Source organism: Gopherus flavomarginatus, chromosome 10 (genome assembly GCF_025201925.1).
Source record: "Gopherus flavomarginatus isolate rGopFla2 chromosome 10, rGopFla2.mat.asm, whole genome shotgun sequence".
NCBI lineage: Eukaryota > Metazoa > Chordata > Testudines > Testudinidae > Gopherus > Gopherus flavomarginatus.
This window is the reverse complement of record NC_066626.1, coordinates 64982380-66135812: the sequence shown is the minus strand read 5'-3', so window position 1 is coordinate 66135812 and position 1153433 is coordinate 64982380. Positions and strand designations below refer to the sequence as shown.

The window sequence follows — 1153433 nt, the reverse complement described above, 5'->3', positions numbered from 1 at the left end:
TCTATCACCTGTATCTCAGTCGTTGAGGGCTATTTGGTGGCCAATGTGCGATACGTTTGTGCTCTGACAGGCCACGGATCTAATCCACTACAGCAATTTTGAGATTCCTCTGTATAGCATGACAGTATGTCCCGTTTTGGCCTGGACAGTCCCTTTTTTAAGCCCTGTCCCAGCCATCCCGACTTTTTTGATAACAGTGGGAATTTGTCCCATTTGCTCTTGCCCACTTTTATCAAAACAGTGCGGTGTGGAGGAACGTGCAGGGGGTGAGTGGAGATGCCAGCTCTATGCAGGAGGGAGGCTGGGCTGGAGGGAGTGAGGGGAAGAGGGGAAGGAAGGGTTCCAGTGTCGGGGTGTGGGCAGGCAGGGCTCCAGTGATCAGCACAGCCTCTGGCAGGGGGCTAGCAGGGTTTGAGTGACCAGTGACATCCTCAAGCAGGGAGCCAGCAGGGTTTGAGTGACCAGTGAGAGTCTGGGGGGATTGCCTTGGGCGAGCCCCATGCAGTGTCCCATTTTCTCTTTGGGAAATATGGTTACCCTACCTATGTGTAGTTCATTCATCACAATGAACAGGCTCTGGGCTGGGGGCAGGGGATGAGGGGTTTGGGGTGCATGGTTGGGGCAAGAGATTGGGATGTTGGAGGGAGTCTGGACTCTGGGCTGGGGCAGGGGATGAGGGGTTTGGGGTGCAGAGTTGGGGCAAGAGGTTGGGATGTTGGAGGGGGTCTGGGCTATGGGTGCAGGCTGTGGAGTGGGGCCAAAAATGAGGGGTCCAGGCTGGGGCAAAGGACTGTGGTGTTGGAGGGGGTATAGGCTCTGGGCTGGGGGTGTGGGCTCTGGAGGGGGCATGGATGAGGGGTTTGGGGTGAGGAGTAGGCTCTGGGGTGGGGAACAGGGTTGGGGTGTGGGCTCCGGGTGGCACTTACCTCAGGCGGCTCCCAGGAAGTTGCCAGAATCTCCTTGGCAGAGAGGCCAGGCAGCTCCACATGCTGCCCCTGCCTGCAGTTCCTCTCCCGCAGCTCCCATTGGCTGCGGTTCCCGCCAGCACTGCAGGGGGGGGGCAGCATGCAGAGCCCTGTGCACCCCTAAGCCTAGGAGCCAGAGGGAGATGCCAGCAGTTTTCTAGGGGCTGCACAGAGCCAGGTAGGCATCCTGCCTGCCCCACTGCGGACAACCAACCAGACTTTTAACAGCCCAGCCAGCAGCGCTGACTGAAGCCACCAGGGTCTCTTTTCAACTCAGTGGTCTGGTCAAAAACCAGAAGCCTGGCAATCCTAATTCCAAAGTCTCAGCAGTATGAAATTATGAAATTATATTAAGGAACCAATCCTGTGAGGTGCTAAATGCCTCTGGCAGGGTTGATTTCTAGAGCTGGGCAGAAATCCTCTAACAAAGTGTTTGTGTAGAAAAAATGCAGCTTCATCGAAAGCAAAATATTTCACAAACATGGCAAAAAAGCATTTCAGTAAATTCAATGATGTTTTATTTTATATTATACATTTAACTACTGGGGGGAGGGATAGCTCAGTGGTTTGAGCATTGGCCTGCTAAACCCACGCAGCCCCAACCCACTCTGCTTTCCTTGCCCCTGCCCCTAACCCAGCCGTGTTGCTGGGGGGAAGGAAAGGGGGTAGGGAAAGATTCCCCACACACACTCACCGGCAGCGAGAAGCAGAGCAACCTGGCCCCAGCCTGCTTTGCTTCCCTTGCCCGGGCCCCAGCCATGTCGCTGGGGGGCGGGCAGGCGGGCAGGGAGATTGGGGAAAGGTCCCTCCTCCCCCCACACACACTCACCAGCTGCGGCGGGAGCAGAACAGCCCGGCCCCAGCCTGCTCCACTCTGCCAGCTCCCAGCTGCAGCGCTCCGCTTCCCGCCACAGGTGAGTGCGGGGAGGTTGGGGAAAGGACGCCCTCCTGCACTCACCGGCAGCAGGAAACGGAGTGACGCAGCCCCAACCCGTTCCGCTTCCCTTGCCCCTGTCCCTACCCCAGCCATGTTGCTTGGGGGGGGGGAGTGCTGGGGAAAGGTCCCCCCTCCCCTGCACTCACCGGCGGCAGGAAGCGGAGTTCCGCGGCTGGGGGTTGGGGGCCGGGCTGCTCCACTTCTGCCGCTGCCGGTGAGTGCAGGGGGGATCCCTTCCCCCAAGCCCCGTTCCCGGAGCAACATGGCTGGGGCTGGGGCAAGGGAAGCGGAGCAGGCTGCTCCCCGTCTCCCGCTAATCCTCCAGGCCACTCTGGGCCCTCAAAAGTGCCCCCCACAGCTCCTGCCTCCCAGACCCTCCAGGTCTTCGGCGGCGGGACCTTCAGTGCCGCCAAAGAAACCCGGAATGAGTGAAGGGCCTGCTGCCGAAGACCTGGAGTGCTGCCAGGTTAGTAAAAGCGCTGCAGCAGGTGGCGCCTTTTTTTTTTTTTATTGCTCCCCCTGTTCCCTCCACCTGGCTACACCACTGATTCTACCTCAAAGAACATATATCTATTCATCCCATTTGTACACATATATCATTTTCTACTTGAGGTTAAGAATATGGGCTGTATACTTGCTTGGTTTCTAAGTAAGCTTTGTGAGGCATTTGGTCAGCTTCTTTAGGAAGGAATTTGCAAGGTTAAGTACCCGATCAAGAAGCACTTGGGGACAGTGCATCTTGCAATGCTCCAATCCACATAAGAAGTCTTCCTGGAAACATATAAGATACCTTGTGGATAATGGCTTCTGCTTGTAAAGACAGTGAGTCATGCATGGACCTGTGACTTGCCCAGGTGACTCCAGAACTCCATCTTGGAGCTGGACTTTGCACAGGAGTGAGAAGTGGGTTCTCCACCCACAAGAGAAAGTCTATTTAAACCCCTGGGAGACCCCTCCATTTTGGTCTTCAGCTGGCTAAAGAAGGAGCCTCTCCACCCCCCAGGACACTTGAAGGAAACTAGAACAAAGGACAGTAACTACCGGGGGTTTGAGTGATTGCTGGACCCATGCTAAGAGGAGATTAGTCTGTAAAAGGGAGCGTTCTGGAACTGGTGAGGAACTTATATACATTTAGTCTGATTAGACATAGATTTGCACATTTTATTTTATTTTGCTTGGTGACTTACTTTATTCTGTCTGTTACTACTTGGAACCACTTAAATCGTACTTTCTGTATTTAATAAAATCACTTTTTACTTATTAATTAACTCAGAGTATGTATTAATACCTGAGGGAGCAAACAACTGTGCATATCTCTCTATCAGTGTTATAGAGAGCGAACAATTTATGAGTTTACCCTGCATAAGCTTTATACAGGGTAAAACAGATTTATCTGGGTTTAGACCCCATTGGGAATTGGGCATCTGAGAGCTAAAGACAAGCACACTTCTGTGAGCTGTTTTCACGTAAACCTGCAGCTTTGGGGCAAGTAATTCAGACCCTGGGTCTTTGTTGGAGCAGACAGAAGAGTCTGGCTCAGCAAGACAGAGTGCTGGAGTCCTGAGCTGGCAGGGAAAACAGGAGCAGAGGTAGTCTTGGCACATCAGTTTGCAGCTCCCAGGGGGGTTTCTGTGATCCAACTCATCACAATTTCCTACGCAAAACTCCCATTGGCTTCAATCAGAGTTTTGCCTGAGTAAAGAATTCAGTAGTATCGAAACCAGTGTCTTTAAAATAATTTTGTAACTCATACATAATTTCAAACCATGCGCTCTACTGTGCATATTCTGATCACATTTTTACTTTTATTAACAATACTTTAAACTATGGCATACCTGCAGGCAAAACACATTATTTTTCTGCAACAAAACCCTTCAAACACTGAAATTAGCATGCCCTTCATTTTTTTACCCTAATATAATAAATAAATTAGTAGATTTATTACATTTTTGTATCATGTGTCTGTTACAAAAAGTGTATCATTTTGATTTAATTTACTGAGACGTATTATTCAGTCGGCGGTTTGTCTCAAGTCACTTGTGTATGTAGTTTTCAATAATCAGCCTCCTACATGAGGACAACCACGAGCTGAAACAATACAGAACAAATGCCCAGACAAGAGCTGTAATTCAAATCAGTTATTTATACTGCATAATGACCATTCATACACAAAAATCTTGAAAAAAACTTATCCGGAGAATTTTTGAAACTGGAATAGTGTAGATTTACTGGAAACATTTTTCCATTAGCACTTTTCAAATGTATTTGTAAAATCCATGACAGACCTAAAATTCTAGCAGTAGCCACTTTAGAAAATTCACAAGAGTATTTAATAAGATGTAAATTTCTGCTTAATTAAAAATGTATTATTATAAATTGCAGCCAAAAGATTAAACTCTTTTTCAAGCGTTTTTAAAGGAAGAACAGACTTCTAGTTCAATTTTTTTTTCTTCTGAGCAACTACTGAAATAAGGAGCTACAACGTAAAATATTTACTCCATTAATTTTAGGTAATTGAAATGCACAGTGCTGAGCACTTAATCTATGCTAGCAGGGAAAGCTTCTTGCTGTCAGATTTTATTAAGTCTTTTTACTGCTCTTTGAATAGTCAATAACAAGCGTCTAAACTTAGTAAACGATGTAGAGGTAGCATTCAAAGGTAAGGATATGATAAGGTGATGTTTGCATTCAGGATAATATGTAGTAGTCCAGCATGTACCCAGGAAGACTTTTCTCCATGTCAACTAATTAGCATGTTTATTGGAAGCATTAATTATTCTGACAAGCTTAGTGATTTCTTCCAAGCAGACTCTTATACATGCTGAATATAACAAATAGCATGGAGCAAAATAAAACCATCCATACCAGAGTTGGATTTTGTTACAGAGTCAAAATACAAGTCAGATATATGAATCTTCCATGGCAAACCCGGTTTTATTTTCAAAAGGAACTAGGGACAAATTACAATTTTGACAAAAATCAGCTGATATTTGGCAGCCTTAACTGAGTTTTGCTTTGTGTTTTGGAACATAGTGGTACCTGAAACTCAAAGGGAAATACAGAAGATAGGATTTCATGCAGCTGAAAAACAAAGAAGTTTACATGAACCTCTGCCAATTAGAACAGCCAGGTTTCACACAGAGCTATCTTCATGTCCATATTGGATATTGTTGAGGATACTGGCAGGGCATTATCACTCAAGGGGCCAAATGCGTCTCTGATGCAAATTAAGTTACTTTACAATATACATTGGTAACCATGGATTAATGACTGGATTGAATTTGGCCCAAGGATTTGACTACCATTTTTTCAATTCAACATTGCTTATCAGTATGGTAGCCTCAGAGTGGTGGATTAATAACTACCAGAGTTAAGCTATGAATCTTTGTGATGAATTGCTATTGGCAAAGAGGGAGATGAACAGGGTGACCCTTGGAGGTAAAGAGTAGCAAATGAGAGAAACCTTCCCAAGATGAAGACTTGAAAGATTAAAAAAAATCAAGTTTAGTAACTTAATTTATTTTGTTCCAGTTCTTTTTCTGAATATATGGACTTCAGCAGCCATATTGTTTTCACTTCTCTTGGTTTTGAATTTGGATAGCATTATCCTGTAACTCTCACAATGAACAACCTGCACTTCTACATACTATGGGTGCCATTTTCAAAAATGCCTAACAGACAAGTCTCACTAAAAAATCAATAGCACTTTTACAAATTCCACCCTACAGACACCACTGAATGAAAGTTCTTTTCATTTGAGTCCTGAAGCAACTTTAAATACTGACATTATATTTCAGAACGATCACAGTAGAAAAAAAGAATTAGAACCTCCTATTCTGTTATCACCCCCCACGTAGCCACCTCTTTTATTTGCTTCCATAGGCCAAATAATCCTTTTATGTACGGTTGTGCATGGCACCCAGAGGAGCCATTCAGAAGAGTGTTTTCTAATCTCAGCCATAGTAACCCTTTCTCCCAGAAGTGGCAGAGTAGATTTGTGTTTTATTTTACTCTTATAATGCATAAGTCTATGGCTCCTTTGACAGCACCACTATAAAAATATATTCTTTTTCTCTTTACTCTCCTTTTAGTTCCGATTTCTTCTCTCCCCTTTCCCGCTAGCATTCTTCACCTGATCTCTCTCATCAACATCAACCTTTCTGTTCCCTCCTCTCCATTCCATAAATACTTGGTTGTCCTTTCCTTCCTCCTACTTCTCTCTTCTCTTTCCTTCTCCTGCATTTCTGCTTGTCTCTCTCAACTCCATCTCTCTATTCCCATAACTTTAACTTCAGCCCCAAATTCTGAAGGTTTTCAACATCCATTACACACACACATACACAAACATCTTAGTGGTATGAAACGTATGTGAATATGTCAATAAGTTGTTTGACAAATATAGACTCCAAGGGCCAGATTTTTAAATGTATTTAAGTGCCTAAAGCTGCAGAAAGGCAAGCTTTTGAAAATCCCACTAGGCACCTATCTGCATCTTTAGACACCTAAATATATTTTGAAATCTGCCTGTAAGTCATAAATTTCTGAAAACCACTTTTGGTTGTCTCAGATTTACTAAAAGTTATTCACAAATTATTTCTATGAATCATCTCTGTAGAGCAAGAGGAGCAACCCAATCTTTGAGGACTGACACACTTATTCTCAGAAGAGAAAAAGGCTTGAGAACACTGCCCCATCTCCCCAAAATACTTTCTACATCACTGAACTACCTTACATCTAGCAAAGTTTTATCACATTATGTAACTTTTGCTAAATGAAGCCTAGAGTTTAATATGCACAGACACTAAAATATCTTCCTCCTCTCAGTCCCTTCTTATCATATTTTCCTGGGAAGAAACATGCATTACACAACTGAATTTTGCATTCTTTAAGTTGAGATGCCTCTCACAGTCTTAGTGTAAATAATTTCCAGGAGTTTGTTGAACTACAAGAGTCAAGGAAATTGTACCATTGGAATAAGGCAGTGTTCTATATTACTCATGGTACTAAATATCGCATTAAAAATTTCCCCAGGGATCCTCAATCCACGTTCCTGAGCTGTTGGAGAAGAGATTTAAAGAAGCGTGATTAAGAAGAGACCACTAATAGAGATAAAGAGATGGAAAAATGGAAACAGACAGAGCCAGAATGATAACCGTGGAACAAAGGATCCAAATTCTGTTGTTAGACTCCCTATATTCTGGGATGATCTTCATTTATTCTGTTCCCATGAAATAGGACATGGAGATGAGGTAGAGAAGTTGGCTAGAAGCTGCCTTCTTCAAAGAACCCCTGGGATGGAAAAGGGATCTGAGCCAAGATGCCTGGGGAATATGCTGAAAATATTCATTGCTGAAAATACTTATTTGCAAGAAAGTAAGAATTCTATGGGCTTGTCTTCACTGTCGGGGTAAGTCAGCCTAAGTTACACTACTTTAGTTACATGAATAACATAGCTGGAGTCGATGTAGCTTAGGTCGACTTACCCCACAGTCTTCGCTGTGCTGCATCGATGGGAAGCACTTTTCGGTTGACTTACCTTACTGTTCTTGGGGAGCTGGAGTACTGCGTTCAACCAGAGAGCACTCCGCCGTCGATTTAGCAGGTCTTCACTAGACCTGCTTTGATCTCCCTGGTAGTGAAGACAAGCCCTGAGGGAGAAATCAGGCGAAAAACTTGTTGGCCTGATTTTCAGAATTGCTGAGCACCCACAAGTCACAGAGTAGTTACTGGGAGAGGAAGTTTCCAAGAACCTTTGTATCAGTAGAATGCATTGTAGATAGATAGACTTAAAGAACAGATTGCAGAAGGCTAATGGCGTGAAATAAACAGATCCTATTTGGGTGTTATAAATACAAGTAAAATTTTAAAAGAAAGCTCTCAAGGCTCATGATGCAAACATTTACCAATTTATTTTTGTAAGAGCAGTTTAGTGCCCACATAATTCTTTGCATAGTTTTTTTAAACAACAAACTGCTTCAATGTTCTTTAAGAAAAAAAAGTGACAGCAGCCATTCATTCATAAGCAACCCTACAATAGCAAATCAATATGCGATAGAGAAAAAATTTGGGAAGGATATAGATGTCCAAGGTTTTATTTTATTTTTTTAAAATATATAAGTGAGGAAAAAATCTTCTAAAATCCTAAAAATACGATAGTGTTCTTTTCGGGCTTGTAAAGGGCTCCAAACCCTTATTCTCAATGAATACTATAAACATTCCAAAACTAGAATGCAATACCAAAGATAATTTGCAGTTGTTCTATTCCTTTCAAGTCTGGAATGCTGCTGTTACAGTCTCCATAAAGCAGTTCTTAAAACTTAAGTATTAATTATTGTATTTGCTATACAGGGATATACTTTCAATTAAGTTTGGGAGCTAGTAGGAAAAAAGTTACTGTTATGTAAGTAACTACTCTTGTCTCTATGGCTAAAACAGACTAGCAATCCCTTTTTACGTGTTTAGCTGGCAACAGCTATTTCAAAGTGTGTCTTGGGTTAGCCTTGGAATGTAAGTATTACCAATGATAAGCCATAGTTTTAGCTGCAGGATATGTGGTATGATATTCGCTTGAGTCCAATAATCTCCTTTTCAAGGTTATGAGTAAAAGTCTTCTTATTTATATTATAATTAAGCTGTAGACTCCCCCCTCTCTTTTATTCAAATACGGTATTCAGTGTTTCCCCCCTTTCGTCCCTTTGCTAGAAATCTCTAAACTGATGGACTGTTTTGAGTCCATTTGGAGTCTTAGCTCTTGGATCAGAGGAAGGTTTCTGAACCTCAGACAGTCAATCTTGCATTGGTCAAGTCAGTATGGGACTTAATCAGCTCATTTTACTAGTAGCATTGCTGCTAGCTTAGTTTTTGGTCACCCTTAGCCTATGAGCACTGACAACACTGAGGAGACTGTCAAGTAATTGCTAGTCATTTTAAAGAATTAATATTCCCCAACTGTTTAATATTTTCAATGATGTATCAGTTATGTGCTCCCAAATAGTTAAACGAGGGACTCCTTCAAATCTCCCTCTGTGGGCTTGCTGCAGAACCATGAAGTAGGAGGGCATCTACCTGCATAGAGGAAGAGTACAGGGCTTCCATTTATTTGAGTTTCTTTTTAAAAAGAGATATGGAAAGAGCACTTGAAATCCTGTATTTACACAGTCATATAGATGATCTTAAACTCTGGTCTTTGCAAGAGACTGGAACACAGAATAGTAAATGAACTACTAGTCCTTACTGCTAACATTCCCTCTAAAAACTCCTGTCTCATGTTGAACAGATCCTTGGCTGCAATTGGAATTAGTGGGCAAAAATATGCCCTTGTGCTCAGGGCTACTCTGCATCAGGCTGGTCTTTCTGATACAGATCAGAGCAAGGTGTACTTCAAAGATCTCTTACAAAAGCTAGAGATTGCAGGATTTTAAAGGAACCTCAAATATATTCCCTAAACTAGCAGTAATGAGTAGTGTAGAAGCTGTTATGAGGGTTCTTCACAATCCAAGGTCCTCCTACACTGGAGACGTCCTCTGGGAACTAGCTCAGTTTGGTATACGGCCACTTTGCACTGGTTGAGCAGTACAAAGTTTCAGAGCACAGGCTAGCATCAGAGACATAATGTTCTCAGGCAAACAGAAACTAGTGAAAAATCTGTGTAGGTTATTTTGGAAGGATGCAACAGAAGGCTGGATTATTTGGGGATAACAAGAGCTTTCCCCTGTTTATTGTTTGGAAACACTATTAAAGTTAGAAATTAAGAACTGCAATCACATTTTATGAAATACCCTAAACAGGTTAAAGAAAATTCAGTGACAGGGAGACAATTTACTACTCCTAGGGCTAGCACAAAATAATATGAGGCGGGAAAAATGCATTAAGCCTGTAAAAACCAAGAGAGATGAATACTTTCAGTTTGTTTCATATGCATGCTGAAGTACTATCAAGAAATTAGAACTGGTTGTGGTAAAGCAAAAAGTTCCTGGTAAAGGGTATTATAAATTGTCATATTTGTAGTTAAAGGAAAAAAAAGTGGTGTTCCGTGCAGTAATTTGTCATAGTCACTGAAAAGTATTATACTGGCACATGGCTTGACATGCTCTGAAGAGAGATTTTTAAACCACCTACTAAGAGGGGACAATTTCTCTCTCACAAGGAAAAGCCAACTAGGGCTGTGTGCTTCTACCACCTATACAGGAGAAGTTTGCACCTTTGCTGCACTGTTCCCAGACCCTGTCCCATGCACTGGATCCGCCATGGGTCTAGGCAGGGGTAGGAGGAAAACATATTATCATGCCTGCCATCAGCGGTCAGCGTGCTGAAAGGTTAATGCAGCCTATGCTAACTTTTGTGTGAAGCCCCCCTGACCACAGTGAGGAAGACACCTTTGTTGGGGGCACTTCACATGTCCTCTGGTTGGGCTTGTCAGTCACTTCCAGAGCTGGTGAAAATGGCCTCATTACTGTATTTGATCCCTTAAAGCACTGTGTAAATAGAGGCTGAATTCAATAAGAGGGAAATTTCCATCTCTCCTTCCAGTGGAAACAATTGATGATACTCAGGGATTGTCTACGTGGAGCAATAATGCAGACCACAGAGATGTGATTTCTAAAGTGCACTAGCATGTTGCTGTTTCATATAGCAGTACATTAAAGCATATTAGGGAACTTTTAGTTTTCATCAGCAAGGTCTACACAGATAAATTAATGTGCAACACATTAGTGTGCTTTAGAAATCACACCCTGATAGTTCACGTAGATGAGCCCTCAGCAAGGGAATTGAGTTGGCAACAGTTTTACTAGCCGCAGGCAAGCGTTCTTGAACAAAGCATTAATTAGTCTCTTGTTTAAATGGTCAAAAGTGAACACTGTGAATGACCATTCAGGCTGGGATTTGTGCTTATAAAAGTTACACATCATTAATAAATATGTAAAAATCAAAAAGTAAAATTCATCAGGGAATTTACAAAAAAAATCAACCACCATTACTAAGGATTAAGTATCTGGACAAGATGTGAAAATATTTGAAAAACAGCTGAAAAAGAGTGATCAGGGAAGAGATTTCATGTGAACACTGGACAGGAGTAAGCACAGGCCACACACACTCCAGGTGCTCTATATTATTACAGTTTTTAAATTTTAAAATGCAAGGATTCACCACTAGGCATGTATAAGCAAAACCCAGCACAAGAAAATGAATAAGATCCTAGACCCCATATTTGCTTTTCCCAGCTATCTTTAAGAATTCCAAACTTCCAAGGGAAACTTCCCTTGAATGTCATTTTCTCAAGTCCCTATTTAGATTCAGGACTTCATAGTAACAGAGCTAACTTGCTCTCAGGTTTGAGAAGTTTCAGATGTTATTGTAATACTATTTAAGGTGTTGAGCCAGTTAACCATCTCTGGCACTGCAGTATAAATCCAGAGTCTCTCTACTCATGGCAGTGGAGATACTCTGAGCGAAGCTACACTCACACATCACAATCTTAGACCCATCTTCTGTACATCGAGGTGCATTAGACAGTTTACACTTTTCCAGAATATCTAAATACTTACACCCCAAATCTTCAGGGACAAGCTACAAGAATTGAGTACAATGAAGTTTCTGGGAGAGAATGATTCATAGTGTAGTAGCTCTAAAAACTCTCAGTTTTTTTCCTACAATTCCCTCAAAGCCTCCTCTCTTGGCAGTTACATACACAGTTTACAGGGCTTTGGTTTCCTGACCCCAATTAAAAGGTAAGAATTCCACTTAGCTCCATCACATACTAGCAACTATCTGTTTTCCTGGTAAAATATGTAAGTGTTGTTTTCTTTTGTACTAACAAATCCTATCTCCTGGCTTCAGAATGTGTTTTTACCTCAGCCAAAACCAACAGGGTATATGAGCACTGTGTATTCAAATATGTTTATTATCAGCATTAGGGGGGAGGCTCTCAGATACAATTTTATACATATTAAAGCTAGATATAAATCTTTCCAGGTCTTTAAGATTGAGAATTTGTGGTGTTCTCTCAGGATATGGCTACATTGCACACCACTGATGAGGTTGTAGAGGGTATGTGTAGCTAGAGACTGCAGGAAAAACCAGGCTGCATCCACATTGTAGTAGCTACACACAGGAATGAAAAGTTCTGGCAAGGGGGCAGACAGAGGGGAAAGGCTCCGGCTGTGGGGAGCTACCTGAGTCTTTCCTCCTCTGTCTCCACACCTGCCACAGCTTTTCACTGAAGCAGGAAAAGGGTCCAGCACTGGGACGCTACACTACTAAAAATAGTTCTCTAGATAGGGGAGGCACTTTTACTCCTGGGGGAATTCTGTGCCAAAAAATTAAAAATTCTGCAACAAAAAATTTTAAAATTCTGCAAAATTCTGCATATTTTATTTGTCAAAATAACACAATATAATCACATTGGTTTCAATTGTATTTGATCATTTATTTCAAAATAGCTGTCAGCAAGTATGTCTGTAACAATACAGACAACAACAAAGATTCACGAAATTTTTTTGACAAATCGATGCCTTACTAGCCATATTAACACAGAACTCAGAGTAATTATTCATTTAAACAACAATACAGAACCGTATTTCCCGCACCCCTCAGAAGCAGTGCCAAGACTTGGAGGAGACAGAGGTAACAGAGATGCTGAGGGAGAGGGAAGTTGTCATAACATATTCCCAGATTTGGACCTTAGCGTCCAAAATATGGGTGTTAGCATGAAAACCTCCAAGCTTAGTTACCAGCTTGGACCTGGTAAAGCTGCCACCACCCAAAAAATTAGAGTGTTTTGGGTCACTCTGGTCCCCCCAACAACCTTCCCTGGGGACCCCAAGACCCAAATCCCTTGAGTCTTACAACAAAGGGGAATAAACCATTTCCCTTCCTCCCCCCAGGTGTTCCCTCCCTGGGTTCTTGGAGAGATACACAGAAGCAAGCTCCGTGAATCTAAACAGAGGGACTCCACCCTCCCCATTTCCAGTCCTGGAAAACAGAAGTACCGAGAGCTAATCTCTCTTTCCCCCTCACCCAGAGGAAATGCAAAGTCAGGCTAGTAAATCTAACACACACAGATTTCCCTCTGACTTCTTCCTCCCACCAATTCCCTGGTGAGCACAGACTCAAATCCCTGGAGTTCCCCACTAAAGAAAAACTCCAACAGGTCTTAAAAAGAAAGCTTTATGTAAAAAGAAAGAAAAATACATAAAAATGGTCTCTCTGTATTAAGGTGACAAATACAGGGTCAATTGCTTAAAAGAAATATGAATAAACAGCCTTATTCAAAAGAATACAATTCAAAACACTCCAGCAACTACACACATGTAAATACAAAAGAAAAAAACAATAACCCCTATTGTTTTATGATCTTTGTACTCACAACTTGGAAACAGAAGATTAGAAAGCAGGAGACAGAAAAATCCTTCTCATAGCCGAGAGGGACAGACCCAAGACAAGAACAAAGAACTCAGACACAAACTTCCCTCCACCCAGATTTGAAAAAGTCTTGTTTTCTGATTGGTCCTCTGGTCAGGTGTTTCAGGTTACTCCTTTCCAGGTGAAAGAGACATTAACCCTTAGCTATCTGTTTATGACAGAAGTAAATTGCTGGGAAGGAGCTTGGGTGTGAACTTGGAGGCTTGTTGGGGGAAAAGTATGGAACAGGGTTTTTGGGGGCCGGGGACGGGTTGTTAGGGAGCTTCCCCCATATAGACCCTGGCTGGCCCCTAGCCATTCAGTCAGGCACATCTACCCTGTCCCCATGTGTCCTTGCATCCCCTGTCCACGTATGTCCCTTCACCTCCACTCTTCCCATCCTCATGTAGCCCTGCACCCCTCCCCCATCCCCATGTGGCTCTGTGCCCCCATCCAGCTACTCCCCTGTCTGTCCCTATGCCCCTGAACACCTCCCCCATCCTCATGTAGCCCTGCACTCCTCCCCATGTGGCTCTGTGCCCCATCCAGCTACTCTCCTGTCCCTATGCCCTTACACCCCTCCCCCATCACCATGTGACCCTGCACCTCCCTCCTCCCATGGCCCTGTGCCTCCATTCCTGTTCAGCCCCTGCCTCAGTCTGTCCTCCCCTACTAGCCCTTATGAATCTCTGTCTGACCCCCCATAGCCCCCATCTCCGGACCTGGCCAGACAGATGCTGTAAAGAAGGCAGGCTCTCTCTCCTCCCTCGCTGCCTGGGAGCTGCTGCTGTGTTCTATGGCCAAAGTGCCCTCTAGTGGGCAAAAGGCAGAACTACAGGAGTTATTTTCTGCTGGAAGCGGCTACTGTTCTTGCGCCACAGTGCCCTCTCGTGGGCAAAGGAGGAACTGCAGCAACTTTTTTTGTGCAAAAAATTCAAAATATGTGTGGCTCAATAATTATGCACACAAAGCAGCAAAGAATCCTGTGGCACCTTATAGACTAACAGACGTTTTGGAGCATGAGCTTTCGTGGATGAATACCCACTTCCTCAGATGCAACTGAGGAAGTGGGTGTTCACCCACGAAAGCTCATGCTCCAAAACGTCTGTTAGTCTATAAGGTGCCACAGGATTCTTTGCTGCTTTTACAGATCCAGACTAACACGGCTACCCTCTGATACTATGCACACAAAGTATTGTAAAATTCTCCCATGAAGTAGGGAATGTAGACAGCCATGTAGGGTAGATACCCCAAGGTTCTGGCATGTCTTTTACTCAACTTGCCTAAGCAGTGCCTCACTGTCTACACTGCTATTATACCCATGCTGGTCTACATTCCACCATAATGGTTGAAAAAGGCCTGGCTGGGATGATTTAATTGGTGCTAGTCCTGCTTAGAGCAGGGGGTTGGACTAGATTATCTCCTGAGGTCTCTTACAACCCTAATATTCTATGATTCTATAAGAAGTATGCAGTGTAGACACACACTCAGAGACTTTTCCGCAAAGCTAGTTTACTCTTGTTTGGGTCTCCAGGGTTTGTGTTTCTGAGAGCTGAAGAGCATGGATTAATTCAAGACAGCCAGTGGGACCTGACTGCTTCAGAACAACTATAAACATATTTATTTGTAACATAGCTGAATGCTATCATATCTTGGATCGAGTGAGCAATATTCATAGCTCACTCAATGGGAATTCCTAAGGAACACTATTACCTCTAGGTAACTTTACCAGTGCAAATGGATCATGAGAAACCATTTAAACTTTTTCCCTCTGAGGCAAAGGGGAGACCTCTGAATTCCTCATGAAGTATATATGATATAATACAATATGCTTTCTTCACTATCTTCCCCACCTATTTTTTTTTCCCCTTCAACACATCTCGCTCTGTGGTTACCATCCTAGCAGCCATGGAGGACAGGTTGTAACACCTTTCACTGACTTTCACCCCTATTCCCAGGAGGTGGAAGGGGGTCACTAGCCAGACGAAAGATGGTCAGGCAATGAGACTGGGGCTCAGGAGCTCTGCGTTCAATTCCCAACTGTGCTACAGGCCTCTTGTCCCTTAATTTATTGGTGTTTTAGTTTTCCCTTCTGTAAAATGGGATTGTTAATAAGAATACTGCCTTTATTCCATATCTTTTGTCTATTTAGACAAACGCTCATAGGATCAAAGATTTTGAAAGCAGAGGGGACCATTATGATTATGTAGTCTGACCTCCTGCATAACACACACACTAGAATTTTACTATGTGATTTCTGCATCAACACATAACTTCTGGTTGAGCCAGAGTATCTCATTTTAAAAGACATGCAGTGTCTTTACTCCTGGTGGAATTCTGCACCACTCCACATGCACAGAATTCATGTCCCTCCACAGATTTTTCTCCTTCCCTGCAGAAAATGACAGGGAGTTTTTATTTTTTGGCACAGAATTTTTAATTTTTTGATGCAGAATTCTCTCAGGAGTAAATCTTAGAGAAAAACATCTGATCTTCTTTAGCGAAGGGACTGCCTCTAATGACACTTACATACAATGCCTAGCACAATGGGGCCTTGGATGCTATTGTATTAGCAATTATAAATAATAGCCTCACACATCAAGATTCTCACTCTGGCTTTCTTTGGGGACTTTTCATAGTCATATTATAATTTACCTTTTCAGTCCAACAAGCAACACTTTGCTTTTTTATTTTTATTTTTTTGACTTCAATCTTTCACTCCAAGGTTGTACAAAAGAATTCTCCTAACATGCAGAATGTGTATGTAACATACACTTGCTCAAATGTATGTGAAGAAGCCAACTACAAGAATTCATTATTTTGCATTTACTTCACCATTAGTCAGCTCTTCATTTGCAAATCCAAACGTATGTATAACTAGGTATAAAGAAGCATGCATTTTCTTGCAAAATTTTCGTGATTTGTTTATATTATGTAGAGTGCTTAGCTTGCTTTATTTACATATGTATTTTCCACTACCACTGTATACTATAAACAAGCTGCCAAGCTCCAACACAGTGTAATAAATTTTTCAAGCACTTGATATAGAAATCAGAATAAGGTTTTTTATATTATATACAGATATACATGAGAGAGAGAGAGTTTTTTCAAATACTGTTCAAATATTTAATATTCATAAAATTGCTTTTTTTTTTTACATGACCAACAGGAATTCCAGTGCTCTGAATAGTTCAATTATTTTGTATCATAGCAACTAGCAAGACTAGTCCTTGTTAAAAATTCAGGTCTATGATAATTTCAACTAAAAGGTTCACCATATTCCAAATACAGTGCAAAAGACATCTCTTATGTTGCTGAAGTAAATAATAAAATAATGAATTGCATTTATAAAGCATCTCCACCCGCCAGAACTTTCCCAGAGCATGTGGAAGACTCATCAACAGTTAAACAGAACATAGGATCCAAGTTTCAAAAGCACTTAAGTGATTTAGGAGCTTAAATCCCATTTTTCAAAATGGCTTAGGGTACGTCTACCCAGCAAAAGAAAGACCAGCAGCAGTGTGTCTCAGAGCCTGTGGCAACTGATTCAGGCTCACAGTGCTCAAACTGGGGGACTAAGAATAGCAGTGTAGACTTCTAGGCTCAGGCTGGAACTCAAACTCTGAACTAACAGGGGTTGGATTTCTCAGAGCCCAGGCTCCAGCCCACGCCTGGATGCCTACACTGCTACTTTTAGTCCCGCAGCGTGAGCCACATGAGCCTAGAGTCAGTTGACCCAGGTTCTGAGCCTCTCTGCCAAAGGGTTTTTGTTTGTTTGTTTTGCTGTGTAGTCATACCCTTCGAGACTTAGACTCCTAAAGCTTTTGAAAAATTTACACGTACTTTAAAATAGTATGAAATATACAAAATAAAAAATATATATAATAAGATATAAAAGAGACAAGAAAGTCACATCATTGTAAGAGAGGTAGGAATCATCGAAACAATGAGGCTAATAGTGATTAGAGCCAACACCTTCCTAGAAAAAACATTTAGGGCTTTAAAAAAAAAAGGGGGAAGTTTGGAACGACGAGCTGAGGTTTCTGCTGAGAGAGGAACTAGTTTGACACTCTAGGAGCCATCACAACAAAATGTTAATAGTCTATGAAATAGGATTGCAAGGGTGTAGCCCCCTAGAAACTGGGTTGTGTCAGCATGCCGCGATAAGACTCACAGAGGAGGTCTTGAACATAGTCAAGTCCTTTTCCCATAAGCGTTGTAGGAGCTGCCAAAGTCTATTGGGAAAAAAACTCCATTGCTCAGCACTAAGGGGCCTCAGTTCAGCAAAGCATTTAAGCACATGCTTTCTTTTAAGCACATGTGAAGTCCCATTACATCTACTAATGTGCTGAATAGCTAATATTGTAGCTATGTTATGGCCATCAAGTGTAGGTCATGCCGAAGAGTCTTATTAACAACATTCAATCCAATGAGCAGGTATGTACTGCCGCATTTTGTACAAGCTCTAAGTAATGGAAGCGCATAGCTGAAAGCCTTTCTCACAAGCAATTACAAATAAAAGTGGGCAAAACCAAGGGTGATTCCATTCTCAGTGCTATTTCATGAGCCCTACAGTTCAGGGAAGCATATATTATTGTTGTGAGGCTGTCTCAAACTAAGCCAAGGTTCAGTTGTTCCATTGTGTATAAATAATTTATCAAACATCAGAGCAGGAACTGGAACTTGGGTCTCCTACATTCTAGGTGAGTGTCCTAATCCTAAACACATGACAATGAATAGTCATTGGGTAAGGGAAAAAGAATAACTCTACTCTGGTGGTTAGGACACTCACCCAGGAGGTAAGAGACCAAAGCTCCAGTGACTGCTCCAATGACTAATTTATACCCTATGGAACAGCTTAAACAGAGAGACTGAGAAAGGCCCACGCCAGAACAACCCAGTAGCTAGGGCAGTCCCCTACAATGTGGGAAACCCCTGTTCAAATCCCTTGCTGATATCAGGCCAGGGGCAGGTGAACTGAACCAGGATCTCCCACATCCTAAAAGAGTACCCAAACCACTAGGATCTAGACTGAAGGTTACAAGGGAGGCATTTTGATAGTCTACTTCTCCTTTGCCAGAAATTGAAATGTTTTGTTTCAACCAGATTCAAAATTTGGGGGAGGGGGGAATCATTTTTATTTCACCCAAAATGATTTCCCCCCCGCCCCGAATTGTGAGTGAACCAAAAAAAAAATCTATTATTTGCCCAGCTCTAGACCTGAGTTCTTCTGTTCCTGGCTTCCCTTGTGTTCTCACCCAATTGACACTCTCCTTCCCCCAATGTACTCATTTGCTGTGTTATATGTACAATTTGTGTCAAAACAAAGATCTAAGCTCAAACTCGGAGCCAAAAAATGAGAACAAGCGTACCATGGAGGACTAGTATTGAAGAATGGAAATTGTAAGATAACGTAAAAAGAAGGACCGGCTGCTACTGTATTTGGAAAACTGCAAGATCTGGAAGGCTAAAGATAATTTGATAAAAACAAAACTCAGCATGAGACATTTGTCATGTTGATATTGTTGGATGGATGGGAATGCTGGGGTAGGAGGAATGCCAACGAATAAAAGATTTTGACTACAGAAATGAACTGTCTCTGAAGAATACCGTGAGTTTCAAGACTCCACAAAATAATAAAAAATGGATATAAGAAAACAAGTAGGACAAGAAATAATGCTGTTACAGAAGAGTCAAAAAAGATAACAGACGGTTTGGACACATGTCAAAAATGAACCAAAAAAGATATATATGGTGATACATACCAGAGTACAAGGAACTAGAAACAGAGGAATGCTGAGAATGCATTAGAGAGACATGGTCAGGGCCATTCCTAGGGCCCAGGACATAGGCGCCGAGTTTCTAATCAGCCAGAAGGTGCTCCCCCACCCCCAACTTTGCCCTGGCCTTACCTCACTCCATCCCTCCCCCCAAACTGCCCCACTTCCAAACTGCTTTTTCCTGCCCCACCTCTTCTGCTCCTGCCCCTCCACTTCCCCGCCCAGTTCCACCCCCTACCCTGAGTGCACTGCAACCTCTCTCCTCTCCCTTTCCCCGCCAGCATCTCCTGACGGCATGGGGAAAACACCTGATCCTCAGTAGGTGCTGATCGGAGGGGCCCGCCAGCGGGCAGGATGCACTGGGGGGAGAGGGGTTCTGGTAGGGGTTCCTCTTCACCCTCACCGCCCGCCTGCTGCTCACCTCCCCATTCGCCTCCTCACCCCTGCTCGCTCGCCCTCCTCCCCTCCTCGCCTGCCTCCTGCAGGGCCCCCCAATGCTTGGGGCCCAGGGCAGTTGGCCCGATTCACCATATCCTAGGGACAGCTCTGGACATTGTGAAGAATGACAGAGAAGAAAAACATTTAAAGATGAGCAAAGCCATGAACCTAGACTGAGATAGAAAGTGGTGGAAAAGACGTCACACAGCCACATCATCATGACTGAAGCTGATGGATGGGAGACAGAAGAAGAAAAGATTTTTAGTTCCTAAACATAGTAAAAGAAAGAAGAAATGTCTAAACAAGAATACTATTACTTGAACAGACTTATAGACATAAAAAGTATAGCAATAAAGTTTTCTTGATAATGCCTACTGAACTAAGAAAAATAGTAAATTAAAAAATTATTTTGGGAGTACTCACTGGCAGCATATTTAATCTGCTGTTTTTCTAGCACAGTTTTCAATGATACTGTCAAGGTACTATATATTTCCTAATTTACAAAACAATGTTTTTTCTCCATCTGTTATTTCCAAATAACCTTGGAACCTTGAAACTGAGGTCTGTTTCCTTTTCCTACCAAGATTCCATTGTTTGTGCAGTTTCTTATTGCAGGGTTGCTCTTACGTGTTTTATTCAAGCACTACAAACAGATTTAAGAAGGAAAGTCCAGTTGGGGACCTCCAAAAACTACATTTATCTCAAGTGTATGAAATTAGTTAAATCTGGCTCCAGAACCATCACAGTGTGGTACCAGTTCTAAAATTAATTTCCCCATTTATATAAATCACATTTCTCAACATATTAATTTAGTTCTAGCATGCTCTTTTATGTGTACGTTCCATAAAGCACTAAGGAAAGGTAAAAAGAAGCAACATCACAGCTACTGCTAGGGTTTTCACACACTGTCATGCTAGTTATTACATATTAACTACATTGTACAAAATAGAGGCTTATTTGGAAAGTGACAGGATATGGAAAAAGTTTCCCTTTCATAAGATGCTTTATTTTGATCAAAAGAAAATCTGCAGCTGCATACAGCTCTTCATGCGTTTAGCGTAAAATCTCATCTGCTTTAGTCTCATCAACAAGGTGACACTGTAAAGCAAAGCCAATTCTAACTGTGTTCCACTGTTTTATTTGATTGCTTGAGCTCTATCAGAAGTTGGTGTGTTTTCTTTGAAACAGTCTCACAGAATCTAAAAGCCTCTCCCCTTGGAGGATATTTCTTCATGGTCTTCATTGTACCAACTCTTATGTCAGCTATTTACAAGAATATATGAACTCATAACCACTTTAGGGCTTGGCTGGAGACTTCCAACAGGATATGTCTGACTGATGCACACTGAACTTACATGATCCCTCTCTGATTAACAGAAGTGTGTTTTTTTGGAGAGAGGCGTGTGCTTACTGCAGTACTTTCTGCTGGGCTAGAAATCGTACGGAGAGCACCAACAGGGTCATGCTTCCATTAGAAAGTTGACTGTTCATTGTAAGGATGAAAGGAGACAGATACCTCTCCAGTGTACTGAACCATACAAAATGTAAGTTGAGAGGAAATTGTTGAAAAGATGTATAACCTTGTTTCTGAACTCTGCAATAAAAATTCTGTTGCGAGACTAGCACTTTAGTTAGCTCTGTGCACTTGTCTTTCCATACAAAGGGCTCGCTTTATGTCAACAGGAATTTTGCATGCAGGTGGAAAGAACTAGATCCCCTAGAGATTAAAAAGGCAGGGAAATGGATTAGTGGCTTTTTCAGTGGAAAGATTTTATGAGCTCTTGCTAGAGAATCAATAGCTCTCTCCTCCAGCCACTGTGTAATACATTAAAACTTGGCAGGCCTTTCAAACAGTAATCTGTGGCCAGGCCAAACTCACACAGTTTTGCCAAACCTTCATCCACAAGGGGTCTCCAGGTCATCCAATGCATTCTCCACCAGGGCCAAGTTGAAATGCCAGTGTGGTGTTTACAGCATGTGCTCTAGCATCATCTGGGATTAGGTATGCATTGCTTTGCAGACAGACTATTGCGGCGGTACCTTTAGGAAATCAAGCTATCTTCCTGTGTACTGCGGCACACTGCAGGTTCCTCCCTTCTCTAACAGGAAACCCCTATCCACTAAATTACTCCATAGCTCCAACCCATGTGTGAACATGCCAGTTCTAGTCACACTGCTTACCGGGGGAGAGAGACAGGAGAACGACAGAAGGAGGGTAATGCGGACAGACAGCACTAGCCAATAGTCTTTGCATTTGATGTATTGAGGGATAAATCTTTAATACTTTCAGCAGGACAAAGTATTTCTGTTTCCATGAGCCTTTTTGCTCCCCCCTGTCATCTGTGCAGTCTTTCACTTTGACATAAATACCACTGTAAAATAAAGATACAAAGCATATGGACCCATTTTGCTGCTATGGATCAGCCTCATTAAAGTTGTTTTAGCTTCAGAATATGCTACTGAAGAGCCAAAAGATCCTTTGGAGTCAGCTACCTGCTGCCCCTCTATTTTACACTCATAAACAGCAAAATAAAATGAAAACCACCCAAAAGTTCTTCATTAAATGCTGCAAGCATTTTAACAAGTGAGGACCTGAGCCAACTCATCATCCACCAATTCAGCAGGCTTGCACTGACTTGAGTGGAAACTGAATTTGGTCCTGACTTATGCCAAACTGGTAAAAAAAATAGCAAAATGTACTACTGTTAATATTTCAGTGAATTAATCCCCTATTTATTTTCCTGTCTTGCCAAAAAATTTACTCAACAAAAGCTATGTTCACAAGACAAGATCACTGCCATTATTTGGCTATGGTCCAGCATGGCTGACACCTTGGCCTTACGAGGGAAGCAGCACTGATACTGCAAACAGAAACAAAGTATCACTGGCCAAACCTGTACGAGGAGAGACTACATCATATCTGGCCATGCTAAGTACTCTTCAAGCAGGTACTTTCAGTTGCTCAGACTCATGACATACAATCGACTCTCAAAGGAAGGTATTTGTATAAAGTTTCTTTCAGTCTATATTTGTTTGTTTGTGTGTGTGTGTGTGTGTGTGTGTGCGTGTGTGTGAGAGAGAGAGAGAGAGAGAGAGAGAGGGACTATTAATGGACTTATAAACTCACAAGTCTGAATGTCTTTTATGAGATCAAGGAAGGAAGGTTTTCCTTCAGGGGGAAAAATGCTTTCCAGAGTTCTCCTAGCTAAGGACAGTAATGTTAGCCCTTCCCTCAAACCTAATTCAAACAATTATGTGAACCACTACCTGAGAATTTTCATTTATTAAGTACCTGCAAACTTGCATAACAAAAGACCTGTTCTCCATCAGTAGGATAGCATATGTCACATGTCTAGTCTTTCATCATTTAGGATGAGACAAGACACTTAACTCATCTTAGATCGCATTTTGTGAGCTAAGTTCTGCACTCTTTTTCCAACGTGCAACTGTCAATAACCTAGTCCCAGATTTGGACCTTAGCGTCCAAAATATGGGGGTTAGCATGAAAACCTCCAAGCTTAGTTACCAGCTTGGACCTGGTACTGCTGCCACCGCCCAAAAAATTAGAGTGTTTTGGGGCACTCTGGTCCCCATAAAAACCTTCCCTGGGGACCCCAAGACCCAAATCCCTTGAGTCTCACAACAAAGGGAAATAACTCTTTTCCCTTCCCCCCTCCAGGTGCTCCTGGAGAGATACACAGAAGCAACCTCCATGAATCTAAGCAGAGGGAGTCCACCCTCTCTAATTCCAGTCCTGGAAACAAAAGCACTTCCCTCTTCACCCAGAGGGAATGCAAAGTCAGGCTAGTAAATCTAACACACACAGATTTCCCTCTGACTTCTTCCTCCCACCAATTCCCTGGTGAGTACAGACTCAATTTCCCTGAAGTTCCTCACTAAAGAAAAACTCCAACAGGTCTTAAAAGAAAGCTTTATATAAAAAAGAAAGAAAAATACATACAAATGGTCTCTCTGTATTAAGGTGACAAATACAGGGTCAATTGCTTAAAAGAAATATGAATAAACAGCCTTATTCAAAAAGAATACAATTTAAAGCACTCCAGCAACTATAGACATGTAAATACAAAAGAAAAAAACAATAGTCCTTATTGTTTTTATGATCTCTGTAGTCACAACTTGGAAACAGAAGATTAGAGAGCAGGAAATAGAAATCACTCCTCATAGCTGAGAGATTCAGGCAGAAGACAAAGAACCCAGACACAAACTTCCCTCCACCCAGAGTTGAAAAAAATCCTGTTTCCTGATTGGTCCTCTGGTCAGGTGCTTCAGGTTACTTTTTTTTCAGGTGAAAGAGACATTAACCCTTAGCTATCTGTTTATGACACGCCCCCCAAATTGCAGACAGTGGGGAAGCTCACTAGCGGCGATTTCCTTCTAGAACTTTAAAATAAACAGATTACTACAACACATGTACCTTTACATATACCACTAAGTATATAACTAACAGACTTCTACATTTTAAGAACACTGTTTAACTACCAGATTCTGGGAAACTCTCACGGGAGAGTGCATCAGCTACTTTGTTAGAAGCTCCTGAGATATGCTGAATTTCAAAATCAAAATCTTGGAGAGCTAAACTCCAATGAAGAAGTTTCTTGTTGTTCCCCTTGGCAGTATGAAGCCACTTTAGTGGAGCATGGTCAGTTTGTAGCTGGAACCGCCATTCCCAAATGTATGGCCGTAGCTTTTCCAGGGCGTACACAATGGCGTAGCATTCCTTTTCACTGACTGACCAGTGACTTTCCCTCTCAGACAGTTTCTTGCTGAGAAACACGACAGGATGGAAGTTGTGATCTGTTGCTTCCTGCATGAGCACTGCTCCTATACCACGCTCAGATGCATCCGTGGTTACTAGGAATGGCTTGTCAAAGTCCGGGGCCCTGAGCACAGGGTCAGACATGAGCGTTGCCTTAAGTTGGGTAAAGGCCTTTTGACACTCATCAGTCCACTTAACTGCATTTGGCTGGGTCTTTTTGGTCAGGTCGGTCAGTGGGGCAGCGATTTGGCTGTAGTGTGGTACAAATCGCCTGTAGTACCCGGCCAAGCCTAAGAAGAATTGGACCTGTTTCTTTGACCTTGGGACAGGCCACTTTTGGATAGCATCCACCTTGGCCTGTAGGGGGTTTATGGTTCCTCGACCCACCTGGTGCCCCAGGTAAGTCACTCTGTTTTGGCCTATTTGACACTTTTTGGCCTTAACAGTTAGTCCGGCCTGCCTGATGCGCTCAAAGACCTTTTCCAGGTGTAGTAGGTGTTCGGGCCAGGAGTCCAAAAAAATGGCCACATCATCGAGGTAGGCACCTGCATATTCTTCCAGTCCTGCTAGTAGACCATCTACCAGCCTCTGGAAGGTGGCGGGTGCATTTCGAAGGCCGAAAGGAAGGACATTAAATTCATACACCCCCGCATGGGTGACGAATGCTGACCTCTCCTTGGCAGGTTCATCTAGCGGTACTTGCCAGTACCCCTTGGTTAAGTCTATTGTAGAGATGAACTGGGCCCGTCCCAACTTTTCCAATAGCTCATCGGTGCGTGGCATTGGATAGTTGTCCGGACAAGTTACCGCATTTAGCTTACGGTAGTCCACGCAAAAGCATATTTCCCAATCTGGTTTGGGTACCAGAACCACTGGAGATGCCCATGCACTGGTAGATGAGTGGATTATACCCATCTGTAGCATGTTCTGGATCTCCCGTTCTATAGCAGCTTGGGCATGAGGAGACACCCGGTAGGGTGGGGTTCTAATGGGGTGAGCATTACCTGTGTCAATGGAGTGGTATGCCCATTCAGTCCGTCCTGGGGTGGCTGAGAACAATGGGGCGAAGCTAGTGCACAGCTCCTTGATTTGTCGCCACTGTAGACGTTCCAGGGTGGTTGAGAGGTTCACCTCTTCCACGCCACCGTCTTTTTTCCCGTCGTAGTAGACACCGTCAGGCCACTCAGCATCATCTCCCTGGACTGTAAACTGACAAACATGTAAGTCTCTGGAATAGAAAGGCTTGAGAGAATTAACATGGTAAACTCTGGGCTTTAGTGAGGAATTGGGAAATGCTATGAGGTAGTTCACAGTTCCCAGGCACTCTTGGACCGTGAATGGCCCTTCCCATGATGCTTCCATCTTATGGGCCTGTTGCGCCTTCAAGACCATAACCTGGTCTCCTACCTTGAAGGAACGTTCTCTGGTATGTTTGTCATACCAGGCCTTTTGCTCTTCCTGAGCATCCTTTAGGTTTTCTCTAGCAAGGGCTAAAGAGTGTCGGAGGGTGCTTTGTAGGTTGCTTACAAAGTCCAGAATGTTAGTTCCTGGAGAAGGCGTAAACCCCTCCCATTGCTGCTTCACCAACTGTAATGGCCCCTTAACCTCGTGACCATACACAAGTTCAAATGATGAAAACCCTAAACTGGGATGTGGTACAGCCCTGTAGGCAAACAGCAACTGCTGCAACACTAGGTCCCAATTATTGGAGTATTCGTTGACGAATTTATGTATCATGGCCCCCAAAGTTCCATTAAACCTTTCCACCAGGCCATTGGTTTGATGGTGGTACGAGGTGGCAACCAAGTGATTCACCCCATGAGTTTCCCACAGTTTTTGCATGGTCCCTGCCAGGAAATTAGATCCTGAATCTGTAAGGATGTCGGAGGGCCAACCTACCCTGGCAAAGATGTCTGTTAGGGCCAGGCACACAGTGTTAGCCCTGGTGTTGCCTAGAGCTACTGCTTCCGGCCATCGGGTAGCAAAGTCCACTAAAGTCCGTACGTAGTGCTTTCCTCTGGGTGTCTTTTTTGGAAAAGGACCCAGAATATCCACAGCTACTCGCTGAAATGGGACCTCAATTATGGGGAGTGGCTGGAGAGGGGCCTTGACCTGGTCTTGGGGTTTTCCCACTCTTTGGCATACCTCACAAGACCGGACATAGTTGGCAACGTCCTTGCCCATCCCCTCCCAGTGGAAGGACTTCCCCAACCGGTCCTTGGTTCTGTTCACCCCAGCATGGCCACTGGGATGATCATGGGCTAAGCTTAAGAGCTTCCCCCGGTACTTAGTTGGAACCACCAACTGTTTTTGCGGCTGCCATTCTTCCCGGTGTCCACCAGAAAGAATCTCCTTGTATAAAAGTCTTTGGTCTATAACAAACCGGGATCGATTAGAAGAGCTGAGAGGCAGTGGGGTGCTCCGTGCCGCCGCCCAAGCTTTCTGAAGGCTGTTATCTGCTTCCTGCTCAGTCTGGAACTGTTCCCTTGAGGCTGGGGTCACCAGTTCTTCCTCAGACTGTGGACTTGGGCTTGGTCCCTCTGGAAGCGATGTAGGTGATGGGGTTGTTTCCGTTGCTGGTGAACCGCTCTCTGCTGGTGCACCTGAGGGTGTTTCAGGCTCTGGCTGAGCCTTTTGGGTATGACTGTCTGTTGTTTCTGCCAGTTCTGGCTCGCTGGTGCCCTCTGGCGTTGAGTTTGAAGATGTGATTGCAATTGCTGGTGCTGGTTGCTGTTCCAGTTCCGGGCTTGGGACTGGAGGTGCTGTGGCTGCTTCAGTGGTTGGCATGGAATCCGGGTCCACTACCTCTGTCTGGGTCTCTGGTAACACAGACGAGGCCTCTGTGGACGGCTCAGGAACAGGAATTGGTCTGGAAGCTTGCCTGATTTGGCTACGTGTAACCATTCCCACTCTCTTGGCCCGCTTCACCTGGTTGGCCAAGTCTTCCCCCAGTAGCATGGGGATAGGATAATTGTCATACACTGCAAAAGTCCACATTCCTGACCAGCCTTTGTACTGGACAGGCAGTTCAGCTGTAGGCAAGTCTACAGCTTGTGACATGAAGGGGTAAATTGTCACTTGGGCCTTTGGGTTGATGAATTTGGGGTCTACGAAGGATTGGTGGATAGCTGACACTTGTGCCCCCGTGTCTCTCCACGCAGTAACCTTCTTTCCGCCCACTCTCAAATTTTCCCTTCGTTCCAAGGGTATTTGAGAGGCATCCGGGCCTGGGGACCTTTTGGGTGATGGTGGTGTAATGAATTGCACTCGGATGGCGTTCTTTGGACAGTTGGCCTTGATATGTCCCAGTTCATTACACTTAAAGCATCTTCCATCTGATGGGTCACTGGGCCGAGGTGAGTTACTGGAGACTGGTGAGGTGGAAGATAGGGCGTCTGTGGCTTTACTTGGGTTGTATGTGGGGTCTTTGGCTGTCCTCGGTTGTAGGGTTTATGGTCGGTGTGCCCCCTGGGGTATTCGTTCCCCTTGACCGTAGCTTTCTTGCTTTCTGCCACTTCCATCCATCTGGCTCCAATCTCCCCCGCCTCAGCGAGATTTTTGGGTTTTCCATCTTGTATGTACCGTGTTATGTCCTCAGGAACACCATCCAAGAACTGCTCCATTTGTATGAGGAGGTGCAGTTCTTCCAAGGTTTTAACATTGTGTCCTGATATCCAGGTCTCATAATTTTTCCCAACGTAGTAGGCGTGTTTGGGAAATGACACATCTGGTTTCCACTTTTGGGTTCTGAAATGCCGACAGGCATGATCCGGGGTTATCCCCATTCTGTATCTGGCCTTGGTTTGAAAAAGTTTATAGTCGTTCATTTGCTGGTTAGGCATTTCAGCTGCCACCTCTGCTAAAGGTCCACTGAGCTGTGGCCTCAATTCTACCATGTACTGGTCTTCAGGGATGCTGTACCCAAGACAGGCTCTTTCAAAATTTTCCAAGAAGGCCTCGGTGTCATCACCTGCCTTGTAGGTGGGAAATTTTCTGTGCTGTGGAACAATAATTGGCGAAGGGTTGTTAGGATTGGCTGGCGCATGCAGCCCAGCTTGCACTAAGTCCAGTTCATGTTTTCTCTGTTTTTCCTTCTCCTCACTTTCTTTTTGTTGTTTTTCCATGTCTCGGCGGTGGGCCACCTCTTCTTCTTCTAGTTTTCTGTGGTGGGCTGCATTTTTGGCGTCTTGTTCTCTTTTATGGGCTGCCTGTTTGATCTGTTCTTCTCTTTCTTTCAGCTCCATCTCTTTTTCTCTTTTTTCCAGTTGTCGCCTGTGTTCTGCTTCTTTGCTTTGTACTTCGGCCTCCATTTTTGCCTTAGAAGTCATGGTTCCTATTTTCTTGTGTTGGGGTGCCCTCCGGTGTTTATCTTCTGAACTGCAGGCTCTGTTGCCTCCTGGGGTCTGCCTAGCAACAGTGCCTTTTTCCCTGTCTTCCTAGCTAATTTTTTCAATGTAAAGTAAACCAGAAAAACCACTTTATTTGCATGAGTATAGTGCTGGTATCTGCCTCCTAATGGGAGTGCTATTGTCACAAAAGACCCTTAACAGCCCCTTAATGGTTTCTTGCTTAATATGCAAGCCACAACTGCCAGAGAGAGCAGAAAAAAAAATTCTCTCTGGTTCCCTTTTAAAACCAAACTGTTTCTCTCTGCTAAAAAGCCCCTAGCAGAGAAAAGAAAAATATAATATTCCTACTGGCTTCTGGATTCTATCTTTCCCATGACGCTGCACACCATGTCAATAACCTAGTCCCAGATTTGGACCTTAGCGTCCAAAATATGGGGGTTAGCATGAAAAACCTCCAAGCTTAGTTACCAGCTTGGACCTGGTACTGCTGCCACCACCCACAAAATTAGAGTGTTTTGGGGCACTCTGGTCCCCACAAAAACCTTCCCTGGGGACCCCAAGACCCAAATCCCTTGAGTCTCACAACAAAGGGTGACAGCAGTACCAGGTCCAAGCTGGTAACTAAGCTTGGAGGTTTTTAATGCTAACCCCCATATTTTGGACGTTAAGGTCCAAATCTGGGACTAGGTTATTGACAGCAACCTCACTCAACTCAAGGGGGCTCAAGGAGAGAAGTGAATGCTGAACTCATCCTCAAAAGGTGCTACACAATGGAAGATGCTGATCAAGATATAGGGGCCTGAGCAAAGCTCAGTGAAGGCAATTGGAGTTTATGTCAGTCTTAGAGACAACAAAAATAGGAATACATTTGCTTGACTAAAGAATGCTTCTTATCCTTGATGTAAACCTTTTATAAATGAGACCCTTCAAACAAAGCTCACTTTGTCAGTTCAGTTTATAATTACAATCTTGAGCTTCTGATACTGCCTGTCATCTCCCACCATTTCACCTACGATACCCACATTTGTTGTCCTTGTTGCAAAGCTCAGCTATTTTTCCTAGCTTTCCTTGACTTCCATATGGACATTGGGACAATTTAATTTTGAACTTATCTTTGTGAATTGTTTGTACCTGAGCCTGGAGGTACATTTTTATAGGTTCAAATAAATAAATCACACCCATGGAACCCAGGCTGTGGGCAAGAAAGTGCACTTAGCGGGCGCAGATAGGACAAAGAGGAATGATGTGCCCACCCTTCGGCCTCTGCCAGGGGCCAGGTTCCCTTCTGTCTGCTTATCCTTTTAATCTTACCCTTGCCTTGCTGAGCAACACGGATTCCTCTCTACATTTAATGCTAGGTCTGCCTTAGACCATATTCTTGGGTCCCTTCTTGTTGTTTTTTGTACCTCCCTCTCGTTAATGCATTTGAGTATCATTCACCTTTGCAAAGCTTTACCTCTCTCCTTGCAGCTTCCTTGTGCTCCAGTCTTCCTGCCTTTAGCAATCACCCACTTCCTCTTCCATCTAGGCTTCATCTTGAATTAAGGTTGGCTCACCGTGCAGGTGCAGGCAGGTGACCTAACTGGCCCCAAGCCCACATAAACTCTTTCGTTACCCCATCTAACCACCTTTTAACACTTATTCCCTTCAGTTAGAAACAAAAAAGCAAGTTAGAACTGAAAAACAGAATATCCACACTCTAGTGGTCTTAAACACAAAGGACACATTTTCCTCAAATCACTGCTAAAGCTTCAGATTCTCTCTTATGATGGTGAAATCATCACGAACAACACTTTTGCACTGTTTTATTCTACTACATTTCAGCTTCAAGTAACTTCAGCCTTTTATTAACTGTGCTACTGAGTCCTATTCATCAGTTGGGCAGGTGTATTGCCTGCAATAAGCTTTCTTGGATATACGAGTTGTTTTATTTCTTTTATACCAGTAATCAGTTCCAAGAACATAATAAAACAAAAGGTTTATTTCTTTTTTACTGGTAGCACAGTTGTAAATTATCATCCATCAGCAATAACTATTGCCATTTAATACAAAAATAAGCTCTCTTTAATCCAATAGGGGACATAATAGAAAACATAAACAAAATATTTATTAAAGTTGGTGCCAAAATGAAGGATTGCCACAAGTGAGTGTATGCAGTGACGATATTTGTGTAGATAACACAATATAGTAGCAAAAAACGGACCTAATTTAGATGTAACAAAATAGATATTACACATCATTTTTCTGAAAAAAACCACCATTATAATGTCTCAGCTGGCCGCCTTCTGAGTCTTTCAACTCCTCCAAATTGTAAGTGCTAAGAAAAAAGAAATCTATAAAAGTTATAAAAACAAAACTCATTTTCAGTTCTTTTAGTGCAATATCTAGAGAACAGCTATACGTACTGATCATCCAATGGTCTCCAGTGAATCATTACCCACTTTATTTCCATTTAATTTAGATCAGACCATCAGATTGTGGTCAGATCTCCATTTTTCTAATCTGTTGCTAAGCTATAGGTTGATTTTTAAATCAGCAATGAAAACTCACTTTTCAAGACAATTTGTTTGTTTTCAAGTAGCCCCTACAGGCCCCAGTTAGGTGTGGGACCCAATTGTGCTAATCACCGTATATATACACACAATAAAAAAGACAAGTTACTGCTATGAAGAGCTTAAAAATCTGAACAAAGACTTTAGAATCAAGATTTCAGAATGCTCAGCAAGAGCTGTTGGGTGTAAACCTGGCCTCTAGGATAATAAATTTATTTTGCTTTCTAAATTGTATGGCCAAGGATGAATCTGGATAAACGTGTCCAGCTTCAAGGACTAATCAGCACTAATTGTACTGGAAGATAAAAGGCATTAACCAGCAGTAATATATTGCACTTCCCTACAGTCATGCTGTATATTCCAAGTTCTATCACATGGAGTATATGGCCCCTGAGCTCCACCATGGCTTGAGGACAGGGTAGGGAACTTAATACATTATTTAAGCACTTTCAAGTTTTCATCAGAATGTTCTTAAAATTTCAAAGTAATAATCACCATATTTCTATATTTGTAGTAGATCAGTGCTCCATAAATATTTAATTCTGATATTTTCTCTTGTCATCCCTTTTCACATTAAAAAAATAGCAGTAGTAGTAGTACATGAGCTGTAAAGCTGATCCAAAAACTCCTCTCACAAAGGGCCATGTAAAATGCAATCTCCCGAGCTATTCTCCCCTACACATCAGCATTTATCTCCACTGTAATTCAAGTGGTAGTAGATGGAGTCTTGGTAGTCCATCGATCCGATGATGACAAATCTGTGCAGATCATCAATTGTTGGTTTCATGGTGTGCCCTCTGATGACTGTATAAGCCAATTCTAGAGGTGCACATTTTGCTGCAGATGGTGCATGGGAAGTTTGCGGTCAGTGGATTGTGCACTGCTGATGCTCTGTGAAGTCATTCGCATGCCTCTTGTAGATGCCGGCAGCGGTCATCCTCAAAGGCGATGCAGGTATTTCTAACTGTTGCACGCCACTGTGTTCTGTCGCTGGTGGCTTCCTCAAGGTCCGTAGGTTTGATACTGCTGTACTGCAGATTGGCTTTGATGGTGTCCTTGAAAAGTCTCTGTGGACGACCTATATGCCAGATGCCCTGGGAGAGCTCACCATACAGAAGCTGGCGGGGGATTCTGTTGGCATCCATGCGACTGACATGACCAGTCCAACGTAGCTGTGACTTCATGATCATCATTTCGATGCTTGTCATCTGGGCTCTCTGGAGGACCTCGAGATTGGGCACTTTGTCTTGCCAGCAGATCTTCATGATGTTGTGGAGGCAGCGCATGCGGAATGCTTCAAGCTGCTTGATGTGACACCCATATAGTGTCCATGTTTCCCACCCGTACAAAAGAGATGAGAGAACAATAGCTTTGTACACAAGCAGTTTTGTTGACATCCGGATGTTGTGGTAGTTTAAAACTTTTGACACGCAGACAGCCAAGTGCCTGGCTTGCTTTGGATATTCGTGCGTTGATCTCATTATCCAGTGATCCATCACTGGATATGACACTACCCAGATATTTAAAGAATACATGGAGTTGGTCTGGCAATAAAAACCTCATTGATGCATCAACTCCCAGACATTCCAGTGGGTATCAATGAAAGATTGCTGAAACTACGCTTCCCACTAAATGCCAAATGTCATGCCACCATCATCAGTGCATATGCACCCACTCTAACATGCTCTGACAACTCAAAGGAACAATACTATGAAGATCTCGACAGACTGATCAAGGCCACACCTGTAAAAGACAAACTACTCCTACTTGGAGATTTCAATGCCCGAGTCAGGGCTGACAGCGAGAATTGGAAAGGAGTAACCAGGCCACATAGTATAGGAAAATAAACAGCAATGGACTACTCCTTTTGAGCCTTTGTTCTGAAAATGACCTGACCATTACCAACACTCTGTTCCAACAAGCGGACAAATACAAAACAACATGGATGCACCCTAGGTCCAAACAGTGGCATCTGATAGATTATGCCATTGTCAGAAGGTGAGACATCGGAGACGTAATGATCACCAGAGTAATGCGAGGCGCAGAGTGCTGGACAGATCACAGATTAGTCAGGATGTCTCTTCAGCTTCACATCGGTGGATGGAGCACGGCTCAGCAAATTGGCAAGATCAAGGCCCATCAGCAGGGGCCCCTTCTCCACTGAGTGCTTGAACCAGCAGATTAAATATTCCACCTGCAGTCCTGGTTGAGAGGTCCTTTATCCTCTAGCCTCACAGCAGGGAAACCATGGGAGCTGCGAAAATGATTCTTTGACTCCAAGTGTACAGGACTGGGAACCCCCTGGACTTTTTCCATCCACTCTGTAGAACTGGGGAAGCCATTGGGGTATATTTTCCCCTTCCCTCCATTGTATGGATGAGAACAAGGGATCGGAACAGCAGCTTGTGTGGTGCTCTACCACTAAGACTTAATAAAGACTAAAGAAACAGTGTAGATCCATGAGGGCTCCTATTCTGAAGCTGGTTACTCCTAGTAGCAGTTCAGCCAGCAAAAGCCTGGTATTCCAGAGACACTGTGAAGGTCTGCTACTATGTGCTGTGCTGCTGCTGCTGCTCCTCATCATCATTGTCCTATTACTCCTCTGGTGTTTAGGGCAGTGACGAACTCCTTCACTCCTGTCTGTTTCTGGCAAGTCTTTCAATAGCTCCCCAGCTCTGTCCCAGGTTTTTCAGCTTGGCTTCCACAGCTCTTCACACCATGTTGGTTTTGGGCAGCCTCATTTTCGCTTGCCTTCAGCTGTCCATCTTATTGCTACTCTGGTGATGGAATCAGTTTCGACCCGAAGCATATAACCAACCAATCCATCTCCAACGCCTCCTGGCAATGATGGTGCACATATCCTCTTGGCTGCACTGCATCAATAGATCTTGGTTTGAGATTGATGATGAAAGTGCCCATAATATTACAGTGCTGTATCCTATAAATACTGAAATCCAATACTATCTTTCTAAATATAGATATACATTAATTATTGCTAGATTCATTATGATTTAGCAATAAATTAACAGGAATGCCTTTTTGTTTAAAGTTTAAAAGTGAGAAGTATCTTACCATTATCATTATCTCAGTCATGAATGCATAATCCTTATAAATCATTGACAGTCCATTAGTCTAGTCTGGAAAACTAATTTACACAATGAGACAATAAGAATAATTAGAGTAATTCAAAGCTTTTTTTTCACCATACCAAGCAGACTTGGATGGCAAACCTCAGACAGGAGTCTGTAGAGCTCTAGGAATTCAGGAAAACAGACAGATGTATTCTATGAAGCCTGAGTGATTCATGTGGTAATGCCAACTAGTTAAAAGTGTGTTATGTTTATAGGCACCCTTTACTAGAGGGGCCTCTGAACTTAATTGAGAAGATCCTGTGTGCTGCAATCTAACCTTAGAGACCACAACTCCCATGATGCCTTGGGGAAGGGATGAGAGAATCTCTCTTCTAGCAAGTGTGAGGAGAACAGGCAGTGGGCTTCATTTTGGGGAGAGGAGCAAGATTGCTGATGTAGAGCTCTGTCCATACCAGGAAATGCTGCTGAGAGCCTTTTGGGGCTTTGATCAAGCAGGGAGCCTCAGAGGCTGCTGGTGGCTTCACTGGAGCCAGGGCAGAGACTGTTGCTGTGCCTGGAGCTGATTGAGGTGGGTCTGCAGTGAAGGAACTGTGAGTAACCCCCAGTCTGGTGTGAGCAAATACTTGCAAGGGAAGAGGCACAGCAGAGAGACTGAGTCTGAGGAGAGGCAGAGTGATCCTCCCATCGAACCAGGACTCAGAGCTGCTGACATTTGGTGGGGCCAACTCCAATCGTCAGCGGGGTTGTGCAGCTTGTTGCCTTGGCTGGATTGATCCACAGAACCAACAGAGTGCTGTCTCCAGCTGCAGGGCTCCAAGTGCACTCACACAAACTAGTGTCTGGGACTCTGAAATCCAGAGGAGTGTACACTCCGGGGTGGGGTAAATGGTGGCAGTGTAAATACCAGTTAGATACGTTTCATTTATGACTGTACACTATATTTGTTATTTGATTTTCTTTCAACTCACCCCTGTGGATTTAAATTAGTAGTGACATTTAATCTTAGTCTATTATACCTTGTTTCTCTAAATTGTTAAGTAAAGGTGTGTTAACTCTATCTGATGTATACTATTTATAATTGTTATTTTTGAGTTGGACCCATGGCACAGATTATTATTAGAATGGGTTTATTCCTGGACATTCCCAAGGCACACCATTGAGTGTGTACAGGGGCCAGCCAGGTAGAGGCACCACCAATTTTAAATTCCTTTTGGAGTAATGGGACTGCAGCAAAGGGGTGAATAGAGGATTCCCACCTATCCAACATCACCACTGGGATACTCAGAATCTTCTTCAATGTCAACAACATCAGGTGCCCAGGCACACAGGTGAGTGTTGCCTGCTCATGAGTAACCCAGGCAGAGAGGGGGGTGTTATATGTTGTACCACCTGCCCTCTGCCATCTTAGCAGGTATGTTCTATTGTTCAGTGCATTGCACTGTGATGGAAGGAATTGCCCCATAAAACTCTTCCATCTAAATTTTACCTCTATGGATAACTGCAAGTTTAAAGCCTTTCAAAATTCTGGGACATTCAAAACAGAGATTTAAGTACCGGTAATTGTTTAAAGCAATAAAGAATCATGGGCTTAATTCAACCACAACAGATATTCCTAATTATGATGTTTTTAACCACTTATGAATTTGCTTCTCATAGAAATACTTCTCCCAAGCTATCTTCCAGCCTTTCTGAAACTATAATTTGAAAGAGAGGCTATATTAAAAATAAGGAGTTAAGCAGTTACAAGCAAATAATAAAAGGGATTCTCCATGCTGTAGTCTGAGAGTTGATTTCTGGTCATATTCCGTTGCTGATTTAAGGGCTCACACTGAAAAGCCTGACTGAGTAAAAAGTATGTCAGAAGGACAGGGAACACCTGGAGAGAAAGAAAAGCTAGACATAGATTTGGATAAGAACTTGGCGGATTTCATGCAGGAGCATGATAATGGTTTTTGGAAGTCTGGGAGCTTTATCGATCCCGAAGCATTCCTGTAACTCTGTAAGCATACAGTAACGATGCTAGCAGATAAGCAGATAAAAGTTGAGAAAGAAAGAAATATCCAGACTTAGAGCAGCTGTAACAGAAGAGAAAGAATAGGTTGGAGCAGGAAGTGTCTGGATTGAAATAACAGAAAACAGAGTGAATCTGTTATTACAGCTTTACTAAAGGAATCCCAGGATAAGAGCCAGGCTAATCTCTGGGAACGTAAGAGTCAAAGTTGTGCTCTCAGACCCATGTGGGGAGATCAGAAGGGAATAGTGGTTATGATTCGCGAAAGTCGTAGCCTTAGAAGGGTGGGGTGAGTCAGATGAGTATGTTGACTCGTATCCTTCTCATCATGATGATGAGAGGGGTGATCCCCATGAGCTTCCTTTTCCCTTGGACTCTTCTGGGCAGTCCCCGTATGGTCTCTTGCTTGGAACACTGGAAGAGCTGCAGGCACCCATAGCCCCCATTATAAGCAAGATTAGTCCCCAAGGGGGTAACTCAGGAGGGGAATAATGGGTAAAGGTCTCCACCCCTAACCAGGCTAGAGCTGCAGGAAAACTGGTTGGCCCATTAACCCAGAGCACAGCCTTGGAACGTCTGGCAAAGACAGCTGGCACCCCCGGTCTCACTCTGGCAGATGTGGCAGCAACTCCCACTCTCTTCTCAGAACTAAGATAGGGGGCCAGGGGGCCAGGTTCTCAGATGCTTTGGTCTGCAGAGCCCTACTTCTAGATTTGTTGTTGCTGTCTGTACTTTCCTTGGCTTAGTTTTCCTTTATCCTCAAGTCATTCTTTTTTCACTCCCCATCTCCACTTCTTCTCCCCCTTTCTCTGCTTTTCTTGTCTCCACCTCTTCTCCCTTTCTCTCTCCCCTTCCATTTTTTCTCTTTCAGTGCTCCCCCCACACCCCGCAACTTTCTCCCCCCTTTCTCTATTGAAAGTTTTTACTGTTGAAGATATGGTTGCCAGACAATACTGGTTAGGGCCTGGGAAGCAGTTTTGAGAAAGGCAGTAAATTAGCAAAAGAAGGATCTGGCCCAAAGATTGAAAAGTTTGTGTCTGCATGAAGCAATCTTCTTTAAAGCCATGGCCCCTCCTAAATAAGATTTTAAAGAAGGGCAAAAAGGAAAAAGGGGAAGTGAATGAAAACAGGCCCTTCAACTGGAAGGTAGAAATTTGGAGACAGCTTTTAAGGCTTGTTCATCCTGGAATTTTTGTTGAGGCTGGCTGAGCATGCAGGAAAAATCCTGACTGCAATGCTACCGCAGCCATTTGCCTCCCTGTAGGGAGGCCGATGTCCCCAGCTCCCCCAGCAGCGGCACATTTAGACACTGATGAGTAGGGATGGTTCATGGTTTCTGTGGAGTTTGAAGGAGGGGTGTTCAGACAGAATTTGTTGTTAGATACAGGTGCCACTTACTCCTTGATGAGTACCCAGAATGAGAACCTCTTTGGCCCTCTGGCTGGAGTTAAGACCTTACGGGGATTTAATGAGACAGAGTATTGTTATTGTATTAGGTGTGGAAGAGGAGAAATAAAGAGCAATTTGGCTTAATGAATTTGGGAGGAGAAGGAATTTTGGGAGAATTAAGAGTGTTAGCTGATTTTGTTAACACGGTTCTTCTATGAGTAACACTGTCTCAGACACACACACACACACACATAATTGACTAATACAACCACACTGGTTTTGCTGTTGTTTTAAACAGATTATGAACTTTGTTTCCTATAAAACTAAAAATGCACAAGAACAGTAAGAATTGACCATCTACTTGTTTGGCAGAGCAAAGCAAGGGCCTATACTCAACAAATAACAGTTTTCTGTTTGCCTGACTGTAAAGCAATAACTTGAATACCACATCTATTCAATTCCAAAATGTCAGGGAATGTTCAATAGGGCAGAACCTATCGAAACTAGAACAGCCTGATTTCCCACTGATGTAAGTGAGAGGAAAAGACTGTTCCACACAGAAGGAGGCACAATGGAGGACAGCGTAAAGGTGACATGGAGTGCAATACAAAAGGATGGTAAGCAGGGACAGTTGGGCTGCAGGGACCAGGGGAGAGGAAGCAGGATGAGATGTAGCTCAGAGCGGACCATGATGTGGCCTTGCAAGTGAGAATTCTGACCTTGATGCAGGCGGCACAAGGAGGGCAGTGCAGAGATCTGAAGAAGTGAGTGACCTGAGCACAGGGCCGGCGCTTCCATTGAGGTGAACTAGGCAATCGCCTAGGGCGCCAGGATTTTCAGGGGGCGGCATTTTGCCGGGGGGTGGGAGGCAGAAGGCGGCTCTGGTGGACCTGCCACAGTCGTGCCTGCGGAGGGTCGTTGGTCCGCAGCTCCGGTGGAGCTGCCGCAGTCGTGCCTGCGGACGGTCCGCTGGTCCCGCGCGGCTCCGGTGGACTCTCACAGGCACGGCTGCGGCAGCTCCACCGGAGCCATGGACCAACAGACCCTCCGCAGAAATGGCTGCAGCAGCTCCACCAGAGCCGCGGACCAACGGACCCTCCGCAGAAATGGCTGCGGCAGCTCCACCAGAGCCACGGGACCGGCGTGCGGGGCGGCGAAATGGCCGTGAGCCTAGGGCACGAAAAACTCTAGCGCTGGTCCTGCCTGAGCAGAGTGGCATAGTCTGATACCTGGCCAAGCTGAGACCTGATCACTGCCCTCAGTCTAGAGACTAGCTCAATGCCTTCTCCTTTGATGACCAGAAGGAACCCTACCCACCAAAAGGGAATTAAATCACTTCCCACAGGGCATGAAAGTCTGTTAGCGCGGAAGATGCATAGGGTAGGGCTCAGGAACAACTGGTACACACCCATATGTTGTGCTGGTACCCCTCTGGATCTATTACTTTGTTCTCCAGAATCTCAGCTTTCATTTTAAATAAATATTTAGCTCTTATTGTTACAAAGAAAACCTCAAAAACATGAGCTGTGTGTAAGAGAGGTAGGGGGAAACTGCAGAGAACCTGGAGCAATAGCTCAGAGGTAAGAACTGCCCCATTCAGCTCGTTAAATATTTCATTTCCTATTTCATCCCTCATGTAAGAAAGAGAGAATCACAGTTCTGCACAATTTACTGAGACTGACATCTCCTTTTGCAGCACAAGTTGGTGGTGGTTGGGAGATACCACTAGTGCTGGATGTGAAGTGGTTTTCCCATCCCATAATAGTGTTCAAAAATGTCACCCTCTTGAATTGGGATGAAGAGTTGAAATCTCAAAAGTTTTTGCAAACTGCTAATCTGAACAAAAAATGAATTGAAACATTCCATTTTGATAATTCTAAAACATTTTGTTTGAATTTTGACTTTTTTTTAAAAAAAGAACTATAAATTAACTAAAATTTCCAAAATTCTAAGAAGTTGCTTTGGTCAGGAAAAATTAAACTTTTCATTTTGAAAATGTTAAAACAGGACACTGACAATTCAGAAACTGTTTTTTCAAAAAATGTTTTCAACCAGGAGATTAATCAAAACTGACCCTTTCCTACAAACAGTTTTAGTTTCAACAAATCAACATCTTCCAACAAAAAAAATATTTAACTGGAAAATTCTTGACCATCTTTAACCCACACTTAGCTCCCCACCCCAGTCAAAGAGTATAGCAGAGACCCATAAAGCGGCAGAGCCAAGCTCAAAGAGCCAACTGTTGAAAGTACAATCTCATTTTGGTGGCTCGCCATGGGGAAAACTTGGAATGATATCACAACCTTTCACCTTCCCCTAACTTGACCCTACATGGAGAACAGTATGTGACCCAGGAGTATTTAGTGTGTGCGTTGGTGCAAGGTGGGAGTAAATAAGGTGTGGAGGGCAGGGTTGGAAAAGCAGTGCATGCAGTGAACTAGTTGGCAGTATTTCCACCCAAAAGAGCATAAAAGTTACGAGCCAAAAACATTAGAGAGTGCCTCAATATTCATGAGATTTAAAGGAAGTCCATTTGGGCTGCCTTTTGATTTTGGGAGCTGTGATCATGTTAGGCTTAAAATTCAATCTCAAATGCAAATACAAAAAGCTCAGGTCTCCCCCCAGCTACAAAGAGGGGGATTTCACTCCACCTTCCTGCCTCCTAGAGTGGAGGAGCCATCTGTGATAAAGGTGCAACACACAGAAGTGGTGGTAAGAGATTAATCTTTATTTCCTATCCCCAGTTACCAGACATGGATCATAGTCATTCCTCAGCCAGTACCCACTGATTACGTCTCTATTCCTCTTTCCATCCTACTCTCCCACAAAATTTCCCTCATACTTGCTGCCAGGTCTCTTCTCCCAGTCGTCTGCCCTCCTTACCATTCTCACTGCCTGTTCTAACAATTTTCTGTGCCCCAGTGATAGGAACAGTAAAGTAGCAGGTGTGTGCGCTTCCTCAAGCCACCTTAGACCTTAAATCCTGTACTCAGAAACAAACCACTCCCTGCACATTCCAGCTGGCTGCCAGACTTCTTTGCTCAACATTCTGAATGCCATTAACATAGTGCACCTGAGAAATTGCCTATACTTATCAAAAGCAGAAAGTTCCAGTTCTCATGCTTGCATGTTTGCTTAAATAGCTTAGGGGTTTGTTGCAGGAGTGGGTGGATGAGATTCTGCGGCCTGCGTCATGCAGGAGGTCAGACTAGATGATCATATTGGTCCCTTCTGAATTTAAAGTCTATGACTCTATGATTCTAAACGCAGCTTTTTCAAGGCCCTGCCTGGCTTATACAGACAATAACCCCATCTTTTCTGGATAAAAGTTAAGGAGACACAAAAATACAACGCGTCTGCTTTGATAAACAAGCAACCAACCAACCAGTCAAAAACATGTTCCCACAGCAAAGGCCCCACCTACAATTTGGCACAAGAATTGACAGTCTGTTGTAGAAAAAAACAGGACTCTGAAAGCGGGGAGTGTTTCAGGTGTAATAACAGACACTATTTCCTTAATCTATTAAATTATATAAATTTTTAATAAAAAAAATTAAATATTTAAAATTAATAAATTTTAAAAAGAATTAGCCAAGCTGAGCAGAAATGCTGGTATAGCACTTCTCCACAGTCTTTCTGGCCCCAGGTTCATGCTAACACACTCAAGGAAAATACAGTTGCTCAGTTTGCTTTTAAGATTTTTTTTTGTTTGTTTGGATGATATTTTACGATAAAAACTTTAAATACATGTAAATTAGGGTAAGTAAAAAATAGGACGACTCCAAGCTTCCTTTCAAATGAACATGTTAGACTTAAGTTAATACTATAATATACAAAACCAACTATTCATATTTTAAGATGAAAAATGAATTGCAAAGCTTAGCTAGAACAATGACTTCAGCAACAGAGACAATGTAGTATTATAGGTTTGAGTATTTAGGCATGAAACTTCATACTTCATGAACTCTCTCTCATTACATATCCTAAGAAAATCATTACTTTCTTCCTAAAGACAGAGGAGGAAGATAATTCATTAAGTGGTTTCTGAAAATGATACTCTATGCTTCAAAGATTATCAATATAAAGCTTCTTTCACATTAGCTGTAGAGTCTCCTGTGTTATAATGGCTTTACAGATATACTTGGAATTTGTACAATAAAAAAGCATGAGACAATTAGTTCCTATTCATGAAAAGCTTTGAAACAATTTGCTGAACATACCATCAAACTTACACAATAGATTAGCAGGCTACAAATGATAATCAAGCCCAAAACTTCTAATGATGGTTCTTTTGTACACCAAAGTGATAGCAATATTCCTAGATACAGAAGAATAAAAATACAACAGAACTATCAAAACAGATTTTTTTTTTCCTTTCTGACAACTAAAGCTTTACTTTCTAGTTTAAATTTACATGCAATTCGGTATTTTATGCACAAGTGAAGGAAACAAGCAACATTTAAATGACAGAGTTATCGGTCTTTCTTGTATATTGCAGCTGCTTGGAAAGCCATAGGGCAAAGACATTTATACAGGAAATAAGCTCATTCTGTAGAACAAATTAATGCTGCATTGTGAATTAAATGGCATGTCTTCGGACAGATAATTAGCTTTGTGCAGCTCAATTAAGCTTTGAAAGAACATGCGTTTCTTGATGGAAGAGAAAACATTTCAAGACTGTTTCAATTCTTGATGCGTACTATTTTACGAACAGACTGAGCAGCCCATGAAGAAATAAAGACAAATCTAGCAACATTACTAAAAATATATCAAAATCTAAACTACAAAGGTGCAGTAAGCAACAAAGTGAGGAGAAAAGCCTTCTGGCTTATTTTCATATACTACCAGAAATCTTTTATTTCATGCCAAATGACTTGAAGTGTAAACTAGTATGGAATATCAAGGAACTGTAATTCCCTGTATGTGCAATATTAAACTATAAAAGTATCAGGACAGATCCAAGAATAAGTAACAAAGGATAAAGAGGCCCTATAGTATCTTTCCATGTTCTGTTGCAGTTCTCTTCTATTAACCCAAAATCACATCTAAAACTCAAGCCTAATCTATACTATAAACTCACATCAGTATAACTATGTCATTCAGGGGTGTGGAAAATCCCATAAGTGACACAGTTATACTGACCTAACCCCCGGTGTAGACAGTGGTATGTCAGACAGGAGGGCTTCTCCCATCAACATAGCTGCTACCTCTCCCAGAGCTGGATTAACTATGCTGCTAGGAGAAGCTCATTTTTATCCAAACTATCCAAGTTTCTTGAGACTCAGAAGTTATAGGAAAGCCTTCCATTATCAGGCTTTTCAGAAGATTTCCAGCACTTCCATTTCCTTTTCGCAGCTGAGAATATCATGAAGGCAGCCTGTCTCATGGTATTTTGATGCTTCTGGTCACCGTGTAACTCAAGAGTGCAAAAGCTTGGCAAAACTGGGGCTGGGAATGATAAAAGGGAATAAGATGCTTATTTCAACATTTCCACACCTTGACAAATGATTTGCGTTCAGTTCTTGTGGTGGACAAAGGTGCATTTCATCCCATCCCTACTTAACACAGAAAATAAATGACAATGTGTTCTACTGTTCTTCTACAATCTTGAAATTTGGAATATTTATTTTATGAGCCAATGAACACAGGAAAGCAGATCCCCCATAATCAAACATTGACCTTTTACTTTTCCATTAGAGATCAGATTTTCAACACTTCAAGTATCCTTTTCAGCTACAAACTGGAAGTGAGGTGGATTTATTAAGTATGCATTGATGATTACAGAAAAATGGGCATTTGATATTTCTATCATAAAGGTCAGTCTAACAATTTACAAAAAGTTATATTAATTTCTTCCATTAGTTGGTCACGCTGGATATGAGGCCTCTCATTTGGAGAAATTATGTTCATCTGAAGTCACCAGTTCTATCTGATATATTTTAACCAAGAAAATTGTTGACAGCCATGTCCTCTGAAAGGGAGAGCTGCCACCTGCTAATGTATATGTGCACCTATATATTCTTGATACACTTACAGAATAATGTATTTCCACCAAATCTGCAGGAATTTATTATAGAAACATCATTAAACAGAAACCCAGTTGTTGCTAGATGATTATGTTCCATCTGAATTGGAGTTATGACATTCGTGACCCTTCTGCCCTCAGTCAGGAAAAATCATCCCATAGCCTGCGGAGCTAGCTGGGGAAGTCTTTGAAATGAAAGGTTACATCCACAAGTGGTGGTAATAAGAAAATGGAAGTTGGTGTGGGTGCAAGTGAAAGGTCATTCGCAGCCCATCAAGCTTGGATGGACTGTACAAAAGAACTACTAAGTTTTTCACCTTACCTTTAGCAGCTTTTTTAATCCTTCAATGTGGAGCTTACCTGAGGTTGGTTGGTTGGTCCTTTATTTGAATGTTCTATTAGATCAGTGGTTCCCAAACTGGGGTTCATGAACCCCTGAGGGTTTGCAAAATGTTACAGAGGGTTTTCAGGAAAAAATTCCCTAATGGCAGACAGAGCTATCCCTAGGGACCGCAGGGAGCATGGGGCCAGCAGCCCGGAGCCCCTGGACTTCCAAGAGCTAAGCAGATCAAAGCAAGCATATCTATCACACTGAGGAGATTTAACCTTCAAAACTCCTTATAAGAAATGGAAAGGGAGATGTATATTTTTTGCTGTTTTTTAAATTAAATAGGCAGCTAGTATTGTTTTTAAAATTATTATGAAGAACAAGTTTAAGCTTTGTTGTAATGTGCATTGTTTGCCTGGACTGCTCAAGACCTGAATGCTTGTGTAGGAGGAACTCTTTGAGTTGGCTTCTTAAATACTTCATGCTGTTTCACATCTGATACTCCTTGATGAAACATAGGAGCCTTGTCTTATAACAGGCTTACTCAAAGTGATACAAACTACGAAAGTGAGATCTTGGAAGAGTGTTGCTATTTTCATAATGTAATAAAAATACTGTAATGATAAATAATAATTAATAAATAATAGTGTGCAATAAGTATGTCATAAAAACAAATTTTATATTTTCAAGATCATTGCTTTTTATAATTTATACTCAGGTAAAGGAGAAAATCCCTGGAAATATTATTTTTAGGAGGGAGTGCGTGACACTTGACATTTTAGTGAAAGGGGTTCACAGGTTGTTAAAGTTTGGGAACCACTGTACTAGATCAGGCCTTTAAAATTCAAATTGCACATGCCATTAGAACCTGCCATTGCCTGAATTTTAGTTTATCTCATGCAAATTTCGTGGCATTTTCCAGCACCTTTTCCTCTCTATTACAGGTGCAGGCTAGCCCTGCAGAGGAAACTGTCTGAGGTAATTTAATAGCAGACCAACAAACTCTACTTCAACAAATTTCAAAGGACAAAATGGCTGAATCAGTAGGCAGTGAGCATCTACAACCACATTGACCTTGGGGGGGGGTGGAAACAGGTGAGTATCAAACATAGCCGTGAAGAGTTCCTTTTCTCTAAGTATCCACTCCAAAACAGTAGTGTTTCTGCAAACGGAGATTTAACCTGAGCCCATTAGTACCTGTAGTGGAGCTGGTTCACCCCCTGAAAAATATGATGGTTTTGCAAAATAAAATATAAAAACTAAGAAACATCCTTAACTTGGGGGTGCCTACTATAACAAAGAAGGATATTTTGGGGAGCAACTCTCACTTTGCCACAAGTACAAAACCTATAATCCAACCCCCATCCCAAAATTACAGGCATCAACTATAAAGTCTGTGAAACAAATACCACAATGGCTATATTTTGAACTGTGCATAGTTTCTCGTTTTTTAAAGCCACTTTCATTTGTATTTCTCCTCCTTCCCCTCGCCCCTTCCCTTCCCCCATTGGTATGACAACTCTGAACTGAGCAAACTCTGAGGAAAGACTTCAAGCTCTCCACATGTTCTGAAACTGTATATAAGACAGAAGTGTTTTAGAACATTTCATCTAGATATATTAAAAATAGCTTTTGCCTCATATTATGTTTGTTTGAATTTTATTAAGCATTCTCATAGTGAATTAGACATCCCGTGTCTGATGTGAAGAATCTGGCGCAGCACACCATGAAAGGAAGAGAGTTTTGCTTTGTTCTGAGGCCAAGAAAACATCCCATGTTCACCGCTTTCCAAATTACATGAATATTTCCACAACTCTTTATTAAAAGGTCCTAATACAAAAGGCTTAGGACAATAATCTTTCAGAATGCATGAGTGATAGGAATGCCACTGTTAAATACTGTACTATATTAGTCTTGCAAATACTGTACAACTAATTCTCATATTAGCATTATTAAAATAGGATAGAATGTACTCTACCTCCTCAAGCTTCTCCCGCCGACACAGCTACTGCTGCTCATGGAGGTGGTTTTATTATGCCAACAGGAGAGCTCTCTCCCATCGGCATAGAGCGTCTTCACTGGACGCACTGCAGTAGCTCAGCTACACCACTGCAGCACTGTATGTATAGACAAGCTCTGCTAACTCCACAAGGAATGAAAAGGAAAGTCACACAGAGGAAAAGCGTTGAAAGGAATCAACAAACAAACCCAATGTGGTTTTGGACCATAAGAACATGAATATTTCTGTAATGTATTACTTTCAAGGAGCTATACTGTAGCACTAAGAATGCACGAAATGTTTCTGTTATGAGGATTTATCAATATTGTGTCTTGACTTCTACATGTTTCGTCTCTCTTGTTGTTATATTGCAGTTTTAGAAGCAGATTCTGGTGTGTCTCATGCTTAGAGGACCAGATAGAAAGTGTGAAAAAGCGGGACAGTGGCAGGGAGGGAGGCAAAAGGCACCTCTATAAGAAAAAGCCCCGAATATCAGGACTCTCCCTATAAAATCGGGACATCTGGTCACTCTGTTCTTGTTCACACACATAAACCCTTCCCTGAAGTCACCCAGACCCTTTGCACTGGAGAGGAAATTCATCCAAGTCAAGTTCCTCCTAACACTGTACAAACAAAACAAAACAAAACACTGCATTTCTGTTACAGCAGGATGGTTTTAATTAAAAGGAGATCCATAGAAGCTTTACAGGCAGAGGTTGCTGAGGAATGCACTGGATCAGCAACATTCCCTCAGTGCCCTGCCCGCATGCAGTTGACGACACAGCACCTTTTCAGACTTTGCTGGGTGTGTTCCCTCCGTCCCCTCCTGCCCCTGTCCCCATCTGCAGAGTAGTGTGATGGTTGTGGTGGACATTTCAACATCAGTGCCCCATGCCCAGGTTATCCCCTGCAGAAGCCTGCATAAAGCAGGACTGATTCTAACTCTAGAGTCCTCCCTATTACTTTTATTATTATTATTATAAAAATGATAACAAGCTTGACTTTCTGGAAACCCTGAGTTAGTCTTTCAATTAGCTTAGCATTTGAACTTTTTCCATCAGTAAAATGAAGGATAATGCTAACCCACTGTACCATTTCAGTGGCTCTTTCCACGACATTGGTTTACAAAAAACAAGGATTTTGTGTTCCTTGCCAGTAATGGAGGTGAAGGTAAAGCAGGGAAACAGACAAGCTAGCATTCATGTCATCTTCAAGTCCTATGATTTCCCTATGAAAGCTGAAACAGACACTTTAACTTAAAGGAAATGTTACTATGAATTCCACTTTCTTGAAGCAGTCTTCATAAAATTTATAATAAATCCAATTTTCAAGTTGCTTCATACAGCCTTCCTCTTGCCTAACACAGTTATCCTAACTTAAGGACCTTTTAAACTAATGACCTGGAAGAAGCATGGCATATTTCATTTGAATCCATGCAAAATTTGAAGAACTATCCATAATTTTCTGCATCTCTCAGCATGGTTAGTAGTCCGTGTTCATCCTTGCCTGCTATGGAACCTTACAGGAAAGAACACAGTGACTTATAATGCAGTGCAGGTGATTAGCTAAATATGAAAAGAGAACTATTAATATCAGAGGGGTAGCCGTGCTAGTCTGGATCTGTAAAAGCAGCAAAGGGTCCTGTGGCACCCACTTCGTCGGTATTCACCCACTCATACTCCAATACGTCTATAAGGTGCCACAGGACTCTTTGCTGCTTTTACAAATATTAATATTATTGAACATATCTTAAAGACAAAAACCATGCATAAGTAATGTCTTACCATCTTCACTTAACATTACAAAGATAAAATATAAGGTTTCTTTACTGAAACACCTGGGAACCAGTTGGTTGACTTCAATCCTGGTTTTTCAACTATAGTTATGATTGTTTTTAATCTTTCTTCTAGTATCGGTTTAACAAACGCCACCTCATTTAGTAAGAAAATGTCTACTTTTTTTATAATAAATGAATGGCACTAATATAGAATAAAATTAGATATTCAAAGGTACCCCCAACTCCTAGTGAATTTCAGTTTGAGTACCTGTCTTCACGTTGGTCTTAGACTGTGTGTTTCTACCTAATGTAGAGTGCCCCTCATCAGGCTAAGGCAAATATAAAAATCAATGGGATTTGGCTGTCTACCTCCTTCAGGCCCTTCTGAAAAGCCTGGCCTAGGTAACTTTGTGGGAAATGATCTAACAAAGGGGTATAAATATATAGCTCCTCTACTCCCATAACTATCATCTTTTCCATCTATTTCAGCTTTCCAGGGTTCCATGTTCAGCCACACACATGGAGAACCCAAGCCCTTCAGTGCACACATTTGTTGCGTGAGCTAAATGAGAATCTCCATCAGCTACTGGTGCTTGTGTTGAGCTTGTCTGTACATAGTTTTCAGGCTAGCCAACAGAGGTTAAAATGGTGACAACCACTTAGTCAAGTATGCCTTCTACATAGCAGAGGGCAATGATACGCACACAACACATCAGCCAGTACATTACACCTTGACATGCAGAAATTACACTTGAAAAAAAGATCCTAGAATTACTACAGACAAGCTATTATCAGTTAATGTTTGCAAAATTCAAAAAGGCATTCCATAATACTACTTGTTATAGGTTACATTTACCTCAGCTTAAGGAGGGTTTGCCTGTATTACATAGAACAGGGATTCTAAGACCAATACACAGTCATTCCACCAACAAACATCAATGGCATTTGTAAAAGTGAAGCCTACTTCCTTTAATGCACCCAAATTATTCCTTTCGAACTTCTGCAGGTTTTTTCCTTCCTTATCTGAGCAGAACCTCATGTATTGATTAGTAAGGGAAGGAGAAAAAGAAAATAACTAGCTTTGAAATTATTCTTTTGAAGATTATCTTCCAATACCAAATACCAATCCAATAAATGTGGAAAATACGTACAGCACCATTAGCAGGATTGCAAATAATTCTAAAAATGTGCAAAAGATTATGAAGTATAATCACAATAGGTATCGCAGAGAATTGTGATGACAGAGTACCCCAGTTTTACCAAGATAGTCCAGGATTTTAAAGCAAATTTCACAGATTCAAATTAAAGCACATTTAAAAAAACAACTTCAAACTGACTTCTGTAGCAGTCTCATTCCATTTCCTTATCCTACTGAGTACAGTACAAGTAGCAAAATTCATCCCTGCTGTGACTCCTCTGACGTCCACTTTAGGAAAGTTTTGCAACAGAACAAACTGTCCTAATATCTGGAACTTTTTACCAATGACTAAATGGGAAATCATAAGCATTGCGTATTTCACATCTAATGAGGTGGGGATAGGGTGAAGTGGATATATTTATAGACAGCCCTTTTTTATGTTGCCACATTTAATTTATAGGGTAGACACAGATCACTGCATGGGCATTTGTAGTTGTATTACAGAAATTTGAAGAAACAAAATAAACTTTAAAAAAAGAAGACACATTTACTAAAATCTTCATTCAAAATTACGGCAGCACCTAGAGGCCTCAACAAGACCAGGCCTCCATTGGGCAAGGCCCTGCACAAATACACAGTAAGCGACTGTAAACACTTCAGAGTATGAACTATGTAAAGAGACAAGACAATCACAAGGTTGGAGAAAAAGTATTATACTCATTTTACAGGCGAGAGACTGAGGCATGGAGAGATTAAATGTCTTTTAAGAACTCTGCTCCTGTTGAAATCAATGGTAAAATATCTATCATCTCCAATAACAGCAGAGTTAGGCCAACGGTGATGAGCACTTGTGGAGATCCCACCCATAAAATTGAGAAAGCAATTTTGCATGCATCTTTAATTTGAATGAAACATTATCATACTTGAGCACACCTATTTTCTAGTGTGCTAAATATGCCATCACATAATAAAGTCAACACAGAGTCATTTACATAGTAACGAGAGGGATTAAGACACAGAATACAAAGGTGCATTTTCCTAAATCTAAAACCAGCAGGTTTCACAGCAGGAGTAAAGGGTACGTGGTGCTCTCATCATTTATTTTCCTGCATTCTTTTGGCTGTCAAGGGATTTAAGTCTCCTTACAAGATGGCAACAAAAATCCCACCTTCTCCACAAATTAGGGAATTCAGCCATATGGATGTTCATCCAGGATGTTCCTCCAGGAAGCAGTTATCACTACACTCAGAAATCAAAAGATGTTCGTAAAGCACTTCAGAGATTCTCAAAAGCGCCTAAGTGTGTAACTCTCATTGATTTCTGAGAGAGATTCTCAAAAGCGCCTAAGTGTGTAACTCTTATTGATTTCTGAGAGTTAGGTGCTTAACCAGATTTTTGAAAAGCAAGACAGAATATCATAAAATAGACATATTCTGCAGCACAGAATGTTAAAAAAAAACTGTTTGAATAGATAAGCTAAGTTAACAGCTTTGTTATGGGGCAAACAAATCATCACTCACACAAAGTGGCTTTTTATATAGCTTGATATTCTTGTAGTATTGAGCTGAGTGATGTGATGTGACGTGACATCAGATACTCAGTGCCACTGATGTGTATAGAGCCTAAAAGAGATGACAGCCATACACTGTTAAGTGTCAAGCTTCCCAAGCATGTTTGTGAGCAGCACCAAGTAGAATCGAGTAATATTATGGTGCCTCTTTGCAGAAATACAGCTTAATTCAATAAGTTGACAGCAACAAGGCTTTTACAATGGCATTTTAGTAGCTGCTATTATGGAGAAAGAATAGCAGTGTAAACCATTAGAGAACGACAAATAATTTATACCAAAAAACTAAATTAAATCTCAGAGTTTCTTTTTAATGTATTCATTATTCAAATATATTCTCACAACTTAAGTTTTGTACTCTATGGTGTAGTGCCAAATATTCATCATTTGAACTGTACTGCTTAGCGGGCCACCTGTCAGATAAGTTACATGTTATTGCTGCTGTTAGGATGAATACACCAGAACTTTAGCATGTACACTGGTATGTACACCTCTACCTCGATATAACGCTGTCCTCACGAGCCAAACAATCTTACCGCGTTATAGGTGAAACCGGGTTATATCGAACTTGCTTTGATCCACCGGAGTGCGCAGCCCCAATCCCCTAGAGCGCTGCTTTACCGCATTCTATCCAAATTCGTGTTATATCGGGTCGCATTATATCAAGGTAGAGGTGTATCAATTTAAAATCAGTTTCTGTCAATATTGTTGTGAACCCTGATCCACGGGGCTCTTAGGCGATAGTAGGTTCTAACCTGCCATCCACTGACCTACTGTCAATTGCCAAAACAGAAGCTGAACAGTGACGAAGGACTTCAGTCCTGGACTCTGACTGGCAGAACACTGGGGGTCCTGCTTGGTTCACAGCTGTCATAGAAACCCAGCAAAGGAACAGGAAGTTATCTATGCAACTGGGATTTCCCTGTTTAGGACTGCTTCCTCTGCAATGCCTGCTCCTGATTTCCTGGTAAACTGACTCTTCCTCTGGCTTCTCCTGAACGCTAATCTCCTGGTATCTGACCTGGCCTGACTCCTGCTCTGATCACTAGGTCAGACTGCCTACATCCCAATCATGACAAATATTCACACCTGCAACTTTGAAATTTGCTTTCCAAGAACATTTTGGCATTATAACTCAATTTTCTCAATTGTCATGGAAAACAAATTCAGAAGTCATGCAAACATGGACAAAATGAATGCCTTTAAAATGCAAATGAATGTTTACAGAATTTGTTTGGCATTATTCACCTACTCTAATAATTGGGCTTTCATGACAATATTTGCTTCAGGGGTGGATTTCCTTCAATATTGTCCATCATATCCATGAATGTGTCGCACTACTATTTACCTTGATTTCTGGGAATAATTAATTTATATGTAGTGCCCCCCTCCACCCGGTTACCTTCTTTAATGCCAATCTGCTTACAGGTTTTGATGGACAGACCTGGGTTCTTCTGGATCCTGCCACCCACTCAGCAGGGTGAATCTTCTTTATTTTTTCCTATGAATTTATTTGGCGGTGCCTCCACCCCCTTTGCTCCTTCCTGGCAGGGTCACCAGGGCAGCTTGAGAGGAAAACTCTAACCACAGGATAATCCTCACTTACTTGCCAGATAGTTGGAGACTTCCAAGAAATAACACAAACACACACAATATATTCAATGCTATAATTATATTAAAAAGGAGACAAATATAACAGGGTAAAACACTATTTTTAGGGTCACCGGTGGCCACTCTGATAATATTTGTGACTTTCCCCAGTCACGTGACTTGATGCAGCAAATGTAAGATTAGTGTCCTGTTGGTACATGTACTTTGTTGGGGCCCTTGATGACATATGACCATAAAATTCTTCTCTGTAGTGGTTCAGCAGTGTGGCTGACTGGGTTCAGTACAGCCCCAAGGACGCACAGGTGGGAGGACGTGGTAAATCCCTCCACAGGTTTAATATGCAGCTGGTTATAAAATCCTCAAATCCTCACTCCCTGGCTTGAGGACACAGTTCGGGGAGTAGGGGGTCCCCAAAACAAATTCCCTGACTAACTAAAAGAGGGTGCACTCCCAAACTCCATGAATGATCCTCAGGTTCAGAGATGACTCTAGACTCCTCAGTCACTGCAGAGGGGCTGATCTCTGCTGGCAGGGATCCTCTTCAGGCAGGAATCAGGCTGCTTCGGTCCCAGGATTTCCCTTCACCACGAAGGGGTGGCAGGTTTCAAGGTGCAGATTACACAACTGTACTAAAATCCAAACTGTAGTCTCTTAGCCCAGCGTCCAGACACACAGGCAGCAGCCCTGCACTAGCAGCCAGAGCAGAGCTGACCATGTGGTGACTGGTCTCACCCAGGGAGCTGGGGGGCTAACTCAGCCTGGCTGGGCAAGTTTCCCAGCAAAACTCTACAAACTGGGAGTCATCAGTGGAGAAGGAAAAGCCCAGCTGAAAGATCTTGCTTTCAGGTCTCTAGAGGCCAGTTCTCAGGGGGAACCCTGCATGCAGGCCTGGGATTCACCAGCTCCCCAAACTGCCAGTCCCACCCTTGCCATGGCTGGCTCCAGACTGACTCAAAAAATGGCTTCTCTCCTTCCTGAACTTCCCGGGAAGGTCTCTCACTCCCTACTGGTGGCTGGGCAGACTCTGAGTTTGCCTTAGCTCCCCCTCCCTAACAGGGACAGTGCCTCTCCCTGAGCTGCCAGCAGACAGAGCCTCAGGAATCTAGGTCATCTCCTAGGGGGTTACATATATTTTCCCTTAAGAACATTGGAATTTTAACCCCTCCCACCTACCTAAGAAGCAAGATATTTCACCTCCTTGCAGAGTAGAAGGACAGCCCAGTCTAGTGTACCAGCCTGGGACTTGAGAGACTTGGGTTCAGTTCCCTGCTCTGCTCCAGCTTCCTGTCTGACCTTGCACAAGTCACTTAAGGTGGGATTCAGAAACATATTTAGGTATCCATCTCCAATTATAATCAGTTAGGTGCCTAAAGACTTTAGTTTCTCTGCACCTCACTTCCCTCTTGGTAAAATGTGGATAATTTCACTTCCTTACCTTAATGGGAGATTTGTAAGGATAAATAGATTAAATATTACAAGCTTCTCAGATATTAATATAGTGGCGATCATGTAAGTTCAACAGACAGACAGACAGACAGACAATCTACTGATCTCAAATGAGAGGAATGTCTTAAGAGAGATAGCTACCGGTGAGCTACTGCAGTTTGGAAGGGGGGAATCAAGTTAAGCTTGAAGACATGTTAATCCAAGCCCTATCATCTTGGATTTGTTTGCTCTGGGAAATTCAATGTGCACTCTCCTGAACTCCATGAGGAGAATGGAAATGTATCGTCAGTTTCTTTTAAACTTCTTTTAAACTCCAATTTCTCCCAAAATATTTTTCCTTTCATCTCCCCAGACTTTTGCTGCTCAGTCAGAAGTCTTTTTTTTACATTAATGCAGGGACTGGCTATCCAACTATATCACTTCAGAAACAGATTCATTTAAAATCATTGCAGTCCCTTAGTGTGGTTATACCAGTGGGTGTTTATATCAGTATATCTTTTCTATAAATTACAGATTTTAAAAGCATTCTGTTTGTTGCCCTTACAGAGGAGAGATTATATTGGTTCTATCTACTATTACAAAAGCCAGACAAGAATTCATACTGCAGAGTAACAAGTAATACTTTTTCTGGGGCAATGACCCTTTAAAAAGCCCCAATATCCTCCAGAATGGAGAAATGATAACTGCACCAGGGTAGCTCCCTTCCATCAATCCCAAATCTCCTGTCCTCATCTCCATGGAGCCAAAATTAAAGGGGCTTATGACTCCAGCAGCTCTTCCCTCACTTCCCAGGAGGGCCAAATGGACTAGAATCCTCCATTACATTCCCTACTTGTTGTATCTTGTCTTAAAATAGACTGTTAAGAAATTCAGGGGAGGAACTGTCTCTAACCAAGGATATGCTAGCGCTACAGGGACTACACCAGCTTAGCTATGTCCCTGTATCTATGGCCTGGTCTACACTACGCATTTAAACTGAATTTAGCAGTGTTAAACCGATTTAACCCTGCACCCGTCCACACAATGGGGCCCTTAATATTGATATAAAGGGCTCTTTAAACCGGTTTCTGTACTCCTCCCCGACGAGAGGAGTAGCGCTTAAATCAGTATTGCCATGTCAGATTAGGGTTAGTGTGGCCACAAATTGACGGTATTGGCCTCCAGATGGTATCCCACAGTGCACCATTGTGACCGCTCTGGAAAGCAATCTGAACTCGGATGCACTGGCCAGATAGACAGGAAAAGCCCCGTGAACTTTTGAATTTCATTTCCTGTTTGCCCAGCGTGGAGCTCTGATCAGCACGGGTGGCGATGCAGTCCCAAATCCAAAAAGAGCTCCAACATGGACCATACGGGAGATAATGGATCTGATCGCTGTATGGGGAGACAAATCTGTTCTATCCGAGCTCCGTTACAGAAGACGAAATGACAAAGCATTTGAAAAAATCTCCAGGCTATGATAGACAGAGGCCACAGCAGGGACTCAGCACAGTGCTGCGTGACAAGCGTAATGGAAAGCCAAAGAATGAAATGGACGCTCATGGAGGGAGGGAGGGGGGACTGAAGACTCCAGCTATCCCACAGTCCCTGCAGTCTCCAAAAAGCATTTGCATTCTTGGCTGAGCTCCCAATGCCTGAAGGGTCAAAAACATTGTCGCCAGTAGTTCAGGGAATATGTCATCAATTTACCCCTCCTCCTCCCTCAAAGAAAAGGGAATAAAATCATTTCTCACCACTTTTCAATGTCACTGTATGTCTACTGGATGCTGCTGGTAGACGAAGTGCTGCAGCGCTAAACAGCAGCATCCTCTCCCCTCCCTTCCCCGGTGGTAGACGGTACAGTACAAAATGACTAATAGCCATCCTCGTCATCATCCTGTGAGTGCTCCTGGCTGGCCTCGGTGAGGTCGGCTGGAGGCACCTGGGTAAAAATGGCAATGACTTCCTGTCATTCCTGGCAGACAGTACAAAATGCTAGGTAACCGTCCTCATCATAGCAGCTGGAGCCTGAGCTCCATCAGCCCCCCCTCCTCCTTTTCGTGTCTAAAGAAAAGATTCTGTACTCCCTGGACTATCATAGCAGCGGGAGGCTGCATTCCTCTCCCCACAACTCTTTAATGTCCTGCCTGGACTATCACAGCAGCTGGAGGCTGCCTCCCCCTCATTTTATCTCACTAAAAAGTCAGTGTTTCTTATTCCTGCATTCTTTATTACTTCATCACACATATGGGGGAACACTGCCACGATAGCCCAGGAGGGGTGTGGAAGGAGGGAAGCAACAGGTGGGGTTGTTGCAGGGGCACCCCCTAGAATGGCACGCAGCTCATCATTTCTGCGGGATCTCTGGGGCTCTGGCCCGGAGCAGCTGTGCTCTCTGGCTCTCTAGTAGACTTGCCCCATATTCTAGGCAGGACTGACTCTATTTTTAGACAAAACATAAAGAAGAGAATGAGACGGGGAGTCATTCCCATTTTTGTCCATGCGCCCCCAGCCGACCACAGTGAGGCCAACCAGGAGCACCCATGATAGTAGCAGACGGTACAAAATGCTTGATAACCGTCATCGCCAATTTGCAATTGTAAACGGTACAAAATGATTGAAAACCGTCATCTCATTTCCAATTTACAATGGCAGACAGTGCAATAGGGATGGTAACCATCTCTGCTACCTTGCAAAGGCAAATGAATGCTGTTGTGTAGCGCTGCAGTACCGCCTCTGTCAGCAGCATCCAGTACACATACGGTGACAGTGACAAAAGGCAAAACAGGCTCCATGGTTGCCATGCTATGGCGTTTGCCAGGGCAAACCAGGGAAAAAGGGCGCGAAATGATTGTCTGCCATTGCTTTCACAGAGGAAGGATTGAGTGACGACATTTACCCAGAATCACCTGCGACACTGTTTTTGCACCATCTTGCATTGGGATCTCAACCCAAAATTCCAATGGGCGGAGGAGACTGCAGGAACTATGAGATAGCTATGGGATAGCTACCCACAGTGCAATGCTCCAGAAATCAACACTAGCCTTGGTACATGGACTCACACCGCCAAATTAATGTGCTTAGTGTGGCCGCGTGCACTCGACTTTATACAATCTTTTTTACAAGACCGGTTTATGTAAAATCGGAATAATCCCGTAGTGTAGACATACCCTATGACAGCATAACCCTGCAGCGTAGATGTAGGCTACACTGACAGAAGGGGTTTTTCAATTACTGTGGGAATACCACATCCTGCCGAGTGATGATAGCTGGGTCAACAGAAGCACTCATCTATCAACATAGTTGTGTCTACACCGGGTGTTAGGTCTGCATAACTATGTCAGTCAAGTGTGTGGATTTTTCACACCTCTGACTGCCAGAGCTAGTGTAGACCAGACTTTACAATTTGTACAGAACCTACCACATTATGATCTTTATCCTCAAAGGGGCCTTTGAGCACAACTGTAACAGAAACAAGCCAATATTTTCAAAAGTGACTAGTGAGTTCAAGCGCCCAACTTGAGACACCTTAAACGGCTGGATTTTCAGAAAGGGCTAGGTAGCTTGTTCTCTAATGAGGCCCTTTCAAGTTGGGTATTCCATATTGAAGGCATTAAAAAAAAACACTACTCACTTTTGAAATTTTTCTCCTTAATGCATAATACAAGTACTGCACAGAACATGCAATATCCAACAGTAGTACATAATGAAATACTGTTTTTGGTTTGTTCCTCTTTGTTGTATAAATAAAATTATACACATGCACTACAGAAATCTACCAAGACTATGCAGCTACAGTAATTTCAAACATAGCAAACTGGTTTTAAGATATTAAACAAGCTCCAGTTAGGTTGGGAGCTCCCTGGGCACTTAAAAACAAAAACCAAAACAAAAAGCAAACACACACATATCCATATGTATACAGGATTTATTCTCTTCACTTACACACATAAATTGGACTCTTTGATTCAGCAAAAGAATTTGGAAGTCAGAGAAACATTATTTTTCTCCAAAGTATTTAACGGTTCTGTCAGCACTTAGCCTCTCCGTTTACCCAAGGAGGTTTCTTAATAGTAGTATAAAAATATTATTTTCTTCCCAAATAACACATACTTTCTACCACAGTTATTGCCATTACAACTTTTCAGCAGAGAAAGGTAATTATAATTGTGGAACAGCAGACTCAAAACTTTCTATTTAATATTAATTTTTACTTAGCACTTGAAGAAGAGCTATGCGTAAGCTCAAAAGCTTGTCTCTCTCACCAATGGAGATTGGTCCAATAAAACATATTACCTCACCCACTTTATGTTTCTAATATCCTGGCACCAACACGACTACAACAACACTGCATTTAGCACCTCAATAATTTGCTACTAATATTAGAAGGGGCTCCCACAAAAAAATCACTTCCTCCTCAATTTGGTCTCTGATAAACCACACTGACTAGGGTTTAATGTGCTCAGTCTGAGGAGAGGTGAGGAGCTGGGGAATCTATTTGCTCATTTTCTTACACAGAAATACTTCTGCATAACTATAACCAAGGGGAGACTGCACCACAGGACAAACAGAATTAAACTATGAGTGTATTTGCTGGAAATGGTTATGCTTCATTCCTGAAAAATATACTAAGGATATGGATGGTAAAACAAGTGTATATGTGAAAGGGATGGGGGAGGGGGAAGGGGATGATGACCTTATAAGACAGTGGTCCCCAACCTTTTTGTCTGGCGGGCGCCAGACGAAGGACCGTGGCAGCGGTTGAGCATCCGCCGAAATGCCACCGAATTTCTGCGGCATTTCGGCAGTGACACCGCTCGATGATATCGTTTGTCGGTGGCAAGCGGCGTCATCAAGAGGCATCGCCACAGAAATTCGGCACCATTTCGGCGGATGCTCGACTGCCGGCCAGGACGTGGGCGCATTTAGATGGGCCCGCGGGCACCGCATTGGGGACCCCTGTTATAAGAGAAGTCTATGATACTTCTCTTGGAGAATAGTGGTGTCAATGTAACGTATTAGAAAAGTGGCATCCCAGAGGTGGTAGGAGAGAGAGATGTAGTACTTGGGAGGTACCAAAGTGATGGCCACTGGTGATTGTGCTGAGGAAGATGATGGCTACAGGAGATGGCGTGAGGATATGCATGTGCAGATGTACATTCTGTATTTTTTCTATCTACCTTATTGAGTTGGGGTGTTTGTGACTGTGCTAAATGTATAAATAAATTATATTTGTAAATATAAGTGAGTTCCTATACTGTGAGCGTTACAACTGTACACATCAGGGTTCCCAATTATATGATAATTTAAATAATACTGGGCCTGATCTTGGGACAAGTACCTTTCAACCCTCAAAGTGATAACTGGGATTCTTAACTAATCAGTATAATTAATACATAATCCAAAGAACGGGAAACAGGGAAAAAAGTGATTTGACAGACAAAAATAAGACAAAACCTTTTATACTGAGGGCTTGGCTACACCTGCAGGTGTGCAGCGCTGGGAGTTACAGCTGTCTTCGTACAGCTGTGTAGGGAAAGCGCTGCAGTGTGGCCACATTTGCAGCATTTGCAGTGCTGTTGGGAGTGGTGCATTATGGGCAGCTATCCCAGCGTTCAAGTGGCTGCAACGTGCTTTTCAAAAGAGGGGGGTGGGGTGGAGTGTGACAGGGAGCGTGGGGGAGACAGAGAGAGTGGATTTTTGGAGCTGACACTGTGTCAGCTCCCTGCCTTGCAAGTTCTAAGGAGTGGAAGATACACAGCACCTACCTGCAATCATTTTAAAAGTTTTGACCCCTATCCCCACCCCTCTCTTATTCACTAAATGCAAATAGCCTTCAGACTAGCAGCTGCTCCAAAACGGACTCCCCCCTCACCCCCGCCGTGTTGCTTCTCTCCTCAAGCAAATACTATCAAGCTGTGAACATTCCAAAGAAATCCCCTGCCTGCCTCTGCTCGAGCAAACGAGCTGTGTTTGTTTTTTAGATAAGCAGCTCCGGGAGCCCGGAGATCACAACAAAACAGCAGAGTGGATGAACAGGCATTCTGGGATACCTCTGAATACCTCGGAGACCAATTACAGCGCTTTTGGTGGCCACACTTGTGGAGCAGCACTGCATCACCAGCGCTGCAATCCTTATACCCGAGGCAGAGCAGGAGTACAACCAGCGCTGCAGCCAGGGAGATGCAGCACTGTATGTGCCTTGCAAGTGTGGATGGTGAGTAAGTTGCAGCGCTGGTAGTGGGTTTACAGCGCTGCAACTCTCCAGTGTAGCCAAGCCCTGAGTAAGGTGTTTCTATGTATACACTACGAGCTAGGGGTGGGATTCCCCTGCTCATGTACACATACATGTGCAAGCTGTGATCAAGCTAGCACAAGTATAAGTCGCATAGGGTCACCAGATGGCCAGTTTTCGACCAGAAAGTCTATCTGAAAGGGGATCTGTACAGCGTCTGGTCACATGTACTGACTGGATACCAAAAGTCCAGTTACTATGTGTGCAGAGGGTCAAGGGAGGAGGCGCTGAGGGGGGGGCCTCAGGGCAGGGGGGGGAGCTGCCGTGGCCGGGGGGGGACGCCTCAGGGCGGGGGCTTGGGGACAGGAGAGGGCGCAAGGTGGAAGTTTCACCTAGGGCATGAAACATCCTTGCACCGGCCCTGAGCCCAGGAGCAGAGGGAGCCCAGCTGGTGGGGGGAGGGATCAAGCAAGAAGGGATGGGGAGAGCAGTGAGTGATGGGGACAGGGCCTCAGGAGGAGAGGTTGAGCAGGGGCGGGGCCTCAGGGGAAGAGGTGGGGAGCGGGGGAGATTCCGGCTCTCCTGCTGTAATGTCCGGGTTTTCAGAAATTAGAAAGCTGACAACCCTAAGGGTACGTCTACACTAACCACTGGATCGGCGGGTAGTGATCGATCTATCGGAGATCGATTTATCGCGTGTAGTGAAGATGTGATAAATCAATCCCTGATCGCTCTCCCATTGACTGCTGAACTCCAGCTCGGTGAGAGGCAGAAGCAAAGTCAATGGGGATGCGAAGTAAGTGATTCTAAGGCCTGGTTTACACTGTGGGAGAGGGAGGGTTGATGTAAGATATGCAACTTCAGCTACGGGAATAGTGTAGCTGAAGTCAGCGTATCTTATTTCGACTTACCTCCCATCCTCACGGCGCGGAATTGATGGCCGCGGCTCCCCCCGTCGACTCCGCTACCGCCGCTCGTTCTGGTGGAGTTCCGAGTCGACGGGAGCACGTTCGGCGATCGATATATTGCGTGAAGATGAGATGTGATATATCGATCCTTGATAAATCGATTGCTACCCGCCGATCCAGTGGGTAGTCTGGACGTACCCTAAAGCGATCTAAGATACGTCGACTTCAGCTACGCTATTCTCGTAGCTGAAGTTGCATATTTTAGATCAATCCCCTTCCCCCAGTGTAGACCAGGCCTTAGCAGTATAGCTACACTAGCACCAGGAACAGCAGTGGAGGCCACGTTCAAGTCCATCTGAAACAGGTAGGAATGTACTCAGCTGTGTCTTTGCTGCTGATACGCAGGCTACTGTGGCTATACCACTATTCATATCCATGTGCTCTCACTAGCTCAATGCAAGCTAGCACCAGTATGTGTACACGAGCCAGGGATTCTCATCCCTAGTTCATAAAGTAGAAAACATTGCCTTTAATATTTCAAACACAACGGCAAATCTAAAGATTTTTGAGAAGCACCCACTCTGTATTGTATCCAATATAAAAGCAGCACAAACAGGCTCTAAATCCTCAGGCTTTAAAGTAATTTATTAGCCTGATTGTGGAGCTCTTGATCACACCTGAGAGCATTTATTCATGCAAGTAGTCCCACTGATTTACACCCTGCACTCAAGAAACCATCTCTTGGCCCTAACAATCTGGCCAACTATCGAACCTTTCATATTTAAGAAAATTGAAAAGATTGTGGTGAGACTATTCTCATGGCATCCAGTGGCCTTGGATCTCCCTTGACCTTTGTAATCTGGTTACACCTCTGATGGATGATCCCCTCCTGGCAATGGATGAAGATCACACATCTATAGTGATGCTGTTCGGTCTGCCCCTTCGATCATGTGTACATCCACTTTTGGTCAACAGGGATCACAATCTGGGGTTTTGGTTAGATTCCCAACTGATGTTAGAAGATCAGGCAGTCAGTCTTCGCTGCAGCTGCTATTTCTACCTACAGTTGGCCAGGACCTTGCACATGTTTCTTTAAAAGGAGGACTGTAGTATCTTACAGACTAGCAGATCAGTGTCAAGTTAGTTCCTGTTCATAGTAAAGAGTTTGTGTACAGAAATTAGGTAACTAAACTTTCTACTACCCTGGTTAGCTGCAGTCTTAGACGACCCTGTCCTGGGCTTCTTAGTTTCTGCTCCCTGGAAGGAAGTGTCTCACAAGAAACCAAAGACTGCATCTAGAATGTACAGGAAATGTGGCATATCTACACTTCCTCAAGGACTTACTCTATAGCACAAGCACCTGGCAGCAGGCATCCATCCCATAGACACCTCTCATTAAGACTAGAGGTTGGAGACTTAAATCTAGTCAGAAACTACAGCTGGTGTCAAGTTCAGCAGCATGTTTGTTAAGCCCATATCTTTTCATAAACATTTTAAACCTGTACTCTAAGACCTGCGCTGGTTACCTGTTGTTTCCAGACTGATTTTAAGATGTCAGTTTTGATCTGTAAAGCCCCATGTGGTCTGGCATCTACCTATCTAAGGGTATGTCTACACTACGGGATTATTCCAATTTTACATAAACCGGTTTTGTAAAACAGATTGTATAAAGTCGAGTGCACGCGGCCACACTAAGCACATTAATTCGGTGGTGTGTGTCCATGTACAAAGGCTAGCGTTGATTTCCAGAGCGTTGCACCGTGGGTAGCTATCCCATAGTTCCCGCAGTCTCCCCCATCCACTGGAATTCTGGGTTGAGATCCCACTGCCTGATGAGGCAAAAAACATTGTCGCGGGTGGTTCTGGGTACAGCCTCACCCTTCCCTCCGTGCAAGTAGCAGACAACCATTTCGCACCTTTTTTCCTGGGTGAACTGTGCAGATGCCATAGCACGGCAAGCACGGACCCTGCTCAGCTCAAGACAGCAGTCATGGATGTTGTAAACACCTCGCGCATTCTCATGCAGTCTATGCTGAACCAGGACTTGCAAAACCAGGCGAGGAGGCGGCGGCTACGGCAGCGCAGCGACAAGAGTGATGAGAACACGGACACAGAATTCTCTCAAACCGCAGGCTCCTGTGCTTTGGAGATCATGCTGGTAATGGGGCAGGTTCTAGCCATGGAACGCCAATTTTGGGCCTGGGAAACAAGCACAGACTGGTGGGATCGCATAGTGTTGCAGGTGTGGGACGATTCCCAGTGCCTGCAAAACTTTTGCATGCATAAGGGCACTTTCATGGAACTTTGTGACTTGCTTTCCCCTGCCCTGACATGCCAAAATACCAAGATGAGAGCAGCCCTCACAGTTGAGAAGTGAGTGGCGATAGCCCTCTGGAAGCTTGCAATGCCAGACAGCTACCGGTCAGTTGGGAATCAATTTGGAGTGGGCAACTCTACTATGGGGGCTGCTGTGATGCAAGTAGCCAAAGCAATCATTAAGCTGCTGCTACAAAAGGTAGTGACTCTGGGAAATCTGCAGGTCATAGTGGATGACTTTGCTGCAATGGGATTCCCTAACTGTGGTGGGGCGATAGATGGAACCCATATCCCTATCTTGGCACCGGAGCACCAGGGCACCCAGTACGTAAACCGCAAGGGGTAATTTTCCGTGGTGCTGCAAGCACTGGTGGATCACAAGGGACGTTTCACCAACATCCACGTGGGATGGCCGGGAAGGGTTCATGATGCTTACGTCTTCAGGAACACTACTCTGTTTAAACGGCTGCAGCAAGGGAATTACTTCCCAGACCAGAAGATAACAGTTGGGGATGTTGAAATGCCTATAGTTATCCTGGGGGACCCAGCCTACCCCTTGATGCCATGGCTCATGAAGCCATACACAGGCAGCCTGGACAGTAGTCAGGAGTTGTTCAACTACAGGCTGAGCAAGTGCAGAATGGTGGTAGAATGTGCATTTGGCCGTTTAAAGGCGCGCTGGCGCACATTACTCACTCGCTCAGACCTCAGCCAAACTAAGGTCCCCTTTGTTATTGCTGCTTGCTGTGTGCTCCACAATCTCTGTGAGAGTAAGGAGGAGACCTTTATGGCAGGGTGGGAGGCTGAGGCAAATCACCTGGCCACTGATTACGCGCAGCCAGACACCAGGGCGATTAGAAGAGCAAACCAGGAAGCAGTGCGCATCAGAGAAGCTTTGAAAACCAGTTTCATCAGGGCACGGTGTGACTGTTACGTTTGTTTCTCCTTGATGAACCCCCCCACCCCGATTGACTCATTCCCTGAAAGCCACCCACCCTCCCCCTTCGATTACCACTTGCTTCCTAAGGAAATAAAGTCACTCTCGTTTAAAAATCATGTATTCTTTATTACTTAATTATAAAAAAAGGGAGAGAACTGACAAGGTAGCCTGGGTAGGGTTTGGGAGGAGGGAAGGAAAAGGCCACTAAAAAAATTTCAAAATAATGACAGCTTTTTGGTTGGGTTGTCCACTGGAGTGGAATGAGTGGGTGCACGGAGCCTACCCCTACATGTTCTTAGTTGTCTGGTGGCCCCTCCTGTCCTCACGTTGGTCCCTCCTGTCCTCACTGTCACTGGCATCTTTCCTGTACTTTGATACCACGTCCTTCCACTCATTCAGATGAGCTCTTTCATTGCGAGTCACTTCCATGATTTCTGAGAACATTTCGTCTCACGTCTTTTTTTTTTCCGCTGCCTTATCTGAGATAGCCTTCAGTATGGAAGAGGGAGGCTTGAAAAATTTGCAGCTGCAGGAGGGAAGGAAAAGAGGGAGAGAAGTATTTAAAAAGATACATTTTACAGAACAATGCTTATACTCTTTCACAGTGAACAACACTATTCACCTTACATAGCAAATGTGATCTCACTACAAGGTCGCATTTTGCATCTTAATATTGAGAGCCTGCAGCTTTGGTGGCAGAAATCACAGACGCAGGTCCGGGCATCAGAATTCGACTTGCATGCAGCCATGGTAAGCCATTGTCTTTTGGCTTCTGCAGCCTTCATATATCCAGTACCCTCCTTTCCCAAATAGCAAGCAAAGCCCATTGAGTGCTGCTTCTTTCCTGTTAACGTGCAGCACCAGAACCGCCCCCATCCAATTCTCTGGGATGATCGCTTACCCCTCCCTCCACTGTGTGGCTGGTATCATGAAAGATCGCTGCTAGCCACCCTCCCCCCCACCGCGTGGCTTGTAGCAGGGAAGATCCCAGCTGCCAAATGCGAAAAAGCTCAGCGCCAATCATCCTCCCGCCCCACCCCCGCCCCCACTTGGCTAAATGCAGGGAAGGATTTCTTTTAAGCCACAGGCAAACAGCCCAATCATCTCTGTCCCTCCCCTTAATTAAATTCTTGTATTTCAACCAGGTTACCATGAACGATATCACTCTCCTGAGGATAACACAGCAAGATAAAGAACGGATGTTGCTTGAATGCCAGCAAACACCGGGACCATACGCAGCCAGGCTTTGTCATGCAATGATACCAGATTACTTGCTACATGCATGGCGTGGTCAGGTGTCCTACCATGGAGGACGGAATAAGGCTGCCCTGCCCAGAAACCTTCTGCAAAGGCTTCTGGAGTACCTCCAGGAGAGCTTCATGGAGATGTCCCTGGAGGATTTCCGCTCCACCCCAGACATGTTAACAGACTTTTCCAGTAACTGTACTGGCCGCGAATACATCCCAAGTCCTCAGGGCAAATAAATCATTAAAAAAACGCTTGCTTTTAAACCATGTTTTATATTTACAAAGGTACACTCACCAGAGGTCCCTTCCATGGCTTCATTGTCTGGGATAGTGGCTTGGGAGGGCTGGGAGGGTACTTCTGTCAGACTGAGAAAAAGCTCCTGGCTGTTGGGGAGAATGGAGTGCTGTGCGCTCTCTGCAAGCTCGTCCTCCTCTTCCTCCTCCTAATCTTCCCCGTCCGCAGAATCCTCAGGCACGGCTAAGATTACCCCCACCTTGGAATCCACAGACAATGGAGGGGGGTACTGGTTGTGGACCCCCCTAGAATTGCATGCAGCTCAGCATAGAAGCGGCATGTTTGCTGCTCTGCCCCAGACCTTCCGTTTGCTTCTTTGGTTTTCTGGTAGGCTTGTCTGAGCTCCTTAACTTTCACTCTGCACTGCACTGAGTCCCTGGTGTGGCCTCTCTCCATCATGGCCTTGGAAATTTTTTCAAATGTTTTTTCATTTCATCTTTTGGAACAGAGTTCTATTAGCATGGAATCCTCTCCCTATATAGCGATCAGATCCAGTACCTCCCGTGTGGTCCATGCTGATGCTCTTTTTTGATTCTCAGACTGCATAGTTACCTGTGCTGATGAGCTCTGCGTGGTCAACTGTGCTGATCAGCTCTTCACGCTGGGCAAACAGGAAATGAAATTCAAAAGTTTGCGGGGCTTTTCCTGTCTATTGGGCCAGTGCATCTGACTCCAGATTGCTGTCCAGAGCGGTCACAATGGTGCACTGTGGGATAGCTCCTGGAGGCCAATACCGTCGAATTGCAGCCACACTAACCCTATTCCGAAATGGCAATACCGATTTGAGCGCTACTCCCCTCGTCGGGGAGAAGTATAGATATCGATATTAAGAGCCCTTTATATCTAAAGGGCTTCGTTGTGTGGACGATGCAGAGTTAATTCGGTTTAACGCTGCTAAATTCGGTATAAACGTTTAGTGTAGACCAGGCCTAAGTGACACACTGCCACAGTTGTAGATTGCTGAGGTTCCCGAGCTGAAGCCCCATCTGTATAAGAAAGGGGATGTCTGACCGGGCGCCCTCCTTTATAGTCCTTGGCCTTTGGAACTCAGTTTCTCCCTCTGTCCATAACAACCAGATTTGTTAACCTTGAGGGCACACTTGCATAGCCTAATTGTACTCCCTTGCCTGTAAGGAAGTGGGTGTTAGGTAAGACTGGGCAATGGTGGAGTGGAACTCTAGGGCTTGGAGGAGATGCAAGTGGTATGTGTGTGTGTACATTTTTTTACTCATGTTGTCAGAGTTATTTGATGGCTTTTCAGGGAATTGACAGGACTCTTGTGTATTTGTAAGAGATTGTTAGGGGCACCCAGAGGACTGGATGGGCGCACTTCTATTTTCATTTCTAAATAAATAAGTAAATGTGGGTCTTTCAGGTGAGACCCAAAAGACACAAGATCCCATCTACCCTACAGATACAGCAGAAAAAAAACATAATGCATTCTATAGAACTATGGATTTGCCCCAGGTGTTTTGTCAACGTTCCCCCCAACCTCTGCTATTGTGCAGTAGTTTCCGCATGCCTGCCGACTGTTACTGCACGGAGAGAGGTATGTGATTCATGTATACGAGATAAGATTCTCACCTTGCTCTAGACCCTGTATGCCAGGTAAAAGAGCCAAGTGGCATAAAGGGGCTGTCAAGGTCCTTCCCCACTCTGAACTTTAGGGTACAAATGTGGGGACCTACATGGACACTTCTAATCTTAATTATTAGCTTAGATCTGGTAACTCTGCCACCATCCAGAAATTTCAGTGTCTGGAGCACTTCTTGTCCCCCCTAAAACCTTCCCCGCCCTGGGCAACCTTGAGAGGCTTCACCAATTCCCTGGTGAACACAGATCCAAACCCCTTGGATCTTAAAACAAGTAGAAATTAACCATCCTCCCTCCTTTCCCCCACCAATCCCTGGTGAGTCCAGATCCAATCCTCTTGGATCTTAAAACAAGGAAAAATCAATCAGGTTCTTAAAAAGAAAGCTTTTAATTAAAGAAGAAAGGTAAAAATCATCTTTGTAAAATCAGGATGGAAAATACTTTCCAGGGTAATCAAATTCGTATAGCCCAGAGGAACCCCCTCTAGACTTAGGTTCAAAGTTACAGCAAACAGAAGTAAAATCCTCTCGGCAAAAAAGGATATTTACAAGTTGAGAAAACAAAAATAAAATTAATCCGCCTTGCCTGGCTGTTACTTACAACTTAGAAACATGAGAGACTGGTTTAGAAAGATTTGGAGAGCCTGGATTGACGTCTGGTCCCTCTTAGTCCCAAGAGCGAACAACCCCCAAAACAAAGAGCACAAACAAAGACTTCCCTCCACCAAGATTTGAAAGTGTCTTGTCCCCTTATTGGTTCTCTGGTCAGGTGTCAGCCAGGTTTACTGAGCTTCTTAACCCTTTACAGGTAAAAGAGGCATTAACCCTTAATTATCTGTTTATGACAGGGACTCTAAATTCCCCCAGCACAGGAATTGTAGAGACAGTCACAGGCTGTCCTCTGAGGATCCCTTGTAAGTACTGGTGCAGGAGGGGGTGCCAGAGGCACAGCTGTGGGTGGGAAGGCCATGTCAGGGTTAGGGCTAAAACGCAGTGCTGTGGGGATTCTGGGTAGCATTGCTGCCCATAGATAGGTGTAGGCCGGGCTGCCATAACTTAGTCTTGAGGGACTGTCCAAACTGCACTCCTCAAGAACCATCTGAATCAGGAGTGTGAAAGGGTAGTTTAAAGCCATCTTAATCCCCTTTTCCCTGAACTGCAAACTCTGTGCTGTGCCTCTGAGAGCACAGAATCTCACTCATTGTTTGATAAACACCTTGGGATTCTCTGAGATAAGAGGTTCCATGGAAGTGTAAAATATTATAATTACATTCATAGCATGTCCAGACCACATGCATTTTCTTTTAATAGCTTAAAAAATTCAAAGCTAATATCAGAGACTGGGTATTTTCATTTACACACAGAATGGTAGGAGGACAATATTTGTGAGAATATCATACAGGTTTTATTTAAAATTCCATACAATGTAAATTTAAAACAATACAAAGTACAGCTACACAGCTGCTTTTGTTACTTGATTTTTATATGCCTGTAACAATTTAATGCAAAATTTCTGTTGGGAAAATTGTACATGCCTTTTAAAAAACACAATACTTTTCAAAGAACTGATTGGAATGATATATTAAAGATGCAGGTTGTACTGCCTTCTGGGTATATTGTACGCTTCTCAAAAGGCCTTTGCTCAAATTAGACAGAGTTTGGCAATACCACCATCTGCATTTGGAACCAAGGATTTCATCCATGCGTCATTGCTGTAATCAATTAAATTTCCAGAGATAGAAATGAAGCCCACTGGTTCGTTGTGAGGATAATGGATTTTACTCTACTTGGTAGTGACAGGAGTAAAAATAATCGCCTTGGAGAAACAATCAGCAAACAAAAGTCTCAGCAGCAGTTGGCTATGATATACATTTCAGTGAAATAATGTGAACTGGCCAAATAACTAACCATTACAAACAAACAAGCAGTGGAAGTGAGCACAGTTTCCCAAGCTTCCAATGTTACGCAGCCAGCTTCTATAGAGAGACAGCCTATAATGCAAGAGCATTATAGTCTATGGGTATGTCTACACAACGAAATTAGGTTGCTTTAATAGAAGTCGATTTTTTAGAAATCAATTTGATACAGTCAATTGTGTGCGCCCTACTAAGCCCATAAAGTCAGTGGTGTGCATCCACAGTACCGAGGCTAGCGTTAACATTCAGAGCATTGCACTGTGGTAGCTATCCCACAGTTCCTGCAGTCTCCGCCACCCCTTGGAATTCTGGGTTGAGCTCCCAATGCCTAATGGGGCAAAAACATTGTCGTGGGTGGTTCTGGGTACATGTCATCAGCCAACCCCACCCCCCCTTCCTCCGTGAAAGCAATGGCAAAAAATCATTTCTTGACTTTTTTCCTGGTTTCCCGTGTAGATGACATACCACGGCAAGCATGGAGCCCGCTCAGCTCACCATCACCGTACGTCTCCTGGGTGCTGCTGGCAGACGTGGTACAGCAGTGCTACACAGCAGCATCCCTTTGCCTTGCCTTATGGATGGCAGATGGTGTAATACGACTGCTAGCCATTGTCATCATCCCATGGGTGCTCCTGGCCAGCCTCAGTGAGGTTGGTCGGGGGTCCCTGGACAAAAATGGGAATGACTCCTGGTCATTCTCTTCTTTAAGTTTCGTCTCATGGAGATTCAGTCCTGCCTGGAATATCATGCCAGCTGGAGGCTTCTGCCTCAGGCTGCTCTCCCAGTCGGCAGTACTGTGCAGTTGCACCTACCCCAGCCTACCACTTGCTCCCATGGCTCATGAAGCCTGGACAGTAGTAAGGAGCAGTTCAATTATAAGCTGAGCAAGTGCATAATGGTGGTAGAACATGCCTTTGGACATTTAAAAGATCACTAGCACAGTTTACTGACTCAGTTAGACCTCAGCGAAACCATTATTCCCATTGTTATTACTGCTTGCTGTTTGCTCCATAATATCTGTGAGAGTAAGGGGGAGATGTTTATGGTGGGGTGGGAGGTTGGGGCAAATCATCTGGCTGCTGATTACGTGTAGCCAGACACCAGAGCAGGTAGAAGAGCACATCAGGGCGTGCTGTGGATCAGAGAAGCTATGAAAACCAGTTTCATGACTGGCCAGGTTATGATGTGAAAGTTCTGTTTGTTTCTCCTTGATGAAAACCCACCCCCTAGGTTCACTCTACTTCCCTGTAAGCCAACCGCCTTCCTCTCCTCCCTTTGATCTCCGCTGCAGAGGCAATGAAGTCATTGTTGTTTCAGATTCATGTATTCTTTATTAATTCGTCACACAAATGTGGGGGATAACTGCCAAGGTAGCCTGGGAGGGGTAGAGGAAGGAGGGAAACACGGGGGGAGTAGTTGTAGGGGCACCCCCTAGAATGGGATGCAGCTCATCATAGAAGTGGCATGTCTGGGGCTGTGACCTAGAGTGGCCGTTTGCCTCTCTGGTTCTTTGGTAGGCTTCACACAGCACTACTGTGGATCCCTGTTATAACATCTGTCCTTCATGCCCTTGGAGAGTTTTTCAAATATTCCAGCATTTTGTCTTTTGGAATGGAGTTCTGATAGCACGGATTCATTTCCCCGTACAGCAATCAGATCCAGTACCTCCCGTTCAGTCCTGTAGCTCTTTTGAGATTCAGGGACTCCATGGTCACCTGTGCTGAACAGCTTGCTATGCTGGTATAATAACCTTAGTCCCAGATTTGGACCTTAGCGTCCAAAATATGGGGGTTAGCATGAAAACCTCCAAGCTTAATTACCAGCTTGGACCTGGTACCTGCTGCCACCACCCAAAAAATTAGAGTGTTTTGGGGCACTCTGGTCCCTCTGAAAACCCTTCCCTGGGGACCCCAAGACCCAAATCCCTTGAGTCTCACAACAAAGGGAAATAATCCTTTTTCCCTTCCCCCCTCCAGGTGCTCCTGGAGAGATACACAGACACCAGCTCTGTGAATCCAAACAGAGTGAATCTCCCTCTCTGTTCCCAATCCTGGAAACAAAAAGTACTTTCCTATTCCCCCAGAGGGAATGCAAAGTCAGGCTAGCAATCCAACACACAAATCTCCCCTTGATTTCTTCCTCCCACCAATTCCCTGGTGAGTACAGACTCAATTTCCCTGAAGTAAAGAAAAACTCCAACAGGTCTTAAAAGAAAGCTTTATATAAAAAGAAAGAAAAATAAGTACAAATGTTCTCTCTGTATTAAGATGATACAACACAGGGTCAATTGCTTAAAAGAATATTGAATAAACAGCCTTATTCAAAAAGAATACAAATCAAAGCACTCCAGCACTTATATTCATGCAAATACCAAAGAAAAGAAACCATATAACTTACTATCTGATCTCTTTGTCCTTACACTTGGAAACAGAAGACTAGAAAAAAGAAACTACTTCTCCAAAGCTCAGAGAAAGCAGGCAGCCAGAAAACAAAGACCTTAGACACTCAATTCCCTCCACCCAAAGTTGAAAAAATCCGGTTTCCTGATTGGTCCTCTGGTCAGGTGCTTCAGGTGAAAGAGACATTAACCCTTAGCTATCTGTTTATGACACGCCCCCCAAATTGCAGACAGTGGGGAAGCTCACTGGCGGCGATTTCCTTCTAGAACTTGAAAATAAACAGATTAATACAACACATACACCTTTACATATACTCCTAAGTATATAACTAACAGACTTCTACATTTTAAGAACACTTTTTAACTACTGAATTCTGGGAAACTCTCACGGGAGAGTGCATCAGCAACTTTATTAGAAGCTCCTGTGATGTGTTGAATTTCAAAATCAAAATCTTGGAGAGCTAAACTCCAACGAAGAAGTTTCTTGTTGTTCCCCTTGGCAGTATGAAGCCACTTTAGTGCAGCATGGTCAGTTTGTAGTTGGAACCGCCGTCCCCAAACATATGGGCGTAGCTTTTCCAGGGCGTACACAATGGCATAGCATTCCTTTTCACTGACTGACCAGTGACTTTCCCTCTCAGACAGTTTCTTGCTGAGAAACACGACAGGATGGAAGTTGTGATCTGTTGCTTCCTGCATGAGCACTGCTCCTATACCACGCTCAGATGCATCTGTGGTTACTAGGAATGGCTTGTCAAAATCCGGGGCCCTGAACACAGGGTCCGACATGAGCGTTGCCTTAAGTTGGGTAAAGGCCTTTTGACACTCATCAGTCCACTTAACTGCATTTGGCTGGGTCTTTTTGGTCAGGTCGGTCAGTGGGGCAGCGATTTGGCTGTAGTGGGGTACAAATCGCCTGTAGTATCCGGCCAAGCCTAAGAAGGATTGGACCTGCTTCTTGGACCGTGGGACAGGCCACTTTTGGATAGCATCCACCTTGGCCTGTAGGGGGTTTATGGTTCCTCGACCCACCTGGTTCCCCAGGTAAGTCACTCTGTTTTGGCCTATTTGACACTTTTTGGCCTTAACAGTTAGTCCTGCCTGCCTGATGCGCTCAAAGACCTTTTCCAGGTGTAGTAGGTGTTCGGGCCAGGAGTCTGAAAAAATGGCCACATCATCGAGGTAGGCAACTGCAAATTCTCCCAGTCCAGCTAGTAGACCATCTACCAGCCTCTGGAAGGTGGCGGGTGCATTTCGAAGGCCGAAAGGAAGGACATTGAATTCATACACCCCCGCATGGGTGACGAATGCTGACCTCTCCTTGGCAGGTTCATCTAGCGGTACTTGCCAGTACCCCTTGGTTAAGTTTATTGTAGAGATGAACTGGGCACGTCCCAACTTCTCCAATAGCTCATCAGTGCGTGGCATTGGATAGTTGTCCGGACGAGTTACAGCATTTAGCTTACGGTAGTCCACGCAAAAGCGTATTTCCCCATCTGGTTTGGGTACCAGAACCACTGGAGATGCCCATGCACTGGTAGATGGGCGGATTATACCCATCTGTAGCATGTTCTGGATCTCCCGTTCTATAGCAGCTTGGGCATGAGGAGACACTCGGTAAGGTGGGGTTCTGATTGGGTGAGCATTACCTGTATCAATGGAGTGGTATGCCCGTTCAGTCCGTCCTGGGGTGGCTGAGAACAATGGGGCGAAGCTAGTGCACAGCTCCTTGATTTGTTGCCGCTGCAGACGTTCCAGGGTGGTTGAGAGGTTCACCTCTTCCACGCCACCGTCTTTTTTCCCGTCGTAGTAGACACCGTCAGGCCACTCAGCATCATCTCCCTGGACTGTAAACTGACAAACCTGTAAGTCTCTGGAATAGAAAGGCTTGAGAGAATTAACATGGTACACTTTAGGCTTTAGTGAGGAATTGGGAAATGCTATGAGGTAGTTTACAGCTCCCAGGCGCTCTTGGACCGTGAAGGGCCCTTCCCATGATGCTTCCATCTTATGGGCCTGTTGCGCCTTCAAGACCATAACCTGGTCTCCTACCTTGAAGGACCGATCTCTGGCATGTCTGTCATACCAGGCCTTTTGCTCTTCCTGAGCATCCTTTAGATTCTCTCTAGCAAGGGCTAAAGAGTGTCGGAGGGTGCTTTGTAGGTTGCTTACAAAGTCCAGAATGTTAGTTTCTGGAGAAGGCGTAAACCCCTCCCATTGCTGCTTCACCAACTGTAATGGCCCCTTAACCTCGTGACCATACACAAGTTCAAATGGTGAAAACCCTAAACTGGGATGTGGTACAGCCCTGTAGGCAAACAGCAACTGCTGCAACACTAGGTCCCAATTATTGGAGAATTCGTTGATGAATTTTCGTATCATGGCCCCCAAAGTTCCATTGAACCTTTCCACCAGGCCATTGGTTTGATGGTGGTATGGGGTGGCAACCAAGTGATTCACCCCATGAGTTTCCCACAGTTTTTCCATGGTCCCTGCCAGGAAATTAGACCCTGAATCTGTAAGGATGTCGGAGGGCCAACCTACACTGGCAAAGATGTCTGTTAGGGCCAGGCACACAGTGTTAGCCCTGGTGTTGCCTAGAGCGACTGCTTCTGGCCATCGGGTAGCAAAGTCCACTAAAGTCAGTACGTACTGCTTTCCTCTGGGCGTCTTTTTTGGGAAAGGGCCCAGAATATCCACAGCTACTCGCTGAAATGGGACCTCAATTATGGGGAGTGGCTGGAGAGGGGCCTTGACCTGGTCTTGAGGCTTACCCACTCTTTGGCATACCTCACAAGACCGGACATACTTGGCAACGTCCTTGCCCATCCCCTCCCAGTGGAAGGACTTCCCCAACCGGTCCTTGGTTCTGTTCACCCCAGCATGGCCACTGGGATGATCATGGGCTAAGCTTAAGAGCTTCCCCCGGTACTTAGTTGGAACCACCAACTGTTTTTGCGGCTGCCATTCTTTCCGGTGTCCACCAGAAAGAATTTCCTTGTACAAAAGTCCTTGGTCTATAACAAACCGGGATCGATTAGAAGAGCTGAGAGGCGGTGGGGTGCTCCGTGCCGCTGCCCAAGCTTTCTGAAGGCTGTCATCCGCTTCCTGCTCAGCCTGGAACTGTTCCCTTGAGGCTGGGGTCACCAGTTCTTCCTCAGACTGTGGACTTGGGCTTGGTCCCTCTGGAAGCGATGTAGGTGATGGGGTTGTTTCCGTTGCTGGTGTACCGCTCTCCGCTGGTGCACCTGAGGGTATTTCAGGCTCTGGCTGAGCCTTTTGGGTATGGCTGTCTTGTGCTTCTGCCAGTTCTGGCTCGCTGGCGCCCTCTGGCGTTGAGTTTGAAGATGGGGTTGCACTTGCTGGTGCTGGTTGCTGTTCCAGTTCCGGGCCTGGGACTGGAGATGCTGTGGCTGTTTCAGTGGTAGGCATGGAATCCGGGTCCTCTACCTCTGTCTGGGTCTCTGGTAACACAGACGGGGCCTCTGTGGACGGTTCAGGAACAGGAATGGGTCTGGAAGCTTGCCTGGTTTGGCTACGTGTAACCATTCCCACTCTCTTGGCCCGCCTCACCTGGTTGGCCAAGTCTTCCCCCAGTAGCATGGGGATAGGATAATTGTCATAGACTGCAAAAGTCCACATTCCTGACCAGCCTTTGTACTGGACAGGCAGTTGAGCTGTAGGCAAGTCTACAGCTTGTGACATGAAGGGGTAAATTGTAACTTTGGCCTTTGGGTTGATGAATTTGGGGTCAACGAAGGATTGGTGGATAGCTGACACTTGTGCCCCCGTGTCTCTCCACGCAGTAACCTTCTTTCCGCCCACTCTCAAATTTTCCCTTCGCTCCAAGGGTATTTGAGAGGCATCCGGGCCTGGGGATCTTGGGTGTGATGGTGGTGTAATGAATTGCACTCGCATGGTGTTCTTGGGACACTTGGCCTTGATATGTCCCAGTTCATTACACTTAAAGCATCTTCCATCTGATGGGTCACTGGGCCGAGGTGAGTTACTGGAGACTGGTGAGGTTGAAGGGTAGGGTATCTGTGGCTTTACTTGGGTGGTATGTGGGGTCTTTGGCTGTCCTCGGTTGTAGGGTTTATGGTCTGTGTGCCCCCTGGGGTAATCGTTCCCCTTGACAGTAGCTTTCTTGCTTTCTGCCAGTTCCATCCATTTGGCTCCAATCTCCCCCGCCTCAGCGATATTCTTGGGGTTTCCATCTTGTATGTACCGCGTGATGTCTTCAGGAACACCATCCAAGAACTGCTCCATTTGTATGAGGAGGTTCAGTTCTTCCAAGGTTTGAATGTTGTTTCCTGTTAGCCAGGCCTCATAGTTTTTTGCAATGTAGTAGGCGTGTTTGGGAAATGACACCTCTGGTTTCCACTTTTGGGTTCTGAAGCGCCGACGGGCATGATCTGGGGTTATCCCCATCCTGTATCTGGCCTTGGTTAGAAAAAGTTTATAGTCATTCATTTGGTGCTTAGGCATTTCAGCTGCCACCTCTGCTAAAGGTCCACTGAGCTGTGACCTCAATTCTACCATGTACTGGTCTTCGGGAATCTTGTACCCAAGACAAGCTCTTTCAAAATTTTCCAAGAAGGCCTCGGTGTCATCACCTGCCTTGTAGGTGGGAAATTTCCTGTGCTGTGGAGCAATAATGGGCGCCGGGTTGTTAGGGTTGGCTGGCACATGCAGCCCAGCTTTTGCCAATTCCAGTTCATGTTTTCTCTGTTTTTCCTTCTCTTCATTCTCTTTTTGTTGTTTTTTCCATTTCTTTTTGGTGCTTTTCCATTTCTCGGCGGTGGGCCACCTCTTCTTCTTCTAGTTTTCTTTTGTGTGCTGCCTCTTGGGCCGCCTGTTCTCTTTGGAAGGCTGCCAGTTTGATGCTTTCTTCCTTTTCTTTCATCTCCATCTGTCGCCTGTGTTCAGCTTCTTTGATTTGTCCTTCGGCGTCAATTTTTGCCTTAGAAGTCATGGTTCCTGTTTTCTTGTGTTGGGGTGCCCTCCGGTGTTTATCTTCTGAACTGCAGGTTCTCTGTTGCCTCCTGAAGTCTGCCTAGCAACAGTGCTTTTTTCCCTTTCTCTCTCTAGCTAATGTTCAATGAAGGGAAACCAGAAAAACCACTTTATTTGCATGCCTATAAGTGCTGGTACTTGCCCCCTAATGGGAGGGCTATTGCATGACAAAAGACCCTTAACATGCAAGCCACAAACTGCGAGAGAGAGCAGAAAAAAAAAATTCTCTCTGGTTCCCTTTTAAAACCAACTGTTTCTCTCTGCTAAAAAGCCCTTAGCAGAGAAAAGAAAAATATAATATTTCTACTGGCTTCTGGGTTCTGTCTATCTCCCACCAGCTGCCACTCATATAATAACCTTAGTCCCAGATTTGGACCTTAGCGTCCAAAATATGGGGGTTAGCATGAAAACCTCCAAGCTTAATTACCAGCTTGGACCTGGTACCTGCTGCCACCACCCAAAAAATTAGAGTGTTTTGGGGCACTCTGGTCCCTCTGAAAACCCTTCCCTGGGGACCCCAAGACCCAAATCCCTTGAGTCTCACAACAAAGGGAAATAATCCTTTTTCCCTTCCCCCCTCCAGGTGCTCCTGGAGAGATACACAGACACCAGCTCTGTGAATCCAAACAGAGTGAATCTCCCTCTCTGTTCCCAATCCTGGAAACAAAAAGTACTTTCCTATTCCCCCAGAGGGAATGCAAAGTCAGGCTAGCAATCCAACACACAAATCTCCCCTTGATTTCTTCCTCCCACCAATTCCCTGGTGAGTACAGACTCAATTTCCCTGAAGTAAAGAAAAACTCCAACAGGTCTTAAAAGAAAGCTTTATATAAAAAGAAAGAAAAATAAGTACAAATGTTCTCTCTGTATTAAGATGATACAACACAGGGTCAATTGCTTAAAAGAATATTGAATAAACAGCCTTATTCAAAAAGAATACAAATCAAAGCACTCCAGCACTTATATTCATGCAAATACCAAAGAAAAGAAACCATATAACTTACTATCTGATCTCTTTGTCCTTACACTTGGAAACAGAAGACTAGAAAAAAGAAACTACTTCTCCAAAGCTCAGAGAAAGCAGGCAGCCAGAAAACAAAGACCTTAGACACTCAATTCCCTCCACCCAAAGTTGAAAAAATCCGGTTTCCTGATTGGTCCTCTGGTCAGGTGCTTCAGGTGAAAGAGACATTAACCCTTAGCTATCTGTTTATGACAGCTGGCCAAACAGGAAATGAAATTCAAAGGTTTGCGTGGCTTTTCCTGTCTACCTGGCCAGTGCATCTGAGTTGAGAGAGCTGTCCAAAGCAGTCACAGTGGAGCACTCTGGGATAGCCCCCTGAAGGCCAACACTGTTGAACTGCACCCACACTACCCCAAATTCGACCCAGCAGGGTCGATTTCAGCGCTAATCCCCTCGTCGAGGAGGAGTACAGAAATCGATTTTAAGAGCCCAACAAAAATGGTTTTGTTGTGTGGATGGGTGCAGGGTTAAATCAATCTAACGCTGCTAAATTCGACCTAAACTCATAGTGTAGACTAGGGCTATGTCTAATGAACAGTGAAGAATTTGTTGTCTGGAAAACTGTACACCCTCCCTTATTCAAATAAGAGTTTTTATTATATGTTTATTACAGTAGCACCACTAGGTTTCAATCAACATCAGGGCCCAATTGTGCCAAGTGCTGTATGTACACATATCCAGAGACAGTGTTGACAAGCATATACGCTAAATAGACAAGACCGGCAAAGGCTGGGAGAAAGGAAGTATTACTATCCTCATTCTACTGATGGGAGCTGAGGCACAGAGATAAAGTGACTTGCTAAAAATAGCTCAGGAAGAGCCAAACACATGTCTCCAGCACTGTGCATTTAACCACAAGGCCATCCCCTTCTTCACAATTTTTGTATTTTGAAGATTCAGCTACAAAATGCAGAGTTATTTCATCATTACAAACTATCAATATACCAAAATAATGCAAGTGAGTGAAAGCCATTAACAGTTGCATATATTACACAATACATAACAATAATGAAATCAATGCTCCTAGAGTTCGTGTGTGCTGAAAACAACAACAAATGAAATATCGGCCAATCAACCTCCACACAGATAAATAAGCCACTTCTAGACTAGAATACGCTAACAGACGTATTAAAGAATAATTAAAACCTCTAGCAACATTTCAGAAACACATACCAATTTTAGAGCTACCAGCCCTCTGGTTGTCATTTCCAGATTTAGAGGGCCCACGGGCAGGAAAGTGAGATAGGAAAGGCTACTTTGAAAAGATAATAAAGTCAGACTGAGGCGCATAATACCAAGCAGACAAATCAGAAAGCTCTTAGACAAAATGTGATGGATTCCCATCTTACCATGGTGTAGGGATCTGGGAGGAGGAAAAAAACCAGTGATTTCCAGAACTGTGTTATATCTTTCTTTTGGTTTGCTATGATGCTGTTTTGATATAATACATTTCCAACTCCCTTTTGAACATCGCTTGCTCGCTTTGAGGTTTATCACCACAGTGTCATTGAGAAAATTCAGAAATATTTTATACAAGCCTACTAGTTTCTAAATAGTATTCAAAAGGTATTTGTGTATGTGTACACACATATGTATGACTTGCATATTATATACAATGCTTTCCAGGATTACTACATATTTAACTCACTGAAACAAAGACATTATTTTAAATCAATCAGTCACAAAGGTTTAGTGTGTTCATAACAATGTTCATTGCTTTTAGAAAAAGGGAACACTAATTTACTTTGTGTGATCTCCATAACAATAGACATGTTTATGAAATTTCACCAACTTTAAAAAATATGTTTCCAAAGATTTTAGGCATAACAAAAGATTTTATATCTTACAGAGGTACTGATTTTGCTGGCGGGTTCTCTTAAAACTAGTTCATCAAATAGAAGTAAAGGAAGGGAAAGTCATTTTTCCAGCTATCTGGAAGAAAAAGGGTGTTGTCCCTTTAAAGACTCTCTTCAACAGGGGGGTGAAGGGAGAAAGGGATGGACAGACAGGACAGGAAGACTTTGGAAGCAAGTTTTTTGCACTATAGTAATTAAAATGTATATTTTAGATAAGGGTGGTCTTTTGAAGGATTTATTTAAAAACCTATATATGTCTGAAGATCCAGATATTTAAGGCTAAAGATGAAAACTCAGATTGTGCATCTAAAAAATCTGTACAAGGGTTTTTTAGAGGTGTGATTTTACAATCTTCACCAACACACTAATGAAATATTTTTAAAGCAAATTTTAAACTAAAGTCCTATAGACTCACATGTTCCAAGTAAATATTACAGTCATGCACAACTGTAAATTCAGAAACTGACAGTATATATCTGGAGGTTGGCAAATGCCTGTTAAATGGCTTCATTACCACTTGAATGGCTCTTTTAACAGTTTCAATGTTGTGCTAATAGGTTTGGAAGGCTTTTTCACTTTCAAGTTACTAGATCCCTTCCAGAGGAAGACTCACCAGGCTGCAGCAGCTAGCTGTGGTGGGAGCCTGCAGGAAGAGTCAGAACAGGAGGAAGAGGCAGAAGGGTGGACACTAAGACCTAGGAGTTCCTCAAATTTTCCGGTGCCCTATGCAGCCATGTATGCCTAAAGATGGCTCTGGTGGCAGCTTCCATGTGAAGACTTCAATGCTTTAAATATTAATCACCCCCTTCTCCCAGCATCCATGAGGTAGACAATATTATGTCATTTTGCAGCAGGGGAAATGGAGTCACAGGGAGGCTCAATAACTTGACCAATGTCACTCAGCATATTAGTGAAATTATGAGAAACAAAACCCAGGAGTCACCAGTCTCCATCAAGAACCAGCACTGTCTCCATAACTTGCCAAGAACACAGGTTATATGACTATGCAGAGTAACATTAATTGCCACCCTGCAAAAGTCATGTGGCTCATGTGTTTTTCTCTGTGGCTTTCTCTTCTCTAGTCCTGTGTAATTGGGCAGCGGGCTGCACTTTCAGTCATGGATTTTCTGTAACTTAGACTGCAGTTCCCAGCTGATTACCTATATTTGTGGCTAGTCAGTCTAGATGGGCAGTGGCCAGGCCAGAGGTCTTGTGGCCAGACTGCTTACAAGCTCCTTTCCCCAGCCCACAGGTACAGACAGGTACTTTTCCTGCTACGGGGAATGTGGGAAATTTCTTTATTATTTTTATGAAAAGTCTCTCTCTTTCCCCATTCACTTTTGTATTCCTACTCACTTGGTATAAAAGGACTAATTTCCAGAGACAGAGGAATACACAATAAATTGATTAGGTGGAGACATCCTGGGCTTGTATAAATGGATTATCAAGAACTAACAACACGCGAATGGTACTACACTGGAAGACCAAAGACAAGACCATTAACTTTTAATGACTGCTAGCCAAGGGAATTTTTTTGGATTATGTGTGTAAACTACCTGTCTCCTCACAACCCCCCATGGTGGGGGAGGAACAATATACATGAGAATAGCATTACTGGGACTTAAGACAAAAAACTGAAACAGAGATGTGCTGTGTAATTTCATATGGAATACCTGAGCAAGGGCTGGGAGGTTGCTGCAACCATGCAATCTGCCTACCAGGCCAGGGGAAAGAGAGACTCACCTAACTGAGCACGTAGAAGGTGGCTAATTAGGGGAGAGTTGCATTTAGTCTTTGTTTTACCATTTTAACCCACTGTCCCTAAATAGTGTATTCCAGCTGATTAATTAGTAATGTCTTATTTAGAAAAGGCTGCCCTGTGTCACTGCAAACATGTGCTGGTTGCATTGCTTTCAGTGGGTGAAGTCCTCCCAACAAGGATCCGTGCTCATTTGGACCAGCTACAGGAGCCACAGCAAGAAACAGAAGTGCTGAAGCCAGGGACTCAATCTCAGAACAGCTGAGTCACTTTAGTAAAATGGAGGCCTAGGGCCTGTCACTAAGGGCTTGGCTACACTGGAGAGTTGCAATGCTGTAAACCCACCACCAGCGCTGCAACTTACTCACCGTCCACACTTGCAGGGCACATACAGCGCTGCATCTCCCTGGCTGCAGCACTGGTTGTACTCCTGCTCTGCCTCGGGCATAAGGATTGCAGCGCTGGTGATGCAGCGCTGCTCCGCAAGTGTGGCCACCTAAAGCGCTGTAATTGGCCTCCAGGGTATTAGGAGGTATCCCAGAATGCCTGTTCACAACAAACCGGAAGAGTGGCTGAACTCCGGGCTCCTGGAGCTGCTTATCTAAAAAACAAACACAGCTCTTGTTTGCTCGAGAAGAGGCAGGCAGGGAAATTGCTTTGGAAAGTTCACAGCTGTTTGCTTGAGTAGAGAAGCCACACGGCAGAGGAGGAGGGGGGAGTCTGTGTTGGAGCAGCTGCTTATGTGGTCTGAAAGCTATTTAGGAGTGCATAATTTGCATTTAGTGAATAAGAGAGGGGTGGGGGAAGGGGTCAAAACTTTTAAAATGATTGAAGGTAGGTGCTGTGTATCTTCCAGTCCTTAGAACTTGCAAGGCAGGGAGCTGACACAGTGTCACCTCCAAAAATCCACTCTGTCTCCCCCATGCTCCCTGTCACACTCCACCCCACCCCCCTCTTTTGAAAAGCACGTTGCAGCCACTTGAATGCTGGGATAGCTGCCCATAATGCACCACTCCCAACAGCACTGCAAATGCTGCAAATGTGGCCACACTGCAGCGCTGGTAGCTGTCAGTGTGGCCACACTGCAGCGCTTTCCCTACACAGCTGTACAGCTGTAAGCGTAGCCATGGCCTAAGAAGGGTACACTCCCAGAACTGTATGAAGATCAGAGGTATAGCACACCCTATGGATCTTGCCACCCGCTGACAGGTGTTAAAAACAGGAGCATTTCCTATCAATGAAGTTCTATTGATCCCTGACAGGTAAGCGTGGGTGCTGTAAAAACTGATTCCTGGAGTTTCCGTGTTGCAGAAATTGGACAGAGTATTGAATCTGATTTGTTGTAAGTAGTATAGCTTCAGCATCTTAGGAAGGCCTTTCCTAAGCTGTGTCAACTCTCACTGGATCTTTAGATATACCATATACACTATGTAATTCTATAATGCACTGTACATGAAAAACTCAAAGAAGCATAAAGCCATATTATGCTATTAACTGGTCTTCGATACACTCTAAGTGATCTTCAGTGACCCCACCAGTTTCTGAATATTGAATTTAAGAGACCCATTTTCTCTGTAATATATCTTAAAATTTTAAAGATTAATAGTCTTTTGGCTTTTATTATTTTCTCTAGCTTTTTTCAGCTCAGAAATTTGATGGACAATACATTTCCAGACCTGACATAGCACAAAGTGTTTATGTCTGCCTTGTAATGTATGACACATGTCATGAAACTGACCCAACAACTGACACACTGCTCTTATATATGCCATAGATACAACATGAATTGTGAGACCTTGAAAGAGTAGTAACCGTCAAAGGCTGGTATAAAAATCCTTCAGAGCCAAGTTCTAAACGTTTACTGCTAACTGCAACCTGAAGTCAAATGCACTGTTTATATTACCAAAGTCATATCTAATTTCCTGTTATGAACCCTTGAAATAAAATTATGTGATAATTACATAATCTATGTGAAACCTGACAAATATATTCCCAATACAAATTATTTATGAAGATAGTTTGCTGCTTTAGCGTAATGTTACTTTGTAATGGAAGCAGTAAAGCTGTTTTCTATACTCTGATAACCACATAGTGATTTCTTACACAACTAAGATTAAGCAATAGATAATACAGGCATTTTGGTAAGTATAAATGTTACAGATTTGTTCCAGGCAGCTCAAAAATTATATCCCGCCTATCTAACTAGCCTGTTAGCAACGTATAATCTTAATTTGAGTTGTTTCTCTAGTTTCAACCCAATTTAGTGCCACTGCAATAGATTTATGTTTGGAGTAAGAACTACTTTTGTAAGAATTACTCTTAGTCAGAAACTTAATGACTAGGCTGGTCTGGGGTGAGTCATTAGTAATGCATCTCATTCCCACGCAGCAGACCTGAGGTTAGTAACTGGTGGGGATTCCACTCCCAAGCAAGCCCAAGAGGTTCCCATAAGTGATGAGCTGCTAGCTCAGAAGGAGTCACCTATTCAGAAATCACCTTATGTGACAATGACAAAGGAGTTAGCACAATGACAATACAGTTTGTCTTTCCTCCTCCTCACTGGGTGCAGTCACTGCCTCAGTTTCCCCTTCCAGCAGTGCCTTAACTTCCCTCACTCAGTAGGGTAGGTAATTTAGCTTTTCCGTTAAATCAGATTCCACCCAGTCCAGGGCTGACACAAGTCCAAATAAAACAGAAGTTCAACAAAAAGCCTTCACATAATTCTACCCCAGAGCCACAACTCTCCCTTCAGTGGTCCATAGGAACTTGGGTAATCAATTAGCCTTTCACCCCTTGGCTTCAGGGGTTTACAAAGTCCTTTGTCCCTTGGTTGCAGGGGTCCATCTTTATATAGGGTACCAGCACATCACCTAAAGGTGGCACTAGTGAGGCACAGAGGATCCCAAGTCCCTCGTCTGCAATGGACTCTAGCCCAGAGAACTTAAGTAGTGAAGCAGTCATCCGCTCCACTTTCTCACATTTTCACTTCACTATTCCATCTGGGCTACCTCCCTGCCTGCTTTCCTCCCTCTGTCCTAGGCCTTCTTCCAGGTCCTTCCATACACTTCTTCAACACAGCTTCTCCAGGTCTCTGCCTCTGCTGGGAGACCCACCATAATCTTTGCCCAAATCTCAGGCATTACAGATCCCTATCAGCAGGCTATTGCTCTCTCTCAGTTTCGTCCCACAGTAGAAATGGCTACTTCTTATATCCTCATGTCATAAACAGATAGCTAAGGGTTAATGTCTCTTTCACCTGGAAAGAAGTAACCTGAAACACCTGACCAGAGGACCAATCAGGAAACAAGTCTTTTTAAAATCTGGGTGGAGGGAAGTTTGTGTCGGAGTTCTTTGTCTTCTGCCTGTCTCTCTCTCAGCTATGGGAGGATTTCTGTTTCCTGCTTTCTAATCTTCTGTTTCCAAGTTGTGAGTACAGAGATCATAAAACAATAGGGGTTATTGTTTTTTTCTTTTGTATTTACATGGTATAGTTGCTGGAATGTTTTGAATTGTATTCTTTTTGAATAAGGCTGTTTATTCATATTTCTTTTAAGCAAATGACCCTGTATTTGTCACCTTAATACAGAGAGACCATTTTTATGTATTTTTTCTTTCTTTTTACATAAAACTTTCTTTTAAGACCTGTTGGAATTTTTCTTTAGTGGGGAACTCCAGGGAATTGAGTCTGTGCTCACCAGGGAATTGGTGGGAGGAAGAAGTCAGGGGGAAATCTGTGTGTGTTAGATTTACTAGCCTGACTTTGCATTCCCTCTGGGTGAAGAGGGAAGCACTTCTGTTTCCAGGACTGGAAATAGGGAGGGAACATCTGGAGGGGGGAAGGGAAATGGTTTATTCTCCTTTGTTGTGAGACTCAAGGGATTTGGGACTTGGGGTCCCCAGGGAAGGTTTTTGGGGGGACCAGAGTGCCCCAAAACACTCTAATTTTTGGGTGGTGGCAGCTTTACCAGGTCCAAGCTGGTAACTAAGCTTGGAGGTTTTCATGCTAACCCCCATATTTTGGACGCTAAGGTCCAAATCTGGGACTAGGTTATGACACCTCATTTCCTCCATCCCCTTCTCAAAAGGCATTGCTTCCAGCCAAGAGGAAAACCCCACGAAGTCCTGGACTGAGAAAGTAACAGGGATGGCAGGCATGGAACCTGTCCTTAAAGGGCCGACATGTTCTGTTAAAGGCATTGCCTATCCAGTGGTTCTCAGCCTTTTTAGGCTCAGGACCTATTTGGCCTGTTGCAACCCAATAAATAGCTGCAGCGCAAAAGTCTGGCATATTAAATATTTGTTATCCACAATATATAATATACACATTAACTTAAGCACTAAATGTAGCAAATATCTCAATATAGCATTTAATTAATTCTTGTATAAATCCTAGATTTCACTTAATGAGAAACCTGAGGTTGCTTCTCTTTGATGAGTTTATTAACGTTTGGTGTAAACCAGTGCAGTCCCAAGGTCATGCTCAATATCCATGTTTCTGCTTTTATTTTTCAGTTGACTCATAGCTGAAAATCCTGTTTCACACAAGTATGTCATACTGAATGGCAAAATAACTAATAGCACGGCTAGCAAGAACAGTTTATTCATTTGCAATGCTGCACACAAAACTGGGAAGACTTGTTTCAGTATGCTTTCTCTGTAGACTATGATTGCAAGACAATTCGAGCAGCTAAGATTCTTGCTCCCACGTTTTCCAGCATTATTCCAAGTGGATCACAGATCCACTCTTCATCTTTGAGATACTCATCTGGAAAACAACCACAGAATCTAGTGTGTAATTTAGTTAAGTTATTACAGATAATTTTCTGCTGCTTCCCAGCCTGCAGAATCTTCCTAGTTTTCCATTTCTAGCAACACAGAGTTGCTGCATGGAAACTAGACACTGATATTTGGGCTAAGGAACTTAAGAGGGTTTTGCCTATGGATAGTTTGTAACCATTTCTGTTCAGGGACTAGTATATGTGTAAACAAAAAAGTTGTATTAAGAATATACCCAGATTCCACATCTCAGATTTGTCTTCCAATGGAAGCCCAACCTGCAAGCCCCACCCCCAACATATGCCATCACTTGGCAGAGAGGCAACAAATACAAGAGGAAAATAGATTCCTATAGAAATAAGGGAGAGGAATTTAAGGGGTACACAGCCTGCCTTAGAATGAAAAGGTGGGAAGTAGCTCAGTGGGAGGGAAGAGAATGACTCAATACACATTTTTCTAAACTCTAAGAAGAGCCCTACTAGAAATACTTTTCATTCTTTTCATGCCTCAAACTTCCATTCTATTATTGTTTGACTTAAAACTGCAGAGCATCTTTTCATTTGCTTCAGTACCATTATTAATTAATATGTATGACAAGTGCTCAAATGTTAATTGTTTCTGGAGTGAGTTTAGGTCAGCAGTGCTAAAATGTTAACCATTTAAATGAAACCCCAAATAAGTTTCTGCAATTTTTGGCAGATGAAATAATAATTGCTTTAGTTTTATTCATGCTGGTAAATCCATGCTTCATGAGCACTGATTTAATTAATAAGCAGCTAAACATGACTGTCTTGCTAATGATTTGTTCTTATGTTACCTGTGAAAAATAGTAACGTGGAACAAGAAGCACGTTAGGTGACAGCGTCCGCCACCCCCAAAGTTGTCATAAGCAACAAAAGAATTATAACCGGATATGCCTATAACCACACAAGAAGAAACCAAAAATGTACTGAGGTATCATGCATATTTCTGTGGAAAACATCTCTGATTAAGAAAAAGAAAATGTTTCACTGTATGATGCCCTTCAAACCTTACATAATTAACATGCATGCTTTTTTGTTTGGACTGGGGTCATTGTTTTAAAACCGTGACCTGATGACGACGTATCCTCTTTAAAATATCCTCCCCGCTAAATGATTATTTGAGCAGATAAGGATAGGTCTTAAAAGTAAGAATGTTTAATAACTAGGAGCCACAGTAGAGTGGCCATACGTCAGAGAAAGTGCTGTAACAGAGAGTGTCTGAAAGCAAATTGTCTATATTCAACTACTACAAAAGTGAGACCACGACAAGTTTGATTAAGCCATCCACTGACTTCTCTCTCAATGGATATTCACTTGTACAAGAAGAAAACAACAGCGGTGATGCATATCCACTGGGTTGTCCTCATATAATCTTAAGAATTTTCCCGTCAGATTTCCTTCAGGGCCAGGCTAGTACAAGTCATTTTTCCCCACCAAGCTTGTTGCTAAATTAATTCATAGTGCAAGACAGTAAGAGAATAACATCATTCAGCAATAACATCTCAATTAATGTCTTTCACCACACTAAAGATTATCTCTAATTCTGGCTTCTGCCCAGGCAAAAAAATTACACTTACCCATAAACAATTCCAGGTTCTGAGTGATTAGCCACTTACTTTAATCTCAAATGTTCATGCACTATATAAAGTGCACTGAACTGATATTACTGCATTCATTTGTCATACAATAAGATTAAAATAAAGGTAACTAGTATGATATGGTACTACTTAAACATTTAACATCCTTGCAGAGGAGATTATATAGATGCACACAAAAGACGGAAGGTTTTAGCATTTAAAAATGTAAGTATTTGAGAAAACAAAACGCTCTAGATTACAGATGTATACAAAACAACCTATTTAACATTCATACAGAGATCAATGCATAAGTATTTCACAATAGAATAAGGAATCCTGTCTGGTATTTACATGCTGTTGCTATACGTTCTAGCTAAGAACTTTGCCAATATTATTTCTGACGCTCCTTTTATATATATATATATGTATGTCTAAGGCCCAGAACTTTTAGGTGTCCCAACTGAAAATTCAGGTAGGATATGGGGCCAAATCCTGCTTTGCTTGCTTGAGTAAGCAGGATTTGAGCCAAATATATAGCATTTCTATAGAACCCTTTTTTTCTCCAAAGCATCCTGCAGCGCTTTTCATTCTACATATCTTACGTAAAAATTACTTTACCCACCACAGCAACACAGCCACATTTGAAGATGAAACACACCAGTTGTTTAACAGCACACAGTGATATTTTGTAACAGTTTATGACAGGAAATGGAAGACACTAGATGAAGTTCAAGTTTTAAATAAGTGCAATGTAATTACATGCAGTCACAGTGCAATCTGCTCATTTGAAAAACCTCTTAAAGTCTATAGCCTGTTCCCAAGTCCAACACAGGAATGAGGCAACACAGGAATGAGGAGATGATATTTCTCAAAACTCATGGGAGTTATAGATTAGATTATTCATCTCAGCAAGGAGGCAGGGATTTAAAATAATTTACATCTCTCCAGTAAAGGATCTTAATCAAGGTCCAAAGAGAAGTAATTTGAGTCAGATTTCCTGACATATGATCTTGAAGATGCAAATTATCACACTAAAATAATAAAATAGTAAATACAGAGCATTTTACTAATGCAAATTAGTTTAATGTTATACCTGGCATACTATGATAAAATGAATGTGCAAACAAGGAAATCACTGTTGAGATTAGGTGACTCATAATTTGCCTTCCAATGGAATTCTAGAATAGGATTATAATTTTCTATAAAATTATAAAAGATATGTAGAAAATCCTAAAGAAAAATGTATGGAAAAGTTCTATAGCATTTAATAGAGCATAAGGGGAATAAAATCACTGACATTTTTAGATAGAGTTGTGAAGCTACTATTTTACCAGTGCAGTAATTTCTATCTCAAGACCAGTATTTCATACAGCTGTAGCTAAGAGCAAATTTTATTTCCTTACTTACCTTTTTTCATATTTATTTTCCATAATCAATGTTTAAAATGCAGTGGTCCTGATTCTCTTCTCACTTACATTGGTACAAATAAGAAAATCAGGCCCAATATTCTTTTCCATTGCTAAAAACCCTGAAAGTTACACAAGAGTTTTATTATGAATGTTTCAGCAACACATATAGTTGGCGCCCTGAGAACTTGCTGAGGGTGCAATTCATCCCATCATCCAAATCATTAAATAAAGATGTTAAACATAACTAGTCTCAGGATCGACCCCTGGGGCACTCCGTTTGATACCGGCTGCCAACTAAACATTGAGCCATTGATCACTACTCCCTGAGCCCAACAACCTAGCCAGCTTTCTATCCACCTTATAGTCCATTCATCCAATCCATACTTCTTTAACTTGCTGGCAAGAATACTGTGAGAGACCGTATCAAACGCTTTGCTAAAGTCAAGATATATCACATCTGCTGCTTTTCCCATATCCATAAAGCTAGTTATCTCATAATAGAAGGCAATCAGGTTGGTCAGGCATGACTTGCCCTCGGTGAATCCATGTTGACCGTTCCTTATCACCTTCCTCTTCTCCAAGTGCTATAAAATGGATTCCTTGAGGACCTGCTCCATGATTTTCCAGGGACTGAAGTGAGGCTGACAGGTCTGTGGTTCTCTTTCTTCCCTTTTTTAAAGATGGGCACTATATTAGCCTTTTTCCAGTCGTCTGGGACCACCCCGATCGTCACGAATTTTCAAAGATAATGGCCTAGGGCTTTGCAATCACATCAGCCAATTCCCTCAGCACCACTGGATGCATTAGACCTGGACCCATGGACTTGTGCATGTCCAGCTTTCCTAAATAGTCCTTAACCTGTTCTTTCACCACTGAGGGCTGCTCACCTCCTCCCCATATTGTGTTTCCCAGTGCAGCAGTCCGGGAGCCGACCTTGTCTGCGAAGACCAAGGCAAAAAAAGCATTGAGTACTTCAGCTTTTTCCACATCATGTGTCACTAGGTTGCCTCCCCCATTCAGTAAGGGGCCCACACTTTTCCCTGTACATTTTAAGGCCACAGTGAGGATGCACTCTATGCCTTTGTATGTTTGTTTGGAAGAAAGTGGTCAAATAAATATACATATGTTAAATGAGACACATTGCTTAACTTCAGCAGCTCTGAAAGTAGGACACAGACATAAGTGATACACAACTAAATTCAGTTTGAAAACATGATGCATATTCATTGTGTGACCAAATCTCAATCTCTAGCTATACTACCTCATTTTAGTGTCATGTTAATAATACAGTCTATTATTTACATGGTGCCAAATCAAACACTGTGCATGCACAGAGCAATTTCTAAAATACAATCACAATTACATTGCTTTAATAGTGGCACTAAAATTGAATCTGCAGACTATACATACACTTATAATATTTTCCCATTATCCTGACTGTAAAGTCTCCATTTCTCAGTAATTTGGCACTGTGGTTACCATGTACACCATGGACAGCTATTGGATTTCAACAGAACTTCATTTCATCCTTACATTAAAAAAAAGCATAATCCATTCAGTAATATGACCCCAGAGCTGAAGGTACATGATTGCACTGTTCTTCAGGAGAATGAATCCACATTCTATCATAAATCCATCAGTGAAGTATCAGAGCAAATATTGTCATAGCTATACTTTTTACCTATATATTTCTCACTCCTTTGAAAGCCAAGGCTACTTATGAGACTGTGGTTACTTCTCAATAACTTCTTTAAATTGCTCATTTTGTGCTTGGTCGTAGGCAATATTGATAGCATAAACGTTGGTTGTAAATTCCTTATCAATACCAAGTCTTCACCTCGCTTTTATAGCATGGATTACTGACTAATGTTGCCCTTCGTGTTGAAAGTGAGCAGAGACTGCTGTTAAATGAAGCTGATGTTGAGAAAGGATTGGAAGGTCTGGAAAAGGAACTTAAATTACAATCACTACTATATTCTCTTCATAATGGTGGGGTTAATAAGGTCTCACTTGCAGGATCAAATTCATTGTTTTGCTCTTCTACTTCACTAGTGAAAGTTTTATTCAGTGGAATATCTGATCTTGAGGAATCCAACAATTTTTGATCATGTCTACACTTTTCTTTAGGAGAACTATTTTAATTACTTCAGGCCGCTCAAACACTAGTTTCCTACCAGTTCCTTCATCTTTGGGCATGCCGAGTCAGCTAAATTCATGCACTGAAATCAGCTAATAGCTGAACACCAATGCCATGTAGATCAGCAGCTTTCATATACTACAGCCAGGAGCAACCACCACCTGGTGACTTCAACGCTGAAAAATTTCATAGACAGCTTGATGTAGAATCATGCTGTCACATGCCCTTTGCACTCTCCTAGAAAGCAAGCCACCTTAACTGTTTACAGCTCCACTCATTCCCTCTCAAACACCCAGTGACTCCACCCACTAGCCACGGCTTTCTGTCTAAAATGATCTAAATTAAATCTTTTATGGGAAGAGCAAAGGAATAAGAAAATATATTTGTTTAGCCCTTGCTAAACATACTTTAAATCTATTTTACAGAATTTCAGATAATTATATATAGTAATATGGCAATCCGTGACTGATATTTAATTCATTTATTACAGCGGAACTCATTGGCATTAGTTTAGTATAAATTCCTGCTTTCACTGCAAACTCCTAAAAAATAGGGATTATAATGCTCTGACTCAATTAATTAAAATGTTTCCTTTCTACTTGCTAGTACAAATATTACTTTAAAAGTACATTTAATTAATTATGTCATTTTGGGGCAGTAGGGGGACTGTGAGCAGTTAGTTTTCTCACGTATCACAATTTCAGCACCCTACAATTCCTGTTATAACCCTTGACCAACTGAGGATAACATTGTAATAAAATTTGAAAATGATCCTTAACAAAAAAGAGATGAAAAACGGTGTGCTTTGGTAATTTTCAACTTAAATTTAATTGACATTAAAATTAGTATTAAATGTTAATTGCTTTTCATCTTTAGTGTGACTGATGCCACATGCATGTAATAATAAAATTGTAAGAGTTTTAGTAACATCATACTTTTTCTAAAGACCTATTGCAGATCCACTTTCAGTCAAGGGAAGTTCCTCAGAGCACATGCATGAGAAAGAACAAAAAATCCAATACAATTAGTTATTAAAGTGCCTGCTAATCTTGCCTAAACATAAAGGACCATTTGGACCTCCACACATGTAGACAGACATAGTTCTATTGACTACTGATTTCAATGGACCACCACCTATTTACATTAGCTGAGCATCTGGCCCAATATCTTTGTGGCAAATTGCAAAAGGAATTGTGTATACTTTAGATACAAAAACACAAAACTACAAAACTCTCATACAAATGTATCAGCCTCAGCACAAAACTCTAGCCAAGCACGGTTAACATGATAATGAAATAAATACTTCTGTCAAAAAGTAACTCATGCAAGGGCAAGCAGATTTTTCAAGGCCCGACAGATACACAGTAAGTACATATCTGAATGTGAATATAAGCTTGGCCAAAACTTACCTCTTCCTTACTTTAAAGGCATTGTAACAGAACTGTAAGCTTCATGCAAAAGACGTACCAGGTGTATAACAGCTACACATCAAAATTTCTTGGGAGTCCCCTTTGAATGGTCTGTTAGTCTTAGGGACATGCATGTAACTTCCTTTCAGTTTCCATCCAACCACTAACTACTGAAACAAGTTCTTTGAAAAAACAACACCCACACAGTGCACAGGGTAATCAGCATTATTATTATTATTTACCAAAATGAAGCAATTGTTATCCCAATAAGTAAGGCTGCTGTTTATAATAAAGATGTGTTACTCCTGGCTTTTATTGCCAATGACATGCATAGCAATAACACACTTTTATTTTTCTCCTATTCTAAAATAATTAGAAGACCAACTGCTTCTACATTTCACCCTCCTTTTTTCCCCAGTCTCACTTTAAACCACATTGACTCCTATATATTTACTGCTAAGACTGCCTTATCTACTTGTTTCAGAGTAGCAACCGTGTTAGTCTGTATCCGCAAAAAGAACAGGAGTACGTGTGGCACCTTAGCGAAAGCTCATGCTGAAATAAATTTGTTAGTCTCTAAGGTGCCACTCATCTACTTGTGTACATTCAACCCATGTAATTCTTTGCAAAAGAATAACAGAGCAAGAAGCGTTGGAAGGATTTCGCTGCATAGCGGAAAGGATTAGGCTCTCATTTACTTCATGTTTTGAATTGTTTTGCTTAAATTGATCTGAAATGCAAGGCTCCTCATAAGAAACTAAGCTATAGCAAGGAGAATCTCCTGTAAAGTAGGGTTTTGAGTTTGCTTGGAGAAGTTACTATCACTGTGGGAACTTGCCAAAATTAGTTTCATCTTAAAACATTTACCAATCCCATTTATTATCCATTAAAATTAACAGCCTACCTTAGACATAGGGTTGCCATCTTTCTAATTGCTGTTAACTAGACCCCTGAGGACCCACTCCTGCTCCACCTCTTCCCCCAAGGCCCTGCCCCCGTTGCATGCTCCTCTTCCCCCAGCCCCGTCTCTCGCTGAGCCGTCTCAAGGAGCCGTCTGCAGTTAGGAGGCAGCCCCAGCTGAGCAGGGGCTGGTGTGGGTTATTGACCCGGCACCTCTTCTCACCTCACGGTAACTGGATTTTTGGTTCGGGTACCATTTAGGGTTGCCAGGTCCCTAAAAACTGAGCATCTAGCAATGCTAAATGGCACCCAGTCACAGAAGCTAAAAACCAGAGTGTCCAGGTAAAAACTGTATTGGGGCAACTCTATGTAGACAGAAGAATTGCATAATGGGGAAAATCGGCAGCTCTTTCCATAAAAGATGGGACTACACCCTTAGATTACTTGATACACCAGGGAGGCACCAATTAAAAGAGAACAGCCACAATTTTTAAATTAGGCATAAAATATATGGTCTGGTTTTCACAAGTGCTAAGCAAAGGCAGGTCCCATTATCTCCAATTTACCTCAATACATTTGTATTTAAGAGTTTCAAATATGGATTTAGAATCGTATGCCTTTAGGAAGCCTAGTTTAAAAATTCTAGTTGTTCTCTTTATTCACATATAGCAGGTGAAAACCAAAATATTGACAAATTCAATTTAATGCAAACTGCAAGAACTACTCATAAACAGTGCTAGGTTGTTAATCCACTGGGCACCACTCAATGAAAACCTCTGCTCAAGGTATAGAAGTTATCTGGGATCATAACATCTAATAAAATGGTAGGATCTCTAGAAAATTCATAGAAAATACAAAAAAAATTATAATGCCATTATCTATAACACTGTTACAGTCTTCACTCAGAAGAGAAATTAGTTGGTGCAGAGCACTGTTGCAGGGAAGGGTGAAGCTTAAACTTTTGTTTTTAAATAGGCTTTCAAAAGATACATAGCTATTTAAAAGAAGAGGAAATAAATGTTACCCCTATTTTATAAGCACCCTGGTCCCAACATCAGAACCAGCAGCATATGCCGGGAACACTGCAATACATTTGGGATTACTCAGTTGCTACACCATTAAGGTCTGGTTTCTAACCCCAAGGAGGCAGCACACCTCACTGTTTAGCTCAGCTTTCTAGCTGTATGCTTTGGAGAGCAGTATAAACACTGCATTTGTCAAGGTAGCTGACACTGCAACCTGCACATCTGTAATTACAATCTGGCCTTTACCAGAAGTAGTTCCAAGCTACCATTCAGGAACAATATTTTTCTTTGAGTTTTGTTAAGATCGGGGGGAGGGGTTGGGGGGAAATGTCTGTTCAGATGACTCAGCACCATCTACCACTAAGTTTATGAAAACCAGAATTGTGTGTATTATATAACTGTGTTGTATATTTAGAGAAGGGAGGCATTGACCCCATGAATTGGGAAGAGCTGGCTGGCAGCAGACTGCAATGGTGTTGCATCATACATCATGCCTCAGCTTGAGGAGAATCGCTTTGCTCAAGAGGCTGAGAAATGGCAGAGGAGGAAGGAAAAGGTGCAGCATCCCTGCCAGCAGATGTGCTCTCACTATGCCACCACCTGTGATATATGTGGAAAAATCTATAGAGCATGGATTGGATTCCTCAGCCATCTTAAGTCTCCTCAGTGACTTTTTCCCCAGCAGACATCATCCCCATACCGAGCGATAGCCAACAACAACGATTATATATGTATTGTGATGGGGCAAGACCGGATGGCTACAGTAAAGTACTGAGAAACAGGTATGTTAGCCCCAGGCTAAACAAATCCCTAGGACCCTGGTAACCAAATGGCAGTTGCTCCAGGTTCATCAAGGCACCTGGGGCCAATTAAGATCTTTCTAGAAGGCAGTGGAGATAGCTACTTTAATTAGAACACCTGCAGCCAGTCAAGGCAGGCTAATCAGGGCACCTGGGTTTAAAAAGGAGCTCACTCCAGTCAGTCAGGGAGGAGCCAGAGGAGAAGGAGCGTGTGTGAGGAGCTGGGAGCAAGAGGGCAAGGAGCTGAGAGTGAGAGAGTATACTGCTGGAGAATTGAGGAGGACAAGCATTATCAGACACCAGGAGGAAGGTCCTGTGGTGAGGATAAAGATGGTGTTTGGGGGAGGCCATGGGGAAGCAGCCCAGGGAGTTGTAGCTGTCATGCAGATGTTACAGGAGGCACTATAGACAGCTGAGATCCACAGGGCCCTGGGCTGGAACCCGGAGTAGAGGGCAGGCCCGGGTTCCCCCCAAACCTCCCAAATCCTGATCAGACACAGGAGGAGCTGACCCAGACTGTGGGTTCCACAAGAGGGGAAGATCACTGAGGTGAGCAAATCCACCAATAAGCGCAGGACCCACCAAGGTAGAGGAGGAACTTTGTCACAGTATATACACACGCAACTCTCTCTTTCTCTCACATGCACGCTTGTTTCTTAAGGCTCCTGTTGGATTGGGTAAACAACTACAAATCTTCACCGTGGCACTCTGCCATATTAAAACATTCCCGTTTTGAAATTCTTCGCAAAGGCACTGAGAACAGGTATAATATATATCATTTTTCTGTTACAAAATGAAATGGATGATTGTAAGTATGGCTGCTTACCCTGCAAATGAAATGTTGACTACTTCATCAGCCGGGAACAGTCACAGGGGGTGTCAAACAATAGTTACTCAGGCCATAATTTTCATTCAAAATAAAGAAATAAAAGCATTTACAACTACATTTGTTACCAGTCTCTGACAGTACATCAATGAGACTCTGGTCTCAAGCCTTTTTATCCCCAGGGTTATTTTATGTGACAAACACGCCATTTTCATTTTAGCAAAGAAAAACCTTACAGCAAAAAGCAAGCATTGCCTTTCAATCCCAAGTGCATAGGGTACTGTCTTCACTTAGTTGCAAGGAAACAAAGGAGAAGGAAATTTTGACATGGTCAGCTCAATCATGGGTTATTAACAGGAAATCAATTTCAGACCCTTACGCCCCCAACACAGCACTGAAGCTATACTTAACTATAAGCACGCGCTTAAGTCCGATTGCAATCCATGGGATGTCAGTCCATAGTTGAAGTGCTTTGCTGGTTTGAGCTGCAATGTCAGTCTTTCAAACATTACAGAATTAAAACCTGAGTGCATGTATGTTTACTTTAGGATTCATAAAAAAAAAATTAGTTTTTCACTAAATTTAAGTTGACAGTGTCCTTCCAAACAATCAAGTCTATATTACAAATAGGGGACATCAGGATCACGTGTTTGAAAACTGTTCATTTTATTTAATTTTTTTTCTGAAGAGATGTTATTTTTTTCTTAATCAAATTAAGAGTTTTTGTTTGTCTCATATATTCACTGTACAGTGGCAAGATGTTAACCAAAATTAAAACTTGGAAAGTCAGAGCACTCTTTTAGACAGTGACAGAAACATTTAAGCAGAATTAATCCTTTTAAGAATAAACCTGACGTGCTAAAAGGAAAACAAAATTACAGGTTAGAAAATTGTCACCAATTATGAAGAAAACTTTTACCTTAAAAATGGCATTTTGGGTTTTCTGTTTTCTGCTTTGAAAAGCAAATTGCTGGACCAGCTTGGTTTCTTAGTTACTCAAATTCTGATTAAGTGTACTGACAAAGGAACATTCTGGTGTTGTTTAAGACAGTTATAAAACTCCCATTGACTTCTATGGGGCCAGGATTTCACCCTATGTGTATTAGAGAGACAAGGTGGGTGAGGTATATCTTTTATTGGACCAGCTTCTGTTGGTGAGACCTACTTATGTAAACTGAAAAGCTTGTGTCTCTCACCAACAGAAATAGGTCCAATAAAAGATATAACCTCACCCATCCTCTCTCTCTAATATCCTGGTACTGACAGAGCCACAACACCACTGCATGCTGTATGTGCCATGTGTGAAGGTGATGTCCTTAGTGATTAACTGTAACACGAATTTATCAAATGCCTGTGACCTCTCCACCTATCCAATAACCCAATTTATTCCTACAAAGCCAGTTTTAAGCCATTTCTTAGTGTTTTACTTACTTTTAATTTCTCACTCAAGTCCTACACAATGGAACTCATGGTCACAAAGGGTATATCTACACTACAAAAGAGACCCATGGCAGCAAGTCTCACTTCCTGAGTCAGATGAGACATGCCCCCATCCACCAGGTTTCAGAGCCTGAGGTCCAGCTTGAGCGAGAACATCTACTCTGCTATTTTTAGCCCCATAGAGCAAGACCCATGAGCCTGAGTCAGCTGACCTGGAGTCAGAGACTTGCTGCCATGGGGAGGATTTTTGTTTTGTTTTGTTTTGTTTTTTGTTGTAGGGTAGACTTACCTTAAAGCACCAATTCTGCAAAACACTTATTCTTATTCTGCAAAATGCTTAGCTTAAAGCATCCAAGCAGCCCCATTAAGTTTAATGGGACTACTCTTGTCCCTAAAGTTAATACATGTATAAACGTTTGTAGGATTGGGGCCCAAAGCACCTCGCTTTACTAGCAAAGGCATATTAGATAGATCCAATAAGAGTCTTTAGAATTTACTAAAAACATCCCTATTTTTCCCCCTGTAGCACAAGCAGCATATAACAATACACACACTGGAGCAATGTGTTATAATGGTTATATCAGCATGTTTGGGATGAGCTGCATCACTCATTCATGCCTTCGCTACATGTAAGTTTTACAATAATCCCACAAGTCATGTCAGCTTTATATCACTCATTCCCTACATTTAGTAATTAAATAATTTGTCTAAGTTTGGAGCTAATCAGTAAAGACATGAATACACTTGACAAAATCATTCAAGGATTATTAAAAGAATTTCTGCTTGGTTAGGTTACTGTTTTATTATATATTTGAAAATGGCATACATAATGTAGAATTCTCCAAAACTGAAGTGACTGATTTTATTCAAAAATTACTTTTTTTACAAATGTTACTATTTCCTACATATCAATGCAAATAAATGAATTGCTGAATACTACTGTTGTCTTTCAGTGTTGTCAATATCAATGCCAAGGGAAATATTTATCATTTATTACAGTTGCTACTTTCCTAGAAGTGTATATTGTGGTAAGTTGTTCAAACCTTCACAATTGTTCTACAGCCCATTTTATTTGGTAGCAGATATGCCCTGTTTAATTGTAGCCAATTGCAACATTACACTTAACTACTGTCATGGTCTTTGGTAATTTTTGTTTAACCCGAATAGATAATAATATAACAGAGAAGAGTGGTATCTTGGAAGCTGTATTATCGGTATACCTAGGAAAATAAATCAAGGTCAAAAAATTACTAGAGGACATTTCAGCTAACGAAGTGGTAAAAAAAGTGAGTAAACTCCAAACTTCATGTTCCCCAAACTCACCTGTGTTTAGCCTCTACTACACTACTGATTTCAACTGTATTTTCACTGCAATGATTTCAACTCTACAACTTTTATACTCAATGAAACTTTACAAGTATATTTTTACAGCAAATGTTTTGTTTTTATGTATTATGTGCATCCAATGTTTTATTTGCATTATGGAGAATTATTGTAGCATACAGAACTGTTATAAATTAGGTTTATTTTAAGACAAGTTGAAAAAAACACAAATAGCTGCCAGTCCTGTGACTTAATGTTGGGAGAGTGTATTTCTTTGTTGCAATGCAAAGCCATTTTAAGTGGAGAGAGGGAGAGAAGATTGTTTTTAGATTGCAACATAATTGCAAAACCTCCACCCAAAAAGAGATTTAAATAATGTTTTCCAGTTGCATTCAGATTCATGAAGTAGACTGGTTATTTGTTCTCCATATGGGCACACACATTTGAAGAAAGAAAGAAATGTGGCACTGTGCCTTTTGAAAGCACATTGGGATTCACAAGGGAAGCATTTGGCTCCTTTTAACAGCAGCTGTCTGCTGCTGGGTTTGGTCCACCATCACCATCAATCCAGATGATTCATAAACAAGATTAATCTACAGTCATTACACTTTTGTACTAAGGGACAAGACCCACCACCACAGCCTCATGGGTTTTTTTCCTGTGAGAGACTGTGAATAAGTAACACAAGACCTAATATCCTGACTTTAGTAAGGTTTTTGATACTGTCTCACATGACCTTCTCATAAACAAACTCGTGAAATATAACCTAGGTGCAGCTACTATAAATTGGGTGCATAACTGGTTGGAAAACCATTCCCAGAGAATAGTTATTAATGGTTCACAGTCAAGCTGGAAGGATATATCGAGTGGGGTCCCCAGAGATCAGTTCTGGGTTTGGTTCTGTTCAATTTCTTCATCAATGATTTAGACAATGGCACAGACAGTATACTTATAAAGTTTAGTATCAGAGGGGTAGCCATGTTAGTCTGGATCTGTAAAAAGCGACAGAGAGACAACAGACATATTGGAGCACAAGCTTTCGTGGGTGAATACCCACTTTGTCAGATGCATGTAGTGGAAATTTCCAGAGGCAGGTATATTGCTACTTCCACTACATGCATCTGACGAAGTGGGTATTCACCCACGAAAATGTATGCTCCAATACGACTGTTAGTCTATAAGGTGCCACAGGTCTCTTTGTCTCTTATAAAGTTGGTGGATGATACCAAGCTGGGAGGGGTTGCAAGTGCTCTGGAGGATAAGATTAAAAGTCAAAATGATCTGGATAAACTGGAGAAATGGTCTGAAGAAAAGAGGATCAAATTCATAAAGGACAAATGCAAAGTACTCCAATTAGGAAGGAAGAATCCACTGCACACATACAAAATGGGAAATTACTGCCTAGGAAGGAATACTGCAGAAAGGGATCTGGAGGTCATAGTGGACCACAAGCTAAATCACTGGTGCAAAAAAGCAATCATCATTCTGGGATGTATTAGCAGGAGTGTTGTAAGCAAGACACGAGAAGTAATTCTACTCCGCTCTACTTGGCATGGATTAGGCCTCAGCTGGAGTATTGTGTCCAGTTCTGGGCACCACATTTCAGGGAGGATATGGACAAATTGGAGGAAGTCCAGAGAAGAGCAATAAAAATGATTAAAGGTCTAGAAAATATGGCCTCTGAGGGAAGATTGAAAATAATTGGGTTTGTTTACTCTGGAGAAGAGAAGACTGAGAAGGGACATAAGAGTTTTCATAAAAATTTGTTACAAGGAGGAGGGAGAAAATTGTTCACATTAACCTCTGAGGACAGGACAAGATGGAATGGGCTTAAATTGCAGCAAGGACAGTTTAAGTGGGACTTTCTGTCAGGATGGTTAAACACTGGAATAAATTGCATAGGGAGGTTGTGGAATCTCCATCACTGGAGATTTTTAAGAGCAGGTTAGACAAACACCTGTCAAGGCTAGATAATACTTAGTCCTGCCATGAGTGCAGGGGACTGAACTAGATGACCTCTTAAGGTCCCTTCCAGTCCTACAATTCTATGATCCCTACTTTATTTCAGTTCAGCTTCTGCTAGAGCTAGTAGTCAACCCATTTTTCCTCTTTATCTCTTATTCGTATTATTTCCCCTACACAGTCACACACTATCATGCACAGCATGATTTGTAAAATACACTGCTCTACAGCCAAAATGCTCCTGAAATAAATGTAGTCCAACTTTACTAATGCTGGGTCACTGAGAATGAAAATGATGCTTACAATTGTTGATTGGCTCTAGTTTTCAAGATATGCTATTGGGTCAGTATATACGACCCTTGACTTGGGAATGGCAGAGGATAAGTGAGTTATAAAGGGAAGGGATCTCAATTTAAACCAGAAATGACTAAAATACATCTTTGACTGGATCTATGAATAAATCTATGACTGGGTTTGGACAGTACTTGCTTTTGAGGCAAAACAATAAATGATGCAATCTGAAGCTGGTATTGCGTCATACATGATATGAATTGCATCATGTTATGCCTAGAAGTCATGGATGATGCAATCATAACGAAGCTTACATCACTCTGCTGAACAAATTGCCCTATATCAGCTCTAGAAATCATACTGTGTCATGCTCTCTTATTTGTCAGTGTTTGATTTTGCAAAGGGACACATTTCTGTTTAGCCAAAGTGAGCAGAGATGCCTCGTACTTGTGTGAACAGTGCAGATAACTTCTGCTATGTTTGTGGTGAAGTGACTTTTGCATCACAAAAGCATAGTATAACCACTATGGTTAAGAAAGCCTCTCACCTTTCTTTTGGCTGCAAAATTGGAGATCAGGACAAGAGGTGGGCCCCACACATATGCTGCAACACTTGTGCAACAAATCTTCGCCACTGGTTGAACAGGAAAAGGAAATCTATGCCTTTTGCAGTGCCAATGATTTGGAGAGAGCCAACAGATCATAGCAGCAATTGTTACTTCTGCATGGTGCCTCCAGTTGGGAAAGGTGTGTCAAAGAAGAAAAAGTGGACTGTGCATTATCCAAACATTACATCAGCTATACACCCAGTACCCCACGGAGAAGGACTGCCGGTTCCTGAGGCACCAGAATCATTCTCACTTGAGTCAGACGAGGAAGAGGATGAAACTTCTGGTCCTGAACCATTAATGTCACAGGACCCACATTTTCTCCCATCCTCCTCCTCTGAACCACACCTCATAACACAAGGTGAACTGAATGACCTTGTCAGGGATTTGGAACTACCCAAGAGTAAGGCAGAGCTGTTGGGCTCCAGACTACAGCAGTGGAATCTCCTGGCAGGCTATCAGGGCAAATGGAGCCATCAATGCTTGCAGACTATTGCTGGACAGTGACAAGAGATGCTCCATTTAATGAATACAAGAGACAAGCCAAGAAGCGCCGAGTAGACACGGAATAGGACTAAACTATGTACATAATAGTTTTTTGCCTTTTGTTTCAAAATAAATTTTATTTATATAACCCTTTTGCTGATTTTTAAAGCGTTACATAAACAGGACAGGTGAAATATTATCATGTAAAGCAACCATAAACACATGAAAAGACCTAGGTTTACAATTTATGATTAAAACTCTACTATCTACACAATATACATAGACATAAAATGTAAAAACTTAAATATCTTAGAAACAGTAGCCAATCAGTTGTTTTAATTGTCATATTTGAATTCAGCACATCAAAATACATAATAAATATCACATTTTATCTCTGAAGCAGACGACTTCTCAAAAATTGTAGACCAGTGATATCTGAGCTACATATAGAAAATGTGGTGCTATGAAGAAAAAGCAAAAAACTTGTAAAATAAGAAAATATGACAATTCAAAAACAATCAAATAAAAAGTTTTATGGAGGAATAAACACAAAATTTGTAAGGGATTTGTTTGTGTGTGTCTAGAAAACAGATGTCTTAGGCTGAAATGGTGCAGGTCTGATTACAGACATCCATCAGCTGGATTATTTCCAAACTTCACTTCTCCTGTGTGTACATCTTTGCCTCCACCAGAAACACATTGCTGAGGCCATCCGCCTTTAAAATACAGTATACCAAGTAAACCAATAGATCTACAGTCATGCCACATTATGCATATATGAAATGGAGCAGGGTCAGACCAGATCAGTTCTTAATTGGCAGACCCCTGAAGAATACATAGGTACTTGTGTTTCAGCACGTAGCAGTCAAATGCCCAATTCATTGGTAGGTAGTATTGTGCTATTAGATAAGCAGTCTTTGAGATCATGAGCGGGCAGGTCCAAGCCTTGACCACTTGTAATCATTAGATTCTATGGGTTTTTTTTAATTATTATTTCATTCCTACAAGCAGAAGCATTAACCCTTTCTTCTAGCACAAATTTCAGCTCAACTAATTTACATTCTTCCCAAGTTCTCCTTTAATATCAGTTGGATGGGATATTCTTTTTCACTTCCTGCTCTAAACTATTGCCTGGTGTTGCACTGTTTGCTGTACAATGCTCAAAGGCTGCTGTATTTCACCACAGAGGCTGTTGTACTTCCATGGTAGGTAAAGCTATCCTTGCAGATAGTTTGCAAGGTGTCTCCAGAGGAAAGGTAAGATAAATGCAAGATGTTATTAAACACAGGTTTTCCCTAAAGCACATTAACAAGTAATGATTTACAAACCAAAATGTAATGACAAATCCCAGTGAAATTAAGGCATGGCTTTTTTCCATTGTACTGCTCTCCAAGCAATAGATCCGTTTTCTTATTCATTTCATGACTGTCTTCCTGGGGTGTTTGCGTAGTTAAAACCACATCAGACATTCGCTGTCAGTACTGCAATCACATGTATTAGCATAATTGTGTGGGACGCTTTTGTATATAAGCCAAAAGCTATTGATACATTGGAAAACAATACACTGTGTAAGTGCAAATTATTTAGAGTTAAACACAGTTTCTTATTAAAGCAAACATGTTGTTTACCTAAAACCCAATTGCTGGTTTAACAAATTGGCATTTCCCAATGGCTTATACGTGTTATGTTACAGTATCAACAAATACAGAACATATCTACTAATAAAAACGGTATTTAAATATGCCTAACACTGCTCTTTTTAATGGGCTGAACCTGACTCCATTAAATATTTGATGTAAAGGAAGAATTCTCATGCAACAGCCATATAGCCAGAAATCAGATAATACCAGATATCATGGTGCCCATGAAAGCTGGCCAGGAACATACTATAGAGGATCTGAAAATTCTTCTTGAATATTAATCCAACAAGATGACGGAGCCAAAAAATTCAGTCCTTTCCAAAGAGTTCATTACTGGTTTCTGCTCCCTTCAGTGCGTTCTTCTCTCTGGCTTAATGTAGCTGTTTATTCATTGAATCAATGTTCCAGAACAAAAAGGGTTTTCCAGCGTATCATACCTAGAGAAAAGAGGCAGAATCGCCCTCATCTCTGAAATCTTTCTGCACATGGTATGCTGCTTAGTTTATTTGCCACATTGGTGAGTTGAATCCCTTTTGAAAATGATCTTTAGGCTCCTAAATCAGCTAAGTATTGCAAGACTAGGTGCAGCACTGCCTAAATGCCTTTTAAAAGCTCAGCCAAAGTGCTTTCCTGAACCAGAGACAAAGTGAGGGAATAACTATGCTTTAAGGTCCTAAACGTAATGGGCCTACCAGAGCTGCCTGTAAAATCTTTGTTGGACCAGTATAAATACAGTGGTTGCCATAAAAAGTAAGCATTTTCCAGTAGTGACATCTGAGAGGTATCGGAGATTATCAGTTTCCCCCTATATTCAGAAGATATCTGTGCTGACTCTTTTAATGGTTTGGACTTGATTTTCAGGGCTACTGGTCTGGACCCAAATACTTTATGGACCAGTAACCTGAAAAGAAACGCTTAGCTCTCTGACACAGGGTCCAAACAGGGCAGGCTACCAACAGGGAGAAAGGAGTTACAAGGTTAATACAAAAAGCTACTTCATTTCATTAAAATACATCACTGAAATGACACAGAGCCCCAAAGGCAGGAAAGAACTCAGCTACAAAGCTGGTTTCTTCCCTAGCTGTACGCTTACCTTAACGAAGTATCTCTGTGGCTGTGCTGAGTTGTCTCTAGACCCAGGTGAGCTCAGCACCATTGTTAATAGATGCCACTTTAGGTTAGGAGAGGGGGAGCGCCGCTATTTATACCCTCACGCAGCGCCACCTGGTGCTATACATGCAGTACTGCAGCTTAACCTTGAGAAATGGGGATATGGCCATATATTTGTTAAGTGGATGTTTATTTTAATTTCTGTGTGCTCTGATTTGCATAAATGGTGGCTGGTGGTGCCCCACTTATTTACTTCTGGTCAGAGAAAACTAAAGTGAAAAATTGTTAAGTTTTAAAACATATATGTAAAGGGGAGATGGATAGATTGTGGAAAGGGCTGACTAGGTGAAGCAAAAGGGAGATGAAGCAAAGGAAAGCTACTCAACAGGCACTATAGGAGTCAGTTGTCATTAGTCAGTCCTCAGTTTAGGCTGGATTTCTAGTAGAAGTGCTTTACACTTAAAAGTGGGCTTTAAGAAATGATGGCTACATTGTTACTGGAACTCTGTAGGCTGAATTTTATTCCCTTTCCCTTCCTAACTCTGTCCAGCTCTGCTTACTTGCCTCAACAACCTGTTCTGAGTTGTGACTTTTCTCAGAAAAAAGCTCTTTAAAGCAGGGATTTTCATTTATGATATGTTTGTATAGAACCTAACACAATGGAGCCCTGGGGAATATTCTTAGAATCATAGAATATCAGGGTTGGAAGGGACCTCAGGAGGTCATCTAGTCCAACCCCCTGCTCAAAGCAGGACCAATCCCAACTAAATCGTCCCAGCAAGGGCTTTGTCATGCCTGACCTAAAAAACCCTAAGGATGGAGATTCCACCACCTTCCTAGGTAACCCATTCCAGTGCTTCACCACCCTCCTTGTGAAAAAGCTTTTCCTAATATTCAACCTAAACTTCCCCCACTGCAGCTTGAGACCATTACTTTTTGTTCTGTCATCTGGTACCACTGAGAACAGTCTAGATCCATCCTCTTTGGGACCTCCTTTCAGGTAGTTGAAAGCAGCTATCAAATCCCTCCTCATTCTTCTCTTCCGCAGACTAAACAAGCCTAGTTCCCTCAGCCTCTTCTCATAAGTCATGTGCTCCAGCACCCTAAGGTCCCTCTTGGTCCCTAGGTGCTACTGTAATATGAATGCTAAATGATAATATATTAATTTACCTGTCATGGAATTCTAATTTAAAATGTGGGGTTTATAAATGCCAATGGACTCTGGATTTCTTTCTGCTCTTCTGTTCATAGATTCATAGAGTTTAAAGTCAAAAGTAGCCATTAGATCATCTAATGATGATCATAGGCCATTAAATTTCATGCAGTTACCCCTGAATTGAGCCCCAACAACGTGTGTTTGATTAAAATAGAACTTGTGTTTGGCTAAAGCATAGCTCCCAGAAAGACATCCAGAAGAGATGGAGAATCTACCACTTCCTTTTGTAATTTATTCAGATGGTTAATCATGCTCACTGGTAACTTCAAATAAGAAATTTGGCACAAATTTTCATCTAGCTTTAGCTTCTAGCCACTGGTTCTTATTATGCCTTTCTCCTTAAGATTAAAGCACTTTTTAGTATCCAGTATTTTCTCAATTAGTCATTGTCATTCATAGGGGCACTTCATAGAGAGGGAAAATAATGAATAGTTATTATGAATAGTCACTGGGCCAGAGACAGAGCAAGGATACTGCTATAACCGGGTGATTAAGATAATCACCTAGGATGTAGAAGACACAAGTTTAACTCCTGGCTTCACCAACTATTTGATTATTTATACAAAGTGAAACAGCTTCAACAGGAGATACTGAGAACCCCACATCAGAATATCCCACAGCCCAGTGGTTTAAGCACACTCCCACAAAGTCAGAGACAAGTTCATATCCCTTTTCCAGCCCAGGCAGAGTGGGGAACTGAACCTGGGTCTCCTACTTCCCAAGTGAATGCCCTAATCACTAAACATTAAGGGAACTAACTAACTATCTCTCTTCCTCTAGCTGTATAGTAACCCTTTAAAGGGAACCAAAAAACATGCATTTTGGGGTTGAAATATGTTTTGGATCCTGTTCAACTTGAAACAATTTTCTTGACACTGCCTGTGAACCTAAAAATCAGTTTTTCACCAATCTCTCCTCCACAGAGATCTGCCTTCACTAGAGCCTGATTTTCTGATTCCAGGATCCACACCTCCCATGCTGCAGCTGTACTATAACATTCCTTTTGTTGCAATATGTCTATAGATAAATATATTACATCATAGTTCATTAAATCTTACATACCTGCATTTTTGAATGCATTTTCTATATGCAAAACAAGCATATTGTACAACTCCAACAAACATATGCAATGCAGTTTTTCCATTGATATAATCAGAGTTCATATTGTTAAATATTAATATCACTTTGATCCTATTTGATCTGATCTAAGAAGGGCTTTCATATAGGCTTATCCCCATTTCAGCTGTCTAGTGTTTTAAATATTGATTTCTCAAATGCTGCTACATCTGTCATTGCTTTTAATCATACTACTTCTACAGGTGGGTTATCATTCTTCCAATTCCTTTAATTTCAAAATGTCCATTCCTTTAATTAAAAAACAGAACAGAACACAAGCACAACTGCTGTAGTGGATATTTACAATCTAGCTAAAAAACCCTCAGAGTAGTGCTTCTAAAGGAAAATTTATAGCACTGGAAAATGAAGTGCAGGTATAGCACAGCTCATGGTAGTCAAAGTACTCTGTTTTCTGCTGTATTACAATATTGCCTGGCATATCCCTCATTGCTCTCAAAAACCTTTCATGCAAGCATCTGTCACAGCAGTTTCTATGACTCCAATGACTAGAGTGGTTATTAATCCTATGTTCAATGAACGTACAGTGGTGGGATACATTTAAAGTGAGGGATAAGTGGAAACCATACAAGGCAATGGAGCCTTGATCCTGAGTGGGGCCTTTGGACACTACCATAATATAGATGATTAATATTCAGTATAGAAAGTGTTGGATTGCCTAAATTGCCTGTAAATGCCTCTTATTTCCCTGTTACAAGAGATTCTCTTTTATGGACTCTTTCTTTGAGGCAGAAATGAGTCATCTGGCTTGTACTGTCTAGCTTTAACATTTTTGACACTAGTTATATCTGCAGATAGGTGCTTAAATTAGAACTCAAAACAACAATATAAAAATAAGAGTCCCCAAGGAAGTGCCAGAAAGACACAGATTCAGTTTTGAGAAGAGGCTGCCTGCTGTAGAAGGGAATGATAGAGAGGCTTTGGAAACCACCAGGGAAATAATAGGCTAGATTCTTTCCAGCACCAATATCCACATGAGGAGAGGAGTCATCAGGGAACTGTTCACAGCTCCCTGATTTTCAAGTTGCTCTGGCCCCACTCTAAATAAAATCAGCCTGATATTTAGGGGCTGCACCAACTCACAGCAGCTGACTGTGGTTGCCAGGGGCCATATAGAGTAGAAGGGTGGGTAGGATTTCCCCCACAGAGATAATAAAGTACTTATACATAACCAGAGATATACACAAACAACTATGTAAATCTGCCTTGGTGCTGTGCATAGTTTTAGAATGCAAGGTCTGAAATACTGTATGGCATTTATGTATTTTAAATCACTTCCTTCTTGTCCCATCCCCCACCTTCTGTAATATTTTTACTCTTTTATTTGCTAATGGAGTCAGAAAGACCCAGAGCAGTCGCTTTAATGCTCTATAAAGCATAACTCCCCCAAACTGCTGACTATGTGAAACAGCATAGTAGAGCATCTGAAGCTCAGGTCATTTTCCCTGTAAGGCCGTTTAGTGAACTTGACATACGCCCTAGTAACATTAGTGCTGACAGGCAATATGTATTGCTTTTCCTTATCACCTTACATTAAAGTGCTGAACATTTTTATTCTTTCCAATACCAATGAGACTTACTTTTGACAGTTTGGAAACTTTTAAAGCTCTTTCTTCTTTTTATTATTCTTTTCCTGCATGAGGACTCTCTCTACCACTCTCTGGTGCTTAGTGAAATTGATTTTCAATTCAAATTACTCCACCTCTAGGACATCCTGTCAGCTTGAAAGGTGCAGTCATTACGTTCCTGCCTTCTGAAGTTTGTAACATATTTTTCAGTTTGCACCAATAGAAATTAGCTCTGTATTGTTTCTGACAGGACCACGTGTAAAGGATAGATACATTTTGAACAGTAGAAAATCCAAATATTGCACTGAATCAAGCCTGTGGAGTACACTATCAGTTATGGAGTCTGTTCTTAAGACTAGGGCAAGTTATTTTTAATTAATTGGGCAAAATTCAATAGAGTTACAGGAAATAGGGGAGGAGTTTCAAAGGCACAAATAGCAGCTAGCCCCAAACAACCTTTGTAAGTCAATGGGAGTTAGGCACCTCACTGCCATTGTGTCTTTGAAAACCTCCCCCTCTTGCAATGTATTTTTTCAGTGCCTAGCATATTAGATTTTTGGGCACTACCACAGTGCAAATAATAATGATATCCAACATGTATCTTTTTAGTTATTTTTTTTAATTGAGATGCCTAAGGACATTACATTTATTAGTATCCTTTGCTGATGAGAAAGTCCCAACTGGAAAAGTCTGCTGCCCTTAAACAGGCACAAAAGGTTCCCACTGATTTTAGTGGAAGCTGCAAATGTATACTTCAGCCTGGAAGAACCCTACTGCACTGTGTATTTTCAATCCAAGACAGTGTTTTTACACACTCAGTACTGTAGGGTCTGGGGGAAAAGCAGGCACAATGCCCCAGTGGATGATGGTAGAACAACACTGATAGCCAGGTATGGCAGTAGGAGCACAGACAATAAGAAAGTCCAGTGCTCTGTATCATGGACAGGAAATCCCACACTGAGCCAGAAGCTACATAAAGCAGAAGGCATTTTGTGGGGAGGAGATGGAAAGGAGAGATGAACCCACATTCTTGTTCAACCATTGGTTCTACATTTCAGCCTCATAATGTGAACAGATGAGCAGGCGTACTTGGCAGAGGAAACATTGGCACAGAGGACCTGACATGTCAATTTAAGAAGCTGCAGCATTCAAGCAAAGATGACAAGGGTCCAAATTGCACCGTTCCACCACATTGGATTCTAATTTAGAGGTGTGTGTATGAGCTTTGCCTAAAGTACTGTTTCCAACATTTTGTATGTGAATGCCAATGCAGAGACATCTTGGTACAAACTGCAGAGGCAGCAGATTTCTGTGCTTCTGAAGTTTCTATAGAATATGACATTGCTGGGCGGGGGACTGAAAATGCCACAGAACTTTTTAGCTGGGCCAATTAAGGTCTTAATAGTTTTGTCACTGCCAGGAACCACATGCTTTAAGATTTCAGCAATGGGACGAACAGCTGAGTGGTCTTTCCTTAAGGTTTTTTTCTAAGCTGAACTGTTACTTCATGATACAAGCCTCACTGTAAATGCCTGTGAAGAAATCTATGCAGAAGCTTAACTATTCCATTTCTCTGTAATGTTGATGGCAGGGTGCTCTTTTCTAAAGGGGAAAACAGCAAGAACTAAAATGTAATTTATTTTTATTGGACTTTTCGATAATTTTGCAGACACGCTTTTTTAAATAGATTCCTGCACGTATTTTACTTGTTGAATAGTTTCTATTCACTGGCATCACTTCGATTATTTAAGGAAAAGTGCTTGTTGGGTTATTTTCAGATGTTTACACGGCTCTCCAAATACACTTTATTGATAACTTCATTGAAGTTGTTTGTTTGCTTTGGCTAAAAAGCTGATGTACACTAGATCTGCTCATGGCCACTGTAAGCAACCTCTTCGTAATGTGTTCCAACAAACTTCATACTTAAGTAAAAATGTTTGAGGATGTGCTTAATGTTAATGAAAGTGAAGAGGAACCAATAGCACTGCCAAGAGACAAGCACAGAGCAAAATGGCATGGAAAAGGTTCCCCACTGAGCTATTAAGGAACAAGGACTTCAGATAGACAGACACATCATGGGCCTCTCTTGAGCACAGACCACTCTTTGTAACAAATTATGTAGCAGGTTTGAACAGCTGGAAATAGCCATAACTTGTGATCAAAAACAGCCTAACCTGTAAAGGAGAGGTGGAAAGACCAAAAAAGTCAAAATATGCATTTTACACAGCAAAAAAAGCAGTTCTGATTAAGTAATGATACCTGGATATCTAACAAGACCCCTATTTGTGAACACAGATGACAAACTATGGATATGCACTCTGAATCAGAAGGGTCCGTATAACCTCTGCCATTTCCCCTGGTTGCTTCCTCCAAACTATCATCATGGCTTCAGTCTTCTCTGGACTGAACCTCAACCAGCTTGCTCTCATCCATGCCTGATTTGTTTCCATACCCTGAGAAAAACCACTCAACCTTACCCCTTGCATTGGATAAAATGGTAAGATAGAGGAAGACATCAGCATATTGAGAACAATTCAGCCCATACTTCCTAGTTAGCCCTCCCAATAGCTGTATATACACACACTGAACAGGAGGGGTGGAACTGGGTGAGAGAAATCTTGAGGCAGAAGCAATTACCCAAAATGGCCTCTGTGATCTCTCTGTCACCATAAGATAGCCCTGGGTATTTACTGCTTGAATCCAACACTAACCTCTCTTTAAATCTTCTCCCTGCCCCTTTCCCACTACTAACCTTTTTACATTAGCCTACATCTTTCTCTTAAGTTTGTCAGTCTGGCTATCATCATATTTTACTCTGCTATATCTCTATAATCATAGTATTATTCCACTATTTTCTCTGAAAAACATCATTTTCCCGCACAGTTTGTTTTTTACCACCCAGCCAGGTGCTATCTCTGCTAGTTCCTTTGGGTCACATTATCTTCCTGCCTCAAATGTATGATCATCTCACCCATTACATTTCACTTTGTACTTTCTTCAGACATTTCAACATTTTACCTATTTATTTTGCAGGTAAGGTTTTGGTGTCAAAGTACCATATGATTCTTTCTGTCTGCAATCTTCCATCAGATTAATTCATCCCTTGCCTGTTGCTTCCAAGTGAAAAAAATGCTTTTTAAGATCCAAGCCATGTTGCCCATGTTACTATTAGGAGGTCCTCAAAGCAACATGTTTGATATTTGTTTTTTTTAAATTGAATGAGTCTAAAACTGCCTTTTAAAAAAAAACAAAAAACTTTCATTACATTCCAGCTAACTTTTAAACGTTCATTGGAAATTATCTTAAGACACAAAGGAGATCTAAAGATAATCCCCCCACACACTTTTTTTTATTTTTTTATTTTTTTTTAAGTCTAGCACCAAAGCTGCTACAGCTGTCACAACAAAAAGTAAGAGCTCGTAGAGACTAATGACCAAAAAGCAGAAAAATCTGCCGGTAACTGTTTAATAACATAGTGCTTTAAAACACTTCTTTGACACTTCAGTTTTTTATGTTCTAGAATGTGAAAGGCATGCAAATATGGTGTGTCTGAAACAACACTCTGAGCCATTGAATGTTCATGAATATGAGCTATCAATCTACAATACATGTTGACTGTGAACATTGTTGCTACTGTAATAAGTCTGAGCAGTTTCCCTTTTGCTTCTTTCTTATTTCAAGATGCTTCTGATTTCTATTACTTAATCAGTTAGGTCCATGTTTATATGCAGAGTTGTTATAGCCATGTTGGTCCCAGGGTATTACCTCACTCACCTTGTCTCTCTAATATCTATTATTGGACTAACTTCTGTTGGGGAGAGAGACAAGCTTTCGAGCTTACACATGGCTCTTCCTCAGGTTTGGGAATGCCAGAAGTTGGTCCAATAAAAGATATTATCTCAACCACCTTCACTCTTAATTAGGGACAGATTTTTATAGGTATTTAGGGGTCTAAAGGTGCAGACACATGCTTAATTCTCTTTGATTTCAGTAGCTGCGTATCTGCATCTTTAGGGTCCCAAACACCTAAATATTTGGCTCTTAGTCCTTCCTTAGAAGGCTTTTACTCATTCATTAGAAAACAAAACACTTAATATTAAATTATGTGATAGATTTTTCTTTATGTTGCATAATGCGCTAGAGATCGCTAGGTTTTTTTGATACTGTGAGGTAGACAGACTGTTAGGTTTTTTTATTATTATATTAAGATAGAAACAGTTATACTGAAATTATGCAGTCCCTACATATTTTCAGGATGCACTACTTCAGAAATAGCATAGAAATAGGACAATTGAAACCCATTTTTTTGACATAGGCAACCAAAAAGGCATCAGGTGGATACCATTCTCAGTCTCTGGATTGGATTTGTAACTTTCGACTAGTAATATCCAGCTGTGCATGGAGACATGATCAAAAGAGCCTAGACCATCCCTGACAGGTGTATGATTTAGTTGGGGATTGTTTGATTTAGTTGGGGATTGGTCCTGCTTTGAGCAAGGGGTTGGACTAAATGATCTCCTTAGGTCCCTTCCAACCCTGATATTCTATGATTCTATGTTCAACCTCTTCTTAAAATCCTTCAGTGATGGAGATTCCACAACCTTCCTTGGAAGCATGTTTAACTACCCTTATAGTTATAGGTTAGATTATAGGAAATATTTTCTATCTCCCTGGGTGCAAATTAAGCCCATTACTTCTAGTCCTACCTTCAATGGACATGGAGACAATTGATCCCCATCCTCTTTATAGCAGCCCTTAACATATTTGAAGTAGTAATAACAAACAAATACAGAGTTTCCGCTTTTAGCACTCCCATTATAAAAATTGTTCCAACATCTGTGCTACTGCCACAAGCCCTTCCCATCCCTGGCTCACAGAGAAAAGTGGTGAGGCCAGCAAACAGGCCTGAAAGCCTGAAAACTCTCATCTGCATCTCCACTGCCAGTTGCCTAGACTAATTTCTCAAAAATGGGCTGGTACCCGCTCAAAGGCCGTGAGATTTGTCCAGGATCTCTAGCATTGCCCTACAGAATTTGCCTTGTGAGCCAATGTCTGCTGGCCAGAGAATTAGTTTGCTGCCTTCTCACTCATGCTGTGGAAGCTGAGAGTGCATGCCTGCATCAGAAGCAGACCTTAAGCTACCAGAGCTAGTCTCAGCATAGAGAGAGCGAGAGAGAGGACAACAAGCATCCTCTGCTAATCACTGTTGCACACCATTGCCAGACACTGCAAGGCTCCCAGTTTCAGTCAGCTAATTCTGCGATGCTTCTCCAGATTCCCAACATGCCAGCACCCCATCAAGCGCACTGGGAGGAGAAGACACAGCAGCAGAACGGTTGCCAGGCGTACAGTTTTTGACCAGAACACCCAGTCAAAAAGGGATCCTGGCAGCTCTGGTTAGCACTGCTGACTGCCTAAATTCCCTCTAAGATGCATGACCTCACAGCCAGCTACCAAGGGCCATGCTGGCGGCAGAGGCACCTCTCTCCCGGCCCATTCCAGCCTCAGAGCTGCGGCAGCTGGGGAGAAGTGCTCTCTCCCAGCCCAGGATTGCTGCAGTGACAGACGGCCGGGGAGAGTCCTCTCTCCCCGCTGCAGCCCCAGGGCAGCCTGCACCCCAAGCCCCTCATCCCTGGCCCCACCCCAGAGCCCACACCCCCAGCCAGAGCCCCCCTCCAAACCTCTGCCCCAGCCCTGAGCCCCCTCCCACACTCCAAACCCCTCAGCCTCACCGTCACCACACATCACCTTCATATTGGTGCACATAACAAAATACATTCCGCACATGGATGTAAAAAATTAGAGGGAACATGGGTGACTGGACCACTAAAAGTCTAGTTGACATCGCAGCGCTCTCCCCCCTTACCCGCCAACCCTCTGCCCCAACCCTGAGCCCCCTCCCGCACTCTGAACCCCTCATCCTTGGCCCCACCCCAGAGCCCACACCCCCAGCCAGAGCCCTCACCCCACACTCCAACTGCGTGTCCCAGACCTGAGCCCCCTCCTACACCCTGAACCCCTCATCCCTAGCCCCACCCCTCATTTCTGGCCCCATGCTGGAGCCTGCATGCCCAGCCAGAATCTTCACCCTCTCTCACACCCCGACCCATTGCCTCAGAGTGAGCAATGGAGGGAAGGGGGGTGGAGTGAGCAGAGGGGGCCTCAGAGAAGAGGCAGGGCAGGGGCAGGGCAAGGGTATTTGGTATTGTGCGATTAGAAAGTTGGTAGCCCTAAGCAGCAGACAATGTGAAGATGTTTTGAAAAATGGGATTCTTCATTCTGATCTTCTTATGGGGAAAATCCCTATTGAAATTTTGATTTCCTGCAGAAAGATTTAAAATGTCATTCAAATGTCATTTCATTAGGGTTTTTTTTAACCAAAATAATTGAGTTTCTTTAATTTTCAGGCTCTCGCCTCATTTTTGCTTTTTCTTGTTTTCCCCAGAGGGAAAAGGGGAGGGGAGGATGATTTTTTAAAGTCTGATAAAGTTGCGGGGGAGGAGAAGACGTCTCACCTTTTTATTGTTTTGCACCTGGCAGAAGTTGGAAATGAGTCAAAGTGCAAGAAAGTAGGGAAACAGCACTTCTCACAGAAAAAAGGGTTGAAAAGTGGGGGCTTCCCCCCATGCCAAAACTTTGTAACTATTTTCCAACTGCCAAAGTTCCCACCCCACCACCACTTTCTGTTTGCCAACTCTTGTAATTTGGAAAACATTACCAAGTGTTCAAAAGTGGGGGGAAAAACATAATTTCAAAATTTTGAAAGCATGGGGTATTAAAATTACACCTTTTGAAAAAATTTGGATTTTGCCCCACCCCCAAATTTGTCAAAAACAAAATTTTCCCCCAATTTTTTTTTCAATTGAACCCTGTTTTTGGCCAGCTCCAAGGCAGCGTCAGGCCGTTTTCCTCATCAGGACTACACAACCAAGCCTTCAGCTGGCAGAGAGGTACCAAATGAAGACTGAGGCATGCCCTTGACCACTCTACCAATCCAATGTCTAAGCCAGCCACAGCCTGCTTGCTTTGTCTTCTGTCCTTCCGGACTCTGACTGATTTTTTGGGTGGCTTTCTTAAAAATTCATCTACTGGAAACATGCAATTACATGAGAATCTCAGCTTTCATTCAAAGTAAGTTTCCAGTGCTTACACTTGCAAAGAAAAGTTGGGAAAATAGAGCCCTAGATGTTATTTGTTACCATAATACCTAGAAACCCCAATCACAGACCAGGACCCTGTTGCGCTAGGTGTAACACCAAGAAGTTTGCAAACCACTGGCCTATGCTTTTTTATTCTGGGATTCATATTTGAGAGTGGACTTACAATAACCAATTCTGTGCTCTTTATTGGAAGGTGATTTTTACTTATTTTCACTATGGATCCCAAGATGGATAGGAAACCCTGCAGCCTACGTTCCGTCTCCAGGGGTGTGAACGCTTCATAAGATTTGTGTAATTCTCAAAGAAGCATGGAGACACTGAAGCCTATTTATCAAAAGTCTTTACATTTTATTCACATCATCATGATTTGTATTTGCTGGATTCTTTTATTTTTTTTACACTCCAGGCTTCTGCATGTGAAGTTAAGTCAATTGTTACACCAGTACATGAGCAGCCTGTCTCCATTCCATTCCATAACCTTATCCTAATGCTATAACCCAATGTTGGCCTTCATTTTCTCCAGCACGACAGATTCAGTATTTTCCTTTGGGGGAAATTAATGATTCGGCAGTTTCTGTTGTTTCTTGCTGGAACAAACCATTAGCCTTTCAAAATGGGCAGAGAACAGGGAAAACTACCTGGATGGAAGATGCAAGTAAAGAAATGATATATCTTGAGAGTTTCTTTACAGGAACATTATATAAAATTATAGGGCTAATAGTCTATAGTTTCTTTAGACCATTGTTTCTCAGCCTTTTTAAGTTTGCAACCCTTTAAAGTCAAAAATATTCATGACCCCCTTACATTTTTCAACTATTACTTTTATGGTAAAAGTATCAGTGACAATGTTATGCCAACAGAATGTATTTATACATGTGCTCAATAGGGTGACAGAGAAAACATGTCCTTGAAAGGCAAGGGAGTGTGGGAGGTGGGAGAGCAAGATTTTCTTTGCTCAGATTATTATAATGTTTTCAATACTTCACAACCCCCCTTGACTGCCTTTTGGGATTTCCCCTTTGGCGGTTGCAGCCCACCAGTTGAGATACACTGAGTTAGATCAACAGCTTTCTCAAACTGATGACAAGCAAAGTAATCTGCTCTGGGATTTGTGAGTGGTGACGGGGCAGGCTAGTGAATGGGGTCAGAGCTAGGTGCACAGCCACTCACTGCAGCAAGGGCCTGTATGTAAGACATAGAGATTCCGGGCCTAACAGTGACGAGTGGGTCACCAGAAATTTAAATTGACTCCACATCTCCAACCCCAGTGCTCTGAAATACACCCTTTGAGATAGTTCCTGGGGGCAGCAGCAAATGGGGGAAGCCATAGGAGCACAAATCCATCAGAGCTGTGCTTGGATAGGGCTGTGAGAAAGCTGAAAGATAGTACAAAAAGAAACGGCCTCCATGCAGATGGCTTTGGCCTTTGATGGATCCTCCAAGATCTGTACATTCTGAGAGTTAAACTCCTAACCTCCCCATCCCCCACAAAGCAGTGATGGGAAGAAAACTTTCAGAAAGCAAAGTCTCTGAGTTTCTAGTCTCCCACACTTTAACTCCCATATAGGATTAGATGTCCCCAAGGTATTTTACTGCCTTTATTTAATGCAACAACACTAGATACATCTTTAGTGGAGTGCTGAAGGGATCTTTTAGGTCCAGACTCGTATAATATCTTCATGAATGATCTTGCTGACAGAGTAAATAGCACATAATGAAATTCACAGATGTTAAATCAGGAGTTGAGGACACCAGTAAGGACAAAGAAGTAACATGGAGAGAAATAATAAAAAGAGATTCAGCTTTGGAAAAATGGAAGCTAATATATATGTTTTAGATTATGTTTCTGAGACATTCAGTAAGAGAGCGAAAGTTGAAAAGCACTAATATGGAAAGAGCCTGGGGTGAGAGTGGACAGCAAATTAAACATGAGTAAAAACGCAAGATATGGCACTAAAAAGATCTTACTATTTTGGGCTTGCAAATACAGAGGAAACATTTAATGGGATGAGGAAAAAAAGATAAGCACACTCTGCTGTTCCGATATGAGTGCAGGTAGAACACTGCATTCCTATCTGAGGACCTCATTACCAGAAAGATGTTGATCTATTGAAAGGAGTTCAAAGGAGAACTACAACAATGATTAGGGCCCGGAGGATATGTTTTAGCTTGGCTAAGAAGGCTGCGCCATCTATGCATATTTGAAGACTGTAAACACCAAGGAAGGAAAGGACTATTTAGCAGACTTAAAGTAAAGAGGAAACAGTTACCAAAATAGCATAGTGTGGATGAAATCAACTCAGTCTGAATGCCATAAAAAACTTCCTGACAGTGAGACCAATTAGCTTGAGGGATAGTTTTGCAAAACTATTCCACAATAATACTTATAATACCCCAATGTAAAAGAAGAGAGAGAGATAGAGAAATACCCCTGAAGTGGCAGAAGGGACTAGATGACTTTTCCATTTGTAAGCTATTAAATCACATGATCCACCTACCCTTTCTTTTAGACATTTTCATCCTTTTTTTTCCTTCTAGTTTTTTATTAAATTTCAAAATGAAAAATTTGGATACTTTACATTTTTTTAAAAATTTTAATTTTCAAATTGTGGGATTTCTCCTACTTTCTTCTCCCTTTTTAACTCTCCTCCCTACTTTCTTCAGTGGAAAAAATGTTGGGGTTAAAAATAAGAGAAAATGAATTTTATTCCTAGCAAAATAAATTAAAATTTTTAGTTTTCAACATTTTTGTTGAAAACCAACAACATTTAAGAAATTTCCGAACAAAATTAAAAAAAAATCTTTTAAATTTTAATGAAAATTTTTTGACCAGTTCTAGCTACAACAACAAAGAAAATGTTTTTTAAGTTATTTGGTTCTTGATAGAGACTTATATTTTTTCAGCAATGACACTAAAATATCATGAAAAATAGATTTGAAATTTGCTTGCCATGCTGATCAGCAGGACTACATGTGATTTATTCTCAAGAAAACATGGATTGCATAAAGTGCTGCATATTAACCTAACACCCATCAAGAATCCATTATTTCACTAGATCAGCAAAAACAGTTTTGATTATTTCAGATGAAACGTTGTTCTTCTTAGACCATACCTACACTGCCACTTATGTTAGTATAACTTTATGCCGCTCACAGGGCTGAATAAGCCCCCCAGCCCCAACCCCTCAAGTGACAAAAGTTACTCTGACCTAAACATATGGACAGCACTATCCAGCAGGAGAGCTTCTCCTGGTGACGTATCTACTGCCGCTCATTGGAGGTGGAGTCATTAATGGAGTAGCACTAGTCTAAGAATACAGGTGCAGTGTTGTCTAATGGTTAGAACATTGGTCTGAAAGTTAGGACACCTGGTTTCCAATCCAAACGGCCATCTAGCTCTCACTATGGGACTCAGTCCTGGCCTACACTGAAAAATTATACTGGTATAGTTAGTCGGGGAGTGGGGGGGAGCAAGGGGGAACTATACTCCTGACTGATCTATGTTACCATAATGCTCAGTGTACACAAAGCTACATTGAAAGAAGGAGGTTTTCAACAATGCAGCTAATTTCATTTGGGGAGGTTGTGTTCCTGCATGCGGGACTATGCCAACATAAATATGCTGCAATAATCTCTATAATGTAGAAAGTCCCTCGGTTTCTCTGTGCCTCCATTTAACCACTATATCAAAATAGGGATAGTGAAACTTGCCTATCACCCTATCAGGGTGTTGGGGCGGAGGATTAATTGGTGAGTGTAAAGTGCTTTGATCCCCTCAGATAAAAATCACTATTAGAAGTATTATTGGCATTAAAACCTCCACTAAAAACCATCTTCAATAGGCAACCCATGTTAAATGACTGCATTGTAGTGTAATTTTCCAGATATAATTTTTGTTGACCTTTTAACAACCCATCTGTTAAGCTGTTAATATTTGCTGGTCCCTTATGTGATCACTTAAGAGAGTTTTCACTTTTAAAACTCGTAAGTACTTCATAATTAAAACTGCACAGGATTATCCTATTCCTCTACACACTGTAGCAGATAACCAGCACAAGGCAGCACTCCTTTCATTGCCATTCTCATATATCCTTTTAGTCAAATCCTTAGCTGTTGCAAACATCTTGATTAATGGGCTTGATCTGAGCCCCTCCTTGTTTAACGATTAAGTTTGCCTCTTGGTTTCCCATTTCACACCCACATCACACCATTCCCATTTTATTGCAGAAATTGAAGTATACGACCTCCTGTCAGATTACAGGGTAATTTATACTTTTTTAAAACCTCAAGGAATATATTACTTCCTGTTAGAATGGAATCTGAACTAGATGCTTATAATTTTAAGTGCAGTACCTAAATTACACATATGGGCATTTTGATATGAGATCTTTTAAAAGAGCTGTTGTACATGGCCAATGTATCTTCAAGACCACTAAATTCAATTTGTCAAGGTACAGCATCTTCTCCTGCCCTGGCAGTTACTGAAAAGAATCAAGTTCTGTACAAATGAACATCGTCAAAGGTTGCCCTGAGAGAAATGTTGCCTGGTGTAGCTACATTGACGTATTATAACAACTTTCCATTTAAATTCCACTCACATCTACATGTTATGCAGGTCAGGATCCCATTTTGCTAGAGGATATTCAAATATATAGTAAATAACAGTCCCTCTCTAAAGAGCATGCAATAGTTACACTGGTAACTATTTAAGCAGGGTTTATCCAGCACAGCTTTTGAAGTATAGCATACCCCCTAGATACATAAATATGACAAGAGTTTTCAGTATATTTATTTGGGGGCAGAGAAAATCATACATGTAGACATGTGTGACACCATTGAAGTGGTAGTGTTATGGCAGCAGTAATCCACAAGAAGATATGCAGTTACATCAGATGTCTCCGGTTCCAGGTGCAACCATGTGGTATAGAATTTTCCATTGACTAGTTCCAGGTCACTTAATGTTGTATCAGTTCCCTTCAGGAATCCAGTATATGTAGTTATAAACTCATGTGTTTATAAATTGATCCTTTTTGGATTAAAGCAATATTGTGGGCAAAATTATGTTAGGCCGTTTATTAACTCATGAGTCTTGTATTAAGGTTTTTAAAGCATATTTCAAAAGTTTTAGTGCATGGGGAAAATAAAACTCTCCACTGGTTAAGACAAGAATTAACTCTAGCTGCTGCACTATGGTTCCCATTCAGCAAAGCACTTAACACGTGGGTGGGCAAACTTTTTGGCCTGAGGACCACATCGGGTTTTGGAAATTGTATGGAAGGCTGGTTAGGGGATGGGTTCATGGCCCAGCCTCTACTGCCCTCCACCCCCCTCCCCTTCTCGCCCCCTGAACCCCTGTCCCATCCACTATCCCCACTCCCTGTCCCCTGACTACCCCCATAACCCCGCCCCTGACAGTCCCCTGCCTCCCCATCGAACCCCTCCTCCTTCCTGACTTCCCCCCAAGGCGCCTGCCCCATCCAACCACCTCTTTTCCCTGTCCCCTGACTGCCCCTGGAACCCCTGCCCCTGACTACCCCCCTACCACATCCAACCCCCCGAAACCCGTGCCCCCTTTCAACCCCTCTGTTCCCCATCCTCTGACCACCCTGACCCCTATCCACACCCTCACCCCCTGACCACCACCCCGAACTCCCCTGCCCCATTACCATGCTGCCTAGAGCACCAGTGGCCAGCGGCACTACAGCCACACACTGCGCAGCACAGAGACCAGACCAGGTCAGGCTGGGTCTGCAGCTGTGCTGCCCCAGGAGCTCGCAGCCCCGCTCCCCAGAGCATTGCGCCGGCGGCAGGGCGAGCTGAGGCTGCGGGGGGAGGGGCCAGGGGCTAGTCTTCCCGGGCAGAAGCTCAGGGGCCAGGAAGGAGGGGCCCGCAGGCTGTAGTTTGCCCACCTCTGACTTAACATGTATTCGAAGCAGAGTATGTGCTAAAGGGCTTTGCTGAATGAAGGTCTAACCACAAAAGCAGTAGCTAAAGTGCTCCCCCTCCTGTGTCCCATTTAGCTTCAGGCAAGCTCAGTTGGACTATGGTGGAATCACAACTAACCTTATTGTCCTACAGTGCACAGCATTTTCTTCAGAGCAAAGGGTTTTATTTCTCCAAGTGGACATACATGCACTCTGTAGGAACTTTGGTTCAGAAGTTCATAATGTCTCTCTTTGCTCAAGATATTAGGCAAGTTTTTACTATATTGTTATTCCAGGTAGTTTACAACATTGTCACTTCAAATTTTAATGACAGTTCTGTGAAGCTTTCTATAGTATTCAGCTAGTCGTAAGAGTTGCACTAGCTTTTATATTATGGTTTTCCTTCTCTTTCTGTAAAATTTCCAGTAACTCCCTGGCCAAATTCATTCCTGGTTTAACACCACTAAAGTCACTGGAGTTCAACAAGGGGTGAATTTCGCTCATGCACACTGAAATTAATATCTGTCTCTTTATCTAAGGCATTGCTCCTTTGCATACTCAGGGGAAAATTAACCTCAACTCAGGTGAGGCAAGGAAGGGTGCCAAAAGTTTGGCCATTATACCAGAGCATGACCTTGGAGAAAGCTGTGTTTTCCTGAAAACTGTGCTACGGAATAGCTGCTTCAAATGACCTAAGCAGTATGAGGCAACAGACACCAGCAAGGTTTAGGATCCATATCTAGCATAGCAGATAAAAGTCTGTGCACCTATAAGCTCCCTGGGAGATGTGTCAACTGATATTTTACAGAAATAGAAACCAACATTTTTGATCCTCTGCATCCATTAAGTATTTGGTTCTTTGCACAGCAGTCATATTGCAACACGTGGTTATCTACTAATCAATATATTTACTGGCTTAGTGACTTTACTACATAACTTATCTCTGTGTCCAAAGGTATCTCTCATATTGAACAGATCCTTGACAACTCTGGAATGTTTTGGTACATTGGTCTATCTTATGTTATCATACAGTGCCTCTCACAGAGGCACATAAGAACTAAGGATGAAGCAATGAGTGTCTAAAATCTCTCTCACTTATAACTAGCATAGAGAGAAGTAGAGCTAAGACCATTACTGTATAATGTGAGGAAATAATATAATGACACAGAAGTGCTAATGCAAATTATTTGTTCTAATGGAACATATTCACCAGGCTATTTCTAGTACAATACTTCAAGCCCTTTGTGACATAGTGTAAAAGGTGTCACAGAGCATAGATAAACAGACATATTGGAGCATGAGCTTTCGTGGGTGAGTACCCACTTCGTCGGATGCATATGACATGCATCCGACGAAGTGGGTATTCACCCACAGAAGCTCATGCTCCAATACGTCTGTTAGTCTATAAGGTGCCACAGGAATCTTTGCTGCTTTTACAGATCCAGAGTAACATGGCTACTCTTCTGATACTAGAGAATAGATTGTGTTTCAACTCCAGATGAATGTTACCAAAAGACACTTAGGGAAAACATATTTTGATGCAGAAAAACTGACTTTGCTGAAGCCAATGACCAGGTGTAGTCCCCGTGTATAATGTTTCCAATAAACCACTGTAAAAAAAGAATTAAAAAATAGTAAAATTGCAAAGTAAAATAATAAAAAAATTATAAATGTTTTGAAAGAATCTTTCTAAGTGCAATAATTTCATTTGCAACTCTAAACTGTTACTATAACAAAAACAGTAATACTAATAGCATGTGAAGTTTTATTCTTTTGTTATTAGTACCACATTCATACATAGCCTTTTGTCCTAATAGATCCCAAAGTGCTTTTCAGTCTTATAGGTTAGACACTTATAAGCTACACTGATTCTCCACTGGTTTGCACCTTGCTTAGTCATTTACAGCTGGGTAAAGGGTGGTAATATAGTACTAGACTGATCTGGTAGCAATTTATATCTATCCTTCCCACATCTAAATGACTATATTAGGCCTTGGCTACACTTGCACGTTATATCACAATAAAGCCTCTCAGAGCGCTCTACCTTACTCCCTGTCCACAATGGCTAGACATGTAGAGCGCTCTGACTCCCTGGCTGGAGTGCTCCTGGTACTCCACCTCCCCGAGCGGATTAACAGCTGTTGCGTATTGGGCGAGATGCTTCAGTGCCAGTGTCAAGGATAAATAAGGTTACAACGCTCTAATTGACCTCCAGAAATGTCCCATAATCCCCTTAACTCAAGTGGCCTCCCTTGTCTTTGTTGAGAACTCGGGATGCGGAAGTGCCCTTTCAAAGCTCCATTTGGGAGTGCCAGCTGCTTATCTCGTCTGAGAAAAAAACAAACAGCTAATGTGTGAGAGAGAGAGACGCTGGGGAGGAAGGGGGGTCTGAACTTACAAGACAGCATGCCGACACTCTCAGCACCCCAAAAACCCACTCTCTCCCCCCACACTCCCTGTCACACTCCATCCCACCCCATTTCAAAAGCACATTGCAGCCACTTGAATGCTGGGATAGCTGCCCATAATGCACTGTTCCCAATGCAGCTGCAAGTGCTGCAAATGTGGCCATGCCACTGCGCTGTCAGCTGTCAGTGTGGACAGACTGCAGTCCTTTCCCTAGTGTGCTCTCCGAAGGCTGGTTTAATTTAAATCGCTCTACAGCTGCAAGTGTAGCCAGGCCCTTAGTTAGATGAAAGACAGTGGAAAATCAGGCCCACAGATATATCAATTCACCCATCACTGAAATGCAACCATTCGGGGACGGAATCCAAACACTGCACAACAATTCAGGACAGGAAATGAAAAATAATGAACTATCCAGCTAAACCTGCAGGAGACATCCAGGTAGGCAGATTATAATGACTCAAATTGCAGTCCTGCCTGGCATCAATGTTAACACCTCCATTCTTAAGAAAAGCACCAAGGCATCTGTAAATACCATGTGGTAAATGCCTCTGTTTCACGCCTCATTTAAAAAAAGCAGATTTTAGATGGTTTTACTGATTTTAATGGTCATTTTAGTGCCATGTAGCACCTAAAACACACTAGTGGATAGACACTATACAAACAAACAGCAAAGTCTAAAGAGGTATGTTCATCACGTATAGACCAGCCTTTTAATGGTCATTACCATTGCATGTTCAGTGTTTTAATTTAAAAGGACAGGTATATGGTTATCGGAAAGAATCAGTTATTGGAGGCCAAGTATACACCATGTAGTTTCATGGTTTATGATCCAGCTATAAACAAACAAAATATCCTTTCACTTCACTATTGCCTTTATATACATTTAGTTTTCATAAAAACCAATATTAAAAAGTCTATTTTGTTTACCTAGTTAACAAGTACATTTTATATGCTCACTTAAGTCAGCATGCTATTTCACAGTCAATTCAAAGTTATTATTGAGATGAATCCAAGTGCTATATAAAAACAATCTAGTTTTTATATCTTTCTAGTTGTCTCTGTATACTCTCTCTCCTTTTTATTCACTGAATGAGGTGTCAAGGACCATTCCACTGACAAAATACAGACACTTTCACTTATCATCTTACTGCCTCAGAATGGGAAGAAAAACACAATACATGCTATGGGGGTTAGGTACTGAAGAGTTGACAGGAGATCAAGAGACTCTTTAAAGACCAATGAAAGCCATGCGAGCAGATTTTTAAAAACTCTTGGTTTGTGCAGGTAAGACTGAATAGCCTATGGAGAAGTACTTATATCATTCACATTCAGTTCTCCTCGGTGGCTTTACAGTATTTCCCCAAGACCTATGGGGAAAACAAGATGCAAATCTGGGCATGAGAAGGGGCTCAGACTGGAGGTACAAGTTTATATACTCTTTCCCATAAGTATGCAGGGCCTGTAACTTGCCTGAATCCCACCAGCCAATCCACCTGCTCTGGTGATGCCTTTTCTCCCTCCCGGCCAGCCACCTGCTCCAACCTCCTCAGGTGGTGGGACCTTTAAAGCACTACCCATTCCCCCACCAATGACCCAGACAAAGACCTGTCGTCTTTGAGGTTCTGGGGATTGCACTGGAGAACTTTTTGACCAAGGATCCCAAATGGGATAGGTTGCAGACTCCTTTATTCACTATGTCCTCTAAAGGTTAAAAATTGTTTTAGTCCTTTGGGATGACTTGTGTAAAATCACCAAAGAACAGTTTAAACCACCTTGTAGTTAAACAAGAGAGAGAAAAATAAAACAAACAGTATTCATTATGTACCAGGTGGGTACAGTTCATCTCATGATATGGTGTCATGCTGCATGGAGTGACCCACAACCGAGAGTGCCTACTTCAAGGCAGACTGTCAGAAAACAGGGTACACACCCCAAGCTGGCAGTGTGTTCTATAATTAGATTTCACAAAGCCAATACCAAATGTGAACTCTTGGATCACTATACCAGTCTTACACTGGAGTCACAGACTGTCCCCTTAGACTCTTCAGCCTATCTTACCACTCAGACAAACTGGACTTTGTACTAACGGTCACTTAAACCAAAAACCGCACCACATCTGGTTGCTCCCAGTCCCAAGAGACCAATCACTTACCCCAGATCAATTGTACTCCAAATCTTACACCACAGAAAATATTGGCAGCCAATTCTTTAGAAAACTAACTATAGGTTTATTAGCCAAGAAAAAAGAACGAGAGTCATTGAGAGGTTACATCAGGTAAAATATGTGAATCACAGCTTGCAATTTCAAATAATGGCAGTGATGTAATAAACTGCTAGTTTTGCAAAACTCTTGTCAGGTTACCCAGATTGTCTCTGCGGATTTCTGCTTTGCATCTGGTACACTTCCATGTAAGAGTCCAAACCATTCAGAGATAAAAGATCTTTCTTTGAATCCATATTTATAGTATCTCACACAGAAAGCAAGCTGACAAGTGTCTCTAGCCATGTGGAGTTTTCCTCCGATGATGTGTGTGAGGAATGCACCTTGTCTCTTGACCACCAACCATTATACATAATGGCCACTTGCTTTGAAGTTAGCATTGTTAAAGTCCTTAGGTCTTCCATTAGCATTTCTCAAGATTTCTTTGATGATTATAAAGGGCTTGTCTACATCACAAAGTTGCAGCGCTGGTGAGGGGGTTACAGCGCTGCAACTTAGGAGGTGTACACATCTGCAGGGCACCACCAGCGCTGCAACTCCCTGTTTGCAGCGCTGGCCGTACTCCCGTTTTGTCTCGGGTGTAGAGGATCCAGCGCTGGTGATCCAGCGCTGGTAATCAAGTGTAGACACTTACCAGCGCTTTTCTTGACCTCCGTGGAATAAGCAGGTATCCCAGCATACCTGAGGAAGCCTCTGGTAATCAAGCTGGTCTCCTTCCCCGGTTTGCTCTCGCGTTCCCCGAACCCCGAGCAAGCAGGTCTCCTTTCCCGGTTTGCTCTCGCGTTCCCCGAACAAGCAGGTCTCCTTCCCTGCGGTTTGCTGGGTGGTTCCGGGAACGCGAGAGCAAACCGCGGCGAAGCTGGTCTCCTTCCCCGGTTTGCTCTCGCGTTCCCCGAACCCGAGCAAGCAGGTCTCCTTTCCCGGTTTGCTCTCGCGTTCCCCGAACAAGCAGGTCTCCTTCCCTGCGGTTTGCAGGGTGGTTCGGGGAACGCGAGAGCAAACCGCGGCGAAGCTGGTCTCCTTTCCCGGTTTGCTCTCGCGTTCCCCGAACTCCCCTTGAAGCCGCCCAACAGCGCTGCAGTGTGGCCACATCTAACACCACTTGCAGCGCTGGTTGCTGTAAGTGTGGCCACTCTGCAGCGCTGGCCCTATACAGCTGTACTAATACAGCTGTAACAACCAGCGCTGCAAAATTGTAGATGTAGACATACCCTTAGTTACAGGGTATACACAATGTAAATGTTTGCTGTTGTAATGGAACAGGAACAGATAAGTGAAAACAATACAAGTAACATTCCAGTAGTTTTCACGAAGTTTAAACGTCTGACTACATACTTACACATTTAACATCTACACTAAACACAAGTCAATTGGTCTGGGGTTCTGACCTGAGCTGGCATCTGATTTGCCAGCATCACGCAGGGAATAACCAACAACTTGGCTTTCTTGAGCAGCTTGTGTCTCTTATTCTTCTGACCCCTGCGTAGGGAAGTGCCTGGGTCTTAGTTTGCTGTCCTACTTTTGCAACATCAGGAGTCCTATTGAATGTGTATGCATACATATAAGAGTAGTTCCTAGAGCCGCTTGAAGATTTTCAAATTTTGAATTTAAGGGGGGGAATTAACAAAATTGTTGTGAATGCAGCCCCTACTGTATGTGGATCCATTATGGATGCAGTGACTTCCCTGCATGATCAATAATTCACTCTGTGTTGCCACTACAAATAGGTAATACCAGGGTTAAGAGGTATAGAGGGCTTTGCAAGGACCTTACAGACTTCAATGAGTCTAACCCTTGACTATGTTTTGCTGCAACCAACCCAAGTACATTCCATTCACAGAGCATCGAAGCTCTCAATGAGGCATATTTCAATTTAATCCATCTGTTTCTCCCACATACCCATTTTACACTGTACTTAAATTTCCAGTGCATTGGAAAATAATGTGATTAGGTTTCTTTATTAGACATTTAAAAGGATTGTGTTGTATTTCTAAATATGGTTGATTGGGGCACAGTATGTGGTCTTTGAGGAGGATTTATCTTAAGGCATTTATTTAAATGGGCTTCGTTATAGAACATTCTTTTGAATGGGGTGGGAAATGGAGAACCTGAAAGCAGAAAATGAATGCTGTTCTGGCCATGGCAACTTCATAAGGGCGCTATTAGGAGCTGAGTAAAGAGCTGCCGAAGGAAGATATTTGCAGGGCACAACAAGGTTTTTTATTGGTCTTACCGAACCCAGGAACTCTGCTCCACAGTCTTAAGTGCCACCTATTGGAACCCTACTTATTAACTATTTACATCAGCACTGCTGTAATAGATGCCTTTACTTTTGTTGACCAGTACTGGTGGCCTGCATTGTAATAAATAATGGGAGGAGTCACTTCTGAATAATTATTAGCCTATGTTAGATCACATCACTAGGCAGGCATCTAACTGAAGCTAACCTGCTGGTCAGGTGCTCAGACAATGCCAAGAGACAGCCAGAGATGAGAGCTTTACCTTTGCTTTTCCCTTGAATCCTCCAGTCTCTCCTTCTCAATCATTCCATCTCTGGTTACGTTTTCTGCTGAATCCCCAATTTGGAACTCAGCTTTCTGCTGCTTGTGCAGGACTCCCAAGGAGTTCAACCTCTGCTAGTTTGGAGGGCACTGACTTTAGAGAGAGAGAAACAGGTGTATGCGACAGAGGCATCTGCACCCCACACACACACACACGCACCCCAAACCTTCTGCTGACACAAACCACATAGAAAACCACAAGGAAGGGATTGAAATGTGAAAGAGGCATTCGCCTGTGCTATCCTCCAGATTAGAGGTGGGCTGTTAAAGCTTTTCTCTATCAGGATTCTAGCTCCCTCACTCAGAGTGGAAAGCACAGGGTGGTAACAGCCCCCACATTGAGAATCCCAGACTTAGGCCACGTCCAGACTAGGTATTAAAATCGATTTTAGATACGCAACTTCAGTACGTGAATAACGTAGCTGAAGTCGAATTTCTAAAATCGAGGTACTCACCCGTCTGGACGGCGCGGCATCGATGTCCGCGGCTCTCCGTGTCGATTCCGGAACTCCGTTCGGGTTGATGGAGTTCCGGAATCGATGTAAGCGCGCTCGGGGATCGATACATCGCGTCCAGACTAGACGCGATATATCGATCCCCGAGTAATCGATTTTAACCCGCCGATGCTGCGGGTTAGTCTGGACGTGGGCTTAGACTAACAGAAATACTATCATGAAAGATAAGCTGCCTGCCCTCAAATTCCTTTATTTTCTGCAGAAGAAGGGAGGGTATTACAAGCTCCACTGTGACCATGTTCTCGTTGTTGTTTTTCATGTGAAAGCAGGGCCGGTGCAACCATTTAGGCAGACTAGGCGGTTGCCAAGGGCACCAAGGTTTGGGGGCGCCAAAAAGGGCCCCCAAATTTTTTTTAAGTGGTTGAGCGGCCGCTGCTGCTGGGATCGACAGGGACCCAGAGCTGCCAGCAGCATCCGCAGCCGGCAGCCCAGGGTGTCCCCTGGGTCAGGGCGCCCCCGCGGCAGCCCGCAGCCCAGGGTTTATAGGGGGCAGGTTCTATATGTTTGCGGTGCTCGAGCACCAGGAATATTCAGGGCTGGGGGCCCTGCTCCAGCAATATTTGGAGCTCGGTCTCTCCCCCGGCCCTGCCTGGATCGGGCCCGGGCCCCGGCCCCGACCCCCGCGGGTCTCCCCTCCCACACGCCCCGCCGCGTCCGTGCCTCACAGAAAGCAGCGCACCACCTCTCCCCTGCCTGCTTCTGTTGCTGGAGCAGAGCGGCTTCTGGCAGAACTGCTGTCTGCTGTCCCAGGGCCTAGTGCCCCCCATCTCCTACTGGCAGGGCAGGCTGCCCTTACCCTGTGCTTCCGCCCTCGCCCTGAGTCTCTCCAACACCTCAAACCCCTCAGCCCCCCACACCCTAATCCTCTGCCTCAGCCCTGAGCCCCCCCACATCATGAATCCCTCCTCCTCAACCCCAATCCTCATCCCCCTGCACCCTAATCCTCTTCCCCAGCCCTCAGCCCCCCCGCATCATGAACCCCTCATCCTCAGCCCCAACCCTCATCCTCCTGCACCCTAATGCTCTTCCCCAACCCTGAGCCCCCCCTGCAGCATGAACCCCTCATCCTCAGCCCCAACCCTCATCCCCTTGTGCTCCCTCCTATCCCCAAACTCCCTCCCAGAGCGTGCACTCCCTCCCAGAGCGTGCACCACCTCCCCTTTCCCACACACTCCTTCCCACCCCCAAACTCCCTCCCAGAGCCTGCACCGCTCACCCTTTCCTACACCCCACCCCCAGCCTGCACCCAAACTCCATCCCAAAGCCTGCACCCCTCACCCCCTCCTGCACACCCACCTCCTGCCCCAGCCCGGAGCCTGCACCCAGCACCCAAACTCCATCCCAAAGCCTGCACCCCTCCTGCACCCTAATCCCCATCTCAGGGCCTGTACCCCAGAGCTCTCCCCGCAAACCCCTCCCAGAGCCTTAGGCAAGTGGGAGCAGAGTTTGGGGGGCAGGTTCTGGGCACCACCAAAATTTCTACAAACTTGCCACCCATGCCTGGGTCAGCGTGCCACCGGCAGCCCAGGGGTTCCACTGTGCAGTTGCTCCTTCACTTCTCCCGCCTCCCAGGCTTGCGGTGCCAATCAGCTGTTTGGCGCCGCAAGCCTGGGAGGAGAATTAGAGCAGGACAGCGTGCTCGGGGAGGACGCGGAGCAGAGGTGAGCTGGGGTGGGGTGGGTACCGCAGGGCTCCTTGGGCCAGGGGGAGGGGAGCTGCCGCGGGGGCAGCGGGCACACTTCAGGGCGAGGAGCTGCTGCAGGGCTGGGGGGGCGCAAGATGGAAGTTTCGCCTAGGGCGCGAAACTTCCTTGCACCGGCCCTGTGTGAATGTACATAGTTTTTGGTTTGGATTTAATGCTTCCTCTGCAGCATTTGCTACCCACACTTTGCAGCCTTGGGCCAGTGCATGAGTCCCTCGAAGTGAAATCAACTTGAAACTGTTCCCAGCTGGGGTTGAGGGGGTGGAAATCAAGAAGCACAAACAAAGAGCCTGGCAGGTGGAAAGAACTGCCTGTCAAGCTCCTACTCCGTCTCCCAATTATTCCCAGCTTGTCAATGTACTGTTCTGTTTTCATAGGTATATTTTGATCCTATCTCAGATGGGGGTAAGTAGCAGGCTACATTATTTGGAAAGGTGTTGACAGCCTAAAAAGTTTGCAAACCACTGATCTAGGGGTACATTTGTAGACCTCACTAACCCTAAGCTCTCACATTTGCAAGTAATGTTCCCTACCATCTCCACTTGGCTAGGAAACTTGGTCCCATCCTGGCCTCAGTCATGCCTTCATCAGCTCTCAGCTGCATGACAGCAATGCAATATAGTTGGGATGAAACTTTTGGCACTTAGGAAACTCCAACTAGTTCAGAATGTTGCAGTGCATCTCAACAATACAGGATGCCACAAACATATCAAACCTGTCATCCACGCTCTGTGCTAGGAGGGTGGTGAAGCACTGGAATGGGTTACCTAGGGAGGTGGTGGAATCTCCTTTCTTAGAGTGTTTTAAGGTCAGGCTTGACAAAGCCCTGGCTGAGATGATTTAGTTGGGGTTGGTCCTGCTTTGAGCAGGGGATTGGACTAGATGACCTCCTGAGGTCCCTTCCAACCCTGATATTCTATGATTTTATCTGGCTTCCCACAGAATCTCAAATCAAGTTCAAGGTCTCAATCCTTATCTTCAAAACTCTCCACGTCCTGGGCCCAGAATATCTAAAAGATTATTTAAGGCTCTGGGACGAAGATCTGATAACTACACTCCTCTGGCACAATGTTTTGTCTGTGTGGGAGACAGAACTTTTCTGGGGGCTGGTCTGAGACTGTGGAATGAACTCCCCTGGGAACTAAGTCCCATTACAACCTGCACCACCTTCCTCTCCAAGAGCAAGAAACATTTCTTTGACTTGCCTTCTCCTATATAATACATAGTAATAGGACACTTATATTTGAAGACAACAATGAAGACGAAGAAAACATACTCTACCAAAACAGGATACTCCACTGCACACACTTCTCCTTCTGGTGAGAGGATGAGAGAACAAACAACACATAACAGATCTGTAGTCATATTGCTTAAGGCACTAATGGAAGACCCCGAGAGACTACGGTGATGAGCACAGTATAAAAACCTACGCAGAATAGAACAGAAGGAGAGGAACAAGAAACACCTGCTCTCTTTCTCAGCAATGAAGCAGGAGTGGAATTGGAATTCTACTAACAGACCCTGCTTTTTACATTTTTCTGTAAATGATTTCACATACCAAGTGTAAGCAGGGGACAGGTCCCACTATTGTGGGGAATTTTCCTGGTTTATACACTACTCAGGTGGAATTGGCTAGCAAAAGGCTCTCTGAGTGCTCGCTCCCACTTCCTTTACCCAGAGGCCTGCCTAACCTCAAGGACTCCGCTTCCTTGAGGGGCTCAACTCCGAGTCTTGTTGTGGTTACTTAGGACAGCAGCTGAGGTGTCCCCACTCTGGGGTGCTCTCTCCACACTGGACGCTTCCCTGACCCACTTGATTTTCACAGCCTGACTGGCACTTTTCCTTTGCTAGCATTAGCAAGTACATTTGCAACCAGGAGCCCATGGAGACTGACCCCAAGTGTTGGCTCGACAAGCTCTTAGTACCCATCAAAGTCACCTGGTACCCAGTAGCATCCATCAATAATCTTCTCACTCCAGGGGGGTATAACCACTTTCTGTCTCCCTGCCACCTTAACATAGCCTATTTGAACCATAAGACCTGGAAAACATCTGTCTCTTCACTTGGACTAGTACTCACTTCAGCATAGCATCCTTCTTAGCTTGCCCGTGTCTGTTCATCTGCCGAGTTCCTTCTCTTACCAGTAGTCATTCTTTCAGCTCTCTTATAATATTCATCCCGAGAATTCCTGGTACCAACAGTCCCCTTATACAAGCATGACCTCTTCATACATATTCTTACACTCCTAAAGTGCCCATCACCATGGTATTTTGCTCTATGATATCCTCTGCATTAAAAACCATGTAACAGAGATTTGATCTGAGTATAAGTGTGCTTCGGTAACATCACAATGTTTCTTTCAGATGTTGCATCTTATTTGTGTACGATTTCATAGACCTACCAGAAGATCCTTATTTGTTGGCTGTAAATCAAAGAGCAACACTATACAGTCTTCTCTCGATTATCTAGGATTAAAAGAGCACCAGGCTCTCTCAGAGAGAGAGAGAGAGAGAGAGAGTTGTTTTCTGTTGGTGCTCTGTCTATTGGTGTCTTCCTTTCAGATGAGTTGTTGCAGGGAAAGGATGCTGCTGCAGAGTTGGAAACCGTTTTGCTGGCAATCACTAAACTGAAACCTAATTTCTGGTACCAAATCACCATCTAGTGGCAAATTGGGACATTGCTCATGTTCCAGATCTGAAAACAGCAGTGAAATGCAGCAACCCATATAAGATTTTATGAAATTCCCCATATGCTCAGTAATGCTGTATGAAGGAGTACTGTCTATATGGACAAGGCCAGTTGTCAATTTTATTCTAGTATGTTTCTACCATCCTGATTTCGTGTTTCAATTGTGCATTTATTTTAACTGCCATAAACGATTTTTTTCAGACTTGTTATATTCTGGCTTTCATCATAGTGTTACATGAAGCTTATAATATTTCTAAGAGTTTATTATATTCCACACATTATAGCTATTGCCATTCTTCATTGTTAATATGGATGGGCCCAAAATACCCAGACAAAAAAAACAAACAAACCAACCACAAAAAATCACCTCTCAAATTCCTGTCAATGTTAAATTCTAATCACACTTCTCTTTAGATTCAGCTACAGAACACACAATGGGAGTTTGAAACATGAGACTTGGCTGGCATATGGCCTTCACTAAAGACTAGTGCCTTTGTTTGGTTATGAGGGGAAAATATTTGTTAGAGAGACTGAAAAATCATTTTCTGAGCATGCTTAGTAGTGATCTGCTAAGATTTTAGGATCCTGACACCAGTTTATGAAATCCCTGGTAGACATAAGCATGGGTCTTGGGCACAGACAGAGGCTTCTGCTCTCAAGACGCTGTTGGGACACTTTGTAATCAATTCCTCAGACCAGAAGTCCAGAAGACCAACAGATCTGAACCTTGTTGGACTGAAGTGGATACCAATTCCAGATCTGAATGTCCATCGCTGAGAATGTAATGACCCAACATCCTGTTGATTAAACAAATAGACCACAAGCTGGAACACCTCAGAATCAGAAACAACTGCTGTGGTGTCACATGGAAGGAGAGGCAGTCTATAAGGTTGCTAGAACCTAAGCCACACAGGGCTTTATAGATCAAAACCAACACCTTTAAATCCACCCTGAAATAAAAGAGAAGCCAGTACAGGTCAGAGAGTGTGGGTGTAATGCTCTTCTCTGCGAGAGGTGCCAGTTAATAAGAGGACAGCTGCACGCTGTATTGGATGAGAAGTGGACTTTAACTGAACAATATTACTGTACGGTCTTGGTTAATTACAAATAGTGAATGGAGGTTCTGTCTGCAGTTCTGGGATTATGTTGCTGTTTTATGGGACTATTCTGAGCAGTGCTTAAGAGATATTTAAGAGCCATCCTCAGTTGAGGATGTGAATAATTCATCAGTCCGAGTGTTCTATTAAGTAATGAACCATGCTCTTTAAGAAGGAATTGTTAAATGTTTGTAATTGTTGCTCTTGAGCAAAACAAAAGCCAATGTTCAATTACAATATTTTGTTAACTCTTGTTAAGTGCCGTACAGAAGACGTCAGAAATTGCCAGTTCACATTCTGAGGGAGGCTTTGACTGAAATGGAGACAAGATGCACTTGTTAGTTTAACATGATTGTTGTTTTCAAAGTTCATATAACTCATAGACTCAAACTTTAAGGCCAGAAGGGACCATCATGATCATCTAGTCTGACCTCCTGCACATTGCAGGCCACAGAACTTCATCCACCCACTCCTGTAATAGACCCGCTAACCTCTAGCTGAGTTACTGAAGTCCTCAAATCATGGTTTAAAGACTTCAAGTTACAGAGACTTCACCATTTATACTAGTTTAAACCTGCAAGTGAACTGTGCCTCATGCTGCAGAGGAAGGTGAAAAACCCACAGGGTCTTTGCCAAGCTGACCCAGGAGAAAAAAAATTTCCAACCCCAAATATGGCAATTAGTTTGACTCTGAACATGTGGGCAAGACCCACCAACCAGAGCAACTCTGAGCCCTCGTCATCAAATGTCTCATCACCAGATATTTGCTGCTAGCAGTTGCAGTTCAGCTACATGCCAGTATAGGCAGACGCATCATACCATCTTCTCCACAAACTTATCAAGCTCAGTCTTAAAACAAGTTAAGTGTTTTGCCTCCACTTGTCCCTTTGGAAGGCTGTTCCAGAACTTCACTCCTCTGATGGTTAGAAACCTTCATCTAATTTTAAGCCTAAACTTCTTGATGCCCAATTTATATCTATTTGCTATGTCCACATTGGCACTTAACTCCTCTTCCTCCTTTGTGTCTCTCTCTCTGATGTATTTATAGAAAGCAATCGTATCTCCCCTCAGCCTTCCTTTTAGGTAGGCTAAACAAGCCAAGCTCTTTCAGTCCTCTCTCCTAAGGTAGGCTTTCCATTCCTCAGATCATCCTAGAAGTCCTTTTCTGCACCTGTTCCAGTTTGAATTCATCTTTCTTAAACATGGGAGACTAGAACTGCACACAGTATTCTAGATGAGGGCTCACCAGTGCTTTGTATAATGGTACTAACACTTCCCTATCTCTACTGGAAATAATTTGCCTGATGCATCCTAAAACTATATTAGCATTTTTCACAGCTGCATTACTTTGTTGTCTCAGTCATCCTGTGATCAACCAGTACACCCAGGTCTTTCTCCTCCTGTCTCACTTCCAACAGATAGGTTCCCAGCTGATAGCAAAAATTCTTGTTGTTAGTCCCTAAATTCATAATCTTGCACTTGGCGCTGTTGAATTTCATCCCATTTCTATTATTCTAGTTTTCATCTCAATGTCTTATATCTCTACCATTTAGCTAAAGTCAGTTATGACTTTTTTTTTTGGACACATTGGCCAAAATATACAAAAAGTGTTAGTGATTTTGCATGCCCCAGTTTTTGGCTTCCCACTTTGAGCCATTTCAAAAGGGCTTGATTTTCAAAAAGCAGACTAAGAAAATCAGCCTCCTTTAAAAGATGTCAAGTTGGGCTCCCAAAAAGAGACCCAAAATCACTTAGTGTTAATTTAGGTCATCAATATTTATTCTTTCAATAGGGAGTTCAAACTTTCTCTTCCTAATTTTTCCTTACCACTGACACTGAAACAGACGGGGTATAAACAGAAACCTCGTCAAGGAAAGTCTGACAGTACATTTCAGATGTTCTGGAAATAAATAAAAATAATGATTGTTATTATTGACCATTTATATGACTGTGCTTATGTTAGGTGTTCAAGAGAGAATAAGTTGTTGTACTCCTGTGAATGCTGTTGAGTCATTCAGTAATACATATTTTCAAGAACAACAACATTTTAAGGCTATATTGTAGTCATCTTAACCTGCTACATTTTCTTGAAGAGCCTGTACATTAAATCCTTTTGACTCCTTTACACTGCCACACAATATTAACCAGCCTTTGGGGAAAATCCCATGGAAATTGGATCAGCAGAACAACCAGTAGGGAACTTCTTAAACTGATAATTATTATAATAAACTTGAAGTGTAGGTTATTATTAAAGGGAATCTGGCACATTACAACAGGCAAAAGGTACTAAATCAACTGCAAAATGCTGGCCTCAGACAACTCACAAACCAAAGGCACAAAGGGGCCTATGGGTTTTAATCCTGGTGGGCTCTGCAGAATTGTTGGGTTTTCAGCAACAATTGAAGAAGAGTAAGGGAGCCTAGTACACAGTATCTGGGAGACTGTCCCGTGCATAAGGCTTGGCATCAAAGGTGGCTTGTAGTCAGGAATGCAAAGGAAGCAACAAGGGAAGCTTAGACAGACTTTAGGGAGCAAGTGGGCATGTAGAAAAGTAAAAGAAGAAGTTTATAGAATATCTCCATTCTTCTGGAGAGTTTGAAACACTAAGCAAACTAATGAGCACAGCAGAGCGCCAAAGTAATTGCTGGATTCTTTTCACATAGCTACAGTTTAGTTACATATTTATTTCCCTCACCTAAAATAGATGCCCCATCTGAAAACATGATTTCAGATCTGGATAGGTGCAAACAAAGGCAGCCAATTATCTCCTAGATGCACATTTACCATAGTACTAGGAGTTACCCTGATGGACCTGGTGGGGAACAGAGTCCTCTGAACTTCAGAAGGCTGGAATAATTTTGCATGCTCATCCAGTACAGCAAACCCCTGTAGGGAACAGCATTCCTTATTTTTGATGAAGGAGGATTTAACGGTATCCTATGGCCATTAAAACAACAAGGAGTCTGGTAGCACCTTAAAGACTAACAGATTTATTTGGTCATAAGCTTTCTTGGGTGAAAAATGCCACTTCTTCAGATGCATGGAGTGAATATTACAGATGCAGGCATAAATATACTAACACATGAAGAGAAGGGAGTTACCTTACAAGTGGAGAACCAGTGCTGACCAGGCCAATTCAGTCAGGGTGGATGTGGTCCACTCCCAATAATTGTTGAGGAGGTGTCAATACCAAGAGAGGGGAAATTGCTTTTATAGTGAGCCAGCCACTCCCAGTCCCTATTCAAGCCCAATTAATGGTGTTAAGTTTGCAACTGAATTGTAGCTCTGCAGTTTCTCTTTGAAGCCTGTTTTTAAAGTTTTTTTGTTGAAGGCTAGTTTAAATCTGTTATTGAATGTCTAGGGAGATTGATGTGTTCTCCTACTGACTTTTATATGTTACCATTCCTGATGTCTGATTTGTATCTATTTTATTCTTTTATGTAGAGACTGTCCGGTTTGGTCAATGTACATGGCAGAGGGGCATTGGCTCATTGGGCTTCAGAACCTATGTCCCCTACCTAGCAAGTGCCATTGAGTTGAGGGCGAGTCCCTCTATCTTGGCATGCCAGGTACAGTTCTGCTGCCCTCAGTTCACACAACAAGGATAACAACCTTTATTACTCCTTCCCCAATAACAAGCAGACTGGGGACCAACACCAGCCACAAGTGATCATTTGGGCAAGCAATCCCATCATGCTGAGCACCTAAAGTCCTTTTCCAGAGCTCACCAGTTGATGTCAGGGGAGATCTCACTCAGACTCTGTTTACACATGTATTCAATCTCTTGATTTTCAGTTTCTTAGTTTCTTATCCAGAACAGTCATTTTGCCTTTTGCCTAATGACTACTTAATAGCCTCTTCTGGGGGACTGTCTCAAAGGCTTTTTTGAAAGTCTGAATAAATTGCATCTATTGGCGTTCCTTTTTACACTGTCTTGCCGACTCACTCAGATAATTCCAGAAGCTTGCTACGCAATGACCTTCTCATCGCTCTGAACAGTTAACCAGTTGCAGCAAAAATTAAGAGGACTGATCCAATAATATCCTGACACAGCATTATTTCTATCCTAGGTTTCCTTTTAACACACAGAAAGGAACTTCCTTGGAGTCATTCACCTCTCTCTGCCTGGGTTTTAGGAAGCACTGGTATCTTCCTGTTGCTCATCGGTAGAGTCTGGGATTAATATAATCCACTGGCAGAAAGTCTGCATCCTGAGACATTAGTTTAGTTTACACCATGCACTTACTTTCTTAAATTGACAATTTCTTTCAAATGGTTTTTCCCAGTTGTCTGAACAAAAATAATACCTAGCTCTATTCCTTTACAGCTTCCAAATATTTGAAGCTTAATTTTAAATCTTTTTCACGACCTCAGTGTCGAAGCCACAAACTGTTAGCTTCTGACTCTTTGATCAATAACATCGCTGCTTGTCACAGACACAGAACAGGACAGTTATAAAACAGACAGCTACTCAGAAAATTCTCTTCTGAGCTGACACCACTTCACCTGAAGAAGAGCTCTGTGTAAACTCAAAATTTTGTCTTTTTCACCCACGGAAATTCATCTAATAAAAGATATTATCTCACCCACCTTGTCTCTCTACCATCATTTCAGGAGAGATTTATCACTTATAGCTTCCTAGGATACTTCCATTAGTTGGTGAAACCAAAAAAATTACATGACCTAACTTGAATTTCTGAAGAATACCATTGTTATTTATTTTACACACATGCACTGATGATCTATCTTGTATGGCCCTCATCATCATAATATCTGAGCATCTCCTAGTTGTTAATTAATTTTAGCTTCACAACAGCTGTGAGGTAGGGAAGAATTATTGTATCTATTTTACAGGTTGGTGACTAAGGCATGGGACAAATTAAGTAACTTCTACAGTCTGTGGGAAGTCTCAGTCTGAAGTATTATCCACAAGATCAAACTCTGCCCATTTGTGCTTAGCTCTATAAAAGATTCAAATGACAATATGTTCCCTGACGTCAGCTAAGAACACACTGGTATGCCCAGAAGATGACTGTTCCTGTGTATCATACAGGAGAGAGAAATGGGAGTGGTGATGGCATCGCAAAAGAAATCAGTTTCCAGTTGGAATTTAAATTAAAAGGAAGAGGCCTTGCCTTGCACATTGGCAAGCAAGATTATTCCAGGCTTTGAAATAGCTTTTTGTTGCTATGTACAGTATGTGCTGTGTATAACACTTCTACTACTAATTCTCTCAGTCTCACTAAGGTTTCTGAGACTGAGAATTCATAGTGAAGCAGTGTCCCATTGCTTATACTGTATTGCTTGTAATGCAGAAGAGGAATCTTTACAGCAGTCAGCAAGCAATTTGTTCCTTTCTGTTGCTTATGAACTGGGCAGCCAAGATTTTAAGAGATTATTTTATTTTTCCATGAATATTGCAGGCATCTCCTAGGGATGCTTGGAGCTTAATGTTCTAAGTTGTACCTTCCTTACTTTCATTATAGTGGAAAGTGAGGAGATTGCTTATAATATTAGAAAGAAGCATGGTTGCTGGCAGGAAGTGGCCAGCTATTCTTTCATTTTTGCTGTAAAATGAAAAATGAAATCAAGAGCTTGCAACCTCTAGTTTACTTTTTGTTTGTCAGGAAGCAAAAATCAGTAATCTGAACATGTTTTATTTATTTATTTAATGGTGCTAATATGAAGTGAGGGATATTTTTCATGCTCAAGGCTTGGTCTACATTTACTGGTAGATTGGCCCTGCTGCAATCGATGCAGCGGGTGTCGATTTAGCAGGTCTCATGAAGACCTGCTAAAAATTGATCACAGAGCACTCTCCGTTCAACTCCGATAATCCACCACTCTGAGAAGAGTGAGGTAAATTGATGGGAGAGCATCTCCCATGGACAAGCGCAGTATAGACACTGTGGTAAATCGATCTATGCTACATCGACTCCAGTTACGTTATTGATGTAACTGGAGTAGTGTAACTTAGGTCGACTTACTGCGGTTGTGCAGATAAACCCCAAGTAATGAAAAGGCTTTAGAACTGTGAGCTCAACGGGAACTTTCTGATGAGCTGGCATTGATTACTCAGCTCAATAAGCCCAGCAAATGCCTAAGGTCTGCCTGGTTTTCTCTCATTGTTCTTATCAAATAGAATTTAAAAACAAGACACTCGAGGCAATGGAATCACCAAAGGATTATTACACTTCTGGGTGGTTAAAGTCAATCAACCTTTGTGCACCTGTGCTTTTAATCCGATGACCCGAGGCGTATATTAATTCCCCCCAAGCCACAGGCTGTGGTTCTTTACTGCTTAAATAATTATGCTCAGTCATTCCAACTCAAACCACTAGCTAGGTAAAGGAAAGCTATTGTATTACAATGTGTTTTTAAACCTTGATTTCACAAACTCTAAACTGGGATAACATTGATTTAGTAGTGGTCTTTCAGCAATCACATCAATTACTGTAACTTCAGCTGTAATCAAGTTTTCTTAAGTGTCACATTTATTTTAATCTCTCAATGTCAGCTAAACCTGGAGCCTCTGATACATTTTGCATTCACAAGCCTGTGGGAATTAGAACCAGAAAAAGCCTCTCAGCCTCCTGCCCTTCTCATGGAGATAGATGCCTAGATCCAGGCTGCAGGGAGGTATCTGTCTCTGCTTAGCAAGCCACACAGGGTAACCTGTCTCCTGGAGTCAGAGTATATCTAAGTATATTCTTGTGGGAATGAGTTAGATGCCTGTCTCACTTCTCAGAAAATGGCTGGAGGAGGAAGAAGAGGGGTTGCCATCTCTGCCTGCCTGATAACTTTTCTCCCACTTATTAGGGGGCTTTCCTGTGATGGGGGAGATCCAGGTTCGATTCCCCTCTATGCCTGATGGGGAGAAAAGCTTTGAACTGGGGTCTCCCACCTCTCAGGCCAGCGCTCTAACCACTGAGCTACTCTGATGTGGGGGGGGGTCCCACAATCTCTCCTGTTGAAGCTGTTCTACTGTGGCTAAATAATGAAAGGGGAGGATGACTGGATGCTCTATCACTTCCCAGCTGGGTGCCCTAATCACGTCTATAGTCGTTTCCACAACACTAAGCATTTATCCACAGTGGAACAGCTTCGAATAGGAGACATGGAGGGAGCTCTACCTCAGACTATCCATAGCTCAGTGGTTAGAGCCCTCCCCTGAGAGGGGGAGATACCCCTGTTCAAAATCCTTAATTTGGCAGAGAATGGAATTGAATCTGGATCTCCCACAGTTCTACTGAGAGCTCTAACCACTGGGATTACATCGAGAAGGTTGGCAGTGGCATCACCAGCAGGCTGCAGCAGCTATTTTGTGTGGAGAGAGGCAGGCACTTAACTTATTCCCACAAGAAACACTTTAGGAACTACCTGGTTCCAGGAGGCTCCTGTTCATGGATTGCGAAGCAGAGCTTGGTGCTTCCCTGGCCTGGACTTTGGCGCCTGTCTCCATGAGAGGGGCAGGGCTTAGCACACACTCCTCTTGACTCGGCATCTCCCATTGGTGGCTCCCAGGGCTAAAAGTTATCAGGTGGGCACCACTGTCACTGCTTTTTCCTCATCCAGATTTTGAATGGGGCCCATTCTGGGAGGCAGCCATTGAGCATGCCTACTGGATTGGGCTCCACGTGTGACCTTTTTTAGGGTGGGCAGGGAAGATGCCTACCTTCCCCTGGTTCAGTCTGGGGCTTAGGCAGGAGACAGGCATCAGGCCACCTAGAGCCTGCATGACCGGGAGCAGAAATTTAGGTGCCTACAGGGTTCGATGGGAGTTTTGCAGATCACAGTGGAACCTAAAACTGGGACTTAGGGGCCTAAACCTGAGACTTAGATGCCCACCCAAGTACCTTTGTGTTGTGAATTGAGACCATGGGGGCTATACAAGTTCTATGCCCTCCGAGGAGATGGGGCAAGATCCTGTTCCCTTTAGACTGCCAGGCAAAGCGGAGGGAGTAGAACCAAGAATCTCACCCATTCTTGGAGTTTGACTAGCAGCATGAAATAGGATTTTTAGACAGAGGAAGAAAAAAAAAATTAGCTTTACACACAGATCCTAATTATAAATGGGTTCTCCATACAACGTTTGCTTGCAATAAATCTCAGAAGCTGACAAATATAATTTGGATCTAACTTTATTTTTTTAAATTTGACTTTGCAATTAACCTTACAGGTGCTTTAATCAACCTTTTCAACCAACCAGAGAGCAATAGAGGCAAATGTCAGAGTTTATGTAAGAACAGAGGTTTTACAGTACTGTAATTGTTTTTTTATTGCAGTCTTACATGGTCCTATGGATTACTTATTTGCAAGCTACAGAACTCTGTGGTTATAGTGTTAGAGGTGGCAGGCCAGATTCTAACTGAATTTACAGTGGTGTTATACCATTGTAACTCCATTGGGAATTACTCCAATGAAGGCAATTTACATCAGTATAAACAGAGTATTTGGCCTGGTATGTTTAAATATTGATGCAGTTTGCATTTTAGCCAAGTAATGAGTAGAAGTGTCTCAAATATAGTATCTAGTGCAATAGAAATCTGTAGTCCTTTGGTTTAATAAGGTAATATTTCCTTCCATTATTATAACTTCTAAATTAAGTTGCTGGACTTCACACATATTTTAAGTGACCCTTTGCTTATGCTGAAGAGGGGTTTCTTACATATGATTTGTGAGACTAAGTATACACATTTTGCAAGGTAAAAATCTCATAATTAAGGCTGCAACGCCTGCGAGTCTTTCACAGAGGTCACAGATTCCATGACTTTCTGGGACCCCTTTAACTTCTGCAGCGGCTGGTGTGGCTAACCCAAGGGCCACCCGAGCAGCTGGGGTGGCCCTGGAGCAGCAGCCCAGGAACAGCAGCAGTGCCCCAGTCCCTACTCCCACCAGCAATGTCAGCAGGGCCCCAGAGCGCCCCCGCTCCCCCCCAACAGCAGTGGGACCTGTGAGCACCCCTCCACCCCCACAGGAGCAGCAGCCTCTGCAGGAGCACTTTTCCCAGCACTTAAGATTTAGTTAGGGGTATTTTTAGTAAACATCATGGACAGGTCATGGGCTGTGACTTTTTGTTTATTGCTTGTGACCTGTCCATGACGTTTACTAAAAATACCAGTGACTAAATCACAGCCTTACTCATAAATTTGAACTATATGGCACAATTACATATTTTAAAGTTTTTAAATTACATTTAACTTATTGGGGTTGGAGCTGGCATTAGTGACATTAGCATTATAGGGACCAATTGTAAAAGAATGTAAACCAATTTCTATCTAATTTTAGGACGGGATTAACATTTTAAAAATTAATTTGTTTGAAATTTGAAATTTTAGACTACAAAACAAACACTACAATGTATTCTTATTTCCAAAGTCACACTTTGAAGAGTTTCCAAGACATCACTAAAGATTAGAATTCTGGGTCTGCTGAAATCCTTTAAAGAACTTGCTTTTAAGAGCTAAGAATGACCATGAAACAACTCATTTTTGACTCCACTTTTCCCCAATAAGTTCTTCACACAGTTAAATGTAAACAAGCAAATCCTCCCTTCCCGTTTCCCAAAGAAATACCATAAACTAACCAAGTGAAAGATTTATTATTTCTAATTTTAAATATTTAGGAGACACTCTGATGACTGAGACCTTAGAGCTGGGCTTGTTTTCAGCTGCTTATAGTGATGAGAAAATTGTGGTTCCAATAACATATTTTCAAGGAATTTCTTCTGTGACACAGGTAGGCCAAGTGCCAGCTCATGCCAAGATCCCCATCTCTCAACTGGATACTAATAGATGCATAGCTGTAATCTCTCTGTCTTAATATTGGGTTAATATTGATAAAATAGGGATTAGCTTTATAAGTGTTTAGACTCTATTGAATGCTTATGAGTTGCTTCCTGCATTAATCTTTCTTGTGATATTTGTGTTCCATATTGTAATGTAATATTTGAGTGGTTGTATTGCGAGTTTGTGACCATATGACTCACCATACAGGAGAGGGACATTAATTAGCATGAAGAGCTGCTTTTCTACAACAAAAAAACTTATGCCCCTTACAAAAGAGGAGACCTATTATCCGATGGGATCTTACAACTAGAAACTCTCTACATCTGGATTGAGAAACCATCAAAAAAAGAACTAAAGACTCTTCTTATTGTTCTGCTCTCCACCCCTTGCAAATGAGTCACTTGAGTAGACTCCTTCCATCACATGAAGTTGCAGCTCCGAGCACGCGGCAGGAGGGGGATGAAAACCCCAAAATAAAGGAACTACGTACCTTTATACTGCTGGGAATCAGGGAGTGGAGGAGGGTTCCTAGGCATACGCAAGAGATCCCCAGCTGCTCAGCCTGGATTAGCCCTAAAGGTCAAGTAGAGCTTGCTGATTATAGAAACCAATATTATCTTTTGAAACATAAGGCTGTACCTCATTTGTGTGTCTTTGTTTGCTATAGCCCTGTAAATTTCTTTTTCTATTTAAGAAATCTTGATACAATTTAATATAGGATTGTCTAAGACACTGTTGTTGGTGTGAGACCTAGAGCACAATTGACCTGGCATAAGTGACTGGTCCTTTGGGATCAGAAGTAACCTATTGCTGTGATTCTTAATGTAAGAGACAATCTGTCACAGCGATACAGGCACCTGAGTGGGAAGACAGATCCGAGTATCCAAGGGGGCTGTCTGTGACTCTGTGCTGAAGCTGTTAAAGTGCCTAAGAAGTTTGTACTTGGTACAGTCGGTTGGTGAAATCTAAATTTAGAACTTACAGCCAGTTAGGGGTTGATGCCCTGGTTTTCAATAGTCTGCTCTGAGGTTGGTACTCATGCTCTTGCATGACCACTGGGAGCATCACATCTTCCCTTTCTTCCCTCTCCTTCAAATAAATGGTTAATGTCCAGCACTGAAGTGGTTACTTGGACATAGGAAAGGGTTTTCCCAATATGTACACATATTTAAGTACAACTGCAGACTTTTATTCCATTGGCCATATTTTGTGAATTAAATGCTATGTTTTACATAGGTATTAGTTACAAAATATGACTAGATTAAATGTAAACTTGTTCCCCTAGAGCAGGAATCTGAGAGCAACCAGGAAATGCATGGTTGCTCAGCAATGTTGTTAGCACAGGAACCATTTTTGTGTCCCAATTAACTGAATTCCATGATTGTCAATGGACTACCTAGGAGCCCGGTTTGGACATGACAGTTCCACTTCTGTGCAAAGAGTGAGGCTTTGTTCACGGAGAGGCTTAAGAGAAAATTTTACTTAATGCTTCAGTCATTACTACTTGATAGGTGTCAGTCTTGAGGCAAAAAAGAGTTCTGGGCTTTTCCACTGCATGCTCTATGTTCTCATTGATTAACAGCTGTAGAGTCATGGAGTTCCTCCCACTGAAGTTGCTAGTGGAATGAAAAAAAAAAATGAAATACCTATTTTTACCTCAGACAGGACTCTCTCAGTTCTCCCCTACCCCTGAAAGCTTCCAACCTTCACAATAATGTATTTTCCCTGCCAAAAAAGCAAGAATGGGAGCTGGCTCGTTAACTTGCTTAAACTCAGTGATGCTAGTGCTATTTGATTCTTACTACAGTGTAGTAAAATTAATTTTAGGCAGTTCAAGCAGCAATTTATTGCCAAATAAAATGTAAGTCAACTGTATAGAAATGCAGTAAACACATGATAGGGAGGAAGTTGGTGGTAAGAATTTCACCTCACTAATTTAAAATGAATGTAATTGTAAGAGGTGCTGCAACAATGAATGTCCTCCTTGACTAAATTTCTCTGTGGTCAGAATAGGTTAAAAATAATCTCCAGGAAACAAGCCCTTAAAATGAGGCAGATAAACTATTGGTAACTGAAGGTTCCTTAACTAGTGAGAGGAATCGGGAAGATGAACACAGGACAGAAACAGGTGTTTGTGCCTCAGCCTTTGCACTGAAGGAGAACAACAGAGAAGACATTGTCTAATTATTTTGGAAAAAACTTTGAGGGGTCAAAACAATCCCCTTAAAATATAAAAGCTATTCCTTGGCTTAAAAGGAATTGAAATGTGTTACTGAAGCAGAACCTCATGCTGTCAGATTGCGGTAGTTACTCTGGGAAATCTAGAAAAAATGTAGGAGGCAGCTAGACTACAGCAATGAGTGTGGGGTCATTCCAGTGCAAGACCAAACCCTAGCTTTAGAGATATGTGGAAATATGACCCAGGTGAGTGACAGACTGAGTGGTCATCTCCACCAGTGATATATTTCTACATACAAAAAGCTTAGTTTAAAATTGGGACAGCACAGATGTGAAACATTTTGATTGTTGACAGAGTACGGCAGCTAGGAAAACTTGCATACTGCCTTTCAGCAAACATACCCAATTTAAGACAGAAGTCCTACATACTGGCCATAAAGTGCAAATGGCAGTTAATGACTTTTAGGTGTAACACTGTCATATGTTCTATAAATTAAACATTACTGCTCACACTGTGTGTATTTAAGACATTATTTAGATCACCCATTGGCAACCAGAGCTGTTTGAACTATGAGTAATTTGACACACTCAAGACCCACCTTTGTGTCAAATTGCCAACAAAAGTGCTTATCTGAAATAATTTTTACAAGCATATTGGAATTATGGATGATCGTGTACTGTTTGTAGTGAACATTCAGTTGCTTCATTGGCTTTTGGAGTTTGCTAGTCAAGCTCTGTGACAAGTTACTTAGGTGATACGGACCAACTAACCTTTTTATTGACTTCTGCAGTGCCAAACAAGTCTCTTCAGTAAATGAAATTCACCTATCGTTCTGAAGCCCATCATTTATGAACCTATGCAAATCTTTGGTCATTTGAGCAATTATATGGACACATGAATAATCAAAGTACAGAAAATAAAAGGTATAACCTACTTCTAATTCAGAGGACTACTCAAACAAGTTTCAAGTATCAGAGGGGTAGCCGTGTTAGTCTGGATCTGTAAAAGCAGCAAAGAGTCCTGTGGCACCTTATAGACTAACAGATGTATTGGAGCATGAGCTTTCATGGGTGAATACCCTCTTCGTCGGATGCATCCACAAAAGCTCATGCTCCAATACATCTGTTAGTCTATAAGGTGCCACAAGACTCTTTGCTGCTCAAACAAGTTTATGATTTTTGACCAATATTTGTATCATCTGGAGTAGATGGCCAGCATTACTGCATTAAAAAAAGTGCCTGGAAATTCTGATTTTTGGTTGCAGTTCATTTTCAGACAAAGTTAGCATCCTTTTGTCATTCCACCCTTTTTCTTTTAGAGCAGTTACAGAACAGGGCTCTTAATTTCAAAAAGCTAAGTGAATTAGTCACAAAACAAGGGGAAGTTAAGCACACTTGCTTTTGCAAATACCAACTTACAGGTACAAGTCACTACACCATCTTCTTCAAAATAATACTCAGGCAGATCTACTTTCCCTAGCTGAAGTATCTCCTGCAAACTCAACTACATTTATGTTAAATACTATTGATTTAATAAATTGACAAGATATTGGCAATGAAAACTGCAGCCAAGCAGCTAATCTTAACTTTAGGAGGAGGATTTACCTGCCAATGACCAATTGTCTTGGACTGTGGTTAAAAGGAATAGATATCACCTTGGCCAGCCCAACAAAGGGCTTAACCAAATATTAACATTCTAGAAGGAGCGCAAACAGGATTTTTATTTATTTATTTTTTATTTTATTTTTTTTTTTACACTCACCAATCTGTTACTGAGAAATGAATGATTGCTCCTCTCGGGCCCTCATAACTATTAAAATTAATGCTTCCAAGCCCTGAGCATAGAAAAATTACAATGCTGAGAATACTGATTTCATAAGGAGGCTTGTGTTTTGTAAGAAACAAAGTACTGGGGAAAGAATGTATTTGCCAAATAAGAGGAAAAAAAAAAAGAGGCAGAATAAGGAAAGAGTTTTATTAAAATTGTACGTTAGCATTATAAACAGTTTAGAATAATCAAAATGAGAAGAACTTGACATCAGTATCTTTAAAAGAAAACGTAACAGACTCAAAGTGTGAAAGCTTTATAGATAAAAATCAAATTTCAGGCATCTACCTCAGACAAAATATAAAGAAAGTTTCACTTCCATTATTTTCCCAATTCTCTCAGGTATGGCAGGTGTATTCATTTCCTGTTTGGAATCTATTACAAACCATTCCGCAAAGAAAAGCCTGTCTGTTTAGATAGTAATGTTAATCTTGATATTCGAATGTTGTGCTTAGATAGCCTAATGGTTTGAAAGGCTAGATGTAAATGAAACATACGATGAGCAAACTTCACTCACCTGAAAAATTAAGCAGGGGTTATGGTCTGTGTGTTTCCCAGCATTCAAGTAATAATGGGAACACACGAATTTTACTTGGATGCACTACTATGTTCCATCAGGTACTAACCTACATGTTGTTTAAGGCGATAGAAAAGTGTAATACGATAAGGGAGATTAGTACTTCGAGATGAAAGGAGTTAAAACCATGGTTATTTGTAACACTGAACAGAGGAAGTGTTTGGTCTACATTTCAAAAGTGTTAAGAGCTCTTGAACTCAAACATCATGGATTTTATTAGACACTTGGTGGTAATTTGTTTAGAGACTTGGTGGAAGGAGTCAGTATTTATAGACAAGACAAAGAATACAAAGAAACAAAATATTGTGGGGCTAGTTCAGCCTTCTCCACCAACCTTACTTGAGATTTAAGGTTACATTTTATAGAAGTAGATATTTTTAAAAAGTTTTGATATAGGCAAGGGAATTATAGGTAGCAGAGTTTGGGCAGTGACTTGTCAAACTGATCTGAATCACAAACCAGCATATTAAATACTGTAGAGGTGACCCCAACAAACACTGTAAAACTTCATTATTCAGTTTTAAAAGCAGCTATCAGAAAAGTTACATTGGGTAGTGCTATCTTTATATATGTTATTCAGGTTTGCTAATTTAAAATTAATGATTAAAGAACCAATCCAGCCTATGAAAATCTTGGACCTAAAACAACATAATACATTATTATTATCATCACCACCACCACATACTGATTTTCCTCTCCCATCACCAGTAAGAGATTCAGTAATCACAGTATTATTGACAATGTATTGGTGGTGAACGAAGTGGAATAAAATCCAGCTGGCTGTTCCAGTATTTTTATTAACTGTGCAGTTCTAACAAAGTAGAAAAACTTTCCTTTTGTGCCGTATTTCCAGAACATTTAAGGCAACTGTTTATTCACCGTACTTCGGCTTTATGAACAGAATCAGAGAGAGTTTAAGGTCATCTAATCTGACTTCCTGTACATCACAGGCCACAACACCACTCAGCACTTGTGCAATAAACCCAAATTAGCAACCTAAATTAGACTATTACAGCCCACAGGAGACTAGACCGTTACATGCCACAGGCAGAGAATGGGAAGGACTGACGGCCCACGGCCCCCGCACTGGCAGAGAAATGATTGAGACATACCCAGACAATCATGGCAAGTGACCCATGCCCACACACTGCAGAGGAAGATGACCACCACAAAAAAACTCCAAGGTCACTGCCAATCTGACCCTGAGGATGTTAGCAAGAACCAGCCAGCCAAGCACGTGACAGAGAGAATGCTTGGAGCCAGCTCAGCATCCTGGCCCTCCCCATCCTATGTCCTATCTCCAACCATGGCCAACCCTGACACTTCAGAGAAAGAAGATTTTAAAAAAACCAAACAAATACCTTCTCAGAATACATGGGGGTGCGAGGGGAAATCCCTTCCTTACACATGCATGCAGCTGAAACCCTGAAGCATAAGCTTTAGAGACATAAAACAAAGTGGAAGTGAGCCCCAAGGCTGTTGAGTCCTGCCCCCTACCATCACAAGCAACTCCATCATAGAGTTACACTCAAATTTATTCTGCTCTCTTAAAACTATTAAGTTGTTTGCTCCCACAACTCCTACTGGGAGCAGGGCTGCCCAGAGGGGGAGGCAAGTGAGGCAATTTGACCCAGGCCCTGGGCCCCGCAGGGCCCCCCAGGAGAATATAGCATTTTATAGTATTGCAACTTTTTTTTATGAAAGGGGCCCCCGAAATTGCTTTGCTCCAGACCCCCTGAATCCTCTGGGCAACCCTGATTGGGAAACTGTTCCCTAACCTCACTCCTCCAACGGTTGGAAACTTCCTAATTTCCAGACTGAATTTGTTCATCGCCCAGTATATATAATTTGTTCTTGTGCCAACACAGTGCCCTGTGCCAACACTGTCCAATGTATTTATAGATGATGATCTTATCCCATCTCAGCCTTCATTTTGCTAAACAAGCCAAACTTTTCCAGTGCCCTCCCATAAGAGAGTTCCTTCATTCCCCTGATCATCCTAGTAGCTCTTTGTACCTATTCCAATTTTAATTCATCTTTTCTGAACATGGGTGACCAGAATCATGCACCATATTCCAAATGCTTACCAGTGCCTCATACAATGGCATTAACATTTCTCTGTCTTTACTGGAAATGCCTCAGTGAATCATAGGTGAAAATTGGTGCTGCATTCATATAAATATTTTTGGTAGCAGATGGGATTTGAAGTATATATACTGGACAGAAGTGATCACTTTCACAAATTCACTTCTAGACCATATGTATGCTTTAAGTAGTAATTTGCATATAAAATACTGTAATATTATGGAGATAAAATTTGTCCAGGTGTCATTTACAAAACAAACCATTTCAAAGCATTCAATTATCACAAGGTAGCATGAACAAGCATAGGCATGAATTTTAAAACAGGTGTATTATTATTTTATTGTGTTTCAGATCTTTCTACCAAAATTGAGAACTTTATTTAAAAGCTATATTTTTTCAATGTATATCTACAGAAAGCTATTCTAAGTTTCTGACTCTGAAATGGATTCTTGTATTCCTCTTCCCTTCCAAATTGATATAAGCGTGAGATGTTCTTACAATCTACTTACCAAGTTTCCAGAGATAAGTCACTTCCCACTCCATAGATTTCCCCCCTCAGCATTTCATTCCTTTTTGGACACCATGTAGGCAGCCGCCATTCAGCCATACTCTCTTGCACTCTCCTGTGCCTGGTTTCCCTACAGGAGCCCCCACCCAGACTCCTGGGCAATCTCACTGTTCCCAGCAAGAGTTCAGCTTATTCCTAGGGTCCTTTCTGAGTCGTTAGCGCTAGTCCTTGGCAGTGCCCCTCAGGCCTGACCACAGGTTGTTAGCTAGGAACAGCCTTACAGGCCTCTTGCCCATATCAGGTTTGCAATGTCAGTCTGCCCCCAATCAAAGGGAAGACGGGGGTAAGAAAGGGAGGCTAGTCCTTGCCTGAACTAGGCTCCTCTTGTTACTAGAAGTCACTGGCTGTCCCTAGAAATGTTTCATTCTGGGCAAACTTTGCCCCTTTCCTGTATGTGAGGGCTCCACCTTGTTAAGCTCCCCTTCTCCAGATAAAGTATGTTCTGCAGCTGCATCCAACTGACACTGCCTGAATGCTCATTAGCCTATCAATAGGATGGGGGAGGGGCATATCCCACCACACCCCTAAAGAACTGCTGCACCATTTTGACTTTTCTTCCTGCACTTGCATTCTCATCAGCTCCAGCTCTCTTGCCAGTATTCAAATGCTTCTCCCCATCTCAGCAGAGAGAGTTGGATCAGACCAACAGGGGGATGAACCACAGTTTGGAGGGCACAGGTCATGCTAAGACATGCTGGTGAAGAGGCCTCTCCTTCTACCTCACAGTGTATTTGTTTCCTCTGCTTCCCATTGGCCAACCAGGAAGGGATTGAGTAGCCCTTTCCCTCCTCCCCCTATCTATTTAAAGCCAAGAGATCAAAGGCCATCTTGCTGCTTCCCCCTCCCCCATAGATGGGAATGTTGATCTGTGTCCAGGATGCTGTAGGTCTGCCTAATAAAACATTTTGAGGACCAAGAAAGAAATGTTTCACATTGGGCCACAAATGTCCAGATGCCAGAAGGTTTTTGCCTTCCTCACAACACCATAGAACAGCCGCTCAGGTTTAAAGGAGTAAGAATAGGAATTTATTGCTTGGAGAAATAGACGACTGTTCAGTCTGCTGCAGTATGTGGCCGGTATCCAATATAGAGGTAGGTTAAAAGGGCCAGCTCTCAGCAATAAATGAGACCTGGAATATGGCTGGTAAACCTTTTGACCATGAAGAGAAGGGGAGTCCTAACGTCTTCACAGACTGAGGTCCCCATTGGTTCCCTCAGTCACGTCATTGAGGGGGCATGCAAAGGGACTCAAGTGAGCTGAGTCAGGGTTAGGCTCAGGAGGATCAATCCCAAGTCATTGGTTATAGGGTGTTAGTTCTTTAAACACCACACAGGACTCAATTAAATGTACATGAGGGGATATGGGTAGACAACAATGGAGAGGGACACAAACTTAAAGACACTTAAACCCTCTGGGTCCATCTTTCATTCACCTGCTTGCCCTGGGAGTATGGGTACCTGCAATAAAACACTTGTGGCATTCTGTCCCCGAGCCTGGGGTCAGCTACCTCTCAGGCTTGGGTTGCAGGACCAAAACTAGCAGTATAGACATTTGGGTTTGCGCTGGAGCCTCGGTTCCAGCCCAAGCATCTATACTGCAATTTTACAGCCCCACACCTAGAGCCCCATGAACCTGAATCAGTGGACTCGGTACAACCATGGCTGTCCTAAGGGTCTTCTATTGCAGTGTAGACCATACCGTGAGTCAATTAGGTAAATGATACAGTGGTGTGGGAAAGATCATCACAAAATGGAGTTCTTATTAAATGTGTTTTGCACTACATGTCCTACCTTAAAAGCAATTTTAGATTTTTCACACACACACCATTACACCGGGTGTTAACCAGTGTGTAAGGCACTTGTTGAACATATTAGACCAATGGTGCCCAACCTTCTTACATAGGAGGGCCACATAAACCTAAGAATAAGCTTGTGTGGGCAAAGCAGATTCTATCTATTTTAAAGTTTAAAGTCACCTGTATTGATTTATATTTTAAGTTCAGCTTGCTTCATGTGTATTTAGATAGACAATACTGTACCTACCTTGTTTCGATTTACCCTCTTGTGTAAACCAAAATGTTGTAAACACCTAACAAAATGCTAATGAATTAGCTGTTAGTATATTGTGTTGAAGCAGGCTGTGGGCCTTATGAAATGATGATCCGGTGTGCCATGTACAGCCTACAGACTGTGCACCCCTACATGATACTATTGGCTAGCCTCTTCCCTTTCTCAGAAATCCTACAGGGATTTCTGCTATTTTTCAATGCAGATGTGTTAAGTAACAGATATTAAATTTAAGCAACGGTAGTTTATTTCCCGAACCCAATTCAGGCAGCATATCCCTCTTAACAGTATTCTGTTATTGGCTGGATGGGTTTCAGGCAGAAGTAGGGAAAGTATTCTTATTTGCAAAATACAGTAAAATAAAGCCTCAAAAGCTACAGGTACAACTGAACTTCACTTTTCTGCCAGACAACAGTACAAGTATGGCTGTATATACAGCTTTACTTTAAAGACTAGAATGACTGAAGTATGCAACTTGCTATTGCTCGGCTGCAGTAGCGAATGAAAATTCTAGAACACTTGGCACTCATATGTAGGGCCCTAACAAATTCACATAAGAACAGCCATACTGGGTCAGACCAAAGGTCCGTCTAGTCCAATATCCTGTCTTCCAACAGTGGCCAATGCCAGATGCCCCACAGGATATGAACAGAACAGGTAATCATCGATATAATCCTCTGTCACCCATTCCCAGCTTCTGGCAGAGGCTAGGGACACAATCCCTACCCATCCTGGCTAATAGCCATTGATGGACCTATACTCCATGAATTTATCTGTTTCAATCTATTTATGAATTGAAGTCCATTGTGGTCAATTTCACAGGATTTTAAAAATAATAAATTTCACACTGAGGTGGGGGGGTTCGCAGTTATTGTAGAGGGGGTTACGGTACTGCTACCCTTACTTCTGTGCTGCTGTTGGCAGAGGCACTGTAGTCAGAGCTGGGTGGCCAGAAAGCAGCAGCTGCTGGCCGGGAGCCCAGCTCTGAAGGCAGAGCCGTCACCAGCAGCAATGAATACATAAGGGTGGCGTGGTATGGTACTGCCACTTCTGCACTGCTGCTGGCAGGGTGCTGCCTTCTGAGCTGTGGGTGCCTGGCCAACAGCCACTGCTCTCCAGCCGCCAAGCTCTGAAGGCAGCGCGGAAGTAAGAATAGCAACACTGTCACACCCCCCGCAACTCTTTTTGGTCAAGACCCCCAGTTTGAGAAATGCTGGTCTCCCCTCATGAAATCTTTATAATATAGGGTAAAAGCACATAAAAGAACCACATTTCATGGGGACAGACCAGATTTCATGGTCCATGACACATTTTTCATGCCAATGACTTTGGTAGGGCCTACTCATATGGCAGTTTACTTCCTCAAAGTGCGGTAGAACATTAATCCTTACAATATACATGAGATGTATATAATCCATAATTTTATAGATTGGCAAACAGAGAAGTTAAGTGAATTTTCCAAGGACAAACACTGAGTTAATGTAAGAGCTTGGAATAGAACTCAAGCTTCCATCTCCAAGTACTACGCTCAGGCCTCTAAGTAAACCTTGGAAGCCAAGTGGAATGTTTTTGCACTAATATCATTAACCAATGACCAAAGCACATAAAAATTATAGCAGTTGTCAGGAGAGAACAGGAATTGTACCTAGCATTTTATTCAAAAGATATTAAGACAATTTTATATCATGACTGTTTAACAGTTTCTTATTTTGCTTCCAGATTCTGTTTATATTTAGCTGCTGCACATGAAATGTCTTAGTAATAGTTGTAAAAATGCCTTTCCATATTTATCCTCATTTTCTGGAAAGCTCTCATTTGTCATGCTTTCTCTTCTCTTCCAAGTGACTGAAATATCACATCCAAATGTTCATCTCTTTCCTCTACCCTTGATTTCGACTGTCTCCATTTTTCATTTCAGTGGAGAAAAAAAAATCAAGTAAAAAGATCTCCCTCTTGTGGTCTTCTGTATAAACTGGTTTAACTAAATTTGTGAGTCCAGCAGAAAATCCTCCTGCTACACATTCTTCAGAAAGATTTCCCTGTATTTTCTGTGTTCAAACATTAACAGAAATTGCAGATCACATTAAATACACTCAACTTCCTTCTAGAAACTATAAAAACTTGAGCTTCATTTTACGTTTGCACATAAGCTATGAAAACTGAAAAAGGGCAATGCTGTCTCTGAAATGAAAAGAAAAAAAATGTAGCAATAACCTATGGAGATGAAGAAAGACCAAATACTGAGATGTATAGACTGATTAATTTAGATGACGCCACAAATTTCAGTTCTAAAAATTTCATTTTAGTTTGAACAATGCACATAGTGATCTCTATCTTGCAGACTAGCTGAGATGTGTATGAAGATTTCATGCAATGTGATCAACAAAGCCTCACACAAATATAAAAAGAAATGTTGTGCCTTTATTGGAATGGTGTTAGGCTTTAAAATACACCACTTTCGATAACGGGATTATTTGTTTTTTAATTAGAAATGACACTACGGAACTGCAATACTGGTCCAACAGTCTTGTCTTTACTTTTGTTTTTTTAAGCAAGAAATAGAATGAAAATGCACCGAGTAATCAGAAAGCACTAGCAGGCATCGGTTAACCCAAGATACTAGCTTCTTTGTTCCAAAAGCACTTCCAAAGTTGGAACCGAGGATTCAGATTGGTCATAATTTGCAATAACTAGAGTCACATGAGTAAACTTCATGTGCCCAATATATATATATTTTTTAATTTACCATTAAGTTGGTCACTGGTATTTTTTCCTCAAATATTACAGTTTTTCTTTAATTGATATTTATCCTCAAAGTATAAAAAAGTATGAAATATAAACAAGTTCTTGCATTGTACACATGTAAGAGTACAATTGAAGCATTAGAGAGCTGATTATCTATCTACACACCGTCAAATCCCATCAAATCTTGGATAATTCATCAATATACAAAATATCAGGGCACAGAAAGAACTAAAACCCACTTCTTTGTTTTGTTACACACAGGTTCAAATATTCAATCTAAAGAAAAACACTTAATTATTTTGGCTTTCCACTATATCCGCATATTGAGACACTTATTAAAATATTCCTGTTTAATTGTGTTTGGTCTTTTTCTTATTGTCAAGTCATGTTTGTTATCTTAATACCCGCCATCCAGACAAACAAGTAATCAGAAAGACCCTCCTCTTCCCCCATTCCCTAGCCCTGACCCCTCTCGGGTCAGTTTTAAGACATGACTCCAAACACTGGGTTGTGACGACAGATGCTAGGACCAATCTCTTCGTAATCTTTTTTGGTGTGGCATACTTGATAGAACTCAGGCTGGAAAAGAGGAAACAAAACGTCAGATGCTCTGCTTGCATTTCAACTATATGGAAATCTCAACAACTGGGAAAAGAAAGGTATACTGAATTTGGAAACTCTATACTTGGTTTTGAATTACTGCTAAACAAACCCGTACAACAGACATCACATTTTGCCATAAAGCCAAATACAGTATTGAATGCTCATTTAGAATAATGTAACTATTATAAACAAATACATTTCATGACACTTGGTTGTCATTTGCTCCTTTAAATCTTTAAAGTCTTCATTAGACTCAAAGGGGTTTATATTTGCTGCCCCAAATACATCAGTAGGTGTTATGAATGTGCATCAAGGATAAAATAGGATTCATAAGTGTACCTAGAATGACTGAACCACGTTAAGTTTTAGAACCAACTTACTGTGGAAGCCAGCATTGATCCTCCAAACCAAACTGCATATCTTTGCATATGATGCGTAATGACTTGTACATCAATAGGTTTGGGCTACAAAGGAAAACAAAATGAATACAATTAAAACTTGCCATTACTAATGATACTAAATAGAGTGTACGTTTTTCTTTACAGATCTAAGTTTAGTGCTCATAATTAAATCGTTTCTTAAATATAGCATGTATATGTGCACTATGCTATGTTTACACAACTATCACACACCTATTATTCCCCCAAATAAAAACTATTTTAAAAGTTAATTTAAATTTTATGTGGTGATTCCACCTAAAAAATCATAATAAAAACCAGGAAATTCCTAGCTGAGGTGTGTCATCACTTCATAATCTACAGTCACAGCTTTTCCTTTTCTAAATTAGATCACCCACAAAGAAGCATCTTTTCACACAAAACACACAAATTGTAATGCCAAACTTCTGAGTGGTTAGAAACGGATGTTTCCTCACTATCTGGAGTATTGGTGTTGCAGGAAATAGTGTGTACGATGTAGTTTGACAATGATGGGTATATCTGAGTGTGTGCTGGGTGTGAGTGCATGAAGTTGATTGAAATTTAGCAAGTGTGGTAGGTAAGCTGAGGAAATAAGGTGTGTGAGTGAGGGGGAGAGATTTATTGGAGGGAAGCAAGGTGCTGTGGTTCTGTGAGTGTTTCAAGCAATCACTGCAGGTAAGTTTAATCATTTTGAAAAGTTATTGTTTGCAACTACTAATAGTGTTATTTAAAATGACGCAATAAGGAAGTCTGACGTGTTTTGCTTTTTCAATAATTGATTTACTGTTGGGGAGAACAAAGGGCCTAGGAGCTGGTCTAGGATGGAGTCCAATATCTCTGTGCTGAGCATCCACAATTGAAAGGATGCACTAGGATATTAAAGCAACAGTGCCATGGGGAAGCCCTAGCTGTAGCAGGGCTTTGGCACGGGATGTGTGGCTCCACCAGTGCTGATGGTGTGTCAGAGTCAAGGCAGCAGTGCTGGAAAAGCTAAGTGTCTCTGCAATTATGTAATCATCGCTTGAAACACTCCTGGAATCACACCACCTCCCTCCAATATCTCTCTCCCTCCATGGGCGGTAGGTATCGTAGGCAAGGGTAGGCTGTGCCTTCCTAAATAGCCTAGTGTGGCCCCACCCACACTCCACCTCCAGGCCAGGCCCCCTCCTGCAGTTCCCAGTCTACAGTGCTCTGCCTGGCTGGCCTGCCTCCTGCAGGAAGTCAGGGCGGCTGGTGCTGGGGCCACACCAGGGGTGCTCTGGGCTCCTGGGGGGAAGGAGGGAGCATAAGGGGGGCCAAGGCCTTGGGCACAAGGGGAGGGGTTGGGGACTAGCCTCCCTCAATAGCCAAGTCACCAGCCACCCATGTCTCCCTCCCTCTCTTGCACAGACCCACCTTATTTCCTCAGATTACCACACTTGCTAACTCCCGTCTTTACAAACCCTTCAGTCATGTCCCCATGGCTCTCATTGCTTATGTCCTTCATGCCCTTTGCTACTTAGGCCTGGTCTACACTGGTGAGGGGGAGGGCGAGCTAAGGCAGTCTAAGTTACGCAACTTCAGCTACAAAAATAGTGTAGCTGAAGTCAGTGTACTTAGAGCTACTTACTGCAGTGTCTTTGCTGCAGTAAGTCGACTGCTGGCGCTCTCCCGTCGACTCCACCTATGCTTCTCGCTCCAGTGAAGTACCAGAGTCGATGGGAGAGTGCTCAATTTATCACGTCTTCACTAGATGAGATAATATCGACCACCGCTGGATCAACTGCTCTGAGGGCAAATGTAGACATGCCCTTAGTCTACCTCCCTGGCTCCCCAGAGATATATGAAGATCACTACAGATGACTCAGACATGCAATGTCAGAAACAGAAAGCAGCTGACTGATTCAAGTAGTTCTGTCAGCTAGTCTTAGCGAAAACTCAATTAGGTTATTTTCAATCAGGGGAATGTGTGTACACACATGTAATTTTAAAATTTCAGGAATGGGTCCTGAAGAAGAGCTCAATGTAAGTTCAAAAGCTTGTCTCCTTCACCAACTGAAGTTGGTCCAATAAAAGATACTACCTTACATACCTTGTCTCTCTAATATCCTGGACCCAACACAGCTACACCAATACTGAAAACATTATTAGAATGTCTAAGAGATGCTTAGTGTTTGTAAGGACGTAATATAGCTAGAGTAACCCAAAAAAAGTATAAGACGTATCCAACAAACGCTGCACTGAAGTTAGATTTAGGGCCCAATTTTGAAAAAAACCCACAAAGAATAGACATTCATTTTACCTCACATTTTCCCCAGACATTTTTTTGTTTTTTTGGTTTACAAAAAAGTCAAGGTCAGCATCTCATCAGTAGCGTGGAGTGCCCTCTCCCCATAACAGGAGTAAGGCCTATCCCCTATGGAAGAGGGAAGGTGTGTCTACATTTCAATTAAAAACCTGCTACTGACCCATGTCAGCTGACTTGGGCTAAGGGACTGTTAATTGCAGCATACATCTTTGGGCTCAGGCTGGAGCCTGGGCTGTAGGACCCTGCGAGGTGGGAGGGTCCCAGAGCTTGGTCTGCAGCCCAAGTCCTAACATCTACTCTGCAATTAAAACAGCCCCTCCGAGACTGAGCCCCAGGAGCCCAAGTCAGCTGGCACCAGCCAGCTGCGGGTGTCTAATTGCAGTGGAGACATACACTGAGATTTCTACAGCTCATAACTGCTGCAAGGGATAGGCAGCCCAGCTGTGAAGCAAGGGAAGTATTGTGTGGAGACTATTCTCAGGAGTCCGTTACAGTACATTAATCCTGTTAAAATAATCTAGAAGATCTTTATATAAAAGAAGAATCAACTTTAGTTCAAAATGAAAACACAAATGGAAGAGAGTGTCACTGCAGTAATTTGTTACTTAAGACCTAGAGTTTTCAGTTAAAAAAAAAGCATAATAAAGAGATGTTAATGACTCATGAACATTAGTTTAATGTATTGGCTAAGGAAACAAACCTTCAGTCTGCCACCACTCAGTTCCTCACTGAGTTTCAGCCGGGCATCAACAGTTCTTTTCAAATCTCGTTGTAAACGGCGACCAAAGTCCCTGAACATGGTCGAACCTCCAGATAGGACAATATTCTATAATGAATATGCATATACATTAGAAATAGGTCATCAAGTAATTAAGACTATCAAAAGTTAGTTATTAGTCTTGTACATAAGAGTGAAGACAGATGCTGATTATTATAATTATATTAAGCGTGCTTCCTGTTCACAAGGACTCGGACTTAAATATTTGACTGATTAGTGATTTCAGGTGCCTCCGTTTTTGGGTACTCTATTGGAGAGAGGTTACCAGGGATTGATTGATTTTTTAAAGTTGGATACTTAGCATTTCTGAATATCTGATCTCTTTAGGGTGTCAATGTAGGCACCCAAAATTGAGGCATCCAGAATTACTAGTCATTCTAAAAATTAGCTCCTCAGTATTTATTCAGCCCTGGACATGGATATTCAGCCTATGGTCACCAATTTGACATGGCTTTTTACGTTACTGCACAGAATATTTTAAATCATTCAAATTTTAAAATGCTAGATAAAAAATACCACACACAAATTGGGCTGTTACTCTGAAGAAAGGTAAATTGTTTAAAAAAAAAAAGTTTTAAAATCCCTTTGATCCCTACAATCACCTTTTCTTTCCCTAATCTTTTTTTCCATTTTTAACCCTTTTTCTCCTGCTCTTTTTAAACAGTATTACAGTCCTGAAACATTAAAATAGATTAAAATGTTCAAACTGCAATTTGGTTAAAGTTAAGCTGTTGGCGAAAATGTCTTCACTTTGAGTGGTCTTCTCTATGTTAGACCCAATGACAGTGGAGTTTGCTTTTAATCAAAAACTATTTCAGTATAAAAAGATGACATCTATATCTAGTAACGGACATACATGTTTGGACCCCACTGAAACAAAACTATTTTAAAATAACTTCACTCTTACTGACCTTATACAGAGGACGTCTAACATCAATAGGACAATTCTGAATAACTTCATCTACTACTTCTGAAATGGGTTGTGTGAAGTCAGGATTAGCAAACTAAAATCAGAAGTCAAATTGAATATTAAAAACAGCTGTAATTAAGTAGCTAACACCATAATTTTAAAATATACTTTAAAAATCTTGCTGTTTAATTCGAAGAACAAGAATCAAAGTGCAATTTGAAACAGCAGTAATTATCTTCTGGTTTTTAGACGCAAACCCCCTTTTCCTGACCTACTATGTGTATTCAGGTTACTCAGGGGACCCCAGGAAAATGAGAAAAGAAAGAACTCAAACTTGAAAGAGAAGAAAGCTCATTAGTAATAGGGAGTCAGAGTACTTGAGAGCAACATGCAATAGAAAGAAAAACAGGAACACTCAAGATTAATCCCAGACACTTATTTAATTGAAAAAGCAGTGTTAGTACATGCAGGAGTAACAGGAAGGATATTCTGAGTGGTTTCCCCCCTTCCCCTTCTCCTGCACCTTCACAAATGGAAAACAGTCAAGTCAAATGCTGCACCATTTATACCAAACAGAAGGGGGGGAGAGGAATAAATGAAGCAAGCCATCTTCTTGCACTACATGTGCAACTGTTAACTAATATGAGAAACAGAAACCTGAGTATTTATTTTAATGGCCATTTAGTAAAAGGTTAAAAAGGAAAGAAAGAAGCGATTAGGTTTTTTTCCCCATTTTGCCAATTGTTCTCTTGTACTGCTTTTGTAACTTTAACGATTCTTTTGCAACAGTTCAAAGACCTCCCAACCTTCTCAGATGCTCAGTACTGAAGCATACAGTTTAACTCAGAATGAGGAAGTGGCCATGACAACAGAATAAAGAGAGAGAAGGGACTGAGGAAGAAATAGGTAGAGTTATTCCTATCTGCTTTTTCTAAAATGACCCTGAAAACAGGGCTAGTGGCACAGAATTGGAAGTGGGAGGGAAAATTTTTAATGAAATGAAAATTGGTATTTTAAATGACTAGACAGAACCATGCACAATGGGTAAGAAGAAATTTAATTTTAAAAGATAAATGCTTAGCAAAAAGAAGAGGAACGATAACCCATATTAGCAATCCAATTATTTAAAACGTTCTAGGATTATACTGTGTTTGACTGCTCAAGTGCTATAATTTGTATACTGAAAGGTTACCCAATATCAAGAAGGAAAGCTCACTCGCTTTTTAAAACAGCAATTATCTACTTTAAAAGGTAAACTGAGATAGGCAAGTTTTCACATCTTTCAAATATATTTAGATTTTAGCATACCAATTTTAAACTGCTGTTCTACAGCTTGAATTGAAAAAAATCTGACGACTACTATAATTCACACCAACTTACCTCAGGATGAAAGAAGATCTCTGGCCCCAGGAATCTCTCATAGCCAACATCAATGGTGAATTCTCTCTTTGAAATTGCATTGATTCCGGTATATTGTTTAATCCATTTTGTACCATCTATGTCATACTTGTTAAATTCTTTTACTAAATCAGGGCAGACATAACTAAAGCGTTCCTGAAAATTAAATATACACATTTGTAGAAATCTCCCCCAACAAAGTAGAAAAAAATAGTATGTACTTACAATATGGAGCTGTTTGAGCCCAAATATAGGACAAATAAGGCTCCTTTTTAAAAATGGTTCAGGCTCTTGGAAAAAGTTGGAAGCTGGTAAGTAGCTACACAGTAGAGTACAAAAAAAATGGTTCAAGTGACACTATATACAATTAAATAATTTTAATCATTACTATGCATCACTGGGAGCAAGCAGCATGCTTTGATGGGCTAAGTTGGTTTTGATTCCATTTTTCCTCAAATTTCGACACTAATGAAAAATGAGTACTAAATGTATAATGTACTTAATAGCTGAACATCCTTCAGTGGATCAGTTACAACAGATTTGTACTGAGGGAAAAAGATAGCTACCTATGCAGAAGAAATCATAAGGACATAAGAATGGCCATTCTGGATTAGTATCCTGTCTTCCGACACTGGTCAATGCTAGATACGTCAGGGGGAAATCACTGAGTGATCCATTCCCTGTCATCCAGTCCCATCTTCAGAAGCTTTGGGGCAGTCAGAGCACAGGGTTGCATCCCTGACCATCTTGGCTAATAGCCATTGATGGACCTATCCTCCAAGAAATTAAATAATTCTTTTTTGAACCCAGTTATAGTGTTGGTCTTCACAACATCCCCTGGCAACAAGTTCCACAGGTTGACTGTGCATTGTGTGAATTAAAAAAAGATAAGTCATTATAGCTTTTCATTTTACAGATAGCACCAGGAAAGTTTCCAGTTAAGAATTACAATAGTTACATCTCAGGGGAAAAGATGGTTCTAGACTGACATTGGTATACTAATATGTTATATTTTAGGTATTTAAATATCAATACTTATATTATTATTTAGAAAGATCTTTAAGAAGGGAGTTATTTTTAACAGGATTTTTAAAAATAAATTTATATTGTAGTATAACTTTGCCATTCATGAATTTTCATTTTACCTTCACTGCTTTAGCAGTTTCCAAGGATTGCTCAGGAGGAATTCCTACTTCTCGCTCTCTCAGCAGTTGCTGAATGAAGTATGTTATATCTCGTCCTGCAATTGGAATATGTTTGATACAGCTGCCAATCACATAGCCTTCAGCCTGCAAGTAACATTAATTTGGAGAAGGAGAAAGAAATGCCTTCCATCAGCTTTACAGTTATTTATTAAAGCATATAGAGTGCAATTCTGAAAATACTTATTCATATCCTTACAGGATTGGGTCCTTCACTACTACAATTCAGATTTATCAGAGTTACACTTATACACACAATCCATCTCATAATCTTGTCCCTTTGATGGAGCCCAGAGGACATTCCCATTATTCATAGCTCTTTATTCTCCATTTCTGAGGCCCTGCATTTGGTTACCACTCTTACAGGCAACAGAGACCAGACACATCCATTCTGTCAGCACTTAAAGTAACAACTTCTTACTCTCTGTATTTCCTCCTTAAGCCAGATAGAGTGAGTGCCACTGAGTGATGGGAGGTATGCCCTCACCCATTACTGTTCAACAGCACTCAAGAGTTGTAGGCATAAGTATGCAAGAGTTTACAGTCTACACAGGCAAAAGAGTAGAGAGTTTTGAAGGTCGGGAGGAGACAAACAGTCCAGCAAAGTGATCAAAATGACATCTAGCACATCACATTGGTCCACCATTTTTATAATTTTTCATTCCATCCTCCCTATCCCCACTTGTCAGAGAAGGAAAGGAGGGGCAAGTGTTTAATTCTAACATAAGTGATGGAATATTTGTGTTCATGAGGATTAATTTGTAAATTGCATATGTTTTAACAGGAGATTAGATTTACCAACCTTCAAAAAGGAAGCTTAAAGCAGAAGACTTAATGATTCTATTATCTGATATACTGTTTCTACAGAATATGCACTACTCTTTACAGTATTTAAGATTTGAAATGTCTTAACTATTCCAAGTTCTGCATCATTTCTGAAATTTTAATGAGCTAAAACATTTTGTAAGTAGCAAACCCACCATTTAAAACATGTATTTTTAACTAAGAATGATAAAAATGAATATTCACATGTATGTCTGTCTCATTGTGGAGATTACATTTTCATCTATCAATTCCTTTTCCTCTACTTACACGTTTTAACTGCAACAAAAGCCATCTCCCATATCAGTGTTCTCTTCAGCAAGGTTACAATGTGCGGCTTTGATATTTTGAAGTATACTTACCACAGGAATAACATGAGTAACACCATCTCCACTGTCTATAACTGTGCCAGTCAATGTCCGTTCTCCAACCTGTCTCGATGTCCAAGATGCAGCTAAGGCAAGGACAGCCTTGCAAAAGAGAGCAGAATTTGAACCTTTAGTTTTACATTGATGCATAAAGCCTATACTGAGATTCCTCTACAGCTGATGTTTTATACTCTTTGAATGAAGGTACAAAAAAAGACAAAGTGAGCAAAGTCTATTTAAGCACAATTGAATCAAAATAACCTAAGCACTCAATGTTTGAATACTTTTAATGTTTCCCTTATATAGAATCAAAGAATGAAACTTATAAAATTTGTCAGAGAAAAGTTAAATTCAGTATAAAAATGAGAAAAAATATGACTCTGTAACAAGTACATCTGATTTTGACAGTACTGTAGCACAAATTACCATGTACTAAAAAGGGAATTGAAGATGTATTGCATTCTAAACAAAAGCACTAGAATTATTAGAGTTTGGCATTTAGTTAGTTTCCTTTTACAGGCAAATACACTTATAAAATAAAGGGTAGATCAGTGGTTTTCAACCTTTTTTCATTTGTGGACCCCTAAAAAAAAATCTCAAATGGAGGTGTTCCGCGGACCTCACATTGAAAACCACTGTTCTGTAACAACTACCATCTTTCACAGACTTCTTAGATATTCAGATCCGCTGCTGTTGTAAGCTGGCATGGTTCCACTGTTCATGGCCTATCCTGTTCTTGGTGTAGTGCACTTATGGTGTGTTTTCTCATGGGAAACCTGTCCTTCATGAACTGAGTTGAAACCAACAGTTAATTTTACATAATATCATTTGGCTGCTAGCTGGAGTAAGTATTTTTGACCACTACGCTGGATTTGAGCCAGTCATCCAAAGAAAACCTCTGACTCAAATACCAATCTCCAAAACATCTTCAAACCAGTAGAATTATGCTCAATTCTCTCATTGGGTTTAAAGATTATTTAAATTAAAGTTGAGAAAAATCATCCTTCCTTCCCTCCACTTCACAGTTGCATTCTCACCTGAACAGCAATATACAGTCCTGGAACGTTGAAGGACTCAAACATTATCTCAGCAGTATATTCCCTATTTTCCGGAGTATTTAGTGGAGGTTCAGTCTGTGTGACAGAAGTGATTTTTAAAATCAATTCAAAGCCGATACTTGCATTTATTCAGATTTTAAAAACACACCAAGAAAAGTTTTCAGGTTGTGATCTTAATAATTTAACCAGGGTACAAATAGCAGGAATTCATACTGTGCTTTAAAAAGCAATCAGCAACCTGTTTAATTTAGTAAACCTGTCAATTCCCATGAAGGCTAGCTATCTAATGCAAACTGCACTATTGGGATATCAAAGTGTGTGTCATAATGCAGAAACACAAAGTGATGTGAAACTCAATTCCTGCCGCAATTTACCAAGATATATTGGTATCCTCTTATCATGGGCAGTTATTTCACTGCAACATTGTATCCGTTGACAAATATAGCACTATCATCCAAAAAAAGGACTTTTGTATATTCCAAGTATTTTGATAGCCCCAATTACAAAGAGCCCATTTTTAACTCAGCCATTCACCTAACTGAACATGATTATGATGATCTATTTTCTTCTTAAAGCAATATCAGAAGATAGGCTGTTATGATCTGAATAAATTATATTAAAAAGGGAGACTGGGACAGAATACATAGGATGTGCTACTATCATAAACTGTGTTTGTTCTTTGAAAGTATGCATTCTGAATGTTCTAGGAGTGAGGAATATTTAAAGAAAAACATTTGTTGCTATCAGTTGCTTCCGTGTAGGCATATGCTACAGTTCCAGTAAAGGAGAAATATGGACTTCAACCTGCAACCCTCATTGAAGTTGCACCAATTTCAACGAGATTCAATGTGGTTTGTTAGTGGATGGAGATACACACACTATATTCATGGAACAAACTATGGTTGTGATACTAGAGCCATTTTCTGCATTTACTTTTTTTATATATAATAGTAGGGAAATCTTAAAGAAAAGTTATAAACTGGTCATGAATAAATTTAGGCTGGAAATTAGAAGAGTTTCTAACCATCAGAGGAATGAGATTCTGGAACTGCCTCCCAAAAGGAGGAGTGGGAACAATTGCTTAGCTAGGTTTAAGATGGAGCTTGATGAATTCATGAATAGGATTAAACAACAAGGTTGCCTGTGACAGCACTGAACTGATCTTAATGATCCAGAAAGTTCATTCCAGTCCTATGTTTTTAACTAATGTATGTGTATTTAAAAAAAAAAAAAAAAAGTCTTGTAAAAAAGACTGAAGTTGTGGGCAACTTGACAAGTTAATTGTAGCTAAATTGTGTAGCACATTCAATTATCAAAAGCCAAGAAAAAGCTTAGAGCAACAGTTGTGAGGAATTAAAAAGGCTCAGATCTTGCCCCAAATCCAATCATAAAATGTCTAGAACTACTCAAAGCTGCAAAACAAATCCCACTGAATAGTTTTACACTCCATGTTTCCACAGGCTCTGTAAAAAGTATGGCAACCAAAATGACACTTTAGCAACTGCATCCAAGTGATACAGTAATTGTTCCGTTTTAATACAACTGCTATTAACATACAGCGCACAGACTGCTACTGCATCACTGGAGAAATACTTACCTAAAATGTAGTTTCCATGACATCACTATTCACTTCAATGAAGAGCTGTTGCAACAGAGAAAGTTTGGGGCAATAGAAATAAAGGAAGAACAGGAGTTTGTAGATCAGACACTCCTTTGGCTTTAAAGTTCATAAAAAAAATAAAGAAGCAACTTACAGAGAAGCAGCCAGACAAGCCTAGCTTCAACCAATGCACATGACCTTTAACCTCCTACATAGGTGGTGCAGCTTAAAGGTTTATTTACATAAAAGGTTGTGTGTGTAATAAACACAAAATTCTTACATATTCTTTCATAAATAGGAAGTAATTTGTACTCACTAAAAGAAAGTAATGATCTTCCGGTTCTGCTCTTAGATATTTAAAGATAACTTGCTCCATAAACCTCTCCATCAAGTCCCAGTCTTCAACTATACCATGGCGGATAGGCCACTGTTAAAACAGATGCATCAGTATGTATTTCGTAAGTTTAAAATAAGAAGTCTGATTGATTGATTGTAACTGCAGGAAAAAAAGTCACTAAAAGTGGAGGCAAACTACACAGTAAGAATACTGTGCTACAAGTTCTTCCTACCCTAGAATGATTAATTTGAAATTCTGAAGTCTTTATAAGCACTCACCTATGCTGGAAAATAGGCAGTAAACAACTGTGCTTCACTCTCTAATGTTACTTCAAAGAAAATAAATTAATGAACTTTTTCCAAATGAAGACAAAATGTCTTGAAAGTTACCAGAAACTGGTTGAATATTAAATCACATTTGAATATTATTTTCTTTTAAAAAGTACATGTTAAAAATGGAAAAATACAGAGTTCTTTGCAGTTAAGCATCAATGAGAAACCATTTATTTTATAGTGGATTTTTTAGAAGTATTAAATTCACAGAAAAGAACTATCCTTTAAATACCTTTGTTGCATAAGTTGGTTTTTCTATTGCTTCATCCCCAATAAAGAAGTCTAAATCATCCACACCTTTCGTAACCCTTCTTTGTGCTTGATCAACAACTTTTGCCGATTCCTTGATTGCAATACCTTTAATAAGCAACAAATATACAAATGACATTGTAGATTGAAGTATGACAGAAGTTTCAGGATACATGAAGCTTTATATTCTGAATTAATAGACTACAACATTGCCACTTGGAAAGAGTTTACCATTCCTAGCTTCAGTGCAGGTATGATGAGTCTGCTACAACACTTAAAATCTCATTTGAAAGGCCACCTATAACGAAACACTATTAGGATTGAATAATACAACACAGTTCATGAAAACAAAATGTGAACATGCTGCAATGCTAAGCATACAATGCAGAAAAAGTGGTTACTTACCTTGTTAGCATCCATCTGGCCCATGCACGTGTCCTATGCTTTCTCATGCTATATAGGGGTGTGGGCAAGCTGCCCGCAGTTCCTTCTCTACCCAAACACCCCTAAGGAACAGTCCAAACCAGAGGGGAAGGAGGGTGGGTAGTGGAGCACGTATAGGGAGGACACATCTCAAAGAACCACAATTACTGTGCAGAATGAGCAACTTTCATCAACTAGTGTCCCTGTGAATGCGCCACTTGAGGTGACTTCTGAGGGATGGAGAAGGGAGGGTCTGACATAAAATGTATGGTATAACCTAACGTTCTGACCTATTTATCTGTAGTGATCCACCTCTAGGCATGTTGGAAGTAGACAGGGCAGTCTCCAAAGTGCAGGGAGGTGGGCTAATAGGAACAGCTGTGAATACAGAAGTGTGGGAGGATTCAAGTCCTTGACCAATCCATCAACACTGTTTTGAAGATGGCTAGGTGGTCATGGAAGGCAGTTGGGCAGCCCTCTCTCTTTAAAACTTATGCCTCTTTCTAGGGTGTTTGGTGGATCTATGGGACCTGGAAAACAGCAGGATGCAGTCTCTGGGTGGTCTGTGACCTACTAAACCTTTTCTTATTTGTAGGTGCATATGTGCCATGGGATTGTAAAGTAGCCCTCAAGTTTGTTAGAGTGTTCAAAAACCCATCTGTGGTTTACAAGAACAGCTCTGTTGAAGAGGAGGTCCTCCATGGCGGTCTGTACTTCTCTTCGAAACCCCAAGAAATGACCAAGATGCCCTGTGCATCACCACCACCATAGAGATGCAACTTGTAGCAGTGTGTGAAGCATCACAGGATGTTTGAAGCATGGTTCAGCCACCAACTGCCATTCTGAGATGATGGACTGGAATTGCTCCCTATGTTTTTGTGGTGCTTGAGATGCTCAATAAAAGCTGTGAACTTGTTATAATTTGCTAAATTATATGTGGGCATGACTGCTGGATAATCACAACCCTGAACTGCAGGGATGCTGAAGAGTAGGCCCTTGGCCCAAAGATATCCAGCCTTTTCTGGTCCTTATATGGGGTAGACTTACTGAAATACTGTCTACCCTGCTCATTTACCACATCCACCACCAGAGAATTAGGTGGGGGAGGTGGGAAAACAAAAAGAAAATAATACTTTTACCTGCCTGTTTACACGTTGGCAGAATAATGTCAGGTGTCTACCACAGCAGTATAGCTGGATCCAGGAGTACATCATTGATGGGTAACTATTCTGGGGGTTTTATTGACTGCAGGATATCCAAAAGTTTGTGCTGTGAATTCTTGATGCCGCCTAGAGGAATCTGAAAAGTGTCAGTCATTCTTTCTGTGATCATGAAATTACTGAAAAAGTCATCAGCCTTGGATGGTGGCGGAACCACAACCACCTCGTCCAGAGATGAGGATGAAGTAGGAGTTTGAGAGGTGGCCTCCTTATCTCCCCTAGCCTCCTGGTACTCAAATGTTTCCTCCAGTCGAGGGGCTGGCTAAGGAGGAGAAAGCTGCACATCTCTGGCCTCCCCATGAAACGGCACCAGTGGTCTGGTAAATTGTCAATTGGCAGCCGGGGGCGGCAGGGAGCATAAGGAAGTAAAGGTGGCAGCCGGGGGCGGCAGGGAGCATAAGGAAGTAAAGGTAGCATCCAGGGTTGGTTCCATCACCATTGTTAATAAGCCCAATTTTCCCCATGATTTTCAGAGAATGGGTTCCTGAATGGATATATTGGAGAAGCCTGGACAAAGATAAAGGAGACCGATTGAAGTTGTCTTCATCCTCTGGCAATCTCATCCAAAAGAGGAGCACGCTCAGTGGAGAGTCCTGTGGTACTGGAAGATGGTAGTTCAGAGATCAGACTCTTGGTACCAAGAGACGCTCAGTACCCATGAGGAACAGACACTCTGGTTAATCTGTTATCAAGAGGTCCTTAGTATATCTAAACTCCTGCGGTACCAAACAGATCAGTACTGAAGCAGTAGCTAACGTCATAGTTGCCGAAGCTGATCGTGGGCTCTTGTACAAAATATTAGAATTACAGAAAGCCAAGGCATGCTCAAGTTGGACATACTAGGGCTTGGTCTCAGGCTGAGGCAGGTGAGATGGAACTGAAGATGATTCACCCCACACACCCCTATGTAGCTTTGGTGCGTGGCATGAGGAGCCAAAGGGTGCATGCACAGATCGAATGGACACTGCTACACTGAAAAATCTCTGATCAAGAGCTCAAGAGATGCACGAGCACCTGAAGCGGAGCACCCATAGGGATACTACTCAAGGAAGCAGTTAATATTTTAGCACAGTCAAACTGGCTGTTCATTTCACCTGTTGAAGGCTTGCCTCAACAGGCAATGGACCACTTTACCTCCACATTCAACTAACAACCACTCAGCAGCCAGAAAGACAGGAGAAAAAAGGAAACAGCTGCGCAATGTGCACCCACATTCCAAAAAAGCAGACAAGATACTAAAATGCATTAAGAATGGGCTAAAGATATTTTCGGTACCATGCCATTATATAAATGGATGTTTCACTTTGAACTCTGAGTTTAGTTCTAGACACCTCATCATAAAAGAGATTAACAGACCAAGAAGGGATTCAAAAAAGGAATTAAAGTCAGGGGAAAAATATTTCCACAAAGACAAATAGGAATATTTAGATTTTTTATCTTTTAGAGAGAGAGAGGGAATATGAGGGAGATATACAAAATAATGAATACTATTGAAAAGATAAGTCAAGTATTCTTATTTACCTTTATCATGACACAAGAATGAAATTTGGGAAGCCACTTGCCTTTACAGGCACCTTCTTTATTTATTATGGGGGCTTTGCACACTGAAGCGTGAGGTACTGGCCAATATCAAGAACAGGATACTCGGTAGATAGATCATTGGCCTAATCCAGTAAGGGTATGATGCACCTGACCTTCCCCTCCAATCTTTTGCAGCTTCATTTGGCTAGTTGGGTTAGCTTGCTGGTTAGTGAGTGTCTGGTAAATTTTCAACTCTGCAGATCACCTTTAAAATTAAACCCTTTCCTGAAGTCAGGTGTCATATAAACTTCCATATGTAAGTCAAAAGGTGTTCAGTTATTGGTCAATACCTAGTCCTGTGAAGGATGCTGAAGCAACATGTGAAAAATCCTAATCCAACCACTTGGGGATAGTGACTTTTACTAACGAAAAGAGGATCTTAACTGAGCACTTGCTCATCATAAAAATCCTAAGGATTTACTACTGAATCCTACTTTGCCCCTCAAAGCAGTGAAAAGACGACAAGTCAAATATCACCAGAGAAAGCAAGAACCATAGAAGAGCCAAGACTGAAAAGAAGAGTGAGACAAAAATATGAATGATATTATATATTTATAAATTATAGTAGCTTACACATAGATAGTAAGGGGGTACAGGGAGAAAAGCATTCAACAGGAGTAGAACTGAGCAAATAATTCCTTTTCCTTTTCTCCTTCCATGGCTGAACTGGAAAAAAAATCTTTAAAATATTCAGTTTGTTTCAGATCCAAAACTGATTTTTATTCGTTTTCTTGCCAAATAAAAATAAATTACGTATATATATAATTATTGTTTTTGCAGGCTGAATGAAAGGCTCCGAATTTTGTTTCAAGAGCAAACATTTTATTTAAAAAGTGCTATTTCCAATAAATAATCAATCAATCAATCCAGGTGTTTTCTTCTCCCCAGCCCAAACTACAATTGTTTCCATGCCCTGAAAAATGCATATATTTTGGCAGATTTACTCTGAAGAAATTTTTGTCCAGCTCAGATAGGAGGATGCAAGATGATCATGTGCGATGCATAAAAGGAAGAGTTGTGCCAATGCAGTATTTTTAAGAGCACTATTATAAAGCTCTTTGATACTTAAGTTTAAAAGGCTCTTGCTGCCAAGCAGGGGCATCTTAAAAACAGTTTTGAGACAGACACCACCACTTGCTATAAATCAGAGCTTTACAGGTTAAAGTGATTTATTGTTACTCTAACCCAAAAGTGGGCAAACTACAATCCGTGGGACCCTCCTGCCTGGCCCCTGAGCTCCTGGCCCTTCCCCTGCTGTTTCCTCTCCCCCACAGCTTCTGGGTGGCGGGGCTCCAAGCTCTTGTTGGGCATTGCAGCTGCAGAGCCGTACCCTGACCTGGTGCTCTGTGGTGACCAGTGGCATGGCTAGCTCCAGCCGGGCCGCACAGCTGCCCGTCCTGGTGCTCTGGGCAGTGTGGCAGTAGCACCACCAGCCACTGGTGCTCCAGGCAGCGCGGTAAGGGAGCAGGGGAGGTTGGAGAGGGGACAGAATTTGGGGTGGTGGTCAGGGGTGAGGGTCTGGCTATGGGGCAGTCAGAGGGAATGGAACAGGGGGGTTGAATGGAAGCAAGGGTCCTGGGGTGGTGGGGCAGTCAAGAAGGAGGGGGGGGTTGGATGAGATACGGGGGAAGTCGGGGCAGGAGTTCTGGGGGAAGTCAGGGAGAAGGGGTGGTTGGATGGGGCACAGGTACTGGGGGGGGGGCAGTCAAGAAGGAGTGGAGGGGTTGGATGGGCCAGTGGGAGCAGTTGGGGAGGGGACAGAGGGGCTGAATCCTGGGGGAGGGGGCTGTTGGGGCTGAGAAACTGGGGGGGGTTGGATGGAGGCAGGGGCTGGGCCATGCCTGGCTGTTTGGGGAGGCACAGCCTCCTCTAACCAGCCCTTCATACAATTTCAGAAACCCGATGTGGCCCTCAGGCCAAAAAAAGTTTGCCTGCCCCTGCTCTAACCTAAAATAGGATGACTCCATATTTATTGCTGAATGTGAAACTAGCCTACATTTTGGGCTATATTTAAAAATAAAAAAAGAAGCAATTTAGAAAAAGCAGTACATTGTGACAATACAAACTGGAAATTAAATCTGGGTAGTGAAAGAACCAGGTTACAATGGTGTTTGAAGATGGGAACTTCTTCAGCAATATCAGAGTAAACGACTTTGGTTTGTTCAGCACAAGATTGAAAAAGCTTTTAAAAGAAAGAGGAGGCATTTGTATCAGACTGACTTTTGTGCTCAAAAACTGATGGGGCCATTTGTTTTAAGTGTAACAACTGGAAAAATAAGAGAATGAGTATTTAAAATTTGCTTTCACACAAAAAATATTTTGATATGGACACAAGAAAATAGGAGTGCTTGCACTGGAGGGATATCAATTAGTTGATATTTTGAAAATATATCACACAGTAAAAATCAAAGGGAAGAAAGATGAATGCTTAGCTGGACATTAACAAATAGCTGGGAGACAGCAAAGAAAGAAAATGAACCAGTGAACTCCAATGGGGTTCAAAAACAAACAGTCTTAATGGCCAATGCAACTGGCCCAATATTTCACTTTTACTTTATTTTTCTAGTAAGTTTCCTTGTGCATTACAGACGCATATTCAGAATTAAGCAGGAAATCTATATAAAGGAACAGTGGGAGAGAAAAATTCTTTGAGAGTGGGAGATCAAGAAAGAGAAGCAACTGATCAAGAAGGAAGGAATGCTGCTCGAACTGGTTATATAATAAGCATTTTTCCCCCTGAAGAATCAAATAGAGTGCAACAGCCAATATTTAAAGTCAAAAGAAAAAAAATAAAATAGCAAAGGTGGAGTGAAAGAAACTAGAACTATAGAAGCTTTCAAAAGAGCCTCATTTATTTCAGTATGAAATTATGTGCAAGTACTGCTGCAATTTATCTAATGTGGATTACCAATTCTATTTTACCCCATTTTGGGTGGTGGATTAGTTTAAACTCATGCGATTAGTGTAATTATTATATAATTTGGCTTAAAGGACAGAGGAGGAAATATTTTATTTCATCAAATGATAGCGTTGCAGACTATGATCCTTTCATTAGCAGTCCCATTTAGACTGCAGCTATTTCCACAGGACGGCAATTTCTTTGTGTTTTATATACCAGTAATTGAATTTACTCATGGATATTTAAAATCCATTTATTTCCTCAAAGATTTAACATATATATATGCCACTATCCTCTTTTATTGATGGCCTGTTACATAATTTCCCTGCCTATCTCTTAGGTAATTCCCACTTCAATACTTAATCTCTAAAGCAGACCACTACGATCACGTTAGAATTACTAGCAAGGAAGAAGAGATGTAGGAAGAATAGATAGAAGAAACATCTGAATATCCAGGAGTGTACAAATACATGGATTAGAATATTTAAAAACTGTAAGTAGATTTATGTCCATATTTGAAGTGAAAAGTCCAGCTTTAATACTATAATGAAAAAAGAACGACAATTGGATTATTCAGTTAAAGCCATTTGTTCAGCAACATTTTCTGTAATTCCAACATTAGCTCCTAAATACTGTTCTCAACGTCCTGTTGAGAAATAGCAATTTCCACAACACACTTAAAATTAAAATTCTAAAGTGAAGTAACGGGCTAGCAGTTACCAGTTTTTGGTGAAATATGCAGTGCTGACAAGGCAACATCGAAAGTACAGGTTTAAGGGGAAAAGCAAAACTGAGGACAGCACACCGGAGATATTATCAGGTAAATGTATTTTTAAAAGGCAAAAATGATCCAAAACAACAAAAAAGGTGGATAGTTCCAAATTAAAAACCTACAGAGAAAAGAAATGGTTCTATAGTACTGGAGTAAAAACAGAGGAACAATAAGAAATATTAAATGCATAAACCTTAATTTCCCAAAGTATTGTTGCCAAATAGCAAAACAGCCAACGATCCACATTTACTTTGCAACAACAGTTTTTAAGCACTACTGCTTCTTGGCCCAGGTGATCAATTACTTGGCACCAAATCATCCAGAAGATTAAAAGAAGGATTTCCAAAAGGAAATTAATTGAATTCTACATTCTATTCTAGTTTGGCACCAATCACTAGGAACCCTTTCATGAAGAGGATGAAATAAATATGCAAGTTTTACATGGGAAAAAAAAAAGTTAAAAAATCAGCTTCTACAAGTACCATTTGCAAAACTTAAGTTGGGAAACTGTTAATGGAAACACTGAAAAAGTCTGGGGAAAACACATCAGGTCAAAAGAACTGAAGATACGAAAACATACCCCAAAGTTGTAAATTAGAGTGTTTTCTTCAGTTAAATATGTTGACATATTTACATGGTCTTTTACTACTTAAGAACTAAGCCTACTAGAAAAGGTGAACCGTACCTGTGCTACTATTACTTTAAAGCCAGCCTCCTTTACCAGCCTTTCAACCTCAAAGGCTAGATTTTTTTTTTTTTTTAAATGAAGCTTACATTCTGCATAAATTGAGGCTACATCTTCAGGAAAATTACGTAACGCCCAGGGGCAAACGCTTACATTCCACTTTCAACCCTGTGCACAGTAATTTTGCCATGTATTCCTGGCTACCTTTCTAATTTTAAAAATAGACAGACCATGAACTTGAGTGTATGTGTAAACAAATGCTTACATGAAGGAATGATGAACTGTGGTTCTGTATTTCCAGCATATCCCAGTTTTGTATACCTGCAAAACAAAAGGCAAACAGGTTATGCTACTAATATTCCTACCCATACTGAGTCTAAGATACTATGTGATGATTAATGCCACAGAAATATTGGTTAAATACATATCTTAAGAGTAGTCATAAAGGCACAGACTTCCAATGGAGATGAACCAATTAAATCAAGCCTGAAACTGATGTTTTTCTAAAGTATCTTATTTTTAAAGCACAACCCTAACCTTATTGGTATACCTCAGAGAAAAATATCTTCATGAAAATAACAAATATTTACAAAGGCATAATTCTGTGCATGAAAGGAATTTGTAATATTAAACCCCAACCTCCTATGAACATTAAGAGAGAAAATACAATTTCTTACATTTTAACATTTCCTTTGTTGTTTGTTTTTTAGAGGTCTGCTAGGTATTATTCATGATAACCCATCTCCTATTCTTGTGAGATATAACCAGCAAAACATAAGAATGGCCATACTGGGTCAGACCCAAGGTCCATCTAGCCCAGTATCCTGTCTTCTGACAGTGGCCAATGCCAGGTGCCCCAGAGGGAATGAACAGAACAGGTAAACATCAAGTAATCCATCCTGTCACCCATTCCCAGCTTCTGGCAAACAGAGGCTAGGAGTGTCAAATTATACTTATCACTTTTGAGGAATGGAGCAACCTTTCACAGCAAGTCACTCCAAATTTGCTTTTCTCTGCCCAACATTCACCTGTTCCATAAGAATCTTTTTTATGGAGTAAGAAAACAACTTTTTAGGGGTATGTCTATACTACCATTTATGTGGTATAAGTTATGTCGCTCAGCGGGTGAAAAAGCTACTCTGAGTGACACAAATTACACAGACCTAAGCACCGGTGCAGACAGCACTATGTGGGCAGGAGAACTTCTCCTGCCAACATAGCAATCGCCATTCGTGGGGACTGGAGTAATTAAACCCATGGGGGAGCATAAAGCAGCTACATTATAGAGCTTGCAGATGCATCGCTGTAAACTCTCTAATGAAACCATAGCCTAGGAGTCCTAGCTATAGGGAAATTAAAAAAAAAGAAAGAAAGAAAAAGAAAAGAAATAAAGACTACACTCCCCTTGCCTACAAGCCTCACTCTTGCTGATCCATTCTTGAGCAACAGTCAATGCTGATCCTGTAATCAAAAGTGCTCGAGTGTCTAATAGGCAGAAGTTGTTTCCCAGAGGCAGTTAATGATGGGAAACAATACAGATATTCAGAGTCACATATGGAATATGCAAATTTTAAAATATTTTTTACTTTATATATACACACACTTTTTACTTTACATAGATGAGGAAAACTATGCATCCATACTTTCCAGATTCAGTATCTATAGTGTCTTTTGGATATTAATGTTATTCACTGTACCATACATCGTTTACATTACTGCAATATGGTGAACTTCAGATATGATATCAGATATCAAAATGCCTTAAAATATAATCTGACTCTACTGAATTCATGAAACTCAAACATCTTGGTTTAAATGCATGCAATCGATTTGCTAACACTAAGAAGTTAATTACAATATTCTTACTTTTGATGTATCGGACCAAATGATAACCTCACTGTAAAATTGTAATCTCACTATAAGACCTAGCTGTAACACAAATGATAAGTAAAGGCCTGTTACTAGGACTATCATTCCTCTCTCCCAATCATTTTATATCTCCTTCCCAGTTCCCTTCCAAAAGGTCCACAGCAGCAGTGAAGGATCGGTTATGACTGCACCTATTGTCGTACCACTGGCATTTTCTGGAATTAAAACAATGCTGTTACAAGAGAAGCACAGGCTTAATAATAGTATCCAAAATAGCTGTAGTACCCAGATAGGTTGAAATTCACTGTGATACATTGTGGGTTGGGGGGGAGGGGTGTGAGGGAGTGCTTTGAGTCTGGAACCCAACACTATTTTCATGTAGTTATATTTAACTACATGCAAGCTAAGCTTTAAAGAGAAAATATATAAAACAAAACACCAATTTTGGCCTATAAAAATAACTTTGCTGTTCAAAGAAGCAAATTTCACATGCTGAACGCTGTTAGCCTGTATCAGCAAAAACGATGAGTCCTTGTGGCACCTTAGAGATTAACAAATGTATTTGTGCAAAAGCTTTTGTGGGCTAAAACCTACTCCATGCACCTGATGAAGTAGATTTTAGCCCACAAAAGCTTATGCCCAAATTAATCAGTTAGTCTCTAAGGTGCCACAAGGACTCCTCGTTGTTTTTGCTGATACAGGCTAACATGGCTACCACTCTGAAAACTGTATTCTTAGAATTGTTTAACAAAACATTCTTAAGATGTACGAATAGTACAATTATATTGGCCTTTCAATTCTGGAGATCCATTCAGGTCATAAAAGAGGATTTATCTTTTCCTAGTCTCCATTTATTAGCATCAGAGTCCTCACTCCATTTGGCATGACCAGAAAAACTATCCTTAAAACATGTCCAAATCCAGGTTAGCTGTTGCTGATTGAACAGTACTAGAAAAGTAGTGCAAGGAAGTTTGCACATTACCTGTCTGACCATGGCTAGCTAAACCTACCGCTGGTCATCTTTTTAGCAATAAGAACAGAAGTACTTGTGGCACCTTAGAGATTAACCAAAAAAAGGCTAACATGGCTGCTACTCTGAAACCTGTCTTTTAGCAATATTCACTCAAAAAAAAAGGAAGTATTAGTTATACATATGATTAGAAAACCTGATTAACACTTTAAAGTTAACTGCTAGTATTTTCTAAGGAATGTGAAAATTGTAGGTTTATGTGCTAATGCCCAAAACAAGTATAACAGCAGTATCCAGCACTTGGTTTTCTTTTAAGTTTTTACAAATCACTTCTGTGCAGAAGGCCTATTTTACCTTTGCTTTTGGGGGGTGGGGGCATTCAGGATTGAACCCTACAACTAGCTTATTTTACTTAAAGACTACTTGTTGCTCATGTTTAACTTTCCAAATCAAGGATGATAGGTTTCAGAATTTTATTATGCACTTTGAATTACTTTTGGAAGCTTTCATAATTACAAGAGGTTAAAAAAAATCAACTAAATGAGCATCTACAGAAAACACCTTAACTGAGGATGAATATTAACTTATTTAAAATGTAGTCAGAGGTTCCTGGCAGCATTTCAGGAAAAATTAAGAAGCATAATGGATTTTTTTCTCATTTATTCCTTTAATATTGTTTTTAATATTTTGTTTCTCTGTATAACAACATTTCGAACTTGGCCTAGGTTAGGTTTTGCTCATGAAAAGCATTTTTTCGCTCCCATTTTACCTCTTTGGCAAAATGTCCATTCAGGTCTATGGGAGTTAAGAGCATACCCTTAGGCCAGGGACTGACCCCGACAGGTGTAGAGTACTTTCTGTTCCTATTAATTTCAAAGGGATTGGAGAACGTATAACACTCCATAAGCACAAGTCTTTAGATTGTTACAGAACATCTAAAGGCCGGTACCTAATAAATTTGCAAATGCAATGTATCAGCAATTTTTTGCACCGCACAAGCCTTCTCACATCAGGCACTCCTAGAGAATGTCTCATCAGGAAGTGAGGTCTAACAGACAACTAAAATAAGTAGACAGAAGAGGAAATGTGTCTACTAATTAGACCAGTAGGCTCAGTTCCTGGGATCTAGACCTGCCTCCTATTTATGCTTGGTATCAGAAAAAACCATAACGGAATTTCAAGACTGGGTACAAGGAAGATTCTTCTAACTACCAAACACACACACAACCCTGAAACGGTAAATCAAGTCTCTGATTCTAAGTTTTTTTTAAAAAATGACATGTCTGCAGGGCCCACATCTACCCTTCATTTTATCTGTATAAACATTGGGCAGAAGTTGCTCCTGCAATTGCAATTTTATTAATTAGTCTGTTAGTAATGTGCAAGCCGGAACAGAATCCAGTTCACTTTTACATAGGAGTAAAAAATGGACTTCTGCTTAACGCAGCAAACTGGCACTCAGGAGAGCTTGTTACTATTTCCAGTTCTGGCACAGACTCCCGCTATGGCCAGTTCCCTATTTGTAAAACAAGGAAAATATCGACCTCACTAAAGTGAAGAATATTAGTGTTTCTAAAGCACTCTGAGATCACTGGAAGAAGTACTGAATAGCTGTACTTCTGGGAAGAGTGTCAGTAAGTTCTGGAAAATTATACTCCGTCTTGAAAACCTAAACCCTCGTCAAGTGCAACATCCAACACAGAAAAGAGCCAAGAAGTGTCCCAGCATACAAAAAAGTTAAATAATTTTATATCAGACTCAGCAGATTCTAACAAAAACTAGGTTGCTGAAGATAGCAACATGCTGCTTAGTAGTTTTGTGGTGTAGGAAACAGTCCAGTATACACACACACTGAAAAAACTCAGAGAAAAATATAGCCAGATGAAAGATGTATCTTCAATAAAATGTTGCATTCAAAGCACAGAGATCAGCAGATATAAAAATACATACTGCTTATTCAGCAAGAACACAGCAGACTGACTTATGAAAATAAAAATAAAGTGGTAGGGGTTTTTTTTTTTTTTTAATTGTTAGAATAGAAACATTCATTCAGCTTTGGTCTCTAAGGGCATGTCTACACTACAGCTGCTACAGCTACAGAGTTGCAGTTGTGCTGCTGCAGCACGGTAGCGTACATGCTGCCTACATCTATGGAAAGGGTTTTGCCATTGATTTAGTAAATCCGTCTCTCCAAGAGGCAGTAAGTAGGTCGATGGAAAAATGTTTGTTGACCTACTCACATCATCTACTCTGGGGTTAGGCTGACCTGACTATTGCACTCAAAAGTGTAAACCAGGCCTGAATACTGAGAGAGTGTGTTATGAGCTGTACTACCAATGCACTCTCTCGAAGTGAAGATTCACCCTTAACCAACTAAACTACACTTCCACATACTCTTCTTTAAGTTAACATGGAGTGGTCAAAAATTGAGACATCAAAGGGGAGGGGATAGAAGTGAAGTAGAAAAGTGAAAAAACAAGGGGAACAAGTCATAATGAATAATTTTAACAGTTACTTTTTATATAACTAATTAATAGCACCCTCTAGCTTTGTATAACTATTTTTCAAATTTACCAGATCTACTCATCCAATGCTGATGTTAAAATAGAAAGATTTTACTCACTGAGAAAGTGATGCCTTAAGCAAACTGGATTTTACAAGACTAAAAGTAAGTTCCCTAGTGCCACTCATGTAAACCACAATGTGTCTTACTAATGTCTGAATCAATGAAGTATGAGACACACCCTGTCTTCAATCCTATTTGCAGTAGTAATTGAGTCCCTTTCTCCATTACTGAAAGGATTCCAATATAACAAAGAGTGCAGAAGGGACTACTGATATAGCATCTCTGTTCACAGAACTCTGTACTACTAATAGCATATTATAGATTGCGCCAATCAAGTTATATTGCTCTATAACATTTTTTTAGGATGCCATGGTACCAAATCCACACAAATGAATGCAAAACATAATAGGAAGGTAGATCACCTTGTATGACCTGAACTACAGAATACTTAACGGTTTTCAAATTTTTATAAGGGCAAAGTAATAATATGATCATCTTAAATGACAGCTTGACCAAAGAACGAGTACTTGTTGACTCTGTCAACTGTTGGAAATGAGGCATCCTGATGATCACTACAGTTTTTTTCTCCCGCAGATAACAGCTCACCTATTATAGTTAGTATGGCAACACCCATTTTTTCCATTTCGCGGGCGCGTATTTGTATTTATATTATATATACACACCACACACACAATCTTCCTACTATATTTTTCTACTGCATGCATCTGATGAAATGGGCTTTAGCACACGAAAGCTTATGCTCAAATAAATGCGTTAGTCTCTAAGGGGCCACAAGTACGCCTTGCTTTTTTTGCTGACGCGGACTAACATGGCTACCACTCTGAAACCTTGACCAAAGAGAATTTTCTCCCAATTCAGCTACCTATTATTAAATGTTCTTGAACTACTTATTTTTCTTCATTAGAAGAGGGGACAAAAACTAAAATTGTTCCTGTGAAAGACAAGATGGGTGAGGTAGTATCTTTCATTGGACCAACTTCTGTTGATGAGAGAGAGAAGAGAGAGAGAAACAATTTTAAGCATCATTTTTGTTATCAGTGACCCAGAATTAGTAAAGTTGGACTACATTTATTTCAGAAGCATTTTGGCTGTAGAGAAGTGTAGTATGAGTACTGAAGTTGAGTCACTCTGTAATATGTGAGCAATAATGTCCAAAAAGATAATATTCTTTTTACACGGGTCTCTAATAATTGTGCTCTTTTAAAATTCTTCCTTGTGTCATTTTGGCGACCCAACTAATTTTTAAACGTTCTTCTGTAACACCGCAACTCAAAACCTCTGAGATGCATCTGTGTCCTTTTTAAGAGCCTAGCTTCCACATCCGCACAGCAGGGGTGACCCATATGTAGCACATCAGCAATCTAGTTCGGATATGCAGTTTTAACACTTGACTACACAGAAGTCCTTGTGATTAAAAATTATATATATAATTTATTTATTTCAGTAACATACATCTTCTGTCTGATGTTATTAGACTCCCCAAGCAGGGGAAACTATTCACTTGTTCCACAAAGTAGGAACTGAAGAGAAACAGTAAAATGAAAAAAAAGTGCCATTCAATTACATCATACGAAAGCAGACAAGTAAATACTGACAAATTTTGTAAGTGCTTGTATACAAATGCTAGAATTCTAAGTACTATGATGAGTGAACTTGGTATTAAATGAGGATATTGATATAACAGGCATCACAGAGACTCGATGGAATGATGATATTGATAACCAACGGGACATGATAATACCAGATGAACAAAATATACAGGAATGACAAAGTAGCTCATGCTGCTGGAGAAATGGCATTTATGTGAAAGAAAGCAGAAAGTCAAATATAGTAAGAAACTTAAACTGTATCAGAGAATTTCAATGGATAAAAATTCTGTGTCTGAATAAGGGTATAGGTAGTAGGAATATACTACCAACCAGCTGACCGTGAGGAAGACGGTGATTATGAAACACTCAGGGAGATTAAAGAGGCTACAAAAACAGAAAAGCAAATACTAATGAAGAATTTCAACGATCCCATATTGGCTGGGAACATGTCACCTCAGGATGGGATGCAGAGAATTTCTAGACAATATTAATGGCTGCTTCTTGGAGCAGCTTGTCCTGGAACTCAAGAGGAGAGGCAATTCTTGATTTAGTTCTAAGTGGAGCACAGGATCTGGTCCAAGAGGTGAATATAGCTGAACCACTCAATAACAGCAGTCATAATATAATTAAATTTAACATCCTTGTAAATAATGAAAATACCAAAGAAACCCCCACAGTAGCATTTAACTTCAAAAAGGGGACCTACAAAAAAGATGAAGTTTGTTCCTTTTAACTTCCATTTAACTATCAGAAGAGTGAAATGCCTTCACACTGCATGGAAACTATTTGAAAACCACCATATAATAGAGGCTCAAACTAAATGTATACCCTAAAGAGTCAGAGGACCAAAAACATGTCTCCATGGCTAAACAGCACAGTAAAAGAGGCAGTTAGAAGCAAAAGGCATCCTTTAGAAGTGACCATAAATTCTGACAAGTCAAATGCAAAAATAGTCATTAGCAGGCCAAAAAAGAATCTGAAGAGCAACTAGCAAGAATAACGAAGCACGAAGCCTGCCAAACAATCAGTGGGGCTACTGGATGATAGTGGTGCTAAAGGAGCACTCAAAGATGACAAGGCCATTGCAGACAAGCTAAATGAATTCTTAGCATTGGTCTTCAAGGCACATGCTGTGAGGGAGATTCCCACACTTGAGCCATTCTTTTTAGATAACAAATCTGAGGAACTGTTCTGGATTGAGATTCAACAAAGGTGGTTTTAGAACAAACTGATAAATTAATACAGTAATAAGTCACTGGGATCAGGTGGTATTCACCCAAGAGTTCTGAAGGAACTCATCCGAAATTACAGAAGTACTAACTGTTGTATATAACCTATGACTTAACTCAGTCTCTGTCAGATGATTGGCAGGTAGCTAATGTGATGCTGAATTTTTAAAAAGACTCTAAAGACAATCCAATTGCAGGCCAAAAAGCCTATCTTCAGTACAAGGCAAACAGATTGAAACAATTATCAGACACACACATGGAACAATACATTGGGGAAGAGTCAACATGGCTATTGTGAAGAAAAATCATGCTTAACCAATCTATTAAAATTCTTTGAGTGTGTCAACAAACGTGTGGACAAGAGTGTTTGAGTTAATATAGTGTATTTGGGCTTTCAGAAAGTCTCTGACAAGGACCCTCACTAAAGACTCTTAAGCAAAGTAAACAGTCATAGGATAAGAGGGAAGGTCTTCTTATGGATCAGTAACTGATTAAGAGACAGGAAACGAAAGCTAAGAATAAACAGTCAGTTTTCATTGCGGACAGAGGTAAATAGCAGGATCCTCCAAAGTTCTGTACTTGGACCAGTACTGTTCAACACAGTCATAAACAATCTGGAAAAAGGGGTAAATAGTGAGGTGGCAAAGTTTGCACATGATACAAAATTACTCAAGATAGTTAAATCCCAAAATTGACTGTGACAATTACAAAAGATCTCACAAAACTGGGTGACTGGGAAACAAAATGAAAGATGAAATTCCATGTTAATAAATGCAAAGAAATGCAGGCTTGAAAACATAATCTAAACTATAAATACTAAATGATGCGGTCTAGTTAGTGGTTACCACTCAAGAATAATCTTGGAGTCCTCTGAAAACATTTACTCAATGTGCAGCAACTGCAGGAAAAAAAAGTGCTAACTATGTTAGAAACCATTAGTAAAGGGATAGATAAGACAGAAAATATCATAATGCTACTATATAAAGCCATGATAGTATTCAAGATGTGGGTGTGTACACAGTTCTGGTCGCTTCATCTCAAAAGAAGATGTATTCGAATTGGAAAAGGTACAGAGAAAGACAAACAATGGTTGGGGTATGGAAAAGCTTCCATTCGAGATATTAAGAAGAATGAGACTGTTCATCTTCGACAATAGACAACTAAGGGGGAGGAGGGGCGAAGAATATCAGAGAGGTCTACAAAGTCATGAATAGCATGAAGAAAGCAAGTAAGGAAGATTTATTTATCACCAAAAATCAGGGATCACCTAATGAAATGAATAGGCAGCAGGTTTAAAACAGACATGAGGAAGTACTTCTTCATACGATCAACTCATGGAATTTGTTGCCAGGCAATGATGTGATGGCCAGAAGTATAACTGCAATCAAAAGAGAAATAACTTCATGGAGGATAACGTCCATCAATAACTTTAGTCAAGATGGTCAGGGATGCAACTTCATGCTCTGGGTGTCCCTAAGCCTGTGACTGCCAGAAACTGGGACTGGGTGACAGGATGGATCGCTTAATAATTGCTCTGTTCTGTTTTATTCTATCCGAAGCATCTGGCACCAGACACAGTCAGAAGAAAAGATAATGCGCTAAATGGCCCATTGGCCCGACCCAGTAGGGCCATTTTTATGTTATGTCCTTAACTTGAGCATTGAGGTACTGGTGTTGTCTACCTTGTGTGTTACTGTTTACTTGGCATACTTTTTGTCTTTCTAATGTTCATCATCATTCTTTTCTTGCTGGCACTGCTCACAGCAATAAGCATGTTCTCAAGTTCTTCCCTTGTGAAAGAGATGGGTAAACGAGGTCATTGGCATATCTTATGTTGTTGATGTACATGCCATTGACTGATATGCACTCGCTGCTGTCTTCTAAACTTTCCCTCTTGTATCTTACACACACACACACACACACACACACACACACACACACACACAATAGCTGTGGAGTAGGATGTAACTGTGGGGTAACACCTTTTGTGATGCTGCAGTACTCAGATATTTCATAGTTATTTGCATTGCTGCTTTCTCTCCTCATTATAGGTTTTGGGTTTTTTGTTGTTTGTTTTTTTTTATAAATAGTAGGTCTTGAGTCAATATTACATTATGCAGACCATTACACCCACTATTTAAAATCTCTTTTCAAAACTTACTTATTCCATAATATCTAGATTAAAAATTATATTTTTATCTATATTTTTTTAAATGAGGTAAAAGTAGTATCAAGTACTACTCCACCTGAATGCCCCTTCCAAATTGTACTTTATTTATGTACATTTCCCTTGCTGCTGTTTGACACATCCACGCAAACAAGATAATTACCTGTAGCAGAGGAAATAATAAAACTGACTATTCACAAAGTGCTTTCATACACAAAACAAAATAGAGAATTTTATTTCCCCCCTGTAAACTTTTAGTTAATGAAAACTTAAGCGTTACATAGAACGATGGTAGGTACAAAATGTTAAGAGTGATTACGTAGATGTCCTTATCTTAAAGACTGGGTATACAAGTAAAATGGATAAAATTATTATGACATTCAAGCCAACTTAAAGTCTATAAACTAACTCTTTTATTGCTCTACATTGTTACTTTTTCCACATAGCAAATATACAAAACATGTGATGCACAATTTATCAGTGAATAAAATCTACTACACATTTCTACAGTCTTTCATCATTAAATGGCAGAATCACCACACCCTGGATGAAACAAGAGCCCTCAGCATTCATTTGACAACAAACAATTATGCTCAAATAAATTATATCTAGTCCATACAGATTAATGCTGCTTCTTTTTACTTCCTTTCAAGTACATTCTCAGTAGCAGCTTTTACAACACTAAACAGCACAAAATACATATGCTAACGTCCCATTTCATTTGTTTCAATGTTTACAAAGATGTTCAGTGACCAACAAGATTTGATGGATTAAGTCATCCAAAAAAATCGCCCATGACTGATCCCTTCCAGCAAGGGGACCTTGGAAAATCTGCAGTTCAGTACACTAGAAAATTTTGTACTAATTTTTCATTAGTTGTGCCTGGTGGTATTCCAATTAGGGTTTTCATACTGCATTCAAAGCAGTATCAGAGTTCTTTCCACAGTTAAGGAGGACATTTACAACAGTGCGAGCACGAGGTGGACAGGGATCAGCTGTTTTTAAAGCATCACAAAAACTCTTTCGGCACATCACTGCTAAAAAATGAGAACATATGTTGAAGTGACCACAAGAAGTGTGGACAAAGCTGTGGGACTGCTGAGGACTACTTTCAGTCTTTTATATTGTTATATTGAATCAATATGGAGGATCAGGACAGTTGGGGAGCCCAAGAAGAGTATCTTTCATTTCTCCTGAAGAGGAGAAAAAAAGGAAAAGAAATTGAAAATCCTCTCCCGTAGAACAGATTTTGTGCTACAGCTGGAGCAGATAAAAGTTGGTCAGAAAGCAGTGAAGCCTCTGGAATCCCTTCAATACTTCAATTACTAGGAAACGACATGGAAAGAAAGGGCTGTGCACAGAAGAAATTAGTTAGCCTAATATATCTTCTCAAATGCTCTTAAGAATCAGACGTGGGATGACAAGTCTAGGCAAGAACTGAGATAAGCAAACTAAAATTCACAATTTGCTGACAAGAAAACTTTCAGTGAGCACTGTTTCTTCAATCTAGTGCCCCAAACGTCTGTATTAGTGAAGTTTTAATTATTAGCTAGACTGGTCTTAATAATCTTAAGAATTATTTTATAATTAAAGTAGTTGCAAACAAAAAAAATGTTAGGCTTTAAATAACTTCAGATAAACAGGACTGAATTACTACTAGTCAAAAAAAGAAATGTAACATTGCAATTGAAGGAGAAACACGCAATTTCAAATTATCCCAGACAAAATACTCTGTGAGGATGCAGACTAGAAAGACAGAGTTGGTAGTCTAAAAGTGTTTCTAGACACATGGGATATTATGGGCAGTGCAAACCAGATCATGGACCAGGCAACTACTGCAACACTGGATATTTGAGAGGACGCTGTTGAACAGAGGCTAGTCAACAGACGTAGGAGCTTAAAACACAACATTCCTCCCCTAAAGAGAGACTACTGTAAATTCACTTCAGTGAATGTTTTCACTGTGACAATACATACTTACCCACCTTAAGCCATTAATATTAAATAAGATCATGATAAAATGCAAAGTAAAACCAGGGAGTTACAGCTGTGTAAAGAGAAATGAAGCTACCATTTATTTTGACAATATCTATCTAAGTATCTTGGAAAAGAAAGGAAAAAAAAATCTAAAATGCTGATTTACATTTCAAAGTATTATTGTTTTTCTTGTATTTAATAAACAGAACTATGATTTATCCAAATTCTACTGTTATGTGTCTTTCTTTCCTGAATCTGAGTAAACCTGTAAAAAATGAAATAGGTTCTTAACACAAAACAAATCCAAAATTCAGAAACTTCCTAACTACTCTAAGGCATTTGCTATATGAGGAAGTTCAAGAAAATATTCCCATTCATTCTACCACCACCGGTTGAACCAGGGGAACCAACTGAACCACTGTTAAAACCATTAGAAGCAGCAGTGCAAGCAAATCTCCTGGGGCCAAATCCATCTTGTCACACTTCCAATTAAAACGGCAATTTTTTTTTAAAAATGGCACAGGCCACCAGAACCTTGTCTATACTGCAGCTCCCAGTTTAAACATTCAGCAGAACCTGCGAGACTTTTGGGTCAAATTTTCCCAGTGTAATCACAGCTAATGAGTCTATTGCTACCAAGTTATGTTTGGTGGTCCTCCTTTGGTAGCTAGCTTATGAATTGTTACTATTAAGGCTGCTTGGCACCCACAACAGCATGATAAACCTGTCCAGGCCCAACCTTTTTATAATAAATTCAGATATTGAACAGTGTCTTGACCACAACTGTGGAGCTCTAAGATATCAGAAGAGGGTGGGAGTTTTGAGACTGGAGTCTGTGGAGGACGCATTATGGCACTATGAATTCCAAACAAAAACAAATCCAGCCCACAGGATCTGAACAGTTTCTGGACAAAATTAGGATACCACAATGTTTTTTTCTCACTTGACACCGGTGTTGGTGGTATAGCACTCTCCCAAAAGACAAAACATAGACTGTGTTAGAGATCACTCCATGCCAAAGGTGGCCCAATTGTGGCTCATGAACTGCATGCGGCTCTTTTACAGTTGAAGTGCAGCTCACAGAGGGGCCTCCTGCATTCTCTGTCTAGCAGACTGCGGAAGCGGGGGCGGGGGAGAGAGAAGAAGAGCTTGGGGCTTCTGCCTTGCACCAAGGTGGTGGGGCTAGGGGCTTCTGCCCAGTTTAGAGGGGGTGTCTCAGGGCTTCAGCTATTACACTGGAGTCCTGGTAGGTGCAGCTCAGCTCTCAAATTTGTGCAGATTGTCATATGTGGCTCAGAGGGTCAGTGAGTCTGGCCACCCCTGGTCTATGCCATTGTGGTTGGAATCCTCATTGTCACAGTGATTCATTGTTTGACCTTTTCTTCTTGTAGAATACATCATATTTAGCAGCACTACACACGTCTAAAAACTGTTACCAGAATACAACAGGTGGGTGGAATACAATGCTTTGGGAATCTATTTGCCAGTGGCCAAAGGGAAGTTTTTCTTGGGGAAAGTAATGTTAATCCGTGTCTACTATACTTAAGTTTTCAGTAAATTAAAACTTAACAAATATGTCAGGCTGTCATGGTTGGTAAAACAAAGTTTCCTACTGGGAAAAAACAATCACACTTATCTTTGAGTCAGCACAGACAGGCTTTATGTGTAGTACTATTTATATCTTTGTCAAGCAGCAGCTGAGTGAAATTCACAACATTCTGGTCAGTTTCACCGCTGCCATTCAGAACCCTCTAGTTAGCAATAAAAATTTCAAGAATCATGTCAATTTCATGGTGCAGCATAGAAAAACCAGAGCAGCAGGAGCCACACACTGGGGTTATTCATGGGTGATGACAACACAAAAATGGAGGCTAGAAGAGAGACCTGTTCTTCCTGAAGCAACCAGGAGGCTTTGGAGTTGGAAAAGTCATTTCTAGCAACTGGGGGGTGGGAGGGGGGGAAGAGAGATAGAGCTCTATTAAGATACCGATATTGTGAAGTAGGTATTTGTGTGCATACAAACTGTACCTATCCAATTCTTTGGGTCTCTCAGATAATCAGGATATGCTTTTGGGGAAGATAATCATTTTTATCCAGTTTGGGTAAAATTAGTTATTGCCTTAATTTTATATTTCAAATATTAAGAAATGCAACAAGACTGCCAGTTTTGATAAAGCAAACTAGATGTGGTGTTTTAATTCTCTGGATCTTAAAGAAGTTCAGCAGAAATATTCGAAGAAGCCATGTGCTTACAGTTTCTAACGTCGTTCCGTTTGAGAAGAATGTTATATTTCTGTTGTGACGGCTGCTGATACAGATTTTAATATCTGTCCAGAAGGGGGAGAAAAAGAACAAAACACAAACACTGAAAGGATCAAAATTGCTATATCAGTTAGTTTTTACTCAGAATTGGGATAAAGATATACAAATGAAAGCCCAATTAAATCAAGTTTTCCATGCTATGTCATTTCAGCACTTACCTTAAGATCACGTCAAGCAGCCATCAGCACTATGGCAGCTACTAGAAAGCATACAGAAAGGCATCTCCTCTAACTGTTCAAACTGGCTTGGGTACCAAAATATAATTTGCTATTAAGTTAAATTCACAGGTATTCAAGGTTCCTGGAATAACTGCACTAGTGACTATACTCTTTAGAAATTGTATCTTTATATTTAAAAGTTAGATCTGATGATAACAAGCCATTTAAAAATATATCACTGCTCAAAATGGGAACTTAATCTCCTCAATTTATAGTTTAGTCCAGCAGTTCTCAAACTGGGGGTTGGGACCCCTCAGGGGGTTGTGAGATTATTACATGGGGAGGGGGTCACAAGCTGTCAGCCTCCACTCCAAACCCCACTTTGCCATCAGCATTTATAATGGTGTTAAATATATAAAAAAGTTTTCAAGTTATAAGGGGAGGAGGTCACACTCAGAGGCTTGCTATGTGAAAGAGGTCGCCAGTACAGAAGTTTGAGAATCAATGGTTTAGCCATCTATGAAGTGTACGCTATATAAAGAAGATTATATCTGTAAATATTATACCATAGCAGATTAACAAAGCCAAATACAAGCACTTATATAGTAGCATAACTCCCTGATCTAACTTGTAATTCTGAATCTATTTGCTTTCTACTTGTGAAACTCATTTAAAGTAATTATTTAAACAATGCCAAATATAAAAAAGATGTATTTTATTTGAATGCAGTTCTCAAAAATAAGAAATGGTACATGGCTTTGAATGTTATGTTTGTATTACAAATGTAATTTGTGTTGGCATTGACAGAATGCTCCCTTTCTCCTACCACATCCTCTGGGACCTGCACATTCATTTTTGAGTGTCGTAACAGTATGCCTCTGTATTTCAGCACACAAGACAGAGCTGGACATATGCTGCATTGCTAATTGGTCATTACTTTCAAATTCTTCCACATAATCTACTTACCCTAAAGAAAAACATTAAACTACACTTTATATTATAGCTAATACATGTGAAAGTGTGTCCAACTAAAGGGTAAAACAAAATGCCCTAGAATTTTGGAAGAGATTTTAGTATACAGGTATGCATAAAATTTCCTATCATTAAGAAAAAATACAAACATATCACTACACAAAGTCAACAAATCAGGCCCATTCCCTAGAATAGATCAACAGCTTTCAGACAGCCATCAGAAGAAGCCTGAGAGAAAAGATTTATCATCAATTAAGCTCTGAAATCAACTAGCTAGGAGTCTGCTGGGCCGATAGAAACAGTAAATTCCAAAGTCAAGTCTTCTATTTGCAGAAAACCCTGCTAATGGTCCCCCAACACACAAGGCCACCCCCACTGACTTCTGCTTTTATGACAGTACACAAAGGGAAATTAAGAAACTTTTCCCATATCAATCATGACTTGCTAAAGATTTTCCCCAATCTTTTGGGGAAGTATGTAAAATATACAGCTGTTTAACTGCATTTCTTCTATACAGATGTGATGCAGACATTCTGCACAGTGAATAAAAGTGTCCAGAGCATCATATACATTTGTGCTAGTTTAACCTCTTAACATACTAATTTAAGGAGATAAACAAGTGGTGTTTGTCAAGAGCGGACTTGCATTAAAATACCAGTTTATATAGTTATGTTGCAACATGTTTCTACTTCAGGACAATGTTTAAATTAGAAGCAGTTGTCTTCTGAAAAAGTATCCTACTGAACTGTAGACAAAAACATGTCATTAAATCTTGTCTTAATAAAAGCTAGTCTCATTTAAGTTTTTTTTTTAAACCACATAGGCTCAAATCTGACAGTAAATATACAAGAGCAGTGATATTTCTGAAATCTCTTGCAGATGCTGAACAACATGGAGATAAATCTAAGGCAACTCATGACAAAAAACCCAATCCTAGTAAGTATGCAACATTCTCAGAAAAAAAAAAATCATAGAAGATTAGGATTGGAAGGGACCTCAGAAGGTCATCTAGTCCAAACCCCTGCTCAAAGCAGGACCAATCCCCAGACAGATTTTTACCCCAGTTCCCTAAATGGCCCCCTCAAGGATTGAACTCACCCCGGTTTTAGCAGGCCAATGCTCAAACCACTGAGCTATCCCTTCCCCCGAGAGATAATCAGAGACATTGCATCATCCAAAGAATAAAAACTCGAATAAGTCCAGTGACAGAATGCACTGTGTCTCACTCCTCACAGTCTGAGTTAGTCCACTTCACACAGCTGTAAAGTTCTAAGACCATGCAATGACCACAAGTGGGGAAAAACGAGCCTCACAAGAACGGCATCAGAATAAGACACTTCCCACACCTGAATACCAGTTTAGAATCAAACAAAATGGAGAACCTATGTTCAGATGAGAAAAACAGAATGGTGTTCCAGCATAAAAAAAACGTTCAGAAATTGGTTCAATAACATTTTCAATTTAGAGGTATTATCTTCTTTGACTTATTGAATTATTTCTCAAAAACAAAATCAATCAATCTAGGCAAGATGTCATGCGTATCACCTAAAATTTAGTAGTATTTGCTTCACCTGGTAGCTTACATAAAGATTCCTGAACCAGGTACACATGCCAAGGCCTACTTTCAGACTATGAATGTTTTTAAAAGGTAGCTTGTCCAAGGATAACTTTTGCGTTCTCAGATTTTTTTTGATTAAATAAGTAGCCTTAGCATGGCATTCATATATTCTGGTAATTTTACATTTGATTTTTTTTCTTTACTTTTGATAAAAAGGAAACTGCTCATACACTAAGTTAGTGGTGTCAAACAGGTGACCCACAGTCCCACCTAACTATTTATCTAGCCCACATGACAGATTAGAGTCTCAAGCTTTCATTTTGTTAATAAGTTAGTTTCTAGCCCTTATGGTTCTGAAAAAGAAAACTTGCATTCAGATCATGTTTGGGACTGAGGTAGCACTGTCTTTCTGAATTGCCAGCATGCCACTACCCTATCCATCTCAACACATTGATGAGGTGCTGTAAATAGGCCCATGAGTTAAAACTGCCAATTGCTGGGTTTCTTGCATCTTGTTCTAAATCATCCAGCTACTTCCCACATAATATTGCACTAGATCAAGGGTAGGCAACCTATGGCATGCGTGCCAAAGGTGGCATGCGAGCTGATTTTCAGTGGCACTCACACTGCCCAGGTTCTGACCACCAGCCCAGGAGGCTCTGTATTTTAATTTAATTTTAAATGAAGCTTCTTAAATATTTTAAAAACCTTATTTACTTTACATACAACAATAGTTTAGTTATATATTATAGACTTATAGAAAGACCTTCTAAAAACATTAAAATGTATTACTGGCACCCAAAATCTTAAATTAGAGTGAATAAATGAAGACTCGACACAGCATTTCTGAAAGGTTGCTGACCCCTGCACTAGATAGACCACTGGTTCTGTGTTCCTAAAAGCCAAATTTTCAACTAATTTTGGTGCCCAAATGTGCACCTCATCTGCACATTTACCACATTACCTGTGTGATGTGGGCAACTCAGGTACTAGCGTGGGCAAAGGGCCAAAAAACATAACAGAAGCTGAAAAGTACCCTTCATAGTTTTTCTCTTGTTACATTAATATTTCTCAAGTAGCCTCAACTAAAGGTTGAGTTACTACTATCAGGGCCATATTCTCCCTTGATCTTTGTGCAAGCTTCCCGTCTGGTCAATGGACAATATAAAAGTGATTCGGCCTTCTTTTTAGAATTAATTGGAGAATCAAACTACTTTTCTTCAACAGGAGGTTTAAATGACAGTAGCAGATCTGAAAAAGCACCTGCGATGGCAGCAGCAACAGACAGAAGTATAAATTATATTATTTTTGATGAACCGTGATGTGTATTTCAATGAGACATTTTTGTAAGTTGTGTCAACAGCTCCTCCAGCTGTACATTTTAATGTCACAAAGTGGGCTAGGATTCACTAGGCTCTTCTAAAAGTCCATGCAGCTACTAACTGTGCATGCTCAAAAGTGATTTTCAATCTTATAACTTTTTAATTTTAAAATTTTCAACTCCATCTCCAAATCTAGCAAAGAGCCTATTTCACATGTGAAGCACAGACCCCATCAGAGTTACTGGCAAGCAAAAAAAGCCCTTAAAATCCTGAAATGGTATTTTTCCCTTTTCCATTAATGAGTGGGTCAAGAGATTTTGCTCATGGTTCCCCACACAAAAGATCACTTCTAAACATGGAAAATTTAGCCCCAAAAGGAGAATTTTTAATATCAAAGCATATGAAAACTGGGGTTATAAAGAAAGTCTCATTGTAATCTTAACTAGTTAATTATAGTATCTTTTTTTTAATAAATTATTCTAAATAATAATTATGATAGTTTAGTGCAGTAGTTCTCAACCAGGGGTACAAGTACCCTTTGGGGGTACACAGAAGTCTTCCAGGGGGCACATCAACTCATCTAGATATTTGTCTAGTTTTACAACAGGCTCCATAAAAAGCACTAGCAAAGTCAGAACAAACTAAAATCCCATACAACGACTTGTTTATACCGCTTTATATATTATACACTGAAATGTCAGTAAAATATTTATATTTCAAATGATTTATTTATAGTTATATAGTAAAAGTCAGAAAGTAAGCAATTTTTCAGTAATAGCGTGCTGTGACACTTTGGTATTTTTATGTCTGATTTTGTAGGCATGTAGTTTAAGTGAGGTGAAACTTGGGGCAAGCAAGACAAATCACACTCCTGAAAGGGATAATATAATCTGAAAAAGTTGAGATCCACTGGTTTAGTGGATATAAATGAAAACTGGTGGGAAGAGTCTCATAATTACAATGTCAGTACAAGACTCTCTTTCAAGTACATTGTAGTGGGGCCTACAAACACCAAAGTATCAAAAAAAAAAAAAAAAAAAAAAGGAGAAACAGAACCCTCAAGACCTGTACATGTCTTTGCTGAGTAACCACATTACTGTAATCCTTGCTCTATATAGTCTCTTACTCCCCTATTTGAATGTAGGCCCCAATAATAAAAACGGATCCTTTATGAAGACCACTGTAAACAATGGAAATTCATTGCAAGTATAAGTAATTCTCTTAACAGGTTCTGGGCTTGTAAACCCTTCAGGGCAGGGGCTATGTACTCACTTGTAGTAGGTGCTTTACTGAAACACTTTATGATTAAAAATAATGAATATGACAAAGCACTCCCTACCTAATACATAAAATGTGATAATACAAAAGGAAAGAGTACATTCACACGTCATATAAATTCAAAGTTTTTATTCCTGCTGTAACTCTAAATGCAGCCTTACCTAAGTTACCATTACTGCACCACCATTTTATACATATACAAATGTGCAGTTTATAAAAGTGAACACTTATTGATGCTCTGTTAGTCCAAATTGGCACTTTTAAATTTAAAGAGGATGATGGGTTCACATTACTACTGTAAACCAATTTTCACAATTCTGAAAGATCGAGTCCCCCCAAAGTTAAATATGCATCTACTTTGAGTTTGCAATATGCCAAATATTGAATTTTTCATAATCTTTTAGTTTAAAACAAAACTTTCTAACAACATCAAAAAATGGATGGGAAGTGAAACAAATAAGAGCAGCTTAGATAGCACAATCACTTAACACATTCACTTTCTGTAGAAAAGAGGGAGGAGCTAGAACCACAACAAAAAAAGCTTGACAGATTCTACAATAAAGCCTTTTGGAATGTTTAAAAATAAATCATTCCATCTGTAAAAATCACACACTAATCAGTAACTCACAGGAGGGGGAAAAAATCCTGCATTTCCTCAGTACACTACAATTAAGGATACAATGTAATTCTTCCAAGTTCAAACTCAGTCTTTACTTTCTACTGTTACCTATAAGGTCTTACACATAGTCGGAAGACTAGAAGCAGCAAACACAGGCAACAACTGAAAGGAATTCTGAACCTCTGTCCCTTCCTTCTATTTGCATTAGCTATCACTGGTATTTTCTCTCTACTCCTCATCGGCTAGTTGCTAAATACAAAATAGTTTCTAAAAAGGATTTGGTTCAGGTTTGACACTGAAAACTGCCTTATAAGGTATAAAAGCCTGAAAGCAGGAAGAGGCTTTGACAAAACTAAGGAAGTTCCGCTGCGCTTGCTCACTAGAAGAGGGGGGAGGGTTTCTCCTATAGAGAAGTAATACTGAATAAATGATTCGATCCATACATTAAAAAAAAAATCATGGTATTTAGCAATAACCCGTGACCTCAGAATATTTAATGCACACAATTACACGACTGAACAACAGAAATAATATTTTTATCATTTTGCTATCCTATCTGGATTATGAGTAGGGTCCACCCTAACCTCACCAGCCCCTGAACAGGAGCCTGCTTCCTGCAAGACACAGGCAGAAAGATTGGTCTTGGAGATTCTCAGGCAAGGGTTGGGAACACTGCTTCCTGAATGACCTAGAAATGTTCCTGTCTCGAGCAGCAAATGGAATGAATGAGATAGGGTGGAGAGGAGACCCTACAAAAAAAAACCCCAGAGGGCGAGGGGAGAATCCTCACCTTAGGGTGTGACCCTGCCCCTTGAGTCAGACTGATTTCAGAGGGGTAGAGCAGATCTTGCACAGTCAGCCAAAAATGAACTGGGGGGGGGAGATGGTGCCAACTGGGGAGAGGCCCACTCCCACAGGGAGTCGGGGGGCAGGTGCTGAAGTCGGGGTGGGAGCCCGCGCCCACCCAGGTCTGGGGGAGGGAGTGGGTACTCTTGGGACAGGAGCCCGCCCCCACAAAGCCGTATGCAGAGGAGGAAGGAGCTGCGCTGGGAGGGGATGGTGGGGAGAAATGGGGGGAGCGGGAGAGGGGTGCTCCCTTCAACCCTTCCCCCGCTTTCCTGCCTCCTCTCCCCGCTGACACCACCGTCCCGGGGGGGGGAGGCTATTGTAGGGCAACACACGTCCCTGCAGCCACCCCACCCCCCACCGGCCTGAGGCACCCACGCGGGAGGGGGGCGCCCCGGTGCCTGGTACCAAACTGTCAGCTGCCTCCCTGCTGCCCATTCATCGCCGGCTCGCCGCCCCCGCGCTCACCCCGTGCCGCAGTCCACCACGCACGCCGGCAGCCGCCCTGCCATCCTCCTCGCTAGAGACGGTGCTGGCCGGGGAAAGCTGGGAGCCCCTGGACTCTCCTTCTCGCCTCTCGCGCTCCACTACGGGCGAGCGAACGCGGCCACTTCCGCAACCAGCCAGTCCCTCCCCCGCTCGCTCGCTCACAGTCCGGGCGAACCCAAGATGGCCGACTCCCTCGTCCCTCCCAACGCAGCACGGCGAGGTGGGCGGGCGCAACAACCGAACCATTCAGTGACGTCCAATTTCTCGTCCTCGTCCTACGAACGAGTGTGAAGTAAAGCGGGCGGGCGCCTCTCCACCCCCTTATTTTTCTTTAAAGAGCCTTGGTTTCACCATCTGACTCTTCAAGGTCCTTTTGAAGGAGGATTAATTAAAAAAAAAAAGAGATCTGCTAGTTATTTGAATAAACAGGCAGAAAGAATTATTCGCCTTCTGTATTTGGGAAAAGACACAGGGACAATTGATTGTTAGATAGAGGGAGGAAGAATTGCAAAGGTTAAACCACAATCAACCAAGTTCTTGCAAATTGGCCCTGTTGAAATAGTGGGATTGGGAAGGAGGGCTGCAGGCACCACCAGACTCAAGTCCCAGTAATTAGGATCTTTTGAAATGGCAGGGTGAGGGAATACTCAGTTTCTATATAAATGTGGATTAAGCATTAAATGCAGAAGTGGATACTGCTTGGTTCTGTTTTTGAAGCATCCAAATGCAAGAGCAGACAGAAGTAGCTGTCTCCCAGCAGCACATTTTGTGAATCATGTACTCTTTGTATATGTATTTTTTCCACTGGTAAAAAGCAAGTAGCTCTTCTCACAATAAAAAAATCCCCTGAAATAAATGAGAAAATAATAACAATAAGACCTGTTTTAAAAAGTTTGGTAGTGTCCTTTTATTAATTATTTATAGCACTGAGAAATGTACCATATGCTTCACATTATACACAAAAAGACAATTTTCCTACACCCCCAAAAAAGTACAATCTAAGAGGTCAGGGGTCAATTATGGCAGCTTTGCCACAAGACGGTGTTTTATCATCTTCAGCAAATCTCAAAGTGTTGTGGCCTCCTTGCAAATTGAGCACTACCTTGACTGATCTCTGGCAAAGTGCTTAAGGTGGTCTAGTTGTATATTCAGTTTATATCCATCACTGGCAATTTTCTCACACCATCAAAGCTTTTGACACCCACATGAGTGCCAGACATGTAGGCACATGCCTCACTACACATGCTTTGAAATTCATTCTTCTGTTATTCTAATAATATGTCCATCCCAAGAAAACCGCTAAAACCAAACCAGTGCTGATGAAGGCAGTTGCTGGGTTCGGTTCTGAATATCCTAATTTCTAATCCTGTCCTGCCACTTGATATGGAGCAGCTGATGAATATGACAAGAATCATCTATCTGATGTTCTTCAGACCTCCTCTGTGCCCACCTTTCACTTCTGTACAGTAGAGTTGGGGTAACTATGGTTCTACACATCTACAGCTTCATAGCAAGATTGATGTCATGACATCCCCATGAGGGAAGAATGGTTACTGGGTTCAGATAACGGTTCTGGGGAGGATTTGGAGGTGGGAGAGAGCCTGGCCTGGTTTCTGTCTCATTCAGGGCCTCCTGAAGGTATGGTTCAATGGGACCAGGTGCAATGGCTTGAGGATGGGGAACCTATGCCAGCTGTCTTTCCTACCTCACTGCTACAGCTGCTTTCGTAGTTCCCATGTGTTCTCAGGACAGTGTCTGCTGCTGCTTCTTTAGCCGTATTGTGAGTTTGGCCTTAGAACATTTGGGTGCTGCCAACATTTTCCTGAAAAAGGCAAGTAAAGGGAAGGTAAAATTGAAATTTGTAATGGTTAATATCTCAGCAAAAGCAGAATGGAATTTCATGGGACAAAGAAAAGGCACTCCTATAGCCTGAGGGATGGCCTCCTTCCAAATATCAAAGAAGACCGTGACTCAGACAGCAAAACAGTATCCCTTGCAGTACTTACATGATCACATTTTGCTGTAGGGACTTTTGTCCAGGAAAAACAGTGAAAGCATGATAACTGACTAATAGCTCTATAGCATCCAATATCCTAACATAATGCCTCTGAATACTCTACGTAAGGCACTTTAGAACTACAGCTGAAATGAAGAAGAAATAATCAAAAAGCTCTATAAGAGTATATTGATTATTTATTTTCAATAGTAGTGTCATTTACTAGTAAATGTAAAATCAAACCCACAACACTTACTTTAATGCAGTCTATGGAAAACATCCAGTAGTTTTCTTCTGCTGGTCTAAGCATTCTCTGTGGGTTGACAGCACAAAGACTAGGAAAAAGTAGAGTACCTTATGTGGAAAGTGATACAAATGTAGCAAATAATTCCATTGCAGCCCTTTTCTATCAGTTTATGCATTGTTTCTCTGATCTGAGTCTATATTAAAAATGACATTGCAGAAGAGCAATGATATTGCATTTTCTGTTTTACTAAATTACAATGGATTTACATGCAAAATCCAAAAGCACAGATTTTTATCTTTTTACTGAGATCAGGATTGGTGCAACCATTTAGGCGACCTAGGCGGTCACCTAGGGTGCTAGGATTTGGGGGGCAGCATTTTCTTTGGCAGCGACCATGTCAGCCCGATCTTTGGCCGCCCTGGTCGCCGCCGGCCTTTAGGCGGAGGAAGCTAGGGCAGGGGAGTGTGGGGAGGGCTGCCTGCAACAAGTAAGGGGGGGGGCCGCCCGCAGGGGAACTCCCCGCCCCAGCTCACCCCTGTCCCACCTCCTCCCCAAGCATGCCGTGGCTGCTTCACTTCTCCTCTCACCTCCCAGGCTTGCGGCGCCTAAGCTGATCTACACCGCAAGCCTGGGAGGTGGGAGAAGTGAAGCAGTGATGGCGTGCTCGGGGTGGAGGCAGAGCAGGGGTGAGCTGGGCTGCGGGGGGGTGCCTCAGGACGGAGGGTAGGGGGTGGGGAGCTGCCGCAGAGGGGGCACCTCAGGGTGGAGCGGGGGAGCTGCAGTGAAGGGCGCCTCAGGGCAGGGGCTTGGCGACGGGGGAGGGCGCAAGGTGGAAGTTTCGCCTAGGGCGCGAAACATCCTTGCACCGGCCCTGACTGAGATGTTTACAAATAGAGTATGTGTAATTTGCAGCATTTTCCTCAGTACCTTGTGATATACTGTAGGTTCCTCTTTTTGGAATACAATGCAAACTAAGGGTTGGAATCCTGCAGCTCTTGCTCAGGCAAAACCTCCATTAAAGCCAATGAGAGTTTTTTCTATGGAAAAGGCTGCAAAATTAGGCCCTTTAGCTGTGAGTTGAATTCTCATTTTTTCTTTAATAATTCTTAAAAGTTTTGAGCACTCTTGCCCCAATATAGCAAAGAATATAAGCATGTGCCCACTTTTTCAACTTTAAGTCCCATATGATTGTATAGTAACAGCATGATTTTGGTGTTCAGTGCCAAAACCCAGATGGACCAAGCTGGATACAGTTGTTGGATATGTGTTTTTGTGGTACTGTTGCGCCATGATACAGTGGTATCTAGACTATTTGGTGGACAAGGAGAAGTTACATATATACTAACTTTAGATGGTAAAAATGGTATATATACAAAAATTATATAGATTCAGAAGGCTATTGGTGCCAAATTAGAGATTTTGTATATCAGATGTGTTCCAGACCAGATTTTTTTTAACATAATAAGAGAAGTAAATCTTATTTCTGTTTTGATGGTACAATTTTGGGGATTTGTCCCAGGATTTTGCAGGATTCAGATGCCAGATCAAAACTTTGGCAGTGCTGATGCCATTACTAAACTGGATGGGATGCTTTTCAGCATCCCGAACATGCTCCTGACCTCCTCTCCGGGATACAAAAGGAGTAGGTCTGTGTATCCAAATACAGATTCAGGCCCAAAGAGCAAAATGAAAAGAAATATGCAATGAATGGAGAGAAGAAAGGAATTAGAAAATTATCCCTGGAATTTCACTTTGTGTAAGAAGGTGCCACTGCTGGATGGTGGGGAAGGACTGTGCAGATACACATGAATGATACTTTTTGGAGCACATATGTGTAGCTCTTATGATCCAACAGAGTGCTAGCTCAGAATTTAAGAGGCCCAGGTTCAACTGGCTCTGTCATGGACTTCCTTTGTAACTTGGGTAAGTCACTTAGTCTCTTAGTTTCCAGTGAGGAAAATGGGAATAATAGTACTTTACTACCTCATGAGGTGTTGTGAGGATAAGCACATTTAAGATTATCTGGTGCACAGATACTATGGTGATAGAAGCCATATAAGTACCATATGTAGATTTTGAGGGCTACTTCATACAGGTCCAGTCTTTGTCCTCTTTGTAATAAAAATTAAGTAATTAGCAGAAAGGAGAGCAGTTATTTTCTTTACTATCTGTGTGTCCATATGTGCAATATTTAAGGCATATATCATTTTGGTATCTAATCACCGCTTAGTAGTTTGTCTTGGATTTAGAAACATCCGTTATTGTTTAATTCCATCAAAAATACATACAAAATTTTTACAACTCACACATTAACCTTGTTGCAAGGATATATTTCCAAAAGAAGACTGAATAAATTCCCTTGCAAATCTACAGCTGTTTGTGTTATTCCTTTGCAATCTCAATTATTTGCAATAGGGGAGAACTTCTGGGGATCTGTTTGACTCTGTATGTGCCTGAGATCTCCAGACAGAATGTGTAGTTTGTGATCACTGAAATCAAAGGAACAATGGAAATAGATTCAAATGCAGTCCTAAAGCCAGGAATATTTCACAACACCAGCAAAGCAGGAATATGTTCTTTCTGTTATTTTGCGGGAACTTTTGAAAATAAAACACCTTCCTTTTTATTATTAGTTTACAAGAAAACATGCATATACAGCTAAATATTTACACAGTGCCATGTGCATTTTGTCTTTATAAAACAAATTTTGATGAAGCCAATAGAATATTTATTCCAAAATATTTAAAATTAGAAATGCTTAGTATGTGTGCATACATTGGAGAGTAGGGAGGATGTGTGATCAAATTTTACTGAAATTCAGACTATTTTTAAAAAAACTGAATCTCATCTTAATATATTTATTTCCATAGTTGCTTGTCTTTAGTGACTGTGATTGGACTCTTTAGAAATCCCCATTAGTTTTCTGATCATAACCCACTCTGAACTAAAATTCCAAAGGCCCAGATCTTCAAAAGTATACAGCCATCTGACTCAATTGAAATCAATGGAAGTTAAACACCTAAATAGAGAATCTGGGGCAGATTTCCTATATGATGCAAGTAAAGTCACTTAATCCAAACTTTTCACAGGTGATCACTAACTGAATATTCCTGATTTTCCTGGGGGCATGACTAAGATACACTGGGGTCTGATTGGCAGGAGTGCTGAGCATTCACAGCTGTAAGTGAAGTAAACAGAAGCTGTGGTTTGAACATATAAAGGACTAATGCTAAATCCTCTGAAAAATCAGGTCCTATACATCTCAGATTGGGCACCCAATATTAGGTGGATACTTTTGACCTTAATCTTTCTCTCAGTTCCCCTAATCTTGCAGGGGTATTATGAAAATGAATGCATTAATATTTGTAAAGCAATCAGATACTATAGTGCTGAGCATCACAGCAAAGCCCATAAAGTAAATTAATAATTCTGTCTTCAGAGCAGCATTTGAACAGTAAATAAGGCACTGGGCCACATACTGCCCAATTAGGAGAAACAAAATATTGGATTGCTGATCATTAAGTGAGCACTCTGCACACTGAATGAGGTAGTGGTTTGTAGGGGAAAAAAAAACAATATGTGATCATGTAATTAAAGACTGTATCATAATACACATGTGCAAGGGAGGGGCAAAGTAAGGTTGCACAGGCAATCTTAACTCTGGCATTTCTTAATTTTTGAGTACTTGACTTTGCAGCCTTAATAATGTTCTTTTAACATAGTTTTGTGTATGTGTATAATCTGGATATTAAAGCAGTTATGTTCCTGTATTCGGAGTTTATGAGTTGTAAATCATGCCATATATCACTCAAAAGATAATTCACCTACATTTACAATAAAGTCTCAGTCCTAAATTTGTCCTGATGTCACAATTATTTTCTCTTTCTTATTCTGCTCTCCAGTCTGTGAGAAAAAATACTTTATTAACAAAGCTTATCAGTAATTAGGCAATCTGTAATGTTATGAGGAAGCAGAAAAAAAACCAACAACAGCTAGAGTTTCAAGACAGCCAACATAGGAACGTTAACAGCTAAAGGAAGATGAGAAAAGGGCTCAGGACCTTGTCAGAATTGCTGGCAGAGGAGAATCTAGTACATTGGACATTATCATTGCTATTGTATCAAAAATTGTATACTTTAAACAGACGATTAATTATGCGCAGCCTGGAATTTCAAATGTGATTGCTTCCTAAAGTGGCAAGAGCCTAAAAAATAATATGCAAGGTTTATGTTACATTTTGCGGCATATACTACATGCATGACAGCTAGACATCCAATTGTGGGTTTTGGAAGAAGGCTGTAAAAGTCCAAGACCCCAAATAGGGAAGCGGCAAAGAAGAAGAAGAAGAAGTTGATGATATCCTTAATCATGCAAACTGAGAAAAACTACATGTGAAGAGAATTTTCTTTTCACTTTATCCTCATGCAGTCTTCTCTCCAGTAAATTTCACGGAATATTTAAATAGCAAAGTTTTAATGACACCGTGCTCAGAATTCACGTGTGTGTTTGTTCAGACAGAAGGTATCTGCATGCCATTATATCTTTATTCCTTTAGCAATGTTGTCAGATAACAGATAAGCCTGGCCAATTGGGATGTTCCAAAATGGCTATTAGTTCTTCTCCCTACCTCTGCAATTTTGGGGGATGTCATGTGGTATCCTTATGGACCCTATAGTGGAGCTCTTTGTTCTGTACATGGAGTTCCTTCTGTGTCAGCTGCTCAGACTTGCAAGGGAGAAGACAGAAGTTCTGTCTTCCCTGATCACCTTCTCAGCTGCACAAACCTAATGCTAGTCTCTTATCTCCTTGACCTGCAATTCCTACCATGTCACTTGATTGTTCACAAATATCTCTAATTCACAGAGTTCCCCAATCACAAGTATGAATTAATAAGGTTGTATGTACATAGAAGTACAATAGTAAACAGGGTTTGAAATTCATTGCTAGACCCTGCCGCTTTCAGTGGAGCAATGGTAAAATAATATGCCATTTTGAGTCCTGAGACATCACAGCAACTAAAGATACATCATTACAGCATGGAGAATGAGACACAGTGGTACACATAGCCCCTTGCACAACCTCCCTCAATTATGCTCCACTCCTAAATTTAAAAGCTGGAAAACCCACAAAATCTTGTGTTTTCCCCAATCTTGACATAACACCACCAGACTCAATATTGTCCCACAAGTAATTCATTTTTTAAAGTAAATCTTTCTTTTTCCAATGCTAGGAAACTAATTGTGAATGAGCTGATACTCTATCCCAGGGGTTAGTAACCTTCGGCACATGGCCCATCAGGGTGTCATAGAATCACAGAATATCCCCAGTATATCCCTATAGACTCATAGAATATCTCCAATGGGAGCTGTGGGAAGCGGTGACCAGCATGTCATGGAGCCTGCACCTCTTCCCCCAGCTCCCATTGGCCGGGAACAGCGAATCACGGGGGGCCATGCCTGCGGACAGTCAATATAAACAAATCGTCTCATGGCCCGCCAGCAGATTACCCTGATGGGCCGTGTACTGAAGGTTGCGACCCCTACTCTATCCCATCCGCAACAAAAAACAGAGACCCTGAATTAGTGTCCAAGCATGCCTGTTTCCTGAGATTGGCCTTTATTGATAACGGAAAAAAATAATACAATATAACCTCGGCCTAAGGTTCCTCCCCAAACTGTGAGAAAGTAAGGCGTATCTATGGCTACTGTTATGGTACGAATTTGAAAATTGCATAAGTCAGAGCTGCATTGGGTCAGCTTTGACTTTCATAGTTGATATTTATGTGACATTTGCTGATTTTTCCAAGAAGAATGCACATGCGCAATGCTACTGGTTGATCTGGGAATAGCTATAGCAGCAGTCACAGAGGAGGCATATGGTTTAAAGGAGTTGTGGGTGGTAAAACAGAGGGGGATCCTCTGTTCAGTATGGTCATGTTCAAAGTGCTCATGATTAGAGCAACAATGCAACAAATAATGAACACAAAGATAACTAGAATCCTCTCTGTCATGTTCTTACAAAGGGTAAAATTCACCCCTGTGCAGAGAGCCAGCACAAACACTACGTACCACTTAAGACCTCAAATTTTCATTCAAATTCATTAAATGTAGTGCTTTTACTTTTATGCTGCCATCCAGTGATTGCTCATAGTAAATATACTGTTTGTTGCTCATGTATAAAGTTACTGTCAGTGAATAAACAGAGATGCTGATGGAATGCTCCCAGCACAGCAGAAGGGTGCATGACTCCCATTCTGTCCATTCTGGGAGCAGATTCATATTAGTAACAACCATGTTTACAGTTTGGCTATGATCAGACAATCGACATCTTCTTATGCAGCAGAATGGCTCCTTGTGAGTATTCTGAATTCACTCACTCATGCCCGTCACCCCAATTGGGCTGCCAACAACAGATCTCCAGAATCCTCTATCCTGGGCCATTCGTTCTAACTGGTTCCAGGTATAGCCCATTTTTTTGCTATCAGCCTGAAGGTCACGTCGCCAGGTGTTTCTTGGATGGCCTCTCTTCCGCTTGCCTTGAGGGTTCCACCGCAGTGCCTGTCTGGTGATGTTAGTTGGCTGCTTGTGTAGTATATGTCTATCTAGCCCCACCTTCTCCTTCTGATTTCTTCTTCTGCTGGGAGTTGACAGGTCCTCTCCAAGAGGTGGATGTTACTGATGGTGTCTGGCCAACGGATCTGGAGAATCCTTCTGAGGCAGCTATTTATGAAGGTCTGGATCTTCCTGATGGTTGTTTTGGTTGTCCTCCAGGTTTCAGCTCCATACAGTAGGACTGATTTCACATTGGAGTTGAACTGTTGAATTTTTATTGCCAAAGACAGCTCTCTAGAGCTCCAGATATTCTTGAGCTGTAAGAAGGCTGCTCTTGCCTTACCAATCCTTATTTTGATGTCTGCGTCTGTGCCACCCTGCTGGTCGATGATGCTACCTAGGTAGGTGAAGGACTACACTTCTTCCAGGGTGCTTCCATTCAGTGTGACTGGGTCATTGCTAGTGGAGTTAATCCTAAGGATCTTGGTCTTGTCCTTGTGAATGTTGAGGCCAACCTGTGATGACGTGGCTGCCACTACGTTGATCTTCTCTTGCATCTGCTGTTTACTGTGCGAAAGGAGTGCAAGGTCACCGGCAAAGTCCAGGTCATCAAGCTGGGTCCACAACATCCACTGGATTCCATTCCTACGCTCATAGGTGGATGTCTTCATAATCCAATCGATGACGAGAAGAAAGAGAAGTGGTGACAACAGGCATCCTTGCCTGACTCCAGTTTGCATCTGGAAGCTGTTAGTAAGCTGCCCTCCATGGATCCCTCTACAGTGTATACCATCATATGAGTTCTTGATCAGGTTGACCACCTTTGCTGGGATGCCGTAGTGCCGAAGGAGCTTCCACAGGGTCTCTCGATCCACGCTATCGAATGCTTTCTCATAGTCAACAAAATTGATGTACAATGAGGAGTTCCACTCTATAGACTGCTCGACTATGATGCGAAGCGTTGCTATCTGGTCCGTTCATGATCTGTTCTGCCGGAAATCTGCCTGTTCATCTCATAGCTGTGGATCGACGGCATCCTTCATTCTCTCTAAGAGGACTCGGTTGAAGACCTTCCCTGGCACCGACAGGAGTGTGATTCTTCTATAATTGGCACAGTTGCTAAGGTCTCCTTTCTTGGGGATTTTGATGAGATATCCCTCTTTCCAGTTTACCGGAATCACTTCTTCTTCCCATTTCTTCTCAAAGAGGGGGTACAGCATTTCCACTGAAGCATCCAGGTCTGCTTTCAGGACCTCTGCTGGGATGTCATCAGGTCCAGCCGCCTTCCTATTCTTCATTATGGTGATGGCTTTTCTGATCTCGTCTCTGGTTGGTTTATCGCAATTAATTGGGAGGTCCTCGTTAGCTGAGTTGATATCTGGTGGATTTGGTGGTGCTGGTCTGTTCAGGAGTACCTCAAAGTGCTCCGCCCATCTGTTCATCTGTTGTTCTATTCCTATTATAGACTTTCCCGGATTGTCTTTAACGGGACATTCTGGCATGCTGAACTTTCCAGACAGTCGCTTAGTAGTATCATACAGCTGTTTCATATTACCGCTGTATGCTGCCTTCTCCGCTTCTGCTGCCAGTTCATCCACATACTCTCCCTTGTCCTTTCTGATATTCCCCTTCACTGCTCTGTGGGCTTCAGCATACTCTTTTTGAGCTTTGGCCTTTGCTGCTCTAGTCCTGCTGTTGTTGACTGCCGCCTTTTTCTTCTTTCTGTCTTCTATCTTGATCAAAGTCTCTGCTGTGATCCACTCTTTCTGCTGGTGTTTCTTAATTTCAAGCACTTCCTGGCATACTGACCTAAGTGTCTCTCTCACTTTCTGCCATCTGTTTAGTACACTGTCTTCCTCTTCCTCAGACTGATCCTGTAATACTGAAAAATTATTCTTCAGCCTCAGTCCAAAATCTTCTTTGGTCTTATGGTCCTTCAGAAGGCTGACGTTGTACTTCACTCTTCTGTCTGACGTGTCTATCCAATTCTTTTTCAGCTTCAGCTTCAATCTGGCCACCAAGTGATGGCCGGACGCTGCATCTGCTCCTCTTCTAACTCTAACGTCCTGCAAGGATCTTCTAAACTTCTTGCTAATGCAGACATGATTGATCTGATTTTCTGTCGTGCCTGCTGGTGATACCCAGGTACTTTTGTGGATCTGCTTGTGAGGAAAGATGCTACCTCCTATGACCAGGTTGTTAAGTGCACACAAATCCACAAATCTCTCTCCATTCTCACTCATCTCTCCCAGAGCGTGGGTCCCCATGACTTGTTCGTATCCTGTGTTGTCAGGTCCAATTTTGGCATTAAAGTCTCCCATAAGGATGATGATGTTTTTGTCTGGGAGAATCTCTAATATTTTCTGGAGTCTGTTGTAAAAATAATCTTTGTCCTCCTCTTCGCTGTCATTAGTTGGAGCATAGCACTGAACAACATTCATCTTAATCCTCTTCATTTTAGTTCTGAAGGATGCTGTGATGATCCTGGGACCATGTGCCTCCCAACCAATCAGTGCTCTCTGTGCCTGCTTGGACAATATGAAGCCTACTCCCTGTGTGTGGGGTGCGTCACTCTCTTCATGTCCTGAATACAGCAACAACTCTCCTGTCGACAGTCATCTCTGCCCGCTTGCGTCCATCTTGTCTCGCTAATGCCTAATAGGGTCAGGTTGTTGCTCCTCATCTCTGCTGCAACCTGCGCCGTCTTTCCTGACTCGTACATGGTCCTCACGTTCCATGTGCCTATGGTAATCCTCCTAGTTGCAACAAGGGTAATCGGCTTAGTGGCTTCCTCACGGCTTTTACCACCCAGCATCATGCATCTTCGAATTGAAGACCCTTCTTTTTCCAGGGTAAAAGTCTCTGTTTTCTCTATTGTTGGCGTTTCTGTAGCAGGTTAATTTTTTTATGGGGTGGAGTTGCTAGCCCCACGCCCAACCCTCCTCCTTTATCCTGACTTGGGACAGGCAGATGGCCCCAAAGGACCTCTCTGGTGGAGTTGTATTCTGAATTATGTCTTCCTATTTCACTGGCAAAAATAAGCTTGCACTACTGCTTGCTTGGTTAGTCTTGCAGAGCCTAAACAGCTACAAAAGTCTGAGCTAGATACTATTGTCATCCATGCATCAACAGAATTGCAGAATCTTTATTAGTACTGTAGTTATGATGCACAAGCAAGCAAGACTACATCTTGACTTTCAAGATATTTTCAAGTTTTCAGGTAGAGCTTCCAGATCTGGCAGTCAGAAAAAAGTGATTTGGCTTGTAAAGTGAGCAAAACTGACATAGGCTTATTAAAGGACTAGAAATATACAACCTTATGATAAGGGCTGGATTTACACCTTACGCGCCCCTAGGCACAGCATCTTCAGCACCCAACCGGCCTACAGCAACCTTTGTGTTTTCCATCAGAAATTAAACTCTCTCCTGTCTCTGCCTCTGCCCCCCCCCCGCCCCAGAACCAGCTCTGTTCCTCCCCGCAGCAGCCCCTCAAAGCAGGGATACCCACCCCTAGCCCCCCTCTCCACGGGCGGAACAGCCCCAGGGCAGCCGGGGTGGCCAGAGCACAGCCTCCCCAGGAAGGCACAAGACACTCTTCTACATACGGTGCTCCCAGCCTGAGTGCAACCTACCTGCCCTAGGCAAGGCGCAAGGGGGAGACTGTACCTCTCCCCACGGTGAGTGGTCCACGGGTGTCTTCTGTCCCTCCTGAAGCCCAGCAGGGCAGCCACGCCCTGGCTGTGTCTTTGCAAGTGAATGGGGCACTGGCTACGCCCCTCCCTCTACCTCTCCAGCACAGGGCGGAGGCAGCGGGGCGGCCGAGATTGGGAAAGGGCTGGGACGTTCCTAGTACCTTCAGCAGCCACCCCTCACGGCTGCGACTCACAGTGCCCCCAGGCGGGCTGACTCGGATGCTTACCCTGCTCCAGCCCCACACACTAGGCAGCCACCAACCCATACCAGGAGCCTGGCCACCCACAGGAGAGCTGTGCCCCACTATAAGGCAGGATGAAGGGACATAGCAAGATGAAGGGAGCATCTCTTTCCTAGGGAAAAGTCACTTTTAACTACATATGTATTAACCTTTTAACTTTTAACCTACTTTTAACTTATAGGCGCCCCTAGAATGCCAGTGCCCCTAGGCACATGCTTACTGTGCCTAATTGGAAATCTGGCCCTGCTTTTGATAGTATTTTTAGTGTCAATTTTAAGAATATCATGTCAGTGTTAGCACACATGTTCCTGAAGAATTCTAGGTGGTTTCTTTGAACAGTGTTCCCAAGGCTATTTTGGAGATTAACTGCGTAAGAATATTTCATAAAATCATGCTACAGAGTACTTAGAAGGAGGTAGCCTATGTCATAGTTGGGCTGGAACAGTTCTCAGAACAAAATTTCTGGTGGAATTTTTATTTTTCAGGGAAATTGTGCTAATACCCTCCTAGCAATAATTGCATTTAAATATGGTTGAGGCTAGAATAGTGTTGCTCCCAAACTTAACAAGATCTTAGAAGTTCCTTTTTTATTTTGGTATGATGATGAGATAAGAAAGGAAGAAACATTTCAAGGCTGTGTCTACACTACAAAATCTAACCATATTTGGCAATGGATGTGAAACATGACTCCCCATTATCCACGTCCTAGTCCCCTTCAATTGATGTGGACAGAACTGTAATTGTTTACTGGTGAGAAAAGAATCAATCAAGTTCAACATCCACTGTAAGAAATCATGGTTAACCCAGTAGAAATGTTTTGTCAAAACAGGAGCTGAACTCAGTTTATCCTGTCTACATCAACAGGAAAACTGTTTTCACCACTGTCTGAGTGGGTAGAAACAGCCATATTTGATACTAGTTGTGAAACACAGCAGTATTTTCTAATGTAGACTCACCCATATTGTTGAGGCCTTTTAAAAATTAGATATTCTAAATCATATTCTTACATGCTGCATAGTAAAAATAACGTTAAATATGGTAAAATACCCACAACAGAAAGGGTTTGCATCCCCACTTGTACCAAAAATAAATTCAAAAATGAAAGGAAATCCAAAGGGATAAAAGGTATCTAAAACAAAGTTAGATGTTTTTAAACTTCAGGAGCAGTCATTTACCATACGAAAACCTTCATTGCATGTTGCGTTGTTACAGATTGTCAGAAAAAAACCAAAATAATGGTGTCTCCAGACATAATTTGCCATTGTTCTATTGAGGCCCAATAAATGAATGACCAGTATAATTAATTTTAGAATGTTCTTCACTAGTGCTCTACATCTCTCTATATGAGGGGTAGGCAACCTATGGCACACGTGCCGAAGGTGGCACGGGAGTGATTTTCAGTGGCACTCACACTGCCTGGGTCCTGGCCACTGGTCCAGGGGGCTCTGGATTTTAATTTAATTTTAAATGAAGCTTCTTAAACATTTTAAAAACCTTATTTATTTTACATACAATAGTTTAGTTATATATTATAGATGTATAGAAAGAGACCTTCTAAAAATGTTAAAAAGTATTACTGGCACGCAAAACCTTAAATTAGAGTGAATAAATGAAGACTCGGCGTACCACTTCTGAAAGGTTGCTAACCCCTGATCTATATAATAAGTCATTGCTGGAGCTGTGGTAATCAACAGAAAAGTGTTTGTTACTCTGTTACCAATAACTGAGGGGTCAGATTCATTTTGAGTAATATAGGACATGCAAGTAGTCTCAATGAAACCAATGGGACTACTCAAGGAGTAAGATGCTCTTCATGATAAATAAGGGTATAATAATCAGGCCCTCTATCATAAACAGATAGCTAAGGGTTAATGTCTCTTTCACCTGAAGCACCTGACCAGAGGACCAATCAGGAAACCGGATTTTTTCAACTCTGGGTGGAGGGAAGTTTGTGTCTGAGTCTTTGTTTTCTGTCTGCCTGCTTTCTCTGAGCTTTGGAGAAGTAGTTTCTACTTTCTAGTCTTCTGTTTCTAAGTGTAAGGACAAAGAGATCAGATAGTAAGTTATATGGTTTCTTTTCTTTGGTATTTGCATGAATATAAGTGCTGGAGTGCTTTGATTTGTATTCTTTTTAAATAAGGCTGTTTATTCAATATTTCTTTTAAGCAATTGACCCTGTATTGTATCATCTTAATACAGAGAGACCATTTGTATGTATTTTTCTTTCTTTTTATATAAAGCTTTCTTTTAAGACCTGTTGGAGTTTTTTCTTTACTTCAGGGAAATTGAGTCTGTACTCACCAGGGAATTGGTGGGAGGAAGAAATCAGGGGAGATCTGTGTGTTGAATTTGCTAGCCTGATTTTGCATTCCCTCTGGGGGAATAGGAAAGTGCTTTTGGTTTCCAGGATTGGGAACGGAGAGGGGGAGTCACTCTGTGTAGTTTCACAGAGCTTGTGTCTGTGTATCTCTCCAGGAGCACCTGAAGGGGGGAAGGGAAAAAGGATTATTTCCCTTTGTTGTGAGACTCAAGGGATTTGGGTCTTGGGGTCCCCAGGGAAGGTTTTTCAGAGGGACCAGAGTGCCCCAAAACACTGTAATTTTTTGGGTGGTGGCAGCAAGTACCAGGTCCAAGCTGGTAACTAAGCTTGGAGGTTTTCATGCTAACCCCCATATTTTGGACGCTAAGGTCCAAATCTGGGACTAAGGTTATGACATGGTGTAGCAGTGGTGGGATATAGACAGAATCCAGAAGCCAGTAGGAATATTATATTTTTCTCTTCTCTGCTAAGGGCTTTTTAGCAGAGAGAAACAGTTTGGTTTTAAAAGGGAACCAGAGAGAATTTTTTTTTTCTGCTCTCTCTGGCAGTTTGTGGCTTGCATGTTAAGCGAGAAACCATTAAGAGACTGTTAAGGGTCTTTTGTCACACAATAGCACTCCCATTGAGAGTCATTACCAGCACTATATAAATGCAAATAAAGTGGTTTTTCAGGTTTACTTAACATTGAAGATTAGCTAAAGGCACTGTTGCTAGGCAGACTCCAGGAGGCAACAGAGCCTGCAGTTCAGAAGATAAACACCGGAGGGCACCCCAACACAAGAAGACAGGAATCATGACTTCTAAGGCAAAAATTGAGGCCGAAGAGCAATTCAAAGAAGCTGAACACAGGCGACAGATGGAGATGAAAGAAAGAGAAGAACAGATCAGAGAGGCAGCCTACCAAAGAGAACAGGCAGCCAAAGAGGCAGCACACAAAAGAAAACTAGAAGAAGAAGAGGTGGCCTACCGAAGGAAACAAGCAGAAGAAGAGTTGGCCCACCGCCGAGACATGGAAAAACAACAAAAAGAGAATGAAGAGAAGGAAAAACAGAGAAAACATGAACTGGAGTTGGCAAAAGCTGGGCTGCCTGTGCCAGCCAACCCTAACAACCCGGCGCCAATTATTGCTCCACAGCACAGGAAATTTCCTACCTACAAGGCAGGTGATGACACCGAGGCCTTCTTGGAAAATTTTGAAAGAGCCTGTCTTGGGTACAACATCCCCGAAGACCAGTACATGGTAGAATTAAGGTCACAGCTCAGTGGACCTTTAGCAGAGGTGGCAGCTGAAATGCCTAAGCAGCAAATGAATGACTATAAACTTTTTCAAACAAAAGCCAGATACAGAATGGGGATAACCCCAGATCATGCCCATCGGCGCTTCAGAACCCAAAAGTGGAAACCAAAGGTGTCATTTCCCAAACACGCCTACTACATTGCAAAAAACTATGAGGCCTGGATAACAGGAAACAACGTTCAAACCTTGGAAGAACTGCACCTCCTCATACAAATGGAGCAGTTCTTGGATGGTGTTCCTGAAGACATCACACGGTACATACAAGATGGAAAACCCAAAAATCTCGCTGAGGCGGGGGAAATTGAAGCCAAATAAATGGAACTGGCAGAAAGCAAGAAAGCTACTGTCAAGGGGAACGATTACCCCAGGGGGCACACAGACCATAAACCCTACAACCGAGGACAGCCAAAGACCCCACATACAACCCAAGTAAAGCCACAGACGCCCTATTTGTCCACCTCACCAGTCTCCAGTAACTCACCTCGGCCCAGTGACCCATCAGATGGAAGATGCTTTAAGTGTAATGAACTGGGACATATCAAGGCCAACTGTCCCAAGAACACCATGCGAGTGCAATTCATTACACCACCATCACACCAAAGATCCCCAGGCCCGGATGCCTCTCAAATACCCTTGGAGCGAAGGGAAAATTTGAGAGTGGGCGGAAAGAAGGTTACTGCGTGGAGAGACATGGGGGCACAAGTGTCAGCTATCCACCAATCCTTCGTTGACCCCAAATTCATCAACCCAAAGGCCAAAGTTACAATTTACCCCTTCATGTCACAAGCTGTAGACTTGCCTACAGCTCAACTGCCTGTCCAGTACAAAGGCTGGTCAGGAATGTGGACTTTTGCAGTCTATGACAATTATCCTATCCCCATGCTACTGGGGGAAGACTTGGCCAACCAGGTGAGGCAGGCCAAGAGAGTGGGAATGGTTACACGTAGCCAAACCAGGCAAGCTTCCAGACACATCCCTGTTCCTGAACCGTCCACAGACGCCCCGTCTCTGTTACCAGAGACCCAGACAGAAGTAGTGGATCCAGATTCCATGCCAACCACTGAAACAGCCACAGCACCTCCAGTCCCAGGCCCGGAACTGGAACAGCAACCAGCACCAGCAAGTGCAACCACATCTTCAAACTCAACGCCAAAGGGCGCCAGCGAGCCAGAACTGGCAAAAGCAACAGACAGCCATACCCAAAAGGCTCAGCCAGAGTCTGAAATACTCTCAGGTGCACCAGCGGAGAGCGGTTCACCAGCAACGGAAACAACCCCATCACCTACATCGCTTCCAGAGGGACCAAGTCCACAGTCTGAGGAAGAACTGATGACCCCAGCCTCAAGGGAACAGTTCCAGGCTGAGCAGGAAGCGGATAACAGCCTTCAGAAAGCTTGGGCGGCGGCACGGAGCACCCCACCGCCTCTCAGCTCTTCTTATCGATCCCGGTTTGTTATAGACCAAGGACTTTTATACAAGAAAATTCTTTCTGGTGGACACCGGGAAGAATGGCAGCCGCAAAAACAGTTGGTGGTTCCAACTAAGTACCGGGGGAAGCTCTTAAGCTTAGCCCATGATCATCCCAGTGGCCATGCTGGGGTGAACAGAACCAAAGACCGGTTGGGGAAGTCCTTCCACTGGGAGGGGATGGGCAAGGACGTTGCCAAGTATGTCCAGTCTTGTGAGGTATGCCAAAGAGTGGGAAAGCCTCAAAACCAGGTCAAGGCCCCTCTCCAGCCACTCCCCATAATTGAGGTCCCATTTCAGCGAGTAGCTGTGGATATTCTGGGCCCTTTCCCAAAAAAGACGCCCAGAGGAAAGCAGTACGTACTGACTTTAGTGGACTTTGCTACCCGATGGCCGGAAGCAGTAGCTCTAGGCAACACCAGGGCTAACACTGTGTGCCTGGCCTTAACAGACATCTTTGCCAGGGTAGGTTGGCCCTCCGACATCCTTACAGATTCAGGGTCTAATTTCCTGGCAGGGACCATGGAAAAACTGTGGGAAACTCATGGGGTGAATCACTTGGTTGCCACCCCATACCACCATCAAACCAATGGCCTGGTGGAAAGGTTCAATGAAACTTTGGGGGCCATGATACGAAAATTCATCAACGAATTCTCCAATAATTGGAACCTAGTGTTGCAGCAGTTGCTGTTTGCCTACAGGGCTGTACCACATCCCAGTTTAGGGTTTTCACCATTTGAACTTGTGTATGGTCACGAGGTTAAGGGGCCATTACAGTTGGTGAAGCAGCAATGGGAGGGGTTTACGCCTTCTCCAGGAACTAACATTCTGGACTTTGTAAGCAACCTACAAAGCACCCTCCGACACTCTTTAGCCCTTGCTAGAGAGAACCTAAAGGATGCTCAAGAAGAGCAAAAGGCCTGGTATGACAGACATGCCAGAGAACGTTCCTTCAAGCTAGAAGACCAGGTTATGGTCTTGAAGGCGCAACAGGCCCATAAGATGGAAGCATCATGGGAAGGGCCATTCACGGTCCAAGAGCGCCTGGGAGCTGTAAACTACCTCATAGCATTTCCCAATTCCTCACTAAAGCCTAAAGTGTACCATGTTAATTCTCTCAAGCCTTTCTATTCCAGAGACTTACAGGTTTGTTAGTTTACAGTCCAGGAAGATGATGCTGAGTGGCCTGACGGTGTCTACTACGACGGGAAAAAAGACGGTGGCGTGAAAGAGGTGAACCTCTCAACCACCCTGGAACGACTGCAGCGGCAACAAATCAAGGAGCTGTGCACTAGCTTCGCCCCATTGTTCTCAGCCACCCCAGGACGGACTGAACGGGCATACCACTCTATTGACACAGGTAATGCTCACCCAATCAGAACCCCACCCTACCGGGTGTCTCCTCATGCCCAAGCTGCTATAGAACGGGAGATCCAGAACATGCTACAGATGGGTATAATCCGCTCATCTACCAGTGCATGGGCATCTCCAGTGGTTCTGGTACCCAAACCAGATGGGGAAATACGCTTTTGCGTGGACTACCGTAAGCTAAATGCTGTAACTCGTCCGGACAACTATCCAATGCCACGTACCGATGAGCTATTGGAAAAGTTGGAACGTGCCCAGTTCATCTCTACCATAGACTTAACCAAGGGGTACTGGCAAGTACCGCTAGATGAACCTGCCAAGGAGAGGTCAGCATTCGTCACCCATGCGGGGGTGTATGAATTCAATGTCCTTCCTTTCGGCCTTCGAAATGCACCCGCCACCTTCCAGAGGCTGGTAGATGGTCTACTAGCTGGACTGGGAGAATTTGCAGTTGCCTACCTCGATGATGTGGCCATTTTTTCAGACTCCTGGCCCGAACACCTACTACACCTGGAAAAGGTCTTTGAGCGCATCAGGCAGGCAGGACTAACTGTTAAGGCCAAAAAGTGTCAAATAGGCCAAAACAGAGTGACTTACCTGGGGCACCAGGTGGGTCGAGGAACCATAAACCCCCTACAGGCCAAAGTGGATGCTATCCAAAAGTGGCCTGTCCCAAGGTCAAAGAAACAGGTCCAATACTTCTTAGGCTTGGCCGGATACTACAGGCGATTTGTACCACACTACAGCGAAATCGCTGCCCCATTAACCGACCTGACCAAAAAGACCCAGCCAAATGCCGTTAAGTGGACTGATGAGTGTCAAAAGGCCTTTACCCAGCTTAAGGCGATGCTCATGTCTGACCCTGTGCTCAGGGCCCCGGACTTTGACAAGCCATTCCTAGTAACCACGGATGCATCTGAGCGTGGTATAGGAGCAGTGCTCATGCAGGAAGCAACAGATCACAACTTCCATCCTGTCGTGTTTCTCAGCAAGAAACTGTCTGAGAGGGAAACTCACTGGTCAGTCAGTGAAAAGGAATGCTATGCCATTGTGTACGCCCTGGAAAAGCTACGCCCATATGTTTGGGGACGGCGGTTCCAACTACAAACTAACCATGCTGCACTAAAGTGGCTTCATACTGCCAAGGGGAACAACAAAAAACTTCTTCGTTGGAGTTTAGCTCTCCAAAATTTTGATTTTAAAATTCAACACATCACAGGAGCTTCTAACAAAGTTGCTGATGCTCTCTCCCGTGAGAGTTTCCCAAAATTCAGTAGTTAAAAGGGTTCTTAAAATGTATAAGTCTGTTAGTTATATACTTAGGGGTATATGTAAAGGTGCATGTGTTGTATTAATCTGTTTATTTTAAAGTTCTAGAAGGAAATCGCCGCCAGTGAGCTTCCCCACTGTCTGCAATTTGGGGGGCGTATCATAAACAAATAGCTAAGGGTTAATGTCTCTTTCACCTGAAGCACCTGACCAGAGGACCAATCAGGAAACCGGATTTTTTCAACTCTGGGTGGAGGGAAGTTTGTGTCTGAGTCTTTGTTTTCTGTCTGCCTGCTTTCTCTGAGCTTTGGAGAAGTAGTTTCTACTTTCTAGTCTTCTGTTTCTAAGTGTAAGGACAAAGAGATCAGATAGTAAGTTATATGGTTTCTTTTCTTTGGTATTTGCATGAATATAAGTGCTGGAGTGCTTTGATTTGTATTCTTTTTAAATAAGGCTGTTTATTCAATATTTCTTTTAAGCAATTGACCCTGTATTGTATCATCTTAATACAGAGAGACCATTTGTATGTATTTTTCTTTCTTTTTATATAAAGCTTTCTTTTAAGACCTGTTGGAGTTTTTTCTTTACTTCAGGGAAATTGAGTCTGTACTCACCAGGGAATTGGTGGGAGGAAGAAATCAGGGGAGATCTGTGTGTTGAATTTGCTAGCCTGATTTTGCATTCCCTCTGGGGGAATAGGAAAGTGCTTTTGGTTTCCAGGATTGGGAACGGAGAGGGGGAGTCACTCTGTGTAGTTTCACAGAGCTTGTGTCTGTGTATCTCTCCAGGAGCACCTGAAGGGGGGAAGGGAAAAAGGATTATTTCCCTTTGTTGTGAGACTCAAGGGATTTGGGTCTTGGGGTCCCCAGGGAAGGTTTTTCAGAGGGACCAGAGTGCCCCAAAACACTGTAATTTTTTGGGTGGTGGCAGCAAGTACCAGGTCCAAGCTGGTAACTAAGCTTGGAGGTTTTCATGCTAACCCCCATATTTTGGACGCTAAGGTCCAAATCTGGGACTAAGGTTATGACACCCTCCAATATACCTCAGAAAATATAAGGTCAGATTCTGCATCCTTACTCATGAAATTTAGTACCTTATTCTGTAAATAGCCCCATTCACTTATATGGGGCTAGCTACAGAATAAGATACTCAGCATGAGTAAGAGGATCAGAACTGGACTCAGATCTAAGGCCAGATTTTCTCAAACAGTGATCAGTTACTCATGGGAGGAGTGTCATTAGCTACAATTAAACTACTCAAGTGAGTAAGTTTGCACCAATGTAGGCAAAGGATTTAAAATCTGGCCCACAGACTGCAGGTAGCCCCATTTGCCACAAACTGTGATTTTTATAGATAGCTTGGTGAATGTCTGATTTTTCATTCATTTTTAGTTTTGCATGGTTAAGATTTTGGTTGCTTTTTAAAGTTCTTTTTATTATCATTATTTATATATTGAAAATAATTGGATGGCAGCAATTTCACTATATTTTCAGTCATGGAAAATCCATTACCAGTTAGGATACTTGTTTTTCTTACATACTGTAAATCAAGAGAGTAAGGAGACTCAGGCGACAAGTGTGATGTCACTTTGTAATAATACTATTGGCTAATATTTGTTAACTGTGTTCCATAGCATACATAGCAAGCCTAGTTTCGATTTCTACAGCTTTGAAGATTGAATATCAAGAAAGCTAATTTTGTTTACTAATCCCCGTGCTTTATGGCTCAGAAAAAGCTACATAGCCAAAACTGTTTGTGTTGTCTGCTTCTTGTATGTATTGTAACATTCTTCTTGGTTGCATTTCATGGGGAGCATTAGTTTTACTTAAAAATCCACACATTTTTGAGCAATGATGTTTCTTACCACTTTGCAGTGTAAGGCAGAACAGATAACCTGTATCCAATTTAACACAAATCAGAACCTGGGAACCCTGAAAGGTTCACCAAATCACCTGATTTTTTTTTCTTTTTCCATTAGGGTTGATAGGTCAGTGGATGTTAAGCACATATTTAAGTGCTTTACCGAACACAGATGAAATTATTCATATGCTTAATGTTTTGCTGTATTGTGGCCTATATCACTTCCATTGCTGAACATGCTGACCACACCTCCTTCCTTCTTCCAGTCAGGGAAGAAGTTAGTTGATCAAAACTTAATCTTAGACAGTAGCACTGTCATCAGTATTCTCCTTCCCCTGTCATTTCTCCCTTCTTGTTCTTTAAGAACCAGATCCAAAGCCTATTGAAAAGAATGGGAGTATTTCTCTACATGGACGAAATTCAGAGGATGAGTAGGAGGCCTATGTACAGGAGTAAATTTCACTCACAGGATATGGCTTCACTGCAAGTTAACCTGGCTCTTACCCATGTTTTAGCCCAAATCCCTGTTCCATTCACACAGAAAACCCTAACCTAGGGTGGAGGTGCTGGAAGTCTGGGCTAGCTTACCTAGCTGGGGCTAGAACTCTGGCTGGAACCTGTCCACTTTGCAGTGAGGACCATCCAATGCCTTTTCCACAATTTCCCACAAAAGACATAAAATTGACAGGGAAAGAATCTTGGAGTGCATCAGCAGAAAGAACCATGGGATATGTCCCTAGACATACATGGACAAGTGCAGAAACAGCAAGGATACAGGAATGGCTTTGCTGTGAGGATTCTTACATCTGGGCTACGCTACCCTGGGTGCTCAGACCTGAGTGCCAATCACCCAGATTAACTGTGCAGTTAATGGCCTGATCCAATTCCCACCGAAGACAACTGCAGAATTCTCATGAATAGAATCTACAGGAATAAAACCCATAGTTTTTTATTATTATTAATTTTTTTGGCATTCCAGTTTCTAAAACTCACTATTGATAAAGGTGTTTCCATTCACGCAAGGATTATAGTGTTGTGATGTTGAAATATTTTTACATTGGCTGGATATGCAGTATTTTTTTATATGTTTATATCTCTAAAATGGAATCAAATATTATTTACAATTAAATATGAAGTACACAAAAACACAATACACAAAATAATTGGAATGTACATGAAAAAAGGCAATTTCACCACTACAAAGAATATTTCCCACTCTTTAATTCATACTCAGTTAAAACTCAAATTTTATAAAGAAGAAATGAAGCATTGCTGAGTACATGAAGGCTGCTCCACTTGTCAATATAGCTGTTGCAGTTCTAGTATTTAAAGCATTGAAACATCTTGATTACAAAAAGTGCTATATCAGTGTATCAGAAAAACAGAATTCAGTTTTAAATCTCTTTATTACATTATGCTATTGTTTCTACTCTCCCTACATTTCTTACTTGTTAATACTCTATTTGCTTCCTTGTACTTAGAAGTCCTCTGACCAAGCATTGTTTGCCATTCGCTAGTTTAACTGGAACATTTTTTATTAGGGGATTCTCTTTCTATGTGGCAATGGCCCAGGTCTGCAAACTCTTAATACCAATTAGGCCTTAAGTATATTGAAATCATCAGAACCACTCAGTCTTAAACACTATCCCCGATAAGTATTTTCAGCAAGTTTGTAAAGCACATTATTTTATGATATCAGGAATACTGACTCAGTAAATGTCTTAAAGGCAACACTTTTATTTATTTAAATTTATAAAGCACCTATCTTATAAATCTAGTAAAGTTATATTGCTGAACTTTGTTTTCAGCTAAGATTGTAAAGTCTTCCATTTCTTTTATCATAAATCATAGACTGTAAGCTTTTCAGGGTAAGGACAGAGTTTAAGTATGTGTTTGTACAGCATCTAAAATAATGGGACTACAGCAGCATAAAATAAATAATAATAATAATGGAAGGTAGAGATTGAAAAAAATTGTTAGGTCATCTAGTCTATCTCCTGCTTCCCAAGGAAGCGTATAAAAGCATATGAACTGAAGTTGTACTGTATCTCAATTTTATTTTTATTAAACTTTGGGTTATACTTTAATTCTTTTTACATTTATGTATTATGTGTTAAGCTACTCTACTACAAAAGCAATGAACAATACAAGCTGGATTCTGAAACTACAAAATACACAAAGAAATGGGCAAGTTTTAACAATGAAATATAGTTCTTCCATATATCAGGCTACAGTTGAAATCTCTGACATCAAATTGCAAAATATCAGTATAGTTGTTCGTAGTATATCAGTTTGACCCTGTTATAGCTAGTCTTTGTAACAAACACTACCCTTCGCAACAAACTTTGTCTACAGTGGACATATTTTCTTAAAATCTCCCACCATTGTCACCATATGTTCAACTTTCCTGGAGGTAACAATAGTGGGAGAACTAACTTTAATTGCAGAGCAGCACCCTGTAGCAGCTCATACCTTTTCTGAGCTGACAGATGACATGGTGACTTTACTGCAGGTGATCAGATATGCCATTACTAGCATCAGTGCAGCTCCAGGGATGGTAACACTGGTGGAGAACTAGCAGGAAAAAGCCTACTGGAGATGACCAAAATCTCTCAGTGTAGTCATCTTCACAGGAAAAAAATAATGGCATGATCACACAGCTAGGTAAACTGTAAATAATATGTTTTAGAGAGTAGCCGTGTTAGTCTGTATCAGCAAAGACAAGGAAGAGTCCTTGTGGCATTTTAGAGACTAAGGGCTTGTCTACATCAGAAAGTTGCAGCGCTGGTGAGGGAGTTACAGCGCTGCAACTTAGGAGGTGTACACATCTGCAGGGCACCACCAGCGCTGCAACTCCCTGTTTGCAGCGCTGGCCGTACTCCCGTTTTGTCTCGGGTGTAGAGGATCCAGCGCTGGTGATCCAGCGCTGGTAATCAAGTATAGACACTTACCAGCGCTTTTCTTGACCTCCGTGGAATAAGCAGGTATCCCAGCATACCTGAGGAAGCCTCTGGTAATCAAGCTGGTCTCCTTCCCCGGTTTGCTCTCGCGTTCCCCGAACCCCCGAGCAAGCAGGTCTCCTTCCCTGCGGTTTGCAGAGTGGTTCGGGGAACGCGAGAGCAAACCGGGAAAGGAGACCAGCTTCGCCGCAGTTTGCTCTCGCGTTCCCCGAACAAGCAGGTCTCCTTCCCTGCGGTTTGCAGGGTGGTTCGGGGAACGCGAGAGCAAACTGCGGCGAAGCTGGTCTCCTTTCCCGGTTTGCTCTCGCGTTCCCCGAACCCCCCTTGAAGCCGCCCAACAGCGCTGCAGTGTGGCCACATCTAACAACACTTGCAGCGCTGGTTGCTGTAAGTGTGGCCACTCTGCAGCGCTGGCCCTATACAGCTGTACTAATACAGCTGTAACAACCAGCGCTGCAAAATTTTAGATGTAGACATGGCCTAACACATTTATTTGAGCATAAGCTTTGAAGTGGGTTTTAGCCCACGAACGCTTATGCCCAAATAAACATGTTAGCCTGGAAGGCTCCACAAGGACTCCTCATTGTTTTTTGTAAATAATATGTGCCAAACAAGCAGTTGAATGAAAAAGTATTGGATTTAGTTGGCAACAAAATTAAACAATTGTTAACATTAAAAAATGACAATTAAAGTCTTTTTTCCAAATTGATTTTTCTTTCAGGTCTCAGGGGTGTCTATAAATGACAGAACTTTTTGAGGGGAGGATTTTCAAGATTCGCGCCCACCTTTGCAATTGAAACAAACACACAATATCACAGCACCCCCACCCCAATGCCTTACGTACTTTACAGCCAAATAAACGCAAATCTCGCCTGTGCGCTCCATGGGCCAGAGCCTCAATCCCCACCAAGTCACTCGCACCCCTCCCACACTGCCTATGTTGGCTGCCTCCCTGCTCCGCCCTTTCCCCCTCCCACTCCGCCCCACCGCCTGCTGCGCCCCTTCCCCGCCCCCTCCACCTGCCCGCCCAACCACGCCCCTCCGGCGGGCCTCTCCCTCTTTCGGAGCGTCCCTGACGCATTCCCCTCCTCAGCTCCCTTCCCCACCACACACCCTCCGCTCGCCAGCCGCGCCCCTCCCGCCTTCTCCTCCCCGCCCACTTCCGCTCCTGCCCCACCCGTCACCAGCCCCGCCTCTCTCCGCCGCGTCTGCGTCTCTGGGAGCGGCAGCAGGACGGCGAGTGGCTCTCCGAGCAGATCGATGGAGGCCCGGCGTGGCTGGCCGGGGGGGGGCGCTGGCTCTCGCTCGCTGGCTCTGGGATGGATTTTCCGCGGCCTAGCTGCGACTCCGGACCAGCCACCATCTTAGAGGAGAGGAGCGGGCTGGAGGGGCTCTGGGGCCGGGCCCTGCCGCACACAGGTACCGGCGAGACCCGAGCAAGGGCTTCCGGCCCTGAACCCAACGGGGAACCGATGCTGCGTCTAAACCCTGGTCTGGAGTGTCAGTGGGGAAGGGACCAGCCTCGCCGTCCTCTCGCCCCCCCCCCCGTCCATGAGTGAGGGGGGCGGTGCCCAGCATGCCCCGTGGTTGTGTGGGGAGTTGGCCGCCTTCCCCTGATCGGCCTCCCTTTCCGGGGGGAGACTCGTTACCTGTGGGAGGGGAACCCCCTTTCTTCTGCCTGTGGCTGGGGGCTTAGCTTCCCCTGCACACCCACTGGGGGCGGCTGTCTCCTCTCCCCTCCCTCATCACCGGGGTGGGGTGGGAAATGGGGGCCGTCTCTTTCTGTCTCGCCACTCTCAGAGTGAGTGTGTCTGCCACCTCCATCCCCAGAGCAGCGGGGGGGGGAGGGAAATGGGGGCCCGTCTCTTTCTCTCTCGCCACTCTCAGAGTGAGTGTGTCTGCCACCTCCATCCCCAGAGCAGCGGGGGGGAGGGGGGGAGGGAAAGGTGCCTGGCTCTTCCTTTGCCTCCCGACTGTGGAGTGGGGGTTTGGGGGGGAGGGTCTCCTGCTTGTTTTCCCCCATCCCTAGAGTGAGTGGGTGGAGGGGGAAGGGAACAGAACCCAACCCCTAAACTGGAAGCCTCTCTCTAGAAATGCAGCGTTGTGCCTGTTCCCGAAGGTGTAAGGCTTCCCCAGTTACGAGGGTGAGGAGTACTTTGTGCTGGACTTGATCTCACCATTGCTCTGTAGTTGTCTACCCCACTGCAAACTAGTTTCTTTTGATCTCTTATTAGGCAGGATTGAACAGATGATATCCAAGAAATGATTACATGCGTCTGATAATTCAGTAGTCGATATTCTTCTTCGTGTGTGTGTGTATTAAATGCATGATCCAGCGTGTTATTGGGGGCACCATTGCTCAGATGAGAGGTAAAAGTGAGGTCCTGAGCAGTTATTAAAGGTTCCCTAGTACTTTTCACAAGTATGGGTGAGAGCGCCTGATGTTTGGGCCAAATTCCATTTGGGTAATTTATGTTCTTCCTAACTAAAATTTCTCTGTATTAATTTTATATTGTACATGTCATATCCAAAATTGTTGTGTAATGTTACCAGTTGTCTATTTTGCCACAAAAGTGTCTTCCCTTCAGTGGTGGGTGAAGTGAAATGTGTGTAAGATTTGTCAGTTAAAGACAGTAGAAAGTTTTAGGATTCTTCTAGATGGAAGATGCTAACTAGACATAAGTTTTCTGTGTGATCTCTTCCCAATGCTTAAAGTTATGGAGTTCATGGTTGGTTATTCCGGTAACTGTCAGTTAATGGTGTGTTTAATTATGTAATATGCCATTTCTGTTCACACTTGCAAATTACAATATAGCTGCAAATTTATGTTTCTGACACTTGTATGAGAATTTAGATTTTTTTTTTCAAGTATTCCTCTTATTCTTTAGATACTGGGAACCAGCTCTACTATTATTTATATACGGAACATTTTGATGTTATGGAGGTACTGTTTTCAAGTGAGTATTGCCTGTTGTTGGACTCCAGGTGTTTTATGAGATAAAATAATTGAGCTTATTTTAACTAATTCAAAACAAAGTGTTTCCTGTGCATATTTTGGTCATCTGTTTTTTTTAATTAATTTTTATTTGGGCAGGTGTGGTAGACTAGTGGCAATACTCAGCACCAACATGTGAGACTTGAGTTCAGTTATCTGTGCTTTGCTTCATGATCTGGAGATTTTTGCAGAGGAATCTACTCTTTTTATGGAGTTTTCTTTGAGTAAGGACTGTGGGATTAGGTCTTTAGTGATTGCAAAAGCAGCAAAGAGTCCTGTGGCACCTTATAGACTAACAGACGTTAGCATCTCTCAGAAACTGTCCCACCCTTCTGATTTAAAGATTGCCGTTGTCTTTGAAGGAAGTCCTCCACACTCACTATCCTCTGTAGTATGATGATCAACTGTTATGGATGTGAATTCTTAGGGTAATAGAAACAAAGAAAGAACATCAAATAAAACCTGTATGTTTTTTTAAAATATTTTCACAAAATGCACCGGTTTTTTTGCTTCTGATTTTGTGCCAGCAAATGAAAAACTGTGAGACATGAGTTAGTCAATACAAAGACTGACCATTTCTATATAACCTCCCTGAGGTTGGTACCCTTTTTTTTTTTTTTATACGTTTGTCCTAGCTATCTAATAGGTATTTCTTAAATTAGAAGGATGGTAGTAAAATGGTTAATCAATCCACTTCTATTCATTGTCTGATTGTAGCTAAAACTTAATTTCTGTGTCTTCATCCTACCATATGACCCACATACTTCACAGGTGTGAGTGAAATTAGAATCCACTGAGGTCAATATAATTCAAGTCTCTTTTGGCACATGCCCTTATGAGAACAGGCAGTGTTCAATTAGTAGGTACATTTTTTGTTTTCATGTTGGTCCACATTGTGGTGTGGTTGCAAAACTGTGAAGACCGAAAAAAATTCCATCTGTTGTGATTGAGCTGCTGTTCAGGTGCCTTTGTCATTGACTAGCTTTTACATAGAATGCCTGTAGTATATACACTGGTTTGCCAATTTTTGTGTTCATAAAGAGGCTTCTCTTATGATCAACAAGCTATTTGATTTCTTCATATTCTCACAGATCTCATATTGTTCTGTCTTCACTATTAAATTGTATTATAAATTGAAAATGGTAATAATCTGTAGAGAAACGTGATGCTAGTGTGGCTTTGCTGTCAGAGATGATGGGACTTCTTGCAAATGAAATGACACTTGCAGGATTACACATACTTACTACCTTTCTAAATACACTTTTGGCATATGTGTCTTAGTAAAAACGGTATTCTATCTTTTGTGAATTAACATAAGGCCATTCCAGCCCATTGATCCAAATGTAGGTAGCCAAGTGAAAATACATTTGAGACAATTTTAAATGTCCAGGGAACGGGGTAGTATCTTTTATTGGACCAACTTCTGCTTGAAAGTTTGTCTTTCTCACCAACAGAAGATGGTCCAATAAAAGATACTTCACCCACCTTCTTTCTCTAATATCCTGGGGCTGATGTGGCTACAACAACACTAGCTTGCAATGCTTGTATTGCAGCATACAATAAGGGCATTTATGTCTGGGAATATCAATTGTTTATACAGAGTATCTCTACCTAAAATTAAGTGATCTAGAATAGTTTAAGGTGAGGGGGTGAGGATAGACACCACTGAGTTGGGATTTTCACTCTTCACAAGGTATTGGAAAGGGGTGTTTTTAAGTTTTCATTCCTTTTTGGCTCTCTGCAGAAGGCCTGCACGTAACTGGCTGAAAAAAATGACTCCGCAAGATGACAGTCTCAACCCTAATATGGTCTAAATGGTAAGGAAAACTATTTTGTGTCTAGGCTACTATCAGCCTCTGTTGAAAAGTGTTTATTAACAAAAGTGGTTCTGAAGCATATTTAACTCTTATCGTAAAGATGACACATAAAGGAATTCTGATTTTTGTGGTTGCTGTTGCAGAGAAAGGTATTAATGATCCAATGTCTGGAAGTTGAAGCTAGACAAATTCAGACTGGAAATAAGGTGTATATTTTTAACAGTGAGAATAATTGGAATTACTTACCAAGAGTCATGGTGGATTCTCTGTCACTGGACACTTTAAAATTGAGATTGGATGTTTTTCCAAAAGAGATGCTCCAGGAATTATTTTGGGGAAGCTCAGTGACCTGTGTTATACATAGATGATCACAGTGGTCCCTTCTGGCCTTGAAATCTATAAATATGTCTTAGACAAGCAGTATATTTTGCCCCAGATAATTAAGACAAGGGACATTCAGCACAATTTTGAAGTATATCTTTTGTTTAATTGCTTTCAGGTTTAAAAAAACAAACAAAAACCATCTGATCTGTTGCATGCTGCCACCTCCATCTCACAACATGTATACACCACAGGAGCCTGCACATAGTAGGGCAGGAGTGTCAGACACATTCTATGAGAGGGCTGCACTACATATTTAATCTTTGTTCTTGGCCCTGATGTGAAAAGATAGGATGCTAAATTGTCCTCAATCCCCAGTGGATTTCCCACTGATGATAATAGACACTGAATAGAGTTGTAAGTGCTCAGAACCTTGTAGGAATCCAGCCCAAAGGCAGGTTTGCGCAGTGATAGAGGATAGAATATGGTCCTTATGCAGTAACTAAATTGTTAGCTCAAATTCTGCACTGTATTGCATGGGGTACAACTCCTATACACTTAAATGAGAGCTAAAGCTCTATAACTGTGAACAGAATCTACCCTTAGAAATGTAAACTGTTGCATTCAGCTTCAGTGGGTTGTGGATGGAAATGATGGAGGGCAGTTTTGGGACTAGTGTCTGTTTTCCCCCTCTATTTTGTCACTGGTGTGGTCAGTTACATTTACTGCTATTGTGCGTGTAAATCAGATAAGCATAAAACTGCACCTACATTATTTAGCTTTAAAGTAGTAGAGTTATCATCCTAGCCGTATAAATGAGACAGTTCGTACCTCTCAAATTTATTTAAGGGGTCCATCTACAGTGCAGCTCGAGGGTGAATTCTCATCTTGGGTAGATGTACATGCATTAGTGTTGCAGCGATGGCGTGGGTGGTGACTCGGGTTAGCTGCTTGATTGGCTAGCTAGAACTATCACCTCTGCCATTATGGCCTCACTGCTATTTTTGGCATGCCAGCTCAAGCAGAGCTGGGGTGTTTACATCTGCCTGAACTGGGAATTACACCTCCCAGCTGCAGTGTAGACATAGACTTAGATAGTATGTCAAGTCGTATTCTACAGAGTCTGACTTTGTTATGCGTCTGGAAAAATACTTAAGATAGGCAAGATGTTTGATACCACTAGTATAGGTTAAGGTAGTTCCTGTGTATGTGTATAATTTTTTTTTAAACTTTTAAAAAGATTTTTCTTTCTGAAGTGCTAGCCCCTGTCTGCAACAGGGTTGCATAGTAAATGTAAAGAGACCAGCGGGTATTGTGTGCGTGCTAGGTCACTGTGGGTAGCAGCCTGCAGTGGATCTGAACTCTCTAACCTCCAGAATGAATAAACAAATGATAAGCTTTTCATCTTCAAAGTATGCTGCAAGTGCCTCTGAGCCTGGCTTATTAGTCATTCAGCATATGTTCCATGTCTTATTCCATGTCTGTGCCAAAAAATTAAAAATTCTGTGCACAATATTTTAAAATCTGCATATTTTATTTATCAAAATTATACAATATAATCGCAACAGTTTCAATTATTTTGGTATTTTATTTCAAAATACCTGTCAGCAAATGTGTCTGTAACAGTACACAGAAGAGAAAAGATTCAGGAAATGTTTTTGACAAATAGATTCCTTACTGAACATATTAATACAGAAAGTTCCCAGAGAGTATTTATCAGTGGTTCAGAGTCATGCTGGAAGGGCATAATGAGTGGGTCCCTCAGGGATCAGTTCTGGGTCTGGTTCTGTTCAATATCTTCATCAATGATTTAGATAATGGCATAGAGAATACACTTATAAAGTTTGCGGACAGTACCAAGCTGGGAGGTGTTGCAAGTGCTTTGAAGGATAGGATTAAAATTCAGACTGTTTCTCCAGTTTGTCCAGATCATTTTGAAGTAAATAGGATGAAATTTAATAAGGACAAATGCAAAGTACTCCATTTAGGAAGGCACAATCAGCTACACACATACAAAATGGGAAATGACTGCCTCGGAAGTAGTACTGTGGAAAGGGATCTGGGGTCTTAGTGGACCGCAAGCTAAATATGAGTCACGAGAGTAGCACTGTTGTTTAAAAAATTAAAAAAAAAAAAAAAAAAAAGTGAACATCATTCTGGGATGTATTAGCAGGAGTGTTGTAAGCAAGACATGAGAAGTAATTCTACTCCACTCTGAATATGCCTCAGCTGGAGTATTGTGTCCATTTCTGGGTGCCACATTTCAGGAAGGATGTGGACAAATTGGAGAGAGTCCAGAGAAGAGTGACAAAAATAATGAAAGGTCTAGAAAACATGACCTATGAGGGAAAACTGAAAAAATTGGGTTTGTTTAGTCTGGAAAAGAGAAGACTGAGAGGGGGCATTATAACAGTTTTCAAGTACGTAAAAGGTTATTACAAGGAGAGGAAAGAAAAATTGTTTTTCTTAACCTCTGAGGATAGAACAAGAAGCAACAGGCTAAATTGCAGCAAAGGAGGTTTAGGTTGGACATTAGGAAAAACTTTCTAACTGTCAGAGTGGTTAAACACTGGAATAAATCGCCTAGGGAGGTTGTGGAATCTCCATCATTGGAGATTTTTAAGAGCAGGTTAGACAAACGCCTGTCAGGAATGGTCTAGATAATTCTTAGTCCTGCCACCAGTGCAAGGGACTGGATTAGATGACCTCTTGAGGTCCCTTCCAGTTCTGATTCACATTTGCAGGAGATAATGTTGCCACCTTCTTTTTACAATGTCATTTGAAAGTGAGAACAGGGGTTCTCATGGCATTGTTGTAGCTGGCGTTGCAAGATATTTACGCTGCAGATGCTCTAAAGATTCATATGTCCCTTTGTACGTCCATGCTGATGATGGGTTCTGCTCAATAAAAAGCCAAAGAAGTGCGGACTGATGCATGTTCATTTTCATTATCTGAGTCAGATGCCACCAGCAAAGGGTTAATTTTCTTTTTTGGTGGTTTAGGTTCTGTAGTTTCTGCATTGGAGTGTTACGCTTTTCAGACTCCTGAAAGCATGCTCCACACCCGTCCTTCTTAGATTTAGGAAGGCACTTTGGATTCTTAAACCTTGGGTCCAGTGCTTTAGCTATCTTTAGAAATGTCACATTAGTACTTGCTTTGTGTTTTGTCAAATCTGCAGTGAAAGTGTTCTTAAAATGAACAAGTGCTGGGTCATCATCCGAGACTGCTATAACATGAAATATATGGCAGAATGCTGGTAAAACAGAGCAGAGGACATACAATTCCCCTCCAAGGAGTTCAGTCACACGTGTAATTAACACATTATTTTTTTAACGAGCGTCATCAGTATGGGGGGTAGGGCAGGGATTGTTAGGGAGTTGGGGACCCTATCCCATTCAGTCTCTGTGTCCCTGCACCTCCACTCAACCACTCGTCTTCTTCCTGACCCCATGTGTACCCTCTCTCAACCACCCTCTGTCACCATGTGACCCACTCCCATTCAGCCCCCACCCCAGTCTGTCCTCCCACTGGCCCTTCTGAACCCGTCTGTGACTCTCCCATGTGACTCCCATTCATCCCCTTTGCAGTATAACAGGGGTCAGCAACCTTTCAGAAGTGCTGTGCCAAGTCTTCATTTATTCACTCTAATTTAAGGTTTCACATGCCAGTCGTACATTTTAACCTTTTTGGAAGGTCTCTTTCTATAGGTCTATAATATATAACTAAACTATCGTTGTATGTAAAGTAAATATATTTTTTAAAATGTTTAAGAATCTCCATTTAAAATTAAATTAAAATGCAGAGCCCCCCGGACCGGTTGCCAGGACCCGGGCAATGTGAGTGCCATTGAAAATCAGCTTGTGTGCCACAGGTTGCCTACCACTGCAATATAATTTGTTTATTATTGAATGAACTTGTATATGTTACACAGTATTTCAAATTTTATTTTTTTATTTTAGGAGACAGCTTTCATCTTGACAATGACAGCTTGAGGTCTATTAAAGTCCAAGCATTTATTTTGTTTTTAAAAATTACTGTGCAGGTAAGTAAAATATAAATCTCGGTAATTATTTTCTCAATGTTCTTTTTTGTTTCAGCATGTTGTCAATGTGGGGAAACAAAATACTGCATATTTTCACTTCCTTTTTACAAATAGTCATGATTTAAAATCTATTTGCATATTGTGAAAGAATTGAAATAGTACAACAGTTTAAGATATCCAGAATCCTTATTTTCTCTTCACACGCTTCGCATTCCATATTAAATTTTACAAACTTTAATATTGCTGTAATACATAGTGCTGAAAGATGTCTTTTATCGAAGCTTTAGAGAAGAATCATGGGTTTGATATTGAGGATCAGAACAAATACCCAGGACTCCGTCAACTTTCAGTCTAGTCAGTACTGCACCTGTCTTGAGTGCAAACTGAGATTTCATAATCACATTTTCCTATTAAGCATTTTTTTTTCTTGTTGCAGCGTGAAACACAGAAAACAAGAAACTGGCCATATAGGGGAAGTGGAGATGCTAAATACACACATTGCAGTCAAATGCTCAAGAAAACTGAAAAGATAAATATTTTTTCTCTAATTTCTTAGAGTTGTGGTGATCTTGGCTGTTACTTTTTAATAAGTATTGAAAAAACCCTTCAGACATAAGTAGTTTTGTAATTGGTATCACTTAAAATGACTGACCATGAGTAGAAAGCAGTATAATGTGTATTAAAATTTATCCATAAAATATAAACCAATTGAGATAACTTGTGATCTCTGAAATATTAGAAGAGTAACCTTAGGGGGAAATCTTGCCCTCCACTATTCTCTCCAGCAGATTTCAGATGTAGAAGTGGGTTAAGTCTGATATGGAAGAGTAGGGCAAGAGGTCAAGAGACTATCGGATGATCTGTACCAGCTGTGTGCTTTGGAGCAGTAGGGGGATCTGGGATGTGACTAGGCAGTGCGATGGCTGAGGGTCAGTGGCGCCACCATTTAGTGGATTACTGGTTGTTCCTAACCTCAGCAAAGCAGGCGTGCAGGAGCCTTTAGGTTACAGTAGCCTTCAGACTGCAATAGAAGCTTGAGAGCCGCTCTTTCTTTTACTAGTCTTTCTTTTGCCCTGCTTCATTCTCAGCTAGCCCTCACCTGGAGATATCAACAGGGTCACAACTCCATCACTCCTCAGTCTTCAGACCTCTTTGGCTCAGAGAGCAGGAGACATCTCCCTTGGCTAGTGTCAACCTTCAGCCCTCTCTGGTCATGGCTCTCAGGCCTGCGCAAGTTTTGTAGGTGACCACCCAACTGCCTTCCTGCTATCAACAGCCTTATCTGGGTCCACTGCATAGCTTGGGAACTCTCTCTAATCCCTCTTCCTGGGATATTGCCTCCCTCATTCAGCTTAGCTTTGCTCTTCTCCAGAATGCTCTCTCTAGAATTTGGATTCTAAACTCCTCTTCCCTTTCGCTGTCACTTTTTTAAAGCTTTCAGGAGCAACCCTGCCCTCCACATCACACCAAATTAGGGCACACAACTGGACTTAAACTGGAGATGGGCCAGCTACCTTCTTACACTATTTCTTTCAGCAAAGAAAGTTTATTCCAGAGTCAGGATTTGCTATGTAAAAGTTAATGAGTTAGTAGTTCAGTTCATTAAGGAATCCTTATTAGTATAGCTTTTTATTTTAATAAATAGAAAGGAATTTTAAGTTTTCCATGACTAAATCTCTTAAATAAATTTATTCTAAGAATGTGTATGTAGAAGTGCAGTTAGAAGCATAAAGCTTGCTAAATCAATATCTCTTGCCAAAGTCCACTGACGAGTACTTAACTTCTTTCTGGCAATAATAGTCTCAGGTATGAGACTTCTAACTTCCTGTTCAGAGTCTAAAGAAAACATTTTGTCACCCTAAACTGATATTTTTTAATCGTAAAACTTAAGGTCTTGCCGAATTTCAGGTCTACTGATGAGTAGTCTTAGTGCCACATAAAAACGTAAATTTAGTTGCATAATAAACTTGAGTCCCCCTCTTTCACCTTGGTGAATGTACAAGTGTGTGTTTATTGCTGGCATGGTCAAGATAAGTCTTTGTTTGGAGTAAGACTAATGCAGCTTGTGATTTCAAAGGCATCTGTAGCAAGATATAGAAAAGGTGGGTTGATTTCACTCTCCCTGCACTTTAAAAGACCTGTGTGATATTTTATGATATACCTTCTTCAACTTCAGAAAAATTGTTAAAATAATGTTTCAAGTGCTTGACTGTGAAAACTAAAGTTAGGAATTTGCAGTGACAGCTTTGGCCTGGCCATGCAATTTTTAATCCATTGCCATATATGTCCATCTGGTGCACTGAATGAGGCAGGGGTACTGTGGGGAAAAAATAGTATGTGATCATATCATTAAAGATGTTACAATGATGCATATGCCCAGGGCAGCAGAAATAAATTTGCATGGACAGCTGTATATCTAGCATTTTCTGACTTGATTTTGCAGCCTAAACAACATTTTTAATGCCCTTATTTGATCAGCATGCTCCTTCCTGTACATATGAGCAAGTATTACCATAGTTAAACATTTAAACCCTTTTATACTCTTGGTATTCTAGTAATTTGCTCATCTCTGCCCTATCCTTAAGTCCTGATAACGTAGATCTTGTCAGTACCAACTTGGGTAGGGACTTTTAAAATTGCCAGAGGTCCTCTGTGTGTTAACCTAAACTTGATGTCTTGAAATTTGTAGTAGACATGTCTACGTGCTCTCCTGTTGATTTTTATTTTGTTTTAAATACATCTTTACATAAGTCTTCTTAATGTCCTTTTATATGACTTATCTAGCTGAAAGCTAGGACAGGTTTACGCTACCACTGAAGTTATCTAACTTACATCACTCGGGTATGAAAGACTCCCTTCTGAGCAATGCAGGGTACAGTAACCTAAACGCTATCCATACTGGCCCTATGTTGGCATGGAGCGTCTTCCCCAGACATGCAGCTGGGCCAGTGTAGTACTTCAAGTGTAGACCGGCCCCTAGTCTACAGTGCTTGTTTTGATAGCTAGGTACTCAGCATTCGTGCAGTATGAATAACTGATTTTTTATTTTATATTTATATATACTATATAGTCACTATCTATAATCTGTATTTTGTTCTGTATTGATGTTTAATAGGTTACAAATGGTGTGGGTTTTTATCATGAACCGAATGAGCTCCCAGTGCAGTTCCTCCACTCAGCGTAAGCGAATGGCTCTTGGAATTGTCATTCTTCTACTTGTTGATGTGATATGGGTTGCCTCCTCAGAACTCACTTCGGTAAGCATTGTTTCATGCTTCTTATTTTTAAATAAGGGGGGAGAATACTATTACATAGACATTTTTGAAGCTCTGATCACATTTATACAGAGTTTTACTTGACACTTTCTTTTTAATCTTAAAGAAGGGCGAAAAAAAATCAGAATCCTCCAGGTGGCTGAACAGTGCTATGAGCCAGCATAATGCAAGAACTGTTTTAACTATGGAGGGTGTTGTTTAATCTAGAAATTGTCAGTATCTTGAACCAACAAGTATTTTTATTTTTTAGTTAGGGAGTCAAAACCTGATTTACGTATAATATTTGTTTTAAAAAAAAAAGCCACTATTACCACAGGGAGCAGGTAATCTGGTTATATCCTTAAAAATTAGTCTGTATAATGAACCTGTCATTCTAGCTTTACATTTTGGATTTTATGAAACTACTGCCAGTAGCCTGTTAGGGGAAATTATTATGGTTATATTGGTTCCCATACTGAAAAATAAGCAATGTTGCTGTTAATAGACTAAACTTAAAGATCACTGTTGCTTAACTGGTTTTTAAACAATTCCAGCTTGTTTACAAATGAAGATTGACTTAACACAGCTTTGAAACTTTACTATGAGGAAGAAAAATTCTGCTTTTAACCATCTTAATTTAAATGAAACAAGCACAGAAACAGTTTCCTTACCTTGTAAATATTTGTTTTAACTTTTCCTTTATTGTTTTAGTAGTTTGTTTAACACAGTAATGTGCTGTATTTGTGGGGGTTTTTTTTGTTTGTTTGTTTCCTCTGCTGCTGCCTGATTTTGTATTTCCGGTTCCAAATGAGGTGTATGGTTGACTAGTCAGTTCGTAGCTCTGGTGTTTGTAATTCTGAGATTCTATTGTATGTGTTTTGGCTTCAAGACAAACCACTGGGCTGATTTGGACTTGAAAAGCACTGATTAATTGAGAAGTCACATGACTCATCAGTAATTATGAAGACTACAGCTATTTTATTTTCATTCTGCAGTATGTTTTTTCAAAGTACGAGAAGCCTTTTTTCAGTACCTTTGCAAAAACGTCCATGTTTGTTCTATACCTCTTGGGATTTATTGTTTGGAAACCATGGAGGCAACAGTGTACACGTGGGTTTCGTGGAAGGCATGCAGCTTTTGTAAGTATTTTTTAATTTAATAACCTAAATATACACAGTAATTTAAAGTTTAATAGGGGGTGGAATTAAGGTTTAGTGTATATTACTTTGCTGATAGATCTATTGGCAAGGCCCCCTACTGGAGATGCCCATTATGCCAGCAAAAATTCTTTACCCAGCATAGTTAAGCCACCACCCTGAACATAATATAATGTTGACATTATAAGCTGCATCTACATGGGTTGGTTTTTTTTTTCTTTTTTTTTTTGCTGTCATATCTGTGTCAGTTAGAGGTTTGCTTTGTTTGTTTTTACCTCTCCTCCTTGTCTTCCCTGCCAACATAGCTACGTTGGCAAAACTTTGTCATGTAGACCTGGCCTTACAATAACATAAACTAAACTCCAGATGTTAAGTGAATCCAATACTGATTTCATTAAAGTACCATTACAAACTGAACAGACAGAAATAGTAATTGCAGGTTGTACAATTGATGGAATTAGTACTCTAACGTTATGATTTGTCACTTTTTTTATATTCAGTTTCTTCAGATTCATTCTGAATAGCATGTTTAGAGAGACTAAAATCAGACACTTTTTTGAGATCGTGTTCAGGAATTTGGTAGAATGAGTTTTGGTTTTGTCACCAACTAAATGTATGTGTAGGGTTTTATGTTGTTAAACATGTTTGTAGACAAAGACTCTGCCCACATTATGATGGGCATATTCTACACTCAAAATTTGGTGTTTGATATTAAATTCAGTGTCTAAAGACTTGAAACTCTCATGAGAGGCCTGGAACTGACATCATATTGCAGAGGCATAGAAGCAATTCCAGGGGAAATTCCAGAAAAGTAGGAAAGTGATAATATTGTGCCAATATTCAAAAAAAGCAGGCAGAATCACCTGGGTAACTAATGTGTCTATTAGCCTGACATCAATCCCAGGCAAAACAATGTGAAAGTAATACAGGATTCAGCGGATAAAGAATTAACAGATATGAATATAATTAGTGCTAGTGAATATGGTTTTGTGGAAAATAGGTCTTGTCAACCCTGATTTGATTCTTTGAGATGACAGATGTGGTTAATAAAGGTAACAGCATAGATGTAATGTACTTAACTTTTGCAAGGTGTTTGACTTATTATTGTGCAACATTCTGATTAAAAACAACTGTACTATAGCAAGAGAGCACACATTAAAGAGATTAAGAACTACTAACTGATCTCTCAAAGTAGTTGTCAGTGGAGAATCATCTTTGAATGGAGTTGCTTTTAGTGGGGTGCTGCAAGGTTTGGCACTAGGTGTGACATTATTCAATGTTGTTTTCAATCATCTGGAAGTAAATATAAAATCACTGGTAATAAAATTTCTGGATGACACAAAGATTGGCAGAGTGGTAGATAATGAGGAGGACAAAGCAGTGATACCTATTGATCTGGACGGCTTGGTAACCTGGGCCTGCTCCAAAAAAATGTTTTTGAATATGGCCAGATGCAAAATTACGCACTTAAGAAAAAGAAAAACAGTCCATAACCTACAAACAGTGATTCTGAAAAGGATTTAAGGGACATAGTGGACAAGCAACTGAACATGTGCTCCATATGCAATTCACATGAGATCTTTTTGCCAGATCCATGGCTGTAGGAATAGTGAAGTGACTTTACCTCTGTATACAGTGTTGGTGAGTCCTAAACAGGAATACTGTATACCATTCTGGTATCAACATTTTAACATGTTTAAAAACTATAGAATGCTCAGAAACGAGCCACAAAAGTGCAATGAGAGCTGGAAGAAGTGCCTTGCTTAAAAATATTGGTCTATTTAGTTTATTGAGAGGAAGATTGAGAGGTAATTTGACTATGGTGTCTAAGTACTTTCTTGGGGAGAAAATACTGGGTTTGAAAAGGCTCTTCAGTCTAGTGGAGAAAGGCATAATAAGAACCAATAGTTGAAGCCAGACAAATTCATTTTTAACAATGGGTGTGATTGACTATTGGAACAAACTACCAAGGACTATTGTGAATTGTTCATCTCTTGATGTTCTTCATATCATGACTGGATGCCTTTGTCGAAGATACGCTTTAGTTCACTACAAGTTAGTGGACTTAATGCAGCGGTAACTGACCTTTGATACACAGTACATCTGACCAGATGATTTAATGATCCTTTCTTGCCTTATAATCTGTGAATGAAATAAAAATAGTGCATAAGTCTCTCACAGATGATGTAAACTTGAAGAGTAGGATTTGGTGGAATAGTGCAGATCAGGGTAGATCCATTGGTGGGCTGAGAGACGTTTTGTTTATGTTGACCAAACACAGGCACAGCCCCCTACAGCTCCCAGTGGCCGTGTTCCAAATGTTGCTGACCCCTGGTGTAGATCTAGCTAGGCTTTCTAAGCTAACCAGGTCATTCTTCACTTCTGAGTATAAAGTCTATCATATCTTCAAGTGTAAATTAATTCCCAAGCAACTAGATCCTTTCTACACATTATTAAAATGAGTGATGAAAAATGGTTACAGTATACTAAGCATATTTCAAAAAAAGCCCCAGAAAGCAAAAGATGTAAAAACTTTTGAATGTTGTTAACCAATTTTTTAAAACCAGAAAAAGCCCCAAAAGACATTTCCCAGACACAATGGAACGTATCATTCTCCTAAGTAACAAAAATCTGTTGTATTTCTCTCTGGTCCCTCCCTGTATCTAAGAGGAAACAGCCAGAAAGACAGAAGATATACATGATGTGACTGAAACACTATCATTGGCAGATAACTCTGAAACTTTAGAAAATAATGGTGATCTTGAAGGTGGATAGTGTTCAGAATTCTGTATGTTGAGGATGGATTCTCCTAAACAAAATAAGTCAATGCAGTTATTTAATTATTACTACCATACTACTCATTTAGTATTACTCATTGCATTCACTGACACTAGGTACTACTTTAAAGGTGAAATTGAAAAAGGAAGATTTGCCTATTTCCGCTATTTATTTTTTATCACAACTGCATCTAAAATGATAGTACCATAGAGTAACCACTATATGTTTTGCTCAAACATGAGAATTCAAGAATAGTTCAGAAGGAAGACAGACAGTCTTTAAGAAAGAAGTATGAAATAAAGTTTACTAACCTGAAGATCCTGCATGTTCAGACATGTTTCTGTCATCATCTTCAATGCAGCTTCCTTCTGAGAAGGAACACTTCTCATGGTGTCGTTTCATTCGGGCAACCAGGCCTTGCATTTCTTTGTGGCACTGTTTGCATTTTGCACGCACAGTTAGAGGAACTTATTAAAATATTCCCAAACTGCGTCTTTTTTATGGCCTGCTGCCATTTTAGGTTTTCCCTTCTAGTGAGATAATGGTATGGCATATCTCAAATTAATGAAGGTTACACTTGGAAGGACCTCAAGGCTTCTGGAATATGCTGCTCAAACAGTTTCACTTCTGTTTCTGCTGCCTGTCCCTCCCTTCTCACATTTATCTCCAGACTTCTTCTCCTTGTCCAGATCTATTGCACTCCCAACAATCTTCTATTCATTGAGCTTTTTGAAACTTTACACTTTTAGAGAGAGGTAAGGGATTGACTCTGTACACAAATTTGCAGAGGGACAAATAGGGTGGAGGTCTGTTATTTCTCATCTTCATATATTGTTTATTTAAAAAAACCAAACCATTTTTCTTGTTAACAAGCATGTTATCTCTGGAGACACAAATCCAGTTTGAGAACTGCAAATATAAGCATCTCTGCTGGTACTGTATTTTGAATGTAGACTGAGCTCTGAGTCCCACTGGGTAAATAGAAAGATTAATCTAAATAATCTGTATAGAAACCCCTGGAGCCCCATAAGATTGGGTTCCTAATCCATGAACTATTGGAACTCATTTACAAAATTTTTCTTAAACCTTAGATGAATATATTGTCTCATACTATAGAATTGGAATTTATAATCCCTATTCCATGATGAGATACACATGAGCTATAACGTATCTTAATAGGTTTTTTCCCTCAGAAAGCATTTTATCAAAAAATCTGATTTAAATAAAAATCCAACAGTTTTTTTTAAGTCATTGATTTTTATCTACCCTGCTTGTTACTAAAAGCTATACTATTAGACATTTGACTGTTTTAAAACAATGCTTTGTGCACCAACTTTAACCAACCTAATGTATTTATAGACATTAAATTCAATAATTCCTTCAGCATTTCTGATAAGAAACAGTTATATATAGATTATGGGTTAAGCCGGTAGGGAATTGCTTTTATAGAGCTCTTTGCAGAACAAGACCTAGTTTTGCTGTTGCTGATCTTCTCTGTTGGCTTGTAAAATACTAATCAACTTTATAGTTATTTTTCCTTTTCAGTATTTTGTGACTAAACTATGGTAGACTACAATGTAAACATTTTTTACTTAGCATTTTATATTAAAATTTTACAATGACTTGTTAGAATTTTAAATGTAAAATCTCTAATTAGTTTGCAGATGCTGAAGGTTATTTTGCTGCTTGTACAACAGATAACACTGTAAACAGTTCTTTGGTAAGTCCCTTAATTTTTTTGTATGATTAAGACACTCCTATGTCCATTATTTCCATCCTGTACACTTAAATTTGCAGGCATTCAGGAAATAAGATTAGTTACACTTCTTCTTTAATCAAAATGACTGAAAAGCATTTGGTTAAAATGGCAGTAATGTGTCATGCAAGAAATCTTGCTACTCACAGTGGGAGATGTGGGATCTCTCTGAAATAAAACATTTAATTGAATTTAGATTGGACTATGAAAGAAATATCAGTGTGTCATACAAGGGATACATTCCCAGGTTCAGCTCAATTTTTGCAAAGCAAAATGTGGAGAGCCAGTGATAAATCCAAAAAGCCTTCAAATCCAAGGCTGTGCAACAGTGATTCAGCTGGAGGTGAACACATTAACATAGCATGATCCCATCTTACAACTTGAAAGAGAAATGGACTGTCGTCTTTCCTCCTCTGAAACAAACTACATAGTGATTTCTGTCAGTCTTCATTTTTAAATCTTGTTGGGACCTGCATGCTAGTTGTTATATTTGGACTGGTCTAAAATATTAACTTGTTAGAAGCTTTTTTTAAAAAAAAAAAGGTTTACTTATTGGATTTAAAATACATCTCTACCCCAGTATAACGCAACTCGATATAACACGAATTCGGATATAATGCAGTAAAGCAGTGCTCCGGGGGGCTGCGCACTCCAGCGGTTCAAAGCAAGTTCAATATAACACGGTTTCACCTATAACGCAGTAAAATTTTTTGGCTCCTGAGGACAGCGTTATATCGGGGTAGAGGTGCATATTCTAAAATAGATTGGTCATGTATTTTTATATATGTACTAGGAAGTGAAATATCTTAGTAGTAGTGAAGAGACTTGGTGATACTGCTTAAAAATTCTGACTGTCTTGCTATTCTATGGAACTTGTTTTTCCTTTAGTATTTTGTTTCCAGGTATCCTAAGATAACAGTTTTGCTAACAGTTTCAATGTCTGTTTAACTGCATATGCTACTTGTCCTGCTGCATTTCAGAGTGAACCTTTGTATGTTCCTGTAAAGTTTCATGACTTACCAAGTGAAAAGAGTGGCAGTGCTAATAGTGATACTGAAAAAAGTGAGTAAAGACTTCAGAATTTCAAAATGCTCTTTGGTAGAGGGACTATTATCTGTATTGCCCCTGTTGTGGTTGCAGAGCCAGCTCCACCACTATCCTGTTCCTAGTCTCTGTGAGCAAATCCCCTCTGGTGTCTAGCCTCATTCCTGTGCCTTTCCTGGGGTGGAATTCCCGCCCACACACTTTTTTAGAGTTGGTCTAAACTTAAAAGTTAGGTTAACAGCTACATTGGTCGGGGTTTAAAAAACAACATTTTAATGGATAGCTGTGCATATTGTCAGCTACCACAGTATTAGGTACTATAGAAAAACCTGAGACGCTGTTATAATTAGTGTCAAGTATCAGAGGGGTAGCAGTGTTAGTCTGGATCTGTAAAAGCAGCAAAGAATCCTGTGGCACCTTATAGACTAACAGACGTTTTGGAGCATGAGCTTTCGTGGGTGAATACCCACTTCTTCAGATGCATGTGGTGGAAATTTCCAGGGGCAGTGTATATATATGCTAGCAAGCAAGCTAGAGATAACGAGGTCAGTTCAATCAGGGAGGATGAGGCCCTGTTCCAACTGCTAGAACAGGGCCTCATCCTCCCTGATTGAACTGACCTCGTTATCTCTAGCTTGCTTGCTAGCATATATATACTGCCCCTGGAAATTTCCACCACATGCATCTGAAGAAGTGGGTATTCACCCACGAAAGCTCATGCTCCAAAACGTCTGTTAGTCTATAAGGTGCCACTGGATTCTTTGCTGCTGTTATAATTAGTATTGTTTATTAAATGAAAACAAAAACAATAACTCTTGTTTGTATATAAAAGTTACCTGTCTGATGTAACTATTAGATTCTTTGACCCACTCTCCAAACCTGAAAAATCCTTCAGATTCCTACTGAAACTTCAAAGATCTGTGTAACACTCCTACCCTCAGAATGCTATATTGCAACAATCCTTTTCTTACAGTTTAGCATAACTGTATGGGGTACTTTTTTTTTCCTGAGAGACACTAGCCAGACTCTTCAACAACACAAGATAGTTCCTCTTGCCTAGGAACTGTTTTTGTTGCCTCTGTAGCCGTGCTTGTCTAAATAGCAAGACATCAAGTGAAATCCTGGCCCCAGGGTGAAGTCATTGACTTCAGAGGGGCCAGGGCACCATCACAGAACTGGAAAATGGAAGTTCAACTCATTATCACTCTGTCACTGAGCTAATTCTTTTGTTAATTTAACCACTATTTGTATTGTGGAATCTTTTATCAATTTAAATTGGTACAGGCAACGCTGTAAGATAAAAAACATAACTTTAATTTTCCCATGCATGCAAATTCATGCAGCTTTTAACATCTGATGTTAATTTCTTTAAAACAAAATTGTTAGAATGTGAACTATTGAGCATTTTTAAAAATACAGTGTGCATACAAAGCAGAGGGAGAAATAAAGTAACAGGTGTCATTGTCGAGTTTCAAAGGAGTTACTCTGAACAAACCATAATAATTATTTAAAACAATTATGAGATCCTTTTTCATTAGTACCCTATCAAGTGGTATAAATACTATTTTGTTAGAAAAAGAATTAAATCAAATCTTTTGTTTGAGGGAGAAGCTTCATGTCGTGATTTGTGAACTGCTGTAATCAATGGGATCAAACATCACTTTTTTTTTTCTTTTCTGTGTAATAGCATGAAAAGTTGAATGACATGTGCCACTTTTTTTTTTCCTTAAGCTCCCAAAAAGCCTCGAGTAAGGTTCAGTAATGTTATGGAGATTCGACAACTTCCATCAAGCCATGCATTGGAAGCAAAGTTGTCTCGTATGTCATATCCAACTGTTAAGGAGCAGGAATCAATATTAAAAACTGTAGGGAAACTCACTGCAACTCAAGTAGCAAAAATCAGCTTTTTCTTTTGCTTTGTGGTATGTCCTTTGTTCTTTAAGAAAATTAAGTATAGCTACAAATATTGAACTGTTTTACATAACAATGAACTTGAACTAGTATTTAATGTTGGCGTGTGCTCTGTTTTTTTCAATGTTTTTCTCATTTTATATGTGTGCTAAATACAGTTTAACCTCTCTTATCTGCACTTCCCTAAAACAGAACTCTGAACAGTACAATGTGTTTTCAGGCTTGCATTTAATTGTAGTTAAGGTTCTACTGCTGGCAGGGCCATTGTAAATTATGTCTTACTCCATTCTTCGGAATGGGTGTGGTAAGTCCCTCACTAGTCTTGCCCGGGCAGAAATCAAGGGTTACTTAAACACCAGCTGTTGTTTCTTCCTTGTGTAGGGGAATGGGGCCGAGCCCTGACTGTACCCACATCTTTGTGGCTATAGCATGTAGAACAGCCTTTCAGTCTGAGGGTGGAGGAGGAGAAAAGACCTATAAATGCAGCTGTTGCCCTGTTCTCTTTCTATGGAACCTCTTGAATGCTGCCACCACATTGTGTCTCTCATCCTGTGGCATTATACACAGCCATGCAGTGATATGAAGATGTTTGGCTTGGGGCAGAGGATATCCTCAACTCTCCCCAATGAGAATAGGTAGGGCTGCAAGATGTCTTTATCCTCATCAGCAGACTGGTCATCTTCACATACTTCTGCAGCATTTCTCAATGTCACGGAAACACAGAGATGAGAGTGGCGTGTTTCCTAAGAGCCAACACTGAAGAGGAGGGTAACATAGCAGTGGTGGCCCTTCTAACAGTGGCCCCACTGTACTGCTAGAGACATTTTATTTAAAATATGGTTAAGAGCAAGCCACACATAGCTCTTTGTACAGCAGGAGATACGTCATGGGTATAGTAGCTCAGGAGGTGGCTTTTAACTGGTGTACTGACCAGAGGAAAGTGATCTGGCTACTGGAATTTCTTCAGATGGATGCATATAGTGAGCGGATGTCCACAGAATTTAAAGGAAAACTAGTTGCATATGTACTTAAAAACTATGTGGAATAAGATTATTCTTTCCTTTCATTTACAAACATGAAATGATACTGCTCTTGCTTTTGCAGTTGCTACAAAAAGGTAGCTCTGCTATATCTGCTACTGCTGTATTTTTCTTCTTGGTCATCATTCAGAAAGTAAAATCTTTTTTGAAATAATTTTTGGGAGAATGGTAGCTTCACTAAGAACATCTTTGGGATAACATTATTAATGAGCTTTTGCTCTCTAAATGATCTAATATTTACCATTTTACAAAATATTTACAAACATTTAATCCTCACAGAATGCCTGTTAGATAATTGATCTAAACACTGTATTATCTCTGTTTTGGAGATGCTTGTTCGTTTATGTACTTAAGATGTTATAGGACCCCAGTATATCAATCAGGTTAAATGGGGTGATAGTTAACTTAACCTTTTGAGATTTATGGAAATAAGTAGTTTCTCTCAGTTTTTGCAAACAGTTTAAAAATGATGACTTCAGACTAAAGTTGTTAGCTTTTTGGTTGTTGCTGACTTGCAGTTGCCATTTTCACTGATTATCTCTAATGTGTTGTTTTTTTTGAAGTCTGCTGTAATTACTTTCTTGTAGATGCCACTGAAACTGTTCATGTTGCCTGTTTTCACCTCTGCTACTTAATGCCTCTGCCTCTTCTTAATAACAATTAGAAATTGATATTGTTATTTATAAGACAAAAGGACTTGTGTGACAGCCTTGTTCTGATTGATTTTTGTGTATACTGGTTCAAGTGATATCTCTGGTAAATATAAAAAAATCTAAAAATTGCAGGAGTTAACGCACAGGCAAAACAGACTGTTTTAATACTTTGTATGATTATCCATTTATTCATTTAAACTACTTTCCTTGTTCTGCAGTGGTTTTTGGCAAACTTCTCTTATCAAGAAGCACTCTTACATGCACAAGTTGCCATAGTTAATATCCTATCTTCAACCTCTGGTAAGATATGAAATGTGCATTATAAGAGCTGCTGAAATAGCTGTTTATAAATTAGAGCTCTTTGTTATGCCAGCACTATTTCATTAAATTGACTATTATGTGTATCTTTGAGAAGCGTAAAGTTTAAAAAACAAACATGATAGCTTAGAAGCATTCTGTATATTGTTGCAAATTATTTTACTATCTTTATGTCTTACGACTTTGCAACTTGCATTCTTTTGTCTTTATATAGCTCTGCAAGTACATTACATTTTTATAGTTAGGATACTTTTTGGACTCCACAGAAAGCTGACCTTTTAGGTGGCAACTTATTCTTTAAAAAAAAGAAAATCCTTCACATACAGAAGAAATTGTTGTTTTAAAAGTGAGCTACTTTTCTTGGACACAGTGCCACACCTGAAATCGATGTGCAGTTTTTCCTTGGTTTTTTTTGTCTTTAAGATGATCACTATTGCAGTTTCTATACACTTAAGTTTTAATTGGTATGAGAACAATAATAACATTTACAATGTAATTTTTTTTAAAATTGGGAGCGGGCCAGCAGTATACTCCCATAGGCTATATGTATTGAGTATTGTGGATGTGATCTGAACCAAATGGCACGGCTGCTGTGCTACAAAGAGCTGGTGATAATATGACAGGTCTGGGTTACAATAACCCAAAGAAGGGTGGGAGTGAAAGTCATTTCAATGGAGGCTCTGCTTTATACCCTGACGCTGGTCACTGGAGGCATTAAGGACATAATTCTAATGTTAGTTTTGTGAATTTTAGACTTGCAGATCTCCTTTTAAGGAAAAAAAATCTGCTTTTGAACTGAAAACAAAACAAAAATCTAGCACTCTTTCAAGTTTGCAACATAAAAACAAAGGTTTATTTTACAGTGGTAAGTTTTGCAAGGGATGTCATAATTAGAGCTAATCAATTCCACTGTTTGGAGGGCTGAGAAGAAATACCAAGCAACAGTGTTTTTAAGAAATAGTTACTCTCACCATTAAAGTGTCTTAATTTAAAACTAGATGAGCTCTTTTTGTATCTCTCATATTTCTGTTGACCCAAAAATCATAATTTATCCCTACTATGGACATCAACAAGTTCTCTAAATAGGTTTTTTTACATATTCAGTAAGACTGTCTAATTTTATCATAGCATGACAGACACTAATTGCTCCACAGTTCTGCTTTAACGTGTAATTAGACTTTCAAAACTTATACTTACATTTATCGCAACCCAAAAATAGTGCATTGCTTTAGTTATTGGTATTTAAAAAGCGTAGTTTCAATATACACTGGTTTTTGATATGGGCTGGTTTTTTTTTGTTGTTGTGTTTTTTTTTTTAAGACTTAACTGAGTTTATTTCCTTTGCATGTTTAAATTGCAAACTTCATTTTTGTTCAATGTATTTTTACTTGTCTGGGGCATAGATTTTGAATTTCAATTTAGATACTGTAAACATTTCAGCAGTACAAGAAAATTAAAAACAAACTGACATACTAATTCTGTTGCAATAATTCAGATTAAAAGTATGGAAACTAATCTGAAGTGATTAGACAACATTTAAAATAAATTGAGATAGTGGTAGTACAGTTTATTGAACAGATTAGTAATGAAGCTTGAAAAGATGTTACACCTTTTTATTTTCTCTTACAGGACTTTTTACCTTAATCTTAGCTGCAGTGTTTCCAAGTAACAGTGGAGACCGGTTTACCCTTTCCAAACTGTTAGCTGTCGTTTTAAGGTAGGAATATGAACTCTTAATCTCCAACACCCCTTCTCTGACCCTACCCCTAAAGAAGCTGATAATTTTTTATAGCTGTTTGAGATAGTTCAATTTATTTGGTGAAGAATGTTATATTAAGAGTAGCAGATCTTGGCAAGTTTTTTTTAAAGAAAATAAAATGTAGAAGAGTGCCTGTTTAAAATTTCACTTTTTTTGACAACTGCTCTGACCAGGAGTCTCCTCCCTCTAAATATAAACCTTTCTTTAATAAAATTCCCTATATGCTAGTTGCTAAAGACTAAGTAATTGAGCATTAGGTTTAAGACACTGCTAAAGCCTTGTGATGTTACTAGTCTGCTCGGGAATGACTTGTTTTGCTATATATTTTCACTTGAACCCATTTTTGGGTCAGATGACTTTAGTGTGCAGTATTAGGGAGCTAATTTGAAGTTCACCTAATTTTGACTTTCTTTTTGATGTTTGTGTCTGAAAGTTGTGTGCATGATACTTGAGTAACTTCTAAATATTTAGATGGGTTAGGAAAAAAGATGCTGTGATATATGGGTAATCTGGTTAGTTTCAGTTTTCTGCTATCATTCAAAACTCTCAGCTGTCAGATTTTATAGATCTGCTCTGGGCTTTTTTTTTCTTCTCCACTATCTGTCAGTGGAGTTTTGGTCAAGTATATAGTGTATATACAAAAATGGTGATATGCTTCAGATCCTTTTGTTTTATTAGTCAGTTAAAGTGAATGTACTGCTCAACTGTAATGGGCAGGACATCTTTAAGCAATTACACCTCTACCCCGATATAATGCGACCCAATATAATACAAATTCGGATATAACACGGTAAAGCAGTGCTTTGGGTGGGGGAGGGGGGCTGCACACATTGGCGCATCAAAGCATGTTCAATATAACGCGGTTTCACCTATAACGCGGTAAGATTTTTTGGCTCCCAAGGACAGCATTATATCAGGGTAGAGGTGTATGTTTTAGTGGTCATTTAACCTAATTTAAGATATAAGCATAGCATTTCGTTATAAAATTATTAGATAATAAATACTAACACATTTATCTTACTGATAGTTAATTTTAGTTTTTGTTTTAATGCAGATGGAAAGCATTAGGTGTTTAATGAAACTTAATATCGTGTGGAAGCAGGGAAAGAAAGAGAGAGTTTAAGTGCAGCCATTTAAGTGTCAGAGACAGAGCAACTGTTCTGTCAAGTCTTAGCCTGATACCGCGAGACCTGTAGAAGCAGGGCTCATGTCAGAAGCAAGTGGAAAACAGCAGAATAGTCAGTGTGACCTAGCCTTGAGATAACAATGTTTGAGAAGAGAAAGTGAGAAAATACTGGAATAGATAGCAAATAGCCTAAATAAAATGCAGATGTTTAATTAATACACATCATTTCTGACGTGTCAGCTTTGTTCTCACAAAGTCCTGATCCATAGTTCAGGGAAGGCAGTGCAAAGAATCACATTGATTTAATTGAGCTCTGGAGTAGGCCTTAAAGCACAGGTTTACCAAAAGCTGGGTTCAGTCTAATTACAGATATATAAAACTGGTGTCTTTATTTGTTGCTGTGCATGTGTGAGACAGATTTAAAAAAAAAATAAAAAATCTGTGGTATGCCTAATAGTTGATGATGGTTTTTTCCTAGCATTGGCGGTGTAGTACTTGTTAATCTATCTGGATCTGAGAAATCTCCAGGAAGAGGTACAATAGGTATATAAAATATTTTTTAAAATTTCATACTGTAAATTGTAATACCAAGATAAATGTAATTCTTTTTTTTAAACTGCTCAAATCTACAGGGTGGGAGAAGGAATGCAGTATAAATCTGTCATGTATTAGAGTCTGGAAGATTGACTGCCGAAAATGGCTTCTTTTGAGGAATATTTATTAAATACCCTTTCAATATATGCATGTAGAGGGTCACATCTTCCTAAGTTTAATTCATTCTATATAGTAATGGATTCTATAATGAACTATTAAAATTAGAAAATTGCCCAATAGAGGGATTTAAGTATGATAGTCAGATTCAAAACACTATGCCTAATCCATTTGTCTTAAAACAATATTTTTCATCATTTACAGGTTCCCTGTGGTCTCTTGTAGGAGCAATGCTGTATGCTGTCTATATAGTTATGATAAAAAGAAAAGTAGACAGAGAAGATAAGCTTGATATACCAATGTTCTTTGGTAAGAACAGCAATATTTTAATATAGCAATGACGATATTGAAAACTTTCATTTATAAAATGACTAAATACCTTGCTCTTCAGGCCCTAATCTTGTAAACACTTAAATGTGCATGTAAAGTTAAGCATATACATGTTTACAGGTATAGGGCCTTAATCTTTGAGTATTCTCAGTACTAGTCCATTCTTAGGGCCTGATCCCGAGGTGTGTTGAGCAGCAGCTCTCACTTTAGTCAATGGGAGTCTCAGGTGCTTGACACATCTCCGTGTAAGACCATCAGTGATAAAGTGAGTGAGCCTCTGTTGCTAATTCCTGTGATGTTTTTTTATATTGAATAAAAACTGGATTGGTATGCTGAACTTTTTGTTGTAGTACAGGTTTTGTAGTGAGCAGTTCAATATGGTCACTTCACTTTGCAATGCCATAATTTCTGAAGTCCAAATTGTAAACCAGAATCCATATATGGTGCCATAGAGCCTTAATAACCTGCAAAAATGTAGTGTTCTGTCACTGCCTCTGAGCAGACTTAATAGCAAAGTGCTATTGTGAGTTTTCATATTAGCAAAATTTCAAATGTACTAGTATATTATGAAATAAATACAAACTAAATGATGAAATAAAAGACCATAGTTCATTTGTGTTCAGTTGCTTGTTAATTCCCAGAAATCAGTAATTTGCAGTGAGTCTCCCAGTCTTTCTGTTAGTGAGGCTTTAAGGAACTGCACCTCTACCCTGATATAATGTAACCCGATATAACACAAATTTGGATATAATGTGGTAAAGCAGTGCTCCGGGGGGTGGGGCGGATCAAAGCAAGTTCAATATAACGCGGTTTCACCTATAACGCAGTAAGATTTTTTTGGCGACTGAGGACAGCATAATATAGAGGTAGAGGTGTATCTGCAAAATTAGTAATCTACAAAAATATCTACAAAAAGTGGAAACGTGGATGAATTGCTAAGGAAGTGTACAAAAGAATGTTATAAGCATGTAGGGACAAAATTAGAAAAGGTAAGGCACAAAATGAGTTACACCTAGCAAAGGACATGTGGCAATAAGAGGAGGTTCTTTCAATATGTTAGGCGCAAGAGAAAGATGGAGAGTGTAGGTCTGCTACTTAGAGGGGAAGGAGAGCTAACTAATGCCATCAACAAGGCTGAAGTGTTTTATGCCTCTTTTGCTCAGTCTTCATTAAAATGGTTGATTGTGACCAGATACTCAATACAAACAATATTAACAGGAAGGGGGAAGGAACGCAAGCCAAAATAGGGAAAGAACAGATTAAAGAATATTTAGATAAGTTGGCAGGGCCTGATGAAATTTATGATAGGGTACTTAAGGAACTCTAATGAAATAATCTCAGAATTTTTAGTAATTTATCTTTGAAAACTGATGAAAGACAGATGACGTCCCAGAGGACTGCAGAAGGGCAGATATTGTACCTATCTTTTAAAAAGGGGAATAGAAAGGTCCTGGGAAATTACAGACCAGTCAGTCTAACTTTGATACTTGGAAAGATAGTAGAACAAATTATTAAACAATCAGTTTATAAGCACCTAGAGCAGGGGTAGCCAAGAAATTTGGACCTTGAGCAAGAAATTTGGACCTTGACAAAATATAGGCTAGTCCTGACCTAGAGAATAAGAGGTTTATAAGTAATAGCCAGCATGAATATATCAAGAACAAATCATCCCAAACCAACCTAATTTCTTGTTTTGATAGTGTTACTGGCACAGTGGATAGGGGGAAGCAGTAGATGTGATGTATCTGGATTTTTAGTAAAACTTTTGAAATCCCACATGACTTTCTTGTAAGCAAACAAGGGAAAAGCAGTTTAGATGAAATTATTATAAGTTGAGTACATTTAGTGGGGTCCCAGAGTCTGCTACTCTGCTACTGTTCAATATTTGCATTAATTACTTGGATAATGGAGTGGAAAGTATGTTAATAAAATTTGTGGATGACACCAAACTGGGAGGGGTTGCAAGCATTTTCAAGGCCAGGCTTAGAATTCAAAACTACCTTGACAAATTGGAGAATTTGTATGAAATTCACTAAAGACAAGTGCAAAGTACTTCACTTTGGAAGGAAAACTCAAATGCACAACCATGAAAGAGGTGATACTGCTGAAAGGGATCCAAAGTTTATAGCGAATCACAAATTGAATGAGTCAGCAATGTGTTGCATTTGTTAAAAAGGCTAGCATCATTCTAGGATGTGTGTGTATATAGCAGTGTCGTATGTAAGACATGGGAGGTAATGATATTATTGTGTTCAACACTTGTAAGACCTCAGTTGGAATATTGTGTCCATTTCTGTGTGCCACACTTTTGGAGTTGTGGCTAAATTGGAGAGTCCAGAGGAGAGCAGAAAAGTTGATGAAAGCTTTAGAAAATCTGACCTGTGAGGAAAGGTTTGAAAAATTGGTCATGTTTAGGCTTGAGAAAAGAAGATTGAGATGGGACATAACAGTCTTCAAATATGTCAAGGACTGTTATAAAGAGGACAGTGATCAGTTGTTCTCCATGTCCACTGAAAATAGGACAAGAAGTAATGGGCTTAATCTGCAGCAAGAGAGATCTGGATAGGTAATAGGGAAAAACTTTCTATTTACACCTCTACCCTGATATAAAGCTGTCCTCGGGAGCCAAAAAATCTTACCACGTTATAGGTGAAACCGCATTATATTGAACTTGCTTTGATCCGCCTGAGTGTGGAGCCCGGCCCCCCCGAGCTCTGCTTTACTGCCTTATATCCGAATTCGTGTTGTATTCAGTCGCATTATATCAGGGTAGAAGTGTATATGGGTAGTTAAACTCTGAAATAGATTTCCAAGGGAGGTTGTGAAATCTCCGTTAGAGGTTTTGAAGAACAGGTTGGACAAACACCTGTCTGGGATGGTCTAGGTTTAGTTGGTCCTGCTGCAGCACAGGGGGCTGGATTTGATGAGCTTTTGAGGTACCCTCCAACGTTACGTATCTATGATTCTGTTATTTCACTTGAGAAGCAGAACTGTTGTCCCAATAGATAAAGGATTTGCTGATCCTCGTGAGGTAGACCATATCTTTTATACCATCATCTTTTTCATTGGCAATACTATTAGCATTCCTTTGGCAACTCCTGCAGTTACTTTTATCAAAAAGTTAAGGTCTTGAATATATATTTTAGTTGTCTTGTTTAAAGTAATTCTAACAGTTGGAAACAAGTGAAGCCAGCATCATGTGGTCAGCCAGTTTTTCCAGACCCACGAGTAAGTTGTTCATTGACCACCAGTGGTTCATGCATCAAGCTTTGAAACCCACAGTAGTAGTCATTAACCTGGAATTAAATTCCCAATCCTTTTTTTCCAAAGTTTGATCTTTTAGTTCTCTTTCATATGTAGGCACTGACAACCTATTTTCTCAGAGCCATATTTTCTTCTTATGACTCTGGTGTAACTGTCCAATGCACCCCTGTTTCAAATGAACAGTTGGATTCAGTCAGGGGTGCTTACTGACCAGCACCACTTTTTAGAAGTCTATGACAGACCTTTGTTGTTGTTGTTTTTTTAAACTGTTTTATGCCTTGTTACTAGACCAGCTGTCATACTGTGACCCTGTGTTGCAATTGAAAAAAGCTTCAGGAGTCTTTCTCAATAGTTATGGGACCATGTCCGATCTAGCCATTAAAAAATGATAGTGGTTGTGACACCCTAGATTCCCCATGCTCTAGATCATCCCTATTGCTAGTGTAAATTCTTTCTTGTTGGAACCTTTAAAATGGAAGATTTCTTTACTTGTGGAAAGCCAAATACGCATTCTGAATTTGGAGAACTACTAAAAGCCTAAGAGTGTCGCATATTGTAAATATTTAAAGTATTGCTTACTATTTGCTGTTAAAGATTCCTGTATTCCTTTTCCCAGGAATAGGAATAACCTATTAAGAGAGTTTTTCTGCAGCTCTTGCCAGACATTTGAACTGTAAGGGAAGCCAAGTAAGGAGAGAAGGAGGTAAATAAGGAATTATGATGAAACTGAAAGGAAACTAACATTAATTTGATTTTTATGTTCAGGTTTTGTAGGGCTCTTTAATCTGCTGCTGCTATGGCCGGGTTTCTTCCTACTTCATTATACTGGATTCGAGGCCTTTGAGTTTCCCAATAAATTGGTATTGATGTGCATTGTCATTAATGGCCTTATTGGAACAGTTCTGTCAGAATTCCTCTGGCTGTGGTATGTACTGTTTACTTCGTATAAGTTGTCCTCTGATACATTACTTAAAAACTGTGAGCTGCTGCGGTGTCAGAATGATTAGGCTGTGTTTTTGTTTTCCAGTGAACGGTAAAGGCAGTCTGAGTTAGAGGAAGTCATCTGATACATCATAAAGTACGGTTTAAGAGCAGTTAGCCTAATAATTGTAAAGAGAAAATGGCTTAAGATTATAGAAAGAAACTAGTGTACATATTATTTAGGACTAAGAAGAATAAACCCAGTAGTTTAATAGTTTTTATAATTGGCAAACAATATAAAAATGTTATGAGGAAAGATGAAGAAATTTTGAGGATCCTGTTTATACTGAAATTGTAGTGTTCTTGTGCTGATTTCTGCTGAAACAATACGCTTACAAAAAAAAAGGTGGGCATTAATCATCTTGGATTATCTGAGTTTGTTATAACTATTATTTGAATTCCTGGCTCTTGCAATATACTGGCAATGCAAGAATCCTATCCAGTAAATTAAGTACTTCCATAGTTTAAAAGTTTAACTAAATTAGATCTTTGAAAAATGATTGTACTGGTATCTTATTAGCTTTCATTAATCACTAGGAGATGAGTTGCGAATTAGTAAGTCAGTAAACAAAGGAAATCTAGGATAATGTGTAATGCAGATAAGTCAGTAACAATGGGAATTGAACCTGAGATGACTGGGTTTAAGACCATGGTCCTCTACAGCATGAATGGAAGAACTAGGATCAGAGGTTATTCTTTGAGTACTTGTTCATATCAATTCCAATCAGGTGTGGTAGACCTCAGAGAGCTGAGAGTGGTACGCCTGGCATGCCAGACTTTCCAAGCCCACCTAACAGGTAGATGTGTATCAGTCATGACAGACAACACCACGGCGATGTTTTATATCAACAAACGAGGGTGCGTGCTCCTCTCCCCTTTGCTAGGAAGCCCTCATGCTGTGGGATTCTGTGTAGAGCACTTGATACATCTGCAAGCATTGCACTTCCCTGGAGTACAGAACGAGTTGGCGGACCATCTTAGCAGGTCATTCCATGGCCACGAGTGGTTCGTTCACCCGGACGTCATGAACTCACTCTTCCATTAGTGGGACTTTCCCCAGATAGACCTGTTCACCATGCAGTGCAACAGGAAGCATCAGCAGTTTCGCTCCTTCCTGGATCACAGGCCAGGCTCCATCGCGGATGCATTCCTCCTCCCCTGGGGAGGATATCTCCTGTACGCGTTCCCACCCGTTCCTCTTGTTCACAAGGTGCTCCTCGAGATACAGAGGGAAGAAACTTCAGTGATATTGATAGCTCTAGCTTGGTCCCACCAGCGCTGGTACACATCACTCCCGGAAATGTCAATGGAAGCTCCAGTTACCTTGCCGCTCTTCCCGGACTTACTAACTCAGGATCATGGCCGTCTCCAACATCCAAACCTCACAGCATGGAAGCACCGTGGCTGAACCCGGTGGAGCATTCTTGCTCTGATCAAGTCAGACAAGTTCTCCTTGGCAGCAGGAAACCCGCCACAAGAACTACCTACCTTGCCAAGTGGAAGAAATTTTCAGTCTGGTCGGTGCAGCACCATTCATCTGACGCTTACCTTGGTGCTACTTATACTGGACTATATTCTCCACCTCAAGCAGCAGGGACTGTCTGTCCTCAATTAAGGTTCACTTGGCTGCCATCTCTGCCTTCTACCCACACACAGAGGGATGCTCAGTCTTTGCCAACCCATTGGCCAGCTGTTTCCTTAAAGGTCTCGACAGGCTACACCCGCAGATCAGACAGCCTGTTCCGGCTTGGGACCTCAAGTTGGTCTTATCCAGACTTTTGGGGCTGCTATTTGAGCCTTTGGCGATTTGCTCCCTGCTCTCTCTCTCATACAAGGTGGCTTTTCTGGTAGCGATCACCTCAACTAGGCAGGTGTGTGAGCTCAGGGCCCTAACATCAGAGCCTTCTTACATGCTATTCTATAAAGACAAGGTTCAGCTCAGGCCTCGCCCGGCTTTTCTCTCGAAGGTTGTCTCCCAGTTACACATCCATCAGGACATCTTCCTCCCGGTGTTCTATCCAAAGCTGCACTTGAGCGACAGGGAGCAAAGGCTTCACTCATTGGATGTCCGCAGAGCACTAGCTTTCTACATTGAGAGAACTGAACCATTCCAAAAGTCTGTCCAGTTATTCATAGCAGTGATGGAAAGAATGAAAGGTCTCCTCTTAACGGATTTTGTCATGGATCACATCCTGCATCTGAGAGTGCTACAGCCTGGCAGGGGTGCCTGCTCCTTCAATCACTGCACACTCCATGAGGGCTCAGGCCTCTTCAGTGACGTTCCTAGCACAGGTCCCCACCCAGGAAATGTGCAGAGCAGTGACGTGGTTCTCCATACACACTTTCACATGCTACGCAATCACCCAGCAGGCCACAGACGATGCATCCTTTGGAAGAGCAGTGTTCCAATCAGTGGATGACTCCGCTCTACCTCCTGAACTTGGGCTCGTTAGTCATCTGATTGGAATTGACATGAACAAGCACTTGAAGAAGAAAGAACGGTTACTCACCTTCTTGTAACTGTTGTTCTTCGAGATGTGGTGTTCATATCCATTCCAATACCCATCCTCCTACCCCTCTGTCAGAGTAGCCGGCAAGAAGGAAGTGAGGTCGGCAGGGCCCTATATTAAGAACCATGAAGTCGCAACTCCAGAGGATGCCCAAGCTGACCCTACAGATGCTGCTAGGAGGAAAGTCTTCCGGCTGTCATGCACGCATTGCGCACACACCTGATTAGAATGGTCGTGAACAACACATCTCGGAGAACAACAGTTACGAGAAGTTGAATGGCCATTTTTTGTGCCAGGCTTCTGAATTGAGTGGCCTAGTCACTGGAGGGTGACTGAGCCACACTGCGAAGGTTACACGTGCATCACAGAGTATAGGCTCTTAGTATTTTGATAAGTTTTCATTTTAATTATTTGACAGGATGTTTTGAAATATTATACACCATCTTGCTAATAAGAGACATCTCTCTAGTCATGGTAGTAAATCATTGCTGAAAAATGATGCAAGATTGCTAAATTGGAAAAAAAAAATTGCCAAAGTATAGATTAGAAAAATATTCTTTTGTTGTAACACTAGTTTGAGCTGAAACCATTTAAATGTTTAGATCTCAGCTCCTACATTAAGCTAGTGATTTTGTGGCAATGCAGTGAATGAGAAATCTAATTTTGTCCCCAAACTCTCCCTAAAATTTCTAAACCCAAAGAATCGTAGGATTCTTTGAGTTAACATCAAACATGCAAATAGTCCCAACAAGAGCAGTTTTTTGTTTTTGCTTTTTTAATTACACTTTTTCATTGTATGTACAATGGCATAAATGCATAAGATGAAGAGCCAAGTGACAGATTTTGAGTCTTAATTATTTGTTTCTTCATATTTGTAGGTTTGAATTAAACTTCGTACGACTTAATTTCTGTGTGGTTGAATTACTTCTGTATTTGGAATAACTTAAAGTTGGGTCATAGAAAGTACCTAACCAGTTAAGTGTTGTGAACGGGAGCTGGAAATTTGGATTTGTGCATTTAATTCTCGGGGACTGGAGAGTGCTTTTTGCTACTTTATGCTCTATAAACAAGGCCTAAAATTTGTTTGCTTCCCCTTACTCCCCCCCATCACCCCACTCAAGTATTTTTTCTGCCCTTTTTTTTCTTTTTACTAACTTTACAAATATAATCTCCAGTCTGTTGGTCTTTGTTTTGCTGGAAGTCTCTCTGAAAAGGACCCAGTGGCTTGGAATGAGGTTCTCTTCCTTAATTGAAGAGTCTTTACCCAAAAGGCTTTTCCAACTGTTTGTTCAAACTGTTTCAGTTTAATAGATGTTAACAAAAATAAAACAATTTTGTGATGTGAATAAAAATCACATCCCCTTTCAATTAATTAGGTTTCATGTATATAGCTTCTGTGATGTCACTCCTACTAATTCTCTAGTTATCCATATAATTACACAGGAAAGACTTAACTGAATTTTTAAAAATAAAATAAAAAATTGATATTCTTAAATTTAAGGTCTTGTTTCAAGTTGGTAATTAGTATTGGTCAGGTAACTGGGGGAGAGGGGGTTGTTTTCTGTGGAAAACTTCAACATTTTGGCCAAAAAACTGAAAATCTTCCGTGGAAAAGAGAAAATTTTGATTTTGGTAATGTCGCTACGGTACATCATAAGAGATGTAGTCTGTCTGGTAATTTGGCCCTTAGGGAGTGGGGTGTTGAGGCACCTGGACTGCATCTCCGTTGAGGCTTTGTGGTGGCATTTCTGAATAAAATCTTTGCATTTTTCAGCCAGAAACTTTATTGGTGTGGGGGTTATTTGGTAGTGGTGCTTTATATGGGGTGGGTGAAAGGGTAGGGTTTTTGTTTTTTGTTTTTTAACAGGCGGTCAGTCTGTGGAAAGTCATTTGGGTGGAGCGGGGGTTGTTTGATTTTTAGTAGAAAGATCAATTTTCTGTTGAAACAGTTTTGATGGAAAATTTTGACCAGCCCTAGTAATTAGGAAGTTAAATTAAAATGGAAAAAATATATCTGGTGCCCTCTTTGTTCCTTAATGATGGAGATAAAGAAACAAAGGGGACAAGTTCTGTTTTTTTTCCAGATTTCCCGTAAAACTTCCTAATTACTGATTTTGATAGTCCACAGGCATCTAATACCATTAGACTCATGAATAAATAGGTAATTTAGTTTAATGAACAGTATTGACTGAAGTGGGAAAATAAGCATTTACAGAGTTATTAAATCAGTGATTCTTTACATGACAAAGCAGAATACCGCTTATGAAGGTATCTGTTGTCAAGTCTGGTTTTACGTTTGGGATCATTGACTTGATGGATCATAGTGTCTAACTTACAGCCTTTCTTAATATCTTAGGTGCTGTTAACTTGATACCAAAATGGCTCAAACTAGGCAAGCCTTACTCTAGGTCAGGGGTCCCCAGCGCAATGCCCGCGGATGCTGTGGTGCCAGCCGGGGCATCTAAGTGCACCTGCATACTGGCCGGCAGATGAGCATCCACCGAAATGCCACCAACAAGCAGCATCATCCAGAGGTGTCGCTGCCGAAATGCTGCCGATTTTCAACAGCGATGGCTCTGGATGACGCTGCTTGTCAGCAGTGATGCCTATTGATGTTGCCGCTTGTCGGTGGCATTTCGGCCAATGCTTGTCCGCCGCCATGGTCCTCTGTGGCTCATCGTCTGGCACCTGCCAGACGAAAAAGGTTGAGGACCACTGCTCTAGATCTTTTGTTGGGCCAATAATTTGTGAACTAAAGACTACTTCAAATTCACAGTAATTCCATGAAATATCTTATTTTAAAATATATATATATTCTATGGCTCAGTCACTTTCACATTGAAGGTGTCCTGCAAAGGACTTTTGAAAACAAACCTTATGGCTTTACGCTTAAAACAAACCTTAACTAACAGATAACCTTGATTAAATCTCTTCTGCACTTTAAAGTATGTGTCTTAATTTTTAAATAAGACTTTTATATTTTTTTAGGGGCTGCTTTCTTACCTCATCACTGATAGGCACACTTGCGCTAAGCCTTACAATACCTCTGTCCATAATAGCTGACATGTGCATGCAGAAGGTAATGTACACTTGATTGCTGATAAGATTTGAACATTATTAACAGACCTAAGTAGGTGCATTTTAGTGCAATGCCAGTGTTAAAGCTGAATGTACACAATGTACAGTATTTTCCTATTACTGTTAATTATCAAGACTGAATTTTCTGTCATCCTTGCTGTATGTATCTTAATCTTGTTTGTTACTGCATACTTAATTTATCTCGCTGAAATACAACTTCAATGAACAGTAATTTAAATCACCAAACTCTCCCGCTTTAGTTCCCTTACCTAGTCTAATCATTTAACTAAACCTGTAGAACAGCATGTAACAACATCCTTAGATAACAACTTAATAGTGTAAAATCCTTTCTGTGACCTGTATATCTTGAAAATATTCAGTTAGTGATGTAAAAAACCTGTCGATTAATGTCTGCAGAAGATGGACAATTTAAGGCTTAATCCTAGATTTTATGAATACAGTAAACATTAAATTAAATTTTTAAATGAAGAGGTCCCAATTAAAAAAACAAACACCTTATTTCCATGGATATTTTGTCATATAAGTTAATAACTGTGAGAGAACACTTCATGTGATTATAATAAATATCCAAAAATAGTTGTTTTAGAACAGAAATGATCCACAATTTTTCATTTATATTCCCTCAAACTAAATTGTCTAAATTTTTGTTGAATATCCTATTAAAATTAAACCATTTTTGTCACGATTTTCATATAAACGTTAGCTGTCTTTTTGAATGTTTGACTGTAGTATTTTATCAATAGCAAGGAGCCCCAAATTCTTAATTTGTTTATATGAATTATAATCTGGATTTAGTGGTCTCATAACACAAGAATGAGGAGTCACCAAATCAAATTAATAGGCAGCAGATTTAAAACAAACAAGGAAATATTTTTTCATACAATGCACAGACAACCTGTGGAACTCCTTGCCAGAGGATGTTGTGAAGGCCGAGACTACAAGTGGATTAAAAAAAGAACTAGATGAGTTCATGGAGGATAGGTCCATCAATGTCTATTTGCCAGGATGGACAGGGATAGCGTCCCTAGCCTCTGTTTACAAGAAACTGGGAATAGGCGACCGGATGGATCACTTGATGATTACCTGTTCTGTTCATTCCCTCTGGGGCACCTGACATTGGCCACTGTTGGAAGACCGTATACTAGGCTAGATGGACCTTTGATCTGACCCAGGTATAGCTGTTCTTATGTTCTATGTATAGTAACACATAATATATACTGTCTTCATTTTCATTCTTGTTTTAATTGATTCAAACCTCTCCATCTTACAGGTTTGTTTTTCTGTTTGCTAAGATCCTGGGCTCTTAAAACTTTGCTGCTGCTGGAGCAAATTAATCTGTTTTGCTGGAAAGTCTAACTATAGCAACTGAGATCCCTTGATCTGTCTCTGCAATACCTATTTAACTTCTTGGAATAGCTTTCAAAACTGGCACAAGTACTGCTTGTTGTGGGAAGAGAAAGCATACATTAGTGCATAAGTGATATGCCTCACAATTTTTGAAATTAGTGTATATATAATCTTTTTCATCTGTATAGTTAATTCTTCTTTGTACTCATAAAAAAAAGATGGATATTGATTAAGTGCTTTTGGTGCTTATCAAAGGGAAATCATGAAAGCTTCCTTTATGTTCTGACAAATTTAAACAAATGACAACAATGACTAACAGTTGTATGTTGTTAAATAAGTAGGAAATTCTCCTTTCCCTTAAACAACAGTGAAATGGTTGAAGTTCTTTTGTTTCGATGGTAAACCCTAAAATGGATCAGTAAGCAATACAATAATTTAAAAGCAGCTTACACTTATAGCAATTCCCAGGTCAGAGGATCCGGACTCACTTTGTAGACTGGATTCCCTTCACCCATTGGTGGCATGCAGCAGCTGTTCAATGCAACAAAACAGTCTAAGGCAGGTCAAGAAGTGGACATATACTCTGTTCCGGGGTGGGCAAACTTTTTGGCCTGAGAGCCACATCGGAGTATGAAAATTGTATGGCGGGCCATTAATGTTCATGAAATTGGGGGTTGGGGTGCAGGGGGTGAGGGCTCCAGCTAGAGGTGCATGCTCTGGGGTGGGGCCAGAAATGAATTCAGGGTGCAGGAGGGAGCTCCGGGCTGGGGCAGGGGGTTGGGGTGTGTGTGGGGAGGGTGAGGGCTCTGGCTGAGGGTGCGGGCTGTGGGGTGGGGCTGGGAATGAGGGGTTGGGGGCCCAGGAGGGTGCTCCAGGCTGGGACCAAGGGGCTCGAAGGGCAAGAGCGGGATCAGGGCTGGGGAAGGAGTTTGGGGTGCAGGAGGGGATGAGAGGTGCAGGCTCTGGGCTGCATTTACCTCAAGCAGTTCCCAGAGGCAATGACATGTCACCTCTCCAGCTTCTGTGCGTAGGAGCAGCCAGGCAGCTCTGTGCACTGCCCTGTCCACAGGTGCCGCCCCTGCAGCTCCCATTGGCCACCGTTCCTGGACAATGGGAGCTGCGGGGGCAGCATGCAGAGCCCCTTGGCTGCCCCTACGCATAGGAGCTGGAGGGGGGACATGCCACTGCTTCTGGGAGACCCTGACCCCACTCCCTAGCTGGAGTGCCGGAGCAGGGCAAGCCCTGGACCCCACTCCGTGATGGAAGCTCGAGGGCCGGATTGAACATCTGGAGGGCCAGATGCGGCCCCCAGACCATAATTTGCTCACCTGTGCTCTATTCAGTTGAAACTGCGCAAGGAATATAGGTAGGCCCAGTCACCCAAATTGTACATTAGGCAGCTCTTCGAGGGTGAACTCACTTATTCTTACTATGATGTCACAATATATTTAGTTCCAGAAACCTATGGATATTAATATTCCAAATGTCCTGTATTAACTCAGTGTGCCAGTTGCAGATCACTCCTACCATTCTCAGTGGCATTTATTTTCTTTTGAAGTGAGGTCTTCAGTCCAGCTTGACTCTGGGTAGTTTGTAAAATCTCAAAAGATCAAAGCTCAACCACAAAGATGATTATAAAAGTACACTAACAATTCCTTATGGATCCCACAAGAAAAATTACTTGGATCAATTTATACATCACGGAGATGTCTTGAGTGAACACACAGGTTTTAGGTGTTACTTGTGGTTGGTTGTTCAGTTTACACCACATTTTTAGCTTAGACTTATTTTAAAAAGTCATTTATTAGCTCATTAGATAACTTATTGCAGTAGCTCATTAAATTGCATTTTTTTGCAGTCCTTTTGAGATATTCTTTTATTTGCTTGCAGAGAGTCTGTCCCCATTCTGGTACTTAAATGTGGGGAGAATAAAGCTGATCACAGCATTTTCACAGGGGAAAATTTAAATTCTGATCAACAATTTTGATTTCTTTTTCTGTGTTCATTTTTTGTGCATATTTTTGTTTCATGTTGACTTAATGCCCCTTTGGGTTTTTTAATAAACTGAAAAGCTTTGTTTCTTTTTTTGAACTTTAAAGTTTTTTCCCTCGTCTTCTCACTTTTCCCCTCTCCTGGAAAAAAGGAGTAAGAGTGTGTTGGTGGAGCATGAGCCAGCTTTACCTGACGTGAACGCTTTTCCCACTCTTTCCAATTGGAAAACCAAGTGGAGTTGTGGTGAGAAGCCGGTGTCTTTTCCTGCTGAGGCTTCAGAACTCATTCCTCCTAATCCTGCCGCAGCCATTGCTCTGTGTAAAGGGATGACTCTCAACTCTGCTCTTTCTAAGCTCTTTGGCACTTAGAGGCCAAAGTATCAAAAGTCTGGAAGATGTTCCCCTTGCCAGGAGCTGCATGTCACATGATTGATATAAATTCATTTAGCGACTTAGAGAAGAATCTCTTCCTCAACAAGGGTGGACGTTACAAGGGCAACGTTAAACTCACCACGATCATGCAGCCGGATAAAAGCCCTGATTTAGAAAAGAAGCATTTACACCTGTTGCTAAGACCATCCCCATCTGAAATGTCACTGTAGTCTTGGAAAACCATTCAGATGTACAAGGATATTATTGCATTTCTCACAATGTCTGGACAATATGATTTGCATGATAAAACTTGAAAATATAGTCTGTTATTTGAGTGACATGTACCACTGACCAGCGTTCCTTGTCAACTGCATGTACATGAGGCTCTGTGTCACAAGTGATGCCACTCACAAATTCTTCTGTTCCTGGGTGGGCGTTGTGAGAGGTGAAGTGCTGATTAAGGGCTCCCCAGCTGTAGGTGTTGGAGGTGACAGTGGGACCCAAAGGGGCTGGAGCAGCTGCCATGGTACCTCGGAATGGACCAGGGCTGGGAGTAGTTACCCTGGCAAAAGAGATGCAACCCCCCTCTTCTGTGTCTGGAGTCAGCTACCTCTACCGCTGTTCTGAGTCTCCTTAGCTCCTCTTGCTCCACAGGGAGAGCACTCACTTCTCTCTCCCTCTTATCCCTGGCACTCTAACCCCCCACTCTGTCCCACTGCTCCACATCTCTCCTCTGCCCCACTGCCTCTGACACTCCCACTCCCTCATTTCCTTGGTCTCCATGCAGAGCACTCACCCTGACCCGACACCCCTCTCCCTTCCCAAGATGTTGACTTCCTTCCACTCCACAGGCAGGGCCCTCCCTTCTGTGCCTGAAACCATGACAGAAAAGTTCTCAGGGAAGTTTGTTTGCTCAGTACAAAGAAAACCTGGAGGAAACATTGCTACTGTCATGTGTCTCATTAAAATGCAGGTCTTCCTCTGGCTTTATTGCCTTATTTTTATGCAATTACATAACATTTTTAATGGCTATTTCCCAAAATACAGCATCTTCTGGAAGCTGCTGAGCACTCTGAAGACTGGAATCAGTTTTTATTTTGTTGTTTTCCATTATATAGGCTGACTTTTCCCAAATCTTATTTTTTGGACATTGGGTTCAGCAACATCTGTATGTGTTGTGAAGTCTGTTGTTGTGACATTTTAGGTGGGCCAATGTTTTTGTGGTAGGCTATTTTAAAAAGGCCTTTCTTCATGTGAAATGGCAGTCGCCACAATGGCTGAATTCAAAACTGAATAATGATAGTGAAAGCAGACATAAAATATGGTATCTTTTCTATTTGGCAGAAAGTGAAAGTGTTTTCAGCTTTAGGGTGCAGCTTTAGGGTGTTTTCAACTTTAAGTGTACAGAAACTACAATTAAAATAAATTATTTCATTTGAATAAGCTAAAGCCTAGGCAAAACAAGCCTAATTGTCTTGGACTTGAAACTTAAGCAATTCATATAAAGGACACAAACTTTGTACCAAGAATATAAAAATAAATGAAAAGTTCTTCTGTAAATCAAAGTAACTTTTCTCTACAAAAACAAGAAGAATTTCACTCCACTGCATGTAGGCAGCTATATTTATATCTTTTGAAGTGTAAAAGGCTCGCAAGCTTTTTTTAATTATTATTTTTCATATTCTGAGGCAATTTATTTAAATATAGTTGCGGCAATGGTTGAATGAACAGGAATCCTCTTTTGTAATTCCCAGAAAACTGGAACAGTTTCTTCTCTGAAGTATAAACCCAAATAGATTCTCAGCCCAGTCCTTTAAATAAATAGAATTTATTCTGTATAAGTACAAAATACACAAAACCACTGCAGCATTTGAAATGGAAGAGACAGCATTAAAGCAATGTTGCATGACAGATGCAAGGCACACTAATGCAATAGCAACAGATAGTATTTTTTAACTTCCTAATTATTTTTATGGCACTCATCACTATAATCTGAACACTTGTACTGTATCTGTTTGACATTTTATAATATTAACAAGCCCAAAACATTTAATAACAAATCTCATTTCTTTTACTCTCATCTCAATTGCTCTTTCTTCTTTTCCTTACTTTAAACTTTTTCTACCTCCTGCTTTCTCTGCCTATCTGCTGGCAGCATCTGTCTTAATCCTAGTCCTTTGCACATATCCACTCCTTTCCTCCCTTCCCTAACCCTTTCCATCCTTCAGGCACAACACCTCCTAACCTTTTTCTTGCTCTTCTTTTCCTGCTCCTTGTGGATTTTCTTGTTGCTTTTATTTCTGACTATTGTCTCTTCACCCTCACTGAAAACAGTTGCTGCCTTTGGAGTCTGCCTTTGGCTACCCTTTTATTAGCAATCTGTCACCTCCTTCACCTCCCCATAGACATTGCCACCAAGAAAGGTAGTAATAGTGTAGGGGTTTTTCCCTCTTCTGTCTGCCTTCCTTTTCAGCTTCAAATTGCACACTTTCTAGTTCATTTTCTCTTCACATGGCTGTCATCTACCATCCAGGTTTCTGTCTGACTTTGCCTGCCTGTCTCTTTCTCACACCTAAGTAACACCATCTTGATTTGACCTAGGCAGGCTGGGTCTGTTTTTGGTTTTAACTTGTGGCTGGATGAGTTTTGAATTCTTCCCTTCCTTACCATTCAGTGCCTTCTGTAATTGAGCTGTTCTGGATAGAACTTGCTCAAGGGAGCATTCCCTCTGAAATTGGGTGTTTCAGGTTGGCTGTGTTCCCTGAGAGACATAAGATTTGCCTCTCTCCTAAGGACAGAAGCTCTGAGAAAAAGGGAAGAGCACTAAAGTATAAGACACTTGCATGCTTTAGACATTACAAGTCAAACTTGTTGCACCTATTAATACTAGTTATAATGCATTTTTCATCTCAACATGCTTTACAAAGGAAGTTGGTATCATAATCCCCATTTAACAGATGGAGAAACTGAGGCACGGAGAGTGAATTGACTTGTACAAGGTCAACCAGCAAATTAGTGGCAGTGCCAGAAATTGAACCCAGATCCTCTTAGTCCTAGTCCAGTGGCCTATCCACCAGGTCACACTGTCCCCCATGTTGTAATGTAACTTTTAAGCTCATTTAAACATTTATTTCAATTATTTGAAGCTAGTCTCAGAAATTAATGTGGACACTAATCAATTCTAGTAACTGCAGATATAGATTCCTAAGAATGAGGTGATGTCCATACTCTGTCATTAAAACACCAAGATTTCTTATCACTTTACAAGATTTTATTTTTTTTTCCACAAGGGGGAGCCTTGTCTATGGTTAATCAGCTTTTTCTAGCTAAAAAGAAGCTTTAAAGGGAGTAGTTCTGCTTTTTATTTCCTTTTTCTTAAAAGGAACAGACCTTGTAATTTCTGTTTTTTGAAGCTTTGCGTATGTAGTAGACATTCCAGATGCTCAGGCTAACTATTACTACCTTAGAGTCAGGTAAAATCCTGTTCATCTAATTTATGGCTCACTTTCAAAACAGGTGAGCAAATAACTTAATAAAAAATGCTGTATTTCCCCCCATACACATTCAGGAAGAACAAATTCTTGTTAATTCCCAAATTAGCAGCTTCTCATATGCTTTATTTGGTAGACAAAAATCAGAACTTCTTTGCTAGGACCACTTCCAAGGATTTTTCTCTTCAATTGTTTGTTTTTATTTCTTTAATGCACACATCTGTCTCTTTAAATGGACATTTGGGGGCACAAATTGCCCTGAAATATATATTTTTCAGCTAAAATGTTTGGTCAGAAATTCAAATCTAGGTGGAGTAGGTATGTTTTGTGACATTTCACTGGGGTTGTCCATACAGTTGTTTCAGGGCTTGGAAAATTCACTTGCCTTCTCATCTTTGGCAATTAAACTTTCATGGATTAGTGCCATCAAACTTGTACAGGTTGGTGGAGAAACAAAGAGAGTGCTTCCATTTTTCAGCATCCAGATGTAATTTAGGAGAGGGGAGATGCATGCCTATTTTCCAGAGATTGATATGGAAGATGGAGTCCCCAAAAGAGGGTTTAAGGACAGTACCCTAGTATGAATCCCAGCACATCTCTTTCCATACCTGTGAGGAGTGTTTGGCTTCTCACCTGAATGTGGATCCACATCAGCTTTTAGCTAGAAGATGTAGTTCTCTTGATGTTCTGTACCTACTAGAGTTTGTAAGGTTCATGAGTGAATGAGTAAGGGCGAGATCATTTGAGAAACTAGAAAAGAGAACCATTTTACCAGGAGGAGAAGGGGAGGAAAAATGTAGGTGGAGAACCCAATGTAAGGAGGTAAGAAAAAAAGAGAATTGAACACAGTGGGTGACTGAGGATATGATGAGCCAAGAGATCTTATAGAAAATGTTAAAATGCAAAAATTGTAACCTTGGTCAGCATTCAAAGGAACTGAGACCCAACACAGTTTTCAAATAGATTTTTTTTTTTCTCCAAGTGGAAATGTCTTAAACACATATGCTGACACTATTGTAGCAACAAAGGAGCTAATAAAATACTAATGCAGTTGTCTTTACAATCTTGATGCAAGTTAGACACTTTTAACAATAACAATGGTAGACACGTCTCCATTTTATGGCAGTTGTCACAAATGAAAAAAAAATGTTAAAAGAAACTACTGTTGTGCTTTGTTGGATAAATTATATTCATGCTCTAATTCCAGGTGCAGTTTTCCTGGTTATTTTTTGCAGGGGCAATCCCTGTATTTTTCTCATTTTTCATTGCAACTTTCTTATGCCATTATAACAACTGGGATCCAGTGATGGTAGGAATCAGAAGAATTTTTGCCTTTATCTGCAGAAAGCATCGAATTCAGAGGTATGATCACCTATTGTAACTTCCCTAACTTTTCATTCTACCTTCTGTATGTATCCTACCTCTTTTAGAAGCCTCAGAACTCACACCCTGGTATTTTTGCCCCCCTCCTTCCCATTCCTTCCTTTAAGAGGACCTCATTGACTGATTAGTTACCAGTATAATTCTTTCTCCATTCTTTGCCCTAATATCCAGTGAGGGCAGAGACAAAATTATAAATTCCCTGTGACATGGTTGTCTGTCCTTTAAGGGCCAGAGATCTGGGTCCTGCCAACTCTATTCATTAATCAGGTGCAACTGAAGGGTGGACATGTGTTCCTTATAAAGAGCTGCTGGGCTGTCAGGAAGGAAAGATCAGCAGAGGCTGCCAGGGAGTCCATTAGGAGGGGAGGCAGTGGGGAAAAAGAGCCTCCTGGGAAAAGCCCTGGGAAGAGGTGCAAGGAAGAAGGAGGAATCCTGCAACAGGCCTTGAAGCAGGATGGTACAAGAGAGGCAAAGGGGAAAATCCCTAGTATTTGTAGCCCAGTGGGGGTGGAAGAACTGTTTTTGTTTTGTTCTGTTTTTTATCTAAGTTTGGAAAATAAAACCGTTCCTGGAAAGAGACTTTGGGTATGGCAGTGGAGCTTTCATGGGCTGAGGGCAAGCCACCATCTTAAAATCCCATTGTACTAAAAGAATTTTTTCTGCAGTGAATGTTGTTTGCGGTTTTGCGTTTGCCTGAGTATTGTTACCATAGTATTTGCTATATTTCTGAGGCACCAAATGGCTATTTATAGATCTTATTATGACCACTCTAATATAGTATATGTAATTCACTGAAGTATTTAGTTTTTGTAATGAACACAACTCAAGTTAATATGTAATTCTTATATAGCATTACCATCCTTACTAGTCATGTCTCCATGTCACAATATAACCAGTTTAAGATTTTCTGTCATTATACAATGAATTTGATATCTCTTTAAGAATGCCAGAGGAAAGTGAGCAGTGTGAAAGCCTCATCCCTATGCATAGTGTTTCTCAAGAAGGAGAAAACTGCTGTTCATAGGCAATAGGTATGTTTAACAAGTAAACTTCAAAAGGTATAGTGAATACGTTCAAACTCTTAAGTCAATTTTTTTTCCTCTTGAGGTTGTTAGCACCTTACAATGGACTTGCTAATTATTCCATTACCTTCAGTAGTTTTACCTGTCTTATTAACTCTCATTTGCATGAATTAAAGAAGGAGCTCATGTATGTTACCAGTCTGCCAAACAGTCATGGAAATTAACCTGTGCAGGCACAAAATTTACTCACTCGCTCTTTATCATGATTGATACTCTCCATTGAAATAAACAAATAAAGCTGTTCTCTCTGACAAGTGAGTATGTAGAATTTTGCAAAGCTAATATAACTAGAAATGCAAGATTTAGAAAAACGTGGTCATTTTTTCCCCATATTCTAATAATTCCTGTTTGGCTTGAAACAAAATATATCCCAGCTGTACAATATATTTGCAGTCTATTTTTCACCATTCCGCTTGCGCAGTTTCAAATATGTTTAATGCTATGACTTGAAAAGGTATAGAAAATGGGAAATATAGGATCAAAATTAATACAATTAATGCCTAATGCATAGCATTAATAATTCTGTTTTCATTTTTTTCAGTTTTGAGATGGTTTCATACTCAGTGAAGAGACAATCTCCTGGAAAGTCCAGAAGGAAGCGTATTTCAGTGCCTATTCTACATTTGGGGGGAAAAAAGTTTCAGTTCTTTTGAAACTAAACTTCTGTTTTCCCATATTTGCCTGTCTTCATCTAGTTCTATCAACGAACAACTTCACTATGTGCATATCACTACAACTATAGGAAATCCCAGTCCATCTAAACAACCAACCTGCCATCTAAACAACCAACCTGCCTTATAGAACTCAACTTGAAATTACTTGATATAATCAAGAAAGCAAATGCTGGTCTGGTGATTTATTTTTTGTTTTCACATTTTTGTTAAATGCTGGACAACAAGTTGTTCAAAAATTACTTTAAAAATGAATACGTTAATTCTGCAGGTCGTCATTTCTTACAGGCTTTCAGATGAAAAAAGCTAAATATGTAGGTTACTTGTAATAGGTACGGATTAACATTTTTCTATAAAGTCTATTTGAATATTAACACATGAAATTAGAAAAAATATCTTAATTTATTAAATAAGTACATTTTTGCAACTATTGGAGGAGGATGTATGCAGGTTTCCGGAACACTACATATATTGCTTTATCCCATTTTTAAAAAACCTTGTAATAGGAAAGGGTGCTTTGTGTTTAAAAATCTCAAACTTTTAGAGAAGTGTTAGTATAAAAAGGTTATGTATTTTTAAAGGTGGTAATTATCATAAATTTGGCTGGACTAGCACTTGATGTAAAAGTTCATAATTCAGAATCAGTCTCTTTTTGAAAACTTAATAGTCAAAATTATTTAATATGTAAAATTGTAAATAATTCCAAGATGCCATGTGCACAGCTGCTTATTTGAGGAAAAAACCATCAAGTAGACTTCTAAATTTTGTAGTTACTATCTTATCTCAACTCAAATCTTCCAAGCAATTTTAAAGCTAGAGATAATCATGTTGGCTTCGTTTTCCTAAGGAAATTATTGTGTAATGGCTAACTTTTTCACTGTGACCTGAGCATTCTTCCCTACTGCAATGCTGCTGTTCTGTTTGGTGCTGAAAGGTAACAAATTAATAAATATATTCACAAGAATCCTGCAGACAGTTATTGCCCTCTTCAAAAAGTAAAATTTGGTAACTTTGGCCAAGGGTTATTTACTAATTTATTTTGTCTTTTTAGTGAATTGTAATGCTTATAAAGAGTACAGATGGACTTTCAGTCAAGATAACAACAAAACCTACACTGACAGTGCAAGCTTTCTCATGCTGCTCTGCCATTTTGTCTCAATCCTGTTCTGGAGGAGCTGATGTTTTTCTAGGGATAAATGTCCATTCAGTCTTTGATCTCTATATTACTCCCACCAATAAGGATACTAATTGTGGAAATAGTGGTGGTGATTTGGCAATGTAAAGAGGGGGAAAAAAAAGTCTAACTGAAGTATATTAAGATCACAGACTTGGATAAATGTTTAGAAGGATAAAACTTTAATCTATTCAACCCCAAAATCAATAGCTGTAGGGAGAAGACCATTGTTAATTGAAATGTATAGGGTAAGTTAAAACAGGCTATTGCACTTGCAGGCAGATATTTATTTCTTTGTTCATTTTTATCAGATACAAATATTTTTCTGAATTTTATAACAACGGTTGGTCACTAAACTATGGACAAAATGTATTTGAAGCCAACCTTTTTCAAAGTAGGAACATGAAGATAAGACCTGAGGTTGGGATTTTCAAAAGATTTACAAGCGCAGTCCCATTTGAAATCACTTAAATACTTTCAAAAATTCCATTTTTTGGTCCCGAGTCCATATTTCGTCACCTGTCCTTTATACTCCTGCTTTTGAACACTTAAGCCAGAGTTCCTGGTCTCTTGCAGAAATGGAGGTCAATAAAAATTGGAAAGAAATACTGATGATGTACGTCAAACTGAATAAAAAATAACCTTCAGTTCTGCTGAACTGGATTAGTTTTAATAGTGTAACTAAAAGTGAATGTCTCTGTCTCAATTACTCAAGTACCCATGAGAAGACAGGAACTTTAAATGCAGCAGTTGAACTATTCTTATATTTGATCTTGGGTAGAATTTTGGCTGTTTGGCAAGAGGAGAATTCTCCTGAAAAAATTAAAAATGCTTTTTAGGAAGCAAGATAACTCCAGAGAATTTAAGTGGAATCTTTACTAAGAAAAGCCATTAATTAAGGCATAGCGGCAATAGAATGCAAATAGTTGTTCCCTTAAAAAATGATTACATCTTCAGTTAATATTTGGCTTCTGTCGAGTTTGCCTAGTTAATGCTCAACACTAAATCATGTCCTCTATAGCAGCAAGAAGGATCGGGATTGTGGCATCTGTAGATAGAAGCCTAGCAAGGCTAATTTTGCTTTTCAACAGGTGTGTTGCTCTGTTTTCAGAAGAAAACTAAGGTTCACTTTTGAAATCAATTGCCCATGACCCATAGTTGTACTGGGCTGTGACGTATAACTGTGAACCAGAATCCTTATTTAACATAACAAAACATGACAAAGATGTGGAATCTATCATCAAATCCTTGGTTAGTTTATAGAGTTTTACGTAGCAGTTTTAAATTGTGTAGAGAAAGACATTGTGCTGGAAAAAATGAACATTAATACATAAGAGAAAATCTTCTCTTTCTGCCTCCTAAGGACATTCAAATAACATTATATGTTTTAAAAATTCAGATGCTGGGACTGCCTCACTAATTTTTCCAAGAAAAGGGAAAAAAATTTTTTTTGAAAAATCAGATTGTCATGATATAAAGTGTTAGATACCATAAATGACTTCAGCAGTCTTTTTATTAAAGTGTAGCATTCTGGGGAGTGGAATGTAAAATACAAACCAAATTATCTCCCTGAAAGGCCGCAGATTTTTAAACAATTGTGCCCCAGTATTACAAGAGATATGTTGTACAGTATTACTAAAGTTATATATTGTTACATTGTGCCTGCATTTAATAAGAGATAATGAGATTTTCAATACCGACTTGTGATTTTTAGTAGAAAAACATCTTTTATAAGTAACTGTCTTTTTTGTTAGAAAAGTGATTCATGCAGCTTTCTATAATGGTTGCTTGTTAAAGGCACAAGAGATTTAGCTTTTGAATCTCAGGTACTCGTGCAATAGTGGCGACATGTTGAATATAATACTCTTCTTGTGGTATTTTTTTGCGGGGGCGGGTGGGGGGCCATTTACATGACATGGCATGCAACTGGAATCAGTTTCTTGTTACAGTAATGTGAAGAAGCTATCTCTCCTGGTAGAATTCTCTTTACCGACATGGACTACCATAACTTGTTTTCTTTACTGTTTAATTGGAATGTCTTGATTTTGATTTATTTCCTGCAGGAAGTGTATACACTTAAAAAAAATCTCATATTTTAAATGAATTATACTTTGAATGTTGTTGCATATTTGAAGAGCAGTGATTTCCCACATATACATCTATAGTGCTGTCCAAAAATTAACTCATTTATCGCAGCATCCTTATGAGGCAGCTAAATAGTTATCCTCATTTTTACATATGGAGAAACTGATACAGAGCAAAGTTAAGTGATTTTCTGACTGCCCCTAAATAAGTCTTGGAACTCAAGAGTTGAATGGGAGTAACAATTAGTCTGCTATGCTATACTGTGCAGTCCAGTAGAGAGTAAATAAGGGTTTAGTTCTCCTGGCTATCTTCAGCTGGATCTGTTAAATACACAAAACTGCATTAACTCTTTTACTTGTAGTGGCTGCTGCAAACTTTAGCTTAACTCCAGAAAAGCACTTAAGCACTTACGTAACCTCTAGCACTTGCGTAATCCCATGATAGTTACACAAAGATTTAGGTGCTTTGCTGAATTGGGGCCTTCAGCAGTATTTTCCTTTGAAATACTAAATGCCCTTCAAAGGACAATTAAAACCAAGGTATTGCATGTGGTACATGACATACTGTGTGTGCTGTTATGTGCATCACATACCTATTACACAGCAGATGAGAAGTTTAAAGTAGTAAGAGCCTGAAAACTGAGTTTCCTTGCCTTATGCAATTGCCATTCTTCCTGTTTAATTATCCCCACTGTGCCTAGGTACTGCTGTTTACTGTTGATTGGTTTCATTAAGCTTGCAAAATTACTTCTTTATAACATTGTTTCCATTGTTTATAGTAACTTTTGAAGAATTCTTCTTTCATATTGAGTTTTGCCATTCTTGGTCTCTACATAGTCTTTTGGCTTGGGAAACTTAATTGAATGATGTGTTGAACCTATTTTAAGTTACGGAACAAGGAGAAATTTCTTAATTCCAAGGTGAGTTTATGCAGACAAAAGGCCTCAGTGAATAATTTTGCTAGGCACTTAAAGTTTCATTTAGATGTAATGAAGTAGTGGCTATTTGAAAATGCCCTTCAAAAAATGCACAGTAGGGGGAAAAAAACCCTCCTGGATCTTATGTAGCTACACACCTGAGCAGGCTGTAAGCATAGGTGGCAAGTTTATATGTTGCCTGTGCTCCACCAATATTCAGGAACATGGGCCAAGCTCCACCAGTGTTTGGGCTTATATGTTCAGAACTGTCCCGTCCGTAGGACGGACTGGGGCCCTGTGCTTCAGATGGACATGGAGTCCAGGGCAGCCTGGGAGATTAGCAGGGAGCTTGGAGCTGGCCCCAGCCTGTCCTCCTCTGCTCTGCTACGCCCCTTCTCCGCCCCACTCCCATTCCACCCCTTCCCCCAGGTTCCTACCCCGCCTCTTCTCGTCCCTGGTCTGCCCTCTGCTTGGACCCGTTCTGGGCACTACCAAAAATTATACAAACCTGGTACTCATGGCTGTAAGTGCATGGCATGCATCTGTGCACATCTGATAAGTGTACAGTTTTCATTAACAAGCATTGCTGGTCACAGACCAACTAGTGTCTCTTAACTAGTGATCTGGAAACTTTTCTGTTTTCTGAATTTAACACAAAAAAGACAGGCAAATGCAGTGCAATTCCACCCCCTGTCATTAAAGCAGTGCCAGTACTGAGAAATAAGATACACAAAAATCAGAAAATAGCAGAAATTAAGGTTTCTTTTGCACAACTGAGTTATATGACCATATTGTGGTCCTTTTCATCTCATTTCCAGTGTAAATCCTTACTATATTACCAGTTCTGTTAAGTACTGCATAACTGAATATATAGTCTGTGCAGCTTGATAAGAGTTATTGGTGCAGTGAAAACCTTACCTTTTGATATTTCTTTGGGAGATTTTTTGCCTGTTGTATTTTGTTGGGTTTTTTTGGTTTGTTTTTTCCAACATTGTGTTGCAATAACACTAGTTCTTTGCACTTTATATAATATCATAGCACGATTTCTCAGGGAAATGTGGATGATCTTAAACCGCTTGTATCCAAGGAGGTGAATTGAAAATGAAGCAACAGCCCTTTGTAGGTTTTATTTGAACATTGAATATAGTTTTAATATTTGTTTCCTTTGACTTAGCTCCCTCATCCTGGTTCTTTGGATAAGGATGATATTACAAGTATACTTTCCCATTGCTCTGATTTTTCAGAAATATAATTGCTCTGTTATACTTACCCAGTTTTTCCTACATAGTTGTACTGTGCATCATCTTTACTGTATGAAATTGCATTGAAATTAATAGAACTCTTGCTCTGTTGATTTCAAAGCTGCTCCTCTATCCATGGTAGTACAGTGATGCCTATGCTAGTCATTCAGGGTTAAACAGCTCTGCTCTGTCACATACCTAGTTGAAATATGTACTCTGATTTCAGCACACAGTGCTAGTATAACAGTGTTACCATGAATATGTTCCCTACAGTCAATGGGGTTTTGGGGCTAGATGACCTCCTGAGGTCCCTTCCGACCTTGATATTTTATGAAAGTAAAGTACAGTCAGGTTGTCCTTCAAATTTTCTCTTCAGCGAAGTTGCTTCCCTGACTAATTTAAGCCCTCTGAAGTAAATGGCAGGGTTTCAATTGTTTTCCAGTGGGTTTTGAGTCAGAATTTTACTGAAATAAGGCTCTCACAAGCAGCTTGATCTTTCTTACACAGTATTTCCGTGTGTAATACACCTCTGGAATAGTTTTACTTTAATAGGATTTTGCATAGTATCAGCCATGATCCTAGCATTCTAACTGTTCACTCCAGCCATTATTCTCTTATACCCAAAACAATAGCAACTTTATTATTTAGAGTCTCAGGTGTCTTTGGCTCCAGTTGTTATAATGTTGGGCTCTAAATTGGTGGGGTATTGGGCTCTAAATTGGTGGGGTAAAGGATCCTATCCTTTTCAGTAGAATTTATCATCAGTATCAACATCAGTATGTGTGCATTCATGGACTGGAGCCCCAAGTCCCTCTTCACAGATTTCTCAGTATGGCTGCTCTGTTTGTACTTGGTTCAGTATGCAGCAGGAAGTTTGCTCATTGGTTTATGCTACTGAGATTGTATTGCGCCTGCAACTGTTTTCTTTACATTGGCTGCCTGTAGCCATGTGACTGACACTACTGGGGTTCTCTTAGATTTTAATAGTGTGACCCTGGCTGCATTCAGCCTTGGCCAAGATGAACATCTGCACTTGCAATACCGGCAGTTTAGGGATCCCACCTTTGCATCTGATGTTGGTCTGTCGTCATATTTTTCTTGTGATGGAAAGGTTCTTACAGAATGGCCAATTTTAGTCCTACATTTGTTACTTTCCTTACCAATCCCTTTATTTCCCTTTTTAAAATTAGTGTATTCTTTTAGTGCCTTAAGCATATTGGCAAGGAGTGTGGTATAAAGTCGTTGCTGAACATTGTATAGAGTAAATATGGTTGTCCATTATAATAGAATGGTCTCTGATATTAGAATGCAGGGATGTTTGTACAGTTACTGGTCCACAATCTTACAGTTACTTCTCAATTATACAAATGCGTATTCTGAGTCTGAGGGGAATTAGTCAGTCACCATAATGTTACATGTACAATATGCAATCCTTGTTCTCATTGACATAGCTCAACATTTTACAGCTTTAGCCAATCACCATGGCCACTTCCTTTTCCGATCACCTCCATTCTTTTATCCTACACACTGCTACTGTATTCATATAACCCTGACCCACTGCATGTTGCTTTGGAGAAAGCCTTGACACCCTTGCACAATTAGTTATTGAATAAAAATATTAAATGAGGTTTAAAAGCTTCCTTTCCTTCAGCTTGAGAAACAGCTGCGCTAGTGGAAAGTATCCTCCAGGAAGTTGCAAAATGGGAGAGGAGGAAGGAAGATCATTTAAAATATTGTAAAAACAGCAGATTCATTGGAAGGAGCAAAAAACCTTGTTGAGCAGCTGAAGAGTTAGGGCTGGAAATTTCATTTAACTAGAAAATGTACATGGGAAGTTTTGTTTTTATCTGTTTGAATATGAAATGACTAGGATATAAAACGGTGATCTAGTTCCTAGTAAATGCCATGCATATTAAGTTTAGAAGTTAATTGCTAGTTGTGATGCAATCTAGACAAAGCTATATTAAAAGTAGCCATTTTTCGGTCACAGGGTTTCACTGACTTCAAAGTAGCACACATTGAGTTCAGTGGGGAGTTGCGCTATAATGTGTGAATTTTAAAATCACAATGAGCCTTGGAAGAGATCCTTTGATACCTGAGGCTTTGGGAGTGGAGGTTTATAAGGTGGTTTTTAAACAAAAATATATTTTGGAAATCATTATTTTGTTTAGAGGTTGGTAGGTTTTAGAAGTATTTAGTATTTAAAGATGAGGAAACCCATGAAATTATTAACTGTAACATATAATGTTAATGCTCATTAGAGCATTAACATTTTGTACTAAATTCTGTGCTCTTCCTCATGAAATGAATTCAGAAACCAGGATTCTAAGGGAGACAGCCCTGCAAAACTTTAGTGAAACCACTAGGTGTAACTGATGAAAATAGTGTTTGCTTGTGCAAAAGTGCTTAAAGCTTTCCAGACTCTTTCTACGAATTCAAAGCACAGCAAGTTCCAGGTATACATCTTGTATGAAATATGTATGTGCTGCAAAAAATTTTAACCCATTTTCCTTTGAGACCAGAACCTCAGTTGCTGATCACTGATGCATATTGCATTTGCACCTAAATAAATTCTGATTTCAAAGGGTTTTAAATCTTGATCTATTTTTGATAAATAGAAGTGTAGCATTTTATCTGATTTCCATTTAATAACAAAAATATGCATGCAAACAAGAACATGTAATCATGGTTTCCTGAATGATTAAAAACCCAAGAAAACAGCAGGATGGCTGTAGTAATTCTGAAATGAAGATGCATGCCTTCTTAGGAACTGGAAGGTAGTCCCCTGCTTTAGCACCAACTTGTGCTTTCCATCTCACTAGTATAAATTTGGAGTAGCAAAGACCAGAACTCAGTCATTAGTTCATTGCAAGCAAATATTAGCTTTAACATGGAATTCCATCATCTGACATTATTCATTTTCTTAGGGGTTTTGGTGAAGTAAACAGTATAGCATAGTATTTTTTAATGCATAAGAATTAAAAACAGTTTAAACAAATGAAATATTTTAGAACTTGTACAGGCCTAAAACACAAAAATTATAGGCATATATTAGGAATTTCAGACACTGCTTATATATTTTTTTAAAAAATCAATACATGTATGATTATTTGAAATATATATTATGATGAAAATGGCAGAAAATTGTATTGATAGAGATTTACATTTGGATTCTTTTTAATATCCAGTACCAAACCTTAAAGGGCTAATGAAAAAGAAAATATCTTGTATTCTAATGAACTGCTTGTGTAATAAAAATTTCACACCAATTGGTTGTCTTGTATATTTCATATTTATTGTATGTCCATAAAAACAAATAAATTGTCTTGTTTTCTTAACAGAAATAAACATTTGGTTGCAATTTGTCTTTAAATCCAGGGTTCCCAAACTGTCCATGTCCATGATCATGGAGATCTGGCTAGTCATATGATGCTAGCTCTGCTTCTTTTTCCCCCAAGATGGCAAATCACATTACAAGAAGATAAAAATACATTAAGTATTTTCATAATACTAATTTTCCATATAAACAGTTGCTTTGGGTAGCACGGGTTAGGATCAATACGGGAAAGGAGGTGGTTTACACAGTGATAAATGGGAGGGAGAAGGTAAAGTGGTCTGTCAGATGTAACTTTTAGTGTGTTCCAAGCCTTGAATAAGCTTAATAATCTCTGGATGAAACTTGCATTGCTGAATTAGACCCTTCCGTGGCAGTTGTTCCTTAGATCAGGCCTGAATTTGATACATCTTGGTTAAAGTTTTATAATATGGAAAATGGCACCCATCTTAATTATCTATAGACCATAGTCTGGGTTTCAGTATAAATGATTTTTCAAGCTTGATAACACCCTTATCTCTAGAACTCAGTATGACCTTTCAAACAGCAATTGACAGTAACTATCAGCAGTAAATTAATAGGATTCCAGAGTCCATTATGAGTTTCAATGAGTCTTCTTTGGAGGAATAATGTAGTAGTGAAAAGTTGGGGGGGCAGACTACATATGTCCATTTAATTACTTCTTTTCTTTAAAAATCAAAAGTGAATCCAAATGTTTTGATTTGCTCTGAGTCAATCAGGATCCCATTTTCTTGTAATTGGGTCTCAAACTGGACTGATAAATCAGGTAGCAGGTCAATTGTTACTTTCTCAAAATTTTAGCCAGTTTATATCCTGAGATGGAATTGCCCCTTATACTTTCTTCAGTATCATGGTTGGTCAGCAGGGGGAGCCAGTGTACTATTCCAGTTTACTGAAAGTCACCTAAGAAATTAGACAAGGTGGGTGAGGTAATATCTCTTATTGGACCAACTACTACAGCGCATACTAAGTCATAGATGACATTAGCAGTACAAAGATCATGACTCCTCTGTTTCTGACCCTTCGTTTGAAATTAATCAGCACTACATGCTGAGCTTCCTCCACTGAGTTGAGCTTTTAGGGTTAGATTTTAATTATTTCTTTAATTTTTGTAAATTGCAGGCTTTTACCTAAACATACTAGAAAATTAATTGTTAAAAATGTTTGCTTTTTCTAAACTTATTGAAATACTCAGGGCTGAATTCAGTCTTCTGATGTACCTGTACCTGCACTCTAATATTACTGAAGTCAATTTTGTTGTGGATTTTGGCATCAAGATTAAACCAGGGGTGCTGGAACAGGAGACCAATAAGGCCATGGCTTTCCCACTTTTTTCCCACTGGCCCATCCCTCTGCCCCTCTTCCCCCTAGGCCCTGCTCCCCTAGCCAGGTAAGAGTGACTTGGGGGGCCTGGGCAGCTGTGGGAAGCCACAGACCTTCCATCTGCCAAGAGAGGGATGAGAGCAACCCCTAGCTCGTATCCCCACTCCCCAGGTCTCCCACACAGGGCAGGTGGAGGGTCTGCAGCTCCCCACAGCTGCCCACAAGGTTCTTACCATAGCTGCAGACCCTCCCTCTGCCCTGGGTGGGTCCTCGGGGTCAGAGAGCCAGGCCTGGAGCTGCTTGTGATGGGTTTGATCACAGATACTCCCTTGGGACTGTCACCTGATGTGCTGAAACTACAGCTGAGCCTGTTTTCTTTGCCAGCTTGGGACTCCACAACCCTGGTCTGTTAAACCAGAAATGCAAGCCTGCCGTAACACAGACGCAGGGTCTGAACCACACCTCAAAGTTGCAGACTTAACAGAAAACAGCACAGCAAGTACTCCTGTGTCCTGCACCCAGATACCCAGTTCCCAGTGGGATTCAAACCCCAAATGAATCTGTTTTATTCTGCATAAATCTTATACAAGGTAAACTCATAAATTGTCCACCCTCTATAACACTGATAGATATGCACAGCTATTTGCTCCCCTACATATTAATCACTTAGACTGGGTTAGTTAATAAACAAAAGTGATTTTATTAAGTATAAAGAGTAGGATTTAAGTGGCTTCAAGTAATAACAAACAGAACAAAGTAAGTTACCAAGCAAAATAAAATAATACTTGCAAATCTAATACATTAAGAAACTGAATACAGGTAAATCTCACCTCAGAGATGTTCCAAATAAGCTTCTTTTACAGATTAGACTCCTTCCTAGTCTGGGCCCAATCCTTTCCCCAGTACAGTTCTTGTTTGTTCCAGCTCAGGTGGTAACTAGGGGATTTCTCATGACTGGCAGCCCCATTTGTTCTGTTCCACCCCTTTTTTATAGCTTTGGCATAAGGTGGGAATCTTTTATCTTGCTGGATCCCCACCCCTCCTTCTAAACAGAAAAGCATCCAGGTTTAAGATGGATTCCAGTTCAGGTGACATGATCACATGTCACTGTAAGACCTTCTTCTTCATTACCTAGTAGCTGGAAGTCACGTACACAGGAAGGCTTGCAGGGTAAACAAACCCATTCACAGTTCATTGATTCTGAAGCACCTTTAATAGCTTCCCACTTAACATGTTTACATCTGTAACACAAGTCTGTATCTTCTCCTAACTCTAGACATAGTTATATTACGTATTCCAGTTGCATCATATTCACACTTATAAACATATTTCCATAAAACATGTGGAGTGCAACATGACACCGCTCTTGGGAGAGCCCACCACCCCAGGTAGGTGGAGCTCCCTGGACCAGCTTGGGCTTCCAGCTTGGTGGGGTGGGCTCAGGGGGAAGAGGAGGGGCAAGGGTGGGGCCACAGAGGGGGTGAGGCCTCATGGTCCCCCCACTTTGAAGAGTCCATCACCCTTGAATTAAACTATACTTCCTGTGCCATAAGTGCGTAAGTAGGCATTGCCAAAATTCAATATAGATGGCACAGATAGCAATGCCAATAGTAAGGGCCTGACATTTTCCATTATAAGACCCTATTGTCAATTGTTTATCTCTCTATCAAACTTAAACGGTTCAGGCTGAAATTTTCCAAACTGGGTGTTTGTTACTGGAGGCTTAGGGTGAAAAGGTGTGTATTTTCACACTTAGTCTTGAAGGGTAAATTGGCTAAAGACTTAGGCCTCAGTTCTGAAAGTGGCTTTGTGCAGGAGTACTCCTGCACTCACATGGAGCCAGCTGCAGAATCATGACCTTAACTAACTAAAATGCCTTTCATATGCCTGCTACTGCTGCATATCAATATCTGTAGCAGAAACCTACATCTACCTTTTGTGTGGTGAGAAGGCTAATGCAGCCAAACTAGAAAGGTTTCATAATGACATCCATTATCGTCACCAAACTTTCCTGTCATCTGTGGCTGGGAGCTGGGTCAACTATTAAAATTAGAGAGTAAGAGGCAAATACCATAAACTATAACAGACTAATCAATTGTAGTGAGAACGCTGCTTTCCTATCTAAAAACTGTCTTGTAACACCATGCAATACTTTAAAGAGGTATGAGACTGTTTAAATTGTCACCTTTCCACAAGTTAAATTTGTTGCCAAAGAGCTGAAATTAGCGATTCTTCTGCAAATGGCGTCCCTGTGGATACTCTGCGTTAGGTGTGCTGGCCCTTTCTGTGCCTTTGATCGGAGATTTCTCATAAGTGTCTGTTCGGTCTGTGCATGTGTGTTAACAATCTTGTGCTGTGCGCTGTTGTGATCTAGCACTCTGTGGGTGACCTGCCCTCTGTTCCTTCTCAACTACCTCAGCCCAAGACAGAGTCTAGGCAGTTGTCATTACTGAGTTTTATCTTAGCTATGTCCCCTTAGCTCTTTTAGTGCTTAATTATAGTTGTTCTAAGTACTAGTTTCAGCTGTAGTAGCTTAAAAATAATCAGTGCGAGCAAGTGCAAGCTTTCTTAATACCTTTTAGATGGTTTCTCCTCTTCTGGGAGTTTTACTATACTGGGAGGGCATGCCCAGTTCTTCTGGTTTCAAATATAGCCAGCAGGAAAACCCAGAGCATGATGAACCCTCCTGTGCATCCGTTGCCTCAGGGAATCTCATATTTCCCAAAAGTGCAACTTATGTCTGGTATTAAAGTCTAGAGCCAGAAAAAAACAGGGAGATCAAACTTTGACTTCTTATGAAGGAGAGCTTACTGTGCCTAGCCTCTGACCTTGGCTAGGGGACCTCTCCCACTATATACTGAATAAGTCTGCTGCAGCATTTGTCTCCAAACTTCACTCTTCAAGAGCAACTAAGAGAAAGATCCAAGATTCCTCTCATAAGACTCCCAAAGACCGTATCTGGAATTCTCCAGGTGAAGGAATCCACCTCAAAGAAGTCACAGTCTCTGATGACTCCAGCCACTTTGGCACCCATTGCTCTCTGACCTCATACCCATAAGGCTGCTGGTTCCTCAGGTACTGAGGGCACTGTCAAACCTAAAGACTGTAAAGTCTCAGGTTCCAAGAGGTCATCAGTACCATCAACGAAGCAAGGCAGCAAGAAAAGCATTGTCTCTTCTCACTCAATACTGAAGAAGCCCATTCTGGTTCCATCTAGACTCCCGTTGGAGCGGTTGAGATTCTGTTAACTCCTTCAGCCACTATCACTTTGGTGCAGGCCATGGAAATGGTACTGACAACACACTTGGCACTGCAGAAGTTTTGCTTTCCTTGAGACCTTGCTGTGTCCAAGATGCCCAACTCACCATTGCTCAGCTCTGATATATTTCTGGTGCTGAGGACTTTCAGATCTCTGGATGTTTGTCTGGTATCGATGGTGTCACCTCATGTTTCTTTTGGTGCTACAGAGTGATTTGGAAGAGAAGGATTCTGATGAAGATCTCGCCTCAATCTCCCAGATATTTGTGCAAGGCTCTCCTCTCCATTCCTATGGAAGCTTTTTTCCAGAGATGTCTGAGGAGATTGGTATCACTCATGAGAGACTGCCAGAACCACCATCATCACCTTCCCTCTCAGGAAGACCAAACAGGCCAGGAGTTCAGAATGTGCCCGTGGACATATTCACCAGGCACTTCTTTTAAAGACCATGAGTGGGAGTTAGATTCCATCATATTTCACAACTTACTCCAGCAATGGGGCACCCCTTGAATGGACCTGTTTGCCATTCTGATAAACAAGAAATGCACCCAGTTCTGCTCCAGAGGCAGGCAGGGTCACTAATCCTTGGAAGATGCCTTTCACCTTCGGTGGTGGTCAGATATACTGTGCACTTTCTCCCAGACTCTTCTAATATCCGAAGTTCTACTCAAAATAAAAAAGGACAAAGCCAGAGTTCTTCTAATAGTTCTGACCTGGCCGGGGCAAACATGGTTTCCTTATCTGACATAGCTGGCCATTTACTCACCAGTCACTCTTCAGGCTGCTCCTCATCTCCTCTCTTCAGAAGATGGGAAGATCCTTTGCCCCAATCTGAGTTCTTCCTCTCAAAGCATGGCTGGTTGACGGTTCACGGGATTAGAAATGACCTGTGCAGAGGAAGTAAAAAGAGTGCCATTATAGATCAGAAAACAGTTGAGGCTGTACAATTACTTACGAAAATGGACAAGATTTGCCTGCTGATGTGACTTCAAACACATTCCACCAACAACCTCATTGCTATCAGATATGCTGGATTGTATTTTATAACTAAAAATATTCTGGACTGTTGCTGAGTTCCATTAGAGTCCACCTGGCAGTCATCACAGCTTTCTATGCTCCAATAAAAGGTTATTTCATATTCAACTGTCCAATGACAATGAAGTTCCTCGGGCTCAGAAATCTTTCTACCACTCAAATGTCCTACTCTGGTTTTGAAACCTCAATCTGCATCTTAAATGCCTTGCAAGATCTCCATTTGCACTGATGGCTACCTCCTCACTCCTCAAATTATTGGTGAACACAGCATTTCTGGTAGCCATCACATTGGCTCAATGAGTTGGTGAAATACGGGGCCTTATGGCATATCCCCCCTTCAGAATGTTTTTCAAAAAACAAGGTCATATTACAACCACACCCTAAGTTTTTACCAAAGATATCTTCAGAGTTCCATATTACAGTAACTCCTCACTTAAAGTTGTCCCGGTTAATGTTGTTATGTTGTTGATCAAATAGAGAACTTGCTTAAAGTTGTGCAATGCTCCCTTCTAATGTTGTTTGGCAGCTGCCTGCTTTGTCCACTGCTTGCAGGAAGAGCAGCTCGTTGCTGCTAGCTGGTGGGGGCTTGTAACCAAGGTGGACCAGCAGCCCCCTTATCAGCTCCCCGCTCCACTAAGTTCCCTGTGCTGCAGCTGCCCAGCAGGCTATCAGCTCTCCTTCCCCCCACTGTCATGTGCTGCTCCTGCCCTCTGCCTTGGAGCTGCTCCCAGAGACTCCTGCTTGCTGTGCAGGGGGGGAAGGGAGAAGGCTATTGTCAGGGTGTCCTCCTCCCCTCTGCTCCTGCAGCCCTCTTCTCCATATAGAGCAGGGAGGAGACATGGACGGAGAGAGACAGAGAGAACCTGGGGCAGCAGCTGCTGTCTCAACTTCCTGATCCACTTGAAAAGACAATGCACTTAAGAGTGGGTCAGCTTATTTAAACGGTCAGTGTGCATCTCTCTCTCTCTGACACACAAGGTGTATGTCTGTCTCTTTCTGCTATGCTGTCTCCCCTCCCTCCTGTTCGTGCTGCCTTGATGAGAGGCTACATTAACAACAGTGTGTTAACCCTTGAGGGCTCAGCCGAGTGCTAGTTCATCATTTAGCAGTAAGGCATTCCCTGGGAAATATCCCTCCCTCTTCCACCCTCTAATTTCACACCTCAACCAAGCTTCGCAATCATCATAGCTATGAACAGTATTAAATTGTTTGTTTAAAATATATGCTGTGTGTATATCTACATAATATATTTTTTTTGTCTCATGAAAAAAATTTCCCTGGAACCTAACCCCCCCATTTACATTAATTCTTATGGGGAAATTGGATTCTCTTAACATCATTTTGCTTAGAGTCGCATTTTCAGGAACATAATTACAACGTTAAGTGAGGAGTTACTGTAACCGACCCATTCACCTCCCAATCTTGCACCCTAAACTTCACCTTAAGAGAGCCCCCCTTCTATCTTGAAAGGACTAAACCTTTTAGCAAGACTCCCAAATTATTTGTCTCAATCGCAGACAGATCAGAAGGGTCTACAATCTCTAACAAAGACTTTCCAAGTGGATAGCCGACTAGTAGCAACAACTAATGTGATCTTGTAACTCCAAGCACCCTTGGACATACAAACTCATTCTGCAAGGTCTATTTTCACCACCAAAGCTTTTCCAAAAACTGTTCCCATCACGGAAATATGTAGAGCTGCGGCTTGGACCTCTATCCGTACATTTGCTGAGCATTATGCAATAACTCAGACTCCTGTTCCAATGCTCCTTTTGGCTACGCTTCTCTTGATACTAGACTCAACTCCGAAGCCCCCTCCTACTTAAGGGGACTGCTTGGTAGTCACCTAGGTGGGAGCACCTATAGGGATACTCCTCGAAGAAGAATAAATGGTTACTCACCTTGTGCAGTAACTGTTCTTCTTCGAGATGTGTGTCCCTATGAGTGTTTCACTACTTGTGCTCTCTTCCCCTCTGCTTTGGAGTTCTCTGCTGTGGAGCTTCATGACAGAGAAGGAAATGAGTACAGTTTGCCCCCTCAGTGCTATGTAACAACAGCATGGAGCATGAGACTTAGTAGCACACATGTGAAGGCTAAATGGATGCTGTTATGAGAAATCTCTGATCAAAGGTGCAAAGGGTGCAAGCAAACCTGAAGTGGAGCATGCATTGGACTACACATCTCAAAGAACCACTGTTATTGCACAGGGTGAGTAACCGTTTAATACAGTTTCTGTATTATGATGTGGCCCTGATATACTTTTTCAACATTTGAGGAAGAGCTGGTGATGTGATAACTTCAAAATATGACAATCTGATCCAACACTGAAGCACATTTCAGTGTTCATAAATAATTTGAATGCCACTGCAGATTCAAATTTATGATTATAGGTAATTTCTCATTACTTCTGGGCAATCTAACTACCGGAAAGGGAATCTTCTCTAATGCATTCATACTTGGATTCAAGTAATTCTGCTCAAAAAGGCCCTATGTACTTCCAGAGAGAGCTCAGCAGTAATTTATCTGGTCATTCCTGCTTTGCTCTGTAATGATTAGGGAACCTCTCTTGTTTCACGTGTACCTTCCATTGCAAATTTCCCAAATATCAGAAATCCTCTTCCAGTCATTGGTTGATCCTCTTCCTGAAATAAAGGGTCTAATAAATAGTAAACCAAACTGTTATTAACCAAGGGTAATTTAACACTTGGCATTTCTTGGGCTAGACTGTTAGTGTGGAAGTGAGGAACTCCTGAGCTATATCTTGCCTCTGCCATTGATGCCTTTGCAAGTCAGTTCTCAGTAGCCTATGGGACCTAAAATGTGTTTCCAGTGTCCTCTTCTGAAATCATTTGTCGTTGTCAGCACCCTAGTATTTACCACAGTAAACACATATGTTTAAAGAGACAAGGTGGGTGAGGTAATAGCTTTAATTGAGCCAACTTCTGTTGGTGAAAGAGACAAACTTTCAACCTACACGTTTAGACACATTTTAAAAGTTTATCTCCAGCCTGTTGACTCTTACAAGACGTGTATAAAGACTAGCAACTGGTTACCCATACCTGCGTCTGTTTCTCTGAGGTATCTTCTATCTCCCTGTTGGAATGAAGGTTCTTTCATCATTTCACTGATCCTCCACTGCTGTGAACCACCTTTCATCCCTGACACTAGTTCATCTGCAGGAGTCAACTGGTCTTTGTTCATAGGTGAAGTTTTCTCAGAAACATTCAAACCTTTAAAAAATATAGAGGGGTTCTAGAAGAAAGAATATGTATAGAATATGTTCTTGTCCATTTAATTTATATTTATAACCCAATAATATCACATTATATTGATTAAAAAACTTGATAACTCTTAACATTTCTAAATAACTGGTTTATCGCCTCAGAGTAAGCTGATTTTTTCTTATTAGAAGCTTCTACTTGAAGTAAAAAATCTAGAGCTCTGTTTAAAATTAATTTAGAATTTCTTTTTTGTAATTTTATCTAGGGCATTACAATTTTGCTGTGACATGAAGATGGTTATACCGTAAAGACTAGTTAATTACTTAAATTGGCTATACTTTGAGGGAAATGTGCTGCATCGTTTGCTGGGATTATTTGGCTTAATTACTAGAATTATACTGTTAACAGTGATGAGTAAACTCCACTATTAAACTGTGCAAGCGTAATGTGTTTGTTTACACAATGCAAGGGGAACATTGTTCACTTCATAATACTCTTCCTCCCTGTAACATTCAGCGTTCTGACCCAGAAGGCTTACCAGAAATCAGGTACAAGTTTACTAGTAGAATTCTTTTGTTTTAATGTATCTTTCAAACAAAGACCTTCACTCTGATCTGCTGGAGCTGTGTGTGGAGCTAGCTTGTGTGACTGTGATGGGGATGCAAGTGTGTAAGAGAGTCACACAATGTAGGGCCTGATCTCTTATTCACACGAGTAAAAGCTGCAGGATCAGCTCCATGATATGGGACTGTGGTGTCTGCTGCTGTTGGGTGTGGATTATCTAGAAGTGAGGAGGAGGAAATGATTTTTATCAAGGGAAACCAGCGAATGGATCCCCTTGTGGTACACCCTATTGCCTGTACAGGACCTCTTGGCCTCATGTACACTTCCCTACCCGCAATTAGCACATCCAAAAGGAATGAACAGTAAAGCATCTACACCCCTCCATTCTCCATCTACAAGATGGGGTGGAGGGTGGGGGGCAGCTCAGGGCTTTTGCCCTGTGGTGGGGCTAGGGGCTTCTGCCAGAGATGACTGGTGCCTGTTGAGAGTGGGGGGACACAATTTAAAGGTTTACCCCTCCTCCCAACAACTTGAGTCACCCCCTCACCCCCAGGCATGCCCACCCTTACCCTCAGCGGTCCCTCCTTGCAGCTCCCAGGTGTTAGTTCCGCATGGAGAGGCAGCAGCAAAGAGTTGGGAGCTGCAGAGAGGGGCTGCTGCTTTAACTCCACAGGGAGCAGCAGCAGCAAAAGCAGCAGCTCTTTCTGCAGTCCCCAGCTGTTTGCTACTGCCTCTCCTGCAGCTCCCAACTTGCTGGCTCCAGCAGCTGCTGTGCAGGGAGGGGGCCCGGCAGTACTGAGTGGAGCCAGCAAACCCTGGCAAAAATTGTATGGGGGGACTTCTTCGTGCCCTTCCACCTGTCTTCTGTGGCTTCTGCCCAGTGGTGAGGGGGTTCTTGGGGCTTCAGCCCCATGGGGCACACCTGCCGGGGCTCAGGGCTTCAGTAGGAGTGGGGCTGAAGCCCCGACACCCCCTTCCTGTAGGGCGGAAGCCCTGAGTGCCGGCAGGCATCTTTCACAGAGCTGAAGCCCCGAGCCCTGGCAGGTGCACTCCAGCTCTCAAACTTCCGATGATTGTCATATGCGGCTCGCAGGGTCAGTAAGTTTGGCCACCCCCTGGCCAATGGGGGAACATGCAAATACGTCATTCCGAGAAATGAGAAATTCCTGCCCTCTGCAGGAACCAGCCTGTTAATAAGAGTACGTCTACAGTATGAAATTAATTTGAACTTACTCTATTCGAATTTTCGGAAGCGATTTTATACATTTGGCGTTGTGCGTCCCCACTAAAGCATATGAATTAGGTGGAGTGCGTCCACAGTACCGAGACTAGCATCGAATGTTGGAGCGGTGCACTGTGGTAGCTATCCCACAGTTCCTGCTGTCCCCACTGCTCACTGGAATTCTGGGTTAAGCTCCCAGAGCATGATGGGGCAACAACATTCTCACGGGTGTTTCTGGGTGTGTGCCGTCGCTCCTCCCTTTGTGAAAGCTATGGCAGACGCCAGACTGCCAGCAGACGGTGCAGTACGGTGCACTGCCTGTCTCGGTACTACGAATCCACCTTGCATGTCCTCTCATCTTTCTATCTACTCTCTTATCTAACCATTTCCCGCCTTTTTTTGGCTACCAAGAAAGGAGCAGCACAGCTTCCACCGCAAACTCTGCTCTCCCACTCTTGCATCGCTAGCTAACTTTTCCATGTTGTCAGTCCTGGGCTCCAGTGGAAGCTACAGAAGGCAACAATTCCCAACTGTTTTTCGGCCATCGTGAACAGAGCCACAGAGCTTCTGCCACAAACTCTCTCATTTCTCTGCAAACTCTGCTCTCCCGCTCTTGCAGCTCTAGTGAGCTTCCCAACTCCGTGAAAGCTACAGAAGACAACCATTTACTGCCTTTTATCATCCATCTTGAACCAAACAGCTCTCCTACATTTCATGCCCTTTTTCCAGGATTACCTATGCAGGCCCCATAGCATGGCAAGCATGGAGCCCGCTCAGATCTCCGCTGCAGTTTTGACCATTGTAAATATCTCGTGCATTATCCAGCAGTCTGTGCAGTACCTGCGAAACTGGGCGAGGAAGCGACGACAACACAATTACTATACTGATGAGGACATGGACACAGACATTCCTAGAAGCACGGCCTGTGACGATTGGGAGATCATGGTGGCATTGGGCCAGGTTTATTCCATGGAAAGCTGATTCTGGGCCTGGGAAACAAGCACAGACTGGTGGGACCACATAGTATTGCAGGTCTGGGATGATTCCCAGTGGCTGCAAAACTTTCATCTGCATAGGGCCACTTTCATGGAACTTTGTGATTTGCTGTCCCCTGCCCTGAAGTGCAAAGACACCAAAATGAGAGCAGCGCTCACAGTTGAGAAGCAAGTGGCCTTAGCACTGTGGAAGCTTGCAACGCCTGACAGCTACCGGTCAGTCAGGGATCAGTTTGGAGTGGGCAAATCTACTGTAGGGACGGTAAGTAGCCAACACAATCATTGAGCAGCTGCTAACAAGGGTAGTGATTTTGGGAAATGTGCAGACCACTGTGGATGGCTTTAATGTGCTGGGGATCCCTAACTGAGACAGGGTGATAGAAGGAACGCATATCCCCACCTTGGCCCCGGCATACCAGAGCGGCCGGTACATAAATTGCAAGGAGTACTTTTCCATGGTGTTGCAAGCACTGGTGGATCACAAGGGATGTTTCACCAACATCAACGTGGGATGGCCAGGAAAGGTGCATGACACTCACATCTTCAGGAACTCTGGTCTGTTTGAACAGCTGCAGGAAGGGACTTACTTCCTAGACCTGAAAATTACTGTTGGGGATGTTGAAATGCCTATAGTTATCCTCGGGGACCCAGCCTACCCCTTAATGCCATGGCTCATGAAGCCGTACACAGGCACCCTGGACAGTATTAAGGAGCAGTTGAACTATAGGCTGAGCAAGTGCAGAATGGTGGTAGAATGTGCTTTTGGATGTTTGAAAGCACGCTGGCAGTTTACCGACTCGGTTAGATCTCAGCACAACCAATATTCCAATTGTAATTGCTGCTTGTTGTGTGCTCCACAATATCTGTGAGAGTAAGGGGGGAGATGTTTATGGCGAGGTGGGAGGTTGAGGCAACTCGCCTGGCAGCCAATTTTGCACAGCCAGACAACAGGGCTATTAGAAGAGCACAGCAGGGCACGCTGCACATCAGAGAAGCTTTGAAAGCCAGTTTCACAACTGTGACAGTTGTGTTTGTTTCTCTTGAAGTTACCCGTTTCCTATATATATATATATATGAAAGGAAATAAAGTCAAAATTGTTTAAAATTTGCTGCTATTTGTTGCACAACACACTGAGAGAAATCAGAAGGTAGACTTGGGGGATTGGGTTTGGGGGTGAAGGAGGAGGGAAGGACAAGTCCAGAAACCAAATCAGAAGTTCGCATATGCCAGCTTTCTGCTGCACAGGCAATCCTCTGGGGTTGAGTGTGTGGGTTCCCGTAGCCTCCCCCTTCATGTTCTTGGGCATCTGGGTGAGGAGGCTATGGAACTGGAGGAGGACGGAGAGCAGTTATACAGGGGACTGCCTCATTATTTTGAATGTTTTGGGTTAGTGCTCCTGAGATTCTTTCTGCATGAAGCAGTGTCAGCAGTGGCATGTGTCTCTGCTAGAATAACTGCTAGAGATGGTAACTCTCAATATTTCCTTCTTCATGTCTTGCAGGTGCTTTATAAAAATGTCTCATGTCTCCTTTTATAAACTCTTTAATTTTTGTTTTTTCTGCTCAGTGTAAAGGATATTGTTTCAGTTCTGATTATGTGCTAATACTAAGCCCTGTACAAGTTCACAGATACAGGCAACCCCTTCTCCAAAGAACTTACAATCTGAAATACAGGCACACATAAGACAAACAACACTGGGAGATCTAGAGAAAGGGATTCATTTTAAATATTTCTCTCTCTTTCTCTTGTCCCCGCATGCAGTTTTAGGGTCGAAGGGGCAGTTAACTGATTTGGGTTGGTATTTGGGCTTTTATGAAGAAGTGAATCTTTAAGAAGGCTTTTAACAAGGAGACAGATCCCTCTTGTTTTCATGATCTGGCTGGAACTATGCCCCTTTTGTAAACTGGAAACCCACTGTACTAGTCTCGATTGCCTAGCTCTGGTTCCAGAGTTGGGCTGCTGTGTGGCTGCTTGGAAGAGAAAAAGGACTCTGGGGCAGAAGTAGAGTCTTAGAGCAAATATTCTGGTATTGCCAGTGAAAAGGACACAGACCAAAGGCCAGATACGGAAACATTTTTACGCTGACGTTGATGATGCCCCTTACCTGCACAGTGTCCATGGGCAAGTCACTTCACCTTTGTGTGCCTCAGTTTCTCTAGCTGTACAATGAGGATAATGCTCACATTCCTTTGTAAAGTGCTTTCAGCTCTGAAGAGGAAAAATACTATAGAAAAACTAATTACTGCTACCCACTATTGGAAGGACCACTGCTAACGAAGCATTTGGGACAGTTTTCAGCCTAAACTGCCGTAACCCGTGCTGATCTCTGGTTGTCTTGCTTCCTGGATTTTTCTCCTGCACTCTGCCATTCCTCTTCTCCGATTCCACCTGCATTTCTTGGGCAATCAGCCCAGTTCCCAAAGTTTTTAATGAGTCCCGACTGGAGAGGCCAACAGTAATACATCTCTGCCAATAGCTGCTCTCACAGCTCAGTCAGGCCCTTTAATATTGATGTCTCTCTGGTGGCAGCAATGGAGATTAACTGCCAGTTGTTGCTTTAAAAAAGCAAGTCTTCTAGAGACGGAGAGGCAGAGTGGCATTGTTCCAAATAGCTCAATGACTTATTTTTTTAATATAACAAATGAGCAGTTTATCTTCATTGGTGCCACCACAGAACCATGTCAGTATCAAAGGGCCTGGCCGAGCAGCAGAGATGTGTTTAGGGCTAGGTCTCAAAGTGCTCGGGGAATTGGGCTGTTTGCCCAAAAAATGCAGGTGGAGGAGACCAGAATGAGGAGTGGAAAGCGCAATAGCAAAGGCAGAGAGAGTATAGCGATGAGCAGGAGGTGGCCAGGGCTGACTGTGGACACAATTGAAAAGTTAATGTGGGCCCATCCATCCTCTTCTCTGGTCTTGCTTCTCAGGGAAAGGCAGTAGCGGCGCAGCACAGCAGTCCTGGAAGTTAGGAAAAGATGAACAAATGTCTACTTGCTTTGAACGTATGGCTGTTCAGTTTAAAAAACAGCAGCACAGAGCCTGATCTACAGGCTGAGGACCACTTTGCAGCTCATGGTCTGTGTACAAAGACAGTCCTTAAGCAAGGCACTGCCCATTTGGGGAGAGGGGGCGTTTGACCATGCTTTAATATAGAGCACTTGCCTATTGCCCTCAGAAGCCATTCAAGCACCCGGGGATGTTAACCTGCAAAGAAATATTAGCCACAAACCTTTTTCTCCGGTCATGTCCCTAATGCCAATGACCTAGATCCTGCAATGGCAGTTCCATGACAGTGAGACTGCATGGGGAACCCTTAAATGTCTGGATCTGCCAACCTCAGGGTAGCAGTACAAAGCTGTACATACAAACGAAGTGGACCCAGCACTCACACAGGATGCTTAAATCATCCATTCCTTCTAAAAATGAACCATTTCTTTTTAAAAATCAATTTTTTTAAAACTTCAGTGGCATCCTCATCTACTGCATCAGCACACTCAAGTTTTGCCTATGTATTTTTCTGACATAAAATACACTTATCCTAAATCCTTGGTGCATACACTGTAAAAACCAGATAGGTTCAGAACCAACTCACAATTATAACATTGCATCACCCTCCCAATCTACCAGGCCAGCAATTCTCCTCCCACTTAGCCACCTATACCCTCCTAAACACATGCACTTGCTTCTCAAAAGGCCTTGTAGCACCGCCCTAGAAGTAATCAAACTCAGGTACTGGTCCAACAGAATCTTTATCAGTAAATGTCACCCTGTTTTATATTATTTAAATCACATGGTGCCTCTTGCAATCTCTTTCCATTCCTCCCTCCCCCCACATACATACGTATACATACCCACCCACCCACCCCCTTAGAGAGTGATCCTTGGGGCTTTCTTCTTCTGGTCTCCAAGAGTTGAGTCTGCTGGGATGCATGTCTCCTGAGAAGAGATAATTACTTTCTTGTAATTGCTGTTCTCTGAAGATAGGCATCTCAAAGGATTACCTCTTGCCCACCCCATCACCTCCCTATGGAGCTGAGATTTTTGTAAATCATGTGTGTGTGTTTTTTAATGGTTTTCTCCTTTTAATTTGCTGTGATATAAGGAGGATTTTCATCTTCCACTACAAAAGGAATGGATGCTTGGAGAGTAGAGGACAGCTGAAACTTCTCAGCAGGAGTGGCATTAAACGACTCCTGCTATGAACAATGGCTTACAACTTTGAGATGAGAGAGGTCCCACTGAAACTGTTTGCAGGTGCACAAATCCCTTCTCCTTCTAAGAATGGTACAGACCAGATTGTCATGTGATGTAAATAGGCATGGTTCTGTTTGCTGTAACGGAGCTATGACAACTTTCATCAGATGAGAATCTGGCCCTATGGGTCATCTTCAGTTAAACACAATTACGGGTAAGTAATTTCCTCTAGCATTGCCTTTTTAATTTCCTATCAACTTCATCTCTTAACAATGTATTGGGTTTTTGCTCCGCACATAGGAAGGTGTTTGGGCATTCTGATCAGTCTAAAAGTTAAGTAAATCAGCAAGGAGCATATGGACTGTGGCTTCTGGTGCATCAACACTTTTTATATTCGGTTTAGCTTCTTTATCCATGAAAAAGACACTCATTGAAAATTATACCTTTTGAATATCTGTATATTTAAATTAGTTTCTCAACTCTGGTGTTTTGTATTTGGAATCTTCTCTTTTATACTTTATGTAAGAAAATTGCTTGTTTTGTCAACAATTTTCTTTAATAATTTAGTAACTAAATTATACTGCTCCTTGTTCTTAGGAATATTGTAGTCTATATACTTGTTATAAATTCCGGGTTGCAGCTTAGTAAAATGTACCGGGAGAATAGAAGGGCAGATTACACTTCACCTCTATTAGTATCATTGTGTTAGGTAATAAAGCAAGTCCTCACTCACCTCTCCAGCACCCGAGTTCGTGCGGAGTTGGTATGGGGCACACAATTCTGTCAGAGACCAGACACCAATGCGTTGATCAACGGGCTCACACTATCCTTAGCTCTCAAAGCTTTAGATTAAGTGTGGCCCCTTTATTAGGGGTGAGCATCAATATTTATACACAGAAGTAAACAAAGTGATTAACAAAAGATAATGGTCATGCATAATCAATCAATATTTTACAGGAAAAGCAAGTTTAACAAGTAAATGCATAGAGATAAAGGCTAATGGCTACTTAATAAAGGGGGTGTCATGAGTAGTTTGCAGGTCAGTGCTTTGTTCGATAAAGGGTTCAGAAAGGATTATGCAGAGACGGCCAGTCTGGGTGTGTTTTGGCTCCCCAAAGTTCACCAAAAGTTTAGACCCAACATTCCTCCATTTGTAGCTTTGAGATAACTATTAATCAAAAAGCTACACCCTATTTCAAGATCTCAAGGGCCGCTTGGCAATTTCAGCCTGGGCCAATTCGAAGAGAGTAAGGCTTTTAGCTGAAGTGGGAAAAGAATAAACTGACTTACATGAGTTTATGAGGGAGGGGACACACTGAATACAGCAACACAGTATTATAAGGACTACTATGGCCCCAACAACACCCACCAAGAGGTTTTTAACCCACCCAAGTCCGGGCAGCCAATTCCATAAGGCTCCCCACCAATCATAAGGTGGCTGGCCAGAGGAGTAGTTTTTAGCCATTTCCCTTAGGTGTTTGGTACGTTGAAAAGTGTCAGAGTAGGTGTCATTTACAAAAACACAGCATTCTTCATTTATGAGGGCGCAAGTTCCTCCCTGGGCTGCTAACATCATATCTAAAGCCATTCTGTTTTGCAAAGCTAACTGGCGCAGCTGGGACATTTCCCCGGCCTGATTTTCAAATAGGGTTGCAGTTTCATTTGTCAAAGATTCTAATAGTCCCTGCAGGCGGATGATAGCACCCTTCAAGCTAGTGTGACCAGCCCACCGCTGCCAGGACAAACCATCACGGAGATTAATATCTCTGTCAGTTTCACGGATGTTACGAACGTGGGGAAAATGAGGGGGAGTGAGGGAGATGCGAGAAGGCGGTGCTAGCCATGCCAAATAACATGACCCTGCCCAATCAGGGGAGAGAAAATAATAAGCCTTGGGCCCGCACACCCAGTATGTTCCATATAATGCGTTTTGGGTATTCCATTTCTCAAAGTAGGAGGTAACCCACCACCCGTTGTACCACTGTTCCCCTGGTAACGCAGAGGGGTCGTTGTGTGAACTGCAGAGGCACAATTTGGTAGTGTTGTCCTCAAAGGGCAGTGTAGTACTGCTTGAGCAGTTGTAGAAGGCAATTGTGTATCCTTTAACAATTAGTTGGACACCCTCGAGATCTGAGCAGGGCTTTTTTAAAAACTGACTCTGAAAACCTGCCCCTCCATGAAAAAGTTGAAAAGGTTGGATCGGGGTGAGGGATCCACATATGGGATAAGTGGGATGCGCAAGGCTTGAAGCCAAGATTTTTACTAAAGGCGGTGCCATTAAAATATATGTTGCATTTACTTGTTCCCACAAAAGTTGACCCTTTTTCTTTAACAAAACACAGTGATCCTGTTTGATTGGTTACCCTGAGATATTTGTTAATTGGCACTCCTGTTTTGTCCCATGTAAGATTGGGTTGGACTGGATCTTTTATTCTAGTCAGTGGCATCCAAGTCATATTAGCAGTGGTTAGGGGAATGGGTGTGAAGGGGAGTCCCTGTGCTGCATTTACTGGAAATTGAGTACATACCCAGCAATCACTTCTATTTCCTAAAATACGAGTTTTAACCTCGTGGGAATATCTAATAAAAGCATTATCTTCATAAGCAGAAAATAAACTAAAAAAGCATAAAAAAAAACATACAGTTGTCAGAATAAAGGGTCCTCTCATTTTTTTCGAGTCAATTTAAGTCTAATGTCTGAGAGAGGTAAGCTGATCCACTGGTCGAAGGCAGTGTCCTCAGTGGTGACAAGAGCTGCTGGTCCGTCACTGTGGTCCACTACGGCTGGCTTGACGTGGGAGTGGTGGATCCAAGATTTGCGTCCTTCCAGGAACACTGCAGTGTGGGTTGTCAAAAGAACCTGGTGGGGTCCAGTAAACCTTGGCTGGAGGGTGTCGTCACGAACGAACTTTTTGGCCCAGACGAAGTCCCCTGGTTGGAACGGGTGGATCTGTTCCTCCAGCGGCACGGTCTGGGAAAACTGCGAGGCTTTCCAAAGGGTACGGAGGCGAGCCTGTAGGGAGACAAACTGACACGCGGTTAAATGATCCCCTCCCAATAGTGAAACATCAGCACGTGGTAGCGCCCCGCCTTTGAAAAGGGGGGGTGTTCATAGAGCAGTTCAAAGGGGGATAATCCCAATGCGCGGGTTGGGCGAGTACGAAGGTGAAACAGGACCAAGGGAAGTACCTGAGGCCACTTTAATCCTGTTTCCTGACAGTATTTAGCCAATGTAAACATAAGTTCCCTATTCATACGCTCAACTTTCCCGCTAGACTGGGGGTGGTAGGGTGTATGAAAGGAGTGTGAAATGTTCTAAACGGCCAAGGACATGACCAGTAAAGTGAGGTCCGCGATCTGAGTCGAGCACAAGAGGGATGCCAAAACGGGGTACAATATCTCTAAGGAGAATTTTCGCCACTGTGGCAGCAGTACAATTAGCAGTAGGAAAAGCTTCGACCCAGGAAGTCAGAGGGCAAACCAAAACAAGGAGGTGCTTTTTCCCAAAAGCCTTTGGCATATCTGCAAAGTCAATTTGAAGATGTTGAAATGGAGCAGCAGGCGGAGGTCTTCCACCCTTAATTTTGTAAAGAGGCGGAGCAGGTCCATTACGCTGACATGTGCTGCATGCTTTCACTATTGATAGGCAATAGGGTTGAATGCCTGGAGCATACCAAAAGCGAGCGATAGTGTCCACGAGGGCATGCGTGCCGTAGTGACCCCCTTTATCATGGTGCCAGCGAACTGCCACGGGGTATGTGGAGCGAGGGAGGCAGGCTCGGCCATCTGGCATAAGCCAGGTCCCTTTGACCAGAGTGGCCCCGAGGCTCTCCCACGATTGTAGTTCAGCAGCGGGTACTGGTACGGGGTGCGGTGGAGTAAAGGAGGAGGTTGCAATAGCCAATGTGGGCATGGCTAAAGGTAAGGTGGCAGCCTTCTTAGCGGAGGCGTCAGCCAGGGCATTCCCAAAGGTAACGGGGCTACTATCTTTAGTATGGGCCCGGCAGTGAACTACAGCCAGGACAGAGGGTTTTTGGAGGGCGTCCAAAAGCTTGTGGATGAGGGGGAGGTGCTGAATGGGTTTACCGGCAGCTGTCTGGAAACCTCGAAACTTCCAGAGGTGGATATGACAATGCACAACTCCAAAAGCATATTTGCTATCAGTAAAAATGGTAACGGTCTTACCAGCGGCCAACTGGCAAGCTCGGGCCAGGGCATAGAGTTCAGCGGCTTGGGCTCCCCAGTTGCCTGGCAGTGAGGCGGCCTCTTGAATGTCCCATTCAGAGGTGACAGCATAACCAGTGAAACGCTTGCCATCAACATAGAAGGAGCTTCCGTCCGAGAAGAGGATGCAATCGGGGTTGTCCAGTGGCACGTCAAACAGGTTGTCTCTTATCTGTAAGATGCTGTAAACTACTTCCACACAGCCGTGCTGATCCTGGAGGACTGGCAGGTCAGGAAGCAAGGTAGCTGGATTAAGGGGTCCACACCTTTCAAAAATTAGGTTAGTGTCTTCTAAGAGTTCGGCCTCTAGCTGTTGCTGACGATGGGCCGAAAAGACTTGGGTTGTGCCCCTACGCAGAAGGGCTGACAAGGCATGAGAGGTCCAAACCGTGGTAAAATGACCCAGGGTTAGGCTCTTTGCCTTTGTGATCAGCAGGGCAGCTGCTGCCAGAGTCCGGGTGCAGGATGGGGTTCCCTGAGCGACAGGGTCGATTTGCTGAGAGTAAAAAGCAAGCGGGAAATGGTGGGGCCCGCTCAGCTGGGTAAGGACACCACTAGCAATTCCGCCCCTCTCGTGGACAAAAAGGTGAAAGGGTTTGCTGTAATTGGGGGGACGGAGAGACATGGAGGAGGCCACACTGTCCTTGAGTAACTGAAAGGCTTGAATAGTGTCCGGGGACCACTGCAAAGGGTCAGGAGCAAGGTTAGCAGTGAGTCGGTGGAGCGGTTTGCTTAACTCCCCGCAGGACGGCAACCAGGGGCGACAGAAGCCAATTAATCCTAAGAAACCTCGAAGTTGTTTCTTGGTGTTCGGTAGAGGGCAGTTTTGAATAGTCTTTATGCGGGCTGGGTCCATCTGTCTTCCCTCTGGGGTTAACATGAAGCCCAGATATCGGACCTTCTGTGAGACCCACTGAATCTTTTTAGGGTCTACCTTGTGGCCTCTGGTGTGTAGGTATAATAAAAGTGCCTTACCATCGATGCGGAGGGCAGCTTTTTCGCGATTACCTAATAGGATGTCATCTACGTATAGGACCAATGTGGATCCCTGCAGACTGGTGAAACCTTCCAAGTCATGGCGGAGGCACTGGCTGAAAATCGTGGAGCTGTCTCTGTAGCCTTGAGGGAGTCGTTGCCAGACATAACTTTGTCCCTCCCAGGTGAAACCAAAGAGATACTGAGAGTCTGGGTGCACAGGAATGCTGAAAAAAGCTGATTTTAAGTCAATAACAGTGAACCACTCAGCATCCCAGGGGATTTGGCTGATGATAGTAGCTGGGTCAGGAACTACTGCATGAAGAGGGACCACATACTGATTAACAACTCGTAGATCCTGTACAAAGCGCCAACGAACAGGGTCTCCGTCCTTTTTAGGAGGCTTTTTGACAGGCAGTATAGGGGTGTTACAGGGAGTGCGCTGAGGGCGGACTAGCTTTTGTGCAATGAATCCCTCGATAATGGGGCGGATGCCCTCCCGGGCTTCCAGCGACAGGGGGTTTTGAGGGACTGACGGGGGGGGTTAAGGAAGGCTTCACCTGAATCCTTACGGGCTCTGCCGAAAGGAGCAGGCCAACATCAGTGTCAGAAATTCCCCAGAGGGTTGAAGGCAAGTCAGTGAGGTCAGGGGAGAGAGAGGGGGGTGTTTCCCAATTACCCTGAGTAGGGGCCGAATCTCCTAACACTGTCATCAATAATCCTACCCCTTCAGGAGTGCAGGTTAAAGTAGCCTCAAGCTTACAGAGTAAATCCCGGCCCATCAAAGGGATCGGACAAGCTGGGGAAAAAAGAAAACAGTGAGGAAAACATTTATCAGCATAAACAACATTCAAAGGCAAAGTGAGTCCCAGAGACTGTGGGTTGCCCTCCACCCCAGTCGCAGTTTTAACCTCAGAGGATAGCCAGGGAGAGGGGGCATGATTTAAAAGAGAGAAAGTAGCCCCAGTATCAATGAGGAAAGAGACAGGCAGTCCCTGGACTGAAAGGGTTAAACGAGGCTCTTTGCTGGGAGGGGAGAAAGTGAGAAAGGAGCCGGCTAAAGACATTAAGGAAATAAGACCATCACATTGTTTGTCTTCGCCCCCGGGGTACCGTCATTGAGGAGGCTGAGTTTGCTGCAGCTGCTGCTGTTTCCCGTAGTTGATCCAGGCCTGGGGAATGGGCTGAGCTGGTGGTGCACCTGTAAAGGCATCTCTCTAACTATACTTTTATTACTCGCAAGAGATTTGACGGGGACATCCTCTGGGCTATCCTCAGGGGGGGGGCATGCACCCTGCTGTATCTGTTTGGACATTAGCCTAGTAACCACTCCTCCCGAGGTTTGCCCCTCCATTTCCTCCTCATCCTTCTGCAGAAATTCCAATCTGGTATCCTGCAGATTCCCCTCTGCTACAAGGAGAGAGTTCCCCTGCGGAGGAATAGGGGCAGGTGCAGAGGGGACCAGCTGACGAGTCAAAACACGCCGTGGTCTACACCCTTCATCGAAATAACCTGGAGGGGGTTCACTCTCGGGAGAGTACCTGACTGCCATAATTTTTAAAGATTTCCACAGCTCTGCTGCTGTGTCCCAACAAAACCAGTAACATAACTGTCCCGGATGGTCTTTTTCGATCTGGCTCTTTACTCCTCTTAAGGCAGCCTGTTCGAAAGAGCCATACGAAGGCCACCTCATCTCCGGGTCGGCCAATACCGCGGTATACCCAGTCCAATTCCTTACACATAGTGTGTACAACTTCTTCCTAGACATTCCTGTCTGTACTGGGAGTTTCCCTTCGTTCCATAACTTATTTACAATCCCCAACGGACTCTCAAGAGGCACGCTAGTCCCTTGACCCATGGTGTCTGACAGGAGCCCTCCAACTGGCGTTTACCCTGCTGTCCAGTACATGACCCCTCAATATTGAATTGGCTGGGAGAAATCTCCTGTGGCGCCTTGCCAATTCATATATGAGTGGTCTGACCACTGGACAGAGGTACCGCACCAGAAGGCATCCCGGACGAGCCCCCAAATTGTTAGGTAATAAAGCAAGTCCTCACTCACCTCTCCAGCACCCGAGTTCGTGCGGAGTTGGTATGGGGCACACAATTCTGTCAGAGACCAGACACCAATGCGTTGATCAACGGGCTCACACTATCCTTAGCTCTCAAAGCTTTAGATTAAGTGTGGCCCCTTTATTAGGGGTGAGCATCAATATTTATACACAGAAGTAAACAAAGTGATTAACAAAAGATAATGGTCATGCATAATCAATCAATATTTTACAGGAAAAGCAAGTTTAACAAGTAAATGCATAGAGATAAAGGCTAATGGCTACTTAATAAAGGGGGTGTCATGAGTAGTTTGCAGGTCAGTGCTTTGTTCGATAAAGGGTTCAGAAAGGATTATGCAGAGACGGCCAGTCTGGGTGTGTTTTGGCTCCCCAAAGTTCACCAAAAGTTTAGACCCAACAATTGTCTGTTTTTCTTGTAGGGGCTTATACTTAAAAGCCATCCTCTTGATCCTTTTGTAAAATAAGTGGACATGTGCTGCTATTTTTGACTTTCCTATCAGCACAACCTTCTTTCAAGAAGATTTACTCAGAATCAGAAAGTTCTTTTTGAAAGAGTGTTTACTCTTAATTAAATGTGCTAACTTAGTCAGGGCTATTACTAATGATCCCTTTCTTGATCGTCTACTCTTTAAATTCAAATCCAAGGTTGGCAGGATTTCGTTGCCTCTGGTTATTTGAGACAAAGGTATATAACTAATTGATCCCCATGGTTCTAGTCAGTGACCTATAAATTTTCTATCTTACTCAAACACAACAGTATAGGATTTTCTGCTGCTAATAGCCTTGTCCAATATTTAGATTCTATCTTTATTCAATCAACTCATTTACTGTTAGTCTTAAATGCAGGAAAGATGAAGGCATCAGCTTATAAGAAATTATGCCACAAGACTACGGATTCTGATGTATTGGGTAATAAATTACATTTTAGTTTGACTCTTTCACTGTCTGACATTTCAGGTTTAGTGTCTAGGTTTCATCCGCAGATTATATGATCAAGCATACACTATTTGGGGCTGATATATTTAAACAGAAATTAGTATGTGCAGTATGCACTAGTATTAAGAAGTTTGATAACCACACAAAGGCAACAGTTTGAATTTAAGGCTAGAATCCAGCTCCATTGTCCTTCTGGAGTTTTTACAATAGAGAATATGATCCTCTCTTACAACAGAGAGAAGTTGCATAAATTATGTTAACATAATCTGTTATACTGAAGTACAGTTGATAAATAAACTGTTTATAGAGATTTATGTAATGGTATATTAGCAAAATAAATATTTTCCTAATGGCATGTGATGTAATGGTCACTGTTGTAGGATTAAATGGTTTAAGGTATAACTAGGGTGCCATGATTTCTGCGGCGGCCAGTGTGGCTGACCCCAGGGCTCCCAAGCAGCTGGCTCTGGGGCCAGCTGCTCAGGTGGCCCTGAGAGCAACCACACCAGCCAGTTCTGGAGCAGCTCTGCAGCCAGATGCTCAGGCAGCCCCACAGCCAGTTGCACCCAGGGCTGACTCTAGGCACCAGCGCTCCAAGCATGTACTTGGGGTGGCACTTTCCAAGAAGTGGCACTCCGGTTCCTTTTTTTTTTTTGTGCTTGGGGCACAAAAAGCCAGGAGCCGGCCCCGTGCAGAGGTGAGCTGCGGGGCGCGGGGAGGGCCACAGGAAGTAACCCGGGGAGGGGAGAGGAACCGCTCCCCCGCCAGCTCACCTCCGCTCCACTGCCGCCTGCTCCTCCAAGCGTGCTGCCGCCTCGTTTCTCCCTACTCCCTCCCAGGCTTGCTGCACACATCAGCTGTTTTGCCGCAAGCCTGGGAAGGAGTTGGGAGAAGCAGAGCGGCGGCAGTGTGCTTGAGGAGCTGGCGGAGCGGAGGTGAGCTGCGGCAGTGGGGGGCATGGAGAGAGCCGCAGGAAGTAATCCTGGGGGGGCGGGCAGAGGAACTGCTCTCCCCCAAGTGCACCACTGCTCCACTTCTCCCTCCTCTCTCCCAGGCAAGCCTGGGAAGGAGGGATAGAAGGGGAAATGCAGCACGCCCAGGGGAGGAGGCAGGGAAGGGGTTGGAATGGGGTGGGGAAGGGGTGGAGTTGGGGCAGGGCAGGGGGGCATGGGAAAAATTTTTTGCTTGGGGCGGCAAAAAACTTGGAGCTGGCCCTGGCGGCACCAGCCTGGGTACCACCTGAGCAGCGGCTGATGTGGCTGAGAAGGGTCCCAGGAGCAGCTAGAGCAACCACTGTCAGCAGATCTCAGCAGCAGTCCTCTGGAGCAGCCGCTGTCAGCAGCCCCCTGCAGCAGGCCCGGGATGGGCAGAGCAGCTGCTGCTCAGCAGCCCCTGACAGCTGGAGCCAGTGGAGCCCCTCAAGCAGTGCTGCCTCCCCACTCCCCCCCCCCCCCGTGCAAGATTTAGTTGAGGGTATAGTATAAATCATGCACAGGCCATGAATTTTTGTTTATTGCCCGTGACCTGTCCATGACTTTTACTAAAAATACCTGTGACTAAATTGTAGCTTTAGTGTAGCAGGGTGGTCAACCGCTCCTGCCTGGAAGGGCTTAAGACAGCCCTGGAGAGGGCTGGGGCAGGGGGAAAAGCTGGGCTGATTGGGGAAACAACGTCAGCTGTGGCCATGCCCCAAACAGACCCAGCTGGCCCTGTAAAGGCCAGGGAAGCCAGGAGCAGAGACAGTCTCTCTCTGCCTTCAGAGAGAGGGGGCCTGGCTGCTGGGAAGCTTAGGGGGCCTATAATGAGGCAGGGGTGGGGAAAGGCCAGAGGGGCTGGGGAGCTCCAGGCTGGCAACTCCCCAGGCTGCAGGGCCTTGTCCAAGGCCCCATAGAGGCACTGGGTTGCAGAGGGAGGCAGCAGGTCCAGACCCAACCTTGCCTATGATGAGTGGCTGACACTGCAGTCTGACCCAGGGTGCGGGGGCTACTTGGTGACTGGCAGTAGCCTACGACTGAGGTGAGGTGGGGATAGGGGGTGGGGGTTCCCTGGGGAGGGGAAACCACGAGACTGGGGAGTGTACTGCCAGGGGGCAGCACCCCACATAAAGGGGCACCAGAATCCAGGGAGGGACATGGGGGCCAAGTGGCAGCGGGACACCAGACTGCAGAAGGTGCCCCAGAGGCTGGAGAGCTAATTCCCGAGATGACCAGCAGGAGGTGCTGCAGGGGGTGAGTACCACACCATTACACTTTGGTATAACTCATGTGATTGTGCTGTGTTAAATGTGCTATGAAAAGTTCAAAAATATCTTTCCTATTGTTAGTTTACATATACATTTTCCTTCCAGAAACACACTCCTATTATATCCCTTTCAACAGCCATGTTGTCTTATGACCCTGCAATCACAGCTGTGTAGCCGCAACATGCCTGGTGACATGTTTGCCTATCACCTTGACATCCTAAAATGGTTCCCAATGACTTTCTAAGACATCAGTTTCCCTTGAACTTGCTATCATAATCTTATTAACATAAGTGCTGTTTTATTTTGATCCACTTTGTGGTCTCCGCAGACTTGCTTTGACATTGTATTGCCCTCATTTGGACATTTTAATATAGGCGCTTAATGAAATTATCTTACCATTAACTTGAGTGTAGTGCCAGCAACATACAACAGGCATCATAAAATCATTTTTGATAATCCATAGTCCCATGCAAACAAATGGGAACCAGCCTGGTTGGAAAAGTATTATAAAATGATTTGTTCCATTTATAGTGCATCTCTCTTTATAGGTAAGGAGCTCTACTCCACCCACACACTTGGCAGTGAATGATTTTGTTACAGTGGGGAATGTGTAGACTATCCATGCCTTGCCAAGAACTCTCAAGACCTAGCTGTCAGTGGACTCTTTAGCACCTCTCCCCAGAGTGTCTCTGGCACATCACTTCTTGACCATTGTGCAATTTGTTTAATTATTTAAACATTGTTAGGCTAGGAGCTGCTGAAGGAGATGAGTATGGCAGTGTGCTCCAAAGGTTTTAAGCCTCATCCTGATCAGAGGGAGCATTCAGCTACTGAGAGTGCCTCAACCCCGAGTCCTATGAGTCTAAATCTGGGCTTAGCTGGTCAGAGCATAGCTATTAAATGAAGCTTCTATAGTGGCATAGGAAAAGGCAGTGCCAGAGGTAGGTAGCTGAGGTAGGCACAACTGCAATTGGATTGTTAGGCTGCCCTCTGTTCAGGAGTTCACGTCAAGTTTCCTGACAAGGTGGAGATGAAAGAAGGAATGTCTGAGCATCTGTAAGTAGGAATGAGTCCATACGTCTCTGTGATTGTTCATCTCCTTGCTAACTGAAAAACATGCAATGAATTTAATTTCTGCTAGTTCCCTGGAGGACTTCCCCTTTCCAACTTACAGTAAGTGCCTGTTACATGGTTTTGGAGTGGATTCAACATCATACTCATTAGAAATTCTGTTCTGTTTTTTAAAGGGACCTATGTTTAGCTGACCTTTTAAAACTATATATTAGGTTGGCCCAGCCTAATGTGTAGGTTAGTCTTTTTTACACTAGTTGTTTTGGCAGTGACTAACCACCTTACACTTAGCAGTTGCTGTGGTTTTCATACAAAGCAATGAGCATGCACATTTCATTATCATACAGCATGAGCACAGCTTTCCTTGTTTATAAGACCTTTACTAAGTGCCATAATTGTTTTGTAATTATTCAGTCCCTCACTATGTACCATTTAAACAAAAGAACCCCAGAAAGGTGGAATCAGCAGCACATTTGCTAAACACTGAGCATGGAAATGACCTCCTAAGCTGTTTTAATGTCAATTCTGGTCCCCCTTCTTTAGTTCTTAGGCTTTAAACATCACAACCATGGGGGCAAAACAAAGAAGGAACACAATTAGAAAATGTACAGGAACCATGGAGATGAAATTGTGAATTGGCATTTAATCATGGAAAGGGATTCTGTAACAGGGCCTTTTAGTTTTTTTTAAATTGGTGTGAGTTAATGAGCTTTTATGGTAGCAAAATTGCCCAGTAGGCTTTAATTGTGCATAATTATTGCACTGCATGGTGCACGGTGATATATTCAACTGAATTCCATTAAGTATTTGATTGAACTCCAGAAAGACATATACCTGACAGTGTTTGGAATACACTTGTTTAATCTGTAAAAGCAGCAAAGAATCCTGTGGCACCTTATAGACTAACAGACGTTTTGGAGCATGAGCTTTCGTGGGTGAATACCCACTTCCTCACATGCATGTGAGGAAGTGGGTATTCACCCACGAAAGCTCATGCTCCAAAACGTCTGTTAGTCTATAAGGTGCCACAGGATTCTTTGCTGCTTTTACAGATCCAGACTAACACGGCTACCCTCTGATACTTGTTTAATCTGCTGGTCCTTCCTTGTCTTAGAAAAAAGAAAATAAATGTAGGAGTTTTTTTTTCATTTCTCCAATCTCTATATGATAAATAGTCTCCATGGGCTGCTACTTTATCCTCCTGAAATTAACTTGAGTTTTGCTTCTGACTTCAACCAGAGCACAAGCAGACACTACACGCATTATAATATAACTCTTACATGCTGGTTTAGATGTGTAACTTTAAGTTCCCAGGTTTGAAAATTTGACAAACGGCTCATCCAAAGTCACACAATGGGTAAGTTGCAGAACTGGGACTAGACCCTTGGTACGCAGATTCCCAGTCACCCAAATATTAATAATTGGGCCAGAGACCTAAACATTGTTTACAATGATTTGAATATATAATAAAGATGTTCTCTGCTATAAATTTCAGCTTAAAGTGGTGGAGGGTGTCTCTGAAGTTTGATGTCAAAATGCTCTTTAGTGGTCTTCCACAACCTTCTCCCTTGATTGATTTACAGCCATTTCCAACTTGTGCATATTACCTTGCTGCCTGATTCATTCCTGCTGATTCAGCCACTTTATCTTGTAGTCAATACTGTAGAAACACCCAGCTTCTGATCCAAGACTAAGAGAACTTGACTTCCTCTACTGTAATTATGTAAAGAATGTACATCATTGTAGCCTAAGCATTTGAAGCACCCCAGTGTTCTGTTGTTTGTTAGTTCACATTCCTGACCAGCCTTTGTACTGGACAGGCAGTTGAGCTGTAGGCAAGTCTACAGCTTGTGACATGAAGGGGTAAATTGTAACTTTGGCCTTTGGGTTGATGAATTTGGGGTCAACGAAGGATTGGTGGATAGCTGACACTTGTGCCCCCGTGTCTCTCCACGCAGTAACCTTCTTTCCGCCCACTCTCAAATTTTCCCTTCGCTCCAAGGGTATTTGAGAGGCATCCGGGCCTGGGGATCTTTGGTGTGATGGTGGTGTAATGAATTGCACTCGCATGGTGTTCTTGGGACACTTGGCCTTGATATGTCCCAGTTCATTACACTTAAAGCATCTTCCATCTGATGGGTCACTGGGCCGAGGTGAGTTACTGGAGACTGGTGAGGTTGAAGGGTAGGGTATCTGTGGCTTTACTTGGGTGGTATGTGGGGTCTTTGGCTGTCCTCGGTTGTAGGGTTTATGGTCTGTGTGCCCCCTGGGGTAATCGTTCCCCTTGACAGTAGCTTTCTTGCTTTCTGCCAGTTCCATCCATTTGGCTCCAATCTCCCCCGCCTCAGCGATATTCTTGGGGTTTCCATCTTGTATGTACCGCGTGATGTCTTCAGGAACACCATCCAAGAACTGCTCCATTTGTATGAGGAGGTTCAGTTCTTCCAAGGTTTGAATGTTGTTTCCTGTTAGCCAGGCCTCATAGTTTTTTGCAATGTAGTAGGCGTGTTTGGGAAATGACACCTCTGGTTTCCACTTTTGGGTTCTGAAGCGCCGACGGGCATGATCTGGGGTTATCCCCATCCTGTATCTGGCCTTGGTTAGAAAAAGTTTATAGTCATTCATTTGGTGCTTAGGCATTTCAGCTGCCACCTCTGCTAAAGGTCCACTGAGCTGTGACCTCAATTCTACCATGTACTGGTCTTCGGGAATGCTGTACCCAAGACAGGCTCTTTCAAAATTTTCCAAGAAGGCCTCGGTGTCATCACCTGCCTTGTAGGTGGGAAATTTCCTGTGCTGTGGAGCAATAATTGGCGCCGGGTTGTTAGGGTTGGCTGGCACATGCAGCCCAGCTTTTGCCAACTCCAGTTCATGTTTTCTCTGTTTTTCCTTCTCTTCATTCTCTTTTTGTTGTTTTTCCATTTTTTTTTTTTTGGTGCTTTTCCATTTCTTTTTGGTGCTTTTCCATTTCTCGGCGGTGGGCCAACTCTTCTTCTGCTTGTTTCCTTCGGTAGGCCACCTCTTCTTCTTCTAGTTTTCTTTTGTGTGCTGCCTCTTGGGCTGCCTGTTCTTTTTGGAAGGCTGCCAGTTTGATGCTTTCTTCCTTTTTTTTCATCTCCATCTGTCGCCTGTGTTCACCTTCTTTGATTTGTTCTTCGGCCTCAATTTTTGCCTTAGAAGTCATGGTTCCTGTTTTCTTGTGTTGGGGTGCCCTCCGGTGTTTATCTTCTGAACTGCAGGTTCTGTTGCCTCCTGAAGTCTGCCTAGCAACAGTGCCTTTAGCTAATCTTCAATGTTAAGTAAACCTGAAAAACCACTTTATTTGCATGCATATAGTGCTGGAACTTGCCTCCTAATGGGAGGGCTATTGCATGACAAAAGACCCTTAACAGTCTGGTAATGGCTTCTTGCTTAACATGCAAGCCACAAACTGCCAGAGAGAGCAGAAAAAAAAATTCTCTCTGGTTCCCTTTTTAAAACCAACTGTTTCTCTCTGCTAAAAAGCCCTTAGCAGAGAAGAGAAAAATATAATATTCCTACTGGCTTCTGGATTCTGTCTAAATCCCACCACTGCTACACCATATCATAATCTTAGTCCCAGATTTGGACCTTAGCGTCCAAAATATGGGGGTTAGCATGAAAACCTCCAAGCTTAGTTACCAGCTTGGACCTGGTACCTGCTGCCACCACCCAAAAAATTAGAGTGTTTTGGGGCACTCTGGTCCCCCTGAAAAACCTTCCCTGGGGACCCCAAGACCCATATCCCTTGAGTCTCACAACAAAGGGAAATAATCCTTTTTCCCTTCCCCCCTCCAGGTGCTCCTGGAGAGATACACAGACACAAGCTCTGTGAAACTACACAGAGAGACTCCCCCTCTCTGTTCCCAATCCTGGAAACAAATAGTACTTTCCTATTCCCCCAGAGGGAATGCAAAATCAGGCTAGCAATCCAACACACAGATCTCCCCTTGATTTCTTCCTCCCACCAATTCCCTGGTGAGTACAGACTCAATTTCCCTGAAGTAAAGAAAAACTCCAACAGGTCTTAAAAAAAAGCTTTATATAAAAAGAAAGAAAAATACATACAAATGGTCTCTCTGTATTAAGATGATACAATACAGGGTCGATTGCTTAAAAGAATATTAAATAAACAGCCTTATTCAAAAAAAATACAAATCAAAGCACTCCAGCACTTATATTCATGCAAATACCAAAGAAAAGAAACCATATAACTTACTATCTGATCTCTTAAAAACAGAAGACTAGAAAGTAGAAACTGCTTCTCCAAAGCTCAGAGAAAGCAGGCAGACAGAAAACAAAGACTTAGACACAAACTTCCCTCCACCCAGAGTTGAAAGAAATCCGGTTTTCTGATTGGTCCTCTGGTCAGGTGCTTCAGGTGAAAGAGACATTAACCCTTAGCTATCTGTTTATGACAGGTATGTTCAGTTCTTTCTTCTTTCCTTTCCTCCTTCAGACAAAGCCTACTGCTATGCTTTCAAATCTTCAAGAATGATCTGATTGTTTCCCGTCTTTTCACCAGTGAAGGAGCCGACGCCAGCTTCCTATTGAGCTCCTGTTCAGTATCACAGCTCTCATTCATCATGAAGCCCGATTATGATGATTGTGGGATGTGACACTTCCATAGAACAACAGCTTTGGGTTTGGGGTATTTTGGGGGGGATGAATTAATTGAGGCTGAAATTATTGTAATTACTTTTCCACAACATTCTGTGGTCCTTTCACTCTCCCAGAGATGAAAGTACAATGTAACAAACAATAGCTCGAGCAAAGCTTTTTCCTGTTTGTTTTGATGACCTTGCCATCATTATAATGTAGACAGCAAACCTTACAATCCTCCTCTTTTTCCTCAGCATCTTCCAGCGTGTGAGTGTTTGTATGTAACCTCAAAGCACACACCAAAGGAAGAATGAGTTTTGATTACTCCAGAGCAAGGGTTTTTTGTGTGTTGTTGTAACCATACAGCAGCAGGAAGAATAAGCAGAAAGAGAGAGTCTGTATTGTTCCAAGATGCTCAGAAAATGGTTGCTGGAGGAGGTGTAGCTGAAGTTAGCCCAGGCAGGATATTTTTATCTCTTCACCCAGTACAGAACCGGCAATACTTTTATTCAGAAGGAGCAGGTGGTAATTCTGGGATTACTTTGCAGTTTTTCCCGTGGACATTTGAACAGGCACAAACAATACTGTGGGAATCCACTGCCACTCATCCCACCCCAGTTTGAACCACTGTATTCTGCCACTAAAAGAACCAGTCTCTCCAGCTATGGTGATCTCTGCTCTGCTACTTATAGCTATGGGAAGTAACTGTAGACACACACAGTTCTATCTAAAGTCTCGCTTTCTGTCATGCTTTCAGACAATAATGCAGACAGAATAGGAGTATCCTTGGAGGGGGAAATAACTACATTGTAAACTTAAACACGAAATGTAAAGGGAAAAAATTAAACACAACGTAGATGCTCTTGTTGACTGGCATTTGACTGAACAATGTGGGGCTGATTCTGACTTGCATTAAGGCCCCTTTATACAGGGTTGTGAAGAAGCTTATCTATGTGCACTTTCTTGCACTTCTAGCGTGTTGTGAAGGGGTCTTACTGTAAGTGAGAATCAGGCCATTTCATTGTATGCTACAGAATTAAATCAACCATGAATCTTTTCTGTATAAAAATGTGAAGAATAAATTACATATTTCTTCTTGCTTTAGGTTTTTAATAGATCACTGCTACCCGCACAATCAGAAGAAAAAAAAAAACACAAAAAAACCCCTCCATTGAGTGCCTCACTTTTTCAGAATCTGGATATGTTCCTGGATTATACATCTGCCCCTCAATTTCTGTCTGAAATAATGTAAATACCAAATGGGACAGCTGTGTGCCAGATATTTACAGCGGCATGCGTGTGTGCTACTTCTGCTTATGTACTTGCAGAAACCAGCAAGAGCTTGCTCCTCTACTTAGCTTGGCAAGGGACTCCCATTAGAAAGAACAGGCTCTAAGCATAATTAAGGAAGCATGTGCTTTTTCCTTTCTTGAGATTTTGACCACCTCTAGTTCCTGGCTTTAATTTTTCTCATTCACATTGTAGCAGCAATGGTGAAAAGGCTATGTCACAACCAGTCAAGTTATAATTTGGAAGAATGTGGGTAGCAAATTAATACTGGCTAATATCCATTCCAGACACTTCTTCTTAACCATTTATTTTTTTCCCTTTTAGTGTTTCTTTTAAGATAGTGTTAAGGAGCTGAGTTGATTTGAATAGAGGTAATGAAGAAATGCTCTTAGATGTGACATTTCTTTCATAAAACTATGAGTCTCTGGCCAAGTAGATTCTTAAGAGGACGTGACATCGTTACTCTGCAGTGTAGACATACTTCTCAAGGTGAAGCCCAGGGCTAGTGGGACTCGAGTCAGTAGACCTTGGAATAGAGGACCCAGGGCTTGAGCTTCTACACTGATTGTAATCCCTAGACTGAGAATTTTCTATCCCAGGCTTGAACCCAGGGCTTCAGTGTCCACACTGCAGCACACAGACCCGAGTCCAGCCAACTTGATCACCGACTTATTAGTACCCTCCCCAAATGTGGTTGCTTTCTTACCCTCTGACTGTGGTGCAGTGTGGAAAATCTTGACTGTCCCCCCTACATGTTACAGGCAGTTCGATCAGCCCACCAACACAGCCTGCCAAACAGTCATTTTGGTCTGTATGCTCCCAGCAACCAGATCCAGCAGCATAGAGGAGGTGCTTTTTGAAGAACTTCTCTTGCTTGTGCTTTCAATCCTGTATCAGGGACTGGGCAGAGCTTCTGTGAGATGCTGGTGGACATTTTAGTGGTGTTTTCTGACCCACTGAAGGCACCTGACAGAGCTAATGACAGGACCAGGAGGAGAACACAGACATGGCCAACCTGAACTGGCTGCTTATGACACTGGGTATAGCTGCTGATGCCCCCTACATAGAGTGGCACTTCAGGAGTAGGGCCAAAATCATAGACTGGTGGGATCATGCAGGCCTGGAGTGGCTAATGTGGAGGTGGAGTTTCTGAGGCAATCAGGCATGTGGTTTACCCTGAGGCAACAGACATAAAAGATATTCCTAAAGTAAATGCTGGCTTTGAGAGAATGGAGTTCTCAAACTGTGCCGGGGTCATTGATGGAACTCATGTGTCCATAGTCTGCCCTCCTCAAGGAGCACATAGGTACTGCAAAGGGTAGTACCCCATTGTTATGCAGGCCCTCGTGAACTGCACAGGCTGGTCTATTAATGTCAACATGGGCTGCCATGGAAAAGTTCATGATGTCAGGGTTTTTCACCAATCAGAAGTCTACATTCATGGACAGGCTTGGACGCTATTCCCACCAAATGCCATTGTTGTAAATGGAGTTACCATCCCCACTGTTGTTCTGAGGGGCTCAGCTATCCTTTTATATTGATTTATGAAACAATATTCTGATTTCGGAAACCCTATCAAAAGTCAGTTTAATTACACCCTCAGCAGGTGTAGAATGGTGGTTGAATGTGCTTTTGGCAGATTGAAATCCTGTTGGAAAGTCTGCAGATCCATTTGGATTGCAGTGTTATCAATGGCTATTAGCCAGGATGGGCAAGGATGGTGTCCCTAGCCTCTGTTTGCCAGAAGCTGGGAATGGACGACGGGATGGATCACTTGATGATTCTCTGTTCTGTTCATTCCCTCTGGGGCACCTGGCACTGGCCACCATCGGAAGACAGGATATTGGGCTAGATGGACCTTTGGTCTGACCCAGTATGGCCGTTCTTATGTTATCAAGGCTGTCTGCATTGTTGTGGCTTGCTGTGCTCTTCACAACCTTTGTGAAGCCAGAGGTGCACCATTTCCCCCTGAATAGATTTATGACAGCGAGTGGCCTCTGAATTGGTACACTCAGCCAGAGAGTCTGCCTACCACTGCTGGAGCTGGATACATCTGGGCAACATGAGTCAGGGATGCTTTGTGCTCCCACACTATGGACTTGCATGGCCCAATGGAAGAGGGAGGAATAATACCTTTCTGAATGTGCTTGTGGGTGAGTGGGGGGAGTTGATTACTTGTAGGGAATTTGGGGGAGGGATACAGGTATGGTGACCAGAGAGCAAATGTGAAAAATTGGGGCAGGGGGTGGAGGGTAATAGGAGCCTATATAAGAAAAAGACCCAAAAATCGGGACTGTGCCTATAAAATCGGGACATCTGGTCATCCTAGATGCAGGGGTATGAATGACCTGACCGCTTATCAAATGCAGGGAGAGGAGTTGATTCACAATATGGATTGATGTAAGGAAGTGATTGATGTAGCTAACTGTAATGAGGAATAGTGTTTGCATACAAATTCCCTATTGTCCTTGATCATGTGTTTACCTTTACTATTTGAAATACACATTGTATGATGGGAATCAGTGATTATAAATAATCTTTTTTATCCAGAAAGTTGATTGCTGACATTTATTAGAAAACCAGAACATTAACCCATTGCCAGACCGGCCAGCAGCTGTTACCACAAGAGAACCTTAAAAAAACACCCAAAGTGCATGAAATGCAAACAGGAAAACTGTGTACAAGACAGACACCCCCTACTGTTGCATGTCCCCTGCCTTCCCATTCTCCTTTCCCTTTTTTCCATGTTTGCTGAGCACTTGGCACTGGCGCACAGGGATGGAGACATCCATGTGGGAAGTAGAGCATATGGAAGACTGCATAGGGCAAAGTTGCCTTATCCAACCGCTCATGGGCCTGATTGCATGGGCCACCCAGCCATGGAGACAGGCCATGATGCGGGTTCATCAGGAGCCAATACTCTTGTGGCAGGTGCTCAAACAGTTCTTTCTACTGAGCTCTGTGCTCCTCCTTTAGCTGCTGTTCCTGTTCCAGGAATTGCAAAGCAAGTGCCTGCTCCAACACTGAAAGCCTGTCCTCATGTTGTGCAGCCAGTTGGAGCCTTTCCTGTTTCTTTCCTCTAGCCATAAATCCATCTGTCTTTGGTACTGGACCTGCTGGTTGGCTCTGTCCAGAACGTCAACCATAAGTTCATTACGGAAACACTTCCTCTTGGAATAGTCGGTTGGCCCAGGATTCTACTACAGTGTGAGTGAGCTGTGAAAGGTACTGCAACCTTTAGAGGACAAGGGGCCTGGAACAGGACAAGACAGAGAGTTAGTCTCTCAAATAGCTTAGTGCAGGAGTACAGAAAAAATCGTTGTGAAATTTCAAGGACATCAAATTTTACTTTTCCAAACTGAACTTTTGAAAAGAATGTTTCAGATCCCAGAAGCTTGCTGGATGCAGTAGGATTAACTGCAGTAAAAGAAGTGCAGAGGCAATGGTAATTTAAAAAAAAAATCACAGCTGCTTTTCCTCCCTCCCCCCTAAAATTTGCAGAAGTTGGGTGTGGAGGAGCAATAGTTAGCTGTGCTACAATAAGCTTTCTCTGTCATTTCAGGCCTTCCCCATCTTGGACATAATCATTCTTGGAGTGATTGATTGGCAAGGGGAAATGTTATTGCAAGCTGCTTATGGGAAACCTGCAGTGTATGCAATTGAAGAATTCAAATATATAGTGACTGAACAGCACATCTGTGAGTGGAGTGAGCTGGTCAGCTACCATGGTGCCTTGGAAAATACGCCCATCCCTGGAATCTGACTCCTATCTAGAGTTCCTGCTATGAGGAAAATTTGAAACTATCAGCCCCATGGGTGGGTTAGAATTCACAAGGGAAGTAACAGGATGCTGCTCTAGCATCCCTGTAGTTTAGCCTATTATGACTGTCTGCAAACACCCAGAACACCATTGCTGTCCTCCTTACATGGCCCCAGGCACATTGCAGGACAAAATTTCAACCCCTCTCATATTTGGGACAAATGGTTTTGTCACCTATGAACTACGAATAAGTCTGTGTGTCTGTAATTTAAGTCATGGATTCTGTGACTTTCTGTGACTTCTGCAGCGGCCAGCAGCAGCAGCAGTTTGGGTGTGTGGGAGGGGGCTCAGAGCTAAGGCAGGTGGTTTGGGTGCAGGGTGGCACTTACCTCAGTGTGGGAGACTCCCCAGCTCCCACCGGCGTGTCCCTGTAGTCTTAGGAGGAGGGCCTAGGGGGTTCTATGCGATGCTCATGCCCGTAGGCCCCGCCACTGCAACTCCCATTGGCTGTAGTTCCTGGCCAATGGGAGCTGCAGAGCCGGCACTTGTGGCCCTTCTGGCCACCCCTCCCCCTAGGAGCTGCAGGGCCATGCAGAGCTGTGTAGGGAGCCTGCCAGCCCCGCCAACCCTCCCCACCCCAACAACAATGGGGGTCCCAGGCCACATGCCACCTGCCTCCCCCTCAGCACCAGCAGGGTCCTGGGCCACCCCACCAGCATGTTCGGTGTTCCCGGAGCAGATGTCCCCCTAGAGCACCCGCAGCCACCTGCCCAAGTTTTAGTTAGAGGTATATAGTAAAAGTCATGGACAGGTTATAGGCCGTGAATTTTCGTTTACTGCCCGTGACTTGTCCATGAGCGTATTTCCTCCTGCTTGCTCGCTCCCCAGGTCACTGTTTCCAGGTGGCTCATTAAACCGCTGAGTGGTTACATGGCAGAGTACTGACAATGATGGCTATGTAAGGTTGCTTTTAAGAAACAGTAATGCCCTACAAAAATCGGCACCTTTCCCATAAATATTTGCTTTCCAAAGAGCTTTTTTACTGTCTGCATTTCTCAGTTGCCATTTTGAACTTCACTCCACATGCATGGGGTGGGGAGGAGCAGGTCGTCAATGTGCTAGCATACAATCCACCATTAGTGGATGCATACTGCTAGCCAGGGCTTCTAATAACTTTTGCATTGGTTTGTAGAATGGAAATCCCTCCCATTCCTATATTAACAAACATTAAAATGGATCTAAAAACTTACCTGTCTCTGGGGCATTTCTGTGCCTTCTGTTTCTGCTGTCAATTCCATGGTGGGCTGTTCCGGGGGGGCTTCAAAAAACTCCTCCAAGTATGCTCCAGGATGTGCTGCTCTGGCTCCAAAACCGCCTCTGGGACCAGTGGCTTCTGTCAGATCTTACGCTGGACTCTGGGGCCAGCAGGTGCCATTTCAGCTGACCAGATCATCATGCACCATCGTTGGCTCTGTGTTCAGTGCAGTACCCAGGACTTGGTCAAACTCCTTATAAAATGAGCATGATGCTGGCGAGTTGCCTGAGGTGAGGTTCTGGTCCCTGGTTTTCCTGTACTCGGTCTTAAGCTGCTTAAGCCATTCCCTACACTGGTCACCAGTCTGGTAAAGTTTCAGGGCTGCCATCATCTTCACTATTTGCTGGGATGCATGGTCATTCCTGATCGTCTTACTAAAATCCACAGTTTTGCTGGCCTTGCACCAGAGATTAACCAAAATCTGGCTAGCTTCTGTGACCATGAAGCAATGCTCTTTGTAAAGGACTTCATCTGGTACGTCTCCATGAGAAATGCTGAAGGTTCTCCAAAGGCATGTTTGCAGTTAAACTCTCACCTGCTGCATTGCTGGGCTAGAAGGGACGTTACTTCCATTTTCCTGGAGTTGATTAGTGATTCATGGGATAGAGAGGACAAAAGAAGTTAACCCATGGGACTATGGGATACTTTTGGTGAAATCCCAGGACCCAAGTCTGGGTGGGGCTGTGTCTACACTGCAAAGCAATAGGGCTTGAACCCTGGGTCCCAGCATGACCTGGGCTTGAGCAACGGGAAGTAACCACTCAAACACAAAGTCCTACTTAAATCCTTACTTCCTGTGCAGGGCCGTCCCTAGCCATTTTGGTGCCCTATGCAGCCTCCCTGGCCTCTGAAGAGTGGGGGGCTGGTCCCAGGTCTCCATGGGGGGGCAGGAGCAGGCTTGAGGGGCAGTGGAGAAGCTGACCCCCAGCACTAGCCAGTGGAGCAGAGTGGGTTGGGGCTGGGTAGCTCCACTTCCTGCCGCCCAGTGAGTGCAGGGCAGGCCCAACCCTGCACTCACAGGACGGCAGGAAGTGGAGCGACCTTGCCCCAGCCCACTCTGCTCTCCTTCCCTGGCTCCCAGGCTTGGGGGGGCAGGGGGAAACCATCCCCCAGCTCTCATTGGATGCGCGGCTGGGAGCCAGCAACCCGGAGGGGCCTGGGGCCGGGTCACTCCTCCACTAACTCCCACCCACTGAGTGCGGAGCACCCGACCCCTGCTGCAGTCCTCAGGGGAAGGGTTGGGGTGGGGGTGGGGCAAGGGAGGAGCAGAGGTGGAAAGAGGTGGGGCGGGGGTGGAGCAGGGGCTAAAGCAGCACGCAGGTGCGTACTTTACGTATGGGTAGGGATGGCCCTGTTCCTGTGGTACAGCTGTCAAAATCCAGTGGCTGTTTACTGATCTTGAGAACATTATTTGGTGGTCTCAAGCCCATGGTTATGGGATGACTACATAACATCACCACCACTAGCGCCCTCTGTACTACTGCAGGAAAAGCCAGATAGGAGGCCTGAACTACTATGGTCATTGAACTGCTATGGCTGGTCCTCACTGCACGGGTAACTCATGGTATAGCTCAGTTGATCATGTTGACTTGACTCCTTTCAGCACACATGCCCCTCACTCAAGTGCAAGTGTAGTAGTAACTCAAGTTAGCTGATATGACCAGGGCTATAGGCTAAGGCCTGCAGGAACATAAATCATCAGCTGCTAACGTGACCACGGACAAAGACTAGTAGCATTTGAGTGCCGCTAGGTTTCCAATGCCATCCACAATTCCCATTCGGCTGTCTCATCTTGTCATCTACTAGTTCCCTGCTTGCTGGACTGGAAGTCCTCTAGCAATTCATATAGGCCAGTTTAGCGTTTGAACCTAATGTTTACACTCAACTTCCGAGACCAGGGACAACATTCTTCAACTCTGCCACAGAGCTCTGATTCTATTTGAGACGAGAGACCAGGAAACGATATCTCAGCACACTGCCACCTGACCAAAGTTCTGACAGTCTCTGGTGTGAGGCCATCAGGGACCATGATGTAGGGACCAAGTCCTGCGATGCCAACCCCTATGCTGATCACTCCAGAGCAGGCTTGAGTCACGTAGGTGAAGTATGAAGTAGAGAAGCTAGCACTGCCACTGCCTATTCTGTCTTCACTTTCCCAGAATTGTCAGGCTAGCTCTTCTACTACTTTTAATAAGCACTGAATTCACTGAAGGAAGAGAGAAAATATTGCTAGTCCGGTTAAAGAGAAGCGAAGCCTCCTAGTAATTAGTGAGAGTTGGCAGGATTGAGAGAATGTTTGTTACCATTTTACTTATATATGGATTTTACTAACTTTTCTGACTACAGAAAAATTCCAGAGGGGAAAAGCCATTTATATTCAACAGATCATTCAACAAATAATCTCTTTTACAATGGAAAGAGAAAGCTGTGGAAGACATTCAGTAGGTTCATCCTTTTCCAAAACAGTTCATTTACAGGTTGCCAGGTAACCAGAAGTCTTTGACTTTAAATAATTACTTCATTGGGATACAAAAAAACAGATCTCTCAGGAGCGGAAATGGCAGGAGCTATCGAAAATGAACAGCAGTCTTGCCAAATGCCCACTGAGTTGATCATCGGTATGCTCCCCCACAAAAATGAAAGAAGTGATTTGATAAAATCTTCATTGGCCATATGAACCCAATTTCAGATACACACAGGAAGTATTTTGCTGGCAGATTATTAAATTGAATCTGCATATTCTTACTCAAGGTCACTCTGCTGCTCAAAAAGTAAATCATACTCTTGAGCTGGTTCAGGAAAAGCAAGTGTACAAAGGAAGATCTGAAAAGGAAACCTGTAAATAGGAATTATTGTCAAACTTATCTGCTGCTGAATCTTCTCTTTCTGGGTTAATAATTAACTCTGCTGCTTGAACTGTTCCTTTAATATTCAAAGGTGGGAAAGTGTCATTGGGCCATGGTATTTCCCTAAGTGGTGCAACTTTTGCAGGCTGGGGATGCTCTGTTTTTATAAAAAGAATGAGGAGTACTTCTGGCACCTTAGAGACTAACAAATTTATTTGAGCATAAGCTTTCGTGGGCTAAAACCCAGTTCACCAGAGCATCCAATGAAGTGGGTTTTAGCCCATGAAAGCTTATGCTCAAATAAATTTGTTAGTCTCTAAGGTACCACAAGCACTTGTTGTTTTTGTTGATATAGACTAACATGGCTACCACTCTGAAATCTCTTCTCACTTATATAGAGAGTCATAGAATATCAGGGTTGGAAGGGACCTCAAGAGATCATCTAGGCCAACCCCCTGCTCAAAGGGGGATTAATCCTCAGACAGATTTTTACCCTGATCCCTAAATGGTCCTCTTGAAGATTGAACTCACAACCCTCAGTTCAGCAGGTCAATGCTCAAACCACTGAGCTATCCCTCCCCCCACTTACATAAGTATATCCCCATGGACTTCACTGAAGTTACTGATGATCAGCCTGTTTAAATGAGATCAGCCTTGGATCCAGAAGACTAGATTCACAAGGGGATTTAGCTGCCTCACTGACGTGTTAGGCACTTAACTCCAACATTCAAATGCCACTGACAGATCACTGACCTGCTTGGCACATAACTCATGCCTAAGCTCCAGGAGGATTCACAAAGTAGGTATTCCCCCGCCCCTCCCCGTCTCCTGCCAGCCTGCAGGGCTTGAGCCAGTAGGTGTGCTCAGATTATGCCAACTCTGCATGGAAGACAATTGAGGAGGAACTGATAATGATGGAGATGCCCCTATTAAACACAAGTTTCTCAGTGGTTTGCACACTCACTAAGGATGTAGGCACCCCCAATCCACATCCCTGTTCTGAATCAGGTAGAGTATTTTCCCAACCAGACAACACAGAACATACCACAATGGGGTCCTGGTCCATGATAAGGGCCTCTAGGGGTTATGATAATGCAAATAATAAACAAAATGTAATGTTATACCCATGTTTTCAGATGAAGAACTAAGGGGACAGATTCCCCAAGGAGCCAGAGCAGCGCTTGGCACACTAGGAGAAATGGACCAGCACAGATGTCACCTGTTGGACCCCAAGATTCTGGGGGCTGACAAAGACTGAACCAGCCCATGATACCATTTAGAACAGGCTCAAGGCTGCTTTGTCTTGCACTGATGGACAGAAGCTCCCTACGAGCTGCTCCACAAACCAAGCTTACCCCCAAACACCGCCTAGACTGATGTGGGGCACCTGCTGAATCCTCCACGACTACCATTTTCAGTCCACGTTTTGCTGCGGCAGTGGTGCAAGGGGGGTTGACCCAGGACAAAGATCTGGTTCAAGATTTTCTTTAGTTAATTTACTGCTCATAAGATGTTTGATCAACAGGTCTGGAGATCTTGGTAGTAAGTTCTCTAATCACAGAACAGGGACAGCATGGGCAGGGTCAGGGCAAACATCTAGGTCTGTTGGTGTGCTTTTCATCTTGACACACATGGACCAATGTAAGGGAGCAAGAGTAGCTCAGTCTCCTTGTCCATTCAATTCTTGGCCCCCTCCTGCCATTTACCAACTAGGGTGTTCATTGCAAAGCAGAGCCCTGCCAACTAGGGGCTGGGCTCAGACTAATGATTTACTTCATAGAGCCTCCACAGCAATCCTCACTGGGAGCAATTTTCAATCGCTACTGGACCAGCCTTGTATTTTTATTTCAGACTTTTCCTACCACAATCATAGTTTTAAATGTTCTCTTCATTTGAACAATATTTATGCTGCCATGACTTTTCCAGTGTCACTCTCTGCCTTTTCTAGCCAAAATGCTCAAACACAATCAGCTTTGTTTCCAGAGGTTTGTCGCATCACCTCAGCACTGTGTTATACTCAATAACACCTTAATTAAAAGGTCAATACCAATGTCCAAAGTTCACAGTAATCTAACAGTTTGCACCAGTGCCTATAGGAAAAGTCTTATCTACAACTCTGCACTGAAAGATGACCATAGTACAAAGTATACTGTCTGAAATTCTGCTACACAATTTGAAATCCCATTTTGTTATTGCCTCGGAATCTGCATTAGCAACTTCATTAACATCAGTATGAGAGACTCTTGTTTGTCATGCTTTGAGCATTCCAGTTCCAGTGGTTCAAGATCAAAATTGATATGGAATACACAAGGTCTTGCGTATCACCAAGACAACATTAATGCTTATAGTAAAAGCTTGATAGGATGGCAAATGGAAATGATTCAGTTCTTGGCGGTTACAGCTGCCTACTTGGAATTACCTGCAAAAATATGGATTAGATGCCTGTTTATTGGCACGTTTTGTCCACCTTAATTAATGACTTTAGAAGAGTGGGGAAGGTAGGGAAGGTAGGAGCAGCTGAAAAAGTGCCTCCGGGTAATCCGTAAATCAACGGTGTGTCAGATCCAAAGCCCAGTGAAAACTATGGAAAGATTCTCATTAACTTCAATGATTGTCATCAAACTCATAGTATACACAATTGCTTTGAGATGAAGAAAAAGGAACATAGAAATGTAACACTGATCAATTATTTTCAATTATATCAATTGAATTAAAAATCAATTAAATCACTTAATTTTCCAGTCGAAGCATGGACTAAAGCTTACAGATCCTATTCAAGCATTAGGCCCATTACTAGAGAGATGGTAAAATTCTTAATAAAAATGCAGAAACGTCAGAAGTGTTTGATAAATACTTTGGAAAGAAGCAGGATGCTGTACTCATATCACATGAGGATGATGAAGTACTTTCCCGTCCCACTAGCACCTGAGGAGGAAGTTAGACAACATCTACTAGGGATAAATAATTCTAAATCAGTAGGTCTGACCGTTCCATAGGAAATGCCCTTGACTTTTTTTTAAAGTGAAGTTTTTTTTTAAGTAGGACAATGATAGCTAACAAAAAGATTTCTAAAAGTGCTGAGGAGCTCCATGGCCTGTTAATGTTGTGCCAATATTCAAAAAAGGTATGTTAGCCTGACATCAGTCCCGGGCAAAATAATGGAAAAGCTGACATGGAATTCAGCTGATAAGGATAGGGATATAATTGATGCCAGTCAGCATGGTTTTATGGAAAATAGGTCTTGTTAGAAACACCTGATTTCATTCTTTGATGAGATTAGAAGTGTGGCTGATGAAGGTAACTGCATACATGTAACATACTTAATTTTTATGAGATGTTTGATTTAGTATCACATGCTATTTTAATTTTAAAAACCAGTACTATACAATATCAAAGGATTTTGGGGGACAAGCTACTGAACTTCCAGTTGACCTTGATGCTGTGTCAAAAAGGGCCAAAGTGATTCCTGAATGTATAAACAAAGGAACCGGAGTAAGAAGCAGATTCTAACCTCTGTGTATGGCACTGGTGAGATACCAGTATTAGAATGCTGCAACTCTTTTGAGTGTCAAGATTTCTAAAAGGCTGTTGAAAAATTGGGAGCATTCATGAAGAGCTATAAAAAATGACTGGAGGACATGCCTTACAGTTAGAGGCTTAAGGAGCTCAATTTGTTTATTTTATTGAAAAGAAGATTGGAAGGTTAGTTGATTACAATGTCTAAGTACCTTCATGAAGAAAAAATACCAAGTACCAGGTACTTTAATTTAGTGGAGAAACAAGAATCAAATGTTGAAAACTGAAGGCAGACAAATTAAAAGTGTACGCCTCATTTCTAACATGAACAGTGAGGGTGACTAACCATTAAGACAAACTACCAAGGGAAGTTGTGGATTCTTCATTTCTTAATGTTTTCAAATCAAGACTGTTTTAGTTGTAACAATCCCTTCTAGCCTTAAATCCTATGAATCTATGAATGAAAAAGTAAAATGCCCTTTGAAGACGGTTTAGGGACTGCTTGAGTGAGATCTGCAGCATTTGGCCCTATGTATGTAACAGGATATACATTGTTCTTGCTTTCTGATACAAATCCTGCCCTCAGGTGTTGCTGTGTACATGCATCATCTAACTCTCAAGCTATTTAATCCTTTTTAGTGTAGTATTTCACATTATCAAACCACAATATGGGAGAAAAAGAGAGATAATTAGAATTATGAGAAGAATCTTATAGAATTTAATAGACAATTACATTCATGCTACAGAACGTCAAAACACCGTGTGGAATTCTGTGACAGGTGTATAGGTCTCTGTTAAATTCCATCGGTTTAAAATTGTACAAAAGGATTTAAATCTCTATTTTCTGCAATAGGTTTTTAGAGTAATTTCCATGGAAATGCATGTCATGTTGGTTTCAGCCATTTATGTTCCACAGGGGATTCTAGCAGGGGCAATTTTTGAAAATTGTTGAGCTATTCAGTACTCACTCTATGCGGTGAAGAATTTCTTCTGTCCTCACCAGAGTGTCTCCTGCAACATTAAATCTTTATTAGAGTATAAAATAGTAAACACTGACGACAGAACTGGTGCTACAAAAGTTTTTGATTTAAACAAGAGAAGGGAAATTTTGTGAGAAGAAACCCATTTGTAGAAGTGAGCAGTAATTTCCAACGTTTGTATTTTTTCCACAGGAAATGACCCTCAAGTTCTGGTATTTTTTTAAAGAGAGACAATGTTAGCTAACAAAAAGCACAAGCACATGGGGCCCTTGCACAGGGACTCCTTTGAGGTATGATCCTGCTCTGATGGAAGTCCTTGGCTAAGCTCCCATTGACTTCAATCGGGGCAGGAGTATGCTACCTAAAGCAGCCACAGGGAAGGTGACTGCTTATCAGTCCTAGCTCAGTCACTCTGGTTTTACAGCTTAAAACAAAAGGCTCAAATGTTGTGGGGGACTCATGAGCACTGCAGCAATCAAAAGAGAAATGAAACAATGCTGCTTTGCACTCTGCGGTAATGGAGAGGAGTAGAGTCACACCACCATATTCTGAAATGTTTCCATGTGGGAGGCATGTTACCTCAGTCACAGCAAAGTGAGCAAGTTAAACCTTCATAATTTCACTTTGCAAGAGGAATTGGCTGCTCTGACCACATTCCATCACTGTTCACAATCTTGCACTGGCTTTTTACTGAGGTGTTCTTCTCCGTAAGGCAAGAAGAGCTTATGTTTAACACTTAAAATTTATTTTTACTTAAAAGTTGCATAATGCTGACATAGCAACCACAGCTTGATGCTAACTGCAGCCTGTAGCTCCCTGCTGTCTTGAGCCCAGCCATCCCAAATTGGAGGATGACTGTTGGTCTTTGCAGCCATATCCCAGGACTTACCCAACCTCATTCCTGCCTCATCTTACATTCCACTTCTCCTTCTACCTATACTGCTTTGCCAAGCTGCATGAGTCACTGCCCCCATGTTAGTGTACTTCTCCCACTTCTCCATTGTAGCACCTATGCCTGACTAAAGCTTCCATGCCCCTTCTTAAAACACACTTACAGCCCTGGCAGTACTTCCCCTGTTGTTTGATCATCATGTTGCTGCATTTAGATCTAACTGGCAGATTCCATGTGCTCTTAGGGTTGCTGGGTTTGGCTAGAGTCCATGCAATGTCTCTGGTTTTGGGACTTTACGCACACTGCCTAGGCCCTGAAACTAGTGCCAGCTCTCCCAAGCCTCCCCAATAGCTACTGCACACTTCCCAGAGTTCCACCAAAGTTGTGGACCCTCTGGATACTGTTTCCCCTTTCATGGACCTTGTGACAGTTAAAGCAAGTAACAGAGACTTTGCAAAGGAATTTCTAAACACATTACTCATTGACAAAACACAAAAAATATACAATTTTATGAAAAATTATAAGCAGCTGCATGTGAAACCCTTCCTCCAGAGTTCTCACCAACCCAAGAGCCCTTTGGTTTTGGTGAGTCCTTGCAGGGTCCCAACTCCTTTCTTTCTTCTCCTACTAAGTCTTGCCTTATTGCTCTGGTCAATGAGAGAACCCTGCTAAAAACAGACCTTGTCCTTTTATAAAGTTCCACTCCCATGTGTCAGGTGACCCCCGAGTGGCTTCAGATCCCTGGTCACGTGATTCATTGCTTGGTTAGAGCTTTCCTGACATCTAACCTGCAACCACTGGTTCTCCTTAGTTGCAGCCAGCTCATAGTTCTAGGATGCTTTCATTTGAATGGAAGCCCATCCAGGTTAATCGCACTTGATTGTTCCCATTGTTAGTCCCTTGCTATATGCAAGGATTCCTCATAATACCTCTTGGGTGTTACAGCTTCAAATGGAGGCTACAGTGCCAGCGAGAAGGCACAGTACACTTTTACAGTCAAAATGGTGTTCACAAAACACCCTGGAATATATAGACTGCTATCGATTTACAGGCATACACTACTCCATCAAATGCACCTTTTTCCAAATACCGATGATTCCTCCCTTGCTTGTTAACTTGTCAGTAGAAATGACAAGATGTCAGAGACCACTTTCCAAGCAATACAACATGTTACAAACAAAATGTGGTGCTTATGAGACATGTGCTAAGTCTCACTGGTCAAATGCACATCTCTTCAGTTTGTCCTCCCTGTGTTTTTAGCTCGTGCATATTTAGATGATATTGACTTTCAACAGAATTATTATTATTATTATTAGTGTTGTCACATCTCATGATTTTCTTGTGAGTAACAGAATTTTGGCTAGGCTGGAGCCAGTCTTACAATGATGCAAAAGCTCTTCCCTCATAGGAATCCCAGCCCTGTCAGGGACAGAACTCCCTCTGTTTGGCTGCTTGCCCCACAAGCCTACCACCCAGGGCTGAGCAACCAACCAGAGCTGCTGTATAAAGAGCTCTCTCCCTTTTCCTCTCCCCATAGCAACCTGAAGCCATTCTTATAGGATGGGAGAGGAGAGGAGAGGAGAGAAGAGAGCAGCCTAGCTGGCAGGTATAATAGGCCAGGGGAGACTAAGCCTCCCTGGAGCAGCCGCTGCCGTCAGACACCTGGGCCATGGTGGCCCTGCCTGCACTCTGCCTCTTCCTGTCCCTGTTCTGCCCTTTCCCTGAACCTCCACTGCCTGGCTGAATCCCTCCTCTCCTCCACTCCACACTCCCATTTTTGGAGGTCCTCGCTGCTCACCGCATACCTCCTCTCCTCCACCCCCTCCCTGCCCACTGCTCACTTTGTCCCTATGGGTAGTGGGGGTGTCATGGTGGGGGAGAGAAGTGACGGGGGCCTTGGGGGAAGGGGTGTGTGGTGGAAAGGAGGGACATGGAGAGTAGTGGGAAGTGGGAGCCTCGCGGGGGGAAGGGAGGAGTAGAGGGGGGATCCGGGGAGTGGCGGCGGGGAGGTAAGTGGGGAGGGAGCCAAACCGGAGTAGGGGCGGGACCTGGGGCGGAGCAAGGGTGGAGTGTGGGCAGGGCCACGGGCAGAAGAGGAGGACAAGGTGCTAGCCTCCCCTAGGGGAAGTTTCACCTGCCGCCCAAGGCAGGAAGAACCCAGCAGCTCCAGGAGGCTCTATTTCCCCTCCCCTTCTAGGAACAATGGGGACAGCTCCTCGGCTCCTCTCTCTCCGTTCCTGCAGCACTTAATTTGGGAAGTGGGAGAGGGGGCTCAGCCCCAGCCCCACTCCAGGCTTGGGTGTGGTGAAGAACCAAGGAGAAGCATAGGAGGGGCTGAGGCTGAGCCTGAATGGGGTGTATGGGCGGGTGTCAAATTGATGCGGGAACTGAAGGGACAGGATAGATTTGGAGTTTGGGGGGTGGAATTCATTGCCGAACAGGGGATGGGCAGATGTGGAGGTGAGAGCTCCTTCAACAGGGGCCAAAATCACCAGACCCAATACATTTGGGAGAGTGGACAACATGAATTCTCTCTCTTTCACACCTACACTCCCCTCCACCCCCCCTTCACACACACACAGGATGGCCTGGGAGAGGTCAACCATCAAAAAGACAAGCAATGTGCTTTCCATATAATCTTTTAAAAATATCTCGTGATTTTTAGGATCTGACTCATGATTTTTTATCTTTTATTATTGCTATTATGATAGCACCTAGAAGCCCCAGCTATGAACCAGGACCCCTTTGTGCTAAGTGTTGTACAAACACAGAACAAAAAGACAGTCACTGACCCAAAGCCTTAACCTACTTAAGTGCTTGTGGAAATCCCATTGAGCACTTATCTGCATCTTTAGGCACATAAATGCCTTTGTAAATCTCCCCGTAAATTCCTGGGAGCAGTGACCTTGTCCTTATAGCTGTCTAAAGCATATAGTATACTGTTGGATTGTCACTACACAAACAATAAATAACAAAGACAGAAACAATTGAGAGAAAGCAAGAGGAGCAGAGAGCAGAAAGTGAGAACAGAGATAACGTTGAGCATTTCCACATGAACCTAGTGCAATTTATCCTACAGAAGTTATACAGTACTAATGGTTTCGCTATAGCTGGTGACAGATTCTGTATCGTTATACACCCTGCCAATCACAGAATCTGCCCCAACAGCAAGAGGGTGCTATTTTTATTACAATAACCTTAGAACTACCAGGACTAGAAATGGTATCAAATAGAAGCATGTATAAAAGCAATGTAGAGTTACATACCCAATCACCACTTGTGTGGGGCTTCAGCTTATTGAAGGGTCAGTTTAGTAAGCTAGTACAGTAAATAGCTTATCGAATCAATATTTAGGGGGAGATTTTCAAAGGCACCTAAGGTCTCTGCAGGCAGGCAAAGTTTGATTAGCCGCAAGTCAGAAGCAGAGGCTTTCCAGGGATATATGACATAACTACACCAAACATCTTAAGTGCCAGCTCCTAGATAATGAAGGCACACAGTGCTCTGAGTATAGATTGGCTTACTTACTTGTCTGCCTGCTATTAATTTTCCAGTAGTGACTTGACTCCCAATTACCAGTGTAATTGGTAATCAGGAGTCAACCCTGTCACTTTCCATTAATAACATTTGCCTCTACAACTACATGTATAGTCCATGTTAATGTTTGCATCATTTACCTGAATAACCTTAAACATAGGCTATGTACTCAACTGCCTTCTTAATCGTGGACCTTCCTATGACTATAGTATAACTATAGTTTCACAACACACATAAATAGTGGGATTTTTTTTAAAAGCTGCTTCTGATGGGGCCTGTGACCATTCCCCTTTATGTACTATGATTATAACAAGCTAGTTGGGCTTCTTTGAGAAACACTTGGGTGTTGCAAGGAAGTAAAGAGCACTACTCCTGTTACACCAGAACTGAATCAATGTTCCAGTATGACAGTGGGAGCTACATCTTCAATGCAGAGTTTACTCAGGTGTTACCCCTAACTCCCCTTCCATCCACACACAAAAAATCTGTCACCCAAGTTTAGTGCTGCTTTCAGACCAGGTTATCTGGCTTGTCTGGGACTGTGTATCTAATAGGCAGCAGGTTTAAAACAAACCAAAGGAAGTATTTTTTTTCCATACAACACACAGTCAACCTGTGGAACTCCTTGCCAGAGGATGTTGTGAAGGCCAAGACTACAAGTGGGTTAAAAAAAGAACTAAATAAGTTCATGAAGGGTAGATCTATCAATGGCTATTAGCCAGAATGGGCAGGGATAGTGTCCCTAGCCTCTGTTTGCCAGAAGCTGGAAATGGGTGACAGGGCATGGATCACTTGATGATTATCTGTTCTGTTCATTCCCTCTGGGGCACCTGGCATTGGCCATTGTCAGAAGACAGAACACTGAGCTAGATGGACCTTTGGTCGGACCCATATGGCCGTTCTTATGTTGTAGACTAAAACTTGGGTGCAGCTTTCACTCAGGCTGCACACCCTCCCTGCCCCACTTTGTACAGAGGACACAGGCTAAACCATTTGAGCACTGATAGTCCTCCAGTGTTTTCCCACAATTCCCCCTGTGTTCCCAAAAGGAGAGACAAGTTCCCCAACAATTCACTGGGAAAGAATCATAGTGTCAGTCAACTTACTGCAGTGCAATGAGCCCTGGGTTATGTTTTCAGAAGTTCTAGCAGCATATGTGGGTGAATTTAGCATCAGTAAGGATACGGTAAGGAGGGCAAGGCTTTGTAATGTGATTGTTAATACCCAGGCTAAGCTAACCTGAGTGCTCAGACCTGGGTGCTGAGCACCAGGATTAAGTCTGCAGTGAAGACAGACCAAGACATCATCAATAATCCTATTGTGCTTTTTAAAAGAAGAGTTGAACGTTTTTTGTTCCGGCCAAATTTCTACTCAGATATTTACATTCTTCTGCTTAGATTTCCCCTGCAATTAGGTTGGATATGGTATCCTCTACATGTGTAGAATTGCTGAGTTAAACAGCTGCTGTACTGTACCCCAAAGGTGGCTGCATTATTTCTGCAGCAGGTGAAGCAGTCCCTATACATCTCTTTCTTATTTCATAGGAGAATTCAGTGTTTGACGTAGTTAATGATTGTTAAACCTCTTGAAAGGAAAGGTGCTATAAAACTGTAAAGCATTTCATTTAAATGAGTGGCAGAGTATTTTGAGTGTAGAGATCTGATATTTATTGTAAATGAGAAACAGGTAAGAGGAAATGTCCCCACTAAAGTGACACAGCTGACATGGTTTGCTCTCAAGTGGGCTAAAGAGCATCCTTCAGCATAAACCTTATCAGCTGAGTATAGAAATGTATGCAAAATGGCTGTATAACTACTCAGCTGGGTACATGAAGTCAAGTACTGAAGATTATGAGGACAAATATGAGATGGGCATTAGCAAGGATTTCATTGCTTCCTCTGGCAAGAGGCCAATTTACCACTGCAGCAAGTATTTCCCCCCAAAAAGGCAGCGTTCAAAGTAGACAATTTCCAGAAGTTCTGCAGTCATTTCACTAAAAACTAGAACCAATGGCAATTGTATGAATTGCAGCATTTTGGCAGCATGGCTGGGATGCTTGTAGCCAGGAATCTTCCAAGGAATTGGAACATTAATCCTGTAGTTTCATAAATGCAAGCTGTGGAGATGCTAGGTCCTGCAATGATGCATTTTTGCAATGGTTCTATTACGTCTTGTAAGCTGAAGCCAGTCAAGAGGAAATAATTCTGAAGTCCCGCATAGAGCTATAGTACTACATGCAAAAGGATGAAACTCTGTTATAAATACTGGCCAAAACCAGTATTTTAATGCAAGACCTTCCCCATGCTCAGGTAGGGGATGTTACAGGCACAGCTAACTGATGGATTAAAAAATGACAAAAAGCCTTGGCTTGAGCAGGTGGTTTGATGTGTATTGGAAAGCCATTAAATATGCACCTTGACAAACAGTTCAAAAAACAGGCAGTGATAAATGTGTCCTGCATGGGTGTGCCTAAGCTTGTGTTCCAAGGCTAAAGGTGGTAATTTTCCATGCTCTTATGACACTGTGTTTAAAGACACTTGGGATTCCATACAAATGATTTCAGAACAAACACTCTCTGGGCAGCCAGCTCACAGTTATATGGGATTAGTGGGGGTAGGGGTAGCATTGTTTTTCAGTTATAAATATTTCCTTTATCTCGAGGAAGGATATAAACAAACTTGGTCCCTTGATTTTGGGGGGTAAAAAGTCCTCTCTATTCCAATAGAGAGACCGCTTCTTGCCTGCCTCAACCACCAAACCCAAGTCATCTTGTTTCAGGTCTTCTCTTTAATAAGTCATAGCTGAATGCCCTTCCTTCCATACATAGCAGCTACAGCAGTCTCTGCGAGATGAGGCCATTCTCTTTCCTTGCTCCAGCAAAGGAACTTAACCCTTTTACACACTGATGAGGTCAAGGTACCACACAACCTGTCATAATGATGCCTAACTCACTCCTCATGTCAGGGATAAACACACTGGATGTGCCCTGGGCAACACTGGCTATGAAAAAAGAAGGCTGTGTATAGAACAAGCATATTTCATGTTATCACATGTGGTCAGAGAACAGGATTTGCTTTTTTTAAAAAACATAATTCCAGACAGAGTAAAATGTGAATGTGTTTTGCAGCCATAATTGTATTTTAACTATTATTAATTAATAAGAAATATAAAAGCCAAGACAACTTCTGTGGAGGGGTGAGCTTGTTGCTCTTGAGATTGTAAAGCTATAGGTTTTGCTGTTGCTAATGTGAGCATAGGAGAAAGAATAATCTTATAGGCAAGGCAGCTGGCTGGAACTCAGAAGATCTGTATTCAGTTCTCAGGTCTTCCATAGATTTCTTATGTTACCTTGTGTAAATCTATTACTGCCCAATCTATAAAATAGGTTGGGAGAAAAGAAGCATTGTTATTCCCTTTCTGTTTTGTCTATTTAGACTAAATAATTTGGGGCAGGTGCTGTCTTTTATTATGCAACATACAATCTTGAATGGGGTCTCCTGATAAGAAAAAAAATAAAATAAAATAATAACAATAATAATTAATAATAAAAAGGCATTCACAAGATTGATATTATTGCATGTGATACTCTGACCTGATGGCACCACCCCAGAAAACACTGAGTAATTTGCTTATATTGTGCATCACATGTCTAGCTTATTTCCAGAAAGATAATAATCTAATAGTCAGTGGCAGAGCAGTTGTAATATATTATGGAAGACCAAGCCAAAAGGGTATTGAAAAAGCAAATATACAGTTTTATATTTTTTGGTGGGGGGGAAATCGTATTGATTTATTAAATATCTATTTTATATTATTTACTATAACTTTTTTTTTAATTGACACAATTAAGGAGGACTAAATAAACTGAGATCAAAAACAGTAAGGACCGAGGTTATTAGATCTGAGAAAACTGGAAGCCTTTCCAGTTACTGAGTAAAATTTTTATTAGATATTTGAATTTTTAATGAAAAATAACTACAAAAGCCAACATGAACTGTTGAAATCAAACTGATTTTTATAAATGTTTAAAAGCATTTTGGTCTTTCCCCTATTTTCTTTGCAATTATTTCTTTATTCCCCCTGAACCCTCTGTGGTGTTCAGTGATTCCTCAGGTGCTTTATGTTCTTGCAAAAGCTCTGCTTTATACTGTGGCTGATTCCAGCTGGCTGTGCATAACATCAAGAGCTTCACAGCATTCCACTCAGACTCTCTGGCTAGGAAGATCGCTCTTAAATGCACAGGTCTTCCCTAGCCAAGACTTAACAATAATAACACTTTAAAAAACCCAAACCAACATTAATATAACACACACAAATAGAATAATACTCAAGTACAAGTACATAGTTTTTTTTCCAGCCGTCATAAACATATCTATGCTTATTTTGCTCAAGGGGAATAATTTTTCCTGTGCCACCAGCAGGGGTCTCTCATTTGTTTTGGCCTGTATGTTTATCATTTGCAACAAGCATTAACAGTATCTTCAATGGCACTGTTCATTTTAAACCAGTGTAAAACATTGCTGGTCCATCTCTTAGATTTTTCAATCCGTAAACATCTTCCTGTATTCTTTGTGACGTATTTTTGTTTAGCATCTTAGGAAACACCATCTTGATGCCTTTCAGTTAGGACTGAGAATCCCTCTTCTATTGATTATACTGTAAACTGGGAATATGCCGTCTGAACAACACTGTGCTAACAGTCTTAATTACTTTCTGCAGGGTCTCCTCTTGAGCAGTACCTCTAGCAATCACTGTCCAAATTTTCTCTGAGACCAGAGAGGTCTTCGTTTTTTTGTTTGTTTTTTAAATCAGATTGATATGTACAACATCTATTTCTGGACTTTGCACTACTGCACTTGGTCAAATGCTCTAGACTGTGTATCTACAGTCACCAACATAGGTGCTGGAACTAGGGGTGCTGGGGGTGCTGCTGCACCCCCTGGCTTGAAGTGGTTTCCATCATATACAGGGTTTACAGTTTGGTTGAATAGCTCTCAGCACCCCCATGGTAAAAATTGTTCCAGCACCCCTGACCACCAAATCTCTCCCAGGTTGTGTTCAATTTTCAGGTCATGCATTTGAAACTGGAAAAAAATATCCTCTGTATTGTTAGGGGGCAGGTGAGTGAGGGGAGCTTCCTTACGGCAATGGCAATAAGTGGTTTATGGTCAGTGGCAGTTAACGCACAAATCTCATAAATGAAGACATGACACTTTTGACATCTCTGGACTAAGACAAAAGCCTCTTTCTGAGTGTATTAGCACTTGCTTTGTGTTAGCATCCATGTTGCATAAGCTGCTGGTCTCCAGTTTTGACCATATTACTTTAAGAGAACTGAGCCAATACCCTCCTGGAATGCACCATGAACTACTTAGTTTTGCACTTATTGCCACAGTATTTGGGCTCTTTAATTAACTGCTTCAGTTTCTCAAGCTCCTGATTAAGATTTCCATCCCATGACTGTTAGACATCTTTGTACAGTAGCACTCTCATGTTGTTGGTTTGGGAAGCTAGACTGGGTAGAAATTTCCTTACGTAATTCACCATTCCAAGGAATCTTTGTATCCATTCCTTGTCTGTTGGGGCAGGAATGTTGCCAGTGGCCTCAATCTTACTGCAATCTACCTGTATGCATTGCAGTGTTAATTTCTCTCCCCGGTATGTTATTTCCATTACACAGCATTTACATTTTTGTTTGTTTTGCTTTAGCCCAGCAGCCAGGCCCAGTGCAACTATTTAGGTGACCTAGGTGGTTGCTTAGGGCACTAGGATTTGGGGGGCGCCATTTTCTTCAGCAGCGACCCCAGCAGCCGGATCTTCGGCCACCTCGGTCACCACCGGCATTTAGGCGGAGGGAACTGGGGCAGGGGAGCATGGGGAGGACGCCTGCAGCAAGTAAGGGGGGGCGTCATGCAGGGGAACTACCTGCCCCAGCTCACCTCTTTCCCACCTTCTCCCCGAGCATGCCATGGCCTCTTCACTTCTCTCGCCTCCCAGGCTTGTGGCGCCTAAGCTGATTGGCGCCACAAGCCTGGGAGGCAGGAGAAATGAAGCAGCCATGGCATGCCTGGGGAGGAGGCGGGGCAGGGGTGAGCTGCTTCACTTCTCCTGCCTCCCAGGCTTGTGCGCCAATCTGCTTAAGCGCCGCAAACTTGGGAGGTGGGAGAAGTGAAGCAGCCATGGACTGCTCGGGGTGCTCATGCTTGCGCGTGGAGCAGGGGTGAGCTGGGGCGAGAGGAGATGCCTCAGGGCAGAGGGTGGGGGATGGGGAGCTGCCGCAAGGGGGGTGTCTCAGGATGGAGGAGGGGGGAGCTGCTATGGGGAGGGCACCTCAGGGCGAGGGCATAGGCGGGGGGAGGGCGCAAGGTAGATGTTTTGCCTAGAGAGCGAAGCATCCTTGCAACCATCCCTGCCAGCAGCTCTGCTTCTTTCCAAAGCTGCACAGAGCCTCTGACTGTGCTCTTCTACTGTTTTTTCCACTAAATCAAAACATCATGTATGTAAAACCTTAGTGCTCCCTGTACCATCAAAAATTTGTTGTATTTTGAATATACGCAGATGTATGCTCTATTTTCCTAAGGGCACCTGCCAGACCTCCGATGATGCATTAGCCATTTCCCCCCAGATTTCTCCCTTTATAGATGTGGGAAATGTTCCCTTTTTACATATGCATATACAAAAAAAAATTAGCTAAGCAAAGAGTTCTATTCCCCCCGCCCACATACAATGACCAATAAGGATACCCACTCGGTCCTTCAACTTGCCCTATAATTCCCAGAGCAGTGGGCCTATCCAGCTCCATCTTTTAACCTCTGCCTTAGGGCACAGAGGAACTTTCCTAGAGGCATGAATAGTGGTGTGGTTTCTCTTTCACCTCTACCCTGCACTCTGAGAGTTTCCCTATTCCGCGGAAGACATCCTGAAACTCAACCAATTTGATTCCCCAGTCCATCCAATGAGTGCACCACTTTGATAAAATCAAGGGCTTGATACACTTTTAATTCAATATTGGTTGTTTTTTCCCCTGGTACAATTACAAATTGTATCTTTTCCAATTTATTACCTATACATTCTGTTCCCATACTCCTTTAGTAAGGATAAACTCACCTCTATAAGCCCTGAGTTTTATCCATTTATCTTCTCCTACCCATGGCTTTTCTTTTAGTGTTACTAACAGGGTTTTTGGCAATGATTGGCTTGTGCACTGGTGTACAATCTAAAAATCAATAAATGTCCCATTTGTTTTCAGATTGATAGTCCAATCATCCTCTATTGCCATGTTGTTCATTGCTCCTAAGAAGAATTCTTCTGGGGTAGTAGTGTTGTCGTGGTCCTCTTTGTCCATGCTGTGCACACTCTGCTGGTATGCGCGAACTCTTGTGGAGTGATGTAATCTCTTGCTTTTCTTTAGGGCTAACCCCCACAGTGTAGATGCAGCAAGTTTAATGGAAGAATGCTTCTGTCAACCTAGCTATCATTGCTCAGGGAGGTGATGTTCTACCAGGGCCAGCTCTAGGCACCAGTGTTCCAAGAATGTGCTTGGGGTGGGCGGCTTTTTTTTCTTTTGCTTCGGTGGCAGCACTCCAGCTTTTTTTTATTTTTATTTTTTTGCTTGGGGTGGCAAAAAACCTGGAGCCGGCCCTGTGTCCTACAGTGACAGAAAAACTCTTCCTTCAGTGTAGGCTGTATCTACACTATGGGGTTATGCCAGCATAGCTACAACTATAGCTATGCTGCTATAGTCCTCTTAATGTAGACATGGCCTATGACTCTTGCCTTCAGATTAGCTGTAGTATCAATTTGTTTACCTGTTGCAGAGGTGAATTGGGGAAGGCTGAGATTCTTCCTCTGCAAACAAATGAGAGACAAATACATGACAACTATACTGTAGGACAAGAGGCCTGCTGTGATGTGGAAAGAAAACATGTGGTGGGAGAGGGACATGGGTCAGAAATATTTCAAACTTAAGCCAACAAAAAGCCTTTCACATCTTCACTTTTTTTGCTTTTGAGATTTCATTCAAGTTTTGGAGTTTTTAAGCCAGACGAAGTGAGGAGATGAGGTGTTTCTGTCAAGCACCTTGAACATGGGAGCCAATCACAGCAGAGTTATTAGAGTTAATTAGGGCAGATTTGCATATTCACAACATGGCTATTGAGAAAAACTCTACAGAGAGATTGCAAATCTAATAATGGCTGTCAGCCATTCAGAACACAGTGATTAGCATAGTGTATGGTAATTGAGAAATAACCATATAATTATTATGCAAATAGGGCACCCATAACCAATCAGTGTGCCTGGAATTACACATCTGGGAAAAAATGTACTTATGAGCCAGTAACTATATAGTATCCCTGCACACTGAAAGAGGTTAATCTACAAATAATTTACATAAAATGTAACGGCATTTGTCAGATGAGTTTGTTGTTCCTAGATCAGTTTCCATTTACAATTTTTACCAACTACCACACTCGGAGGTCTGATCCTGTGAACTCTTTGCAGGACTGGCCCATTAACAAGAGAGCAGATTAGGTAAGAACTGAATGGCATGCAAAATGCTATGTCCTTTCACTTCCTAGATGCGTTGCCAAGCAGCATAGGGGAAAGATTGCACTGCAACTACCTGTGCAATACCTATTATGTGGGAGAGAAGACTTTGCTTACCCGAGCTATCAATCAAGCAACTTTCTCCAGAATTAAGCCCTGCTCTACACAACAGAGTTAGGTTGACTTAAAGCAGTTTATGTTGAGCTAACTCATTAAACATCTACACTAAAATGTAGCTCCCACTGATGTAACTCACCCACTGTGAGACATCATGTGAAATATCATTAAAAAGGTTATGATCTACTGAATATAATTATCCTGAAGTTAGGAACATTGTCTGTGCATCTATTAGAAAATGTGCTTACACCTGGGGAATGCCCACTAGGCAGAATTCAATAAGTCTAGATGGCTGGCTGGGAAGGGCCTTTAGAGAAAACAATAGGCCTTTCGAAGAAGTTTATCTCCCAATGGGGAGCCTTTCTGCGGATGCTACAAACAGCCTCTGAGTCATGGCTGCTATGATATCTCAGGAGCATGTGACCAGATCACCTGATACTGGACTCCATCATGGAACACCAGTGTTTTTCCTAGGGATGGAGGTAACTTAAAGGACTTACCAGTGTGCTGGAGTCCTGAGCAGGGGGCATGGCCTCAACTAGAAGAGGCAGGGCCTTTAAATACCCAGGCCCTTTAAATAAAGATTTAAAGGTCCAGGCACTCTGGCTGCAACTGGGAGCTCCAGGGCCTTTAAATCGCCAGCTTGGGGAAGCCGGTCTGGTCCGGCATGGCATACTGGGTCTTACTGTACCGGCTTACTTTCACCTCTGGTTTTTCCACTGAAAGGTGTGGGAACCAACTTGGAGGCAAAGGGTTCCTGCCATATGCAAAAGTTATTTAAGGCAAGGGAGTGACATCATTGAGGTTCTTCACTGACTCCCTGTCCAAAGGAGACTCTTGGAAACATGTGAGGAACAAGGACTGAACTGGAGGAAAGTGCTGGACTCAGGCTAGAGGGGAATACCTGGGGTTTTTAAGCTTCAAGCAAGGGCAGCTGGCCCCTGTAGAATCTCTGCAACTCACTTAAATCATCATTTAGGGTGAGAAGATGTTACTCATATCCAATTTCTTTAGTACATTAAGTTAGGTTGCATTTTGTTTATTTGCTCGGTAATCTGCTTTCATCTGTTTGCCATTTCTCATAACCACTTAAAATCTATCTTTTGTAGCTAATAAATTTGTTTTTGCTTTATCACAACCCAGTGTGCGGGAGTTATAACTTGGGGCAGAAAGCTGTTGTATATTCTCTTCGCATTGAGGGAGGGGGCAAATTTCATGAGCTTACGCTGTACAGTTCACTGTGCAGTGCAAGAGGGTATAATTTTGGGTTTACACTCCAGAGTGGGGTGAGTGCCTAAGTGGCTGGGAAGTTCCTTAGCTGAAGCTTTTTCATGCAGAGCTGATAACAGTGTCTGTGTGTTTCTGCAGCTGGATGTGTCCCTACCTGTATGTGTGCTGGAGAAGGTGCAGACTGGAGCCTAGGAGAGGGCTTGGCAGTCTGGTCACAGTAGTACAGTATAAAGGGAGCCCAGGCTGGTGGTTCAGGAAGGCTCAGTGGTACCCCAGTTCCAGGTGGCACCCAGGGGGGAACCCATCACACCCACTACACCAACTTGATAATTTCATCTCTGCAAGAGGTGTAGCGCTTAGGTCAATGCAATGTCAGCGTGAACACTGCAACTGTTGCTGCCTTTTCGAAGCCATTCCACAATGCCCCACACTGACAGTTAAATTAATGCAAGCACTCCTGGTGAAGACACACACCACCAATACAAGGAGCATAGTGGGGATATGCAAAAGCAATGTAATTACTGTGGTGGTGGTATATTGATGCAACCTAGGTCGACTTAATTATGTAGTATAAACTTGCCCTAAAGTCACTCAGGGATTAAAGCAGAAAGCTGACCATAGAAGAACTATTTACATAAGCATTACTCCAGTCACAATAATCTGTATTACCTATCTATGTATTTGTATGCCCTCCCTGCGCATTACTGGTAGTATCTTATCAAACAAATCCAAATAGATGACTGGTGTCTCCCCGTAGTGGGGGGAGGCACAATCTAAAGGGGAGGACATGTGACCAGCCCATGTGTCTCCCCTGCCCAATGACACCCCCTCTCCGGCTCCCAGCCCTGGGCTACCATGCTGTTCCTGCCCCATGTGCCTGCGGGAGTGGGGGATACTCAGTCCTTCTCTTCCTGCACCTCCCCCACCCCCTGGAACATTCAGCTGCTCTCCCTGGCAGCCAGGCAGTGAGCAGGATGGAGCCACTTCTGCCTCCCTGGCTGGGAGACAGCGGTGGCCCACTCTCTGCCCAGGCTTGGCTGCCAGTGGGAGGTGGGGAGCTCTGGCTCACTCGGTCCCTGTCCCTGCAGCAGGGCCCAGATGGGGGGCAGCCTGCTGCTGCCCCAGTTCCTGCCATGTTTTTGGCTTGCTTGGCCCCTGTCCCCAGCAGCTGGGGCAGCAGTAGGATGCCCTCATCCTGGGCTCTGCTTGTGGGACAGGGACCGAGTGAGCTGGAGTGCCCCCATCCCAGCAGCCGAGCCAGGGCAGGGAGTGGGCTGCCACTGCCTCCTAAACAGGCTCTCTCAGGAAGAAGTGGCTGCATCCAATTCCCTGCCCGGCTGCCAGAGAGAGCGGCCAAATGTACCAGGGGGAAGGGGAGAGTGCAGGGAGAGAAGGACAGAGCCCCTCTTCCTCCACACCCCTGGCAGGCAAGTCAGTGGGGGGTGGGGGGAGAACCACTTGACCTCCATCCACCGTGTCATCTCTGAACATTGCAGGAATTAATGTTACCTGGCCTATGGAGAGAGCAGACTGCAGGTAGAATGTTAGATCTGCGTCTACCTTGCGTGCACATAATCATTTTTTTTGAGCTTCCTACATTACCTTCATTCCAGCACTGCTGTGTGCTAACAGTGGAAAGAAATGCTATCTTACACATGGGGGCTTCTGCACAAGATGGATGACTGACGACCAGTATTGTCAACCTCAAGACATCAAAAATCATGAGTAAGACCCTCAAAAACAATCAGATTAGCCCACAGTGGGAGATTGCAGCCAATTTCTTAATTAAGGGCAGCCTCCCCTCCCCTTGCAGATAGACTATAACAAAATGGTGACCCTCTTGCTGGTTTCAGTCCCATTGATAGTAATAAGGGATTGTGGCCATTTTGAGTAAGGGAAGATTCATGAGTTACAGCCTTTCATCATGTTTTCATTAGACAGGTGAAAAAAAACCCAACTCCCCTGCCCCAAAAGCATAAGAGTTGTAATAAAATCGCAAGAGTTAGCAATACAGTTGGGCACGTAAGGCAATGTTGAGCAAAACCAAGTGAGCAGCACATAGATCAACGGGGTACTGTGAAGAACCATTTCTTCTTATACAAGAACAAGGGTCCATCCATGGAAATTAATTTTAAAATAATAAAAGAAAATTTGGAATACAATATAAAATTGACCGGTGGAACTCATTGCCACAAGATATTTGTAAGGCAAAGAGCTTAATAAGATCCCCCAAAAGATTAGACATTCATGTGAATAATAATAAAATCTACTGCTACACTAAATAGAATAAAATATATGAGAGCTATCAACCTTCATATTGCAGACAACCATCTGTGGTTAGGAAGAATCTTCCCTTATAGATATATTATTGCATAATTATCCATGTTGGGTATTTCAGACCTTCATGAGAAGATCCTGAACTAGATGGACAATTGTTCTGATATAATATGACAGTTCCTGTGTACCATCTTTTTTATGGTCTCACTTTATGGGCACTGAAATATTCTCTTTCCACTCCTATTCCCTCTGTGGTACTACAACTCTAATAAAGGGAGTTAATAAACATTGTGTATATTCTAAAGATAATATTGAAAACTGCAAAATTGCATATGCATTTTATAATTGGTGTGGAAAAAGGGGGAGATCTAATCCTCTTGGACCCCCTCTCGCTCTCTTTCCTCCCTTTGATGGTAAGCAGCAAATTTTAATTAGTTTCATTTCCATGATTCAGTCATGCATATGTAATCTTTGTTCACACTTTTATAAAGTAAAATTAAGTGAAAAAAATTGGGTAATAATAGAAAGCTTGTCTGAGCAGAACAAATTTGAATTATCAAACATAAGGAAAGATGACTGGGGCTACAGGGCTTGAAGTTCTGCAAGGTTTGAGGTGGTTTCTCTGAAACAGGACTGCATAAATAATCCATTGAAACAGGTGCTGATTATCTAGTTATTGGCATCCTTTGTTCATTATGTACTTGGGCTGCCTAGGTGTAGAGATAACTACTGAATATGAGGACACTGCTTAAAAATATTTTTCTAATGCTCCTATTTTACCTTGAGATAAAATGTGACTTGAACTTGTCTAGTTAATAAAAATTACTGTTTGAACCCACTTTTCTTGGATTTAGTTTTAGAACAGCTCATCATACGGGACTTTACATGATTACAGCTGCTAAAGTTATTCTGCCGTTTTGGGAAAAACAACTTGCTTTGTACTGTGAAGTTCTCCTAACCCATACAGCCCCCCTAAATCAATGGCCCCAGGGATTACTTCAGGAGCCTTTAGTGTCCTGGTGTGAAACTAAAACTAAAGAGTGTATTAAATTCAGTCCCTCTGGGACGAGGCAGAGAAGAGGGAAATACAGTCTAATCCCTGCCAGTCATGATTATTGGAAGGAATGAGTGTGATTAGGATCCCTATCTGTACTATTTTTATCTAGCAGGGGGAAAAAATGGCAATGTAAAGAGATACTATTAATCTGTTTGTGCCCAGAGTTTGACTTACTTTAAAACTTGTTAGAACACCCTTTACATTCTAAATAGGTATTTTATAAACCTGTCACCTCATCATCAGTAATTTATTTATTTACACTAAGAAAACTATTTGTTCATATAGGGCTGCAATCAAAATATCAGGCTGGCTCCTCAGCTAGCGTAAATCAAGCCAGCCCCATTGAAGTCAATGAAATTATACCTGAAGGGAGGCTTAGGCCCACTTTATTTTGCTCTGCTGCATCACAATCATCCACGAGGAATGTGCTGATTAAAAGGAATGTAAAAGCAGAGCAACAAAGGAGGTTAAAATCAGTATAGAAGAAAAGCCTGAATCCTGCTCAGAGGGAAGCTAGTGAATGAATCTTCTCTCTCCAGTGTGCACCTCCCACACCAACCCCACCTTTGTTTGTCTCCTGGCTGGTAGGTTCAGGGTAAAAGCCTGTTACAGCGGCAGGTATCTGATTTCAGGAAGTGGAGGCTGCTTGTTTGGAAAGGCTGTTGCACTTTTCCCCCCCTACCCACCTGACTGCTGGTTAGTGACCACATCCTGTCTCTGACTCAGCCACAGGTTAATATTAAACGAGAGCAGCTGCACAAACTCCTGTCATCCCCAAGTTTGCCGTAGTGGAAGCCTGGGTGCAAAGTGTGCTCTGCAAGGCAGCAGATAACAGCAGTGGATGGAAGAGGTACAGCCCTGCAGATCATTGTCTGGAGTGTTTGAGAAAATAGAACTGATTTCAGGGGAGGAGGAAGAATGAAAGGAAATTTGTTTCATCTATCATAAGAAAAGTGGAATGCATGCTGAGAACTACCCTCTCTCCTCCCCACCAGGTCTGTGCTGGATTATTGACACAGTCTCTGTAACTAACAAACCAGCTTTGATTCAGGTCAGGTGTGGCTTGTAGAGTCCCTTTCACTGTAGCCTGCTTGTACCAGCTTGTGAATGTGAAAGGAGGAAGAGGGATCTATTTACTGCTTTACTTTGAAGATTGGAGGGAGTTGGTAAGCACTCTCTTCCCCCTGCCCCCCTACTTTTCCTTGTATTTTCCTGGACTTGGTCATGGCACAGCAAAGTGGCCAGGCAAATTGCTCTCATGTAATTGATCACAGTCATGTCCCAGAGTTCGAGGTTGCGCTGTGGATCAAGATCACTCTTGCCTTCATCTACATCTTTATCTTTGTCGCGGGGATCCTGGGCAACAGTATCACCATCCAGACCACCAAAGTGCTGCAGAGGAAAGGCTATCTGCAGAAAGAGGTCACTGACCATATGGTGAGCTTGGCCTGTTCCGACTTGCTGGTCATCCTGCTGGGGATGCCTGTGGAGTTCTTCAGCATTATCTGGAGCCCCTTCTCCACCCCAAATGGCAACGTGGCCTGCAAACTGTACTGCTTCCTCTTCGAGGCCTGCAGCTATGCCACCATACTGCACGTGGCCACCCTCAGCTTCGAGAGGTACATTGCCATCTGCCACCCCTTCAAGTTCAAGGCTGCCTCTGGACCCCATAAGGCCAAGATACTCATTGCCTTTGTCTGGGTCATCTCCATCCTGGTGGCCCTGCCCCTGCTCTTTGCAATGGGCACTGAATACCCCCTAGAAATTGTCCAAGGTCACCGAGGGGTGACTGCCTGTATCACACCTACCTCCAGACACAACTGGGCTAACCTGAAGCACAATGTCACTATATGTACAAATCTTGCTTCCAAGTGGACTGTCTTCCAGTCCAGCATCTTCAGCGCCTTCATTGTGTACATTGTGGTGCTGACATCGGTGGCCTTCATGTGCCGCAGCATGATGAAAACTCTGATGATCCTCAAGAATGGGACTGTGACGGTTAAGGGGGTACAAAGTCACCAGGAGCAGTATCTACGGAAAAATGAAAGCATGGAGAGCAAGAACTCCAGGAAACAGACCATCCTCTTCCTAGGTAAGGGCATGTTTTATTTGTAGGGGTCGGGAAGAAACTTAGAGGTATCTCTCTCATCCTGCCAAGGCCCAAATGTGTATTGAAGTATGGGATGCAGGTCCAAAATGACGGAGGCCCCAGAATTTAAGAAAATTATTCATACAGCTAAATAAATCACTCGATTTCCTCACTTTTGTGGTTCTTCATTCTTGATGAAAGTAACTTTAACTGTTAAAGTGATGGGACCCCAAGCTGGTGTGGAATGTGTGACTGAAAATGAATAGTGTCTCTCAAATGGCACAACTGAGGGCCATGCCCAGATGAACAGTTCTCATACCATCTGCAACCCTTGGCTTTCTACGCAAAGGCCAAGGCTGGGTGTTTTCATTCCAGTTTTTCTTTTTCTTTTCTTTCTTTCTTTCTTTCTTTCTTTCTTTTTTTTTCTTTTCTTTTTTTTTTTTTTAAGGGGCCCTTTACATTTTAAGTAATATATTTAAAAAAAACTGATTCCTTGGGCTGTGTCTTATTAACGTTCTACCATGTTAAAGCAATGAGGAGGGAGGGAGGTAGGTCACTAGGTAAAATCCAATTTACTTTTTGTATTTATGCTGCCCGGTTACTCTGTGTTTCTTTCCCTGTGGACAAATGAAGCTGGCCTCCACTGTGGTATACAGTGTTAGTCTGGTTGGCAGGGCGGAGGGATAGTGACTTGATGTCAAACTCTTCTCCTGCTGCCATTTTCCCCTTAAATTCCTGAATATGTGGCTGTTGCAAAAATGTGTTGTCTCACAAGATCTAAATCTCAGCCAATTCTGATGCATGTCCTGCTACCTGTGCTGAACTTTGTCAATTGTTGCTATGTTTAAGTTGAATGTTGATTGAAACTAGGCTGGAGAGTTCATTTGGTCTCACAGGTTGCTGTTGCTCTGGTTTGTTTGCTTTTTTTCCTCTGGTCTTATCTGAAGGCCCATAACCTTGGAATTACGTCTGATTCTGATCTCTCTCACCACATTTGTCAGACTAAGGCCACGTCCAGACTACCCGCCGTATCGGCGGGTTAAAATCAATTGCTCGGGGATCGATATATCGCGTCTAATCTAGACGTGATATATCGATCCCCGAGCGCGCTTATATCGATTCCGGAACTCCATCAACCCCAACGGAGTTCCGGAATCAACAGGGAGAGCCGCGAACATCTATCCCGCGCGGTGTGGACGGGTGAGTAATCCGATCTTAGATATTCGACTTCAGCTACGTTATTCACGTAGCTGAAGTTGTGCATCTAAGATCGATTTCCCCCCCCCCGCCCGTAGTGTGGACCAGCCCTAGGACTAATCAAGTTGTCATTTCACCAACTTGGAATCTTTCCAGGCTGTGATCCATGGAGCCTCCACCTCCAGTTGAGGGTGTTAGAGGTGCTCTTAATCATGTCCTGCTTGAATTACAGCAAAATCCTCATTTTGCTGGCTTGCTTAATACAATAGTGGCTATGGTAAATGAACAAGCTAGTGGACAAAGTAGGATTTCAGTGCAGCTTTTTGGCACTCTGATATCTCAGCAATGGGGTTGACGCAAATAGGCTTTTCCACTTAGAAAACCTTGCAAAGATTAATACTGAATGTCCTATATTCTCCTAGCTAGCCATAGTCTCGTTGTTATCCACAGCCCACCAAGCCTTTTCTAGAGGTCTATGGAATAGGGGGAAATAAATGGATAACCAGGAATTCTAGCTATAGTGAAAGGAGACCTGGTCTCTCTCTGGCCCCTTCTGCATTATGTCTGGGTCAGAATTGCAGACCCAATTAAAAAGGTCTAACCTAACTCCTGTAATTACATCTCAGTAACCAGATTAAAAGTATTGGATAACAGATGTGGCCAAATACATGCATGAAGTGTTCTGCAGGCTTCAAATGTAAGAAATTAAGCTTCAGGCCACATGCTTTATTTTGTCAAAACACTTGTCTGGTCCTTGTGTCAAAAGTGCATTTTTTGAGAAGAAACATTTTGGCTACTGTGGTTCTCTAATGATACTGCAAACTATTTTGGGATCATTTGGAATGAAAGGCACTGTATAAATGTGATACAGAGCCACTGAAATGTAAGTTGTTTTATCTGAACTGCCTTCTGGGATGGAAGGCAATGACTAATGCATGGAGCAAGGGTGAGAGAAGGTATTGCTGTTTAAGGTCTTTGTTACAGTGGGACCTTTCAGATATCTGTGGAACTTGCTCCCCTCACAAATTGTCCACATTTACATTTAAGTCCAGTTTAAGGCCCCAATCCTGCAATAAGCTCTATGTGGGTGCAGAGGGGAAACTAAATTACTGTGACTTTTCTTCCCGTTTATCCCCTGTCACTCTGTCTGGAGTGGCTTACAACCTTGAGTGCCTAACCTCAGGGCAGACACCCCAAAGGGGTGATGTGTTCTATTATTAGATTTCACCAACTTAGTAACGAGTGTATCCTCCTAAAGCGCTGTTAACAGCCTTACCATGGAGTCACAGACAGTCCCATTGGACACTCCAGTCTATCTTGCCATCCAGGCAAGCTGGATTTAGCAATGGTTCATTGGTATACACCAAAGATCACACACTATTCAGGTTGCTGCTAGTCCCAAGAGACCAGTCACTCACCCCCATGTTAAATTGTACCTCTGATCTCACACCGAAGACAACACGTAGCCAATCCTTAATCCTAAGGATTAAGAAAAGAAATGAGAACTTTATTACAGGTTAAAACAGGCAAACATTATATATACAAATCAGTTAGTCTGTAGTGCCAAAAGATGAGAGTTGTAGTAATCTGTCAGCGCTGAATGTCTTTTAGGGCTAATCCAGGTTGACCCTGGGGATCTCTGCTTCTGTTTCATAGCTCTAGCCCTCGGAGAGTCTCAATAGCAAAAGATGAAAAATTTTCTCATCCGCTATTTTTATTTCCTTCTTTCAGAATTCAAACTGCTGGGTTGAGCTTTTTTGTATGGAGCCTTTTCATGCTTGTTAAGGGGCAATTAACACAGTCTTTGTATTGTAATGTCCCACAATGACCCATTTAGTTTTGGTAGCCTTGATGAACAGGAGACAATCCCTGCTGAGAGGGCTTATGGTTTCATAGCAAACATTTTTTTTTACAGATATTCTAAGTGAGATTAATGCATGCAGCAATTTACAAGCATTTCATAAAGTCTAAACACTAAACCCATATCCATCTTAACCATACTGATACACACGTGAAACAGACAGTATTCCAGCAATGAATTTGTCAGTGCTTGGCCGAGGCCTAAAACCTTGGTAACAGCTGGCCCCTGGTTTGCCAGCCTCACAGTCCCTACCTCTACTTCTTAATTTTTCCATTGACTGTCCAGTTGGAAATGGGTCAGGACCAATGCTAAAAGCTAAATGAAAGCAATTGGCTGGTGCTTAATATTAAAGGAATTTGCCGCTGGTATCTAACATTTTCTGTGTGTGACCAGCTTGCTGCCGGTGTTGGAAAATGCTTTCATGAATTTCCTGAAATGATTTCTACGATGTATTTCAAATGGCTCTTAAAAATATGAGTCTCACTAATTAACTTGGGTTAGGAAATAAATTAATGAACTGAAGAGGAAAAAATCATGGCCTGCATCCATAAAGATAATACAATGCAATTTAATATGCGGATTTCATAAGAATTATGCTTAAAGGCAGTTTTAACCAAGAAGAAACAAACATATAAATTGTTTACAAGTTGCTGAATTTAAATATGTTGATTTAGCAGCCCTCTTTGTATTTCATTTAACAGATGAGTCAAATTAAAACAAATATTTGCTCATTTCCAACATATTTCTCATTTAATGTAAAATGTAAATGACAGCATATAGCAAGATGTCTTTGAGCATCTAACAGCAATAAAAACAATCTAGCATTTTCTTTCTCTAGTTGTTAAAAGTGATAACTTCTACAAAACTGAAATTCATAAATCTACCAAAGATGAGAAGAATGTAAGTAGAAAAACACAGAAGTAGAAATGGATGCCTTTTTTTTAGTGCCATATTATTGTGCCATGTTTGGCAATAATGAAAACAAATTGGGAATGTTGACAGTGAGAAAATATTTCCTGTATCACTTCAGAATCTAGTAGATAATTTGCGGGAAGGAATCAAGATGCAGATGGGAATGGACAGTCATAGCCTAGAGAAAGCATGTGTTTGAGGGAGAATACAAAGGTAGATACTACTGAAATATGTACAGAACCAAATTCTTCTGTTACTATAACTGAGAGCAGAAATTTGATTCATATTGTCATGATGCTTGTCTGATTTTCAGTCTGATAGTCTATAACAGGGGAGGGCAAACTACGGCCTGTGGGCTGGATTCAGCCCGTCAGGGCTTTCAATCTGGCCCATGGGATTGCCAGTCCCGTGGCGCAGCGGGGCTAAGGCAGGCTCCCTGCCTGCCCTGGCCCCGCGCCTCTCCCAGAAGTGGCCAGCACCATGTCCCTGCGGCCTCTGGGGGAGGTGAAGGGGGGGACAGAGGGCTCCGTGTGCTGCCCTTGCCTGCAGGCGCTGCCCCCGCAGCTCCCATTGGCTAGGACTGGGTAACTGCGCCCAATGGGAGCTTTGGGGGTTGTACCACAGGTGAGGGCAGCGCGCAGCAGAGCCGCCTGCCCCACCCCACCCCCAGGAGCCACTGCTGGACATGCTGGCCACGTCCAGGAGCAGCATGGGACCAGGGAAGGAAGGGAGCTTGCCTTAGCCTCGCTGTATGCTGCTGCCACCCCAGAACCGCTCGAGGTAAGCAGGGGCCGGAGCCCACATCCCAACCCCCTGCCCTGAGCCCCCTAGCCCTCATCCTTGAACCCGCCTGCCATAGCCCTCCTGCACCTCAACCCCTGAGCCCCCTCCTGCATGCCGCACCTCGCCTTGCACTCCTCCAACCTCCTGCCCTGAGCCCCCTCCTGCACGCTGCACCTCCCCCTGTACACTAACCCCTTGCCCTGAGCCCCATCCTACACAGTGCACCCCTTCCCACACCCTGCACTCCACCCCCTGCACCCCAACACCCTAGCCTAGTCCTACATTCATGGCCCTGCATACAATATGCCCACCCAGGGCCCGCACAACCATTTGGGTGACCTAGGTGGTCACCTAGGGGGCTAGGATTTGGGGGGCAGCATTTTCTTCGGCAGCGACCGCGGCGGCCAGATCTTCAACTGCCCCAGTCGCCACTGGCATTTAGGCGGAGGGAGTTCAGGCAGGGGAGCGCGGGGAGGGCCGCCTGCAGCAAGTAAGGGGGGGCTGGCACGCAAGGGAACTCCCTGCCCCAGCTCACCCCTGCCCCGCCTCCTCCCTGAGCACACCGTGGCTGCTTCCCTTCTCCTGCCTCCCAGGCTTGCAGCACCTAAGCTGATTGGCTCCGCAAGCATGGGAGGTGGGAGAAGTGAAGCAGTGACGGCGTGCTCGGGGTGGAGGCAGAACAGGGGTGAGCTGGGGCGCCTCAGGGCAGAGGGGGGGAGCTGCCGCATGGGGGGAGGGGGCACCTCAGGGTGGGGATTCAGGGATGGGGGAGGGCTCAAGGTGGAAGTTTCGCCTAGGGCGCAAAAATTCCTTGCACCAGCCCTGTCCCCACCCAGATGTGGCCTTCAGGTCAAAAAGTTTCTTCAGCCCGGTCTGTAATATCCTCACATGATGGTCTGGATTCTGGACTGTGACTGAGGAACACTTGAAGCAGTTCTGGTGATAGATGGTATAAAGGTGGATTTAAACCACTTTTGTCTTCCCCAGTTCTTGTGGTGCTGGTCTAGTCTGGGCTAGTCTGAACCCTAGGCCTTCAGGGTGCTTTAATTTACTCCAAGATCTAAAGGGGCTGCTCAGGCATTTGGAAATTACTGGGGTGCCAGGATATCTGGCCACACTCCTCTTCCTCCAGACTCAAGAACTAGGCTGGCAGTCTGGATGGGAGAGGTGTGGGAGCCACAACAGCAATTTTGGGTGCATAGTCCTGGTGGAATCCTTTGATATCTGGGCGAAGTTGCCCCAGTGTGTCGGGGGATTGACTTGTAACTGTTAAGTGGCACAGTGCTGTTCCTTTCATATGTCACAGTGGATATAAGTGCTGTAGTACCTCACTGCTTAGACAGCTCAACTTAAGTGTCTTGCACTTCAGATACGTACACTTTGAGGTTTTTTTGCAAGCAACTTTTTTTGTCCTCGCCTGTGTGTGTGTGTTAATCACTTGGAAACTGAATCTTCTCTTCTTAGTCATATGAGGAAACTCCATTTCCTCCATGGGACTACTTGTGTGAGTAAGGCGAGTAGAATTTGATTTGATATTGTGTGGGCTTTGCTTAAATGACTCATAATTGACCGTGCTTCCTTGTTCACTGCAAACATCGCTATAAAGTCCATCTCTATTGGATGATTATCTTGGTCCTGGTGTTATGAGCAGTGAGGAAATCTATCTATTGCCTGTCAATGTCATTTTGTATGTACCGCTTGTGCAGTATTTTATGTTTAAACTTCTTGCTTCATCTACAGCAGCAGAAGTTAGTTAGTTACATGTTCAGACCTGTGCCCAGGAAAAGTGCTGGACTGGTAGAACAAGAATAAATGGAGGATAAACCTAGGCAACAGCAGTGCAAGCTTCCCCACAACACTCAGTCCATCTGCGATCAGGTGGGGCTGTAGCTTGTTCAGCTCCGGGCCTTTCTGCCAAAAGCTAAAATGATGATAAAAGACCCAGCTAAGTGCCAAAGGTGGTTTTGCACTGCATGGACATGTCTGGGCATTTATTGTACACTTGTCAGTACAGGCTCTTATCTTTCTCTATCTGAAAATGTTGAGATCTGTGGTGGTCATAACCTCTTTTCTGCTGTGGAAAGGAGTATCAAAGTCATGGGCCAGCTGATGGGAAATCTGTATACCCTGCTTGAAGCATGAAGCAGCTATGTAGCTTCTCAGGGTATGTCTACACTGCAGTTAGCTGGCATGGGCCAGCAACAGGTGTCTGGCGCGGGATAAGGGGCTATTTAATTGCAGGGTAGATATTCAGGCTCCATCTGGAATCTGAGCTCTAGGATCCTATGAAGTGAGTCACAGAACCCTGACTTTAGCCCACACTTAAATATTTACATTGCATTTAAACAGCCTTGCAGACTGAGTCCCTGTGAGCCCAAGTCAGCTGGCATAGTTGAGCAGCAGGTGTCTAATTGCAGTGTAGACATACAACTGGGAGCAGCAGCTACTGAGGGTTTGGCTGGAGTAGGGGCTGCAGCTCCTTCTCTCTCTCTCTCTCTCTCTCCCCTGACTGTAAAAGGATCTGTGTAAACACAGATCTACTGACCCTGATCCTCTCCCAACCCAACAGAGCCAGCTCTGCTGTACACATAGGATACAGTGCCCCTGGCATGCCAGCAGCCCAGCTGTCTCCCTGCTACTGCAGAAGAACCATAATGTCAAATATCTCCCGGGCTCTTTAACAAGCAGGAATAGAAACTTTTCATACAAGCTTGGTATAGCTTCTTCATTAAAAGTTGTTACAATCTGGTGGTATTTTTAGGGTTGATTTGGCATAGTGCTGATGTTACATGCATTAGACAAATATGGAGAGGTCTCTCCACCAAGGAGTTTACAATGTACCAGATTTAGTGTTCTGCCACAAGATGATAGAGTTCATTTTGATCTTATTTGTATTCTATTAGCACCAGGATTGTGTGATATGCTGTATAGGACGTGACAATCCCTTCCCCAAAGAGCTTACAGTCCATATACACAAGACAGAGAAAGGGGTGGGAGAAGAAACAGGCACTGAGAGCTGAGGCAACTTACCAAATGTCACCCAGATCAGTGGCAGAGCCAGGAATTAATTGAACCCAAGTCTCCTGAATATCACACCAGTGTCCTATCCACTGGAAAACACTGCCTCTTTGATACCTATTGTGTCACCACTTAGTATTGACTTTTACAATAGGCGCCTAACCCCACCGTGCTATTTAGAATAATCGCAAAACATACTGCTGCCAATGTTCACTACTCATTAGCTTGGCAGTTGTTAATCTTTTTTAATTCTGCACAATGCCAGTTTTAAATGAACAGGCATGCGATCTGACCTAAACAGTCAATTTAAAGCTAAATATAACTAGAGTGACCAATGCTAGCACTTCTCTTTAAATCAGAAATTAAAAAAAAAAGTCCCCCAGAACTGAAGAAGGGCACCTGATTTTTTCCCACTCATTATGAACAATCTAGTGTTGGCAGATTAATGTGTAGCTCAAAATAAAGATATCGTGTATAGAAATAGCCTTTCAAAAGATCACCAAGGAAATATATTTTGTAAGGCACTTGACAAATGGATTTTTCAGGAGAACAGATTACTTCAAGTTCTCTGCTAAAAATATGTGGTTGTCATCTAGAGATGACTCAGGTACTGAAAAACTTGACAATGGTAGGACTCCTGTTACAGGAAAATTAGAAATTTCCTCATAGGCTGGAAATTGTCTGCCTCTTTTCCTTACAGAAAAAGGGACAGCTTGGAGACTGAACAAAAATTGAAAGAACAAAGTGGTTGATTAGTTTCCAGACTATAACTCCACCTCATGTACTTAAACCCAGTTCCACTGACTCCCTTTGGTACATTTCTTTAATCATGTATCAGAGGGGTAGCCGTGTTAGTCTGGATCTGTAAAAGCAGCGAAGAGTCCTGTGGCACCTTATAGACTAACAGACGTATTGGAGCATGAGCTTTCATGGGTGAATGTATGGATGCATGTAGTGGAAATTTCCGGGGGCAGATATATGCAAGCAAGAAGCAGGCTAGAGATAATGAGGTTAGTTCAATCAGGGCCTTCTTCTAGCAGTTGAGGTGTGAAAACCCAGGGAGAAGAAACTGCTTTTGTAGTTGGCTAGCCATTCACAGTCTTTTTTTAATCCTGAGCTGATGGTGTCAAATTTGCAGATGAACTGGAGCTCAGCAGTTTCTCTTTGAAGTCTGGTCCTGAAGTTTTTTTTGCTGCAGGATGGCTACTTTTAAATCTGCTATTGTGTGTCCAGGGAAGTTGAAGTGTTCTCCTGCAGGTTTTTGTATATTGCCATTCCTAATATCTAATATTCTTTAATCATTCCACTCAAGTTCCCCATAGACTTTATTGGACATGTGCAATGAAGATGCATATGTAGTAGACTGGTGGTTATTTTCATCTGTGCATGTTCTACAGTTCTCCTTCCCCATATATTTCCTGATGGGGACGCCTTTGGAGAGGGACTCTAGAGGGCTGGTCTACACTATCGGGGGAAATTGATCTTAGATACGCAACTTCAGCTACGTTATTCACGTAGCTGAAGTCGAATATCTAAGATAGGATTACTCACCTGTCCTCACTGCGCGGGATCGATGTCCGCGGCTCCGCATGTCGATTCTGCAACTCCGCTGGGGTTGGTGGAGTTCCAGAATTGATATAAGCGCGCTCGGGGATCGATATATTGCGTCTAGATGAGACGCGATATATCGATCTCCGAGCAATCAATTTTAACACGCTGATACGGCGGGTAGTCTAGACGTAGCCTCTGTTACACAAGTCAATAAACTATATGCATCGATATCACCTGGTGCTTCGATATTGTCAGATCTCATAAATTTAGCAGGGGCAGTTGGATTAGTGTTTGGCTGAAGAATTTAAGGGAACATCTGGATAATCCAGGAAGTTGTGCTGGTGGCATCCACTCTGCGTCAGTACTGAGTCAATGCCCCAGCACTGTATTGGTGTTGTCTTTTGAATAAGACATAAAAGCAAAGGTCTTTCCTGCTTGTTGTCCCTAAAAATGCCTTCATTCATTCCACAAGAATAGGGGGTGTTAACCCTGGTGTCTTGCCCAAACCTGGGTAATTGTGTTGTGGTGATTTAAAACTCCCCCATGTGTTCAAATGGAAATAGTTCCTTCCCTTCTGTCCCAAATGGTTCCATAGCACTGCCATGTTCTGTCACACAGATATTGGATTTCACCCCAGAGGTAGCTGCATTTCATTGGAGGGTGATTAACTCCTAAACAGTTCCTGAGGGACACTGTGGTCATTTTAGGTGAAAGTCTTTAGATAAAATATTAAAGGAACCATCAGTCATCCTCCACTGAAATACAGCTACCTCTGGGTTGGAACGTGTCATCCATTCTGTATTCAGAGCTCCACATTAATGATGGGAAGTGATTTAACATCTCCAAAGAAAACTACTGCATGAACTCTACATTCTATCCAGCAAGTTTCCCTGGGTTGAATTTGGGTTTGTGGGACAGGGGGGAGAATCAGGGTTGACATAGTCACAGTGCTGCTAAATATACTGACCTAGGTATGTTTACTGGCCATGAGTGATCAAAGCCTATTTAGGGAAAAAAAAAAAATCAAAAGAGCATTTCCAGCAGCACAGTGCTAGGCACAGCACTAGCCAAAAGAGATGATTACACCTTTTTATATGGAGCTCCTTTTGTCATGGTTCTAGATGTAATAATTTTATTGCACAAACATCAACAAATAGGGATTTAATAATATAGTGTTTAGGAGAGAAAAAGGTAGATCTGTGGTAATAACACAGAAATGGGAACAAACTTTGGAATCTTAAACATACACTGGGGAAAATATAGTCATCCATAGTGATACACTGAACATCTGAAATGCAAATATCTCTTACTGTTGGTCGGGACCCCAAATGAGTCGCAGGTTCATTTAGATGGAGTCACTAGGGCTGGCATTAGACTTGCTGGAGCAAGGGCTCCGGAGCCTTCCCAAAAGGATGTGGGCGACGGGGGGTCCCTATCCCTCTGAAGTCCTGCCCTCAACCGAGCCAGAGCGAGATTGGGATCCCGGCCCTGCTCCTCCTGCCTCCCGGGGTGGGGTGAGAGCAACCCCTTGCCCCTGTTCCTGCCCCCCAGACTCCCTGCCCAGGGCAGATGGAGGGTCCTTGGCTCCTCACAGCTGCCTGTGTGGCTCTTATCATGGCTGGGCTGTGGCTCTGAGGGCCCTTCTCTCCCACACCTCAGGAGGCAAGGGGAGGGTCTATGCTGGGGGTGGGGGCTGGGATCCCAGAGCCAGGTAGGGGACAGAGCCATGTGGTCAGCTGTGGAGAGCTGGTGTAGAGTTATGGACCCTTCAACTCTATCTGCCCTGGGCAGGGCGAGGATATGGGCCGGGCGCTGCTCTCAGCCCCCCACACCGCCCCGGCCGAGCTCCAGGCTGGCCTGGATGGGGGCCTTGGGGGGGGTGAGGGGAAAGAGGTGGGTGAAAAGTGGACAGGCCAGTCCCGTCCACTTTCAAAAAGTGGGAGGACCATGGCCTGAAGCCCGAGCCCCGCCATGAAGGGCTGAAGCCGAAGCCCAAGGGCTTTGTCCCCATGGGACTCGGGCTTGGGCTTTCTGTCCTGGGCCCCAGCAAGTCTAATGCCGGCCTTGCCAAAGCCTGAGTCCTGCCACGCGGGACTGAAGCCCAAGCTCAAGCAATTTAGCTTCATTGGGGCCCCCTGGGGCATGAGATCATGTAGTAATTTTTGCTGTCAGAAGGAGGTCACAGTGCAGTGATGAGAACCACTATGACAGTTTTCAGTTGGAGATTAGAGTGAGGAGGATGACTGAAAGATCTGTGCAGAAACTGCTTCTTAAAAGTCTATAAAAGGTAGAATAACGTGGACCACACCAGAAGGGAATTTTATTCCCAACATGGAGCTAAACAGATGTGTCTGGGAGATAATTGCTGGGATGTTCAGAAATGTATCTTGTCTGAGATGTCTGTATTCATGTGGCAACCTGTGAACTGTTTCACGCTACTGAATACAGCTTGGTTTTGGTTAATTTGGTTAATTTTTCGTTACTCAAAATGTATATTATAAATTAATCTTTCCTTTTATAACTACCAAGTGCACATTTTGTGTGGGAGAAAATACTATTTTTGTTTAGCTCAGGGGTCCTCAAACTGTGGGTCGGGACGCCTCAGGGGGTAATGAGGCTATTACATGGGGGGTTGTGAGCTGTCAGCCTCCACCCCAAACCCTGCTTTGCCTCCAGCATTTATAATGGTGTTTTAAATGTGCTTTTAATTTATAAGGGGGGGGTTGCACTCAGAGGCTTGCTATGTGAAAGGGGTCACCAGTACAAAAGTTTGAGAACCCCTGGTTTAGCTTTTGTTTGTGTGAACCCGAATAAGTACTGCATAATAATAATAATACAAAAATTAAAACTCACCTCCTTTAAAAATTCATATGGACAACATGAATAAGAATGATTATGATAAAAAAGGGGTGAGGGAAGAGTGTCAAACATGGAGCCAGAGAGATCATTCTAAAACCCAACTTTGGGGGCAGCAAAGAAGTTGGCCCATAGACTTCATGTTCAGAAATAAAGCTAAACCTATTATTTTTCTCAGTTCCTCCTTCCTTTGTAAACGGTTATTCATACAAGTAAGAGATTATCAGCAGGCAGGTTTAGTCTAATAGTCAGTTGATCTTGATGATATATTACTCTTGCATCTGATTTAAAGGATCAGAAAGATTCTTTCTCCCTCTTGGTAACCATACAGATAAAGTCTAGCAGTGTAAATTACTTGGATTACCCTAGAGGAAAGTCTGAAGGGACATGTTTTTGCCTTGAAGGACATAGATGTGGCACAGGTAAAAATTGAAATCTTAACTGGTGATCTGCAGTGGAGAATATTGTTTTGAAATTTCTCCTGACTAGTTTTGCAGCTGTATTAGCTACCCAGTAAAACTGCAAGTCTAGGAATCCACTTGTCAGAATGGAAGAAGAAGAAAATAATAAGCTTTAGCCTGCTGGTTGCTGGTGTGCAGTTAGTGCTGAGATTCTAACAGCTGCCTTTAGGAAGTCAAGGAGTTATGTATGATCAAATTGAAAGCTCCAAATGACTAATAGCTTCTCTGATATTAAAGCTCTTTCATTAAAATTCACAGACTAGCAATTATTGTTTAAAGATAATGGTCTTAACATCAGCTAGAAAACAAAAGATTTAATTTTGTGAAATGTGGTATAATCGGAATTCAAAACAATAGAAGAGTAGATAATGCATTTAATTTTCACAAGTGAAGACTTCAATAAATCATCTGTGAACTTGCCACAAATGAGTCTTATCTGTTGAAACTGGGAGAGGTGTGTGAGCAATCTGTGCATGATGTGGTGGTTGGCTCAGAGGGTGACAGTGAGAAAACATTGCCAGAAGGGAATACTAATGCCTGGCATCATGGTATATTGTCCAGAGGAAGAGAATGGTATTCCAAAATTGTAGAGGTTGTCTTATTTAACCTGAGTGCACCAGGTTACTAGTGGAGGCACTCTCTCTCTCTCTATTTTATTATTAACCCTCCTCAGCTGCACACATACTCATATTGTCCCTAAGTTTCCAGCTTGTTGGAAGAAGTCCTTGAGGCCTTTCTTTCTTGCTCTCAGGAGGTATCTTTGGAGAGAGAGAGAGACAAGGTAGGAAGATTTCTGTCTACTCACAACACTTGAGCAGAAGTAAGCTTCAGAGAAGGATGTTGGGTGGGCTCTTTCTCTCCTCCTCTGTTAAAGAACATTCTGAGGGAAAAGTTCTGGGTACCAGCAGGCGCACTGCCCTCTCAGATAAAGGGAGATGAGAGGAGGGTAATGGGACAGCCTTGTTGCTATTTTTTTCTGCCATGTAAGAGTGGGGAATAAGAGGTTGAGGTGTAAAGGTCAGTGCTAACAGTATTCTTAATGCTTCTGGCACTCTGAGGGGCTTCGGCTGCGGAGAGGGCCAGAGTACTAAAGAAATCTCTCTAATCCACCTGAGGGCTTCCTTGTGATGTTAGTGCTAGAGCATGGAGGGGAAAAGGTGGGCATATGCCTGAGCTGTTTGTCTGGGTGGGAGAAAGGGTCAGGCTGATACGGGTGTCCTCAACATGTACTCTTTTTCATCTGGTGTAACTGCAGTTTTCTTTTGTGTATCCTTTTGGGTAATTGTGTCTTGATTTTCACTAAACAGAGGACAGGTGACGTGAACGGAGAATAAAGAGTTCTTTAGATATTCATAGATTCCAAGGCCAGAAGGGACCATTGTGATTATCTAGTCTGACCTCATGTGTAATGCAGGTCAGAGAATTGCCCCCAAAATAATTCCTAGAACATACTGTTTAAAACAACATCCAAATTCTTATGAGCCCTAATGGTGTATGCACATAAAGACAAAAATAGCTCCACAACCATCAAATTTTGAGCTGATGCCACTTCATTGGGATGGCAGAGGATGTAAATTAGTGGTGAATCTAGCTTTCTGACTAAATATTTTTGGGGTTACATTACTTTTAATACTCTGAACTTTTCACTTGAAACAATTTTAAGCACTCTATTGCAGTGTAATTACATTTTTGCATGTTTTAATGAAAAATAATAACCCCTTTAACACTTCGGTGGCCTTTGGCCTCCTTTAGACTCTAATCTAACATTCTTGTTTTCTGTATATCTTGTATACTTTGCCATCCCCAGTATAGGAAAAGCAGTCTAATTATGCTAAAAGTAAAACCTTCCATCACTTGAGAGGCCAATTAAAAGTGACAGTATCTATAACAGTTGGTAAACTGCTTGCTGTATAACAGGGAAAAAAATTACACTGGATTCTGCTTATTTCAGCTTTAAATTATAGCGTGGAAAGCCAAAAAAGACCCCCACAGAAATGTAAACTATCTAATCTCAAGCAAGTTGTGTGTGTGTGTGTGTGTGTGTGTGTGTGTGTGTGTAAATGTATATATGCAACAAGAGTCCAACCAACTTTTTCTGAGGGTTTTAAATGATCATCCGTAAAAGGTAAATACTGTACTTGTATCCTATTTTGCATCCTCAATACACAGCCTTTCCACTCACCTATATTAGATGGTGGATATAATTCCTGTGTTGTTAGCATTGTGTTGTTGGTAAAATTCTAAAACCTAGCACAGCCAAAGACATTGATTGGATGGTGTAGAAACATGGGTCAACATTTTCAGAAGTGAAAAGCTGGTTGGCACTTTTGTTATTATTTATTTGTAATATTTTTTTAAAGGCATGTTTTTTGTCACAATTTAATTTTCCATGGGTAATGTGTTTTTTCTCAATTAATTCTAGAATTCTCTCCCCCTCACTCCGCCCATCAGAAAAATTTTGGGCCAAAAAAAAAATCTGTTTTCAACATAAAGCCATAAACTTTTTGAAACAAAAATAGAGAAAACAAAATTAACTTTCCTCAAATATTTTTGCAGGACCAAAACAACATTTTTCCACTCAGCTCTAGAGTGACACACTTTTTAAAAATGCTTTAATTCTTAGATGCCCAATTGAGACACCTTATGAGGGGCTCAACTTTCAGAAAATGTTTCTCTGAAAACTGGACTCTTAAAATGTCTGATGTTGGGCATGCAAGAATTGAGGTGCTCAGATACCATGGTAATAAGCAGAATATCAGAACCCGTATTGAATACAATGAGAGCACCAAAAATTACTAACTACTATTGAAAAATCTTAATCTTAGATAATTAAAATAGTGAGAGTGTTTATAAAATTCGTCCTTTTCACCCCCTCTTCTGTGATTTAGTTGGGGATTGGTCCTGCTTTGAGCGAGAAGTTGGACTAGATGACCTCCTGAGGTCCCTTCCAACCCTGATGTTCTATGAATGGGTCCAAACCACATAATGCTAGCTTAGTACTAGGCTACACTGTCTATGTTGTATCAAAGAAGGTTGACTGTGGCTTCTACTCTGCCAAATAAAAACCAAATCCTTGGTGGTTTGTCAAGGATAAACAGAAGTCAAGGGCAAGTGCAGTTGCCCAGCAGAATTGATTAGATTAGGCTTTAGCCTCTGAAATATCATCAAAAGGTCTTTTACGCTTTTTCACAACAAAGCTTTATTTTCTTGATTATTTTTTCCCCCCAATGAGACCTCAAAAATAGATTTAGAGCAGATTTTTCATAAACACAAAGGGTATTTAGGTACCCAGATTCTATTGAAAGTCACTGGGAGTTGGGTGCGTAACTCCTATTTCTATAGCTAACAGAATTCTTATCTGGTCATAATTACTGTGGGTTAGATTGTGAGCCATGTTTACTTGCATTGGTGAGTACTTAAACAAAGAAGTTGTCTCATGGTGCAAGATTTTCCAAGGTATTCAGGTGCCTAAAAATGCAGTTGGTGTCTAGTAGGATTTTCGGAATTATCTGTCTGCATCTTTAGATGTCTAAATATCTTTTTAAAAAAATCTAGCTTGTTGACTTTAGTGGGACTACTCATTTGTGTAACGTCTCACCAATGTGAATAATCCAGCCCTATGCAATTGCTTCCTTTATATTGAAAACCTAAGCTATATGTTCAGATTTCTTAAACTAGACAATTTCTGTCTGACGCTAGTTGGATGTTTCACAAAGCTACTGAAGCTCAGGGCTTTAAGGCGATCAGATACCATTATGATGAGTATGATATGAAAACGCAGAAGCCATCTGTAGGAAGGATGGGAGTTCATTGCTCTTTGATTATGGGATTTTGTGAGTTCTTTATGGCTGACCCAGCAATGAGGTTATTTCCTCTGACTAGGGACGGCGTGTGCAATGTGGGTGTTTTTTATACTAGCAGAAGCAGTTCACTGTTAAGGTGAACTGGCTTGTATAAGTCATTTGATGAGCGCTAGTGATTACATGAACCTCTGTGGCAGGAGAGTGCTGGAGCCAGTGGAGGTGCAGCAGACTGTCTCAAGTGATACTTCCTGGCTGGCAAATAGCTCAAGTTTTCAGAAGTCAGAATAGGAAACCCGTGAGATCTATTTCCACCTGAAATACACACACAAATGGTTCCCTGCCTATGAGCTGCTTCCCATACAAGTAGCTTTGTGTCCTGAGAAGAGTAGGAAACATTCACCAAAAGACCAAGGGTACACCCAGGTTGATGCGCTGCAATCCCTGCTTGCCCTTTGATGTGCACGCTACTCAATTTGTCTGCTCCAAATCTCCCTGATCCAAGACCCACCTTAAAGCATTCATTTATTTTCTGCTTCCCTAGTGTCCCAGCCCAATCTGTGCCTTGGATGTACTAATCCATGACCTATTCAGTTGTGAGTCTGTGTGTCCAGTGTAAAAGCCTGTGTTGTGAATTCTTTCTTCCAATAGAGAATTGGTTTAACCTTATCAGACTGAAGTGAAGTTTTAAAATGACTAGATGTTTGTTTGCTGACAGGCAGATAATGTCCTCTAGATTGTGATAGTGTGAACAAAGTGCAGTAAAACCAAATCATAACCCTTTGTTAGGCTTCAGTCAAACCACATTAAGCTTTGGCAATAAGGTAGTGCTTGGGCCGCGTTGGCCTTATGCAGAGCATTCTCATTTTGAAATTTTATACAACGAAGAGATTTTGATATTTGCATAATTCAAACATGAAATCCACTAACAACCACAGAAGACTTGATTTAATTAACTCAGGGCACTGCCGTTCCCAGTCTCAGGCAGATGGCAAATACCTTTACTGTAAGTGTACTTAAAGATTCACTTCTTTCTTTAATCAAGCAACAAAATCTTACCCAAGGGAACCTGAAATTGACTCCTCTTTTCCTCAGACTGAATAGTACAGACACCTTTTGGGTTACATATAAGGTCAACCCTTCTTTGTTTTACAGATTAGCTGGAGGGGGTGGCGGGGGGGTAGGGAGTTAATGCATTCTGCTACAACCCTTTGAAAACCTGTGCAATGTGTATGGTTTGCAAACAGGAGAAATTAGATCCTCAGTTGCTCTGCCTAGTTATACACTGAATTCATTAGAACTATGCCCACTGACATCCACTGATGATTTGGCCCTATTTTTTTTTTAATCTCCCTTTAGTAGAGCACGGTAACTTGTGACACACAGATTTTTTTTTTTTCCTGAAGAGTATCTCCAAGGTAAGCAATTATAACTTCCTTTAACTATTTTCTCAATGTTGCATCCCCGGGGGCGGGGAAGGTGGGGCAAAGGGAGCAATGGGGCCAGATTTTCAAGCCTGGCTACATCCTCTCTGTACAACACAAGTAGCGTAAAGGGGCAATATTCCACCTCAACTCTCTAGCACAAAAATTCCACAGAGTAGGGGTCCTCTCTGCTTCTGCAGCCATGCCGCTGCCCTTGTGGGGTAGGGATGTGTCAGGGCATGGCAGAGCTCCACCATGCCAGTCCTCCACTGCATAAGGTCCATTGAGGTTCCTATGTCAGAGAGGCAAGTTAGAGGTATCTGGTGGCAATTCTAAATGGCAGTGTGGCTGGACTTCAGAATCAGGGAACCACGGCCAGGTGCCTGGTCTTCTCCTCGTTCCCTGCACTGAGCAGAGCTCTGGTGCTGGGGTGAATCCTCCCCGCTTTCTCCCCATTGTCAAACAAATCCTCATGTGTGCGTGCGAATGTGTGGTAGTGTTTTCTTTGGGAATAAAACAAACGTGCTGTCTCTGTATCAGAGCCTTGGATTTCATTCTCTCCCCTTCAAATATCAGTTTTCATTTCCATTTTCTTATATCAGGATAACCTGACCTCTTACCCATTCCTGCTTCTCAGAAACATTCCCCTGAGCTTTATCAAAACCAGAGTACTCTGCTACATTCTAATGGAGAGCTGATCCACTATTTTTTAATATCTATATATTTCTAGAGCCGAGTTGAAACATATATTTCATTTTTCTGTCTCCCTTTTAAAACACAAAGCATTCATGGTGAGGGTTTTTTTCTTCAGGTCACTAATGAATTTAAGAATTGCTCTCTGCCTCTATTTCCTGCCAGCTTCCCCTCCAAAAGAAAGTCACAACTTTGTTTGAAATATAATCTGAAGAGAACTCTCAAGGGTACCCAGAATGTTGGAGTTTGACCTCTGGAAAATGAAGGTGTCTCTGTTGTTGATTGTATATATTTAAGTGACTTTAAAAAACAACAACATACATTTCTTGTCATTTGTCCTGCAAGACATTACGCTTGCCTTACTGTCCCCATTTCAATATCCATTCTTGGCTACCTCTTATTAACCTGCTCAAAGAAGGCTGCTAGTTCAGCAAAATGGCTCTCAATTGCTATCAATGAAACAGCTCTAAGAAACAACTTACTCACTTAAGGTTAAATCCTGTACTTCCCCTTCTCACTCTTGAGTCATCTACTCCCTATAGATATGGAAGTACCTACATTCAATTGGTAAGTCAGACCAGACTCTGAAGGCGCTATACAGGAAGATTTTGGAGGTGGTTGTGTGAGTGTAGGAAACATTGTTAACAGAGGCAGACACACGGATCCTAATGCCCATTTATGGACAGGAGGTCAAACAGCAGCTGCTTGATACTCTGTGCCTTGATGGAGGATTCTATCTCCTTGCAGAGATCATCTGAGTAGGGATGCAGAATTTGACCTGTAGATATGCATATGCTACATCATAGACATATTTGAATTTAATTATGATACTCTGCTACCTTGAAAAATTGGTGTAGTCAACTTAAACTTACAGTAAATGCAAGACAACGAAGTAGTTGCATCCTGGAAAAGAGACAATAGATAAAATATTGGAATGAAGCAGTGGGGAAGTCATAGAACAAGTAAACTCTTGTGTACCAGGAAGATTGATTTGTGCCAATAGCTCCATCAAGGATAAGATTAAAAGATGTACTTTAGCTATAAGTGCTGCACAAAAGTTGGTGACAATATGGATAGATAAAAACATTGTTTGGTACCAAAGTGAAAATTTGTCCAACCAGTATACTAACAGAATTCCTCTTGGGTCTGGAAGAAGCTGCCTTAAATGAAACCGACATCAGACGGATGGAGGCAGTAGAGATAAGAGTTCCTTGAAAGATGACAAGTGTAAAGTGGAATGACTTGAAGACACATGGCGTTAGGAGAATAGAATGTGAAATCAAGGTATAGGATTGGCTGCAGTTAAAAAAGATTATGATGGTGGAGACACTGTAGAAGACAAACAGCTGATAGAATGCCAAAGATGATGATGCATATTCAGCCAGGGTCAGTCAGACCCTAGAAGCCAACCACGGCCAAGATGGTAGGACATCAGATGCAGGGACATGACTAGGTTGGGCTTCATGGAGGAGCAAGTCGTGGGCAGGAATGAATGGAAATACTGTGCTCCCTATGTCTGTTAAGATGCTTTGGTTTGAGAAGAAGATAGTTTTTACACACACCACTAACCTGGAGGCAAGGGGCCAGTCTTCTATCATTCTAACTTATGTCCTGAGCATTGTTCCACTGGCTGAAATTCAGAAAAGCATGTTAAGTGACATTTCCCTGAATTGGGGCCAATATTCCTCATTCTTCTTCTTTCTCTTCTTAGGTATCAACTTCCCCATCCTCGAATCAAAAGAGGAAGAAATGAAATTTTCCTTAATTGTAGTGGCTAGTTAGCAGTAACGCCTTTGCTGAGTAACATAACCACTCCAAACCCACCCATGGAAGAGTGAGCGCTTTATGCTGCACTCCAGTTCCTAAAGCAACAGGAATTGAGACTCTGTCACACGGCAGCACAGAGCCCTACAAGAAGGCAACATGTTGCATTTTGCCTCATGAATACCAGTTCATTTACCCAAAAGTGTCACCGTTCAGGGCAACTGCACCTGTATTTCCCCGCTATGGTCCAGCAAGTGTACCTGGTTAGAATTCTGGCTCTCCAGCCATCGCTCCTCTTGGGTGGAGACACATGTGTCTCCCTCCTGACAGGGTGTTTACAGGCTGCCCAGCTCCCTGCCCAACTCCACCAGAGAGGTCCTTTGGGGCCATCTGCCTGTCCCAAGTCAGGATAAAGGAGGAGGGTTGGGTGTGGGGCTAGCAACTCCACCTCGTAAAAAATCAACCTGCTACAGAAACGCCAACAATAGAGACAACAGAGACTTTTACCCTGGAAAAAGAACGGTCTTCAACTCGAAGATGCATGACGCTGGGTGGTAAAAGCCGTGAGGAAGCCACTAAGCCGATTACCCTTCTAGAGCGAATGGCCCAGGATAGAGGACTCTGGAGATCTGTGGTTGGCGGCCCATACCCCAATTGGGGTGACAGGCATGAGTGAGTGAGTGAGCTCCCTGCCCACACTCTGAAGTCCCTAGCAAAATCACAGTGCTTAAACGGTCCTGCTCTGCCTTTCAACTTAAAGGCTATAAATAGCGTAACAGCCCACAGTTATAAAGAGCTGTGTGGTAATTTTTATAAGCAAGCACAGTTTAATTTTAAGGGCAAAGCACTACAGAGAAAATGAATTTAGAACAATGGAAGAATGAATTCCTACTAAGTTTATCAGAGATCAATCCTTCCACCTACTCTGTAAAGCCTCTGGTTGGTGCCAGTCCTTCTAAGTCCTCCGTAAGGATCAGGCCTCACCCTTTGGAATAATGTCCTGGCTCTCGTTGGATCAGAAGAAAGACCCTGAGTCAGTTTTAATTCAAGCTATTTAACAAAAGGTCTGTTTTGTTGGCCGTGGAGAATCCAGCTTGAATCAATATGTGTAAGTCTCTCTCTAGGTAGTGGTACTCTCCAGAGGTGTTACAGCCGGAGTGAATTAGCCTGAATACCTGCCGTCCCTCCCACGCACTGTTTAGGTCCAGGAAGGCTGTTGTTCCCCTTCTCCCACAGAAATACATAAACTTAATTCAATAAAGTTTGTCCAGGATATTGTAGGAAATTGCCCTATCTGTTACAAGGAGACCACCATGTCTTCGTGTTCCTGGAAATTTGTGTTTAAATCCTCAAGCAGGTTCAGCAAAGGCGACTCGGCTCTGACCCTCTAGCAATGGCAGCTTCATTCAATGAAAGTACCAAGAATTAAACAGATCTGGAGAATGAATCGATGTGCAAAGGTGGCACTTACAGTGGATATCTTATTATAATGCCCACTAGGAAGTGGAATTAGTTCTTCAGCGCATCTGAACAGCAATTAAACCATAATGACTCTCAAGCCATCCCGGGTCAGAAATAATTGAAAATGGTGACTTAGATGTGATAGGCTCCGTATCTTTTTACCCATCCCTGAGAAATCTAGTCTCCCTGAGCTGCAAATGTCTTTTGTAACTACTTGGCTTGGTTTTCTTATTTTTAATAAAGTACTTTCTGATCACTTTTGTCCAATCTATTTTTGATGAAAATTAAGAAGAGCCAGGAGGAAAAAAATGTCTTTTGTTTTCAAGTGAAAATTGATGATTTTTGATCTGGGAGCTGATGTTCTACAGGAATAGTTGAAACAATAATATCATGATAACCCCTATGGTAGCTTAAAATAGAAAAGCTCCCTAGTTAATGAATATAAATGAATTTACATTCACTTCCATTTTTATGAGGTTACTAAAGCTGATTAACGTTAAGTACCACAAATTTATTTAAAGAAGTTGAGTAATTGTTCTGATTCCTATCCCGAGAACATGCAATTTATTTATTACTCTGATTTTTAAATGTCCTTGAAATCACACTGAGTCCATGGGTTTGTCTTTGTCAGAGTTTTACAAGAAGTGGTTTTATCACAGAAGCAGAGAGGCAAACATGAGTAACACTATACAAATTAAAGAAATTGTGGTGAATTGTTCGAGGTAAGAATCAGAACTGCTCTGAAGTGAATTCGAGTATCTACAATCTCATTTAACATAAATGGAATTCTATATCCAGGACACATTAAATTAGAAAAACTGGTATAGTTTCATTGCAACGGAACAATAACCCTTCCATTAGAATATTTAAAATAAGTTAACTTGCTACATTTGTATTGTGATTCTTTCTGATTTAGGGCAAGATTGACTTCAGTGAGACTTCTTGTGGATTAAGGTACTTCTTGCTGTAAGAGTTTTTAAATAGTGAGGATCAAGACTAATTTTTTTTGTCTCAAATTTTTTAGTAATTAAATGAAGTATTTGTTTTTGTATTTAGGCGCCAAACTTGATGCTGTATAATAGGGGTTCTCAAATGGGGGGTCATGACCTCTCGGGGGGTCATGACCTCTCGGGGGGTCACGAGGTTGTTATATGAGTGATCGCGAGCTGTCAGCCTACACCCCAAACTCTGCTTCGCCTCCAGCATTTTTAATAGTGCTAAATATAAAAAATGTGTTTTTAATTTGTAAGGGGGAAGGTCAGACAGAGGCTTGCTGTGTGAAAGGGGTCATCAGTACAAAAGTTTGAGAACCACTGCTCTATAAAGAGTTATGACCTACTTAAAGGAATTCTCTGGATCTGAAATATCTATAACTTTCTCCCCAGTGATGTAGCTGGTGAATGAAAATTGGCCTCTCATGGGAGCCATCAGAAGTTTTTTGTCTCCCACCTCAATTGTCATTCTAATGTGTGCTACTATCAGAGTTCTGCTGCCCTTCTTAAATTTATGCTTGTGTATCAGGAGATGCTTAGCAGACATTGGTCTGAATTGCCCTCTACGTCACCATGAATGGTTTCTCCCTTCCACCTGCCTACAAGTTAAAATGTTGTCCCGTTATTAGGTCTAGGGGAATCTATATAGAATTGCTTTTTAAACTTATTTATAATTTTGCCCATAGATCTTCATGATTTAAGATATCCTTATTAGTGGTTGGAATATTAAAGCATTACTCACTGGAGTGTGTTTTGTGTATTTGGAATGCTTTAATTCCCTTTTCCTGTTGTTGCCTCACCAAGCCATGTGAAACTGTATATGATGTCAGATTTTTAGTAATACCAAAATTCTTAAACATTTAACGTAATTTAGACGTAAAGAGACAGTTTTATCTCCCAATTGCATACAAAAATATTTAAGGACACAATGATGAGTGATATGCCTGTCTAGCCAATATAAATGAAAGCAGACCAGAGTGTTTCTGTATTAAGGCTGTCTTGCCATTGGAGCATATGTACAACTCTCAGTTCTGTGTGCATGGTAATGAACGAACATATGCTATTTAAAAACAAGTTGGGGAAAATCAAAAAGCTGATGCACTTGAAAGTTCCCCCTTCAAGGCAAATTAACTTATTATGGGCCAGAAAAAAAGTTATGCATCTAATGAACTTTATGGCAAAGTTAATTTTCACAATCAGTGCAGCTATAAAAAGACACTTAAAAAAAATCCCCTGCACTCTGAAAGTCCTGTGACAATTCATGACTCAAAACTTGATTCTGTGAGTAACTTATTGGATGACTGTATTAATAGAAAAATATCAAAAACATATGGATACTGCTCATTTAGGATTACTAACTTCTAGTGAGGGTCTCTCTCAGTTGAAAAGATCATTGGTAATTGAACATGCCAGATGCTGGATTATGAATTCACAGCCCAAAATATTATTGTATTCCAACAGAGCCTTGGATTCTGAAATCAGGACCTTGTTGCAGTGCATGCCCAGAGGATTCAGGGAGCCTGGGGCAAAGCAATTTTGGGGGACCCTTTCCATAAAAAAAGTTGCAATATTAAAGAATACTATATTCTTGTGGGGGCCCCTGTGGGGCCCGAGGCCTGGGGCAAATTGCTCTGCTTGCCCCTTCCCCCCTCTGGGTGGCCCTGCCTTGTTGTGTTTATGCACTGTATAGACATACATGCACTGGTTACACAAACTACTGGTTTTCACTGGGCTGTGAATCAACCTCACACTAGCCTCCCATGCTCTAACTGTCGATTTGAATCCTGCTGACACAGATTAATATTCATTAGTACGCTTTGATCTAGTCCTGTTTCAAAGAGGATAAGAGACAGTCCTTGCTCTAAAGAACTTACCATCTAAATCAACAAGACAAGCAAAGAATGAGAACAAGGAAGTATAATTACCATTTTTCAGATGGGGAACTTGATCTTCTCTTAGCTTTAGTAAGATAGATTTCATATTAAAAACAAAAGTATTAAAATAACTGTTTGCGTAAGAAATGTCCTCGTTCATTGAAAAATAGTGGGTTAACTTCATCTGCGAACTGTATTTTACCTAACAGATTATAAAATATTGTGCATCTTTTTAAAATGCATATTTTCAAAAATTTCTTTTAAATTACTTACTTTTCTTTGGGAGTTTATCTATCCCTGTTTCCTAGCAAGAGCTCCTTCAGTTGTTTAATTTTTTCAGATTTTCAGTGCAGATTAGTGGAAGAAAATGAAGTGCATTCAATTGGTGGTTCTCCCCCCCCCCCCCGTCTTTCTCATCTAAGTCGAAATGTTGCTTGCAGACTCAATTGTCAGACACACATTATGTTAATAATAGAAACTGAAGTGGGTATTTAAATATGTTAGTAGCTGCTCAGAGGGAAATGTGCCTCTTCCTACTTGTAAAATAAACTAGGATCAGGCTGCAGAAAGCTGTTTAACTTAAATTTGACAGGAATGCAACTTAGAGAGCTTTTCAGTATTTATTTTCCCCTTGAAGCATTTAAATATCGTAACTCCCTGGTCTATCTTTTGAAACCTTGTTGAATTCTTTTTATATTTAGTTCTTTCAGTTGCTCTTTGGTTAAGGTTCTATGCTGCTTTCCATTCTCTCTCCCTTCCAACCTTCTTCCCTTTCCATGGCTTCATTTAAACACAGAGAATTTTTCATCTTGGGAGACTGTTGCTACTGGTAGTCTAACTGGTCTGCTTTGATGCAATGTTTTCTTTTGTCATTCATGTGTAGCTGTATCTCCAAATATACTGACTAAAACTTCCCTATGGGGAAGAGGGGTGCATGGAGTTCTTTGCTTGTTGTTTGATTTATTTTAGTGCATTGAAACAAGAACCTGTAGTGATTTCTTTGTAGCCCTGAGCATTCAGACACAGCTGGTGCATCAGTGCCTGCACTTCATGCATTCAGGCTGGCAGGTTTCCGGTGATATGTATGGTGAAGATTTATAATTTCTAATAAATCTGCAATACCATTGGCAAAAGAATTATATGGAGTATGGAAAGAGAGAGAGCAATGAAGCTGGTCAGTTTAATTCAGACACAGCTCAGTCCACAAGAATAATCATCCAGCTGAGTGACAGAAGTGCCATTTTTAATGCCTGCTGAACACACAAACAAGCAAACATTTTGGACATTTTCAAAGACCAATAGCTAATGCTGATAATGGGATACAATTTTGCAGACTTTTCTGAAGTCACTGGTATCAAGATAGATTTTCATTGCTTGCATCAGGGAGGAAATTTTATGAATGAGGAAGTGAAGTTGTGCTTTGCTTTTTTTTTTTTTTTTTTTTTTTTTTAAATGACTCAACCCTTTCAGTCTATGCAGCCTGAAATCCTCTGTTTTGTGTCTGGCTTGAGAGAGCATGCTGCAAAGTTCAATCCAGATCCAAGTTTCAGGGCCTCTCCAATTTGGGGCTCTGGTTTGGATCCATCTGATAAGGCCTAAATTTCCAAAAGTCTTACTGTGCATGGGTGTTAATTTCAAAGGGCAGGCAGAGGATAAATATATGTAGCTTTTTTAATGTGGATTGTTTTTTCCCTTGCATGTCCTCAAGACCTTCTTAGTCCAGAGGGAATTGTGAGCATCTTCATTGTTTTACCCTTTTAAGACCACTACAGCTATAGTGCTCTTTCATAACTTATTTAAATCGATAAGCCTGAAGTGCTTGTTTGTTTGTCTGATGCTCATACAAGCTGCATCACTCCCTTGTACCCTAGCCATAATGGGCTGAGTTAGGGAGGACAATTGACTTGTAGGCCAGCAGCAAATTTATTATCAGGAAGCACTTGAATAGCATGATTAAGGACCAGCTCATGCTATCTATTGCTTTACTTAGGAGATTGGCCTAGTGAGAGAACTTTAAGCTCCCCAGGTGCGGGAGGAGCTGGCAGCATTAGAAAGCTGCATTACTTGACTAATGTTGTGTATGAACATGAGCTGCAAAATAACTATTAATGCCAAAAAGACATGGGGGTGGGGGGCAGCGGGAAATGTAAGGTAGACACTTATGTAGGAAGTTGCCCTTTCAGAATTAGTTCGTGATTGGTAGTGGGTTCTTTTTTTTGGTAGCTGTCTTGAATTTACTGGCTATGACACACGAACATTATGTAATGTGGTTTAACTTCTGCTTAACTTCCTGTCTAGCCATCCATCCAGGTTTCTTTTGTGGTCAGCCAGTTATGCTTTCGGTTATTTAACTTCTTTCTGCGCTTTAGATTAAACACACACATCTTTTTACACGCACATTAAGATTTTAAAAAAATAGCCTGCAGCTAGGTTCCTAAATAAATGAAAAGGTGGGTGGGCTTGCGCATGTGTATGTTTTCAAAAGTACTGAGCAACCAGTTGCTCCTGAGGCTGCCAGTAGCTCAACATTTTGTGAAAACTGGCCACCTGTTTTCTTGAAAATTTTGGCTTCAGTTGACATGCAGTTCAACGGCATAATTATAGTGACTTTGTTTAACAAGGTTGATTCTTTTTATCTCTTGAAATGTTTGCTAGTCGTGGCAAAGCTGCCACCTACTTTGTGAGTAGCTGAAAGAATTTTTCCTCTGTTGATGCAATAAAAAATACACAGACTTCAGGTTGGAGGGGAAAAGCAATCACAGGAAACAACAGTGACAGCCCTTAACACAATGGGTCCTACTCCACGATCAGGGCTCCTAGGTGCTATCAAAATATAAAATAATAATAATACGTTCACTTGTAAATTTACAAGTTCAATTGATATTGTTGACAAATGAAATTTCATGTTGATAAATGCAAAGTAATGCACATTGGAAAGCATAATCCCAACTATACATATAAAATAATGGGGTCTAAATTAGGTGTTACCACTGAAGAAAGAGATCTTGGAGTCATTGTGGATAGTTCTCTGAAAACATCCAATCAATGTGCAGTGGCAGTCAAAAAAGCAAACAGAGCGCTGGGAATAATTAAGAAAGAGATAGATAATAGGACAGAAGATATGTTGCCTCTATATAAAGCCATGGTACTCCCACATCTGCACATTTGAGATGTACTGAATCTCAAAAAAGATATATTGGAATTGTAAAAGATTCAGAAAACAGCCACAAAAATTATTAGGGGTATGGAACGACTTCCGTATGAGGAGAGATTAGTAAGACTAGGACTTTTCAGCTTGGAAAAGAGACGACTAAGCGGAGATATGATTGAGGTCTATAAAATCATGACTGGTGTAGAGAAAGTAGATACGGAAGTGTTCTCATAACACAAGAACGGGGGCGGGGTGTCACCAAATGAAATTAATAGGCAGCAGGTTTAAAACCAATAAAAAGAAGCATTTCTTCACACAATACACAGTCAATCTGTGGAACTCCTTGCAGGAGGATGTAGTGAAGGCCAAGACTGTAACAGAGTTAAAAAAGGAACTACCTAAATTCATGGAGGATAGGTCCATCAATGGCTATTAGACAGGATGGGCAGGAATGGTGTCCCTAGCCCAGGGGTAGGCAACCTATGGCACACATGCCAAAGATAGCACACGAGCTGATTGTCAGTGGCACTCACACTGCCTGGGTCCTGGTCACCAGTCCGGGGGCCTCTGCATTTTAATTTAATTTTAAACGAAGCTTCTTAAACATTTTAAAAACCTTTATTTACTTTACATATGTAAGAACGGCCGTACCAGGTCAGACCAAAGGTCCATCTAGCCCAGTATCTGTCTACCGACAGTGGCCAATGCCAGGTGCCCCAGAGGGAGTGAAGCTAACAGGCAATGATCAAGTGATCTCTCTCCTGCCATCCATCTCCATCCTCTGATGAACAGAGGCTAGGGACACCATTCTTTACCCTTCCTGGCTAATAGCCATTTATGGACTTAGCCACCATGAATTTATCCAGTTCCCTTTTAAACATTGTTATAGTCCCAGCCTTCAAAACATCCTCAGGTAAGGAGTTCCACAAGTTGACACTGCGCTGTGTAAAGAAGAACTTCCTTTTATTTGTTTTAAACTTGCTACCTATTAATTTCATTTGGTGACCCCTCGTTCTTGTATTATGGGAATAAGTAAATAACTTTTCCTTTTCCACATACAACAATAGTTTAGTTATATATTAGACTTATATAAAGAGACCTTCTAAGAACATTAAAATGTATTACTGGCATGCGAAACGTAAATTAGAGTGAATAAATGAAGACTTGGCACACCACTTCTGAAAGGTCTCTGACCCCTGCCCTAGCCTCTGTTTGCCAGAAGCTGGGAATGAGCGACAGGAGATGGATCACTTGATGAATACCTGTTCTGTTCATTCCCTCTGGGGCACCTGGCACTGACCACTGTCAGAAGACAGGATACCGAGCTAGATGGACCTTTGGTTTGACCCAGTAGGGCCATTCTTATATTCTTATGATGGTGTGCAGGAAGGTTCTTTCAGAAGCATTAGTTTTTCAAAGCAGCAACAGTACCATTAAAACAACAAATACTTTAAGATGTTTATTTCAAAATTACTATAAAATGTTTCTTTGACTTCTTTTTATAATAGGTTTTAAGAGACAAATTTGTGTGAGCAGGCCTATCTATCCGTGCTGCTGCACAGATTGATTTGTATGCTTGAGTAATAGAAATCTATAGGTAAATGCATTAAAAAGCAATGACACTTCTGTAAAGCAACATTTCTCATGGAAAATATTCTTAGTTAATGATCGCTATCAAGTCGACTATCTTTAATACATTAGGTCTGAGTTCATTTTATTGCTCCACTGAAAGGAGGACATGTTATTTAAGAGGTTCTTTCATTTTGGAGCAAACTTGGAAAGACAGCACTTAAACCTAAAGCAATTTACTGGGCTAGTCACTTTCTATATTCCCTTTGCTAATAAGGCATGGAAAAGACCTATTGAATCATGCAGGGCATCTCCCCTCCGCTGCAAGGTTATTCTCTGTGACATGTTGTCTGGTTTTATGGGCCTCATCCTGGAATGAAGTCAATGGGAAATGAGGATATTTGGCATTCATGAGCACAGAAATGAGAGTGGGGAGTCTCAGCTCTAGAGCTTGTTTGAAAAATAACTATTTTTTTTGTGGAGAAGAAAAATCAAAATCTTCAATTTTTTTTTAATTAAAAGAATAGAATTTTGAATATTTTTCCTCCTTTTTTTCCTCTTCTTTGTCTCTTTTCCATTTTGGGGCACAAGGAGGGGTAGACAAACTGAAAAAGCATTTTTTTTTAATTTGTCGTTTCAAAACTGAAACACTTTCCATTTTTTCCTCCAAAAATCAGAAAGCTCAAAAATGAGCTATGAACTATGCTCCCAAAAAATCACTTTTCACTGAAAACATTTGGGAATGAAAAGTGACCTTCTCTATTCAGCACTTTGCAAGATCAAGTCTTGCATGTCTCAAGATGACGGGACTTCTGCTCCCATCGGTCGATTTCACAACCTGCGAGATCTCACCGAGGGAGAGATCCTGACATCTTTACTTACGCTGAATGGTACCCTTGCTTCAGAAATAATTCCATTGATTTAAAGTTAATCAGTAGGACTGGCTAGAAAACAAGACTTGAGTTTTGTGAATCATTTCAAGGTTTTGTTCCACATCAGAGCTTTTGGGGGAGAGACATCCAGCCCGCCCAGAATAGCTGATTAATGCAGTGACCCAGTTGGAAGTCAGTGCTCTGCCTGAGTCTTGTCTCCCACATCCTAGCTGAGTGCACAATCATGAAAACTAATGGGATGTTAAATGCATTGTTTTCACTTACCTGTATCCCATTATAACATAGTAGCAAACATTTGCATTGTATATGTCCCTATTACTGAATAACCCATCAAATGAGAGAGAAACCTTGTGTAATGCAAATTACTCCTGGGAGAATTATGTACCAAATAATTAAAACTTATATGCAAAATATTTTTAAAATCTGCAAAATTCTGCATAATCACACCGGTTTCAATTAGTTTAGTACTTTTATTTCAAAATACCTGTCAGCAAGTATGTCTGTAACAATACAGACAACAGAAAGATTCAGGAAAAGTTTTTCAATAAATAGATTCCTCACTAGGCATATTAATACAGATCTTTGAGTAATAATTCATTTAAATTACAATACAGATACCTATTTCCTGCACCCTTCAGAAGCAATGCAAAGACTTTTTGGGGAGTTGGGGTAATGGAGGAGCTGAGGGAGAGGGAATTAATTGCTGGGAAGGATATCCTGTGCCCCTGACCTGGCCACATAGGCAAGGCACTGAGAGGAATGCAGCCTGCTCTTCCCTATCCGTGGCTGGGGCAGTTCTGTTCTGGTGCCATAGTGACCCTTACTGGTTGAAAGGCATAACTGCAGCACTTCTCTGCGGAATGTATTTTCTGCTCAGGAGAAAAAAAATTTGCATGGCACATGAATTCTGCATGTGCGCAGTGGCGCAGAATTCCCCCAGGAGTAGCAAATGAAGATCTTTAGCAGGAAAGTGCTAATTTATATGGATTGGAAGGCAAGTGGTCATTGTGTGTGATTATCAGAGATCCAAGACTCTCTAAAAGCTCTCCGCTCTACCCACCAATCACAAAAAGAGCCAATATGGGTGGTGATCGTGTCAGCCTGTCTTCTGTGAGAAGCTCTAAGTATGGATTCAGGGAAAGCTGTTGTATCTCTGGACTGTTTGGACTTTTACAGATAGTGTGACACATGCTATTGGCTGTTCAGGGCTAGGTGCCCCTCTCTCTTTCTCCAAAAAGCCACGCCCAGCTCTGGAGCCACCCTGGTTCCTTATCTAACAAGCGCCTCCTGGTCCCATTTGTGGAGACTGCCTAGAGCAGTGGAGGGTGAGCAGGGCATCATCGAGTGCACTCCTCTACCTGTCCAGCTCAGCTGGAGTTTGCCAGCCTCTTATCCTGCTGCTCAGTCTAGGCCTGCTTTATAACTGTAAAAATACCTGCTCTGAACTTGTGAACCCAGGCAGGAGGAGTGGTTCCCCTGCCCATCACGAAGGACTAGCAAAATAAAGCGGGCTATTGTGAAACATCACGATACAAAGACTGAGTTAATGGCCCTTGCACACCCATGAAGATACTACATGCAAGGAAGCTCATCCCCTCAGCTTGAATTCTGCAAGAAGGCAATAAAGATAGCTAACATGAAAATTCTTCATTGCTTTGCTGTTGGGCCTCTCACAGGGCTGAAGCTATGAAACAGAAGCAGAGATCCTCGGGATAAACTGGGTTAGCACTAAAAGACAGTCAGTGCTGACAGATCCCCACATCAGTCACCGTTTGGAACCGCAGACTGTAACCCATCTGTGCGCATGTGCTGCCTGCTTTAACCTATAAATAGGTGCCTCATTTTTTCCCCTAGTTAATAAATCCTTTGTTAGTTTATTATACCATTGGCTACAAGTGTTGCCTTCGATGTGAGATCTGAGGTACAGATTGACAAGGGTGAGTGACTGGTCTTTTGGGACTGGAAGCAACCTAAATTTTTTGTGATCTTTCGTGTATGTGATCATTTATCACTAAGTCTAGCTTGCCTGGGTGGCAAGATAAACTGGAGTGCCTGAGAGACACTCTGTGACTTCCCTGGTATGACCATTATAGTGCTTCAGAAGTTTGCATCTGTTACCGGGTTGGTGAAATCTAGATCATACCAGCAGTTTGGGGAGGTCTGCCCTGCTTTTTGACAGTCTGCCCTAAGGTTGATACTCAGTTGTGAACCACTCCAGATAGGTCTGACCAGGATGGGGCTGCCACGCTATCTCTCTCTTTATTAACACAGCCCAAAGCCCATGTGGGTGGGGAAGCAGCAAATGACATGTTTAATGATATCTGTTAATACAGCTAGGGAACCATATAAAAAAGTGTTTACACTCCCTCTCTTTCAGTCTTCCTTGTCCCTCCCTTCTTCCCCCAATTCCTTCCTGGACCAACAATATATTTCCATGAAAGCTTCAGTTGTGACGAATCCACATTATCAAATGGAAAAAAACACTCCGGGATGTCTACACAGGAAAGAAAAACCCATGGCTGGCCTGTGCCAACTGACTGGGGCTCAAGGGACTTGAGCTGAGGGGTTGTTTCACTGCTGTGTAGACTTCCAGACTTGAGCTGGAGCCTGAGCTCTAGGATGCTGTGAGGTGGGAGGGTCCTAGAGCCCAGGCTCCAGCCTGAGCCCAGAAGTCTACACAGCAATGAAACAGCCCTGCAGCCCAAGTCAGCTGGCACGGCTCAGCTGCGGGTTTTTCTTTGCTATGTAGATGTACCCTCTGAATAATTCTTGACCAGCTTTATTATTTAGTACTAGAGCCATTGGACATGTAAACTGAATTGCAAGAGGCTAAATGGCTTGCCCATGGTCACACCAAGGTCTTATATAAATTGTTGTTAGCCACCATTGTATCCATCTTATTTCAGACACACAATTTTTCACAAGTGCAGCAAATCCTGTACTGTGCCGGTTACCTTCATTTCAAGGCCATCATCGAGGCCAACAGAATGGAACAAAGATAATCTGACCCCCACTCTGCCTTAATTACACACCATCAAATCCTCTTTCTATGAGGACCATCACAATAGCATCTTGGTGCTTTGCTCTAATGAAGACTTTTTAATTATGGCTGTTAAGTGACAGGCTTGGGCTACACTTAATTTTTACAGGCACTGCTATGGCAACAAGTGTGAATCTCTTTTACCAACACAGGTAGGCTGGTTCCAGTATAAGTACTCTGAGGCTGATATAACTGTGTCTACACTGGGCTTTTTGCCACTTGAACTATGACATTTTAAGTGTGAATAAGATCATAATTTTTTCTCTTTGCCAGCTTATCCTGAGGTAGTGTGGCCCAGTAGATAGGGTACTAGACTGGGGCTGAGGAGACATGGGTTCTGTCCCTAGCTCTGCCACTGGTCTGCTGTGAGACCTTGGGTAAATCACTTTGCCGCACTGTGCCTCTTCTTCCAAACCTGCAGAGAGGGGATTTCTGTCTCCTTTGTAACGTGCTAAGCATGTATTTGATACAATGGAGTGACTTATTGCGAACTACAAGTGTGGCAATACAGCAGGGTGCACTTGAGCGCACACACGGGCATTAGCATGGATTTCCTTGCTTCTCTTTTGAAGTCGTGCCCTTAGGAGTAAATTTTTCAGAGTGGTGTGTGAGATTTTGAGCTGCAAAATGCCTATTGAAAATCAGCCCCTTGACAATTTGATGAAAAATATCCTGCTTGAAGTGAGATTAGTGTAGGTTTTTTTGTCCTTCATTTCCATGGGACTCTAATGGCAGTCTGAAAAAGAAAGAGACTCTCCTCTGAGAATGTGTAGCATTTTGGGTTTCGCATCAGTGTAATCCAATTACCCAAGCCTAGGCCATGCAGAACTATTTTGTCTGAGGTATACATCAATCCAGTACTAGTACAATACACTGAACGGAAGGAGAAGCCAGATCTGGCATGTTTCTTAACGGCATAACCCAATGCATTTGCCAGACGAAAGGCATATGCTTCTCTTCTGTGTTAAACAGTGTTTGATCTGAGTAATTTGCGGAGAGAGGGGGACAAAGCCCTTGCATGGGGGTTCAGAGGTATCCTCCTGAGGGAACAGTTTTGTAAGACACATGCCATCTGCTGCATTCAAATGCAAAAAAAGGTTTGCTCTTCAGAAGTTGGATGTAGGGATAGAAGTCCAACACTGCCAGAGTTGGCTTAGTGGTATCCAGACGGGGGGATGATGAGTTTCATCACAGGCAGTGAAATTCACCCCCATGCTTAGCCTCCAATTCAAACATCAAATAGACTGATCTGACTGTAGTTGGTAGCTTCTTTAATGAAAGTTTTTCTGAAGTCCTCTCATGTTGAGCAGCATGCTTTGAGCTGTTTCATTTCTGTTCTTTCTGGTTTGCTTCCAGGCACCTCCATTTTACATAATGGTCAGAAGGGGGGGGTAAACAGTAAGTAGTGGTTACTGTCCCCCAAGCCAGGCCCACTGGGGAGCCCAAAATTCAGATCATCATCATCATATAATGGTTGCCTTTTTCGAATTCTTTGATCAGCGGTTAAACGGCTACTGGTGGCATTTAAGTTGTTGCTGTTAGGTTTCAGAGCTGACACCCCTCAATATGAATTGGGGCAGGTCACACTGAGCTATTGGTTCAGTCTCTTTGCAGACTCAGATGTTTAATTCACATTCTGAAGGTTATCTTTGCAGTTGAAAGGGCTAGAGACAAAGGCCATGTTTTTTATGGTATAGAGAATACACTTATAAAGTTTGTGGGCAACACCAAGCTGGGAGGGCTTGCAAGTGCTTTGGAGTATACGATTAAAATTCAAGATAATCTGGACAAACTGGAGAAATGGTCTGAAGTAAATAGGATGAAATTCAATAAGGACAAATGCAAAAGACTCCACTTAGGAAGGAACAATCAGTTGCGCACACACAAAATGGGAAATGACTGCCTAGGTAGGAGTACTGCAGAAAGGGATCAGGGGGTCATAGTGGTTCTCAAGCTAAATATGAGTCAACAGTGTAATGCTGTTGCAAAACAATGCAAACATCATTCTGAGATGATGCAGGAGTATTGTAAGCAAGACACGAGAAGTAATTCTTCTGCTCTACTCCACATTGATTAGGCCTTGACTGGAGTATTGTGATAAGTTTTTTGGGCACCACATTTCAGGAAAGATGTGGACAAATTGGAGAAAGTCCAGAGAAGAGCAACAAAAATGGTGAAAGGTCTAGAAAACATGACCTATGAGGGAAGATTGAAAAAATTGGGTTTGTTTAGTCTGGAAAAGAGAAGACTGAGAAGGGGACATAAGTTTTCAAGTACATAAAAGGTTGTTACAAGGAGGAGGAAGAAAAATTGTTCTTAACCTCTGAGGATAGGACAAGAAGCAATGGGCTTAAATTGCAGCAAGAACAGTTTAGGTTGGACATTAGGAAAAACTTCCTGTCAGGGTGGTTAAGCTGGAATAAATTGTCTAGGAAGGTTGTGGAACTGAATCATTGGGAATTTTTAAGAGCAGGTTGGACAAACACCTGTCAGAGATGTTCTAGATAACACTTAGTCCTGCCTTGAGTGGAGGGGACTGGACTAGATGACCTCTCAAGGTCCCTTCCAGGTCTATGATTTTATTAAGGGTACACCTATGATTAGCTTATAAAGGACTTTTATAAATGGTTAAGCTTCAGTCTATCGAGTCAGCTGGCTGCTTCTAACCACCCATAATACAACCTACTGGTGTGCTTATGTGACAGTCGCCATATTGGCCAACACGAGGGATCTCCACACCTAAATACATAAGTGTGTACAGCTTGAGCTACAGAGACAAAATTGGAGGCTAGAGAGGTTTAACAGACTCTTGTCCTCTGTGGATCGGTAACACACACTGACCAGTAGTTTACACTTTTATAGCAATTGGTAATTGTATCATACTACTCACATCTGATGGCTGGCTGAAATCAGGTTTGAAAGTGGTGGTTTTGGCTTGATTCACACTGGGGATTACCACTGTCTTCCTGTAGAAGTTTGCTGTACCCAGGCATAGCAAGATCATATAGTGCACACTCCCTCTTCTTACTGTGTGTTTATGGAAGTTCCTCTCCATTGGTTGGTTTTTATTGTTAGGATTCACAAAGTGAGTCTTCTTTTAATTAGTTATTTTGTCTTTTAGTTTTTCAATTTACACCTCTGCTTGACATAGATGGCACATGTGAACAGCTGGAGATGACTGAAAGCAATAAAGCTGCCTTTGAAATAAGCTTTTCTGGTGTAAGAAGGAACACGCTAATTTAACTTACTCAAAATGTACATCGGTCAGACTTTTCTTGTGCTAGAAAAAACAGAACAGTTAAAATAGGGGCTTGCTAAGTCTTACCTTGCTGCATGCAGTGTGTCTGTCTGTAAAAGCACTTGTTACAGCAAAACTATATGTGAAAACTGTTTATCTACTACTATTGAGCCTCCCATGTTTATGGATAGGCATAGCACATCGGAGAATGAAATGGGGATGCCAGAAAGACTTTAGAATGCCAGGCATTCAGTGCATGGCATTGTGGAGCTGTCACATGCTGTGTTGTGGCAATGCAACCAAGATGCTGTGGTCATAACTGTGCAAGTTTACAACATCCAGATTGAAGCAACCAGGCATCTCCTTTGAATCCTATATCCAGATCACGCGCTCTTGAGGTGCCACTTCAATTCCATGCTCCTTTACTGGCTACTTGTCAACCTGACTTCTATTCAGTCTTGTTCTCTTGGGGTGAAATTCTGTCCCCACTGAAGTCAATGGGAGTTTTGCCACTAACTTCAAAAGGGCCAGGATTTCATCTTTGGTGAGCATGCCCCCATCTACTTCACAATCCCTCTCGCTCTGAGCTTCCAATCTTGCCCTGTCACTGTTCCTCCCTTTGATCGTTGCTTGTTGCTCGTCCAGCCTTCCCCCCATCTAACTTGAATTCTTTCTCTTCCTCTTTCCTGATGTGTCACCTTCTCACCTGAAAAGTCTTCCTAGCTTCTCAATGATGACGGAATTTCTCGATAAAGATTTTTTTTGATGGTTTATATTGAGAGTAAATATAAATCTGTATTGCATTTCTTGATGTCCTTACTGTAATAGTTATCAGACATCAGTCCTACTCTGGAGGAAGGATTAAGATGGAATAATCCAGTTGTGAGGAACTGAGTTGGGCTTGTTCCGAGTCAATCAGACAGGTGTAAATGAAACCATGTGACACTCCTATCTGCTCAACTTATCTCCACAAAAAGGCAGGAAAAAAATAACCTAAAGCAAAAATGTTCTTTGCTTAAGTTCCATCTGTATGAAGTTTAATAGTCATGTAAACTAAAACTTTCCAAGAAGGGAGCGAGAGTAAATAATGAACCCTCTGCATTTTTCTTCATAGATGGCTATAATAAATAATCCACTGCAAACTAAATAAAAGGCTTCAGATTAGTTATGCTTGCCTGCCTGTTCCCCTGGCACTTAGTCTCTCTCTTCTCCTGTTTTATTCTTCCTTTTGTTAATGGAGAGCCCCAGAGACATACAAAGCATGGAGTATATGCATCCATGCTTAAGTGAATGTAATTTGTATGTTAGGGTTAAAATTCCTTTTGTGCTCTCCCATTCATCTTCATGTCCACTAAACGTGGATCCTGGTGTTGGGACAAATATAGCAGAAGATTTTGTGTGTGTGTGCATGTAAATTAGGCCAAAGAACCATGGTTGCTACCTGATTTTAGACATTGTATGTGTTAGGCAGACCGAAACTCTGTGGAAGGTAAACTATGAACTGGAATTGCTCTTTGTCTACTTACTTTCTTCAAGCTCCTTTCTACCCACTCGTGTAATAAATGCAAGTCCAAAGTTCTCTGCCCCAGCAGAAAAGCATTCCAGGTGGAGGCCAACCATATTACAAAATGAGTTGTATTGAATTGAATATTTCAGTTGTGCAACAAACATGTTTTGTCATTAAGGCAAAATGCCAGAGTATCATTAGGTGCCATAAAACCCCTATTTATAATAATACAGAATTGTTTAGAGCAATTAACAGTAATTTGTCACATTGAACAAGGAATGTGTGTTTGGCTGTCACGTTGAATAAGAAGGCTGGAGAGATTCTTGCACTGTACAACCTGGCTGATAAATGGTGAGATGACGAAGGGGAGAAGTGGCAATGGAAACTGTTGCTCAGATAAACTGTACTGAGCTGTCTGCGTTAAAATCCAGGGGTACTAGCACTATACGACTTGCTTCTGTGGCTTCATAAATATCTTAGCACTGAGAAAACACCTGTAGTGATTTCCCTGTCTAACAGAGAGTCTGGTTTGTACAGGGCATGGGCCTGTGATTCACCACTATCATGACACTTCAACCTGCTTTCAGTCATCCTGCAAATAGCACTACGGGAAGTCATTGCCCTGTTGTGGCAATGAGTGGAAAATGATTGCTGCGTGATGCTTTGGCCTAGATTCCAAGCTATGATGATCTTGGGTTTCTTTGTCTTGTCCCTCCCTCTCTCCTTGGAAGCAAATATCTGAGACGGCCCAAACACTTCAAGTGTGCTGTAATTGAAGGTATTCAGCTTTTAGTTGGCTCTGCTTAAATCTGGGGTTCAAGTGTGCTGCAGTTATATATTTCTCTATACTCAGTTTTATGGTTCAGCACATGTAAACTCTGCTGGAGCTTATTCAGCCATAAATAAATCCAACGTGTGGATCATAAGAGGAAGTATCGAGCCATTTACCTGTAGGATAGGTATAGATTAATGGGGGATAGACCAGTTCACTTCTACTACATGCCATCAATTGAAAGACGGAAGGATTTCTGGGGTGGAGGGGAAATGGTGTTAAAATGACTAAAAATTGGGCAATATAAGAGAAGTTCTTGGGAGGTGGGTTTCCAATCCTGTGTGGAAACGTCCTCAATGGAAATCCATGTTTCTGTCTTGCTTAAACCTGGCTCATACCTTTTATTGGAAGTTTGTGAAGAACTGAATGCAGAAGGAGAGACGGGGGTTGGCGTGGTGTGCTGCTCTGCAGTGTTTAGGGGGAGGAGGACCATGTCTTAGTTCCACAAGTAATTGCACCTCTTACTCCTTTGTGGCCTCCTTCAGAGCACCCGACTTAGCTTGAGGCCTGAGACATGTCATCTTTCTTATGGTGTTCTGCAACTCTCCCTCTAAACTGGGGATTTAGGCTGCAATTCCTACTGCAATTCACTGTGGTTAGTAATTGGTACCTGAGATGATATTGCCTCAGAGGCAATGACAGGGTTAGCCAGTGCCCAGCTAGCCTTTGTAAAGTAATGTAATGTAATCCTTAAGAACAAAAACATTACAGAGAGAACATTTCTTGAAAACAATACACAGTTTACATGCAGGTCTTAGCTTATCAGGTAGGCGTTCATCTTCTACATGGAGATAGGGTGACCAGAAAGCAAATGTGAAAAATCAGGATGGGGGTGAGGGGTAATAGGAGCCTATATAATAAAAAGACCCAAAAATCAGGACTGTCCCTATAAAATCGGGATGTCTGGTCACCCTACATGGAGACCCTGAGGCAGGGAGAGAAGTCCTTTAACTCCTTCCTACAGGGTCTGTCTCTCTTGATCTCAGTGTCATGGCAGTTCTTAGGTCACTCTCATGTGACCCATCATTTGTCAGCTTGGCCACTTCATTCAGTGCTGTGTTTAGTAGCCTTTTTTCACCAGGTCAAACTTCTCCAGACTAGTTACTGGTTTAGGGATTTCCATTAACCATCTTCCCCACTGATGTTAGCTCCTGCGGGAAACTTGGTTAACTGTCCTCCATAGAGGCAGAATACAGTCCCTTGCCCATTCAGACCCATGTGGCATTTATAAAATTGATTCAATAGTCTGGATATTCCAGCTATCCATATTATCTGTAAAAGACTTCCCTAGGAATCAACCTGTAACTTCTCTGACCATTGAGGGCATCAGTTGTTTTCCAGCCAGCCCTAAGCACAAGATTTCCGGATTTTGAGTTTAAAAAACAAAAATGAGACTTTTTCAAATTTTTTTTGCAGGGCAGGGCCTTGAAACTTGGTTTCTCACATCCCAGGCAAGTGCCCTAACCACCAGGCTACTGGCTGTTTTGGAGGGTGCGGGAGAGTCGGGGGTCTCTGTCGTTTTGCACAGAGATTCGGTCTTCTATTTGAAACACCTGCCAACCAAAAGTTTAATTGAAACTGATACGGTTCAGTGAATGGTTTTGGTTTTGTTGAAAAATTCCCATCACCCCTAGTTGTACTACAGTGATTAATGCAGCCTTGGTTCTAGGCAGGGGAGAGCAGTGAGAGCTGCATGCTATGGGAGTGCCTCCCACTGCTCAGCCTATGGAGACTGCTTTGAAGGCAGTTTTTTGTTCCTCCTCCTGTGAGGATGGATGGAGTGGATTCATGGCAATTTGCAGAACCCTTAACCACTGCTTCCAGGAGGAGCAGTAAATTTACCTCTGAAATGTCAGTTGAACAAGTCCTTGATCTGGGTGCAGATGAAGTGTTGAACACTCTGAGTTCCAATATGCCAGGAGGGAATGCTACGAAGCAGAAGAAATTCCAAGAGTGAGAATGTACCTTTTCCCCGCCTAATAGACTTTGCCAGTATTTCAGCAATAATTTCTACTTCACACGTCAATATAAATTATCTTGCTGCATCTGTCAACAAGCACCTAAAGCAAAAATAAAGGCAGAATAGCGCCTCATAAATATCCAATATCGTAATTATCAGAGCTTGACTTAACCAATGGCAGTGTAATAAAATAAGATTTAAAAAAATCTTTTGCTTTGAAAAATGCATGCTTCATTCATTGAAGGCTGACTGCAGTGTCACAGCTTTTGTGGCAAATAGTGCATGAAGCATATGGTTAGGGAATATGAAGCCACTAAATATTTTATCTTGCTGGCAATGTACTTGGAGAAAAGTATAAACCTTAAATCTATCAGATTCCTCCTCCCAAACTGTTTTAATAATATAGAAATCTGAGTTCTCGAGAGAAATGCAACACATCCATTTCCCAATGTGCTCAGATGTAGTGAATAGCATAAATTATGGAGTTTAAAATGTCATTGCTGTCTATTTCTAAGAATTGTTTGGCAATTTTGCATTGCAGACTTCCGTTTCTTTTAACAACAAATCATTCTAGCCTAAGATAGGTCAGAACCTGGGATCCAAACCTCTTTGAATTTGTGGGGTGTTAAGATTTGAATCTTCTTCCTCTAATCTTGAGCATAGAGTTCTGGTTTTGGGTTTAATTCAAACCTGGGGAGGGAATCTTGCAATATTCCAGTCTTCTGATATGAGCCAAAATATTAAATCTAATGTGGAGGTGAACAGCACCTCACTGGCTCATTTCTGTATTAAACAACAAATATTTTCAGTTCATTAGAATATTCCTTAAAAAGTGAAAATCACTCCGAAGTTGTGCACACAAAGCTCCGGTTTTTTGGAGGGGGGAGGGGGGATTTTGTGGGTATTCTGGTAGTGTTTAGGTGGCTCAGTTAGCAGTGGGAACTTGCTGAGCTAGGTATCAGAAACTCGCATTAAGAGTCAGTCCAATGTGATACAAGAGTTTGAGGCAGGGCTGGGAATTGAACCCACCTTTGCTGCATCCCACTCTGTTGCCTCAACCAATGGTGCAATAAGTGTGAATGGCTCATTAAAGAAAAGATAAAGAGTGAGTCTGCAGGATGAGATTAGCTGGCTGTTTTGGCAAGTGACACGTATCATGGGTGATGGTTTTGTACAAATCTATTTTTTTAGGTATGGTCCTGTTTAATTCTAGACTGAGATTTGTGCAAGGAATTCAGGAGAGGGACCATAAAATGGAGTTCTGCCCCATCTCATAGTCAAGCACCTGGGCTCTATTTCTCCACAGCTGCTACTCCAGCCCATGGGTAAGAAGAATGGTATGGGGGACAGCAGGGGACAGCAGCTGCTGTTGGAGGATGGTGACTCTTCTCATTGCATGAAGCCTGCAAAGATTTTTTTTCTTCTCTCTGGCACACAAGGAATCTGGAGGTCTAACCCCGTGTGGTGATTTTCCCCAGTCTCTTCCCTTGCTACTCAAGTTAAATATTTTTAAATCAGCAGATAAATCCAGATAAATTGCATCCAAGAGTTTTAAAAGAGCTAACTGAGGAGCTTGCTAGACTGTTAAAGTTGATTTTCAATAAGTTTCAGAATACCAGACAAGTTTAGGAAGACTGGAAGAAAATGTGCCAGTAGTTAAAAAGAGTAAATGGGATGACCTGAGAAATTATAGGCCTATCAGTTTAACACTGATTCTGGGCAAAATTATGGAGTAGCTGATACAGGACTCAATTAATAAAGAATGAAAGGAGGGTAACTAATGCCAATCACGGTGGGTTTATGGAGAACAGACCTGGTCAAACCAACTTGCTTGTTTTTATGAGATTACAAACTTTGGTTGATAACGGTAATAGTTTTGATAAAATATACTTAGACTTCTGTAAGGCATTTGATTTAGTACTGCATTACACTTTGATTAAAAAACTAGAATGATATATTACTAACATGGCACATAATTTTTGAAATTATCAGTTAATAATTGTAAATGGGGAGTCATTGAGCAGGTGTGTTTTTAGTGGGTTCCCCCAGGAATCTGTTCTTGGCCTTGTGCTATTTAACGTTTTTATTAATAATCTGGAAGAAAACATAAAATCCTCGCTGATGAAGTTTGCTAGTGACATAAACTGGGGGTGGTAAATAATGAAGAGGACAAGTCATAGATATAGAGCAATCTGGATAGTTTGGTAAGCTGGGCTCAAGCAAACAATATGCATTTTAATATGGCTAAATCAGATGTATACATTTATTTAACAAAGAATGTAGGCCATACTTTCAGACTAGGGAGCTGTATCCTGGGAAGCAGTGACTCTGAAGATTTGGGGGTCATGATGGATAATCAGCTGAACAAGAGCTCCCAGTGCAATGCTGTTGGCAAAAAGGTTAATGTAATTCTTGGGTGCACAAACAAAAGAATCTCGAGTAGGTGAAGAGAAGTTATTTTACCTTAGTATTGGTTCCCGGTATGACCACTTTGATTCCTTTGTCCAGTTCCAGAGTCAACAATTTAAGAAGGATGCTGATAAATTAGAGAGGGCTAAAAAGAGCCATGAGAATGATTAAAGGATCAGAAAAATATGCCTTATCATGATTGAGCTCCTTGAGTCTATCTAGTTAACCTAGGGTTGCCAGGTGTCTGGTTTTCGACCGGAATGCCCAGTTGAAAAGGGACCCTAGGGGCTCTGGTCAGCACAGCCGACTGAGCCATTAAAGTCCGGTTGACTTGCTGCAAAGCTAAGGCAGGCTAGTCCCTACGTGTCCTAGCACCGTGCTGTGCCCTGGAAGCAGATAGCAGGTCCAACTTCTACGTGGGGGGAGCCACTGGGCTCCATGTTCTGCCCCCACCCCTATCATCAGCTCTGTACTCTCATTGGTCTGGAACTGCAGCCAATGGTAGCTGGGGTGGGGGCAGCACATGTGGGTGAAAGCAGCACGTTGGAGCCTCCTGGCCTCCCACCTAGGAGCCAGACCTGCTGGCTGCTTCTAGGGCACAGTGCAGAGCCAGGACAAGCAGGGAGCCTGCCTTAGCCCTGCTGTGCCACTGACCAGGAGCAACCCAAGATAAGCCCATGCCCCAATCCTAAGCTCCCCCAAACCTGGAGCCACCTCCTGCACCCCAAGCCCTCACTTTGACCCCACCACAGAACCTGCACCCCCAGCCCAGAGCCCTGACCCCCTCCCATACCCCAACCCCCTACCTCAACCCACAGCCCCATACCGCATTCCAAATTCCTCGGCTCCCCACCCCAGAGCCCACACCCCCAGCAGAGCTGTCACTCCCTTCCGCACTCCAACTTTCTGCCTCAGACCGACCAATGGGAGCTGCAGAGTCAGTGTTCTGGGCCGGGGATTGTGGGCAGAGACATCCTTGCCCCCGCTCAGTGGCTGCAGGGGCTGCTTTCTGGTTCCGGGAGCAGCACAGAGTCAGGGCAGGGAGGAAGCCTTCCTTAGCCCTGCTGCACCTCTGGAGCGGGAGGAGTTGATCAGTGGGGCCCACGGACCCACCGAACTGCCCTCGGGGACCCCCAGGGGCCAGCAGACCCCAGTTTGAGAAATGCTGCTCTAGGAATTATTTGGGGGAAATTCTGTGGCGTGTTCTATACAGGTCAGACTAGATGATCACAATGGTCCCTCCAATCCTTCAAATCTATGAATCTGGGTTGTTGGCTTTATGCTTGCCTTTGTGCTTGTATCCACAAGACACTTTCAGGCAGCAATTGGTATTCTGCTCCATAACTCTCATGGTATATACGGTAAGCCTAGGTAAGGCTACCACTGTTTATTTTGCACACAAAATTACGAAAATCAGCGTCTATAGTTCCACTGGGGTAGAAAGAATCACCTGCTAGTTAGGGCACTAGGCTGGGACTTCAGAGACCTGGGTTCAATTCATAGCTCAGCTACAGATCTCCTATGTGACTTTGGGCAGGCTACTTAAGCTCCTTTGTGCCTCCATTCCCCATCAGTAAAATGGGCATATTAGTACTTCTCTGCTTCACAAGGGTGTCCTTATTCTAGATAAAATCTGCTCATGAGTGAGGCACTCAGATATATGGCCCTCATCGCTGTAATAAGTATTTGGATAGATGTTTGCTCTTTCCCTATAGATGCCGACATGTGAATACACTGACCACAGTGAATGCTCCTCATTAGGTGCTGTGTGAGTTGAAGGAGGGTTGGGTTGGGGGTAGGTAGGAGGGCATGAAACATTATGGCAGACTGAGTGGACATGTGATTGTCTGTCTCTGCTAGTGTCATCTTTATGAAGATCTCTACAGCAAAGACACTCCCTCCTGTCACTCTGCGACCAACATATAACAATAAAATTCAAAAGTTCTCAAGGGAGGAGGCAATCAGTGGAGAGAAGTGGTAGATGTACCCCTCCTCCTTGAGATTTGCATTTGTCCATGTGCTGAATGAAGTACAGTCCTTTCATTCCAAGTACAGCTGTAGCAAACAAGAAGTCTGGGGCTGAATATACTTCCAGAATACTGGCATGAAAGAGGAAACAAGTGACTAGTAGAGGCTTCCAGTGTAGACAAAGGAGTGATGACTCGCTAACTGATGTATGGAAGCTTGTTAGATTTATTATTTTAAAAATAAGTAGCAGGAACTGAAACCTGGTGAAAAGACTGTAGAGAGAGAGAAAACCGTTTGTGCATTCATGCGGTTGAACAATTGAACACAGCTCAGTGAGATGATGGAAAGACAGAGTGTTTAAAAACACGGAATTTCTGAAGGCTGCTGCTGTGGACAACTGGAAGGATAAACTAAGACAGCAAACTGTTAAAATGCAATTATCTGCTAATCCTTCAGCTCTGTGGTTTTTAGAGACCAGGGGGTCATATTTATATTTATTAAAATACTTGAGCTGAATAGGATAATCATGATACTTTTATGCTTTTGTGGCAAGGCTCTTGAGGAACTTCACAAATTGCCTTGCCTCATCCATGAAGGAGAACATAAGAATGGCCGTACCAGGTCAGACCAAAAGTCCATCCAGCCCAGTGTCCTGTCTACCGACAGTGGCCAATGCCAGGTGTCCCAGAGGGAGTGAACCTAACAGGTAATGATCACGTGATCTCTCTCCTGCCATACATCTCCACCCTCTGACAAACAGAGGCTAGGGACACCATTCCTTACCTATCCTGGCTAATAGCCATTAATAGACTTAACCTCCATGAATTTATCTAGTTCTCTTTTAAACGCTCTTATAGTCCTAGCCTTCCCAACCTCCTCAGGCAAGGAGTTCCATAGGTTGACTGTGCGCTGTGTGAAGAAAAACTTCTTTTTATTTGTTTTAAACCTGTAAGTAAGTTTAAAGTAAACTAAGTACTATTATTTCTGTTCTAACAGATCAGGAAAGTGAGGCACAAAGTTGACATAATAGATTCTTTTGAAGATACAATGTTGGGGAAGGAAGAAGGATACGTATATACAGAAGGAAAACATTCAGAGGCTCATTCATACCGCTCCGTATTTTATACTCTCTTGTCCTAGAGATTGGATTTTCATATCATCAATGCAGGGAACATGATTTCAGGGGGAGAGATCAATTACAGGAATCTTTAAATCTTGAGGGGGCCACTTAGAGATCTGGGGCAAAATCAGTACCTGGTCCTGCTAGTGAAGGCAGGGGGCTGGACTCGATGACCTTGAAAGGTCCCTTCCAGTTCTAGGAGATAGGTATATCTCAATTTTTCTCCGTTTCTTTGAAGGTGCCAGTTTCAAAGACTTTATATCTTAGCTTTGGATAAACTAGTAGCATTTATCAGTGAGAAGTCTAAGCAGATATAATTGGACTGTTGACTTGCTTTCCACATAGATTGAAATAGAGTAATTTTTAGTCCTGTTCAGGTCACAGTCATGGTGGAAATTTTTGAGAACATTTCATGTGCCAGAGTCTTAGGCTACATGGACTTCTCTGAGAGACCTGGAAGTACACAGGCTTTACGTGTGTGTGGTGATGGCTAACTTATCTTTTGATGTAGGATCCTTGATTCATCTATCCTATGGTGATACAATAGAAATATTGTCTCCATTAATTTCCATGCTGTCTGAAATAAACAAGGACTGAACAATTTCTGCCTCTGTAGTGCTTTCTGGGGCAGTTCATAGCAGAGAGGGACTGCTGTCTTTTTTGATGATAAAAAGCTTACAGATTAATGTGAAAAATTTGGTCTCTGGTTATGCACAACTCGCAAATTTCTAAAACTTCTTTTGGTAACAATACTAAAGTGTTGAATGCATGTGAGCTTCTCTATTCAAAAGGATATAAATGTGCAACCCCCGTCATGTAGACTGAGCTTACATCCTTTAGAAAGGGTAGTCTGTCATCTTGTCTCCTGCTTTGTACTCCCTGTTGAACAAATCTGCCAACATGACACTGGATACTGATTAGCAATTTGTATGGTTATAAAAATATTGGCAGAATTCCATTATTTTGCTATTTAATTCTTAATTTACATTTTTAATGTCCTGTGTCCTCATTCAAATTACAGGTTTTACTCCTCTGTGTACATGTACAATAGAATGGATTTTTTTCTAAAAATTATAAATACTAAGAAGCGTGTGTGTGTGTGTGTGTGTGTGTTTAAATCAAGGAATGTCTCTTATGGTTTCTCTCTTAGGATAGGTTTTCTGCTATTATGTATTTACCAAAAGGGTTTTTTAAAATAATCTGTTTATTTTTAAACACCCCAAGTGTTTTGGTTACCACAAGAAAATCTGTTCATTTCCCATTATTACACATTTTTGCCATTGTATAGCTAAATGATAAAACCTGAGAAGCAGCCTTCCTGAAACATTTCAGTGTTTTTTTTTTTTAAATGTGAAAATGGGTCTGTCAGTGCTAAGAAAATAGAAGATTAACAATGCTGTGACCAAGCTGCGTTTTTAAAACGATTGTGCCCAGTCAAACTTTTTTATAACGAGATCTCTGACTCCATCAGCGCTAGAGAAAGGAACTGGTGGGACTTCACTGGAGTAGACCCCAATGGTGCAGTTTATCTGCAGCAGGCAGCTGTCCTGCTTTGAGTATACTTGCATTCTGTATGTGCACATGGCACCCTGGTACTCCAGTCTAAGTGTTACAATTGAACTACGCTCACAAACCTTCATAACTACTCCTTGAATAGTGGCCTGTGGGAGATTTGGAAAGGGCTTCTCAGATTCTGAAGGGGGTCAAACTCCTATACCTCACTGTGAAGCTCAGCTACTTCTTAGACATACAAACTGAGATCAGAAGTATTGGTTGGAGTTTACTCTTTGCTCAGACCCTTTCTACGGGAGTTCCTGAAAACTAATCATCAAGTCCCTCAAGCAGTAAAGGGCTTAAATTACAGTAAGGGTGGTTTAGGTTGAACATTAGGAAAAACTCCCCAACTGTCAGGGTAGTTAAACACTGGAATAAATTGCCTAGGGAGAATGATGGAGATTCCACAATGGAGATTTTTAAGAGCAAGTTAGACAAACACCTGTCAGGGATGGTCTAGATTTTTCTCAGAGATGCTGAAGGAGGTACCAACAATATCTGTGTAGAGCTAAAGAAAGAGACCACTAGGTCATGAAAATCCTGCTTCAAGGCTTGGGTCGTCCTCCTCCATCTCCCCCCTTTTCAATTCCTGAAGTAACCAGCTATTTCAAGTGGAAATTCATCACAGGTGTCCAAAGGAAGAAGCAGATGTGACATGCAATAGGCAGAATTTAAATTGTAGCATGCTCTTCCATTAAAATATTATTAGTTGTTTTTCTAGAGTGACTTTCAGCTCCGCAGTAGTGAAATGGCAATTGTACTGATAGTAAATTAATTACACTTTATGGACTAATAACAGAGAAATGTGGTAAAAGTACACAAACTTGTATTCCAAATGCTACAAGTAACAGTACAAAATATGGAAAAATAAGTTTTATGGGCTATTGCATGTCCTGGGCATTTCAGTTCTTGTTTCTGAACAGAAGGAGGGTCAGGTTTCATGGAATGCAGTGGCAGAAGTATTCTATACAGGTTTTAGCTTTAGGAGGAAGTTTAAAGTTGCCATGCATCCTGCAGTGCAGAGTATTAGTTAGAATCATAGTTCCTGAGTTGTAGACACTGAGACAATGGACTATGGCTAGGTCAGACTGCAGCAGCAACAATACTGGGTTTGGCTAGACCATTCCTCAGTAATCACTGGAATTATGTGGGAGATAAGGCTGTGAAGGAAGGATGGATGGAGCCTGTCCCACTTGGGACTCTCAGTGAAAAGAGCATGCACTAATACTGTGGAAGACTTGGGGCACCCAGTAAGAGCTGATAGTGTTGTGGACCATGTTGTTGAAAGTAAGATGCAAAATGAGCTGGGAAATACGAGTGTGCACATGCACAGGTTTTCAGTAGGTCGGGTTAAACTGTGTTGGGGATAAATGGAAAGCAAATTGTTTGTTCAAAGCAAGAAATGCAACGCTGAATTGATTTTTGGATATGCAATGGCCATTTCAGAAAATTGTCATCTTCTCCTTGAGAGTGCTGCTGGGTAAACCCTCTCATGGGTGAGACTGGAAGGGTAGATCAAAGTAAGATGGAAAATATCTTAGGGTACTCTGGGGAAGTGAGAGAACACCTACCCAAGAAACTTGAGGCTGTCTCTCTAATGCAGTGGTGGGCAACCTGCAGGCCGCATGTGGCCTGTTAGGGTAATCCACTGGCAGGCCGTGAGACAGTTGGTTTACATTGACTGTCCTTACGCATGGCTGCCTGCAGCTACCAGTGACTGCACCACTTTCCGCAGCTCCCATTGGCCGGGAACAGAGAACCACGGCCACTGGGAGCTGCGGGCGGCCGTGCCTGCAGACGGTCAATGTAACCGAACTCTTTCATGGCCCGCTGGCAGATTACCCTGATGGGCCATGTGCGGGTCCACCACTACTCTAACATGTTGCCAAAGGGGCAGAGAGACTAAAGGGACAAGCTGGGGGAAATAGAAAGTGCTCTCTAGAGTGGAATACATTTTGGAGTACTCTCCCACAGGGCGTTGTGCTTGTGTAAGCCAGGCCTGCTTGATGTGACAGCTAGACTAGTTAGCAATCGATGAACCTGCTACGGCCTTGGCTAAGAGACGTGCATTTTAGCTCATGCAGTAGAGGCTCCTGCATTACACTTCAGAGGTCCCAGGTTTGAGCTCAGCTGCTGCTGACTGGAGTTTGTTAGCATTACACTTGCTGGGCCTTGATCCACTGGATGCATGGAAAGTGCCTAATCACCGACAAGAACTGATTTTAAGAAGCTTACAGTGACAGCATGACTTGGGCTAAAGTGTATTAGGAAGGGACCACAAGCAGTGAAAAACTGCTCTGGGATATGAACCAACCCCAACCCCTTGCATGATTGAATCTGATTTGTTTATAAAGTCAGAGCAGGAAGCCCTGAATGCAAGACTGATGGGAAGGGGAGTTGGAAGGTGACTAGAGAGGTGTGTACAGGTAGCTGAGTAAGAGAGAAGGAACGTAGGCTTGACTCAAAATTGGCAATTCTTCTTGTTACTACCGGTATGTTACATTCAGGGAAGATCGTCCACTTTTATTTGAAGTGCTATGTTCAGTCAGACATGCTAATGTAATGCAAACTTCAAATAGCATGACTCACTTGCAGACCTCTGATAACTTTGTTCTGTCCCTGAATTCCAAACATTTAGTCAAACCTGGCTTAGGACAGAGTGGAATTGTAAGGCACTAGCTCTCCCATTGTATATTCTCTCACTGTAGAGTGTCTAATTTCTTCATAAAAGTCTGTTTTTTCCAAAGAGCACTCCCTGTATCCCCATATCAGGTGCTCAACGGGCTCTTTAACCTCATGTGTGTTAGATAACCCAGCTTTGTCTAGTCATTAAATATAAATTTTTTTTTCAAACTAAATATGAACCACTTCACTGATCCTTCCATAAATTTGGGCTAGCACCTTGTCCTCTATTTTGGCAGCACCTTTCTGCCACAGACTTTGCACTAACTTACCGGCTCCAGTCCAACTGGGCTAGCCTGGCTCTTCCTCCAGGTGCGGCCTGATATGTTAATTGGCCTCTCCTGCCCACATTTACCGATTCAGAGCCAGTAGCTGGGGTACACGCCCCAACACAGAAATGCACAGCTGTACAGTTCAAACTAGATTTTAAAAAAGCACCAGGGAAACCTTACCATTACATGTGTTAGGTCTAGTTTGTGTAGTCAACATAATGCATCCACACATTATTTTACTACCCACTGTGCATTAAGCCATCATTTGAAGTTTTGCTGTGCTCTCTAGGTAGAAAAACGTCTGCAGAGAGCTGTCTGATTGTCAGCTCACACCATGTTTAAATGCAATTTTCCACGCCCGTCTAATAACACACGTTGTAAGGGAGGGTGCTGTATAGACTTGTTTTCTGAGACTTCCCCCAAACTTGCTAAATTTTAGAGAGAATGTTGCTGTAAAAGCAAATTGCATTTTGATTAAGTGGCAATGTTATTAAATATTGATTGTGTGTGTGTATTGTAATGGAGAGTTCTTTAAAGTGGCATAGATAGGAAAAACCTGACTTTTGTCACCTAATGATCATTTGTTGCACAGGTTCCTATGCAAATTACTCCTGGCAAAACATATAATGATGGAAGAATAAAATGGTGTGTATATATATTCAACCTTCTACTTGTGTGAGAATGTACTGCTTGTATAAAACAGGAACCAGTGGCTGGAAGCTGAAGCTATGCAAATTTTAGACTAGAAATAAGGCAAACATTTTTGAACATTGAGGTTAATTAACCATTGGAACCATTTACCAGCGGTTGTGGTAGATTCTTCACCGCTGGAAACTTTAGAATTGGCTGCTGTTCTGATTTTCTGAAAGATATGCCCTAGCTCAAGTACAGCTATTAACCTGAAGCAGGGATCAATACAGGGAAACCTTATGGTCTGTATTTCTGCAGGATATCAAAGTAGATGATCACATGGGTCCCTTCTGGCCTTTAAAATGTATTGAGTATAGCACATCCATTCCTAGTGGTTCCAGTAGTGGGTTCTGTACACTCTTGTGGCAACAAGAACCGGAAATCCTATTTAAAGGAACTAAAAGATTATTCCTAAGTAGGGACAAAACTCAATGGCTTCCCTGCATAGATTTTTGGTTGGTGAGTTTGTGCCTCTTCACCTCCAAATCTCTGTATATTTTTTGGGTCTTCGGTTAGAACAAATTCTAAAATTAATGAAAATCACTCGTCTGGATTCCTAATTGAAACCATTAAGGCCAGATCTTTGCCATCTGATATAGTTCTGGCTCCTCAGAGTACTCCCATTGACTCTCATGTACCAAGCACTAGATTTGGTGCTAGACATTTTGTAGCACGAAGACCCTATTTGCAAGCCCTTTTGAAACAGGGATGTGTCTGCAAGCTCCGAAGCCATCTGTTGACGTGTTCCGTTTACTTAAGGGGCTTGTAGAAATGTAATGAAGCTACTCTGAGTTTTTGAGTTGGTGACACAATATGAAACAAGGAGAATTGCCTGTTTGTATAGAGCCCCGTTGCAATTGCATAGTGCGGGTCCTAAACACTCATTTAAAATACCCGTAACCAACCACTTGATGTTTTACTTCCCTTCGTATTTTCAGTGTTGTCACTTGTTTGTTTGTGGTTTTGTTTGCCATCTGTGCCACTTCCTTTATTATGTTTGGGGTGTGTGTGTGTGTGGGTGTGTGTGTGTGCGTGTGTGAAAAGTATTAATCAAATTAAGAGTTGCCATCCCATAGAAATTGTATAAGCCTGAGTGAATGCCTTTTACTCGCCTTTCCAGTATCAGAAAATACTGTATTAATATTTGCAATGAGAGCATGACTATTTCTAGTTGACTCATAGATTTGTTTAGCATCTTTGAAGCCGAGCTGTGTGTGCAGGTAATATGCATGCAAGAGGGATAGTTTTGTGAACTGCAAAAGTCCATAGCTTGCTAGTGTTTTGGCAGATGCTTCATTTTTTGAGAGCAGCTTTCCCTGAAGATTTAGTGGTCTGTGGTAGGAGTAGGTTATTAAATTGGGCCTCTGGTGCATATTTTTTATGCTTTCACTTAATGGCCATGACTTTGTTTTATTTATATAGCTGTTTTCAGTATGCCACATTTTGGTGTGTTTACTAGCTTAGAAAGGATGATAAAATACATGTACTCCAAGGGATACTTAGTCAGCTCCTCTCCTAAGATAGCATGGACTATAACTGAGACTGGGTGGGATATAATTTAGAATGAGAGGAACTAAAGTTTATTTCTAGACTCTTTGAAGGTTAGAAATCTCTTCAAACAGAAGGGGGCAGCAATGTACAAAAGGAGCAAGGTTCTTGTGAAACACAAATTTAGAGGTGGCAAAGAAATATCATAGGCTGGGAAGGTTTTATAATCTTTACCTGGGACTTCTCAAAGGAAATATATTGGAAATGCCACTTACTGTTCCCTGCATGCATCCCTTCTTCAGCATCCTAAATGCTACCACAGATATAATAAATGATTACTGTTGAGATATGCTGAGTTCTTTAATCTCTGTTGCTTTGTGTAACTTGTAGATTACACAGCCCTGCAGAAAATTATATAAAAACTAGGATTATGATCCTCATTATGGAAACTGGCTTTTGATGGTAGACCATTTTTAATTGTCATTTGGTTAGTTTTCCTTTCACTTAAGTTTTAATAAAATTACTTGGGCTTTTTAGTGCTTGAAATCCAGCCAGATATTGTAACTTCTTAGACATTTTGAATTCATTTGCAAAACAAATATCAAGAAATATACGTCTAGACATAACCATATTAATTAGAGATCCTGAAAAACCTACTAGGTCGTCGGTTATTTGTATTGCTATTGGGGCTGGGCCATCTAGACTCGACTCTGCTACACACTGTACACGTACACATCCTTGCTCCACAAATTATGATCTCTATGTAAGGTGAGACACAACAGGTGGATAGGACAAACAGCAGCAGGAGCGCCAGGTTATAAAACTAAGGCGATTTATAAGTGTCATGAACAATGGTCACAGAATACCATCAGTGTACCCATTGTCATGTGACTTCGAAGCACTGGGGAGAGATTTTAAGGTAAGGTTAGGAGGAGGGTAATGGACTGGTCTTGCAGACTCTCATGGAGAGCTTCTCCAGTAAGTAGGAGTTGGGAAAAGAGAGAGTGTGTTGGCACTGTCAAGTTTTCCGTTCACTGGCCCGGGGTCAACTGCTCTATACCATCTAAGCTTATTTGGGCCCTTGTCCAAAATGCCTTATTGTCTATTTTCAACATTTTGTTCAGCCCAGACTTAAATAAATAAATGGGGGTGAGAGGGGCTTCTGCTTAAAACCCTTTCCAGTTGCTTTTTCTCTGCCTCATCTTCTTTTTTGTTGGTTAATTTTTCCTCATAGCCATTTCCTGGTTGCTAGGAGAACAGAAGGCTGAGGGCTGAGTGCTAGGCAAGTAGGAAGGGAATTGGGGATGGGGAGAGAGAAGTAAGGAGGGAGGAATTTATGGAGATGAAGAGGTCTGGAGGGAAAGGGAAGCAAGATTGGAAGAACATAGGGGAAGTAGGAGGAGAGCATAAAGGAAAAAAAGAAATAAATAGAACTAGAAGGTGTTCCCATTTCTTTCTGTATTCCAACTAACTAATTGCTGCAGCACGTGCCCCATCAGTTTAAGGCACCACTTCAATTCCTATTGGAGTCATTGGGAACCTTTACATTGACTTTGAGTCTTTAGATTAATTTCTAAATCAAGACCATATAAAATAATGTATATGGATAATATTCACTGGTAGTGGAGACTCTGGTTAAGGCTGAGAGACAGTTTCCATTCTAATTTTTTCCTAGCGGCTCAAGTATTTCTCATTCTTTGTGGGCTGTAGTTCTCCATGCTTGGTTGGTCGGTCAGTCGGTCTGTCTCTGTCTGTCTCTCTAATTTAAACAAAATTGGTTCAGCTGTTTTTTGATTTATGCAAGCATGGGGAAAATACACTTCTCCCATATCTTCAGAGTCAAAATTTGCAAACACATAACTCAAAGCTGGCTGACGCTAGCTATGTCAAATTAGCTTGTTTATAGTCCTCACTGGGGAGTTCCAAGTTTGGAAAAAATAGGTTCAGTGTTTTAAGTTCTAAATGTTTAGAAAGTCAGCATTTTCATGCATGCATGCTAGAATTTTTTTTCCAGTACTTTTAACCTAGATCAGCATAGGGGATTTAAGGATGCATTGGCTGAGGAGCCTTTGTTTCAGTTAAGGTTGCTCTGCTAAAGTACTTTCATCATACACAGATGAATCTAAGTATGAAACAGCATTTTTTCCTTTATTTCTTTTAAACAAACACACGAACCAAAATACAGCAGGGAATCTTAAATAATGCATGTAATAACCTTAGTCCCAGATTTGGACCTTAGCGTCCAAAATATGGGGGTTAGCATGAAAACCTCCAAGCTTAGTTACCAGCTTGGACCTGGTACCTGCTGCCACCACCCAAAAAATTACAGTGTTTTGGGGCACTCTGGTCCCTCTGAAAAACCTTTCCTGGGGACCCCAAGACCCAAATCCCTTGAGTCTCACAACAAAGGGAAATAATCCTTTTTCCCTTCCCCCCTCCAGGTGCTCCTGGAGAGATACACAGACACCAGCTCTGTGAATCCAAACAGAGTGAATCTCCCTCTCTGTTCCCAATCCTGGAAACAAAAAGTACTTTCCTATTCCCCCCAGAGGGAATGCAACATCAGGCTAGCAATCCAACACACAGATCTCCCCGATTCCTTCCTCCCACCAATTCCCTGGTGAGTACAGACTCAATTTCCCTGAAGTAAAGAAAAACTCCAACAGGTCTTAAAAGAAAGCTTTATATGAAAAGAAAGAAAAATAAGTACAAATGTTCTCTCTGTATTAGATGATACAACACAGGGTCAATTGCTTAAAAGAATATTGAATAAACAGCCTTATTCCAAAAGAATACAAATCAAAGCACTCCAGCACTTATATTCATGCAAATACCAAAGAAAAGAAACCATAGAACTTACTATCTGATCTCTTTGTCCTTACACTTAGAAACAGAAGACTAGAAAGTAGAACTACTTCTCCAAAGCTCAGAGCAAGCAGGCAGGCAGAAAACAAAAGACCTTAGACACTCAATTCCCTCCACCCAAAGTTGAAAAAATCCGGTTTTCTGATTGGTCCTCTGGTCAGGTGCTTCAGGTGAAAGAGACATTAACCCTTAGCTATCTGTTTATGACACGCCCCCCAAATTGCAGACAGTGGGGAAGCTCACTGGCGGCGATTTCCTTCTAGAACTTGAAAATAAACAGATTAATACAACACATACACCTTTACATATACTCCTAAGTATATAACTAACAGACTTGTACATTTTAAGAACACTTTTTAACTACTGAATTCTGGGAAACTCTCACGGGAGAGTGCATCAGCTACTTTGTTAGAAGCTCCTGTGATGTGTTGAATTTGAAAATCAAAATCTTGGAGAGCCAAACTCCAACGAAGAAGTTTCTTGTTGTTCCCCTTGGCAGTATGAAGCCACTAAACAGATAGCTAAGGGTTAATGTCTCTTTCACCTGAAGCACCTGACCAGAGGACCAATCAGAAAACCGGATTTTTTCAACTTTGGGTGGAGGGAATTGAGTGTCTAAGGTCTTTTGTTTTCTGCCTGCCTGCTTGCTCTGAGCTTTGGAGAAGTAGTTCTACTTTCTAGTCTTCTGTTTCTAAGTGTAAGGACAAAGAGATCAGATAGTAAGTTCTATGGTTTCTTTTCTTTGGTATTTGCATGAATATAAGTGCTGGAGTGCTTTGATTTGTATTCTTTTGGAATAAGGCTGTTTATTCAATATTCTTTTAAGCAATTGACCCTGTGTTGTATCATCTAATACAGAGAGAACATTTGTACTTATTTTTCTTTCTTTTTATATAAAGCTTTCTTTTAAGACCTGTTGGAGTTTTTCTTTACTTCAGGGAAATTGAGTCTGTACTCACCAGGGAATTGGTGGGAGGAAGGAATCGGGGAGATCTGTGTGTTGGATTGCTAGCCTGATGTTGCATTCCCTCTGGGGGGAATAGGAAAGTACTTTTTGTTTTATTTCCAGTTGTCGCCTGTGTTCAGCTTCTTTGATTTGTTCTTCGGCGTCAATTTTTGCCTTAGAAGTCATGGTTCCTGTTTTCTTGTGTTGGGGTGCCCTCCGGTGTTTATCTTCTGAACTGCAGGCTCTGTTCCCTCCTGGAGTCTGCCTAGCAACAGTGCTTTTTTCCTTTTCTCTCTCTAGCTAATGTTCAATGAAGGGAAACCAGAAAAACCACTTTATTTGCATGCCTATAAGTGCTGGTATGACTCTCAATGGGAGTGCTATTGTGTGACAAAAGACTGTTAATAGTCCTTAACGACTTCTGCTTAACATGCAAGCCACAAACTGCGAGAGAGAGCAGAAAAAAAAATTCTCTCTGGTTCCCTTTTAAAACCAACTGCTTCTCTCTGCTAAAAAGCCCTTAGCAGAGAAAAGAAAAATATAATATTTCTACTGGCTTCTGGGTTCTGTCTATATCCCACCTCTGCCACCATGTAATAACCTTAGTCCCAGATTTGGACCTTAGCGTCCAAAATATGGGGGTTAGCATGAAAACCTCCAAGCTTAGTTACCAGCTTGGACCTGGTACCTGCTGCCACCACCCAAAAAATTACAGTGTTTTGGGGCACTCTGGTCCCTCTGAAAAACCTTTCCTGGGGACCCCAAGACCCAAATCCCTTGAGTCTCACAACAAAGGGAAATAATCCTTTTTCCCTTCCCCCCTCCAGGTGCTCCTGGAGAGATACACAGACACCAGCTCTGTGAATCCAAACAGAGTGAATCTCCCTCTCTGTTCCCAATCCTGGAAACAAAAAGTACTTTCCTATTCCCCCCAGAGGGAATGCAACATCAGGCTAGCAATCCAACACACAGATCTCCCCGATTCCTTCCTCCCACCAATTCCCTGGTGAGTACAAACTCAATTTCCCTGAAGTAAAAAAAAACTCCAACAGGTCTTAAAAGAAAGAAAAATAAGTACAAATGTTCTCTCTGTATTAGATGATACAACACAGGGTCAATTGCTTAAAAGAATATTGAATAAACAGCCTTATTCCAAAAGAATACAAATCAAAGCACTCCAGCACTTATATTCATGCAAATACCAAAAAAAAGAAACCATAGAACTTACTATCTGATCTCTTTGTCCTTACACTTAGAAACAGAAGACTAGAAAGTAGAACTACTTCTCCAAAGCTCAGAGCAAGCAGGCAGGCAAAAAACAAAAGACCTTAGACACTCAATTCCCTCCACCCAAAGTTGAAAAAATCCGGTTTTCTGATTGGTCCTCTGGTCAGGTGCTTCAGGTGAAAGAAACATTAACCCTTAGCTATCTGTTTATGACAATGCAAAACTAGTATTTAATGCAATATTAAGATTGAGAAATCAAATACTTAAATTTTTAGAAGTAGGCTGTTAGATTCCTAACACAACATTATGGCAATTCAGCTGCATGTCATGATATGTATATATACTATTTTCTACTCCAGTATCCTTATAAAATCTTTTTAATGCGTGAAGGTTCCTTTACCAAGTATCAGAAAATACAGAATAGCTGGAGCATGGCCAAGTTGCTCCAGAAACCTTAATTTCTGGATTTCTTTTGTTTGTTTCTTCTGTCTTTTGAACTTGAATTGTGCAACTTTAATATTCTGTTAGTATGATTTTGTACTCAGTTTACCTAGTGTTGCCAATGCTCAGTATTTTAACCAGACTCTCATGATCCTTAAAGACCCAGCTCCTGGATGCATGTGATTAAGTAAGACTCTCTGCTTTCATTTTTAAAAAGTTTGTTTCTAGCACTCATGAATGCAGCAGAATGCTAGAAAACGTGACATAAGTGTACCCTAATGGCTCAGAAGGAAAAGAACCCAAATTTATTTTTAATCTAATGGATTTTTTTTAACCCAATCATGATGATATGGGCCTAAATTATGATTTTTTTTCAATGCTTGGGCTTACCAAAACTGCTTATTAGAAGTTTTTTTTTTTTTTGAGCTGGGAGAGGGGAAATAAGGAGAGTGAGGGGAAGAAAGTAAATAAAACCCTCCAACACACATGGCATTTCTTGGAGGACCACATTGACTTTTTTTCCTATGCTATATGCATGCTTTTGTTTGACTACAATGTATGCGAACTCCATATGTTCCTGCTGTAGTATCAGTTGGATATAGAATTCTTCACTTGTCATCCCTAAGCTTCTGTGCACTGTGAAACTATTGCACTGTTCTGCCCTGCAGGTTGCTGCATTTGAGTGATTAGTGATGTGATCTCTATTAAATTTGGCCTTTTACACTAGATTGTGTTGCATCAATATAGCATGCAAGACCAATATCTCTAGAACTCCTTGTAAGTTCTATAGTTTATTAATGCAGGGTGTATTACTCGGTTAGCATACCCTGCTTCTATGCAAATGTATCCGAAGTCCCTCTTCATTGCACATTAATCATCATTAACTAAATTACTTACACTTAATCATCTTAACCTTGATTTTCCCCTGGATAACAGACCTATGATATATCTGTACAGGAATAACTAAGCAATTGGTACAGTTGAAAAGATAGGAATAGTTTGTTTTGCTATAATTTACAATTAGTATGTATATGCTATGTTGTATGTCACTTATGTTCCATACTATAAATGTTAAGCCCCTACCCCCATTGCATTCACATTTGAGCGCTAGGCATCATTTTAAATAGAAATTAATGATTCATGCTTCCGGGTGGGTGCCCTGAACGCTTCCTGGCAGGTTCAAGGGGTTGTTTCTCGATTATGAAGCTTGAAGCTTTTCAAAAAATGTTGTTTCAATACTAAATATATGTTTACAGTTGAATAATAAAAAAGGGAGCTGTACAGCAGCAGCTGCTTGGTTTCTTGTCCCTGTTGTGATGCCTCATAGAAGAGCAGAATGTCCTGGGAGTCAGAATGTCCTGGGAGTCTGCGCTCATGAGTTATCTTGTGAAGGTGTTTAGCTGCGATGATTATATGAAGTATTGGAGTATTTGAGTTCTGCAGAAGAAGGAGAAACAAAAATGGTCTGAGCGTTCTTTGAGACAAGGTGGGTGAGGTAATATCTTTTACTGGACCCGCTTCTGTTGGTGAGAGAGACAGAGTTGTGTTTAAGCTTGAAAGCTTGTCTCTCTCACCAGCAGAAGCTGGTCCAATGAAAGATATTACCTCACCCACCTTGCCTCTCTAATACCCTGGGACTGACATGGCTACACACAGGTTTTTTGGCATGACAGATACCTACTCAACTTAGACCTGAAGAGCCTTATTAAGAATTGTACATGCCTCCTTCCTTTTCAAAAGCTACCGCACAGTCTCTTTTATCTGGCAGTGTCTGTGCTACAGTCTAAAGAATATGTAGACATGGGGAGGAAAGCTCTGCTATTTGTACTATTGTGCTGCATACTCTTAAGGCTAAGCAAGCTTCATAAAGTTTGGCCTGTTAAAATTAATTTCAAATCTGCCCGCCAATGACCATCAATCTCGACCTGGACAAATTAAGCTACTTGGGGATAGGCAAGTACATTCTTGTGCTTCGGAAAAGACTAGATAGCTGGGAAAGAGAAAGGAGTTAAGAGTTTAATGATAGTTTGACATGTGAAACTGTATAGATGTTACCAAAGTGTAGACATGACAAATACTTCAGCTCTTTGTCAGAGATAGGGACAGTCTCTACCCAGATGGTGTTTTAGCGTGTGTGAAGTTTTACTCAGTATGTCTGTACATCATTGTCTTCCATTCCCGAGCCAATTGCTGGCTACTAAATAGTATGACCCCGTATCTGATCTTTCTCATAGGATTAGGCATAGTTTTTCCTCACTTTCTTTTAATCAAAAAAAAAAGGGAGTTTTCTCATTTCTGATAACTTGGGAAAATATTTCTTGGCCTTTCATGGATTTTTGGACATTTTCGGAGAAAGAAGTACATCTCTATCTCCATCTTGCCTTCTCTTCTAGATCATATTGGTTACACAGTCAATTCTCTCAGGATTAGACCTTGCCTTTTATCTTCCACATTCTACTTTTACTCTGTGGTCATTGATTCTGTCTCTTTGGTGAGAGTCTCACTTAATCTTGCACGCTTAACTACTTTTAAGCTAGATGGGTGAATCTATCCTAGTGGCTTTATATGGTGTAGAAGATTCTTAGCTTTTTCTTGTAGTGCTTTATGAAGCACCCAGATTGTCTTCTGGTGTACCGGAGGATGTTTGTGTGCTCAGTTTCTATATTACCATACTACAGTGTTAATCTGTGCTGAGTTTTGCCTTTCCGAGATATCATTTTTAATTTGGTTCTAGGCTGATTTTTATAACACTAGATTTCTAGCAGGTATCAGTTTCTTTGGAGTCCCTCTTGCATAGGACATATTGTCTTATGCCCAGACCATCAGCATATATGTAGGTATCTTGTCTGAGTTGTTCACTGGTTGTCTGGGATCCTAGCATCAGTCTGGGGTTACACCCCTTTTCTGCTCTTTTCTTACTGAGAGGATGCTTTTCAGGTGTTGAGTTTTGGTCCTATATTTGAATGATTGGCATAAGCATTTAATAATGTCCTCTTTTTCTATGTTTCTTTATACCAATTTCACCTGTAGCAACTTAAGTTTTATTCCAGGGTGGCAACTGAGTCAAATTCTCTAATATAAACCAAGCAAATATTTCTTATTTACCCTCCTTCCCCTCGACAACATCCTTTCATGGATTGGTAACTGCTTAAGAGATAGGAAACAAAGGGTAGGGATAAATGGTCAGTTTTCAGAATGGAGAGAGGTAAATAGTGGTGTCCCCCATTGGTCTATACTGGGACCAGTCCTATTCAACATATTCATAAATGATCTGGAAAAAGGGGTAAACAATAAGGTGGCAAAATTTGCAAATGTTACAAAACCACTCAGGATAGTTAAGCCCCAGGCAGACTGCGAAGAGCTACAAAAGGATTTCTCAGAACTGGGTAACTGGGCAACAAAATGGCAGATAATATTCAGTGTTGATAAATGCAAAGTAATGCACATTGGAAAACATAATCCCAACATAAATTAGCTGTTACCACTCAAGCAAGAGATCTTGGTGTCATAGTGGATAGTTCTCGGAAAACATCCACTCAATGTTCAGTGGCAGTCAAAAAAAGTTAACAGAATGTTGGGAATCATGAAGAAAGGGATACATAATAAGACAGAAAATACCATATTGCTTCTGTATCCATGGTACACTCACATCTTGAAAACTGCATGCAGATGTGGTTGCCCATCTCAAAAAATTGGGGCATTGGTCCTATATTCCAACTGGAATTGGAAAAGGTTTAGAAAAGGGCAACAAAAAATGATTAAGGGTATAGAACAGCTTCCGTATGAGGAGAGATTAATAAGACTGGGACTCTTCAGCTTGGAAAAGAGACAACTAAGGGGGAATATGATAAAGGTCTATAAAATCATGACTGGTATGGAGAAAATAAATAAGGAAGTGCTATTTACTCCTCATAATACAAGAACTAGAGGTCATCAAATGAAATTAGTAGGCAGCAGGTTTAAAACAAACAAACAAAAGGAAGTATTTCTTTACACAGTGCAGAGTCAACCTGTGGAACTCTTTGTCAGAGGATGTTGTGAAGGCTAAGACTGTAACAGGATTTAAAAAAAAATAACTAGATACATTTATGGAGGATAGATCCATCAATGGCTATTAGTCAGGATAGGCAGGGATGGTGTCCCTAGCCTCTGTTTCCCAGAAGCTGGGAATGAGTGATAGAGAATGCATCACTTGATGATTACCTGTTCTGTTCATTCCCTCTGGGGCACCTGGCATTGGCCACTGTCGGAAGACAGGATATGTGGCTAGATGGACCTTTGGTCTGACCCAATATGGCCGCTCTTATGTTCTTCTTTCCAGGGTAAAATGTGATTAATTTCATGTAGTTGGATTATATTACAGTCGGTCAGCTATTGCCGTACTCTTATTGAGGACACAACAGACTAGTTTGTTGATATTGCTGATATTGCAGTTGATAGGGGTGAGCCTTTTGCATACAGAGATGAGATAATTGGATCATCTGACTGTATCTTAAGGAAGTGCCTCTGTAATTTAAGTGGTTTTGGCTGAACCCAGTGAAATCAGAAAAAGAAAAGAGGGTTTACACATGGATAGGAAGGGTGAGGAACTAGATAAACATTGAAATAATGCTTTCACGCAGGGACTGGCTAGTTGACAGACGTCCATTCAAGGTGACTTAATAGCTATCATTTAAGAAGCTGGTGTGATTGCTACTATTCAAAGTGTTGCTGATTTAATCAAAGAGATGGTGTAGAAGTGAGCAAATGTGAAATGCATTCATACAAGGCCAAAGTGCATCGTGTTGGATATCAATTAAAATATTTCATCACTTCCCAAAAGAGAGAGACTGTGCCCTACTAGGGGTCAGTCCAAGAGTGGTCCTGCAGCTGGCTCACTGGATGGCTTTGTCTTTGTCTAATCAAGGGATGGGGTGGAGAATTGGGTGCTGGAATTCCCGTATTGAGCAATGCCAAGGGGGCAGTTGGGGACAGAAGATCTTTCTATCTGAAACATGCTGCACTGCTTGTACTACGCTCAATGGTCAGACATTGGTAGCTCTCTAAATTCCCTAGGGAACAGAGACATAAGGCTTGAAATAGTGGATAAAATCTGGCTCCATTGAAGTACATGCCATTGGCTTCAATGGAGCCAGTATTTAACTCACTGTTTTTTATTTCCCTAGATATTCACAAGAAGTAATTCTTTTGCTCTACTCACTCTGATTAGGCCTCAACTGGAGTATTGTGTCCAGTTCTGGGCACCACATTTCAGGATGGATGTGGATAAATTGGAGAAGAGTCCGGAGAAGAGCAACAAAAATAATTAAAAGTCTAGAAAACATGATTTATGAGGGAAGATTGAAAAAATTGGGTTTGTTTAGTCTAGAAAAGAGATGACTGAGAGCGGACATAATAGTTTTCAAGAATGTAAAAGGTTTGTACAAGGAGGAGGAAGAAAAATTTGTTTTTCTTAACCTCTGAGGATAGGACAAGAAGCAGTGGGCTTAAATTGCAGCCAGGGAGGTTTAGGTTGGACATTAAGAAAAACTTCATAACTGTCATGGTGGTTAAGCACTGGAATAAATTGCCTAGGGAGGTTGTGGAATCTCCATCGTTGAAGATTTTTAAGAGCAGGTTGGACAAACACCTGTCGGGTATGGTCTAGATCAGTGGTTCTCAAAGCTGGTCCTCTGCTTGTTCAGGGAAAGCCTCTGGCGGACTGGGCCAGTTTGTTTATCTGCCAAATCCGCAGATTCGGCCAATTGCAGCTCCCACTGGCCACAGTTCGCTGCTCCTGGCCAATGGGGGCTGCGGGAAGGGCGGTCAGCACATCCCTTGGCCCATGCCGCTTCCTGCAGCCCCCATTGGCCTGGAGCAACAAACCATGGCCAGTGGGAGCTGCGATCAGCCAAACCTGTGGACGTGGCAGGTAAACAAACTGGCCCAGCCCACCAGAGGCTTTCCCTGAACAAGTGGCGCCCCGACTTTGAGAAGCACTGGTCTAGATAATTAGTCCTGCCATGAGTGCAGGGGACTGGATCAGATGACCTCTCAACGTCCCTTCCAGTTCTGTGATTCTATGATTTATGGAAAGCTACTTGGCTGGGTCTGGGGGTGATGGGTAATCCAATCTCTCTTCCTCCTCCTTGTCCTTTTTCCATGAAGACCACCAGAGTGTATATTTTTAGGGGAAGAATAGCTGTTTTTTCAATTGTGGGTTCCTCCCTCAAGAGTCTAGATTATTTTGTGTATGTCACTCCCACATGTTTCATACATGGATGGGATAATGAGCCACCTGCCTCACTGTGAGGAGAATGCACTTAATTCTTTCTCAGCCAAAACACCAACTGCTAACAAGGTGGGGTGTTTTAGGTAAGGGACACCTTGTGTTATGGAACATGTAAAGGAACCTATTTTGGTGTGAAACTTGAAACAGAAATGTATCACTCCCACTGGATGAAGGGAACAGCCTCTCCTCCCAACAGCAGTTCATAAAGAAGCAGGAAATATAAACTCAGGATTTACATTGCTAATAGTAACGTGAAATGGAGCTCATTATTATGTAGATCCTTGAAATAAAGAAGGGGTAGAGAAATTGCCACAGGCACTGACCCATACATTTATTATAATTGAGTCCATTAGCCTTCATTTTATAATTTCTAAATTAACTTTTCACATTTACAAATGGCTTTAATTGCTTGATGGAGAGAGTTAGGATTTAAAAATGGAAAAAACAAACAAACAAAAAACAAAACCTCCAAATCCGAGCATTTATATCAATGGGTTCCTTGGGACAATAGTCCCGACAATGTAGATCTAGCAAGAGTTGCAGTTGTTTTTGTTGAGCCATCAAAGGCATTTTAGGCCAATTAGGGGTATTAAAAAAAATGCTAGCACATTAGGGTTTTTGTCTGTGGCAAATGCTTTTTGTGTTTTTTTTTTTTTTTAATTTAATGTAGTACTTTGTGAAAGGTGCTGATTTGGAAGTATGAAAACTGAAGCTGCCTATCTTTAAGGTCCGAAATAAGCACTGTGGGGTTGAGATTTGGATTTCAGATGCAGACACATGAAACTAAATTTTTGGACTATGATCTTAAATGTATGGATGGAGGGCTTTGTGTAGATATAGGGCAGGGCCAGCCTAGAGTTGCCAACTTTCTACGTGCACAAAACCAAACACCTCCCACCCCTCCCCTTCTCCAAGGCCCTGTGCCCGCTCATTCCATCCCTCCACCCTCACTCGCTCTCTCATTTTCACTGGGCTGGGGGAGGGAGTTTGGGGTGTGGGAGGGAGTAAGGGTTCTGGCTGGGGGTGTGGGCTCTGGGGTGGGGCGAGGGATGAAGGGTTGGGGTGCAGGAGGGGGCTCTGAGCTAGGGGGTGGCGCCAAGGGGTTCAGAATATGGGAGGGGGCTCCGGGCTGAGGCAGGGGGTTGGGGTGTGGAAGGGAGTATGGGCTCTGTGTGTGGGTTCTGCGGTGGGGCCAGAAATGATGGGGCCAGAGTGCGGGAGTGGGCTGGGGCAGGAGGTTGGGGTGCGGGAGCGTGAAGACTCTGGCTAGGGGTGTGGGCTCTGGTGTGGAGCTGGGGATGAGGAGTTTGGGGTGCAGGAGGCTGGGACCAAGGGGTTTGGAGGGCAGGAGGGGGATGAGGGCTGGTCCCTGGGAGGAGGGCTGGCTCCGGTCAAAGCTTACCTCAAGCAGCTCCCGGAAGCAGCAGCATGTCCCCCCTCCGGCTCCTACATGGAGCTGTGGCCAGGTGGCTCTGCACACTGCCCAGTCCACAGGCATCATCCCTGCAGCTCCCATTGGCTGTGGTTCCCAGCCAGTAGGAGTTGCAGAGCTTGTGCTTGGGGTGGGGGAAGCATGCAAAGCCCCCTGGCGGCCCCTACATGTAGGAGCTGGCGGGGGCACATGCCGTTGCTTCTGGGGGGCGCGCAGAGCCACGGCAGGCAGGGAGCCCCACTCAAGTGCTGACCAGAGCTGCCAGGGTCCCTTTTCGATCAGACATTGCAGTCGAAAACTGGACACCTGGCAACCCTAGGTCAGCCTGTAAAATACTTTCTGTTCTGGTTTCAGAACCTAGTTGCGGGGTGGAATCTGAGCATGAGTTGCTGAAACTACAGATGTATATTGAAGAACTTAGTGGATCAAGCTTTGAAGAGAATGGAGCACAAAATAATCAAGTATCTCGTTTGTGCTAGGGATAGCAAAGCTAGTGACCGTGCAAGGTTCCTCACTCTTGCTCCAGTCTCCCAAACACATAAGCATGTACAATTAAGCATGAGAGTAGTTCCATTATTCCAATGTGCAATGCTATGTATATAACTTAAGTGCTTTGCTGATGACTTGATTGTCTTCCCCTAGAGGTGGCTCAGGTAATAATGTAAGAAAAGGAGCCAGCTTTCAACTGTGTTTTTTAATGTGTATCTAGTATTAAAATCTACATGTGGAATTGCTGCTAATGGGGATTCTTCAACAGCTTTAAACTCTTCAGAAGGGCATTTCAGCTTTCGTATGATAAGGCCAACATTCTGATTTAAGTCCAGACCCAGTTTAACAACTTCTGCTGTTTGTGAAAATGGATGGCTTGTTGGCTTTAATCTGGAGATGTTTAGAACGGTCTCTTAAATACCTAGAAACAACATTGATTCATGAAAATATTTATCTCTATCTTAATGATCGCAATATGGACATGTCTAAGGGTTTGCCCCAGCTGCAGTTCTGGTGCTTAACCCACCTCCCTTGCATTGCAAAGTGCAAGCTGACTGAATGGAGAATCTGCATAGCTTGGAGGAGGGGGGCACATGAAATTAATGCTGGAATTGAGCCTCTGAAACAAAATACATTAAAAGTGACACTTGTTGCCCATAAAACAAGAATATTCTAAAAATCAGGGTATGAATTAGATGCTAAGGTTCTCCTGTCTCTGCAAATGATACAAGAGGTTTCAGTGAAGTGGAGGGCAAAATAGAAAGCAAGGGCTGTACATTACTTTATTCAAAAGTAAAGAGAATTCTATAGTTAGGTTATTAGTATTCAGAGGCAACAACTAACCTCAGGAAGAGAAAGATGATCATTCCAAGTAGAAGACCTCTGCAGACAGATCTAGCTAGCTGCATGGCAGCACGATATATCTGATGTCAATAAAACTGTAGTGAGTGATACCTGATTAGCACAGACAAGACACATGCTTTATTTTAAATCCAGCAAATGTTCTTTCTAGCTTAGAAGATGAAAGATCTAAAGAGCATAAAAGTATGCAATGCTAAGGAGAATCTTCATCACAAGACAGCTTTGGCCTGGAGAACAATTCACAATGTAAGATTCTCTTGGGCTCTGATCCCATTGAGACACCCTGAGTCGTTTCTCAAAATGGTGGACAAACGGACTCTGCCGCTGACTGTTGTGTTGCTTTTTTAGCGATCAGATCAGTGCTGTGTTCGCCCAATTATAAATCTCTGAAATACCACTGTCTTTTTTTTATTAAGGGAACAAGTATATGAAGAATCTACTATTTTAGAAGTATATGCAAAGTATAATGGAATGCGTTGCAGGCTTACAGCAGCAGATGACTTCCATGTAGCCTTCTATCCTCAGCCCAGACTCACTTTCTGAGCTTCTCTCCTGCTTCCTGTTCCCCCCCCCCCACTTGCATTCTCCCAATTGTCTCATTAGCCCAGCAATTGCCACCTGTGTCAGTAGTCCTCAGCAGAGGCTGATAAATTGACTGACTGCAGTTAACCCTGCACTTTTCCCAGTGCTGCAACAACCCAAGGGTGTGTCTGCACTGCAATTAAAAACCCACAGTTGGCCCATGTTGGCTGACATGGGCTCACTGGGCTTGAGTTAAGCAGCTGTTTAATTGCAGCATATTTGTTCCGGGCTTTGGCTGCAGCCTAAGCTCTGGGACCCTCCCACATCGCAGAGTCCTAGAGCTCGAGTTCTAGCCCAACCACAAACATCTACACTGCAAATAAACATCCCCTTAGCCCAATGCCATGAGCCCAAGTCAACTGGCATAGGCCAGACATGGTTGTCTAATAGGGTTGCCAGGTGTCTGGTTTTTGGTTGAAAAGTGACCTGGATGGGCTCCTAAAAATCTGATTGGCAGCCTGGTGGGGATAAGGCAGGTTCCCTGCCTGTCCTGGCTCCGTGTGGCTCCCAGAAGTGGCCAGCATGTCTGGTTCCTATGCACAGGGGCTCCATGTGCTACCCTGTCCTGAGCGCTGGCTCCACAGCTCCCATTGGCTGCAGCTGTGGGCACGGGCAGTGCACAGAATGACCTGACTGCCCCATGCCTAGGAGTTGGACATGCTGGTCGCTTGTGGGAACCGCATGAGGTAAACGCCACCCGGCCGGAACATGCACTCCAAGCCCCCTATCCCAGCTAGAGCTTGCACCCCAATCCCCAGCTCTGAGCCCCCTCTTGCACCACAAGCCCCTTCAGCCCTAGCCCCACCCCAGAGCCCACACCCACAGCCAGAGCCTGCATCTCAATCCCCTGCCCCAGCTCTGAGCCTCCTCTACCCCAATCCATTGGCCCCAGCCCAGAGCCCCCTCTTGCACCTCGGAGTCCTCACCTTCTCCCACAGCCCCCTCTGGCACCCCAAATCTCTCATACCTGGCCCCACCCCAAAGCCTGTACCCCCAGCTGGAGCCTTCACTCTGTCTTGCACTCCAACATCCTGCTCCAGCTCAGAGCCCCCTCCCATACCCTGAACCACTCATTTCTGCCCCCACCCCAAAGCCTGCACCCCCATCTGTAGATCTCACCCCCTCCTGCACCCCAATCCCCTGCCCCAGCCTGTTGAAATGAGTGAAGTTGGGGGAGAACGAGCAACGGAGGAAGGGGCGATGAAGTGAGCGGACGGGAGGAGGATGACGATGGGGCAAGTGTGTTCAGTTTTGTGCAGTTGGAAAGTTGGCAACCCTACTGCCTAATTGCAATGTAGAAGCCCTCAGTAACCGGAGGTGTTGCTAATAGTGCTCTGTCATTGGGTGATTTAAGCTTTCCTGACAGATAAAGGGAGGAAAAGCTTAAATGCAGGAAAAATGAAGAAAAGGAAACCTAATCTGCAGAGCTGGGCAAAATAGGACTCCTTGTGCCAGGCACGTTTTATGGCGCTGTATAACTAATACTATAAGTAACCAACAGAGGCAAGAAAGAGAGTTGAGGGTATTAAGGAATTCTTTGTGCCAGCAGGTGGCTCTGCTATCTAGATATAGAGTTGTACAGACTGTTTGTCACCATGCACCTCAGAGGTCAGCAATACATGCTTTGGTCAGTCCAAGTAGAGTTTAGCCAATATTTCCCAGTGTGCAAAGTTGACTTCTTGAACCCAGAACCCATAAAGCTGTTCAGTCAGTCTCTTTTGTTGCAGTATCTGGTAGTGAGACTGTAGTCAGGGTTTTTGTTAAGTCCGCTGCCAGGCTCCTAAACTATCGCTATCTGGAGGAGGAGAAGAGTGATTCTAAACTGTGTATTATCTTTTGTCTTGATTGGTCTTATTTGACCCGGGTCTTGCTCTGCTGTTTCTGAATATGAAGGTTAAGGGATTAGAAAAGTGGGAAACTGACAAGGTGCCAAAGGTTTTGTAGATCTGTGCAGTACTGAAGGTCTGTTTTCTTCCTATTTTATCTCTGTACTTTTATTGCCCAATTGCTTCAAAGCAAAGTTGAATTTCTTAAAAGTTTTATTGTCCTCATCCTTTTGTATAAGGACATGTGAGAGTTACAATTTTTGGACTTTCTGAATAAGAACTAGGAAAAAGGAGAGAACCCTTTTTAGATTTCACTGAATCTTTTTTTTTTTTTTTGGAAGCCTGCAATCTGTTCCATTTGGGATATTTAGTTTGGTTTTCAATGTGTTCTGTTTATCATTGATTAACTCTTTGAAGTACTATGAGGACGGAGAGATACCAATTTTTAAGTCATACTTCAAACAACATGTCAGGTCTTAGGCAGACGTCAACGAGGCCAGTTTAGTGCTAGGCGCCCTTTTATTTTAACATGCTTTTAAAAAAAAAACACAACACGTTAGGGCTAAAAATGAGTTAGTCTCCAAGAGGACTTGTACTGACACATCACTCACCCCACCCCACCCCTTTTAATCTTTTGTTTTTAGGCACAATTTGAAATGTTGGGGGGTGTTGGAAGAATATTCAAGGCAGCTGTATGTTTAAAGACAGCACATTACACATAGCAGGTATGCTGGCTAGCATACCCTTCCCCACAAAGTGACAAGAAGCTAATCATTGCTGTTTCCCACTTCCCATAGTGGTAGACGCTTGAAGCAGTAGAGAAAGCAATTTCTTACTTATAAATTGTTTTTCTCTTTTCCTTTGAACATCTAGACCCATCAGTCTAAGGTCCCTCCTTTCTTATTGATTGATTGACAGTTTCAATGGAAAAAGCAGTTGACTGCTAAAGAAACACTCTAGTTTTATATCTGAGAATGTGAGCTTTGTAAAAGGAATTCTGAGAGACTAATTGAACACGATTGGCATCTGCCACTGATACAATGAAAAGAGGAAAAGACCGACATTCTGGACTGGTGGATATCAGATGCTTAGAGAAAACCAATATCTGGTAAAAAGCTACTCCTTTCTCCTTCATTCATCATCTTTTAGAGTGCACAACAATAGTCAGATAATGGAAAACAAGGTCTGATTCTCTCTTGGCCATTTGAAAATCTAAAAAGCACATAAACAACCTGTTCTTTCCAAGTCGAGAGCACTCAGGAAATTAAATCTGTTATAAACCTAATAAAACCAAGACTTCCTAGTGGTCACTATAGGTTTGTCTACGCTGCAATTAAAACCCCCCAGCTGGCACATGCCAGCTGATTCTTACTCGTGGGTCTCGGGCTAAGGAGCTGTTTAACTGCGGGGTAGGCGTTTGGGTTCAGGATGCAGCCTGAGCTCTGTGATGCTCCCACCTTACAGGGTCCCAGCCTGAACATCTACACCACAATTAAACAGCCCCTTAGCTCAAGTCCTGCAAGACTGAGTCAGCTGGCACCGGCCAGCTGTGGGTGAATAGTTGCAGTGTAGCTGGATGCTATGCAAACACTGAGCCAGATTCTTCCTTCATTCAATTTAAATAAAGCAACAGCAGTAAACGAAGTTCCATTAATGTAAAAGAGGACAGAATCTGATCTGTGCACACTTGGCCTCAATACTATTTTATTTCCAAGGTGTTTTAATCAAAAGGGCATATTAAATGAAAAAGCATGTTGAGTGGAGGGAGGGAGGAGAGGGAAACATGGAATGAATAAATGAAACAGAACTTTGAAAGTATTGTCTGCAGAAATGAAATGAGTTTTAACAAGGTGCAGGTTCACATTAATGATATGTTTCACAAGACTGAATGTGATTTGTTTGTTTCTGTATCTTGAACATGAGATTCTGTGTTTTGAATTACTCAAGTTAGCATACAGGAAGAAAGCTGGGTCTAGTGGCTAGAGGAGAGGGCTGGGAGTCAGGATATCTGTGTGGTATTCCTGACTCCTCACCCTTCACTCAGGTGACTTTGGGCAAGTCACTTAACTTTTATCTGTTTCCACATCTGAACTGAAGAAAACACACTAATCATGTGGTTAAGTCTGTAGAGGTTTAATTCATCAATGTTAGTACAGTACTTTGCACTTGTGTAAACTGCCCTCCATCTGATAATCTCCAAGTACTTTGTGTTATCTATTGTTATTTATGTGGTTTCATTTTCTGTTTTATCCATTGTCAGGAGGACTAGGGCAAAATATTTCTAGTTTTCCTGGCTGTGAAGAAAAAATGGAATTTTTATCCCAGTGTACGTGAAAAGCTTTGAATGCAAGAGGCAAATAAATGCTCAAAATGCATCTTTTTCTCTTAAATCCCATGATTTTTAAGCTAATCTCATCACTTTTTTTGGAGCCCAACTCGTGATTTGGGTTGGCAATGCTGGTAGCGGGCTCTCAATTCTTTAATATCTACTTTGTGCTCTTTGAAGCCTCGCGGTCACTGCTTGATGATAGTGAACTGGCATTGTAAAAGGATCCAGCAAAGGAATTCTGATGCAAGAAAATGCTCCAGGGTGGATGGTAATCTCAAAAAACAGTCTCTTACGTTGTATTGGATTTCCCCTTCCCCACAATCTGGATTGTAGGTAGGTGCAATTAGAGAGAGACAGGGGATTTGAAAGTGTTCTGGCATGTGGTGCAGCTGGCGTAGTCAGCTTTAGGGGAAAAAGGTACTGGTGGGGATGGCTTTGACTGCTGGAAAAGTGTGTTGTAGTCTGGTCTTGTTACTATTGCCACCTGAGTGCTCAAAAATCATAAGTCAGGGTGCTCAAAATCATGAGATTTAAAAAAAATAATAATTTGGGGGTTTTATTGGCCTCCTGTTTTCTGACACTTTACTGTTCATTCAGTTCATGTTCTCAAAATTTTCCCCACAACCACGAGGGCTAGAAACTTTCTCTCCTTATGGAAGGGAAGCTGACATTCTGACCTACTCACATGCTTCCAGGAGCTCAGGCTTTAAAAAACCGCACCAAATATCCTGAGGTACATGAGAATTGGGAGAGTGCCTTGTTCATTCAGATAATCTTGTTGCTATAGTATTAACTAATGTAACATTGACCTTCCAGAAAGCAGCATAAATATGCTTCATATCTGGTTAGTCCCAGTCAGGATAAGATTATCACTTATTTGTTTTTTAGGGTATGTCTACACTCCGATAAAAGACCCATGGTATGGCCGGGGCTGGCCCAAGTCAGCTGGCGTGGGCTCCGGCTGCAGGGTTATCTAATAGCAGTGTTGGGTTCAGGGTGGGGCCCTGGCTCTAAAGTCTATATTGTAATTTTATACCCTCAGTCCCCAGCCAAAGTCCTCTGAGCCTCAGTCAGCTGACGTAGGCTCTGAGACTTGGTGTCATGGTGTGTGTGTTTTGTTTTTGTTTTTTTTTTTTAAACTGCATTGTAGACATACCCTTGGTAGCCCCCGAAGGCCAAATCAGGACTCAGTGATGCCATGCTGGGCTCTCAACACAAATAAAATTGGGAAGGAACTTTTTATTATGATAGTAGGAGGCAGACAAATGGGGAGAGGACAAGGTAGCCATGCAGCATTCATGTTTTGTGTAATATTCAGCTGCTACAATTCTGTGTAAATTCAATAGGCAAATATCTAAGAGGCCTAATCTGTTCGATGGGTGGAGCAAAGTACGTGAACCAACAACATGCTCTCAAGTCTGTGCCTTCATATTGACTGGATACTGATCATAGGTGTCTGCTTTTTTAATTCTGTGGCTCTGAGAACCCTTCCTACAGTGAGAGTTACAATGCCCCAATTCATAGGATGGCTCGAGTAGGAATTCAAAGAAATATTCACTGCCCTGTTGCTGGGCAGAAAATCCCCAAGCAATGGGACTGAATTGTGGCTGGGTTTCCCTGGTGAGAGAGGATTTCATTTTGTTCACATGTGTTTCCCAAAGGCCAATGAAAGCCTGCATTGTGCAAACTCCATTTTTTTTTTTTACTTTTATACAGCTGTGATAAATTACTAAAAAAAGATTAAATCAGCTTAATGCAGATGGCCTGCTGGCCAGAAGGCAGTTGGGTGCTTTGCTTTGCAGAACACATGGGTCTGGCAGCAGACTTGATGGTGCTCCCTGAGCCAGTGGTGATTAAGTGACAGGTGTATTATGGATGTGAGAAGCCTGAAATCTTAAGGGCATAATGAGCACTGGCTAAATCACTCTTTTTTCTTTTTGTCTTTCTGCAGCAAGGATAGCTGCTTTAGGGCTTAAACATTGGCGCAGACCTCAAACCATTTATGATCATGGGGGCGGGGAAAAAACGGAGTTAAATGGATATAAGATATTGTCCTCTCTCTTTCATTGAGACTGCATGGTGGCACTCGCTGCTACAGACTAAATGTTGAGTATCGGAGACTGAGAAAAGTAAGCGGAGGCTGAGAATGAATTTCTAGACCAGGCTCTTGGACTGCCGCACAGTTCATAAGTGATAGGTGCTCTCTCCAGTGGTCTTTTTTCCCACCAGAGACTGAGGGTGGGATCCACAAAGTGAATTAACCTCCTAAGTCCCCACGTGTGGCATCATTGCAATCCCTGAAATGCCCACTTGGCTGTCGCCTAACCCTGCAGGTGCTTAAACTCACTTGTCACCTAAGTTTCCTCTGTAAAATCCCGTAGGCACCTAAATTTTAGACCCTAGGGTATGTGCACTGCTGCCTCCTCCTAGGCATCCAGATGATGCCTATCTCCTGCCTAAGCCCCAGAGCAATTCATGAACCGGGGGAAGATGGGAACATCAGCCAATGTTGCATGCAAGGGTCAAGTGGCCTGTGAGCTGGCCTACTGGATTGGGCCCTATTCAAATCCGGCTACCGGCGGTGGTGCTACAGAATCTCTCTCTCTGCCTCCCTCCCCCACCCTGGCCCCTCCAACCAAATATTTAAATATTTACTCACCATGGAACAACTATTAGGCCAGAGGAAATGTAAGGATGTAGCCTGGCGTTCAGGGCACCTGCCAGAGAGGTGAGAGACCAGTTGTCCAGTCCCCTTGTTCCAGTCGCTCTTTCGTTATGTATCCACAGCGGCACCGCTCAACAGGACCAACTGAGGGAGCCCCCCACCAGAATCTCCCATAGCTTAGTGGTTGGAGCCCTCTCCGAAGAGGTGGCAGACCCCTGTTCAAATCCTTTCTCTGGCGTAGCAGATGGGGAGATGAATCTGGGTGTCCCATATCCTAGGCAAATGTTCTAACCACTGGGCTAAAAGTTACGATCATCACCGCTTCCTCTGCCAGCCACTTTGCGTGGAATGAGGCAGGCACCTGATTCATCCCTTTAAGAAAGTACTTGGGTGCCTAATCCACTTGACTCCCCAAGACAGGTTCCCATTGATGGATTGCAAACACAGATAGGGGCATATGTCTGGGCTGCACGGAGTTTCTTATGTACGAGAAAGGAATGGGGATTACCAGACACTCCTCTCATTGGCATCTCCCATTGACTAGTTAGCCAGCTCCTTGCCTAGCATGCTGGCTTTTGTGCATCGCATTCATAGGTGCCTATCTCTCCCCATTCATTGTATAAAGAACTTAGGTGTCCAACTTGGCTTCGTGGATCCCAGTGGTGTTTGTGTGTGTTGGTTTTTTCGGTGGTGGTTAAAAGTTAGCGCTGCAATGCTGAAGTCCCTTCATGCATCCCACTCTGAGGGCAAGTCGATCCTACAAAATTGAATTGACCTAAGTTACGTCGACGTGCAGCCACCATGGTAATTAACTTGTTTTTGAAAGTCCACACTATGCCCCTTGTGTCAGTGGTGCGCTTACACCGATTTAACTGTCAGTGTGGGGTATTGTGGGACAGTTACTGAAAGGCAGCAACAGTCGATGTAAGCAATGCAGTGCCTACGTGGACACCGTGTTGACCAAACTATATCGACCTAAGCACTGCGCGTCTCATGGAAGTGCAGTTAAATCAGGGTAGTGGGCAAGTTACACTGGTGGGAGCTACACTTTAGTGTAGATGCTTACAGAGTTAGGTCGACATAAGGTAGCTTACGTCAACCTAACTCTCTCTAATGTAGACCCAGGCTAAATGTCAGCCTCATGTAAGTTCCTCTTTAAAGCAACAGATCTCCCTGGAACTTCAACTCTAAACAGATCATGTTATAAGCTGAGATGCATAGAATCATAGGACTGGAAGGCATCTCGAGAGATCATTTAGTCCAGTCTCCTGCCTCATGACAGGACTAAGTATTACCTAGACCATCTCTGACAGGTGTTTTGTCCAACTTGCTCTTAAAAATCCCAATGATGGAGATTCCACCACCTCCTTAGGCAATTTATTCCAGTGCTTAACCACTCTGACAGTTAGGAAGTTTTTCCTAATGTCCAACCTAAACCGCCCTTGCTGCAATTTAAGCCCGTTGCTTCTTGTCCTATCCTTAGAGGTTAAGAACAACAAAATTTCTCCCTCCTCCTTGTAACAACCTTTTCAGAGCTATTTCTTAGAAGCGAACAAGTCCTAGCAACCCAGATGTCTGCATGCAAATCTTGCCAGAGAAAATCAACAGGAAATAAAATATTGGTTAAGGTTCTCTTTCTGCCCCTATTCTTTTATTCTAGCATGCTCTTTCGGATTGGCTGCAAGGTGCTGGTCCCTCCCAAGGTTGGTCTTCCTTGCCGCTGCCACAGTTTCATCCAATATATGATCCCATATAATCAGACTGAAGTGCAGTACTAAGTGATGCCAAACTAACTCCACACTATTTGGTTTCCCAGGGAGAGACGGGAGAAATAACTGTGAAAAGCAATGACTTCTCTGTTGGAAGACGCTGCATCAAGGAATGGGGGGAAACCTGTGTTTATTAACCTGAGGGTTGTAGTGCTGAAAGCCTGCAGGGTTTTTCTGTTAGTGGGCTTCTATAGTGATGCTAGCTATCATATTTATGATTTTTTGATTGATTTTTTTTTTGGTGTGTGTGTGTGTGTGTGATACCACTTATTACATATATTTTCAAAACACAAATGAAGTCGTAACTAGCTTGGTTTCCAGGACTCCAGGTGGGTTCATATTTCGAGTTTGTGTTTGATGAGTTTGTGTTTCCTGCTGCAACCAGAGGAATTTTTTAAATGATTTTCCCTCTTCATCCCCAGTCAGTTTGCTTTTATATATATATATATATTCTTCCCTGCACCAAAAGAGAGAGCATTTGATTTATGAAATTTAGTTTAATTAAATTGCAGAAACAGAATCACGGCTCTGGTACTAACAGAGAGAGACTACATTATTAAAGTAATAAAAGGGAAAGAAACAATTTATTGAGGACAAACTCAGGAAAGCGAGAGCAGACAGTTAACGAAAGGCAAACCAGGGCTTGGCAGCACTTTATAGGGCAGAGTGGAGCTGGCAAAAGTCCATCTGGAATATGTTTCCTAATTAACTCTAATTCTCTGCTTTTGGATTCAGAATAGATTGCTGTGTTTTCATTTCTCCATCCTGGGCATTCCTCTTGCTGAATCCTCCTCCTGAGCAGGAATTTACGCTGAGCAGTGAGCGAGTACCTAAATAAATAAATAAAAATCAACAGCTCTGATCCATCTTAGTTTTCAAGGGTAGAGGAATATGCTTTTAATGCCGGTCTCCAAGCTACACATTCCGCTGCAGGAACTTCATTAACACACTCATTAGTGTTATCTGATTCACTGCTGTAGCCTCTCCTTGGGAGTTTGGAACAGCAGCTGGAAGAGCAAATCAGCTTGAGCTAATGCATATGTTAATAACACTAATGTTGTAGCATTTGGTGTTGCTAAAAGAGAGACAGTAAAATATCTGTGCTGTCCCCTACACTTAAAAAAGAAAGGGGGAAAAAAAAAAAAAAGACTAGTGCAGCATAAAAAAATAAAGCTATCTGCTAGGAACATTTATAGTCAGTATTTATAGATTAGTGCAGTATGTTAGATATTCCGACAGTAAAATACCCACATGAAGACCCATGCAATGAATTATTCAGCAAGATCTATTGTAAACTCATCTACTGACAAGGAAAACAAACTAACGTTTCAGTAAGTTGAAATGAGTCTGCCACCTATGACCGTCCAGCTCTGCATAGTCAATAGACCTCTGCCAGCATAAACTTAGTACTCCATCTGCTTTATGTTCATCATTTTTAGTGGCACACAGAATGCTCCTCTGTCTCGTTACACTTTGGGGTTTCAATTGAAGTCTTGAGTATAATTAAACAAATTAGCAACTTCACTTTGTTGCTTCAAGGATAAAAATTAGTCCGTTTGCTCTACACCATGGGTCAGCAACCTTTCAGAAGCGGTGTGCCGGGTCTTCATTTATTCACTCTAATTTAAGGTTTCGCGTGTTGGTAATACATTTTAATGTTTTTTAGGTCTCTCTCTATAAGTCTATATATTATATAACTAAATTAGTGTTGTATTGTAAAATAAACAAGGTTTTCAAAATGTTTGAGAAGCTTCTTTTAAAATGTTGATCTTACGCCTCTGGCCTACTCAGGCCGCTGCTGGTCTGGGGTTCTGTTCACCTAGGCCAGCAGCGGGTTGAGCGGGGTCTGTGGCCAGGACCCTGGCTGGCAAGGGTCCGGCAGCCAGAATCCCAGACCAGACCATTCGGGGCCAGTGGCTAGGACCCCAGACCACTGCTCAGCCCACTGCTGCTCAGGGGTTTCATCTGCCAGCTCCTGCCAGCCAGGATCCTGGCTGCCAGACCCGTTCAGCCCGCTGCTGGTCTGGGATCCCGGCCCTGCCCACATACAGTGGGTACCTACCTTCTCCCTGGTTCTGGCCCATTCTCTTCCTCTCTCTGCACTGAGCTGAGGGTGGGAGTGGACTGAGCACAGGGCTGGGGGTGAAGAGTCTGGCCAGGAGCTAGAATGAGGGAGGGGGCTCAGGGCTGGGGCGGAGGTTTGGGTGTGGGGCACTTACCTGGGCAGCTCCCACCTGGTGCGAGGGGTGCAGGTGAGAATGTGCAGAGGGTGCATGTGCAAGAGCTCCCATTTGGTGGTCAGGGTGGGGATGTGGGGGGTGCAAGAGTCAGGATGTGGGGCGTTCATGGGGGTGGGGGTCTGGGTATGTGAGAGGATGCAAGAGTCAGGGCTGGGGGCATGTGAGGGGGGTGCAGGTGTCAGGGCCGGGGGGCGCTGGGTATGTGTGGGGGTGCCAGAGTCGGGGCTGGGGTCATGGGGGTGTGTGAAGGAGTCAAGCAGAGGGGTGTGTGTGTGTGTGTGGGGGGGGGGGGGGGGTACAGGGTTCAGGGCAGAGGCCTGGGAGGTGTGTGGGGCTGAGGGCTGGGTGTGTGTGTGTATGGGGTCAGGGCTGAGGGCAGAGGGCTGGGTGTGTGTTGGGGGGGAGTCAGGGCAGAGGGCTGGAGGGTGTGCGTGTGTGTGGAGGGGAGTCAGGGCAGAGGGCTGGGGGTGTGTGTGGGGGGGTCAGGGCTCAGGGCAGAGGGCTGGGGGTGTGTGTGTGTGTGTGTGTGTGTGTGGGGAGTCAGGGCAGAGCCCTCCCACGGCTCCCAGCCGCCTCACCCACTCGGGGCCCTACAGCACACTGCACGAGCACAACTAGCGCTCCCCAGCAAGAGAGTCCCCTCTGGCTGTGTCTGGAGGAGCCGCTCCGGGTGGCGCATGACCCCGCGGTATGTGAGCTCCTCACCCAGGGCTCTCTGGCCACCACCGATTCCCGCTCGCCCGCACCTTCTACGTGCTCGGTGCCGCGGGGCTCTCCGCTCCTCCGAACTCAGGAACAGCAGGTACCGGTCCCTGGCCGCGGCCGGGTGCCTCCTCCTAGGGACACTCAGCAGCCGGCGCTGCTGCCTCCACCGGCCTCTCCTGCCTCCACCGCCCCCGCATCCTGCCACCGTGAGTCGGGACTGGGTCCCGCAGTGAACCCACTCCCCCAGCGCACCGCCAATCCGCCATGGCCACCTATACCAAAGCGGCCCAGGTGAGCGGGCCCCTCCGCGCTCCCGGGCAGGTCTCCTCGCCGGGTAAGGGGACGCGGGAGCCCACGGGAAGGCCGCTGAGGTGGCTCCTCTCTCGGGGGAGCACGGGCTCTGCACCTCACTGGCTGTGTGTCCTCGGGACTCCAGCAGGCAGCACCGTGCCCTTAAAAATTGGCTCAGGTGCCATAGGTTGCTGACCCCTGCTCTACACAATGAATAGTTGAATTAAGTAAAATGAGCAACATGGTCCATATTTCAGCAGCACTGCAGTACTCCTCAAGCTACTAATTAGACAGTTCAAGATAACGAATTTCAGGTATCTAATTTGTGCCTATTTAGGTTCTGTGTGCCATGAACTTCAGTATTTCTAGCATGAGTGATGCCGAAAGGGTCAAAGTGAAAGCAAAAGCGACAGTGACTCTATTCTCTGATTAGCATTCGTGTGCCATGCATTTTGATTTGCATCCCTTGTCTATGTTCATGAAAATGCCATGAAGAGTCTACATTTTTGGTGTCAGGGACTGCTGCTGGTATCTTCATTTTTTCCTTTCTCTTAGTAACACCTTAGTTAGCTACAAGATGTCAATACTATGTTAGAGTACCATGTATGCAATTGTACTGTGTTAGAGAGGATTGTCAATAGTGATGCAGATGCTGATAGGGGCTTCTTATGAAAGGTACTGGCTCAACAGGGATGGAAAAGGAAAAGTCCTGTTTTTGTTAACTAATCACAGATACAGTCCAGGCATCTACCACACACTGTCCCACTAATGTACCTCAGTCCTGATGTGGAAGAGCTATCTCTTGTGATAAGGCAGCCTCAGCATGTGATCTCTTTGCAAAATCCACCACAGCCAGAATCTTATTAACGTGAAACTTCCCGAAGAGGAACTGAGACCACAAAATAATTCCTCATGGGCTACTTAAAGTCAAAGTAAAGGTTTTTTTCACTACTCCTAGCCTGTTTCAAATGCCAACCGGTGCCATATTCTAGTTGGGTCCCCCCCAGCTCTGCCATCTGGTTCCCCTTCTGATCCTGGAGCCCAATTATCTCCTCCTTATTCACATAGAGTAGTGCCTTCCTAGGTGAGGAGTCTCACTGAGTCCATTTCCATTTGACGTGAATAAGGATGGCAAATCCTGCCCTTGGTAGCTCACTGGATTTGAGAAATGGTCACATTTTATATCTGAATTTTGTTTTCCTGCACATAACATCTGCTAAGTGGTGATGCAATTTCAATTACTTTTTTTAAAATCTGATCTAGGTTGCAGCTAATTTCACTTGAGCTAATAATTGAATAGTCTCTCTAAACTGTATTTCAGAACTTTTTATCTGGAGTCCACGTCTTCACTGGGCACTCTATATTCTGCACATCAATAGAAGTTCTGCACAGTGAACTAGTGCAGAACATGCTATAGCAACTCACATTTGCAAATTAAAAAAAAAATTGGCCCAACACTGAGTGGTTCTTTTTCTGGCAATATCTTTATATTTTAATTTCATAGATATTGCCTGTGTATCATGAAGTGTTTTCTCACACTCCACTCTAAGCACTTGATTTATTATTTTTTAGACAGAATAAACTAATCAAGGTAAGAAAAGCTTGCCCTTTATCTGAACGGAAAGCACATGGGCCATATTTTACTTCTCATACACCCCCTAACCCCCACACACATCATGATAAAAATGAGAAATAAAGATAGACCATAAAAATCCAGGATGTGAACTAGTGTGAACAAAATTTGGACAAGATTGCAGCTCTGTATATGAAGATTGGTTCCAGGCAAGAAGAGCATTCCTTTATTACTTTAAAAATAACATTGTTGGAGACGTCACATTTTGTAGCATTCACTTAAATAGTAGGATCTTTATGCTGGGAAAATAGTGCCATGTAAAAAGACCAGACAAGTATGTCCCATTTGAGGTTCCCTTAACACATTCACTTACTCTCTTCTTACCTTCATCCCAGCTATTTTGGCAACTTGACTCTATTGATTTATACATTTAAAAAAAAAAAAAAAAAAAAAAAGCTCTTGTAAAGTCTGTTTTGAAGTTACTCCAAATACTTAAACTTGATCCTTTGATAACTTTCATTTATTCTGCCTCTACAGGAGAGAGGCAGGTGGAGTGTTAAAGACTAACATTTTTGTAGTATAACTCATATTCTTAATTATTGGGAAAAGTAGAAAATATAATTAACAAAATCCCTATTCTGTTTAGTGTCAACATTTTACATACTAAGATATTTGGAATTACTTCTTCAAATAACATTAACCTTTTCAGAAGGATTTTGCATATATCACAAGAGGAAGGGCTATAAAGAAGATCATTGTTTGCAGACAGTAATATACAAGTAAAAGCCATAATGCGAGCCAACAAAAGGAGCAAAACTTGGCTTAATGGGGGGAGAATAATTGTTTTGAGGTTTCTCTCCACCACTTTCCTGTCACAGGATAACAGGTGTTTACTATGAGGAAAGATAATAAACCCATTCTATATGCTGTAAATATTTTACAGTATGGATACATTCTGGTTTTAATCTTTATGGAGAAATTAGGACAGTGTCTTCTCCAATTAAGTCAATGGCAAAGCTCCCATTGTTTTGAATGTATTAGAATCTAGTGATGAATAGGTTACTCCTAGGTGATAAACAATTTCCATTCAGTTGTAATGTGGATAATTAATAACTGCAACCTGAAGTAGTACAAATCAAGCAATTCTAAATGTCTGTTTCAACATGTAAGGCTACTTGGTACAACTTTCAAAAGTGACTATGACCCCCAAATGAAGCCCCACTGGGACTTAGAACATGGGATTGGAAGGGACTTCCTGGGTCATTGAGTCCAGTCCCCTGCTATCGCAGGCAATACTGTGACATAATCCCTTGGGTGCTTTAGAGACTGCTACCCAGTGTCTCTAAGTGGCATTCTTCCTCCTCAGACTTATTCTGACATCTTCCCACTGTGCCTTAATTGGAAGTTCGGAAGTAGTATTTACATGCCAGAATAGATGCTCTGCCCTTTTTATAGATGTTCATGTTTGGCTGGATATAAAATCACTGCATCAGTTCTTTCTCTTATAAACCATTGATTTAATTTCCTTTCTCTGGCTCTAAGTCAAAAGATGGTTCAGGCCCATCCACTCTCCACATGCTAGATTAACCATGTTGGAGATACCAGCATTGTAACTACATTGATGATGTGGTGGTTTGTACAGTGTACATTGACATGTGCTATTTAGGGGTCCCAGACCTGTACATCATATCAAAACTACAAGAACTGGGAACAATAGTTCTGGTTCCTGTTAGAATCTTAACCTTATACAATACCCACTACTGAGTATTCTAGATGCCAAATGCATTTATTTTTTTATGAATCAAGTTCTTAATACATATATACTTTTGCTTGCATTGTTAATAAAACCAACAGCAATTGTACAGCATTATGAATTGCCTAGCTTTGGTTTGACGTCAAAGCTATTTTTGACACCTACAGAGCTACTGCATGGAAAATGTTAGTGCAGAACCAATATTTACTATTGAGTCAAACCCCTTAGAAACAAGTTTCTAAGGAAAATTATAATGAAATGTTAGTTATAACTATGCTAGTCGAGTCCCTGAGCATACACATCCCCTTAGATCTTTTCCACCGAGATAGTGACATCTTTTACTCCTCTCTTCCAGGAGTAAAAAACCAAACCAAAACACAACCTGGGTTTCGCATGTGACCAAAACTGTTACAATAGCTTGTATTTTGTGGGTTCATCAAAATCTCATTAGCACTAACTGGAGATGTGGTCAGAAAAGAATAAATAGCCCTTCAACTCATGAAGAGGAAAGAAGGATTTTGGCAAAAGAAGAGCACTTTTGCTTTGTTCCATATAAGAAGGGGACCGTTTTGTTTAATGTAAAATGTTGTATCCACTTTGAAGTTGCCATACGACATTAGAGCTTTTATAAACCACTAGTCAGATAACACACAGGATATTGAATGAGCTCTGTTTCTGTGCTACGCATGGAGTTCTCTGATTACTGGGGCAATAACTATTGTGCTCTTTTCTCCCTCCTTCTTTGTTTGCATAGCCTCTTAGTCCCTGGTCCTGCAACTGCTTACTCACATGCATTTTAAGCAAATGAGATATTGCATTAGGCCTGGTCTGTACTAATAGTGTAAGTCGATCTAAGTTACGCTAGTTGAGTTATATAAGTTATGTAACTCAAGTTGACATAACTTAACTTGATTTATAGGGGTTTCTGCACCGTGCTATGTCAACAGGAGACATTCTCCCGTCAACATAGCTTCTGCCTCTCGGGTAGGTGGAATACAGATGTCGATAGAAGAGTGCTGTCCCATCAACTTAGCGTGTCTTCATCCAACCTGCTAAACTGAGACCACTGCATTGATCGCAGCAGTGCCAATTTATCCAGTAGTAAGACATGGCCTTAGCTTCTGTTATAGTATCTCTAGGTCAGGCTATGCCTTAAGTCAATCCAGAAATTTAAGATGGTACTGAACGAGGCAGCCTGCCTATCAATCAGTTCTTTTTTATGGTAGCATGAGACTGGCTGTTTATTGGTTTCTGGATTAAATCTAAGGTGTTGGCTTTTGGTATAATGCCCTCAGCAGGAAGTTCCCAAGTCACCGGAGAGACCAGCACCCTCTTCGTGCCCTAGTGCCACACTGTGGTCAGCGGAGGCACTCAAGTTGGGTACCTCTCAATATAAAAGAGAGGCAGCTGGCAAAATAGTGTTTTTTCTGTGTGAGCGAGAAAAATTTAATCTGAGCTAGTTCCCCACACGGGGATTCTGAAAGACATTTATTTGCACAGGGTGCTGCAGAGGGTGGGGGTGAGGAGGTGTGTGTGAAGCTTTGTAGGCAATACAGTGCTGTTGATGTGAAAGCTGCTGGTTTTAGTTTCATCCGTGTAACTGGTGCTGGGGACACGTAAAAACTTTTGGACAGGTGTCCCTTTTTATTACTGTAGAAATCCAAATAAATAATTCAGAGGCACTGACGTTCTATAAATGAGAACCATTCTGTTCAGAAAAGTACTCACTTGAATGCCGTGCTTTAGAACTGAAGTCTGTGTTCCTCAATATATAACTTCTGTAAAATTTGAAAGGCAGCCCAAACTTCCCAAGACTGCTGGTTTATGGGAAGGTGAGAGGCCTCCCCATTACTATATCACTAAAAAGTTGGTAGACATTCTTCACAATTGACTTTAAAAGAGAGCTCCTGTGTAGGAGGCCGAAGAAAGGCCCATGGTCTTATTTTAAAATAGCCCCAAAAAGCAATTACCCTTCTTGAAAGTGGAAAGTATAGGATTCCTGGTTACTTCTTAAGCCTGTCCCGCAGGTGCAACACACCTTTTAAAGTTTAACCTGAACTCAGACACCTCCTGCGAGCTTCCGTTTTTCTCTCCTTGGCTTTGTTGCTGTAACTCCAGTTTCTCTGTGCGCGTAACACCAGGCTGCAGTAAAGAAAAGTCAACTTTACAAATTGGGCTAAGGCCTCATTCCCCTTTGTGACATTAAGAGGTGTGTTTGTAAGATGGAAGGAAAGCATCTTGACTGGGTTCCAGTGATACCCCAGAATCAAAAGATATCTAAGGACTTCCAAGAACTTGGAACTCCAGTGATGTAAACTCAGAAACTATGAGGGCTGAGGTGAAAACCCTTTTCACTTCTGGAATTCCAGTAACAAGATAGTGAAAGGCATTGGAGTGCTCTGCTCCCTTTGAAATGATCAGGATAAATTTGGTTGTCCAACAGCTCAAAGCTTCTTTGATTCCCAGAATACCTTGGAAGAAAATTTGGCTGTTACCATGATTGTGGTGTGTTTTTTTTTGTTTTTTTTGTGGGGGGTAGAGGGAGAGAGGAAAATGTGGTTAATGCATTCTGAATATCTTGCTGTGAAATAAGCGTAGTGTAAGCTAGAAACTTTAAGCAGCACTTTATTCTCAACTACCCAACTAGTAGGATCCTCAATGGAGGAACATGACAGAGTTGTTGGATGAATTGTGGTGTGAGTTGGATGGACAACACAAAGTACAGGGCAACAGAGACTCAAGCCCAAGAAAAGGAAGCTGGGTCACAAATGCAGGCTGTGGGCGGAAGTAAGACAGAGCTTTCCTGGCTGCAAACCAGCTTCTCAAACCAGCACTGACAGCAGTGAATGAATGAAATGTGACTCAGAGATTTGAGAACATTTTATATAACTGTTAGCCACACTAAATTCCAAACAAAGAAGGGTGTTGTGCATAGCCCAGGCCAGAGAGGACCAAGGGAACCTTTTTGTGGTGGTTGAAGTGCTAGAGCCCTGTGAATGGCAAAATCCTGTTTGTTAATCTTTTCAAATAAAGAACTGACCATGGCTCCAGGAGGAAATACAAAAATTGCTGCTCCTTGACAATTCATACTTGTCCATGTTCAATATATATATGATATTTATACAGCACCATGGATGAACACAGCCCCTTTCCCTGAGAAGCTTCCAATCTAGGACCTTTGTCCTACAGCTGGATGGCTGTGGGTGTGAATTCTTCTGATCATGCAAAGCCCTAGGACTTCCTGGAGGATCACATGAATGCAGATGTGTGCTTGTGTGGATCCAGTTGGAGGTTCGAGGATCTAGGTTATGTATGATGTGAGGACATGGAGAGAGGATGGGTTGGGGTGGGAACTAGAAGGAGGCTTATATAACATAAAGCAACTTGTTGTTTGCATTGTATATGTAGTCTTAGAAGTGGAAGTCTTTCTAAATATACTAGGTTGGCATGGGTTAGTGGTCCAGCACAGTCCCAAGAAATATGTCTTGAGGAGAGCTTGGATGGGTGTTGCCTGGCATACAGGATCAGGGAAGCTTTTCAGCCCGCATATAGGGGGTAAGCAGTGTACGGCATTGTTCCAAAAGGGCTAATGGTGCAAAATGTGAGTGTATAATTTGACAGATAGTGAATGGAGTGAAGCAATATGGAAGCATTAAGAGAAGAATTGGCTATTGGTGTACTCTAGGAAAAGACCCCAAGTGATGTACTCAAGGAAAGGACCTCAAACATTTTCTTGCAACTTTGCATGAGATTTTTTTTTTTTTAAATCCATACTCACATTTTAATCAAAAAGTGTGCTGATGCATTGCAGTGAGTTGTGTGACAGCCAGGTTTTTGCACTGAGGGCATTTTTTCTAAAATCTTAAATTTATATCGTACATAGTTGCATTTATTACAAATGCAAGATGATGTTGGACTATGAGTCTGATGTATCAGTTAGAGGATTTCTCATTTCTAATTTGCCATTGGCATGGACCTACTCAATTTTGCTTTATCATCTTCAGCTTGGTTGTTACAACTTCTTATGAAGGATCTGTTTGCACAGAGACCCTCTAAGTATTAGCTAGAAACATACTGTGGTGGTATACCCCTTCAGGAGAGTCAGCAGCTGGATGTATTTTGTTTCTTTCCAAAGACACCTACCAATAACAGGATTTACTTTTACTTTTCTCCCTTAAACTCAAGAGCAGTATCAAGCCAAGGTTTTAAAATATGGATGCCTAAAGTTAAGCTCCTAAATCCTTATTTAAAATTCTAAATATTTTCATGTTTTCAGCTCCCACTGACTTTAATGAACACCCATCTGCTGTTATTAATCTTGAAAGTCAGGTCACTTGTAGTGGGTGGGCTTACAGGTTCTAGAGAGATCACCGGTTCTACCATTATTCCCATTTTAAATCTAGGTAACAAGGCTCTGGGTCCTGCGAGACCTTGAATTCCCGAATGGAGTACGTCTATTATATTATGACTCTTAAATATCTATTTTAGAAACCCAAGTGGAAGCCAGATTATTTTTAAAGACTCCCTGAAGCCTTTACAAGGGGATATACTTACTGGACTTAAAACTATTAACTTCAATAATAAAATGGGAGTAATAGAAAATGTCAGGTGAGTGTGAGGTTTTAAAGCTTTTTAAAGACTTTGGAATTCAAGTATTTTGCACCGTTTTCCAGGGAGAGAATATGGATGTCTGAAATAATTAAGTTCAGAGAAACCAGGTGCCACAAGTACTCCTGTTCTTCATGCTGGGAGGGGAAGTGATCCTTATTACGGCAATTTAAATTTTTTTTGTTTTTTATCTGTAATAGTGATTCAACTCCTTGTTCAGGCATTTGAGTTAGAACAAAAGCATTTTTGTTTTGTTTTTGTTTTGTGTCTGTAAAGATGAATCATCCCTGCCTCCTCAGTTCAGAGCTGACAGAGCTCCCAGGCCTGGGCCCAACAAAAAGGAAGCTCAGTTTGACATAACATTGGTGATATTAGCAAAGTTTAAAAAAAAAAAAACAAGATGGAAAATAACCATCTTTTGGGAAGGAGAGGTGTTGAACTTGGGCACCCTTACAACATGATTAAAGGGGGAAAATGGTGAATGAATCTAATTTTAAATGTGATCAACAAAGGGAAATAAAGTTTTGTAGCTCACCTTTATAAACACAAGAGATTTGTGTTGTGTCACTATATTTCTTTCTCTAAACTCTTTTGGACCTGGATTGCAGCATTTCTTTAACCCGCCTCATAGTAGGAAGATTTGAAGCACTGCAATCTAATCCCTTTCCCCACACCGGTGGACATTTGATCCCTTTTGACGGAGACTTCACCATGAAACTGCAGCATAAGAATGTGTGGATGGAGGCAGCAGGTCAGGATCGACTGCGAAGACTCTAACCAGCTCTGTCAGGACCTTACTCTTACACAAGAACTGATCATACTAAAACATCATCCAGTTTCCAAAATTAAACAATAAAAGAGCAGAATGAAGAAGGCTGTGCATTGGGAGGGTAGGGGGTAGAGGAGAAAGCTAAGGCTCTGGATGTGCACTATAGAATGCAACCGGTTAATGGATCAGAATAACCCTTGACTAGAAGGACTGTGGCAGTCTATAGAAGCAAAGTGCAAGATGCATGGGACTCTTCATACCATTTAGTATGGCTGGCTGGAAGAGATGGTTTGTTTGGCTTTCCAGTGTAGGGCAAGTGCACCTCTTTGGGTAGAACAGGTAAAGCTGTAATACTGGAAGGGATGTAGGAATAAATGAGACAACATTGAGGGAAGAAGGGGAAAAAGATTAAATGGAATGAAAAGGAATTTATCAAACCTCCTGCTTGAACTGGCAACACTTCCTCTCTCTGCTGCATCCTCGAGTGGGTGGGATGAGAGAATCTACAGCAAGATAACCAGGGGCTCTCACCTGCTGGAAAGAAGCAGAGATTAAAGGGGAAGGACATAGACGACATACAAAGCATTGGCGCACATGGAGTGTAAATCCTATGCTGAGCTGGCTTGTGTTTCAAAGAAAAGCATTTCAAATGCTGAGAGAGATGGTGCTGTTAGCCGGTGATGCAATTACATGGCTGTGAGCTATAGAAACTTTTTCAATGTGGCACATATTAAACCTTTCAGAGGTAGCGCTTAGATTTTTAATTTTACGCTTTTGGCAGGCAATCAGGGTCTTTAATAGTGGGGGGCCAGAGGGGAAATGTTTCAGAACAGTGAGGATCTTATCAGAGTGTGCAATTAATGAATAATTATTAAAAAACCAGCAATAACTGGAAGAGCAGGCATGAGTGGCAATGCACTTCTTTGGTTTCAAGCCCATAATGAAATCTCAGATAGAAGAGAAATATGATATGAAGCTTCATGGAATTGAATCTGGGTTCCCCCCATCTTCTCCTAGTTGAAAGATAACAGATCTTGGGGGAGGGGGGGAAACTGTCACTTAGTTTTATTTTAAGTCACTTAATTGTCATGGTGAAGCATTTAACCTATTTAACTAGCGAAGTGGTATTCTTCAATATTTTGAAACACTTTTGAATTGTTGAACTATTTTTAAAAATATTGGTGTGAATTTAGGTAAGAGTGCCTGGAAGCCCTGTAAGTCACCACCTTCTTCAAGTGGTTGCAGACGTCTTTTCCACTTAGGTGTGCAGGTGCCCAGTGCACCAAAGCCAGAGAGCTTTGGCGAGCAGTACCCATAAGTGTGTCAGCTTTGAGTCCTCTGGTGCCTCCTCTCACTGTTTAAGGGCAGTGCTGCCCTGACCCCCCTCCGTTCCTCCTGTAGCAAGAGATGGAGCATTCTATTTTGACCTCATAGTTCTCTGTCTCAGTCTTTTTCTGGGATTTTACTAAATAATTAATCAGTATAGTTTAGTATTACCCAGAGGTTTAGTTTATAGTAGATATGATCTGTAGTTATGCTGGGTGATGCCCTATCCTAATGTCCAACCTAAATCTGTTTCTTCAATAGGTGCAGACTCTCTGGGCTTCCGGGGTGATAGAGGAGGTTCCTCTTCAGAATTAGGGAAAGAGATTCCATTCATGGTACTTCCTGATTCTCAAGCCCAAGGGAAAGATGAAACCTATCCTTAATCTCTACATTCTCAACAAGTGCATCAAATACATAAGATTCCACATGGTTACACTAGCAACTATTCTCCCTTCTTTGAATCACGACTGGTTTGCTCCCCTCAATCTTCATGCTTACTTTCAAGATGCTTGCTTTCATGTGGTGGTTTTTCCCAAGTCCCAGGAAGTTTCTGAAATTTGTAGTGGCAGGTCAGCATTATCAGTACACTGTGCTTCCCTTTGGCCTGTCTTGCGCTCCATGGGTATTTACCAAACATGACTAATAGCAGCATATCTCAGAGAAAAGAGGAATTAATATCTTCCAATGTCTGGACAATTGGTTAGCGAGAAGCAAGTCCTCTGTTATGTCCAATTCACATTACGTCTCTTCAATCATCTGGGCCTGATTTTGAAAAAAAGGAAAGTTGACGTTAATACCAAGTCAAAAAATCGTGTTCAAGATTGTTTCTGCTAAAAACAAATATTTCACACTATTAGTCACCTATGTCCGGCGTCACAATCTCAACTTTCAGCTGTAGTCCTTGTATGCCTGAAGTTATTAGGCCATATGGCTACATGCACTTACATAGTCCAGCATGCGAGATTGTTCCTTCATCCTCTTGAAGCATGGGGTTGAAGTTGGTCAATCACCCAAGTTGTCAATCATTAGGCAGGCTTTGTCTGAGTGTCTCTAGCGATCCTGGACTCCCTATAGTAGTGGGCAGTTATATATACCAGGGTGTTCCTTTTGCTCATCCTTCTCTGATCAAAACTATAGTCACTAACACTACCTCAATAGGTTGGGGAACACATCTAGGGACACTGAAAATTCAGGGCTTGTGATTGGAACAGGCAACTTCCTTTCAGATCAATTTTCTGGAGCTTGAGCCACTTTCAAAGCCTGACAAGGCTTTTGGGATCATGATTGGTGCAGTAGTTCATAGATTTCCTGACAATACCACCTCCATGTATTGTGAATAGGTTGGGAGGTGCACGCTCCAACCAGCTTTGTCAAGAGGCAATAAAATTTTGGCAGTTCTCCATTAGGGAGAACATGGTTCCCACAGCTACTCATTTACCTGGGGTCCAAAATCACTTGACCAATCATCTCCTAGGACCATAGGTAGTCTCTCAAGACCAAAGTCCTAAGATTCATCTTCCACAATGAGGCATCCTGATGACAGACTTGTTTTGTAATGAGAGATGGCAAAAAGTTCCATCAGTTTTGCTCTCAAGTAGGTCTCAGTCCAGCCTCTTGAACCAACACCTTCCATGTGAATTAGGGATTGTTGACAATATACAGCTTCCTCCGATCCCAGTTGGCCCACAGGTCAACCTCACGTTGAAGTTGGATCATGCCAAACTGATTCTTGTTGCTATTGTGTTGGCCACACTAGGTTTGTTCTCTGACCTGCTCAGTCTATCAGTTTGAACACCCATATTTCTTCCTCTCTATCTTGATGTACTGACTCAGCATGATGGCTGAGGTTTACAGCCAGTGCTCAGCGCCTCACGGCATGGATGTTGCATGGCTAGCTGAAGAGGAGGAATGCTATTTGGAAGCTGTTAGGCAAATACCACTCAATAACAGAGCTACCTATGCAGCCAAGTGGAAACGGCTTTAGTCACTAGTCTGGGGGCTTCAACCCAGGCTAGCCTGCATTCAAGAAATTGTTATAGTTTCAATCCTCTTGTCTGTCTCTCAGCTCCTTGAGGGTCCACGTAGCGATGATATTAGAGTCTCATCCTCTAATCCAAAGGGAGTAAATTTTTCTCAAACTCTATTACAGCAAGATTTCTAAGAGGATTACTCACCTCCACCGACCTGTGAAAGAGCTGGTTCCCTCATGTGACCTTGATACTGTTAGCTTCCCTTATGGAGCCCTGTATTTGAGCCCCTGGCAACTTGTTCTGTCCCTCCCCTTGTTTCTATAACATCTGCAAGGAGAGTAAGTGCTGTAGGCCTTAATGGCTGAGCCCCCGTATATGCAGTTTTTCCAAAGACAAAGTGGCCCTACAACCTCATTCAAAACTCTTGTCGAAAGTGATTTCCCAATTGCATCGGAACCAAGTAATATACTTACCAGTGTTCTTTCGTAAACTGCAGTCAAATGCAGATGAACAGCCACTTCATTCGTTGGATGTGAGACGATGCTTGGTGTTTTACCTGGGGAGGACTAAGCCTTTCTGTTCACCGCTTAGCCTTTGTCTTCTGTGCAAACTGAATGACAGGTTAGGCAGTCTTTGCATGCATGATTTCCAGGTGGATAACTTCCTGCATTATGACAACATATGAAGAAGCTCAGCCCTCGCCTTTGAAGAGATTACAGGCTCATTTGCAGGGGCGGCTCCAGGCCCCAGCACGCCAAGGCAGCCTGCCTGCCGTGCTTGGGGCGGCAAAATGCCTAGAGCCGCCCTTGCTTATTTGACAAGGGCCCACACAATGCTGATGTTTTGATACTGGACATTTACAGGGCTGCTGTACATACTTTTACCAAGCACTATGCTGCTACCACGATGCTACATCTAGGTCAGATGTAAACTTTAGGAAGGCAGTTTTGTAGTAGAAGTAGGCTCTGAGTACCACCTCCTTTGAGTACTGCCTGAGAGCCACCTGAGAGGAATACTCCTCTCCAACCACTCAAAGAAGAAAAAATGGTTACATACCTGTACTGTAACTGTTGTTCTTTGAGATGTGTGTCCAGATGTGTATTCCATCCATCCTCTGTGCCCTCTGCATTAGTCTCTACTCTTTAACATGTGGTGCAAAGGAACTGAGGGTGCTGCCCTTAAGTAGCCAGGAGAGAGGGTAAGGGCCAGAAGGTGCCAGTGCTAGGCAGCGTTCTCCAGCTTTGATGCTCTGGGAGTGCACACACCTCAGTGGCATGCACATCAGCACCCACATATCAAAGAACAACAATTACAGTAGAGTTAGGTAACTGGGTTTTTTTAACTACAGAGGCGGCACAGCTTGGGCAATGATAGCCTTATCTTCCCCACACCAACCCACCAATGTGCTTGAACTCCGAGCTGAAGGACAACTTCTAGGTGGGGAAAAGTGTAACTGAGAAGACCTGGGTTCATTTCTCTGCTCTGCCACACACTTCCTGTGTGACCTTGGGCAAGTCACTTTAATATACCTAGTGCTTCAGTTCCTTATCTGTAAAATGGAGACCATAATGCCCCCCTTTTCTGTTTTGTCTAGTTACATGTTAAGCTCTTCAGGGTGTGTGTGTGTGTGTGCGCGCGCGTGTGTGTGTGTGTGTGTGTGAGAGAGAGATCAGTTGATGTACTTAGGCACAATATAATGATAATTTGCCTTTGGTGCCTCTGCCAAAGGTTCCAATTGTGGCAGTGGTTTTTGTAATGTGGGACTGGACAAACACAACCAAAGTCATTTTGCACAGGGCATATAAACAGTCATCTATTTGGTGCCACTTCCAAAGACTAACAACAGGGACCTGGTTTGAACTAGCAACCTAGAACTGGAGAAACTGACCAATATTCAAGGCCTCCAGTGCTGTACCTTGAAATATTTTAATTACATTTTTAACAAACTTTGTACAATAAACCACATTATCCCTGGCATAACTCTCATTCCTTTATGGATCTAGGACCAGTTTATGGTAAAAGGAGAATTACATATCTCATCATATAGTGTTCACTGAGACCTTTAAATGTGTCAGGCAAGGCAGTGACTTCTCTATTTCAGGTTATGTAACAGTTTTCACTCTAAATCCCAGTTAGTCAAACCTTCCATGCTGATTCCCACCTCACTTTGAGGCTTCTTTTCCAATCTAAAGAGAATTGATTTTTGTTTCTTTAGTTTAGGCAATTCACATACCACTCATGTACACAGCTTCACATTGTTCTGTTTCAAATCTAAGTGAGTTCAGGCTTATTCAAAAAAATGTTAAGTGTATACTTCTCTGAACTTTGCTAAATGGAGAAAATAGTCTGGTGTCATGAAAAGCTTTCTAGCTGGAAAAGACCTTTTAATATATTTATTTTTTAGACATTTTGATTGCTATGGAGCGCTGCAACTCGGAAGGATTTCAGAAGCCAGAAAGCCTTTAAAAAAAAAACAAAACACAATTAGATTTCCCAGTCACATTACTTTGAAAAACAATGGCACATAGTGAAAACACTTGGCCAAATTGACTGGGGGGGAAAGGAGATTAAATCGACATATACTAGTTGTAGCATTTTCCTGGAATCATTACTAGGAGACAGAGCTCAAATCTTTGCTACTTTGACTGGTTACCTTGTGGTGGTTTTCAAATTTTAACTGTCTTCCACAGCCTCTGGCTCTGATTCCTTTCTACTATACAGAGCAGGGGAAAGGGTTTAAAGCAATTTCATACTTAAGGAAAAGGGCAGCAGACCCATATAATCACCATTCCCTTCTTGCATCTGCAATGTCCCTGCACCCCATAAACATGCAGTGTAGGCTTGAGAGGCTTCAGCTAGGGAGCAGCTCTTCTGAATAGCATCTTCTCCTGTGAAACAGGTGGTATTTCTGCTGGGCTTTTGGGAAGAAGGTAATATTGCCACACGAAACACTAACTTCTAGTGCAAGGTAGCATGCATAGGTGGGTAGGGGAGCCGCCATGCTAGGAAAGAGGAGGAGACAGTGACATGGAGTGTATTAATCAATTTGGAGCTCTTACCTCCTCCATTAGGACACAAGCTCCCTTTTCCCCTTCCCCTCCCCCCTGCATCCCTCAGTCTCAGAGAACATGCAACAGAAAATATACAAAGTTCACCATAAGTATCTTCAGTCCTCTCCCTCTCTTCCCCACCCCAGCCCATGGCTCTTACCACAGGAATGTCCGACATGATATTTTGGTGACTTACATGAATTGTATTTGAAGCAGCGTTAGAGGCCTTTTATTCAAAAAGATGCTTGGAACTTGGAGCTTTGTTTTAGAACCTGTATGGAAGGTGAAGTGTGCGATGCCAAGTCCGATAATATGCACCCACCATGCTGACAAACCTGTCTTGTACTCTCTCTGACAAAAGTGAGAGGGGCAATAAGCTGCAGGGGGAACATGCAGAGTCCTTTCCTAACACCTCCTTCCTCACCTTATTTCCAGGAGTACATGGTTCAGGGCTGGGGCTAGCCATGTCAAAACACTGCCTCAAAAGCAATAAAAAGGAGAAATGTCACATGCAGACTTGTGCTTCATCAGTTCTGTATTCAGAGTGGTCTATTCTGTACATGTCTCTGGTTGCTGAGGATGATCTGTTTCCAGTTCTGGGCACCACACTTCAGAAAAGATCTGGACCAATTGGAGAAAGTCCAGTCAAAAGCAACAAAACATAATTAGAGGTCTAGAAAACATGACCTTCAAGGAATGATTGGATTTGTTAGTCTGGAGAAGAGAAGACTGAGGGGGACATAACAGTTCTCAAGTACATAAGAGGCTGTTATAAAGAGGAGGGTGATAAATTGTTCTCCTTAACCCCTGAAGACTGGATAAGAAGGAGTATGGCTTTAAATTGCAGTAAGGAAAAACTTTCTAACTGTCAGGGTAGTTAAGCACTGGAACAAATTACCTAGGGAGGTTGTGGAATCTCAGTCACTGGAGATTTTTAAGAGCAGATTAGACAAACCCCTGCCAGGGATGGTCTAGATAATACTCAGTCCTGCTGCAGTGCTGGGGACCAGATTAGATGACTATCAAAGCACCTTCCAGTCCTACATTTCTATGATCTCTGTAGTTCCTCAGCTTTGTATCTTGCCTTTAAGATGCACTAAAGTGAATGACTGACTGTGGATCTAAATTGTTAGTTGTCTTTTTCAGTTTTTCACAGCTGTCCTTTCCATTGCACGTCCTTAGAAGTTGGGATTCAAGCTACTTCTCGAGTCTTCTCTCTGGTGGCTAGTGGCACACGAAGCTCAAACCTTCTCAGTTGGCAAGGACAATGGCATTTTGGGCTGTATAAGTAGGAGCATTGCCAGCGGATGGACGTGATCATTCCCTTCTACTCGACATTGGTGAGGCCTCATCTGGAGTACTGTGTCCAGTTTTGGGCCCCACACTACAAGAAGGGTGTGAAAAAATTGGAAAGAGTCCAGCGAAGGGCAACAAAAATAATTAGGGGGCTGGGGCACACGATTTATGAGGAGAAGTTTAGGGAACTGGGATTTAGTCTCCAGAAGAAATGAATGAGGGGGGGATTTGACAGCTGCTTTCAACTACCTGAAAGGGGGTTCCAAAGAAGATGGATCTAACCTGTTCTCATTGGTATCAGATGTCAGAACAAGGAGTAATGGTCTCAAGTTTCAGTGGGAGAGGTTTAGGTTGGATATTAGGAAAAACTTTTCCACTAGGAGGGTGGTGAAGCACTGGAATGGGTTACCTAAGGACGTGGTGGAATCTCCTTCCTTAGAAGACTTAGAGGTCAGGCTTGATAAAGCCCTGGCTGGGATGATTTAGTTGGAGATTGGTCCTGCTTTGTGCAGGGGGTTGGACTAGATGGCCTCCTGAGGTCCCTTCCAATCTATTCTATGACAATATGCTATGTTCATTTTGCAGTTTTAGTTAAGCTGTTAAGAGCAAGGTTGTTATCCTGTTGTGAATTCTTTTGGCATTTACCATAGCCGTGTGGCTCTCCATTGCTAAAGAGGGCTTCTCTTTAGGCAAGATGTGCTCGATGCCACTGCTAAGCTGTTAGTGTTACCAACCAAAGCCATTGTTTTTTTTCTTCTTTAAACGTTTTTATAGACTTGGAGCTTATGCCAACAAAATTTGGCAAAATGTCTTGCCCAGCTTTCGCCACTGTCATTAATCCATAATTTTGCCAGATCTGCTATAATTTAATGCCAGCTCAGCAAGCTGAAATTAACTCTTGTGTAATCACTTGATCAATCTCTTATTTCTATGTGTGGAACTAAATGTAAACTGTCATTGTAAATCACTAACTCGTATTAGAAGAAGAGTGCACACTTTATATATTTCAATACCACTCAATTTAAAAAGATTCCCACGTAAATATACTATGCAAAATTCTTCTCCTGAATTCTTCAGACCTTATGGGTAAAATGTCCTTTTGGTCCCATGTGTCTTGCACTACTATTATTCTGGTTTTTAAACTGATAAATTATTTAGTTTGATTTCTGCCTGTGGGAGCAAAATTAAAAGTCCTCTCAGATCCCAGACTAACTTGTTCCTCATAGATGTCTGTCTGTACCTATTGCCCCCGTCAGAATATACAGTTGCAAGAATGCATCTTTAATTTGACCCTGCCCTGCTAATATTTGTATCGCACTCACTTACCACCTCTATTACTGCAATTACCTCTTTTCTGTTCGATCACAGTAGCTGCAGGTGACAGTCAGGGTATGTTTCTACTCCAACTAGTACCCAACTTGTTGTCTGACCCAGAACTTTCTCCACAGTCTAGGATTGCCTTCATGTGCCCAGTCTTCCCATCTCCAGCTCTCTACTTAACCCTTCTCCAATCTGGTATCAACCCTCTCCAGTCCACTGAAACTGTCTGGCCCAACTTCACTAATGGCCTTCTCCTAATTAAATAGAAAAGAATTCAGGTTGAAGCATCTGCTACCTTAAACACTGCTGTTCATTCTTACTCTTCCGCTTTTGATCCTGGTTCTCCTGTCTAGCTGACTGCACCTTCATCATTTTGCATTAACTGCTGCTCCTCTGGCACCCTTTGGAAACCTATTCTCTGTCTCCATCTCCCTCTCCCTCGTGGTGGCCTAAAGTTCTCCCATAGTTTCATAATTTTGAACTGAAATCTTTTTTGGTACTAAACTTGCTCCAGAGCTATAATACAAGCAACATCCACTCAAGTTCTGGCACTCCAGCATCTTTGGAGCACACTGTGCTTCCTGCGTTGCCACTTATGCCAAGGCATGAAATGGAAGTGTTCAGTAGAAAATGAATGGTAATGAAATTCTTTTTAAAGGAATATTATTTTCTTGGGATTTTTTCCAAAATAATGATGATGATGATAAAATAAAAAATTCTGCATTTTGATCAGTTGCTCTTCCATAGATTCCAAGACCAGAAGGGACAATTATGATCATCTTGTCTGACCTCCTGTGTAACACAGGCCAGAAACTCCCCCAAAATAATTACTGTCGCAGCCCTAAGCCTATGCTCAAACATGGCGTCTGTATGGCCAGTTGTTGGTCAAAAGGTCACATTGGTACCGTGTGCAACACCGTAGTGCGGTGTGAAACATTATAGTGCCGTGTGCATTCTCCCGCTCTTTTTGCCTGGTCACCTAGGGGTCAGGCTAATGCCTTGCGCAAAAATATCAGCGTGCCGTGTGCATAAGGACAGTGTGCCGTGTGCAATCCTGTTTACGTGGAGGGCTCCAGCTCGGAACCTGGAAGGCGAAGGAGCTAGGGACCAATCAGATGCTGACACGAGTAAGAGAGCTTTCGAATAAAACCATGTCTCGCGCCAAGATCTGCAGGAGTCTCCGCATGTTAGCTGGAAGGCCTGATCACCCTTTTAGCCAGAAGGGTCTCCTGTGTATCTTGCCGGCTCGTGTTGTGTCTCGCCAATTCGTCATGTCCTTGGTATCTGTACTGCTGGTCAGCTGCGCCTGGAGTGTGGTATTTGTATTCTTCTAATTTTTGTGAATATTCTGTTTGCTTAGTCTCTTCTCTTTTTCCCTTCTTTATTTGATACAGAACTGTATATATTGTTGTTACTTGGTACCAAGTTATGTATATAGTATATGAAAGTTAAATTGTTGTACTTTACAATATTTGGTTAATGTACATAGTTTTACTCAGTTTGGTGTATCTGCTCTAATTTCTGGTGAGCAGTCAATCACAGATCATTTGGTTTCCTGTTGTTGGCTGTAAACAGATTGTTTCAAGTTGTGTAAATATTCTTGTTCTAATAGTATTGTTAGTTAGTAAAAGTGCTCCTCCTCAGCCCAAGTTGTAACTTATCCTATCAATAAACGGCCACGTGGTTTTGAACTTTCAATCTGTCACGTTTTGATTTTCCTCACTCGATCAAAAACTTACTCGAACCTGTATTGGTCTTGGATAATTACTAGATCATATCTTTTAAAAACACATCCAATCTTGGTTTAAAAATTGTCAGCCATCTAGTCCAACCCCCAGCTCAAAGTAGGACCAATTCCCAACTAAATCATCTCAGCCAGGGCTTTGTCAAGCCTGACTTTAAAAACCTGTAAGGAAGGAGATTCCACCACCTCCCTAGGTAACCCATTCCAGTGCTTCACCACCCTCCTAGTGAAAAAGTTTTTCCTAATATCCAACCTAAACCTCCCCCACCGCAACTTGAGACCATTACTCCTTGTTCTGTCACCTGGTACCACTGAGAACAGTCTAGATCCATCCTCTTTGGAACCCCCTTTGAGGTAGTTGAAAGCAGCTATCAGATGCCCCCTCATTCTTCTCTTCTGCAGACTAAACAATTCCAGTTCCCTCAGCCTCTCCTCATAAGTCATGTGCTCCAGCCCCCTAATAATCTGTTGCCCTCCGCTGGACTCTTTCCAATTTGTCCACATCCTTCTTGTAGTATGTGGCCCAAAACTGGACACAGTACTCCAGATGAGGCCTCACCAATGTCAAATAAGAGGGGAATGATCACGTCCCTCGATCTGCTGGCAATGCCCCTACTTATACAGCCCAAAATGCCGTTAGCCTTCTTGGAAACAAGGGCACACTGTTGACTCATATCCAGATATGTATATGTATCTGTATATGTATTTAGTATAACAAAAACAAAGTATTCTGCCTTAAAAAAACAAGCAAAATTAAGTCCACCTTTTTGTTTTATTGGTGAGATTTTTTTATTGAATTGATCTGTAACAAGGTTCTCCATTGTGGCTAAAATATTACATTGTACATAACATTTTCCTGTTTTAGCTCAACTTGCACAATTTTCATTTAGTTTCAAGGTGGTTCATTCTGTTGAAGCCCTGCTTTTGTTCAGACGAGCAACTCAAGAGGCTTCCTGTAGCTAAGAGATTGCTTTTGAATTGATACATTATTCAGTCATGAATTTCTTCTTTACTGTCGGAGCGAGTGTGTGTCTTATCACAAGTATGAGTTTGAGTACAGAACCATTGCTACTCTGACCAAATATAAAAGATGTAAAATTAACTTTGACACTCAGTAATATGTTGTGATGCCTCTGTGTACTGCATGGATTTAAGAGAGAAAGTCTTTTGGTAAAGAACCTCCTATGGTGTGTAGTAATAGGATTTACTGCATTTAGAATAATACAACATATTGTAGAAATACAGGTGTTAGTGAGGAATGAAACTAGATTTCATATGAACAAGAGATGTAATCAGAAACATGTTTGGTCTTGTTGATCAGCCACTAATTAAGTAAATCTTTTTTAATAGCATACAAAATCTGACTCTGGTATAATGTTCTAAATTAATTTATTATGAGATTATTATATCAACTAAGGGAATGAGATAAAAACAGAGAACCACTATTTTAATATTACGCTAATCAGCATTTTTGAAAAAAGTTCCTTTGTTTTGTTACTGCCCGTTGAACAAGAGGTTTTCCACTTTATGTTCCACTTATAAGTTTTCCATCATATAAGGTTAACTTGGAGAAATGTAAGACAGTGTGGGGAAAACAGTCTAAGCTTTCCAAAGATGCTGTCTCTGAACTTGTAAGATTTTCTGAAGGTTAAAAAATAAACCAACCCTGGGGACCATTGTGGCAAACGGGAGGAAGATATTTGCCTAGTACATAACAGCCAAATTATGGACCCAGGGCTTCCATTTGGCTTCCCAATGTAAGATTTGTGACCCCTTAAGAAGGGCTCACTTTCCTTCTGGGGCTGGAGCAGGACTGCAGAGCTGCAATTGCTGAAGAGGAGGCTCTACTGACTCTTGAACTAAGAGGTCTCTTGCAGCCCACTTAGCAAGAGCAGAACAATTCTGCCTGCTGATAAATGGCTGGGTTAATACCGCTATTATGTTTATCCTTCTGAAGAAATGTATTTGCCATATAACTTCCGGTGTCCAGAGATTGGCTATGGTAGACTTCCAGGGGCATGTGCAAGAATTTAAATTTGATCCCTTCTGGTGGGGCACAGAAGCTCACTCTCCCCCTTCCCACTCCCAGCCCCAGGAGTAGCTCGCTGGTCCCTCTCCCCATTCACGGAGGGAGCTCGCTGCTCCCTCTCCCCACCCACCTCCCGGGGAGAGAGAGGACTCCCCTAGCTCCAGGGCTGCAGCTCTCTAACCGCCATAGCCTCAGGGCTGGGGGAGTACTGTGTCTCTCTCTGATTATTGGGGAGGCCCATGCCACTGCTTGCCCATCCTTGCACATGCCCCTGTAGACTTCAAATTCCTCTGAACAAGGAGGTGGGAGTTCCTTGTATTGTGACTTCTAGAAAGAAAAAAATATCCCTATTTGAAGGGCTTACTTGTGGACCATGAGCCATTTCACCTTGTTAAGTAGATGGGAGTGTGCGTGGAATTAGCGACTGTGAAAACTCCAACAAGGCATGTGGAGGCTGAAGTGAAAAATTGGCGCATAGGTCCTTGCTTTTTATTATATTCCTTATTGGCTGGAGTAACTGGCTGAGGCAGGAAAAGGACCCCTAGTCTTTTAAAATGAAAGATCTGCCTTTTCAATTTTGAAAATAGGAATGATGGTTCTTTCTTCCAATATAAGTGATCAAAGAACCGCTAAAAGGTTTAAAATGGAGGAACCCAACAGTCTTTGAACTCCTCCTTGGAAAGTTAAGAGGTGTCTTAATTCCTGCCTAATCTATGTGTGGCACAATTGTGGGGGTGTGGGGAATTTAAAAAATCAGAAGCAGGAAAGCATTCAGGAAAAGGGGACCAGGCGTGGAATTCTAGTGTCGATAGCTACCTGTTGATTAGAAGAGCGAGCCTGGAGCAAAAGAGCAGGTAATTGCATAAATAATATATTAATTTACCATCTATAACTGCATTATTTTTGTTGCGGTAATGCCCAAATCAGTACAAGGCCCCCATTGTGCTAGGAGCTGTACAAACACAATGAAGGCTCAGTTCCTGCCTAAGAAACTTTGATAATCAAAGAGAGAAAAGGAATACACAAAAATGTGAGTTTCGGACAAAGGAGAGCAGCGTTCTTCAGATGTCTCTCCAGTTTTTAGAAGCTTTTTATTAAGGCAAAGTTACAATTAAATGTGAGCTTGCTGCTTTGTTACATTACTTACTCAGCATCAGCTTAATGTTCAAAGGACCTGGCTAAAGAGTCTGGCCTGCTGACTAGTGAACTCTCCTCCTTTGAGTATGCTAGGTAGGGTGACCAAATTTCTAAATACCTATCCTTGGGCCAATAAACGATAGCACCTCACTCACCTTGTCTCTCTAAAACAACTTCTGTTGATGAAAGAGCCAAGCTTTTGAGCTTACAGAGCTCTTGTTCAGGTCTGGGAAACGTACTCAGTGCATTCAATTCAAGGTGGAACAGATTGTTTAGCATAAGGAGCTAACATATAAGAGAACATTCAAGGTGAAATGGGCAGTTTAAACACCTCTGCAGTTTGAGGACAAAGGAGGGTTAGCAGGTTATAGATTGTAATGAGCCACAAATCCAGTGTCTTTATTAAGTCTGTCATTTTTAGTGTCTAACAAAGTTATGAATTTAAGCTCTCTTGCCCAATGCCTTCCAAAGCTGAGCCTGTTTCCTCTGAGCACAGGACTAGAAGTTAGCTATTGAGTGATTATTTTGCAACAGGTATTCACCCACAGGAGATATAATGTTTTTATCCATGTGAGTTCATTTGAAAACGTAGTGATTGTCTGGGTTTCACTCACATACTTGTTGTTGGGGCATTTAGTGTACTGGATGAGGTACACTGCATGTTGTGATAGACATGTGGAGGACCCGTGAATCTTGAAAGATGTGTAGTTGGGGTATTGATCATTGTAGGAATGGTGCTATGTGTACAGGTTTGGCATCTATTATAGCAAGGTCTGGTGGTACTCTCCTAGTCTGTGGGAAGCTTCCTCTGATGGTAAGGTTGGAGGTGGTTTGAAGGCCAGAAAGTTTTTTTTCTTTTAGGATGTGGTCTCCCATAGAGTATTGGTTGTAATTGTTTAATGAGATCCCATTTGGGGTTCTAGTGTAGGGTAGTAGGTGACAAATAGGTGGAGGCAGCTTTAAGTGTGCTTAAGGTGGTGTGTATCACAGACTTTTTTCTTGCAGCATATTCTGTGGTATCTGAGTGCCTGGCTGTAAATAACTGATTTGTTGGGATGTTTGGTGTGGTTACTGGATCTGTGAAGGCCCGTGTGTGGTGATCCAGGGGTTGTCTGTAAAGTTTGATTGCTGAAGCTGACCGTGGTGTCCAGGAAACTCATGCTGGTGTGGAAGTGTTCTAGAGAGAGTTTCATGGATGGATGGTGGTTGAACTTGTGGTGCAAATCTATGATGGAGTTTTAGGTCATCTGTCCAGAGGATGAAAATATCAGTGATTGTCGCAGGTGTAATATTGGTTTCATAGTGCATCCTTGTTGTGGAGCATCTCTTGTGTACGTACTTGCTGTGAAAGCTTTTCCATTACAAGAACAGTCCATATTTTACTATATCACAATTCCATAGGAGTCGTCATTACATTTTCCCAGTAATGTGCAATACACACTCAAGCTGCTAACAATAAAAAATAATAATTTGTTGTTCTGTTTAAAATGCAGATCCTTTACTGAAGCGATAAGAGGTCAGAGGTTCTCTAGGAAGCCAGACTTTTGTCACAAGATGAATCTCTCTAATAATTTCCTCCCAAAGCCAGCATATGTGGAAGTATAATTTCTTCCTGGACACAACCAGGACATGTGGAAGTGTGTTCCCCTTTCCCTGCAATCCCTCCAATGGAATGCCTATCTAAAGCAAAAACATGATGGATCTTAACTGGAGTCAAATGCAATAATTGATTTTAAAAGAGTATTTGAGCTACACAAATGGAAGATGTATATACCCTTTCCAATATGGAGACACACTTATCTAGGTCAATTTCTTTGTCCAATTCCCTCTTCCATCTTTTTATCTGTTTATTTTAAGTTGCTGGTTATGTATGTTGTAGAACACAGATCCATAACCAAAAAATTCAACAAGCCATCCTATTAGGTTAGTTATAAAGTGTGTTTCTTACGCTTGGCTAGGATTACTATTATGACAGTGATTTGGGTGAGAAGATGTGGTGGTGGTGGTCTCCCCCCTCTCTAATTTGCAGTATCTTGTGTACCACGTCAAGGGGAAGGGGCTGCACCCAGCTATGAGAGAAGACATGTTTAGGAAAGTAGCAGCATGTACAGTGATTCAGAATGAAGAGATTCTGGAGAAGGTAAGCGACCTCATTTAGATGTCAGAAGTCATGCATGACCTCACTGTGCTCCTGACTCCTCCCTCCAACCCCAAGTCCTGCCTGACACTGGATTCCTGATTTTCCACTTAAGAATTGTAATATGTTAGCATAATTAGATCAGATGCACTATCATATAATTAGAATAAATCCTGATCTTCTATTGCTCATTAATATAATTTTGTTCTGAACATCACTGTCTGGTTCCTGTCTTTCTTAGCCTGGAATTAGTTACACTGTGTGCATCAGTGGAGAAACGTGGCAGATAGTGGGGGCTCTGGTTTAATTACTTTTCTCAAGTCTCCATTATCATCTCATTGCACTTAGTATTCATCAGAAAGGTGCTACAAGAGATAGAGAAAACTGCATGGTCCAACTCCACCTGGAATACTGTAGTTAGTTTTGGTCTCTACTCAAGGGTATAACTGAGAAGCAGAAGGCTAACAAATGTTTGAACCTGGTGAGACTTGCATAGAAAGGAATGAAATTGCTTCAGTTGTTTAGTTTGTAAACCAGTAAAAGGGATTTGATTGACTCTTTTAAAAACAAATTATGAAGGAAATTGTCAAATTGATCAGACTCTTTCCTTTAGATCCTAATCCGATGGTATGAGGTTGATACTTGGTGGCAAGAGAAAATGCTCATTTATGAGATGTATATTTGATCTGTAGATATTGCTGCACACAGGCTAGCTGAGATATTTATAAGGGACCTAATACTTTATCTCATTGCCGAATGTACGTATTATGAAGAAGCAAAAGACTTTAGAGCAAATGGTGTTTACTCTCTCTTTTCTCTTGTATTCGGAGGGAGTGTGCATCCATAATAAAGTCTCTTTAGGGTACTGTTCTTCCAAAGCATTGGCCTAATGGTCACACTTTTGTCTATGATTAAACTCCTATTAACATCAATGGGAACAGAGTTACATCAGTGCCCATCACTATTTGCATGATTCCTTAGGAAAGGCTTGAAAAAAGAGACATTCATTAGCACCACGTGGGCCACTTCTGTGGCAAGTTCAGCTCTGAAACATTGATTATGAGGGATACAGGATGTTAAGAGAGGATAAACTCTGTTGGAGTTCAGATGTCACCACTTTCTCAGTGACCTTGCCTAGGAAAGGGAAGCTGGAAACGGGGAGTGGTTAGGCTGATGGTTCTTGTTTAAATGTGCATATGGTAGCTTGACTGCTTTGAAGAAGACTTTCATCTGAGTTATCACAGAGGTCAGCACATCTTTACTGGAACACATCAGGTGTGAAGGGCAGGGTTACAGGTGGTGGGCAGCCAGTCTTCAGGCAGGATGACGTCCATTCCTGATTCTGGGGTATCTCTCTATGTTTCAGTAAGCCCCACTCTGATTTTTGAATTCCTTAGGAAATAATGAAGACACATCTGTCTGTGTGTAAGCGGACACTGTTAGTGATTGCCAATAAAGTCTACAGCTGCTGTGTGTAAGCAGGTAATGTTACCATGCTATTCCTGGTTAAATATACATTAAGGATTATGGGATTACATTTTCAAAAACTCCAAAATCCCGCTTTCAAAAATGATTTAGGCACTTTGGAGCCTAAGTAATTTTGAAAATTTTACTCACTGAATACTGTGGTAACATCAATTAGGTAAAAATGTAACTGAAGTGAAAATTAAGGGTATTCAAACCTCATGCTTCAGTACATCACTTGCAGCAGCTGCATAGGAAATTTAATTCCATGTATACATGCATGTCATGCATATATCTCGTAAACTAGCTAGGTGTGTTAAAAGGTCTCTTCACCTTCTTCTAAAGCACTGGGTATTGGCCAGTGCCAGAAGAATAAAATTGGATCAATGGTCTGTTTTTAATGAGACAGTTTGGGTATTCTGTATCTCTTCTATCTTCCCCTACACAAACATACTTTTTAAAGTAATCCTTTTCATGGAGGTTTGAGGGTGCATTTGAGTCTGTATTCTCCTCCTGTAATTTTCTGGGTTCATTACTTTACTTAACTAACAAACTCAATTAGAGGTCGCTGAAATGAAGATTCTACCCTTCTTTCTGGAAGGAGGCAACTGTGATGTGAAATATTTCACTTTCTTTATCTTGACTGATTATGATTAATTATGGTATTTCCAAGCAAGCACTCTTTCTTCTGAAAACTCCCAGACGGGTTATAAACTTTTGGATCTTAAAAATGAGTCCTGGAGGAAAAATCTGAAACATCCAGCTTTGTAAATTTTTTCACGCTTTTTTGACCACATTGTTTCCCTTCCCCTCAAAATAACTAATCTAACAGAAGAATATCCACTCTCTTCAGGCCAAAGTCCTAAGGAAGCTGGCTCAGCATCCAGTAACGTCTCCAGGAGAACTTGGGTACATTGTGGAATCCAAAATACCCAGACCCCTCACTTCTATGCAGCTCTATAACTCCTTCTGTCAGAGGTGGAGAATTCTTGCTACTGTATATTCTCTGGACAAGTACCCTTTCTATATAGGGCTGCATGTCTGGTGAGTTACTGTAGCTCTCTTGCTGCAAGAACTCACAGGAATTCTTCCACCTGACCCAATTCTAGACTGTACAACATTTCTAGACTCTACAGAGGAGAAGAACTCAATGGAGATGAGTCGAATTTACCCATCTCTATAGAATCTTTCCTTCCCTTCCCTTCAGGTTCTCAGTGGATGAAAAGCAATGTTTGGGCTGTGTGAACCCTCTTTTAAATTTTTTCTGCAGTTGACTGACTTGGTTAACTAGCTGGGGAGGAGCCCATTCCTGCATTAAGGTGTTGGGAAGGATGAGTCTCTTCTGCATGAGCCTAACTGCTGAGGTATATTGGACTTCATCTTCTATCAAGAGACAGTCACAGAATGCCCTGGTTCCTTTCTCACTAGAGGAGTTACTAATCCTTCTGTCTCGCTTCAAACATATTATCACTCTAAATGTGGGCACCACACAATGGGAGCAGGTGGAGCAGGCACATGATTTTTGTGTTTGCAATATTAATGTCTGAAAACAAAACAGAGTTCATTTCTCCCTTAACCTGCTGCTATAGTATTGTATGGCTTCTCATAAACTTTGCAATAAGGAGATCTCTTAGCAACTGTGTGTGAATTACTTCTTCCTTGAGCTAAATAGTTTTGAATTTTGCACTTGGTATTTAATCTCATTTTCACTGAATCTCAAAGCACTTTACATACATTACTGAATTAACCCTCATAGTATTCCTCGTTGTTGATATTTTGAATGACTTTCCTAAAGTCACAGTGGGTCAGTGACGGAGCTGGGACTAGAACTAAGGTCAGACTTCTAGTCAGGGCCAGCTCCAGGCACCAGCGAATGAAGCAGGTGCTTGGGGCGGCACGTTTGGGTCTTCGGCGGCAAGTCCCTCAGTCCCTCTTGGAGTGAAGGACCCGCCACAAAATTGTTGCAGAGGAATGAAGCAGTGCAGCTTTTTTTTTTCTCCTCCTTTGCTGCTTGGGGCAGCAAAAAAGCCTGAGCCAGGCTTGCTTCTAGTCCCACATATAAACAACCAAATTAGCCACTTTTTTCCACCAAATTTGTGAATGGCATATTGAATTTCTGTTCCTTTTGCCTCTTCGTTTGGACATTGTTGCATCTGTGCACTTTGATGCAAGATTTAAATGGCTGCACACCTGTTTTTTAATGGAGCTTGCTCTGGTTTCTCTTCGCACTGAGTCTGTTGTACATAAACTCCACTTGCCTCTTTGAAAATCAGCTGGCAGTCTCGTATTTTTTGCTATAATTTCATCTTTAACCAGTTAGCTACAGAGCAATAGGTTTTCTTCATCTGATGGTTTTGAATGCAAAAGCCATCTTAGGAGCCTGATCATCTCTCTCCAGTTTGGAAGAGCTTTGCTGATTCCCACTATGACAATTGGTTCTGTATAAAATATAGCTCAGGCTTGTTTTTCTAGCAGAGCTCTTCAGTATCGCTCATATCTACTGAAATAATATTTTGCCTCCCTGGATTTATATTCGGTTAACTGTTCAATGAATTCCACAGCGGGCTTGTGCTAGATGAGACTCCTGGTACAGGTGTCTAAAGCTACAATGGCTAATTTTGTAATTTAAAAAAAAAACTAAATTCCAGATTGTGTTTGCTGGTTGCAACATTGAATTTAAATGAGAGTTATATGGAAAATGCATTTTTCAGTGGCTTTCTAACACATAAAGAAAACAAGTCTTCATTCATTGTAAAAGGAAATCAAAGGCAACCATTCCAGAGAAATTGTTCTGAAGGGAGAAACATTAATAAAAGATGAGATTTTTCTTCCTCTTTCTACCCCTCCTCCCCCCGTTTGTTTACAATCCAGCATTTAAACTACTTTTTAAATGAAGACATTTTTATTTTTGGGGGGAGTGATATGTACATTATAAAAGCCTATATTATTTGACAGCTGTGATAATAAAATAAATCTGAAATGAGACCATTGTGAAAAATGTAATTAATAAATTTTAGACCGTTCCTCTTTCATATTAGCTGAATATGGAAGTGCAACGTTGTTAAAAAATTTGATTAGTGCATATTATCAGCCTTTTTTATACTGATTGGGAGTGGACACTTCTGAAAACTGATGATGAGATTTATAGTTTTTCATCTCTAAGCTAAGTAGTATGTGAACCTCAAAAAACTGTCAATCTCTGGTGCAAATGAGATTCATGTCAATATTATACCTCATTACTATCTAATAATAACCTCACCGCACAGTAAGTGGTGTAGGGATCATTCTTTGGCTTGTAGGAAAAGGTGTGTGGCTCTTTTAAGGGCTAGAGAGCCAGAGGGACTTGCTGTGGCAGGTTCAGATCAAGTGAGCATGGAGATGCCATAGGGAAGGGATACAGTGATCAGATAAAATGGATTGGGAAAGCATTTAAAGGAGGTCTTTTTTAAAGAAGCAGAAATGGGAGAGTTGGGGCTTCTATAACTTGTATGCCTGGAATCCAACCCCCCATTTTTTTACAGCCTCCCCCTTAACTCTCATTGGAAAATGGGGGAGAGGGGATGGTGAATCCCAGCAGCAGGTTGTCTGGGAACCAGGCTGGGTAAAGGGGAAGGGCTGACAGCAGCTCCCCCAACCCCGCTGTGGTATATGTAAATGATTAGGGAATTACTTGCATTGTAAACTTTTATCTGCCTATTACTCTGGCACCATCAGGCTCCCTTCATTTGGCCCTGTGACCTCGTTCCAATTCCTGTTATATCTTTAGTTGTCCTCTGCAATCATTTGGAATCCCGAACCTGCGGATCCTCCCCTTAGGCTTGGGGGTTGAGGGTGGAATGGTCAGGGAGAATGAACTATCATCTCATCCAGAAGGTGTGATCCCTTCCAGAGAGGTGTTGAGGCAGATTGGTATAGCATTGTAGGAAGGCTGAACTGCTGCATGTTGTGTGGAAAACAAGACATCAGTCCAGTGCTAATAGCCTGATTCTAGATTGTGAAAGAGAATTATGTAGTTGTGGCACGCTGTACCTCAAAGCAGCACCCTTGAACCCCCATATTCACCCCGTCATAGAATTATGATATATTTCATACAGAGCATGCCATGTAAGATATCATATGAAAGATCATGATCTGCTGAAACCCATTATTCTGTACAAATACATATATCATTAATGTGTATGAAGTTTGAGATTTTGCTGTATGGTTGTTACTGAAATATGTTGTAAGTTTGAGAATCTCTACTGCTAGTTCCCCAGTGACGACAAAGGTGGAGGTCCACTCCCAGGAGGGTGTCAAGTGACCTTAATCAGCAAGGGAGTTGTAAACAGGGGATTTACAATGCTGTAAGATAGCTGCATAAGCATCATACAATGGGGAATTGCTCAACTCTGTGACTCAACAAAGCCCACCAGGATGTGTCTGGGCTAGTACTTTCCAAGCACATGGACTGAGGGCATAAACTAAGGGACACTGGCATCATGCCTTTGCCTTTCTCCTCCACAACCTACACTGGAAGTAACAAGAATGCTAGGAAGACACAGACTTGAACTGAGGAGACTGGTCCCAGGCTTAAGGGGGAAGCCTGCATATTAAGAACTATAACTTACCTGCAACATCCAGTGGTGTGAGAAACTGCTTGATCCAAATACTGCCTAATGTAATAGAGTTTAGGATTTAGACTATGGACTTACCTTTTTTTTGGTAACTATCTCTTACCTATTATGCCTACCACCTATAATCACTTAAAATCTATATTCCTATAGTTAATAAATCTGTTTTATATTTTACCCAAAACAGTGTGTTTTGGTTGATGTGCTTGGGAAATCTCAGCTCAGGTTGCAAAGGCTACTGTGTCTCCTCTCCAAATCGTAGGAGCAGGGTATGGGTGATGAACTTACACTGGTCAGGCTTCTGACTCGGGCAAGACAGTATAGTCTGGGGGTGCAAAGCTAGGGACTTGGGAGGTTTGCTGGTGCCCTTCTCTGTGTGATTCATGAGTGGCTCAGGGATCATTCATGCAATCTAGCTGGGTGTGAAGCTCCACATGCTGTTATACTAAGTGATAACAGCACCTGGAAGGTGGTTGCTACTCATCATTGGCAAAGCATTGTGAGAGATGGCCCGGGCTGGAGAGTTAAAAGGGTACAGCCGTACCCTAGTTCCAGGTTGCAGCCCCGGATTCCCATCACAGTAGTGAAAATAAAACATCAAGGATTAAGCAGTCATTTTTTTCCTCTCAAGACCCTGTAGTTATGGCCTGGTTCACAAAGTATTTGTGCATCCTTCAGTTGGGGAAAAAAATCAATAGATATGTGCATGATTAAAATGAATATGGTCCAGTGATGAGAATCATGAATAAGTCTGCAGTCAGTGGTAGTGAATCTAAGACTTCAAAGTAGAATCACTTGTACTAGATAGATATGTAAAGTTCTATGGTAGCTTAACAGGAAAAAGTGAAGAGGAGTAATTTTTTAAAAAAACTTTTACAAGGAATTATATAGGAGAGATTTGGGGAAGATTTTCAAAGACCAAATGGGAGTTAACTGCCAACTTGTGCCTTTGAAAATATTCCTCATAGTTATTTCTAAAACTTAGGCATTTAAAAAATGTTAAATTATAAGCACTTCTCTCCACTGGTGAGATATGAATGGGACTTACATTATACAATATATGTAGTTCTTCATTTAGAAGCTGACCACCACTTGTTCGTTGAAAAAAAGCTGCTCTTGTTGAATAACTATACTTTTACTGTGCATCTTTCTTGTATAAGCTACAGGTAGAAGAAACTGCAACATACAGTATCCAAGGGATTATAAACAAAGTTTTATGCGGTGCTTACGTGACAAATTAATGGAATTTTGTAGCAGCACTTTCAAGCGAGTAAGGGAGAAACTCTGCATGCAGTAGAGCAGACAAGGGGGAGCAATCAGCCTTTTCAATGAGGGAGGAGGGAACTGCACTCTGTTACCCTGCGTCATTGGTTTAATCCAAACTTGTCAAACCCCGATCACCATATTGCTACAAATGACCACCTGGGAGCAGAAGAGAAGGTGGCCTCATCTGTGTGTGCGAGGCCAATAGTTCAAGCTTTTGCAATCCTTCTGTGATCAGAACTAGAGGTGCATTGGCAGTGTGATGTGGAGAATCTTGTACATAGGCCTGTTGCTCATCAGTGCCGTTTATCTCTCTCACGAACACTGCCACCGAAATCACCCAGGATCCTGTTTTTAAAGGGGTAAACATAAATCCAAGTTTGCCAGTAATTCCACACTAGACATACTGCAGCTTTGAGAGAGGAACTGCTGGAAGCACTAAATGTTAATGGAGTTAGTGCAGTCTGCTTATAAATTACACATCTGTGATTTACTTAAGACAGTAGTAGCTTCTCTGACAGAGAAAAAGGCAAATGATTACAGAGGAGTGTAATCGGGTATTTGGTTATTAAAACTTTTCAACTGAGTCTCCCATTTCCTGTGCTCAGTCACAGAACAGGTAGGTGCACCTGACAGATTTGTAAAACATAACACCTCTTGGTTTCTGTACTCCTGACCATACAAGAAGGCTTCGATTCACCTATAAACTGTTAAGAGCTCTTAAGATTGACATCACAGGTGAATTTAATTATAGGAGATTGCCTAAAATGTTTGATAACACATCAGTTGCACAGCAAGGCAAACAGCTACGTTGTGTGTGTGTGTGTGTGTGTGTGTGTGTGTGTAATTCATCTCTCACAAGCATGCACAATGCGCACACCCCCTATTTAGCTCTTATATTTAACAATAAGCTCTCTGGAGCAAGAACTCTGCCTAAAGCTCTTGAACCTAGCCCACTGGGTCCATGATCCTGATTCAGCTGCTGCTATGGTTCTACCACAATATAATTACTGCACTCCTTGCCCGGGACTGTGATCCCTTCGCTGAGGCCATATTTATTTTGCTTTGAACATCGAACACTGGAACGTCAAATGGCTACATTCTATTGCTACATACATGAGAGAAATCCTAATCCATGATTAGCTCAAGACAGTCATATGGGACACTAGCCTTCAAAGTTCTAAATGTACTCAACTCCCAGAAGTTAACGGTGCTCAGGACTTCACAGGAGGCTCGCTCACACGTGCCTGATCCCACCAACAATAATAATTGTTTACCCCAAAATCAACCATGTGGCCTGAAAAAATGTTAACCAATTAGACTGCATATGAAAATAACTGACTGTCTTCAGTTCTGCTCTGAACGGCTGTGTAAAAAAGGGCAGCTTCTTGTTCAGCAGGGCAGCCCCGTGTGTATTCAGACATGCCTGCCTGCATTAGTGCCAAAATATGCTTTTGCTACCTTTTAAGTCCTATTAGCCCTGCAGAGCTGGATTCTATTCGCCTTTGCGTGTAATCAGCAGACTTGTTTGTTCCATTCCAATTATAATGTTACAAGTGTGCAAACGCACTGATGGCAATGGTGACAACTGGGCTGTGGAGAGGGGAGGATCTGGCTTGCGGGATCTTTTGTTTACTGGAGACGGTGCAGTTAGCAGCCAGCCTAATCTGATTTTCAGTTCCCGTGTTGAGTTTGCAGAGCTGGCTGGTGTGAATGGATCACATTTTGATATGGAAATCTTAGCACCGTTACCCCACCCTTACAACGTCACTTTCACAGTCAGTGCCCAGATTATACTAGTTTCTGCCTCTTTCAGAACATTAGGGTTATTTTGTTGTTGATGCTGTTTTAAGGGGAAAGAGTGCTTATGAAACTTGGGGCTTGGAAGAGATTTGCCTACAAACTTGATGAGCTCATTCAAACTGTATGTATAGCGCCTGCCCGAACACAGAATTTATATCTACGGATGCGAATATCCATGGATATAAAGTGGATCTCTGCGGATTTGCAGGGCTTTAGCAACAACAAGCGAGACCAGCAGGGCCACAGCCAGCAACCAGGCCAGGAACGGCAGTGGCGAAAGCATCAGCATGTCTGGCCGCCACTTGCAGGAGCCAGCGCTCAGCCCGGGCAGCTTCTCCAGTGTGGCAGTACCACCTGCAGCCCTGCCCACTGGGGTGGGCAGCAGGGTCACCAGCAGCTGTCTCTGGTCACACTAGTATGTGCAAGTGGCTCACATGCTCCTGGACAGGAGATGGTCACTCGCTGCTTGTCACTAGAACCTGCAAATCCATGGCTATCCATTTTATGTTCGCAGATATACATTTTGTATCCACGCAGGGCTCTATGTATGTAGCAATGCATATATTTACATGTTTCAGTGAACATCAAAATATACTGTCCTTTGAACTAAATATTGACACAGATAAGGCAGAGCTCAATATATTATCTGTTGGATTAGCAAGCTTTTATTTTCACCTCAACAGACATCAATATCTGCTTATTATTATATATGATGGTGTTTGTCCTTCTGCAAAGAGAGCTTACATGTGGGGGAGGAAATGGGAGAGATGATCTGTATGCTTCCCCATGCTTTGGTATCACTAGATACTGTATACCTGCAATGTAATCCTACAGTCCTTTATTCAACAAAACTCTTATTGATGTCTGATACTTTCTGTACTAAGTAGTTCAGGGTTGGGCAATTGATTATTGGGGAAATATAAAGTTAATTACCACTAGCAGAAAGGGCCGTAGTATCCATCTTTTCCACTGTGCAGACTACAGTTGCCTTATGATTTGTTGTAAGAGGTGTGTGTTTGACAGTACACTGAAACTTGGACACAGAGCTGACTATAGAATGCAAATTCAGAGAGGAATTTGATTCTCCGATCAGACTGAGACTCATGACCATGGAATGGTTACTCTTCATGTACAAGAGAGTCATGTTTGCCCACTCGTCAGAGCCCTGATGTTTTTGCCTCTTTTTTTTTACTCGGTCTCCTGCCTGCCTCCTCTAGTTGCCCACATGTGCTCTCTTTCTCTGACTTATTCTGATTTCTATCCTTGCCTGGAATTACAATGTTTCTATGGCAATGGTCCTAAACACTGCAGCTCACCATTGTGATACAGTTTTTTCCTCAGGCAGAATCTGGCAGCTCCTACTCTTTCTGTTTGCTCAATGTCTCTATGTGGTGTCACAAAGTGGTGGACATTTCCACTACTTAAAGAGGAGCATTAATCAGCCATGAACATGGTGCACTGATTTGAAACATTTAGTCTGTCTCTAAGGACGAGAGACTGCAGTTTCCCCTCCCTGAAGATGGGGAAAGAATATGCAAAATTGGCATTTAGGGTAGCATAGAGCTAGGTAATTACATTTAATCACTGCCCCACCCTGTGCCTCAGGGAAAGAGATGTTGTCACCATTCACAATGCAACTTTCATGGAAGCAAAATTTTGCTGCGGAACATCTCAGCATTGATTTTTGCTGTGCCTAGACTTAACCATGAAGCTTGCAACATCATGAATGTTTGTCACCCCTCCCTTATTTACAGACAGACAGACAGACACACACCATTTTTAGCTACATTCCTCCTAAAGAAAATTAATTGGGAGGGGAACATTGCCACTTGGTGAACTTGTGAGCAAAGGACCATTCTTTAGGATACTCAGATGATGTTTCTTTCCCTAAAGCACGACTGGAGCAAGGGAACTGGTATTCTGCTCAGTGGAGCATGATGGGCTGGATCTAAAGAGATATTGGCATAGTTGGCCAGCTAGGTTTGCCACAACTAATAGCTGTATTTGTGGTACACTCCTAGCAGCTTTTAAAGAAAAGTCTGCAACTTCTGACTTCTTGCTTAAACCCAGGTCTTGGAAAATGTATTAGACACTTGCCAGCCAGAAGACTAAACCTCTACATCTACTGTCCAGCAGGGTCCTGAGAAAGGTAGTAACAGGCAATGCAACCATCCATTCTCCCACTTCTGTTGACAAAGGAAGAGTGTTGGAATTTTGCCTAGCGTGATGTCTTTGGATTCTGCTTGGGGCTGCCATCTTTTTGTATGAGTCTCTCTCTGGTTAGTTAAGTGTTGTCTAGTTGAAGCACCATGCCCTATAGCTACTGCTTCTTCTCCAATGTCTCCTGGGTCCCACAAGGGAAAAAGGGTCTCCCTCAACATTATAACACTATCCCTCCCTTAGTTTCCTGCCTTCTGCAAGGTGGCGACTATGCTATTCTACCCTTCTTCCAGCCTCCTTTGGGAGGAGATGGTATCCTTCCCATAAATTGCTGCATTGTCTGCCTATTCTGATGCTTGTAGCTTTTCCAAGCAGAGACATCTTGTTAATTTCACTTCTCCAGACAAGACTCTGAATAATAGCCATGAAAATTATCATAGTCTAATTATTTTCACTCCATTGGTTGCTTTGAAAGTAATGGGCAGCAGAGGAGACCCAGGAGCTACCTGCACTTTCTGGGAGACAGCACTGCATTAACCTTCCAAACATTGATCACCTTGGCAATCATACGGGAAAGAAAGCAATATTTTGTTTTTCTAAATGAAACCTTAAACTCTGAAAAAATAGATGGCTTAGGTTCCCATATTTGCAGTGGAAAACAAGTCGATTTTCAAGCCCATATTAAATCCATTTAAAAACAAAAACTGAAGGTGGCATTGTATTACGTTCCTGGTAGATATGTGGTTTTTAAAATGTGAGATTTTTTTCACAAGGGTTAACTGTGAAAGGTTTCATGACCAGTTAGCATTAACTTGGGCAGTTAACTTGACTCCACTACCAAAAGAGTAGGACCAGTGCGGACAAAAGTGGCAAAGATAAACTCGAAGTGTGATCTACAAGACTGTGGGCCAATGGCAGAGAATTTAACATTTGTAAGATACAAGTTTTACTGAATATTTTCCTCTTGTAGGATCTGATATAGCCAGTTTGACAAAAGGTGATTTTAAATCTGCTGGGTTGTCGGAAGCGTCTGCATCGCAGTACAGAGTAGGGCACTAATGTCACATTATACCCTGAATTGGAGTATAAAACCAGGCCTAGTATGAAAATATAAAATATAGAAAGCTAAAAATGTCCTATCAAACCAAGTGCATTTCTGTCTGCACTTGACTCGTAACTCAACTAACCATATGCTTGTAGTCTACTGACAATTGCCATTTAAATGTCAGTTTACAAGCAGATGTGAGAACCCTCTTTTGTACCATTAATTACAGAAAAATAAAGTTTAGTATTTAACCCCGCTGCTGCCAACTGTGAATCAGCCTAGGAGCAGATTCCTATGCAATATTAATCATCAGGGCAAACAGGATAATTGGAATGGACAAGGAGAATGTACGTGATGTGACAGTGACCATGGAAGTGGTTAATAGAATATGGCATCAAAATAAAAATATGCATTGGAGCATCCTAGTGACTGTTCTTTATAATGTCATTAGATGACTCCAGGTTCTGTGGATTGGCTGGCAGTGCCTAGTTGTAGTGTGGAAATAACATACTTTGACAACAAAGAAAAGGGGGAAAGAGCCATCAGGCATGTTCTGGTCTGTTCAACACTGGAACAAGCAAAACCTGCAGAAAATCCCTGTCTGCTCCCCCAGACTTTGGCTCCTGTTAGCTGGAATGTATTTAAAATCACCCAGTAAAGATAGTAATGAATTTAATTTAGCATTCTATAGCTCAGGGGAATGTTTTGAGTCATAAAAAGTATAGTTAAGAGAAATGACCGCCAAACTCATTCTATTCTGTGCCAATGATGCATATTTATGTCATCAGTTCTTAGGCATTAGGTTTGCTTTACTACAAAGCCCATCCGTTACCACTTATGAAAATTAGATATTGTAGCTTCCCGAAAGAAGCTTTAATACTATTATTTTAATTTAAACTTGCAACCATTTGTCAAGATTTGTACAATGAAATGCACAATTTTTAAAAAGGAGGGTTACATTTTAAAACTGAATTACTAGCAGAATGGGCCACTTCTGGCTGGGACAAAGTGTTGTGCAGATTGCTTCATGTTTAAATTTATTTGCTTTTCATCCAAGGATCTCAAAGCACTTGAGTTGCATGAGTTTTGTTAAGTTAGCTGAAATAACGGAGTCCAATGTTAAATGAATTGTAAGTGCAGACAGTTACTCTTACTTAAAAGCTGGCATGTATTCACTAGTATGTGTTCAACCAGCTACTGCAAGGCCCCCAAGCCTCTGACTGCATGGCTTAATGCACTTTTGAAGATTAAACCATGCATAATGATTCTAATGTTGTTGGAAATTTCAAGCACCAAGTGCTACAGTTTGTTAGACATCTGCATTACTTTGTTTTTAAATAATACTCAAAGGATAAATCTGTGTCCTGAGCTAATGCCTTTTGTCATTTTAGTACAGTAATTTAGAGGAGAAATGAAACTTTTGGGGGCGGTCACAGAGCAGGTGAAACATGTAGGGTTATAATATGCAGCAGGTGACTGATCTGTGTGGGCAGAAGTCATAGGGAAAATATGTATCAATTCTGGTATAAAACAGTTTGTTTTACATGTGAGCTCATTTCACTGATCTTCACTGACGTTCATACACAAATGTGTAAGTGCATTCTTCACATTACATATCAAATACTATCCCCTCCTTCACCCCGAGCTTGTACAAGTTCAGACTGATTGTAGCAATAACTCAGTCAAAATATTTAATACATTATATTAAGGCCTGAATGAGAATGTAAAGCTTTTCCTTGGAGGTATGAAGTAACTCTAAGTGTATGTGAACCAAATGCAAAGAGCTAGAATAAAACATGATTTTTTTTGTCAGCATGTTTATTTGCATGGTGCTTCTCTGCTAAGACAATGACCTTTTTTTCCCCAAGTGTAAAAATGAATAATTACTTGTCCTTCTAAAAATGACAAAGTTTACAGAGAAATTCCTCTCCTCCTTCCAAAAAGACTAACCTCTGTGACACCGCAGAAGGGCACAAATAGCTCATTTCACTTGCTGTACATGTGCCCAAATAGTCAGTTCCCCCAGAACAGACATGTCTGAAGAATATAGGGAGGAATCTTACACATTTGGCAGTTTAGACTCAAAATAAAGGTCAATGTCAAAGAATGCAAGATAAAAATGTGAAGACTGAGGACATTATGTTAGAGCTTTAAAAATGGAACTAAAACCCTGGTTTCAAAAGATTAGATCTTCACAGTAGAATCTCCTTCCTTGGTCTTTATATACTCTAGCAGGATAAAATGACTTGTAATTTAAAAAAAAAATCAAAACCACAAATTGATTTACTCTACAGTAAACAAGCTTTTGTAGTGTGATAAGAATTTGGTTGCAGATACTATGGTGATGAGGGCCACAGAAGTACCTAGATTGTAGAGTGCAAAAATCAGCCCAATAACCTACCTTTGCTATTCTATAAAGAGTGCTAATTAAGTAAATGATCCATCAGAAAAGTTCTTACCCAGGATGTTTATTTTGCTTCTCTCTGCCATGCCTCTTTGATATTTATAGTGCTGGCAGCAAAGAAAAGCACTGAAGTCTGGAACTCTGCACAAAGCTCATATTCTAGCAAAGAAATGCAACATACATAGTGAAAAAAAATGCGAGGTGAGGGACATGCAGTACAAAAATGTTACAGGACATCTACAGAGAGAATGATGATGGAGGGGTAGGGTACTGGGATAGTAGAGAACAGAATGAAAGGTGATGTGCAGAGAAACAAAAGATGAGGCCACACGGTCTCCTCTGGTCACTTACCTGACAAGCAGGTTCCTACTTCTCCTTTCCTCAGCCTCTATAAATACAGTAATATTGATGTCTGAGATACCATCCCTCCACCCCCAATCCTTCAGGGCAGCAGTGTCATCTAAAATTAAATTTCATTAAAATGTTCTGGGGGAAAGAATTCTCAGAAAAGAGGGTTTTCAACTGATCAGTGTGGGTCAATGAGAGAAGAAATTTGTGGCAGTCCTTTTACAAGAGAAGGGAAACTGGTCTCCCATTAAGAAAATGAATATACTTTTATTAAAGAATCTTGGAAAAAAAATTAAAATGTGAAAACTGCAGTTCTTAGAACACTGAATACACACACTGCTTGTTTTTGAGTCCTGGAACTTTCTAAGTGGTGAAAAACTTGTATCTTTTCCTGTACATTCATAATTTTGACTCCAGTAAAATACTGGTTTTCAAGCCAACAAATGTTATCTAATGCACTGTTTTAGAATTCCATGTCTCCCTAAAGTGATCTCATCCTTTCCATTCAATTATTCTCTTCTGCTTTCTATGTTTTAGAATTAACAAGAGGTGGGCTGTAGCTCTGAAGCCAAATTTACTGAAAGGAATCAGCAGAATGCTTGTTTCTGTTGAGAAGCAAGTTGGATTTCAGAACTATAAAGTTAAAGGTAGAAAAAATCTGGTGAAATGTGCTGCCTTGCACTGCAGAGCTCTACAGGACTATTCTAACTGTAGGGGAGGCAGACTCTGCTGCTACCATTAAGTGTTTTATACAGGGCACCTTTGATGAAAAGAGAAAAACATAGTGGAAACTGTAAAGTTTTGAATTTTTAGTACATTTTCTTGGAGTATTTATATTTGAATTTGTTTTATCTTCAGATAAGAAGTTAGGATTTCCAGCATTTGTTTCCATATTAGCTAGAGGTTAGTAGTTTCAAAACTCAGACTGCATTCCCTTCTCTGCCTCAATATCCTTGTGCTACCATGGTGTGAAAAGTACTCTGATAGATTTGTTCAAATGCTACTGTCACAAGAGAGACTGCATTATTGCTGTTTCTTTGTTGAAAGCTTCTCCATAAAGACAGAATCCTTAGATGTCTACTTAGGTAAGGTTTCTCTTTTTTAAAAATGTAGATAATGTACAGCAGTGATGCAGTGACACATTATATGTAAATACAGAATGATCAGATGCCACATTTTTGGAACACATTTTGTTTTATCGCAAACTGCTTACATTTTCCGTCTTTCCCGTGCCATTTACATTGATGAATTTAATTCCCAACATATATCTTCTTAATTACCCTAAAAAGAGCCATACATACTTTACTTAAAAATATCTTCTGTAAGAGGAAAGTTACCAAAAATAATGCCTAATATACTATTATGTATATATATTTTTTGTAAAATACAAACTGTCTGATCTCTTCTGGGTATTGCCTGCACTAATATGGCTATATTTTTTTTAAAAGGAAGAAAAGGGAAAATACAAATGTAGGAACAAAAAAAAAATCCGATTCTTTCCAAAGATATAAATATCAGTGAAAGAACACCTGAAAATTAACAAGTGCCAACAGGTAGAAATAAATACAATCTTACACGATCTTTATCCAATCATATACTGCAATGACCTTGAACTTGATCAAATAGCTGCTACTAGCAGAAAAAGCTGTCAAGCAAAACACTGAAAAATCGGTACCATTTCCTACCCAGTAAGTGCAAAACTGAGAGACTAAATACTTTGATTTGTTTCACATGTCCTCTCTTTCTCTCTCTCCCTTTGCTCACAGGACTGATTGTTGCCACTCTGGCAATATGTTGGATGCCAAATCAGATTCGAAGGATCATGGCTGCCGCTCAACCTAAGCAGGACTGGACTGTGCCCTACTTCAGAGCATATATCACCCTTCTTCCCATTGCAGACACCTTCTTTTACTTCAGTTCTGTGGTAAACCCACTCCTGTACAACATCTCTTCTCAGCAGTTCCGAACTGTATTTCTACAGGTCCTCCGTTGCCATCTGACGATAGAACATGCCAACAAACAGAAACTTCTGAGAGCCAATTTGAATTCTCGAACCAGCAGTAGCCGTTTTATGCGTCCATTGATCTTCATTTCATCTAAGCGCAATTCTTCTAGAAAGGGCCCTGTTTTCTTAAGTACTTTTCAGAATGAGACCAAACCTGACTGCAGTCCACAGAAATTGAATCTTGAATCACCGGAGACCAACTTGGAAATAATGCCACTAGAGACTAATTTAGAGTCCAGTCCAGCTGCACAGAATGGCTTTCATGAACATGAAATGTGACTCCGTGTAAGGCAAAGTTAGATGACTAGCAATAAACATAACATGGAAATTAAAATAACTGAGGATCTACAAACTGAACAATCAACTATATCTTCTTTAAGTGCTGTTTCTGATAGACTTGTTTCCAATTACACAAATGGAGCATGAGTTTGTGTGCCATTTGTTTTTTAAAGTGCACACTAGAAATTCAATCAGACAACTGAATTTATTAGTTGCTGACCAAAAGAAAAAAAACAGGATGAGGAAGGCGGTTCTTTGACCAAACTCTTCTTTAGCAGGATGGCAACAAAAGAACAGCAGGGTCTTGTGGGACATGGAACAAATAATGCCAGGACAAAAAAAATCCTTTAAGTTTAGCAACGCACTGACGATAAAAGAGCCAATTTTAAGAGCAAAATAGTAGTTAATATGCCTGCCTTGGGCACTGTGCCAGAATTCCCCCTCTTCTTGGGCCGGGGTCCATTGCAGAGTGGAGTATTGCAGCAGCTGATACAGACAGAGTTCATTTTCCCTGGGGAACAGAAAGACTGGTATCCAGCAGAGGCTATGAGACAGGCTGCAGAGGATGCGCAGGACTTGCGATATAGGATTCCTGTGACACAGAACAAAAGTTACTTAGCTTGATATGAACATGCTTTTGCTGTATGCTAGAATCCTGTTTGAGGAGTCTGACAGATAGTTGGGAATACTGGTTAAAATTTTCAAGTCAATATGGGGATTTAGCCTCATCACTTCCATAAGTTAGAATAACAGATGTGTGACTAAAATCCCTGCATTGCTATGAAAATAAAACCATTGTTTTAGATTTTTTTTAATGTTGTACAACATGCATTTTAAAGCCATACATTTTACAACCAAAAACGTAATCCCTTGGAGGAATGCCTGTTAAAAGCTTTGAAACAGAAATCTAGTCAATTTCAAAAGGCACTTGAGTTTCAGACACTTTACCGGCCTGAGTTCCCTGGCACAATTTTTGTAGCTTTAGAATTACATTTTTTTCAATGTTTTAAAAATGTCGCTCTTGTTACTTTGTGGGGAAAAAAGTATACAAAGATGGGTAACTGACTGACATTGGGAGGGGGAAATGACTAAACACAAAGCACTGTTCAATGCACAAGGAAAACCAACAAAGATTTCTCTAATTTTGTTCAGTTCTAGTTATTTTAGGAGAGGGTAAACACAATTTGAAGGGAAATTATCTATCTCTTTTAAAGTTGAAGGTGTTCCTTTAAAAGCCAATATCTCGAACTGTTTTTAACTGAGTAAAAAGCAGTACACTCTATATTCTGATGCACACAATCCTGTATTTTAAAAATTGTATTAGGCTGTAAAATAAAGGTATTACAATTCAATACTTCAAGGATCTTTCCTTTATGTGATATGACAGAAATTTGGATTTGGATAGGGCACACAATACAACTGTGAATCCTTGGGTTTTTTTGTCCAATTTACCTGGGGGAAGGTTAGGGAGAGGAAGGGGTGGAAGTGTAGTAAATGCTTAGTAGGTGTTACATGCATTCAAGATTAATAAAAACCTCATTCCTCTCTAGATCTAAGTAGGATTTTAAAAAGTGCTTATCTCAGTAGGAGCAAAGTGAGGCCACTGATGGCTGCTTTCTAAGATACCACCCATAACCTTTTGATTTTTATGTCCAAGCTGATAGGCCAACACTGTCAGCCTGAGAGGAAAGGGGATGCCCTAGCCAAAGAAAAAAAATGCCCGGAACGCACATTCAGCTGCTTACTTCTTAGTTTCTTTACTCTGAAATAACATGCCAACCAGTATAGTGTGTTGGCTTCTAAGTAGAGCTGTTGATTAATCGCTGTTAACTCACATGTTTAACTCAAAAAAAGTAAACACGATTAAAAAAATTAATCTTAATTTATCGCAGTTTTAATCGCACTGTTAAACAATAAAATACCAACTGAAATTTATTAAATATTTTGATTTTTTCAACATTTTTATATATATTGTATTCTGTGTTGTCATTGAAATCAAAGCATACATCATTTATTACAAATATTTGCACTGTAACAATGATAAAAGAAATAGTATTTTTCAGTTCACCTCATACAGGTACTGTAAGGCAATCTTTGTCGTGAAAGTGCAATTTACAAATGTAGATTTTTTTTTTGTTACATAACTGCACTCAAAAACAAAACAATATAAATCTTCAGAGTCTACAAGTCCACTCAGTGCTACTACTTGTTCAGCCAATCGTTAAGCCAAACAAGTTTGTTTACATTTACAGGAGATAATGCTGCCCGCTTCTTATTTACACCATCAGAAAGTGAGAAAAGACATTTGCATGACACTTCTGTAGCCGGCATTGGAAGGTCTTTACTTGTCAGATACGATAAACATCCATATGCCCCTTTGTGCTTCGGCCACCATTCCAGAGGATGTACTTCGATGCTGATAACACTTATTAAAAAAAGTGTTAATTAAATTTGTAACTGAACTCCTTGGTGGAGTGTCCCCTGCTCTGTTTTATCCACATTCTGCCATATATTTCGTTGTTATAACAGGTCTTGGATGACGACCCACCACGTTGTTCGTTTTAAGAACACGTTCACTGCAGATTTGACAAAACACAAAGAAGATACCAACCTGAGCTATCTAAAGATAGCTACAGCACTTGACCCAAGGTTTAAGAATCTGAAGTGCCTTCCAAAATCTGAGAAGGACAAGGTGTGAAGCATGCTTTCAGAAGTCTTAGAAGAGCAATACTCTGATGCGGAAACTACAGAACCCGAACCATCAAAAAAGAAAATCAACCTTCTGCTGGTAGCATCTGACTCAGATAATGAAAATGAACATTCGTCGGTCAGCACTGCTTTGGATTATTGATCTTAACCTGTCGTCAGCATGGACGCATGTCCCCTGGAATGGTGGTTGAAGCATGAAGGGACATATGAATCTTTAGTGCATCTGGCATGTAAATATCATCCAAATACCTGTTCTCCCTTTCAGATGATGCTGTGAACAAGAAGTAGGCAGCATTATCTCCTGCAAATGTAAACAAACTTGTTTGTTTGTCTTAGCAACTGGCTGAACAAGAAGTAAGACTGAGTGGACTTGCAGGCTCTAAAATTTTACATTGAATGCAGTTTTTTTGTACATAATTCTACATCTGTAAGTTCAACTTCCATGATAGAGCTTGCACTATAGTACTTGTATTAGGTGAACTGAAAAATACTATATTTTTTTACAGTGCAAATACTTGTAATCAAAAATAAAGTGAGCACTGTACACTTTGTATTGTGTTGTAATTGAAATCAGGGTATTTGAAAACGTAGAAAACATTCAAAAATACTTATATAAATGGTATTCTATTATTGTTTAACAGTGCGATTAATCACAATTAATTTTTTAATTGCTTGACAGCCCTACTTCTAAGAGTTTTTTTTAATATTATGCATTAATCAGTACAACTCAAAGCACTTTATAAAGGCAAGTAAGTATCAGCATCCCCACTTTCCAGATGATGCACAGAGAGGTGAAGCGACAGAGCAGGTCAGTGACTGTCGGGGTTAAAATTCAGGTCTCCGAACTCCAGCGTTTGGTCATATGCAGTTGACCATGCTGCTTCCCAGCACAGAAACTGAAAATTTCATAGCTGCATCTCTGGGTTGTTGCTTAGCCTTGCCCACCCAAGGCCCCCTCAGTAACACAATAATGACAGAATGCTCAATACTAAGCTTTTGTGCCAACCATAATGTACAGTTCTGAAGCATAAACCTTTATGTATAACCAAATTAGCTGACAGGAAAGCACTTAAGTGATACTTAAAGTTAAGTACGTACTTAACTATCACTGACTTGAAAGGATTTAAGTGTAGTTTTAAAATTACATACATACATCTTTAACCCTCTCTAAATCCTGCCCCCTGTGGGTGGTCACTAATAGTTGTGGGCAAGTTCCTCCTTAGGTGGGTTGAGATAAGGATAGGAGGAGTCACTAGAAGAATTATGTGCCCATGTACACCATGAATCACAGTGCAACAAGGGCTCCTTGAGGCTGAGCACAAGTTTGGAGAGGAGGCCAAGGAGGTGGGCGTGTGGCTTGTGGATAGCCAGCTATGATATGTAGGTCCACTGGCTAAATGCTATGTGGATGGGGAAGAGAGAACAGTGCACTAGTTCTAGTAGAGGCCTTAAGCAGTAAGAGCTACTGCAGAACAAAGCCATCTTCCCCAACCTCCCCAGAGTATAGTCAATTTGGTTTATGCCCCAGGGGAAATTATTTCCAATGCTCAGCCATATTGCTTGGAGAGAAAAAGCAGTTATTGGTCTTATTTTAATCAATTCCCTGCATGTTGCCTCCAAACTGGTACTGTTCTAGTGTAGTGAAACTTTCAGAATCGATGCCAATATAAAGTTATCTACAGAAAATTCTTATCTTATTCTTATCCTGATCTTAATTAAATCAATGACCTGCATGGAGCCAAGATTTCACCCACTATGTTGGATTCATCTTTGAATACTGATGCTGCCATGGTATCTCACCTTAAGGACAGAAGTGCATCCTCCTTATTTTGGGTAAATGTTGTTTAAAAGGGCTTTTTTCCCCTTTCTTATACAGAGGTAGGGGAGGGATAGCTCTGGTTTGAGCACTGGCCTGCTAAACTCAGGGTTGTGAGCTCAATCACTGAGGGCGCCATTTAGGGATCTGGGGCAAAAATCTGTCTGGGGATTGGTCCTGCTTTGAGCACAGGGTTGGACTAGATGATCTCCTGAGGTCCCTTCCAACCCTGATATTCTATGATTTTATATCAAAGTTTCATGTGGATGACCCTGGAAATAGATTATTCCTGTCCAGGAGCTCCAATAGGGTTACCCCGGTAGGTTCCTTATGCTAACATCCCAATTTCTCTCTCTTTTTTTTTTTAAATGTCTGGTGCTTTGTCCATGTTTATTCTCCAGCATTAGAAGGGAAAAAGCCCTGTCCCAGCCTTGCTACTTGCATGGCCATTCCTAGAGCTAATTTTCTCTAGTTCTTGAGAAATCACTGCTTTTGTATCAGCATTAAATGAGAAAAGGTATGCTGAGTGTTTCCCATTTCTATTTTAGAAGAACAGACCTTGGTGATGAGTCCTCTCCCTCATCTGCAGGCTTCTGGCTCATCCAATCATCTATATTTAGAAGGTCATCCATGTCAAGAACATTGAATCTTGATTTTTCCCTGCCTAACTATTAAGCTTCTAGAATGTTGGTAACAGCGGTGCATGATTTTGTTCTGTTTATATGTAGTTTTTCTGCTGCTGCTGAGCATTTTTCTTTGACACATGATTCTCCCCACTCCACATGATTTGCATCCACAGTGACTTACGGTTCAGGTATCTGACATGATGGAGCCTCCAAGTCATGTTCCTTTGACTGAAAGACTATGTTCATTGCTGTGAACAGTTTGTTCATGCCCTCAAATGTAAGCATCCTAATTTTCACCAGGGAACTCTGAAGACCTCAATCAGGAAGATCATATACACCTTCAGTCTTAACTTCAACTGCCATTAAGGGCTTTCTATCTCCAGCATGAATTCAATTGAATAATAGAGTTCCTGTAAAAAGAAACACTGAATTCCTGCAGGGCAGGTGGCATTTTAAAACTCTAGCACTGTAGTTTCATGCACAGATGGAACACATTCATGCTTAAGTAGAATGCATGATCTGACTGGCAATAAAACCTCATTGCAACATTCATCTCTTGTGGCGTCTTTGTGATTGTTTCTTCCAATTGGAAATTCCATTCCCCAATGAGTGTTTATTCCCATTTCCAGCTGCAGTAGCAGTAATCTGAATTAGACTCATATTCTTCTTTAGATAATTAAAACTGTGCAGCATTCTTATAGTTGGGTTTGTGGCAGCTCTTTGGCTTCCTTAGAACTCTCCACATCCAAGATATCTTTATAAATAAAAAAGTACAGATGGATCTGCGTTCAAAGGAGCTGTTGCTACATAGAAAGTATCTGCATTTTCAAGATGACTCTAGGAGCTGTCAGGTAGCAACTCAACTTATACGGACAAAGATTTTTGCTGTGCTTGGCAGCTGTAATCCTTCCCAAGGTACAATAAAGATAAGCAAGTAGGCTGAAAAATAGGAAAAAATGCTGCCAATCAAGGCGATTTACTTTCTTCTTGCTCAATTCTAATCAAATACAACTCTTATTTCCCCATACCATTTTGGTACAAGTTGGGGCAAAAGATATGAAGCCCTGAATCATAGAAATCTTAGAGATGGTTATTATAGAAGACAAGCTCATAGCTCTTTGGTCCTGAGTTCTTGAGGTAGTAGAATGAATGCAGAAGAAATGATTAGATTGTGGATTAGAGGCTAGATAACTGTCATCCTTTCTGGATTTTCCACCTCTAGAAGCCTTATTGCTTGTATATCTCAAAGCAGTCTTTCCTCTGACTTCACTTTTTAGGTGGCGAAGATTGGAGATGGAAATGCTCTTTTGTCCTCCTTCACCCCTTCTGAAATTACTACTGGAAACATCTGCCTGAACAATTTCACCCCCTTGTTAATGGTGTTAAGACAATGCTGTCTTCTACCATCACAGATTTCACTGCTCAGTAATGAAGACCATTGGTTCAAATACAAATAAATCATCAATTTAATGCACCACCTATAAATGGAGTTGCCACATCTCTCTGTGTGGCTCCTTTTACATTATGATAGTGGGTAAGCAGATGGCTATCCCATGGTTTTTTTTTTCCCTTGAGATGTCATGTAAGCTGCTTAAGTTTAGAGGTCTCAGACAATTCTGGTGGTCAACTAATATTTTTACAATGTAAACAATGTTTTGATAGAAACTTAGACTATGCCAGATGGTCCAAAACAATACCTACCCCACCACTCACTGAGGAAATATATACCCTACCCCCACACATTCATTTCTCTAAGACTGTACTATATATCATACAAAAAATGACACACAAAGAACTTTATGAAGGTTGCCATGTCAAGCACTCAAACTGGGAAATGACAAATTTAAGGCTGCCTGTGCAACCTTGATTCATTCTCCTTGTGCCTATATGTTATGATATAGTCTCTAATTACATGATCACAAACTATTTTTTTCCCATAGGATACCTGCCTCTCTTGGTGCACAGAATAAACAGGGTTCACTTAATGAGCTCAGTTCCAGTATCCACCTGCGAGTATCAATAACATGTATATAAAGTCACTCCTGCTTATCACGTCTGGATTTGCTGCGAGTTTTTACCAAAAATAGAGGAAGGTAAATTCTACCCTGATTTACAAAACCATACAACTCCTGGTAAGCTTTTTAAAACAAAGCTTAGAGTAGCAGATCCAGGCTGACAAGTGTACTGAACTGGTGTACATTAGGTTGAATAACCAAGGTTGGAAGAGTGGAGTGTCTACTGCTGTACATCTTGTATCCTATGAAATATATCAAACCTAGACTTCAAGGAATGCAGCATTACTGAGATTTAATAATGTGTACATGTGATTTCCCAAGATCCTAATCAACAGACCATGTATAACAGGCCCAGTCACATTTATATTTGGTTGGAACAAATTCCTAATAAATTTTCAATAAGTCCCTTTACTCTTGTCCTAACCCCCCCTCCACACTTTTGAATATGCACCTGCTTTCTTCAAAGGCAGATGTGGAAGGAGCACCTGCCCCGATGTATTCTTGTATATTACCCATCTCTTAGGCCCAGAACTATATAGGTATTTAACCACTGCAACGCTTAGCATTTGAAAACCACATGATCTGCGGAGCCCATGTTAGGTGCCTAGATGCCCAATAGAGGGCATAGGGAGAGACGGGCACCTGAAAATGGGATCCACAAAAGCCAGCATGCTAGGTGGAAAGCTGCTTATGGTAGTCAATATTAAATGCAAATGAGAACGTGTTGCCTAAGCGGCCATTCTCTCACAGTGCTAGACAGCTCCCAGACTTACATGCCTATCTCTGCTTGCAAGCAAAGCTGGGAACTCTCTCCTGGAATTAGGAGACTGAGGCAGGTGTCTAAGCCTAGTGCTCACAAAAAAAAAAAAAAAAAAAAAAAAAAAAAAGTAGGTGCCTGACACCACATAAAACAGAAGGGAAAGGAGGTGGACTCTACTGGGATAAAGGTTATAAGAGTTAGGGGACTTAGCCGGGATGCAGCAGACCAGGGGTTGGCAACCTTCGGCATGCAGCCCATCAGGGTAATCCGTTGACGGGCCGTGAGACATTTTATTTACATTGACCATCTGCAAGCATGGTCCCCTGCAGCTCACCATTCCTGGTCCATGGGAGCTGGCCACTGCTTCCCACAGCTCCCATTGGCCGGGAGCTGTGTGTGGGGGAAGTGAGGGGTGGGGAGGGTCACTGTAAACAAAATGTCTCGTGGCCTGCTAGTGAATTACCCGGATGGGCCGTGTGCCGAAGGTTGCCGACCATGCAGCAGAGTATAGTTCAAGTCCCCTCTATGCCTGATGAGAGGAAGGGCTTTGAACAGGGTTTTCCCCACATCTCAGACGAGTGCCCTCACCACTGCACTGTAGAGTCAGTCACTCTCATACATCCTCTGGTCCAATTAGTATTTAAGTAAAGTGGAATTGCTACAATCAGGAAGATTGAGAGAGCGCCCCATCAGAATATCCCATTGTCTAGTACTCTAACCACTGGGCTAAAAGTTATAAGGGAGGTGCCTGCTGCCTCTGCCTCTTCCTCCACCACCCCATTTTGTGTGGAGGGAGGCATGCGCTTTACCCTGCAGAAATGCTAGGGAATGGGATCATGCTGGGGAACAGGCATGACATATGCACCCAGCTGCCTGTCTGAGGCAGTACTGTGCATGTGCAGACACAGGAATTTAGGAGCCATGGGGCCTTTTACAGCAAAATGTAGAGTCCTACAGGGTTAGGTGGCAGTTGAATAGGGAGAGAGCACAGTGGTGCCTAAAAATGGGAGTGAGATTCAAGGGCCCTTCATGGCACTGGCCCTCAGGGTCTGTCTTTATGTCTAAAACAGTGTCAGGAGCCCTGGGTTCAAAACTGTTTAGTGTGGGTAGCATTGCATGTCTCTGGCTTTGCTTTAGGTTTATAGTTGGGCCCTTAAACTATAAACACTTTGAGACAGGAAAACTTATTTGTTCCACACTATACAATGCTTCATACAGCTAAGAGCTGGTCTATACTAGGAACTTACAGTGGTATGCCAACCTACCCATCAGTGCACACTGTACTAGGTTCATGGATGAACGCTTCCATCAACCCAGCTATTCATCAGCGTAGGCAGCATTTATACTCAAGCACTAGAGCGGCACAGCGGTTGTAGTGTAGACTTAGCCAGTAGATGAGTCATTTAGCGTTTTCCAGGTCCAACAAAACAATAAACCGTGGAGGGGAAAACCCATTCAAACAAACCTCTGCATACAGCAATGTTGCATGTACCATTCATACAGTAGCCTATGAGCTAGTTGGGGGTTTTGGCAATCAGGGCGTGCCCCATGTGGTAATGCAATCTCCTTACGGTCCCTAGCGCATGGTGTTCCTGTCCTTTCATGTAGCAATGGGAATTTCCACAGGGAGGCTATTTCATGCCCAATACCCATTTTAGCCTGTACAACTACAGTGCATAAATTGGACTGTCTCCCCTATCACTGAAATAAATGAATGCCTATTGTACCACAGTAGCTGCACGATCATATTTTATGACTATGAGTAAAGATTCTACTATTCTTGCCTCAAAATAAGGTAAGGTAAGCAAAGCATGTCTACCCTAAGGACTTCTTTACTGCATATGCTGCAGATGAAGCACACAACAAGCAACACAGAGCAAAAAATATGGTATATTCCAGCTCTGTGAAGGCATTTTTTTAGTACCTCTATTCTATTAAAAACAAACTGTCAAATACAAACCAGCAAAACAAAAGGTACTTAGCATCTGCAGGCGTACAGAAGGAAGGTTTCTATGTCTTGTTCTTTGCTATATCACTAGTTTCTATAGGCCTTTAATGTACCTTTCTTATATTTATTTGTCTGGCACTGCCCAAAATATGCTAGTGCTTTCGATACATAATAGATGGCAAGGCCCCCGCCTAAAGAGCTTATGGCAGAACAGATCAGCCATAGCATAAAGAAAAGCTCACACAGAATAACAGAAAATAGCAACAGGGCAACCAAAAATTGAGACCCATTCAAGTATAGATGACCAGTTATAACACTGAATTTAAAACAATCCACCAATGCACAGCAGTCTGACAGCACAACTGGGCCCAAACGTGTGTTCATTTTAGTCTACTGAATAGCAATTATTGAGAAGGGTTTCAAGAAACAAAGTGTTAGCTTCACAAAGGGGATTAAGTAAAGCAATTCCTAACTCTCAGGTGCGCTGATACCAGTGGAATTCACAAACCCTGAGTTAGGGGCCCACATGCCCTCTACACTGTGTGGGGAGAATTAGACACCTCAAAATGGGGTCCACAAAACACAGCATGCTGAGCTGGGAGTTGCCTAAACTAGCCAATGGAGTGAGAGGGAGAGCCCACTGTTGGTAGCAAATGCCAAGGAGAGCGGTGTGTCATGAGCCCTGCCCCTCAAAGGGAACTAGATGCCTAAATCTGGGTTGAAAGCTCATTAGCCAAGTGATTAGGACACTCATTTGGTATGTAAGTAAGGATTCCAGAATTGGACCCTATGAATGTATTAAGAAGCAAGTATATCCATTAAAATTAGATTCTTAGGTAGCATAGTGTAGTAATAAAAACTACATCCATTATCTTAGTGTTTTCTTCCTAAGGGCTTGTATGACTTGAGTGTTAATTTGGATTAAGGCAGGCTATGAATTTAAAGTGCAATAGCTATTTCTGAACAACTCCGAGTGTGGACAGTCATTTCAGACTTATTCTTTACTGCGTCTGAATGACTCCTGGTGTAGACAAGCCTAAATAGTTTTTCATATACAATTTCAATTTATGCTTAGAATGATTGCAGCAACTATTTGAAAAAATTGTTTTATTCAAGGCCTTGATTTTTAAATCGTTTGTGCAAATACAGTAATAACAGGTGGTTTTAAGCAACACATCTTTTTAAAAAAGATGCTTGACTACCTGCCTTCTGACCTCTCTGCCATGACCATGTCTTCTAGAACTGAAAATGTTCTTAGATGAAAACAGGATAATTGCTGGATACAGTGAATAAGGGACTGAATTACTGTGATTTATTTTACAATATTGAAGAACATGGCATCAAATCATGCCTTCCAATTATGGCACTGGAAGTCTAAAGCAAAACCGGCTTGTTAATATTGTGTTCAATAATGACCCAGGAAAATCCATCCTATTGCTTCCAGCTTCACAAAGCACAAGTGAGGCATTAAACTACTAAAAAATATGCATTGATTAGCAAAGTCTAAGAGCAGCACCTGGTTTTTCTGTATTACCAGACAGACTTTTTCAGTAGATTACAAACAATTGCATTCCAGTCAAACCTCAGCTTTCATTTTCCAGTCTTAACCTTTTATTTTCTGCTGTTGTATCTATTTCTGCTTTACAATTTACTGTACACTGGCAGCCAAGTAGTAAATTGTACAACTTTTCAAGTACAGTTGGCTTGTGCAGTCATCTGTCCTTTCTTTCTACATGGTAGGGAAGCATCATGGATATTGAGATCAAAATGTACTCTAGTTTCCAGTATTAGAGATTAACTCAGGCTTCTTACCTTTCAGGATCAGAGTTTAGTATTTTACTTGCAAGTGTTGATTATAGTACTAATCCCTGGAAATTAGGGAGCCATAGTCCTTATGCTATTTTGAGTGTTAAATGGCCCCAATCTTGCAAACATTTTTACATAAATAACTTTATGCATGTGAATAGTCCACATATTTTTCAAGAGCCTTATTGAGTTTGGTGTGTCTATTTGCATGTGTACAGCTATTTGCCAATATACATATTTGCAGGACTGGGACTAATGTCGTCAGCTCTTGCAAGTTTAACCCAGAAACCTACATTCAGGTGTTGCTGGATAAATAAAGAAGGACCTAATTTATGAGTATTTTGTGGTTTAAAATATGTATTTATGGTTTTAATCTAAATATATATTTTGCTATTGATTTTGGATCCTGCTGTCCTGGACTTCAATGTGAGCAGGATAAGGCCACCGTTTGGGGGTTTTAAATGATTTTTAGTTCACATTGAGAGTGTCACTGGTAACGCTACCATTAGAATGCTGCATACTATGGATGCTGCATTTGTGATTACTCTCAGTTTTGCCAGTGGATGCCCCTGCTATAAAATGAAAATAACTACACTGTTGTCATTAAATATACTTGCTTGTGTTTTGCTCCCCGGGAGTTAGAGAAAAATCTGGGCAGGTCACTGGAAATTGTTTTTGAAATTCAGATTCATTTATATGTGAAATGTGGGGCACAATATGGTACTCTGAAGAGACAGAATACAGAGATATCAGCCTATGGGCACCATATCCTATCATTGTACATATTTTTCAGACAAGCCCAGAAATAGAAAAACATAAAAAGCTATTGCCCATGACCTGTGAGAAATGAAATGAACTGGACCAGATATCACAACTTCCTTAAAATAATACAACACTTCATCACGTTTGCATTTGGATCCTTTTCATGGTTTTCAAGTAATAAACTACTTGAAGTCCACAACTAGCTCAGTCATTACTTTACTGTATTTAAAACACACACAAAAAGCAATTTATTATACTCTCCATGGTTTCACCTTATCTAATGCACTTAATTCAGTTTATCTCCTGCTTGCTTTGTAGTGTTGTAGGCAACCGAAAAATAGAAAGCAATTTATTAATAAGAGAACATGCCCTACAGCTTTGGCATCTGAAAACAGTTTCTGAATGGTAATATATCCAGATCTCAAAGTTTACAGCATATAGTGAAAGTTAATGACATATACTATAATTCTTTTATTCATATTCAAACTTTTATTCACACCCCCAACAAAAAGGATCTAGGTGCCATGGATACTGGTTACTATGCTTCGATTCTGCTGAGCATCAAACAGTGCAGAACAAGATGCCATTTGCTAACAATGTCATGCACTAAGTTAATTTATACATTTGAAAAATACTAATAAAATATATTGTGCTAAGTGTTAGCTTAGTTTTGAAAATGATCAAAATAGATATGTGCATCTCTTCATTCCCATCCTTATTTTCAATGCCACTGAGGTATTAAAACAAAAGACCATAATCACTTTTGACATTTTTTTAAGAAAACACACCCTGAAATCACTGTATGAATTGGTACATATTCCTTTCTGTAAATTTTTAAGTGATAAAGATGAAGTTAAAGAAGATTATAGCTATTACCTATAAAACCTTAATGCCTAGAGAGATTCTGAAGATGTTAAACTTTGTTGGCTATTATAATCTTTTGTCAATAAATGTACACAGGGCACACTCTCCTCTTGATGCCAATGTGTAACTGCTCCTTGAGTCAATGGGAGTTATGCATGTGCAGGACAGGAGTATATACTTGTGTAGCCCTTAAGAACACATATATGGTGCAGCTTGAATGTGGCAGCACAGAAATCAGAGGTGAAGATGTTAATGTAGGACTAGTTGTTGTAGAACTTTAACATCACATTCCGTCTGCTTGATAAAAGGAGGGACTTGGAAATCAGTATCATGAAGAGCCTTAGAAACAGCAATTAAAATTCACCAGTGAAATGACTATCATGTTTCTAGGCACTACTTTAAGTGTACAATTACAGTAATTGCTTTAATTATATTGCAATATTCTATACAACTGCATGCATTCTTGGGTGCTAGCTGGTGACTCTTGCCCACATGCTCAGGGTTTAGCTGATCGCCATATTTGGGGTCGGGAAGGAATTTTCCTCCAGGGCGGATTGGCAGGTGCCCTGGAGGTTTTTCGCCTTCCCCTGCAGCGTGGGGCACGGGTCACTTGCTGGTGGTTTCCCTGCAGCTTGAGGTCTTCAAACCATTTTTGAGGATTTCAATAACTCGGTCCTGGGATAGGGGTTGTTATAAAATTGGATGGGTGGGGTTCTGTGGCCTGCCTTGTGCAGGAGGTCAGACTAGATGATCAGATTGGTCCCTTCTGACCTATGAGTCTATGAGTCTATGCATGGAAAATGCCACTGTAATTTTTTTTTTTAATGAAGAGAACCTTTTATTGCAGGTGTATTGAATTGATGAGGTTGTAGGTGACTTCATTTACAGGGAAACTTTATAACTAACCTAAATTTCTCTAGATAGCAAGATGGGATTTTAGAAACATTTTTTGTAAGGCCTATTGCAAAATACTTGTTGCCTTTTTCCAAGTGGCATTTCTAATGCAGATACAAGGTGAATGGTGTAACAGAAACAGTGAAAATTAGATTTAAAAGCTACATAACTGAGAGGTAGCAAGAGCATGAAGCCTTGTTTAAAAATTCAATAGCCTGTTATAGCAACCGTAACTCCTCGCTTAACGTTGTAGTTATGTTCCTGAAAAATGCAACTTTAAGCAAAACGATGTTAAGCGAATCCAATTTCCCCATAAGAATTAATGTAAATGGGGGGGTTAGGTTCCAGGAAAATTTTTTTCACCAGACAAAAAACTATGTATTATATAGATATACACACAGTATACATTTTAAACAAACAATTTAATACTGTTCACAGCTATGATGATTGTGAAGCTTGGCTGAGATGGTGAAGTTAGAGTAAGGTGACCAGATGTTCCGATTTTATAGGGACGGTCCCGTTTTTTGGGTCTTTTTCTTATATAGGCTCCTATTACCCTCCACCCTCTGTCCCAATTTTTCACATTTGCTGTCTGGTCACCCTAAGTTAGAAGGTGGAAGAGGGAGGGATATTTCCCAGGGAATGCCTTACTGCTAAATGATGAAGTAGCACTCAGCTGAGCCCTCAAGGGTTAACACGTTTTAATGTAGCCTCTCACACAAGGCAGCACAAACAGGAGGGAGGGGAGACAGCATAGCAGACGGAGACAGACACACACCTTGTGTGTGGGGCAGAGAGATGCACACTGCCCCTTTAAGTAAGCTGACCCACTCTTAAGTGCATTGTCTTTTCAAGTGGATCAGAAAGTTGAGACAGCAGCTGCTGCCCCAGGCGCTCTCTCTCTCTCCCTCCCTCCGTGACCCTCCCTCCTTTATATGGAGAAGGGGTAAGTGAGGTGCAGGAGCAGGAGGGAGGAGGACACCTTGACATTAGGCCTCCCCTCGTTCCCCCGCTGCACAGCAAACAGGAGTCTCTGGAAGCAGCTCCAAGGCAGAGGGCAGGAGCAGCACATGACAGTATGAGGAGGGACAACTGACCTGCCTGGCAATTGATAGCCTGCTGGGCGGCTGCAGCACAGGGAACTTAGGGAGAGGGGAGCTGATAGGGAGGCTGCCAGTCCACCTTGGTTACAAGCCCCTACCAGCTAGCTGCAACGGGCTGCTCTTCCTGCAAGCAGTGGACAAAGCAGGTGGCTGCCAAACCTCAGAAGGGAGCATTTCACAACTTTAAATGAGCATGTTCCCTAACTGATCAGCAACGTAACAACGAAACAATGTTAACCGGGACGACTTTAAGTGAGGAGTTACTGTACTGAGCATTGAGATGGTCTAAGAATTTTACATTTTTCAACTCTTTCCTTTGATTTTTCTCCCTTCACAGTTGGTTTCCTTCTACACCGTTCATTTTCTGGATTTATTCTATTTTTAAAAACATCATTATTTATAGTGATAAGAAATTGCCTTGTACCACATCTTGATGCTGGTTTTACTGTTTTCTCCATTTGGAGATTGACTGGGTTCTGTATTTGCTGCATTTCTGTATCTCTTTGCAGACTACGGGCCTGATCCAAAGCCCATCAAAGTCAGTGGAAAGATCAACTCCCCTTAGATTCAGTGGGTTTTGCATCAAGCCCTATGTGGTCAGGTCACTCCTCACCAATAGAAGAAAAGTTGTATTTCTTAGAATTTCTTTTATTTATATATAATAAACACATGAATAGCCAAAACATTTCATTCTGTCCAAAGGAGAGAAGTGTGCATTAGGTTTCTTTCTTCTTGTATTCACTTTCACTTTGAAAAGCAGCGGCTTTGAAGATTCAATGCTCAAATTCAGTTAAAAAAAAATCAGTTACCAACGTTTTCCTGAAATAGTTGCAAATGGAATTAATATCATGAAGAATGCTTCTCATTCATCAAACTTTTCATCTATGTAATCTGCTTGCAAACATCAGCTGCTTCTTCAGCTGGAAGGCTAACCTTAAAAACCTATCCCTTATGTTAGTTTCTATGGCACCAAAAGTATTTGATATGGGCTTCAGTGCCTCCTCCAGAGCTCACAGTTCTTCCCTATAAAGAAGAGAAGCATTGATGCTTTTTAAAGACTAGGTTAACTAATTAGCTGGCAAAGTGCATTCCCTGTAGAGAAATATGGCTCTTTTGCATCTCCCACTGGAAGCCATCTCCCATTACCACCTAAAACTTAGTCTTGCAAAATGCATAAGTAACGGTACTGAAACATGGAACATTTTTGTCATTTACTTCATGAAGTCTCCAAATCTGTACATAGACTGTACATTCTATTGCAATATAAACTGATAACAGTACGTGTGTGTTGGGGGGTGGGAGGGAGAAGAGGGTATATTCGTTCAGTATAGACACCCATCTAGGTACATGCTTAACTGCTTCTCCCACCCAAATACTTTCCACTTTTATTATTATTGTTTTAATTAGGAAATAGAGCTAATTTGTAACATTACTGGACACATCTTATTGGTACTGCTTATGTTGATCTGATTTAAATATGCATGATTGCAATATCTGGATTCATCAGTATTTTGAAAATCCAAGGTGTTCGTAATTGGATTTTTGTAAAATTTCATATTTTACCTAGGATTGTTAGAATATCTTGTCTAGGGATGAAATACATTTCATAAAACTGGTTCTATAAGCAAATTCTGAGAATGCTTAGATTGAGTAGAGTAAGGTTTTAAACATAGCTTAAGCCTCATTTTACCTTAATTAAACAGGAGTGGTTTGTCTTGACTAAAGTAAGGCTTAAGCAAGTATTTACAATATAAATGAACAAAGCTTCTTAGAATTGCAGTTCTCCTTTGTTTTATCAATGAGAGAGCTTAGTATAGAAATAAAATTGAACCACTGAACTGTCATTGTTAAACTTAATGAGCATTAATAAATATGTAAGAAAATAACCCTTGCCTACACGCTTATGACTAAAATGTATACAAGCATGTAAATCAGTGACTCCCTTGACAGCAAAATAGACAAATAGATTAATGTATGTTGCAAAGGATGGGCGACTAGGTCTATTAGGTTACTAATTCAGACCATGAACTTTATCTCAATATACTGCATTTAACTTTTAAATAAGGTTTAGGAGAACATGCAACATTTTGCTTACTAACACCTACATTTTACTAAAGGCAGAAATTGGATAGTCTATAAAAATTAAATTATACTCCTTTTACAGTATCTAGTCAAGAGGAAAAAACTTATTACAAGATTATACTGACAAGTAAATGCAAATGCACATTCTTTATATACTGGGTTAAATATTCAAACTCAAATATTATTATAAAATGAAAATCAATATTTGAAATACATTTCAGTTTTCAATGATAAGCACCTAAAACTGAGTTTTAAAATGACCTGATAAAATAAAAGTTGAATTATTAAATGAAATTTGTGATAATGAGACATTTTATTTTAAACATTTAAATATCAACAAGAAAAAAAAACCCAATAAGAGATGATTAACTGAATCCTCCTTGCTTTACTCCCAGTCTTTTCTAGAACTGACTGAGAAGCTTAACCTGTACTGCAAATCTCACTCAATTTAAATAATTAGGTTAAAAATTAAATTTACTTCTTCACAGGAATTTATAACTCTCTAACTTAAAATGAATAGAAGCTACATTTACAGAACAAAGCCAAATAAGAATGAACTGTAGTCTGCTATACACTGCATGACAGGTATCTATGGGAAAATTCAAACCTCAGTCGAGAGACTTTCATTATAGGCAATGTAATATTGCCCAGGTAAAAGAATAGAAAGAACATTTCATAAAAATGTTTCTCTACCTTTATTTAATCTATTGCAAACCAGTTTCTTTGTAGTGGTGAAAATAAGTTTATGCAGCCATATCATTCATATTTTCAATTTAACGTAGTCACACAAGCTTAATCAGCCAGTTTACAAACTCAGTTGTTGATCTGATGTTTTTAATCTGAACAAGTCAGTCGTCCGTACCTACTATGTGAATGGCTTACACTTAAATCTTTTGGATACCTATACACTCAAGCAAACTATTCCTTGCGTAAGGCGGACTGACTGCAAACATTTCTTTGTCTAACATTCAGCTGAAGACAAGATTACAGATGTTTGTTTGGAGGCAGTTATAGTTTGAAATTGTACATTGGAATCAGGGTGACCAGATGTCCTGATTTTATAGGGACAGTCCCAATATTTGGGCTTTTTCTTATATAGGCTCCTATTAGCCCCCTCCCCCCTCTTCCCAATTTTTCACACTTGCTGTCTGGTCAGCCTAATTGGAATAAAAATGTTGTGGCAAGGGAAGAGGACAAGAGGATATAAAGTGGCAAAAGGTAAATGAGTATAGTTTACATGTTTTACTGGCAGGGATCTGTATTTGACTATATAGGATTTGTACAGCACTTCAGACTCCTCCACATCATCCATTCAAAACTATTTAAAAGCTTATAGAATATTTGGGGTGCATGTGGCAAAGCTTTCAAACTGCATTTCAAATATTTGTCTAAAATTATGCATAGGTTCAAAGCACCTCACAATCCATAACGTTCTCAAACCTCTACTACCTTCTCTAAGTAAATACTCCTTTCTTGAAAGAAGATACTCATGTTTGAAGCAAAGAGAAAAACGTGTTTTTACCCAAAATATGTTCACATTTTCAAGTTGAGTTCTCTTATTGAATGGCGACTAATCTTCCCTTAAGTATATATCTTTTTCTTTCTGTTCAGAACAAGTTCCAATAACTTTACAAAGTAGCTAGAAGTGCAGTACTATGTGTATGGTGTTACCTGCATTGAGAAGAATGCCAACAATGCATTCTCTATTTACTAAAGAGGCAATTTTACCACTTTCTCATGGTTTGGAGGGCATTAATCTATGGTTAGCTGTAAAATCAGAGTTGCTGATACATACCTTGATAAGTAGCATTTAGATCTGTGGAAGATTTTAAGAGTATTAATCACTTTTGTTTATGTGGAAACTATTTTACATTTCAAGACCTGTAGCTATACTTACATTTCCCATTAACAGAGGGAATCAGGTATTGTTGGAAGGAGACAGGCTGCAGCTTTATTTACATAAACATCAAAACAGTCCTATATAATCTTAATCAACAGGCATGTATTAATTGTTGCCCTCAGCTGTGAGACACTATGTCCATCCAAGATCCTTTCCGTCCAAATGAGTGGTACCTGAAGACTTACTCTGTCGGACCTTATCCTCTGAACCCACCGAACAGAACTGAACTCCCCCATATGAGGGTCATCCTATCCTCATTACTCAGCCCACTTATTTATGATTACCTGTAATTCCTGTATGAGTGATATACTCCCATCTATACACATCTTCTGGATTCCTGCTTTTTGTAGACGGGTTTCTCAACCTGAACCCCCACTCCTCAGTGTGCATGTCATATCTAATTAGAGGAACTCCTGAGAGCCAGTACTATCCTAGCTCTCTCTGGCCCTACAAACATCACAGCTAGAGGCTATGATAGCAGCAGGCAACTATATGAAATAGCAACCAGACAAACACTTTTCCTCTATCAGAGTGCCCAACCCAAAAGTCTCTTATAAAGCTGGAACTTTTTAACCAGTTAGATGACTATGACAGGTCCTGAAGTTTCACAAACTAAACACCAGCCCCCCAATCTCTAAAAATATCTTGAAGTACTTGATATGATGGACTGATTTACAGCCCAACCCATAGGGAGAGAACAAACATCGGAGAGAACAAACATGGTTGGCTTTCTCTTGAAAATATTAGTGATCTTTGAATAAAAACTAAAAGCAGTGCACTGTATTCTAAAATTAATTAGAACTGTGACAGAGTCCCAAAAGAATTTTCAGAGATAACATCCATATGCCTAATTCATTCTTTCAACAATGCCCACTTGAATTCTATTATTGGCCTGTCTTTCTCTGCTCACTGTCTTCTGGATGAAAGCCCATAGCTCAGCTTCCTATCTCATAGATCAACCTTCACTCTGTGTGAATTGCTGGAGTAAATAAAGAAAAGAAGGAATTGCTAATTTAATGCACTTTTCCTCCATCTCTTGGGAAAGGCCCATGTAATTAACTATAATTAGATTAAACGAATTTGTTATCAATTTTCCAGTGTTCTGAAACTAAATCTAAACTAAGACCATATTTTAACATCATTATTAACATTTGTTGTGTAAGTTTCAATACTTTCAATTTTAAAATAAAATTATCCTAAAGCATCAGAGAAATATATTTGAGACAAAGTCCTTTGAGTAATAACATAATATGCCTTAAGCTAAAAAGTCATACTAGAGAAAAATGAACAAATGCAGCTAAGAGCACCAAACAATACCAAATAAACAAGGAAAAGTGTCATTATTAAGTTCTTACCAGAACTTTTTTCCATTACTTCTTTCTGGCACATGTCTTGAACATTCACTGTGCAGTTCACAATGAACTCTGGAGCAGAGCAGTCATTATTTAGCTGGAATTCTTCACACTGGTAACACTGTATTTGCAGACCAAATCCTGGAATAGACAAAGAGTTTTGCTCAGATTAGATCTGCATATGCCAAAAAAAAATGCTACTTATTTTTTCTTCACTCTGCTGTTCCTATCTATTTAACAGCAAAGCAAAAATATGGGTTTTGCCAAAAGATTCGTCTCCAAACCTGGCCCATTTAGCTGAGGCTATGCCTTATAATTACCCAGCTTCTTATAATCAGCTAACTATGTACAAACGGGCAGTCTACATGAGAGAAGCAACCCCTAGCCAACCACTCACTTTTTTTAATTAGCCAAACTCCCTGGGGAGCAACAGCAAAGGCTGCAGCCAGCAGGGGGCAGAGTACAAAGAACAGGACTAAAATGAAATTGATACCACTTACCCACCGACCCCGCACGCTCAGCTCCCACTCTACCCCGCTGGAGTTCCCTTAAAGCAGTGGGATAAGAACTATCCGTGCTTCGGGGGACAGTAACCGGGCTAACACAAGCGCTTCAGCGCTTATCTGTGCCGTCGGGTTTACTTAACTACTAATTAATTACAAATGATTTAATTACTATTTTGCCATGCACAATTACAGCTGCAAAGCAGCCTTCGCTTCCCTCTTTTATCATGTAAACTAGGTCCTTCTCCAGCACGAAGTGCAGGAACCTCTCACAAGCCCTCCCCGCTGGGGGGGAGGGACTGCTCGAGGTGAGCCGCTTCTCCCCTACATCGTCACCCAGAGGAGCTGTCCCCGGGCACGTCAGGGAACGGGGCGCTGCACGAAGAGAGCCCTGCTGGGCCCTCTGCAGCTCGCTGGGGACCCCGGCAGAGTTGGTCCCTCGTGCATCTCACAGGGGGCAGCGAAATGGCAGCGGGGACCCCGAGCCTGGCTGACGGTGCCGATTCAGTTCACACCGGCGCTGCTCCCAGGGCGGAGGCTGGAGAAGGGACCCAGCACCGAGCTCTTCCCAGGCACCACACAGCGGTGCTGGGCTCAGTGCTAGGGGCTGCTGGAAGAGCGCCGCAGCGCTGCTGTTCTCCGTGCACTCGCCCAGCCGGGCTGGCCGCTGAGCGCTGCGCAGGGAGCTGGCCTCAGTGCTGGAGACTGCGAGCGGCGAGCGATGACCCACAGCGGAGCTGATCCTGGCGCAGCAGCGGAGAGGAGCGGAGCGGGTGCACTGCGCCGGGGAGGGCGGGCGGCCAGCGGGGCACGGGCTGGGCAGAGGCTCCCCGCGGGGCGCCGGGGGAAGGGGCCGCCCCGCCAGCGGAGTTGCGGCCAGCAGCTGTTGAATGGCAGCGCGAACTTCGCAGCGTGGCGGGAGCGGGTGGCAGCGCCGAGACCAGCGGGGAGCTGCTGTGGGCGCCGGGCGGCTGCCCACGCCGCGCCCTGCCCCGGCCCGGCCCCCAGGGGCGCGCTGCCCCGCGACTCCTACCTGGCGCCAGGACCAAGCCCCAGAAAGTGGCCGCGCCGAAGAGGAGCCACATCCTCGTGGAGCCGGGCCCCCGGGCTGCGCGGCACCCGCCGCGGCGCATCAGAAGCAGCCGGGCAGCCGGGGCGCGGTGCCGCCGAGCCTCTTCCCCGCGCCGCTGCGGAGAGCAGCTCCGGGAGCCCGCATCGCCCGCCCGGCTCCGCGCTGCCGCCAGGAGTTGGGAGCCGAGACTGGCCGGAGCTGGGGGGCAGTCGGGGAGAGAAAAGTCTCCCTCTGCCCCCCTCCCCCGCACCATGTGACAGGGGAGGGCCCCCTCCCGGCACACTCGGGAAAGGGGGCGGGAGAAAGTTATTGTGGGGTGGGGAGGAGGGAGGCGCCCCCCCGCCCGTAGGAACGGGCTCCCCAGTTAATCCACCCGCCCCTGGAAACGGGCTCCCTCGCCTGCCCCCTGTGTGTGTGTGTGGGGGGGCGGGGGGGTCATAGCTAGCCGAGCCCCTGATCTACACTGACCGGTGAGGCGGGCTCTGCCCCTGCCCCGTCGTGGGCTGTGGGGCTTTGTCCCTATGCTGCAGACCCACGCGGTCTGGGAAGGGTAGGGAGGGCCCCCCCCCCAAAAACCACCGAGGTTGGGAGGGATCCTTGCAGGGGTGCTGGGTTCACCGCTGTGCAACCCCCCCGTGTGTGTGCGCGCGTGCAAGGGGGGCTCTGCCCTTAACCAACAGAGACCTCCCCGCCACCCACCCAGCAGGGACCGGAGGGCGGGGACAGACGGGCGGCCACTGACACCCCCCCCCCCCGGGGCGCAGTAGTCACGACCCTCCAGCTTCACGTGTCCAACGCCCCCCCCATGGAAGTTACCAATGTAGGGACCTCGGGCCCTAAATTACCTAGTTTGGGGGGGGGGCGGGCGGAGGGAGCTCTGACCCTAATCCCCAGTGTGTATATGGGGGGGGGCACGTTGACCTTTAACCACCACCTGTGTGTTGGGGGGGGCGCTGACCTTAATCCCCCAGTGTATATGTGTGTGTGTGGGGGGGGGCTCTCACCCTAACCACCCACCTACGTGTTTGGGGGGGGGAGTGTTTCACCCTAAACCCCCCAATGTGTGTTGTGGGGAGGGGAGGCGCTGCCCTTAACCTCCCCACCTGTGTTTCGGGGGGGGGGCTCTGCCCCACCCATCCACGTGTGTGTGTGTGTGTGTGTGTTGGGGGGGCGAGGAATTGGACAATAACCCATCCACCGGGGTGTGGAAGGAAGGGTCCGCTCTGCTCTGCCTTGCAGGGTAATTCCCCCCCCCCGGGTTTGGTCCGGGTTACTCTCTCCCTCACACCCCTCTCGAATGGCCGGAGGGGCGGGCACAGCCGCGTGCCCCTCGAGAACGTGCGGGAGGCCTCGGCCAGGTGGGAGCGAGCGGGCGGGCTCCTTGCTGGCTAGCGGAGCTGGGACCCTGCGCGGCGCCCGCGTGCGGTAGTTCCCAGCGCTGCGGAGCGTGCCCGCCCCTGCCCCTGCCCCGGGGCGGCTCCTGCCGGCTGAGCGCGCCTGGTGCCCCGTGCCCGGTCTGCTCAGGAGCCAGCGCTCCCAGGCCATGGTGGGTGCGCGTTGACTGCCTGGAAAGCCATAAGGCGCCTTCGCAGCTCAGCCGCCAGCCAGGCGGAGCCGGGGCCGGGGCCGGGGCCGGGCAGTGCCGCCACATGGGCCGCAGCGAGGAGCGATTCAGGGGCTGTCCCCTCCAAGCTCTCACCTGGCATAATATGGCAGCTACTGGGGCCACCCTCACCCCCGTGGCGGGGCCTTTCCTTTCTACAATCCTCAGCGAGCTTCATTTGTGAGGTGAAGAACTAGCTGAAGTAAAATGATGGTTTTCATTGTGCAGCCCGTTACAACTTGCGCTTTGCATCATGCCTCCTTCCCCAGCCTCATCCTTCTGCAACCCACATGCTTCCCTTTGATCAGTCACAGTCTTGTCTGCAAGCAGAGAGGTTTGAATTAAGTTTAAATTACTTTTTAGTTGCCATGTCGAGAATTCATTTGAATGATTGAATTCCACCTGCACATTTCTGGAGCAGCCAGGGCTAGTTGATTAGAGAAGGGAAATGGTTTGCACAATGTTTTGCATGCATACGGTATCATAGAATTGGTTATTTTATTCACAATATTTCTACGATATTTTATTTGCTTCCCATTGCTTTGGATTTGCTTGAAGCAATGATATTGTCTTAGACAATTAATTCGTGAATCCAGCTCATTAAACAAATTAACCCCAACATGGACTGCTTGTCCCTGGGAAAATATATATCTTGAACCATTCCTATAACTGTGATACGAACTTTATTTAGAAATAAGTTTCAAAAAGACAACACAAGTTTAAATCTGACATTATTACTTAAAATAACAAAATTAAAACGTAACAAATTGCACAGTGTATTTTAACAAAATAACACTGATCGTACAATATCATAAAGATTAACAGATATTTGCTAAAGAAACAATAGAGTCTAGAAATATCCCAAATATACCTAGTTTAAGAGAGATTGCTGTACAAAAGCAGTTATAAATACTTCACAACTAGAAAAAATACACATAACCTTTCAAATAGACTTCCCCTTACATATAAAGTATTTATAGGAAAAAGATATGTTGAATTAAGAGTTGTTAGCACCAAAAACATTTTTTTTTAGTTTTACAAAAGTTTATATCACAAATATGGATTTTATTTCAGTTTTCCAGGATTCCTAAATGGAGTTAAAATTAAGGTGGTCTGGGGGGGAAAAATCAACATACCACATTCAGAAATTTGTATTAAATGGTTACAGAGGAAAGAGAAATAGGTAAACTATAAAAGTAAATACTGCAGTTAGAGTAAAGTCCTGATCCTGCAATCCTTTACTCAGGCAAAACTCCCATTGAAGTCAAATGGCAAATCACTTTGACCCTGATCTTCCAAACACTTATGCACATGAGGAACTTCATTCTTTATGAACTCAGTGGGGCTGCTCAGATGCACAAGTAGAGGTAGGATCTGGGTATTTGATTCCAACCATTCTCATACTGTCTCAAACATCAGAACCCTCTTGAAGTATCAACAGATACATGTTAAGGAATTATACCAACTAAAATGCACATATCCATAGAGAATCTTATGTGAAATTGCACTAAAATAAAAAAAAAAAATACAAAGTGTATATTGTAAAATGTGGTCCAAGAAAGTTTATTACAGACAATTTGACAGGCTCAAGTTTATTTTAAAGCAGTGTTTTTACATACAGTTTTAAGACTAGAACAATTATAAATCTTTCTTTAAAAAAATCCACTAACTTTGCTTGTTAATATTAACATCAACTTTTAAAAGTTAGTAATCTCTCATTTCAGGAGCATGGCACCATTTAATATTTATTGCTTTTTTTTCTACAAATATAGTTTTTCAAAAAAATTTACAGCTTCTGTACAAGTACTCATAAAAGTGCAAAATTAAGACATTTTTGTATAACAGCTTTTGTGTTCAGTTTTCAGTCTCATGTATCACAATAAATGCAGTCTTATCTTTCCTTATTGCTGTGTCATGAAAATAAGTCAGGAAATACCCTTCTGTGAATCCAACAATTTAGGATAAAGTTTTTCAGCAGCTGTCCTTTTCTTTTTTTCCCCTCAGTTCCCTAAGTGCTCCATTCACAGCCCACTGGAAAGTGTCTTTATACATCATTAGAGCCTTGGCTGGCACAGGATGAGAAGCTATCATATAAAGAATCACTCAAGGTTTCTAAATTGTCCACACCATGCCTATCAGAGCTATTTAAAGAAGCTTCTTCATTCTTTCCATTTTCTTCCTTTTGTCCTTCAACCTTGTTCAGACAATTCTTCTCTTTTTCTAATAAAATGACATTATTGCTGTTAAATTTATTGAGAGACTCCAGGGAAATTTTAGATAATCTATTCTCAGAATCTTCCCTTGTTTTTTCAGCTTGTTTCAATTTCTGTAATAAGTAAGGAAAATATTAGAAACATATTTCTTACAAAAATAAAGCTATCCTATGTACACAGTCAATTATTTGTTTGTCCAACATTCACAGTGTTAAGGGAATAGATTGTTAGAGGCTTGTACCTAAATCCTCCGGTATAATTAAATGGAATAATAAAGTCCATTTTTGGGTTAAATCACATTAAATAAACCCATTTGGGGGTTTAATGATTCTGCTGAGACAAATAGGACTCAATTTGCAAAACAGTTAAGTCCAATTTACATTTAAAGTGGCAGATTCTGGAATTTGTATGTGTAAAATATCTTCAGCCTCTTCATAGTAATTTACATTTTCCCTCATCACAATTTATTTATTTATTTATCGTAAGAGTAAGTGAATATTTGTCTATTATTTGAGTTTGGAGCCTGCCAAATAACTAACATGCAATGCAGATATTCCGAGGGGGGAAATATATTTTCTGTATGATACAGACACAAATGAAACTTACTAAAAAATAACCTAACATTTTGCATGTGTAAGGCTATCGATTTCCATGAACCAAAAGCCTCCCTAATAGAAATGAAAGCAACAAGAGAGGAAATTACACTGAACTGATCCAATCCCCACATACCAGAATCAATCAGATATTGGCTAGATCTACTTTGGGAAGCGTTGTAATTCTGATGAAACTGCACCAAATGAAACACTGGACAATGTATTAGCACATTATATTAAAAAAAATCACAGTAGTATTATACAAGTGTAATTGCATCTCTTTGTTGGCTACAGGTATTTTCAAAGATCTTTTCAAGACTAGTTTATCAGCTGTTTAGGGAGAAGTTCAATACAAATGACCTGTCTTTCACATACAGTCTTTCTTTATCTTATGTTATCAACTCATGTTACAGATAATATTATCAAAAAATAACATTCCACATCTGATGGGACTCTTGGAGACCTAGTGGGCAAAGTTTTTTAAATGAGGTGTGCTCTCCCAGTTAGGGTCATTTCTCATTTTCAGTAATAGTATTAGGCAGCAATGACTGGATCAATATACTATTGGCAATCCAAGAACAAACAGTGTTACTTGGTTGAGATGGACAGTTTAGGCTCACCCAAGAGTACGGCGAAACCAGAACGAGGAGATCCTGGGTGATTAAACACACAATTTTAACTGGTCATCAGGGTTGGTAGAAAATATGAAGGTTAAAAAAATACATCAGGCTTTTTTCCTGCCATTTTTATTTAACCCTAGAGATCTTGGGCAATGGGAAGACAGATTAGATGGAGGAGGGTACTTATTTTTCATGGCGGGGGGGGGGGGAGGCACGAAGCCATGCCAGCTTAGATTATGAATTTGTCAGATCTTACAGGCTTAATGTGGCTGCCCACGTTAGAACTTGGATGAGATCTTTCAGAAAACTTTAAATGACATTAGCAGTAATAAGAACAGGAGTACTTGTGGCATCTTAGAGACTAACAAATTTATTTCAGCATGCGTTTTTGTGAGCTACAGCTCACTTCTTCGGATGCATAGAATGGAACACACAGACGGGCGATATTTATACATACAGAGCACATGAAAAGGTGGAAGTATGCATACCAACAGGACTTCCACCTTTTCATGTTCTCTGTATGTATAAATATCTCCTGTCCGTGTGTTCCATTCTATGCATCCGAAGAAGTGAGCTGTAGCTCACGAAAGCTTATGCTGAAATAAATTTGCTAGTCTCTAAGAGCAGCAAAGAGTCCTGTGGCACCTTATAGACTAACAGACGTATTGGAGCATAGCTTTCGTGGGTGAATAACCACTTTGTCGGATGCATGTCTCTAAGGTGCCACAAGTACTCCTGTTCTTTTTGCAGATACAGACTAACACGGCTGCTACGCTGAAACCTGTCATTAGCAGTAATGTTGGTAACATAGTAGGTGGGACTCTTCTTTTTGGTCCAATAGTGAACGCATGCCCTGACATATTTCAAGGGGGAACTGTATTACTGTAAGTGCCATTTTTTTGGATGAGACACAAAACTGTGGTCCTTACCACTAATCTCACAGTACTTTCTGAAAGAGGAGGGATGTAATCCCCAGTATTCCAGACAAATTCAAATGTTGGAAGTTACAGTGGACAGTCCACCCACTGAAAATTCCCTGTAATTTCAGTTTTCAAAGTTCTTTCCTTCCCTTAAACAATGCTATATAGTGTTACTGACACAGAACAGATGCCATATTCCAGTATAGGCTGAATGAAATGATCCGTATGCATACCACTTTTAAAACACTTACATAGTGCCTTTTGTACTACAGACTAGCTAAATCTTAAATATTTTATTATATGAACTATTGATTTCTAAATTGAGTTACATGGCCTTTTTTTTTTTGTTTTTGTTTTCCAACTTTCAGCGTTGCTTTGGATAAATTAAATGGGGATGTTTGGGCATAGACATGGATGGATAAACATGAGGTTTTGCATGAAATCCTGGATCTATTATGTAAATGGCAAAACTCCCATTAGTTTTAATGGGGGATGTCATCCTTTATTTGCTAGCAAGAGCTAGAATATATGTATGGACTGACTGCACAGGGCTATTTCTGAAAGTCTATTGTACACAGTTAAAATAACAACAAAAATTCTGGATGGGCTGAAAGGGTGGAAAAGATGTTTCATGTGTTCCTGATAGTTGGAACACGTGATCAAAAAGAATGGAAGGTTATCATTCTCTCACTTAACGTTTATTACTGAAACGGAGGCAAAGGCATTTGTTTTCAGGAATAAGTTAAAGATATTTTATGATATATGATTGCCTTTTTATATATGCATTAATGCCAAGGTCAATGGTTTCATCTGATAAAAGAAAATGGACTCGGTTTTCTTTTCTCTAACACATTACTACAATACTGTATGAGCAAAGATGTGTGATTTACTGCTAGAGTTGGGCTGATATGCAAAGTATATTTTTACCTTTCCTTTCGGCTGATGCTGATGCACTGTTTCCACTTTGTCTAATATATAATGCCTCCCTTTTCGGGGTTTCTTTCTCCTTTGAACAGTGTTCCGTATTGCCAACCCCAAGCAGTCAACCATCGTGCGTCAGGCTCCAACAGAACCTGTAGCTCATTAGTTCAAATCAAATCTGGTCCAGGTCAATAGTGACTGAAAGTCAGTACTATCAGAAACATGTCTAACTGACTATGTGAAATTAGTCAGTGGTTAACCTAACTGTCAGGGAACAAGCATTCCTATCACCACAATTGGCATATGAGTAGAGAAACGAAAATAGAAATTGAACTGCATTCTCACTTAAAACATGATTCCCTGTTGAGGGCCAAGGCACAGGGCAGGTTCAGTGGGGAGAACTGCTGCTGACCACACCATACCTGTTCTAAGGTAGATGGACTGGTCTACCCTCCAAGGTGATCAACCCAGCACCTTTTCACAAGCATTAAATTCACCCAGATGAAAATTCAGTAGCTACAGGCACAGATGATGTCCTGAGCCAAGACACAGTCCATACAAAAGGTGTCATCAGGAAGCAACTGAAGCCTTCTTGATTCTTATGGTACCTTTGCAGCATCAAGGCTCAAGACTCCTCTAATTCATGCCAACTGGCTATGAGCTCAATGGGTCCATAATACAATTGTGAATTGGTGTTGTGCAGGCATGCTGTACCCCACCCCAGGACACCCCATATTAGTGTGTGTAGGTTTGAAAGAGGGGCAACTGCCACAGGAGCTGGCTTTTCCACTTTACATCAGCTGAGAGCTCCTCATGTCCACAGGAATCCTCAGCCAGCCACCCCGAGAGTGGTGTACAGTTGCCGGAGGAGGAGGAGGAGGAGAGAATCTAATCCAGATACTACACACATTAATTAGGAATCAATTTACATTGATTGCAATTTACATTGCTCCTCTGCAGCATGGGGCATGGATCACTTGCGGATTTTAACTAGTGTAAATGGTGAATTTTCTGTAACTAGAAGCCTATAAATCATGATTGAGGACTTCAGTAACTCAGCCAGAGGTTAGGGGTCTATTACAGCAGTGGGTGGGTGAGGTTCTGGGGCCTGCAACGTGCAGGAGGTCTGATTAGATGACAGTGATGCTCCCTTCTGACCTTAAAGTCTATGAGTTTACATGGAGATACACTGCAGTCATGAATCAGAATACTTTTTCATTTCGGTTACATTCTAATGGGTTTAGCTAAGACCCAAAACTAATGTAATAAAACACCTTAGTGCAACAAATTAAGAAAGCAAAACTAACCTACATGCACATTTAAGTATTGGACATATACATTGAATATTTCTGTTTTACTAACAAAGAATTTATGATGCACTTTCTAATGAAAAAAGTCATAAGGCCAGATTACGGCTGGGCAGTGGTGCAAGGAGCCTCTTCTCCTTGTGCCCGATATGCTCAGGGACAAGCTACAACTGCAAGCCTAGTGCTAACCTAAACAGCACCAGGACTTGGGCTAGCAAACTGGGACAGGGAAGGGTGGGGTGACGGCAAAGCTATGGCTGCTGAGCAGTCATGCTGCACCCCCTTAAGGAATGTGGCCGCATGGCCACTCCTACCATATACTGGTGGAGCTACCATTGAATGTAGTGAGGTACTGCTTCCTAGCCAGACTGAGCCTGTAAGGTACATCTGACACCCAAATTAGCAAGGAAAATACTGTAGTGTAAATGCATTTTGCATCCTTCCAAGTTTAGTTAAACAGTAGTTTAAGGGGCTCAGAGTCAGTTACACACTAGAATAAAATAAACCTTACTTTTATCTTTCATGCACTGAGCAATTTAGTTTTTAGATTACCCCAAAAGTAAAAGGAACATTGCTCCAAGTGAAGTATAGCTGCAAAACACTCCTGAGTAAAAACAACTAAATTGCTATGAGAATTAAATATAGATCAACAAAATCAATACTTAATTGTATAACTGAAGGTCTTTCATTTCAGATCTAATCCCTAATAGGAGATATCAAGTATGCTTGCTTTTGATTTTTTAAAATTATTATTTAAAACTACACCACAAGGCAAAACAATTTTCTAGCTTTTTACATTTTTTAATTCCATAAGTTACTTTGCCTGTGTGTATCCAAGGTCATATTGATCTCACAGACTGTAACTGTTTATCATTTTAAATTCAGAGTTTTATCAATCTAGATGTCCCGTAGTTGTTACAATAACTGCTTTGCATTTATTATACAATAGGATTAAGCAGTAAAAGACACAGATGCACATAGTTTGTATTTATTACAAACTACCATATTGCATGCTCGGTAGGACACCTTTAATATCTATGCAATATCTTATAAAAAACGTGTTTTGAGGACACAGGGCTGGATTCTATCAAAGTTACACTGGTGTAAATCAGGAGTAACTCCACTGACATCAATGGAGTCACACTGCTGTAACACCGTTGTAAGTGAGATCAGGTTCAGGGCCATAGCATTTTCTGTTGGATAGCCAGGTGTGGTATGAAAAGGTTCAGTTTAGCTTTGAGCTGAGGTACAGTAGTTTTCCATTAGACAGACAGGGACAGAATGCAGTGGTAGTTTCTCAATAGAAAGTGAACAGTCTCCAGATCTCATTTAGACAAATGGATGAGAACATTAGGTGGCCAGGTAAAGCTCTATGGTGAAAATAGTAGTACAATCACATCCAGGAAACTACAAAGGTGAAAGTTGTAACTGCATGACCTCTGTTATATTACAGCAGAGCTAAAAATGTAATGTTTGAACTTTTTTCTCTTTAAAGTGTAACCTTAAATAATAAGTTAAGCCTTGTTCTCCCTTATATATTGTCAGAAGCTTTCATCTATTTTCTAGACTGATGGTAAAATAATTTTTGAAATAATGAATCATTTTTCTTTTTCCTGCTTGAACAGAAATCCCATGATTATTTTCCTGTAGCAGACACTGACCTTCTCAAAGGAACCCCATCAGACTTTCAAGATAAATAATAAAGAAGCCCTCTATTCCCTGACTCAAGGAAAAATTGCATTGATATGGAGTATCTGTGAAATTATTGATCTGTTCATCATTTTATGAGAAAACAATATACACTTAGGTGAAAGTAATCTACATATGGTATTATGTGTAGCTTGATGATACTGTCAACAGAACCAGAAACTTGCATGCCATTTCTAGGATAGGGGAGTAATGTTCTGCATAAATATTTAATTTTTTGTGACAAGGAGAATAGTTTTGGCCCTTCTAAATTGTAAATAAATTACCTAAGGGGAAATAAAGCTCATTAGCATGAGCTCTGCATGGCTCACACCTACAGACCTGGACAAAATGGCTATTGATGAATAAATAGCTTGCTGTGGAGCTGAGAGCTGTATTATCGGTGGTTTGAATTCTTGTATGATGTGGAAGGTAAAAGCCTGCCTAGTGAATAGAGCTTTATGTGTCTAAGAACACAATGTTCATAATACGGCTAGATATATATCTGCTTTTAAGAAGGGATTAAGTGGATTCAGTTACTCAAAAGGAATACTGTGCCCTGTAAGATGTTGCACCTAGAAATGCAGGCATTAAAACAGCAATAATTACATACTAGTACTACCCTCTCAGTTTAGCAAGCAATATTATCCCTTTGGTGATACAGCAGACTGTTTACATAGAAACTAGATTAGATATTCCCAACCCTTCGTTCTCACCTCAAAGTTTTGCCTATTTTTAGTACCCAAGATTTTCAGATTCTGAAATGTTCCTGATCAGGTAAGAAACTGGGTGTGCCAAAGTATTACAAGGATGTCTGTTTTCCCATGACACCATATGACGACTGTGAGGGGGACATGATAATGTTTTCAAGTTCATAAAAGACTGTTACAGGGAGGAGGGAGAAATAGTGTTCTCCTTAACCTCTGAGGATAGTACAATAAGCAATGGTATTAAATTGCAGCAAGGGGGGTTTAGGTTGGATATTAAGAGAAACTTCCTAACTGTCAGGGTAGTTAAGCACTGGAATAAACTGCCTAGGGAGGTTATGGAATCTCCATCATTGGAGATTTTTAAGAGCAAGTTAGACAAACACCTTTCAGGAATGGTTTAGATAATACGTAGTCCTGCCATGAGTGCACGGGACTGGACAAGATGACCTCTCGAGGTCCCTTCCAATTCTATGATGGCTATTGAATGCAGGAATTACATGAACAAAGTGTGTTTGACAGTGGTCGAGGAGAGAATAATTTGAGTGGAATTTAGCAGAAAAAGATGGTAGCAACAACATAACAACAACCAGGTACTCAGACAGCTGTGACCAGAGAAGTTAAAAAAGCTAAACACTGCTGCTTTCTCCAGAGAGTAAGCAAGGTCACAAACTGTCACCAATTCTGCTTCTCATGGAGGAAATCCAGTAGATAATTGTGATGCTAACTTCAATCACAGACTCATCACTAGAATTAAAGAACAAATATTTATGGTGGACAAGGAGGCTGAAACTTTAGATTTTAGCATTTGAGAGAGTGACAATTAATGCGAGACACACAGGATAAACTTTGCATTTCAGAAATCAATTTACTATTACTCTGGAGAGAGTTAAGTAATAAAATTATTCTGATTTTCCAGTAAAGGGAAAAAATACAGTAAAACATTTCAGACTGAAAGGCCAAACTAAGTTGCTGACAGTTATCTTACTTTACAAAACCATATAAAGTTCAACACTGCTTCTAAACAGAATTAGCGTTAGCCTTACATTGCCAATGATAACCCATTGAACACCATTTTAGTGAAAACCCTGCACACTTAAGCTAAATGTTTTTACCCTTTACCTTCTTAATCAGTTTTTTATTCAGTGTACAGTATTTAAATATCCAGGGCTCTGTTCTGTAGAGGTGCATATGCCATGAAAGCCTGATTGTTTGTTTGGTAGTTTAAACAGGGAAGGAATAAAATGGGGATATCCTAGCATTTAATCCAAAATTAGTGTTTGTTAAAATTGTTTTCTTTTTAAAACTAGGACTTTGGTTAGAACTGAATGAGGAATGAAACTGTAAAAACTAGTTCAAACAACCAAGTTATTTTAACAAGATAATTCACAATATGGCTCTTAGGGGGCCTTATCCTGCTACATAGATACCAATGGCAAAACTCCCATGGAATCCAATGGTAGCAGGATCAGGCACATATGACATATAATCTTTAATGACTCTCACCATGAGAGGAGTCATCGTTTCATAAGGCTGAACTGTTCTCAAATGATTTTTCATAAGCATTAGTCACACACTTGCCTGTCTTCATGTTCCAACCTTGGCTTTCTATTTATTTTGGTAATTACAAAGAAATTTCTCCCCTCACTTTCCAGTTATGTCTGAATCCTTTATTGTCTCAGTATTAGTAACCCAGGGTACTGATGGAAAATGGGATTCCATTGCACAATGTTTCCTTCAAGACTCCATAGTGGAGAGTAACTGGTGGTAGGTAATGATTTTCTGCTCTAGTAATCCTCCCTTTTGGGCATCTGAACTAGATTCTCTTCATGGTAGCCTGTGAACATCCAGAGTGCACCACCTGACCCAATGGGGAAAAGGCAGAAGCAGCAGAGGTAGAAATAGCAGTTTTCAAGGAGCAGCATCAGTAGCAGTCATCACAATGAAGAGATTGTGCAGATAAAGTCCTCCTCTACCTGCTATGAAAAGCAGCAGGTGTTTATACACTTGGGGGGACATCCCCACCCCAGTGTCCAGCACAAATAGCTTGACTATGTTGGGAGATTGGTAGAGGGAAGAAAGAGAGCACCCTTCCTCACGTGGCTGTAGAAATCATTCACAGGAGATACTCCATTTAAATTGCTGGAATAGCTTAGGGTTGCCAACTTTCTAATTGCAGAAAACTGAATACTATTGCCCCAGCCCCCAGCCCTGAGGCTGCCCCTGCTCACTCCATCCTGCCTCCCTCCCTCCATTGCTCGCTTTTCCCCACCCTCACTCACTTTAACCGGGCTGGGGCAGGGGTTGGGGTGTGGGAGGGGTGAGGTCTCCAGCTGGAGGTGCAGTGTCTGGGGTGGAGCTGGAGATGAGGGGGTTGGGGTGCAGGAGGGTGCTCCCAGCTGGGATGAGGGGTTCAGATGAGGGGGCTCAGGGCAAGGGATTGGGGATGGGGGGTGCAGGCTCCAGGGTGAGACCAGAAATGAAGAGTTCAAGGTGTGGCAGGGGCGGTTCTAGACATTTTGCCGCCCCAAGCACAGAGGGTCCATTGGTCCCGCGGCTTCGGCGGACCTTCTGCAGGTGTGCCTAAGGGAGGTCCACCGAAGCCGCGGGACCAGCGGACCCTCCGCAGGCATGCCTGCGGGAGGTCCACCGAAGCCGCAGGACCAGTGGACCCTCCACAGGCAAGCCGCCGAAGGCAGCCTGCCTGCCGCCCTAGCGGTGACCGGCAGAGTGCCCCCTACGGCTTGCCACCCCAGGCATGCGCTTGGAGGGAAGGGGTTCGGGATGTGCTCTGGGAGAGAGTTTGGGTGCAGGAGGGGGCTCAGGGCTGGGGTAGGAGGTTGGGGTGTAGGAGAGGGTGTGAGCTCCTAGAGGGGGCTCAGGGCTGGGGCAGGGGATTGGGTTGCAGGAGGGGGTTCAGGCTCTGGGTGGCACTTACCTCAGGCGGCTTCCAGGAAGTGGCCACATGTCTCTCTGGCTCCTTGGTGGAGGCACAGTCAGGGGGCTCTGCATGCCCACAGGAACTGACCCCGCAGCTCCCATTGGCTGCAGTTCCTGGCCAGTGGGAATTATGGAGCCAGTGCTTGGGGCGGAGGCAGCACCCGGAGCCCCCCCTGGCCATGCCTCCACTTAGGAGCAAGAGGGACATGCCGGCCACTTCCCAGGAACTTCGGATGGAGCCTGCCAGTACCACCAACAGGACTTTTAACAGCCCAGTCAGCAGTGCTGACCAGAGCTGCCAGGGTCCCTTTTCGACTGGGTGTTCCGTCTGAAAACCAGACACCTGACAACCCTAAGGACAGCCTCTATGGCCCTTGCATGCTCTGTGTAAGGGGACTGGGGGAGGGAACACACGATCTGCCCATATCCACCAGTTCACCCTACTTCATTTCCAAACACCCTCTTGTGTACTGCTAAACAGGAAGCCTCTGCATAATGAGACTCCATGTCATACAGGCAGTATACATATACAGCATGGCTCCCCTAAAAAATCCTACCTTTCCTGAGCAACAAAATTACACTGGTTTCACTGCCAGCAGGCCCTTCACACCTGCACTTGTGGAAGCAGGATTTGCCAGTAAACACTACCAAGCCAAAATTAAGAGGCTTTTTGTAGGGGTTGGTCATAGGAGCAAGAATCTCCTCACTTCCCCTCCATCTCAGATCTTAAAGTTACAATGTACAGGAAAAGTGTTTATCTGGAGAATTTGCATATTCATAGTTCCATTGGCCAGGCTCCCATATCTCCCCCAACTGGCTACACTTGCCCCCCACAAAAACCTCAATGGAGGTATATCCCTTCCCCCACCCAGCATATGCACTCTATTTATAACTTGTCCTGATCTGTGCAATGGAAAGGCAACACTGAGGAGAGATTAATAAGACTAGGATTTTCAGCTTGGAAAAGAACAACCAAGGGGGGATATGTTAGAGGTCTATAAAATCATGACTGGTGAGTAGAAAGTAAATAAGGAAGTCAAATATCGGGGGTTAGCCATGTTAGTCTGTATCCACAAAAACAACAAGGAGTCCGGTGGCACCTTAAAGACTAACAGATTTATTTGGGCATAAGGTTTTGTGGGTAAAAAACCCACTTCTTCAGATGACTGGAACAAAAAAAACCAGGAATCGCTCTGTCCACATTGAAACCTATGCTTCATCCATCAGCAGTCAAACCCTGTATAAGTATATTTCACATACACTTTTTTTAATTCCCTGCAACCAGTTTACTTGTCCTATAGCCCAGAAAATTTGTGGGAAGGGAGAGGCAGAAGCCACAGAGGCACACACAGAAAAACCAGAACAATCAGGGCTGGAAAAAAAAAAACCAGATTCAAGTAAAGGAAGAAATTACTCCTGAAATTTTAAAAGTATATTTCAGTCTAGCTGGTTGTGTCAATAAAGAGCTCATAGTATAAACCAGCTAGAAAATAAATGTTATGAAGGATGTTCCATTTTATGTGGTTTGAATTTGATTAGTGATTAGTCTTGGTGGTTTAAGCCACATGGGAACAATAATCAAGGTTTCTCTACTGCAGCTCTGTAACAACTGGAAAATACTCTGCTGGCTCGTGTCCCATACTATGATGGGATATTAACCTAAAATCTAATTAATCTGTGAATGAATTATGGCTCTAGAAATACACTGCATTATAATCAATTTTAAGTGAGATCCTAACAGAAGACAAGATGAAGAAAAAGCTGTAAAATTACCACAGGTTGATAAATTCTGTTTACTATGTGTGATGATTTTTAGGGGATAATTTTACAATCCATCAAACTTTTGTCAGTTCAAAAGTCACACTGCCAAATGTATGCAGTAAATTAATTTTTGAATTTACATATTTATTAAATATCTTATTGAAAACAGCATGAAGTAAGTCCAGTTTGAATAATAAAATAACTTGTTTTTCTATCGGAAGCAAACAAAAAACCCACAACCCTCCTATTGAAAAAGACTTTATACTCAGGCAATGATCATATTAATCTCTATCTGAATTAGTTAAGTAAAACAATGTATTATTAAGTCACTCACCAAAATTTACACTAAGAATTATCAGCAAGGAATCCTGTGGCACCTTATAGACTAACAGACGTTTTGGAGCATGAGCTTTCGTGGGTGAATACCCACTTCTTCAGATAGAATTATGACACTGATGACAAAAATCAAGCCAAGAAAATTCATAATTTAAATATCAAGAAATTCATGGTTAAGATTGAAATTTGCCATAAGTGTGTGTTTCTCATCTTGGGCCTGGGCGCCATTAGTGGTCCCAGACAAGTCTGGGAGGGTGTGGGAAACTGCACCCACTCTGACTTGGCACTGTAAACATGCTGCGGGGAGCTCCTTGGAACCCATCTTCCCTCCCTGCACCTGCAGTAACCCTGAATGCCATTGCCACAGAAGCAGCTTAAGTGTCTAGTGGTACTGTAGATCACTTACCCAAGGTTTGTTTTTGCACTCACAATACTAGAGAGCTCAGCTGCAAAAGCATGTGTCCCAGCCTCATTCTGGACACCTCCCACCAGAAGTAGAATGAGAACTATGTAACTTGATGAAGAATGAGGAAAGGCGCATAGGGATCAATCAGGTGAGAGGAATGGAAAAAGAAAAAAAATCCTTTGAGACAAAAATTAAAAAAAAAAGAGAAATAATTGGGGGTAGAGGGAGGATAAAGAATGTGTTGAGGGAGAAAGAGTAGAGAGCAACAATCAGAAACCCTGCCACTGTGGTCGGGTATGGCACAAGAAGTTACGAAAGAGGAGGGTAACAACCCACCGATCAGTCACAAACTGGCAAAGAGGGGAGCTCCAGAAAAGGCGTATGGGGAACCATTCTGATGTTTTCCTAGGCACACTGGAAACATCAGAGACCAGTCAAGGAAGGAGAGTTCCTGGCAGGAGCCGCATTTCAGCCTTATCTATAAATCATTGTTGCTTTAATGATTTTCTGATACAACTTTGACATGCCCTGGACTCACACTGCCGTTTCTCCTGTGTTATGTCCCATTGATATGCTGCTGAAATCAATGGAATGTCAGTAATGCCTCTCCTGATGCCCCCTTGATTTCCTTTTCTCAATATCATCTCCATGCCTTTTCTCACGCAACAAAAACCTTTCCAAACCTGGTCCACCAAATCATTATCTTCTACTCATTACAATCTCCCCTAAACAATCATTTCTTCCAGGCCCTCTACAAGAGATGATTTGATCTAAACAGACAAAACCAAGTTTTACTTGAGAGGAACCGTTCAGGTGTGCATGCACTGTAACTACGTCACCATAACCCTTGTGGTTCCTTCCCCAATCCCTGCTCTCATTAGCTGCTCTCCCTCACAGTATCATCTCCAATATTAGAATGCAAAATGCTTGAGTCAGGGAGCATGTCTCTATTTAATCTGTACAGTATCTAGCACATGTCTGGATGCTAAGGCATACTTTATGTATGGTGCAGAAGAGAAGCAATGTGTTTCTGGACTCCTTGCACATATCAGTCCAGTAGAAAAATGCCGTGTATTTGTGGTGGCGCTGGTTAGGCTCATAACAAGGTAAAATTAGACTGAGTAGTGTAGTCTGTGGCCTAAAATACATCTGGGTGGACACAAATATAGATCATAGAGTAATCTAATATTTGCCAGACAACTCTAGGATCCAGTCCTGGGATTTGTGACTTATCCGGCTTACTCCACAAGGAAATGACAGAGACAAGAAGAGACATGCAGGAAATAGGCGAGTCATGTCAGACACAAAACCAAATGGCAGAGGACACCCCCTTCATCCCCTGCTGTAGAGAATCATCACAGAGAAACATAAGTAGGAATAAGCAGAGGATGTTGGCACCCAGAAGTGGACTGCAGATTACATAGCTAGAAAGCTACCATAGCTAATACAGCTGTTAGATGTTGTATGTGACACACTCACTGAGGGGAACCTTGTGAAGTTTCTTGTCCTCTCTGTGGGTTTTCTCCAGTGACAGAATGATGCAACTCATAGTGTGTGTATTTAGTGATGTGTAATTGGTGGGGTGGCCTGACACTGCAGTGAACATATAGGAGAAATATGTTTAAGATGTTTTGTCTTGGCTTATGTTTTATAGAAATGTTACCACATTATTAATTTTGTAAACTGTTCTGAAATGTGTTATATGCCTCATATTCCAGTAAATAAAATAAAGGTTACATTACTGTTATTATAAAAGGCCACTAGGAGGACTAAAATGCAACTGGAATATGTGCACACATACTGTAGCCTATGCAATTTGTTTTGAGTGATCAGATAATGTGCCAGATGATGCACAACAACAAACCTATTGGGAAATAATAAAAAGCAGTAATTAAGTTATATTAGGAAATTAACAGTTTGAAAAGTTTTGTTGAAAAACAAAACAAATCCATGTTTAATATATATTGGAGCCTAAGTAAATCTTTAAAATATTAACATGTTCCATGTTTTGAACCAGTCAAATGGTTATGAGGATTTAATTAAAATTGCCCCAGTGCACAGACACTGCAATGAGATCAATGCAGCAGGACTCCCGAGCTGGCATGAAGCCCCACTGAAGTATGTAGGGCTCTGTGGATGCTACCATAAAATTAACTAATAATAATAATAATAATAATATACTTAGCACTGTTATAGCAACTTTTCTCTGAGCACCTCAAAGCACTCCATAAACATTCATGAATTAAACCCCAATTACACCAGGCAGATATTATTTTTATCCTTAGCTTTACTGATGGGTAAAGTGAGGTAGCAAGAGATTAAGTGATTTGTTCAATATGTCACCCGAAAAGCCAGCAGCAGAACTGAGAGTAAAATCCTACTCTCCTGATTCCACAGTGCTGTGCTTTAATTACTAGCCCATATAGAAAATATTAGACAATTTTTCTCCTTCAGTCAGGAAATTCCCTATACAGATGTTAAGGACTGGACTGTATTCCTCACTAGAAGAGATCCTGAAATGCTATGTTGGAATAGCAGACCTATAATCTGATCCAAAGTCTATTGAAGCTAATGGCATAGTTTCCATTGACTTTGGTGAACTCTGGATCAGGCCCTTGGTCGGTTAGAGATATAAATAGGTTAATTTATCCAACTCCCCTAGAAACAAAATTTTGAGCTGCAAACAAAAGCTAAAAAACACCAAATGGGATGCCATCTGCTGCAACAAACAGAACATGACCAGTTCCCAATGCTTGAGAGTCCTTCAAAATAAAGTTTGAAATGGTTTTTTTTTACACTCTTGACTGCTTCACAAAAGTTGACTTAACTCAGGTTAGCAAACGCTGATGTCACCAGCAACCATAAGCCAGACTCTGATATATCATTTGGAGTTGTCCACATTTTAATCTTATTGGTCTGCCCAGTGTAAAGGTTTGGACATTTTCTACACACACATTATGTACTGGGGGTCTGTGGGGCCAGTTACTGTCCCTGAGCATATACGGCTGTTGGTTATCCAGTAACTGATCCAAGTCCTCCAATTTGGCACACAACTCAGATTCCTTTACCCTTTTCCACACGGGCTGGGAAGCCATTCCAGGATCACTACTGTAGCCCTGCCTGAGTCTGCAGTATTTTCCCCAGCCTGCCTTACGGCACCCCAATCTGAAGACAGTGTTGGAAGACATGTGGATCTGCTCTCTACACAGCTTGCACAGGGACACAAAAGCCCTACAGAGCTGAGGTGTGAGCCACTGCATGGCTCCACCAAAGCACCAATTCTGCTCCGCTTCTGCCTCACAGAAGAAGGAGCATAATTTTCACCATGGAGCAATACAGCAGACTATAAGTTATGCCTTCATATTTTAAGTTTCTTCCTAACTAGACACCAACGTCACCAGCAGCCCTGCCTCAGACGATAGAAGTAATCATTAACTAACAGAGTTTCAGTCCTTATCAGATAGCTGGAACAGAACATCGTCTTCCATGTTACTCAGCTATTTTGGATGGTTACTGCTGCTCTTTGACTTACTACCCTGCCCCAGTGTTCCTTCTGTTTCACTATTGTGCTACTAAAACCCAGCATATGCTGGCACAGTACAGAGTCCCTTTTGTACCTAACATTTATAGGAGTACTCGATTGGTAACACTGGAGTCTTTAGCGGCAGGTTTTCAGTGTCATGAAAAAAAAAGAGAGGAAATTTAATATAAAAAAAGCCTGTAAATGACAGATCTGGTTCTGGCCTTTGCTGGTTGCCAGTGTTATAATGGTAATGGAAAATGCAATAAAAATTAGCTTCAAATTAATGGGAGTTTTATTATGACACAACCTTTTGTGTTGAATCATAGATTCTCATTCAAAAACACAGTATTTAGCCTTCCTTTTGGGGAAACTATAGAAAAATGGCTTCTGAGGCTTCTGTGATGTCACTCACGCTACCCCAGTACAAGAGTTAGACATTATAGGTTAAATTATAGGTTAAACAAGTAAGCACATAAATCCATTTTTGGGCACATAAACAAAAGGATTTTCAGAGGAGCTGAATATGTAGAACTCTCTCGGATGTCACTAAAAGCTGCAAGCTTTCAGCACTTCTGAAAATCATGATACTTGTTTAAATTCCTAAACATGAGCTTAGGTGCCTAACATTAAGAATCCAAGATTGAAAAAACTGGCCCATGAACAGGACACTACCGTTAGGCTTTGCAGTGTAAAATAACTCTTGCAAAAATGACCATGAACAAAGTACATTATGCTTATTTGGTTCTACTCATCAGTGTCTTGCATTTCATACCTATTTTGTAGCTTTGTGCATGTGTAACCTCCCCCTTTCCAACCGCCACACCGGCTAACTTTGCTGTAGATACAGTGTCTCAGTGAAGTTTAAACACTCCTGCCATAAAAAGTCATGTACTATTAATGCATGGTTAACATTTTAATTTTAAAATACTCTGCAATATAATGTATTCATATTTAATTTCCTCATTGCCACCACTTGTGTTTTATTTGACATCCAGTGAAATCATTTGAGGCCCTGTTTTACAGTGTGCCTAGTAAGTGTATTTAATTTTACAGACAAGACGAGTTCATGTTTAACAGGCTATCAGAGGGATCACTTTTAAATGCATAACAATTATTCAAATAATTCTTCAAATAACCACCTGGTTTTTTGTTTACTGAGAATAACATTAGAGGAGTTAAAAAAATCCTTGAGGCTATAGGCATTTTATAATGTCGAGAAGTTTTAGCAACCTCTATTAATGATCAAGCAAAGAATGGAGTAATTCACCTGGAGCTCAGCTGAGTGCTGCATGGGAGACTGAAAACCAAATGCCAAGGTCTTAAAAAAATTGTTAGAAGACAATATTTTATTTTGGGGCCTGTGCCAATCAAAAATTAAGAGGATGGGTTCACAAAAAATCCTTACTTCCAATTCCCTAATTAAAACCAGTGTACTCATAGTGGCATTTTCTCCTACCTCCACCCGCAGGACATCATCAGTCTTTTTGTCAGGTTGCAAAAACCTAGCAGATGACTTTTCCTTTAAATAAAATTTGAAACTTTTGGGCAGTGAAACACAGCAGACTTAATAAATGGCTGGACTGGAGCAGACTGTAAGATAAAAAACAGGCTTCAAAAAGATTTTAACATGTAATTTAAAAAAGATATTAGAAAGAACTTTCTGTCCTCTTTAAAAAAAATGATGATGGAGCATTTCTTCCTGTCTACATATAAAAAGGAAAAGAAAGAAGCAGGCTACAGGGCCCTACTAAAAGAAGAAACGGCTTGGCAGTGCATTTTGTATGCAGTGCATAGCTCCTACTAATGCGAGCTACGAAACTTATTTCTCATGCATCATGCTGAGAACATAACTCTGATATTAAAATATCAGTCATTTCCTGCCCCTCCATAATATTCAACTGCTTTTATGCAAAGCATATCACTGTTATAGATGGTGGAGGCAAATTTCAGCTAGAAAAACAATTCGCAAAAATGCTGTCCTATTATTCATCTCATTTAACTTTGCTAATCACATGCTCCTTTTGAGTCAAAATATTTTCCAGACTCACATAACAAAGAGCTCTTTAGAACATCTCTCTGCTCCTACTTCTCTTATCGTGAATTGAGTCAACTCAGTGTTTATTGTATTCAATTTATTTTTATCTGTTTCTTTTATTACTAATAACATTTCCACCATTATAACAATTACACTATCTTACAAACTTCCTAATAATATTTGTCATTTGTTGCTGTTACTGTCTACTGAATTCCATGTTGGATTATTGTATTAGATTATAATATTCCAATTCATGGCAACAGTATGAAAGCAAAGGGAAATAAAACCCAAAGCTTCATTTCCAAAGTTGCAAGATTGAAGAGTGTAAAATGACAAATGGCAGAAACATTATTGCACTTTGAGCCACCGTGCAAATAGCAATGACTACATCTGTCAAGTTTTTTGACAAATGGCTTAGAATGTTCTCCAATTAAGGGAATCTGCTAGCAAATTATATTTTTATTCAGTGTATGCTCTTGGTTCTAGCTATCTGTTGACTCAAGGATCTATCTGCTTATGCCTACTCATCATGGAATCTATTTAATTCTTAAATATTCTTCAGTTATATAGGGAAATAAACATTTACTATCACTAACAGACATGTGCTGCATCTCTAAGGACTCCAAAATGATATGAGTGCCAAGACATTTTATATTTGGACCAATGCAAGATACAGTTATATAACTTGTATACAGCAAAAGTACCATGGTTGTGTGATTCAAATAGTTTTTAAAAATGCTCCTCAGGTGGGCAAACAATGTAAATTAAGACTAGTGGAGGTCTGGGCTGCATTAGACAAAATAGGGAACGCCTCTGCTCCAGTGGGTAAGTTTTCCTTAGTCGAAAAGGGCCAGATTCTTTCACCCTTACAGAGAGGAAAGGCTAAGAGCTCAGTGAGTAGTCCCATTGAAATCAATGGGGCACCTTATGGAGCAAAACATTGCTCAGTGCAGAATGCAGCTTACAGGAAAGAAAAGGCCTGAGTTTCCTCTCCATTACACCAGCATAGGACAGGAGTAACTACTGAAATCCATATACTACAGAAGTGTAAAATGGATGTAAAATGAGAGGAGTATCTGGCCCAGGATATTTTTCAACCGTTCAGCCAACCCTGTCAAGTTCTAGGTCCTCTTACACACACCTACATCCCACTTGTCTTCAGCCTTCCCATAAACACTCCGCCACCTGAATTCTTTTGTTAGACCTTCCTCCTACCCTTCTACACTCCCATTTCCTGTCCTTTACCCTTCCGTCAACATGGCAACAAAGACAATTCTTATTTAGGAACACATCTATGAAGAGATATCAAAGGGAGTAGAAAAAAGAAGGGTGACATCCTCAGCCCCACTCCAGTCCTTTTATGCCATGTGCAAGGGCTGGAGTGGTGTAAAGGACTCCAAAAGCCTCTTATATGGACTGGGTAAAATTCCCCAAGTGCAGAAGTTGAGGAGACAGCTCTGAGGGTTCCCCCAAGGATCCTCTTGCAAGCCCCAACAGGAGGACTGTGCCCTGGGCGGGACCACAGCAGACAGTGCTGAAGCTCAGGGCAGCCCAAAGAAATGGCCATAATTTAGGCAGGGCCCAGGCACAGCAAACAATCTCACCCTAATGGGTAAAGCACATTCCAGCTGTGGTGATGTGAATCATTTGGAGATTTACTCTGAGTAGGATTTGAATCCCATCTATATCACGGTCTCCACCTGTGGAAAACCATAGGTTCCAGTTTTCCTAATTTAGACAGAGCCTGTCATTTCCTCTGCCTCTTCTCTCAGTTAACATAGAAATTAAGTTCTCAGTTGTCAAACCTTGCTCTGTTATTTCACTCTCCACAACTAAGCAGGGAGACACCTCTCTGTCTGCTGGTCACACCCCCTTCACATAATCCAAACCACCTATTACCCCTCACCAACTCCTCAACTGTTTCAGAGCAATCTAGCAATCCTTGGATGAAAAACATTTGGTTTGCTCAAAGTAACACGTCACCTACCACTCCAACCTTACATGGGGACAGGTACATTGGAGCAAATATAAAATAAAGAGAACATTTATATAGCATGGAGGGCCAGTCAAACCGGTGACACTCTCGTGAAAACGCCAGAGTTCTGTCCACACTACGGCCTCCATCATGGCTGCCACTGCTGTGGAGGATTACAGGATTACCTCTGAAAGCCTCTGGACACAGAACTCTACACTAGCTGCTAGAGAACTAGGTTGCAGCTACAGTTTTTTTTCTGTTGGACCCTATGTTTGTAAAAAATCTTTTGTTTCTTTTTATTATAACTGATCCCGTCTAAAATCTTAATTAAGCCTTGGAGAAAAAGCTTGTTTGGTGATGGATTTTTGTTTTTGTTGCTGTACCTTTCTATCTATCTGGATCATGATGGCAAATTATTCCAATGGTTAATTATGGTTAAGAACATAAGAACGGCCGTACCGGGTCAGACCAAAGGTCCATCTAGTCCAGTATCTGTCTACCGACAGTGGCCAATGCCAGGTGCCCCAGAAGGAGTGAACCTACCAGGCAATGATCAAGTGATCTCTCTCCTGCCATCCATCTCCATCCTCTGATGAACAGAGGCTAGGGACACCATTCTTTACCCATCCTGGCTAATAGCCATTTATGGACTTCACCACCATGAATTTATCCAGTTCTCTTTTAAACACTGTTATAGTCCTAGCCTTCACAACCTCCTCAGGTAAGGAGTTCCACAAGTTGACTGTGCGCTGCATGAAGAAGAACTTCCTTTTATTTGTTTTAAACCTGCTGCCTATTAATTTCATTTGGTGACCCCCTAGTTCCTGCATTATGGGAATAAGTAAATAACTTTTCCTTATCCACTTTCTCAACATCACTCATGATTTTATATACCTCTATCATATCTCCCCTTAGTCTTCTCTTTTCCAAGCTGAAGAGACCTAGCCTCTTTAATCTTTCCTCAAATGGGACACTCTCCAAACCCCTAATCATTTTAGTTACTCTTTTCTGAACTTTTCTAGTGCTAGAGTATCTTTTTTGAGGTGAGGAGACCACATCTGTACACAGTATTCAAGATGTGGGCGTACCATGGATTTATATAAGGATAATAATATATTATCAGTCTTATTCTCTATCCCCTTTTTAATGATTCCTAACACCCTGTTTGCTTTTTTGACTGCCTCTGCGCACTGCGTGGACATCTTAAGAGAACTATCCATGATGATGCCAAGATCTTTTTCCTGACTCGTTTCCTGACTAGCTAAATTAGCCCCCATCATATTGTATGTATAGTTGGGGTTACTTTTTCCAATGTGCATTACTTTACATTTATCCACATTAAATTTCATTTCCCATTTTGTTGCCCAATCACTTAGTTTTGTGAGATCTTTTTGAAGTTCTTCACAATCTGCTTTGGTCTTAACTATCTTAAGTAGTTTAGTATCATCTGCAAACTTTGTCACTTCACTGTTTACCCCTTTCTCCAGATCCTTAAAAATTCACACCTAATTTACATTCTGATTTTATCTGATTTCAACTTCCCGCCATTGGATCATAGTACACCTTTTTCAGCTAGGCAGAAGAGCCTGTTATTAAATAGTTATTACCCATTTAGGTATACACAAGACTGTAATCAAGTCATCTTTTTACTTTTCTTTGTTAAGATAAACAGATTGAGCTTGTCGAGTCCATTACTATACGGCATGTTTTATAATCCTTTAATCATTCTTATGGCTCTTCTCTGAACCCTCTCCAATTTTTCAACATCCTCTTCAAATTGTTGACACCAGAACTGGACACAGTATTCCAGCGGTGTCAAATACAAAAGTAAAATGACTTCTTCACTCGATTTAAGATTCCCATTTATATACTGAAAGATCACATTAGCTCTTTTAGTCACAGCATCTCACTGTGAGCTCATGTTCAGCTGATTATAGAGCATAACTCCCAAATCTTTTTCAGAGTCGCTGCTTCCAGGACAGAGTCCCCCATCCTATAATTATGGACTACATTCTTTGACTACATTTGCCTATATTAAAACACATATTGTTTGCTTGTGCCCTGCTTACCAAGAGGTCCATATTGCTCTGTATCAGTGACCTGTCCTCTTAATTATTTACCACTCTCCCAATTTTTGGGTCATCTGTCATCTTTATCATTTTATGTTTTCTTCCAGCTCATGAATAAAAATGTTAAATGGCATAACGCCAAGAACTGATGAATGAGAGCCCACACTAGAAATATACCCATTTAGTGATGATTCCCCATTTACAATTAAATGTTGAGACCTATCAGTTTTTACTCCATTTCATGTGTGCAACGTTAATTTTATATCTTTCTAGTTTTTAATCAAAATGTCACCTAGTACTAAGTCAAACACCTTATCACAACTATTATCTTTATCAACCTAATTTGTAATCTCAAAAAAAGATATTAAGTTAGCTTGATAGGATCTTTTCCCATAAACATGCTGATTTGCCTTAATTATATTATCTTCCTTTAATTCTTTATAAATCAAGTACCATATCAGGTGCTTCATTATTTTATCCATGATCAAGGATAGGCTGACAGGCTTGTAAGTACCCATGTAATTGAATTTACCCTTTTAAAATATTGGCACAACATTTGCTTTCTTCCAGCCTTCTGGAACTTCCCCTATGCTCTAAGACTTATTGAAAATCAACACTAAGGTCCAGTAAGCTCTCAGCCAGCTCTTACATCTTGGATGTAAGATTATATAGAGCTGCTGATTTCAAAATGTTTAACTTTAGTAGCTGCTGTTTAACATTCCCCTGATATACTACTGGAATGGAAAGAGTGTTATCAAATGATATGATTACATTATCTGTTTTTCCCAAATATAGTATTCAAAACGTCTGCTTTTTCTGCATTATTATAGATAATTCTACCATTTCAATCTAGTAGTGGACCAGTGTAATTGTTAATACACTTAAAAAGCCTCTTTCCTATAGTCCTTAATTCTGCTGACCATAATTTCTTCTTCTTCCCTTTCCTTCCCTTATCACTTTTCTACAATTTCTACCTTCTGACTTATACTCATTACAATCAACTTCCCCTTTCTTCTATTTATTTTATATTATTGTTTTATAGCTGTCTTCACTTCCCCTCTAAACCACATTTTTTTAAACCAATATGTCTTTCTTCCTCAATTGTGGCCTTTGGGCATCTAGTAAAGTGTTCTTAAACATATCTTAAATGGTTTCTGGATCTGATTAGGGATAAAAGACTCAGTAGCATAGGAGGGATATTGAAATGGGAACTCACCCTATGAAACATGTGAGATGTGGAATTTGTTGATGTTTAGAGCGCTTCTGATTTATTTCTAATTTAATGTTTCTTCATTCTCAAACAAATCAAACTTGAGGCTCGATGATATATTTTTTAATTCTGAAGTACTTCGATGGGTGGTACAATAAAGTCCATTATTTTATTGGATCATGCTCCTGTGGTTTTTTCATTGAAGTTGTCACTCTTATGAGACTCCCAGGACAGTAGATTCGACATTAAATTGTGTAATTATCCAGACTCTATTGTTCCTTGATGGAACAAATATTGCATTATTCCTCTGAGATTCTCAACACACTCGTTAAACATAAATTACACCTCATACTCTCCAGTGAGGTAAGTAACTGAAATTATACCCATTTTATTAAGTAGACGCACATATAGATTAAGTGACCTGACTCAGATGACATAGGTGTGACAATGGCAAAGACAATGATAAAATCATCAGATAAGTGCCAAGACTGAAATTAAGCTACATTTTTGTAGACCTACTTTTGGCTGTGATGAACCAAACCACCATTATAAGACATTACAGGCCTGATGTTCTCATTGGGTTCCAGAGTAGGAACATGGGCTGCAAACGGCCAGAGAAGTAAAGTCTGCCTGGGCAGGGCCAGCACTAGCTGCTTGCAAATACCGCTTCAAAGGTGGATCTGGAGGCAGTTGGGGCTGCTAAGAAAGTGAACAGGCCTAGATGGAAAGAGCCAGTGTACCTGGGAAATGTGATGATTCAATGCAGTCTCCACCAATTAGACTCTGATGGATCCCTGGCTAGAACTTAAAGCTACTACCTCTGGAGGGCTGCTAGGGCAGGGAACCACGGTATGCCACCCTCTCCCCCACTTCCTTCGTAATGAATGTCTCTAGTGGCACAGCTATCACTCATGTTTGCTGGAGTCCAAATTGTACCTCCATGTGCCTGCAGGGCTGAACTGAGCCCTAGCTTAAAATTTTTACCATATTAAGGGACAGCAAATTGCTGCACACCAAGTTGTACAGCAAGCACTTTCTACTTCCACAGGCATTATGAAGTATTTCCTAACTAAAGCTACCTCTAAAAGACACTAATATTAAACAATGAGATAAGGAGGGAAGAGGGGCTGGATGGTTCAGGGGATTGTTAAGAGGATACAACTACTATGTTGCTGGTTCAAATCCGTTCAAGTCAGTAATAAGCAGTGGATGCTGTTGTCCCAGGGCTGTTTAGAGGACTACTTGAACTGGGGATGAGAGTCAGTTCCTATGTATCCGTGTGAGAACACCATATCCATAATTGCCAGTCTCAGGAGACAGGAGAGGGATTGAATGGGCTCTCTTTGCATTATGCTCTCTTTACTAGAAATGACAAGACTGGGATGGGACAGAGTGGGAGGAAGTTAGTACTACCACTGCCCACACTGTACTATTCTGTGGACAGGTAATGAGCCTCCAGAGTCAACACAGTTCCTTTCACAAGCCCCAAATATTTTAAAATAAATACATTAATTAAAAAAAATAGATGAAGTTGATATCTCATTATCAAGGCTGTCAGAAGGGATAGCATATTGATCTAAATGTCTGGTATGAAATAGCTAGGCTCTCTGGAAAAGAGAGCTATTTCACACAACTATTTCAAATTTGATGACAATATATATCTCCAGATCAGTGGCACTGCTATAGGCACCCGCATGGCCCCACAATATGCCAATATCTTTATGGCCGACCTGGAACAACGCTTCCTCAGCTCTCGTCCACTCACGCCCCTTCTCTACCTACGCTACATTGATGACATCTTCATCATCTGGACCCATGGGAAGGAGACTCTGGAAAAATTCCACCACGATTTCAACAGCTTCCACCCCACCATCAACCTCAGCCTGGACCAATCTACACGGGAGGTCCACTTTCTTGACACCACGGTGCAAATAAGTGATGGTCACATTAACACCACCCTATATCGAAAACCTACCGACCGCTATGCCTACCTTCATGCCTCCAGCTTCCATCCCGGGCACATCACACGATCCATTGTCTACAGCCAAGCACTGAGGTACAACCGCATCTGCTCTAACCCCTCAGACAGAGACCAACACCTACAAAATCTCCACCAAGCAGTCTCAAAACTACAATACCCGCACGAGGAAATAAGGAAACAGATCAACAGAGCCAGACGTGTACCCAGAAGCCTCCTACTGCAAGACAAACCCAAGAAAGAAACCAACAGGACTCCACTGGCCATCACATACAGCCCCCAGCTAAAACCCCTCCAACACATCATCAAGGATCTACAACCCATCCTGGACAATGATCCCACACTTTCACAGGCCTTGGGTGGCAGGCCAGTCCTTGCCCACAGACAACCTGCCAACCTGAAACATATTCTCACCAGTAACTGCACACCGCACCATAATAACTCTAGCTCAGGAACCAATCCATGCAACAAACCTCGATGCCAACTCTGCCCACATATCTACACCAGCGACACCATCACAGGACCTAACCAGATCAGCCACACCATCACCGGTTCATTCACCTGCACATCCACCAATGTAATATACGCCATCATATGCCAGCAATGCCCCTCTGCTATGTACATCGGCCAAACTGGACAGTCTCTACGGAAAAGGATAAATGGACACAAATCAGACATTAGGAATGGCAATATACAAAAACCTGTAGGAGAGCACTTCAACCTCCCTGGCCACACTATAGCAGACCTTAAGGTGGCCATCCTGCAGCAAAAAAACTTCAGGACCAGACTTCAAAGAGAAACTGCTGAGCTTCAGTTCATCTGCAAATTTGACACCATCAGCTCAGGACTGAACAAAGACTGTGAATGGCTTGCCAATTACAGAACCAGTTTCTCCTCTCTTGGTTTTCACACCTCAACTGCTAGAACAGGGCCTCATCCTCCCTCACTGAACTGACCTCGTTATCTCTAGCTTGCTTGCTAGCATATATATACCTGCCCCTGGAAATTTCCATTACATGCATCTGAGGAAGTGGGTATTCACCCACGAAAGCTCATGCTCCAAAACGTCTGTTAGTCTATAAGGTGCCACAGGATTCTTTGCTGCTGGAAAAGACGGTTACTCACCTTTGTAACTGTTGTTCTTCGAGATATGTTGCTCATATCCATTCCAGTTAGGTGTGTGCGCCGCGCGTGCACATTCGTCGGAAAACTTTTACCCTAGCAACTCAGTGGGCCGGCAGGTCACCCCCTAGAGTGGCGCTGTCATGGTGCTCCATATATACCCCTGCCGGCCCACCCGCTCCTCAGTTCCTTCTTGCCGGCTACTCCGACAGTGGGGAAGGAGGGCGGGTGTGGAATGGATATGAGGAACACATTTCGAAGAACAACAGTTACAAAGGTGAGTAACCGTCTTTTCTTCTTCGAGTGATTGCTCATATCCATTCCAGTTAGGTGAATCCCAAGCCTTACGTAGGCGGTAGGGTCGGAGTGAAATGTGGCAGAATGAAAACTGCTGAGCCAGAGGCTACAGCATCTCTTGACTGTTGAACCAGGGCATACTGCGAAGCAAAGGTATGGACCGAGGACCAATGGAGCTGCGCGACAGATCTTGTGGGTAGGAACACGAGCCAGCAAGGTGGCAGATGAACCCTCAGCCCTGGTAGAATGCACGGTGATGTGGCTTGGGGAAATATGAGCCAAATCATAACAAGTGCGGATGTACGCCATCACCCAAGATGAGATCCTCTGAGAAGAAAACAAGCAAGCCTTCCCTTTGGTCTGCTACAGTGACAGAGCTGGGGCACTTTTCGAAATGGTTCTGTCAGCGCAATATAAATGCGAGCACTCTACAGACGTCCAGGGAGTGCAATTGTTGCGCCCATTGCGTTGAGCTGTGGGTAACATGAAAGGCTGAAACCACCTTAGGGAGGAAGGGTGTGGTCGTAACTGCACCTTGTCTGTGTGAAACCTAGTGTACGCGCAACCACCGCAAGAGCTCTGAGCTCGGAGACTCGTCTGGCTGATGTAACAGCTACGAGGAAAGTTGTCGTCCAAGACAGGTATAGCAGAGGGCCGGTCGCGAACGGCTCGAATGGGGGAGACATAAGTCTGGTTAAAACTAGGTTGAGGTCCCAGGTTGGGGCTGGGCGGCACACCCGAGGGTGCAAATGCTCCAAGCCCTTGAGGGACCTCGAACCCATAGAGTGTGAGAACACAGAACGTCCACCTTAGCCTGGCAGGAAGGTAGAGATGGCTGCCAAGTGTACCCTCAGCGATGATACCGCCAGGTCCTGCCGCTGAAGGCCAGAGGCAGGCCAAATAGAGGGGATCGAGACCTCAGTAGGAGCAAGATCGAGCGTATCGCACCTGTAGAAGAAACGCTTCCACTCGGCCAGGTACGATGACCAGGTAGAAGGCTTCCTGCCACCCCGGCTCAGTTACGCAGCAGCCACACCGTGAGGCGAAGAGGCTGCAGGTCCGGGTGACGAACCTGTCGTGGCCCTGAGTGATGAGGTCTGGGTGGGGTGGCAGAGTAATTGGGTTGGTTATTGACAGCCCATGCAACGTGGTGTATCAGTGCTGCCTGACCACGCTGGAGTGATCATGATGATGCGCGCTCTGCCCCTGCGGAGTTTGAGCAGGACCTAATGAACCAGTGGGAACAGTGGGAAGGCATAAAGGAGTTGGCCTTTCCACGGCATCAGGAATGCGTCCAAGATCGATCCCGAGGAGAGACCTTGGAAGGAGCAGAACATCTGGCATTTTCTGCTCTCGCGGTGAGCGAACAGGTCTATGTGAGGAAAAATCTCCACTTCTGGAAAACAGAACGCCTCACATGGGGCAGAGTGACCACTCGTAAGACAGGAAAGACCTGCTGAGTCAAAGCGCCAAGGCGTTCCAAACGCCTGGGAGAAAGGACGTCACCAGCTCCATCGAGTGGGCCATGCAAAAGTCCCAGAGATGGATGGCCTCCTGACAAAAGGGGGAGGACCATGTCCCTCCCTGGTTATTTATGAAGCACATGGCCGTTGTGTTGGCTGTAAACACCGAGATACCACGGCCTCGCAGCTGCCGCTGGAACCCCTGGCACGCCAGATGGACTACTCTCATTTTTGGGGCATTGATGTGGAATCGAGCTCCCGAGAAGACCAAAGGCCTTAAGCTCGGAAGTGACCATGAGCACTCGAGCAGAGAGATGACGCGTCCGTCGTCAGGGACAGTGAGGGCTGGGGCAGATGGAACCACATCCCTGCCCACACCAGGGAGGGAGTTAGCCACCACTCTAGGGAGCCTAAGGTGCTCGAGGGAACAGTGACTACCATGACCATTGGCTCCCTGTCCGGGCGGTACGCCGAGGTGAGCCGGACTTGGAGAGGATGGAGGCGGAGCTTGGCGTGTTTGGTTACAAACTTGCGGGCAGCCATGGACCCAGGAGACTGAGAAAAGTGCGAGCCGAGGTTGTTGGGAAAGTCTGCAGACCTCGGATGATTGTTGCCATCGCCTAAAACTGCGGCTGTGGTAAGCAGGCTCCGGCTAGGTCGGAGACCAGGATAGAGCCTAGGAAGTCCAACCTCTGCGTGGGAACCAGAGTGGATTGCTCTATAGTAATCATCAGGCCTAGACCTGTGAATAAGACCGTGACGATGCCCACGTGCTGAGTGGTTTGTGTCTCGGAGTCTCCTCGGATAAGCGAATCGTCCAGATATGGAAAAAACGCATATCCGACATCAGCGAAGGTAGGCGGTGACTACGGCCATACACTTGGACAATATCTGTGGGGGCTGTAGAAAGGCCCTACAGCAGGACCATAAACCAGAAGTACTGATGGTTGGCTAGAAAGCGGAGGTATCTCCTGTGCGGAGGGAAGATGGCGATGTGAAAGTACGCATCCATCATATCGAGGGCGGCATAGCAGTCCCCAGGAGGCAAGGATGGGATAATGGTTCCCAGGGATACCATGCGGAACTTCAACCTTATCCTAAACTGGTTGAGTCCGCGCAGGACTAGGAAGGTCTGAGACCTCCGTTCGAGTGGGGGACTAGGGCATAACGGGAGTAAACCACCTTGCCCCTTTCGTCCGTCGGCGTCTGCACCTCTTGTACGAGGAATTGCTCGTGAGAGGGGTCCCTGAAGGGAGACAGGGTTGGAACAAATTAGAGGTGGTACTCATGCTCCACCGTGCGCAGAACCCAGCGATCTGAAATTAACTGGGGCCACGCCAGGAGAAAGCGGTATTGGGATCCCGGCCTGTGACTGGTACACCGCCCTCAGGCGCACCTTGGGAGGTTCGTCTTTGGTCCCAGTGGTAATTGCGAGGGACCTTGACCTTGGCTCTTTAGGGGTCCTGACGTTTGTCTGCGACCACCTTGGCCTCGCCGTTTGCCAAAGTCCTGTCTCTGGTTAGGCACAGAGTATGGCGGCTGGGGACAGAAAGGCCTGCGTTTGGTTGCTGGCATATGCATGCTGAGAAAGCGCGTTAGGACCCTATTGTCCATCAGGCTTCGCAGCCTGGGGCTGTCTTTGCCGCGAAGAGGCCTTTACCAACAAAGGGTAAGTCCTGAATGGCATACTGCAGCTCTGGCCGGAGGTTTGAAACCTGAAGCCATGAGATGCACCTCATGGCAACACCAAAGGCCAGAGTCCTGGCTGCTGAGTCTGGTGCGTCCAACGAGGCCTGGAGGGACGCTCTAGGTACCGTTTTTTTTTTTTTTTTTTCCTCGTCCTCCAAGACGGCAGCGAACTCTTGGCAGGAGTTTTGAGGGAGAAACTCCATAAACTAAACTACCGTCACCCAGGTGCTATAATTATAGCAGCTAAGCAAGGCTGGTTGCTTTGCTACCCAGAGCTGCAGGGCCTCTGCAGAGTACACCTGGCGGCCAAGTAGGTTCATTCACCGAGCCTCCTTCGGTTTCGGGGCTGGCGCCCGGTGGCCATGCCAATCCCTCTCCTTAACGGACTGAACGACTAGTGAGCAGAGAGGAGGACGGACAGACGAGAGGACGTACCCTTTAGAGGGCACCATACCGAGTCCTCTACCTAGGGACCTCCTCCACCTCAGGTTGCCTGAGCATAAGATCTGCGCACGTGGGATGACATGGATGCGTGTCTGGATGGCCATGGAGGTACTAAAAAAAAAAAGGCATGGGCAGAGTCTCTGACTCTATCGGACCTTGCCCAACTCGGCACCGGGGACCGGCACCGGGAGGCGTACCGGTACCTGGAACGAGATCCAGACCTGAAACCAGAACGGTGCTGGGAGGTCGACCGAGATCTTGAGGCTCGGGGAGAGGCTACGGGAGTCACGGTACCTGTCGTGGTGCCGGGAGTCAGAACGGTGCCGATAGTAGCGGGTCGGCGAATGGGATACCGACCGGTGCGGCGAGTGCGACCAGTACCGAGGAGGAAAACAGCACCGGGACTGCAAGTGGTGTCGGGTGTGCCGACGGGACCTGGAGCGTCTGCGGGACCGTGATCATGAACGGTGCCGCTCTGCTGTGCCGACAGAGGATGGTCAAATGAAGAGACTGTATTACCCGCACCGGCGGTGCCAGGGTCAGGCAGCATCGACTCTGTCATGGCAATGAGATCCCTCGCCGTTGGTAATGTGTCCGGCGTGGAGGGAACAGCAGGCTCAACCACAGTGCATACAGGGGAGCTGTCAGGCACCAGATTCGACGGCCCTCGTGGGACCAGGATCGACGGTACCGAGGTCGTCAGAGCCTCGGTAGGTGTCGGTGCCGGGCGATCTGACTTAGACGAGCTCTCTGGCTGCGGTGCAGTTGGCACGGAAGCAGCAGGAGCAGTAAGCTCAGCCACGGCGTGTGCCGGGGAGCCGTCAGGCACCGGATTCGACGGCCCTTGTGGGACCGGGAACGACGATGCCGACGTCTTCGGTGCCTCCGCAGGTGTCGGTGCCGGGCAATCCGACTTAGACAAGCTCTCTGGCTGCGGTGCAGTTGGCACGGAAGCAGCAGGAGCAGTAAGCTCAACCACGGCGCGTGCCGGGGAGCCATCAGGCACCGGATTCGACGGCCCTTGTGGGACTGGAATTGACGGTGCCGACGTCATCGGTGCCTCAGCAGGTGTCGGTGCCGGGCGATCCGACTTAGACCAGCTCTCTGGCTGTGGTGCAGTTGGCACAGAAGCAGCGGAAGCAGTAAGCTCAACCACGGCGTGTGCCGGGGAGCCGTCAGGCACCGGATTCGATGGCCCTTGTGGGACTGGAATTGACGGTGCCGACATCATCGGTGCCTCTGCAGGTGTCGGTGCCGGGCGATCCGACTTAGACGAGCTCTCTGGCTGTGATGCAGGTGGCACGGAAGCAGCAGGAGCAGGGGGCTCAACCACGGCACGTGCCGGGGAGCCGTCAGGCACCAGCAGGAATTGTAGGCTTTCTTGACCTTGGAGGGAGGGAGCGGTGCCGAGCTGATGCCGGCGATGGCCGGTGCCGAAAGGCCTTGGCAGTACCGGCGGGGTCCGGTGCCGAGGAGGCGCTTCTGCTAGCCGCTTGATCATCGCTCGGTGCCAAAAGGTGGAGGGGTAAGTGAAAGTCCCGCTCGTTTTTGTTCTCGGCTTAAAAGCCTTGCAAATGGGGCACTTAGCTGTCAAGTGTGACTTCAAACAGGAGTCATGTGGATCTCCCGTCGGCATTGGCTTCTGGCAGGCTGAGCCCATTTTAAAACCCGGTGAGCCGTGCATGGGCTCCGGCACCGGGTGCGGGGAAGAGGCTACTTCCTGAACCCCGCTAACTATTACTAAACTAACTATGTTAGCAAAGAAAAAACGTATAACTATACAAATATATATATAAAAGGATTATAACCGCATAATTATATACACGAGAACTATGAGTAGCTAGGGAAGTGGAGGTCAGCTAAGCCGCGCTCCACTGTTCCAACGACCGATACGGGCGGTAAGAAGGAACTGAGGAGCGGGTGGGCCGGCAGGGGTATATATCGAGCACCATGACAGCGCCACTCTAGGGGGCGACCTGCCGGCCCACTGAGTTGCTAGGGTAAAAGTTTTCCGACGAATGTGCACGCGCGGCGCACACACCTAACTGGAATGGATATGAGCAATCACTCGAAGAAGAACCACAGATTCCAATCCCATCAGGATCAGCTCAACCTTGCATCCCTTGTGAGTCAGAGAAATTGAGTTTAATGAAGTTTACCATATTTGTCTCTTTTGGATCTTAAAAACTGTAGTCATGTCAGCTCCAAGTGGATGTGAAAGATCTAATGGCACTTTTAATAAGAGGAGGCATTTGCCTCGAGTCCTTGACCAAACTTTCCTCTCCTTCTACTCGTACGCAGTATGCTTTGCAGTGGTTTCCTGCCTACATGCTGCCTCCTGCCACCAGGTACAACTGCAATTAAGTGGTGCTGGATTGGCTTATGCATTGCTCGTAAAATGCTTTTGGCTCTTTGAGAATGGCAGACATTGCATAATTACTAATTATCATCATTTTGTAAGTCCTTGTTTGGATACTCCATTGTGCCACTGTGATACTTCAGAAGACTTGCAAGTATACTGAGACATACGTTAATTCCCAATCAACTCACTCACTTGTAAAAATTATTGAGTTTATCTGGGAATGTCACCATGTTGATTCCATTCATAAACATAACCAAAGCAGCACTGGTTTCTCTGTTGATATATTTGTTTTTCTTCTGCCCATATTTGCCAGCTAGCTCTAAAAGCTACTTGAATTGCAAGACATGATGATTTGAGCATCAAATCTCCTTCATGAATCAGCTGTACAATACACAGGCACTCTGCTGCATAGAAAAAAAGAGTATAACTTCACTTATGCATAAATAAACCTCTTTAGTTAATTGGGTCTATAATTAAATCATTGATGTAGTAAACACTGTAATGTGAGGTGAAAAGTCAGTGTTTACATGTAAATCATTGTAATTGAGGAAAAATGGATTTCCAAGCTTGCAATGGATACAAACATTTCATCACTCTTCTTCTACAAAAGGAACCTATCCTTTCTGCCCTCACCAAGTCATACCTTGAAATATAAGCAAGAAAAAATCTTTATGATTTTAACTGAACTACATATAGGGAGGAAAGGAAAGAAGAACGACTATATTAAATAAAAACATGTCACTCCATTAGATAGAGACAGATGAGCATATATTTTTCATGAAGCTTTGGGGTCATAAGGATGATAAACTAACTGGCATGCTTTTCTGCAGCCAGAAAGAAGGCAGTAAAAATAATGAATTATTAGATGTATTGCCACAGCACCTGAGCCCTAGTCATGGACCTGGATCACCTTGTGCTAGGTGCTGTACAAACAACAGGGGAAAGTGATGAACAGACGTCTTGTTTTCTGAGTTCTTTAAAATGTGCTGTGATTTATTAATTTTTATTAAAAAAAACCCACTGAGCTAATGCAAATTGTGAAATAACATTTCCATCTCTGACTTGTCATGATTCAGATTTCAGTTTAACTGGAGCCGAGATCATGATGTCAGCAAGTGGTTTAGGGCATTATCAATTATTGCCACAGGCAATAGAAGAAGCAATATTCCGTAGACTACAGGCCTGATCTAAAGCTTGCCGAAATCAATGGGTGTTTTTCTACTGACTTTGATGGTGTTTGGTACAGGTCATATAGGAGTTCATTAAATTAGATCAGTTATTGTTTAATTAAAAATCAAAATTAATTGCTGCATATAAAAATAATTGTGCTCCCATTTTTGAAATACTGCAATTAGCAAAAATCATCTTAGAAAAATATATTAATCCTATTAATTTAGATGATGGTTTTATCCACATCCTTCAGTTTACTTTAATAATCTTCTTTTTAAAATTCTGGGGGTTTTTTGTATAAAAATGGTAACTTACTGAAGAATCTGTGTATTTCAGAATTTCCTGGCATGCCTACATTTTCCTAGCTGATTTAAAATGATCTCTTACTGTGAGCAGAAATTTGCAGATATTAAAAATAATTTCCAAAACAGAAAGTTTAGGATATCTCAGATCAAAGACTGGATTGAGCAACATTACATATTTATTTGACATCCTTAGAAACAATGTGTAATTTCTCATTCTGTTTAGTTCCCCCTCTGTAAGAAAGATATTTTGTCTATTGATTGCTTAATATTCTGAAGCCTTGCTATGTAAAAGCCTTGCTTTTGGTGACTGAATGTATGTGTGTGTGTGTATTTTGGGGGTAGCACTGGTGAATGTGTACTGGGGGAAGAGAGACAAATCAGACTACGATAGTGCCAGGTTAGCAGAGCTTCCTTCCAAAATGTCTCATTACAGCACTGAGCCTGTAACCACCAACTTACTAGTGGTGCCTTACAGGCCAATTTAATTTAAGGTACGGCCACGGCACACTGCTCCTTTGACAAGCAGGGTAAACTCATTCTGTCCATCATGACACTTTAAAATTAAAAAAAAAAAAGCCTTCACATATATCATTCAAGAATTAAATTCAAGGCACGTACCATCTTCTTTTTAGAAGGCCACATTATAGATGACAGTTCCTTTCCAAAATTTGCCTGATTTTTCAGAATTGTTGACTTAGGTCCTTGTTGCCAGTATTCCCCATTTTTTGTGAGTAATGTTTCAAGCCACACAAGTCTAATTTAAACAGACTATGGATCTTCTTGTGGCGGACAAATTACAGCTGAGAAAAAAATTGCTGTGCTGGTTCAAACAAGGAGTTCAGGGGCAACCAGCTTTTCATGGTCACTGCTCCTCATTTGTCATTCTGAAAAGTTTAATACTAATAGGCAAATCCCTTGTGTTTTCTCGAGCTTTCACTGTTCACCAAGAGGCAACACTGTTTTTGAGCACTGTTTCCAATATTCAAAAAGGAGCTTAAAAGCCCCCCAACTTAATGCATGATAAATGCTGGTGCTGAGCTGTACCTGCTGTTTTCTAGTTTAATGATGCATTTTTACAAGGTCCTTAAGGTCATTTCAATGAGTTTTGTTTAATTTTAACCTAATGCTGATTTTGCACATTATTTAAACATGAAAAACTATAATATACCAGTAAAAATTAATTAAGTTCAAATACAACCTTTTTTAGCCCATTTGATATAATACAACCAAATCTGATCGCTCTATTAATAGCAAAAGACCTTGGCCTTGCAAAGGCAGAATTCCAATATTTGTTTTGAGACAATTCATTATGTCTACATAATTAAGCTGTGAATCTCTAAATGTTTAATGTGAGGAATTAAATGTTTGTTTCCCCTCATTTATCCTTTTCTTTTCTTTGTGATTTTCTAATTGTAAGGCCAGAGCATAGTCCAGTCATTAGATAAATGTTGGTAGATAGTGAAACAAAGAAGGTACATGTCAGGATTTTTCTTTCTAAGTTTGTGAGTGAATTTAGTGTTCAGAAAAGTTCAGGTTTCAGAGCACTGCCTTGAAGCCACAGTGTAAGTAAGAGCTATGAAAGCTTCCTCCATGTCATTCTGACTGTTCACTCTGGGCCTAACCTCCAATGCTCTCTCCTATTTAACAGATATCGCCAGCTTTATGGAATTGAGGGATATGTGGGGCGGGATAGCTCTATGGAATTGAGGGATATGTGGGGAGGGATAGCTCAGTGGTTTGAGCATTGGCCTGCTAAACCCAGGGTTGTGGGGGGTCATTTAGGGAACGGGGGTAAAAATCTGTTTGGGGATTAGTCCTGCTTTGAGCAGGGGGTTGGACTAGAAGACCTCCTGAGGTCCCTTCCAACCCTGACATTCTATGATTGTACAATGATTTTCTTAAGTGCACAAACGGGGATGCACTTTTTCTCTCTTGTGATCTAACCCACTGTGCCACATACAACAGTCCTTGCATTATTTTCTATTATCGTCCTCCAGTATATTTACAAGAGTGCTCAAAATGTGCTAGGTGCTGCACTGCTACAGAGTAGAATGCAGTTCCCCCTGAGAAGAGCTTGCCATCAGAAAGAGAAAGGCTATGGGAAAGAGATTCAATATGCAAAGTGAAGAGAGTGATGACATGGCACAGATTTTGTTAGTTGCATTTTTAAAACATTAATATGTTCACTTAATTTCTGCTATAATCATTTAGTTTTAGTTGTTTTTTCAATGGGGAAGTCAGGGTTGAAGTGAGGGAGAGGAATGGTGGGAAGGGATTGTAGGACTGAGAAGAGGATGAGGAGGAGAGTAAGGGGAAAGAAGCACAATGGGATGTGAATGAGGGATTTGATAGATGAAGGATTGCAGAGATAAGGGCAATGGGGGAAGAAGATGGACCAACAACCAATGACAATTCGACTAATGAGAAAATAATATATCCAAGTCCAGATCACAGAGCTGAGTGAAGACAATGATGTCAAGTGGCTCGGAGCCCCATGGAGGGAAGCAAATGGATGGATAGCAAAGAGGCTGCATGCAAGCCAGAGGCTTATCTTCTGCAGCACCAGCTAAAGCTGAACCTGGATGCTTTCCAAAGTCTGACCCTTGCAAGTGTTTCTTGGCTATTGCTGCTCCTCATTTGAAGGCCACTAGGACCAGCATCCCAGGAAGGTCTGGTTGAGATTAAGGGGCACTGGGGCTGAAGGATCCTGATTTGCACCCTGTGCCCTCAGCTGTAGCTGGTGGTGGCTTCTTTAGAGAAGGAGCCCTGAAGGTCAAGACATTTTCCTAAGCATGTCCCCTCCAAACTCTTTGAGGCTGCTACTGCTCAAGTGGAATTTCTGGGCCTGGTTGCTGTGCGTCTGGTAGGCAGGGTAGAAGCAAGGCTGGAAGTCCCTGACTAGCCAGCTGGTGCTGTCTGCTTTGGGATCATTCACTCCAGGTTCTAGCCATTGATTCTTTGTTAACAAACTACTTTTATTTGTGTTTCACTGCACTTTTGAAATTGAGGTAAAAAAGCCCCAGCTGGAGAAGAGTTGGGAGAATGAAGGCACATGCTCACCAGTGGTATTTTAAGGGGCAATGGGCAGGGTTTAGCAAAAAATACTTCACCTCTTCACACACAAAGTCCAAGTAATCCACCTTTCTGCAGGGAACTGTACAGTGTTGGTGGGGGAGGTGGTATGAAACAGGCTGTGGTTAGCACTGGAGGTCCACTACGGCTACTATTCCAAGACGATAGTTGGAAATATCTGCCAGTTTATCTGTGCACCCACAGGCAGAGATTTGGAGGAACTAGAGCCATGTAATTAGATCCAACTGTCCATTCTTTAAGCAGCCACCAATGGCCTCTCTATGCCACCTACTTCAGGGCTAGTGTGGACCCTCCTATACGCTCTGTCTGCACTTTTCAGAGATATGGTATCTTAGGTATTAAGTGGTGCAGAAGTCCACCGTTTATGGATGATATAAAATAGCAAGCAGGTTTACATCTACTATGGGGAAAATGCAATTTTCTGTTCATAAAGCACTGAGGTTCAGAGATGAGAGTTGTGTGGGACCTTGATCAGTGTGTTTGAAGCCATCATTTGCTGCATCCCCAGAGCAGAAATTACATACACTCCAGCAGCCCTGGGTTCAAGTCACCACTCAGTTTCTTCCTTAAAACTAATTCTAGGTTCTTTTAATAAAATTTATACTTACAGAAACAGATTTGTTTTTTTTTAAAGTTTACACATAAGAAAAGATTTTCTGTAAAACAGGCATTAAAAATGTATAGCACCTGTGACTGCTTGCCATAGAAAGTATTTTCCCTTTTAATACTTGGAATTGTATACCTCATTGAGAAAGGGAGAGAGAGAATATTGGTTTGTGTGTGGGTGAGTGAGGAGGGGTAGGAATGGACAGAAAACAAGAATGTGTGTGTGGCAGGGAGAGAAAGCGAGAAAGTGTGGTAAAGTACATTATTTCAGAGATATGGTATGTTCAAGGTGGTAGAGACTGCCATAGTAAGGCTCATACTCTGCTACTAATCTCTTTGTGGAGCCCTTGATTAAGTCAACTGAAGTTTGCACAGAAACTGGTGGTAAGAAAGACCTAGTCTTAACAGAGCTACGTCTGACAATATGATGGTATTTTGGGGAGCCCACAAAACAGTTGGTAATCGCAGCAGACGTCCACTTGAAATTTTTTTAAAATATCATTTAATAGACCTATGCTGCACTAAATGCAATGCAACCTTTTGTAAACTGACAGCATGGAGCAGCAGTCACAAATGTTATGTCTACACTGCAACTAGGCGCATGGGTAGACAGACTTGTCTCTGCTCAAGCTAGCATGCTAAAAATAGCAGTGTGGATGTCGCAGAAGTGGGGGCAGCTTGGGCTCAATGTCCAAGTCTAAGCCCGCCTGACTCCCTGGGTCTGAGCTTGGGTGACTAGCCCGAGCCATTGTTTGTGCCACAATGTCCACACTGCTATTTTTAGAGCACTGGCTCGAGCAGTGCTGGCATGCGTCTGTTTGTCTGGGCTGGGAGATACTCCCAGCTGCAGTGTAGGCGTTTCAAAAGAGAAATAATGGGTTTTACTGCTATCCTTAAACAGAAGTTTGCCATGAATCTTAGGACTCCAGAATGTCGCTAATGGTAAGTTTTTGGAAGTCTGTTGTAAGCTAGAGCTGACTACAAGATCGCCACACTTATGCAACCTCTGTTAAAAAGGTGCTTGGTTTGCTTTACTCCCCCTACCAACTCATGCCATATTTTCAGGTATCTTTTTGGTTTCTGTAAATACTAATGATGAATGCAGAGAACGACTATAAATGAGACAGATATATTCCTGGGTTAAGTAACAGGTAATATCATAAAAAGCAAGATAACTCACACTAGGGATCTCTTTGCTCTTGCCTTCTTTACTGGAAGCTCCACTCAGCTGCTCAATAAAACTGTAATGTGTTAATTGTTCAGGCCCATCCTCTCCATAATGGCCATAGAGACTGTGTTGATATAAATCCAAGATTGACATAGGGGTCCCCATAAAGGACTTTCTCACAGTATTTTCTTCTTGCTCAGCTATGGAAAGATTTTAAAAAACATTGCACATTTATTTGAGAGAAAGTTCATGTACAGCTTAAATGGATCACAGTATAATTTTTAATAGCAACACAAATACTTTAAGACAACTGGAAAGGTCAGTGGTTGGTAATAAAAGCATAACAAAAACTATGTAAAAGTTAAGGGTATGATTTAAAACTACTAAAAAGGACGTTCAAAGTTAATGCTTAAAATTCAGGATGACTTTCTATCCTTAAAGAAGATACAATGGTCTGAGATAAGCAGAGGGGCAAATCCAAGATTTTTAATTTCCTTTCTTTTGTGACTTTAGATGAGATTATTAATTTGACTTCAATATAGAATTTTTTTTTATTTAAATACTTTTGGTTTAAGTTTTTATCTTCAGCTGTTAATAGCCTTCAAGCCCTAACTTCCTTGAGCACATGCCTATCTTTTGGTTGGCTTGCTTTTGAACATATTGTTTCTTTTATCTACTTTTTCATTTGTTTTATAAATCTTAAATCCTTAACTGACTGGCTGGCAATGAAGACAGTGGTATAGAACCTATGTTTGTGAGATCAGAATCAGGCTCTATTAACTTGTTAAAGATCACACAGGAAGTGGCAGTGCTAGGAATAGAACCCAGATCTCCCTACTGCCAGGCCTGAAACCTATGTTAAAAAAAAAATAAATAAAAGCAAAGAAACCCTCTGCAACAGTGTGAGACAGCACAAGGGAAGGATGTTCTAGATGGGGCATTTGTTTCTCTACTGGCTCGTGCTGTTACACACATTTGAATGTTACCTGACGGAAGTACTGTATATCTAGTAGCTTTTGAAAAACACTGTCTCCACTGCCTTCAACAGAGTCACACCGATGTAAAATCCAGTTGAGATCAAAATTAGGATGGTCTGATAGTTGAGGCGTGGTGCAAGGGCTCAGAATGCCTGGGTTTAATTCCTAGTGTACCACAGACTTCCTATGTGACTGAACAACTCATTAATAGCCTGATCCAAATCCCACTGAATCAATGAACGATTCCATTGACTTTAATGGGCTTTGTACTGGGCCTTTAGTCTCTTTGTGCTTCAGTTCCTTGCCTGTACAATGGGAATTAAAATACTCCCCTACCTCATGGAGTGTAGTGAGGATAAGTTCATTAAGGTTTGTGAGGCTCTGAGACAATACAGTAATGGGGCCATATAAGTATCTAGATCATCTCTGTGCCTCAGACTGCTCATTTGTAAAATGAGGATAATACCTCACCCACACACAGGTGTTGTGAGGCTAAATCAATTAATGTTAGTAAAGTGTGTTGAGCTCTTTGGCTGCAAGTTGCAATAGAAGCATAGTATTATTACTTATCTGATCTGGGCAATTGTATTTAAAGTACCCAAGGCAAAAATGTTGGTCCATAGGAGAAAAAACAACCACTTGCTGTACCAACATTTTAGGATTTTTTTTTTTGTTTGCCTCAATTACAGACCAGAATTTTTGCATCCATTTTGGTTCTATCTGTCCCGACCCCAATGAGCCAGCTATGTAAATTAATGGCTCACTAAGTAAAGTGGTGGTTTTAATTCACAGTAGATGTCAGAAAATTTGAAGGCTGCTGTTAGTTAATGCAGGAACTTGTACATGATCAAATCCTTTAAAACATTTATTATGGATAAAGAAATCATTGCACATATGGCAACACCTATTTAAGAAAATACGATTCTCTCATGTTACAATATCATTTTAGAAAAATATCAGGAGTGTCTCTTTGATTTAATCACTTGCAACATTTCATATATAATCAAAGATTAACCAAATAGGAGCATATCATAAATAAAATAATCAACCTCCTACACTCTTGCTTCAGGTTGCCAACTCTCTGACATTGTCCTGGAGTCTCCAGGAATTAAAGTTTATGTCATGTGATGAAACCTCCAGGAACACATCCAATCAAAATTGGCAACCCTACTCTTGTTGCTGAAAAAACACCCAAATGGATTATCCTTGCAAATGCCAAACACTCAGTCCAGCTCCTGGTAGAAAGTAATGGCACCTGGGTGTCTATCTGCAGTATCTAGCTGCCTGTGGTACTTTTAATGCACTTATCACTGCAGTATCTACTGTATGTGCTGGGTCAAGTTCACCCCCTGTGCAAAGGGCTGGCACAAAGTCATCACTGAAGTCTCCCTTAAATTCTCAGGAAATGCACAGGGCTTGAGTGGGTTCATTGGTGCACAGCTCTTGTAGTGGCCCTATACACTCCCTTGAATTGTTTGTAGCAGGGAAGCCAAGGATGGAATGGGCCCGGACTTTCCCACTGCAAAGAGTCTTCTCCATAAAACACCTAACATACATTGCAGGATGGCTTCCACTGTTGCTGCTACTCATGAATTACCTATTCTGGTGTTTGAATGCAGACAGCAATCTCCTGGGCCACCAATCCAGCACTCAGTTACCTCAAAATTTAGAAAAATTACCCCAAGAAATTCACTGTTGAGCTTTCATGCTAGTTTTTAATTCACAGTTGATTCTTGTGACTGAATTTGATCCTCAGAAAAGTGGCAATATACACTGGGGAGGCTGACAGAGCCTTAACTATAGCCGTGTAAACAGTACCACTGTCATAGGACAGTTAGAAAGCTACAACCATGGCTCATTGGGTTATTTTAACCTACTACTAAATTACGTAATTTAAAAAAAAGTTATCTTTATAATCACCTTTTTATTGCTGCAATAACGCAGCTAGACTTTTTAGTTCACCGCGGGTATTTATGAATAACAGCCTTAGAGTTATGCCCATGGTGTAACAGAAAACAATGATGCGGATATATAATAAAAAATACATAATAGAAAATTATGTCTGAAGAAAGATAGAGTTAAAAAGTGAAAATAACTACACAATGAAAGACAATCAGTTGCTGTCAGGATGGAGATCAGAACTATACATTACCATGTATAAATTTTTGGTTACCTTGTTTGTTCTTCATTAAATCTGCTAACTTTTCCCCTGTAGTTCCAAAGTCATTTGTTTCATACTCTGGCTCCGTCTCAGTGTCACTACTGCTGCTAGCAGAATAAGTGCACACTCGCAGTGCCGTGTCCTGCACCAGTAATAATAGCACAATGAGAATGACTCATATACTATGGCAGAATATTTTATTAGGATATAAAACATTTTGCATTCATCAAAGAAAACCTCGGATTTACTAATTGAACTACAACAATTATCATTCAGCATGTAAACATACGTTTGACAGCATGGGAAATAGCCACTATTATTGTCCAGATATGTCTCAAGAGTTATTCCTGCTTATATCAGGCCAGATTCTCCTCAGATACTCCTCACTTAGTCCCACTGGTTTAAACAGGACTCCTTGACTGAGTAACAGCTTAACATGAGAAAGAGTGGGAGAATCCAGCCTCTTTCCCTCTGTAAAACTGTTTTAAGGTTGCACACTTTCCTCAGGTAATATTTATTTATTTATTTGCATTTATAAAGTACCATCATATACAATTTTAAAACCTCTCAAGTATTTCTAAGATAGCATGTAGGGCATTCACACAACAAATGATGCGTAGGACTGTGTAAAGGTTTTATCAGCACTTGTTTGGAATGACTAGCATAAAATACTCAGGCTTTACCACCTGTGAGCAATTCAGCCATTTTAATGTCATGCCCCCCTTCCTCTGTTTTGGCAGAGCGATAGGGGAAGCAATAAACTCCACAATTGGCTCCTTCTCCTCTGGACTCCATGGGGAGGGCATAGATAAATACATTGCTTCCTCTGGAAATGAAGATCCCTAGTAAAGAGCAGCCCTGGTCCTGATACCACACTCCATGGAAGTGCTGAAGATTTAGGAGTTCAGCGGCAGCAGAAAGGACAGCGGAGGAAGTTACATCTGATATTCAGAACAGGGTGGTATTTGTACCTGGTGTTCTGATTATCAACCAGATAGCAGGGTCCACAAGTACAATTATCACGTGGATTGACTTTTAAAACTTTTTTTAATACAAGCACTTCTTACGGTAGTTGTGGAGATGCTGGTTTTTCCCATGTGTTCCTCAATTCATGAGAGATTTTAAATGGCAGCTGCTTATTGGGTAAGAAGCATATTCTAACAACAGGAGTATAGGAGTGAGAGGCAGCAGTACTCTAATCAGGACCTGCCACAGACTTGCCAATGCGACATTAGGCAAGCCACTTAACTTATCTGTGTGTACCATGGAGAGCAAGAGTCTGGGCCAGCTTTATAAAGGAACAGGGGCACAAGTTAAAAAAAAAGCATAAGACAAAAAGATTAGCATTAATCACAACATAACCAATAGTGTGAGACTTACATACTAGCTGTGAATCAGTTTAACCATCCCCTTTCTTGAGAAGGTTTTTTTTTTTAAATCATTCTATGTATCCTTTATCTCAAGGGCTCCCACTTGCTAACCTGCTGCACCTGTTCTTCCAACAGGGCTTGACTCATTTGGCACTTCTAATCATTCATAGCCCTGCACCCATCAACAGCAGCTTTTACACAAGTGTATGCATTTGTCTATTTGTGCTTTTCATCATTTACAAGGAAGGATTGAAAGAGAGAGAGATCATTGTAGGGATTAACATAATGACAGAAACCAAAAGATTATTTTACTGTTTACACTACAATGATATTATGTCCACTCACTCATACCACACCAACAGCAAAACCTAAATCAGGAAAGAACTGTATCTCCAAAATTTTGACTCTTTGCAGTAAAGTATGGCCTTTAGACTAAATATATATGCTAGTTACACCATTGGCATTTTTCTTTCAATTTATACCTTTGTTTTTTTAGTGGCTTTCTTGCTGCTCCAGTCTGGAAGAATCTTCTTGTTTTCCACATTTTTTTCAGTATGCTCTAATGAAACAGAAGTCACCAGAATTTGTTCATGTTCACTTTGCTTTGGAGGGTTAATTATTCCTGAATTCAGAAAGAGATTAGGCAATTTATGGATCTCATCATCATTACACTAACAACAGCATTTGATTGTGTTTAGGAGTAATCCAGTGTTCAATTACGGGTCAGAGTCTGATACTTCTATTCATGTCAAATCATCCCATTCTTCAATGGAACTACTTGTATAGTAAGGTGCTGTTCAACATAAGGGTGGCAGAATCTTGCCCAAAGCACTTCCCAGTTATCAGGAGGAGAGAAGAGAAGACACAATTTAAAGTCAGTCTTTGACTTTTAAAATATAAACTCTTTGCAAATGAGAAACAAAATGTTACAATGATTTTTAGGAAGTTGTTAGAAGAGCTGTACTGTTATTTTATATTGTGATGGAGAGAAACATAGCAAACTCAGTTTGTTGACAAAGACACAAATAGGAAATTATACTTTGTTCCAGAAATTTTTTAGATCAAATAGTTCTTTTTATTTACATGTATATTATGTAAAACCAAAATTTAAGAAAATAAACTGTGCTTTGTAGAATAAAATTATACTTGTGTTTTTGGAGAAGTAGGGTAAAGAAGAAGGGCCAGATAAAAATATTCCAGGAAAGAATGAGTTGACCTCACAATCTGATGTATTCTACTTTTTTTGCATCTCTTCACGACAATTTAATTAAGATACAAACCTTACAAGGTTGGTGCGGTGAATAGTAGCATTAAAATCAGTGCAATCTTACTGCTACCAACTTCTTATGAAGCAATTCAGTGCTTGCAGTTTCTATTCAATTTGTTATAATGACAGTGTTTAATCATGGAGTCTACTCTATAGCACACTGCTGAATTGAGGTCACACATGTGGCTATTCAAGCATGTAGCATATAATCTATAACTAAGATTTCTCTTCTGAATCTCTCTTAGCTGTGCCATTAATTAACAATACATTTCTTTCGAAAATAATATGTATCAAAATATATTTTATTTAGCTTTGATTCAAAACCTGCAGGGGAGTTTGCAATAAACACCACAATATGTGTTTGTACTCTAATATACTGCAATGGGAATATGACTAAATCAACTACATTCCAATAGGTTTAATTAAAAACCTTCACCATTCTGATGAAAAACTATTTAGTCTTAGGTTCAATTTAAATAACAGCAATTTAGCAAAACATACTTTGGTGGCCTTACCCTAAATTTAAACCTGATGTCTAGCCTTACATGATCATTAAATGGGATTTCTTGTATGAGGGCAACGTGGCACAGAGTCATGCAAGTTAAATGAATCAGTGTCATTTTTTTAGTTGCAATAAATATCCTACCTTGACAAAGTGTTAGCAAAAAAGGTTCAGCCTGTAGATTTTTTGCTGGGTTTTTAATAGTTCTCTTTTTAGAATGTAAACTCTTTAGGGCAGGGATCACTGTCTCTTAGTATGTGTTTATATGTTTTAATCTAAGGCTAGATCCACAAAGGGATTTAAACATTTAATTGTCACTTTGGGCACCTAATCCCAAAATGTAGATCCTCAGTGCTCCTGTTCAAATGCTGCCTAACCCTGTAGAAGCCCACATTTCCACTGGAAAGTCCCCATGGCACCTACGCTTCTGCTGGTGAGCATGCACAAAGCTACCCAAGTCCTGACACCCAGCACCTGGCTCCTACCTAAACCACAGTGGGATCCTCAAACTAGATGTTCCCCCACCTAGCTCACCTGTAGAGCCCGATCAAGTGGGCATTCGCAGAAGGAGGTGGTAGTATAGCCCAGTGGCTAAAGCATTTACCTGGGATATGGTCACTGGAGTAGGGACTTGGACCAGACTCTTCCACATCCCAGGTGACGGCACTAACCACAGGGCTACAGAGTCACCTTCTCACATTTCATTCTCTCTGGCCCAATGGATGTTTAAATATTTCACACAAAGTGGAACAGCTTCAACAGGAGAGATTTAAAGCTGCATCCAGAATATCATGTAACCCAGTGGTTAGGATAGTCACACAGGAAGTGGGAGACCTGGGATCAAGTCCTTTCTCCAAATCAGGCAGGATGGATTTGAAGCTGCACCTCTCATTGGGCTATAGGTTATACAAGGAGTGTAATAGCTGCCCCTATTTTTTGGAGAGAAAGGGCTGAGCTGATTTAGGTGTCAGAAGAGGTTTCATGGCTGTGGATCCCAAGCGGAGGGAGGTGCCTGACTCCCTTTGAGAGATGGAGCTCAGGCAGCATCCCTCTCCTCGGCACTAGCTTAAACAGCTCCCTGCTCAGTGACTCCCATTCTTAGGCACCTAACTCTCCTCATGCACTGAATAGGGAGCCTGGGTGTCTAATTCAGGGCTTGGATTCCACTGTGCAGCAAAGAGCCTAAACATTAGATGTCTATCTGCCCTTTGTGGTCTAAGTGCACAGTTTTTAACAGCAAACACCACCCATCCTAACAGGGGTTTTTGCGCTTTCCCATAATATAAAGAATACATAATACTGAAGTAGGAACAATTAAAATGTGTACACCACCAAAGCAGTTTAATTTACTCTGTTATTTGCAATATTTCCCATTTTAAGTACAGAAATTACTCCACGATAAAGATAAAATGCTGCTGTGTAATAAACATCCATTTTTTACTAGCACTTGTACTTTTAGGCCACAAGCCTGCAAACACGCATACACACATGTACCTTTACACATTGGCAGTCCCATTGAACTCAGTGGGACTATATTCAATTCAGTTTGTATATATAAAGATACTCATGTGTGTGTTTGCTGGATTGGGGCCTTAGCATGCGTCTTTCATTGTTTAGGAGCTATAGTTTTATATATCAGAGGGGTAGCCGTGTTAGTCTGGATCTGTAAAAGCAGCAAAGAATCCTGTGGCACCTTATAGACTAACAGACGTTTTGGAGCATGAGCTTTTGTGGGTGAATTGCATCTGACGAAGTGGGTATTCACCCACGAAAGCTCATGCTCCAATACATCTGTTAGTCTATAAGGTGCCACAGCATTGTTTTATATGTTATAGTTAATGCACATTTGCTGATACATCAAAATAAGTATTTTCACTACTGTCTATAAATATATTTGTACAGTTTAGTAACACATCAAAAGACTTACGTTTATAGTTGAGGCAAAATATTCATTGGTATAGAATTTATGCACTGAGTCCAAATTACTTTGTATTCCAAGTTCAGTTTTGAAAGCAAGTGTTTATGAATGTATCATTTTAACACTTAATATCACAATATGGCCACTGACAGCAAACTGAGAGCCTGACCTTGAAAGTTGTTGAGCACATGAAATTCTTATTCAAATCAATGGGAATCACCACGGTTCTGAGGGTTGGCCCTACTTTTCTCTCAAATATAGTTTCTTGAGGAAGGGATTTAACATTTTGCACAATTTTCTTTGAGGTACAGATATGCATTATGAGCAACCAAATTTCCATTGGACTCAGGTCAACAACTTGCTAACCTTATATATTCACATAAGGAATCTTTTCTGCTACAGGCTTAGCATTCCCATTATCTAACGTCATTATTACAGGGCTTCTGTTAATGGAAATAGACATTAGGGCAGAAAGAATCTAAGTTCCAGTGTAATTGGCATTTTACCTGAGGAGACTGGTTTGGGAAGGCGACTTTGAAAAGGTCGTACAACTTTGGCAGTCATGGTAGGATCAGATGTTGAATGACTAATCATGCTTTCCACAGATTCTGGGCTCTTAGCTGTTGAAGGCACTTCTCGCTCAAGAGTTTTGGCTTTTATTGAAGAACCTGAAGGAAGGGCTTGCTTAGGAGACATGAAGACTTCAGTTTCTAAAGTTGATTCTTGCTTAGAAACATATCGTCCAGTTGACCGGTTTCCTGAGTCTGGGAGAGGAAAGGTTCCTATCCCACTGTCCAATGTTCTCATCTGGCAGCAAGACTCTAAGATACAGGAAGATTGTGTGATGGGAGTGGAGCTAAAGGAATCACTAGTATTAAAGACAGTGAAAGGGGCTATGGGAAAAGAGAGTATCTTGAAAGGAATGTTTTAAGGAAAGAAAAACATTTCACATTTAGCAAGTGTCAATTGTAATAGTAACTTATAGTATTTCACCTGAAACATCTTTTTAATTAAACACAAAAAAACATCACATTCAAATATAATTAAACCACAACAAAAAGATAAAAAGCAAGACATTCTAAGTGGCATGACTTAAACTCTTGTTATGACAATGGCTAAAAAGACATGTACTAGAAACTAATTACTGCTCTTAATGGTTGGTATGAATTTCTTTAACAGTTTGGAGAGAATTCAGAGAAGACCATTAACATGATTAAGAGTTGGAGGTAGGCTTACAGGAAAAAGTAAAAGAATTAAGAGTGCAGTGCTCTCCTTCCTGTGTGCAACATGTACAATAGGAATTCATTCCTCCTCTAGGAAGGAAAGGGGTGCTAATGTGTCACTGCCAGAAGTCATACCACCAATTTTTGCAGATGACCAAGATCTACAGGATTACCAGTAGATATCAGCCTCTGAGGGTTCCCCAACAGGCCTACCATAGCACATGGCAAGACAGCTCACATCCCTGCCTTCTTACACTTTGGCTCAGCTGACGTCATCTAGTCACACATGCCCTATGCACTGTCTATTCAAATTGCAGAGGAGCAGTTACTGCTGATCAGGGAAATAAGTGTTTTAGTTGGTAAATTCCTGATGGGGACATGACTCAAAGCCTCATACTAAATCCCTCTCCCTGGGCCTTCTCAACTGGGTAGTGTTTGGCTCCACCAGAGCAGCCATGGAGTGGAGAGAGCGATGCAACTGTATCTCCCCTACGTGGTGGATGGGATGCAGTTGCGTAATCCTATCCCCTCCCTCTCTGTTCACTCACACAGACTTCCCCTCTGACATAGCTAGCTTGGGCAAACAACCCAGAGAGGGTATTATGGCAATCTACCTATATTTTAAGAGTGTAAATACCAAGGAGGAAGCTTTAGGACTAATGGCTTGAAACTAAGCAAAATTTAGGTTAAATATCTGGAAACATATCCTGACAGCAAGATCTATCAGGCTATTGCAGATACTCCCAAAAGCAGTGGTGGAAGTCCCATTGCTTGAGCAATTTAAAACAGGACTGGAAAAGGGACTTGAGAGTATATGGTAGCAAGCAATTGTGCCCTGGTAAGACATGCACAATATGGCCTAATAGATATGGGGTGGGCAAACTTTTTGACCCAAGGGCCACATTGGGATTGTGCAACTGTATGGAGTGCCGGGTAGGGAAGGCTGTGCCTCCCCAAACAGCCTGTCCCCCACCCCCATCCATCCCCTCCCACTTCCCATCCCCTGACTGCTCCCCTCAAAACTACCAACCCATCCAATTCCCCCTGCTCCTTGTCCCCTGACTGCCCCCTCCAGGGACCCCCAGCCCCCATCCAACCCCACTGCTCCCTGTCCCATGACTGCCCCGACTCCTATCCACACCCCTGCCCCAACAGCTCCGTGACGGGACACCCACCTCCTATCCAACTGCCCTCTGCTCCTCATCCCCTGACCACCCCCTCCCAGGACCCTCCACCACTAACTGCTCCCCCAGATCTCACTCTCTTATCCAACCCCCCTGCTCTCTGTTCCCAGACTGCCCTCTCGACCCCTATCCACATCCCCACCTCCTGACAGGGCCCCCGGGACTCCCACTCCTAACCCTCCTTGTTCCCCATCCCCTGACTACCCCCCCAAACCTCTGCCCCATCCAACAGCCCCCTCCTCTCTGACTGTCCCTCAGGTCCCTTGCTCCCTTACCCAATTCCCCCACTCCCCACCTCCTTACCAGCAGCAGGAGCTCGCAGCCGCAACACCCAGCTAGAGCCAGCTGTGATCCCCATGCTGCCCAGCGGGATTGGTGGGCCAGAGCACAGCTCACATGGGAAGGGGGACAGCGGGGGAGGGGCAGGGGACTAGGCTCCCCGACTGGGAGCTCAGGGGCTGGGCAGGATGATCCCGCCGGCTGTAGTTTGCCCAAGTCTGTAATAGATCTTTTCTATCTCTGTTTTCTATGCTCCTACGTACTGATCTTTTTATGATATTCCTATTTGCTATTTAACACCATCATAGTTAGCAGTGCTCTGTCAAGTCATGTTCTGTTATTTTTCCTCTGCAGCATTTCTAATATTCTTAGAGGTTTGAAAATATTTCTCCCTTACACACTTTGCCTGTCTGCTTCTAAAATAATGTCTGTTTTCACTTAATATTTTTATCTTAACTTGATATTGGTATAAGAACTTATCTACCCCCCCACAGAAAAAATTTGTTAGGTGGCTATTTATGTTTTCAGTTTCTTGTCAGAGGAGTAGTGGTTGTATCTAGCTATCTATCTCAGGAACTTATATGGCCCCTAATTACTGTAGTATATGAGTGTACCACAGTCTTTAATGCATTTATCCTCATAACGCCACTGTGAAGAAGGGAAGTATCGTTATCCTCACTTTACAGATGGGGATCTGAGGCACAGAGGGAGACTTAGGACTTGTCTACACTTAAAATGCTGCAGCGGAACAGCTGCACCTCTGTAGTGCTTCAGTGAAAATGTTATCTATGCAGACTGCAGGGGTTCTCCCATTGGTGTAGGTGCTCCACCTCCCTAAGAGGAGGTAGCTAGGTTGAAGGAAGAATTAGTTTGTCCACCGAACACTGTCAACAGTGGGATTATGTCATTTTAACTTCATTCTTCAGGGGTGTTGATCTTTCACAGGCCTTAGTGAATTGCCTAAGATCAAACAGGAAACCTGTGGCAAGGCAAGCAAGTGTCATAACTATTGAATCGTCCTTCCTCCTTTTTAGTTTTAATTTCTCTAGTTTTTTTTTTAAGCCACAATAACATAGCTACTTAGAATTCTGTGGACTGTCCCTATCAGATTGTAACAGTGTTAAGGTAGGTTACACTTGATGAGTCAGTCTTGGTCACATGCTACATGGATTAGTAATAAGCAGACATCATTTACTGACAACCCCCTACCAACTAAAGAAAAACAGGAGTGAAGAAAATATTTCCATTAATTTCTACTTAGCTGAAGGATGGTGACTGATGTGGGAACCTTAGTTTGGAGCGGTATAGATCAGATAATAATGGAAAGAATTCCAGGGCTTCAGCAAAGACATAGGATAAACTGGGAGGGATAAAGAGAAGACGATATTTTGGACCCTAAATATCTTAACAGCATGCCTTTTATGGTCTGCAGTGTTAATATAGGGCCTTATCCTGCATTCCAATTTCATTGGGAATTCTGCAAAAGAAGAGCTTGTAAGAACAAGTACACCTCTTGTAACGTTTTTTCCATCACATTGTTTTAAAAATATTCTATATTAGAAACAACAGTCAGTCCTTCCTAATTACAGCACACCAATGTCTGGTACTGGACTCAAACCAAATAATAGATGCTGATCATGCAAGAAAGTAGCAGTGGCCTTCAATACAGGCAAATTGGAAGTGAAAGACTATCAATTCTTTTTGGAATAGCTTCAAGAAAGAACACATCTCATGCCAGAGAATCTCTCTTCCTCATGACTCATCTTTACAAATCCTAGGAAACCTAATGTCCATGAAAGATGGAGCTCATAATCAAGAGAAATGACTAGTAAGGACTGTGCTGATTGCCAAAAAATGATTCTTGAAAAGTGGAAGTCCCTAGCTGTTCCTAAAACAATTGATTAGATGAAAGAGTGACCTGGGAGCACAAAGTAAGTCTCACTTAATAAAAACAAATACTTTTAACCAAAAATAAGATCTTCTGTAGAATGCTGTATCTGGCTAACCATCTCTGTAAAAGGAGAAGATGCCATGTTGTAAACCAGATTTTCGAAAGAGCGCAGTGCCAGGTTTTTAGTGTAGAACACCCACCACAGGAGCTTGGTTTTCAAAAGGGCTCGGTATTCAGCAGCTCCCACTGTGACACAGATTTTCCAAAAAGATGTGAACCCAACAAGCTAAAATCTGGCCCGTGGGACATTTCCAGGGGATCACAAACCTCTTCACTCCATGGGGACCCTCTGAAACCTTGTGCAACAAACAATGCTATCTCCACATTTCCATATGGATGGCACAACTTGAGGAATACTTCTGGGTTTAGTGAGGCTTCCTCCCACAAGCTGTTACTTCTACATAATTGGCCATTATGCTCTCTGATCTAAGAATTGACTGAACAGTTATGTATGTGTAGAAATTTCAGTCTAAGGGCTTGTCTACATTGGCACTTTGCAGCGCTGCAACTTTCTCACTCAGGGGTGTGAAAAAACATGCCGCTGAGTGCTGCAAGTTTCAGCGCTGTGAAGTGCCAGTACAGACAGTGCACCAGCGCTTGGATCTATTCCCCTTGTGGAGGTGGTTTTTTTAGAGTGCTGGGAGAGCCAAATTCCTGGGTTGTTTTAAAACAGTCACATTACATAAAAGAAGGGTTCTTACATAAGACACCTCTTGTTTCCAGTTTCATGTTATATGCAATTTGGGAAATCATTATTTGAAAAAAAGAAGATAAGGTGAACAGCACAACAAGAAACCCTGAGGGCCTGATGCTTCTGTCCTTTCTCAGGTTAAAATTCCACATTGATGTAAATAGGGGAGTTTAGCTCAAATAAGGACTCCTAAATGAAAAAACAAATAATAAAGCATGTAAATGGAGGAGCCTCTTCACAAGGCTTGGCTTTGTCACCCTTATCAATACTGAATAGTACCTTACTCTGCAAGTACTGATTTCAAGGAGGCTGCCTGCAAAATAAAGTACTATTCAATGTATAAAATCAGGGCCTACAAAACTTTCAGCTTAGGTACAAAGAAGCACTCTTGGGTTGAGCTTCCACAAACCAAAGTTCAAGCTGGAGAAATTTTTAGAGAGAGCCTGAATCTCTGAAAATAGGATTTTATCATGGAAGTGATAACATAGCCTTTCAGTACAGCTTCCTAGATGCACTGCTCCAATAATTTACAAAAATATTCTTGTTCAGAAAAAAAAAGGCATTTGCAATGTATTCTCTTCTGCATACTTGGAGAGCTTTCCAAAACATTCGATCTGTGAAAATGGTGGATCAAAGACTCACATTCCACTCCTAAATTCTTACCAGGTGTTTGGTGTATTCAGGAGTTAGCCAATAATCTGAACAGATCTCAATTATTCCTTAAATAGGAGTCTAATTCCAATTAATTAAAAATATTTGTAGGGTTTTTAAAATATAAAGTAGTGTAAGTTCTAAGTATTACCAAGTTTGGGGATGCATTATATGCATGCATATAAAATGATGATTAAACAATCCTTAGAGTCCCTTAAATTTGAAATAAAATGAATAAGCCCCTGATCAACAAAGCAATTAAGTACATAAATAGTCTCAGTCAAAATAATGGGGCTATTTATGTGCTTGAGGATAAGTGTATGTCTGTGTGCTTGTTGGATAAACAAAATATATGTTTCTGGACATGTGTGCAGACGAGGAGTTATACCTCTCTATATCTCTCTAGTTTTAGATTTCAGCATGCCCTAATCAAAGCATTGTCCTAAACTGACCTGTGCTACAATTGACAGAGGATGGTCAAAAGTCAATCCTCCATTGGCTAAAGGTGTCAGGATTTCTGGAAACTTTGCTAATCACAACAGCTCTGAATCAGATGGCATCACAAGGTTAATACAGATATTTTTGCTGGTTACCTTAATGTAAACAAACAATATTACTTCTACTTCAAAGCACTGAAATACTTTAACAGTTATAACTGTTGTAGAACTAGGAAAAGTGTATACAACATTGGCTACCAGAACTAATTTTAATGGCAAGTCATGTAGATTATCACACTGGCTAGCTAAACTTAAAAAATAACAAAATGTTTTTAGGGACATAGAGCATCAGTGTTCAAACAGTATATAGGTAGCTCTCATTAAACATGGCTTCCTGGATAGTGTAACTACAACTACCATAGCCCACAAGGTGTTAATTTCTTTCCAATTAATGGCCCACTTTATGTAAAAAAGGTTACATTTAGCAGAGGGCACATATCATTAGAACTAGTGAGGAAAAAAATAGTACAGACATTTTTTAATTTTTGGCCAAAAAACCAAAAGTGTTTGGTGGAAATCCTTTGGGTTTTGGCTGAAAGCTTTTGACAAGAAATCCAAATTTTTTCACAATCAAATTCATTTAGTCAAAAACCTAAATTTCCGCTGAAAAACAGTGTATGGAAAATTCTTGACCATCTTGCTCACCACTTAGCCATTTTAAAATAGTGTTTAAAGTGACACATAAGACTCTTGTGTGGGTTGTTGGCACGGGATGAATGACTGCACTGAAAATGAAGGAGACATATTTGAACTACTAAAATGAAGCCCCCCAAAATATTCTGACAAGTGCTCTTTCTTTGAATTAGAAACTCAGCCTGTCTCTAAAAGTTACACTGGCATATGCAGCAGATGATATGATGTGGTTTTTGAGGCAGATACTGAGCACATCTAATTTTTTTGGTATTTTGAAACGTCAGGTTATTAATTATCACTCTTTCTTCTTTCATAATAATATCTCCAGTGTAAATAGATCTCTGTAAAACTGCTTTACCAGTTAATAAACATCTTTAAACTACATGTGGCATTGGCAAGAAGAATTTAAACTACAGATGGCAGAACAGATCTCTTTACTTGCACATCCTTCTCTTCATCTGCAGTGCTAACGTAACTACAAAAAAATGTACATACTTCTGCCAGATTGATGTCAGTTTTAAAGCAGTTTATTCCTTTTAGGCTTATACTACCATTTGATATAATTAGTCAAAAGATGAATGCATCAGTTGTTTACAGTCTCAATTAGAAGTATAACCAATATGCACACCTGAAGATGCTAAGCCTACTGTAGGTAAAAATCAGAGGAGAATTAGAGGTAAAGATTTATATGAACATTATTCTCTTCTCACTTACAGTAGTTTTACACTGATGTAATCCTATTAATTGCAATGGAGTTATTCCGAATTAACACCGGGAGATGTGAGAGAAGAATCAGGCCCTATATTTTCCAACTGATTAATGTAAATATGAGCTTTGCCCAAACTCAGGGTTGCTCAAATCTGGGTTGCAGTTCAGGCCCATTTCTAATTAAAATTTTTCTATAAAAGTATGTTGTGGACCTTATTTGTCCTCCCCCACTTATCCAACCATGTCTCCTGTCTTCCTGCATACCATCCAACTTCAACACTCTGATTGTCCCACAAATATCTGCATGCTCTTTTCCATGACACCTCTAACCATGGAACTGTCTGACTGGAAATACCAGATTCACTACCCTCTCTTCATTCACCCACCTCTCCAGTGACACACTTCTGCCTACAAGAATGAGTCAGACACATTTATTTGTAATATTGATAGTAAGTAGTAAAATAATCTTCTGCTCTACCTCGTTGTATGCTGACTTTTAACATATTCTGTTATTCCTGTCCATCTTCCCTCTCTCATTTTGTTATCCCTGTTCTTGCATTATGACAAGACAGATTGTAAGCTTTTTGGGGCAGGGATCATGGATGAAATCCCTGTCCCTATTCAAATCAACAGAAGTTTTGCTAGGATTTCATCCCATGTATTCTCATTTGTGATTTACCTTAGGCTTTTTTGGACAATGTCAATTATTTTTAAGAACAAAAGTTGTAAGAACAAAATTATTCATGGACACTTTCACTTGTTTCTTATCTTTCCCAAAACATCAGTTGTTCCTCCAATTTGTTATAATTATTTATTGGGAAAAGATTTAGATTTTATCCAAGAAAATTAGATGTTAGGATAACAAGTTTGATATGCCTTAACAGGAATGGTGGGACCTTTAATTGATGTAAGGTGAAAATTCTAGCTCTATGTATAAGAGTCATTGTGAATTTCTAACAAAATTGAACTGCACTTACCAGATGTGAACAGGGCCAGGCTAGAAATGGGGTTTTTTTTGGAAGGGATCAGACTCCTCCTTTTTGACTATACATAACTTTGGTTGTACATTCTCACCTGTCAATCAGCATCAATGATTTGCAAGTGTGCTTAAGCACTCCCAATTGATGAATAATAGATGAAGAGAAGGTGAAATCCTCAAATCAAATGTACAGGATGAATCCAAGTTAAGCAGAAGAAATGTGGCTATTCCTGATGCTTCCATAGTTCAAACATGTAGTACCACAGCCTGAGAAAGGACAGTCAGTGTTTGTAGGTACTGAACTGGGACTTAGGAGATTGGCACTCAGCCACAGGCTTTTTGTGTGACCTCGAGCTAGTCACTTAGGCCAGCACTTTTAAGGTATTTAGTCACTTAAAGATGCACAAAGGTACCTGAGCATCTAACTTCCATTGAAATCAATGCAACATGGGCACTAGGTGCTTTTGAAAATCCACTAGGCACCTAACTGTCTATTTAGGTGCCTAAATGCCTTTTAAATCTGTCCTATAAATAGCCTGAGACTTAGGAGCCTAAATCACTTTTGAAAATGAGACTTCGGCACGGCAACGGTGAGTGGAGCAATGCCTCAATACCTGTAAAATCTGGGACTTCATTTCTCTGGCTCAGATTTTTAAAGCTATTTAGGCCCCTAACTCTCATAGATTTCTATGCCATTGATTTCAATGGGAGTTAGGCACCTAAACACCTTAAAAAAATCTTGCCCTTTGTGCCTCACTTCTCCATTTTAAAAATGAGGCTAACAATACTCCCCTATTTCCCAAGAGAGTTGTTAAAATAAAGCCATTAATGTTTAGCACTCAGACACAATAGTGATGGGACCATACAAGTATCTACATAGATAAATGGAGCACCACAGGCATATAGGCTATGATCTGAATCCTAGCATACATTTTCTGTTTTTACTCACATTCAGTTGTGAGCAGTCCAAACCTCAGTCTCAACCCTAGTACCACTGAGGCTGGAAGCCAGAGTTCACTGAAGTCTTAGTCTAGGATAAACCAGGAAACTTGACTGTAAAGGTTGGGGGCCACTGATTACATGGTCTTACTGGAACCTCGTGTAACTGGCACATGGTCTCATTCACATTAGGGGTGCCTCCTTCACTTTTCTGCTAGTTAACAGACAAGAGCAGTGACAGAGCTGAGTCCATAAATGTTGTCTCAGGCACTGTAAAGTCATTTATAAAAGATGTGCACAAGAAGCTTTGCATATTGCAAATGCAAAAGAGAACGTATTATATTTATTTTAATAACGTCACCGATTTTTTTTAATAGCACAAAACAATGCTAAAATAAATGCTGTATAAATATTAAATAAGGCTTTAAAATTTATTAGTTATGCTCAGAGGGTGATTTTACTTAATCATAATGGTAATAACTAGTTATATACACACACACACGCGCGCAACTAAAAGGCTTTATTTCCCAATTAATGTAGTGAAAACTTCTTAACAGACTTTTCAGAGTGACTTTCAGTTGAACTATAATCTTTCTTATTTCAGCACCCAAGTTCAGCTCTGCCAGACCAGATGATATTCTAATCACTGTATCTGAAAGCTAACTGTGTGTAAACAGGAAGCAGCAGTTGGTGACAAATGGTCATGATCTAAAGCCAGAACAATGAATACTGATTTCTTTCAGAAAGTGTTTTCCCCATAACAAATGTCTGTAATATAAATGCTAGCTGGTGTTTCAAAAACATCATTAGCATGAGTGGTTGGGAACAGCATACTGTACCTCTCTGCCTGCTAGAGGCTCGAGACAGACAAAATAAAATAAATTTGTTTTTTTTTTCTGTTTATGAATGGACCTCAGATTGTGAAATTCTCAGATATATTCAATATTCAAAGTGACGCATGAATTTATTCAGTGACTATTTCATGCTTGCGGAGATTACATTATGAATAGTTGAAATTGTGCTATGCTGTTTAATGTCTATGAAAAGACCACTATTGATTTCAGTAGGCTTTGGACAGGCTTGAATGAGTTATGTAACTAACTAGTAAGAATGTGAATTCTGAATTACATATTAAAATAAAAATTTGAAATTCATTTTTTGCACTTCAAGCATATTTCAGCATTCAAGATTAAAATTTGTTTTTCATAAAAATTCATGCTCCAAAAACCCATTCCACCATTTGTGCAAACAGAACAGAAAATCAGTGTGTGCACAAGTGAAGTGAATTGGAAAAAACTCGAACAAACATACATAGAAAATGTTTCATAATATTTCCTCAGCTCTGTTACAGACGTGAAGTAGTTTAATGGGAAATGCACGACCAAAGCTCCACACAGAGCGATGAAGATGTGTCTACAAATGGTTTTAACCAAAATATGTACTAACCAAAAGCAATAATCTGTAAGTAGAAAAATCTAAAATATAAGGAAATCATATTTATACGGAGAATAATGGCTTATACTACCCCAACTAATTGGGATAATTAGGTGTATTCTGTATATACATGACATAAACTAGGATAAATCGGGCAAGATCTTAAGCTGGGGTAAATCAATATAGCTCCAGTGACTTCTGAACTGTGGCTCTGAGCCACGGTTTAAATGGTATTTTAAATCCTGGAGAATAGTAGATTTTAAGTATCCAGAATACTAACCAGAATGATACCTGCTTATTACTGTAGGAAGCACCAGGTTTTCTATAATTCCAGTTACATAATTTAGTACTTCCAGGTGGATAAATGTAATGACAAAAAATAAAATGAACAGCAAATCATTGTGACTAACAAGGAAATGTTGATCCCAGATATTAATATTCTCCACAGAAAAGAGAGCTAAACAGTATACCACAGCATTGCTGCAGGAGACTTGGCAATTATCAACTGCTATGTGTATTATCTGTGTGAAGTAGGAATAAATTATTTGTCTTTGTCAGACTTGAAGAAGGTAAGTTGACATAAATTAGGAGATACAAATGCATGCTAGTTTCTTATTCGCAATAAAAGATTCTTCACCATCTTCAAATATACACATAAAATTGCATTCCATTATTGCAGACTCCTTCATACTATCGCTTCATAAATACTTTTCAGAAGACAATTAATAACTAAACAATAGTCAAGGGACTAGGCAGCACACAGTATCTGCACACACGATTTCTAAAGGCTCTGCAAAGTGCATGCGGATCCCAAGAATGGGAACACTCATGTGGGCAGAGAAGTCATGGATAGGCAGAGATCCCTTGTATGTGGAGCTGGGCAAGACCGCTTTACATCATTGTCAGTTCATGCATGGTAGGTGAGGCTCTCCAATGTGCAAACCAAGAGGTGCAGGTAAAGAAGGTCTCCATTCTGCCCTTCTTTGTCCTTTGGGGTCAGATTTTAGAGACAGGAAGAAAGGGGGAAATACAAGGGATGCTGTCTGGTCAGAATATAAGACGTGTGTGTGGGGGAATGGGGTGAGGGCATGAAAAGCAACAGGCAGAATGGGGTGAGGGCATGAAGAACAACAGACACTGAGATAATATTAAACCTGTTCTGGGATGGATCTGAAAAAGAGGAAAAGAACTACAGAGAGACAACTGGAATCTACCAATTGTCTGCACAACCATCCCTTTTACGTGGCATATTTTGTACTGCCGCTGGGTGCATAATTTGCTAATGTTATCATTAGCATATGGAACACGACAGCTCCCCACCTGTCTGCATGGCCAAACAGTCCTGTGCCTGTAGACTGAGTGGTGCAGAGATTTTGAAAAGTGCCCTCTCATGAGGGCACACAGAGCTGCAATGCAAAGGAACTGGCAGGAACAGTGGGTGCTTTTGTAGGATAGTAGCAGGTGAAGGTACTAGTCTGAATGACTTCTTCCTGTAATTAGTTCTGTCCTGTCTGCAAATCTGTGCACGAGTCCACAGGGGCTATCCTTGCGTACTATGCCAAATGACTGTGAGAGCATGAGGCACCCTGCCACATCATCTAGAACGTATATAGGCCTGGTAGGCTTTGATGTTGCAAGAGGTAAACAGTTTATTTTTAACATATGTTAATATTCAAGCTGCTGAGGTATAGAGGCCAAGTAGGCTGTAAATGTGGCTGATAAGCTGTAGCCCCATTACAGAGTCTGAGTTCAGCCAGCACTCATATTAAAATCTGTGTACGCACTCACAATGGCTGGGTTCTTGTAAGGCTTAATTGTCAACCTGTATGTGCCTGTAGTGGGATGGTTACCCGCTCCTGCCCTGTGGGGCTTAAAACAGCCCAGGAGACGGCTGCTTCTGGGGCAAGAAGCCTGGGCTGATTGGGGGAAAGTAGGCTCAGCTGGGGCCATGCCCCAATCAGGCCCAGCTGGCCCCTATAAACGGCTGTGAGCCAGAGGCCCAGGCAGTCTCCCTCTGTCTGTAGTGGGAGAAGGGCCTGGCTGCAAGGTGTCAAAAAGGGAACCTAGATTGGAGCAGGGCTGGGAAAAGGCCAAGGGAGCCAGGGAACTCTGGCCTAGGAGAGCCCCAGGCTTCAGGCCTGATAAGGCCTATTAGGTACTGGGATGCAGGGGGGCAGCCCATGGGTAGGCAAAGGCAGCAGGTCCGAACCCCCTTTGCCTATGACGAGTGGCTTACACTGCAGTCCGCCACAGTGAGCAGGGGCTAGACGGAAATTGGCAGTAGCCTAACACTGAGGCAAAGTGGGGATAGTGGGTGGGGGTTCACCTGGGAGGGGAAGACCCAGAACTGTGGGGTTATTGCCAGGGGGCAGCACCCCAGATAACGGGGCACTGGGTGCTGGGAGGGACACGGGAGCTAGCGTGAGGTAAGCCGGATCATCAGCCTGCAGAGGGCACTCTGGGCTGGAAATCGAGCTAATTCCCAGAGACTACCAGCAGGAGGCGCCACAGGGGTGAGCCCGCATCCTTACAGTGGCCATAAGGCTTTTGAAAACAGATTTCACTCTGGGCATGCAAATAAGTACATGACCACAGGTACTACTATTTACATATAAGTGACTCATGGAACATGTGACCCCTTACCATTTCTCACATCAAACATAACACCTTCAGAGTACAGATTCCAAACACATCAGAAACAGATTGAAAATTGATTCAATGCTACCAGTGTGGTTACAGCCAGTAACCTAGCACTTTCATCTGTAGAGACTTTTAGGTATTCTATTGCTTTATTGGCTGCTGAAGGGGAAGATAAAGCAAATATCATTCCTTTATCTGATCATGTGTAAAATGAATCAACCAACCACTATCTGTGATAAGATGATTGCTAAATGATTCTTCTCAATTTCTATCGATGGACTGACGAAAAAAATTAAGACTGACATTGATAAGTTATGTTCTCAGGCATGATGGTTTCATGACAAGAAAGGATTTCTTTAGACTCCAAAACACACCTTATCAGAGGGATCCCAGAATCTTCCCCAAATCTGAACAACTTCTGAATGACTATACCTATTCCTAACCACATTTTAATTTCAATCACCTTTCTTTATTAAATGGACATCCTACAACAGATCAATTTGTTCACTGTCATTTGTTTTGTTATGTTATGTGACTTCATTTTTATCTTGATAATTCATTACTGCCCTCACCTAATCTGCCCACCGTTTTTCAGGACTCTCTAAAATAAATGTATTTACTCAAATACGTCAGGCTTAACGGGTATATTACAGGATGACGTGTGTCAGACAATGCATAAACCACATTAATTGAGCTTGTTTCCATCATGTCTATCTTCATATTCTCAGAATGAAAAAACATGAAACCAGACAATTATAACTTACTTAATATCAACATAACAAATTACCCAACTGTAGCATTTTATAAAAATGGTGAGTGTTGTAATGTTAATTAATCATTTGCTTGGCGGGAAAAGAGGATAGTGGGATAATTTCATGCATATTTACTAATTTTGAAAGTGAGACCTGCATAGCACCATTAGGTATGCAGATGGAATAACACTAGAAGAAAAGCATATCCCCCAGCAGCCTACCTCCAAAATGATCCATACCTGGTTCTGGGAATTTGCTGAAGGCACTTAAAGACCTACAAGCTATGGAAAAGCAGCCTCCAGTGACTTAAAGGGCTCAGTCGGGAAACTGGGCTAAGCAGGAGCTATTCTTGGGAACCCGCTCAGTATATTTTTGGTTTCATGGCAATGTGAGCAGGAAACCAACTAGGTTCACTGATGCAGGCAGCTGATGAGAAATGACCTGAGAACTCATGCTTCTCTAGCTGGATAAGAAGGATCTATGGGAGGAGCAGTTCTGAATAGGTGCCTTACAGAGATGCAGTTGGAATGTCAAGAGACTGAATCGGAGAGTATGAAACAGTATCTATGGAGCCGCATAAAACGTATGCTCAAACCCATGGTCTGATCAAGAGTAAAGAGCAGGTTTGCGGTTCTTTTGATGAGCATGAAGGTGGAGTTTGACAGACAATTTGGGGCAAGGAAGATGATGAGAGGAATAGGGAGGGAGAAAATGTATCTCTCCTACTGCCCACATCTGGTTATTACATAAAAACATAATGGCTATACTGGGTCAGACCAAAGGTCCATCTAGCCCAGTATCCTGTCTTCCAACAGTAGCCAATGCCAGGTGCATCAGAGGGAATGAATAGAACAGATAATCATCAACTGATCCATTTCCTGTCACCCAGTCCCAGCTTCTGGCAAACAGAGGCTAGGGACACCATCCCTGCCCATCCTGGCTAATAGCCACTGATGGATCTATCCTCCATGATTTATCTAGTTCTTTTTTGAACCCTGTTTTAGTCTTGGCCTTCACAACATCCTCTGGCAAAGAGTTCCACAGGTTATCTGATAACCTAAGAATTTTAGGATGACCCTGGTCAGGAGTTATAACACCGTCTCCTCACACCACTTTGTCCTTGCACCTCAGTGAAACTTACAGTGATTGCCATTTTTACCACAGTGGCCTTTTGTTTAGGTGATGTGAATGCACATTTACCAGGAGAAATCTTGAGATCAGAGAAATTTGCTCAAAGAAATAAGCCAAAGCTTTGTCCTAGAGCACAAAGTAAGTCTGTGAGATACAACACTTAAATACCAAGGTGATTGGTGACTTATAAATACTCTAGATAGATGGATATTGTGGGTAGAAAAACTCATCTGCTCCTCATTTTATACAGAGTATAAAGCTATTGGTATTAAATTACTGTAAGTACTGAATCAGACAATATTTGGATGCAGTTTTGGATAAGGATATTATGCACAGATTTTTGATACCACATCAAAAACTTTTAATGCTGACACTTCACTTTATAAGTCAACCCTATTAACCGTCAACAGCATTTTACATCTTACTAACTTGCTATCCATTTATCCATTAAACTTGCTATCCAGAGCATTCCTGTTTCCCACTGAAATTTAATTTTGATCACTTATCTTGTTTCTTTTGTGTAAAACTTAAAGGTGTACACCTAAAAACACAATCCTTGCTGCAAAAGACCAATAACCTATAATTTCAGGAGTATTAAAAATGCCACTGAATTCAACCAAACATTCTTTTAAAATAAGGAAATCTACAAAAAAAGCCTTGTGAAAAACAGACCTTCCTTTTTTTGATCAGATTGCCTTTAAATTAAACCGCAGAACCTTTTTGCAAGGTTGTTCTTGGAAAGCAAAAAATGATGGTGTAGGAAAAGTGCCTCCTATAAGGTAGAGATGATTATCAAGAACTTTAATGGAATGGAGCACCACAGTACATCAGAACTATAAAAAAAACCTTGACCTGAGTATATTTTTATTCTCCCACAAAAAACCTAAGTCTACAATGTATTTTTAATGTTACTTAACAGTTTGTATGCCAAACCCTCTGTCTAGCTTGAGACTTCCTTAAGCCCCTTTCAACCATTTGTTAGCTTCCCCTCCTCTGCATTATTGACATATCAACGACTCTAGAGTCTGCCAATTAACATTGGATGAATTTAAGTAGAGAAACTGACCTGAGCCTTTCCCCAAAACTTTTATCTTATTAATTTTTGCATGGTTATGCACTTCAGATCAAATACTCAGCATAAACAGTAAGGGACAGTGCTGTAGCAGGATAATGCCTCCCCAAGAGCTGTAACTATTACTTCTGTGGCACTTCAAACCCCTGCTCACCTGGGGAAATTAAGCCCTGAACACAAATATCAAATCCATACATCCCACCTGGCAGTATCTTGTATTTCAACACACCAGTTAAATGTCTAACTCCAACAGCAGATCCTGAAACATTTTGGATCACTATCCCCAATCCCTGCCCTATCAATAATTTGCTTAGCATTCCATCCACAGTGCTGAAACTAATTGCAGTGAAATTAATAATGAGCTGATTTTTAATTCATTTTACCAGCATTTCTTGGGCCCAAACTCTGCATACAGTGCTCTCACTGATTTCAAGTCACTGTATGGTTTCATTTGACAGCAGCCTTTTGTCCCATATTGATTTAGCCCAACCAATGACATACTGGAAATAAAACATAGAAACAATTACATTAGACAGGCCTGTGAGATGCTGTTTTAGTTAAATTAAGAGAAGGAGCAAGAACTCCTAGTTAGAGAAAAGGATTGAGCGCTAAGGGTTGTGGATTCTATTATGTGCTCTGTTAATCACTAGCAGACTGACCACAGCTTTATTATATCATACGCCTATCTCACAAATTACCCTATCAATAAAATAGGTATAATAATACTTATCTGCCCAAAAGAAGTGTTAAGAGTCTTAATTAATGTATGTAAAGCACTAAATGGTCCTTGGATGCAGGTACAATATAAAGAGAAAATGTTCTAATTATTATTAATACACATTCTCCTCTTTTTTGGCTAACCCAAAGAGTCTATAATATCTTTAAATCTATTTAGAGCAAATGCCTAATAATAAAAGATTAGCAACTGGTAGTTTACATGTTATTTGTTTGACAGGTTCAGGAGGATCTAATATTTGGAAAATGATGAATCAGAGTTGTCTTATATGCTGCCAAGTTTGAAGGCTGTAAAATATTATCTATCTTGCATATTAGCTAATTGTGCAGGACTGATACCAATTTAAGCATTTTACATTTACTAATATAGTAAAGAATGTCTTTTTTCTTCAACTCAATCAGCTCTGTTTTGTAAGATTTTAGTTCCTTCAGCTAGAGCATAGAAGAAAAATGACAGTATGCCAGGTTCATTACAATGTAGCTACACAACAACTCACCATAATAAACTTTAAATTATGGTTTTGAAATGACTGCTTAGAAAGTCAGAAACAGAATGTATGTAATGCAGACCTGCTGGAGTCTGGTATCCACAGAGAATCATGCTGAGAGCTGGCAGCAAAAACATCAACATGGGAACAGACTAGCATAAGAGGAGCATAAAACACAGCAAAGCTTTGATTCAGGTAAGCATCTCTATGCAGGAAGGATGGTTGATTATGTCTTTCAGTTGGGCTACGAAGTAAATGAAACATAGCATGTTTATGTTCTTTCCTGAATTGGGGCCAGCTTGCTAACAGTAAAAAACAAAAACATTGCTTAGGGCCCTTCTATGTACTCCATCTTTTATGTAACAATGACACCTATAGAGGGCACTGCCTTGCATCTTCTAGGACCTCCATAACATTAACTGATGGATCCTCACAACAAACCCTGAAAGACAGGTTTGTACATTTTAACAACAGGGAACAGACAGAGGGTGGTTTCTGTGCCAGAACTCTCAGCCCAAGGGGAGGAAGTGGTTAAAGTGGCTTTAAGCCACCTTTGCATTCCTGGATCCTCAGCTGTGGGTGCTCTATGAAATGCAGGACTGGCTTGGAATCACTGCAGTGCTGCCTGGAATCTCCACAGCACCACATACAGACAAGCCCTCTGTCACGCTTGGCATACCCCCTATACCAGAGCCTATGAAGAGGTCCTCAGAAGCCTGCCTTACCATTGCCCATCACAGTACCTGTACTGGGAAAATCCTCCCCTGGGGCAGATCTGGGTTTTTTAGAGTCTCTTTGTGCTGCTCTGGTGCTTTTACCCAGCATTGAAGGGCCAGAGCAGGGGTCAGGATGTTACCCAGATAATTTAAGTGGCTTACTCATGGCTATACCATGACACTGAGGCAGAGCCAGGCTTCCCATTCAGGAGTTACTGAGACTGAGTCCCAAGCCACCTATATATCACCAGCCCGGCTATTAGCCAGGATGGGTAAGGAACGGTGTCCCTAGCCTCTGTTTGTCAGAGGGTGGAGATGGATGGCAGGAGAGAGATCACTTGATCATTACCTGTTAGGTTCACTCCCTGTGGGACACCTGGCATTGGCCACTGTCAGTAGACAGGATACTGGGCTAGATGGACCATTGGTCTGACCCAGTACGGCCGTTCTTATGTACATATAAGTGAATCTATGCTGCAACTGGGAGGTTTGATTTCCAGCATGGGGAGATGGATACACACTACATCTGCTCAGGCTAGCTTGTTAAAAATAGCAGTGGAGCTGTAGTGGCACAGTGGCAGCCTCTACAGTACAGACTTGGGTGGTTATCCTGAGCTGCCACAGCTGCACTGCTAGTTTTAGCTCACTTGCTCAAATAGACTTCGTGTGCATCTGTCTCCCCACACTGGAAATAGCACTTCCCAGTTGCAGTGTGTTGGACCCCCAAGTTGGGCCCTAGGGCCAGGCAGCTAGTGCTCCGGCCTCCACCCCCAACGGATTTTTCCCCCAGCCCCCATAGCTGCCACTGATCATGTAGCTGCTTGGAAAGCAGAACTTGTAACAGGAAAAGCAGCCTTGTGGTCAGCCGGTCTGAAGGGACGAAGTTCCCCTCACGACGGTTGCTACCTGGGTAAGGATGTAGGGGCCCGACTGCCTCCCTTGTATGGGCATAAGCCACTCGCGACCCCACAATTGGCTTATCACAAATTATGACGAAAAATTCGCTATATATTCCTGACCCCCTCCTGGGGACGGGGGGAGAGAGAACTCGAATTCCCGTCGAACCGTATCCAGGATTGATCAACCTGGCTCTCTCCTGGCTCACGCATTCCCCAGAGCCTGACTGCTTGCCGGCCGTAATGAAACTTTTGTGGTTTGTATGTGTAAGTATAATTAGTTGTTAAGGATATCTGTACATCTGTATTGTTAGATAAGAGGCAGAGACTGGTTCCAGCCGCCCCAAGGCTCCTGCTAGGGGAAACCCGTTGACCAGGAAACCTTGAACGCAAGGGGGACCAGTTGAGCCTAGCAATTTGTGTCTACTAAGATTAGTTGCTGCATTTATGAGTACTCACAGCACCAATATCACTTTTATTAACCCCTGGGACAACCTGAATAATTACTGGGACTTAGAAAAATACCAGGGCCAACTTCTATTTGTAATTGTAGTGTTTGTGTTATTTGTTCTAGTATTATATTGTAAGCCCAAGCTGTAACTAATTGTGTTATCCCTTATCCTTATCTGTGACTCCTTTAATAAATCCTTAATTTTTAACACTACGCCTGATTGCTTGCGTTATCCCCGTCACTGCCCTTGGGCACTTGTCACCCCCCCCCGGGGCATCCAGTGATCGAACCTCCGCCCTATTCCAACGCTCATTACCCGGTAGATAACGGGCACCTGGTGGCCATATCGGTGGAGCAAGGGGCGAGAGCAATCTGTAATCAACATGGCGTCACGAACAGGATGCCTTCGGGAGGGTCAGTGCCCGTGGTGTAGTGGGGACCGTGAGCAATCTGAGCTCGAGCAATTTCAACACCTGCAATTTCACCAAGTGGCCAGCAGACAGTCTGTGAAGCCCACCCTAGACTGGGTTTGTATTATAGAGTCAGGGTCAGGGTCAAAAAGCTATACGACCTCATTAACCCTGCCCGCCGTAGGATGTCTCCTCCACTGCCATCCCACCTTTAAATGTCAGCCGGCCGATAGCTCCCTGCAGCCCCAGTGCACGGGGGTTGCGGAGACTAGTCGGACCGAGACACCGTTGGGCATTTGGAAGGAGTGTAGCCGTATCATAAAAAGATCCGGGGCCACCGTTTCCAAACTCATACCCCCGCCCCGGGTACAGCCGGGTGATCCTGCCCATGGGTTGCTAGCCCAGTTAGTGCAGGAATTAGAACAGACCAGGCGAACAAAGAAACTTAGACCAGACGAGTATAAGTCAGAGGACGTGTCCACGGTCTTGTTCAGCGCACTGAATAAGGCGCTGGACCTCTGCGCGGTCCTTCATGGAAGCACTATGTTTGCTGCTAAACAAGCCGCTGCTAACAGCACTGACAGCGCAGAATGTGAGATAAGTGAAAAAGAGCAGGAGGACGGGAGTCAGACTAGTAAAAGCCCACCCCCCTATGAAGACCCCCCTTCCCCTTTAATTTACCCCGCACTCCCCTCAGCCCCACCTGCGCCTGAGAAGGAGGGGCAGATAGAGGCAATGCCCGTTGTTCTCACCAAAAGTAAGTTGGATTCTAATACAGGCCAGACGGTTACGACCACCGAGCTTCGAACTCGCACTAAGGCGGAGTTGAAGGAATTCTTAGCAGACACGAGGCGCAGGGAGGGCGAGGCACCCCTAATATGGCTGGGTCGTCTGGCTCTGGATTATGGGGCGGAGGTAGTGGATAAGGAGGAGGCCGCTGTTCTGGCCAAAACGTCTAATTGGTCGTCGGGGTTCCCGGGTCATCACCTCTTAGGAAATGGGGTCTGGCCGCTTACTATACCAGCCGCGGCCGCCCTAACAATGAAGGGAAGTTTTAAGGGCATGTATATTCCCCCTGGCAGCATAAACACCCCCCACGAAGTTATATGGGCCATTGCCGGAGCGTCCATCTTAACGTGGGACCCACAAGCGACGCCGTTAAATTTAAACCCGCAACAGCTCCAGTCGGGCTTCCCCTTTATTTTTGTCGCAGACCCCACTCAAATTCCGGTCAACCGGGACGCAGTGGACATGGCCGTAGAAGGCGCCCCACCGATTGACACAGGGGGGACCCTGCTGCTCCATGGTTGGGTTGGGCAACCCCTTATTACCTTATATGAAGTCATGTCCCGGCTTCGAATGCCACCAGCCTCGAAGGACCCCATTTCAGCCCTTCCAGCTGAGAGCCCTGTTAACAAGGGTCAGTCTAAACACCCTGAACGAACTAAGGCTGAAAGAGCACTTTTTGGGTTCCTGTTACATAAGGGGATCCCCAAGGAGGCACTGCGGAAAATGTCTGATACCCAGCAGCTAGATTTGGGGAGACAGTTAGGATGGAGGGACTGGGACGACTATTTGAGAACAAAAAACGAGTAGAGGCCGGGTGCGCCCCGGCCTCCACAGAGACTTGGGATGATCGACCATATCACACCCTATTGGTAGCCGGTCCCAAACCCCCTTATACCCCTGTATCTTTTTTGTTGGACACCGGAGCTCAAATCTCCGTTATAAAATCCGATGTACCCCATGTACCCACAAGTTCTACTATGTTTATTCAGGGTCTTAACAGTATTGAAGAAAAGCCTGTAGTCACCTTTACTCTGATTCATAAGGGGTATAAGCGAAAAGTTAAGGCTTTGTTGGGGGGAACAAATTTGCTGGGGGTTGGGGATATAAAACGACTGCGATTACAAAAACAAGTCTGTCAGGCTCTGCCTGTCACCCTGTCGCCCGAAGCCCCCCCCCTTATTGCCCCGAGCTTGTTAATGACAGTTCATGGAAATTTTCCCCCATTCCCACGAAGCCTGAAGGCATCCCCCTCATTAAGCAACTGCTCGCCCAGTTGTTAAAGGAGGGACAGATATCACAGGCGATCGCGTCAAACTATCTATCTCCCGGCTGGGGTATCCCCAAGCCCGGCAACCCCTCTGAATTTCGATTGGTAATTGACTATAGGCAGGCAAATAGCCGAGTCCGACACCTCCCATTCGCAGGCCCAGCCACCATTCCAGAAATACGGCAACAGCTAAGCGATGCCAGTGGAAGGTGGGCCTGCACCCTAGATTTAAAGGATATGTTCTATCAAATCCCGTTGGAGGACAAACCCCAAATCCTAAATTTCGCTTTTCAGGGCGCACAGTACCAGTGGAAGGTGTGCCCTCAAGGATTCTGTAATTCCCCCACCTTGGCCACGTCCGCTCTTGCAAAAACCTTAAAGGGGGTAGAAGCCACTGGGGGCACCACCATTTTGGCCTATGTGGACGACATAATTATAATTGGACCCAACGAACACATAGTCCAACACGTAACTAATACCGTGGTAGCCGAACTAAAGGCCAATGGGTGGCGAATTAATGAGGCAAAAAGCCACCTCGTGCCCTCTCAAAGCTTCTCCTTCTTAGGCCAACATTATGACCCTTATAACTGTGGCCAACCCACCTCGGGAATTTTAGACCCTTGGGTTAAAGACCCACCCGAGAATAAAAAGCAACTGCAGAGACTTTTAGGCCTGATTAATTATCACCGACACTTCATCCCAGATAAACACCTTGTAGACCTGGAAACGATCCAGGAACCCCTCTCGTCCAAACGGAAACGGGAAATATGGAGTCCTGAGGCCCAAAAAAGCTTGGAACACATAGCCACCTGGTTTGCCTCCAACCCACGGCTAGCGCGATATAAAAGGGATTCACCTTTTACCATTACCCTTTTCTTTACACAACATCACTATGGGTACTCGGTATCACAAGATGGGCAACCGGTTTATAACTGGGCCCGACGGCTCAAGGGTCCTCAGTATCGATATGGACCCATAGGACTTATGTTACTAGCCGCAGGCGAGGCACGCATTTGGGCCCCGCTATCTAGTAAAGGGACCCTGATAGGCCCCGAGGTACACCTTATTCCTTGGCTCACGCGCCTGCCCCCCCCCAGTTTTCACGGGACCAGCCTAACTTGGCAACAGCTGTGTTATTTGGGGGAAATCACGTGGCGGGAATGGACGCTTAAATCGCTGCCAAACGATGTCCGATTCCCAGCAGCCTCGGAGCCCTTGTGTATAGAAACAAAATATGACCCCTGGATTGTGTCCGACGGGGGCACTTCCCCGACCCCCCGGGCAGGAGTCCTCTGTTCTAAATGCGACCACTTTCAGGTTGATCTCCTTCCCCCGGGTTCATCGGCCCAGCAGAGCGAAGTTCATGGGGTCCTTCTCGCTGCCCAGCATGTTACCCAGGCCCATTCTGTTTCTGCTCAGGTTGTATTGGGTATAGACTCACAATTTTGTCTCAGCATCCTCACGGGAGAGGCTAACCCCACAGCGTTTATGCCCCTGTGGGAGACTATTTTTGACCTCATACGTAAGTTCTCCCGGCCCTGGTTTATAACCCATTGCCCATCACATCGTCCTGACTCTAACCCCCTCCACTCTGAATTGGATCACAAAATGAGGGAAATTCAAGCACCCCAAGTGTGCCTGGGGCAGCAGCCCCAGCTTAACACCGACCCATTCCTCCAATGGCTTCATGAGGATTGGGGGCATTTGCCTAGCGGCCGCCTATATAATCAGTTAGCCCTAGGTGCTCAGGGAAAACCTGAGGTACGGCGGCAGGACTGTGAAAGAATCGTGCAGTCCTGCCTTAAGTGTGCACAAATCAAGTCCCAAAACCGCCCACGTTATGAGCGGTGGGCGTACGCTGCGGAGTATTTCCCTCCTGGCGCGGTGTGGCAAATAGATTTAATGGGACCCCTGCCTGGAGCCCGTCGCCACCCAAAGGCTCTGGTAGTGGTAGATTTGGGCTCCCGTCAAACTCACTGTATCCCTCTAAATACCACCACGGCTGCGGCTGTGGCTGGGGCACTGCAACAGGTAGCCGCAGCATGGGGTGTGCCCTCCGAAGTTCAAGCAGATGGAGGACCCCCGTTTACCAGCAAACGTTTTGAAGCATTAGTGCTGGGATGGGGGGCTTCCCTCCATATTCACTTAAAGTATCACCCCGAAAGTAATGGTGTTGTAGAGCGGAAAATCGGGGTTCTGAAAACCATGATTCGTTCAGTTAATCCCAACGCTGACTATAAGGGTTGGAGTGCACTATTATCACAGGTTCTAATCTCTCTCAATGCAAACTATTCTCGTTGGCCTGAAATCAGCCCCAGACCTAGAGGCCCCTGGACACCCGTATATCAGCCTGACCAACTAGTCTGGGTGGCTGAGCCACAGGCCTCAGGTCACCGAGAACCCTATGCTGCACAAATTGTAAGTATAGGTAAATATCCTAATACCTACACGATTGTGGATGCCCGGGGCACCCACACCTTGGTCCATCATAACTGGATAAGCAAGCGTTCCGAGTCAGGAACGAACTAACGGGGGCCAATAAGGCCGCCTTCTGTTTGTCTTGCAGCTCGCAATGGCAGCAGGAAAACGGGACGACAACCAGAAGGGCCCCGATCCGCGGAACCTAGGACAGCCGTATCCTGTAGATGAGAACGCCCATAAGCTTATGTTCGCGGCCTATTGGATCCAAGAAGTCCTGGGAGGAAACGTCGACTTATCCTCACTGACACCTGACAACTGTCTTGCATGTTCCAATAGGCTGTCTGTAAATAGGCCTTTGTTTGATTTATTGCCATTAGTGTTTAACTTTAGTAGTATTAATAGTCCCCTTAATTGTTCTTCCTCCTTTGCTCAGTGGCTCCCTATCGTGCAGTGGACAGGTTGTACAAATGATTATTTTAACCCCATCTCCCCCCGTGTCTTTCCTATTTTTAATAAAACTTCGGCACGTTATCTAGGCCCACTCCCCTTGTCACCCGGACAGAGACCCATGGCGTCCCACTGTTGGGTGTTTTATGGCAATAAGGGACGACGAGGCCGGTCAAACTCACCCTACTGGGTAGGCACGTATCCAAACTGTTCCCAAACCCTTATCTATGACAACGTATCCCACGGCAACGCTGTTATGAATCGGGACACCCCCCTGCCGATAACCAATAAAACTGTCGTGGAAATAAATGTCATGGACCCACCCTTTAGTGACTTCTTTAACCCTCTTAGGCACACCTATTTTTATTCTAGTTGGGTTTTAAATAAGTTAAGACCCGGTCACTTTTGGCTATGTGGCGAGACGGCCTTTGCAGCACTCCCCCCCAATCCCAAAGGTATATGTACCATCGGGTCTATCCTAATAAAAGGGGGTGGTCTTTATGTCAAGACCCGGCAGCCCAGTTCGGCCGGGCGGGTTCGACGTTCTTGGGGATGGTGGGAGAGGGCAAAGGGTGCGTTATCCTCTGTAGTATCTTCAGCGGTTTCATTCAACCCCGTGGGATATATGTTATTGCGTGAGCAAGTATTATTCCAATCATTGGCTATTGAAACGCTAGCTAACACCACTGCACGGGGCTTCAGCTTAGTTAATCAGCGGTTAGATGAATTAGCAGAGTATTCTTTTCAAAATCGCTTAATGATACAATTTTTGTTATAATCACGAGATTTTTGTGAAACCCTCATATCTATGTATCCGCAGTTTAAAGATAAGTGCTGTATCTCTCTTTCTTCTATCTCTGGAAACTTAAGTGAAGTGATTGATGACCTTCAGGCCTTGGGAACTGCTGTGCGTGAGTCCAGAGAGACCTTCCGCTTCTGGTCATGGCTGGAGTGGCTGGGCCTTGGTGCCTATAAGGCTTATTTTCAGTCCCTTTTGGTGTCGCTCGTGGTGGGCCTCTGCCTCCTCTGCCTCGGGTGTGCTTTTGTTAAGGCCTGTGTTCGGCGGATGGTGGGAAGTGCCCTTATTGCCTCGGCCACTGAGACGCATCCGCTCGTAGGAGCGGACGCTGACTCGGACACTGAGGTTTAGGTACGTTGGGTGTTGTCGGCCGGAGCATGGGGGCATGTTGGACCCCCAAGTTGGGCCCTAGGGCCAGGCAGCTAGTGCTCCGGCCTCCACCCCCAACGGATTTTTCCCCCAGCCCCCATAGCTGCCACTGATCATGTAGCTGCTTGGAAAGCAGAACTTGTAACAGGAAAAGCAGCCTTGTGGTCAGCCGGTCTGAAGGGACGAAGTTCCCCTCACGACGGTTGCTACCTGGGTAAGGATGTAGGGGCCCGACTGCCTCCCTTGTATGGGCATAAGCCACTCGCGACCCCACAATTGGCTTATCACAAATTATGACGAAAAATTCGCTATATATTCCTGACCCCCTCCTGGGGACGGGGGGAGAGAGAACTCGAATTCCCGTCGAACCGTATCCAGGATTGATCAACCTGGCTCTCTCCTGGCTCACGCATTCCCCAGAGCCTGACTGCTTGCCGGCCGTAATGAAACTTTTGTGGTTTGTATGTGTAAGTATAATTAGTTGTTAAGGATATCTGTACATCTGTATTGTTAGATAAGAGGCAGAGACTGGTTCCAGCCGCCCCAAGGCTCCTGCTAGGGGAAACCCGTTGACCAGGAAACCTTGAACGCAAGGGGGACCAGTTGAGCCTAGCAATTTGTGTCTACTAAGATTAGTTGCTGCATTTATGAGTACTCACAGCACCAATATCACTTTTATTAACCCCTGGGACGACCTGAATAATTACTGGGACTTAGAAAAATACCAGGGCCAACTTCTATTTGTAATTGTAGTGTTTGTGTTATTTGTTCTAGTATTATATTGTAAGCCCAAGCTGTAACTAATTGTGTTATCCCTTATCCTTATCTGTGACTCCTTTAATAAATCCTTAATTTTTAACACTACGCCTGATTGCTTGCGTTATCCCCGTCACTGCCCTTGGGCACTTGTCACCCCCCCCCGGGGCATCCAGTGATCGAACCTCCGCCCTATTCCAACGCTCATTACCCGGTAGATAACGGGCACCTGGTGGCCATATCGGTGGAGCAAGGGGCGAGAGCAATCTGTAATCAACACAGTGCAGACATAACCTTTAGTTTATATGGAAAAAAATGAAACAAATTCTCAGACTCACAGAAATGTAGGGCCAGAAAGGATCTCAAGAGGTCATCAAGTAAACATAGGGCACCCCTGACAGGTGTTTGTTCAATCTGTTCTTATAAACCTCCAATGACAGGGATTCCACAAACTCCCTGGGAAGCCTTGTCCAGAACTTAACTACCCTCATCAGGAAAAACTTTCTGCCTATATCACACCTAAATCTCTCCTGCTGCAGATTAAGCCCATTACTTCTTGTTCTTACCTTCTATGGGTACAGTGAACAATTGATCACCATCCTCTTTATAATGTTCATTAGCATATTGGAGGACTGTTAACAGGTCTCCCTTGTCATTGTCATCTCGTGAGCAGACAACCCTAGTAGTCTGAGCCAGAGTCCACAGTCATGAGACAGGGGTCAAGTATCAGCTGGGTCAATATACCAGGAGGTCAGAGGCAGGAGACAACTGGAGATCAACACCACAAGTCAGATGCCAGGAGTCACACTGAGTTGGGATGCCAGGAAACCAAGCCAGGGGAGCAGCAGCAGGAAGCACAAGGCACACACAATCCAGAGCAGCACAGAGGCCAGTGGTTCAAACATCTTCCTGTTCTTGCTGCTGGCTTAAGTAGGGCCAGTGGGCCAATCTGCTGCTCTGGGACTCTGCCAGTTGGACCTCATGGGTGAAGTCACTGGGTCTGGGTGTCATTGGACCCAGGTAAGCAACTGTCAACAGTCTGCCTGGTAGAGGGTTGGAGCATGACTGCTCCCATAAGACTTGTTGGCCCAAGTCTGAGACCTAAGGGTTATGACATACCCCACTTCCCCTGAGGTTTGGTCCAGGTTTCTCAGGGTATCTCCTATGACAAGGGTGGGCAAACTATGACTCACGGGCCACATCCAGCCCACCAGCCAATTTAATCTGGCCCTTGAGCTCCTGCTGGGAAGTGAGGTCTGGGGCTTGCCCCGCTCCTGCGTTCCAGTTGGGGAGCAAGGTCGGGAGCTGCTTCCCAGGCACGTTGCTGCAGCACTGCCCAGCTCCCGAAAGCAGCGGCATATCCCCCCCTCTGGCTCCTATGTTTAGGGGCAGCCAGGGGGCTCTGTGCACTGCCCCTGCACAAGCACTACCCCTACAGCTCCCATTGGCTGGGAACAGTGGCAAATGGGAGCTGCAGGGGTGCTGCCTGTGGACGGCGCAGCGCACATAGCCACCTGGACATCCCTCTGTGTATGAGCCACGGGGACATGCCGTTGCTTCTGGGAGCTGCTTGATGTAAGTGCTGCTCAGATCCTGCACCCTTGAGCCCCTCTCATGCTCCCACCCCCTGCCCTGATCCCCCTCCCACCTTCAGAATCCCTTGATCCCAGCCTGGAACACTCTCCTTCAACCCAAACCCCTCATCCCCAGCCTCACCTCAAAGCCCGTACATCCAGCCGGAGCTCTCACCCCCCAACACACCCCAATCCCCTGCCCCAGCCCTGATCCCTCTCCCACCCTCTGAACTCCTCAGTTCCAGCCTAAAGCACCCTCCTACACCCCAAATTCCTCATCCCCAGCTCCACCCCAGAGCCACACCTCCAGCTGGAGCCCTCACCACCTCCTGCACCCCAACCCCAATTTTGTGAGCATTCATGGCCTGCTATACAATTTCCATACCCAGATGTGGCCCTCAAGCCAAAAAGTTTGCCCATCCCGTCCTAGGGAAGGCCTGAAACTTGGTGGGAGCATGAATGTTTTCAGCTGGCTCCCAAGTGTGTTCCTCTGCACTATAACCTTCCCTGTCAATCAGGTACCATAATTTTTCCCACTTGACTTCATGAACAATGGATTTCTCTCATGACCCAGTGGAGGCGTTGTGTGATCTGTATGAGGAAATGTATTCCTGATGTATGGTTTTAGAAGTGAGATGTGGAATACGGGGTGGACTCTAAGAGACTGAGGGAGCTGGAGCTTGAAAGTGATCAGGTTGATTAGTTGCCAAACCCAGTACTGGCCAAGGAGATGATAGTCTAGTTTCTGTCATGGTCTGTCTGTGTGGAAGTATTCCATTAAAAGCAAAACCTTTTCGTTTATGGAGTAGGAAGGGCCCTGTTGTTGTATTGTTTGACTGAGGATGGCAGGCAAAGGACAGCTGCACGTGGACACCTAATAACACAGGGCCTCATGTCAGAAGTAGGCAGTAATCTGTGCCCCCCCAGCTGAAGATGACATGATCTGGGAGGCCATGGAGATGTTAATCCAGAGCTGGGTAGTTTCCTCTGCTGAGAGTAAACCTGTGCAGGGAATGAAGTGAGCCATCTTAGATATGCGATCTACCACTGTCAGGATGCTTGTGAAATCACTAGATTCTGTTAATCAAAAGAAATGGCCTCTCAGGGCTGAGATGGGGTGTCCAGACATTGGAGGAAACCATAGGGTTTCTGGTGAGGGATGTGGGTGCAGGAAAACACCTACAAAGGTCTTTATTGTGGGTCGCATTTGGGGCCACCAGAAGAAATGAGACATTAATTGTTGGATTTTGTATTGCCCTAAGTGGAAGGTGGAGTTATGGCACAGTTGAAGAACCTCCACTCTTGCTGATCCTTGGGGAACGTGGATGGGATCCCCTCATAAACACAATCACCTTCTGGGTGTCATGTGGTTCTCAGTTGATAATGGCTAGCTTGTTGGGTGGAATTCCATAGACAAAGGCAGAGTGGATGACCTCAAGCAGGTCCTGGTGGCTAGCTGCATTAAGGAAATCATGGGTCTTGAGAATATGTAGGTCAAGGGTCCAGTCACTCGCCTCAGTGGCTTGCTGCAGTCACCAGTCTATTCCTTTGCTCCCGGACAAACTGCAGTCTGTGTTGGCCACTTCCCTCAAGGCAAATGGGGGCAGCCGTAGCATCTTATCTGCCCTTCCTCCAGGGCCTCAGTCTGGCAGCAGTCAGCCAGAAGCTCCTTCTGCTCTGCTCTGCTCTGCTCTGCTACCCGGCCCAGCACTTCTCTAGCCCTGGTGCTCCTACGCAGCCATCCCTTCTCCCTAGCAGGCCAGGGAGAGACTGCACTCTGCTCTGTTGAGCAGCCCTTTATATATGGTCCCTGTGGTCCTGATTGGCCACTGCAACAAGCCATCTCCTGATTGGCTCACCTACTGAGCCTTCCTCTAATTAGAGAGTTCTGCTCAGGCTCCCTCTGGCCTGCTTTAATTCTTCCTCTTCCTAGTGTGGGGCAACTGCCCCACTACACATAGGTTTGGGGACACATCAGAAACAGAAGGCAGCTTTGGCTCATAAAACCCCAGAACCACTGGTGGTTCCCATTGAACCTTTCAGGCAAGGGTATTCCAGGTCCATGTTCAGGGCAAGACACTGCAGGTCATCTTCACAGCATGGTGTTCTCAGCTATGAGCTGCCTCACTTGCTTCTGCAGCCATTGATTGTCCAAGGTCAGCTACATAACTTGAGCCTGCAGGACTTGACTATCCACCTGGAGGCGGAGGGCTCACTGGGGTGAGTTCGACGCTTCTGGTGGCCACAGTAGTGTTGCTGGGTCCATCCTTCTCACATCAGGCTCAGTCCTGCAGGATTACTATGGTCCAAACAAGCTGTCACAGCCAGGTTGTGGGCAGCCAGACTTAGTGGTCAGAGCCAGGGTCTGCAGTCGTTAGACAGGAGTCAAGAGTCGGCTGGGTTGGGATACTGAGAGGTCAGAAGCAGAAGACAAATGAGATCAGTACCCTGAGTCAGGTGCTTGGAGTCTTGCCGCGTTGGGATGCCAAGAAATCTAGCTGGGGTGGGGGACGGCAGGCACAGGAAGTACAAGGCACACTGTCCAGAGCAGGGTGCATCCTCATTGTTTGGACAGTTTCCTGTTCCTGCTGGTGGCTTACGTATAGCCAGCAGGCTCTGCCAATTTGATCTTAGAGTACAAAACCTCACACTGGAGGCTCCATGGGTCACAGGTAAGCAGTTGTCAGCAGACTCACAGGTGGAGGGTTGAAGTGTGGGCACTCCCATGAACCATTTGAGACCTGTAGGTCAGTCTTTTCTTAAGATGAAACATGACTAGTTTTTTTCAATCTTTCCTCAGAAGCAAGGCTTTTAAAACCCAATATCATTTTTGTTGCTTCCCTCTGCAGATTCTCAATCTGTCCATATGCTTTCTAAAGTTTGGAATCCAGAACTGGATGCAGTACTCCAGCTAAAGCCTCATCGGTGCCAAGTAGAGCAAGATAATTACCACCAGGTCTTAGAATCACAGAAGATTAGGGTTGGAAGAGACCTCAGGAGGTCATCTAGTCCAACCCCCTGCTTGAAGCAGGACCAACACCCACTAACTCATCCCAGCCAGGGCTTTGTCAAGCTGGGCCTTAAAAGCCTCTAAGGATAGAGATTCCACCACCTCCCTAGGTAACCCAATTCAGTGCTTCACCACCCTCCTAGTGAAATAGTTTTTCCTAATATCGAACCTCCCCCACTGCAACTTGAGACTGTGGCTTCTTGTTCTGTCATCTGCCACCACTGAGAAGAGCCGAGCTCTGTCCTCTTTGGAAACCCCCTTCAAGTAGTTGAAGGCTACTATCAAATCCCCCCTCGCTCTTCTCTTTTGCAGACTAAATAACCCCAGTTCCCTCAGCCTCTCCTCGTAAGTCATGTGCCCCAGCCTCCTAATCATTTTCGTTGTTCTCCGCTGGACTCTCTCCAATTTGGTCACATCCCTTCTGTAGTGGGACTGATGCAATACTCCAGGTGTGGCTTCACCAGTGCCGAATAGAGGGGAATAATCACTTCCCTTGATCTGCTAGCAATGCTCCTACTAATACAGTCCAATATGCCGTTGGCCTTCTTGGCAATGAGGGTACACTACTGACTCATATCCAGCATCTTGTTCACTGTAATACCCAGGTCCTTTTCTGCAGAACTGCTGTATAGCCAGTCGGTCCCCAGCCTGTAGCGGTGCATGGGATGCTTCCTTCCTAAGTGCAGGACTCATCAGATTTCTTTTGGCCCAATCCTCCAATTTGTCTAAGTCACTCTGGACCCTATCCCTACCTTCCAGCGTATCTACTCCCCTCAGCTTAGTGTCATCTGTGAACTTGCTGAGGGTGCAATTAATCCCATCATCCAAATCATTAATAAAGATGTTGACAAAACCAGCCCCAGGACCAACCCCTGGGGCACTCTGTTTGATACTGGCTGCCAACTAGACATTGAGCCATTGATCACTACCCATTGAGCCTGCAATCTAGCCAGCTTTCTATCCACCTTATAGTCCATTCATCCAATCCACACTGTTGATGCATAATCAATTTGTGATTCACTTTAAACCCCTAGAGCCTTTTCAGCAGTCCTACTGTCTAGCCAGTTATTCCCCATTTTGTAGTTGTGAATTTGAGTTTTCCTTCCCAGAGTGTAGTAGTTTGCAATTGTCTTTATTGAATTTCATTGTATTGATTTCAGACCAATTCTGTAATTTTTCAAGATCATTTTGAATTCTAATTTTGTTCTCCAAAGTACACAGAAACCCTCCCAGCTTGAAGTCATCTGGAAATTTCAAACCTCCACTTGATTATGCAAGTCATTGAAGAGAACTGGACCCAAAACAGAGCCCTTGCACACCAGTAAATATGCCCTCCCAGTTTGACAGTGAACCATTCATAACTACTTTGAATACCGTCTTTCAACCAGTAGTGCACCCACCTTATAGTAATATAATAAAACACCCAGAAAGAGAGAAAGCTACTTTATAGGATTCTCACAGATGAATGTCCAAGACTGGGGACTAACCAAGGCACAGGCACTATAGGCCCACACCTAGGCCCTGGAGTCACCTGATGAATGCATGATCACCTTTTGTTAAGAAACAGAAGCAGTTTTCTAGCCCACAGAGTTATATAACTAGGGCAACTTGGGGCTGGAGTAAACAAAGGGGTGCCCCCTGCTGCCACACCTGCCTCTTCTAGGATGCTGAGGGACCCCTGCTTCCAGTCTTATGTGGAACCTGCGTCTTTGAAAGGGAAAGGAACTCCCCCACCCCCCAACGCTATCACTCCATGGACGAGGGGGAGATGAGAACCACCGAGCAGCAGGAGCTGAGGCCTGACGAGTGAAGTCATAGGGGACAGACTGTGGTGCTTAAGACCCCAGGTTGCCTTCATCTGTCCCTGCCAATGGGCAAAATGTAGTTGATTAAAGTCTGATCTTAAGAGTTATTAGAATTTTGTTTAGTAATCACCAAGCTCATAACCTTGCAAACAAGTAGAGAATCACAATATTTAATCTCCAAAACCTAGTAGCATGAATTGTCATTAGAATCTACTTACCACAGTGATGATAAAATAAAACCTTTTTAAAGAAACCACAGCCAAAGGGTCCTCAGCCATTAATGGTTGTAATCTACACCTGCAATGGCCAAGGGAGCCTTGGAGTCTCTTAAGTATTAGTCACAGGGCCAAACTGTGACTGTTACAATCAGGGCCACATTATGGCTAGCCCTGCAGGCATGAATTACAGAGGTGAGAGTTTAAAGAGCCCCTTCTGCCTACCCTAGCACAACTGCACAGAAGACAGACCTAGTTTAGAATTAGTGTTACAGCATGGCATGATCTGATGACTTTATCTCCCCCCAGGCTATAAACCTTGTGGGGAATGGGAGTTGTAACATTGGCGGACCTAGGAGTCAGCTGAACACTGACTAATACATAACCGGAACCATTCTGGCTCACCTGTGTTGTTACACCAAGTATTAGAGTTATACAAATGAGTTTAGTGTTCAGAGTTCATGAAATGTTTGTAAATTGCTGCATGCATTAATCTCACTTACAGTGTCCCATGTTATAAAGCAATATTTAAGTGTTTGGTCTGTAACTGTAAATCACCCAACAGGAGAGAAGTAATACGCAAGTGTGAAATAGGAGTTTGGCACACCTTTATCTCATGCCCAACAAAAGAAGGTCCACCAACACCAGACAAATTGTTGTGGAACATCAGAGGACAAAAGACTTTATTGATTGCTTCCCCCTCCACTCCCATGAAGAGGAGATGTGCAACTGAATTCCTCCCAGCAGCTGAACTTGCAACTCGAAGCAGAACAGGGGAAGGAATAAAAAGCCCTAACAAGGAGACACTGTATCTTTTATGCTGCTTGGACTTATACAAAGCATAAGCAAAAGCTCCCCAGTGATTGGCCTGGGTTAGTCTTAAAGGACATATAGAGCTTGCTTATTATAGAAGCTTTTATTAATTTTGAAAGTTAAGACTGGAATTCATTTTTGTGTATATATGTTTACTTGCTTTAACCTTGTAAATAATGTTCTTATTTCCTTTTCCTAGTTAATAAATCTTTAGATAGTTTATTACAGGATTGGATACAAGTGTTGTCTTTGGTGTGAGATCTCAAGTGCAATGAACCTGCAGTAAGTGATTGGTCCTTTGGGACTGAGAGTAACTTGAATATTGTTGTGATTTTTGGTGTAAGGGGCCATCTATCACAAAGGCAGGCTTGCCTAGTGACAAGATTGATTGGAGTGCCCCAGGGGACTGTCTGTGATTCCATGTTAAGGCTCTTGTAGTGCTTGAGAAGTCTGTACATGATCCTTGGTTGGTGAAATCTAACTATAGAACTCACAGACAGATTGGGGTTTGTGCCCTGCTTCTTCACAGCCTGCTTTGAGGCTGGTCCTTATGCTCTTGAGCCACTGCAGGACAGCCTGACAGACCAACTTGAAAAGTGCTTTTTCCTGGCATAATCCCTAACAGTACCCTGGAAAAACTAAGTCAGATTCTACCCTATGCTGTTGTCTCTGGCAGCACAGGGAGTTGAAATGACCATTCAGAATCCTCCTGTCCCACATAAAGCGGACGTAATGGCTCTTTGACAAAATATGGCCCTGCGAAAGGGGATGTCACTTATTGCATCAGAGTTTATGGGAACAAATAGTTTAAGAAATGTTGACTGTGTATTTCAAATTAAAAAGTAGTACATGCTAATCAAATAGCAAGCAGAAGGAATTGTGCTAGTCCACTGAAGAACACATAGTGGAGGTAATTCTTTTCTTATTTATTTAAAACTTTTATTTACCCTTGCTTAAATAGGGGCTGTATCTGGCACTCAGTCTGTGCTAGACTGTCACAGCTCTTACTCTGCTGCACAGAATATGACTCTGCTACTCTGTCTGTGGTGAGAAGAGCAGGGTCTACTCATCTGATAATCCCTGCTGTGAGCAAATGGCTAGGGAGGAAGCAAAGAAGAGCAGAGTGGGAGGAGCCATGGATTTGTTACTTCTACCCACTGGCTAGAGGAGATAGTTGGGTGCTGAGATGGGAGTGAGCTGCTCCACAGAAAGAGGTGAAGTAATTTTCTCTACCAGAGCAAGGGAGGAGTAGATGAGGAACTGCGACTCTGAGTCATAACTGTATCCTTGCTCTGCTCCTGAGGTGATATAGCTATCCACCATCCCTTATTCAAGGCAGAGTATATAGTTACAGTTTATACATTGGTTGAACTCTTACAAAAAGCAATGACAGTTTCGCATGAACAACTACTACAAGACCAGGCCATAGTACATGGAATACTCCAGTTGTAACCTCTGGGCCAGGTTGCAACACCCTTACTCATCGAATAGCACCTTGTTCCACAATTGGTGTCAGCATGGCACAGCAGGGTGTCAGTATCTGTACCTCTGGACTGGCAAACCAATGCAGAAAAAGTCTTTTTTTCAAAAGGACAATTTAGTAGCTAGGTTAGCTACTGAGATTAAACATTGTTTTACCAGGGAAAAAAAGCATCATTAATACTCATATAAAATATAGTTTTGTACCTATTATTTGACTCTGACATGTACTTGTGATGGTGTCCTCTTCATCTTCCTGCTGGCTTTCTGTGACCAATTTAGTCTGCACATAATACAACAAAAATCAAGTAAATAAAACATCTTTCACATGTCTGCTTTTGGTAGCATAGACCAAAAATGGTGGGAAGCCATAGCACTTTTGTTTTATTGTTTCAGCTGATTATTTACCTTAATTATCCTAATATCCTTTCAGAAATGTTTAGCTGCACAAGTATTAAAAGTAGGAATATATAGTATGTCTCATTCCATGAAAGATGTCTAAAGATAACAGCTTTGATTCTAAATCCTCTAATAAAAGCCATGATATGCAGCTGTCAAGAAAAATTAAGACTTGGGGAGATGTAATTCCTCAAAAGGAAATTACTTCTGCTACAATCCATTTTAATAAGAATACAGAAATACACTCAGGTCTCATGACCCTGTATTTGTTTCTCTCCAGGAGTATCAGGTGTCATGCTTTATGCTAAGGAAAATATGAGGTGAACTTAATGTGTGACATGGTATCTCCTCATTCGGTTTGCAATCATCTAATTCTGGTGTCTTCTTTTCCACCTGTTAAAAGGCTAGCTAGAAAGCCAATCATATTTTTAAAAAATGAATCATGCACAAAGATTCCTATACTGATCTTTTCTATTGCACTGTAGTTAAAATGTGTGATTCCAGCCTCATAGATTTTCTAGGTGATGCTTGAGAGGACTGCATAATTCACACTTTTTCTTCTCTCCTATTCATAAAAATGGGTGCACAAATAGTTAAGCTTCTTCCTAGAATGCATTTTGTCAGCCTGCTTCTTACATGTACAGAGAAAAACCTCTTCAGTGTGCACCACGTGTGGCTATAATTCAGATCCAAGGGCGTATGTTTTTTCTTACACCATGCTAATATGTATAAGTCGAACAGAAAGGAAAATACTTGCTAAGGCTGTCCTGAAAGAGAACAAGCCCTGAAGAAAAATTCACTCTTTCACTGCTTGGTGCTCTAGTTAATACTTGTTAACTGCCCTCCATTGCCCTAAGCCACTTCCAGGATCTATTGTACTTTATAAACATTCAAAGAAGTATTAAATATGCTTCTCAATCTAAAATCTTAGGATTCATTATTATTTGCAAAACAATTAGTTTTTTTTTAAAAATGTATCATAGGCCAGATTCTGCTTGTCTTACTCACAGAGGTAGTTCCACTGACTTCTCATAACTAGCATTAGTAAGTCAAGTTAGTTAAGCTCTATAAATTTGCAAAAGTCACATATTCTTTAAGTGGAAAGATTTTATAAGAACTTTTTTCTTGGGGAACAGAACTCTTCAGGGCATGTGGAATAAAAGAAGAATATGTGCATGGTTTTACTTAACTGACTGATAAAGTAATCTTTTCACATTTAGGGATTGTGTCACAGCCAGGATATAAGCAGCCTGACCCAGCAGTCTGAGCCAGATCCCACAGTCATGATGCAGAAGTAAGCTAGGGCAGCTAGGGCAGGATATTAGGAGATGAGAAGCAGAAGACAAACTGGAGATCAGCACCAAAAGTCAGGAACCAGTATCAGGCTGGGTCAGAATAACTAGAAAGTCAGAGGCAGGAAACAAACTGGAGGTCTGGACCCACAACTTGGATGGCAGGAAATAAAGGAGCAGAGGAGGGGCAGGAATGGAGCAGAGCTGTTTCAACAGCTTCCTGTTCCTGCTACCGGCTTAAGTAGGGCCAGTGGACCAATCAGCCACCCTGGGGCTCCAACAATTGGACCTTAGGGGCAGAGCCTGACACTGTGGCTGGTCTTCATGGGTCCCAAGTAGGTCCTTGTCAACAAGCTGGGTTCAAGACCCATAGATCATGATGGATTGTATGTGTCCTGCTAATTTTATTAAACTTCATGATAGAGGTCTATGTCCTTGGGTATTCCAAAATGCCCAGAATGCAATTCAGGGAGCTGTATGCAAAGGTGGCTCAAATTTCTCACTTCCACGGCCCTGATTCTGGTGCTACTCTGTCCACTTCTCCCCCTACACTGTGTTACAGTAGCTGATGAAAACCTAGCTCAGGACTAGCATAGAATTGTCCTGACCATGCCCCCATTTCCATACTATGCCAGCAGTAGTGAGGGTGTGGCATAATTTACCCGTAGGCTGACTGTATGTCACTTCATGATCACTTTTCCTGTGGAATGAGCCACCATAGACCACTTACAGAGGTCTTGCAGCCAAAATATACTGGCAGTGCCATTCAAAGCTGTTGCATCTCACCTGAAGTAATGGCCAATGCTCTGAACAATTTGAGGCCTGTGTCAGAAGAGAACATTTGGGGTGTACCGTTTTGTGCCTATAGGACTACAAGTGTGAGTGAGCAGCATTTGGCCCCAAAGGTACCTTTTTTGATTAACTTAATCATAATGCATTTGGTGGCTGTGTATCCCTCCCAAAGGTGTATGCTCAAGCTTGCTGTTAATGAGATGCTAGTTTTATCTCTTTTAAATATGAGAGCCAAGTAATGGTGCTCTCTAGTATAAGTTGCACAAAAATCAGAGATAAGTGCTGCATAAAGGATGGCATTATAGGCCCCCATGCCTTTAATTAGCACTTGGAAAGAGAAAAGATTTAATTCTATGAAGTATAAGAAAAAAGACTTGAAAAAACACTTTCTAGAATGTTAATGTTTAAAAGAGCTCCATGTTACTGTCAGGTTTTAAAAAAGCAGTACACACAATATGAGATTTGAAGTACAAGTGCCAGTTTCAGTGTTGACCCTCATTACTGAATGTACTTTACATTGTTAAGAGAAGAATAATCCTCTTAGTTTAAGGTTTTAAAAAAGATTTATGCTGTTTTCTCAAACAGCGTTTATTTTTCCTTTTTATAAAAAATACACAATGGTCTATGCTACCACATGCTAGTGTTTTCAATCATAGATATCTCTCTAAACAGAATCCTCTGCAATCTTCTTCAAAGAAAGCAGGCACCAAAGAATAATAAAAAGAGCTAGAAATAAAATGCGTGAACTCTGAATTTAAAGAGTTTCAGTTGTTTCTCTTGTATGAGTTTGGAGAACAAGCTGAAATTCCTCTTAATTTATAAATCCTATTTAACAGCATATTTCTTTCAAAAATTAGACTTAAGAGCACAAAGTATGTCCTTTCATTTTCTCTATTCTAAATGTCCTCAACATGTTGGCACTAGTTATTTCATTTAGGAATTAAACTCAACAAAATTCATAAGGAATTCACAACTGAAGCAACTTGAATTTTAAAAAACAGTATAGTTACAATACTTTGATTTCCAGTTTAACAAAGGGACGTATGGTATAAGATAGGTAATGCCTTTCCACCATGACTAATTTGTCCTTAAAAGCTAAATAGGATAATTTCTCCCATTATTTATGTATATTAAGGACAATCTTTGTACTTCACTGATAGTGTGTTTCTTAAAGAAGAAGTGTGTTTCTTAAAGATATACTTAAAGTCCTAAATGACTGTTATTGTTACATTTAGAAAGACTTTACAAAATGAGAGACAAAAAGAATAGCAAATTATTGCAGCGTTAGAAAATAATAAGAAAGCAAAAAAGAAATTGTAGAAGCAATGGTTCAGAGCTTTTTATACTTCTGTACAGTGACAATATACCCTAAGCTGTCAGGACCATATTAAATGGGGCATAGTTAAATTGAGTGGCTCTGATAAGGGGCTCCGCTTTGCTATCAAAGTTCTAGATCAGTTGGATTGAATTTCCTGCATATTGCACATTTCCAGACGTTCATTCTCTCTCTTTCCTTTCAGTGACATTACAAGGGCAGCCTTAGATATGCTTATAATTTGTGGTTTTATAATGCAGGGGACATCTACATTTTCAAAGAAGAGATGATACCACAGAAGCCAGGAGCAAAAAGTTTTCCAAAGCATTCATTCTGTCAATGCTTTCTGAGAGAGTTTTAAAAAATGACCTTGTATATCCTTTTAGTAAAGACATTATTTGCATGAAAATACAGATACACATTTGCCTGGACTTGAAAGTATGTCTGTGATACTGTAACCTTAAGCACTCTGTAAACTAAGAGGTTTTCCAATTCCCCTTATGAAGCCTTTTGAAACTTGCTTTACCCTTCAAATATGACCCAGAGAAATATTTAATTACTTCCTATTTCAAATTTTCTCATACGAAATGGTAGCATATGCTGTATTTTAATAACCCATTTTGTCAGAACAAAAATGATATGCTTAAATTAATGCTGTACACTGTACACATTTGGTACAAACATTCAAATTATTTTGCAAAAAGGGAAAATAATATGGTTAACACAACTATGAAGAGTGAAGAAAGTTATTATGATACAAAATTAAATGCAGTTAGAGTTAAAATATCTATATACCACTGATATTTGAAATTTTATAACATCATGGAAGAAGTCCACTTTAAAGGAGAAATCACTCTCAGCTGAGTTCTAAGATTAATTATTAAAATGTTCACAATTAAGGGTATCTTTAGAGTAAGATCTTAGGTCACAATTCTGCAAAGATTTACACATTCTTAGCTTTATTCATTTGATGCACAGCAAGCACTACTCACAATGTGTAAAGCTAAGCAAATACATGCATAACCTTTGCACAATCAGGGCTCATGAGCTGACAGTGCTTAAAACAATTTTCCTTAATGCTCTCTGGACAAATTAAAGTATCAGATCCAGTTAAAACTATAGAGAAGCACAAAATTCACTTCAAGGGGGAAATTTTTCAAAGGTACAAATGGTAGCTAAGGGGCTTAATTCCCATGGAAAGTCAAGTATCCAATTCTCACTTGTGCGTTTGATAGTGACAAACATCCTTAAATCTGATTCAGTACTTTGCTTTTTTCCCCATTGTTTTACACTTTTTACTTTTTAATGGTTTCAATCGTATCAGAAGAATGTTTGATGCAAGTGTATAGTTTTCAGGGGAAAGAAAGGAAAACTGTCCCCTTATTTCATTGTGCTGCACTGTGATTATGGCGTCATTGTGCAAATATATTTACAGAAATTGAGTTGCCAGTAAAAGCAGTACGATCTTCATGAATAGTCAAACAATCTGGCCCATAATCAAACTGTCAGATTTGGCATTAATTCATAGTTCTCTAGTTCTTTCTAATTCTTTCTACTATATATAAACAATTATTGTATTGTTTGCCTGTACTGACAATAAGAAACAAAGCACATCCAGAAATTAATTTAAAGGGAAATAATGTTTTTGTGCACTAAAGAACTTACCAGTGTCTCATGCTGCATTTCCATATCAGCTTTTATTTTGTTGTTTTTCTTGTGGCTTCCTTGAGCGCTGATAGAGTTGCTGGGAAGAGAGGAGCCCTGGGAGCTGCCCTTCGACACACTCCTGTAGGAAACATTATTTGATCCACTTTCTGTCTGCTGAGCTGCTTTCTTATCAACTCTGCAGGTAGAAAGTGATTCCTCTGATAAATTACATTGCCCTTCTTCAAGCACTCTACTTTTCCCATCCCTTTAATGTTTAAAGTAACCTCTCTATATCGTTCTGTCTCTAGACCTTTGAGTGATAAATGTTTCTAACTAGTCTTGATCAAATCTGTCACTTGCAATTTCAAGTAGTATATCAATTTAGTCTTTCACATACAATGATTTATTTTATATTTAGAATTGCTGTGGGGCAAACTGGGAATCACTGTACAATGATTGTTGAGTGTCTTTGTGGCCTAAGGTTATGGTAGCTGTAAATGTAATTATTTCTGGCTAGTTACCAAATACACATTTGCTGGTTACAATCACTGAAAATGGGAAAAATAAAAAACATGTACATAATTTTCCTGTTTCAAACCATATGCCTACATTCCTGGTTTCTGGTATAGTTTGAATTCCTACAATATTTGATCAAATTTATCATTCTTGGGGGGAGGGATAGCTCAGTGGTTGAGCATTGGCCTGCTAAACCCAGGGTTGTGAGCTCAATCCTTGAGGGGGCCACTTAGGGATCTAAGGCAAAAATTGGTCCTGCTAGTGAAGGCAGGGGACCTTTCAAGGTCCTTTCCAGTTCTAGGAGACTGGTATATCTCCAATTATAAAATAAATAAATAAATTTCAAAGACCATTGGTTTGGTTAACATGAACCAGATTATAATTTTATTGCTACCATTTTCCCCTAGAGATTAAAATCTTGATATGTACAAAACAAATGCTGCTATTGTAACACCAACAGATCCCAATCATCAGCAGGTGGGATTCAATCTGCAGTCTCTGGAGTTTAGTGCATAAGCTTGGTCTCGGGGCCACTGCATGGGACAAAACACCACACCCAGCAGGTTTTGGGTTACACTATGCATTCCTGGTCTAGAAGAAACATTCTTGCATTCTGTTTAACACTGAGGATGCACATATAGCTGCAGAGAGAAAAAAAACTGCACATCTCAAATTGTTTCATAAAGTAATTACCTGTTTAAAAGTTCTTTCATAAAACTGTCTTTTGCTGAACATGTGATGGTGGAGGAAGCACTCTTTTGAAAACACCTAATCTGGCCAGGGATGTCTTGCGAAGCTTTTGTATTCTTTTTGCCTTTCAAAACATCATCTAAAATGTCACTATTTTCGGTTTTCTTATTAAATTCATTTTCTGCTTCACAGTGTTGATCAGTTTTCTTTTTATCTTTTTTTTTCTCTGACTTTGCCTGCTTATTTCCAAAACCTGAACCTTTTGCTTCTTTCTTTTCTACCTTTGTTTTAGGAACATCAGTTTTTCTACCATTCAGGGCTGGGAGTTTACTCTTACGAAAACCAAACCAGCTAGCTATAGAGGGCCCAGTCTTTTGTTTCATCTCGGTGCTGAGAGACTTGATTTGCCCTTGACCCTTCTGCACATTTTCCTGGATACACAACATGACTTTTTCTTCTATTGTAGGTTGCACAACAGATGAACTCAAAGCACTGGTAACCTCTGAGTTTTCTGATATCTTTAAAGAGGTTTCTTGTCTTTGTGACTTGCTTGCTTCAAGTTTACGAGGATATTGTATTCCATCCAAGTTTTGAAATGATGAAATTTGTTCTGTTGGAATAGTAGGTGATGACTCCAACTCCAATTCTGCTTGCATGATACTTTTTTTGTTTAGTGGATGCTGTTCAGAATTCTCACTGCTTTTTTCATTGTGGACAAATATATTTGGTGAATCTTTCTGAGAAGGTGATTTGTTTCCCTCACATTTTGAACTGTTGTGAAACAAGTCCACTTTTGGAGATGTTCTGAATGGTAGTCTGCTTGGGCTACCATGCTGACTATTGGAACTACTCATACTTCCATCAGAACCTTGTCTAGAACAGAATTTTTCTGGGACTTTTGAAGTATCTGAAAGGGTCTCTGATGCCATTGCTAACCCAGGACTGGCCTTGATTTGGAATCCTTCCATGGTAGAGTTCTGCCTTGTTAAAGAATTTCCTCTTTCAGAAGTGTTAGTAATAATCTGAGTTCGTACTTTTCCTAGCCCTTCTGTCACAGGGGTAGCTGGCTTTTCCCCTGTATGGATGCTGAAACTTTGACTACGGGCTTTTGCTCCATTCATTCCCAGAGCCGGTTTTAAGTATGTTTTGCTACTAGAAGAAACAGATCTCTTAACTAATTTGTTTTCTAATCCATCTCCTCTGTCTACCATCATGCTGCAGTTTTCAGGTGAGTGAGGTGATGCTGTATCAATAGTAAGTCCCATGGAAAAATGATCTCTTATTTCAGTATCGGCCTTAGTGACTCTTAATTCCGTACTCATTGTTTCCATGGTGGTTAGACACATGGATTCATCCTGCTTGTACTTACATGAACTCACATTGCTTTTGGAAGCTGCATTTATACTGTCTTTTTCTTGTTTTCCTGGTACAGTAGAACTCTTCCTGAGGAGTTGGGGAGATTTTACAAGTAGTTTCAGTCCTGCAGGGAGACGGGTTTTAAGTCCTTTCTCATGAGAGATTTGGATAACATTTGTCATGTCACTGCCATGAAACGATAGTGGCAGTGAGGAACGGTTAACATGAGATAGAAGAGGCTCACTACTATTTGCTGTTTGACATTGTGGAGATGTGGGCAGACTGTTTGGCATCTTTTGTGGCTGAGGCACTCCACTGCCATTGGATAGTCCTTTTTTGCCTGAATATGTGCTTTGTGAGGAAACCGTTTCCAGTGACACACAAGCTAGAGAGAAAGTCTTAGCTGTCCGTAATCCTGGGTTAGAAAGCCCCTGATTGCTGCAGAATACTGACTGATTAGAGGGTTTGGGGCAAGCTCTTTTTGTGAAAACTTTGGAAGGCCTTTGAGAGGTTCCAGGGGAGCTGTGGGACTGCTGAATCATGTTTTGTGTGCTCATTTCTCCATTCTCCTGAAGGTGAACTAATTCAATTTTGGCCATGAAAGGCATATTTTTTGTTAGCATTTCATGATTAGGTTGGTTATGAAAAGCAATAGGGTTTGCAATTCTTTTTAAGGGTGACAATTTAAAACTATTTTTTGCTGTTTCATTGGGAACAGTTGTGCCTGGCTTTATGGATAAAGGTGGAGAATGTTCATAATTTGGTTTTATCAACAGTGAAGTTGACCGGCCCGGAGGAGGGGGGGGTGATGGGGATCGGGTTTCTACAATTGCTAAATCACAATGAATATCTCTGGTTGGGGGCTCTCCATAGTCACTGGGCTCTATAAGGTGCTGAGGCATTAATGGTGATTCTGAAACTTCATTCTTTGGATTCTTTGTCCAATCAGTTTTGCCTGGAATTTTAGAATTTTGAGGAAGATGGGCAGGGCGCTTTGGAATCTCTATGTCTATTTTCGAATCCAGATTATGAGCTGGACTTTGTGCCTTTTTGAATCTTGACAGTTTCATAGGCAGCAAAACTGGTGATTTTTCTAGGGTTGTTGGGCCAGATGATAAGGTTGCAGCAGACTCCCCACTATCTGTCACCTTAATTTTCTGTGGTGAAAACTTACTTCTGCTGGGTATTTTAGTCAAGTTTTGGTTTTGATTGATACCTGCATGAACAGTGGAGATGGAATTGGCCTTATATGATACATTGTACACTGGCTTCACTAGCTTTTGTTGTAGAGTATTTTGCAACAATGCTCTTCCAAAGTGTAATGATTCACTGCATGTCATGGGGACAATTGTATTTTCATTCCCTACGTTATTCTGAAGAGTCCTTTTCTCGATTTCATCTTCAGGTGTTTCTAAAACAGTGTAGTTTCTAGCATCAGTTCCTGTCTGCAAATTAGCTATTCCCTGAGGTATAAATTCAGTGTATTCTGCATTGGGCCCACTTTGTGGTCGGTTGATGGAAATTTCATTTCTGGTCACAGTGACTACTCCAGTTTGATGTGAACTGAATTCAATAGGCTCGCCATCCTCAGCATCAAATATTACAGTAGTGCATTCTTCAGAAGAAGTCTTTTTTATAAAGTTTTGTTGTTTAATGAAATTACATGTCTTTGGCCCAAAATCTGACTGAGTGGATACTTGTTTTTCCTCTCCGTCAGTAGATACAAACTGAGAATTTTCTGTCCCTGCAAGCATGTCAGAGCTCTTTGTATGCTTGTCAGTAAAGGGAGTTAATAACAACTCCGATGGACTTTTTTCATCACCGCTTTCTATATGTAATTCATCCATGACTTCATTGTCATCAGTATCTGAAAACTGTAAATTAAGGTCCTTCCAACGAAGATTAGCAGCACTTTGATCTAGCTGTAGTACAGGCAGCTTAAGATTTGTGCATGATTTTACCTCTGACTGCAAATCATTGACAAAACTAGTTAGTTTTTCAGGTCTTTCCTTTGAATTAAAATATGAACCTTTTTCTGGTAAATGTTTCCCATTAGGCTCCCAACCAAATAGACTGTCAGAAATACTGTGGGTTAATTTATTACAGTAGAGCCTGCAACCTTTGCTTGGTACTTCATGCAGCAACACTAAAGATGAAGATTCATCATCTGCATCATCATGTGAATCTGAATCATAAGTGAAAGTTTTGTTGTGCTCGATGCAAACACTCCCTATTTCCATTGGCTTACAATGAGTTTGTTCTTCATGGCTGCCACATTTAATTCCAGGGGAATATATTCCTTCATTGGAGTCCATGCAATCTTTGTAACCCCATTTTGATATTACTGAAGATGGTTCAAATAATATTTTTCGTTTCTGTAACTTCTTCAGCCCTTCCAAAATGTAGTTTTCCTTGATACGAGTTGGAGGTAGATCATCTGTAGGACTAGAGAGGTTGCTTGGGAGTGAAGAACCAATGCTTATTCTTTTATCCCAGCTTATAGATGACTATTAAAAAAAAATAAGAATATGCTGGTAAGAAAAAAAGTAACACCTTTTATTTAATTGGTTATAAATTGCATTTGGTATTAAGTCTCATCTTGACAAACTGCTATCTTTGGAATTGATGACAATATTCTTTCTTAACACAATATTTCATAGTAGTGTGAAATGGGGAGGGTGATTGGTGTGTGGATGAGAGGGGTAAGACAAAGAGAGCAGAAGAAATTTGAGCGTGAAAGAGAAAGGGAATGTCTGAATGAGAGAGAGATTGGGAAAGCAGAGGGAGAGAATGAGGATAGTTGGCTTGAATTTAGGGGAAAGAGAAAATGGGAATCAATGAGGTGAGTGAATAAAAAGTGAGAACAGAGGATAGTGAAGGGGCTGGACTCATGCATGCAAACTTATGGTCAGGTGATCTGCCATTTCACATATGAGGAAAAAAAAATAAGGGAAGACTACACAGCATATATAGTAAATACTGCATATTTACATGAACTCCAGACCACTATGACATGCTGGGCCCTGGGAGAAAACCTCACAAACCCTACTTCTACTTCTACATTAAAGTCTGTGAAGTAATGGGTCCCCCTATAAGTCTAAGATAGGGGTTTGTTACTATTGTTATTATTAAGTGAAGAAGTGGGGTTGTTTGGGAAGTGGGCTTTGTATCCTGCAGTTAAGAACAGTATTAGCAGATGCTCTTGCCTGGATGTGACTCAGGCAGCTTAGAGACCAACCACGCAGCCCAGAAGACAACTAGGAAAGGTTCTGCACTATGGACCATTTATGGGTTTTTTCTTATAACTGATGCTTGGACTTGAGATAGGAGAAGTCGGTAGTACATCTTACGTTTATTGTTTGGCTTTATATGCTAACAACCAAAAATAAGTACAGCAACCCAGAAGGCAGAAGAGATTTTATTTTTATTAACCTGAGAGTTTGGTGTCTATTACTGAAGGAAACCCTGAGCTCCCATACAGTCCCCAATAGTTTTCTACATGGAAATCTCCTCTCTTTCTGCCTGTTTCAACTTACCTTTTTGAAAAGGTAGGAAGCACAATACAACAGAAAATGCTTGAGTATGAACAGCAAACAAAAATGCAAATTGAGCAAAAGCTAAAGATAGGCATAGCTAGAAAAGAAAAGGCAATTTTCTTACAGTGAGATAGAGTGTGACTGTGGTACTTTACTAAATTATAGCAAATGTATCTTTACCTTAAATATTACAGAAATTTCCTACCCTTCTGACTGCATAGACTGTGCTCCCTTCAGGATATGGTCAAAGCCACGTTTCTAAAACATTGGAAAAACTATTGAAAAATATACTATAGGGAAATATCTTCCTCCGGCAAGTTGATGCACTAGTTGTGACTTCATAAGAGTCTATGGGTTCTACCATTCTAAACATAAACCAGATTCACAGTGAAGGCCAAACCTGAATGTGATTTGTAAAACTTGCTTGCAATAGTTCTTGTTAAAATATTTTGCGTTGTTTTAAATGACTGTGATGCTTGTGAAAAGTGCTGGAGTGAATGTCCTGAGAAAATAAAACAATCCATTTATCAATGGTAGAGGCAGTGGCAATGTGAGCATCTTTGTGCCTCAAGGCCTCATCGAGAAGGACCACCTCAAAGGACAAGCTGGTAATTCTGGGTCAGGTTCTCTGCTGTACCCAGCTTCTCTGTCTAGCCCCAACCCAGGGCATGGTTTAAAGCAGTGTTGCTCTAAGATCTATCAGAGGGCAATGGTCCCCAAGGAAACATTGGCCAGCTGAGGATAGCCAAAATGCAGAGTGGTCAAGCCATACCTCTTTCCCACCAACAACACATCCTTTCTCACCTCCCTGGGTAGGGGGCTGCAGGGAGGGAAGCATAGGAGCCAGCTATGCTGTTTTACCTTCACTGGAGGCTCCTCAATGCCAACAAAATCCACAGCTAGGGGCATGCTCCTTTTATGCTGCTTGAGCTGCACATAAATAGCAGAGCAGGGCCAAGAATCTACCTCGCAGTCTTTGAACTCTAGAATGCTAAGTGTGTTGGTGGTTCTTCTGAGATGATCAACTGTCTACTGGGTACTTTACTCACACCACAAACTTCTTCCATTGAACATACATAAGATGGTAACTTTCAGTCACTATTTCCAGGGTTATATCTAGGGCCCTACCAAATTCAAGGTCCATTTTGGTCAATTTCATGGTCATAGGATTTTAAAAATCGTAAATTTAATTATTTCAGATATTTAAAATTGAAATTTCATGGTGTTGTAATTGTAGGGGTCCTGACTTAAAAAGAAGTTGGTGGAGGGGGTTGCAAGGTTATTGTAGAGGGGGTTGCAGTACTGCTATCCTTACTTCTGTGCTGCTGCTGGCGGCGGTGCTGTAGTCAGAGATGGGTGGCCAGAGAGCAGTGGCTGTTGGCTGGGAGCTGCCACCAGCAGCAGTGCATAAGTATGGTATTGCCACCCTTACTTCAGAGCTGGGCGGCCAGAGATCGGCAACTGCTGGCCAGGAGTCTAGCTCCGAAGGCAGAGCCGCCAACACCAGCAACACAGAAGGGTGGCATGGTATGGTATTTCCACTCTTGCTTCAGAGTTGGGCCCTTGACAGAGGTGAAAGTAAGCTGGTCCGATCCGGTCCGGTGAATCAGTAAGAAAGTGCCGACCGCATTGGCTGGGCTGCTTATGATGGCGGGGAGCAAAAAGCGCAGCTTCCCGGGGCTCTGGTGACGATTTAAAGGGTCTGGGGCTCCCAGCTGCTGCTGCCACCGCTGCTCCTGCGGCTGGAGCCCCGGGCACTTTAAATTGCCGTCGAGCCCCCAGGGCTCCCAGCCAATGCCACTACTACCCCGGGGCCCTGGCAGCGATTTAAAGGGCCTAGGTCTCCCAGCTGCCACTGCCACCACCGTACCTGCAGCTGGAGCCCCAGGTCCTTTAAATCGATGCTGAAGCCCCGGGCAGCAGGGGCGGGGCAGCGTTGAAGGGCTGGCTGGAGGATTTTGGCCCCAGCTCCGCCCCTTCCATCTGAGGCCCCATCCCTCTGGGGGCCCAGAGGCTCCCCCAACCTGGCCCAGAACCCGGCCAGCCTGCGTATCAGTAAGACATTTATGTTACCTTCACTCCTGCCCTTGGTCAGCAGCTGCCACTCTCTGGCCACCCAGCTCTGAAGGCAGCAGCACAGAAGTAAGGTGGCATGGTAGGGTACTTACTTCTGTGCTGGTGCTGGCTGGGTGCCTGGCCAACAGCCATCGCTCTCCGGCCGCCCAGCTCTAAAGGCAGTGCAGAAGTAAGGGTGGCAATACTGTGACCCTATCTAAAATAACCTTATGATCCCCCCCGCTGCAACTCCCTTTTGGGTCAAGACCCCCAATTTGAGAAATGCTGGTCTCCCCCCATAAAATCTGTATAATATAGGGTAAAAGCACACAAAAGACCAGATTTCATGGGGGGAGAGACTAGATTTCATGGTCCATAATGCGTTTTTCATGGCTGTGAATTTGGTAGGGCCCTAGTTAAATCTGAACCTAAGAGCTGAAAGTTTCCATTTCCCAAATCCTTCACCCCTTTACCTCCCTAATCTAGCCTCTCTCAAAAAGCCAACTTTGAAGTTAGCATGCTTAGAAAAGGAAACTAAATGAAACATTCTGACAAGAAACCTGGAGAAAATCCAAAATTGCCAAGAAATTGCTGTTCAGAGAAGAAGGCTACCATTCAATATGCTCGGTTAATGCAGAGACAGGGAGAATAGAAAACGATTAAAAACAATATGAGCTCAACTTGCTTAACCCTTTGGCACTGGTGATGGTGATGCTCCCAGTGTTGTGTGCTAATTCATCATGCATTAGCACTTTGCATTGAGGTGACTCAACAATTAGGGTCAAGGGGCTAAGCTTCCCTATATGATTCAAGCTGAAATCTCTCCAACTCTTCTATTTAAGGCCATTAGATCACATGAGACCTCCTTTCTGATCTATTTTTTTCCTATGCATTGTGTAAGCAAACACTTTCAGTTCATATGTTTCCTGCCTCCTAAACCATAACAATATTTTTTTTAAAGCTGCTAAATATACCAAATTCTACCCTTGATTAAATCCAGGAACGCAAATGAAGCCAGTGTGGCACAGCTTGGCCTCATGTGTAAATGCACAGACTTTTTTTTTGCATGTTGCACTCTGTAGGCCAGGGGTGGGCAAACTACGGGAGCAGCTCAATGCAGGGTCAGGGCAGGCTGGCAGGGAGCCTGCCCTGGCACCAGTGCGTGCCGTTGCCACCCCGGAGCCGCTCCAGGTAAGCAGCGCCGGGCCACAGCCTGCACCCCTCCTGCATCCTGCACTCCAGCTCCCTGCCCTGAGCCCCCTGCCTGCACCGCAATACCCTGCTGCACCCCAACTCCCTGCCCTGAGCCCCCTCATAGACCCTGCACTCCTCATCTGCCCTAATCTCTTGCCCTGAGCCCCTTTCTGCAAACCGCACCCCCTCCCACACCCCAACCCCCTGCCCCGGCCTTGCATGAAATTTCCCCACCCAGATGTGACACTCGGACCAAAAAGTTTGCCCACCCGTGCTGTAGGCCCTTGTGCCAGATAGCTTAAAGAGTTATGGAGGCCTGAAGTTTGTTCGGACAGCTCCTCTCACATTCTCAGATTTCCCCCCACCAAACTCTAACAAGTTTGATAATCATGTAAAGAGATGAAGGGGGAGAAGATTTAAAGGAGGAGAAGAAGAAGAAAGGCAAATAGTTCAGAAATTTCTGACCGCTCCATTCCGCTGAGTAGGAAAGATAGAAAATGCAGACCAGCTTGGCTTAACCAAAAAAATAAAAAGGAGTCATATAAAAAATGGAAACTAAGACAAATTACAAAGGATGAATATAGGCAAACAACACAGGAATGCAGGGGCAAAATTAGAAAGGCAAAGACACAAAATGAGCTTAAATTAGCTACACGAATAAAGGGAAACAAGAAGACTTTTTATCAATACATTAGAAGCAAGAGGAAGACAAAGGACAGGGTAGGCCCACTGCTCAGTGAGGAGGGAGAAACAGTAACAGGAAACTTGGAAATGGCAGAGATGCTCAATGACTTCTTTGTTTTGGTCTTCACAGAGACGTCTGAAGGAATGCCTAACATAGTGAATGCTAATGGGAAGGGGATAGGTTTGGAAGATAAAAAAAAAAAAAAGTTAAAAATCACTTAGAAAAGTTAGATGCCTGCAAGTCACCAGGGGCTGAGGAAATGCATCCTAGAATACTCAAGGAGCTAATAGAGGAGGTATTTGAGCCTCTAGCTATTATCTTTGGAAAATCATGGGAGACGGGAGAGATTCCAGAAGACTGGAAAAGGGCAAATATAGTGCCCATCTATAAAAAGGGAAATAACAACAAACCAGGAAACTACAGATCAGTTAGTTTAACTTCTGTGCCATGGAAGATAATGGAGCAAGTAATTAAGGAAATCATTTGCAAACACTTGGAAGGTGGTAAGGTGATAGGGAATAGCCAGCATGGGTTTGTAAAGAACAAATCATGTCAAACCAATCTGATAGCTTTCATTGATAGGATAACGGGTCTTGTGGATACGGGAGAAGTGGTGGATGTGGTATACCTAGACTTTAGTAAGGCATTTGATAGTCTCACATGATATTCTCATCAATAAACTAGGCAAATACAACTTAGATGGCTACTATAAGGTGGGTGCATAACTGGCTGGATAACCATACTCAGAAAGGAGTTATTAATGGTTCCCAATCCTGCTGGAAAGGTATAACAAGTGAGGTTCCACAGGGGTCTGTTTTGGGACCGGCTCTGTTCAATATCTTCATCAACAACTTAGATATTGGCATAGAAAGTACGCTTATTAAGTTTGCAGATGATACCAAACTAGGAGGAATTGCAACTGCTTTGGAGGATAGGGTCATAATTCAAAATGATCTGGAGAAATTGGAGAAATGGTCCGAGGTAAACAGGATGAAGTCTAATAAAGACAAATGCAAAGTGCTCCACTTCGGAAGGAACAATCAGTTTCACACATACAGAATGGAAAGAGACTGTCTAGGAAGGAGTACAGCAGAAAAGGATCTAGAGGTTACAGTGGATGACAAGCTAAATATGCAAAAAAAGCAAATGCGATTCTGGGATGCATTAACAGGTATGTTGTGAGCAAGACACAAAAAGTCATTCCTCTGCTCTCCGCTGCGCTGGTTAGGTCTCAACTGGAATATTGTGTCCAGTTCTGGGCACCGCATTTCAAGAAAGATGTGGAGAAATTGGAGAGGGTCCAGAGAAGAGCAACAAGAATGATTAAAGGTCTAGAGAACATGACCTATGAAAGAAGACTGAAAAAATTAGGTTTGTTTAGCTTTGAAAAGAGAAGACTGAGGGGGTACATGATAGCAGTTTTCAGGTATCTAAAAGGGTGTCATAAGGAGGAGGGAGAAAACTTGTTCACCTTAGCCTCTAAGGATAGAACAAGAAGCAATGGTCTTAAACTGCAGCAAAGGAGGATTAGGTTGGACATTAGGAAAAAGTTCCTAACTGTCAGGGTGGTTAAACACTGGAATAAACTGCCTAGGGAGGTTGTGGAATCTCCATCTCTGCAGATATTTAAGAGTAGGTTAGATAAATGTCTATCCGGGATGGTCTAGACAGTATTTGGTCCTGCCATGAGGGCAGGGGACTGGACTCGATGACCTCTCGAGGTCCCTTCCAGCCCTAGAATCTATGAATCTTGTTTCAGATGAATTGAGTTAATAAATGAAACAAATCGATTTGCTTTACCCTTTTACTGCACATCTTTCCATCATTCCAAGTGTAGGAGGAGCCACTGGAATATTCACTGCAAGCACTTGATAGAGAGAGTTCACTGCTACTGCAACTGCTCCGGGGATATAGGCGACTGGGCCCTGTCATATTTAATTGACTCTGGCATTTCAAGGCAGGTATACTGGATTTCACATTTTGCTGGCATTCCTAAAACACAAGAAGAAATGCAACAATCTTATGGGTAAAAACAGATGATTTTCTTTTCTACCTGATTGATCTAGTTAATAGGGCAAAATGCAAGTGTGCCATTTATACTTGCATAATATTCCATTAGGATCTGATAAAAATTAATGAATAGATGTAAAATACAAAGAAACAATGTAACGTTTAGCTTTATTAGAACAGAAAAAAAATATCAATCCCTCTAATTTCTTTTTATTTATTTACTGTGGCTTCAGTATTCTGCTGGTCTTTCTGCAAGAGTATTTTGAGTCTGTTTGAATTCTGCTGTAGATATTAGCAGCATGCTCCCGTAAGATATCACAAACTAAGTTATAAGAGTACAAGTACATCTTGACAACTGCATTATAGCCCCACAATGTAACAGATGAGGCTCTACCAACTGGACAAGGTAAATTAATTTAGTGTCCCAAACAGAATGTCCACCGAGAATGGAATTTCTCCATTACAGTCTAATTCTGGTTTCCTATCTAGTCCAAAGCTTTGTCTAAGAAACTCTCTGATGTAGGACAATCCATCTTTGTGTCACTCTCAGACAGCTGAAGCCTCTTGCTTATGCAATTTATTGACACTTTATGGCTGCCTTTAGTACTTGGGTAGTTATCGCCTCTCTCCAAATGCAATTTCAGCTGACTGTGACTAAATGCCAGCTTTGAGGAAGAGAGTAATGAAGAGCAGATAGCACGTTAGGTAAAATATTAAACCTTTGTAGGAGTATCTAGGATGTGTTTAATTTATATTCAAACTAGTACTCTTGTGCCTAACAATGCTAGACTTTCTTTAACATTAAGTGCCTGCACTGTTATTCTGTTATGATGATATCCTCCATGCCATATAGAATCACAAACTTTTTTAATTACCAGGAATACCAAAGAGCAACACTACTACATTTTTTCTGAAAGTTGGCTTAGAATTTCATTATAACTAGAAAATAACCTCACAACCAAGCCTTAAGCAATATTTATTGATTTCCATTCTTGTTTATAGCCTGATGTAGTTTTGCTTAGATGGGTGTTTTCACATTTATATCCCAATAGGAAACAAACAAATCTAAGGTTATATAATACATGAGCAGCCAACAAAACTGTCAAATAGATTCAATGGATGTATAAAATGCCTCATAGAAATCTTTGGAAAATATTCAATTTAGAGACCGTTCTCCATATACTATTATATTCATTGCTTTTTGTGTGTGTGATTTCCCCTCATTTATTACTACAAAGGCCGTTTGGCTGAGAACACAATTTTTATTGCTGAGGAGTTCGTCAGCTACTGCTGCTCATTCCTCAAGTGACATCATAATGCTTTGTCTGTGACAAACCTAAGTACATTGCAAATCATCGCTCCCTGTCATGAACAAAACCCCTGGATGGGAAAAATCAGTCAGCAGTAGCAGCAGCGAGTTTCACCTCCGGGAGTTATCGACACATGTTCTGCTAAGCAGTGAAACGGGTGCAGAAGGACTGGCCTTCAAACTCTCCAGAGTGCCAGGTAATACACAGAGCACAGGCTTCTGCATTTTTGCAATAGAGTCCTTTGGCTTTGTTGATACATCTCTCTCTCTCTTCACCATTGGCATCATTCACTCCCTTTGCTGTCACTAGTTCCCCCTGCTATGCCTGCATCCTCCCCTGCAGGCAGAAGGCATGGAGGCCAACAGTAGCATTGATTTCTACTTATTGTGGCATTTTAGCTGTGGTGCTAGATAAACATACAATGTTTGGGGGCTGCACTCTGGGTTCCACCCCATAGAACAGGCCAGACATGTCCAAAGTGCCTAGTGCCTGCATGGAAGGGCTGCTGTAAATTCTGGGGAAGGGGAGCACATAGCATGCTGCAGAACTCTCACTCCCATCCCCCCACCTTCTGCTGCTTTGCAAGCCTTCCCATCCCATCCTCTTTTCCCCTTTTGTGCCTTAAGGAGGAGAGGGACATCAGGTCCTATGATTTCAGAATAAGAAGCAGATGGACATCTAAGCAAAAAATATTTTCATGTACATACCCTTAATATTCACAGCAAGGAAGATAACATGGAAAATATAGTGTGCATCACTAGAATTCTTTCTAAACAGAATGTTCTCCAAACCTTCTAAATTTTAAACGGTTGGGTTTTCCTTCTATGAGCTGTCTAATTTTTCTAAAAATTCTGTTTAGAAAACCTTTAAAGATTATATTTATGATGCATTAATTATATATAGTTAACTTGCACATTGGTTAATTAATTTGAATTGCATAATCTGACTTTTTTCCCCTAATCATGACTTCTAAACCATCACCTTTAATGAAATTAGAGTACAAAAGCTCTCTGTATGAGTATAATTTAAACATGTAATTGTTGTTAGAAAGGAAAGACAACTGAATGAATCAAACAATTGCAGAGAGAAAACTGCATACTTAGAAAAATCTAACCTGAAGGCTAAATTACAGATTGTATAGAGGGTCATTAACATCTTTGTGAACCTTTGAAACAATGGCTTTCCACTAAAATATGTATTATTATAAAGGAGATTACATTTCTGATGACACTTTTATACTTTAAGATGAAAGGCACAGAAAGGCTCAGTTTTCTGTTCTCATCCACTTTATTTCTCTCTCTTTATGTGACTTTTGTTTTTAAAGCTACTTTTCTCTCTGTCAATGAAACATGAAAGTCCTACTGGTTAAAGTTTTGCCAAATAAGCACAAAGCTAATTCCATCTTTAAAAAAAACATTAAAAAAAAAAACGGAGAGACCATGAATTTTTAAAAGTTCATACATAATATATCATAAAAGTAGGATGAATAATATGGTGCATGGGCTTTAATAAAAAACTTCTTGACCATTTCTCAGAGATTCTGAGATGTAATCAATACTCAAAAAGGTATCTGGGGGACATTGTCAAGATTTATGCTTTTTTTTGCAAAGAGTGACACTTTCTGTGTACTATATCAACCAGAGACATGATATTGAATTTCAGAGAACAGACGAAAGGGAAGTATTGTTATCTGTCTCAACAATGGCTTACCCATGACATCGCACTTCACAGACAGAAATGAGTGCTCCAGATGAGGCACTCAAAGACAGCACAAAGACTCACATGAATCTGAACACCAGTAGTTCGTGACTGTATCAAACTTCTGTTCCTTTCTACATCTGAAAGCAAATCCCCAGATGAGAGATCTAAGATGCGTGAATGCAGTTTCTGGCAGAAGAGAATGACCAAAGCATAAACATTTGACAAATATGCAACAGATCAGCATTTTAAAAATTCCAAACTGTGCAGTTAAATTTCAAAGGAGAATAAAACCCTGTGGTAAAAGAGCACTTGTCCTAATTCGAAAGTTTTCCATTTTCTGCTTACTGAGTCCAGGACTTGACGCACAAAGATTTTTCATCCAAAAAACCCTGAACTTTTTATCCCTGAGACTGTTTCACAACTTATCATGATTTCACATGCAACAATGACAAAGTAATAGGACCACAATCATATTTATCCATAGAGTCTGGCAAATTTGAATTAAAAAAGTATAAAAATGAATGATGAAATTAACATTTATAAAGCAATCAACACATTAACCTTGTTTTATTTAGCAGTTGCTACAGCCTGAGTGATAATAAAAGTGACCCTATTTCTAAATGGCATTGATCTTGTGAAGCCCTGCCTTGCACACATTTTAAGTCAAAGTCATTAATGTCATCTGTTAGGAACAATTAATATGAATAGAAAATAATTGCATCAGGGAGCAAGGGACTCAGAGGATTTTGTGCATTAATATTCACATGCTGTTCAATTACATACGCAGTCCTTTATTTCAGTTTTGCTTGGAAAGCCTGCTAACCTGGTGTCATTTCCCTCATATTAATCTGTACACTAATTACCAAGGCTTTCTGTGTAGAATAAGTCTAACCTGTTTTAATTGCAAATGTATGATTTATTTGAATGTTGTTTCTTGACCAATGACTTCAAAAGAAAAAAATAGCAATATCTGCTGTCCAGCTGGTCATGTGAGCCAAACTTTTTGATTATAAATACTTGGGATCTGATCCGCAGTCTACTGAAATATATGAAAAGGTTTCTATTGACTTCAATGAGCTTTGGGTCAGGCCCTCTGATAAGATCCTGCCCACCCTCCCTGAAACCACGGAAGAATCAAGACATTGGAACTGCTAAGTTCATGTCATGCATGGCTGTGGGTGTTGAATACGGGTGAAGGGGAGGCTGCAGAAAACCTGCCAAGGAAACTTGGTGCCCTGGGCTACACTGTGTAGGACACACCCTATGGGAATGTGGAGACTGTGCAGTGGGGCAAGGCAGTGGACCCAGAAACTGTTTATCCATGGGTCCACAAATATTAGTATGAGGGGGAAGCAAAAGCTTGCAACTGCTAATCCTACCTATATCCAACCGGAGCAGTGGCAGAGCAGCTCTACACAGGCTTCTGCAAGCTGGGACTGAGGCTTCAGCTCAGCACCAGACGCAGTCCTCAGCCTGCTTATCAGGCACTCACCTTTACAATTTCTTCCTCTGGAGAATGAATCATCCAGAAATAGACATCTCTTCTTAAAGCCTTTGCTGTTCACATCCACTATTGCAAACTGACTTCCATTCCAGGCAATTTAGTACTTTTAACCATTGTTTATTAATTTGGGAGTAATTTTCCAGGAGTTATATATTCATTTAGTTTTCATTCAGTGTTTTGTTTTAACTGGTGCTATCCTGTTTCAGTAAGATTACGGAAACTGTTTGAATGATGAATACTCTGTATAATCACATTTCCTGTAACATAGTGTTAGAAGCCACAAACACTTCGCATTCAGTATATTTTTCATTATAAATATTTATTCCACCCAGTGTATATGTCTTTTAACACAGTGTTAGTTATATCTATTCTCCAGTTATTGAATGTGAACCATTTAAAATATTGTTATTGTAATTGCAGGCTGATGTTTGCCCAAAATTTAAATACTGACTAGTTACACGTTACAAGCTCACAGGTTTACAATGAACTCAAAGTTAGCCTTTGACTGAAAGTCTCCCAGCTGTATAGTTGAGCCACCAGAAAATTCAAATTGGTTCAGACACAGGAATCTTTGATGCTATGCAAAGGTGTTGTTAGGTAGGGCCCTTTGAAAAGGAATGTCTTTCCTCCAAACAGACCAATTTCCTGGTCTCTCCTTGAGGGTTTTTAGTGCAAGTTTCTGTACTTTAAGCTATGCATTAGACTGGAAAATTGGGGATGTGTGAGGAGAATGGACACTAATGTTTATTTCCCAAGGAAACATACTGGAAATATGACTTCAGGAGTTTTACATCTTGAAGACTTGCTTCAGAGTTTGTCAGTTCCTAAAAATATTTTGAAAATAAATATTTTATTGCACATGAGTTAGCAATACAGATGGTGGTAAATAAAGAAGTGAACAATATAATTTGTTATAACAATAACTATCACATGAAACTAAGTACACTGCTATATCATTCTTGTGAAACATAATGCCAGCTCACTCAGCGTACTAAATCAACAAGAAGAAAATAAAATCAGAAAAGAAAAAGAAATAATTGCTCAAATAACAACCTAAAATTAATTTTAAAATGTAAATTGTTAAAAGTTATAAATTATTGGGCTCAATACAGGGGTGAATGGGTGACATTTAATGTCCTATGATATACAGGACGTCAGACTAGATGATCCAATGAACCCTTCTGGTCTTAAACTCTATGAGCCTTTAAATAATAAAAGTAAATCAGCAAAATAATAGAGAAGAAAGAAAGGCAAGTGAGTTCTCAAGATCTATAATACTACTACATATCTGTATCAAATAGACAAATTAAGTAATTATCATACTGGAAACGTTCACCATCATACAAATCACAAAAGAATTTGGGGATTATAATGGATCACAAATTGAATATGAGTCAACAGTGTGATTCAGTAGTGAAAAAGGCTAATATCATAATGGAGTGTATTAACAGGAATGTCACATGTAAGACACAATGGGTAATTGTCTCACTCTTCTCAGCTGGAGTATGTTTCCAGGTCTTGGCGCCACACAGATGTAGACAAATGTAATGTGGAGAACTTCCATGCATGAACTTCCCTTGCCTAAATAGGAGAGGCGATCAGTTGCACATGTGGTATCAACCTTATTGTCCTTGAACTGCTGTGGATCGAGGCATACATGCATGGGAATGGGGGAGTCCTGAGCTGGGGAAAGTTATCCTCTCACCAGCCCCTATGCAGAAAACTCAGGAAAGTTAATGCAACATAGGCTGTATCAATTTTTTCAGAAGTTTTTTTCTTTTTGGTTCCAAAGTTCCTATAGAAATAAAACTTTTATTAAAGCAAGTTTTTATTTCTATAGGATCTTCGGAACAAAAAGAGAAAACACTGTGAAACAGTTCTATTTCCCCATACCAGATAATGTGACAACCCCACCCCCAAAAAACCTATAATAAACACTGTGATTTGGTTTATAGTTGATTTAATAGGAGTTCCTAAAGATAATGTCTCCATTATGGAATTAGATCCTGCTGTCTTCCTGGGCATTGCACAGAATGCACAGAAATGTTTTCAGGGAGACAAGGGACTTCTTATGTCTGTTCCTTGCAAAATTAACTTGATTAGAACTCTCACCAAATACTACTCAACCAAAATATTAAGCATGTATTCTTCATATGCTTAATACTCAGAAAGAAGGGGCAAATTATGCGTACGGAAACACTGAAAATAAAAAATGTAAAATGGATTTCAGCCTCAGAAAGTATTAATGGATTTCAGTTTTACACAAATTAGTGTTTACAAACCCTGGCATATGGTGAAGATTGCCTTCTAAAGAGACTAGCAAAATTGGTCATGTATTGGAAGTGGGCTTTAACTAAAGAGCAAAAAAGTGCATTGAAAACCTCAAAGATGCTTTAAAGTGTTTTCTTACAAAGTGATGCTGTTGGAAATGGTTCTTACTGCAGATCTCACTGTTCTTAATTATAATATTATAAAATGTTGGAAAATTTCTGAGAACTGCGCTTTTTGATCTACAAAAATGTATGAATTTATTATTATGTATAACAGTTAGCTATACTTACTTACTTATTTCAGATCTTAGAAGTTATAAATCTAATGGAACACTGAGAATTAAGTCCTGCTTTTCTACAAATTAATTACTGTACTATAAATAGAACTTCATATCCATTGCAAAATACTGTTTAATCTAACTTTTCAGTACATAAACAAGAATGTTTATTTATATTCTATTTTCATAGTTTATAATGGCAATAGTGACTTCCATGCTGGTCATTTCCCCCAGTTAACCAGGTGGGTTAAGGACTTGCATTCACCTCCTCTTGCTGCTTATGAATTGCCAGGAAATGCAGTGCCACAGTAAGGCTGTTCTGTTTGAATATGCTTTTTCACAATTCTTTTCATACTGATATTACCCAATGTCATTTCGAGGGCACTGCTTGGTCTAAATTTTCAAAGTTCTTTTCCTCCCAATTCTCTAACAACATCCTTATTATTTATCCTGACAATCTACCCTTACCTCCAACATATGCCATTCCTCTTAATGATTTGGATCTGTTCAGGGTCCAGCTTTGTTGAGGCCCTTTTCCAAATGCCAGGGTCCACTGTCCTCTTTACCACTTTTCAGAGATCTTTCTACAAGAGTTGAAGTTCCCCAAAGAGTATTAGTGGCACATGCATGTCTATTTCATAAGATGCCTCATCTGCTTTTGCTCCAAAGTGGAGACTGAAGTAATGTGACTTTCCACACCAGTAGTTCCAGTTTCTGGGAAATAAAATGTGGTCTTATCTTGTAGGCTGCACAGAAAAGGTCCAAAGGTATATCTCACTAATTTCTGTGCAAAGAGACTATCACTGGAGGATGAGGAAATAGCATGGCTCTCAGTAGCAGAAAAAAAAAGTTCAGTTAAAAAAAAATTTAAAAAAAGCATTTTCAGGAGAATGAACATGAGGATTGGAAACTCACTTTTCTCCTGATCTTCTCTGTTAGGTGCCTGTAGCATTCTGAGTAAGTGTCCACATTTAGGACAGTATGCAGCCCATGTTTACTGGAAGTAAACCATGTACCTCTGCATTCTGCATAATTGGAGTTAGATCTTTGCTTTTAAATGTTAGCCGCGTGGGTGAAATATTGTCTACAATACAACCCTTCAAATGGCATAGAGTACTTTGTAACAAACATTTGGACACACACAGCTCCTCAGTCCTGAGGATACACAAGACAGAGCCAGATGCCAACCAGTCAATCTGTATCTGCAGAAATCTCCCTGTCCATCCCCTTCCTGACATTTTCCCATCTTACACCATCAATTGCCAGGGAAAAAAAGAGAGTGGGGTACTTGTGGATAGTGGGCATGGCCAGAGATGTGCTGACCTAAACCCTATCCTGGCCCCATTATTTGGGTGCAGAACAATCATGGGGCTGAAAAAGAATGACAAGTTACTCACCTGAGGCAGCTGACAGAACATATGATAGGGAGTAGATCCAACAGGGGCTCAAGTGAATAACTTCTTTGGCTCACACCTGCATAGCAGGCCCAGTTTTAAGTAAGGTACAGTAAAAAGCAGAGTAGGAACCTTATCTTATCTAGAGTAGGAATCTTATATGACTCTAAGGCACCATAAAACTGATCATAAGGGGGAATGCAAAATGCAAGACAAAAATGGATGAAAATTAGCTCCATAATTTATAAACTTTTGTTCTTTCTACTGCTCCGAGTATTGGTTCTAACAGGACACGTAGCTAATGATGATATTTGGTGATACTTGTAAAGGTCTATTACATGGAATCTGTTGTCTTGAAAATGCAATGAATGCCTGTCGTCTTACCTCCCATGATATTTAATACCAACATCCACCTTATCAGTGATTCAGGTTTATTACTTTATTCTTCTCGATAGCCTAACTGGTAGATTTAATAAAATTAGCTTGCCTTATAGTTTGTATCTGCAGAGTTGCATCATTATTTTCCTGTAGCTTCATCTTTATAGTTGCTTTTTTGTTTGTTTTGTTTTCTAACCTGCAGTAAGTGAACCCCAGGATATGAAATGCCTCATAGTGATATAAGCAAGCCATTGGAGATTGTTATTTATTGGTCTTACAAATAGCTGTTTGAAATGTAAGGAACAAAATTACAAGCTTACAATATTGTTCAGTATTAACAGTGGGGAAAGTTATACACAAAATAAATATTAAAGGATTAACTGTAAAATTCTGTTCAGTAAGCCAAATAATTGCTTAGTATAAAGAAGAGCTTCCAGCTATTACAGAGAATTCATCAAGTCAAGTGGATTTTATTCTGATTTTCTATTAATCTAGCAAAAGTATTTCCCGGTTCAAGCTTTAATTTGTTTATTTCTCATCTCCTCCACCCCCAGGTCAAGATGAAGTTGTTAAAAACTAAGTCTGGAGATACAAAAGACGCCAGACTAAATTCAAACCCACCCTTAATAGTGGCTTGCCAATTTTGCTGGCAAATCCTCCAGGCGAGTTTACTGAGACTTAACTGACAACATTCAAGACAAAGTACCAGGATGTGATATTACAAACATTTGTATGGAAGATTACGTCAGAAAATCTTGTTAACAAGGCAAATCCACCCCAAAATATAAAACAATAGTTCTGTGTCTGCTTCAGATTTTACAGGCTTGTTACACTTTGTTGTAATCAAGCCTTTCAAAGATAGGCAAAAGCAGTGAATTCGATTCTGAAGTACTGAGAAAGTTGAAAGCAAAAATTCCTAAATGTCCTAGAGTGTAAATTGTGAGGTATTAAGCACATATTTGATGCATAAACATAAATAGCATAATCTCTCTCTGTATTCTTCAGTTGCCTGTGTTACTATAAGCCTAAAATTATTCCTCATCTAAATCCCCCTAGTTTTATTAATTTTTATAAACTGCTTTAAATAAAAGCTACACTGAAAGATTTAATGTAATCCTCTCTGATCCTTGCTTTCATTTTATAACTATATCCGTGTTTTCAAGTCTTGAGAACTCCAAAATATTAGTTCTCATTTTAATAGCATTAAGTTAGGAGTGTGTAAATACAGCAGCAATGATAAAATCAACTAATTTGTTTTCTTGGGAAAAATATGTATAAAGTTCCCTATGGTTTATAATTATTGTGAGTCAACATTTTACACCAATAACCTGGTAATCAGCTAGCCAAAAGGTAAACGATTAATGTAATTAATTATTTCACTGAGCTCACTCACATTGAGTATTTCATGACAGCATCTTTCCTGAAAAATGCATTCTGAGGTGTTCAACCCTCCTATTAAATATTAGTCTTCACTTTCTGTGTTCATTTGTTTCACATAAAAAGCAGTAAATACTTTACTTTTCCACTGATCTAAAATGAATGAAGTAAATTTTCCTCCCACTTTATTGTGTGATGACCAAAATCACACAGTTGCAGCAAGTTATGTGTATATGAAAAATTGTAACATAGAATTCTGCAAGTTATGACACCTTATCTTTTTTGATTAGTCACAGTTTCAGAGACTTTTCATTTATATTTCAGGGTGGTCAGAATCACTCCAAACTACCATTTTATACTTCTAACTTTTATGACAAGGAAGAACTATACCATTTATCTTTTATGACCTGCCTTACAGAAGATATCTGTACTTTAACACAAAAAGGCAGGCCTGCCTTTTATTTTGTCAGGGTGCCCAAATGCAGTACTTTAACATATGAATGTGAAGTGCTTAGCTATTGTTTAAGTTCCATCTATAAAATATGCGCTGTATAATATAGAAGTTATTTGATTATGTACTATTAACTAATTTCTATCTTATAACTAGCTTATATTAGGATAGCCAGTGATATATCATGTATAGTATAATGTAGTGGTGGCCTTTGTCTTTGTGATTCTTATAGTTTTAAGCTTCTTTTCACATTCACTTCCTGACTCTGTCACTAGAACCAAAAATCATCTAAAGGAATTAGGCAGACCTCAATATGATCTTGTTATTGACATTTATGTTGATCGATGTTGGCTCTTACAGAATTGGAATCTGCAGATCAATTCCCTTATTAGATTCTTTCTCACTGCTGCCATGATCATTTTATCACACAGGCTGCTGCTATCAAATGCTGTTTTATCACTTTATAATGGGATAAGCTAAAGCTTTCCTCCAGCATAGAGTTAGAAATGAAAACTGTTTTGAATCTCAAGACTATTTCCTCAAGTATTCAGAAATATCCGAATCATTATGTATATTTTAAAAGTTAATTTAGACTACATTCACATAACCCCCCACAAAATTATTTCTCATGCTACAATTCCAACTTATTTCCAGGGGAAAAAGTTAATTATTAAGGGCCAGAGACTGGCATGAATCTCGCTCACTCTTCGTCTGTATGTTGAGTCAGGGAAGTAAGTGAGCCTAGGAATGAAGGGATTTTCAGTAGAGATAATGTCAGGAACAAAAACTCTGATGTCTGGAATGAAAATAAGCACATAATTCTCTTTCTCTCTCACACACACACACAAACAGGGTACAGGACAAAATGTATATACAAGGTTTTTTGTAGTTTTATGTCTTTAAAATTTGTATGGATAATGATACAAAATGCACATGTGCCTCTACAGGAATGGCATTCCAGCTCCTGTTAAGAGAGGAATTTATCACATTAATTTAAATCTCTGATAAAATAAATTAGATTTTTTATTGTCAGGTTGAACTATGAGACTACGATTGTTATGTATTACTTCAATCCAGGCCTTAATGGTATTTTAGCCCTGTGGTGGGCAAGCAGAAACTATTTCAAGCCTTCCAAAGGCTATTAAAACATGTGCAGATGTCTCGAAAATTAATATTATCATCTAACTCTAACCTTTTGCCTGTAGGAGGAAAAGGAGAGACAAGGCTCAGGGAAGATATTTTAGATCAATACATGGCAACCGAGGAAGGTAAGCACTGCTTTGCTAGGAAGTTCAGAGGCAGCAATCTAGTGTCCCAGATAAGTGTTATATTACGTATTCTCACTAGATTTCTTCTTGCATTGTTTTAGCTGAAACCATTCATTTATTCTATAAAAAAATCAGAAGAGATAAGCATCATTTTCTATAACCTTCCCTCACTGCAGTTTCTCAAAGTCCAGTATGTTAGACACTTAAAAGATTCATTTATTTACATGACAAGAACATGAATTTGTCAATGTTAATGTTGAACAAGCCATCTTTTCCTTTCCCAAAATGTTCTGCATTTTGAAAGATGTTTTTGTGTATCTTATAGAAATATCACAAACGGTGGGGCAGGTTGCTGGGGGAAGGCAAAGTAGTAGGAGGATTTCCACAAAATGTCCTCATTCCTACTTTCAAGGCTTTCATAACTTTTTAATAAAAGTTCTCTCTCTAACACTGATCAAAATGCAATGTTTTCTACTCTGGAAAAGTAATTCCAAATTTTGAACTTTTATAAAGGTTCTGTTAAAAAGCCTTAGAGGTCTGGACTGAAGGTGTTTTATTGAACGCTTTTTCTTTAAAGCATCTTTTGGAGGATGGACAAACTGGTTTGGAAATAATCAAGGGCAGTCACCCAGTTGGCGTAAATTGTCAGTTTCACTGCTCCAAGGGCTTCCTGAATCTTTTTTTGTCTGTTTCTATAAATGAAGATTCTGAAGTGTTCAATTAACTCTTTTTTCCCCAACTTTTTGTTAAGGTCCTCGAAGACCCAACGTAGAGTGAGAAAACCTAATCTTGTGGAATTTCCAGACCAAGGCTAATTATCTCATGGAAACACTTATGCACTTTCCCATAATTACAGGACAGTAAACATTTGCAGGATTGGATCACAATTTTGCAAACCCAAAGCCTTGAATAAGCATCCCAACTTTGGCTGTTTATCTAAGCCAGACCCAAATTCAGCCTCTTTAAGATTTAATTGTCCTGTTCCAGTGGTTCTAATAAGAGGTTTATTCTATAGATTACAGGATTAAGACTACTGGATTAAGCGAAGAACTAGGACTCAGGAATTCATGATGTTTAGCCTATACTCGTTTCTGACTGCAGTATGGACTTGAATATGTCACTTAACTCTCTGCTTCCCCATTTGTAAAACAAATATAGTGATACTTATCACAAAGGAGTGCTGTGAGTAGAACTAGGAAAATAGTGGAAAAATCGATTCTCTAACTTGTTCCCTAAATCTGATTCACTATTTGATTCCACCAAGCAAGGTGCCTTTTTAAAATTCCCTTTTCCATGAACATTCAGATAGCTGGGTTTTTTTCTCAGCTTAATGATGGAGCTTCTGTTCATGTGCACGAGTCTATTCAGATGCAGATATGCACATTCACACCAGAAGTCTTTGCTTGACGACCCAATGTATAAAAACTGGCGTTGAGGTTTTGGGAATGAGGATATTAGAAGGAAGAGACTGGGGGTATGTCTACACTTAGAATGCTGCAGCAGCACAGCTGTAATGCTTCAGTGGAGACATTACCTCTCTGTCTCTTAAGGAAGGCCATATGTCAGGTTAATGTCAAGTAACTCGCAAGGACTGGTTTACAGAATAGCATTTAAGGTGTCCTTTAAAAAACAAGGTTATATTCTTCCTCAGGTACATGTACAATATCTGAAGTCCATAAACAAATATACAGTATGCACAAGCGTTATGTACACTGGAGGGAGACATATAAGGAAGAATTTTAGTCAACAGAAAATAAAAGGAAACTTGAAAAGGATATGCATCAGTTTTTAAAACAATAGAATACTAAAGTTTAAAATCCAAACTCTACAAAATGGGTGTAGAATAAAAACAATTCATATCAATGACTATGTAGTTGAGAAAGACTAAAGAGTGGACATCTCTCTGAGATTTCTAAAGTGCTGTTATTAATTCAAGATGTCATTATCCTAATATGCTGGTTTCCATACTTCAAATGCAGTCAGCAAGAGTTTAATTCATAATGTTCAAGATGCCCTTGTATTCCACACAGGACAAATCACCACTCCTCCCAGTATCCTGACAAAGGTGAGTGACTAATGAAACATGGCTTGCTCACATTTAGAGACAGAAATTAATTTGAATACCATCTAAAAATGCAAGAAAAGAGAGTTAAGTCTAGCAATATGCTGCAAAATGTTTAACAACAAAGGTAACTTCTCCCTTCAGCCTGCTCTTATCAAGAAAGAAGACAGGTGGTAATTTAAGAGTTAAAGCACTAATGGACTCTTCAGTTTCATTGAGCATCTATGTGCTGATTTTATCTTGCAATACAGTATTTCACATCCGCAGCAAAGTCAATAGAGATTTAGTCAATAGTGTCACAGCCTTTGGATGAGGATCTGAATTTTACCAGTATCAAACCATCATTACAGACGATAGGTCATATGGGAAAGAAAGGAGCACATTAGTAAAATTCAATACAAAAAGACTGGGTTGTTTGACTAGCTGTTTCATGACTCATTATGGATCACATTTCACTTTACCTACTACCCCAGCTCTTCTTACTACTGTGCAATATATATAATAGTATTCTAAGTATACAGAATATATGCCAGGGAAATGATTTGTTTTGTAATAGATGGCAGCACAAAATCTTATAGAATAATCTTGTGTGTTAAAATCAGTTAACATAACTTTAGTTGGATTCATCTGGTGAGAGTACATGAAGTTTAATTTAAAATCTCTAGCAAATCACACTGACTTGATAAAAGTTTAAAAATCTTAAAATGTAATCAAGTATAACCTTTGCTGGCATAGACATTTTTAGTTAATAGAGCCATAGGTTTGATTTTGTTTCACAACCCAAAGTTCTATAACCATGTTATATACAGTAGTAATGGAAAAAAAGAGATACTAAAATAAGTGAATTTTTCAGGGAAAGTTTCACATATTCATTTCAGTGATGCTACAGGTAAATTAATCCTCTATTTTTATTACGTCAGCCATTAATTTCATATATATGCATATACACATATTACACACTATTTTTTGAGCAGCAGGCCTTTGTTTAAATTTCAAAGTATTTTAAGATAACCAAAATAAATACTTCATATTTAGCAACATTAGTAATAATGATTGTACTTCCATACTGTTTTAGAATTTCAGTAGATTTCTCTTTTACCATAAAGAACAGAAATCCTCTAAATCTTTGAATCATTTAATTTTATGCATTCTGTTGGAATTTCATTTGGGAGTTATGGAGTGTGAAATATGCACCATGATGAGAAAACAATTATCTAGCACACCTGTTGCTTAAGCACATTGTGTTTAAGACAGTCCTGTAATGGCTATTATTTTATTCCACTACATAATTTCAATGAGGGGGCTTTAAAAGTTGAACCGATGACATGAAATTACACTTTTATATGTAACACATGGCTAGTGCTTTGCCCACTGTGATAACATTAGAATGATGCCTGTTTTCCAAGCCAAACTAATTTTCCAGTCTGCACTCCAATGAGAAAGATTTATCAGTTTCAATGGGAAACAGAAGGAGTCCTGGCCTAAATATACAAGTTATATAACAAAAAGTGAAACAGGATAATATACACTGAACACAGAAATGCATCAACTGCAATATATTTACATCTATTCAATCTTTGATACTGTCCCTGTCATAAAATTGATGGTGTTAAATCTGTGTACCATCTAGGCTGCATTTATTAAGAAAATTCCCCACACTGTTCATGTGCATTTTAAGTAAACTTAAAAAAAAAGTAAACAAGTAAATTCTACTGCTTTCTATTTAATTAAAACCTATCCCACTCCAAACAAAGAGCTAATTCAGTACCATATCCCCAAAGAGTAAAGAAATGGTCTGGAGCTGGTCATAAAAAATACAAAAACAAACAGAGCTCAAAGAATTTTCACACAGTTCAGAGCCTAGAATAAAGGCTGCCTATAAACAGCTTTCACTTATACTTTGACCATTTACCCAGGGATTTACATGACAAGTTGACATCTTGCATTTATGTTCAGTAAACACAGTAGGTTGAAAAACCAAGGTGCCCCTGAGTCAAGTGGTTGCTTCTCTTTAAGGAAGGTGTACAACAGTAGAGAACAAAGAAAAGTGTATCTTTTTAATGCTTTTATAAAAAGTTTAAAGTGGAGGGCTACTCTGAAAAGAAACTGTAAAAATGGTAGCATAGGCTTTCTTGTTTCTTGCCTTTCATTGATTCCTACATTTAAAGTGTTCAGTTTACAAGAATAATGATATCTTTTTCCAATGATTATCTCTGCATACTCACCTTGGTCTACAAAAGCAAAATTGGATTTTTTCCATTGTGCACATCACCATCAGTAATAAAATCCTTACACTCAGGCAATCCCACTGTCTACATGTTATGGCCTCCGTGTATCCTCACTGACAACAATTTGCCCCCTTGGAACTTAGTAAACAATTCTGATGATGATGATGATGATGATGATAAGATGGAACAGAACCTACAGCTCACTCAGTCTCAGCTGTATGTATTGGCTTTGCTGCACTAACAGGAGTAAAAAACAGTAACATTTTATTTTTGTCACTAAGAGTCTAGTGTAACTACAGTCCTACTGTTCTCTTGATGCACACTTCCCCTGAGTAACATCCATCTTCATTCATCAGGACTATGCCCACATATATCTTTCAACTGCTATAATAGATTGTATTCCTATTTCAAAATTATTTATAAATATTACACTAAAGACCATTTATATTTTGCCTCAAAACCGTTTACTCAATTTACTGTTGGTAATCTTTCCCTGGCAATTTATTATCAGTTGGGCAGTGGACAAATCTTGCTTTCAGAGGCTGGATCTGAAAAGTGCTTCCATAAAATATCACAAAACCTCATGATTGTGTAGACATGGAAATGCCTTTTAATGCTTTTATTTGTCAGTCCTAAAGGCTAATAATCTGTGTTACAAGGACTTGCGAAGTGCTGGCTGTTGAAGGTCATTTTCACTTAAAAGATTTGTCATGTTCACCAGGATTATATGCTTGGTGAACTTTGTTCATTTGGAGGGGTAGGGGGAGAAATCAGAATGCTGAAATAGGAGAAGCCAGGCATGACAAGAAGGAGATCATAGAAACATATACATTAGAGATGGAACTGATCTGTTAGGTCAGTTGGTCCATCACACTGCTGATGAAAGACTGTTCATCATTGTACATTTATCAGTGCTATATCCAGTTTAGTTTTCAATGTCCCAAATGATGAGACTTCCATCTCTTCCCAGGGGAAACTACCACAGTATAACACAACTCATTATCAGGAAGATTTTCCTAATACTGAGAATATGCCTATATCAACTTGAATATGACTCTGATCCAGCAAAGCACTTAACCAAGTACTTAATTTTAAGCCTGTGATGAAGATTCACTGGGTTCAAATTTCCAGGATACCGCCACTGGAGAAGTTGGTCATCGACTCTCTAATCTGTTCCTTTTTATGTGAGTGATCTCTTAGGATTGAATTGGTCAACTGTTCATCTGATCAGTGGGCTGTACTGCTAAGGAAGATGAAAGTCTCAAGGCAGGAGACCATCAACCTGGAGCAGAGGGAAACAATCCCATAGTTGGGACCCACCTTCCAGATGAAGTCATGATATCTTCTTGCTTTGAGGATACCCCTCCAGGCACAGAGACTCAAGTTATTATGAAGGGATGGGCAATAGTAGTAGGGGATTTGATTATTAGAAACATAGACAGTTTGGTATGTGAGAACTATGAGAATGGATGGTGAATTGCCTGCCAGGTGTGAAGGTAGTAGATCTCACGAGAGATCTAGACAGCTTTATAGGCAGTGATGGGGAGGAGATGGTGCTAAGTAAGAGATTAAAGTACAGAACTACCATGGTAGCATTCTTTGAAATGCTTCCTGTTCCATGTGCAGGGACACCAAAACAGATAGCGCTTCAAGGTCTAAATGTGAGGATGAAGAGATAGTATATGGAGGAAGGAACTTTTGGGGGAAGTAGTAACCTTTACAGGAGAGATGGGCTTCATCTATCCAAAATGGAACCACCAGACTGCTTGCACATAAAATAAAAGTTTACAGAGAATTAGAGATTACGGGGGCTGGGGGAAAATTGACAGGTGAGGAGGACCACCTGCTTTGGGCATAGACATCTCCTGGGGATGATTTATTAAAGAGGGGAACATAATATAGTAGAGAAGATAGGAAATAAGTAGGTAACGTACAGGTAAGAGATAACAAGGAACAATCACATGTAAAAGAGTCCCATTTAAACATAACACATGAAGGCAAGCAACTAAATATGGACAAAATGCGCAAGTGCTTATACATAAATATAAGAAATCTAAATACTAAGAGGGTGAACTAGAGATCTTAGCATTAAATATGGATTTAGATATAACAGTCACTGTGGAAACGGTGGAATAAGGATAATCAATGGTACATGGTAATACTTGGGCACAAACTGTACATAGGAATGACACAGTAGGTACTGCTGGTGGGGGAGTGGTATTATATGTTTTAACAAAGCATAGTCAAATAAGGAGAAAATCTTAAATAAATCAAACTATATAACATATCTCTAGGGACAGAAATTCTATGCTTCAATAATAAGAGTACAGCAGCAGAAATATACTACCAACCACCTGCCCAGGATGGTGACAGTGATTGCGAAATGCTAAAGGAGATGAGAGAGGCTACAGAACCAGAAAACACAATAATAAAGGGTGATTTCAACTATCCTTATATTTACTGGGTAAATGTCATCAAAGGGCATGATGCAGAGATAAAATTTACAGACACCATGAATGATTTATTCTTGGAGATGCTTGTCCTGGAACCCACAAGAGAACAGAAATTCTTAATTTAGTCCTAAGTACAGCACAGGATCTGGTCTAAGAGGTAACTATAGTTGAACCACTTGGTAATAGTGACCATAATGTAATTAAGTAGAAGGAAAAATACCAGCTAAACCCACCACAGTAACATTTAACTTTAAAAAGGGTAACTGTCCAAGAATGAAGATGCTATGTAGACAGAAATTAAAAAGAGCAGTCACAAGGGTAAAATGCTGCAAGCAGCATGGAGAGCACTGAAAAACACCATAATAGGGACACAGACTAAATGTACACCCCAAATCAAAAAAGACAGTAGGACTACAAAATGCCACCATGGTTAAACAGCAGAATAATGGAGGCTGCTAGTGGCAAAAAGGCATCCTTTAGAATTTGCAAGTCAAATCTGAATGAGGAAAATAGGATGGAGCACAAACTCTGGCAAGTAAAATGTAAAAGTACAATAAAGAAAGTAAAAAATGAATTTAAGAAGCAATCTGCCAAAGATGCAAAAACTAACAGCAATTCTTTTTAAGTACATCAGAAGCAGGAAGTCTTCCAAACAGGCAGTGGGGGCACTAGACTACAAATGTTTTAAAGGTGCACTCAAGAAAGACATGGCCAATACAGAGAAGCTAAATGAATTCTTTGCATCAATCTTGACTGCAGGTGATGTGGGGGAGATGCCAACATTAGAGATATTCTTTTTGGGTGACAAAGCTGAAGTACTCACCCCAACTGATGTGTCAATAGAAGAGGTTTTAGGAGAAAAAATTATAAACTAAATCGTAATAAGTCACCAGGACCATGTGATCAAGTTGATAAAGTGTACTTGGATTTTTAGAAAGCCTTAACAAGGTCTGTTGGCAAAGGCTTCCAACGAAACCAAGTAGCCATGAGAGAAGAGACCTTACCAATCTATTAGAATTCTTTGAGGAGGTCAACAAACACGTGGACGTGGGTGATCCAGTGGACGTAGTGTATTTGGACTTTTAGAAAGCCTTTCATTAAGTCCCACACCAAAGACTCTTAAGCAAAGTAAGCAGTCATGGATAAAAGGGAAGTTCCTCTCATGGATCAGTAAATAGTTGAAAGATAGGAAACAAAGGGAAGGAATAAACAGTTGGTTTTCACAGTAGAGAGAGGTGAACAGCAGGTTATACTGCAGGAAGTTCAGAGCCTTGAAATGGTTGAAACTTTAAGATATTGATCTTGTTCCTAAATATGCCTTTAGGGTGCAGATATGCATGAGGTGGGGTCTAGATAGTTGGCTTGCCATCCAGTCTGAATTATACAGCTTTCAGCACATATTGGTACAGTTATTTAAATGAATGGTTAACTGTTGACATCCTTTTCTAGCAATATAAGATGATCTTTGGGTTTGTTTTCTCCTCCTCAAATACTTATTTTTAGAAATACCTACAAATTCTGCATATTGAACTGGTAGAAGCCAACATAATGTCTCTTTTAACCATCTGTATTCAGAACATCATGATATCTCAAGATGTCTGAATGTAAAGTCAGATTCTAGGCCATTCATTTCATCCACTTCTGTCAAGTCTTAAACAATTAATTGCCCTATCTTTCTTCACATATATAATAATGTTGTTGGAGCAATTTACCCCTTTCTGCTAAGTTGATAACTATTTCCATCTAAGTACGTATATTTCCCTTCAAATACATATTTTAGAGCACACTCTTCAAATTGTTATAGAAGTCAATACAAAAATAGTTATTACCTACATTAAGATGAGAATTCAGCAGTCTGGCCACAGCAGTATGGACAAATTTTAGGTACACAATAAAGCAATATGGGAGATCCATGGAAAATGAATTATACTAATCCAGACAGATGTATACAAGGCATAAGTGGATGTTTCAAAAGTCTTCCTGCTTTGTTCTAGAGTTGTTAAAGTGATATTTGAAGTGAGAGAGATAAAATGACAATTAAAAGAGAGTTTGGGAGCAGAGATGCCCTCGGTTTTATGATTAGTAATATTATTTTATACTTCCCATACTCTATGCAAATATCACTATTTATTTAATGAAATAAATCAAACCAATAAACACTACTACTACCACTCTGCACTTATTTAACACCTTTCTCCCAAGGATCTCAAAGTGCTTTAATAACATCAATGATAGTAACTTTGTTTATGAAAAGATCAAACAACATTCTTGAGAGAATTCAGCTAACAAATTTATACATATGTACCTTCTAATGTAAAATTGTTATTTATTTAGGCCTTTACTTGATTATAGAATGCCTTTGGTATATATGGCAGGCCAAATCCCGACCTTAGTTACATTTGTGCAATTGTATGAGTGTATGAATTTGGCACTACATCTTCTATAAAGAATTTTTCTATAGACTGGCTTTTTCTCTCATGTACAGTGGGTTAAATCAGGAATAACTAAAATGAAATTAGTGGAGTTACTCTGAGGTAAAAGATGTGTGCAACATGAGATCACAATCAAGCTCAGTGTCTGTAATTCCATTTTCCCCTGTAAGGGGGGAAAAGGGCAATGACTGGAAGAGAAAGCACTGAACTCATTTCTCTGTTTCAAGAGAAATAAAAACACCAGTCTGAACTGACAAAGCAAAGGTGTGTGTTGGGGAGCAGCAGCTGAAGGATGGAGAAACGAAGTTCATTTTTAGGCAATTTTAGAAATAAAATGTTTACTTTCGCAACAGAATTTATACTAATTTAGAAAGACAAATAATGAGGCAGAGAGAAATACTGTAACACCAAGAATTAAAAATTCGTTCCCATATTACGGATATCCTGTGTTATCTTGAGCAATTCATCAAGCATAGGCTTCCTTCTTGTCTTCACTCTCTGCACTTTATCTCTATCTCATACATTCACGTGTCTTCAGCTACCATCTTTATACCAAACACTCACAAATCTGACTCTCACCTCCTTTAATTTCTCTGCACTGGCCTTGTCTTCTTTGATTGCTCCTTTTCATCCAAGCTCAAATCTCAGCCTAACATTCCCTCCTGGTGTGTGGCTCACTGACAGATTATATGTAACATGGCCAGCTAAACCTGAGCTTCTGAACTTTCTTTCTATACACTTCCCAAAGGGGCAGGTACATTATTTCCCCTCAACCCGCACCCTCCCGCAGGTAAAGGAGTGGGAGTCAACTGGACAGGAGCTCCATTAGTGCTATGGATCCTGGCATTGGCTGTTGCTGCTTTTCAGGTGGCACTGAGTTGAAGGCATCTCTGAAAGGGGAGATCTCTTCCACAAATCTGTCCCAGTGGGTCAAGGAGAAGGATGGTTAGATAACAGCAAAAATTAGGTGCCCTAGGTACTTGCTTATCTAGCCTACACCTAATGCCAACTCTATACATGACTTCCAGCAACAAGAAAGCGTGTCTCCAGAGAGTCTCAAAACAAACTTACCTCCAACACAAAGAGGTGATGGAACAGAGACTGAATTACCTCAGGCTCCTGGAAACGCTGGTCTTTTATGTCAGTATTTGGGTTACTTAATCTTTTCAAGATAGGAATGAGATTTCCCCCGTGTGCCATATACTGCTAGCAATGGACACACCGAAATTTTTAGTGCCAAAGAATTAATGTAGCAATCTGCATAATCAAATCCCCCAGACAAACACAGTAATTTCTTGTTCCATACTATCAGTCCCTAGGATTTAATGGATACTTATATTTATACAAAATTCATGAAAATGTAATACTTAATAACTGTTTTACAATGGAGCCTTCTTAAAGTTGTCTTTTAAACCTCCCTTGCATGAAATTTACTAAATCTGGATTAATCAGTTTTTCTTTTTGATCTGTGTGTGAAACATGAGGAAAAACAGCACAGTGCATTCAGTATTATATAAGGAACATGTTCTGCACTCAAATTTAAATCACTTGTATCACATCCTTAAATGATCATAGTGAGTTATATTCTCCTCTTGTTTATAAGCAGAAACCAAACAGATTGTGAAGGCTTTGTTTAAAGTCAACTGCACTAAAAAAACTCTGGTGATTCATTATTTTGAAAAGCATTTAAGCTCACTGATGCAAGATTTCAACACCACTGAAATGGAAGAAATCCATGCTTTAATTCAAATTTGGTATGTCAAGAAATTCATATATAGTTTTTAAATCACATTTAAATTTAAGTAAAAGAATTTACTAATGTCTGGTTGCAGAATAATCTGCTGGTAACATGCAATCAAGTCACTGGTGATAATGGTATACATGATAACTACAGAAGAAAACAACTAAGATTAACTCGGTTTTGTTCTTCCTCTGCACTCACTTATTTAATTGTGCAAATAATTTTAGGATGAGATTTGTATGAAAATAGCATTGTACTGCATTGTATAAATCAACAATAAATAAGTGATATTTTCACACGTTTAAGTAAATGAGTAGCACAAGTACAACAGACTTTGAATAGGACTTGTGAGCCTAGGCTGGGATTTTCAAAACTCTCAGAGTTAGTCTCCTTTGACTCATGTTCCTAAGCCATTTAGATGCTTTTCAGAATGTATAAATGTGTATACAACATGTAAAGTGAAGACAGTTATTGATTATATAATTTCTCTAAAGTCAACTATATCTTTAGAGAATAAGAATAATTCAACTGGGGAATAGTGCTCAGTAAATGAAGGTGGATTTTGGACTCCATTCTAAAACACACGGATCACACACCCTGCCTTAGAACAGTGTTTCCCAAGGGTGGGTCTCGACCTACCAGTGGGTCATGCAAACGTTCCAAATGGGTCATAGGTGGCAGATCACTCTCCACCATCCCCTACCTATCCCCCCTATGTCTCCCCTCTGCATTGGGCAAGGATTTGGGTTGCAGTGTCAGTGTGGAGGGTGCATGCAAATTATGGTGGGTTACAAAAAAAAACACAAAAAAACCCACAAAATGCAGTTGGGTAGGTCGCCTTAATAAAATGTTTTGGAATGTTGACCAATATATGCTGGCTAGCCTGTACATATATCATATTAGTCTTATGTATATCATTCACACCGTATATATATATATATATTACTATGTATTAAGCAGAAATAGCATTAAGCACAAATATTACAGCAGTTACACAGCCTAAACTGGCCTATACTTTTACTATAATCCTGCCTATTCACTTATGCTGATATCCCATAACACCGTGCTTTGGCTTAAGCAGACAGGAAAGTTGTCAGGATAAGGACATGTGTGTATTTTACCCAAGCAAGAGATAGACAGTTATTCCCACAGGCCAGTACTGGAATATCCCAAAGGAAGATGAAATGATATGATTGTTCTAACCTGGTACAAACCTAGAAGTTACCTTCAAACACCAGTACCTGGAAAGCTAGTATCCAAAACAAAGATAAGGAAAGGAACAGAGCAAGTTAATGAACTGGGACAAACTAATAGGCTGAATTTTAGTGACATGTAAAGAAATGTGTAACTTGTAAAATCATCCAATAAATACTACCAGCTGAAATGTGTAACTTTGTCCATGTAAGGTGAATGTGACAATGCTTCACAAGACAGCTTTCCAGAGACTAGTATCGTATAAAAACTATTTCCTGTACTATATTATTATTGGCTTATAGCAATAAACCTGACTGACATTCGTTATTTGATCTATTGAGTATATTTCATAATGAACCAAAATGTGGTCAAGGAATTGATTATACAATTTATCAACGGGAACTACTGCCTTAGGACGTCCATGTGCAGCTAAATGTGCAGAGATTCCACATACAAGCTGCAAAGTGTCAACTCCACAGGTTTTGAGAGTTGTGGTCTCTTGCACAAATACAGACAGATATCATCTTCCTTTCCAAATGCAAACGGATGGACATCATACCAAATGGACTAAAGGTAAAAAATCCACTGCTATCTACATACTACACAGACCACAGTGAGAGATTATGCCATACTCTATCAAAGAAACTGAGGAACCACCTGATCAGCATCCTATATAGCAAACAGGAAAACATCAAAAAAGAGCTCTCTAACCTGGAGACTCTCATTAATAACCACACTTCCATACAAACGGACTTCACTAAAATAAGATAGGAGATTACATTACTCACTTCACCTCTCTACAAAGGAAAAAGGACTGTAAGCTGTCTAATCTCCTACCTGCCACATGGGGCCACAACCGTGATACCCTCAACCCACCCAGCAATATCGTCAATCTATCCAACTACACACTCAGCCCAGAAGAAAAGTCTGTCCTATCTCGGGGATTCTCTTTCTGCCCTGCCACCCCCACCAGCATGATACAGTTCTGCGGCGATCTGGAAGCCTACTTTCGCCATCTCCAACTCAAAGAATACTTTCAGGACAACACTGAACAGCGCACTGATACACAGGTACCCTCCCACCAACAGCACATGGGCTCCTCCTGAGGGTCGAAATGACAGTCTGGACCTCTACGTTGAATGCTTCCGCCGACGTGCACAGGCAGAAATTGTGGAAAAACAACATCGCTTGCCTCATAACCTAAGTCGTGCAGAACGCAATGCCATCCACAGCCTCAGAAACCACCCAGACATTATCATCAAAGAGGCTGATAAAGGAGGTGCTGTTGTCATCATGAACAGGTCTGACTACCAAAAGGAGGCCGCCAGACAACTCTCCAACACCAAATTCTACAGGCCACTTCCCTCAGATCCCACTGAGGAATACACTAAGAAACTGCAACATCTACCCAGGACACTCCCTACACTAACACCGGAACAAATCAACATACCCTTAGAGCCCCAACCAGGGTTATTCTACAAGATCCACAAACCTGGAAATCCTGGATGCCCCATCATCTCGGGCATTGGCACTCTCACTGAAGGACTGTCTGGATATGTGGACTCTCTACTCAGACTCTATGCCACCAGCACTCCCAGCTATCTCCGTGACACCACTGCAGAGATGTAGATACTATCTGGATAGCAGGCTCTGCTGCAGCAGTAGAGCATAAAAACCAGTGCTTACATAAACAGTGGGTCTAGTAAAGTGCTTTATTCTGATTAGAGATGTAGATGTAGAGGCTCTCTACCCGAACATCCCACACACAGATGGAATACAAGCTGTCAGGAACAGTATCCCTGATGATGCCACAGCACAACTGGCTGCTGAGCTCTGTGCCTTTATCCTCACACACAACTATTTCAAATTTGATGACAATATATATCTCCAGATCAGTGGCACCATTATGGGCACCCGCATGGCCCCACAATATGGCAATATTTTTATGGCCGACCTGGAACAACACTTCCTCAGCTCTCGTCCACTCACGCCCCTTCTCTACCTACGCTACATTGATGACATCTTCATCATCTGGACCCATGGGAAGCAGACTCTGGAAAAATTCCACCACAATTTCAACAGCTTCCACTCCACCATCAGCCTCAGCCTGGACCAATCTACACAGGAGGTCCACTTCCTAGACACCACGGTGCAAATAAGTGATGGTCACATTACCACCACCCTATACCAAAAACCTACCGACCGCTATGCCTACCTTCATGTCTCCAGCTTCCATCACGGGCACATCACATGATCCATTGTCTACAACCAAGCACTGAGGTACAACCGCATCTGCTCTAACCCTCAGACAGAGACCAACACCTACAAAATCTCCACCAAGCATTCTCAAAACTACAGTACCCGCACGAGGAAATAAGGAAACAGATCAACAGAGCCAGACGTGTACCCAGAAGCCTCCTACTGCAAGACAAACCCAAGAAAGAAACCAACAGGACTCCACTGGCCAACACATACAGTCCCCAGCTCAAACCTCTCCAATGCATCATGAGGGATCTACAGCCCATCCTGGACAATGATCCCACACTTTCACAGGCATTTGGTGGCAGGCCAGTCCTCGTCCACAGGCAACCTGCCAACCTGAAACATATTCTCACCAGTAATTGCACACCGCACCATAGTAACTCTAGCTCAGGAACCAATCCATGCAACAAACCTCGATACCAACTCTGCCCACATATCTACACAGCAACACCATCACAGGACCTAACCAGATCGGCCACACCATCACCGGTTCATTCACCTGCATGTCCACCAATGTAATATACGCCATCATATGCTAGCAATGCCCCTGTAGCGAGGCGGTGTGGCTCCCCTCCTCCTCAGGGAGGGTTGAGCCCCGCCAGGGGCCGGAAGGGGCAGGGCCACCAGGTACTAGACCGGCCCCTCAGAGGGTCAGGAGGCGACCCGGAAGTATAAAAGCCGGCCGGCGGTGCTCAGTTGGAGTCCAGCCGCCAGCGGGAACAGACCTGCCAGAAGGTGCTCGTGGCTGGGAGGCTGCTGAGGCCAAGCACAGTTGCCCTGACTGGCCGGAGCTTCCCCGCGCCTGCTACGACGAGGAGCTGCCGGAGCTTCCCCGCGCCCACTACGAGGAGGGACTGCCAGAGTCGCCCTGTCCCTGCTGTTACCCCGAGGAACCCCCGGAGCAGGCCTGGCTGGACTTCCCAGAGGTACTGCCGGATCTACCACCCAGCCCCAGCCGGGAGAGGCCCATGCTACTGGACTTCCCAGGGGCTGATGCCACAGAACAGGTAGACCCAGAGGGGGAGATTGGAAGTAGCCTGGGGGCAGCCGACCCCAGTGTGTTGCGGTCAGGAACCCCACTGACCGTTAGCGGTGATAACCGCTACTAGGGCCCCGGGCTGGAACGCAGTGGAGTGGGTGGGCCTGCGTTCCCCCTGCCACCCGTACCCGGGTGGCAGAATCCCCCTCTCCCCGGCCTAAGGAGGCCATCAAGTCCAGCGACTGACTGCTCGACCCTGAGCCACGAGGGTCTGAGCCTTTGTAACTGTGTGTTTGGTGCCCCGCCTGAACCAAGGGCTGGGCCCCTCTAACTGTGCCACTGCCCGGTCTTGCCCCAAAGGGCCCGAGCTGCATGAACTATTGACTGCTCGACCCTGAGCCATGAGGGTCTGGGCCTTTGTAACTGTGTGTTTGGTGCCCCGCCCGAACCAAGGGCTGGGCCCCTCTAACTGTGCCACTGCTCAGTCCTGCCCCAGAGGGCCCGAGCTGCATGAACTATTGACTGCTCGACCCTGAGCCACGAGGGTTGGAGCCTTTGTAACGGTGTGTTTGGTGCCCCGCCCGAACCAAGGGCCTGGGCCCCCTTTAACTGTGCTACTGCTCGGTCCTGCCCCAAAGGGCGCGAGCTGCCTGAACTATTGTTGCTCAGCCCTGGGCCAAGAGGGTCTGAGCCTCTATAACTTTGTGTTTGTTGCCCCACCCTATAGCAGAAGGCCGGGGCCCCGAGCAATTGTGTAGCATCACTCAGCCCTGAAGAAAGGGGCTGACGTAGACGACGTGTATCGAGGCCGGTGTGGCTCCCCTCCTCCTCAGGGAGGGTCGAGCCCCGGCCGTGCGCCTTTACAGCCCCTCTGCTATGTACATCGACCAAACTGGACAGTCGCTACGGCAAAGGATAAACGGACACAAATCAGATATTAGGAATGGCAATATACAAAAACCTGTAGGAGAACACTTCAACCTCCCTGGCCACACCATAGCGGACCTTAAGGTGGCCATCCTGCAGCAAAAAAACTTCAGGACCAGACTTCAAAGAGAAACTGCTGAGCTTCAGTTCATCTGCAAATTTGACACCATCAGCTCAGGATTAAACAAAGACTGTGAATGGCTTGCCAACTACAAAACCAGTTTCTCCTTCCTTGGTTTTCACACCTCAACTGCTAGAACAGGGCCTCATCCTCCCTGATAGATCTAACCTCATTATCTCTAGCTTGCCTGCATATATATACCTGCCCCTGGAAATTTCCACTACATGCATCTGACGAAGTGGGTATTCACCCATGAAAGCTCATGCTCCAAAACGTCTGTTAGTCTATAAGGTGCCACAGGATTCTTTGCTGCTTTTACAGATCCACGGCTACCTCTCTGATACTGGTCTCCTGGTTGTTTGTGTATGTAGAAGGGACCATCAAAACATTTAAGCAATCGCCCTTTCAAATAATTATGGTGTTTGGCCCGAACTCAAGAAAGCTTTGCGATTCAGGCATGTATTTAAGTACATATGTGAGTGCATTCCTGAATAGGGGTAACTTAAGCAAGTGCTTAAGAGCTTTTCTGATTCTGGGTTTAAGAGTACAGTGGACACTTTGGATTAATGTGGCAACCCCTTTGGCAGACATAGTTAGTTACCTAATCTAACAGAATTCAGTGATATCATTTGGAAATATCTTTTTGAAAATCTTAAAGTCTCAGATGATGAATTAGATTCCACTGGGCAAATTAATTTAGAAGATGAGTTACATTTTGGTAATTCACAAATTTACTGTTCTGTTTTCTGAAAAAAAAAAATTGACACTGATCATCTTTATCAGAAGTCCTTCATTGTCTGAAATACAGTGACACTCTTCCTTTAATTTTTCCCAAGGGCTCAAAATATGTTGATGACCTAGTTCAGTTGCACATCAGCAGTACATTTTGCTGTCAGATAGGAGACATGGAGTTTAGGAATAACAGTGGTACCCCTTCTCACTTGGCCAATAAAGACTAAGCAAGTGAAGTCAGAAAAATTCTGCAGATATGAAGAGTCTACCTGCTAAACCATGAAGAGGCAACAGTGATAAATGTTACAAGTTCATACAAGCTAGAAATAAAAAGACTTACTAGATCATCTACTCCTTCCTGTTACCAAGGCAGGTTCATTCTCTTTAGCATATTCCATAGTACTTGATGCAGTCCAGTTTCAAATAACTTTAGTCATAGGACTGACACCAGTTCCTTTGAGAAGATATATGACATCCAAAGGGCCAAATTTCATCATCACATACATGTGTGGAACATCTGGTGATTTCCATGAGTTTCATTCATGCTCTTACATAGGCCAAATTCTGCACTCTCAAGTACCTTTCTTTGATCTCAGTGGGAATTGTATAAACATAAAGGGCAGAATTTGGATCATCTTTAAGAAGCTTCTCAATCTCAACCTAAAGTTACCTTCATTAAATTTCAACCCAGCTCATGGTCAGATTTTCTGGCTAATGCAGAGGTGCAGCCAGACACTTCTAATGGGAAGGGGAACAAAGAATAATAGGGAAGATAAATGTAATTTCATATTAAGGGAAATGCCACAACAAAAGAAAATCTTCAGCCTTCCTGATTTTTCCAGGATAACAAGGAAGAATGGGAGACAGGTCACTCTACATCTGAGTTCTTGACTGTCTTGTCCCAGAAAAGGTAAATAAAATATTGCTCTGGGTCTATGTAATATATTGAATCACGACAACAAACATGGAGAAAGCTAAACAGACTGATTTCTTTCTCACAGAAAATTATGCTTTGTTTACCATCAAATGGAATATTATGGAATTATGTGACCACAATTTTTGCCCCCCAAAAGGAATAATGAACCCATATGTCATCCGATTTATTATCCTGAGGAGGCACCTCAAAAAGTAACTTATTCTTCAGATACTCTTCTCTCTCCACATCTGCACATAATGTGCAGCCAAAGTTTGGTGGTGTACACTTTCAATTTCAATGCTATCAGATGATAGATAACTGATTTTCTTCTAATATATTATGTCTACCAGTTGTCACTTCTTGCTTGCTAACATTATCTTAAGAAGATTAATATTATTTACATGTATTGAATCTAAATTTAGCTGATTCCAGAGGCAAAGGTTTCTTCCTACCTGGAGAAGGAGGTCAGAAGCTGGTTTGACCCTTTGTTGGAAAAGCACACTTAGCATTCGATTCTGTTGTTCCAAATCAAAAACTCTTGTTTTCAGCTTTACACATTCTTCCCTCAGATCCTACAGCACAGGAGAAAACAGGAGGCTTGAGGAAAAAATGCAGTGAAACTCTTGAAAATGCTTTATGGAATAGGAGGCTTCAGAAGAGACAAATGAGTAAAATATTCAAAATAGCACAAATAAATCAGAAAAAAAGATACTACACCATTTCCCTGATTATTTGATTATTAAAATATAATATTTAAAATGCATGAAATCAGACATATTAGTTACAGTGCACACACTTTGGAGTGCAATGTCAGTTAGACCTTAGCAGCAGTGTGTTTTATTGTATTGATATGGTCATAAACTGAATCAGAAACAGGGGCGGCTCCAGGCACCAGTGCAAGAAGCGCATGCCAAGGGCGGCAAGACGTGGGCGGTGGCCTGCCGGTCACTGTGAGGGCGGCAGTCGGGCAGCCTTCAGTGGCATGCCTGTGGGAGGTCTGCCGGTCCTGTGGCTTCGGCGGTGGGTACGCCAAAGGCGCGGGACCGGCAGATCACCCGCAGAACCACTGCCAAATCTGCCGAAGGCCGCCTGATTGCCGTGCTTGGGGCAGCAAAAAACATAGAGCAGCCCCTGATCAGAAAACATTAAAATAATTATGTTGTCATAGAACTGGACTGTGTCTTTAAGCAAAGCCTTAATATACCATGGGGTTCTTTGTAAGCTACACCATTATAGGAGTACACCAAGGAGGCATTATGCCTTGGAGATACTCCTCCAAAATCCACTCCCCTCCCTGCTTCTGCTTGCTCTGGAGTAGAGCAAAGTATTCCACCGCCCATGCTGGCTCAGCTGTACTGGCTGTTGCATAGGGAAGGGCGGGAGGAGTGCCAAGGCTCTCCTCTTTCCATTCCTCTTCCTGTCCACTGGCTCTGAACTAGCCACTCTAGAGATGGCTTGGCCATAGACAGAGGTTGATGAGCCTGCTACAGCCTTGGCTGAGAAAGCTCATCCCAAGTTTTACGGGTTCACTCAGTTCAATTGTCAATAAGGGCTACCACTTGTAACCTGATGACCCTAGATGGGTTGTCTGCAGCTGAGATTGTACTTGGGATCTCTGGTTCTTAAAGCATGAAGACCTTGTGCCTGAGCTGAAAGGTCCAGGTCAATTAGCCAAAGGTTGCAGGTTCATCAACCTTTACCTTTCGCTCACCCACCTGTAGAAGTGGACAGAGCGCCACTTATAGCCCACCTATACCCACCTCCAAGGGCTTGCAAAGTGTTTTAAAAATGATTCTCACTCCTCTTTACTCCCTTAGGTGGCCACAAAGCCCAAATCACAGTTCAGAACAGAGTGAACAGAGGTCTGATAAACTATGAAACCAAGTATGCGGGTTTTTTATATACCCAGCATAATTCCATACCATACAATATTTCAGTTGTCTAATTTTGATGATGCAGTTTGTAACTGAGAGGACCAACAATAACTTTTTAAAGAGAAGCTGAGTAATTTAGCCCAATAATTTTATCTACTTTAAAACTGTTGTAGTCTAATGGGAATTGTTATACTCTAAGATTTTTAGAACGTCTATCACCTCAGCATCTAAGACACCAGCAAAGCACTTCAAGCATTGCTTAAGTTTAAATACATGAGTAGACCTACTGAAATTAAGCATGTGCTTAAGTGCTTTGCTGTACTCAGGCCTAAGTGCAGAGCCTAAAAGTTTGTTCTCTTTGCAGTCCCCATTCTGCTAGCAAAACATTAATCAGAATAAAGCACTTTACTAGACCCACTGTTTATGTAAGCACTGGTTTTTATGCTCTACTGCTGCAACAGAGCCTGCTATCCAGATAGCTGAAGGAACATAACCTAACGAATGCGTTATTCTCAGAGCTGCAGTGACATCTTTGATGCTGTGCTGCATAATCCATGAAATAAACATTAGCCATCTTGGTGGATATTCCACCACAATTACAAGGGGCAAGGAGAATCTATGCTTGCCCAGTTAAAAATGAAAAAAGTAATATGCAAATACATTTTAATAACAATTGCAAACAACAGCAAATGAAAAAAAACAAAAGAAATTATATTAAGGAATGGCTTTTGTCAGTGTCTGTAACCCTTTCATTGCTCAACTCTTCTGCAATTTCTGTGCTGTAGCAGAATGTGGTGACTTTTCTTTACACTGTTGATATTCCAGTGGAACTTCGAACCTTAAAGTATTTGGTACATGGAACAAAACCTGGCACATATTCTGAACCACATGAGTATACCTAGCAATTGGTACATTTAGCAGCACACAAGTATGCTGAATATAACATATTGAATCCATTTTTTGTACTGCTCTCCCTCCAGTAGCAGGACTGAAGTGTTTGTTGATTACACAGTATTTTGGACAAAGCATCTCCCAAACATAAGGCTGTAAACTGGCCTGATGGTACAACTTGGCTGAAAGTATATTTAAATATCAATTTTCGATATTGGCATAGGACTTCCTTTTGTTGGCCATTTAAGGGAACACAGGATTTTGCCACAAAGTGGACTTCAGTAGGGTTCAGGCAGACTTTAACTCAAAATCTCTGCACAAGTTATACAATACAGGTGGCAGTCTTCTTTGAAGGACATGGCATCTCTGTGTTATAGTCAATATGAACTTCAAAAATCAGAAAGGATTGCAACTCTAGTGGTACTTGGTGTAAGCAAAAACTGCAGGCACATTTATTCCCACAAAAAGTGTAACCACTCTCTCTTTTTTTTTTTAAATTTAGAGCAGCTGCTACCCACTGGCATTGCCTAACTGCTTTTATTTTTCATCACATGGTGAAAAGCATACCTCCTGCTTCCAATATGCTTGTCCGTCAGTAGTGTTAACAACGTATTGACCCGCAAAGGAGCATGAACCTGATGAGGTAGCATCTCAGAGTGGGAAATTATAGTCAGAGTAACCAAAGTGCCTGTCTCCAGCAGCACCAGTTCTTATCTAGAGTGTACTATAGCCAGCACGGAGAATACAAAAGAGGTCACCACACAATGAGAAAACCTTGCCCTGAGACCATTGGAAACATGCTGAAATATCTTTAGTTACAGAGGTATCACTGGATGAATTATGAAGTTATTTTCCCTGGATACATTACTGCGATAGTGCTTATTTTAAATGGTTCTAAAGCTGTCCAAGTTGTACATTTGATGCCTTCCAAAATGATGAGGCAATGATATCTATCTGAGGTGTAGTGAAACCCTAAAGCTTTAAATCTCTGAGTGAAAACCCCTGCTAAAAACTCTCATCTATTAACTTATATGGGACAGTGTTTCTCATCTGGGGAAACACAAACACCAAAGCCCCTCTTTACATGGCTTTCACAAATAATCAAAGAAATTAAAACTGAGCCCTGGCTGCTATAATGTAGTTAAATACTGAGTTCACTGAAGAGGAAAAATGCTTCATGGGAACTCACAATTTAAAACAACATTGCAGACATAGCAATGTTGCCTCTCAAACTTTTCCTTTTAAGAGCCAAACCATGGAAGTTTATATGACTCCAACTTTGGACTTCTTTCTCAAGAGCAAGAGTAAAATTTTTGGCACATTACCAAGCAAGATGCAGCAAACTGTTCCAACACTAATGCCATTCACAGAAAGGTGAAAAAAAGCATTAACAGGAAATTAACATAAGAATATTTATGTAAAGTAGCAATGCCTGCTTATATTAAATCAAAAGAGTAAAATGATCAGTAGGCATGTTGTGTCATAATTAACAAAACCTGAAGTATATCATGATGCACATTGCTAATGGTAGAACTAATGGGTATTAAAAAAGTGATACTACAAATATCTCTTTCAGTACTGTAGTATCTGAATGTCTCACAATCTTTAAGGTGTTTATCCTTACAACACCTACTGCACTATTCCTCGATATCAGAACTATTCTTCCCCCAGCTGGGAAATGATGCTTTTTCTTCAAATTCTGGAAATCCACTGCCTTTCCTTTGAATACATTTCCTCTGTTGTAATGCTCAGTTCCTGTCCACACATTCACCATACACAGCACTGAAGGTCACCTGTAGCACCAGATAACAGGTGGCAAGATTTTAAAGATCAGAAAGGGCAAAATTAAATGATCATGCAGATCCTAGAGCAGAGAATGTGGGTCAGCACTTGCCTGAAAGGACTCAAGTGTAGCAGAGTGACAAGCAAAGGTCAGATCTATGGAGCAATCAGCAATTCCATTATGCACTATAACTCCAATGTCACAATGTTGATCCAGATCTTAAGGAAAATTTAGACCCAAGCAGCCAGCCCCACTTTTTCAACTGGACACTAGGGATCTCTGGAGAGGGGACTGAAACCTCACACTGGCTGCAGAGATATTCCATGCAGTTTACTCCAGCCTACTGTCTGGAGCCTGCTTCTAGGGTGTTAGCCCGACCAACACTCTCCAGCAGGAGTTCCCCACTGCCTACCTTTTTCCAGGCCCCTTCCCATGTGTTGCCACATAGGAAATCCCAGCAGAGATAGTTTACAAACTGTGCAGGGGATGTCACCTCCTGTGTAAGGCTTCAAAATACTGCCTCCCTCTTTGCCCAGGGGAATTACCTGGGTTTAATTCTGCCATGTAGAGTTAAGCCATCCGTGGATACAAGAAGAATGATGGTTGATGACCTGCACAGAAATCAATGGGGCTGTGCAACCTACCCAGCAGCAAACACACAAAACATATTTTGTGGGTTTGTCTCAAAATCATTTGCTGATTATCTGACTTCTCAGATTTTCCAGAGGTAAACCTGCTATTTATAAGTGGGGAGAAAAATGCAAACAAATTTTCTGCATAAAAAGGTGAAATTTTGCTCTGGGACTAATTCAGGAAAATTCCCAATTTCACACATTTTCTGCATGTGCCTGGTAAAAAGCAGGCCACATAAGAGGAATTTCATATGTATTATAACAAATGATATACTCCAAAAGTGCACATTTAAGACTGTAATTCCATCTCAAGGTTTCAGTGACACTGATAAATCACTCAAGCTTTGCTCTCTCAGTTTCTCTCATCAGAATCCCTCAGCGGAATCAGTCTTCTCATATACTGAGGGATGTACAGTACTTTATCCCTTACATTACGGTATGCACTTAATTTAAACAAAAATTAGCCCTTGCGGAGCAATTTCATATTCACAATAAAACATACCCAGTATATGTTACTGTGCAGTATTACTCTTCTTGAATCTTTGAAAGCTCTCAGCTTGTCTTCATGCCTCACTATGCCCCAGAGGTGTGTTATCTCACTGTGGCATGACTTGATGTGTCTTACTGCTTAGCTGCACTATGGTAGATTTATCTGTTTACTAGTTATTACCTGGATTTGTATAGCTACTACCTTTTGTGACTGACCTGAAGAGTCCAATTTCTTACACTATTGTCTTCCTCTCCTTTCTTATAAATGATCTCCATATGAACAGAGGTATGAGTACTGTAACAGTTAACATTCATTAGCATTTAGAAGAGTACCCTCCTGATTCCATGGACGTTAAATTAGTTGGTATTACTCAGCAGTAGGTAAGCAGCAGTTAAATCCCATCAATACTCAGCAAATTACTTTATTAAATGTATTTAAATCCATTTTTATTATATCTGTACAAACTCCACGGTTCCTACGAGTTTGGGTGGGTCCATTATTGGGAAATTATATTGTCATCAAAAAATCTGACTCTCAGTGTAAAAGAATTCCGAGACCTTCTCTCTGCTTTTGGAAAACAATCACAATGTTTCCCAAACTACAGACTAAAATATGGAGACTGAAACTCTACCAAATATTTCACCATTATGTGATTTTGCTTTATGTACTCAAGGATCAGTCCTCCGCTTATACGTAGAACAGATATAGCAAGAACAGCAGAAGTGCAATCTTCCCCACACTGCCTTGCCTCATATCTGACCTGCGTGGACCACCACTAGGTTTGAGTGTGCAGTATCATTTCCAAACCTATGCAGGGTAGAATTGTGGGTACAGAGACAAAGATATTGTTCTGAAGACATGGAGGTGAGGAATGGAACTGACAGTGGCATCTATGGAGCCATTCTGTAGTCACAGTTACTGAGTGTAGGGCTTTAGCAAACATTAATTATCCCCTCTATATGCTCCCTCCACAGATCATCACAGTTTGTGAACATGGTGGCTACACTCCAGGATATTCCTGCATGGCCTACCTACAAATCCCTCTCTACACAGCTGTGATATGGCAGAGAGCTGCTAAAGAGCACAGTTTCCATAGCATGGGGCTGAAGCATCTCCTGTACATCTTCTTCACTACTCAGTCTTAGAATATCCATTCCTCCGCTGTGTATATGGGAGCCTTCCATTGCCACTCAGGGAGGCACAGGCTTTCACCTGTAACCCTTATATTCTGCTGAGAGCCAACAAGAGTGCCTTTGTGTTGGTCTTTTTCTGATGTCCAACAGGAATCGGATTGGGACATAAAACCAACTCATTTTGAATAGGACATAGAAAAGCCAAGAGATGGGATGGACTGCCAGGCATTATTGACTTTAGCCAGGCCTACTCCAAGTATCAAATGGGATGAGGCTATATATTCCATTACCAATCCTCCGAGGTTCCCAGTCCCAGAATTATTATTCATTTTTGTTATTGGTAGAACACTTGTCATTTTGTGACATTTTGCGGTTGCGTTATTGAAATGTGTGCACAGCATTTGAAAAATGTATCCCGCATAAAGACATACATTTTCTAATTCAATGGTTTGCATTTACAGCCTTTAAAAACATGCCAAAAATCAGAGAAACAATCTACCTTTTGAGTAAGTAGCGCTTGCACAACTTGGTTGGCTACCTGTAAGAAATAAATAATAAAATAATATAACTTAGCAGTGTATTATATTGATTTTTTTGGTGGAGGAGACCCTTTTCTGAGGGATCCCACTGTAAGCTATTTCCCCCTGGAGTAACCTCCTAAACCCACTCCCTAAAGTGACATTGCGAGCGTATATAAAATCTAGGTTCCAACAGTTCCCCATTTCACACCAAACATATACACCCTAATAACTTTAGTATGACATAACAAATCTTTGTTTTGGTATTCTAGTCTAAGGCCTGGTCCACACTACAGCGTTAAATCGATTTAAACAGCGTTAAATCGATTTAACGCTGTACCCGTCCACACTACAAGGCACTTTAAATCGATTTTAAGGGCTCTTAAAATCGATTTCTGTACTCCTCTCCAACGAGAGGAGTAACCCTAAAATCGATATTACTACATCGACTTAGGGTTAGTGTGGACGGAAATCGAAGTTATTGGTCTCATTCTTTTACTGAGCTACCCAGAGTGCACCGCTCCGGAAATCGATGGTAGCCTAGGACCATGGACGCACACCACCGAATTAATGTGCCCTAGTGTGGACGCGTAAAATCGATTTTATAAAACCAGTTTTATAAAACCGGTTTTAATAATTTCAATTTTATGCTGTAGTGTAGACATGGCCTAATACAGTCAAACAGAATACAATGTAAGGGTCAGGTCTCTCACTGATGCAAATCACTATAGTTGAACTGACTTCAATACTGCTGCACCGATTTGCACCTGCTGAGGATGTGATCCTGAATGTCTTGATGAAGCTTAATTGTTTCTTGATTCAGCATGGGTAAACGGTACATTTATCATGACAAGCAGGCAACAATAAAGTGCCACAGAAAATTAAAATACCTACAGTCATCAAAATATGGTTGGAAGTGTTCACACCATAATGTGTAATTGCCTTGAATCACATTACTCACCATTGATTAGTGGAACTGTATATGCAGGAGGGAATTTTAAAATGTATTTTATACAAGTGTCCTCTCATTATTTACATTTTTGACATGGGGGAAAAATAAGTATTTTCTGCTGGTGATACTTTTGAATGTTTTTGATAAATGTTTCATTAAAAAATGTATAACCATAATCAAATGTCATTTTTGAAACTATACATGAACTGTCACATTTTCAGTGTGTTTGTCCTGATTCTACTCTGTATAAGTAACATAATCTTAGGCTTAAATCTCTGTGCACAGAGTCTAGTTATGAGTTCTAGTCCATTTTAGCTTTCTAAAAGTTAAACAATACATGAGGCTGTCATTTGAAAGTACAAATCTGCCTTGCTGCCTTTACTGTTAGTGAATTAAAAAATAAAAATTAAAAAAATAGACCATTCAAGTGAACTGAGTCATGAGCAAAGAACTGAAGTTAATTCACTTCAGTAAATAATTCAATTCTCTAAAACCCAGAACTTTGATTTGACTCATATTCTCATAAAATTGCCTAGTATCTAATTTTTCCCCCAAACTGGTCCCTAATTTAAGGCAGCCTGTGGAACAATGGTCACATAAAATAGCTCAATACATGATTTAACAGAAGACAGACGAATACTGGAACTGTAATAACCCACAGGAGTAAATATGTTATATTTTTTAAATCCATGTGTTGCCCTACAGGCTTTTAGAATCTACATCTGACAGTGCTCCTTCTGGCATGTACTTTTAACGTCTGTTTGCTCTACCTGAAAACTGAACAAATCACATCTAATACATTATTTCTTTACTTCCTGACATAGAGTTACTTTACCAAGAAGGACTAAAGGATTCTTTGCAATGTGTACAAAGCACTTGCAACAGCATTACCTATAAAATTATTCTTACAGCTTTATAGACTATACAAAGAAGTGTAAATTGAATAATCTGCCAATTGAGGGGGCAGGGGAAGAACTTGCTGATGCACATTGGACAATTTTTTCTAACTTGGGTGCATGAACATAGGTACCTAAGGGTTTGTCTACATAGGGACATCCAGGAAAATTAATCTGAATTATCCAAAGAAGTGAAATTGAAGTGGTTTAGTTAAATTACATGAAAAGTCTGTGTGAACATCTTCATTCAGAATCAAAGTGGCCTTAATTCAGTTAAGTTTCATTCGAAGTGATTTAAACTATATCAAATTAAGGCCACTTTAATTTTGACCATCATCATTCATATAGGGATTTAATGTAGTTTAACTAATCCACTTCAAATTCACACATTTAGATAATTTGGATTAATCTTCCTGGATGTCTCAGCATAGACAAGCCCTAAATGAATGCAGCTTGATTTTCACAAATGCTAATAACCACAGTTCCCATTGACACCAGTAGTTTTAGGCACTCAAGTCTGAATATTACGTCTACTGTCCTGAGATTTTCAAATTCAGTCCCCTGACTGGCATGTCCAGAGAAAACTGAGAATTCAGGCTGAGCAGAAAGCCTGTAGGATAGTATTCTGAAGCAACTGTGGTTCATTTAGGCTTCCCACAGAAGGGAGTCACCAAATGGGGTCATATCCAAAACCCCTCACCTTAAAGGTGGTCATCATTATGGGGAATTCATTGCTATGGTTAACATTCATGTTCCTGTTTGTGGGAAAGTGAAGTGATTGGTAACTAATTGCTACTTTACACTTATACCATGCTACTCACCTGAGGATGTCAAAAGGCTTTCTGACATTAAGCCACACACACTCCTGTGAGGTAGGCATTGTCTGTGGTATACTGAAACTGTGTTAATATTGCAAGCTGAACACTTTACATTGTAAGTGGTTTCCTGGTTCGCTTGCAGCCTAGAGGACAAGGATCACATAGATGTTTTTTGGGGCCCAGAGAAAAATCTGAAGGTGAGGCCCCTAACCACCCGTCTAAAAATTATCATGGAGACAAGAGTTTAAGAAGAGGAGAAGGATTGGAGGCAGGAACGGCTCTAGGTATTTTGCCGCCCCAAGCACGGCAGGCACGCTGCCTTCGGCGGCTTGCCTCCGGGAGCTCCCCGGTCCTGCGGATTCATCAGCACGCCTGCGGGAGGTCCGCCGAAGCTGTGGGACCAGTGGACCCTCTGCAGGCATGCCGCCGAAGGCAACCTGCCTGTCGCCCTCGCGGTGACTGGCAGAGTGCCCCCCGTGGCTTGCCACCCAGGCACGTGCTTGGCGTGCTGGTGCCTGGAGCCACCCCTGACTGGAGAAGGTCAGAGAGGGCCAGGCATTTGGGGTCACTGCCCTCCTTGTGCTGCCTGGGGGATTAAGGAGGGATGGGGAAGGCAGAGATGGCCCAGGTCTATGAAGTCACTGCCTTCCCTGTGGGGCGAGGGAGGCTCTTCCCCGCATGCAGCTGGAAGGCCACTCCTGGTCCTGCCTCTCCCTGACTTCAAGGCATGCTACTGGTGGGAGAATTTTCCCTGATTCTGCTCCTAACTCCAGGTTCTCAGCCTGGTGGGTCACCTCAGGCCAAGCACAATGATGCCAGCAGCACTGGAATCTGAGTCACTCCCCACACTATTAATGGGGGGGTGGGTGTGCCAAACCTGAGTGGTGCTGGACTCCTGCACCAGGCTGCAACACCTCTCACTCAAATTTGGCCTGGCTACTCTTAGCACATCTTGGTTTCTGCATGTGAAGTATTTTTATTTTTTTTTACAGAACTGTATCTATGCCTTTGTGTAACATTTAGGATTTTCTAATTAAACAGATGCTCTGAGAGTTATTTTTCTTTATTTTTTTAAAAGTAAAATGCATATTGAGGGTGCTAATTGGAAATGTATTATAGTAATATTAAGATGAAATCATTTAAAGATTTCATCTACCACTGAAGCAGTCATTTGTACATTTTCCTCTATATCAGTACAGTCAAGCTTGACAGAAATCTTACTGGCACAATAACGTGAATAAACATTATACTACTTCTTGCCAATAAACTGACAGTCAAATTCCTGAATAGGAAACTAGGATTAAGCATGTAACCTCAAGCCCATAAAGTACAGGAGATAATCCTGTTTCTTGCATTGTTTTATAGAGACACAGAGATAGGTTTACAGTATATTTTTGAATTTTAAATGAGCTCTTTTTCTGGTTTGTGTAGTATTGGACAGTTCAGTGCTATTTACTTCCAACTGTCAACTTCAGATAAAATAATAGAGATGGGCAATTAATTTTAAAAATCTGTGAATATATTAATAGAATTCATAAAGGATTTTACTTCAGTCATGTTCATATCCCTTGTGTGTTTTCTGTCTATGAATATTTGAGTTTGATTGAGTTTTACTGGTGAAAATGATTGGAGAACGTGAAATTTTAAGTCAGAGATACAGTATTCACCCTTGAATAGTGACCGATGGGCATGGCATGAATGAGGAAGAAGGAAGCACAAGGAATGATGGCATGAAGGAGACAAAGAGAGGAGGAGGAAATGGGAGTGAGAGAGGCTGCACTCATAGGTGTTAAACGTGAGCTCAAGCAGCTATTTGCTCCTCAAAGAAAGGAAATAAGAGGGAACTTTGATACCTTAACCTCTTCAGTTCTTGCATGGGGGGTGGAGGCAGGGCCATTAACACTTCTGCACAGGATTCTGTGTGCATAGTGGGGAAGCTTTGTTGTTGCCACCCCATAATGGCTAGGCTGGAATGATGCTGGAACTTCTTCCCCAGGTCGGAGCCCCATCTACTACAATTTTTTTTTTGCTGAGGTGGCATGTATGGCCAAGCCCAGAGTCCACTGACGGGGTGGCAGGTTTACCCTCTGCTTGGGAAAGACCCTGGCCTACCTGGACAGGGAGCAGTGGTTTGGGAAGGAGGGCCCACAGGACAGTGGCAGATTCCCTCGACCAGTCCAGCCCTACAACCATCACTACCCCAACTAGGGGCAGGGCGACATCACAGGAGCATAGGGCCCCAGGATTTATGAACTGCCCTGAATCCAGCTTTTGAACATGCAAGACATGAAGAGGATGAAATACACCCTTGGTTCATAGCATTCCCCTTAACCAACAGAGATCAGAACATGACATGACCATGCATAATATGCATCATCTCTAGCTGATGCTGTCCCATGTATGGCTTCCTCTGCAGTCTGACAGGGATGGGACGCCCAAGTTTTTTCTGGGGTCCAAAGATCATGATTCAGATCATGGTAGGAAATTAAAAATAATTATTGTAATGGACCCTGAAACTCTCTTTCAGAGGGCTGATCTACTGCAACTCTGGGTCTGATCAGAGCCTGCTGTTTTGAGGGACAACTGAGTCCCTTCCCCTCAGCCAACCAGGTCATTTGGGTGGCAGAAGTGAACATGCGAGACATCCTGGAAGGAAAGAAAACGAGGCAGCTGATCTCTGGTCCTGAGGACTGCAGAGGAAGCTCCTAGCCCAAACAAGAAAAGGACCAAGGAAGGAGCTCTTGCGTGTGAGAAGTGGAGCTTGTGCCTTGGGCCTAGAGTAATAAAAAACAGACATTTTCCAACCAAAAAATGGATAATTTTTCATAATTTTTAAAAATGTTTTTATTTTTTGACCAGCTCTGCTGAAAATCCCTGGTTAGGAATAACTTTGTATCAGGGTATGCTTGCTCCAGAGGAGTCCTTGGGATCCAAGGCAATTGGAACCACAGGGTCCCATGGGCATTAATGGATTATTTCTTAACTGTGTTTATGTCAGATCATTAATTCTGTTTATTGTTTCTTCACTGAATTCACTGAAATTATCTCAGCAGAGTAGAAGAAAAGGTCCCTGTTTATTTTGTGAACCCTTCCTGTGAGCGCCATTCCTGCGTGAGCCCACTCAGTGTTAGATGCCCATGTGGCTGTCATAGTTGGAACTCACAGGGCTTGTCTTCGGGTTTGTGGTGAGGTTGTCATGGCTGCTGAAACCAATTTATGTGCATCATTGCTCACATAGGTCCAGGCCTATCTTGGCTGAGATAAGGCAGGTTACAATATCACTAGGAAGAGTGAGGTCAAAGGATTGGAGGTGGGGAAAGAGATGAGAAATAGAGTGGGTAACAGGTGAGGCAAAGAAGAATAGAGGAGATTAGAAATAACAGAGGCATAAGAAAAAAAAGAAGGGAACACAGAAAAGACAAGAGGCAAGATACAAGAAAATGTACAAAGCAACAAAGAGTCCTGTGGCACCTTACAGACTAACAGATGTATTGGAGCAGCAGCCCTTGTCACTTACAGACAAGAAACACTGCCTCCAGGAGAGCGTTCAGAGTGGGAAGGGACAGATATGCCAGCAGGAGACCTGAATTACCTGATTTAAGCACTGAGAAAATAAAATCTGGAGCACAGTTTTAAAATTACTATTATTTGTATTGCAGTAGCACGTAGGAGCCACAATCATGGACTAGGACCCCTTTGCGCTAGGCACCGTACAAATACACACCAAAGAGGCTCCTGCCTCAAAACGCTTAGTCTAAATATGTGGACCCCTTTTATTTTCTTATTGATGGGTAACTGTCTCACTTAACCCAGTGCTGAAATGTCTTCTGTAGCCACATCATATCCATGACAAGAAGATAATAAAAAACAAAGCTTCACAACTTCATATTAAATTTATTAAATTCTTATATTCTATCTGAATTAGGTTCTTACACCACCATAATATCTGAGGACCTTCCACCAGTGCATTAAGGGATGTGACTAGTATCTGTCATATGTAATTTGTTCTCTCTCTCGTCCTTTCTCCAAGGGGAGAAATGTGTGTGTAGGGTAGTGGTTTGCTTTTTTAAATGCACAGGCTGCTATGTGTTGCTATGATGCAAAGTGTAACGGCTTCTGTCTATCTGAGTTATAGACAGACAATCACAGATCTGGTTAAAGTCAAACTAGACAGAGCATATGATGGTGGGTGCAGACAGCCACAAAAATCCATTAAAACCTTTTGGTAGGCCATATTTTATTTGTTTGTTTGTGTTTGTTTTAAAGAGGCTACATATCCTTCCATAGGGCAACAACCAGTAACACCAGCTCTTACACGAGTTAGGCAGCCACAATGGCCTGAGCATGCTTTGCTTCCAAAAAGATCCCAGCGCAGCTAGCCAGTGCCATCCACTACAGGAGCAACACAGCACTCTCACAGCGGCAGCAGATCACAGCACTGCAGTGAGATCAGGAATTTGGGGAGGGAATCCTCCCTTTCAGCATGAGGATTAATGTAGTGGGCAAAATAAAACACTCTGACAGGCCAGTTACTCGTGGCTTCCCCACAATCCCCAGTGGTCGCCAGCCCTTCTCTCCATTCCCTCCCACCCCCCTGAGAGGGGGGCCCTGTGCAAGGTCACAGAGTGCACATTGGTTAAGCTGGGTCTGGTGCTAAGCACCCTTCTTTCAGGCTAAATGGAAGGAGCAGTTAAGTCCCTTTAGGTAATGAAATAGGTGAAAACAACAGAAGCCATCACCCAAGGCAATGGGCTGCATGGGGAGGCCTGAGCAGATGCTAACCTAGGCATGTGAGCTGAGGGCTCCTAAACTAGGCATGTGAGCTGAGGGCTCCTAAACTAGGCATGTGAGCTGACGGGTGTGTGTGTGTGTGTGTGTGTGTGTGTGTGTGTTAGAGGAGAGAAAGTTAACAGAGTGTGTGTGTGTGTGTGTGTGTGTGTGTGCGTGTGTTAGAGGAGAGAAAGTTAACAGAGCCTCTAGGGCTGGGAACCTACTGCAAAGGCAGGCTTGGGGAAACTACCTGCTTGTTGTTCATTACAATCAGAGAAACTCAGTCATAAAATCTTTCTTAAATCTACATTACCTCATCAAGGCACTTTTCATACTGTTCTCTTTGATTTTCATTTTCCAGAGCCAATGCTGAATTCTCTGCCTGCAGTAAGAAGCAAAAATATAATGCAAATGAATCACTAGATATTTTGTGCTACATGACAACTTATTCAATGAATTTACTGCACGTTCCTCCTCAGGATCCAAAATAATATCTTAAAAATACACAAAACATATTTGCTTTAAGTTACTGTTATAAATAAAACTGAAATGTCATTAGTTTTATGAAGTTATCCAAAAAATACAGTACAATTTAGAGAAATACAAGTATTGACATTTTAAGTACATCTGTGAGCTAGTCTTGTCAGATGCAAAGATAGTCTTTAGTAAAACATTGCAAATGATAGTTTGCACGTCAATTTTTGTTTCTGGTACTATACATTGAAACTGACACCCAATCTGCATGGAGAAAGTATTTGGTGGAAACAGAATCTAACCCAAGCTAAAAGCCACAATAAGCCATTCCAGGGCACTGAAATTGAGTAACTGCGGATATAGTGGCCAGATAATAATTGATGGGTAAATTACATCTCTAATCATAAAAAGTAATTTTCTTAATCCACCACATTAAAAACACATGCCAAAGTCCATCATTTCAAGAGTGAAAAGGAATTATATTTTACAACATCTAAATAAAATCTTAAAGTCAAACAGTAAATTTCATTCTAACAAATGTCAGTTTAAAAATTAAAAGTTTCCTATATACTAATGGCTTTAATCTGTCCTTAATTATCCACTCTTCTGAGATTTTTCTGTAAAGCACATGAAAAAAATAGCACAAGCTGGTATTAAAATTTAAATGGCTTTAAATCACGATACTCTTCTATATAATTTTGCCTTTACCTTGGGAAGCTCCTGTGTCGCAGAAATTCCCCAAAATATAACAGAAACATATACATGAGTTTCAAATAAGAGCAAGGTTCAACTATATTCCTCTCAAAGACTGAAAAATAAAACAAAATATAAAAATGTGCAAATTAAAGCTGGCCTTGGGAATCTATATGTTGTCCCTGGTCCCCACTCATATCCTTCACATCACGCAACCATAACATCACAATCAATACATTCAGAGAATTACAACCATTAAAAAGTTTATATTACTCACCCCCCTTTTACTAAACTGATAATCCATTAAAGCTTAATATATGAGGTTCCAAAAAATAATTGTGGTTAAGAGACAATGGTCACCTGCATGGCTAATGTTTGCAATTCCAGACCAAAAAGTTTATTGATGTCATCAATTGATGTCATCTTATGGGAAGATTTTGCCTAGCAAGAGCAACAGTTATCTCTTTATAGAAAAAAAATAAAAAAATAAAAAATAAAGAAACCTGAGCAAAACTGCAATTAGTTAATTCACTGACCTTTATTTCAAATTCAAGATTAACCTAAAAATAATGTGTTGGGAGGAGAAAGGGAAATGCCCATAACAGCCAGTATTTAAGCATCCTAGAGAAAAGCCAAAGGGTGAGAAAAGAGAGCAACATATGGAGATCACTTACATTTCTAAGCAAACAGTTTTATGAAGTCAGCAATACACTCCAGAGACATCAGCAAATGTTATGAATTTCTCTGCATTATAACTGCACCATAAAGCGCACCATAGATTCAACATTTGGTTACAAGGGAGTTTCTAAGTGTCCCAGCAAAATGGTGGAACATGATGCAGCAAAAGGTAAAGCTGTAAATTCAAAGCAGAAGCAAAGGTGGAAGCAGAAGTCAGAATAACAAAAGCAGCAGTAAGAGTTTGGGAGCTGGATGCTCAAATATCCAAGATGACATCATACATGCATACCAGAGCTAAAACAGAATTAGGAACACACAGACTATCTGAAACCCAAGGAAAGTGCCAGTCCACTCAGGAAACAGACACTTGTTATCAGTTTGGAAAAGTGTTCCATGCTCCTTGTGATTGCTTATTTAAAGATGCACATTGCAGAAACTGTAATAGAAAAGGTAATATCCAAACACTTGTCATACTGTAAGAAATAAGGAAGAGACCAAATTGGAATATAGAAAAAGGAATGTCAACGTACACTCTGTAGATAGAAGCAGTTGTGACACAGACTGACAGAGTGGAGTAGCCAGTAGTGGATATAGTGTGAGAAAAAATTACAAGTCAGCAATTGAGTTGACACCCTGGGTGGCGGGAAAAATGCTTGAAATGGAATTGGACACTGGCTCCATAGTCCCACGTATGGAATACATGAAAACTTTAAAAATAACCAACTGAGGGAAACACTGATGTTACTAAAACATATATGGGAAAAAAGATAGTACCAACTGGAGTAAAGCAAGTGAATGTAGAGTATAACAATAAGCAATGTTTATTAGACTCCCATATCATTGAGAATGGGGGCCAAGCCCTGTGGGGCCATGAATGGTTAAGAACATAAGAACGGACATACTGGGTCAGACCAAAGGTCCATCAAGCTCAGTATTCTGTCCTCTTACAGTGGCCAATGGCAGGTGCCCCAAAGGGAATGAACACAGGTTATCATCAAGTGATCCATGCCCTATTACCCAACTCCAGCTTCTGGCAAACAGCGGCTAGGGACGCCATTCCTGCCCATCCTGGATAATACCCATTGATGGACCTATCTTCCATGAATCTATCTAGCTCCCTTTTGAACTCTGTTATAGTATTGGCCTTCATAACATTCTCTGGCAAGGAGTTCCAGAGGTTGGCAGTGCGTTGCTTGAGAAAATACTTTCTTATGTTTGTTTTAAACCTGCTGCCTATTAATTTCATTTGGTGGTCCCTAGTTCTTGTATTATGAGAAGGAGCAACTAACACTTCCTTATTTACTTTCTCTATACCACTCATGATTTTATAAACCTCTATCATATCCTCCCTTAGTCGTCTCTTTTCCAAGCTGAAAAGTCCCAGTCTTATTAATCTCTCCTCATACAGAAGCCATTCTATACCCTAATCATTTTTGTTTCCCTTTTCTGAAACTTTTCCAATTCCAATATATCTTTTTCGAGATGGGATGACCACATCTGCATGCAGTATTCAAGGTATGGGTGTACCATGGCTTTATACAGAGGCAATATGATGTTTTCTCTGTCTTATTATCTATCCATTTCTTAATGATTTCTATCATTCTGTTCGCTTTTTTGACTGCTGCTGCACATTGCTTGGATGATTTCAGAGAATTATCCACAATGACACCAAGATCTCTTTCTTGAGTGGGAACAGCTAATTTAGACCCCATCATTGTGTATGTATCGTTAGGATTATGCTTTCCAGTGTGCATTACTTTGTATTTATTAACATTAAATTTCATCTGCCATTTTGTTGCCCAGTCACTGAGTTTTGAGAGATCCTTTTGTAGCTCTTCACAGTCTTCCGGGACTTACCTGTCTTGAGTAGTTTTGTATCATCTGCAAAGTTTGCCACCTCCCTGTTTACCCCTTTTTTCAGATCGTTTATGAATATGTTCTTCTGGATTGGAAATCTATAAAGATCTATAAAGTCACTTTCAGTATACCCCACTAAAACAGGTGAACAGAAGCTGGAAGGGATACTATGTCGAGCATTGGGAATAATCAAGGAGGGCACAGGAACTCTAAAACACATGAAGGCTAAAATAATCCTAGCTGAGAAAGCACAACCCAAGTTTCACAAAACTCAACCTGTACCTTACAGTAGTCGCTCAAAGGTAGATGCTGAATTGGAACGTCTGGAAAGAGAGGGCATACTTTCAAAAGTGGTCTGGAGCAAGTGGGGAACTCCTATTATTCCAGTTGTAAAAAAAATGCGGTGCAGTTAGTGTTTGTGGATATTTTAAGGTCACCATAAACACTGTATTGAAAATACCTACACATGGAAGTTCAGGACGAGTCTAAGGCAAACCTCACAAACAACACACAAAAGACTCTCTACCAGTACAGCAGGCTAGTATGTAGTATTGCTTCAGCTACTGCTAAATGGCAATGGACCAAGTTTTGTGAGGTATTCCGAGAACACAGTGGTATCTGGACGACATGACTGTGACCAGTAGAAGTGACAAGGAAGATCTGGAATCCTTGAAGAGGATATTAAAGTGTCTAAAAGAACATGGGTTGCAAGCCAATTGCATAAAATGTGAACTATTCAAGGACTCCGTAGCTTATTGTGTGCACGTTACTGATACATAAGGCCCACATAAATCTCAGAAGAAGATTAAAGCAGTGCTGAAAGCTCCGCTGCCAAAGAATGTGTCATAACTTAGATCATTTCTAGGATTTTTTAACTACTATAGCCTATTTGCACCACACTGAGCAACTGTATGCATCTGCTGAACTGCTTGCTACAGACTGGTCAAAAGTCAGTATAGTCATGTGAGTGTCAAAAAGCTTTCCTGGAAGCAAAACAATTGGTCATTTGTTTTGTGGGCTAATGCACTTTAACCCACTGCTGCCTGTCAAGTTAGCAGGTGATGCTTCTTTACATGGAATTGGGATGGTTATATTGCACACCAGGAGAGATGGCAGTGAGAGATCCATAGCACTTGCTTCCAGTCTCTCAGTGCCAGAATGTAACTATGCACAAATAGACAAAGAGGCTTTAAGTCTGGTATTGGGTGCAAAGAAATTCAACCCATACTTATATGGGAGGAAATTCACACTTTTCATAGAGCACCAAGCCCTAGTATCAATTTTTCATTTGAGGAAGGGAGTTCCCGTGACAACTGCGGCATGAGTGCAATGCTTGGCCCTCTTCTTAGCAGGTTATATCTATAGCATTGAATTCAAAAGAACAGATGCTCACGCGAACCCAGACAGGCTCCCCCATCAGCCCATGCTAGTTGAAGGGCAACCAGTAACAAAAACAAAATTTGTAAACTTGTTACACATTGAGTGCCCAGTGACTTGTAGTTTATTCGAGCAGGAAACCAAGAGGGATCCCACACTAGCTTAGGTTTTTGAAGCCACTCTGAAGGGCTGGAAACATACTGAGAGCCCTAATTTGGCACTCATTTACACTGGCAAAGTTGAATTTATGATACATTAAGGAATTCATGTTATTATACCTAGCAAACTGCATATAACAGTCTTAGAAAAGATCCATGTAAGTCACCTAGGAGGAGTAAAAATGAAGGCATTTGACAGAACGTTTTCTATGGTGACCAGGCATTGACTAACAAATAGAGCCACTTACTAAGGAATATTTATGATGCCAACCGGTACCAGAATGCCTAAACCAGCACCATTATACCCCTCAGAATGGCCCTCCGCACCGTAGCAGTGTCTGCATACTGATTTTGCAGGACCATTTTAGGGAATAATATGTCTAGTAGTGGTGGATGCCCATTCCAAATGGTTGCATATTTTTTGCATGAAAACCACCACAGCTGCACAGATGATAGAAAAATCTTTGAATTTTGTTTGCAAGAACTCGACTCAGGAATAAGTTGTGAGTGACAACAGCCTTCAGTTACGTTGAGAAGAGTTTCAGTCATTCACGAAGAAAAATGGTGTTAGACATGTTACCTCAGCACCATGCCACCGAGCCACAAACGGCTTGATTGAAAGACTTGTACAAACTTCTATACAAGCTCTGTGATCCATAAAAGATGAGAAGGGGTCATTACAGCTGAAGTTGGCATGCTTCTTACTAGCATATCAAAATGCACAACATGCCATGATGAACCAAACGTCTGAAATTCTGTTTCTGGACTGAAATCTCAGGTTATGCTTGGACTTATTAAAGATGTAGGCCGAGAAGTCAGAAATAGTCAAATAAGTTAAGCTTGTAAGCTACAAATGGATCAAGCAGGATGGGTCCATGATTATCAGAGACCAGTACATGGATTGTAGCAACTGTTAGCACACAAATGAGTACTTTGTCCTACAGAGTACAAGTGGCACCCAATGTGTTTTGGCACTGCCACACTGACCCACTACAAGATTTGGGGGTGACTCCATGACTGAGAAAAGAAGCAACTCTTGGGGATCCATCAATTGTTCAGACTCTGGTGCTCCAACTTGAAGCAATAACATTATACCAGAAAACAGCTGCATTGAACCATCAGCATCATCTGAGGGAACATCCAATTCAGACATTACTGTGGACACACCACTTCCTCAGGTAAATGTTCAAAATGTTGGCAGATGCTAACCACAGAGAAAATACAAACAACCTAAAAGATCTAACTTGTAACTGAACCTTTGGTTGTTCCCCTACAAATACTTCTGAAGGTTTTGGGTCCATTTGATTTCAGGGAAAGGATAGATAGGATATATTTGAATGTACTGAGCAGTGTTGAATCTGTTTATGTGAATTTGCAATTATAGTTTTATTTTTGAGTCAGTACTCACCAGCATGAATAGGTATTTTACAATCTAGCCCTAAAATAGCAAGCTTGAAAAAAAATATGATACAGATTGCTCCCATGTCCAGATGCCTAAAAGATCTGCTAACAATATATAGTCATACGGTAAACACACAACTACAAAATATCAAAACTGAGCCCTACATTTCTTTCAGTCTGTCTTATTTTGACTGCTGTGATGTAGTAATAAAATGGAAGCTGAATCTAAAACTGCTTATGTTTTGTTGCCTAATATATGACTTCAGGAAGCTATTCCTTGATGAATACACTGCCAAAATTAGGAAATCTGAGCGTGAAGCATTAATAATAAATAGTACATTTTTCCTCTTTGCCTGCCACAGTGGAAATATCTGTATAATACAAACTTTTTCACACCAGTGGCTTTGAATGTGTACAGAAAAGATGTAATCCAGTCTATGCTAGCTTGCCTCTTGATTGCTGAGCAAATCATGCCCATTTGGTATTTTTGTAATGTGAATTTACATTTTTTTATTAAAATGATAAAAAATGAATTGAGCAAGGAAGGGAACACTTCACAGACTTCATTTAGGACCCTGGAGCCAATCCCTATAAGGCTGACAGATCTATATTTATACAGTATGTCACCCCATATTGCAACAGAACACTTACAGTAAACCACAATCATCTCCATAATATTTACATATATATAAACTTGGGAATAGAGTTTGTAGTCTTAAAAAAACCCAATACTTTTCTTTCAAGCCAATGTGCTTTTTCTCTTTGAAAGAACAGAATGGTAGAGAATTGTGGAAGTCTTTCACCACTCTTATCACCCAGACATTTTACTTCATGGTGCTGGGAAACCTAATGATCCTTGCTTCCTCTACCCCCAAGAATTCAGATTCAGACATCTTCTGATTGGGAAAGGCTTGTGGGATTCGCATGGAATTAAGCAGCATCACTCCTTATAATTATTTGAAAAGGTACTCTGAGAAACTCTGTATACTGTGCCTCTATTACGCATTTTTTTGTGGGGGGTGCAAAGTGGGACAGTAAACTCCAAGCTGTATGTATACCAAGCTAAGTTGCTATAGCAAGCTGTTGACCTCTATAGAATGAAAACAAAGTCATGTTTACTAACCCTCAGAGGCATAATAGAGAAATAGAAGTTCCTCACCTGACATAACCTAGGAGATGAGTCCATAAATCAAAAGGAAGAAAGCTGGAAGATTATTGATGACGGCACTTTCTTAAGTACCAATTGTCTGGTTTCTGCGGTCATTCTGGTTTTAGATACAGTTGTACTTTTATTCTAATGGATCTGTGCACATCTTTTTTCTTCTGTGTTTTCTTACCTCCCATTACACACAGGAACATAAACAACTAAACAAAACAACCTAAAAGCCAAAGCAGTCTAATCATGGTAAACAGTCCCAGGGAGCAGGGATATGTATGGTCTGTCACTAGTGTTTCAGCAGCTCAGATTGTGGGTAAGCATTTCTCTGCTAGGGTCTCAGCCCTCACCATATAGTATCATTCAGTCAGAGACATGTTGCAACAGAAAGCTTGCCATTAGATGAGTCATTACATACTGCTTCGCATGCTATTAAGGCACTATAAGATCCTGCTGATGCCAAGATAGAGGCTTATGTGCTTCATATCTTCAAACTGGAATAAAAGATTTCTATTGTAGAATAGACTCTCCAAACGGTTAGTGGGAAATATAACATTTTAAATCAGTAACTGGATAATGCTAAGCAGCATTCAGCTGCCTTAATTAGAGACAACTTTGTTCTAAACCATAAGACTGAATTTATGGAAAATCAATTAGAAAGAGAAAACTTAAGATTACTTTGTATAAAATAGGGGTTTCCTGGCATTGACACCATCGCCAAGATACAGTCATTACTAGAGACTTATTCGTTTCTTAGTTTGATCTACTTTTCAGGGTGGAAAAGGCAGATTATATCTCCAGCAAAGCTACAAATATTTTCAGAATGTCAGAGCTGGGATAAAAATATTTCCCACCCCCACCTCGGCAAGGGTCATATGAAAGATATGAATTAGTTCATGATAAGTACTTTGAGATCTGCAAAAGAAAAGTGTGACACAGTATACCGATTGGAGAAAGTCTTCAACACTTTCACAAATACGATGGAAGAAAAAAAAACTACTGAATTTGCCCCTAAAAGACTGATTTTCTTTCAAGAACCAATTATTGCAGAGTCAAGATATGAAACAAAGGGATATGGAGGGCAGGATAGCAGACGTATTTGGCACTGAGGGGAAAGGAAATGAGGGTTTAAAGGTCGTATGTCAAGTTAGTAAGTCAAAATTCTTTGAAGGTATCATTGATAAAGGTCAAGGGGAACAGAGTTATGACAGTGAACTTTAAAAACACTGACAGAATGCTAGAACACTGGTTACTCTGTGCATTTCCTTGTTATTCATACTAAACCAGTAGTCCCTTTATAGAAAGGTTTATTGATTTACACAAACACTCATTTGTCATACCCTGTAAAGTACATTAAGAGCTGCCCAAGTACTTCAAATGAACTCAGCAATTTTTTTCATGTTTTTAATCTATGATTTCATACATTTTGTGCTCAGAGTTGTATAGATTCCACCATTTATAGCTATCCAGAAAAGCTGGTTTGAACGTAGGAAGAAGTTTGTAGACTGTATAGATGGAAGTAATGGTTCCTGAACCCGTTATGTCCTTTGGGATTTTTTCTAAGCTACTGCTCTAGAAGGAGACAGCCACCTCCATGTCTTTGACCCTGGTAAACTGTTTACCTTCATCTTTTTCTGCATGTCTTGACAAGACAGTGACAACGTACCTTTTGAAAGTAAGTAATTATATAAAAGTTTTACTGGCATCAGGGGCGGCTCTAGGTATTTTGCCACCCCAAGCACGGCAGGCAGGCTGCCTTCGGCGGCTTGCCTCCCCGGTCCTGCAAATTCGGCGGCAGCATGCGGGAGGTCCGCCGAAGCCGTGGGACAAGTGGATCCTCTGCAGGCATGCCGCCGAAGGCAGCCTGCCTGCCGCCCTCACAGCGACCGGCAGAGCGCCCCCCGTGGCTTGTCACCCCAAGCACACACTTGGCGTGCTGGTGCCTGGAGCTGCCCCTGATTGGCATAGTTATACTGGTTAGGGGTGTGATATTTGTAATGATAAAACTATTCTAGTAAAAGCTCTAATGTAGATGTAGCTACATCACTATAAAACTGTTTATACTGGTATAACTTTTGCTGGTTCCATGTTTCCTTTTATATTGATATAACTGCTTCAACAGTAGGAGTTATACTATAACTGCATCTCCAGAGTGTCATTCAACCAATACAATTCTTTCTTGTCCTTCCGTCCAGCCTCATTCACCATGCAGCTTCCAACTTCTGCAACAAATGAGGCAGGGGTCCTACATTTAGCAGCTTAATTCACGACACGGCCTTGATTCATTGCATAAGCACTGTTCATTCTGACTTGAATGAAGCAGGAGTCCAGCAGAAACAACAGTATGCGTCCATGTAATTAAATACTACTATAATACATATGCACAAGGAGATCAAATTGAGGTTGCAAAGACAATATTAACACTGGTATTTCCTTACTTTTGAGTGCTTAACTGTGCAAACTTAACATTCTTTTACTGTCTCTTACCCTTTCCCCCACAGCCCGTCGGGCTCAGCCCTACATCTACTGACTCCCCACTGCCTGCCTCTGCCCCCCATCAGCTCCTTACCACAACCTTTCTGCCTATATCAACCCCCTCTCCTATGGGCTGATCCTCCACTCCCACCCCCGGCTCAATCATCCCCCTCTGCATTCAAGTCAGGTTACTTCCTCCTTCCCTACCACACTCTCTGGGTGCCAGCAACAGGAACATTGAGATGACAGCAGAGACAGTCTCCTGGCTTTCCCTTCATTTGCTTGGTGCCACAATGGCCCTTGGGAAAGTTCTGCTCTGCCCTTACATCTCTGGGTGTAACAGTCTGTACCCCTGTATTCACCCCTTACACACTAGTATAATAATTTTTGTACAAGTATGGCTTGTGAGGTATCATTTGAAAACTCAACTTGCTGGTCAATGTTGTCCTGATAAAACATATGTGGCAACATTGTGTAACGTAAAGTTATAAGATTCCATTGTATGGTGTTACTAAGACATATTCCAAGTCTGGGGAGAGGCCAAACCAGTTCCTCAGAGACGAAAGACTAGCTGACACATCAGCCTAGTGTCAACAGGACAAATGCGCCATCACCTGCTTAAGTGGCTATTCATTGGCAGGAAAAGGGACATGGGGGAAAAAATCTACATCTTGAAAAGAAATAGTTTGGGGTTCCCATCCACATAGACTTTTTGTCTCCTGAACCTCAACTGGAAATGCTTCTCAAAGAAGGGAAAGAACTGTAACAGGGGAGGGTAGATGCCCCAAATAATTCCTCCCTTTCTCTCTACCTATGTCATCTACAATGCCTGAAGAACAAAGGAAGCAGCATTCAACTGGATGAGAGATCCTGACTGGAAGAAGTTCAGCCAGTAGGACTGCTGAACCATGGTAAAGAGACCTTGCTTTGAATTCACTCTAGTATGCATTTTACTTCTATTTATCTTATTACCAATTCTGACTTTTATGTCTCATTACTTAAAAAGCAGCAAAGAATCCTGTGGCACCTTATAGACTAACAGACGTTTTGGAGCATGAGCTTTCATGGGTGAATACCCACTTCCTCAGATGCATGTAATGGAAATATCCAGGGGCAGGTATATATATGTGTGCTAGCAAGCAAGCTAGAGATAACGAGGTCAGTTCAATCAGGGAGGATGAGGCCCTGTTCTAGCAGTTGAGGTGTGAAAACCAAGAGAGGAGAAACTGGTTCTGTAATTGGCAAGCCATTCACAGTCTTTGTTCAATCCTGAGCTGATGGTGTCAAATTTGCAGATGAACTGAAGCTCAGCAGTTTCTCTTTGAAGTCTGGTCCTGAAGTTTTTTTGCTGCAGGATGGCCACCTTAAGGTCTGCTATAGTGTGGCCAGGGAGGTTGAAGTGCTCTCCTACAGGTTTTTGTATATTGCCATTCCTAATGTCTGATTTGTGTACATTTATCCTTTTCCGTAGAGACTGTCCAGTTTGGCCGATGTACATAGCAGAGGGGCATTGCTGGCATATGATGGCGTATATTACATTGGTGGATGTGCAGGTGAATGAACCAGTGATGGTGTGGCTGATCTGGTTAGGTCCTGTGATGGTGTCGCTGGTGTAGATATGTGGGCAGAGTTGGCATCGAGGTTTGTTGCATGGATTGGTTCCTGAGCTAGAGTTATTATGGTGTGGTGTGCAGTCACTGGTGAGAATATGTTTCAGGTTGGCAGGTTGTCTGTGGGCAACTTATTACTTAGTCACATTACTTAGTCACTTAATATCTATCCCTTTGTAGTTATTAAACTTGTTCTATTGTTTTATCTAAACCAGTATGTTGACATTGAAGTGTTTTGGAAACTCCATTTGGGATAACAGGACGAGTGCATATCATTTTCTATTAATAAAATGACAGATTTATATTAGCTTGTATTGTCCAGGAGAGGGCTGGGCAGTACAAGACACACATTTTTGGGGAAAGTCTGGGACTGGGAGGTTTTTTTTGGTGTTGCTCTCTAGTGTAAGTCAAGAGTGGCTGGCTACAGCACTCATACAATATAACTATGAATACAGTAATATAATACTACATGCTGGATGCTGTGTGTGAGAAGACCAGGAATGGTAGCTCTCACCATGAAGCAGTGTAAAAGGCACCCCAGGTTAGACATGTGAGGGGACACAGCTGTTCATCAATCCAGATTTTACCTTGGTTATGTCACACTGCGACACAGCATGATCAGTCACAATGTGTACATGGCACATCTACAGTCCAGTCACATACAGGAGCTGTGATGGAATGGAGCTGCTCAGTACAAACAGAATCTTCAGAGCATTTAGCTGCCGAACTCTAACAATAGATTTTACTGTGTGAATATGTGACTTTTCAATGGCTCATAATTTGGCCAAATTTGTTTTAGCCCACATGCAAACAGAAAAATGTGCATCCTTCCTTCCATATTTCAAGTCCCTGCTCCAAAGTATGGAGACACTAGAACTTCTGAGCTAAATTGTCTTAAAATTTGGCAAAACTATAAACAACTGAAAATAGGATTTTATAATGGGAAGAGTTGTAAGTATTGCTACCAGCTCAACCTATAATCAGAGAACTTATTAGACCTTAGTACGGGTGGGCTTCTCTCTGTTATGCTCACATTTTCTGAACTTCCATGCTAATAGTCAGCATTACTAGTTTTTAAATGTTACAAAATACAATGATACAAAATAAAGCATGCTAGAGTAAGCAACCAACAGTTTTCACTTAAGTTCTCTGAAAATATCCACTCAATGTGCAGCGGCAGTCAAAAAAGCAAACATGGGAATCATGAAGAAAGGGATAGAAAATAAGACAGAAAATATCATGTTGCCTCTATATAAATCTATGGTTTGCCCACACCATGAATACTGCATGCAGATGCGGTCGCCCTATCTCTAAAATGGTCTATTGGAACTGGAAAAGGTTCAGAAAAGGGCAACAAAAATGATTAGGGGTATAGAATGGCTTCCGTATGAGGAGAGATTAACAAGATTGGAACTTTTCAGCTTGGAAAAGAGGTAACTAAGGGGAGATATGATAAATATAAAATCATGAGTGGTATAGAGAAAGTAAATAAGGAAGTGTTAGTTACTCCTTCTCATAATACAAGAATAAGGGGCCACCAAATGAAATTAATAGGTAGCAGATTTAAAACAAACAAAGTATTTTTTCATGCAACACACTGCCAACCTCTGGATCTCCTTGCTAGAGGGTGTTGTGAAGGCCAATACTATAACAGGGTTCAAAAGGGAGCTAGATAGATTCATGGAAGATAGGTCCATGGGTATTATCCACGATGGGCAGGAATGGTGTCTCTAGCCTCTGTTTGCCAGAAACGGGGATTGGGTGACAGGGCATGGATCACCTGAAGATAACCTGTGTGTTCATTCCCCTTGGGGCACCTGCCATTGGCCACTGTCAGAGGAAAGGATACTGGACTTGATGGACCTTTGGTTTGACCCGGTATGGCTGTTCTTATGTTCTAAGTTCTCTCTAAGATGTGCGGCTGCCCAGCGGTCTATCAAGTGCCGTACACTTTAGGTGCCCCTCCCCCCACTGCCGCACGGCTCCTGCCCTCCACCTTGGAGCCCCTGGCCAGCAGCTCCTGGGATCCTCCTTCTTGCTGTTCAGAGTGGGGGGAGGGCGGCTCTGATATCAGGATGTCCACTTCCCCAAGTCCATGTACCCCATCTTCATGGGGGGAGGGGGGAACACAACGGAGCTCAGGAATGGGACGGAGCTTGCTGGCAGCTACTACTGTGTCTGAACAAACAGGCTTCAAACTGGTCAGGGCCAAAGTATGCTTGAAGAGGCAGCATACTTAAAGGGTCAGCATGTGTCTCTCTCTCTCACACACACACACAGTGTGTCTCTGTCTCACACATATACAGTGTATCCCTGTTTCACACACATGTTCTTTCATACTCACCTCCCAACACATACTTTTATTATTGTTGTTGTTTCTTCTCGATATTTCCTGCAATGCACATACATTCTTTGTAATTTTATTCCTTCATAGTGCTATTATTTTAGTTTTTTTACTGGTCTAAGCATTTAATAATTTTTATTTCTCTCTTATTTAAATTTAATTCTTTGAGTAGTGAGTTCTAAAATGCCTAACCTGTTCTTACTGGAGGAATAATCCCTACGGTAACTTTCTAAAAATATATATTATATCTAGGTTATTTGTTTCTTCTGGTGCCACCTATCTGCACATACCTCAATATTGGTTCACATAACAAAATTCATTCTGCACATGGATGAAAAAAACTAGAGGGAACATTGGTTTTCACATATACTTTTTTCCTCATAGGTTGAACGTTACTTTACAAGGCAAAATGGGGCTCTCCTCTCTTTCCTTGTCAACAACAGCAATACGACAGTGTTACAGCTCTGTATTTGATGAGTACTAAAAAAGTACAGGAAATAAAATTGGTTTAATAAAAGAAAGTTAACTGCTTCCCACAGCATCCAGTTACCGGATCTTAGAGCAGAGTGGACAAGTGGCATGCAGCTGAATGTGATATGAGATGCAAACTAATAAACAAGCTAAATTACATATGTGTACATTATTTGTATATGAACCTAAACTTTAGTTTTCAAAAACTGTGTGGATTTAGTGCTGGAGAAAGATTGGAGTAAGAAAGTTGCCCATTTATTCACAATCTAGCAAGAGAACAGGGGAAGTTGTTACCCTCATGCATTGCCCTGCCAATATGCCTCCACTGAGCTATAGTGGACTGCCCCTAAGTGCCAACAAAGGCAGCATGTAGTGCTAAAAGGCCTGGTCTACACTATGTGTTTAAACCAAATTTAGCAGCGTTAAACCGATTTAACCCCGCACCCATCCATACAACGAAGCCCTTTATATCGATATAAAGGGCTCTTTAAATTGATTTCTATACTCCTCCCCGACGAGGGAAGTAGCACTGAAATCGGTATTGCCATGTCGGATTAGGGTTAGTGTGGCCGCAAATCGATGGTATTGGCCTCTGGGCGGTATCCCACTGTGCACCATTGTGACTGCTCTGGAAAGCAATCTGAACTCGGATGCACTGGCCAGGTAGACAGAAAAAGCCCCGCGAACTTTTGAATTTAATTTCCTGTTTGCCCAGTGTGGAGCTCTGATCAGCACGGGTGGCGATGCAGTCCCAAATCCAAAAAGAGCTCCAGCATGGACCGTACGGGAGATACTGGAGACAAATCTATTCTATCAGAGCTCTGTTACAGAAGACGAAATGACAAAGCATTTGAAAAAATCTCCAGGCTATGATAGACAGAGGCCACACCACAGTGCTGTGTGATAAGTGTAATGGAAAGCCAAAGAATCAAATGGACGGTCATGGAGGGAAGGAGGGGGTACTGAGGACTCCAGCTATCCCACAGTCCCCGCAGTCTCCGAAAAGCATTTGCATTCTTGGCTGAGCTCCCAATACCTGAAGGGTCAAAAACATTTTCCCCGGTGTTACAAGGTATATGTCGTCAACTTACACCCTTCCCTACCCCCCCTTAAAGAAAAGGGGGAAAAATGTATCTCACCTTTTTTCAATGTCAACCTATGTCTACTGCATGCTGCTGGTAGATGGAGTGCTGCAGCGCTGAACACCAGCATGCCCTTCCTGGTGGCAGATGGTACAATATGACTGCTATCCATCGTCACCATCAGGCCGTGAGTGCTCCTGGCTGGCCTCGATGAGGTCGGCCAGGGGCGCCTGGGTAGAAATGGGAATGACTCCAGGTCATTCCCAGTAGATGGTACAGAACGGCTGGTAATCGTCCTCATCACAGCAACTGGAGGCTGAGCTCTATCAGCCCCTCCCTTTCATATCTAAAGAAAAGATTCTGTACTGCCTGGACTATCATAGCAGCAGGATGCTGGGCTCCTCTCCTGCCCACTGTTTAATGTCCTGCCTGGACTATCATAGCAGCTGGAGGCTTCCTCCCCCTCATTTTATCTCACTAAAAAGTCAGTGTTTCTTATTCCTGCATTCTTTATTACTCCATCACACAAATGGGGAGACACTGCCACTGTAGCCCAGGAAGGTTGGGGGAGGAGGGAAGCAACGGGTGGGGTTGTTGCAGGGGCACCCCCTAAAATGGCATGCAGCTCATCATTTCTGCAGGATCTCTGGGGCTCTGAAATGGAGCGGCTGTGCTCTCTGGTGCTCTAGTACACTTGCCCCATATTCTAGGCAGGACTGACTCTATTTTTAGACAAAACCTAAAGAAGGGAAAGACTCAGGCAGTTATTCCCATTTTTGTCCATGCGCCCCCGGCCGACCTCAGCGAGGCCAGCCAGAAGCACCCATGATAGCAGCAGACGGTACAAAACGACTGATAACCGTCATCTCATCATCAATTTACAATGGCAGACGGTGCAATAGGGATGGTAACCGTCTCTGCTACCTTGCAAAGGCAAATGAATGCTGCTGTGGAGCACTGCAGTACCGCCTCTGTCAGCAACATCCAGTACACATACGGAGACAGTGACAAGGCAAAATGGGCTCCATGGTTGCCATGCTATGGCGTCTGCCAGGGCAATCCAGGGAAAAAGGGCGCGAAATGATTGTCTGCCGTTGCTTTCATGAAGGAAGGATTGAATGACGATATTTACCCAGAATCATGCACGACACTGTTTTTGCATTGGGATCTCAACCCAGAATTCCAATGGGTGGGGGAGACTGCGGGAACTATGGGATAGCTACAGGATAGCTACCCACAGTGCAACGCTCCAGAAATCGACGCTAGCCTCGGTACATGGACGCACATCGCCGAATTAATGTGCTTAGTGTGGCAGCGTGCACTCGACTTTATACAATCTGTTTTACAAAATCGGTTTATGTAAAATCGGAATAATCTCATAGCGTAGACATACCCTAAAACTCTCTCTGCTGAGTCTCAGTCTCTGATTGCTACTGAGAATAACAAATGATGTTTGACTTAAATGATGAAGTCAAGTTATTCCACTCATTCACCTGTTAGCAAAAGAGAAAAAAAAATCAGGCAGAACTCAGACTTCAACTGGGCTTCTCAAAATGCCCCAGGAAAATTAGATACATTTTTTATTTTCTGGTTAAAGTCTAAGTTCTGCCTTGTTTTGTCATTATTAATTTCTTTTTGCGAACTGGTGAATGAGTGGGATAACTTGACTTTTAACATTCAAATCTACTTATGTTGGATAAACAATTGACCTTCACAAGGCTAAGCCAAACAAACCCAAACTATCTTAGGTTCACACATTTTACTAGAGATGAGGCTGCTTCTTAAATATAAAATATAAATCCAATTTTTCCAAGGCTTTGCAAACTATCTTTGCTGAGCTTTCTTAGGATTTTTCAAGAGAAGCTATGGCTCGATAGTTTTAACTGGCTCAAGAATCATAATATTCCTCGTTCTTATTTCTGTTGACTGTATGGTAGTTAAGAACAACAAGGCTTTAAAACCTTCAACATTTTCCCTCCTGACACCATAGAAATGTCTGGAGCTGATATTTTAACAGAAGCTTAGGAACAGGCTCTAGCAAAACAGAATGCACTGTAACTCAAGACTTATCCTCCAGCAAATAAACAGCCAGAGTATAAACAAATATATCAGTAATAGTTATTTTTTAGCAAATTCTGGTGAACGGAAAAATTCAGCATCTTTGACATATACTGTTTGTAAATACATAGAGTATAATGTATTTACAATATAATCACACATACAAACGTATGTAGGATACAATTATGTGTCTCTATATGACAGATGTAAAGGATGCCACTATTCCATAATTTTTTGACAAGGTCAAACAGTATACTTTTGGAGAAAAGAACAGTGGCAATATATTGGACAAACCGACAGTGCTGTAAATCATATGTGTTGTCTCTAGGGGTCACAGATCTAACAAAATCTCAAAGCTCTGACATTGCCTGAATAGAGGGGCCACTGCTAGCGAGGGGAAATGATGTAGCCAAATCCGAGAGCAGAGGTGTAGCGAGCGCCCTCCGTGCCCTCTGACCGGAGGGGGCCCCGCAAGGAAGGGGGCCCCTAAAAGTGGCAAAAAAAATGTAAGGTATAACTAGGTAAGTGACATTTATTGATGCTATTGCACAATCCATGTCGGTTTTACTGACAAAACTGTGAAGTCATTATGATACACCATAATGCTATTGGCTACATCAGTTGTCTGTCGGTCAGTTTCGAATTTTAGTTGGACCCATTCAAAGAATGTGTATTTGCATTCATAATGGCGGTTGGCGGATAAATGTTATTAATTTAGTTGTTTAGTTTTTTATCGTTTCCAATGCAGAAGCATGCTTTGTGATGTCTAAGAGAATGTATAAGAGCGGAGCTAGTAAACGAAAGGCAGCAAAAGATGCCGAGAAGGAACTTGAGAAAATTCCAAAGTTGTCAAGGTATTTTGCGCTGCGATCCAACGTACAGGTACAGGCACATGAAACGGACAGCACTAGCAGAGACGAATCGTATCCAGAAGTATCCAGAAGTGCTTCAAGTGAGGTCGAAGGTGAAGCCAGTTGTTCTACCAAACAAACTGTGACAGATATTCCAGCTGCTGCCGGGAAAGAAGTATCTGAATCTGAACCACTGACTGATGATCCAGGAGACTGGCCGTCTATAATATTGGACAGGCAAGTGTGTGACATTGTTGCACGTGGCCCACCGCAGCAGAATGAAAGTTACAAATTTCCATTTAACGAGGAAAGACGGAGGTTCACAAGTACTCGTTTCTATCGAACCATGGCAAATGGTGAGAAAATAAGACATTCATGGTTAATGTACTCAGTTCAGAAAGATGCCATTTTTTGTTTTTGTTGTAAATTATTTGGCACTGGCGACATACCGCTACGTCGTGGAACATCTGCTTGGAAAGCACTGCCAAAAAGATTTCAGCAGCATGAAACAGGCAAAGGTCATCAAGACTGTATGGTGAAATGGTTTGACCTTCGGTCAAGCATAGTAAACCGTACATCTATTGACCAACTCGAATTGCAGGCTTTTCTGAAAGAAAGAGATTTCTGGAGAAATGTTGTCAAACGCATGGTTGATATTGTTATTTTCTTGTCCAAAAGTAACTTGGCATTTCGAGGAAGACATGAAAAGCTCAGCGATCCTTCGAATGGCAACTTTTTGGGACTGTTTGAATTGCTTGCAAAGTATGACATTGTCCTCAGCGAACTTTTACAGAGGATTAAGAAGGCAGAGACACATGTTCAGTACCTCAGTCCACAGATCCAAAACGAGCTGATTCAACTTGTTGCCAGTAACATTCAAGAGGCCAATATAGCGCAGCTTAAAAAAGCAAAATATTATTCAGTTATTTTGGACTGTACTCCTGACGTGTCACATGAAGAACAGATGTCTGTGGTGTTACGCTTTGTTGAATGCAACGGTGAAGATGGTGTCAATATTCGTGAAGCGTTTGTTGGTTTTCTTAAGGTTCATGATACAACTGGTGAGGGCTTATTGGAAGCGTTTCTTGAAAAAAACAAACAACTTAGGAATAGACATTGCTGACATGAGAGGCCAAGCTTATGATAACGGCACAAATATGAGAGGAAAGAATAAAGGAGTTCAAGCCCGCATGCTAGAAATAAATGACCGTGCCTTGTATGTACCATGTGGAGCTCACACTTGGAATCTTGTGATCTCAGATGCGGCAAAGTCATCGAAATATGCCGTTGACTTTTTCAGTCTGATTAACAGAATATACGCATTGATTAACCAATTTGCGGAGAACGAGGCTCGAAAGAAGCGCTTTGTGTAAATACGGAATACATGTACACTGTAGGCCTATGTATACATAATATGAACCCTGTATATTGTATAAAATAAATACCGCATTCCAGTTTCTGCATTGTAAGGGGCCCCGGACATATGTTTGGAGGGGGCCACGTTCTTTGCTGCTACGGCCCTGTCCGGGAGCATGTTTTCCCAATAACTTCAGCGCCACCGCCACACAGTATTACCGCATATGCTTCTTGTTCTATTCCGGATATGATGCTAGAGGCAGTGGTGCCAAACCACAAATGCAGGGCAGAAGTCTGAATGCTCCTGCAAGGAACATTTGTGCATGTCACCCCAAAAAGGTAATCATAATTACTAGTGTATCTTTGCTTTCTTATATTCAAACTCCTGGGTTTGGCGATCTGACTCTTCGCAAATTGTGAAGCACCTCCCCAATCTCTGCTGTGTTTCATCTCCTTGTCCTATCCTGTAAATGAGCTGATGCCATAATGACTCTCTCTCCACTTGGTATCCAACAGAGCATCTCATTTTCACGTATTTATTTTGCTTCTCCTACCTAGTATTAAATATTTGCATCTTTCTCAAAGAAATAAAAATCAATCAGTTCAGCAGTACTGAAATTGTAATTATTATGAACTAATGAAAGGCCATAAATAAGAAATGCAACCCTAATGCCAATGTGACACACCTTTAAGAACATTTTCTCTCTCTCTTCCCCTACTCCCCCCACACACTTGCATATTATATTTAATATACATAAACACAAACTCACAGAATTCACTTCACTCACCACTGAAATGGATTTTTTTGTCATTTTGGTTTACAGGCTTGTTTGTTTGTTTGTCTACTTGCATTTCCTTAGAGGTTTTTAAGGTCAGACTTGACAAAGCCCTGGCCTTGGGAGCAGCGTGGCTTCTCAGTAGGCCTGTCTCACTATCTGAGGCAGGGCAGCCTTCTCTCTGTTCACTGCCCCTTCCTGTGATAGGTTTTCCCTTTTAAGCTCCCCGCTCTCCAGGCAAGACAAGCCTTGCAGGTGCACCTTGGTAGTGCTGGACAGGCCCATAGGTGCTCGATACTCTCCTCTATGTCAGCGTGCGGCTGTGCCCCTTTATGTACCTCATCTCTCAACCTGGAGAAGCCATACTGGGGCCGTTTGTTGCCATCCCTGATCTCCCATGAAAAGAAATCAGTGTTATGGTCCCTTCCCGCCTAGTTCTGTACTCTGAAACAGTAGGGTTGTAGCACAAGGTACCATCTCATTATACGTAGGTATGTGTCTTTCATGGTTTTCAAGGCTTGTCTTGCCTGGAGACCAGGGAGCTTAAAAGGGAAAACCTATCACAGGAAGGGGCAGTGAACAGGGAGAAGGCTGCCCTGCCTGAGACAGGCCTGCTGAGAAGGAGACAGCAACAAGCCATGCTGCTCCCAAAGCTGCACAACCCAGCCTCAGAGCAACATGCCTCACGAGGAGGGGCTGAAGGTGGACCTTGTGCAGATTAAGCCCAAAGGGCTGACCCAGAAAGACTGCCTGAGTTGTTTTGCCTTGTGTTTGTTTGATTTCCCACGTGCACCCCTCTCCCGCAGGGAAGGAAGAGGACTTTTCTTTTGTTTGCTCCAAGAATCTCTTATACCAATCTCTTAGAGGTGGAAGGGACCTTGAAAGGTCATTGAGTTCAGCCCCTGCTTTCACTAGCAGGGCCAATTTTTGCCCCAGATCCCTAAGTGGCCCCCTCAAGGATTAAACTCACAACCCTGGGTTTAGCAGGCCAATGCTCAAACCACTGAGCTATTCCTCCCCTCTTGGGCACCTGCTGGAGTAGGGGAGAGTACAAGGACCTGCAGTGGGGTCTAAAGGGGACTTGTAGGGACCCTTGCCCCCCACGACTCCCCAAAACACAAAAACAAACAAAAACATGTTATATTTTTGTTTATGATATAAAGCTTGATATTTCACCTTGTCTCTCCCAAATTTATTTTTCCCTGTCTGTCTTTTAGCTTAGAAATATGACTATTGTCAAGTCTTCCTCTCCCTGGTTTTGCTAGCTGTGTCACTGGAAGGCCAGAGAACTGGAATAGATGCTTTCGCCATCCTTAATTGAAGAGGTAGGGTGTTGAATCTTTAGCAGCTATTTTTTTCCCCCAACCATTTATCCAGTGTTTGGAATAAATTGGTATTTTAAAAAACAAACAAAAAATAAAAAGTCTTTAACATACAAACAGCCTGACCAAATATTCCTTCTTGTCTTAATTGTTCAAATTTCTCATCCTTGGTATGTCTGATGTAACAATCCTCTGAGTTTTCCAGCCAACCATGGAGTTTTCATGGTGGAAGGTGATACATCACACCGGAATGTATAAGTAAAAATAAGCAGGAACTTTTCACACACACCCCAAAAATGTTCATGCCTTTTTTAAACATCTTAAAGAAACAAATAGGACACCTCTTCCCTTCCCCCCTCCCCACACACTTTTTAAAAAAAATTTGCAAGTTTCCTTTTTAGTTTATTGTCCTTTTGTGTGTGTATATGTGAAAAGGGAATCATCTCTTTTGCTTTTCTATGTTGTAGAATAGAAATATTTAAAGTATAGTATGGTGCCATAATCATCACAAAATGATATATTCATTTTTTCATGAAAGCGAAAATCTATTTACCTTCCTTCCCCTACCATGTACAAACTTTGTTTTATTCCACACTTTAAAATTATTGACTTTCATCACAATTTAAACTATTAATGTCAACTGTTTCACAATTCCTAAAAGAAACTTATAACGTGTTTTTCTATATTTAGCCATACAGAGGTTCCTGAAAGGCAGGGTTAGCTGCAATTTCATTTTATTCAATTCCATAGAAGTGCATCCATAAGTCAACTGTCCCCAGGGATTTCACAATGACCTTCTTCTCAAGGATTTCATTTGCTTCCCTCTCCCCTCCAGGTGAGAAGTTAAAAAAAACAGGACCACAACTCACAACCAAGCATGACAGGTATTTGGTCCATTGTGCAATAGATATCGCACAATGCCACATAATGCAATGAAGTCTTTTCATAGCCAATAGCTAACTTCTCATAAGTGAACCAGCAAAGAATTGTTTACTTGCTGCCAAATGAAATAAAACTCCAATCACAAACATCTTTCTTTCCCTGAAAGCTTTGAATTTCATCTATTTTTCAACTTACAGGCACAACATGCAGCAAATAACATCCTGTAAGTCACTCTGTTTACATCATGATACACAATAGGTTAAACTAAAAATGAAGTTGCTTTTTCAGTAGAATTTTATTTCACCCATAACAGAACAAAAGCATCTGGAATTTAGTATCTTTTACAATCTGAAGCTGCCTTTTCCCAGGTTGTGCTATCTTCAGAAGGGATGGATGCACTTCGCTGGGTGGTGGTGGCCTTAGAAGTGGTCTATCATGGCAGCACATCATGGTTATTCTAAATCATCCCTGGGGGATGCCTGATGCAGCTGCTACCAGTAGTCTGAGGGTTCTTATTACCAGGGGCTTGCCCCTGTGGAGTCATCACCTATGTCACGGAAACTTACCATAAACCCAAACTGAAAAATAGGACAAATGGGATAGAAAGCCTTGTTTAAAACATAGAATGGCATTCTTCTGTATAGCTTACAGCCAATCCAGAGGCCTTCTGTGACAAATTATTAAAAAGAGAATTTTCAAAAGCTTTTACAGGGTAAATGCCGTGAATTTACATTCAATGGAAAACAGAAAATGTGCAACACTATCACAAAAAGTGCATAAAAGAAAACTAGCTGTATGTGAAAAGTATATTTTTAGTTGACATACTCATTCTTTGGAATCAGTACAGTATCGCAATAAGTATCTTTATTTATTTAGCATGCCCCATGTTGAAGGACACAATATAAATTTTGGATTGCACATGTGACAGAAACATCCCCAGTTCATGCTGAGATTGTTAGGTACACATGTCCGGGATGCAACTACGGAAAAAAATGATACCACATGACATCTTGTAACTAACCAGCATAGTGAGATTCCACATTGTAAAAATCAGCAACAAAGCTTAGGCAAACAATAATTGCTAAAGGATTTTATGACTAATTCCAAAGAATGAGAATGTTCACGGATTTCTCAAACTATCTGTGACTAATTCAAAAACAGAATAAAGAAAATGGAGTGTTTTGAATTATGTGCCTAGCTCTAATCACATATGTTAGGCTAAATTCTGTGAGATACTTCAGCGCTATTTACATTGATTTCACATGTGATGTGCCTATGAGGAGAACAGAATGCAGCCTGTTAACTGATTTACATAACTAGCCACAAAACATGGGCAAAATTGAGTCTAGTGGGATGTGCAGCTCCACTGCAGTCAGTGGAATTACACCCACTTATACCAGGTCCGAATTGATCCCAGGGAAGTCAAATATACAAACATTACTATTGACCATGAGGAAATGTTGCTGTTATCTTAATCCCAACTGCTACTCAAGAGCAATATCAATGATTAATCGATTGGCCTAGGGGGGAAATGTGTACAAGAGAACGCAAATAAATCAATGTGTGAAATACTGTGCAATGTAATATATACCTGGGATCGATCATATTACTGCTCACTCAGACAGGCCTGTAACTGGGAAATAGCCCTGCTCACAGGAGGTCACCAGCAGGGCAAATTGGTTGCTTAACAAAATAAATTTTCATCATTTTATGCATACCCTATTTCTCCTGTGGAGGGTAAAAGAGATGCACGAGGGACAGAAAGAATCACTAAAATGAAAAGAGAAATAGTTTGGATAAACAAAGGGAAAGTGAGAGGAAGAGAGAGTCTGTTTCATAAGCAATAAGTGATGCAGCAAAAAAGGCTAAGTTGTAGGAAAGACATGGTGTAATGATCATGCATGAAGGATACGTTACGCTGGCCTGTCTGTCTGGTAGGAGCATGGCCCCGGACTGAATTCTCAAGACCCTTGTGTAACAGCAAAGTATGTCCTTTCTGAAACCTAACCTTCTTTCTCAAGTTCCACTCATCACACTACCGAGTCAGTGAGTATTTAAGTCAAGTTATTGAAATCAGGGAAGTTTGTCTCAAAACAGAAGTGTTCTTTTGTCAATATATTCAGCATTATTTTAATGTCTGTCTGATAAATGTATTGGTTTGTCTTATAATAAATGGGCAATTACTTTTTAAAAATGAAAACAGGATTGATTAAAGAACATGGCAGTGTCCCTAGAGCTTGGAATTATTTAATGGAAATTTAGAGACCTACTAAAATAATTACTAGTGTGATGATGTAGGTTGGATTAAGGAAGAATTGGCATTGTCTATTTAAGAAAATGAAGAACATAACTTCCATTGTTCCTATCAGAGATGGTAGTGATTAAAATGTAGTGAAATAAAAGGCAATGACAAAACTCTTCGGGAGCGTGCTACGCAAGAGGTAATGGGCTTTTGCTGAGAGGAGGGGTTTACTGAGCATGTAAACAAAAGGGGAAAGAGGTCTGGGTATTGCTGGGGAGGGAGAACACTGCAATAAAGAATGCTGTACTAGAATGGAGAGCAAACATGCAGGCATATTTGAACTCTAGAACAGAAAAATTCCATAAGAATGAAAACAGCCTTTGATGAACCTCTAGAGCAGGGGTTCTCAACTATAAAACTTTCATGGCCCACCTGTGCTACAGCTGTTTTTCTGCATATCCAGTAAGCCAGGGCCGTCATTTGAAGGTAGCAGGCAGGGCAATTTCCTGGGACCCCACAAAGCTAAGTTGCTCAGCCTTCGGCTTCAGCCCTGGGTGGCGTGGCTCGGGCTTTAACTTCATCCCCAGGCGGCAGGGCTCTGGCTTCGGCTTTCTGCCCTGGGCCCCAGAGAGTCGAACACTGGCCCTGCTCTCTGGTTTATTTTGGTGGCTCTCCTGAAACCTGCTCATGGCCCCTCAGGAGACCATGTACCTCTGTTTGAGAGACACTACTCTAGAGAAAAGGCAGGGAGAAATTTTTTGCACTCCAACCCAGTCAGTTTTTCAGGGAAAACCTCTTCCAACCGATTTCCAGATTGCCACAGACTGTTAATAGAAATGCTAACTGCGCATTTCAAATAGAAGTGCCACAAATGAGCAGGACTGTACTGCTTCAGGAGGTATTGGTAACAAGAGGGTGACAAGAAGTGTTTTGGGAGTAGAATTTCAGGGATGAGTTCAATATAAGGCCAGGATGAAAGATTAGATCTGACTGTTGAAAATACTGTGAGAGTATAAAGTGCAGGCAGAGTCCTCAGAGGTTTAACCTAGGCATGAAGAAGACAACAATTGCAAGGATAGGAGGGTAGAGTTAGATTAAGTGGGAGGTTCTAGAAGTACAAAGGTGCTTGGAGAGAAACTGAGGACGACTGTCATTGAGCACTTGTAAATGAGAGAAGCAGGCTTGACTGAGAAGACAGGGGGACTCATTTATTTTGCCTGATTAAGAAGCATGATGGTATTAAATTTTGTGTGCTCTTTAATTTTTGGACATGATGCTCAACTGTCAGACTCAGTTTTTCAGCTGACCCTAAACTGCTGTTGGAATAATCTCATCACAGAATTTTACATAGCAAAATATCTAACTTGCAAGACCCCTTCTTTTTCAGCAGACTGCAGCAAAGTGGAGTGAAAAAACCTAAAAGCTCTTATAGTTACTCTTTCTGGAAAAGAATCTTGTCTCACATTAAAATTTCAGATGAAGTGTCTGAGTGTTAAAGTCAGCAAAGACTATTTTGGAAGCACTGGCTGAGGGCTTGACTGGGGATAACAAGGAGTTTAGTATTAATTAAATAAGGAGAGTTGTCACTCTCAATAAATGGGAATTTCCATCTTCTTTTCTGAAATGGTTTTCCAGTTTGGGCCTTGCATGCAGTGTGTATTAATCCGGACAGAAATATGGAGATATTGAACTGCAAAGGTGTATAAGCACCATCACCATATACAATGGAAAGGGAGTGTTATCTCATATCCTTATGCAGAAAAGGAAGGGACTATGCCCTCTAGATGGCATTATGAATCTGCATATTTCAGATTTTAATGGGTCAGAATGTCAGGCAAACTTCCACCTATGTAGGAAATTTGTGCACACAAGTCAAAAAGATCAGATGGCTGCTTTTGGTCTCTATGGGATGGAGACAGATGCTCACTGTTAAAATGCAAAAAGGTTGCTATCCTGGGAGAAAGCCACTTTCCTGGCCATTTGGTTATTACTCCAGGTGCACCGAGGTGAAGAAAGGACGCTCAGAAATCTCAGGACAAAAAGGACTGAGGATCTCCAAGACACCATCTGGGCAGATTCATTAAGGGTAACCACACTTGATAGCGTGCCAAGGACGGCTGAGATATCAAAGCATGAAAACAAACACAAATATAACAAATCTCAGGCATTAGAAAAAATGGGAGAAAATGACTGCAAAAATGGTTGTGTCTTTCTGTAAAATCAAACTCTTCCTTCTACATGCTGTTTAATACCATTGCAAATCTTAATCAGGCAAATATATACTGACAAAATATACATATATTTGATGTGGTTTTTTTTTATTTTACTGCTCAATTGAAAGCAGATATTTGTTGCATAGTACATGCTTGATTTATTCATTCTATTTATAATTTTACATAAATTTTTGAAATTATAACTAATCTTAAAGTCTGCATGTACCACACTGACAGGTTAAACTGACTTTTGACAATCAGAATAAATATTTAGGTTTTAAATGCTGTGGACCAACAAAGGACTTTAAAAAACAAGAATACTGAAACAATGATCTTCTGATTATGCAAATATGTCAAAGGTGTGTGTACATATATATAGATATATGCGTGTGTGTGTATGTGCATGCCATCCCCACAATACCAGGGTCAAGAACATCAGTTGACCCAAGTCAGCTAAGGATCTGGGCGTCTAATTTGTGGTGTTCTGTAAGTTTAACAAAAAAAAAATTATCATTTTTTAAAGCTGTGTTAATCTCCTAACCTCATTCATGTTTCATCATCTTCCAAAGCCCATAGAAGAAAATGAATTGAGAGAAATTCTTTTTGCTATGTGAGAATCAAATACCTTGCAATTCTAACTGCTGAAGTAAATTAATGGGATTTCCTCTGCAGTCAACAAAGAATGCTGATGGCATATGGGATTTTCCTATTTAGATCAATTTGACATGAATTCCTGCTACTTATTATTTTAAGTCTATGAACTATTTATTATTGGAGACTTGCTTCACTGGATCACAAAACGCATTACATTAGTATGTAAATTAGAAATGTAGGGCCTGATCCTACAAAACCTCTCTCAGTTAAGAAGTCCTTGCTCCTTGAGAAGCCTCTTGCAGACTCACTTAATCAATGGTTTGCAGGATCAATCTCAGAATTTATCTCATAGAAATTATATATACATAAAAATAAATTATTATGACTTACTATTCTAAAATTACAAATACGAGAGTGGTAAACTAAGTGAAAGCACAGAGAGCTTTGTTTGGCAAAATTTTCTCTAATTTGAATAGGATACTGCATTTTCAATTTTTTTTTTTGCATTTTTGATTGTTAAGAAGCTATGTTACATTACTTACTAATGATATGCAGTGAGGTACACAGAGTGATCCAACGATACTTAAAGTGATTAACAGTGGAATTATAAAAGTCTTTTAAACACTTAAGCAAAAGTACTTGAGATTCAAAATATGAGATTAATTACAACTCAGCAAGGATTCACTACAGAATGGGGTGGAATATGAAATAGTTGTTATGGAAGGTCTGCAAAATGGAAGCCTTTATATTTAGTTATATATACAATTATATTTAGCTGTGTTACAGACAATACAGAAAATGTAAATCTCTGTTCTGCAAGTTTTTCTGTAAATTCAGTAACTCAACACATTGTTTAGAAGATCCTCAAGTTTAAATACAGTTTCCATTGCTTGCATACATTATAACAGGCTAAAACATTAGTAGAAAAGTAAAAATATTTTTAAAAAGAACATTCATTCCATCTGAAAGGAGCTGAATTGACAGCACTGAAAAATCAAGCCCCATGTCAATTTACCTTGAGTAAATATAAATACATAATAGCATAGGTTATCTGCCTTATCAATGAGCCTTAAGTTTGTGGTAAGAGGATTTAAGTATCTCAAACCAAACCAGAAAGTGAACAAAAACGTCTATTAAAAACTATATTAATTGCATGAGTAGGCTGAACAAGGAGAATTCTGGCTTATGCCAAAATGATCTCCCAGCTTGGTGAGGGAAGGGAATGCAATCACATGGCCACATGAGTCACCTGGACTACAACTACCCTGAGAAATTATGGCAGCATTTTGGAATTTAGATATTTTGGAATTTTAAAATTTGGCATTCAATTTATCTATTAAAATTTTCATTTAGTCAAAACCCCTCCAATTTTTCATCAAAAACAGTTTCAGCAAAAATTTTCTACCAGCCCTCAAGAACATACCTAAGGCAGTAGTATGCATTACATGTTATTTCAATCCTTGACCTCTTTTCTGAGTGTGGCAATAAAGGAGCTATTTAGTACTAATTGTGCTTGATAGAGCCATTTGTGAATATGAACGTTTCTTTACCAGAAGCCAGACTGATACCCTTAACTGATTGTTCAACAGTCAATCGATAACATTCAGCTATCCCACACAGATTGCATTCAGCAGTGACCTAGAGGTGAAGGGATTTACCTATTACTATTATTAACCTATTATATCCCCCAAACTCCCAACATCCCAACTGAAAATAATTGCACTCAATTTAAAACTACAAGAAAAATAAATTGCGATACTGTATACAGCATTACTTTTTCCAGACATCAAGATATCTGGAGATCATGAAAATGCCACTAAGTACAGGCAGGGGTTTTCATTAAATTCCTTATGCTCCTCTGGGGAGCAAAATAACTTTAAACTGATTAAAATGTCAGTTCTTTCTAAAACAATTTTAAGTTGTAAATATTTAGCACACAGATACATGTGTAGTTCAAACTCATTAGAAGGAGTCTTCTGGGAGAAAGGAAGTGTTTTCAATGGTGTCCATATTTGGTGGTGTACAGTTTCATTTTAACCGCGCTTGGAAAATATATTACCCTTAAACATGGTTTTATAATAGCTTTGTATTGTTAAGTACATTTTCAATGCCAGGTGGGGCACTTCCATCACTCATTTCTTATTCCCCCCACTTTTTAATATTTAACACATTTTAAAAAGCAGGGAAGGAGTTTGTTTAATTTAAAAATCTGAAGCAAAAAATACATATCCATAGGCAGATGTATGTCCCCACATCACTTTCCTCCAGGTGATGGCTATTTATGCATATTTATATTAAGAGACTGTTCCATTTGTGGGAAAGGATTGTGTGGTGGACTGTGCACCACCAGCCAGTCCCATAGACAAGAACAATGGTTTCAGCAGTGATAGGGGAGTGTAAACCCAAGTAGTTCCTGCTGTATCCAGAGGGGAAGGGCAGGGCTATCTTCATCACCTTTAGGGAGACTAGTGTCCACACAAGACATTCTTTGCCTTTGCATGCCAAGAGTCCTGGCAGGACTGCAAAAAGGGAAGGTGCTAGATAGAAAATATCTTGTACCTTCTCCATGTCATTTTCTAGCCTCATATATTGAAATATACTTTATTAACTTTGAATGTAGCCAATATGTTCATGTCACAGGTTCACCAGAACAATGGACTCACAAGGAAGAACCCTATAATTTTACAGCAGTCAACTGATGCCCAGCTCAAGGTAGACACCTCAGTTTTACATTCTACAACATAAAACAATCTTTCACTAACTCAGTCAGAAACGTGCAGATTTAGCCAGTGGCCAGACTGGGCTTTTGGGTTAAGAGAGGTGTAGATCCTTCCTCTCCTGCCCTAACTTCACCTAGAACTGCCCCTGGGAGGAAGCATCCAACCCTTTTTACTTCATCTGTTGGGCTCTGATTGGCTTTTTGTGTGCTCCTAGCCTTTCTAGCCACCAAAGAACCTATTATCATTGGTACTGCCTGCAGCTGACCCTGGATGACCTCTCTATGCAGCTCTTGGAGATCTGAACTCACTGCTTTTTTCTTCAAAAGAAAACCTTCCTTGGGCAAGGTGCACCAAGATGGTGGGACCTCCAGTATGGGCCAGTAAACCTTTGTATACCCATCAAAGTCCAACAGACATTTTTAGTACTCCATGTTCTTTCAAGTGAATATAACACCTCTATTCACATTTTTATTTATATTTTCATACTTTTAGTAATAAAATAATAATACTTTTAATACTTAGGTTTCAGTAACCAAAAACATCTGACACGTAGTTCTTGTAATGGTTATGTAATCTAGCAGCTTTATCCATTAATTAATGTGGAGTATGTGTGCGCATGGGGGGGGTAAATTTTGAAATGATTAGCCATAATGGTATAATTAAGTAGATTTTTTATCTGAAAACTTGCTTAAATACTGGGAAGTAAAAAGTTTATCATCATTATTACAAGAAAACAGCATTGTAGTTTGGAGAGAGCAAGCCGTCTTCAATCTAAGTGCAACAAACTGGTGAGTTTGCACCAATCATCTTCACCGCTCTGTGCCATATCCCCTAGCATATCCATTAGTGGAAACCACGTAAAGCAAGTTGACAGTTTACCTGTCTCAGCAGCAATATCTCCCATGATGGATCTCTTTACAAAGAGATCACAAACAGGATACAGAAAGCTTCTCAGTCATTAGGAAAGTTACATAACAAATTCCTGAAATCCCACAACAATAACCCTCTCAACAAAAATAAAACTTTATAATGCTCTTGTGCTCACATCTCTCCTCTACGGCTATAAGACCTGGACAACACATGAATGGCATATCAAGTAGCTAGCGGCCTTCCATATGCGGTCTCTGCGCACCATTATGGGGATTCGCTGGCAGGACAAAATTACCAACTTGGAGGTTCTCTAAAAGTCAAATGCCTTAAGCATCGAGGCCATGCTGATAAAAGCCCAACTATGCTGGGTTGGACACATCATTGGGATGCCTAAACATCGACTCTCCAGAAAAATCTTCTAGAGAATTGGCACAAGGACACCAGAACCAGAAAGCGCTACAAGGACAGCATCGAGGACAGCATACACTTTGGTGCAATAAAACTGGATGCTCTTGAGCAGGCTGCATTAAATACATCAGCATAGCAACACACAACACAGAGCTTTCCAAGCCTTTGAAGAGGACAGCAATAATTAATTGTTAGCTGCAAGAGAAAAGCGTCATACTACTGCTATAGCTACCAAGATGCTCACCAATGACTTTGTCTGCCGGATCTGCTCACAAGCATGCGTTTCACACTTTGGACTTCAGAGTCACTCCAGAATCCACAAAAAGAGAGAGCATGAAAACATCATTGTCGAACCGACGGACTACACACACATGTGAGTGGCCAGGAAATTGGGGAGAGAGGCTGTTTATGGATGAATCAAATTAAATGTGGTGACTGAAGGAGGACTATTTGCTGTAGATTATTTTTAGGCAATTCAGCGATTATGTTGCAATTCTAAGTAATGAGATTAAACTTTCTAGTAGGCAACAACTGCAGATGAAGCAGTTCACTGCCAGTAAATAACAAGTTTCTTCTCCTTGTTACCAAAGGGATTTTAGACTCCTTGATACTGGAAACTGTATGCTTTCTTGGGTGAAAAAAAGTCTATCTTCTAACAAACTAAATAACAAACAAAAAAATTATTCAGTATACATCATATGGGAATATTTATTAAAAAAAAGGAAGCCCAGAATCTATAAACTGCAATATTAAAGATTAAAATGAAGTTGCTTTCTCTTTGAAATTTCAGTTCACCCAGGAAATAAGTGTCTTTATAAACACTGTCTCTCTCAGCTACTTGGTTATCAAATAGTCTCTCTCCATAGAGTAATAAAAGCATAATATGGGAAGTATTTGACATACTTCCTCATTTGTTTAATGGTGATGATATGGGGGAAATTACCCTTTTAATACACTGGAACATTTAGCTTATGATCCTAAGTGAACCTTCTCCCAAAAGCTCAATTTATTTAAACAAAACACATTTTCCCATGATAAATTGCGAAGAGTGACAGGGAAAAACACTATAATTAAAATCAAGGGGAAGGCTTTCTGTGACTCTTCTCAAGTAGAAACTAGGTCTACTATAGTTCAGTTTACTGAAACTTTCATTGACTTTCACTCACCCGCAAGCAATGAGATTTTCACACATGAATTAGGCCTTTCATTGGCAAACTTCAAGATCACAATTTTATGCTACCTCAGTGGCTTGCTATTTTGGTGCAAGAAAGCAAGGCTGACAGCAGTCTACGGTCACTAACTTCCTCAGCTTGTGGAACTGAGGCAAATTGCAGAATTTAGGTACTTGAAGCAGGAGGGCTGGTTGCCTGCTACCTAGGTATGTAGCAACCTGTAAGAATCACTGATTGGTTACCAATATCTGTCTTAACTGGAAGTTATATTGTACTTTTAATACAGAATGTGGTTAGAGGTAGGAAAAAAACAAAATGGTGGCTTTGAGAATGAACTGACTTTCATTCAGGGACAGGGCCAAGTAGTAGTATTTATTATTTAATGGCTCTACTGTCCCCAGAGGGCTAGCGCCGACATCATCTACATTTCCCACAGGCAGGGCGGCACCAACATACCTCGGATGGGTGACCAGTGCAATGTGGTGCCTCCTGACATGCCCGAACCCAATGGTGAGGAGCACTGTGGATGAAGCCGTGCAGGATGCGGTCAGAAAATGCATCGCCAGGGCCCCCTCCAAGCAGGATGTTGCCACTTACCTCGGTGGCTCCCTGGAGGCTGAGTTTGGGAGAGAGTGGGGAGACCTGTCCTCTCTCTGGTACCATGCCTGCAATGCCTCGAGATGCCTAGAAAAGGGGATTGGCTGCCGCTGGAAGTGGTGCGAGGAGCGCCGAGAGCTGGGAATACTGGTGCCAAGCATAAAGACCTCAGACCACACCATCATCACCCCAACCGCCAGAACGATGCTAAAAAGGACCCTGAAAGACGCCATCCGCTGCCACTACACCGAGAACCTCAAGCGGAAGCCAGACCAGGGCAAGGCGTTCAAGGTGTCCAGCAAGTTCATCCACTGGGCCTGACTCAACTGCATTCTCCTCAATGGAGCTGTCCGCCACGGCAACCGGGACAAGTGCTGCAGGAAGTGCGCCTATGCCAACAAGACCCTGTCCCATGTCCTGTGTGGCTGCAAACACTACTATGGAGCCTGGTGGCACCGCCACCACACCATCCAGAACCGGCTGGTGAAAGCCATCCCGCTGGGGAAGATCACCGTCGACTCCGCCATCCCCGGGACAGACAGCCTCCTGTGACCTGACATCATTGTAACCAGCACAGAAAAGAAGGTCCTCATGGTAGACGTCACGGTGCCATTTGAAAACAGGTCACCAGCCTTCCACGATCCCTGAGCACGGAAGGCATTGAAGTACACTCTGCAGGCCAACACCCTGAAACCCCAGGGCTACGAGGTCCAGATAAACACCCTGCTCATGGAAGCCCTGGGCGCATGGGATCTCCACGATGAGCCGGTACTGAGAGCATGCAGAGTCAGTTGACACTACACTCGGCTCATGAAACAGCTCATGATGTCCGACACCATCAGGAAGTCCAGAGATATCTACACAGAACACATCACGGAACACCGCCAGTACCAGGTCAAGTAACTGAGACCGGCAACCAGGGAAATAACCCACTTCCTTCCCTGACAAACCGAGGGATGCACCCCATCCATGTACTTATTCTGTACACCAATACTGACTCGGACTCTCAATACACTCCGTGAGTGGTGTACCCAAGCCCACTTATCCACTGATGCTTTTAAAACTCCCACATCTCAGTCTGGATCTATGCTGGTTATGTGATATGTATGTATGTATATACCTTGTGAACCTTGTAACTGATACTTGCAATCCCCCATAACCCAAGCCTGACCCCAGATGTACAGCACCTTCCCTCTCAACTTGCGTAAATTTGATTTTAAACATTAACTTTAATAAAATTTGTATTATTTGTATTTCAGTAGCCCCTTGAAGCTCCAGCTTCCAACATTCTAGGCACTCTATAGACACACAGAAAGAGGCAGCTCCTGCCCTAAACAACTTACAGTCTAAGTAGACAAGACAGAAACAGGATGTATTATCATCTGTCAGAGAGCCTCAACAGGCAAATTAGTTTGTAAGTATCACGCCAGTACTCCAGATGGTTAGATAAAAATCAAAGTCCTATTTTACTTATTCTTTCCTTGCCCATTTTGGAGATGAAGGGCCAGGACAACAGACATACAAAACACATAAAAGGGCTATCAAAATTAATAGAATAGCCAAGTCTAAGACAGTACGTACTAACTAGTCCCCCATCTCTTCTCTCACCTTTGTTCTCCTCTTAGCCAATATGCACCATTTTCTGTTACCATATTGGGATAACCCACTGAACTGTAAGTCTCCATTTTCCTAATTGTGACCCTTGTGTCCCAGTGGTTCCTTGATTCATGTTTCTGGGTCCAAATCTGTAAAATGAACCCTGAGGAAAGAAAGCCAGCAAGCCAAACTCAGGCACCCTCTCCCCTAGGTACTTGACTGCCCTCTCACATCCCCATTCTTTACAGATAAGGAACTGAAGCACCGAGAAATTAAATTACTTGTACAAGATACAGGAGGTCTGTAGTTGAGCTGGGAACTGAACCCAGATTTCCTAAGCCTCAATCCAATCCTTAACCACAACCTCATTCCTCTTCAAGGAAATGTGAGGACCCAGGGCCTAGTGCATGAAAGAAGACCATCACAGAGAAAGATTTGTGTATTCTGCAAAAACCTTTCATAAAGTCTATGTTTACTGTTTTAAAAAAATTGTCTTTTTGAAAGTGCTTTTATTCAGTGTCCTTTGGTTTATTCCCTCAGGCTAACATCATTTGACAGAAAGGTTGCTTTCTTCTTGACTGCTCAATCAAAAGCAAATGGTTTTTAGAGAGTTGCAATAAGAGAACTTAAAAAAAAAAAAAGGCTGGAACGCTTAATAGTCAGACCTAATTATTTCAATTCTCCACAATGCGTAAATGTCTGTATCAGACAGATTTTAATAAGCCTTCAAAAGTTGACACAGTATTTATCACTGATTTGTTAATTTAATTTTTTTAAATCAAAATGACTATTGCTTTTCGGGCTAGATTGGGGCCAGAGTCCTGTGTAGCGTAGTGAAGGGCTGCACCATTCCAGGACGATAGATAGGAACATGCTCTCCCAGGTGATCCCTCTATGCACAGGAAGAGTGAAAACTGCTCTATTCACATATTACCCCATCCCACCCCTCCCTACTCCATCCCACAGGCTGGTATAGAGGGGACATAGCTATGAACCAGACTGTCCCCTGCTCTTTTTGGGGGGACTTGCTCTTTGGTCAGGGGAGGTTGTGAGAAGCAAGCAGTCCTAGGGTTCCCCAGAGCACAGGAACTGCTACTGTGGGAAGCCTTTCCTCGCAGCATAGTTGGAACAGAAACTTCTTGCTTGATGGGAAGGCCAAGCTCTCACAAAACTAAGACCTTTTTGGTATCCCTGCTTGGCCAGGGAGGACATACTTGCTAAATAAAGCCTCAAAGGGCTTAAACTGAACACAGAAGTGAAATTCACAAGTAATTCAAGTGATTCAGTAGTAATACATAATGAGAATCCTTTGCTGATCTTCAGCATTTTATGTGGGGTTGTTAGCATTGTCTATTATTAAGGTTGCCTGAGACCTCCCATGATCAGACCTAGTTTTCAGTTGCTCTTCACTTTGCCAAACTTTAACTTTTTGGGCTTAAATGTGCTTTTTGTCATCCCTGTAAAATTTAACCCAAATCTGGCCAAGTTAGAAGTCGTTGGAAAATCACACTTTGCACATGCTCAGTAGAGACTTGATAGTACTTTGCAGCTAAATTCCCCCAAAATTCCATCCACACTGGGCATGGTCCAGCTTGAGGCTAAGCAGGACTTTCCCTTCAATTGCAATTTAGAGATGCTGCGAGCCAGGGCCAGGCACCAGAACTGACAGCAGGAAGCCTCTCTCCCCTGTGCTTTCAGTGACCCTTCAGCTAGGCCCAGGAAGCATGGAAAAGGAAGCTTCTTTATTTGAATGTGGAGAGGACAATAGCTGGATGTGAGGAGAGTGGGGCACTTAGATTGTGTCAAGGAGCTGGGGAGGGTCGGGGACTGGAGGCTGGTGGTGGGGAGAGGAAACTGGGATTGGGAGTTAGAGTTAGAGTAGGGGGAGACTGGGACTGGGAGTTAGGGAGGGTAACAGGGTGCATGACTGGGACTGCCTAAGTCAAGAAATTCTGACTAAGGGTATGTCTTCACTACCGGACGGATCGGCAGGCAGCAATCGATCCAAGTGCTCTCCTGTCAACTCCTGTACTCCAGCTCGGCGAGATGCAAAGGCAGAGTCGATGGGGGAGCGGCAGCAGGTGACTCACTGCGGTGAAGACACTACGGTAAGTCAATCTAAGTACGTCGACTTCAGCTACCTTATTCACGGAGCTGAAGTTGAGTAACTTAAATCGATCCTCTCCCCCTCCTCCCCAGTGTAGACCAGGCCTTAGAATCAGTGAGACAGTGGAGAAGAAGTCAGGGGTTCTGCTGAAATAAATAGTACGTGATCATGTAATCAGAGACTGTATCTTAATGCATACACCCAAGGGAGTCAAATTAAGGTTGCAAAGGCCACCTTAATAATGGCATTTCCTAACTTCTGAGTGTTTGACTTTTCAACCTTTTTCACATAGTGTGTGTAATATGTAGCTATAATGGGGGTTGATCCATGTTCAAAATATACTATGTTGCGCAGGTTTTCTTGACTGCCTTTAATAAAATACATCTCCAATTACTCTTGTGCTGAAAGCAGACAAGAAAATGAAAACCAACGAAAAAGTTGCACTACTCTCCTTACATCATTAATCTTTTATCTTTTTCAGAAGTTCACCTATACAATGAATTTACCAGTGGAATTACTTTTGTTTCATAAGAGTTATAAGGTGTTTGATCATAACTGCTGGAGTAAATTAAGCAGATTTCATGAGCAGCTAACTAAGAATGCTGATGCCACAAGGGAGTTTTGATATCCAAGAGATCACAATTTGATTCCAATGACACAGAGTGGGGTATAATAGATTTTGAACCATTTGTTATTTGTCATCTGTTTCATTTGATTAAAAATGTATGGTATTTACAGGGTTGGAAGGATTCAATTTAAATCATTAGTTGCCAGTAAATGTCAATTTCACCACACACAAAGTGAGAAAAACAATGTCCACTGAAAGTAGTCAGTGCGTGCAGCCCCCCGACATTAGTGTCACAGGACCCTGTTGCCCTACTCATTCATTCACTGGCCGAGATTGAAGGGGGTCTGCTTACCATGGGCTGGAGCTGTTCAGCAGTGAGGTGGCTTCCCTGTCCTTGTCATATGCCTTATCGGGGGAGAGGGGGTTGCTCCACCCAACCTGGAATGCAGCCTCCCACCCAAAAAAAGGCCTGAGATTTTTGTTTGTTTGTTTTAGCTTCAACTTCCTAGCAGTGGGAACTGAAGACTTTATGGGTAAAATTCTGTAATTTAGACTTTTGAATTAGGCTTGTTTCAAATAAATAAAGCTTTAACTTTTTGAATCTCAACATCTACTGCCATTAAATAATTATTGTCTTCCCCCTTCATGCAATGAGAAAATTAAAATAATTAAAAATAAAAACATGCTTAAAATTCATATTATCCATCAAAATTAGAAAATAATAAACATCAAATTCTGCCATGCCTAAGAGTATTTATCAGTCAATAGGCTGGAAAAAGAATTGCTAGGACTGATAAAAGATGTAAAAAGATCATCATTAAAAGGGCAAATGAAGGAATACTAAACTTTGTCAAAGGGATCATAACACCTCATCTGGGGAAAAAAAAACTTTTGAGTAGGGTGACAGTAAAAACACTTTACTAAATTGTTCACTGAGAAACCTTCTATGCTAAGATGCAGTGTGGTGGTTTACTTGGCAAAGTACTCAACAGTTAATGAGAAAAACAGTGTTAAAAACAACAGCACTGTTAAAGAAATTTTCTCCCTTTTAGAAACATATTACTTGAGAATAAAATCTATAACTGTTTTTACTCTAGAATTGATACTCTTCAGCATTCAGTTCAGCATCAGTTTGTACTAGCTTCATCATATTTGCCATTTTGGCAGCAGACTATTCGTGCAAAAACCCATTATTTCCCTCCCAACTATTGTGGTGATGTTCAGTATTCCAAATACTATTAGCATACAAAAATTCTCTTCCTGTTATGTAATTAGAACGTAAAATTATTTTTTCCTATATGGGTAGCATAAAAATATAAGCTGAATAACCCATTGGTGTGCTTCTTTGGAGCTAGGGTGTTGATAGATGGTAACTCCTCCACTTTAGTATGTTGTTCCTGAAAGATGTTAGTATATAACCAAACCTTTATTTTGCTACTAGTTCAAATTCTTCCCTAGATTAATGATAAATACATTACTGTCTTTAGTGCAGGGAGAACACACTCCAGCAATAGGATGAGGAGGAAGGGCTGGGAAGAGAAAGGAATGACTCTGTGTACCCTGGGAATCTCTTAGGTGTTGAAATTGTATATTTGGCTAAATATGTGAAAACTTTCTTGATGCAAATGATCTCTTCTTAAAATATGTGCTGAATTCATAAGTCAGTGTCAAATATTCATTAAAAGAACATGTGTGTTGGGGGGAGAGAGAGTGATGAGGAGTATAAATCCCACACTAGAACGGAAAAGGTTAAGGAGGGAGCAGTTCTGGGCCCCTGTAACTCTGCACCCCCTCCTTTCCCAAACCTGCAGAGCATGCTCTAGCTGGAGGAAGGACTTTAAAGGGAGCCAGACAACTTAGATGGGGGAACAGGTCAGATCTACCCTGAGTGCTCCAGACCAAAGATGCCAAAAAAGCCTCTGCTGGGGAGGAAGGGACTACCAGATGACTCTAGCCAGGCTGAAGGTTCTGTTACCCTTCCCCCTCCCTTTCTGCTATATTAAATTGGACGTTGAGACTGTGGAAGGGGGTGGATAGTAGGAAGTGGTCCAAGGAGGCAGTCTTGAGGCAAACCCTGGTGCCTGATTTAGCTTGCCCAGAGTAAGAGCTCAATGGAGTGGAAATGCCCTCGTCATACAGGGATATAACCATCACTTCCACCCCTCCCAGAAGTAAGGAGAAAGTGGAGATGCTGAAAGCCTCATGGGAAGGACCAGCCACCTTCAGGGGCTAGGAGATAAACTGAGGATCCTCTCTTGTCAGAAGGATGTGGAACCCTCTACAATTTGTTGAACGCTACTGCCCCGAAAAGGGGGGATGAGCTAAATTGGTGATCCAGCTGGAGGACTGAGTTGATACACAATCAAAATGCGGGTCAGCCCAGGTCTGGAGGAGTTGCTGACAGGAAGCACCAGAGAGCAGGAGGGGGAAATTGAGAAACCAATGACCTAACTACTAAGTGATGCCACCAGTAAGCCCAGCTCCTGGCTCTACATACATACATAGATACATAGACACACATAGTATATTTGTGAAAATATTTATATATTCAATATATTTTTAAATCACACACATACGCCATATTTCTGCCAACTTTTTAAATAAAATTTCCACTGGGGGCCAACAATTTTGAGTGGGATTTTTAGGTGTTGGTGTTATGACTAGGGTGGCTTCCAAAGGACGTAAGGGCTTGTCTACATTACCCGCTGGATCGACAGGCAGCGATTGATCCAGCGGGGGTCGATTTATCGCGTCAGACATGATAAATTGACCGCCAAGCACTCTCCCATTGACTCCGGTACTCCACCGGAGCAAGAGGCGCAGGCAGAATCGATGGGGTCTATCAGCAGTTGACTTACCACAGTGGAGACACCGCGGTGAGTAGATCTAAGTACGTTGACTTCAGCTACGTTATTCATGTAGCTGAAGTTGCGTAACTTAGATTGATCTCCCCGCCAGTGTAGACCAGAGCTAATAGAGCTAGGAAGATACACAAGGCTTGAAAAGACATTACAAGTCTGTGATGCAAAATTATTTACAATTAGATGCTTTATTTTACGTTTTATTAGTTTGATGAGACTAGGTGCATCGTGCAAATTCCCATCTCAAACTGTGTCCAAAATTATCTACTCTTATTTTACTGCCTGGTGCACATATACTTAGTATCTCTATCTATTGTATGAATCTATAATGCTATTTTAAAGTACCAATTGCATTTGAGATGAGTGTTGAGGGCCTTTATGTTCCTTATATTTGGGAATGCATCCCTATTCAGGAGAGTCCTTGAGCAAATCCAATGGAACTTTACCACTTAAGCAAGTACTTTCCTGAATTGAGGCCAAGCAGTTTTGTTTAAAACAATGTATCCTGCTCACAAAGGAAGCAGGAGATGATATTACTTCTACACAACTCAAATTATACACTTTACTAACAGAAATGTTAAACATGCAATTCATTTAACCAAAGTAAGTATTAAGACTTAGAAAAAAAATTAAGTGTTTTGGATAGTTGTTGAATGGAAATACTCTCTAGCATATAAATAGTGTGCTTACTACTCATGGGTTTACCATGGTTTTAAATCACTGACTGAATGTGACATGTGTCACATTGTGCTGGGGTTCATTGCATGATAAGCTATGTCACATCTAACTATATATTAAATTATTTCTTGGTGCCTTCTTCTGAAATTAATGTATGCTAATGCCAGCAATCCACTGCTTGTAGAGAGAAATATATAATGAAAATATTTTCTTGTAACAATTTTTTCCCCCAAAAAATACTACTGGTAAAATTATGCAGTGGGCCAACAAGTAATTTTTAAAAAGGAATCAGCTCCTCCAAATGGTCTTCCATTGATCAAAGGCTGGTCAAAAAATTTCCAACAAAACTGTCTCAGTGAAAAATTGAGTTTCCAATGAAATAACATTTTTCATTAAAAGAGTCTGCTTTCTGCAAAAATTTTAAATTTTCATCTTATACACTTTGGCTAAAATTGCAAACTTTTCAGCCAAAAACATTTGGGTTTTGGATGAAAGTTTTCCAGTTCCAGTTTTTCCAAATCTATCCACAGGGGAAAAAAAATCCAAACAGCTCTGCATCAGTCACCATACAGTGGGCCAAATCTTGCTGTTAGTTACCTCCATGCAAATACTAGGGATAGCACAATGTGGTCCTGAGAAAGGTAATATTCATGAGTTTTGCTTATAGGCATAATCTTAATGCATAACACTGCACAGATGGATGGACTAACGTTACTATGTGCTTTGTAAGACTTGTTAATTTTATGAATCATGTCTGATAATTGTAATAATTTGAATACTCAAGATGAAGGAACCTGCTAATTGCTTTACTGTGAATGTAATGTCAAATACCCACTTTCTGTTTTTTTAATACATTAATGAAATACTAAGATTAATTACTCTCAGAATACTAAAGGATGAGAACTGCTAATTGCAAGCAACTGAGAAAATGTATCTCTTGATAAATAAACCAAAGAGCTTTCAGCCTTTGACATAAAAATTTATACCCTGCAAGAAAAAACAAGGGCAAGGATATATAACATTAAACCAACACACAATTAACAACACTTTGTTTTAATTATCTTTGGGCACAATTAATGTTGGCCCTGCAGTTCATTTTTCTTCTTTGACTGCACATTAGACTATTTATGTAGATTAATTCTTGAAGTATTGGCATTTGCTAATACATGGTTTTTCACAAGCTACTGCACAAAGCTGACATCAGTGAGGAAACTTATTAACTGACCTCCCAGAGACAGATCTTGTCTGTCCATAATGTTATTTTTTTTCCTTCTAGGCAGTTTGCCATAATTGATAAAAGGTTATGACTTTATTGAATGATTTCTTATCAGCTGAAAGGACATAAAGGACTGAACAGTCATGTAGACTGACTGAAAACAAGCCCAAGGGAACTCAAATTATGCATATTTGTAAAAGAAATTTACAAGGAACCTCAAGTCACTCAACATCAATGATACAATTACGACTGAATAAGTGCTTTTGTTTATTTCAAGTTCTATAGACCTAGGTAAAATGCATACACATTATGAAGCAATTGTTCTATGTAGGATTAGTGAGAATTAACATTTAATATATTTATTTTAGTGATATTTGTGTGGGTCTTTAAAGGGAAAATATATTTACAGACATAATTATAAAGACCTTGTATAATTTTAGGTGAGGCCTGTGCTTTGTACTTAGATCTGAACACACTTACCACTTTTTGTTTTATTTTTGTTTTACAAAATCTTCCAGGACACTAATATTGAACTTGATTTTTAATTGAATTGGGAGTATAAATCAAGTGAGAATGTTATGTGGATTATGAAGCAGAAGGAGAATTTTCCTGTTTGCTTAAACCAGAAATCTATAGCCCCAATGACTGAATTGTTTTTCTCAATCTCAGGCAAAACTCCTGCTGAGATCACTAGAAAGCATTTGTATACCGTACTGCTGAACCACTGTATAAGAAATTGAACAGACTACAATGAACTGAGCACTGAACAAGAACTCCAGAATTTGATTCTATGTTGGTCCAGACCTTGATTCCAATCCTTGAGGTTATTACAGCAAGCTTAAGTACATGCACATTGCACTCAGCGCAGTTACTCAGGTGCATTCTTCTCGGGAGGTCTGGTAAGGATTGTGAGGTTTTCAACAATAAATACTCCAAATATTGCAACTTCAGCAGTAAACACCAGAGTGAAGTAATGCCATTTTTATGATGGTTATTAAATCATGCATGCTACATATGATTAAAAAAATTAACACTTGAAACAAAGTCAGAATGTGTTAACGGGTTTGATTGAGCCTATAGCTTGAACTGAATTAAAATGATTTATGAAGTACTTTTTAAGGATATATGATCCTTGACATCAGAGAGAGTAGTTCCAAGATGGAACTTTTTGCTCATCCTTGATAAATGAATCATGATAAAAAATACTGTTACATGAGTCTAAGTGAACTAAGGATTTATACCACATTGATTCAGTACCACTATAAGAAGTGGTATACTTTTATGTGTAAAGTTTTATTATTTCTTACCTCCAGAGCTTTCAGTCGTTCTAACAGCAATTTCGTCTTTTCTTTCTCTTTTACAGTACTGCTACTTTCACTTCTTGAATCTTCATCTACTGCAATATGAATGTGTTCCATAGTTTCTTTGCATTTTCTGTCCTCTTCTGACAGTTTTTCCTAAAAAGATTAAGAATTGTTTTCATTACACACAAGAGCAGATGAAATTAATTATGTAAGAGTAAATGCCTAGGAATCTCCTTTGAGAGACAATGTGCGTGAAGTAATATCTTTTATTGGACCAACTTCTGTTGGTGAAAGAGACAGGCTTGTGACCTACAGAGAGCTCTACTTCAGGTCTTCCCAAAAGCTCTCTCTTCTCAGAAGACCTAAAGAAGAACTCTATGTAGCTCAAAAGCTTGTATCTTTCACCAAAAGAAGTTGGTCCAACAAAAGATATTAGCTCACACACCTTGTCTCTCTAATATTCTGGGACCAACATGGTTACAACGACATTGCAAACAACACAGGAATTTCCTTTGCACATGCAAAAAAGAGAACTTGTACCTTGTCTGTGATCACAGTACTCATGAAGATTCTGCTGAACGTATTACAGTCTCAGTCCTGCAAAAGGGTGTGCATAGGTGAACCTTTATACCCTACCTGAATTCCCTGTGAATTTAATGGGACTCTGTGCAGGTGTAACAGTCTGTCTTCTGCACGTTAGAGACCTAGATTATCATTGACAAAACAACTTTTGCATTTTCTTTAAAAGTTGTTGCAACAAGAACTTGGCTTCTAATACAAGTGCTCTGCCACTGACATACAGTTTACCTAGGGACAACCAGCATAGAGGCTTATACTTAATATATGGCATCCTTCTAGCGCTTATTCATGAACTATCATTTAGTGGGCTCAGAATCTATTATTGGATATTGATTTCAGCACAGGATATAAACTAATGTATAACTAGAGATAACCAAAGTAACAGGAAGTTTCCAAGTATGTCTTTTGAAAATAAATGAGACTTAGGCTCCAAAGTGACATAGAAGCTTTTTAAAATTTTGCTCATAATCCAGAAATTTTGCATTCAATTAACTTTACTTAATATGTGTGTTTTGGAGTTTTAGCTTGTGATAGGCGGACTCATTTTTGCTTAATTTCAAGCCCCGCTGAACAGCATTATCATTATTAAGGGCTAGATTGCCTATACTTCTAGCCTAGAGAAAGGGTTAGCATGTAGCTGAGCTGCCCTAGGAGCAACATAGGGAAGGAACTGTGTTTCAGTTGCTCTTCTGCTCTTTCACTCTGTTCCCAGGAAGTAGGAACTGGATACCAATCTTTACCACTAGAATCAAAGAATATCAGCGCTGGAAGGGACCTCTGGAGATCATCTAGTCCAACTCACTGCTCAAAGCAGGACCAATTCCCAACTAAATTATCCCAGCCAGGGCTTTGTCAAGCCTGATCTTAAAAACCTCTAGCAGATTCCATGACACTATCACTTAATCTGCCCAACTGCATGGTGGAGGAAGGCAAATGTAAGAGAATACCAGGAACGTGGCCCTGCTTCTCAAAATATATGTAGCAGAAATGTGGGCAAGCCATGGAGGAGTATTGGGAGGGTAGGGGCCTTTCTCCCCATCGAGCCCCTGTGCAGCCATGTAGGCAAAGCCACAACTGGCACTAATTGCTTGTTGAGAGTAAATAGTGTACTCTATGATGTAAAGAAGAAACAGAGGACAAGGACTATCACCTCAAGAAATTTAAAATCTAAGGCCCCCAAGGACTTCTCCACATGTATAACTGTACACACAAAGACAATCCCATTGTGATTACTGGGATTCTTCACATGTGTTAAAAGTATGTGTAACACCAACAGACCCTGGTCGTTGGTGGGCAGGATCAAACCTGGGACCTCTGGATCTTAATGCATGAGCCTCTACTGCATGATTTAAAAGCCATATATATGACTATTAGCTAAGCTGTAGAGCAGACTCATTAATCTCTCTTTCTAAGTGGTCTTGGTGCCCATCACACCCAGGAGGTATGTGGGTTACATATGCATATGCAGAAGCGTTTTGAGGATTAGCACCTAACTGGATGAATAAAATGATGCACACATACATTTTACTGAGACTGGAAGGATCAGTGGGTGACGCAGAAATTTTATTTTATTTAAATGTTGTTTTTGTTATGTGATAAAGTTTGGTGAGTTTCACAGGAGACCTGTAGAAAACATGAGTTTGAATGCTGAACAGCACTAACTCCGTAAGTTATGGATCTCATTCTACAATTAGAGACAAAGAGGATGGCAAAAATGAACTGAGAGCAACAGATCCAAAGGAAAATTATACTGAATGTGAGATATTGTGCAAAAGGAGCAAAGGAGTAAGGAAAAACAGACACAAACACAATGTTATTATTCATAAGACACTCATGGTGGACTCCACAAATCAATGTAGGCTCCTAACTTCTACTGAAATCAGTCACTGAAATCAGTGGAAGTTAAGGTCCTAACTTCTATCTAGACACCTAAGTTGCTTTGTAGATTCCACCCTCAACACAGACAATAAAATACACACTGTCCCTTACCCTGAAGAGCTTACAATTTAATTGTGTATATGAAGCGAAAAGTGCAAGTAACAATGGTAGGGATAAGCAACAGAGAGTCCGGTGGCACCTTTAAGACTAACAGATGTATTGGAGCATAAGTTTTCGTGGGTGACGAAGCGGGTATTCATGATCCAATACATATGTTAGTCTTAAAGGTGCCACAGGACTCTGTTGCTTTTTACAGATCCAGTCTAACACGGCTACCTCTCTGATACTTAATGGTAGGGATAGGAATGGGAAATAGGAAAAAAGGAAGAACAACTATAAAAAGATAACATGGGGATGGGTGACCTTACAAAAATCTAGATAGCAATATAAAATCACTTGGATATGTAATGTGCACTTCATGATAGTTCTGATATACATCTGTATATATCTGCACACTGTGGCAAGGCACCTTCTCGGTCTCACCAGCCTCAGCTGTTTTTAGCCTTGGCGAGATGGGCTTGGGGTAAAACAGTCCCTCTTGGTTGCACAGGGGCAGTCCGCTCCTTTTCTCAGTCAGTATTTTAGGCTTGTTTTTCTCCCTTATGGGAGGGAATGCAGCCTCCACACCTGGTGAGGCTTGTCGTCTTGCTGCTCCTCACCTACTGGCAGCTTGACTCCACTCGCACCCCACCCCCCAACAGGGGAGGGTTTAAAAAGGTCTCAGGCAGCCCATAGTTGGAATCAGCTGATCCTAATTGTCTTCAGGTAACTCTCTCTCTCAGCTGATCCTGATTGACCTGTAGTCACCACTCCTTAGCTGATAGGGAAGAGGGCCTTTTACCCTTCTGGGACTGTTTTCTACCCTGCCCTTGCAGCTGTCTATCCTGAGTTTATCACAACACTTATGGGTATTTTGTACCAGCCTATATTTTGAGAGGTGCTTTCTTATTTCTAATATATAGCACATGCTCTGTAGTGATTTAATGGCTTGAACAATACATTCAAACCATTTTCCCTTTTTAAGTTGTCCTGAATCAGGAAATCCATGTAAAACTTTATCAACTAATTCAGAAAACAGTTTGTTATAATGACTCATCTTTGATGCATTGCCAGCATGAATGACTCTTTTAAAGACAAAAATACAACACAAATGAATGAAGCCTAGTAATGGAAGGACATCTTAACACCCATACAAGGGCATCCTAACTGCCAACTTCATAAGCTTGTTAAAGGAGAGTGTGTAGGAAAGCATGACCCCAGACACTTCACCACAGAGGTGGGAACAATGTGATTCCTATCAAAGTAAATTGCAGAAATCAATGACTTTATATAATACAATGCTTAGAACAAAGAAATGACTTCTCACTCTTCTTTGAATTGCAAAATTTGATGTCCTTGGGAGACAAGGTTGCATTACCAAAAATTCACACTGTCAACTAAAACAGAAATACATATTTGAGCATTGTTTGCTCAAAAATGATAATTCAAACAAAGATGCTTAATAATGTTACCCTATGACAATATATACATGCTAAACAGAATACGGTCAAAGATCAAATCCCATTATAAAGAAACTGGGTCTCCTGCTCCCATTGAAGTCAATGGGAATTTAGCCATTGAGTTCAATGAGAGGATTGGCCCACTGGATCAGTTTCTCAAGCTGGTGTAAATATGAGGCTATACAGATTTAAAATAGTTAATGTTCTGGCCTATTATCTCTACATATACAAAATGTTCCATACAAGACATAAGTAGTACATTGATGATGTATCTTTTGGTCTAATCCTTCAATTCCTATTGCCAATAGAACCAACAGTTGAAGATAGACCCAGCGCAGCCTTGAAACGGTAAGAGTTCTTGAATTAATGTGAACATATAAATCACTGAAGACACTGATCTGTGAAACTTCACAATGCAACAACCTCACTGAGATTTGTCAGAAAGCTAGATTTCAATAAGATGAACTAAGAGGGAGCAATTCAATTTCCCTTCTCCCCCAATACATTTAGATGAAAATGACAAACTGACATTGCATGAAATCTTGCTGAAATTCTATTATTTCCATTTTGGTGAAAAGCCACTGTCCTCTCTAGCATCCCCACCCCCAGTACTGTGAGAATATTCTCATTAACAAAGAGGCATTCACAATCATAATTATAAATAAAACAACAGTACAATAACAATATCTATAGAAGGAAACATGAGGGACATTTTCAAAAGACTATACTTCCTTTTTGGTATGGCACTGGAAAAGAAATCTGACCACGTCTAGGAATTCTACAATTTCATGAAAAACATTTGGAAAATAATCAAGTTACTATTAAAATATTTCATTTAATTACAAAGACATTTCAAAACATTAAACAAAAAGAGTGAATGGTTAGAAAACACACAGTAGCACATTCAGTTAAGAACAGCCTCAAGAGGCTCTGAAGTATCCACAGGCGACAGGTTTCTTCCAGTAGTGTTCAGCTCCTATGAAGCCTGAGAAGAAATATGCCCAGATTGAAAAAGAATGCCTGGCAATGAAACAAATGCTTTATTTTCCTGCTGTTATTATTTATATTACAATAGTGCCTAATAGAACTGGGGCTCCACTGTACCAGGTGGTGTACAAACATATAGGGTGACCAGATGTCTCAATTTTATAGGGACAGCCCCGATATTTGGAACTTTGTCTTATATAGGTGCCTATACTCCGCATTCATTTTTCATATTTGCTATCTGGTCACCCTATAAATATATGCCATGAAATGGTCCCTACTCCATGGAGCTTAAAATCCAGTTTGGGATCTTATGATCTAATTTGGCAGTTTACAACCTCAGAGTCACTTGCACTGACTGGGAATCTTTTTGTCTGTTAACAGAACACAATCCATTAGTGTCATTGATCAGCTGTCAGGCATTAATAAATAGAGCACTTGCCTGTCTTAACATTAAGCCACATGAAACATATGAAGAACCATTAATATCAGAATACATTCCAGAATAAGAGCTGTCAGCAGTAACCTACATGCTATCAGAGTGTCGTGTGACAGAGACCTGTCTGAAACAAAAACGTGACTTAAAGAGGGTCAAGGCTGTGTAACTGGAGTGGCTGATTTCTTTATTAGCAATTGCTGATGATGTGACCCAGTCTTGGCTCTGACAGCACTAAAAAAAGTACCTGTTTTATAACTACCCCAGTGCTAACAATGCTGTAAGTGCTAAAACAGACAGCCTTGGATGTTTTAAACACTCAATCAGGAAAATCTGCTTAAGTGGTAAAAATGCCAGAGCCCTGTCTATATTTGCCGCACCATTGTTGGCTGCTGCTTGTACTGCAGATACTAATTTTGCTAGCACACATGCTGAGGAAAACCAGCTTACTAGATGTCTCACCTCCTCCCAACAGGTAAAATTAAGAAACACACAACAAAGAAAAAGCAGTACTCCATTCCTGGTACTTATTGTTCTGGTAACTAATAAGGAATCATTAGAAAAATTACCCTCTCACTCACAGAAGTTGGAGCTTATCTCCATGATTATCACAGCCAGACTGTGCTTAATATGTGGAAAACCAAACCATTTTCAGACATAGTGAGGCTCCTGCAGATGCAAACCATGTTGGTATATCGGCTTCAGATGTTGGACTATGAAATGTCAGCTTCTACTTTTTTGGTTATAGTCTCTTTAATTTTTAAATCATTGGACTTTGTTAAAAATAGGAGATTGATCACTGATGTAAACTCACTAAGCAGAGATCTGATGTGAGAATACTGCTTTAGAAACACTTCTAACCCAGGAATGAAACAGATAAAAAGCACATGGCATGGGATAACTTCAACGTTATTTGTGAGGCAGAAAAGCACCTCTGCTATATTATAATAATTCAGACACATAGCTCCAATTATAAAACAAACAGAGAAACCTCCATGCTATATTTATCAACACATAGTCAGCAAAAGTGTATATATTGTAAAGTAACAATACTAGCTCCCAGTGGGTATCTGCCCCCAATTAGTTAAACTGCAAAGTTCTTCTCTGGAAGCTATCAACATGCACTGAGATGCCTCTGAGGATTCCAAAGGTTCATCTCTCCTTGAGCCTTCTCTGCTATTCTAAATGCATAAACTTGACCTCTGTACTCTCTACATTTCAGTTTACAAAACAATATACAAGATAACTGATGCAATAATAAATTCTGAAAGTTGTTTCTTGCAATGTCGCTATACAGTCTTGATATATTCCTATATAAAGTATATTAAATGCTATTTTCTCTGCAGACCTCCTTTTGTTCAGCACTATCCCTCATCATGAGTGCATGACATGGAAGAAGAATGTTCAGGCTTTAGAAATGGATAGTGAATATACATGGAGTTCTTCACAGGAAGTCTTTATGCTGTCATAAGACTGACAGTCCAGGGCTGTGCACAACTCACTCAAGTAATTTGACTAGACAAGTTGAAAAAAGGCAGCAAATGCTCCCAGTGACTGGGGGCGGATGGGTCACTACAAAAACTAATTTCCCTCTGCTGATACTCACACTTTCTTATCAACTGTTTGAAATGGGCCACCTTGATTGCATTGGCCTCATTAGCACTACAGAAGTGATTTTTCCCTTGGTATTCACCCCTTCTTGTCAACTGTTGAGACTAGGCCACTTCTACCTTAATCGAATTGGCTCGTTAGCACTGACCCCCCACTTGGTAAGGCAACTCCCATCTTTTCATGTGTTGTGTTTTTATACCTGCTACTGTATTTTCCACTCTATGCATCTGATGAAGTGGGTTTTAGCCCACGAAATCTTATGCCCAAATAAATTTGTTAGTCTCTAAGGTGCCACAAGGACTCCTATAGCTTTTTCTTGATGTGAAATATATTTATTCAATATATCATTGCTTTAGACAGCACATTAATAAATGCAATAATAATGTTTTCTTGTATAGCTACATCTTTTGTTCAGTACAAGCTGACTGAATTTGAACAAAAAGAAAAGGATTCACATAAATCATAAGCAGAAACATCACAAATTGTTCATAGTTTAACGTTACTGCTGTCATGCAAAACATATAAAATTCCTCTTTTTCATCTCTGGATTTGACTTACAAAGCGAACAGAGTGAGCAGTAAAATCCCCTAGATTAAATGTGTATGATGGATAAGAGAACAAAGTGTTTTCTTTATGTCTCTAATATGAACCCAAGACCACTCACATATCAATCAATCTACTACATATTATTCTTCATTCAGAATACTCCTAAATGTTGCAGGCTATCATCCTTATTGAACGGTTCTGCAGAGTAACATTAATAAATTTTCTGATGATGCTTTTACTGCCTGTTCCATCTATCAGCAAACATTTATTTCTTTTGAAAAAGTTCAGATTTAGAAGGCATGTAAAGTAAAGGGAAACTGCATAGTGAAATGAAAAATGGAGAAAAACTTAAGACTAATCTTAATTAAATGGTTAAAGTGGAGCAAATAGCTTATTAGATGGATAATGGAATATGGAGTCTTTTGCCACTAGGTCAGCAGTTGAAATGTAATCTGTAATGACCAAAAAGTAGAATAGCTGTCCGGTGACTCATAAGAAATGAGTTGCTGTTGGTCTCATCCAGTCCATAGTAAACAGATACCTACATTGCAAACACCGCCATTGTATCTAGGACTTTTGTTTTCTGCACTGATATCAAAGAACTGCATAGACAAGGGAACGGAATGATACTTTCAGCTTTGGTGACCCTTTCAAATCAGGACTGAGACATGCTGGCAGGGCAGTAAGGGAGTAGCCTGCAGCATCTGGTGTTACCGTGATGTGCGTAGTGTGTGATAAAATGAAAATTTCAAATTCATTCTATGGCTATGGAATTTTCACAGTAAAATGAGACTAAGGGACAAATTGCATTCTGTGGCTCCTACTGATGTTGCATGCATGTATATGTGGGCAAAATATTCACTGCATTTTCTCATATACATTTGTAATCTGTTATACAATGGCTCATCACAGTATTGCAAAAGTAAAGCAATTTTCTTTTCTCACAAGGAAACCTATCTTAAAGCTAAAAAGGAACACAGAATTTAATGTAGCTGTAGGAATTTGTGAGTATTAAAATATCTACAGTTAATTGAAACAGGATGGACCAAATTTTGCTCTGATTTAAATTTGAAGAAACTGCAGTGAAGTCAATGCAATTACTCCAGATTTACTTTGGCTGAATTTAGCCCTATTTAAAAAAAAAGACTGTATTCTCACTGCCCAGGTAAAGGAGGTCAAAATGCTTATTTTGATCAATTAAAGAACTTTAAGGTAAAAAGTTTCCCTGCCATGAATCTCATTGTTGGTGTTCAGAAACACCAATGTGTTAAAGATCCTTACTCAAGCTTCACAGAACTATGCTAGTGAATTTATTCTGCCTGTTCTTCCCTTTCTAGGGATTACTACAAAGAAGCTATAAAGAACATAGCTCAAGAAAGGCATTAACTAGTATTTTGGAATGCCGGCATATTAGTTCTCATGGGAGACAATGTCAGTGCAGGTACAGAGACCAGAGCCAACTATGCCTCATGTAGAATTTAGATACAAAGCAAGTATAGTACTGTAACTGAGGTTCTCTTTGGCAGGTGCCATGAAATATTTAGTTGGCTGTAGAACCAACCAGAGATGCAAGCATGGAATGTATTTTTTGGATGGGATTCTCAACTGTCAACACCATTCCGTGGATGGAATCTATCAGTGATATGGCTTCAAAGATTTGCTAGACTAGCTAGATCTAAGCGTTCTATTTGTCTTAACCAAGAGATGCAGAAGCTAGAGGATGCTTTGTTGGCTTTGGTAGGCTACAGGGGAAGATGGCTATTAGGAGAAAGTGGTTGTGATCAAAATCTCTCATATATAGAAATCTAGCTAACACAATAAGTATTTGTCTATGAGTGATAAGAGGATAGGATTTCTTACATTTCCTGCATTTACTTACTTTTACTAACTACAAGTTATTTACTCTTCCTGCATATAGAAATGTTGTTTGTCATAATTTTGGTTAGAGATGGGCCTGAAACAAACTCTGGATCTCAGCTCTATAAAGGGCCTAACCTAAATTTGAACATTCTCAAATTTGGGAGTTCAGTATGCTGATTGGAACCTTCTCAATTTGAGGGATAAATATGAGCTGAGAATTCAGATCCAAATCCTTGATTCTAATCTGGGATGTCAGTAATTACCTTAGAAAACTTGATTATATTTTTATGGTTGTATTGTAGATATCTGACTCACAATATTGTCTCACTTGTTAATAAATCTTTGTTCTTCCCTAATCTCTTGGCTGCTGTTTTAACCTCAGAAGCAGTAACTAAGAAAGGGGAAAAATCTAAATCTAATTTGGCTGCTTCAGAAATATGGTCGAGAACTGTAGATGAAAGTTAGAATGATAACTGTTGTTAGCCTTGAGACTGGTCTTTAAGAAATATGTGGATTAATTTTGTGGTAGTGGTTCTAGTTCATATTACAGCCTTTAAAATAAAATCCTGCAAATTCCCTGGTCTTGAACAATAGATCTGTAATGCAAGTGGCAACAAACTATTTTCAGAACAAACAATATCAGTATAAGGATGTTCAGCCTGTAAAATGATAATATTCCTTATAAAAAACTGAGGTATATATCATTTCTTGCTATTTTGCTAAACAAAAAATGTATATCATAGTTTTGTAAACTTGTTAAAATATTATACAAATACTATAAATATACTTTATATTTACAAATAATAATATTTTATACTTCTATAGCACCTTCCATCCAAGGATCTTGAAGTGCTTTACAAATCTCAATATATCATACCTCCAAAACATAGAAAGGGTAGTATTATTTAGTTGATGTTACAAATGGACAAACTTATGAACAGACAGATCAAGTGACTTGATCATACAGGAAACCCATACTAAGAATCCATACCTAGGAACACAACCCAGGTTCTATCAGATTCCCACTCTCATGCTTTAGCAATAAGACAATCCATCCTTCACCGCTTAGAAGTGCTTCAGGAACATTGTTGCTTTTCAGCTAGGGTGGAAACAAGGGACGTAAGAGGCAGATGTTGAATGATATAGGGGAACAAGATTGCAGCCTGGGAAATGCAGCCAGTTGATTACCATATCTAAACTTTATTTATCACCAGCAATTGGGGACATGACCCTCATTCTAGAGTCTGTAGGCTATCCCTGCACACAGGAAGAATATCTGCAGGCATTAGGGCAGCATGAATCATCCTAGACAGGCTGTGAACCTGGCTGTATGATTTTTCAAAGCTCTTGTGTCTGCATTTCTGTGTTATGGCTGTATGATATTCATAGGTCCCAAAAAACATCAATAAGCTGCTTTTTTTGGGGGTGGGGGTGGGGGTGGGGGTGGGATGATTCCACAGAAAAGATACAGAAAGAAAGTATGGCTGAAAGGAAATATAAAGATGGTTTAGAGGAAAAGTAGTTGTGGGAGCCAGATCTGTCCAATGTAGTGCTACAACCACATGCTACTTGGAATGTGTAGATGGAATGTTCTGGGAATGAAAGAATAACTTATTTTCTAAGAAACAGGCACACACATTGCATATTTTTAATACAGAGACAGGCACATGCTGTTAGACTTCACTGTGTTATACATAATTCTACATGGTTGTTGCTCTATGATGCTGAATGATAAACAGACAAGAGCAATGAAACTGGAAAGTTAGTGCAGGTATGTTCTTTGATATGAAATTTTAGTTTTGAATTATTTACATTAGCATCATCATTCTCCCTTTTAGATACAGGAAACTAGCCTCTAGGTATGTAAATGTAGGGACAGATTACACAAAGCCTGCACCAGAAGCTAGAACAGAAACTTTTAAAGGGCTCCCAGTAGCAGAAATTACCCCAAGGGATATTTATGGCAGAAGAGGACACAGGTTTCTACTCTGCTTAATGGAGCCAGGGTAGCTCCAAAAGTGGGCAGAGCTAGCCAGGGAAACCAGGGATCTCCTGTGGAGCTGCCAGCAGATTGTAAAGTTTCTCTCCCCATCCTCCTCAGGAAGAAGGTGGCAGGGAAAACACCACTAGGCCTCCCCTACTGTGAATCTGCTTTGTGGCACAGCCAGTCAGGTTGGTGCAGCTCCTCACTGCATCAGGAGTAATTCTGGGACTTTATCTTTCTCTATCATCTGATATAGACCCTATGGCATTCCTGACCCCAATCCAAACATGTGAAGAGTCAGGGTGAAATACAAAGACGTTTCTGACACCTCATGCTATCTTGACCTTATAAATGAAACCAGTTTTAATGTGTGCATATTCCTTTAAAATATGAAAGTTATAATGCTGTACCATTGTCTTGAGTGTGTTTCCAGGAAGAAGTCAAAACCAGGTGCTTTCTTCAATGCCTTTAAAGCCCTCAGAATCTGCGTTGCCCTACCAGCAATCCATTTCTAATCATAGCTTCCCTTTGAAATCAAAGCATTTCAGGAGTTCTGTTACTGAAACATTATAATTTGATGTCACGCCATAATTTTATATAGATATGACACTATACAAAAAAGGATGGAGACACGTTTATTTTTTGATCAATTGGATGACCTGACCCATAGCTGGGGTGAATATCTTTGAATCAGAGGCAGCTTAGACCAAAGATACTGCCTTAAAAAAAATCCTGTTTCATTCCGGGGCAGATTTAGACTTTTAAATTTAACTAGAAGCCTTTTTTCAACTCTACAATCTATTTCAACAGCTGCTTTCACCCAAGTCAAAGACAATGACTGTCCACCTCTTCCTCTGCTTCTCCAGGGTCCAGGTCTTCTGCCAGGCAGCAGGTTTGACACCAGTATTGAGAGCCCAATAGAACCACCCTAGGATTATAAGCACTTCTATCCAGTTCCTTCCTACATTTCCCCCCATTTCCCATGCTTTTTTGGGAATCTTTTCATAAGATACTGTTGAAATAAGAGGTTCACTTCCTCTTATAACTCACAGCAGTAGAGGATGTCCTTTTAGAGTTCAGGGGAAGTGAGGCTTATTTGCATAAAGTTCTCATCCCAGAGAAGAAACGGTGATGATGTCCCATTATGAATCTTTGATATCTCAAAAAATTCATCTACCATTTCAAGTCCAGGCCGGTGACTCTGGCTTTCATAACTCCCTCATTAGCACCTCAAGACTGGTTCACAGCTTTTGACCTGCATGATACCTATTTCCATGCATTTATTAATCCAACTCACAAGATTCCTAATGGTAACAGCATTTGGTCTTCCCACAACAATGAAGGTATTTACCAAGTGCTCGGCATTCGTGGCAGCTCATCTAATAACATAGAGAATCCAGGTCTACCCATAACTTGATAGCTGGCTGATCCAGGGAGGATCACCCCAACAGGTGACCAACTCAATTCATATAACCTTAAAACTCTTTGTCACTCTGAGTCTCAAAATCAACAGAGAGAAATCCACACTGGTTCTGTCTCAGCAGAGAGTTCATAGGAACAGAGTGAGATGAGCGAACATTTACCTTCCATGGGAACGGTTACAAATTATATTGAACCTTCTTAACTAATTTCAAGCCCAATCAAGGAAATCAGTTAAAACACACCTCACAGACTCTTGGGACACATGGTCTCATGCACTTTGCCAGACTTCACCTACACTCCATGAAAGCGAATCAAATAATGCCTGTGTCTCTGCACCTTCCTGGCCTTCTAAACACCTTGGCAGATCAGCTTAGTAGACAGTTTCCAGACAATCATGAGGGACTATCAAAGACGCAGTCCTACAGGATATCTTTTGCAAGTGGGGATTCCCAGATTCAACCTGTTTGACTAGAACAACAACTGCCAGACATTCTATTCCAGTGGGGCTCCAGCCCAGGCTTCCTGACAGATGCCTTCCTCTTCCTCAAAACTGATTCATGCCTTTTCACTGATCCCCATGACACCAAGGCTTCTGAGGAAACTAACGCAAGATGCAGAACTGATTATTATGATAGTTCCAGCATGGGCCAGGCAGTTCTGTTATCTCTTATCACAGCCCCCCACAGCCTTACTTGCCCCACCTGACATAGTCTTGTAGAATAACCGTTAAATCCTACTGCTGCACTCAACTGTATTACATTTGACAGCCTGAATGCTTTCTGGATGATGTCCACTGAAAGAAACCGTTCAGCTGAAGTTAAGAACATTCTGCTCCAAGCAGGAAAACTCTAAACAGACAGATTTTTAAAACTAAATGGAAGAGGTTTGCTATTTGGGCACCTCAGCACCAGCTGTCTCCCTTGACAGTACTCATTTCAGCAATATTGAACTGTCTGCTAGTCCACAAGCAATCTGGATTTTCTAGCAGCTCCATCTAACAGCAACATCTGCACACCACTCTCCTATTCAGGCCCAGGCTCTATTTTTCTGCTCTACCATGGCTAGATTCCTTAAGGGCCTTATTTATGTTTTCCCCCAGTTTGGGAGCCCCACCCTGCTTGGAACATCAATATAGTATTAGCAGAGTTGATGGGTCCTCCCTTTGAGCACTTTGCAAACTGTTGTCTATAATACTGGTCCATGAAGGCTGCTTTTTTAGTGGCCATTACATCAGCTTGAAGGTTAGGGAGATTCAGGCCCTCATGGATGGTCCCCCCTACTTAGTGCTTCAGAAGGTCAGGGTCACTGTCAGGCCTCATCCCAAGTTCCCGCCTACAGCTGTCCCATATAAACCAATTCACTCATCTCCCAGTTTTCTTCCCCAAACCCCACTCAATCTGTAGAGACAATAAAATTCACACACTTGACATCGTAAGGGCACCGTCCTTTTACATTGACAGGAAAAACACATTCAAGAACAGACCTAAACTGTGGCCTTTGCAGTGAGGGTTAAGGGTTTGGCAGTGACCTCGCAGAGACAATTTAAGTGGGTCTCCAACTGTATAAGGACATGTTATGAATTTTTCAGGTTAGATCCACCTAGCCACATCGAGCTCATTCCACTCAAGTTCAGGCAGCTTCTACGGCCTGTTTGGAGAATGTCCCTACTTCTGAAATCTGTTGGTCACCTGCACGGAGCTCAGTCCACTCATTCATAACATCCTACTCTTCAGTAGAAGCTTCCAGATTGGATGCCTGCTTTGGTAAAGTGGTCCTGCAGTCTGTTTAAGTAGAACATATATTCCTATTATCCATTTCCAAGCAAGCAAACAGCAGCTTTATTAGTCATCGTGAGTGGAATTTATGCAGAATATCACTCTAAGAAGAAAGAACAGTTACCTACCTTTCAGTAACTGCAGTTCTTCGAGATGTGTTGTCCATGTGCATTCCATGATCTGTTCTCCCACTCCATTACTACACAGTCCTAGTCCTCTCAGATTCTGTGTTGGCAAAGGAATGGAGGGACAATTGGGATTGCACTACCCTTTATTCAAGAGGAAGGGGCAAAGACATCTAGGACATAGGCACAGTCCCAGTGGATGCTGCTAGCAAAAGAATCTCATCTTGCATATATGGGGTGCTTGTGAACCAACAGTGGGATCCATGTAGACAACACATCTCAAAGAACCACAGAAACTGGCACAGGGGTTAATTTCCCCATTCTTTATATATGAAAGAGAACAGCTTTTGCTTGAAAACTGTCCCATTTTCACTTGAAATTTGGTCCTATTTTTTTAAATTGTATATCTAGCAAATTCTTTTGTGAAAATGAGCCTATTTTCTAGTTCAAAAAGAAATGTGAAAAGCCTTGTATTCTTCATGTCTACAGTGCAGTTGAGATCATGCTTTTCAGAACGGGTAAACAGACTCCTGCTAGCTCCAGCAGAGCTAGTGTGCTAAAAATAACCATGTAGCCGAGGGTACACAGGTAGCACAGTAATGGCTCAGGCTAGTCGCCTGAGTACAAACCCGCTCGGACTCCCAAGTACATACTTGGGCAGCTAGCCCAAGCTGCTGGCTGTGATACCCCCAGCTACATTAATATTTTTAGTACACTAGCTTCAGCAGACACAGTATGTGTTTGTCTATCTGCACTGGGAAGCATGCTCCCAGATGGAGTGTAGACATAATCTAAGTCTATATTTTATCTGTCCATCTCAGTAACTTTTATGGCTCTCATCACTGTGATTTCTGAGCAGCTCACAAACACTGAGGAGTTTATCCTTAATGCACATGTGAGGTAGGGAAGTATTATTATCTTCATTTTACAGACGAAAAACTGAAACAAATTAAGTGATTTGCTCAAGGTCACGCAGGAAGTCTGTGGCAGAGACAGAACTGAACTCTGGTCTTTTCAGTCCTATTGCCTTAAACACAAGACAATCCTTCCTCTTTGGTAACCTACATAATGTATACAAACAAGTGTATGTTTGTCTGTACTGCACTTCAGAGTACTTGTCTGGCAAATTCCGAACTGTGATCGACTGTGATCTTGCAGAAAACTCTTTCTCTTCCTTATTTATTCTGATTGTCAAACTGGCAGATAAAGTCAAAATAAGTTTAAAGGAAACCTGAAAGACTCTGTTGCCTGTCTCATCTTTAATTAGATGAGAGTCTTCCTGTGGCATGCATGCAGTAAAAGGATCAAGTGGATAAAAAAGAATCTATTTGTAAATTTCTGGAAAACAAGAATAAACATATAAAGAAAGGCTTGCAGAGTCCATGCTTTTACAAACTGGATTCATCCATTTCTCTTCATTATTCATAGTGACCATTTCCCATCTCCCATAAAGGATTTGCATCTTGAATGGGCAAGCATTTGTTTGGCCTTTAATAGATTTAGGCTTAAGTGGCTCATAACCCCAATAAACTTCAGATAATCTTCAGAATTCTGCAGTCTTTAACTAAACTGAACTTCCAGATCTTTTGAGTGCCACCCTCTATCACTTAAAACACACATACTCTTTATTATGTACTATGGTCTCAATTTATGTGAATATTCACTCTTATAGCCTCAGTTATTGTTATGCAAAAACCACACACTATAATTGAACAGAATTTCATTTGCATTCCTGTGTCTAAATTCAGTTACACCGTAGAAGGTACTTAATCCCAATTTACTGAATTCTCCCAAGGCAGTTCCCGCTACTATAAGGGTGCAGAATCTTCATTTCAAGTGAGAATTTTGACAAGGCCTAATGGAGTTTAATAATAATAATGCATGCTGTGAGCTGTACCTTATGACTAATCTGCCGAAATGACCAGGTATGACCTGAGCAGATCACCAGTGACTACAGGACTCAGAGTGAGGGTGAAGGAGTCAGGGGTGCAAGCTGGGTTCATGTCCATCCTCCCAGTTGAGGGTAAGAGCCAAGGCAGGCATATGTGTATCCTGTAGATTAATGCATGGCTGTACAGATGGCGTCAGTGGGAGGGTTTTGGCTTCCTCAACCACGGGTGCTATTCTGGGAAGGAGGTCTACTGGGAAGAGATGGGGTCCACTTGACCAAGAAAGGGAAGAGTCACCAGCCTATTGAGCCTTTAAACTAGGTTCAAAGGGGGAAGGTGAAAAAAGCTCCCAGGTAAACATAAAAAAGTGACCTTAACAAAGGACTTGATGTTGGGGAGGACATGGAAAATTACAGTGGGGCCATAGGAGCAACAAGAGGGAAAGCAATAAGGGAATCTGCTCAACCTTTGAGAAATCTATATACGAATGCAAGGAGTATGGGAATAAACAGGAAGATTTCCGTGTACTGTATTGGTACATAAGATAAATTATGACATTTGGCATCAGAGATACCAGGTGGAATTAATCTTATGACTGGAGTATTGGTATTCCTGCCAGGAAGGAGAAACAAGGGAGTAGGTGCTGCATTATACATCAAATTATATTACACACTTCTATTGAGGTCCAGAAGGAGATGAAAGACAGACCAGCTGAAAGTCACTAGGTAAAGGGGAAAAAAACAGGAGTGACATCATGCTAAAGATCTCCTATAGATCACCAAATTAGGAGGACTACGTAAATCAGCCATTACTAGAACAAATAAAAGAAATATCCAAAACACAACACCCAGTACCAGTGAGGAGACTTTACCCAGACATTTGTTGGAAAAGTAATATGGCAAAACACAAAAATGTCCAATAAGTTATTGGAACGTATTAGGGCCAACTTTTTGTTTCAGAAAATGGAGGAAGTAACCAGGGGACAGTCATTTTAGACTTGATTCTGACCAACAGGGTGGAACTGCTTGTGAATCTAAAGGTGGAAGGCAATTTGGGTGAAACTGATCATGAAATGATAGATTTCATGTGTGACGTTGTACTTCATATGCTTTATGAAAATATGCTTTGAATGTGAATATAATGTAACTGGAATATGCGTTATGCAAAAGGTCTCTTGTAAGGTATCATTACAAAGCTTATAATCCACTCGGTGTGTTCATCCTATTTGTGTGCATGTATTATTCTTGTATTTGAAGCTAGAAATATGAACTGTAACTCTGAGGTCCTATTGTAATTATGCAAAGTGTGGACCATTAATGGTGGTTTAGAATCTTGATGGCTCCCACTGACTAGGACAATTGGTTGCAAATGGTTGATTTACCTGTGAGCCTTCCTGTGTACCTGTAAGCCAGCCCAGGAAGAATGGAGGCTGGGGTCCCACAGGACATGGGATCATGTGACCCAATCCATCTTAATCTGACACTTTTTCATTTAGGAGGAGGAGTGGGGACCCAGAGAGACAAAAGATTCCCGCCTTGTGCCAAAGCTATAAAAGAGGGTGGAAAAGAACAAAGGGGGCTGCGAGTCATAAGAACACCCCTAATTTCCATCTAAGATGTCTGCTGGAACTAACAAGGACTATACCAGCGGGAAAGGATTGGGCTCAGACTAGGAGTCGTCTAGTCTGTGAAAGAAGCTTATTGGAACATAGCGTCAGGGTGAGGGTGAGATGTTACCTGTAAACCAGTTTCTTAATATATTAGGCTTAGATTTGCATGATTTTGCTTTGTTTTGCTTGGTGACTTACTTTATTCTGTCTGTTATTACTTGAAACCACTTAAATCCTGCTTTTTATACCTAATAAAACCACTTTTGTTTATTAGTAAACCCAGAGTAAGTGATTAATATCTCGGGGAGCAAACAGCTGTGCATCTCTCTCGATCAGTGTTATAGAGGGATGACAATTTGTGAGTTTACCCTGCATAAGCTTTACACAGAGTAAAACGGATTTATTTGGGGTTTAGATCCCATTGGAAACTGGGTGTTTGGGTGCTGGAGACAAGTGACCAGCTAAGCAGTTTTTGGTTAAAGTCTGCAGCTTTGGGGACGTCGACCAGACCTGGGTCTGTGTTACAGCAGGCTAGTGTTTTTGGCTCAACAAGGCAGGATTCTGGAGTCCCAAGCGGCAAGGAAAACGGGCTCAGAGATAATTCCAGCACATCAGGTGATGGTCCCAAGGGGGTGTCTGTGACCGAACCCGTAACATCATATTCCAAGGAAAGGAAGGAATGAGAGCAGCAGAATAAGGACAACGGACTTCAAAAAATCAGGCTTTAAACAACTCAGAGAACTGGTAGGTAAAGTCACAGGGCAGAAAATTTAAGGGGTAAAGGAGTTCAGGAGAGCTGGCAGACTCTCAGAGTAGGGTTGCCAGCCCTCCAGGATTGTCCTGGGGTCTTGTAGCAGGGCACAGCAGGGCCCCCTGGGTTCCTGCTTCTGCTAGGTCCACAAAGTCACTCTGAGACACTGGGGTTAGTAAACACTGGTGCAGTTTATTCATAGCCTTGTTCCCACCACTGTTTTACCATGTACATTTGGCCCTTCACCGTCTGCAGGCAGGTAGGCAGGCCGGTGGAAGGAGCTATCTCTCTGCTTCCACTCTCTCCTTGGCTTCCTTCCACTAAGGCTTTTATACAGCCCCAGGCTAATTGGGTGGCAGTCATCTCTGCCTGTTAGGACCAGGTTATCTCCAGCCAGCTCTGATTTATTCCCCTAAATGGGAACTGGCATGACAGAGGGCTGAATCATCAACACTGATAGAGAGATATGCACAGCTGTCTCCCCTCAACCCCAGGTATTAATACATACTCTGGATGAGTAAGTAAAAAGTGACTTTATTAAATACAGAAAGTAGGATTTAAGTGGTTCCAAGTAGTAACAGACAGATTTGGGTACAATACATGTTATCTGTTCACTAAGTAACTTACCAAGGCCCTGATTCTGCAGACATTTTAAGATGCGGATAGTCCTATTGAAGTCAGTGGGATTACTTTGCACTAAGTTACTCATATGTGAAAGAGTTTGCATGGCTGGGGCCCAAAGCAGGTGGACATGTAGCTTTTTCAGTCTTTCTATTTCCCATTTGCCTAGTGTGATAGGCTGGATCACAGAAACCCCCTTGGGAACTGCCAACTGATATGCCAAGACTACTTCTGCCCCTGCTTTCCCTGCCATCTTAGGACTTCAGCACCCTGTCTTGCTGAGCCAGACATGCCAGTCTGCTCTAACACAGACCCAGGGTCTGAAGCATGTCCACGTGCCCCAAAGCTGCAAACTTAACCAGAAGCAGCCCACAGAAGTGTTCCTGTCTTTATCACTCAGAAACCCAGCTCCCAATGGGGTCTAATCCCCAAATAAATCCATTTTTCTCTGTATAAAGCTTATACAGGGTAAACTCATAAATTGTTCGCCCTCTATAACACTGATAGAGGGGTATGCACAGCTGTTTGCCCCCCCCCCCCGTATTAATACATACTCTGAGTTAATTAACAAGTAAAAAGTGATTTTATTAAATACAGAAAGTAGGATTTAAGTGGTTCCAAGTAGTAACAGACAGAACAAAGTGAATTACCAAGCAAAATAAAATAAAACATGCAAATCTAAGCCTAATACAATAATACAATTGAGTACAGATAAAATCTCACCCTGAGAGATGTTTCAATAAGTTTTTTTCACAGACTGGACACCTTCCTAGTCTGGCCAGCCCTTTCCCCTTGTATAGCCCTTGTTCCAGCTCAGGTGGCAGCTAGGGGATTCCTCATGATGGCTCCTTCTTTTCTCCATTCCACCCATTTATATATCTTTTGCATAAGGCGGGAATCCTTTGTCCTTCTAGGTTCCTCCCCCCAGTGGAAAAGCACCTGGTTAAAGATGGATTCCAGTTCACATGTGATCACGCACATGATCACATGTCACCGTAAGACTTCATTACCCATTTGCCAGCACACACATACAGGAAGACTTACAGGTAAAACACAGCCATCTGTAGTCAATTGTCCTGGTTAATGGGAGTCATCAAGATTCCAAACCACCATTAATGGTCCACACTTTCCATAATTACAATAGACCCTCACAGTTATATTTCATATTTCTAGGTACAAGAGTGGTATATTTATACAAATAGGATGACCACACTCAGTAGATTATAAGCTTTGTAATGATAAGAGACTTTTTGCATGAAGCATATTCAAGTTACATTAGCATATTTTCATAAAATCATATAGAGTGCAACGTCACAGTTTCATGTAAGTCATGGGAGGTAATTGTCCTACTCTATTCTGCACTGGTGAGGTCTCAGCTGGAATACTGCATCCAATTGTGGGTGCCACACTTTAGAAAAGATGTGGATAAACTGGGGAATCCAGAGGAGAGCAACAAAAATGCTAAAAGGTTTAGAAAACCTGACCTGTCTTGAGAAAAGAAGATTGGGAGGTGGCGGGGGGCTGATAACTATGTTACCAAATATGTTAAGGACTGTTATAAAGAAGAGCACGATCAATTGTTCTCCACGTCCACTGAAAGTAGGACAAAAAGTAATGGGCTTAATCTGCAGCAAGGCAGATTTAGGTTAGATATTAGGAAAAACTTTCCAGCTATGAGGGTAGCTTCTGGAATAGACTTCAAGGAAGGCTGCGGAATCCCCATCATTGGAGATTTTTAAGAACCCATTGGAAAAACACCTGTCATGGATGCTTTAGGGTTATTGGGTCCTGCCTCAGCTCAGGGAGCTGGACTTGATGACTTCTCAAAGTCCCTTCCATCCCTACGTTTCTCTGATTCTATGATCTGAAATTAATTAACAGCAATATTTATTCTGGAGTCAGGCATACTGGTATTGTAATAAATACTCAGTTTTGTATGTTCCTGAACAATCACTCGGTTTGCAAAAAACAAATGTGTCCAACAGTCAATAGATCAAAAGTGTTTAGTGCACAGTGTTTTCAGACTACTCAAATATTAATTTGAACATGCTGCACACAATGAAACTAGCTTACCATAGTGTCAGGGAATATAGGACACAGTATCAATAATTCATGTTAAAGACCCACTCTAGAAATCTCCCTCAGTCCTATATTTTCTGATTTGTTCCAAAATATAGGACTGTATTGTGCAAAAAAAATTCTGGATAACTGATAATTAAACTTAAGAGGTGTGTTCTACTTTAGAAAAATAGTACCAACCGTACTTATACATTGGAAAACTGCACTCAATAAAGCATTAGGAATTAAAGCTATGTAAATAACAGAATTTTTAGTTTACTACCAATTCCAAAAAATGGGGGCAAAAATAATTTCACGTTGAACAAATTATTTTGTTAGAACAAAAAGGAAATAATTCAATTAAATTTTGAGCTCTTTCTACATTTAAAAAAATAAATTTGAAGGAATTAAACAGAATTGAAATTAAAAGTCATTTCAAATTTTAGAAATTGAAACTTTTTTTCATAAATGTCTAAATGAAATGTTGCAACTCTTTTGGAATTTTTGTCCCTCCTCTCTCCCCCCACAACTTAAACAATTTGGCAAAACTGACACAAATTCATAAAACATTTCGGTATCACTAAATCTTCATTATTCTCTAAAGCATGTTTCAAACTAACACTTTTTCCCAGTTTATTTGGAATGTACAGTAAGTGTGAAACTGGCAGACCACATGTTAGCTCATGCTCAAGCCCCAGGCCAATTCACTTGTGCATTAGTACACCTCTAACTTGATATAACGATGTCTTCGAGACCAAAAAATCTTAGTGTGTTATAGGTGAAACCGCGTTATATCAAACTTGCTTTGATCCACCAGAGTGCGCAGCCCTGCCCACACCCCTGGAGCACTGCTTTACTGCGCTATATCCAAATTTGTGTTATATCGAGTCACTTTATATCAAGGTAGAGGTGTATAGATGAAAGTGAGTGTTAGGCCTGGTCTACACTACGCATTTAAACCAATTTTAGCAGCATTAAACCGATTTAACGGCGCACCCGTCCACACTACAAGGCCCTTTATATCGATATAAAGGGCTCTTTAAATCGGTTTCTGTACTCCTCCCCGACAGGAGTAGTGCTAAAATCGGTATTACCATATCGGATTAGGGTTAGTGTGGCCACAAATCGACGGTATTGGCCTCCGGACAGTATCCCACAGTGCACCACTGTGACCACTCTGGACAGCAATCTGAACTCGGATGCAGTGGCCAGGTAAACAGGAAAAGCCCCGCGAACTTTTGAATTACATTTCCTGTTTGCCCAGCGTGGAGCTCTGATCAGCACGGGAGGCGATGCAGTCCCAAATCCAAAAAGAGCTCCAGCATGGACCGTACGGGAGATACTGGATCTGATCCCTGTATGGGGAGACAAATCTGTTCCATCAGAGCTCCGTTACAGAAGACGAAATGCCAAAGTGTTGGAAAAAAATCTCCAGGATACACAGTGCTGCGTGACAAGCGTAACGGAAACCAAAGAATCAAATGGATGCTCATGGAGGGAGGGAGGGGGTACTGAGGACTCCAGCTATCCCACAGTCCACAGCAGTCTCCGAAAACTATTTGCATTCTTGGCTGAGCTCCCAGTGCCTGTAGGTTCAAACACATTGTCCGGCGTGGTTCAGGGTACAGCTTGTCAATTTACTCCCTCCTCCCATCACGTGAAAGAAAAGGGAAAGAAATCGTTTCTTGACTTTTTTCAATGTCACGCTATGTCTACTGAATGCTGGTGGTAGACGCGATGTTGCAGCAGTGAAGAGCAGTATCCGCTCCTCTCCCCTTCCAGGTGGCAGACGGTACAATATGACTGACATCCATCGTCACCATCAGCCCGTGAGTGCTCCTGGCTGGCCTCAGGTGAGGCTGGCTGGGGGCGCCTGGGTAAAAATAGGAATGATTCCTGGTCATTCCCAGTGGTTGGTACAGAACGACTGGTAACCATCCTCATCATAGCAACTGGGAGCTGAGCTCCATCAGCCTCCTCCCTTTCCTTTGTACAGAAAAGATTCTGTACTGCCTGGACTATCATAGCAGCGGGATGCTGGGCTCCTCTCCCCCGCACCGCTTAATGTCCTGCCTGGACTGTCATAGCACCGGGAGGCGGCCTCCCCCTCATTTTATCTCACTAACAAGTCAGTGTTTCTTATTCCTGCATTCTTTATAACTTCATGACACAAATGGGGGGGGACACTGCCATGGTAGCCCAGGAAGGTTGGGGGAGGAGGGAAGCAATGGTTGGAGTTGTTGCAGGGGTACGCCCCGTGAATGGCATGCAGCTCATCATTTTTACAGGATCTGAAACGGAGCAGCTGTGCTCTCTGATACACTGGTTCTCTAGTACACTTGCCCCATATTCTAGGCAGGGCTGACTCTATTTTTAGAAACCATAAAGGAGGGATTGATTCAGGGAGACATTCCCAGTTTTGCCTTTGCGCCCCCAGCCGACCTCAGCCAGGGGCACCCATGATAGCAGCAGACAGTACAGAACGACAGATAACCGTCATCTTACTGCCAATTTACAATGGCAGCAGACAGTACAGAACGACTGATAATTGTCTCTGCTATCATGCAAAAGCAAACGAATGCTGCTGTGTAGCACTGCAGTAACGCCTCTGTTAGTGGCATCTAGTACACATACGGTGACAGTAAAAAAAAAGCTGAATGAGCTCTATGGTTGCCGTGCTATGTCATCTGCCAGGGCAATCCAGGGAAAAAGGACCTGAAATGATTGTCTGCCGTTGCTTTCACGGAGGAAGGAATGAGTGATGACATTTACCCAGACTCACTCACGACACTGTTTTTGCACCATCATGCATTGGGGTCTCAACCCAGCATTCCAATGGGCGGGGGGACTGCGGGAACTATGGGATAGCTACGGGATAGCTACCCACAGTGCAATGCTCCAGAAATCGACGCTAGCCTCGGACCATGGACACACACCACCGAATTAATGTGCTAAGTGTGGCCACGTGCACTCAACTTTATACAATCTGTTTTACAAAACCGGTTTATGTAAAATCGGAATAATCCGGTAGTGCAGACGTACCCTGAAATGTATCAGAGTGTATTTGGTGTTTAAAGTTAATGAAAACTAATGAAAAGTTACTTGCATTGTTTTACTTATATGTATCCTCTTATAATGTAATAGCAAACATTTATATTGTGCATATCCCTGTAACTAAATAACCCATCAAAGGAGAAGAAAGCTTGTAGAATGCAAATGAAGAACTCTAACAGAGAAAGTTAATTTCAAAGCAAATGGTCATAGTGTGGTATGCTTGCAGGTCAAAAACTCAAAATGAATTCCTTACTCTCTGTGATCAAAGGAAAAGCCTATGTAGGTATTGACACTGTCAGCTTGTTTTCTGTGAGAAGCAGCTGTAAATATGGATTTCAAGGAAAGATCCTTCATCTCTGGACCATTTGGCTCTTACAGGGAAGTGTACAGATGCAAAGCGGAGATCCCCAGAGACAAACTGGGTAGCCTGAAAAGACTTTTGACAAACTGACAGTTTATTACATCACTGCTACCACTTAAATTTACAAACTGTGACTCACCTGTGCATATATTTTACCTGCTTTAAGGTTTCAATAACTCATTTCCTTTTCTTAGCTAATAAAGATTTGGTTAGTTTCCTATAGAACTGGTTGCCAGCATTGTCTTTGGTGTAAGATCTAGAGTACCAATGGATATGGGGAAAGTGACTGGTCTTTTGGGACCGGGAGCAATCTGATGTGGTGTGATTTTCAGTTCGAGTGACCATTTATCACAAAGTCCAGTTTGTCTGGGTGGCAAGATAAACCGAAGAGTCTAAGGGGTCTGTCTGTGACTCCAAGGTAAGACTGGAGTTCACATTTGTCACTGGCTTTGTGAAATCTTATTACAGAACACACTACCAGTTTAGAGTGTCTGCCCTGTTTTCTAATAGTCTGCCCAGAGGTAGGCACTCACAGTCATGAGCCAGTCCAGATAGTGTGACAGCAAGTACTATGCTATATCATAAATATGCTTTTCATACTTTTTATCCCAGATTTGGAATTGAGCTGTAAATGGGAAACAATGTTGTCATACTGCATTGAAAGGAGGATGTATATCAAAGTGTAAAGTGTAACTGCTAGGGTTTTACTTCAGATGCTACTCTCAACAGTGAAATATGCTAATATATCATAAAATGACAGATATTATTTATAATGCCTTGCATATAAGTGAATAAAGTATTTGTAATATAATTCATGAAAAATGTAGCCAATATCTCTTTATGATTTATGTGCAGAATTGGATTTTAATAATATATTTATTATTAGTGAGTATCCAAACACCTTGTGAGTTTTTAGGACAGTATGTTCTCTGCAAACTATTTGCTATGGTGATGCCTTCAGCTATTGGCTGTTGATTGTTATGACTGGTCACCTAAGTCACATGGTATTGTTTGTTTTCCCTGATTGGATGACAAACACTATATACATAGAGCCGACACTTCTGGCCTAAACAGCAAACATCCACATTAATGTGTGAATGCCCTTGCTGGCATATGAATACAGGCATTCAAATGAGAAAAAAGCCATTCCTCAAAATCTGAGCAAACAAAAACTAATTTTTGTGAGAGCTTGCAGAGAAGTGGGCAAAAAGGGGTGTGGACATGGCTGAATTGAAAAGCAATTCAAAATAAGTAAAATGTTCAAAAACAATTTTCCTCATTTTTCATTCCCTCTGTTCATCGCTGTCATACGATGCAGTAGGCTGGCCATTCTTTCAGTAAAGAAGAAAATGCTTTGAGCATATTTTTTGTATAATAAATAAATGGAACAATAAAATGCATGTTGCAATTATACAGGACTTCCCATAGAAGAATACCAGTGTTAAATTATTTAAGCAGCAGAAGAGCACTGTGTGAGGTTAGCTACTATTAGTATCTCCAGTTTACAGACAGGGAAACTAAAGCCCAGACAGGTTAACAGAGACATTAAGTGGCTTGTCCAAGATCAGACATGATAGCAGCATCTATCCAAAAATAAAATCCATGACAGTTGTGACTCTTAGTCATGTACCTAAACAACTAAATCACACAATGAATCACCTTAACATTTATTTCCATGTCAGTTACTTGAACATATACATAACCTTAGATTTAAGTCTTAACTGCCTACAATTCTGCAGCCTCTGATCAAGTGTGACTGTTATTTGGCTTTGCATTTTACTCTGTCCTCGTGCTCTGGTTGTAAGAAGGGACATGAAAGTATCTATACAATGTTTTTCACAAGTGCCTCATTATCTGGAGAACTGCAAAGTAGGTCATGTTTCAATATTTTATTTCTTGTAGGATTGTTAGTAAAGGTATGAATACGCACTGAAGCCTTCTCTGTCTGACCAAGGAAATGCAACTTTTGGAATAATTGGGACTGTCTTTATTAAATATTTAAATAAGTGAATTTTCAGAATGTCAGTGTAAATGGGCAGAATATATCTCAACATCGTCAACGGAATGTAAAGACCCTCCATTAGCTCAAATCTCATGCTCTTCTTGGGTAAAGTAAAATTCTAATAAATCATAAACCACAATATAAGCTTCCTCCCTCAGCTTGGTTCTCCCTCAGCTTTTCTCTCCAGAAACAACTCTGTTCTAGCCCCTAGTACTCTTTGTTCAGAGGGACGCTCACCTTCCCTATATCCCAGGTTCAAGTGACAAAGCACACCTACTATGCAAGTCAGACAAATTTTTGCAGTTTTATACAAGGTTCTATTACCTCTGAAAATATGGGTTGACAGAACATTGCTGTGACAGTTTTCTGGTAAAATCTTGTGACTCAGGTGCTTTGGAATATTTTACCATAAATTTCATGTTTTAATAAGGCTTAACATTTGGTTCATGTTTCCCTTCTGAAAAGTAGATGCAACAATCAAAATAATAAAGCAAAGAGTTTCTTGGGAAGGAGCAAGAAGATAAAAAGGTAATTATAGAAATGGAAAACCTTAAGCACTAGGGGGAGAATACACAGAGAAAGTAAGGAGGAACCAGGTATGCTGAATTATTTAATAATAATAGATTACCAGCATTCATAACTCATAAAGATAGAACAAAAATACTTGGACATGGATGTTGGAAATATAGAGCATTGGTTAGATTTTTTAAATATGTAAACAACAGAAAAGCTACCAATACCTGATACACCTTCATGATATTAACTGTTCCCTCTCTGTTCTGGTCTGGAGATCCTTGATTCTGCAGTAGATTTCTCACCGTCTCCTCCATCCTGGAGAATGAAAATACAAAAACATTTTAAAGGTCAGAAATCTCTGCATGTGGATAAGATATGTAGTGTTAGGGTCATTTAAAGGACAAAATACATCATTCTACTGGCTATTAGCAAATTAATATTCATAGGATATCCTGGTCTTGGAACTTTCTTCCCTTCTATACTGGAGCCTATGGTTAACACATTTAAAGGGCTTCATTACATTTTACATGTGTAGGGTAGTGAGAGCTTCCTTTTTATGTGAGCTACAAAGGGAGTTTAATAAACATCAGACAACATATGCAGCTTGCAGGCATCTTCTTGATGTCAGTGTTGTAGCAGCAGCAGAATAATAAAATTAATGCCATCTAAAAAAACATTCATAATTTTCCAGAAAAGTGTAATACCACAACTTCTTTTGAGCACTGTTGCATTTCTAGTCAGCTGTGTATAATGTGGAGAGTTCATCCCCAAAGAAAATTCCTGGCATTGACTCCTTTATTCCCTAGATATGTTCCAGGATAACTGAAATAAAATTTCTTATAATTTTCCCACTCCATGTATGTTTGGTTTACATTCAAAGAAAACAGTTTCACAACTAGAACTCTGTGAAAATGTGTCAGTAGCATTTACAAGTGTGTTGATGACTCGCCTTCTAAAGGATTGAGAAAGTGGGCATACCTTACTGCTCTGTTTCTTCCCCTCTTCACTTCAGCCCACTACAATCTGTGGCCCACAAATTAAAAGTTTAATGTGAAAGCAGTAGCAGTGGGAGCAGAATCCTTTATGGTCCAGCTGCAAAAAGGGGTTGAGGTGAGCTGTCCCTCATAATATACCACTAATGTAGTGAAGAGATCCCAATATAGGAGTGGGGAGCAAACTAGTTAACCATGAAGGTTTTGAGGTGTTTTGTAATGAAGTAAAAGCCAACTTGATTTCCTCCTGGCACTGAGGGTTGAGGATGGGCTGCGCTGCAGCAGGAGTGCCTGAAGAAGGTCTAGCCAACTCAGCCAGAATGTGGAGAGACGAAGGCCTGGTCTACATTACGTGTTTAAACCGATTTTAGCAGTGTTAAACCGATTTAATACTGCACCCGTCCACACAACGAGGCCCTTTATATCAATATAAAGGGCGCTTTAAACCGGTTTCTCTACTCCTCCCCGATGAGAGGAGTAGCTTGAAATCATTATTACCATATCGGATTAGGGTTAGTGTGGCCGCAAATCGACGGTATTGGCCTCCGGGCGGTATCCCACAGTGCACCATTGTGACCGCTCTGGAAAGCAATCTGAACTCAGAGGCACTGGCCAGGTAGACAGAAAAGCCTCACGAACTTTTGAATTTCATTTCCTGTTTGCCCAGCGTGGAGCTCTGATCAGCACGGGTGGCGATGCAGTCCCAAATCCAAAAAGAGCTCCAGCATGGATCGTATGGGAGATACTGGATCTGATCGCTGTACGGGGAGACAAATCTGTTCTATCAGAGCTCTGTTACAGAAGACGAAATGCCAAAGCATTTGAAAAAATCTCCAGGCTATGATACAGAGTCTATAGCACAGTGCTGCATGACAAGCGTAACGAAAAGCCAAAGAATCAAATGGACGCTCATGGAGGGAGGGAGGTGGTACTGAGGACTCCAGCTATCCCACAGTCCACAGCAGTCTCCGAAAACTATTTGCATTCTTGGCTGAGCTCCCAATGCCTGTAGGGTCAAACACATTGTCTGGGGTGGTTCAGGATATAGCTCGTTAATTTACTCCCCTCCCCCTCCATGAAAGAAAAGGGAAAAAAATCGTATCTTGACTTTTTTATATGTCACCCTATGTCTACTGCATGCTGCTGGCAGACGCGATGCTGCGGCAGTGAACAGCAGCATCCTTTCCCCTCCCCTCCCCTCCCCTCCCCGGTGGCAGATGGTACAATATGACTGCTATCCGTCGTCATCATCAGCCTGTGAGTGCTCCTGGCTGGCCTCAGGTGAGGTCGGCCGGGGGCGCCTGGGTAAAAATAGAAATGACTGCCGGTCATTCCCAGTAGATGGTACAGAATGGCTGGTAACCGTCTTCATCATAGCAACTGGGGGCTGAGCTCCATCAGCTCCCTCTCTTTCATATGTAAAGAAAAGATTCTGTACTGCCTGGACTATCATAGCAGCGGGATGCTGGGCTCCTCTCCTCCGCACCGCTTAATGTCCTGCCTGGACTGTCATAGCACCGGGAGGCGGCCTCCCCCCCATTTCATCTCACTAACAAGTCAGTGTTTCTTATTCCTGCATTCTTTATAACTTCATGACACAAATGGGGGGGACACTGCCATGGTAGCCCAGGAAGGTTGGGGGAGGAAGGAAGCAACAGGTGGGGTTGTTGCAGGGGTACCCCCTGTGAATGGCATGCAGCTCATCATTTTTGCAGGATCTGCCACGGAGCAGCTGTGCTCTCTGATACACTGGTTCTCTAGTACACTTGCCCCATATTCTAGGCAGGACTGACTCTATTTTTAGATACCATAAAGGAGGGATTGACTCAGGGAGTCATTCCCATTTTTGTCTTTGCACCCCCGGCCGATCTCAGCCAGGGTCACCCATGACAGCAGCAGACGGTACAGAATGACTGATAACCGTCATCTCATCGCCAATTTACAATGGCATGGCAGACAGTACGGAACAACTGATAACCATTTCTGCTATCTTGCAAAGGCAAATGAATGCTGCTGTGTAGCACTGCAGTACCGCGTCTGTTAGCAACATCCAGTACACATATGGTGACAGTAAAAAAAAGCTCAACGGACTCCATGGTTGCCATGCTATGGTGTCTGCCAGGGCAATCCAGGGAAAAAGGGCACAAAATGATTGTCTGCCGTTGCTTTCACAGAGGAAGGAATGAGTGACGACATTTACCCAGACTCACCCACGACACTGTTTTTGCACCATCATGCATTGGGATCTCAACCCAGCATTCCAATGGGCGGGGGAGACTGCGGGAACTATGGGATAGCTACGGGATAGCTACCTACAGTACAACGCTCCAGAAATTGTTGCTAGCCTCGGACCATGGACGCACACCACCAAATTAATGTGCTTAGTATGGCCGCGTGCACTCGACTTTATACAATCTGTTTTACAAAACTGGTTTATGTAAAATCGGAATAATCCGGTATTGTAGACATACCCTAATTCAGACACAGTTCTATGAACGGGTGCAGTATGTGCTCCCTCCTAGTACAGCAATGCTAGCTAGTGTGGAGGGAGGTAGAGTGCGAAGACTGAGATCCTGGCTCGTTCTGCTATAGAGGCACAAGTGCACTGCTTGGTAACCTTTTCCCCACTTACATTCCATGCACTGCTGGCCACAATCTGCCATTATAACATCATGAGAGTTTGGTCAATCTCAGTGCAGACATTAAAAAAGAAAGAATGTTTGTGCTATTATGCTGGTAGGTATGAATGGCTTCCATCAAGCATGCCTTTGATCGATCTGCAATCACAGAGCTTGTTAAAGCTGATGGGCATGCTAGCTACTCTTAATTCAGGCTGACTGGAAGAAGCAGTTGGGCTCCTTTATTGAGTAAGATAGCTTTAGATAATGGAAGCCACTGTCCAAGGCACTAGGCCACATGCAGGGCTAATCAAAAATCAAGCCATGTGGGTAAAGGGGATTCACAGGGACTGATTGCTAGTGTAGGGGCTAGGGCTTTGTTTGGTTGCAAATGTGTTTGTCTGGGTGTGTCAGAAGCAGAAACAACCAGAGAGCTAGAGAAGCTGTCATGAGTGTGACCTTGCAGGGAGTAGACAGAGCTCATTGGAGTAAAAGACTGGCTCGAAAAGCAAGCTTGGAGACTGTGAGTAAGGAAACAACCTGCTTCTGTTTGTTCCTACTAAGTTCACAGAAACAGGACTTTGTGAACCTTCTTCGTAAATAAAGAGGACTGCACCAAAGAAATACCTGACTCACTAATGGAAACAACCCAGTAAGGCCCCAAATGTTAGCTACCCACACTGGACAAGGGGCAACAATACCATCTTTACATAACCTTTGTGCACCTGGTTATCATTCGAGTCTTTCAGTCTAATCAGAATCAGTAGTTACTAATCTAATAACAACATTCTTGCTTGCTTAGTTCTCTCTTTTATAGTCAGCCAGCAACATCCTACTTCCTGAGAAGCAGACATTGTAAGGCATTCATCCTAGTCAGATGCCCAGTGACATTTCCCTTATTTTTATTATATTTTTTTAGTTGATGTGAATGTTTTTGCATTGCCAGAATGCACACACAATAGTTGGACCATCTGTTGACCAAATGTGAATAAGAATAAGCCAGCTCTAATCTCCAGTGCAGACAGTAGTACATAGTTTTTCAGTGGCAGACTGGAACCATTTTTGCTCATCGGCTGACCTTAATCAGAGCCTTTTTACTCAGGAGGCCAGATCCTTTTGCTTCAGAATATAATCCATAAAAGAAGACAAATATTTTAATTCCTAAAATGTGAACCCCTAATTTTTAAAGTTATTAATATAACAGGGTCTCTTTCTACTGATATATATTTATAATATTATGAAAAGCCCATGTAAATAAATAAACGGACTCAAATCAGAAAAGAAAATGAGGAACAGATCCACCTCTCACTAAAGTTAATGAGAGTTTTGTCATTGAATTCTGTGTGAGCAGGATCAAGGACAATAATATGAAGGAAAAACAATGTAGGTGCAAAAAATCAAACCACCTATGAAAAAGAATTGTGAAAAGCACTATAATAGAAGTCATTTATTGCATGATAGCTTCTCTTAGCCTATTTTCTGGGCACAGACAATTAGGTTGACTGTCCTGGATTGCTTCTGCATGTGTATAAAGCAGAAACTCATTTTGTTTAAGAACTTTGTAGGGATTGGCTGTACACTGTTCTATATGGAGTATAGTGATCAGATACTCTTAGCAAAACTCCAGTTTATACTGGCAGAACAAAATACAGAGTGTGACAAACTCACCCAGACGACAGGCAGAGTTGTTCTAACTGGAGGTTAAATATAGTTTTTTTGTTTGTTTGTTGATATTAAAGAAATGTATAAAGACAAGCTTGATTATCTGTGATGATAATGATGATGCAGCATGTACAATGAAATTTACTTTAGATTTCCAAAGGTCCTAATTTCCCTTTAATGAGGTATCGTGGAAGAGTACAACAAGGAGAAAGAATAAACAGACATTTGCCAAAAAGGCAAGTCAAATGCTCTTAGATTCAGCTATCGCAAAGTTTGTCAGGCACTGCCACTGTGGTTTACAGACTGCTATTGCCAGCATTCCTTTTTTATTTGAATCCCGGTCTTCCATTTTAGGAGGAACTGCTTGACCAAACATGCTGTACCACAATAATTTAATCTGCTTCCTCATTAAATCAGCATTCAGTGCTTCTAATTTATGAGAGCCTTAACAAAAGTTCATTGTTATATTATAATCTACATTATTCTGCACAATTAAAGCATATGCCAGTAAAATTTAATACACTATTTTAAAGTTTGGCCAGGCCCTCCCCGCAATCCAGTTTGAGAAATAGCCTCTTGCCCCAGGAATTAGTCCTCTAGTGAGGCCTTCCCCTGGCTGACTTCATCTGGGAGATAGCATATAAATTTTGAACCAAAGTGACATTGATGAACTATATAGTTGTCAGTCATGTCTGATGATGACATCACAGCATCATGTGTGTGTTCTTGTGGCTGTACAGTCCAATCTGCAAGGAGCAAGGTCAAGGTCAAGGTCACGGTAGGTGTCAGATAGAAATGTCTCCCATTGAAAACATCACATGACGCGTGGCCCTTTTTTCAACCAGTTTTTCACAGATGTTTTTCTCAACATGTTCACAAACTTTATTGATAGTTGCTCTCCATTCAGGTCTGCCTGTAGCTGTGTCTTCTAAGTTATCAATATTTATGCTGCACGAGTTGAGATTATGCTTAAGAATGTCTTTGAATTGTTTATGTTAGTCACTGAGTCCAAGTATGCTCATGCCAAAGATTTTAATTTTTCTGATAAAAGCATTAACCTTCCCTACCCTTGTATTTTCCTGTAAGTTTCATTTTCTTTTCAGGGCACTGTGCTGCTAAAAATATGTGCATTACAGCACCGTACGGGACAGAGTCCACATATACACCAAATCCATTCAACATTTCAGGAAATAAATCTCATAAAGACAGACAGAGAGCGTGTGTGTGCATAGATACAATTTGTCTTCTATTCGGTTCATCAGTACTAATGCTTGCCAACTGGGAAATGCCAGGTCAGAGTCTGCTGCATCACTACTCGGAACATTCCATATCAGGCTCTGAGCAGATAATTCAGCCCTGCAGCATTCCCCAAACAATAAAATAGACCTTAGTATCCACTCTGGCCTAGCACTTAAAACTTCTTTTGCATCACCCCAACCAACACCTCCTTGCCTCAAAAGTAGTAATAGGAGGATACATTCATTTATTATTTGTATTATAGTAGTATCTAGATGTCCAACTGAGATTAGGGTCCTATCATGCTAGGCATTGCACTATTTTATATATAGTGCAGTGAAGTAGATAAAACAGCAACGATGGGAGAGGAAGCAGAGGCACAGCAATGTAAAGTAACTTGCCCAAGATCACAGGGGTGAAATTCTGGCCCCACTGAAGTTAATGGCAAAACTCTACTGAGTAAGCTCCAGTCTAATGCCCTGTATACTGGAGGGATCTATTTCCCCCCCCTTAATGTGTTTTGGATTTCAGAAAAATGTACATATTCTCATTTTTTATAAATAAATACAAATACACCTGCAAAGAAAGCTTGTCCTCAGGTCAGATTTAGTTTATGCTCTTAAGTTTATCTATCCTACCCCATGCACCACATACAATTACACAGTAGGTCAGAGGTCTCAAAACATCAATAACACTGAAATAAACTACACATCCTTGCTGTAAAAGTAGATTTCTAATTTTTAAACAGAGATTATGTGTGTGTGCGCATTTCTCTCTCTATATATACATATATATATACACACACACACACACACTGTGCTAGACCCAGGCCAGTTGGGAACAGCAGAGTAGTAGAAGGGAAATATACTGGCCACTGGATAAGCAGTTTTCTGTTCCCTGAGTGACTAGAGCAGGGGCTGCTCCAGGCTAATGAGAACACCTGACTCCAATTAAGCTGCTAAGAGTCAGGTGAGGCTGGTAAGCACCTGACTCTAATTAAGGCCTCTCTCATGCTATAAAAGGGCTCACTCCAGCCAGGCCAAAGGGAGCCAGAAATGGGGAAGTGTGTGCATGTGTGTGTGAGAGAAGCTGAGAGTGAGTAGGCATACTGCTGGAGCACTGAGAAGTACAAGCGTGATCATACATCAGGAGGAAGGTCTGGTGGTGAGGACAAAGAAGGTGTTGAGAGGAGGCCATGGGAGAGTAGCCCAGGGAGTTGTAGCTGTTGCACAACTATACCAGGAGGCACTGTAGACAGCTGCAGTCCACAGGGCCTGGGCTGGAACCCGGAGTAGAGGGTGAGCCTGAGTTCCCCCAAAACTTCCCAACTCCTGATCAAACACAGGAGGAATTGACCTGGACTGTGGCTTCTACCAGAGGGGAAGGTCTCTGGGCTGTTTCCCGACCCACAGGGTGAATCTGTGAGGCGAGCAAATCCACCAATAATCGTAGGACCCAGCAAGGTAGAGGAGGAACTTTGTCACCACACACACAATAATATATTACATAGTCCTTAATTTGGTAAAACTACTTTAAATAAATAAACGCACTTTGGCACAGAGAGAGACTGCAGGTTTTAATTCACTCATGGATATGTTATGCCACTTAAACCAACCAAAAGTGTTAGTCTCATTTTGAATGCAGCTTCATAGCCATTCCAAGAACATTTCTATGTGTGGACAGAGAAATATCTGTGTGTGTTTATTAGTAGTAGTGATGGTGCTGTGTGAAACACAGCAACTTTTGAAAGGATGAAGTGGATACAGAAAAGTGCAAGGTGAAAACTAGGTCTGTCATCGATGACTATTTGTGAAAATTCCCTGAATGTTAACAAACTGTTCTCATGTGTTTTCACACCGCACTGCATGCATCATGACATTTTCAGGCTCACAGGGTGTCTACACTACAAAATTAGGTCAACTTCATAGAAGTCAATTTTTAGAAATCAATTTTATACAGTCGATTGCATATGTCCACACTAAGCACACTAAGCTGGCGGAGTGCATCCTCACTACCGTGGCTAGCATTGACTTATGGAGCAGTGCACTGTGGGTAGCTATCCCACAGTTCCCGCAGTCTCCGCCACCCATTGGAATTCTGGGTTAAGCTTCCAATGCCTGATGGGGCAAAAACATTGTCGCGGGTGATTTTGGGTATATGTTGTCAGTCACCCTCCCTCCGTGAAAGCAATGGCAGACAATCATTTTGCATCAGACAACAGGGCAATTAGAAGAGCACAGCAAGGCACGCTGCGCATCAGAGAGGCTTTGAAAACCAGTTTCATGACTGGCCAGGCTTCAGTGTGACAGTTGTGTGTGTTTCTCCTTGATGCAAACCCACCCCCTTTGTTGATTTTAATTTCCTTTAAGCCAACCACCCTTTCCCCTTCGAAATAAAGTAACTATTGTTTTGAAACCATGCATCCTTTCTTTATTAATTAAAAAAAATGAGATAACAGATAAGGTAGCCCAGGTGGGGTGGGGGAGGAGGGAAGGAAAAAGCCACATTGCTTATTGTAGCCACACTAAAAATCAAACTGTTTGAATGACAGCCTTCTGTTTCTTCGGCCATCCTCTGGAGTGGAATGGCTGGGTGCCCGGAGCCTTCCCCCTGCATTCTTGGGCATTTGGATGAGGAGGCTATGGAACATGGGGAGGAAGGTAGGCAGTTATACAGTGGGATCTGTGCTCTTGTTGGCTTTCCTACAGCTCCAATGGATGCTTCATCATGTCTGTTTGCTCCTCCATTAGCCTCAGCATCACATCCTGCCTCTGCTCTTCGCGCTCACTTAATTCTTTCCTTCCCTCTACCACTGAATGCCTCCATGCATTAAGCTGTGCCCTATCAGTGCAGGAGGACTGCATGAGCTCAGAAAACATGTCATTGTAAGTGTGGTTTTTTTAGCCTTCTAATCTGTGATAACCTCAGGGACGAAGCTGATAGGGGGAGTGAAGAAACATTCTACGCTCTATGATTCTGGGGAGACTGCATGGTCACCTGTGCTGCTGAGTTCAGCACGCAGACCAAACAGGAAATTAAATGAAAAAGTTCCCGGGGCTTTTCCTGTGTACCTGGCTAGTGCATCAGAGTTCAAAGTGCTGTCTAGAGCAGTCACAATGGAGCACTCTGGGATAGCTTCCGGAGGCCAATACCGTTCGATTTGCATCCACACTACCCCAAATTTGACCCAGCAAAGTCAATTTTAGTGCTACCCCCCTCGCCGGGGAGGAGTACAGAAGTCGATTTTAAGAGCCCTTTAGGTCGACGGAATGGGGTTGGTTGTGTGGACACATCCATTTTTAAATCGACCTAATGCGGCTAAATTCAACCTAACCCTGTCGCGTAGACCAGGCCATACTATATTGTTTTCTAGTAGACACACAAGAATGCTATCCACAAAACTGATGGCAGGTGGAGGCAAGCAAAGAAGAGGAAGGGATTTTATTCCATGAGAAATTACTGTTATTTGTTTTCAGTCTACAAGTTTCCTGCAGAGTTTTCTGAGTCTACCAGGTTTCTCATCTCATAACAGAGATTACACCTACATTTGTTTGAGTCCTGATGATTGTGTACTCAAGAATTATTCTTTATCTGGAACCATCTCTATTCCAGTAATAACTTCCTCTTATCATGGCATCAACACTTCCAAAAGTCCTGTGATTTTTGAGGGCTTTAGAAATCCCCTATAAATGGTTTTGCTTCAGTAGGACAGACATCAGGAACTGGCCAATAATTAATCCTATTACTAATAGTACTTTTCTACAGTGCCTTGCATCCAGGGATTTCAAAGTGCTTTACAGTCATTAAAGACTACATTTTCCAATGGTTATACTCATGTAACAGAGGACACTAGGAGTTCACTGAGTATCTGTGATGATTTGCCCTCAATTAATCATCACAACATCCCTTTGAGTACTATTATACCAGAACTTTTGTAATTCACACAAATGACTGTGAGACCCACTGCAAATTAAATATATGGAGCTATACCTATCTCATAGAACTGGAAGAGACCTTGAAAGGGCATTGAGTCCAGCCCTCTGCTTTCATTAGCAGGACCAAGTACTGATTTTGCCCCAGATCCTTAAGTGGCCCTCTCAAGGATTAAACTCACAACCCTGGGTTTAGCAGGCCAATACTCAAACCACTGAGCTATCCCTCTTCCCAGAATGTGAATAAATAAAGAAGCAGAGATGAAGATGATGCACCACAAAATATACTCTGTTCATTCAAATGCAGTGTATCAATAACTATAATAATTCATTGTATACTAGGAAATATGATGTATAGTAAGCAAGCACATATTCAAGCTTTTGCTAAGAAGTGATCAGAGAATGAGGGAGTTCTGTGCATGCCAATTGGTGCATGGTTGGGAAGGTTAGTATAATTCTACTGTATATTCATTTTACATTTGAAAACTGAGGCTCAAAGAAATAAGTGACTTGCCAGAGAAATAGAACCTGGCAGTCACGAATCTTTGGTCAAAGCAAGACATATTCTCTGTTTTTATTTTACATTGATTCATTACTGTGACTGAGCAGACCTAATGCTGTTTCCATGAGTTATCTGACTAAGCTGCATACAGTAATACATATCTAAATAACTTCAAATGTATTGGCAGCCACGCTGTCTCTATATTATGATACTATGATGTACATTTCATATCAATAGCATATGTTCCTGCCCACATAATTTTAAACAAATTCCAATTTGATCTGGAATGAAGAATGGTACTGAAGATCTTAGTTCTATCTTTTTACTAGTTTGGAAGGTTTTGTACTCATACTGTGAACTCAGAGTTTAAAAAGGTACCTGACAGATGTGTGTGGGGATAAAAAGAAATAAAAATATTTCCACATTTTATAGTTATTTTGCAATGCAAAGGTAATAGTTAAAATATAGAATTACTTTGATTAACTGGCTGTTATGCATATTATTAATATTTAATGGGACTTTTATTATATTAAAGTCTACATATAATACCCAAACTCCTCCAGAACTAAAAAGTGTTACATTTCACTGAGCTGATGCATTGTTTTTTAACTTTAATTTTTACTTGTGATTTTAATGTCCACGAAAGTAAGGTGCTAATTGTGCTAAACTAGCTATTTAATGAATAAGGACCTCAGGATTTGGTCCCATAAAACAAGTTCTTTGTTAATAATATAATTCTCAACAGAGAGCTGGTGTCTTGGTACCCCAGAGCCATGCATTGTAGGCCTGCCCTTAAAGCTAAACCTCTGCAGTGAACTGCACATATGGCCTGTCATAAAGTCTGTACAAATAGGAGTGTGGGGTAGAAGTGTCCCCCAAATTGATCTTGGTTCTCCGTAACACCCAAGAAAAGGGCACTCTACAGTCCTCTGTAACATGGACAAATTTGGGAGTCCAAAAATCATGACTCAGGATCCAAAACACTGCAGAATATCATGAGTTTGGTTTAAAATAAGATTTAAAATAATAAATTGGGAGATTTATATTTTATGATTTTTAATCCTTTAAGGTTCACATTTTCCATCTTTTCTCTGAAAATATGAGGGTTAAGAATTTTTTTTAAATGAAAACTGAGATTCTCGTGTAATCACTTGACTCCAGGAGCTGGGGGCTTTCAGAAAAACATCAAATATCATGAGACACACAAAGTCTCATGAGCCAGCAACACTGCATGAATGATGAATGAATATTCCAAGTGAGTTCTACAGTAGCGAAGGTGTAAACGACATGCTCTTACAACCTGATGATAATCCCTATCCACATATTATATATATAAAATTCAGGCTCCTGGCAGGTACAGTCTGGCTTTAGACATGGGGCCAGAATTTGGCTTTTGTTTTCTCCCCTCTAACATAATCTGATTGGGGATTTTCAAGTAGATAAACCTAAACAGAGAGGGCTAGGTTTTGCCTGGCTGCTGTGCAGTGAGTAAGAAGCCTTCTCCTCCTTGCCCTCTTTGCTTCAGCAGGGTCCAGCCTCACCAGAGCACAAGGACAGCTGACTTGTAGTACCCCATGAACAACAAACCACAGTGAGGAGGGAAATATATTTGCTCTTCCAACCTCCACTGACCAGCAAAGCTGGATGGGGACAGAGAGAAGAGTATGCTGCATCAAGTTAAGTCCTCTTATGTGCATGGAAAGTCCATGAAGGACAGTACTTTCTGATCCCACACATACTCCAGGATGATGCCCCTTAATGTAGAGCTCTGCCTTAAAATACAATTGAGACTAGTGGTGAGGAATAACTAGTGAAATAAATAGCAGTTCTCTTGTTCTAAAAAGTACCTTCCTTATTCTAAAAAGTGTTACTAATATGGATGATGGATTTAATAATTTCTCTACATAACAGTAGCAAAGAAATCTAAATTTCAGGTATTAAATTTCAGGTGGCTAAAAACAAACAAGAAAACAAGTTGTTCCAGAGAGGGAGAGGACTTTATAAGAGGGAGAGGACTTTATTTTAATGCTCTTAGTCTTCACCAAATTTGAGCAATATAGCAAAATGGTTGAGCAAATAATAAGTAGTTAGAATAATGGTCTCCAAGGGCTTAATTATTTGTATCATGTTAGGCAACAATAGTCTCCCTAAAAATGATATTGACAGCTCTTCCACAACCAAACCATTGATAATGAGGCAGTAAAAATACAGCTTCTATACACCAGGACTGAACATGCCCTGAAGATGGCTGAAAAAGCCTTAAATAGATCATACAGGTCTGGACGTTGATGTAAAGTAGGTGCAGATTTTAACCATTTGTAAAATTGATTACAAAAGAATTTTGTAGTCAGTATTTTGTCATTAGCAGTTTTAATGCTGCACATTCCAAGCACCCAGACCAGGAAAAATCATGTTACACATTGTTGCTCATATCTTCCTAATTGTGCTGCTGTACCACAACCACTATTCTATTTTATCAGGCAACAATGGAAAAAAGAAAACCCACATTAGGCTTCAAGGGCCAAATTCATCGATGTGGTAACCCCACTGGCTTCTATGACATTTCCTTGGAGAAGAATTGGACTCAGTGCTTTTAAAATATTGACCATTATAATTAAAAAGCAATTGCTATTCAGTATAATATTCTTTACAAGTGTGCAGTGTGTTTAACTGAGATACTTGAATAATTAATGAAAAATATCTAGTAATGGTGGGTGAGATGCTACTATTTTTACAGTGAGTAGTGCCTTACTCTGGGAGTAGCCCTACATATTACAGGGTTTATAATGGCTAAAACACAGGAAGAGGGGAAACCAGACTATGTGGTGTTTTTCACAAGGCTTGAATTGAGATGCTATAGCAGGGGTCAGCAACCTACCGCACGTGTGCCACCTTTGGCATGCGAGCCAATTTTGCCTGGCACGTGGCTGCCAGCCAGGGTCTTGGCTGCTGGTCCCGCTCAGCCTGCTGCTGGCTGAGTGAATAGAACCCCAGACCGGCAGGAGGCTGAGCGGAGCCGGCGGCCGGGACTCCAGACTAGCGGCAGGCGCATCCCCTGGCTCCCCACTCACCACGCTTGGGTTCTGCGGCTCCTGGAAGCGTGAGCTGCCACCGCCACTCCCACTGCCTCAGCACTCCAGGTGGTATTTTGTCTCCACGTGGAGCCAGCATCTGACCGGCATGGGCATGAGGGGAGTCTCGAGGGGCAGTCAGGGAGCAGGGAGAGGGTTGGAAGGGTCAGGAGTTCTGGGGATCCTGTCAGGGAGCAGGGAGTGGTTGGATGGTGCGTGGGAGTCCCGGGGGTCTGTCTGGAGGCGAGGGTGTGAATAAGGGTTGGGGCAGTCAGGGGACAGGTAGAGTCCTAGGGGGGCAGTTAGGGTGAGGCGTCTCAGGAGTCGGCAGTCAGGGAAGCTTAGGTAGGGGTGGAGTTCAGGGGGCAGTTAGGGGCAGGGGTCCCAGGAGGCGGCAGTCAGGAGACAAGGAGCAGAGGGGGGAGTTGGGGGTTCTGACAGGGGCAGTCGGGATGGGAAGTGGGAGGGACTGGATGCGGGGGGTTGGGCAGGGCTCTCCCTTCTTTTCTGATTGTTGAAATATGGTAATCCTAGGCAAGGGGAGAGCCAGGGGGTGCATGGGGGCTGGTGCCTGCATACATCCACTGCAGCCTGCAGGAGCCCCCGGGGTGGGGGTGCCAGGCTGCAGACTAGGCAGGAGGGGTGGGGGGGTGCGGCTGCTCCCCGGTAGCGGCACCACCGCCTTGCAGGGCTGCTGCCCCCCTGCACTATGCTGGCTCCTCCATGGCTGGGGCTCGCTGCTGAAGCAGGCTAGACACTCTGGCTCTCCAGTGCCTCTGGAAGGCGGCTCCTCCCTGCTGAGCTGCTGCAGCAGCCCAAGCCTGGCAAAGCCAGTGAGTGGATTCAGGCGGGGCCACTGAGTAGGGTGGGGAGGGCTTGTGGGGGGGGTGCACCCTCCAGGGGAGTTCAGGAGGCGGGGAGGGGGGAACCTGGTCTGGGGAGCAGCCCCTGGGCATGGCTGGCCCCTGGGGTCTACAAAGGCTTGTTGGGATTTGCCCCTCAATGAACAGACATGCGGGGTGGGGGGGAGCGAAAGGTGGAAGTTTTGCTTAGGGTGCAAAATATCCTGCCCCAGGGGGTGCATGCACCCCAGGTTGGGAACCACTGCACTAAACTGATAAAATCTGCATTTAAATTTAATTTTAAAGGAAGCTTCTTAAACATTTTAAAACACTTGTTTACTTTACATACAACAATAGTTTATAGACTTACAGAGAGAGACCTTCTAAAAACGTTAAAATGTATTACCAGCATGCGAAACCTTAAATTTGAGTGAATAAATGAAGACTCGGCATAGCACTTCTGAAAGGTTGCCGACCCCGATGCTATAGAAAGGATAGTGACACTTTATTTCTGTCTCTTGTACCAACTATTCCAGCTCTCTCTTTTGTTGCTGATGCTGTGCAGAACACTTCCTCTCTCACAGTCCTCAGGTCTGGCCCATACCCACCCACTGATTACTAGGGCCATTAACATGAGGCCAATAAGCAGATGGGGATGGGGAGAGGAAGCTTTGTCAGAGGTAAATAGTGGCGAAAATGTAAGAGAAAGACATGGAGAGGAAAAGGTGAGAGGCCCTGAAGAATCTCACTCCATGGATCAGGCCCACTCAGATGCACAGCAGCAAGGCAGACCAGGATATGGCAAGGTGGGGGAAGAGACAGACATTGGGTGGGAGGATAAAAGGGGAAGACAAAGAAAGAGGTTTACTGATGTGAAGGAGATCAAGAAAGAAAGAGAAAGAAGAGGAAGGTGGGAATACTGAAAAGAGGAAGAGAGAAAAAGACTTGGGGACCAGAGAACAGAACAGAAAGGGAGAGAGAAGAGAAGGAAAGTGGAAAAGAGACGGGAGAACTGGAAGAAAAGAGTATGATGGTACAAATGAGATTCAAGGGAAAAAAACAAATGGAAAGAGAAGAAAAATAAGGAAGTAAGAAATGAAGAGAGAGAAAACATGAGAACATTCAGACACCTTTATGGTTGAAAAGGGTTATTATATTTATTTTCGGCATGTTTTTTTTTACTTCCTTTGTGAGAAAGGGAGAGTCATAAGACTGGGGACTCCACTCCAATGGAAAATCGTTTAGATGAGCTGTGAGAGTGGAGGAGGATTTTTGGCCTGATTGAAGAGTGAAAGCCATTCCATCACTTATTCCCCCCTTTTCAAGCACTTAGTCTTTAAGCATCTATCTTCAGCACAGCACGAGGTACATTTTCAAACTGCTGTGTGGGTTTTTAGCCATGCAGCTCCCATTGAGTTTAATGGGAGTCCTGTGGATGAACCCTCATTTGAAGCTTTCAAATTGTGCTCCAAAATGTCTAAATAACATATTATTTGAACATTAACTTTTCATATGACAGGAGTGAAGTAAAACAAGTACAGAATGATTTTTAAAGGTATATCATTCTGTTTTGCAATATGTATTGGGAAGCTCACCAGGGTTTAGTTAAAATATTTAATACAAACTTATCCACATCTAGAATTTAGTTTTCATAATGATTAAAATAAAATTACTCATATGTGTTTTTAAATGGAGAACATAAATCAACCCATGCTGCATTTTCCCCACAGAGGAAAGATGGTCCAGTGGTTAAGGCACTAGTTTAGGACTTGGGAGACCTCTGCTAAAGTCTCTCCTCTGTTACATACTTGCTCTGTGACCTTAGGAAGTTATTTAGCCTCCCTTTGCCTCAGGTTCCCATCTGTAAAATGTAGATAGTCACAGTTCCCTACCTCGCAGGTGTATTGTGTGGATAAATAAATTTAATATCTGAGGTACTCAAATACTAAGGTAATGAAGGCCATAGAGGTACCTGAGATAAATTTATTCAGATATGGCAAGAATGCAGGGGCGTTCACTTCCCAAGCAAAATGCTTTTCATTTTCTTCCCTCTAGAGGAGGGGGTCTTCCTCATGCCTGTGACTGAAAAAAAAAATGTGGTAGTCCTGGAATGTTTAAACCACCACTGCCCATGTTCTTCCTATCCTACAAACGAATCCAATCTCTAATACGGTCATCTTTCAGGAACACTAGAAGATTATTCAAAATAAATCTAAGCAGGTACAATTTTATCTGATGTTTACATGATGATCATATTCTGATACTCTTATTCATGTTGAGCAGCAACTTTACTCCATTACTTGTTGTTGTTATCAATCAGGCAAGTTACTAACAACTTCAACAGGACTTCATTTTTACAGTGGAAACCTCTGTACCAAACTGCTGCTGCACCCTCTGTAACTCTCACCCAACCTCCTCAACTCCTCCCACTTCCTTCCTGTTTCCTATCCTTTCAGACTCCCAACAGCCAGTGCTCCCAGTTCTAATAATTACAAGCACATCTAAACACCACACTCGTGAACTAAGGTACTATTCTGCATGAGTAAACATTATTAGAGGGTGGCCCCTCAATTAGTATTGTAATGAAGAAAATGAGTGAAATGGCATGCATAACAACACATCTAAACATGTGGGGCCAGATCCTCTATTGCAGGCAATGTAGCTATGCCAATTTACACCAGCTAAGAATCCAGCCCATGAATGTCGGGAGGGGGGTGAAGGGGAGAAAAGGAAATTGGCTTACATTGGAGCCATTTCACTAGACTGCTGGCAGACAATGGGCTTGATACAACTATCTCAGTCAGTTCCCCCACATACTTATGTAGATCACATCTTACTCACATAACTTATGCTATCATGAAAATGTGGAAATACCTCTGGGCATGTCTAGATTTATGCCAACAACTGTGCTTAGATGTCTACGAAAATTGGGCTTAGCAAGCAGAACCCTTAAACCATTAACTGGTTCTGGTTTTTTAGCTTTAACAAACCTCTGTTTGGATATTACTGCATAAATCTATTGGTGTATAGTAGGTACAATATTTCAAAAGATTCTGAATCTAGGTGTGATGTTGCACTCTATATAATTTTATGAAAATATGCTAATGAATTTGAATATAATGTAACTGGAATATGCTTCATGCAAAAGGTCTCTTGTATCACTACAAAGCTTATAATCTACTGAGTGTGGTCATCCTATTTGTATAAATGTATCACTCTTGTATCTGAACCTAGAAATAAGAAATATAACTCTGAGGGTCTATTGTAATTATGGAAAGTGTGGGCCATTAATGGTGGTTTGGAATCTTGATGACTCCCATTAACCAGGACAATTGTCTGCAGATGACTCTGTTTTACTGGTAAGTCTCCCTGTATCTGTGTGTGCTGGCAAGTGGGTAATAAAGTCTTACAGTAACATGTGATCATGTCACCTGAACTGGAATCCATCTTTAACCTGGTGCTTTTCCATTGAGAAGGGGGGGTGGGAACCCAGAGGTACAAAGGATTTCCACTTTATGCAGAAGATATATAAATGGGTGAAACAGAACAAAGGAGGAGCCATCATGAGGAATCCCCTAGCTACCACCTGAGCTGGAACAAGGGCTGTACCAGGGGAAAGGACTGTACCCAGACTAGGAAGACGTCCACTCTGTGAAATATCTCTCAGGGTGAGATTTTATCTGTACTCAGTTGTATTACTGTATTAGACTTAGATTTGCATGTTTTATTTTATTTTGCTTGGTAATTCACTTTGTTCTGTCTGTTACTACCTGGAACCACTTAAATCCTACTTTCTGTATTTAATAAAATCACTTTTTACTTGTTAATTAACTCAGAGTATGTATTAATACCTGGGGGGGGCAAACAGCTGTGCGTACCCCTCTATCAGTGTTATACAGGGCGAACAATTTATGAGTTTACACTGTATAAGCTTTATACAGAGTAAAATGGATTTATTTGGAGTTTAGATCCCATTGAGAGTTGGGTATCTGAGTGATAAAGACAAGAACACTTCTGTGGGCTGCTTCCGGTTAAGTCTGCAGTTTTGGGGCACGTGGACATGCTTCAGACCCTGGGTCTGTGTTAGAGCAGACTGGCGTATCTGGCTCAGCAGACACGGTGCTGGAGTCCTGAGCTGGCAGGGAAAGCAGAGGCAGAAGTAGTCTTGGCACATCAGTTGGCAGTTCCCAAGGGGGTTTCTGTGATCCAACCTATCACACTAGGCAAATTGTAAACAAAGACTAAAAAAGCTACATGTCCACCTGCTTTGGGCCCCAACCATGCAAACTCTTTCATATGAGTAACTTAGTGCAAAGTAGTCCCACTGACTTCAATAGGACTATCCGCATCTTAAAATGTCTGCAGAATCAGGGCCTTGGTAAGTTACTTAGTGAACAGATAGCATGTATTTTATCCAAATCTGATGGAAATGAAGCCTCACAGGAGCATCCTAACCGCAGAAATAATTTAGCAGTTTTCCTGAGGAATTCAGTTTGTTGTTCTGTAAGCAAGTATCAACAGAACGAAATGGATCCTTTTAAAACCTTAATTAAATATTACAAAAGCTGAAAAGAAGCTATCATTACCGGATACCACTTCATTACAGTGCAAAGCTCCGATTTCTGAAGAACCCAATTTAGATATCAATGTTCAGCAAGGAAGAAGGGCAACAAGAAAAAAAACTCCCTGCAAGAATAGCTGTGTATGACAGATGCTTTTGTATGTAAGAATAACCACTGAATAGCAGTCGCCCACAGTTCTGGAACATTAAAAATTCTACCCGGTCTGCAAGAAGGCAGTATGCTTTGTTTTCAATAGGAACTCAGTGTTATATGCTGGAATTAGCTTGCAGGCCCGGCGAACCCATGCAGGGCAGATGGAGTTTTAGTGGTCTACACACCGTTCTTGTATTGACACATCCATGTTAGTTAGAGGTTTGAATTTTAACTGATATTCTTATACTGATATACCCCTAGTGTGGATGTGATTATACTGAGTGTACTGGCTATAAAGCTGCCTTATACCAGTGTAGCTTATTATCCTTCCCATATGGGAATAAGTTATACAAGCACCTTTATATCAGTAAAATTACATCCACATTAGGGGGTGTTTACATCTGTAACTAGACCAGTATCGTTAAAGTAGTACAAGCCATAAGACTCCCTGTCTAATTATCTTTTTGTACATCCAATTTAAGCTAAGGCTTGCAAATTGTGAAATATATTTAATCATGTCTCAGTGTTATCTGTGAGGGTAGGGGGTGAATCAAGCTCATTACAGAGGCAGATGATAGAGGCTGGGTAGAGACTGCAAACTTTTGGCAGAATAGCGGTCAGTTAGGGGTGTGAGGAGGTGCCATTTGTGACTGATATAGCAGTACCAGCAAAAGCCCCCAGTGTGGATGTAGTTATACCAGCAAAACTGTGCTTTTGCCAGTTATGCATCCATACACAAGTATAGCTCGACCAGCAAAGCAGTCCTAGTTTAGACCTGACCAGAATGTTTGTGGACTTCAAGACAATTAAAAACACTCTGGATACATATATGAATTGTGCCATCTTGCGAATAAAGTCTGATATTGTGACTTATTGTAATATTAAAAGACAAACACAGGAAAATACAGTATTTTATCATTCAAATTTAAAGTTCATATTATCTCCAAATTATCACCACTGCTTTATTAGCTTTCTTCCGTATAGCAGGCATATTTTTGTACTTATGATAACATTTCAAGATCAACATAAAATGAAGCTGCTTGTAGAATTTTTATTAACAAAGTACTAGCATAATAAGCTTGTACCTATGTTAAGCTGTCTGTTAGTGTCTCACTTCAAAAGCAATTTCTTCCCTCCAATCAGTTTACTCAGTACAACTGTCATACATTTTCTTAATCCTAGCTATCCTAAACCTTTTTATAAATTCCTCTCTGCATTCCTCTAGCATATCATGTGCTTGGAGAAATCCCTTGGCACGTAGACTGAGTTTCTAATCCTGCTCAAAAAAATAAACTGTCATTGTTTTGGAAATGTAAGATTTTTGCATTTTAAAATATACCACTGTGCAGTCTGAGATTACTGGATGTTTGTGGTTAACTCATTTTTCTATTAAGGCTATGTATCCTTGTAAGATGAAACACGAATATCATTTACCAATCAAGAGGTGTCCAACTGGAAATCAATCCATTAACAAGACAGATAGCTGTATCTAATGTGCTGAATGTTCATTTTCAATTGTGAATCTTAAAACTATTTGCCAATAATTGGAATCTTTCTAATTTTAATAAATATCTGTTGGTTCAATCTTGCAGGATACATCCACATAGCTTTGGGCAAGTGGAATGCTCCTGGATTTAGTTTTTCAAATATTTCAAACTGCAGCCAATGAGGAATTACAGAGGATTTGGAGATAAAAGCTTACTGTTAACTTAAAATATAAGCAATTGCCTACTACTACTAATTTTTTTCTAGGTTTAAGACGCCATTGCTGTTTGATCAACGGGATGAATGAGCTGTGTTAAGTACCTTCTTTACATGTAATGAAAAGGTGAGTACAAAGTGGAGGGGTAAGTATGTTAATGAGCAAGTCATTGTGCCTGCAATTCTGAATACAAAAAACACACTTACTGATTTGTACCTTTTAAAAAAAATCTGATGATCCTTAACGCGCACAAATGAAATGTCTAACTTAAGTGTGCAGTTAGAAAGCCAAACCCCCTATTTTCTGTTGCTCTAGGAACCAATATATAGTGACAAGAGTTTACATTTATACAGCACCTTCCACCCACTTTAATTTACACCCATTAGCCAAAATTGTCAGAAGTGACTAGTAATTTTAGGTGCCTTAATTTTTGAGCATCTATGATGAGACACTTCAAAAGAGCCTGGTTTTCACAAAATGATGTACTCCCACCTTCTGAACATAGCTTGCCTCAATGTATCTCATATTAGACACTCAAAAACAGAGGTAACCACAATCACTAGTTATTTTGAGAAATCTTGGCCACTAAACCCAAAACACTCCCATCTGACAGGTTACCATACCCGTTTTAAAAATACATAAACTGAGGCTGGAGAAGATAAATGACTTATCCAGGATCACACAGTGAAAACCCACAACTGCTCCAATGATTTAAATGGGAGCAGGAACTGGTTGGTTAACTGATAAAGCCACAGACAAAACCCAGTTGTCTTGGCTTATTCACCTGCTCTAACCACAACATCATACCAACACCTTCTCTCATTTTTGTGCATCATTTAGCACTCTATTGCCCCCACGGGTTGACTTAAAATGTTGACTTAAGAATTTAGACCTAAATACTGACAGTTTTTAATTGCTGTTTTACTATTTACTATTGAAGGAACAATACAAAATTATTATTTTATACATTTTGGGATAAATATTAAATGTTTCTCCTATAGCTTTTCTAAACATCTGAACAGCATATTTTTGTGCTCTGGCAAGGGTCAGAAAGAATAACCAAAAGAAGTATGCTCCAAAACGTCTGTTAGTCTATAAGGTGCCACAGGATTCTTTGCTGCTTTTACAGATCCAGACTAACACGGCTACCCCTCTGATACAAAAGAAGTGTGTCTCTTTTTGGCACCTATCTGATATGCCTTGGTACTAAGCTAAATATACAATCACAATAGAAAGAAAAAAAATTATCATGTAAATTAAAATGACATAGGAACCAGTTAACACAAAAATATTCTACTTCTAAAGATTCATTTTTTCAATTATATGCACAAACAAGTGTGATAATCCAGCTGAAATATTAATAGCCTTTTTACACGCATGACTCTGGTTAGTTACCCAGCCAACCAAAGCTTGCCTCAGTGTGAGTATGCAGCTCAAATCCTACCTCTACTTGTCTTTATATTGCATAGTACTGTAGAATCCCTATAAACACAGAGGAAGAGAAACTACAGTTTGATGTGAGGTTTGTCTGCAACTTTAATTGCCTGATTTATTTGCAAACCTGGTATCTCTGTTATATTTAGCATTAAAAATATATCCAGAATAGTAAATCTAGCAACTTCACTAATGATCTTATGTGGAAGGCCATGATGGGTGGCAGTATAAAACTGATAGAGATAAGCCAAAATATACAACTGTATCACACAGTGCCAGACATCACCCCAGTGGCCAGAATGAAAGAAGCAGGATTCCATGCCAATCCTTGTGCTCCTGAATGAATCTGGTGCCACTCCTAGAAACATAGCTATGGTAAGGCAAGAGCTAGGATCATGTGCCCAGTCTTCCTTCCACACTGAGCCAATTCAGGAAAGGGAGTATACTGAAGCCCTCCAAAGACAGTAGCAGATAGAAATGGTTGAAATTTTCCCAACGGAACTGTTATCAAGCTGCTAAGGATTCGGGAGCCAGGAATCCCTGATAGCCCCAGCAGCCCGCCAAGCAGGGTGCCAAAGAAGCCCTACCACAGAAGCCAGGGAGCCCTGGGAGGGGTTGTGACAGGATAACAGGCAGGTTTGCAGGTTTTCATTGGGAACCCACCTGGCTTCCACCATAATTTCAATGAAACAGACACATTCTTGGGGAACATTTCGATTCTGTTAAGTCAGCATTTTTGGATGGGAACCTGTTCAGTCAGAACATTTCTGATCAGCTCTATCCAGAAGGCTTTCAGTTCCATCTCCAACAGATAAACATACCCTGATTTCATCACACTTTCACTCTAATACAAAACCTTAACACAGGACACATATATGCTTTTAAATCAGCAGATCAGAACACAAGAGCTTCTATGCAGTTAGGAAGTTATGTTGCCTTCACACTCCTGAAGTCAGTGATAAGGTTTCACACTACAGTACTAATTTCCTAGGGGTTTACATAGCTTTTATGTTCCTCACTATATTGCATCCCAGAGTCAGGGAGACAAGAATCTGTACCTGCCTGGGAATCTGACAGATCAAGTGGGATATGGAAGCTGCTCCTGAATATGTCAACCCTGCTGAAAAGTGTGGGAAGCTGTGACGTGCTTCTGTAAACAGGATGTGCTTCGTATAACATTTTATCCCTATTTAAAGCATACTTTCAGTAAGTACAGCAGGGGTTCTCAAACTGGGGGTCAGGATCCCTCAGGGGGTCGCGAGGTTATTACATGGGGGGTCGCGAGTTGTCAGCCTCCACCCCAAACCTTGTTTTGCCTCCAGCATTTATAATGGTGTTAAATATATAAATAAGTGTTTTTAATTTATAAGAGGCTTGCTATGTGAAAGGGGTCACCCGTACAATAGTTTGAGAACTACTAATGTACAGCAAACCCTCCATGTTTACTAGTGATGACCTGTCAACAAGGCCTCCCAGAGGATTCAGAGGGCCTAGAGCACGGCCGGGTCTTCGGCGGCAATTCGGCGATGGGTCCCTTGGTCCCTCTTGGAGGGAAGGACCCGCTGCTGAATTTCTGCCGAAGAATGAAGCGGCAGCAGTAGAACAGCCTAAGTGTCGCTGATTGCGGCTTTTTTTTTTTTCCCTCTGCTGCTTGCGGCACTTGTACTCACCGGGTGGCACTCAGAGGCTTTGGCAGCACTTCAGCGGTGGGTCCTTCACTCGCTCCGAGTCTTCCGCTGCACTAAAGGACCCATTGCCAAAGACCTGGAGCAAGTGAAGAGCCCGCCACCAAAGTGCCACCGAAAACCCGGAGCGGCTGGCGGGGACCCTGCGGTGTCCGGGACATATAGCCCCACTCTCCCCCCACCCTCCACCCAGGGTGGCCCTGCCTGCCTCAGAAGGAATCCAAAACTCTCTATGGTCTCTCATGAGCTTCCAGAAACTGGATACAGCCATGAGCAGCTGCAGTAGTAAGGTGTGCCTGCATTACACAAGTAGATTTGCCTACTGCTTGCTCCTCCTTCTCTGCCATTATGAACCGTACTGTTCCATGCCAATGTGAGACACCTGCAAGTGCAAAGGCCACCACTTTGGCCTCTAGCACTAAAGAATGAGTCTTTAGAGTTTGTGCTAAAGAGCCAGACTCTCAAGCTAAGAATTGTCACAGGCACTTTGAGGCATCCTCTGCAGATTGATCAAAGATTATAACACAGATTATGACCAGTGATTACACAAACAAAATGTGAAAAATGACTGAAATATGAAGCAGATATTTTCACGGTTACTCCATAATTTATAGATTTTCATAGTTTTAAGGGGAAAAATTGATTGTAAAGAAATATTTTAAACAACTATAAAAATATTTACCTTTGAATCAATAGTGTACAAAATGGCTACGCAAAGGAAGCAGGATTTCTACTAATGCAATTTGAGAAAGGCAACAAATTACAAGGTATTGTTTACTTTTAACTAATCCTTGTAGAATGACTTGATATAATTTACAATATTTTTGGAGGAATGATATGAAAGTGTATTATTTATGTGTCTATATTCAGTATTCAATATGCATTCTTCAGTGTAACATAATAGAATTGGAATCACATTGACGATTTTTGCTTGAAAATTACGTAGAAGTGTAGTATTGGATATAATTTCCCATGTATAAAACATACACCTCTCTCTTCAAATAAAAAAAAATTACTACAGAAACATCCTTTACAAGTAACAAAAAAATCTTTATATGCAGTAACTGGTACGTAATAAGCTTGTATTCTTTATTTTAAATAGTTATAGTTTTCTAGGCACTGAAAATAAATGTGCAAGAGTAATTAACATGATTTACTACATCTAATTGGTTCTGCAATATGTAATCAAGTGTGTGTATCTGTTTCTGACTTGAACACATTAAGGATTCTCTTTTGTCTCAAGCTGCCTATTTTTCTCTCTTCATGATGAACTTTTCATGAATACGAATCCTCATAATTTATAAAGATAACTTTATGATAATTTTCCCTGTTTTCTCATATAATTCTGTACAGATATTTAGTATTGTTCGTGTATCCATCCTTCATAATACAAGACAGATCAAGCATATATCTTCTTAAAGTGATAACATTATTTGACTACACATAAAAAATGATTATGGGGTCTGAAAAACAGCTAAGTCTTGTTTTAGACTAGTTTTTGTTAATGCATATCTTTCTGGGAGTTTTTCAGTTTCTATATCACCCTAATGATAAATGCCCTTTTTTTCTTTGTATGTAATAATATTGTTTCGTAGTTTACCTTTGTAGTGATAAAAATCAGGTGAAATTAAATAAAATCATTTAATTTAAGCCTGTCATAAACAGATAGCTAAGGGTTAATGTTCTTTTACCTGTAAAGGGTTAACAAAGGGAACCAAACACCTGACCAGAGGACCAATCAGGAAACAAGACTTTTTCAAATCTGGGTAGAGGGAAGTTTTGGGTGTGAGTTCTTTGTTCTTTGTCTTGGTTCGGTGATCCTCTTGGCTCTGAGAGTGATCTTTCTATCTCCAGGCTTTCTAATCTTCTGTTGTAAGTTGTAAGTACAAGGATAGTAAGACAATAGGTTTATATTGGTTTTTTTTTTGTATTTACATTTGTGTAGTTGCTGGAATGTGTTAAATTGTATTCTTTTTGGATAAGGCTGTTTATTCATTTCTTCTTTTAAGCAATTGACCCTGTATATTGTCACCTTGATACAGAGACCATTGTATGTCTTTTTCTTTCTTTTTATATAAAGCTTTCTTTCTAGGACCTGTTGGATTTTTTTTTTTAGTGGGGGCTCAAGGGGATTGAGTCTGCAGCTCACCAGTGAATTGGTGGGAGGAAGAAGACAGGGGGGAAGAGAGAATCTCTTTGTGTTAGATTTACTAAGCCTGACTTTGCATACCCTCTGGGTGAGGGGAGAGAGAGATTTCATCTCTCGGTACTTGTGTTTCAAGGACTTGAAGCAGGGAGTATCCTAGGGTCCCCAGGGCGGGGAAATCTGGGAGGAGGTAAAGAAGGGGAAGGGAAGTGGGTTATTTCCCTTTGTGGTGAGACTCAGGGCATCTGAGTCTTGGGGTTCCCCAGGGAAGGTTTTGGGGAGACCAGAGTGAGCCAGACTGGAATTTTTCTGGCTGGTGGCAGCGGTATCAGATCCAAGATGGTAATTAAGTTTGGAGGTTTCATGCTAGCTTCTCATGTTCTGAACTCTAAGGTTCAGATCTGAGTAGGAGAGTTATGACAAAGCCCAGATTGACTTCTTACCAGCCAGTGTCTGCTTACCAATGAGAGTAAGTAGTTCACAGCCTAGCTGCCAGTAACTAGAGGAAGGTTACTAGGGGAAGGTAATTAAATCTCTGGAGCCAAATCCTGGGCTCCACTAAACACATATACTATGGCTAGATTGTCCTTTTAACTTTCGCCCTGATTAAAGGGAGATGCGTAAGTGTGTTACCCCAGCACACCCCAGAGAAGGAAATGGGTCTTGCACCACATGAATGGCAGATGTAGGGACACCTACGTACTGCAGAGATTGGTGCTGGAGATTCACAATGTCAGTTCCCTTCTTAGTCAGTTCCTTCCAAAACCCTCCCCATACGCTTATTCTGAACCAATACCCAGCATGACATTAGGAGGCACCATTTTTGGTAAAACATAAAGGAAAGTCTTCACTACATGTTATTACAATTATAAAGGTTTCCATATAATCTGTTACTGGGTAATTATTTTCTATTTGCCATTTCAATTGGTGACAATATTTTTCATTGCCTAATTTAACTTGTTGAATGTTGCTAAGGGCTGTTAAAAGGCTTCTGTATTTTACTCAGGGGTTGCTGCATTTGTTTGGTGAATGGAATGATCTCTGTGTATGAATAGAATGACCAGTTGATATCTGTAAATTGATTTGGTGTCCCTTGGACTGAAAGTTATTATATAAAATGTATAGCCACATTAAACTGCAAAAAAATGTATAACGTCACTAAAATATGATTCACTAATTTCCCATGCCAAGTAATATGCACATAAAAATGGTGCTCTTTCTTCTCAGCTAAGATCTCAGCCGTGAGGTCTAATATTCTCAAAAAATCATTATTTTTACAATATATTTTAGATTGCTTCATAATATACTAATTAATCCAGGGTCATAAATAATTAAAACTAGAAAATGTATTTTGTGATGCATTCTTATTATATTTTCTCACTTATAAATTCTCAATATGTGGTAACAGGCTATGGGTCTCCCAGACATTAGCGCAAACTAGTACAGGGTAATTGTATTATTGTAAATAAAGCCTTAGAAGAAGAGTGGAGGCCAAAAAATTGAGAACTATAGTCTGTGAAATGGCTTTGTTCATAAATGGGCCTTATAAACCTGACTGATTTTTTTTTAACACAGAAAAAAATATTAATGGATAGAATTCTTAAACCCATTGAAAATTAAACCAATAAGCACATATCTACACTCTTATATTATTCACAGCTGGGATCACATTCAAAAAAAGAACAAAAACTGCCTAAAGGCCTGTCCATGTAACATATAGAAAACTGCAGAAGTATTGAGCCAGTAATTGTATGGAAAGTTTTATTGGATGACCCCCATCTGGATGAGATACTAAAAGATCAAGAACATATAATTTCCAGAGTCATTAGATTACTAATAGCACAAGAACTTGGTTTTTTTTTTAGTGATTTATGAGGGGAAAAAGAGAGAAGAGGTTTCGTGCAAGGTCTATTTCAGAGGACAAGCTACCGCACAAAACAAAAGAGAAGGTGGTTATCATTATTGTTCACTATGGAATTATTTTAAGAATAGGATCAAAGGGACAATTTGAGGGACATTAAAAATTCATAATAAGAAAACTTTGGACGCAAGTCAGAAAATCAGAAGTACTTTTCATTCCATAAATTCTTACTAAATCATTTGTACATTTCCTTATTTTTAAAACACTAATCCACTTGGAAAGAGTTATATGACATAAGTATGGCTCATTGACAGAGACTCAGTATGTCCTCTCATTAAAAAAACACAATGCAGAGGAGTATAAAAATGATATCTGAATCATTAACATTCTAACTTTTGTAGGAATGATTAGCATCTTCTGCAAGTCAAGCAGGAATATCTCCTCCAAAAAGTGCTAAGCATAGCTGCTTTGTAAAGTAATTTAAAGAAATATAGTGAATTCATAATTGTTTAGCTCCCTTTACAGTGGGTGGCAGCAAGAACTGTCTTCATCTTCATTGTCACTCTTGCCAACTGTCCTTTGCGCTATTCTAACACTTTGGGAATATACAGTACATCTACTGAATGCCAAACAAGAATGAAAGTACTGGTTGAATGCAATTTTTCTATATTTCTTCCGACACTTCAGAATTAATTAGAAAATATACTGCATTTTCTTCCTGTTTATTTCTAAGGTTTTCTGATCTGGAGTTTGTACACACATATTCAAGATGAGTTAAATAAATGGAACAACATACAAAATCTGTAGAGGAAAAAACACCTAACAAAGGAGTTCTAAGAAGTTACTTCCCAACTGTAGTGCATATCATCCCCTTCACATATTAAAAGGGTAATAGGGAGGATAGATACGAGTTTCTAGGTCACAGACACTTATATGCATCATACACTTCTAGAAGTGGACCAGGCTGCAGAGCGCATCATGATCAGTGGAAGTGAAGTCAGAGGGCCCATATTCCTTGGAGGGACTGTTATTGCGCGAATACCCTGGAAACAGGGAAATTAGACTAGAAAAAACTCAGCCAAAGCAGTACACAGGGTTTAATGAAGTTCCAGTTGTTTAACTTAACCTGCATTCAGCTTCTCTCTTTGCGAGTGATGGGGGCTGCCTTTTCTTGTAGACAGGCCAAAATCTCTGGAAATAAAACATGCACGTCCAAAGGATCCTAGTCTGTGTCTGCATACGAAGCATGTCTACACTAAAGACTTAAGTCAATCTATGTTAAGTCAAATTATAGCCACCGCAGTAATTACATGTCCACACTACCCTTCTTCTGTCGGTGGTGCACATACTCACCAGGAACGCTTCCACCTACTAAAGAGGAAGTGTGGGGGCTAGGGTTGCCAGACAGCTAGTTTTCGACCAGAAAGCCCAGTTGAAAAGGGACTCTGGCAGCTCTGGTAAGCACCGCGGACCAGGCGATTAAAAGTCCAGTAGGCGCAGTGGGGCTAAGGCAGGCTTCTGCACCCCAACCCCTTACCCCAGCCCTGAACCCCTCCTGAACTCTGAACCCCTTGGCCCCAACCCAGAGCGAGCAACAGAGGGAGGGGGGATGGAGTGAATGCGGGGGGGCAGGGGTGAGGCAGGAGGTAAGGCAAGGGTGTTCGATTTTCTGCGATTAGAATGTTGGCAACCCAAGTGGGGGCCTGAGAGTCCAGACTCTCAGCTCCATGCAGCTCCCCACCAAGAGCTGAGCTGCTAGACATCTGGGCTTCTCTCCTCCCTGTTCCCTGCCAGGAGAGGGAGCAGCCACCCGGGCTACTTAGCTTCCTGAGCAGGAGTGGGGAGCTGGGAAGGCACAGCCCAGCTGGGAGTGGGGAGCCCGGCCAGATGGCTGTAGCTGCCCAGTTTTCTTGTCAATTTCAGGGCTCCAGCATGGAGCCCTGAAATTGACAAGACAGCCAACAGCAGATTTAAGTAACACAGTGTTACACAGATCCTGCCTGATTCTAACTACACCAACATAAACCCCATGCCTCACATGGAGACGGAGTTACTACGTTGGTGAAGTGGGGCATTTATATGGGCGGGACAGGGCTGCAGTGTACACACTGACATTAGCTGCCTTACATCGACCTGTGTAGTGTAGACCAGGGATGAGAACACCATTTTTATGTTGTGCTGCCAACGGCCTGCCATCATACAGTGGTCTGCCTACACCCTGTCTATGTTGCAGAAAAGCCATAGAGTGTCAATTGGTGCTGCTCAGGGTTGCAGTACCATAGTTTCAAATTGAAAACATACTTGTTTGCTGGGAGAAGATAGTTACATTATAATTCATTTTCATGGGAATCAAATGTAAAGATCATTTTCTCATTTATTATGAAATATTCATTCATGGCTTTAAAACACAGTTCTACTATCATTTGGCGATGCCTTCAATGGCTGGTGAAAGCATGTTATAAATCCGTTTCACTGCAATGGTGTTTAAAGCAGTTTCTTAACTTTAAAAAGAACAGGAGTACTTGTGGCACCTTAGAAACTATTTGTTAGGGTATGTCTACATCTACAATTTTGCAGCGCTGGTTGTTACAGCTGTATTAGTACAGCTGTATAGGGCCAGCGCTGCAGAGTGGCCACACTTACAGCAACCAGCGCTGCAAGTGGTGTTAGATGTGGCCACGCTGCAGCGCTGTTGCACACCGCGGGGAAGGAGACCTGCTTGGAGGGGGGGTCGGGGAACGCCAGAGCAAACCGCGGGGAAGGAGACCAGCTTGGAGGGGGGGTCGGGGAACGCCAGAGCAAACCGCGGGGAAGGAGACCTGCTTGGAGGGGGGGTCGGGGAACGCCAGAGCAAACCGCGGGGCTGGATACCTGCTTGGAGGGGGGGTCGGGGAATGCCAGAGCACACCGTGGAGAAGGAGACCTGCTTGGAGGGGGGGGTCGGGGAACGCCAGAGCAAACCGCGGGGAAGGAGACCTGCTTGGAGGGGGGGTCGGGGAACGCCAGAGCAAACCGCGGGGCTGGATACCTGCTTGGAGGGGGGGGTCGGGGAACACCAGAGCACACCGCGGGGAAGGAGACCTGCTTGGAAGGGGGGTCGGGGAACGCCAGAGCAAACCGCGGGGAAGGAGACCTGCTTGGAGGGGGGGTCGGGGAACGCCAGAGCAAAACCGCGGGGAAGGAGACCTGCTTGGAGGGGGGGGTCGGGGAACGCCAGAGCAAACCGCGGGGCTGGATACCTGCTTGGAGGGGGGGTCGGGGAACGCCAGAGCAAACCGCGGGGAAGGAGACCTGCTTGGAGGGGGGGTCGGGGAACGCCAGAACAAACCGCGGGGAAGGAGACCTGTTTGGAGGGGGGGTCGGGGAACACCAGAGCACACCGCGGGGAAGGAGACCTGCTTGGAGGGGGGGGTCGGGGAACGCCAGAGCACACCGCGGGGAAGGAGACCTTCTTGGAGGGGGGTCGGGGAACGCCAGAGCACACCGCGGGGCTGGATACCTGCTTGGAGGGGGGGTCGGGGAACGCCAGAGCAAACCGCGGGGCTGGATACCTGCTTGGAGGGGGGGTCGGGGAACGCCAGAGCACACCACGGGGAAGGAGACCTGCTTGGAGGGGGGGTCGGGGAACGCCAGAGCAAACCGCGGGGAAGGAGACCTGCTTGGAGGGGGGGTCGGGGAACGCCAGAGCAAACCGCGGGGCTGGATACCTGCTTGGAGGGGGGGTCGGGGAACGCCAGAGCACACCACGGGGAAGGAGACCTGCTTGGAGGGGGGGTCGGGGAACGCCAGAGCAAACCGCGGGGAAGGAGACCTGCTTGGAGGGGGGGTCGGGGAACGCCAGAGCAAACCGCGGGGCTGGATACCTGCTTGGAGGGGGGGTCGGGGAACGCCAGAGCACACCGCGGGGAAGGAGACCTGCTTGGAGGGGGGGTCGGGGAACGCCAGAGCAAACCGCGGGGAAGGAGACCTGCTTGGAGGGGGGGTCGGGGAACGCCAGAGCAAACCGCGGGGAAGGAGACCTGCTTGGAGGGGGGGTCGGGGAACGCCAGAGCAAACCGCGGGGAAGGAGACCTGCTTGGAGGGGGGGTCGGGGAACGCCAGAGCAAACCGCGGGGAAGGAGACCTGCTTGGAGGGGGGGTCGGGGAACGCCAGAGCAAACCGCGGGGCTGGATACCTGCTTGGAGGGGGGGTCGGGGAACGCCAGAGCACACCGCGGGGAAGGAGACCTGCTTGGAGGAGGGGTCGGGGAACGCCAGAGCAAACCGCGGGGAAGGAGACCTGCTTGGAGGGGGGGTCGGGGAATGCCAGAGCAAACCGCGGGGCTGGATACCTGCTTGGAGGGGGGGTCGGGGAACGCCAGAGCACACCGCGGGGAAGGAGACCTGCTTGGAAGGGGGGTCGGGGAACGCCAGAGCACACCGCGGGGAAGGAGACCTGCTTGGAGGGGGGGTCGGGGAACGCCTGAGCAAACCGCGGGGAAGGAGACCTGCTTGGAGGGGGGGTCGGGGAACGCCAGAGCAAACCGCGGGGAAGGAGACCTGCTTGGAGGGGGGGTCGGGGAACGCCAGAGCACACCGCGGGGAAGGAGACCTGCTTGGAGGGGGGGTCGGGGAACGCCAGAGCAAACCGCGGGGAAGGAGACCTGCTTGGAGGGGGGGGTCGGGGAACGCCAGAGCACACCGCGGGGAAGGAGACCTGCTTGGAGGGGGGGTCGGGGAACGCCAGAGCAAACCGCGGGGAAGGAGACCTGCTTGGAGGGGGGGTCGGGGAACGCCAGAGCAAACCGCGGGGAAGGAGACCTGCTTGGAAGGCGGGTCGGGGAACGCCAGAGCAAACCGCGGGGAAGGAGACCTGCTTGGAGGGGGGGTCGGGGAAGGCCAGAGCAAACCGCGGGGCTGGATACCTGCTTGGAGGGGGGGTCGGGGAACGCCAGAGCACACCGCGGGGAAGGAGACCTGCTTGGAGGGGGGGTCGGGGAACACCAGAGCAAACCGCGGGGAAGGAGACCTGCTTGGAGGGGGGGTCGGGGAACGCCAGAGCACACCGCGGGGAAGGAGACCTGCTTGGAGGGGGGGTCGGGGAACGCCAGAGCAAACCGCGGGGAAGGAGACCTGCTTGGAGGGGGGGTCGGGGAACGCCAGAGCACACCGCGGGGAAGGAGACCTGCTTGGAAGGGGGGTCGGGGAAGGCCAGAGCAAACCACGGGGCTGGATACCTGCTTGGAGGGGGGGTCGGGGAACGCCAGAGCACACCGCGGGGATACCTGCTTATTCCACGGAGGTCAACAAAAACGCTGGTGAGTGTCTACACCTGATGACCAGCGCTGGTGATCCAGCGCTGGATCCTCTACACCCGAGGCACGACCGGGTGTACGGCCAGCGCTGCAAACAGGGAGTTGCAGCGCTGGTAATGCCCTGCAGGTGTGTACACATTCTAAGTTGCAGTGCTGTAACTCCCTCACCAGCGCTGCAACTTTGTAGTGTAGACAAGGCCTTAGTCTCTAAGGTGCCACAAGTACTCCTGTTCTTTTTGCGGATACAGACTAACATGGCTGTTACTCTGAAAACTTTCTTAACTTTGTCATTGGCCCCAACTTTAGACTGCAATACTGCTTCATAAACAAACAGTAACTGACCTGGGATCACTTGCTTTGATACTAACCAGCTTGGATAAAATTCTCACCTGAGTTCCAACTTGATCCCACAGCACTCCGTACCTTAAAGGCACACACACCCTCTTTGAAAAGGATACAACTTTGTTACAATTAATCAAGTCTAACGAGAATTTTGAGGACCTTCAGAAGGAACTCACAAACAAAGTTAACAGGTCACCCACTGCCACATAAAAGTCAGTGTATTGTGCTGCAACGCACAAAAGAACAGAACAATGTGAACTGCTCATACATATAAATCAAATCTACATATTAATTTATAATTATCAACCATAGCCTCTCAGAAAAAAGGTGTCCTTGTAAACAGCTCATTGAAAATATCTGAACAAAAGTCTATGGTGGTAAAAGAAGCAAATGAGTATTAGGCTATATTAAGAAAGGACTAGAGAAAAATACAGAAAATATTATAATTCAATTACAGAAATCAATGGTAGGACCTCAAATTGAATATCGAGTTCAGTTTTTGTTATCTCATCTCAAAAACTTTATAAAGGAAATCAACTTTCAAGCTTTTGGACGTAAATTAATTACTAGGGGCCTAATCCAAAACCCAATGAAATTAATGGAAAGACAGATTAAGAACAGGGTAAATAGCAAGTTACCCTTGCAGTTAATGTATATATACACATCAAACATTTGAAACACAGAAATCAAGCTAATCCAAATTAAAATCAGTTGCATTAAAATTTAACTTGAAATTGGGTACACCGATATAGTTAGTCCATTACACATATATGGCAAAACATACAAGAGTTTCATAATTATCCGTGCCAACAATGAAAATGCAGTATGAAATGCTAATAAAACACTAATTTTGCTGAAACTAATTTGAAAATCTTTTCAATCATCTGAGGTTAATCAGTTTGAACTGAAGCCTTGCAGAGGAATATAGTGTGCCAGCTATTCACTATTTTTAATACAGTATGGGAGAAATCTTATATTTTTATTTTTCTTAATTTTACTATTAACTTTTGAATATCCACATTTTCTTGAGATCTTCATTTGAATCACACTCTATGAACTACAGAAATGGAATTGTATTACAACACTAATACTTCATTTAAACAAATCAAATGTACACCACACACTAAGGAAAAGGCGTATTGTACAAAATGTACATATTTGGGACTACACTCTGCATAAATTTACAATGAACTCTTTTCATGCTGCATATGCAATGTAATGATAACTATAGATATGTGAACAACAAAAACAAGGTCAGCAGTGTTTTACTTATATAACAATAAACTTAAAATTTGGGAAGTGTTGCACATTGCCACTAACTAGCAAACATCAGCTGGAGAATCCAAGCTACATATTGTTAAAAGCCAAGCAATTTGCTCCTATCTGGACTTCCTCAAGGGCCTCTGGAGGCATTATGTCTTATAGAGGCCTAATGCTTCTCTATTCTATTGCTGGAGCACTAGAGTAACACTCCAGTACTCAAAATAGTCACAAAGCCATTGTTTGGCACAAAGAGGTGAGGAGAGTTGTTTTTTGTTTTTGTCATTTACTGTGACATATGATCTCTTTGAAAAATTAATCTGATGAAGACCACAATTTTAACTAAGAGCTGATGTGCATAACACCACGGAAAGGCATTCTTTTTCTTAACCATCAAATAATGCTGTTTGCTGTGTACTGTAGTTAAATATTAAAATGATAGAGCTGTGATATTCTGAAAATTAAACATTTCTTATGATTGATAGTGTAATATTTCAATATAAATAGAAAGAGCTGAGCATTAATACATTGTAATGGTTTTTTTAAATGTGCATCTCTTTGTACTCCAAAACATACTATAATGGTAGAGAGATTACTTATTCTCTTATCCCTGTTTTTACATGAGTTTGAATTACAAATTAGATAGGACAGGTAACCTTGTCTTTTATATATCTAAACTTTGGAGGTGTTCAAATGTGGATCCAACCTTTCTAAAAAGGGACCATCAATATATTTTTTTAGTGTTAGTGACAGGATCATCTGACAAAGAAATAAATGATACAGGGGTTGTCACTGTAAAGGCAGCACTCACCAATAGTTATCAAAACATAGTCTCAGTTATACATTGGATACCTCCTCTATTTTGAGTATGAAGAAAAACAGCTGACTATTGGCAGATGCTGACACATTAAATGGCAGCCATTTTATCCATCCATATTTTACTTAGAGTTTCACTGCCATTTTAACTGAAAATTATTTATACCATTACACTTGTGGTTTATGGAGTTTGCTCCGGAGTTCTCTTTTTAGTACTATTGTTTTAAGTTTAGCTGAAAACTTAATCCCAATATTTGACTGCTGTTTTTTGTTGCTGTTGTTATGGGCAGGATACTCATATTTATTTCACTCATATCCTTAATGCCTTGAATTTGAAAATAAACAGAATGTTTAGCTGAAGGAATAAGTGACAAAGAAGAAATGTTTTATGTTCCATCAGATATGGAAACATTGTATATATTTTGATGGGCAATTTCCTTTCAATATTTTGTTTGCTTCTATTTCTTTAGTTAAGACAATGTACATCATCCTGGAATTAGGAATATGTAAATGTTCTTTGTCTCATCTAAGGAACATTTCTAAAGTGTGTCTTTAAAGAATAAATTTGAGGACTTAAATGTGTGCTGTTGTAACTTTTAGGCTAGATAATAGAAATTCATTCTATTTAAGCACACTCAATAAAAGTCTATATGTAAGATTCACTGAACACAAAATTCGCCCAGCTATGTCCAGTCAGCCTATTCTGCACTATCCTAGAGATTTATTTTGATTACTACTGTGTTGAGTAGTACATCATGACAGGCCCAATCCTTCAAATATTGAACTCAAAGGCAAAATTCCATTGGCTACCCAATAGCAGCATGCTCAAACCAACTGATTTTAACAATAATTTACTACATTTTAGGGCATTTTTAGCACCATTTTCCTTATATTGCTGACTTTTTCACCCCCATAAGTTCCATTATGGATATAGGCACTCAAATCGTATGGTGATGAGCACCACCAAAATGACTATAAATAAATAAATAAGACCAAATGGATTGTCATACACACAACTTCCACATTCATCAGAAACACAGATTTGCTGAATTTAAGATAAAATAAAAACTCTCTTTTCCCACTGCCTTTAAGCTTAAATGATGCTGGATCTTCAAAGCTCTTTGTGACTGCATATAAAATATTGATAATTTGCATGAACAAATCTATATAAATTTAGCGTAGTGCATTGTGTTATTAAACAAGGAAACAGAAAACAATAAAATTCCACAGATATAGATCCATCCCAGTGCTATCACATAGGGTGGAATCCAACATTCCCCAAAATATTGTACTTCTCTCTCCCAACCAGCCAATCTTTAGGGTCCTTACTGTGAATATCTGTACAAAGAGAGGATAAAGCTAAGCTGGAGTTAACCAGGTATTGGTGAACACTGTAATAGAGGTGAATGTCAACACTATGGATGGTACCTCTCATGTCATGAACTTTTGGAAAGAGACTATTCATAGAGACATACAGTCTGAGATTAAAACCCCCACCAATATTTAAAATAACTGAACTTTCTCCCCCACACCCTCACAGGATGATAACCATGTAATTTTAGTTATAATTAAAGCAGACTGTGATTGAATTTAATTTTAATTATTTAAAGTTTGTATACACTCCAGAAAAACCTCATTAAGCTGGATCAGCCAGTTTGTTTTCAAGTGGGACCTATGAGTCAACATTTACAATAATCCATTACAATATTCATTCATTCACTCTAACGGTTTGATTAATCAGTGATTACGTTCAATTCAGGCAAGTAAGTAATGGTGGATAAAATCATTTTATAGTTGCACAAGGAAGATGTGATTCAAATAACTGAAAACTTCAGACTGTTGGTACATAAACACAGGTGCCCTTTATTTTAATAGAACAAACTCTCAGTTTACACTGAAATACAGATCGTAAGTACTTTGGACCACTATCAAAAGTACAGCAATGTAATAAAGAAGTAACAGGATGCTGTTAAATTAATCTTAATGACAATAAATCTATCTTAGCACATTTCACATCAGGCAATGGTGATATTCTTACCTAACTGAACCCAAAGCAAATATACCAGCAATGCAGTTCAATAGTTTCTTCGTGTAAGAATCAGTTGTGCCTGGCCTCATATAAGAACATCCTCACTCTTTAGAGTCCATGTGCAAAGACCAAGCACAATTTTATTAGGGATTCCACATACCGCTTCTGGGATCTACCGACCCAAAAAAGGAGTGCACAGAGGGTAGTATCCACTAAATTTTCAAAAAGGTTTTTTCTGTAATATGTACTGACCCTGCTGAACAAGGTGCAAGTAGGATGAGTGAGCCTCTTTGGATGTTTGTTTTTTTCTCTTTCTTTCAGGTTACTTGAAGTTACAGAATCAGTTGGGATTGTGCATTTGGGGACTGTTTGAGCCTTTGTTCCCTTGATCATCTTTGATCATCTTCAATCAGCCTTGAGAACACCCTTCCCTGTTTCATTAATGAGGGGGTAGCGCTGATTTAGGAGAGAAGGGTTTAAAAGCCAGAGGCTAAACAACCAAGGGGAGCTAGCAAACGGGGGACAGCAAACAGCAGAGTTTGAGATAATATATAATCACTATGGTTAGGAAAGGCTGTATTGCCACTGCCAGTGCAGCTCCTGTCTCCGCCACCTGTGCCTGTATCCAGACAGAGAGCCTGACCATGGATGCATCTACTCACATCCTGGTGTGAATTTGTAGAGTCTCTGGACTGCATTTCCCTTTCACAGAAGGCCACACTGGGGAGACTGTCCAGGGATTTGCTGGTGGAATCTCTCAGGAAGCTGGCAGAAGAGCTACAGGAAGGAGGTGGCTAGGCTGAGGAGCATCCATGCACACGAGGAATTCATCTAGAGTATTCATATGGTAACCTTCAAGGCTGAGGAAGCTATCTAGCTAGAGAGGACAGTTGTCACACCACGAGGAGAGGAGGATATGGCTTTCCCAGGATGGTAGGCAGTGCTCCACCTCTGGTCCTAACCCACTGGTAATAGTGATGAAGAACTATTATGCTTCCTTGGCAGCAAGGGATGAGGAATCTCCCGCAAAGGTGGAGGGAAAGAAGTGCTGTGCCTCAAAGGCTAGGAGTATCGCAGCCCCTACTCCCAAGAGGAAACGTAGGATAGTTGTGGTCAATGAGTCCCTTCTGAAGGGGATGGAAGCACCCATCCGTCAGCCTGACATGGCATCCCAGGAGGTGTGCTGCCTGCTAGGGGTCCATATCTGAGATGTTACCGAGGGAATTGCCATCCAGCCCTCTGACTACTACACAATGCTTCTCATGTGGGCACTAATGATACTGCAAGCTATGACCCTGAGCAGATCAGAAGTGAGTAATGGTCTCTGGGAGTAAGGGTGAAGGAGCTGGGAGCACAGAATATGTTCTCTTCAATCCTTCCCATCAAGGGTAGGGATCCAGGCAGAGATAGATGCATCCTGGAGGTGAATGCATGGCTGTGGATGGTGTCTCCATCCTAGAGTACTCAAAGAGATGACTGAGGAGATATCTGAGCCATTTGTGATTATCTTTGAAAAATCATGGAAGATGGGAGAGACTCCAGAGGACAGGAACAGGACAAATATAGTGTCAATCTACAAAGAGGGGAATAAGGATAAACTGGGAAATTACAGATCAGCCATCTTAACTTCAATACCCAGAAATATAATGCAGCAAATAATCAAGCAATCAATTTGCAAACACCTAGAAGATAATAAGGTGATAAGTAACAGTAACATGGATTTGTCAAAACCAAAACCAGAACAAATCATGTCAAACCAACCTAATAGCTTTCTCTGACAGGGTAACAAGCCTCGTGGATGGGGGGGTGGGAAGCGGTAGATATGATATATCTTGACTTTAGCAAGGCTTTCAATACTGTTTTACAAGACCTTCTCATAAACAACCTAGCAAAATAGCGCCTATATGGAGCTACTATAATTCAATATCTTCATCAATGATTTAAATAATGGCAGAGAGAGTACACTTATAGTTTGCTGATGATACCAAGCTGGGAGGGGTTGCAAGTGCTTTGGAGGATAGGGTTAAAATTCAAAGTGATCTGCACAAACTGGAGAAATGGTCTGATGTAAATAGGATGAAATTCAATACGGACAAATGCAATAAGATGATACTCTAGATCACACTGTATTGTATAAACATCTGAATAATCAATAACATAGTAGTTTTCTATTAGAGTTTTCCTAAGAAGTCCTCCTAAATCTGAGGTCCCTACATGAGGTTACTGAGTTTGGACAGAGCAATTTTAAACTAAATTTGAAACAAGTTTTAAAAAACCCAACAAAATGGTAAAATACCACATTCAATGTCAATTCTTGTCTGACTTCATCCTACTGCAACATTTTATAAAGCTCTTCTGAATTGTTTCTTTTTTTGTTTTCTTTTCATTTCTCTCCTCTCCAACATTCTCCTTCTCCTCTCTTTATTTCCATTTATAACAGATTTCACTAGGTCATTCTTGCAATATTTCAAGAGAGAAGTGAACTCCAACATCCTGTTGTAAACATGTTTCCATAGAATAAATGGCAGGTTTTAGTAATGTTCTGTAGTTGTGGTGACTTAGCTTGAGCAGTAAAATCGGTTTTCTAATCTTGGCATCTGGGGAGGCAAAAAGTACCTCTTGTCCCATTACCTAAGAATATGCAGTGGACCCAAAATCATCAGCATACTAGAGTCAGCAGGATTTGAAGCAACAAAAGTGGTAACAACTGGAGCGTCAGCAGGAGCATATTATACTGAAGTTCTTATGTGAAGCCAACCTACGCCAAATTCTGAGTTGGTAGGTCAGCATACAGTCCCTTCCAGTCCATATGAAGAAAGAAAGACAGACAGAAAGACTGATAGACAGATTGACTTCTGTTTAAAATCCTTATTTAAATATGTGGTTGACCCAGCCAAACCTAAATATGTTAATGTGAACTCAGTTATTGCCAAGAGGTTCATTCACCTTAAAACCACACATTTAATTCACCTCACTGTAGAATAAATCCACCTTCATACAGCAAGTCTGAAATAAGACCCTTTGTTATTTGTATTAAAATATAATTCAGAACATCTGATTATTGGCCATACTCGCTTCCTAAAACATTATTTAGAACATATTTCTTTGATTTTAATGAAATTGTACTGTAAGAAGACATTTGTTATTTAAATCTCAAACTATATGTTATGGAGCACTAAAGTGAAACTATTGATATAGATTTTGGTTCTACAGCATACCATTGGCATCTCCCAATCATTAGCTGCATAAGCATACAAAAACTTAATGAGCCAGAAATAGTGAAATCCAACCCCTGGATATCGTTTTGGAAAGTTTCTCCTTGGAAACACTCCAGTTCATTTTCATGTTCTCAATATTAATCTTTTATTAATAGATTCATTGTCTAGGAGTAATTTCTGAAGTCCATTTTTGCCATTCATCCTAAGCTATATATCAGGAAGTTTATTTAGTGTCTGTGAAGATAGCTATCCAGAAAGCAAGACTGATACTGCTGATATCAGCTGAAGAAAATGTACAGTATATGACTGAGCTCTGTGGGACAGGAAAGGGAGTGGTCAAAAATAAATGTTCAGTGTCATACATATTTATTCAAACAAGTTTCTGGGAATACTGTAAGAAGAGGAGGGAAAAATGCAATATGAAGTTACCTCTATATCACCTGTATTATAATACTACAATAAATTTTCTAGAAATTCATCATATTTACTTGAAGCTTTCCAACTGCAATACACTATGTATTCAAATATCAAATGCTGCATCTTAGCCAGATATCCTAGATAACCCAAAATAGGATGGAGAAAGTATTCCTACATCTGTATACATACTGTTAAATCTGAAGATTTCTAATCGTTTTAGAAAACAATGTATTGTTAATATAATACAAGAGCAGAACAACTTTACTTTTGTTCCATAATATCTAAGCATGTTCAAAGAGTATTTTATGAAGCATTAGTATTACTCCAAGTAAATCATTACTGGAAAATAAATAAATGTTAACCATGACGTGAACTGAATAGACTGTAACATTCACAGTCAATCAGGTTCAATGGTTAAGCAAGACTCATCTTTTCAGTGCACCAATCTTCCCTTGTTACTATTCCCATTATTACTTAGCTCTAGCTTGTTTAAATTTCTTTTCATAGAGGAATATTACAACCTGGAAAGCATTTGAAACAGGTCTGATAACACAAAACGTTAATTGTACATTTTGTCGGGATCACATGGCATCATGCATGACCCTCATTTGACTGGTAAATCTTATCTCAGTTTCCCTTACTATTTAAACTCTCCTTGGCTGAACTGTATTTCATTTTTGCTGTATAAGCTGTCTAGAGGGTAAGATTTCAAAGTAAAGTTCCAGTTTCAGGTTCCCTCACTTATGCTTTGGTTTTAGTTACTAGGGAAACTCATTTTTTCATTGCTCAGTATAATCATTTAATTCCCTTTCTCCTAATTCTTAAATAATCCATTTAAACTACAAAAGCAAACAATATGAGACATGTTCGCTAAGTACCTAAGTGACAACTGAATGAATAACTGCATAACATAACAAACTTAGCAATTTGTATGCCTTCCCATCAGAAATTAAGTTATAAGAGGGTTCCATGTATAATATGGAGAGATAAAGAAAGGTGAAATATTTTTGTCAGCCACAACTTTTAACTCATGGGGCCAGTAGTGGGAGTAAGTCAGGAATGAATTTTCCGATTATCACAATTCAATGGCATGGAAACAAGACTTTCTATTTATGTTTCTGGATATTTACAGTACTTTATATAAGCTTGCAATCAGATCTACTCGTGTGGACTTTGAAATAATAATACTCATTTCTACCATACAACAACATTTTAAAAAAATGAACTGGCATTATATTCACATTAAGAACAACACTTCTTCCAGTTATCCACACTATATTCCATACAGTGTATCAGAAAGGCATAGCTCAGAAAAGGTGAAACTGTCCAAATGCTCTTTAAAGTAAGTTAATGAACACTGACATACTGCCCTTATCTTTTGTTTATACAGTAGCAACCAGACAAGGGCATTAATATTATCAAACTGTTCTGGTAATAGATGGTAATTTCATTATTCTCCCCCAACTATGATAAACTAGAAAATAAATTGTGTTCCTTGATAATGTCACCTTTTACTGTTTGTGAAATACTAATGGGAATGAAATCAGTACAAGACTTTGACAGTGACATTGTATCAAGTCTGATGCTTCTTCAGACCTTATACCAAGTTTGTATGGTGCCATTAAAAATCACCATATATATCAAATGTTTTGTTCCAGCTAAACTTTAGAAAGCATGCAGCTGAATAAAGCAGTTCAATTACATCACGTTATTAATATCAATTATGGCAATAAACATATTAATAAAAGTAGTCACTACAGAATCCAAACAAACACATTTCAGATGAGAGTATAAAATCTGTCTTAGCTGTTAGTTTTTCCTCCCAAATAAAGGCATATCTCCGTACACTAAGCCCTCGTCCAGACTAACCCGCGGCATCGGCGGGTTAAAATCGATTGCTCGGGGATCGATATATCGCGTCTAGTCTGGACGCGGTGTATCGATCCCCGAGCGCGCTTACATCGATTCCGGAACTCCATCAATCCGAACGGAGTTCCGGAATCGACGCGGAGAGCCGCGGACATCGATGGCGCCCCGTCCAGACTGGTGAGTATCTCGATTTTAGAAATTCGACTTCAGCTACGTTATTCACGTAGCTGAAGTTGCGTATCTAAAATCGATTTTAATTTCTAGTCTGGACGTGGCCTGATCATTCAACTCCCTTCCACTGCTGTTTCAGAGATAGCTAGAGCAGTTAAACAGGGCCAGTCAAGGAACAAAAACTCACCTCTCAACTCACTCTCCAGAAGAAATTCTTCCCAATACAAAATTATTAACAAATACATTAACAAGAGAAAAATATATAACATGATTGAGTGTCCTGAACTATAAACATAATATTTCCTGAGACTAATTTCCAGAAAGTTTCTCACTCAACCAACCTATTCCTTGTATAGAACAAAGAGGATTGGTGGACATACCTATTTTATAGGGCAAGAAAAAAAAGTAGATAGAGACATTTGTCCTGATTGCTTTTCTTCAGTGAACCATGCTTAAAACACTATGTGCTAAAGAGATACTAGGCATAGACAGAACCTTTGGAAACTGGCTTGTCTTTGTTAGAATGAAAGGAAGTGTCTGAAACTAAAAAAACCTACTGTTATGGGACTGATCTATAAATGAAAACCGTGGACACAATTAAGACTTTTAGGAAGAAAAAATATAGGGCCACATTTTGGGCCTATCTGTATATTGGTTTGAAAAATACATGTATTAATCCATATTCTCAAGTGGATTTACACCAGCCAAGAATCTGGATTATAAACTTTTTTTTTTCAACGCTATCAGTTGCCCTGTGCACATGAGCACCCTATAACAAAGCAGCGAACATACACAATGGAGGAAAATTAGTAAAGAAGCAGAATTCTGCCTTATGCTTTCAAGGGATTATTGTAAAACAACAGCAAGTAAAATAATGAGTGCAAAAATTATAAATAATATTTCAGCAGTATCCTTTTAAGTATTTTTATTGGAAATAAAGGCACATGTAGGTTGACCATATGCATGCAAAGTTGAAGCCAGATGTAATTTAAAGCAGTCGAATTATCAATCCTTGAAAACTGTGGAATGTAATGGAAAAACTAAAACGATCCTTAAAGAATCATTGCTACTGATTTCTGTAGTATTGGTGCCACTGCCTGTAGATCAATGAGATTATTAATGGGAGTAAAGCAACATCTGCACATAAGTGTTTGCTGGACTGGGGCCTTTGCCGATACATCAACTTGTTCCTCTCACTTATTTCCTTCAACCCAGGGTTTGACGTTCCCTGCTTGAAAATGACTGTAATATCACAAACACTGGAGCAAGGCTTCGCTGAACAAATCTGGCTGACTGGAAAAGAGCTTTTATTTAGACACTAACACTTTGGAAATCCTCAGTGATGCATTAGATCAATGAGGTGTTGGAAAATATGTATTTGATCAAAAAAGTAAAGGTGATTTGGGTAAAATTAATTTAAGCAACTCTAACTGCAGTGTCATAAGCACTAAAATTAAGATAAGCCAAAGAAATACAGTACATCGAAGAAACATGAAACTATTACTCAGGGGAAATTAAAAAAAAAAACAACCTCATTCAAGTCAATAGGAGGTTTTCCTGGGTAGAGTAAGAATGGAGCAGAAACCGAGTGAGGCTATCAGAATCTGGACTATAGTAAGAATATAGAAATGATTCTTCAGAAATGATTTTTTCTTGCATATTGTAAAGCTTTTGTGTAGTGATATCAACTGGGCGGACAGCAGATGGCAAATTAAATGCCAGCTGTTTATATAGTACCACCTACTCCAACCCTAGCCGACTCACTAGCCCCAAGTAGGATGGATGAGTGTTTTCCCCATCTACAGTTTCCTTCACTTAGTCACAGCACCACAGATTATTACAATCCATACTCATGCATTTTTTTTTTTTATATACACACAAGATTCTGAAGTATGGACTTTAATTAATGGGAATGATTTTGGATGCACTTCTAACCATTCTGTAAACTCTCAGAAAAGCCCCTAATGCATATCCATAAATATATCATACAGTATCAACTGCCTATCCATGTACATATCTATATCTGCATTTGTTTTCCAACAGTGTAGTCTCATGGCCAGGGGCTTAGAGTCAGAACTCCTGGGTCCCAGCTCTGGCTTACTTTCTGACTGCAGGAAAATAACCATAGTCTCTGGTCTCCATATATCCATGATTAGAATAGATGTAATATCATTACCCTGTCTCATGGTGGGGGCTCTGAAATGTAATTAATTAATGTTTATAATGCACTCTGAAAATCAAACACCAAATATTAAAGTTGCTATATAAATGTGAAGTAGTATTATTTCTGCTTTTTACATAATTGCCTTGGTGCAATATAACCAAGACTTCCATAGCAATTCTTAAACATTCTTTCAGATAAATATTTTTTCTGCATCTGACTTTTTTGCACATTTATTGAGTGTTCTTTTTGTTCTCATCAGTTCCATTATTAACCCTTCCTGGAGATTTATGAGTCCAGACATCTATCTGTCTTTAGAGGAGATTAAAATCGAACATGAAATCCAAATTCCTTTGAACCTTGCTTATTCACACTATGTTAATTCTAATAATCCATAATTTGCACACATATAGAAATGGTGTATGTGCAGTTCTGAGCAAAGATTTAATTGCAGAGTGCTGTGTGAGGTCTTAATTTTGAGATTTCATAACATTTACAAATATGTTACAAAACATTTATTAGTACACCTCTACCCCGCTATAAAGCGACCCGATATAACATGGGTTCGCGTATAGCACGGTAGCAGTGGGGCTCCAGCGGCGCTTTAAAAGGCCATGGGCTCCAGCTGCTGCGGGGAGCCCAGGGCCCTTTAAATCACCGCTGGAGCCCTACCGCTGCTACCTCGGGGCTGCGGCAGCGGAGCTTGATCGTGATTTAAAGCTCTGGGGCTCCCTGCAGCGGCTGGAGCCTGGAGCTCTTTAAATCACCGCTGGAACCCTGCCGCCCCTACCCTGATATAACAGGGTTTCAGCTATAACGCGATAAGGATTCTTGGCTCCCCACAACCGCATCATAGTGGGGTAGAGGTGTATTTTGCATTATCACTTAGAATAAATAACTGAACCTAAACTTTCAGTTATATAAACAAAAGATATAGTCTGTAATGCCTTTTTCTTACTTTTTAATTTGCATAATTCAGATTGCAATAGGTCTCTAGATCATTGGGGCAAATTAGCGAGGTTCTGCTACACTGAATAGCCCTGTGACATGGATGAATGAGGTGAGGACTTCCTTTTCTGGTCCATGTTATTCCATACAATTAACATACCTCCCGAAATGTCTCCAACACCTGGTTACATATACTATTTGCACACTTAGAGGCAGATTCCTCAATCAGTCAGCAAAGTATTTATACAAGCAACTTTGATTAGCAGTAATGGAGATTACCTGCACAGAACTCCCTGTATCAATGGGTTGGAAGACCAACAATTTGGAATTAGCTGTAAAGTCAACAGCCAACCTCCTACATTTGTAGTTGTGGTGTACCATGTTTGTAGGCCAGAATATACTCAGGCAACAGAGCCTTTAAGAATCAACTCCACTTCAAAATTAGTAACTCCATAAGTGCTGGGAAATTCTGCAGTGATAGGGTTCAGTCTCACAAATGAGTTCCTTTGACTGAAATGTTAAATTATGATTCAGAGAACACTTGCAAGCTGTGAAATTTAAACTCAACAACTCAAGCACAGAAAATTCATGTGATATTTTAGAATTTGGGGGGATATCAAAAGGCGTATTATTTATGATTCTTTGAGTTGTAAATAAGGATAAGTTATTTTCCTTCAGACTTGCAATTCCTGTGTACAAAGGCTTAGTACACAAATGCTCAGTCTGAAGAAAACAAGCCTACATGGCAAATCCTGTCAGGAAGCATTAATTTCACACAGAAAAAAAAACAACCCACGGTTGTAGCTGAAATAGTCTCAGAGAATGTAATTCACTGGAACAAAGGAAGGGTTACACACCTATGTGATTTTTCTGCAAGGCTTTCCTGCAAAGCTGAGATATGTAGAAAGCAGCCAGGACAGAACTGTGTGTTTACAAATGAAGGCTCCAATCTTGCAACTGTATCCATCTCCATGGGGGGCTGTTTATGCCTGAATGAGGAAGTGCTATTGGAGCCAATGGCCCTCTGCATGACTAGGTATCTGCTGCAGGAGTCCAGCGACAGGATCAGGACCTAAAAGTATTGATGAAGAGGAACACCCATTTCAGAAACAGACTCTATTATCATTATTTTTTGTATCATGGCAGCACCTAAGAGCCCCAGACAGGGCTCAGGGCCCCATTGTGCTAGGCACAGTACAAACACAGTGCCCCAAAGAGCTTACAATCTAAATACATCTATGATCAAATGATCACTATTAAATTTATAGGAGACAAGATGGCTGGCAATATTATATAGCAGAACACTGGAGAGTACTTCAGAAAACTTGGCATGAAATTTACTATATCCCTAGCCACACTTTCGTTACACATGGTTGAGTTTGTTCTATTAACAACTTTTATTCACAAAGAAAATGGTCATAAGTAGCTTTAAAAAAAAACAATGCATGGTAACTGCACGCTTCAAAGGCAACAGCTAGGTGCAGAGCTCAAATCTTTTTGTTCCCATCAGAGGAGATATCAACAAGGAGTCACATTCTGCACCAGTCTGCATGTGTGTGACTCCCAATTAAGTCAACTAAATGTGAAAATAGATGCATCCATCCAAAGCAGAATTTAACCTTAAGAATGTAAATCTAATCCTCAAAGAATTTTCATCTGTGCAAGCGCCACTATGATCAGGCAAACCTACACCAAGCAAGCAGTCTACTAAGAAATATTAGCTTGGCCAAAAAATTAATTACACTCAGCCAGAATGACTTGATTCGTCCAGATTAGTTGCTAAAATGTCTCTAGAGAATAGAATATAATAATTTTATTCCTCAAGAATGAAATGAAGATGATATTCCAATTGTCATAATTTGGACATATAAATCAATATTTCCATTGTCCAAACATCCACAATAAATGTCTTCACAGATACAAATGTTATCTATTGTAATTTCTGTAGGTTCACCTAAACGTATATGGAAAATTATATTAGGACACATACATATTGGTTATTGTCTCTTAGTAGAAATTATATACCATATAAAGTGCCTCAAAACACCAAAAGACTTAGCAAAGGGTTTTTATCTGCAAATGAGCACTCTATAAAGCTACATCTAAAAGCCACAATGATGTATAACTAAAACTAAGTCTTTCAAGATTCCTAAAACTACTTGTACAATAACAACATGACTGCTAATGCAACTGGCTGTGTAATTAGCTAATACACATTTTCATTACTCACTTCATACCTCTTCGACCCTTCAGAAATTCAGCCACTGATTTGGTCATGCATCCATCTCCACAGAAAAAAAAAGATGAGAAAAATGCTTGCCATCTTCTGAGTCTCTGGCCCTGGTTATGGTTTTAATTTTTCATGAAACTTAAAGGCCTATAATATGAGGGGATGTTAGAGGTTGTTGATTTTTTTTTAAGCTGCTGACACGTTAGTATAAAGAAAAAATCTTCAAGATTTACAATTTGACAAATTTTCAGCAGTTCTTTTCTGCCTACTGGATACACTGGACATTGCAGTATATACAAACTTATACTCTGGGAAACTCTTCCAAACGCTTTACAAACCTTTGTAATGTCTGTTCTTTGCCAACAAGGCTCTTTCTAAATATAAAACCTTAGTAGCAAAGAATTATTCTTCCATTTTTCTTCTATAGCTTTTGATGACCTACGAAACTGAGCAGATTCAGACAGTAAAGGGGAGGAACTAAAGAAAAGATGCCTACTTTTTCTAACTGTATACAACTCAAATTTTCTTTTATCACCGTTCTGACTACTAGTCCCCAAAAGAAAAAAAAATGCTATCAAGAAACAAATATGTGCAATGTAAACATTAACCATGCGAGTACAAGAAGTTGAAACTTTAGAAATGCTTTAATGCCTGGCTAATTTTGTTTGTGAAAAGCTACAGTCAAAAAAATAAAAGAGCTACAGGCAGTCAAAGATGCAAGAGAAACTGAATGGCTTTTATGTATAGCCAGTTCTTCTCAGTGGTCACGTGCAGGACAGTTACATGAAAAGCGAAAAAAAATTATGGAGTGAAAGAAAAAGAGCCTGTAGAACTGAAATAAATTTCTAAAATGATAATGCCATTTTCACAACTGTAAAAATAGATTAAGAAAGACAATTAAACACCTTTACTGCAGGAGAAGTAGCTCAAATACCTGATGAATACACAAAACTGCGGCAAACATAACACAAACTTCTCAACAACTGGTAAATAAGGACACTTACAATTGCGGCTTGCATTATTCACACATTATTGCAGTGCATGTATTTAATGTAGTATAAGGAACAATTTGATTTTACATAGAGCATTGAAAGAAAGAACACAATTCCTCAGATCAAAATTTAAATAGCTTTAGGACTGTGTGCTACTGTTTCAGATATCCTCAAATTGATCCTCACAAAGCTAAAGCTAATAAACTATTAGGTATATAGTCTTCTTTAAATATGTTATACTTTCATTCAAATGTAATTCTCCCAGATATAAGTTAGGCAATAGGAAAATTTTCTCCAAAAGGACTTAGTACCTGCAAACAGCCTCTCTTAGCATCAGATTAAATTCAGGGTCTTCTGAATAGGATCTCAGAGTGATATTCCTCTTGTGTGTGTTCTGGGACATTGTCAGTTATAGTTCCTCTTTCTGAGTAGGATAAATGACTTCTCACAAAAGGCTACTCAGGAACTGGGCTGCTTCTTAAAAAAAGCATTAGCTTGGCCCCACACTGTGCCGTCAAAGGCTCTTCTGCATGAAGCCTTCATTATTCATGTTTCAAATCTGTTGCACAGTACCTGGGATACCAAATCTAAGCATTTTGTCCAGTCCTTTATTTTAAAGTCCTTACAGTTACGCTTTCCACATACTACTGGGAAGAGTGCCCTTTCTTTCTCGCCACATGTTGCTGGTGTCTGACCTACATCACGGAGATGACTGAATCTCCTACTAATCCACACCCTAATAGCCAGACTTTCAACTCTTAAAACCCCAAACAGGAAAGCCAGTCACATGACAAGCATTATTCTTTCTTTCTTTTTTTTTAAATGTTAATTGTTCTTCCTGCAAGTTATGTCACAATGTGAAAGAATTCTTTGAATTTATAATCCAACAGATGCATAATTTACAAATTTAAAACACATGTTCATCTCTGGAATATAGTTTGATGAAAGATACTGTCTTGTGTGTACATCTAAAAATATACACACACACACACACCCCAAACCTTTATAATCAACTTTGACAAAGCACAATTATAATTATAATGCTTATAATGAATAATGTACTATACTGTACATACAATTTGCATTACTCTTTAACAATATATTAGTTTAATTTACATGATTTCAATGGATGAAAAACACTATTGAAGAATGGATTTTTTTTCCTTCTACCAACATTTTAATGTTAAGCTGATCTGGGAATCCACAGATTGTTAAACAACAGGTAGCCAGGATTTTCATGTACTGAAGTAGTGGGAGAACAATGTTTGACTAGAACTCTGATTCACATTCTTTAGAAAGATGTACTAAATATTTATCAGTTAAGGAGTACATATTTTTCTTTTTGTAAAAAAAGGATTTCTAATTATTTTACTAGAGACAACATATTGATAGTTAGACAAAATATCTTGGAAATACAGAGTAAAGTCAACAATTCCTTGATATTTAGAAATATTGCTCTCTTTCCCACCACCACCTTCATGTATAATTTTCATCTCTATTCCTACGACTATAATGAATTTTTGTTGTTGTTTCTTCATCTTCTTTTTACTTTGAAGTCTGTTATTCTCTCTCTATTCTTTTAAAGTTCACAAATTTCCTTGAATTAAATCAAAAAGGCATCTCTCTCTCTCCTCTCTCTCTCTCCACTCCCCGCAAAAAAATAAAGCATGGAGAAGGTGCTTAGAAAACGTAAAGCATGGTTCAGTGTACAAATAATATACACATTATAATATATTTTAGTGATAACATCAACCTATTTTTTTTCTAATCTATGTATGTTTCTTAGGGTTTGTACTGGTTCCCATCACAATAGCATCTGAATGCCTCTGTCATCAACATTATGTGCTATGTGTACACATTAATCCCAGTAGTGGCAATGCAAGTTATACACATATGTGTACCCAAGGAAGACCTAAGCACCCTAAAAGTATATTGAATTATAACACAGCAAGATTTACCTGCTATTTTGTGGTTTGCTAAGGGGACTTTGATCTCTTCAGTGTCTGTGAGTAACTCTTAACAGCATTAATGAGAGCTATATATATGTATCAAACAGACCTCCACAAAGGTGTTTAACAGGTCAGTATCTGTCAAAGTAACATTCAGCAAATTAAACTGAAAGGATAAATAAATAAGAATCTGGGAGTGAACCACACAATCTAAATTTGAAGTTTTAAAATCATGAATTACAAAATAGGATACTCTTACATTGTTCTCTGCTTACTATGTTGGCTATTAAATGTTAATGATGAGGATATACAACAAAGTGAGCAGAGAAAAAAATGATTAAAGCTAATGTTAAAAAATTATATAGTAGGTTAAGAAAAGAGCGCCTGTACATCTGGCTATAATAAAGTGGTTCTCAAACTTTTGCACTGGTGACCCCTTTCACATAGCAAGCCTCTGAGTGTGATCCCCTTACCAATGAAAAACACTTTTTATATATTTAACACCATTATAAATGCTGCAGGCAAAGTGGGGCTTGTGGTGGAGGCTGACAGCTTGTGACCCCCCCATAATAACCTCGCTACCCCCTGAGGAGTCCCGACCCTCAGTTTGAGAACCCCTAGTATAGTACTTAGATTATCCACAAACACAAAGTTTGTGTTTAAAGTCATAAGATACATATAGTGCATAATCAGCAATAACTCAAATTTAGGTGAATAAATTTAAGAATACAGTTTAGATGTTAGTATCCAAGTATTCGGGCACATTACTCATGAAAAGTTATACAGAGAGTTGGTTGTGGAAAGCAAATATAACAATGAGTGAAGATTGTCCCTTACTAATTGATTTACTAAACCAATATTGCTGTGAAATATGTAGCACCACAAAACACAATTGCAAAAATACAACTGTTCCTGCTCCCATCCATCCTACCTGGAAGATGGTTCTGCAAATCAGAAGGCCAAACTGGATCCTAGTAATTCAGAAGTTCTTACATAGTAAGAATGTAGTCAGAGCATCATCTTTTTATTCCCCACTGGCACTTGTATGTAACCTACATTCAGGTTAACGGGAGTTATGCATGCCTAACCCCATTCACTTTACCAGGTGTTTGCATGTACAGCAATGAGAGATTAGACTCCTAGAACTAGCAAGAAAACACGTATATTCTTATCTGTCACATACAATTCTTGTATTACATAAATTCCCCCATGCTTCTATAGCAGCAATAAGAATAATTAGCCATTAGTATAACAACAACAATTCACAGCTAGCACTTCTCAAATATCTAATTAAGCTCAATATGGCAGAGATAAATGTATGCTATTGACTGGAAAATGGGAATAAAACTGGAGGCAAGGCAAGATTATCAAAATAAAAAAAAACACTCTTATCTACTATATTTATAGGATCACAAAAACATTGGACAACTGGAATTTAAACAAGATGAGATGAATTTGCGTTCTCAATGGAATTAGTTAAAAACAGTCCTAATCTTCATCTTTTAAATCCAACTCTACCTTTGAGGCAGTATATTGTTTAATCTGAAGAATAAACAGAACTGTCATCCAGTTCTCTCAACTCCAAAATAACTAACTCTTGCAACATGGAAAAGTAAGATGCAGGTTGAAGATTCAAAGCAATTAGGACCACACATCTGACTCCCTGCATTATTTTAACTAACAAAACTGTTTATTTATTTTGTTGCACACTTGTACAAATGAAGTTTTGTTCATGTGGGTGTTAGAAGGAAATGAATTCAAGAGCACATCTGAAAGCTGAGGGATAACTCAGTGGTTTGAGCACTAGCCTTCTAAACCCATGGTTGTGAGTTCAATCCTTGAGGGAGCCACTTAGGAATCTGGGGCAAAATCAGTACTTAGTCCTGCTAGTAAAAGAAGGGGGCTGGACTAGATGACCTTTCAAGGTCCCCTCCACTTCTAGGAGATAGGATATCTCCATCATTTTATTTTTATAACTACATTTGTTTCAGCTGGAAACAGAAGTACCATATTGGACAGCCTAGAAATTCACTCTGGTGTTCGTGAGTGAAAGAGAAGATCACGGTAGGCATAAGGTGGAGTAGAGAATGAACAAGAAAAGACAGATGGAGAAGGATCAGGAGAGCAAAAGGATAAGGTGCAAGAAGGATGAGAAAGTGGGAGAAGAAAGGGAGACAGGGGACAGTGCTGGGACAACTCTTCACCTATGGGGATCCACTTCACTGAGGTTTCTGGGAACATGACCTCTGTCACCAGCAACCAGTGAGAGCATCTGTCATAGCATTCCTTCTCAGATCTGAACCTTAGAGTTCAGAAAATGAGATACTAGCACCTGAATCCTCTAAGCTTAATTACCAGCTTAGATCTGATAGCACTGCCACCACCCAAAAATATAGTGTTCTGGGGCACTCTGACCTCCCCAACCTTCCCTGGGGACCCCAAGAACCCAGATCCCTTGGGTTCTTAAAACAAGGAAAAATAAACCATTCCCCCACCTTTCCCTCTCCCAGAATTTCCCTCCCTGGGCTATCTTGAGAGATACTGATCCAACCTCTTAAATCACCATACAGAGAAGCATCACCCTTCCCTTCCACAAAGAGGCAAACAGAATCTCTCTTTGTTTTCCTTGAATCTATCTCTCCCCTTCCCGTCTCCCCCACACCCATCCTGGTGAGTAATCCCAATCCCCTGGACTAAAACAAGGGAAACAAAACAAAATTAATCAGGTTCTCTAAAAAGAAATCTTCTAATAAAAGAAAGGAAAAGTAAAGAATTAACTCTGTAACTTCAAGATGTATATATTACGGGGTCCTATAGCTTACAGACACCAGAAAGAGACTTTCCCCCCAGTACCAATACAAATCAAAATATTCCCAGCAACTACACATATAAAAGTTAACCAGCCAGATCCACAATTGCAAATAGAGTAAAACAATCAAAAAACCTAAACCGCCTGTTTTTACTTACTATTAGAAAAGAAACTTAGAGAGCCTGTAGTAATGTCTGGTCTCTCTCAGACCCTCCGAGAGAAGAACCCCACAACGGACAAAGAACACACCCAAAAGCTTCCCTCTGCCCAAATTTAAAAGTATCTTGTCTTCTGATTGGTCTTCTGGTCAGGTGTCCCGTTCCCTGGTAGTAACCCTTTACAGGTACAAGAGACATTAATCCTTAACAATCTGTTTATGACAGCATCAGGTAAGCTAAAGTGCATCTAAGAACAGATGCACTTTAGCTCCATGGGTTCACCTGAAAGCCCACCGCAGAGTCCAGCTCCATATCCTGTTGTCAGCAGTGGGTAATTGCACAAGTTGGGGAAGCAGTATCTGCCCCAGAGGAAGTGGCAGCAGGATAGAGGGTAGCCTGTAGCACTCCACTGCAGAATTCTATGTCTGTGGAGTAGGACACACTGCTTTTCTTTCTTTAAGGCTTCCAGAACTATTGATCCACCTACAGCTGGACTGTGATGGTGGAGAAGAGCACCCAGAAGCATGGAGGAGAGGTAGATCCTGGCAGTGCAGATGAAAATGGGAGCCACATGGAGCCTTTTATAGGTGGCTGTGGGAGATGAGTCTTCACTGAGCCTATGTCCTTCTACGCACCTTCTGTCAGCTTGTCTCACCCAGACCAGTAGCATCTTTCCCACAGTTAGTATCACTGAGTACATACTAGAGTGCTAGAGTAAAAACATAGTAACACCTGCTTCCATTTAATTAGAGAACAGAGAGACTGCCATGTGACTTAAGCAACCGGTCACACAGTTCAAAGAGTGAATCATGAATACAGAAAACTCAAAGTGAATACACATGGGGAGCTGTTTGCAAGCAATTCATGATTTCAAATTTTTTGAGCACAACACAGCTGTCAAACAAATACAAATAGCAGACCAAAATAAAGGAGCTGACAGTAGTATGCATTACAAACTGTTTGCCCAAAACACATATATATGAATCTTTGTATTGTAAAAACACGCATATCATATTTTATTGTGTCAGATAATAATAATTTCAAATTTTAAAACTACATATTTTAGATATAAAAATGGTTAACTTTTCAGTATCTTTCATTGTTATTTTTTCAAAATGCCTTCACATAGATAAAAAAAACTAAAGTATTGAGTTTTTCTATTCCTGTGCATAATATTTCTCTTCATTAGAATTTTGCCAATGCCAACATTGTTCCAGTAACGTGCCAATCTAATGATGAAAGGTTGTTCCACATCTTTATGTTCTCCAGATGGCAATGGTTCAGAAAGAATCTCTTTCCTTAGTTCAACAGGATTAGGAAACCTCTTACAACAACCTCAATTGACATTTCTCATTCTGCCAATGCTGCAAGGGATCACGATGTGTGTGTTCTACATACTAGTTGCCAGTATAATTGTCCCATTACAAGCTCACTGATTGAGAAATATTCAAATAAACACTAAATATGTCATGAAATGTTCCACTTGATGTTCATAATGAACAGTGGGCAGGTCTGGAATTAGAAAATATAGCTCATTATTTTACTGTACCATAAATTGCAGCAATTCAGGAGCTCAACAAAAGGCTGAATATTTCATGTAATTTTTAATAAGACTGCTCTCTAGTTAAAAGATTTTCCTTTTTTGTATCCTTTAGCATTACCTCAAAGAAATATTCCAGAAATTTAAACAAAAGAGTTGCAATCAAACACACATTTTAAGTAGACATAGTATCTATCAAGTAATTTTTAGGGAATATTATGGGTGATGGGGCCATTCAGACCAAGCACTATAATGTAGTCCATATGGTCGTACTCACTGAGTATTAAATTGGCCTGTAGCTTCTTTTTTTTTTCCTGAGGAACTGAGATCAAGATAATCATTGAATCTGGTGGCACTAGTAAGAAATAGCAGTGTCACAGTACCATATGCCATTCTTCTAGTTGATGCCCACTGTTTTCCAAAAGAGAATCAAATATTGGCATTAGTCTCTACTGTCCATAAAATTTTGATGAGCAAAGAAAAAATCCAGGAGTAATATTATTAAATCAATTGTTAACATTTTTAGGAGCAACAGATGGGATTAGAAGAGATTATTTATCAAATGACCAGTTCATTCCAAAAGTTCCTTAAGGCTAATATAGTATTTTGTTAGGAAAAGTCTTAATTGAAAAAAGCTCGCTAGAGCTAATTAAAAAGCAATCTTATCACTGCCATATCCCAGATAACACTTTAAGGTTATTTAGAAATAAACCATCAAGACAGCGAACTAAGACTTCTACAACCACTTCAAATATTGTGAGGAACTATTATACGTGGATATTGCATTACTATATATGGTCCTTTATCAAGTAGTCTTTGAACAGTAGGTGAGCTTATACTTTATATCAAGCAATTCATCTAATTTAAAGTAACATGAAGAGTTTCTTACACTTCACAAAACAGGAAGAAATTCAGATTATGTTTCTGATTCTACAGTCTATATTCAGACAAAACCCAAACTGATGTCAGTAGGTGTTTTGCCCAAATAAAAAGAGAAGAATCATGCCCATGAGGTTGAAAATCCGTAACAGCAACCCCATCTTAGATTTTCACCCTTAATTCTGCATTGCTTAACCATTTCTTGAAATTGATTTCATTCACAGGACAATTTTCTAACAGTCTGCCCTGAACAGCATACGTCACAAAACACACGTTACAGTACGTTGCACTGAAAGACCTGGTGATTCATAGAATTCTGGGCACTTAAAGAATGCACCTCCTACATACTACACCACAGGTGTAAAGGTAGAGTGCGCTGCTGCCAGCATATCAGATAACAAAACAGAAAGGAGATATACCGGCCAGAATACAGGGGCAAACCCTAACTCTTATGAAAAAAGCCTAGAGATCTTCAGTAGTGACACAGCAAAAAGAAACTTGGTTGTTAGCTTCTTATCAGTGAATATGAGTATATCTCAAGAGCTCCTGTGCAATATAATCACTACAAAAAATTTTGCTGGTCTTAAGTGTTTATTCTTGAACTACACAATAATGTGACTGACAAGTAAGCCAGGCCGGGGAACTCTAATCCATACCATTATTTAACACAGCTCCACTTTGATCTATTGTAACTCTGATTTTAATTATTAAGTCTGAATCGATACTCTGCTTCCCTATCTGTTGCTTTACCTCACTCTGTTTTGGCGGGTCTGTGGGAGAGAGTGCAAGTGCTCAAAGCTTGCCAGTTTTATGCTAATTTTTAGCTCGTCCGGTAGAAAGGATCGTGCACAGGGGCTTATTGTTATTGTTACTTAGTTTGTCTACCACACTACCGTGATTAGCACTTATACATTTTACAGGTGTAAATCAAAAGATTTCTGAAAGAGTCTGCAAATTAGATGACAAGTAAACTGAAGATAAAAGGTGTGCGCACACACATGCACAAAACCAGCCATTTCTGCCTTTTCAGTCTTCATGATTAAGGGTGAAACCCTCAGATAGAGACAGAAAAGTAACCCTCTGACAGAGTGAGATGGTATATCAGCGTCCACCATCCTCATTCAATTAATAGACTCTGCTGTATGCAAACACTGATAAGTGGGCAAAATGTGCTACTCCTTAATGATCTAATCTGTATTCTCAGAGAATGCAGACTGAGCTACACACAAACAGCTCACTTGGATTTCCCAGACAATGATGCTTCAGAATGTTTCAATAGTTTATTTTGCTAGAATGGCAAGATGAAGACCTCTGCTGCTAAATATAACACGCAGTACTACTAAGAAGTACAACGCAAACATAAATGAATTCTACTGGTGTCTAAATTAATAAGAACTGCATTAACAGAAGATTATTGAAAACATTTTCTCAGGAGGGAAATGGGACACAGCAGAAATATTTGTTGCCTTGTATCCACCTGGCTTAACATCTTCTGCCTCCACCCAATCAACTTCCCTACTATTAGACTCTACTCTGTGCTAATTGCTGTGTTGTGTTCTGGTGATGGAATGGAGGGACACCGCTACTTCTCTTAGCTGGTTTTCCCTTCAGTAGGAAGCTAGAGAGATCATTCAAGTGCACAGGGACCCAATAACTTCTTTACTTGTTTATCTGCCTTTCTAAGTTGTACTGGAATCCTGCACTGTATGTTGCACTGTGCCCTGCAATTCTATACAATCTCTAATCATGCAAGATTTATTTTTTTCCATTCTCGAGATTAGCGGTTCTGACTGGCTTGCTGCCGCACACCCTGATGAAGTCACCATTCTTCTGATGGTTTAGAGAATATTCAACCTGATGCCTAGCTATGTGGCTCAATACTCTATGTCTGAAGTGAAGGGTTCTTCACTTTCTTCCCCCCTTCCTACTCAAAAATAAATGGTTACAAAAATGGCAACTTGCTGCTCAGCACTGTAAACCAACTGTTGATGTAAGCAATGGATCGAGGACTTTGCCGGGTTACTCAGAGGCAGCGATCAAAGGGCCAAATACATCACATTCCATTTATCTTTAAAATGATTCAATTACAATTCAGGTACTTGTTTATCATTAAATGAAAACAAACCAAAGCAAATCTCTTTAGAGACACATGCAAAGTGAGTATTTATCTAGCAACTCATATAACCAACACGCTCTGTGGGTTAAATGTACTGTAGTTCCTTTTACATCCATTTGCAGCATAAACTTTGGTATCATATTCTCCAAGAAAAGCTCCAAGAGTTTGGGCAATGCAACATACTTCTGACATCTTTAAGGATATGTTTGCAATACCCCATAGTTACTATGTTGCATTCTTGATGGATAACCTAAGTTTTACTAAACAATTTAATATTTAATTAATGCTATTTAATGCAACATTATAATAACGAATAACATGCCCTCATTTGTATTGTTTGTGACTACAGAGAGAGAGCACCACAAATGGTACAAATTAAATTATTTCCTGTGTAATATGGTTTTAATCACTCACATCAATCTACATTTTTGCAACATCTGCAAACTGGAATATACTGTTAGTGTGACCAAAAATAATCACATTAGTGTTTTTTGGCAAAACTTTACAATAAGTGGACAGTAATTGTTGCTAAATTGCAGCAGAATATCTATGGAATTAGATATTACATCCATGTAAGGATCAAGTGACTTCAGCATGGTTAATGACACAGCAACAAATATCAAGGGCATTTAAATGATTAGCCACTTACAGCTAGATGTTGTAGTCTTTATCTGGGTAATAGTCTCATTAAGGTCCATTGGTCAAAGCCTGTGGTACTTATTCAGGGCCTGATCCCGCAATCCCTCACTCAGGAATCCCTGAAGGGTGCTAAGAATGCTCAACATTCATTAACTTAACTGGTCATTGAGAATATTCACCATTTTTCAGGGGATGCTTAGAACCTCACAGGATCTGGCCAAGGATTAGTCCTTACACATACAAGTAGTTCCATTCACTTCAGCTTACTTAAATTGTAAAGCAGGATGGGACCCTTAATTTTTTTACTCCACCCTCATGGAGAGAAACTCCCATTGGCTTTAGTGGGAAATTCTCTGAGCTAGAACTGTGTAAAAACTGAATAAGAACCTTCGGCTTTGTCATTACTACTATGGATTGGCTACAAATTGTACACCATCCTCCCGTTATTTTTGTTACCCCATGTTCTCTGCTCCCCCATCCATTTGTTTGTATCTGTTATGTCTTGTCTTCTCACTTTGGAGCAGGGATTCATGTTTTATATGTCAGAACAGTCCCTAGTATAATGGGACCTCAACTTCACTAAGGCCTCTGGGTTCTACCACAATATAAATGAGAAAGAAGAACTTGTCCCAGTGTAGCACTGCCTGAGTAAGTAGGGAAGGTTCCATTATTTTGCATTAATCTGTTTCACAATCACTCTATAAGCAAAACTTTGAATGAGTCTCCCTGCTGATGGCCTCCAAGCTTTTATATATATAAAAAAGCTTGGAGGCCATCAGCAGGGAGACTATATATATATATATATATATACACACACACACACACACACACACACTGCAACTTTTAATTAAAAATATATTTAAAATATTCCTGTAAGAAAAAAAATCCAAAAGATTTTGCTATGAGAAAAAAGGTTAAACTAAATTTTCTAAATTGCACTGTCCAATTTTGAGCAAAGGCAATAAATGAACTGCTGTATAGTCCATTATGTTAAAACAATAGTGTGGAATAATTGCAAGTCCTAGACAAAATTAAATTTACCATAATCATTATTCTGTGAAACAATCCAATCTATGCAGTCTACAAATTGCTACTAAGTTGAAAAAATATATACTACCACCTCAGGTTAAGCAGAAATATTATTCAATTTCCATTAATTATTGTAACTATTTAAGAGGTTATGCAGACTAAAATGATAAACAAATTATATTTACAACTTATGTATTGTTACATTTAGGGACCAGCTCTTTTATTTGCACTCTGGTATCAGAAAGCAAACAAGGCAAAAATGTGACTAAAGACCAGCTTTTATAATAGCTTCTAACTGATTTTTAAAATAAAAATACATTCAAAGGAGGGTACTGTGGGCTAGGAAAAGTTCCACTGCCACAGTCCCCTATGGGATGGCTGGCACTCCAGGGTGCATGAGCAGGTAGCAGCTCTTAACCTGAGAACCTGGGTTTGCTGTTCTGACTGGTATTTGTGCAGCAAGCACAGAGCATGGAGGGACTCCTTGGCCCTCCCTGATCCTATACACCCATGTGCTCCCAAGTGGTTTGCCCAGGGTCATACAAGGCAGCAACGCAATTGGGCATATAACTCAGGAGTCCTGATTTCCAGTCTCACCCTCCATTCACTAGAAAACACTCCTTTCATTGTTGAAGCTTGCATCAGCCATGTCTATTGGGTCAAATCCCAAGGTCCACCTGTTATTTAGGCATCTGTCAGTCATCGCCAGAGCTAAACAAAATTTTTCAGATGACATTTTTCGAGAGAAAAAAAAAAGCAGATTCAGACTCAAACTTTTCACGTGTGTCACTTATTCATTTTAATCATTGGATTATTACTGAAATTTCTGAAAAAAGGTAACATTTCATTTCAACAGTTTTCAAATAAAACATTTTGATATTTTGATTTGCAACGATTTTGTTTCAAAGTGTCCTGTAATTTTCTTTTTGAAAACTCAAAAATGTTTAAAAGTCATCAAAACAAAAAAGGAATGCTTCAATTTTGTCAAAACAAAATGTTTCATTGAATCCAAAATTAATATTTCTTGGTCCAATCCAGAACGTTTTTATTATTTTATATACAGTACAGTGTGCACAAATGCATACAGCTAGCAGTTGGGCCAGACTTGCTGATGTCTTTTATATACACCTCTACCTTGATATAACGTTGTCCTCAGGAGCCAAAAAAATCTTACCATGTTATAGGTGAAACCGCATTATATCAAACTTGCTTTGATCCACCGGAGTGCGCAGCCCTGCCCCCTCCGAGCACTGCTTTACCACGTTATATCCGAATTCGTGTTATATTGGGTCATGATATATTGGGGTAGAGGTGTATATATAAAAGACATCAGCAAGTCTGGCCCAACTGCTAGCTATATGCATTTGTGCACACTACACTTTTCCTTATGCTTTCACTAACTGGTGAGCAAGTGGAAACAGGATATGAGAATCCTGACCTCTGAGATTTTGCTCTTGAAAGAATGAAGCAGACAGAGAGGAGGGTCAGCAGCATGGGCAAGTGTGAAAGAAATTACATTCCCTGGGTGTGTTGTAGAAATGACACCTAACGGAGAAAAATCATATTTCTCTTAAATTTGCTGCCTTTATTTTAGTATAGATTTTTGTAGGATGGTATAATTTCACTGGATAAAAGCATGTGTCCTCATTCCTAAATTATACAGTATTATCTCATTACTACATGGACCCTGAAACTAGTCTAGGCAAATGGTTGGATAAATGTGAGGCAGTGCTCTATCAACTGGGAGTTTAAAAGGTGATGGATAAACAAGCCACACACTTCATATTCCTCTTCCTTTTGGAGAGAATAACAGAGCTCCTTATCAGGAAATGGGAGCATTGCTACAGTAACAGTACAGTAATTCTGTGTTCATGAATAAGCTGTTTATTGTCATACTATCCTTTTCCCTCGTTTTTGCATTTGTTTAATGTTAAATTCTATGGGGAAAAAAAACCTGGGAGAAAAGCTGCAAAGAGCTAGATAAAGCACTGTGCACACCTACAATCAGACTGTGGCAGCCAACACTCAGGATTACATATTTTTATTCCCTGTGAGATATATCTGTACTCTTTATGGGCTCAGCCTTGCAAGGTGCTGAGGATCCTCAAATCCTACTGATTTTAATGGGAGTAGAGGACACTTGGTCACCTCAAAAAGGGCTCAGCACTTTGGTGGATCATGTTTATATCCCCTTGCATTTAAAAGTGTTTTTTTAAAGTAGTATTTTAAAAGTATGCAAAATTTAGGACCTGACAATCTTGGTAATATCCTTTAAGATTACAATCACAGCTCAAAGAAAAGCATGTTTGTGTCCCAAACTAAATAGGTTTAGTTTTGTAATATCTCCTTTTTAATCATAATATTTCCTTATGATTTACTTTAATCTATACCTATTGTAGTCAATCTGAATATATAGTAATGTTTTTAATGATACCTTTACAGTTGTAATACAAAGTATACAGTATATGGGAATTAGTAATATGAACTTCAGCACACTAGTACAACCACTATGCAGAAAAATTGTGTCTTTACAAACAGAAAATTCCTGATCCTAAACTCAGATATTTATATTCACACTACATAGAAAAGTGGAATAAATCTATGCATCTGAGGGTTTTACAGAAGCCTTTGCTGTCAGATACAGCTGGTCTTCGACATTTACCCATACCTGACAAAAGGAGTCACAAGTATAGCATAATTCAAAAAGTAATCAGGGAGGCAAATCCACAAAGCATCTTACAAAGGGAACTGCATTCACAACTTTTGTACAATTACAAGACCAGTATTAACAGATTACTACATAGTGCTGGATTTTGTATTTTGTTTGTTTGTAGCGTATCTCAATATGTAATAGCAGGAAAACAAAGCACACAGCTGAACTAGAAGGACTGGCATGGAGCATAGCCGCCTTTGAAAGGTTTATATATAGTGCGAGGGTATCTCATTTTTTCTGCCATTTTCAGTAATATTCCTCCTCTATATAAGAGGAAATTCCATTGGAAAGACAGAATCTTTCAAATTGGAACAAAATGTTAAAGGTGACCACTGTGCAGGATTACTAGTGGGATGGAAGACTTAAAAGAAAGTTATCTGGTCACCTTAATGGTCTGGGAAACAACCATTGTTGTATCTTAAACCAATTGGACATTTTTTTAGGGGAAAGTGAGAGCATTAAACTTATCTCAGTGGTCTGTGTGAAGATCTTTAAGTCACATCTGTTTTCTCATATGTTCTTCTTTCCTGTTCTCCTAATCTTATTTCTGTTTCTCTAATCATTTTAGTGTGACATCATTTCTATTTAGACAGATCCCTTTGTATTTTTGGATTTAGAGACATAGTTGACAAGGCTGTCTAAAAGGTGATTCTCCGTAATGTGTTTCACTGTAAAGATTCAAGACCTTTATCGCTACATTGTCTTTGTTTCCTAAGTATTCCTTCCAGGTTTCTTCTCTGCACACACACACTTTTTTTGGGTGTCCTTTGTTTTGTGGCTATTATATAACAAAACAATCTTTTAAAATAACAGAGGTACATATTTAAATCTGAAGAGACTTGTGCCGCATTCACAAGCTCTGGTAGAGGGATGAATCTGGCTCTGAAGTGATAAGTAGAGTAAGCTTTCCTAAAAATCCACACCACTGTGGACCCTAAAGAAATTTAAAGGAAAAGGACACTATTTCCACCATTTCATTTTCAATGTTGAACAAAGGCTGGAACGTGGGAGTAGTTTTTGACATTTTTCAAAAATAGGCAATGACATGAATCGTAACAATCTTTTCTGGAAGCCAAGAATTTTCAGAATGATAGGGTAACAGTTAAATATAAAGTTTCCCTGATTTATGTGAGTGTCAGAGGCCATTAGTGAGACAACAGATGGTAAAAATAGTTGGAAAGGAGCTATGAAATCTTATAAATTAAACTTCCAGTTTTAACATGTGCTGTATATCTTAAATTGGTTTTAAAATAGTACAATTACTGACAATTGTCAATTTCTGCAAGATATGTACTGTAAAATTATTATAATAAACTGTGTTGGAAGGAGCCACTAGTGGGTCAAATAAGGCATAAGCTCTTTCAAGTCTCAGGACATAAACAAGTCACTAACTGCATGGGGTTTTGTTTCAGTTGAATAGAAAACAGTATTAAACTAAACCAAAATAACCCACTCAAACCAAATAAGATTGTTCACACAGCCTTCTACACCAGTTTGCTTATATTGATGCAAAACAATAATGTAAGTTATTCAAGTAGACAAGCCCTTTAATCTTTTCATGCTTCATTCCCCACCCCTCCTATCTGTAAAATGATGGTAATAATACTTCCCTCAGAGAGGTGTCCTGAGGCTAATTCAGTAAGAATAAAATTCCATCCTATGCAGCTCCAGCCCAAAGCCTAAGCACCATTTAAATCCTACTTATATATAATTGTGTGCAGTATATATATATTGGATGCAGCACTGGTTGCTCCATCTCAAAAAAGATACATTAGAAATGGAAAAGGTACAGAGAAGGGCAACAAAAATGATTAAAGATATGGAACAGCTTCCATCTGAGGAGAAATTAAAAAGAATGGGACTGTTCAGTTGGAAAAGAGACAACCAAAGGGAGATGTGTTAGAGGTCTACAAAATCATGAATGGTGAGGAAAAAGTGAATACGGAAAAATTATTTATCCCTTCTCATAATACAAGAACCAGGGGTCATCCAATGAAATTAGTAGGCAGCAAGTTTAAAACAAACAAAAGGAAGTACTTCTTCACACAATGCACAGTCTGTGGAACTCATTGCCAGGGGATGTTGTGATGGCCAAAAGTATAGAATTAGATAAATTCATGGAGGACAGGTCCATCAATGACTATTAGCCAAGATGGTCAGGGATGCAATCCCATGCTCTGGGTGTCCCTAAGCCTGTGTCCACCAGATTCGGGGACTGGATGACAGGGGATGGATCACTTGATAATTGCCCTTTTCTTTTCATTCCCTTTGAAGTATCTGGCACTAGCCGCTGTTAGAAGACAGGATACTGGCATAGATGGACCACTGGTCTGACCCAGCATGGCCATTCTTATGTTCTACTTCGGTTGTCAAAACAGAGCCCAACTGATACCTACGTAGTTCAAAAGTTTAGCACTAGCTCTCTGCATTGAGATGAATTTCACCCCACGTCTCTGCACGTCTCTTTGAGACCCTCAGATTGAAGGTGTTAAATAGTCAATTTATTATAACATGTCCATGAATTGTAATTGTACAGTCTCCCTTGTAATTATTCTCTCATTTGTTTAACAGTCCTTTTACATTTCGTCTTTGTATTTAAACCTAAATTCACCCTGCTGCAGTTTATGTCCATTACTTATTCTGTTAGCAGTTACTGAGTGTCAGATTAATCAACCAGGCTATGATAATATCCCTTGCTCTGTCCCTGATAATCACTGTCCCATCTATAACTTCCCTTCCTGCACATTTTTGTATGCAAGTATGACTTTCCTCAGTCATCTTCAATACAGATTAACTGTTCCCCATTCTCTTAACTTTTCATCCTAAATCATATTTTTCAAATCTTAGATTATTTTTGCTTCTGGTCTCTGAACTCTCTCCAATCTATAGCCCTCTCCAATCAATCATCTCTTACACAGGAAGCCCCTATCATGTTTTTTCTGAAATTTTCTCTATGAGGAGTCAGAGCAGGCTGGAGGTTAGAGCCCTGAAACTAGAAGGGTTTCCCAAAGATATATGCTGACACCTGAGATCTGTTGGAGGCCAGGGCCATGTGGGCAGATGTAATGTACCCTCACATTGCTCATGAGATTCTCTTGAACCCAACGCTATTGACATATCATGCCACTTTCCCTACATCACCCCATACAAGGGGGTTTTCCTCACAGTGCACAGGGGGAAGCATAAAATGATAGTGTCACAGAAGTACATTTTAAACGGGAGCAGGGCTAGTCCATCCGTGACTTGCCAGCTGATCTCAGTTGAGCTTTAAAAGAGGGCACCTGGGCTTACACAGAGAGAGACTCGGTGAGAGGGTACCAGGGTGAGTCAGGCTGAGAGCCATTCATTAGAGGAAGAGAGAGAGTGGACATGGGAACAGGGAGCCCGGTAGGGCTAGGACTGCCAAAGTCCCCTGGGAGGGGAGGCAGTGGGACCCTGAGAAATAAAGGGGGGAAAACCTCCTGGGAGTTGTAGCCCAGGGCGAGTTGAGGAACTGTGCTTTTGCTGATCTGCCTCACATGTGGACAGATACACTGCCCAGAAAAGAGAGTGTGGGTGTGGCAGTGAATCTTTAGCAAGCTGGGGAGAAGCCCTGCCTCATTACAAACAGTTAATATTCACTCAGTGGGGGAGATGATGGATGCAAGCAAGTAACTTTGATTCTGGCCCACTCACAACGCTCTCAAGGGAAGGGGCCTTCGGCAGCACACTTCCCATTTCAATGTCTCCTGACTGGGGTTCCACAGAAGTGGAGGGAACAGTTTGGACTTATGTCTTTTCTAATCTGTAATGCTCAAGGGTCTGAAACCTATCCAGAGCTAAGCAGAGCAAAAATATTATTTCCTATATGAACCACTTGACACTGGCTTTCACAGCATCATATATGATTAATTTCAGCCCATTTCTGAAAAACATACTTTCTGACCCTCCAAAATTCCAGAGTGTTTGCATTGCCTTCCAGATTTGCATCACCTTCAGATTTGATAGGATTATTCTTCACCCTCCTTCCACCTGCCTTTATGAAATGTACTCTACAGAAATGGCTGCGTCTACAGTGTATCTACTTTTGCAGTAGTTTCAGTATATTCACATTTCCCCAGTTTCCTCATGAGAATGTAAAGTAGAACTGTATCAAATTCATTAAGAAAGCAAGATATCCTAAGACCATCACATTTCCTTTATCCATTAAGCTTGTTATCCTATCAAAGCGATTAAGTTGGTTTGGCATGATTTGTTTTTGACAAATCCATATTGCCCTTTACTATTCATCTTATTTTCCTCTAGGTAATTGCAGATCAACTGTTTTATCAATTTTTAACAATTTACCATGTACTGAAGTTAGACTTACTGGTCTGTAAATCTTCTGGGTCTTATTTCTCAGCCTTCTAAAAACAGGTACTATGTTTGCCATTTTCCACACCTCTGGGACCTCACTCATCCTCCATGTAGCCTGCACATAAAATTGCCAGTGGTTCTGCTACAACTTCAGCTAGTTGTTTTGAGCACTTCAGCCCTGATGATTTGAATCTCATTTTCAGTATTGGTTAACCTATTCCTTCCAGATTCAGCTTTATGACCTCATCCTTTCCTTGTTAATTATTATTGCATTAAGCATCCTCTTACAATCATCCTTTTAGGGAAGATTGAAGCAAAGTAGCCATTAAGCATTTCAGCCTTCTAATCTGTTGTGTGCTCCCTTGGCCTGATAAGTCACAGACCTACATTGTCCTTCTCTTCTTTTTTACCTGCTTAAAGATGCTTTTCTCTTAGTGCATTTTACACCCTTTGCTAGTAATCATAACACAGCTCTTATATAATACTTTTCATCAGTAGAGCTCAAAGCACTTTACAAATGAGGTCAGAACCCATTTTTTTTTTATAGCTGGGGAAACTGCAGCAGATTGCAGTGACATGATTTACCCAAAGTTACCCAGCAGGTTAGTAGCAGACCTAGGAACAGAACCCAGGTTTCCTGAGTCACAGTCCAGTGCTCTAACCCTAGGCCACACTGCTTCACTTGCAGCAGAACATCTATTTGTGCCTTTGCATTTCTGCCTCTGCCCCACTCCTCTTACTACTATCGAGAGAAAAGGTGAGCAAAGTAATATCTTCTACTGAACCAACTTCTGTTAGGCCAGGTCCACACTACAGCATTAAATCGATTTAAACAGCATTAAATCGATTTAACGCTGTAACCGTCCACACTACAAGGCACTTAAAATCGATTTTAAGGAGTCTTAAAATCGATTTCTGTACTCCAGCTAAACGAAAGGAGTAACCCTAAAATCGATATTACTAAATCGATTTAGGGTTAGTGTGGACGGATATCAAAGTTATTGGTCCTATTCTTTTACTGAGCTACCCAGAGTGCACCGCTCCGGAAATCGATGGTACCCTGGGACCATGGACGCACACCACCGAAGTAATGTGCCCTAGTGTGGACGCGTAAAATCGATTTTATAAAACCTGTTTTATAAAATCGATTTTACTAATATCGATTTAAAGCTGTAGTGTGGACGTAGGCTCTGTGAGAGAGAGACAAGCTTTCAAGCCACATAGAGCTCTTCTTCCTGGGACTCACATGGCTACAACACTTTTATTAGTATCATCAATTTATTACTATTATCCTCTCAGTTTTTCATGTTTTTTCTTTTTTTCATGTTAATATCACTACAATCCTGTGATGTAACCAGACTTCAATTCAGCAAAGTCCTTGGGCACAGGGCCAGCCTTAGGGGAAATGGCACTCTAGGCGAACTTGAATTTTGGTGCCCCGGGCCTCCGTGGGTGTGATATGCCCCCTCATCATGCCTGCCAACTACGGGCTCCCCACCCTCAACTCCTAACCCCGGCACTGTGCCCCCTTTGCCCCTAATCCCTACATTCCCCTTCTGTGCTCCTAATCCTTGCACCCTCTTCACTCCTACCTCCTGTGCTCCTAACCCCTGCACTGTGCCCTCTTCACCCCAACCCCCTCCTGTGCCCCAAGCCCTGCACCCCTAACCCTTGCACTTCCCTCCTACACCCTAACTCCTGCACTATGCCCTATTCACCTAATCCCTGCACCCCCTTCACCTTGCACCTCCCTCCTGCACCCCGATCCCTTGCACTGTGTCCCCTTCATTCTAACTCCTTCCCCCTCCTGTGCCCCAATCCCTGCGCCCCAACCCCTGAACTACCCTCTTGCATCCCTAATCCCTGCACTCACCTCCTACACCTCAACCCCTGCCCTGTACCCTCTTCACCTAATCCTTGCACCCCCTTCACTCCTATACCCTGCACCTCCCTCCTGTGCCCCTACCCCCTGCACTGTGCCCTCTGCACCACAGCCCCTATCCCCCTCTTGTGCCCCTAACCTCTGCATCCCCCTCCTGCACCCACATGGGAAAACCGACCTGGATGCAGACAGACCAGCTGGCATTGCTGCTTGCTCCCACCATCCCTGGACTGCTCTGACCCTGTCAACTTCAGACCCTCACTTTTCCTATCTGTAAAGGGGAGAAACCAAAGAAACCAAACGATGACAAATTCCACAGGAAAGAAATATTGTCAGTACTTCTTTTATTTTCCACATTACAAATACCATTTAAAAAAAAATCTACGAGAACTGTACACCAATAATAAGTAACAGAAATGTATCCTTATGACTGAAGGACATACTTCCTGTAAAAGTATTTCAAAATGAAGGATTGTAAAGTGTCAAGGCAGTTGTGTGTTTTTTCATAGGGGTCCATAATACTTAGTTCTTCTGTTAGCACTCTTCTGTCCCTGATTTTCAAGGTACTTTACAAAAAAGGGTGAAGAAAAGTTGATTTGTGGTTAAGAAAAGTAAATTATATTAGCTCTGACAATGTGCCTCTTGTAGAGTGCAAAATAAATTGCAAAATGCCTTGAATTTTGATTGGTGCAGCATGTCATAGTACTGTGTACTGTCACATTCAGTACAAGGGCCCCCGTCTCCTTTGCTAGGAATAACACAGACAGGGCTGTGGAGGGACTGCAAATTTCAGCTCATGGAGTTTTTTCACTGTTCTGTGGCAGTGGTGAAGAATTCCATCCTCTCCACTACTTGTGCCTGGAGAACCTGTGTCCATAATGCCACCTGACCCCTGGTCAGCAGCCTTTATTGCTTGCCTCCCTGCACTGCAGAACTTCTGCAGGAGACATACTGTCTGCAGTTTCCCTGGCATAATCTGGAACCAGGGCTGGCCCCAGGGTTTTTGCCACCCCAAGCAGCAAAAAGGAGGAAAAAAAAAAAAGAGCCACGATCGCGATCAGCTCTACCGCCACTGCTTCAGTCTTCAGTGGCAATTTGGCGGCAGGTCCTTCACCCCGAGAGGGAGGGAGGGGCCCACTGCCAAATTGCCGCCAAAGAGCCAGACATGCCGCTCCTCTCTGTTGGCCGTCCCAAGCACCTGCTTGCTGAGCTGGTGCCTGGAGCTGGCCCTGTCTGGAACCCCCTTTGGGGAAGGAAATGCACCACATTATAGATGGAGGAGAAGCGTAAGTTACTACACACTGTCTACTGTAAATTGAAACAGTTTGCTCCCAAGATCTGTTATGTGTGTGTAGGACTGAGAGTAGACTAGTCAAAACTACCTTCCCATCCCCACCGTCTCCTGACTCACAGAAGCCAAACACTGTGGAGCCTTTCTGAAAGAGAGAACTTCCCAACACAATGTCCCCTAAACAGGAGTATGCTCTGTGCATACTCCAAAAGGGCAGTATGGGAACCTAAGCTTGAATTTGTCTGTATTTTTCATGTGCTCAGAACCTGTAAGTAACTTAAGCACCATTTTGTATGTGCTCAAAGAAAGGGTAGCCAAAGTGAGCACAGACTAACTCTCAGGTTATTGAATTATATTATACAAAGGAAAAGAACCATCAAATTGTAATGTTAGCAAGAGACTTGAGAGAGCTTGTTAGTGTTCTGATACAAAGATGATGGGCATATTCTAGATAGAGCCTGCCAGAAATGCATGTATGTGGTTGAGGCATATATAGAATTACAAAATAGCCAATATATATACACGAAGTAAAACTGTGGGCATCAGAATAAATAAATTAGTCTGGTTTTGCCATGGCAGACATAAATTACTCATTTCCTGGACCCCTTAAAAGAATTATTAACAGCAAATAAGAGATTCAAGGGAACAGCAATGCACATTATTCACGAGTATGTCAGGATATTGAGACAGGTTTGACTAGTACTGCAGTTTTAGTGCCTCAAAAGCCTACAGGTGTTCAGGAAATATATGCATCCTTAACAATGCCTGGGGCTAGGCAATTCAGTGTTCTTTACAAGTGTTACATAAACCAACAGGTGTCATATGAATGTATCCAATTATAACTTCTCTTCACTGAATAACTTCTGAAACTGTTTTGGAGTGTACACTAATTCTACAGTCACTTTAAGCAGTGACAACAGCGAGGTATATTTTGATAATGACAATATGTGATCTCTCTTTTCACCAATGCAGATGAATCTCCTACACCATAACAGAAAAAAGACCATGGTGAGAAAGTCTGTTTGTGGTTTTTTGTTGCGTTTTTTTAAAGAAAAGCCATATTTAAGGTACTTAGGCATGAGTACTCTCTAATCCAAAGAAATTATTTCTAAACTACAAAAGAAACAATTTATGCTAACCACATTCACATCTGGAATGGAAAAACTGATAGATTTAAGCCAGATATAAAGAGACTATCTTTCTCTATTTTTTCCTTATTAAAATATAGCTTACAGCCTAGAAGGCCGGTCCAGACTAGCACATGAATTGAGAGAAATGATATTGTCAAATCAAAATTCCCTCTTGAGTAACTTCCCTCTAGGAATCTGGACCACAGTTGCTTAAGAAAAAATTCTGTCTTGCCAGATAAGACTCCAAAAGGTAAATTATGGCGCTGTTCAAAATAGAACCTGTTTGCTATCTGCCATTTCAGTTTCACCTTTGTTTATTTAGGTAAGTCACAGTAGTGCTGGTGTCCATTCATTTTGCACCACCTCCTCCTGATTTTTATCTATCTATCTATCTATTTATTTAATAATCAGCAGGTTATAAACAAATATAAGGAAGTACTTTTTCACACAATGCACAGCCAACCTGTGGAACTCATCACCAGTGGATATTGTGAAGATCAAAAGTATAACTGAAACAAAGAATTACGTAAATTCATGGAGGATAGAGCCATTAATGACTATTAGCCAAGATGGACAGAGAAGCAATTCCATGCTTTGGGTGCCCCTAAATCTCTGTCTTCCAGAAGCTGGGACTGGATGATAGGGGATGGATCACTCAATAAATTGTCCTATTCTGTTCATTTTCTTTGAAACATCTGACACTGGCCACTGTTGGAAGACAGGATACTGGGCTAGATGGACCACTGGTCTGACCTAGTATGGCCATTCTTATGTTCTGTTATTTAAATGTGCCCATCACATTGTCGATGTGCACGTGTATGTAAATAAATAAGAACAATACTATGTTCAACTGACCACTGTAAACTAAAACTAAAACAAACCTCATCTCTCCACTGTCAGCTCTAAGCAAACAGATACCCACCCCTATTCAGGCCAAAGCCCAAATAAGCAGATGGGCTTCACACAGTGCCCCGAAGCTCAGAAACTTGAGTCCTCTCAGAGCAATGGGGAAACTGGGTTCAGCAACCTTTCACTGAAAACACTCTGCCCTCACAACTCAAATAGACAAATTAGGCGCTATGAGCTTTTGCCCATCAGCTGGGCCCCAATGTCTCTCAGGTAGTTAGGACCCAAACCATTTAGGGTTTTCAAGATCAAAATCAACATTTCAGATTGTAGTTGGAAGCAAAGAAAAAGCCAGTGCAGTCTTTAGCAGACAGGCACCATGTGTACCCTTCAGTCAGCACTTCTAAGTACTGTAAACGGGCTGTTGCATTCTGCACCAGATCTGTGGCTTACACCAAGTAAGTAAATCTGGAGGTAACTCAACCATGGGTAAGTGTTGCAAGGTCAGCTTCAGATATAAGTTCTCTCCATCCTTATGACAAGCTGCCTCCCACAGTGAGCTCATGTGCAGGTTGAATACAAAAGGTGTTAGGATGGGTTCCTTAAGATCTGTGCAAAAGACAGCCCTTCGGGAGAAGGGAGAAATCATAAACAGAGGCCATCTGAAATCTGAAAGGGGGCCATTTAGGGATTTGGGTATTTAGTTGGGGATTGGTCCTGTTTTGAGCAGGGGGTTGGATTAGATGACCTCCTGAGGTCCCTTCAAACCCTGATATTCTATGATTCTAACACATAGAGTTTTGTCTCCCTCTCCCCATTAGTGTCTGCAGTAGATTCAACAAAGTTATACTGTCAATTATATTAGAGGTTGCTGACAGACAAAGCTGATTTTTTTGTTCTATCACTAGGAAGAGATACTCTGAAAATGAGTCTGGTGAAGCTTCCATACCTGAACTAGGCAAATCATAGAGTCGTAGAAATGTAGGTCTGCAAGGGACCTTGAGAAGTCATCAAGTCCAGCTCTTGCACTGCAGCAGCACCAAGTAAACCTAGGTCATTCCTGACAGGTGTTTGTCCAACCTGTTTTTAAAAACCTCCACTGATGGGGATTCCACAACCTCCGTTGGAAACCTGTTCCAGAGTTTAACCACCCTTACAGTTAGAAAGTTTTTCCTAATATCTAACTTAACTCTCCCTTGCTGCAGATTAAGCCCATTACTTCTTTTCCTACCTTCAGTGGATATGGAGAACAATGGATCATTAGCCTCTTTATAACAGCCCTTAATATATTTGCAAACCATTTTTAGGTTCTCCTTCAGTCTTCTTTTTTCAAATGCCCAGTTTTTTTAACCTTGTATCATTATTGTTGCTCATCTCTGAACTGTCTCCATTTTATCCACACCTTTCCTAAAGAGTGGCACCCAGCCTTGGACACAATAATGTAGTGGCGGCCTCACCAGAGCCAAATCGAGTGGGATAATTACAGTTCATGTCTTACATATAGGACTCCTGCGAATACTCCCCAGAATGATATTTGCTTTTTTCACAGCTTTATCACATTGCTTATTCATATTCAACTTGTGATCCACAACAACCCCCAGATCCTTTGCAGCAGTACTGTCACCTAGCCAGTTATTCCTCATTTTGTAGTTGTGCATTTGATTTTACATTCCTAAGTACTTTACACTTGTCTTTACTGAATTTCATCTTGTTGAATTCAGACCAATTTTCCAAGGTCATTTTGAACTCTAATCCTCTCTTCCTCGCAACCCCTTCCAGCTTGGTGTCATCTCCAAACTTTATAAGCACAGTTTCCTTTTCATTACCCAAGTCATTAAATGAAAATATTGACTAGTATCAGATCCAGAACTTACCCCTACCCAGAACTCCACCAGATATGTCCTCATGTTTTCACAGTGAACCATTAATAACTACTCTTTGAATATGGTCTTTCAAGCAGTTGTGCAGCCACTCTATAGTAATTTCATCTAGACCACATTTGCCTCATTTGCTTATGAGAATATCATGTGAGACTGTGTCAAAAGCCTTAGTAAAATCAACATGTATCATATCTACTGCTTCCCCCATCCACTAAGCCAGTAACACAGTGCCCATTTGAAAGGAATGAAGTGAGTAAAGATGCCAATTTTCCCCAACTCCCACCTTCTCAATAATCCTACCCCAAAAGGACAGTTTGGTCAATGTGGACTCCCCCTTCCTCTGTTTCCTTTTTGTGGATTTGGAGGCTTAGGAATGCTCATCAAATTGTCTCTAAGTACCAAGCCAGACTATCTTGCTGTTCCATGGGATTAATCTGCACATCCATTAGGCCTAGAAGGCTAGGACCCACTGAAAACGAGAACTTCCACATCCGCTCCAAAGGGGGAAAATTGTCTGAGCTTTGCAGGAGTCATATTTATTATCTAGCTAGTCCCTTAAACAGAGGAAGTGCCGTTTGTCTCCACAGTGGTTGAAGAGAGAAAAATCTATTGGAATTGTTACGCTAGAAAACTAAAATGGTAATGGAACTATAATGCAGCGTCCTACAGAATCTCTGGATTGTTTATATATCCTAGAAAGATATTTACAGCAGTGTGAAAAACACCTTTTAGGCTTTGACCATTGCTAATGAAATAACTACTGATTTTTCATTATGCTCATTTTACTTCATGCATGTTTGAACTATACTAAACATCTTATTTTTGCATAAGTAATTCAAGAGAAGGAATTCTAAATTGCTGAATACACAGAAAACATCTTAGTGGGGTTGCAACTTAAATCTAAAAGTGGTTCTGACACAAAGGGTATGTCTATACCACATGCCAGATCGGCAGGCTGCGATCGATCCAGCGGGGGTTGATTTATCACATCTAAATCGACCCCCGAGCACTCTCCTGTCAACTCCTGTACTCCACCGCCATAAGAGGTGCAGTCACTGGGGGAGCAACAGCAGTTGACTCACCGCAGTGAAGACACCGCGTAAGTAGGTCTAGGTCGACTTCAGCTACATTATTCACATAGCTGAAGTTGCATAACTTAGATCGATTCCATCCTCCCTACTCCATCCCGTGTAGATCAGGCCAAAGACTGCCTGATCCTAGAAAAGGTTCAAAGACTGACTGACTTGATCAGATTAATCACGTTAGTTTTGAAAAAGGTAAGACCTTTACAAGTACTCCTTTATGACAGTACCGCTCCTTCCGAAAGATGTAAGGAAGCCATGGAGGTTCCGTTCAAACATACAGAAGGAGAGGAGATTGCACTAACTCATAAATCTGATGGCTTAAACTCAGAGGAAAAGTCCTTCCCTTTATTGTTATTATGTTCATATGACTCCATCAGAGATGTATATTTAAAACACTTTCAGCTATTTGGTAATCTGTTGATCAAGAGATTCTAACCTCAGATTAATGATAAATGGAGAAGGGGAAGCAAATTTACAACCTCTTCTCCATGAGTAAGAGAATGTATCTACATTTTAACATCCAAAGATGATTTTGAAATAAGATTAATAGTCTGACTGGTGTTAAATGGACATTAGACAAAATGACCCCACCACTTAAGGCTATACAGGTGTCCCAAGGCTTATAAATCTCCAAGCCATTCTACTCAAGATTCAGTCTGTGGCATAGATGGATTGTTGTGCACTGCAATAAAGCTTCTCTGGGGAGTAAGCAGGTTGCAATCTCTAGGTCAGTTTGATGTGATTAAATTCTGACTGAAGTGCAAAATATCCCTTCATCTTCAGTGGTAGGGAATTAGTTATCAATTCTGGTCTGATCTTCTGACAAGACATCACCAACATCACTGAATAGAAAACAGCAGGAGGAATCAAAAACACCAGGAGCAAGCTAAAGAATACATGTTTGCACCCAGTAGAGAGAAAAACTGTCATCTTATGCAAAGTGTTATTGGATTTGTAATGGTCAGGTTCCACCTGTTAGAAGTGACAGATATAACCCTATGGTCAATATTAGTGTGAGGGGAATACTGAAACAATGCAATGAGAATTCTAAGACATCTAATTTGTCAGATTCCTACAGCCAAAACCTGGATACATTTCCACTTTCCCAGCAGCATGTGTTCTTAAAAGTCAGCGGCAGTTTTTCAGCAACAGATGCAGACATCTATAACCAAGGCCATCTTAAGGTGAAATATTTTGTGCAACGTAAACAAAGTAATTTTAAAGAACTGACCCTTGCAGCTTCAATTACTCTTACCAGATTCACTATACAAGTATGCATTTTATCAAACTTGCTTTCTGTAGACTTAAATAGTAATCAAAATAATTTAAGACCGATCTACTTCTATTACTGCTTCAACATTTAATCCCAGCATGGATTCCTATGTACTGCATGCACTCAAGCAACATTTGGTACAATATGATGATGTATAGAAGACAATGTGATCAATTTATATTCTATACACTACTTAATGTACCTTCTGGAATGATACTATAAATCACACTTACTGCTGTGGTTCTTCTTGGGAGTCACTGCACATATTGCTACAAGAAGTTGATGAAATTATTAGACATAAAGCACAATCCAAGCCCAGGGCATCCAAGAAGAGACTGAGAGGCACTTTCTACTCCAAAGTCCAAAATACCAGGACATACATGAAAGAAATCTCCTCAAATTGTAAGCAATAGAAAAGTCATTTAAGCAAAAAGAACTAATGAAAACTGTATCTAACCCTGGAAGAAAGGAAAGACAGCAGAGATGGGATCACACTATGTAGCAATCTGACAGTGCGGGGGTGGCCAACCTGAGCCTGAGAAGAAGCCAGAATTTACCAATGTACATTGCCAAAGAGCCACAGTAATATGTCAGCAGCCCCCATCAGCTCCCCACCCACTCCCAGCACCTCCCGTCCACCAGCAGCCCTGCCTATCAGCAGTTTCGTGGCATGCAAGAGGCTCTGCATGGGAAGGGGAGAAGCGAGGGCATGGCAGGCTCAGGGGAGAGGGCAGGAAGGGGTGGAGTAGGGGCCAGGCCTATGGCAGAACCAGGACTGAGCAGTGAGCATCCCCTGGCACATTGGAAAGTTGGCGTCTGTAGCTCCAACCCTGGAGTCAGTGCCACAAGGAGCTGCATATTAATTCTGAAGAGCTACATGTGGCTCCGGAGCCACAGGTTGGACACCCCTGTGCCAGTGGATCAGGAATGGCCATTGCTGAAAAATGAAAACAGGAAATCAAATCCTAAACACAATGTTTACCCCTATCCTGGATGGATCTCTGATAGATACCAACTCTGATAGATACCTGAAGGCTTGGTTTCTTCTATGCAGTCTGGTAACACTTTTATGGTTAGTCATGCCAATAGAGTCTCATGGAATTTAATTGTTACGAACAAGCAACAGACTTCAACACGTGACAGTACAGCAGACCATATCCATGTTGTGCTTTGTAAGACAACACAAGAATCATTGTACACAACTCCAATGTAAAGATTCTGGATTTAAGGTTAAAGTGTTTTTCTGTGGCATCCTAAATATTTTAAACACATACTACATCTAATAGTAAAATTGCTCGTATCTGCACAGTACACTATATAATCCAGGTACAGAATGTTTGTTTTGTTAAAAATGTTTTCCTTCTTCCACAGTAACTGTCAAACATTTATATTAAAACTGTAGCCACGGCGTCATTTTAAGGGTCTAGATCAGGGGTCAGCAACCTTTCAGAAGTGCTGTGCCGAGTCTTCATTTATTCACTAACTTAAGGTTTTGCGTGCCAGTAATACATTTTAACCTTTTTAGAAGGTCTCTCTATATGTCTATATTATATAACTAAACTACTGTTGTATGTAAAGTAAATAAGGTTTTTTAAAATGTTTAAGAAGCTTCATTTAAAATTAAAATGCAGAGCCCCTCGGACCAGTGACACTGAAAATCAGCTCATAAATTAAAATCAGCCCCCCTGGTCTAGATTTTTACAGATGTTAAAAGGAAAGACTTTGATTTTGGGGGTAATCTCAGCCAGAAATATTGCTGACTGAGTAGATGTTGGGATTTAATTAATACAAAAGAAAGCCTGCTTCTGGACTCTCGCACAGAGGACTGTGCACTCAAAATTGAATGCTTATAAGGTAGGTGAACGTTTTCACGTAATTTAAGATATGAACAGAGCTTTCTGACGCTGATTACAAAAGGTCAGTTTACAGTGTCATGTTTCTTTCTTCTAAAGATGTGGAGAAAATATTTTTATGAAAGGGAGAAAGACAGATTGAGCACCTGCTCCAAATCTCTGTTTAAATTACTGTATTGCATGGAATGCATAGGCATGAATATATACACTTACTCAGTAACAGAGATATGCAGATTTGCAAAGCTATGATATGCTACCTGCTTTTCTCTCAGATTTTCTGTTCTCTTTTGAAAGACAGAAGATTTGGGTACACAAAATCCTTTCCCAGATAGCATGCATTTACTGTTAAAAGTGCTTTCATTTTCCCCTTAAGTCTCTGCATCCTCACCAGACACATTTTTTTGGTACAATGTAATTGTTTTTCTTTCCTTCAATTCCTCAACTGACATGATATCACTGTGGAACAGTGATGGAGTTAGGAAAAAAAGAAATGGGTAAACTAACCTAAACTAAACTTCATATTCTCCAAATAAGAAGTAGATAATCTCCATTTACCTGAGTTTCCCCTCAACTACACTACTGCCATGGGGCACAGGACTTCACCAGCATCAGCCCTCTACTAACATGGGGCTGGAAATTTCACTTGTCCAGAGATACATCTATATGATGTGTGCGCCATAATCTTCTGCAGCATAAAAAAAAGAGGGACGTTTTTAGCCCTCATGGTTACAAAGGTGACACTCCAAATGGAAATGGAGTTTAAAACAATGTAGTGCTGTCTTCCAAAGACCTGGTCTACATACAAGTGATAAAATCCTATCCCACTGAAATCAGTGGGAGTTTTGCTATTGACAATAGGTGTGTTTTGTTAAACTGGTACAAAACTACATGTGGATGTTCTTAAAACAGTTTAATACAGGCTTATATTGATTTAGCTTGCACTGGAAAATGTATTGGTGCAAAGCAAATTTAACCACTTTTAAACAAATATAAAAGTGTCCACACAAAGGTTTGCACCAGTTTCACTAAATCTGTTTTAAAACAGCTACACTGTGAGGAAGAGGACATTGTGAAAAGAAATGGGAAGGAAAGAAATGGATTAATTTACCATACAAATAGGGATTTTCATTAACAGCAAAGATAGTGATTTTGTTGAGCAATTGGAGATTTAGTCAAACGTTTTTAAAGGAATGGTAAAGAGATTTGTGCATGAAACATTGGAAAATTTCAGTCACAAAATCCAGTTACAAATTTATGGCAAAAAGACACAACACATGCTAGCAGTACTGCATAACCTTAAATAATTCAGGGAGTTTTAAATTCAGCAAAACTATTGTTTTATAATCAGGAGCTTAAGCACTTTTTCCAGAAACTAAGATTCAAAAGAAACAGGAAAAAAAATCCCAACCAGCTACGTTCAGTGGATGGATTTAAATTACTGTGAATTATTTGATGGGACTCATCTAAAGAGAACACCATGCTGGAACCTCAAAAAAGGTGTGATGTGTTTTCAATATTTTTCATGAAAAGTTTTCATCAACTTTTGACAAAAACAGAAATATATTTTCCTAACATTTCCAAAATATTGGCCATCTATAATTGTATTATTTATTTGTATTGCCCCAGTCTTGGACCAAGACTCCATTCTGCTAAGTGCTGTACAAAAAGACAGCTCACTTTCATTGTATGAACTAAATGGAACTTTGTGAGAGAAATAGTTGATACTCAAACACTGTCTCATTGGACACCATACAAAGTGAAACTCTGCTTTCAGTTCAGATTCTGCTTGCTCTTCTCCATGTGAATAGAAGCCACTCAGAATTGCAGTAAAAGACTCATTGTGTATTATAAAAACCATACAGCACTCTATTCCATGTCTCAGCCATTTCAGTTTTAAGTCTTTGACTATGGAAATAAGTTCAGGACCCAATCCTGTAATTACATCCAAATGGGTGGACTCCTACCCAAGCACAGTATTCCATTAAAGTCAATGCAGAAACAGGCCTAAAGTATGCTGAAACAGGGAAATAGCCTGTACCCATTAGGATATTATATATTTGACAGTGGATCATAAGAAATTATCACATTTTATTAAATTATTTTTAAAAGAATTTTTTTCAATTGGTGATGAAGGCACAGTGTTTTTTCATCATATCGAATAATAAAGAAAATGTAACTTTGATTTGGCCATGGCATGCATTTCTTGAGCTGTGATCTTCCAGAAAAATACTAGGGAAATATAACAGATAGTAATTGCATTTCCACAGATTTTGTTTACACTATCCTATGGAATTCTACAACAAGGTATAATCCTCTTAAATTCTATAGGCCGTATAAATCATTTACCCAGAAGCATAATGGATATTCCAAATATATGAGAGGTTTTGCCTCCTTTCATGCTGAGCACACTGTCAGAGGGTTTCAGGCACTTTTGTATCAAAACTATCTTTCTATATTGTGAATAAAGTTTACCATCACAACGTACCTCGAAAACTGCTCCTGCAATCCACGCATTTGAGCTCTGTTACGTTCTGACTCTAATGTCACCTCCCGTAATCTTTTTTCACTCTCAAGTCTCAAATGTCTTTCTTCCTCCAACTCATGTATCAGCTTCTCGCGCTGAAAAATATATCACCAGAGGTTATATATTAGTTGTATGTGTCCACGTTTAAAAAATAAAGGTGTTTCCTTTTAAAGATAAAGATAGTAAAACTTATGAAATGTCATAAGGAAAAGGTCAAGTGTGTTTGATTTGGATATTTAATCAAATTAATGCTACAATTAGAATAATATAAATTAGAGATGGAAAAAAGACCTAACACAGTAAGCTATCTAGTCCATTTCCCTTCTACAATATGATTTCTAAGTTTTTACTTGTGTGTTAAACTTCTCAAGCAATAAGGACTTTTACTTTTCCACTGTTCCATATCCAATATCCTACACTGAATGCACATACACACAAAAAAGAATAAAAGAAAAAAAATCTAATTTTTCCACTTGTTCTTTGTGTTCAGTGTTCAGTTTGTTAATGCAAATTATTAGGGAGACGGAAGATTTTAGGATTTGGTAGGGTCACAAATCTACAAGACCGCCGTAAAATATCCCTATCTGAGCTGCTCTACTTTGGCTCACAGACTCATTGAAATCAACAAAACAGGCCTTTAAAATCACAAGTCTCTCTCCCCATCCTCCATCAATGGAGCAGACTTTATTTTATTTTTATAAAATACAATGGTAAAAATCTAGCTTTAAAAATCTAGGTACCAAGCCAAAAAGAAAGAGGGAGAGGTTTCAGAAATGTAATAAGAACACCCTCCACTATAAAGACATATTTAGGTAAAGAGTTTTGAAAACACAGACTAAAAATGGAGCACCTCCAGCATACTGTACCTACTGTACATGTCATTTATAACATGCTAATTCTTATTAGCCTCTTAACCTCAGCTCCAAAAACTAGTGAATTCAAAAGCCTATTTTAAACAAAAGGTTACAAATGACTTACAGCCCCCCCCAAAAAAGCAGCAGCTTCAAAACCCACTGTTGGAACCATAAAAAAAATACACGCACTATCCATGAGATCCTATGACACAGAAATTACATTCTGATTGTATTTGATTATTCCACAAGCATCTAAATGAGACAGCATCAAATAGATCAATAAGAAATGGATCAATTAATCAATGTTCTAGTAGAGAAAGAGCTCAGGCATCAGCTGACTATGAAGAGGCAAAAGCATCATAAAATTACATTACGTACACCATTTATAGACTTTGAAAATCACTGTAAACATGATGTGGTGCAATTTGTGGCCTGTCAAAGATTTTGATGTAGGTCTGTTACTGACCTAAATTTTTATGACATACCCACAAAAAATGTATCAAGAAATTATACATATGGTTTCATTACAAAATAACAAAGGTTTCTTACTGTTAAGCCATTAAACAGAGGAGATTATTTATACAAGTCTCACAGCTATAAATCTTGCTGAATAATAATTTATAATAGCAGTAACCAAGGGACCAAAAATATGAGCACTACCAAGTGGATAAGGGATCTTAAAGACAGTGATAAATAAGCAGATGCCACAAAGGAAGGCTGGCAAGGAATTAAATGAAATATCTATATACTTGTGGAAAAATATGAGGAATTGTGCAGAAAATACAGAGCTTCTGTCTAGCTAGCCAAGATGGAAATTTTCAAAATAGGAAACAAATTATTGGAAAATAAATTATTGTTCTAATTAAATTATCCAATTAATGTTCTGCCACAGACCCCGATTCTCCAAGATGCGCAACAGTACCAGACTCTCATCTGACTTCACTGGGAGTTGAGAGTGCTCAACATCTGGCAGAAGGTGCGCAGCACCTCACACTACAAGAATCCTGAATATATGAGAGCATGGAGGAGTAATTCATGCTTAAAAATACTGAGTGAGATTTTCAAAAGTGCTCAGTATTTGCCTAACTGTTCTTGTTGAAGTCAATGGGGAAATGCTTAATGATTCCAACAGGAGCAGAGCTTGGCCAATGCTAAATGCTTTTGATGATAGCCTGAATTATAGATGTATCTCTCTTGCCATATGGGGGGCTTAAGAAAGGAACTCCTGGAGCCAGAAGACAGCTGTGAAAATGAAAATGAAATGAAAGAGAAATGTCTGGCTGCTTAATCTGTATGCTTAAGGCCCAGTGGGGGCTGATCCAGAGAAAAGGAGAAATTACTGGGTGAAGAGCTGAACTGTCATGCCTGTACTAAGCAAGAATTGCCTGCAATAAGCCAGGGACTGCCCACAAGCACATTCAATCCTAGCAAGCACATGGTTCAGGCAAAGTTAAGGGAGTTGACTCCAGCAGGTTGATGTGCATTTCATGTATTGCATGCAGGGTAATACTGTAACATAAAAGATTCCATGTTTCTAAAACTAAACTGGTTCTTTATTAGGAAAACTATTTACAGAAATGCTGCAGCTAGAATTCTAGCCATGTGCACACCTCCTGACTATTTGGTCCCTCCTCCAAACTCTTCCCTCCTGAAAACTGTGCTCCTCCCTCCAAGTTCCATGCAGCATGCTGCATCTTTCCTTTTAACAATTTTATTGTGCACCATGTGCAAGCATTTGCTGACTTGGTGAGGCCAGAGGTGACTAGTACATAGCTCACCACAGAGACATGGCCTTTGCCACCACCCACAGTCCTAGGGTGCTATTCCTCTAACAAGTGTCCCACTTCTTGTTTGTGTTATCACTATTTGTGTGGGACTTGCTTCCATCTGTTGCTGTCTTCATTCTGGTGGGTGGCATCCTGTTGTCCATCTGCATTGTCCATATATCTTGTTTCTTCTCACTTCTACATCAGGACAGCTAAGGCTCTTTCTGAGTCTTCCTGGTCTTGACCTTGCCCTGTTTGTCTGGGGGTACCAGCCGTCTGCTGCTACTCTGCAGTGGTCTTCAGTCTTGTCTCCACTGCTGTCCTGAGTACATAACCACATCATGTGATCTGTAACCCACTGCAATTTGCACTGCTGCTTTTGCAATTGCTTTGTATGGCTATTCGAAGGTTGGAGCCAGGCCTGATCACCTCTGTACAGTGGACTCAGGCCTTGACTCCACTGTAGGAGTAAGTTATAAGCTTAGCTTGGCATTCTCTTAACTGCCTCTGTGTCTTGTTCATTATTTCTTTGTATGTCTCCACAGTCTGCTGCAACAGACTACCCCTCATGGGAAGCAGAGTCTTGGTTCTCTGGCCCCATACCCATCAGTCCCTGTGCTAGGCTAATAACTAGTCCACAGAAGGATGTATCGCGATGGTCCAACGTTGTCAGCAACGGACCCCTTTCTGTCTGTTAAGTCAGTCTGTTCAGTCTCTTTGCCAACATTACTACTGGCTCTGCCTTCCCATTGCTTTTTGGTTACCCAGGAGAAGATATCTTGTGTTAAAATTCCAATTTGATGCTGAATCATTCAAATTCAGATGTAGAGTACTGTGGCCCATTGTCTGAATATAGCATGTTGGGTATGTTGTACCTTACAAAATGCACCATCAGTTTCCAGATCACAGGTCTTGCCTGAGAGTCCTCCATACAGTCCTTCTCCCAGAAAATGGAGTACTAACTTACTGTAACCATGTACGTCTGCTACTAAGAGTGAATATGTCTGTAATCCAGCCTTTTCCCAGGGTCAGATTCAGATTTCCTGGGGCTGTAGAGTCTCCTTCTGTGGCTGATCCCTATACTCTTTTCTCTCCTTGCACTGTTCCATGTCGCTCTCAATTGGGCATCTATGTCTGTCCTACATGTAGGCACACTTTACAACACAGATGAGTGTTGCCTGCTCCTGAGTAACCCAGAGAGGAAAGGGGGGCCACATACAGGTACACTCCCTGCTTCATATCATGCATACCTCTATCCCTAGGTGTGAGGTGTGTATCCATCTAATTATGTCAATTCTTAAATCTGGTCAGAGTACTGCTCAGTTTCTTTTAAACAAAATCCCCATCTTGCGCACACAGCTCATCTCTGATCTGGTAGCATAGGGCAACCTCCTGTGGGACTTTCTCCTTGAGATCTGCCCAGCTCTTAAGTATTAAAGTTTTGCTGCCTGTAGCATCCCAGCCTGGTTGGTGCTGTTTTTGGATTGCCTGGAGCCTCCCCTCAGAGATATGACAGTAGTCTATGAACATGCTACAATATCTCCTGCTCCATCTCTGCTGTACTTTGGAAGGTATGCTCTGATCACTGTATCTACCACAAGTCATGACTTTCCTGGGCAGTACCTTATCCTCACCTCATAGCACAGATCCAGTAATATGCATTGGTGTCACTCAGGAGTAGTTCCTGCTGCTTTCTAGCAGCTTGTGGTCTGCCTCACATCTATCTTGTGCCTAAGGGTGAACTGATAGAATTGTTCCATTCCAAAGACAACAGCCATCAGTTCCTTCTCTATCTGAGCACATGTATGGGTTGCTGGCTTTGCATCAGTGTTGCTTTCCACAGTATATACACTGAATCATGTCATCTGCATCCATGATCAGTCTGTCTCTCTCCTGATTCCTGGGTTCCTTTAGCTTGAGCCTCTAAACTTGTTCTCCACCAGTGGCTGTTATTGTTTTGATCCTTTGCTTGGATTGTTTACCTGCCCTTGCTATTTGGAGTCCTTTCTCTGCAGTCATATCTGTTACTCTCAACAATCTCTCTTGTGAGCTGGAATCACATTTCCCACAAAGGCTCCTGTCTTTAATTAAGGAATCTTTAACGTCTCCAAAGTTGCATGTGGATGGCAGAATTCCCAGGTCTGTATAGTTAGTATATTCCTACTTCTACTTCTTGGCAGTGGGTTAAAAAAAATCCAATATCTCTCTACTGTCTCATTCCATTTGGGGTCACAGTACTCATCAAAACGCTCAACAGCTGTTCCAGTGTTTTGTTGGCTATGTCTCATCCTTTTCCCAACTCCCCCCTCCCCAATGAGACAGTAAAAAAGCTTTACCTTCATCTTCTCATCTTTAGTCCCCATATTAAGCTCTGTATATAGACTCTGTTCTGGCTTCCATGTTTGTGCAAGGTCTTCTGTCTGGAAATCCAGTTTTCCTAGTGGTCTGAGCCCCTCCCTCCTGACTGATATCAATAATTCTGTGTACTTTAAAGCTGTTATTATTCAGCAAAGCCTCATACCCCTTAATTAGGTAGTAGATGAGTAAGTATCATTCCCTCCATTTTACAGATCTGATAATTGATAGGTTCTACAAGGTCACTTCAGGCAAAGCAAAGAATATAACCCAGATTTCGGCTACTCAGCCACACTGCCTTACAGAATGATTGTGTCAGATCCATATATATGGCCATGCTTCCAGTAATCACCAAACTACACTCCCCCTTCCACAGCAAAGAATAGTGCCCAAGATTCCTGATTGCAAGTATTCATCCACTGTCCAACGAAGAACTCTGTAAGCCACTGGCAACATGTATGTCACAAATGCCTGGGACTCATACAGGATAACAGCCTATTACTGCTATTGGTTACTCCTTTAACTAATGTAGTAGAAGTATGCATTATGCAACTAAAGGTTCATATGCTGCTGATGACCAATACAGGAGGATCAGTATGGCTCGACATGATAGCATTTCTGTTTTGTCAGCTTGCCTTAAAAAAAAAAAAACACCCTATAAAAAGTACCTTACAAATTACATTAAAAGAACAATAAGGTTGTAATGCAAATGTGCAAAGTTAGGAACTATTAAACTGAAGATTTCCAGAGCAAACTTAATTCAGCTCCATTGTGAGTATGCATTATGATATAAGCTTTTAATTACATGATTACATACTATTAGTTGTGCAGGACACATACTTCAGTCAGTGCATAAGATGGACAGTGAATGAGGCAGAGGGATACAAGCACAGAAAGGATGTTCTTTTGTATGCCAAGCACTGGACTGGGATCCAAAACAGCCGAGTTCTTTTCCTGACTTTACCACAGATCCTCTGGGATGTCAGACAAGACTTTATAAATGCATATATGCAAGTGGGCTGAACTGAGGTTGCACTACCAACCTTAATTCCGACATTTCCTAAATTATGAATGCTTGACTTTGCAATCTTAGTGTTATTTTATTGGTGTTTTGTGTGTGTGTGTGTGTGTGTGTGTGTGTGTGTGTGTGTCTAGTTTATCCAAAATTAAAGACGCAAAGGACTCGAAGAGTCTGCAGAATTCAGGATATAAGTCACTTATATGCAGTATACACTGAAAGTGTCCCTCAGCAATACTAATCTCACCTACAAAAATAAGGACAATATTTTCCTTCCAACCAAAAAGAGAACAAAATGGTGAGACAGAAGAAGCAAACCCAGCCCACAGAAAGGCTAGACAAGATAAAGAGGTTTGTTTGTGATGGAAATAGATTCAGCATTCCTGAATCACCTACAAAATTCTGTTTGTAGCTCTCCTGTTAAAATTTACTACTGAGCAAAGTGATTGAGTGTGAACAGAAAAGCATTAGCTAGCTCCATGTTTAAGGTTCCATAGTGAGTATAAACATAATGAAGCGGGATACATGAGTGCAACAGGTTTGATGGGAAATTAAGAAAAATGAAAATAGAAACAAAAGTCATATTTTTTTAAAACACTAGGAAACCATGGTTATCTTGTCAATGAAGTTATCTGCACAAACTCTTGCCACAATTTTCTCTAGTTGGAGCTTTCCTTCCTTCTCTTCTTACTATTTTCCCCATCATCCGGGGTTCCTCTTCCCTGCACTCAGGAATGCTGCTATCACGCCCCCTTTTAAAAATAATTCTCACTTCACCTACTTGCTTGCTAATGGCTACTCCATCCCAGCTTTCCTGTCATTAGCAAAAACTACAAGGAGTCCTAGTGGCACCTTAGAGACTAACAAATTTACTAAAGTGCTGCAAGGACCCCTGGGAGTTGTTTTTGCTGATACAAACTAACACAGCTACCCCTCTGGAACCTGTCATCAGCAAGCTTCTGAAGAAAGTATTCTGACTCATCTTTGAACACTTCTTGCAAAATCTCCACCATGGTTTTCAGTCTGGTTTTTGACCCAAAAAGAATCTTCTCTTTTCATGTGTTTAGAGATTGGTTGATCAAATACCACAGCTATTTCCCAACAACTATGAGTCAGAATTTTAAAGTGAATTTATTTTGCACATGATCTCAGCACTGTTTGTATTCACTCTCTGTGAATGTTTGAGTGATCTAGTTTTAGAGGCTAGATGTTGTGAACAAAACTGAAGAGTTACATGCATGAATATTTGCAAAAAATCATATTTTAAATTTGCATGTGTAAACATTCTTACCAGAAGTGCTTCTGTTCTCTTCCAGTCCAGGAATAGAAACAATCCCATGTGACCAATCACATTTAAGCAACACAATTTCAATCTGGAATATTCACGATCAACACAAAATTTGAGAAAAATGTTTGACTACATTCAAATAGTGAATACATTTGCAGAAATTCTGACCTCCTCTTTGATATCCCACAAAGAGAAAGACAGGCTAAATTTGTTCTGTAAATTATTGGCTCATTATTGTGTTCTCAGATTTATTAATGACCAAAGACCCAATCCAGTGAGGTGATAGTGTCTCCCCCAAAAAGTGCTCAACTTCTCAAATCCCACTGAGCTCAATGGGAGTTAAAACGATAAATTGTTCTCTGTGGTTTCCTAACCTGTCACATAGCTTCTACCACTACCACACCTCGTCTAAGTCTATTATCTTCATCTTTTGGCCCATGTACACTAAGGCTTTGTTGGACATTTCTATTTAAATATAAAAAGGGCTTTAAAGTGGGCATAAATGTAATTTACACTCCTAGAGTAGGGAAAGAGGGCCTCAGTATATATGAGAATTCAGTCCTTTGTGTTCCTGTGTTTATTTCTTTTCTGAATACATGTAACCCGAAGAAGAAATTAGACAGTGGATTTTCTATGGTAACTATTAATTCTCCTAAAATACAAGAATAATTATGGCAGCAATAGCCTGCAAAGTATTAAAACACAAGTTAAGGTTGTTTGATAAAGCTACTAACCCTAAGAAATTCATATTAACTGTTGACATATTTTTAAGCATTTTGAAAACAAGGACACAATTTCTTTGCAATTAATACTGACTGCTAGCAAATGCTTTTCTAGAGGTTTTAAACCAAGACAGGAAGATAATTCTCTCTCAAAACAATTTGTCTATATATAAAAAAGTTTTTTTAAGTCATTGTTATTCTAAATTAAGAGTTGTTTATAGTAGTGTATATGCAGTGTGTACATATGTTAAATGCATAACTTCTGAAGTTCGTTAACAATTCTGAATAATAACCATGCCATAATAAAAATATTGCCTGATGTAGTGGTTAGGAGCATAATAAACTACCAACCAGAAGATTCACACTGAAGAGTGGATATTAGATTCTTGCTTTTAGTAAAGTCTAGCATTTTCGAATGTCTTGGGTCAAATTTTCAAATGGACCTCAACCAGATTGCCATTTGTGTACACACAAGAATGCACATTCAAATTATTGGACATACTTCTTTGTGCAATATCACTTGCGCACCAAAATGATAAAATGCACATGCCCAAAGCAGCTTGCAATCAATTGGCTAGATTTGCATGGGGAACGTTTGCCTGTGTAAATTCAATGATTTATATGCAAAAGTGGTAGAGTTACACAAATACATAGTAAGGAATTTGCAAATAAATTTGTGTATGTACAAATGTTGATTTTGTTTAGACCATTTAGACCACAGAATGTATGTGAAGGGGGTTGCAAAGAGGTTTGTTTATATTGGAGAAAATGCAAGAGCTACATTAAAAATTAGATTAGATATTAGTTATAAAGGCAGCCAGGAAAGATTGGACAGGAGATCTTTACCTACACCTGTCCTACACATTCTATAGAGCATAATGGTTATGGGATTCACTTGGAAGGAGAGCCCTACCCCAAACTGGTTCCAGTCCCTGCTCCAATGACTATTAAAGTATTTTACACAAAGTGGAACAGCTTCCACAGGAGAGATTGAGAGATTTATCCCAGAATAGTGGCTAGGGCAATCACCCACAATGTGATAGACCCAAATCAGGCAGAGTGAGAATTTGAAGAGGAGTTTCCCATATCCCAGTTAAGTGCTTCAAATGACAGAGCAATAGACGATAAGGAGGCAGCAGCCACTGCTACCACCACTACACTGCTTGGCAATGGTGTTTCCAAATGTCCTTGGCTTGTAATAATAAAAAAAAAAAAAAATCAGTCAAACATGCTCGAAAACTTAATGAAACATTTATTTTCAGGTTGAATGAAATATTATGTTTGACTTTTGTTTTTGTTTTTGTTTTGTTTTTTGCAAGTGAGAGAAGTTTTTTGTTTTGTATTTTTGCCCAGACAACAACAAATTTATTTTGGGTTCATTAGTTTCAGCCAATGAACCAAAAAAAAAATCAATTATTTACACAGGTTGAATAATAATAGTAATTGTATATATTGTGTCTGTATTAGGCACATTGTTAAGTGTATATGTCCCATAAATAATGGGGGGGAACATTATGACCTTACAAAAAATATATCATTTTATTATTTAATCATAATTACTCTGGGTTGTGTGTTTTAGTTTAAATTTAAAATGATTCAGACGTCAGAATGTCCTTTGTCTGTTCCTCATTGATTGCTGTTAAACTAAATGTTTCTCATTCTGTAATCAATACTTCTTTAGGAAAATAAACCCAGGCACTGACAAACAGCTATGCAGCATATTGCAGCTTTCCTCGTAGTGGATTTTGACAATATAAAAAACTACTACCCCCAATGAATTTAAAAAAGCTATACACTGGGTTTTGTGCTTATTGCAATTTTCAAAAGCTGCTTCCATCTGAATAATTTTCCTGTAACAAGACTATTAAATTAGGCAACTGTTGAATCTTGAACTTACCGACAATAGTGATTAATATGCCTTTGTTCTTTATTACTGTTTCAAAATGTACTACTAATGTTGGTAGTATTTTTGAAGCTTTTCCAGTGATGAAGTTATAGATATATTTATATCAATGTGAAGCTGTATGATAGAGACAGTAACAACCAAGTTCTTCAGGAATTGAGTCTTGGAAATCAGGGGAGTAACATGTTATATAGTGCTATATATCTTTAAAAATTAGACTTTTTAATTTTGTGTGGTTGCTTTGCCATCAAAGTGAAGTAAACCTTTATCTGACACAGATGTACGCTACTGAGGCTCAAGGAGAGAGTTCCCTCCTTCATTCTAGCTTTTTTTCTTAACTTTAAATGTTATTTCTTAATGTGATCTCTCCCAAAATCTATTCCCTTTAAAGCTCCAGAACAGCAGGATCTATAACTACAGGATAGACAGCAGAATGTGAGAATATAAACAAAATTACCAGTGGCCGATGCCTTCTCTCTCACCCTAATCCCTTTATTCCAAAAGGAAAAAGTTCTAAAGAACAACCTTCTGGCTCCTTAATATACATTGGGAAAACCAGAATGTCCTAAACCATTTGAATGGTCAAAAAGTATTTTCCAGTATTGCTCTATTATGACCTGAGGACTTCTTGATGCTAACTGACAGAGTATACAGAGTGCATAATTGTCACAGGGATGCCCTGGATCTGGTATTTACATTCTAGCTCAACAAAAAGTGTCCTGTAAGGTTTCTGCTGAAAGCCTGTATCACACTGATCGTCATAATCTTTGCAAAATGTATGTGTGAATAATATGTAAAGATATATAGATAGATAGATAGATAGATAGATAGATAGATACCCTATCTATATATATATATAGGACATTGTGTTCATAATGTAAGGTGGCTCTTGGCTCCTTACTGAAACAGTGGTTTTTTTTTTGGTTGGCCCTCTCCCAATTCCAGGAGAAAGAGGAAGCATTTAAGAGGAGTCGGGATCCTGGGACCCCGAGCTGAGCCAGGGAGAGTGCAGCAGCCCAGAGGCAGAGAAGCCAGAGCAGCAGTCCAGAGCCAGGAAGCTGAGCAGTGGAGAGCAGCCATGCTGACGGTAAGCCAGGACCGAGCTTCAGTGGGGAGCCACAGAACCAGACCAGGATAGTGGAAGGTCTACCATGCCTCAAGTAAACTAGAGCTGAGAGCTGTAAGCAGCTAGAGAGAACAAGGTGGGGATCCTGGTCAAAGGGGGCCCAACAGAGGGAGACGTCATCAGACAAGACTAGACTCAGAGGGAGAGATGCAAACCCAAAGAGAGGGCCAATACTGGGAGAAGAGACCCTCCATGTTGAGTCTGAGGGTGTGTAGCCACCACCAGAATAGTTATTTTACCCATGGCATCACCATTGCACATACAGGTCCTGGCAAGGAGGCCTGGGACATGAGAGGAATAGTCTGAGTTCCAGAGACTGATGTTTATGGTGTTCCCTGTGCCTACAGTGCAGGGTTCCATGATCTTTCAATCTTTTCAGTTTTTTCCCTTATTTGTTTACAGCTGCTGTTTAATAAATACTGTGCAGTTTAAAATTAATGTAGTGATCACTGGGTCAGGGAAGTGGACAGTGATGAGGGAGAGTACCATGGAGTGGGGAAACCCTAGACCCCATCCTGAGTGGCTCATAATGAGACTTGGGGCTGAGCTCCCCAGGGATCCTGCACCCAGCCTTATCAGAGTTATGAGGACTCTGCTGCATGGAAGAGAGAAAGAGGAGTCCTTGAGGTCAAGAAGGCATCCAGGTAAAGAGAGCTTGGGCAGGGACTCAGATCCTTTCACGATCCCATTCCAGTTGGATAGTACAGAAGCCAGGAAAATTCTCCACAATAGTGGAACCATTCCCCTGCTTACACTAAAGGCAGGTCACCCAGACATAGCATGCCTGAAGTCAGGTTCCACCAGACAGGATATAGGAGACATTTATCTCCCTGGCTGCCCATTGTGTATTGTGTGTCTTACAATGGAAATCTGTTTGCATGCTGAGTTAAATACTAATGAAGGGATTGCGGGAACTTCAGAAGGAAAATTAACAGGAAGACGTAAACAAAGTGGGGGTTGAGGAGAGACTTTTTTAGAGATGAAAAACAAACAACTGGTTTAGTGTATCTAAGGGTGAAGAAAGACACCATGCCTTTCTTCAACTGGGGAGACAAATTGCCAGTAGGCTTGATCTCATGAAAAGAGGGTCTCTACAGTCTTAGCTGAACAACACTGTGAGAAGGACTTTGGGGTAGACCAGAGGGCATATTGTGAGTTAAGTTTAGGCTCTAGAATGTGTTACAATTGTATTGTATATGTAAGCTTTTATTTCCAATAGTTCTGTTTGCTGTTATCTGAATCTCTGCTCTTTGTTAACTAAACATACACTTGCTTTCTCTATAAACAAATCTAAGTTCTGGGTGTTAAGCAAAGCTGTGCTGAGGGGTAGGATCTGGTAATTGATTATCAGCAGGTAAGTATGCCCATTGGTCTGTGATGGGATGTTATATGGGATGGAATCTGAGTTACTGCAGAGAATTCTTTCCTGGGTGCTGACTGGTGGGTCTTGCCCACTTGCTCAGGGTTTAGCTGATCGCCATATTTGGGGTCGGGAAGGAATTTTCCTCCAGGGCAGATTGGCAGAGGCCCTGGAGGTTTTTTGCCTTCCTCTGCAGCATGGGGCATGGGTCACTTGCTGGAGGATTCTCTGCAGCTTGAGGTCTTCAAACCACAATTTGAAGACTTCAATAACTCCGACATAGGTTAGGGGTTTGTTATAGAAGTGGATGGGTAGGATTCTGTGGCCTGCTTTGTGCAGGAGCTCAGACTAGATGATCATAATGGTCCCTTCTGACCTTAAAGTCTATGAGTCTATAATTCTATGAGTGTCCAGTAGATAGAGGCTGGACCCCACAGAGAAGTGATCAGAGCACTCGGGAGTTAGACTGTGCCTATTGCGAGCTAGGGTAACCAGACAGCAAATGTGAAAAATCGGGACGAGGGTTGGGGGGGTAATAGGAGCTTATATAAGAAAAAGACCCCAAAATTGGGACTGTCCTCATAAAATCGGGACATCTGGTCACCCTATTGCTAGCCTGCATGAGGGCCAGCAAACCCTGCACATACTCAGAGAGGAGTGCTTGCATTGCCTTTGGCTGGGAGAATCAGGGAGCTGACCTCCGGCAGGCACAGATACAGCTCCCTCATGCTAAGAGCAGATGGTAGCAAGGTGCTTTACAACATTGGGTATCCCCAGGGAGTGTCACACCTACAAATGATTAATAAATCAGAACAAATGGTTTCAATTTTTTTGTTTTAAATTTGGATAAGCTTAAACATATCCCCCATCTTCTGTTTATTAGCAAACACGAAATACATTTGTTCAGTGACTAGTAGTTACAAACTCTAAGTTTTGCTTGCTTCTATGATGAATAGTAAGAGAGGAATGTAGAACTTTTATTATTACTGGTTGATATTTTAGTGACATTAGACCGTAGATTGCACGGTTTATATTCTTACAAGATGGCATTATTTCAAACCAATTCAAGTAAATTTAAAGGGTTTTCTTGCTACAGTTACTATTTCTGTATAAAATAGCATACATTAGCTCTCACTAGGCAGTAGCTCAAAATTGCCACCAAGTGGCAGGACAGCGACTGAATTTAGCTGTATTTATACAGAACTGGTATGATTTTAATTGTATCTCTGCAACAAAATAACTGCTGTTCTGAAGCTCCTTTTTCATTATAATTGTACAATTAATCTGTATTTAGAAATTTAGAAGTACTGTATATACAGTTGAGCTTGTGGTGGCATTTGTTTTAAAAGTGAAAATTATTTTAAATAATTAAAAACAAACTATCAGGGAAGAACTAGGCAATTAACACTTGTCTTCCTGTCTCTCTCTACAACTGTGGTATACAGCCAACACTCAGGTTGGTGACGGGAGAGGAAGGGGGGTAAAGGGATAGCTCTTACTGCCAAATAGCCATTTAATTATGTGAAACAGGCAACCCAGCTCATATAAAATTGGAGTCACCACTGAAACCACTCAGTCTTCCAAAGACTAATAAACTGGGAGTTATTATGTGGACTTCTTTTATAATCTTTCTTGGAGACACTGCTCTAGACATACTAGTGGTAATATATAATCCACTACAGAAATATAAACCATTTACAGGTAGGCAATATGTAGACAGAACAAGACATCTGAATCCCTGGGTAGCCATCCTCTCATTTTCACTTACTGAACTTTCCAAAATCTGTCTCAATATTGCATTTTCAACATCAAATGAAGAGAAACAGTAAATATATTTGTCAGTCTTTTCTCTTTATGGGAATATTTATTGTTCAGTATAGCTTAGAGCTAAGTTTTAAGTCTTGAATTGATCTTCAGTTTCTAGCATAATTAATTTTGCATTCTGAGCAGTACATTCTTTCCTTGATGTGTGAACACCATTGGCGGAGGGCGGGGGGACTTCTTAGTGAACAAGAAAAGTCCCATATAGTCAGATCGTGGGATTTTTATCTGAAAACCATAAAGCTTTTCAAAAACGAATTTGAAAATGTAATTGAGCTTCTAATAGCTTCTACAGACAGTAATTAAAGAAATCTCATTTCCTTAAATTAAACATAATGAAATGTTTTTCAAGATCAAATAAAAACTTAGATATTAGGGCGGAGATAATTTGTATGAAAATCTAGTATACAAAAATTGTTCAGAATAAGGCTAAATCAATAGCAAAATGAGTAACTGTAATAAGTAATGCGTAAACCCTTTTTCCCTGCATCATGTCAGCTTTTATTTGCTGATGATTACTCTAATCGCTTCACCACACATTGTGATCGGGAGGTGACTTGTTTCACTTTAAGACAGCTAAGCAAGCACAACAATTCCTTAAAACTAATCACTTACCCCCTTTTCAATTTAAAAAAGTGAGTTTTCATTTAACTAACATAACCTGTTTCAATGGCAGGTTTATGAATTCTGAAATGATGTGCAAAAATCCATTCATTGTTAAAAAGTTTTTATTTCCGATTTGTCTGATTGTAGAGCATTTACAATGAGAACGAAGGGATTGCGACATACTGGCATTTAAACAACAACTCATGACTCAGTACAGCCCAGCAAATCACTATCTTAAGAGCCAAACTGTGGTGTACCAGCACAGTGCCAATAACTTCGTGACTGAACCACTCCTTGGGCTGACAAATTTTATTGGGTGACTGTAGCAGGGTGGTGACCCTGCTCCTGCCCTGAAGGGCTTAAAACAGCCCTGGGGAAAGGTTGTGGCTGGGAGCTGCTAAGCTGGGCTGATTGTGAAGTGGCTGCAGCTGGGCCATGCCCCAGTCAGGCCACAGCTGGCCTGTATAAAGAGGCTGGGAGCCAGGAGCTCAACAGTCTCCCTCTGCCTGTAGAGGGAGAAGGGCCTGGCTGCAGGGAGCTAGAGACAGGGAACCTGAGCGGCACAGGGCTGGGGAAAAGCAGAAGAGCTGGGGAGCTCCAGCCTGGAAAGCCCCAGTCTGTGGCCTAGCATAAGGCCAACAGGTACTGGGGGTTGCAGAAGGCAGCCCAGAGGTAGGCAAATGCAGCAGGTCCAAACCTACCCTTGCCTATGATGAGTAGGCTGATACTGCAGTCTGCCCCAGGGCGTGGGGGCTAGACGATGACTGGCAGTAGCCTTATACTGAGGCAAGATGGGGATAGTGAGTGAGGGAAGGGGAGACCCTAAGACTGCCAAGGGGAAGCACCCCAGACAACAGAGTACCGGGTCCGGGAGAGACACGGGGGCCAGAGGACAGGCAGACCACTGGCCTGCAGAGGGCGCCCAGAGCTGGAACACACTAATTCCCAGAAGTCACCAGCAGGAGGCGCTGCAGGGGTGAGTCCACTCCTCTACAGTGACACACAGAATTCTTACATACCTCAAGGAATGTTTTATACCAGATCTGCAACTCAAACATTAAGATTTACCGAAAGGGATGGTTTGACCAAGATGGAGCATTGATGTGTTTTATTTTTCACTTGCTGGATAATAACATAAAAGAACTCTATGTTTCTAGTGTCATCAGCTACATGCCTGGGAGTCCTTCTAGTTTCTGCTAACACTGGAACATCTCTGGTACCAGGCTGATGCCCACAAAAAAAGTAATTGTGACAGACATACTTTTCCCTTCACTGATAGTAATGCAGCAATCCACAAAACTCTAACGTCTGCTGTATTCCTCTCCGTCCAGACATTTACGCCATGCTCAACACCATAGTTAGCATCCAAGTACAGCAAACCTAACCTCTTGTTCATAGCAAATCTGATGTGTCCAAGGGGTCAGCTGAGGAATTACATGATCTCTGGACTTTTTGAGATAGGTGAACCATTTGGAACATAAATTGTTTGGAATAATCCACCATGAACAAGGACTGAAAAGTAAAAGGACTCTTCCATCCACGAATGTTAGAATACATTCTTTGGCAACTGAGCCAATGCTGGTGGCAAAGGAATGAATCAAACTTAAGACATTTCTTCACTGCTGCCTCCTTTTCTCACCCAATTTTTGAGAGTTTCACTGTGCTGCTCAGGAACACTATTATGTAGCAGCTGCAGCAGCAGAAACTAAGTCTTCCCTTCTGGAGATGGAGAGATCCCAACCATGTCCGCTACCCCTATTGCTGCACACAGTGCACCTGAGAAGCCCAGTAAAGCTTGTAAGAATCTGGCTGGTATCATTGCTGCTCAGAGCAGTAAACGCTAACAATTAAAGTGATCTGTTTTTTTACAGTTTCACTCTGCTTCTGAAGAGGGAAGCAGCGTACAGAACAAAGGGATGATGAGATCCAGACAGTAATGTAGTCTCACCTGCTCTTTTTCCAGCACCCGATATAGGATGGAGGGCAATAGGGGTAGGCTCTCCTTGCAAACAGCAATAAAGGCCAGATAGGAGCTAGATATTGTTTGGACACTATCCAAGCATGAGTGGAGGGTTGGTCCTTAAATTCTCTAATTGGTGTATCTTCACATTGAGATCTATGTGATAGGCACAGATGGATTCAAATTGATTTAACATATCTCACTTCTGCACAGAGATCCACATAGTAGAATTTAGTCCAGGGTGGGCAAACTATAATCCGGCCCTTGAGCTCCTGCTGGGAAGCAGCGTCTGGGGCTTACTCTGCTCCGGCGCTCCAGCCAGGGAGCAGGGTCGGGGGTTCTGCTCTGCACACCGCCCCTGCCCAAAATTACCTCCCCCACAGCTCCCATTGGCCAGGAAGCGCAGGCAATGGGAGCTGCAGGGGCAGAGCCTGTGGACTGGGTGGCGCACAGCAGAGCCACCTAGCTGTGCCTCCGCACAGGAGCTGGACGGGCGGATGTGCTGCTGCTTCTGATAGCTGATTGACGTAAGTGCCACCTAGAGCCTGCACCCCGAGCCAGCCCACACACACACTCCAACCCCCCTGCCACGCTCTGAACCCCTCGGTCCCAGCCTGGAGTACCCTCCTACACCCCAAACCCCTCCTTCCCAGCCCTCACCCCCTCCCACACCCCATCCTCAATTTTGTGAGCATTCATGGCCCACCACACAATTTCTATACCCAGATGTGGCCCTCAGGCCAAAAAGTTTGCCCACCTCTGACTTTGCCTTTAACGGAGCAAGAGAGGAATAAATATCTGCTGCAAGTCTGGTAGAACTTCAGTCAATATAAGAAAAACTGTAGGAAATAAACATGGTCAAGCAAAGAGCTGAAGTGAAGAGCAAAAGAAAACTTTAAAAATGCTAATTTATTTCACGCGCATGATCTATTTACTTTCATTAGATATGCATTTGGCAGCAAATTTTACAGGTCATCTGATATCAGGGGAATTCCTGCAAGTAGTGGACCAGATTATTGCTTGTTCTAGGTTATATAAAAATAGCTCTTACTTTTCATATTATAGTAAAGCCTCAAGGCCCTCAGCAAAACTAGGTCTTGCTACTCTAGTATAGCAAGATATGTGCCTGGGAAGGGACAGCAGTACTCATTGTGGTTACTTAACTGTTCATATCACCTCAGTTACACAGCATTATACATGCAGTCTTCACTAGTACAATTCTGACCTGAACTTACTATATAATTATCTCAGCCCACCTCAGAATTATCTCAGAATGCAAACTGTATCCAACTCTGACTGACAAATATTTTTATTCAAAACGTAATGTATGAGCACTAAATCCAATGGTGCTTACATTCATGCTGCTTGGATAAACTAAACCTGTAAAACTAAGCTCAGAGCGGCCCATCTGGCGTAAAAATGTTATCAGAAGGAAAGACGGGGGGGAAAAGATTCCTCACGCTGCTGTACAATGACTCGTATCGCAGCCAGTATTCTTCTCTCATGCAAGATATATTTTCAAAATGTGAATTTAAGAGGCAGAGAGTTTCCAGAACTTTACAGCATTGTCTTGAGAGTTATTCTCCTAGCAGTGAATGACACTATTCAAAAATAAGCCCCCTAGCCATGGCAGCACAATTCTGAAGTGTTGAAATTATTCAGACTGATTTTAGGTAGGCTGCCTGTCTTCACATTGGTACCTTCCATATAACTCATTACAGCAAAACAGTATTTCTTACTGTGCTTGCAGTACAGGCATGAAATATGGAGGAAGGGCAGGAGGAAGAAACCATGGTTTCTGTAGATATTTAGGGCTTGATTCTGATTTCTGATCCTTTGATGCCTATCACCCTAAAGTGGAATTTCATCTAACTTCTGCAATGGAATAAATACCACCTTCCAAAAGGTCCTTTAGGACAGATATGTCTGTCCAGTGCACCTATTCTCACAAGGCACTAGAAGAAGGAGGAGGGTTTGGAAAAAAGAGTGGAGTGGGAAGGGAGGAAGAAGAAAAAACAATTACAAACCTTTCCATGACAGTTGTTCTTCAAGATGTGCTGCTCATGTCCATTCCACGTTAGGTGCGCGTGCACCATCTCTGGAGATTTTTCCTCAGTGGTACTCACTGGGCCAGCTCTAGCGCTCTCTGGTGCCATGTGCAGGGCTGGCTCCAAGTTTTTTGCCCCAAGCAAAAAAAATTTCCTCCAGCCCCCCTCAGCCCCGCCTCAACTCCACCCCTTCCCCAAATCCCTGGCCCCGCCCCAGGCATGTCACATTTCCCCTCCTATCCCTCACTCCCAGGTTTGCCTGGGAGTGAGCGGGGAGAAGCAGAGCAGCGGTGCACTCGGGGGAGGAGGTGGAAGTGAGCAGGGCGGAGCAGTTCCTCTGCCCCCCTCCCCGGGGTTACTTCCTGCCACCCTTCCTGCGCCCCCCACTGCTGCAGGTCACCTCCATTCAGCGCCAGCTCCCAGCTTTTTGCACCTCAAGAAAAAAAAAAAAGGAGCCGGAGTGCCGCCCCTTGGAAAGTGCCACCCAAGCACACGCTGAAGCGCTGATGCCTAGAGCCAGCCCTGGAGACGTTAGCCTCTCCCAGACATTTCAGACAACTGGAGTGTGGGTCACTCACTGGCATAGGCTTGCTGCAAGAGTCACAAGATTGAAGCCCAGGAACAAGGGCATGCTCAGACCTAAGAGTGAAAGGAGCCCCTCTACACTAAAAGAGGGGGATTGACTAACTATTTACACTACTGCTAACTATGACTAATAAAACTAAGCTGAATAGAAAACCACTGAATAATGCCTTGCTGAAGCAGGAGGAGATGTTTGAGCACCTGTCAAGGGCAGTAAGAAAGAACTGAGAGGGTCGCAGTGCCCCTTATACCAGTGCATAAGCACGCAGCACAAGAGGGTGCTAGAGACAGCCCAATGGACACCACTGAGGGAAAAATCTCCGGCGACAGTGCATGGACCTAACGTGGAATGGACATGAGCAAGCACTCAAACAAGAAGATACATTTAGCTTGACTGAGCCTCTGGGAGCTACCACAACATGAATATTAAATGCCGTGTGTGCTGCTAGCCTGTCCCCTCCAACCCAGGAAGGACTACCATCATGCCCAAGTCTTTTTCAAGTCTCTTCCTCAGACCACCGTTTATTAATTCAAAAACCAAGTAAAGACAAAACAAACCTATTCCCCTGACCAACATAGGCTGAAGAGGCCCAGAACCCTTGGCCTCCCTCAGGGCCAGTCACAGGAGCCAGGTTTCCTTCCACTGCTCCCCCTCCAACTGAGCTTTCCCAGCCCTTTATAGGAATCACCTGACCCCTTTCCCAACTAGGTCTGATAATCCACTAGGGCTGGCTGGCACCAGGTCCTGTGATCCTTTAAGGGGCAGATCACTCTATTACAGATACCACCTGGAATAAACAGTACACGTGAGTCTCCTCAAGATGCATCATGCAAGACAGTGTATCACCCTCTAAGTATGCACACAGTATTTTCACCTCAAGTTCTCTGACTTATGCAACGAATGAACATGTTTCACCTACCATGATGGCATAAAGTGAATGGTTTTGCCATAACCAGTTGGCATATCTCTTAGCTCAAATAACTGTATTTGGGCTGAACCGTTGTAGGGTAAAATGCAAGAGAGCTCCAAAAGGAGCACTCCCCTTAAAATTGCTTCACTATCTTGTCTCACCTGCAGCTTACAGGTCATATATAGGACAATACTGTAGGCATGCCTGGCTGCAGGTACAAGACACTTTAGATAAACCAAAATAGTTCCATGTCCTAGACAATCCTAAGATTATTTCCTCATTCCATTTGCACTCAGTACAAACACAAGTAACCCTTATATGACGTTGACTACATAAATGAGGTTGTGGTTGGTACAGATACAGATCCCAAAAATAAAGGTACAGGTGAGACAGGAGCTGGCAAGACATTGTGTGTGGCATGCACACAATGGGAACGACACCAGGAATATTATAAGGATTATAGTTGATTTAATAAGGTGGACTTGTAGAACTTTGCATCATTCTGACAGGAAGATTGATGAATAGAGATTCTTACAAAGTAAAAGCAGCATATGTTTGCTGCCCTGATGCCACACAGAAATAAATGTGATGCAATTTTTGGAGTTATTTCCTTTTAATATAAACACATGCAAATCCTGCCAATAGAGACACTATCAAGCAGATAACTGAGCTATAACGCTATGCAAGCATCAAGCGGTTCTGAGGTTATTGTGCCAATCACAAGAAAAAACCCAGACTGATTATCAATGTTATCAGAGCCTAAAGGTTGTGAGGTAGTCTAAGGTCACAGATTTCGCATTTACATTTCTATGCATCATACTCAGCTGATATATCAAACAATAGCTTGTTACCAGCCACCTTTTCACATAGCCTTTTACCAGGTTCTTTATGGTACTGCTCATGAACATGTCAGTTTATTAAATTTTTCCTGTGTTCATTTGTAGAGTCCTTTTTTGCTTAGAAAAGTAATTGTAAAAAATGGCACCATATTTATTCAACTGCTCCATTTATGGATTCAACACTCCTATCTACTTAATTTTCTGAAAACAACACTTTTTACATTTTTTTCACTTCTGTGAGCACTGCAGAGCCATCACAGCTATGGACAAATGAGGAAATGTGAAAGATTATTTTCTTGTTCAATCTTCAACAAGATTTTTTTAAAGAGTTCCTATTGCAGAATATTTACTATTGCTGAAGATGCAGGCATCAGAAAGAATAGAGCTTGACTTTCAGATAGAGGCTGAGTTTGCAGGTCTGGTATGTGGGAGAAAAGGACATCTTCTTATTTGTAATCTGGGCAAACTGAATATGGTAATTAAGAGACAATGTAACTGCAGTCACATGATGTCACTTTTCAGAATCACTTTCCTTCCACTGCTCCCCCTCCAACTGAGCTTTCCCAGCCCTTTTCAGAGCATAATTACACTTGAAGTTCCACCCATACTTCCAACATTTCCTGGGCCAAATTATGTTCTAAGTTATACTTTTGCTATCTCATTAGCCCACAGTTCTCTGCTCCTCCAGGCCCACCTCCTGTTTCCTTGGGAGATGAAATAGCAGCAGGAGTTAAACTAAAACATTGGTTCAAACAGTCCCTTTTCTTTGTTCGAGGGGCTGAGCTAGATTCACTGTTGTGATAGAATTCCTACACAGATAGGAGACTTCTATCCCTTAGTTCTTGTTTTGCTATTTCCATCTCTGTTGATTGCCATATATTATGCATTTTGTTTAATCATTTCAAATGACCATTTCTTCTGACCCATTATTTAGTCTTACACAAATCTGTAGACATTGACATTTGACATTTATTTCAGCTTAAGAGTCAGTTAAGAGCATTTTAACCATCCACAAATTTTTAAGTGTGAAATTGCTTTGTACAGTGTCCCAGCTGCATCACTTTTAAGAGGTGTTGTCTTACACACCTGCAGCAGGTTTTACAGCTTTGTCATTTAGAAATGGTACTCCAGCTACTTGCTTGAATCGTTTGTTACTGTTGCTGCAAAATAAATGAGACCACCACTGAATTACCAATTAACTTTACCAGCCTCATAATTCTCGCATAGTAGTATCCTCAACATGGATGGCCTAGTGATTAAAACACAGGAATGGGTTTCAGGAGATCTGGGTTTAATTACTGGCTCTGCCACAGATTTCCTGTATAACCTTAGGTAAGTCACTTCTCTGGGCCTCAGTCCTCCATCCGACAGAGTGGAATAATAATACGCCCATACTGCATCTGTCTTTATTCGGATTGTAAGCTCTCTGGGGCAGAGAATCTCTCTTACTGTGTGTCTGTACAATGAAAAATCAAGGACCAAAGAGTATGCTCATTTCCAGTCTTCTAACATGTGCACTGGGGCTAAGAAAACTCTGCTTTCTTGCTGTATTGGCCTCTGGACTGCACCTCCTCTCTTATCTCAGGAGACTATGATAAAGTTATGTTTTTTTCTGGAGGCTCACTTTTGCTATGTTTTTTCTGTACCTTTTGAAGAGCCAGACTGCACCCAAATGGTAGGTATTATCCAAAAAAATTGTCATACAGCAAGAGCTTTATTCCCGCTCCTACAAATTACTTAATGTGAACACTTCTTTCTCTTGTAGTCTAATATGTTACATCCAGTACATGAAAGGAATTAATTTAAAATACCTGCAAGATTCAAGATCTAGTTTTAGTATCACAGAATCTTCAGCTTTTGAGTTAAGACATGTATTTCTCCCCCCCCCCCCATGAAATCTCTGGCAGTAAACTGCACATATTTTCCTTTTTGCAGTGATTTATCATCAAAAGCATAAGGCAATCTTACATAATACTACATTTCCAGACACAATCACACAATCAGGTCCTGCTCTCATTGTGAAGTCAAGAACAAAGTTGCTTAAATGGGAAACTAGGCCAGTCACTGGTCCAGGCCTGAGGTTAACAGGTGCCAAACTTAGAACGCTCCCAAAGGGGGATAACTTCTCTCTTACCTTGAGGAATAGCTTCTAAATAGGTAGGATCACACTGGAATGCTACTCTCAAACTCAGAGTATAAACAGACATCACAAACCCGTTCTTATGAAGGCTATGCATATTGCGTCATATCCACTCTTCAACGCCCAACCTGTAACTGGGCCACAACCATCTAAATTACTGTAGCACCTAATGGCCCCAAATTAGATTTATTTCAGTTGTTCTAGGCACTGTATGAAAACATAGTAAGAGACAGTACCTGCCCCAGAAAGCTTATAGTTTAAACAGACAAGACATACAAAGGGTGGGAGGAAGGGAGCATCATTACCCCCAGTTTACAAAGGAACTGCGGCATGAAGATTAAATGACTTGCCAAGATCCCTCAGGAAATCTGTGGCAGAGCTGAAAGTTGAACCCAGAACTCCTGAATCAGGTGCTAACAAGCAACAAACTGGGAAGAAGGGAGTGGGAGGAATCTTCTCCTCAGGCTGCGGACTGTCTTCCCAACCCTGTCAAATGCTCAGCATCCCCACCTTACGTGACAGCATGCAAAGGGACAATCATGCAGGATGTGTGCTCCCACCAAGTAGTGTTCCCAAGCCCTCTGTGCCCCAAAGGGGTGGTAAGAATATACTCCATTGTGACTTTTTGATAACAAGAGTACTAAAAAAACCACTATTTAAAAAACATTTTTGGTAGATGTCTAACCATGTTAAGACATATACCATTATATTGTATACACAAAGCATTGCTTGTTGCTATGGTTTGGAATGAGGGAGGAAGTCACTGTGGTGGCAGATTACAGCCGGGTAAGGCACTGAGAATTAGACTTATGTATCATGTAATACGGTACTTTACTTTTTATTAAAGTTCAGAAGGATTACAAAAGCACAGTGCATCACGCCAAGCGATATGGAAATAATACAATTCAAACATCAGAGAGACATTCCCACAGTCTAGACATAGTCAATCTCATCCCACAGGGCATACCAGAATGCCTCTGTCCCAATTCCAGACTTGGAAACTATGTGATGAAATCTTCATTGTAACATATTCAGTGGAATACCAAACGGTTCATTATCACAATTACTGGAGAGGCTAAGATTTAATGGGCCATGGAGCATGAATTACCCTCTCACAGTACAGAGAGCTGCAGAGCTGAGCCCTGGACAGGGCAGTGTGATAAAGCTTTTATTTCCACTGTTTGTGCTTCACTTGTTCTTGGGTAAACAGACTTTCAGTTAATCTGGCATCTTTCAACAGTGCTCCATTCATTTAAAGATATAGATTTGCATTTGTTCATTTAATTGAACCAACAAGGTGTGCCAATGCCAAGACTACATAATTTTCTTGCTCTAACCTTTGTTCTTCCACAGCCCACTCCCTCCATACTGTTCAATATCTTCTCTTTTTGCGTCACATTTGTAAGACTAAAGGTTACCTCTTTGGGATAGTGAGCATGTCTCTTAGGTTTGCAAAGCACATATTAAATAAATAGCCCGAAGAACAAGTTCAGTTCACCTTTAGTTGACAGGCATGGAAAGATCTTGTTCCCTACACTGGAGCAAATCCTGCTCGCCTAACTTGACTTCAGTGGGACCTATTGCTTGAGTTAGTAGAGCAGGATTTATCCCATTGTCCCCTCCTCTGTGTTGTTCTTGTCATGCATTACATGATGAATCAGTAACCAATTTAACTCACTATGAAGTGGTACTGATAAGAAACCAAACACTATGACAAATGTTAGTACATATATTATTGCGATAATCAAAAGGTCTTGTATTCACTGAGACACAAGGCTACCAGGACATTAAGGGCCAGATCTTTAGCTGATGTAAATCGGGGTATCTTCACAAATTTACAGAGCTTTAACTCAACAGAGCTACACAGACTTACACCAGCATCTATTTAGCTCAAAGGGTGCGTGAAGGCTAAAAACCAAGAAATTAACAGTACCTGTAAAAAGGTTTGTTTTAAAATAAATAAAATGAATGAATGTTCTCAGCGTTAGAACAGTGAACACATTATTTTGTTTAAAGAATTGCTTCTGTATTAATATAAATGCCACAGAAATATTCTGGCAATTAACCAAGAGAACAAACTAGTTAATTTATCATACTAAAAGGATAAGAATTTTCCTAGAAGATCTAAAAAAAAAAACGTATTCCAAATATGCCATAGCAATTTCACTATTTATCAGTAGATTTCTCTTTATATTTTGCATCAAATTCAAATTGTTATGCATCTTACACTTTTTTTTAAGAATTTAATGAAATCTTCTGATTAATCAAGTTCCATTTGCAGCATAGTACTCTGGTATTCTAACAAAACATGCTTATACATTTACTTTCTCCTTAGATTTCAAAACAGTGGCTATTTTCAGGTCATCCTTTGTAAAAATATTAACCCAGTAATGCTGATGTGCCCATTGCCAATCCATCCTGTTGCCTGAGGGAGCTCAGGATTGCAGAGCTTAACCTTTAAAATATTAAAGTGGCCACAGTTCACTGTTATTAGTGTGTATTAGCCAGTGAGGTATTGCCTAGAGCAGTATACATCTGTTTCTAGCCATAAAAGGGGATTTGGCTCCATGCTAAAGGCAACTTCTACTCGGATATTAAACACACCCAATGGATAGTGAGAGACTTCCTGCACTTTTGCTGCACTGCCTGGATTGGCTCCTGCATGGATTATCTAATGTATAAACGCCAGTTTCCACCCAAGGGCAATTTACTTTACACACTGTACTTTTACAAATTGACTGTTTTCCATTCAGGCCTTATAATACATGACCTTTTATACCAAAGCTTGTTTTTCCTTTTTCAGTACTATATTTTGAATAATCCTATTGCCTACCACTTCTATTTCCCTAACCAAGACTGAAAATGAGGATAGTGTATTATGCTTTACAATTGTGAATGTTGAAAACGGATCTTTAAATATTGGGGGTTTGATCTACTAACAATACAAGACCAAATCTAAGTCCAAATCTGAAATCAAATGGGACTAGGATTTGTCCCACGGTGTTTTGAACTACAATGTCACCAATATTCCACTTTGAATATGCTGAAGAAGGTTTGTAGTTTAACTGAGCTTGGGTTATGGATGTTATTTTAAATGAATATAGCTCCCTCTTCTGGTTGAAAGCCAGAATCAGTAACTGTAGGAACTGAAAAACATATCAGGGATATTTTCCTTCCATATGTGCTCACGTAATTCCTATTACACTTTAAACAATAATAGAATGAAAGTAAATTAATTTATAATCAGCGTGTTCCTCACATTCTTATAGAAAAATCTGATGAGTAAACCAAATTCTGAAATTAATTAACTAGGAAAAACTAAAAATTGGCTTTGAAGAGCAGAAGAACTCAGAGACAACACAATTATCAAGCGTCCAATAGGTTAGTGTCAGGAAAACTCAGTAAACTATGGCTATTTTATTTTATGTTCTTGCTGTTGTTAAATGAGTGCTGAAATGCCAGAAACATGGTTTTTCAATTATGAAGAATATTCTTCTTAAGAAACTACCAGTAATAACAAAATGTCTGTACATCTGTATATTTGTAGCAAATAAAAAGGAACACATTTAACATGAAGAATTAAGGGGCCAAATCCTTCTCTTAGTAAACATATTGGAACTCCCACTAACAGTAAGGTTGCAAAGTTGTAAATAAGGACATTTGGCCCACTGAAGGACAGAATTTAATGAGGTCAGGTGCATTAGGCTAAACTTCTAAAGAAATTGATCACTCATTATCAGTGATAATAACTATCATTCAAGTCACTGAGTTTCTACATGCATGAGGACTATGTGATGTAGCTCTAATGAGGAGGTAGGAAGTAGTGTAAATAGACCATTTAACAGAGAAAAACGAGCAAGATGGATGGATGAGCAGGCTTCATCTTGTTTTTAGGGTGTTTAATGTTCAAAGAGATACATTTAAACATGCAGATATTCCATGACAAAATACAACATGCTGAAACCTGAAAGAATGTAATATTTAAACAAAAAGGTGAATATAACTCAAGTTCAAGTCAGGGAACTTCAACGGAAATAGAGAGTCTGCCTCATTATGTGCTACTTTTTAATTAAAGTACAGATAGCTGGGTTACTGGATGCAAGGATGTAAATGTTGGGATTGCAAAAAGATAATTTAGCCTCTTTTAGCTCATCTTTTAACACTTCATTTACTGCTAAACAACATCTATTTTTGAATGACCTCAGTGCTTCTGCATCAACAGACTTTCCAGTTGCTCAAGGCTATTGCACAGATTTATCACTTCTTTGACAGAAAAGTGTTTCCAAGCTGGAGGCAGCACATTATGCTGCCATGTGTAAGACCCAAGTTCAAGAGCAAACTCAGGACTCCCACTGCTTGGTAAGGACCAGGGAAATTGCAGGTGTCACATGCTGGCTATCTGGAAATGCTGACCATGCAGGTTTTAGAAGCATTACCTGCTAGTTGATTAATGGAGCAGCATTAATATCAGCCTTGGTGAAGGCTACGTATTCAGTGCCCTAGCTGGAGACAGAGTGCCAGAATAGTGATAACAGCTGGAGAGAGGTACAGGCAGCCAGGAGAGGAAGGAGGAAGAGTAAAAACAGGAGCCTCCCTAATGATGGAGTGAGTTTAGTCCACACTATAATGTCTTTGGGCAATAAGTCTTTCTCTATAGATAGGGAACAAGAAATGCTGAATTTAAAAAAATGTTTACAAGGAACCTTTTCTGGAATTTACTTTAATTTCCATTTTTATTCCCTACTACTGTAATTGGTCCTGAATGAATCTAAAAAAAGTCATACAGCGTTATCTGTTTTGTTTTGAGTTTTCAGATGAACACCAAGTTTGAACACAGATCTGAGCAAGGGGGGACGCAACCAACCACACCCTCTCCCTGAAATTTGAGGAAGTTCAAACCATGGAGACATCCCACTGATTTCAGTAGGCTTTGGATCATAACGGCTCTCTGTACTTCAGCACTTCTGCCTCCAGATGGAACAGACAAGTTCAGAGTGACATGAAGATGACAAAGATTTCACAGAAAGAGTTAGTCAAACTTTTTCAAACCTGAATAAATAAATAAAAGATTTGGTTTGAGTTTTAGGTAAAGATCCAGTTTGTTTTATATTTTATCCTTGTTCTCTCTCATCCATGATTATTGTGTATACACAAAGAAATAATGCAAGGAAGTTGTAACAAAAATGATAAAATACAACTCAGTTTATGGTAACAACTGAATTGTTTTCTGGTAGCTCACACCTCTCCCCTTTTTTTTAAACTTACAGTGTCTACTAGTTTATGCTAAAAATTCATTGTAAAGGAATAATAGTGTGGATCACTTAAAAACTCATTAATATAACTTGTTTTCCCATTATCAGCACCATCTGAGCCTGTGGAAAATCTTAACCAGGGCTTTAATTTCTCCACAGAGGGCTTTAAATTAATTAGTGGTTTACATGCTAACAAAGAATCTGATACATCATAAATCAATCTAATGCAGGAGGATTACAGAAGGGTGGAAACCTATTCAGTGGGGACCTCATATTCAGTTAACATGGTGTGTTTCTAACAAAAGGGTGCAGGTGTGAAATAGATGGATACAAGGAAGAAGCCATGATAATCACTTTGCATTACTTAAATCCACAGCAGGAAGCATGGTAAATCAGAGCCTAAGGCCCACCCTAAGTGAGACCCATGTAGACATAAAAGACAACATTGCATCACTTTAACTTTCATAAATTGATTGAGTACTAGAATTTATTCTGCGTGGGTTACTGGTCAATGAACTAAAGAAAAGTTGGTTAGAATTATAGTATTTAGATGCAGGAAACTAATAAAAATGACTAGTAAACAAATGTATTACAGTGCACATATATACAAACAGACACAAAAGTGTTTGAAGTTTTACTTGTCTTTGAATATGAATGTGAGTCAGACTGTGGTGCATTTTGTATAGTTTTAGTACACTCTAGGTTTTCAGTTCCAAAACAACTGTTTTACAATTAGAACATTGCTGCAGTGACACACACAGATGAGAAGGCATTTTCATTGTAAGTTCCTGATTCAGGCACTCAGTGTTCAAGACATTTAGTCTTGTGCTGAGCCCAAAGAGATGTTTTCTTATTTTTGGTGTTTGATGAAAGTTCGGTAAAATATTATTTGGTTATTTTTAAGTTACATGAGTCTGAGGAAACAACTTCTTTGATTATTTCAGATGTTTCCATATACTTCTGTGTTCTGGAATAAACTCTTACGTGGATTATCTTTAAAGCTCCTAAATTTGAAAATAAAAATTCTGCCATCACAGATACACCGCTACCCCGATGTAACACAGCCCGATATAACATAAATTGGTATTTAATGTGGTAAAGCAGCGCTCCGGTGGATCAAAGCAAGTTCGATATAACACAGTTTCACCTATAGCGCGGTAAGATTTTTTGGACCAGGAGGACAGCATTATATCAGGGTAGAGGTGTATTTACACATTTCTCATTGGCTTCAATAAGAGATGCACATATTTGAAAGTATAATGTAGCTTTTAGTCTTTGGTGAAGGAAAATGCCTTTGACATCTTAATTTTTTTTTTAAACTCAAGACTTTAAATGTGCATGGTTAAGAATTATGCAGTAAGGGCCAAAGTGAAGCCTGGATATATATTCATGGTTTCAATTTCTAGATACATTTCTAGGGCCTTTTCTAGAGGATCTCTGGACATTCAGACAACTTTCCAGAGCTCTGCCTGGATTTCTCTGCCCTGTGCTGACTAGCTGTTTGTTTTAACTCTCTTACTTCCCATCCCTCAGTCTTTTCACCTTAGCTTCACATCACACCTGCCCCACTTCTCCCTTGCCCAGTCCTCCTCACTCCCTTCCCTTCCTTTTAGTTTATCTCCTCTTAAGTAAATCCACCCACCTCAAACAAACCAACACATGGAATTAATGTTTGCTACCATCAAGTAGTTCACTCTGCTTCTGTGTTCACCCTTTCCCCTAACCTAACCTGCATCTGTCTTGTCTGTTTAGATTGTAAGCTCTTTTAGGCAGGGACCATCTACTGTTTGTACAGTGCTTGGCACAATGGGGCCTCCTCTCTTGGTTGTCCCTGAGGCATTATTGTAATGAACATAATTAAGAATAAAGTCTCTGTGCAGTCTGACAGTTCTACAAATCAGAAATTATTTGTGAAGATGGTCCAGTAAAAAAACTGTGAACAATAAATAAATCTAAGCAAATCAAACTGTTCACAGATATGAAATGGAAAAATAGGCTAAACCTATGTATCAAATAATATATTTCCTATATTCACTGAACTCTAGTTGTGACACACCAGTTTTTATAACATTCTTGTTTAAAAATGTGTGTTATATCAGTAAAATGTATTTTTTGGAAGAGATGACTTATCTTGAGGGAAAAAAAATCTTCATTTTAATCCTTTCACCTCAGCATTTCCTGGTATATCTGCTGCCAGGAATAAATTGAACACTGAGATAGCGTAACTCTGGGAGCCAAGGACTTACAAAAAATGCATTTCCTTTGTGGGTCTGATAGCTTGGTATCATATACTGTTTCCTCCTGATCTTGTCTCTCACAAAAAGATGGGATACCTCACCATGAGTGGCACGCAACATTCTCTCCTCGTAAAGATGCATTTCATTATTGCTTACCACGTGTTATTTATACAGATGTGTATAACTCATATTTAGAGCAAAGATATCACATCTTAAATAGGATCTAAAACACATGCTTAATGTTTAGTTTTAATTACTGCTCTGTCTGAATAATCTCCACTGCAGCGGTTCCTGTAATGGTGGGTGGACAAGATAGCGCAACAGGTCTTTCCTGTCTATAATTCCTTGGGCTATACATAGGAGACAACAGCTGGTAATAAGTTATGGCTGAAATTAACTAGCATCCCCCGTGTATGGAAGCAAAGCCTAAATAGTGTAGATTTTTCTACCTGACGTAGGAGAAGCATGCTCTGGAATCACATGTACTCAAAAAGTAGGTAGGTCTAGAAGGTTAATATTACTTAAAGAACCTCGAATTATCCCACAAGAAGTACTTTACATTTAAGATACTGTGTTAGTTCTATGCCTACAAAGAAAACTAGATTATAAAATTAAAGGAAACATTTCAATCAAGATAACAGCACTTCGTACTTCTGTAAAATTATTTATACTGAAAACTAATACACCTGAGGCCTGAAGTCAGTGGGAGTTTTGTCTGAGTTACAGACTCTTAGATTATGATTTAACACTGGAAAGTATTTTGTTTTCTCAGCTTGTATATGAGCCCTGCTCCAATACATACAGTAGAGTCATAATTTATAATGCCAGAAGGGACCATTATGACCATCTAGTCTGACTGTCTGTATAACACAGGACACTGGAATTCCATGAATTAATTCCTGTTTGGATGTTTTTTTCTAAACAATATGCTCTAGCCCAATCTTGATCTACAAATTGCCAGTGATGGAGAATCTATCACAACAATTTGGTAATTTTTTTCAAATGGTTAATTGCAGTGTCAGTTACACTGTTAAAAATTTGCTCCTTGTTTCCAATTAGAATTTGTCTAGCTTCAGCTTCCATTAAAACCATAGTTTCAGAATCAAACTCATATTTATCTGCATGCTGCCAATTATGCCAAATCTCTCTCATTTTATTATACCAGTCATTAAATGTGGCTTATTTATATATATAATATATATAGATAGATATAGATATATTTAAAAGGGAACTGTTGAAATTTTAAGGTTTTCAAGACTTTGCATCACAGGACTAATGGAGTTTTTACATGCCCAAATGCACTTCTCATATGGATCACTATTTCAGACTCTCTCCACTTAGTTTAACAAACTATGGGCCAAATTTTGTCTTCAGATCCAGCTAAATGACTCCATTTTAGTCAATGGCAGCCTCATGCCCATGTCCAAGGGAACTGGGTTTTGTTTTAGGCATCCTGAACATGTCTGCTTTATCCTGTGGATCCCTCAGACTTTTCAGGTGAAGGCAGGGATAAATAGAATCCTTCTCAGATAGGAAAGGTCCTCTAGATTTCAAATAAATTAGGCAGTGTCAATACATTGTTGGGGCAGAAATGATGTTTTAGTATGATAACGTAATGCTCATTGACCCTGGTTGTCAACAAGTGGGATTGAACCTGAGACCTCTGGAATTTAGTGCATGAGCCTCTACCACATGAGCTAAAAGCCGAGCAGACTTGTTAATCTCTCTCACTCTCTAAGTGGTCTCAGTGCCACTCGATGGGACAGAACACCACACCCAGGAGGTGTGTGGGTTACAATAAAGCATGCTATCAATTGACGTTATAGTTAACTAAAACCAGCCATGCTCACAATCTTCATACCACAAGCTTGATACATGGAAAACAGACAACCAATGGAAAGCAAAAAATAAAGTAAGAGCTTAAAATTTATATAGTTATCAAACTGGTCTTCTTTTCTTTCTTTAATCTTCCTTACTTTAATTTTTCCATTTTTCACAGCTTGGGAGGGGCAACTGATGACTAAACAAACCTAATCTCTCAATCTGATATTGCCTATTTAGGTTCACAGTGATGCTTGCGAGAGTCTCAGTGTGAATTTCCAGCAGAGCCCATCACCAGGGCAAAGGAGACTACTTCTCAGCCTAATACAAGTATTTCCAAGGCAATGGTGTTTCTGGAATAGCTTTGATTTTTTTCCAAAATCATCACTGGCAAAAACATCATTAAGCCTAATGCAAGACTAATATTTCAGTGGCCACTCTCAGGAAGGTGAAATGTGTCTGAGGCCTAAATAGAAAGGGTACAACTGGAACTGCAAAACAGATATTAGCCAACACTTACCATTGTCCCTTCACTCTTACTTCGAGCAACTTCCCGCTGCAGCTGAGCCACAGACAACTTCTCCCTATGGAAAGAGAAGCACATGAAAAGCACATCATTTTTCACTAGTTAGGAGAATGCTCTGCTCGCATGTCACTGCAGCATTCTTCCACATTGCCGTGGTAACCTTCTTGGCAGAGCTCTCTCTCTGCCATATTTCCTAAAAATGTTTAAAGGCATTGAGCTTTATTGTTGCGTTTAATGACAGCCTGACACCATGTCAGTGAATCAAATCAATCTATGCATCAGTTGTCCCATTGAAACAAGTAGCAAAGTAGCCAATGATCTTGGCTTTATGGGAAAACTTCACCTAAATTACAGTGTCCATCATTTTTCTGTAACCTTGCACATCAACTTTATTCCACTCTATGGCAGCTCTGGTTACAAGGTTGGTATATTTAAAAACATATTTGTTACTATATTTTTACTTTATTAATAAACTAACAACAGAAGAAGCCAAGAACGCATTACCAACTCCATTCATAAACACATTCTGTAGCATTTTGTAATTCAGTGTCACTTACAATTTTAGACCCCAATCCTGAAACCCTTAGTGACATGAAATCCTCATTCAGATCCTTAGTTTGACTTCATGTAAGCTTATTTGTTTTATTAAAGTGGGGGGGGGGCTGTATAAATCAAGCTCTTATTGTGTACAGTAAACAACAACAGAGAGAGTTTCTCTCTGAGAGTTATATGCATGGGATAAAATATATGGTTTCAGTGAATTTGAAGAGAGATTAGGGAGCAGATTGTCAGTTGGTGCACTCTGGTGTAGCGCCACTGACTTCAGTTAGAGCAATGCCAGTTTACACCAGCTGAGGATGTTGTCCTAAAAGATCCTGGAGTGGACAGACATAGCATGCAGGAGGTACAGAAGAGAAGGCTCTTACTCCAATAGTGTAAAGGGAAACAAAAGACACCAGTGCTAGTTAAGCAGAGTGATCAGGGAGAGGAATAAAGAGACAGGAAATAACCTTTTAAAATTGTTTTAAGAAAGGCAAGATGGGCATTTTTCAATTGGGTCCAATAATTATTGGGGAATATTAATGATGCAACCACATTGAAACAAAAAAATGTGTGGAGAGGACAACACACTATTCTTATAGTCACCCTGAGGGTGAGGATAGTAAAACTTTGGGAGAGAGGAAGAATATGACCGCTTTGCACCTACTGTTTAAATCTCTGAGGAACAGAATTTCAAGAAGCCTAGATTGTCATACAAAATTCCATACAAATGGTGCATTAAAAATCTTTGGTGAGTGAACAATAACACACATCATACCCCATAACAACATTCTCACTTAGAGAGTTCTATTCACTTTATTTATTCACTTCCATTCATCAAACAAGATCTAGACCTAAAAATATATACAGTGGTAATCCTGAGGAGGGAGTAGCAGTTAATGTAATTCCCTGACCACAGTTTCAGTTCACACTTCAGTCCAAGAACTTTATCTTCAATTAAATAAATGGCACAGACAATAGACACCTCATCCCCATATTAATTCCAAAGCAGATATCACTTGTCTCCTTTTCTTGATCTGCTTACAATACATGAGCAGTTTTTTGCAACTAAAGCCATCATTATTGATAACTAGCTTGCTGAAAGATGCCTCACTTCCTTTGCTTAAGTAAAAAAACTTTTATCAATGATTCAACTCCAACACCTCTCCCATCTTTGCACACCTGAAGCACTATGTTGTACAACATAATACAAACTGTTTAAAACATGCTTTTTTTAAATCACGAAAATAAAAGTTTACTTTTAAAAAATTTAACTAATTAAACTAGTCAAGGGGTGAAAAAGAAGGGATAAAAGGCAGCAAGAGTAGGCAAATATGAAACTAAAATGCTCAATTCATATATGTATGTGTACACAAATATACATATGTGTGAATACACGTGTCCTACGAAATAAAACTTTTTTTAGAGGTTAAGTTTCAGCACGGGCAGAGACAGATCAAGATAAATTTAGAAAAGGGGGTGAGTGAAAGGAGCCAATCACAGTAAAGTCCCAATCTCCTACCAATTTGTGAAGCAATGGAGGATTCATTAAAACAGTAAGCGGTGCAAGTGCATAGACCAAGACTCATGTTAGAAGCCAGAAGGAGAAGCGGCCAGATACTCAACTCTCCATAACCCACCAACAACTGGCTACATTGAAAAACATTTGTACAACTCCAGAACAAAGGCTGAAACTTAGACTGCATCATTTCCTCTAGTCAATCACCACCCTAAAAGGGAAGACAAGATTGACTGGTAAAAGCATGAGGGTGAGGGCAGGTGAGAAAAGAGATGACTGAAATCTAAGAGGAAGTATTCTCTATTTCCCTAAACCTGTGGAATCTCTTTCCTTTCAAGGCTCCCACAGAGAGAAGGGAGACAGAAATGCTCTGTCTAGCCCTAGGGAATTCTTTCCACAGAAAATAAATGCTGACAGTCAGCATCAGCTCCCTGGAGAGCCTACTCCATGCCATTGAGAAGGGTTGGCCCAGGCACAAATGAGAAGATTGTGTCAGCAAAGTTATTTTAGGAACAATTCTGCCAGGACCAGGAGATGCTTCAGAGTGGCCCATCATAGATGTGTGAGTATCTGCAGGATTCCACAAGGGTTGATGGCACTGGGTTGGATGGCACCAAACCACACACACATCTTGGGCCAGAAAACTAACCCCCCTCCCCTCTCAATGATGGGGATACTTAGTCAGGAAACTTAAGCTGAAACTGAGTTTTCTGCTGAAATCTGCCCAGACATGGATATTGCCATGGCAAAGCATAACCTGACCTATATATCTTTTAAAATCCCTACTATTATATTAAAGTTGCAAATTGTCTGTTCTTATATCCCTGTGTGTTTGTGTGTATCCGTGTATGCGTCTGTAGACAGAAGCCACTTTCATATCATATTGTGTTACGTCCCATCTCATCTTTGTACTGTTCAAAAATTGGTTATATCTTAAAGGTTAATATGCTGCAAATGCTTTATATTAGTGTAGGCCCACGGAACAATGAGGTCTTATTTTCTGTACTGGCATCTGCTGATGTATACTGAAAGTCATATCCGAGAAGTACATTTAAAACAATGTGAAACAAAGAACAGTCTAAAACAGAGGTGGGCAAACTACGGCCCGTGGGCCACATCCAGCCTGCAGGATCCTCCTGCCCGGCCCCTGAGCTCCTGGCCTGGGAGGCTAACCCCTGGCCCCTCCCCCGCAGGTTCAGCTCACTGCACTGCAGGTGCAATGCTCTGGGCAGCGGGGCTATGAGCTCCTGGGGCAGCACAGCTGCAGAGCCAGGGCCTGACCTGGTGCTCTGTGCTGCGCAGTGCGTGGCTGGCTCCAGCCAGGTGGCCACCAGCCACCGGTGCTGCAGGCAGCGTGGTAAGGGGGCACGGAGCTGGGGGGTTGGATAGAGAGCAGAGGACTTCAGGGTGGCGGTCAGGGGACAGGAGTGTGGATAGGGGTCAGGGCAGTTTAATTGGGGCAGGGGTCCCAGGGGGGCAGTCCGGAAGGAGGGGGGTTTGGATGGGGTGGCGGGGGGCAGTCAGGGGCAGGAGTTCTGGGGACAGTCAGGGGACAGGGAGAAGGGGTGGTTGGATGGGGCAGGGGTCCCGGGGGCAAGAAGCAGATGGGGGCAAGGGCTGGGTCATGCCTGGCTGTTTGGGGAGGCACAGCCTCCCCTAACCGTCCCTCCATACAATTTCCGAAACCCAATGTGGCCCTCAGGCCAAAAAGTTTGCCCACCCCTGGTCTAAAAGATAGGATGCTTGACTGGAAGTCAAGACACCTGCATTTGGTTCCTGGATCAGTCACAGACTTTCTATGTAATCATAGAATCATAGATTATTAGGGTTGGAAGGGACCTCAGGAGATCATCTAGTCAAACCTCCTGATCAAAGCAGGACCAATCCCCAACTAAATCCCCAAATGGCCCCTTCAAGGATTGAACTCACAATCTTTGCTGGGCAAGTCTCTTGGTCTACCATGTGCCTCAGTTTGCAACCTGTAAAATGGGGATGATACCTTCCAGTTTCACACGTATTGTGGATAAAATCCACTAATGCTTGTGAGATGCTCAGATACTACAGCGAGCAGGGCAATATAAGTACTTAGATAAATAGGATTTGTTCAAAGGGAAAGTTAAATTGGGAGGCATACTTCCAAATTGGGCCACCAAGGTAGCTCATTGTGGCTTTCATCTAGCAGACCAAAGCACCCACTTTGGGAAGTACAGTATATGAGACAGGAAAAGCTGGCCCAGGAAGAAATAAAATAAAATGGACTAAGCAAGAGAGTATAGATGTGAATGGGCCCTTCAGCTTGACTCTTCTCTTTTCATAGGTAAGTTGTTGTGGAGTCAGAGAAGCAAAACACAAAGGGGAATCAGGGCAAATCAAGGTTTGGAGTAGAGCAGATCAGAAAAAACCTCAGCAGAACAGTTTTTCATTGGAAAGTGCAGTTCCATCAAAATTGAAACTCTGAAAAAAAAACTATTTCAAAACATTCTGTTTCTACATTTTCAGATAATGTTTTGACTTTTCCTCCAAAACAACTTTTTATTTTATTTTGTGTTATAATATAATTTAAATTTTTAAAGTCAAAATTGAAATGAAATATTTCAAACAATCCCAATAATTTTTGTAGGATTTTTTTTTCCAGAAAATTTCAAAATTTTCAGGTTTTATTCTGGATTGGAATAAAAAGTTTCTAAATCTTGAAATCCTGTGAAACAGAATCTCCATTCTTTACATAGCACTAATTTTCAGGAACTCTATAGAAAGATGACTCCTACCAGAGAAGTTACATGATTACCTCTAACCTATTGCCATCCAACTTTTACATAAGCATTTATGATCATAGGCATTTTTTCCATTTTCCTAAACTATTTACCATTCACAAATTTAATCATTGGAACAATTTCCATTCATCATGGTACCTACCTATCAAATAACTTGGGGTATTTCTAAGCAAGCATTCATATTTTAGAGTACTTTCATGCAGCTAATATTAGCAAAACCTAAGTAAAGTATATCAAAACAATTTAGATCTTGCATTTAATCTAATCAAGTTTTTGTTTCATTTGTTTTTGTTTTCCATCTTGAATATCAGAGCTCTAAACTTCTATTGAAAATGCACAGGTAGAACAAATACGCTAATAACACCTTTTGTGCAAATATGTAGCTTTTAAGCACAGCCCTTCTTTTAAGGCACTTTGCATGGATGCTATTGTAACTCTGACAGACCCTCGTTGGTGGGCGGGATCCTACCATAAGCAAATAACAAAATTGGTTAATCCTGTTTTAAGGATTTAGCTCATCTACTGGAAATAGTCAGTTGCTTTTCTGCACTGCTTCACTGCTTTAATACGCTTTAGTGGAAAAGCTAGCATATGCTTTGAGGGGGGTTGACTTTTTAATTGCAAAACAAATGCCTAAGGATATTTCATGAGCAAAGCACATAAGAACTGTTTATCCGTATTTACAGTCTGCTAGAAAAATCAACATTAAAATACACACAATGAAACAATATAGGGCCCCCCGGTATCCACTTCAGCTGTCTGCAAATGAGAAGGATAGAAAGAAATTATTTTCTCTCCCCATTCAATCTTATATTTGAATGCAGAACAAGCTATAAGTTCCCAGAGACCTTGAAAACCCCAAAATCCCATCTATGCTTTCACTAATAAAAAGATTTCTGTTTCTGGTACATGAATCTTCTGAGTACTACCACCAAGAGAGTCTTGGAGAAATATTAGAAAGAGAGCTTCCTTGAGGGATTTCCTAATGAAACAAAGCTAGGATGGTCACCCTTAGAGTACCTTAGCATGATGCAAGATAAAATATGTGAATATTTGAAAAAATCTGCAATGAAGAACAAAATACTATTTTTTCAACTGAAAACAAAACAAAAACAAAAATAGCTTGCTATGTATGACAAAAAAAGGTTAAGGGCACTACACAGCCATTTGTTGCATAAGTGTCTAAAACAAAGTTTATCTGGAGATGATTCTTTGATTCTGTGAAACCAAGTTTTTGTTTCTATTTAAAATAGGCCCCCATCCTAGAAATGAAGAAATTGTGTAGTTCACTCCAAGCAGATTGTTACCTTCACTTACTAGGACATGTTACTGATGCACAGTAGTGCCCCTGGACCAAATTAGTCCATGGTGTAATTTCATGGCATTCCATCAGGGATTAACTTGACCCATTGGGCATGGCGATACTTTGTTTTGCACCGCATGTTATCATATACACCAGCAAAATGATTGCCAAGTGCATACAAAGTGCTACCATTCGGAGTTGGAAGCATTTTGCACACAGTTTGAATTCTTGTAAATTATTATACAATTATAGCAAGGGAGAATGAGGTCCATTGTGTTAACTGTAACCAAATAAGACTATCCATTAAAAGCCACTGTCTGAAGAAGTAAATCATTCACAAGTTTGATTAAGACAGAACCTGTAACAGTTCTCAGCCCAGATTTTTTTTTAAATCAACACAGTGTCAGTTGGATAAGCATTTTTACTATGACTGAGCTAAAGATATAATAGGTTTTCAGCTGCTTTAGCCTTTCAGATGTTTTGAATGTATAAGAACATTGTGATGAGCCTTCAAAGTTAATTTAATTTTTTCAAAATATTTTTTAAATAGAAATATGCTTAGCTTTGCTGTGAAGTTACACGGTTTTACTAATTTTTAAATCAAGTATATTTTATCCCTATAGTTATTACAGCAGACCTGAACCAGACAAAAAAAATTCAGCAAAGACTGGACAAAATATTAAAATAAATTCACTTCAGATGTACTTGTTGCCACTTTTAGAAAAAATATTAAATAAGAGGTTTACTAAATGGAGTTAGAAAACATATTTTGCGCTTTTAAACTTGATTTGCATTGTAAAGTGGCATATGTTGTAGGAGGTGGATCACAGGCCACCAATACAACAGGGGACAGTGTTCCCAAAATGCCTAGCCAGAGACCTTTCATAGAGGTAACTAAGGGAGCCAGACAAAGATCTGATCATACCCTTGGCAGACAGGACCAATCATACACATGCAATTGCTTCGTGAGAATACAATTAGAGGAAAATACATTTAAAATTCTTCCTACCACTAATATCTCTCACAATAGCCTACCTTTCTGTGTAATGATGCGATGGGACAAGTAAGGTATATTTGGCCCACAAAGGAAAAAGTTTATTATGTTCTAAATAATCCTGCCTAAATTCTGTCTTCCTAACTACTACTTCTCCTTCAAGCCATCTTCCTTATGAGTTAGACCCAAAAGAAACTATGCCATGTTATCAGTCACAGCTAACTGACAGAGCTCAGATTTTCAATACCAAACACTAACTTCTCAAAATTCAGAGTCAAAAATAACTGGATTTATTTTTTTTAATAAAAATACCACAACTTTGAACAAAAATGTTAGTATATGTCATGGTCTGCTCAGAGACGTTCCAGACACACACAAAAAGATGCTAGATTTCTTGTGTAAATTATTCACTTAAAAATCCAAGTATATATTTTCTAATCCTATGTCCTAATCTAAACAGTCATAGGTCCAAACTCTCTCTATAATGGGCCAAACCCTAATGCTGAACCTGAACTTCCCAAACTTTATGTTAAGATTCCGATTCATATTTTGAAATCTCAAATTCTGGAGCTTTCAGATAAAGAATTTTGGTTCAGCCTCCTACATAGGTAAAATGATATTATATCTTTCCAGCGCAGCAGTTCAGGCTAGGATTGCCAACCTTCCTGGATTGTCCTGGAGTCTCCAGGAATTAAAGATTAATCTTTAATTAAAGATTGTGTCATGTGATGAAACTCCAGGAATACGTTCAATCAAAATTGGCAAAATTGTCTCAGATGGAATCTCATTCTAATTTTCAAAGAAGGTTTAGGCATGCACAATTAGATTAGGACACAGTTTCAGTGCTAAGAAATAATGTTATTTTGTTTAAAGTTTTGTAATAAAAAAGGTATTTTGGCATCAATCAAAAGTCAGGGAGATCTGAAATTTCTGGGTACTGCACCTAAAACTTGATGTAATGCTTCACTGAATCCAGTTGCCCAGGTTCCATAGAGAACACAATACCAAATAAAAACCTGACAAAGCCCTTTTTTCCAGTCTTAATCACACACCAGTACACCCATCGTGTGCGTGCAGAATGTGTCTCTTGGATTCTTAACGCTGAAGCTACTTCCAGAGTTTCCCTTTCAGACTGTAAATGAGCATTTTCTGATACAGCTGTACCTCGTCTTTATTTAATTCCTCTTAGGGCCTGTGCTCATGTTATCAGACACTAGTTTTTGTCTATACCAATGTTAACCTGAGAAGAACAAAAGAGACTGTTTTTTCATTAATGTTTCACACTTAGCTTTATAACTTTCACACTGTGTTGAACTTGCACAGTTCTGCACAAAAGTATTACTTAAAAGTCTAGTATTTTCCTTCATGTAGTGAACCATTTGTAACACTGAGCTCTTGTCTTCCTGTAAAAATACAAGAAGCAACTTGAGAGATTGAAAAACATGCTTTGTACAAAATTATTTCAAATAGTTACACCATTCCACACTAGCCAAATTGTACGTTAGCAAGCACTGTTTTATTATCATACGGGTATATCAATCCATACAAAGGCAGATTCCTTTGCCACAGGAAAATAAAAACATCTTGACCACAACATTACATAGTAGAAAGGCAGGAAGTGAAGAGTACCCAACTGAAAAGGCAGTAAATATTTAAGCAGGCAGGATATGAAATCTGAATTTTGAAAGCACACATGTATCATTAACTCTTTCAAAACACTTACCCTCACGTTCCAAAAAAGCTGTGGGATGTTAAATAATCATTAGTAGCCAGGACCTTGTTCTTCCAATGATCCAGAAAATCATAGTCTCTAAAATCCACTAAACCAATGCTCCAGCATGGTGCCAATTCTGACTTATGGTGAAGCGTACTATGCACAGAATTACAAACACCATTTCCTTCAACACCCTTGTTTCCCATGGAAGTTTCCCATCCAAGTACTAACCAGGCTTGACCCCATTTAGTTTATGCGATCTGACAAGAGCACAGGCCCAAGGTGATATGACTGTAGTGAATTAATGTAACTGTTTTAACTGGTGTTGTGATCACTGTGGTTAGCAGTGCTAAATACTTTCTACTGTAGGAAATTATGCATACTGGATTTAATACTATCAAAATGGCAGTTCCAAACTGAATTCTTGAATCATTATTTTGCAATCATGACCATTTTAATTGGATCTGGCAATGGAGAAATTTTACTTGCATGGAAAAACTAAATGAAAATATAAATATGATGGCAAGACACAGTAGAAGAAGCTTTATTTAAAGGAATATTTTAATGTACATTGTCTGCAGTCATTTTTGGTTTATTAACCCTATTAAAACACCATCAGAATAATTCCTCTATAGAAAACAGCACCAATAATGCATAGTTTTCTATTTATTTGTAATTGTGAATATTTGTTTATATTATAATTTAATTGAATTTACATAACAGAAGTAAGTATGGCTGAGATCAGAGCCTTATTGTGTTAGGCACTCCCCAGACACACCGAAAGTGCCCTGAAGAGTTCACAATCTAAACAGATAAGACAAACAAAAGTGTTGGAGAAAGGATGGATATCAGCAGTGCCCGCCGACTCTCTACCTAGCAATCAGTTGGCAATTTCCCACAGACATCAAATATGAAAGTCCTTAGGAAAAATTTGAAACAGGACAGGGTAATTGCTCTACAGAATAGTTCAGACAAGATACAGAAGGAATGGTGGAGGGGGGGAAAGGGAGAAAGCTTCAAAGATCATTGTAAATGATAAATGAGTGTTTGAGGCAAGCATCATCGGTGTAGTGGAGGATAAAGGGAACAACCCAAAAAAGATTTAGGAACAGATATGTATGGTGAGGCAGAATCACGAAGGGTCTCAAAGGTGAGGACAAAAAGGTTGAATCTGATGCAGAGAAGGAGGAAGAGCCCATAAAAAGAGTGAAAGAGAAAGGGTGGCAAGGTAAGGACTATAGAACAGATTATGAGAGGATAATTTTTCTGAGAGACAATTATTCACCTGAGCTGCTGTCATGGAAGGTGAGACCAGCTGGGGGAATTCAGCTAAAAGCCCCTTGATTTAAACACCTGGGAGCTGGTGGCAGTGTATTTTGAGATGTGGTCTCTTGACTCAAATTCACTATCCCTATGAGTCCAAGGGGGTCTGTACAGGTCCTCTTAGCAATTCTCAGTGCAGGATTCAGACCTTAATGACCTGTTGTTGTTTTAGTTTAAACACAACTTTTACATCTGTTGTCATTTAGGAAAAACACTGCTTTAAACTTGGGTTGAGTCCACAGCACTAAGAAAAACAGCATCTTCATGCTCATGCCAAAAAATTTTTCCCAAATCATAACCTATTGAAAGTTAATCACAAAGTTTACAATTTTGAGCTCTGATTTTATCACATGCTTTCAGGAGAGGTAGTTCAAGAGTCAGTGCTTTTTAAACTGTTGGCCTTTAAACAATTATCATCAGGAATAGCTAATAGTCAGCAGGATACCAAAAAGGATGGCATGCACAGCCTGCTGCTCTCATGAAGTGTACTTGTACTTTTTATTCCACTGATTAAGTAGAGATAAACGGAGTAGCAAGTAGCATGCTGTAAGAGCATCATGTTCCAGAATACATAAAATTATCGATGAGACGGCTTTTTTCAAGAAAGTTAGTGTTGTTGTGCCATCAACTTTTCACAGCTAGTGCTGTCTCTCTATCAGGAAAGAAGATACTGACTCTTCATCGCCAAGCTTGCCTTCAATTGTAACATAAGGAAAATCTTGTATGACATAATGCTGAATCATCAGGATAATTCTGAATTATATTGCGCAAGGATTTACAAACCTGTGACAACTTCTCTATTATGGCCACTAATCAAGAGCAATGGTCTTCAGTTGCCAGTGGTTCTTTAAACGAAATATGACAGGGGGAAAAAGAATTTGGAATAGTAATAAGTAGGCTCTGATCAGCTATCTGAACAAAATGACTGTTTTGGTACAGGTATTAACAATTTTATTAGAACTAATAGATCTAGCAGATCAGGTAGGGTGAGAAGTTAAGTCAAGTGGGAGCAGTATAAGGTCATATAATTACAGAGATTATTTTTTCTACAGTTGAAAAATCAGGAAAACGCTAAGACTGGAAAAAAGTTTAGTTCATGATCATGAAAAGTTTGGTTAATACAATGCAAAGTGATCCTACTGTATTAGCCTAAGACAAGATTCAAACCAAAAACCAGCGTAATAAACAATAAGGTTTTCCATCTATGGAGTGAATGGATGTCTGTCTAAAACCAAAGTTTTAAACCCCTTTACTCAGCATGGTCTACTTTCATTTTGCTCAATATGCAAATGTATTTTTAGCAAAGAGTCCTGAGGCACCTTATAGACTAACAGATGACTACAAAAGCTCATGCTCCAATACGTCTGTTAGTCTATAAGGTGCCACAGGACTCTTTGTTGCTTTTACAGATCCAGACTAACACGGCTACCCCTCTGATATTTGACATCATGCAAATGTATTTTTAGCATTCAACATAAGTAAATGCTGAAGTTAAGATAGAGATGCAGGTTTCATTCTACTTTCCCCCTCTATTAACTATGGTTTGTAACCTGTCCTTTAAATCATCTTCTGCACCCAATGACTGAAAGATAGCCAATGTAATGTCAATATTGAAAAGGGGCTCTAGAAGTGATCCCAGCAATTACAGACCATTAAGTCTAACTTCAGTACCGGGAAAATTAGTTGAAACAATACTAAAGAATAAAATTGTCAGACATATAGAAGAACATAAATTGTTGGGCAAAAGTCAACATGGTTTCTATAAAGGGAAATCATGTCTTACTAATCTATTAGAGTTCTTTGAAGGGGTCAACAAGCATGTGGACAAGGGGGAGCCAGTGGACATAGTGTACTTAGATTTCCAGAAAGCCTTTGACAAGGTCCCTCACCAAAGGCTCTTACATAAATTAAGCTGTCATGGGATAAGAGGGAAGATCCTTTCATGGATTGAGAACTGGTTAAAAGACAGGGAACAAAGGGTAGGAATAAATGGTAAATTTTCAGAATGGAGGAGGGTAACTAGTGGTATTCCCCAAGGGTCAGTCCTAGGACCAATCCTATTCAACTTATTCATAAATGATCTGGAGAAAGGGGTAAACAGTGAGATGGCAAAGTTTGCAGATGATACGAAACTGCTCAAGATAGTTAAGACCAAAGCAGACTGTGAAGAACTTCAAAAAGATCTCACAAAACTAAGTGATTGGGCAACAAAATGGCAGAAGTAATGCACATTGGAAAAAAATAACCCCAACTATACATACAAGATGATGGGGGCTAATTTAGCTTCAACTAATCAGGAAAGAGATCTTGAAGTCATCGTGGATAGTTCTCTGAAGATGTCCACTTAGTGTGCAGTGGCAGTCAAAAAAGCAAACAAGATGTTAGGAATCATTCAAAAAGAGATGGAGAATAAGACAGAGAATATCTTATTGCCCTTATATAAATCCATGGTATGCCCACATCTTGAATACTGCATACAGATATACTGTATATACTGACGTGGCATATTCTGGTTTTGAAGTCATTATACTGGCTTATATACTGATATTAGATATACTGACATTAGAAAAGTTTCAGAGAAGGGCAACTAAAATGATTAGGGCGTTTGGAACGGGTCCCATATAAGGAGAGATTAAAGAGGCTAGGATTTTTCCGCTTGGAAAAGAGGAGACTAAGGGGGGATCTGATACAGATATATAAAATCATGAGTGGTGTAGAGAAAGTGAATAAGGAAAAGTTATGTACTTGTTCCCATAATATAAGAACTAAGGGCCATCAAATGAAATTAATGGGCAGCAGGTTTAAAACAAATAAATGGAAGTTCTTCACACAGCGCACAGTCAACCTGTGGAACTCTTTGCCTGAGGAGGGTGTGAAGGCTAGGACTATAATAGGGTTTAAAAGAGAACTAGATAAATTCATGGAGGTTAAGGCCATTAATGACTATTAGCTAGGATGGGTAAGGAATGGTGTCCCTAGTCTCTGTCAGAGGGTGAAGATGGATGGCAGGAGAGAGATCACTTGATCATTACCTGTTAGGTTCACTCCCTCTGGGACACCTGGCATTGGTCACTGTCAGTAGACAGGATACTGGGCTAGATAGACCTTTGCTCTGATCCAGTATGGCCATTCTTATGTTCTCTCCTCCATGCTATTTCCAGTTACTCATAATTCTCTCAAATACATGCCTATGGTGCTTATTTTTGGATCAAAGATCATATATGGGGGATGGGGGAAAGAAGAGGAATTGTTCAGCAAAGGCAAAATCAAATGAGCAGTTTTTTGAGTTATAAAAGTGTTAGAAACATAAACCATACCCATTCTCATCTTCCCCTTCCTGGTCCTCTATGTGCATGTGCACACACACACATACCATCTATATAGTCTACATAAGTGTTTGTGCCTACACAACAAACAGCAAACCTAGACATTTCCAGCTTGGCTGGTTTGATAGTTGTAATCAAGAAAGGATAAACAATCAAGTCTAAAGAAAATGGTATCAGTATTTTGTAAAGCTTTGAGTGCTAAATCTTGATCCCACTTAAGTCACTTAAGGTGTTTTGCTATTGACTTCAAAACCAGAATATGCCACGTCAGTTTTTAGTTCCCTGTTCTCTCACATGCAATTTACAACAAAGTTCCAGTGTTTTTTATTGTAGGTCCTAATTGATGAAAGTACATGAGCATGTGTCTAACTTTTAACATGAGTACTCTCACTGACTTCAATGGACAACTCGTGCTTAAAGTCAAGTATGTCTTGAGTACCTTCCGGAATCAGGGCATTGGAGTAGTTTAGAACATTGATTAAGGTCACCTCAGTTAAAGCTGTGTTGCTGAAGTGACATATGAGCACTATGGTAGCTCTAAAAACTTTACGAATATTGAATCATTTCTAAAGTACATTATGTGGCACTGCAGCATCTATAAGGAGGCTTAGTTTAAAAAATACACACAACAAAGCACTACTCCTCACAAGAAAATCACATGCAAGTACTCACATTAATACAATGTCAAGTGTGAGAATTTAAGTACTTAAATGTCAGGAAATATCAAGTGTTCTACAGTAGTACCAAACTCTGACAAATCATGACTACAGATGAAATGTTACGAACGTTAGGTAAGCTCTACATTTCATGAGAGCTCAATATGGTTGAGTTAACATTTTAGTAGAAACCTTGGGCCAAATTCTTAGCTAATGTACACCCTGCTTAGCCCCCATAGTATTGAAGCACAGCGAGTATAAATCAGAATGGAATTTAGGCCATGGGTTCAACTGCAATATTAAGACATCTATATTGCACATATATGTTGTATTTTCAGTTCCGGGGCACTTGTTAAATGTAAACCTTAATGCTTCTGTTGTGCAATGTATACCATAAAATATACAGGAAGAGCAATTTGGCAGAGTTCAACATTGCAGCAGGAACTTTCAGAATTTCCTGACTTAGGTGATTGATTTATCATTCTCGATGTTGCATTAACATTAATATTTGCATTTAAGATTGTATTATATCTGCCAATAAGTTGCAATCCAAAAAGTATCTGGGAGGAATTTATATGATGAGGCAAGCTGCCAATGTTCAAAGACTCTATCATTATTATCATCATCAACATCGCTACCATCATCATGGGAAACCTCAATGTTAAAATGGGCAAGCAAAAAGAATTGAAGGACTAAGAAAAGTTGTTCTGGAATACTAATTAAGAACGGGAAGTTTTAGATAACAATGAGGCAGGAAGTCCATGTAAATCCAGTACCTTCTCTTAGTGAATGGCTGTTCACTCTTCCTTTTGTCACTTATTGGATACTAACTCAAAATGTTAGACAACATCTGGCTTCATTAGGACTCTGATTTTTCTTATATTACACAAAGGTCCTCAATGAGGGTCAGATCCTATGAATGGATCCACCTGACCACACCCCTGCACCTGAGAGAGGCCTCATTGACTTCAATGTTTCTGAATAGGCCAGAGCTATTTGCAGGATCTTGTCCGTAAGATCCGAACCTGCAACACATACACACACTCCTCAGTGAAAGTACTCATTGTACTGTAAAATTAATCAGATTCATAAGTCCTTTGCAAGATTGGGACCATCACCCACAATGCTGCAAGGAGCTGAGCACCCTCAAGATCCATTAAAGTCAATAGGAGTTGAACGTTCATAGCACTTTGCAGTATAAGCCCCTTAATTTAAAAAACATGAAGGTTCATAGCACCGTGCAATGTAGGCCCCTTAATTTAAAAAACAAAACAAATCCTACGTTCTCTAAACTTTTTGACCAACAAAAGGCCCAGAGCCGATGTATCAATCTCATGACCTTCCCTGTGTTCTGTACCTTCCCCATTGAGTGCCAATATAAAATTTGCTTTCCAGACCATTACCTTTTCTCTTCCAGTCCCCAGAAACTCATCTGCTCTTTCTGCAGCAGTTCATGGTCCACCAACTTGATCTCTTTTATGAAATATCATTTGGGCTGTTAAAGTCTCTGTTTAGCTTTTACACAGAAAGCAGGTTAAAAGGAGAGGAAAGGGACACAAACAGCTACTAAAGGGGCAATGTGGCCGTTACAGGGAGGGGATATTTTAAGTTGCCACTTTTTATCTCCAGCTCTCATTCCTCACCATATGCAATTGCATCCCATTGCCGCACATCAACCATTTTGCCACTCTCACTCACTGAGTGTAATGGGGATATGGATGAGGTCCCAGCTATGCACCAGAGGAAGTTGATACATGATTGTGACATTGCTAAAACCCTCATGTCAGTTTTAGGACACATAGAGCAAGAATCTGATCTCACCTATTCCTGTCCAAATCCAAAGTAACTCAAGTGAAGTGAATAGAGCTAATCTGGATTAATAATCAGCATAAAAAAATCAAAATCTCTCTTTTCCGATTAACTTTTTATGCTCAGTTCTTAGGAACTTTCCTTCTAGTTACTGTTTGCTATTGTAATTTGCAGTGGAAGTGTTTATATTTTCATATGGTGTTATGTCAGCACGTTGTCACATTCAGCAATTCTACTTTACTCTATACTTAGTGCAAGAGGCCATATTTGCAGGCTGAGTATTACTATCATTACATGAGCGATTGTAGATGTTTCTCCTTGGTCCGATAGAGATTGCTCTTAACAGTCTCTTTCATTTAACAAATGTAATTCAGCTTCTGACCTCTTTTATCTGGCGTCTGTGTTTATTTCTAAGCTTGACTGAGCAGTCCTCCATACAAAATGATGTGCCATTCTTTAATGATGTGCCTATCTCTGATTATCTGTTTCTTTTGTGAAGCTTTAGAGTATCACATCTGTGTTGTGTACAGGTTTATCCTAACTTTTTTTCCTACTAATTCCTATTTTTTCCCTTAGATTTAAAGATCAGAAAAGTTTGAAAGCCAAAAGATCACAGAAAACACATGAGGACTTTTGAAGATTCTGATCAAGACAGTACAAGCTGTAAATCTGGGATAGTTCAGCCATTAGCCAGAAATAGTGAATTCTTTTTCTTCCCAGTCTAGTCACTGGAAGACAATTTTGAGACAATCTGTGAAGAAATGTTGAGAATTTCTCTTTGCAAAATACAGCTGAAGTTGAAAGTTCAGTTAATAAATCCCTTGACTAACGATAGTTTATATGTATTTTCTCTGGAGATTTGTCAGATGGACAAGATGTTTTGTGGAAGCTCTTTTGAAAAACTCTTTTGTATTTCCCTAAAGGATTATTAATGAGATTTCAGTACTCATGAAAGATTTAAGATTGACAGCACTGGAATCTCCAGTCCTCTATTAATATAATGTGCCTCATGGTTAGCAGCAGTGTAACTTTCCCAACTAGTGTGTTTCAATCCAAGGTCAAAAGACAATGCAGACTCAGCCAATGTCCTTCTCTCTACTGACGCTGCCTGCATAGGTGCTAATTAAAATGTGTAATATTGTCCACTACAAAATAGAATCAGACCCCTAATTTCAGAGATCTGTGGGCTATGACTGTCACAGCTGAAATCAATCAGATATAAGCTAACGGTGAAAGGCAATGACAGGCTGCCTGTAGCATTCATTCTCTCTTATGGTAACTTCTGATCAATATCTGATCTTTTGCTTAGTTATAATCCATTTTTAGCTCAGTCAGTTCTTTAGCTCCTCACTTAAAATTCAGGTTTGATGCTGATCAGTGTGTAATTCCATATGTTTCCAATACGTCGTCAGGTTTTAAAACTTTTGTCCTCCTCATAATATTTGCAGAGTCATCGAGATTAAAGATCTTCTGAAGCTACCAAAAATGTTGGTTGCTAAACCCATTTGTGTATTTCCAGGATATATGGGGGACAGCAAAGTGGGAGGTCAAGTCTGCAAAATTTGGAGGTCTTTTTGGAAACACAAGGCCTTAAATCCACTCCCATATTTCTAAGGGAATGGAGTGGCAAAATTTTTAGGCCTTTTTGGAAATAAGACCCCAAACATACCTGCAAATTTCTAGGAGGGTAGGGGCAGAAGGGAAAGTAGGGTTTAAAAAGCTGAATAAATTAGGTGCTTTGGAGGGAGAGCCCAAGTTCAGCCAAACTGCTATATCCTGCCTTCATGGATCGAGGGCTCTTTGCATCTTATTTTGCTTCTATTTTGAGTTTACAAAAGGTATATTTACCTCCCTGTTTGTTTTCTGTTTCTAATACCCCGGAAACCAACTAGTGTTTTCAGGACTGGACATACTACTGCAGATTTTTGCCAACTCTATCTACTACATCTGCTGTGTTGTTAGTGTCTAAAGAAAATAGCTGCTCATTTCATTACCAATTGACCTTTTCATTTCCTTAAACTCCTGTTTTCCTTGTGAGTATCCTGGATCATTACAACATGTTTTTAATACTCTTTGCAATCTTTATTTTCAGCATCTAACACAATATAATGGGTTTTCATCCACCTATAAACTGTCCAACATCAAGACCTTTGTCTTTCTTATCGAGTCTTGCTTCCCAAACATCACGCCTTTCTCCTTCTGAAGTTTCAGATATTGTTGCTTTGTTGTCTTCTGGCTGTCATTCATGTCTTAATCTAATCGAACACAACAATGCCTTCAAAAAATATTCATTTTTTTTTCTTTGTAGAGGTAGACAGGGGACAGAGTGAATAGATGGTTTCATTCTTTGTTCACTCTCTTGACTTCTGTGTCCATTTTCTGAACTATTTTTTCTTGTACAAAGCGTTCATGCCTTATACGCTATGCTAGCAATAAGTGAAGAGAAAGGATATAGAAAAGAAATGAAAAGTGTTAAGAGATATTTAGCTGCTTATAGCTGAGTGACATCTAGCAACACACACACACACTAATATTAAAGGCTGGTTTTACTAGAAGATGAAAACTTGTTCAATGGCAAGAAAGAAAATGTGCAAACTAAGAAATATCCAGTGCAAAGAAGACCCAGGGACCAAACCTAGCCATTGTTGAACAAACTACTTCTACCATAGGTGAAGGCTCTGTGGGTGCTCATGGGAACACCCATGGAAAAAGATAGTGAGTGCTCAGCACCTACCAGCCATCCGCCGATCAGCGGTTCGGCGACAGGAGAAGGTGCTGAGGAGGGAGTGGAGCAGCAGTGGGAACAGGTGGAGCAATGATGGGGCCTTGGCAGAAGGGGCAGAGTAAGGGTGCAGCCTCAGGGTGCAGCGGGAAAGGAGCATCCACCTGTAACAATGAAGGTTGGTGCCTGTGGACTTCTGCTGTGACTCCCACAAGAAATGAGACATCCAAATCATTTTTATTTAAGGAATGTATTTATTTTAGATGCACTTTTAATAAAATTTATAAATATGAAAATAACGTTCAATCATGCTGTGTGCATGCCATTGCTGAGCACGGGCCTGATCCTAAAGCCCACTGAAGTCAATGGGAGTCTTTCCAATTGGGATGCGGGGTTTGGGGTGCAGGAGGGGGGTCTGGCTTAGGGGGTGGGAAAGGGGGATTTGGACTGTGAGAGGAGGCTCCAGGCTGGGGCAGGGGCTTGGGGTGTGGGAGGGGTACAAGCTCTGGACTGGAAGTGGGGACTGTGGGGTGGGACCAGAAATGAGGGGTTCAGAGTGCGGGAGTGGGCTCAAAGCTAGGGCATGGGGTTGAGGTGCAGGAGGGTGTGCAGACTCTGGGAAGGGGTTCAGGGTGTAGGCTCCGGGTGGCGCTGACCTCAGGTGGCCCCCAGGAAGTGGCAACATGTCCCTCCAGCCCCTAGGTGGAGGGGTGGCAAGGGGGCTCCGGACGCTGCCCCCACCCACAGGCGCCACCGGCCCTTCAGCTCCCATTGGCCACAGTTCCTGGCCAATGGGAGCTGTAGAACCAATGCTTGGGGTGGCACCATCAGGTGGGGGCAGTATGCAGAGCCCCCCAGCTGCTCCTATGCCTAGAAGCTAGAGGGACATGCTGGCCACTTCTCATGAGCCACACAGATTTTTAACTGCTTGGTCAGCAGTGCTGACCAGAGCTGCCAGGGTCCCTTTTCGACCAGGCATTCCAATCAAAAACCAGATGCTTGGCAACCCTATCTTATTGTCAAGACCCCTGTCTTTTTAATCCCAAATGTGCTCATCTGAGGCTTTCGTTTTTTGCCCCTTTATATTTTAATTTCACACGTGACACAACAATCTGTGGCAGAGATCAGGTGTAATCTATCTGTACTGAGCACACTTTTGAGCACTGTAGAATAGTAATAGCATAACTCCATTGACTTCAGTTGGATTTACCTACACATATCAAGGCTTAATTATGTGGTATTAAGATGACACAGTGGAAATTCTGAGTGCTGAGAGAGTGCCTGCACAAGTGAGAGAACAGAACTTAGAACTAAGTAAAGGGTGCGTAACAGGTTAAGACAAACAGAACTCTTTTTCAAACACATATCGAAGAAATAATCAATGGGAAAGACCTTAAGGTGCGTTTGGGCCCAGGCTACCAGTGACATGCTAATTTAAGTAGCTCATCTAGGCCCTTAATTGAATAATGAGCATCTAGGCCTGATTAAAGGACAACAGGGCTCAGCTGCAGTGTGGTGCTCACAGAACTCCTAGATACCGCAGTTTTCAAGGAGGAGAGCTGTGTAACCCCTAAATCACAAAGTAAAAGTCATTTTCTATGGGCTCGATTCTGCACCATTCACAATAATAGGAGTTTTTTCAATGACATGAATGGGAACATGATCATGCCCTGTATGTCTATGGTATTTATTATTAAACAAAAAGGGTCTGATCCTGCATTTATTACTTCAGTGGGAGTAACTGAAAGAGGCTAATTCTATACTTTCTATAAATCACTATAAATACTGTACATATTGTATCACATAAGGAGCCAAGTTTAAACGGCAGTGAACACAGGTCAGAGTTCTGAAAAGAGACATTTTAACTGAGCTTTAGAAAAAGTCATCAGCAGTTAGAATTTTCTTCCATGGGCTTGAGACCATGCTACATGATGCCTCAAACAAAATATCATTGTCTAAACTACAGAAGGGATTTGAAAAAAAAGAAATACTGACCGCTGAGGCTCACTCTGAAGTGTCCCTCTGTCACCTAGCCATCAAATTCATATTCACACAGCCTTAAAGCATTAAAATCAATTACATTTTAATGACATAATTGTTTCTCCCATCACTCTAGCTATAAAGGCAGACCAGCTGAAGTCAAAGCCAGTGGCCCCTGGCTGATTATATGTTTTGACAAATTAGAGGATTACTAGAACCATCAAGCTCAAGCCAGCTATGTCTCTACAGACCTAAGACACTGGAGAGTGAAAGGATTGCTTTTAAATGGACATACGTCCAGAGGGGGCCCTGACTCAAAGGAACTGAAGGACGTTAACTACATAAAGAACATTATTTGTATTGAATCAAGCAGTGGCTGGCATAAAAACAGACTTATCTTAATACAAAATATGCTGCTACTTCTAAAAACAGGCACATCACAAGGTGCTACACACAATTTGTTTCAAACATATCCAATTAAAGACAGAGCAATATAAACTAGAATGTCGGCTACAGCTTTTTCAAAGAATATACAACTAGCTAATTAAGCCAGTTTAACATTTAACCAATGCTAAAATGAAAGCAAAGAGCACATCAAGAATATTAGCGCAGTAGCAAAGTTCTGTTTTGTATATGCTTATGAGAGATTTAAATTAATAGAGAATTCAAATCAAAACAGCTGAGGGATAAAAAGAAAGCAGTGAATACAGTATCAACTGCTATAACAGAGGATCAAATGTTACTGCCTTATCCATGTGTCAACATGATAAGTTGCGTAAAGTGAGCAGGATTTGGCCTAGAAGTGAATCACAAAATCCTCAGTGGTACAGGACAAAAAAGCTGATTTAAACATTATAACTCTACGGAGGTAAACTATAGACATAGTCTGCCCTCTCGACTAGTTTATAGCTCAAGTTTTACACAATTTAAATCGGAACTACACAACATATAATTAAGGTTATAACAAGGCAGTATTGTGCCTCCACGGGCTTCTCTGGTTATCTTATGTGTGAGTACAAATTTCAATTGGAATTACTAAAATAGAAAATTGAACATACTGTAATCCAGGGGTCGGCAACCTTTCAGAAGTGGTATGCCGAGTCTTCATTTAGTCACTCTAATTTAAGGTTTCGCATGCCAATAATACATGTTAACCATTTTAGAAGGTCTCTTTCTGTAAGTCTACAATATATAACTAAACTACTGTTGTATGTAATGTAAATAAGGTTTTTAAAATGTTTAAGAAGCTTCCTTTAAAATGAAATTAAAATGCAGAGCCCCCCCGGACCAATAGCCAGGACCTGGGCAGTGTGAGTGCCAGTGAAAATCAGCTCGCATGCCACCTTCGGCATACTTGTCATAGGTTGCCTACCCCTGCTATAATCACTCAAGCAAACACATTCACGAGATGGAGATTTACAGTTTCAACCAACTATCTCCCACGATTTAACGGCCCTGATACCTGTAGAATCAGATAATTCTGCGAAGGACACTGTTTAATTATTATCATATAAATAATTTAGAGCTTTGTTTTGTTGATTTTCAAAGGTACAACTCGCAGGTAAGCACCCAACTCCCATTGAAAGTCAAGGAGAGTTAAGTACCTACTTGTTTATGCCTTTGAAAAAAACTATTCAATGTTTTGCTAAGTTAACATTTTAAAATAATTTCTTTTCTTATTAACAACATACATGAACTTTCCATACTATTAACATATTTTATTAATAACCTGTATGTCACTTTAAATGAACCTTTTGTGTTTGATCAACCGCTTGTAAATTATGTGCATTTATTCTGTACATATTCCGAAAATGTCAACCAGACATTACAAAATCTACTGGATTCTGACATAAGGCTCTGTCAATATTTTTCATTAAAAGCATTTCCCATACTTTATTTCTCCATGCCACTAAAGTTGAGGGATCTGTCCTTTTCTAAAAATAAAACATTACACATGTAGATGCTTGTAGGGGTTTTATTGTTCTTGTATGGGTCTATATATTTCTCATTTGATTAAAAACTAGCAATGATGTGTTAGAATTCTATGCAAAGTATCTGTGTATTGTGCTACATCTACCATACAGCCCTTTGAAGAGGGAAACAAATGCCTCACACTTTTGGGTGGAGTTTTGTGAGAGAGTGTGCTAAAGCTACAGGGGAGCTTGAGGACTGAACACTGGTTCCAGGGGCTGAGCTGACAGACCACATGGTCTAAGCCAGGGGTGGACAAACTATGGCCCGCGGGTCAGATCTGGCCTGTCAGGGCTTTGGATCTGACTCGTTGGATTGCCACCCCTATGGCACCGCAGGCACCACGCTGCTGCTGGAAGTGGCCAGCACCACGTCCCTGTGGTCCCTGAGGGTGGGGGGGGCAGAGGGCTCTGTGTGCTGCCCTCGCCTCCAGGCACTGTCCCCTGCAGCTCCCATTGGCCAAGAATGGGGAACTGTGGCCAATGGGAGCTTCAGGGGAGATACCCGCAGGACAGGGCAGCACATGGAGCCCTCTGCCTCCCCTCCCCCAGAAGCTGCAGGGATATAGCACCAGCCGCTTCTGGGAACGGCATGGAGCGGGGCCAGGGCAGGCAGGGAGCCTGTCTTAGCCCCATTGCCACCCCAGAGCCACTCCAGGTAAGTGGCGCCGGGCCGGAACCTGCACTCCGAACCCCTTCTGCACCCCAACCCCCTGCCCTAAGCCCCCTGACCCACCCCCAGCTGCCCAACGCCTTGCCCTGAGCCTCCTTGTACAGCCCACACCCCTCCTGAGCCTTAGCCTCTTGCCCTGAGCCCCTTCCTGCACACTGTACCCCCTCCCACACCCCACACTCCCTCCCACACCCCAACTCCCTGCCCCAGCCCTACATTCATGGCCCTGCATGCAATTTCCCCACCCAGATGTGGCCCTCAGGCCAAAAAGTTTGCCCACCCCAGGTCTAAGCTCTCTCGACAAGGTTCTAGAAGATCTGTAACTCAACAGTGTGCCCACAGACTTCAAGACAGGGACAACATCTGGGCTCTGTTCAGGCTGAGACTAACTGTTCAGTCTATGGAGACTTAAAACACACAGGATCCAGAAGCTGAGTCCCCTCACAGCAATCTGCTAAGCTTCAAGCTGGGAGCACTGAACTAGATCTGTTACACTGCCATGCCTTTAAATTCATTGAGATAAAAATTGCAGCCAGAAAACACACACTTCAAGCCATTTAGGAGATTTGCTGCTTAATCCAAAATACTCATGTTTTCTCTTGCAGGGATTCTCAAGCTTCCGCGACCCCCTTCTGACAACAAAAATTACTACATGACCCAAGGAAGGGAGACCAAAGCCTGGGATCACCTGAGCCCCACCGTCCTGGTTTGGGGGGCCAAAGCCCAAGCCCCACTGCCCCAGGCTGGGGTTGTCCAAAGCCCCAGGGCTTCAGTCCCAGGTGGCAGGCCTGTAACCTGAGTCTAGCCACCCAGGGCTGAAGCCCTAGGCTCGGGCTTCAGCCCCAGGCCCCAGCAAGTCTAACGCCAACCCTAGTGACCCCATTAAAATGGGGTCACGGCCCACTCTGGGGTCCCAACCTACAGTTTGAGAACCTCTGCCTAGATTCAAAGGATCTGAATAAGGCCTTTAATAATCACCAACTTTAATAAAATACCAAACTATCTTTAAGCCAAACATCACCAATAAATAACAATTTCCTAAAAGGAAACTGGACATAAGTGTAATTTACTGTACATCCAAAGTCCATTACCAACAAAAGCTACATCAGTAAGTGACATACGGTTTTAAAGGAATGCAAAAGAAACTATTCAGTACTTTGGTATTAATTTAGTAATATGTATTAATTCTGGCTTTAAATGTCATGAAGTCATTATATAGTGTCTTGGAACTTTTCCAAACTGAGAGAGAAAAATACCTACGGGATGTTCACATCTGGTTTCCCTTTTGAAAAGCCTGATGGCAGATTTCTTTTTGGTTCTTTCTTTCTTTTTTCATGGAAGAGGGGAGGAAGAGGGTGTTGATCTGTGCTCAATAGCTTTAATTATGTTGCAAAAACAATCTATATTTTGATACACTGAAATATATGAATGTTGACACATTTTTCTAAATCCCTCTTGCCAACAGAGTAAGACAGATCACCTTGCAATAAGCAACAAACCTAAAAGACTTCTATTAAAGACTAAAACTTGATTGTAAAATTAAAAAATGCTTTCAGATTGCATATTGCCCCTTTCATTACAGCACATACTATAAAACAAGTCTTCACAGTTCAGAATGAAAGCTATTATCTAATTTCATGTGGAAATGAGATTTTTTATCCACTCAGAAGTACAAAATATGCCCTTCACGAATATGATAAGTGAATGCATGACCAGAATGCAAAAATTCTTTTTCCGCACTATTGGCTAACAAGCATATTGTTAACCTAGGGCTTTATAAACTAGTTCTCTTTACTGTGGACTATACATTAACTTATATAATTATTTCATTTCAACAACTTTTAGCTGTATTTCCAGTTAATATATCTTATGTTCTAATCCATTTTTGGATATAGGAAAATTAAAAAGGAAACTCACAGAACAAAGAGTTTCCATTATGTTCTTGAAATTACAGTCCATTTTGATCATTTTCAGATTGTTTTGCTGTTTTCCCTTCCCCCAAAATATCACCCTGGAAATATAGCACTGTTCATTCTTTAGCATAGAATCATAGAAAATTAGGGTTGGAAGAGACTTCAGGGGGTCATCTAGTCCAATCCCCTGCTCAAAGCAGAACCAACCCCAACTAAATCATCCCAGACAGGGGTTTGTCAATCCGGGCCTTAAAAACCTCTAAGGAAGAAGATTCCACCACCTCCCTATGCAACCCATTCCAGTGCTTCACCACTCTCCTATTGAAATAGTTTTTCCTAATATCCAAGCTAGACTTCCCCCACTGCAATTTGAGACCATTGCTCCTTGTTCTGTCATCTGCCACCACTGAGAACAGCCTAGCTCCATCCCCTATGGATGACTTGAGTTGAAGACTGCTATCAAATCCCACCCCCACACTCTTCTCTTCTGCAGACTAAACAAGTCCAGCTCCCTCAGCCTCTCATCATAAGTCATGTGCTCCCACCCCCTAATCATTTTTGAGTCCCTCCACTGGACTCTCTCCAATTTGACCATATCCTTTCTGTAGTGGGGGACCCCAAACTGGACACAATACTCCAGGTGGCCTCACCAGTGCTGAATAGAGGGGAATAATCACTTCTCTCGATCTGCTGGCAATGCTCCTACCAATGCAGCCCAATATGCCGTTTGCCTTCCCGGCAACAAGGGCACACCGTTGACTCATATCCAGCTTCTCATCCATTGTAATCCTTAGGTCCTTTTCTGCAGAACTGCCACTTAGCCAGTCGGTCCCCAGCCTGTAGCAGTGCATGGGATTCTTCCATCTAGCTGCAGGACTCTGCACTTGTCCTTCTTGAATCTCATCAGATTTCTTTGGACCCTATCCTTATCCTCCAGCATATCTACCGCGCCCCCCATCTTAGTGTTGTCTGTGAACTGGCTGAGGTCACAATTCATCCCATCATCCAGATCATTAATGAAGATGTTGAACAAAACCAGCTCCAGGACCGATTCCTGGGGCACTTCGCTTGATAACGGCTGCCAACTAGACATCGAGCCATTGATCACTACCCACTGAGCCCTACGATCTAGCCAGCTTTCTATCCACTTTACAGTCCATTCATCCAATCCATACTTCTTTAACTTGCTGGCAAGAATACAGTGGGAGACAGTATCAAAAGCTTTGCTAAAGTCAAGATATATCACCTCCACCACTTTCCCCATATCCACAGAGCCAGTTATCTCATCAGGTTGATCAGGCATGACTTGCCCTTGGTGAATCCATCTTGACTGTTCCTGATCAGCTTCCTCTCCTCCCACAGTTGTTTATAAGCAGTGATTTCTACTTTATACATCTCTAAGGGTATGGCTACACTTGCAGCTGTACAGCGCTGGGAGTTAAACCTGTCTTTGTACAGCTGAATAGGGAAAGCGCTGCAATCTGGCCACACTGACAGCTACCAGCACACTGTCATGGCCACATCTGCAGCATCTGCAGTGGTATTGGGAGCAGTGCATTATGGGCAGATATCCCAGCCTTCAAGTGGCTGCAACCTTCTTTTCAAAAGGGGGGGGAGGGGTTGGAGTGTGACAGGTAGCGTGAGAGAGAGAGAGTGTGGATTTTTGGAGCCGACACACTGTCAGCAGCTGCAGGTTCTGACCCCCTCCCCCACCCCTCTCTTGCTCACTGAAAGCACCAGATAAGCAGCCTCCCGGAAACGGACCCGCTCCCTGGCCCCCACAAGCCATGCTGCTTCTCTCCTCAAGCCCCCTCTCTTCAAGCAAACACTAGCTGTGGGCGTTCCAAAGGGAGCTCATTCACAGCAAACAGTAGCTGTGTTTGTTTTTCTCATAAGCAGATTCGAGAGCCGGGAGTTCACAACAAAACAAACAGAGGCATCACAACAAAACAAAGAGCGTAATCTTTACTTGAAAGCATTATGGGAAGCTTCCGGAGGTCAGTTACAGCGTAGTAAGATTATTCCCTGTTTACACTGGCACCCCAGCGCTGCAGCAGCAGCAGCGCTATTCTCTTTATTCCTCTTGTCGAGGTGGAGTACATGCAGTGCTGTAGCCAGGGAGATACAGCACTGTATGTGCCTTGCTAGTGTGGATGGGGAGTGAGTTACAGCGCTGTAAAGCCACCACCAGCACTGTAACTCTCAAGTGTAGCCAAGGCCTAAGAACTACAATTTTATGCAAGTATCCCAGGGCATGTCATGCAGGAAGAACAAACAGAAAGATGGGAAAAAAGAAATGCTTGAAAACAATGTCAAAGACATCTAGCATTTTAATAGAGGTCCAGATTTTCAGCTGGTATATCTAATCAATCGATTTACATGAGCCAAGTATCTAGTCCAAAACCTTAAAAGGGAAAGTTTCACAAAATTAATTACATCATTGGAGATCAATGACTTCAGAAATTACTTAACATTATCAATCACCAATATTTGGCCTAAGACTTTGGACCCAGTATTGCAGAGTGGGTGAGTAGAGCAATTTGAGCACATGCTCTTGAGCACATTCCTCCAGCTGCATCTTGATTTCTACTAGTATCTGTTGGTTGCTAACGGCCTCTGTCCATTAGCAATAGTAACATCATAAATCCTTTGCTTGCCCCTAAACCTAGATAGCCAGCTGCAACCAGCTGAACATTTGCAACTAGAATTTTCATTAGAAGGTGATTGAAAGGTAAGGAAACTGTCACAGTTATGAGACAAACTGCACCTCTAGCCTTTCCTGGTCTCATCAAGTGCATGCCCTCCCAGGTTTCAGGCCTTTAACGATGTGTCCGAGCTCTGGGACCCTCCCACCCCACAAGGTCCTCTAGCCCTGAGCTTCAGCCCAAGCCTAGAAGTCTACACAGCAATGAAACAGCCCCACAGCCTGACCCAGCTGGCACAGGCCAGCCACAGATTTTCTTTGACTGTGCAGACATATCCTTAGCCATCATCTGGCTCTGGGTGGAATCACACAATTCTCCCACTCTCAGGCCAGGCCTGGGTTACAGTCACAATTACCTCAGGATGTCTAATTTAATCTCAGACCCTGAAGTTCTGTCCCCTCTGAGGGCAATGACAATGGTAAAATCAGTTACCAGACAGCCTCCTTAAAGCAAAATATTATTTATTCAAAACAAAAGCATTTCTGAGAAATCCGAACCTTAAAAACAATACAATAGACTATATGCACATCTAGTTTTTTCCTAAGGCTTACCATTCCCTGGATCTGAGAAGGCATAACCTTTTTAGACTCCCTCTGCAGTCTCTGTCTCCCTAGACAGCTTCTGACAAGCAAATCCCCTTCTCTCCCTGAGAAGCACTTTTCAACAATTTAGTGTTCTTTTGCTTTCCAGACTCCTAGCTTTGGCAAAACAAGGCTTGCAACCTGTTGGAGACAGGATCCTTGAAGCTAACAGCTTGCCCCATTGTCTTTCAAGTGTGCCTGGGAATGACTATCTAGATCTATTGTGCTGTTTTCCTATTTGCTCTTTCTACAGCCCCTGATTACATTAGAGCTATTCAGGATACAAGAAATTCTAATGATATAGAGTAACCTCCCCTCACTGAGCAACATTCAAAAAATTATTACATCTCAGTATTTTTAGATTATTACATAGCAGTTCCACACCTGCTACAAAACAAATCCTGCATTTGCCTATTTATCATATGCCAAAATTGTATAGTCTGATCTCAGGCAACACCTTTCCTGTCATAAATGGGAATTTAGCCTGAGAAATGGCTGCAGGATTTCACTCCATGATGGTTATTCACAGAAGCAATTCACAGAAGTTTGGAAGAAGCTTCAAACTTCAAGCTTCCAGTAACAGGTTTTATATTAATTATCAGGAAGGGTTCTCTTGCAGTTATGGACTTGGAAAAGTATTGTGGTAATACAACCAGCTATAGCATGTGAAAACATGTACACAGGTGGAGGCCAGAAGGATGGAATTGGTAGCTCTGTGTTGTAAAAAGTATCTGTAAAAAGAATGTGGAAAGACATAGGAGGCTATAAAATTATTAAAAAATGCCACAAATTTGATGTCGCCATTCTATTACTTTATCTAACTAGATTCCTATATGGCACCCCTTGGACATTCTGAGTCGCTCCCAAAATTATGACACAATCAAGTATGTCTCTATTCCTCTCTCACAAGACAGCAAGCAGTTTGGGGGTTTGAGCTAGTTATGGTTTTACTGTTCGCCGGATAAGATTCATACTGCACGTTATGTACAGTATTCAAGGGTAAATTCAACAGCGTGAAGACCTCCATATTATTGCCTCAGTAGTTTATGCAACACCTGTTCATTTCCCCTTTAATGAAGAGTCACATACTGCACACTGTACTGAAAACGTTTCTTAAGTGAACAATATACTGCAGTATTGTCATTTATTTATTTACTCCTAGAAACAAATTTCAAGTTCCATGCTTTGAGAAGCACAAAAAGAAGTTTTTGGAAAGTTTTGAACTAGTGAAAGCAAGTTTTTTTAAAAAAATAATCTTAAAACCTAAGCTATAGTATTCGACATTTTCCAACACTGAAATCCCTTGTCAGATTTGATAATTCTTTGGGGAAAATTGAAAGGAAACCTCAAATTTTAGAAACTTATTTTTTTTAGAACAGATTGTAGTCTGGTTCAGTATAGATGGCTCTTTGAGCAAAGAGACATTTTCTATTTTACATTTAATTAAAAAAATCAGTTTAAAGCATTTCTCACAGTTTTGTGCCCACCCTTGCTGCCGGCTTTCAACAACCTAATAACTAATTAATCGGGTGAACATTAATTGACTTGATAGCTACCATAAAAATTGTAAAGGTACAAAGGAAAAATGCTGCGGCAGCATTTTCTGTCTAAGCAGGACAGTAGCTATGGAAATTATCTTTAGAGGCCAACTGGCCTTCATCCCAGCACAACATATAAAATAAAAATGCTACCTACACTCAGAGTCAGTGGCAGCAGCCTTAATTTTCAACCATTCCAACCTTGCTAAACATTACATGAAACTAAATCTTTAATAATTTAATTAGAATTATAACGTGCCATAGTAGATATCTTACATATTTAAACAACATAGAACATACATGAAGATGCTTTCATGTTTCTATTTATTATAATCCCCTCATATCAGGGAGTACATAAGAGAAAGCAAAACCATCAGATACAATCTAAAAAATAATCGGTATATAGGTTCTTTAGATTTTTAACTGAAAATGTATTTTACTAATCACTAAATAATCTAAATGTTTTCATCTGATCCTGAGTGCTGATACTTTTAACCAATGAAAATGAAAAATCCAATCTCACTCAACTCTCTACTTGTCACATTTGTTTTATAAATGAATATACTTCCACTGATCGTCTAAGAACAGTTTTCCTGCTATAATCCCATCAGAACTCAACCTGCTGCACAAATGCTATAATATCAATTACTAGTCTGACAGAACCAAAGCTTTTCCAAATGGTGATGGCCTACCTTTGGAAAACTAGACATCAAATAAGACACAGATAATTCGTACCAGAGATCTATTGAGGCAAATGTATCTCGGAACCTCAATCTGCCACACAAAACAGTTATTGTATGACAGTAATCATAAACGATTAATGATCCACTTAGACTTTCGAAGAAAGATCTTTTCCTTGTAGAATGGTATTCTGAAAGTAGTGAAAGATTTCATTCATTAAGAAGCCTAGCAACCTGGAAGTAGGCAGGAGTGGAATGCTTCAAATATACATACATTTCCTCCTTTACATAGGTTAGTATTTCACTAAACTGTACTGTCTTCTGACATTGTGGTATTCAAATACTATTTTCCATCTCAGACACACTGTGAAACACTTGCTAAGTGTTTGTGTGGTTTTTTGTTTGTTTGTTTTTAATGTTTTGGCCCAATCCTGAAAACCTTCCTTTGCCTCCACTGCAATCCACAAAACACCCACAAAACCCTATAGGTGCCTAAGTTTCTGCCTAAGCACATGTTATGCTACCTCCCTCTATGTGTCCCAATGCTTATATCCTGCTTAAGCCCCAAAACAAATCACAAACTGGAGAAAGATGGGCATTCAGCTATAGAATCATAGAATATTAGGGTTGGAAGAGACCTCAGGAGGTCATCTAGTCCAATCCCCTGCTCAAAGCAGGACCAACACCAACTAAATCATTTCAGCCAGGATTTTGTCAAGCCGGGCCTTAAAAACCTCTAAGGATGGAGATTCCACCACCTCCCTAGGTAACCCATTCCAGTGCTTCACCACCCTCCTAGTGAAATAGTGTTTCCTAATATCTAACCTAGACCTCCCCCACTGCAACTTGAGACCATTGCTTCTTGTTCTGTCATCTGCTACCACTGAGAACAGCCTAGCTCAATCCTCTTTGGATTTATTATAATTAGCCACTTATCTCAAGAGGAGCAGCTTCAACAGGAGAGACTGAGGGAGACCCATATCAGAATATTCCATAGCTCAGTGATTAAAGGTGGGAGACACCTGTTTAAATCCTCTCTCCACCTCTGGCAGAAATGGGGGAATTGAACCTGGGTCTCTCACATTCCAGGTGAGTGCTCTAACTTTATAACTAAGTCCCCCAGATTCAGGCACCTATCTCTTGGAGGAGGGTAGCTTAAGACATCTCCTCCTCCTTAGCATCTTCCACTGTAGATCGTGTTCTTAGGCACCTCTCTCTCCTCCCATTCATCATATAGGGAGCCAAGGCATCTAACTTAGCTTTGATTGCAGACCTATTCCTGTGACATTCTATGCACTGTGATACTGAACACTGTAAGGACTAAGCTTTCCTAAGTGGCTTCACTGGGACTACTCATCTAAGACAGACTTGCATGATCAAATCTACATAAATTAAGGTCCCAGTCTTACCAGCTGCTAAATGGCCCATGCTAGGTGTTGAGTGCAATCAACCCCCAGTGAGCCCAGTGGCATTCAGCACTTGACAAGATTGGACCCTCAATCATTAGCACTTTTTAACGTGACTAAAAACACAGCATGAAGGCTGAGAGTTGATAAAGATTTATAGGTATGTTAATTCTGTTTGCCAATGAGGCTGTGTGTCAATAACTGATTAATTATATTTCTGTTAAAGTACCCAAGCACAGTTGAGGATTTATGTCCAAAAAACATATCTATTTGGCAAACCAAAATTGACAAGTAAGCTGTGTACCCAAAACACAACACTTACACAGGGTTACCAACCCTCCAGGATTGGCCTGGAGTCTTCAGGAATTAAAATTAATCTTTAATTAAAGATCATGTCATGTGATTCCATCTCCAGGAATACATCCAACCAAAATTAGCAATCCTACACTTATGTTTGGTGTGTATGGGCCACTAAAGCTGACTCTAGCCCAGGGATTGGGATCACAGTATGTGTCCTTAACTCTAACATGCTGGTTTCATAGAAAACTGCACATCATATCCTTCTGTTACTTCAAGATAAGCTGTAGTAAAAGCATATGGGTTAGATTCTCAGCTGTCATAAATTGGTGCAGCTCCATTTTGATCAATGCAGTTATGCTGATTTGCACACACTTGATAATATGGCCTCATTTTAAACAGTTTAAACAGCGTGTCATATTTATTCCAGTAAGTCTATAGGAATTTTGCCATTAACTTAAATGGGTGTAGGATCAGGCCCTTAGCCTGCCATGTGTTTTCTTTTGCCTCAGAAGCAAATGAACAAATTACTACTTTTGTATGTTCCAGGTCTAGAAGTTAGACCCATCCTCTTCCTGTGAATAGGGACAGCTGCTAGGAAACTTTTTGTTTGGCCTGCCTCTGTATTGATTCCCAGCTGCTGTCAGACTGCAGCTATTGAGACCATGATAAAAGTCCTGTAGCATTGTCCAACCACACCAACCTGCCTTTTCACACTCTTATCTGTGACCTTCAATGAACTTCCAGGTGGACTTCCCATAATAAATCATTTCACCTAACTAAAAACGTCCCTGTGAAGCCTCTTCTCAATACAAAAGGGAGAACTTAGAGCTTAATTTACTAACGGTTCTAATACTGAATAAATTTCCTCTACTTATTTATAAATTAGCACTTTGAGTCAAGTAGCTTTCTCTATCAAAATATTTGATGCGATTTCTCAGAAATATGTTCTTAGTTGTCATGCAAGTCATGCTATTGGGGGCAGTGCAACACACTGTTCAAAAAAGTATCCTCCATGCAGCATGCCCTCACACTCATGGTGCATGTGAGGTCATGCCGGCAGAGGCACAGTCACGCTGTTCCCAGAAGTACCAGAATGTCCAGTATTCTGGGAATGCAGCAGTGGTCAATCTCCCCTCACCAGGCCAGGATTAGGGTTGCAGTACAGCTGCCCCCTTGACACCACAGTATAGTGCATCCATTGAATTGGGAGGCAACATCCACACTGCCTCTGGAACAATGCAGATCACAAGGCCCAAATGCAGGACATGAGAGCTCGGAACAAAGCATTCTTCATCAAGAGGATGTGGTTATGGAATGACCTTCCAGAAGAGATCAAGCAAACCCAATGTCTGAGCACCTTTAGGTAACATTGTGAAGTGTTTGTCTTAGAAAAAGTAGCAATAATGACAATCACAACAATGGCATCCATCTATCCAAATAAATTCCACTCTCAAAAAATGAAAATAAAAATGTCTAACAAGCCATCAACCAAAAAGAGAAAAGACACTGAAAAATACCCCAAGCAGATTTTTTACCCCACAAAGGGAAAAGAGCACAATACTCCATGAAGTCCACATGGGACTTCACTCTTGCTATTGATTTTATGTGCAGGGAGCTCATATACAACAGTGATGGATGGCAGTATGATAGACAGTAAATTTTAAAAATTCTGAATATGAAAATGATGAAGAATTTGACCATTTGGTTTAACATATTGTAGGGGACCCCGGAAGACATTGTTACGGTTTAAGCTAGGGCCTACGCTTTCTCAAGGAGAGGTTATTAGCGGACAGAAGTTGCTAGCAGCTGCTGCTTCTAACCGGTTAAAACTGCCCTGTGTGGGAAGCCTCGGTGTTTTGGGGAACTGCAGAAAGTCTGCAGAAAGTCCCTGGCCTGAGGCCAGGGGAGGCGGCCATTGCTGATGGAAAGTCCCTTATTGCATATGTAAAGGCTAGTTTGCATGCTATTAGCATGATGCTATAATTGCTAAGGGCTAGAGCTTGCGCATCGAACTTCGCATCTGACCGAGCTGTTCGGACGTTGGACTCCCCAAGCCAGTGGCAGCAACGCGTGGAGTTCCCGTTGCGGGTGTGTCACTTAACCTTCATTAAAGCCAATTAATTCACCTGTGTGTGTGGGCCTCGTCCTTGCAGAGCGTCCAGGCATGCAACACATATAGGACTTCACTCACATAAATAATCATTGGAAAAAAGTGCCTGTACACCCATTGTATGCAATATGTATCAAGAATATAATGAAAGTCAAGAAGAGCTTGTTTTTTCCTTATTAAATATTAGGAAGTACATAACATATAGTAATTTCAGAGGTTTTGCAGGCAAATGTCAATAAAAATGAGAATTTATTTGTTTTAACAAGTGTAAAGCTTGACATATATAAGTAGTGTGTGGTATGATAAAAATTCAGTTTCTTTTGCCAGCCATTACTTTACTCATCAATAACAACTGGGTATTAAATTGTTACATCTCACTCTGTAACCATCTACAAAAGACTATCCATGGCAACACTAGCAAAGCCAATATCACATGAAACAGAACTGGCTAGTCGAGCGTACACTATGAAATTAAACTAAGAGCTCTGCTTCATAAGCTACATATGCTCCATTTAAGCAGCCAAGATCAGAGGCAATCCTAACATTCCCATGTACACATGCCATTTATATTTTTTTAAATGTGCAATCTTTTTATATACATTCATCTGTATGCTGGCATGCAAAATCCCATTATCATCAATGGGCATGATTCTGATCTCACATTCAGTAGTGTCATAAACAGATGGTTACGGGTTAATGCCTCTTTTACCCGTAAAAGGTTAAAAAGTTCCTCTAGCCTAGCTAACACCTGACCAGAGGAACCAATGGGGAAAAAGATGGTTACTCACCCTTGTAACTGTTGTTCTTCGAGATGTGTTACTCATATCCATTCCAATTAGGTGTGCGCACGCCACGTGCATGTTCGTTGCAAGATTTTTACCCTAGCAATACTCGGTGGGTTGGCTGGGCGCCCACTGGAGTGGCACCGGATATATACCCCTGCCAACCCAACTGCCCCTCAGTTCCTTCTTGCCGGCTACTCCGACAGTGGGGAAGGAGGGCGGGTTTGGAATGGATATGAGCAACACATCTCGAAGAACAACAGTTACAAAGGTGAGTAACCGTCTTTTCTTCTTCCAGTGCTTGCTCATATCCATTCCAGTTAGGTGATTCCCAAGCCTTACCTAGGCGGTGGGCTTGGAGTGAGATGTTGCAGAATGCAAAACTGCTGAGCCAAAGGCTGCATCGTCTCTGGACTGTTGACCCAGAGCATAATGTGAAGCAAAGGTGTTGACCGAAGACCACGCAGCTGCGCGACATATCTCCTGGATAGGTACACGAGCCACGAAGGTGGCAGATGAAGCCTGAGCCCTGGTAGAATGCACGGTGATGTGGCTTGGGGAAATATGAGCCAAATCACAACAAGTGCGGATGCACGCCGTCACCCAAGAGGAGATCCTCTGAGAGGAAACAGGTAGGCCTTTCATTCGGTCTGCTACCACGACAAAGAGTTGGGGCGTTTTACGAAAGGGTTTTGTCCACTCAATATAAAATGCGAGCTCTCTACGGACGTCCAGGGAGTACAATTGTTGCTCCCGTCGCATTGAGTGTGGCTTTGGGAAGAAGACCAGGAGAAAGATGTCCTGGTTAACATGAAATGCCGAAACTACCTTAGGGCGGAATGCTGGGTGTGGTTGCAACTGTGCCTTGTCCCTGTGGAACACAGTGTACGGCGGATCCACCGTAAGAGCCTTAAGCTCGGAGACTCATCTGGCCGATGTAATGGCTACGAGGAAAGCTGTCTTCCAAGACAGGTAGAGTAGCGAGCAGGTTGCTAAGGGCTCGAATGGGGGAGACATAAGTCTGGTTAAAACCAGGTTGAGGTCCCAGGTCGGGGCTGGGCGGCGTACTTGGGGGTATAAGTGCTCCAAGCCCTTAAGAAACCTCGAAACAATAGGGTGTGAGAACAAGGAACGGCCACCTTCCCCTGGGTGGAAGGTAGAGATGGCTGCCAAGTGTACCCTCAGCAATGATACTGCTAGGCCCTGCTGTTTGAGAGACCAGAGGTAGTCCAAAATAGAGGGGATCGGGACCTCAGTGGGAGTAAGATTATGCATTTCGCACCAGCAGGAGAAATGCGTCCACTTGGCCAGATACGTTGACCACGTGGAAGGTTTCCTGCTACCCAGGAGAATTTGTTGTACTGATGCACAGCAACGTAACTCTGACTGGTTTAGCCACACAGCAGCCATGCCGTGAGGTGAAGGGCCTGCAGGTCTGGGTGGCAAAGTCTGCCGTGGTCCTGAGTTATGAGGTCTGGGTGGAGTGGCAAGGTAATTGGGTTGGCTATCAACAGGTCGAGCAATGTGGTGTACCAGTGCTGCCTGGGCCACGCTGGAGTGATCATGATTAGGCGCGCTCTGTCCCTGCGGAGTTTTAGCAGGACCTTGTGAACCAGCAGGAACGCTGGGAAGGCATAAAGCAGCTGGCTCTTCCACAGCATCAGGAAAGCGTCCGAGATCGATCCCAGGGAGAGACCTTGGAAGGAGCAGAACATCTGGCATTTCCTGTTCGCGCAGGAAGCGAACAGGTCTATGTAGGGAAATTCCCACTTCTGGAAAACAGAATGAATAACGTCCGGGCGGATCGACCACTTGTGAGACAGGAAGGACCTGCTGAGTCGATCCGCCAGAGTGTTCCGAACCCCTGGGAGAAAGGACGCTACCAGGTCTACCGAGTGGGCTATGCAAAAGTCCCAGAGTTGGATGGCCTCCTGATAAAGGTGGGAGGATCGTGTCCCTCCCTGCTTGTTTATGTAGTACATGGCCGTTGTGTTGTCTGTAAACACTGAGACACAACGGCCTTGTAAATGTTGCTGGAACGCCTGGCACGCCAGGCAGACTGCTCTCAGTTCTCGGACATTTATGTGTAATGCCAGCTCCTGAGATGACCAGAGGCCTTGAGTACAAAGGTGTCCGAGGTGAGCACCCCAGCCGAGAGATGACACGTCCGTCGTCAGGGACATCAAAGGTTGGGGCGGATGGAACGGCAGCCCTGTACACACCGGGGAGGGAGTCAGCCACCAGTCTAGGGAGCCTAAGGTGCTCAGGGGAATGGTGACTATCGTGTCTATTGGGTCCCTGCCCGGACGGTATACCGAGTTGAGCCAAGCTTGGAGAGGACGGAGGCGGAGCCTGGCGTATTTGGTCACGAACGTGCAGGCAGCCAGGAGACCGAGACAAGTGCGAACTGAGGTCATCGGGAAATTCTGTAGACCTCGGATGATTGTTGCCATTGCCTGAAACCACGGCTGTGGTAAGCAGGCCCTGGCTAGACTGGAGTCCAGGATAGCTTCTATGAAGTCTAACCTCTGCGTGGGAACCAGAATGGATTTTTCTATATTGATCATCAGGCCTAGACGTGTGAATAGGTCCTTGACGATGCCCACATGCTGGGTGACTTGTGTCTTGGAGGCCCCTCGGATGAGCCAATCGTCCAGATACAGAAAACCGTGTATCCGACGTCGGCGGAGATAGGCGGTGACTACGGCCACACACTTTGTAAATACCCTTGGGGCTGTAGAAAGGCCAAACGGCAGGACCGTAAACTGGAAGTGCTGATGGTTGGCTACAAAGCGGAGGTACCTCCTGTGTGGAGGAAAAATGGCGATGTGAAAGTATGCGTCCTTCATGTCGAGGGTGGCACACCAGTCTCCAGGATCCAACGATGGGATAATGGTCCCCAGGGATATCATGCGGAACTTCAACTTTATCATAAACTGGTTGAGTCCTCGCAGGTCTAGGATAGGTCTGAGACCTCTCTTCGACTTGGGGATTAGGAAATAACGGGAGTAAAATCCCTTGCCCCTTTCGTCCTTTGGTACCTCCTCTATAGCTCCCATGGCGAGGAGCATCCGCACCTCTTGCAAGGGAATTGCTCGTGAGAGAGGTCCCTGAAGAGGGACAGGATTGGAGGGTGGGAGGGTGGGGTTGAAATAAATTGGAGGTGGTACCCATACTCCACCGTGCGTAGGACCCAGCGATCTGAAGTTAACTGGGACCACGCCGGGAGGAAGTAGAAGAGACGGTTGGAGAAGGGAGAAGGATCCTGGCCTGTAACTGGTACGCCGCCCTCGGGCGCACCTTCAAAAGTTCATCTTTGGTCCCGCTGGTGGTTTCGAGGGACCTAGATTTTGGCCCCCTTGGGGTCCTGACTGTCATCTACGACCACCTCGGCTGCGCCGCCTACCAAAGTCGTGTCTTTGTCTAGGCGCAGAGTACGGGCGGTGAGGCTGGGGACAGAAAGGCCTGCGTTGGGTCACTGGCGTATGCATGCCGAGACAGCGCATTATGACCCTGTTGTCCTTTAGGCTTTGCAGCCTGGGGTCAGTCTTTTCCGAGAAGAGACCTTTACCATCAAATGGCAAGTCCTGAATGGTATACTGGAGCTCCAGTGGGAGGCTTGAAACCTGAAGCCATGAGATGCGCCTCATGGCAACACCTGAGGCCAGAGTCCTGGCTGCTGAGTCAGCTGCATCCAACGAAGCCTGGAGGGAAGTTCTGGCCACCTTTTTCCCTTCCTCCAAGAGGGCAGCAAACTCTTGGCGGGAGTCTTGAGGGAGTAGCTCCATAAACTTATAACACCTGGGCGGCGGTGGGTAATTATAGCAGCTAAGTAGGGCTTGTTGATTTGCCACCTGGAGCTGTAGGGCACCTGCCGAGTACACTTTGCGGCCGAGTAAGTCCATTCACCTAGCCTTCTTCGATTTCAGGGCTGGCGCCTGCTGGCCATGATGTTCCCTCTCATTAACAGATTGGACGACTAGTGAGCAGGATGGACATACAAGTACTCGTACCCTTTAGAGGGCACCATGTATTTACGCTCGACTCCCCTGGTTGCAGGAGGGATAGAGGCTGGAGACTGCCATATAGTATCGGCATTGGCCTGGATGGTCCAAATAAACAGTAGGGCCACTCTGGTGGGGGCATCTGCCAACAGAATGTCCACTACCGGGTCCTCTGCCTCTGGGACCTCCTCCACCTGGAGGTTCATATTGAGTGCTACCCTCCTCAGGAGGTCCTGATGGGCTCTCAGGTTGATTGGAGGAGGGCCCAAGGAGGATGTTCCTGTCACTGCCTCATCTGGAGAAGAGGAAGAGGAGATGCCAGGGATGAGCGGGTCCTGTGTAGCCTCTTGCTCTTGGGCGACCTCCTGCTCCAGTGGAACCTGGGAGTCCAGTTGGTGAACTGGGGCTTCCTCCGTAGCCATCCCCCTCCGACTGCTAACTGTCGCCACTGGCACTCGGTGCTCTGATGGGACAGAGCAGGACAGAACTACTGGTACACCTTGGGCCTGGTGGTACGCCGAAGGTGTCCAGAATGACCACTGATGGGGGCCTTGGTCCTGGGCCTGGGCCTCTTGGAAGACTCTGGTGGGCACATCGGAATCGCGGTCCTGTGCATAAGAGCTGTCCGCGTGGGACAACACCGATGTGTGTCTGGATGGCCGTGGAGGAGCTGAAAAGTCCTGGGCAGAGTCTCTGTATCTAGCGGATCTTGCTCTACTCAGCACCGGGGACTGGTACCGAGAGGCATACCGGTACCGGGAACAAGATTGGGACCTGCGACCGGAGCGGTGCTGGGAGGAAGACCGAGAACTCGAGGCTCGACGTCGGGAGCAGCTACGGGAGTCACGGTGCCTGGAGCGGTGCGGGGAGCTGGAGTGGTGCCGAGAGTAGCAGGCCAGCGAACAGGATACTGAACGGTGCCGCGAGTGCGACCGGTACTGAGGAGGAGAACGGTGCCGGGACTGCGAGCGGCACCGGGAGTGGGAACCCCGACAGGACCTTGAACGTCTGCGGGACCGTAATCATGAACGGTGCCACTCTGATGTGCCGACAGAGGATGGTTTTATCAAGGCAGGCGTGCTGATAGACTGTATCATCCACACCAGCGGTGCCAGGGGTTGAGGCAGCGTCGACTCTGTCATGGCAATCAGATCCCTCGCCGTTGAGAATGTCTCCGGCGTGGATGGAATAGTAAGCTCAACCACAGCTCGCGCCAGGGAGCTGACAGGCACTGGACTCGACGGCCCTCGTGGGACCGGAATCGATGGTGCCGACGTTGTCGGTGCCGCAGCAGGTGTTGGTGCCGGGCGATCCGACTTAGACGAGCTCTCTGGCTGCGGTGCAGGTGGCATGGAAGCAGCAGGAGTCTTAGGCTTTCTCGACCTCAGGGAGAGGGAGTGGTGCCGAGTCAACTTCGGTGCCAGCGACGGCCGGTTCCGAGAGGCCTTGGCAGTACCGGCACGATCCGGTGCCGAGGAGGCGCTTCTGCCCGCCGATTGTCCAGCGCTGGGTGCCGAAGGCGGAGGGGTAAGAGCTGCCTCCATGAGGAGTTGTTTTAGCCGAAAGTCCCGCTCCTTTTTTGTTCTTGGCTTAAAGGCCTTACAAATGCGACACTTGTCTGCCAGGTGAGATTCCCCGAGGCACTTAAGACAGGAGTCGTGTGGATCTTCTGTCAGCATCGGCTTGTGACAGGCCAAGCACGGTTTGAAACCCGGTGAACCAGGCATAGGCCCTGGCACCGGGTGCAGGGAAGGGGCTAATCTCTGAACCCCTCTTAACTATATACACTAACTGTGAATGATAAGAATTAACTATAACTATATAACTTTGAACTATATACACGAAAAGTAACTAGAGAACTATGAGTAGCTAGGGAGGTGGAGGTCAGTAAAATCGCACTCCACAGTTCCAACAACCGACACGGGTGGTAAGAAGGAACTGAGAGGCGGTTGGGTCAGCAGGGGTATATATATCCGGCGCCATAGCGGCGCCACTCCAGGGGGCACCCAGCCAACCCACTGAGTGTTGCTAGGGTAAAAATCTTCCGACGAACGTGCACACGGCACGCGCACACCTAATTGGAATCATTATGAGCATGCACTCGAAGAAGAACAAGATGTTTCAAAAGGAAGGAGGGAAGTTTTTCTTTTGTTTAGAGTTTCAGTTTCAGCCAGAGTGAAAAAGATCAAGGAACCAGCCTCTTATCAGAGTACTAAGTTTTAGAAAGGAATAAATAGGTTTATGTTTATTTCTTTGTAACCTGTCTTATGCAATTAGAGGTAGAATCAAATTGGGTATTTGGGTATTTTTTTGTGTAACTAAATTAGTGCCCAGGGGAACATCCTCTGGGTTTTAAATCTGTTGTCTGTGAGAATAGCTGGTATGCTAATCTCTCCCAGAGGGTTTTCTTTTACCTTTCTTTTCTTTAATTAAAAGCCTTTTTCTTAATACCTGATTGATTTTTTTCCTTGTTTTTAGATCCAAGGGGGTTGGATCTGGATCCATCAGGAGTTGGTGGGAGAAAGGAGGGGGGATGGTTAATTTCTCCTTGTTTTAAGATCCAAGGGATTGGATCTGGACTCACCAGGGAATTGGTGAAGGAGTCTCTCAAGGCTACCCAGGGAGGGGAAGGTTTTGGGGGGAAAGGGAGTGAACCAGACACTGAAAGTTCTGGATGGTGGCAGCGATACCAGATCTAAGCTAGTAATTAAGCTTAGAAATGTCTGTGCAGGTCCCCACATCTGTACCCTAAAGTTCAGAGCGGGGAAGGAACCTTGACAAGTAGAAATCAGGAATTGCTGCAGTGGAGTTCTACTGGTGTGACATAAAAGTCAAGCACAGTGTGTTTTGACTATGGCTCAGCTGATAGGTGTGGCTTTGGCGTGAGTTCTAAGACACAAATTAGCCTGGGGTAAGTGGCTGGTCCTTTGGGACTGAGAACAATCTGAATATATATATATATATATATATATATATAAAAAAGACATTAAAACAGACATATCAGTTTCATCATAAAGCTTATATATCAAAAGCTCATATCTCTTCCCAGTTAATATATTTCAGTTAGTATAATTTGAAAGTCACATCAGTGGGAGTGGGATGTTCTTCAAAATGGCATCCACTGTCATGCAAGTCATGCTATTGGGGGCAGTGCAACACACTGTTCAAAAAGGTATCCTCCATGCATAATATATAGTAATTTCAGAGGTTTTGCAGGCAAATGCCAATAAAAATGAGAATTAGTTTGTTTTAACAAGTGTAAAGCTTGACATACATAAGTAGTGTGTGGTATGATAAAAATTCAGTCTCTTTTGGCAGCTATTACTTTACTTCAAGTCCAGTTTCCCTGAGTGGCAAGATAAACTGGAATGCCCAAGGGCACTGTCTGTGATTCCATGGTAAGGCTGTTTTTTTCATAGATTCATAGACTCTAGGACTGGAAGGGGCCTCAAGAGGTCATCGAGTCCAGTCCCCTGCCCTCATGGCAGGACCAAATACTGTCTAGACCATCCCTAATAGACATTTATCTAACCTACTCTTAAATATCTCCAGAGATGGAGATTCCATAACCTCCCTAGGTAGTGTTTAACTACCCTGACAGTTAGGAACTTTTTCCTAATGTCCAACCTAAATCTCCCTTGCTGCAGTTTAAGCCCATTGCTTCTTGTTCTATCATTAGAGGCTAAGGTGAACAAGTTTTCTCCCTCCTCCTGATGACACCCTTTTAGATACCTGAAAACTGCTATCATGGCCCCTCTCAGTCTTCTCTTTTCCAAACTAAATAAACCCAATTCTTTCAGCCTTCCTTCTTAGGTCATGTTCTCAAGACCTTTAATCATTCTTGTTGCTCTTCTCTGGACCCTCTCCAATTTCTCAACATCTTTCTTGAAATGCGGTGCCCAGAACTGGACACAATACTCCAGTTGAGGCCTAATCAGCGCAGAGTAGAGCGGAAGAATGACTTCTCGTGTCTTGTTTACAACATACCTGTTAATGCATCCCAGAATCACGTTTGCTTTTTTTGCAACAGTATCACACTGTTGACTCATATTTAGCTTGTGGTCCACTATGACCCCTAGATCTCTTTCTGCCATACTCCTTCCTAGACAGTCTCTTCCCATTCTGTATGTGTGAAACTGATTGTTCCTTCCTAAGTGCAGCACTTTGCATTTGTCTTTATTGAACTTCATCCGGTTTACCTCAGACCATTTCTCCAATTTGTCCAGATCATTTTGAATTTTGACCCTGTCCTCCAAAGCAGTTGCAGTCCCTCCCAGTTTGGTATCATTTGCAAACTTAATAAGCGTACTTTCTATGCCAACATCTAAGTCATTGATGAAGATATTGAACAGAGCCGGTCCCAAAACAGACCCCTGCAGAACTCCACTCGTTATACCTTTCCAGCAGGATTGGGAGCCATTAATAACTACTCTCTGAGTACAGTTATCCAGCCAGTTATGCACCCACCTTATAGTAGCCCCATCTAAATTGTATTTGCCTAGTTTATCGATAAGGATATCATGCGAGACCGTATCAAATGCCTTACTAAAGTCTAGGTATACCACATCCACCGCTTCTCCCTTATCCACAAGACTCGTTATCCTATCAAAGAAAGCTGTCAGATTGGTTTGACACGATTTGTTCTTTACAAATCCATGCTGGCTAGTCCCTATCACCTTACCACCTTCCAAGTGTTTGCAGATGATTTCTTTAATTACTTGCTCCATTATCTTCCGTGGCACAGAAGTTAAACTAACTGGTCTGTAGTTTCCTGGGTTGTTTTTATTTCCCTTTTTATAGATGGGCACTATATTTGCCCCCTTCCAGTCTTCTGGAATCTCTCCCATCTCCCATGACTTTCCAAAGATAATAGCTAGAGGCTCAAATACCTCCTCTATTAACTCCTTGAGTATTCTAGGATGCATTTCATCAGGCCCTGGTGACTTGCAGGCATCTAACTTTTCTAAGTGATTTTAACTTGCTCTTTTTTTATTTTATCTTCTAAACCTACCCCCTTCCCATAAGCATTCACTACATTAGACATTCCTTCAGACTTCTCAGTGAAGACCAAAACAAAGAAGTCATTAAGCATCTCTGCCATTTCCAAGTTTCCTGTTACTGTTTCTCCCTCCTCACTGAGCAGTAGACCTACCCTGTCCTTGGTCTTCCTCTTGCTTCTAATGTATTGATAAAAAGTCTTCTTGTTTCCCTTGTTACGGTGCTTTAGGAGTACATGCTTGTTACTGGGTTGGTGAATTCTAATTTATAGAACATACCACCCGTTTGGGGTCTCTACTTCCTGACAGACTTCCCTCAGCTTGGCACTCATGAGCCACTTCAGAGAGTGTAACAGTTAGGGCACTCACCTGGGCCACGGGAAACTCACATGGAAATCCCTGCTGCAATTACTATTTATTAATACACATTGGATCATCTTCAACAGAGTTTGAGACACACCACTCCCACAAATCACACCAGAATATCCCACAGCCCCATGTCTAGAGATCTCTGTTACAGTGTGGGAGATTCAAGTTCTAATTTTTTTTTCATATCCAGCAGAGGCAGGAAATCAATCCAGGGCTCCCCATCACGGGGGATTACTGAACCACCGGGCAAAGAATTTAAAGATCACTGTCACCCTCACTGATTTGCGAGTGGTGCCTAATTCCTCAGGAAAAAAATGGCCAAAACTATTCAGTGAATTGGTGTCAAACTGCATTTTTCTGTGAACAAATTTATTAATTAAAAAAAATTCATATCTCTCTAAATGACACAAACACCCTGAACTATAACGAGACTTCTGGTATTTGCAATGTCACATTCCGGGATGTCTTCAGTGAATCAAGATGTACCAAGGGGAAAAAGAAAACATACATGTACGGAACCTTATTGAAGTCAGCGTGGCCCTCACTTGTTTAACAAAGCACAATTTGGCTTTTAATTACGAGGCTGGCTAACATACATAGGCATATACAGTGGGCATAAGCAAAAGGTCATTGTATATGGCAGAGAAGCAGACAGTGGGAAAGACCAGCGGATGCTGCTTTTCAATTTGTTTGATGATTATGACCTCGAGCAGAGCTATGCCTACATTTACTATATTTGCTGACGACAACAAAGCTAGAATTGTTATTCAAGCCTTAAGTGACATAGCTCATCTTCAAAAAAAATTAAGTACACTACAGAAGTCACATATGTAATGGTTGGTAGAGTTTCACCTTAACAAATGTATAGTTTATTTGTTTATCATGTGTGTTTCAAAAGCCTAGAACAACAATATACATTACTCAATAAAATCCTGGAATGCACTGCCACTGAAAGGGTTTTAGGGATTCAAGTTTGCATATTAAGAGATGAAGGCATTGTCCAAATAGAACAAGAAAGGCCAGCAGGATCTGAGAGTTCATCAAAAGGGATATTATAAGCAATGCAAGAAAAATTATAAGACTGAACAAAGACAAGTAGGGAAACCAAATGGCAGGCATTTAATTTGGTTGGAATAGTCAGGGAGTGCACAGATTTAAAAGGTGACCTAGAACAGAGAGGGAGAAAAGGAGTTTATGCCCTTTTTTGCTTCTTTATGATGTATAAAGTAGTTCTGGAAGTTTGTTTTACTTTGTATTTTTTAAGTAGGAGAAACACAATGTTGTCCCCTCCTACTTTTTTTCCCCTGAGATTTAGAGTCTGGCAGTGTCTGATTTTTGTTGGAGGAACTGTTGGTGTTCTCAGATGTGAACTGAGAGCATTCAGTCCATAAAAGAAGAGGTGGAAGTGTTGGAACCTTGTTGGAACCACAAACGCAATTTCAGTGTTGCCAAATCACGTATTCAAAAATCATGAGTTCAGCCCCTATGATCATGAGTCTGGTTTAAAAACAATACAGAATTTAAAAAATAATAATAATACTTCATCTCTGTTTTTTGAGAAACTAGCATTCATGTTTTTAAGAGTTTCACTGCAACAATGAAGGACAGAAACATTTCATTTTCATTTTTTTTAAAGTGAGTCTCATCTAATCAGGTGACTCCAGGAGCTGGAGCTTTCAGAAAAACACCAAGTATCATGAGGCTTGCCGGCAACATCACAGCTCTTCTCCCAAATATTTATTCAAACATCTGAATTAAATTTGTTAACATAAAAAAGTTTTTAAAAGAACAAGAGCACTTGTGGCACCTTAGAGACTAACAAATTTATTTATTTCGTGGGCTACAGCCCATGAAAGCTTATGCAGAAATAAATTTGTTAGTCTTTAAGGTGCCACAAGTACTCCTGTTCTTTTTGCGGATGCAGACTAACATGGTTGCTACTCTGAAACCTGTCATTATAAAAGTCTTAAGTTGTCTGAATATTTTAAAAGTCACTTCCCTTCTCAGACAGTCAGTCAATCAATCTCTCATTTCATATTTCTACCAGTAAAACCATGGAGATAAGACCCAGATTTCCAATGTCAAAACAGGCACAGTTCTCTCTCTTTCATTAAAATCCATCATTTATAAAGAAAGAATAGATACATAAGAAAGGCACCAAAGCCATGTTTTCCTTTGCAAGCCACTTTTCCAATCACCTCTTCATGCTGTGGCTACTTAGCAGCAATAGCGTGTCAGGAAAAAGAAGGCGGCATCAAGCATATTGAGCAAATATCTTAAATCAACGCCTGTGGAGTTTAAGCACTGGTGTGATCTTCAGGTCTCCCTGGGGAAATAGAAGACCCATCTCCTGGTTCTCAGGCCCATACTAAATCCATGCAACTGTGTGGCTTAGGAGTTGAAAGACCATGGCCAAAATGAATGATAGCTAGGTAGAGGGAGTGTTGGAGCTAGCAAATAAAAAAGTGACTATTTTATCCTCCACCTTTAGAGCTCTTCTTCTCAAGCCCCAATCCTACAAACATACTTAACTTTATTGCTGCACAGCACCTACCATAACAGGGTCCTGGTCCGTGATTAGGGCTCTAGGCACTACGGTAATACAATAATAAATAAATAATAAATAATAATAATCATAATCATAACAATACTGAGTAGTTCCTTGATGTCCATGGCGTGACTGACAGCGGTAAAGTTGCATGTGTAAAAGAGGTAACAGGATCAAAGCCTTAAACTGTAAACTCATGAGGATACGGAGTGTGTCTTCCTAGACATGTGAACAGCACCTAGCACACTGTAGCTTCTACTGCAGTACAGGTAAAAAATATGGGTATTATTACTTACATGCACAGGATTAAGCTGATAGGCAAGTTTGGGGCCAGAAAGAACTTAATGTGTGGCACATTTTAGCATAGAAATTGAGCTTGTAGAGCACTGAGGAAAGATCTTCCATTAGGATCAAGCAGCTATGTGCTACTCCAGGGGTAGGCATTAGGCAACCTATGGCACACATACCAAAGGTGACACACGAGCTGATTTTCAGTGGCACTCACACTGCCAGGTCCTGGCCACCGGTCCAGGGGCTCTGCATTTTAATTTAATTTTAAATGAAGCTTCTTAAACATTTTTAAAACCTTATTTACTTTACATACAACAACAGTTTAGTTATATATTAGAGACATAGAAAGAGACCTTTTAAAAACGTTAAAATGTATTACTGGCACACAAAACCTTAAATTAGAGTGAATAAATGAAGACTTGGCACACCACTTCTGAAAGATTGCCGATCCCTATGCTACTCTAATGCTTTAGTAAGGCTCACAAACCCTTTCTCCTTTGGCTGTAATAAACCACGTGTAACAGAGATGTGTAACCTTGCAAAGTGGAGGGCAAGGTAGTGGTGAATATATTCCTTTGCAAACTAACATATATAAATGCACTGGAATTGTTTACACTCATTCTGGAAACACATACTGAACATACATAAACTTGTATAATATGTGCAAAATGACGTATTGCAAAAATACAAAAACAAAAATCGTCACAATATACATCAAAGAAACAAATTACAATAATATTTTTGAGCCAAAAGATAAGTCATTCTTGTAAGGATGGCTCAACAATACCCAGAGCAAGGGTGAACTACATCAGAAAAATCATCCTGAAGTTTTTCTTCAGTTTGGTATCTATGTTAACAAGGGTCTCCTTGGAGCTTCCTGCTACTCCTTAGCCATGTCAACTTCAGCACATCACTGAGATCAGGTGAGAGTATGTGCTTAACTTTATATTACTTCAATAGGACTACTCATATGCTTCAGCTGAGCACACACTTAAATGATCTTTGAACTCATGAGTCTACTCAAGTGAATGAGTACTAGTGTATTTCAGTAGGGGCTGCAGAGCCAGTCCCACAGCAAGCGAAGTGCATCACCTTCTTAAGGCACCTCTGAAAATCCAATAGCCCACAAACAAATTCTGGAACTGCTTTAAAGTGCATAAAGTGCTGCGTATGCTGGATGATGGTTTTCATACCCTTACAATCTGTAGTGCATGCAAAATAGTCATCTTTTAAAATAAATGTCTACCTCTGGGACAGATGATGACCTCAGTTCCACCAGAGACAATCCAGAGACACGTCAATGGAGGCAAAGGAAGTAAATCTCCAGTAGAGTTACTCCAGATTTACATTGATAGAACTGAGATCAGATTCTAGCTCCAGATCTCAATGACTAGATTAGAAATTCTGTGCACTTTATCCAAATGCTAATAGTAGGGAATTTATTTAATTTCTGTAATTTGTTTCCTCAATTAACCAAGGAAAATGAGAAGGACAGCATTCTAGATACTCAGGTCAGAAGAAATGTTTTGATTTAATTGTTACTTAATTATCACCTGCATCAAAATTTCTAGGAAAATAATCCTACAAGTTTTGAATATTAGACGATATATTCCCAACTACATTTAAAAACAGAACTTGTCAGCTCTGACATCTCAAAGTAAATTTTATTGACCTACTAACCTGTAACTCTGGGAAGCCTGGAACTAAAAATGCAATAATGGCTAGCAAATACAAGTCTCCAAACAAAGTGTAATAACCTTAAGTAAACTACTGCCAAGCAAAAGTCCTGCAGATCAAACAGTTCCCACGATGCCTTGTTATATTAACTTGTGAAAAGGTCCCATGATATCTCCACAGTCATGCAGAATAACAGACCACTGCACTTTTGTTTACTTACACAGTTTATCTGCAATCCAGAAATGTATACAGTCAATCCTTCAGATGTAAATCACTTGCCTATGAAATGTTACCTCACTTGTTTAAAAACTTAGCAAACTTTCCAATGATAAACAATGGTTTTATCTTGAATATCAATTGTTTTAAAGCACAAATCTACAATGACTAGGCTGTAAACCATTTCAACAATTAGGCCATAAGTATTACATACAGTTATGAGAACAAAAGGATTACCTAAAATACATGCTGAAAATAGAATATGAAGTTAGCAACAGTGTGTCAACTGCGAGGTCTCCTTCAGAAAGTTATTATAAACTATGTTTGATTCAAGTGGATGATTCTTAAAGCAAGCTGCAAGGTCAATTTCTTACTTTACGTACTTTAAGTTTTCAGGAAAACTTTCCCTTCAGGAGCAACTCATATATTGGATGATAGGTCTAATACAATGGAAAGGTTTTTTGGAATATGAACAGCAATTAATCATTTCACACTTTATTTTTCAGTTTATTTTACATTCTCCTATCCTTGTGTATCTGAATATGAACTAAGTGTAGCTATATTTCATTTCCTTTAGAATTTGTTTCTTTCCATCAATATATGATGTGATTACTTAGGCCAAGTTTTATGTGTGTTTGTTTTTTAAACCTTTTCACTTCAACAGGAATAAACACTTATTAGGGTGCTTCTTAATGAATCATAATATAAAAAGAGAGAGAAAACTTGGCTCCCCCTGAAGCAACAAGGTTGAAATGTTTAATGAAGCATTAAACATTAAAAGCATAGAGCATAAAAAGCAAACATCATATTGTTTATCATATTGCTGCTCAAGACAAAAAACTAAGCATATTAAGTTCATTAGACTTCCCATCCCCACCCCTCAAAAATGCACAGCCTCTTAGACAATTCATATAATCAAGATTCAGCGGATTTTTTCCTAAGGAAATACATTTATAGATTAAGAATGTTTTACATTAAAACACTGTACAAGGAAGGAAAAAACTGCTCAGCACACATTAGCATAAACATTAACTAAATATTTGATTAGTCCAGGTTTCTCACCCAGAGCATTGGAAGTGATTCCAATCTCAGCCAACCAATTTTTGGATCATTAAGTAAAACAGGTTTTGTTCACATTAAGCACACAGCCACACACAGAAAATACAGAGCATTCTTCCCTTTTAGTTTGTTACCTGTACTGCACTCCTCTGCTTAGGAAGACGTGGGAGAGTGACCAGCTTTCATACAAGGGAAGGGGGGGTGGGGGTGGAAGAAGGGAAAATAGATATTTCTGTTATCTGCACCGAATTGATTTCTTTAACAAATTGTTTCCGGAGAGCTTTCAAGATCATTCTGGGTCAGTAGGATAGGTCTGTTTCAATGATCAGGCCCAGAAGTAAAATTACATGAAAAGCTTCGTTTATCTGAATCAACAGAAGCATACATAATGAAGGGTAGAAATGAAAGCTCTGCAGCAGTCACACAGAAAGCCTAGATAAACCAGCCAGATCACAAGAGGGAAGGCACCAGGATTAATTTTAAAGATTAAAAATTCTAATCATTCTAAAATACACACACATATCTATGTATTCACACACACACACAGTGGTGCATAGAAAGCTTTGGGTTCTCAGTCTCACTGGTCATCTTAAAAAGATCATATTTCTGGGCCATCAATCAGAATTAAGCTGCTTATGGATGCGTAGCAATTCGGTACATGTAGTTGCCAGTAGCAACAGGGCACACAATTGTGCAGCTTTCCTCCCTCACACAGGAGCAACAGCAGCAGCCGAGGGAGGAGCAGCGGCAGGAGAGGGGGCAGGAGCAGAAGCAGATGGGACAGCAGAGTAGGGCAGGGCCAAGACAGGCGAAGGAGCCAAGTGGCGGGGCAAGGACAGCAGCAGGGGCAGGAGGCAGCGGCAGCATCAGAAGGGCCAGGGAGCCTGGGGCTGGGAACTGGCAGCAAGAGATACAGGGGACGAGGGGCGGCAGGAGCGGAAGCAAGACCTGTAACAGTAGCAGCAGCGGAGACAAGAGAGGAGCAGGTGTCCCCGTCACGGCACACACACGCCTCCCCCAGCCGGAGCCAAGCCCACCGCAGGGCCCTGGAGCCCCCCGCCCCTGCCCGCGAGGCAGCAGCTGGCTCCCGCCCTCCCCTGCCCCGCACGAGTCCCCGGGCTGCTCCGCCGCGCGCCACTGTTGCTGCTGTCCCTGCGCGCGGCCCCCGGAGCCCAGCGAGCAGGGTGCGGGGAAGGGAGAAGGGTGCGGGGCCACGGGGGCTAGGGGGAGGTGAGGAGCCGGGGGAGCAGGGTGCGGGGCCGGGGGAGCAGGGGGGGAGGGGAGCAGGGTGCGGGGCCAAGGGACCGGGGGGAGGGGAGCAGGGTGTGGGGCCAGGGGAGCAGGGGGGGAGGGGAGCAGGGTGCGGGGCCAAGGGACCGGGGGGAGGGGAGCAGGGTGCGGGGCCAGGGGAGCAGAGGGGGAGGGGAGCAGGGTGCGGGGCCAAGGGACCAGGGGGAGGGGAGCAGGGTGCGGGGCCAGGGGAGCAGGGTGCGCGGCCAAGGGACCGGGGGGAGGGGAGCAGGGTGCGGGGCCAGGGGAGCAGAGGGGGAGGGGAGCAGGGTGCGGGGCCAGGGGACCAGGGGGGGAGGGGAGCAGGGTGCGGGGCCAGGGGAGCAGAGGGGGAGGGGAGCAGGGTGCGGGGCCAGGGGACCAGGGGGGGAGGGGAGCAGTGTGCGGGGCCAAGGGACCGGGGGGAGGGGAGCAGGGTGCGGGGCCAAGGGACCAAGGGGGAGGGGAGCAGGGTGCGGGGCCAAGGGACCGGGGGGAGGGGAGCAGGGTGCGGGGCCAAGGGACCGGGGCGGAGGTGGGAGGGACTCGGCTCCTTACCTGGCCTGCGGCGGGACATGCTGAAGCAGGGCGCGGGGCGGGGACGCTACCGCCCTACAGGGGCGAGGAGCCGGCCGGGGTCCCCCCAGCCGATAAACTTTCCATGGCCCGCCCGCGCGGCTCCGAGCCACTCTCCCCCGCCGCTGCCCGGGAGCCCCGCACCTCTCCCGCTCGCCTGCGCTCCAGCGGCTCCTTCCCGGCGGGGCAGGACGCGCCGCATGTGCCCGGGGCGGGCCGGGGGGCGCGAGGCTCCGCGGGGAGAGCAGCGCGCGCGGCCGGGGCGCTGTGTGCGATCCCGCGGCGCGGCCGGGGCCTGCTAATTCCCCCGGCCCCTGCGAAACTGCTTAGGATCGGGGCTGTCAAATCCAGCCCATCTGCTGCAATCATAATCAGTCTCAACTGAATGGCTCTGACAAATCCGCGCCTGCAGCAGGGGTTAGGCGAGCCCGGGGAGGGGAGGGAGGCAGGGGAGAGTGCGGGCTCCTATTGTCTGCTGTGAACTGGGTGCCTGAAAGGCAAGACACTTGGACAGGCAGGCTCCGGGAAAGCTTAGAGCCCTGCCCATCCCCCACTGTATAGCAAGGGAACCCACCCCGGCCACGGGTCCCTCTGGCCAAACGCTTGCTGCTAATGAACTAAACACACAGTTACCTTAATCTGGTTATCAGTTAGCCTTGCACAAGCAGAGCAGCGTGCGATGTGCCATTCCCTCCCCTCGAGGAAAACAAAAAGTGCTGCAAGTGGCAAGTTACACATGAAAAGTATCAACAGATCTAGCACGCTCAGCGCTACCTTCAAGTCAGGGCACTTTCTTAAATCAATGTGTTTTGTCTGGGTGCTCAGTGCTTTAATGGGTAACTGGCTACAGTGTTAATAAAGTTGGCGGAGATGTAATTTCTCTGAAGAAGCACTTTAGTATATTACACTACTACACTCAAAATACACTTGCAAAGCCAATATTTTCTTAATAAAGAATATAAAACAAGTTCATTGTCTTCAGATGTAGGGGGGGGGAAATTGATGGTACAAACTATTGTGCTTCTGTATTTCTTAAACGAGAGCTAAACAGTTTGTCAGTTTGCTTGTTTTGTTAAACTGCTTTGTGACTATACAAGTGCAAAGAATAAAAAATGTAGTCTTAAATATTCAGAAATATATAATGAATAAATAGATGCCTTTCAAAATATCCTAAAAAGTTGGCAAACACTCACCCAGATAGAAAGTTCTTGGCCCATTCTGCTGGAATTATTTATCAGAAAATTGATAAGTGATTACAATTATGCCAAATGGGATCTGTGCCAGTCAGACTGCTGGATTGATGAGTTACTCCCTTACAAAATTTAGATAAAAAAGAAACTTTAGACTATTGTAATATGCAGACAACTACAGTACATGTTTTAAACTCCAACTTTTATGAATAAATTCTAAAAAATATTTTAGTATATGAAGAATTCATACAAAAGTATCAGAAAATTTTGCCAAATTGGAGTCAATAAATGCAAGTACAAGTGAACTATGTCCATTACAACAGATTATATAGGCATCATCTGTAGATATGGTATATCATGGTACAAAAGGCACAATTGTCAAATTTCAGGGAGAAATATTGAGTGTAGGGAAAGCCGGAGAAGTGGGGTAGCTTTTCTACAGTTTCTCAATTAGAGAAAGTGTTAAGTGTCACAAAAGAAGGAGAACTGATGGATCTCAAGATATAATCTGAAGACAACTACAGAGGCAGTCAAACACAATGAGACAGGGAAGCTGTTCTAGCCAAACCCCTGGTTTGGTGAGATTAGCGGTGAGTATCTGATATATACGGAATTTACAGTGGTGGCATGTTGGTGAAGACTGCTTTCCTTACAAATTAGAAGGATATCCTTTTTCGGATATACTAAGATGAAAAAAGCTATGATGCAAGCAAAAGTTAATGAAGCAGTAACAGAATGTGAGAAAAGGGCTACCGAAATGAAGGGGACAGAAATGTAGGTATAAACTGAACAGAAATAATCTCAAATTTGAAGTCAGAAAGGAAATGGCAAAGGACCATTAGAAAGATAAGGAAGCAAGTTCTCATTAACAAACATAAACAATAGCTATGTCTCTAAACTGATTAGTCTGTAATGTCCCAGGCAGCCACTATCTAGCAGAACATGTAAGCATATATATAACTGTAAGCATGAGTAGTCCCACTGAAGTCAAGACCTAGGTCCTAGGCACCCACACTGAAGTCATGCAGTTGCTTAATTGCTAGTAGAATCAGAGAGGACAATTTTCCCTGTATTCAGTCAATAGCCATCAGTTTTAATGACTGAACATAAAGTACCTTAAGCTTTTGATATAATAGAAATAACATCACTGCAATAAAATGTTATCACGGTTATCAATATCCCTTGCTTGAAAATAAGTATTTCAGTTTCACCTTGTATGCCACATATGGTTTCATCTTAACATGTAAGTGACAGCAGAAGACCATATACTCAACTTGGCAGCATTCAATTTTTACATTTTTATATATAATATTAGCAAATAAGATCAATGTTTATTTTTAAGCATTTTTAATATTCATTTAAATTTTCACAGTTCTGGACATTATCAGGGGCTCAAATAATAACAGGAGAAAATCAGATTTAAAAAATTAAGGCTCTATAAATATTAACACACACATTGTTGACATCACCTCTAAACATCCTTTACTCAAACTCAACAGGTACTCAAGCAGCATTTTTCTTACATTGCCTATCTGTAAATTTTGATTATCATCAATGCAAATATTTTCTGTGTGGGTGTTGGGGGGGGGGCTGAAGTAGACTTTTACTGTCATTTACTGATAAAAAGCCCACATATACTTGTTATAATATTCTAAGCTAGCGGTATTCAGGCAACAGTCAGGTAGCTAGCATATGTGTTCATTTAAACTATAGTATCAGCAAAAGATTCCTGTATAACTGCATTGATTAAAGTTACAAAGCCCAGTCACTTTTGAGGTTTAGATGTGATATGCTAGATGTGTGTGAGAGAACTGCTGTACTAGTCCATTGACTTTATCTCCAAATTATGGATTGTTAAATACAGTGTCATAGAGCATTGAACTTTCTTAGTTTGCTTTTCTATCCAAGCTCTGCCCACATTTGCCCAATCCTGCTTTCCCAAAATTCCAATGAAGCTTCTATATCAGGAGTCGGCAACCTTTCAGAAGTGGTGTGCCGAGTCTTCATTTATTCACTCTAATTAAAAGCTTCACGTGCCAGTAATATATGTTGACGTTTTTAGAAGGTCTCTTTCTATAAGTCTATAATATAAAACTAAACTATTGTTTTATGTAAAGTAAATAAGGTTTTTAAAATGTTTAAGAAGCTTCATTTAAAATTAAATTAAAATGCAGAGCCCCCCCAGACCGGAGGCCAGGACCCGGGCAGTGTGAGTGCCACTGAAATCAGCTCGCGTGCCGCCTTCGGCATGTGTGCCATAGGTTGCCTACCCCTGTTCTATATAGTTCATACCAGCATTTGGATAATCTTACAGTATTGCCATACAAAATAAAAATGTGGTTAGCCAATACTACCCAATATAAATAAATCTTTGCTAAATGTTTAACTATTTAGAGCCCAATCCTGCATCCACTGAAGTCAACAGAGGAGGAATGGGCTGTTAATCTATGACCACAACATTTCATAACTAAAAATAGACTACATTATTTTTCTACAATTTACCACAATACCTCAGAAATATTTTTCTGCAAATTAAACTACTTTGCCTGACCACCGAGCTGCTATTTTTCCTTGTCTGCCTCTTCTGTTTGCAAGACTAATAATTTATCTGAGTTTCATGTATATATGAGTTTGTGACTGTAGGATGTATAGGTGCATATACCACATCTTGAATTGGTTCTTGCCCTTGAATCAGGTTTTATCAAACGTAAATGTTTAATAGATCAGAGAGCACACTTTTAAAAACAGTCATGGTTTTTACCAGTGTCAAAGTGCAAAGCTCATATTTCAGAACTCTCTATACTAAATGTAAAACCAAATAACTCTAGTTTAACGTATAAGAAATAAGAAAGATTTCACATGTAAAGACCCAACTGTTGGTAGGGATATAGTCAATAATTGTCCAGTTTGGGATTTTTGTTCCTTCCTTTGAAGCACCAGGTCATGCTGAAGACAGGACATTGGACTTAGATGGACCACGGGTCAGTTCCAGTGTGGCCTGCTACCATGTTCCTAAATTTCCCCAGTGTGAAATCAGACTGGAATCAGGCCTGGTGTTTTAAAATTCACTATCATCCACAACTCATTCCATACCTCTTTCAAAGTAGAAATACTTTGAAAATAAACCCGATAGGCACCCAGATCAGGAATGCTGTAGTTCAGTTGTAGTTAATAATATCACTATGACCATTTAATTATAAAGAAAGGCTACATGGGGGGGAAGGGAGGAGCAGATCTGAAACATGATACTTTTAATAAAAATCTGAACAAACTAACAAACAGTTACTATATTTAACACACTCCTTGTCTTTTTAACAATGATTTATATACTCTATTTACACAGGAGTAAAACAGAATTTGGGTGATGTAATACTGGACTTTCAGGTATTATGCCCACAGGTTATTAACAGTTAATTCCCAGAACTCCAAAAATAGTTTATATAGGAGTAAATTAGAAATCTCACATAATGAAGTCATTGGGGAAATAAATTATTTTCACTCTGAGCCTGAACCTGAGATATGTAGAAAGACCTTAACACTCATTCAGTGGGAACTTGGAGAACAGAGCCTCTGTTGGTTCAGACCTCATATGCACAGGTTCACTATGGACTTGTCTACACAGGGAAATTGACCAGCATACCTACTGCATAATGAGCTATTCTGTAATAGCTATTTTGGAATAGGTCCCACTGTGGAGACTGTTCTGGAATAAAAGTCACTTTTATAAAGTGTCCACGGGGAGGGGGGGCGCTATTCCAGAGTAGATACTGTGGAATATCTTATTCTACTATAAATATGGAGGTCAATTTTGCAGTGTAGACAGGGCCGGCGCTACCATTTAGGCAGCCTAGGCAATCGCCTAGGGTGCCAGATTATTGAGGGGGCGGCATTTTGCCAGGGGGGCGGCAGGTGGCTCCGGTTGACCTGCCGCAGGCATGCCTGCGGAGGGTCCATTGCTCCGCGGCTCCGGTGGAGGTGCCGCAGTCGTGCCTGCGGATGGTCGGCTGCGCCTGCGGCTCCGGTGGACCTCCCGCAGGCACCACTGCGGCAGCTCCACTGGAGCCACGGACCAACGGACCCTCTGCAGGAATGCCTGTGGCAGCTCCACCGGAGCCACGGGATCAGCGCGGGGAGCGGCGAAATGGCTGTGCGCCTAGGGCGTGAGAAACCCTGGCGCCGGTCCTGAGTGTAGACAAGGCCTATAACTAGAATTGCAATGATTTGAAATCTTCCTATTGATTTCAGTGGACATTGGATCAAGTCAATAGGCACCATCCTGCTCCCAGTTAAGTTAATGGAAGGTTTGCTATTGATTTTATTGGGAGTTGGAGCAGACCCTACAAGTGGGTTCCAATTGTATTTTCAAAAAATGTCTCAATAATGGCCCAAATCCTACCACGATCCACAATCAGAGAACATAAGTGAAGGGAAATTCTGCATGCCCATGTCTACTAGAATGGAAGCATTTGGCCAGTAGCTCAGGCATTTTAACAAAGTAGTCTTTGCAGAAAGGGGAGGACAGTTTCAAAGTGCTTGAAACTTTGTTAATGGATCTGGATCTCAAGACTACATCTGAACCTGGGGAGCAATTTGCAGTTCATGTAAACATACCCATGCTAGCTTTAATCTAGCTAGATTGCTAAAAAAAGCAGTGAGGACCCAACAACACTGGCTTTGGCACAGACATTACAAGCATGCATGGTATATATTTGCATTGCGTGGGATGTGCCGCATGCCTCCACATCCTTGCTGCTATTTTTAGTGAGCAGACAAGCTGCAAATTACATCCCCCTTTGCAGTGTAGATGTAGCCTCAGAGGACCTGTGTTGGGAGATCTGCACTACCTTCATGCAATCTCCCCCCCCACAGCCACCCAAAGTGGAATCCATCAAGTCTATGCGGGACCTCATTACAAAGATTTAGCAGTAAAGAGTCTTGTGGCACCTTGTAGACTAACAGACGTTTTGGAGCATGAGCTTTCGTGGGTGAATACATGCACTGACCAAGTGTGTATTCACCCACAAAAGCTCATGCTCCAAAACGTCTGTTAGTCTATAAGGTGCCACAGGACTCTTTGCTGCTTTTACAGATCCAGACTAACATGGCTACCCCTCTGATACGACAAAGATTTAATTTACCTTAGAAGCACTTAGAACAATCTTGCATTGCATGAGTAGGGACATATTAGCATATGCCTACACTGCAGCTGGGAGGTGTGATTCCTAGCACTGGTAGATAGACTTGTACTGGCTCAGCTTGAGCTAATATGCTAAAAATAGCAATGTGACTATTATGGCACTGGCAGCGGCTCAGGCTAGCCACCTGAGCTTTGATCCAAGTGGCTGGGTGGGCTTGGACTCGAGTACTGCAATGTCCACACAGCTATTTTAGCACACTAGCTGGGCATGAGTCTCTGGTTTTGTAGAACTGATAAATGAAATTGTTTTTGATTTATTAATGTAACTTCTGTTCACCATCCACACTACACTTGCCTACACTGTAACTTCTGTTCCATATTGTAATTCAAACCTCATTTTAAAACACTCATTCCATTTTGTAAAAGCTTCCTCCAACCTTCAGTTTTGCAAACCCTGCTGTAATCTTATTAGTTTAGTTTAGATGTGTGAATGAGGTATGTATGGATGACGGAATCAACCTCCAGCACCAGCCTGTCCTGATGAGATAAAGTTCAAATACCAACGGCTGAACACCTAGACAACAGCCCTAAACAAAGTAAGAAGCATCCACCCTAAAAAGAAAAGGACAACAGAACAACAGAAGGAAGATCAAAGCCATGTTCAAGGCTGAAAGTCACGCCTGCAATTGATGGGTGATCAATCTAAACCCAGAGGCAGCGTGACACAGCAAGACCTATAGACTTTGAATCCAAACTAAAAGCCTATAAAAAAAAAGGGTGAGATGAGAGACTCTGGGTGACATTCTGCTGCCAACATGGAAGGATATCAGTGCCTGCCCAACAGAGATCCAGCTTGTCCTTGTGCCCGGCTTTCTTGGCCAGTTAGCCGCCACAAGCTACGAACTCAAGCTACAAAATCAAGCTATGAACTTAAGCTATCTTCAGGACTGGTAACTATGCAGCAGCTGCAGAACATCTGATGGATGTGTGTGTGTGTGTGTGTGTGTGTGTGTGTGTGTGTGTGTGTATAGATATTAGGTATAATGTGTGTGTATAAGAATTAATATATTAGTTATTAGTCATAAATCAAATTGTTATCATAATAAATGTGGTAGCTTTGTCTTGCCCCTTGAAAAGATCCTGTGTAGTTTTGTCTGTACAACAGTTTCCATGATATACAGGGTTTACAGTTTGGTTAAATGGTTCTCAGCACCCCTACTATAAAAATTGATCCAGCACCCCTGTTCACATGAGCAAAGGTTTGCAAATTCAGGACCAAGGTGAATCAAACAGAAAAAAAAATGGCTCATGTTGTTAACACTCTGATGAATACTGCTTTATAATTGAAACCTGGCCCCTAGTGGGATCAATTTCAAGAATGTTTAAACAGGTTGGCACTATAAGTCCATGAATTTTTTCCCCCTGCAGCAGAATATATTGGAATTTATTCCTGATTTTAAAAACTTGACTAGCAAATGGACCACATACCCTGATATGGGTTGCCACATGCATGACAACACCATTTTAATATTAAGCACAGTCATGACAAATATCATTCCTTAACATAAAAAGGTCTCATACAATATACGCGACTTATAGAAAATGTACCTTGGGTCTAAATATATAACATGGAGGCAGGAAGTCAGCCAAATTCTTCAGAATTAAAGGAAACTTGTATCCAGAATAGGACAATGATCTTAAATCATCCTTAGCCAGGTTCTCCTATCCCCCATTATACTCTGCAGTGGAGCTAAACAAGAGACCAAATGAGTGACCTGGATGAAGCTAGCAACAGATCAGAGGGTATGTCTACACGTTAATTAAACTGTCACAGCTGGCCCTTGTCAGCTGGCTTGGGCTACAGACCTGTGAAATTGCAATGTAGACGTTCAGGCTCAGCTTGGGCTCTGGGATTCTGCCCCCTCTCAGAGTCCCAGAGCTCAGGCTCCAGCCCGAGCCCAAACATCTAAATCACAATTTTACAACCTCATAGCCTCAGCACCACAAGCCTGGCTCAGCTGACAGAGGCCAGTCGCAGGTGTTCAATTTTAAGATCTGTTGCAGAGAATCTCAGATTCTACATTACAGCTAGAGGTGTTTCCCTCTGGAACCAAGGTGTTCGAATTTACAGAGGGGGTGAGGGCCAAGAGGTGAGACTGTGTGGGCGAAGGTAGGCTGTATAGCTCCACAGTAAAAACTGAAAAATGTTTTATGACCATTTTATTAGATTTAACTCATGTTTTTAAATCATCACACAAATTAAAGTTGGCTACTCAAGCCTACTATGAAGCACTACATCTACATCCTTCGTGGTTTCTTGTTGTAATTTTGCACAACTCTGTTAACTAACTTCTCGAAGTTTGGTGGCTTTCTGTGTGTCCACTATCTCCAGTCCTTCATGATATGCTCATGATCAGGCAGAAGGTGACTTCTTTCAGAACACAAAATTCTATTCAATGAAGAAAAAGAATGCTCAACTATAGCTGCTGTGACTGGGAGTAGCAATAGATGAACTCCAATTTCTTTCATCCTAGGAAACAGAACAAAGATTGGGTCGAACCACTAGTGATGATAAGGAAGAAGTTGAAGTTGAATCTTCATTCGTTCATAGTATGATATTCCACTCTGGGTTCAAAATTCTCTATTCTGTTCTGATCACATAGCAGCTCCATAGCTGGTAGTGCCTCACTCTACTCAGCTGTAAGTGTTTTATAAGACATAGTGGTTAAGTAGAAGCCAGAAATTGCTATTGTAGATTTGTAAGAATCAAGTCTGTGTTCTTTTTCAGCTGGCTTAACAAACGCTTCTTGTCCTCTTCACTTAAGGATTCAATATAAGTGCCTTTATTTGTCAACTTCTGGGCTGAAGTCTTTGCTTCTTCCAGTACGTTTTCAATGGATATCTCTCTGATTGATCCAAGGGTAGCTTCTATTGCTGGACAAACATCTACGACTGATATAGTAGATTTTTGGATGGCATTGTTTAATGACTCAAGTGGTTTTAACAGTAGACTTACAAGAGAGAGAATGGCAATAATCTTCTCTGAACTTAGTAGCAAAAGTAGTCAACTAGCTGCACTACTTAGATCTCTCCTATCTCAGTAGATACTTTCTAAAGCTAGTAATAATGGTTGCAGTAATTTACAGACAACAGCCAAGGATCACTCATGAGAAAGCCAGCAAGTTTTTCCAGGTTGGACTAATTTGAACTTCAGTCCTAGTGTATCCTCTATTTGTTTCCAAGATGTTCAGTTCTTTTGGACTCTTGCTGAAGAAAAGAGTATAACAAAGCCATTAAATTGATGGCTTTTTAAATGTCTTTTGAAGATTCTTCAGCTCATATAGTGCTAGTTGGAGTAGATGGTCTCTGCAGTGTGTATAGGAGAGATTAGGGTTACACTTTTCTCTAAGAAAAGCTTGTACTCCACTACGTCTTCCAGAGAAGTTTGCCACTCCCTCAAATGCACAAGTGGACATCTGTTTGGGGTTCAATTTACAAGCATTTAACTCTTCTACAATGTCACAGATGCAGCTGATATGTCTTCTATAACCTGAACATCTAGAATGCATCTACTGGCCTACCACGGACATCAAAATAATGTACCCAATGAATTAATACTTGATGTCTATTTGCATTGGTACATTCACCAGCCATGTATGCACATTTTTTGAATGTGATGAGAGACTTCTTTGCTTTTTCGACTGCTGCGTCTTTCACTGTTGCACTGCATGGTTCTAGCCAGTTAGCTGAGTTTTTTGCAGAAAGATAGCGAGCATTTGCCAATCATGTTTGAAACCAATATCCAACTTCAGGATTAACATGTGACAATGCACTTAACATTGTTCTCCAGTTTGTAGTGTGTGGTATCTCTTGCTTAAATAGAAAGTATGAGGCGACAGCCATTTTGGTTCACATAAATTGAGTTGTCTCCAGCATTCTTAACAGCCTCATTAAGTACTTCTAAAATTGGCTTTGACAGTGACTGGCTTATAAGACTCTGCATCTTGATGCAGTCCAGAGGCATGGCGTTTTGTAGCCTTTTCATGTAAGTTGTCAGTATTGGCTTGGCTGATCAGTCTGGCAAATCAAGCTCCTCCACTTTTACTATATAAATCCATGATACACCCACATCTTGAATAGTGTGTGCAGTTCTGGTCACCTCATCTCACAAAATATGTATTGGAATTGGAAAAGGTACAGAGAAGGGCAACAAAAATGATTAGGGGTAGAGATTAAAAAGACTTGGACTTTTCAGCTTGGAAAAGAGATGGCTAAAGGGGGATATGATTGAGGCCTATAAAATCTTGACTGATGTGGAGAAAGTGAATAAGGAAGTGTTATTTTCACCTTCACTTAACACAAGAACCAGGGGTCACCCAATGACATTAATAGGCAGCAGGTTTAAAACAAACAAACGGAAGTACTTCTTCATACAACGTACAGTCAACCTGTGGAACTTTTTGCCAGGGATGTTGTGCAGGCCAAAATTATAACAGGGTTCAAAAAAGAGCTAAATAAGTTCATGGAGGATAGGTCCGTCAATGACTATTAGCCAGGATGAGCAGGGATGCAACACCATGTTTTGAGTGTCCCTAGCATGTCCCATTTTTTTCACAGTTGCTATCTGGTAACCCTACAAATAATGGATTTTAAAAATGTTAGCCTACTAGGAAACATACATTTATATAAGTTTCCCAATCACAAATCTAGCATTCTGGAGCAAAGTCACTAAAATATAGTCCAACAAACAAATGCTTCTTTAATGAGTCCCTCCCTTCTCCCTCCACTCCACCCCACCCCACCCCACTCATAGATGTTGTCCTTGGTCAGTGGAGACCCAGAGTTCAGAGGTGCTTTCACATGAGTTCATCTCCCATCCTGGGAGCTGTAGCAGGGGAGGGGGAGGGAAGAAGACATCTTGCTCGTTCCTCCTGCCACTCACCACTCACTCTGGCCACTTACCACTTGCTCTGGCTGTTCACTTGCTCTGGCTGCACACTCTGGCCAATGTTGTTTGTCGTGCTGCCATTCACTCCATCACTCTGTCCCCAATGGCCCTGCGCCATCACCTTCTGCTGCCATGTGCCACTGTGACCTCTGCCAGTCAAACTCTTGAGGTTCCACCCAGCTCGCAGTGATTTCAGCTCTCAGTGGGGAACCTCACTGCTACTGCAGGCTGGGCAGTTTCTTCCACAGAAACACTGTCCCACAGCAGGGCTAAGTACTTAGACCTGATTATCAGTGATTTCAGCTCTAGTGGTCACTTAAACCAAAAGACTCCCTATGGAGCCTAATCAGCTCTATCTTTAAACGGGTCGAGGGGCAAGTTAAATAGTGCCTGTGACTCTTGGGCAGAGCCCACACCGGCAAGCAAAACACCTGCACCCCACCCTCTCTCTTCCCACTGGGATCTGGCATCCAGAACCCCAGCTTAGCGAGGTCAGTTCGGTTGAGGTGACCAGTGCTTAATTTGTAATGAAAGAGGTGCCAGAACTCAGGCAAGTTTGTTACTTTCATAACTGATGTGGCAAGGCCAGAGGTCCCAGAGATATGATCTGCCAGACCTAGAGTGCCAGGGCTCAGTCCTGGCAAGCCCTAGCACAGCTTAAGCACTGAGGGAGACCTCCCTCATTCAGGCAGGCTAAGCACAGTTCTGCAATAAGGATAACATTTGATTACCCCAGCATTCAGTACTAAAGTGATTTGTAACCTAGCACCAACCAAAATTGATCACTTGAACAACACAGCTCTGTCTGCTGGATACCGAGGTAGAGTAGGTGTGTTCATGTAAATACAGTCAGGTCCTGAAGCCTTTAGCCCTACTCCTGGCTCATCACTAGCTGTCAGGGGAGAGCTCATTCAGACCTTGCTTACAAATCATAATTTGAAATTATTAGGTTGGCCAACATAGCCGAAACAAATGCACTGACATTGTCATAAACAACAGCTTTATAAGAAAGCTAGTCTTTGTTCATACTTTTCAAACCCATTATGCCGTCTCAGGTACAAGTATTTTATCATATACTGTATATCAGTGGTGGAAATGGCCCATCAGGGTAATCCACTCGCAGGCCATGACACAGTTTGTTTACATTGACAGTCCGCAGGCACGGCCACCCACAGCTCCCGGTGTCCGTGGTTCGCCATTCCCGGCCAATGGGAGCTGCAGGAAGCAGTGGCCAAGTCGCGCCACTTCCCAGCTCCCATTGGCCAGGAATGGCGAACCATGGACAATGAGAGCTGTGGGCAGCTGTGCCTGCAGATGGTCAATGTAAACAAACTGTTTTGTGGCCCATCAGCAGATTACCCTGGCGGGCCGCAGGTTGCCCACCACTGCTGTATATGCTTTCAAAGTGTGTATTAATGTTTCAATTTCAATTCAAATTTCCAACCAATGACTAAATTGGCAATACTGTATGTAACTGGCTGATCACTGGGGGTGGGGGTGTTGGGAAATCTCTGTAGGCTAGAACTACAGCACTAAAAATAGCAGTGTAGATGTTCAGGCCTGAGCTAGAGCTCAGGCTCTGAAGCCTGAGGACAGGGTAGAACCCACGATCCAGCTCAAGGTGCAACGTCTACATACACCGTTGTTTTTAGCACTGTAGTGTGAGCCCTAGTCTGTAGATCTGGGCTCTGAGACTCACTGCTGTGAGTTGTAAAATGCAGTATAAACATATCCTGAGGCCTAGAACATTTAAAAATGTTACATATTGTCAGTGAAATTGATAACTAATCACATGCTCTAAGATGAGGTAGACAGGGCACAGGACTGTGTATTGATGGAAGGGATGTTCTTGAGGTGAAAGCACTGGGCTGAAACTCAAGAGTTTTGAGTTTAATTCTTTACTTAGCCACAGAGTCCCTGTATGATTTTGGTCACCTATTCTCTTTATATGACTTAGTTGCTCATCTGAAAAATAGGCATACTACTACTCCCTTCCTCCTGCCCTTTACCTATCTAGCTTGTGAGCTCTTTGGGGCCAGGGGGACATACACTGTCTCTCACTGTACGTGTGTGCATGGCCTAGCACAATGGGACCCTGATCTCAGCTGTGGCCTCTAGGTGCTACTTTAATGTAAATGATAATCAATAATAATGATGGAGCAAACTATATCAATGCTGGTGCAATATACAATCAAACAGGTACGCTAAGCTAGGTTATTAAATTTATCTTCTATAAATGAAGCCAGTTTTCAGGGAAAGATGGGTAGATCAAAGTCCTATTTACCTGATGGCCTGGTAGTAGCAGTGCTAGCTTTCCCACATAGCTAGAGTGTCATTCAGTATAGCCTTTTAGGGTTCGCTGGCTCCTTTTCCTCCTAGAGATGGGAGAATAATTCGATTGCCCTGCTCATTCAGTCATTGGCCTCTCTCTGCAACTACAAAAAAGGATGCCATGAGGCGGTGCAAAATTTGATGGTGACCAGAAAGATGGCCTTGTAGAGCCTATTGAATTAGTGTTAAATACTTATAGCTGGCAGAGGGAAAACTGGGCTGCACTGAGCTTTCCAACTTATTTCATAAGTTTCTTGAGAAAAATGACTCATTTAGGATATTTCCTCAAAGAATTCCAAAGAAAACAACATGTCGAAGTTCATGGTAGACAATAGACAATAGACATGCTTTTCTGCAATCCTATTCTCACTTTTACGTAGTATCTCCGCACATAACAAGAAAAAAAACAAAAAAATACTTAAGATAAACCTGTCACCAAAGTTTCCACAGACTTAGCTTATCTGCCACACATATTTCTATACTATACTACAATATAATAGGCTGTTTATTTAGGTCCAGATTCTGATTCTTTTACACTTATAAATCCAGGATAACTCCACTGGGTTTAATGGAATTCAGATTTACACCAGTGTAACTGAGACTAGAAGCCATCCCACATACTTTATATGTAAGAGAGAGTATGTAAACTTAAAGTACACTTGTTTTATCTGAGGCTCAGAGTACATAATTATTAAAGATCTAAGGTCAGGTCCTGTCACTCTTTGTTCCTTGCTCCTTGATCAGTGGGACTCTTCGAAGAGTAAAGTACAATTCATTATAAAAGAAGTATGGCAGAATATAGCTATTAGTGAGAATGGAGAAATAAACATTTCTATGTGCTATTTTGTATTTAATTTCTTCATGCCTTTAAATAAGGTTGAAGCTCATTTTAATTTTTTTAAAAAGAACTTGCGAACCTGACAGAAGCTTCAGAGCTCAACATGTAAGGCAGCAGCTACATGTATTTGCATGTTCAAGTGTTGTAAATTGTCATTAGTGACCTGATTCAGTACCCAAACCCAAAGCTGAGACAGATTTTCAGATTAGCTAGTGCTCCAATATTTTTCCAAAGGGGACATTCCTCTTTGTAGACCTACGTTTCACCCATGCAATGATACAGTTGTATATACATACATGCTGTGCCTAGTGCCCTCCAGCTGAACCACAGTGCATAGTTCAGGAGACCCAGACAATAACCATCTGCCTTAAACAGATGGGATCAGGTAAAATGAATTCCCAAATTCTTCTAACCCTAAATACGAACTAAAGAAAGAAGCACATCTGAATATACAAAAAGTGCATTTTTATAAAAATGTAAAACAAATAGTGAACCATTCCAAGATTATACATTTCATTTCTCAGCATATAAATGAGGAGCATTCACTCTGGGCTGTTCATACATTTTACATTTAACAAACATCCATATGTCAAGTAGACCTCCACACTCTTCCCTGCTGGAGTTTTCTTCTTTCAACTTAGTAGGGAACATTTATGAACTTTATTCCACCAAATAAATCTAAGGAATAGATTTTGCTCAGGGCCTTTATTTTTTAATTTCAGAGAAATGAATCAATTTATGGTTCAGGCAGTCTTGTTATTAAGACGGCCGTACATCTGTGCAAAAAAAAACCCAACCTAATTCATTACACAATTTTATTAAAATATTTTTAGATTAAGCACTGGCTAATTTCTTTAGTTTTATAACTGTGAAAGTAGTCTTCTTAAGATCTTTATGTCAATCTAAAATTTTTAATGGGGATTGCAGAGTATACGTACAGAGCAATTTGATGATATGGAAAATACTTTGTATAGAGAAAGCTCAAAATCCCTTTCCTAATTACTTAAATACTTCCCTCCTTACTCAGGCAAAACTCCAGTTGCCACTGCTATCAGCTTTCCCTGAGTGAGGAGTGCTGGGCAAGATCCACAGTCTTTTAGAAATTAATATTCACTTTGCATGTATTGTGTCATGATCATACACACTGCTTCGTATTTCTTATATACTACAGAATATCAAGCTATGCTTTGCTAAAATAAGTCAAATTAATTTAGAAAATACTCCATCAAAAGAATTTACTGTGACAATTTACAATTTACCGTGACAATTTTGGTTTAAAGAGATATATTAATTTCTTAATTGGATACAGTAGTTGCATTTAAATAAATGACTAACTGGCAGAAATTTTTTATCAGTTTGTGAGATATTTCTTCTATATACAAGAAGGAACACTGACAGAATAGTAACGTCTTTTGAATAAGTGATAATTTTTTAAAAGGTATCCACTGTAATGTTAGTTTAAATATGATTTAAACAGAACTTTGATACAAATAATATTAATCTTAAACAAGCACTGAACTGTTTTTCCCTACCCCCTTTAGCCAATATGTAAACATTCTAGTCTTCTTCATCGGAGTAATGTTGTTTAAAGAGTTCTTGTTTATGTACTATATAGGATCTGTGTAGTTTGGTACATTTGTCATCTTTAACCCATTACCTATTTAGTGCAGTCTTTGAATTTATTTTTACAGTCTCCTGTTGTGTGTCTTGCTTTTCAGGGAGATGTCCCCTTTAATGTATATCTCTGTAGAAGAATGGATTATCTCACTGCATTCTGTGATCTCTTAGTTCATACAATAAGATGCAGACAATAAAATGCCTCCTTTTTCTGTCTGTCAGTTATCCACAATACTGACCTAGCCAGCTTAAAATCATGGAAAAGACCTTTTTTAAAATTGTGATGTGACACAGGGCATTGTACCAGAGATTGAAAGGAAGAAAGCCTGTTTAATTCACAGATAATACAATAGTAGTGCTTTTTAATGTCTTAGTGGCCACATATTCCCTGTTCATTGAACCATCCAAATTTACACTCATCTAGAGAAATATACATTTGATCAAATATTAGAAATGTTCTTAATAGACTTTCCCTCTTGAGCCCACATTTCAAATGCTGGTTCATAGAAGAAATGAGTTCACATAATAAATAAAGCATATGATGTATTTTAGGACTGAGGCATTGTCAGCTGTGTTGGAAAAAACAGTGCAAGATTTGTCTGCTCTGTAAGTTTCATTCAAGAAAGTTCTGTTAGTTCATTACTATAATGAATAACAGAAATCACATAAAACGTAAATAGAAAAAAATGTTACTTTATTATTTTAATTGGCAGCTACCCAGATAATGCAAATGAACACCAAGAGCCAAATTCTGCCCTCAGTTACAGTCTCACACATCACTGAAGGAGTGTAAGGGCTTCCCTTAAAAAAGGGAATGTGTCACCACATTTGTACCACATGTTCTTCAGATTTACAAATGTAACACTTTCTCAGATTTAGCACTCTCCTGGACTCGAAGGAACATGGCTATTAAATAATTTGACAAAATAAGCAACTTAGGTATATGCATCTGGCATCTTAAAATTGCATTTCATTCTGTTTTTATCCACTGGCAGGCGTTGGAAGTCTGAGTAGGTAGAATACTGAGCCACAAAAACATAAGAACAAAAATGGCTATAATGGGACAGACCAATGGTCCATGTAGCCCAGTCTCCTGTCTTCCAATGACGGCCAATGCCAGGTGCTTCATAGGGATTGAACAGAACAGAGCTATTCATGGAATGATCCATCCCCTGCCATCCAGGTCCAGCTCTGGCAGTCACAGATTTAGGAACACACCCAGCGCATGGTGTAGTGTCCCTGACCATCTTGGCTAATAGCTATTGATGGACCTATCTTCCATGAACGTATCTAATTTGTTTTGAACCTAGTTATACTTTTGGCCTTCTCAACATTCCCTGGCAATGAGTTTCACAGGTTGATTGTGTGTTTTGTGAAGAAGTACTTACTTATGTTTGTTTTAAAGTTGCTGCCTACTAATTTCATTGGGTGATCCCCAGGGCCAGATTAACTCTCCTGTGGGCTATTAGATTTTGTGGGGCCCCTAGGGGTTTGGAATGGGGGTGTGGGCTCAGGGCTGGGGCAGGGGATTGGGGTGCAGCTCCAGCTGGGGGGGGCTCTGGGGTGGGGACACGGATGGGACAGGGGGTTGGAGTGCAGCAGGAGGTTCGGGATGTGGGCTTTGGGCAGGAGTTTGGGTGCAGGAGGGTCTCAGGGCTGGGACGGGGGTTAGAGTGCAGGTGGGGGTGTGGAGTCTGGGAGGGAGTTTGGGTGCAGGGGGGAGCTACGGGCTAGGGTAGGGGTGCAGGAGGGGGTATGAGGTGCAGGTTCCAGCTGAGAGGTGCTTACCTCAGGCGGCTCCTGGTTGGTGGCGCAGCAGGGCTAAGGCAGGACCCTGCCTGCCCTGGCTCCGTGCTGCTCTGCTCCCTGATGTGGCTGGCGAGTCCGGACTCTAGGCAGAGGGGCCAGGCACTGGGGGCAGGGGCAGTGCACAGAGATTCCCTGAATGCCCTTCGCCTAGGGGCCTCAAGAGCACATCGGCGAGCTGTCACTCACGGCTCCAGCTTCGGGGGAGTGCCATGGGGGGGCGGGTGCTGAGGCTCGAGGACTGTCCGACCCATGGTGCAGAGACTTGCCACTGACCAGATGAAAGGAAGCAGAGGGCCACATCCTCCAGCCCCCTTAGCCCAAGGCCCTGGACTGCAGCCCCTAAAGTCCCTGCATTAATCCGGCCCTGGTGACCCCCAGTTCTTGTGCTATATGAAGAGGTAAATAATACTTCCTTATTCATTTTCTCCTCACCATTCATGATTTTCTAGACCTCTATCATATCCCACCATAATCATCTTTTTACTAAGACGAACAGTCCCAGTTTTTTTAATCTCTCCTCATATGGAGGCAGCGGAGAGGAGACCTTTGCATTTCTTTGCAAAAATCTCTGCCAGATGACCAATGGGCAACAATGATGGATTCCAAAGGAAATCCCATTCAGCATCACTGGCTGGAAGATATAGCTCTCATTTGGAAATCTTACAGGAAGAGTTAAAGTGGCATTAAAATGATGAAGGTCCCCAAGATTCTGTCTGCTTTAATGTTAGTTCTACTCAGACAAGCTACAGACAGACCTCACAGAAAAAGAAATGCGTGTGGAGTATGCCTTTGCTCCATTGGTACAGCATTAGATATTTTTGTCAAAGCCTGCCCTGCCTTAACATCACACAGTACACAGGGTTTTCCATTTGTTTGCCATGTATCATATTCCCAAAAGATTAGTCTTTTTCTAGTCAAGCAGTTTAAAACTAATCATGGTTGTTATTTTAATCTGTGCTCACCATTAAGAATTCTTGCAGAGCAATTTTACTTGTTACCGATTAAGATCTCCCAGTGGAAGTTTATGATTACAGCAAAAGCAACCTCATGAATACTTGGCACCTCCTTAGTTTACAAGCATTAAACCCATGAGCATAGAGACGTGCTAATACTCTAGATGACAGTATAGCAAAGTTATTTAAGAAAGCCTCTTTTTTAAAACTTGTCCTTAGAAAAATGCCATGGAGTCCATATACTGTCTCTCTCTCTCCATCTCTCAGGGTTTTACATCATTGTAGTATACATGTTTGGCTTTTGTTTTGTTTTGTTTCCTGATTGTACTCTTTGAAGTCTAGAACATCCCAAGACTTCCAAAAATTCTGGGACCAAGTTCCAATCCTGGTTCCATTCAAGTCAATAATAAAATTCTCACGGACATTAGCAGGAACAAGAGCAGACTCTTTTATACCTGGGAAAGCATACTATGCTTCAATACCAATTCTTTTTTCTGTTAAGGGAAAAAGTGAATTACAATTAGGGGCCCAAATGTCAATAATTCAAAATTAAGATCTACTGTTGCAATCGTTACACATTGATGTTAGTGATGCAAACCTGAGGGGTCACTGAGCAAAGACTGCAGGAGCAAACCCTTACTTTTCCAATTATTTCTTCATATTATTCTGCCCTTAAAATTATATATAGTAATAAACTTTAGCCAAATATGAAACAGCACTGGTTGACTACGTGAGAAAATACCAGTGCAGAGAAAAAAATCTTTTCTGTCCAAACTTTTGATACTATTTATAGGCCCAGGATGGAGTGGGAGGAGGGAATAAACCCTAAAATAATCCCAAATGTTCCAGTGCATGTTGATCTACTGAGACAAATTCATTACTGTGTAACCACTAAAATAGCTTCAATGGAGTTAAATCAGCGTTGAATTTGCCCTACCGTTTTTTTTTCCAAATAAGCCAGAGAAAAGTAAAACACAAAACAAAAAGTCATACAGACTTTTTTTTAAAAAAGAAACCCCACCTCAAAATATAATATTCCAGGGTTGTCACTATGTGTGCCACTGTGAAGACTATGACGTCTGTAGCGTCACTGTGAAGCCATGGAAACAGCAATAAGCATGGTGGAGGGCTCTTTTTGTTCAGCCTACCACTAGATTGAATTGTCACCGGGTTTTGTGATCTGTTACCATCCAATTTTAAGTTCTCAGTCCTTCTGACTTATGAATTACACCTATGCAAGTTGATGTTGATGTAGTCCCGTTTCAAACCGGACTGCGTTTATGCACTCTAGGTACCTTTTAGAGCACACCAACAGGGTCTACAGGGTGCACAGCTCTTTAGAGGACTCTACAAGTCCCACCCTCTCAGTCCAGCTCAGAGTGCAGGGACTAGTTTTCACATGCCCCAGTGCAACTGCCCCAGACTCCAGGGCCCAGGTAGGCTACTCAGATGACCAGACTTTTTCTATTTTTTCTCTCTGCTATGGCTCACGTGCCCCAAAGTTCACCCGCTACCACTGCAAGCATTACACACTATAACCTCATACATACATAGCTCCTCTCCACAGCATATATCACTCATTCAGCACCTGCACAAATCAACACAAATCTCCCAGAACAACAACACAATCAGCACACACAATAACCTCGAGCATCACACAGAAGCCTAGAATGTCTGAGTCAGTGTAAAGAGCTGGAAAAAGCTACAAGGATGATAGTTTTTGTTTAGAATATCATCAGGTTCAATCATCACTTGGATTCACGGCCTGTTACTGTCTAATCTTTAAGTTCCCAGCTATTTTTGTCTTTTTTTACACACGTGACTTTACAAATCATACCTGTGTGACAGCATGGACTTTCAGCTACTAGTGTGTGAGTGTGTGTACGTATCTTGTTTCAGATAGTGAATTTCTACCTTTACTGCTGTCTTAATTCTTCATATAACAATAAGCTGTCTGAGGTTCTTAGTGTAAGAAAACGGTGGTGGTCAAAAACAGCTGTACTTTCAGATACTGCTGAGGTAGCTCTGCTTATGCTTCTGAAGTTCTTTAGAAACTGAAAATCTGGAGGTCTCTTTTAGTAGCATGCTACGAAACATGACCTAAACATAACCAGTCCTCTTGGGAGTATGATTACAGCAATAAATTTCTATGTTCCACAACAGATGGCTATGCCACATGAAGAAAGTAAAATATATCAAGCTCTGTAAAATGAGAAGAAAAAGAAATTTCTGCTCCCACATCTAATTAAGTGCCTTTTAGTTTGCTGTTGTACATGTGGTACCATAGACATTCTATATGAGCGCAGTGACATCAGTTTTAGTCTCTTCTGTCTCAGACTGGTTGCTATAAATCAGCCCATGCTGTAAGCAGTGTTGAAGGAGCTAAATGTTCAGAATTTGTATCTGTCTTTTTTATTAGCTAGCCTAGAGTAAACCAGGGGCTATCGTTCAATGTCAGGTTCAATGCCCAATGACCCAATAGGTTAAAATTGTGGCAGCCACAAATCAAGGGCATAATGAAGTCTAAGAAGTGGTCTATGCTGATTTATTAGGGCATCTGTCTGACTCTAGACAATCTAGTACTGCTCTTGTATAGCATGAGCTATTCCCATGATCCTTAGCATATTACAGATCTCTCTCTTTTAAATCTATAATAAAGCATTCAAGATAGTCTATCGAAACCAGAGAGGATTTTTTTTATAGTATTCATTGTCATTCTTAAGTTTTTAATCTCAGTGTTACTCTGTAAACAATAATAAAAAGAAAGTGCTGACTTTAACTCTGCAAAGAACATTCAGTTTTCAGGACTAGCTGAATGTCAGTTCACAATTCAATAAAGTCCTTATATATCTGCTGGTTTTCAAGGAGTTTTTTCCATTTTCTTTATTCTACTATTCATTTCCATTTATTCATAATATTGTTATTCAGCTATAATGCTACTATTAACCTTCATTCTTAATCAAATGCATTTTACTGAATATTGTAATTTTACATGAAAACCCTTGTTTCTTCTGGTATAATAATTCAATTTTAAAAGAAAATGGGAACTGAATGGCCACAAACTTTTGTAGTCTAGCTTTAAAGGAGGCTAAACCCATGTCTGAAATGTTATTTTAATCCAATTTTATATCCCAGAGGACAGGAATGATCATCAGAGCAATGTGAAAATCCACCTTTTTTGAGTATACAGAGTTTTCAACTGAACAATCATTGGAACTTAATTATTCCTCTCCTAAGAGCAGGTTTGAGGTGCACTGGTTCAACCTATTTAAGAAAATTAAATTATACTTGTCTTCAGACTTAATGGAGGACTTCTCATATTCATGAACCTTCTATATGCAGAAAGAAAAAATAATCAAATATTGCATAAAAAAATATATGGATGGTAAATATTGCATCAGCTTCATCCCTGGTATAATTCGAGTGGCTTCACACTAGAGTTAGTTCAGATATAAATTTGGCTCCTATGCCTATACAAATGTGAGATTGTCAAGACTGATTCCCCACTCTGGCACTTCAAGTGCAGAAAGTGGGGGCCCTCAAGGATTCTAAAAATTAATACTGGCCACTCCAGGCTTGTACTAAACTCACAAGGGTACAGTGTTTCTCTGACCTTGGATGGGTAGATGCTGCCACCACCCAAGTTGAAAAACTCCTTTGAGAACTCAGGAAGGTGCACCTGGGAATTCCTTCCTGTGGGGTACCCTCAAGCCCTTTCACCCCCCACTTTCGGGGAAGAGCTAAGAAAAAAAAACAAAGAAAATAAGCTGTTGCCACCAGCTTATTAAACAACATGTGCACAAACCTCTTAGGACACAGAAACCCAATCCTGTTCTTAAAAAAGGTAAATTTTATTAAAACAAAAAGAAAGAAAATATATCTGAAAACTCAGACTATTGCTAGATTTTAAAAAAAACCACTTTTAAAGCATCAAAACAACTTTATTGAGGACCAGCTTAAAGGTTACAAGCAAAACAAAAGTTGGCAGCCAGTATCACGTGGAGTGTCCCAGGGGTCGGTCCTGGGGCCTTTTTGTTCAACATCTTTATTAATGATCCGGATGATGGGATGGATTGCACCCTCAGCAAGTTCACAGATGACACTAAGCTGGGGAGAGAGGTAGATATGCTGGAGGGTAGGGATAGGCTCCAGAGTGACCTAGACAAATTGGAGGATTGGGCCAAAAGAAATTTGATGAGATTTGACAAGGACAAGTACAGAGTCCTGCACTTAGGACAAAAGAATCCCATGCACCGCTACAGGCTGGGGACCAACTGGCTAAGCAGCAGTTCTGCGGAAAAGGATCTGGAGATTACAGTGGATGATGAGCTGGATACGAGTCAGCAGTTTGCCCTTGTTGCCAAGAAGGCTAACGGTATATTGGGCTGCATTAGTAGGAGCATTGCCAGTAGATCGAGGGAAGTGATTATTCCTCTCTATTTGGCACTGGTGAGGACACATCTGGAATATTGCATCCAGTTTTGGGCCCCCCACTACAGAAAGAATGTGGAAAAATTGGTAAGTGTCCAGTGAAGGGCAATGAAAATGATCGGGGGCTGGGGCACATGACTGATGAGGAGAGGCTGAGGGAACTAGGCTTGTTTAGTCTGCAGAAGAGAAGAGTGAGGGGGATTTGATAGCAGTCTTCAACTACCTGAAGGGGGGTTCCAAAGAGGATGGAGCTTGGATGTTCTCAGTGGTGGCAGAACAAGGAGCAATGGTCTCAAGTTGCAGTGTGGGAGGTCTAGGTTGGAGATGGAACCACTATTTCACCAGGAGGGTGGTGAAGCACTGGAATGGGTTACCTAGGGAGGTGGTGGAATTTCCATCCTTAGAGATTTTTAAGGCCCAGCTTGACAAAGCCGCAACTAGGATGATTTAGTTGGTGTTGGTCCTGCCTTGAGCAGGGGGTTGGACCAGATGACCTCCTGAGGTCTCTTCCAACCGTAATCTTCTATGATTCTATGAAAAAGCATTTGGGGTTAGCCCAGAGGAATCCATAAGCCATAAAGAGATAAAAGAAATAAACCTAATCTCATCTTCCTGGACATTGCTTGATCTGCTTACATATCTGGGGTTTCAAATAAGTAGCTTCTAGGTATGAGCTGATGATTTGTCACACGTGGTCCAAGTTTTTTACAGCATAGTTCTGCCCTGTTCCCTCTCTCCCCGAGAACAACACAAACAGACAAAGGGGAAGTTTTTTCCCATTTTTAAAAAAATTCTAGCCTTCCCATTGGCTCTTTTGGTCAGATGCCCACTCCCTTCCTTTTACCTGTGCAGGGAGACTTTTTAACCCTTTACAGGTAAAGCAAGTAGAGAACAACTACTAAGAGGGATTTTATAGCTAACTAGCTGGCTGGGTGTCCAGCCCCTTTCATTTATCACAGAGATAATGGATGCTCAAAAACTGTGCAGCAAATACAGCCTGCAAAGTGTTTTCCTCTAGCTACTTAGTTGTCACGTCATGTGTAACAACTACAAATCTACATAAATAAAAAAACTGGTGCAATTTCACAAACTAATAAAAATCTGACCAAATAAGTTATCCACTTATAGAGGGAATGATTCATCTAAAGTTAAATAGGATTTGTTGAGACAAAAGAAAAAAAATCAGAGAAAAAGCCTTTTGGGATGGTTGTGCCATTTTTTACCAGGGCAGCCCTGGGACAACCTACAGAGCACAATTCTTCAGAAAAAACAATACAGCACCAAAACCATTCATGTTGCAAGTTGTCACTTTTATGAATGATATTTCAGTAACTTTAGAGAGTTGCAAAAAAATGCATAGTAGTATGGCTTACATAATGGGGATGGGCCATGGTATTTGGCATCATTGGGAACACTTTAGTAAAACCATCCAAGTAAAGCTATCCAATCAAGTCGCAGGCACACATAGGGAAAATGTATTTAGAATTGAATAGCTACTTTATTGCAGCAGAATTAGGTAAATGGATAACTTATGAGATGATTACATTTTCTAAGGAAAACACATGCAGGGGAATTTTCAAAGTTCTCCTGCATCCAACTTGCCTAAGCACACAGAATTCGATGGGATTTTCAAGTGCTCGTGCACATTTCTCAGTTGATCAAGATGGAGCAGAAATCCCAGGCATATAGGTATATTATATATGGGTATATATTAGCAAATGTAAATCATCACTTTATAGATATGCAAATTGGGTCTGGACATCCAGTGGTAATCAATGTGAAAGCAGGAGATATGGAAAATGCTTACTAGAGCATCAAGACTGCCTCTTTTTCACCGAAGAGACAAGGTGGGTGAGGTAATATCTTTTATAGGACCAACTTCTGTTGGTGAGAGAGACAACCTTTCATTGCAGCAGGCTTGTTAACCATTGCTAGTTTGGGTTTTAGAACTCTGAATATCTTATGTTGCCATGTTATCACCACTTCACGGTCACTTATGTTACTCCTTTCATATTCCATTTGAAAGAGACTCCTATATTCAAGGAGACCAAACTGCCTGGTAAACCCACTCCAGTGAAACTGACGATAATTCTAAGCAGGGATAAGCATAGCAAATGCTTGGAAAACAGAGTATTTCCACAGACAGGGATACCTGCAGACATATTTAACAATCTTGACAGGCCATGGATATGTTTCCACTCCCAGAGCGACGACTTTATGTGTGGTTCACTATTATTTCATCTGTGGTTAAAACTCATGTGAGAGTTTAATGTTTGTGGGTGGGTATTTAACAGAAGTGCAGATCTGGAAGTTCAACACGTGTCCATCTTACCTAAAGTCAGCAGCAAAAACTATGGAATATCATATCTCTTTCCAAAACAAATATATGCATATAAATTGTACTTGCCTCCATAGGTTCCAGCGTTGCTCTTCTAGCTGAGTTACTAAGTGTTCTATGTATTTATTTGAGTCCATATACTCCTAAAAAGAAAAGGACCAAAATATTTGTTTTTCATATATATATATATATATATATATATATATATATAAAATAACATTTGTAAAATGTTGACTAACTAACAGAGATATTCTGTGAGGGTGAAGGACCAAATGGAATCCTACAACACATAAAACTTCCATTGACATAAAAAAGCAACATTAATGGAGGCTTATATTTGGGCTGGAAGAACCCTTTATAAAGCCAATTGTTATCACAGAATCTCAGGGTTGGAAGAGACCTCAGGAGATCATCTAGTCCAACCCCCTACTCAAAGCAGAACAAATCCCCAGTTTTTGGGTTTTTTTACACCAGTTCCCTAAATAGCCCCCTCAAGGATTGAACTCTTAACCCTGGGTTTAGCAAGCCAATACTCAAACCACTGAACTATCCCCCTTGAAATTATTGGAGAAGATGCATAGGTATCATGGTATGTATATGCATGAATCTGCACATTATATCCAGAATTCTCCTCCAAGTCTCTTGGTGGTAGGTTTTTGATCAGAGTTGGGGTAGATAATGTTTTCTCTTCAGGTCTTGGGGTTTCTGGCATAAAGCTGTGTCTGCTGGGCAACCATGATTTGACCCAAAGGTTAATTTTGTTGCTTGCATCACAGTTTGGAAACCTCAAAAACTGAATATCAAGCCAATTGAGCTCCAGGATCCTTTTTCAGTTCAACTTTTTCAGGTGCAATAACAGTATGATATTATCAGCCACATGAAAGCTACAGTACTTTTCGTCAAGTGCAATTTCAGATACAGAACAAAAATCATTGATCAATTATTTTTCTGTTGCTGAAATACCGTTGTCTGTTCTTTAAACAAAAATTTATTTCTCTAGAGAAACACTTACTTCAGCAATAGAAAAATAATTTTCCAGGATGAAAGTAACTCTAGAGTGATATTTATATAAAATATTTCAGAAAGACCCCACAGAATAACATATAGCATAATATGCTGTGTTACTGTGGCAGTAGCTTCAGTACAGCCATAGTACTTTTAATCTGACAGACTATCAACCATATGATTCTCTGGCAACATCTAATGAAAATTCCAACTTGGGTTTCTGGAGACAAAGGTTCTTCTTTTTATGGACTCACTGGCAAGCCCCATCCCTACCCTTGTGTACTACGGTTGCTTGTCTAGTATTATTTACTTTATGTGCATGTTGCCTAATGGCTGGTCTTTGTTCAGCCATTTATCTTAATAATTCAGCAATGGAAGGCGGTATTACAATGGGGACAGTACATTATCCCATCTCTCCGCAAGGTGACGATAAATGTCACAAGAATTCAACCATCATATTTTATGTATAAAATGTAGTTTCCATTTTCCAGGACTGAAATTGTTCTAAGCAACTGTGTAACATTATAGGGCTTAGCGTTGGGTGAGAATAGACGGTTCTCAGGAATACAGCTAAACTTTTAATAATTTTTGGATTTAAATAACAACAAAAGAAATAAAAGCAGCAAAGAATCCTGTGGCACCTTACAGACTAACAGACGTTTTGGAGCATGAGCTTTCGTAGGTGAATGAACCGGTGATGGTGTGGTTGATCTGGTTAGGTCCTGTGGTGTAGATATGTGGGCAGAGTTGGCATCGAGGTTTGTTGCATGGATTGGTTCCTGAGCTAGAGTTACTATGGTGTGGTGTGCAGTTACTGGTGAGAATATGTTTCAGGTTGGCAGGTTGTCTGTGGGTGAGGACTGGCCTGCCACCCAAGGCCTGTGAAAGTGTGGGATCATTGTCCAGGATGGGTTGTAGATCCCTGATGATGCGTTGTAGGGGTTTTAGCTGGGGACTGTATGTGATGGCCAGTGGAGTCCTGTTGGTTTCTTTCTTGGGTTTGTCTTGCAATAGGAGGCTTCTGGGTACACGTCTGGCTCTGTTGATCTGTTTCCTTATTTCCTCGTGCGGGTATTGTAGTTTTGAGAATGCTTGGTGGAGATTTTATAGGTGTTGGTCTCTGTCTGAGGGGTTAGAGCAGATGTGGTTGTACTTCAGTGCTTGGCTGTAGACAAGGATCATGTGATGTGCCCGGGATGGAAGCTGGAGTCATGAAGGTAGGCATAGCGGTCGGTAGGTTTTCGGTATAGGGTGGTGTTAATGTGACATGCATCTGACGAAGTGGTTATTCACTCACGAAAGCTCTTGCTCCAAAAAGTCTGTTAGTCTATAAGGTGCCACAGGATTCTTTGCTGCTTTTACAGATCCAGACTAACATGGCTACCCCTCTGAAACTTAACACCATGCAAGGCACTGCATTTAGCTGTATGGAGTGGAAATCCATCAATCTCATGAAGAAACTTGCACAAATACAGACAGATATCATCTTCCTTTCCAAATGCAAACGAATGGACATCATACCAAATGGACTAAAGGTAAAAAATCCACTGCTATCTACATACTACACAGACCACAGTGAGAGATTATGCCATACTCTATCAAAGAAACTGAGGAACCACCTGATCAGCATCCTATACAGCAACAGGAAAACATCAAAAAAGAGCTCTCCAACCTGGAGACTCTCATTAATAACCAAACTTCCATACAAACGGACTTCATTAAAATAAGACAGGAGATCTACATTACTCACTTCACCTCTCTACAAAGGAAAAGGGACTGTAAGCTGTCTAAACTCCTACCTGCCACATGGGGCCACAACCGTGGTACCCCTAACCCACCCAGCAATATCGTCAATCTATCCAACTACACACTCAGCCCAGAAGAAAAGTCTGTCCTATCTCGGGGACTCTCTTTCTGCCCTGCCACCGCCACCAACATGATACAGTTCTGCGGCGATCTGGAAGCCTACTTTCGCCGTCTCCGACTCAAAGAATACTTTCAGGACAACACTGAACAGCGCACTGATACACAGGTACCCTCCCACCAACAGCACAAGAAGAAGAACTCCACATGGACTCCTCCTGAGAGTCGAAATGACAGTCTGGACCTATACATTGAATGCTTCCACCGACGTGCACAGGCAGAAATTGTGGAAAAACAACATCGCTTGCCTCATAACCTAAGTCGTGCAGAACGCCATGCCATCCACAGCCTCAGAAACCACCCAGACATTATCATCAAAGAGGCTGATAAAGGAGGTGCTGTTGTCATCATGAACAGGTCTGACTACCAAAAGGAGGCCTCCAGACAACTCTCCAATACCAAATTCTACAGGCCACTTCCCTCAGATCTCACTGAGGAATACACTAAGAAACCACAGCATCTGCTCAGGACACTCCCTACACTAACACCGGAACAAATCAACATACCCTCAGAGCCCCGACCAGGGTTATTCTATCTACTACCCAAGATCCACAAACCCGGAAATCCTGGACTCCCCATCATCTCGGGCATTGGCACTCTCACTGAAGGACTGTCTGGATATGTGGACTTTCTACTCAGACCCTATGCCACCAGCACTCCCAGCTATATCCGTGACAGAAGAACTCCACATGGACTCCTCCTGAGAGTCGAAATGACAGTCTGGACCTATACATTGAATGCTTCTGCCAACGTGCACAGGCAGAAATTGTGGAAAAACAACATCGCTTGCCTCATAACCTAAGTCGTGCAGAACACCATGCACGTTCTACAACCCATCCTGAACAATGACCACACACTTTCACAGGCCTTGGGTGGCAGGCCAATCCTTGCCCACAGACAACCTGCCAACCTGAAACATATGCTCACCAGTAACTGCACACCGCACCATAGTAACTCTAGCTCAGGAACCAACCCATGCAACAAATCTCGATGCCAACTCTGCCCACATATCTACACCACAGGACCAAACCAGATCAGCCACACCATCACCAGTTCATTCACCTGCACGTCCACCAATGTAATATACGCCATCATATGCCAGCAACGCCCCTCTGTTATGTATATCGGCCAAACTGGACAGTCTCTACGGAAAAGGATAAATCGACACAAATTAGATATTAGGAATGGCAATATACAAAAACCTGTAGGAGAACACTTCAACCTCCCTGGCCACACTATAGCAGACCTTAAGGTGGCCATCCTGCAGCAAAAAAACTTCAGGACCAGACTTCAAAGAGAAACTGCTGAGCTTCAGTTCATCTGCAAATTTGACACCATCAGCTCAGGATTAAACAAAGACTGTGAATGGCTTGCCAACTACAGAACCAGTTTCTCCTCCCTTGGTTTTCACACCTCAACTGCTAGAACAGGGCCTCATCCTCCCTGATTGAACTAACCTCATTATCTCTAGCTTGCTTGCATATATATACCTGCCCCTGGAAATTTCCACCACATGCATCTCAAGAAGTGGGTATTCACCCATGAAAGCTCATGCTCCAAAATGTCTGTTAGTCTATAAGGTGCCACAGGATTCTTTGCTGCTTTTACAGATCCAGATTAACACGGCTACCCCTCCGATAAAAGAAATAAATTAAGGTAGAAACTATCCAATAGTAACAACTCAATATACAATTACAGATATGTAAGTATAGCAATAGTTATCCACAAACACCTATTTCTGGTTATGAAAAATTCAGTAGCATACAATCAAATAGATAACCATGTGATTACCAAAATAAATTGTGCACACGCTACTGTACATTTTTAATTGCAATTAATTCTCAGTAAAGGAGACTTCTTCAATTGCACCTCTGGCAACATAGATGGGGCCTGATGGTTAAGTCAATTGAAATAGTATTATTGGCAGGATTGCTACAATGAGAATATGATTAAATGTTCTAGCATATGTTTCTGCCCATGGTGATTATTTTGTTGTTCTAATAAAAAGCTACATTCACTCTTCAGAGGTTACACTGGTTGATGAAACAACAAAAATTCCTCTTATAGAAATTCTCTGAAGTAGGTAATAGTAGACACCTGTTCCATGCAAATGGAAACAATCTCAGTAATATTTTGTTGAAATTTGGCATTGGTTTTAAGGAACTTAATATTATGAAGCTTTCCACTAGTTTCCTTTTCTTTCCCAAATTTCTACCCCCAATAGTAGATTCCAAATATAAGGACAGATTATGCAGTCTTTACTTAACCAAACTTCCCTTGAACCAGATTTTGTGCTGTTACAATAATATAAAACTGGAGAAACTCCATCAACTCGGTGGCATTAATCTAGGTTTTACACCACTGCAATGGAAATCAGAATCTGACCCATTGGCTTTATCTTGGGTCCGTACTGTGTCTGTTTTAATAGAGTTAAATTTTGCATGAAGTACAGTCATCATGTAAATGAGATAGTGAGCTTTTCTGAAGCTAAACTGAGAAAAATCATTGTGTAGAATGTCTATGTTATGGCTTAGAAAAGCTACAGTATGCAATTGCATAATGATGATTACTTGTGGTACCAAGTTGTTTGAAACAAACTTCCTTGTAATGAATAGCTTTTACTAGATAACGTATAACAGAAATTAGTATTAATAACCCCTTTATCTCTTATTTTACTGTAATATGAATCACTCCCGGTTTATACTTGAGTGCATTTTGCCCTGCAGCCAAGAGAATCAATAGTTTTATTACACACAATTCTACTGCAATAATGTGAAAAGTTAATTTTGTAGCTATTTTTGTGAAAAATATGGTCAAGTGCACAAAGTCAATTGGGAAAAAGAAAATATATATTTATTTTGTATATTTTCTGCCTTAATGTCAAGTTCTTCCCATGGCAAACCTGAAATACGATTCAATTTCTACTCAGAGGTCTGCAAGCCAGCAGCAGATGATTTGTCAGTATGGCATGAAGATCAAGCACAACTCAAATATTCATTTTGTGGTTAGCAAAAACATCTCATCTGTGCTGTGACTAAAAGGGTCAACACAATGATTTGCTGTCAAAGACTCAAGTACTGTACTCCCAAACCTAGGTTTGCCCACTTTCCTACCTGCACATGTGACAGCAGTTGGATTTGGTCCCTATCTAGTACTAATCTATCTAACCCAAAGGTGGGCAAACTCCAGCCTGCAGGCTACATCAGGCCCACTGGATCATCCTGCCCAGCCCCCAAGCTCCTGGCCTGGGAGGCTAGCCCTTGACTCCTCCTCTTCTGTCTCCCCTCTCCCACAGCCTCAGTTCACTTGCTCTGCCACCACGCAATGCTCTGGACGGTGGGGCTGCGAGTTCCTGGGGCAGTGCTGCTGCAGAGCCCGGCCTAACCCAGTGCTCTGAGCTACGTGGTGGCAGCGTGGCCCAGCTTCAGCCGGGCAGTGCAGCTGTAGCGCCACCAGCCACCGGTGCTCCAGGCAGCGCGGTAAGGGGACAGGGAGCAGGGGAGGTTGGATAGAGGGCAGGGGCATTGGGAGTGGTGGTCAGGGGTGTGGGTGTGGATAGGGGTTGGGGCGGTCGGTGGGGAACAGGGGGTTAAATGGGGGCAGGGCTTCTCGGGGGGCAGTCAGGAAGGAGGGGGGGTTGGATGGGGCGGGAGTCCCAGGGGGGCAGATAGGAGGTGGGAGCAGGGCCACGACCCCCTCTCCTAACTGCCCCTCCATACAATTTACGATACCTGATGCAGCCCTCGGGCCAAAAAGGTTGCCCACCCTGATCTAACCACTCTGAACTGCTCTGGGATAGCAGTAGGAGTCAGCCTTTAAAAAAGTTTCACTTGAAAGAGAATCATTTCCAAATGCCATATTTATGCAGTGTAGTTGCAGCTGTTTCAGACCCAGGAAATTAGAGTGACAAGGTGGGTGAGGCAATATTTTTTATTAGACCAACTTCTGTTGATGAGAGAGACAAGCTTTCAAGCCACAAAGAGCTCTTCTTCTTCAAGTCTGGGAAAGGTACTCCAAACATCACAGTGAAATGCACGGTGGAACAGATTGTTTAGTGTAAGTAGTCAGCATACAGGTATAAATAATAGTGTGCATAACACCTTCAAAACAAAAGATGAGCCTGGAAGCTTAAATTCATAACTCTGCTAGACACTAAAAATCATGAATTGAACAGAGACACTGGACCTATTACAACAATATGTAACCCACTCACCCCTTCTTTGTTGTCCTATGACTCCAGACGGTTAACAGGCCACTCTGCCTTGAATAGTCCCTTAGTATATATGTGTTAACTACTTATGCTAAACAACCGTTCCACCTTAGCATTTAGCAGTGCCGCTTGAAGTACCTTTCCCAGAGCTGAAGAAGAGCTCTGTGTAGCTTGAAGGCTTGTCAAACAGAAGTTGGTCCAATGAAAGATATTATCTGACCCACCTTGTCTCTCTAAAGATCTAGTCATGACATGTTCAAAAATTATTTAATTGTGATCAGAATAGATCAAATTCTGTAGTCAAGAAAAAGCCATATGAACTTAAGTGGAAATTTTGCTGGAGAGAGAACTATATAACAGGATGTGGTTTCAGTAATAAAAGTACAAATAGACAAGGTAAGACTATTGTGGGAAGAACAAAAGCTGATCAGCCAGAAGGAGACCAATAATATTTACTGAGTCTTTGAGAAATTAATACAGTACTTGCCTTCTAATAAGAGACACTTGAAGAAGAGAAGCTTGAGGTATTTGATTTATCAGATAATGAACAGTCTAATTCATAAATGCCTGATCCAAAGCCCATTGAAGTCAACGGAAAGATGCCCATTGATTTCAGTGGGTTTTGGATCAGGTGTGATGCTGGCAGGCCATCTCTTGCCCAAGTTGCAGGCATTAGCTAAACACTAACAAACTTGTAACTGGAGAGCAGACCAATTCACCTCCACGTTAGTTTTGCTCAAATAGGTATTAGTTTTATAAGAATGTACTTAGTGTTTAGACTTTATGAAATGCTTGCAGGTTGCTGAATGCATTAAGCTCACTTGTCTGTATTCCATGGTATAAGAAAATATAGGTTTTGTTTTACAACTTTGAAAAGAACAGGAGTTCTTGTGGCACCTTAGAGATGAACAAATTTATTTGAGCATAAGATTTCATGGGCTACAGCCCACTTCATCGGATGCATAGAATGGAACATACAGTAAGAAGATATTTATATATACAGAGAACATGAAAAGGTGGAAGTACCCATACCAACTGTAAGAGGCTAATTAATTAAAGAGAAGCTATTATCAGCAGAGGAGAAAAACTTTTGAAGTGATAATCAAGCTGCCCCTTTTCGATCAGTTGACACAAAGGTGTGAGGATACTTTAACATAGGGAAATAGATTCAATTAGTGTAATGACCAAGCCATTCCCAGTCTCTGTTCAAACTTAAGTTAATGGTATCTAGTTTGCATATTAATTCAAGTTCAGCAGCTTCTCATTTGGGTCTGTTTTTGAAAATTTTTTGTTTTTGAAAAGGTTTGCTCCCAACTTGTGAAATCAGGCATAGGATTAGTTCCCACCGACCCATCCCCGCCAACCCAGAACTATCAAAATCAGATGGGCCATCAAGGAACATTGCAATACAAAGGATTCGTTACTGGACCTATCCGCACCTGCGAAGTGTTATGTGCAAGAAAGCTCAGTCATGTGGGCTTGGAGGCTGAATGAAGGAAATAAAACAAAACCACAGAAAAATTTCCCATCTTTTTGGTTGTTTGAACTCTGAGGATATGTCTACACTGTAATAGAAGCCCAGGGTTAGTGGGACTTGAGTCAGCCTACCTGTGCTAGGGAACCCTGGGCTTCAGTGTCTACACTGTATTTTAACCCTAGAATTTTCAGACTCATGCTGTAAAAAGCAACAAAGAGTCCTGTGGCACCTTAAAGACTAGCAGACGTATTGGAGCGTAAGCTTTTGTGGGTGAATACCCACTTTGTCAGCGTCTGACAAAGTGGGTATTCAGCCACGAAAGCTTATGCTCCAATATGTCTGTTAGTCTATAAGATGCCACAGGACTCTTTGTTGCTTTTTACGGATCCAGACTAACACGGCTACCCCTCTGATACTTGACTCATGCTCTAACCTAGGGCTTTGGCATCCACACCGCAGTGCACAGACCCAAGTCAAAGTAACCATATTCCAGAGTCCCTAGTGCCTCACTACCAAAATGTGGCCACTCTAGCCCTAGGATCATAGACTATATCATGTGCACCATGAGAAAACTTTACTGCCCACCCTGCACATTACCAGAAATCAGCTTGCTTTGCAAAAGGCTTGATCAGCTCACCCTCCATTGCAAGAGGGTCTCTGGCAGTGTGCTTGCAGATTGGTGGTCAGAACTGAATGGGTTAATGCTGACTTGAGCTGCTGCTGTTTGCAAAGGGGATGTGGCTTCCATTTTCAATAGAGTGGATAGCAAATTGTTGGGATAGAGAGGACTAAGGAAGTTATTCCATGGAATTGTGTGATACTTCCAGATGACTCCCAGGACCTGAGTCAAGTGAGGCTGCGTCTACACTGCAAAGCAATAAGGCTCAGACCCTGCAAAAAATATCCTTCCCGTAAGCACTAGAGAAGGAACACCAGTTACCGAGTAGTGACGAGAACCATTTAGATTAACATTACTGATACAAAAGCTATTTATAATCATTTTAGAAAAGTAGAATAGATAGTAGAGAAGGACCTGGAGAACTTTGATTTATTTTTTCAAATGCGGGCTATAATTTTGGGTGCCCAACTGCATTTCAGAGATTCTAAGCACCTCAACTTTAAACTGAGTCAATGGGATCAGGAGCTGCTCAATACTTCTGAAATTCAGTTATTAGCTATATGAAGCTCAGGACCCATAATTAGAGTCTACTTTTTAAAATCTAGTAGTGTTATATCACAACTTTGTTGGAAGGACATTTTTGCTTATTTGAAGCCAGGATTTCATCCACTGCATAAAGTCTCATATGATGGCACAAAACCATTTCATTTTATAGTAACACTTTCACTAATTGTGTAAAAATAACAGAAAATCCTAATAAAACTTCCCATTATCTAGTCTACCAGTCCCAGGTCTCAGTTAAATACTGGGGACAGCAAAAGATAAAACACGGACAGGAGTGAGGGTCATAGGGTCAAAAGCAGGGAGTCAGAGGGTGACAATGAGCCAAGATCCCTGGACAGTGCCCACTGCTCCTCGAAGGCATCCATGGAGTCAGTTGACCATGGGTGGCGGGTATAATAGGCCAGGGTACACTAACCTAAGTCTCCCCTGGTGCTGCCACGGCCGTCGGAGTTTTGGAGTGAAGTTTTTGATTTCTTATGCCCCATGCAGGTTCTGGGGCAGCTGAGGAGGCAGTATGTGCTATTCAGCTTCCCAGGTTCATCAGTAATCTCCCTGGGAAGCTGAGTAACACATCAGCCATCCTGGAACCTGCATGGTGCATATCAAAAGCTCAAGTTCTTCTCCTCGAAGAGAAGAAACAAGAGATTTTCCTATGGCGTGGCTGTGGGGCGGGAGAGGGGGCTCTGGCTGGCCCGGGGCTCCTCTGGACAAGGGGGTGGGACTTGAGGCTCCTCTGGGGTGGGGTTTCAGGGATGCAAGGGCTCTGGCCGTGGGGAGGATGAGGGACACATGTGGAAAGGGCAGAGCCAGAGGCTAGCCTCTCAGAAGGGGAGCTCCACCCGCCATCCATGCAGTGGACGTGGCCCAGAGGAATTCTGCCCAGAGACATGGTCTCTCCACTTCAGCTGAGTGAGCAGCCCTGGTTTGGTTGTTAGTTTGCCTCACAAATGGAAATGCTCATGTGCTAAAAGTTAAGCACATAGTTAAGTGCTTTGCTAAAGTAGGGCCAGTGGGCTCTGACCAATGTGGCAGTTGGGGTTAAGCCATCCCACTCCATCAGGAACTCTGCCATCCAGAGGCAATCTTGCCCAGCTACACTCTTTAAGGTAGTGCAGTGTGTACTGTCAGCTGTGGCAAGCCACAGCTTTGCTCACCAGTGAAGGAGGGGACAAGGATATAACTCCATCTCCTCCACCGCTTCCTAATCCACTTGTTGTGGCTAATCTAATGCCAGTTATTTCCCTGTGCACCCACCTGAGAACAAGGACTCAAAACTGTGATTGTCCCCTCTGAGGGTTTCAGGCCTGGCCCCATCACTGTCCTCCAGAGCAGGCCTAAGCTGGGCCAGAATGGCCCCTCCAATACAGCTGCTCCACCAATAACTCCACCTGGAGCATGAGTAGTGTAGAGGACCTTCTGGTGGTACTCTGCAGCATGGTGAATTTCACCCAGTAACATTGCCTTTTAAACCAACTAGGATAACTTCACAGTCGATCCAGAACTTCATGCTTCAGGGTATATGACTTTTGTCACCTGGGTGTTTGAAAGTTACAAAAGCAACAATTGTCCAGAAGCCTGGTGGCTTCATTTTCCTCAGAACTGTCAGGCGATTGTCCATTATCAAAGACATGGTCTACACTAGACACACTAGTTGCCTATTCCAACATGGCAAGTCCTAAAAGTCCTATTCTCCTAGGGAAATATTTAAAAAATAATAATAATGAAGTTAGTCAGTAGACTCTGTTGAAATTACCAATCTACAGTAGCAGAAGCCAGAAGTAGATAGTGATGCTGACCTGAGAGATGAAGACCTAAGCTATGATCCCATGTGGGGAGGCAGTAGTTCATCTTTGAAGGTCTTTGGAAAGCTGCCCTGGGGTTAAGCTCTAGTTCTGAGGACAGCTCCTCTGGAGAATATTATAATGTTTAAAAAAAATTATTTTTCATTATCATCCTGCTACATAAACTGCTGATGGAATAGGCTTTTTCCAACAGCCCCTGAGGATATTAGAGAGAGAGAGAGAGAGAGAGAGAGAGAGAGTACATGGCCCTGTCTGAATTGCATATTTTACATGTGTCCAAGTGTAGGAGAATGGGGGATTTAAGTGACATATCTGTTTAAGTGAGCTATTCAGCAGTGCACTAAAATAAATCACATGGAAAAAATATAAACATTCCTTGTATTAAGTATTTCTGTCACTTCCTTCAGCACTGCATCTGGTGCCAAACTGCCCACCGTTAGTGTTAAATAATGGCTATTGCTAAACAGTGCAAGCCAATGAAAGGAAGATCTTTTAAAATGGCTCTTTTCACCAATTTACTATTTTCCTATGTGATTTCAACATGGTAGTTTCACTGTTAATTTTATTAGCAATTAAAACCAAACTGCATATTTTAAAACTCTTTCAGTGGAGCAAGAAACTGGCAAGAGCCTTCTTCGCATGCTGTGTGCATTATGAACATTCTGGTGAAAACAGTAATGATGGCTTTAACAAATATGTTGAGCAGATTTCTTAATTGTTCAAAATTACTTAAGCCTGAGTGAACATTTCATATTAAATTTCAGCTGAAGTGATTAAAACTGATTTACCAACTCTTCTGAAGCCAGTTATTTTCATAAAAATCAGCTGGGTCTCATTTCTGCTGCTGCCTACTTTTGGCTTTGCACCCATTCAGATGTCACTAGCCACAGCAGAGTTTAATAAAGTCAGAAACAGCACAAGATAGTTAAAGGGATCCTGCAACCCTCAGTCTTGATGAGTAGACACAGTGAACTCAGTGGAACTACTCATGGAACTACAACTCAGCATGAGTTAGGATTGCAGGACAGAGGCCAGATTCTCAGCTGGGGTAACACAGTTCAATGGATTTATGCCACTCTATATCAGCTAAGGGTAACAAATTGGACATCGAGCAAGGCAGGAAGCTCAGGCCTGGACTCTTGCTTCCAGGGGTGCTGGAGAGTGGGTATTTTCTAATGGCACTTTGCCCTCATGTGCAGAAGTAATGAAGAAGGTGAGCAGCATATGGCTATGTACTGGCTAATTTAGGAGTGATCCTGACAAATTCTATCCAGATCTCTCATCTGGAGGAAATTTGTTGGAGAATAAACATACTTTTTTTGTTAACGGACACTGACAGTTTTGTTTGTTTTCTCTCCCTCACAGGCTTCACCTCTAGATATTATGTCTCTGAGATGGGCCTTTAGTAAGATGATCTGAAAATGGAGGAGGAGAAGGTGGTCAAAAAGGTAACGCAATTTACCAATTTATTCTGCTCACATTCATCAAATTAATTTTAACTTGATGATTTACCCTACAAATCCCTTCTTGCCCTCATCCTAATCATCGAAGAGTGTGATAAAAAAAAAAACCTCATAAAAAGCATTTACATAGGACACAGAACAGAGTTTCCCTACTGGTGCTACAGTGTGAAAGGGAGAAGCTAAAGAGGAAGAAATAGAAACATTTCAGCATCCCCAGAGGAATCCTGTTGCCATGGCTTATCCAGATGAAAAACAGAGGGCTGGCTCTTCAACTGCAATAAATAAGCATATCTCCCTTGACTTCAAGACGTAACTATTTTAATTGTTATTTATTGAGTTCTATAAGTTTGTATGGTGCTGCACAAACAGAGAATAATAAAATGATCATATTGACTCTAAGAACTTCCCCCTAAGAGCTGATCAAGACATTGTTTATGCCTTCTACTGAAGACTTAGAGCCCTATTCAAAGTTCTGTTTTTTACTCCTCGCTAAATCTGGAGGACCAGATAGTGCCCACACTGATCACTGCATGTGTCATCTCCACGCTGGATTACTGCAGCTCATGATATCTGAAGCTGAATATGAAGACAATGCACTGGCTCCAGCTGGTACAGCCTTCTCCCTGGCTTAAGCTGTTGTGAGCATCAAATCCCTCCACTGGCTCCTAGTCAGCGTTTGATGCCATTATAATGCCTTGTTCCTAATTTTCAAAGCAACTAATGGATCAACTACCCACTACAACAAAGACCACATTTCAATCTATGAACCATTGAGACAGTTGCACTTCTCTGGAACAATACAGATCACAAGGCTCACGATGAAGCACCTGAGAGCTCAGGACAAAGCATCCTTGGTCAAGGACTGTAGAACCGTTTCACATAGGAATTAAGGTGAATTCAGTCTGGCCGTCTTTAGGAAATGTTACAAAATCTTCCTCTTTGAGGAAGTCTTTCCTCCCTAAGTGATGCTCACAATGCAACATCTCTTCTATTCCCAAACCACTACCAACTACCTCTTCCTCAAAAAACAAAGAAAGAGCAGAGTTTGGACCCCAAGCAGGAAACAGACTCCATGGAGACAACTAGGGACTTTGCTCTTGCTGTTGATTTAGGTGGAAGGTGCTCAGATACTATGGTGATGAGTGGCAGTATAAAATTCCAAAATGACTGAGTTCGACAGACAGCACAATTTTAGAAACAAGACACAGTGGTGGAGGGGGACCAATATGCCAATGGTCCATTTAAAATGTACATAACTATTCTAATCTGTTTATCTGATGGATTATTGGTGGAAGGTTTTGCAGAAGAAGTGGATACATAAACGGGATATGAATGAAAGCGGGGGGAGTCAATTCCAAATTGAAGGGATATCAAAGGGCGGGGAGGAAAACAGAAATGAAAATGTGTCTAGAAATGAATGTGTCTAGAACTTAGTATTCTTGCTGACCCAAGCATCTAAAAAAGTTAGTAATCAGCACTCCTTCTGGGCCACAAATCTCCCTGGTGGTGGTTGCTTAGGGGAGTGGTATCTCTTCCTCTTCAATCTTGAGCAAGCTATTCTGTTTGGCTGCATGAATAAAAAAATGAAGTAAATGCTTTTTGTCCTGAGATGACATACCAACTGTATTTAATTCAAGACACAGAGCTGCTTGCTTGCTTGCTTTTCTTGCAGATGAAATAAATCAGGGAGAGTATGGCTAATAAGAATAATAAAGTACTTTAAGCCTTTACTGGAATTAACCTGAGATGGGAAAGAATGATCGATATAACGCCAGAAAGTTTGAATTTTGAATTCTAAATGAATTAGTTGCTGAGTATTAGTAGCCCAATTCAGGAGAACAGTGTATCAGATATATATGCTGTCAATGTGATTATCAAAACTAGACCATATGAAGATAAATAGTATTGATAGCATCATAATTATGTCTCCTTTATAGAAATAGACATCCATTTTTCATTATTATTAGAGGTTAAATCTGGACATCCTCTCTCACTTTGTATTCAGTCCTTATTCAGATGAAACTCCCACTGATACTAATATGAGATTTTCCTGAATAAGAACAGAATAATAAGTAAATCAGGATGTGGCCTGTTATGAATTAAGTTTAAGCAGAGTTTTTTTTGCCCTGATCCTCAGTTGTAGCCAAGGAGTATAAAATGCAACATAAGTGGGGAAGGAGGAAGTTTGCAAAGGCAGCTTATAGCATTTTCCCTTACTTGGGCTGATCCCTGATATAAGTAAAAGCAGTAGTTCTAGGGCTCTTCTAACCTGCACCAACTGCCAATGATGCCAAAGGCCATTACAGCAGCCACAGATAGCTGGGTGAGGGAAGTTCTGGACATGCTCTTAGTGCCAGCCAAAGGAATGGTGATAGGTTGTGGTTTAGGAACTACTATGCTGTCTCTACCTCACCAGAGGATTCTCTTACAGCAAAGTGGTTAAGTCATGTCAGGTTGGCTCTTTTGTGCCCGAGATGTGGTGTAAAGTGGTCAGACATAGGAGAGAACCTGGTCCTTTTTCTGTACAAGATCTCTACATAACAGCACAGCCCAACTGAATCTGGCAACATTTATTTTTGTTGAATGATCTAAGTTTTAGGAGCTAAGTAAACATTCAGATATTTCTAAATTGTTAATGACTAAGTGTAATTTTAGAAGGGAAGAAATTATCTGACAGAAATCTTTGTATATTAAAGATGTCATGGGTGAAAAGGTAGCTGCTGAAACTGAGAAAAGTTTACTGGATAGCAAAAGCAGACAGTCAAGTAAATAAAGCTGTAAATTAAATACCATGGAACATATTTATGAACTTATCTTTCACAATATACACTTTTTAAATGAAATAATTAGCTATAATCTTGTTTATGTCACATCCAATTTACATTAACAAACAACACACTGTATAAGTACTGATGCCATATGTCGAGAAATGTTAACATTCTGAGAAATGCAACATATAAATTGAAGCCTTTAATTAATCAACTTCTGACTTTCTCAGGTAATTACAATTTCTGAATAATTTCTCATTGTTTTTATAAGTATAAATCAACCAGAACACACTGAAAGTAGGTGTTGGTTGGAAACATCTGACTTGTTTATTCATATGGTACTTGCATGTGACTCATGGAAGTGATGGATTGAAGGAGACAAGGGGCTATAGCATGGATGGAAAAGCATTCATAGAATCCATTTGAAGGTTTGGGGAAATCCAGTGAGGAGTTTCTGTGGCTGTCACAGATGTGGAGTGCTCATTTGCGAAGACTACTGTGGTTGCATAAAGGGCTACTTAACCCGTGCATTCACTCAAAATAACTGCAGCGTATAACTTAAAATTGTCATCCATGTGAGCAATAGGTAAATCCCAAACTGGATGTTTTTGTCCTCTTTCCTTCCTCTCACTACCATGACCACCCTCACATACACATTGGCATTTCCTGGCAGACTGCTACATTATAGAAATATATTAAAAAATACTTTATAGTGCCTTCAATGTGAAGCTTACAAAATCCTTTGAAATGCTACATATACATAATCACAACAGCCCTGAGAAGGAGACAAGTAGCATTATATTATCCATAATAATTGAGGCACCAAGATTTTATGTCTAATACCCAGGTTGCCAAAGTGGCAAAACATGAAGGGAAAAAAAAAAAAAGCCAGGATTCCCAGCTTTCAGCATCTCAGTTCTAATCACTAGGTTAGTCTGTTATCTAGCAAAAGCAATACTGATAAAAAAAATAGCTGCAAAGCCATATACAGTAGCTACTGGATGCCTGTCATAAAAACGGAGAAGTGGAAGATTAGCAATGAGAGGGCAATATGAGTGCAGTGGTGAGGTTTCCTTGACTCCAGACATCCTCCCCCTCGCCTCCCTTTTGCTGAGACTGCTGAAAGGAATCTTGCTTTCATTGTTTCTTGCCATCACTCTGTCTTTCTTTCGCCTGTCTGACAGGACGCTCTGCTCTAGCCACAAACTTTTGATTGGAGAGGAGAACTGAACTTGTTAAGGCAGGTTTTTGAAGTAACATCTGCTTAACTGTGGCCAGCTCGGCTGAAATGGTTTGCACATGCATAATAGCACTCCAGTTATTTTATAAATATTGACTTCAGCACAGCTACCTCAATTTGCATCAGCAGAAAATTTGCCCCGCACCTATGTAACCTATTATATATTCCACTGTACATATATTATATACAGAATATACAACACAAACCTAGAAACAAAAAGTAAAAAAGCAATACAATCTGAAGGGAGTGTCCTATGAAACCATTTTCTTTACACATTACAATCTACTGAAAATAGAACAATCAAATCCAATAAATAAATAAATAAAAGTCAAATTTCTCCTGTAATTTATTTTATTTTATTATACACACATGCACACACAAACACACCATGACTTTGGTTCTGCTCCTAGTAGAGTCAGTGAAAACCCCTGATTTAAATGGGAGCAGGATTGGGCTCTAAAGCAAAGGGCCATATTAAATCCAGCTGCCCCTGAGGGTGCTCAAGTTGAAGGAAGTCATGTAAGAAACATCTCATCTTGTGTCCCTTCATTTTAGCCACATGTTGGAGAGCAGGAATGCTCCCTGCAAGCACCCTGGCAGTGGAAGCACTTTAATAGCTGTGGGGAGTTTCTGGGTGAAGGTGGAGCCATGTCCTCCATTCGTGCCTGGCCAGCTGAGCTGGCTGGAGACACAAAGGAATGCAGTAATGTGTATTTACCCTGCCTTCAAGGAGCTCTGAGAAGTATTCTTCCTCCCTCGGGAAGATTAAGCCCTGGTCTATGTGTACCCCATAAGGCTTCATGGGGTGGAGGTGCTTATAAACGTATGTATGATATAACTGGAATAGAGTTTTGCTACATATGCCATGTAACATATCTATGTAAAGGTTATGTCAATCCTAGTTGTATGCAGGCACCATTTCTGTGTTCAAAATTATGAACATTGGCTGTATAATTGCTTGATTTCTAAGTAGCCTTATTTAGAACATTTGGTCACTTCTTGGGAAAGGAATGTGCTCAGTCAAGAAGCATTTAACAGACAAAAGAGCATGGAAGACTCCAATCCACATAAGAAGTCTACCTGAGGACATTCAAAGTAGCATGTGAGTAATGACTGTTGCCTGCAAGTCCTGAGTCATGCATGGGCATGTGATTCCAAATCTCCATTTTGTGACTGGATTCTACACAGGGTGAGGAGGGGGTCTCCACTCACAAGAGAGAGTCTATTTAAACCCCTGGGAGACCCCTCCATTTTGTCTTCAGCTGGCTAAAGAAGGAGCATCTCCACCCACCCTGGAACAAAGGACAGTAACTACAGGAGGTGTGAGTGATTGCTGGACCCAGGCTAAAAGGAGATTAGCCTGTAAAAGCGAGCATTCTGGAACTGGTGAGGATCCTATCTGTATTTAGTTTGATTAGACATAGATTTGCGCATTTTATTTTATTGTGCTTGGTAACTTACTTTGTTCTGTCTGTTACTACTTGGAACCACTTAGATCCTACTTTCTGTATTCAATAAAATCACTTTCTACTTATTAATTAACTCAGAGTATGTATTAATACCTGGGGGAGCAAACAACTGTGCATATCTCTCTATCAGTGTTATAGAGGGCGAACAATTTATGAGTTTACCCTGCATAAGCTTTATACAGGGTAAAACAGATTTATTTGGGTTTAGACCCCATTGGGGTCTGGGTTGCTAAAGACAAGCACACTTCTGTGAACTGTTTTCAGGTAAACCTGCAGCTTTGGGGCAGGTAATTCAGACTCTAGGTCTTTGTTGAAGTAGACAAGAGTGTCTGGCTCGGCAAGACAGGGTGCTGAAGTCCTGAGCTGGCAGGGAAAACAGGGATAGAAGTAGTCTTGGCACATCGGTTGGCAGCTCCCAGGGTGGGTTCTGTGATCCAACTCGCCACAGTCTACAGTACAGAGATAGGTCAACATAAGGCAGTTTACATTGACCTAATGATGTGAGTGTACTTTTTTGCTCCCGCCCGTGTAAGTGCCCTACTACACCGACATAATAACGGCACCTCCACAAGAGGTATAGGGCTTATGTCGGTATCGTTAAGGCGACCAAACAGACACTGCGGGTTACTTACATCAGCTATTGGCTGTCATTGGTGTCAGATGCTCCTTCTCCCACGACTCTTGGCTCCGCACTGGGCTGCTGCATGCTGCCTAGGCTCCCCGCTCGCTGCTTGAAGCCGGGCTGCCCTCTAGGCTCCCGTCTCCCGACTCCCAACTGGGCGGATGCCCAGTCTTCCCACTCGGAGACAAGCTGGCCTCAAGGTCCTGTCTCCCCACTCCCAGCCTGGCTGCCCTTCAGGCTCCCCGCTCCCAGCTGGGAGCCACCTGGGCTCTGGGCATGGAGCTCCCTGTTGAGAGCCTGGCAGCAGCCATGCTCCTGGCAGAGGGCATGGAGCTGGGAACCTGGGCAGCTGCTGTTCTCCCTGCGGGGAGCCAGGAACCCGGCGGGGGGTGGGGTGGGAGCCAGGTTCCTGGTAGGGAGCGGGGAGGTGAAAGTGGGGGTGGGAGCCAAGCTCCTGGTGGAGAGCTGCATGGACCTGACAGCCTGGGCTCTCAGACCCCTACACTACCCCTCTGAAGTAGGTGGAAACAGCAGTCCTAGTGAGGATGTGCACCACCGACAGAAGGAGGGTAGCGTGGACATGAACCAATGCAGTGGCTGTAAATTGACCTAAATTTTTAGTGTAGCCCTTACTCCCAGATGTCACCCAGGAGTGCTGGAGTTCTTCAATGCACTCAACACAGGCTAGTGACTATGGAATATGACTGAGCCTAAGGAAAGGATCAGTGCTAAAATGTGGGCCAAATCACACTCTCCCTATTAATTCAGAATTCCCATTAACTTCAGTGAAAGTTTTATGTGAATAAAACCCAGTAAAGATTACAGGATTGGTCCCTGTTTTATTTGTTTCCCACAAATGGAAAAAAACAGTGCAACCTGTAATGCACTCTCTTATAGATGGCAACTGAATTATGAATTTCGGTGAGGAAACAAATTTTAACTTGTTGCAGAACAGGTTTGCAAATCACATAGCTGATAACCAGCTCTAATAGCTGCAGTATAGCCAATAAACTAACCCGGGACTCCATTTTATATAGAGAGAGTTTACATTTCCAACATGAGACAATAGACTGCACAGTGTAATCCAGCCCTCTCTATTCATGTGATTAATCATCTGAAGTCTGGCATTTCCTAAAGATTGTATAGACTAGACAGCATCATGTGGCATTAGCTGAAGATACAGATTAGCTGAAGATACAGATACTGATTTAGCAAAAGGAATATGCCAAATTTTAATGTCAAGCTATAATAAGAAAATTCAACAAAGTCCCAGATGGGTCTGAAATTAAAACTGAAATATTTGTGCCTATTGAACACTTTGGGTCAAACTGTGCTCTTTGGTACACCGATTCAGTCCCACTGAAGTCAATGGGTTTAAACAGCAGGCACTGGGATGTGTCACTGGGATACAACTCACCCCATTGCATGGGTCTTACACAAGACATTCTGTGCTTCTACAACACTCCAGCAGCCCTGAATAAGGGATAGATGTGTTGGGAACCATGCAGGAACAGATTTCTGTGTGCGGGTGAGGTGACTATGCACCACTTCATGATAGGCAATTGTGAAGGGTTGCTTTGGTGGTAAGCCAGGAGAGGGACAATTGGATCCATGCTTATGATGACAGTAGATACAGTGGTTTGGAACATAGAAGAGGTGCAGAGGGGCAGCAGATACTATTATCAGCCTTTAGTCAAAAGTAATGGCTGAAGAGGAGCTACACTGAGCTCCACATCCTCCCCTCTCGTAGGATGGGGTAAAGATGAATTTTGATAGATCTCCCCTAGAATACTTGCAAAAAGCCAGTTTAATCAGGTTTTGCATGTCGAAGAAAATGTGGAAATGAGTAATTTTTCTCTCTGGTTTATAGTTAAATAAATCACACAGTTCTCCCCCGCCCCCTCACTGCTTGCACATAATGTAATTTTATACATAAAAGGACCAATGCATTACTTATCCCCAGTGCAGCCTTGCGACTTCTACCGGTGATTTTCATTACACATATTGTGGATATTGAACAAGAAATAAAAAGTAATAATGTTAAATTAATTTTGTTTCCTCTATGAAAAACCTTAAACTGAGAACTTTAATTTAGCGCCACATTTTTGTATCCACAGATGCAGTAAGGTATAGAGCTAGTACACAGTAAGAAGATACCTTCTCAGCTGAAGTCATGAAATTCTAGCTGTTTCTCTCTTAGTAATACTAATGACAATTGTGTACTTAAATCTCCTCATACTGAGTTGAAAACACACCCTAAAAGTGACATGCCTAGAAATATTCTTTAAGAACTCATTGCAAAATATTCTATTGATTTATTTATTCTAATAAGTTTGAACCATACACAAAGCTGTAGAAAAGAAGGCTCAATGTATTCACAAATGTAGGCTTAGATGAGTATTTGTGAATTGACTGCAACTAGGATATATGGTGACAATTCAGATTATCCTTACATGCTAGTTTTTCATTTTATAATACATATTGCAAGTGAACATTCCAAAAATATATCTTTACAATAAGTATCCCTTCTACATTATGTCTAAAATACATCAGTATAATACTTACTGTCCATTTGTCTTAAATATGATCCTTTCAGTCTGCAGGAGATTTAATTCTAACTTAATGTGATTTATTTAAACAGTGAGCAAGCAAGCATTAGCCTTTAGGCTTCCACTAGACTTGTTCTCATCACTGGATCTGACTCACTGGAAAAAATGCTTGTATAATATTTACCTGAATTACAGCACAAACATTTTAAAGATCTTTATCATGATCAACTGGAAAATCTAGGGCTATGAGTTATGAGTCATGTTACTGAACTGGAGGTTTTGAGAAGTTTTAGCCACTGGAATTGTTCTAGTGGGGGAATACCATCAGAGTTTTCTGCAGAAGTCGTGGTTCTCACTGTTCAGAGACGGAGAGGAAAAAAAGGGACAATTAAAAAACAATAACCCTGAAACTGTTTTAGACTATATTAACCATGTGCCCCAAAGCCTCGTTTTCCACATCAGACTGATGCCATAGTCTGAGTATGGGCAAGAGAATTACTCAGCTTCACCTTGAAGTCATTTTACTCTTGACCAAATTACTCAGATGATATCACTCCAACATGAAGAAAGACTTCTGGAGTATCTGAAATTGCCAATTTTCTTCTGTCGTTTTACAGTGAACATTGTTTTAAAATGATTTTTACTGTACTATTTATTGTATATAACCATTCTTTGGATAGTGGTCCATTAGAAGCAACTAGCACCTGTAAAGCTACTCTTGTGCTTTGGGGTGCTCAAAAATAATGGTAACGAACAAGATGCATATCTGAGGTCAATGCACTGTATTTGATCCACACATGCATCTTGTGCATGGATCATGGGCAATATACCATATGGTTCTTAAAAGGTCTGAAAGTCAGATGCATATCCAAATTTCATGAACCTTCTAAGGCTTAAATTAGCTTTAGTGAGAAACTCCAAAATGAAACATACTTTTTTTGAAATATTTCAAAAATGTTCCAAAAGAGTCCATTCTAGAAACGGATAGAAATTTAAACCTCCCTCTACCCTAAAAAAATCCTCAAAAAACGTGTATCTATTTCTATAGAAAGGGCTGGCTTATATCTTACAGGCTCTGCCCTGTGTTGTGGCTGGAAGAGTACCTCGTGCCCTAGCAGGTGCTCCAGGAGCCATTGTGTAATGGCGTTCCCTGGCACACAAGGAGAATGTGGTCTGTGCCAGACCATAGGGTGTATGGTCCCCTCTTTCGATTCTCTTTTGGCATGGCCCACACCACAACCTGTGTATAGTTCTTGCACTCAGGTAGATGAAAACACTACAATTGCAAGGCAGAGATAAGAGGAGACAGAAGAATCTTTTTGCGCTTTCCCTCCACAATATACACTGCGCACCATGGATAGGATTCTACTCCCACCAAAGGGAGTTCTTTATCCAATTCCCACTAAAAGCTACAGGGAGGTTAGGCCTTTTTCAAAGTCTCACCTCTTCCCTATAAAGCAAAAGCCTACTGCACAAGAAAGTATGAAATGTAAAGTGTTACAGACCTGTGGGTGACTATACAAGTGAAGCCATTGCACTCAACCAGGCATGCCCATGGAATCTTATATGACTTGATTCTGCAAAGTGCTAAACATCGATCTGCAAGTTCCACTGAGCTCTTACAAGTAAGCCCAGTTAGGGAAAAAAAGCCATTTTTAAACATTAAATACAGTACCTAATCATTCATTTAAAAAGCACTTCCATTGTCATCAGCTTGACAGTATTTAAAACAAAAGATCCTGAAAAATCACTGCTTGTTTTCAAGCAGGAAATGCTTTCAAAGATTAGCATTTCTCATGTATAGAAAAATTTACAGTAATCATGTCCTGATGACAACCCTAAGAGAGGTCTTCTATCTAACTGGAATGATCTAATTTATCTTTCATACAATAATACCCAGTGGCTATTTTCAACATTTCATTATCATGGAAATTAAAGACAACACAGGAAATCAATGTTTCAAGAGAACTGGGTATGGTCCACTTAACTGTTCCTTTGATTGGCAGCAGAACGTAATAAGATAATTTGCTTCCTTTGTATATATGTCTGAGTAACGAAAATAACACTTTTTCATAAATTACATGCAGAAACTCAAGAGAAAATCCAGGCTAGTCAGTATAAAGACTTTCTAATTATTTCACAGTTCTATATCATGCATGCATCGATAACTTCCCGCCAAAACAATCCATCAGTTTCAGGATGTAATATACTCATTACCCGTACTGCCAACTCCTGCTCTTATTGGAGTCAAAGGGATTTTTGCCATTGGCACCACTGGGAACAAGATTTGGCCCTTAAAATGGAGTCAGCAATCAATTATGAGGTCAAAATACATTGCCTTAGAAAGGAAATGGGCCACAATATTCTCTAGGGCCTGGGCCAGAGAGAAGAGTTGCAGTTGAGCAGTCACTTGTCTTTGTCTCTCCCTACTTTCTTCAAAATATTATGGCCCCGTCTCTCACTTATCCTAAGAACATTTTACACAGCTCTAGTCATGGAAAGGGACCTTAAGGAGGGTGCAAAAATAACTGACGCACGCATTAAGACCACTTTATACTGCCAGAATAGTGCTAAAATGGCCTTAGTCTAAATGAGAATCAGGCCCTAAGTCTTTGTAACAATGAGCTCTCGGACAGTTTTTGCTCCTACTATGCTTGACCCTGCACTTCTTACTCAGGCAGGTCTCCCAAAGAGGTCAGCATGGACTGAGTCTATTAATATGGGTTTCAATGCTAGCCATCCCTACATCAAGGAGGAAACAAATGAACAAAGGGTCAGATTTAAAAAAGTATTTAGGTGCCTATTTGCATCTTTAGGCACCTAAACACCTTTAAAAATCTGGCTCATTTCTACTTCTTATGTGTCAGACAGTGTTTCTTTGATTTCCAGGATTGGAGGGGAATAGAGAAGGGCAACATGCAAATTCTTTTTCTTTGATATTTACATTTGTACCTTGTATGGTAAAACAAAACATCCTAAGCACATATTTGAAAATCATGATCATGTTAGAATGCACTCATGCATCAGATGTCTGGGGCCAGAAAGGCATGCTGAATATACAGGTGACTGTCTAGCCACAAAGAAAATATGGAGGAAGAAGAGGATAAAAAGAAGGCAAATGGAATCTTATCAGTGAAGACTGCACACTCTAGCTTCACAAAAACGCCACAAATGCTTACTGATAAGATCTTCTGTGACACCATAGTTTCCAAGCACCTCAGAAAGACAAATTATTTTATCCGTAAAAATGGGAAACTGAGGCACAGAGTGTCTAAGTAACTTACCTGAGATCACCCAGGAAGACTTGGGCAAAGCCAACGCTAGAACCCCAGATCTCCTGAAACATGGTCCAGTGCCTTAACTACAGCACCATTCTTCCTCTTAAACAGGTATCCAAAAACCAGATATATTTGTGCAATATTATAGAGAAGAGAAACCAATGAAAATCATTCAGAAAGCACTTGTTGATCTTTAATATTCACCTTAGTAGCAAAATTATATTCAGGGGAGCCAGAATTTCTACAACATAGAGTTACACAGCCAGCTTAGTTTACACAGGTTTCAGATACTAATGAGTTTTCTGTCGATTATTAGTTTACTGATGGATCTAAACTCATTCTGTGGCTTCTGTACCTTTTACATATCAGTGCCTAGATTCCCCAGATTATCCCCTATCAGGCTCTTTTGACTGAAGCTATTTCTTTCAGACTGTGCCAAGGTATTAATCAAGGTTGAGATTTCTGCTTTTCACAATAATGTAATTAGTCTCCTAACTATGCTCAGTGCTACATGGTGGAAGCACTGTTAAAGAAAGTCAGCATTCAGACCTGAACTGATATAGTACCTTCTAAACTTAATTTGGGAGTTGGAGTAATGCTGAGATGTACTGTTTTGTTGAAAGATGTGAGAATTTGTTGCCAGTATTGACACCCCATAACAGCTTTATGTGAAAAATAGCCCTTGGTTACATGCACCAGTGTTTCAGTACACATTCCAATAATCACCTAAAGGAAATCCTCCTGGCTCTCACAGTCTTACAAACCCAAAGGAATTTACATACATGTAATCTTTAGAGCAGGACTAACTAGTGCCGTGATAATATCTGATTATTTGCATTCTGGCAAAGTTTTTGGAAAGTTAATAAAATATAAAATCTTCCAAAAGGTAACACTGTAATTCCAGTGGAACGGTAACATTGTGATGCATCATTCTTACTCATGTAACAGTCTCAGAAGATCAGACTTCATCGAGAATTAACCTGTTTGTACCATCAATATACATTATTATTATTAAATATTTATGTTATACTAGTTTCCAGAAGCCCGATTAGATTTGGGGTCCCACTGTGCTAGTTACTGTAAAAACACATTATAGTATGAGGGCACAGTTCTTGCTCTGATGAGCTTACAAGGCCCGAGTGCTGCAGTCAGATCACCTGCATCCATGAAAAGCCCCATTAATATCATTGAAGCCCCTTATGAGTTCAAGAGTCTGATTACAAGATCAGACCTTAGACAGCAAGAGTTGAGGGTTGTACAAATGTTCTATATACATCTGTAAAAGCAGCAAAGAATCCTGTGGCACCTTATAGACTAACAGACGTTTTGGAGCATGAGCTTTCGTGGGTGAATTAATTAATTAGGAGAAGTTATTATGCAACTGTATTAAAATTACAGAAAAGCACATATGGTAGTTTTCCTTGCAGAATGTAATTGATGTTAACACTGTAACTGACACATTTATGCTGTTTGGATTAGTCCTTGAAGCTGTTATGAGTATTCATACTTTGAACTTTTTCACTGCCAACTGTAGGTAGAGCTGCCAGGGCAACAGAAGTGAGAAGACAGAATAGTGAACAGTTGTTACCACTTTCTGTACTTTGAAAAATTTGAATTAGTGATTAAACATCATCTGATGACTTTCCTGGCAGTTTGACTAAATCCAGCAATTAACAGTTTCATGTTACCATGAAGCTCTGTCAGTATGTATCTGCAAATTGAATTCCCAATACCTAGCTCTGTGACATTTCCTGTTTCCTCATGCATTTTTCCCCTGTTGCTCCTACTATGACTTAAAGCAGCAGGATTATATTTTCCTCGGTGGGAAATGCATCACCTGCTGTTAAAAGGAAAGCAATTATTGTGTTCTCACTAAATCTTGGGTCTATTTCTGTACGCTTTACCACTTAAATATATAAGCATCATGCTCTGTGCCAGTTTTAAGAGGTTAAACAGGTGGAGACACCAGCTGGGATACCAGTGGATATCACCTTAGGTGCCTATTAAGAGTAGGGAAAGATGCCAAACTTGCGCGCCCTTCCAGTAACTATGACTAATCAATCAAAAGTAAACATGAATGATGTGCACTCAGCTTCTGCATATGTGACTTTGTGTTCTAAAAAATTAGATTCCTCCTCTTTCTCCACCAATCCCATTATATTTTTTACTCTTATTCAAGCAAGATTTGTCTCTGCCCTGATTTTTTTTGTTTGTTTGTTTGTTTGGTTTTTTTTTTTGTTTGTTTCTTGCTTTTATGTATTTTTTCTATGGCTGTAAACCTGGCTGAAAGAAGAACCGCTATTTTATTTGCACATTGTCAGATATTATTTCTCAATGGAAGCTACTATTGCCAAACAAAACAACTCTGATAATCAAAGTGGGACTTAAAACGACATGAAAGTTTACATTTGCTGGTGGTGGCAAGATCCCTCAGGCGGCAAGAAGCAATAAAAGAACCAAAGGTATATTTAAATGTGTGGATTGGCATGCACGCAAATGAAAAAGTATACGGATATATGTATAAAGGAAGTCAGATTTTGGCCGGGCTTTGGAGTGGAGCCTGGAGCTGGGGAATGGAGCAACTCTGGAGCAGTGGAGCTGCAGGTTTTTGCGTGGAGCTGGAGCAGAGCCGGAGCACAGCTCCAAAGCCCTGGATTTCAGTACATACTGTATATATGTCACAATGCACTTTAACAGTAGAGTAGCATATAAATAATAGTATTAATTGTACATATTTATGCACACAAGAGGACACACTTGAATACAGGACAGGGAAAGAGAAAAAAGCTAAAATGTCTGAATATGAGAAAGATCACCTCTAGGCTATCCATGAAAGGACACTTATAATATTAAAAAGCATTCATCTTTGAAAGGCCTTTTGTAGATCAGGAGAAAAAATACCTACCCTTTTTACAGAAAAAGACCTGGGGATTACAGTGGACAAAAAGCTGGATATGAGTCAGCAGTGTGCCCTTGTTGCCAAGAAGGTCAAAGCCATATTGGGCTGTATTAGTAGGAGCATTGCCAGCAGATCGAGGGAAGTGATTATTCCCCTCTATTCGGCACTGGTGAGGCCACACCTGGAGTATTGCATTCAGTTTGGTCCCCCCACTACAGAAGGGATGTTAACAAATTGGAGAGAGTCCAGCGGAAGGCAACAAAAATGATTAGGGGGCTGGGGCACATGACTTATGAGAAGAGGCTGAGGGAACTGGGGTTATTTAGTTTGCAGAAGAGAAGAGTGAGGTGGGATTTGATAGCAGTCTTCAACTACCTGAAGGGGGGGTTCCAAAGAGGATGGAGCTAGGCTTTTCTCAGTGGTGGCAGATGACAGAATAAGAAGCAATGGTCTCAAGTTGCAGTGGGGGAAGTCTAGGTTGGATATTAGGAAACACTATTTCACTAGGAGGATGATGAAGCACTGGAATGGGTTACCTAGGGAGGTGGTGGAATCTCCATCCTTAGAGGTTTTCATGGCTCAGCTTGACTAAGCCTTGGCTTAGTTGGTGTTGGTCCTGTTTTGAGAAGGGGATTGGACTAGATGATCTCCTGAGGTCTCTTCCAACCCTAATATCCTACGATTCTATAAAATGACCTAAAAATACCCCTATTGACAGAAAAGAGGTACTTGTCCTAAACACAACTAAGAAGACTTTAAAGTTTAAAACTGTATAATCTATTACAAATGCTAACCTACAAATATACCTAGCATGATCTGCCAGTAGGACATAGCAAATAAACACTCTCTATTTACATCTCCCCTGCCTCCCTCCCACACACTCCCAACACAGCACAAGGGACAATACCAACAATAAGAATACAAATAGACAATCATAAATGCTGCTCTTTTTCAGTGGTACTGGAACAATTTTTATAGTAGGGGTGCTGAGAGACATTGAACCAAATGGTAAACCCTGCATATGATGGAAACTATTTCAAGCCAGGGGGTGCGGCAGCACTGCCAGCACGCCTAGTTCCAGCAGCTCATTTGTAATATATAAAGTAATGGTAAATATGAGAAGAGTATTTATTGAGGACTATCTATTTGGAAAAACAATGAGGAGTCCTTATGGTACCTTGAGCATAAGCTTTCATGGGCTAAAACACTCTTCATCAGATGATACAGACTAACACAGCTACCACTCTGAAACCTATCTATTTGGAGGCATTTCTAAAGTATTTCCCTGTGGCATCTATGTACCAGTGTTGGGTGGACTGCAAAATTCTATATATAGAATGTATCCATCATATTGATATTTTAATTGTCTTCAGTAAATAAGTTAAAAATCAGCATCAGAGGAATATAGGAACTGCCATACTGGATCAAACCAGTGGTCTATTTAATCCTATATCCTGTCTCTGACAGTAGCCAGAACCAACTCTTCAGAGGAAGGTACAGAACACCAAAATTGGATAACTATAGAATGATCTTCTCACAGAGAAGTTTTATTTGGCTTATACCTAAAGAAAGAGAGTTTATGTTTAGTCTTCAAATTTTTTTAGCCTACCTAATGTAATTGTAGATGTACTTACTATCCATATAACTATCTAAATCATATAACGTTCCTGGCCTCAGTGATATTTTGTGGCAATTAATTCAACAGGCTAATCACGTGTTGTAAAAAAGCATTATAACGTTTTCAGAATTATTTTCTACCCCATTCTTTATAATGCCGATCTAGGACTGATTGAAAAATATCTACCAAAACTGTTTTTCAATGGATAATTGAGTTTTCAATGTTTTTTGACAAAAAGTCTAAATTTTCCACAATTTTTTCCCAGTGAGCTTTAATTCCAATTTTTTTCACTCTTTTTTTGACCATCATTACACAATAAGCAAAGATTTTCATTAAGCTCTCCATAATTATGCCAATTTCTTTTTTCTCAGAATCAGTGTTAATTCAAATGAATCAGCGATGCTTATCATTAGAAACTATTTCTCAAACATTATTTTAATAATTTAGCAACTTTCTGAGCTCCATCCTTGCATAAAGAAAAATTCTCCCTGGAAAAAACAAGTATCTGTGCTGCAATGCATTTATTTTCTATGGAGCTATTAGGACAGAATGTTGGAAAATTGCCATGCTGAAGAGCAACCTCATGTTCTTCAGTACATTTCCTCTCTTCTGTTTCAGTGATCATTATCTAGTTTCCTAAAAAATTACTGCTCAGAAGGCCAGAAACAGATCAGTAGAAACAGAGGTCTACATTCCACAGATCGTTTTTTCACATGATCTGCTAGAGACAAGGGCTTTTAGCATTCTGCCAATTTCAACCATTCTGGCATGTGCATTGGTAGCTGTTCAAGTCTGCAGTCCATGAAATAAAGCACTATTCTGCAGCTTGATCCATAAAATCTTTTTCTTTCTTAAACCATGACTTTGAAAATAAGTAGAGCATATGCTCTTAGTTGAGACATACCAAAAGGTTCAGTGATAATACAAAACATGACCAGTTTGGGCACTTCTCCCACCTTCCCTTCCACCCCCTTCATTTTGTAAGAAGGGTAGCCACAATCCACAGCATATACATGAATTTTATTTATTTATTGTTTTGCTTTTTCTTGCATTAAAATGGTCTGGGTAGACAAGTTTTTCATCCAATATTCATTATAGCTTTACCTGCTCTGGAATGAGAATTCTAAGCACTTTAGTAAATGGATTGAAAAGTTCAGTATTTTCACTATAACTCTTACAAATACCGCTGTCCCCTCTGCTTTGTAATCTCTTAGAGGCATACCTCATAATAAATCAGAACAGATATCACTATAATACCCACAACAATTGTGTATTGGGAGACTATAGAAAGGAATTGTTGTATTTTGCTTCTTTTCCTAGCAGTGCATGACAAATGGCATCAGGCCACTAGCCCTTTCTGTACTGATACCGTTAGTCTAGCCTCGGGTAGCTGCTTTTCTCATATACTTGCTCCCAGATGAAATGCAGAATTTCTATAGTCATGCAATTTTGGCCTCTATTCATTTAAAATCAAAAGTGTAAATAAGAGGAATCCTGTTATACTTGTCAGCTGAACAACTGATTACTTATGAATAACAATACTAAGTACTTATACAGCTCTTCACATTTTAGAATTGCTTTATAAACCTCACGCCACCATCAAGCCATTGATTTCCAAGCAGAACTCCCCCATTGGAAACAATGTCTGCTTTAAAAAAACAAAAAAATCACTGGCACAATATCACTCAACAACTAATTAATCCTCGTAAGTATTATTATCTCCATTTTATAGGTGAGGAAACTAAGACAGAGAACAGTTAAGTGATTTGCCCAATGTCCCAAAGAGAGTCGGTGTTAGAACCAGGGCAAGCATCTGTGAGTTTCTGGTTCTCAGTCTAATATGTTTAAGTATAGCACATGCCTCTCCCTAATGACACCATCAAGAAGCAAAAATCAGGATTTACATGGCATGTACATCATCTATTGCAGTTTTCTGAATTTCAGCTCCATAAATTCAGATTCACGCCTTTGGACAGTGTGGTGTGTAATTTGTACCCTCCCTGCCTTGTGTGGAGTGGGGAGCAGCTGGGCCATAGGTGAGAGTTACCACTGAGCAGATATCACTGCTGCCTTCCTCTCAGGATACCACTAGACTCTTCCTGGCCAGGGACTCCAAGACTCTCTACTGCAGGTTGTCCAGCAGAGGCATTGAATTAGTGCATCTTGCACCAGCCTGACCTGGCCCCCTCTAAGGATGGCTCCACAAACTTTTGGGAGTTGCACCAACCAAAGACCTCCAATAGGAATGAGGCCTGGGCAACTTTGACTGCTGCACCCTCTCTACATACAGACTTACTGCTGCCAGGGATCTGTAGCCTGGCATTTGCTGGCTTAAGCTAACAGAACTCAGGGTTAAATTACATCTATAACTGTACAAATAGAAAAGGTTCTCTTCCTTAGGCTACACAGCTCAATCTGTTAGCTTTCTCTGTGACCCCTTTCCCTCTGTGCAGGATTTCTAGACTCACCTAATACAGACAATGGCCATGTAAAAGTCTGTAATCAGAGACATACCAGTACAGGCTCTGATCAAGAAAAGAAGCACGAAAGTCCATCTAATACTGTAATGCAATGCAAATGTTACCAGCTGGATTCAGGCATCCAGCTGGCAATCTGCATCTGTGGGGAATGGATTTAGAGATGGATTAACTTTCGGATGATAAAACTGTGTCATGCTGGTGCAGAGGGATAGTTTTTGTCACTCCTGGATCAGGCACTGGAAGAGAGAGGGAAAGTCACTGACATGAAATCTCTATACATTTCACAGTAAGTGGAAAACGTGGAATTTGTCCAACCCAGTTACAGCCTGCTGAACAAGCCTTCTATATGAGGCAGCTTGCTCCACTCCATGCAGAACAAGAATATATGGCAACTGTCAATTCTATATATTCTGAATGGCATATGTTTTATATACTGGACTTGTATAATAACACTCAAAAATGAACTACTATGGAAGTGGCCTCTTTTATATATATCAGTCCACAGAAATATGTAACATATATAACAGACAATCCTTTGCATAGGGAACTAAACATGTCTCATGCCAAAAGCACACAAGAGGGCCCAATGCCTTCCAGGGCTACTAGCCCACAAAAGCTCCCTGAGTAGACGTGGTTAGGATTTTTTTGACAAAATGGAGTGTGTTTTTTTGACAGAAAATCCCTCATTCATCAAAACAAACTTTTCACACGAAAGCATCAATTTCAGCAACACAATTTCTCAGGGTCCCGGATGGAATTTCTGAGAGAGAGGGTTCCCTACCCCAGAACAGCCAGTAGCCTGGGGGTTAGGGCATTCCCTGGAATGTGAGACAGCTACATCTAGGTTTAAGTTCTGTTCAGAGCAGGGACTTCAACCTTACCCTCCCATAACACAGGTAAGTTCACTGACTACCACACTAGTGGGTGGGTGGACCTCTCCCACACATTTTTCATGAAAATTTTTGAAAGGTCTCAGCTTTGTCCCTCTGCAGAATGGGGCAAAAATTTGAAATTCATTTCCCACCTAGCTCTATCCCTGAGTTTGCTCAGTTACACAGCCATAAGAATCATGTCCTATTTTGATGAAGCACAATAGCAGGAGTACACCTTGTTAATAGTCATGTGCTGGTTCAGACTGCAGCCATCTTGTAAGTCTATATGCCAGAAAAAACTGATTGTTTAAATATGTCTTTGACTGAACTCACATTAATAAAGTTATTCAGGTGCCTAAGCATTTGCCAGGCTGAAATCTAAATTGATATAAATAATATTTTGCTTATTTATATTATTTGTGTAACCAATATTTTACCAGTCATGAAAATTATTGAAAACTCTAAGACCTTCTTTACTAAGTTTAGTAATTATAAGAAATATTTCCAGTTCAACAACAATAATGGCTCCTGGGGGCTGTGAAAAGCAGGATAGAAATCTATTAAAAAAAATAAATGGGATGCTCAACTTCAAATTCTTTGTTTAATGTTGTGTGTTATTCAACACATGCTGCTAGACTGTATATGACATTGTCACAAGAGTATAATTTCTGTTGTTTTCATTATGGGTTTGGAAGAAGCTTTCAATGAAATAAGGAAAAATGTAACCTTATGCTAGTAAGTGTAACTAAATCTCTTCAAAGATCTATTACTGCACATGGCTGCAGTTGAAGGACTTTATTTATCCTTTGGAGCCACTCAATCTGGCTAAAGTTTGAATTAAATGCAGATGCCATAGTGTCAGCATACCATGGTTTTCACCTACTGTGACAAGTCTAGGGATAATCTGTTATTACTAAAGGTTAAAAGGCAAATTGGAGGAATAAACACAAAGATCCTTCCTTATACTGACATCCTTCACAGAGTGTTTCTTTTTAGTCTGTTTGGAACCTGGTTTGCTTTGAAACCCATTGACGAGTGCTGTACAAAAATACAAAAACGAAGTGTTTTGTGGGAAGACTTGTATTTTCTGTAGATTTTCTTTCTATTGTATTCTGCAAGTGTCCATAAGATCATTTTACTGTGCAAACATCTGCAACCAATGTGACAGACCCAGACCAGTGGGGTACAGGAGTCTGGTAGAGGGCAAATATACTGGTCACTGGATGAGTAGTTTTCTGTTCCCTGAGTGACCAGAGCAGGGGCTGCGCTAGAGTAATCAGGAACCTGCTAGAACCATTTAAGGCAGATAGGCTGATTAGATCACCTGCAGCCAATCAAGGCAGGCTAATCAGGGCACCTGGGTTTAAAAAGGAGCTCACTCCAGTCAGGCGAGGAGAATCCAGAGGAGAGGAAGTGTGTGTGAGGAGCTGGGAGCAAGAGGCACCAGGAGCTGAGAGTGAGAGGGTGTGCTGCTGGAGGACTAAGGAGTACAAGTGTTATCAAACACTAGGAGGAAGGTCATGTGGTTAGGAGAAAGAAGGTGTTTGGAGGAGGCCATAGGGAAGTAGCCCAGGGAGTTGTAGCTGTCATGCAGCTGTTACAGGAGGCACAATAGACAGCTGCAATCCACAGGGCCCTGGGCTGGAACCTGGAGTAGAGGGTGGGCTCGGGTTCCCCCCAAACCTCCCAACTCCTGATCAGACACAGGAGGAGTTGATCCAGTCTGTGGGGAAGATCACTGAGGTGAGCAAATCTGCCAATAAGTGCAGGATCCAGCAAGGTAGAGGAGGAACTTTGTCACACCAACCAAACGTCACATTTTTAAACCAAGCCAGCAAAATTTGCCTATGTACCCAACTCTTGGCAGAGAATCCTTGCACTTGAATAAGTAAACACATTTTTTAATCCAATGATGAGGGATTTGTATGTGCAATTGTGTATATCTGCTGGTGAAAATGCAGGTTTTTGTTTACACAAGTTGCAGAAAAAAAAAACATGGGTAATGATTTTCAGAAGTGACTGGGGATTTTGATGTCTCCATTTTTGAGTGCTCACCTTGGCATACCTTAAATGCACCTGATTTTTAGATGATGAGTTCTCAGCACTTTAGGAAAATCATAAAGGTGTCTCAGATTAGGCATCCAAAATGACTAGTCACTTTTTATATTCTTGATCCTGGTCAGTGCCCTGACGAACTCACAACCTCAGTTCATAGAGCCAGAAAGGTAGAGGATGGAGGAGATAGGGAAGAAGTGGAGGGTTACAATAATAGGGTATATTCACAAATTTAACCCCGATCCCCAAAACGAATCCATGCCGATGGATCCTTGTGTGAAGTCCCACTAAATTCGATGGGTTCTGCACAGATACAGAGATCTACCCATGGGCATCCAGTTGTAGGATGGTGCAAATTTAGAGGCCCATTGGAAACTTTTCCTGAAGACTTAAATGTTTTCAAACAATTTGGATATACTGCTGATCTCCCTCTATTTTAAACACATTTTATGACAACAAACATTAAATATATGAAAGTGGTAATATGAGTTATAAAGCCTATCAACCAAAAGCAGAAAGAAAATAAAATTAATTCTATCATGGTGGTTTCTTGTGCTATGTTAAATATATTAAATAAAGACTCAGTACAAATGTTTTAAGCAAAACTACATAGAAAAGTAGTAATGCCATAATTAATAGTAAAAAATCAAGGGTCTATGTTTTGCACTTTGTTGACAGAAAATCTGTTCATTAACTTGCAGTACACCAAGAGTCATTCCACACAAGGGCTGAAGTAGCAAGCGCAGTAGCAACAGTTGCAGTATCCATCTGTGCCATAAATATTTCAAAAATCTACTTTGCAAAGAGAAAGCCCTTGATTAATGAAAAGTAGTTTCAATTTTTTTTTAAAGTAACCACACAATTCATCATTATTATAGTTCAAGAGAGTGTATTAGACCACTGATGAGAGAAGGTTGGATAAAAGTAAATTAACAGGCCACCTTTAACCTGCTTGACATGTTTAGCATGTACCATCAATAGTGCAACATGCCAATTGTATTATGACTAGTGGGAGAGTCATCTAACATTACAGAAATGATAGATATTTTGGCTCCTGTGCATTTTTTAGGTTTTGTTTTAAAACTGATCTAACAAACTTTTGAGTAATAAAAAAAAAGAATATACTGCTCTCCTTGTAAGTTATAAATAAGACCAGGGCTGGCATAGGAGTTCTGGATTCTGAAGCTAATGAAAAATGTCTATGACTTTTGACATTTTGGAATTTTTCTGCGTGACTGGATGGAGATGGATGAGCGGGTTGGTGTGATTGCAAACAGTTGAACAAATTTCACTGTGAGCCTTGGGAGCATCATAGGAAGGTGATAAAGGGTAAGCACTTGGTAAATGCACTGAAAGCAGATCAGCCAGATCTCAGGGGAATCTTTTAATCATTATCAAGGAGAGGTGGGTGCGCCCTTCAGGTTTTGTTTCTCTGAGCAGCCCTTAATGCCTGGATGCCCCAACATTTTAATTTCTTTTTGAGGAGTAACCTAACAACCTTTCTGATCAGCATGGTTAAACTGACTGTAGGGCACAGAGAGAGAGAGTCATAAGCCTTAGTAATATAGCTAGGGAAACCCCTTGGGTCCTTTAGCAACTACATGGCATGTAATTCCTAACACACAACTGCTAAGAACCCTGCAAAGTTCCCTAGCTACTTCACCAAGTCTTATGGAGCATCTAGTCCCTGCAGGCAATGTAGCAACTACATTACAAGGAATTATTCTCAGTTCCGGCTGCTTTACGGGGGAAGAAGTCAGCTTGTTTTCTCTCACCAAATTCCTATGTGGATTTCAGAGTCATTGGCCCTTAGTTTCCTGGAGCCCCAAGAAGCTAAAGGACATGGATAGCAGCCCAAGTTCTGCCTGATGGGGACAGTTAGTTTCAGGAGGGAATGGTTTGGGATCAGACCATAGTCCCACCTCACAAGAAAACAACTAAGGAAAGCTTGGGAGAATCCTGGAGAAGGCATTTTTGGCAAGGGATGGGAGTAGGGGCCTAGATCTGAGCCAGCTGTACTGGACAAAATTCGGATCTGATTTTTCACAGGTAGCATAGAATCTGAACCCACCCGGATTTCAGCTGGTTTCCGGAACCTAGCCAAATACTTCATACTGACTTATTCATGATGAGTCTCATATACACAAAGTAATGGGGTGGACCATCACCAGGGATAAGACCCTCAAAATGCCCTATCCTGTAATTTGGCAGGAGTCATTCCCAAGAGACAGAATCATAGAATCATGTTATTATATATTTATTTTTTTAATAAGGAACCCAAACCAGCCCACAAAGGGCATGTCTCGTCTTTCTTAGGGCTGTAGTATCTACCACTGGTTACATAGCTCTGGTGGGAGGGAGAACTGGGGCTAGCAATGACCAGAAGGCTCATTAAATGAGCTGCCTCCTCCACAGGCAGTTTTTCAGTTTTTGATCATGGAGTGGAGTTGCTTTGGATTTTTTCTTCCTTTGGTTTTCTTCCTTTCCTTTTTCTTGTTTGTGAATAGATAGTTGAATAATTGGCATACATTGTTTGTTGTGGCTGTGTGACTGAGAAGCCTTCATATATTTCAGAGACTGTTAGGGTGACCAGATGTCCTAATTTTATAGGGACAGTCCTGATTGTTGGGTCTTTTACTTATATAGGCTCCTATTGCCCACCCCCCCACCCACTCACCCCGTCCTGATTTTTCATATTTGCTGTCTGGTCACCCTAGAGACCGTAGGATCTTCTGTAAGAAATAATAATAAAAAAACTTAAACAAAAAGTAGAAGTCCATGGAATAGCATTTGCTATCTTCAAATCTTTCTCTTCCCTGAAGATCACCTAAATAATCTGGTGTTTAATTCCAGAAACAAAGTCTATTATTACAGCTCTAGGACTATCTTGAAAGAGTTTTCTGCCATTTGAATGGAGCAGTTCTTATTATCTGCCTGGGACAGCGATAAGTTTGCACTTAACAGAAGCAGCTTTCTGGACACAATTGCCAAGTCACTGATTTTCCCAGTGACCAATAGGCCACTGCTGCTCCTGTCATACTGCAGACATAAAGCCTCCTTCTGAGACAGCATCATCAGTACAACGCATTTGACTTTCGCTAGAACTTCCACTTTGTGAATTTCTACTGGGATAGAGATGCGAATAACAGAAAACTCAGTTACTTTCCACCCTGTGGTCTTCTAATAGCTTTCACCACTGCATTCCAGCTATGTCCCAACTATGTCCAGGATCTGTGGAATAGGCAGGTAAAACTTTGCTCCGTCAGAAAAGAGCTCTAAAGAGGCTGTAATGACCTTTAATCTTCATACCAGAATAGTAGACTCAATAGTATCATGGCTGCCTACCTGTTGTTCAACCATGCATGATGAATATTTATCACTCCACCATCTTTTGAGGTATACATACAGTCCTAGGACAAAGTTCTTTAGAATCGTGAGAGCTTGAAAATCTCACAGGGTGAACAAAATTATATGCTAAAAAAAAACTCTTATAACTTGAGACCAATATCCAATGTAAATACACAATCAAGGTGCTCTTTTCCTTTTGGTTTAGGCTCAAGCCCTGCTGCTGTTAAGTCTGATAAAATAAAACACTTTTTCAAAGACAACCAATCCACCCATCAGCCACATTGATTTAAAAAGTGCAGTTTCATGCCAATCTTTTGCTCCCCTAACTCTTCTCCTCTCTCTTTGTGAAATCCCCTCTTTCACTGATTATAAGCCTGACCATTACGTAAGAAACTACCAAGAAAAAAAAGTTATTTGTATATGGTAAATACATGCTCCCATCACGTACTCTGACACCAGTCCCTCTACACACCCCACAGGCGCACAACCATTCCTTCCTCCCGGTCTCTCAAACTTTAACTGAGCCCTGCTCCCCTCAAAGCCAAAGTGCATTGATAATGAGAGTGTGACAAATTAATCTTCTTCTTCAGCAAGTCCTTTGACTCCTGCACTTGGAACTGTTTGAATATTCAGGCAGGATGAAATTAAAACCTCTTTGATCCTAAGTTTAGATATCTGAGTTTGAAATTCTGATGAACAGCTTTCTGTAGCTGAAACATCCGCATGATTTTCATTTTTGAATGGAAAATGAGAATAAGCTAAATACATGTATTTATTTTCTTCAGCTACTTACAGAAATAAACATTAATTAAAAAGTATGATGCTCTTTTTGTCTTCCACTCTTCCGTTTGTCTTACTGTAAAAGATAAGCATAGTAATGCAGACTGGTGATTTCCCATTGTTTTTTAAATGTTACCTTTGTGATCATTATTTGTCTCTGTCTTTTTCAATACACAATATGTCATATCATAGTACAAAAACACGTTCAAAGCCATTGTACTTGTTGGAGCTCTGGCATTTCTTAAATTGCCATTTTCCCCCTTGACCACTTTCATTTAAAGTACTGTGGAATTAAGAATAAAAATAGAAATATTTATATAGTACTTTTTAAATATAAGATTTATGAAACTAACAATTACCTATGGCCAGATTGTGCCATCATAAATATCACTCACTGAATTTAATGGGAGTTGAGCGAGGTGTAGTTCGCCCCCTACTTTCTAAGTGAAAACAGAATTCTAAGGCCAAACAAGGGATAAAATGACATTATTGTCATTAACGTCAACATTAAGCACATGCTTAAATCCCTCCCTACTTTAAGTTGTGCTTAAGTACTTTACTCTACTGGGGCCTCTGTGAGTCAATAATACCTTTATTATCTTCCACTTCAAAATATTACAGAATTGCCAAGATATGTGTATGCATAAATTGAGTTGCATATGATTGCCCTGCTATAATATTTGTCTTTACTCAGCCTGTCCCCTGCCTTCCATGGTCATCGGGTTATAAACTCTTCAGCACAGGAACCATGTCTTCTGGGAAGTGTCTGGTGCAAATTTGAGTGCTTAATAACACCACCACCACTAAGATATAATTAATAAAGGTCAACTCGAAGCAGTCTAACGTAGCCTTTCCAAAGATCATACATTTTGTTGCAGTAGTCGTGCATTGTATTTCATTGTGGGAGACCTGAGTTCAAGACATATGCATTGGATTCTTCTTCTTATGATTGGTAGAAAGTGAAAGCAGAACAGGCAGGATGTGCTCTATCACCATTTGGAGAGATTGCAGCCTTGTGGATCAAAGAGCAAGCAGGCTGACCTTCAGAAAACTGGATGACCCTCAGAGCCTTTCACTCTTCCTCCCTTTCCTACCAGAAGTTAAATTACTGGTTGTAGACCAGGGTGCTGGTGTTTAGGTAAAGGGTCAGAAGTTAAAATCAGAGCTTAACATAAAGCACCCTTCCTCTTAGCAAACATGGAAAATGTTATATTGAGACAATCAGTCAGATTCAGATCTCATTTATGCTGGTATATATCTGGAGCAATTCATCTAAAAATTAATGGTGTTCATCCAGATTGTGTAAATACAATCAGTATCTGGCCCACAAGCACCACATGTTATGATGTATCTGCTAAGGAAGAAAGGAAAATCCCACATCACACAAGAAGAGGTTAAGGCATTACAATGGGCCAAATTCTATCCTTAATTACACATTGCCCAATCCAATTAACTTCATTGTTTCTTCTCCCTCCTTCAGACTGAGGTCACATATTAAAATTCTGAAAAATATTGAGATAGTAAAACTTTACACGAAACAGTGTAATTAAAAAAATAAAACATCATGAAAATGCCTTAGGAACATGCTCTGTATTCAGTCAGACCTACTAAAAGCCCTTTAGAAACATTAGAATAATTAATTAGCTTTATTATAATCAGTTTCTGTATAATACAGTATATGACATAATATTATCACAAACATAATCATAAGCGCCAACTTCCCCGCTTTCCTGTGGGTGCTTGACCCCCTTCTGCCTCTGGCCCTGCCCCTACTCCACACCTTCCATGAGGCCCTGCCTCTGTCCTGCCTCTTCCCACTCCTGTCCCGCCCCCATTCCAACCCCTTCCCCAAATCCCCGCCCTGGCCCCGCCTCTTCCCCTCCTCCTCCCCTGAGTGCACCACGTTACTGCTCCTCCCCTCCCTCCTGGAGCCTGCAAATGCTGCCCAACAGCTGTTTGGCGGCAGCCGGGTGGGAAGCGCTGAGAGGTACACGGGACGCAGCACACTCAGGGGAGGAGGTGGGGTGGGAGGGGAGCGGAGCTTGACTGCTGGTGGGTGCAGAGCACCCACTAATTTTTCCCCATGGGTGCTCCAGCCCCAGAGCACCCACGGAGTCGGCGCCTATGAACGTAATATATGTATCCTTAAAACACAGACCCTTGATGCATAGTCAGGCATAAAAAGGTAGTGAGCACACTGACCTTTATTAACCTGACTTCTAAAATGGTTGATACGGAAAAGATGAGCATGGGAGTTTAAATTCATAACTTTGCTAAACAGTAAAAATCATGGACTGAATAAAGACACTGGATTTATGGCCTATTACAACAATCTATAACCCACTACCCCTCTTCCCCCAGTTTTTTTCCCTCTCTTCCTCCCCCACACCCCGCGGCTAGAAAGGTGTTAACCTTGAGTGGTCCCTTGAAATATGTGTTAACTACTTATTCTAAACAATCTGTTCCACCTCATATTTAGCTGTGACACTCTTAAGTACATTTCCCAGACCTGAAGAAGAGCTCTGTATAACCTCAAAAGCTTGTCTCTCTCACCAGCAGAAGTTGGTCCAATAAAAGATATTACCTCATCCATTTTGTCATACAAGGAAAATATAGATCTTTCATTATAACAAAATCACAACATTTTTGCAACTTAAATATTTCCTGGCTCAGTTTTGTAATATTAAGATAATTTAAGTGAATGATTATGAAGCTTGTCCTAAATGGTTGCCCACTGCCCCAAAGAAAATGTTCATAAGCTGAGTAGAATAATTATATTCTTCTATTAAACATTGCTCCTTCAGGGCTAGTTATTGTGGAGTGTAAATGTGCCACTTTATATGCAAATGAAATATACTGAGAGTTGAATAAAAAGTTCAGCATATATCTACTGACAAATCATCTTATTATGTTCTATATTATCAGAGAGAACATCTTGTGGTATGAAATGTTAATAGAGTTCAACAGGATGCAATACTTGCTTCCTTGTTTCTATGAAATCATCTTAGTTATAGCTACAGTTCTTTTATTTTCCTTAACTATATTTGTTTTATTTGGAAGGGAATTTTAATAATGTAGTTCAATCTATTACATTTCATACATGAAAATATGTAGATTTTGCAACTGTGTATTAATAATGTCTGATATTTATAAACATTTTGAATGATGATCATTATCTGAACAAAAAATAAGAGTATACTAAAATAATGCAGAGATTTTTATGAAAGATAATTCAAAACCATTAGTGCATTTTAGGACAAGTTCTCAGAACCAAAAGCCATTATATCTCAGGAGAAAATTGGATTGTGGTTAACATAATTCATTATGATATGTCAGAGGATATCCCACATTATTTAGCACAATACACACTGGTCATCACTGTATTTAAACTCATGAAGGAAGTACAAAATCCAGGCTTAAGCTTTGTCCTCAAAATTACTTATTGTGCCTATGCACTGGCTAACGTGTGATATAATGGATCTGATGATAGCCACAAGGTAATAAACTAAGGATATTTGAAACAGTTCAAATGAAATAAGAAACCACCTAATCCTTCACTCAGAACTGAACATGAACTCTACCCACCCCTTTTATGACAGACTAGAAAGTTTGTTCAATTGTTTGTTTTGTTTTCACACAATTCACCCCTCTCTAATTTTGGCAGGGACTGGTAGCAAAAGTAACTGAAATACAACAAGAAAGTGGATTATTTCTGACTTATCTGGAACCAAGACTACTATGGTCTTGACTCACTTTACCCATGTAGATCAGGAACGACCCCAAAGAAGTCAGTGGAATTACACTGGTATAAAGCTAATGAAAGGAGGTAAGAGATATGGTCCCAGAAACTTCTTTTTGCTAGTTTCCAGGTGACAACAAGGAGTCTCACTGAAATCAGTCTCCTAAGGCATCCTCTTTCCTGCCCCCATTCCTACTCAAAAAGGGTGGAGTGCTGGGCAGGTTGCCAGCCCCCAAGAATATGCTGTGGTGTTTACAGTGTAGCGATCCTCCTTCTGATGACCACAATGCAGCTGATGTAGGAATAGGCCAACTGTCTGCCACTCAATGTAGGGAGAGACAAGAGAGGAGTTTTCAGGTTTACAAACCCCCTGAAACAGTAAGAGGTAAAGAATGGGGAGAGTTCTAATGCCTGTTGGAGAATGGGAGGAACCAGAGAACCTATAGGGGGAAAAAGGTAGGTTCCAGGTAGGCTTTGGGATAGGGAGGATAGAGTAACTTGCCAGTTTGTTGATGAAACTGGTGATTCTCATCAAGTTTGCCTGAAGTTTCACATAGACTCTTTGGGTTCGTAGTGCATGAAAAAGTAACTCAAAGAAAAGCAAAATGTCTGAGAATGCTGGTAAACTGCTAGTTTTTGCTCACCTGTGGACCAAAATGGAGGTGCTTCAGTAACCCAGCTTAATGTCCCTTTTTGTCAATGGGCATCTCACACACAAAAGCAGAGCCCTCAATGCAAGAATAGCACACTTATCTCTCCCACACCCCCACCTTAACAGATAGTCACAGTGAATAAAATTATAGATGGAGAGGAAATTTAAACATGGTGTAAATGTGTGTATCTACACTGGGATTTATGCAGTTTTAGCCACTTCCATCAGAGCTTAAATTTTGCTGGATTCTTTATCTCTGAATTTTCTTGAATTCTTGAGTTTAAATCAAGTATGTAGCATTAGCTGAAAGTAGTTTTTATGCATTAGTATATTTTGCCTTTTTAACTTTAAAAAAACAATGCCAAAATGTTAATTGAAGTGAATGCAACATTTTGATAGGGTTTGACCCAGAGGCCACTGAAGCTCCATTGGAGAATTAGTCTGAAATCAACAAAATGAAACACAATAAGACAGGTGCAAAGTACTACACTTAGGAAGAAAAAATAGAATTCACAAATACAAAACAAGGAATAACCGACGAGGCATATTGCTGAAAAAGATCTGTGAGTTATAATGGATCACAAATTGAATATCACTAATCATGTGATGCAGTTGCAAAAAAGGCGAGCATCAATCTGGAGTATATTAATAGGAGTATCATGTGTAAGACACAGGAAGTAAGCGTTCCACTTTACTCAGCACTGGTGAGGCCTCAGCAGAACTGTGTCCAGTTTTGGGTGTCACACTTTAGGAAAGATGTGGATGGATTGAACCAGAGGAGAACAACAAAAGTGCTACAAGATTTAGAAAACCTGATTGATGAGGTTACCTAGGAGGAATGTTTAGTTTTGAGAAAAGAAGACTGAGAGGGGATCTGATAACAGTCTTCCAACATGTTAAGGGCTGTTATAAAGAGGACAGTGATCAGTTGTTCTCCATGGCCAGTGAAGGTAGGACAAGTAGTAATGGGTTTAATCTGCAAGAAGGGAGATTTAGGTTAGATATTAGAAAAATTTTCTAACTATAAGGATACTTAAGCATTGGAATAAATTACTAAAAGTTTGTGGAACCCCATCATTTCAGATTTTTAAGGACAGGTTAGACAAATACCTATCAGGGATGGTTGTATACTCGGTCCTGCCTCAGTGCAGGAGCTGGATTAAATGACTTCTACAGGTCCCTTCCAGCTCTACATTATTACATCATCAAAACTTGCACTGACTTCAGTTTAGAACTGGACCAGATTGCCAGATTAGACACTGAATTTTGGATCAGGCCCATCATGATTAAATCCTTGAGATGACAGAATTTTTAAACCATAGCAATGCATTCATATAGGAGCATTAGCCTTTTGAGTGCCAGTTTGATCCTCAAAACTACTGAAAATTCTCAACTGCTATAGAAGTCAATGAAAGTTGAGAGTGCTTAGCACCTCACAAAGAGACATTTAGTACCTTGAAGAATTGGTTCCTATATTGGGTTCATTGTGTCACAAGTATTGGAATCTGCAAGCATATGCTGTGTAATCTATGTTTTTACTTGTATTGCTAATGCACAAACACCTACGCACACTAACTACCCCCCAATGAGGACTGGATACTAATACACGGCACTGGGCAATGAAATCCTACTTGCATGCTTTGAAGTATTACTGTACATTTTGTGAATGAAGAGTAGTTACTTTTAACATTTAGATATGTAACTATTTTGTGCATGCTGGGTTTGGAGGGGAGCTACTGAAAAGTTCTAGTCTTCTTTTTGAGCTACCACTCTGCACAATGTACGTTTTAGTTACAAACAGTGTTTGAATTCTAAAGTCTTTAAAAAAAAAGACAACAAAATTATACATATTATTTTTGCACTCCCATTAGTCAAAGATGTCCAAACAGACCGAAACAAGATTTGAAGATATAAAACTGCTAGTGTGTTTAGATCTTGCATGCCAAGTTACAACCTAGAGAAAATTTTTACAGCATCATAATCCTGTGAAAGTAGGATTTATAATAAAAGGCTGGTGACATTGCACTAACTATTGTGGCACTAGGAACCTCTGTATTACTAGTAGTTATTTCAGCCCTTGGTATCCAATTCCCAGATAATGTACTGACTTAATAACACCACTCTCCTAACCACAAAGCAGGCAATCTTTTTCGTCTTTTGTTCATTTTAAGTCTTAGAACAGCCGCTTTTCAGTCTTTCTATACACCATCTACCCCCACATCTGTCTCACCCTATATAGCTATTCTTTACAATTCCTGCCATGCATATTTTTGTTACTACATTGAAATCTTATGCATAATTATGTGAGGTTGCTATGGAGATTATGTGTGATTTGTCATGAGGAAAATCTATTGTGTTTGAGATAATTCTGCACACTAATGACCTTAGAATCTTTTTTCTCTCTCCCTCAGGGATTAGAAGAAACTACCTGCATAGATTGCTCGGTAGCAACAAAATAAATTTTATAAACAAAGTTAGTGTTATTGTCTTCAGCTCAGAGACCGAGAAGTTCTCTTCATTTTAAACAGATGGGATGTGAACTTGTACAAGGTAATGATTGTACTAGGTAATGTTTATGCAAAATCTAGACTCCAGCATCTCATGGTAACCATAACAAGTGTCTACACAATTCATTATTTTCCCTGACTGAAATGTCTTCAAATAATGCCCATGATCTGACATTATCTACTTTTTTAAAAAATATTTATGATGAAGGGATAGATCAAACTAAACACACTTTATTGAAGAGCACTTGAAAGATATCTAATCAGCAGTGCTCTGAAACAACTTACTTGTCTTTGCTACTTGTGTATCTTTTTATAGCAGGAAAGCATGCGACTGATTACTGCATGTCAGTCACAAGCAATTCAAGCTATCCAGTTCTGGCTGTACAATAGCTGGAGGTCTAGCTTTAGCTCCCAGCAAGGTCATGTGTTTATTCCTTCTTCACCCCACCTAACAACTTCCTGCCTTCCTCGGACTCAGGACAATCTAAGGGAGCATGCATATTTACACAGAAAGCGACCATGAGAACACAGAATCAAACTTTTCCACCATGGAAGATCTGACTAAAGAATTCAACAGTATTGTTTTTTGGTTTTTTTGGGGGGGTGGGGTGGGGAGGGGAACCCATGGGTCATGTCAAGTGGAGGAGATAGGGTGAAAGTGTGAGAATTCCTGGGAATGAAAAAATTAGCTAGGATGAAAGGTGTGTCCATAAGGTTAATATAGCTCAGAAAGCTCAATCTCAGACAGAAGCCTATGTGATAGATCAAAAGTCAACTAAAAATTTCCAAAGCTCTGGAAAGATAAAATCTGTAGTATGGTTCATGGATCATGTGGCTGCTATCAAAGATAATGCAGAGGTGCTATCTTTAGCATCCAAATATTACTGGTGGGAAAGGGCAGGAAAGAAGTGCAGATTCAGAAGAACAATGACATCATCTTTAAAGATTCCTGCTCCATTTCTGTATCTTACATCACCTCTTTTATGGCTCATGTAAGCATGCCTCATCACCTTTATTATGCTACTTCAGAGCACTTTTGCCATTTATATTTTTAGGGATCCTTGCTTTGCTTAAGTATCCCTGAAACCACCATTAAAAGTAAAAGAATCATACAGTGCAACAGATGGACAGGTGCACCTTGGGGTGAATAATATAGATAGAGATCTGTCATCACAACACACAGAGTCATACGTTCACCTACTGGGTAATATTCTTGATATAGATCTGTAGCCTTTAAACAGTACACTTGGTTGAATTTATGGGATACTCCTTGATAGTTGATGGGAGATCTTACCTAGGGTGACCAGACAGCAAGTGTGAAAAATTGGGACAGGGGGTGAGGCATAATAGGAGCCCATATAAAAAACAGCCCCAAATATCGGGACAGTCCCTATAAAATCGGGACATCTGGTCACCCTAATCTTACCATACACAGACCCTCAGCTCCATCCCTTTCCAGTCAGCCACTCCACTAAAAATAACACAGACAGCACCAATCATAGTGTCTGTAGACTCTGAACTATGCTTCCATAGCTTCTATTCCACCATATTAAGCAACTGCCATCCAGGTTAGCTGATATTTGCATTGCTTTGACTCTCTTCCTCCTGGCCCCTACCCCACCTTCTGCTACACACTGGGAAGGATGATCTGCCCCTAAGGCTGTATAATTTGATTGTCTGACTTTGGAGACATCAAAAACCACTTGAGTTTGCTCTCGTGGTTTATAATATTGCCAAAACCCTTGATGGAACTTACAACCCCATTATGCACAGCTGTGGATGCATTATTCTTTATATTGCTAGTGTTACATTTGTACTGAGAAATAGAGCTTTACAGTGCACCTCTATGGTCCTTCTGGAGGTAGTTGATGAAATATGGCCAGATGACGCCAGCTATTGCCCTCAACAGGATTATTGTATTACATTATGAATTTTTAAAACTTTTTTGCAATACGAATTAAGCACTTGTATAAGTCTGGACTAGCTCTTTGTTTTAATAAGTGAAGGGGAAAGAATGGTTGCCAAACATTGAGGTACATAGGGGAGTCAAGGGAACTCATGCATAGAGCTTCTGTGATTTTCTGTCTAAGAAAACCTGGGAAATTGCACTCTGTCTTTGATTTATGCCAAAGACTTTCTCCAAACATAAAGGGTGAGTGGGGGTAATGTGAAAAGGGCTTTTAATCTGTGTGATAAATTGTCAAATTCTATTATGTTTAATGAGTCTCATTAATACATAGCTAGAATAGCAAAAAGATATAATAAGTATCCTATCAAATACTCATATAAACAAATTGAAGGAATTAATAAGAAGAATGCTATTAATGTCTACATAATTTAGAGAAGTTAATGAAATCAATTTTAAGCTTTACTAACGTATACTTAGTGGTAAAAAAAACAAAAAACAAACCCAAACTCCTGATGTCTTAAACAGATCTTAATGTTCCTTTCCCCTCTCCATTCCCCGCCCCCCATTTAAAGAATGAAACTACTATAAAAAATTCTATAGAAAGTAATGGACTATGATATTCTTTCTAATCTTATAGAATTTAATATGGATTCTATTTTGCTATAGAGTTCCACAAATACCCTATTAAAGGGATATAATTCTTTATTATATTCTGTAAGATCTGAGAGTAATTTCAATAAAATGTTATTAAGTTTGTATACATGAGGAAAATTGTCATATTTGGTCAGTATGTACATACAGGATCAAATTTGGACATCAAATATTGTTTTAAAAATTATTATGAAGAACAAGTGTAAGCTTTATTGTAACGTGCATTGTTTGCCTGGACTGCTCAAGACCTGAATGCTTGTGTAGGAGGAACTCTTTGAGTTGGCTTCTTAAATATCTTCATGCTGTTTCACATCTGATACTCCTTGATGAAACATAGGAGACTTGTTGTATAACAGGCTTATTCAAAGTGATGCAAGCTATGAAAGTGAGATCTTGGAAGAGCGTTGCTGTTTTCATAATGTAATAAAAATACTGTAATGATAAATAATAATTAATAGTGTGTAATAAGCATGTCATAAAAAATTTCATATTTCCAAGATCTCTGCTTTTACAGTTTACTCAGGTAGAGGAGAAAATCCCTGGAAATATTCATTTTTTAGGAGTGGGGTTCGCGAGACTTGACATTTTAGTGAAAAAGGTTCACAGGTTGTTAAAGTTTGGGAACCACTTCAATATTGCAAAGAGAGATATTGAATCTAAAGCAGATGACGCTGCATCTAACTTAAAGAGGTTGAGGGAATGGCAGCCAAAAAGCATGAAGAAAGCTCTTGGATTCAGTGCAAGGATCCTTGCCTGGATGCCACTGTTTCTTTCCTTCACATTCACACTGTTGTTGTAGCCTTGGCCATGGCAGCTCTGAAACTTTATTTTATTTTAATTCAAAATGTTCATAAACAGTTCTGTTAGGCCTTTTCCAGTAGAGTCATCCCGAGACCAGAAAGAGATAAAGTGTTCTTTTACTCGGATGTAGCCATCCCCATCAACAAAAAATCTTACTGTAAATGATATCTTTTCACACTGTGACTAATGTTGGGAGTGCAGTTCATTATTATGGTGTAGTACTTCACTTTGCCGAGGCGCATCAATATGTTATCAAGCACCTTCCTTGCCATAAGGTCAATCAATTTGTTTTGAGTTGTTTTCCTGCAATAATGGTCCATAGCTTCTTTACAAACTATCTGACATAGGTGCTCATGCATGACATTGTCTTATTTCCCACAGAGATGTACCAAAGCTGAGGAAATTACTATTATGTTCAGTGAACAATGTTTCTTACAAGCTTAGAAAGCCAAATTATTCTTTGCGAGTCAAAAGAAGTAACAGGGTTTCTTTTATATTGTTGTGTAGATAGGGGTTCAATAGATCTTTGGCATCTCATTAAATACGTCCTTTATTAGTTGCTACTTACATTCTTCAAGTCTTAAGACACAAGTACATTTTCATAACTATACAATAAAACAAGGTTCACAATATCGTAGCTGGGCTCTTACTTCGTTCTTATATCTCACTAACTGACTGGTAACACTCTGCCCCTTATATACACACGAAGGCATGGCTGACAACATTCTAGGAGATTCAAGGAAAATGTAGTATTTAGAAAGTCTCAAAAGTTCTATGAGATTCTACAAAGGTCTGGAACATTCTAGGAATTAGTAGAAAATGAATCCACATACGGAGTACCTGAAACATTTTACTTCAAACATTCTATTTTCCCTTTTGTCGCTAACAACAAAAACAACCCCCAGAGCCTGGTGCTTCCCAAGCCTGGTACCCCAGGCAGTTGCCTAGGCCACCTGCCCCTAAATCTGGCCCTGGTTCTGACCAGACATTAGTCCTTATCTTTGCCAGGTCCCTCCAAAGCAAGATTGAGGATACCCAGTGTTGGGAAGTTTCCTGCACTATCATCTAGGTATTTATACCATGCTCATAATCTCAGTGTTTACCTCTTCTTTGAACAAGGAAGTTCAATCTTCAGAGAAGTGCCTCTGGCAACTTTGAAGAGCACTAAATTCAACAAAGGATTATTTTTTTTTAAGCAAAGTAATTTTAGGTACTTGTGCCCAAGTAATTTATTGTGTGTGACATGTATATCTTTATTTACCATTCTATAAGTGTGTATGGTTTGAATAAGGACGTCAGATTTGAACTGCCTAAGATATCCAAGAGCTACACTGGAAGAGTGCCTGTGGTGAATGAAGAAAGCAGCATGTTATTCTGTGATTCACTAGGCTCCATGAAATGACAGCAGTAAAAAAAAAAAAGACATTTGAAAGCTGCTAATGAAGTCTGTTTACTTTAAAAGTTACAGTGCAGTTGGCAGTGATGTTAACAGCTGATATCAATCATACATTTAAATTCTAATGGCTGAAGGATTCACGGATACAGCTCCTCTTGAAACTGTACACCAATGGAACTGTAGGCCTGATTTTTTTTTCAAGTGGCAGTACTAACTAGTACTTGGAAATGCTTATGTTCCACTTCAGCAATGTATCAGATCCTTTCCACTTGGCTAATAAAGACCATTTCAGAAAGGACAATTAAACTAAGTACAGAAGAATATGAGCATCTGCTCAGGGGCGGCTCTAGGTATTTTGCCGCCCTAAGCACGGAAGGCAGGCTGCCTTCTGCGGCTTGCCTACGGGAGGTCCCCGGTCCTGCGGATTCGGCAGCATGCCTGCGGGAGGTCCACCAAAGCCGCGGGACCAGCAGACCCTCCGCAGGCAAGCCGCCAAATGTAACCTGCTTGCCACCCTCGTGGCAACCGGCAGAGTGCCCCCCTTGGCTTGCCGCCCCAGGCACGCGCTTGGTGTGCTGGTGCCTGGAGCCGCCCCTGCTTCTGCTGATTAGAGTAGGCCATCTATTGGGGAGGGTTTGTAAACTTACATTTACAATTTCAGCAAAAATAATACTATAGAAACAATTAAAAATGAGGTAGAAAATGCTTTGCACATACTGTGTGAGAATCTGATTTTCCAGAGCACATTGTCCAAACACCTAGAAACAAACTAGAATCATAGGGTGGGGTTGTTTAGCCAAGCTGTAGAGCAATACAAATCTTCAGTAAGTCTTGGAATGCATCAAGGACAACTTTTTGTTCCAGAAAGTAACCTGGGGGACAGCCATATTAGACTTGATTCTGACCAACAGGCTGAAATTGGTAGGGAATCCGAAGGTGAAAGGTGATTTGGGTGAAAGTGATCATGAAATGATAGATTTCATGATTCTAAGGGAAGAAAGGAATGAGAGCAGCAGAATAAGGATAATGGACTTCAAAAAAGCAGACTTTAACAAACTCGTAATGGTAGGTAAGATCCCTTGGGAAGAAAACAAGGGAAAAAGGAGTTCAGGAGAGCTGGCAGTTCCTTAAGGATACAAGATTAAAGGTACCACTGCAAACTATTCCAATGCAAAGGAAAGACTCAAAGAATAGTAAGACGCTAATGTGAGTCCATCGAGTTCTTTAATGACATGAAAATAAAAAAGGAATCCAATCGACACAGTCAAATTGATAAGGAGGAGTACAAAAGAACAGCACAAGTTTGTAGGGGCAAAATCAGAAAGACTAAGGCACAAAATGAGTTACACCTAGCAAGAGAGATAAAGAAAATAAGCAGTTATTTTAATATATTAGAAACAGAAAAAGATGAAGTGTAGGTCTTTTATTTAAAGGGGAAGGGAGCTAATAACTGATGACGTAAAGAAAATTGAGGTGCTTAATGCTGATTTTGCTTCAGTCTTCGCTGAAAAGGTTAATGATGACCAGATAGTCAACACAATTAATACTGACAACCAGGAGGAAGGAATGCAAGCCATCATAGGGAAAGAAAAGTTAAAGAATATTTAGATAAGTTAATTGTATTCAAGTCAGCAGGGCCTGATGAAATTCATGTTAAGATACTAAAGAAACTAGCTGAAGCAATTTCAGAGCCATTAGCAATTATCTTTGAAAACTCCTGGAGGATGAGAGAGATCCCAGAAGACTGGAGAAGGGCAAACATAGAACCTATCTTTAAAAAGGAGAACAAGGAGGACCCAAGAATTATGAGAACATAAGAATGGCCTTACTGGGTCAGACCAAAGGTCCATCTAGCCCAGTATCTTGTCTTCCGACAGTGGTCAATGTCAGGTGCCCCAGAGGGAATGAACAGAACAGGTAATCATCAAATGATCCATCCCCTGTCGCTCATTCCCAGCTCCTGGCAAACAGAGACTAGGGACATCATTCCTGCCCATCCTGGCTAATTGCCATTGATGGACCTATCCTCCGTGAATTCATCTAGTTCTTTTTTGAATCCTGTTACAGTCTTGGCCTACATAACATCCTCTGGCAACGAATTCCAAGGGTTGACTGAGCATTGTGTGAAAAAATTCTTCCTTTTATTTGTTTTAAACTTGCTGCCTATTAATTTCATTTGGTGACCCCTAGTTTTTGTGTTATGAGAAGTAGTAAACAACACTCCCTTAGCTACTTTCTCTACACCAGTCATGATTTTACAGACCTCAGTGATATCTCCCCTTAGCCGTCTCTTTTCCAAGCTGAAAAGTCCTACTCTTATTAATCTCTCCTCATACGGAAGTCGTTCCATACCCCCTAATCATTTTTGTTGCCCTTTTCTGAACCTTTTCCAATTCCAATATATCTTTTTTGAGATGGTGGACCACATCTGCACACAGTATTCAAGATCTGAGCATACCATGAATTTATATAGAGGCAACATGATATTTTCTGTCCTATTATCTCTCCCTTTCTTAATTATTCTCAGCATTCTGTTCACTTTTTTGACTGCTACTGCACATTGAGTGGATGGTTTTAGAGAACTATCCACAATGACTCCAAGATCTCTTTCTTGAGTGGTAACAGCTAATTTAGACCCCATTATTTTATATGTATAGTTGGGATTATGCTTTCCAGTGTGCATTAATTTGCATTTATCAACACTGAATTTCATCTGCCATTTTGTTGCCCAATCACCCAGTTTTGAGAGATCCTTTTGTAGTTTTTCGCAGTCTGCCTGGGTCTTAATTATCTTTAGTAATCTTGTATTATCTGCAAATTTTGCCACCTCACTCTTTACCCCCTTTTCCAGATCATTTATGAATATGTTGAATAGGACTGGTCCCACAACAGACCCCAGGGGGACACGACTATTTACCTCTCTCCATTCTGAAAACTGACCATTTATACCTACCCTTCATTTCCTATCTTTTAACCAGTTACCAATCCATGAGAGGACCTTCCCTCTTATCCCGTGGCAGATTACTTTGTGTAAGAGCCTTTGGGAGGGAACTTGTCAAAGGCTTTCTGAAAATCTAAGTACACTATATCCACTGGATCCCTTGGGTCCACATGCAGTTATTATAGACCAGTCAGCCTAACTTCAATATCTGGAAAGACACTGACGCAATTATTAAACAATCAATGTGTAAGCACTTGGAGGATAATAGGGTTATAAGGAATAGCCAACATGGATTTGTCAAGAACAAATTATGTCAAACAAACTTTATTTCCTTTTTTGGTAGGATTACTGACATAGTGAATAGGAGGGGAACACTAGACATGATATACTTTGATTTTAGTAACGCTTTTGAAAGAGTTCTGCATAACATTCTCATAAGCACAGTCAACCTGTGGAACTCTTTGCCAGAGGATGTTGTGAAGTCAAGATTATAACAGTGTTCAAAAAAGAACTAGATAAATTAATGGAGGATAGGTCCATCAATGGCTATTAGCCAAGATGGGCTGGGATGGTGTCCCTATCCTGTTTGTCAGTGGCTGGGAGTGAGTGGCAGGGGATGATCACTTGGTGATTGCCTGTTCTGTTCATTCCCCCTGGGGCACCCAACGTTGGTCACTGTTGGAAGACAGGATACTGGGCTAGATAGACCTTTGGTCTGATCCAGTATGGCTGTTCTTATATTCTTAAGCAAACTAGGGAAATGTGATCTAGATGAAATCACTGTAAGGTGGGTGCACAACTGGTTGAAAGACCATACTCAGTTGGCTGAAAGAGTAGCTATTAATTGTTTACTGTCAAATTGGGAGGGCGTATCTAGTGGGGTACTGCAGGGGTTAGTCCTGGCTCTTGTACTATTCAACATTTTCATTAAATGACTGGGATTATGGAGTAGATAATATGGTTATAAAATCTGCAGATGACGTCAAGCTGAAATGGGTTGCAAGCATTTTGGAGGACAGGTTTAAAATTCAAAATGACCTTGACAAATTGGAGAATTAGTCTGAATTCAACAAGATGAAATTCAGTAAAGAGAAGTGCAAAATACTTTACTTAGGAAAGAAAAATCAAATGCACAACTACAAAATGGAGAATAACTGGCTAGATGGTAGCACGACTGAAAAGCATCTGGGGATTATACTGGACCACAAACTATGAAATGCTCAATTAATTTTCATTGGAAACTTGAATCTAAAAACATTCTAAAAATATTTAGGTTCCTTTGCTTTCCTGTACGTGTGAGGAACAAGGATGGACTGTAACGGCAAAAAGTAAGCTCCCCTGTACATAATGGAAAATATTGAGAATGTTGTTTTTATGAATGGATAGGAAAGGAGAGAAGAAAACTAACTCTACGGTACACGGACTCTTGATAAGACTGGCTGAGAAGGTTTTTGATCTGTTAGTGGGCTTTTGGGAGCAAAGAATAGAACTTCTTGCAAAAGAGGGTCAGGGCTTCATTTTTCTCTGATGTCTACTGCCCTTGACACTCCTAGTGGATGAGAAGATGGGAATGGAATTTAAGGATGCTCATTTCCCATTCACTTCAGTTTTGAATTTGATAGGTTCTTTGGTTAAACCTGCCAGGGAGAGATTCTTGAAAAATACAGTTTTATTTCCACGAAATTTTTTAATTAAAACAATTTTGTTAAAGAATTTGGGGGGACATTTTCAGTTTTTTTAACCAAACATCACACAAACATTTTCATTCCATTTAAAATATAAATTTTCATTTTATTTTGCTTTTTGAAAACCCAAACAAAATTTCAAACTAAACATTTTCATTTTGAATTTTTTCATTAAAAATTGAAAATTCTGTAATAAAACTGAACTATATTAGTGAAACATATTGATTTAAAAGAAAACACACTTCCAATAAAATTTTGGCTGAAAAATCATGACCAGCTGTTAGGTCAATGAGGAGAAAGCCTTAAAATGTAACATTGGTCTAAGGCAGTGTAATAATTGGTCAAGAAAGCAAGGTCCTGCTTTCAACTTGATGGCATTTCTCTGTTCATGGTGGAGAGAAATAGGGAAATGCTTGGAGATGGGGGACATGCAGAGCCCTGGAATGGTAGGGGAAAGAGTGGAAAACCCTGGTATGGAGAAAAGGGAGAATGGGGGAACACAGAACTCCTGGTGAGGAGGGGGAAATGGGGCATAAGGGAGGAAGGAGGGAGGGAGTTTCAGAGAGTCCCTGAAACAGAGAATGATGGGGGAGTGGCATACAGGGACCTCATTGAGTGGGACTGGAAGGATGGAAAGAGCTCTGGTGTGTGCAATGAACTTGGCCTATGGACATTACAAAGTGTGTAACCCCCTAGTCTAGATCAGAGAGTCTTTACTGCATATTTAAATGATAGATAGATAGAGTTCACCTATGCTATGTGGAACAGGAACTTTTCTAATTAAAATATTCCTGTGTGGATTTGCACCAGTCATATTAGATCATTATGCACATCTTTGCTCAAAAAGAACTCAATCTTACAGACTGTCCACTTTAGTCCCTGTAGCTCTTTACCTTCAGAAGTAGAGCTCTGACCCCTGAAAAAAAAGGTAAGAGTGTGGTCACCAATTATTGAAATGGCTGGGCATCCACAGGAATTACCAGGGATGATGTCACCATTACAATGTGTTTCTGCTGCATCCCTATTCCTAGAGACAGTAACATGGCTTTCAAAGATGTTGCGCTGCAACTAGTTAGTCCCTAGGCCATGAGAGAGGTCAGCAACTTTCCTGATACACTCAACTCCTTACATGTCTGGGCCCACAGTGTCTAGCAAGGTTTTCTCTACTAAGTGTTTTTATTAGGTCTTTGTAGCAAATTTTGTTTCTGTCAGTCTCTGCTCAACCCAGCTTACAAGAGACTCGCTGAATATCCCTTTGCAAAAGATCAGCGCACAGGCTAAATTGTTGCTTTGTTCAATTGTGAACTCGATATCACAGTGGCCCAAACGTCCTATACTATGGAAGTTAATTCAAAGAATGAAAATTTCATCATTCAGTATCATGCCAATATGCAAAGAAAACCTTCATTTCAGACATATTTTCTCTGTCAGTTGCCTCTGAAAGCTATGGTAGTTAAGCTCATTATGTGCTGTCCAACATTCATCAGAAGATTATCATGTATTAATTTAAAAAACCTTATATTGCATTTCTTCTTCATGATAAAGTTTTCAGGATAAAAAGCTGGAATGACATTAGAGTGGCAATTTGTAAAGGAGATTAGTTTGGCAAAGTGGATCTGAGCAATTTGTTTCTAATTATTTCAATAAATGAGCTTTACAAGAAATTCCGATAATCAAGCAATTTATGCCAAAATGGTGGGGGAAAAAAGTTCTAGTATTCTCCAGTTTCAGATACTGTAATTATGCTATTAAGACCTATGGTACCTTGTGAAGAACATAGAGCACTTGAGTAATAATGAGCATTTATTTTATTATGCAATTCATAATGTACATCCATCACACAGTTGCTATTTGCATTCCATGTGTATTGTATCTTATTCTGAAAAGTACTTTTGTCACTTTAGCTGGATTGTGTTAGGCATCTGTGATCAGCCTTCAAGCATTATTTCACAAGTGTTTTGCACAAAAAAGGATGAATTTGCAGGCTTTACTGTCATTTCAACTGTGCCGTTCATATTGCACTGGTAAGTAATACATTGTCTGAATCATACCATGCAACATTTGAATCGGTAGAGAAGGGAAATCACTTTGGGATGCAACTTCTTCCCCCAATGTCTGCACTTCAGATCTCTCTCAATGGACAAAAGTGGGCACAAAAAAGGTTCAGTATATGTGCAGAACTGGGGACAACCTGGATCACACAAACACCTTCCCCTCAAACCTGAGGGGTGTCCAAAATCTGAGCTCATGTCTGAATTCGGCAAATGGCTCCTCTCCTTACAACCCAGTTCTGAACACCTCTGACGTTTGCAATGATTGATATGCATACCCAAATTTTGATTCTTGCATCTCTCTCACTTATCTGGACAGCTCCATTCTATGGAAAGCTCTCTTGCTTCATTTAACATTGAACTCTCCCCTCTTCATTCTCTTCTCTCCCCACCCCCGTCACCCCTCCCAACACAAGGGCTAGCAGGCAGACTTCTCCAAAGCCCAGGTCCATAATGGAGTGGCGGTTCATGTGCACTAATAAGTGCCTTGAATCATTTTTTGTTCATAATATCTGGCACCATCATCCAGGAAATAACAGACCTGCTCCCGGTTTTATATATTCCTAGACCAGAAGTATCCAGGGCCTGGCCTACACTATGCATTTATACCGATTTTAGCAGCGTTAAACCGATTTAATGCTGCCCCCGTCCACACAACGAGGCCCTTTATATTGATATAAAGAGCTCTTTAAATTGGTTTCTGTACTCCTCCCCGACGAGAGGAGTAGCGCTGAAATCGGTATTACCATATCGGATTAGGGTTAGTGTGGCCGCAAATCAACGGTATTGGCCTCCAGGCGGTATCCCACAGTGCACCACTGTGACCGCTCTGGAAAGCAATCTGAACTCAGATGCTCTGGCCAGGAAAAGCCCCGCGAACTTTTGAATTGCATTTCCTGTTTGCCCAGAGTGGAGTTCTGATCAGCACAGGGGGCGATGCAGTCCCAAATCCCAAAAGAGCTCCAGCATGGATCGTATGGGAGATACTGGATCTGATCGCTGTATGGGGAGACAAATCTGTTCTATCAGAGCTCTGTTACAGAAGACGAAATGCCAAAGCATTTGAAAAAAATTTCCAGGCTATGATGCAGACTCCACAGCACAGTGCTGTGTGACAAGCGTAACAGAAAGCCAAAGAATCAAATGGATGCTCATGGAGGAAGGGAAGGGGGACTGAGGACTCCAGCTATCCCCCAGTCCCCGCACTCTCCGAAAAGCATTTGCATTCTTGGCTGAGCTCCCAGTGTCTGTAGGGTCAAACACATTGTCCGGGGTGGTTCAGAGTATATCTCGTCAATTTACTCCCCCTCCCTCCTGTGAAAGAAAAGGGAAAAAAATCATTTGTTGACTTTTTTCAATGTCACTGTATGTCTACTGCATGCTGCTGGTAGACACGATGCTGGGGCAATGAACAGCAGCATCCTCTCCCCTCCTTTCCCCGGTGGCAGACGGTACAGTGCAGTAGGACTGGTAACTGTCCTCGTCATCAGCCCGTGAGTGCTCCTGGCTGGCCTCAAGTGAGGTCGGTCAGGGACGCTTGGGTAAAAATAGGAATGACTCCCAGTTATGCCTGGCAGATGGTACAGAACGGCTGGTAACTGTCCTCATCATAGCAACTGGGGGCTGAACTCCATCAGCCTCCCCCTTTCATGTCTAAAGAAAAGATTCTGTACTGCCTGGACTATCATAGCAGCAGGATGCTGGGCTCCTCTCCCCTCCACCATTTAATGTCCTGCCTGGACTATCATAGCAGCAGGATGCTGGGCTCCTCTCCCCTCCACCATTTAATGTCCCGCCTGGACTATCATAGCAGCTGGAGGCTGCCTCCCCCTCATTTTATCTCACTAAAAAGTCAGTGTTGCTTATTCCTGCATTCTTTATTAATTCATCACATAAATGGGGGGACCCTGCAATGGTAGCCCAGAAGGGTTGGGGGAGGAGGGAAGCAATGGGTGGAGATGTTGCACAGACACCCCCTAGAATGGCATGCAGCTCATCATTTCTGTGGGATCTGACACGGAATGGCTGTGCTCTCTGGTTCTCTGATACACTGGTTCTCTAGTACACTTGCCCCATATTCTAGGCAGGACTGACTCTATTTTTAGATACAACATAAAGGAGGAAATGACCCGGGGGGTCATTCTCATTTTTGTCTTTGCGCCCCCAGCCGACCTCAGCGAAGGTCAGCCAAGAGCACCCATGACAGCAGCAGATGGTACAGAACGTCTGATAACCGTCATCTCATCACCAATGTACAATGGCACAGCAGATGGTACAGAACTACTGGTAACTGTCTCTGCTACCTTGCAAAGGCAAATGAATGCTGCTGTGTAGTGCTGCAGTACCGCCTCTGTCAGCGGCATCCAGTACACATATGGTGACAGTGACAAAAGTCAAAATGGGCTCGATGGTTGCCGTGCTATGGCGTGTGCCAGGGCAATCCAGGGAAAAAGGGCACGAAATGATTGTCTGCCGTACGGAGGAAGGAATGAGTGACGACATCTTCCCAGAATCACCAGTGACACTGTTTTTGCACCATAATGCACTGGGATCTCAACCTAGAATTCCAATGGGTGGGGGCGACTGCGGGAACTATGGGATAGCTATGGGATAGCTACCCACAGTGAAACGCTCCAGAAATAGACGCTAGCCTTGGTACACAGACGCACACCACCGAATTATTGTGCTTTGTGTGGCCGTGCGCATTCGACTTTATACAATCTGTTTTACAAAACCGGTTTATGTAAAATCAGAATAATCTTGTAGTGTAGACATACCCCAGGATACTGAACCCATAATATCTCATTGAGGAGATCTATATTAAACATACTGTAAATGACTATGAGGGGGTCGGGGGGTTTTGGTGCTCAGCTCCATGGAGTGTCTGTTTATTGAGAATTCTAAGCTGAACACCACCAGGACATAAAATACTGTCATTCCTTATTTCTGTCTGTCAGAACAAGTAATACTATTCAGTGACTATATCTATTAAGGGAGTCTCTCATTCATTTGTAAAGCTTAGTGTTTCTGTCTTTGACTCAGTGATGCAACCAAGACAGGTTAAAATGAAAAAGAAAATGACTGCATAGTTGAGCATCATTAGCAATGTCCCACCCTTCCTATTCATGTACATGTACCTACACAGACAGACTTTGACAAATGAACAATGGGGGAGGTGGAAGGGCTTGCCAAACCATAATACTTTAGATTAGAAGTTTTCAAATGACCTCCCTAGCGGTAATTCCAGGTATTTATATGACCCCCCCATTGTAGTAACTGAACATTTCCCAAGTTTTTAAAAATAGAAGCAATACATCTCTCTCTTTCTTTTCTTCCCAACCCATAGAAAAAACAGCCTCATCAGTTTATACTTTTCTGATTTGCTTACGTTTGTGTGCGTGCATGAGTGGGGGTGATGTGTGGAAAGAAATTATGAAGAGAACACTATAATAAAATAAATGAGTTTTGCTTTTCATTCTGAGAAGAGATAATTTTGGGGTCTTCCTTATATCTTTTAGGATTGAGCTCCAAAGTCTAAATTTGACTCCTGCAATAATTCTGTATCCTGCACTCAAGAACCTCCTATATTCGTAGGCAGTTTCATTGTTTTGTTGCAATGTAGCTGTTGCAGAAGACCAGGATCATTATAGAAGGAGAGGCGATCTCCCAGGTAGCAAGGACTTTGATTATGAGAACAGAGATCTTGAACTAAACTCTGTATTCATAGGGGAGCCAATGCAGGGAACAGAGCACAAGGATGATGTGTTTACAGTGATCTGTGTTACCAGACAGACCGAAGCTATCAGTTGGAGCTTATTAGGGCATGTGGCTTCATTCCTAGATATAATGAGCAGTAATAATCAAGGCTGGGCATCCTGAATGTGTTGCTCGCTAAGGCCAATTCCATGTCCAGAAATCTGGGGTGCAACGTTCTGGCCAGTTGCAGTTGAAGTTTTTTGCTGTCATGGGGCACTTCCAGATGATGCACAGAATTGCCTCCATTACAGTGAAGAAGCATGTGAAGAAGGTAAGAAGCAGTCATACTGTCCTCGAAAGTATCAATTATGTATTCATCAGTTTTCAGGTAGAACCCTGCCAGAGCTTCCTTGTATACTTCTGCCTATTTGGATTGCTGCATGGAACTTAAGTCTGCTAACAAGTATCTCTTTGTCAGGCGTATAAGTTCAACCACAATCAAATTTGCTGAGAACACCAAAGTTGAATGGTTTGTAAATACACAGGAGAAGGGAAGAAAACTGCAATGTTACAGGCAGTGATTAGTGCACTGGGGACATCAGACAATGCAGGAGCTTTCCTATTAATAAATGTAGAGCCTTATACTCAGGAGAGTAAATTAACAGATACAAAATTGGTGGGGGAATGTAACGAAGGAATCATGATCCACTGCATGACAATGAGTTAAGCTGTAGCCTGTCTTTGTTATATTGTCCAAATATTATCTATTTTTACAATGCCAAACACTAGAGTTGCTGCAGGAAAAGTGTGGAATTGGGATATTGGGTGGAGGTGTCCATGAAAAGACTGGCACTAAAAAGTGGTCCACAATATTAAAAAGGTGCAAGAACCATTGCAGTAGATGTCAGCTTCAGTAGTTAGAATCAGGAAGTAACCACTGGCACTGAAGGGAAAACTGTGTATATTTATTAGTTTATTTTAATAATGTATAGTGCACCCATTACCATGGCCTCTAGGCACAACACACACAAACCCGGGAATCTTTTAACAAACAGAAAGGGGCTAAAGAACACAGCCTAGCACTATACTCAGAATCCCTGAGAACAGACATATTTTATCAGAACATGAAGAATTAGAAAAACTTCGTTTCCTTTACTTCAGAGAGATTTGATTATTACTGTGGAGCTCTTTTGTCATAAATTCAATCTCACAATGTCAGAAGGATGTTAAATCTTGGTTTTCAGCAGGATTTCTAGGACCAGCTACTGACTGCTTGTTATAATTATTTGACCTTCAGTTGAAAACCCAGGGAGCTCCAGCACCAAAAATGTGCTTACACCAGTACACAGTTTATAGATTTTCTGTTTGAGCATCTAGCACATAGTGTGTGGAGTACTTAGTGGCACAGATCTTGGAGACAGTCAGAAAGAATGAGGTGATTTTAGGATTGATCCCATTATTTTTTTGCAATTTCAGTATGAAGAGAGGGCCAACACTCTCTTTGCCCTTCATATAGTGAATATAGACCTCTTAAGAGTTCTGGCAGCTGGTCCACATTTTATTATTTTCTTCCTTAACTCTGAGGAAATACGTAGCTTATCTCAGTGCAAGTGCACTGTAGATTATGACTGCTTGAAATTTATATAAGCAAAAACTCAAAACCAGACTCAATGCAGGAGATTTTCCACTTCATTACAAACCTGAAACTTGGGCTAGGCTCACTGAAGTTCACAAGCATTTTTGCGAACACAGCCTAAGCTTCATTAAAAACTATGTTGGATTCCAAAGAAATCTGGACTGAGCTACAGTATGGTTATGGATGGAACCCATGTGAATTTTGGCGGCTTCAAACAATTTCAGCCGATCCTACACCAGGCAAAACTTTGTGGGCTTCGCTCAGCTTTGCAATGTTATTGGATTTGTCCAAACCCGAAAAGCAAAGTGAAACACTTAAGAAACAATGAAAAAGTTCACAATAATCTCTACTAATCAAATCCACCACATTTAACAAAGTTGTACCATAGATTTAGGACTATTTGCATTTTTGAGAGCAAATTTCAGTGATTAAAATATAACAGAATATTTTTGTTTATAAGGCATATTACATCTTTTCTGAATTACTAATGAGGTATGACTGTGAACAGAATATATAAACAGGAGTTTAAATCTATTCACTAGATACCCAATTTATCTAACTTTGTAAATCTAATGCAATGTGCATCTGATTGTCACAAACTCTAATGTAGGTTATGGCAGACTTCTGGAGCTATTCATTATAGCATTTGGCTTAGACTGTATCAGTATAGCCTCAGAATGACAATTCAGTTACAGAGCAGCTTAATCTAATCTGTTTATTCTAGAGATAATCTACAATGGCTGACTCAGATTACAGCCATTTACGTATGTTTGGAAGATTGCACATAAAGGTAAAGAGACAGAAATAATCTTGTATATTGACCATATTCTCTCCTATTATTAATTGTATTAGATAACGTTTTTTGACCAAAGAATCCACAAGTGCTCAAAGGCAGTTAGCAAGCATCAGTTCTTGGACAAGATCAGGAAGGATTTCAAACATTCCCCCATTCATCTGATCCTTTCTTCTGGTCACTATGGCCTACATGTGCTTATTTCTCAAGTCCAACAATGCCACTCCTGGGCTGACACCATAAAGGACTATTCGATGACATAAGTTGCTTTTTGCCCTAGAGTTCAGCATCCTGCTTCTGGCCCGTGCTTTGCGTCAGACTGTTATTTTGTAATTATCCCCAAGTTTTAAAGTTCACTGAGATTTGATTCTTATTTATTCATTATTGGTATTACAGTAGCACATGGATACTCCAGTTGAGGATCAGGGCCCCATTGTGTGTGGTGCCCTACACACATATATTAGAAATTGTGGTCCCTACTTACTGTCTAAATATGAGACAAGAGTCAAAAGGTGGATACAACAAATAGATGCGGGGGTGGGGGGTGGGAGGGAGAGAGTACAAGATAACAGTGAACCAAGTGGGATTAGTGTAAAATACAGCAGTTTAAGTAATATATATGAGTCAGCGGGGGCGGGACCTTCCGCCAGCTAGGGTGCCAAAAAGGCTGGCGGCACTCCTGGAGAAACCACTGATAATTTTCTAATTTACTCTGCATGAAGGTGTAGATTTTGTGATTTGGAGTTAAAGCACCCCAACTATAATATAAAAAATGCCATAATGGATTAACATAATATTCATTTGAATCCAAGTTGCAGAAGAATTTGTCCTGTAATAGAATTCTTGCACCATTGCTTAAAATATTGAATATCCAAACAAATGAAAATCTTAACGTTTTATTTGAATCCCAAAGTTAATATTACTCATTATTTTGGCTTCATGGCACATGGTATTGTATTTCTTCAATGTGCATCACACTCTAAATGAAACATTCTTTGTAATACAGTGCATCATCTGTGGATATCAGGGCAAAACAACAAATTGTGCTGGTCAATTAACACTTAATCATAGTAGCAGCGAAACAGATAATGAAACACTATGGCCTAGACCAGGGATCGACAACCTTTGGCACACGGCTCACCAAGGAAAGCCCCTGGCGGGCCGGGCCGGTTTCTTTACCTGCCACGTCCACAGGTTCGGCCGATCGTGGCTCCCACTGGCCACAGTTCGCCGCTCCAGGCCAATGGGGGCTGCAGGAAGTGGCGGCCAGCACATCCCTTGGCCCGTGCTGCTTCCCTCAGCCCCCGTTGGCCTGGAAGCTAGAGTTCTGTTCTACCAGCCCTACTTCATATTCTCGAGGCTACTAGGGAGAGGTCAAGCAAAAGAACAACTCCTGAAGAATCTCAGAAATGTGGTAACAAAAGTCCTTACAAGCAATCATTTGAGGACAAATTTCCAAAATTGAACAGCACCCAGAAACCTGGAGTGAGACTGTGTGGGGAAGGAGGAAGCAGCCCTCACCCCATCACCCTTTTTGCATGAGACCATCTGTCCTTTAACATGCTATTTTGGCCTGGCCCATTGATCTCCTTTTCGCACCTTCCTTGCTAATATTGTCGTTTCCTCTGAGCTTGCTGTGCTGGTTATACTGTTTTTACCATTTTGTTTATGTTTTAACTTTCTCTTCATTACAATTTACTGAACACATGTAAATTTGCACTGAAGCGTAATTCTACTGGGTGAACAGCAGTACAATGGAAAGCTTTGAGGGACTTACTGACAAGAGGGGCAAACAATTGAGGGCAGCTCTATTTTAAACTATATTTGTTAGCTATCCACAAGATAATAACAAACTCTGACTTAAATGGATCAAGATGAAAAATCCAGAGTCCTTCACTAGAGGTGCTTTCCCTGTTCTGCCTGAAGCCAGCGTACAAGAGACAAAAATTTCAGAGCTAATGAATGGAATCTCAAAGAGCACCCCTTTAGTGGATAGCTTTACTGGAGCTCTAGCATGAAAATAATTTCTGTGCATGCTGAATCTTGGATAAACAGAGATTCTACCTGCTGGAAACCCTCTCCAAAATCTTAATAAGGTTTGCCACCAAATTTATTTACCCACACTTCAGAGTTTATTCTGAAAGTGTATATACTTGTAAAGGCCCAAATTACATTCTTGGGTGGGGGGGAGAGACAAGTTGAAGCCCTATGACTATTTTAAATAATTAAAGAGGAACTGAGGAAATTATTAATAAGGTTTAAAACCCATGTATTATTAATAACAATACATTACTCCTTGTGTTAAAACAGCAATATCTTCAACACTCCACAGCACCTGTAGACATTGAAACATGGAGCTGCTGTATAAATGGTTCAAAAACAATTGATGGATTCATTTTGCCATAACCAGTCTGTATTCTGCTTCTTAAATATACGAGATTTGTCTCACTTGATCTCAAAATTCAAGCATCACAGAAAGAATTGAGAAACTAACAACAACAAACCTATGGGAAGTGTAAATCAGTGCCAGCCAAGAACAGAAAAGTCCCAGTGATATTAATCAGAATTTCTGTTCCTATTAAATCTTCATACGAGAATATGACACCGTTATACAACACATCTACAAATGCACAGTTTTGCCAACAAAAGATTCCCACTTAAAATCTCTTCACTCTTCCTTCTCACAACAGTCACATCTGTCTTATAAAGCATGATTTTATGATGCATAGTTCAATAAATGCTTTGTATTCATTTTAGTTCTGTCTCCCTTATCCTTTTTTGAAATCTCCTTTCTTTCTACTCCACAACGATTCCTATTATAAGGGACCCGACTTTGTCTTACACAAGCTGCTCTCCCACTGAAGTCAATGGGCAATTTGCCTTCATAGAAACCGCAGGATAGAGGCACAGACTATAGCGGGAGCTGCATCTGTATAACTGGGACAAGAATGCAGTGCATAATCCATGTCTCCATTCACTGCATTCTAGGTGATGGCACTCATTAATCTGCCAGTGCATTGTAGCTTAATGATGCAAGGCTGCTGGCAAAACAAATTCATTAATTATTTTGTCCATTTATGCAGCAACTAGATCTAGAACTCTAAATCTAAATCTTTAGCTGGTTGTTACAAGAAATTATTCAATTCAGTTGGCAATTAAGGTAGAAATGATTCCTTTTGTGGAAAAGACTTGCTGCATGATCAGGTTGTATTGCTGAACACCATACTGCAGAAACATCTTGAAAGTGGTTACATTTAGTATCACAATACAATGGGTTATACTGGCTCCTTAAGGTTATGGGGAGGAGACCTCTTAGGCCAGTGCCAGTCTGGTCCTTCAGGCTGCCCTAACCTATGCCATGGGTGTAGCTTGACACATAGTCAATCCAGGAATAGGGGGACACAAGATGGCTTAAACTGAATTCCAGACCTTCCCAACTAAAACATAAGCATCTATAGTCTGAGCTAAAGGACGCAGGACCAGATTTTTAGAGATATTTAGGCACCTATATCTGTAGATAGGTGCCTAGTGAGATTTTCCAAAAGCAGCTGTATGCCTAACTCCTATTGAAGTTGATGAGGTTGAAATCAGAAGGAGCTGGGCACCTGCACACTTCTGAATATCCCACAAAGTGTTCCAATACTTTTCAAATTTGATCTAAATTCCCTAGCTACAAGTTGTAAAAAAGTCATACATACTTCCCCTGGGACGCTCACCCCATGTCAGACCCACAACAATTCTAATCCTAAAGAAGCCACCACTTTCATAACAATCATCATCGCAGGTACCACCAGGGATCAAACCAGAGATCCATGACTAAAAAGCACAATTCTCTATTTCTTGACCTAAATCCCTTACCTAAGAACTGTAGCAGAGCAATATCCTTTCAGGACAAGGCACAAAAGAGGCTGTGTAACACACACTGAATGGTGGTTGCATTATAAAGGCACAGCTCTAAGTAAGGATGTAAATTAGTATTGCCCCAGCAGAAGCATTGGGAGGCACAGTGCTTAACCTGTTTTTCCTTGGACTGTGTGTTATAGGCTTGAGAGTTTGGAGAACTGAGAGTTTACTTTCCCTCCCCCCCCCAAAAAAAAATCCTATTTCAATTATCAAGTAGATTTTCTCAAGTTAATCAAATTCTAATTAGGACACTTGATTAAAAAGAAATAATTACAAGTATTAATTAATCTGAAGTCTGCATCTATCACTAGGAATCTCTCAATATAAAAATCACACAATGAAGCATAAACAGCAATGTAATTAATTGTCTATTTACCTTACAGTTAGCTGAAAGAGTATAGATGCTCATTACATCTAAAATGCCATTGCATCAATTCATCATTCAGACAGACAATACAGTAGCCAGACCTTACCAGATTTACTAGGTTTTGCAATTCCTTTTTGGAGACAGAAATGATGTGTAATTACTAGAACCAAGCATGCAGCGAGACAAGTTGTGCACAAACATTTTGGCAACTTCTAAATAGAAGCTGACTTCAAGCTACAATTGAACCCTATATTAATATACAGTACTAGTAGCAGAAAGCCAGTGCTGTCGCATAGGCACAATTTGTAAAGTCATCTGAATAAAAAAGCTGAAAATAGGAGCTCTTGTTTCCACGTGTCATTCTGAAGTGAGAACTGCTCCTTTTTGTATTTGTTCCCCAAAATTTGTGCACACAGTTGTCCCTTGATTGGAGACACAACCACTTTTGTTAGCCCCCACAGCCGTTACTTCCACTTCTCTGATAAAGTGTCATATTCCAATCTCCCCAGAACCTGTGGACTTCCGCATTCCATTGGGTTCTCTCAAGGCCCAGTGATGACTGAATCTGGTGATACTTTAAACAAAAAAGAATTTGCATCTTTCCATCCCTTCACACTAACTCAACAGACAGAGCAGTAGTGGGCAACCTGTAGTCCGTCAGGGTAATCTGCTGGTGGGCCACGAGACAGTGTTTACAATGACCATCCACAGGCACTGCCACCCACAGCTCCCAGTGGCCGCGGTTTGCTGCTCCCATGAGGAATTTATGTTTGTATGTCAGTACTGGAACTGGAGACAGGAAAGGAGAGATTGCCCTGTCTGCAATGGACTTTATCCCCATGCTGTGTGTTGCACAATAATACTTGTCAGCAAGAACTTTTATTCCTAGCTCATAATAAACATATTTATTGGGGATTGTGATGGGGCAGATTGGCCCCGCACTGGTATGGAGGGGGTTAATCCTTCCCTCCTAGCAGAGGAAGCTGTTATAGTTCTAGCCTTCACAATGGACATAGGCATAGAGAGGCAGGGTTAACTGTCACCCCCTTAACTTAAGGGGTTGACGAGGTACAAAGCTTGCCACAGGGATATTTTGGGATACAGCAGCTTGCATCAAGTGACAGGCATTTCCAAAGTATCAGAGGGGTAACCGTGTTAGTCTGGATCTGTAAAAGCAGAAGAGTCCTGTGGCACCTTATGGAGTAACAGACGTATTGGAGCATGAGCTTTCGTGGGTGAATACCCACTTCGTCGGATGCATGTACGTCGAAGTGGGTATTCACCCACGAAAGCTCATGCTCCAATACGTTTGTTAGTCTATAAGGTGCCATAGGACTCTTTTCTGTGTTTCCAAAGCAATTTCTAGGACTTCTGTACAGGGAATTTGTTTCTCATCACACCCCTTCAACTTGCAAATTACTTGGGTCCAAATTCTGTGATCCTTAGTCAAGCAACTCTTCCACTGGTGTCATCAACAACATTTGGTCCTCTGTGTTTTCTAAGTTACTCAAGATATATTTCTTGAACTGCTTCTACCCACAGGCAGGGCCCTATGAAGGAAAATCAGCAGCTGTTCCCATGAGATTTTTACCAGTTTGATCCGTAATCTCTCAAAAAAATCCTGATCTCATAATATTTTGACCACATCAAAGCTGGACCTGAGAAATAGAACCTTCACAGCCTCGTATCTGACCTACTAACAAAACCTAAAACACCATTACATATTATTCTTATTCCTAAAAGTGTGCTAAGCATTTTACAGACATGTGAGAAGACAGGTCCCTTTCTCAAGTGACTCACACTTTTCTAGACAACACACAAACAACAAGCAAAAGGAAAGTGAGAGAAATGCAGCACTTTCATTTTTAATTCAATCTATTCTTTCTGTACTTTTTGAATTCTTAGGTTAAAGGTCATTTTGTTCTCTGAATTGTCAGATTTCCTGTATATGGATCTTTAACCTTTACCTATATTTCTCTCTATTACATGATACCATGTGATAAAACCCAACTACTCAGACTGAAACTGAAAAATAGAGCAACAAAACTACGGTGACTTTTGTACAGATATCCAGAAAATAAAAATCACGCCTTATCCAAATTTATCTAAATTTTCACTAATTCAAAAAGTGATGTAGGAAATGCTACACAAACACATAAAAGCAAATTTTGAGTAAAGGATGACACAGAGCTCAAATGTAGATGAGCTTATGTATACACACTAGGCCCAATTCTGATCTCACTTATACTAGTATAATTCCATTAGACTTCCTCGGAGATACTCTTGATTTTCACTGCTGTTAGGCCTCAATCCAACAATTCACTTAACCATTTGAACAGTCCAGCTGAAGTTAATGGAAAAACCCACATGCTTGCAGTTGCACACATTACTTAACACTTTGCTTAAGCATACTTGTCTGTTAATTAATTAATCAGTATTTTCAGTATTGACACTGCCTAATAAATATTTAGCCAAACAGATGTTTATCTAGTTTATAATTATATGAAAATATGATGATTTCTGTGCTTGAATTCTGCACCTTTTAAACCACTTCTGTTTTTGAATGCTTTTGTATGCAAAATAGTAGATGTGCAGTATTAAGAGATAAGGATAGTAAATTCCTATATTGATGAATGTGCTGATTGTCAAAAGCAAACTTGATGTAAAGAACAGTGAAACAGCTTTCCACCCTTTTGAATCAACTGGACACCACTGCAGTGCATCTGATGACTCTAGCTGGCTTGTCATTGGTGCCTGATTCTCAGTATTTCTCTCCCATATGTCTGGCAACCAGCTGGTAGACCAGATGGAGTCACAGCAAACTAGGATAGCCAAATGACCATTACTATCTTGGATGATACATTGAAAGGTCAAAGGGGCTTTGGCTACTATTTACAACAAGAGAATTTTACCTGCAGGGGGCTCTTTGATTGTTTGCAAAAAACATGCAAATAATTTACAGATCTATTGTTTACCTTTTTGTTGAACACAAAAGAGCAGAACCCTGAAACAATAAATTTGATTTATTCACCACCAAAATCATTTGCTCAAATCTTCCATTCTTCTTTATTGTTGCACAGTACATTTCCTTTACTAACCTCTTGCTCTCAAAGAACAAAGACACTTTCCAGGGCTTATTTTTTCTTATCAAAACATTCAGCATTTTCTATCTAATATACCTCTAAAAAAATCCCCAACTTTTAAAGTTATATTTCAGTGTGCAAAACGGAAGAGTGAGATTAGCTGACATGGACATAATAAACAGCTTGAACTTTTAAAAAGGATCAGTGGTCATTTCAAAATTAAAATCCCCAAATCAGAATTAGAACTCCCAACCTTTGGAGAAAATTATATCTGGGATAATAGTTTGGCCTTCAGATAGGTTCAAAGGGTGTATTTCAGATCCAAATTTGGTTCCCAATCCAAATAAGCCTAAAGGGTTTGCAAGTAAAAGTGGGATTTGATTCAGGTCTAATTGTGCAGGTTAATTTTGCAAAAATTCATAGTGTTAGTTTGGAATGCTACATAACTGATGAACATTCTGATTACATAAAGAAAATTCTACAGTGTTACTGGAATATCAAGATTCATATTTAGATACATGGAGCTGCAGGTAGTCAGTACCCCTGAAAAACAGGTCAATATTGTATTCCAGTGACAGAATGCAGAAGATTAATATGTGTGCAGTGAGAGGATACTAGTTCTAATCTGTATGAGAATAGCACACTTTATTAATGAGAAAAGGGCCAAATTCTGTGGTTCTTTATTCAGCAAAATTCTCATTGATTTTTATGGGAATTTTACTGGATTAAGAAACACACAATTTGATCCAAAATTGTCAACACTACTTTTCTGTAATACACTGATGTGAGATGGAGGGAAACTTCTTGCACTTGGGCAAAATTTGGTTCTGTTATTTTGCCTGGTTTGCTGAATGGTTGTTAACAATCAATCATTTTTCAAGTCATCTTTGTGGATTTGGGCCCCAAATCAATTTTTATAACATTTTAAGTGTTCTAATTTGGCCTGGTGTTTATGACAAAAACTTGAGACTAATCATCAGGGATGTTTTTGTGTGCTTTTATCAAACCCATGCCCAAAAAACCAAAAGTTACCAGCTCTGCTTTATATTGCAAACTGTACTTTCATCCATTTAATCATGAAGTAAAACACTGTTCAACACAAGCTTCCGTTTCCAAAGTTAAACAAAACCAGACTCAGAAAGGAACATCTTTTAATTCTGAAAAACTCTACTTCTCTGCCAAACATTTGGTTTAGATAAATCAGATGGAACAGTTCCAGGGTTTTCAGGACTACAGAAAGGAACAGGAATATGATACTCAGTGACAAGTGACTAGAAAATAAATTATTTTAAATTTGATTATTTAAAGTTATTTTTCCCACTGAACCACAATGCTTTCTTACCAGTTTCAGAGATGTATATTAAATATATTTCTTTGTTTGTTCAGAATATTTCATGTGCCTAAGTAAGCAAATATTTTCTGTGACTAGAGTGAAGCAAACAGAAGGACTGACTCAATTCCGTTTAATTTATTTTGTTTTACAACTTCAGGGCCAAATGCAATAAAAGCGCTGGACGACTGTGTTCCACAGTAGCCTATACAAGGTTACACTGGATAGACAAATGTTTTATATAATTTAGCACCAAATGATTTGTGAACCACAAATGGTAATTTCCTTTAAACTCCTGCTTACCATGACCCTGCACAGCAGGGCGACACTTCAAACAGATATGACCATAAAGGTGTCAAAAGGATAGTGATCCGCTCAGAATTTAGTAGGGAAAGAGGACTAGGAATGAAGATGGGATGAAGGAGGCAATCTTGGGATCTGGATTAGATTTAGGATAGTGTTCAGGTTCAAAGCCAAACTAGGGATAGCTATCAGATACAGGTGGCACCAAAATCTTACAACGCTGCTACTGCAAGATTTCAGCCCCAAAGGACACAAGTCTCTTGATGTTTCTGCTTGGTTTTGGCCAATGTCTTGCTAGCAGCGTTCTTGTGAGATTTTTGACTCTTTCTAGTTTTAGATTCAGGGATTCAAATCCTAATCCTGCATTTTCCAAGGGAGTTTGGATTTGATGTTCTATTTTCGTCTTGTATCTAATAGGATGGGCAGTATTTGTGTGGGAGAACTCCAGGGAAAATAGGTGCCATAGAAAGTTGTATTCGTGAATCAGTAGATATCACTCTTTCCTTCTGAGTCAGTCATGAAATAAGGAGCTTGTGTGGTGTTAAGGGGCATCATGCTGTCTTTAGATGAGAAGATGCTGTCTTTAGATGAGAAATAAAGCTGACACCACAAACCATCCACTGTGACGAATAAAAATATGTAAGCATTCAGTTAAATCTGGTCTGCTGGCCAAATTCCAGCCTAAGTCATTATTATAGGCCAAGGTCTATGTACAACTCCCCCGGCATTTTCATCTGATCAGCTGTTGTGTGGTGCTCCTGTGTTATGCTGGATATGTTGCATCCCTGTGTTGGGTTCTACTGGGGAGAGAAACAATATCTCCCACAGATTCATCACAATTTCTGCTCATAGGCTGGGCTGGGGAAACTGCAGTGCAAGTGGGCCTCAAGAACTCAAAAAATGGGAATAGGGCTTAGTTGCACAAGAATACACACTAGATGCCCTATCTCTCTATGTTAGTATTCTACCAGTACCTCACTCCTCAGCACTAGTAGAAGAGTTTAGCAGCTGTACGACCATTAACTGTCTCACTCTGCCCTCGGATCCTAGCAATAAGGAGTCTCAGAGCACTTCAGCCTGCACCTGCAGATTTTCTGCTGAACATCCCTCCCTCCAGAAGTTAGAGGTGGGAACCTGAGGATAGTCCTAAAATTTTTTCCTCAGCTTGACCCACAGGAAGCTTCTGCACAAGGGAAAGTGACATTCAAATGAAAAACTGGGAGAGCAGATATAGCCTGTGTGTTGTTCCACGAAGTCATTGCCCTTATTAACATTCTCAAGTGTGATCTCCATAGTTTTATTGCCCTCTGCATCAACATCACACAAAATGGGGCATATGGGCCATTATCATTAACTTCATCTAAAGTGTAGACAGGACCCAGTGGATATTTGGCCCAGAGGGATCAAATTCAATCTGAGTCTTAATTTTGAACAGAATTTTTACAACTCAATTAGCATGAAATTGTCTTTAGATTCCCCTTGATATGCAGTGGTTTGGCTAAGATTTTCTTACTATCTTCTTGAAATCTTTTCTTTAGGCACAGCAGAAAACTACAGGTCTTCTCACCAGTAAAATTAAAATCCTCTCTCTAATGTAGCTTGGGCTAAGTTTACAACTTTGCTTTTTCTCATTATAAGATACCTTGAGATGATTCCCACTTTATAAATATAATTTTATATACTTAGTTTTTCTTTGCAGCAGGTTTTGTATGGCAAACGTGAATTACATCACAGATTTTTCAGTGTAACACATACAAGTCCCTTCCCTACCATATAAGATGATGTGCGTGCTAGCTAACCTCATTTCCTTTTATTGCACTGGATCGCTGCCCACATATTTCCTTTCCTAAATTGTATGTCCAATCTTGCAGCCTTTCCTTGTGCAGAATTCCCATAGGGCCTGATTCAACTGTATGTAACTTTCTTTTAAGCTGGTGTAACGCCGTTGATATAAATGGAGTTTCATCAGCATGAAACTGGAGCGACAGTGATGAATCATACCCAGCAAATTCTGTACGTGGATAAATTCCAGGAAGGGTCCAAACAATAATTAGTGACAATTTTTCATTATTCACCAAGTGATACTGGTTTAATTAGAACACGTTTCATAACACCAAGAACACTTTCAAAGGAATTTACAAACACCTTCCCAAACAAACAAAAAACTCAGTATGTTGTGTTCTTAGTGATGTACATTTCCAAGACCTAAAACTAATCATAAGAGTAACGTAATCAAGCTAGCCTACAGCAAGACTGTAATTTGGGAACATAGCTAGCATCATGCCATTATCAACTAAAAATATTTAGCCAGCTTTGCATATAATCCCTTTTCTTCTGCTAGTTGGTTTATTTATTCTCCAATGAATCTTGCATATCATACACCACATAAATTATCGATTTTTTCCCCAAGAATATAGCTTTGGTAATTCATCAACTGCTTCTGTATCAAATGAAGGTACAGCATATCACTACCAAAGCAAGATATACCATATATGGTTTTATTACCATACATTGCACACCTTAGGGGAATTATCATGGGCAAAATCCAGAGTCTTACTCAGTCCTTACTGAAAAAACACAAGTGATTTTGATGAGAAAATTGCATGAGCAAGAACTAAGAACTTTAGGGGTCGGCCCTGCATAAAAGTTCCCAGATCTCAGCCAGAATGGACAATGTTCAAAGTGATTAAAAAAACCATTACCTCCAAACAACTAAGAGTATCACATTCTATAAAGGAGGATTGTTAGCCAAAAACGACTCAGGGAGACTGCTGGCTTTGAAACAGAGAGATATCAAATTTAATATGCACGTCACAATTCGCTATAAAGCTTTAGCAAATGAGCCAACAAGCTACTGTCCATAAGCTTTACACTCATGTTTCCATATTTCAACAAGGCTTCATACATCAAAGAATATTTGCCAAGAAATGCATAGTACGTATAGGCCATATGACACATTGGAATTACACCACACAGTGCTTTCTGTAAAGGAACACATAACCAACAATGCATTGTATGAACATCCTATTTTAAGAGGCTGCTTCCCAAGCAATACTCCTGTTAAAATAACTATGAGGGTTTTATTGCTCACTCTATTTTCTTGGTACTATTCTTTTTTGTTTCTCCTTTTTCTTTTAAAAAACAATTTATGAAGAATAACCAGGAAGACTGAATGTTTTCTGTAGACCACCATTTCAGTATGATTGTGGGAATAAGACAGAAGGGGACTGGCCATTGTTATTTAGTTTTAAAAGGTAGTGTGTAAATTCCAGCTGCTGATTATTTAATCACCTCTTCTGGAAAGCAAACATGATAGTTTCCTGCGTCTCTTCTATGTTCCATAATTTCCAAATGTGGAACTACCAAAACCTAAAGCAGTTAATATGTCAGTTTTTATTTATGTAGCTGTTCAGTTATCCTTTTGGGACAGCTTCTCTACCCAGCCTGCCAGCTTATAAAAGGATTTGGTGCAATAATAGAATGTCACACCATTTTAAAAAAAGCAACACACTGTATACTTTGACTACCTCTGTGCATTATTTTAAATGAAATAATAATCTCATAATACTCTTGACATACAAACATGTCTCTCCATTAGTAAATAGCCCTTTTTAGATGCAGTCTTATGGTAAATACTATCAACAAGATTAACGTTTTTAAATGAATACACAAAATCATCATTGCAAAAGGTCAATGTACAGGCTATAAAACATGCAATTTTTGGTGTCACTAAAGGACTTTGCTTATTTTTCATTCATTAAATTTTGAACAGCATAAGCCTGTAACTGCGCAATCAACAATAAAAATATCTCCCTGAAGTTAAACCAGCTTCAAGGCATCTGCACAATTCACTGCTAATGTGCTGTAACAACAAGAATAATTTCTTCTGAGCAAACAGACCTACCTTTAACAAATGAAGAAAAGGTAAACTATGCAGAAGGCTATACCCTGGTGAATCATTAGGACCACTCCAGCTGTTCATTTTGGTCTGAAAAATCCTGGATAGGTTGAATCACAAATGCCAGACCTTACTTTTCTCCTTCAGCCTGAGTGCTGCTGCTCTTCCGCTTCTTGTAAATATTTAACTAGTTTGTCAAGTTAGATTATATCACCTGTTCTAAATCTTACTCTTGTAGCTCCAGCTAAGTAGGTGTGCTTCTAGTAGTGCATCTTAGGCAAATATTAAAATCCTATCAGAACATTACCAGGACTCAGAACATTTGTTTGACCTAAAAGGAACAGAGATTTCTTCCTGTGCACACTATCACATGCAGAATATAGCTTATATTTTGTGAACCATTACAGAGGGGAGAAAAGCAAAGAGAGTGTAAATTAACCACAATGTTTATCTATGGTCCACTGCAACATGCAAGTAGAATCTGTAATTAGATGGCTTTCTGATGCCCCTTCATGATTACTTATTATAGCATTTAATAAATATAAAGATACCATCAAAAGGATGAAAATAGCACCAATAGCTAGAAATTTAAAAATGAGCATGCTCTTCCACAGATTATGTTTAAAGTAACATTATAAAAAGGCTTTACATAGTTTAGGTTTAAAGAAGGTTAAAGAAAACAAACCTTAAGGGCCAACCATAGCCATCAAAAAGTCTTAGAATGTGGCCTTTGGGTGCCCTCTCCCTGTAAATACATGGCAATGACAAAGCTGATCAACTGCTGGCCTTTATTTCTGGGGATTGCAAACAAGCAATTTCCATTTGACCCTCAATGAAGATGCAAGTGCAAGCTACTGGTAGGCTTGTGTGAATTTATCTTTTGATACATTTTATGTACGTTTATATGCAAAGTATGTGTGTCGCTCAGGCTCCAGGCAATTTGCTAGTGCAGCCCTCAAAGATGCAAAGTTTTCAACTACAGATTTAAAGGGACAAATGATTTCAGCTAGCAAAAATTATTATGCTAAACCCATAAGGTATTTCAAAGGTCAGCCATTACCATTAAAAAGTCAACTGTTACCAACCAGCTGTATCTGAGAGACTGTAATATTTCCTTACGATAACAACATTTTTATGGAAGTATAACAGTATCTCAGATACCACCTGGAGGGAACGCTCATTAAAAGTTGATCCGTTAATAATAAGCACTGTGTGTTCCCACAGTGGATGGGATGTGTATGGGGAGGGGAAATCCAGAATGTTTTGGGGAAAACTCTGCAAGTACCTTCTCAATCCAGTCTCTGTCTGGGCTGCTGGGCATTTCCATAGAGGACGATGCTTAAAGTCAGTTATATCAGTCAGGCCAATGTTGGAAGTGATGAAAGCCTCATTGCTTAGGGACATTTAAAACTAAATCCCACAGAGTATCGAAGGCAAGGAGACAGACTGAATGACCTAATGGTATTTCCCATTTCTAATTTCCTTGAGTTTGGGTAAGCCTTGTGTCCGGACATATAAAAGGAACTACATATACACATTTTTAGATAACTCTGAAGTTAGAATATTTAGGATCAAATCCTGCCTGCCATTCACTTCATCAGGACTTCCCATGTGTAAGAGACCAGGAGTATTTAGCTCTTAACAGAACTCTGTGTGTGCGTGCGTGTGTGTGTGTGTGCACGCTCAACTGAAAACACTGGAGACCTCTCTATGGGCTCTATAAGGTCCCTGCAAATTTTTCTGTTGACTGTATTGAACTTTATGTTCTGGTGAAAGAGGGCCTGCTCCATACAAATCCAGTTGCAGTGCTAACTTACCATACCTCTGACCTAAATGGGCCAACCTCAGATTTGTGGTGAATGTTGTCGTGGTGGTTTTCTGGTTGTGGGCTCTTTTATCCATCATGAACTAACCTGATATCACCAAACTTATCTCATATACGCCAACAAATGGCCACTACTATCAGATCACTGTCAAGTTGTCAGGTCAATGAAAATCTGGGTGGGATACAAATGGTAATTCCAGATATAAAGGGCTTTACAGCCTACTTGCAATCCTTTGAGCCATCCTGTCCCCTCCATCTGCATTTTTGCTGCTTTCTGAGGTTCTGAGACTGCAGAAATAAAAGTTAGCTTTTGACTATTTGAAGGCAATTTTGTAACATGCTTTACAGAATGTTTCTCTAGCTGAGACTAGTGGACAAATATTAGTCTTTTACAACAAGATATTTTTGTCTTTGATAAATGTTCACTGACATGCCATAGTAAAAATAGCTGACACATATTTCAAAACTACTGAAGGTCTGAAACAAAGGAGGTTTCTTTGACATTATCACAAAAACCAGAACACTTAGTTGCTATAAGCCAGATCCCTAAGCAAGACTTGATTTCTGATTGTTGGATACAAGTTACTACATGTGGAATGAATACAATGCAATGGAACAGAGAACAGGTGGCAGGAGTATTTTTTTTTTATTATTCTTTGTTAAAGAGACAGGAATTTCCACTAATGACCTATTTAATAACATATTTTTGATTGAGGTAAATGAGTGGTCTTATCACTAACAATATAGAACTGCTACTATTAATCACAAAATGGCAGAGGATTTTTTTGTCTAATTATGAAGGATATTGTGTTGTTGATATAATCTATCCATTAGGATTACAAGATGCCACATGTCACTTTGTTACCCAGGCATTTGTTTTAGTGAATTTCAGCTGATACTTTCAAATTCCATCAGTGAATATAACACTAGTAATGATAATCTAAGATCCAATTCTTAACAATCCACAGATAAGGACTGTAACCATTATTATTAAGGGGGTGGGAGAGCTCATAGGTAAGCACTGACTTGTGGAGACAATAATGCAAATGCTAAACATGAAAAACATAAATAAAATATTAAAAATCCTTAGAAGGAACAACAGATCTGAGCCTAGAGTGCACATTTTCAAAAAGGATGCCCCAAAGCCAAGAGAATGCTTCATGGTATGTTTTTTAAAATTTTGTTTTTTGATAGTTCAGAATTTGATTCACAGTTTGCACCCGTAGGGAAAAAAATACAAGACAAGTCTCTCGCACACAGGAACATCGCCTAATATTTTAACCTATGCAAAATACCATGATCCAGGGGTCAGCAACCTTTCAGAAGTGGTGTGCCGAGTCTTTATTTATTCACTCTAATTTAAGATTTTGCATGCCTGTAATACATAACATTTTTAGACGATCTCTTTCTATAAGTCTATAATATATAACTAAACTATTGTTGTATGTAAAGTAAATAAGGTTTTTAAAATGTTTAAGAAGCTTCATTTAAAATTAAATTAAAATGCAGAGCCCCCCAGACCGTGGCCAGGACCCAGGCAGTGCAAGTGCCACTGAAAATCAGCTCACGTGCCACCTTTGGCACACATGCCATAGGTTGCCTACCTCTGCCATGAGCTTTAGAATGACATACTAAAGGTCTGGTCCAAAAAACCAGTGTGCCCTTAATGTAATTCTCTCTCTCTATCTCTCTCTTTTCCCCGTCCCCCCATACGTAACCCAAACAGCTTGGTTGGGGAAGCTAACTTGAATAGTTTTCCACAGCTGCTGCCCATTAATGTATCCCCTGATGGTGATCGGAGCTGATTACCAAAGTTTCAGATAGTGAGAAGTAGCTCTTCAACTAAGTGTGCAGACTGATTTCAGTCTTCTTAAAAAAAAACAAAAAACAAAACAAAAAAAAACCCCAGTTGTATGGCTTTGTGGGGTTAGTTTCCAAAATCTGCATTGTTTCTAAACATTCATGAAATATAGAGGACCTCAATAACAGATCACAAGTATATCCAGGCCAAGGAGGTATAGTTAACAGTTTTCAGCATTCCAATTATAAATCCCTGAAAGGTGAACCATAAAGGCTGTTTTTGTGTCAGCTGGAGTTCCACATATGTAAAAAAACCACAACACCACAATTGAATACAATCTGGTCGATCTGAGAGGAGAATTTTGACCTTTTTCTTACAGAGATGTACCCATTCTTTCACATGCGCATAATGGCTGTGAGTCTTTCGGTACATAACACTCCCAAATTTTACCCTCGGCTGCACCTGTTGCTTTCACTGACTTCAATTTTCTCTGCTGAGCTATTTGCTAGATATAATGGGCCTAATCCCGACTTCCTTATACAGGTTAAACTCCTATTGTTATCAATGGGAGCTTGGCCTGAAAAAGTAAGAAAGGCCTGGATCAGGTCTTGTGTCGCAGTGTAGGAAGGAAAATGCATGGTGCTGGTGGTACTCATTTGTGGGCCAGAAAACATTATGTGGGATTTTCAAAAACACTCAGAGTTGGTCTAACTCTGCTCCCACTGAAGTCAGTCAAAGATATGACTTTGATTGTCCTCAGCGGAACCAAAGTTAAGCTACTATTCAGCACTTTGAAAAATACAGTCCCTTAGATTCAAATCCCTAAAACAGGTTGCACAGTCTTGATTTGTTAGAATACAAAGTACAAACCGTCCCTTGCACCATTTTGAATGACGAATCTGTTGCACTAAATTCCTGTGTAGTAGTAAGTGGATGTCACAAGATGCTGAATATATGTCATTGGTTTTGTTACTTGCTTTTAATAATTGCCTATAATGTCATGGGCTAAGTAGGGAAAGCCAATTTGCGTTACACTCACAAAGTTTCCTTCATCTTAGAGCGTGCTCATTAAACTTTGAATACTGCACATCACACAATATCCAGTATAATTGCAAGATTAGCATCCCCACATTATTTACTGAACAGCATTACTTTTTCATGAGAAACAATAAAAAATGGTAATCAATTATTAAAGTTCCCTTTTCAGCATATAAGGCTGTAAAAATGTATAAGTGAGAAAGAAATGCCTCACTTACATACATACTAAATAATTTCTTACAATAGACCCAGCTATACTAATACGATGTATTGTTTAATGCACTGATTGATAGGTATCCATGTTTTATTTTGTTTAGGCACACTGTTCAGAATATTAAGAACACACATTGCTGTCATCAGATGTTTGGCTGCATGCGTGTTCTCCCGTGTATTCTACTGTGTGCTGTCCCAGCTCTGTGCAGACAGCTGGCACAGCAGACCTCGAGTGAACCACCCAATAAATCCACAGACTTGGCTCGTAGCGAAGGCACTTGGTCAGGTTTATTGCCGATGAAGCAATAAAGGAATAAGCTAATGCCCTGGCTCAATGGCTACAGGTACACTAACACATGTATGCTCGTGATAACAGACCGGCTCAGTTAGTGGCGGGACTTTCCACTATCCCCTAGGCCGGACAAAGACATTCCCTCTGAGATATATCTTTACACAGCAATATGAACAAGTAATGCATCATCCTTCATGTATCAGAGTGCCACCCTCCAGCGCATTAGGGCTCCACCCATTGCCTTGTACCAGTAGATGCGATCAAAACATCTCTATTCATCATGCTTTCATCCTGACCTTATCCTTAAGATGGGTCAGAATGTTCCTGTTATCTTCGGGGAATGTGTTGATTGGGGTGTTCTGGTACCACCCTTCTGGAATGTGCTTGCATGAGTGTTTTGTGCCTAGCACTTTTTAGGAATATGTGTTTTTGCAATATCGACCCTATGCTTGCCAAATTCTGTGAGCAGTTCTGCCTTTGCTCACAACTTGATTTTGCTTCATATCAGCAAGGTTTTAACTACTTTAGCCCAGGCCTCAGGCCTCTGATACATGGGCTTATGTTTCAAGCCCTCTTCCTACTACATTTGTTATCAGACATATAATTAAGTCCACTTCATAGGCTTAAGAAACTAGAACAGTGCTTAGCATCTCTCAGACTAAAGAGGAAACTCCTCCTCTGTCATTCCTCCTTTCCAAAGACAAGGTGAGTGAGGTAATATCTTTTATTGGACCAACGTCTGTTGGTGAGAGACACGCGCTTTCGAGCTGCACAGAACTCTTCTTCAGGCCTGGGAAAGGTACTCAGAGCATGTCTACACTACAAAACCAAGTTGACTTAACTTATGGCAGCATTCAGCTGCCATGGTATTTATATCACTAGTGTGTGTCTATACTTAGCTCCTTGTGCAGGCGGTGTGCAGCCTCATCAGGAGCACTTGTACCAATTATATTGTCAGTGTCGGGCATTGTGGGATGGCTTCTAAAAGCCAGTCACAGTTGATGTAAGCAACAAAGTGTCTACACTGACACTGCTTTGACCTAACTACATTGATACTGACTCTACGCAGTGGCTGATTTAGAGTTAGTGGGGCGGTGTGCGCAACTTCATTTTCAGGGGTCCTCCCTCAGGACTCAGTCAAGAAAAAGAAAGCCAGACCCCTGCCCACCCCACGCGGGGATCCAGACCTGGGCATTGGCCGAGCGGTAGCTGCCAGGACCATAGATGCGGGAACTAGGGGTGCGGGCAGGGCTGCTGACAGAATTGCAGGGCCCCTGGGTAAGGTGGGGGGGCCAGGTCTGGGCCCCCAGAAGGGTGGGGCCTTGGGAGGAAGGGGCAGGGCTGGGGGCTAGCCTCCCCTAGCCAGCCTTTCAGCGCTGCCCAGACTGCGGTGCCTGTGGCTCTGGCAGTGATTTAAAGGGCCTGGGGCTCCAGCCACTGCTGCGGTAGCAGCGGGGGCAGCTGGGAGCCCTGGGCCCTTTTAAGTCACTGGGCCCTAGGGCAGCTGCCCCTTTTGCCCCCTCCTGTCGGAGGCCCTGGGTGTGGGGGGTGCTGCAGCACCCCCACATTTTATGCAGGGCTCCTCTGCCATCCCACGTCACTTATGTTTAAACATATTGTTAGGAGCAGAGAACGGCCCGGGTTCCCAGGAAGGTACCCGAGCCCAGCCACGGGGGCTGCAGTGGCTAAGGGGAATTGCAGCTGCCTGCTTTGCAAGGACCCAACGGCCAGGGGAGGGGAGCAGAGATCAGTGCGTTGAGGCACCTGATGGAGCCGTGTCCTCCTCTCACCTTCAGGTGGGTGTTCAGCCCACGCGGGTCTCTAGTGGGGCAGCAGCAAAGCCCATACAGCCTTGGGTGCAAGCCAGGACTCCAGGCACCCCAGATGCAGCGCACAAGTGGAGCCTCCATGGGGCTGGAGAAGGAGACAGGAGACATGAAGATCTTCATGGCGGAGAATAGCTTCAGGCACCCTTAACTCAGTACTGCTTTACCCCTACACATTCCACACTTTCCCTAAACGGCTATTTTTTAAAAAATGTAATAATGGAGATATACTCATCTCCTAGAACTGGAAGGGACCCTGAAGGGTCATTGAGTCCAGCCCCCTGCCTTCACTAGCAGGACCAAGTACTGATTTTGCCCCAGATCCCTAAGTGGCCCCCTCAAGGATTGAGCTCACAACCGTGGGTTTAGCAAGCCAATACTCAACACTGAGCTATCCCTCCCCCCTAGTTCTTATTGCCTCTGAGAGATGGCACATAAAATGGCACAGGGCCCTCATGCACTATTCTGGGGAGTTGGTAGGAAGAGTGCCACCTAAAGAATGACAAACAACAATTCTTACAGCGTTGGGTATTTCCTTGCAGACTTCACATTCAAATACTGGCCAAACCCAAATTTTGCTTTGTTGATGGGAGCAAATGTGATCACAGTCCAAGGAAGTATAGCTGCAGGCTATACATGTTAATGGATGTGGGATCAACAATGTTATGCCCATAAAACTGAAACCAAACTTTGGGGATAGTTAAAGGTCATTCACCCCAACTGTTCTCTTTTATCCAGAACACAAAGACCAAATATCAATCATTGGGGGTCACAGACACTAGGAAAGAACGTATTGATGCTTTTTAAAATAAAAGGGTATTATTGCAAAACTAAGATCAGAGATAAAGTACGTCCAAAATTCTATGTTGTGTGTAGCTTGTACAGGCAAAGCAGTAAAAATTCATAAATTTCCAGGTAAAATCACCAACCAACTAAACAAACAAATAAACTTTTATTAATCTTAAATAAAGGTTATTAATACCTATGACTTCACACCTTTAAAAGAACATTAAAAACATAAATGTTACAACAGCCTACACTTTCTGTCATCGCTGTGGATGGTTTGCTAACTCTTACAAGTATGGTTAGGAAAAAAAGGTGAACGTGCATACTGTCAAATGTGTGCCCTGTTAAGGCAGTCTGTCCACTGCAAATATTTACTTTTTACCAGCAATAACAGGGGACTAGAGTGCTGCTGTTTCAATCATACTGTAAAGCAAAGCTCCTCAAAGCAGCATTAAAGGCTTGGCATAGCTAAACGGTTTTACAATAAATTCTGCAATACATCATGCCACTATTATGCAAAATCGCTTTAGATTGCACGGTATTTTCAGATTCTTGACCACATTTCTACTGTAGTTGCCAACAGTGTCAATCATCAAGTATCAGAGGGGTAACCATGTTAGCCTGTATCCACGAAAACAATGAGGAGTCCGGTGGCACCTTAAAGACGAACGGATTTTTTTTTTAAACAGTGTCAATGTCATTCACAGGCATAAGGCTAGATTTTTTCATCTCATCTCTATTCAGGGGCGGCTCTATGTATTTTGCTGCCCCAAGCATGGCAGGCAGGCGGTTTTTGGTGGCATGCCTGCGGGAGGTCCACTGGTAACGCGGATTCAGCAGCGCGCCTGCGGGAGGTCAGCTAGTCCCAGGCCTTTGGTGTCCCCGCTGCCGAATTACCGCCGAAGCCGCTGGACTGGCGGACCTCCCGCAGGTGTGTTGCCAAAGACTACCTGACTGTCGCCCTCACGGTGACCATCAGGCCGCCCCCCCCATGGCTTGCCACCCCAGGCGTATGCTTGGAGCACTGGTGCCTGGAGCCGCCCGTCTCTATTGTTTAATTGAATCCAGTGGAGTTACTCTGGATTTACACCAGTTGAAGATTCTGACTCTTAATCTTGGGCAGAAATGCTAATGGAGTGGCGTCTTCTGTGTCTATATCAAATCATTTCACAACATCATAAACTAAATGGATGTTTTAACCAACCAGTACATTTAAGAAATGCAAACATATTTAAATTGGTTTCAGCATGGCAAATTTGTAATCAGAGTTGCATGATCAACAAAATGGCTATGGGAAATGAAATTCTGATGAATATTCAAATAGCTGGAAGGCAAGCTAACTTGTTTGGATGGTGTCTGATGTTATGACTATTTGCCATTTGAATACTTTGATTTTTGCAAACTTAGAGGATGCACTTACTCAAAAGCAACAGCAACAGATAGTATCAATAGGAAACCAGAACTAGATGCTGAGAGGCTGTTTTACTGCTGATCCAGGCATTTTATTGCAAAACATACGAAAGAGATCAAGTAGAACTGAAACCTTATACTAAAATTATAAAATTCAATGCATTCATATAAAAAGTCTTTTTAAAAAACTTGCTTAGGGTACTTCATAATGAAAAGAAATGATTATTAAATTACCCCTCTTTGGTTTCTTATCAAATCACATTCTGCTTCCACTTTTGTTTTTCAGATGTTGCCAATATTTATCCATTTATTATCAAATAGAAATCTTCTGCAGGTATAAAGTATTTGTTGTGTCACACACATCAATTTCTTATTAGATCAAATCCAAGTCTCTACAGACAGCAGATAATACAAAAAAAAGAAGCAGTGAGATTAACTAGCATTAGAATTAGAAGGAAGGATTTAAAGTTAAAGGATTTGAGGAAAAATATCCATTAAGATACAACTCAGATTCCCCATTAGACTGTCCTTGGGAGGGAGAGAATCAAGAGGCTGTGTAAACAACTCTATGAAATGTGCTTCTGGTGACTCGGAGTCAGGACTCCGTAGCTTCACATTACATAGAGTTTTTGAAGAGTCTCCAAGTTTGGGTATTCTGTATCTAAAAAGGAAAACAATTCTAGCTGACAGGCCAGCACAATATAGTGCAAGCCCACTTGGAAGACTTAACAGTCTTTGAATCCAAGGCATTTTCCAAAGAATGCTAAGCACACAGTACAGATACGTTATTATTCTTAGTCTGAAAATGAATTAACTGAGGTAGGCATGCTGCCTGGCAGCCTATCTGCACAATAGGTCGATGCGGAGGAGACAAGGTAGATAGGAAAAATTCATTAAAAAAGGAAGTTTTGATAGCCTTACAACAGTCTCCACTATTGATGCATACTCCATTCCTGCAAGCACGGTCCTACAGCATATTCAGTATGATGGTAAATCTTTCTCTTCACATTGCTGCCAACTCTCACTGTTGCATTGAGAGTCTCACAATATTTGGTGTTTTCCTTAAAGCCTCACCTCCTGGATTACTGGGATTAGGTGAGAATTTCAGTTTTCAATTTTTTTTAAAAAAGTAAGTTTCTAGATCTCAGGATTGAGTAGAAAAATTTGAGAATGTCACCCAAGTGAGACCTATAAAAGATCTAAAATCAGAAATGTATCTAAAACCGCAAATGTATCTTTTAATCTCATAATTTTTAAACCAATCTCCTCATCTTCTGGGCCTGACTCGTGATGCTTGAACATTTGGAGCTGGGAATACTGCTTTAGCTGATTCTGTGTTACACTGAGCCACGTAAAGGGAGGAAAACTAACTTTTGACTATAGAAAAATCAATGTTTTACTCCTCTAGGAAAGAAGTTTCAGAGTGACATAGAAGGGGCAGAGAACACAACCTTCCAGTTTCACAGGGTTTGAGGAAATTTTGGGGAATACATCCCTGATATACTGGAATTTAGGACAAGCATGTATAGCTATCCCAGATATTGTCCTTGGCTGCCCCACTCAGTGGCTACAGACCCTGCTCAGTGGCCTTACAACACTGGTTCCTCAATCCATGGCTTCACACTTCTATCCTCACCACAGGAGTGGATTGAAGCTCTAGGTTAAATGTTAATATTGAAGGGATGAGGATAAATTTGCAGAAGGAATTCTGCCTCAATCATGCCAGTTCTGTACGAGAGCCTACTGCCTGCATGGCGGTTAGGGCTACCAAACACCTACACAAAATGTCAATTTGAAGTGCATAAATGCTGGCAATCCATTGTGGGTAAAGGGCTTCTTTTAATGGGGTAGGAGACAGACAGCACAGAGTTGCAAGCAGATAGAGGGAACTTAGGACGCACTGAGCCTCTGTGCTAGGATGAGGCTATGAAGCTTACTCTAAATCATAGCAGGTGGCTACCCAGAGCCATTCACGGTCCCTACCCTCGTAGCTAAGCTCAGCCTCCTGGCACATCTGAGAAGTACATGATCAAGCCTTCTGTCTGGCCTGATAGGAGTCTCTCTTCTCTTTCATTTCTCTTATTCTTCACATAAATGGTATATAGCAGTTTAGATCCCTTGTATCAGAAGCAGGGACAGACACTTGCAGATGCAAAGCTGAGATCTGTGGCTGGGCCTTGCAGCCCCCTCATAGCAACCCATCTGACTGTCCCAAACTTCAGTGCTGCTTCTCTTCAGGCTTTTAATAACCCCCCCCCCCCATTTTCCACACACGCTCCCTTTCACTTGAGGAAAACTTCTGACTTGATTCATTCCAATCGCTCGGGTGACCTTTCCCAGCTTTCCTGTGACTACTTGGTAAAGAGGTGTTAGGATATGTATACTATTTCTTTAAATCTGTAGAAGGAAGACAGGCTAAAGTCAGGGAGATAAAGGCTGGTTCCAGGGTAAGAGAGGCAGAGAAGCTTTGGAACTATTAATTTTTGCTTTATTCTAATAAAAGTTCCTTGTTCAATGTTAAAGGAAAGAGTCATTATTCTTTCAGTGCTCAGGTACCATTATGTCACAGAAGGGTTTTATAGCTATGCCAACTGTACACAAAGCCAGTGCCTCAGGCGCAATTTTTCTCCTTGGGTCACTGTTGAAAGTTGAGCTGTATTCGCATGAGCTCTCTGGCTCTGCATGGAGAGCCTGGCACAGGACAAACACCTTACAGTGAAAATCAGTTCTTTATTATTATTATTATTGTTATATTTACAATTACTTACCACATACCATGGCATCTGGGTGCTTTGAGTAGATTTTAATTGGAGAATGTAGTGGTCTTATGCAGATAAATCTATTTTACCATGTTCGTGATCATCCTTATATAGATTTGCATCTGCTGCTATTCATTTGTTTCAGCCTATGCTGGTTTAATCAGAAATCACATTCTCATCCCCAAAATATGTTTACATTGCGGGGAATGTTACATGCATCACACAATTTAAACAGAAGAAAATTTCAAAGTCAGTCTACCTGAGGTGATGCTATATATTTCCAGGGGCATCCATCTAACTAATGAGAACATATAAATCAGGACACAATGCCTTAGGCCTGCCTGAAGATAGTTGTTGTTTGTTGTGGTACCCTGTTTTCAGGCAGATATTTAATGGAGTTGTGCTGGAGGCCTTTTATGCCAGCCAACATGGTAGTGGCAATGTGTCTGTACTCTTTAAATGTACCATTTCTTAATAGAACTAGCATCTCTGTTTCTCAGCACAGCTTCAGACCTCCAACATCTACGAAATGGAGTGGAAGGTTAATGAGTTTAGTAACAAATTTCAAGAGCAAGATGAACAAAGATGCACTGACTTGGCCACCTCAGAGACTTGAGTTGTATAAATCACAGCTTCAAGAGTTGCCATTGGGTTAAGGCTGATCATTTTGCTAGACTTCCATATAGTCAAGACATTGGCACAAGGGTTCAAGTAGGAGAGTGTGTTTTGTTTGTGAGTGAAAGAAAATATTTATTCTCCTCTCAGTGTTGCAGCCACTCCAAGATACATGAAAACTGCCTCTTGGCAGCTTCAATTGCCAAAAGTTGCTCCAAAATAAATGGGCAACGGGGCATTTTTTACTCAAAGCAAGTCTGTGTGTAGTGAGTCATGATCTGTTAACTGTGTGTCCTGCAGAACAGAACTGGAAAACAGTCATCTGAAACAGAAAGAAAATAGGAGGAGCATGCACCAAAGATTGTCAATCCCCACAGAAACAGACAGCTCAAAAAGGGAGCTACTGTATGTTTTAGGTAAACAAAGAGTTTATTTCATTCCCTTTGACTAGTATTCCAAGTCAGAGTCTCCACTGGTAAAAATCAAAATAGCTCCAACTGACAAAGTCACAGAGTTTAAGGCCAGAAGGGCTCACCAGATCATTTAGTTTGACCTGTATATCACAGGCCTCCAACACCACCCAGCACCAGCACACTAAACTCAATAACCACAATTAGACTAAAGTATTACAGCCCATACTAGACTAGACCATATTATTGACAACGTGTTGTCCTTGCCCCCCCTCCCCGCAGAAAACATTATGAGGACCAAAACACTGCCACCTAACTAAACAGTAGAGAAAAAAGAGGCAGTTAGAGGCAAAAAAGACATCCTTAAAAAATTAAAAGCCAAAACCTACTGAGGAAAAGAGAAAGGAGCATAAACTCTGGTAAGTCAAGTGTAAAAGTATATTGAGGCAGACCAACTGAAGAGCAACTAGCAAAAGACACAAAAATTAACAGGAAAAAAATTTTTAGGTACCGCAGAAGCAGGAAGCCTGCCAATCAATTGGTGGGACCACTGAATGATCAAGGTGCTAAAAGATCACTCACGAAAGACATATCTGAGGAACTATCCCAGACTGAGTAGTCAATAAAAGAGGTTTTGGAACAAATTGATAAATTAAACAGCGAAAGGTCACCATGACCACATGGTATTCTCCCAAGAGTTCTGAAGGAACTCAGATATGAAATTGTGGAACTACTAACTGTGATATGTAACCTATCACTTGAATCATCCTCTGTAACAGATGCCTGGAGGATAGCTAATGTAACATTGATTTTAAAATATCAGAGGGGTAGCCGTGTTAGTCTGGATCTGTAAAAGCAGCAAAGAATCCTGTGGCACCTTATAGACTAACAGACTTTTTGGAGCATGAGCTTTCGTGGGTGAATACCCACTTCTTCAGATGCATGTGGTGGAAATATCCAGGGGCAGGTATATATATGCTAGCAAGCAAGCTAGAGATAACGAGGTCAGTTCAATCAGGGAGGATGAGGCCCTGTTCTAGTAGTTGAGGTGTGAAAACCAAGAGAGGAGAAACTGGTTCTGTAGTTGGCAAGCCATTCACAATCCTCTGCTATCTACATACTACACAGACCACAGTGAGAGATTATGCCATACTCTATCAAAAAAACTGAGGAACCACCTGATCAGCATCCTATACAGCAAACAGGAAAACATCAAAAAAGAGCTCTCCAACCTGGAGACTCTCATTAATAACCAAACTTCTATACAAACGGACTTCACTAGAATAAGACAGGAGATCTACATTACTCACTTCACCTCTCTACAAAGGAAAAAGAACTGTAAGCTGTCTAAACTCCTACCTGCCACATGGGGCCACAACCGTGGTACCCCTAACCCACCCAGCAATATCGTCAATCTATCCAACTACACACTCAGCCCAGAAGAAAAGTCTGTCCTATCTCGGGGACTCTTTCTGCCCTGCCACCCCCACCAACATGATACAGTTCTGTGGCGATCTGGAAGCCTACTTTCGCCGTCTCCGACTCAAAGAATACTTCCAGGACAACACTGAACAGTGCACTGACACACAGGTGTCCTCCCACCAACAGCACAAGAAGAAGAACTCCACATGGACTCCTCCTGAGGGTCGAAATGACAGTCTGGACCTACACATTGAATGCTTCCGCCGGCGTGCACAGGCAGAAATCGTGGAACAACAACATCGCTTGCCTCATAACCTAAGTCGTGCAGAACGCAATGCCATCCACAGCCTCAGAAACCACCCTGACATTATCATCAAAGAGGCTGATAAAGGAGGTGCCGTTGTCATCATGAACAGGTCTGACTACCAAAAGGAGGCCGCCAGACAACTCTCCAATACCAAATTCTACAGGCCACTTCCCTCAGATCCCACTGAGGAATACACTAAGAAACTACAGCATCTACTCAGGACACTCCCTACACTAACACCAGAAGAAATCAACATACCCCTAGAGCCCCGACCAGGGTTATTCTATCTACTACCCAAGATCCACAAACCCGGAAATCCTGGACGCCCCATCATCTCGGGCATTGGCACTCTCACTGAAGGACTGTCTAGATATATGGACTCTCTACTCAGACCCTATGCCACCAGCACTCCCAGCTATCTCCGTGAAACCACTGATTTCCTGAGGAAACTACAATGCATTGGTCACCTCCCAGAAAACACCATCCTAGCCACCATGGATGTATAGGCTCTCTACACAAACATCCCACACACAGAGGGAACACTGTCCCTGATGATGCCACAGCACAACTGGCTGCTGAGCTCTGTGCCTTTATACTTACAAACAACTATTTCAAATTTGATGACAATATATATCTCCAGATCAGTGGCACTGCTATGGGCACCCGCATGGCCCCACAATATGCCAATATCTTTATGGCCGACCTGGAACAATGCTTCATCAGCTCTCGTCCACTCACGCCCCTTCTCTACCTACGCTACATTGATGACATCTTCATCATCTGGACCCATGGGAAGGAGACTCTGGAAAAATTCCACCATGATTTCAACAGCTTCCACCCCACCATCAACCTCAGCCTGGACCAATCTACACGGGAGGTCCACTTTCTTGACACCACGGTGCAAATAAGTGATGGTCACATTAACACCACCCTATATCGAAAACCTACTGACCGCTATGCCTACCTTCATGCCTCCAGCTTCCATCCCGGACACATCACACGATCCATTGTCTACAGCCAAGCACTGAGGTACAACCGCATCTGCTCTAACCCCTCAGACAGAGACCAACACCTACAAAATCTCCACCAAGCATTCTCAAAACTACAATACCCGCACGAGGAAATAAGGAAACAGATCAACAGAGCCAGACGTGTACCCAGAAGCCTCCTACTGCAAGACAAACCCAAGAAAGAAACCAACAGGACTCCACTGGCCATCACATACAGCCCCCAGCTAAAACCCCTCCAATGCATCATCAAGGATCTACAACCCATCCTGGACAATGATCCCACACTTTCACAGGCCTTGGGTGGCAGGCCAGTCCTTGCCCACAGACAACCTGCCAACCTGAAACATATTCTCACCAGTAACTGCACACCACACCATAATAACTCTAGCTCAGGAACCAATCCATGCAACAAACCTCGATGCCAACTCTGCCCACATATCTACACCAGCGACACCATCACAGGACCTAACCAGATCAGCCACACCATCACTGGTTCATTCACCTGCACATCCACCAATGTAATATACGCCATCGTATGCCAGCAATGCCCCTCTGCTATGTACATCGGCCAAACTGGACAGTCTCTACGGAAAAGGATAAATGGACACAAATCAGACATTAGGAATGGCAATATACAAAAACCTGTAGGAGAGCACTTCAACCTCCCTGGCCACACTATAGCAGACCTTAAGGTGGCCATCCTGCAGCAAAAAAACTTCAGGACCAGACTTCAAAGAGAAACTGCTGAGCTTCAGTTCATCTGCAAATTTGACACCATCAGCTCAGGATTGAACAAAGACTGTGAATGGCTTGCCAACTACAGAACCAGTTTCTCCTCTCTTGGTTTTCACACCTCAACTACTAGAACAGGGCCTCATCCTCCCTGATTGAACTGACCTCGTTATCTCTAGCTTGCTTGCTAGCATATATATACCTGCCCCTGGATATTTCCACCACATGCATCTGAAGAAGTGGGTATTCACCCACAAAAGCTCATGCTCCAAAACGTCTGTTAGTCTATAAGGTGCCACAGGATTCTTTGCTGCTTTTATTGATTTTAAAAGAGGCTCCAGAGGCAGTCCTAGCAATTATAGGCTGGTAAGCCTAACTTCAGCACCAGGCTAACTGGCTGAAACTATAGGAAAGAACAGAATTATCAGACACATAGAGGAACACAATATGTTGAAGAAGAGTCAACATGGGTTTTGTAAAGGGAAATCATGCCTTACCAATCTATTAGAATTAATTGAGGAGGTCAACAAACATGTGGAGAAGGATGATCCAGTTGACAGTATGAACTTGGACTTTTAGAGAGCCTTTGACAAAGTCCCAAACCAAAAGCTCTTAAGCACAGTAAGCAGTCATTGATAATAGGAAGTTCCTCTCATGTATCAGTAACTGGTTAAATATAGGAAGCGAAAAGTAAGACTAAATGGTCAGTTTTCAGAGAGCAGAGAGGTTAATAATGGTGCGCCCCAAGGATCTGTAGTGGGACCAGTGCTACTCAAAACATTCATAAGTGATCTTGAAAAGGGGGTAAACAATGAGGTAGTAAAGTTTGCAGATGGTACTAATTTACTCAAGGTAGTTAAATCCAAAGCTGACTGCAAAATATTATAAAGGGAGCCCACAAAATTGGATGACTAGGCAACAAAATGACAGATGAAATACAATGTTGATAAATCCAAACATAATCCCAACAATACATACAAAATGGTGCAGTCTAATTAGCTGTTATCACTCAAGAAAGATCTTGGAGTCATTGTGGATAATTTTCTGAAACAACTGCTCAGTGTGCAGTAGCAGTCAAAAAAGCTAACAGAACATTAGGAAGCAGTAGAAAGTGATAGATAAGAAGACATAATGTATAATAATGCCACTATATAAATCCATGGTTTGCCCGCACCTTGAACATCGCATGCATTTCTAGTCATTGCATCTCAAAAAAGATATATTAGAATAGGAAAAGGTATACAAGAGGGCAACAAAAATGAGTACGGTATGGAACATCTTCCATGAGAGGAGAGATTAAAAAGACTGGGACTGTTCAACTTTAAAAAGATGTGATTTAGAGTGGATACGATAGAGGTCTATAAAATCATGAATGGTATGGAGATTGAATAAGAAAGTGTTATTTACACCCAGGGCCGGTGCAAGGATATTTTGCGCCCTAGGTGAAACTTCCACCTTGTGCCCTCTGCCCCCACCCCTCCCCCCAGAGCATTGCTTATTATAAACTTTCAAAAATGAATACTGCATAATGTGGCATTGTTCATTAGAATTAATACATATTCGGCTTGAAAATTTATTACTTTCATTATTTAGCCTACATATTTAATGAAAATAATTGAATAATCTGACAGGGTGTGGGGCTGGCTGGCTCTGGGCAGGGCAGGGGATGCAAAGCTGGTTGGAGATGGGGTGTGGGGTTGGCTGGAGACAGGGGGTGCAGGACTGGCTGCGTGCAGGGCAGGGGGGTGTGGGGCTGGCTGCAGGCAGGGCAGGGGCTTCAGCAGGGGCTGGATGGAGACAGGTGGTGTGAGGCTGGCTATGGACAGGGCAAGGAGTGCAGCAGGGGCTGGCTGCATGCAGGGCAGGGAGTGAGGGGCTGGCTGTGGGCAGGGCAGGGGGTGTGGGGTGGCTGGAGACAGGAGGTGTGGGGCTGTCTGTAGGCAGGGCAGGAGGTGTGGGGCTGGCTGCAGGCAGGGCAGGGGGTGCAGCAGGGGCTGGCTGGAGGCAGGGCAGGGGGTGCGGGGCTGGTTGAGGCAGGGAAGGGGGTGCGGGGCTGGCTGCGGGCAGGGGGTGAGGGGCTGGCTGGATACAGGGGTGTGGGGCTGGCTAGAGACAGGGCAGGGGGTGTGAGGCTGGCTGTGGACAGGGCACGGGGTGCAGCAGGGGTGGCTGTGGGTAGGGCAGGGGGTGAGGGGCTGGCTGGAGGCAGGACAAGGGGTTCAGCTGCCATGGATGGAGCTGGAGCACAAAGAGCAGCTGCAGAAGGAAGAGCTGTTGGACAGAAGCTTCTGTGAGGAACCGGCTCTGTCCCATGGAGAGGTACCACTGCGGGATCTGCATTTTAAATAGCAGTGGGGACGCCCCTGCAGCCCCTTGCCCTTTCAGCCTCCTGGGCACTGGCTCTCTGCGGCTCACTCCCTAGGGGCTCAGCCCTGCTCCTCTTGCCCCGAGTCCCTCATTAGGCCTGGGTGCCTGTAAAGCATGCAGCATATCTTTATACTGTGTTAAAGACTCCTGAACTGGTGGGGGCTATGCCTAATTGCTGCCACTATCTCTTTCTTTGCTGGGCAATTAGATGACAATTAACTTGGAATAGCCCAGAGGGGTCAGAGTAGAGAAGGAGGGAGGAGAGACCTTTAGGTTTCAGTTCTGTGCAAAGCCGGTTAACTTTTCTTTTCAGCTGCCTATAAACAAACCTAGTAGAGAAAAGAGTTTCTTCCCCACATCCCCTCCCCCAAAAAATCGGTTATGATTTTAATGGATCCAGAAACAAAATAATTCTGTAATCAAAAAGACAAGTTTCCTGCTTTCCCTTCCACAAAGATTTATTTCCAACCCAGGTAACTTATTATTTATTATCTGTAGTAACTATGTTCTCACGTTCGAATGATACACTGTAGTGGTGTCGGAGTTCTTTGGAAATCCCTCAGCTCTTTTGCGGTGTTGGGAGTGAATGCTAGACCCTCGGTTAATTACTTTTACCTTACTTCACGTGCCCATCTTTTGGTCATTAATTTTTGAAGTTAAATTAGATTTTCAAAACCCAGCTTTAAAATGATGTTCATGCCGACAATTGCAATTTAATTGTCCAAACGGGGAAATCGATGCCTTGAAATTATGGGATCTAACTTTAAAATTGTATTAAAAATGTGGCATTATAAAGGGGAAATATTTTAAAAGGTTTTACCAGCATCCCCATTACTGTTACCCAGGATTCTGTTTAAGCAGTAACACAGGAGGGAGAGGGCAATGGACAGATTAGTGTTCAGTGGTACTTCAAACAAAAAGACATTTACTCTTAAATTATCTCGTTGATGCCTAATTGACGATCTAATAGCATGCATCAAGTACATCCAAACTTCGCTGAATAAGCTTGTTAGCATTTCTAAGGGGGACACTGAATATTCCAAACAGTGATAAGTGGTGCCTGCGGGCGGTCCACTGGAGCTGCGCGAGCAGCCGACCCTCCGCAGGCACGACTGCGGCAGCTCGGACTCCCTCTCTGTCCCAGCAGCAGCGGCTGCTCAACCATTTAAAAAAAAATTTGAGGGCGCTTTTTGGCGCCCTCAAATCTCGGCGCCCTAGGCAACCGCCTAGTCTGCCTAAATGGTTGCACCGGCCCTGTTTACACCTTTACATAACACAAGAACCAGGGGTCACCCAATGAACTTAATAGGCAGCACGTTAAAACAAACAAAAGGAAGTACTTCTTCACAAAATGAATAGTCAACCTGGGGAACTTGTTGTCAGGAGATGTTGTGAAAGCCAAAAAGTATAACTTGTTCAAAAAAGAATTAGATAAGTTCATGGAGAATACGTCTATCAATGGCTGTTAGCCAAGATTGTCAAGGACATAACCCCATGCTCTGGGTGTCCCTGATCCTCCAGCTGCCAGAAGTTGGGACCGAATGACAGAAGATGTATCACTTGACAATTGCCCTGTTCTGTTTATTCTCTCTGAAGTACCTGGCATCGGCCATTGTTGGAAGACAGGATACTGTGCTAGATGGACCATTGGTTGGACCCACTATGACCATTCTTATGTGCCACCAGCAGACAATAGGAGGGACAAAGGTGTACCAATACCTGAGGACCACGCAATGGCAAGAAAATGATTAAATGAGATATACACAAATAATCCTGGCAAATGACCTGCAGTCACGCACTGCAAACAAAGATGAAACCCCCCCACAGCCATTGCCAATCTGACCTGGGGAAAATTCTTTTCCAACCCCACATATGCGATCATTTAGACCCTGAGCAAGTGAGCAAGAACCATCTAGACAACCACCAGAGAGAGACAAACCTCAGTGTCACCCTGAAGCCATGGCGCACCCTGTCTAATGTCCCATCTCCAGCCACGGCCATCCCTGATACTTTAGAGGAAGGAGATAAAAAATCCCAACCCCCAGAATACACTGTATGGGGTGGCAAGCCATGGGGGGGTGCTCTGCCAGTCACCGCGAGGGTGGCAGGCAGGTTGCCTTCGGCAGCATACCTGCAGAGGGTCCGCTGGTCCCGCGGCTTCGGGAACCTCCCTCAGACAAGCCACCGAAGGCAGCCTGCCTGCCGTGCTTGGGGCGGCAAAATACCTAGAGCCGCCCCTGCCTGCACATGCCTTGCTGAAACCTTGAAGCATGAGCTTTTAGGAACATAAGACATAAACTAGAAGTGAGTCCTGTCCCCTACTACCACAAGCAACCCTGTCATACAATCATATTCAAAAATTGTCCAACTCTCTCTTAAAAATTAATTAAGTGGTTTGCCCCCACAACTCCTGAGGGGAGGCTGTTCCAGAACCTCACTTCTCTGATTTTTAGAAACATTCTTCTAATTTCCAGTCTGAATATGTACATGCCCACTTTATACCCATTTGTTCTTGTGCCAACACTGCCCTTTAGCTTTAATAGCTCTTCACTCTCTCTGGTGTTTACCTCCTTGATGTATTTGTCTAGAGCAATCATACCCCTCTCTGCCTTTTTTTGCTAGGCTAAACAGTCTCTTCTCATAAGATAGGCCCTCTGATCATCCTAGTAGCTCTTCTCTGCACCTGTTTCAATTGATATCATCTATCTTTAACACAGGTGACAGAACTGTAGACAGTCTTCCAAATGCAGCGTTACCAGTGTCTTGTACAATGGCATTAATACTTCTCTCTCTTTACTGGAAATGTCTCGCCTAAAGCATCCTAGGATTGCATTTGCCTTTTTCACAGTCGCATCACACTGGTGGCTCAGTCATCCTGTGATCGACCCATACACCCAGATCTCTATCCTCCTCTGTTGTGTCCAACTCATGAGCAGAAATTCTTATTATTAGACCCTACGTGAATGATCTTGCACTATGTACTACTGAATTTCATCCCATTTCTCTCACACCGGTCTTTGAGGTCATCTAGATCATTCTGTATAATATTCCAATCCTCCTCTGTATTGTGATGTCTCCCAATATCAAAGGAGCTACACTAATTTACACCAGCTGAGGATCTGGCCCTCACTCTAAATATTGGTCAGGAGTGGTTTGAAAGAAACCTGTCTTCTGCACTGAACACAATCTGGCAGTGAGGTCCTCAACCCAACTGAGTTTGAATGGTTTGTGACTCATGGCTGTGCTTGGGCTCTCATGACGCAGAAACCTGAAAGATTTATTAGATTGACTCAGGCCTTCAATACAGTGGAAATATTCTCAACTTGTGGAAGAAATTTTAATTAATGTATTTGTTTGTGGTTGCATCAATAATACACTGGGTGCTTTCCATGCATTCCAGAAGGAACGATCCCTGCCCTATGGATGTCAGAGTCTAAGGATGCTCAAAACAAATGTTTCATGATTTTGGGAGGGGAAAAAAAGTTACACTTTGATGGGTGATTTTCTGAAAGGATTCAGGAAAAGGAAAGGTGGGGTTTTCAGTCTTGAAAATCAGCCCTCACCCATGGAAAGTGGCAGCTGAGGATTACCCTTTCACCCAAATAAGGGCAAACATTTTGCTACATCACACCAGAATCTCATTATCTACTGCCCTATGCTTGATTAGCAACGTTTTGTAGGGTTTTTCAGCCCAGTTAAAAGCTGTCTACAGATTACAAGCATTAGAAGACTCAAATTTTTCCAAGTAGACACAAAAAGCTCACAATGTTTGCACTTGGAAATTGTTAAATTCCTGTTTGTAATCCAGGGAGAAAAGGTCAAATTCTGCTTTTTATAGAACTGGCTGCAGAATTTAGCTCACTGTATCAGATTATAATTTACATTAAGGCCTGGTCTCTTTACACTGAAGTGTGGTGTAGAGAGAGCTTAGTGTAAGTGAGACCTGGATCACTGAATTTAGTGTTCATCTGAACAGCTGCTGGAAATTTGGGTTACCTTCTTTGCATGTCTTCACTTTGGGCCAGAGCCTACATTCCTGGCACAAAGATTGCAGTGGGAGTTTTGGATACTGAAAGGATGCAGAATTCAGCCCTTAATGAATGAAGCATTGTAATACTGTCCTGAACTGCAGTACTCATATGACTGTGTGCCCTTCTCCAATGCCATTTTGATTGGTTCTTGATTTATGTAAGATACTTTTCTATGTTGGACTCTGCTCTTATAAAGGATCTCTCACTCCTCTACTAAAAGGCTTTTATGCTGCAGCATATCCCATCCAAGTGTCACCTCCTGTCTTTCTTGCTGTCTTTCATCTGTTTTGAAAGTCTCTTGAATCTTTTGACAAAGGACAATAAATGTATTTCTTCTGACTATCTCAAAACTCTTGGAATTACCATTTTGGGGAATTATAGCGCTATTTACAGTTGTTGCTCTTCTCTATAGCAATTGTTCTAGTGTTTGCAGGTGGAATTTACCCATGTTGGGTCTTCATTTGAACGACAGCCACTATCCTGCTATACCCCAGTATGCAGAAGTGCCATCCCAAAGAGCCCTTTGTGGCCTGAGGTAGCCCTGCCAGCACCCTATCCTCAGATCCATCTTAGTTATTTACTATCATTTATACTCAGACCAGAATACTTAAAATAAGTTTTTTCCCCCTCAACGCCCATTTGTGTGGTCTTATTTAGTTGTCTCCCAAATATGAGTCTGTAATGGTGTGGCTGGAGCAGCACCCACTTGTGCACCTTCTGGCATCCTGAGGTAACCAAGGTCTCTCAGGTGGGGGAGGGAAGAAGTCTCCTTTTCCAGTGTCCACTGAGGTAGGACTCTCACCTACTGATTAATTTCCCCATCAGTCTTATCTCCTTCTGGGTGGATTTGAGAGGCTCTGCCCCAAATGTTCTACAACAAAAAGCAAACATAACTCAATATTAGGCCATCCCCAGTCTTCTGAGGTGATACATTCCTGTCCTTTCCTTTGCACTTCTCATTCCTTAGGGTTTAGTTGTTCCCCACACTGGCTGTTCCAGCTAGCAGGCCTGTCTCTGCAACTCAACAAGGGACCCTCTCTTCAGGCAGAGAGCCAGAGCCCCAATCCTCTTCCCAGCCAGTAAGACATAAACTGAGCCAGGCTCTCTCCTTTTATTCTCCCTCCAGGCTTGGCATTAGCTGCAGGTATAGTGGGCCACGGCTCACTGGGCCCAAAGGCTCTCCTTAACCCCTCCTTTGCTGGTATGGTACTTCTCTGCCCTGTCACAGAGTCTTTCACTACCTCAGACCCAACCCTTCTTCTCCTTAGTTCAGGAGTCCCCAAGCCCTCCTTCAGGGAGCTGTGTGGCAGTTCAAACAGGTGTTCTCTTCTCAGCCCAGAATTCCATAGCATCCTTTGTGGGGATTTGTTGATTCAGGCTACCTGCAGCCCCAAACTGGTTTCTCCCAGGTGGCCCTTTTTTACTTAGACCTTTTCCTTCCTGGTAGAAGGGAGGGCAGCAATCTGTCCCTGTTAGTGTCTCCTCTGTTATGAGGGAAGAGGCAGAATATACACTGCCTTCTTTCCCAGAACTTGTTCTACTTGGCTGGAGGAGAAGGAAGCCTTGACCCACCTTATACTACATGACTCTTATTCCTGGGTTCTTAAAAAGACAAGGGCCTTGGTTTTCCCTACACATTGCCTATGCCCTGGGACCCACTTCCTCTCTTCCAGTACCTGCCTCTGCTGTTCCCTCGATGTGTGTCCACTCCTGAAGTCCAGGAGCCTTAAAGTCACAGGTTATGGGCCTATTACAGGACTGGGTAGGCAAAGTTCTGTGGCCTGTGACATGCAGGAGATCAGACTAGATGATCATGATGGTTCCTTCTGACTTTAAAGTCTATGAGTCTATAGAGACATGCCCTAGAGCAGGGGTTGCCTGACCTTGTCCATACTACTCTAAAAATGGGACAGCCTCCCCATGATACCCAGGAAATCCTGGGACAAAGAAAATTGTCACATCATACACTGTCCAGGTATTCCCCCTCCCATCTTGCACCACAAGTTTTCTCTTAGAAAAATATTAACCTGGAGTACATCCTGGATTTTTTTACTGTAGTGTATAGGAATAAGTCAATATCCCTTTAAATAGTGTGTAAGCCCTCCAGTGAGGCTCATTGTGTTCTATGTTGTTGCGCTGCCAGAAAGCAGACAGAGCAGCAGAATCTATAATGCCAAGCCTTGCATGTTAGTGTATAGTTAGTAAACAGGATTACTTGGAATGTAACTGTGCCTATGTGATTTCTTCAGATTATTATTGTTGTGTAATGAGCAATAGACATAATATTTATTCTTTTTGTATCTTCTAATGGAACTGTGCAAAGCAGAGCTACTAGTTGTTTATCAGGGATTCAAATGCTTCCAGTAACAACCCTTGATGGCATCAAGTCCACCACAGGAGGAAGGTGAAGCACCAGAGAGAGACTGGCATCTCCCTAGTGGGTGGGGATTCATAAGGGACAATTGTCCGCTAAATGTGAACAGAAGGGGTGCAGTCAGGGTGGCTGTGAAGTGCATTAATTTAATGTCTCCCTGCAGAACTGCTGTTGAGCTCCAGCGTGAGTTAGAGACTTCTTCCAAAGCTCCAGGAGAGAATAGCAGTAGCCAGCACCTGCCTTCCCTCCATTTGAATCCATTGGGCACAAGGTGCCTTGGTGGTACACAAAGATGTGATTTACACTTCCTTGCATCAACTTTGGTGAGACTGGCCCTCTGATTTCACGGGGCGTTTCGTCATAGTGTTGTCCATGCAGTCCCACAGTTTGGACTACGGGGGTTTGAAGAGCAGCATGCACCAAAGTGATGTGCTCTAACTCCCCCATGTGGATGCCACGGATGTCAACTAAAAGATTCCTTGTACTGGTTAATGTGGTCCTGTTTGAAGGGGACAATGTTAACACAGACTAGGAACTCTTTAGTTTGCTGCCCCAATGTCACTATTGGAGAAGTTACAGTGCAGCACTTTGGTGCATAGTGCTATTCACAGCCCCATAGTCCAAGCTATGGAGTAGTGTAGTTATAGCCTAAGTGTCATTTCCGAAAGTAACTTTAGAGTCTGTCCTACTGGAAATTAATGGGACATAAGCACTTTTGAAAATTTTGCCCAACATTTAAAAGAATGAGCACCAAAATCTAAGGAAAAATTGTAACCCTTTAAAAATATGCCGTTTTTCTTTAAAGCACTGCCAATGTTTCAGCCTTCTCTTGACAAGGGTGTTTGCTGAAGTATGAGTTTTGATTCCCAAAGAGCTGTGGAATACATAGCGTGTATGATAGGACATGTTTTATGGGTTAGTCAAGCCAGCCGTTGCAAAACATTTTAAACTGGTGAGGCCACAAGTTAAGACATGTTCCCCAAACAATCATATCTTTTGCACCATCTTGAACTGTACATAATCTATATTAATGGTAAGCCATAACTCTTTCCCATAACATTTACAGAGTATTAAAGAGGAATTCATTAGAAGGCATATGAAGGGAGAAGGCAGAATGGATACTGATACAGTGCTTCTCATCGGAAGAACTGTCAGTGCTTCACAAACATTAAGCCTTTCCGCATGAGGCAAGTAAATGCTGTTAGCCCCTTTTTCCCAGGCTTGTAAAGTGAGGCTCATAAATGACATGTGGTTCATAAGGCAGTGGAGGAGCAAGACAAGAACCTCCGGAAGCCTGACAACCAGCCCCCTGCTCTAACAAATAGAATTAATTCACTCTGATAGAAAGTTAATCCTATGCTCTAGTAGTAAAGGGCTAGATTCTGTCCCCCTTACCAGCGATAGCAATGAGAGCCTCTAAAATATTCACATAACTAGAAATGCTACACTGTACATTTGCATTCCAACCTCGTCTAGCTCAGAATTCCATCTATGAATGCAGTCTCTTGCCATCCATGGGCTCAACCATTTATACTTGCAGCTATTTCTTCCCTTCCTTCCTGCTGCTTCTTCTTTTTCCCTTTGCCATCTAACCCCTTCATTTGTGTTCTTTGGCTCCTGTTATTCTGGGAAGGCTTCTGAAGAAAACTGGGCTCTGAAAAAGGTCAGATTAGAGATCGCAGGAGGGTGAAATTCACCTCTATGCAGAAAGCCAGTTGGAGACCTGTGCATTACTTAAATTCCACTTAATCCATCAAAACTGGGTATTAGTGAAATTTAAGTGGTTCACAGGCTTCGCACTGGCCCTCTCCAGGGGACAAATTTCAGCTGGTGCAGAACAGCATATACTCTAGTCAGCTATCTACATTGTGTAGGCTGAAGCTCTTTTAGACGTACCACAATATATTTCTGCAAATTCTCAAACACAGCTCCGTAACTTATAAATAATAGATACTGTATCATAGTAAATTACATGATGCTAAGTATTCCTAATATGTACAGTCATGTAATAAACACTCAAAATGGACATTAGCAAAAGAAAAAAAGCAAAATGTACAGTAGAGTACCTGCTCAATTATAATATGTGCAGTGGTAATACAGATTATATATATATATATATATATATATATATATATATATATATAAATAAAAGGTTGTTCTTTCTGTAATTTATCAAAGTTAGACAGAAATTCAATAACTACAAAAATAGTTTAAATAATCCCCACTGGTGAATTCACTAGCAAGTTGCCCAAGATACCAGTTTATAACTAGATGTGTGGTTATACTCAGAAACAGAAACAGGATACTACAAAGGTGCCACCTTCTCATTCAGTTTACTTACTCCAGTATTTTACGGTCATGTCTGCTTTCTTCACTGACAAAAAATATTTTTTTAAACTACAGTTAATTCAGTGGAACCAAGAACACTATGGCAGAGCAAGGTGCTTCCTACAGTGCCCTGAACATTATTAACTAATGTGTCAGCTAAATTCTAACAGCAGACTTCTGGTGGTGATACAAGGAATAGAAAAATGATCACGTTTTTTATTTTTAGCTACTTGGATGGATTTGTCATTGCTGGTCGTTGGAAGAAACAAATGAAAAAAGGAGTCAGTGACAGAATAAATATGGAACTTGACATTTTTACAGATTGCTTTCCCAAGTGTAATGTACTACAAGCTCTAGCAAGCACTGAAGCATTATGGTCAGAACCCAACTAATTGGATCAGCAACTTTCCCATTCACTTCTAAACACAGCATACCAAATTCTACATTGAGCTATGTAGCTTCCATTAAAATCCATAGGAATTCCAGGTTCCATTGGAGGGCAAAATGTAGCACAAGGTGGATAAAGTCATCTCTTGATGAGTGGATAAAACTCCCATAATCACTAATGAAGTAGAAGACTTAACTGCGAAGAAAAGACCCCCATTTAGTTCTCTTGAAAGCAGGTGATCAGACAATATAGTCTCTTGAGCTGGAGTGACCTACTTAACTCCACAGCATTAATATTAAACTGCATAGGCTTCAGAGGAAAATATGTTAGCCAAAAATAACAAGAGTTTGGCTTGACATCAAGGTCTGAAACCTGCAACCTATTAAATGCCAGCTATTCGTCTTGCAATGCTTCCTGTTTTCATAAATACAACCTGAAATTCAAGTGTTCTCATGTTTCCAGTACAATATGACATTTGAAAAACAAAACAGTGAAATACAGCACACCAGAAAACTGAGAGCTTAGAAAGAAAAGAAGTCTATAATGGCAATTTTCTGAATGTGCACATTAGACAAAGGGAAAGATTGCATTTAGAATGTGCACAGGTGGGAGATGGGGGAATAATAATTTCCAAAAGCTCTGAAGCATCCATAGATTTGCATGGATGGAAATCCCAGTTCCAAATTACACTATGTTGTAAAAATTAGGTTCAGATTATTCAAATAAATCGTATTTTGGGATCTGAACCGGTGCACTGAGTCTTATTGGGGAATGTTTCTGTACAATGTTGACCAGGCCTAAAATACGTTATTAATTGCTAGTGGGGCATTATATAGTGTTATGCAGATTTTTAGAATATTTATTCAACATTACACCTCTGCTAGAATTTGGTTTTTGTCTTTACCTTTGTTTGGAAAACATTTTATTTTGGTTCTAAATACACATGCATATGTTTGATTACAAAGATGTTTAATGGGAGCTAAGAACTCAATATCAGAACACCTGAATTGTATTCTCAGCACTGCAACCTACTTGATGTGCAACTCTGAAGGACACTTAACCTCTCTTTCACTTTATGAGTCTGTAAAATGAATCTCCTAACAATGTTTGCTTAATTCCACAGTGTGTTGTGAAAATTAATTAAAGCACTTTGAGAGACTCAGATGAAATGAGTTGGAGGAGTGTCAAATATTATGGTATCATTACTTTTTCCAGTGTTTAAATGTTATTGCAGATAGACACATCTAAATGAGTTATTCCTTTATTAAGCCTTTACGTTTACAGGATTCTAAGCGTGTGCCTTCATTGACAAAAAAACAAAAAAAAAAAGTACGTTTTGTGTTTTACCAGAGAAGCTTTAGCAATTCTGTTGAAAAAAAATACAGTGGAGACAGGCACTGTAGTTTTTCCATGAAGTAAACTAGGCAAGGTCTACTATGAGTATAGACAGTGCTGACCTTGCCTACCTACATCATGGCTAACACTAGAAGAGACTTGTCTCCACTTGGGATTTCACAGCAAGATAGCAATTGGCATATTAGTTTCACTATAAAAAAAACTTTGGGTCAGTGAAATCATAGGTCTCACTGCACACTAATTTCTTGCAATCCCTGTAAAACTTTGTGTCATCAAATCATAGAACCATGGGGTTAGAAAGCACCACAAGAGTCATCCAGCTTAACTCCCTGCCAAGAGGCAGCACTTGTTGGATCTAAACCATCCCAGGCAGATGGCTATCCAGTCTCTCCTTGAAAATCTCCAGTGAAGGAGCTTCCATGACTTCCCGAGGCAGTCTGTTCCACAGTCCTACTGTTCTTACAGTTAGGAAGTTTTTCCTGAGATTTAATCCAAATCTGCTATGCTGTTGTACTGCCCTCTGCGGCAAGAAAGAAGAACTTTTCTAGATCTTTTTTATGGCAGCCTTTCAAGTATTTGAAGACCATTATCATGTCCCCCCCTTAATCTCCTCTTTTCCAAACTAAACACACCCAGTTCCACCAGCCTTTGCTCATATGACTTGCATTCCATCCCTTTGAAAAGGATCCAGAGCAATGCAGATGATCACTTTCTCTACATCCTTTCTATATAGTGGTGACCAAAACTGGACATAGTACTCCAGTTGAGGCCTAATCAGCGCCAAGTAGATCAGTACTATCATCGCTGTATAGAAAGGCTGCTTTGTTTGCAACAGCATCACATTGTTGATTCATGTTGAGGTTGTGATTCACTACAACTCCCAGATCCTTCTCTGCAGTGCCGCTGCCAAGCCAGTTGTCCCCCATTCTGTATTTGTGCATTTGGTTTTTCTTCCCTGAGTGTAGCACCTTATATTTCTCTTTTTTGAATTTAATCCTGTTGTCTATAGCCCACTTCTCCAATTTGTCAAGATCTCTTTGACTTTTAACTCTATCCTCCAAAGTGTTTGCAATCCCCTCCCCACTCACAGCTTTGTGTCATCTGCAAATTTGATCAGTATGCTCTCTATTTCTACATCCAGGTCATTAATAAAGATGTTAAACAACACTGCACTCAAAATAGATCCCTGTGGAACCCTACTTGAGAGCTTCATCTAATCTGATATCATTCCATTAATAGTTACTCTGTGTTTGCAGTTATTTGACCAATTATGTATCCACTTAATGGTAGTTCTACCAAGCCCGCATTTCTCCAGTTTACTTATGAAAATGTCAAGTGGGACTGTGTCAAAAGCCTTGCTAAAGTCCAGGTATATTATGTCCTCCTATCCACCAAACTAGTTACCTTGTCAAAGAAGGAACTCAAGCTGGTTTGGTATGATTTGTTCTTAGTAAATCCATGTTGACTGCTAGTAATCACCCCTTCATCATCCAGGTATTTGCAAAATGAATGTTTTACACATTATTTCATGTGTCATACTAGCAACACTTGCTATTCCAATAGGAGTATCACAACTTCCATGAAGTTTCTGAATAGATTAAATGACACCAACATTTAAAGTATTTGGAGCAATTCCATAGGTTTCATTCTATGTGACCTTACTATCTGAGCTCAATTTGATAAGAGTACAGTAGTATTTGGTCACATCCTGCAGCTTAGCTGAAACCTGCTAGCATGCAAGGAAGACATCAGCTGGCTAGAGTGGAAGAATGGTTCTTGTAGTTAAGGCACTTAGTAGCTTTTGGTTCAATTTTCTGCTTTGCCCCAGACTTCATTTATGACATTGTGTAAATCACTTAAATTTCTCAGTACCTCACCATAATCTGAACATAATCATACATCCTTTGACTATTTAGGGTGTAATCTCTTTGGGGCAGGGACTCACTATGTGACTGTAGCGAGCTTAACACTATGAGATTTCCAGGCCCTGTTATACACATAAATAATAACCACATTAAAACACTAGATCTGTGAAGGGTGGGAATACCTATACACACCAAAAGCAAAACCTTATATTTCCAAGATTCCCCCCCTAATTTCAAGAAGTTATAGGCCAGATCTTGAATGCTATGAAAAAATGCAAGAATTTTTATTTAAACCTCAGATATTCTTGCGCTGTGAAAACTGAAACTGCCTTCAGTAAAGTCCCCCATCATTCTCTTGTTCATATGCTCAAGCCTAAAATGGTTTTTTCCACTCTAATGGATGGCTAATAAATTACCAAAGAAGAGAAAAGTACCCTTCAGTAAACTTATAGAAAAAAAAAGTTGTCCCAGTCAAGTTTATATACTTTACTCTTTCTTGTTCAGGATTATAAACAATAGGTAACAGTCTAGCATGATATCTGATCCTTGTGGACCAATAAAAACCCTTATGACTTCCAAATAAGACTACTACTGTTTAAAAGTCAATTCACAGATTGCTAACAAATTAGCATGCTGAGAATATCTTCTGGGGGTAAATTGTATGGCATTTCTGCACAAGCCTAAGCGTTAGAGCACATAGAGTAAATAGTTTGAAATGCTTTAGCAAACTTGCAGCAATGTATTAAATCCCAGATTATTGAATTAAATGATTAAATTAACCATATTATTTGTTAGCAGGATTCTATCCATTTCCAAACGCTCTGGCATCAATTAACCTTTGATTTAAATCATAAACCTAGCACTAGCAGCTCCCTCTCTTCCCTGATGTATACCTGAAGGCTGGCAAAGATGCTTTAAAAGATAACAGTACCATTGGTATCTATATGTTCTCAGAGGATTGTCATGTTTGAGCCTGTTCTTCCTCTTTGCCCAGAGAAAGAGACAGAGGAGCTCATCCCACACTTGGACACAGGCACATGCAAGCTGTACTTTTTATGTTGCTGCATTCTGTTCTTAATTATCTTCAATAGCCGAGGGCTCCATTTGTTCTAAAGTCTTTTTCTCTTTGTCTTGCAGAAATGTATGTTTCAACAGAGATGCACCAATCAGTGAACACCCACTGTGAGATTCTGCTCACAGACACAGCATTTTAATGACAGGGGTTACTTACAATACCACTCCTACGGCAAGCACAAACAAAAAAACCTAAAAATGTAGGTATGTGGAACAAAGATATTAGTAAAGCAGAAGTATCCTGATTGACAGTCTATTGGCCAAATTAGGTGAAAATTCTATTGTTTATTCAATGTCTGAAAAGGCATAAAATGAAATAGCACGCTGAATAAAAATACAAGAGTAACATAACCTTCATTATGAGCTACATTCACAAAAGTACTTAGGCACCTAAACTCCAGATTTAGACACCTAATTTAGGTACCTAAATTCCAGTTTTAGGCTCCAATGCAATTCACATAACTCCTGCTGAACACTGTAGGCTGCAGGCATCTAAGTTTTTGCCTCTGGGCATGCACAATGCTACCTCGCTCCAGGAGCCTATTTCTTGCCTAAGCCCCAGAGCAATTCACTGACTGGGGGAAACAGTCCTTTGGCCTCATGCAGGGCTGGATTCGGTAGGCGTGCTCAGAGGCTGTCTACTGGATTAGGCCCCTCAGGCAAGTTCACACAAAACAGCCAAGGAGGAGGAGGAGGTGCTTCTTCATAACTTTTAACCCTGTGGTTAGGGCACTCACTGGGATGTAGGACACCCCTGGTTCGAGGTCTGCCTCTGCCTCATGAATTACTTTCATTATTTATTCTCTGTGGAATAGCTTTAACAGGAGAGATGGAGGGAGCCCACACATCAGAATATCCCATAGACTAGAGGTCACGTCTCTGACCCGGGCAGCGGCAGATATCTGTTCAAATCCATTCTCCCTCTGTGACAGTGGGGAAGATTTGAACTGGGGGTTCTCCCACTTCACAGGTGACCACCTTAACCACTGAGCTAAAAGTAGTGAGGGAGCAGTTGCTGTTCCACCCTCCCTTCCTGCAGCTTCTTCCAAAAATGGCATAAGTGTCCAACTCCAAAGAGGGCTTCTGGCTATGAACTGCTAGTCGAGCAGCCTGGATTTAGGAACCTATCTCCATGAGAGGGTTAGAATTTAGTACACATCTTTTTCATTGGCATTTCCCAATGTTTAGGCAGCTCACTGCCTAACACGCTGGCTTTTGTGAATCCCAGTCTCTCTCCCTATTCATTCACTCAATCAATCACAGTGATTTTCTAGGTTTCAGAGTAGCAGCCATGTTAGTTTGTATCCGCAAAAAGAACAGGAGAACTTGTGGCACCTTAGCAGGGGCGGCTCTAGGAATTTTGCCACCCAAGCACGGCAGGCAGGCTGTCTCCCGCAGGCGTGCCTGCGGATGGTCCGCCAAAGCCGTGAGACCAGCGGATCTTCCACAGGCACAAAGCCGCGGGACCAGCGGACACTCCGCAGGCAAGCCATCGAGGGCAGCCTGCCTGCCGTTCTCGCGGCGCTGGCAGAGCGCACCCTGCGACTTGCCATCCCAAGCACGCGCTTGGCGTGCTGGGGCCTGGAGCCTCCCCTGCACCTTAGAGACTAACAAATTTATTTCAGCATAAGCTTTCATGGGCTACAGCTCATTTCTTCAGATGCATAGAATGGAACACACAGACAGAAGATATTTATACATACAGAGAACATGAAAAGGTGGAAGTATGCATACCAACTGGAAGAGGCCAATCAATTGAGATGAGCTATCATCAGCAGGAGAAAAAGAACCTTTGAAGTGATAATTGAGATGACCTACAGAAGGTGTGAGGAGAACTTAACATAGGGAAATAGATTAAATTAGTGTAATGACCCAACCATTCCCAGTCTCTGTTTAAACTTAAGTTAAATGTATCTAATTTGCATATTAATTCGAGTTCAGTAGTCTCTCTTTGGAGTCTGTTTTTGAAGTTTTTCTGTTGCAAAATTGCCACCTTCAAGTCTATCACTGAGTGGTTAGAGAGGTTGAAGTGTTCTCCCACTGATTTTTTAATGTTATGATTCCTGATGTCAGATTTGTGTCCATTTATTCTTTTGCTTAGAGACTGTCCGGTTTGGCCAATGTACATGGCAGAGGGCTATTGCTGGCACATGATGGCATATATCACATTGGTAGATGTGCAGGTGAACGAGTCCCTGATGGCGTGGCTGATGTAATTAGGTCCTATGATGGTGTCACTTGAATAGATATGTGGACAGAGCTGGCATCAGGCTTTGTTGCAAGGATAGGTTTCTGGGTTAGCGTTTATGTTGTATGGTGTGCAGTTGCTGGTGAGTATTTGCTTCAGGTTGGGAGGCTGTCTGTAAGCGAGGACTGGCCTGTCTCCCAAGGTCTGCGAGAGTGAGGGATCATCTTTCAGGATAGGTTGTAGATCTTTGATGATGCGCTGGAGAGGTTTTAGTTGGGGGCTGTAGGTGATGGCTAGTGGCATTCTGTTATTTTCTTTTCTAGGCACCTAAAAGTTAGGCACTGTGACTCTCAACATCACAACACCTAACCCCTTTTGTGCATCCACGCCTGTATCATTTGGTCTTTTAATCTGAGTTTGATCATTTCTGCATTAAATGATCTTAATTTCATACCTGTTTTATACCTAGCCAAGCGCCAGTTATTTACTTGGCACTGGTGAAATGCATCACTATTAGGAAGAACTTTTGCTGACTGTGTCCCCATTCAGCAATGTTGTTCATCCACTACCACTAGGCTAAACTGTGATGATAATTATTAATAACAACACATAATAGCACCTCAAGGACAACCAAACTGGGTTCCCATTGTGGTAGGTGCTGTACAATTATAAATTTGTTCATGGGAAATCTCCCAGTAAACAGGTCCTCTCAATTAAGTGAAATATATTATAGTAAATGTATAATTTTTAAAAAAAAATCATGATTTAAAACTGCTGGCTAGACAGGTCAGTCTTTTCTGACACATTACATTACTCTTTTTCACAACTGTCTCAGTTGAATCCAACCCTTAAATGTAGGTTTTAATGTTTTAAACATTTACCCCCAAAAGTATGAGTTCAATCCTTGAGGGGGCCATTTGGGGAATGGTCCTGCTTTGAGCAGAGGGTTGGACTAGATGATCTCTTGAGGTCCCTTCCAACCCTAATAATCTATGATTCTATGATAAGAAAAGTAACAAAGAAATGCAATTTTCACACCGAAGACACTTTATTTGGTGGGATACCAAGGTTCTCTCTTTAATTAGGTAAATCACTATTTAGTTTTCTTGTAAATCAATATTTTCTCTCTGTCTCATATAAACCTGGGGCAAACAGCAAGGGTCCAGTTCTGAGAAATACATCCAACCCAGTATTCTATCTTTGTCTGTTAAGTGTTACATTCTTCTGTAAGTCACAGTGAGTAAGTTTAGTTATGGTTCATAAACCTCAAACTCAATTTCTCATCCCCTATACCCAACGGACTTATATCAAGTCGTCTGTCATAACCCTTGAATGATTTTCCTAAATCGTATTTTTTATATAGGCATACATGTGTATAACTTATTCCCTGGCATTTGTAAATGGAAATATAGCATATTATAATGAATCATTTCAAAAGTTAGTTTTGAAGAGGAAATAAACTGGGATTATCAAATCTCTTCCCTGAGGATAGTGACATTCTGATTAAGTGCTTCACAAAGTTCTTTTCTTGATATTTTTTACAGAAACTGCGCCTGCTGTGTTTGCCCTCTGGTTATTGGTTTCACCTGTAAACAGTTCACTGCCACTGCTGACTCCACTAAACATCTTCTTTGTACTTCAATCTGCATTTTATGTGAACTCTGGAGCTATTAGCCACTAATATCAACAGCATTGCACAGTCTAGGAACATTTATTGCTCCCCTGCTTAGTTTAATGTTCCTGCCTTACTACAATAATATTATTAATAGTCACAGAGTACAATAAAAGAAAATTAAGTGTTTATTTTGTTTAGGCTTTAGCCACTTTACCTGCAGCCTTTTTCCATTACATTTGCACATAAATGAGGATACGCTACATTTTTTAGATGCAAATCAGGCTTTAACTCCCCTAATCATATTGTTCTTTTTCCAGTCATCTTCCAGGCCACTTTATTTGTTATTGTAAATGCATGTATATTATGGTAAAAAAAAATGTGCATGAGATAGCTATTCACCTCTCTAATACACTTCATTTACATATTTTCCTTTTAAGAACAATTATTTTCCAAACAGTCAGACTGTAATATATGCATTCAATAGACTGCAAAACATCTTCATGTTACATAGACATCACTACAGCCTGTTTGCATCTTACAGTGTGGGTGTGTTGTTTTTTTTCTTACAGTACAGTTCTGTTTTTTTTCCTAACTTGCTAGATATATTTTCACAATAAAGAGATAAATGCTGATTTAAAGTTGCTTTCGAACAGATCTGAATGATATCTGGAAACTGTTGCCTCTAAATATTAAAATACAATCTAAAATGTCCATTTACTAAAGAAACATCAGCCCTCACTGGTTGATGTGCAATTAATGAATAAATCAAATACTGTCTGTCCCCTAGGAAATGAACTAATGTATCTTGCAAGGAACACACGAATGTACTGCAGAACAGCTTTAAATACATTGTCACCAAAGACCAGCCCCACTGCACAACGTAGTCAGTGTATCAACTTGAACATGCTAATTACACATCTGGCACCCAAAACACCATCTATAATTCCCCTTTCAGGCTCTTGTCGTGTATCAGCCTCTCTATGACTTTATGCTGGATCAAACCAAGACAGTCCCCTTCCACCATACGCTCATGTTGCTTGCAATTCTATTGTTTTCTGGCATCTCTTGCTGTTTTCTTGGTTTGAATTCTTTTACCCACAATACATCATGTGACAAGGACTTGGTTTAAGACTAATTTAAATCCTCTCTTCTTTCTCCATGTGAGAAAGTGTGAGCGAGCAGGAGAACTAGGGCCAAACCCTCAATGGGAGTTCTGCCTTGGACTTCAGTGGGACCCAGATTTCAACCTTGACTTTAGCAGCCATCCTGTAAGGTTCCAACAAAGAACTAAGATATAAAGTAACACTTTCTTGGGACCGTGTTAAAATTCAGCCTGGCCCCGACCCATCCATGCAAGACAAACTAGTCATTAATCTCATGCCAGCCATTTGGCCATCTGTGTGTCCATTTAGCACTGCACAACCCATGCTGAGTGATTTTTCCCCACGGGATTAATCCAAACACAGTAAAGTTTTTGTTTAGCTAAAACAAGCCCAATGAGGCCATATGGGCTTCTAAAATTGCAGATGCAATTCTATGTACCCAAGTTTTTCAGGACCAGCTCTTGGGATACTTAAGTCATGTGATTTACTTGACTGTCTTGCTCTTCTCTGGGCTCCCTCCAGTGCATTCCTTTTTTTCTCATGTCAAAGTTTCCAGACCTGAATACAGTATTCCCAGAACAGCCCTACTGTAGCCAAATGAAGCAGGACTATCACACCTCCTTATTCTTTGACTTGATGCATCTGGGTTTACAGCCCCAAATTCCCACTTCCAGAAGCCGCGTAAATAGCAATGCTTTGGAGTCTACACATTTGTTCAGAAATATTCTCGGTTTACTCCAATATAATTTGTATTATATTAACACATCTGAGAACAGGGAAGGAAAGGAGAGACATAGCGATTCATTACTGTGACTAAGAGAATTAGCATTTTCTTATCAAATTCCAGGTAAACTTGTTTTCTTTTGTGTCAATTAATTAATCACCATTTAATTAATTAATTAATCACCATGTGTAGCATTCAGAGATAACACCACCTTGTATATGTTTTGATTAAACAGACACAAATACATTTTGCAAAATACTTTGAATCCAGACCCATCAACTGTTGTATTCATATTTGCCCTATCTGCTACTGGAATTGACTCAATGAAATTTAAACACTTGCCTGTCGACCTGTATGCTTTGGTATTCATCTATCCATAAACTAATGATGCTGTACAAAGCTATTTATTAGAGTCAAATTCCTTATTTATTTACAGTTATGTAACCCCACTGACATCAATGGGATGATATGGGATGTGAATGAGGGCATAATTCTGCTTATTATAATGAGTGGTTGAAGAAGTGAAAATGCTTTCGGATTTGCCCCTTACTTTACTGATTATCTAAAAGAATCCCCTCTTCATTGGATGGAATGCAAATTGATACTGCACTTTGATCTTTAACTGAGAAATAAAATAAAATTTAAGAAACCTTTTATTAGTTAATTGAGATTCTCTTCAATTATGTAATACAACTTACTAACCTGTAGGGCTTTTCATTAACAAGGGTTCATCAGTTGTAATCATTTGGCACTCAAATACTCCAACTAAGTAAGCCAATATAATTGAAGTTGCCAATTTTGCTGACAGATTTCTTAAGTTACAAGAACATTTGTCAGTGTTAGATATAATTTGGTATCACACTGATTTCTCAGATACAGTAATATCACATTAATGCCTTAACTGGCTTTACTGAAGAAATTAATTTTCAAATACATACTCATTCTTTAAGCTTTTTGGCTGACCAGGAAGTTCACAGTCATATGTGGTATGTTATCATAGTGAATAATACATACAAGACTCCTAGGAGACTTAATAATCCTCTTTAATCAAACCTTTTAATAATTAAGATTTTAATCTTCAAGGGTAATTTGTCTGACCTCTCAAAACACATTCCCTATTACTCTACCATATGGATTTTGTGTTCTGGCCAGGTGGAGACTCAATGATACTAGTTCAATAATTTGTTCAGAGGATCCTTCTCACTGAAGAAGTCCCAAGGTATTAAATTGATAATATGCCTGCTAAAGATTTCACCCTGTAGTACAGGAAATCCAGCATGATTAATTCATTTATCCACTCTCCACTTTATAAGCACAAATAAAATGAAATAGTACATGTCGTATAGGTATAGCACCTTTTCCCAGAACAGTCACAAAGCATTTTACAAACTCTGGCCAAGATCATGCAAACACTTCAGCATGTGCCTAACTTTATGCACAGGAATTGTCTTATTGACTTCAAAAGGTATAGGCATGTGAGTAAAGTGTTCACATGTCTAAGTGTTTGCAGAACTGGGGGTGGGAGGAGGGCTTGGAAATCCATTCAAAAATCCTCATTCGTGCAAAACTCCCACTGGATCTGAAGAATCATGCACCTATGTCTGGTGTGAAGGGAAACAAACACATGACCCACTGCTCAACATTGGAAGGAAAGGGAAATTTTTGCTGAAGATACCAGGTTCTATCCCTACTCTTTCTAAAATTGCCATAGTATCCTGAGGACTAAATTTTTCAACAGGGCTTAGACATTTTAGTGGGTTGGGTGCTAGCATTTTTGTACTGATTAAATGAGTTGCAGGAGCAAATCTTAGTACATGTGATTAGAACAATTTAGAACACTTGATTACTGTCCAAAAGTTCATTAGGAAAGACAACTAGATTTCCAGATAAATACTGCCTGTTTAATAACCACGTCAAATTGGTAATCCACATAACAAAAATAACGTGAAAAAATTACCTGAGTATATCTAAATAACAAATACCTTGAGGAATGCTCAATTTGCTTGCAGACATTCCATAAGCAGAAAAGAGGTAAAATTAATCAGATGGAGCATTGTTGCAAATTATTCTCTCAGTTTTAGTAAATATTAATTCAGAGCCAAATCCTGCTGTCCTTACTCAGTCCCCACCTGTCATCCGTGCGAGTCTGTGTTGGAATAAGGATGGCAGGATGTAGCCCTATTTTTAATATATATAACAAATATATAATTGCATAGAATTTTTTCAACAATTAATTGTTAAAGGATGGTCGAACCCCTACTGAAAGTCTCTGTTTGGATTATTTAAGGCCTGTTTGGTAGATACATGGAGAAAAAAAGAATCTGTAGAGTCATTTTTCCCCCTCTGAAGTTAGGAAGTGATTCATAAAGTTCTCTTTGGCCCAGGGCCAAATCCTGCTCTCAGTTACACCTGTACAACTGCACTGAAGTCAGTAAAGCCTTGATCTTGCAAATACAATGTAATGAGACTACACACAGTATGTAACATTATGTATATACACAAGTATTTTCCAGTTCGGGACCTATAGGAGTGTCGTTCAACTCAAGCAGCTTCTCAATATTTGTTGGAATATATATTTCCAAGTATAGTTCATGGATGTTTGCTCCTTGTAAACCATGATGTCCAAAGAGCAATAATAAGATTCACTCTGGTATCTTGCCACAAGTCCTAGGTGCCACAACTGATTTGCATATTATCATGATTAAGAATTTGCATTACAATAGAGCCAGATGTTCCCATCCAAGATCAGGTCCTATAGTACTGAGTCCACACAACTACTGAGAACAGTCCCTGTCTTGAAGATCTTACAAGCTAAATAGATAAGACAGAAAAAAAAAGGGGGGGATATTATCCCCATTTTACAGGTGGAGAACTGAGGCACTGACTGAGACATTAAATGAGCAGCTCAAGGCTCTGGGAATCAGAAATAGAATGCAGATCAAGTCCTACTCTACTGCTTAACTTCTTCCTGTCAAGTTAACATACATTTTAAATAGGAAATAAACACACAAAATAACTATTTGCTTGAAATTTTCTCATCCTCAATTGGTTCTTAGAAATTATATGATAACTGAATTCACTAGCACTGAAAACAAAAACAAACAAAAATAATAATAGTAATTGGAGATACACCTATCTCCTAGAACTGGAAAGGACCCTGAAAGGTTATTGAGTCCAGCCCCCTGCCTTCACTAGCAGGACCAAGTATTGATTGTTGTCCCAGATCCCTAAGTGGCCCCCTCAATGACTGAGCTCACAACCCTGGGTTTAGCAGGCCAATGCTCAAACCACTGAGCTATCCCTCCCCTATATCAGGCTATTTAAGAGCAAAATAGGGTAAGGTTACTATGTGCTCTGACTTGTACTCTTGATGTAAACTTAAAATTAGATTTTAATTATTCTTGCTCAATTCCCATTATATTAATTGTCAATATCTATGCTTTGGAATTATACACTTACAGCATGATCATAGTCAGAAAAAATATTTTTCTAATGACTAAAGGGAGGAGGAAATTGCAGCGAGTCCAAGGATAATATCATGCATCTGATTTGTTATCTTTTAAATTATAAAACACAATGCTTTTTAAAGGCTTTGATTTCAAAATGTGGTAAATGACAGGAGAGTATTTCCTGGGTTTTGCTGCAATCATTTCTAAGATTGTGTTCCTGCAGTTGTAACACGCACTCAAGTCTTAAGAGTTCTCAGAGGTGATCTAATATTTTCTGAAGCATTCAAAAAAGTTTGAAGGGCTACGGAGAATCTAAAAATCTCTATTTGTCAGTTGAAAGTTAAAGTTTTAAAGTAAGTGCATTTGTGTTAATGGTTGGTAGACGTGCTGACTTGGAGACATAGTCTGATAATCTTGAGTGGCACCTTATGCCACAATAAGTCCCATTAAAATCAATATTTCTAGATTCTAAGGGCTAGATTGTGGTTCCCCTTAATCATGTTGGAATGTACATTACTCCTCAACTACTCCGCTGATTTCGCTGAGAACACTTGAGAAGTAGAGTACTACTTTACATGTACAAATTCTACAGGCCACTTCCCTCAGATCCCACTGAGGAATACACTAAGAAACTGCACCATCTACTCAGGACACTCCCTACACTAACACCGGAACAAATCAGCATACCCTTAGAGCCCCGACCAGGGTTATTCTATCTACTACCCAAGATCCACAAACCCGGAAATCCTGGACGCCCTATCATCTCGGGCACTGGCACTCTCACTGAAGGACTGTCTGGATATGTGGACTCTCTACTCAGACCCTATGCCACCAGCACTCCCAGCTATCTCCGTGACACCATTGAGTTCCTGAGGAAACTACAATGCATTGGTGACCTTCCAGAAAACACCATCCTAGCCACCATGGATGTAGAGGCTCTCTACACAAACATCCCACACACAGATGGAATACAAGCTGTCAGGAACACTATCCCTGATGATGCCACAGCACAACTGGCTGCTGAGCTCTGTGCCTTTATCCTCACACACAACTATTTCAAATTTGATGACAATATATATCTCCAGATCAGTGGCACAGCTATGGGCACCCGCATGGCCCCACAATATGCCAATATTTTTATGGCCGACCTGGAACAATGCTTCCTCAGCTCTCGTCCACTCACGCCCCTTCTCTACCTACGCTACATTGATGACATCTTCATCATCTGGACCCATGGGAAGGAGTCTCTGGAAAAATTCCACCACGATTTCAACAGCTTCCACCCCACCATCAACTTCAGCCTGGACCAATGTACATGGGAGGTCCACTTCCTAGACACCACGGTGCAAATAAGTGATCGTCACATTACCACCACCCTATACCGAAAACCTACCGACCGCTATGCCTACCTTCATGCCTCCAGCTTCCATCCCGGGCACATCACACGATCCATTGTCTACAGCCAAGCACTGAGGTACAACCGCATCTGCTCTAACCCCTCAGACAGAGACCAACACCTACAAAATCTCCACCAAGCATTCTCAAAACTACAATACCCGCACGAGGAAATAAGGAAACAGATCAACAGAGCCAGACGTGTACCCAGAAGCCTCCTACTGCAAGACAAACCCAAGAAAGAAACCAACAGGACTCCACTGGCCATCACATACAGTCCCCAACTAAAACCTCTCCAACGCATCATCAGGGACCTACAACCCATCCTGGACAATGACCCCACACTTTCACAGGCCTTGGGTGGCAGGACAGTCCTCGCCCACAGGCAACCTGCCAACCTGAAACATATTCTCACCAGTAACTGCACACCGCACCGTAGGAACTCTAGCTCAGGAACCAATCCATGCAACAAACCTTGATGCCAACTCTGCCCACATATCTACACCAGCGACACCATCACAGGACCTAACCAGATCAGCCACACCATCACCGGTTCATTCACCTGCACATCCACCAATGTAATATACGCCATCATATGCCAGCAATGCCCCTCTGCTATGTACATCGGCCAAACTGGACAGTCGCTACGGAAAAGGATAAATGGACACAAATCAGACATTAGGAATGGCAATATACAAAAACCTGTAGAACACTTCAACCTCCCTGGCCACACTATAGCAGATCTTAAGGTGGCCATCCTGCAGCAAAAAAACTTCAGGACCAGACTTCAAAGAGAAACTGCTGAGCTTCAGTTCATTTGCAAATTTGACACCATCAGCTCAGGATTAAACAAAGACTGTGAATGGCTTGCCAATTACAAAACCAGTTTCTCCTCCCTTGGTTTTCACACCACAACTGCTTGAACAGGGCCTCATCCTCCCTGATTGAATTACCTCATTATCTCTAGCTTGCCTGCATATATTTACCTGCCCCTGGAAATTTCCACTACATGCATCTGACAAAGTGGGTATTCACCCACGAAAGCTCATGCTCCAAAACGTCTGTTAGTCTATAAGGTGCCACAGGACTCTTTGCTACTTTACATGAATAAGGGCATCGCAATCCTGCCCTAACTGATATATCTGATTGAGGGCAAAGTGCTAACACTCTTGTTAAACAATGTGAGTCACTGCAGTGCTGATCTCCTTATTTTAACTGTGCCTGTTTTTTCAATTAGCAAGATTTTTTTTAACAACTTACATGTGTTTACATTTGAATAGTAAATGTTATATTTAGCACTTAGCTTGTGATCTTAGTTTATCAGCATCTGGCTAATAATCCTGAGATAAGTCATCATGACTTAACAAAGGATACTTGGAAGAATAACATGTCAAATCTGCTGGTCTACTGAAGATAGTTAAGTTCCAAGCAGACTGCGAAGAGCTACAAAAAAAATCTCACAAAACTGAGTGACTGGGCAACAAAATGGCTGATGAAATTCAATGTTGATAAATGCAAAGTAATGCACATTAGAAAACATAGTCCCAACTATACACATAAAATGATAGCGTCTAAATTAGCTGTTACCACTCAAGAAAGAGATCTTGGGGTCATTGTGGATAGTTCTCTGAAAACATTCACTCAATGTGCAGCGGCAGTCAAAAAAGCAAAAAGAATGTTGGGCATCATTAAGGAAGGGACAGATAAGAAGACCAAAAATATCATACTGCCTCTATATAAATCCATGGTATGCCCACATCTTGAATACTGCATGAAGATTTGGTCACCCCATCTCAAAAAATATATACTGGAATTGGAAAAGGTTCAGAAAAGGGCAACAAAAATGATTACGAATATGGAACGGCTTCTGTATGAGGAGAGATAAATAAGACTGGGACTTTTCAGCTTGGAAAAGAGACAATTGAGGAGGGATTTGATAGAGGTCTATAAAATCGTGACTGGTGTGGAGAAAGTAAATAAGAAAGTGTTATTTATTCCTTCTCATAACACAAGAACTAGGGGTCACCAAATGAAATTAATAGGCAGCAGGTTTAAAACAAATAAAAGGAAGTATTTTTTCATACAACACATAGTCAACCTGTGGAACTCTTTGCCAGACGATGGCCAATACTATAACAGGGTCCAAGAAAGAACTAGATGAGTTCATGGCGTATAGGTCCATCAATGGCTATTAGCCAGACTGGGCAGGGACGGTGTTCCTAGCCACTGTTTGGCAGAAGCTGGGAATGGGCGACAGGGCATGAATCATTTGATGATTACCTGTTCTGTTCATTCTCTCTGGGGCACCTGGCATTAGCCACTGTCAGAAGACAAGATACTGGGCTAGATAGATCTTTGGTCTGACTCAGTATGGCCACTCTTATATTTTTATGGTCTGTTGTGGCAGAGCTGTTTCTTGGTCTTAGAGAAGTTACAGTCTCAAATTCCAGTTGTAGCATTAATTTTCCAAATTATTTTTTCAAGTTGCACATCAATCCTCCCCCTTCCTGTGGCATGCTGTATATATTTATAAACAAAATAATGCATGTGGTAGTACCATATTGGACACCTGATTTAAAGTAAAGTAGCAGCTGAACACACAAACACTTGTAGAACCAGAACATTACATTACATTCAGAGACATTACAGTATAAAACAGACAGAACCCAGGGATGTTAACTAAAGGAGCATCCAGAGATGCTTAACAGAAATACTGAACTTATACTCCCTACACTGAGAAAATGGGGCACCAGAAACAAACCTTATTGGTGGGGACCCTTAGGAAACACACCATGGGGAATAATCCTGCAATGGCAGGCCAATGAATTGGATGATCCAAATAGGTCTTTTGGTATCTAACATATATAATTCTAGGTTTCTTGAATAAGAAATATGCAGTGAATATTTTTCATTTTCATTTCTTGCAACCAGGTTCAGAAATCACTTGTCTGAGACTCTGTGTTTGCCTAGTCACTGTTATATTCAGTTAGACCAGCGGTCATTTATAAAGACCTAAAAGAGCTCTTTGCCACAATGAAGGAAGCATTCATGAATTTTAAGGAAAGATATTGCACTAGTTCCTTTTAAAGAAAATTACCTATATTTCATAGTTACAGAGGGCCAGACTCCCATCCTGAATCTTACGATAAAAGAAGGGGTAGAAAAGACAAAGTCCTATCTGAGAGGCACAACATCTGCAGAAACATGGCTTTTTAGAGATCCTCTACTCTTAGTGGCAGACCAAACCAATGCTACACACACCACATGGAGGCTTGCAGCCATAACTCTGCCTTGAACTAGCACACTCATGAAGAAATTATTATACCCAATACCACTACGCTTGAGTACAGAAACTTGTCTGTCCTCATAACCTATAAACCACTGTCACTTTCTAGGCCTGTAGCCAAAATCAGTGCTTAGGAGGATGTCCAGTGAAATCTATCTTATGTGACAACTCAAGGGATCAAGAAAATTTTTTGGTCTAGATGTTAAATATGATTGTAAAAAATAGTACTGGGAACCTTTGGGACAAATGTGTTGCTTAAAAAAGGGAGTTGCTTCCTGGATAGCAGACCAGAATGTATGTTTCACTGTATATGCTAGAAATTTTCAGAGGGTTAATGAATTTAATGATCTTATAGTCTGCTGTAAAAATGAAATCATATGATGTGCACTCCAGGAATCACTAACAGATTCATAATTAATTTCATAGGAAGTGAGTTATGTAACAGTGTACAAGAAAAGAACATAATTAGGAGATGGTTTGTGTTTATTCAATACATTTATGAAATATCAAGCTTGACTGGAAAGCCTTTCCTCTGGGATATAAAAATCCATTTAGAAAACAAAACCTTGTTCTCTCATGGCTTTGCTCATCAATGCATTGAGAAATCTGTACAATACAGAGGCCAAGTCCTGATATCTGTGAGAGATTTCCTGAGTAAGGACTGAGTGAGAATGGAGTAAGGACCTCAGAATTTGTCTCCATAGTTTGAAGCAAACAAACAAATCAGAGAAAGTTGCCAAGGGGATGTTAACTCGTCTGCAAACTAGGAACATTTTTCTAATCAAAAAGACTTATTTTCAGAGGCTCATGGAATGTTAGCACAATAACTGGCTTTATCCACCCACATTTTGTGTTGGAAATTAAAATGGTACATGTATTGCATTTAACTTACACCACGGTGGCAGGAGTAGGGGCAAAGATAACACATTTTAAAAATTAATGTGTATCTGATATAGAAAAGTTTTCCATAAAGAGAGTTAAACTTAAACCAGTAGTAAACCAGTCATGTTCAGGAGCACGGGCAGGCACTTCAACGAAGAGTTTAGACCAAGTCTGCCTCCCTAATAGTCACAGCACAGATTGCCTCTGAAATGCTGAGACTTAGCATGGGACCCTTCAGCTCTGCAGATTGCTCCATTTCCCCAAACAAGGAAAACCTAGAAACACTAGCAGAAAATCGGAGGTGGCTGATCGACCTGTTGACCACTTGGCTGGTGGATGGGAGTTTTGTGTTGTTGACGTCAGTAGGAGTTGGGCTCTACAGTGTGCAGAATGTAAACAAACGTAGACTGTGAGTACAATTTTCAAAATGGTCTGAGTGTCTTAGGATCTGAAGTTCCATGTGAAATGAGCGAACATAGGCTATGTCATCGTATGGTAAGAAACAGTGTGTCCACTCATTTCATTCCCAGCAAGGAAATCACCCACTCCTGGAGTCCAGTCTTTCTTAACCACTCAGAGGACATGACACCAACTGTGGGGTGGAGGGTGCCTGAGGGCTAGATTTACCCAAGTATAAAATGTCAATGTGTAACACTGACAGACCCGTCGGTGGTGAACGGGATCAAACCTGGGGTCTCTGGAGCTTAGTGCATGAGCCTCTACTGCATGAGCTAAAAACCATACGACCCTTAGCTAAGGCTGTAGAGCAGACTCATGAGATTCTCTCTAAGTGGTCTTGGTGTCACTAGATGGTACAGAACACAACACCCAGAAGGTGTGTGGGTTACACATGCCAGGCCTTCTGCATCACTTAAGCTTTGAAGATGAACAGCCTGATATAAGTTATAGTCATGGAGGGAGCCATTACAAACTCAGATAGCAAACTTCAATTCTTATATCAATATCCTCCCAAGTAGGGTGACCAGACAGCAAGTGTGAAAAATCAGGACAGGAGGTGGGGGGTAATAGAAGCCTATATAAGAAAAAGACTCAAAAATCGGGACGGTCCCTATAAAATCGGGACATCTGGTCACCCTACTCCCAAGCCTTCTCATGGCCTCTAAATGTTTGACCGAGTTTTAGACAGGCAGGCAGCTGGCAGTACAGAGCACCACCTGTCACCCGTGCAGCCTGAGGAAAGTAGTCTAAACACTTGTGCCTCTTCAGTGCCATTTGACACCCTTTACTTTCCATGCAATGGCTGCTGGATCCTTACTAGATTAAAGATCATCAGATGGCCATAGAGAACTCTGAGTGGTACCCTATGCTCTGTGTATAATAAAGAATGCGTAACAAATATGGTATGTGGATTTAGGCTTGATTCAAAGCCCCCAGTCACTGACTTTAATGGACTTAGGACCAGGTCCTTAGTACTTTAGACATGATTGTAACTGAAGCACAAAGATTACAATAAGATAGTACAATTTTCATGGACATAATGATAAAAATAAAAGTGATATTAAAGCAATGCTAAGGGTACAGATAAACACATGGGATCCTATGCTCCCTTGCTGGACCCTGGTGGCGAGGACATATTGAAGCAGAGATATGTACAATGGTCCTCCATTTTATGATGCTATATTTGTCCTCTCCACAAATGTCTGGGGAAAAGATATGTAATCTAGACAGAGAAGAGCAGGGGAAAGCAGCTCTAAATGGCTCTGAACTCTGTGTGAACTGAATCTCACCTGAGAAAAAGGATTAGTTAATGCTGAAACAGCACTCTGATTCCTATCAACTGCCATCTCAGTCTCTCAGCCTGAAGCCTTGCAACCGAAAGGCAGCATAGCTAGAGATAGACATGCTGCCAGAATTTGGATAGGGGTGAGATCAGTGGTATAGTGGTAGAAATACAAATGGGTGAACTAAACTAAACTAAACTCCATATTTCCTAAATGAGAAGTGGATAAACTCCATTTACCTGTGTTCTTCATCACCTGCACTATCAGGTGTGAGCAAGAAGTAACACAGAAGGAGTTCCCTCTATGTTCATGAGCAAGGATCTGTGAGACTACAGACAGGATTTTATACAGAACCCTGACATTCCCTAGGTTTGCTCACTCTTCTGTCACCATATTCGGAACAGTCCCTTGCACAGGGAGAGGTAGGGAACCCATTGGCCACACATCAAAACCCACATGGGCTTGGTATCAGTGTGTCGTCCTCTGCACATTCTTATCCTGAAAGAGAACATAGTGCACATAAAAACCAAGGGAATTCTCAGTTAAAACTGCTATAATCGCTTTGAAACCTCCTTTCATCTATACATTTTAGACTAGGGGTTCTCAAACTGGGGGTTTGCTGTGTGAAAGGGGTCACCAATACAAAAGTTTGAGAAACACTGTTTTAGACAATACTGCATAAGGGATGCTGGACAATTTTCGGTAACATTAGGGAGAACCTGTATGGTACTTTCCCAATATGCAATATATAGATGACTATAAGTTTAAAGATACCTGTAGTTGTATATATTTATATTTATCTAACCAGATAGGTAGGTTTGCACTATGTGCCATCCCTTGGATTGTTCAACACTGCCCAGTGTTATAGAACTGTCTGTTAGGTAAACTATGTGAACGACAATCTCTTGTCACATGGGCCCGAGTTAAGGATTTGGTGGCAGAATTTCCTTGCTTTTGTGAATTAAAGTAAAACTTTTTAATATACGTTTTTGTATATAAATGTCACATTCAAGCTGCTGAACCAAAATATATACAAATTCCGTTGGCTTCTGGTTTGTCAACGCTTTTTGCTTTGTCAACAGTGTACGTTCTGACTGGTGAGTGAAGGATAATCTAAATTACGATTTTAAATTTCTAAGCCTTCAGCTTTCCTAACTTGATACAGTCACTTCAGTCACGTCTCATTTAAGGATGTAAGAATGTAAATGTCTATGTTCTGCTGGGGGGGCGGGTGGAATACAGTGTTTACAAAATGTTACAGCCATTAGTTTCACAGACATACTGTGCCTAACTTGCAGCCAAATTCTGCCCTCAGATAATGGTGTGTCATCTATAATTATGTGGGTGTAACTGAAGGGATAATTTAGTCCTTGAGTATTAAAAAGGATGTGTGTATGTGTGTGTTTGTTTTTAAATGTTACAATAAGAGTTGTCAACAAAGTTGGTTGAAAAAGAGAACAATTTTTTTGTGAAAATTCTGTTCTTTTCTCCCCCCCCCCAATTTTTTTACACATTTTTTTTCTGTCAACCAGCTCTAGTTGCCAAAAACAAATGAAATAAAATAGTCAGCAAGAAGATTTGGACCCATTTTTAGCTCATTTCCGATCACTTCAAAAATGTTAAAAGAAGCACATTTTTATTCCAAAATGATTTATAAATCCTGGTAAATTTTACTGAAAGGAAAGCTGAGACAGAAAACCCAAAGCAACAAAGGACTCAGTGTCAGACTGGGGTTAGGCCTGTTTCCCATTTCTGTGCTCACTAGAACACAGTGCTATAATCTATATTGGCTGAATTGCCAATTCAGAATGCAATCACATGATTCATATCCATATTTTGTCATCATACAGCAGCTTCATTCCAGTTAAAATCTCTTTTCCATCCCATCTCACATCAGTGGCACAAGATAAAATCTTACAACGGATGCAGGTGTTGACTGTACAGCTGGGAGGAAATGCCCCATCAAAAGTTTCAAGATTTCAATGACTTTTCCCATCATGCATTAGGACTAAACCAACACTTTTCAAAACATTTTATACAAACTAGAGAGAACACACATCCCTCCAGAATGGGCAATAGCCCTATGGGTAGGGAAATCACCAGGGATATGGGAGACCTGGGTTTAAAATCCTTACTTTGCCTTACTCAGAGCAGAGACTTGAACATGGGTCCCCCACAACCTAGGAAAGCATCATAACTGCTGGACTTTTGAATACTCTGAAGTGATGTGTGTTCTTTCTTTCTCTCTTTCATTTTGACTATAAATTCCATTCTTAACACGAGATACCTTCCTGATAAACCTCCGTGCAAAAAATGTAGGTTTTGACAAACTGGCATGTTTCTACAAAAAAACATTTCAGCAAAAAATTCCCAACTAGCCCTAATTGCCAGCTATTGTTTCCATGGGAATTTATGCTCTTGGCTACTTTAAAGGATGATATACTGGTCCCTACTACTAAGTTCTTTGACAGGACTGTATATTGGAAAAGTGAATACAAAAAATCAATATAATAAGGGAGATCCAGGCCTAGCCACACATCAAATAGCAAAACCAAAGTTAATAACATGGCTCTAGCAAATGCTACTGGATCAGCATAGTCGTGATCAAGTGGTGAACAGAAAGACACACATTCCTAAAGATTTCATTATGTCAGTTCTACACTAACGGCATGAGAGAAGCAAGACAAGTCACATTAAGTCATTTAGCATAAGCTAACACTATTAATGCAAGCAGACATGACAAGTCACAACCTGATATGTTGGCACAGAGAAAATAGTGAGAGACACATCTTTCTGCAAAACCAGTCTAAGACAGCTTCATTTTCTGCAAAGGCCCCCTGACACAGAAAGTGTTTCACTAGCTGGCTGCTATTTATACTTTCTTAGTATAATTCTTGGTTTTAAATTAGTTTATAAAATTGAGTCATTTCCTCGGGTCAAAGGGTCAGAAGAATTCTAAATCTAGCATGTTTCTATTTAAAGCAGAGGCGCTCTCTCATCTGCTCTTCTCAGAATGTCAGTGACAGAAGAAAAGCACAAGGCAATTGGTTGCTGGATGCACTGAGCATTAGAAGATGGCAAATCACCTCTGACATTGCCATGTCTCTAACCTTGCTGTTGCTCTTCACATGCTTCTCCCAGTGGAGCTGATGAGAGGTTACCCCAGTATCAAATTACCTGACTGCTAGTCAGGTCTGCCCAGAAGACAGATGTGAGTTAACATAATAATAGTTTGCCCTTAGAAAGCCCTGATTATCTCGCTCGAGGCTGCAAAGCATTTTAGGTCCGTCTATGCTGCAGCTGAGTGTGTGCTTCCCAGCACGGGAAGACTGACACACACAAGCTCTAAAAGTAGCAGTATAGCTCGGGTAGCAAGGGCAGACACTTGCGCTAGCTGCCCAATTACATTCCTGGGGGTCCAGGCGGATTTGTACTCAGGTGGCTACCCCAAGCTGCTGTTCATGCTATCCTCCCCACCCTCCACCGCTGCTATTTTTAGCATGCTGACTGCAGCAGAGCTAGCACTTGTTTGTCCACCCCCACCAGTAAGTGTCCTTCCAGCTGCAGTGTAGACATACCCTGAGAGACAGAGATGAAGCTGCTTGTCCAAATTTGTACACTAACCTAGTGATAGTCAAAAGCTGGAGCCAGGGTAGAATTCTTCACAATCCTCTGTCCTAGCCACTTGCTCTTGATCTTCCAAAACAAAATCCCTTTAGATCCCCTGACTTTTAACTCAAGGGGAGTGTGCTCTGTGTGAAGTGAATCTCACCTGACAGTTTACACATATGGGACCACAAAGCTGGCAGGGACATGTTGAATGATAAAATGAAGATGAGACGCACCCAGGTTTCTGTCTAGCCACCTCGCCAATGAGTTCACATAATTGGTTGTTTTGGTTACTATTGTTTGCACCTCTTTCATCTCTGTTATTTCCTCTAGTGTGCAATGCAAAACAGTGCATGCTTTAAAGTGCCAAATCTTCACCTATTCACATCATTTCCCTTTTAGAATCAGGCAAAGGCCTTTTTTGAACAAACTGTTTAACTTGGAACTTAAGTTTCATAAAATATCAAGAAAATGGGCAAATATTGCAAGGCAAGAAATTTTTCCTTGTGAAATTTGTAAATTTTAACGGAATCTTACATGAATGTGCATCACTGCCCTCTACTGGATAGATGCAGACATACAAGGTTTATTATTATTAATTATTATTATCATTATTATTATTCTCTTGCCTTCTAGTGGCTGAGGTGCATAAAGACTACAAGTCCCATTACTGACAACACAAGAAGAGCTCCTTTAAATTAAGTGTTATAGGATTTAGTTATAAGCCTTTTAAATCTGAAGTTCACAAATTCTATTTTCCATACAAAATTAAATTGTTTTAACTGGAAGTCTGAGTACTTGTGCATTTATGAAGAATTTTTCTTCTTCTCAATCAAGTTTAAAATTTAACTTGGGCATTGGTTTGATCTTCAGAGGCAAAAAACTATTTGAAAAATAAACAATATTTTTCGTAACTACATTTTGCCAAAAACATACGTTTCAAAGACAGCTGCTCACAGAGTCATATGTTTGGTGTGGCTCTTCCTTTCACTATTTCATCTTATGTGAAGTTTGAGCTTTAGCTTTTGCATCACGTATGATTACATTTTTGAAAGGCCGGAATTCAGGCAGTGACAGATTTGTTATTTGTTTGTCACAGAAATATTTGCTAGAATGGACAAGACTGCACCACAGAAAATTGCAAGGGAACCAGAACATTTAATATGTTTTTTGATTGCTTTATATGGAATGCTACATCTGAGTGAGTATTTGATAAAACAACATTCTGAAGTCACGCTCCCCAGAAGAATGCTTCAGTACACTAACAAACGCTGGATCTTATCTATTTTCTGTCCCTATTTTAGGCTGTCTAAAGAAAGACTTGAATCTTCTTGACTCCATCATTTCATTGTATCCTAACAACTGCACAGAACTCAACAATACTCTTTGCTTTGACAGTTAATATTGTTATTTGAAAATTTACAGAAGCTAGGATTGCATTGTAAATTTGACAACATTGAAGGATAAAGAAACGCTGCATTCAGACATATCCCTCAAAGTGCTCTCTCAAAACAGCAGGATAAGGGAACAAGGTCAAGTTGCTGACATCCATAGTCCAGTTGTTCAGATTCGTTTACGGAAAAAGCAGCTGTGGGACTTATTATACTCACCATCATTCAACATTCTGATGAAATGTTACGTTGAAAAGATAAGACCAATTCCAGAGAGGAAAATGAATTTAATGGGAAATATTATGTATGGTACATTGCAAGATATCAACCTTTAGACTCTGCATATTCAAAGAGCCAAAAGCTAATCACTGGCCTTTATCCAAATACTGTATGCACTATGCAGTATGAAAATATATGCTTTGTCTGCCATCTCTTGCCCTCACTAAATTAGGGAAGAAAAAACAGAAAATTTAAACAGCCAGGAGATTCTACATGGATGCAGAGAAGTTAATTCTCTATTAGAAACTGAATTTCCTTGCCTGACTCTGGAGGAGAACAGAGAAGAGGCCCAGAAGCATCCAAATTAAACTCGAATGAATTGTTCTTGTAATTTAATTCACTTACTTATTGATGAACAATAATTTCCCCAGAACATACTGATCTCCATGGGAGCAGGATCAGTGCTATGTGTTCCCAACAGAGCTAATTAGAGCAGAGTTGAAGCTTCTGACTGAAAATTAAATATTCTACTCCTCTCCTTGATCCTTCCTTCCTTGACTTCTAAACTCCTGTCCAGGATGAGCCTCAATGGACATAGTCATCCTTGCTACAACAACAAACATTCTAAACTCTCCACACAATCAGCAGTATTTATTTGTTACAACTGACCAAACTATATCATAGACTCAGGGACAAAAATTCCATGCTTGGTTAATAAAAGGATAGCAGTAGGAATACATTACTGACCACCTGACCAGGATAGTGATTGTGAAATGCTCAGGGAAATTAGAGAGACTATAAAAATAGACATCTTAATAATAATGGGGGATTTCAACTATCCCCAAATTGACTGGATCCATCTCATCTCAGGACATGATACAGAAATAAAGTTTCTAGACACAGAATCATAGAAGATTAGGGTTGGAAGAGACCTCAGAAGGTCATCTAGTTCAACCCCCTGCTCAAAGCAGGACCAACCCCAACTAAATCATCCCAGCCAGGGCTTTGTCAAGCCCTTTGTCTAAGGATGGAGATGCCACCACCTCCCCAAGTAACCCATTCCAGTGTTTCACCACCCTCTTAGTGACTTTTTTCCCCTAATATTAAAAAAAAAACCTATTTCACTAGGAGAGTGGTGAAGCACTGAAAACACTAGACATCAGTAATATCTGCTTTTTGAAGCAGCTAGTTCTAGAACCCAGAAGGAGAGAGGCAATTCTTGATTTAGTCCTAAGAGGAGCACAGGATCTGGCCTAAGAGATGATTATAGCTGAACTGCTTGGTAATACAGACCATAATATAATTAAATATAAGATCCTTGTCAAGGGGCGGAGGGAAGGGGATATCAAAGAAGCCCACCACAGTAGCATTTAACTTCAGAACTTCAGAAAAATAAGAAGTCTAGTTAAAAGGAAATTGAAGGGAACAGTCAAAGGAGTGAAATGCTTGCAAGCTGCAAGGAAACATTTTAAAAACATCATAAAAAGAGGCTCAAATTAAATGAATACCTGCAAATTAAAAAGAACAGTAAGGGGACCAAAAAATTGCTGCCATGGCTAAACAGAGTAAAAGAAGTGGCTAGAGCCAAAAAAGGGATCCTTTAAAATAGGAAGTCAAATCCTACTGAGGAAAATAGACAGGAGCATAAACGCTGGCAAGTTAAGTGTAAAAGTATAATTTGGCAGGCAAAAAAGGATTTGAAGAGCAATTAGCAAAAAACACAAACGTTAATAGCAAAAAATGTTTAAGTACATCAGAAGCAGGAAGCCTGCCAAACAACCACTGGGGCCAACGGACAATCGAGCTGCTAAAGGAGCATTCAAGGAAGGCAAGGCCATTGTGGAGAAGCTAAATGACTTCTTTGCATTGGTCTTCAGAGCACAGGATGTGAAAGTGATTTCCACAACTGAGTCATTCTTTTTAGGTGCAAGATGTGAGGAACTGTCCCAGACTGAGGTATCAATAGAGGTGGTTTCGGAGCAAATTGATAAATTAAACAGTAATAAGACATCAGGACCAGATGGTATTCACCCAAGTGTTCTGAAGGAACTCATATATGAAACAGCAGAACTACTAACTGTGGTATGTATCCTAACACTTAAAGCAGCCTCTGTACCAGATGACTGGAGGATAGCTAATGTGACACCAATTTTTAAACAAGCCTCCAGCGGTAATTGCAGGATGGTAAGCCAAATTACAGTACCAGGCAAATTGGTTGTAACTATAGTAAAGAATAAAATTATCAGATACATAGATTAATACAATTTGTTGGGGAAGAGTCAACATGGCTTTTGTAAAGGGAAATCATGCCTCATCAATCTATTAGAATTCTTTCAGGACATTAAGAAACATGTGAACAAGGGTGATCCAGTGGATATAGTGTACTTGAACTTTCAGAATGACTTTGACAAGGTACTTCACCAAAGACTCTTAAGTAAAGTATGCAGTCATGGGGTAACAGGGAAGGTCCTCTCACGGATCAGTAACTGGTTAAAAGACAGTAGAAAAAGGGAAGGAATAAAGGCTCATTTTTGAGAATGCAGAGAGGTAAACAGCAGTGTCCCACAGAGATCTTTACTGGGACCAACATTGTTCAGCATACTCATAAGTGATCTTGAAAAAGGGGTAAAACAGTGAGATTGCAAAGTTTGCAAATAAAATTATTTGGGATAGTCAAGGCCAAAGCAGACTGTGAAGAGTTACAAAAGGATCTCACAAAACTGGGTGACTGGGCAAGAAAATGGCAGATGAAATTCAATGTTGATAAATGCAAAGTAAAAGACATTGGAAAATGTATTCCCAACTATACATACAAAATGATGGGGTCTAAATTAGCTGTTACCACTGAAGAAAGATCTTGGAGTCATTGTGGATAGTTCTCTGAAAACATCCACTCAATGTGCAGTGGCAGTCAAAAAAGCAAACAGAATGTTAGGAATCATTAGGAAAGGGATAGATAATAAGACAGTAAATATTACAATGCATTAAATAAACCTATGGTACACACACACTTTGAATACTGTGTGCAGTTTTGGTAGCCCCATCCCAAAAAAGATATATCAGGAATGGAAAAGGGAGAGAGAAGGGCAACCAAAATGATTAAGGCCATGGAACAGCTTCCATACTGGGACTGTTCATCTTAGAAAGGAGATGACTAGAGGGGGATATGATAGAGGTCTATAGAATCATGAATGGAGTGGAAAAAGTGAATAAGGAAGTGTTATTTATCCCTTCACAGAACAGAAGAATCAGGGGTCACCCAATGAAATTAATAGGCAATGGGTTTAAAACTAACAAAAGGAAGTACTTCACACAATGCACAGTCATCATGTGGAACTCATTGCAAGGGGGTGTTTTGAAGGCCAAATCTATAAATGAATTAAAAAAAAAACTAGATAAGTTCATGGAGGACAGGTCCACCAGTGGCTATTAGCCAATATGGTCAGGGATGCCACCCCATGCTCTGAGTGTCCCTAAGCCTCTTACTGCCACTGGGACTGGATGACAGGGGATGGATTACTTGATGATTGCCCTGCTCTATTTATTCCCTTTGAAGCATTTGGCATTGGCCACTGTTGAGAGAGAGGATACTGGGCTAGATGGACCTGATCCAGTATGGCCATTAGGTTCTTCTCCTGCCCAAAGGTACACCCAGGCAACTTAGTGGGATTTCAATGGCATAGAATGTGGCCTTACAGTTTGACCCGTTCTGCAGCTGTTCTGCATATTAAGCTTCCAGTGAAGTTACTGGGAGTTGTAGACATGAAACAGCTACAGAATCAGGGCCAGCATGGGGAGCCTACAGCAGGCAAAAAGTTCCAAGGGAGCAGCTAAAGGCAATACACAGATATTGAGGGGGAAGGTCTCAGGTGGGAAAAGTTAATAAACTTAGCTCAAAGTCACATCGAGCAATAACAGTACCTGACTTGCAAGGAAATGCTTTTTCATTTTTATTCTGGAACATGTAGCAACCTGACATTTCTTAAAGATGTAAAATGCAAAGTGAATTAAGTGTAAAAATGCCGAGACCATGAAATAAGCCAGCTGCAGCTAGGAAATTCAAATTAACATTCACATCTCCAACTTTAATCAAGTGCCGGTGTGGCTTCCTTTGCCAACAATGGTGCAAGGTGAAGCTGGAGGCATTTGTTCTTCTCTCAGTAATTGCATACACGTAGCTCCCACCCACACACCTTCTTCTCCTTGACACAAAACTAACTTCTGAAGGACCACCTGTTCCACAAAGCATTCCAGCTAGAAAGGCCACCCATCACTCTGTTTATTCACTGTATCATATGCAGGCTCTTAAGTCTGTAAGCTCTTTAGGGCAGTGGTTAGTTTTCTTATTTAGCACATTTTACATTATAAATTACATTACATTATCTATTATAGCAGATTTGTGTCTGGTGGACCCAGCCATGTCCTGCTCTTTGTTGTTTCTATCACATGCCAAACGTTATTTCAACATGAGACAAAGGTAGGCCTTGTGTAATTAAGTGCACTTCCTGAGAAAATCTCTGGACTAAATTCAATGATGATGTAAGCTACATGTTAGGCATGACTGGGTTTGAAAACTACTCTAAGTGGCAAAGTGGCAAACTTGCACCACCTTGCCATTTCTTGAGTATGCAAAATAAGTGCAGCTTGCTGTTTATCCCATTCACCAGGATTTTCCCCATTACTTGCCTTTGACATGGACATTTTGCAAACCTATCTGCATGTTTAACACCCACTGAACAACAGATCTGTGCTAGTTACACTACTTTAGTTACTTTACCATCAAGTAAATTGAACTATCATTTATGTCACTGCTGAATTTGGTCCTGTCATTGGTGTTATTTCTCTCTCTCTCTCTCTTTTAAAAAGAAACACATTGTGGGAAGTGCAAAGACACATATTACTCCTCTGAGAACTATAAAGCAGCTCCTCTCCCATGTAAACAGGGGATGAAATCTATATTTTACAAAAAAACAGGTCATAATGTCTGTTTAGGTCCCCACTGCTTCCTGTGAACATTTGAGCCAAAGTCTCCTCTCTGCATGGAACAGGAATATAGAGGCAGAACTCTCTTCCACAGCACATGCAATCCAGTGGAAAGTCTGGGAGGCAGCACCACAGCTTTCTTCCCTGCTCACTAGGGCTGTGTCAATTCCAGCCTGAAGGGGAAGGTGGCATGCTGTATGGTACTTGCCCCTCCAGATTTCAAGCTGTAACCCATTTTAGTGAGTGCTATCTCCATCTCTGCACCTTCTGCTCCCAAGAGATAGGAGTCACAGAAGGTTGGAATCCATTTTCATTATGGAACTTAAGGCACTATGGAGTTTGAATACTGCACAAGACAAAAAACCCTTTTCCTCCAAGACACTGCAACAGTAAATCCACCAGGGTTATTCTACATAAGGAGAATAATTTCCCATAATAAATACTATAGCCTGCATGTGTACTTTGAATCCCTATGGTAAGTAGAGGAATATATAAGCTGAAGACATTTTTAAAAAAAGATACCGTACTCAACAAGCACAGCAACCAGTTTTCAAAAGCTAGTATTAATGGCTCAAGCCTTTATTTATTTATCTAATAAGGATAAAATAACGACAGACAGAGGGACACTGCCAAGATTTCACCTCAAGAAGAAAGTGGCATTATTGGGCTACAAGGCCAAGACGCTCCTCTGATTTACATCAGTGTAAACCTGGAGTAACTTCACTGGAGTTAACATGCAGTTTCAAGACAAGTTAAGCACCATGTTTCTGTGCTTCCAGTCTGTGGACCTGATTCTAATCTTACCTGACTTTTGCATCATGGTAATTCCAATTTATCCCATCGACTTCAGTTATTCCTGATTTACGCTGGTGCAAGTGAGAGCAGAGTCAGGCCCTGTGTCTTCTCTATGCCGAAATGCAAGCTGAAGTAATTTTCCTCATCATGAGGTATATATTATACATTGCAAGACTAAGGCATTCTAAGGGAAGTGGTAACAGAGAAGTGCCACCGTAATATACAGTTTTAGTGAGGCAGAAAGTGAGCAGTAAATAGCATACAACTGGGCTAACTGGATCGCATTCCTTCGACTTGTCTTAATCCACCATATAATTTAACCTACTCTAAATAAACAAAAACTGGTTCAGACAACATATTTCCCTCTTACAGTTGCTTCTGGGTGCTCAATAATCACATTAAAATGGTTTAAACTTTAAAAGAAATAATCTTGCCTATAGGGATTTCTACTTTCCAGAAATGTTACATATTATTATATATGAAAGAAAATAAGACAGAGTTCAAAGCTAAGCAGACTGTGCCACTATATACATTGGACTTTCTATTTTAACTAGTGTGACAAGCAATGATAGGTGGCTTTATCAGTCAACATTTCCAGTGGAATAAAGGGGCAGAAATCTCAAACCTAAACACTCAAAACAAGGTAATCAAGAGTTAGAAGATATTTTCCTCTCCGTTTTCAATGCAGATTCATTTTCTTCTGCTCTTTTGGTATTTGAATAATCAATCAAGACTTCGGTCCAAAAAAAATTCTCCTCTCAAGACAGAGCTGTATGGCTGTTATCCTTAACATTGAAAACAGCAACTAAGGGATATATTAAAGCAGTAGAATAAATTCAAATTAATTCTATTTTAAATACTAAACCCAGACATCCCCAAACTCTTCTCTAACCCTTGCTTCAGTGTTCATTCCATACCAACATGCCATATGATTTGCCAAACCAGATCAGACTATTGGTTCTTTTAGTCAGCTGGCAATCCTCTTTCTGGTAACGGACAGCACCTCATCAGAGAAAGGCAGGCACTTTCCTACCCTGCCCAGCCAACTGTGTAATGCATCTGAGGAAGATATGAAGCCTGTCCTTGCTCTACAGGTGATTACTTTACCCCCTGAAGCAAGAGATCAGATTACACTCATCATTAATTTAGCTTGCAAAGCTACAAACATTAGAGGTCATAAAATTACCGAGCCCTTTTACAAATCCAGTCACAGTATTTATCACAATGACCTTGTGCAATCCTGATTTCCACAGGCTGATAATACACTGTGTCTTCATTATTGCCTCTTATTTATGATGGGCCCCAACCCAAAACGTTGAGGGATGTTTACTTTGGATCCATGGTTCTGGGGTGGCCTGTCTCTATTTCTTATTAGTTCTTATTAGTTCTTAAGATTCAACAACTGTCTATTTTGTTTTCATAACACTAAAACACATGCTTAAAGTTATGAGTAGTGCCATTAACTTCAACTGATTATACCTACTGCATCAGGACTGCAGAAGATCTTTGAAATAATTTATGGGGGCTGGCTTTGTAAATTTTACTGTGCCTAGTACTTGCAGCTCTGCAAGCTAAATTGAGGGTTCTAGTGGAAATTTCAAAAGCACCTCTGTGAGTTAAGAGCACCAATCCCATTGAAGCTGGTGCATTGGTTCAGTATTGATTTAGAGAGAAGCCGACCATCTACCTTATCCCCAACACAATTCCTGCAAAACTTACATGTTGCTTAGAGATCTCCCATACCACAACTGACATGGCAGCATGGCTACTAATAGTCATACAAGGAGATTTATAAAATTCCTAGGTGCAAAAAATACCTTAACTCTGGCTTGCAATGACACCATACATAATCATGTTTATGGTTAGCAATAATACCATCTGTAGCCCCAGATTAAAAAGCCACATTTGATTTTTTACCCTATTTTTCCCCCTCATCATGTCCCTATAGGTCTGGACACTGTGCTGCCAGGGGCCACCATCTTCTTTGAAGACAGCTTTGCTTCATTCCTATTATTCCCAATAGAATGCAATGGCCATTTTGAAAGAGTGCATCTTAACCCAAAAGCACCTGTGGTCTCAGTCCTATTAAAAACAATTGGAAATGGCAGAGATTTTAAAAGGGGGAGGTCCTTTGTAGACTTCTCTAATAATGTCCTTCTATAATCAGTCTCTGCTGAAGAAGAAACTTTCCACTATGTAAAAAAATGGCATAAAATACCATTAATCCTACAAAAAAATGTAAGTACCCAATGCATGATATTTTAGTTAGTTTAAGTATAAGGGAAGTTTGAAGATTTTGCATTATTCCAGTATTAAGATCATTCAGGACAAAGAAATAGCCGCACAGATGGTGCTAAATTTCTTAAAAGACTAAATTTTAAAATTAATTTTAACTCAAATTAATTAACTAATATACTTGCAAATTTGCAGAAATTCATTCTGTTCTCAAAGAGTAAGTTCTGTAGTTTTGGGGGAAGATGCACTGTATTCTTCATACATAATCCAATGAGTGAATCTCTGCTGTCAATGCGAAAAATCAGCTAACCCCTATCTATGGAACCACAAGTAGCACTACCTTAATATTTGTTTTTCTTGATCAAAATATAGATATGAAATGCACGGTAAGTATGGCTTGTCTTTCTGCAGTGTTCAATTCACAGTTTTGAATACACCCTTGAAATTAATGGAATGACACCAGGGATGAAGTTGGCAAATGGCCAAGATTTGCAAAGCGAACAGTGATTCTGGATGTTTCAATCTTTGAATGCTCAATTTAAGACTCCTTAAAGGGGTTTGGTTTTCAGAAGGACTTTCAACACATTTGGAAATGAGGTCGTACTTGGATGCCCAAAGTTAGGCATCCTAAAAATAAGCCACTCAGAATCCCCGATCACTTGAAAATCTTGGCTTGTGGGTTTTAAAGATGGAATATAAATAGGTTTGTAAGGATTAGATTTTTATCTGTAAATATCAGTAAACACTGATTATATTCTACACACACAAGCCAATCAAAACATTTCCAGTGATAATAATCAAAATGTACAGTTAGGCAACATAAGAAAAATGCTAGTGAGAACTTAAGAGTTTGATTTAAGGATAATTACTTTGCATATATTGACATGTGATGTTGATGATTTGTGCTTTAATGGTTACAAAGCTTTAACTTTTTTAATCTCAAAGTTCACTGTCATTAAACAGGTCCCCCTATAATTTCCCATAACTGTGAACATTTAAATTGATAAAAATCTAAAATGTGCTTAAATAAACATTGATATTATCCATCAAAATTATTAAAAAAAATTAACTCTGCCAAGCCTAGACATAAAACAATTAATGTACAGTATATTAATCACTTCATCAGCTTTTGGTTACATAGTGTCCTTAATAAAGCAATTTGTCAGATCATTTGATATAAGTTAACTTGAAATTATATATAAATATAAATTTTCTATTGCTGAAGGAAGAGGAGACCAACGAACTCCTATGGTCTCAGATTCCCTACCTTTCAACAGCAAGTGGCGAATACAGATCACAACCTAACAAAGACACATACTCTTGAACGATATATGTTGTAAGCATACAAGCAGTGGGACAGTCCTGGAACATGAGAAACTGATATTTCATGAAGATGTGGCGAAGCAAGCAAATTCAGAGCTTTATAGGTTTAAGTGTGATAAAATGAATGTCATATTTTAAAGGAATTCAGCACATAATTCCTACTACATGTGTTGTATGTTGATTGCTGGAAATATTGAGCTGTATGTCCTCTAGCTGCTGAATTTCACACAAACTGGAGAAGAAACAGCCAATTTGGGAGGTCTGTGAACCAGATATAGCAATAATTCAACTGTGCTGTTATCTGGGCATAAATCAAAACCTCTGCAGCCTGCTGAGGCAGCAGTGGCCTGAGCTTTGCCGAATTCCTAGGCTGATAATAAAGTCTTGACAATGTGGTTGATGTGGCACTCAAAGGAAAACTTCAAGCCATAGATGAAACCAAGATTACAAGCTGGTTAGAAAGTAAATAACGGTCCCATGAAATGGAACCATAAATGAAAAAAATGCTACTCAGCCAGTGATGGGCGCCAACTATAATTCAAAATGATTCAAAATTCAGTCAAAGAGTCAGTATCACAGTGCAACCCAACTTACACAACAAAACGTGTGGGAAGAATTATACTCAAACCTGAGCATGTATAACAACAGTAGGAGGAACAGGTATTAGTTGGTAACTGAATGCGTATGTGACAAAGTACCTACAGAATGGGCATACACTTAGTATCTGTTTCTGATGTAAGTTACCCTGGTGTAAATCAGGAACTACTCCATTAAAGTCACTGGAACTTAACTGATGTAAAACAAGCAAATGAGATCAGATTCAAGCATCACAGTGGTCAGATTCTGGCACCTTTACTTATGTGGAGAAGTACCTTTCTGCATAACCAGTCTCACTGAAGTTATTGGGACTTCTCATGGAGTAAGTTACTACAAAGTGTGAGTAAAGATAGAAAATTCTAGCCCACTATCTTTAGTAGAGTTTGTCATGAGTTTGCCATGTGAATAGATTGTCTATGGAAAATGCAGTTTCTGCAAAAATTAAAGTTTTCCATAGGAAAATTTCAGTTCTGAAAAAAACTAAATCAGTATTTCACTGGGAAAGTTTAAACAAAATATTTCATTTCAGATCAAGTTGCCCTATATAGCAATGTTTCAGATTGTCAAAACAAATTGAAATGTTTTGTTTTGGGTCAGTTTGACATTAATCTGTCCAGCTGAGTTGCCATGATGCCTCAGTGGGAGTTATTGTCTGGGTGCCCCCATTCTCATCTGTCAGCCAGGCTTCCTGGTTGGATATTTCCCTAGATGCCCCACAGTTTCCCTGGTTGAGCCACCTTGGTGGATCACGTGAGATGTAGTCCTGCCAGAAAGCTTGACCATTGAGAAAAATGGGGGCATGAGGTACTCAAACTACAACTCCCATGGGCATCACAGCAACTCATAGGACTCAATTCAAACCCAAAAATTCAATTCGCTTCAAAAAAATGAAATGTCTCAACATTTCTAAACTCAATTTTTTTATTCAACTTTCAGTTGCATGAAATTTTTGTCATTTCATCCCAACAAATTAAAAAAAAATCTCAAAATATCATAATTCTCCACAGGATGGAAATTCTCATTTTTGTCCAGCTCTAGGGTTTAAATCTCCAAGGAACTCCACAAAACACCTAAATGGAGCCACAGAGGCATCATCATCTGTTATTCATTAGAGTACTTTAATTAATATGGACATTTCAACCTTCTAATAACGCGGAACAATTTGTTCACAGAACAACTTCGCTAAGGGCCAAATCTTGCTCAACTTACTTACACAAGTCATCCCACTGAATTAAATCGACAATGAATAAAACTGGCAAGATTTGTCCTAGTAAGAGGAGAATCATTACAACTGGAACTGCAGTTTGCATGATGCAAGCCTTTGCAAAAATTGAGACTGTCTTATTATTTAAATATAAATAATATTACATTGTATTATCACTGCCTGGGAGGGACAGAGTGGAAGGATTTCTGTTGGTATATACACATACCATACATATATGTCACTGAAGACACATAGGAGTGCAATGAACAGTTATGAGTTGGTTTTGGATTCAGTCAGAGAAGCCATTAACCCTGAAATGTGATCACATTGTCAGTTATCTTTGCCAAACTGGAGTTTCAAATTAGGAAAAATATACTGCATGCTCAGAGACAGTAAGAGGTAGTTTTCCCTCAGCCCTACCAAAGATTTTCACTTGTAAGAAAATCTCTGAGGTATTATGCTAGTGAAAACAAGCTCTTTGGAAAACAGCTTGGAAACTGTCTCAGGCCAAAATTACCCTGTTCTATTTCTACATCAGGGAAAACATTCATTGGTGTCACAAAAATTGCCTGGATTTATACAGACAGTTGCCCAGAAAATCAGTTGTTGTTGCTCCTGGGGAATCTGAATGCTTTACAATTATCCTGATTCATTTCTTATATGGGTCAAATGGACCCCTACAAGGAGCGTGGATGACCAGCTTGTGAGGGACGGAGAGAAAAGACAACTAAAACTAAGAAAGGGTTCAATTATTCAGAGTAGATGAGCCTTGACAAGCATTTTAAGGAAACCTACAAAAGTAACTTGTCTGGTATCAGATGATCTATCCTCAAAGACCCCTGGCTCACATGAGTCCTGGTCAATAAGTATGTTCCATGTAAACTGTATAATTTTGACCAGGACTGTTACAGCATAAGGCAGATTACAGCAGTGTTGGTTGAAAGTTTTCCAATTTTTAAATCTCAGAATTTCTCACAGGATGGAAATTCTATTTTTAACCAGCTCTAAAATACAGTTTGTAACACCAGATGCTACTTTCATTTTGAGTCCCAAGTTGGAATAAATAAAGTCAGAACTCTAAAGGAAGCTTCTCTTTCAACCCCAGCTGTTTATGAAATGAATCTTTCTGGTTGTGCCTATCTAGAACCTTTCGACAGGTATTTTCTCATTTGTGTGTGTGTACACACACACACTCAAAATGGAATCTGCAACCACCATTGAAATATACACTGCTCTGTGATGCAACAGCATCCAACATATCAGGACAGGAAATTTGAAAGAATTCCATATTCAACGGAACTTGCAGTATGGGATTCATAGTGACACAATGTAGCAACCCAAACTGGATTATATCTCCCAGTATCTGCTCAATTCTTATGAAAAGTGACGTGATCCTTAAAATTCACAAGCTTTCAACTAGTTGTACATATCAGGTAAAAGATAACACTTTGAACAATACAATGCTAACAGCTTGGGACTGGTTGCATTTTCACACAGAAGGAAGAATTCCCTTCTAGATTCACCAACACTGCTTTCTGGGCGGTGGGGGGCGGTATAATACTTTGTACATGAGCTCTTTCATCTAAAGATCTCAAAGCACTTTACAAGCACACATTAGAAACTCAAGGCTCACAATGTTTAGTGAGGTAGGGAAGTATTATCATCTTCATTTTACTGTGAAAAAACGAGGAATAGAGTTTGAGAGAGATTTGACCAAGGTCACAGAGCCAGGATTTGAACCCAGGACATCTGAATTTGAATCCTTTGCTCTAATCATTAGAAAACACAATATTCCTTCCCAGTGGGTCTCCTAACCAACTACTGACTAGACCTGTGTTCACCTAGTGTTTGACTGTAATACAACAGGAGGAGAGGTGGATATAGGCCCATTGTAAAGTGCAATTTATTATATTATAGTGCTACCCTCATTACAGTGTAGTGGTATCACTGAAGTTAATCCAATTGAGAATCACAGCAGTGTATGACTAAGCTAAAAGTATCAGAGCACAGTTCATGAGCCACCAAAGAAACCATTTACTGCAGTTTGCTCTTAAAAGTAAAAGCCTCATTTTAAATTAAGTGAAAAACGTGTTTTGTAAATGCTAGCTTGCTTGAAAAGAAACTATTCTCAAACTTCCTGCTCAGCTAAATACCATCACAGCTGCAAATGCCAACCAAGTGCGTAGTCAGCTTGGGAATTATTCACATAAATAAAGAGCACAGCTTGTAACGTTGACTTTTTTTGATCAAAAAGTGTCCTGGGGACAAGTGAACAGTTTGGATCAGGCAAAGGCTAGACTTCTGGCCTTTTATTATTTTCACAGAGTATTAGACTTTATGAATACAAAGCTAGATGTACTCAAAGTGATAATGACACATTCTAATAGTCTCTCTATCCCACAGATGCTTCTTGAAAAAGTTGTTTTATTTACTTACTTTAGGAAGAACTTCTTTTAGTACAACTTGAAATACAATCAATCCTTTCATTAGCTGTTTTAATAGCATCCCCAGGCCCAGCATCCTTCACCACAAACCAAATAAGTTGGGGGTGATGGAACATTTGTATAGTGGAGGTGCTGAGAGCCACTGAACCAAACTATAAGCCCTGTACGCGATGGAAACCACTTCAAGCCAGGGGTTGCGGCAGTACCCTTAGTTCCAGCACCTATAAAATAAGTTGGTGATTATTATTGGATAAAAGGGACCTTTTCAAGGTTAAAAATACCCTGTTAAAAAGTACACTGATGCTAATAATATATTTCCCTTATTCAGAACTGAAAGAATTATTTAAAATCTAATGTATTTTTCACCATCTGTTCTTTATTTCCATTTTGCATTCTAACTCAGATTGGAAAAAATACAGAACAGCAAGTTTTCCTTTTATTTTTTTCTCTTTGCATGTTGTCATTCACCAATACAATGCCTTGGTTGCAAATACCAGAAGGAGCAAAAACTTAGAATCACAGAATCGGAAGGGGCCTCAGGAAGTCATCTAGTCTTACCCCTTGCTCAAAGCAGTACTAATCCCCAGACAGATTTTTACCCCAGATCCCTAAATGGCCCCCTCAAGAATTGAATTCACAACCCTAGGTTTAACAGGCCAATGCTCAAACCACTGAGCTATCCCTCTAATTAGATTTGTAAAACTTAACAGAACTTAAATTTAAGGGCTAATCTCCTTAACTTTCATTTTATATTGAATCAATCTTACAAAACTGTATTGTAGAAAACTACAAACCGCAGACCAAACAAACAGGCTTCTACAAAGCTTGAGTCCCAGTTTTGTCTCCTTTGTTTACCAGGGATCACATCCTACCTGGAAAACTGTACAACACAGAGAAATACCAAATGGCTGAATAATATATTGAAAATAACCTTATTCCATTGACATTATTTCTTTTGCATTTTATTTTAGTTCTAAACTGAAGTACCTTCAGTAATCAAAGCATAACCCTGATGTCACTGTGGCCCCCATCATACAAAGCAATTCAGAGTGACATAAGAGCCCGGTAAATGTATTTTTGTTCTAATTTTTTGTGAATTTTATTTTATCCATTTTATCCACAAGGGTTGCATTTTGCCCCCAATGTGTGAAAGACTCTCTGGGTGATGAGGTTTGCAGAGTGAGCCTGCCCTATACTCACCGTGCAGTAGTGGTTTCTGACCTGTGAGGCTGAGTCCAGCTCTCCATTCCAGGCATCTGGCACCTGGGGTTTCAATACCGCTTAGCTTTGGCCCATCTGCCCCTCCACCATCATGAATTTGTGAAAAATATAGGGCTCTAGTTCCAAGCAGGTGGAGGGACTTTGTCTGAGAGAGTTTGTGTTGTTTCCATCTGTTGGCTGGCCCACAAACAGGATAGAGGACCCCTATTAATAAGGTCATATAAAGGATCTTTTCTTTATCTGAAGTGACAGAGGCCTGTTTTTTTTTAAGATGAAAAACAAGAGTTCTAATCCTAGCTCCCCACATATCTCTGATTTAAATAATAATCATGTCTTGTCTGTTACATACAAATATAGATTTTCCTAATAGAAAGCTTCCCTAGAGCTTAATAGGGATGAAATCAATATGGGTTATAGAAGTTATTCTAAATTCCTATACAAAAACTATATCCTTATGACAATTGGGCGGGGAAGGTCAACCATCAGACAGAACTAAAGGGTGGTATTATTCTGAAGCCATATATGGATTTTCTATGCGGGTTGTTACACTCTGAGGTAAATATTTTGTCATTCCTTTCACTTGAACATGGAACTATAAATATCGTTGTCATTGCTCTAAAGGTTTGACTGCTTTGTCTATAAATATTAATTAATCGCCTGTGCATTGAAATTCTCAGTTGCTGGCAATAGTGGAGATCTCTAGCGGTTACAATAATAGCAGTAAATCACATGACCATTTAACCTCAAAGTGATCCAGTTCCCTTGAGGTCAATGGTAAGACTTCTTTTGATCTAACAAGAGTTGAACAAGGCCCTCAGTGGATATTTTTCTGTTACTAATGGCAGGAAGATTCTTAGTCTCCTGAGAATTAAAAGGATTAAAATATATTAGCTTTTGGTAAAGTATTCAGGGAAATATCCATTCAAACTTTTTAATTAGTAGAAAATCTCATGATGCTTCACAGTATGAATCATCCTTATATTTTTCTGTCTACATATTTTCTTTGAGAAAAGCTTATCTGGCCTTATTTTCAAGCTCTTTCCGCACTAAAGGTTATGGCATAGGGGCGGAATGCAGGCAGCACCACTATCCCCACCTTCTTCTCCTCCACCAGCCATTTTGTGACTGGCCAAAACTATTGGTGTCAAAACCATACATAGTTTCAGGTTGACCTGAAACTGCATTTTTTGTCAACTAAACTATTTGTCTGTAAAAATTTTGCCCAGCTCTAGCAGAGCTTATATATATTTGATCCCCTTCATTTAGGGGATCCAGGAAGAAGTGATTCTGTACTGTGCTGTGAGGAAGAGTATTATGTGGATGTGTCATTCCTCACTGCTTCATTGTCTGAAGGTTCCAAATTTAGACAAAAATTGGCCTGAGTCAAAACCCCAAATGGAAGCTGAAACGTTGTTCTAGGTTTGGAGTTTGGATCTCTCTCTGTAATGGGCTAAATCCAAACACACCAAACTTTGGTAAAGTTCAGATTCAGTTCTGGAAAGCCCAAATTTATGGCTTGAGCCCATCTCTAGTTTTAGAAATTGCTTTCTTTCTCTTTTTCTCACTCTCTCTTCCTCTGAGCCAATACATTCTGACTCCAAGAGGAAGATACAGACAGAGATAATCCACTGCTATTAAAAATCACTAAGCAATACTTAGGTTTAGTAAATTTTAATACATACTGAAAGAGAGCTCTACAGCATTACTTCATGGAAGAAGTGTTCGTTTTCACAAGGAGATGGCATAGTAAAGCATTCCAGATTGATATATAACACACTATTATGTGTGTTAACATTATCTCCTGTTTATACTTGTGTTTTGTGGCCCAAGGTCAAAAACTGAACATGTTGCTTTTGAATGCATATGAATGAGATTCTTTTCTATGGTGGATTATTGCTAGAAGGCTCCCACAGAAAGCAGAGACCATGTTTTTAGCATCAAATCAGGGTTGACTGTTCCAAGCATAATGTCCAGCCTGGAGAATACTGGAATATGAGAGTGCAAGAAGACTTCCAGGGAGTGGTTTATGTCAAGAGAAGAGACTGAGAGGAGATGTAGGAACTTCAGAAGGAAGAATGAGGATGAGTGGATAGATTTGGGAAATGTAGTGTTCTGATGGAATTTGACAACAGAATGGACGTAGGGGAAGTAATGAGAAGAGCGGATGACACCCAGATGACAGAAAGAAATTTATTGTTATTGACAGTGTTGGAGAGGAGAGGTGTTTTGGAAGGGAGAGAAAGATAAAGTATTTAGTTTTGCCTGGTTGAATTTGGTCTAGTCACAGAGTACCCAGTATGATCTACTAACAGGCAGTTGAAGATGCGAGACTTTGCAGAAGACTCACAACATTTTGGTTCACTGGGGAGGTAGTGCATAGACTGGGGGCAGGAAACCAGGAGCCTATGCATCAGACCACAACTGTCTCCTGAGTAAAACAAAATTAACATTTTAATTGGTTGATAAAACATCAGTAAGGACCAAAACTATTCTATGGAGAATTCTTTGGATAAGTGAAACAATAGTAAAAAAACCAGCACTTATTTTCCATACAATTCAACACCTTTTCTAGCAATCCATGCAGCAATGTTCAAAATTGCTGACATTGCCCTAAACTCTCACTATACAGTTTCTGTTCTTCTGTGGCTAATATCTTTGGAACACAGCAATGAACTTTAATTAGAGAAATTAGAATAGAATCTGCCTCCATGGAGTTACATGCCTAGAAATAATAGCAGAACTTGACCCTGTATATGAACACAGTCCATGTACAATAAATGCTTATTTTTTTTCTCATATATGAGAGTCTATTAGATGATGAAACTGTGCATCCACTTCTGAGCTGTAAGGTAACTGAAGTAGTTTTAATAACGTTGTTGCTTTGGACTTGGTCTAGCTGAAAATACCTGTGCATGTCTGGACTGCGCAAGTCCTGGAAGGATGCAGGTTTTGCAGTAGGCTGGATTTTGCAGAACCTACCTGAAGGAAAAGATGGTCCACTGCAGAAGCACACTCAACATCAGGGCGTTTTGAAGCTGCTCACAATGGTAAGATGAGCTCCACACATTACATGATACCTAACTCCCTACAATCAGCCTTTCATTGGAGCCACTGGCAGTCTGTTAAGGTTAGGGGAAGGAGTGTTCACTCCCTGATTTATTTTAAAAGGCACAAGGGGTGATTTACAGAATCACCTCATCTCCCTAACTGACAGCTCCATTTCAGAGCCCAGGAAAGTGGTAGCTGCTCCCACAGTCATGTCCCCTTTTTACATTTGTTTCCCTAGCCAGCTGACATTAACAGTCAAGCAAGACCCATCCTCTCCTGCATTTATACAATGGAGGAGATTCACTAAGCATGCCAGCCACTTCCCCAGAACTCTCATTACTCTGAGAAGGCAGCAGATCTGCGATCACCTCCAAGAAAAAAATTTCCCTTCTCAGAATAAGGAGTAGCCTCTGCAAAAGTCACAGAGATGAATGTGGGCAGGGTGAGACCTCTCAGTTTATTCAGTTTCAGCATACTAGTTGTAAACACATATTCCAAGTATTTTCCAATCTGGGCATTCATGATATGTCTGTACAAAAATTCTTTGTCTATTCCACTCAGCACCTAAAACATTACTTTTTGAAGGCAGATCCGGGGCCAAGATCATGCTCTTATTAAATTCAGGATCAGATCCTTGGTATATCAATAATAATTCACCCAGAGCATGTGCCAGCTGATGCTTCCTTCAGATATTACATGAATTTGTAACATACCTACAGCCACCACAGTTAGGTAACTAAACAAGTATTTGCAGTCAGAGAAGGTCAGTATTTACTTCAGTGAAAGTATTTCCTATATGAAATATAAAGAAACACAGCAGAATACTGCAGGGCCTGAGGTAACCATATCTATTTATCTTATATAACACTGGTAATTTTTTAAATGCCATCTTGTGTACTGGGCCAGATTCATCCCTAGTGTAATTCACTTAAACCTAGTGACATGTTTCTATTTGATAATAGGTTCCTATTAGGTTGCTGCAAAAGTCTTTTAGTCCTATAGATCAGGAGTTATAATCACAAGAGGATTTGCCATTGTGATATCTTGAACATCTGCTTTAAAAAAAGGTACAAAATTATGGGGACATAGAAATTAAAGAGCAATACTTTTAATGCCAAAACATACAACAGTAAATGAATATTTTAGTCCTTACCACAAGACTGCTGTCCAGAGAAAGTCTTTTCCCGAATTCCCGTTTCTGTTGTTTTTTTCTCTCCATGGCTTTGGTGGTTCGTTTTCCTTGCAATCTACTAGAAGTGTCAGGCTGTTTCCAGTGTCACTGAAAAAATTAAATGCACATTCAATATTCGAGTTAACAGTTTCTGTCGTTTGTCATTAACTTTCTAATAATCCAGCAGTTAATGACTTTGTGAATCTAGTAGGCTGTGTTCCAGGAACAAGTTTTCTGTGCCAAAAAAGCTGATCTGTCCAGAGAGAAATGTGAACTGAACGTACTGGGGTGATATTTAAAACCACCACCACCACAACAAAAACCTGAACACCCAGCTGTTGATATTGTCCTTGACTGGTTTTATCAGGGCCCCCGGCTTTGTATAGTCTTTTACTAACAGAACAGGGAAATGGGTTTGCAGAGCTAGTAAGCTGTCTGAAAAAATAAACAGTTCACGTTGCTCACACTTCCCAGTAAACCATGTTTATTGGCATAACTCCCTGTGTTATATTTATGAGACACAAATATTGAGCTCAATCCTGCAAGGTTCTGGGAGTTGAAATCCCTGGGTACCTTTCATTGATTTTTAAGGCCAGATAGTCCCACTATGATCATCTAGTCTGACCTCCCGCATAATACAGGCCATAGAATTTCATCCTGTGAAATTCTGATACTTCTGCAGTGGAGGAAATTAGAGGTGTCATTGTTGGCGACATTTTTTATTAATTCTAAGACATAACTTGCATCATGTAACAAAAAAATTTCAAAGTGGCCAGGATAACAGAAAGTATCTTAAAAGATTCAAAGTTCTAAGAGAGGTATATTGTGCATGCAATGGTTTGTCTAGCGTGCTTTGGGAATATAGGTCAGATTTTTCTCTCAGCTGCACTCATGTAAATCTGAAATAACGTCTTTGATGTTAATGAGGATATTCTGGATTTATAACAATGTAACTGTGATCGAAATCTGACCCAAATAGAGGCAAATAGATATGCACAGGAATGTAGAGCCAAGTATAAGAAACATCTACTGCAACCAACATTGAGTGCATCTGTAAATGTTGAAGGGCAATATCTATAGCTCTTACTCTGGGCTAACTTCCAGCAAGGCCAAAGGGAGCTTTCTCTGAACAAAGGCTGGAGGATTTGGTCGAAATCTTTAGTCAAGCTCAGTCGTAGAAAGAGAATAATAATAATAAAAAAATGGTTTCAGCAAGGCTGCAATCTTCCTAGTTTCACTCAGTGCCAAATCCATTGTATTTAGTGGAAACCCAGACTAAAATAGAGCAGAAGCTGACCCTACATGTTTAAGAACCAGTTTCTAATGCCTTTTACTTATTTTGAATAGTACCTTGAACTACAAGGAGCCCTATGACTTCAATGGGATTACTATTGTAAGAAGCTATTCGAGGTGACTAAGGGGAATCAGAATCTGTCCTTATAGCAATTATAGCCAGTGTCAGGTTTCCCATTCTACCCAACTTCAGACTCACTGGACCTCACTTATACTGGTTTTGCACTGGTGTGAGATTAAAATTCAGCCAGTTTTCTAACTGATACCTGTAAAAAATGTGTATAGCAATTAATCAGTGAAGAAATCTCAGTTATTGCTCCAATCACTTTCGTTTTCCATTTTGTGCAGTGCTGGTTACAGTAAACCTCTGCTTGCTTGCTTTGCTACCAATTAAAATGTTAAATGTGTTATTCACTTGAGATAACGAGGAAACACAATGGTGAATTACCATGGTTCACATGAAATACCACAATGGATATTATTAAAGACACAATGGCAACTCAATACAGTGCTGTTCTCCTCTTTATAAAACACCACACATGAGAAGGAAACGGTTAACTTTTGTCATCTTTGCACAGTATCTCTATCCATTCATCATCATACCAGCCAAGCATAACCTTCCCTAAGGTACATTTCTGTTGACCAATAGCTTCACCTTGGAGTGAGCTAGAGGTAGCAATAGTTTGGAGGCAACCACTCCAGAGGAAGGACAAGTATTTGATTTGGTAGGTGTTTTGATTATCCTGTCTGCAGATACTTAGCAGAAACCATTCCCAAATCCGTCACACAAACAGTGGATGTAGGACTAGCTATCAAATGTTTATACAGTACCAACACTGGGCTACTATGGACATTTTACACATATATGTGAAGACAAGGCTCAAGAAGATCTTATAGTCTGGATTATCAAGAGATACAGATCTAGGTCTAGTCCTACCCTTTTCCAACTAGGAAATAATAGCCCATGACACATGGGCTAAAGTTTTCAAAAGTGACTAGTGATTGTGGGTGCCTCAGCTTTTGGGTGTCCAACTCATGACACCTTAAAGAAGCCTGATTTCCAGAAAGCAAGTACCCACATTCTGAATATCACTTCCCTTTATTTTGACTCCAGCAGGGCACCCTTAACCAAGGCACCTACAAGTACTAGTCACTTTTGAAAATCTTGCCCATGCATCTTAACAATCAAAAATATCCTAATTCAGACAAGCCAAAGGCCAGTTTGGGCCTCAAAACCAGATTCTATCTTCAAACTAAAGATAAAATCATTGGCTAAAATGCTGAAAAACAAGCTCTTATCTTGGAACAGGTATTTCTGTGCAATATATTTCCTGTCCCAAAGAAAGAGCTTTATCTGGTAGGCTTCTATCTCCTAGTGATCAACCTATAGGCCAGCTAAGAGACCTACAGTAATTCAAACAGGAAGAAATGCACCTCCTGAGAGCCTCTACCTTCTGGGAGAATGGCTGTCTAGCAGGAATAGACCTGAAGTGTTGTACACTCACTAACGGTTCGCCCAAATGACAAGGAATACTGTACCTACATATCAGAATAAAACAATTTACCAGCCATCTCTTTGCAGTTTATCATCAGCTGCCTGATGCTCCTGAGGGGATTTCTTCATTGCAGAATTAACTCAGGTGATCAGCACCCAGGTTAGCCTAGGCCAGGTGTGAGCAGCCACATTGTAAAACCATACCCAACTACATGTGTCCTCATGGGTGGGTGTGGTGCAACACCCATGAACGAGCCTGGGTTAACTCAGCAATGAAGCCAAACCTTTGGATTTAGGAACTTTCAGGGTAACAATAATCTTCAGTCCAGAGGTATTACACACCTTGAAAATACACTAATTTTATAATGGAAAGAATTATTCAGTACACTGGGAGATTAACCTAATAATCCACAACCAGAAGAACCAGGGTATTGTTATTAATATACAGAAGTTCCATCTGTAATCCGCAGATGACATTACCTGGTTCATACTGTCTCCTTCAGAGGGAAAGTTATACTTTGATGTATATATCATGACTGCTGGAAAAGTGTAACATTATCATACGAAGATTAACATCCAAGATCTCTTCATACAGTTTAAGAACACAGGGTCAGATTTCAACATAACTACGCCAATTTATGCTAACCAAATATTTGGCCCATAATCATATCTTTTGGAAATGTGAAACTGATTATATTTGTCTTTTTAAAAAATGTATCTGAACATAGCAATTGTGATAAGTGTCAGATTGACAAGTCTAGAGACTGAAGTCTTCCTGGTTATCCTCAGAACAGGTACAATTCAAACATTCCCACCCCTCCACATATCTCAGTACTGACAGGGCAAACATCTCTGGGGCAGTAGTATAGTTCAGTCTCCATAGCCCATTCAGTCTTTGGCCTCCTCTACTAAGATTGTCAACAAGAGTGCTAATTATGGGCATGTTTTTTGTGATCATGAGCCTACTAGAAATTAGAATAAAAATCACCAAAAATTATACATTCGTCACATTTTAAAAGTTTCTTTCATCTAGAAAAATTCAGCCAGTTTGAGAGCTATCCTTTATACCTGAAATGGAGAACACAGATGGAATTGGTAATATCTCTGATAATGGGCAGGGGGGGGAATGTTTTAAGTACTGTCACTAGTATAGGACACCAAACAGCCATCAGATAGTAGAAACTTTCAGTCCGTGGAGACGTTGACTAGAATTAAACAGGTGACCTAGAGGTGAAAGTATCTCTGTCTCATTGTGAATCCCTTGAGTCATTCAATCCCCCTGGAATGGGTTTTCTAACTGAAATTTTATCCTCCAAATTATCATACACACAAGCCTGCTATTGTACAGTAGGGTTGCTTATGCGGACTGTGCTGGTGACACTGAGGTTTATGGGCTGGGTTTGCATGTGATTTCTCTAAGAAAAATGAACACAGAAGCATTTCAAACTTAAATATTAAGAAAAATTGCATGAGCCTTTGCAAAATAGACATGAGGAAAAAAAGAAAGCATTCGAAATTGTAAAGCTTATTACTATGAATATTCAATATAATGAAGAATATTCATTATACACCAAATAGTGCCGTTATATTTCTAGGTCTGCATCAGCCAAAAAGCTTACATTGATTCTGTGACTGTTTTCTGTCCTTCCAAACACTGTAAACTGGGATCACCACAAAACCCCACCTCTGCAAAGCATGAACATGTTTTCCATTATGATTAAAAGCAGATCATTAAAATGGTTTCATTAACACACCATCCTCCCTCCCATGGTATTCAGCAGGCTGATGTTGAGGTTTTAAATGTTGACAAGGCAAAATCATTCTGGAATTCTCTTCTGAGCAGACATATCAGAGAGCTGTCTTCAATACTAGTGATTAGGGAAACAGAAAACAGCATTGGCATCTGCATCATGAAATTAAACATTTTCTGTTTCACCTACAGTATGCTCCACAGCAACTCTATGAGCACAGATCAGCCAGCTAAAGCTCAATACACCCAGGTATTTGATCAGACTGGTCAGTAGTTTGCTAACACTGGTGTATACATTGTGCACGCATACCCACTGGATTAGGAGACTATTTAGATAAGCAAGCTGCATTTTTACAGAGAGAAAGAGGAGAATCTTAGCCTGTGTCATGTGTTAATGTTAGTGAGTTAATTAAATTAGAGAAATTCTAGTGCCAGATACTAAAACAGTTAGCTAAGTAGAATGCTATGGGAATTAAAAGGAAGCAAACCACAGCACTATTCCATGCATACTGCCCCTACATCTATTTTTTTTCTGACTGGCTCTGGAAAGTTACACTAAAACAAAAAATCCAATTTTGAGGAATTTAGTCAGGAACAACCTACAAAAAAGGATCCTGAGTCCGATCTCCCTTACACCAACCTTCCATCAGCATAACTCGTTTTGCCAGATTCTGACCTGGCTTCCAACTCCTTACTGCTGCTCCCAGGGCATATAGGAGGAATGGGTGTGGAGCAACCCCAAGCGCTGCCTATGAGTTGCTCTGTAATTTGGATCACCCCCATCTAATCTATCCCAGCAAGTCCCCAGGCTTGTGAGGTGACTGATTTAGAGTTAGAACAGCCCTATGCAGTACCTGCCTTGGAGAAATTATCCCAGCAGCATTGAAGAATTTGGTTCAGGGAGACAGATTCCTTTGCAATGTATCCCAGAGACAGCCCTTGTCCAGACTACCCCGCAGTATCAGCGGGTTAAAATCGATTGCTCGGGGATCGATATATCGCGTCTAATCTAGAAGCGATATATCGATCCCTGAGCGCGCTTATATCGATTCCGGAACTCCAGCAACCTCAACGGAGTTCCGGAATCGACACGGACAGCCGTGGACATCGATCCCACGCCATCTGGACGGGTGAGTAATTCGATCTTAGATATTCGACTTCAGCTACATTATTCACGTAGCTGAAGTTGCGTATCTAAGATCGATTCCCCCCCCCCAGTCTGGACGAGCCCACAGAATGAAACAAATCTGCACAGCTACTGAACTTTCACACTGTCCACATCACAATTTTGCCATCTACCCTTTAAGCTTTCTTCACACAAGGCATTCGGCTTGTCAAACAAAACATCTAGAAACCCGCCTTACAAGAACACTTCTAGAAGCCAAGCAAGCAAGAGTTGTGGGGGATAAAAGTAAGTAAACCTACTAATGTGCTCAAAATAATACAGGTATCAGAGGGGTAGCCGTGTTAGTCTGGATCTGTAAAAGCAGCAAAGAATCCTGTGGCACCTTATAGCCTAACAGACGTTTTGGAGCATAAGCTTTCGTGGGTGAATACGTGCATGCATCTGATGAAGTGGGTATTCACCCATGAAAGCTCATGCTCCAAAACGTCTGTTAGTCTATAAGGTGCCACAAAATAATACAAGGAATTTCAGTAAACTATAAAATATGGAATATGGCATCAAAGATGAAATATACGAGAAAAGTTTAAACGATTTGGATCTCAATATCTTATCGGGTTAATTAAATGGATAACTGGATGCATGTAAGGAGAAAAGGCTGGTTGCAATGACATAAAATGAGAGGCCACACGATTACAATGTTAAAGTGTTAAGGCGAATGGGTTATGTTTATATCATTTCCCTATTCCATAACAACAAATACTCTGAACAGTTAATAGACTTATAACCAATCCAAAGGCTGTAACCTTTCCAGCATTTCATATTTGGATTGTCTGTCCATTTTTACCATGGTTATAAGGGCCATGCTGTAGGGAGAAAGTGAACAGTCAGTAAATTACACCAAAGAATACTGAAAATGTCAAAGGATTAGACTTTGTTGTTTGGTTTTATGGACTATATGAGGCATTTAAACTGTGTAACTAAATTATTTGGACAAAGATGATAACAAATAAAAAGTAGCAAAGCATGAAGGGGTTGTTGAGAAAATGACTGATGAGGGTAGTAAGAGGGATATGTTGCCATGTTCTGATCCTCAGAAGACTGATCCTGCAAGATGATGGTGCATAAGCATTCTTAGCTCCTCCACAGAAGTCAAAAGGGATTTGAAGACAGCATTAGAGCTTGTCAGGATTTTTTGATGAAGTATTTTCTCTCCGGAAAATGCCAGTTTCTCAAACCCGAAACTTTTCTCAGGAACGTTTGGGTTTAAACATGGGTTTCTGTTGGGAAAGTGTCTCAGGTCCAGGATGGAGTTTCTTGTCAAAATTAGAGAGACCCACCCCATAATATCCAGTAGCCTAGTGATTACAGAAACAGGCGTGCACGTGGCAGACTCAGAGATCAAGTCTCTACTTGGCCTAATTCAAAGACTTTATCAGAAAGAGACATCTTTCTTAGGAAGCTGCTGAAGACAGTGAGCCAAATCCAAATGAACCGTGTAATGTGTTGCCATTCACAGATAAGTGGATGTGAGTAGGTCTGAAAGAGTACGAGTTGGTGAAACTTGTTTCGGCAAAAGGAAGAAGCATACAATAAACTAATCAAGAGTTCTTCATAACCATCAAGTCTGGCTCTTTCGGCCCAAGTCTACTCTCTCTTGCACCAGCATAAATCAGGAGTATATTTATGAAAGTCAATGAAGTATGAAACCAGTGAAAGATAAGAGTCAAGTCTTGACTCTCCATAGTAAGCAAAATGTGATTGGTCAATGGGCTGTACCAATTAAAATTTTGCAGACTGAATTTAGTGTTTGTGAAAGATACCAGATAGACAATCGTGATGACAGAAGACCTGTGTTTTTCCGCAGAATAGATGTAACACAGGCAGCATCTTCTCTGCCTCCCTGCCAATGCTATTCCAGAGAGATCGCCAAAAGGCATTAATTCTCCATGAATCTTCAACCTTTCCTAGCTCTGCTGCGGCAGCCAACAAAAATAACAGCTAGTGTTTGTTACAGTGTTCGTTTGCAATCTGAACACATGGTCTCAGTCTAGTTCCTGATGGTCCTATAACAATTTTAGGTCACTATCACCCAGAAATAAATATCTCATTGCCAAATCTATGAGCAATTCAGTCTTCTGACAAATTTTATCTTTACTCCAATTTGGCAAAAATTGGCCATTTTAAAGGCATAGTTTTTGCCCACTTCTTGCTAGAGGCACAAAAAAAATTATGTTGCTATGCACATTTTTTATGACAAAAATTTAGTGAATCCAAGCAAGGTTTTGCTGGATGAAGTGCCATCTTCATGACCTGTAAGAGCACAACTTGATTTGGTTTTATCCATAGCAGAGCCCAGGAGAGTGAATGATTACACTGCTCTACAGCCAAAATGCTTCTGAAATAAATGTAGTCCAACTTTACTAATTCTGGGTCACTGAGAATGAAAATGATGCTTAAAATTGTTGATTGGCTCTAGTTTTCAAGATATGCTATTGGGTCAGTATATATGATCCTTGACTTGGGAATGGCGGAGGATAAGTGAGTTATAAAGGGAAGGGATCTCAATTTAAACCAGAAATGACTAAAATACATCTTTGACTGGATCTATGAATAAATCTATGACTGGGTTTGGACAGTACTTGCTTTTTAGGCAAAACAATGAATGGTGCAATCTTAAGCTGGTATTGCATTATACATGATATGAATTGCATCATGTTATTCCTAGAAGTCATGGATGATGCAATCATAACGAAGCTTACATCACTCTGCTGAACAAATTGCCCTATATCAGCTCTAGAAATCATACAGTGTCGTGCTCTCTTATTTGTCAGCGTTTGATTTTGCAAAGGGACACATTTCTGTTTAGCCAAAGTGAGCAGAGATGCCTCGTACTTGTGTGAACAGTGCAGATAACTTCTGCTATGTTTGTGGTGAAGTGACTTTTGCATCACAAAAGTGCAGGATAACCACTATGGTTAAGAAAGCCTATCACCTTTATTTTGGCTGCAAAATTGGAGATCAGGACAAGAGGTGGGCCCCACACATATGCTGCAACACTTGTGCAACAAATATTGGCCAGTGGTTGAACAGGAAAAGGAAATCTATGCCTTTTGCAGTGCCAATGATTTGGAGAGAGCCAACAGATCATACCAGCAATTGTTACTTCTGCATGGTGCCTCCAGTTGGGGAAGGTGTGTCAAAGAAGAAAAAGTGGACTGTGCATTATCCAAACATTCCATGAGCTATATGCCCAGTACCCCCTGGAGAAGAACTGCCGGTTCCTGATGCACCAGAATCATTCTCACTTAAGTCAGATGAGGAAGAGGATGAAACTTCTGGTCCTGAACCATCAATGTCACAGGACCCACATTTTCTCCCATCCTCCTCCTCTGAACCGCACCTCATAACACAAGGTGAACTGAATGACCTTGTCAGGGATTTGGGACTACCCAAGAGTAAGGCAGAGCTGTTGGGCTCCAGACTACAGCAGTGGAATCTCCTGGCAGGCTATGAGGGCAAATGGAGCCCATAGAATCATAGGATTGGAAGGAACCTCAGAAGGTCATCTAGTCCAACCCCCTGCTCAAAGCAGGACCAATGCCCAGATTTTTACCCCAGTTCCCCAAATGGCCCCCTCAAGGACTGAACTCACAATCCTGGGTTTAGCAGGCCAATGCTCAAACCACTGAGCTATCCCTCCCCCCCAATGCTTGCAGATTATTGCTGGACAGTGACAAGAGATGCTCCATTTAATGAATACAAGAGACAAGCCAAGAAGCGCCGAGTAGACACTGAATAGGACTAAACTATGTACATAATAGTTTTTTGCCTTTTCTTTCATAATCAATTTTATTTATATAACCCTTTTGCTGATTTTTAAAGTGTTACATAAACAGGACAGGTGAAATATTATCATGTAAAGCAACCATAAACACATGAAAAGACCTAGGTTTACAATTTATGATTAAAACTCTACTATCTACACAATGTACATAGACATAAAATGTAAAAACTTAAATATCTTAGAAACAGTTGTTTTAATTGTCATATTTGAATTCAGCACATCAAAATACATAATAAATATCACATTTTATCTCTGAAGCGGACGACTTCTCAAAAATTGTAGACCAGTGTTATTTACTGATGAATTCTAATTCATGGATATGAGAAATTATAACCCAGTCTTAATTTATTCATAGTTTTTGAACATCTGATTTCATTCTATGAAGCATGCTAGGATGTTATAAAACGTTATGTGGCCTAAAGGAAAATTTTCAAGATAAAAGTCATATATTGAAAAATCTTTTCCTCTGTTAACTAATAATACTTTAAGGGACAAACCTCACATTGCCTGCTTAGACAAAGTAACAATCTGCTGACTTCAATGACAATTTTCCTGAGTAAGGACAGCACAATTTGTTTCTAAATTACTCTAACAATTCTATGGCCACGGAGGATGTCAGGGTCACCTGCATTTTGCACAGCTGCTACTTTGTCATTTTGACCCTTACAATAGACTAGACTGGAATTTTACAATAAGTGGCCTCAGGAAATTGCTCCACCCATGGAGCACTCTATGATAGGTTCGGTCACAGAGACCCCCTTGGGACTGTCACCTGATGTGCTGAGACTACCTCTGAGTCTATTTTCTCTGCCAGTTTGGGCCTCCAGTACCCTGCCTTGTTGAGCCAGACATGCCAGTCTGCTCCAGCACAGACCCAGGGTCTCAACCATACCCCCCAAAACTGCAGAATTAACTGAAAACAGCTTAAGAAGTGCTCCTGTCTCCAGCATCCAGACACCCAGCTCCCAGCTCCAAACCCCAAATAACTCCATTTTAATCTGTATAAAGCTTATACAGGGTAAACTCATAAATTGTCCGCCCTCTATAATACCGATAGAGAGATATGCACAGGCATTTTCTCCCCCAAGGTATTAATTACTTACGCTGGGTAAATTTATAAGCAAAAGTGATTTTATTAAGAATAAAAAGTAGGATTTAAGTGGGTCCACGTATTAACAGACAAAACAAAGTAAGTTACCAAGCAAAATAAAAGAAAGCACGCAAGTCTAAGCCTAATACATTAAAAAACTGATTACAGGTAAAATTTCACCCTCAGAGATGTTCCAATAAGCTTCTTTCACAAATTGGACTCCTTCCTAGTCTGGGCACAATCCTTGCCCCTGGTACAGGCCTTGTTAGCTCCAGCTCAGGTGGTAGCTGGGGGATTTCTCATGACTGCAGTCTCCTTTGTTCTGTTCCACCCCCTTATATAACTTTGACACAAGGCGGGAATCTTTTGTCTGTCTGGGTCCCCACCCATCCTTCTAAATGGAAAAGCACCAGGTTTAAAGTGGATTCCAGTACCAGGTGACATGGTCACATGTCCTGTGAGACCCCAAGCCTTCATTCTTCCTGGTTTGACTCATAGGAAGGCTTGCAAATAAACAAGCCATTTACAACCAATTGTCCTAGTTGATGGGAGCCATCAAGATTACAAACCACCACTAATGGCCCACACTTTGCATAATTACAAGAGGACCTCAGAGTTATATTTCATATTGCTAGTTTCAGATACAAGAATGATACATTTATACAAATAGGATGACCACACTCAGTAGATTATAAACTTTGCAATGATACCTTGCAAGAGACCTTTCGCATGAAGCATATTCCAGTTACATTATATTCACACTTATTAGCATATTTTCATAAAATCATATGGAGTGCGATGTCACATACGCATCTAACAAACTGTGATTCTGAGTCATAATCTGCGGACTCTGAGGAAGATGTTAGCTGCTTCGCCCCTTTTTGTGGAGAAGCTTATTCTTCGCTGTGTACCTGGCCAGCAAGTAAGAAGAGGCAGAACAAGGGCTTCTTCCTCTTCCTGCCCACTTCCCACCTACTTGCTCACAGTGCAGAGGGTTGAGTGAATAACCTCTATTGAAAGCCCATAGCTAAAGTCACAAATTGAGCAGGGCTGAGAAGGGGAGAAAGGTCTGGGTAATCTCATCCAGTGGCACCAAAGAAAGAACTGAGCTTCTCCAGCTTCAAAGAACAAGCCCCAACCACTTGTGGGCTGCTACACCCTATGGCCCATAACACACAGTTGAATAGTTCTCATTCCAAACCTTAGACGGCACTAGACACTTTATTTCAGGCCAGATTCAGCCATCCTTACTCACATTTCATAGTAATTTACTCCACAAGTACCTTCATTCATTTCAATGGGACCACTTGAGGAGTAAATTATCACTCAGTTGCTCCATTCTCCATTATTTCCAAGATGTGCTCTGTCATAGCCAACAGTGGCAGCCACAGGGAGTCAGCTGTGACTCCTTGATTCCTGACTATTTGGCCCTGGCAGAAGTTAGAGCAGAAGAAATCTAATCTTGCTTTTGCTGAGCTTACATCACCAAGGGATCAGTCATAGTAGAACCTGTGTCCACCACCCAGGGGCGGCTCCAGGCCCCAGCACGCCAAGCGCGTGCTTGTGGTGGCATGCTGCGGGGGACGCTCTGCCGGTCGCCGAAGCCACCAGAGCCGCAGGACCGGCGACCAGCAGAGCGTCCCCCGCGGCATGCCACTGTGCTTGGGGCGGCGAAATGTCTAGAGCTGCCCCTGCCACCACCCACACCTCTGACACTCATTGGTGGTAGGAAGATAGCTAGCTAGCTAGCATAGGAGGCAGCTAGGTGATCTTCTCCAACTGTGCACCAGGAGGGATCCCCCCTAAACAGGAAAAAATCTCGAGTCATTCTTCTGCTGCTTTAAAAATGTACTTTGTGCTTCTTATGCAGTGTAAATTGAATTTAGTTGTCCAGAAATCTGGCCCAATGTGAACAAGAGTGGCACAACGTGTTTCCTCCTTATTAAAAATGAAAAAAAATGTTAAAAATTGATGAGTGTGATGTTGAACACAGTTGTTTGTATCAATTTTTGTAATATATGCTTAGATGATAGAATGACAGGGACAATCAATGAAAATAGGGGAAAGTTCTTTTCACATTTGTCCAACTTCAGTTTAGCTTATGGTTAAGAAAACTGCAGTGAAGAAATTAAGGGGCAGATTGTATCTTGGACTATGCACCCACAGACAGGCGAGGGAAGGGGCCCAGGAAGAACACCCCACTCCCACACAGGAGTAAATGTGGCCATTCACCTGCATTCTCTCTCCCCAGAGCAGCTGAGGCTGGACTGAGCCTCTGCTCCCCTGAGCAGCTGAGATGGGGATTTGGTCTCTATATGGTAGTCTTACAAGTCTAGATATAATTTCTATAATATGAAAAAGAAAAGAAACAGATATCTGGAATATAAAGAAGTTTTATTTTATTATAAAATATTGATATGTTTAGCCACTCTTCAAGCAATATATTGAATTAATAAGAATTGTTAAGTTTCTGATCCTGTTTCAGCTTCTATTTAAAAAAAACATCTCTGCAATATCGTTTGCACCAATTATTTTTCCTTTTAACTGCTTGAATTCTGCAACATTAAAACAAAAACAGAAACTCAATGGTATCAGGGTCACTGCCTCCAGAGCACCACTTCATGGCCTGGAGATACCTTGCAGTATCCTTGCCTCAGTTTCCTTCTCTTTAGGGCTTCTCGGTAATTTCACAAAGGTTTTCTGGCAGTCAACAACGCCCCTACTCGGGCTGGTTTATTATCATAAACAGTTCCAAAATAAAGTCCTTCAAGTTCAAAATTCAGGTATTCATCCTTCATCAAGCCCTGCCCAGACTCACTTGAAAGTCTTTCAAGCCTCTCCCACGTCCTCCTGCCCAGAGCCATTCGCTGCTTTAGCAGGCCACTCCTAGCCCTACCTACTTGGAGTCTTTTCTCCCCTGAGTTCCACAGTTTTCTGCAGGAGCTCCCACATCTCTTTCAGCAGCCTTCCTATCCTCTGCAGCCCCCCATCCCCTGCCAGGTGAATTGTCCATTTCACTAACTAGGCCTCTCCTTTATCTATCTCATAGTAACATGACTAATTTTCCCCATCTGGGAAAGTGGGTTGGCTGGCTGTGAAACTGAGCCCCAGCTCTCTTTAAAGGGCCAGCCACCCTGCCACATTACCAGTCAATCTTTTACGTGAGACGTGTGGGCACTAGCCCAGGGAACCCATGAAGTGACTCAGACCCACCTAGTTTTGATACAAATCTGAAACACACAATAGTTTCAAAAGCAAATGTACTCTCCGATGTATTTATAACAGTCATCTATCAATCAAAATTAAAAGGTTTGAGAAGCTGGAGTAGAGGAAGAAGGGAATCATCATGTCTTGCATGATTCAATAATTCCTCTGAATTCAGGATGGAATCCTGGCCCAATTAATATCAATGTCAAAACTCCCACTGATTTCAACAAGGCCAGGATGTTACCCTTAGAAACCAAGATACTGCTGACTGTGTTCATTGGGCTTTTGTACAGCAATAAAAATGATTAAGGCACTGGCTGATGTGGAGAAAGGTTAACAAAGCTGTACATCGTTGTTTTAAACAATTACGAGAGGAGGAAGGGATGGGAGAGCATAATTATCTACACGTATTTGAGAGATGTATACAAACATCAGAGACAATGAGGAATTGATTAGGGTTCGTACAATGAGATTAAACAGAAAAAAAGGGGAGAAAAAAGACACTGAGTAGAAGGAGAAAACTACCGATTTTGACTCTGGTATCATCTTCCATGGGAATTGGTCAAATACCTGTGATATTAAAAATGAGACAGGATAAGGGACAATAAAATATACTATAGGGAACAATGTTACACTGACAGGGTGGATGACAGACCCTAATAGGATTTTTCCATCTCTTTCTTCTACGATTCTTTTACTGCATTGTAGTGGCTGATCTATATTAGGGTGAGAGCTTAGCTTCGGAAAAATATAAATAACAGCCCCCCCCTTTCCCCCCAGCAGTCAGCTGCTGCCAGTGCCTTACTGGAACTTCTCTGTGAGAGCACTGGCTGTCACAGACTGACTTCCATTCTTGCCATCTGCCAGAAACCTAATAAAAATGTAAATTTTAAAATGCTCATGAAACTCCTAGTTAGAGGTTGATAACTCTTCTGTTTTTATGTCAGCCTACTGATCTCTTTAACAAGTCTGCACTCAGTTATTTCAAATGACACAAAACAGAAATGTAGATGATATGGCAGACTATCATTAACAATAACACTAAGGTAATGGAGCGAGAGTACAAGGAGGGGATGGGGGGAAACAGAGGTTAAGTTTTTATTTATTTTAAATTTCAAAGGTCACTTACCCACTGTTGTTTGAGGAATATTTGTATGTCTTGTGGTGGTGGTCACATTAGCATGAGATAATGCAATCTCTCTTTCTCCTGGAAGCAATGGCTGCCAGTTACTCTTATCTGATGTGACTGTTTTCCAAGGTGCTTTTTCAGGGGTAAAAACAAACACCCTACAACACACAATCAGGAAAACAACAACATACACACATCTACACTAAGCATAAAGGCAGTCTCCTGTTTCTTAGGAAGGTGGAAAGGGAAAAGTGTGGGATCGGCATGAAAGTAAAAAATTCCTTTGACATGATCACACTAGCTGTTGAAGTCACTCGCCTGTAACTGACCAGATGATCAGGACCCCAAGTTCTTATTCCAGCTCTGACAAACTAAATGTGTTACCTAGGGTAAATCACTTATTTTTCCTGCCTCAGTTTCCTCTCCTATAATGTGACGATAATAATACATCTCATATAGGGTGGTTTAAGAATTAGTTCATTTTTGTCACTGGCTTTGATGAAATATGCTCTGCAAATGCTGTTGCTACAGCATAGATTCCAAGGCCAGAAGGGACTTTTTGTGATCAACTATTCTGACCTCCTGTATAACACAGGCCATAGAACTCCCCCAAAATAAGGTATTGTTATTCTTATCTAGCCACCATCTGGCTCCCCCACTGTCTTTTTTCCCAGCTATAGGTCTGATTCTGCCTCCAGAGTAGACAAAGTAGACAGAAGGCCAAACTCAACCCTAATTTATACCTATGCCATTCCAATGAAGTAAATGAGGTTGTATGGATGTAACTGGGAACAGAATTTGGACCAATACATTGTGTATGTAAAGATTCTTCTAGATTTTCCACTCAAGGAAAATAATACAAATAACATGGCAGAATAAAGAGCACTTGCTCATCATTATTTAAAATGGTTGGTTGTAGGATCTCTCAGTAACAAAAGCTACAACCAAGGGTGAGATTACTATTTGGACAACATAGCCACACAAGGGAGCAAGAATCCCCCCATGTCCTCTATGTAGGCAACTCAGACTTGAGTCTGAACATACGAGAATAAGCAGAGCCACTTGCCTGCTTACTCCCTTTCCAGAGAAGGTGGATGGAGCGTGGGGCAGCACCTTGGCTCCACAGTATTCACTGGCCAGAGTAGCTGAGCCAGGAGGCGACAGAGAGACTCTAGTAACTTATGAGTAGTATGGACCAGCTGTAAAATTCCTTTTCCTCCCCTCTCCGCTACACACACCCAAGAGAGCAAGGAAGAAGCCAGGGAGGAATTGTGTCCCACAGGTGTGTCTGAGTCACAATGCTTCTCATGGTTATCCCTAGAGGGGTGCGACTTATGCACTATACCTTGCCAAGGGCTGTGCCTAAAGTCAGAATCTAGCCCATACATTTTCAGTACTGGCTGGTTAAAGCTATTTTTTTCTTGTGATAATGGAGAAGAAATGCAATTCACTTGATTAAAGACTGGCAAATGGAACTGAGGAAATTGTTTCCCATAAAGCACCTCATGAAATTAGATACACAACCAATAAAAACATGACAGAATTTGAGCTTTGGGGAAACTAATTAGTCGTGTATTAGTTTAACAGAAGAGAACTGTAAGGATTCTTGAATGGAGAGACAAGGAGAATGACCAGCCTGAGACTTTCCATGGCATTCTATTGTTGTTTTTCCTTGTCCAGTCCATTTAGCATTTTCCTTTGCTTGTGCAGTTTTAGGACATAGTCATGGAACATCTTGGAACAGATGACATAAGGGAGAAATGTGTTTATTAAAGACACTCTTAGCCAGTTTACCCTTTAATAATCTCCTTCAGTAGCAATTATTAACAGATGCTAAAATTCTTAGTGATTTAAGCTGATCTTTTAATATGTCATAATTTATAAATGTTCTGCAGATGTGAAATTTAGGACTTCTAGCACCAGTGTAATATGGGGAATTGGAAGACTTGGAGTACTGGTAATTGAAATTTTAGCCTTTCACCTGTGGATCATGGTTTCAAATTCACACCAGGATGATAGTGAATGAAAGTCATTACCATCATCTGACTGTTCAGTGACCTATATGAAACACTGTAAGATGGTAGTGGACAGGTGTCTGGATAATTAAAATACTCTGCACAAGTACAGTTGGCACTCTATAATTATTTTCTTAACTCATCTATCCCTCCAGTTTATAAATGGAAAGTATTCAGAAGTAATGAGATTTCAGATGTAAGAATTTGAAGGATACAGTACTTTTTGTAAATCCATAAACAATGTACTCCAGTTTGTAAAGCACTTTGAGATCCACAGACAAATGGCGTTGTACATTGCCAAGGCAAAGTATTATATTGCAGACCAATACAAATATGTCCAGAGCAGTATTTGATAAAACCGACACTAACGTGGGCCATATTAGGAGAGTTCATCATCAACATTTGCAGCAAATGTTATGAACTAGACTCCACAGATACCATAGGATATTCCAGAAACATAGAAGGTGTCTCACTGGAGTAAAGTTGCAGGAACAGTACAAAACTGGTATCATAAAGTCTAAATTTCCAAATGAGGCTAGGAGCAGTGACCATAAATGGGGGAGGTAACCTAGTGACAGATGATATGGAAAAAGCTGAAGTACTCAATGCTTTTTTTGCCTCGGTCTTCACAGACAAGTTCAGCTCCCAGACTGCTGCACTGGGCAGCATAGTACGGGGAGGAGGTGAGCAGCCCTCAGTGGTGAAGGAACAGGTTAAGGACTATTTAGGAAACCTGGACATACACAAGTCCATGGGGACGGATGCGATGCATAAGAGGGTGCTGAGGGAGTTGGCTGATGTGATTGCAGAGTCATTGGCCATTATCTTTGAAAACTTGTGGCAATCGGGGGAGGTCCCAGATGACTGGGAAAAGGCATATATAGTATCTATCTCTAAAAAGGGAAGAAGAAGAATCGGTGAACTACAGATTGGTCAGCCTCACCTCAGTCCGTGGAAAAATCATGGACCAAGTCATCAAGGAATCCATTTGGAAGCACTTGGAGGAGAGGAAAGTGTTCAGGAACGTCAACATGGATTCAACAAGGGCAAGTCATGCCTGACCAACCTGATTGCCTTCTATGATGAGATAATTGGCTCTGTGGATATGGGGAAACCAATAGATGTGATAATTCCTTGACTTTAGCAAAGCTTTCGATAGGGTCTCCTACAGTATTTTTGCCAGCAGGATAAAGAAGTATGGGCAGGATAAATGGACTATAAGGTAGATAGGAAGCTGGCTAGATTGTCAGGCTCAACAGGTAGTGGATCAACGGCTCAATGTCTAGTTGGCAGCCGGTATCAAGAGGAGTGCCCCAGAGGTCGGTCCTGGGGCTGGTTTTGTTCAACATCTTCATCAATTATCTAGATGATGGGATTGATTGCACCCTCAGCAAGTTCGCAGATGACACTAAACTGGGGTGAGAGGTAGATATGCTGGAGGGTAGGGATAGGGTCAAGAGTGACCTACACAAATTAAAAGATTGAACCTCATCAGATTTCTTTTGGCCCAACAAGGACAAGTGCAGAGTCCTGCACTTAGGACGGAAGAATCCCTGCAACACTAAAGGCTGGGGACCAACTGGCTAAGCAGCAGTTCTGCAGAAAAGGACCTGAAGATTTCAGTGGACGAGAAGCTGGATATGAGTCAGCAGTGTGCCCTTGTTGCCAAGAAGACAAATGGCATATTAGGCTGCATTACTAGGAGCATTGCTAGCAAATCGAGGGAAGTAATTATTCCCCTCTATTCAGCACTGGTGAGGCCACATCTGGAGTATTGAGTCCAGTTTTGGCCCTCCCACTACAGAAAGGATGTGAGCAAATTGGAAAGAGTCCAGCAGAGGGCAATGAAAATGTTCAGGAGGCTGGGACACATGACTTATGAGGAGAGGACTGAGGGAACTGGGTTTAGTTAGTCTGCAGAAGAGAAGAGTGAGGGCGGATTTGATAGCAGCCTTCAACTACCTGAAGGGGGGTTATTCTCAGTGGTGGCAGATGACAGAACAAGTAGCAATAGTCTCAAGTTGCAGGTGGAGGTCTAGGTTGGATTTTATGAAAAGCTATTTCACTACTAGGTTAATGAAGTACTGGAATGGGTTAACTAGGGAGGTGGTGGAATCTCCATCCTTAGAGATTTTTAAGGCCTGGCTTGATAAATCCTTGGCTGGGATGATTTAGTTGGGGTTGGTCCTGTTTTGAGCAGGGGGTTGGACTAGATGACCTCCCGAGGTCTCTTCCAACCCTAATCCTCTTTGATTCTATGTTTGACAACCAAAGATAAAAATAAAAAGTTGTTAGTTAGATAGTAGCAGACAGGTTCAGTCTCAAAGCAGGCTGGGTTTCTTAAATAAAAGTAATGGAAACTGTTTCTAGCCATACTGGTGTTTTAAGAGGAAAGAAGAAAACCACAGTACTATATGGACTTTGAATAACCAAACAATAACTCAGAAACCAATTTAGCAAGGCACTGTTTGCTTCTTTAATAGTTTGAGTATGAGAGCTCAACCAGAGACTTTGCCAAACAATCAGTGCGGGTGTTGTTAGATTCAGTATTGCATGCTGAAAGTTGTAGTAGTCTGAGTCAGAAAAACTAATGGGAAGCAGGATGTATGTGTATGACAGTCATGGCATCTGCTTCTGGAGCTGCATGGTGGTTGTCTAAACAAACAAACAACTTGGTGGCTTTCACCCTTTTGGTCTCAACTTCCACTACTCAACAAATTGGCAATAAGGGTGACTCTCCGGCTCCTTAATCTATCTGCACCCTTTCTTCAAAGCCCAAGTGACCAGCCAGTTGCTTTTAATGCTTGGATTAGAGTGTTTGAGAACTGTGTCTTTGACAGAACTTTCTGAAACAAAAAACATGCTCTGCTTATTCACTGCCTTGGAGCAGAAGGGCAGCATATATTTTACAAGCTTCCCTTTCTGGACGATGAATATGAGACTACACTTGCTGCATTAAAGAATTTTTTGTGACTAAAGTAAATGTGGTAGCTGAACATTATAAATTCTCCCAGTGTGAACAGAAACTAGGGGAAATTGACAGATCAGTATATTGCTGCCTTAAGGGAACTGAATGCGATTTTGGCAACATGGCAGACAAAATGATTTGAGATCAACTTGGGGAGAAAAATAGTTGTGCCTCATATTACTTATGCTTACTACTTGAATGGGACCTGACCTTACAGAAGACAATAAGTATTGCAAATCACATTGAGTCAGCTATAGTGGAGGAGAAAATAATGAGTCCAGGCCCAGCAGGTACAATCCAGGCCATGCAACCACTACAGACGTGGACTACAACAAGGAAGTCAAAAAATTACTAGGGCAATGCAAATGGGAGGTCACAGACCCAGAAACTTCAAAACGCACAAGGAAAATTATCTTACCACTGTGAATCTACAGAACACACTGTGAACTACACAAGATGTCCTGCACATGGAGCTCACTGCAATCACTGCCAAAAGACCAGACAGTTTGCTAAGCTATGCTGAAGCAAGCAGCCTAATGAACAGGTGCTTGCAGCACTGGGCTTGGTGTTACTGTTTTGAGTGTGAATGAAAGCAGAACCACACACATTGCCGACATAAAATAGTATGTACTGTTCATGTTTCTGTAAAAGCCCCAGGTGGTGGAATTAACATTGGACACTGGCTCAACAATTTCTATACTACCTGAATGGATTTATTTGCAATATATTTTGGACGTGTGTCACATGCTCAACCAAACTTATGCTTAGTGTGGAACTTGATGAACCACATTCCTGTGCTCTTTTGATACATACTCTGTACCAGTGGAATTCGATATCATCCATAGGGGTACTCCTACTGAGGGAAAATTTGTTTGCCGCACTGAACATGTATGGGTAGTCAATGCGCATTGCTTCTGCCCCACCTGACACCACTAAAACCACAAACTCCAGTCTCTGCTCTTAACAAGGATAGTGTAGAGGAAGCTGTTGGCTCTACATTTGGATTTGTTCACAAAATTACACTTCAACATCATGTGATACCTGTGCAACAGAAGTTGTACCCTCTACCATTGTCAGCCAGGGATGCTGTATCACAAGAGCTTAAAAAATTAGTAGAGGCTGGTTCTTTAGAATCTGAAAGATGGCAGGAACTGCTGATGACAAAATGGTCACAAAATCCCAGACGCCTTGACCCAGCTTTGCTATCTTGCTTTAGAGCATGCAACAAACTTTCTCTACGAGATGGATGCATGAGAAGGTACTTACCAGCTGGTTGTGCCAGATGAACTGCAGCCAAAATTCATACACCTGGCACATCACACATCAAGGGATTGTAAGAATGAAACAGCACCTACGTATTAGTGGCTGAGAATGGATGCTCAAGCTGAAGCACCTGTAAAAATGTGCATTACTTGCCAATTGCATGACAAGATGGTGGTCATGCATTACTATCTGTTCCTCTTCCAGATGCAGTGAAGGAAAATGTTGCCATCAGACAATGTGCCAAATGACTGTCGCTATATTACCTATATCAACTACTTCAGTAAATGGCCAGAAGAGGCATTTATATTACAAGTCACCTCTGCTACAGTGATCAAGTTCTTGTCAAGTTCTTCCCTTTAGCAAGAAAAGGAACCTGAAAGAATTAGTACTGGACCAGAGAATGCAATTTGCCTCACTGGAATCTCAAACTTTTCTGGCAGAGAGGAATATTAGACATAGACACTCATCCATGTATTACCCTCAAGCAAATGGAGAAACTGAACAATTCAACAGATGTTTGAAAGACAGTCTGCAAAACAACAACATGTTGGCAAGAAAAGCACAGATGACCTTCACTACAGATTTCTTACAAGTCTGTAGGGCTGTACACCATGCCACAACGCAAAGGTCATCTACTGAATTATTGCATCGATTACAGAGACCTACATCTGGTACATCTGTGAAGCTGGATAGGAGATAAACAGTTCAACAGAAACAGCAAAAATATAAATATATACAGAAACATTGTGAGGCTGAGGAACTGAAAACTGAATTTGGTTCATTTGTAAGAGTATGAAAACCTGGAATCTTATGAAAAGGAGAACCCGGGTTCATGTTTCCACTGAAAATTGTTGCGGGGGTTGGGGGAGGAAAGGACCTTACGTTTACAAGCTGTCAAATGGTCAGGTATGAAATGCTGTTTATTCATCTTGCACCTGCACCAAGAGCAAAGCAAAGATGTTCCAGACCATCTAACTGGGGCCGATGATTTTAATTTGCCACTGACAGTACAGGGTAACTGACAGAACATTGGGCCTGACAGACGCACTATCAGAGTCAGACAACTACCTGCATGGACTAGAGACTATGGTATGTAATTACTAATGAAAAAGGAGATTAGTACTAAGTTATACTTGGAAGCGTAATTATAGTTACCTAACCATTTATTCTTAGTTATTGTTTATTTATTTGCTAATTACTTAATTGGTATTTATTACTATAGTAATAAGCTATTGTATTATTACTGTTGTTGTAAGATAGGGTTTAAGATGGGGGAAAGGTGGTATTGACAGATCCAGTACTGCACGCTGGGAGTTGTGGTCTTTGAGTTAATTTTTTCTTAACAGGAAGCAAGGAATGTAAGTGTGTGTGTGTCATGGCTGGAGTCAGGGACTACTACTGCAGCTGCATCTGGAGCTGCCTGCTCGTTGTCTAAATAAAACCTCATTGGAGTTTACCCTTTCGGTCTCAATTTCTGGTACTCAAGACAAGGTGACACCACAGATTTCCATTGTCTTGTCTTCCTGCATACTACTCGTGGACTCCATCAGGCTCTATTTGGGGTTGTACATTGGTTTCATAAATGGGGGTGAGTGGGGAGCAAACCTTTTCTTTCTTATTACCTGTTTTCAAAATGTATGTTGGCCAAAAACCTCTCCAAGAAGTCTACATGTGGGCTGGACACATGGGTCTACCACGTAGGGGTGATAGAGGCTAGTGAGTGGTGCAGGAGCAAGAAAGGCTGGCCACCCCCTCTGTGCCAGCAACAAGAAGAAAGGGTCAGGGGTAGACTGGAGGAGAGACCAGAAGGTTTTCAATTACAGCATCTACTGGCCCAACCCCCCATTGCAGATGCCATTACAGTTGCTGGCTAGTGAATAAATTCCACCCCATCCATACCCACTGTGAAATACATGAGCATAAAATGAATCATGAGCACAAATTTATTTCATGATCATCAAAGAGCCATAGATGATCATTCCTTTTGGCCACTCCAGAGCTCTATCATATTTAATCCAGTAAAGCAGGATAAGAAACTCATTCAGTGCCCCCATGAATGCAAATTTCTCCAGAAGGAGTGAGAAAAGGTGGGATCATGGCCACTTCCCCACGGACACTAGTCCATGATGCTGACTGGGCATGCCATGAACGAAGGACAGGTCCCAGCATCTCGTGGTTTACAAAGGGTGCTCTTCTGCAGGCAGGGGATCTGGGTGAAAATGTGTCCTTTCCAAGACATAATCCTTCCTGGAGCTCCCCCTGACATCACATCACTATCAGTGTGGACTTGTGCCTGTTGGGCCCAATGTGGCCCTAACAATACAACCAAAATGGTTCAATCTCCCTAAAGAAACCAGAAACATTTGCAAGACAGAGGACAAAAATCACACAAATAAAATCAGATGGGACTTTAACATAACTTTTTCTCAACTGGTAATTTCTTTTGCATTCATGGCATATGATATGTGGTAATGCACATTCTGTTGAATAACCTCAGTTACTGTGCATTTGAAGCAGTAGATTCTAAGTGCAAGAGGAAAATTCATTCAAGCTTACATTTTCTAATCACAGTGTTCGTGTTACTTTTTCTTGGCCAAACAGTACATAAAAACCTGTTAAATATTAACAATAAAAACAAAAATCACAAAAAAAACCAAAAACAAAACCCAACCACTGCCAATAAACTGAAGACACACATGAATTGTCCAGAAAGACTTAGAAATTGTAGAGGGAAGAGGGAGGAGAAAGCAAATCATGCAGAAACTATTTAATCAAAGAGTAAAGACAATTATAACATCTGTTAAGCTTTTGTGTAGGTTATAATTAGATGCTATGGAGGAGTAGCCTTTAAAGGGGTATCCTTTAACATCTGCTATAAGGACAAACAACGCTGAACAATAAATGACCCTCTAAATGCAATCAGCAAAACATGAGCTGTGCAGAATTCACACAAGCTGCATATAAAAGATTGAGGACAAAGTATTTTGCCAAGAGTCAATTCCTGCCGCATTTATTCAGGCAATATTCCCACTGGGGCATCCTGAAGGTTTGCCTATATAATGACTGCAAGTTTTGGACCCCAAATCAAATGCAAGCATGATTTTACCTCAGAAAAACAATATTTTTCTCATTTGTATCATTGTCTTGAAAGCACACGCTATTGCTGTATATCACAGCCACTTAATGACTTATTGCAGCTGTATCTATAAACTTAGAACAGTTTCAAATACATTTTAGACACATGTTTATTTTAAAAACCAGGGAAGAATTTCAGTCTAATTAGTCCCATACGTAACTGCATGGTGCTGTTAGAGTGAAGTGAGTCTTATTTTAAAAAACTAATCATTCAGTAGCTTCCAAAATAAACCCCAAATTTTGCCCTTGAAAATGTCCATATGTTTTAAGCAGCATTACTCAGTGAAAATGTCAGTCTAGCAAGGAATTATTTTATTCAGTTTAACATGGCCCTCTACTGGCAAAAACAACCCCAAAAATTTATCAGTGTGAACCATTTTGTAAGATTCCAGGAACTGAGTATTTATTATAAGCACATGTTATAGCCAAGTTATTTCATATCTTAAGAAGATACACCTGGGAACTCTGGAAACAAGCAAAAAAAAAATATTGGAGAAGCAATTGGGTCATTATTTTATCCCATCCAAAAGTTGCTTTGCCAGGAATACTACTTCCTTTACTCTGTAAATGCAATGCTGGCTATCAGTTCTACACTGAAGTTAAAGACTAACTGAATAGAACAATTCATCGAGGGCCAGATTGTGAGACCCTTATTCATTTTGAGAAGTACCTTACTCCACAAGTAGTCCCATTGATTTCAGTGAGACTATTTGTGGAGTATAGTACTACTTAGCATGGGTAGGGTTATCATAATCTGCCCCTAAGTGGGAGAAAGGCAAAGTATGAATGCTAATTACTAATACCAACCAGCTACGTAGAGCTGTTTCTGCCTCTCTCCTTTCCCGAATATCCACACTCTCAGTTCAGTGCTGTGCAATTAAAGGCAAGCAATGAAATTTGCCTCTATTGTTGCATGCAGTAATTAACTCTTCCTATTTGTATTATGTGTGAGTGACAAAGAAACAAAAGGACATGGTGAACTGTTGGATTTAACAATTTAGATAAGGATGAATTATTATAATCAATTAGCGTGATCAAAGAAAATAATGTGTGATGTATTTGAGGCTGCACAGACCTATTGTATGCGCACACCATCCAAATGTAGGATGGCTCTAGAAAAACAAACAGTATAATTTCGTGGCAAGCCTATCAAACATGCAGTTCAATAACAGCATTTGTTCTCAATGCTAATAGCCCATCTTTCAGCAACATAATGTTTATTCACTGTTTTAGTATCCAAGCTGCTTTTCACAGAGTTCACATCATCCATAGCCTATAGACAATTTTACTGACAACTTTTAGCACCTTCTGCTGCAATACAAATCATATTAGCATGAATCACCTGAATGCAAGTCAAAGAAATCGCAGCGAGATTTCTAGGTAATTTTCAGATTATAGCAAGCGATTCCTTGCCCTGAAAATACCTTGATTAATTTACATAACCATGAGGAAATATCTAAAGTAATCAAGGTTTCTGCATACCACACATCATTAGACACATGTGGATCAGGGCGTTGTAGGCATTTATGGCTAATGTCCTATTTCTATTGAACATGTCTTTTATTTTATATAATAATGTAAGCAGAGCTTACAATAAAACTGCATTTTAGAAGCTCCACACTTCCACAGCCAGATTAGCATTTTTGTTTTACCGTAGTCCTAATCCAGCAAGGTGCAGAACTCCCAGAAACTCTCACTGAAATCAGTGGGAGTTGTGGAGCATCTTGCAGCACCGGTCCCTGTAACGAGGGTGCTTAAGTCTTTAGCTAATTCTGCTGCTCCCTTTGCATAACTGTACAGTGTTTTTGTCCAAAATTTAGTCCCATCTGTCAGGTTGACTGGCTGAAGTCTGCACTTATTCCATTGCTTTTCAAATTGCAAAAGAGCCTGAAGAATAGAAATGTTGCTGGCAATTGTCCACTTTAACACCATATTAAAATGATAGACGATTATGCATATGAAATCCTTGGGCACATTTTCAGGGACCAACCCTGCAGTTCTTACCAAGGCAAAAGTCCAACTAAAGTTGTATCTACTGGGACTCTCTTGTGTATCCTAATTTGGTTTTAATGAAATATAAAATAGGACTGTATATTATGTTGCCAACATAAGGTAAGGAAAATAAAAGAAAAATGCCCCCAAATTCTCAAGGCTTTTAGGGTCTGACATCGCTCCTATTGAAATCAGTTAGAGTTCTGCAATTGACTACAATGGAAGTCGCACTGGACTTTGTGCCTCACATAAGTGTTGCTGAGTCTCAGTCTCTGCTCACTTAAATCCCAATCCTCTAAACACTTGCACATATGAGTGATTATATGTGGGTGAGTAGCCCCATAGAAATCAATGGAGCTTTTCATGTGCAGTCTTGCATAAACCCACACAAAAGAGCCAGAGGAGGAGGGGGCTGTTGGTACCCCTTTGTAGCTTTTAGCCCAGTGGTTAGAGAGCAGCGTTTCTCAACCTTTTTGATACCAGGGACCAGCTTGCTGACTTCCTAAACTGTGTCAAGGAGATCTCAGTGACCCCACTGAGAAACACTGGGTTAGAGCACTCACCCAGGGTGTGGAAGACCTGGATTTAATTCCTTTCCTCTGCCTGAAATGGACAATGGATTTGAATTTAGGTTTCTGTTTCCCCATAGAAGGGGGCCCTAACCACTTGACTATGAGGTATTCTGGGACAGGGCTCTCTCAGTGTTTGCTATCGAAGCGGTTCCACTGTGAATAAATACTTAAATGTGCATTCGAGCAGAGTAAGTGAGAATGACTCCATGGCTTGGGCACTCACATGGGAGAGGGGAAAGCCAGGTTCCAACCCCCCTGGTTCCAATGCATATTTTATTGTTTATACTCAGCTCCAACTGGGGACAGTGAGAGACCTGTCCCAAAATACCCCCAAACTGAGCAGTTAGGGCACTCTCCAGTGAGGGGGGAAACCAAATTCAAATCTCTTCTCCACATCAGGCAGAGGAAAGAATTTAAACTAGTTCTCCCACACCCTCAGTGAGTGCTGTAGCCACTCAGCTAACTGTTATAAGAGGAGGAGAAGTTACCACTTGCTTCATCATGGGATTTGTTAGTTTTTAATAAACATGAGGAGGTGCTCAGGTGCTTCTCTGCAGGAGAGGTTCCATGACTGTGACTCATGAGGGCAGACAGGTGCCTCCCTCCAAATCAGATGTAGATGCTTAACTCTTTTTGAGGGTTGTGGTATACCCCTCTCCTATAATCCCTAGTGGCTAATTTAGGCAGCTTCCCTCTAAGTGTGCTGGGGTTTTGTGGATCCCATTCTTAGCTGTCTAACTGTCCCTATGCATTGTATAGGGAGCCTGGATGTCTAACTTAGGGCTATACATTCCAGTAGGTGGCAAAGTGCCACAAAAATTATGTGCTGCGGAGCTTAGTGTTGCAATGCCTACAGCCTCTTTTATATCTAGCCCAGGACACCAATCCTGAGTATGGATCCAGCTAGACAGACTCTTACAGATTGTGGGGCCTTAGTAATGAGGCCAGAATGGGTGGCAAGGAGGGAGCAAAAGAAAACATTTGGTAGTACTTAGAATTAAGAAGGGATCTTGTCTATTTATACTGAATTTCAACTGGGATCAGATGTGGTATATGCTAACTCACCCTCAGATGTTTGACAACGGGAGCTTACTTCCACCTCCTCCCTCAGGAAGAGTGCTTTGTTCTCCCAACAGAGATATATCAGTAAGTAGAGGAAAGATGTCTAGAGCTTTCTATATCCAGTATTGTGATCAGGTGGCTTTTCTGGGGAATAGACGGTATATCTAAAATTACACTCAATAGGGTGGTCTTCTGGTTAAGGCATGGGATAGGGAACTAGAAGATCTGGGATTTGTTCCAAGCCTTTCAACGGAGTGCCTGTGCAGTCTTTGGTAGGTCACCTCTGTGCATCAGTCCCTCCTCTGTAAAATGGGGATACTACAATTGCCAATTCACAGGGCTGTTGTGAAGCTGAGTTCAGCAGTGATTATAAAGCACATTATGATCCTTGGATGGCAGGCACTAAAGAAATACAAAGTATTATTAATAGCACTTATTAGGGCAGCCCCTTTCAGAGGTGGTTCAACATTGTTACTTAGCATTCATTGTCTACAGCTACCAGAAATAAATAAAATAAAAATGCTACTGCTCCTGTTGTAGCAGAATACATCTCATTTTACCGGAATGGTTTCAATGGATGATTTACAAACTTTTAAACTTTCTATGCTTCCAGAGCCAGTACAGAGATTAAAAGTAAAAACATACTAATTTTGCCCTAAATCTAAGTACAGATGAGCAGGAAGTACAACTTCATAAGGAAACTATGTTAACTATTTGAATGAATTTTGATTGTCCTAAAATGACACTAACTTAGGAACCACTATAAAAACTTCATCAGTCCACTGATGAAAATTATTTATGATTCTTCTTTGTTTCATAATCGGAGTATAATTTTAGAGTTACATTGAAAAAAGTCAGGTTAGCATAACCATCACATGCAAACATAAAATTTAGAATCAAAGTTGTGATTTTTCTATTACCCTTGCTATATGGGACTATTAGCCACACTTGAAACAGATTCAGATGTCTGACTGTAATTATTGCTAGTAACTGCATACTTGCTGCTTGTTATAAATAAACCTAAACCACAAGTAGTAATACTGAAATGTAATACAATATTTTTAAAAGAAAAGAAGTTTTGCAATATGATAAAACACTAAAAGCAAAAGCCTTACTTGAAGTTGTTCAGTTAAAACATGCCACAGTCCTAGAGAAATTAGAACATAAGAAGTCTTTGCAGTCCAGAAATTCTCTTGAGTGTATCCAGTGGTTATTTACCAAGCTTTAAAACTCTGTGGTCAGAAGAACAGGGTTAGCTTTCTAGACCATCCACAAAGTCCTACAGTAACTGCAGACATGAAGTTTGTTGGTAGTTGGCTTTTCTGCTGTTGTGTAGTTGCTCAGTACTTGTAAATACAAGCTCTGTGGACAAAGTCCCAAATGACATCACTGGCAGCTGCTTATTGCTGAGTCTTTATTAACTGTCAAGAAAGAAAAAAGAGAAGGGGAGGGGAAAAAAGCACAGCTATCTTCCCTGCAGCACAATTTGCATCTTTGTAGGAGCTTCAGTTCTACATAAGTTAATACTTCTAGTTACCCAAATTATGATTTCTTATGACCAATAGTCACTATGTGCATGAAAAACAGAAAATTAAGTATATCCTAATCAACTTATAAAATGGAAAGCGAGAGATTTAAATGACAGCAGTAGCTTTATCAGGATTTAGCCCTGAATATTTCTAGTATGTGTGTGCATATATAATTACATACAGGCACATATATAAAAGGAAACCTAGAGTTGATGTCAGTATTGGGCTGAAATTGAATATTCAGCTACGTTCTCATTGTAGAAAAATAACTTTCATAGTCAGCCTTGATGTTTTGCTTTATTTAGCACTTATTTTTAATCACACCATGACTTACAAGATTGTTTCATATTTAATTTCATCGACATTCTTAAAGACTTAACAAAAACCTATTTAATCCCTCGCTTTTAAAAGGTGAAAATATAAAGAGCAAGGGAGATAAATGGCAAAGGCAGACAGTCTGTCAATACTAGGTGGTAAGGACATAAAGTACTGACCTTTCTCTCTTGGGACTGTGGGTTGGAACAAAATGGTGTTTTAAAAGTGAAATGATTATGACAGATTCTATTCAGTCCCCACCAATCTGTAGAACACACATCACAAAAGTAGCACTGCCACTAATTTGGCCAAATGCCTTGTCTTGGGAATTTCTGCTAAAGGAGAAGACTAGAGCAGGACTGACATGAAGTCTGGACCTTGACTCTTGTTTCTCAGACGTTGATCTTTTCAAGTCAGAACTAGGGACACAGGAAGAGCCCTGTGTAAGAACTGCAACTGCCTGGACTATATCTGCTATCTGTTTATATCTCAACAGGGAGGAACTTCAATATTGGGAAATACACCTTGATTCATCTTCAGAAAACAAAAATGCAGATTCAGCCACAGACTGAAAGATTGAAGAACGGTTTAGAGCTAAAATAAAGTTGTATTTTTGTTTGCAAATTTCTCAGCCAGTTTTAGTAAAGCCATCATCCTACACTCCTGCATCTCTTCAGAGACTAAAACTTGGGCCTGATCCTCAGCTGGTGGCAGTCGGTATAGCTATATCAGTTTACACTGTCTAAGACAAGATATGCCAATTTACACCAGCTAAAGATCTGGCCCCGGCCTGCCTGAATGATAAAAGGGCTCTCTTTTGCCAATATTTACCCTTGGGGTTAGGGATTACACAACACCAGTGTATCTTGCTATCTTGAGTAGAAGTCAAAGGAGCTGCTCACAGCAGTAAGGACTACACCAGGTAAGCTCTGTTATCTGTTCTAATGCACCATTTTACCTAGGACAGAAGATCTAGAACAAGAAGACAGGGTGGTCTCCTCCTGAAAATGAAGGTGATTGATGTAAAGTCTTCCTAGAATTTCTCCATGTGTGTCTGTATAGCTCCTAACCCATTTAGGCACTAGTAGTTCTACTACTACAATAGTATTACTTACTGCCTACCTCACAATGGTGTCGTTGTAAGCCTGCTTTCGTTAAAGTCAGAGAGCAAAATTCCCATTGACTTTAATGGAAGGAGGGTGGGTCCCAATTTGAAACAATGGACACGAGTAGTCCCACTGAAACCAATGGGACAATTTGCAAATGCTCACCAGTGCAAAGCCCACAATCTGACTCATAATATTTGCAAAGCACTTTGAAGATGAATGTGCTTCAATGAGAAGTGTTACGACACAACATAAGTAAAGTGTATGGATTTCAACTCCTAAGACTCCTTTACACCCCAGCCCTGCAGGCAAGTCATATAGCAGAGAATTCCACTTAAGCAAATGTTAATAGGACTCTGTACAGCTGCACTGGTCTGTTAATCAAGGCCTTAGATTGTTCTAACAGGGACAAACCCATCCGTAATCTGAAGGGGTTAAATTCAGTGTAAATCTGACACTAATTTACAGTGTGATTTTCTCAGAGTTACTTGGCCCTTCCATTGCAAAGATTTATATGAATTAATAAAATTGCAAAACACAGGTTAAATTCCTACACATTTGAAAACAAAATCAGTTTGTAACCTGACACGAAGGGGGACCTACAGAAAAAAAGAGGGAATCAGCATTTCATAAATTAAGACTACTAATTTTTAAATGCTTATTCATCTAAATGAAATGATCAAAAACTTATATTTTCACAAGACAGTTATTGTCTCATGAAACAAAACAAAAAAACCACAAAAAGACAGCACTTACAGAACAAGACTCTGTTCCCAATGAATATTTGTGTTGCTTAGCCTAGCTCTGATACATTTTACAGTATGGGTACTTACAATTCACTAGGAAACTTTAGGGCACTTCTAAGTCAGATACTGGCACACATGACCAGATCACTTCCCCAACGAGAGCAGTGCAGAGGATCTATTGGTCAGATCCCCCCTGTTCCACAAGAATAGGCTGGTCCCGGTAGAACAGGACCTCAAATCTTTTAGACTCTCCACCTCAACTTCTTTCACAACTGGATCCTATGTGACTTGCCCTAGACAAAAATCTGCAGCAGAGGTGAGACCTGAACATAGATTTCTTTATTCCTGTGCCCACCTACCAGACTGTCCTTTCTAAATAGACTATGAAGAGATTTTCCGTGTCAAGGGAGACAGGCTAGACCTCTTTCTAGGGGAGTGACCATTACATCATTTTGCACTGTCACAGCATTTATCAATTTAATTTCTGTTCTATGACACCACAAGACACCGCCACCTAAGCTTGTTTTGGTGCGAAGGCAACAGGATTTGTTAGAGAATGAGATTCACAGATTAAAATTCAATCACTGACTAAACATTGGCTACCAGAAGATGAAATACTTAAGGTAATTAAACATAGAGGTCCCTACTGGAACCAATACACTGTAGGCAGACTCTATCCACACATCTAAGAAGAAAATTTATTATAGCTTGCTTTGTATGGAGGCAGTGGAAATGAGGGATTTATGTATAAAGAACTGGTGAGACAACAAAATTACTCAATTCACACATGTATTAGGAACCCCTCATCAATTACGTTTCCCTATCACAGTATACTCAACTTCTGTTAGAGCCCAACTGTGTTCTAATAAGCCCTTATATCTCACTGATTGTGTTAGTTTTAAATTCAGGAAGTCCTTTCTGAAGCCAAAATAAAGCAAAATCTGGTCTTCACATTGTATTTCCACCATTCAGGGACTGGAATACCATGAGAAGACCAGATCAAGTTGTTTTAGCACCACAAAAGGCTCCAGAGGCATTATGAAAGATCCATGTAAACACATATACATATAAAAGGCCCAAATACCCAACACCTCTGTACTAGATTCCATACATATATCTATTTCCTACCAACACGTTACCCCAAATGGGATGGATCCTTGTTAGGTGTTCATCTTTTCTCCCATTGCAGCATCCTGACAGCTGTGATTCCCTGGTGGTCAAGCCCCCGGTGAGAAGGCTGGAAGGAGAGCATTTTCAGTGAGCTATCCTCAATAGTGGCACATGTATCCTGCTTTGATTCATTACAATCTGAATTTGTTGACCTTTAGGACACACTGCGAATCTTAGGGCTTGTCAACTCTACCACCTAAGTCCAAGTAAGTTACATCACTCAGGGGTGTGAAAAAACCAACCCCTGAGTGACATAACTTACATCAACTTAAAGCAGTGCCTACACCACGCTATGTTGGTGGGAGATGCTCTCCCATCAACGTAGCACATCTTCATCAGATAAGCTAAATCGGCACCGCTGCATCTATGCAGCGGTGCCGATTTTGTAGTAGTGAAGACAAGCCCTTATTTGTTCTCCCAGGCTATTCCTAGGGGTAAGGCAGGACAAGCCAATCAGTGGATCCAGTAACAGTAGTTATGTTTTAGAGGGCTACGTTGCTGGACATTTTTCCTAACTGTCTGTATTTCCATATAAAATGTACATTCACGCAGACCACCGAATGCTTCTTTCTTAATTGACAAACGGATTCTCCTGAATATGTCAAATTCGGCTCTCATATACACTGGTGGAAACCTGGAGTGCTTCTTGGAAACCAAAGAACTTTCCCCAGATTTACACAGTGAGATTTGAGGCCAGAATTTGGTCCTACACTTTTAAAACCTTTTGAAGACTCACTTTAGCCAACATAAATAAGTCCTGAACAGCATGACAATGCAAATGCCTAAACATACCTTGGGTCCTAGCACATTCGTGCAGTAAACATTTTCAGAACCTACTAGCTGTGGTGTAGCAAGCAGACAAGACAAACAAGGGAGCTGAGTGAAAATATGTAAAAAGAAGTAGGATACGCATCTTTTTAGATTCTTATTGTCAACATCCGATCTTCACTTGAAACAGTTTGATCAGCCTTGGAAGCTTTTGATCACCAAACAGTTTTGTTGTTTTCCCTGCTAGGTGATCTCTCAAAGCTCACTCTACCGCCCCTGCATGCCAAGGAAAGGGAAGCGGTAAGAGAAGTCTTTAGCAAGACAAGGCTTTCTTGTTGTAACAAACAATAGATTTCGCCTCAGACTGTAGAGAAAGCCACTAACAATATTTAATAATAGTAAACTGCCCTCTGATTGGCTATTCCACAATCTAATGGAGTCATAGTGCAGTATAAATCTAGCTTGTCTGTGGTAAGTGGTCTCAAAGTGAACTCAGGGGATAAGTACATGCACTTAGAATGGCATCTCCACAGTCTTTCCAATACTTGATTGATAGCTTTATGGGATGACCTATGCATTCCCCAGATCTTTATTAACCTCTCTAGTACCTTAGGAGGTGATTCAGCATATAGTGCATCATGCAAAGGTGCATTTGTGCAAGAATATCTCCTCCAACTCAATTCCTGCACCATCCAAAATCTTATCCTTAATTACAAAGATGAAACCTTGAGAGCAGATACTGACATGAAACATAAAAGGCTAATATGAAAGATTTCCTAAAACATTTTTATCTGTTATGTTCATTTTAGGTTCCCTATCAGTTCTGCCAGCTACAACAGTGATATGCAACCAATTTCTAATGCTTCTGTGAGCCTCCCTCATCACTGCTACCAAAGTATTGTGCTGAGAGCCTTCCTATTGTGACAGGGATCATCTGGCTCAGAATATCATGACCATTACCCTTAAAAAACATTTGCTTTCACAAAAAAAAATGTTGCAAAGCTGCCTCATTGTAAACTCACAACAAGAATACACAAGTTTTAAGCCAAGCTTGAGAGTTCTATTTGTGTCACAGTTCATGACTGTGGCAGTGAATGGAACTTTAAATTCCCCCCCTACACCCAACAGCAATCAAGATTTTTTTTTCATTTTAATCTTTAATTAAATGCAGGTAACATACAAAACTGGTTTGGGGTAATTTCAAGGTTTAAACGACTCTTCTTTTCCTTCTCTCCTCCCCACTTTTGTCCCTGGAACTATTACAATTATTAAACACCAAGGGCCTGATCCAAGCTCATTGAAGTCAATGGCAATTACTTCATTAGGCTTTTGGTCAGGCCCATAGACTGTGTTCTACTCCAAGGCCCAAATCCTGCAAAGGTTTATGCGCACGCTCAAAGTTAAGCACAGGTGTAAGTCTTTGAAGGTTCAGGGCCCTGCTCCAGGCCTGAAATGAGTTAGGCAAAGCTTGACATCCATCACACATAGGGGCAGTCCCAGTGGGGCTGTTGTAAGTGGTCTCTAGTAAGCGATGAGACTTAAAATGGTACCCACACAGTCTGAGTCCAATGGGAGTGCTGAGATGCCTACAGCTCAGTATGTGTCCAAGTTACAGCACGATTGAGACCTTAATGAGAACATTGACTGATTTGAGCTTACACACCTCCGTTCTGGACATATCGCTCTCTGACCAAAAGCATAGGTGTTACTGTGCAAAACGCACATTCCTCTAGATGCAGGCATCTGGCTTCTTGGCAACCTGGTTGTGACAGGTTCCACAGCAGCTGTGATGGCTCTCTGGTCTTTCAGGTGATTAAATGGTCTTGTTGGCTGGACTACGTTGTATTGAGAGTGTGATGAGTTGGGTCACAGAGATCCCCTTGGGACTGTCACCTGATGTGCTGAGACTACCTCTGAGCCCATTTTCCCTGCCAGCTTTGGACTTCAGACCCTATCTTGCTGAGCCAGACACACAAGCCTGCTGCAAACACAGACCCAGGTCTGAATCATGTTCTCCAAAAGCTGCAGACTTAACTGAAAACAGCTTACAAAGTTCTCAAGTACCCAGACACCCAGTTCCCAATGGGGTTCAAATCCCAAATAAATCTGTTTTACTCTGTATAAAATGTATACAGGGTAAACTCATAAATTGTCCACCCTCTATAACATTGATAGAGAGATATGCACAGTTTGTTTGCTCCCCCAGGAATTACTTACTTACTCTGGGTTAATTTATATGCAAAAGTGATTTCATTAAATATAAAAAGTAGGATTTAAGTGGGTCCAAGTAATAACAGACAGAACAAAGTAAGTTACCAAGCAAAATAAAGCAAAACATGCAAGTCTAAGCCTAATACATTAAGAAACCGATTACAGAAAAAAACTCACCCTCAGAGATGTTCCAGTAAGCTTCTTTCACAGACTGGACTCCTTCCTAGTCTGGGCACAATCATTTCCCCTGGTCTTTGTTCCAGCTCAGGTGGTAACTAGCGGATTTCTCATGAGTGCAGCCTCCTTTGTTCTGTTCCACCCCCTTATATAGCTTTGGCACAAGGGAAACTTTTGTCTCTCTGGGTCCCCACCCATCCTTCTAAATGGAAAAGCCCGAGGTTTAAGATGGATTCCAGTACCAGGTGACATGGTCACATGTCCTGTGAGACCCCAATCCTTCATTCTTCCCAGCCCAACTCACAGGAAGGCTTTCAAGTAAACAGAGCCATCTACAGTCAATTGTCCTGGCTAATGGGAGCCATCAAGATTCCAAATCACCATTAATGGCCCACACTTTGCATAATTACAATAGGACCACAGAGTTATATTTCATATTGCTAGTTTCAGATACAAGAATGATACATTTATACAAATAGGATGACTACACTCAGTAGATTATAAACTTTGTAATGATACCTTACAAGAGACCTTTTGCATGAAATATATTCCAGTTACATTAGCATATTTTCATAAAATCATATGGAGTGCAATGTCACAGAAATCCCATTTACCTTTTTACTCAATGAACTGGACATTGGACTGGAGTTAATCAGTTGCATTTCTCTATGTGTCTGAGAGCAGATTTTTACACATGGTCCTCCCACCCCATATCCCTACACATCAAAGTCATTGCTTAACATGTGCTGCCCAGTCCTGACACCCTTACATAGGCAAAGGTCACAGACCCTGACAATCCCCTGTAGTGGTCGGAAGGGCCATCCACCCAAACTGGGAACATTTGCTATAGCATCTTTCAGCATCCGTCCGTTGTAAACTTCACTGCTCCTTGATTATTAAAAGAGACAGTGATTAGAGCCACTCCCAGCAAACAAGGAATTTATTTTATTCAGACAGCTTTATGTACAGTGTCTTCCCACACGCACACACCAGATGGAGATAAGCATCAGGGTGGAAAATGCAGCCTTACAATGTGTTTCAGAGACATAATTCCATACCAACTCATTAAAAAAATATTTCTCCAGAGGAAAGTGGATTATGCTAATAAGAATTAATTTTGTTTAGATTGGTTTATTTTATGTATGTATTTACATAATATTTAAAAGCACTGATTCCTTCCCAAAACCATCCACATACATACACTGGTGTAGCACAGTGGAAGAACAAGCCTCTCACAAAAGACTAAAGAAAAGATAAAGCCATCAGTGTTACTAACCTCCTGTCTCCATCCAGGTGAGCCCCTCTCTTCATCTATTCTTCCCTTCACTGCTGGAAGGAAGAAAGGTTTCTACCCTCTTCCTCTCTCTTTTCTCATTCATCATAGGGGGAGGAAGAGTCTCTCTCTCTGTCCGGGAGGGGAAAACTGTTGTAGACAACTATACACATTTAATTTCTCCCTTGCTGGTCTTGTACTCCATTTGGCTCCTTCACAAACCTCACAGCCCGCCTCTTTCACCATGCGGCATCTTTCCTAGGAAAGGAGCCAGTGACTTTCACACCTCCAGGCCCATTTGTTCAGTGCTCCCTGTTCTGCCCACTCTTGTTCCAGCCACAGTGTGGAGTGCCTAACACAATCACTCCACCATGATCCTGACCAAGGACAACCTGCCATGGTACCTGTTCACCATGCTTTGGTGTTTGTACGATCAGGTGACTGTTTGATCAGTCACTCTACGCAGGCAGTCTCATTAATGTGCATACATGCACACATACACACCGAGTCAATCAAGATCCAGCAGCAGCTATGACATTTTGCAGCACTGTGGTTGCTGACTGCAGTAATCACAGAGAAGAACCACTGCATCTACTGGAAATTGTCAGGACAGCTGTTCATTCCTGCAGCAGTCAAGAAGCACCAGGCCTGATTCAGATCACTATACACCAGCAAAAGTAAATGATTACATCAGCAAACAAGAATCAGACCCATCCTTTCCCAAGGCTCTACAAATAGAGCGTGTTGAACAGCCCTAGAGCCATTCATAGAGACTAAAGTCCTCATGTTCCTCCTCATATCTCCCAGCTTTCTCCTATCTTCACCAAGATTAGTGAAGAGCCAATACCTGTGAAGCACCTACCACACTATTGACACTATTTAAGTGATCAATAATAATTATATAAATAATTTTAGGAATATCCAGAGCCACTCTTCCATAATGTATTCTTGTGGCAGTCAAAGCTTCCCATTTTACTTCATGCCCATTTATAAAGCACCCAGTAACACCTCTGAGAGCCTCTCAAGGTACTTCACATGAATATGTTATTCTCATAACAGCCCTAAAATATAGGGACGACTTTGCTCCATGCTACGAATCTAAGATGCATAGAGGTTAAGTTACCTGCCCGAGGAGTCAGTGGTAGATTAAAATCCAGGAATTCCTACCCAGGGCCGGCTCCAGGCACCAGCATTCCAAGCTGGTGCTTGGGGCGGCAATCTGCAAGGGGTGGCAGTCCCTGTTGTTTTGCCCCCAAGCAGCGCACTGAATTGCTGCCGCAGACAGTGGGGGCAGTCCGTGCGCCATTAGGGCAGCAGGTACGTTTCCGTGGTGGCGGCAATTCGGCGGCAGCTTCTATGTTTAGCTGTCTGCAGCAGCTTCAGCTAAACATGGAAGCTGCCACCAAATTGCAGCCGCTGTGGAAACGTACCTGCCGCCCTAAAGGCACATGGACTGCCCCCGCCGCCTGGGATGGCAATTCGGCGTGCTGCTTGGGGCGACGAAAACTGTAGAGCCGGCCCTGTTCCTACTCCCAGTCTCAACAACCGGGTAACACCATTTTCTCAAATGCTTAAAAAAACTAGGCACTTCAGAGTGAGTCTCCAGGTACCCACCCTGCTATCCTCTTGGAAAGTGTCACAGTGTCATGGGAATGCAGTGGTAAACTGTGCACACAATGATATGCGCCGACATTTCTCTTCTGTGAGGGGTGCTTGACCCCCATGCCGCCCCAGGCCCTGCACCCACTCCACCCATTTCCCCAAGGCCCCATCCCCACCCTGCCTCTTCCCGCCCCCGTTCTGCCACCTCCCCATAGCACCCCCTGATCTCACTCGCCACCTTCCCCACCCCCACCTCCCAGTGCCTCCTGCATGCCGCTAAACAGCTGGTCGCAGTGGGTGGGAGGAAGGGGGAGGTGCTGATCAGCTGGGCTGCCGGTAGGTGCTGAGCATCCACCATTTTTTCCCCATGAGTGCTCCAGCCCCAGAGCACACACCGAGTCAGTGCCTATGCACACACAACAGAATTTCAACCATATGGCCTAATTATTTTGTATCTGATTTATATATATATAAACTCCTCAGAGCAGTTGGTTAGAGACTCCTCATCGAAGAGGGAAAATTGACCTGTACTTTTGAAACAATGTTGAAACAGCTCTGAAATTATTATTTTTGTGAAGAGAAAACTTCCCTAGTCATCCTACTTCAAAAGGTTCAAAGAATCTCTCCTCCTCTCGTCTAGGTAGAAAAAGGCAGGTGTACCCAGTGAAGAGATGTTCTGCTCTGGTTTATCACACTGTTCTCTGCTATATTTCTTGAAGATTTTACTGAACACTATAAAGAGAGAGAGACTCCTTGGGCAGCGATATAAATGCACCGAGCAACATGGAATAAACATCAAATGCCTTTGCAAGAGTCAGTGATAATCTCAGCCCTGAGGAACAATTTCAAACAGTATGATAAAGACTTCAGTTAGATTAGAACCATCAAACACAAACTAACATTCAAAACAAACAATGCTGTCTCAGTGTAGATTTATTACCATACTTTTTCTGAATTGGCAGATTTCCCTCCTGGCTGTTCAGCTGTCTCTTCCCCACAGGTAAAGTGAGTAAATCTGCTTGAGAGGACAATTTGCCACGCTGCTTACATAAAGCCGTACATTAAAAAACACCACTGAATAATTCTGCTGCCAGAATGTTCTTGTTTTTTTGTTTTGTTTTGTTTCTTTAATCCATGAATAGGCATTAAACAAAAAACAAAAGAGAAAAATATAGTTAGATGTAGCTGGCTCCACAATAATGTATTAGATTAAAATAAAATTACTGGCCAAATTTTTGCTCTCATGTATGCACATATTTTCCATCAAAGTCCTCCCCTGAAATTCTTCCACTGCAGCCAATGGCAGTTGTGTGCATGTCTTTTAGAGAACACTTTGGCCTGGTCTACACTGTGGGGGATAGAATCGATCTAAGTTACACAACTTCAGCTACATGAATAACATCGTTGAAGCCGACATACTTAGATCTACTTACTGCGATGTCTTCACTATGGTGAGTCGACTGCTTCCGCTCCCCTATCGACTCTGCCTGTGTCTTTTGCCAAGCTGGAGTACAGGAGTCAACAGGAGAGCACTTGGGGATCGATTGCTGCCCGTCAATCCAGCTGGTAGTGAAGACATACTCTTTGAGCCCACAGTCCAAATTTTGCTTGGTTATTCTACTGCAAATATAACTTACTGATAACTGACATCAAAGACATTATATTAGATGTACATCAGTGTAACAGAGACCAGAATAATATCCTGTGGCCCTGATTCTGCACTGCCCTGCACTTACATGTGTATAAAATGGATATAAACTGCTACCAAATCAGAATGATAACATTTTACACCCACTTAACATGGGTTTAATTGATTACTCAGAGTGCAAGGCATTGCTTGGAAAGAAAGGAAGGAAGAGAATGCTTTGTCTTCATATTGTAAGGGAAAACCAGAACAAGTTTGCAAAATCATATGGGTGAAAGCCTAATATAACTCACTCAATTCAAGCTAAACAAAATCCTTAACACACATTATTAATAAAAAGAAGTTATATTACCCAGCATCTCCAATTATGAGAAGTTGTGGAAGACAGGAGAAACTCCAGAAGACTGGAAATGGGCACACAGAGTGCCCATCTATAAAAAGAGAAATAAGGACAACCCAGGGAATTACAGACCAGTCATCTTAACTTCTGTAACCCGGAAAGATAATGGAGCAAATAATTAAGCAATCAATTTGCAAACATCTAGAAGATAATAAGGTGATAAGTAACAGCCACATGGAGTTTGTCAAAAACAAATCATGTCAAACCAACCTGATAGCTTTCTTTGACAAGGTAACAAGCTTTGTGGATTGGGGGAAGCAGTAGAATCACAGAATATCAGGGTTGGAAGGGACCTCAGGAGGTCATGTAGTCCAACCCCCTGCTCAAAGCAGGACCAATTCCCAACTAAATCATCCCAGCCAGGGCTTTGTCAAGCCTGACCTTAAAAACCTCCAAGGACGAAGATTCCACCACTTCCCTAGGTAACCCATTCAGTGCTATAGACGTGGTATATCTTGACTTTAGTAATGCCTTTGATACTGTCTCACATGACCTTCTCATAAACAAACTAAGAAAATGCAACCTACATAGAGCTACTATAAGGTGGGTGCAAAACTGATTGGAAAACCATTCCCAGAGAGTAGTTATCAGTGGTTCAGGAAGGGCATAATAAGTGGGGTCCCACAGGGATCAGTTCTGAATCCGGTTCTGTCGTCAATGATTTAGATAATGGCATACAGAATATAATTATAAAGTTTGCAGATGATACCAAGCTGGGAGGGGTTGCAAGTGCTTTGGAGGATAGGATTAAAATTCAAAATGATCTGGACAAACTGGAGAAATGATCTGAAGTAAATAGGATGAAATTCAATAAGGACAAATGCAAAGTAGAAGGAACAACCAGTTGCACACATACAAAATGGGAAATGACTGCCTAGGAAGGAGTCTGCGGAAAGGGATCTGGAGGTCATAGTGGACCACAAGCTAAATATGAGTCAACAGTATAATACTGTTATGCTGTTGCAAAAAAAGCAAGCATCATTCTGAGATGTATTAGCAGGAGTGTTGTAAGCAAGACACGAGAAGTAATTATTCTACTCTACTCCGCACTGATTAGGCCTCAACTGGAGTATTGTGTCCAGTTCTAGGTGCCACATTTCAGGAAGGATGTGGACAAATTGGAGAGAGTCCAGAGAAGAGGAACAAAAATTATTAAAGGTCTAGAAAACATGACCTATGAGGGAAAATGGAAAAAATTGGGTTTGTTTAGTCTGGAAAAGAGAAGACTGAGAGGGGACATGATACTTGAAAACTGTTATATAAAAGGTTCTTACAAGGAGGAGGAAGAAAAATTTTTTCTTAACCTCTGAGGATAGGAAAAGAAGCAATGGGCTTAAATTGCAGCAAGAGAGGATTAGGATGGACGTTAGGAAAAACTTCCTAACTGTCAGGGTGGTTAAGCACTGGAATAAATTACCTAGGGAGGTTATGGAATCTGCATCATTGAAGACTTTTAAGAGCAGGTTAGACAAATATCTGTCAGGGATGGCCTAGATAATTAGTCCTGCCATGAGTACAGGGTACTGGACTAGATGATCTCTCGACATCCCTTCCAGTTCTATGATTCTATGATCACTGAATGTGTTTGAAAAATATGTTATCATTGAATGTTTCAAACAACTGAAGATTTAAGTCTCAGGCTAGGTAACTGACTGTTGTTATATCTGATAAATACCAAAAACCTTTAAGTACATACTGAGCAGTGCCCACCGGCCCACCTTCCTTTGATCTTAAAAACTCACATGGTTTTTCACTGTGCTACGTCCACCTTAGTTCAACCAATGGGATTTTTTTTTCTCCTTTGCACTCTTTAAACACACATACACACACTCTCCTTTGTATTGTATGTAGAGGCTCATGAAAGTAGGGATTGGATATCATTGGTTAGAACCAAGTATTATAACCCACTGGTCAGTGTTTTTTACACATCCTGACCCACAGAGAATGTAAATCTATTACAGGCCCCCGATTTAGAGCGAGCCTGGTTCTTTAATTCAAGCTGTAGAGCTGATGCTTTTAGCTCTGGAACTCCCTAGGCTTAACCACTGGTTCACTAAGATAAGCCAAGCATGCTGCAATCTTTCCAACATGCCCAGGGGCGGCTCTAGACATTTCGCCGCCCCAAGCACGGCGGCATGCCGCAGGGGGCGCTCTGCCGGTCGCCAGTCCACCGGAGCCGCAGGACCAGCGGACCCTCCACAGGCACGCCGCCGAAGGTGACTGGCAGAGCACCCCCTGTGGCTTGCCGCCCCAAGCACGCGCTTGGCATGCTGGGGCCTGGAGCCACCCCTAAACATGCCTCTACAAATGTCCCTTACCTCTGCACCTCACCTTTTCTGCTTTGCTAGCACTAGGATTTTTCAGAGAAGACAATTTCCATCATGCTGAAATGTTTTGTATTGTATATGATGTGAATTATTAATTCATGTTACATTTATATGGGCCATAGGTGTATGAATGCCCTCTAGGGATCTGAATGAGGCCAACCACATTTTATTTGTTGCTTAACGTAGTACTAGATGAATCCATGTCTCTAGACATGCAAGTCTCTACCACCTCTTCCAACAATTTGAAAGTAGTTTATTTCTCCAGTGTCCCTGATTTTGGCATGTGTAATAAAACAAATGCAATTTACTGTTTTACTGCCTTAGGGTATCTAAATAACTCAAGAGCTCTTGTTTCTTCTGCAAAGACATCCAATTAATAGCAGAGATTTTCTGACACTGAAAGGGTTTCAAAATATCGGGACTGGAGCCAGAAACATGGTGCTGATTTGCTCATTTACAAACAACCTAATCTCAATATAACTGTATACTGAATGAAACATAATCTACCCAAAAATACATTATGAGCCATTTTGGTGTACTGAATAAGGTTCTCTGTTTTATGTAGTGTATTACAATCTCATGTATTCCTATAACGTGTCTCACCTTACACCTTACACACTGACAACACCAAGACCCCCATGTTTTTCAAACCAGAATAACATTCCTGCACTAGGTGTCTGTGGCTTCAGCAGCCTCATTTTTTGAAGATGGCTTTTATTTTAGAGTAACATTTATTTATTTTTTATGAAGCAGAATTTTTAATTCAGAGGTCCCATTAATTCAATATGGCTACTCATGTGAATATGCAAGATAGATAAAAGACAGTTACTCACCTTTGTAACTGTTGTTCTTCGAGATGTGTTGCTCATATCCATTCCAGTTAGGTGTGCGCGCGCTGCGTGTACATTCGTCGGAAGATTTTTACCCTAGCAACACTCAGTGGGTCGGCTGGGCGCCCCCTGGAGTGGCACTGCTATGGCGCCGGATATATACCCCTGCCGATCCGACGGTCTCTCAGTTCCTCAGACACCACTTTAGGGAGGAATGCTGGGTGAGGTCGCAGCTGTACCTTGTCCTTGTGGAATACCGTATATGGGGGATCCGCTGTCAAAGCTCGAAGTTCTGAGACTCATCTAGCCAAGGTGATGGCGACGGGGAAGGCTGTCTTCCAGGAAAGGTACAGCAGCGAGCATGTGGTTAGAGCCTCGAAGGGGGGACCTATAAGCCTAGCTAACAGCAGGTTTAGATCCCAGGTAGGGGTCGGGCATTTGACTTGAGGGTACAATCGCTCCAATCCTTTAAGGAACCTGGAAACTACGGGGTGAGAAAAGATTGAACTGCCACTTTCCCCCAGGTGGAAGGCAGAAATAGCTGCAAGATGCACCCTTAAAGAAGAGACCGCCAGGCCCTGCTCTTTGAGGGTCCATAAATAATCCAAGATAATGAGGACAGATACGCGTCCGGGGGTAAAGTTACGCTGAGCGCACCAGTGGGAGAAGCGCTTCCACTTGGCGAGATATGTCGTCCGCATGGAAGGCTCTCTGCTTCCCAACAGCACCTGTTGTACCGGTGCGGAACAATGCAGTTCAGACTGGCTCAAGCAGACAGCAGCCATGCTGTCAGATGAAGGGATTGCAGGTCCTGGTGGTGAAGCCTGACAAAGTCCTGTGTTATGAGGTCCGGCCAGAGTGGCAGGGGGATCGGGTCTGCCACCGAGAGGTCGAGTAACAGGGTGTACCAATGCTGTCTCGGCCATGCCAGAGCTATCAGGATTAGGTGGGCTCTGTCCCTCCGGAGCTTGAGTAGGACTCTGTGGACGAGTGGAAACAGAGGGAAGGCATAAAAGAGGTGACCTTTCCATGGAATTAGGAATACGTCCGAAAGGGAGCTCGGGGAGCGACCTTGCAGGGAGCAGAACACCTGGCATTTCCTGTTCTCTCGGGAGGCAAAGAGGTCTATGTGGGGAAACCCCCTACTTCCGGAAGACAGAATGGAGAATGTCCAGACGGATCGATCACTTGTGAGAGAAGAAGGATCTGCTCAGTTGATCTGCCAGAGTGTTCCGGGCTCCTGGGAGAAAGGATGCTACTAGGTCTATTGAGTGGGCTATGCAGAAGTCACATAATTGTATTGCCTCCTGACAAAGGGGGGAGGATTGTGTCCCTCCCTGCTTGTTTATATAACACATGGCCGTTGTGTTGTCTGTAAACACTGAGATACAACACCTCCATAGATAGCGCTGGAATGTCTGGCATGCCAGGCGGACTGATCTCAGTTCTCGGACATTTATGTGTAACACCAACTCCCGAGGCGACCAAATGCCTTGAGTGCGAAGGTGTCCCAGGTGAGCACCCCAGCCGAGAGATGATGCGTCCGTTGTCAGGGACATGGAGGGCTGTGGTGGATGGAACGGTAGACCTGCGCACACCAGGGATGGCATCAGCCACTAGTCGAGGGAGCCTAGGATGTTTGGAGGAATGGTGACCACCATGTCTATGGCGTCCCTGCCTGGGCAGTAGGCTGAGGAGAGCCAAGTTTGAAGGGGGCGCATGCGCAGTCTGGCGTGCTTTGTCACGAATGTGCATGCAGCCATGTGACCGAGGAGGCTGAGGCAAGTGCGAGCTGAGGTCATCGGGAAGTTTTGAAGTCTTTGTATAAGTGATACTATTGCCTGAAAATGGGGTAGTGGTAAACTGGCCGTTGCAAGATTGGAATCCAGAATGGCCCCGATGAACTCTGTTCTTTGTGTAGGCACTAGAGTAGATTTCTCCAGATTGATCATCAGGCCTAGTCGCATGAATAGGTCCTTGACGATGCCCACATGACTGGTGACTTGTGCCTCTGAAGTCCCTCAAATGAGCCAGTCGTCGAGGTATGGGAAGACATGTATTCGACGACGGCTGAGGAAGGCGGCGACTACCGCCATGCACTTCGTGAATACCCGAGGGGCTGCAGAGATGCCAAATGGAAGGACTGTAAACTGAAAGTGTTGATGGTTCACCACATACCGTAGATACTGTCTGTGCAGAGGATAAACTGCAATGTGGAAATACGCATCCTTCATATCGAGAGCGGCGTACCAATCTCCGGATCCAAGGAAGGGATGATGGTCCCCAGGGATACCATGCGGAACTTGAACTTTTGCATGAACTTGTTCAGTCCTCGCAGCTCTAGGAGAGGCTTGAGGCCTCCTTTCTCTTTGGGGATTAGGAAATATTGGGAATAAAACCCCTTGCCCCTTAATTTCTTCGGTACCTCCTCTATAGCTCCCATTGTAAGGAGCTTCTGTACCTCTTGCTGGAGGAATTGCTCGTGAGAGGGGTCCCTGAAGAGGGATGAGGAGGGGGGTTGGAAGGGAGAGGGTGAAATAAACTGGAGGTGGTATCCCAACTCCACCGTGCGTAGGACCCAACAATCTGAGGTTAATTGGGACCACGCAGGGAGGAATGAGGAAAGGCAGTTGTGAAACAGAAAAGGATCTTGGGAGACAATTGGTACACTGCTCTCGGGTGCACCCTCAAAAGTTTGATTTGGGTCCCGTTGTTAGCTTGGTGGGACCGGTATTGTTACCCCCTTGAGGTCCAGAGTGACGCCTGTGGTTGGCACGACCTCGCCTTCCGGCAAATTCTTGTCTTGGCCTAGGTGGGGGGTAAGGGCGCTGAGGTTGGGTGCGGAAGGACCTTCTCTGAGTCTCTGGCGTATGCATTCCAAGCGAACGCATAATCACCCGATTGTCTTTCAGACTCTGTAGCCTAGGGTCCATCTTCTGTGAGAACAGGCCCTGGCCATCGAATGGTAAGTCTTGTATAGTGTGCTGAAGTTCAGGTGGCAGGCCTGACACCTGAAGCCACGATATACGTCGCATGGCGATTCCAGAGGCAACCATTCTAGCTGCCGAATTGGCGGCGTCTAGCGAGGCCTGTAGAGAGGTCTGCGCCACTTTCTTTCCTTTGTCCAATAGTGCCGTAAATTCCTGGCGGGAGTCTTGCGGGACCAGCTCTGTGAATTTCCCTACCGCCTCCCAGGTGTTGTAATTATACCTACTAAGCAGGGCTTGTTGATTCGCTACCCTGAGTTGGAGGCCTCCCGCTGAACAGATTTTACGTCCCAACAAATCCATTCAACTAGCCTCCTTTGATTTTGGGGCAGGGGCTTGCTGGCCATGACACTCCCGTTCATTGACGGACTGTACAACCAATGAGCAGGGAGGAGGGTGCACATATAAGTACTCATACCCCTTGGAGGGTACCATGTATTTCCGTTCAACCCCTCTGACTGTGGGCGGGATAGATGCCGGGGATTGCCAGATGGTATCTGCCTTAGTTTGGATCAAATGAATGAACGGTAAGGCCACTCAGGTTGGTGCCTCCGCCAATAATATATCTATCACCGGGTCCTCAACCTCTGGAACATCCTCTATCGGCAAGTTGATATTCTGGGCGACACACCGCAGGAGGTCCTGGTGTGACCTGAGGTCAATTGGAGGAGGGCCCGATGATGATGATGTCCCCGCTACCGTTTCATCTGGGGAAGAGGAAGATGAAAGTCCCGGGACAAGTGGGTCCTGGACGGACTCCTGATCATGGGGGACATCCAGGGCCGGAGGGACCTGTGGGTCCAGTATGTGGACGGGAGCTTCCTCCGTACCAGCAGGGGGAGGTCGGCTGACAGTGGGCTCTGGTACGCGGTGCTCTGAAAGAACGGAGTGTGATGGCACAGCGGGTTCACCTTGGGCTTGGTGATATGCCCAAGGTGTCCAAAAGGACCACTGATGAGGTCCCTGGTCCGGGCCGTGGGTCCCTTGGACGACCCGGCTGTGTGTATCTGAATCACCATAGGAAGCACTGTCCGCATGGGATGATACAGAGGCATGCCGAGATGGCCACAGAGGAGCTGAAACCGCTTGGGGAGGGTCTCTGTGTCTGGTTGATCCATCTCCACATGGCACCGGAGAACAGTACCGCGAGTCATACCGGTACCAATAATGAGACCGGGACATGCAACCGGCGCGGTGCTGTGAGATCGAGTGGGGCCTCGAATCACGACATTGAGATCGGCTGCAAGAGGTATGGTGCTGTGAGCGGTGCCGGGACCTCGATTGGTGCCAAGCATATCAGGTAGGCGATTGGGATCTCGAATGGTGCCGCGAGTACGACCGGTACCTAGATAGAGAGCGGTACCGGGACTGCGAGCGGCGTCGGGACCGGGATCAGTGACGGGACCAAGAATGTCTGCGGGACCTCGATCGTGACTGGTGTCATTCAGCGGTACTGGGCAAGGATGGTCTCAGCAGGGCGGGCTTGCCTATTGATTGCACAACCTGCACCAGCAGTGCTGGGGGTTGAGGCAGCTCAGGCTCCGTCAGGGCAATCAACTCCCTTGCCATAGAGAATGTATCCGGCGTGTAGGGCACGATAAGCTCAACCACGGCGTGCGCCGGGGAGCTGGTGGACACCGGATTCGACGGCTCTTGCGAGACCGGAATCAAAGGCGTTGAAGATGTCGGTGCTGCGGCAGTTGACGGTGCCGGGTGGTCCGACTTAGGCGAGCGCTCCAATTGCGGCATAGGTATGGGAGCCGCAGGAGTCTTGTGCTTCTTGATCCTTGGGGAGAGAGAGCGGTGCCAGGTATGATCCTTGGCCGGTGATGGCTGGTGCCGAGGGGCCTTCGTGGTGCCCATGCGCTCTGGTGCGGAAGAAGCACTTCTCCCCGGTGCGGTGGTCGGTGCCGAAGGTGGAGGAGTAAGAGCTGCCTCCATCAGGAGCTGCTTGAGACGAAAGTCCTGCTCCTTTTTCGTCTGGGGCTTGAAGGCCTTGCAGATGCGGCACTTGTCTGCGAGATGGGATTCGCCCAAGCACTTGAGGCAGGAGTCGTGAGGGTCTCCTGTGGGCATCGGCCTATGACAGGCCGAGCACAGTTTGAAGCCCGGTGAACTGGGCATGGACCCTGGTACTGGGTGAGGGGAAGGGGCTAATCCTCGATCCCTCTTAACTATATACAAGAACTACTTAAAAGGACTAATAAAACTAACTAGAACTATAGAAAATTGAACTATATACACAATAACGATTAGAAACGAGCGAACAGCTAGGGAGGTGGAGATCAGCTAAGCCGCGCTCCACTGTTCCAACGACCGACACGGGCGGTTAGAAGGAACTGAGGGACGGTTGGGTCGGCAGGGGTATATATCCGGCGCCATAGCGGCGCCACTTCAAGGGGCACCCAGCCGACCCACCGAGTGTTGCTAGGGTAAAAATCTTCTGATGAACGTACACGCAGCGCGCGCACACCTAACTGGAAGGGATATGAGCAAGCACTCAAAGAAGAACATCTCAAACACCACAAGTAGGTCCACTCCATTAAGTACTTTAGATGTTTGTGATAATTCTTGGACTGTGACTTGTTCATGAATTGTTTGTAAAGAATATTTGATATTTTAAATCCAAGTGATTTTGAGTGAGCAGGTGGTGACCTAAGACTTTCTCCAAAAGAGCCCCACCATCTTTATTTATTTAGTCTCTCTATTGCAACCTATCTGACTGTTGCACTGTCTGGAGCAGGGACGGTCATCGGTGATTTTTCTGCACAGTGCCTGCATAGCGGGACCCAATCCTTGATTTTATTATGGGAGCACCTACGAACCACAAACAGTAATTTCCAAGAGAAAATCAGATCTCTTCAGGCTTAAGAAATACATTTTAATTTACTTGAAAATATATTCATGTTAAGGCTACAGAAGTATTCAGTTAAGGATTTATTGATACTGGCAGTATGGGGAAGGTTATACACGTTTCTTTAACACTTGTTTTTTTAAATCTTTAAAGAAATAAAAGATACGAGATTTGTGCATGGAACAATGGTAATTATGGACCAGGACCTGAATACTCTGCCTATAGCAGTAAAGACTACAACATTTAACATCATGATTAAATATTTGATTCTACCCTGGTGTAACTGAGTTCAGAATCAGGCCCCAAATTTCATTTGTGGTTGTTCTTATAAGCATCTGTCCAAACACAGATAACAGAATAGAAATATTTTCCGAACAGGAATAAGCTGAGTCAGTAGCTATTAAAGTCTGGTAAAGACAACACTGGTGAACTGTAAGCAAGCAAGCTCCTTATTTGCTTTCTTTAAAAAGATTCAATGGTTCACAGTAGCTGGCAAGATAAACTGTAATTATGACGTGGATTATCTACACAGAAAGCAGAAGTGGTCCATATCGTGCCAGATGTTAGTTTACAGTTAAATATTATAACTTTTTTTTTAAAGATAATTCAATTTCTGACAATAGTAATTAAATAAAAGAGAGGGTGGGAAGTTGGATTTCTTTTTTTGAATGACAGATAACTCCAAGAATGTATTCACTAGCAACTGTTTGCGTTAGGGTCTGCACATAAAGAACTTGCATTAATGGGAGTTGCACAAACGTAGCAAGGGCAAAACAGACACCAAAGACTGTAAATGCTACAAAATCAAAATTAAATGCAATTGCATGCAAGTACACCTAGCAGGGGCACCATTTTTGGTTGGGGGGCAGGCAACTTTAACCGTGATTCCAGGAGCTACATAGGCACCTGAAAACTCTAGGGTTTTGTGCAGATAACTCAGAAATTAGCTGATAGGAGCACTGTACCTAATTCCTATATTAGAAAAGAGAAGTAAATAAATGTTAGACCCACTCAGCTCTAAAACTAGCATGTTCTCACATCTTGTGTCAAGTCACTTAAGGGATACTGATTAGATACTATGTCAAGTATCGGAGGGGTAGCCTCTGATATGCATCCGATGAAGTGGGTATTCACCCATGAAAGCTCATGCTCCAATAGTCTGTTAGTCTATAAGGTGCTGCTTGGTTTGATTTAAGATTTTAATATATGTTCTGTTCTTACTTTGTTACTAACTCTTGAATACAACAATTAATATACCTGTAGAAAAATCTAGATTACTTTCTATCACTTTCTTGCAGTTCACCAATCTTGGACTAGATCATTTGGAAACATCCTACTTGGGCAAGGCCCTGTAAGTTTATACTGCACCTGCCTGAACTTAAACAGGAGTGAAAGTGACACTTTCAAGTCACTTTCACAGTATTGCGAATCCCAAATGTTCAAAAACCATGAATCAAGCTCACCAAAAAACACGAGATTGGCTTTAAACTCATGAGATTATGTAAAAATAATTGATTTGGTGATCTTTTTATTTGCATTCTGTTTTTGGAGCCTTTAGGGCAGGGATCGGCAACCTTTGGCCAGTGGCCCGGCAGGGTAAGCATCCTAGTGGGCCAGGCAGGTTTGTTTACCTTCTGCGTGTGCAGGTTTGGCAGATCGTGGCTCCCACTGGCCGCGGTTCGCCGTTCCAGGCCAATGGGGGCTGTGGGAAGTAGTGTGGGCAGAGGGATGTGCTCGCTGCCTGGGACTGTTTGCTGGCGTCTCAGAGAACTGCCCACTCTGGTTAATCTGTGTGTGCTTCAGTGTCCCATCTGTACAATGGGGATAACAACACTGCTGTACCTCACCAAAGGGCTGTGAGGAGAAATAGTTTAGACCTTGTGAGGTGCACAGATACTACGGTGATGGGGCCACAAAAGTACCACAGGTAGAGTGGGAACTTCTCTGTACCCCTGATAGCCCTGCTCTTGGTTTTGGCCCCTTATTTTCATCTACATCCACAAACCTTCCCCTTTTCTGAATGTAACCTTGGCTCAGAGGGCTTGGCTGTATTTTTTGAGCCCCTGGTGTGCTCTCTAAAATAACTCCCCCACCCACCCTACCCCCTCAGGGATTCTTGTTTTACAGGCTAGACTTCCAGATACTTAATTTAATCACCAGCCCTTTATCTTAATCACCCTGCCTCTGTTTGTAAACAAAATACTGATTCCCCACCCCAGGGGCACCTCTCCTCTACAGAACTTACATTTCATACTAATGCTGTGCTGTAGTTAAGAGCTCCACCTGGGAGCTTGCACACCTGTACAAAACTCGGGGAGTGGGGGACTCCTGCCTCCCTGCACCCCCCTCAAATGGCACCCCCGACTAGGTGTTATAGGCAAACTGCTGCCAAAAAGGCCTCTCTAATCTACACTTGGTGAAAATATTCTCATTCCTCCAATATGTCCCCTGCAGTGACAGCAACCTTATACCCACAGGCCCTTCACTACAGTCCTGACTCAAACTAAACTCTCACTAAAGTCAGAAGAGTAGGATCAGACCTTACGAAAGACAGGCAAACTTTTAAAATGACCACTCCAAAGACCTGGGACAAGTTGCCTGTTCCACTGAAGCAGGCACATACATTCTTGGTTTGGTTTTAAGATATGCTCAAAAAATGAACTGAATATGACTAGTCATTATTCTTGTCTGCTGAGTTATAGTCAATGCCCAATTTGCATTACGTTATTTGTATTGTATATAGGTATACTGGGATATGATTGTATGATTGTCATCCACATGCAACCATCATATAAGGAAGATGTGTGTGTCCTAAAGCTATTCCAGTCAGTACAGTGTTAAAATTACACAAAATAAAGGTCATGCATCATGCACATACATGAGTGTATTTCCAGTGGCACTCTAGTGTTCCTCAAAGGTTTCTTCTCCCTTAGGAAAACTCAGGCATTATGGGGATGCTTATACAGATCAACCCAGCCGCAGCTGTGAAGCTGACTCACTTTCCATCAGCAATAGCGCAAATAGGCCATCAGCCCAATTAGTTCAAGTCACTCTGTATCTGTTCTATGTGGGCAAAAATTGGGGAAATCTTTGTCTTGTAGGGAACTGGCTGGGAAGTCTTTATGTGGGCAGAGCAAAGCCGGTTTAAGGAATAGGAGAAGGTCAGAGAGGCTATCAGGGAATAAATGTGAGTCTAACATGGATTTTCTACCCTACTGAAATGATAGCATAAGCCACAGAGAAGCCTAATGGGCCATTCACATGCACATTAGTTTGATGGTCACTTCAGAAAGTAGGCCTCTTATACTCTGGAATTGCACAACCATTGAATGTCCACCCCTTGCCACAGAGCTGTGCTCCACAATTTAAGCTTACATTAAAAAACAAGAACAAAAAATACATTTCTAGCTGTTATGCTTGAGAAGAAAATTTGCCTAACATGAACAGAGAGTATAAGCCAATGAAATATTTTCTTCTTGAATCTGCACAAAACTTGAGAAAATAGTTAGAATCATGGAATATCAGGTTTGGAAGGGACCTCAGGAGATCATCTAGTCCAACCCCCTGCTCAAAGCAGGACCAATCCCCAGACAGATTTTTGCCCCAGATCCCTAAATGGCCCCCTCAAGGATTGAACTCACAACCCTGGGTTTAGCAGGCCAATGCTTCTGGGAGAAAGCTCTGTGGGATTCTTCTCAATGGGATTTTAACACTGAAATTTAATAATTATATCATGGAATGACAACACTCCTAATACTGCTGGCCAGCAACTCTGAAAATGAATTTATGTATTCTCAATACAAAATTCTGAGACATTTTGAAAATGTAAGATGTAGTGACAGCATAAAATAAATGCAATTTAATATCAATTTATAGGATGAGTTTTGCAGAAATCATGGAAACAGGAGAGAGGAGCACAGGTTGCAGGAGGAGGGAGTTTGGGGGAGGCATCGGGAAGTCAATCTGTGTTCACATGGCTAGAATGCTGGCTGCAGTTGCAGTATCTCTGTAAATTGTTCTCTTAATAAAGAGCCTGTTTACATTTACAAGCCTGGAGTCCTTTTTTATTATTATTATTACCTAGTACATGGTACATGAAACAGCTTTCTTACTTTATCATAAAAATAAATGCCATTAAGAATATCTAGATAAATAAATAAATAAATAAGCTTTTCAATAATCTGAAGTTGCCACAGAATAGCCAAACTGCTGCATTTGAGCACCACAAAATGCAAGAGCCTTGCTACAGAACTGAAATCAAGCTTCAGAGAAGTACACAGAGACTTGTTTATCAATGTGTGACATTATAATTATTCGGAAACTAGCATTTGCCCATATATTCCGGGTCCAGATTCAGGGCCTAATCCAAAGATCATTAACTTCAATGAGAATCTTTCTAATGACTTCAGTAGACTTTGGATAAGGCCAGAAGTGGGATCTATTGTGCTGAAAGTTTCCAAGAGAAAGTTCCTACATTAAGTATCCAAAACCAAGACCAAAAATCACAGGGACCAGTTCTTCCCTGCCTGTGGCTGATCCATTGCACGCAGCTGTGCCTCAGACAGCAAGCCTCTCAGCCTCCGCGGAAAAGCAGACAAACATTTTAGTCATGGCACATTGCAGAACGTACACAAAACCCATTTTGTCTCAGGACAAAACCACAAAAAACAATGAACTATGGCAGTGCTTATTCAAATCCTCAGTCACTCACAGAGCTGACTGAGTTGCAGCTAAGGGATGCCAACTATTGCCCATAAAACTATGCAAAATGAAGTCCCAGTCTACATCATTCTTTTAGAAGGGACAGTGATATATAGGAAGTTTTAATTCCTCTTCCACACTGTAATCTGAAAGAAAAATATAATTATCTTCTTTTTGCCTCCAAAATAATTGTGTGCACTTATATTTTATACACTGAATCAAATTAATCCCTGGTTTAACTCCACTGAAGTCAAGAGAGTTACGTTAGGCATGTATTTTTTACATTCTGGCTTATAACCTTGGACACTTCTTACGTCTACGGTCACAAAACCACGCAGCCTCCTTTTACAACTCTCCATTTCTAGCTGTTATGATTGAGAAGAAAATTTGCCTAACATGAACATGAACGTGCCTAACAACTCTCTAGTGTTCTTAAATCACTCAAAAGACCCCTGAGTCCATTCATTGATTTACAGGAAGGACTGCAGATACATACAGGAAACACTGTATTTAATCCCATCTATGCTTCTCCCAGATCAACCAAATTCTGACGATTAACCCCTTATTTTTCTTCCTTTCTTTCATCCTCCACAAGGCAATACATCACGGCAAACATCCCTCCAACAGAGGAAGGTTGGAGAGGACTTCTAGCAGACAGCAAGATAGCTCCTTTAACAGAGGGGCTGCTAGACAATTATATGAAACACACCCAGCTCACCAGGGCTAAGGATGTGCTGTCAGCACTCCCAGCTTCTAATGGCACTGGAACACGGAACCAAGTTTGACTCTCAGACTATGCATGAAGGTGCATAACACTGACGGGATGCCTAAAAATCTACAAATAGCATCAATTTTGAGGTAAATAAATCTTCAAAAACACCTTTAAAATGCGTACGTGTTGTACGGATGTGTGGGTGAGCATGCATGCATATGTCATACATACAGAAGCGCTGTCATAGATACCGGACAGGGAGTTAAAATAAACCTACAGTATGTTTAACAAAGAATGGCTGTCACCTGAATTTGCAAAGCATAAGGGAAAATCACAGCTGCAGCTGTGGGATTTGATATGTTTACTCTAGGTTTACTATCCCGCAGAGGATTGAGAAAGATTTTACATTATCCCCTTCTGTAACACAACTGGCTGCATGCTGCCAGAGGCATGCCTTTCTGAGAAAAAACAGGCCCAATACACAGTGAGTGTCAAGATACACATTATAGAGCCACATAAATACCCCTTTCCAAGATATCCTGCTGTAAGCACCAAACATCCAGGGGACTAAGGAGTTATTAAAGACCTTTAAAAAAAAAGCACAATAATATAAAATGTAACCTGTCAATCAGATATTGGAAATGGACTATGAAGATGCCAGTCTAAGTGCATTTACTTATTCCCTGAGACCACTAGAGGCCACTTAGAAAAGACAAGCATGATTTATACTGCACTGTGTCAGTCACACACACCATTTCTGATGTTCAAGAGTCTATCCAGGCTGTCACCTGAAGAAATTTCTAGTTATTTGCTATTTTGTAGCTCACATAAATGCTCATATTAGTACCATGTGCTCCAATGGTTTGCATCAACAGATCATCTCAGAAGAATTAGGATGATGAATTATTGATAATGCCTCATGTATCTGGCAAACATTTATTTGAAATTCAGGCTGTTGTGATACAGAACATGCTTCTTTACAATCTCCAAATCAAACCTAATGTAACTACAGCAAGCACCAAATTAAAAAATATATAGATCCTAGCCCTCGATTCATTTTCTCATTTCATGATTCCCACAGAGATTGTTTATTATTGATGTGAAATGCTGGAACTGAAATATCCTGTAGCTGCAAGTTGGAAGTCTTTATAACTGAGTCAACGTCTCTCTGTTGGCGTCTTCTCAATGTGTTTTATTCCTTCTATTGAATAAACAAACAGACCCATTCTCTAATAACAAACCAAGCCCAAGGATTTTCCTGCATTGTTTTGACAGATGCTGTCAAGGACTGATTACAAAAACGTGTATACCTAGCTTTAGCAGAGATGTATTTCTATGATTTTCCATAATGCAACAGAACAATACACAGATTAAATTAATGTTATGGGAAGCTCTGCTAATGAGAAGCCTCTAGATATGAAAATTAAGCTGCCATTTAACTTTCCCAGCTGCTGTGACACCCAGTTATAAAGGGACCAAAGAACATTCATGTTACCATGCACTTAGGGCAAACAAGAGACTAGATGGGACATGAAGGGCTAGATTTATCAAAAAAAATCTCAATCACTCAGCATCTTCTATTGAGAACAGCCTGACAAATCTTTTGGTTAGATGGAACTCAGCAAATTGAATCCCCTGTCTCCAGTATTCATTAGAGATTCTTGTGTATTAACACTTATTGAATAGTCAACCAGTTCTATAGCTAGTCAGATGCTAGCGGACCAGGGGCCAGCTCATGCCAAGGCCTGTACACTTCAACTGAACACTGACAAATACATAGCTGGAAACCAGTATGGCTCACCTGTGTGTTGGTATTGTTAAAATAGATATTAGGTTTATGAAAATGTGTTTAGATCAAAGTTTAGATAAAAGTTGCTACATGCAATAATTTTACTCTGTGTCCCATGTTATAAAGGTAATATTTAAGTTTTTGCACTATAAAAAGTGTTTGCTTTGAAACTGTAACCCTCCCCTGCCCAGTCAGGAGAGAAGTATTAAGCAAGTGTTAAATACTAGTTTACCACAGGAGGTGTTCTCTCCTGCCTGGCAAAAGAAGGCCCATAGACATCAGACAAACCATTGTGGAACAACGGAGAATAAAAAAAATTGTTGATTCCTCCCCTACACCCAGAAGAGGTGACCTTCATGGAGACTTGGCTCATCAATCTGAACTCTGGAGGAAGGGAATAAAATTCCCTGACAGGAAGAAATGGCATCTTTATGCTGCTTGGACTCTGAGGGGCAAGGATTATTAAGCATAAGCGGGAGATCCCCTTGCTTGGCCCGAGTTAACCCTAAAGGACATATAGAGCTTGCTTATTATAGAAACTTCTATTACCTTTTGGAACCTAGAACTGTGACTCATTTGTGTGTCTGTGTTTACCTGCTTTACCCTTCTAAATAATTTTTATTTCTTTTTCTTAGTTAAATCTTTAGTTCACTTATTATAGGAGTGGCTATAAGCATTGTCTTTAGTGTAGGATCTAAGGTGCAGTGGTACTGGTCTTTTGGGACTGGAAGTAATTGTGATTTTTGGTGTAAGGGACAATCTATCACACAGCCAAACTTGCCTGGGTTGCAAAATAGATCACATTACCCAAGGGGATACTCTGTGATTCCATGTTACGGCTGTTTTAGTGCCTGAGGTGTTCAGACTTGATACTTGGTTGGTGAAATCTAACTATAGAACTCACAACCAATTTAGGGTGTACACTTTGAAGTTGATACTCACACTCCTGAACCAGTCAAGAGAACATAGCATATTAACAGTTATTTTATAGTCTCCCAGTTCCACAGCCAGTCAGATATTATTCAGCACATATATTATTAAATTACTACTGGTGGAATTCATCAATTACATTAAATGATTATTTTTTTCTACTATTTTACTGGCCCTAGTAGTAAATTACCTTATAAGAAACAGATTGACAATACATTACAATTATATACAGCACACAACTATCATTCTTTCAGATGCAGGGGCCATGGCCTCAGAGGAAACAGGATCCAGCCTTTGTGGGGAACAATAGGCTGAAGGTATTTTCCTGGCTAGAAGCTTGGATCCTCAGGAGGTGGCAGATTTTTTTTTCCCAAGCCCTAGTGACCAATCTCCCTAAAAAAAAAAATATATATATATATATGTATTTTATATAACCTGTAATATATAAAAAAAAAAGATTCATAGCATCATTTTAGCCGTGCAGTACAAAGTAATGGTCAACACATATAGATGTGTGTATTTAAATGTAGAATAGCACTTCTCCAGGGCTCTCAATGCTGCAAGACTATTATAAATCACTAGAGAGAGATTCTGGATTGAAAAGATAAAGCTCAGAGATGAAAGGAGCACAGGTAAGTTGACAGCTACACAGCTGGCCCCATGGTTCACTAGATGCAATAAGAACATCAGAATGGGATGCGCACCAAAACAATCCCCAAAGTTCAGTTTCAATGGTTAAAATCATACACCTCCCTCTGAAAGGCAAGGAACTATGGTGAATGAGGGGTTAACGTTTTTTCATGTCCTTAAATACAAATTGATTAGAGGAAGAAATGAGCTATGGCTTAGGATCCCCAAAGATTTCAATGGGCGTTAGGTTTCTAAATACCTTTGAAGATTTGGGCCTACGTATTTTTAACTCAGGTAGTAAGGACCCAATCCAAAGCCAAATGAAGTCAATGGAGATCCTTCCATTGCTTTCAATCAGCTTGTGATCAGTGCCCTAACTGAATCTAAATCCTCAAATATGCTGACTAATTTCTTAGCCGTTTTTATTCTGGTGCCTCTTTTCTCTGAAGACGGTTGCCTCTTTTAATATGAAAAGTTACATCTCTCATTACATACAATACCACAGAATGAAAACAATGCACTTTCCTGTTTTTCTAAGCTCTTCCACCATTGGGTGCTAATAAGCTACATTGATTTTAGCAGGACAAACTCATGCCTGTTCCCATGCTGTGAGAAGTATTGTAGGTTATTCTTCTCCCCCTCAATGTCACGAGAAGTTACAGTATGTGATGTTTTCCATTCAGGATATTAGAGTGGGCTCCTAGCTAGTACAGTTGTGATTTCCTCTGTGGACAATAACCTTTCTTGTTGATTTCCTAATAGTCTGAGAGTGGTAAAGTGAGAAGAATTAGATGTTCATAGGAGTATTATAGAACATCTTCTACTTCTAGCAAGCGCTCAGTCTGACATTCTGACATTTACTGGAATTATCTACCCTCTGTTTTGCTTCCACTAGATTCTAAAAGGGGTTATGTACTGAAATGGGAATTCATTGGGATCTGGACATTTTACTCCCTTAGGCACGTTTGAAAATCCCAGCCTAATGTAATGTACTTTCAGGGCACAGGGAGAGAATTTTGCTTAAAGGGCCTTACTGATGTCAGTGGAAAGACTCCCATGGATTTCAATGGGCTTTGGATCAGACTCTAAGGACTACATGTCCTGTTGAAGTAATTGGAAAACTTCAATTCAATTAAATCAAGCTTTGAACCTAAAAGAGAAAAGGCAAGTTCTTTGGGGGACCATATTACAGAGCTATAGAACTAGCACATAAAGCAAAAGCAAAGGCCGCTATAAATTGCATTTGATAATAAACCAAGAGTTTCATTCAGAACACTTGAAATAATGCTTTCATCCTCCGGTAATATCAAAATTAGTCATGCTTCCAGCCAAAAGTGCTGTAAGTGTAAGAGATAGGTGATAATACTCAGGGTAGTTCTAGCTAAAGATTGTATGAGGCATTTGGAAAAATAAGAATTAAACTAATTGGTTTACTCTTGTCTATTTGAACTTTAATTACACAGCAGTTGTTGGATGGCAATGAAATTACAAGTCTTGAGATCCTTGAATCAACATTTTAAATCATACTTGAAGCCTCACATGGTTCTTATCAGTAAAAGAGGCTTTAAAATTTTTTCCTTACTCTTAACTTCTTCCCCTGTTTTTACACTGGATATCCTTGGCAAGTATACAATACCTTCTAAAATCATCACCTTAATATGCGCAATTCTCTGTGCTCTCGGAGCTTGCTGATCACTTAATGTCATAAACTTTAAGGTCAAAAGGAACCACTGGATCATTTAGGTCTTGTATACACTACAGACCTATAACAGTTTAACTACATCTCTCAGAGGTGTCAAAAATGCACTGACCTAACCCCCTGTGTAAACAGTACTTCTCTCGCCAACATAGCTACCACCTCTCGAGGAGCTGGATTTACTACACCAATGGGATAGCTCTCGCCTGTCGGCATATAGTGTCTTTATTAAAGTGCTGCCGTAGCACCGATGCAGTATTTTAAATGTAGACTTGAACTTAGTCTGATCTCCTATATAGCACAGGCCAACAACTCCTCCCAGCGCCCATACACTAAACCCAACAACCAAAATGAAAACAATATATTACAGCCTACCGGACATTAGACTATTATGTACCACAGACAGAGAATAGAAAGCGGCCAAGATACACCAGAGCTTGAGGCTCCCTCAGTGGCTGTGAAATAATTAAGTGAGATATACCCAGATGATCCTGGCAAGTCACTCGCACCCACATGCTGCACAGGAAGGCAAGTCCCCCCCACCCACTCCCACCCACCAAGGTCACTGCCAGTCTTACCTGGGGGAAAATTCCTTCCTGACCCCTGGCAATCAATTAGACCCTGAGCACATGAGCAAGAACCAGCCAGCCAAGCACCTGAGAGAGAGAGAGAGAGAATACTCTCTGCCACCAAAGAGCACTGGCCAACCCTCACAATGTACCATCTCCAGCCATGTGGCCAGCTGAAACCTTGAAGCATGCGCTTTAGAAACATAGAATATAAACCTGAAGTGAGCCCCAGGGCTGTTGAGGCCTGCCGCCTAGCATCACAAACAATCCTATCATACAATTGCACTCAGAACATTTGTCCAGCTCTCTTAAAACCAATTAAGTTATTTGCCCCCTATGACTCCTATGGTGAGGCTGTTCCAGAACGTCACCCTTCCAGTTGTTAGAAACCTTCTTCTAATTTCCAGCCCAAATTTGTTCATGGCCAGTTTATATCCATTTGTTCTTGTGCCAACATTGTCCTTTAGGTTAAATAGCTCTTCGCTGTCCCAGGCGTTTAACCCCTGGATATATTTATAGAGACCAGTCATATCCCCTCTCTGTCTCCTTTTCGCTAGACTAAGGAAGCCAAGCTCTTCCAGTCTCATCCCGTAAGATAGGCCCTCCTTTCCCCTCATCATCCTAATAGCTCTTCTCTGCATCTGTTCCAGTTTAAATTCATCTTTCCTGAACATAAGTGACCAGAATTGTACAAAATACTCCAAATAAGGTTTTACCAGTGCCTTGTACAATAGCATTAATACAGCTCTATCCCTACTAGAAATACCTCACCTAAAACATCTTAGGTTCACATTTGCCTTCTTCACAGTCGCATCACATTGGTGGTTCATAGTCATCCTATGATTGACCCACACACTCAGGTCTCTCTCCTCTTCTGTAACTTACAACTGATGAGCCCCCAGTATGTAGTAGGCATTCTTATTACTAGACCCTAACAACATAACTTTCCACTTTGTACTATTGATGTTTCATCCCAGTTTCTATCACTCCAGTCTTCAAAGTTATCCAGATCTTCTTGTATAAGGTACTGATCTTCCTCTATATTGACAATGCCTCCCAACCTAGTATCATCAGCAAATTTCATTAGCACACTCCTACTTTTTGTGTCAAGGTCGTTCATGAAAATATTGACTATGACTGGGCCTAGGACTGATTCTCAAGGAACTTCACTAATAAGCTCCCTCCATTCTGATAATTCACCTATCAGCACAACCTGTTGCCTTCTCACCTTTAGCCAATTCCTTATCCACCTTCCAATGCTGGTATTGATCCCCATCTTCCCTAATTTACCTAATAATTTCCCATTTGGCACTATGTCAAATGTTTTACTGAAATCCAAGAATATTAGATCTACTGCACTTCCCTTGTCTAAAAAAATCTGTTCTCAAAGAGGGAAATCTGGCATGATATACCTTTTGTAAACCAATATTGCATTGCATCCCCCTTTACTATTTACCTTTCTGAATTTAATTGTTCTTTCCTTCACAATTTGTTCTAAAACCCTGCATACTAGTGAGATCAGACTAATGGGTCTATAATTTTCCCCTTTCTTAAATACAGGTACGGTATTAGCTATTCTCCATTCATATGGTATTACCCCCAAATGGATAGATTTATTAAAAATCCTTGCTACTAGACTAGAAGTCTCATGGGCCAGGTCATTCAGCATTCTGGGGTGGAAGTGATCTGATCCCCCTGATCTGAGCGCATTAAGCCTTTTATGTTTTTCTTGCACCTCAAATGTGCTCATTTCCATTTCTTGATACACATTACCATCCACCATACTGTACCGGCATAGACTATTTCTGCTGTCCTTCTCTAATATCGAAGGCCAAGATTTCCAAAGCTGGATACCTAAAGTTGAGTTGAGTGGCCAGATTCAGAGGTGCTGAACACTCCCACCCTGCCATTGGCTTTAATGGGAGCTGTATGTGCACTGCAGTGCTGGGGAAAAAAAATAAATGTCAGGCTACTATATCCATATTTAGGCAACTAAATAGAAGTGGTTTGATTTTCAGAGCAACTGAACATTGTCTCTTCTTTCTCTTCCTCCTCCACCCCCCACATTGATTTTAACACAATGCCGTACATCTACATTATATGGTAGAGAAGATAATTAAAAATAAACCATGCAGCTTGAACTGCATTGATCACCTTCAGCATTTATTACTTGCTGTCAGTAACAAGAATAGTACAATCCGCAGCCGTGAAGTAAAGGCAAGACACCAGGGGAACAAAATAAATAAAAAAAAAGGAAAGAAAAAATATTCAGCTGAGCAAAGACACATCCACGCACTTTTTCTTGAGAGAGAGAGAGAGAGAGAGAGATAGAGAGATCACCAGCTTAGGAGATGCACTGCATTGTGATCAATCTGCCTGTGGTGCCTCTGATTGCATGTAGGTATGGTTGAAGACAAGAGAATAGAGCATTACTCACCAAGCTAGTCATTGCGTTAAACAAACAAGGACTGGCACAGCTGACTGCAAATAGGTCTATCAATGGCAATTAGCAGAGCAGACACACAAACAAAAAATGAGTGTGTTTAGCCGGAAAGTTGAATGGCTGTGCAAGAGTAGAGTCTATCTGACTCAGAGCTGTCATTCACATGCCAACATTTCTAATCTTTTTATTTTCTCAGGTAAGCTTAACACTCACAGTGTTCATCACTGTTCATTCACAGCCATCTCAGTGAGTTATGGCTTTTTGCTTGGAGATTTCCAGAATCTTGCTCCACAGAAGCAAACACTCCCTGGACACCACAGCAGTAAAGCTGATCTCATCAGCAAGGAAGAACTTATGGTCCAAACCACTGCAATCAAGACAGTCTGAATAATACACACCTGTAAAGGTTGGGTTGCCATCTGAACCTAGAAAAGGTTCTTCTTGTTCAGTCCATTAAAAGTCTCCCTCACTTTATAGACAGAGCCCTTAGAATTCATAGATATGAAGCTTTCTGCTACTCATGTAAAGCTGTCATGCAAGATTATTTTCAGCATAATATTTACAAAATAAATAATTGGAAGTTTACTGGTGGGGGATTTCACTTTGGATTGCCAAAAGAACTCAGTTTAATTGTTTATAGTAGAAAATAAATGTTATCAAAGTTCATGGAGAAAGTGTTATCTACATTTCTAAACAAAAAACAAAACAAAAAGGCCTCCATTATATTCCAGGAATGCATTTCTGGCACAGAAAATAGAAGTTTGTACACAATGTCTTTTTATAGATTGGTCAGGGAGAAAAGGATTGCATTGACTGGCGGCAAAATGTAGCGATTTTTGCAGAAGAATTAGAAGTGACATCAATTTTCATGACATCTGAGAAGAATAGAATTTATCTTATTGAAAGAATTCCATCTTTTTCCACTCTAGTTAGTTTGGTTATGGAGACAAACTTTCCCATTGTTTATTATCTGGCAAGTTGTATGACTGGTAGCTATATTTAAAAATATATATGAAAGAGTGTCTCAAAAATCTCAAATATTTTTTTCTGAATAATTATTGAACGGTTGTCTCTCTAAAGCAGGGCACGCAAACTATCCAACTGAGCTTTATTGTTAGCATTTGAAAGGATTTGAAGGCTGCACCTAAACAACACATAAAGCAGCTTGTGAAGACAAGTCAAAATATGTAATATTCTGTCTCAGCAGTTCCCAGACTGCAGTCCAACAACTATCCAAAAAGCCCTTCTTGGTGGCCATCCAACAGTGGTCCAAAGAGCCCTTCTTGGTGGCCAACAGAACTGTCTTTTTTAAATAACAAGTATTGGCGCATTGGAGGATGAGAATCATCTATGAGAATCTGTCTAATGAAGTGGTTTGCAGAACACAAAGTGTATAGAATCCCTGATCCAAAAAGCCAATATGTTTGGACAAAGATGGAATATTCTTTATTGGATCCTGTAGGAGACTCCATTGGTTCTCATCTTCCATGTTATTAAATAAGGTCAGCTTTGGACTACACTGGTAGAAGTTCTGGGGAATATACCTGCTCAGTGGGACACTGAAGCTATGCCAAATATTTAGAAAAATACTCTTCACTCAGTAACAAGAATTTATATTCAACTCTTACTAATACCAATGGAATTTATGCAGCTAAAACCTCATGCCACAATCTGGATTTTGTTTATCGTGGTTTGTCAATACAGCATTTTCCTCATTAATCTAAGTGAATCAAAAATGGGGTTCCAGGAAGTTTTGCCATTAACTTTAGGGGGAACAGGAAAAAAAAACACATTATGAAGGTGGTGAGCTAATTCAAACTGATGTCACATTGTCAGTAAGATACTATATAGTGACATGGGTCAGAAAAGTGATGATTTGGGCCCACCCCTGAAAACCCTTCCTCATGTGGGTAGATCCATTCACTTCACTGGGACTACTTGTATGCATAAGAACCCAATCCTGCAAGACCTCTGTTTGTATCATTCCAAACAAATAATTGCTTCAAAAGCATTATATTTTACAGGTCAAGCGGTTCTAATATACGCCGTACATAATTCTCTGGCAGGACATCCAGTCAGAAATATTATCACAGAAGATTCCTCCAATGTTTTTCAGTGAAAAGACTTGCTTAAAAGAGTCACATAAAATTACACATCTAATCCAGAAGAGTGGCTCATTTCTTTGCAATATAGGCTTACTTTTTATAATAAAGAATGTTATGAAAAATCAGCACTGCTCAATATGCATTTTGATGGAGTGATGGCAAGTTACACCAACTGAGGATGTAGCCCTTATTTTTAAACCTTATCCAAATATTCAGTTGTAATATTATTAATAATTTTTCTGTCAATTTTTCTATACTGGATGCAGTACAACAGTAGGTACTGTGTTTATACAACTCTATATTTACAGAAGAGTTTGGGCTTTATACACATTTTCTTCATAATAAAGGATACCAAAATGGCACTATCTATTGATCTATGCAGGTAATTTTCTGGCCTCATCACCATAATATCTCAGCACCTTTGCTTTGCAAAAAGATATTAGGTGATAGTAGTACAGGGAGTGTCCAACAACCATGTGTTCTCAGCAATAGATCTCACAAGAGTTTGGTTCTCAAAACTCATTTTGTTGACAGGGTGATCTTCAGCCAAGTGCTATGGGGTATTTTGTTTCTTCAGTAAGTATCCACTCAGATTGGCATTAGTTTTGAATCTGTGGTGAAATCCTGGCCTCACTGAAGTCAATGGGATTAACACACCCAGTCCTGAAAGTTCTGATAATTTTCCTCCAAAACTGAAAGCATAAATCTCTTCTCAATGGTGAAATTAATCCCAATAAAGAGGGCCTTTTGCATTACTTAATCACTTACCGGGTGGTGTAAGTAGGAATTTCATGATGCAAAATCAGTTATAAATAAGATGCAAATGCCAGACGGAATGAACATTTTTTCTTTAAAGAAGTGCTTGACAGCGCATATTAACGGCCCTGATTATTTAAACTTCTGTAAGGGTTTCATGGTCCACCACTTTTGGCTTGACCGGTTTAATCAGAGGCATACAACTATACCCAGCATGCAACTAGCATTCCCTTCTTGAAATTCTTATTTTGGAAAGCAAAGGTCTTTACAGAGCAATTTCCATGAATCTTATCTAAAAGAAAAAAATCTGCCCAACTGTCAAAAGACAAGATCACTCTCATCTTTTTAAAAAGATCCAGGACAACTTCTGTCACCTTGATAGAAAAGATTAGTTAAGAGCCTTCATAACCAGAGGAAGGATTGTTCTGTGGTTATTAAGACATTGGACTAGAGCTCAGAAGATCTGGGTTTGGTATCTGGCGCTGCCACTGCTTCCCTGTGACACCCTGTGCAAATCAATTGTCCGCATTTCCGTTCACCATCTGGTAATTGCAAAAATGCTCCTTTTCTGAGCACCTTTTGCCCATTTTGTCTATTTCAACTGTAAGTTCTTTAGGACAGGGACTATCTATAACTATGGATCAGATTCCAATTCCCTTCCACCAGGTGTAGTGGTGCTCCTGGAATGAACAGGACTATTTAAGGAGTGAGTTACTAATTGAGGGAGAGTATCAGAATGTGGTCCTGTGTGTCTGTACAGGGCCTACTGAATGCCCCCTCTCCCCCCACAAAAAAAGGAACAACAATCTCTGTGGCTTGAGTCAGACACTCTAATATTAACTGAGTAGTACCTTATTTCTCAGATAGTCCCATTAAAACCAGAGGGGCAGATCTTCAGATTATGAAAATTGTCATTGTTCCGCTGAAGTTCAATCACTGATTTTAATACAGTGATGACAATTTACACCCCCTGAGGATCTGCCCCAGTGAGTCTATTTGAAGACAAAAGCATTACCCAAAGTGAGTAAGGTGAGCTCTAAATTAAAAGTATAAAAATGGCAAATATTGTGGGAGGCTCACATTTGTTCTGTGATTTTTTTTTAATTTGGTGCATAAGGAAGCTGTTTTGTACAATCACTAGTGGAATGTCATGTTAAACAGACTGTTGTGTGGCTGAAGGGTAGGGCCAGCATCACTTTCAGTAGGTCCCAGTTTTACCAATAAAGAAATTGTTTCTTCAATCAGGGTACAACTATGTAAAACTCTCAGGAGGCAGAGGAAAGGGTTGCCTCTTGTTCACAATTCTCTATAGGCGGATGGAAATGGTATGTTGAAGAATGAGGCCGCAAGGAAATTATAGCCCCTCAGATTGGTGTGTTCTTGAAGAACTTCTAGTGGAGACCTGTAATGGTGGGTACTTCTACCAAGATCCTTTTCTACTACATGAGACCCATGCACAGTCCTTGTGTTACACAAAGCCATGACATGTCAGATCTAGCCTACATATTTTTCCCCTCTGTCTCCTTTTAATAAACAAAGAACTCATTTACAGACACTTAGTTTCAAAATTACTCACCTATGGTTCCTGCTCATGCTTTCCTGAGCAGCCAGGTAGGGTGCAGGACGATTTGCTGCTTTCTGCTCTCTTATAGTTCTACGGTTCAGAGCTACAGCCAATAAAATATCCACTCAATTGTTACTCTTAATCGTGATACCTTATGTCTGCACTGCACATTTCTTGCCAGAGAATCATAAAGCACTTTAAAACACACACTTTATATACCGCTGTATATACATGACCCCATATACCACACTCAGTTGCAGGGAAGTGTATCTCACCCTGAATCACAAACACTATTACTTTTAGCATCCTAAATAATCCTTGGAACCTCTCATTACAGGCCACGCCAATCCCAATTTAGATTGTGAGATCAGGTATGATTACAACACAAAACAATATTGCTACAAGCTTTTTTAAACCATGAAATCCCATGCACTGGACTTTAAAATACCTGTGATGTAGATACACATTCAAAAACTAGAACCTAACCCTTATTTAAAAACCATTGTACATTGTTTTCTATATACAAATGATAAAATTAGCAGAATACAGAAGAGACTAAACAGTGCTGGCACATTTCACCATAGCAGTAACGTGAGTAACTCTTAAAAGCTAGTCTGTATAAACCAAGGCTACATCTATTCTTGGAACTAGTGATGTGATTCCCAGCTTGAGTAGACATAACATTAGCTCTCTTTGAGCTGAAAGGCTAATAAAATAGTAGCATAGCCACAGCAGCACAGGCAGTGGCAAGCAGTGTTATGGCCTAAACACTTGCCAGGCCCTATGAGTATGTTCTCAGAGCAAATAGCCTATGCTGCCACTTGCCACTATCTATACTACTATGGCTACACTACTATTCTAGCACGCTAGCTCAAGCATACCTCATCAAGCTGGGGATCACACCCTCAGCTCCATGTGCAGATGCAGCTCAAGGCTAACAGCTTCTGCTCCTTATACTTTGCTATCACATAAAGTGGTCACACAGGTTAAGAGTATTGTTACTGGAAGAGCACACAATGTCGATAACACATTTTGTTCCTTGTTCCAACAACCAAGTATTGCTGTTTGCAATGGGTCAGCTTGTGGCCTGGCCTTATGCAGCCTTAGAAGAGTGATAAGACTCCATGTACACACATTTCCCTGTATTATGTTCCTACATCTCAGCTACAGCTATATGGGGGGAAAGCAGGGGTGGCATTCCCTCCCATGGAGGTGGGAAGGTAATGAGCAATAAACAGATGACTCTTTGCCTCTTCCCCATTAACAAACTGGCTAGCATAGCTAGGCTGTCATGGGTAAGGGGATGGAAAGAAAATAATTTGGTAAGGGTCAGTAGCAGATTACTTCCCCACTAAGAACATGGGGTAGAGGGTACCAGTTCTTTGCTGGGGCTCCTTCTGGGGCAGTACAGCTACAGCCATGACTTAGATCAGAGGTGGCCAAACTTACTGACCCTCTGAGCAAGACAAGCACAACCTGCCCTGTGGGGTGGTGCCTACTGGGGCTAGGGGCTAAAGCCTGAGGGAAGCAAAGCTCACAGTAATGTGGCCAGTTGCAAGATCTAGTGTGGGATAAAGTGACAAACACAACGTTCATGTGGGTTACTGCGGAAGCAGCAATTTTAAAACGATTCTGTATCCCTATTTCTTGGTTCCCGCCACAGAGAAAGGAAAAGCTTTTTGGCTTTGAGTAGGAAAATAACAATGGTAGTGTGGGCAGGGCACACATAGTAAAAACAGCGATTCCATTAAAGCATGAGTATCATTTAGCAAACCACAGTAATGTGCACTGGTTGCCAAAGCATTTCACATTCCTTTCATTGAAAGGCCCTCTCGTATACCAGTGTCCGTTACTGCTACTGGAAAATACTGAAATTCCAGTACACCTGTATTATTTAAACCACAATATGTTCTTGTGTAGACAAGCCCTTTGTATCTCACTGTGATTCCATACACAATTTGCTCCATTTAAAAGTAAAAATATATTTTTCCAAACTTCTGGAAAAAACATCCTTGATATGAAAAGCAAGCTGGGTTCTTTCCTTGTTCCTCAGATCTACCAGTAGTAAAGGTTCTATAGGTCAAATTATGCTGCCATTCACACCTAGGCTCTGCTACTCCTGTCCTCAGTAAGATTGCACAGGTGTAAATGAGGGCACATTTTGGCATGCAGGGAAATATAATTGATTATGTGTGAACAGGACATAGTTTTATCTCACAGTTATGTTGGTTCCTTAGTGATAATACACGTGCTACTAGAGTCTGAATTTCTGACTTAATACCACATGGGGAACAGGCCTAGACAAAGGAGGTAACATTTCTTCTAGCCATTTTTCAGAGTAGAACTGCATTTCAAATTGTTTGTATTTCCAGAGCAGGCCATGCGCTCATTGGTTCCCTGAATTTGAAATGGAGAGTGCCTTACCTTTATAACTTCTACCACAACCTCTATGTTAAGCTTTGGAGTTCTTGGTTCATCTCTTTGTTCTACTGGGTAGTGTTTAAAAACTGTCTGTTTTTAATTATTATACATAAGGCTGAAGTAAACTTAGAAGGGCCATGACTGAGTGAAGTTATGGTTTGGCCAATCAGCACTGTCCACCACAGTGAGGTCATTCTTAGAAGAAATATCATAGGCTAGGTAGTCATCCAACCTGCTGTCCCGTGGGCTTATAGCTGACCCACCTCAACTCCCCGACTTTTAGAGGAAACACTGAGTGAGTTCCTAAGTTTCAGTGATTCAGTAACATCTACAAGGTGCTACTAGCCACAGTGTCCTAATAGAACAACTGGAAAAATATGGGAGGATCTGAAGCAGCTACAAAAATTCAGTAAATTCAGCAGGATTGTCAGGGGTCTCTTCTCCATGAAACCAAGAGGTACTCAAGTCTAAAATGCTCAGCTTACAAGAAAAATGTTGGATACATCAATGTGTCTATTATATCTTAGTACTGGTGTATAACTAAGGTGATCTATGCACATAATCTATCTTTATGAGATGATATATCTTAGCCATGCTGTAAGTGAAATTCACATCCATAAGTTTTTCTAGCGATCTTTCACTCTAGAACGTACAATACAGCAGTTGCACTTTGTTTCAATTCTGAGTTTCCAGAAGTATCGAATTCTCAGGGATTAAGCTTTTGTTACAAAGTAGAATTTTGCCATCTTTCACCAAACATCACAGATTTTCACACCTTTGCTTTAGAAAAAAAATACAGCAAAACCTGGAAAATTATGGTGAGAAATTTTACTCTAATAGTTTTTCTGCCCTGAAATTTCCTGATAAATAACAGAATCCTAAGCAACTAAAGAAAGTAAACAAAAGTCCATTAAAAAATATCAAAATTTATTCCAAGTTAATATACCATCTTCTGGGTCTCCCATTTCATCTCAGTTTATTTGTTTCTGGCTTTGAGCCTATAAGTGTATGGACCTTCTGCATGAGTCATCTACAGGGTTTTGAACCTGGGACATTCAACACTAAAAGCATATGCTTTGCTCACTAGTGCTAAAGAAGCAACTCTATTAACTGCTAGCAGTTAAGGTGAAATCCTCCCTCACCAAAGTTAATGGGTGTTTTGCCACTGACTTCAGATGGGTCATGCTTTCACCCTTATCCTCTAACATGGACCAGCCATTAGAAGGGGATATGACACCCATAGTGCATTGTTTTACATAAGGTCTTTGGTGCAGGGTCTGTTTATCTGTGTGCTGTACAGCATCAAGAATATTGTCAGCACTGAAATACTAAACAGATGATAAAATAAAATAACTCTTGATTCTGAATAATGTTTTCCTTTTCATTATTATGAAAAGCAGTGCATCTGTCCTGCTGCAGCGTGACCGTTTTTTCATAGCTCTAGTCTTTTGATGAAGGAAAGGAGGATATCTTCACACCTGAGGGCTTTCATGTTTGGTCTGTCAAAGACATGAAGAAGTAGTGGCTGCAGCAGCAGCAGAGTAATACATACACTACTGCACAGGGGAGGGAGCATAAGCTCCAGAAAAGAGTAAGATCATATCTGCCTGCTATTATAAATATAAGACCTGATTCCACCATCCAAACTCCTATTGGAGTCGGACCAAGTTTGAGGTGCAGGATCAATACTAGCATCTACCAGCCTCTGCTTCTCCTCCTGCTCTGTGTCGGTCTTGTGTATTAACATGGTGCCAGTCATAACTCCGTAGTTACGGATGAGCTGTGTTTTTCATGTAAGGCAGGGTTTCAGCTCCTTAGTTGTGCACAAAGATACAACTGCATCCCCCTCAAACTTACAACTCTGAGTTCAGAATGAGATTAGACTGTAAGCTCTTCAGGGCAGGGGCTGGCTCGCACTTTGTATTTGAACAGTACATAGTACAATGGGGCTCTGATCTCTGATACTAATACCAGGGCCAACGGCTAATATAATACGAAGATAGAGCAGAGAATGTAAAAGTAGCAATAGATCTCTCTTGCCTGTTTGTCTCAACACTGTCTAACCAACTTTTTCTTTTTTCCCCTTGAAAGAACAGATATAGTGTACAGAATGAAAGCCAGAGACACCAATCATTCCATGCATGTAAGCAAAGTTTACAGAAAAGTCCAGAAAAACATTTTTATAGAAAGGGCTAAATTCAGTTCTTGGTTTACATTAACTGGATCAAGCCTCTTTGTTTGGGACAAATTCTCAGTTTGAAACAAGTCTTTTCTGAGACTCCTGGTAAAGAGAAAAATGACAATCCAAGTGTCAGAGAAATTAACCCAATTTTCAGACATCCATGTACTAGCTTCTTGGCATCTTTTCCTACTATCCTTCATAACCCCCTAAAAAGTAGATTTTTCTATTTGTCCTTTAACAATAATCATAATCATATTTAGCATCTCAGTGGACTCTAGAAAGGCGGGTAAATATGGAAGATGGCAATATGAAAGTAGCTTTTGCTGTGGTATTAGAGATCTGGGTATGTTGGTACTATCAGGGATGGTGGGTTGTTGTTTTTTAAAACGAGTTGCTGACCCATTTTCCCACCTATCCTTCCATCTTTCTCAAGGCTTTTCAATTGCATTTTATCTTCAAAAAGACTTTCACTCAATCCTGCAAAGACTTGTCTAAAGATAAACATGTGCACTAGTCTTTGCAGGATTTGGGGCCTTCTGGGTTTTTTTATATGTATATATTTCTGTATCTCACCATAGCCTATAGTAAATATTATTTACACCTAGTCTTTGAACCCCAATTCTGTAGTAGTTATTAATGATGTGCTGTACCTAGCCAAATAAATAGTTCCATCCACTTCAATGAGACCAGTTTAATGAGTAAAGCTTGCAAAATCAAGGCCCTTAATGTAGGGAATTTTAATATACATTTCTTGAATTTGCTAGTTTTTTACTTCACCAGACATTTTCATATGATAGCTGAACTCATACATTGAAGTTTGTTGCAAAATACATTTAAACGATTATTCTATAGACTAACCAGCATTTATTTTGTCAGTAGGCACATGAAGCTTTTCTTAAAGTCTCAGCTTGGCATATGCTCAGTGCTACTTGCACATTAACAAGGCACATTTAACAAATCCCTATTGCTGAAATATGATCCCATACCACGAAATGTGCAAGATTCTTTGCTCACAGTTAGCAAAAGTGAAGCCAAAGAGTACGGACCATAATGTGTTGAAATAGCAATCATCAGTCTGGAATTTAAAGTGCTGAGATGAAATGATGAGTATAAACCAGTGGTTCTCAAACTATTGTACCGGTGACCTCTTTCATATAACAAGTCTCTGAGTGCAACCCCCCTTACAAATTAAAAACACGTGTTTATATATTTAACACCATTAGAAATGCTGGAGGTAAAGCGGGGTTTGGGGTGGAGGCTGACAGCTCACGACCCCCCATATAATAACCTCACAACCCCCGAGGGGTCCTGACCCCCAGTTCAAGAACCCCGGTATAAAGCAATACTGTCTTCAAGTCCTTGCAGACATTCATATTTACAGTGCACCAGACTGTAATAAATGAAATCAGATATGATTTATAAAGATTTACACATTTTAAATAGTGTAATATACACTTTTCATTAATGCAACTTCAGCTGTTTCTTTTAAAATACCAGAAAAGATGAAAACGATAGTCTCAGATAAAACAACTACTTAAAGTTGAAAGAAAGAGCAGGCGACACATTTTTAGAAGTCCTTGGTTTGTATTTAAATACTAGAATGACAACAATCAATTAGATAGCAGAGAGAATAACTTTTCAAAAGTATCATACATGCAGCAAATTCTGAAATCCCCCTATTGACACAACTAGACAAAATACAGCTGGGAACTTGTCAGGAAAGTCCCAGACATTAAACTATAAATGTATATTAAAGATGTCTGTAAAGATTCAAGCACCTATCGGACACTGAAACAGTACTGAGAAAAAGATACAGTATGTAACACTAATGCTGTTGGTACATAGTTACTGGGTAACATCTTCTGTCTATTTACACATGCTGTCACACAGCTTCCTCCCAAATCAGAGGATTAAATCAAAAGTGCTAATAGCACCTTTCAGTGTGCTAACTGTAAGATCTTTTTTTTATAATAAGATTTAAAACAAACAAAAATCTGTCCTTACCTACAAGGCAAAGCAGAAATGGACGGTCAATGTTTTCATTTTACCAAACTCAGTATTTTCTCTTTCATTTGGTAAATGTTATAACATTATTGAGGACAAAAAATGTCTGAGGTTCTCAGATCTTCCTTCAGAGTTTTAATCATTGGCTTCTCAAGAATGGGTTTAACAAATACCACTGTGTTCTGTCAATATTTGTATGCAGCACCACATAGGGCAAGCTGCCAAACTTACATGGTTTAAAGAGCCAGGAGTAGAAAACTGACACCCTAACAAACACACTCCCTTCTTTGTCTCTTTTAAGGTAGTGCTAAAAGTGTCATCTTTGCTTCTGACTGGAGCTAGGAGAGCTCTTTGTTTGGTTTCTCCACTTCTACAAAAATGCATTATTTAATAATCGTGTTAGCCAAACTTGGGGATTTTATCTCATTGCCCTAAAGTTTCTTGCACAATTGTAGGTCTTTTGCTTTCCACCAGCTGCACTTTAAATGTATTTTAATTGGCTGGAATTTAGAAAGAATCCATTTGGCAGTAATTTGCATTTGAAGCACGCCCATAGCAGCTGAAACAGGCCCCAGAAGCAGCCCAATTACTTCATCAAAAGATGTCGTTTGAATACCATTGACTCCTACATAACTACAGTGAACTCTATTATATAAATGTGAAGATGTAATTAATAATTTTCTGTTAAAGGTCTTAATTAATCTGGAAGCAAAAAAAATCTGGTCTGGAAACAAATTTATTTAAAATTTCAAGAGGTGCTATGATTAGATGTTTAGAGACTGACTGTCTCCTCATTTTTAAGTTCTTTTGTGAGTCGTTTGTGCAGTTCTGTGCATATTTATGGTCAAACAAGACTTACTAATTTGAATTTCAGTATGAAATACTCCAGTACCTAGTGTGTAAGATACTATAGAATACAAGTCTATAGTAAAAAACAAAAGTTTGAGGCTACATTAGTGTTAATATTTGCTTATTTTTCTCCTTTTCTTTTGTTTTGTTATCTAAGAGGTTAAGTGTGTACATAATAAATAGACTTTGCAGTTTTATTTAAATTAGTAAGTTCATCCCATATCTAATTGTGCAGCGTGTATTTTCTAATTCTGTAATATAGAGATATAAGGGCTCACAGCACCATGGAAAAATGGGAAGACATTAAAAACCTACAAGAATTCACACAGTAAAATACAATATTTAGAATTAATGTAGAAACATTAACAAGTCAGATTTAAAAGCACTGAGACACTTCCAAGCTGTGTCTGACCGAACGCATGGCATGAGAAACCCAGTGTTCTGCAACCTAGGAAAGCTCCTATGAAGTTGTAACCACTAAAGAGTTAGCTTATCATTGATGTATCAGTAAGAATGAAGGAGCAAAAGAAAAGAGGATTATTCTTGAGCAGGAATACAATGAAGGCTGTTTAAAGGTAAACAGTTCTCAGAGGAATGATGACAATACTTGCCACCTGCAGCGTTTCAAGAGCACCATCTGAAAAGGAGGACTAATTATCCTAACCATGAGTTACATGGTTTCATAATTTGACTCCATGCAACATTTTTGTGCACCTTGTACTCTAAACCTGTAAGGACAGAGAGCCTTGGCCTGCCAGCCGTCAATGCCCTGAACTTTTATGGAATTCAATGGAAGTACCACATTCAAAAGGCATGTAGAATTGAGCCCTTAATGATATTACAAATATTGTGGCTCTACCCTGGCCCCCTCCTAGTCCCCACAAAAAGAAGTATACATTAGGGAGGCTTAGCCAAGTAAGCTGCAGCCCATCTATTCTGGGCTGGTTGACAACTCCTATCTAGGTGATTACACAGCGCTCATCATCGTAGTATCTGAGTGCATCATGATTGCTGACGTATTTTACCCTCACAGCCTGTCTGTGAAGAAGGAAATAGTTTTTTGTTTGTTTTGTTTTCATAAAGCCAAAAGGCAGATGAGCCACAAGGCAGATTAAGTGACTTGCTTAAGGTTAAAGCATGTGTGTGATGAAGCTGGGACTTGAAACCAGACCTTCCTAAGTCCCAGTGTAACCCACAGACCTCCTGGTCTTTGGGTGTTTTGTCCCAGCTAGTGGCACTGAGACCACTTACAGAGAGATTAATGAGTCTGCTCTACAGCCTTAACTAAGAGCCAGTTGGCTCATACACTTAGTTCCAGTGGTCCTAGGTTCCATCCTGACAACTGGGGTTTGACAGCATTACAATTGGGGCTCATTGAGGATTTCAACTGGGAAGTCTCTGAAGCTTGGGATGTGCTTCCTCAGCTAGGAGAAGTATGTAACTTCTCCAGCCTTTGCTAACAACCACTTGGCTTTTAGCTCATGCACTAAGCTCCAGAGACCCCAGATTCAATCCTACCCAACAACAACCGGGGTCTCTCGGCGTTAAACCAGCACATTACTTTATCCATCACACTAAGCCTCTGTTTCTACCAGAACATGCCTTAGAGCAGTGCTAAGCCTGGTCTCACTTATGACTGGCAAGGACTAGGTAAGATCATTCAACATTCTGAAAACACAGGTATCAGAAAAGATGACTTAAAGCAATATTCGTCCTGCCGGCTGTCCCTACACCACATCCTACTGAAATGCATGACAAAATTCCTGAGGCCTTCAGTGTCATCCAGTCTCCTACTGAAATACATAACAAAACTCCCAAGGTCTTTAATGGGTCATCCCAGGAGTGGTATAGGTAAGAGAGGCAGCATAGCTTTTTGTGGCATCCATCCTGTAAGTGAGAGGATATTCCTAGACTATCACACGTACCCTAGATGCTTTGTGAATATCATTATTCACACCGAGCTTTGTAGTTTTGTTTGTGGGATTTTTTTGTAAAATGGGAAAACTCCTTGGTGGAACTGTTGCACTGTAACCTTCTACTGGGGGAAAACTAATCTTATCAGCAATATAGCTCAGTGGTGTGAGCATTGGCCTGCTTAAATCCAGGGTTATGAGCTCAAACCTTGAGGGGGGCCATTTTAGGGATCTAGGGCAATAGTGCTGTCTGGGGATTGGTCCTACTTTGAGCAGTAGGGTGGACTAGATGACGTCCTGAGGTCCCTTCCAACCTGGATATCCCATGAAATGGGTGGCTGGGGGGGCTGTGAAGATAACTAAAGGCAGGTTGCACAGCACCTCAGTCCAGCCCTGCCTTTATCTCAAGTGGTCAAGACCTGTGCTTTAGCAGAAGGAAGACCAGAGTTCTAATTCCTGCTGCTGCTGGGATCACGATATGCAGTGTCATGAATGATAGCCTGAAGTCCTACGTAACCTCTGATTTATTACAGGACATTGAGGACAATCAGCCTTTATTTACATTCAATATCTGCCTTTAAAATGAATTAAATTTAAGGCACTGACTGAAAGGAACTGTAAGACCAAACTTTCACAGAAGGGTCTGGTTTATTCCCAGGCCTTATGGGAGATTCAAGTCACAGCTACAATAAGCCTCAAAAAAGCTCTATGCTAACTGATTTTCTGGTAGCTGTTACACAAGAAGAACCTTTGCACTGACAAAATGTAAGCATTTGAAACACTTCCTATTAAGCCAGTTAATAGCCCTGAGCACAGTGAGAAGGAAAAGCATTACTTCAAAAACAGAGAGAAAGGGATATGGGGATTATCAAAGAAAAGATAATCAATCTTTCAGAAGCAACACCCTAATGGGAATTCTTCACTGCCTTCCTGCTGTTGGTAGGAGACAGACAGACAGACTCAGATGCACAAAACAGATGATAGCCCAGTAACTAAAGCACTCATGTTGCACATAGGAAAGTTGGGTTCCAGACCGCACTTAACTAGGCTGGGGTGGACGAGTTGGTCTCTCTCAAACTTCTAAACAAAATAATCATCAAAACAGATGTTTCTGCAAAACACTTTTTATTTCAACCTCCCAAAAAAAGTTTTGTTAAAAGATTTCAGTTAGTCCCAGTGCCAATAGCATGCTAGGTACTATAAAGGCAGGTCATTCAATAGCCAGGAAGTCCCTGACCACAGTTCAGGTGTGCAGGGGCAAGGAGGACCCAAGGAGATTTCCCTTCATTATGCTCCCACAGACGAGAGAGGAGTGCTCAGGGGAGTATAAGGCCTACTTTCCCCAAAGCAAGAATCCTCCAGAGGTAGGTAGAGGAAAGTAGGATGCAGCAGAGCCAAGGTCCCCCTTCCATAGTGGCCCAAGGAGCTGGCTGAGTGCACTGGGAAAGCATCCTAAGGGATGGAATAGCGCATACATTATCCCTGCATACTGGGGAGTCTGGGGTAGGGTTGTGCTTTATGGAGGTGCAATCCCTCCTCCAGATTCCTTATAGATAAGGTCCTCCAAAGTCATGATTCATTTTGGTCAATTTCACTTTCATAGGATTTTTAAAATAGTAAATTTCATTATTTCAATTATTTAAATCTGAAATTTCATTGTGTTATAATTGCAGGGGACCTGACACAAAAAGGAGTTGTGGGATGGGGTCACAAGGTTATTGTGGGGGTGGGGAAGGGCTTGTGGTACTGCTACCCTTACCTCTGTGCTGCTGGTGGTGGCAGGGCTGCCTTCAGAGCTGAAGGCAGAGCCACCGCCAGCAGCAATGTAGGAGTAAGGATGGTATCGTATGGTATTGCCACCCTTATTTCTGCGCTGCTGCCTGCAGAGCTGGGTGCTCAGTAAGCAGTGGCCACTCTCTGGCTGCCCAGCTCCGAAGATAGCAGCACAAAAGTAAGGGTAGCATGGTGCTGTATTGCCACTCTTGCCTCTGCGCAGCTGCTAAAGGGGCGCTGCCTTCAGAGCTGGGCACATGACCAACAGCCGCTGCTCTCCGGCCACCACGTCTGAAGGCAGCACAGAAATAAGGATGGCAATACCACAACCCCCCTAAAATAACCTTGCAACTCCCCTGTCCCAGCAACACCTTTTTGGGTCAGGGCCCCCAATTTGAGAAACCCTAGTATCCCCTGTGAAATCTGCCAGATTTCAGGGTCTGTGAATTTGGTAGGGCCTTACTTATAGAAGCCTGTCTCTGCACCCCCTTCCCCACTCAGCGCTGTGCTACACACAGCAATCTAGCCCTAAGCAAGGTTGACAAGCATGAGAGCTATCATTTTATAAACAGTCATTGGTGGGAAGCACAAGGGCTTGTAGGCAATAATATGCAGAGACAAGATGTCTGAATCTAACATAATGATTCATAATTTACAGTTACACTGAACAATGGTGGGATTGCCAAGGAAGACACTAGCCTTCCTTAGACACTGGAGCTGGGCCTGAGAAGTATTTCCCAAATAACCCATTTTATCTAGTATTTCATGTTGCTCCCTTCTAGAAGCACCAAACTCTCTGACAAGAAACAGCACCCTAAGAAATATGTCTCCATGTTAGTCAATTCCATTGAAAGTTCAAATATCACCCGCTGAAGTGTCACTTTCCTGGACCTACTTTCCTGGAGCAATGTCTCTGAATACAGGGCTGCCGCATAGGGCACGTTACTGAAATACCAAAGCTGATAGACGTTCCTTGACATGTTCTACCATTATCTATCACATACCTTCCTGATCTTCTGGTATTTGCAGTGGCATATGATTCTTTATGAGTAGGCCGCACAACACTAACATCTTTATGGAGGAGAAACCTTTTCAAAAAATGAATGAGTATAGTCTGAGTTTAAGGTCAAATTCATGCCCTGAGCAGATGCAGCTCAGGCATGAAAGCACATTAATCTGCATTAACATCAATTTGCAAGTTCACCAGAGTATAATGCCCTTGGACTTATTAACATCAGTTTGCAATTTCTCTCATCAGATATCGTATCCATAAATTTGCACTGGCATTGCTTTTCCTTTTCCTCAAATCAGATCAAAAAGGGGAAAAGCAGTTTTAAATTTGGATCTGTATTCAGACTGGCTGCAACCCCAAGTGATCTCTCCTATGCTGATTATTTCTGTCAGGTCAATAGTAACCTGCCTGAGAAGTGAAATGTCCAGGAGACATGCCATATGTCCCTATTATCAGCAACGTTATCTTTCCACAGCTGCATAACTCCTGGCCAAGCCTGAGGAATGGTCCTTAGAAGTATCTTCTGTGTGGCCACATAATGCCAATCAGGCTCAATACATCCATGAAGGCACTAGTACTACTCCTGGATTTTAACACTAAAGACCCTGATGCATACCATTCATGCTTTCCCACCCTGGTGGGGGTATAATTTGCACAGGGAGTCTCACTTCAGTCACGCTCTGCTGGAATAACTGCATCAGCTGACAGTGTCCACCAAGATGGAAGAAAATAGTTTACCAATTGTTTTGCTTTGCTGAGCTAACAAATGAGGAAGGGTAGGAATTTACATAAATGAGAGATCAAGTTTTCAGGGCAGAAGATGAAGGATTAGTAAGCATGCAGAGGGTACTGAAGATTACAGGAGAATGAAATCCACTAGAGAACCATCCAGACAACATAAAAACAAGAAATCAAGGATGGAATCAAAATAGTCTAAAATCATCTACCTGCACAAGTTAAACATCACCTTTCATGTGACTCAGACCTTGCTACCCTGAGGTGATATTTTCAGCTTCAAATAAGCACTTGGATGCACCATGACAAATATGTCATTTTCAGTTGCTGCATACTTATGGCCAGCTTGATGAGATGACATATAACTAGACAGAACATGATTTGTGTGTCATGTGGAAACAACTATAACGCATACATTCTTAAAAAAAAAAGAAAAAAAAAAAAGATAAGATAAAAAGGTGATGTTGTGCCAGTCTTTTCCAGAACATGTAACTAAGGTGTGGTATATTTATGTAATAATTTTAAAATATTTCATACCACTCATAAAGTCTTGCTCACCTGGGAGAGAATAGAAGTAAATAAATAATCTGTTAAGGGAACTCAGGGTATGTCTACACTACAGGATCATTCTGATTTTTACATAAACTGGTTTTGTAAAACAGCTTGTATAAAGTCGAGTGCACATGGCCACACAAAGCACAATAATTCGGTGGTGTGCGTCCATGGTCCGAGGCTAGCGTCGATTTCTGAAGCGTTGCACTGTGGGTAGCTATCCCGTAGCTATCCCATAGTTCCCGCAGTCTCCCCCACCCACTGGAATTCTGGGTTGAGATCCCAATGCATGATGGTGCAAAAACAGTGTCACAGGTGATTCTGGGTAAATATCATCACTCATTCCTTCCTCTGTGAAAGCAACGGCAGACAATCATTTTGCGCCCTTTTTCCCTGGATTGCCCTGGCAGACGCCATAGCATGGCAACCATGGAGCCCATTTTGCCTTTTGTCACTGTCACCGTATGTGTACTGGATGCCGCTGACAGAGGCGGTACTGCAGCGCTAGACAGCAGCTTTCATTTGCCTTTGCAAGGTAGCAGAGATGGTTACCAGTCGTTCTGTACCGTCTGCTGTGCCATTGTAAATTGGCGATGAGATGATGGTTATCAGTCGTTCTGCTGCTGTCATGGGTGCTCCTGGCTGGCCTCGCTGAGGTTGGCTGGGGGCGCAAAGACAAAAATGGGAATGACTCCCCGGGTCATTTCCTTCTTTATGTTGTATCTAAAAATAGAGTCAGTCCTGCCTAGAATATGGGGCAAGTGTACTAGAGAACCAGTGTACCAGAGAACCAGAGAGCACAGCCGCTCCGTGTCAGATCCTGCAGAAATGATGAGCTTCATGCAATTCTAGGGGGTGCCCCTGCAACAACCCCACCCATTGCTTCCCTTCTCCCCCACCCTCCTGGGCTACCATTGCAGTGTCCCCTCATTTGTGTGATGAAGTAATAAAGAATGCAGGAATAAGAAACACTGAGTTTTTAGTGAGATAAAATGAGGGGGAGGCAGCCTCCAGCTGCTAGGATAGTCCCGGCAGGACATTAAATGGTGGGGGGGAAAGGAGCCAGCATCCCACTGCTATGATAGCCCAGGCAGTACAGAATCTTTTCTTTAGACATGAAAGGGGGGGGCTGATGGAGCTCAGCCCCCAGTTGCTATGATGAAGACGGTTACCAGCCGTTCTGTACTATCTGCCGGGAATGACCGGGAGTCATTCCTATTTTTATCCAGGTGCCCCAGCCTGACCTCACCTGAGGCCAGCCAGGAGCACTCATGGCATGATGACGAGGACGGCTATCAGTCATTCTGCACTGTACCGTCTGCCACCGGGGAAGGGAGGGGAGAGGATGCTGCTGTTCAGTGCCGCAGCACTGCGTCTACCAGCAGCATGCAGTAGACATACGGTGACACTGAAAAAAGTCAAGAAACGATTTTTTTCCCTTTTCTTTCACGGGGGGGAGGGTGGGTAAATTGACGAGATATACCCTGAACCACCCCGGACAACGTGTTTGACCCTACAGGCATTGGGAGCTCAGCCAAGAATGCAAATGCTTTTTGGAGACTGTGGGGACTGTGGGATAGCTGGAGTCCTCAGTACCCCCTCCCTCCCTCCCTGAGTGTCCATTTGATTCTTTGGCTTTCCATTACGCTTCTCTCTTAGTACTGTGCTGTGGACTCTGTATCATAGCCTGGAGATTTTTTTCAAATGCTTTGGCATTTCATCTTCTGTAACGGAGCTCTGATAGAACAGATTTGTCTCCCCATACAGCGATCAGATCCAGTATCTCCCGTACGGTCCATGCTGGAGCTCTTTTTGGATTTGGGACTGCATCGCTACCCGTGCTGATCAGAGCTTCACGCTGGGCAAACAGGAAATGAAATTCAAAAGTTCATGGGGCTTTTCCTGTCTACCTGGCCAGTGCATCCGAGTTCAGATTGCTTTCCAGAGTGGTCACAATGGTGCACTGTGGGATACCGCCCGGAGGCCAATACCGTCGATTTGCAGCCACATTAACCCTAATCCGACATGGCAATACCAATTTCAGCGCTAGTCCTCTCGTCGGGGAGGAGTACAGAAACCGGTTTAAAGAGCCCTTTATATCGATATAAAGGGCCTCATTGTGTGGACGAGTGCAGGGTTAAATCGGTTTAACGCTGTTAAATTCGGTTTAAACGCGTAGTGTAGACCAGGCCATAGTGTGAGCTCTGCAGATTCTATAGCTTTGTTTTCCTATCCTACTGTAGCTGCTCAGGTTTTGGCTGTGCATGCATGGGTAACAAGGATTGGACCAAGCAAGCAAACCAGGGATACTAATGGAGCCAGAACCTTGGGGCCTGTGGTAAAGCTGAGTATTTTGTTTACTTAGATTCCATTCAATCTGTGAGGCATCCACAGCCTGTAAGAAAGCTCTCCTGGGAAGTCACTGCAAGGACAGCATTACCAATTATAATGTATAACCGTGGAATCTCCATTAGTTTAATGAAACTCATGACAGCTCTCACACACTTGGTTTTCAGTAACCTATTAGATCTTCACTGTACTGTGACATATAACAACATTACCCATGAGACAATGCAGATTAAAATTTGGTTTTTGCTAACAATGGTATAATGTGATACATGTGGCCAGATCCCGCCACCGAGCCCCACTCATGTCAGTGAATTCTACATGGACATAGGGGTTCAATTTGCAGGATGGGGCTTACATTCTGCCTGTGTACACTATCCTTCTTTTAACTGTAATTGCTCAGCAATTATTATCACAAGGTATTTATTAAAAATTTTGTTTCACATATTCTTTTAATAATGGTACTCAAAATGCTATACAGACATTAGTGGATCCAGCCTCTAATTCCTCCCATAATGCAGGTAAGCACGATAAGTAAAAAATTTTATCATCTCATCATGCATTTCAAGGTACAGTGTGCATGGGACATAATTAAATTGAGATGTAAATTAAAGCTTTTCTTCCACAGAGACAGACAGGTAAAATATAACTTACTGTACACTTTAGCCTGAGTACAAAGGAGTCTAAAATTGTCTTTACTTCAAGATTACACAACTTAATATCACTGTACAGCAGAAGGGAGAAAGGGAAGTACTTTTAGTAAGGTATTTCAAAAGATTAATGTCTATTATTACTCTAACTAGAAAGGGTACATTTCAATTAGCACATCTGGGGTCAAATTCTGCATTTACACCACTATCAATCCAGGTATCTGCATTCATTTAAGCTGAGTTAGTCAGGATTTACTCTGGTGTAACCAAGAGCAAATTTTGGCCTGTTGGTTAGATCTGAGGACTGGGAGTCAAGAAACATCGGCCCTAATCCTACAATCAGATTAGCATGGACAGATCCGTGAGCCATGCAGATCTATGTTGACTGTAATATGGTTTTGCATAGGCACGAGATCCATATGCACAGCACCAACAGCAGGATCATGTGACCTTGGCCAACTTCTCTCAGTCACAGTCTGCTTACTTGTAAAAGGGGTATAATCTACCCACTGCAAAATGTCTGTATGATTTAGAATGTGGGCTCTTTGAGTCAGAGACTGTGTCTGACTCTGTTTCGTACACTGATAAGCAAATTTACAGGGTGGGTGGGGGGAAACAATTCTGTACTTTGTTTTTTTCATGTCAACTAAAAATAAAGAATTCAGGAGAGGAGCTACCAACTAGTGTTTTCAGCACTGGTAATAAGTCAATAATAGATACCTAATCAAACGGTCTAGAGAAAATGTACAACCTATGTTATTCAGAATCTCAAACTTACCTATGAGGAACTGAACAGCTGCTGCGTTAGAAAGGTCCCCCTGTTGGCCACAACACTCCCTGTTCCAGTTTTTTACCACAGCAAAGAGCTCTGCTACCCTAGGCAGAGGCACAAGGACGGGTTCAGGCTACCAGAGGTAGATTGAAGAATGAGTTGCTTGTCCAGGAACTGTTGCTTGTTTAAGGATTACATTTCCAAGAATCAGATCACGGCTAGTTCTAATGGTTCCCCAGGAGTAGGGAAAATCGCTTACTCCAATTTACGCACTAGTTTCACAGTCTGTAAAATGGGTATCATGCCACCTACCTTACGGGGTTACAATACATAGTAGTGACATTTAACTAATTTTAATAATGAGCTTTGAGATGCCAGTGAAGGATGACACTACAGAAGTGAAAACTGCATTACTATATTAAATGTCATTATGAAAACCTGTACTAAGGACACTAAATATACTAAATTTTCTTGAACTTAAGTAATGTTTCAACTGTATTGTCTTTGTTTGTAATGTCTGTGGCGATACGAAAAGGACAAAGGGTTACAGTGTTAATAGCAAAGCAAGTTAGAGTTGCTCTAAGGTCATGAAGATAAAGCAGGGCACAGCCAGACATAAGCTGCAGGATCCTCCAGTTGATCTGCTCTTTTACCAGAATCCTGTAAAGCTCTTTCAGCACAGAAGACAATGATGTGGTCAATTATTCTGCATCAAGTGAGTAATTATGTAGCTGAATTTTGTACAAGCTCAGAGCATAGCTAGGATGCAGCAGAACAGAGGTAGTTACAGTTACCCAAGCGAGTGATAATGAACACGTGTATGGATTAGGGTTTGGGAAAAGTAGGGCAAGCCACCCAGAATAAGGGAATTTTGGTCACCTTAGAACTGAACAAGGGAGAGGGTTGGGGAGAAAAACATTACAAGTAAGAAGGAAAATTTGAAACAATTGGGGTTTGAGGGGAGTGTTTCAGCATTACAGACTCAAGTGTAATGATTGAAGTCTAGTAATCTCCAGGTTCAGAGGAATTTTTTATTTCTTAGCAACTTTCTGTGTTTTCTTGGTCCCTTAACTGATACAACAGAGAATAAAACACAGCCCCAAAATTCTGTATTTCCACAATGGTAATAGGAGCTTGCCAGCTCGGGTGAATTTTTGCATCGATGTTTACTAATGGATCAGAAGGCAATGTCTTCTTGTGATGCTCAAGGGAACAGCCCAGAGATTAAATCTCGCATATAGGTTTCATCTAAATTCTAAACATCCCAGTGGATTATTTAAAACACCTCTTGAGGACTAAGTAATTTTAAGTATACTCATGAATTAACAGTTATGGGCCAGTTACCTAGGGCTAGCTCCAGGATGCACAATGAGAAAGGCCAGCTGGGTTTCTGCAGGGAGGGGTAAGGCTTTAATTTATAGTGTGGGTTTCCAAAGGAGTCCCACTAGCAGAGAATGGTGTGGGGATGCTCTGAACAAGTGCATCCTACACTTACCTTGGCCAGGACCCCTTCCCAGTCAGTACCAACCATTTTTTAGACTGGGCAGGTCATTTAAATCACTTCCCCCAATGCAACAGAGTTTGAGAGTGCTGTGTACTGCAGAAAACTATTGCTTCAGCAGACTTTCTAGTGCAGGAGCCTTATGCTGGCACAGACTTGCAGTGAATATATATTTTGATAGACTGTTGTACTATCACTATCATTTAGCATTTGAAATGTGCTGTCTTACTAAGTCTTATTAAAATGAAATGAGCTACATATTTGAGGCAAAGAACCTACCCGTGTAACACATCCAGGGTGTTGTTTTTCTGATCTCTAAATAAACCTCTCCCACTCTTGTTTGGCCTAAAGTCTTGCTGTAAAACTTTAACAGGAATGATGATTCATCACAATTATGGCGATATGTGTGCAGTAACTTTGCATGGATGCTTGAATGCTCAATAATGCCCTTCAAAAACAATCCATAAGAATTTATATTTGGAAAGGGATCAGCCACAATCTAACTAAGATAAAGGAATGCCTGGGAATTAGTTGGTTAAGAACAAACATTTCCACACTGAGCAATTATAATCACAATGAAAATTCTCTCTCTACCATTCAGTACATGATTCTCATAAAGAAATAGCAAACAATCATCCTGTTAGCTCTTAAAACACTGAGTAGTCTTAACAATCACTAGCAGCGGATGACACGAAGCTGGGGGGTATTGCTAACACGGAGAAGGAAAGGGATACTATTCAGGAAGATCTGAACCACCTTGTAAACTGGAGTAATAGAAATAGGATGAAATACAACAGTGAAAAGTGCAAGGTCATGCATTTAGGAATTAATAATAAGAATTTTGGATATACGTTGGGGGCGCATCAGTTGGAAGCGACGGAGGAGGAGAAGGACCTTGGGGTACTGGTTGATAGCAGGATGACTATGAGTCGCCAATGTGATACAGCTGTTAAAAAAGCAAATGCGATTTTGGGATGCATCAGGCGGGGTATTTCCTGCAAGGACAAGGAGGTGTTAGTACCGTTATATAAGGCATTGGTGAGACCCCATCTGGAATACTGTGTGCAGTTCTGGTGTCCCATGTTCAAGAAGGATGAATTCAAACTGGAACAGGTTCAGAGACGGGCTACGAGGATGATCCGAGGAATGGAAAAACTGCCTTATGAAAGGAGACTCAAAGAGCTTGGCTTGTTTAGCCTGGCCAAAAGAAGGCTGAGGGGGGATATGCTCGCTCTATATAAATATATCAAGGGGGTTAACGTTAGGGAGGGAGAGGAATTATTTAAGTTTAGTACTAATGTAGACACGAGGACGAATGGGTATAAACTGGATATTAGGAAGTTTAGACTTGAAATTAGACGAAGGTTTCTGACCATTAGGGGAGTGAAGTTCTGGAATAGCCTTCCGAGGGAAGTAGTAGGGGCAAAAGACTTTCCTGGCTTTAAGACAAAGCTTGATAAGTATATGGAGAGGATGTTATGATAGGATCGTTAATTTGGGCAATTGATCTTGAATTACCACCAGACAGGTCTGCTCAATGGTCTGCGGGGAGATGCTGGATGTGATGGGTACTGAGTTGCTGCGGAGAATTCCTTCTTGGGTGCTGGCTGGTGACTCTTGCCCATATGCTCAGGGTTTAGCTGATCGCCATATTTGGGGTCGGGAAGGAATTTTCCTCCAGGGCGGATTGGCAGGTGCCCTGGAGGTTTTTCACCTTCCCTTGCAGCGTGGGGCACGGGTCACTTGCTGGTGGTTTCCCTGCAGCTTGAGGTCTTCAAACCATTTTTGAGGATTTCAATAACTCGGTCCTGGGATAGGGGTTGTTATAAAATTGGATGGGTGGGGTTCTGTGGCCTGCCTTGTGCAGGAGGTCAGACTAGATGATCAGATTGGTCCCTTCTGACCTATGAGTCTATGAGTCTATGAGTCAAAGGAAAATGTCAAAAGAGCCCAGAATCAGGCTTTCCTTGAATCACTCATGACAACTGATTGTTCCACAGCAATTGCAATAACCAGCATTTCAGTCATGCCGTAGGCCTCACTTGAAGGTAACTTTAAAAAAAACCACAATAGAGACACTACTGCTGATACAGGAAAACTACAGCGTGATCCCTCTGGGTCTCCCTGGTGCTAGACTGATTGTTCTTGATGGATTGACTCATCTAATGCCACAGAAGCACATGGGAGGTATCATTGTTCTTTTGCTGCTGCCTCTTTTCTTTTGACCTGTAGACCATGCACACCTTCACGTAGAGTGGATGGTATTGAAGATGTTGCCGAAAGTTGGATGCTTATCTCCTAAAAACTGGATGCTTAATTTCTGAAGTTCCAAACATTTGGTTAATGCTCTGATGCTATTTTTGCAAAGAATAGCAAAAAACAAAACAACAACAACAAAAACCTACCACATTTCATCACATAGAGAATGATTAAAAACAAAGCTCTTGGCTACCAGCCCAAAGACTCCTAGCAGGTTTAAAATATTTGGTGTCCTATTGTGATTTTAATGCCATGCTGTGACTTGTCAATGAAATAATAAGAAAGACTTTTCCCTAGTTAAAATTCTCCACATGGGCGCTGAGAGAAAATCCTGAGCTTTCTGAACTCCACAGGGCAAACCATACTAAAATGTAGAGGTAATCCACCTTGGTAATGTCAGTAAATCAGATTGTAGAAGGCAAAGGAGGTTTCTCCTGCAGTGGGGAAGGGGCTACAGAAGGCCCTCAGTATAGCATAGCTCTGAGCAGCTGCATAGCATGAATGCAGAAGGATTCAGCAACCCTAGTGCATGGAGAAGACATGCTCCATATCAGCTCTATATAGGACAGAGAGGGTGTCAAGGTATTATTCCCACTTTGAACTTTAGCGTCCAGAAAGTGGGGACCTGCATGTACCCTTCTAAGCTTAATTCCTAGCTTAGATCTGATAGTGCTGCCACCAATCAGAAATTCCAGTGTCTGGTACACTCCCTGTCTCCCCAAAATCTTCCCTGGGGGACCCAAGACCCAAACCCCTTGGGTCTTAAAACAAAGGGAAATAAACCATTCCCCCTCCTTCCCCGTCCCAGACTTTCCCTGAGAGATACACTGATCCAAACTTCTTGGATCCTAAAACAGAGAGGAATTAACCTTTCCTCCCCCTTCTCTCCCCCCACCACTCCCTGGTGAGTCCAGACCCAATCCCCTTGAGTCTTACACAAGGAAAAAAATCAGTCAGGTTCTGAAAAGAGAAAGCTTTTAATTAAAGAAAGAAAAAATAAAAATTATCTCTGTAAAATCAAGATGGAAAATGTTTACAGGGTCTTCAGCTTATATAGACTAGAGGGATTCCCTCCCCCCAGCCTAAGATACAAGTTACAGCAAACAGAGGTAAAATATCCTTCCAGCAAAATATACATTTGCAAATTAAGAAAACAAACAAAAGACTAAGCCGCCTTCTAGCTAGTACTTACTACTTTGAACATGAGAGACTGTTTCAGAAAGACTGGAGAAACCTGGTTGCACGTCTGGCTCCTCTTAGTCCCAAGAGAGAACAACGAACAAAAAAAAACAGCACAAACAAAGACTTCCCTCCACCAAGATTTGAAAGTATCTTGTCCCCCGATTGGTCCTTTGGTCAGGTGTCAGCCAGGTTCACTGAGCTTGTTAACCCTTTACAGGTAAAAGAGACATTAACCCTTAACTATCTGTTTATGACAGAGGGTTTGGAAGTGGGATCTTGCAAATCTGTTCCAGTGCAGGAGCTGGAATATTGGACAGGAAGGATCTATAGACTGCCTTCATGCTTCTCACATGTCAGGGGCGGGGTGGGGGGGAGATGGATTCCATCCACCATGTAATTTCCTACAGGATATCTGTTTATTCAGACTGTGCAGAACAGAAGAAAAGGAGGTGAATTTCACCCAAAATGTTTATTCATGTCGTGAAACTCATTAAATTATGATTTTCTAGAAGAATAAGATGCAGAAAAGCTGATCAGGATTTAGAAATTAGAAATGGGAGTTTTAAAAAAGCAAGATTCATACAATAAATATGGTGATAGTGGCAAAACTTCAGAGTCTACCGGTTCTCCATTCAGATGTACTACTAATATACTAGTAAAACACAAGTTATTCCCAAGAATCAGAAACTGCATTGACTCCAGCTTACCCATTTTATCACTATTAGCTTCAGTATCTTGATTTCCTGGACTCTGCATTTCAATAACCTTTTTCATTTGAGCAGTGTTCCACTGTGATGGGGATATCATCCCCACACAAGGCTTCAAACTGCTAAGGTGGCAGATGAACCAATTAACTCCCCAGGCTGAACCTGGAGGAGGAACCAGTGGTTGATTAAATGAGGCTCAGCTGGACAGAAACAGGAGGAGCCTGTATAAACCAGGTAGCTGGCCACAGAAGGGGCTGTAGGCTTCAGTTGCTCCCTGGAAGAAGGGAGCTGTTTATGGGATTATACAGGGTAGGCCACAGTTACTCCCTAAGGGAATTGGGAGACTAGTGGACCCATAGATGTGAGGGAGTCAGGAATGTAGGAAAGGCTCAGGGGAAAGCAGCAAGGTAAGACACTGCAGGCCTTGGCTATTGAGTGGAGGGCACCTGAGCTGGAATCTGGAGTAGGGAGGAGACCTAGGTTCCCCTACCAGTCACTGAGGATGTGGCTTAGACCACGTAAAGGATAGTAGATTGCCTGGGACTTTTTGTTCCACAGGGATCTTGGTCTCCCCCTCCACCCCCAAAAGGGGGAACAATGCAGTGATCTCACCAGAGGGCTGAGCCACAAAAAGGAGGTTGCAGTTCCTAGAGTGAAAGGGGTCTGCAGGCCAAGAGGACAATGGGAGAGAAACTGCCAGAGGAGAGCCTATCTGGCTAGAGCTTATCCCCAAAGTGACCAGGAAGAGGTGCCATCAGAGATGAATGGAACACGTGACACCCACCAACAAAGTGGAGTAAGCTATGGTCTCAGAAGAAACTAGCCAGTGACAGATGGGTTGGGAAGGAACATAAGCTCTTTAAAAATGGCTTCATGATGAAATGACTGGCTCCATATTCTGGTCCATTCCCACTCACTTCCCAGTGCAAGCTATGAAGTTTGTCTAGGTCACTGCAGATTTGTTGACAGATGTGGTTTAATAATTAAAACTAAAGTTTAAGTATGCAATTGCAACCAGTATGTTTACCATCTGTTAAGTTTCAGGTCAAGTTTACTCATCTTTCCTCAATGTAGCAGATCCACCTACCCCACAGGCAAGAAAATGAAAGAAGTAAGAAATCAAGAATGAACTTGCACCACTGGAGGGGATGGGCACATGCTGCATATTTAAGCTCAGGCAATGAAAAACAGCTCGAGGGGGGCCAAAACTGAAAGCTTTTATCTTCTCTCCTCCCTTCTAAACACCTGCAGTTTTGGTATTTAGATAAAACTGGGCCCTGCTTTGCAAAACCCACAGAATCTCGAGTTGGGCTCATCTCCAAAACCTGTGTGAAATCTCACAAGTAAAGAAAGGATGTTTTTCAGGGTGGTGATGGTCGCCATGTTTCATAAAAGGGCAGAAACTTCACTTTTTAGGGGCAACATTATTTGTGGGACTTTCAGCTTTCCCTGTCTCATGTTGAATAGCAAGTTGTCACCTGAGACTCCATATGACCAAAGCTGAACTAAAAATGTTACCTCCCAAACCTTCTCCTTAATCTCCAGTCTCTGTTATAGCCAGCTACAACCTCTTCATCCATGTCACCTAGGCTTATAACCTGGGGGTCCTCTTTGACTCCTCCTTCTTCTTCTACTCCCATATGCAACCTATGACCAAGGGTGGTCACTTCTACCTACAAAACACTTCTAAAATCTGTGTCCCAATGACTAAATCCTTCAACACAGAGTGATAGATTTTTTTAAGCCCAGAAAGACCTTTGTGATTGTCTACTCTGACCTCTTGCATAACACAGGCCATAGGACTTCCATGTATGAATCCCCTGTATCATCTTTCTTGACTACTGCAATATCCTCGTCTTTATACTACCTAACCCTCCTCCAGTCCCTCCAGAATAAGTGTTATTGCTGCAATAGTCAGATCTTCTCTGAGTCACTTCACTGGCTCCTCATTGTGCTGTGGATCGAATTTAACCTTATTATCTTTGCCTTCAAGCCAATACATCATGCAGCCATTGTCTACTTCATTAAGCTATTTTCGTTTCATATTCCATCTCATGTTCTCCACCCTGTAAATGATGCAGCCTTGATACTACGTAGGTTTCCTCTGACAGGTGTCTCCATGCCCTTTCTATGATCCTCCTAGGGTTGGAACATTTTCTCCAGATACATTTATCAAGACACCTTCCTCACCCCATTCAAATCCCTTCCTGAAAACTCACTTTTGCCATGAAGTCTGTGAAAAGCAAAGAGGAAGAAAGCTGGCTTAAAAGAAAACAGAAACCTCAAGATGTATGAGACTTACCAGGTGAGTTAATTATGCCACCCTTGTACCTCCTTTCCTCTTCCCCTCTACCTTCTGGTTGTCTTGTGTCAAAATTAGACTATCCTCTTCACAGCAAGGATTTTGTTGTCACTTGTTTTGGGAGACATGTACCACAGTTTGATGAACCTGACATCATAAAAAAAGTAAGGAAAAAAAGAATTTTCACTAGTGAACAAGACTCAAATACCTTGCTGCAGGTGTAGTGGGACTGAAAATTACCAAGAATGCTTCCATACCAGCTTGACACATGTAAAGGAAATCCAAATAAATGGAATGGTGCTATTGGAAACTTTTCCCACACCTTCTCCACTTTCAGGCACTTGAAAGGAAGAGAGACAGACACAGTGGTAGCTTAGAGGAAGGACTAAGAAAGGAAAGGGAGAGGAGATAATTATTAAATAGCACCACTGAGACAAAATAAGGATAGCATACAATGATATTGCATTGTAAATAGAGACGATCAAAAGTCAGAATTTCCATCTTATGGGAAATTCCAATATTTAGACATTTGTTTGCATCCTGAACTGGGACAAAAAGTAAGACTATTAGCATTTTTTATCAAATGAAAATGTCCAAACATTTAGTTCAGAAATGTCTAAATATTTATTTTTAGCTATTTTTATTTAAATTTATTTGACATTCCAAATGGAAATGTTTCATTTGTCATACCAAACCAAAATACTTTGTTTCAGCTCAGTTCAATATTAATCTCTTCTTCTGCTTGAGCCACCATATTGCCTCAAGAAAGTTGTAGTTTGGTTTCCTCATATCCACCATTTTCCTATGATGCACTTGTGAGGCCAGCAAACCAAGTGCCATCTTATGCAGAGACCCCTAGATCTCAGCTGAACACTGACAGGAACCAGTCGGGCTCACCTATGTGTTGGTATTGTTAAAATGGATATTAGAATTATAAGAATGTGTTTAGTGTTTATGAAATGCTTGAAAGTTGCTGCATGCATTTATCTCATTTGAAATATCTGTATCCCACACTACAGAGTAATATTTAAGTGTTTGCTCTGTAAATCACTACACAGGAAAGCATTAGCAAGTTTGAAATACTAATTTCCAACAGGTGTTATCACATGCCTGACAAAGAAGGCCTTCAACACCAGACAAAATATTGTGGAACAGCAGGGGACACAAGACTGTAGATTACTCTGCCCTCCCAGCCCTGCACTGGTTATGAAGAGGAGACAGATGAATTCCTCCACATAGCTGAATTTGCAACTGAAAGCTAAAGGAGGGAGGAAATAAAAAGCCCTAACAAGATGGAACTGTATCTTGTACGCTGCTTGAAGTCTGAGGGGCAAGGATTACTAAGCATAAGCAAAAGATTCACAGTGCTTGGCTTGGGTTAGGCCTAAAGGACATAGATCTTGCTTATTACAGAAATATATTACTTTTTGAAACTTAAGAGTGGAACTTATTTGTGTGTGTATATATGTTTACCTGCCTTAAGCTTGTAAATAATGCTCTTGTTTTTTTCCCTATTTAATAAATCTTTAGATAGATTATTATAGGATAGGCTACAAGCAATGTCTTTGGTGTGACGTCTTATCTTATCTAGGCTTCAAGACAGATCGAAGTACCAACGAGGACTGTCTGTGACTCCATGTTAAGGATGTTATAGTGTCGGAGAAGCTGACACTCGGTTGGTGAAATCTAAGTATAGAACCCACAACCAATGTAAAGTCTGTGCCCTGCTTCTTAAGTCTGCCTTGAGGTTGGTGTAGGACAGCTTGACAGTGCTGTAATTATAGAACTCCCATCATACATCACAGTGGATCAGCAACCAAAGAGACTGCAGTACATAGACTAAATCTTCTAAGTAGGGAGTCTAGCCATTGGGAAGAATGGGGGAAATGAGGCATCCAGGGGCATGAAGAAGGGCATGCAAGTAGGGGCACCCCCAATAATCATCAGGGGCACAGAACTCCTCTGGCCGTGGGGGCAGCGGGGGCAGGAGGAGCGCAAGCTCCTCCCAGCCCTGGGGCCACAAGGGAGGGAGTGAGCTTCTGCTGGATGCGGGGGGGGGGGGGGGGGGGGGAAGAGTGAGCTCCTGCTGAAGCCAGAGTTGTGGGGAGCAGGAAGGAAGAGAGAATTCCTACTGGGGGAGGGGGAGGAGGGAAGAGTGAGCTCCTCCTAGGGCCAGGGCAGACACAGAACATGCTCCCCCTCTTCCCTACCCCAAAGGGGTCAACATTAAAATTCTGCACACACCCCTGGAGGCATCTGAACTACAATTCCCCTGAGACACTGTGGCAGCTCAGGCAGACACTGATTAGTGTCAAAAGGACCTGAAACAAAAACACATTTAATGCAATTCAGCAAACCAAAATGTTTCAATTCAAGTTGACCTGACCTAAAACAAAATATTTCCTTTTGATTTTCCCAACAGAAAAGCAAAAACTTTCTGCAAAAATTAGTTTTTCAATGGAAAATTTTAATTCTCTGGAAACCATATTTTCCATTAAAAATATTTTGACTTAAATTCCCAACCAGTTTAAATAATAAAATTTGCACCAATACAGAAGATATTGTCAAAGTCACCCTTGGCTGTCATTTTGTGGGTGGTCTAATTACAAAGTGATTGTCCAGGTCTCCTAGAGTCCACTGAGGGACACTACATGAATAATCTAATAATAGTATGAATACCATAGGACAGCAAATAGTGGTCTCTGACATTTATTCCTCTGAAACCAGCATAGCTTGTCATACTTGACTTCTCAAAATACTGCATCCATCAGGTAAAAAGAGAGCCTATGCAACTAAGAAATATATGTTGATACAAAATGATACAAAATAAACAATCATGGAATTATTTCATTTTAACCATTATTAAAAACTTTTAAACATTTCCCCTTTACATATGTGAGTTACAAAAAGGAAAAACAATGATTGATGTGTCCAGTCAACAAACAGTACTTTTATATATATTACAGGCCAGAGTTCTTCATGTTTCAGAAAACAAAACAAAGTATGATGTTAAGTGATTTAAACCATAATAAAGGCTATAGATCTGACTCTACAACCAGCTGTGAAAAGAGCCAGACTCTGGATGAAATGGACTGTAACATATTTACAAAAGACAGCAAAGAACATGACCTTTGACTTTCCCCTAGGTCTCATAAAAAGATGCAATGGTGATTTAAGAGACCTGAAAGATGAAGCCATTACAGTGCATATCATATTCATTTGGTTATAGAAATATTGTAGTTTAAATCTCAGTATATAGCTTATTTATAATCATGGGAGCTGGGGGGAAAGTACCACAATCGCTTACCATAAATGGCACTTCTAATGAATACCAAGCCCATGCAAATGATTTTTAAAGAGGAATTAAAAATCAGCCTACATTTCATACATTTTTTGTTTGTTTTTAAATCTTTACACTGAATATACTGAAAGTTATAGAAATTAATGGCAGGTCTTGCTCACCTTTAAGTCTTTTAGTGCCCTATTCCACGTTCATTCTCCTTCACTGGGAGTCTTTCCATTGACTTTCAGTGGGAGCAAGATCAGATATCTATCTAGTTCTTCCACAGCCAAAATGTTTTTCAGACTGATTAAAAACTAGCATGTAGTCACGATGGCAATTTTTACAATTTTTGCCTATTTCCTTATTACAATGGAATTTATGGTATTCTCTGTCCTAATAAAGAAATACTGAGGTAATATAAATTACTAACAATTGCTGGAGGTTAGACTATGTGATTATTCTAGCCTTCAAGAATGGGAAGGGCCAGGCTCTGGTTATGCACAGGCCAGAGGAGGTAAGCCAGGGAAACTGGCAGGCTGCATTGTGTGTCTTCACTGCAGAGTTAACCTGAGCTATCTACATTCTAGTTAGTTCTCTGAGTTAGCCTAGCTTGAGTGAGAGCGGCCACACTGCAAATGAACTCTAATTACTACATCCACCTTGGTGCTGCACTCATGTTGGTGGCACTAACACTTTTGTGGGCATAGCCATGCCCTTTTCCTGTACTGAGTTCAGTCTATTGAGAAGTTTTCATTTAGCAGTGGTTCTCAAACTTTTGTACTGATGACCTCCCTCACACAGCAAGCCTCTGAGTGTGACCCTGCTTCTAAATTAAAAACACATTTTTTTAATATTTAACACTATTATAAATGCTGGAGGCAAAATGGGGTTTGTAGATGGAGGCTGACAGCTCGCAACCACATAATAACCTCATGACCCCAGTTGGAAAACCCCTGAGTTAAGGAATAGGGCAGTGCAATGGAGTGTAGACATTCTACCCTGAAACAAGGGTTGAAGGTATTAATGATCTGCCCTGGCGATGGGCTGAAAGTGCATTCACTAGCAATAAGAGGCCTGGAGAGAAGGCCCTCGTGCTGGAGAAAGTGAAAAAGGAGAAGCAGGCTTCTCAGCTATGCTGCCCTGATAGAAAGATCTTATGTCAGAAGTAGAGATGACCTTGCATGGAGGGTTGAACTAGAAACCTGGGGAGCAGCCAAACTGAAGGAGAACCCCTATGTTGTCTTATTTGTTCATTAATAAATTCAAACCCCAAGGAAGGGGGTGAGTTTTCAGCCCTTCACAGGGTTTGCAGACAGAGTCATAGAGCAGGCAGGAAAGTCACCATCTCACATCAGGAAAAGACACAGCAGGACAGTGGAGATAAACAGGATAGACTTCCTATATAGCGGTGTTTGGTTCTACTGATTATTGTCTGTAGTTATCAGTGGACGATGTGTATCTAATCTTACTTTCTTACACCAGTTTTCATTTGTGCCCAAATGTCTGCTCGTAACTTATTCTGCAGCAATCAGATTGGAAATGGGTTTATTGCTGCTTTTGTTTTTCAAAAGCAAGGGACAATTTTGCTCTGCATAATTTGAGTGCTACCCAGCTGCAGATAAGCAGTAACAGCTTACTGTAGTGTTAGGCCATGTCCACACTACAGACTTATGTCAACTCAAGTTCTGTCACCATACAGCCGCCGCAGTTAGTATATTTCTTGTGTGCTCGCATACTTGGCTCCTTGTGTCAGCAATGTGCATACGCACCGAGAGTGCTTGTATCGGTGCAGGGTGAAGTGCACCAATAATAGGTATCCCATTGTGCAGCTCACCACTGTCAGGTGCACTGTCTTTTGGGAAGTTTTGGGAATGTATGATGGGGCCAAAACAAGGCACACATGGGTGACTGGGAGCATGGGGTCAGTTCACAACTCTCCCTATCCATAATGTTATCTGTATCCCATAATCTTCATGCCCTTTTTCCCCCAAATCCCACAAACAATGCAGCCCTTCTCACTTTCTGCCATCTTCACAGAAGCATGGAGTCTGCACAGCTCTGCACTATTGTTATGAGAATTGCAAGCATAAGGCACATAATCCTGGAGTATTTGCAGAGCCACAAGAAACACCTAATGAGTGGGAAGCACAGTGATTCCTTGAAGGACCGATTGCTGCGGGAAATAATGAGAATTAATGCAAGGATTTAGTGGCATTCACAGAGCAGCTCCAAATGATGAAGCACTACTTCTGGGCCTCAGAAACAAGCCCTGACTGGTGGGATCACATCATAATGCTGATTTGGTATGACTAGCAGTGGCTGCAGAACTTTCAGATTTGCAAGGCCATGTTCCTGGATCTGTGCACTCTGCTCACCCTAGGTCTTTGGCGCAGAGACACCCAAATGAGACCTGCGCTGACAGTGGAGAAGAAAGTGGCGATCGTACTGTGGAAACCAGCAACACCAGATTGATTCCCCTTCTCATTGGTAGCAATATGGAGTCCGGAAATCCAATATGGAGGCCATTGTCATGCAAGTATGCAGGGACATTAATCACCTTGTGACTCTGAGCAATGTGCAGGACACAGTGGATTGATTTGCAGCAGTGGGTTTCCTGAACAGCAGTGGAGTGACAGACAGCATGCAAATCCCTATTTTGGCACCAGACCCTCTTGTCATTGCATACATGAACAGAAAGAGCTACTCTTCTATGGTTATGCAAGCACTGGCTGATTACCGAGGACACTTCACTGCTATCAACGTGGGCTAGGCAAGGAAGGGCATGACAGTCACATCTTTAAGACTGCAGGACTGTTCTGAGAGCTACAAGGAGAGACTTTATTTCCCGACTGCTGATTATCATTGGGAATGTTGAAATGCCAGTAGTTAGGCTGAGTCCCCCAGGCTATCCTTTGCTCCCCTGGCTCATGAAGCTGTACATCAGCCACCTCAACAGCACCAAGGAATGATTCAACTACCAGCTCATAGGTGCAGAATGACAGTTGAATGTGTTTTTGTTCATCGGAAGGGTTGCTTGCTTTGTTTTCTCACAAGATTAGACCTCAGTGAGAAAAATATCCCAACGGCTATAGCTGCCTGCTGTGTCATGCATAATATCTGTGAAACAACTGGGGAAAAGTTTCCACTAGGGTGGAGGTGCAGAGGCTGCCTGCTGAATTTGACTAGCCAGATACAAGGGCTAGTAGAAGAGCTCATTGTAGAGCTATATGGCTAAGGGTAGCTTTGAAAGACCATTTTAACAGTGAGCCAGAGCAGTGTGTATGTGGCCAGAGTATTGTGTATGTTGTTGCTCTACCTGGCCTTGCTCTTTAGTGGCCTGGTAGGAATCGTGCGGTGGTTGCGGTACATGTAGGAATATAAAATTGTCAATGCACCTGCTAATTTTGTTAGTGAACTATCCTACAAGTTATATGACATTATGCAGTAATTGGTTGTTTTCAGAACTGCTGAGGACTCAGCAGCATATGTTGTGAACTAATAAAGATGAATTATGTTCCACCTAATAGAATTTTGTTCTGTAACAAAATCAGTGTACAAAAAAAATCCTTGCAATTTAAAAGCAAATACATTAAAAACTTAATTCATTAAGAGAGTAGAACTTATGCGAAAGAACATTCATGTCCATTTCTGATACACATACACCTACCGTGGCTTTCACAGGTCAGTGTATGTGAAGCTGTGATTGTCTTTAATGTTCCCTGGGGTGGAGTGGCAGGGATAGTGCAATGACTCCTGATGCCCTGTGGAATGTTGCGGGGCGGGGGGTGGTATAGGGAGGTCTCCATATTGAGTTCTCAGTAGCTGCAGAGGAAAGGGAGCCTCGGATTGTTGAACTTGCTGGTCCACCAGAATCTGTAGCATCCGTTTACCCTGCCTGAGAAGCCTCATTATGTCCTGGTGCATCTTCCTCTCCTGTGCCTGCTAGGACTTTTCTCTTCCCCACTCTTTCCTTTTCCAGGCTGTCTGCAATGTTCACCCACCAGGCTCTGTGCTCACAGTCTGATGCAGCACTGGCTTGCAGGATCTCATTGAACATGCCGTTCCAAGTGCTCTCTCTCCTCCTTACCTGGCTCAGGCATTCCACAGGTGTGGAGGAGGAGACCCTGAAGGCTATAAAGGCATCATCTGAAGATAAAATACACAGTGGTCCCACTGTCAGTGCATTCACTACAGAAAGCAAAGCAAGATGCTAAACTCACTTCCCTTGCTCCCCTAAAGTTTTAAGCACTACATCCTCACTTCTGCTTGGGATTGCTTGTGCA

The 1153433-nt window shown here is 41.4% G+C and overlaps 5 protein-coding genes across 13 annotated transcripts; 2 read left to right on the top strand and 3 right to left on the bottom strand.

Moving 5' to 3' along the window:
* Positions 1-156490: 156490 nt before the first annotated feature.
* ACTR3 (actin related protein 3) lies at positions 156491-198923 on the bottom strand. Its single transcript, XM_050916031.1, has 12 exons — positions 198709-198923; positions 177043-177098; positions 169181-169305; positions 168596-168706; positions 166659-166754; positions 165616-165723; positions 164375-164518; positions 163212-163385; positions 161833-161925; positions 160844-160969; positions 157818-157901; positions 156491-157413 (listed from the first exon to the last, which is right to left on the bottom strand). Exons 1-12 carry the CDS (start codon positions 198750-198752, stop codon positions 157318-157320), a joined length of 1257 nt encoding a protein of 418 aa, XP_050771988.1. The 5' UTR covers positions 198753-198923; the 3' UTR covers positions 156491-157317.
* A 26384-nt stretch (positions 198924-225307) lies between these two features.
* On the top strand, positions 225308-274394 carry SLC35F5 (solute carrier family 35 member F5). Of its 2 annotated transcripts, XM_050916027.1 has the most exons (18): positions 225308-225417; positions 226887-226955; positions 228738-228810; positions 233091-233173; positions 236289-236430; positions 237423-237566; positions 242020-242082; positions 243099-243180; positions 244894-245084; positions 246985-247066; positions 248714-248801; positions 250448-250512; positions 250885-250989; positions 255040-255199; positions 260754-260844; positions 269273-269427; positions 270391-270479; positions 271072-274394. In XM_050916027.1, the coding sequence occupies exons 5-17, from the start codon at positions 236296-236298 to the stop codon at positions 270470-270472; spliced, it is 1443 nt and encodes a 480-aa protein (XP_050771984.1). In that variant the 5' UTR covers positions 225308-225417; positions 226887-226955; positions 228738-228810; positions 233091-233173; positions 236289-236295; the 3' UTR covers positions 270473-270479; positions 271072-274394. The 2 variants fall into 2 exon arrangements, with proteins under 2 accessions (XP_050771984.1, XP_050771985.1); XM_050916028.1 differs by lacking the exons at positions 225308-225417; positions 226887-226955; positions 228738-228810; positions 233091-233173 and adding an exon at positions 233616-235275.
* A 69559-nt stretch (positions 274395-343953) lies between these two features.
* GPR39 (G protein-coupled receptor 39) lies at positions 343954-467437 on the top strand. Its single transcript, XM_050916030.1, has 2 exons — positions 343954-345378; positions 466910-467437. The coding sequence occupies exons 1-2, from the start codon at positions 344511-344513 to the stop codon at positions 467425-467427; spliced, it is 1386 nt and encodes a 461-aa protein (XP_050771987.1). The 5' UTR covers positions 343954-344510; the 3' UTR covers positions 467428-467437.
* Positions 422631-489700, bottom strand: LYPD1 (LY6/PLAUR domain containing 1). Of its 6 annotated transcripts, XM_050916046.1 has the most exons (5): positions 489601-489681; positions 488068-488205; positions 434476-434571; positions 430702-430802; positions 422631-422930 (listed from the first exon to the last, which is right to left on the bottom strand). In XM_050916046.1, exons 1-4 carry the CDS (start codon positions 489650-489652, stop codon positions 430720-430722), a joined length of 369 nt encoding a protein of 122 aa, XP_050772003.1. In that variant the 5' UTR covers positions 489653-489681; the 3' UTR covers positions 422631-422930; positions 430702-430719. The 6 variants fall into 6 exon arrangements, 5 of the variants coding, with proteins under 5 accessions (XP_050772003.1, XP_050772001.1, XP_050772002.1 ...); XM_050916044.1 differs by lacking the exon at positions 430702-430802 and having other exon boundaries at positions 422631-422928; XM_050916045.1 differs by lacking the exon at positions 430702-430802 and having other exon boundaries at positions 422631-422928; positions 434476-434568.
* Positions 489701-492779: 3079 nt separating this feature from the next.
* On the bottom strand, positions 492780-1127391 carry NCKAP5 (NCK associated protein 5). 3 transcript variants are annotated; one of them, XM_050915979.1, is made up of 20 exons: positions 1127315-1127391; positions 1052914-1053039; positions 903762-903839; positions 825775-825834; positions 792607-792740; positions 710794-710884; positions 682953-683102; positions 639096-639164; positions 631328-631366; positions 624478-624597; positions 597140-597244; positions 593838-594029; positions 583215-587074; positions 582024-582201; positions 576768-576843; positions 540863-541177; positions 537152-537291; positions 535312-535441; positions 532174-532361; positions 492780-493568 (listed from the first exon to the last, which is right to left on the bottom strand). In XM_050915979.1, exons 2-20 carry the CDS (start codon positions 1052977-1052979, stop codon positions 493287-493289), a joined length of 6273 nt encoding a protein of 2090 aa, XP_050771936.1. In that variant the 5' UTR covers positions 1052980-1053039; positions 1127315-1127391; the 3' UTR covers positions 492780-493286. The 3 variants fall into 3 exon arrangements, with proteins under 3 accessions (XP_050771936.1, XP_050771935.1, XP_050771934.1); XM_050915978.1 differs by lacking the exons at positions 792607-792740; positions 825775-825834; positions 903762-903839; positions 1052914-1053039; positions 1127315-1127391 and having other exon boundaries at positions 537152-537228; positions 710794-710871; XM_050915977.1 differs by lacking the exons at positions 792607-792740; positions 825775-825834; positions 903762-903839; positions 1052914-1053039; positions 1127315-1127391 and having other exon boundaries at positions 582024-582144; positions 710794-710871.
* Between the last annotated feature and the right edge of the window lie 26042 nt (positions 1127392-1153433).

Bases quoted from the DNA above. Each gene is read 5' to 3' on its own strand.
- GPR39 (XM_050916030.1), top strand. From the start codon at position 344,511: ATGGCACAGCAAAGTGGCCAGGCAAATTGCTCTCATGTAATTGATCAC. The intron at 345,379-466,909 runs GTAAGGGCATGT...CTTTGCTCACAG, and splicing joins ACAGACCATCCTCTTCCTAG to GACTGATTGTTGCCACTCTG.
- LYPD1 (XM_050916043.1), bottom strand. From the start codon at position 489,700: ATGCGCCGCGGCGGGTGCCGCGCAGCCCGGGGGCCCGGCTCCACGAGG. The intron at 488,206-489,600 runs GTAGGAGTCGCG...TGTCTATTCCAG, and splicing joins GGGCTTGGTCCTGGCGCCAG to GATTTGGTCTGCAAATACAG. The intron at 468,020-488,067 runs GTAAGAACTTAA...TCTGTGTCACAG, and splicing joins AGTAATGGAAAAAAGTTCTG to GAATCCTATATCGCAAGTCC.
- ACTR3 (XM_050916031.1), bottom strand. From the start codon at position 198,752: ATGGCAGGGCGGCTGCCGGCGTGCGTGGTGGACTGCGGCACGGG. The intron at 164,519-165,615 runs GTAAGTATACTT...TGTTACTTGCAG, and splicing joins TTACTCATGTTATTCCTGTG to GCTGAAGGCTATGTGATTGG. The intron at 157,414-157,817 runs GTAAGTTGGTTC...CCTCTTTTCCAG, and splicing joins GATCAATGCTGGCTTCCACA to CCTGAGTTCTATCAAGTATG.
- NCKAP5 (XM_050915979.1), bottom strand. From the start codon at position 1,052,979: ATGGAGAGAAAAAAACAACAGAAACGGGAATTCGGGAAAAGACTTTCT. The intron at 594,030-597,139 runs GTGAGTCTTTGT...CTTGTGTTTTAG, and splicing joins CTACTGGTGTTCAGATTCAT to GAATGCCAGCAAAATGTGAA. The intron at 576,844-582,023 runs GTAAGTTCTTTA...TATTATGTGCAG, and splicing joins AAATGCAGCATGAGACACTG to ACTAAATTGGTCACAGAAAG.
- SLC35F5 (XM_050916027.1), top strand. From the start codon at position 236,296: ATGGTGTGGGTTTTTATCATGAACCGAATGAGCTCCCAGTGCAGTTCC. The intron at 237,567-242,019 runs GTAAGTATTTTT...ATCTCTAATTAG, and splicing joins GTGGAAGGCATGCAGCTTTT to TTTGCAGATGCTGAAGGTTA. The intron at 243,181-244,893 runs GTGAGTAAAGAC...TTTTTCCTTAAG, and splicing joins TAATAGTGATACTGAAAAAA to CTCCCAAAAAGCCTCGAGTA.